Below are 1137500 nucleotides of genomic sequence, written 5' to 3'. Positions count from 1 at the left end.
AGAAAACTTAAAATCAAAATGCGGGGACACATATAAGGTAATATATTAGGTCCACTCGGCTCAGTACAGCCCTAACTTTATAGTACGGGGAGCATATTATGGGGATAGGATGTGAGTGCATTTATGCGTCCAGATCCTTATCCACAGGTGTTGTTACACTGGAGCGCACGTCAAATAGATGGCACATCCAATGGTCCGACACCCCATTAGCATCTCCAATCAATGACCCTCAAGGTCAAAAAGCCAACGGGCTACTGACACATAGCACATCTAGTGGACCCAACAGGGGACTAGCACGCCCCCCGTGTAACCCCCTCTAGAAATAAGTAAAAAAAATAGATAAATGAAGAATAAATAAAATATAATAAAAATATAAACATAAAAATAAATAAAAATGTATAAAAATAAATCAAATTAACAAAAAAAAAAAAAAATTACAAAAAAGGACTATAGGACGGGCCTCCAGTATCAAACACATGAATTAAAACATTTTTTATTACAAAAACATTAAAGTCCAATTACTGCAACATGATTGTGCGTAGTGACAAAAGCAACCCGTATACCCCCCTTATCTCTCCGAACATTTGTCAAAGTTCTGTCCTGTGTAGCCACCCTCTCTCTCTCAGTTTTTGTATCAAAGTATAGGGATATCCTCTCTGTCTGAAGTTGTTTGTCATTTTCTCCAATGCTCTATCTCGTTTATCTATTGAATCAGTGATCCTCCCTGCCCTCAGCATCTGGCTGTAGGGGAGGGAGTTCACCATTGATCTCGGGTAACAGCTGTCGTACCTTAAAAGTGTCTTGCAGTCCGTCTATTTCATACAAAGATCTGTAGCTAAACGCCCATTATCAATCGCCACCATGACATCCAAAAAGCTTACCGAGTGCATGGAATTTGTAAGTGTAAAATGAATGTCTGAATCCCTGCTGTTAAGATGTTCCTGAAAGAGTAAGGGTGGGGCGGTCGGGGTCCTAGATAGGGAGCAGTACATCAGGGAAGCAGAAAGGCAATTAAATGATCAAGATTAATATGTATGTCTTTCTAGGGATCCCAGGGCTACTATTGAGACCAGGATAAAGTTGGTTGTGGATTCTGCCTTTGACACAAGTGTAATTGATGAAGATACTAGAAAATTTCTAATTGTCATGTTTCCGGTAACACCACTTCTATATTTACTGCCCAAGATACATAAGGACTTGGTGAATCCACCGGGCCGTCCTATTGTATAAGGCAGAAATTCCATTACTTCACATATTTCAGTGTTTCTAGACAAGCTACTCAGGCCCTTTGCTGTGAATACGAGATCCTATATCAGAGACACCACAGATTTTTTGCAGAAGATTTCTACTATCCAAGTTCCAGATGGGGCTATCATAGCCTCATTTGATGTTGTAAGCCTCTATACATCCATCCAACATGATTGGGGAGTAAAGGCCGTCACAAGATGTTTACATGATGCTAATTTTCCAGAGATTAAGGTGAACTTTGTTGTCTCCCTGTTAAAAATAGTGTTGGAGAGCAAATTTTTTTTATTTAATGGTAAATTTTACCTACATAAGCGGGGGACCACAATGGATAGCAATGTTGCACTGATGTATGCTAATATTTTTATCGCAAATTATGAACAGCAGTACATCTATGTATCTCACTACTCCAGTAAAATACTGGTGTGGTGGAGGTGCATAGACAAAATTTTATTGATTTGGCTTGGTGATGTAACAGAACTATTACTCTTTCAAGAACATCTTAACAGCAGGGATCAAGACGTTTGTTTTACACTTACAAATTCCATGCACTCGGTAAGCTTTGTGGATATCATAGTGACGATTGATAATGGGCATCTGACTACAGATCTTTATATTAAAGAGCCTACAGCCAGATGCTGAGGGCAGGGAGGATCACTCATTCAATAGATAAACGAGATAGAGCATTGGAGAAAATGACAAACAACTTCAGACATAGAGGGTATCCCCATACTTTGATACAAAAACTGAGAGAGAGGGTAACAACACAGGACAGGACTTTGACGGATGTTCGGAGAGACAAGGGGGTAAACAGGTTGCTTTTGTCACAACATACAATGATGTTTCCCCCAAGATTGGGAACATTATACATAAAGAATTGGCATGTACTTGGTTGTTATAGCAAGATTCCAGAATTTTCTTCTCCCCCTTTAATGCCTTATAGGAGATCAGCGAACCTAAAAGACAAACTTGTAAAGGCAGACATTTCACTACAATTTAGAGACCCCCAACGTTACATCACCTCATCCAGCAAAGGTAGCTTCCCGTGCAGGGCATGCATAAATTGCAGTCTTATGTGTAAAGGAAACAGTTTTACACAACCATCGACAGAGACAGTTTATCCCATAAGAAATTATTGGACCTGCAATTCATTTGTTATTTTTCTTCTTTGGTGCCCATGTGGTCTCCTCTATGTTGGAGAGACCACATGAGACATAAAGACTAGAATAAACCAGGACAGATACACCATAAAGAAGAAGAAGCTGGATCCTCTGGTGTCTAAGTATTTTTCTGATTTGGGACCTAATGAAAGGGATTTGAGGATTATGGTTATAGACCACATTCCCCATTTAAAACGGGGAGTCGATAGACAAGGCTTGTTAAAAAGATGAGAGTTAAAGTGCATCTACACTTTGAATATATTGAAACCTGCAGGAATGAATGTGGAATTTAAAACGCCATGGTGGGTGGTGGGGCGATAGGCCTCCTCAGGGGTAGTCAGAATTTCGATGCATGGAAATGTCAGTTTTAGAACAATGTAAGATGCAAATTTGATGGATCTTGTCTAATTATTGTTTCTCTTTTCTTACAATTACAGAAGTGGGTATGTGGATTCATGACTACTATTTTAGAGTAATTGGACTTATATGTTTTTGTAATAACAAATTTTTTAATTACATATGTGCAGTTCATGTGCTTGATACTGGAGGCCCCTTCTTATAGTCCTTAGTAACTTTTATTTTTTATTTTTGTTATTTATTTTTATTTGTTAATTTGATTTATTTTTATACATTTTCATTTTTTATTTATTTTTATTTTTGTTTTTATATTTATTTTTTAATTATATTTTATTTATTCTTCATTTATATTTTTTTTTACTTATTTCTAGAAGGGTGACATGGGGGGGGGGGCATGCTAGTCCCCTGTTGGGTCCACTAGATGTGCTATGTGTCAGTAGCCCGTTGGCTTTTTGACCGTGAGGGTCATTGATTGGAGATGCTAATGGGGTGTCGGACCATTGGATGTGCCGTCTATTTGACGTGCGCTCCAGTGTAACATCACCCGTGGATAAGGATCTGGACGCATAAATGCACTCACATCCTATCCCCATAATATGCGCCCTATGAAGTTAGGGCTGTATTGAGCCGAGTGGACCTAATATATTACCTTATATGTGTACCAGCATTTTGATTTTAAGTTTTCTCCTCATTTCATTTTTTGATTGAAAGTTTTTTTCATTCTTTTGTTTACTCTTCCTTAATCAAAATGGTGCTGCGCACCTCCTGTGCTTTGCGTGCATGCGTGTGCACGAGAGAGCGTGATACCATGGGTACAGAGACTCTATGAGTCTGAGCTTGAGAAAGACCAGCAGAGCTGGTTGAAACATTGCTTGTATTCACTCTTGTATTAATGGCATAAAACTTCACCATTTTGTACTGAATAGTGTGCTGCGGGATATTCCTTTTGCTGTTTATCTATGGACCCTTGACCAAGGCCCGGAACCTGATTGCACCTTTTACACGGATTTTATCTAAGTTTTGAGGTGGTGCTGCTTCTCTCAGGGAAAGCTGCTCAAAATCGTAAGCATCTATCCTGTAGAGATTGCCAGACTCTTCTCCCAGATGCATATGATTATCCAATATACCTATCATGTCGCCCACGTCTCCCAGAGTCTGCTGAATCCACTGTTGTGTGGGTTAAGGAGTTCGTGGAAAGTTTCATGCAGTAGTTGAAAGAGACTTTATCTAATCTTGCACCTAGAAAGAAGATCAGATATGGTGTATCTCCACCTCCGTTTCCTATGGAGGAAGATGTTGCCATTGTAGGAGATAGAAATACTTCATCTCAGGATGCTTCTTCTGAGGAGGAAAGCTTTGATGGAGGAAAAATCTTTTTTTCCCGGGGTTAAGGCTCAAAAATTAATTAAATTAGTGCAGGCTGAGAGCACCTCACAACTCTGCCTCTAGAATAAATGTATTATGTAACCTCCTAGCCTTTGGTGCTGGTAAAAATTGAAAGTACAAACCAAGGACCAAGGTTTCTGTTAGGATTCGGCAGGCTGGATGTGGATCCTCTGTGTCAGCGAGGGATTGGCGTGGACCGTGTCGGTGGACCAGTTCTAGGGTTGCTACTGCTATTCACCAGAGCCCGCCGCAAAGTGGGATGGTCTTTCTGCGGCTGTAGCAACCAGGTCGTATCCACCGGCAACGGCTCAACCTCGCTGACTGCTGAGAAGGCATGGGACAGAAGGACTAGGCAGAGGCAAGGTCAGACGTAGCAGAAGGTCGGGGCAGGCGGCAAGGTTCGTAGTCAATAGCAATAGCAAGAGGTCAGGTACACTGGTAAGGCAAACACTGTAACGCTTTCTCTGGCACAAAGGCAACAAGATCCGGCAAGGAAGTGAGGGGCAAGTGAGGTTAAATAGACAGGGAGCAGGTGGAGGCTAATTAGACTGATTGGGCCAGGCATCAATCATTGGTACACTGGCCCTTTAAATCTTAGAGAGCTGGCGCGCGCGTGCCCTGAGGAGCGGAGCCGCGCGCGCCAGGACGTGACAGCCGGGGACCGGGACAGGTGAGTGACTAGGAATGCGATTCGCGAGCGGGCGCGTCCCGCTATTCGAATCACATCCCCGCCGGCAGGGTCATTGCAGCGCTCCCGGTCAGCGGGTCTGACCGAGGCACTGCAGAGAGAGGAACGCCACGAGCGCTACGGGGAGGAGCAGGGACCCGGAGCGCTCGGCGTAACAGTACCCCCCTCCTCAGGTCTCCCCTTCTTTTTGTCCGGTTGTCGCTCCACCAGGGACGAGGACTTTGGGAGCGATTGTAAAGTCTCCTTCTGGAGGACAGTGAAGTCCTGGGTATGGTCATCAACGGCAGGCAGTTCAGAAGGAATGGGAATGGGGAGGGGGGGCAGAGGGTGAAGCTTGGTACGGGGCAGAGTGTTACCAGGACGGGGGCTATGAGGAGGCAAAGCATAGTCCTGATAGGCCTTGGGTAAACCAGGTATAGAAGGAGGCACTGAGGCTTGCCTGACGGGACTGGGAGCAGACGTGAGGCATTTTTTGTGGCAAGAAGTACCCCAGCACTTGATTTCCCCGGTGGTCCAGTCAAGGGTAGGAGAGTGGCGTTGGAGCCATGGCAGGCCGAGGAGGACTTCAGAGGTGCAGTTGGGCAAAACAAAAAATTCAATTTTTTCGTGATGCATTCCAATGCTCATGAGCAGGGGTTCTGTACGGTAACGCACGGTGCAGTCCAATTTAACTCCGTTGACCGAGGAAATGTAGAGCGGCTTGACGAGACGGGTCACAGGGATGTTGAACTTATTAAAAAAAGAGGCCAAAATAAAATTTCCCGCAGAACCAGAGTCCAAGAAGGCCATAGCTGAGAAGGAAGAGTTGTCAGAAGGAGAAATCCGTACGGGCACAGTGAGACGTGGAGAAGAAGACTTCAGACCAAGAGATGCCACTCCCACGTGAGCTGGGTGCGTGCGTGCATTTCCCAGACGTGGAGGACGAATAGGGCAATCCACCAAGAAATGTTCGGTACTAGCGCAGTACAGACATAAATTTCTATCTCTGCGGCGAGTCCTCTCTTCATGGGTCAGACGAGACCGATCCACTTGCATAGCCTCCTCGGCGGGAGGCACAGGGGTAGATTGCAAAGGATACTGTGAGAGAGGTGCCCAGAGAGCAAGGTCTTTTTCCTGGCGGAGCTCCTGGTGTCTTTCAGAAAAACGCATGTCAATGCGGGTGGCCAAATGGATAAGTTCATGCAGGTTGGCAGGAATTTCTCGTGCGGCCAGCACATCTTTGATGTTACTGGATAGGCCTTTTTTAAAGGTCGCACAGAGGGCCTCGTTGTTCCAAGATAGTTCTGAGACGAGGGTACGAAATTGGATGGCGTATTCGCCTACAGAAAAATTTCCCTGGACCAGGTTCAGCAAGGCAGTTTCGGCAGAAGAAGCTCGGGCTGGTTCCTCGAAGACACTTCGAACCTCAGCGAAGAAGGACTGTACAGTGGCAGTAACAGGATCATTGCAGTCCCAGAGCGGTGTGGCCCATGACAGGGCCTCCTCAGACAGGAGACTGACCACGAAAGCCACCTTCGACCGTTCTGTAGGAAATTGATCTGACAACATCTCCAAATGTAGGGAACATTGTGACAGGAAACCACGGCAAAGTCTAGAGTCCCCATCAAATTTGTCCGGCAGGGACAAGCGGAGGTCAGGAGCGGGCACTCGCTGCGGAGGAGGTGCAGGAGCTGGTGGAGGAGATGGTTGCTGCTGTAGCTGTGGCAGAATTTGCTGTAGCATGGCGGTCAACTGCGACAGCTGCTGTCCTTGTTGGGCGAATTGTTGTCCAAGTTGCTTTATTTGTTGAGACTGCTGGGCGACCACCGTGGTAAGGTCAGCGACAACTGGCAGTGGGACCTCAGCAGGATCCATGGCCGGATCTACTGTTAGGATTCGGCAGGCTGGATGTGGATCCTCTGTGTCAGCGAGGGATTGGCGTGGACCGTGTCGGTGGACCCGTTCTAGGGTTGCTACTGCTATTCACCAGAGCCCGCCGCAAAGCGGGATGGTCTTGCTGCGGCGGTAGCAACCAGGTCGTATCCACTGGCAACGGCTCAACCTCGCTGACTGCTGAGAAGGCGTGGGACAGAAGGACTAGGCAGAGGCAAGGTCAGACGTAGCAGAAGGTCGGGGAAGGCGGCAAGGTTCGTAGTCAATAGCAATAGCAAGAGGTCAGGTACACTGGTAAGGCAAACACTGTAACGCTTTCTCTGGCACAAAGGCAACAAGATCCGGCAAGGAAGTGAGGGGGAAGTGAGGTTAAATAGACAGGGAGCAGGTAATTAGACTGATTGGGCCAGGCACCAATGATTGGTGCACTGGCCCTTTAAATCTTAGAGAGCTGGCGCGCGCGCCCTAAGGAGCGGAGCCGCGCGCGCCAGGACGTGACAGCCGGGGACCGGGACAGGTGAGTGACTTGGGATGCGATTCGCGGGCGCGTCCCGCTATGAGAATCGCATCCCCGCCGGCAGGGTCATTGTAGCGCTCCCAGTCAGCGGGTCTGACCGAGGCGCTGCAGAGAGAGGAACGCCGCGAGCGCTCCGGGGAGGAGCAGGGACCCGGAGCGCTCGGTGTAACAGTTTCTTTCTAATAACTCACAAGAAATTAGTGAATTTTTGAAAAATTTGATGTGGCCGATTCGCAAAATTTTCCTATAAAATTTGGTTCGGGACAAATTTATTAACGGCAAATCACTATTAAAAATGCCTATTTCTGGCCTAATAGAGAGCCTTAATAGGGGTGTAGAATATTTGCTGTAACACGCATAGGGTGTGTGCAGGGTTAGTGAAATAATACTGTTATACAGTATAAAATGCAGATAAGACGCGTCGCTATTAGAATCACTGTCACAGAGCGGTATAATGACAGAACCTGGATGTTGCATCAGTATGAGGAGAACATATAGTGGCTGAATGACACAGCCTGGAGGTGGCGGCAGAATGAGGAGACCATAAAGTCGCTGAATGACACAGCGTGTAGGTGGCAGCAGCATGAGGAGAACATATAGTGGCTGAATGACACAGCTTGGAGGTGGCGGAAGCATGAGGAGACCATATAGTGGCTGAATGGCACAGCGTGGAGGTGGTGGCAGCAGAGATCCTCTGGAAATGAACTGCTGGGCCCAAGGTAGGAATGGGTAGAAGGGAACTTCTCCCATAAAGTGCATGTAGAATATAGGAAAATAAACCTTGTCAAAAGGCGCTGTTCAAAACATCAGACGATTCAGGTGGAAGTCAAATAGAGATGAAAGTGCTAGGAAGCACTGTGTTTATTTAAATACCAAATAGACGCGTTTCGGAGGATCATACCTCCTTCCTCAGAATGGCATACAGTATAGCATTGTAAGGTGCTTTATATACTATCTAACAGGGAAGTACAAATGGTGGGAGGGATCACAATTTCACACATAAACAATACAATAATGATAAAAATAGAACAATGAATAAATTGTAAGTAGCTATTTTTATCATTATTGTATTGTTTATGTGTGTAATTGTGATTCCTCCCACCATTTGTACTTCCCTGTTAGATAGTATATAAAGCACCTTACAATGCTATACTGTATGCCATTCTGAGGAAGGAGTTATGATCCTCCGAAACGCGTCTATTTGGTATTTAAATAAACACAGTGCTTCCTAGCACTTTCATCTCTGTTTGACTTCCACCTGAATCGTCTGATGTTTTGAACAGCGCCTTTTGACAAGGTTTATTTTCCTATATTCTACATATCCTGGATTTGGCTGCTGCATAAAGTGTCTGAATGACACAGCCTGAAGTTTGTGTTAGCATGAGGAGAACATATAGTGGCTGAATGACACAGCATGGAGGAGGCAGCAGCATCAGGTGAACATATAGTGGCTGAATAACACAGCGTGGAGGTGGCGGCAGCATATGGTGACCATATAGTGACTGAATGACACAGCCTGGAGGTGACAGAAGCATGAAGAGACCACATAGTGGCTGAATGACACAGCCTGGAGTTGGCGGCAGCATAAAGTGGCTGAATGACACTGCGTGGGGGTGGCGGCAGCATTAAGAGACCATATAGTGCCTGAATGACACAGCATAGAGGTGGTGGCAGCATAAGGGGAATATAAAGGGGCTGAATGACATAGCCTGGAGGTGGCAGCAGCATAAAGAGAACATATGGTGGCAGAATGAGACAGCATGGAGCTGGCATCAGCATGAGGAGAACATATGGTGGCAGAATGAGACAGCCTGAAGGTGGCAGCTGCAGCATCAAAAGACCTGAAAGTGACCCGGTGACAGAGTGGTGCGTTGGGTGGCAATACAAGTACCCAGTGACTAAGGTGGGAGAAAAAAGGAGAACTTGGCATCAGATGTGTGGCATCAGGCGGGTGGCAGAATCAGAATACAACATGTGTTGTAGGAAATGAAGCAGTGGAATGACATTGTTCATCCCGTAATCCCGCGCTTGGATCATCAAGAAATCAGTGATGGCTTTTCCATGTTCTTATAGTCGGTCCAACATATGGAGGGTGGAATTCCAACATGTGGAAACGTCGCAAATTAGACTATGTTGGGGGATACAGTTCTGATGCTGCAGCTCAACGAGGGTGTGCTTTGCGTTGTCCAAGTGCATGCAAAGTTTCCTTCCCATTTTTAGGATGTCTTGCAAATGGGGGGAACACTTCAGGAACCGCTTGACAACCATATTGAACATGTGTGCTATGCAGGGCACATGTCTCAGGCTCCCTTGTCACAGCACAGACAAGATATTCTTCCTGTTGTCAGTCACCATGGTTCCCATTTCCAGTTTTCGTGGAGTAAGCCATGCTCTGATTTTTTTATGAATTACTTTTAGCAGTTCCTCCCCTGTGTAACACTGTTCACCAAGACAAACCATGTGAATAACAGCGTGACACCCCAGTGCCCTGCACACATGGCATGCTGAAGGGGCACTGAGACTTGTCCATACAGTGAAGGTTGAGGACACAGTGGAGGATGAGGAGGCAGAGTTGCACACTGTCACAGGACCAATGGCTTGAGAGCGTGGAGGAGGAAGCAGCATGACCTGTCCAAATTGCTGTTGTGGCTGTGCCAGAACCACATTCATCCAGTGGGCCGTGAAGGACATGTATTGACCCTGACCATAGTTACAGCTCCAGACGTCAGCGCTGCTGTGCACTTTGGTATACACCGACAGGCTCAAGGACTGGCTCACCTTCTCTTCCACAAAATTGTGCAGGGCAGGTACTGCCTTCTTCGCAAAGTAATGATGGCTTAGGACTCTCCACCTCGGCTCGGCACAAGCCATCAGTTCTCTGAAAGTTGCAGAGTCCACAACTTGAAAAGGGAGTTACTGCAGCACCAGCAACTTGGACAAGAGCACATTCAGCTTCTACGCCGTTGGATGAGTGGGTGCATACTGTTGTCTCTTGGACAAGGCTTTGCCGATGGATAGCTGGCGGAATGACTGACTAAAAGTAGGATGAGCAGGAGCATCTGGAGCAACAGAAGGAGGGTAGGACACACAGCTCCCTTGGGCTGAGGTGGTGGATCCTTTACTGGCTGAAACAGGGAACACCGTGCCACTGGGTGATGCAGTAGGCTGGATCACCACATTGGAGCCACGGTTCTCCCAGGTCGCTTTATGGTGGCACAGCATATGTTGATGCAGGGCTGTGGTGCCGATATTGGGACCCTGGCCACACTTCACCTTCTGCCGACACATCTTGTATGTGGCTATGTTAACCTCCTTTGGATGCTTGATGAAAAACTGCCACACCGCTGAGTAGCTGATTTTCCCACCAACATTCCACACTAATTTACTGCTACTGCCGCCGACTCCAGGAACCCCTGTTCCACTACTTCCCTGGAAGGTAGGCTGCCGCGAAGCAGGTGGTCTCCCCCGGGCACGTTTGGCTCCAGAATTTCTACTTCTGCCACCATGCTTACTGCCAACCATGCTACCACGTTGCTGGCTCAGCTTCTATCTCACGGGCAACCTGCAACCCTCTTCTCCCGATGATGATGAAGCCCCTTCTGCTCCCCTCTCCCAATTTCGATCAGCTTAATCATCATCAACAAGTGTCTGCACCTCACTGATGTCCTCCTCAGGTTCCTCAACAGTGTCTGCTTCAGGACCTTGAATGCTGGTAACACCAGCTCCCATGTCCCTCTCCTCATCACTACTTGCCCGCCTAGCAGAGGAAGTGGCGGATGTCTCCTCCACTTCTTGGCTGGGCAGTAGCTGCTGACTGTCCTCCATTAGATCGTCCTCACTGAATAGTGGAGCTGAACCCACAGCATAAGATACTTCTGTAGGGGAGGGAACAGTATAGGACAGAGGCAATGGGGGGACAGGGACTGCTCCCGGGCTATGCCAAGTGAGGTTTGTGTCTGATGAACCCACCAACTGTTGACTGGGGGTATCAGATGTCACTTGTGGATGACCGTGTTAACCAATTGATGATGGCAGATGGGTTTCTGGTTGAGTCACGACCTCTAGCTGATACCAGGAGATCAGGCTTCTCACTGCGACGCCTGCTGCCACCCCTGGCCTTTTACAGTAACTAGGCCCTTAAGACTTCATCAGGAACAAAATGGTGCAACACTTAGATGTACGTATGTGGTATGCACTTATGAGGGCTGCAGAATGCACTATTCTACGCTTAACAGTATTTGTCTAGAACAGCAGCAGTTGTGTACTTTTGGTGTCCTTTCACAGTATCTAGGCCCTTGAGACTTTAATGGGAACAAAATAATACACCACTTAGATGTACATATGTGCTATGAAATTATGAGGGGAGAAAAATGCGCTATAGTATGCTTAAAAAAGTATTTGTGTATAACACCAGCTGGAGAGTACTTTTGCCTGCCTTTTACAGTATCTAGGCCCTTGAGACTTTAACAGGAACCAAATAGTACACCACTTAGATGTATGTATGTGCTATGCACTTATGAGGGGAGAAAAATGTGCTACAGTACGCTTAAAAAAGTATTTGTGCACAACACCAGCAGTACACACCAGTGCTGCAGCACACAGTTGCTGTGTACTACACCCAAAATTGTACTCTCTCTCTCTCTCAATCTCACTCCCTTCCCTATCAGTGCTTCTAGGCAGGATTTGTGCTTGAGCTGAATCGCTGCTGTTCTTCTGTGCAACACATTGCTCTTTGTCCCTCTCTGTCATAGAATGCTGTAGACAGTGCAGTGACTGAGAGGGGAATGGCTGCAGTAAGAATGCTTTTCTGTGAAACACACACTGCTCTATATCCCTCTCTCTGTGCAACAGAATGCTGACTTGACTAGGAGGTGATCGCTGCTTGAAAAAGCTTTTCTGTGCAACACACAGTGCTGTCTGTCCCTATCTATCTCTCTGCAGTGAAAGGCTGAAGTGACTGGCCGCAATATGGCTGCCGATTATATAGGGCTGTGACATCACAGGGGTTACTGGCTGCTGATAGGCTGCATGCTGCATTTGATTGAGGGTCATCCCACCTACCCTTGTTCCCGCCTTCCCAGGATTCCTTGCCCAATTTCCTTACATGTGGATCCGCCATTTTTGATGCCCTGGAGCCTGGACCGAACTTCCCTCCTTTAAGATAAATCTTTTAAGATAAGCTTTTGCTCTAAAGGAACCTTCAGAGAATTTAATTAACATTGACCAAATTTTGGCAAATAAATGAAGGGTCAGCAGTGGGCACAGTATGGAGTGCGCTAAACGCTTTTTTACATGATTTCTTCAAAGAAATGTTGCCATTTTAGGAGTAAGAAAAGCAAAGTGAAAAGTCAGCTGAAGAATTTGACAGAGGGAGCATACCATTTTCCACTGCATGGTTATTACCAAACTGGAGGTAAAACAAAAAAGATTATATTAGATCAATTTCTGTTCAATAAATCTCATAACAAGTTTTCAGAAAAGGGGAAACCCCAATCTATTATTGTCTAGTATATTATATGAGTAAAAAGCAGTTAAAGACTAAAATGACATGATTTACGTAAAGAGGAGGATGTTCCTGATATGTCACAAGGCTTTCATCATCTCAAACTGTTTTCTTGAACATGACAATGAGTTCACTGTACTTCAATGGCCTCAACAGTCACAGATCCAATAAAGAACCTTTGGGGTGTGACTTAACGGAAGATTTGCTGCTGACAAATGTGCCGAGACTGTGTGATTCTACCATGTCCATGTGGATCAAAATCTCTGAAGGATGTTTCAGCAGCTTGTAGAAAGTATGCCATGAAAAATGAAGGCATTTCTGAAGACAAAAGGGGGCTCAACCCAGTAATAGCAAGTTGTAGCTGATAACGTGGCCAGTGAGTATATATCTCCTCTGTGCTCTGTAAGTCCTCATGACTGCTAGACCACATTTTATGAAATTTACTCTTTCAATTTACACTTGGAACAATACTCCACTAAGTTCAGCTAGATTTTCACCAGATCAATGATATCTTCACAGAAACCACTTTAAAGGGTACCTCTCATCAAAAAACTTTTGATAGATTATAGATTAATGTATGCAGAATAACTTTACAATTGCATGTTATTAAAAAATATGCTTCTTTCTATTTAATTTTCCACTTTGAAGAAATGACCACTAGGGGTCTCCCTACCAGTCCTGGCAGCAAGCATTTCAGACTCATGCTGGAGTCCTAAACACTAGGAGCTGCCAGTCTGCTTTGTTCACAAAGGAGAACACTCAGAGCTGCCAGCCTGCTTTGTTCACAGCTTGTTTGGCTGTGAACAAAGCAGGCTGGCAGCTCTGAGTGTTTAGGACCCCAGCATGAGTCAGAAATGCTTGCTGACAGGACTGATCAGGAAAAATACAATAGAAAGAAGCATACTTTTCATTAACATGCTATTGGAAAGTTATTCAACATTCATTAATCTAAAATTTATCAAAAGTTTATTTGATGAGAGGTGCCCTTTTAAGGGGGTACCCCCATCTCATAAATCAATAACATATCACTGGGATATGCCATACACTGTGATCAGTGTGGATCCAGCCTCTGATACCCTCTATTGTTCCTAAGAATAAAGGTAATACAGCTCTGGTGTATTGATTCATCCTCTTTAGTAATTTTAACTGCATACTGACCTCCAGATACAGTGGTCCCTCAACATACGATGGTAATCCGTTCCAAATGGACCATCGTTTGTTGAAACCATCGTATGTTGAGGGATCCGTGCAATGTAAAGTATAGGACAGTGGTCTACAACCTGCGGACCTCCAGATGATGCAAAACTACAACACCCAGCATGCCCGGACAGCCAACGGCTGTCCGGGCATGCTGGGAGTTGTAGTTTTGCAACATCTGGAGGTCTGCAGGTTGAAGACCACTGGTATTGGAGGTTATACTCAACTGTCCCCGCTGCTCCGGACCGTCACCGCTCGTCCCCGCTGCCCTGGATGTCGCCTTCCATCGCTGTCGCCTCGTCCCCGGGGTGTCCCCGACGCTCCTGCAAGGCCTCTGCTTCCCTGGCATCCTCGCTCTCACGTCGCCGCCATCACGACGCTATGCACGCCGCTCCTATTGGATAAAGGGATGGCAGGCGCAGCGGCGTGATGACGATGATGGAGAGCGCCGCCGATGCAAGGCATCCCGAAGAGGACGCGCAGGTGCCCCGAGGACAGGTAAGTGATCGTCAGCGGACCACATGGGGCACTGTAAATGGCTATCCGGTGGCGGCTGAAGCCGGATAGCCGTTTATGCGAGTGCCACGACATACAAAAGCATCATATGTTGATGCTGCCTTCAGGGAGTCAGTGATTCACCAGTGTTGCATTCATTGTATGATATCAAAAAGTGGTGGCATATTAATTCTTAGCATTATGCATTACTTTGCACATGTTCAATAGTTCAACAGTGTGGGCTAAAGTTTCACACATTCAGGTACTTCTAGACTTCTGTTTCAACTCCAGTTTTCCGCTGTATAGACTACATCTGTAAAATATTAGCAAAAAAATTTATAAATAGGATGTCTTTATTCAGAATAATAGATAGATAGATACATAGATAGATACATAGATAAACACTAGATTGGTGTCATATGAACCATGTAAAAATGTTGCCATAATTGTGAATACTAATTTTACATTGAATTCAATGATAAAACAGTAGGTAGTAAGCACCCACTAGTGGTGTCTGCAGGCAGCCAGAATTTTATTGTTTTAATCTATGTTTATGTAGGGTTTTAAAAACTATTAAACTGTATTAAGAAATTAACCAGAATAGAACTCTGGACCTATCTACTTTAAATATAAAGGGTATTCTAGATGCCCAATAACATTTTCATTGCATAATCTGCATCAAACATCTCTAGTGGCAAGAACTGGGAAATGATCCCTTCTATCATTTAAAAAAAAAAAATACACAAAAGTAATGTAATTTTGTATGGTTTTACACTTTCACAGATCATACATTACATGGGAATTATGCATGCTATGTAACTGAATTAATATGTGTTATTTAATGTACACTAATGTATCCAGCTTTCCATTTAAATAATATGAATGTCACATTTTTAAGTGTCACCCTCCTTATTCAGAGTGAAGAGTACATTATTTAATTTTGCTGGATAGTGTCTATGTTAACCTATTATCTTGTTGAACTATTCAATTACATATGATAATGCAGAGGCTATTGACACAGTTAAATAATTAGGTGAATAGGCAATTCACTTTGAAGTATCGAATGTGCTTAGTCATTTGCATATCTGCAAGCAAAGATATTGTTTGTGTGCAAAATGAATACCGCGGCTTCAATAATTGTATTTTTAGTGAAATAGAGACAGGCGAATGAGGATATGATACAGGATAAAAGTCTAAGGAACCATCTGAGGAAGTAATTATTCACTGCACCTAATAGTGCTGAAAGAGCCAAAGAAATAATACATTCAATGAGCAGATAAAATAAGATTTGTTTGTTATATCTGCTTTCCATAAAGAAAGCAAAAATCTTGAATAGATTATTTCACAATTTTCATCTAAAATCCAAGAATCAGCAATCATTTTTGTCAGGACCGGAATTCTCATTTTATACTGACCATTAAGAACATTGAGGAAACATTAACAGTAAGTGTCGGAATTAATTGTTAAGATAAAAGGTAATTATTATTGTTAATTTTATATTTTGCTCTAGGTAAAACATGTTATCTAAAAAAAAAAAAAAAACTCCTTAAAATAGTAAATGATTAAGGATTCATATTTTCCCTCCACAGTAATAAAAAAAATGCTGGAGGAAAACTGATGACACAACTGATCCCCTAGTTTTCTAAGAGAGCAGTTCTATGTTATGTGGCATCATTCTTGCCGGTGTCTCCCTCATGACATAAATGTACAACCCTGCTGACCTATGAGGAGGTAGAAGGGCCAGGCCAATAAGCTGCGGTACAGATACTTAAACCTTCTGAGGGTGTATATTTAAACCAGTAGCTGCACTGCTGTCTTGCCCATGATATTCCCATCATATTCCTTGTTCCCTGTATCGGTACATCTTTACTGACCTCTTGTGACTTGACTTTTGCCTGTTCCCCAATGTTGCCTTTGCCTGATGATTTTGGACTATTCCACTCTCTAGGTTTGACTCATTGCCTGTCTTGACTCTGTCTCTGGTTTGTGATTTTGTACTTATCTGTGTGTTTCTGACCTGGTTTTTCTAACTATTCTGACTATTCTGATGCCCCTGCATGTAGTTCAGTGTAGGTACATTAGCACAGTTTGGGGCCATTGTTTAGGGAATATCATTCGAGTAGGTAGGGACTACAGAGTGGTTTGAGGTGAATGTAAGGACTGCAATGTTCCCTATCCTGGACATGGCATCTGAGACTTTTGTCATCAGATTTGTCTGGAGCTATAATTTAAAGAAGCACTCTGGGATTTTTATTTTTCCTCATACAGTTCAGCATAGGCTATATGAGAGAATACTGTAGAGATTCTTGTATATTCCTTGTGACCACATTTTTTAGCCAATATGGAAGGCATGAATTTTAACCCCTTAACGACGCAGGATGTAAATGTACGTCCTGGTGAGCTGGTACTCTTACGTCCTGGACATACATTTACGTCCTATGCATAACCTCGAGCATTGGAGCGATGCTCGAGTAATGCGCTTCATGTCCCGGCTGCTGATAGCAGCCAGAGACCCACCCGTAATATTGGACATCCGCGATCGCGCAGATGCCCGCCATTAACCCCTCAGATGCCGTGATCAATACAGATCACGGCATCTGCAGCATCGCGGTACTTTGAATGGATGATCGGATAACCCCTGGCCCTATATAAGATAGGGCCAGGGACTGTTCATAGTATTCAGATTATTGGGCAGACTAGATGGGCCAAATGGTTCTTATCTGCCGACACAGTCTATGTTTCTATGTTTGCTACAGCGATCCGATCATCCAGCATGGCGGTCCCCTCACCTTGCTCCGGCCGTCTCCCGGGGTCTTCTGCTCTGGTCTGCGATCGAGCAGACCAGAGCAGAAGATCACCGATAATACTGCTCAGTGCTATGTCCTATGCATAGCACTGAAAAGTATTGGCAATTGAATTATTGCTATAAATAGTCCCCTTTGGGAACTATTAAAGTATAAAAATAAAAGTAAAAAAGTAAAAATTAAAAGTAAAAAAAATTAGAAAAACCCCCTCCCCCAATAAAAACGTAAATTGTCCCATTTTCCTTATTTCACTCCCAAAAAGTGTAAAAAAAATCTTAATATACACATTTGGTATCGCCGCATGCGTAAATATCCCAACTATTTAAATAAAAAGTTAATGATACCGTGCGGTGAACAGCGTGAACATAAAAAAAAAGTCCAAAATAGCTGCTTTTTTATGACATTTTATTAAAAGAAAAAATTATAAAAAAAAGTATTAAAAGTTTTACATAAGCAAATATGGTATCAATAAAAAGTACAGATCATGGTGCAAAAAATGAGCTCTCATACCGCTGCTTATACGGAAAAATGAAAAGGTTATAGGTCTTCAAAATATTGGGATTTTAAACGTACTAATTTGGTTAAACAGTTTGCGATTTTTTTTAAGCGCAACAGTAATAGAAAAGTATGTTATCATGGGTATCATTTTAATCGTATTTACCCAAAAAATAAAGATCACATATCATTTGTACCATAAATTGTACGGCGTGAAAATGAAACCTTCCAAAATTTGCAAAATTGAGGTTTTCTTTTTAATTTCCCCACACAAATAGTATTTTTTGGTTGGGCCATACATTTTATGGTAAAAAATGAGTGATGGCATTACTCATACTAGTCTGTGGATGAAAATATAAAAGAGTTATGATTTTTTTAAGGCGAGGGGGAAAAAACAAAAACGTAAAAATAAAATTGTCTGAGTCCTTAAGGCCCAAATGGGCTGAGTCCTTAAAGGACAACTGTAGTAGAACACTTTTATATATGCCCGTGCCCGGGCCTCAAAAATAAACAAAATAAACTCATACATACCTTCCTACGAGCCCCCGTTGGTCCGGCACAGGCCTCACGGTCCGGCAGTGCTGACGTTATTCCACCTCCTGGGGACAGGGATGCCGCAGAGCCATCGGCGTATAACCGACCGTAGCGATGTCCCTCCCCGGCCGGTGATAGTCGTGTAAGAAGCCGGCCAGAGCTCCTTACATGAAAGTGGGCTCAGCGACCGGGGCGGGACATCACTGAGGCCGGTGATATGCTGATGGCTCTGCAGCATCCCCGTCCCCAGGAAGTGGAATGACGTCAGCACTGCCAGACCGTGAGGCCTGTGCCGGACCAACGGGGGCTCGTAGGAAGGTATGTATGAGTTTATTTTGTTTATTTTTGGGGCCCAGGCACGGGCATATATAAAAGTGTTCCACTACAGTTGTCCTTTAAGGGGTTAAGCCAGGTTTTTATCTGATTCAGAGTAAACTGAAATTGTTATGATTCCTACATTTCCTATGAAACCTATAGCTTTGCAAAAAGAGGGGGGGGGGGTTTCAATTCACCTAATGAGACCCACCTTATCACCTGACAAGACTCCAACAACCAGAAGCCTAAACTGCTGACACTCATTACTGGGTTGCTATATGTTCACACTACCTGCAGTTTTTGTGTTTTGCCATCAGGCAAAAGTGATTTGACCTATCATCATGAAGTGTTTTATGAAGATTTGAAAGGGGTACTCTGGTGGAAAACTTTTTTTTTTTTAAATCAACTGGTGCCAGAAAACAAATTTGTAAATTTCTTATCTTAATCCTTCCAGTACTTTTTAGCTGCTGAATACTACAGAGGAAATTATTTTCTTTTTTGAACACAGAGCTCACATCTCTGTCCCTTTTAAGAACTGTCCAGAGTAGGAGAAAATCCCCATAGCAAACATATGCTGCTCTGGACAGTTTCTAAACTGGACAGAGATATCAGCAGAGAGCACTGTGATAGTGATGTCAGCAGAGAGCACTGTGTTCCAAAAGAAAATAATTTCCTCTGTAATATTAAGCACCTAATAAGTACTGGAAGGATTAAGATTTTTTTAATAGAAGTAATTTACAAATCTGTTTAACTTTCTGTCACCAGTTGATTTAAAAAAAAAAAAGTTTTCCACCGGAGTACCCCTTTAAGTCTTTAGGCTGTGTTTGCACTTTGCATTTTGGCTGTTCCTACTGCCACGTTTTTACTGTGATTTGCACAATTACCATATAATATCTACATTTTTGTAATTATGTAAGTAAAATCAATAATAGAAAAAAGGAAAGCAAAAAATCCATAGTATGAACACAACCTAAGAGCTGTATAACTATCACATATCCTTTTCCTATAGAAATGGCAGCAGATCTGAGTGGAGATGGATGGCTCTGGGATCAAGTAGGTAATGATGTTCATATGAAATCAGGACTGACCACTTCCTCTGACGCAGATTAAGCAAGATAATTTGTCAGAATGGTGGTCACATGACCAAGTTACGGTAATAAAACACATGGATGCAGCTGTGCTGGAATAAAACAAATCATGTTGTACAACTAGTAATATTCAGTGTAAATGACATAGGGCAAAAAAAAGGAAGTACAGAATGGTATCTGTTATATACAGTACATTACAGTGACCCCCCGACCTACGATGGCCCCGACATACGATAATTTCAACATGCGATGGCCTCTCAGAGGCCATCGCATGTTGAAGGCAGCATCAACATACAATGCTTTTTTTATTTCGGGGCCATCGCATAAACGGCTATCCGGGAGCACAGACTGCCACCGGATAGCCGTTAAAAGTGCCCCGCGTGGTCCGGTGGGTGTCACTCACCTGTACCGGCGCTCCAACCGTCCTCTTCGGGATCCCCTCCATCGCCGTCGCTCTCCATCGTCACCAACACGTCATCATGCACGCCATCCCGTCATCCAATAGGAGCGGCGTGCGCAGCGATGTGATGACGGCGATGAAGAGACACAGCAGAGACGGTCCCTCAACATACGATGGTTTCAACTAACGATGGTTCATTTGGAACGATTTACCATCGTATGTTGAGGGACCATTGTATAGGCTTTCACTATGGTGAATTCTCTAAGATATAGTATGTTGGCCAGACTGGAATGAAAAATCTATCGATTCCCCTGGTCTTTACCTTTAAACTCTGGAAGGAGACATGGATTTTGTTGCAGGTGGATCTCTAAGTCATGGTCCCCAGAATAGTGATGAATTGGTGGCAGTTCCACTGGTGCAGAGGTAGGAAGGAACAGAATAAAGGATGGTCGCCAAGGAAGGGTTCAATATGCTACAGGGTAGAGAAATAGATAGTAGTGTAATAAAGAATGAAGACCAAGGGTCAGAGACAGAAGGAGAACAACAGGTACCAAGTAAACAATCCCTATGCTGAGCATAAGCAATATCAAGGAATAAGGCTGAATCAGGATAATTTGCTGAGCCAGAAACAGGACCAGGATCAAAAGCACAATTAATAAGCTAGGATATGAACCTCAACCGTTAGCAAAAATTCATTTTTTTAATAGGCCTAAGGGCTATTGTAGCAAGTAGCAACCCAGTGCCATCATGTAGTTAACCCCTTAAGGACGCAGGGTTTTTCAGTTTTTGCATTTTAATTTTTTCCTCCTTACCTTTTAAAAATCATAACCCTTTAAATTTTCCACCTAAAAATTCATATTATAGCTTATTTTTTGCATCACCAATTCTACGTTTCAGTGAAATTAGTAATTTTACCCAAAAATCCACGGCGAAACGGAAAGAAAAATCATTGTGCGACAAAATCAAAGAAAAAACGCCATTTTGTAAATTTTGGGGGCTTCCGTTTCTACGCAGTGCATATTTCGGTAAAAATTACACTTTATCATTATTCTGTAGGTCCATATGGTTTAAATGATCCCCTACTTATATAGGTTTAATTTTGTAGTACTTCTGAAAAAAATTATAATTACATACAGGAAAATGTATACATTTAAAAAAGTCCTCTTCTGACCCCTATAACTTTTTTATTTTTCCATGTACAGGGCGGTATGAGGGCTCATTTTTTGCGCTGTGATCTGAAGTTTGTATTGGTACCATTTTTGTTTTGATCGGACTTTTTGATCACTTTTTACTCATTTTTTAATGGTATGAAAAGTGACCAAAAATACGCTTTTTTGGACTTTGGAATTTTTTTTACGCACACGCCATTGACACCTCTGTCCACTCACATCTCTGTCCCTTTTAAGAACTGTCCAGAGTAGGAGAAAATCCCCATAGCAAACATATGCTGCTCTGGACAGTTTCTAAACTGGACAGAGATGTCAGCAGAGAGCACTGTGATAGTGATGTCAGCAGAGAGCACTGTGTTCCAAAAGAAAATAATTTCCTCTGTAATATTAAGCACCTAATAAGTACTGGAAGGATTAAGATTTTTTTAATAGAAGTAATTTACAAATCTGTTTAACTTTCTGTCACCAGTTGATTTAAAAAAAAAAAAGTTTTCCACCGGAGTACCCCTTTAAGTCTTTAGGCTGTGTTTGCACTTTGCATTTTGGCTGTTCCTACTGCCACGTTTTTACTGTGATTTGCACAATTACCATATAATATCTACATTTTTGTAATTATGTAAGTAAAATCAATAATAGAAAAAAGGAAAGCAAAAAATCCATAGTATGAACACAACCTAAGAGCTGTATAACTATCACATATCCTTTTCCTATAGAAATGGCAGCAGATCTGAGTGGAGATGGATGGCTCTGGGATCAAGTAGGTAATGATGTTCATATGAAATCAGGACTGACCACTTCCTCTGACGCAGATTAAGCAAGATAATTTGTCAGAATGGTGGTCACATGACCAAGTTACGGTAATAAAACACATGGATGCAGCTGTGCTGGAATAAAACAAATCATGTTGTACAACTAGTAATATTCAGTGTAAATGACAAAGGGAAAAAAAAGGAAGTACAGAATGGTATCTGTTATATACAGTACATTACAGTGACCCCCCGACCTACGATGGCCCCGACATACGATAATTTCAACATGCGATGGCCTCTCAGAGGCCATCGCATGTTGAAGGCAGCATCAACATACAATGCTTTTTTTATTTCGGGGCCATCGCATAAACGGCTATCCGGGAGCACAGACTGCTTCAACTGCCACCGGATAGCCGTTAAAAGTGCCCCGCGTGGTCCGGTGGGTGTCACTCACCTGTACCGGCGCTCCAACCGTCCTCTTCGGGATCCCCTCCATCGCCGTCGCTCTCCATCGTCACCAACACGTCATCATGCACGCCATCCCGTCATCCAATAGGAGCGGCGTGCGCAGCGACGTGATGACGGCGATGAAGAGACGCAGCAGAGACGGTCCCTCAACATACGATGGTTTCAACTAACGATGGTTCATTTGGAACGATTTACCATCGTATGTTGAGGGACCATTGTATAGGCTTTCACTATGGTGAATTCTCTAAGATATAGTATGTTGGCCAGACTGGAATGAAAAATCTATCGATTCCCCTGGTCTTTACCTTTAAACTCTGGAAGGAGACATGGATTTTGTTGCAGGTGGATCTCTAAGTCATGGTCCCCAGAATAGTGATGAATTGGTGGCAGTTCCACTGGTGCAGAGGTAGGAAGGAACAGAATAAAGGATGGTCGCCAAGGAAGGGTTCAATATGCTACAGGGTAGAGAAATAGATAGTAGTGTAATAAAGAATGAAGACCAAGGGTCAGAGACAGAAGGAGAACAACAGGTACCAAGTAAACAATCCCTATGCTGAGCATAAGCAATATCAAGGAATAAGGCTGAATCAGGATAATTTGCTGAGCCAGAAACAGGACCAGGATCAAAAGCACAATTAATAAGCTAGGATATGAACCTCAACAGTTAGCAAAAATTCATTTTTTTAATAGGCCTAAGGGCTATTGTAGCAAGTAGCAACCCAGTGCCATCATGTAGTTAACCCCTTAAGGACGCAGGGTTTTTCAGTTTTTGCATTTTAATTTTTTCCTCCTTACCTTTTAAAAATCATAACCCTTTAAATTTTCCACCTAAAAATTCATATTATAGCTTATTTTTTGCATCACCAATTCTACGTTTCAGTGAAATTAGTAATTTTACCCAAAAATCCACGGCGAAACGGAAAGAAAAATCATTGTGCGACAAAATCAAAGAAAAAACGCCATTTTGTAAATTTTGGGGGCTTCCGTTTCTACGCAGTGCATATTTCGGTAAAAATTACACTTTATCATTATTCTGTAGGTCCATATGGTTTAAATGATCCCCTACTTATATAGGTTTAATTTTGTAGTACTTCTGAAAAAAATTATAATTACATACAGGAAAATGTATACATTTAAAAAAGTCCTCTTCTGACCCCTATAACTTTTTTATTTTTCCATGTACAGGGCGGTATGAGGGCTCATTTTTTGCGCTGTGATCTGAAGTTTGTATTGGTACCATTTTTGTTTTGATCGGACTTTTTGATCACTTTTTACTCATTTTTTAATGGTATGAAAAGTGACCAAAAATACGCTTTTTTGGACTTTGGAATTTTTTTTACGCACACGCCATTGACACCTCTGTCCACTCACATCTCTGTCCCTTTTAAGAACTGTCCAGAGTAGGAGAAAATCCCCATAGCAAACATATGCTGCTCTGGACAGTTTCTAAACTGGACAGAGATGTCAGCAGAGAGCACTGTGATAGTGATGTCAGCAGAGAGCACTGTGTTCCAAAAGAAAATAATTTCCTCTGTAATATTAAGCAGCTAATAAGTACTGGAAGGATTAAGATTTTTTTTAATAGAAGTAATTTACAAATCTGTTTAACTTTCTGTCACCAGTTGATTTAAAAAAAAAAAGTTTTCCACCGGAGTACCCCTTTAAGTCTTTAGGCTGTGTTTGCACTTTGCATTTTGGCTGTTCCTACTGCCACGTTTTTACTGTGATTTGCACAATTACCATATAATATCTACATTTTTGTAATTATGTAAGTAAAATCAATAATAGAAAAAAGGAAAGCAAAAAATCCATAGTATGAACACAACCTAAGAGCTGTATAACTATCACATATCCTTTTCCTATGGAAATGGCAGCAGATCTGAGTGGGGATGGATGGCTCTGGGATCAAGTAGGTAATGATGTTCATATGAAATCAGGACTGACCACTTCCTCTGACGCAGATTAAGCAAGATAATTTGTCAGAATGGTGGTCACATGACCAAGTTGCGGTAATAAAACACATGGATGCAGCTGTGCTGGAATAAAACAAATCATGTTGTACAACTAGTAATATTCAGTGTAAATGACATAGGGCAAAAAAAAGGAAGTACAGAATGGTATCTGTTATATACAGTACATTACAGTGACCCCCCGACCTACGATGGCCCCGACATACGATAATTTCAACATGCGATGGCCTCTCAGAGGCCATCGCATGTTGAAGGCAGCATCAACATACAATGCTTTCTTATTTCGGGGCCATCGCATAAACGGCTATCCGGGAGCACAGACTGCTTCAACTGCCACAGGATAGCCGTTAAAAGTGCCCCGCGTGGTCCGGTGGGTGTCACTCACCTGTACCGGCGCTCCAACCGTCCTCTTCGGGATCCCCTCCATCGCCGTCGCTCTCCATCGTCACCAACACGTCATCACGCACGCCATCCCGTCATCCAATAGGAGCGGCGTGCGCAGCGACGTGATGACGGCGATGAAGAGACGCAGCAGAGACGGTCCCTCAACATACGATGGTTCATTTGGAACGATTTACCATCGTATGTTGAGGGACCATTGTATAGGCTTTCACTATGGTGAATTCTCTAAGATATAGTATGTTGGCCAGACTGGAATGAAAAATCTATCGATTCCCCTGGTCTTTACCTTTAAACTCTGGAAGGAGACATGGATTTTGTTGCAGGTGGATCTCTAAGTCATGGTCCCCAGAATAGTGATGAATTGGTGGCAGTTCCACTGGTGCAGAGGTAGGAAGGAACAGAATAAAGGATGGTCGCCAAGGAAGGGTTCAATATGCTACAGGGTAGAGAAATAGATAGTAGTGTAATAAAGAATGAAGACCAAGGGTCAGAGACAGAAGGAGAACAACAGGTACCAAGTAAACAATCCCTATGCTGAGCATAAGCAATATCAAGGAATAAGGCTGAATCAGGATAATTTGCTGAGCCAGAAACAGGACCAGGATCAAAAGCACAATTAATAAGCTAGGATATGAACCTCAACAGTTAGCAAAAATTCATTTTTTTAATAGGCCTAAGGGCTATTGTAGCAAGTAGCAACCCAGTGCCATCATGTAGTTAACCCCTTAAGGACGCAGGGTTTTTCAGTTTTTGCATTTTAATTTTTTCCTCCTTACCTTTTAAAAATCATAACCCTTTAAATTTTCCACCTAAAAATTCATATTATAGCTTATTTTTTGCATCACCAATTCTACGTTTCAGTGAAATTAGTAATTTTACCCAAAAATCCACGGCGAAACGGAAAGAAAAATCATTGTGCGACAAAATCAAAGAAAAAACGCCATTTTGTAAATTTTGGGGGCTTCCGTTTCTACGCAGTGCATATTTCAGTAAAAATTACACTTTATCATTATTCTGTAGGTCCATATGGTTTAAATGATCCCCTACTTATATAGGTTTAATTTTGTAGTACTTCTGAAAAAAATTATAATTACATGCAGGAAAATGTATACGTTTAAAAAAGTCCTCTTCTGACCCCTATAACTTTTTTTTTTTCCATGTACAGGGCGGTATGAGGGCTCATTTTTTGCGCTGTGATCTGAAGTTTGTATTGGTACCATTTTTGTTTTGATCGGACTTTTTGATCACTTTTTACTCATTTTTTAATGGTATGAAAAGTGACCAAAAATACGCTTTTTTGGACTTTGGAATTTTTTTTACGCATACGCCATTGACCGTGCGGTTTAATTAACAATATATTTTTATAGTTCGGACATTTACACACGCGGCAATACCACATATGTTTATTTTTTTATTTATTTACAATGCTTTAGTTTTTTTTTATGGGAAAAGGGGGGTGAATCAAACTTTTATTAGAGAAGGGGTTAAATGATCTTTATTAACACTTTTTTAAACTTTTTTTTGCAATGTTATAGCCCCCATAGGGGCCTATAACATTACATACACTGATCTTTTACACAGATCACTGGCATGAATTAACATGCCTGTGATCAGTTTTATCGGCGCTTGACTGCTCCTGCCTGGATCTCAGGCACGGAGCAGTCATTCGCCGATCGGACACCGCGATTTCACGGTGTCCCGAACAGCCGACTGAGCAGCCGGTATAGTTTCACTTTCGCTTCAGACGCGGAAGTCAGCTTTGATCGCCGTGTCTTAAGGGTTAATACAGGGCATCACCACGATCGGTGATGTCCTGTATAAGCTGCGGGTCCCGGCAGTTGATGGCCGCCGGGACCACCTCAATGTAACGCGGGGTCACCGTGTGCCCCCACGGCATATCGCGGGAGCCAGCTCAGGACGCAAAGATACGTCCTTCGTCGTTAAGGAGTTAAAGCAGAAAATGTGTGGCCTGGTCTAGCATGACCACAGAAAAGAAACTTGCAGGATTGGAAATATTGGAAGAAGTTTCTCGTTGCCTGGTAACCCGGTCACTGGAAACAATCGTCAGAAGAGGCAAGCATTACCCAACATATGGCACTGGAACTGGGTAAGATGAGTAACCTATGTCTGGCAATGCTTTTACTTTCTAGCGTCCACAATAAGAGAAATGTAGTATTACATTCAAGCTTTTCAAATCACTGGGTGTCATGATCACACCCTATCGGTCCAGCCAAGACATTAGAGAGAGTGTGATGGTGCAAGGGTTAAGGCCACCAGACCTCTGGGTATCCACTACTAGTCCCAGCAAGTCACCAAATTAACACAGAGCTGCCTTCAGAAAGGTGAGCTCATATATTTAGAGATCAAAGACCAGAGCTGATTAATTAAACATTTAATCTGATAAAAGGTATCACAGTGCTATGCATAAAAATAAACAAATGACATACAGTTACAAAAATATGAAAGAGTTTAGCAAGGCAAGTTCAGAAAACAAAAGATGAAGTTCTTACAGCATGATGATATAGCAGTCCATGAGAGAGCTGTTCTTAGGATGGTCTTATCAGCTTGCTGCACAGCATTGAACACACTGAGTCTAGCATTGTTAAAATATGATATATCTGCCTTTTTGGAAGGGAGACTCCATTCCCCCCTCCCCTCTGATCCCACCAGGGGGTCTTCTCTCTCCCTGGCCCCTTATCTGTTTGATTATATGATGACTTCAAAAAAGCCTTTGACTTCAAAGGAGATGTAAACAAACAGCAAGACCCCCAATAAAATGCAATACACAAACCCACACTCTGAACGACCTATCACCCCCAGGTCTTAGGTTATACACAGATACAATAAAACACATGTATGTTTCCATAATCAGGCCTTGGGCCTGACACCTCCCCCTTAAGATGGAGACAGAGAAATCTTGCCTTTCCAGGCTAATAGATCTGTCTCCATTACTCCTCTATTTCTCCCTGACGCGATCGTACCAGTACTTCTGCCTGGACTGGGCTGCTGTGAGGTTGTCATGTACCAGTCCAGTCAATGTCTGCATCCTGTCCCTGAATCTTAGAATATACTCCACCACAGAAGTCTCAGGGGCATGTAGCTCCCCTTCCCATTCACCCCTAACTAAATCTTGGGGTCCCTTTGCAACCATATAAAATGTATACGTTTAAAAAAGTCCTCTCCTGACAATAACTCAAAGGGCGAGAAACCTGTAGACTCTTTGGGTACCTCCCTGTAAGCAAATAACAGATGGGGTAAATACTTTCCCCAGTCTCTGCCCTCCGATTCTACAAATGTTTTTAGCATTTGTTTCAAGGTGCCATTGTTACCGGACACTCTATCCAACCAATGTAGAGGGTTGTGATCAGTTATGACAGTAAAATCCCTGCCATACAGGTATGGCTGTAATTTTTGCAAAGCCCAGACCACAGATAGACATTCCTTCTCTATGACTGTATAGGCCACTCCCAAATGTCCTGCCAGGGGGTCTCATGGGCCAACCTCAGCAGCTCTTTCCTGTACTGCCTAGGAACCACTAACTGCCTTTCTCTCTCCTGGGCCCCTAGCATGCCTTTGGAAAGGGACTCCCAGTACAAGATATAATTTTCCCAATATACCCGATGTCCCTCTGTGTCAACATCTGTATGCTCAGCACGTTGTTTCAGCCCTTCAAGGGAAGGGTCACTGCGCAGAGCTTCCCGGAAATGCTCATTTCCCTCCCCCCCCCCCCATCTCATGGTATCAGGGAGCACATTTCCCCCAGGTGAACTAGCATCTCCACCTTCCTCTGCTTCAGTTCCAGACATAACAATGTTACAGGCATCATACATAGGGCTATCACTCCTTCCCTCCTCCTCCTTAGGCTCACAGGATTGGGACATATCACTCACTGCTGGCCCCTCATCCTTAAATGTCACCAGGGGCACACCAGCCCCTCCCCCTAGCCCATCTCCACTAGGTTTTGGCATTGGCAATGCATTGTCACCACATTTTACAATACACCCCATTTCACTTTTGAAAAACATTACTGGTTCAGTCACAGGTAAACATTTATCAATCCCCTGCACTCCCTCCCAGTTACCACATCTCGCAGTGTCTCCCAAAGTCTCGCACAGTACCTCAAAATGAACAGGGCTCTCTCCTAGCCCATCCGGTGTGCAGGTAGTGTCCTCTGGAGCATATTGACAGAGCATCCGACCCAAATCATTCCCCAGCAGAACATTAACAGGGATGTCCTCAGAGACCCCCACCTCCCGCAAACCTTTGCCTGTACCCCAATCTAGGTACACACGGGCCATGGGCACAGCAGGCTGCACACCTCCAATTCCTTTTAAAGCCATGGTTCTTCCAGGGATGATGTCCTCTGTATCCACCACTTCAGGCCGCACCAAGGTAAAGGAGGCTCCAGAATCTCGCAAACCCACTGTCACCCGGTCACCCACAGTTACACTCTGCAGGTTATCTGCTCTTTTCTCCACCGCTCCGGACACCAGAAGAACGGCTGTGTGTCCTCCAGCTACTGGTGGAGAATTCTTTTTGTTGGGGCAAGTGGCACTCAGGTGCCCAATATTGTTGCATCTGTAACATCGGCGGGTGTCCCCTTGACAAAATGTGGCTCCTGTTGCTTTTGGGAATGATGGCAAGAATTTCCCGGCTGACCTGGTGGTGCTTTGTGGTTGTGTGGCTCCCCTCCAGGTACTTGCTCCAGCTTGTGCAGATCCACGCTTTGCTGCTGGCGCCCGGTTTTTGGCAAAGTCATCTCCTAGTTCTGCTGCTTCCATGGCTGTCTTGGGCTTGCAGTCCCAAATCCACTCTCTGGCTTCAAAGCTCCGTGTTTGGAGAAACTGATCCAGGACCATCAAGTCCTCCAGGGCCTCATAGGTAGTGACTTGTAGGCCCCCAGTCCATTGCCTGAATGCAGTCCTTAGCTGACCTGCATGTTCAGTGCAGCTTTCTGTGGCACTTTGTTGCAAAGTCCGAAACTTTTTCCGATAAGTCTCTGGAGTCAGATTAAAACTTTTGAGCAGGGCAGATTTTATTGCCTTATAGTCCTGGTCACTCTCAGAGGAGAGAGAAGCAAACACATCCAGAGCTTTCCCTCGCAACCGTGGGGTTAGCTATCGTCCCCACTGTTTCTTAGTTAGATGGAACTGCCGGCAAACCTTTTCAAATCCCCTCAGGAACACATCCAGATCACCATCTTTCTCCAACATGGGGAAATGTTCCAAGCGGGGTTTGTGGTCTCCTTGATCCTGCACATCACTCTGTGTGGATGAAGCATCCCCTCTCAGCCTCAGAACCTCCAGTTCAGGCCTCCGCTGGGCCTCTCTCTCTGCCGCCTCTCTTTCTGCGGCTTGTACCTGGGCCTCTCTCTCTGCGGCTCGTGCCTGGGCCTCTCTCTCTGCCGCCTCTCTCTCTGCGGCTCGTGCCTGGGCCTCCCTCTCTGCAGTTTGGTACTGGAGAAGCAGTTGGAGTTTCATATTGGCATCCACATTCCCAAGGTGTTGGAAGGAAGTCCGCATATAAGAGTCCAAGGCCTCATGTGGAGTACTGTCCTGATGGGGAGTAATATTGTATTCCCCAGGAGATATCAGTCCTTGGATGGCAGTTCCAGCTGTAGGACTTTGTCTCCTGTAACTCACCTCTTCTGCACGGGCATCATACTCCACAAGATCAGCAATAAGTTGTTCCTTGTTCTTTCCTGCAGAAGGGATGTCCTTTTCTTGGCACATTAGCTCCAGTGCAGGCTTGGACTGCTTGCGATATGCCTCCATATTTCCGAGATGAGACAGAGGTGGTAAAACAGGAGATGGGGAGGACAGAACTGTCTTGCACTCTTTTTGTATGTCTTTTAAACCAGCACTGAGCTCTGTTTTGGAATTTACACACACGAATATGTATGCAATTTCTTTTTAGTGCTAAGATTTCCTTACAGGTAAAATCCAGCAAGCACTAAAAATCTCTAAATATATCCCGACGCTGCCACCAGTTGTCACGATCACACCCTATCGGTCCAGCCAAGACATTAGAGAGAGTGTGATGGTGCAAAGGTTAAGGCCACCAGACCTCTGGGTATCCACTACTAGTCCCAGCAAGTCACCAGATTAACTCTTAGATAAACGTGTTTCCACCAGAGCTGCCTTCAGAAAGGTGAACTCATATATTTAGAGATCAAAGACCAGAGCTGATTAATTAAACATTTAATCTGATAAAAGGTATCACAGTGCTAAAAATAAACAAATGACATACAGTTACAAAAATATGAAAGAGTTTAGCAAGGCAAGTTCAGAAAACAAAAGATGAAGTTCTTACAGCATGATGATATAGCAGTCCATGAGAGTGAGTTCCAGCTGTTCTTAGGATGGTCTTGTCAGCTTGTTGCACAGCATTGAACACACTGAGTCTAGCATTGTTAAAATATGATATATTTGCCTTTTGGGAAGGGAGACTCCATTCCCCCCTCCCCTTTGATCCCACCAGGGGGTCTTCTCTCTTCCTGGCCCCTTATCTGTTTGATTATATGATGGGACCAGAGTGCATGACTTCAAAAAAGCCTTTGACTTCAAAGGAGATGTAAACAAACAGCCAGACCCCCAATAAATGCAATACACAAACCCACAGTCTGAATGACCTCTCACCCCCAGGTCTTAGGTTATACACAGATACAATAAAATACATGCATGTTTCCATAATCAGGCCTTGGGCCTGACACTGGGCTTTTGAGTAATACTGTACGTAGACAGACCCGAAGTTGATCTTCCTGTCTGATATTCACATCCTTATTTAGAGGTAATGTCATTAGTGTACACGGACCTGTAATGTATGGAATTAGGAAGTAGACATTGTAAATTATGAACTCCACATATTGCTCTACTGACCAATTTTGAGACAAAAGGGAGATCTGAGTCAGTAGCTAGACAAAGGATGGGTCAAAGGATACCTTTCTGAGGATGGGTGTTTCTGAGGATGGTTACATGTTTCAATGAAGAAGGAAAGATGCCAGTGGTTAGTGATTGATTGAAGAGATGGTTAGGGTGAAGGGAAACAAAGTATTAAGGTGCCAGGTAACTGTGCTGTTATAGTATATCAGGGCATTATCCGGACTGTAAAATGGCACATTGGTCATTCAGAAAGGATATTGGAGAGAATGATAGAAGAGAGTCTGAGAGTGTGTGAATGTCAAAATGTTTAAGGTTTTTACAATGGTGAGCTAGGCTCTGCACTGTAGAGAGCAGCTGAAGAGAAAAGAGAAAATAATGTATAACGGTTATGGTCACATATGTAGAGGGTAAGAGAGGCCAAAAGGGAAGGTTAGAAATAGGAGTGTAGGGGCAGCTAACTAGAATGGGGGTCCATAGATGATGGTCACTCAAAGGTTGCAGGGGTATGAGATGCAGAGTGCACATAAAAAGAAGGGATGGGAAAGAGAGCAAAGAGATAAACTGGTTAATACCTTGTGTAGTGGTTTGGGGAAGGTCAGAAAGTTTGAGGAATAGGGAGGCTAAGATTAGGGGCAAATAAACATGATTGAATAGGATAGTGTGAGGAAGACAAAGGTAATGTAATATAGATCAATTCTGGTTTTAAAGGGGTACTCCGGCGCTAAGACATCTCATCCCCTATCCAAAGAATAAGGGATAAGATGCCTGATCGCGGGGGTCTCACCACTGGGGACCCCCGTGATCTTGCACCCCGTTACAATCCGTCCCCGGAGCATGTTTGCTCCAGGTCTGATTACTAGCGATCACGGGGGCCGGAGCATTGTGATGTCACGGCCCCACCTCCGTGTGATGTCACGCTCCGCCCCCTCAATGCAAGCCTATGGGAGGGTGTGTGACAGCTGTCATTCCCCCTCCCATAGACTTGCATTGAGGGGGCGGAGCGTGATGTCACAATGGTCCAGCCCCCATGATCGCCAGTAATCAGACCCGGAGCAAACGTGCTCCGAGGACTGATTGTAACGGGGTGCTGCGTGCAAGATCACGGGGGTCCCCAGCGGTGGGACCCCAGTGATCAGGCATCTTATCCCCTATTCTTTGGATAGGGGATAAGATGTCTTAGTGCCGGTGTACCCCTTTAATTCTGCTCACTTTGTCTAACATCACTTAGACTAATAGTACAAACTGAACTGTGTTGAATATTCTATAGTGATTTTATTCCATAACTATAAATAATCAATATATTGTTTTAAATCTGGCATTTTTTAGTAAAGGGCTCTCTATTCTTATCCTAAATAGTTCAACATGGACATTTTTAGGGACAGTCACATTGATATATATGTTTTTTTTTTCTCATCTTCATTGGCTTCCTTATTATTTTATGAGAAATTGTTTGTTTGTTGTTTATTTAGTAATTATTCATTGAATTTTATACATTTGAATGTCTATATTATGTCACCGTATTAATTTACATATTTAAATTAATGAAAGACATATGCAAAGCAGTAAATATTATTGTTTGATCATCTTTGTTATGACAGTGAAATAATTATTCAAACTGTTCCAAATATACTATATACAATTTGATGAATAAAGCATATCACACGACAAGAGAATAATGGAGTCAAGCATGAACTGTGTTGAACACTTAAGACATTTAAATTTGAAAGTTATTTTCTCTTTGTTTTATTCTGGTGACACGTATTGTATGGCCTTTTCCAGCCTGTGCCTGTGAAAATAGTTATTATGATCAATAAAGATTTTCATCTTTAACAAACATTTTGACAACTTTAGAAGACACATAGAAAGTCCTTTGTTATCTTTAACGTATGTTAACCAAGTAAATATAATTATTTTCTACAAGAATGTTCATTTTATTTTCGGCATATTTATGTAATATCTGTTTAGATTTTAATGAGATGGATTCGGGGCATGTTTTGCAAAAGTCTTCTTTCAATAATCTGATACTCTCTTACTTTGTTGAAAAGAAGAAAGACTGGGAAAAAGCTAAGATAATTCAAGGTCAGCTACAGCTGCTGCTTTGTCTAATAAATATGATGGATGGTATAATAAAAATGACAACCAATGCCCTTACCACCAGGAGAATCTCCACCAACTGAATGGGAAGCTGGCAATGTCTGAAACAATATGGGAAGCAGATTTATAGCCAAAACTACGCACAGGGTCTTCCTTTAGAAGTCATTTCATTTGTTAGATTAGATGGGTTGAGAATTTAGCTGATGTAGATGAATTTGAATCATTCCTATAGTCTGATACATTTAAAATACAAAGCATTTTTAATTATCACTAATTCGATACATTGATGACCACACCAGCGATATTAGTAGAGGCAAAATGCTATCCACAATAAACAATGCGCTACTGTGACTCAGGGCTGCCATCAGGAATTTTGGGGCCCCTTACACAGCTAAAGGCCTGTCCCCCCGCTGTGGCCCACCCCGACTCTGCCTTTAGGCCCCTGCCTCCGTCCCTAGATCTCTCCTATGACCCACCCCCCATTTTTTTTATTTCTTTTTAGTACTACAAAGACAGTAAAAAGTGAGACAGACCTATAACTATGTCATTTTTTGCGCCGTGATCTGTAGTCTCTATCGGTACCATTTTCATTTTGATGGGAATTTTTGATAGCTTTTATTAATTTTTGATATATGGAGTGACCAAAAATGTGCAATTTTGGACTTTAGTGTTTTTTTTTAAGTGTACGCCATCGACCATGCAGTTTAAGTACCCCAATATTTTAATAGTTCGGACATTTACGCATGCGGTGATACCACATATATTTTTGTTTACCTAATTTTATTTGAAAAAGGGGATGGTCCAATTTTATAAGGAAGGGGCATAATCACAATTAGAATATTTATTTATTTTTTACTTTTTTTTTAACAATTATTTATTTTCCTATAGAAAACTATTACATGTATCCTTTAGAAACCAGTATTAATGGAGCTCCATGCCATGGCTTTCTGCACTAAAGAAGCCCAGGCCTACCACAACTATGGGGGCAACTATTAACAGAGGGGCCTACCCAAGCTATATGGAACGGAAGCAACTATTAACCTGTTCAGGACCCCAGGCGTACAGGTACGTGCTGACACCCTGGACATACATGCACGTCCGTGGGAATTTTGGTCCCTGCGGTGCGTTGGGCGGGGACCGGGGTGACTGCTGATATCGATCAGCAGGCACCCCGCACAAATGCCCAGGGGGTCATTAGACTCCCCCATGTCGGCAATCGGCGCAAATCGCCAGTGAATTCACACTTGCGATTTGTGTCTATACCGGTGATACGTGTCACGGGTGACCCGCTGACCCGGAGATACATGGTGATCGGGGGTGTAGGATACACCTACAATCACCTCCTGTATCTATGGGGAGGTGGCGATTTCGTGACCCCTCCAGGATCGCTGCTACTGGCCAGATCGTCCGGCCAATAGCAGCCGGCAGGGGAGGGGGTTAATGGCATCTTTTCGCAGCTCCCGTGGCTGGCTGAGTTCAGTCAGTGGTCAAAGCTGCTGGAGGAAGCCAGGGACCACTCTATGGGAGAGTGGGGGCGCTGCATTCGGCAATCTCCGGCTCTGCCATAGCACTGCGTTGAAGGAATGTGCTGGCCGCCGCTTCATGCAGTGGTCAAAATGCCCCCTTTCTGATGACTGCCTGGGCCCCGTATGGGTGATCATAGGGGAGTCCCCGCAATCTGACACTTATCCCCTATCCAGGGCTGCCATCTGGAATTTTTGGGCCCCTTACACAGCTAAAGGCCTGGGCCCCCCCTCCCGCGCGCACGTGATTGCCCGCCCCGACTCCACCCATAGGCCCCTGACTTTGCCTATCCCAGGGGGATCCGAGCACTTAGCCCCCCAGTTATCTCCTGCACGGTGTCCCGGCAGTCGGCTAGAAGGGGGGCGTGCCGTACCCCGCACGGAGCGCCGGTCGACAACGCCCCTCCATGTATCCCATAGAGATACAAGGAGGGGGTGTCCAGGCAGCGGCTTCATGCGGGGTACAGATGTCAGCTTTCGGCAAACTGCCTGGGGCCCCGTCCTTGGATAGGGGATAAGTTATTTTTCACCAGACCACTCCTTTAACAGAGGGGCCTACCCAAACTATATGGAAGCAGCAATTATGAACAGAGAGGCCTACCCAAACTATATAGGGGGCTCCATATAGTTGTGGAAGCTCTGTTAATAGTTGCCCCCATAGTTGTGGTAGGCTCAGGCCCCTCTCAGAGAGGCCTACAACAACTATATGGGCCGGGGCACAAATTGCCACTATATAATTGTTGTACACCCCTTTTTGCTGCTAATTGTTGCCCCCATATAGTTTATTCCTCATATCTTTTCCCCAGCTCAGCTGCCTGCCACTAGTGCTATGAAGTGCTGCTCCGCCTCAGGGCCCCCCAGCACCAAATCACATTATATATATTTTTTTTTTCTTTACATTTATGCCTCTAGTGCAGTAGGGCTCATTTCCCACCGCTGCCACCACTCATCTTGGCGCTAGCCAGCCAGCGGAGCGGAGCTGCCATGCACCTGACTTGCTCAGTCAGCAGGCAGCAGAGAGACTCTCCTGTGCCACAGCGCTACAGTGCACCGGCAGCTGTATCAATGCGCAGCGGCCTTGCGTGAGTAAATAGTACCTTCCACCGGCCACTGCAAATTTAAAGAGACAGTCAGCCCTTGAGGCTCCAGGAAGAAGCATTGACCGTGGCAGCGGCGGCACGCACAGTGACAGGCCTTAACTGTAAGTAATCAGTCAGGAGTGGCGGCGGGCCCATTCACTGACTGATAAGCAAAAAAAAAAAAAGGTCCAGGGACGGCCGGGCCCCCCTGAAGCTCCGGGCCCCATACAGGTGTATGGGTTGTACCCCAAACACCTGATGCCGGCCCTGCCCCTAAGTTTTCAGATCCTGGAGTATGTGATGACTCGCTCTTGCAGATAGGTGCAGTTGCAGTATAGAGGCACGGAAACAGTACTTTTCAAATCAAAGTTCAGTGTTTTATTCACACTTGGCAAACAACAACAAAAAACTGTCTTAAATGCAGATCAAAGAAAAAGTAACAAAAGTCCAGCTGCATTCCTTAGGTGTTTGTTCACACCTGAGTCCATGCCATGCGCCATAAAAGCAAGTCTTTTCCAAACCTCCAGGCACTCTGCTCACCAGCTTCCACACTCAGCTTTCTGGCAGTGTGAGCTGCAACATACAAATCCCCCTCAGCTGGTGGAGCAGCCTGCCTTTAAGGCAAACAAAAGGTGACCTGGATTGTGGGGAATGCCCCAACCCAACACTTGACCATTCCTAGTAAGAGTCGTCCCGGATTAGCTTTCCAGCCATACTACAGCAACAGTGTCAGTCTGCATCGCAGCACAGACACTGGACAATTGTCGTCTCTTACTTAACCAAGGCCAGGAGCCTTGGTGACACATACCAACCATCAACCACAATGCCCTTCACCTTCTCACAAGTAATACTTTAATCATAGTGCATTTTTTTTTAGAAATTTCCCCCAGAGATGAAAGGTATTTCATCAATATTCATAATTGAGGTGTTTTCTAAATTAGGAAGTCTTTAGGCTGTGTTCGCACATTGAATTATTACTGTATATTTCCTACACACTTACATTTTGTCTGTTTCTGCTGCAATTTTTCAATATTGTGGTAAAAATCACATTTTTACTGTGATTTGCACAATTTCAGGAAAATAGTACCCTTTTTACTGCAACTTTGGGAAAATCACAGCAAAAACAGAAAAAAATGCAGCACGAAATGCAATGTGTGAACACGGCCTCAGGAGAGGTGTATATCTACTATATATCCTGATCCCATAGGGATAGCTGCAGCAGTTGGTTACAGATAGAGCTGGGAGGTGCAAATTAATAGATAATGATGTCATCTTGTAGTTTATAGGAAGTCAGCTGATCCAGGACTTTATTTCCTTTTGACATATTAAGGCTAGGTTTCCACTTGTAAAAACGCCAAATCTGCCGTATGGCGTTTTTTTTTTTTTTTGTGAAAAAATGCTGTGGCCAGATGTTAGCTGTAAATCAATAGGAAATTGCTAAATGCAAATCTCACTTTTTTATACTCCTCTTTTTCATTTTCCTGCTCCTTGGCAGTTTTTCTAAATCTCAGCATGTTGAGACATTCACAACTCTCAGAGGCAAATATAAATCTGTGATGTGAAGTTCTCTTCACATCACCGCTCCACAGTACAGTACAGTGCAGGGGAGCAGAGCGGTGCTGCAGGCTGCCCGCTTTTCCCAGTTATAAATTACAACCGCAACCAGCCTTAGGAGTGAGACCTGCTGTGATCTGTCCCTTAGAGCAGGTACTACTACTCCCAATATGGAACAAACTCTGTTCCAAGCTGGGAGTAGTGGTATTACCACAAATAAGGACAGACGTATAGTACTAAACTCAATATTTATTCAAAAAAATATTAAAATACAGTAAATACATTAGTTATAAAAAGTTTCATAAAATGAAAAAATAAAAAACATATAATATTTTTAAAAAGATATGGATCCCTTACCCATTTTTAATTTTGCCGGGAACATTTTCTGGTCCCTGCCCACACACATAAATTGTTCCCTGCTTGAAAAAAATAATTGTTCTAAAAAAATAGTTTTTTCCATTACTACTCCATAGTTTTTTTTTTTTGTACCAGCAGGGAAACTTCCAAAGGGGCCACAATACAATTTCCACAGCAAAGTAAAAATACACAGGGAAAATCAGATAGTATAGGAAAGTATATTCTAAATTATAATGCATTGGGTGTTCTGAATCTACTCTAAAAGTATAACTATTGACATATATCCCTCATGGTGATGTATCCCATCATCTTTCTCTTGTGTTATTGCAAAGTGATTTTAAAACTTTATTTGAATCCATTTGTTGACCTACATTTTGAGCAAAGAAAAGAAATTTATCATGCCTACACGTTAAATTATACTAACAATTTCCTTTCCAAAATGGGAGGAAAAGAAGCATTAAAAGCACTTTAATTGTGGCTTTAATGTATCATCTTAATATAACGACATCCCCTACTATGAAAATTGATGGTGATCTAGCATTTAGGAAGGCTAGGCTTGACTTTTGCAGTAGCCATAAGAGTTATTGGCATAAGGACCTGAAATTAATAAAATTTTTACTTCTAGTGGAATTTTATTTTAATGACAAATTTAAAGGAAAGGAAGGAAATACATATGGGCTAAAGTCCATAGCACTACATTTTTTAGTGTTGAATTATTGCATTAACTTCCAAAAGGGTTTAGGAATTATTATCTCCTCAATGCGTTACCCACAAATTACCTGTGCATACATTATTCCATATAAGTGCACGAATGAAAACTGTATAAAAACAAATATACGATTTACTTATTTTAGTTTTTAGGCTTCAAAGCACTTGAGGTGATGTTGTAAAATAAAAATGGGAAAACATATTGGATAGTTTTTTTGTAAAGGGGCAGTTCTATATAATGGATTGCAAAAATATTTTTAAAGAGAAATCTTAACTTGCTTTGGGCAAGATGAGTCTTTTGTATTAAAGTAACCAACAAGGGATTTTAACCTGTTGGGGACCACGGGCGAATGGGTATGCCCTTGTGTCCTGGTACTTAAGGACCAAGGGCGTACCTGTACGCCCGTGGGAATTTCGATCCCGGCCGCTAACCAGACGGGGATCCGAATGGAATGCCTGCTGATATCATTCAGCAGGCATCCCGTGCAAATGCCTGGGGGGGTCCTGAGACCCCCCACCCCATGTCGGCTATCGCCGCAAATCGCCGTTCAATTCAGATCGGCGATTCCCGGCGATTCCGAGCTGATCGGGTCTCTGATGACCCGATAGCCTGGAAAATACGGATAATCGGAGCTGTCAGAGAAAGCTCTGATCATCCTAAAGGATAGGAGCAAGGTGGCCGGTGTGCCCTCTCCTCCTATTCCCTGCGATTCACTGATCAGTACTGATCGGAGAATCGCAGGGCAGGGGTGGGGGGTGTCAGTTGAGATCCCCCAGTCTGCCTGCCTCTGGATTTCGGGGCAGAACGGTGGAAGATGGCGGCGATGTGGGGGGAAGATGGCGGGGACCGGTGGCCGTTATCTCGATCACGGAGCAGGAACCAGGACCGGCATCTGACAGAAGGCGGCAGGCAAGTGGAGGCAGTGGCGTCCAGATGCAGCTGTAGTTTTGCAACATCTGGAAGTGCACTGTTTGGAGACCACTATACAGTGGTGTCTAAACTGTAGCGATCCAGATGTCAATTATAGAGAATGCCGAGACTGTCCAGGCATGCTGGGAGTTGTAGTTCGGCAACATCTGGCCCTTCAGATGTTGCCGAACTACAACTCCCAGCATGCCTCGGCAGTCTGGGCATGCGTAGAGTTGAAGTCTTGCAACATCTGGAGGGCTACATAGTGGTCTCCAAACTGTTCTCCTCTAGTTGTTGCATAACTACAACTCCCAACATGCCCTTCAGCTGTCTGGAGACAAGGAAGTAAGCGCTCCATAGAATAATATTGTTGGACCCAGAGAGCTGAATTAATATATAAATGAACTGCTGCTCCTGGGTGGTTGTATAGGCACATACACAACAATGGGATAGGTATGTATAAATGATCGTCTGCTGCCCTCCGGAACATTTACGGTAGTAGATACTTGGCTTCAAAGGAACCCGGCTCACGGCGCTGATCGACCAGACAGGTAGATGAACTTAAAAGAGGATTCATTAACCAGAATGAAACGCGTTTCGTTGCGCATGCGCAGTTTCCTCAGGCATAGCAAAGGGAGTACACAGCAGGTTTAAATAGGCAAGATTTAAATGACAAATCCACACACAGGGAAAGAAACATAGCAATCACCTGTGTGTAACATCACCTTATATTGAGGATAATCATGAGGGGTCCGTACACACGGAGCTCCCTTGGCACCACAACATGCGGTTTACAATAGTATCACTTATACAAGGTATTGCAAGATATTTACATATTGTAAAACCTATTAGGTAAAACCAAATTTTCCGCTGCAGCAGGAAACTCACTGTAAATCCCCGCCGTTGTGAATGTACCCTAAAAACTTACACTACACTACACTAACCCTAAATAAAGAGTAAAACACTACATATACACTACACCCTTACATCCCCCCCCCCCCAATAAAAATGCAAAAAACATCTTGAACGTCAGTTTTTCCAAAATGGAGCCTCCAGCTGTTGCAAAATAACAACCCCCAGTATTGCCGGACAGCCATTGACTGTCCAGGTATGTTGGGAGTTTTGCAACAGCTAGACGAACCCTGTTTGGGGAAAACTGACGTACAGTATTTTTGGTGGAGAAGGCAAGTGTAACGTTTGCATCCGGGTACACCCCTATGAAAATCCCTAATTTTGGCCTCAAATGCGCATGGCACTCTCTCACTTCAGAGCCCTATCGTATTTCAAGCTAACAGTTTAGGGCAACAAATGGGGTATTTCCAGAGAAATTGTGCTACAAATTTTTGGGGGCTTTTTCTCCTTTTACCCCTTATTAAAAGGTAAAGTTTGGGTCTACACCAGCATGTTAGTGTAAAAAAATGTAATTTATAATACTTTTATATTTTTAAAATTTATAATACACCCCATACTTTTCATTTTCATAAGAGGTTAAAGGAAATAAAGACCCCCAAAATTTGTCCCAAGTACAGAAATACCCCATATGTGGGCATAAAATGCTCTGTGGGCGCACAACAAGGCTCAGGAGTGAGAGCACCATGTACATTTGAGGCCTAAACTGGTGATTTGCACAGGGGTGGCTGCTGGTTACAGTGATTCTGACATAAACGCTAAAAAAAAAAAAAATACTCACATGTGACCCCATTTTGGAAACTACGCCCCTCCCGGAACGTAACAAGGGGTATAGTGAGCATTTATACCCCACAGGTAACTGACAGATTTTTGAAACAGTGGTCCGTGAAATTGAAGAATGTAATTTTTCATTTGCACAGCCCACTGTTACAAAGATCTGTCAAACGCCAATGGGGTGTAAATGCTAACTGCACCCCTTGTTACATTCCTTGAGGGGTGTAATTTGCCAAATAGTGTGCCATGCAGGGTGTTTTTATGCTGTTCTGGCACCATGGGGGCTTCCTAAATGTGACATGCCCCCCAAAAACCAGCAAAATTCCCCTTCCAAAAGCCCTCTGTCGCTCTTTCCCTTGATATATTTCCTTACTCGAGAGAAATGGGGTTTCAAATTTTGGGGGACATTTTCACCTATTACCCCTTGTGAAAATGAAAAATTTGAGGTAACATCCGCATTTTAGTAAAAAAAGTAAATTTTTTCATTTTCCCGTCCACATTTATTGAAAATTCGTCAAACACCTGTGGGGTGTTAAGGCTCACTGTACCACTTGTTACAATCCTTGAGGGGTGTAGTTTCCCAAATAGTATACCATGTAGGGTGTTTTTCGATGTTCTGGCACCATAGGGGCTTCCTAAATGCGACATGCCCCCCAAAAACCATTTAAGCAAAATTCGCCCTCCAAAATCCCATTGTCGCTCCTTCCCTTCTGAGCCATTTAGTGTGCCCACAGAGCACTTTACATCCACATATGAGGTACTTCCTTACCCGAGAGAAATTGGGTTACATATTATGGGGGTCTTTTTCTCCTTTTACCCCTTGTACAAATAAAAAATATGGATCTACAAGAACATGTTAGTGTAAAAAATGAAGATTTAGAATTTTCGCCTCCACTTTGCTGCTATTCCTGTGAAACACCTATAGGGTTAACAAACTTTCTGAATGTTGTTTTAAATATGTTGAGGGGTGCAGTTTTGTGCATTATTGGGTATTTCTAACATAAAGACCCTCAAATTCACTTAAAAACTGAACTGGTTCCTGAAAAATTCAGATTTTTAAATTTACTTGAAAAATTGGAAAATTGCTGCTATACTTTGAATCCCTCTGATGTATTCATACAATCCTGTATGAAGATTTTATGAATAAAACATGTTTATGGCTGTTTTAAAGAAAGCAACTATGGAACGATTTAACCCCTTAAAGAAAAACTGTCAGCTCGCTCTCCCTGCACTAACCAGCTGTACTGGCTGATAGTACAGGGGACGCTGATCAGTTTGATGCTTATCGTGCCAAGATCCGCCCAGCCGATATCTTCGTTTTTCCCTATCTGCTAATGAAGTGCTAACTTGCACAGGTGGCGTTAACTGGCACTCTGACGTCACCGACGCCGGCTGCAGTGCCGCCCAGCTCATCCCCTCCCTCCGCCTCTCCCTCTTCTGCCCGCTCTGTAATGAAGAGGGAGAGGCGGAGGGAGGGAAGGAATATTGATGAGCTGGGCGGCACTGCAGCTGGAGGCAGTGACATCAGAGTTCTAGTTACCCCGCCTGTGCCAGTTAGCACTTCATTAGCATATACGGAAAAACGAAGCTAAGGGCAGAATGGTGGGGTGGATCCGGGCACAGTAGGCATCAAACTGATCAGCATCCCCCGCATTATCAACCAGTACTGCTGGTTAGTGCGAGGGGAGCAATCTGACAGTTTTCCATTAAGGACACAGACAATTTTCATTTTAGCCTTTTTGTTTTTTTCCCCTCACCTTTTAAGAAACATATCTGCAGCAGTGCCTCCACCCAACCGATCAGTAAGGTATGGATGTGGCGTCCCGTTGGGAACATTATTGGGAAAATAATAAGATGAACGCAAAGCTTAATTGAAACTTACTTTGTATTGCAAAAAAAAAAGAAAAGACCAACCATGCATAATATAGCGAACAGTAATATAGTATAGCACAAAATAAGACAAATGCAATGTGTATATAGATCTCACTCACCCACAAGCACACCTGCGCTCAACCCTAATCATCACCCTAGCAGCCATTGGATACCTACATTTGGTGCACATTGAATAGATGGGGCCCATACAAAGTCCTGCTCTACAGTGTTATTTGGAGTAGGCTAAAACCTTCAAAATGACTTCAATGTCCTGTTTCAGGGTGCTCTGTTGTGGGACAGGGAAAAGGGGTTTTAGGCTTACCATTACACAGGCTGTAAATTAGGTCAGTCTAGCCTTAACCCCTTAAGGACCAGGCCAATTTTCACTGTAGGACCAGAGCGTTTTTTGCACATAAGACCACTGTCACTTTAAGCATTAATAACTCTGGGATGCTTTTACCTTTCATTCTGATTCCGAGATTGTTTTTTCTTGACATATTCTACTTTATGTTAGTGGCAATATTTTGTCGATACTTGCATCATTTCATGGTGAAAAACTCCAATATTTGATGAAAAAATAGAAAATGTTGCATTTTTCTAACTTTGAAGCAATTCCATTTTTCATTTTCACGGACCACTGTTCCAAAAATCTGTCAGACACCTGTGGGGCGTAAATGCTCACCGCAACCCTTATTACATTACATGAGGGGTGTAGTTTCCAAAATGGGGTCACATGTGGGGGGGATCCATTGTTCTGGCACTATGGGGGCTTTGTAAACACACGTAGCCTTCAATTTCGGAGAAAATTTTCTCTTCAAAAGCCCAATGGCGCTCCTTCTCTTCTGAGCATTGTAGTGCACCCTCAGAGCACTTTACATCCACATATGGGGTATATTCTTACTCAGAAGAAATGGGGTTGCAAATTTTGGGGGGCTTTTTTCCTATTTTCCCTTGTGAAAATGAAAAGTATGGGGCCACACCAGCATGTTAGTGTAAACATTTAAATTTTTTTTACACTAACAGGCTGGTGTAGCCCCCAACTTTTCCTTTTCATAAGAGGTAAAAGGAGAAAAAGCACCCCAAAATTTGTAGTGCAATTTCTCCCGAGTACGAAATACCCCATGTCTGGCCCTAAACTGTTTGCTTGAAATACGACAGGGCTCCGAAGGGACAGAGCGCCATGTGGATTTGAGGACTAAATTAGGGATTGCATAGGGGTGGACATAGGGGTATTCTACGCCAGTGATTCCCAAACAGGGTGCCTACAGCTGTTACTAAACTCCCAGCATGCCTGGACAGTCAGTGGCTGTCCGGAAATGCTGGGAGTTGTTGTTTTGCAACAGCTGGAGGCTTCGTTTTGGAAACACTGACGTACAATACGTTTTTCACAGGGGAGAGTATAAGGGGGTGTATATGTAGGGTTTTACCCTTTATTAAGTGTTAGTGTAGTGTAGTGTTTTTAGGGTACATTCACACATTTACAGTGAGAGTCCCGCTAGGACAAAAAGTTTGCCGCAGCTCATACTTGAAGCAGGAAGCTTACTGAAAACCTGCCCGTGTGAATGTACCCTGTACATTCACATGGGGGGGGGGGGGGGAACCTCCAGCTGTTTCAAAACTACAACTCCCAACATGTACTGACAGACCGTGCATGCTGGGAGTTGTACTTTTGCAACAGCTGTAGGCACACTGGTTGGAAAACCTTCAGTTAGGTTCTTTTACCTAACTCTGTGTTTTCCAACCAGTGTGCCTCCAGCTGTTGCAAAACTACAACTCCCAGCATGTATTGATCGCCGAAGGGAGTAGTTATGCAACAGCTGGAGGTACGCAACTACAACTCCCAGCATGCCGAGACAGCTGTTTGCTGTCTGGGCATGCTGGGATTTGCAGTTTTGCAACATCTGGAGGGCTACAGTTTAGAGACCGCAGCATAGTGATCTCCAAACTGTGGCCCTCCAGATTTTGCAAAACTGCAAATCCCAGCATGCCCAGACAGGTAGTTTTCCAAGATCTAGAGTGCCACAGTTTAGAGATCACTACACAGTGATCTCCAAAATGTAGCCCACCAGCTAATGCAAAACTGCAAATCCCAGCATGAACACACAGCAAACAGCTGTCTGGGCATGCTGGGAGTTGTAGTTTTGCAACATCTGGAGGGCTACTGTTTAGAGACCACTGTATATTGGTCTCAGACTGTAGCCCTCCAGATGTTGCTAGGCAACTCACTGGCTTCCATAGAATCCAGGGAGCCGCTTCTTCCGACGATCGCCCGCCTGCTGCCGCCGCTGATGGGCAAGTGGACTTTGGCGCAGGTCACCTTCGGTTTCCCAGTTCTGCCTCGCCTATTGTGCGTGGGCAGAATGGGGAAACCGAAAGTTAACCCCGCCGCCCCCGATCTGCTATTGGTCGTCGCATCTGGATGACCAATAGCAGGGATAGGAGGGGTGGCACCCCTGCCACCTCACTCCTATCCCTTCAGAGACAACCCCGGTCCCCCTTATTTTCCGGGTCACTGGGTCACCATAGACCCGTATGACCCGGAATCGGCGCAAATCGCCGTGTGAATTCACAGGCGATTTGCGGTAATCTCCGACATGGGGGATCTGATGACCCCCCTGGGCATTTGCACAGGGTGCCTGCTGAGGTTTAAGGGGCACTCCAGTGGAAAACATTTTTTATTTTATTTTTTAAATCAACTGGTGCTAAAAAGTTAAACAGATTTGTAAATATTAAAAAATCATAATCCTTCCAGTAATTATCTGCTAAATACTACAGTGGAAATTATTTTCTTTTTGGAACACAGAGCTCTCTGCTGACATCTCTGCCCATTTTAAGAACTGTCCAGAGTAGGAGAAAATTCCCATAGCAAACATATGCTGCTCTGGACAGTTCCTAAAATGGACAGAGATGTCAGCAGAGAGCACTGTGCTCATGATGTCAGCAGAGAGCACTGTGCTCCAAAAAGAAAATAATTTCCTCTGTAGTAGTCAGAAGCTAATAAGTACTGGAAGGATTAAGAATTTTTTTTGTTGAATTAATTTACAAATCTGTTTAACTTTCCACAGATAGCTGTGTGTTGCCTCATACATTTCAACAAGCTGCCTCAACTTCATAAACTTTAGCAGAGGAGGCAGGAATAATTTTTCAGTGCAATTCTGTGTCTTTGTTCCACAACAAATCTTCTGCTGGTTATAGCAGTCTGTAGAAGGTATAATACCCAGCAGTCCTTTCCTAATTTTTGTGCTGCAGCACTGTTGTGTATTGCTGGTGTTATGTAAAAATAAGTTTTTTTTAAAGCTTATTTTACCTCATTTTTCTGCCCTCTTAAGTGCATACCACATACGTACATCTAAGTAGTGTACTATTTTGTACCTGTAAATCTGTCAAGGGCCTAGATACTGTGAAAGGACAGCCAAAAGTAATCACCTGCTGTTATTCTAGACAAATACTGTGTTAAGCGTAGTGAAGCGTATTGTGCTCCCCTCATATATGCACTATGTCAGGCAGAGAAGTGCCAGGACGTGCACAGAGGAGTGGCAGAGACCTAAATTCATCAGGCAGAGGTCGCAGCAGACTAGGGGCGAGTGGCAGCAGGAGTTGCAGCGAGAGGCCTGAGCTCCCGGTATCCGCTAGCGATCGTGTCTCAACCAGCAACCTATCTGCCGTCATCGAATGGTTAACACAGTCATCCACAAGTGACATCTGATATCCCCAGTCAACAGTCGGTGGGTTCCTCAGAAACAACCCTCAGTTGGCATGGCCGGGGAGCAGTCCCTGTCCTCCCATTGCCTCTGTCCTATGCTGTTCCCTCCCCTAAAGAAGTATCTTATGCTCTGGCTCCACTATTCACTGAGGACCATCTAATAGAGGACAGTAAGCAGCTACTGCCCAGCCAAGAAGTGGAGGAGACATCTGCCGCTTCCCCCGCTAGGCGGGCAAGTAGTGATGAGGAGAGTGACGTAGGAGACGGTGTTGCCAGTGTTCAGGGTCCTGAAGCAGACACTGTTGAGGAACCTGAGGAGGACATCAGTGACATGCAGACACTTTTTGATGATGATGAAGCCAAATCACAATTGGGAGCCGGGTGCAGAAGGGGCTTCCTCATCATCAGGAGAAGAGAGTTGCAGGTTGCCCGTGAGGCAGCAGCTGAGCCAGCAAGGTGGTAGCATGGTTGGCAGTCAGCATGGTGGCAGAGATGGAAATTCTGAAGCCAAACGTGCCCGGGGAAGACCACCTGCTTTGCGGCAGCCTACCTTCCCGGGAGGTAGTGGAACAGGGGTTCCTGGAGATGGTGGCAGTAGCAGTCAATTAATGTGGGCTATTAATGGGAAAATCAGCTACTCAGCGGTGTGGCAGTTTTTCATCAAGCATCCCGAGGAGGTTCACATAGCCACATGCAAGATATGTCGGCAGAAAGTGAAGCATGGCCAGGATCCCAATGTTGGCACCACAGCTCTGCATCAACATATGCTTCGCCACCATAAAGCGGCCTGGGAAAACTGTCGCTCCGATGTAGTGGTCCAGCCTGCTGCATCACCCAGCACACGCCACTCCCTCTTTTAGCCAGCTAAGGCTTCACCACCTCAGCTGAAGGGAGCTGTGTGTCATACCCTCCTTCTGTCGCTCCCGATGCTCCAGCTCCTCCTACTTTTAGTCAGCCATTCCACCAACAATCCATCGGCGAACCCGTGTCAAAGAGACAACTGTATGCCCCCACTCATCCAATGGCGCAGAAGCTGAATGTGCTCCTGTCCAAGTTGTTGGTGCTGCAGTCCCTATGCAGTCACTATGGTCAGGGACAATACATGTCCTTTACGGCTCATTGGGTGAATGTGGTTCCTGCAGAGCCACAACACCAACTTGGAAAGGTCACGCAGCTTCCTCCTCCATGCTCTCAGGCCGTTGGTCCTGTGACAGTGTGCGACTCTGCCTCCTCATCCTCCACCGTGTGCTCACCCTCCACTGCCCAGACATGTCTCAGTGGCCCTTCAGCATACCATGTGTGTAGGGCACGCCAGTGTCACGCTGTTCTTTACATGGTTTGCCTTGGCGAACTGAGTCAAACAGGGGAGGAACTGCTAAAAATAATTCGGAATGAAATCGGAGCATTGCTTACTCCACGAAAACTGGAAATGGGAACCATGGTGACTGACAACGGGAAGAACCACTTGCATGCGCTGCTACTGGGAAGGCTGAGCCATGCGCCATGCATGGCACACGTGTTCAATCTGGTTGTGAAGCGGTTCCTGAAATGTTCCCCTCATTTGCAAGACATCCTAACAATGGGAAGGAAACTTTGCATGCACTTCAGCCACTCGTACACCGCAAAGCACACCCTCCTTGAGCTGCAGCATCAGAACGGTATCCCCCAACATTGTTTGATTTGTGATGTTGCCACACGTTGGAATTCCACCCTCCATATGCTGTACTGACTGTACGAACAGAGAAAAGCCATCACCGATTTCTTGATGATCCAAGCGGATAGGGGAACTTCAATGTAACTTCAATGTGAACCAGTGGCAGCTCATATGTGACACCTGCCGTTTTCTCAGGCACAGGAAGCCACACTATTAGTAAGTCACCAGGATTACGGGATGAACAACGTCATTCCCCTGCTTCATTTTTTACAACACGTGTTGGAAACGATGGCTGGTCAGGGCACCGGAGACGCGGCGCCTACATCTCACGGCCACATGAGCCCTGTGGGGGCTGAACTGGAGGGGGAGGGGCACAGTGGAGCACAGTTTAAGTTTCCCAAATGGGCGGTTTTTCTAGTAATCTAAGAGGAGAGGAGCAAGATAAGCCAGAGGAGCTAGAGGATTATGAGGAAGGCGAGACAGAGGACCCAGACACACCGTGGCAGTATGCAGTGGAGATGGAGGCAGGGAGTCCCTCAGAGTCACTTGCACAAATGGCACGATACATGCTCACTTGCTTGCATAGTGATAGCCAAACTGTCAGCATTCGGCAGCGGGATGACTTCTGGATTTCCATCTAATTGGACCCTCGCTACCTCCACAAAATAAGGGCCTTTTTTTTTTTTTTACACCCACTGAGAGGGAGGACAAAATGACCTACTACAGAGGCATCCTATGTAGTCAGTTGGCCGATGCCATTCGCCGCCATCGTCCATCGTCTTGCAGGTCTGAATCAATGGGGCCCCCTGCGCTCACCTTCCACTGCCATGGCTGCTGGGGAGGGGTGGCAGGAGCAGTACCAGATCCATATGCAGCAGCCTGAGTCTGCAGTCGCTGATGAGTAGCTTTCTTCACCCGCATAGTGAAGCAACTCATCAGCAGCAAGTACACCTTGAGCAGGACCTGAACAAGCAGGTGGTGGCATACCTTGAAATGCCCATGCCAACACACCTTGAAGATCCGCTGGACTTCTGGGTAGCCAAACTTGATTTGTGGCTGCAACTAGAGTTTGCCCTGGAAAAGCTGTCCTGCCCGGCCAGTAGTTTGCCATCAGAGCAGGTGTTTAGAGCGGAGGGGGCCATTGTCACCCCAAGGAGAACTCGTCTGTCCATGAAAAATGTGGAGAGAATGACCTTTGTGAAGATGATTCAGGCAAGGATCAGCCGCTATTTCCACCCAGCAATGATGACTGATGCATAAGAGTAAATTGACCATGGTGCCACACCAACACTTCACAAATATAGATAGTGCCAAACAAATTAAAGGTGCTGCTCCCCAGTGACAAACATTCCTCCGCATCAGACCCTTTTTCCACCCACCGCACCACTCTGTCACCTGGTCACTTTCAGGACTCCTGATGCTTCTGCGGCCGCCACCTCCAGGCTGTCTCATTCAGCCACTATATGGTCTCTTCTCATGCTTCATTCGACTCCAGGATGTGTCATTCAGCCACTATATGCACTATATGGTCTCCTCATGCTGCAGCCACCTCCAGGCTGTGTCATTTAGCCAATATATGGTTCACTGATGCTGCTGGGCGTGGGCCCAAACATTTGTATGGTAGAACTAGCTACCATAAATCTTCAATTTAAATTTAAAAATGAATCTTTTAATCTTAGGGATTGTCAAGCCCTAGTGTCTGCACATGCTGCTGCCAGCTCCAGGCTGTGTCATTCAGCAGCCCTAGTGTCTCCTCATGCTGCTAACACCTCCAGGCTGAGTCATTCATCCAATATATGGTTTACAGATTCTTCAGCTACCTCCAGGGTTTTCCATTCATCCAATATATATGTTTTACTGATGCTTCAGCCACCTCCAGTCTGTGTCATTCAGCAACTACATGGTTTAGTGATGCTGTTGGGCCTAGGACATTACCTATATATGTTTATGGTAGCACTAGGTACCATACATATTCAATGGAAATTTAAAAATTGATCTTTTTTTATTAGAGATTGTGAGGCCCTATTTTCTCCTCATCTGCCGCCAACTCCAGGATGTGCCATTCAGCCACTATATGGTCTCCTCATGCTGCCACAAACTCCAGGCTGTTCCAGTCAGCCACGTTATGGTCTCCTCATGCTGCCACAAACTCCAGGCTGTGCCATTCAGCCACTATATGGTCTCCTCATGCTGCCACAAACTCCAGGCTGTGCCACTCAGCCACTATTTGGTCTCTTCATGCTTCTACAAACTCCAGGCTGTTCCAGTCAGCAACTTTATGGTCTCCTCATGCTGCCACAAACTCCGGGCTGTACCATTCAGCCATTATATGGTCTCCTCATTCTGCCACAAACTCCAGGCTGTGCCACTCAGCCACTATATGGTCACTTCATGCTGCCACAAACTCCGGGCTGTGACATTCAGCCACTATATAGTCTCCTTATGCTTCAGACACATCCAGGCTCTGCCAATCAGAGACTATATGTTCTCCTCATGCATCAGCCACCCACAGGCTGTGCCATTCAGCTACTATATGGTCTCCTCATGCTTCAGCCAAATCAAGGCTGTACCATTCAGACACTATATGGTCTCCCCATGCTGCCACAAACTCCAGGCAGTCATTCAGCCACTATATGGTCTCCTCATACTGATGCCACCTCAAGGCTCTGTCATTGTGCTGCCATGTGATATGTGACTCCTTGTTAAATTTGGTCCTTTGTACCCACACTCAGGAGCCCGGGGCACTAAAACATGCAACTTACAATTTTAATTTCAAAATCTTAAAAATCAATGGTCTCCTCATGCTTCTGCTGACTCCAGGCTGTGCCATATAGACACTATATGTTCTCCTCATGCTTCAGCCACCTCCAGGCTGTGCCATTCTGCCACTATATATACAGTCTCCTCATGCTTCAGCCACCTCTAGGCTGTGCCATTAAGCCACTTTAGGGTCTCCTCACGATTCAGCTACCTCCAGGCTGTGTCATTCAGCCAATATATGGTTTACTGATGCTGCTGGGCCTAGGCCTAAAAAATTTTATGGTAGCACTAGCAACCATAAATCTTCAATTTAAATTTCAAAATTCATCATTTAATCTTAGGGATTGTGAAGCCCTAGTGTCTCCTCATGCTGCTGCCAATTCCAGGCTGTACTATTCAGATACTATATGGTCTCCTTATGGTGCCAACACCTCCACGCTCTGCTCTCTTGGGAAGTATATTTCATATTTCACAGTAAAATTATATACTTTCATATATTTGATATATAGAATATATATAATCTAGAATATATACAGTCATGGCCATAAATGTTGGCACCCCTTAAATTTTTTTTAAAGAAAATGTTGTATTTCTCACAGCAACGGATTGCAGTAACACATGTTTTTCTTTACACGTTTATTCCCTTATTGTGTATTGGAACTAAACCAAAAAAGGGAGGAAAGAAAACAAACTAATTGGACATAATGTCACACCAGACTCAAAAAATGGCTGGACAAATTTATTGGCACCCTTTCAAAATTGTCGAAAAATAAGATTGTTTCTAGCATATGTTGCTGCTTTAAACTCGTCTGGGGCAAGTAACAGGTGTGGGCAATATAAAAATCAGACCTGAAAGCAGATAAAAAGGAGAGCAGTTCACTTAGTCTTTGCATTGTGTGTCTGTGTGTGCCACACTAAACATGGACCACAGAAAGAGGAGAAGAGAACTGTCTGAGGACTTGAGAACCAAAATTGTGGAAAAATATCAACAGTCTCAAGGTTACAAGTCCATCTCCAGAGATCTAAATTTGCCTTTCTCCACAGTGTGCAACATTATCAAGAAGTTTGCAACCCATGGTACTGGCCAGAAGAGAAAAATTGAAGAAAGATGTCAACGTAGGATAGTCCGGATATTCAAAGATATTCAAGCTGTCCTGCAGGCTAAGGGAGAATCAGTGTCAGTGTGAACTATCCATCGACATTTAAATGAAATAAAATGCTGTGGCAGGAGACCCAGGAGGACCCCAATGCTGACACAGAGACATAAAAAAGCAAGACTACATTTTGCCAAAATGAAATTGAGTAAGCCAAAATCCTTCTGGGAAAACATCTTGTGGATAGATGAGACCAAGATAGAGCTTTCTGGTAAAGCACATCATTTTACTGTTTACAGAAAACAGAATGAGGCCTACAAAGAAAAGTACCCTACAGTGAAATATGGTAGAGGTTCAATGATGTTTTGGGCCTGATTTGCTGCCTCTGGCACTGTGTGCCTTGAATGTGTGCAAGGCATCATGAAATCTGAATATTGCCAACGGATTTTGTGTCGCACTGTACAGCCCAGTGTCAGATAGCTGGGTTTGCATCTGAGATCTTGGGTCTTCCAGCAGAACAATGACCACAAATATACATCAAAAAGCACCCAGAAATGGATGGCAACAAAGCGCTGGAGAGTTCTGAAGTGGCTAGCAATGAGTCCAGATCTAAATCCCATTGAACACCTATGGAGAGATCTTAAAAGGGGTACTACAGGAAAATCTTTTCTTTTTGGAACACAGTGCTCTCTGCTGACATCATGACCACAGTGCTCTCTGCTGACATCTCTGTCCATTTTAGGAACTGTCCAGAGCAGCATATGTTTTTTATGGGGATTGTCTCCTACTATGGACAGTTCTTAAAATGGACAGAGATGTCAGCAGAGAGCACTGTGGTCAAGATGTCAGCAGAGAGCTCTGTGTTCCAAAAAGAAAAGAATTTCCTCTGTAGTATTCAGCAGCTAATAAGTACTGGAAGGATTAAGATTTTTTTATAGAAGTAATTTACAAATCTGTTTAACTTTCTGGCACCAGTTGATTAAAAAAATATATATATTTCAACCCGATGACACCTTTAACCCCATAAGGACCAGGCCCATTTTGTCCTTAACGACAATGAATGTAAATGTACGTCATGGTACTTAACGCACCATGACGTACATTTACGAGCTGCCATGACCGCGAGCACCACTCTGGTCATGCGTGGCAGGTCCTGGCTGCTATCAGCAGCCAGGGACTCGCCGGTAATGGCGGACATCTGCGATCGCGCGGATGTTCGCCATTAACCCCTCAGATGCCGTGATCAATACAGGTCATGGCATCTGCCGCAGTGCGGTACTTTGAATGGATGATCGGATCGCCCGCAGGGGATCCGATCATCCAGCATGGCAGCCGGAGGTCCCCTCACCTGCCTCCGACTGTCTCCCGGGGTCTTCTACTCTGGTCTGAGATCGAGCAGACCAGAGCAGAAGATCACCAAATACACTGATCAGTGCTATGCTCTATGCATAGCACTGAACAGTATTAGCAATCAAATGATTGCTATAAATAATCCACTATGGGGACTATTAAAATGTAAAAAAAAATAAAAAATGGTTAAAAATGTAAATAAAAAAGTAAAAAAAATTGAAAAATTGCCTCCTCCAATAAAAAAGTAAAAATGTCAGTTTTTCCCATTATACCCCCAAAAAGCATAAAAAAATAATTAATACACATATTTGGTATCGCTGCATGCGTAAAAGTCTGGTCTATTAAAATATATTGTTAATTATCCCATACGGTGAACGACGTAAACGTATAAAAAAAAAATTAAAGTCCAAAATTGCTGCTTTTTTGTCACATTTTATTACAAATTTTTTTTTTATAAAAAATTTATAAAAAGTAAGACCTGGGGAGGAGCCTAGCCGCTGAATGGGATGCATGCGTGAGACCCAGCTCTCTCGCCTCTGAGCCACTGAGACACTATTTGCAGCACGAGTACCCGACCTGGCATGGTCAAAATCGGAAGATACCAGCCTGGTGACATGCCTGGAACACCGAATGCCAAGAAAAATCTGGCGGACGTATCTAAATTTTTCGCCAAGAAGTCGGAGTGCTCCCTGGCCAGGAGCTCCAAGATGGCGCCGGAGCCTGCATCCCTGCGACACTCTGATGGAGAGGAAGACTGAGCCAGTGAGTCAGATGACGCCTCCACGCTGGCCCTCACTCCTCCCCTCCTGAAATCTTGTATGAAAAAGGCCCTAGCACAAGTTCTCAAGCCGGTCAGAGCGGACCTTGCGGAGATAAAATCTGAGGTGCAGGCGATAGGCTTCCGTACAGAAGCCCTGGAGACGGCGACCTCGGAGCTTGCTGCTCACTCCGCTGCCTTGGCCGCCAAAACTGGAAACCTTGAGACTCACCTGAATAACGCGCTGATCCTCATTGAAGACCAAGAAAATCGGAGCAGGTGGAAAAACATAAGATTTAAGGGTCTCCCGACTCCTTGCCTGGAGTCGCGAAGGAAATATTCACGGGCCTGCTGGGTGCGGAGCGCGCCTCTATAATAATCATTGAGCGCATACATAGAGCACTGCGCCCGAAGCCAAAGCCGACAGACCCACCGAGAGATGTCATATGTGGACTGCTCTCGTTCGTTGATACTGCCGCCATTCTGAGAGCTGCTAGAGAAAGGAGACCAATCTTCTACAGCGAAGCCGAGATATCCCTCTTCCAGGACATTGCACCCACCACACTGCTTAAACAAAGGCTTATGCGTCCTCTGCTGGACAAGCTGAGGGAAAAAGAGATTCAGTATGCCTGGCTATTCCCATTTGGCCTATCTATTATCAAAGGCAGCAAAAGGATCGCAGTGAGAACCACGGATGACCTTGCAACGGCCTGGCAGCATATTGGAATTGACCTTGTGGACGTACCTTCATGGCTCCCAGCAACGGACTCCACACCACTACCGGCGCTGCCTGCCCCTGGTGAGTTTAAAAGAGTCTCCCGCTCACGCACACCGAAGCCGAAAAAGCCAGCAGCTAATACAGGTTCTTGAAAGCTACCCAAGCCTAAGCTGTTCGATGTTTGACCCATGGGACAATGCTGTGATACGCTGGGGCTGACCTGTGCTGGGTCCTCTTGGAGGACCATGATGGACCCGCTCTGATCCTGCGACTTTGCTCTTGATCACAAGTTTCGCCTCACTGATGACGGATAATGGACCGGCTACAGATACTCCCAGGTGAACTCGTGCCCTGATGGGATCACTGTATATACCTTGACCGGCCCACTACCCCCCCCCCCCCGGACCCCTAGTGCGCCAGGTGCCACCCCCTCCCCACCCCACATCCTAAACTCACCATTCCACCGCTCCCCTGTTCTACGGTACACCTCCCATAAGATGCCATGGACAAATTGCGGGACTGTACAAGGGTCCAGTTGCATTGTTTACACTTATTAAGTTTCACAAATGCTGTTTTTGTTATCTTATCTCATGTTGTCACTTTTCCTTTTGGTGACCCGCACTTCAGGCTGATGCGATAATCTTCACAAATTTTACAAATTGCACATCTTGATTTTTCCAGTTCTGCAGGTCACCATGTTGATGTTTAACCCGTCTTGTGTATTTTGTATGCGAGACGGTATTTATTTTATTATCTTTAACGTAGGTACTCTCTACTATTTATAGTAATGTTTAAGAGTGTTTTAGTGTGCTGCCCAGGTTAGGTAACTGTTAACCACCCCCCACCTCACCAGTACTTTGTATACTTTCCGTACATCTCATATTTTCCTGAATTTGAATCTCGCACCTCCCCCTATCTCCCCCTCTCTACTCTACCCGATCTCTCTTGCACTTATACTTGTTTCAGCTTTTTGGAACGCTGTCAAATTTCAAGGTAAACGTCACAAAGTCCGAATTGTTGAACATCACGCTGTCAGCACGCAAAATCAGAGAAACGAACTCCATAGTCACTTTCCCATGGGCCCGCACTTCCATAAAATATTTAGGTGTCAACATTCTCAGTTCCTTGGACAAAATGGTCGACCTAAACTTTAAACCCCTACTGGCAGATGTAAAAAAATCACTGGCAGAGTTTGATATTCCTATAATTTCATGGATGGGTAGAAAGAAACTGTTAAACTGTTACATACTACAAAAGATCAGATATATACTACAAATGCTCCCAATCACTCTCCCTCCCTACTTCGATGCTAACATTAAGACTATTTTGTCCAGCTTTATATGGAAGCATAAGAGACCTCGCCTGGCATACTCTCTTCTTACCAGATCAGGTTCACATGGTGGCATGAACATAGCGGACATTGAAAAACTGTACAGAGCCATTCAACTGCGGAGATGGATGGACCTGGCGGACCCGCTCCCGGACTCTCCGATACCCTTATCAGACTCCTCCCAGTCCTACTCTGGTGACTTCTTAAGGGACCTCTGTCTTCCGCCTCCCTCCACTAGATGGACCCCAAAATGTGATGTCCTGTTCTCTGGCGTGCACTGCACAGCTCATCTTCTTCTTCCTCTACTCTCACCTTTCCCATCTCCTCTACTCCCTTCCTCTCTTCTACCTGTGGTCGTGGGGAATACATCGGAGGATTTTAAAGAAATGTGGGACAAGTTAGCTGATGTTCCGATGTTCCGCTGTCGCAGTTGTTCCCGGACGGAGTGGTTCTTGGGGATGCCGAAGTCAGAACACTGTTTCCAGGTATCAAACTGACCTTCCTTTACATATCACATTTTCACGTTTTAAAGTGTAGCAAACACTTTCTAGAAAAATTCTACCCTTTGAGAGACCCCACCGAATTTGAGAGAGTACTGCAGACACGTACTACCAAATCATAGTTACATAGTTACATAGTTAGTACGGTCGAAAAAAGACATATGTCCATCAAGTTCAAGGAGCCTCTCAAAAGTTCTCCACTTATACAATAGCGCTCAGCCCCTTCACTCACCGAGTTACATACTGTAGTGGGAAAAGGAACTGAAGCTTAAGTTTACACAGTCTGAAGCGTATTTTATCATGACTAACAGCAGAGGTTTCTCACGTTGTGTTTAGTGTTGAGCAGCATAGGCCATATTCGAATTTGCGAATATTCGCAAATATATGGACGAATATTCGTCATATATTCGCGAATATTCGCATATTAGTAATATCCTTGTTTTATTTTCGCATACGCGAAACTTCGCGTATGCGAAAATTCGCATAGACAAATATTCGCATGTGAGGAAATTAGCATATGCTAATTTTCGCATATGCGAAAATTCGCATGCCAGTCTCACACAGTAGTATTAGAGCCTTCTTTACACCACACAAGCTGGAAGCAGAGAGGGATGATCACTGTGATGTGTACTGTGAAAAAAACAAAACAAAAAAAAAATGAATATACGTAATTACGAATATATAGTGCTATATTCGCGAATATTCGCGAATTCGCGAATATGCGATATTCGCGAATAAAATTTGCTTTGCGAATATTCGCGAGCAACACTAGTTGTGTTCGTCTACAGGAATCACAATACAAACTTACATCACGTTGGTACAAGACTCCAGATTTTCTATTCTCACACAAACTTTCAGACACAAATGTATGCTGGAGATGTAGACAACAGGTAGGAACGCACCTGCATATTTGGTGGTCTTGCCCCCTGATAGCTCCCTTCTGGAATACGGTTAAAGATGCTTCCATCAAGGTTTTGGATACACCCTTAGACCTAACGCCAGCAGGTGCCTTACTAAACTGTCCCACTTTACATCACTCCCCAGGGAAGCACTCCGTCTTGACTCACTTGATAATGGCGGCCAAACAACTTATACCTCTGAAGTGGTTACAAACTGCACCCCCCACGATAGATGAATGGTACGCAAAAGTTCAACAGATTTGCACTTTTGAAGAGTTATCTAGTAAGATCAACAGACAGGTGGAACTATTCCACAAAACGTGGGAGCCGTGGTTGAAACACATAGAAGGATCTGAAGGTCAGTGATATGTATGTTTCCTCTGCTATGACATACCTTGTCTATGTATAATATGGGCCACCACACTGAAGGCTTCTGATTTCTATTACTATCTCCAACCCCTTCCCCCCCCCCCCCCTTTTATGCCTAAGCTTACTGGAACTCCCTGTCATTGAGGGACGTGCTCGCACTGTTTTCAGATTTCCACTTGTTATGTACATGATATGTTTATCTCAGCTGCGTCAGAGATATTTGTTAATGCATTGTCATTCTCTTTATTTGGCTTATGTAAAACCAATAAAACTTTGATTGAAAAAAAAAAAAGTAAAACCTTAGCAAATGTGATACTGATAAAAACGAAAGATCATGGCGCAAAAAATGAACCCTTATACCGCCCGATATATGGAAAAATTAGAAAGTTATAGGTGGTCAAAATAGTGCAACTTCAAACATACTAATTTTGTTAAAATGGTTTTAGATTTTTTTTAAGCGGTATAATTATAGAAAAGCATATAACATGGGTATCCTTTTAATCATAATGACCCACAGAATAACTAAAACATGTCATTTCTACTGGAAAGTGTACAGCGTGAAAACAAAACCTTCCAAAATTTGCTAAATTGCAATTTCCTTTTCAATTTTCCCACATAGTTAATATTTGTTTGGCTGCGCTGTACATTTTAGGGTAAAATAAGTGATGTAATTACAAAGTAAAATTGGTTAGGCAAAAAACAAGCCATCATATGGGTCTGTGGATGGAAATATAAAAGAGTTATGATTTTTAGAAGGCAAGGAGGAAAAACGAAAATGCAAAAATAAAATTGACCAATTAAATGTTTGCATTTTCTTTTTTTCCTTCACGCTGTACAATTTACAGTAAAAAGGACATGTTTTCTTTATTCTGTGGGTCGATACGATTAAAATGATACCCATGTTATATGCTTTTCTATAATTGCACCGCTTAAAAAAAGTCTCAAACTATTTTAACAAAATTAGTATGTTTGACATTGCCCTATTTTGACCACTTATAAGTTTCTCATTTTCCGCACATATGGGGCGGTATGATGGCTCATTTTTTGCGCCATGATCTGTAGTTTTTATCAGTACCACATTTGCTTAGGTTTTACTTTTTATACATTTTTAAAAATTTTTACTATTTTGTAATTTTTTTTATGTTTATTTCGTTCACCATATGGGATAATTTACAATATAGTTTAATAGTTCAGACACGCGGCGATACCAAATATGTGTATTTTTTATGCTTTTTGGGGGGTAAAATGGGAAAAACAGGATTTTTCACATTTTTTTTTACTTTTTCATTTAAAAATGTTTAACTTTTTTTTAACACTTTAATAGTCCCCATAGGGGACTATTTATAGCAATCATTTGATTGCTAATACTGTTCAGTACTATGCATAGGACATAGCACTGATCAGTGTTATCAGTGATCTTTTGCTCTGGTCTGGACGATCTCAGACCAGAGCAGAAGACCCCGGGAGACAGCCGAAGCCAGGTAAGGGGACCTCCGGCTGCCATGCTGGATGATCGGATCGCCGCAGCAGCGCTGCAGGCGATCCGATCATCCATTCAAAGTACCACACTGCCGCGGATGCCGTGATCTGTATTGATCACGGCATCTGAGGAGTTAATGATAGCAGCCGGGACCTGTCACACATGACGTGAACACCGGTCCTGTGCTCGCGGTCATGGCAACGTGTAAATGTATGTCATGGTGCGTTTTAAGTACCACGGTACCATGGCGTACATTTACGTCCATTGTCGTTAAGGGGTTAAAATTGTTGTTGGGAAAAGGTGCCCTTCCAATAAGTGAGACCTGGAGCAGTTTGCAAAGGAAGAGTGGTCCAACATTCCGGCTGAGAGGTGTAAGAAGCTTATTGATGGTTATAGGAAGCCACTGATTTCAGTTATTTTTTTCCAAAGGGTAACCAAATATTAAGTTAAGGGTGCCAATAATTTTGTCCAGCCCATTTTTGGAGTTTTGTGTGACAATTTGCTTTCTTCCTCCCTTTTTTGGTTTAGTTCCAAATCACAAAGGAAATACACATGTGAGTAGCAAAACTCTGCAATCCTTTTCTGTGAGAAATACTTAATTTTCTTGAAAAATTTCAGGTGTGCCAACATTTTCGGCCATGACTGTATAAAATAATAATTTTTATTTTAAGCAGGCTCCTGAGATTTGCCTCTCTGTACCTCTTGGTATATATTATGTGGCATTGCCTAAAACTGGTCAGTTAATAGGGAAAAAGTGTTGGTAACCAAGTAGGACATTTGTATAGGTAATGGAAAAAAGGGAAAATACAGCTGACAGAAACTGTTTTTACACAAGAAAGAAAATATTGTAAACAAAATAGTAATGGGGTTAGAGACAGGGCTCAAGACTTCTTTCCTAAAATATGTTTGCCAATAGAATGTAATGGTTTTCATGAACCAGTTTTTTTTTCCATAACATTCTAGTAAACGTAATAACAGTCAAAGAGAACAATCAATGTAGGAATTTAAATAAACTACATTTACTTTAACAACAAATGGCACACAAAAAGAAATGTACCCTTTGTGGAAAAAATGGAGAAGAAATTAAACATGTCTGAAATATTCTGTTTATGTTCTGTAGAATGTCAAACACAGACAATTGCAAATGTCTACAATGAGAATAGCTCCACTGGAGCAATACTAATACATTTGACATAGACCTTCCTCTTGATAATCATGGAGGGAAAGCTGTTTATCCCAATAAAATTGAAAAGAAAGAAATGGTGATGCTTTAACTAAGAATCCCCTAGATAGATCAACATTCTATTCCTCAAGGCAAAGCAAATTCTTCTCTGGTGCATTTTGTTATTGTTTATTGTTACAGTGTATTATCAGCTATAAACTGTATGAAGGTTTCAATTAGTTCTTGATGACTGATTCTGTAAAAACCATATAGCTCTTATTTCCCTTGGCTTTGGATACGTCTGACAGTGTTATTAAATGTGTATTATAGCAAAAAGATCACAAACATAAAGTAACTTATTTTAACTTATTTTAAATTTAAACTTTAGTTTAAAGAAGCCACTTTGTACTTTAAATGCATATACCGTATTTTTCGCCCTATAGGACGCACCGGCATATAAGACGCACCCAATTTTAAAGGTACAAAATCTAGAAAAAAAAAAGATTCTGAACCCAACAGTGACCTTCAACCTGTGGACCTCCAGATGTTGCAAAACTACAACTCCTAGCATGCCCGGACAGCCGTTGGCTGTCCGGGCATGCTGGGAGTTGTAGTTTTGCAACATCTGGAGATACGCAGGTTGAAGACCACTGGTATAGGAGGTAATACTCACGTGTCCCCGCCACTCCGGAACCGTCACCGCTCGTCCCCACTGCCCTGGATGTCGCTCTATCGCTGTCGCCGCGTCCCCGTGGTCTCCCCAACGCTCTGGACGTCTTCTTCCCCAGGATCCACGTTCTCCGTCACCGTCATCACGTCGCTACGCATGCCGCTCCTATTGGATGACGGGACAGCGTGCGTGCGCGACGACGTAATGACGTAGAAGAAGAGCGCCGGCCATGCAGGGGATCCCGGCATGGAGCAGACATCGAGGAGGCATGTAAGGTCCCTCCCGGTGTCCTGTAAGCTGTTCGGGATGCCACGATTTCACAGCAGCGGTCCCAAACAGCCCGACTGAGCAGCCGGGTTAGTGTCACTTTTGCTTCAGACGTGGCGGTCAGCTTTGATCGCTGCGTCTGAAGGGTTAATACAGGGCATCACTGCCATCGGTGATGTCCTGTATTAGCCACGGGTACCGGCCGTTGATGGCCGCAGGGACCGCCGCGATAGGTGTTTATTCGCAGTATAAGACGCACCAACTTTTCCCCCCCAGTTTTGGGGAAGAAAAAGTGCGTCTTATACGGCAAAAAATACGGTACATTGTTGTATTACCTTTGTTTTTTCTCTAAAGCCCTTTTCACATTGTACAGACTGCATATTTTATTTTAACAATGCATAATGTTGACTGTGATAACTATCATTAGGTGGCCAGGCAACAAAGTTGCACTGGGCATCTATTGTTTTTGCTCAGATTATTTTTATTATTATTATAATTATTATACCAAAATTTTGAATGCTTACATGTACTGCACTGTTACTCCCATGCCATCTTACTGCCATCTTGGTTTTAGTGGCAATTTTGCACAATATTAAAAAATCTTCTTCTCTGGAACCACTAAAGCTACAGCTATATTATTTGCTGTATGTGGTTACACTGTTGTCCCGATTTGTTCATTACAAGTCTGTTGATCACATGGTGTGGCTGCCATGTTGGATTGCACAATATTCTGCAAACATAGTTTTCTCTAAAATTACTGTTCAGAAAAGGGCGAAAATTAACACACATGTTCATGATCCCTTTCTGTACCACAATTGATCACCAGATTTAGTGGCCATTTTGGATTCTGCAATATTCTGTAAACATAGTATTTTCTAAAATTACTGGTCAGAACAGTGCAAAATTTGCCCACTTGTCCACGATCAACTTCTCTGCCATCAGGGATCAAAGCAATCCTGTGCGATAACCCCGCTGTGCAGCTTGGTCACCTGAATTGTTGCTAGCAGCTATATTTATTATTATTATTATTGATACTACTATACTAATATATAATTTTAAAAAAACACAACACGTTTGCAAGTATGGTAAATTAAATAAGAATTTAGAATGAAACACTATCGGGGAGATTTATTAAAACCTGTCCAGAGGAAAAGTTGCCCAGATGCCCATAGCAACCAATCAGATCGCTTCTTTCATTTTTAACAAAGCCTCTGCAAAATGAAAGAAGCCATCTGATTGGTTGCTATGGGCAACTGGGCAACTTTTCCTCTGGACAGATTTTGATAAATCTTCCCCTCTGTCTTTCACACTAGCCTTACAAAAGATTTCAAGGTGCTCATATCTTACCCTATATAATGGGTGTCAAAGCAAACTTCATTCTGTGCCTGATGACTAGCAATACAAGGGCCGGAGTATTGTGATGCCCCGCCCCCTCAATGAAAGTATATGGAAGAGGGCATGGCGGCCATCACTCCCACTCCCACAGACTTTTATTGAGGGGGCTTGACGTCACGATATTCCAGCCCCTGTATCGTCCATCATCAGGCATGGAGCGATGTTCGCTCCGTGCAACGGATGACACGAGGTTGTGCAGGAGAGATTGCGGAACCCCCACGATCAGACATCTTATCCCCTATTCTTTGGATAGGGGATAAGATGTCTAGGGGCAAAATACCCTTTTAAGTCTTCTTATTCCTTAGTAAAGAATGCTTTGTCTAGTTTGAAGAAAGCTTCTGTGAATTCCAGTAATGTATACACCCAGGCTTTTCTGGCTTATACATTTACATTGAGTGGAAACAAAGAATTCACAAAAACTTTGATGGACAAGTTAGAAGAAAAGGCAGTGCATGGAGGTAAGAGAACAGGCAAGCATCATCATGACCAGCGCTAGTAAAGGGATCTTCTAATGCCTATGTTTGGCATCTGCCATAAATGTTTGATGAGGTGGGGGGTCCAACTTACAGAATGCTCACCAATTAAGAGAACAGGGGTCCCATGTTAGCAGGAAAAATCTTACAGAAATTGTGAGGTTTCAAATATAGTGAACATAGTATGTGCAGAAAAATATCCACCCAAAACTGGGAGAAACAGGAAATCATATGTAATGTACAGCCTTTAGGAGGTATACACATCTGACAACCCTATAATCTGTCAGCTTTACCACCACTGGTATGTGTCTATCTATCTGTCTACCTACCTACCTACCTCTTTACCTGCAGATAGACGCATTGGAAGCAGGTCTCTCCACCTCCTTCTAAAGACTCACACTGGTCCGGAGCTCCCTCAGCAGAAGTAGAGATGACCTCCAATGTGCTCCTTGCTCTCCTTTCTGGTTCCTCTCAGGACTTGGGCAAAGCTTCAAAGATTGTAAACTGGTTGAGAAACAAAACAATCCATATGGAGGATTTTCTTCTTCACAGGTAAATGAAAGTAAAGCAATAGAGTACTTTTAGTGGCATAAATAACAAAGGTGACAAATTGCAGAAGTTTTTAGTATACATGGACTATTATTATTTCATTGTTGGGACTTCCAGTGATCAAAAATCTGCCAGTATATGTCCATTATTCCTGCAGTGCCACCACAGATGAAAAGAGGTATGACACAGGACCCATTTACATCAATAGGTTGTGTGGCATGCAGTCAGGAGTGTGTGTTATGCTGGGGGACAGAACAGCAAATCTTGGGTTATGTGTTACCTTTGGCTCTGGGGCACTCCTGATGTAATGTGTCTAATGTATGGAAATGGTGTTTTGTGCATGATAAAGTAGCCAGACATCAGCTATAACAGTTCTTTACTGCAGCAAATCTGGCAGTACTGAACTGGTTTCAAAGACACAGAAGAGTGGTACATTTGCCCATAGCCACCAATCAGATATCTTCTTTCATTTTTAAAGAGGCCTATGAAAAATGAAAGAAGCCAATCACAACTCTCTCTGGGAAATATGAAGAGGTGTATATATATATATATATATATATATATATATATATATATATATACACGTCAGTGAGGGGACCATAGAAGAGCGTCCGGCTGCCCGCATCTATACATTATAAAGGAGGATCACAGCAGGTGTCTGGAGTGATACCCACTGTGATCTTTCCTTAACTGCAGGTACTACAGCTCCCAGAATGGAGCACACTCTGCTCCATGCTGGGAGCTGTAGTTCCTGCATTAATAGACAGCAACAGGTGTCAGAAGTTACACTCGCTGCGAGCTGTCTATTAATGCAGTTACTACAGCTCCCAGCCTGGAGCAGAGTGTGCTCCATGTTGGGAGTGGTAGTACCTGCAATTAGGGACAGATCACAGCAGACACATCACTCCTGACACCCGATGCGATCGTCCTATCTATTGCAGAGATGCGGAGCGGCTCTACACAGCGCTCGCATCTCTGCACTATACTCCGGCCAGTGATATGAATAGAACATCACTCATTCATATTTTCTGCCCAGAGTGGGGATTGGCCGATGGTTGCAGCCAATCACCGCTCTCAGCAGGAAATATGAATGAGTGATGTTCTATTCACATCACTGGCCGGAGTACAGAGCAGAGATGCGAGCGCTGTATAGAGCCGCTCTGCATCTTTGCAATAGAAAGGACGAACCCAGCGGATGTCAGTAGTGACACCCGCTGTGATCTTTCTTTAACTGCAGGTACTACTACTCCCAACATGAAGCACACTCTATTCCATGTTGGGAGCTGTAGTACCTGCAGTTAAGGAAAGATCACAGCGGATGTCACTTCTGACACCCGCTGTGATCCTCCTGTATAATTAGCAAATAACAAGAGAAAGAAAAACGGAGTCACTTATAAAACATATATCATTTTATTAATTCCGTAGAATGTAAGTACATAAAAATTGTATATATATATTAGTTAAAAATACTATTTTTCAAGGAGGAATGAGGCTAAAAGGTGGTGTCATCGGCTTTACCTTTTAGCCTCATTCCTCCTTGAAAAATAGTATTTTTAACTAATATATATACAATTTTTATGTACTTACATTCTACGGAATTAATAACATGATATATGTTTTATAAGTGACTCCGTTTTTCTTTCTCTTGTTATTTGCTAATTCTGTTTGGAGTTCACATACCTATAGCCAACACTAGTACCTGGATTAATCGATAGTGCTTGGTCACTTACATACTGCATAGTCATAATAATTTTTCACTTCCAGGTCTTAGTTGTCCGTTTGGGTATTATTCCTCCTGTATAATGTATAGATGCGGCTGGCCTTTCTTCTATGGTCCCCTGCACTGACGTATATATAAACCTATTCATATTTCCCACAGAGAGTTGTGATTGGCTGGAACCATCTGGCCAATCACAGCTCTCTGAGGGAAATATGAATAGGTATATATATATATATATATATATATATATATATATTCGGCAGTGCAGGGGACCATAAAAGAGCGGCCGGCCGCATTTATACATTATACAGGAGGATCGCAACGGGTGTCAGAAGTGACACGGCCATCTATCAATTAGTACAGGTACTACTACTCCCATCATGGAACAGTGTGTCCTATGCTGGGAGTAGTAGTACCACCTAAAAAATAAAGAATGAAAAGTGAAAAACACACACACCTTTTATTATCGTCGGCTATATTTTTAGTGTCTTGCCCGCCCACATAAATTGATCCCTGTTTAAAAATGTATAAAAATGTTGTTATAAAAAAGATAAATTTCATTAAATACAATTTTTTCCATCACTACTGTATCTTTTTTGTTATTTTTTTTAATGGTACCCTACGAAATTGTACTAAAAAAGGTATCTCCATCACTTTTTGGGATCGCTAAAATCCAAAAGAGAATAAAAAATGCCTGAAAAAATGCCAAAGTTAAAACCCACATGACGTTTTTCTCTGCGTTTTTTTACTCCCATAGACTTCTATGGGAGAAAAACGCCACGATTTCAGGGAAAAAAACACCAATGGCTAAACATGCTGCGATTTAGCAAAACCGCTGAAAAACCCTAAAAAAGAGTGAAAAAAAACGCCAAAAGGATTTAAAAAAAAAAACGCCAAACTGAAAAACACCAAGTGGAAAAAGAATTTTGCGATTTCTCATTGATTTACAGCTAACATCTGGCCGCAAAGTTTTTTTTGGCATTTGTGGCATTTTTCCTGGTGATTTCCCCCCCCCCCAAAAAAAAAAAAAAAAGTAGAAACTTAGCCTCAAGTGGAAAACCAGCCTGCCGGGATTCTGCTGCACTGTGCACACGTTCGGAATTTCCATGCCAGATGTTTCTGGTACAGAAATTCAATTTTCTGTGTCCGCAGAAAGAATGAACATGTAAATTTTTCTCAGTGGACACCACACGGAATACATAGCCGACTATGAGACAGTGCATTGCTGTGTGGTCCTATATATTATGCAGGTGCCCGCACTCTCCAGAATGTCCACACTGAGATTTTCTGTGTGGACATTCCCGATTTGTGAACATAGTCTAGTTAGAACCTAAATTGGCTGTGTGGGATTTACACACAGCTATCTATAGATAGCTGTATATAGTGAATACAGAGCAGGAGGTCCACTTACCTTCCTCGCTTCCTGTCCCTGTCTGGTACATGTAGCTCCGCCCCCTAGTGATGACACCATTAGGAGGCGGAGCTACAGACAGGAGTCTGGCTAGTAAGGCTCTGTGAAGCTTTGTGAGGCTCTGTGAGGCTTTGTGCACATTGTCCGTTTTGGCAGTGTCTTTCCAGATAGGGAGACTCCAGCTGTTGCTAAACTACAACTCCCAGCATGCCCAGACAGCCAAATGCTGTCTGGGCATGCTGGGAGTTGTAGTTTTGAAACAATTGGAGGCTCCCTGTTTGGGAAGACATTGCAATATGGGCGCTCTACCCAGTGGACAGCGACAAAAATGAACTAACCAATATTTTGTGTGTTTTTTTCTTCTCGTTTCAGATCCGTGTATGCAGAGGATTACGGCGGATTCGATGGATTTCGACAGATAAACTGGATTTTTTAAATTTAATAAAATGGTTAACGAGGGCTGTGGGGGAGTGGTCTTTTTAAATAAAATAATTTTTCCAATGTGTTGTGTTTTTTTTTATTGAATTTTCAGGCTTAGTAATGGATTCTGTCTAATAGACGGAATCCATTACTAAGCCGGGCTTAGCGTTAGCACCAAAATCAGCTAGAGCTAACCCCCAATTATTACCCCGGTACCCACCGCCACAAGGATGCCAGGAAGAGCCGGTACCAACAGGCCTGGAGCATCAAAAATGGTTCTCCTGGGCCTAGACGGTAACAGGCTGGCGTCACTTAGGCTGGGGAGGGCCAGTAACAATGGTCCTCGCCCACCCTGGTAACGTCAGGCTGTTGCTGCTTGGTTGGTATTGTGCTGAGAATGAAATTACGGGGAACCCTATGCAAACAAAAACGCATAGGGTTCCCCGTATTTTCATTCTCAACACAATACCAACCAAGCAGCAATAGCCTGACGTTACCAGGGTGGGCGAGGACCATTGTTACTGGCCCTCCCCAGCCTAAATAACGCCAGCCTGTTACCGCCTAGGCCCAGGAGCGCCATTTTTGACGCTCCGGGCCTGTTGGTACCCGCTCATCCCGACACACCTGTGGCAGTGGGTACCAGGTTAATAATTGGGGGTTAGCGCTAGTGGTTTTTGGGGCTAACGCTAAACCCTGGCTTAGTAATGGATTCAGTCAATAAGACCGGCTTCCACTACTAAGCCTGAAAATTCAATAAAAAAACACAACACATTGGAAAAATAATTTTATTTAAAAAACACTCCCCACAGCCCTCATTAACAATTTTATTAAAATAAAAAAATCCAGTTCATTCGTTGTAATCCATCGAATCCGCCGTAGTCCTCTGCATACACGGATCTGAAAGGAGAAGAAAAAAAACACAAAAAAATGGGTTAGGACATTTTTTCCGCTCTCTACAGGGGAGAGCACCCATAATGCAATGTCTTCCCAAATAGAGAGCCTCCAATTGGTGCAAAACTACAACTCCCAGCATGCCCAAACAGCCTTTGGCTGTCTGGGCATGCTGGGAGTTGTAGTTTAGCAACAGCTGGAGTCTCCCTATCTGATAAGACACTGGCAGAAGGGTCTGTTCACATGATCCAAAACGGACAATGTTAACAGAGCCTTATACCCTTAACAGCCTGGGTCCCGTCTGTAGCTCCACCCCCTAATGATGTCATCACTAGGGGGCGGAGCTACACCGACCCGCAGGGACTAGAGGGAGGTAAGGGGACTTCTTCATCTTCTGTATACACTATATACATCTATCTATAATTAGCTGTATATACTGTATATCACCCAAAGGGTTAACTTACACTGTCCAGCAGTGTAAGTTAACTCTTTCCTTGCCGGGCTTGCGCACAGCTCAGCAAGGGGTTAAGTGAGCCAGCAATGTGTAAACTGTATACACATTACAGGCTCACTGTAAGTTCTTGCTGGGCAGTACGTATACAATGTATTTATACTGCTCAGCATCAGCTGTTCTCCCGGGTGAGAAAAAAATGCCAACCTGAAAAACGCCAAGTGGATATGGCATTTTGCAATTTACTATTGACTTTCAGCTAACATCTGGCCGCAGCGTTTTTTCACAAAAAAACACCATGCGGCAGAATGGGCGTTTTTATTGGCGTTTTTGTAAAAAAAAAAAAAAGTGGAAACATAGCCTAAGGGAAGGCACAAAAATGGGATACCGAAGTATACTGTTAAAGGGAGCAGCGCAGGCTTTCACTGCTAGTGTTAACAGGCTGCGACTAATGGAAGCATGAATGTAGTATGAACCTACACTAACAGGAGCAGTGCACCCCACTGATTTCTACGGCTGAACGGAGTCATCTGGTGACTCTGTTTGGGACGTATGTGCTAAAAATTAGATGCCGATGGATACAACTAAAGAGGGCACTAACGGTGTAAACCTACCATAAAACATGTATGTTTGGGTGGATTCACACTGAACTTGTATTTTTGTATAAGTTACGTTTTACATACTTGAAAAGGGGAAAAATGTATATGTAAACGGATGCTAAAATTGGATAAAGCTGTATGGGAAAAACCATATACATTAATGGATGCTAAACGGATTTTGCTGTAAGGGTGACTTCACCCTGTGCTTTTTTTTTTTTTTTTTTGTTTAATTCATACTTTTCATACACTGGAAAGGAAAAAAACATATGTTAACCCCTTAAGGAATCCTTAACCCCTTAAGAATGGACCCAGGCCATTTTTTTTGCACATCTGGCCAGTCACTTTAAGCATTAACTCTGGGATGCTTTTATTGTTCATTCTGATTCCAAGATTATTTTTTCGGGACATATTCTACTTTATGTTAATGATACATTTTTGTCAATACTTGCATAATTTTTTGGTGAAAAATTGAAAAATTTGATGAAAAAATTGAAAAATTTGCATTTTTTTTTACTTTGAAGCTCCCTGCTTATAAGGAAAATGGATATTACAAATAAATTATATATTGATTCACATAGAAAATGTCTACTTTATGTTGGCATCATAAAGTTGACATATTTTTACTTTTGGAAGTCATCAGAGGGCTTCAAAGTATAGCAGCAATTTTCCAATTTTTCATAAAATTTTCAAAATCAAAATTTTTCAGGGACCAGTTCAGTTTTGAAGTTGGTTTGAAGGGCCTTCTTATAAGAAAAACCTCATAAATGACCCCATTATAAAAACTGCACCCCTCAAAGTATTCAAAATAACATTCAAAAGGTTTGTTAACCCTTTAGGGGTTTCATAGGAATAGAAGCAAATTGAAGGAGAAAATTCAAAATCTTCATTTTTTACACTGGCATGTTCTTGTAGACCCAGTTTTTGAATTTTTTACAAGGGGTTAAAGGGGTTGTGCGCTGCCCTGCCTTTCGCAGCTCCACTCGAAGGGTCCGGAAGTTCACTACTCCGAACGCTGTGTGCGGGCTTCCGTGTTCGCGGCCGCCCCCTTGTGACATCACGCCCGGCCCCTCGTGACGTCATGCCCACCCCCTCAACGAAAGTCTATGGGAAGGGGGCGTGACAACCCAATTTCTCTCGAGTAAGGAAATACCTCATATGTGTATGTCAAGTGCTCTGTGTGTGCACTACAAGGCTCAGAAGGGAAGGAGTCACATTTGTTTTTTGAAAAGCAAATTTTTCTGAAATGGTTTTTGGGGGGCATGTCGCATTTAGGAAGCCCCTATGGTGACAGAACAGCAAAAAAACACATGGCATACTATTTTGCAAACTACACCCCTCAAGGAACATATCAAGGGGTCCAGTGAGCCTTAAAACCTCACAGGTGTTTCAAGACTTTTTATTAAAGTTGGATGTGTAAATGAGAAAAAAAAGTTTTCTTTTTCACTAAAATGCAGTTTTTTCCACAAATTTTACATTTTTACAAGGGTAAATAGGAGAAAATGACCCAATGTAGCCCCAATTTCTTTTGAGTATGGAAATACCCCATATGTGGATGTATAGTGCTCTGACAGCACACTACAATGCTCAGAAGAGGAGGAGCGCCATTGAGCTTTTGGAAAGAGAATTTGTTTGGAATGGAAGTCAGTGGCCAAGTGCATTTACAAAGCCCCCAGTGGGGAAAGAACAGTGGACCCCCCCCCCCCATGTGACCCCATTTTGGAAACTACACCCCTCACAGAATTTAATAAGGGATGCAGTAAGTATTTATACCCCACTGGCGTTTGAAAGATCTTTGGAATAATGGGCAGTGCAAATGAAAAATTTAATTTTTCATTTTCACGGACCCTGTTCCAAAAATCTGTCAGACACCTGTGGGGTGTAAATGCTAACTGTACCCCTTATAACATTACATGAGGGGTGTAGTTTGCAAAATGGGGTCACATGTGGGGGGTCCATTGTTCTGGCACTATGTGGGCTTTGTAAACACACGTGGCCTTCAACTCCGGACACATTTTCTCTTCAAAAGCCCAATTGCACTCCTCTTCTGAGCATTGTAGTTCACCTGCAGAGCACTTTACATCCACAAATGGGGTATGTTCTTACTGAGAAGAAATGGGGTTACAAATTTTGGGGGGCTTTTTTTTTCCAATTTCCCCTTGTGAAACACCAGCATTTTACTGATTTTTTTTAAAATGTTCCCATCCAACTTTGATGAAAATTCGTCAAACACCTGTGGGGTGTTAAGGCTCACAATACCCCTTGTTACATTCCTTGAGGGGTGTAGCTTCCAAAATGGGGTCACATGTGGGTATATATTTTTTTGCGTTTATGTCAGAACTGCTGTAAAATCAGCCACCCCTGTGCAAATCACCAATTTTGTCCTCAAATGTACATAGTGCGCTCTCACTTCTAAGCCTTGTGCATCCGCAGAGCATTTTACACCCACATATGGGGTATTTTCGTACTCAGGAGAAATTGTGTTACAAATTTCTTCCTTTTACCTTCCTTTTACCGCGTGTGAAAATAAAAAGTATGGGGCAACATTAGCATGTTAGTGTAAAATGTTTTATTTTTTTACACTAACAGGCTGGTGTAGCCCCCAACTTTTCCTTTTAATATGGGTATAAAAGGAGAAAAAGCCCCTAAAAATTTGTAGTGCAATTTCTCCCGAGTGCAGAAATATCCCATATGTGGCATTAAACTATTTTCTTGAAATACGACAGGGCTCCAAAGTGAGAGAGCGCCATGCGCGTTTGAGGACTAAATTAGGCATTACATAGAGGTATTCTACGCCAGTGATTCCCAAACAGGGTGCCTCCAGCTGTTGCTAAACTCCCAGCATGCCTGGACAGTCAGTGGCTGTCCGGATATGCTGAGAGTTGTTGTTTTGCAACAGCTGGAGGCTCCGTTTTGGAAACACTGCCGTACAATATGTTTTTCATTTTTATTGGGGGGGCAGTGTGAGGGGTGTATATGTAGTGTTTTACCCTTGATTATCCGCAGTCACCCCGGTACATTCCTTGAGGGGTGTAGTTTCCAAAATAGTATGCCATGTGGGGTGTTTTTTTCCTGTTTTGGCACCATAGGGGCTTCCTAAATGTGACATGCCCCCCAAAAACCATTTGCTTTCCAAAAGCCAAATGTGACTCCTTCTCTTCTGAGCTTTGTAGTTCACCCACAGAGCACTTGACGTTCACACATGTGGTATTTCCATACTCAGAAGAGATGGAGTTACAAATTTTGGGGGGCATTTTCTCCCATTACCCTTTGTAAAAATGGTAAATTTGGGGGGGGGAAACTGCAATTTTTTTTTTCATTTACACATCCGACTTTAAAGAAAAGTTGTCAAGTATCTGTGGGGTGTTAAGGCTCACTGGACCCCTTGTTACATGCCTTGAGGGGTGTAGTTTCCAAAATGGTATGCCATGTGGGGTTTTTCTGCTTTTATAGCACCATAGGGGCTTCCTAAATGTGACATGCCCCCAAAAAAACATTTCAGAAAAACTCCCTCTCCAAAATCCCATTGTCGCTCCTTCCCTTCTGAGCCCTCTACTGCGCCCGCCAAACACTTGACATACATATGTGAGGTATTTCCTTACTCGAGAGAAATTGGGTTACAAATTTTGAGAGGATTTTTTTCCTTTTACCCCTTGTAAAAATTCAAAAACTGGGTCTACAAGAACAAAGAGCAAGTGTAAAAAAAAATGAAGATTTTGAATTTTTTCCTTCACTTTCCTGTGAAACACCTAAAGGGTTAATACACTTACTGAATGTCATTTTGAATACTTTGAGGGGTGCAGTTTTTATAATGGGGTCAGTTATGGGGTATTTCTAATAAGAAAGCCCTACAAATCCACTTCAAACCTGAACTGGTCCATGAAAAATTCAGATTTTTGAAAATAATGTCTTCCAAAAGTAAAAACATGTCACCTTTATGAAGCAAACATAAAGTAGACATATTGTATTTGTGAATCAAAATATAATTTATTTGGAATGTCTATTTCCATTACAACCAGAGAGCTTCAAAATTAGAAAAATGCTAAATTTGCTTTTTTTTCATCACATTTTGGAATTTTTCACCAAGAAATGATGCAAGTATCGACAAAACTTTACTACTAACATAAAGTAGAATATGTTACGAAAAAATAATCTCGGAATCAGAATGAAAAGTAAAAGCATCCCAGAGTTAGGGTGCATTCACACCACATTTTTGCAATACAGTTCCCGTATCAGGTTTTTGATGAAAAACGGATTCCTCAAAACCTGACTAAACTGTATCAAAACGTGTACAAATTTCAACCCGTATACGGTTAAAAACCGTATACGGTTTGAAAAATGATGTCCGGTTGCATCCGTTTTTTAAGAAAAAAACATAAGTTTTTAACTTCTCACTCCATCTTGAATAAAGTTTCACTTGTTTGATTAAAATTCCAAGAAAAAAAACTGCAAAGTCAAAAAACGTATGGTGAAAACCGGATGGAACCGTATGCACATACGGTTCTGTACGGTTCCCATTGACTCCCATGTTAAAAAAAAACGTATATGGTTTAACACAGTTTTTCACCCGGACCAAAAACCGTGTTTTGGGTACAGGAAAAAAAACTTACAAAGCTGTACAGGATGCAAAACGGACACAACCTGATGCATCTTTTGGCATACGGTTTTCAATGGAGAGTCAATGAATATGGTTTTCAATACGGTTCCGTATGGTTTTCACATTAAAAACGTATACGGGAACGGTATTGCAAGAACGTGGTGTGAATGCACCCTAATTAATGCTTAAAATGACAGTGGTCAGATGAGCAAAAAAAGCTCAGGTCCTTAAGGCCAAATTATTTCCGTCACTACAGTATTTTTTATTTTTTTTAAATGGTACCCTACGAAATTTTATTAAAAAGGTATCTCCATCACTTTTTTGGATCGCTAAAGTCCAAAAGAGAATAAAAACCACCTGAAAAAATTTCAAAGTTAAAACCCACATGCCGTTTTTCTTGGCGTTTTTTTCACTCCCATAGACCTCTATGGGAGAAATATGCCACGATTTTAGGGAAAAAAACACCATAGGCTCAACATGCTGCGATTTTGCAGCACCACCAAGGAGCTGAAAGACGCCAAAAAGATTGAAAAAAGGCCAAAAGGATAAAAAAAACACAAAACTGAAAAACACCAAGTGGAAAAAGAATGTAGCGATTTTTCATTGATTCAAGGCTAACATCTGGCCGCAGCATTTTTTGGCCATTTTTCCCCTCAAAAAAACAAGCGGAATTCTAACTTTAGCAATGCCCCTGGACATAGTAGTATGCTCGTGACTGAAATAGGAATAGTAGTAAATTAGTGACTGGCATAGGAGTAGTAGTACGGTAAATTGGTGACTGGCATAGGAGTAGTAGTATACTGGTGACTCGCATAAGAATATTAGTACTGTGAGGTGACTGAAATAAGAGAGAGGTGAGACAGTGGTGACAGCGGTATAGGCAGTATCTAAAGGCAGACGATATAGTGGGACACTATAAAAAGCACATAAGACCTCTAGTTACCACAGCTCTACTACATCTCTCCGCTCTCCTTCCCCATTGATCGCTGGCACTGCTCTGCCATACACATGAGAATAGCCAGGCCCCTGACCCATGAAGAAAGTGAAATTGTTAATGGCACAACACACTTAGGCTGGTGGATTTGTGCTATGACTCTTTAGAATAAGTAATGTGTCCTTTATTTGCAGTCCTAGATTTTTCCTCTCAAATTTCCCCTCCCCCTCACCCACATCGGAGACCCACCAGCACACACTTGGATGTCGGCGGCAGTCCGGGCACTCTCCTCCGGGCACCTCCTGAATACCTTCCTCGCCTACTAATGCTTCCCTCCCCTATATCTCCATGCAGATTGGGAGGGCACATAGTGACTAAGGCTCAGGACACACACTCCACTACCTCTCTGGCCACACTGCAGCCTTGTATCTACACATGCAGGGTAAAAGGAGGCCAGAGGAGCTACCGCTGGCCACCACTAGACGAAGAGTCACTCTCTGCACAGGTGGATCAGTGGTTAATTCATAGAAAATCATAGCTGCTGGGTATATCTAACCTCTCTATGCTGCCACCACTGTTCATGTTGACAAACATCTGACGCCAGCATAACATTTTCTAGTCACCATGGCAAATTGGCGACTGGGATTAGTGTATCACTATGAGGAGGGGGGGCTATGTGGTATTGGTGTATCACTGAGGAGGTGGGGGTATATGGGTGCCTAGTGTATCACAATTAGGAGAATGGGGGGTGTATGTTTTCCTAGTGTATCACTAACGAGGGGCTAAGGTATGTGTGTCCATAATGTGTCACTAAGGGTGGGGTATATATGTGCCTAGTGTATCCTGTATTTTCCACAGAAGCTACACCCCATAGAAAAGTTCTCGCAATCCTGGAACCCAGCAGAGTCTCTGCAACATTGAGTCTTTTTGACCCCCAAAGCTTACCGCAGCAGTACAAAGCTTATTTATTGCCATTGTAAAGGCATGATGGTCCATAAAAATAAGCCCACAGCAGTTGTCATCCCTTAGCTGCTGCAACATAGCGTATTGACGACAGCTGCCATTAACCCCTGGCCGAGAGTTGATATGCCCGCAGTAGCTGTTGTCCCTTAGCTGCTGCAACATAGCCTATTGATTAAAGCCACCGTGAACCCCTGGCCGCTCAGGATAGAAATGATATGCCCGCAACAGCTGTTATCCCTTAGCTGTTACAAAATAGCCTAATGACGGTAGCCGCCATTAACACTTGGCCGTTCAGAAGAAAAAATTATATGCCCACAGCAGCTGTTATCCCTTAGCTGCTGCAACATAGCCTGATGATTACAGCTGCCATTAACCCTTGGCCGCTCATTGTGAATCCAAACCATTCTGGGCTGTGGATAAGTGGAAGACTGTTGTTCCTGCCACAATTTACCCCCCTGTTCTCTTCCCTAAAGTACTGTAACCCCTACCACCTTATGACCCCTCCTCTATCAGAGCCCTTTCCACCTTTCACCTTCCATCGCTATCCATGGCCCCATCTCCCCTTCAAGACTGGCTACCACCTTCTGAGCCTCTGCCCTAGACAAAGTTCAAGCCACCTACTCTCTCCCTTTCTCATACCCCACACAGTACCCCTGCCACCTTCTGTACCCTCCCTCCTAACAATCCATCAGCCTTTCTGCCTTCTAGATCCCCCCCCCCCAACCCTTCCTGGCTTCTGCCTCTATCCCCCTACCTCACAAAGCCCACTCACAGAGCCACTGGCATCTTTTGACTTTCCTCAACAAAGCCCTTGCCTCCTTTTGTCTTCCGTGTCATGGACCTCCACCCCCCCCCCCCCCCCAGGTCTGAGACATGGAACACATTAGGATAAGGGTTCTGTTGTGGGAAGTCAGAAGGTGTCAGGGGCTCTGTGGGTGGAGGAGGGGTTTGTTGGGGTAGGTGGATTGAAACAGATACCAGAGGGGTTATGGATTTGTAAGGCAGAATGACCGCTGTTAGGGCAGGGGATAAAGAAAGTGGTAGGGGTACTGTGTATAGTATGGTAAAGAGGGGAAAGTAGATGGTTAAGGCTCTACTTAGGACAGGGGCCAAGAAGGAGGCAAAAAGTCTTGAAGGGGAGCTGGGGCCATGGATTACGATGGAAGGTAAGTTTGTAGGAGCTCTGTTAGAGGACGGGGGAGATGGTGGTAGGGGTACAGTGCCTTGGGGGAAAAGTTTAGGGGAACAGAATGCGACAGGGGCCCAAGGGGTCAGGGAGACATGGTGGAAGAGTGTCTGCTGGGTTCAAGGATACAGAGTTGCAAGGACTTATCAATGGGGAGTAGCCTCTGTAGGGGTGGGGGAAAAGGGTACAGAAGGTGGTATGCACTGTTACGCCGAGCGCTCCGGGTCCCCGCTCCTCCCCGGAGCGCTCGCTACACTTCCCTCACTGCAGCGCCCCGGTCGGTTCCACGGACCCGGGGCGCTGCGTTACTACCTCCGGCCGGGATGCGATTCGCGATGCGGGTAGCGCCCGCTCGCGATGCGCACCCCGGCTCCCGTACCTTACTCGCTCCCCGTCAGTTCTGTCCCGGCGCGCGCGGCCCCGCTCCCTAGGGCGCGCGCGCGCCGGGTCTTTGCGATTTAAAGGGCCACTGCACCGCTGATTGGTGCAGTGGTTCCAATTAGTGTTTACACCTGTGCACTTCCCTATATCACCTCACTTCCCCTTCACTCCCTCGCCGGATCTTGTTGCCCTAGTGCCAGTGAAAGCGTTCCTTGTGTGTTCCTTGCCTGTGATTCCAGACCTTCTGCTGTTGCCCCTGACTACGATCCTTGCTGCCTGCCCCGACCTTCTGCTACGTCCGACCTTGCTTCTGTCTACTCCCTTGTACCGCGCCTATCTTCAGCAGCCAGAGAGGTTGAGCCGTTGCTAGGGGATACGACCTGGTCACTACCGCCGCAGCAAGACCATCCCGCTTTGCGGCGGGCTCTGGTGAAAACCAGTAGTGACTTAGAACCGATCCTCTAGCACGGTCCACGCCAATCCCTCTCTGGCACAGAGGATCCACTACCTGCCAGCCGGCATCGTGACAGTAGATCCGGCCATGGATCCCGCTGAAGTTCCTCTGCCAGTTGTCGCTGACCTCACCACGGTGGTCGCCCAGCAGTCACAACAGATTGCGCAACAAGGCCAACAGCTGTCTCAACTGACTGTTATGCTACAACAGTTACTACCACAGCTCCAGCAATCATCTCCTCCGCCAGCTCCTGTACCTCCTCCGCAGCGAGTGGCCGCTTCTGGAATACGACTATCCTTGCCGGATAAATTTGATGGGGACTCTAAGTTTTGCCGTGGCTTTCTTTCCCAATGTTCATTACACTTGGAGATGATGTCGGACCAGTTCCCCACTGAAAGGTCTAAGGTGGCTTTCGTAGTCAGCCTGCTGTCTGGAAAAGCCCTGGCTTGGGCCACACCGCTCTGGGACCGCAATGACCCCGTCACTGCCTCTGTACACTCCTTCTTCTCGGAAATTCGAAGTGTCTTTGAGGAACCTGCCCGAGCCTCTTCTGCTGAGACTGCCCTGTTGAACCTGGTCCAGGGTAATTCTTCCGTTGGCGAGTATGCCGTACAGTTCCGTACCCTTGCTTCAGAATTATCCTGGAATAATGAGGCACTCTGCGCGACCTTTAAAAAAGGCCTATCCAGCAACATTAAAGATGTTCTGGCCGCACGAGAAATCCCTGCTAACCTACATGAACTCATCCATCTTGCCACTCGCATTGACATGCGTTTTTCCGAACGGCGTCAGGAGCTCCGCCAGGATATGGACTCTGTTCGCACGAGGCGTTTCTTCTCCCCGGCTCCTCTCTCCTCTGGTCCCCTGCAATCTGTTCCTGTGCCTCCCGCCGTGGAGGCTATGCAGGTCGACCGGTCTCGCCTGACACCCCAAGAGAGGACACGACGCCGCATGGAGAATCTCTGCCTGTACTGTGCTAGTACCGAACACTTCCTGAAGGATTGTCCTATCCGTCCTCCCCGCCTGGAAAGACGTCCGCTGACTCCGCACAAAGGTGAGACAGTCCTTGATGTCTACTCTGCTTCTCCACGTCTTACTGTGCCTGTGCGGATGTCTGCCTCTGCCTTCTCCTTCTCTGCTGTGGCCTTCTTGGACTCTGGATCTGCAGGAAATTTCATCTTAGCCTCTCTCGTCAACAAGTTCAACATCCCGGTGACCAGTCTCGCCAGACCCCTCTACATCAATTGTGTAAACAATGAAAGATTGGACTGTACTATACGTTTCCGCACGGAGCCCCTTCTAATGTGCATCGGATCTCATCACGAGAGGATTGAACTGTTGGTCCTTCCCAATTGCACTTCTGAAATCCTTCTTGGACTTCCCTGGCTTCAACTCCATTCCCCAATCCTGGATTGGTCCACTGGGGAGATCAAGAGTTGGGGGCCCTCTTGTTCCAAGGACTGCTTAAAACCGGTTCCCAGTAAACCTTGCCGTGTCCCTGTGCTTCCTCATGTAACCGGTCTCCCTAAGGCCTATATGGACTTTGCGGACGTTTTTTGCAAAAAACAAGCTGAGACTCTACCTCCTCACAGGCCTTATGATTGTCCCATTGACCTCCTCCCGGGCACTACTCCACCCCGGGGCAGAATCTATCCTCTGTCCGTCCCAGAGACTCTTGCCATGTCTGAATACGTCCAAGAAAATTTAAAAAAGGGCTTTATCCGTAAATCCTCCTCTCCTGCCGGAGCCGGATTTTTCTTTGTGTCCAAAAAAGATGGCTCTCTACGTCCTTGCATTGACTACCGCGGTCTTAATAAAATCACGGTTAAGAACCGCTACCCCCTACCCCTCATCTCTGAACTCTTTGATCGTCTCCAAGGTGCCCATATTTTTACCAAACTGGACTTAAGAGGTGCTTATAATCTCATCCGCATCAGAGAGGGGGATGAATGGAAAACGGCATTTAACACCAGAGATGGACACTTTGAGTATCTGGTCATGCCCTTTGGTCTATGCAACGCCCCTGCCGTCTTCCAAGACTTTGTTAATGAAATTTTTCGTGATCTACTATACTCCTGTGTTGTTGTATATCTGGACGATATCCTGATTTTTTCTGCCAATCTTGAAGAACACCGCCAGCATGTCCGTATGGTTCTTCAGAGACTTCGTGATAATCAACTCTATGCCAAAATAGAGAAATGTCTGTTTGAATGCCAATCTCTTCCTTTTCTAGGATACTTGGTCTCTGGCCAGGGACTACAAATGGACCCAGATAAACTCTCTGCCGTCTTAGATTGGCCACGCCCCTCCGGACTCCGTGCCATCCAACGTTTTTTGGGTTTCGCCAATTATTACAGGCAATTTATTCCACATTTTTCTACCATTGTGGCTCCTATTGTGGCTTTAAAAAAAAAAAATGCCGATCCCAAGTCTTGGCCTCCTCAAGCGGAAGACGCCTTTAAACGACTCAAGTCTGCCTTTTCTTCGGCTCCCGTGCTCTCCAGACCTGACCCATCTAAACCCTTCCTATTGGAGGTTGATGCCTCCTCAGTGGGAGCTGGAGCTGTCCTTCTACAAAAAAACTCTTCCGGGCATGCTGTTACTTGTGGTTTTTTTTCCAGGACCTTCTCTCCGGCGGAGAGGAACTACTCCATCGGGGATCGAGAGCTTCTAGCCATTAAATTAGCACTTGAGGAATGGAGGCATCTGCTGGAGGGATCAAGATTTCCAGTTATTATTTACACCGATCACAAGAACCTCTCCTACCTCCAGTCTGCCCAACGGCTGAATCCTCGTCAGGCCAGGTGGTCTCTGTTCTTTGCCCGATTTAATTTTGAAATTCACTTTCGGCCTGCTGATAAAAACATTAGGGCCGATGCTCTCTCTCGTTCCTCAGATGCCTCTGAAATTGAACTCTCTCCTCAACACATCATTCCTCCTGACTGCCTGATTTCCACTTCTCCAGCCTCCATCAGGCAAACTCCTCCAGGAAAGACCTTTGTTTCTCCACGCCAACGCCTTGGGATCCTCAAATGGGGTCACTCCTCCCATCTCGCAGGTCATGCGGGCATCAAGAAATCTGTGCAACTCATCTCTCGCTTCTATTGGTGGCCGACTCTAGAGACTGATGTGGTGGACTTTGTGCGAGCCTGCACTATCTGTGCCCGGGATAAGACTCCTCGCCAGAAGCCCGCTGGTTTTCTTCATCCTCTACCTGTCCCCGAACAACCTTGGTCTCTGATTGGTATGGATTTTATTACTGACTTACCCCCATCCCATGGCAACACTGTTATTTGGGTGGTCGTTGATCGATTCTCCAAAATGGCACATTTCATCCCTCTTCCTGGTCTTCCTTCAGCGCCTCAGTTGGCTAAACAATTTTTTGTACACATTTTTCGTCTTCACGGGTTGCCTACACAGATCGTCTCGGATAGAGGCGTCCAATTTGTGTCTAAATTCTGGAGGGCTCTCTGTAAACAACTCAAGATTAAATTAAATTTTTCTTCTGCATACCATCCTCAATCCAATGGACAAGTAGAGAGAATTAACCAGATCTTGGGTGACTATTTACGACATTTTGTTTCCTCCCGCCAGGATGACTGGGCAGATCTTCTACCTTGGGCCGAATTCTCGTATAATTTCAGAATCTCTGAATCTTCCTCCAAATCTCCGTTTTTCGTGGTGTACGGCCGTCACCCTCTTCCCCCCCTCCCTACCCCCTTGCCCTCTGGTCTGCCCGCTGTGGATGAAATTTCTCGTGATCTTTCCACCATATGGAAAGAGACCCAAAATTCTCTCTTACAGGCTTCTTCTCGCATGAAGAGATTCGCAGATAAGAAAAGAAGAGCTCCTCCCATTTTTTCCCCTGGAGACAAGGTATGGCTCTCCGCTAAATATGTCCGTTTCCGTGTCCCGAGCTATAAGTTGGGACCACGCTATCTTGGTCCTTTTAAAGTTTTGTGTCAAATTAATCCTGTCTCTTACAAACTTCTTCTTCCTCCTTCTCTTCGTATCCCTAATGCCTTTCACGTCTCTCTTCTTAAACCTCTCATCCTCAACCGTTTTTCTCCTAAATCTGTTCCTCCCACTCCTGTTTCCGGCTCCTCGGACATCTTCTCTGTCAAAGAGATTTTGGCCTCTAAAAAGGTCAGGGGAAGAACTTTTTTTTTAGTGGATTGGGAGGGTTGTGGTCCAGAAGAGAGGTCCTGGGAACCTGAGGACAATATCCTGGACAAAAGTCTGATCCTCAGGTTCTCAGGCCCCAAGAAGAGGGGGAGACCCAAGGGGGGGGGTACTGTTACGCCGAGCGCTCCGGGTCCCCGCTCCTCCCCGGAGCGCTCGCTACACTTCCCTCACTGCAGCGCCCCGGTCGGTTCCACGGACCCGGGGCGCTGCGTTACTACCTCCGGCCGGGATGCGATTCGCGATGCGGGTAGCGCCCGCTCGCGATGCGCACCCCGGCTCCCGTACCTTACTCGCTCCCCGTCAGTTCTGTCCCGGCGCGCGCGGCCCCGCTCCCTAGGGCGCGCGCGCGCCGGGTCTTTGCGATTTAAAGGGCCACTGCACCGCTGATTGGTGCAGTGGTTCCAATTAGTGTTTACACCTGTGCACTTCCCTATATCACCTCACTTCCCCTTCACTCCCTCGCCGGATCTTGTTGCCCTAGTGCCAGTGAAAGCGTTCCTTGTGTGTTCCTTGCCTGTGATTCCAGACCTTCTGCTGTTGCCCCTGACTACGATCCTTGCTGCCTGCCCCGACCTTCTGCTACGTCCGACCTTGCTTCTGTCTACTCCCTTGTACCGCGCCTATCTTCAGCAGCCAGAGAGGTTGAGCCGTTGCTAGGGGATACGACCTGGTCACTACCGCCGCAGCAAGACCATCCCGCTTTGCGGCGGGCTCTGGTGAAAACCAGTAGTGACTTAGAACCGATCCTCTAGCACGGTCCACGCCAATCCCTCTCTGGCACAGAGGATCCACTACCTGCCAGCCGGCATCGTGACATGCACCTTCTTACCTGAGACTTCTGCTTAGCCTGTCCTTAGTGATACCTTGGCCTGAACTGCTGTCTTCACTGCACTGGCAGACATCTGGACTGACGCCACAACAGCCTGACAAAGAGTGTTTTTAAATTATCTTTTTCTCATTAGCAGGAACATTTGGCACCGCCTCCTCACTCTGGTCACATACCCAGGAGACTAATACTACTAACCTCTGCATCAGCCTCAGCATTACCGGATACCTGCCCCAACTGGAAGGAGCTGCTATGAAACAGTAAGTTCCTATTTAATATTCATGTAGTGGCTACCTAAGCATGGCTTGTTGCAGTGATAACGGGGGGGGGGGGGGGGGTTATCTTTGTGGCACCATGTGTCAGTAATTTTAATAGCTAGCTAACCCTAAAATTAGTCCCTCCTTGTCCTCATAGTGATGCAACATGCATATCTATGTGAAGGGGGAGCTCTCTCTGGTTGGCAGCGGTGGTGGATGTCCGGATGTCTGCCAGTGCAGGACAGCAGTTCCTGCTAATATGTCCCTAAGGACTGGTTAAGCAGCATTCTAAGGCAAGAATACTGCTTTCCTGTCACTTTGTGCCACACTGTCCTTCCACACAGGCCCTGTCACCTTTCCCCCACAGGGTGCCTTCCACCTTCTCCACCATTCTGTCCTTCCCCCACACCCCACCCCACCCCATCGAGAAGTTCTTGCACAAAGTGACAGTCAAGCAGTCTAGGCAAGGTTTAAAAAAAAAAAATGTAACCATAAAACGAAACAAAAATTATTCAAGTTTGGTATCACTGGAATTGTACTGACCCATACAATAAGGATGGCATGTCAGATTTACCATATTTTGAACTCTGGAAAAATGATTGCCCTACAAAATTGTGCAATTCAATTTTTTTTCTATTTTGCCCTACATATAATTATTTTTTGGGGGGCTTTTTAATGCATTGTATGATTTAAAAAAAAAAAATTTGCCGCAAAGGAAATGAGCCCTAATACAACTTTGTCAGTAGAAGAAATAAAAAAAAAGTTATGGGTCTTAGAAGGTAGGGAGGAAAAAATTTACTGGGTCATGAATGGGTTAAAGGGGTTTGCCTAAACTTAGAATATGCTATTAATCTCTGATTAGTAGAGTTCTGACATCCTGCACCACACCAATCAGCTGTCCAGTGGGGCTGTTGTGGGTGGCTATATGGGGTTAGCAAATCCAGAAGCATTTGCCTCTATTCTCCACATATTGGTCGTGCCTGTTTACTGCAGTTCAATTCCCCGATTTAGTTTTTCTAGCACATTCCACAGATGTTGGGACAAATTGAGATGAAAAAAATCTATATTTTAAACTCTTTGGCTCATTTCTCTAACCATTTATAAACATCTTGCAAGAAGACACAACTGTCACTAGGGAATATTTATGGCTATGGGAGGTGGATGTGGTCTGCAACAATGTTTCGGTTAATGGTGCATGTCAACATAGCATCACAACAAATGCCAGTGTTTTCCAGCAAAACATCACATTTCCTGAAAATAACACTGTTTCTGCCAGCTTGCCTTATTCCCATAATTCATTTTTTAGCCATTTCTCACCCAAATAGGCAACATGCAAACACCTGGCTATCCACATAAAAGAAAACATGATTTATGGAATAATGCAGAAAATATTATTCTGGGAATAATGGACTAAACCGCTCAATTTTTTTGTATTACAAAGTCATAAATTTAGACAACCAGACCTAGCCCTCTGGCTCTGGGCCATGCCACCCCACAGACACAGTGCCACAGCAACAATTGCCATTATGCAGCCCCAAACCAGACTGAGCAGATCATAATGTCGTGCCTGTATTGTGATTGCTGGACCACTGGTGTTGCAGTTATGGTCAGTCATCACCCAGCTCCACATGATTTAAGTTAGGGACCCACTTGAATCAAGTGGCCATGGAAGTGGTGGGTGGGCTTAAACAGTTTGATAAAAATTGTATACTAACTACTTGATGTAAGTTATCATAATTGTTCTGAGAAGCATAAGATCAATGTACTGTATAACATGAAATATAAATCTTAATTGAAAATCAATTCTAAAATATGAATAAATGAGTAAATGGCACCAAAAGCAGTCCCCTCAGGAGCACAAAGTAAATAAAAGCCTACTATTCATAAAGACCCATCCAATCAATAGAAAGCATAGTGCAGTCAGGATTACAAATACGTGGGTATAAAATAGCAAATGAATACAATCATCACAACAGGTAGGTGTTATGAGCCACTGTGGTGTTTCCAATTGGAATTATTTATTTGTTAATAGACGCTGCACATCCTTATGCTGGTTAGTTTTTTTTTTGTTGTTTTTTTTTCAGAGGCTACTATAAAACATGTGGATGTGCAACTATGCCTTTATTTCTAAATTTGTAGCACATTCATAAATAAATTGAACCTTGTTTCCAGCACTTCACCCATTTGACCCAGGTGTTTTATATTAGCAGGTTGCTACATAAGGGTTAATGCCTAGCTTCTACGATGGAACACGGATTAGACATCCCAAAGGCTAAGTTTCCACTTGGGTTTTTTTTCTGGCAGTTTTTAGAAAACTGCCACTGCAGTTTTTGAGCTAAAGCGAGAAATGTATTCAAAAGGAATTGGACACTTAGCACTTATACTTCTCCTCCCTTATGGATCCACTTCTGACTTTGGCTCAAAAACTGCAGTAGCAGTTTTCCAAAAACTGCCAGAAAAAAAACCAAGTGGAAACTAAGCCAAATAAGTATAACAACATGTACTGTAAATGTACACTACTGAAGGTCAGCAATGAACAAAAGGATAACACATGGTGAAATGGTCATTTTGTTGCTTGCTCAGCAAAACTTAGTAATGAAAATTAAATGCTAAAATATATGCACTAAAAATAGTTTATGTATGGAAACTACAAAAAACAAAAATAAAAAAATTTAAAGCGATTGCTTACAGAATGGTGAGATGAAAAATCCCCAAATTTTGCATGGTCCCAGAGGTCAAATATGGTCAGGTCTTTAAGGAGTTAATCCCTACTGTGTTTATAAACACCCATTAGTACACAATAAAGGATAATTGCTTGCATAACTTCAAAGCTGCAAAATACTATTTGGGAAGAAAGATGAAGGTCGCCTTGTCCTTGTCAGTAGTCTGCTGCATGTACAATACAAATCAAATTTCAGCAACATGCATAACAAATCATCCATAATTGATCTTGTCTGTGATATGCAGTGATCAACCATGGACTGCGGCTAATTCATTCATATGTAGCTATTACATAATATGTAATTTTAGTGTCATTAGTTATGATTGTTTTGTGTATAACTAAGTGGACAGCCACATTGAGTTCAAGATTTTATTGACACGTTTTAGCTTTATTATAATGTGCTGTGAACAGACAGAAAAAAGACTTAGCTGAAACTTTTTTCAATTTCAGATTACATAGTACTAAACAAATGAATATAGTAACTAACTTCAGACCTTTATGTAGAAGGAGGAAAATGATCAAGATGCAAGCAGGGAAAATTCCATATGTAACATATGGAATTAGAAGACGCATTGGAGGTTATTTACTAATATGTTTCTGATGGTTTTTTGTGAGGTTTTGTGGCTGAATTTGGGTGGGTGTCATGTGCACCAAAATTTACACCCAAAAAAACCTTCAAACCCATCCATCACTCCATCTTTCCAAGGAAAAAACTGAAAAACGGATGTGTTCTCAACAGAAGGGGCATGTTCCTGACAAAAGGGACATGTACCCAACATATTTAGTAAGGTTTCCCCATAAATGTGGTGGATTTGAGCTCTGGAAAAAAACTGACAGTTAAACACTTGTAAAAAATAAATAATAAATGCAAATTGTAGGGAAAATCTAAACATAGGGAAAAACTAGTACCGTAAATACTGTGGAAAAAATCATGGGGGAAAAACACACAGAAAACTATACTCCACTCTTAGTAAATCAACTCCAATGTTTTTTCTAAAAATTTTCCCTTTTTGGAAATAGCAAAAGGTTTTGAGTCTGGCAAGTGAAGATGCAATGGCTTTTTCCAAGCATTCGAAAAATTCTCCCTTTAAGGGGATAGCAAAAGGATTATGTATGTGTAGGCCTGGCTGATAGAAGCAGCAAGTTGTGGACTGGTTGTAGCCAGCAGACAACAGACTGTGGAAGACTAATTGTAGTAACCAGCAGACAGCAGAAAGGGGTAGACTAGTGGGAGTCGTAGTAGCCAGCAGACAGCAGGCAGTGAAGGACTGGTGGCAATTGTAGTATCCAGCAAAGAGGATAGCAGGCAGTGGTGGACTGTTGGATGTGTAGTAGCCACCATACAGCAGGCAGTGGTGGAATGGTGGGAGTTTTGAAAGCAAGTGGACATCAGGAGACTGGTAGAAGTTGCCGTAGCAGACATTAGTGGACAGGTGGGAGGTGTAGTAGCCAGCATACAATAGGAGGTGGCAGACTGGTGTTACTAATAGTAGCCAGCATACAGCAGTGGTGGTGGTACTATTGTCTAATCAGTGGTTTCTGGAACAGGAGGTTTAAATTCCTCACTAATCCAAGCCTGATTCATTTTAGTAAACGTTAGTTTTTCCAAGCTGCTGGCAGGCAATCTGGATCGCTTAGGGGGGACTTTGCCGCCTGCACTGCTAAACACTCTCCATTTCTACACTGGAGAGTGGAAAAGGCAGAACACCAATGCCAAACTGGGCCAGATCTGGCCAATGATCTAAGCTGGAGATTCAGAAGTCCATGGGGTCTGGGCTCGTGGTGTCTGTCAAAGTAAGGGCACAGTTTAGGTGTCCATCAACCTGGTTGTTTAGGTAGTGGTAAACATACATTTGGTAACTATTCATGTCAGGGTGGAATACCGGATGTTTAAACATGTTCTCCAACTTAAGGATGTTTGATTAAGCCCAGAAAATACAGGTAACTTGGAGTGAAATATTTTTTTTCCCGTTCACTTAAAGCTTTTAGGGTGTACTTTTATGCTAAGTATCCTCTGCATATTTAATGCACAGGATTTAAAGTAGCGGATTTGAAGCTGTGTTTACTCATTTAGTTAACATAGAAATCTGCAGCATAATTTCTGCAGCTTCAAAACATGCGCATCAAATATGCGCAGGATACTGTACGTGTGAATATACCCTTTATGAGCGTTTATGATACACCCAGCTACAAATGGTAAATGTTTGATTAAAGCCAGAAAATACAGATAACTTGATCTAAAATACCTATTCCATGTTCACTCTCAACACTGCATTTATCAAAAAATGTTATAAATAAATGGTTGGTCACTGCCCATTGCACACTGCTTTGCTCAACTTGCTTTGATTTATAGTGTGATAGCTTTTATGGGCTTTATCTGCAGGCAAACTGCTGGAATTTGGAGTGCAGTAACTGGACACAGTATTGCAAGTGACAGGTCACTGAGGTCTACATCCCATGCACGTCTAAGGGACTTCTGGTACCTTGCTTTACAAGCTCCACTTTGCATCTAGAAACAATTAGAATCTGCACCAGTATCAAGCTGAGTATATACCACATCAAACCAAAATGCATAAATACATTCAATGCCAGAACCAAGCTCAATACATAAAGATGGTACCAAAACTTAGTACAGGATGTGCCAGGATCAAGCATAGTACAGAATGGACAAGGAAATACAGAAGTCACCTAAGTAGTCAGAGGCAGAATAAACAATTACATCCAGTTAGTCACAGTTCTTCACCCAGCCCATGCTTTAATGACAACTTCTCATAGCCTTGACTTGCAGAGTCCCCCTTCGTATATGTTTAGGGGGAAGGGGGTCATCAGGGATAGTGAATAACTTATTGGAAAGAAGGCAACAGGGACCATAAAGCATCTGGTAGGAACTGGGAAGTAACTGGTGAGAGGGGAGAGCGGGGCCAGTGAAGTTCCTTGTAAGAAGAGAGCAGCAAGGAGAGAGAGGTTACAAAATAATGCTAGGGATACAGCCAATATGTTTTGCTCCCCTTTCTATAAATTTTTATTGCACAACCTTCTGCCTTTCTGGCAGCTTATGACATCATTAGTTTCCAACCAATAGAAAACAGAGGGAGACCTGGCAAATGCTACAGAGGAGCATTATAATAGGGTGAGAAATAAATTACCTAGTCACATACATTACACTCAAAGAAGGGAGGTGGGGTGGTGGGGGATGGGCACTACAACACGTGTGTATAGCAATCTCCCAAAGCACTGTGTAAAGAGGATCCCGGTGAAAAACACTGGTATGGGGTGCAAGACACTAGCAGAACAGGCAATTCCGCAAATGTAAAACAAAGAAAGAAAATAAATATGTCTGCACTCACCATAAATTGCAAATTAAAGTTCAGGCTTTAATATGGCAAAGTCTTATAGAACATAGAAAAAATTCACCCGGGGTGCAGGGAGAAAAGGTAGCTGCCAGCCGGCAGTAGGAGCATATCAGAAGAACGACAGTGCGGTTTCTCGTCAGTGACGCATCATCCAGTTCCTGGTCACAGGTCAGGTACATATGGAGAAGGGGGAGGGGAAAAGTGACCCATTCACCAAACAAAGCAATACAGGACATATAAAAATACATTGATAAAACCAATAGAGTAGTAATATATCCTGCTGTATCATAAGAAAGAGCTTAAATCATTCCTTTCGTTAAGGCCCAAAGGGCCTAAAGCTTCTAATTTTGTAATCCATTTAGCTTCGCATTGGAGTAATTTTTGATGTCTGTCTATACCTTGCGGTTGTTGCAGGAAATGTTGTATACCAGCAAATTGAATTTTGTCACTTTTGTTGTTATGATGCCTCTTTATGTGGGCAATAAAACAGGTTGCACCTACTTTTGTACTTAGAGAATAAAGATGTTCTCGAAATCTGATATTAAGATTCCTTTTTGTTTTGCCCACATAGAAAGATTATGTTTACAGTAATTGCAGTGTCCACATGCAAAATGTCCATGGGGAATGTATTTGATAAGCCAATTCTGTTCAGTATTAGATTTTTTTTATGTAATCTGAGATTTTTTCTGAAAGTCACTATAGGTTGATTTTTGGCTATGTCTTGAATTAAAGGATTATGAATTATACCAGTTGGATAGAATATAATTTTTTATTGTTTTGTTCATGGGGCTGTTATCAAATGAGAAACATTTTTATTCTCATTTTTGCTTTCTTTTTTTATTTTTATATTATTCGGGACAATAAGTTCTTTTCTTTCTCTGTGTTCGGCTTTTAGAAATGCTTCTTCAATTATTTTATCAGGATATTTTCTTTCTTTTAGACTTTTTTTTCTTCTTTTGATTCTTTTGAGTCTGATAAATTGTTAATATGGAATATTGTTTTTAATATACAGGGGATGTGAACTGTGATAATGTAACATAGTTTGCTATATTTTTTCTATAGTTTGTAGTTTTTAAACAAAGATATTTAGTGTAACATCAAAGAAGTTTAAAGTTTTACCACCATATTCATATGTCAATAGGATTTTCATGTCGTTATTATTCAGATATCTAACGAAACGGTGAATTCTTGTTCAGATCCGTCCCAGATTATAAGGAAATCTTCCACATATCTCAGGAACCGCTTCACATAACAGGTGAAGGGGTTCCTGAGAGTGTGTATGTATGTAAGCTCTAATACAACAAGATATATATTAGCTAGGGTACAAGACACAGGTGACCCCATAGGGGTAATATGTAACTGTTTATACCAGCAGTTATCATACATAAATGTATAATTACTCAACACAAACATAAGTGCTTCAGCTACAAAATTAATGCATATTTCAGATTTTCCAAAATAAGGTAGAAAGTATGTCATAGCCCTCACACCCGCATCCCAAGGGATGCGGGTGTAGAGGGCTTCAACATCTAGGGAAACAATAGTGTAAGACTCATGCAAGTTGTTACGCCGAGCGCTCCGGGTCCCTGCTCCTCCCTGAAGCGCTCGCGGCGTTCTCCTCTCTGCACTGACACTGCCGGCGGGGATGCGATTCGCATAGCGGGACGCGCCCACTCGCGAATCGCATCCCAAGCTACATACCAGTCCCGGTCCACGGCTGTCACGTTCTGGCGCGCGCGGCTACGCTCTCTAGGGCGCACGCGCGCGCCAGCTCTCTAAGATTTAAAGGGCCAGTGCACCACTGATTGGTGCCTGGCCCAATCACTGTAACTCCCCCCTGCTCTACGCCTTTATAACCTCACTTCCCCTTCACTGCATTGCCGGATCTTGTTGCCTTGTGCCAGTGAAAGCGTTTTGTGTATGTCCCAAGCCTGTGTTCCAGACCTTCTGCTGTTGCCCCTGACTACGACCCTTGCTGCCTGCCCTGACCTTCTGCTACGTCCGACCTTGCTCTTGCCTTGTCCTTCTGTACCGCGCCTGTCTCAGCAGTCAGAGAGGTTGAGCCATTACCGGTGGATACGACCTGGTTGCTACCGCCGCAGCAAGACCATCCCGCTTTGCGGCGGGCTCTGGTGAATACCAGTAGCAACTTAGAACCGGTCCACCGGTACGGTGCACGCCAATCCCTCTCTGACACAGAGGATCCACCTCCAGCCTGCCGAATCTTGACACAAGTAAAAATCATCTAGAGTTCTGAGTAGATCGCTAGTATCCCTTATATAGGATGGAATTCCTGGAGGAAGGGGGGAAATGAGCCATTCTAGATAGCTAGAAAGGGCTTTGGTCGCCATGATGGGTCGTCCAGGGGTTGGGTCGGCGACTTATGGACCTTAGGGAGGAGGTACCATTTTGCTGGCGTGGGGTTCTCTGGTAGTAATTTTGTTGCCATTTTTTCAGTAAGTATGTTATTTTCTAAAGATAATCTAAGAAAAGATCTAAGTTTGTCCATAATTTTCTTTAGTTGGATTTACTGATAATATTTCATATGTGCATCTGTCATTGAGCTGCCTCAGGGCTTTGCTGTCGTGGTCGGTCTTAGACCAAACCACCACAGTGGACCCCCCACATGTGACCCCATTTTGGAAACTATACCCCTCAAGGAATGTAACAAGGGGTACAGTGAGCGTTTACACCCCACAGGTGTCTGACAGATTTTTTGAAAAGTGGTCCATGAAAATGAAAAATAAAATTTTTCATTTATACAGCCCACTGTTCCAAACATCTGTCAAACGCCAGTGGGGTGTAAATGCTCACTGCACCCCTTATTACATTCCGTGAGGGGTGTAGTTTCCGAAATATAATCACATGTGGGGGGTTCACTGTTCTTGCAACATGGGGGCTTTGTAAACGCACATCCGTACATTCTCTCTCCAAAAGCCCAATGGCGCTCTTTCTCTTCTGAGCATTGTAGTTTGCCCGCAGAGCATGTTACATCCACATATGGGGTATTTCCATACTCAGAAGAAAATTTTGGGAGGCTTACCCCTTGTGAAAATGAAAAATTTGGGGTAACCCCAGCATTTAAATGAAAAAAAAAATTTCATTTTCACGTCCAAATTTGGCAGAAATTTGTCAAACACCTGTGGGGTGCAAAGGTTCACTTTACCCCTTTTTAATTTCCTTGAGGGGTGTTGTTTCCCAAATAGTATGCCATGTGGGATTTTTTTTGCTGTTCTGGCACCATAGGGGCTTCCTAAATGTGACATGCCCCCTTAAAACCATTTCAGCAAAATTTGCTTTCAAAAAGGCAAATGTGGCTCCTTCTCTTTTTAGCATTGTAGTGCACCCACAGAGGACTTTATGTCCACACATGGTGTATTTCTATACTCCGAAGAAATTGGGTTACAACTTTTGGGGGGCATTTTCTCCTATTACCTCTTGTAAAAATGGTAAATATGGGGAAAAAACTGCATTTTAGTGAAAAAAAATTATTTCATTTACACATCCGACTCAACATCCGAAAAGTCGCTCAACAACTGTGGGATGTTAAGACTCACTGCACCCCTTATTACGTGCCATGAGGTGTGTAGTTTCCAAAATAGTATGCCATGTGTTTTTTTTTTGTTTTTTTTTGCTGTTGTGGCACCATAGGGGATTCCAAAATGCTACATGCCCCCCAGAACCATTTCAGCAAAATTCACTCTTCAAAATTCCATTGTTGCTCCTTCCCTTCTGAGCCCTCTAGCACCCACAAAGCACTTTACATTCACATATATACACATATAAGATATTACCTTACTCGAGAGAAATTAAGTTACACATTTTGGGGGGATTTTTCTTCTTTTACCCTTTGTAAAATTCATAAACTGGGTCTTCAAGAACAAGTCCATGTAAAAAATTTAGATTTTGAATTTTCTCCTTCAATTTGCTACTATTTCTGTGAAACCCCTAAAGGGTTAACAACATGTCATTTTGTATACTTTGAGGGGTGCTGTTTTTTATAATGGGGTCATTTATGGGGTATTTCTAATATAAAGGCCCTTCAAATCCACTTCAAAACTGAACTGGTCCCTGAAAAATTCAGATTTTGAAAATTTTGTGAAAAATTGGAAAATTGCTGCAGAACTTTGAAGCCCTCTGATGTCTTCCAAAAGTAAAAACATGTCAACTTTCTTATGCAAACACAAAGTAGACATATTGTATATGTGAATCAAAATTTAATTTATTTGGAATGTCTATTTTCCTTACAAGCAGAGAGATTCAAATTTAGAAAAATGCTAAATTTTCACATTTTTGATGACATTTTTGAAGAAATGATGGAAGTATTGACAAAAATTTGCCACTATGTTAAAGGGGTTATCCAGGGAAAAATTTTTTTTATATATCAACTGGCTCAAGAAAGTTAAACAGATTTGTAAATTACTTCTATTAAAAAATCTTAATCCTTTCAGTACTTATGAGCTTCTGAAGTTAAGGTTGTTCTTTTCTGTCTCAGTGCTCTGTGATGACACCTGTCTCGGGAACCGCCCAGTTTAGAAGCAAATCCCCATAGTAAACCTCTTCTAAACTGGGTGGTTCCCGAGACAAGTGTCATCAGAGAGCACTTAGAAAGAAAAGAACAACCTTAACTTCAGAAGCTCATAAGTACTGAAAGGATTAAGATTTTTTAATAGAAGTAATTTACAAATCTGTTTAACTTTCTGGAGCCAGTTGATATATAAAAAAAAATTTCCCTGGATAACCCCTTTAACATAGTGGCAAATTTTGGCAATACTTGCATCATTTCTTGGTGAAAAATTCCAAAATGTCATAAAAAATTTGAAAATGTAGCATTTTTCTAGATTTGAATCTGTCTGCTTGTAAGGAAAATAGACATACCAAATAAATTAAATTTTGATTCACATATACAATATGTCTACTTTATGTTTGCATAATAAAGTTGACATGTTTTTACTTTTAATAAGTAATTTACAAATCTGTTTAACTTTCTGGAGCCAGTTGATATATAAAAACAAGTTTTTTCCTGGAATACCCCTTTAAAGTAGAATGTGTCACGAAAAAACTATCTCTGAATCAAATTCATAAGTAAGAGCATCCCAGAGTTATTAATGCTTAAAGTGACAGTGGTCACATGTGCAAAAAATGCTCGAGTTCTTAAGGTGAAAATGGGTTGGGTCCTTAAGGGGTTAATAGTGCCCTTGGTTCCAAAAATTGAGGCGTGACATTAAAATCAATAATGTTAAAATAAACACATTAGGGTAATGTATCTCAACTTCAGGAGTGCAGCATTATATTTTCATGCACTAGGGATCAAGAGGATGCTGGCTTCATTTGATTCTTATGACTTCATAATACCAATGTTAACAAAACTTATTGTTTTTCTAAGTTTATTCAGACCATTATAATAAACAGCTGTTCTATATTTGCACCGAAATCGAAATGGCTAACTCCTGTACACTCACTGTATATTGTCAGTGTTTCCCAACCAGGGTGCCTCCAGCTGATGCAAAAAAAAACTACACTTCCCAGCATGCCCGGACTGCCGTTGGCTGTCTGGGCATGCTTGGAATTGTAGTTTTGCAACAGCTTGAGGCACCTTGGTTGGGAAACACCGGTATATTTGTACACTTATATTTCAGCATCATGGAGAGAGCTGCATGGAGAGATGCTAATACATTTTTTAGTTGATATTTTAATTCTTGGCACCGGACAGCAAGCAGTTAATATCTCATTATTAACAACTGAGCATCAATACATGTTAAGTAGCTATCTCTTGATATGCTAACTTGTCGGGTTCACAATTTACTTCTGCATAACTTTTCACCTCAATTTTGCACTCTGCACGACATGAGTATAAAACAAATTTCAAAGTGCAAAATTTCCTCCTTGGTAAGTAAACATGCAGCGCAAATTCATGCTGCGAGGACTTGCGAGATCCTCGGGGCTAAGCAGACGTGCAAAACCTCTTCAGGTTATATCTGCTGGAGTATTTCTTAGTCAACTTATTAGCAGGCAAGCAACAACAAAATAATTTATCCAAAAAAGAGCAGTTAGTCATAATATTGATTTTCTTCTGCTACCCAGAATGCACTGCACAGATGAAAAGGGCTGACTACTTCACTTTTAAATATAAGGAGAGTAGTAGAGAAATACTAAAATGGTACTGTGTACAGCCTTTTATCAATCTGCTAAAAGAAATGTAGAGATTTACTTACTTCTGTATTAAAGTCTGGGGTATTCCTGATACATATATTGTAAATCAACATGATAAAAATTCTTAATTTGCAAAGAACCTAAAGCTAAATATTACAAAATGTTCTAATTTTTTAAAATCATTTCATATTCTTCGCTGCTCCGCACTCATACACAAATCCGCGGCATTGTCCTTACGTTGTTAGTGCAATATATTTTTTTGCTTCTTTCCCAGGGGCCCAATTGATTTATCTGCCAGAAGCCTAAAGCCCCAAAAATAAGATAGCTTTGAGTTTACAGAGGTCATTTTTCATTGTCTACATAAAATTTTCTAAACAAAAATCTTTCATCCTGTTAACCGCAGGGTCCTTATCTCCCTGGAGGCAACAGAAGCCTGAAAGAAGCCATTTCAATTCCTTTATGAGGAAAGATAAAAGCAAGTGTTTGATTAGAAAGGTGCGGTAGAACTTCATATAACATAGTAGTAACATGAGCTGGAGAAATAGCTAAATTATTCTACTGAAAAAAAATATTATTGTTGAAGGTTATTCAGTTGGATTGCAATGAAAAAAAAATAAGGTAAGTTCGCCAAATATCACAGCACCCTGACATTGACACTGATGTTTTTATGGAAAAAATAAAAATAAATGAGTTGAGTTATCTCCTTCGTAAAAAAGTTAAAGTTATTTGATGTTAAAGTACAATTATTTTTATCTTGAAATTTGACTTAAGACTAATCTAGAATAGAATTGTACAGTGTCACTACACACACTAAATACCCTTTGTACAATAAGTTCCTTGTTACAATCTAGCTTGTAAGGGTGACAACACAAAAATAGGGGAGATCACAAATTTGGCACAGAGTATTAAGCTGTGTCCATCTAACAGCAGGCAGTACATCCAGAAAATAGGGCACTACCTTTCCCTTCCTTACATACATGCTTTATTCAAGAGGCTTTGGTATCACATGCTTGCATCAAGACTAGTGAAGCTCAATCTGTTTGCATTATTTCCTACTATAAGTTTTATTCTACACAAAGCTAGCACTATAGAAGGTTTATTTTACCTTGTAAAAATGCCCTACACCAACTAGCAAGGAAGTCTCCATAGGCTTTGTGCTTGCGTTTTCTCATTTTGTATATTTGAGTTCAGCAATAAAATGTTTGCTGTATACTGCTGTATACTGTTGGCTTCTTATTATGTTGCAATCTTTAAAGGGGTATTCCAGGAACTTTTTTATGTGACTATGCTACATGGGCTGTAAAGTTGGTGTAGTTCATAATATAGTGTCTTTACCTGTGTGTGACGGTTTTATCACAATTCTTCTGTGATTTTCACCCCACAATTTATTTTTAACAGCATACAAAATTACTGTTGTCTCAGATTTTTTCCATATTGCAATGCGGCTGAGACCTGACTCACTAGTCAGCTGATGACAGGGAGCCTGTCTACTTCAATGGGTGGAGGGATCGCTTGGTGGGAGAGAGATCAATCTGAAACTACTGCAACAGCTGTAGGCACCCTGATTGAAAACCACAGGTCTTTTGAATGGATGCAGCTCATTTATGTTTCAATGGGTGGGGTGGCTGATGTGTGGGAGGGAGGAAAATGGAATTGTGGGATTTGTAGTCAAAAAAAGAAAAGTCAAACAGGAAATACCAGTTCACAAAAAGCTAGCCACAGTGTTATGGTAATCTCACAACATAGCCATTTAGCCCCAAGACAAGCGCAGATCCTTCCTTAGCATGTCCATTACTGTCTGCCAGGTACGTACTAAAAGAGAAGACTAGGGATGAGCGAATCAAATCTGACGAATCCGAATTTGTTACGAATTTCAGAAAATATTTGATTCGTAATGCATCCGAACATTGGCGCAATTCGATTAAATGAATTGCTTCATTAAACTCCATTTAGTGCGGACCAGGCTCCAGGGCATCTAAAATGGTGGATACACATGTGAGGACATGGGGCAAGGAATCCTGGGAAGGAAGTATTAAGGGTAGGTGGGATGACCCTGAATCACATACAGCATGCAGTCTATCAGCAGACAGCCACCCCTGTGATTTCACAGCCCTATATAATCGGCAGCCATCTTGTGTCCAGCCATTCCAGCGTTTTAGTTCAGAGAGAGAGAGATTGTTTCATTGCAGGGAGAGAGAGCGCAGTGTGTGTGTTGCACAGAAAAACACATTGACAGCAGCGTTTCAGCACAAACCATAAACACTGCAGAAAAGCACTTTTGGGTGTAATACACAGTGACACTACTCCTGCAGTGGGGTGTACAGCAACTCTAAAGCTTATAGAGGCCAGTTAGGCCGAGCACTCAAAGCCATTGTCACCTGTTATGTGCCTAATAATGCTGTACTGGGATCTACTACACAGCGATTCTGTACTGCTGCAGTTGGGTGTACAACAACTCTAAAGTTAACAGGGGCCAGTTAGGGTGAGCACCTGATTACAGTGCCTAATACAGGTTGTGTAGCGGAGCGTATTGTTCTCTCATAAGTGTAATCTGTGCGTACATAGGTGGTGTACGTTTTTCCCCCCTGTAAAACTAAAGCCACACACTTGTTTTTGTAGCCTTATACAGTTTGTAGTGGAGAGCATAGTCCTCCTCTCATGTGTAAACTGTACATACACCTAAGTGGTGTCCTTTATATATTTTCCTGTTAAAGAGGTACTCCGGTGTAAATTTTTAAATATTTTTTTACCCATTGGGGACGGAGGGCGTATGGATACGCACTCGCGTCACGGTACTTAAGGATGGAGGGCATGATATCAATCAGCAGGCATCCCGTGACATCGCCTAGGGGGTCCTGAGACCCCCAGATGTCAGCGATCATCGCAAATGGCCGATCAATTCAGATCGGCGATTTGCGGTCATTCTGGGCTGATCGGGTCTCTGATGACCTGATAGCCCGGAAAATATGGATGATCGGAGCTGTCAGAGACAGCCCCGATCATCCTAAAGGATAGGAACGAGGTGACAGGAATGCCACCTCCTCCTATCCCCTGCCATTGGTCAGTCAAGACTGACTGACTGACCAATGGCAGGAGGGGGGCGGGGGGGTTAAAGTTTTAGATCCCCGCTCTGCCCACCCATAGAAGTCCGGGCAAAGTACTGGAAAGGGGCACGGGGGTCTTACCCGGCAGGGGCAGTGGCAGCAGGCAGGCACAGTAAGAGCTGCAGCAGTGGAGGAGGAGACTGCGGGCGACAGTGAGGATCATCTTTGGTGAGTGAGCTTCTCTGTGGCCTGCTAGAAGTTACAAAACTACAACTCCCAGCATGCCCAGACAGCCTTTGACTGTCTGGGCATGCTGGGAGTTGTAGTTCTGTAACATCTGGAGGGACACAGTTTGTAGACCACTATGCAGTGGTTTCCAAACTGTAGACCTCCAGATGATGCAAAACTACAATTCTCAGCATGCAAAGACAGTCAAGCATGCTGGCGTTGTAGTGCTGCAATATCTGGCCCTTCAGAGGTTGCCAAACTACTACTCCCAGCATGCCAGGACAGTCTGGGCATGCTTGGCATTGTAGTTTTGCAACATCTGGAGGTCTACAGTTTGGAGACCACTACTTAGCGGTCTCCAAACAGTTCTTCCCCAGTTTTTGCATAACTGCAACTCCTAGCATGCCTTTCAGCTGTCAGTGCATGCTGGGAGTTGTAGTTTTGCAACAGCTGTAGGCACACTGGTTGGGAAACACTGAGCTAGAGACTGTTTCCTAACTCAGTGATTCCAACCCGTGTGCCTCCAGCTGTTGCAAAACTACAATTCCCAGAATGCACTGACAGACAATACATGCTGGGAGTTGTAGTTTTGCAACAGCTGGAAGCACACGGGTTGGAATCACTGAGCTAGAGTCTGTTTCCTAACTCAGTGGTTCCCCACCAGTGTGCCTACAGCTGTTGCAAAACTACAACTCCCAGCATGTACGGTCTGTCAGTGTATTCTGAGAGTTGTGGTTTTTCAACAGTTTAAGGTTAACCCCCCCCCCCCCTATGTGAATGTACAGGGTACATTCACGCGGGCGGGTTTACAGTGGGTTTCCTTCTACAAGTTAGAGCTGCGGAAAATTTTCCGCCGCAGATCAAACTCCCAGCGGAAAACTCACTGTGAACCCCCAACCATGTGAATGTACCCAAAAAACACTACACTACACTAGCACAACATAAAAAGTAAAACACTACATGTACACATACCCTTACACGCCCCCTCACCCCAATCAAAATTTAAAACTTCGGCAGTGTTTCTTAAACGGAGCCTCCAGCTGTTGCAAAACAACAAGTCTCAGTATAGCCGGACAGCCATTGATTGTCCTGGCAGGCTGGGAGTTTTGCAACAGCTGGAGGCACCCTGTTTGGGAAACTCTGCCATAGGATTTTGGTGGAGACAAGCGCCAATCCGGGTCCGCCCCTATTGCAAATTCCTAATTTAGTCCTAAATGTGCATGGCGCTCTCTCACTTCATAGCCCTATTGTATTTCAAGGCAACAGTTTAGGGCCACATATGGGGTATTTCCATACTCGGGAGAAATTGTGTTACAAATTTTGGGGGGCTTTTTCTCCTTTTACCCTTATGAAAAGGAAAAATTAGGGGCTACATCAGCATGTTAGTGTAAAAAAAAAAAATTACACTAACATGCTGGTGTTGCCCCATACTTTTCATTTTCACAAGAGGTAAAAGGAGAAAAAGACCCCCAAAATTTGTAACGCAATTTTTTCCAAGTACGGAAATACCCCATATGTGGGCGTAAAATGCTCTGCGGATGCACAACAGGGCTCAGGAGTGAGAGTGCGCCACGTACATTTGAGATCTAAATTGGTGATTTGCACAGAGGTGGCTGATAGTTACAGCAGTTCAGACAAACGCAAAAAAAAAAAACACATGTGACCTCATTTTGGAAACTATACCCCTCAAGGAACGTAACAAGGGGTATAGTGAGCCTTAACCCCACAGGTCTTTGACAAATTTTAGTTAAAGTTGGACGTGAAAATTAAAAATTTGCTTTTTTTTCTGAAATGATGGTGTTACCAGAAACCTTTTATTTTCACAAGTGGAAATAGGAAAAAAGCCCCCAAAATGTGTAACCCCGTTTCTTCTGAGTAAGGAAATACCCCATATGTGGATGTTAAGAGCTCTGCGGCCGAACTACAATGCTCAGAAGAGAAGGAGCGACAATGGGCTTTTGGAGAGAGAATTAGGCTGGAATTGAAGGCCATGTGTGTTTACAAAGCCCCCATGGTGCCAGAACAGTGGACCCCCCAAAATGACCCCATTTTGGAAACTTCACCCCTCACGTAATGTAACAAGGGGTGCAGTGAGCATTTACACCCACTGGTGTCTGACAGATTTTTTTGAAAAGTCGTCCAAAAAAATTTAAATTTTTCATTTGCACAGCCCACCGTTCCAAAGATCTGTCAAACACGAGTGGGATGAAAATACTCACTGCACCCCTTATTACATTCCGTGAGGGGTGTAGTTTCCAAAATGGGGTCACATGTGGGGGGGTCCACTGTTCTGGCACCTCTGGCGGCTTTGTAAACACACATGGCCCCCGCCTTCTATTCCAACCAAATTCTCTCAACAAAAGCCCAAAGGCACTCCTTCTCTTCTGAGCATTGTAGTTTGCTTGCAGAGCACTTTATATCCACATGAGGTATTTCCATACTAAGAAGAGATGGTGTTTATTCTCCAATTACCCCTTATGAAAATGAAAAATTTGGGGTAACACCAGCATTTTATTGAATTTTTTTTTTTAATGTCCCACTTTAACGAAAGTTCGTCAATCACCTGTGGGGTGTTAAGGCTCACTTTACCACTTGTTACATCCCTTGAGGGGTGTAGTTTCCAAAATAGAGTGCCATGTGTTATTTTTATTAATTTTTTTACTGTTCTGACATCATGGGGGCTTCCTAAATGCGGCATGCCCCCCAAAAACCATTTCAGCAAAATTTGCTCTCCAAAATCCCATTGTTGCTCCTTCTATTCTGAGAGCTCTAGTGTGCCCACAGAGCACTTTACATCCCCATATGAGGTATTTCCTTACTTGAGATAAAATTAATTACAAGTTTTGGGGGCCTTTTTACCTTTTACCCCTTGTAAAAAGGTAAAAAAAAATGGGGCTACAATACCATGTTAGTGTAAAAAATTGAGATTTTCATTTTTCTCTTCCCTTTTGCTGCTATTCCTGTGAAACACCTAAAGGGTTAACAAACTTTTTGAATGTCATTTTGAATACTTTGAGGGGTGCAGTTTTCATACTGGGGTCAATTATAATGGATTTCCAACATAAAGACCCTCATATTCACTTCAAAGAGTAACTGTTCCCTGAAAAATTCTGATTTTAAAATTTTCATGGAAAATTGCTGCTATACTTTGAAGCCCTCTGATGTCTTCAAAAAGTAATAACATGTTAACTTTATGATGCCAACATAAAGTTAACATATTGTATATGTGAATCAATATGTAAATAATTTGACATGTCCCCTTTCCTTACAAGCAGAGTGCTTCAAAGTTAGAAAAATGCTACATTTTCAAATTTTTCCTGAAATATTCAAATTTTTTCCCCAAGAAATGATGCAAGTATCGACAAAAAATTTCCACCAATATAAAGTCTCAGAATCAAATTTATAAGTAAAAGCATCCCAGAGATATTAATGCATAAAAATCCATCCTCCCGTCCTTAGGGTCATATATGGCTCCGTCCTCAAAGGGTTAAATTAACTGGTGCCAGAAAGTTGAACAGATTTATAAATTACTTCTATTAAAAAATCTTAATCCTTCCAGTACTTATTAGCTGCTGAATACTACAGAGGAAATTCTTTTATTTTTGGAACACAGTTCTCTCTGCTGACATCACAAGCACAGTGCTCTCTGCTGATATCTCTGTCCATTTTAAGAACTGTCCAGAGTAGGAGAAAATCCTCATAGCAAACATATATTGCTCTGGACAGTTCCTAAAATGGACAGAGATGTCAGTAGAGAGCACTGTGCTCATGATTTCAGCAGAGAGCACTGTGTTCCAAATAATAAATAATTTCTCTGTAGTATTCAGCAGCTAATAAGTACTGGAAGGATTAAGATTTTTTTAATAGAAGTAATTTACAAATCTGTTCAACTTTCTGGCACCAGTTGGTTTAAAGAAAAAAAGTTTTCCACTGGAGTACCCCTTTAATCTCTTCCATTGTGATGCCATTTGGTCTCCCGACTCTGCTGCCAAATCCAGACACTCTGCGGCAGTGATTCTAATAAGGATGCCTGTAATCTGCATGTCATAATGAATAACAGTATTATTTCACTAACACAGCACACTCCCTAGACGTGTTACGACAAGGCAAAGTGTTCTACACCCCTAATGAGGCTCTCTGTAGGCCAGAAATATCTGTTTTGAATAGCAATTTGCAGAAAATAAATTCTGACCGAACCAAATTTTTTTAGGAAAATTTGGTCAAATCACATTTTTCTAAATTTCGCTCATCTCTAATGAAGACTTATACAAGTGTATACAAGTGATAAATAGGCGTGACTCCCAATAAGCTTGGCCCAGCCCATCCCTGACATGGTTGACAAATCACGTTGCAGGAAACATAGGGCTATAGCTTTCTATGCTATAAATATATACATACATATATATATATATATATATATATATATATATGCAGATAAGGTCAGGCTGCTCACCACTCTCGCGTTTGCTGCACTATCTCGTGCTACGGACACCGGTACCGCTCCCGGCTTAGTAGAAATCACACAGGAAAGAAAACGTCCGGCACTCGGGAAGATGCAGGTAAAACTTGTCAATGGCTTTATTCACACGCTTAGGCAGGACACAATCTGACGCGTTTCGCACACTCAGGTGCTTAGTCGTAGATACACATATATATATAAGTCTCTTAACCTCAGTGTTATATGTTTTTTCTTATTTTGGATAACAGATGTAAAAAAATGTATCAATTTCCCAATCTCATTGTTATCTCATACAGGTTTAAAAGGCTGTATTAAACATGGGATCTAATTCTTTGTGTCTTGTGTTCTAGTACATATTTTGTATTGGGGTCCTCGGAGCTGAACACTATGCTTCTGTATCTGGTGGTCAGTCATACAGTGATGTCACAGGATGCGCACCAGTACAGCTCTAGTGCTAAAGGGGACAAGTGTATAGCACATAAAAAGAAGCTTGTCTCCCATGTTAGATTTGCTTCAAAGGAAAACGTTGAATTCCACAGGTTCCATTTTCAGTATGTCCAATATAAAAAGAAAAATGTCTGTTAAAAGCTACTGACAGTCTAACTGCCTTCTAAGTTCCCACAGTACTTTGCTTTCTGGGAAACTATTGCTGAAGCTAGCTTTTATATAAATGGAGAACATAATGCAAAAAAGTGTATGTAATGCTCAGGTACTTATGTTACATAGATAAGACACTGCCAGGTAAAAATGTTATTTAAAAGTAAGAGTTTTCTGATTAAGAAAAAGCAAATAAAGACCTATAAAGAGTGGGGTTTTTATCTATATTGTTATAATTCTGTAATAAATATATTCTGTTATGTAGTTTTTAGCCCTCATCCCTGTTCAGTGTGTTATCTATCTATCCATCTATCTATTGATCTATCTTTCTCTCTGCAAGCAGGAGAATACAGCAGCACACTGCTAACACAAAGATACAGATAAAACATGAAATGAAAAATGAAAAATTGAGGCGCTTCGCTCACCATTTGGCCAAATAGTTTGGACGATCCCCATCCCACCTCTGTGCAGTCAGTTACCAGGCTTGTAAGGTCTGAGACATCCAGCACCTTTTAAGATGGGTGGGGTGCAGGAACCAACATGGAGGTAGCCACTCCCCCACATGTATAACACAAAAAAAGGAATAAGTTGGCCTGTATCTGTACCTTTTTGTGCTAGTAGTGTGCTGCTGTATTCTCCTGCTTGTGTATATTTAGCCTAGCAGCATGCTCCTGTATGCCGGGTCAATGCAATAGTTTGGTATCAGTATGTGCTGGCCAACTTATCCTTTTTTGTGTTATACATATGGGGGGAGTGACTATCCACCTCCATGTTGGTTTCTGCATCCAACCCATCTTATAAGGTGCTGGATGTCTCAGACCTTACAAGTCTGGTAACTGACTGCACTGAGGCACATTCTTAGTGTAGGGTCTGTCCCAATGAGGTCACCTTATCGTGGTGGGATGGTCCAAACTATTTGGCCAGATGGTGAGCGAAGCACCTCAATTTTTCATTGTAGCAATGTAGCATTTCATGTTTTATCTGTATTTTTGTGCTAGCAGTGTGCTGCTGTATTCTCCTGCTTGTGTATATTTAGCCTAGCAGCGTGCACCTGTATGCCGGGTCCATGCAATAGTTTGGTATCAGTATGTGCTGGCCAACTTATCCTTTTTTATCTATCTATCTGAATAGCAAATATGGTCAGCAGAAAACTGGATTCTTTCACAAATAATTTAGTAACAACGTTTCATAGTTGGTTTGGCTGAATGTATAATTACGTATGTGGTGATACTAAATTTGTTCTTTTTTTTCTTTTTTTTTTTGTAAAATGAGAAAATAACGTACTTTTATTTTTTTATTAGGTTTATATAATTGTAGAGATTTTTTTAAATACATTTTTATATGCAATCATTACATTGCATTCACTGTATAATGCTATGCCATTGGCATAGCATTATATAGTATGATCTGCTATCCATTGATCTAGCCTGGCTAAGCCCAGGCTATAACAGTGAAAAAGCAATCGGAGGCAGGTAAAGGGGCCCTCCTCTGCCATTTTAGCTCATGGAACCCCTGCAATCACGTCGCAGGGGTTCTGTGAGCTCCACTGAGCTACTGGCAAGTTTCATAAACACCGTGATCGACATTGATCACAACGTCTAAAGGGTCAAATGCCGGGAAGTGGCAGGATCGCTGCTGCCCGGCGTATACAGTGAGTGTGTGGCTACTGATAGTAGCCTACAATCACTACTCTTAAGCGAGCGAAGCTCCTGCTTCCTTAAGTATCAGCGGACTAGGGTCTACCTGTACACCCTGCATCCTTAACAGGTTAATGCATCTCAAACCACTTTATTCCCAAAACCTATCATCAATACCTTTACCAAATAATTTTGTTACCATTTCATCATAATGTCGTGAATTTAAATCTATTTTATAAATTATTAATTTTTACAAACACCCAGCTTTCAATATTTCCCCAATGCCCCACTCCGATGAAAAAAAGATGTATTCTAAAACGGGATACTTCATCCATTTCTTTATATTTTGAGCTTTTGATGCCAAGAAATATAACTTAAATCTAGGGATGGCCCATTATCCTTCTCCTTCAGGTAATGTCAGGTGGGCATATTTCATCCAGACCCTTCCTCTACCCCATAAATGCCTGTTCAAGGCTACCTCCATCAGCTCTCCTGGATCCAGATAGGGGATGCACAGAACAGATTTAAGAGCTGGGGTAAGATCTGCCAAGTTTAAAGTTTATTTTTTATTAACTTTAAGATTTTGATCAGTAAGGTTTTTTGATCAGTAAAACTATTAGCCCAACTTATAGCAACCCCCAAATTTTCAAGTGATAATTCTCAAAAATTCTCACCCCACTAACCCTTGTCACTTCCGCTTCAACCACCAGAAGAAGAGAACACTTTTTTCAGTTAATTTTGAGCCTGGATAACTTTCCGTAAGCCTCCACTATCTATATTGTTTTTTGGCAGCATGATCTCAGGGTCATGTAAAAATAATAAAAAGTTGTCAGCATATAGTACAATTATCTTCCTCCCCTCTCATCCCAAAGGTCTTATTTTCAGACAATTTACGAATAACTAACTGTAACCAAGGGCTAAATATACATCACAAAAAGAAAGAAAGATAGCAGGCAACCTTGGAGGGTCCCCCTAGACAGCTCAAAGCTGTCCAAGAGAACATCAATGATTAGTACATTATCTGTTTGATCACCATACAATAACTTTATCCAGCTAGTAAACCCAACCAAAGGCCTCAAGGGTGTGCCCAAAAAAACACCACACCACCCTGTCAAAGGCCTGACATTCATTGACAAAATAAAATGGAGCGGGCCAATATTGACCTGTAGGTTTGCATAAACTCAGGTTATCCTGTATTAACCGCCCAGAAATAAAGCCAGCTTTCTCAGTGTTAATCAGACCGAGAATGACCCCAACCATTCTATCTTGGCTAGAATTTTTGCATCCGCTGTTGAGAAGTGTTGACCTAACCTAATGTCTAAGTTTATGTAAAAATTGTGGGGACATGCAGGTTTTGTTGGTAGATGCCTGCTGGTGTTAATGATAATGATGGAGGAATCATTAGATGCAGTGGTTTTTTTTTTTCGGTTTTTTTTTCTCATTCAAAGCTTTTATGCAATTTAGCAAAAATATACAATATAAATGAATGGGAAAGGAAAGGTGTACAGAACAGAAAAAGGGGGAGGGAATGGAACAAAAACTTAGAGGTCCAACACCTCAATCAAATGACAAAAGGGTCAGCCACATAGAGACAACAGGATTGATACATTTCCCACAGTAAAAGCTCAATAGGTTAAATATGCATAAAAACTGAATTCAATCATAACCCTTCCAGTTAGGCTGAAAAGAAAACAAAGAAATCATCCAGGAGACCTTATAACATAAAATATGCTAAACATCTAAAAAAAAAGAAATATCCCCTTCATTGGGGTCAGGGGTTGTTTAAAAATTCTCCCCTTTTGGGAGTTGCAACAGGATTGGTGTTCCAAAATGATGAAAAAGAAATGGCTTTTGTATGAAAAGCCCAAAAATTTTTTTTTTTTTTGGATCATGGGTTGTGTATGTGTAGGCCTGACTTTTGGTATCAGCAGAAAGGGGTAGTGGGCTGGTGGTAGTTGTGGTAGCCAGCAGAAAGCAGGCAGTGGTGGACTAGTGCTTGTAGTAGCAAGCTGACAGCAGGCAGTGGTGGACTAAGATACTTCTAGGCAGGCTTTTTCGGCCCATGTTTTTATTGTACATCCCTAATTCCTAAACTGGGACCCTGGTTATGCCCTAATTTTCTTTTTACAGAGATGGCACTGTTTTTTTGGGGGGATCTTTTAAGATAGAAAATAATTTCCACACAGCAGGATAAATAAAGGAATAGTATACCACTACCCAACTGCGCTCCCTCTATGAAATACTTTTTTCTCAAGCCTGCCTATGTAGCAGCATTGCGGTCACCTGCTGCTAAGCTGAGCTGACCAACTGGCCTGCTGACATCATCCTCATCAAACTGCTCCTCATCATCCCCACCACTCCTCACAGTATGAACTTTTGATGTTTGATCATGGGCTACTTGCTCCCCTCAGTATATCTACCATAATGCCTTACAATCTCATCTCATGTCTACTACCACCAGTCCCACTAGTACTATGCCTGTCCACTGCTTCCACCTCCACCATCTCTGCACAACACTTCAAAGGCTAACAGTGACACATCTTCTCTTCATTGCTAATGCTATCCTTCTGCTTAGCACTAGGGAAGGTGAAGCAAAGACAGAGATGATGGAACAGATGGATATTTCCAATATGTCATGTAACTGTAAACCATGAGGAATCCATCAACACCGGGATCAACATCATATTGTCAGACTTTTCTTTCTTTTACTGAGTAGATCTCGAAAGAGTCAACCAGCCCACAAGGGCTTTAATATCCTCTGAAACCACACAACCCCTAGAAAGACAGTGAGAACGTTAGCTCGCTAATGATGCTGTTGCTGCTACTACTACCACCAGGCATCTGGCTGCTGCTACCTTTACTCATGTTGGTACCGCAACCAACAATTTTATTGGCCGAGGAACATCCTTATCTTATAAGCCACTTTTCTAAACAATAACCCCCTTTAAAATGCTTTAACCTCTGGAGGACCAAGGATGTAACAGTACGTCCTGAGTTTGCTCCTGTTCTATAACGCGGGGCCACGTTACAGCGGGTCAGGTCTGGCACCTAGCAATGGCTGGGACCTGTGGCTAATAGCGCGCAACACTGATCGTGGTGCCACGTGCTATTAACCCAAAGTTGACGGCCGCGTCTAAAGTGAAACTAAACTACCCCCGGCTAGCTCAGCGGGCTGTTCGGGATCACCACGGTGAAATAACGGCATCCAAAACAGCTGTAGGACAGCATGAGGGTCCCTTACCTTGCCTCCTGTTGTCCGAACGCCGAATGACTGCTCAGTGCCTGAGATCCAGACATGAGCAGTCAAGCGGCAGAATCATTGATCAATGGTTTCCTATGAGAAATGTAAACGATCAATGTAAACGATCAGTGTGTGCAGTGTTATAGCCCCTTATGGGAGCTATAACACTGCAAAAAAAAGTGAACAAAGAGTGAATAAAGATCATTTAACCCCTTCCCTAAGAAAAGTTTGAATCGCGCAAAAAAATTCCAAAGTCCAAAAGGGTGTATTTTTTGTCACTTTTTATATCATGAATAAAAAGTGATCAAAACGTCTGATCAATACAAAAATGGTACCGCTAAAAACTTCAGATCACGACGCTAAAAATTAGCCCTCATACTGCCCCATTCGCAGAAAAATAAAAAAAAAGTTATAGGGGTGAGATGATAATTTTAAACGTATAAATGTTCCTGCATGTAGTTATGATTTTTTTTCCAGAAGTACAACAAAATCAAACTTATATAAATAGGGTATGATTTTAATCGTATGGACCTACGAAATAAAGAAAAGGTGTAATTTTTTTACTGAAAAATGTACTGCGTAGAAACGGAAGCCCCCAAAATTTACAAAATGGTGTTTTTTCTTCAATTTTGTCGCACAATGATTTTTTTTCCGTTTCGTCATAGATTTTTTGGTAAAATGACTGATGTCATTACAAAGCAGAATTGGTGGCTCAAAAAAAAGCCTTTATATGGATTTTTAGGTGCAAAATTGAAGGAGTTATGATTTTTTAATGGTAAGGAGAAAAAAATGTAAGTGCAAAAAGGAAAAAACCCTGGTCCTTAAGAAGTTAAGGGAATCCCGCACTATCTGTGGGGAAACTGATTTTGTTTGGTATTTTCTCAAACTCAGTCCCAATTAATCCCTTTCTATCTATAATATCCAGCCAGGGGGTTGAAACTATACTTTATCCCTTCCCTTATCTCCACCACCACTGAAACTGATTTAATTTCAAATGCAAACTTTTTTACTAAACAAACCCATATATCGTTACATAAAGCCAAGTCAATATATGAGGCAGCCATTGCTCCATCCTATTTCAAGTCATTTTAGAGAGAGGAGCCCGGGATCCTAGATTTCTAGAGCCTAGGTTTCTAGATAACCCCCCCCCCCCCCTCCCAATCTCTTTCTGTCTACCAGAAGGATAAACAGTACAATTAAAATCACCACACATAAACATGCAGAGGTGTTTTCTACCTTTTATAAACTGTATGAGTGTATTTACTTGTTGTGAAGAAAGGTGAAAGGAATGTAGATAAAGGCTAGGACCATTTCTCATTCTCTTAGTTTAATATGCAGAAATACAAATCTTCCCCTGTCATCAATCTTCTTCTCCCTTACCATAAATGAAATACTTCTATGGACATATATTGAGAAGCTCATAGAATAGATTGAAAATGAAAAGTGGAATTCCATTTAAGCTTATCTCTTCCCCAATCTCCTCATTGTTTCCTTGGTCAGATTGGTTTCTAATAGGCAGATTACCACTGTACGGTATCTTTAAATGCTTTTAAATACAGCCCACCTCTTTTGCTTCACTCCCATTTCCCTCATATTCCAAAATAAGATTTCAGTGGCTATAGGCTATAGCTAAAAAAAAAAAAATCTTCACAGTCAAGCCCCCCTGATCTCCTTCCCTCTCCCAGCCCCCTTCCCCTAAAAGGACACATCGTAGAGCATTACACACATCTATTCTCTTTGTCATCTCCTCCCCCCTTCACTCTCCTACCTACAAATACAGATATTACAATACAGTTATTTACATAATTATCAAACCACTATCCCGCCTGTGGAAACATTATACTGTTATTTCTATCCAACTTGATGCCTGAGTATTATGCTATATGTGGCATGTCTTCGGGTGGAGGTGCCTGCCCTGTTGAACAACAGAGAAGGGCAAAACAGTGAGATCTTGTCCAAGTTCTAAATTTGTTTACTATCTAACCATCTGCTGACATCCTGAGAAGTTGCAAAGATGTCTACCCGATTCTTATGATCAATTTTCAATTTAGAAGTAAACAGCAGAGAGAAAGGAATTCTAGCCCCAGACAGTTTCTTCTTGTTTTTCTTAAAGCAATATTGCTGTCTTTGTGTTTCTTTAAAATAGTCTAATATAATGAGATATTAGTACTGTTAAAGCTTAAGGAGTCCTTTTCCCTTAGAATCTTGAGCAGTGTGTCCCAATCGGACAGAAATCCAGTTTCATAGAACACTTTGAAATTTTTTTCCTCAAACCCCTTTGGCTGACCCACAAGTTTCACTTTATTACTACTTGCTCTATCCTCCATTCCCATTAACATCTCTTAACTCTCAATGAAATCATTCTGTAGCCTTGTAGTTACTTGTTTAAATTATATCATATCTTTTTGCAAAGCAGTCTTTTTAATCTATATCATTCTGTCCCACATGTTTTTTTAAATCCCCATGCATGATAACCACATCAGAATATGGTGTCCATGTGCTGAGTCAGATCACTAAGTGACTTATTATATGTCTGCATTTCACACAAAATGGTTTGAAGCATTAGGAATAATCAGCCTTGTTTCCTCTTACTCTCTCCTATCCTTCTTCTGGGAGATTGGGAGGGCTTATTGCTCTTGCCCATGCCTAAGCTGGAGAAGCTCTCAAGTATTTGTCAATTTTGGCCATGGGGCCTGAGCTCTTTGGTGAACTTAGTCCACCCGATTTCCGCTGATTACTCTTAGGTGATATCTTTTGCGGCAGGTTACAACGTCAGGTGAGGGAAAAATAAAAGCTCTTCAATCTTTTTAAGTATTGTGTGCCACTTTCTTTGAGGGTTTGATGCTGCATTTTAGAAGAATATTCAAACATAATAACTTGTAGCAGCCCTTAACGCACTGGAATGATTTCTGACTCAACAGACCTATGGATTAGCAAAAAAAAAAATGTATGACCCACAGGCACCATCACCTAGCCCCCTTTCAACTACCCCCAGGGATTTTACTCACAACCTTCCTTTTACTTTTTGAGAGAGATTTATGTGGGGATAGTTGCTTACCTCCTGCTATGGTCTCATACTTAACATCTGGGTACCTGTGGATAGTCATAAGTAACACACGATAAAATATTTTTTCAGTCACACCCTCCTCTCCAGGCATCTATGAGGGCCTTAATACATTGTTCTTTGGAGATTTAGATACCTTGCTTAATGTTGGGAGTGACATACGACAGTTGTTTCCTTGTTGCACCAAATATCTCTCCATCTTGTGTGTTACATTGGATCAGAATCTCCAGAACAGGGCTCCTTACTTTTGTTTATCTTGTAGCTCCCACTTTATAGGTGCCAGCAGACTCTTTCCTGCATATGTGATGAATGCAGTTTCAAAAACACAGTTTGCGTCTTACATGTCACTTCCAGCGTTTCCCCCAGCGTAGTAGCACAGACGTCACACAATATTCTTGTTCACTTATGGAATAGGAGAACTACCCACCAAAGCACTAGTAAAAATGTTGCCGGTTGCACTCAGGGTTACTCACAGTTAAACAGCACCTTTTGATTTTATTTGACCTTTGAGTCTTGAGCTGAAAGAGAAGTTGGTCCCTCCTTCACACAGAAATTTCTGCCACTTGTTTACCTTTCTAATCTCTCATCTGTCTTTCTAGTGCAGCACAGGTACTATTAATCCCTTAATGACATAGGATGTAAATGTACGTCCTGGTGCCCTGGTACTTAACGCACCAGGACATACATTTACGTCCTGTACATGACCACAAGCAGTGGATCCGCCAGTAATGACGCACATCAGCGATCGTGCTGATGTGTGCCATTAACCCCTCAGATGCCGTGATCAATACAGATCTCAGCATCTGAGGCAGTGCGGTCACTAAAATGTATGATCGGATTGACCGCGGGGATCCGATCATCCATAATGGCGGATTAAGGTCCTCTCGCCTGCCTCTGTCCGTCTCCTCGGGTCTTCTGCTCTGGTCTGAGATCGAGCAGACTGGGGCAGAAAATAGCCAATAACACTGATCAGTGCTATGCCCTATGCATAGCACTGAACAGTATTAGCAATCAAATGATTGCTATACATAGTTTGTCAAAGTGTAAAAAAAAATGTGAAAAACCGCACCCCCCAATAAAAATGTAAATTATCCGTTTTTCCCATTTTACCCCAAAAAAAGCATTAAAAAAATTAATAAACATATTTGGCATCGCCGCATGCATAAAAGTCTGAGCTATCAAAATATATTGTTAATTATCCCATACAGTCAACGGCGTAAACGTGAAAAAAAAAATCCCAAATTGCTGCTTTTTTTGTCACATAATATAATAAATAATAATTAAAAGTTTCATATATGCAAACGGAGTATCAAAAAAAAGATCACGGCGCAAAAATGATCCCTCATATTGCTGCTTACACGGAAAAATGAATTAATTAATAAAGTTCTAGGTTGTCAAAATAGAGGGTGATTAAATGCAATAATTTGATTTAAAAGTTTGATATTTTTTTAAAGCAGAAAAATAATGGAAAAGTATGTAATCATGGGTATCATTTTAATCATATTGACCCACTGAATAAAGAAAACATGGAATTTTCCATAAATTGTGCAGCGTTAAAATGAAACCTTCCAAAATTAGCAAAATTGCGTTTTTTTATTTTTTTTTATTTCCCCACACAAATAGTATTTATTTAATTTTGCCGTACATTTTATGATAAAGTGAGTGATGACATTACAAAGGACAACTGGTCGTGCAAAAAGCAAGCCCTCATACTAGTCTGTGGATGGAAATATAAAAGAGTTATGATATTTTGAAGGCGAGGAGGAAAAAAATAGAAATGCAAAAATAAAATTGGCTACGTCCTTAAAGCCAAAATTGGTTTAATATTACATTTGCGATCCTTGCATTAAGAATATAGTCAAAATGCCTGAAAAACATTTTTAAGGATCCTCCACCTATCTCTTACTTTATCAGTGTCAATAAACACCATGACCACTGTATCCTCACTAGACCTCCTCATTAGTTTATCAACCGTATCTTCAATATTGCCCTATATGTTCCCCTTATATTTACAATTCTCCATTACCAGAACCAGTCTTACCTGCCTTGAACTACTTTTCTGCTCCTTATTGGAGCAGACACCCCCCTGGCTGTCAGAGGCAGTATCCTGCTGCAGCAGTGGTACCTCTGAACCGATACCTACCTCATCTGTATGACAGACCAGGACTAACCTCCCTCACACTCTTCTTTTTGAATGCTGCAGGTTTTTGATCCCGGAATAAACTTTCAAACAAACAACATGTACACATCCTAAATATGTAGTATGCACTCTCGAAAGGATAACAGATCATTTAAAACAAAGAAGTTTACAGAATTTCATATATCAAAGATTTATTTCTCGAAGAGAACAAAGCAGCAATGTGAGGAAATCTAAAATATGATAGTTTTACTTTATCTGTAATTTAGTCTTGTCATTACTGTATGTTATCATTTGTATTTATCATCTTCTTGCTCAAATGCTGCACTTAGTTATTAATGTCATTTCTTTATAACTAACAAGAATATGCGACTGGAATTATTTGTGCGTGACAACTTTTTGTAAACGTAAAGAAAATGGGTGAATACATAAATGACTATTAAGTATTGCTAGATATGGTTTTATTTTCAATGTATTACTAAAATTGACAGTGATTGCTATGAAGTACAGTTGCTATAAATATACAGTAACAAATAACAGGAAAGTAGAGATTTCTATATTATATATTCAAGACTGTAGAATTGATTCATTGGGACCCAGAACTGCGCCGGAACCAGGAAGTATTCACATCTTGGAGAAGCTATGGAGAGAAGAAGTAAAATCCCCCATCTTTAGTCATTAAACAAGATTGATGTAAATAATGGCTCCTGGAGATGTCCAATTGACTATTAGGTTCTGTTTGTACCACATTATGGGGCTATGATCGTTGCATATGCATACATATCATACAAACCATAAGTCACCTATAGGCCAAAAAATCATGTGGTACACTTTTTTTGTTGTTAATGACTATTTCTTAAAGAGTAGCAGGTGCATACATGTTGACAGATGCCAAAAGGACATTCTTTTGGAATCAGTTAGGGCTATATCGCTCAATTCTATATGGGTATATGGACCTTTTCAGTATATGTGCTAGAAGTAACTCTGTACTCTGGGCCTGCACACTGAACACATGGTCAACATAGCCATATATATATATTGATAAAATAAAAATCTTGTTTAATCCGATGCTGAAATACTTCTACTAATAACCCTGCAGGGATGAGGAGACATAAAAACAGTGAAAGTGATGTTTGTACAGTTAAATATAATCCCCTTTAGGACACATGCTACTTATATTACTTCGACACAGCACCATACACTTACACCACAACTATAATGCGAGCACAGGAGTGAATGGCAGACATCCACGGCTCGTGGCGGACAGCCATTTTCCCTATTGAGGCCGATCATGGCATCTATTAGGAGAATGGAGGCACTGGGGTCTAATGAGTGCAAAAGGCAGTATCTCTAATCTCCATGTGCTGTCTGCCTAGGCTGGCTGTACAAGAAGATTGCCCATAGTGCTGATCAGTGTTATTACATGGTACTGAACCGTACCTTGTAATCTAATCATTCCCCATGGGAATTTAAAATGAGTAAAATAAATATTTAAATAACATTTAAAAAAAATATATAAAGTCCCACTCTTTTCCCATAATGAAAAAAAAGAATAAATATATATTTGCTATCACCGCATGTAGAAATGTCACATCAGATGTCAGAAAAATTTAAAACAATCAAAAAGTCTTATCAAAATAAATATGGAGCTAATTAAAAATACAGATCATGGCATAAAAAAATAATTCTCACAAAGCCCTGTGTAGAGAAAAATATAAAAATGACAGAATATGACAATTTTAAGCACACTTTTTTTTTAGTATAATAATAGAAAAACTAAAAAGCTAGGCAAAGTTAGATATCATTTTTATTGTATTAACCCACAGGGAAAAGATAAAATGTCAGTTTGACCATAAAGTACAATGCGTAATATGAAACCCTCAAATGTTGCACAAATATGAGTGGGGAGGGGTTATTTCCACCCACAAATTTATTTTTATTTTTTACTTTACCATACATTTTATGATTAACTAAACAATTTAATTGTGTAATACAAGTGGTCCTGCAAGGGGTTAAGTAGCAATGTTATTTTCTTTTTACAATATTAAATGTGGCTCTTTAAATGATAGCACTTATTGTTTTTTTACTTTTAAATATACTCTCCTGCTTTACCGTGTTGATTCCTTTTATGTATTTAAAAGTTTCTATCAAATCCCCTCTTTCTCGTCTTTCTTCCAAGCTATACATGTTAAGGTCCTTTAACCTTTCCTGGTAAGTTTTATCCTGCAATCCATGTACTAGTTTAGTAGATCTTCTCTGAAATCTCGGTCTCCAGTACTGCGCACAATACTACAAGTGAGGTCTCACCAGTGTTCCGTACAGCGGCATGAGCACTTCTCTCTTTCTACTGTCACGATTCGGCTGGCTGGAGGTGGATCCTCTGTGCCAGAGAGGGATTGGCGTGGACCGTGCTGGTGGACCGGTTCTAAGTTGCTACTGGTATTCACCAGAGCCCGCCGCAAAGCGGGATGGTCTTGCAGCGGCGGTAGCAACCAGGTCGTATCCACCAGCAACGGCTCAACCTCTCTGACTGCTGAAGATAGGCGCGGTACAAGGGAGTAGACAAGAGCAAGGTCAGACGTAGCAGAAGGTCAGGGCAGGCAGCAAGGATCGTAGTCAGGGGCAACGGCAGGAGGTCTGGAACACAGGCTAGGAACACACAAGGGAACGCTTTCACTGGCACAATGGCAACAAGATCCGGCGAGGGAGTGCAGGGGAAGTGAGGTATAAGTAGGGAGTGCACAGGTGAGAATACTGATTAGGCCTGCTGCGCCAATCAGTGGCGCAGCGGCCCTTTAAATGGCAGAGACCCGGCGCGCGCGCGCCCTAAGGAGCGGGGCCGCGCGCGCCGGGACAACACAGACGGGGAACGGGTCAGGTACGGGAGCCGAGATCGCATCCCGGCTGGGAGTAATATCGCAGCGCACCCGGTCAGCAGGTCTGACCGGGGCGCTGCGAATGAGAGAACGCTGCGAGCGCTCCGGGGAGGAGCGGGGACCCGGAGCGCTCGGCGTAACAGTACCCCCCCCCCTTGGGTCTCCCCCTCTTTTTGGAGCCTGAGAACCTGAGGATAAGACTTTTGTCCAGGATGTTGTCCTCAGGTTCCCAGGATCTCTCCTCAGGGCCGCAATTCTCCCAGTCGACCAAGAAGAATCTTTTACCTCTGACCGTTTTGGATGCTAGAATCTCCTTCACAGAAAAGACGTCAGAAGATCCGGAAACTGGAGTGTGAGAAACAACTTTGGGAGAGAAGCGGTTAAGGATGAGTGGTTTAAGGAGAGAGACATGGAAGGCATTGGGAATACGGAGAGAAGGAGGAAGAAGGAGTTTGTAAGAGACAGGGTTGATCTGGCACTTGATTTTGAAAGGACCAAGATAGCGTGGTCCCAGTTTGTAACTGGGGACACGAAAGCGGACATATTTAGCGGAGAGCCATACCTTGTCTCTGGGAGCAAAAATGGGGGGAGTTCTTTTTTTATCAGCAAATCTTTTCATCCGGGATGAAGCCTGTAAAAGAGAATTTTGGGTCTCTTTCCATATTGTGGAAAGATCACGAGTCACTTCATCCACAGCGGGCAAACCAGAGGGCAAGGGAGTAGGGAGGGGAGGAAGAGGGTGACGGCCGTACACCACGAAAAAGGGGGATTTAGCAGAAGATTCGGAGACTCTGAAGTTGTATGAGAATTCGGCCCATGGTAGAAGATCTGCCCAGTCATCCTGGCGGGAGGAAACAAAATGCCGTAAATAGTCACCCAGGACCTGATTAACTCTTTCTACTTGCCCATTGGATTGGGGATGATAAGAAGAAGAGAAGTTTAATTTGATCTTGAGCTGTTTACAGAGGGCGCTCCAGAATTTAGACACGAATTGGACGCCTCTATCTGAGACGATATGCGTGGGCAAACCGTGAAGGCGAAAAATGTGTATAAAAAATTGCTTTGCCAACTGAGGCGCTGAAGGAAGATCAGGAAGAGGAATAAAATGTGCCATCTTGGAAAATCGATCAACGACCACCCAAACAACTGTGTTGCCACGGGATGAGGGCAAGTCCGTAATAAAGTCCATACCAATCTGTGACCAAGGCTGTTCAGGAACAGGCAGAGGATGAAGGAGACCAGCAGGCTTCTGGCGAGGAGTCTTATCCCGGGCACAGACAGTACAGGCCCGCACGAAATCAATAACATCAGTCTCCAGAGTCGGCCACCAATAAAATCGAGAGATGAGTTGCAAGGATTTTTTGATGCCCACATGGCCTGCGAGGTGGGAGGAGTGTCCCCATTTGAGAATCCCGAGACGCTGGCGTGGAGAAACGAAGGTCTTCCCTGGAGGAGTTTGCCTGATGGAAGCTGGAGAAGTGGAGATCAGACAGTCCGGAGGAATGATGTGTTGCGGAGAGACCTCTACTTCAGAGGCATCAGAAGAACGAGAGAGGGCATCGGCCCTAATGTTCTTGTCAGCAGGGCGAAAATGGATTTCAAAGTTAAAACGGGCAAAGAACAACGACCACCTAGCCTGGCGAGGGTTCAGTCGTTGGGCAGACTGGAGGTAGGAGAGATTCTTGTGATCAGTGTATATGATAACTGGAAATTTTGATCCCTCCAGCAGGTGCCTCCATTCCTCAAGCGCCAATTTAATGGCCAGTAGTTCTCGATCCCTGATGGAATAGTTTCTCTCCGCCGGGGAGAAGGTCCTAGAAAAAAAACCACAAGTCACAGCATGCCCGGAAGAATTTTTTTGTAGAAGGACAGCTCCAGCTCCCACTGAGGAGGCATCTACCTTCAATAGGAAGGGTTTAGATGGGTCAGGTCTGGAGAGCACGGGAGCGGAAGAAAAGGCAGACTTGAGATGTTTAAATGCGTCTTCCGCTTGGGGGGACCAGGACTTGGGATTGGCATTTTTCTTGGTTAAAGCCATGATAGGAGCCACAATAGTGGAAAAGTGTGGAATAAACTGTCTGTAATAATTGGCGAACCCCAAAAAACGTTGGATAGCACGGAGTCCGGAGGGGCGTGGCCAATCTAAGACGGCAGAGAGTTTATCTGGGTCCATTTGTAGTCCCTGGCCAGAGACCAAGTATCCTAGGAAAGGAAGAGATTGACATTCAAAGAGACATTTCTCCATTTTGGCATAAAGTTGATTGTCACGAAGTCTCTGAAGAACCATGTGGACATGCTGGCGGTGTTCTTCTAAGTTGGCAGAAAAAATCAGAATATCGTCCAGATAAACCACAACACAGGAATATAGGAGATCACGAAAAATTTCATTAACAAAGTCTTGGAAGACGGCAGGGGCGTTGCATAGGCCAAAGGGCATGACCAGATACTCAAAGTGTCCATCTCTGGTGTTAAATGCGGTCTTCCATTCGTCCCCCTCCCTGATGCGGATGAGATTATAAGCACCTCTTAAGTCCAGTTTGGTAAAGATGTGGGCACCTTGTAAGCGATCAAAGAGTTCCGAGATAAGAGGTAAGGGGTAGCGTTTTTTTACCGTGATTTTATTAAGTCTGCGGTAATCAATACAAGGACGTAGGGAGCCATCTTTTTTGGACACAAAAAAAAATCCAGCTCCGGCAGGAGAGGAGGACTTGCGGATAAACCCCTTTTTTAAATTCTCCTGGATGTACTCCGACATGGCAAGAGTCTCTGGAGCAGACAGAGGATAGATTCTGCCCCGGGGTGGGGTAGTACCCGGGAGGAGGTCAATAGGACAGTCATAAGGCCTGTGAGGAGGCAAAGTCTCAGCTTGCTTTTTGCAAAAAACGTCAGAATAGTCCATATAAGCCTTAGGAAGACCGGATACAGGGGGAACCACAGGGTCACGGCAAGGAGTACTGGGCACCGATTTAAGACAGTCCTTGTGACAAGAAGTACCCCAGTTCTTGATTTCTCCTGTGGACCAATCAAGGGTTGGGGAATGGCGTTGAAGCCACGGTAATCCAAGAAGAATTTCAGAAGTGCAGTTGGAGAGGACCAAAAATTCAATTTTTTCGTGATGAGGTCCGATGCACATTAGGATAGGTTCCGTGCGGTAACGCACGGTACAGTCCAATCTTTCATTGTTAACAGAATTGATGTAGAGGGGTCTGGCGAAACTGGTCACCGGGATGTTGAACCTGTTGATGAGAGAGGCCAAAATAAAATTTCCTGCAGATCCGGAATCCAAGAAGGCCGTAGCAGAGAAGGAGAAGGTAGAGGAAGATATCCGCACAGGCACAGTAAGGCGTGGAGAAGCAGAGTAGACATCAAGAACTGTCTCATCTTTGTGCGGAGTCAGCATACGTCTTTCCAGGCGGGGAGGACGGATAGGACAATCTTTCAAGAAGTGTTCGGTACCGGCACAGTACAGGCATAGGTTCTCCATGCGGCGTTGTGTCCTCTCTTGAGGTGTCAAGCGAGACTGGTCAACTTGCATAGCCTCCACGGCGGGAGGCACAGGAACGGATTGCAGAGGACCAGAGGAGAGAGGAGCCGGGGAGAGAAACCGCCTCGTGCGAACAAAGTCCATATCCTGGCGGAGCTCCTGACGCCTTTCGGAAAAACGCATGTCAATGCGGGTGGCAAGATGAATAAGTTCATGCAGGTTAGCAGGAATTTCTCGTGCGGCCAGCACATCTTTAATGTTGCTGGATAGGCCTTTTTTAAAGGTCGCGCAGAGGGCCTCATTATTCCAGGATAATTCGGAGGCAAGAGTACGGAATTGTATGGCGTACTCGCCAACAGAAGAATTACCCTGGACCAGGTTCAGCAGGGCAGTCTCAGCAGAAGAGGCTCGGGCAGGTTCCTCAAAGACACTTCGGATCTCCGTGAAGAAGGAGTGTACAGAGGCAGTGACGGGGTCATTGCGGTCCCAGAGCGGTGTGGCCCATGACAGAGCTTTCCCAGACAGAAGGCTGACTACGAAAGCCACCTTAGACCTTTCAGTTGGAAACTGGTCCGACATCATCTCCAAGTGCAGGGAACATTGCGAAAGAAAGCCACGGCAAAACTTAGAGTCCCCATCAAATTTATCCGGCAAGGATAATCGTAAGCCGGAAGTGGCCACTCGCTGCGGAGGAGGTGCAGGAGCTGGCGGAGGAGATTGTTGCTGGAGCTGTGGTAATAGCTGCTGTAGCATCACGGTCAGTTGAGACAGCTGGTGACCTTGTTGCGCTATCTGTTGCGACTGCTGGGCGACCACCGTGGTGAGGTCGGCGACAACTGGCAGTGGGACTTCAGCGGGATCCATGGCCGGATCTACTGTCACGATTCGGCTGGCTGGAGGTGGATCCTCTGTGCCAGAGAGGGATTGGCGTGGACCGTGCTGGTGGACCGGTTCTAAGTTGCTACTGGTATTCACCAGAGCCCACCGCAAAGCGGGATGGTCTTGCAGCGGCGGTAGCAACCAGGTCGTATCCACCAGCAACGGCTCAACCTCTCTGACTGCTGAAGATAGGCGCGGTACAAGGGAGTAGACAAGAGCAAGGTCGGACGTAGCAGAAGGTCAGGGCAGGCAGCAAGGATCGTAGTCAGGGGCAACTGCAGGAGGTCTGGAACACAGGCTAGGAACACACAAGGGAACGTTTTCACTGGCACAATGGCAACAAGATCCGGCGAGGGAGTGCAGGGGAAGTGAGGTATAAGTAGGGAGTGCACAGGTGAGAATACTGATTAGGCCTGCTGCGCCAATCAGTGGCGCAGCGGCCCTTTAAATGGCAGAGACCCGGCGCGCGCGCGCCCTAAGGAGCGGGGCCGCGCGCGCCGGGACAACACAGACGGGGAACGGGTCAGGTACGGGAGCCGAGATGCGCATCGCGAGCGGGCGCGTCCCGCATCGCGAATCGCATCCCGGCTGGGAGTAATATCGCAGCGCACCCGGTCAGCAGGTCTGACCGGGGCGCTGCGAATGAGAGAACGCTGCGAGCGCTCCGGGGAGGAGCGGGGACCCGGAGCGCTCGGTGTAACATCTACTGCTTATACCTCTCCCTATACATCCAAGCATTCTGCTAGCGTTTCCTGCTGCTCTATTACATTGTCTTCCTACCTTTAAGTCTTCTGAAATAATGACCCCCACTAGTACAGATGAAGAAAAGTCCCTGTCCTTAAGATCTTACAATTTATAAATATTTAGAATATATATATTTTTTATAAAACGTTATCAATAATAAGAAAAACTGATGTATTGTCACCTATCTATGTTCTAAAGCATAAAGTAAGAAGTTATAAATGATGAATTCATTCATAAATTATGATGAAGATGATGATTCTGAAAGTCAGGCATCAAAGTCAGCTCCATTTGAAATATGAAATCAGAATATTATGCAAAATAACAAAGATGATTGACACAGCTTGCTATTTTTCGACATTTGAAATGAAAGCTCAGATTCAGCTTGACAGAACAGTGACTAACAAAACCAGATGCCGGGATTTGATATCAGTTTATGGTACAAATGTACTTCTTAATATTTGATAATAATCATTGAAATCATTAGCAAATAACAAGTCAGTCACTTGTTAATTATCAAGAGGCAGTAAATGTAGAACAGGACTAGTCATTACCTAATCCTAACTAATGATACCATGTGCCCCTTATAATAATACTGTACAGGCCATGTCTGTATCATTTCCAATGAAGAAAATGTAAACTGTTAATGCCTTATACCAATCATTCAAAAGAAGATATAGATAGATTAATATATAGATAGTAGATACATAGATAATAGATACATAATAAATAGACAGATATTAGATAGATAGATATGAGATAGATTAGATAGATAGATATATGATAGATATGAGATAATTAGATAGATAGATGATAGATATGAGATAGATAGATGATAGATAGATAGATCGATAGATGATAGATATGATATAGATAGATAGATAGATAGATATGAGATAGATATTACAAAGATATAAGATAGATTAGATAGATATGAGATAGATAGATAGATAGATAGATGATAGATAGATATGAGAGATTCGATAGATGTGAGATAGATATGAGATAGATTAGATAGATAGAAATATAATAGATATGAGATAGATCAGATAGATAGATAGATAGATAGATATGAGATAATTAGATAGATAGATGATAGATATGAGATAGATAGATGATGGATAGATATGAGATAGATAGATAGATAGATAGATAGATAGATAGATATGAGATAGATAGATAGATATGAGATAGATTAGATAGATGATTAATAGATAGATAGACAGATATATATGAGATAATTAGATAGATAGATAGATGATAGATATGAGATAGATAGATGATGGATAGATATGAGATAGATAGATAGATAGATATGAGATATATAGATATGAGATAGATAGATATGAGATAGATTAGATAGATGATTGATAGATAGATTTAAAAAAAAGAATCTCGCTGCAGCACACGGATGAAGATGAAAAAAAATTGTGATTTATTCCATAAAAAAGTGTTTTCACAGCAAGCGACATTTCGACCAGGCTCACCTAGTCTTTTTCAAGCAGTGCATAGGTGTGCACTGCTTGAAAAAGATTGGTGAGCCTGGTCGAAACGTTGTCACTTGCTGTGAAAACACTTTTTATGGAATAAATCACAAATTTTTTTCACTTCATCCGTGTGCTGCAGCGAGATTCTTTTTTTTTGTATGCAAATGGTGGGCTTTTGACCACAGCCCCAGAAACTGCGAGCACCGAACAACTACTTGGCAATTTCTTCAGGTGTGCTGTTCTACTCCCTATTATAGATAGATATGAGATAGACGATAGATAGATGATAGATTGATAGATAATAGATAGATATTAAATAGATAGATACTAGATAGATAGATATGAGATAGATATATAATAGATGATAGATAGATATGAGCAGGGCAGCCATCAGAGGGGTACAACCCATACACCTGTATGGGACTCGGAGCTTAAGGGGGCCCGGACGTCCCTGGACTTTTTTTTTTTAATGGCTTGTCACCCCCCTGATGGCGGCCCTGCTTGTCAATGAGTGACTGCGACTGTCACTCACTGACCGCTGGGTGCCCGCAAGGACTATGACCGGGCCTCATAGTCCTTGCGGGCCCGCACATTTATTTCTAGAGCGCGGGCCCCTTAAGAATTATGGCAGAGTCGAACAGGCCAAGGGCTGATTGGAGTAGAGAGGTCACGTGCCCCGCGCATGCACGCATATCTACTCCAATCACCTGACCTGTCCCTGCACGATCTCCTTCATCCTCCCCGTCCAGCACCAGGAGCAGCAGAAGCCTCACGTGGTTTCTCTGATCCAGGCAGGGTAAGTGAACCTGTGGGGGGATGGGATTGGTGTTATGGGAGTGATAAGAGGTGATGAGTGGTGCGGGGGGGGGGGGGGTGATGAGTGGTGCCGGGGGGCTGATGAGTGGTGCAGGGAGGGGGTGATGAGTGGTGCAGGGGGGGTGATGAGTGGTGCAGGGGGATTATGGGGCTGATGAGAGGTGCAGGGGGGTTATGGGGAAATGAGAGGTGCAGGGGGGTTATGGGGGTGATGAGTGGTGCAGGGGGGGTGATGAGAGGTGAAGGGGGATAATTGCGGTGATTAGGGGTGCATGGAGGTTGTGGGGGTGATAAGAAGTGCAGGGGGGTTTATGGGGTGATAAGAGGTGTGGGGGGTTATGGGGGTGATAAGAGGTGCTGGGGGGTTATGGGGGTGATAAGAGGTGTGGGGGGGTTATGGGGGTGATAAGAGGTGCAGGCAGGGTGATGAGTGGTGCGGGGGGTGATGAGTGGTGCAGGGGGGTGATGAGTGGTGCAGGGGGGGTGATGAGTGCTGCAGGGGGGTGGTGAGTGCGGCAGGGGGGGGGCAGGGAGGGGGTGATGAGTGGTGCAGGGGGGTGATGAGTGGTGAATGGGGATAATGGGGGTAATTAGAGGTGCAGGGGGGTTATGGGGGTGATAAGAGGTGCAGGGGGGGTTATGGGGGTGATAAGAGGTGCAAGGGTTTATGGGGGTGATAAGCGGTGCAGGGGGGTTATGGGGATGATAAGAGGTGCAGGTTTTTTTTGGGGGGATGAGAGGTGCATGGGGAGTGATGAGAGGTGCAGGGGGGGTTATGGGGGTGATGAGTGGTGCAGGGGGGGTGATGAGTGGTGCGGGGGGGGGGGGGTTATGAGTGGTGCCGGTGGGGGGAAGGTGATGAGTGGTGCCGGGGGGGGGGGAAGGTGATGAGTGGTGCAGGGGGGGGGTGATGAGTGGTGCAGAGGGGGTGATGAGTGGTGCAGGGGGGTGATGAGTGGTGCAGAGGGGGCAGGGGGTTGGTGATGAGTGGTGCAGGGGGGCAGGGAGGGGGTGATGAGTGGTGCAGGGGGAGGTGATGAGTGCTGCAGGGGGGTTATGGGGCTGATGAGAGGTGCAGGGGGGGTTATGGGGGTGATGAGAGGTGCAGGGGGGTTATGGGGGTAATGAGAGGTGCAGGGGGTTATGGAGGTGATGAGTGGTGCAGGGGGGGTGATGAGAGGTGAAGGGGGATAATGGGGGTAATTAGAGGTGCAGGGGGGTTATGGGGGTGATAAGAGGTGCGGGGGGGTTATGGGGGTGATAAGAGGTGCAGGCGGGGTGTTGAGAGGTGCAGGGGGGTTATGGGGGTGACAAGAGGTGCGGGGGGGGTTGTGGGTTGATAAGAGGTGCGGGGGTTATGGAGGTGATAAGAGGTGCAGGGGGTTATGGGGGTGATAAGCGGTGCAGGGGGGTTATGGGGGTGATAAGGGGTGCAGGTTTTTTTGGGGGGATGAGAGATGCATGGGGAGTGATGAGAGGTGCAGGGGGTTATGGGGGTGATAAGAGGTGCAGGGGGTTATGGGGTGATAAGAGGTGCAGGGGGGTTATGGGGGGATGAGAAGTGCAGGGGGTTATGGGGGTGATGAGAGGTGCAGAGGGGGTTATGCGGGTGATGAGGAGAGGTTTGGCAGGGGGTTTATGGGGGTGATGAGGAGTGATGAGGATACAGAGGATAAGAGGGGGTGTATATGTATGTATGCATATATGATGTGTATGCATGTGTGGCAGTATTATATTCAGGGTTACAGTGTGTGGTAGTATTATATTCAGGGTACAGTGTGGGGCAGTATTTTATACAGGGTACAGTGTGGCAGTATTATATTTAGTGGGTACAGTGTGTGGCAGTATTATATTCAGGTTACAGTGGGTGGCAGGATTATATTTAGTGGGTACAGTGTATAGCAGTATTATATTTAGGGTACAGTGTGGGGCAGTATTTTATTTAGGGTACAGTGTGGGGCAGGATTTTATTTAGGGTACAGTGTGGGGCAGGATTTTATTTAGGGTACAGTGTATAGCAGTATTATATTCAGGGTACAGTGTGGGGCAGTATTTTATTTAGGGTACAGTGTGGGGCAGGACTTTATTTAGGGTACAGTGTATAGCAGTATTATATTCAGGGTACAGTGTGGGGCAGTATTTTATTTAGGGTACACTTTCTGGCAAGGTTGTAATGATTACTGTCTTCATGCAGAGGATGAGGATCTGCTGACAAAGTGAGGCTCCAATGATGTCTGGATGTCAGACTCTGCAGAGAAGATGGAGCTGGAGGAAGATCTGGTCTCTGGACCAGATGAAGAAGAAAAGATAACAGAGAAGATATCACTCAAGTCAGAAGACGTCACTCAGGTCACTGATATAATTGTGTGTTCTCCTTACCGTCCCATCAGAGCTGTAATCACTTCTGCAGTGATGATGGGTAAAACAGTGTCCAATCTTTGTCTCTTCAGCTGTTACAAAACTACAACTCCCATTGCTAGAGGCTCTCCAGAATGAGGGGAGTTTTAGCTTTCCAACAGCTGGAGAACCACTTCAACCGAGGTGATCAGTGGGGGTCTCAGCAGTCGGACCCCCACCAAAAAAATGGGCTGCTTATTATAAAATGCCCGGGCCCTGGGCGGGGGTGTCAGGGGGAATGGGTAGGGAGCCCCGAAGTAATTTTTCTAGCTACACCCCTGCGCACGGCCGCTGCGCATTGATACAGCATTGGGGGAAAAGGTTAACAGCAGAAAGGGGCGTACAACAACTATATAGTGGCAAATTGTGCCCCGGCCCATATAGTTGTTGTAGGCCCCTCTTTGCTAATAGTTTTCCCCCCATATAGTTGTAGGCCTCTCTCAGAGGGGCCCAGGCCTACCACAACTATGGGGGCAACCATTAACAGAGGGGCCTACCACAACTATAGGGGCAACTATTAACAGAGGGGCCTACCACAACTATAGGGGCAACTATTAACAGAGGGGCCTACCAAAATTATATGGAGCCCCCTATATAGTTTGGGTAGGCCCCTCTGTTAATAGTTGCTTCCATATAGTTTGGGTAGGCCCCTCTGTTAAAGGAGTAGTCCGGTGAAAAATAACTATAGGCGGTTTTCTGGAAGCTGCCGTCTATACCCCGCAGGAAGCTGCGGCCGGCACACCCCTGGGGGGGGGGGGGGGGACCAGGCCTTGAGCTGTGTGAGGGGCCCCAAAATTTCTGATGGCAGCCCTGGATATGAGATAGATAGATAGATAGATATGAGGTAGATAGATATGAGATAGATAGATAGATATGAGATAGATAGATAGATATGAGGTAGATAGATATGAGATAAATAGATAGATAGATAGATATGAGATAGATAGATAGATAGATATGAGATAGATTAGATAGATAGATAGATAGATATGAGATAGATTAGATAGATAGATTATAGATAGATAGATAGATGACTGATAGATAGGTGATAGATAGATAGATAGATAGATATGAGCTAGATTAGATAGATAGATAGATTAAAGATAGATAGATGATAGATAGATAATAGATAGATGATAGATAGATAGATAATAGATAGATAGATAGATAGATAAATTATAGATAGATAGATAGATGATAGATAGATAAATACTAGATAGATAAATAGATACATAGATGTATAGATAATAGATAGATATTAAATAGATAGATACTAGATAGATAGATAGATGAGATCTTGCAGTTTGAATATTACTGCATAGTATTATCGACACACTGAATAACATTAGCACTCAGGTTCTGCTTAGTGCAGCACTATTTTCAGCTAATTTTCAGGATGTAATGTCTACAGTTTTTTCCCATCATACAAGGTTAGGATGCTGGGAAAATTGTGGGAAGGAGAAATCAGCTAAGCAAATGTCATCATCATATTAAAAAAATTGTGATTGATTAAATATTGACCTGCTGTTTAAGCAATAGGTAAGACTCAAGCATTATAAAATCAATTCTTCACTTGGCTTCATGTTGGGATTAGTGTGAGCTATTTTGTTACAAGATCAAGAACTGTATAGCAGCCTCATACATTTGTAACACCCTGGAACTGTAGAAGTCATTTTATTAAACACAGTCTGTATTAGACTAGGAAAGTATTAATGCTAATATGCAGGTGACAGTGTCTACTGCTGAGGAAAATGACATATCACGTGGGATCTCTTTACGCAAGATGACATCAGGAAATAATTGGAATCACTGGTATTCCCTGTCTCTCTTATGGAAGAAGCTCCTGTGAGGAAGGAATGAAATAGGGAAAGAAGAAAGGAAATAAATAAGGAAAAAGGAAATGTAAAAACTACATTTAGAGTTACTATGAGTATAGGAGTAAGCCAGAAAATGTGTAAAAAAGAGTAAAATTCTGTTCTATGTGTCACGTATGTATTTTTAAAGAACATGTGAGGAAGGTGAAGATCATGTTGTATAGATGAATCAACATGCTGTAATTTGTTTTTTGATATCCCGTTCTCTGCTGTAACTCCCAGTGGATATTTTTGTGTATGCAAGATACCTCTGCATAGACTGCACCTAAGCTCATATACAGTGGTCCCTCGACATATGATGGTAATCCGTTCCAAACAGACCATCGTTTGTTGAAACCATTGCATGTTGAGGGATCCGTGCAATGTAAAGTATAGGACAGTGGTCTACAACCTGCGGACCTCCAGATGTTGCAAAACTACAACACCCAGCATACCCGGCATGCTGGGTGTTGTAGTTTTGCAACATCTGGAGGTCCGCAGGTTGTAGACCACCGTTAGAGGAAGTTGTACTCACCTGTCCCCACCGCTCCGGACCGTCACCGCTTGCCACCGCTGCCCGGGATGTCGCTGTCCATCGCTGCCGCCGCGTCCCCGATGTGTCCCCGACGCGTCCCCGACGCTCCGGTAAGGCCTTTGCTTCTCCGGTATCTGCGCTCTCCATCGCCGCCATCACGTCGCTACACACGCCGCTCCTATTGGATGGCGTGCGCAGCAACATAATGACATCGATGGAGAGTGCCGACGATGCAGAGGATCCCGAAGAGGACGTGCCGGAGCCCCGAGGATAGGTGAGTGACCATCACCGGAGCTCACGGGGCACCGTAAACGGCTATCCGGCGGCAGCTGAAGCAGTCAGCGCTGCTGGATAGCCGTTTATGCGATGGCCATGACATAAAAAAGCATCTGAGAGGCCATTGCATGTTGAAATTATCGTATGTCGGGGCCATCGTAGGTTGAGGGGTCACTGTATAGTCATGTGGCCACTACATATACAATATTGATGGCATATCTCTAAGTTTGGCCATCAAAGCCTACTTGGTTGGAGCCTTACTGCTGTCACCCCTACTGCCCACTAATGGTACGTTCACACATACAGGATCCTGTAGATTTGATGCGCAGGATTTGTCACTGCCGATTTAGAAGTCATTTAGTTTACAGTGAAATCTGCAGCAGAAAATCCTGTGCATCAAATCCTGCGTACATGTGAACGTACCCTAAAATACGTCGGCTGTACCACAAATCCATTAAAAGTTCGGTTGAGAAAACATCTATCCGATATCCCCCATTTCAATTCTAGAAACACCTCTGCAGTGTCCAGACATTGTGCTGAAGCACATCATGGTAGCTTTTCTTCCTTACAGTGTACTGCCATTGAACGTGTTAACCCATCCAAGAGAGGAGGTGATCTGAAACAAAAGCTTCTCAATCGAGAAGTCTTTTGGATTCTCAAATTATCAACACGAGTTCCCCTTGGTTTGAACAAACGGCAGGATGTCATTCTTCATTATTAAGTATAACTTTATTTATGTTACCGTTTATGTACTTCATGACATCCTCACATGTTCCCCATACGTCCACGAATATATACTGATTCATTCGTATACTTATGTTATTTTCACATAGGACCTGTCCGGCGGTACATATTTAAGATGTCAACCCACATGTAGCTTCCTTACAGCCTATGCACATAATTGGCATATATCTTTCTAATATGAAACATAATATCTTATGTCTTTTTACTCATTTATTACTATTTTTTCTCCCATCTCTCCATATATTGGTCATTTATTGTTTTCAGACATTTTCCTTTTATGTAGTTACTAATTACATCTGTATTTATTCATCGCTTTTGATACTTGAAGTATATTTTGTATGCCTCCACTCACCTGTAAGGGGTTAATTCCTGCCGGTCACATGACCTGCGACCGGCTGTAATTGCCCCACTGCTTATTTAAGCCGACTTGTAACATGCATTTGTTGTATGACTAAGAGCGCTTGCAGCGCTTGAAACGCGTAACTTGTTCCTTCCTTGTCCTATGGATTAAACCCGATTTTATCTGCATTGAGCTGGTTCCAATCTCCTTCATTTTCCCATTGGCTGGTGCCGTCCAGCGCCTGGATCCGTGCTCTACTGTTTGGGGCGGGGTGAGCTGGCTCTTACCTTGTTTGCCGTACCCTAAAAGTGTTTCAGAAGTATTAGGAAGGCACCATGCCCTTTTGTCTCTTGTACACTAGCTATTTTCAGCGGCAGCATGTTTCACCATTACTTATAAAGGGCTGGCTATTTGGCCTCCAGAGAAAAAGTCAAGTGCAGTTGATAGAGAAGTAAAGTGCTATACTATGTTCTAGCGATTGAAAGAGGCCCATCAGTCAAAGTCTGTGCTGTTCTAGATTATATAAGTAAGGGCCTTATCACATAGTGTGATTATTGCCTAAACAAGCCAATATTGAGTAATGGACCCAGTAATAAGTCATGAAATGAGCAAATTATTATTCATCAGTTTTTTTCCCCCTACAGACTGAAAAACAATTGTTTGTTGGTCCCCACATCTGCCCTTGTATTAGGGGATGCCTTGCTGACAAAGGATAAAATGAAAGGTCTGCACAGATGATCCAGCGATCCTACACGATCATCAAGTCTTGTAATAAGCTCTATAAATGAACGTCTACGTGAGATCAGGGCTTATCTAATACAGCCCATAGTCATGTGTCATTGATCATCTGCACTCTTTTTTCCATATGTTACTATGAGTTTACAATTCCATGCTTTATATGTGCATGTGACATTGCTCTATTGATGTTAATATTTGATTTGTCAAAATGTAGGAAACTTTCTGAACTGTCATTGTAAACTGTAGTATTAGAACTTCCCATTACTGGAACTAGGGGTCCTAGACCAAACTATTAAAAATTGACCCAGTCTATTATTCCCTCACTACCAATTCCAGATTTCTATGACTGTCAGATGGTGACGTGTGACCCATCATTCCAGAGAACATGTTTTCACTGCTCCAGAGTCCAATATCACTGTGATTTACATCACTCCATCCACTTCTTAGGCTCGTGGTTAGTTATTGTGGGCTTGTATGCAGCTGCTCAGCCATGAAAATCAAATCCATAACTCTTTTAAAAAACAAGCACTTGTGCTTATGTTGCTTATGATATTGAAAATAAGTTACTGTTGCAGCTAAGCATAGACAATTGTTGTTGCGTTATAATGTACCGTATATACCCGAGTATAAGCCGAGTTTTTCAGCACGATTTTTCGTGCTGAAAACGCCCCCCTCGGCTTATACTCAAATTAACTCTCTGCCTGTCAAACCCTTTCAGTGGTCTTCAACCTGTGGACCTCCAGATGTTGCAAAACTACAACTCCCAGCATGCCTGGACAGCCATCGGCTGTCCGGGCATGCTGGGAGTTGTAGTTTTGAAACATCTGGAGCTCCGCAGGTTGAAGACCACTGTGGCCTTCGTCATCATCCAGACCCCCCCTTTAGTTTTCTACTCACCTCCCCTCGGTGGGAAGGAAGGGTGAGCTGGTCCAGGGCATCTATGCTGCAGGGACCATCCGGTGAGGAGGGTAAGCCATTTCAGGCTGTCCATCTTCGCCAGGAGGTCCTCTTCTCGGCTCCGGGCCCGGCCCCAGACTAGTGATGTTGCCTTGACGAAGACGCACAGGGACGTCCATAAGCATGAACCTCCCTGTGCATCATCGTTAAGGCAACGTCAATAGTCCGGGGCCGGGCCCCGAGCGGAGAGGAGGGCCTCCCGGAGAAGATGGACAGCCCGGTACAACTAATCCTCCCCACCAGACGGTCCCTGCAGCATAGATGGCACGGACCAGCTCACCCTTCCTTCCCACCGAGGGGAGGTGAGTAGAAAACTAAAGGGGGGTCTGGATGATGACGAAGGCCCGGCAGTGGTCTTCAACCTGCGGACTGCCAGATGTTTCAAAACTGCAACTCCCAGCATGCCCGGACAGCTGATGGCTGTCCAGGCATGCTGGGAGTTGTAGTTTTGCAACATCTGGAGGTTTGCAGGTTGAAGACCACTGATTGAAGGGAATGATAGGCAGTGATGATGAAGGGGGGATGATGACAGGGTAATGATGACGGGGGTCTGGATGATGACAGGGTGATGATGACGGGGGTCTGGATGATGACAGGGTGATGATGACGGGGGTCTGGATGATGACAGGGTGATGATGATGGGGGTCTGGATGATGACAGAGTGATGATGACGGGGGTGTTACTGATGGGGGTCTAGATGATGATAGGGGGGATGATGTATTTCCCACCCTAGGCTTAAAGTCGAGTCAATACATTTTCCTGGGTTTTTGGGGTGAAATTAGGGGCCTCGGCTTAATTACGGATTGGCTTATACTCGAGTATATACGGTATTGTATTTTGATGTTTCACTACATAGGTATGTCCCCCAACTTTGGAAAGCAGTTCTTGCTCTTTGTGGTATTTAAAGAAAAACTGTAAAGCTGACCCTACTGTAAAGTCAAAGGTTATGCTTGATTTTATAATTAAATTGTATTGTTGTTTTAGATACAATGTGGGAAACCTTACATAATCAAAAATTTGGTGCAAAAAAGTTTCAACAGCACACAAGGGACCTTTGAAAATGTGAGGAGGAAAAAATGTGTGTTACGCCGAGCGCTCCGGGTCCCCGCTCCTCCCCGGAGCGCTCGCTACACTTCCCTCACTGCAGCGCCCCGGTCGGTTCCACGGACCCGGGGCGCTGCGTTACCACCTCCGGCCGGGATGCGATTCGCGATGCGGGTAGCGCCCGCTCGCGATGCGCACCCCGGCTCCCGTACCTTACTCGCTCCCCGTCAGTTCTGTCCCGGCGCGCGCGGCCCCGCTCCCTAGGGCGCGCGCGCGCCGGGTCTTTGCGATTTAAAGGGCCACTGCACCGCTGATTGGTGCAGTGGTTCCAATTAGTGTTTACACCTGTGCACTTCCCTATATCACCTCACTTCCCCTTCACTCCCTCGCCGGATCTTGTTGCCCTAGTGCCAGTGAAAGCGTTCCTTGTGTGTTCCTTGCCTGTGATTCCAGACCTTCTGCCGTTGCCCCTGACTACGATCCTTGCTGCCTGCCCCGACCTTCTGCTACGTCCGACCTTGCTTCTGTCTACTCCCTTGTACCGCGCCTATCTTCAGCAGCCAGAGAGGTTGAGCCGTTGCTAGGGGATACGACCTGGTCACTACCGCCGCAGCAAGACCATCCCGCTTTGCGGCGGGCTCTGGTGAAAACCAGTAGTGACTTAGAACCGATCCTCTAGCACGGTCCACGCCAATCCCTCTCTGGCACAGAGGATCCACTACCTGCCAGCCGGCATCGTGACAGTAGATCCGGCCATGGATCCCGCTGAAGTTCCTCTGCCAGTTGTCGCTGACCTCACCACGGTGGTCGCCCAGCAGTCACAACAGATTGCGCAACAAGGCCAACAGCTGTCTCAACTGACTGTTATGCTACAACAGTTACTACCACAGCTCCAGCAATCATCTCCTCCGCCAGCTCCTGTACCTCCTCCGCAGCGAGTGGCCGCTTCTGGAATACGACTATCCTTGCCGGATAAATTTGATGGGGACTCTAAGTTTTGCCGTGGCTTTCTTTCCCAATGTTCATTACACTTGGAGATGATGTCGGACCAGTTCCCCACTGAAAGGTCTAAGGTGGCTTTCGTAGTCAGCCTGCTGTCTGGAAAAGCCCTGGCTTGGGCCACACCGCTCTGGGACCGCAATGACCCCGTCACTGCCTCTGTACACTCCTTCTTCTCGGAAATTCGAAGTGTCTTTGAGGAACCTGCCCGAGCCTCTTCTGCTGAGACTGCCCTGTTGAACCTGGTCCAGGGTAATTCTTCCGTTGGCGAGTATGCCGTACAGTTCCGTACCCTTGCTTCAGAATTATCCTGGAATAATGAGGCACTCTGCGCGACCTTTAAAAAAGGCCTATCCAGCAACATTAAAGATGTTCTGGCCGCACGAGAAATCCCTGCTAACCTACATGAACTCATCCATCTTGCCACTCGCATTGACATGCGTTTTTCCGAACGGCGTCAGGAGCTCCGCCAGGATATGGACTCTGTTCGCACGAGGCGTTTCTTCTCCCCGGCTCCTCTTTCCTCTGGTCCCCTGCAATCTGTTCCTGTGCCTCCCGCCGTGGAGGCTATGCAGGTCGACCGGTCTCGCCTGACACCCCAAGAGAGGACACGACGCCGCATGGAGAATCTCTGCCTGTACTGTGCTAGTACCGAACACTTCCTGAAGGATTGTCCTATCCGTCCTCCCCGCCTGGAAAGACGTCCGCTGACTCCGCACAAAAGTGAGACAGTCCTTGATGTCTACTCTGCTTCTCCACGTCTTACTGTGCCTGTGCGGATGTCTGCCTCTGCCTTCTCCTTCTCTGCTGTGGCCTTCTTGGACTCTGGATCTGCAGGAAATTTCATCTTAGCCTCTCTCGTCAACAGGTTCAACATCCCGGTGACCAGTCTCGCCAGACCCCTCTACATCAATTGTGTAAACAATGAAAGATTGGACTGTACTATACGTTTCCGCACGGAGCCCCTTCTAATGTGCATCGGATCTCATCACGAGAGGATTGAACTGTTGGTCCTCCCCAATTGCACTTCTGAAATCCTTCTTGGACTTCCCTGGCTTCAACTCCATTCCCCAATCCTGGATTGGTCCACTGGGGAGATCAAGAGTTGGGGGCCCTCTTGTTCCAAGGACTGCTTAAAACCGGTTCCCAGTAAACCTTGCCGTGTCCCTGTGCTTCCTCATGTAACCGGTCTCCCTAAGGCCTATATGGACTTTGCGGACGTTTTTTGCAAAAAACAAGCTGAGACTCTACCTCCTCACAGGCCTTATGATTGTCCCATTGACCTCCTCCCGGGCACTACTCCACCCCGGGGCAGAATCTATCCTCTGTCCGTCCCAGAGACTCTTGCCATGTCTGAATACGTCCAAGAAAATTTAAAAAAGGGCTTTATCCGTAAATCCTCCTCTCCTGCCGGAGCCGGATTTTTCTTTGTGTCCAAAAAAGATGGCTCTCTACGTCCTTGCATTGACTACCGCGGTCTTAATAAAATCACGGTTAAGAACCGCTACCCCCTACCCCTCATCTCTGAACTCTTTGATCGTCTCCAAGGTGCCCATATTTTTACCAAACTGGACTTAAGAGGTGCTTATAATCTCATCCGCATCAGAGAGGGGGATGAATGGAAAACGGCATTTAACACCAGAGATGGACACTTTGAGTATCTGGTCATGCCCTTTGGTCTATGCAACGCCCCTGCCGTCTTCCAAGACTTTGTTAATGAAATTTTTCGTGATCTACTATACTCCTGTGTTGTTGTATATCTGGACGATATCCTGATTTTTTCTGCCAATCTTGAAGAACACCGCCAGCATGTCCGTATGGTTCTTCAGAGACTTCGTGATAATCAACTCTATGCCAAAATAGAGAAATGTCTGTTTGAATGCCAATCTCTTCCTTTTCTAGGATACTTGGTCTCTGGCCAGGGACTACAAATGGACCCAGATAAACTCTCTGCCGTCTTAGATTGGCCACGCCCCTCCGGACTCCGTGCCATCCAACGTTTTTTGGGGTTCGCCAATTATTACAGGCAATTTATTCCACATTTTTCTACCATTGTGGCTCCTATTGTGGCTTTAACAAAAAAAAATGCCGATCCCAAGTCTTGGCCTCCTCAAGCGGAAGACGCCTTTAAACGACTCAAGTCTGCCTTTTCTTCGGCTCCCGTGCTCTCCAGACCTGACCCATCTAAACCCTTCCTATTGGAGGTTGATGCCTCCTCAGTGGGAGCTGGAGCTGTCCTTCTACAAAAAAACTCTTCCGGGCATGCTGTTACTTGTGGTTTTTTTTCCAGGACCTTCTCTCCGGCGGAGAGGAACTACTCCATCGGGGATCGAGAGCTTCTAGCCATTAAATTAGCACTTGAGGAATGGAGGCATCTGCTGGAGGGATCAAGATTTCCAGTTATTATTTACACCGATCACAAGAACCTCTCCTACCTCCAGTCTGCCCAACGGCTGAATCCTCGTCAGGCCAGGTGGTCTCTGTTCTTTGCCCGATTTAATTTTGAAATTCACTTTCGGCCTGCTGATAAAAACATTAGGGCCGATGCTCTCTCTCGTTCCTCTGATGCCTCTGAAATTGAACTCTCTCCTCAACACATCATTCCTCCTGACTGCCTGATTTCCACTTCTCCAGCCTCCATCAGGCAAACTCCTCCAGGAAAGACCTTTGTTTCTCCACGCCAACGCCTTGGGATCCTCAAATGGGGTCACTCCTCCCATCTCGCAGGTCATGCGGGCATCAAGAAATCTGTGCAACTCATCTCTCGCTTCTATTGGTGGCCGACTCTAGAGACTGATGTGGTGGACTTTGTGCGAGCCTGCACTATCTGTGCCCGGGATAAGACTCCTCGCCAGAAGCCCGCTGGTTTTCTTCATCCTCTACCTGTCCCCGAACAACCTTGGTCTCTGATTGGTATGGATTTTATTACTGACTTACCCCCATCCCATGGCAACACTGTTATTTGGGTGGTCATTGATCGATTCTCCAAAATGGCACATTTCATCCCTCTTCCTGGTCTTCCTTCAGCGCCTCAGTTGGCTAAACAATTTTTTGTACACATTTTTCGTCTTCACGGGTTGCCTACACAGATCGTCTCGGATAGAGGCGTCCAATTTGTGTCTAAATTCTGGAGGGCTCTCTGTAAACAACTCAAGATTAAATTAAATTTTTCTTCTGCATACCATCCTCAATCCAATGGACAAGTAGAGAGAATTAACCAGATCTTGGGTGACTATTTACGACATTTTGTTTCCTCCCGCCAGGATGACTGGGCAGATCTTCTACCTTGGGCCGAATTCTCGTATAATTTCAGAATCTCTGAATCTTCCTCCAAATCTCCGTTTTTCGTGGTGTACGGCCGTCACCCTCTTCCCCCCCTCCCTACCCCCTTGCCCTCTGGTCTGCCCGCTGTGGATGAAATTTCTCGTGATCTTTCCACCATATGGAAAGAGACCCAAAATTCTCTCTTACAGGCTTCTTCTCGCATGAAGAGATTCGCAGATAAGAAAAGAAGAGCTCCTCCCATTTTTTCCCCTGGAGACAAGGTATGGCTCTCCGCTAAATATGTCCGTTTCCGTGTCCCGAGCTATAAGTTGGGACCACGCTATCTTGGTCCTTTTAAAGTTTTGTGTCAAATTAATCCTGTCTCTTACAAACTTCTTCTTCCTCCTTCTCTTCGTATCCCTAATGCCTTTCACGTCTCTCTTCTTAAACCTCTCATCCTCAACCGTTTTTCTCCTAAATCTGTTCCTCCCACTCCTGTTTCCGGCTCCTCGGACATCTTCTCTGTCAAAGAGATTTTGGCCTCTAAAAAGGTCAGGGGAAGAACTTTTTTTTTAGTGGATTGGGAGGGTTGTGGTCCAGAAGAGAGGTCCTGGGAACCTGAGGACAATATCCTGGACAAAAGTCTGATCCGCAGGTTCTCAGGCCCCAAGAAGAGGGGGAGACCCAAGGGGGGGGGTACTGTTACGCCGAGCGCTCCGGGTCCCCGCTCCTCCCCGGAGCGCTCGCTACACTTCCCTCACTGCAGCGCCCCGGTCGGTTCCACGGACCCGGGGCGCTGCGTTACCACCTCCGGCCGGGATGCGATTCGCGATGCGGGTAGCGCCCGCTCGCGATGCGCACCCCGGCTCCCGTACCTTACTCGCTCCCCGTCAGTTCTGTCCCGGCGCGCGCGGCCCCGCTCCCTAGGGCGCGCGCGCGCCGGGTCTTTGCGATTTAAAGGGCCACTGCACCGCTGATTGGTGCAGTGGTTCCAATTAGTGTTTACACCTGTGCACTTCCCTATATCACCTCACTTCCCCTTCACTCCCTCGCCGGATCTTGTTGCCCTAGTGCCAGTGAAAGCGTTCCTTGTGTGTTCCTTGCCTGTGATTCCAGACCTTCTGCCGTTGCCCCTGACTACGATCCTTGCTGCCTGCCCCGACCTTCTGCTACGTCCGACCTTGCTTCTGTCTACTCCCTTGTACCGCGCCTATCTTCAGCAGCCAGAGAGGTTGAGCCGTTGCTAGGGGATACGACCTGGTCACTACCGCCGCAGCAAGACCATCCCGCTTTGCGGCGGGCTCTGGTGAAAACCAGTAGTGACTTAGAACCGATCCTCTAGCACGGTCCACGCCAATCCCTCTCTGGCACAGAGGATCCACTACCTGCCAGCCGGCATCGTGACAATGTGATTGATATTGCTGTAAAACTAATGACTGTAGTTTTTGAATATGTCCCCTTGTATGTTTTAATATAAGGAAACATTTGATTTTTACAGTTTTGGTTTCTGTACCAAATATTAAGTAATGCTTTTCTAAAGTATCATATACTTATGTCATGCAATAAAATGCTAATATATATATATATATATATATATATATATATATATATATATATATAATTATTATTTTTTTTAAATCATACAATGTTATTTTCTGGATTTTTGTTTTAGATTCAGCCTCTCACAGATGAAGAGTTCCTATGATAAAAATTACAGACCTCTACATGCTTTGTAAATAGGAAAACCTGCAAATTTGGCAGTGTATCAAATACTTGTTCTCCCAGCTGTAGATAGATAGACATATAGATTAATAGATGGATAGATATCTGTTTCAACCTTGTTATGAAGATATAACAATTCTACAATCAAAACTACAATGCATAAGATCAGTATGCAAATTACATATTAAGCAAACAAACATGGCAGCTATGACCCGTTCCTAGTGAATTAAAAGTGAACATGTTCATTTTTGGGCATCTTTATAAGTCTTTATGATAGGTTTCCTTTACTAAAACTATTATACCATGTGTTGCCATTTCAGATGTGCAATAACAACAATTTGTCATTTATCTAACGTAAAACTAAAAATTAAAAAGGCTTACTAATATCGAACCAAACCAAGATACTGCAAATATGTCACAGCAGGAGAATGAAGCTTCTGGGGAAAAGGCAAAGCTGTGTGACAGATGGAAAGGTCTCAATGGATGAATGGTGCTAGTACAAATAAGTAGCAGGCAGCCACAGGGAATCAAATAATGATTAGAAATGAAAAACGATGGCTACACAATGGAAACATTTTGATTAGAAAGGCAGAAAAGAGTTGGGATGTAAATAGAATATACAGTACTTAATAAGTGACCATTGGTCCTATATTTATAAATAGGACCAATATAATCCAAACCACACCAAATGGTTGATAGGTGCCCTGACAGTAATTTCATATAAACAGGGAAGAGAACTAAGACTGTCTATAGGGGAAGGAGCATGTTCCATCATTTGTACTGCCATGCCCCTAAACATATAACTTTTTTCCAATCAATATGAGTAACCACTAGAGGTGTTTTTCTACCAAACTTTCTCTTTTAAAAAGGTTCAGAGAGACTCAGTTTCAAAACTACGTTTTATTTTTGCCACCGGCCACTGTGATAAAGATATCTGACAATGCTAATTTTTCTTCCCTCTACTGGAGTGTACATTAAAATATCCTATTGTGCTCCGCAGGCTAGTTCTGTTCTATTTAGATGCACAATGTTGACAAAATGGTCTAAATTATGGTGGCAATACAGCGGTGGCAATTGACTTTTTCGGCTGTAATATTGTTTTTATTTGTCACTGTTTTGTGACTATGCAGAGTAATGCACACGTTTCATGTATACATGAATAGGATTTTTTTGTCACAAGCACAAGCTGTGGAAAAAAGTGTCTTTCAGCATCCAGCAATACTAAGGCTATGTTCACACAGTGGCCCAGATTTATCAAACTGTGTGAGAGAAAAAGTGGAAGGATTTTCCCACAGCAACCAATCACAACCTAGCTAACTAGCTCTGGTAAAGTGAATGCTGAGCTGTGATTGGTTGCTGTGGGAAAATCACTCCATTTTTTTTTTATTAGCTATATTTCATTTGTAAAAAAAAAAAAAAAAAAAGTTGATATTTTGAACATTAACCTCTTATGAACGCAGGGCGTACTTGTACGCCCTGTGCCCGCTCCCGATATATATATTGCGGGCTCACGCCGCATCATACCGGGTCAGACCCGGTGGCAAATGATAGCCAGAACCCTGGGCTAATAGCGTGCGGCACCGACCGTTGTGCCGTGCGTTGTTAACCCTTTAGACAAGGCGATCGAAGTTGATCACCGCATCTAAAATGAAAGTGAAAGCTTCCCGGAAGCTCAGTCGGGCTGATCGGGACCATCGCGATAAAATTGCAATGTCTCGATCAGCTAGGACGCGAGCGGAGGTCCCCTTACCTGCCTCCATCACGTCTGATCGGCTATTGATTGCTCCAAGCCTGAGATCCAGGCTTGAGCAATTGACCGCCTAGAACACTGATCAACACAAAGCTATAGCTTTGCAGGGATCAGTGTAAAAGATCAGTGTGTGCAGTGTTATAGCCCCCTATGGGAGCTATAACAATGCAAAAAAAAAATGAAAAAAAAGGTAATTAAGGTCATTTAACCCCTTTCCTAATAAAAGTTTAAATCACTCCCCCTTTTCCCATTTAAAAAAACTGTGTAAATAAAAATAAACATATGTGGTATCGCCATGTGCAGAAATGTCCAAATTATAAAAATATATCATTACTTAAACTGCACGGTCAATGGCGTATGCGCAAAAAAATTCCAAAGTCCAAAATAGCGTATTTTTGGTCACTTTTTATATAATGAAAAAATTTATAAAACATGATCAAAAAGTCTGATCAGTACATTCCGTGGTAAAATGAATAATGTTACTGCAAAGTTGAATTTTTTGCGCAAAAAATAAGCCATCATATGGAAATTTAGGTGCAAAATTTAAAGCGTTATGAATTTTAGAAGGTGATGAGGAAAAAAATTAAAATGCTAAAATGGAAAAACCCTGCATCCTTAAGGGGTTCATTTACTCTATGTAAGTCTATGGGAAAGTGGATATCTGTGCACACAATAAGTAAAAATACGGACGCATGTTGTGTGGCCATATTTTTACATATTTGGGGAAATTTATCAAAACCTGTGCAGAGGAAAAGCTGACCAGTTGCCCATACCAACCAATTAGAACATCTCGGATTGGTTGCTATAGGCAATTGGTCAGCTTTTTCTCTGCACAGGTTTTGATAAATCTCCCCAATTCTGTGCACAGACAACCACTTTAATAATGTTAACAATGCAAATGAGATTTGTCTGCGATTTTGTGGATGGATTTTTACAAATGAAATATGCCTGAAAATAACACTCTGTGGACATAGCCTAATTGTTTGTTTGTTTTTCTCCTTTAATTCAGAATAACATTCTGGGCAATGATTTCATAATTAGTAAAATGGTCTTACTAGGGTCATGTCACATTCAGTGCTAGTGACCTCACATTTTTTGGAAAGTGAGCCTGTACAAAAATGTATGCACAAATCAAGGGCAGCATAAAATCCAGATAGGCTGCTTTATTATAAACAATTATGTTTTTTAGGGGGCACTAAATTAAGTGCCATCTGGGCACTTTTCCCCAGTTTCTCCCTGCCTGAGTTGGCTTGATTGACAGGTCTCTTTCTATGCACAAATAGAGTGAAACCTGTCAGTCTAGCCATGCCAGGGAATCCCTCCAGATGGCATGTAAACTAGAACCTTGGATTTAAATGATGCGTTCACTGAAACAAAGCAGCATTTCAGAATCAAATATGGTTGTTTGTAATGAGGGAGCTTGTCATGATTTCATGTTGCCTGTAGTTTGGGCAGCATAATTCTCCATACAGATTCCCTTTCAGGGCATGTGTACACAAGCATATTTCAAGCCCTAAAGCTCCTTTTGACTTCAGTTGGAGTTTTAGCATGTGACCACATGGAAAGGAAGGGGCATATCACTTATTTTCTGTGAGATTCCCTATCTTCCTCTAAAGTCAATGGGAACAGGGTTTTCAAAAATGGCACCACATCATATTTGGTGCACAAATCAGTGTCAACAACCACAAACTTACAAACCATGTGAACACTCATATCCTGTCCTGATATCCCATTTTTATTTCCTGCCCTTAAATCTTGTCCTCATATTCTGAGGCTGCGTTCACATGGCCATCTAGACCCATCCCGTTCTTCTCCCATCAAAAATAAAAATGGACTTGAAAAAAAACGGACAGTAAAGGATGCAAACGGATGTTATCTATTTGTATCCGTTTGGATCCGTTATTGTTCAGTTAATAAAACAAAAAAAAAAAGATTTTTTGTTCTGAGCATGCTCAGAAGTAAAAACGGATCAAAAAATGGATTGAAAAAAACGGATGCAAATGGATGACATTAAAGGCTCATCCGTTTTCCATTGACTTCAACGTTAAATTTACTGTATCTGTTTTTTCTTCCGTTTTTTCGATGGAAGAAAAAATACTGCATGTGCCATTTTTTTTCCGTCAAAAAAACGGAAATGAGTGCAAATGGGTACAAACAGATGTAAATGGATTGTAAAAAAATTCCATTGGGAAAAAATCCCAACGGGGATAAACAAAAAAAGGGACAGACGGCCGTGTGAACGCATCCTAACCTCATATTCCAACCTCATATCCCATCCTAATTTTCAGCCCTCATATCCCATCCTCATATTTCAAACTTATATCCCATCCTCATATCCCGACCACATAGTCTGCCCTCATGTACTGTCCTCACAGCTCAACCTCATATCTCATCTTTATATCCTGTCTCCCACTCATATTCCTTTGTTATATCCTGTTTTCTGCACCTGTCTGTTGTACAGTTAAATCATACTTTACCATCATGTTGGTCAGTCAACAGCATGTTTAAAATTCATGGGCAATCTCTGCAGCCCAAGAGTAATGCAATCAAGAGATGTAGCGGAAGTCCCATAGACTTGAATGTGACTTCAGAGAAAAAATCAGAAAGATACTTATGTACTTACAGAATATATTAGAAAGATATTTCTTATAAAATGATTAAGCTTTATTTACATTTACTTTATCTTGTTGATGCCTCTAAGTAAAATGTATTTGCGAATATAACCGGTGTGAATTTTTATTTGTGAAGCAACTGCCATTTTTTTTTTTTACTTTTCTCAGAAAACATTGACCTGAAAACCTTCTGTAGTAAACATATACTTGAGGGAGCACTTGTAGTGTGTAATGATAACAGTTGTCTTCCAGGCTTTTGTCTGCACTATAAACAAGGTATAACAATACCAGTGACAGCTATATTGCTAAAAGAACCAGCAGTTCAAAATTTTAAGACAATGTTATAAATTATTATGTTTTTTTCTGTGCCAGCTTGATATATTAAGATTAATAGTTGATACAGAAAAAATCCAATATATTGTAAAAAATAATGCCAATGAATTAAAAGGGACAAATAATTTGGATAACATTATAGTAATGGTGAGTAATATTAATAAGAAGCTATACTGATGGTCATTTAGATTAATATTCTGGTTCATGATCATTTTGCACTTTTTAATTTTCAATTTAAAAGGGCCACCCAACTAATTTTAGTATAAACGTATACACTGTAATATAGATTAATACAGACCTAAAAACTGAATGAGAAGAGCATTATTAATCTATACTATAAAAGTACAATGAACGACACCTGTCCTTTCATGATTTGAGCTTTCCTGTATGTAAAATTAGACAAGTGAACCTGGAGTGCAGCCTAAAAGTGAGCACATTTTCTGTGGATCAGAGTCCACATTAGAATGGAACACTTCAAACAAGACATGGCCACCAGCGCTAGAGTAGCTGGTGAAAAAATAATTTTATAAACTGTCAACCTTGTAGGGTTTTCTCATGTAATGATATTAAGAGTCTACCAAGGAAAGGGTGATCAAGGAAAAACATATACCAAATGAGGATCTTGTGGAGGGGAAAAAAAACTTGTTGCACAGTGAAGTTAACTGCAGTCGATTATAATGCTGATGCCCCAATTATTGTGACCTGTTGAACAGCTCATTGTTCCTTAACATGGAGAAAACTAGTTTAAGTGCTATCATGTCTAAGGAAAAAAGTAAGGCAAAACTCCTATGAGACACAGAACACAAAAATTGGAAGACTGAGAAGTGGAAAAACATTGGCTGGTCAGATGAGTTCAGATTTCTGTTCCACCACAGTAATAGGAGTATGGGGCAAGCACCATGAGTGGATAAACCATTTCCCTCAGGTGTCAACAGTTCAGGAAAATGAAGGTGGCATTATGGTGTAGGGAATATTTTTTGGCACATACTGCATTAGGTTGGGTTCACATATGTCTGGCATCCGACTCAGCTTCCCTCCGGCTTGCACCGGAGGTAAATTGATGCCAGAACTGATTCCATTCATTTGAATGGGACAGTTCACAATCATACAGGGTCTCAATTTTGACGCTGGATGGTTGGACACACCAGACGGCACCGGACAGGGGAACAATGGACGCCTGATGCCATACAACTGATGACAACTGATGCATGTTGCCTTCAGTCATGGCATCAGTTGCGTCGAGATCTAGGCTGAGTTGAGGAGAGTGCAGCTGCATTCTTCTACTGAAGAATATGACTTCCTTGATAAGTAAATGCACTGTTTGCAATTCATTTTTATGAATTTTGTTTCACTTGCCTTTACGTATTGTCAAATTACATATATGGGGTTACGTGTAATTGTCTTAACCACAGCTATATCTGTGCATCTTTTTTCAAGACTTCAATTGTGTCAACATATACATTGTTTCCTTATGTGCTGCGTGATATCCACAGGGCCTCTCTTTTTAGTTCAACTGTATTTGTCTTTTTTGCTTTGTGTTTTTTATTATGGATTTATATATATCAATATATATGGCAATTCTTTATGAATAAGCATTGATAAAATTTATCAAACTGTGTGAGAGAAAAAGTGGAGAGATTTTTCCACAGCAACCAATCACAGGTCAGCTAACAAGCTCTGGTTAAGTCAAAGTTGAACTGTGATTGGTTGTCATGAGAAAATCCCTTCACTTTTTCTCTCACACAGTTTGATAAATCTGGGCCATTATGTGTATTTTGGCTACTTCTGCTGTGTTCAGTTCTGGAAGCATCACCTACAAAAAAAATACATTAAATATGATAATGTGGTCCAAAGTGGGGCTGCAAAAGTTGTGAAAGATCTAAACAATTACTAGGAGAGACATAGAAAACTTAACTTGTAAGACACTATGGAAAGGAGGGGCAAGACTTCTATAAGGTTGAAGAGGGAAGTGTTCTTAACAAGAAATTAAACACAAGAACAAGGGGCACAATCTAAGGTTAGCTGGAGGAAAGGTCAGGAGCAACACAAGAAAATATTATTCTACTTATAGAATAGCAGATGATTAAAAAAACTGGTAGCATAATCAATAGTTACTAAATGTAAACACACAATACATCAAATAAGTTAGTACACCCCTCACATTTTTGTAAATATTTTATTAAATCTTTTCATGGGACAACAGTGTAGAAATGACCCTCTGCTACAATGTAAAGTAGTGAGTGCACAGCCTGTATAACAGTGTTTAATGTTGTGTCCTTTCAATATAGCTCACACAATCATTCATGTCTAAACCTTGGCAATAAAAATGAGTACACTCCTAAGTGGAAATGTCCAAATTGGGCCCAATTAATTATTTTCCCTCCCTGGTGTTGTGTGACTCATTAGTGTTACTAGGTCTCAGGTGTAAATTTGGTGTCATGGCTCTCACACTCTCTAATACTGGTCACTGAAAGTTCAACATGGCAAGCCCGCAAACAGTTTGCTGATGACAAGCAGACTAAGGAAATGAAATACTAGAACCATGTCCTGTGGTCTGATGACCAAGATAAACTTATTTGTCTGAGATGATGTCAAACACATGTGGCGGCAACAGGAGTATAAAGAAAAGTGTGTCTTACCTACAGTCAAGCATGGTGGTGGGAATGTCATGGTCTGGGGCTGCATGAGTGCTGCTAGAACTGGGGAGCTAAACTTCAATGAGGGAACCAGAAATGCCAACATGTACCACAACATACTGAAGCAGGGCACGATCCCCTTCCTTTGGAGACTGGGCCACACGGCAATAAAATCTTAATCCTTCCAGTACTGCTGCTGTATACTACAGAGGAAGTTCTTTTCTTTTTGAATTTACGTTCTGTCTGACCACATTGCTCTCTGCTGACACTCTTTTTTATTATAAAAATACAAAACAATTCCAAAAAACAAGAACACAAAACAAGCTTAACTAGCTACAACAGAAATGTAAAATAAAATAAAACCCTGCCTAACCGGCCAGCCCAGCTTTAATAAATTCCAAAATATACCAAACTACAACTATACTATACCTATACACCTAAGCAAACTATGAAATTCACACTCACACACATAACATAAAAAAAAAATATATATATATATATATATATATATATATATATATATATATATATAAATTAAAAAAAAATAAATAAATAAAAAAAAAATATTATTTGCTCAACTTGGCTAATTAAATGAAATAAATAAACCAACATAAAATTCAGCACCACCTGGCTATAACTCAAAATCATCCATACTTGGGAAAATAAATAAATAAATAAAGCAACAGAAAACATAACACACGCATAATCTCCAAAACTAAGAAAGACACACACACACACACACACACACACATATATTGAGAATGAAAATAACAACAGCACAACTTGGCTTATTAAAAAAAAAAAAAAAAAAAAAAAAAAAAAAATGTAAAAAATAAATAAATAAAAAAAAAATTAAAATTTAAAATTATTAAAAGCACACCTCTGCTTTTTAAATAAAAGTTATATATACACAGACAAAAAACACCTATATACAATAATAATACTACATAACTACAACTGGTCCGACTGCCCTTTTCTTATGGCTAATGCAACAATATAAAACAAAATACATGACACAATATACCAACAAATAAATAAAATAAAACAAAAATATAAAACAATATACATAGCACAGTATACATACAAATATAATAAATGTGCCTCACAAAAATACCTACAAAAACCCAAAAATAAATCCTACACTAAAACTGTGCCCTCTCCCACACCACCCCTTCTGTACATGGGCCAGTCCATAACCGTTCGTACAGTTCTTAAGTCCAGTCCTTAACTGACCCATGTCAGATCCCTTAAGGAAGGAAGAGAAAAAAAAAAAAAAATAAATAATATATATATATATATATATATATATATATATATATATATATATATATATTATTTAAAAAAAATAAAAAATAAAAAAAAATACAACGCCCACAAATGCCCCCTCCCCACCTAGCACTCCAACCAACCAACTAAATACAACCTTACATACAAGACCACAACCCAATTTAGGCCCAAGTTCAGTGCCTGTAAGCCCTTCATACCATATCAGCTGAAAACAAAACAAAAAGCTATGGTGCACATGCAACAGCCCACCACCAGGGAGAAGGATGGCAGATCTGATACACTGAAGAAATGTAAACTCTTTCCCTAACTCCCCCTACTATTCTCCCTAATTCTATCCCTTCATCAAACTGACCCTACTATCACCCTATCTCTATCCCTGTATGCCTTTCCTTAACCAAAATAAAGGTACTCTACCAAAAAGGTCTAGTACCTAGGGCACATCAAAAGAAAACCCTCTCCATAGGAGAGAAGCCCTACTGGTGCCAAGACTGCCATACTCCAAAGACCTGATCTTCCCGAGGTCACCGGTGATGTTCCTACAGACCACCACCTCGGAGAGGACTTTCTGCTGGGTTGACACTAAACACCGTGCATTCCACGTGTGATACTTAACCACTAAGCTAACTAAAAATAAAGTGCCCCGATCTCGGCCACCGAGGGTCCTGAATGCCCCATAAGCCCACTCCGGATAGGTAAGGCCGGCAAGCTGACTCCAGCCAATGGAAGCGCCCACCCGGTTGTAGACCCCTACGTTAAAGGGACAATGAAGCAGGAAGTGGTCCATGCTTTCCAGCGTGTCCACACACTCTTCTCGGGGACAACCCCGGTCATCAGAGTTCCTGTACTTCAGGTTGTCCCTTACACCTAGCTTCCCCTGAAAGCAGCGCCAGGCCAAGTCCCAAAACTTCTGGGGGATCCTTTTCAAGTTTAAAAGATACAACCCCACCCTCAGATCCCGACCTGGGCAGTCCCTGAGCGCCAGAGGCTTCTGGAAGTGGGTCAACAGAACCCGTTTGTCAAGGAACTGCCTTGACTAGGTCCTGATCTCCCACACTCCCAGACCCCACCGACGTAACGCCTTCAGAGTCGGGGTAGCGTAAGCCGGAAGATATCCATGGGGTGTACGGAGGTCCTTCACTTGCCCTCCTCTCTCCCATTCCTGGAAGAAAAGCCGAAACCATTCCCTGCAGGAGAGTACACACGGAGAAGCCCTCTCTTTCCAGAGGTTCGAGATGTTAGCTTTCAAGAAGGTGTTTGTTAAGAACACCACAGGGTTTACCATAGATAAACCCCCTAGTCTCCTCGTACGGTACGTAACCTCCCTCTTGACTAGGTTCAACCTGTTCCCCCATAACAGTTGGAAAAACAGGCTGTAGACCCTAGTGTAGTAAGCCTCTGGCAAGATACATACACTGCCCAGATAGATAAACAAGGGGAGCAGGTATGATTTAATCAGGTGTACCCTTTCTCTGAGAGTCATAGACCAACCCTTCCACTGGTTCACCCTCTGAGTGGCATCATGTGGGATAATCATCCTGGCCGAATGTGATGCCCAGAATTTTTGCTGAGTCTTGGGGCCCTGGGAGGGTGTCCGGGAGATCAAATGTGGGATCCCCCCCTCCCAGCCAGAGACTTTCAGACTTTTACCGGTTGATCTTGGACCCGGATGCCTCCGAGTAGCGCTCCACCTCTGACATCACCACATCGACCTCCTCCCTCGAGGAGACGAAAATAGTGACATCATCAGCGTACGCCACCACTCTCTGGGTGACATCCAGCTCCACCAGACTCATCCCGACTCCCGCCAACGGCCCACGATCTACTCTCCGGACGAAGGGATCAATCGAGAACACGTATAAAAGCGGGCTCAAAGGACAACCCTGACGGACTCCGGACCCCACCTCAAAAGAGCGGCCAGACCACCCGTTCACCAGTGGGAAACTCTCTGCCCCGGCATACAAGATCTTAAGCCAATTCACAAAAGTACTCGGTAAGCCATATCTCAGGAGGACGGACCAGAGGTACTCGTGGTTCACCCGATCAAATGCTTTGGCCTGATCCAAGGACAGCAAGTACCCCTTCCAGAGACCCGCACTACTCTGCTCCACTGCCTCCCTGACACTGAGGACAGCACTTAAGGTTCTTCGGCCTGGAACAGAGCAGTGCTGAGCCCCCGAAAGGAGCCGGGGTGCAAACTTCACCAGCCGATTAAACAGTATCTTGGCCAGAAGCTTCCTGTCCGTATTGAGAAGAGCTATGGGCCTCCAATTCTCAACACGGCTAGGATCTTTACCTTTTGAGAGAAGAATCAGGGCTGACCTCCTCATTGACTTTGGCAGAGTGTCCGAGGAGAGACACTCATTGAATACCTTGGTCAAGAGGGGAGCTAAAGACTCCTTAAAGGTCTTATACCACTCGGATGTTAAGCCATCTGGACCTGGCGACTTCTTGGGGGCGAGCCCCTCGATCGCCAGTCTCACTTCCTCTTCCCTGATATCTTCTGCCAAAACATCAAGAGAGGGGTCTACCCCTGGCTCAGGAATGGTTTCAGCCAGGAAAACCGACATCCTGTCTCGATCTAGATCCTTCCTCCCCAAGAGGTGTGAGTAGAAGGATCTGACAACCTCCAGGATCCCTGATCTGGACCGATTCAGAGATCCTGTACTATCAACCAGTCCTGAGACTACTTTACTACTCACTGACATCTTGCAGTTCTTGTAAGGGTCGGGCGAGCGGTACTTCCCGTAATCCCTCTCAAAAACCAAAGATGCGTGCCTATCGTACTGACACCTCATCAGCAAGGACTTCACTCTGGAGATATCATCACGACTACCTCCAGTCGAGACAAGAAACTCGAGTTTCCTCCTCAGACCCTGATACAGGCGATACCTATTCAGGGACCTGAGGCTCGAGAGCTGGCGGAAGAACCCCGCAACCCGCTTCTTGAATATCTCCCACCACTCTGACTTACTACTACAAAGGCCCAGTAAAGGTACCTGACTCTGAAGAAAATCCTCAAAGGACTGTCTTATCTCCGCTTCCTCCAGGAGGGACGAATTCAGCTTCCAATAACCTTTACCCATCCGGGGGGTCTCTGAAACATTCAGGGAAAACAAAATCATACAGTGATCAGAGAACTCCACCTCAACCACGGACACTGCGGAAGAGACGGCTTCCTCCTTTAAATAAAACCTGTCTATCCTAGACCTGCGACTACCTTGATGATAGGTGAAACCCGCGTGGCCTGAGGGGCTCCGGATGTGGGCATCCTCTAGGCGAGCTTCCCTAACTATATTATTAAGGGCCACACTATCGCAATCCAGCGGACCGTTGGAGCCTCTCCTATCTTGGGACCTTGTGACATTATTGAAGTCCCCTCCAAAGATCACCAGCCGGCTAGTAAAAAGGAAGGGCTTAATCCTCATAAAGAGATTTTTACGGCCCAGCTTTGTTTGTGGGGCATAGATGTTTATGAGCCAGAGCTCTTGTCCCTTCATGAGGACATCTAAGATCAGGCACCTCCCCATTTCTAACTCAATAACCCGTCTGCATTCAACCGGAGCGGTAAAAAGGACCGCCACCCCACTATACGGCTCAGCCGCAAGAGACCAGTGGGAGGGCCCGCGCCTCCACTCTCTTCTGGCTTTCACCAGAGAGGCTAGATCTGACAACCTGGTCTCCTGTAAAAGGAAAATGTCGGCTTCAACACGGCCGAGAAAATCGAAGGCTGCGAATCTAGCCGTATCCGACTTTATACTGGCACAGTTAATAGATGCCAGCGTCAATGGGGTGAGTGCCGCCATCATTGGTGATTGAGTTAGACGGCCACACCTTTACTTCTGCTTCCCCTTCTTTTTTGCCCCCTCATCCCCTGAAGAAGAGGAAAGGGCAGAACCACTTTTCGACCTTTTCTTAGACTCTGATTGGTCCATGGGGTCCCCGTCTCCGTCCGGCCCCAGTCTAGCCCTGCCCTCCGAGGAAGGTGCCTCCGCAGGACAGGGCCCAGTTCCCCCCAGAGGCTCTCTCACCCTAGGCACCCCGCCCTCACCTTCCCCCTCCAAGGAGGGGGAGGAGATGGTATCGAGGACAAGGTACCGGTTTGACAGGTCAATCAGAGGGGGGGCAGTCAGGCTTCCATTTTGGACCTGGCCCGTAGTACAAGGCTTAACAGAGGGCTCCGACCTCTTCTTTCTCCCTTTCCTTTTGCCCTTGTCTTTCTTTTTTGGCCTCTCCCCACTCTCCTCATCCACACTTTCATAGTGGGAGGAATCGGAAGGGTCGGCCATATTGCCTTCCTCTCTGCGCAGCCTCCTGATCTCCTCATTCAGCACATTCTCCCCAGAGCTTCAGTGGTTACAGGGCCAGCTTCAGGACCAGGGGCCGGAGCTACCCCAGTCACCTGGGCACTCTCCAGCTCCCTACTCCTCCTACGAGTTTCCTCCCGCCTTAGTTTGGCGGGGCCCTTTATCCTCGTCACTAGCCCTGTTGTGCCCCCATCCCTGCTCGTACCCTCCCCAGCTGAGGCAACTTCACAGCTCTCCCTGGCCGGAGCAGTCGCAGCACGGGCGAAAGCACTCGGACAACGGCTGAAAGGGTGCCCGAGGACACCACACAGGTGGCACCGGATCTGCCTACAGGATGCGGCCAGATGACCCACCCCACCACACAAAGCACAGACCTGTACAGTACAGGCTGCGCTAAAATGGGTGGGGCTGCCGCACCTGTGACAGACCTTAGGCTGCCCCTGGTAGAAGACCTGGATCCTGTCACGTCCAAGGAAGGCGGCTGACGGAATGTGGGCAACTGTACTACCTGAGCGTTTGAGTTTGACGGAAAACGTCCAGGCACCGGACCAGATCCCGTGCTCATCCAAATTTTTCTTGGGCATGTCCGTCACATCCCCATATCGACCGAGCCAGGTCATGATGTCATAACAAGAAAGTGACTCATTACGGGTCAAAACTGTCACTTTCTTGACTGAGTTCTGACGGGAAATCGCCTTTACAGCAAAATCCCGCCAGCAGGGCTCGTTCTTCGCCACTTCGTAGTTTGACCAGAAGAGTTCGAGACCCTCCGGCCGAACGAAACTGACGTCAAACTCAGACGAACCGTAGGGGTGGATCAGGGCAAAGATGTCACTCACCCTGAATTCCATCTGGAGGAGGAGCTCAACCACTTTAGCGCGAGGCGGGCACGCATCCTCGCCCCTGCAAATCAGACGGACCACATTCCTACAGTTATTGTCCTGCCCGGGTGTCGGGAGGGACCAGGCCACCTCCCCATTCTGCTCTCGGAAAGCCCCCAAACCGTGCCTCTCTATCCAGAAAGACAGGTCGACCTCACCCCTTCCCTCTACCTGGATCGACCTGTCGCCCCTACGCAGAGCCTCCAGGAGGCGCTGTTGCAAGTAACCCCCAGGGCCGGACGGAGATGGGGACCCCACCGAATCCCCGGCAGCAACACTGGCATAGCTCCTAGGAGCAGTCACTGCCGGGGGGGCAGCCGGACCAGACCCAGACCCAGGAGCACCATTCACACCACAACTCCCATCATCCATACCAGATGTTGCATTCACACCACCACTACTCCCACCATCATTCACTCCACTGGCACTCCTCCCAATCACAACACTACCACCCCCATCATTCTCACAACCTGCACTCACTTCCTGCCTAACATATCCTGGGCTGGCTGGGACTTGTAGTACCGCCGGTTTTAATACAGGTTTTCTTGCTGGCTTAGCTGCCGCTGGGGTCAACGCTGATGGCTCCTCCTTCATAGGCGATGTTACCACCTGAGTCTGGGGCTGCCCCACCGGGCGCACCCCAGCTCCTCCCACAATGCCACCACTAGGCTTTCCTGACCGCTCAGGCTCTGCTGATGACACTGACGCCCGGACACTCTCCCCCTCACAGAGGAGTGCCCAGCAGCGCCCGCAGAAACCACAGTACTTGGGGGACCGCCCCCCGAGCACACGGACCGACCTTTCTCTGCTTCCGACGCCCGGACACTCCCCCCCCCCTCACAGGAGAGTACCCAGCAGCGTCGGTAGTGCCCACAGCACTCGGGGAACCGCCCCCCAAGCACACGGCAGCATAGCTCTTCTCTGGCATTTGGACATGCCCCCCGCCACCCTGGGGCGTCCCAGCAGCGCCAGAGTTGCCCAACATGAGCCCATCCTGCCCTTCCCTACCGGCAGGACGGGTGGGCTTCACATCTATTGCGTCCATAGCCATTTCAGACGCCATTCTATACCCCCCTTGCTGGCCCCGCTCCACCACAGGAACGGCGTCTTGCAGTTTGGGGGGCTCAGCAGCCTGAACCAGCTTTGCAGCTGACCCAGACTGCTGGAAAGGTACGAACATGTACTGCACAGATTGTTGGGTCTTCTGCTTCTTTGCTTTACGCCTGACTTTTCCATCCTCGCACTGATCTTCACCGAAGGTGAAATTCTGGAGGTGGACTGGGGATTCCTGCATGACAATTGCCCTCAATAAACCCCCAGCCTCACTCCCCACATCGTCCTCCTCACTGTCAGTCACAGGGAGCGCCACTTGGGCCGGCTCTATGTAGCTGTCCTGGGTGTCACAGGGCATAGGAACAGACACAGCATCCTCCACCACATGCGCTCCTTCCTCTACCTTCTCCTTAACTCCTTCACTGCCATCCTCACTATCTTCACCGCCACTACTCTCCCCATCATCCACCTCAACCTCCACCTTACCTGGGGATTTCATGGCGGCAAACCTTTCATCATTTGCCAGCTTCTCTCTCAGGAGACCGCTGCCCTCCAGGATCTCTGCCTTCCTCTCCTCCAGCTTGGCAATCTGGGCTTTCAGGGCTGTGATCCTTTTCTTCAGCTCAGGCTTGCTTCTCCTGGACCCAGAGTTTGCCAGACTCTGAGTCCCACGCAGATCTTCTCTTGCAAGCCTGAGCTCTTTACTGCAGCGGTCGTATTCCGCAAAGCGTGCGGCCATGCGGGAGCAGTAGGTCTCACTTGATTCTTTGGGGCCTCTTTCAGCCCACATCTCCAAACTCTTCCTCCTTGTTTTCCTTCCACCACCAGATCTCTGGCTGGCACCTGTTGCTTGATGAGCAGAGCTTGCATTGCTGCAGACTCTGCTGGATCTTCTGCCTCCGGCTGGAACAATGGCTGTAGCAGTTTTCTCTCCACCCCCCGCCAGCCTTGAAGAACGGGGAATGGAGGCCTGAGGCTCCATGCAGGAAAGTTCTCACAGGGAGCCTGCCACACCCCTGGAAAAGCCTTGATGTAAAATGCTGCTTCTCTGGATGTCTGGAGCTCAAAAGAGACACACCCGACAGCTTCTCACACAGAACTCCTCTGGACTACAGGATGTGCTCTCTGCTGACATCTCTGTCCATGTCAGAAACTGTCCAAAGTAGGGGCAAATCCCCATAGCAAACCTCTCCTGCTCTGGACAGTTCCTGACACGGACAGAGGTGTCAGCAGAGAGCAGTGTGGTGAGACAGAAAGTATATTCAAAAAGAAAAGAACTTCCTCTGTAGTATACAGCAGCAGTACTGGAAGGATTAAGATTTTTTAATAGAAGTAATTTACAAATCTGCACCAGTTGATTTAACCCCTTAAGGACCAAGCCCATTTTTTGCAAATCTGACCATTGTCATTTTAAGCATTAATAACTCTAGAATGCTTTTACTTTTCATTCTGATTCAGAGATTATTTTTCCGTGACATATTTTACATTATGTTAGTGGTAAATTTTCATCCATACATGCATCTTTTCTTGATGAAAAATTCCAAAATTTGATGACAAATTTTAAAATTTTGAATTTTTTTTACTTTTAAATCAATTTCACATGCTGTTGTATAAAAAGAATAAACAGGTGGAAATTATAGGCAATTAGGAAGACACTCCCAATTAAAGGAGTGGTTGTGCAGGTGGTGACCACAGACCTCTTCTCAGTTCCTATGCTTTCTGGCTGATGTTTTGGTTTCTTTGGAATGCTGGCGGTGCTTTCACTCTAGTGGTAGCAAGAGACGGAGTGTGCAACCCACATAAGTGGCTCAGGTAGTGCAGCTCATCCAGGATGGCACATCAATGCGAGTTGTGGCAAGAAGGTTTGCTGTGTCTGTCAGCGTAGTGTTCAGAGCATGGAGGCACTACCAGGAGACAGGCCAGTACATCAGGAGATGTGGAGGAGGTCATAGGAGGGCAACAAGCCAGCAGCAGAACCACTACCTCCACCTTTGTGCAAGGAGGAGCAGGAAGAGCACTGCCAGAGCCCTGCAAAATGACCTCCAGCAGGCCACAAATGTGCATGTGTCCACTCAAACGGTCAGAAACAGACTCCATAAGGGTGGTATGAGGGCCCGACGTCCGCAGGTGGGGGTTGTGCTTACAGCCCAACACCGTGCAGGACGTTTGGCATTTGCTAGAGAACACCAAGATTGGCAAATTCACCACTGGCGCACAGCCCTGCATGTGCTTGCCAGAGGTAGCCTGACTGCCATTAGGTACCGAGATGAGATCCTCAGACCCCTTGTGAGACCATATGCTGGTGAGGTTGGCTCTGGGTTCCTCCTAATGCAAGACAATGCTAGACCTCATGTGCCTGGAGTGTGTCAGCAGTTCCTGCAAGAGGAAGGCATTGATGCTATGGACTGACCCGCCTGTTCACCAGGCATGAATCCAATTGAGCACATCTGGGACATCATGTCTCGCTCCATCCACCAACACCACATTCAACTACAGAGTTTCCAAGAGTTGGCAGATGCTTTAGTCCAGGTCTGGGAGGACATCCCTCAGGAGACCATCTGCCACCTCATCAGGAGCATGCCCAGGCATTTTAGGGAGGTCATACGGGCACGTAGAAGCCCCACACACTACGGAGCCTCATTTTGTCTTGTTTTAAGGACATTACATCAAAGTTTGATCAGCCTGTAGTGTAGTTTTCCACTTTGATTTTGAGTGTGACTCCATATCCAGACCTCCATAGGTTGATAAATTTGATTTCTATTGATAATTTTTGTGTGATTTTGTTGTTAGCACATTCAACTATGTAAAGGCGAAAGTATTTCAAACAATTAGATCATTCATTCAGATCTAGGATGTGTTATCTTAGTGTTCCCTTTATTTTTTTGAGCAGCGTATATTGATTCACATATACAATATGTCTACTTTATGTTTGCATCATAAAGTTGTCATGTTTTTACTTTTGGAAGACATAGGAGGGCTTAAAAGTTCAGCAGCAATTTTCAAATTTTTTACTACATTTTCAAAATCTAAATTTTTCAGGTATCAGTTCAGTTTTGAAGTGGATTTGAAGGGCCTTCATGTTAGAAATACCACATAAATGACCACATTATAAAAACTGCACCCATCAAAGTATTCAAAATGACATTCAGAAAGTGTTTTAACCCTTTAGGTGTTCCACATGAATAGCAGCAGTGAAGGAAAAGATTCAAAATCTTCATTTTTTTACACTCACATGTTCTTGTAGACCCAGTTTTTGAAATTATACAAAAGGTAAAAGGAGATAAAGCCCCACAAAATTTGTAACCCAATATCTCTTGAGTAAGGAAATACCTCATGTGGATGTAAAGTGCTCTGTGGGTGTACTAGAGGGCTCAGAAGAGAAGGAGCGACAATGGGATTTCTGAGAGTGAATTTTGCTGAAATAGTTTTTGGGGGGCATGTCGCATTTTGAAAGCCCCTATGGTGCCAGAACAGCAAAAAAACTCACATGGCATACTATTTGGGAAACTAAACCCCTCAAGGCACATAGAAAAAATTTGCCTCCAGCTTGTGCAAAACTACAACCCCCAGCATGCACAGACTACCAAAGGGCATGCTGGGAGTTGCAGTTGGAACTCCAGCTGATGCAAAACTACAACTCTCAGCATACCCTTTAGCTGTGCATGCTGAGAGTTGTTGCTAAGCAACAGCAGGAGGTGAACAGGCCTCACCTCCTGCTGTATCCTGCCACCTGCACTGCCGGGACCACCACCGCTCCTGCTACTCCTGTCCACCTCCGCTCCTGAGGGGACCCCTGTAGTGCCAGGCAAAGGTAGGAGACCCCCGCCAGCCCCATTCACCGCCCAGCTGGATAGTGATTGGTCGGTCGTTCCAACCGATCAATCACGTGATCATGAGGTGGCACCCGTGCCACCTCACTCCTGCTGAGTAAGGGTGAATGGGGCTGTCTCGGACTGAATTGACTAGAGATTTGTGGCTAACGCTGACATTGGGGGGTCTCAGGACCCCCTAGGGGTTTGCACAGGGTGCCTGCTGAATGATTTCAGTAGGCATCCTGGTCATGTCCCTGTGCAGCAAGCGGCAGGGACCTGAATACCCACAGGCGTACAGATACACCCTTGGTCCTTAAGTACCAGGATGTCAGGGCGTACCTGTATGCCTTTGGTCCTTAGGTGGTTAAAACATTTTTTTCCTAGGAAAGTACCCTTTTAAGGTCAAAATGGGCTTGATCATTGAGGGGTGAATCTTCTATGTTTCTATGTTTAGTACACTCAAGGCACACAAAAAAGGAGTTTTTCAGGACCAACAAATAGCAGTTATGAAGCAGTGAGAACACTACCATATTACATTTTATATTATGTCTACGCTGTGTCTAAAAGCCCTCCAGTATGAATTTACATGTAGTACTGTAGTACTGTATGTATAATATATTCAGGCGATGCTGAATGGATACTAAATAATAACATAGAATAATTTTTTCAGTGTTATTGCTTACTGTGTTCATTGCAATAAACTCTACTTGGTAGTCTCAAAGAACCCCCTTCACATACGCCAATTATCTGAGAAAGCTGTGGCACTTTGTCTTATTACAGAGTACTGCTCTATCACTATATTTACTGATCCCCCCCTCCCAGTTATATACACTAGTTCTATACCCAACTTCAAGAGGAATTGAAGATTTAAGTCTTTAGTAACCACAAAAACAGATTAGAAATTCATAATACTTTCTTCTTCAGTCTTTAGTGATTTTTGCAAGATATTTTCACTGGTCCTCTTGGTGTTGAAAAAAAAATGTAGTACTGCTAAGCCAAGCCTCAGGCTAAATTATTAGAAAAGTAGGTCATGATTAAAATATATTTGTTCTCAGGAGCTTTGCGAAATGTACATTTATAATATAAATAATCTTCCAGATTTCAAAATCTGTCCAATTTTAGACGTACAGTGATTATATGTCAATTCATACTGATGATTTATACATTTGCACATCTTCTGACCTCTGCACAGCTTTAATTTTCAATTATTTCTCCAAATACTCCAATAAGATAACACATCTTATTAGGTACGTGTGTTTCCCTCAAGCTTGCCATTTCTAATTTATTTTCTCGGAATTGAACCGTGTTCACAAGGAAAACAAGAGTGTGAGAGCAAGCAGAATGTCTAAATGGCTTTTTAAAGATATGTCTTGGAAGGAAAAAAAAAGAACTGGATTATTAATAGCGAACCCCGGGATGATGGATGAAAAGAACAACGGTATCCTTTAATCATAAAGCACTAACATTCCAACAGAGCTGGTAAGTGAGTGGAGCAGGGAAACCATTTGAGACTTAAACAGATGGATTACTAAAGGTTCCTCTGTGGGTTTCTGGAGAGGTTTCAAAACAGCCGACTGATTAACTAATGCACAAAAGGCAAGTCATTCTACCAATCAATACGCGTCTATGGAACTATATTTGTGTTATAATATTTAAACATGGATAAGTACTGAAAAAGGACAAAATAGTTAAGGTCATGTAAAAAAGATCAACACTTAGGCACGTGTCTATTTTTATCCTTAACAGGACGTTGGAGAAATAGCCAATGTTTGATTTATTTTATTTATTTGTTTATTTATATTTTTATTTATTTATTTGCCATTTTTGAAATCCAAAGTGGCTGATCTTTTTTGGAAAAAGTGACAAATTGATTATTACTGTTGAATTATTCTCCTATCAACTGACAACTGTCGCTTTGTTGAGAGTAGGAAAAGCTGACAAAGTAATAGTTGGAAGTTTTTGAGACGCTATGGAAAAGTGACAATGAATAAGGCAGCGGTTCCAGTTTTGCAAATCTGGCCATTGCATTATAATTAAATACACCAATATCTCTGTATAATAAATAAAAAATTATGTAAAGAAATACATTATTAATAAACTTTGACTTTGTAACTTCTGGTTTACTGCCATAGCTATAATTACCTTTTAGAAGTATATGTTTTTTTTTACTTTAGATATGATAAATTCACATTCCCACATTTTGATATGGATTTTATCAGTGACCTAGTAAATATCTGACTCCCGTCCTAATTCGTTATTTCGTTATTGTCACGATGCCGGCTGGCAGGTAGTGGATCCTCTGTGCCAGAGAGGGATTGGCGTGGACCGTGCTAGTGGACCGGTTCTAAGCCACTACTGGTTTTCACCAGAGCCCGCCGCAAAGCGGGATGGTCTTGCTGCGGCGGTAGTGACCAGGTCGTATCCACTAGCAACGGCTCACCTCTCTGGCTGCTGAAGATAGGCGCGGTACAAGGGAGTAGGCAAAAGCAAGGTCGGACGTAGCAGAAGGTCGGGGCAGGCAGCAAGGATCGTAGTCAGGGGCAACGGCAGAAGGTCTGGAATCACAGGCAAGGAACACACAAGGAACGCTTTCACTGGCACTAAGGCAACAAGATCCGGCAAGGGAGTGCAGGGGAAGTGAGGTGATATAGGGAAGTGCACAGGTGCAAACACTAATTGGAACCACTGCGCCAATCAGCGGCGCAGTGGCCCTTTAAATCGCAAAGACCCGGCGCGCGCGCGCCCTAGGGAGCGGGGCCGCGCGCGCCGGGACAGAACTGACGGAGAGAGGGTCAGGTACGGGAGCCGGGGTGCGCATCGCGAGCGGGCGTTACCCGCATCGCGGATCGCAACCCGGCCGGAGACAGTATCGCAGCGCCCCGGGTCCGTGGAACCGACCGGAGCGCTGCAGTGAGGAAGGTGTAGCGAGCGCTCCGGGGAGGAGCGGGGACCCGGAGCGCTCGGCGTAACAGTACCCCCCCCCTTGGGTCTCCCCCTCTTCTTGGAGCCTGAGAACCTGAGGATCAGACTTTTGTCCAGGATATTGTCCTCAGGTTCCCAGGACCTCTCTTCTGGACCACAACCCTCCCAATCCACTAAAAAGAAGGTTTTCCCTCTGACCTTTTTAGATGCTAGAATTTCTTTGACGGAGAAGATGTCCGAGGAGCCGGAAACAGGAGTGGGAGGAACAGATTTGGGAGAAAAACGGTTGAGGATGAGTGGTTTGAGAAGAGAGACGTGAAAGGCATTAGGGATACGAAGAGAGGGAGGAAGAAGAAGTTTATAAGAGACAGGATTAATTTGACACAAAATTTTGAAAGGACCAAGATAGCGTGGTCCCAACTTGTAGCTAGGGACACGGAAGCGGACATATTTAGCGGAGAGCCATACCTTGTCTCCAGGGGAAAAAACGGGGGGAGCTCTTCTTTTCTTATCCGCGAACTTCTTCATGCGTGATGAAGCCTGTAAGAGAGAATTTTGGGTCTCTCTCCATATGATGGAAAAGTCACGAGAAATTTCATCCACAGCGGGCAGACCAGAGGGCAAGGGAGTAGGGAGGGGAGGAAGAGGGTGACGGCCATACACCACGAAAAATGGGGATTTGGAGGAAGACTCAGAGACCCTGAAGTTATACGAGAATTCGGCCCATGGGAGGAGATCTGCCCAGTCATCCTGGCGGGAGGAAACAAAATGTCGCAAATAATCACCCAAGATCTGGTTAATCCTTTCTACTTGTCCATTGGACTGGGGATGATATGCAGAAGAAAAATTTAATTTAATCTTGAGTTGTTTACAGAGAGCCCTCCAGAATTTAGACACGAATTGGACGCCTCTATCCGAGACAATCTGCGTAGGCAACCCGTGAAGACGAAAAATGTGTACAAAAAATTGTTTAGCCAACTGAGGCGCAGAAGGAAGACCAGGAAGAGGGATGAAATGTGCCATTTTGGAGAATCGATCAACGACCACCCAAATAACAGTGTTGCCACAGGAAGGGGGTAAATCAGTAATAAAATCCATACCAATCAGAGACCATGGCTGTTCGGGGACAGGCAGAGGATGAAGAAAACCAGCGGGCTTCTGGCGAGGAGTCTTATCCCGGGCACAGATAGTGCAGGCTCGCACAAAGTCCACAACATCCGTCTCCAGAGTCGGCCACCAATAGAAGCGGGAGATGAGTTGCACAGATTTCTTGATACCCGCATGACCTGCGAGATGGGAGGAGTGACCCCATTTGAGGATTCCGAGGCGTTGGCGAGGAGAAACAAAGGTCTTTCCTGGAGGAGTCTGCCTGATGGAGGCAGGAGAAGTGGAGATCAGGCAGTCAGGTGGAATGATGTGTTGCGGAGAGAGTTCAACTTCTGAGGCATCCGAGGAACGAGAGAGAGCATCGGCCCTAATGTTCTTATCGGCAGGACGAAAGTGAATCTCAAAATTAAATCGGGCAAAGAACAGAGACCACCGGGCCTGGCGAGGATTCAGCCGTTGGGCAGACTGGAGGTAGGAGAGGTTCTTGTGGTCGGTGTAGATAATAACAGGAGAACTTGATCCCTCCAGCAGATGCCTCCATTCCTCAAGTGCTAATTTAATGGCTAGAAGCTCTCGATCCCCGATGGAGTAGTTCCTCTCCGCTGGAGAGAAGGTCCTAGAGAAAAAACCACAAGTGACAGCATGCCCGGAAGAATTTTTTTGTAGAAGAACAGCTCCAGCTCCCACTGAGGAGGCATCAACCTCCAATAGGAAGGGTTTGGAAGGGTCAGGTCTGGAGAGGACGGGAGCCGAAGAAAAGGCAGACTTGAGTCGTTTAAAGGCGTCTTCTGCTTGAGGGGGCCAGGACTTGGGATCAGCATTTTTTTTGGTTAAAGCCACGATAGGAGCCACAATGGTAGAAAAATGTGGAATAAATTGCCTGTAATAATTGGCGAACCCCAAAAAGCGTTGGATAGCACGGAGTCCGGAGGGGCGTGGCCAATCTAAGACGGCAGAGAGTTTGTCTGGATCCATCTGTAGTCCCTGGCCAGAGACCAAATATCCTAGAAAAGGAAGAGATTGGCATTCAAACAGACATTTCTCAATTTTGGCATAGAGTTGGTTGTCACGAAGTCTCTGAAGAACCATACGGACATGCTGGCGGTGTTCTTCTAGATTGGCAGAAAAAATTAGGATATCGTCCAGATATACAACAACACAGGAGTATAACAGATCACGAAAAATTTCATTGACAAAGTCTTGGAAGACGGCAGGGGCGTTGCACAGTCCAAAGGGCATGACCAGATACTCAAAGTGTCCATCTCTGGTGTTAAATGCCGTTTTCCACTCGTCCCCCTCTCTGATGCGGATGAGGTTATAGGCGCCTCTTAAGTCCAATTTAGTGAAGATGTGGGCACCTTGGAGGCGATCAAAGAGTTCAGAGATGAGGGGTAAGGGGTAGCGGTTCTTAACCGTGATTTTATTAAGACCGCGGTAGTCAATGCATGGACGTAGGGAGCCATCTTTTTTGGACACAAAGAAAAATCCGGCTCCGGCAGGAGAGGAGGATTTACGGATAAAGCCCTTTTTTAGATTCTCCTGGACGTATTCGGACATGGCAAGAGTCTCTGGGGCAGAGAGAGGATAAATTCTGCCCCGGGGTGGAGTAGTGCCCGGGAGGAGGTCGATAGGGCAATCATAAGGCCTGTGAGGAGGTAGAGTCTCAGCTTGTTTTTTGCAGAAAACATCCGCGAAGTCCATATAGGCCTTAGGGAGACCGGTTACTGGAGGAACCACAGAGTTACGGCAAGGGTTACTGGGAACCGGTTTTAGACAGTTCTTGGAACAAGAGGACCCCCAACTCTTGATCTCCCCAGTGGACCAATCCAGGGTAGGGGAATGAAGTTGAAGCCAGGGAAGTCCAAGGAGAATTTCCGAGGTGCAATTGGGGAGGACCAAAAGTTCAATCCTCTCATGATGAGATCCGATGCTCATAAGAAGGGGCTCCGTGCGGAAACGTATAGTACAGTCCAATCTTTCATTATTTACACAATTGATGTAGAGGGGTCTGGCGAGACTGGTCACCGGGATGTTGAACTTGTTGACGAGGGAGGCCAAAATAAAATTTCCTGCAGATCCAGAGTCCAAGAAGGCCACTGTAGAGAAGGAGAAGGCAGAGGCAGACATCCGCACAGGCACAGTAAGACGTGGAGCAGCAGAGTAGACATCAAGGACTGTCTCACCTTTGTGCGGAGTCAGCGTACGTCTTTCCAGGCGGGGAGGACGGATAGGACAATCTCTCAGGAAGTGTTCGGTACTAGCACAGTACAGGCAGAGGTTCTCCATACGGCGTCGTGTCCTCTCTTGAGGTGTCAGGCGAGACCGGTCGACCTGCATAGCCTCCACGGCGGGAGGCACAGGAACAGATTGCAGGGGACCAGAGGAGAGAGGAGCCGAGGAGAAGAAACGCCTCGTGCGAACAGAGTCCATATCTTGGCGGAGTTCCTGACGCCTTTCGGAAAAACGCATGTCAATGCGAGTGGCTAGGTGAATAAGTTCATGTAGATTAGCAGGAATTTCTCGTGCGGCCAGAACATCTTTAATGTTGCTGGATAGGCCTTTTTTGAAGGTCGCGCAGAGGGCCTCATTATTCCAGGACAATTCTGAAGCAAGAGTACGGAATTGTACAGCATACTCGCCAACGGAAGAATTACCCTGGACCAGGTTCAACAGGGCAGTCTCAGCAGAAGAGGCTCGGGCAGGTTCCTCAAAGACACTTCGGATTTCCGAGAAGAAGGAGTGTACAGAGGCAGTGACGGGGTCATTGCGGTCCCAGAGCGGTGTGGCCCATGACAGGGCTTTTCCGGACAGAAGGCTGACTACGAAAGCCACCTTAGACCTTTCAGTGGGAAACAGGTCCGACATCATCTCCAGATGCAGAGAACATAGGGAAAGAAAGCCACGGCAAAACTTAGAGTCCCCATCAAATTTATCCGGCAAGGATAAGCGTATCCCAGGAGCGGCCACTCGCTGCGGAGGAGGTGCAGGAGCTGGCGGAGGAGATGACTGCTGAAGCTGTGGTAGTAACTGTTGTAGCATAACGGTCAGTTGAGACAGCTGTTGGCCTTGTTGCGCTATCTGTTGTGACTGCTGGGCGACCACCGTGGTGAGGTCAGCGACAACTGGCAGAGGAACTTCAGCGGAATCCATGGCCGGATCTACTGTCACGATGCCGGCTGGCAGGTAGTGGATCCTCTGTGCCAGAGAGGGATTGGCGTGGACCGTGCTAGTGGACCGGTTCTAAGCCACTACTGGTTTTCACCAGAGCCCGCCGCAAAGCGGGATGGTCTTGCTGCGGCGGTAGTGACCAGGTCGTATCCACTAGCAACGGCTCACCTCTCTGGCTGCTGAAGATAGGCGCGGTACAAGGGAGTAGGCAAAAGCAAGGTCGGACGTAGCAGAAGGTCGGGGCAGGCAGCAAGGATCGTAGTCAGGGGCAACGGCAGAAGGTCTGGAATCACAGGCAAGGAACACACAAGGAACGCTTTCACTGGCACTAAGGCAACAAGATCCGGCAAGGGAGTGCAGGGGAAGTGAGGTGATATAGGGAAGTGCACAGGTGCAAACACTAATTGGAACCACTGCGCCAATCAGCGGCGCAGTGGCCCTTTAAATCGCAAAGACCCGGCGCGCGCGCGCCCTAGGGAGCGGGGCCGCGCGCGCCGGGACAGAACTGACGGAGAGCGGGTCAGGTACGGGAGCCGGGGTGCACATCGCGAGCGGGCGTTACCCGCATCGCGGATCGCAACCCGGCCGGAGACAGTATCGCAGCGCCCCGGGTCCGTGGAACCGACCGGAGCGCTGCAGTGAGGAAGGTGTAGCGAGCGCTCCGGGGAGGAGCGGGGACCCGGAGCGCTCGGCGTAACAGTTATCAGATTAAGTGCATGCACATAAATAAATCACACAGACACATTGTCAGTGGTAACATACTTCTAACCGTTTATTTGGCAGTCATCCAGTTATACAGACATTGCAATTAACATAAGTTCCCGCCCTTACTAGGGAGGTGTGTATAGCCTTGCCATACCATAGAAGGTATGCTCTTTCTGTTAGATTTTTTGGGAAGGCTTTTAGGCGTTGGCTAGAACAGGAAATTCCTTACGTGGTGGGAGGGAGAAAACAAGGAGCAGAGCAGCATGGGGGAAGGGCCTTGTGAAATAGTATTTTTATACTGTATATATAAAATATATATATATCTCCATTACAATCCCCCCTTAAAATGACTATTTTACCTTTCCCTGATTTTCATCATTCTAACTCATCTGCCCCAATGTGTTTTCTCAAATGCTTCACTGTACTTTAGACAACCCATGGCTTGTACATGGACCCCCTTAGCCTCAGACTCATTTGGAGTCCCTATGATTCACTGGTTTTATAGATGGCATTGAAGCTCTGTAATGATATATATATATATATATATATATATATATATATATACCATATGTGGAAAGGAACCGGCACTGTGTAGAGGCCCAAAGGGTGCTCTGCTACTGGAGACAAGACTCAATGTCCCATGAAATTGTAAATCCAAAGAAGGAGCGGCTCAGGCTTGAGAAAGGTCTCATTGTGCAGACCGAAACGTAGCACTTGTAACTGGATGGGTGAATAAATACACAATTTTTTGCCACATTGGAGTGTCGCTTCTTCTTTGGATTTATATATATATATATATATATATATATATATATATATATATATATATATATATATATCCATTACAATTTGAAAACAATACATATATGAATCCTCCATAAACCCCAAAGTGAAGCAATTTCTGAGCAGCTTATTAAAATAGAATGCTAACACTTGACTGTTGTTATGGGCAATTGCTCTACTTTTATTAGCACAAATCTTTATATTTTGGACCTGGCATGTTTTTCTAATTTTACTGTAAACTAGGTATTTGTTGGAAGTAACAAAAAAAAATAAAAAATAAAAAAAAGAGTCACTACTAAATATGTTGTGAAATTTGCATTATAGCCACTCTGTATGGATCTGGGTAAGGCTGAGTTCACATATGTCTGGCATCCAGCATAGGTGAACTCACCCTAAATCTCTACACAACTGATGCTGCAACTGATGACAACGTTTTATTATCAGTTTTATGGCATCCGGCATCCATTGTTTCTCACACCGGACAGGGGAATGCAGCAAGCTGTGTTTTCCTGTCTGGTGCTTTCCTGCATGTCCAGGCATCCAAAGTCAAAATTGAGACACTGGATGATTGTGAATAGAGATGAGCGAACTTACAGTAAATTTGATTCGTCACAAACTTCTCGGCTCTGCAGTTGATGACTTTTCCTGCATAAATTAGTTCAGCTTTCAGGTGCTCCGGTGGCCTGGAAAAGGTGGATACAGTCCTAGGAGACTCCTTCCTAGGAAGGTATCCACCTTTTCCAGCCCACGGGAGCACCTGAATGCTGAACTAATTTACGCAGGATAAATCATCAACTGCCGAGCCGAGAAGTTCGTGACATCATCTCATCTCTAATTGTGAACTGTCCCAATCAAATGAATGGGATCGGTTCTAGCATCAGTTTCCCTCCGATGCACGCTGGAGGATAACTATGCCAGACAACTGATATATGTGAACCCAGCCTAACAATAGTAATGCAGTATTTGTTTATTTAATGAGTTTATAAGAAGGAAGTATAGCTAAATGGAATAATTTATTGATGCACACATAACAACAAGCTAAGTTGCCAAATAAAAGAACATATAGGAGGATATCTATCAAAGCATGTGCAGAGGAAAAGTTGACCAGTTGCCCAGAGCAAACAATCAGATTTATTCTTTCTTTTTTAGAGTCCTTTTTAAAATATGAAAGAAGCAATCTTATTGGTTGCTATGGGCAACTAGTCAACTTTTCATCTGCACAGGTTTTGATAAATCTCCTCCATAATCTCCCTGCAGCCCCGGTTCCTGAGATATAGCTCCATATTTGCCACTGCATTACCATTTCTGAAATTTAACCATTTTATGTTTCTTAGAAAAAAGGCTAAAAACTGCAACTTTGCCATTAAAAGTACAGAAAACAGTGACAATGTGTGGTTGTGGCTAGGAAGCAACTGTCTATAGTTTTAGGGGTTGCCCAGGTAGCTGAAAAGCTTTAAAAAAAAAAAAAACATATCCTGAAGTCTTGCAGTTTTCAATCTGGTCACTTAGCCTAATGATAGGATGACATTTCTATTTTTAGTAAGAATCACTTTTTTGTAGTCTCCTCCTTGTCATCACAATCAGTATTACAAGTAAAAAGTGACACCAATGTTCAATGACCTCTACAAAGGATAGAGAATATGCATACAACAGTCTCCCCTAGAAGTCAATGCGTCAGCTCCAGACAATTGTGTCTTATGGTCCATGTACAACCTGTAAAACATCTAGGACAGTAGGAGGGTCCCTTACCTTGCCTCCTGTTGTCCTATCGCCGAATGACTGCTCAGTGCCTGAGATCCAGGCATAAGCAGTCAAGCCGCAGAATCATTGATCAATGGTTTCCTATGAGAAACCATTGATCAATGTAAAAGATCAGTGAGCGCAGTGTTATAGCCCCCTATGGTAGCTATAACCTTGCAAAAAAAAAAAATGAAAAAAAAAAAGTTAATAAAGATCATTTAACCCCTTTCCCTAATAAAAGTTTGTATCACCTCCCTTTTCCCATAAAAAAACCAGTGTAAATAAAAATAAAATTAAACATATGTAGTATTGCTGCATGCGGAAATGTCAGATTTATGAAAATATATAATTAATTTAACCGCACGGTCAATGGCGTGAGCTCAAAAAAAAATCCAAGGTCCAAAATTGCGTATTTTTGGTCACTTTTTATATAATGAAAAAATGAATAAAACATTGATCAATAAGTCCAATCAACACAAAAATGGTGTGAATGTCTTAAAGCCTATGACTAGCTTTCTTCAACATCTGTGCTGATTTTGGCCACACAAAAAAATCTGAACTGGTTATTAAGGAAATAAAAGGCCACACTTCCAACCTGCCTTTTATTCCATAAAAATCGAGACCTGAAAAAAAAAAAAACTTTACCAATGTCATCAGCAGCTACAGCATAGTCTGCTAGTGATTCAACTATTTCTGGATTTCTCACATCTCACCCAGCATTCACTGGATGAAACATGTGCTTCCTAAAACCTGGTAGCCACAATTGACAGGTACCTTTGGGAAATATAGTGATCACAGCCCCCTATTCCCGTCACTGTCTTACAATAGTTACAAAGTTGGTAAATTTGAAAAAGAATCCATGAAGTTCAACCTATAACCCTACTGTATTGATCCAGAGAAAGGCAAAAAAAAAAAAACCTTATGGGGCTGATGCCAATTGCCATATATCAAGGGAAAACATGCCTTCTTGACTCCAAATATTCCAGAATAAATCCTTGGATTAAGGTTCTATCCTCATAAATCCTCTTGCAATGGGGGCGTGGCTTGGTATGCTTGAAGATGGCCGCAGCTTGCTAAAGCTCCTGGAGGGCCTGCAGCATATAGGGCACATTACGGTGGTTATGGGGGGCAGACATAAAAGCAAAAGGAAGCCTTAAGCTCCTTTGGACCCCCTCACCTCGGCACAAGCCATCACGGCTTTCTTCCAGCCACGCAGCAGCCTCACGGACCTAAACAGCGCTGACCCGTGGCTCACTCCCCAGACGCTGGTGCAGCATCAGCCTGCTTCTCCCCCACGTGAGCAGCGCGTCTGCTCCTCTTCCGTGCGCAGCAGCACGAAGATACAGACATAGATGTCGGACCCGAAACCCATGACACCCCACGCATCCCCCACAACTTCTGGCAACTACCAACACCCCTAGATCCGAGCAGCCACCCTGTTTAGCGAGGGCTGTGGCACGTGCAGCTCCTCTGGAAATGGCAGATCGCTCCTCTTCTGGACCTTCACTCGGCCTGCGGCAGCATGAAACACAGGGGGCCACCACAAAGCCTCAGACACTGCTCTCAGGTTCTCTCCCCCCTCCAGCTGTGCCTTACCCTCAGCCCCAGGTCCCTAAGGGTGACACTCAGTCCCTGAAATATTCAACAGCAGTGCTCCATGGCCATACCTCTACCCTAGCCCCTGCAGCACTGGCATCTCACTACTCACCTCATACCACTACTTCCTCACAGACAGCTATTAACACTGTGAGGTCTGCCTCCTCCCAAATGCATGGACTGCCTTCTGATTCAACTGACCAGTCCAGCAATTCTGTGCAAATTGACTCTGATCCATCTACTTCTAGTGGGGGTTCCACTGAGGGGGACAGCCCACCTCCATACTGGCGTTCCAGTCCCCCCGCAAAGCAGAAGCTCTTTAAGACCCCTGAATGGTCACAGCAGCCAGGATTCTCCCACACTACCCACTCCTCATCAGAAGACTCACAGGAAAGAGACCACCGCACAGGGCACCGCTCTCGCACACTCACGTCACCTGCCACCTTGCACGATGGCCTGCCCTATACCCGATTGTCAGTGGATCGCCACCTGCCCTCACCAGAGATGGCAGTTCACACATTGAAGAACCATCCGGAGCTCCAAGCCCTCCTGGCCCCCCTACCTACTAAAATGGACATGCTCTCTTTGGCCACTGACCTTAAGTCCGCCTGGCGGAAACATTTGGAGCCGGTGAAGAAAGAGGTCATCCAACTAGCTCAAAAAGTGAATGACCTGGAACGGTTCTGCTCTACTATGACCTCAGAACTGGAAGAGCTAAAGTCCACCACCAAACTACTCCAAACGTCTCAGGCAGACACTATTGATCATCTAGACGGCATTGACAACCGGAACCGGCGGAATAACATCCGCATCAAGGGGCTTGCTGAAACCGTCACCCCGCAAGATCTCCCGGGGGTGATCCAAAGAATCTTTAACAAAATCTTACAACGGCCGGCTGAAACCTCCATTGAACTTGATAGAGCTCATAGAGCCTTGAAAGCCAAGAGTCCATACCCGAACAAACCCAGGGATGTCATCTTCAGGGTGCACCACTGCACTGTCAAAGAGGAGGTGATGCGCAAGGCTCGAGATCTAAAACACCTAACTTACAACGGCTCAGTAGTCCATCTTTTCCCTGACCTCTCCTTGCTCACACTACGACTCAGGGCATCATTGAAGCCCCTCTTGCAGACCCTACAGAATGCACGAATACTCTACAGGTGGGGATACCCCTTCTCACTTATCGCCAGACATGGCACCACAACGGCCACCCTCAGAAGTCCAAGAGACCTTTCAGCTTTCTTGTCCACCTTCAAGCTGCCGATGATCTCCCTCCCTGATTGGGACTCACTTTAAGTGTTGAGCGGCATAGGCCATACTTGAATTTGCGATATTTCGCGAATATATGGACGAATATTCGTCATATATTCGCTAAATTCGCTTATTCGTAATATTCGCGTTTTATTTTCGCACATACGGAAATTAGCATATAAAAAAATTAGCATAAGTGAAAATTCGCACGCCAGTCTCACACAGTAGTATTAGAGCCTTCTTTACACCACACAAGCTGGAAGCAGAGAGGGATGATTACTGTGATTTGTACTGTGAAAAAACAAAAAAAAATACGAATATTCGTAATTACGTATATATAGTGCTATATTCGCGAATATTCGCGAATTCGTGAATATGCGATATTCGCGAATAAAATTTGCATTACGAATATTCGCGAGCAACACTACTCACTTTTTCTTCGACAGTCCACACTTGCCTCCTACAGCGGCACGGTTGGCCACCCTTGCCACCACAGGATGGACTCTGCTTCTCCTGTGCCCTTGCCTCAGAGGCAGAAACGTAAAACCTGACCTCTGCATTGTTTGGGATCCTGGTTCCGGCTTCCTACCTGATATGAGCTCCAGCTCCTGAAATAACTGACACTGTACTGTTACATTTACTTGCTGTGTCTTTGCACCACCTGTTTTTGCTTAGAAATCTAACTACATGTTTCCCCCCGCCCTTCTTTGCGTTCAATAGGGCCTCGTTTAGAGCCCATATCGTTACATTTCCCTTACCCATAGTGTACCTCTGACCGCTGCCATGGTTAGAGATGTTCTCTAGTATACACTAGGCCCCTCCTACATTTTACCTAGTGAGTTTTATTGTAAACATCTTCAATTAGTGTTATCTACGCACCTGTTGCCCTTTGCATCCCTTCCACTACACCCCCATTAGGGTTTCCGTCAGACTGGTTCTGACTGAGTTCCTGGTCCTTATGACCCCCTCTACTAGCCCCCCTGTAGCTGTCCTCTTGTGGTTACTGCTGTCTCCCTGCTCTTCTAACCTCCTACATCTTACTGCCCTTCCTACTCCTATACTTTTTCCTTCTCTCATGCTCTCTTTTTCTTGACACAGGCACACCTTGATTTCTCAATCGTGGTCTCGAAGTGTGAGCGCACAGGTGGGAACCTCGCGTGGCGGTGAGTCTGATTGCTCCCCTCTCCCTCTTTATGGCGGCTGACATTAAGGTAACCTCCCTAAACGTCAAGGGTTTTAACATGTCCGAGAAATGCTCTCAAATACTATATACCTTCCACAAACAGAAAACACGTATCCAAGCTCTGCAGGAAACGCACCTTAAAGATGGCCACATCCCTAACTTCAAAAGCCGCAACTTTCCATCCTGGATACATAGCACAAACCAGGAAGCGAAAACCAAAAAAAAAAAGAGGGCCTCACTCTTCGTCCCCTCTGTTTAGACTCCCTCTGGCACCCTCTCCCACCTGACAAGTGACATCCTATCAGCCTTCAGACACTAATATATGGCCTTGTACAACCTTCCTACGCCCCCCTTCACAACCTCCGCCTCATATAGACAAACACCACCTCATTTGGGGTCCGTGGCTTAACTTCCTATCGACTAACACCTACAGAACCCTACATATAGGTCCTACGGATCCATAAGCTCCCTCACATACAGTGTCAGCCTGCCGCATGGAAGAGACCCTGCCTGTGCGCCCCGCTGAGAGACTACTCACCTACACGCCTGTATCTCTTCACTCTACTTGCTTCTACCTCTTCTTTCACCCTGTACTGTACTTTTTCCTTCTCCCTTGACCCTTCTTCTCCCCCTCACGCTCCTTCCACACTCCCCTTGGATCTACCGGAGCCTCCATCGCAGAACGGATAAGTTCACATGGTTAAATGAATGTACCAGTGTTCTGCTTGACACGACATGTCTAATCAGAAGTTCTTTGTATTATTGGCTTGATTGTTGCTTCCATTGCATTTGCCTATGTCATGCCTCATGGCACATGTGCGCCCACTGTTTTGCCTTCCCCTGACATTTGCTTTGGTACTATGTTTTTTTTTGAAAATCTACAATAAAACTTTACTTTGAGAAAAAAAATCCTCTTGCAATATTATATATTTTTTAGAAAGGTATCCTGGCTCTCCATGAACTTGTTTCCATGAATCACAACATCATGTAGCAATGAGTTCCATAGTCTCACTGCTCTTGCAGTAAATAATTCCCATCTGTAATGATGGTGAATCCCTCTTTAATTTTTTTTGGTGGGGGCACCACAGAAAGGAAAATTGGTGAGCATGTTTTCCTTTTTCTCATGTCTCCTAAACTATAACTAATAGTGGTGTTGGTGCTGGAGAACCTCTGCAAGGTGCTTGTCCAGTCCTAGTAGAAAATTATGCTTTTCTTAGGCGCCTCAGGGTGTGCAGGTGCTCAAACCTCCGACCCAAGCCTGGCTTATGGAAGGATGATGCAGTAGCAAATGGCTTTATTCAAACTCTGACGATCTCATCCTAACAACTCCACTCGCAAATTTGGCACACAACCAAACTGGTAAGGTTACACAGTGGGTTCACAATAACACCCATTAGGGCGTTACAACCAGTTTCTATGTCCTAATAACTAATACGTTGTACACTCAGTTGCAGTAAACAAAACACATTCATAATATTTCAATAGCATTTTATTGTATATTATATTGCATTTTGTATGTATTTTCTATGTTAAATGTATTTGATTGACAATGTTCAGTTCTTTAAATTATCTTTTACATTTGGAGCGGTGGTGAAGACCTCAGGACAATTGCTCCTTTTCCCTTCCCTATAATCTGACCTGCCAGATAAATCTCTATTTTACAATTGTTTAGAACCCTTTTTTACAGTCTGTTATTCTTGTTTTCCTTATTCTTCAGGGTCTTCACCCAGGATAATCATGATTCTATCATCAATTTAGAACAATAGCAAACATTCATAGCTCATTTACTGTGATATATAAGGTCATTCAAAGCACATATGATACAATTACATATATCTTTCTAATATGCCAACAGTACCAGTGTTCTTATATTTTTTACTTCATTAAAAAATGTAAAAAAATTTGCTATTGAAGGACTGCTAGGCAAGTCTGGCATGTTCCATTCTCATCCTAAATCTTTTCTGCTTAGAAGGTATAACAGTAATGTGAGCAACTGTTCTGCCTGTAATTCTGTTAAGCAGCCTTACATTTTGCCACCAGGACCTCTTTTCTGTGTTAAGCTTTAATATCCTCTCAAATGCATTAACATGTCCTTGGAACAGACAGTTACAGACGCCTGCTTGCTTTGAATATTTCCATTTTAATAGGAGTCACAGATTCACACTTTATAGAACAGAGGAACTCTAATTCTGAGCTTCTGCCAGCAGGCATATAACCAATGGTTTCACGCCCTAAAGTTAAACTGAAATAAATATGTAAATATACAGTATATAGAAATTTTACAGACGAAAACCTTCACTAAACAAGAATACATCTTTTATTTTTATTAATAATTTTCATTTATTTCTCTTACAACCAGAACTGTAACTTTAATTGGAACAAATTAAAACCTAGGTCTTAATTCACTGCTTGAGGCCACTATTTAAAAACATTTAGCACCTATAGTATAATAGGAAATGGTTATTATTTCTAAGAATTGTATTTTGTTTTATGTTTTACTTAACACTTATGCTTTATGCTGGGAGCGAGTCTTTCTATGTTTAAACATATATGGTTATATGATTGGCAAGGGAACAGGACAAAAGGAACATTTTCTGTAGTAAAATTTCACATATTCGACACATTTATATATATATATAATTTAAGACAAGGACAGATATACCTAGACACTAGAAAAATATTTCACTGAATTTCACAAACGTGAGCACAGTCTGGTCTACGTTGTTCTATATATTTTAGACATTGGACCAAAATCTCAGTTCAGCTATATATTTATAGACACATAGTAAGCATATGGTTAATTACAATCACCGACTGCCAGACAGACACATAGACGACATGGCCTGATTTTGATCTCTTCTCTGCTTTACTTTCAAATACAGAAACATGGCAAATTCCCATGTGGGGTAATTTATTTAGTGTGATACAGATCTGAAATGATGCAAAATGAGTGTCAGCTGTTTAATATTTTTTCTTTGATGTTCAGTGGCTTTCATACAACTCTTCTGCTCAAGTCTTCCAGACATGGCATTGTGCTAAAAAATAGTAAAAAAAATCAATAATATGTATTTTAAGACTACAGTGTAATATATATGTGTATCCCCAACTTGTTATGATAGAATGCATACTGTATGTTACCCCTAAACTTATTTCTTCCCATAGGGACACCACAGGGAAGATGTATTAATGCATTGATACCAGCACTCTGTACTATAAATGACACAAAAACAGTAGCTTCTTCTTTTTAAAATGGATCATGGCCTCTAGGTTGTACCAAATGTAAAATATTTAAAAACACTACTATAACACACTAGTGTCCTCCTCTTTGGTAAGACTGTATTAGTTATTATGTCCACATGTATTTAGAACCTAATTCAATACTGTCTGTTTATAGGGTAAAACAATATGTACAGAAACACTAGCAAGAACAAATACATAACAAATGGTTCTCTATAATTTCCCAAAACAATTGTTTAGAAAATGGCAAAAAAACTACATCACAAGTTGAACCTTGCATCACCCCCGCACAATATTAATCTATGGGGCAAGTGCTGTGGTAATAAATCTGGCCCCATAAGTGAAAACTTTATACAGTGTTCCATTACTGATAAATCTAATCCTTTGTAGGGCAGAACTTGGACCTGCATGAAGCCAGAGCTCCTCATGAGAAACCTTCACGTTTCTGCTTCTAGGGTGCTACAAATAAAAAAAAATGGTGAAACTAGCCAGCTCCAGGACTTTTTGGGAACCCCAAGATGCAATAAAGGTCAGCAAAATCTGGATTAATTTTTTCAGGTAATGACATATAATTTTTCCTATTTGGAGCAAAAATATGGAGCCTGGGAATTCTAAAGAACTTGGTCTGGTTAGCCAGGATTTGGAAAAATATAGCTGCTTTCTTACAGAAACAGCACCATTTGTGTCTTCAGCTGTTGTGTAATATTGCTGCTCCTTTCCATAGAAGTGAATTGAGATGCGTTGTAATACCATACACACCCTGAGGACAGGTATGGTGCTGTTTTTAAATCTTGAATTATCCCTTTGAAAGGGGTATTCCAGCACTAGAAAAACAGAGTTGTTTTCTTCCAAAAGCAGCATCACTCCTGTCCTCAGGTTGTGTGTGTGTTCTTTTGAAGTGAATGGAGCTAAGATGTAATTCCACACACCACCTGAGGTGTGGTGTTATTTGAGGAAGAATGCCATCACCGCTGCTAACCTGCTGGCTTGTCTGGAGCTGATGGGACCGGTCCGTTGTGGGCAGTAAGCCCTAGGAGGCTGCGACCCCCGGGGGAACAACTTCAGAGCCCGGTGGCGGTGTCAGAGGCACACAAGAGAGGACCAGAGTGGGAGTGGGTGCCGGGACTGAGCCCAGAATCGGAGCTGGAGCCGGAGCTGCTGGAAGAGGTGGCAGGGCGGAGCTGTGGAGCAAGAGTCAGGTAGCGAGGGGCTTGAAGTGGAAGCCCCTGAGTGTGAGAGACTTTGGGGGGAAAGCGCTGATGGTAGACGGTAAAGCTGTGAATGGGGATAATACACCCCAAAGTACTGATATGCCCTCTGATATTAAGCAGCTATATATGAATATTGAAAGGCACCTTGTGCTTTCCAGACTTGCTTCATTGGAATCTGAATGGGCAGAGCTCGGTAGTTGTTTGATGGGAGCTTATGGAAAAACCCCTAAATGTGGACTGTTTGTAGTAGTGATATACAATGGTTGCTTAAAAGAGTCAGAATTGACTCCTTCTCATTTGTTGACCTGCATACTTGATATATATATATATATAGCTCTATAGGAGCATATGAAATACACTGTGTAGCCCAGACTTGCCGCACTGGAATTTGAATGGGCAGTGTCTGAAGAATTATCTAACAGCAGCTGATATATTGGTGGAGTGTGTTATACTACCTACTGGAGAGTCTGTAAATAAAAGGTGTGAAAAAAAACGCTTGGTGGAATTGTTGGGTCACAGAAGGTTAAACTAAAGAAAAACACATATTATTAAAAAAAATATTGTGACGTGTGGAGTGTCTGGGTAGCAATATCTTATGCTAAAAAGTGTTTGGATTCAAAATCCCTGTTGCGGATGGTGGAGTTTTCTAGTAGTGTTATTTGATGAACGCTGGGAACTAACGCCTGCTCAACCCATACCTAAATAAGTTAAATCATCTCCACCTGCTGATTTGTATACTTGACTTGAAGCTGTATACGAGAAATTTAAATACCTTGTGTAACCCATAATTGAACTGGGAGGTATGTGAGATGTATAATACTCTGGAGAGATTGTAAATAACTACTGACTGGGGAGCTTATAGTAGTAATATTTATTGGAGATTGAAAAGTGTTGGAATTAACATCTCTACAGTATATAACTGAATAAAAATGTTCAACTCCTCTACCAGTTGACCAATTAAAACAACATACAACCATATATTAATTAGCAAAACTCCCTGCCCAGTCCAGGCCCACTATATTAGACCCCATTGAAAAATTTACTTTTTTAAATGAGAAATAATATCTTCTGGGAAAGACTTTCTAGCCATGGAGTGTGGAATCTATGGTAGTAACAACAATCAATAGAAATAGGGTATCTACCCTTACCCGCTACCCCGCTACCTTGACTAAAAGGCCCACCCCCAGTACCTTAGTCTACTGACTACCCTATAAAAGGATATAAAAGCATTGGAAGACAGAGTGAGGCAACATATAAGGACTGAAAGTACTTTCTACAAAGACTCTAATAATGGAGCTGTCTGGGAAACTATACATTTGAGATCTATATTACAGATAAAGAGCTATAGCTGGGAGGAAGAGAAAAATAATCGCCCCTAAAAGAAATCCCACTAGCCCAGTAAAGGAGAAAACAGGACAAAAAATTGATAAATACTTGTGCCCCATGGCAGGGAAATCTAGACAAAGTATGGGGAAAGGAAGAGAAGCAAGTAGATGAGACCCCCCTCCCCCCTGGCTTGCAGGAATTATGTCAGCAATTGAGAAATGTAATACCTCAGTGGGGAGACTAACTAAACAAGTAGGGGCTATCAGTTCTTAAAAAATAAAATGGCCTATCTAATATTCGGTCTAGATGTGGAGAAGCAGAAGAGAGAATTAGTGCAGTGGAGGATGAGGTAGTAAATCTTAAGAAAGAAAGAAAGGAAAATACTGCAAACAGAAAATCGGTGGCTGAGAAATAAAGTATCAGATCTAGAAGACAGATCAAGAAGGTGTAATTTGAGGATTCTCGGTATCCCTGAGGGGTCAGAAAAAAATGACAGGTTTTATTCAAACTTGGATAACTGAGACAGTGGGGAAAGAACTTCTGTCCCCTCTCTTTAGCATGGAAAGGGCCCACAGAATACCAATAAGACAGGCTGTAACTGGATCTGCTCCAAGGCCCATCATTATGAAAACACTGAGCTACAAAGACATAGACATTATACTTAGAAAAACAAGGACTATGGGCAGTCTGCAATTTAATAATGCGAAAGTCTCTATTTATCCAGACTATGCAGTGGAGACTCAAAAAAAAAGAGTCTCATATTTTTTAAGTTAAAAAGAGGCTTCAAAATAATGGAATTAAATACGGATTAATGTTCTCTGCTAAACTTCGGGTGATGCACAAGAAAAGGTCTGATTTTTCTATACCCCAAAAGAAGCTTCAGATTGGATGGACAATGAAGGACTCAAATAACTAAGTGGCGGAGGCGTGGGGGGGGGGAGTAGACGTAGGTTAGAGGTTTGGGTCCTAATAAAAAGACTCGAACCACTGGGTGGGTTGGGGGGGGGGGCTGCAGTAGGGAGGGCATTATGGGGAAAGTATACATTTGTGCTGTTGTTTTTTTTTGTTGTTGTTGTTTTTTTCCTCCTCTCTTCTCTCTTTTTCTTCCTCTCTCTTCTCTCCTTTTCAATGTTTATTTTTCTTAATTTTTTTTCTCTTCTTTTACACATTAGTTACTTTTTGGGCACTTAATATAGTATTTGGAGACACTGAGAATTGGTCTAATGCACTGAAAATATGTGATAAAAGTTGTGAGAAGACACTAATAAAATACATATAAAGGAATGGTTAACAGAATAATATGGAATTAACGTGGATTAGTGGAGAGAGCTGAAAGAGTAGCGGTAATCAGTTATATTAAGAAATATATGTCTGGGATAATATGTTTGACAGAGACACATTTTACGAAGGACACAATTAGGATAGCGTTTAATAATAGGTGGGGTATCAATATCCTGCAATATATTCGCCGTACTCAAGGGGGGTATCACTGCTTGTACACAGGTGGGTTAAATGGGAAGAGAGGGAAGTTAGAATTGATAAGGAGGGTAGATTTATTTTCATCCAGGTAAAATGGGATGGAATTTAATACTTGATGGCATTTCTGTATAATCCTCCTCCATTCTCCACTAAAATTATTGTACAATTTGTCAATTTCTGTAAAGGAAAAGGTGATCTCCCTACCTTGGTAATAGGAGACTTTAATGGTGATGGATGAAAATGCTGATAGATTTAGGGTAGGGAGACCTAACCCAAAAATGGGTCCAACCTCTTTTTACTAGTCAGGAATTGGGATTAATAGATCTGTGGAGGGTATGTAACCCTGACAACAAAGTATTCTCCTGTTGGAACAAAAGCCATCAGATATTCTTAAGAATAGACTTGGCTTTAGGAACGTCCATATTTAATCAAAAAATAGTTGAAATTAAATATCTGTACTAAAGTATATCCAACCATAACCCCCTTTTGGTGAAAATTTTAAGGGAAAGCAATAGAAGGGCAGAAATAAAGATAAACGCCCATTGGTTTGTTAGGAAGCACTGGAGATCTTGAAGAGAGGTAAAAAAAATATGATTGAAGTCAAATGGGGGTCAGCATCAGATGGGATAGTATGGGAGGCCATAAAAGGGTATCTAAGAGGTGAATTATTTGGAACCATTTGTAAATTGAGGAAGAAAAATCAGGAAGAAGAGAAAAGGCTGTTGAGTAAGGTGAAACAAGCAGAAGAACTTTTTAACTTGTCGACAATAAAAAATAAAGAGCAGTGGGAAAGGTGTCAGGGGGAAATAGATAGGTTTAATGAGGAAAAAGTTAGGAATAAAAGGTTTTTTGCAGGGAAGCAAAGGTTTTGGGAGGGGGCGATAAACAAATGTCTTATATATCAAATTTATTTGATCAAAAATGAGAAAGATAGGAAAGGCATAAGTGCGTAAAAAACGAAACAAGGAAATATTACTAATGATCCATAAATTATGTATTCTAGTATTGCTGAGCATTTTGAGGGAATATATTCCTTTGAAGTATCCTACTCTGAGATTGAGGTTCAGTCATATTTAGAGCAGATATACTCCCTGGCAATATCAGAAGTGGATAAAATAGAACTTGATGCTCCACTATCTTTAAGTGAGCTAAATGGTGCTCTAAAATCAATTAGAGGGAACTCTTCTCCTGGAGCGAATAGATTTACATATGAAGTATACCGGGGATATAGACAGACATTTATCAAGCGATTACGTGATTTTTCATGCGACATTTTAAAATGGACTATGGGTAGTATGGTATTTATTAACTGTGACAGTCGCAACTGCGCAAAAAAAAGTCGCAAGCCCTCAAAAACTGCGTAAATGTAAGCCAGCCCAGAGCTGGCGTACAAAACGGCTTTTGAGAGCAAATTTTATTTTCCCGCTGGCAGCCGTCATCACGGATCCAGCGGGAAATATATTACAACTGTACATCACTCTGCAGCCGCCCGGCAATGTGCGGTGTGGCCGGGTGGAAGACAAAGGGGGTGGAGGGTTATGTAATGCAGTGTCCCCATCCCCATCATTAAATTAGGGTAGCGGGGATAGAATCAGAGGAACCCGGGCGGCTGCAGAGTGATTCCAGCCCGGGCTCCTTTTAACATACCTTGGCGCCGCAGAGTTTCTATTTCCCTTATTGTAATTTCATATTTCCCGGTGGGTCCCGTGATTGGCCAGGACCGAGCAGCCAATCACGGGAAATTTGATATTACATTAGGGATTAAAAGCTCCGTGGCTCCGCTAGATGTTAAAAGGAGCCCGGGCTGGCATCAGTCTTCAGCCGCACTGGCTTCTCATATATCCTGCGGCGTCTTGGTAAGGAGCCCGGGCTGGCCTCACTTCAGCCGCCTGGACTCCGTCAACTATCATCTCCGCAGCGCCTGGTAAGGAGCCCGGGCTGACATAACTCTGCAGCCGCCCCCGGGCAGGAAGATGTGTAGGTGCCGTCCCTGTCATCCCTCAGCACTGCGTACACGCCTAGAGATGGCAGGGACGGCTTCTGCACATCTCCCTGCCCGGCTGCGGGAGTCCCGGGCGGCTGCAGTATTATGTCAGCCTGGGCTCCTTACTACAGCGCCGCAGAGTTTAGTGTAATTTCAAATTTCCCGCTGGGTCCCATGTCACATGACCCGGCAGGAAATATGAAATTACAGTGATTCTCTGATCACTGCAGTCAAGGAGCGGAGCGCATTACCACCCGCTTCCCTCGCTGACATGACTCTAAGTCCCAGCATGCCCTTACAGTAAGGGCATGCTGGGAGAGTTGTAGGGGGGTGGGGACAGGTGACAACCTTGTCACCTGCCCCCGGCCGCACAACTACAACTCCCAGCATGCCCTTACAGTAAGGATATGCTGGGAGTTGTGGGGAGGGTAACAATCTCCCGCACCACACGACTACAACTCCCAGCATATCCTTACTGTAAGGGCATGCTGGGAGTTGTAGGGGGCGGGTGACAAGCCTGTCACCTGCCCCCTGCCACACAACTACAACTCCCAGCATGTCCTTACTGTAAGGGCATGCTGGGAGTTGTAGTCATGTGGTGTGGGAAATTGTCACCCCCCCCCTACAACACTCAGCATGTCCTTACTGTAAGGGCATGCTGGGAGTTGTAGTTGTGCGGCAGGTGACAGGCTTGTCACCCGCCCCCCTTACAACTCCCAGCATGCCCTTACAGTAAGGACAAGCTGGGAGTTGTAGGAGGGGGGGGTGACAATCGCCCACACCACATGACTACAACTCCCAGCATGCCCTCACAGTGAGGACATGCTGGGAGTTGTAGTTGTGCGGCAGGGGGCAGGTGACAGGCTTGTCACCCGCCCCCCTACAACTCCCAGCATGCCCTTACAGTAAGGATATGCTGGGAGTTGTAGTCATGTGGTGCCGGAAATTGTTACCTCCCCCTCCTTCAACTCCCAGCATATCCTTACTGTAAGGGAGTTATAGTCATGCGCGGACGGGTGACAATAAATGCATTAGCCTATTTTTCTTTTTTTCTCATTTCAGATCCGTGTATCCTGTGGGCTACTTCGGATTCGGTGGACTGCTTCGATGACCAGCGTTTTTTTTAAATCTGTTTAATGTTAATAAAATGGTTAATGAGGGCTTGTGGTGGAGTGTTTTTTGGAATACATTTTTTTAAAACGTGTTGTGTTTTTTTTTATTTTATTCACTTGACAGGCTTAGTAAATGCATCAAAGCTGTCTAATAGACGGAATCCATTACTAAGCCTGGGCTTAGTGTTAGCCCCCAACACAGCTAGCCCTAACCCCCAATTATTACCTGGTACCCACCGCCACAGGGGTTCCGGGAAGAGCCAGTACCAACAGGCCCAGAGTGTCAAATACGGCGCTCTTGGGCCTAGGCGGTAACAGGCTGCTGTTATTTAGGCTGGGGAGAGCCAGTAACAATGGTCCTCGCCCACCCTGGTAACGTCAGGCTGTTGCTGCTTGGTTGGTATTTGGCTGAAAATAAAAATACGGGGAACCCTATCTGTTTTTTTTTTTAATAAAACAAAACAAAGATAAGATACCCCCTATTTTTATTTTTAGCCAACTACCAACCAAGCAGCAACAGCCTGATGTTACCAGGGTGGGAGAGGACCATTGTTACTGGCCCTCCCCAGCCTAAATAACGCCAGCCTGTTACCGCCTAGGCCCAGGAGCGCCATATTTGGTACCGGATCCTCCCAGCACCCCTGTGGTGGTGGGTACAGGGGTAATAATTGGGGATTAGCGCTAAGCCTCAGCTTAGTAATGGACTCTGTCTATAATACAGCTTCCACTACTAAGCCTGTCAAGTAAATTAAAAAAACAACACATTTAAAATAAATTAATTCCAAAAAAACACTCTCCCAAAAGTCCTCATTAACCATTTTATTAACATTAAACCAAAAAAATGCTGATCACTGTACTCCCCTGAATCTAAAGTAATCCACAAGATACACGGATCTGAAAATGAGAAGAAAAAAAAATGAGTTAGTACATTTAGGGGGAAAAAAAGTGGTAAAAAAAACTTATATATATATCTCATACATTTTTTTCAAAGCTCCAAATTTGTGTTCTGAAGTCATTTATTGGTTTTTGCTTATGTGTGCAATAAAAATGGTATTCAAAGGTTATTTATTTTTTTTTGCTTATGTGAGCCATATTTATCAACCCACCATGATAGTATAATAAATATGTCGCACATGAGCAAAAGCAAGAAAAAAATGCCTACAGAACTCGCTTACCAAAGCAACGATGATAAATGTCCCCTATACAGAATATCTTATCCCGTGTCTTTTTAGAGTATTGAAAGACGCATTGGAAAATGGTACTCTCCCAAGATCAATGCTCCAAGCTAAAATAATACTTATCTTGAAACCTGACAAAAAACATTTGGGAAATTGAGTCTTATAGACCGATTTCACTTCTAAACTATGATCATAAAATATATGCTAGACTATTAGCAAATAGGCTTCAAAAAATAATTAGTAAAATAATTCATAAAGATCATAATGGGTTTATCCCAGAACACATGGGCAAATTTAACCTTAGGAGATTATATACAAATATGCAAATGAATGGATAGAAAGGGTCACACTCAATCCTGCCTTGGATGTGGCAAAGGCATTTGAGAGGGTGGAGTGGGAATACTTGTGGGGGACAATGAGATCGTTTGGCTTAGGGGAGGAATTTATGAAAAATGGTGAAAATACTGTATAAGAACACAGAAGCAAGTGTGGAGGTGAATGGAGACTCCTCAAAATAGTTTTCTCTTTCTCGGGGTACCCGAAAGGGTTGCCAATTGTCCCCTCTTTTGTTTGCCCTGTTTATTGAACCCCTAGCAAGTTTTTGGAGGTTTTGGAACGGAGGGCAAAAGGGATAAAATATTCCTATCTGCGGATGACCTTCTGCTCTATCTTAAAGACCCTTATACCTCGCTGCCCTTGGTTATGGAAAAAATCAAAATATTTGGAAAACACTCAGGATTGGCCATAAATTGGGAAAAATCAATTTTGATGCCATAAGGAATAGGTATTTGGGCAACCCCTTAGTAACATTTTTAAAAGAGAATGAAACATTTTAATACCTGGGCATACCGATATCGAGGAGTGTACAGAAGTTCCATCATTTAAATACCTTCCACGTGATAAGGGAAGTAGAAAGGAAGGCTATAGCCTAGAATAAGCTACCCATTTCTAAAGCAGACAAAATAGTGCTTATAAAAGCTATAATAATTCCAAAATTGCTATATTTGTTCTGTGTGACTCCTATATGGTTTGGAGATCAAATATTTAAGCAAATTATTGCTATTTTTAACCTCCCTGGTGGTATGATTCTGTCTGGAAATTTGTACCAAAAGCGGTACAATTTTTTGCATTGAATTTTACATCTCCCCCCACCCATTTCACATCTCCCCCGTCACATTCCCCCTCCCTTGTCACATTCCTCCCCCTTATCACATTCTCCTCCCCCTTGTCACATCCCCCCCCTTGTCACATTCCCCCCCCCTTGTCACATGCCCCCCCTTGTCACATTCCCCCCCTTGTTACATTCTCCCCCTCCATGTTACATTCCCCTCCCCCCTGTCACATCCCCCCTCCATGTCACATTCTTCCCCACTTGTCACATCCCCCCCTTCATGTCACATTCCCCTCCCCCCTGTCACATCCCCCCCTTGTCACATTCTTCCCTCTTGTCACATTCCCCCATCTGTCACATTCCCCCCTCTGTCACATTCCCCTCCCCCCCTTGTGACATTCTCCCCCCCTGTCACATTCTCCCCCCCCCCCCCTGTCACATTCATCCCCCCCCCCACTTCTCACCTTGTTTTGTCCTGCAGCACACACTAGGTTTGCCGGGCAGGTTTAAAACCTAGTGTATTTGCTGCAGAACAAGTCCTTTCCCCTTCAGCCAATCACTGGCTTGACAAGTGACACCACTGCGGCCTGTGATTGGCTGAAAAGGGAAAGGTCCTAGAAGATGAATAGTGAAGAGAGCAGGGACCAGAGCGCACGGAGGGGAACGGCATCTGCAGGGACCGGGATTAGGTAAGCAAAAGTTTTTTTTTATTTTACTCCTTTTTCCTTTTACACTTAGCTCAGTGTTTTTCTAACAGGGTGACTCCAGCTGTTGTGAAACTACTACTCCCAGCATGCCCGGAAAGCCTTTGGCTGTTTGGGCATGCTGAGAGTTGTAGTTTTGCAACAGCTGGAGGCCCCCTGGTAGGGAAACACTGACTTTTAGTATTTTTCTTTACCTGCTCTGGCCGGCCCCCGCCACGGGAGCCGACCCGAGCAGATGATCGCATGTTTTCCCGGGGCCCGTATCGCTATATAGCACTGCTTTTGCAATATATCGTGCAGCCCGGCCGGCAACTCTGCAATTCTACCCCGAGCGTGACTCAGGGTTACCGATACTGGCAGGGAAAATTAACCCCGAGTCACGCTCGGGATAACCGCTCAGGAGGTTAACTCCTTAATTTGGGGAATGAAGCATACAAGAATAAAGGTGGAATACCTTTTTGTACAAAAAGATAAAGGTGGATTATCGTTCCCCAATATTAAAAATTACTTTTTAGCCACCCAACTTGCTTGGTTTATTGACTGGTGGAATGATGGATTGTTGAGATATATAGTTGAAGGCTTCCAAGGGAAGTTTAAAAATACATAAAAAAATTTGGAATCTGGTGTAATGGAAGTGGGGGAATACAGCAAAAACCCAGTGGGGGATTGTTTGATCAAGACCTGGGCAAGGCTTAAAAAGATTGAGGGAGTCCAACGTAGATTGGAAATATCTACGAAATGGCATAATAAAAAGATAGAGGAATTTTATAAATTAGAATCATTAAAAAATATAGAAGAGAAGGGAATTAGGAAAATTTCAGATTTGATAAAAGTGGGTAAGCTTTTTAGATGGGAGGATCTAAAAGAAAAGTTTAACCCCTTAAGGACCAAGCATTTTTCTGTTTTTACACTTTCGTTTTTTCCTCCTTACCTTTTAAAAATCATAACCCTTTCAATTTTGCACCTAAAAATCCATATGAGGGCTTATTTTTTGCGCCACCAATTCTACTTTGGAATGACATCAGTCATTTTACACAAACATTTATGGCGAAATGGAAAAAAAAATCATTGTGCGACAAAATTGAAGAAAAAACACAATTTTGTAACTTTTGGGGGCTTCCGTTTCTACGTAGTAAATTTTTCAGTAAAAATGACACTTTATCTTTATTCTGTAGGTCCATACAATTAAAATGATACCCTACTTATATAGGTTTGATTTCGTCGTACTTCTGGAAAAAATCATAACTACATGCAGGAAAATTTATACATTTAAAATTGTCCTTTTCTGACCCCTATAACTTTTTTATTTTTCCACATACAGGGTGATTTGAGGGCTAATTTTTTGCGCCGTGATCTGAAGTTTTAATCTGTACCATCGTTATTTTGATTGGAATTCTTGATCGCTTTTTATTCCTTTTTTTATGGTATGAAAAGTGACCAAAAATATGCAATTTTGGACTTTGGAATTTTTTTGCATGTACGCCATTGACCGTGCGGTTTAATTAATTATATATTTTTATAGTTCAGACATTTACGCACGCGGCGATACCACATTTGTTTATTTTTATTATGGTTACATATTTTTAATATGGAATTTGGGAAAAGGGGGGTGACTTTTAATAAGGAAGGGGTTAATGTGTGTGTTTTTAAACTTTTTTTTAACTTTTTTTTTTACACTTTTAGTCCCCTTAGGGGACTATTAGGATGAATCATAAAACCACAATGATCTGTGTGCTCTGCGCTCGATTGATAAAGCCTGGCCCTGCCAGGCTTTATCATTCAGAGAGCCGGAGCCGCCGCAGCAGAAGAGGTAAGCCCTCAGGCTACCTCAGTAGTGGATCACTCCCCCGCGATCGCGCTGCGGGGGGGGGGGGGCGATACACCCCACTGGACCACCAGGGACTTAATACAGGCACCTTTAGACGCAACTGTCAACTTTGACAGCGGCGATCTAAAGGGTTAATAGCCGGCCGCGGTGATCGCCGCATGTCGGCTATTAACACCGGCCCCCAGCTACAGGAATCAGCTGGGGGCTGGCCGGTATGACGCGGGCTCGAGTCGGGAGCCCGCGTCATACCCGGGTAACGGCCATTGGACGAGTATAGATGTCCATGGTCGTTATCGGGTTAATTTGGAAGAAAAAGCATGGTACGAATATGCTAAAATTAGATATGCATTCCTGGCCACCAGAGAGAAAGAGATCTTCAGTGTAGAGACTCTTAAGGGTCTACTAGAAAAAATTGTAAATAACAAAATAGGAAAGAAAAAATAGTGGCAAATTTATATAAACATCTGGTTGTAAAGACAACAAAAAAGATTAAATTCAAAAGAAAAGAAAGGTGGAATAGAGACTTAGGGGAGATCAGAGTGGAGGAATGGGGGAGGATATACAGTAATGTAAAGAGGTGCTCATTTAATAGTAATCACAGGTTAATGCAAATGGATCCTACATAGAATCTATTATTGCCCTCCCTAAGACACTACACAAAATGGGGAAACGACTGGACTCTAGTGATTTATACCATATGTGGGGGGGGGGGGGGGTGCACCGAAGTTTGAAAATATTGGAATTATGTATACATGGAAACTGGTAGGAAGGTGGGAAGGGAGATTAAGATATGCCCCAAGATGGCCATCCTTGGTCAAGAAGGGGAAAATCAGGATCAGAGAAAAGAAAGTAGATATAAGGTAACTAGATATCTCTTTTATGCTTGATTGCTGATAGCAAGAAGGTGGATATCCCCTAGGCTCCCGGGATGTTAGAGTTTGGTCAGAAATATCCACGTATTTTGAAAAATATGCAACTGAGAGGACTGGAAGGGGAAGATAGGAGAGGTTTAGCATTTAAAATTTAGAGAGAAGAGACATTTTTTTTGGGGGGGGTTAAATTCTGGTTTTGTGAATCTGTATTAAATACATATATACAATATGAAAATAAAAATTATTTATATAATAAAGAAACAATGCTGGTGGTCCAGCACTTGTCTTCTGATAAGTGAAAAGGAACAAGTCGAAAGCTGGTCTAAAGATGTTCATTCAGCCAATAGTCATCTCTCTGGTCCTCCCCATACACGTAAACATTTGGCACAGCTGAATTTTTGTGTCCTCTACGGGGAGAGGAGGTTTCTCCGGTGGCAGCATCCAACAATCCAACAAACTCAACCCTTCTCTTCACCAACATCATCTGTCCATATAAAACGTTGGGAGGTTACCATACACCTTAGACAGTTGGCTAAACACACCAAGGGCAGTGGGTTCTGACAATTTTATTTGAAGCTGTATGGGGCACCTTAAGAGACTTACCTAAAGGTGTGGCCCATAAAGGCCTGTCAACTGCAGCCATGTCACTAGTATCCAGCCTATTAGGATCTAAATGTGCCAGCAAGATAACCTTAGAAAAATTCTAAGCCTTAAAAAAATTATGCAGTATAACAAAACGTATCTCCTATCTGCAGGATAGGGAATAAGTGTCAGATCACAGGGGGTCCTACCGCTGGGACCCCCACGATCTCCCATACGGACCACCAGCTCTCCTCAAGAATGGTGGGGACGTGGTGTAACGTCACGAGTGGGGGGGGGGGGGGGTCCTGTGACGTCATGCCTCGGTCTCGGAAGTAGCATCTGGCAGGGGCTGCACCGAGATTGCAGGGGTCCCAGCGGTGGGACCCCTGCGATCATACATCTTATCCCCTATGATCCAAGGGATAGGGGATTAGATGTATATAGCTGGAATACCCCTTTAAAGGGGAACTCCGTTGGGAACATGTTTTCAAATCAACTGGTGCTAGAAAGTTAAACAGATTTGTAAATGAATTCTATTAAAAAATCTTAACCCTTCCAATACTTATCATTTACTATATACTACAGAGAAATTGTGCAGTTCTTTCCAGTCTGACAACAGTGCTCTCTGCTGACACCTCTGCCAGTGTCAGGATCTGGACAGTTCCTGAAACGGATAGAGGAGTTAGCAGTGGTCAGACTGGAGAGAACTTCACAAATTTTACTGTAGTATATCTGTAGTATACAGCAGCTGATAAATACTGGAAGGGTTAAGATTTTTAAATAGAAGTGATTTGCAAATCTGTATAACTTTTTGGCACCAGTTGATTTAAAAAAATTTTTTCCACCGGAGTTCCCCTTTAACTTTGCCGATAAACATCTGAATCATTTAGAAGTTAATTGGCAAACTTCTGATCATCTGTACACGTGCTTTCTCGAGCAGATGGACCTAATGGGTGCTGCAAATTTTAGTCCTTTGCAGGGTATTTTAAGGGGTTAAATATATGCTAAAAATTAACTTTACATTTTTAAGCTTCCATTGCTTCTTTTTGGGTTTTTGCACATTTTAGTTTTATGGAGCGTGATCAGTAGCATTTTGGAACATTTATTAAGGCAATTCTTAAGTGTTACGAAGAATTTCAGTGAAAAAAATTTTGAAAAAACAAGTACTTTGCACCTAATTTTCCACCTGTTAAAGTTACAGATGTAAAAATAAGCTACATTTTAACTGACAGCTATTTTACATTAAATTCAATGCATTCAGTGGGAGAGAAAAATGCCTGCAACATGGACATATTTTGAGTAGTAAAAGTGGGTGTTTTATGCCTTAAAATGAGCTCCAGAATATTCAGTGAGAACATAACTTTACTTTGTTTTTCTGATGTTTAAAAACTTAATAAAAATTAGGGGGAAAACAACTTATTATTTTTTTTTTGCCTTCAAGATCCTATGCTTCCTTTAGTTTTTTGACAAATTAGTAGCATTTTTAACCTAGACATGCATCCACAGACATAGTGCGGAGCCCTACAGTGACACATTGTGCGGGGGAGTTCTTTGACTTTGTTGGGCTGTTTTCTTAACACATTTTCTATAAATAAAGATGTCAATCACGTTTAAACATCACATTTCACAACCAAACAGCTTCATACACACAAGTGCCTCAAGGAAACACTCACCAGATACAAGGTCAGTTACCTGCCTAATAAAATGTCCAGTTTTTATTGTCAGCAATAAATACATAAATAAATAAATACAGGACCTGTGTCTGTGCATCATTCATTCCTAACAATAACACTTATGAATCAATATTAATGCTACATATATTCTTAATGTATACAGATTGTGCTAGCCAGCTATATTTAGATGTCATTTCTATAACTCCATCACTGTAACTATCCAGTCCATGGTTACATATGCAGACAAATCAACTCTCTGTTAGAGGTCTTCTACAGAAGCAATGTCAGCATTACTATGATATCTATAAAAAAAAAGTTGAGATGGAAAATCTTGTGATCTAATTTTACATTAGTTAAAAATATCACCATCATTAGATTTTTATTACAGAAATAAAAGCCCCAATTTAAACTGAATAATTTAAAGGTGATTCTCTGGAATTTGATACTGATGGATTATTCACAGCTATCAATAACAGGTTGGTGGAGGTCCACCTGCTGGGACTCGCACTGACCGTTGATAGAAGGGAGAGTGGTGCATCCCCCACACGGTTTACTAAACATGTATCGCACATTTTGTAGTAGCTTAGTACTGCAGTTCAGTTCCATTCACTTGAATAGTGCAGAGCTGCAGAGAGCAGAAGCACCAGGCATACCCACTAAAAAAATGAATATAGTTGTGTCTAGCAGATAATGAAGGGGTGTTGTCAGTTGGACATCCACTAATCTAATACTGAGGGCCTGTTCCATAGATGGTCATTCATATCAAGGTCCTGTAAATGCCTTTTAATATAGTATTAAAACAGTGATCTCAGCTCTGTTTCATTAATATTATCTATTTTTTGAATGGCTGTTAAATACTGCCACTTGGAGGCAAACTAACTAAACATTTTATTTCCAGGGTCAATGATCTCAGTACTAGCTGCATAATATCAGTTTAACTTTTTCATTTCAAAGTTTCTTTGCTTTTTTAGCAGCCTTGTACAGTAGACATTAATGCAGGTCACACGTTTGTGCATATATTTAAATTATATCAATAACTCTGCTCTATCAATAGCAGAGAGCATGACAAAATAATCAACGATCAATGATCATAGACTTTATGTACTGTATAGAAAACAATAGCATTATTTATTAATTTTAGGCTGGTTATAGTATGGACCCACAAATATTAGAATCAATAATTAAACATACAATACAATCCTTATTTTAGGCCTAATTCCCAGTTAAGGAGCTTTTTATGAAAATCAGTGTGGTTGTACTGCTATTTTGTATTGACTTGAAAAGCTGGGAGACCTCCAGTATATTTCAGGCCTCCTTTCCCACTTCTAATATGTGCATTCTATTATGCACTTACAGGCTACAGGTCATGCAGCCAACATATGGTTGTCCACAGCTGGTGCATGTGATCCAGTAGATCCCATATGGAGTATCACTAGGGATGTGTCAATCAAATCTGCTGATTCCGAAGTCGTTACGAATTTCAGAAAAAATTTGGTTCACAACGAATGTGAATATCGACACAATTCACTTCATTAAACTACATTTAGTGCAGTCCAGGCTCCAGGGCAATTGTAGGTGGAATCACATGCAACATGCAGCCTATCAGCAGCCAGCCACCCCATGTCACAGCCCTATATAATCGGCAGCCATCTTGCAGCCAGTCACTACAGCCTTTTATTGCAGAGAGATAGAGAGGGACAGACAGTGCTGTGTGTTGCACAGGAAAGCATTTTTCTAGCAGCGATTCACCTCCCAGTCACTACAGCGATCTATTACAGAGAGAGACAAAGAGCAGTGTGTTGCACAGTGTGTTGCACAGAACAGCAGCGATTCCCCTCAAGCCCAAATCCTGCCTAGAAGCACTGATAGGGTAGGGAGTGAAATTAAGAGAGAGAGAGAGTACAATTTTTGGTGTAGTACACAGCGACTGTGTGCTGAAGCACTGGTGTGTACTGCTAGTGTTTTACACAAATAATTTTTTAAGCGTACTGGAGCGCATAGTTCTCCCCTTATAAGTGCATACCACATACGTACATCTAAGTGGTGAACTATTTTGTTCCTGTGAATTCTTAAGGGCCTAGATACTGTGAAAGGCCAGCCAAAAGCACACACTGGGTGGTATTATACACAAATACTGTTTTAAGCGTAGTGGAGCGTATTGTACTCCCCTCATATATGCACTGAGTATGTCAGGCAGAGAAGTGCCAAGACATGCACAGAGGCCTAAATTCATCAGGCAGAGGTCGCAGAAGACTAGAGGTGAATGGTAGCAGGAGTCACAGTGGCAGCAGGAGTCTCTCTGTATCAGCTAGCGATCATGTCTTGACCAGCAACCCAACTACCATCATCGATTGGTTAACACGGTTATCCACTTAATAACAAGTGACATCTGACACTGTGTCAACAGTCGGTGTGTTCCTCAGACACAACCCTCAGTTGGCATGGCCCGGGAGCAGTCCCTGTGCTACCATTGCCTCTGTCTTATGCTGTTCCCTTCTCCACAGAAGTATCTTATGCTGTGAGTTCAGCTCCACTCTTTAGTGAGGACAATCTAGGGGACAGTCAGCAGCTACTGCCCAGCCAAGAAGTGGAGGAGATGAGGAGTGTGATGTGGGAGGTGGTGTTGCGAGTGTTCAGGCTCCAGAAGCTGACACTGTTGAGGAACCTGAGGAGGACATCAGTGACGTTCAGACACAACTTGATGATGATGAAGCCGATCGCACTTAGGAGTCGGGTGCAGAAAGGGCTTCATCATTAGTGTTGCTCGCGAATATTCGCAATTCGAATATTATTCGCAAATATCGCATATTCGCGAATTCGCGAATTTCGCGAATATAGCGCTATATATTCGTAATTACGAATATTCGTTTTTTTTTTTTTTTCCTTCACAGTACACATCACAGTGATCACCCCTCTCTGCTTCCAGCTTGTGTGGTGTAAAGAAGGCTCTAATACTACTGTGTGAGACTGGCGCGCGAAAATTCGCATATGCTAATTTTCACATATACGAATTTTCGTGTATGCTAATTTCGCATATGCTAATTTTCACATGTTAATTTTCGCATACGCGACTTTTCGCGTATGCGAAAATAAAACGAGAATATAACGGATATGCGAATATTCGCAAATATATGACCAATATTCGTCCATATATTCGCGAATATTCGCGAATTCGAATATGGCCTATGCCGCTCAACACTATTCATCATCATCAGGAGAAGAGGCAGCAGCTGAGCCAGCAAGGTGGTAGCATGGTTGGCAGTCAGCATGGTGGCAGAAGTGAAATGTCTGGAGCCAAACTTTTCTGGGGAAGACCACCTAATTTGCGGCAGCCTACCTTCCTGGAAGGTAGTGAAACAGGGGTTCCTGGAGTCAACAGCAGTTGCAGTCAATCAGTGCGGACTGTTGGTGGGAAAATCAGCTACTAGGCGGTGTGGCAGTTTTTCATCAAGCATCCAGAGGAGGTTAACATGGCCACATGCAAGATGTGTCGGCAGAAGGTGAAGCGTGGCCAGGGTCCCAATGTTGGCACCACAGCCCTGCATTAACATATGCAGCGTCACCATAAAGCTGCCTGGGAGAACCGTCGCTCCGATGTGGTGGTCCAGCCTGTTGCATCACCCAGTTGCACGCCGCTCCCTGTTTCAGCCAGCCAAGGCTCCACCCCCTGTGTGTCATACCCATCTTCTGTTGCTCCAGATGTTCCTGCTCCTCCTACTTAGAGTCAGTCATTCTGAGAGCAATCCATCGGTGAAGCCATGTCCAAGAGACAACAGTATGCGCCCACTCATCCAACGGTGCAGAAGCTGAATGCGCTCGTGTCCAAGTTGCTTGTGCTGCAGTCCCTCCCTTTTCAAGTGGTGAACTCTGCACCTTTCAGAGAACTGATGGCTTGTGCCGGGCTGAGGTGGAGATTCCCAAGCCATCATTTCCTTGTGAAAAAGGCAGTACCAGCCCTGCACAATTTTGTGGAAGAGAAGGTGGGCCAGTCCTTGAGCCTGTAGATGGTTACCAAAGTGCACAGCAGCTACAACGTATAGAGCTGTAACTATGGTCAGGGACAATACATGTCCTTTATGGCCCACTGAGTGAATGTGGTTCCTGCACAGCCACAACAGCAACTTGGACAGGTCACGCTGCTTCCGCCTCCACACTCGCAGGCTGTTGGTCCTGTGACATGTGCGACTCAACCTACTCATCCTACACCATGTCCTCAGCCTCCACTGCATGGACAAATCTCAGTGCCCCTCCAGCATACCATGTGGGCAGGGCACGGCGGTGTCATGCTGTTCTTTACATGGTTTGTCTTGGCTAACAGAGTCACACAGGGAAGGAATTGCTAAAAGTCATTCCTGAAGAAATTGAATCATGGCTTACTCCACGAAAACTGGAAATGAGAACCATGATGACCGACAACCTGAAGAACATCTTGTCTGCTCTGCGACAAGGAAGCCTGAGACATGCACTCTGCATGGAAGACATGTTCAATCTGGTTGTCAAGCAGTTCCTGAGGTTTTCCCCAATCTGCAAGACATCCTAACAATGGGAAGGAAACTTTGCATGCACTTCAGCCACTCGTACACCGCAAAGCACACCCTCATTGAGCTGCTGCTTCAGAACGCCATCCCCCAACATAGTCTGATTTGCAACGTTTCCACTCGTTGGAATTCCACCCTCCATATGTTGGACCGACTGTACGAACAGAGAAAAGCCATCACCGATTTCTTGATGATCCAAGCGGATAGGGGGACTCCCCTGTGTAACTTCAATGTCAACCAGTGGCAGCTCATACGTGAACAACATCATTCCACTGCTTCATCTACTACAACACGTGTTGGAAATGATGGCTGGTGAAGGCACTGGAGACATGGCGCCTACATCTCACAGCCACATGAGGGGGCCTTGCAGGATGTGATATCGGTGGAACGCATGGAGAGTCAGGTGATCAGACTCAAACCAGAAATCACGTGGTCGGAAGGGTGCCGATCATGTGATTACACCAGAAACATGCGGGAACGCCGAATGCCAGATGGAGCGCGGAGAACAGGAGTGAGACATCTGGTAAGAGTTCCCTGAATATGTATTTAAACTGTGGATGAATTTTTAATTGTTATGCGTGATGAAGAAGGTGGCAGAAGCCCTGTATAGCCTCAGAAACGTGTCACAATAAAATTATATGAAGTCTTACTGCAGATCCATCTTTTCTACACTGAATGCCTTATTAAAAACTGGTGAAAACCTGATATGCTAACCAGGAGGGGGGTATGTATAACTATATTACATCCCCATAATGTGGAGTAAGTCCATGTTATGTCTATAATGCACTGAAATTTATATAGTTACCCTCTGAGCGCTGGTTTCGTGATTTTTCTTTTACCATTGTTTGTTATACGGATGCACCTGGAGTCCATCCGGACATATACCCCTGCTGTCAGCACCAGCAGGGTTAACAGGTGCTGACAAGTGTTGTTGCAAGGTTGCCGGGTTACGCCCTGCTGTCTGAGTGGCTAGCTACTGATTGACCACATGTGCATCTCCCTATATTACCAGGCATCAGACTCTGGAAAGATGCCTGTGAAAGCGGTCATTACCTGAGTAGCTAGCATTCCCTTATCTCTTTGTATACCTGGCAACTTGACTTCTGGCTTCATACTTGACTTTTCTTTGGTTAGTGATTCGGCACCTCTTCCCACTCCTGGCTTGACTCGGTTTAACTGACATCGACTTTATGTGTGTATGTTTAGTTTGTCTTTGTTAGTTGCTTGTTTCCCTGTTGCTCCTGACAACAGACAGGATTGTATTTTATTGTGTTGACTTTTGACTCCCCTCACTTATTTAGGAAGGGATTGTCGACCAGTTGCCGGCCTATCATTTAGGATAGGCGTACAAGTAGGCAGGGACAGGGGCGCGGGTAAGCTTAGCGAGCACTCCTTCCCTGCCCATACGTGACATCTGCGCTCTCCAGTTGCGATTGGACACCTACCTTGGTGGAGGAACATCTTTAATTCTATTTCCATGCCAACATGGCCCGGGGGTGTCTGCGGTGAATCCCAAAATGATATGGGGTTCACTGCTCACACCTGGTGAGTTCTTACCATTTTTCTTAACCCCCCCCCCCCCCCCCTCTTATTTTATTGTATCCCCTTCCTCTTGCTGTTGCTGTAACTGCTGTTGTAGCACTCCCTAATAATTTTTTATTTTGTTGGTCGGTTTTTCTAGTCATCTGATAGGAGAGGAGCAGCAGCAGCTAGAGGAGCTAGAGTGTTATGAGGAAGGCGAGACAGAAGACCCAGACACACCGTGGCAGTATGCAGTGGAGATGGAGGCACGGAGTCCCTCCAAGTCACTTGAACAAATGGCACGATGCATGCTCACTTGCGTAGTGTCCGCAGAATTGTCACCATTAGGCAGCAGGATGACTTCTGGCTCTCCACCTTATTGGACCCTCGCTACTGACACAAAATGGAGGGCCTTTTTTACACCCACGGAAAGGGAGGACAAACTGACCTGCTACAGAGACATCCTACGTAGTCAGTGGGCCGATGCCTATCTGTGCCATCATCCATCCTCTCGCAGGTCTGACTTGGGGGGCCTTCTGCGCTCACCTTCCACTGCCATGGCTGCTGGGGAGGGGTGGGGTGGCAGAAGCAGTACCAGCTCCATCAGCAGCAGCCTGAGTCTACAGTCGGTGAATAGTAGCTTTCTTCATCCGCATAGTGAAGCAACTCATCAGTAGCTGGTAGACCTGGAGCATGACCTGAACCAGCAGGTGGTGGCATACCTTGACATGATCATGCCAACACACCTTGAAGATCCACTGGACTTCTGGGCAGCCAAACTTGATTTGTAGCCGCAACTAGCAGTTTGCCCTGGAAAAGCTGTCCTGCCCGGCCAGTAGTGTGCCATCAGAGCAGATTTTTAGTGTGGAAGGGGCCATAGTAACCCTAAGGAGAACTTGTCTGTCCACGAAAAATCTGGAGAGACTGACCTTTGTGAAGACGAAACAGGTATGGATCAGCCAGGATTTCCACCCGCCAATGCCTGATGCTTCAGAGTTGATTGACCATGGTGCCACACCAACACTTCACAAATATGGATAGTGCTAAACATTTTAAGGTGCTGCTTCCCAGTTACAGATATTCCTCTGCATCAGATCACAAGTAGGTAATGAGGATATGCATTACATAAAACTTAACTTTTAATACTATGCTTAGGATAAAATATATGGACCCAAATAGTTTTTTCAATCAAACAAAAGGTGTGCAAAAAACACCATGTGCCACCTACACCACCAAGTATTGATGTGATGCAAAGACCTCTAAGAGGTGGAAGGGAACAACGTATGGTCCATTGTAACCGGTGGGGGTAAAAACTTCCCCTGTAAGGCCCTACTCTCGCATTAATTCCCTTCTCGGCAAGTGTTACCCGCCCTAAATAGGGCGGCACCACACAGGAACCTCCCCCTATTTCCTCCTACAAATACTGCCATTTCCCAGGGTTTTTAGGAGTAAATTGAGAGTTTCCTGTGTGGGGCTGCCCTTTTTAGGGTGCGCTCACATGCTATTACTAGCAGCGGGTTGCCCCACTGTGGGAATCCCGCTGCGAGTTAAACTACCACTGATTTAAATGGGTCCACAGACAGTCCGCAATAGTGTCAGATTTGCGGACTGTCCGCGGACCCTTTCAAATAAATGGTAGCGTAACTCACAGCAGGTTTATTGCAGCAGGGAACCCGCTGCTAGTAATAGTGTGTGAACATAATAGGGTAAAGAACAATTGCCAAGAAGGGATTAATATAGGGTGAGAGGTAGGGCCTTACAGGGGAAGTTTTTACCCCCACCTGCTACAATGGACAATACGTTGTTCTCTTCCACCTTTTCGAGGAAAGTGTTACTAGTCTTAAAAAGGGCAGCCCCACAGAGGAACCAATCCCTATTTCCACCTAAAAACACTGGGAAAAGGCAGTGTTTGTGGGTGGAAATAGGGAGAGGCTCCTGTGCGGGGCCACCCTTTTAAGGGCGAGTAACACTTGCCAACAAGGGAATTAATAATGCATGAGTAGCGCCTTAAAGAAGAAGTTTTTAACCCCACCGGTTACAATGGACCACACGTTGTTCCCTTCCACCTTTTAGAGGTCTTTGCATCATATCAATACCTGGTGGAGTAGGTGGCACACCTTTACTTTTGTTTGATTTAAAAAAACAAATATTGGAGTCCATATATTTCATCCTAAGCATATTATTAAAAGTTAAGTTTTATGTAATGCATATCCTCAATACTTACTTGTGCACACTAACACTTTTACAAAAGAGACCGTTTTCTTCTGCCTACCCGCCTCAGCTACTATTCTGATCCTGCCACACATCTGATGCCAAGTTCTCCTTTTTTCACCCACCTTCGTCACCGTGTACTGGTATTGCCACCCACCGCACCACTCTGTCACCTCCAAACTGTGCCATTAAAAGCCCTTATATGGTGTCCTCATGCTTCCCCCACCTCCAGGCTGTGTGATTCAGCCACTATATGTTCTCCTCATGCTGCCGCCAACTCCACGCTGTATCATTAAGCCACTATATGGTCTAGTCATGCTGCCACCAACACCAGGCTGTGTCATTCAGCCACTATATGGTCTCCTCATGGTTCCGACACCTCCAGGCTGTGTCATTCAGCCACTATATGTTCTCCTCATGCTGCCCCCAACTCCAGGCTGTGTCATTCAGCCACCTTATGTTCTCCTCATGCTGCCGCCACCTCCACGCTGTGTCATTCAGCCACTATATGGTCTCCTCATGCTTCCGCCACCTCCAAGCTGTGTCATTCAGCCAATTTGTAGTCTCCTCATGCTGCCGCCAACTTCAGGCTGTGTCATTCAGCCACTATATGGTTTTCACATGCTGCCGCCACCTCCACGTTGTGTCATTCAGCCACTGTATGGTCTCCTCATACTGATGCCACCTCCAGGCTCTGTCATTGTGCCGCTCTTCGACAGTTTTTCTAATAGTGACACCTCTGATCTGCATGTCATACTGAATAACAGTATTATTTTAGTAACCCAGCACACACCCTATGCATTTTTCAGCAAAGCAAAGTGTTCTACACCCCTATTGAGGCTCTCTGTAGGCCAGAAATAGCCGATTTTAATATGATTCACCACAAATAAATTCACACCAAAACAATTTGGGGGGGGGGGGGGAGGGGGGAAATTCAGCGAATCGACTGAATAGAATTTTTAAAAAATTCGCTCATCTCTAAGTATCACGGTTAAAGGACATCTGCAGCAAAAAGCAACTTATCCCCTATCCCCGCAATGTCCTGCACAGGGCCACGACTCTGCTGCGGCTCTCCCGTGCTGGAGGCGTACCGGCCGCAGCGTTACATCAAGGCCGACACGCCTCCTCCATTTAGTTCTATGGGAGAGGCGTGGAGGCAGCATTCGTGCCTCCCTGCCTCTCCCATAGAACTGAATGGGGAGGAGGCTGGAGGGGGCGTACCGTCGACCTCAGAGATATAACAAAGGAATGTCCAGCGGACAAACAGCGGTAAAACAACAGGTATTTTATTGTAGGATCAGCGGATACAAACTTGCATCAGGCAGGATCCGACGCATTTCGGACCGTTACAGGTCCTTAGTCATGGCATGACTAGAGAGGTCGACGCTACACGCATTAGCCGCATAGAGCGGCAATGCAGGGCCCTGTTTGGGAGATTGCGGGGGGTCCCAGCGGTCAGACCTCCTGCGATCGAACACTTATCCCCAATCCTGTGAATAGGGGATAAGTTGTTTTTTGTTGCAGATGTCCTTTAATGCACTGCTTGATCATTGGTGAATGATTGAAAGCATTTAGACACATGGACAAAACCGCAACAGATGGTCATGTAAAGACTTGTAGGTGATCTTTTTTAATCTATTAAAGCCTAGCCCTAGTTATGCATATTTGCATGAATCACAGTATAAGATGGGTAGAACTTTTCACAATATCAGAGTCCTGAAGGAACTTAAATGTACCTGCATTTCAAACAAGACTAATGTTTTTCATGTTCCTAGAGACACAGATTGACACTGTTAGGGTACGTTCACTGTCGATGTTCACTCACATTGGGTTAAAATGATGAAATGATCTACAAGTTATGTTACCGTTCACTTAAATGGGTAAGTCAAAAGTCCACAATAATGTAAGATTTGCAGATTTCTGGCAGACCCGTTGAAGGGAATGGTAGTTTAACCATTCCTCAAACAGGCCAATATATATGGAGGGGTCAATCAATATTTCCCATAGATTCCTGTTCGGAACCCAAAAATCCCTATGTTCCCATATATTATTATAATCAGTGTTCCCACAAGCTTTATTAGAAATTTACTAAATTATAACAAAAAGGAAAAATTTGCACACTCTTTAAAATTCCACTCAGCTCGGGCCAGTTACACAGCTTTTATGATTGTGGGGAGTTATACTCCTCTCTTACTGATAATTTTTAGGAAAACATGCCTGCAGTTACATGTTATTCCATTTGCTGGCCTCCGCTGGTGCGATTAAAAGAATCCCTACTCTGCCCCCCTCGACATGTTTCGCTACTAAGTAGCTTTATCAAGAGGTAGCGGGCATATGTCCGCTACCTCTTGATAAAGCTACTTAGTAGCGAAACATGTCGAGGGGGGCAGAGTAGGGATTCTTTTAATCGCACCAGCGGAGGCCAGCAAATGGAATAACATGTAACTGCAGGCATGTTTTCCTAAAAATTATCAGTAAGAGAGGAGTATAACTCCCCACAATCATAAAAGCTGTGTAACTGGCCCGAGCTGAGTGGAATTTTAAAGAGTGTGCAAATTTTTCCTTTTTGTTATAATTTAGCAAATTTCTAATAAAGCTTGTGGGAACACTGATTATAATAATATATGGGAACATAGGGAATGGTAGTTTAACTTGCAGTGTATTTTTCCAAATTTGTGGATTTACTCTTATGCTGTTATTCCCCCAGCTATCGTCCCCAATCTTTGCCACTCCAATTTGCAGTTCTCCATTTTTCAGTTAGTGTGGCCTCTCTGCAAACACTGCTCTCTGCTGTACTTCTTGCCCTCACTTTTTATGTTGCCTATGACTATGGCCCTCACAACAGTTTATATCTTATATAGTTTTTACAGTTGCTATTATTGGCAATAAGTGCTCTCAATATAATATGCACAATACAAGAAGCCAAACAGTAAATTAAGAGGTAGTGAAACCCCTAGTGGCTGAAAATTTAGGAGGTAAGAATTTTTAAAAATTAAGTTTTAAAGACAATAAAGTGTTTCCTTGTGAACACTGTTGCACTGTTTATTAGAAGAGCTCAAGTTGTGCAAAATGGTAATGTCCATTTATTACTAAAGGCAGTGGAAAATAAAGCAAATCTACTGTAAATGAAATTTAACTGAAAAACATTCTTCCTATGATTTCCGCCCACTTGAGCATTGGGATATTCATTTTGTAATAGTTTGTCAAATATTGTTTTCCTTTCCTAAAAAAATGACCCTTGCATTGTATTTGAGGTCCAAGAGGTTCTGAAAGGAGTATTCTGCCCCTAGACATTTTATCCCCTTTACAAAAGATAGGGGATCCGATGTCTGATCATGGGGATCCTGCTGCTGGGGACCCCGCAATTTTTTTGACTTCGGCACCCCAGTCATCCGGTGCATGGAGGTGACTGGCAATGCGGGGCTGGAGGCCGTGATGTAAGAAGCCTCCTGTTCTGCACCAGATGCTCTAAACAAAGGCTGGGTGCAGGAGGGAGATGTCGCAATCAGACATCTTATCCCCTATCCGCATTGGGCTTTTGCGCCAGAAATTCTGTCTGTGCCCTAATTTGTGCCAGAATTGAAAAAACATGACAAACTCTCAATTTTACTAAGAAACCCCAAAAGGGGCGTGGTTATAGGGGGAAGGGGCGTGGTTACCGAAAAGGGGCTTGTTCCCGACATTTTCACAAAAACCCAACATACAGTTTAGAAAACACATTTTCACATACCCTATTAGTGAATTCTTATTTGATGGAGGGTAATTCTCTGTTCAGAATACATCTGTCTCTTATCCTCAAATACATATTCTGCATTATACAGACAATTAATTCATTAATTTCAATGGGAACTGTTTTACTGCGGAATTTCCCCTAAGGTGCAGCGGCAATTAAAAGGAACATTTGAGCTGGCCGTACATCTTAGATAGCTGTAAAGCAGCAGCTTTCCCAATCTCCCCCCACCGCCACCCCACCCACCCCCCAATTCAAATACACGCTTGGCCAAGCATGCATGTGTTTTCAATGGCAAGGGGTAAACTACAACCACAAATTTTGAAATCTTCCTGTACAATCCATTATTCCCCTGACATCAATTGTCTAGACAGGCATCCATACACATCAGATAATGGTCTGGTCTCACCAAAATCTGTGAGTTAGGCAATTATATCTACTGATTGGCCACGGTTACTGCCTGGTTTGCTTACAGATAGCTAGAAGTGTCATGTGTTGTAATGCAAAACTAGTAAGAAGTAGGGATTGTTCAACATTTTAGGATTTTTTTATATAAAAATATTTTCTTAATGAAAAAAAACTATAAAGAAACAAAAGCAAACAATCAAAAATGTACTTTTCAAGCAAATTCAATGGGACACATTCAAATAACTTTTGAGTTCAAAGAGCCTAACTTTCCAGTAGTGGGATGCATGAATCTTTTTTAAAGTTACATGAAAAATACATTTATAATATTTGTAAGCATGTTCATTTTTAAGCAGAGTGATTGCATTGTAAAGCTAAAAAGGAAATGTCTGCACAACATAACATATAAACAGAATATATTTTCTTTTAGGAATGTAATATAGGAACTGCTTTTACAAATGATTTGATCCTTCTCATGCTCTAGAAATATCTGTAGGAAAATGAGTGATGCCTTTTTAGTGCAGGCGCTGGGAGCTCGTCACATCATAACCCAGCCCCCTCATGATGTCACGCCCCACCCCCTCAATGCAAGTCTATGGGAGGGGGCGTGATGGCTGTCACGCCCCCTCCCATAAACGTGCATTGAGGGGGTGGGGCTATGATGTCACAAGCTCCAGTTTGTTCCTAATGCTGAGCAGAGGAGTACCCTTTTAAGCATTTAGAGAAGACAGTGTCTTGTTCAAATCTAGTGGACTGCTGGAGGCTAAGGTTTCAGAATGTGATCTTCACCCCAGATTGACACACTATGCTGTTTTATCTTAGTTGTTTTTTTAGTAGTTGCTATAAGCAGTTTTTTTTTTCTTTTGAATCAATGCCAGATTTTAGTTATAGCTGGCTGTTGATGTGTGGTGACCAAGGTATCCTGTTTGTTGGTGTGGCCAGCATCTATTTTATTACCCTTGGTCTTGTCTCTTTTAAGTTTAATCTTGTCTCTGTCTTTTCAGTCTGATTGTTTCTGTACATTTGTGTTGACCAGCATATGTGGTTCTTGTCTCTTAAAGGGGTATTGCAGGATTTTTATATATATATATATATATATATATATATATATATATATATATATATATAATCAACTGGCTCCAGAAAGTTAAACAGGTTTGTAAATTACTTGTATATTTGTTCTTTTCTGTCTGGCAACAGTGCTCTCTGCTGACATCTCTGCTTGTCTTGGGAACTGCAAAGGGTAGAAGAGGTTTGCTATGGGGATTTGCTTCTACTCTGGACAGTTCCCGAGACAGATGTCATCAGAGGGAACTTAGAAAAGAACAACTCAACTTCAGCAGCTCCGCAGCTCAGCAGCTCATAGGTACTTAAAGGAAGATTTTTTTTAATAGAAGTAATTTACAAATCTGTTTAACTTTCTGGAGCCAGTAGAGATATATATATTATATATATTTTTTTTCCTGGATAACCCCTTTAACCCCTTCACGATGAGCGACGTACATGTACGGCACTGCGAAGTGTCACTTGGCGCGCGTCGACGTACATGTACATCGCAGTGTTCCGTGAGCGCCGCGTCACCGGTAGCGGTGATCGGGCCGGGATTGCTGCTGTTATCTAACAGCAGCCATTCCGGCATATCGCCCAGGGGGTCCTAAGACCCCCCCATATCGGCGATCGCCGTGATTGGCTAGTAAATTCTTACCAGCTAATCACCGATCTTCCGGCCATTCGGGTCTCTGGAGACCGGGTGACCCGGAAGATAAGGGTGAGTGACACTGTATGACACAGTGCCAATCACCCTTGCGGTCCAGGAGGGAGGTGGAATGGGTGCCACCTCCCGATCGATGTGATTGGATGGCGCGATCTGCCGTCCAATCACTGCAGCGGCGGGGAATATGAATTTCTGTCCCTCCGCTCTGCCCACTCACTTCAGTTCTGGTCAGTGAGCAGAGCGGAGCCACGGGACCCCGACCTGCTGCGGGCTTGCTGGGACTTGCAGTGCGCCGCGATCGTTGGTGAGTGGTGAAGGACAGGTTGCAGCAGGAGGCAGGGAGAGCTTAGGGAGGGAGAACAGCTTCACCCCCTGTAGTGTCTAGGTCATCTGCCCGACTCAGACAGTACTTTAGGGTGCTGTTGCCTCACCCCTGTTTTTTGTGGGTGTAGGTTTTTTTTTCCAATTTATTTTTTCCCATTTTTTCCCTTTTTTGCGTCTTTCCCCTTTTTTTTCCTTTAGCGTTCCCCCCACCCCACCATTTTTTTCCTTTAGTGTTTTTTTTTTTTTTTTGCGACTGTGGTCCGTGCCACCAGCAACTGTTTGGTGCTGTGCAGCTGGACCATGATTGCTGCATTTTTTTGGATTTTTTTTATACCAGCATCTTGCCGGCGCTGATCAGTGAAGCACTTTACTGATCAGCAATCAGCGTTTTTTTTTAAAAGTTTTTTACTGTTACTGTAAAAAAAACACTACACTACACTTTGAAATAAAGTTAAAGTAAAAGACACACACACCCTTATACATATCCCCCCCAACCACCCCTGACACCCCCCCCCCCGTCCCCGTCCCTTTCCCCCCAAACCCCCCGTCCCCCCATGGTTAAGAGGGTATATTCGGTGGAGGAGGCATACGCCTTTGTTGCCTCCGACACCGAATCCTCGAGTGATGGAGAAGACGAAGATACCTCTTTCCTTATTTCTTCGTCTTCCCCCTTATCATCCAGTGATGATGAGCCCCCCTAGAAGGCAGCGCCGCAGGGCAATGCTAGTAGCCCCCCAAACTAGCGTTCCCCTATCCTACCCTGTCCCCCATACTAGTGACCCTGTCCCCCTTATAGATGACCCCGTCTGGACCCCAGTTCCGGACAATTATGAGCCACGGATTCCTGGGTTGGTGGGAGACCCAGGAATCTAATTTGACACAACAGGCCTCACTGAAATAGACTTTTTTACGTTCTTTTTCGGTGAGGACTTTGTCAATTTGATGGTGGCGCAAACTAATCTTTACGCCCAACAATATTTGACGCAGAACCCTAACAGTTTTTTGGCTAGGACCGACAGAGGGACCCCTGTCAGTGCAGATGAGATGCAGACATTTTGGGGCTTTGTTCTGCATTTGGGCCTAGTGAAAAAACCTAGCATTTGCCAATACTGGAGTAGGGATGTTCTTTAAAACACCCCACTGTATGGCCATGAAAGGGATTCGCTTTGAAGCTATCCAGAAATGTTTGCATTATGCAGATAATGCAACATGTCTGCCCAGAGATGGTCCCACCTATGATCGCCTGTTCAAAATACGGCCGGTCATAGATCATTTTACCACTAAATTTGCAGAGGCCTATGTCCCCAAAAATCGCCATTGATGAGTCCCTTATTAGTATGAAAGGAAGGCTCCATTTCCGCCAGTACATTCCCAATAAAAGGGCAAGGTATGGCGTGAAATTATACAAGCTCTGTGAGAGTACCTCAGGGTACACTTACAGATTTAGAGTATACGAAGGGAAGGATTCCCGCATTGAACCCCCAGAATGTCCCCCCATCCTGGGAGTTAGCGGAAAAATTGTGTGGGAACTTATGTACCCACTGCTTGATAAAGGTTACCACTTATATGTGGATAACTTTTAAACAAGCATCCCCCTCTTCAAGTCTTTTTCCTCCAGAGCCACTGTTGCTTGTGGCACTGTGCAGAAAAATCAGAGAGGCCTTCCAAAACATCCTATAAAAACGCTAATCCCAAGGGGTAAAGTAGGGCCCTTACTAGTGACAATATATTGCTGGTCAAGAGGGATGTCCTTATGCTGACCACCATTCACAGTAATGTCACTGTACGAGGTACCGCAACACCGGTCCTCAAACCGGATTGTGTCCTGGGGTACAATCAGTATATGGGAGGAGTTGATCTCTCAAATAAAGTCCTCAAACCATATAGCGCCATGCGCAAAACCAAAAAGTGGTACAAAAAAGTAGCGGTGTACATAGTCCAGACGGCATTGTACAACGCTTTTGTACTATTCCAGAGCGCAGGCAATAGGGGAACATTCCTTCATTTTCAGTAGGTAGTGATCAAGGCCCTGATATTTGGCGACCAGGACAGAGCGGGTCCAAGTACCTCTGGAACTGAAGGCGCCCGTATTGTACCAGGGAAGCATTTTCCAGGACAGGTCCCACAAACTGGAAAATCGTCACGGTCTGTGAAAAGATGCCCAGTCTGTTCTAAAAGAAAGGATACCACTTTCCAGTGTGACACCTGTCCTGAAAAACTAGGCCTCTGCATCAAGGAATGCTTCAAAGCGTATCACACGTCTATGGAGTACAACATTTAAAATTTTCCCCATTTTTATCTTTCCTCAAATTATCTGCGCTTTGTACATGAGCCATGCGGCGTTGTACAGCGCTTTTGTTCTTTTCCAATGAATTGGTGACGTTGTACAGGAGCTTGGGACCACGGCTATGTACAGCGCTTTTCCGATGCATTGGCAACACAGGGACTTTTCAGTCCTTGGTTGTAATAATCCCCAAAAAGTCTCAAGAACGTTCATCCAGGGATTAATTCTGATTGCCATATTTGGAGTCGGGAAGGAATTTTTCCCCCTGGGGGCAAATTGGCATCCGCCTCAAGATTTTTTTTGCCTTCCTCTGGATCAACACAGTAGGGCAGTGTTTCCCAACCAGGCTGCCTCCAGCTGTTGCAAAACTACAACTACCAACATGCTGGCAGTCACAGTTTTGCAACAGCTGGAGGCACCCAGGTTGGGAAATACTTCAATAGGGGAAGGTTTACTAACTGTGGTGTGTTGGTACACCGCATGTAAGTAAAACTCTGCAACTATCAGCCATCCCTATGCAAATCACTAATTTAGGCCTCAAATGTGCATAGCGCTCTCTCACTCCTGAGCCCTGTTGCATTTTCCTGGCAACAGTTTAGGGCCACATAAGGGGTATTTCTATACTCGGGAGAAATTGCTTCACAATTATGGGGGGCTTTTTCTCCTTTTACCTCTTATTAAAAAAAATGTGGGCTACATATGCATGTTAGTGTAAAAAAAAAAACATTTTCTACACTAACATGTTGGTGTACCCCCATACTTTTAAGTTTCACAAGAGATAAAAAGAGAAAAACACCCCCAAAATTTGTAAAGCATTTTCTCTTGAATACAGAAATACCCCATGTGTGGACGTAAAGTGTTCTGCGGGTGCACAACATGGCTCAGGAGTTAGAGAGCACCTGAGGCCTAAATTGGTGATTTGCAAAGGGGTGGCCAATAGTTGCAGAATTTCAGGCATAAACCTAAAACAAAAACTACCCACATGTGACCCCATTTTGGAAATTACACCCCTCAAGGAACATAACAAGGGGAATAGTGAACCCTAACTCCTGACAGGTGTTTGACGACTTTCCGTTGAAGGGGGATGTGAAAAAGGAAAATTGGATTTTTAACACTAAAATCGTGCTGTTACCCCAAATTTTTCTTTTTCACAAGAGGTAATTGGAGGAAATGGACCCCAAAATTTGAAGCCCAATTTCTCCCGATTCAGAAAACACCCCATATGGGGATGATAAGGGCTCTGCTGGCGCATGACAGGTCTCAGAAGGGAAGGAGCAAGAATTTTGCTGACATTTTACTCCTTCTCTTCTGAGACCTGTAGTGCGCCAGCAGAGCACTTTTCATCCCCATATGGTTTTTTTCTAAATGAGGAGAAATTGGGCTTCAAATTTGGGGGGTATTTTCTGCTAATATCCTTTTTAAAAATGTAAAATTTTTGGGAAACCAAGCATTTTAGGTAAATTTTTTTTTTTTAACATATGCAAAAGTCGTGAAACACCTGTGGGGTATTAAGGTTCACTTTACCCCTTGTTATGTTCCCCAAGGGGTCTAGTTTTCAAAATGTAATGCCATGTGTTTTTTTTTTTTTTGCTGTCCTGGCACCATAGGGGCTTCCTAAATGCGACATGCCCCTCGAGCAAAATTTGCTCTCAAAATGCCAAATGTTACTCCTTCTCTTCTGAGCATTGTAGTTCGCCCGCAGTGCACTTCAGCTCTACTTATGGGGTACTTACATACTCAGAAGAGATGGGGTTACAAATTTTAGGGGGTCTTTTCTGCTATTAACCCTTGAAAAAATGGGAAATTTGGGGGGAAACCCACATTTTAGTGAAAAAAATAAAATTTTTACAAATGCAAGTCGTGAAACCCCTGTGGGGTATTAAGGCTTACTTTACCCCTTTTTACATTCCCCGAGGGGTCTAGTTTCCAAAATGGTATGCCATGTGTTTTTTTTTTTTTTGCTGGCACCATAGGGGCTTCCTAAATGCGGCATGCCCCCAGAGCAAAATTTGCTTCCAAAAAGCCAAATGTGACTACTCCTCTTCTGAGACCTGTAGTGCGCCAGCAGAACACTTTTCACCCCCATATGGGGTGTTTTCTAAATCGAGAGAAATTGGGCTTCAAATTGTGGGGGGTATTTCCTGCTATTATCCTTTTTAAAAATGTAAAATTTTTGGGAAAACAAGCTTTTTAGGTAAAAAAAAAAAATTTTTTTTTTTACATATGCAAAAGTCGTGAAACACCTGTGGGGTATTAAGGCTCAGTTTATTCCTTGTTACATTCCCCGAGGGGTCTAGTTTCAAAATGGTATGCCATGTGGTTTTTTTTTTTGCTGTTCTGGCACCATAGGGGCTTCCTAAAGGTGACATGCCTCCCTAAAACCATTTCAGAAAAATGTTCTCTCCAAAACCTCTTTGCCGCTCCTTCGCTTCTGAGCCCTCTACTGCGCCCGCCGAACAATTTACAAACACATATGAGGTATGTGCTTACTCAAGAGAAATTGGGTTACAAATACAAATAAAAATTTTCTCCTTTTACCCCTTGCAAAACTCAAAAATTGGGTCTACAAGAACATGCGAGTGTAAAAAAATGAAGATTTTGAATTTTCTCCTTCACTTTGCTGCTATTGTGTGAAACACCTAAAGGGTTAAAACACTTACTGAATGTCAGTTTGAATGCTTTTGGGTGGGGTGCAGTTTTCTTAATGGGGTAATTTATGGGGTATTTCTAATATGAAGACCCTTCAAATCCACTTCAAACCTGAACTGGTCCCTGAAAAATAGTGAGTTTGAAAATTTTGGGAAAAATTTGAAAATTGCTGCTGAACTTTGAAGCCCTCTGATGTGTTCCAAAAGTAAAAACATGCCAATTTTACAATGCAAACATAAAGTAGACATAATGTATATGTGAGGCAGAAAACAATTATTTTGAATATCATGTTCCTTACAAGCAGATAGCTTCAAAGTTAGAAAAATGCTAAATTTTCAATTTTTTCATCATATTTGGGGATTTTTCACCAAGAAAGGATGCAAGTTACCACAAAACTTTACCACTATGTTGCCACATTGCAAAAGTAGCATGTTGCCACATTGCAAAAGTTGTTAAGGAATGGTTTGAGGGGTATCACAAGAGTTCAGGGGGGTTGACTTAGCCCCTAAGTTCCCTAAATGTCAGTCCAATTAAGCATCTGTGGGATGTGCTGAAAAAATAAGTTCGATCTATGAAGGCTCCACCTCACAACTCATAGGATATAACAGATTTGTGTGAAGGTCTCGGTGCCTACAATTTAAAAGGGTGAGAAAGCAGAGTGAGTGTTAGGGTAGAACAGTGCCTAGCTTTTTCTTTTTCTTTTTTTTTTTACTTGGAGGCCTTTCTTTACAATTATTCTAGTGACAACAATACCAGGTGTACATATGTGGTAAGCATTTTAACATTTCATAAATCTTTCTATTAAATGGCCTAGCATGTGTCAATGTACATGTCTTCATTTCATGGTCCATTTAAGCAGATACTTTTTCTAGCATTTCAGAGATTTATGAACCATGGTACAACTAGACATGTCTGCAGAATAAGATGTATACAGTATTTACAGTACAGTGTGCAGTCACATTAATTGATATGTATTGTTTCTCTTGATCTGAAAAAGTAATGTTAGCAAAGAAAATAAAGTTACTATATAGTGTCTTCACTTTACATTTTATTTTTTCAGCTATGAAACAGTGTTGTATGAATTAAAGATATGCAGACCTAACAAAAATATTTCTTACAGCTAACTTTTTGTCACATAAAGATAAGCATAGACTTTAAAAGTTATCCACATCCACAAAATAAGGTATAACAAACTAATTTGTGGGAGTCCCAAGACGAGAGAAAAATAATCCCTCAAATGAAATGAGTGCATCTTGCTTGGTCACCATTCTCTACAAGACTTTCAAACATTCACAAGACTTCCAAACATTGAATTTTGATGTTGGGTATATCCCTTTAATGGTCAAATACAGTATATGCCAAAAGGGTGTCCCTCTTGCATAGATCTGGACAGGGTACATTACCAACTCATAGTCCAACTGAACTGAAAAGCATAGGTAACTGTGCTTTTTAATGCATCTGCATGCAAAAAGAAATATATTTTGCATAGTATATGTTCTTCGTATAGCAGTCCATGGCTGATGTGTGCCACTGAATAGACATAGTTGTAGACATCTAGGCATATGCTTTGCAGTAGTGTTTCACTTGGCCTTTCTACTTTGCATGGTGCCACCAAATGTGAAAACATTTTTTTACCATTTACTATATGAATATCCTGTTAAAAAATGTATGAAGTATTACAGCTTATTGAACATCTTAACCACAACATAAACTCAGAATCTTGGTAAAATATTTTAAAACTACAAATAACATTAATAGTAGAAGAAGCATCGGTTTATCCAAAGTTTTGCACTTTTACAATAACCTATACAATAGATAGATGGAAATCGCTACCCATAATTGTAAACGAGTAGTAAGACAAAAGTCTAAAACATGTAGGATGACAAAGGAAGACCAAAAAGGGTAAAATAGTTCAGTATTCCAATATATAATAAGCCACCATATAAACTCCAGACATGGACCCCAACATGTGTTTCGCAAAATAAGCACAGGAGTACTGACCCCCTTTGCCCTTTTTCTCCCTTTGTCATTCTCTCTATTTTTAGATATTTGTCTTATTATTCATAATAAAGGAATCTGAAATTTGAATAAATCAATGGGCTCCATTCATGAAGTCCTTCTTCTGACTAGTCATTGGGAGCCTTTATGTGGCTATTTGTAGGAGTTTATCAACCATTCTAAATATATAATGTATATTTTTTAATTTACAGAAACGGATACTTTCTTTGATACACTTTCAGGTCATGTAAGCAGCTTTATTACAAGTAAATAAATCAGTTTTTATTAAACATTCTGTCATGCCATGTTAACTTGAACTTTTTTTTTATTAGTCCGTTATTATAGAAAGGGGAAATTGCTAACAATTATGACATTCATAGAAATTGCAGAACCACTGAAAACCTCTATTTAAATTTTATGCTGGCATTTTATTCTGTGGGCAAAGTGATCATCTGCCCCTAAGCAAGAGATATATTTTGCTATTTATCTTTTCATCTATTTGCACATCTCTTGGGATTGACAAAGGTTATTCACTATGTCACATCTAAGCTACTAGAAGATTGGCATGCAATCCCCATAAATCTCGAACTAATTACTTTCGAATTTAGGTGCCACAGCCAGCTCTGACCTTTGAAGGTTGGCAAGAAAAGTTTGAAAGACCTGTTTACTTGCTCCCATTTTTTTCAGTTAGTTCAAAGATTAAACATACTTAAGATTTGAATAATTAAAATGCCATAAGCTTTCTGCTAATACGTATACTAATGTAAGGGGCAATGCTGCATTAAGAGGTAGCATATTAATGTATCAACGTCCACAGTGTCCTTCCACCATGTACTTCATAATCGGAAAGTTACTACAAGATGACACAATGTGGAAAGTGATGAAAATGTGTGTTAAAGGTTCTTCTTCTTAACAATTCATTTCAAGTTACATTTATTATATAACTATACCGTATTTAAAGTAAAAAAAGATTAAAAAAATAATAGACCACTCTTTGTTTGATTTTAATACTTTGGGCACAGAAATGAAGAAAAAGGCTGACTATATAGCTTTCAAAATTAATGCTCTCATGCGCTGTTGGGCCTAATGATATTATATAAAGATAGATGCTGCTTTTTTTTTACTCACCTGGTCCAGTTTTTATGCCACGTTTCAGTGGACATTTGTGTCTTCTGCTGACAGCAACTCCACTGCTGCTTCACCTCTTGTCCTTCACCAGAACCCTGCTGGTTAAGTCCAAGGTTCTGCTGCTTTCACCGCAGCATCAAGTTTTAAAGGAAACGAGACGTAACTGGAAATGACAAAAAGCCTGGAGTGCTATTGAAAGGAGGACCACCCTTTCACGTCTTGCCTAGAGTTTGGAGTACATTCCTTTCCTGGCCGTTGTTCCTGTGCTTTTCCTAATCATGACTTTGGCCTATCCATGCTTTTGCCTTGTCCTTTGGATTTTCTTCCTGGTATCTGATTTCCTATTCCTGGTTGCGGACTCTAATCTTTTTCCTAGGTTTCTAGTTTATCCTCTAACCCTCTACATTCTTATTGATCTCCTGTTCCTGACCACACCATTCCTTCATCAATGCTTTTGTAGCCAATTTGTGACTATTTTAACCCCTTAAGGACCAAGCCCATTTTAACCTTAAGGACCAGGCCAATTTTATTTTTGCATTTCCGTTTTTCCTCCTCGCCTTCAAAAATCCATAACTCCTTTATATTTCAATCTACAGACCCATATAAGGGCTTGTTTTTTGCATGACCAATTCTAATTTGTAATGGAACCTCTCATTTTACCATAAAATGTACGGCGGACCCCAAAAAAATTTTTAGGGAGGAAATTTAAATGAAAACCACAATTTTGCACATTTTGGAGGGTTTTGTTTTCACACTATACACTTTACGGTAAAAATGACATGTGTTCTTTATTCTGTGGGTCAATACAATTAAAACGATACCCATGGCTAGATACTTTTATATTTTTGTACCGCTTAAAAAAATCTAAAACTTTTTGTACAAAATCAGTAATCTAAAATCGCCCTATTTTGACAACCTATAACTTTTTCATTTTTCATATATAGGGCGGTATGAGGGCAAATTATTTGTGCTGTCATCTTTACTTTTTATTGATACCACATTTGCATATATAAAACTTTTAGATCGTTTTTTTATAATTTTTTTTAATAAAATGTGACAAAAAAGCTGCATTTTTGGACTTTTTACAAATTTTTTACATTTACGCCATTCACCGTTCGGGATAATTAACATTATATTTTGATATTACAGACATTTACGCATGTGGCAATACCAAATATGTTTATAAAAATAATTTACACTTTTTGGGGGTAAAATGGGAAAATGGACAATTTTCATTTTAATTGGGGGAGGGGATTTTTCACTTTTTTTTAATTCTTTATTTTGAAAATTTTCAACTTTTATTTTACACTTTTTATGTCCCCATAGGGGACTATCTATAGCAATCCTTTGATTGCTAATACGGTTCAGTGCTATGTATAGGACACAGCACTGCTCAGTATTATCGGTGATCTTCTGCTCTGGTCTGCTCAATCTCAGACCAGAGCCGAAGACCCCGGGAGATGGCCGGAGCCAGGGGAGGCGACCTCCCGCCGCCATGCTGGATGATCGGATCGCCGCGGCAGCGCTGCGGGCGATCCGATCATCCATTCAAAGTGCTGCACTGCCGCAGATGCCTTGATCTGTATTGATCACGGCATCTGAGGGGTTAATGGCGGACATCCGCGAGATCGCAGATGTCGGCCATTACCAGCGGGTCCCCAGCTGCTACTAGCAGCTGGAACCTGCCGTGTTTGACGCAAGCACCGTTCCGATGCTCGCGGTCATACACAGGACGTAAATGTACATCCTGGTGCGGGGAGTCCTGCCAAACCAGGACATAGATTTACATCCGTGGTCATTAAGGGGTTAATCTGTTATCCCTGCTGCAGCAAAGACTATGTCTCTTTGTGAATATTAAGGTGGAAAGAAGAAATTCCTTAACCTCTGCACCTCAGACTAGTCAATATCAGATGGAATAAAGCATAGTGAATCCACTACTGTGACATGTATTAGAAAGAGTGAGTGCAACGCACTACAAAGAACCCCGCACACACTGGTCAGCAGACGACTTCAAGTTCTAACAATGGACGGACCGGATGAGGCAGCAAGAACAGTTTTGGGGCACTCAGCAGCAACTGCCAGCAGTTTTGCACAACTGCGCTTCTTCTGGCCTTGGTACTACTGTAACACTTCTCTTCACATTACAATAGACTTATATAATAACATTCTGTTGACCTGTAGCAAACAGTGGACCATGAATAAAAATGGTCATTGAATGAGAATGAGAATTTATACTATTCCCATTAACTTCAGTATTAAATCTGTGTTCAGCATAGTGGTAACTGTCAATAGCAAATCTTCTATTATTTGGTCCTATATAAGCATGCATGCAGAAAAGGGTGTCAGCTACAGAGTAGGCCCACCCACTGGACTCCTTAGCTCAAAATGAGCAGAGATATACATGAATAAAATGCAAGTTATCCTGAAACTTTTCCCACATCACTAAATAGTATTTTATTCTGCTCAGCTCCTCCTGCTCGGTATCAGTCTGCTGATTATTCAGCATGACAGGTTTCCCCTTATTCCCAACTTTTATTCCTTTGGGCTGGGTTTACCCATGCATAGTAATTTCTGATGTTCTGTTCTATTATATAATCACAAATGATGAAAGCTATCACATGACGGACACCAATGACACATAACGGACTTCATTGACTCATAATGGTGTCCGTCATTTTGCTGTAAAAAAGAGCACTGCATGCTGTGCTATTTCTTCTTGTAAATATGACAGAATATTTGACAGGATAGAACCCCCAAAACAGATGTGAATTTAGCTTCGATCTTTTAGCTTACTTTTTTTTTTTTTTTTTCATGACACAGAAACACCATGGGTGTATCACCTATTAATTCTAAACCATCTGGAATTACCATCTGGATACATTATTGATTTCAGAAAGTAACTAGTGCTACATGAAAATCAATGCACCTTGTGAGGAGCAATTAACTGTTTTTTATCAACAGTAAAACAGGACCTGTGCAAAATTATTCCTTGTAGTATAGAAACTACAGTAGATATGATATTGCTTAATAAAAAGAAGATAGTTTTAATTCTATAAAGCACAGCCATTTTGTACTGAATAGTCTAAGTAGATAGATTACCTTGACAAATTCTAGTGTTTCTAAGGGTTTGACACTTTTTCTTTTAAGTCCCTTAGCTTTGTTTATATTGACAACATTGCTTCCCTTTTTAAGAAGATCTGACTGACCTAACCGATCCTTTTTGTAATGGGTTCCTTTATAAATAAATAAAAGAAAACATAGTAATTGTACGAAGCAAAAAGGTAAAACTGGTCTTGAGCAATGGAAATTTCCTCTCTTTTCCTGTGTACCTTTAAAAAAAATATTGAAGGGCCATGTTTCATGGGTTAACACTCAATACCCCAGAATTTTACAAATTTTAGCAAATGTATTAACAAGAAAAAACTAAAATTTTGCATGGACATAAGTATTTAGATCCTTAAAACTTAGCTATGAGGGCCTTTTATTTCTTTTGATCTTGGAAATGTCTCTACACCTTGTATGAGTCACCTGTGGTAAATTTAGTTTATTGGATAAGATTTGGAAGACACCCCTGTCAACCCTGTCCATGTAAGGTCTCACCGATAACAATGTAGAGGTCAGAGACACAGTTCTGGAGAATGATGCAAAAACATGTCTGTGTCTGCTTTAACAAGTTGAACGCTTAAGCAAACTAGGTAATCAGGGAAGGAGTACCTTGGTAAGAGAGGAGACCAAGAAACCAATGATTCCTCTGGCTGAGTTCCAAAGATCCAGTGTGCAGATGGGAGAAATTTTCAGAACATCAACCATCACTGTAACACCAGTGAAGCCTATCCTCAGACAGAGGGAGAGGACTAGGATGAAAAGCTAAGGGAAAGCAATGCATTCTGGGAATTGTAGTACTGAGCAACTGCTTAAACAGGAAGTACAGGACTAAGACCCCAAAAACAAATGAATTCTTGGTGGATTCAGAACTGGGGCCGACAGGTAAGCAATGCAGCATTTTTTTTTCTACTTAGAGTACCCCTTTAATAGCATATCATATGTGGGAGCACTTTTCTGATTTAATTCCACAAAAAAACCTGTACCTGCAATTTGAATCTTACCTCATTGTTAAAAAAAAAAATCCAGATAGTTAATATACATATTAAATGTACTTCTGAGCCTAGGCAAGCATATCCGCCAAAACAGAGTAATTATGAGAATTAAGATTTTTCGTTCTTTAATTTATATTCAGTTTTTAGTTAATTGTTTAACTGACATCATTACCTTGAAAAGAACTGTAATGAATTTCAGTAAGTTTACATTCATTGCTAATTATAGGTAATTATTAATTTGCAAGTAATCCTGGAAATCCTCTGTTATAGATAAGAAAAAATTATCTTGTCAATTGATTCTCATCCTAATTTTCTGTAAATGTTGTGCCTGCTCTGCCCTCTGTCTTTAGAGGGCCCATTCACATCACATGGATCAGATGGTGGCACAATGGATCCCAAATATTTTCTTAGAGAATGTTGTTATTCGTGCATCTGATAATACATAAACAATCTGTTCCAATAAATGTGGAAATAATGACATTCAAGTGCATTTTAAATTAGTCAGCCTATCAAGGCATGTAAGTTGGGTTTATGAAACAAATATAGTATGTCCTGAGTTGCATAAAGTATATAACCACACAAAAGAGAAATCCATAGAACTTAACCCCTTAACGACCATGGACATAAATGTACGACCTGGTTTGGCGGGACTTAGCGCACCAGGACGTACATTTACATCCTGTGTATGACCGCGAGCATCGGAACGGTGCTCGCTTCATACACGGCAGGTTCCAGCTGCTAGCAGCAGCCGGGGACCTGCCGGTAATGGCCGGCATCCGCGATTGCGCGGATGTCTGCCATTAACCCCTCAGATGCCATGATCAATACAGATCACGGCATCTGCGGCAGTGCGGTACTTTGAATGGATGATCAGATCGCCTGCAGCGCTGCCGCGGCGATCCGATCTTCCAGCATGACAGCCAGAGGTCCCCACACCTGGCTCCGGACGTTTCCCGGGGTCTTCTGCTCTGGTCTGAGATCAAGCAGACCAGAGCAGAAGATCACTGATAATACTGATCAGTGCTATGTCCTATACATAGCACTGAACAGTATTAGCAATCAAAGGATTGCTATAGATAGTCCCCTATGGGGACATAAAAAGTGTTTAAAAAAAAGTAGAAAAATGTAAAAATAAAAAGTAAAAAAAAGTGAAAAATCTCCTCCCCCAATAAAAATGAAAATTGTCCGTTTTTCCCATTCTACCCCCAAAAAGTTTAATTTTTTTTATAAACATATTTGGTATCGCCGTTTGTGTAAATATCGAACTATCAAAATATAATGTTAATTATCCCATATGGTGAATGGCGTAAATGTAAAAAATAAAAAATGACAAAAAATGCAGCTTTTTTGTCACATTTTATTTAAAAAAATTAATAAAAAATTATCTAAAAGTTTTATATATGCAAATGTGGTATCGATTAAAAGTACAGAAGACAGGGCAAAAAATTAGCCCTCATACAGCCCTATATACGAAAAAATAAAAAAGTTATAGGTGGTAAAATAGGGCGATTTGAGAATACTGATTTTGTACAAAAAGTTTTAGATTTTTTTTTTAAGCGGTACAAAAATATAAAAGTATCTAGCCATGGGTATCATTTTAATTGTATTGACCCACAGAATGAAGAACACATGTCATACCGTAAAATGTATAGTGTGAAATCAAAACCCTCCAAAATGTGCAAAATTGTGGTTTTCATTTAAATTTCCTCTCTAAAAATTTTTTTTGGGGTTCACCGTATATTTTATGGTAAAATTAGAGGTTTCATTACAAAGTACAATTGGTCACGCAAAAAACAAGCCCTTATATGGGTCTGTAGATGGAAATATAAAGGAGTTATGGTTTTTAGAAGGCGAGGAGGAAAAAAAGAAAACGCAAATATAAAATTGGCCTGGTCCTTAACCCCTTAAGAACACAGCCCATTTTCACCTCTAGGACGCAGCCCTTTTTTGCACATCTGACCACTGTCACTTTAAACATTAATAACTCTGGAATGCTTTTACTTATCAATCTGATTCCGAGATTGTTTTTTCGTGACATATTCTACTTTAACATAGTGGTAAATTTTTGTGGTAACTTGCATCCTTTCTTGGTGAAAAATCCCAAAATTTGATGAAAAAATTTAAAATTTTGCATTTTTCTAACTTTAAAGCTCTCTGTTTGTAAGGAAAATGGATATTCCAAATATTATTTTTTTTGGATTCACATATACAATATGTCTACTTTATATTTTCATCATAAAATTGACAAGTGTTTACTTTTGGAATACACCAGAGGGCTTCAAAGTTCAGCAGCAATTTTACAATTTTTCACAAAATTTTCAAACTCGCTATTTTTCATGGACCAGTTCAGGTTTGAAGTGGATTTGAAGGGTCTTCATATTAGAAATACCCCATAAATGACCCCATTACAAAAACTGCACCCCCCAAAGTATTCAAAATGACATTCAGTAAGTGTTTTAACCCTTTAGGTGTTTCACAGGAAAAGCAGCAAAGTGAAGGAGAAAATTCAAAATCTTCATTTTTTACACTTGCATGTTCTTGTAGACCCAATTTTTGAATTTTTACAAGGGGTAAAAGGATAAAATTTATACTTGAATTTGTAGCCCAATTTCTCTCGAGTAAGCACATACCTCATATGTCTATGTAAATTGTTCGGTGGGCGCAGTAGAGGGCTCAGAAGCGAAGGAGCGACAAGGGGATTTTGGAGAGTACGTTTTTCTGAAATGGTTTTTTGGGGGCATGTTGCATTTAGGAAGCCCCTATGGTGCCAAAACAGCAAATAAAAAAAACATGGCATACCATTTTGGAAACTAGACCCCTTGAGAAACGTAAAAAGGAATTAAGTGAGCCTTAATACCCCACAGGTGTTTCATGACTTTTGCATATGTAAAAAAAAAAAAAAAAATTTCACTAAAATGTGTGTTTCCCCCCAAATTTCACATTTTTGCAAGGGTTAATAGCAGAAAATACCCCCCAAAATTTGTAACCCCATCTCTTCTGAGTATGGAGGTACCCCATAAGTTGACCTGAAGTGCATTACGGGCGAACTACAATGCTCAGAAGAGAAGGAGTCATATTTGGCTTTTTGAGAGCAAATTTTGCTCGGGGGGCATGTCGCATTTAGGAAGCCCCTATGGTGCCAGGACAGCAAAAAAAAACGACATGGCATACCATTTTGGAAACTAGACTCCTTGAGGAACGTAACAAGGGATAAAGTGAACCTTAATACCCCAAAGGTGTTTCACGACTTTTGCATAAGTAAAAAAACAACATTTTTTTTTTACCAAAAATGCTTGGTTTAGCAAAAATTTTACATTTTTAAAAAAAGGTAATAGCAAAAAATACCCCCCAACATTTGAAGCCCAATTTCTCCCGATTCAGAAAACACGCAATATGGGGATGAAAAGTGCTCTGCTGGCGCACTACAGGTCTCAGAAGAGAAGGAGTCACATTTGGCTTTTTGGAAGCAAATTTTGCTCTGGGGGCATGCCGCATTTAGGAAGCACCTATGGTGCCAGGACAGTAAAAAAAACCACATGGCATACCATTTTGGAAAGTAGACCCCTTGGGGAACGTAACAAGGGGTAAAGTGAACCTTAATACCCCACAGGTGTTTCACGACTTTTGCATATGTAAAAAATTTTTTATTTTTTTTACACTAAAATGCTTGTTTTCCCCCAAATTTTACATTTTTACAAGGGATAATAGCAGAAAATACCCCCAAAAATGTGTAACCCCATCTCTTCTGAGTATGGAAATACCCAATAAGTGGAAGTGAAGTGCACTGGGGGCGAACTACAATGCTCAGAAGAGAAGGAGCATCATTGAGCTTTTGGAGAGAGAATTTGGCCATGTGCATTTCCAAAGCCCCCCGTGGTGCCAGAACAGTGGACCCCCCACATGTGACCCCATTTTTAAAACTACACCCCTCACGGAAGGTAATAAGGGGTGCAGGGAGAATTTACACCCCACTGGCATTTGACGGATCTTTGGAACAGTGGGCTGTGCAAATTAAAAATTTTATTTTTCATTTTCACAGACCCCTGTTTCAAAGATCTGTCAGACACCTGTGGGGCGTAAATGCTCACTGTACACCTTGTTACATTCCGTGAGGGGTGTAGTTTCAAAAATGGGGTCACATGTGGGTATTTATTGTTTTGCACTTATGTCAGAACCGCTGTAAAATCAGCCACCCCTGTGCAAATCACCAATTTAGACCTCAAATTTACATGGTGCACTCTCCCTTCTGAGCCTTGTTGTGCGTCCCCAGAACACTTTGCTTCCACATATGGGGTATCTCTGTCCTCAGGAGAAATTGCGTTACAAATTTTGGAGGCTTTTTTTCTTTTACCGCTTGTGAAATTTTAAAGTATGGGGCAACACCAGTATGTTAGTGTACAAAAAATTTTTTTTTACACTAACATGCTGGTGTAGACCCCAACTTTACCTTTTCATAAGAAAAAGAAAAAGCCCCCCAAAATTTGTTAGGCAATTTCTCCCGAGTACGGCGATACCACATATGTGGCCCTAAACTGTTGCCTTGAAATACGACAGGGCTCCAAAGTGAGAGCGCCATGCGCATTTGAGGCCTAAATTAGGTATTTGCATAGGGGTGGACATAGGGGTATTTTACACCAGTGATTCTCAAACAGGGTGCCTCCAGCTGTTGCTAAACTCCCAGCATGCTTGGACAGTCAATGGCTGTCCGGAAATGCTGGGAGTTTTTGTTTTGCAACAGCTGGAGGCTCCGTTTTGGAAACACTGCTGTAGGATACGTTTTTCATTTTTATTGGGGGGGAAGGGGTGGTGGGGGGGGCAGTGTACGTGTGTATATGTAGTGTTTTACTCTTTATTTTATGTTAGTGTAGTGTAGTGTTTTTAGGTTACATTCACACTGACGGCGGATTACACTGAGTCTCCCGCTAGGAGTTTGAGCTGCGGCTGCTGCAGCTCAAACCTGAAGCAGGGAATTCACTGTAATCCGCCGCTAGTGTGAATGTAACCTGTACATTCACATGGGAGGGGGGGGGGGCAAAACTACAACTCCCAGCATGCACTGACAGAACGTGCATGCTGGGAGTTGTAGTTTTGCAACAGCTGGAGGCACACTGGTTGGAAAATACTGAGTTAGGTAATAGAACCTATTACCTAACTCGGTATTTCCCAACCAGTGTGCCGCCAGCTGTTGCAGAACTACAACTCTCAGCATGTACTGATTGCCAAAGGGAATGCTGGGAGATGTAGTTATGCAACAGCTGGAGGCACGCAAGTACAACTCCCAGCATGCCGAGACAGCCATTTGCTGTTCCTGAATGCTGGGAGTTGTAGTTTTGCAAGATTTAGAGGGGTTCAGGCTGGAGATCACTGACAGTGGTCTCTAAACTGTGGCCCTCCAGATGTTGCAAAACTACAAATCTCAGCATGCTAAGACAGCAAACTGCTGTCTGAGCATGCTGGGAGTTGTAGTTTTGTAATATCTGGAGGGCTACAGTTTAGAGACCACTGTCAGTGATCTCTAGCCTGAACCCCTCTAAATCTTGCAAAACTACAACTCCCAGCATGCCAACACAGCAAACAGCTGTCAAGGCATGGTGGGAGTTGTAGTTTTGCAACATCTGGAGGGCGACAGTTTAGAGACCACTCTCTAAACTGTCGCCCTGCAGATGTTGCTAGGCAACAGACTCCTGGACACGCGGCGTCATACTCACCTCCACCGCCGCCGTGATCACAGCCGCCGCCGTCATCTGGAGCTCCGCCGCCGGGTAAGTGACCGTCGCTGCCGCCGCCGCTACTACACGGTTCCCCCCGCTGTGCCTGGACACCGATGGGCGGGCATAGCGCGGGGAACCGAACTTTAACCCCCCAGCCCCCAGTCTGCTATTGGTCGGCCGCTCCGCCGATCAATAGCAGGGATAGGAGGGGTGGCAACCATGCCACCTCACTCCTATCTCTTCAAGGGGGATCGAGGGTGTCTTGGACACCCCCGATCCCCCTTATTTTATCGCGGCGCCGCCGTTGATGGGCAGGGGGAGAGCGCTCCCCCTGCAAACACCATAGATGCCGTGATCAGACTGATCACGGCATCTATGGGGTTAATGCTGCCGGGATCGGCGCGATCGCGGCCCCGGCAGCTGCGGTGGGACTCCGGCTGTGATTGACAGCTGAGTCCCACCCGCGATCTCCTGCGCTGCCCGCGGCAGAGCAGGAGATTGCTTGGACGTATGCATACGTCCATTTGCGCGAACGTGTAATTCGCCTGGACGTATGCATACGTCCAATAGCGGGAAGGGGTTAAAGGGGTACTTCACCCCTAGACATCTTATCCCCTATCCAAAGGATAGGGAATAAGATGTCAGATCGCCGGGGTCTCGCTGCTGGGGACCCCCGGGATCGCCTCTGCGGCACCGCGCTATCATTACTGCACAGAGCGAGATCGCTCTGTGCGTAATAATGGGCGATACAGGGGAAGGAGCAGCGTGATGTCATGGCTCCGCCCTTTGTGACATCACACCCCGCCCCCTTAATGCAAGTATATGGGAGGGGGCGTGGTGGCCATCACGCCCCCTCCCATAGACTTGTATTGAGGGGGCGGGCTGTGACGTCATGAGGGGCAGAGCCGTGATGTAACGATGCTCTGGCCCCTGTATTGCCCATCATTACGTGCAGAGCGAACTCGCTCTGTGCAGTAATGACAGCGCAGTTCTGCAGCGACGATCCGGGGGGTCCCCAGCAGCGGGACCCTGGCGATCTGACAACTTATCCCCTGTCCTTTGGATAGGGGATAAGATGTCTAGGGGTGGAGTACCCTTTTAAGGTTAAAATGGGCTTGGTCCTTAAGGGGTATTTCAGGATTTTTTTTTATTTGACTTCTACAGGGGCTGTAAAGTTAGTGTAGTTCATAATATAGTGTCTTTACCGGTGTGTGACGGTTTTCTCACAATTCTTCTGTGATTTTCACCCCAATATTTATTTTTAACAGCATACAAAATTACTGTTGTCTCAGATTTTTTCCCAGATTGCAATGTGGCCGAGACCTGACTCACTAGTCAGCTGATGACAGGGAGCCTGTCTGCTTCAATGGGTGGAGGGATCGCTTGGTGGGAGAGAGATCAATCTGCAACTAATACAACAGCTGTATGCAGCCTGATAGAAAACCACAGGTCTATTGAATGGAGGCAGCTCATTTATGTTTCAATGGGTGGGGTGAATGATGTGTGGGAGGGAGGAAAATGGAATTATGGGATTTGTAGGCAAAAGAAGAAAACTCAAAAAGGAAATACCAGTTCACAAAAAGCTAGCCATAGTGTTATGGTAATCTCACAACATAGCCATTTAGCCCTAAGACAAGTGCAGATCCTTCCCAAGCATGTCCATTACTGCCTGCCAGGTACGTACTAAAATCATCTTATGGTGGATATCCCCTTTAATATTATACATGTGTAATTTTGTATTAACCCTTTAATGATACAACCTATTTTGGCCTTAAAGGCGTACTCCAGTGGAAAACTTTTTTTTATTTTATTTTTTTAAATCCACTTGTAAATTCCTTCTTTAAAAAATTCTTAATCCTTCCAATACTTATTAGCGGCTATATACTAGAGAGAAAATTATTTTCTTTCGGGATTTCTTTTCTGTCACGACCACAGTGCTCTCTGCTGACACCTCTGTCCATTTTAGGAACTGTCCAGAGCAGCATATGTTAGCTATGGAGATTTTCTCCTGCTCTGAACAGTTCTTGACATGGACAGATGTGTCAGCGGAAAGCACTGTAGTTGTGATAGAAAAGAAATCCAAAAAGAAAATAATTTCCTTCGTAGTATACAGTCGCTAATAAGTACTGGAAGGATTAAGATTTTTTAATAGAAGTCATTTACAAATCTGTTTAACTTTCTGGCATCCATTGATTTAAAAAAAAGTGTTCCACCGGAGTACCCCTTTAAAGCATATCTGCCATATCACAAGGAAAAATGCTAATATATGTTATGTTAATTTTAAAGGTCTGAAAGATTATTATGAAACAAATTATATATATATATATATATATATATATATATACATATACATATACATATATATATATATATATATATATATATATAAAAACCAGATACAGGCGCAGCACTCCAACAAAATAAGTGATTTAATGTCTCATGTCAGCATTACAACGTTTCAGCTCCTCCTGGAGCCTTTTTCAAGCTTGAAAAAGGCTCCAGGAGGAGCTGAAACGTTGTAATGCTGACATGAGACATTAAATCACTTATTTTGTTGGAGTGCTGCGCCTGTATCTGGTTTTTATCTTGGATGGACCCTGATCAAGTCCTTTGGGACGCTGGCACCAATTTTTTGGTTGGACTGGATAAGTAGTGCTGCTTTATTTTGGGATTATATATATATATATATGTGTGTGTGTGTGTATGTGTGTGTGTGAAGGCTAAATTAGCCTGTATTTGTGGGAGGGGCCTTAAGGGCTTAATGGGGTATTCCAGGAAAAAAACTTTTTTTTATTTATCAACTGGCTCCAGAAAGTTAAACAGATTTGTAAATTACTTCCATTAGAAAATCTTAATCCTTCAAATAATTATCAGCTGCTGAAGTTGAGTTGTTCTTTTCTGTCTGGCAACAGTGCTCGCTGCTGACATCTCTACTTGTCTCGGGAACTGCGCAGAGTAGAAGAGGTTTGCTATGGGAGAGCACTTAGACAGAAAAGAACAACTCAACTTCAGCAGCTGATAAGTATTGAAAGGATTAAGATTTTGGAGCAAGTTGATATATATTTTTTCCTGGATAACCCCTTTAAATACCCATGACGACTCTGCCAACAGCAGGTGTCCTTTCTCGTGACATAAGTGAAGTTTTGTGGAATTGACGGGAGAATCGTATCAGTAACACGGGATGCTGGTGTACATGCGCCTCGCCGGGCTGCCTGTCACGACGTGCAGTGGTGCGGATCAGGTTTGTGGGACTGAAGGAGCGGCAGCAGTCAGGTAAAGTTGGGTGTGGCAGGATTCGGAAGCTGGGCAGACATACAAGGTGTAGGCAGGGGGAGCACTTAGGTACCCACTGACTTAGGTAACCCACCTGCGGCGTTGGCTTTTGAGCTCCGGAAGTCGGCCGCCACTGCAGCCATTTCACAGGCTGAGGACATTGCCTCGGTGATGGCATGCCTGTTTGGTATGATGGATTCTGCTGAAGTCTCAGCTACTTGTTTTCTTTTGCTGTGCTTAAGGATGCACTTAATTAACAACTCGGCCCATCACGCCTGGTACACTGTAACGAGAGTCCCAGTGGTGGCCAGGTGTCTTCGGTAGGGTAAACTTGTTGTTTTCCAGTGCCATTATGGTTAATGTTAATGTTCTATCACATATTTACTGCTACTAAGTGAAATTCATGACTGTAGTTATGATATAACAACCCTTTCAGTTCCAGTACTTCCTTGCCATTGTGGTCAGGGTATCTTCTGTAAGAACTGACTGCAGTTTTATTGGAGTTACGTGTTGCACTGGAGGAATAGAATAAAATAATAAAATTAAAAAAACGTTCATTGCATTTATACCGCACATACGCTCATAGCTTTTATACTGCACATACACTCATAGCATTTATACCGCACATAGCATTTAAACTGCACTTACGCTTATAGCATTTATACCACACATAGCATTTATTCTGCTTGTAGCATTGATACTGCACATACGCTCGCAGTTTTGATACTGCACATATGCTCGTAGCTTTTGTTCTGCACATAAGTTTGTAGCTTTTATTCTGCTTATACGTTTGTTGTATTATTACTGTACATATGCTTTTGTTCCGCACTTACATCCAAAAGCGTTTACATTGCACATTGTTAATAGCATTTATTCTGCAAGTACATCTTAGTGTTTATACTATACATACGCCCGTAGTGTTATACTGTACGTTCGCGTATAGCATTTATTTTGCATATACGCGCATAGCCTTTATACGGCAGATACGTTGGTAGTTTTTGTATTGTACATACACTCTTAGGCTGCTTTCACACTATGAAGTTCACCTGTTAATAAAATTATGTTTGAAAAATAATTATTAACGCCCGTTAAACAACCCCATTGAAGTCAATTGGTTTTTTCGTTTACCCATTATCACCCGTTATAGCCCGTCATGACTAACGGATGTTAGTTATGACGGGAAAAATAACGTGACATGCACAAATTTTTCGCCCGTCACAAGAAACGGGTAAATTAACGGAGGTTATTTTTAACATTGAAGTCTATGGCCGACAGACGTTAGTAAATACACCCGTTTATGCCCGTTATTATAACGGATGTTATTTTTACTGACTACTACTACTCCCATCATGGAGCAGACTTGTTTCCATGATGGGAGTAGTAATTCCCTAGCTGCGAGAGTCTGCAGACAGCTGGGGAGGCTACATTAGTGTTTGTGCTACTACCCCCATCATGGAACAGAGTCTGTTCCATGATGGGGTTTGTAGTACAGGGGCTGAGGGATTTTTCACACCGGTTTTCACTTCTGAGACCTGAAGTTATTAAGCAGGGGAGCAGGCGGCAAGCTTCGCAACCCTGCGATGTACACGATGTATCAGTGTGTTTTCAACTTTCATTTTTGAATCCCAGGGAGCCCTGAATGGCCGGTACTAAGGAGCCATTCAGGGCTCTCAGCGGGAGATTTAAAAATGAACATTGTGACTAGCAGGGGTCACATGTATATTAAAAGCGCTGTGGGGGGCAAAATATATAGCGCTGCAGGGGGGGCAGACATATAGCCTATATATCTAGCCCCCCAGCAGCGCATTAGATATGACCCCCACCGGCGCATTAATAAATATATACCCCCTGCCAGCGCATTAAATATATACCCCCCGCAGCGCATGAATATGTACCCTCGCAGCGCAACGCTTCTATATACTTTTGCCACTGCAGCGCTATATGTAAAAAGCATTCTAGCAGCAGCATCGGCCGCCTGATGTCTTTCCCCCCAATGCTTCTATATACATATATCCCTGCAGTGCTATTAACCTCTTCAGGACTTATAAAAAAAGTTAACAAAGGTAATGTAACCCCTTCCCTATTAAAAGTTTTTTTTCCCATAAAAAAAAACTTTGTAAATAAATATAAACATATGTGGTATCGCCGGGTGCGAAAATGTCTGAACTATAAAAATATACCATTAATTAAATTGCACGGTCAATGGTGTGCGCGCAAAAAAATTCAAAGTCCAAAATAGTGTATTTTTGGTCACTTTTTATATCATGAAAAAAGGAATAAAAAGCAATCAAAAAGTCCGATCAATACAAAAATGGTACTGATAAAAACTTTAGAACACGGTGCAAAAAATAAGTCCTCATACCGGCCCGTACGCGGAAAAATAAAAAAGTTATAGGGGTTAGAAGATGAGAATTTTTAACATATAAATTTTCCTGCATGTAGTTATAATTTTTTATATATCTATATAGAAGCGCTGGGGGGGGCCAGACATATAAAGTTATCTGCCCCCCACAGCACTTCTATATACATATACCCCTGCAGCGCTATGTATGAAATGTATTTCTATAAGGAGCACATAGTGCCAGGAGATGGCTGCTGACACTATGCGCTGCTAATAGAAATACTTTTCATTCAGCGCTGCAGGGATATATGTATATAGAAGCACTGGGGGGGGGGGGGCAGACATTAGCATTATCTGCTCCCCCACAGCGCTTCTATATACATATGCAGTTGCATCCGCAGGCCGATGCTGCTGCTAGAATGCTTTTCACATATAGCGCTGCAGTGGCATAGCTATATAGAAGCGCTGCGAGGCTACATTATACATGCGCTGCGGGGGGTATATATATAATGCGCTGGTAGGGGGTATATATTGAATGTGCCGGTGGGGGGTATATATTTATTAATGTGCCGGTGGGGGTCATATCTGATGCGCTGCTGGGGGGCTAGATATATAGGCTATATTTCTCCCCCCCCCCTGCAGCGCTATATATCTTGCCCCCCACAGTGCTTTTAATATACATATGGCCCCTGCTAGTCACAATGTTAATTTTTAAATCTCCCTCTGAGAGCCCTGATTGGCTCCTTGGTGCCGGCCATTCAGGGCTCCCTGCGGGGATTTAAAAATTAAAGATAAAACACAGGATACATCGCAGGGTTGCGGAGCTTGCCGCCCGCTCCCCTGCTTAATAACTTCTGATCTCATCGGGTCTCAGAAGTGAAACCCGGTGCGATCAATCCCTCAGCCCCTGTACTACAACCCCCATCATGGAACATACTCTATTCCATGATCGGGGTAGTAGTAAAAACACTAATGTAGCCTCCCCAGCTGTCTGCAGACTCCCGCAGCCAGGAAATTACTACTCCCATCATGGAAACAAGTCTGGTCCATGATGGGAGTAGTAGCAGTCCCGGCTGTGGGAGTCTGCAGGCAAAGATGTTCGGCCATACATGAGGGATAACGGGTCTTAACAGCTTAATATTTATTCAGCGGTTAGCACCCATTATTTAATCCGTTATTAAATGCCCGTTTTTTACACAGAAATTTGTACTGTACCTGATTTCATTGAATTCATACTGCATGTTTATAGAAAAAAAAAATCTCGTGCTACATTTTGACACAGTGCACTAGTAGGTTTGCACCGACAGTGCTTTTAGTTACTGTTCTGAGGCTATGTGTTAGGTGTTCGTGGTCAGTCGCATACTACAGGTGGTATAAGAATGTATTGAATACGCACATTCATAGCTTTTTCATGCAGACATGCATAGTGTTCTTTTGCTTATTTAGTCTGTGTATAGATCCCTTCTTCTGTGCACATTTTATACCAGTTTGTGTATTCCTTTTGTGCATGCATATATAGCCATATATTGTATATCTTTGTTCTGTGCATGCCTCTACTTCTGTGTTAATGTGTATAAGATTCAAAAAGGAAGAATTTTGCTGTATGTTCATTGTGTGCTGTCCGTGCGCTCATGGCATTTACTGTACATACATCGTAGCATTTATACTGTACATAAGCTTGTAGCATTTATACTGTACGTACGCTTGTAGCATTTATACTGTACGTACGCTCGTAGCAATTACTGTACGTATGCTTGTAGCATTTATAAAGTATGTACGCTTATAGCATTTATACTGTACATACGCTCGTAGCATTTACTGTACGTACGCTCGTAGCATTTATACTGTATGTATGCTTGTAGTAGTTACTGTTGCATACGGAACATTTCCTGTACATTGATTTTACTGTACATTGTAGCATTTTAATTTGTATAGCTGTTATACTGTACATACTTTTTAGCATTCATATCATACATACATCATACTGTACATACGGTCACAGTGTTTTTACTGTTTATGCGATAGTTCTTAGCATTGTTAGCATGCATATGTTAGTAGTGTTTATTTCATGTTGGTCCTCAGCTTTCACTCTGTACATTCAGGCATAGCTTTCAGCATGTATGTTCATTGCAAAAATAAATAAAAACCCCTAAGTGCCTAGCATTGACACATGCATACGTGTTTTTTTTTAGGGAGGATTCTGAATAAAAAATTACATTGATTTGTATAATACAATGTTGGTTTGATTGATTTTGGCAAGACATTTAAAGTAGGCTAAAGTAGCCAAAAGTAGCCTATGAGGCCCAACCTAATCTTAGTTAGTTTTTGAAATTATGCTAAAAAAGCAAGTAGATCAAAATACAAATTTGTGGATATGCGGCTATGTTTCTGTTTCTCTATTTTTGTTTTACATTTATATTCTGCCCCCTCTTTCATGGCCAGCACTACACTCCACCCATTCGGTCCAGGTGTTTTTAATTAGCAGGAGACTGCATATGGGTTTCCTCCTAGCATTCTCCCAGCCCTCTGACAGGGAGCACATGGTAGGTGTTCACACTGGTGTGGTGCTCTGTGGCAGCCATTGTTACTGTGATGCTCTGTCTGTGGGGTCTTGTGGCCCAGAGTTGGAGGCTTGGTCAGGCAGCAGTGGGGCTGCCTGGCCACTGGGTCATTTTCCCTGAGAGCTTGGTGTTGCGGGGCTGTAGTCGCCGCCAGGCACTACACCAGTGTTAGGTTATGGACCGACTCTGACTAGGGAGCCTTGACGTGGCGAGTGGGCTTGTACTTTTTGATCAAAATGTATAATAACAACCTGTTTTTGAAATTATTCTGGGAAGCAAGTAGATCAAAATACAATTTGTGGATGCGTGGCTATGTTTCAGTTTCTCTTTTTTTTTGTTTTACGCTAATCTTAAAAGGGATTTGGGTGCACTAAGCTGCACTTTGTTATACTGATATATTTATAGCTATGTGTACTGTATAATATCATGGTGTTTCCCCACCGCAATGTTTTTAAAGTGTCCTGTATGTGTGTATGTTTTTAGGGGTGGGGGTAAGTTATGTGTGTTATGTAACAAATAGATGATTTAGGACATTATTAGTTGTTTTTGTGTGCTTACATTTGTCTTTCTTTGGCGTATTTACATTGTATTATTATAGTTCTACTTATGTAGGTTGCTTACTTTATCTGGCACTCTCCAGGGCAATGGTTCAGGCATCTGTTGCCATGGCAACCATCAGAACCACTCTATCGCATTGCAGGATATCCGATGGGTGACAGGAGAGGCCCCTTCCCACTGTCAACATTGTAGATGTGGCAGCTACATTAACTGTCAGGGTTAACTGCTTTTTTTTACAAGCATTGCATTGTAGCTTTACTTGACTTTTAAAAAATACAAAAGATATTGCAGCACGACTCAAAAAAAATATATAGTGGGTGCCAAGCAAACCAGGCCCGATCAAGGCCAACCAGATACTAAAACAAAGCAAAGGTGCGGCACTCCAATTCCGGTAGAAAAAGATTTGTGTATTTATTCACCACATCTCAAAAATACAGCAACGTTTCAGCTCAACAATAGAGCCTTTCTCAAGCTTAGTGACAACTGCTAGGTAAGGGGTTTTTATACCCAATCAAGTGTGTACAATCAACAAATAATTAAAACAATCCAAAGTGTATAATCCATAATCAATACAGTGCAGTGCATTAATAAAGTGCTCATTCAAAATATCACAAAGAGTACTATTACAGTACATAAAGTGCTGGATGATTAAAAACGTATACAGAGATAAAAATGCTTGAAACTCTAGACTCGTAGTTAATAACATAATTAATAATATGCGAAACATCTGTAGTAAACATGATTATATATCATAGTCGCATGGAAGAACTCACCCGCTCTGTATGTCTAATGGCGCTGACGGCTTGTGGTGTTCGGCTGTGCGCACGCGCCAACCTCCTGACGCGGCCGGCTCGTGCTGACTCGCCGGACGCATGCGTCAGAAACCAAAACAAACGAGTCATGTGCCGAAGCACATGACTCGTTTGTCAGCTGACCCGTTACCTCGGATACCTCCGACGCTAACAAGCTGTCACAGATGTCCGGAACGGGAAATTTGTAATGGGTACATAAAATAACATGTGGTGGATGTGGCATTACAGGTATGAGGCATCACTAGCGCGTAATATTAACAAGTTAATACTTGAATATAACTAATACTAAATGGTGCATTATATAACACCTGTGTAGAATACTCAAAATTAAATACATAAAAATTCTGTGAACATACATTATAGTGTTATTTTGTGTAATTATATAGAGATTCAATTAAATTCAGAATGTATACCATCCATACAAAGGGTCATAAAGGAAGAGGACACCAAGGGATGGTCAGGGGTTCTCTGGGTCAAAACTAATAAAAAATAATAAAAAAATATATAAAGAAAGATAAAAAAGTAATAAATGAAAAATCTAATAAATGTATAAAGAGATAAAATAAACAAATAAATATAGAAGTAGATATAAACACCATCAACAAATAAAAATTAAACAAGAATAAAATAAAGAACAAATAATAAAATAAGGTACATGTTGTGGTCACATGATCTCCAGCTGAAGGCAAAGGGACTGGTGTGTGTGTCACTTAACTCCCTGGTTTGTAGGGTACTGGTTGAGCCACCTAATAAGAAGCCCCACCAACACCACCAGAAGTCTCTCCGGTGCAGAGGGAACAAAAGTCCCCTACCCACAGAGAAACTCCATCTACAGCCAAAACGGGAGTGTGCCCGCTATTCCAGCAGCACCTGCTAGGACACATATAACACACCATCCCTCATGCATGCCAACCTGTTTTAGGGTAGACCACCGAGATATAATAAATAAAATAAGAAAATATAAAAAATAAATGTAACCAAACAAATATGTTAAAAGAAACAAATATGCTTGACCCAGACGCCTCCACCAACCACAAGTCTGACCTATAACTATGACCACCCGTGGATGTGTACTTCTGAAGAAGGGATAATTAATCCACTTTAAAGCCTAAATATAGTGCCACAACCACCATAGTTAGTGTACTATTTTTATTAAAATAACTGAAACAGAATAAACAAATGCAAATATTCAGAGCGTGTGATGTTCTTCCTGCATCTTGTTCAAATGTTGTAACAATCTGAAAGCATAAACAAAAAGATAAATGTTAATAAAGGCATAGCAATAGTCACATAATATGCCTAGAATAGAGGTAAACATGATCATGGGCTCTCAAGACATGCAAAAAGTTCCTAGATAATGTTAAACTCAGCATTCATACCATGTGGACGTAAAGAATTTAACCTGTGTATCCACCAAAGTTCCTTCTTTCTAAGTAAAGCCAGTCTGTCACCACCCCGACTAGGGATGGGGACATGATCAATGGCCATAAAGCGAAGATCTTTCTCATCATGTTGCATCTCACTAAAGTGTTTAGATACCGGTAGGTCCATTTTCTTACGTCTAATGCAGTACCTATGATTGTTAATCCTCGTTTTGAGGCTCCAAGTGGTTTGTCCGACATACAAAAGTTGACATGGACACATTAGTACATAAATGACCCCATGTGGAGTCACACGTCAAGAAGTGTCTCAGTGTATAAATATAATTTGTTTGGGGATGTTTGAAAATAGAGCCCTTCATCATTTGTGTACAATTTATGCATGAAAGACAGGGGTATGAGCCCAACCTCCTACTGGTGAGGAATGTTTGTCCCCCCGCCTTCTTTTTCAATACTGTTGTGTTTACCAATTTGTCCTTTAGGCTAGTTGACCTCCTATAAGACATCAATGGGTTAGATTTGAATTCTTGAATGTTAGCAAAACTATTTTGTAAAATATACCAGTGTCTATTGATTATTCGTGAAATAGCTCCACTGCGTACATTGTAATTAGATGTAAATGGAATCCTCTTTTCTGTAATTCTCGGTTTGGGTCTGAGTGTAGTCTCCCTATCAAGGGTCTCAACCCTCTCTCTGTGTTTAGAAATGACTGATGTAGGGTACCCCCGCTCTCGGAAGTTGTTAGTCATATTATCCAAAGTGGTTCGCAGTGCCGTATCATTATCAACAATCCTCCTTGCCCTCAGCATCTGACTGTACGGTAGGGATTCTATCATACGTCTAGGATGACAGCTGCGAAAATGTAAGAGTGTATTTTTGTCAGTTGGTTTAGTGTACAAACATGTCCCCAACTTGTTGCCATCTCTATGAACCATCACATCAAGAAAGCTGATGCTTTCCCTAGAATGAGTCATAGTAAATTTGATGTTGGTATCAATATTGTTTAAAAATTGGAAAAAATCAAAAAGTTCAGACTCTGAGCCAGACCACAGGAGGAAGATGTCGTCGATAAAACGCCACCACCCCAGACAATGTCTGAAGGGGTGGCATGAATAGACGACATCCTCCTCCATGTCTGCAACGTATAGGTTCGCGTACATGGGCGCCACATTGGTGCCCATGGCGGTACCTACACGCTGCAGAAAGAACTGGCCATCAAAAAGAAAATAGTTGTTAGTAAGAATGAGGAACAGCAGCTGCAACACAAAGTCTTGAGCTGTCAGGGAAAGTACTGATTTCGCCAAGACCCTCTGTATTGCCGCCATACCCTTATCGTGACTGATAGAGGTGTATAAACTCGTGATGTCAAAGGACACCAGAAACACATCTTCTGGAATCCTGACATCACGAATTTTCAACAAGAAATCGCTAGTGTCCCTGATGTAGGATCTAGACTCAAAGACAAAAGGCCTCAAAATTCTATCCAGGAAAATAGAAGCATTACTCAAGATACCGTTTCGCCCAGATACTATGGGTCTACCAGGTGGGCACTCCAGCGATTTATGGATCTTGGGCAATGCATATATGGTAGGTGTTACTGGATGTTGTATTATCAGGAAATCTCTTAAACTGTCGTCAATCAATTGATTTGTATGTGCTTCCTCTACTATTCTCAACAACTTACTCCTAATCAAATGTTTGGGATCACTGTCTAATCTCTGGTATGTTGTAGTGTCATTAAGTTGTCTGTACAATTCCTTGTTGTATTCAGCTGTGTCCATCACCACGACCCCACCACCCTTATCCGCAGGTTTGATGGTGAGGTCGTGGTCACGGACAAGCTGATCCAACGCTTCTTTCTCTACTTGTGTGAGGTTATGTTGTCTACACCCCTCTGTCTCAAATTCTAATTTAAGCTGTTCCAGGTCATGTTTAACCATCGCCATATATGTATCGAGTGGGTGTGAAACTATCCCTGGATTAAATGTACTTTTGTTAAACAATCCAAAATTTTTTAGACACAACTCGTGTCCACTATTAACATCATTAGAAACTTGAATTACATCATTATGCGTATTAAACCAGATTTTCAATTTTATCCTTCTAAAAAAGGCCTGTAAATCACATTCAATAGAGAACCAGTCTGGAACTGATACTAAGCAATAGGATAAACCCTTAGATAACAAGGATACTTGGGCATCAGTTAAGGTATGAGAGGAGATATTTACCACAGTTTGTAAGGTATTTAAGTCCTTTTCCGAGAGGGTTGAGTCCGTTGTTGTATCTTGGGTGGCCGTTGATTTCTTGTTTTTCCGGGACCTGTTGCGTTTCCTTCCTCCCCTTCTGGTTGGTTTCCTGTGGGGGTACTGGGAGAATGATCCCCCCCTCAAGTCTTTTAATAAAAAGAAGAAGCATCAGGATCAACATTAGCTTGGACATAGATATTGTTTTTCCCTTTCTTGTTCATAACGCCAGATTTATTGGTATAATTGTAGTCAAATTGGTTCCATGTGTATACCCGACCAGCTGTATAATCACCAAGGTCTCTATACCACTTCTTTTTCTTGATATCCATCGTGTCATTCTTAAATTTATCAAGGAAACCTTTAGTTCTTCCATGCGACTATGATATATAATCATGTTTACTACAGATGTTTCGCATATTATTAATTATGTTATTAACTACGAGTCTAGAGTTTCAAGCATTTTTATCTCTGTATACGTTTTTAATCATCCAGCACTTTATGTACTGTAATAGTACTCTTTGTGATATTTTGAATGAGCACTTTATTAATGCACTGCACTGTATTGATTATGGATTATACACTTTGGATTGTTTTAATTATTTGTTGATTGTACACACTTGATTGGGTATAAAAACCCCTTACCTAGCAGTTGTCACTAAGCTTGAGAAAGGCTCTATTGTTGAGCTGAAACGTTGCTGTATTTTTGAGATGTGGTGAATAAATACACAAATCTTTTTCTACCGGAATTGGAGTGCCGCACCTTTGCTTTGTTTTACTTGACTTTTAGGTATACATATGACTAATGTTTTATACTTTAGTATAATACTATGGATATAAATCTGTTTGCTTTTAACTGGATTTTATAATATTTCAATAGATATGAAATTAGACTAGGTTCAAAATGCAATCCTTGCAAATGGAGTTCTATTGCTCTCTGATATATAATTCAAAGGAGCAGATATATATCATGCGTCTCATGCATGAGTAAGGATTAACTGAATGCCGTTTATAAACGTAGATTGCAGCAGATCTCCAGAATGATCTGCTGCGATCCGCATTTAAATTCAAAAGCCGGTGGTACATGCGTCTACATCGCGCTGCCACCAGCTTCTATATACAGTACACTGTCATAATTCATAATCCCTGCCGGGAGATGGGAGCTCTGATTGGTGAATAGCTATTGACCAATCAGAGCTCTCCTCTCCCGGCGGCGGGGATTATGAATTATGAAAGCTGTATTATAGAAGCCGGTGGCAGCGCGATGTAGACGCATGTACCGCCGACTTCTATAGTTAATAAATGCAGATCGCAGCAGGTCACTGGAGAATGACCCGGTGCGATCTGCACCTCAGCCCCTGGACTACAACTCCCATCATGGGCAGAGTCTGTCCCATGATGGGAGTAGCAGTCCTTACTGTGCCAAAATAGACACTTTTGGTACGTGTCCTCTGAGGTGGTGTATATTTGCGCAAGAAAATGCTGTTTGCCCATATTTTTTTGCGCAAAAAAAACCACAACGCAGTTAGTAAATTGATTCTACAGTAGAAAATGCTCTATTGTAGAATTATCCGTAGACAAGGGGATGAAAAGTTCTATCAAAATTTGCGCAAAAAAAGACGCAAAAAAACACTTGCGCTTTTTTTTTCGCAAAAAAATAGACACAAAATAGCTCTATATACAATAATAAATTCCCCCCTGAATGTTTTTGTAGTGTTCTACTGTGTTACCATCTTCTTGAGTGGAGAGTTGTCTGTCAGTTGCAGCCGGGCTCTCCAGACAGAAAGAAGGAATAGTGTACTGCAAGGACACCGTTACGGCCAGTGATTGGCTGAGTGCAATGTGATGTGTTATATGTAGCTCCAGGAAGTTAACTGCAGCAATGACCAAAGCCAATGAATGCAAAAATGCAAGACAAAGGCAATCAACAGCTCACACGTCCTGCCACTAAGGGTGCGTTCACACAGAGTAAATCAAGAGTAATTCACGTTGAAAAATTTACGGGCGGAAAAATAATTTTATTTTCGCACAATTTGCGGGGAATTGCGCGCGGAAATGGAGGAGAAAGAAGTGAAGGGTTTTTCAGCCATTTCCACGCAAATTACGCGCAAATTGCGTGCGAATTCTGTACCAAAATGATGTCGGGCGGAATTTTTTTTTACCATTGACTTCTATTGATTTCTGCTAGAAGATTCCGCTTGAAGAATGAACATGCTCATTCTTCAAGCGGAACGGAATTCAGCGTCGGAATTCCGCTAGCAGAATTTCTGCAGTGTGAACAGGACAGCAGAAATAACTTTAAAGTCAATGGGCAGAGGAGATGTGCATTAGTTTGGAGCGGAGAATTCAAGAGGAATTACTCGAGTAAATTCTTCTTGAATTACTCCGTGTGAATGCACCCTTACTTTATTAGCAACTCTTGAGCAACATACGGGTAACAGAAGGCATCCACCGATGCATTTTGAGTATCACAGACCCTTAAAAATGGCATCAAACATTGGATTGCAAAAATAATTTCTATAACCTAGCAAGTAAATTTAATATGCATGTACTAAAAAAGGAAAAGGTGTCTGGTCAGGATCGGGGTAATAAGCCCAGTCTGGAAGTGGTTAAGAACAGGATCAATCTGAACGATGTGTTAAATGGGGATTCCGCTGTCCCATTCACATTGCATAATTTCTGATGCGGAAATTCCACATTCCGGATTCTGACTTTGACCTGACTTTGATCTTGTGGAATTGCTTGGACAAATTCTGGCAGAATTGGCCAAATTCCATGTTTTGAGCACACAGAAATTTCTGCAGCGAGGTTTGTAGAATGGAATTTAAGCGGAATAGCGGAATTTCCACGATGTGGACATAGCCATATTAGATTTAGAGCACAATTATTATTTAGTTGTGTGCCCCTCCTTTTTTTTACTGTGTTTATATTCGGAATATGTTCAGGTTATTGACTTAAAGGGGTACTCCGGTGCTTACACATCTTATCCCCTATCCAAAGGATAGGGGATAAGATGCCTGATCACGTGAGTCCCGCAGCTGGGGACGCCCGGGATCATGCACGGGGCACCCCGTTTGTAATCAGTCCCCGGAGCGTGTTCGCTCCGGGACTGATTATCGGTGACCGCAGGGCCGGCGGCGTGTGACGTCACGCCTCCGCCCCCGTGTGAGGTCACGCTCCGCCCCTCAATGCAAACCTACGGGAGGGGGCATGATAGCTATCACGCCCCTTCCCGTAAGCTTGCATTGAGGGGCGTAGCGTGACGTCACACGGGGGCGGAGGCATGACGTCACACGCCACTGGCCGTGCGGTCGACCGTAATCAGACCCGGAGTGAACACGCTCCAGGCACTGATTACAAACGGGGTGCCCCGTGCATGATCCCGGAGATTCCCAGCTGCGGGACTCCCGTGATCAGGCATCTTATCCCCTATCCTTTGGATAGGGGATAAGATGTGTAAGCACCGGAGTACCCCTTTAAAGGTTATGTTTAAAACACTGCAAAAAATTTTTTTTATAATATCAGCGCAATAAAGTATTCTGAAGACAGGGTTGCTACTGAATCAGCACTTCCATGAATATCAGAAAAATATTAAAATTGATATTGCCTGAAACATGTTTTTGCTCCCCATGTACATTATACGCAGACCATCAATGAAATTCCACCACACAAATGGAAGCTTTTTTTTTTTCTCAGCGCTGAAGCTGTTGCAGTGATGCCAGAGATCTTGAACTTGGAAAGGTTAGGTATCACAATGCTGGAGCAGTTTGTGAGCATCAGCAGATTTAGCTTGTAATTTCATTGATCTGTGTGGGCTTTCTGTTTGCAAACCAGCTGCTCCTCTGTTTCCCCACAGCAACTGATCTAAGTACCATTGATTTTTTTTCTCTTACATTAACATAGCATTACTTCTTTAATAGGCAATAAATGACTGAATGTAAATACAAACAGGGCGGCTGCCGTTTCCACAACAAAAGAAACAGCCAAAGAAATATCCATTTTCCTGAAAATAATCTGTGTTTCTATTTTTATAGCGAGACAATTACGATGTGAATGGCGAGAATAGTTGGTGTTTTTGTGAGAAGGTAGTTTTGTTACGTAGTTATTTTAATTTATTGTGTTGATATATTATCCTTAATGCATGTCCTTGAGCTGAATGCATCTCTTTCTAAAATGAGTGTATCTTTAGTCGACTAATAAAACTGCATTATGTTTGACAAAGGAAGGAATTACAATGAACAACTTTTGAGAGGCACTCAGCTTGCAACAAGCTTACCGTACAACACAGTCTTTCTAGTAAAAGGAAGCTTCTTTACATAGTTGTATAGTGTTAACACACATTTTTTTTTTTTTTTTTAAACATTGACATTTTTATGGCAGTTTTTCATTCAGTTATGTGTGTCAAAGCCAGAAATATGAAATATAAGGAAAGGACTTATAATTTTCTTTTCTGCTGGATTCTGACATTCCTTTAAAAACTGCATTACATAAAAAATTGTAGTGGCAGTTTAAAAACAAATTATTATTGTTAATAATAATAATAATAATGAATAAAAAATATGCTGTGTGTGACACTCTCCCTAATGAAATGATCATCTAGTGAACTCAATTTAACAATATAAATGTGAAGTCAATATAAAAATAAGAGAGTCCAACACAGTTGGAGAGAGAAACAAAAACTATAGCACCTACAAAGTTGCACTGGAGTCGAAAATTCATCAAAAATAGAACAAATCTTTAGTGAAATACAAAAATTACTATAAAACACAATTAAAAAAGGAGTGACATTCCTCAAAACAATACAGGGCATGTAAAAATAACAGGGCCACATCATGCATACATAAGTACAAAATAGGGCACAATAGAAACAATCAAGTACAATGTACTGATCAGTGGCACATAAATATAAAAATTGCGAAATAAGTTTAAAAATCTGTCATAATGTCAGTATGTGATAACACTGAAATAAGTACACTATTATAAATAACATATAATGTACCAGAAAAGAAAATACATAAATAAATACTTAAGATCCAGAGGCTAACTTACATACAGGACAACAGGACTCAGGCATGCATCTGTCAGTCAGGCATACATATGCACAGAGAAGACCAACAGCCCACAGGTTACTAAAGAGTAAATGCAAACTATCTGTTAATGAGAGTCAGCATAAGGATTTTCATACTCATAGCTCACCTGTCCTGTACCGACTCCTACACCGTTTCGCTCATCTGCTTAAGCGTCAACAGATTTCCTGACATAGGGGTAGGGGTCAGTTCAGGACAAGTGGGCTATGGATCTATATGAAGATGCTTATTCTGACTCTCATGGACATCAACAGCACTCAAACTCATCATCTGCTGTTAAAGGGGTACTGGAAAACATTTTTTTTTTTAATCAACTGGTGCCAGAAAGTTAAACAGATTTGTAAATTACTTCTATTAAAAAATCTTAATCCTTCCATTACTTATCAGCTTCTGTGTACTACAAAGGAATTTCTTTACTTTTTGAATTTCTTTTCTGTCTGACCACAGTGCTCTCTGCTGACACCTCTGTCTATGTCAGGAACTGTCCCGAGCAGGATAGGTTTGCTATGGGGATTTTCTCCTGTTCTGGACAGTTCCTGTTATGGACAGAGGTGTCAGCAGAGAGCACTGTGGTCAGGCAGAAAGGAAATTAAAAAAGAAAAGAACTTCCTCTGGAGCATAGTGCTCTCTGCTGATACATTTGTCCATGTCAAGAACTGTCCATTGTAGGAGCAAATCCCCATAGAAAACATATCCTGCTCTGGACAGTTCCTGACATGGACAGAGGTGTCAGACAGAAAAGTTCAAAAAGAAAAGAACTTCCTTTGTAGTATACAGCAGCTGATAAGTACTGGAAGGATTACGATTTTTAAATAGAAGTAGTTTACAAATCTGTTTAACTTGCTGGCACCAGTTGATTTAAAATATATATATATATATTCCAGCAGAGTACCCCTTTAATAGCAGATGATTAGTTTGAGTGCCGTTGTCTAAGGGAATCAAAAAAGCAAGATTCCAGTGGGCCAAAGATTGCAGAAAAATGGACCATTGCCTGGTCCAATGAATCCAAACTTCTGTCAGAGAGATGATGGGAAGGTCAGAATTTGGCACAATCGGCATGAATAAATGAACCCTTTTAACAGGTGTCAACAGTTCAAGCTGGTGGTTGCGGCATAATGGTGTGAGAAATATATTCTTGGCACCTTGGGTGCTGTGTGTTGACATCCGGACAACAAAGATTATCTAAACACGTTAATGACCAAGTTTTTCCATTTATAGGAGAAGTTTATCCGATCAAGAACGACACTGCACCAAACAACAAGGCTGGTATAGTCATGGATTGATCCCCGGAAGATGACAGTAAGTTTGCTTGCTTCCCTAGCCTTCACTGGGACTTCATAGAATGGGCTGTTTAGAGAATGTTACTACTGTACCTTAATATAATTTGTGCCAACTACAAGAAGTTATCCTGTCTGCATGGACCAATATTTCTAAAAGAATTGCTCCAGTTTTGGAGACCAAATAAATTTCAACTAGATGGGTGCCTTACACGGCGGTCAATCAGTGTGTGTTTTAATGTATATAGATTTACAGAATGCAAACATTTGGATACAGTGGGGGAGATTTATCAAAACCTGTGTAGAGGAAGAGTGGTGCAGTTGCCCATAGCGATATGATTGCTTCTTTAATTTTTCTGACAGGGACAGAGGTGGCAGCAGAGAGCACTGTGGTCAGACAGAAAAGAACTACACAACTTCCTCTGGAGCATACAGCAGCTAAGTATTGGAAGGATTATGATTTTTTTGTATAGAAGTAATTTACAAATCTGTATAACTTTCTAGCACCAGTTGATTTGAAAAAATAAAAATAAAATAGTTTTCCACCAGAGTACCCCTTTAAGACCCCAGTAATGACCCTGCCAATAATCTCCATGTGAAAAGTTATATAGCAGGTAATTCTTTTACATATTTTATTAAATAGACTGTTGTTATCATCAGAATTTTATATCCTTGTGTGTGTCTTGCAAGAAACTTTCCCATAATAATAAAAAAAAGGAAAATGTTACAAAAAAAACTTCACATTCATGGGCAGCTTTACAAGTCTAAGTAAATTATTAACACAGCAAATTTTCGGTCTCCTTCATGAATGTCAAAGAGGAAGAAAACTTGTCATAATATTTATCTCAGTGTTGACATATTTCTTCAGAGATTCTAAAATCTGAGGATAAAAATGTTGTCTTTACTGTAATGTATTAAAGAGAACCTTCAATATTTTACATCAAGGTTTAAGACTTTCTTATGCTCCTGTGTGTACTAAGCCGCCCGATGTGATCTTGGTTTGGTGAGGGCTTTTTTGTTGATTTCAGCATTGACATAATAAAAAAACTGAAATACACATAAAAGACAACTCACTGGTTTATTTTGTATGTGGATATAACTCCTGTAAGTGGACAAAAGCTCCAGATTGTCATAACAGAATTCCATTCAGAGTAGAAGGGACGTTCTTACATTCTAATAAGTTCATTGTTAATTATTTTTAGAAAGCTCATTGTTGCCAGCTGGCAGATAAAATAAGCATGTATAAAGGTATGTAGAAAGGCTTTTCCTAAACAGCCTGCGAGGTATTTGTGTGTTCACGTTCAAACGATGAAAGTCATTGCTTCCACTTTATTCCCCACTAGTTACACCAGTACATGTCATCAAGACGGAATTACACTTTTTACATTGTTTTATCCATGATTAGGCTCTGAAGATTCTGTACTAGTGTAAATAACATTTCATTTCAAGGGCTAGAGCATTCCTGTCTATATTTACATAGCCAAAAGGCATGAGATGGCAAGTGTGGATTGCATTATCAAGATAGAATGTTCATTTATTTTTTTTGTTTGTTTGATCTGATTATAATGTACAACTATATGAATGGACAGTACAGAGATCTTTTTAGTGATCTTTTTATACCTCGGCCTGTATCCATGACAAAGGGACATGCTCTACTTCTAGAGGAAAGAAGGTTTCACCATTATCAGACACAAGCAAACAATAGGGTAAAAGATAGGAGAGTGGACTTCTGACATTTTAAAATATTCCTTAGTAATCCAACATACCGAAAGTACTGTGACTTAGGCTCCTTTCACACTACAGTGTATTCACCTGTTATTGTATCAACCTATAGATCCCTATAAATAGGAATCCAAAAAATCCCTAATTTCCCATATATATATTATTTTTATGGTGAACCCACAAGCTTTATTAAAGTAATTGTGCATAGACATATAATGAAAACTTCACGTAAATTAAAAATTAGGCAGGGCGGTAGCTTAGCATTTAAACTAATATCTGTATACTGTGCATCAGGCCAGTGTACTCCAGCCTATTCTGATTGGCTATACTGGAGTGGAGATGCCCGGCGTGCCTGCAGTGCACGCTGAGCTATTTTTCTAAGCTACCGCTTTGCTTTCTATTAAAATTGAGTCCCTACTCTGCCCCCCTCGACATGTTTCGCTGCCTCTGCAGCTTTATCAAGAGGTAGCGGGCATATGAGCGCGGGCGTTCTCTAAGTTATATTTATAGATTACCTTGATGTTCGTTTGATATCCTGGCAGCCTATCACAAAGTGCCTAAATCACTTATTCGCATCATGATGCGAATAAGTGATTTAGGCACTTTGTGATAGGCTGCCAGGATATCAAACGAACATCAAGGTAATCTATAAATATAACTTAGAGAACGCCCGCGCTCATATGCCCGCTACCTCTTGATAAAGCTGCAGAGGCAGCGAAACATGTCGAGGGGGGCAGAGTAGGGACTCAATTTTAATAGAAAGCAAAGCGGTAGCTTAGAAAAATAGCTCAGCGTGCACTGCAGGCACGCCGGGCATCTCCACTCCAGTATAGCCAATCAGAATAGGCTGGAGTACACTGGCCTGATGCACAGTATACAGATATTAGTTTAAATGCTAAGCTACCGCCCTGCCTAATTTTTAATTTACGTGAAGTTTTCATTATATGTCTATGCACAATTACTTTAATAAAGCTTGTGGGTTCACCATAAAAATAATATATATATGGGAAATTAGGGATTTTTTGGATTCCTATTTATAGGGATCTATAGGTTGATAAATTAATTTAACCCTCCATATATTGGTCCGACAAGTGAAGAACACCTGTTATTGTACATCCATTATCTGTGTAAACGGATCATTAAAAAGCGGATGAAGTAATAGGTGATAACGGGTTGAAAGTCCCATTATTGAAATTGTGAAATCTTTAAAATAACGGGCAGTTTTTACCCGTTATGATGACATCCGTTATGACAGTGCACAGTACTTTGTATGTGGAGCTTAACGAGCACCCAGAGAAGTTCGCAAGCTACCTATGGATGTCTGTGGTAACTTTTGATGACCTTCTCGAACGTATCATTGAAAGAATCAGTCACCAAGACACCGACCTCAGAAGGAGCCTTTCACCAGAGGAACACCTCATCGTGACACTCAGGTATGTAGTCAAAATCCAATTTTTTTTTCAGATGTGTTTTATAAAATACTAAAAACCCTTTTTTTTTACTGTTAATTTCAGGTACCTTGCATCCAGTGAGAGTTTTTTGTCGCTTCACTTCCAGGTTCGCCTGGGAATTTCCACCTTCTCTGGGATTGTCCGGACCACCTGCGAGGCCCTGTAGACTTTCTTCCAAATCCTTCAGCAGAACATTGGCTTGGCATCGCAGAAAAGTTCCAGGAAGTCACACAGTTTCCAAACTGTGTTGGAGCAGTCAATGGGAAACACATCAGGATCCAGAAGCAGGCGCACACCATGTTGGAGTACTACTAATACAATTGGTTCTTCTCCATCATTCTTATGGCCATTGCAGATGCACAGTACAAATTCATCACTGAGGACATTGGGTCATGTGGAAGAACCAAGAACTCCCGTGTGTTTAAGAACTCCATGGGGAGGAGGATCTACTTCCTGAAGCAAGGGCCTTTCTTGGGACTGATGGACCTCATTTGTTTTTGTTGGGTACGAGGCCTTCCAGATGTGTGCCAACTTGCTGAAGCCTTACTCCAGCCGAGGACTAGACTACCACCAGCGGATCTTCAACTACATACTGTCACACGCAAGACGCTATGTGGAATTTTTGAGGGCAAATAGCAGATCTTCACACGGCCAATCCAACTGCACCCGGACGTGGTTGATTAGGTGGTAAAGGCAGCTGTTGTTCTCCACAACTTCGTCCTAACCAAGGAGCCTCCCCCCAGTGATCCGGAAGAAGTGGAAGCAGCTCTGCCTGGACTACAGGAGGCATCAAGAAGATCAACCCAGGCTTTCACATGTCTCAGAGATGACTTTTCTCATACAGTTTTTCCTGACAGAAGCTGTCAGAGTGTCTTGGCAGGATCATTTGTTCTGAACTCTCATGGACTGAAGGCATAGAAGTTACTCCTTCCCCTATCCTGCTAGCAAGGTGCTTATGTAATTTTCATGCTGTGAGTACACTTTGCTTGCAGCATATGGGAAGGGGGTACCTTGAATGCCCCAGTGTGACTTTAACACTGAGGTGTAGAAGCTAGTCCCTCCCCTATCCTGTTAGCAAGGTGCTTGTGTATTTTTCATGTTGGGGGTACACTTTGCTTGCAGGATATGGGAGGGGGTAGCTTGTACACCCCAGTGTGACTTTCACACTGTAGCGTATAAACTAGTTCCAACCCTATCCTGCTAGCAAAGTCTTTGTTATGTTATATCTCCCTGTTTTATGTGAATTTAACACTGGGGAGTAGAAGGTACGCCTCCACTATCCTGAAAGAAAACCCTAGTTGGGTGTTAAATAAATAGACAAAGTCATTATATAAACTGAAAAAAAAACTCATTTTTTAGAGTTGTTTTTTTTTTTTTAAATAAAAATAAATTAACTATTAACTTTTTTTTGTTTTGTTTTAAAGGGCATTTGCCCTACAAGTCTGTGAACGTGGGCTGGGAAAAGGGGTCTTTGGAAGGGTCTTGGGAGCTGGGGTCTTCTGGGGGCCGCAAAGAATTGATTATTTCTGTGTAGAGGGGGGCAGCAGAGTCTACTCAGAAGCTAGAATGACTCCTTGCGGCACTGACACTGCTTTTCAAGGGACTGTTTCTCCAGCATGGGAGCCAGGCTCTGGAGATAAAGTAGAGAGTCTGAATGGGGACCAGTAGACGGCCCTGCCCCGCATGCCATAACTGGCAAAACTCCTCCCTCAAGGCTTCCACTTTATCATCCAATCTCACAAAGCTCTCCTTTGTGAGCTTTATGAGATCTTCAAGGATCCCATGCTGTCTCCTACCAGTCCTCACTGGCTGGACCAACTCTCCAAAGGATGCTTCGATCCTCTGGTGACTTGGTCAGGATGATGAGGAAGCTGATAGGGGAGAAGATTCTTGCCCTTGGTCAGCAGTGTCGGGGGCTGGGGTGGGGAGGGTGAGGGGGTGCATGTTCGAGAGTCTGAGTCTGAAAGAGAGAAAAATAAAAATAAATTGTTTAATAAAAAAAAATTAAAAGAAAAAAAATTTGGACATACTTACGCATCTCGTGACACCTTTGAAGGAATCTGAGGAGTGACTGGCTATAGTATGGGGTTTAACTGGAGGCCCCAGATCCACTGGGCCTCTCTTCTTCCTCCCTAAGGCCCCGCATGTGCCGGTCCCTGATGGATGCCCACCTATTTCTAATCTGATCGGCTAGAAGGGAAAAATTATTTTATAATAAAAACATTTAAAAAATAAATAAATAAAATAAAACCTTTAATAGACACTCCATCTTTCATTAGATGACAGGTATTCCCAGTTGGTGCAGATGGCACGATACATCCCCATCCAAAGAGTCTGCTAATATTGCCACTTGGTGTGTTGTGGGTCGGACGAATCCCACAGAGCAGGACGCGCCTCGACCATCGCAATTAGATCAGTGTCTATTATGATCTCCAGCTCGTCCTGCCCCCTTCGATGTGCACCCGACCAGCACCTGCACCACCCTGAAACTTGAAAGATTCTGTTAATAGTTTTGCAAACACTGTAGTGTATTCAGTTGACTACACAAGCAATCACATTGGCTCTTTAAAGCTTTAAGGAAACAAGCAAAAGAATCAAGAAGCAATGTGATCAGTTGCTATGGGCAACTGACTTCCAAAGTACACTTAAAACAAGAATATCTATTTAATACATACTCACACGACCACGTCCTCTGCCATGATTCCTGCCGCCTCTTTCCCCTTGTTGGCCAAGGCGGGGTACGCTATTTAAAAAATAAATTGGGTTACAGTATAACATATAGGACAAACTGCCATATATTTGTACAATACATACTGGTTGAGGCTCTTTGGGAGATCTATTCTGGGAGTCCTGGGGGGCCGACACATGCGGGACACTATCCTCCTTTGATACCAAGTCCTGTTTGCTTATGGAAAACTCTTCCGACTGTAAGCAAAAAATGAAAAGTTGGTAAATTATTAAAAATTAATTAGGATAATTGCTCAAAAAGATAAATACTCACACTTGGGCTTGTTGCTCGTCTTGATCCAACTTCTGACACAGTATTCTCCACCTCCTCTGATGAGGATTCTACGGGCATCTGCTTCTGCAAAAAAATAAAAAAAAATAAGAAATCATTGCCAGTAAAAATTGTCAGAACAGTCAAAAAAGTGAAAACTCCCCTTTTTTTATTTGGACATCTTGGGCTCATTTGTTTTTTGAATATTTTTCTTAGGCACAGTTTGTTTCTAGAAGAAGAAAAAAATGTAAGTTTAATAAAATCCTTAAAAAAAAAACTGTGGTTGCAACACAGTCCAAAAATGTCCTGCACACTTCACTAGCCATTATCTGACTGGAAGTAAAAAAATAAAAACTTGATAAATTATGGAAAAATAAATATGATAATTGCTCCAAAAAAAAGAAATACTCACACATGGGCTTGTAGCCCAACTTGAGCCAACTTCAGAGTCAACTTGGGTTAAATCCTCAGCCTCTTCCTCAGATAAAGTTTCTATGGGGACTTGCTTCTGAAAAATACAAACTAAAAAAAAAAATGTCAAAATAGTCCAAAATGTGAAAACTCACCTTTTGGATTGTGCCTTCTTGGCCTCAGTTTTTTTTTATTTTTTTATGAAATGTTCTTAGGCATATTTTTTTACTAAAAAAAAAATAAAAAAATTTGCAGTTCAATAAAAAAATGTAAAAAGCAGAGTTGCGCCACACAGTCCAAAATCACACACTTCCCTAAGCAACGCATTCATACCCCATACAAACTGCAGAAAAAACTGCTTGCAGCCTGCAAACTGGCAAGCACATGGCGGACATAAAACTGCCGCAGAGTGGCCCCACACAGTCCAAAATCGTCCTGCACACTTCCCTAGGCTACAAACTGCAGGCAAAAATGCCCGCAGCCACAAGCACATGTTCCCAAGAACACTAAAAAAGTCATAATACATACTGCATTGCAGCCATCCATGTACCCACCTTCACTGCAAGGTGATATTGCGTTAAAAAAAAAAAAAAAAAAAAAAATTTTAAGATGGCGGATGGTAGCAGATTTTCTATGTCTGGTCCTGCTGGCCCTGATGCACCTGCCTCCTGCTGTTCAGTACAGGAAGAGAGAGGGTGTGAGCACTCCACCCCATTCCCATGTGACTTCAGGGGTGTGAAGGCTTTACTGAGCATGCTCAGTACAAATAACGGATGTTATAATGGCGGGCATTAACGGGTGTTTTTAGACAACAACCGTCAGCCATAGACTTCAATGTAAAAAAAAATAACGGCTGTTAATTCAACCGGTATTGTGACACGAGAAAAATTTGTGCATGTGAAGTTTTTTCTCCTGTCACAAATAACGTTTGTTAGTCATAACGGGCTATAAGGGGTGAGAATGGATAATCAAAAAATCACACTGACATGAATGGGATTTTTTAACGACAGTTTTTAATGGTTTTCTAAAGGGACTTAGTAATGGGTCTTTTAACGGAGCAACAGTATAGTGTGAAAGGGGCCTTACTTTACTGAGGGGAGTGCAGCAACCACTACTCCCCCCAATCTGGTCAATCTGCTTAAATTATTTTACTTTATGATATCTCTCCAAATCCCCTCTCCTCCTCAACCGTGCATCTGATAAGTAGGGCAATCTTTTCTCCATTGGTTTTCTTTGCAATTATTTATTAATTCACAGTATAAGGGGGCAATAAATGACAAAGGGGGCAATAAATGACAAAAATAAAGGATTTGAGCTACTAAAACAGGATGGCAGTGAAGAAGCATAAAAAAGCTTTAGAGAAAAATGTAAAATATGTAAAAAAAAAACAGGCTCATTGCCAAAGAGAGTAAAACTAACCCTAAAATGTGTAATGCTTTAACTATATAAATAGCAAAAAGGTCAAAAATGAAAGTGTAGGCCCTTTAAAAAATGATCAAGAAAAAATTATAAACGGGGATCAGGATAAAGTAAATATATTAAACAAATTCTTCTCCACTATATTCACCGAGGAAAATGAAATGCCAGGTGAAATACAGTGAGATAAGGTAAACTCGGCAGTACAGGTCACCTGTCTAACACAGGAAGTACAGTGCCGCATACAAAAAATCTAAATAGACAAATCGCCAGGTCCAGAGGGCATTAACCCCCATGTTCTAAAGGAATTAAAGGGGTTATCCACAAAAAAACTTTTTTTTTATATCAACTGGCTCCAGAAAGTTGAACAGATTTGTAAATTACTTCTATAAAAAAATCTTAATCCTTTCAGTACTTATGAGCTTCTGAAGTTAAGGTTGTTCTTTTCTGTCTAAGTCTTCTCTGATGACACCTGTCTCGGGAAATGCCCAGTTTAGAAGCAAATCCCTCTTCTAAACTGGGTGTTTCCCGAGACAGCTGTCATCAGAGAGCACTTAGGCTGGGTTCACACTACGTTTTCTCCCATACGGGAGCGCATACGGCAGGGGGGAGCTAAAACCTCGCGCTCCCGTATGTCACCGTATGCGCTCCCGTATGTCATTCATTTCAATGAGTTGGCCGGAGTGAAACGTTCGGTCCGGTCGGCTCATTTTTGCGCCGTATGCGCTTTTACAACCGGACCTAAAACCGTGGTTGACCACAGTTTTAGGTCCGGTTGTAAAAGCGCATACGGCGCAAAAATGAGCCGACCGGACCGAACGTTTCACTTCGGCCGGCTCATTGAAATGAATGACATACGGGAGCGCATACGGTGACATACGGGAGCGCGAGGTTTTAGCTCCCCCCTGCCGTATGCGCTCCCGTATGGGAGAAAACGTAGTGTGAACCCACCCTTAGACAGAAAAGAACAACCTTAACTTCAGACTGGCGCATGGCAAATGTGGTGCCAAAATTTAAAAAGGGGACAATAGGTGACCTAGAGAAATATAGACCTGTTAGTTTAACCTCTGTTGTATTTAAATAGTTTGAGGGTTTTCTAAGAGATGCTATTTTGGAATATCTTGATAAAAATAAACGTATGACCCCATATCAGCTTGGCTTTATGAGGGATCAGTCCTGTCAAACTAACCTGATCAGCTTTTATGAGGAGGTGAGCTCCAGACTGGACCAGTGGGAATCGCTGTATGTCGCACATCTGGATTTTTCCAAAGCATTTGAAAAGGTGCCACATAAAAGGTTGGTGCATAAAATGAGAAAGATTGGGCTGGGTGAGAATGTAAGTGGGTAAGTAACTGGCTCAGAGATAGGAAAAAGAGGGTAATTATTAATGGTACTTATTCTGATTGGGTGACTGTTACTAGTGGGGTACCACAGGGGTCAGTCTTGGGTCCTGTCCTATTTAATATATTCATTAATGACCTTGTAGAGGGGTTGAATAGTAAAGTAGCAATCTTTGCAGATGATACTAAACTCTGTAAAGCAGTAAACACTATAGAGGACAGTGCACTGTTACAAATGTATCTGGATAGGTTGGAGGTGTGGGCTGGGAAGTGGCAGATGAGGTTCAACACTGATAAATGTAAGGTAATGCACATGGGCTGGGATTATGTATTAAATGGGAGCAAACTTGGGACGACTGACGTGGAAGAGGATTTGGGAGTCTTAGTTAACAGTAAATTTAGCTGTAGTGACCAGTGTCAGGCAGCTGCTGCCAAGGCAAATTAAATCATGGGGTGCATCATTAGGGGCATAGATGCCCACAACAAGGAAATAATTCTACCACTGTACAAATCACTACTCAGACCACACATAGAATACTGTGTACAGTACTGGGCACCAGTGTACAAGAAAGATATAGTGGAGCTGGAGAGGGTTCAAAGATGGGCAACCAGGGTAACACGGGGTATGGGAGGATTACAGTACCCAGAAAGATTACCAGAATTAGTGAATAAAAAAGGACCAGAAAACCGGGCACTGCAAGTGGGAAAAATAAATGGAAAAAAGTTAAGAAATGTCTCTGTAGTAGCGGGGGTGGGATGTGATGTAGAGCAAGGTGCTGTGTGGTGCTAACGTCCAGCAAGGTAATGCAGACTTCAATGGAAAGAAAGCAGAAAAAGCAGAGCACACACCTGGATATCTTGCTTGTGCTGATTTATTCAGCGAAAACCAACAGGTTCCAATATCCTGACACCCTTAGATCAAGCAGAATTGGAGCCAGGGACCTGAGTAATCGCCTGTGGGCGTGAAACTGCGTGGCTGTCCAGGTGCATAGCTCCTGCTGCTCCAGTTCTGCTTGATCTAGGGGTGTTAGGATATTGGAACCTGTTGGTTTTCGCTGAATAAATCATCACAAGCAAGATATCCTGGTGTGTGCTCCGCTTTTTCTGCTTTCTTTCCATTGAAGTCTGCATTATCAGAATTAGGGTTATTTTTTTTACCCTATTGTTTTCTTGCATCTTGTTCAGGCTTTGGGACCTATTAAGACTGTCTTGTGCTTTTTGTTTTTTGAGTGGTACGGGAATACCACTCACAAAGTGTGAGTAGGAGGACGAAAAACTATTGATTTTTCTATTATCACTGATAGCGGTATAGATTCTGCTCCCCCAAAAACCTTTTTTGTGTTTTTTGGTGTTTTTTTTCTCCAGATTTTAGACCATTATAAGACAAGGACTCTTTACTGTAAGAACCGTTAAACTGCAGAAATCTATGCCACATGATGGTGTGGTGGTTGATTCAAGTTTAAGAGGGGCCCTAGATTAAAGCTCTGCCAAAAGAATATGATTTACCTTTAATCTCTTGGATAGGTCGTAAAAATGTTCTCAAAACATATGTACTGTCCAAAATACTTTACAAACTCCAGATGCTCCTTTTTGCCTTGCCTTGTTCCTTTTTTGCCTCCCTCCACACTCATTCCTCTCATTTTATTTGGAAATTGAAAAAGCCAAGACTTGCTCACTCCTTTCTTTCTCGATCACCTGTGCATGGGGGAATTGGCCTTCCTGACGTATACGCACACTACAAGATGATACAGATGCAGAGATGGATATACTTATCTTCACCATTTTAATTCTCCCACCTCCTACTCTCTCTTCTCCCACCTCCTCCCTCCTAACTGCCTGCGTGGTACCTGCAGTAGTGAGGAGAGACTCCACTACATTTAAACACATGGGGTGTTAGCTTAGACACATTCCCATATCTGTTTTGTTTAAGGACAGGAAAGTACCAAGTCAGGGGGATCTCCAACTGCTCATGTCCGAGATTCGGATTTCCTTTATACATTATGTACATTTTGTGTTCTGCTGCTCTGACTTCCTCAGATTCAGCGAACGGAGGTTCAGACTGGCAGCCGGCGGCAGCGGTAGGACCGCGCAGCACTGCGCCGTCACCATTGGTGGCTATGCAGTGCTCGCGGACTACCGCGCAAAGAATGAACATGTTCTTTCTTTGCACGGAACAATTTCAGCGGCAGAATTGTCCGCCGCTGAAATTCCGCAGTGTGAACAGGTCTTATGGAAGACCCATTCACACTGATGGTAATGTTCACTGTGCGGACTTTTACTCGGGGATTCCGCAGTGTGAACATACCCTTATGAAAGAAGAGACTAAATCTATCCTGCATAGTTCTCATGGCTTTTCAAGGTGTGTTAAACTACAAGAATCGCAATATAAACTGGTTGCTAGATGGTACAAGACTCCTGACTTCCTTTATACTCATGGTCTCTCTCCTGCAAACAAATGTTGAAAATGTAAAACACATGTAGATACACATCTGCACATCTAGTAGACCTGTTCTGAAATCCAAACTTACTGGTCGGCCATTGAAAAAGCTATCGCCACAACTGACCCCTCATTCAAAGACTTTACACCAGCCTCTGTCCTCCTATATGCCTCTGCTAAAACATACAAACCACATAAAAGTCTTTGATTGTACATTTGCACACAGCAGCAAAGGCACTCATTCCTTTGAAATGGCTTTAAACCCCCCCCCCTTTTTTATTTTTTTAATTTTTTTAAGGAATGGGTCTGAAAGGTCCGCTGAGACCTGCTGTTTCAAGGAATTGTCTAGTAGTAAACCTGGACTCCTTGGCTATCTAGCTCTTATGCAACATAACTTTATTGACAGCAAAAGTGCAATAAAGTTGTTGTCACATTGTTGATATAAGAGGGGCCCTAGATGCATTCAACATATAATTCTCAATGACCACCTTAACTCTCCATTCCCCTCTCCCTCTCTCACGCACACCCCTCTTTTCTCCCTCCTTGCTGTTGCTCTCTCTTGCAATTCCTCCTCCACTTCTGCCACCCTCCTTTTACTTCTTCCCTTCTCAACTCTCACTCCTCCATTTGTAAAGAGAGAAGTGTGAACCTCTTACATTCCATCCCCATGTACGACTTTATATATCATTTTATTGTTCTTTTCTGATTATATACAGTGGGATCAAAAGCTTGGGGACCTCAGGTAAAAATTTGTATTAATGTGCATAAAGAAGCCAAGGAAAGATGGAAAAATCTCCAAAAGGCATCAAATTACAGATTAGACATTCTTATAATATGTCATCAGGGTTGGATGTGCCATATGTGCAGTTTGTGCAGTTGTACGGGGACCCAGTTAATGAAAAGAAAAAAAGGGTTTTTGCACTTTCGTTTTTTCCTCCTCCCCTCACCAGTTGTTCTCTGTAATGACATTGCTTATTTTATACCAAAATCTGCAATAAAACAAAAAAATAAATTTGTGGGATGAAATAAAAGCACACCATTTTGTAAATATTGTGGGCTTCCGTTTCTAGGCAGTGCACTTTTCGGTCAAAATGACACCTTATCTTTGTTCTGTAGGTACATATGGTTACAAGGATACCAAATTCATGTAGGTTTTATTTAACTTTACTACTTTTTGGACTTTTTGGTATCTTTTGTATGTGTACGCCTTTGACTGTGCAGTTTAACCAACCTTATATTTTAATAGTTCGGACATTTACGCATGTGGCGGTACCACGTATGATTATTTTAACTTTTTAGTACATTGTTTTATTTAAAAAAATGGGAAAAGGGAGGGGTTCAAACTTTTATTAGGAAGGGGTTAATTCCCTTTTATGAACTTTTTTTTTTTTGTCCCCATAGGGGGGCTATACCATGTAATCTTTCGATTGCATACGCTGTTCAATACTATACCATAGATCAGTTTTATTGGTGCTCTGCTGCTCCAGCCTGCGGAAGCTTCCTGGAGCAGCAGTGAACCGATCTGATGGCGAGGAAGCCGAAAAGGGCCCTCCCGCTGACCACTCAGCTGATTGGGACATCGCGAGTGATGGTCCTGATCCGCTCCACTAAGCTGCGGGGATCGTTAATCCGGCATTGTAGATGCTGCAATTGACTTTGATTGCGGTGTCTAAAGGGTTAATCCCAGGCATCGGCCCGATCGGCGATGCCCAGCATTAACTGTGGGTTCTAGCTGCTCATAGTAGTCGGAACTCACCAGGTTAAAATTGTGTTCAGCTTGTGAGCACGCTACAAATACAGTAAACTGGACCAGGAGTTACAGGTATGCTCTCGGTCCTTAAAGGGGTACTCCACTGGAAAACTTTTTTTTTTTTTTAAATCAACTGGTGCCAGAAAGTTAAACGGATTTGTAAATTATTTCTATTTAAAAAGCTCCTACTCTGGACTGGGACAGAGGTGTCAGCAGAGAGCACTGTGGTCAGGCAGAAAGGAAATTCAAAAAGAACAGAACTTTCTCTGGAACATACAGCAACTGATAAGTACTGGAAGTTTTAAAGAAGTCATTTACAAATCTGTTTAACTTTCTGGCACCAGTTGGTTTAAAAATTTTTTTTTTCCAGTGGTGTACCCCATTAAGCACCAAAGACCAAGGCTTACTGGTATGCCCTTTGTCCTTAAGGTGTTAAAGTGCAGAGAGAGTAGGAAGACACTGTTGAATAATAGTAGGGGAGATAACTTAAGAAATGTTATTCATCTGATTGTGCATGATTGCATGTAAGGTACTGATATGATGATTTTTATATAGGCCATCATTTTTATGTCTATGGGTCAATATGCTACAGGGTGATGCCAAATATGTATAGATTTTTTGGGAGTTTTTTGCGCAATAAAAGCATACTTAATGAAAAACGTCGACATCATTACTTTTTTTGTTCTAGTCACATTTTCAAATAAAAAAAAAAACATTCACCCGGTACATCGATTGCCTTTTAGTATTAGGGGAGGGAGGCAAAATGGAGAAAATTATTACTGTTGTCTTTTGTGTGCTCTTCCTTATCTCCATCCCAACAAAATAATAGGAAATACCTGCTCACTTAGTCACTGGCTGTTTATAAATACACTGCTCAAAAAAATTAAATAAAGGGAACACTAAGATAACACATCCTAGATCTGAATGAATGAACTAATCATATGAAATACTTTCATCTTTACATAGTTGAATGTGCTGACAATCACACAAAAATGATCAATGGAAAGCAAATTTATCAACCCATGGAGGTCTGGATATGGAGTCACACTCAAAATCAAAGTGGAAAACCACACTACAGGCTGATCCACCTTTGATGTAATGTCCTTATTACAAGTCAAAATGAGGCTCAGTAGTGTGTGTGGTCTCCACGTGCCCGTATGACCTCCCTATAATACCTGGGCATGCTCCTGATGAGGTGGTGGATGGTCTACTGAGGGTTGTCCTCCCAGACCTGGACTAAAGCATCCGCCAGCTCGGGGACAGTCTGTGGTGCAACATGGCGTTGGTGGATGGAGCAAGACACGATGTCTCAGATGTGCTCAATCAGATTCAGGTCTGGGGAACAGTGGGGCCAGTCCATAGCATCAATGCCTTCCTCTTGCAGGAACTGCTGACACACTCCAGCCATATGAGGTCTAGCATTGTCTTGCATTAAGAGGAACCCTGGGCCAACCGCACCAGCATATGGTCTCACAAGGGGTCTCAGGATCTCCTATCAGTACCTAATGGCAGTCAGGCTACCTCTGGTAAGCATATGGAGGGCTGTGCGGCCCCCAAAGAAATGCCACCCACACCATTACTGACCCACCGCCAAATCGATCATGCTGGAGGATGTTGCAGGCAGCAAAACGTTCTCCACAGCATCTCCAGACTCTGTCACATCTGTCACATGAGCTCAGTGTGAACCTGCTTTCATCTGTGAGGAGCACAGGGTGCCAGTGGTGAATTTGCCAATCTTGGTGTTCTCTGGCAAATGCCAAACGTCCTGCATGGTGTTGGGCTGTTAGCACAACCCCTACCTGTGGACGTTGGGCCCTCATACCACCCTCATGGAACCTGTTTCTGACTGTTTGATTGGACACATGCACATTTGTGGCCTGCTGGAGGTCATTTTGCAGGGCTCTGGCAGTGCTCCACCTGCTCCTCTTTGCACAAAGGCTAAGGTAGCGGTCCTGCTGATGGGTTGTTGCCCTCCTATGGCCTCCTACATATCTCCCGATGTACTGGCCTGTCTCCTGGTAGCGCCTCCAAGCTCTGGACACTATGCTGACAAACACAGCAAACCTTCTTGCCAAAGCTTGCATTGATGTGCCATCTCATGCTACCACTAGAGTGAAAGCACCGCCAGCATTAAAAAGTGACCAAAACATCAGCCAGGAAGCATAGGAACTGAGGAACCACTCCTTTATTGGGAGTGTCTTGGTAATTGCCTATAATTTCCACCTGTTGTATGTTCCATTTGCACAACAGCATGTGAAATTGATTGTCAATCAGTGTTGCTTCCTGAGTGGACAGTGTGATTTCACAGAAGTGTGATTAACTTGGGGTTACATTGTGTTGTTTAAGTGTTCCCTTTATTTTTTTGAGCAGTGTATATTTTAGTTAAAATCTTTTTATTTTTTTAATTAGTTTTTTTAAATGTTTAATCTAATATATATATATATACACACATAGAAAACCAATAAGCATAATGTATAAGCAAAAGAAAGTGAAAAAAACTATAGTATAAATATATGTTGAGCTGATATCTGCTCAATAATGTTAGAGGCTTACTTACTTTACTTACTATAACATTATGATGATAGTTTTGAGGATGATGACGATAATGATAATGATTTTTATTTTAGATTTCGTATTGCACTGTTCAGCTAATATAATAAAATAGCGAATACATGGATTGTGATTCCCCATTCAGTCCACATTGTCATATTTTAACTAACCAGCAAGAAGAAAATTGATGTAATTGTACCGTGAAGTAACAGAGACAGGTGTGAAAGGTTTTAAGTAGCTGTTGGCTCTATTACAAGTATTTACTTCACTTAATAACACTAATGTTCAGAATAGACAACCATGCCAAGTTTGTTTTGTCATTTTATAAGGGCTCCAAAATAGGCCTTTATGCCCTACATAAAAAGTGAGGATGGGGCACATTAAAGCATACTCCAATCTTTCATTCCCAGACCAACGAGCGTATCCAAACAAAAGCTGCTTTTTGAAAGTGCTTTCTTCCTTTCAGATCTTATTAGTTCAAAGCAGGAGTTTTACTCTCAATGTACATAATGTTCAGTAAGAAAAGCACTCGTCACAAAGATACAAATTTTTAGATTACCTTTCAAACCTATTATTCCACTGTGAGTAAAATATCCCCAATCTAGCAAGGCTTTCTTTTAAAAAGCATCTTTTCCTTTGCTATGCTTTCAGGTCATGAGGAAGGAAGGAAAGAGCTAATGTCTCATTACGCTTTGATCTTACAAGTATCCCTTTCTTACAAAAGTGTTCTAGAAGCTATCAGTAAACTACAGATATCGCTGCTTATCTATACTGGGAGATAAGATTTCAATTGATTCATTAGTGAACAAAATAGAAAAACACAAAATAATAAATATTAGCTTATGTCTAAGGGTGAGCTCAGCCCTGAAATAATGCTTAGAAGATACTAGTTAGGCCACATTCACACTGCCGTTGCTCCCCGTCGAGAACGGCCGTCAAAGTCTCCTTTTTTTCTCCTGACTTTAACGGTCATTCTTATTATGGGGAGCAATGGGCAACAACTGTTCCCAGCGGCTCCCATTTACTATTATGGGGGCCTCCGGGTGCCGTTATAAATAGCGGGAGAAAAAGACGGCACAAGAAGTAATTTTTCTTCTCCCGCTATTCCGCCCGTCTCTCCCGATGGCCGCCACACTGCCTTGTACTAACGGCAGTGTGAAAGAAGCCTGACTAGGTAAACCTGAGTTTCTGATTACATCGTACATACTACTTAAATTATAAGGATATATATATATATATATATATATATGTATATGGTAGAGGGTGTGATGCAAAGGGCAGATGGCATTAACCCCTTGTATTCGTGATGCCAGGGCGTGGTTTATCCTCGATACCACCGGAAGGTATACCGCTAGATCCTGGGCTAGGTACGGGGGTATTAATGACTCCGACGCCAAATTATGGATAACGGCAGTTTTACTGAGGGTAGACAGATGGTAAAGTCTATACAGTTCAGCAATGGCCCACAGAGGTGACCAGTGACTCAGAGACCTTAAAGGCTTGCTGGGACTTGTAGTAGATATGGTCAATTGAATGCAGGCCCCATTGACTTGACAAATAATTACTGTGACTGACTTGATTTGACTGATGACTGACAATACTGAGACTGTGGCTTACTTGTGGCTGCAGATTGGACTTGAGGCCTCCTATGACTCTGGACACTCTCTAGGACTCGACTTGACCTCAGCCTAAGATTTGTAATGAAAAAGCAAGAACTAGCTCCACCCAGGGCTTATATAGGGGAGACTAGAAGGGAGCCCATAAGTCACCCCTGGGATCACCTGGTCACATGACAAGTCACATGGTAACAGTCTTAAAGTAAAAAAGCTTTCTGAACACATTACATGGTATAATACATTAGAAACATATTTACATGGGGGGACAAATGCAAGGGGGCCCAGGGGACACTGTAGGGAAGCTGCCTGCCACTATATATATATATATATATATATATATACACACATATTACACTGTGTACATTGTTTGTTGTTAACATTGGAAGCCTACAGGCAATGGATACTATGGTTGCTATGTGGCAAACATGAGTTGACTGCCAGATGTCTGAGAATACTGGAACATGGCCCAAGGATGAAAAATTACATAAGTCCATCCAGTTTAAGCAATTATAATGCAATGATTATCCAAAGGAAACAAAAAATATCCTATCAAACGGAAAGCCAATTTCCTAATCTTAGTGGAAAAAAATCCCTGAAACAAGAACCTCTGTTCTGTGGAATCTAGTTATTGTTACACTCCAGAAATGTATCCAGGCTACTTTTCAACTCTTTTTTTGTGAGTTCGCCATGTCCAATTCTTTTGGTAGAGTCTCACACTAAAGAATCCCTGTATATATTGGTGTAGAAACCTTTTTCCTCTAGATCCTCGCTTGGTAGAGGTACAGGCCTTGAGAAAAAATAGATCTTGAGAGTGATCTCTGAATTAACCTTCTATGTGTGTATTTTTATACATATTGTAATTCCTTGGATCACTGACCTTTCATGCAATATAGTATCAAATGGTTTGGACAAATCAAGATATATAACTTCCAACAACTCACCCAGGTCAAGTTTAGAACTTCTCTTCTCAGAGGAGCTGTTAAGATTAATTTGGCAGGACTGATCCTTCATACATTTATGTTGATACATAATGATACTATATATTTATGTTTAATGTGATTTTCCCTGTTTAGAACCATTTTATTCCTATAAAGTGTGTACATTGAAAATCTAAAGTGCAACTGCCACCTCCGTACAAGGTACAAAGGTGTAGACACCAATAGTTAGGGCATAATGAAATGCTACTATCCTGGAGCCCTGTACGTCAATAGTGCAGGTCAAGGTGGGGAGGAGGCATGCTGCTGTAAGGCTAGGTTCACATGTATCAGGTGTTCGTCATTGTTTCCCTCCGGCAGGCACCAAAGGGAAACTGATGCTAGAACTTATCTTATTTATTTGAATGGGACAGTTCACAATCATCCAGCATCTCAATTTTGACATCGGATGGTTGGACACGCTGGAGGGCACCGGACAGGGGAATGCAGCTTGAAACAGTAGACGACGGATGCCATACAACTAATGACAACTTGTCATCAGTTGAATCCAGATCTAGGCTGAGTTCACCTATGCCACATGCCGGACATACGTGAACCCAACCTAACTTGGCCAGCCTCACGGATTATTCGCCAGGATTACAAAAATACAAATCGCATGCATAGTAAGTAAAAGTACAGTTTGTAACATCTCATTATGCCCTAACTATGAGTGTCTGCAACTCTGTACCTTGTACAGAGGTGATAGTTGCACTTTAAGATACCATTAAAAATACCCCATTTAACCCCTTGAGGAACAAGCGTTTTTGCACTTTGGACTCAACTCTACACTCTCTGGGCCAAGAGTGGAGCACTCAGCTCAGCAAGTATAAGGAGTTAAGTGGAGATGCTTATCTTAGCTCTCAAAAATGTTTGGAAGCCTGTTGGGGAATGAAAGGGGGTCAGGCTATGCATGCGCACAGGAGCTTTATTCATTTGGAGGACATTTGTCCTACATTTTTGTGTTTTAGTGAGGGTCTCACTCTTTCCTTTAAATAGTAACAGTTTTCTAAATGTAATATTTATTAGTGGGCACAGGATGGACCACTGCTTTCAAAGGCAGTACAAAGGTCCCTTGTTTTGTGCTCCTTATTTCTCCCTGTTGAGCAACTATTATACAGAAATTATTATTTAAGATATCATTGTAACACATATTTATAGCAATAATTAAAAATAGATTATTATAGTTATCAGAGTGGCTCTGACTCTATCATACAATAATCTGAATATATTAATAGACCACAGGCTAAATAAAAGTCTAAAATCTGGCCAACTGGATTTAGCAATACACTCTGGAACGCGTGACCTGCTTTTTACACTGATGACGCTGGCTCCTGCAGGTCGGAGCTTGCATGAGGGGAAAGGCAGAGCCGCAAAGGCTGTGAGCCTCTTCTTCCAGGATGGGCAGGGATGAATCATAAGTGTCTTCGCGCAGCATGTGACCAGCCCCAGCACACCCTTCTCTTAAAGTGGCAGAGTGGCAGCAGGCACTGTTAATTTTAAACTTCAGTCGCGGTGGTCGGGGCTGGAGCAAGGCCCACACTAGTGCGAGGCCTTAGGCGGAGGCCTAAATAGCCTAATGTTAGAGCCACCTAAGAGGCATACTGCAGACTCGTAATCTTGTAATGTAAAAGATGCATCCACATTTTAAAAATCTTAAAAGTTCTGTGCGTTGGTTCCTAAATTGGATGCTCTGGAATATTAATAAAAGACATGGAGAAATGCACTGGAATATTCATAAAAGACATGGAGAAATGGCTTATAAAACTAACAAGCTGTTTTTCTCAAATGACTTGCCCCTTCCCAGAAGAGGAGGTAATCTAATTTTTCAGGCCTTTTTTTTAGAATAGACAGCCTCAACTACGGGTCCCAAAAACAATGGATAACTACCAGAAAGGTTGAAATACTTTGAATACTTTCCTGACACAAAGCTATTTAAATAGGGATTCCCAATATAGTAATTCTGTTTAGTGGCAAAATGTAGCGGGACCTATTAAGGGATATTCACATATTACAAATGTGTTGCAGATATTACTGCTACTGTCAAATGCAAATGCTGTAATACAAAGCTGATGTTCATTTCTGCAACTATTCACATGGACGTATCAAATGTGCTTATATAAAAAAAAAAAAAAAAAACGCAACTTGCTACTTTCATCAGTTTTGCGGGAAGAAAATGCCCACTGAAGTCTATGGATTAAAAGACATGCATCCGTTTGTGTTCCCTTTTTGATCAGTCATCAGTAAATTATCTGCATTTCATCTGTTTTTCAATCAGTAGTTCAATTTCCTGGCTAGAAGACAGCCCATTAGTAGAGATATGGATGCATTTCTGAGGCAATACTGAGCAAATATAGGTGACATACTCATACCTTTTTATCTATTATACCTCTGTATTTTGGATCTGTATTACAGCTGCATACCAAAACGTACATGTGAAACAGGCCTTAAAGGGGTATTCCGAGCTTTTATTTATTTGACTAAGCTACCGGGGCTGTAAAGTTAGTGTAGTTACATTTTTTCTGTACCCATGTTTGATGATGGTCTCCCAATTCTTCTGTGATTTTTGCCCCAATGTTTATTTTTAGCAACATACAAAATGACTGTAGTTTCTGGTTCTCCCAGGTTACACTAGGCCCCGAGACTTTGCATCACTAGTCAGGTGTTCAGAGGGAGCCAGTCTTTGCTTCAATGGGTGGAGTGACCTCTGGTGGGAGAGAGATCATTCTGCAAGGAATTGTATTTTAACAACAGCTAAAGGCACCCTTGTTAGAAAACACAGGTCTATTGCATAGAAGGGATCACAGGTGTGTTTCAATGGGTGGGGTGACTGATGTGTGGGAGGGAGAAATGTGACCTTAGACTAATAAACAAGGAATCTTAGGACTTGTAGTTGGAGGGGGAACCCCAACAGGAAATAATGATGTTACATAAAGATAGCCACAGCGTTATGGTTGACTCAGAACATAGCCGTTTAGCCCCAAGACCAGCACAGATCCTTCCTAAGCATGTCCATTACTGTTTGGCATGTACATACAAAAATCACTTTATGGTGGATAACCCCTTTAACCTGGATTAAATAGGTTTTAGCTTGTAGAACTTGATGGACAGGCATGTCTTCAACCATAATAAATATGAAGCTATGTAACTAACTGACTAGAGCATATACATGTGGCTCTAAAGAAAATCATTTTCATAGAACTACTGACATTGCAAAAATAATATCTGTTAACTCAAAGAAAACTATGACTTCTGCTAGTTATGAATAAGTATATTGACATTCACAGCCCATGTTTGCCTACTCATAAGGTTCTTAATTGTAGCAATGTGAGACACCTCCTAACCTTAGTAAAAGTAATCCGATTCTTATATTCACACATAATTATCAGTGCTGTATGAATTAAATGATGTGAACTGAAAAGAGATAAATGTTTTAAAAACATCAGTTCATTCAGAATAGAAACTTGCAAAATAAAAATGGAGTGGAAACCTTTGAAGCAGTGTGTGTTGTGTTATGCATTTTATCGCTGCTCAAAAAACTAAAGGGAACACTAAGATAACACATCTTAGAACTGCATGAATGAACGAATCGTGTAAAATACTTTTGTCTTTACATAGTTGAATGTGCTGACAACAAAATCACACAAAAATTATCAATGGAAATCAAATTTATCAACCCATGGAGGTCTGGATATTGAGCCACACTCAAAATCATAGTGGTAAACCACACAACAAGCTGATCCAACTTTGATGTAATGTCCTTAAAACAAGTCAAAATGAGGCTCAGTAGTATGTGTGGCCTTCACGTGCCCGTATGACCTCCCTACAATGCCTGGGCATGCTCCTGATGAGATGGCGGATGGTCTCCTGAGGGATGTCCTTCCAGACCTGGACTAAAGCATCCACTAACTCCTGAACAATCTGTGGTGCAACGTGGTGTTGGTGGATGGAACGAGACATGATGTCCCAGATGTGCTCAATAGGATTCAGGTTTGGGAATGGGCGGGCCAGTCCATGGCATCAATGCCTTCCTCTTGCAGGAACTGCTGACATACTCCAGCTACATGAGGTCTAGCATTGTCTTGCATTAGGAGGAACCCTGGGCCAACCGCACCAGCATATGGTCTCGCAAGGCGTCTGAGGATCTCATCTCGGTACCTAATGGCAGTCAGGCTACCTCTGGCAAGCACATGGAGGGCTGTGCGACCCCCCCCCCCAATGCCACCCCACAGTCACCCACCACCAAACCAGTCATGCTGGAGGATGTTGCAGGCAGCAGAACGTTCTCCACGGCATCTCCAGACTCTGTCTCGTCTGTCACATGTGCTCAGTGTGAACCTGCTTTCATCTGTGAGGAGCACAGGGCGCCAGTGGTGAATTGGCCAATCTTGGTGTTCTCTGGCAAATGCCAACATCCTGCACGGTGTTGGGCTGTAAGCACAAACCAAATAGTGATTCCATCACCAATAAAATTGCTGTGACACAAGATCCATTGAGATCACCACCCATCCGGCGGATTTTTTATAAGAAATACTCATATATCAAAAATTCCCAAATATCAAACGTTCTCTACGCGTTTCTGCCCAAATTAAGGGCGTCTTCAGGAGAAACTATTGATATAGAGATGGTACAACTATAAATAAGAGCAGATATCACATGCAGAAATCTCCAGTAGGAGATAATGTATCTGTTTAACTGGGTGGCATGTTGATACTACATGCCGCCCTAGGGTGTGATCAGGTTCAGCAGGTCCACCGGAGATTTATAGATGCCACCTAGGAAAAAAATCTATAGAATAATATACCCCATTGCATGATATCCTGATAACTGTATGTAATTCTTTAAGGTGTCCACTCACAGTACTCTCCGTGGTTCCATATACCTAAAGAAAGGAATAATATACTCCTGTAAAAAAAGTTCCGCTGTTCCTGCAAGAAAACTAGCTGATATGCCGCTAGTACGCTACTTACAGTTGGCTGAACAGCATGCCAATCCCTGGATCCCGGAGGGTGCGCAACCCGCAATGGCGTGGAGCCGGAGTAAGTCAGACCGGCTTCTCTGCGCTCACCTTCTGGGTCCGACGGCATCTAGCGTCATGTCTTGGCGCCCAAGCGTGACGTCAGCACTCTCCGCCCCACTCTGACGCCCACAGGAGGCGGGCAAATTGCCAGACGTCACGCTGCAGTGTAGGGCCTGGTAAAATTGAAGCAAGATTATTGGCTGAGTTACTGATAACATTAACTCCTTCCTGACTGGTCTAAATAGAAGGCGCAGTGATTCACCTTCAAAACACCTAAAAAATTGCTAATGGGGAGAGTGTTAGGCTAGGTTAACAGAGGGTCAATCAGCAATGGGGGGAGAGAGACAGTATTGCACAGATACGCTGCAGTGTAAAGGTGCCAAAATATTTAACAGGCACTGGGTCCCGCATTCTTAGGGAACACAACGCAGCATATGTGTGCTTAATCCACCACCCCCTTCACCCCTGATGTCTGATATGTTAATTACACAGGATATATGCCTCGTCCTTATGTATATGTGTATACTACTTATTGATCTCAATCCCAATCCCAAAGAGGGATCAATGAGGACCACATGCTATACAATATCTAGATAGATGAATTTAACTCTTTTTGTAGTATAGCGTATTGTATTACTATTATTATTATTATTATATTCCATTATAGAATGGGACAAACGGGATAGCAACTAGTGGTCCTTACAGACTTCCAGATAATAGAACCCCTGTTGTTTGGATTGTATCCTTTCTTTATTAAAGTTCAATGTACAGTATGTAAAAAAGGAAAATCACCAGATAAATGAAATAAATTTGGCTTCTGAAAGCCTCTTTATGGGCTTGTACAGTGCCACTAGTAAAATGCTAAGTAAGGTTTCTGATGAGCTCAAAGTAGGATTCTTTGCTTTACCACTATAAAGGGAATGTGTTGCATATATTTATTATTTAATTATTTGTGGACGCACATGCTAGTAGAATGAATTCAGCTTTGGTCAGACATAGATGAGCCAAATATATTCCGCTTATGTCAGTGTAGGAATAGCTATACAATTTCTCCACGTCACAGTTTCAGGTAACTTTTCAGGATAAGCAGTTGTGGTTGTAAGGGAGAAGTTTTACTATTTCTAGCCATTATATAACTGATAGTGTACCTGTCATTTGCAAACACTTTTTAAATAATGTAGGTAATAACATTATATGTATATTTGTAATATACATTGGTAAAAAATTGTATATTTCCTGGGTGAAAAAATGTGTGTATCTCTGTCAAATACAGAATAGAAAAACAGAGCAGGAAGCGCTCCGTAGTGTGATACCGCAAGGTGTATAGGTAACGCAGAATGTAGATATGTGCTTACCAGGAAGGGTTGTACTGCGTCCAAGTACAACCATGGATCAGAGTGCATAAAGTGTAGAGTTCCAGCAGCCGCTCCACCTTTCAAAGATAAAGATCCAATCCAATGTCCTCCAATATAGGCAGAGTCAGAGAGGTGCTTGAAACCAAGGTAAGAGTAAAACTTCTACTTTATTCCCATAATGCAACGCGTTTCGCGGAGGTTCCGCTTCATCAGGCAGGAGAACTAGAACACGGTGTGCAGTTTATATAGGGAGAATCCTTAACCCTTTCAAGAGGGAAAAGGGTTAACCCTTTACAATTTAGACTTAGACTGATATTAATTGTATCTAGAACATTGCAAAAATGGACACTAAAAACACATACTGAAATCAAACAAAGATATACATATGATCAATATCCAGCATGTCAATAAGACAATAGGTCAATAGGACAGTGTACAGAGCCCTGCTTTTCCTCAGAGTACAGAGCCCTGCTTGTCCTCAGTGTACAGAGCCCTGCTGGTCCTCAGTGTACAGAGCCTTGCTTGTCCTCAGTGTACAGAGCCCTGCTTGTCCTCAGTGTACAGAGCCCTGCTTGTCCACAGTGTACAGAGCCCTGCTTGTCCTCAGTGTACAGAGCCCTGCTTGTCCTCAGTGTACAGAGCCCTGCTTGTCCTCAGTGCACAGAGCCCTGCTTGTCATCATTGTACAGAGCCCTGCTTTTCCTCAGTGCACAAACCCTGCTTGTCCTCAGTGTACAGAGCCCTGCTTATCCTCAGTGTACAGAGCCCTGCATGACCTCAGTGCACAGAGCCTTGCTTTTCCTCACTGCACAGAGTTCTGCTTGTCCTCACTGTACGGAGCCCTGCTTTTCCTCAGTGCACGGAGCCCTGCTTGTCCTCAGTGTACAGAGCCCTGCTTGTCCTCAGTGCACAGAGCCCTGCTTGTCCTCAGTGTACAGAGCCTTGCTTGTGCTCAGTGCACAATCGCTGATTTTCCCGTACTGCACAGAGCCCTGCTTGTCCTCAGTTTACAAAGCCCTGCTTGTCCTCAGTGTACAGAGCCCTGCTTGTCCTCAGTGTACAGAGGCCTGCTTTTCCTCACTGCACAGAGTCCCGCTTGTCCTCACTGTACTGAGCCCTGCTTGTCCACTGAGCCCTGCTTGTCCACAGAGCCCTGCTTGTCCTCAGTGCACAGAGCCCTGCTTGTCCTCAGTGCACGGAGCCCTGCTTGTCCTCAGTGTACAGAGCCCTGCATGTCCTCAGTGTACAGAGCCCTGCTTGTCCTCAGTGTACAGAGCCCTGCATGCCCTCACTGTACAGAGCCCTGCTTGTTCTCAGTGTACAGAGCCCTGCTTGTCCTCAGTATACAGAGCCCTACTTGTCCTCAGTGTACAGAGCCCTGCTTGTCCTCAGTATACAGAGGCCTGCTTGTCCTCACTGCACAGAGTCCTGCCTATCCTCACTGTACAGAGCCCTGCTTGTCCACAGAGTCCTGCTTGTCCTCAGTGCACGGAGCCCTGCTTGTCCTCAGTGCACGGAGCCCAGCTTGTCCTCAGTGTACAGAGCCCTGCATGTCCACAGAGTCCTGCTTGTCCTCAGTGCACGGAGTCCTGCTTGTCCTCACTGTACTGAGCCCTGCTTGTCCACAGAGCCCTTCTTGTCCTCAGTGCACGGAGCCCTGCTTGTCCTCAGTGTACAGAGCCCCGCTTGTCCTCAGTGTACAGAGCCCTGCTTGTCCTCAGTGTACAGAGCCCTGCTTGTCCTCAGTGTACAGAGCCCTGCTTGTCCTCAGTGTACAGAGCCCTGCTTGTCCTCAGTGTACAGAGCCCTGCTTGTCCTCAGTGTACAGAGGCCTGCTTGTCCTCACTGCACAGAGTCCTGCTTGTCCTCACTGTACGGAGCCCTGCTTGTCCACAGAGTCCTGATTGTCCTCAGTGCACGGAGCCCTGCTTGTCCTCAGTGCACGGAGCTCTGCTTGTCCTCAGTGTACAGAGCCCTGTTGTCCTCAGTGTACAGAGCCCTGTTATCCTCAGTGTACAGAGCCCAGCTTGTCCTCAGTGTACAGAGCCCTGCTTGTCCTCAGTGTACAGAGCCCTGCTTGACATCAGTGCACAGAGCCCTGCTTTTCCTCAGTGCACAGAGCCCTGCTTCTCCCCAGTGCAAAGAGCCCTGCATGTCCTCAGTGCACAAGCCCTGCTTCTCCCCAGTGCACAGAGCCCTGCATGTCCTCAGTGCACAAGCCCTGCTTGTCCTCAGTGTACAGAGCCCTGCTGGTCCTCAGTGTACAGAGCCTTGCTTGTCCTCAGTGTGCAGAGCCCTGTTTGTCCTCAGTGTACAGAGGCCTGCTTGTCCTCACTGTACAGAGTCCTGCTTGTCCTCACTGTACGGAGCCCTTCTTGTCCACAGAGTTCTGCTTGTCCTCAGTGCACGGAGCCCTGCTTGTCCTCAGTGCACAGAGCCCTGCATGTCCTCAGTGCACAAACCCTGCTTGTCCTCAGTGCACAGAGCCCTGCTTGTCCTCAGTGCACAGAGCCCTGCTTGTCCTCAGTGTACAGAGCCCTGCTTGTCCTCAGTGCACAGAGCCCTGCTTGTCCTCGGTGCACCGAGCCCTGCTTGTCCTGTCCACACTTTCTGTATTTTGTCTCTGTACAGAGACATACAGGCAATAGCTGAAGGGATTTTTTCCCCAAAAATATACGCATTTTTTAACCAATGTATATTACAATTTTTGCAAATGACAGGTACACTTTAAATATAACATTTCTCCCTAGAGGCCTAGCCTCTATGATGGCTACCATAGACTGCACCAACACACAATAGAAAATCTTCCTCCCTTCGTCTCTTTAGTACACCTTGTTAGCTCTTGCAGTCTCTGCAGTGTTTCTGTCTGCGTCTGTTTTTTTTCAGCATTTCCCTCCTCTCCCTCTTACCACTCCCCTCTCCATAGACTTGCATGGGCAATTGTAGTATAATAGTTCTGTGAGCTGATCAATGTCATATTGGGCTTGAACAGTTTTTAGAGTGAATAATGAGTATAGGAGTAGAAAGAAGCAAGCAACCTGATAGGTGGGGAAAGACACATCTCATGAAATGAATTGCAAAGTTTCTTATATTTGAGCTTGAGCTATTGATTTATGCAGAGTTTGTTGAAACTCTGACAGTGATCTTTAGTAGGGCATCCCTGGTAATCTTATAGTAGGGCATTACTTGTTTACAATGCAACTAGGATATCAGTTAACTCAATATTTATAGCCATTGTTTTCAATTATTTTATCTGTGGCTTTACACTTGTGGAGCCTTACAAGGAATGCATGGAAGGAATGCTGTTTTCCAAATAGCGTTAAGTGGGTAACTTTTAAAAACAGAATACTGTATTCAAATTATTGCCATGTTTAAGGCATATCAACCTCACTGAAGAGTCTTCTCTTAGAATCCTCATCAGTTAACAAGACTCTTTAGGTGGCAGAACCATATATTTAGGCCATTAATTTAACTAAGTAGCCACCTGCTTTAAAAGTTTAACCCCTTCCCGACCCATGACATACATGTACGTCATGAACGGGAAGGTTTTACTGACCTATGACGTACATGTATGTCATGCAGATAATGGCCGCTTCTCACAGCATCCCGCTGCGCCCAGTAAGATGGTGGCTATCACTGATAGCCAGTCATCTTGCCTCGGGACCTAGGGGGCTTTCATCCCCCTCACAGCAATTGCTCCTATGAGCTAGTCATATCTGATTAGCTGATGGCAGTGTTTTGCATGGAAAAATCCTGAGCAGCGCAGTGTGTGTGCCCCAATCATGGGGATCGGGACACACACACTGCTCTGCTAGAAGACCCCAGTGTCCCTTACCTGCCCTCCTTCCCCCGGTGTCCCTTACCCGTCCTGAGCTGCCGACGCTGTGCCCGGCGGCATGCTTTAGTTTCAATGTTACTTTTTTTTTTTTTGTAAAGGAGCTGTTTTGTTGTACAACAGCTCCCCCTAGTGTCCTAAACCTGTTACTGCATGTTTTGTGCAATAGACACTAGGGGGGAGCTGATGTACAGAAGTAAATAAAAAAAAAATATATATATATATATATATATATATATATATATATATACGTGCATACAGTGGGGGATCAAAAGTTTGGGCACCCCAGGTAAAAATTTGTATTAATGTGCATAAAGAAGCCAAGGAAAGATGGAAAAATCTCCTAAAGGCATCAAATTACAGATTAGACATTCTTATAATATGTCAACAAAAGTTAGATTTTATTTCCATCATTTACACTTTCAAAATAACAGAAAACAAAAAAAACGGTGTCTGCAAAAGTTTGGGCACCCTGCAGAGTTAATATCTTGTACTGCCCCCTTTGCCAAGTATCACAGCTTTTAAACGCTTTTTGTAGCCAGCCAAGAGTCTTTCAATTCTTGTTTGAGGTATCTTTGCCCATTCTTCCTTAAAAAAGTCTTCCAGTTCTTTGAGATTTCTGGGCTGTTTGTCACGCACTGCTCTTTTAAGGTCTATCCTTAGATTTTTTATTATGTTGAGGTCAGGAGATTGTGAAGGCCATAGCAAAACCTTCAGTTTACGCCTCTTGATGTAATCCCCCGTGGATTTTGAGGTGTGTTTAGGATCATTATCCTTTTGTAGAAGCCATCCTCTCTTTAACTTTAGCTTTTTCACAGATGGCATCAAGTTAGCATCCAAAATTTGCTGAAATTTTATTGAATCTATTTTCCCTTCTACTCTTGAGATGTTCCCTGTGCCACTGGCTGCAATACAACCCCAAAGCATGATTGATCCACCCCCCATGCTTAACAGTTGGACAGAGGTTCTTTTCATTAAATTCTGTTCCCCTTCTTCTCCAAACTTACCTTTGCTCATTCCGGCCAAAAAGTTCAATTTTTACCTCATCGGTCCACAGAACTTGTTTCCAAAATGCATCAGGCTTGTCTATATGTTAATTTGCAAAGTTCAAATGCTGATTTTTGTGGTGAGGACGTAGAAGAGGTTTTCTTCTGATGACTCCATGAAGACCATATTTGTACAAGTATCTCTTTATAGTGGAATAGTGTACCACAACACCAGTGTCTGCCAGATCTTTCTGGAGGGATTGTGCAGTCAAACATGGGTTTTAAATAGTTTTTCTCACAATCCTGCGATCTGTTCTGTCTGATATTTTTCTTTGTCTTCCGGATCTTGCTTTAACTTCCACTGTTCCTGATGACAGCCATTTCTTAATTACATTCCGAACAGAGGATATTGACATCTGAAAACGTTTTGCTATCTTCTTATAGCCTTCTCCAGCTTTGTGAGCGTCAACTATTTTCAGTTTCAGATTTCTAGACAACTGCTTAGAAGAACCCATGGTGCTCATTGTTGGGGCAAGGTCAGATGATTCTGGGCATTTAAAACCTTTGAGATTGACATCACCTGGTCTTCCCAGATGATGATTGAGAACAATCCATGACACTGGCAGGTCTCAGCTTTACAAAAGGGGCAGTGCATGCTATAAATTCTGCAGACTGCCCAAACTTTTGCAGAAGCCATTTTTTTGTTTTCTGTTATTTTGAAAGTGTAAATGATGGAAATAAAATCTAACTTTTGTTGACATATTATAAGAATGTCTAATCTGTAATTTGATGCCTTTTGGAGATTTTCCATCTTTCATTGGCTTCTTTTTGCACATTAATACAAATTTTTACCTGGGGTGCCCAAACTTTTGATCCCCACTGTATATACATGTGTGTGTGTGTGTGTGTGTGTGTGTGTGTGTGTGTGTGTGTGTATGTGTATATATATATATATACATATATATATATATATATATATATATATATATATATATATATAGATACACACACACACACACACACACACACACACACACACACACACACACACACACATATATATATATATATATATATATATATATATATATATATATAAAAAAAAATTATTGTTCCCCCAAAAAATTAGATTTTGAACTTTTGTAGAAAGTTTGAAAACATGCTCATAATAATATAAGCCTAATGTCGTAAAAAAGTTAAAGAATGTTTAACAAATGATGCCAACATAAAGTAGACATGTGGATGTGAATTAATAACTACATTTATTTGGCATGACTATTTCTCTTACAAGTAGAGAATTTCAAACATAGAGAAATGAAAAGTTTTCCAATTTTTCACAATATTTTAGAGTTTAGAGTTTTTCACAAAAGTCGCTTCATGTTTGATCAAAAATTTACTGCTAATATAAAGTACAATATCACTTTGACAGGTAAAAGCCTTTTAAAGCTATTACCACTTAAAGAGACACCATGTCAGATTTGAAAAAAACGGGCTGGGTCATAAAGGCCAAAACTAGCTGGGTCATGAAGGGGTTATAAGACCATAACTAGTAATATTATCATAAAGAAAAATATGCAATAGTATTAATTGTTTTTATCATTGATCTCTCAGATTTAATATGATTTATGAATTACTTCTCATCTTGTAAATATGGTATGGACACATTTTATTTTTTATTTTTTAGATCATGTAAAAAATACAGATTCTGATAGCAGTGATCAAATATTTTTTTTAAGATACTGAACTTGTCCAAATAGTTTTATGGACAAAGTTTTCATGAACTCATCCTAAGAATGTTATTGAAATGAAAGCGTATCTGTCAGATCCCACAAAAAAACAAAACTGTTAAATGTTACTCAGTACCTCATCCTGATCCTTTTTTTTGCTAAAAATAGCATATTACAGCTGCTCAATGTCTTTTTCATCTTGTCAAAGGGAGGGGGCATATTCTTCTCGTGCCTGCACTGTGATGACTCCTCCCCCTCCCTCCCTCTGCTGACTCACTGCTCTCTGGAGCCTGGCAATCTTGCTCTGTAACCCTTTCCTCTCTGGTTTCATGCTGTACAAACACACAATGATTATTGGAGATTGCCTGTACTCTACCACCAAAGACAATATGGTGTATATTTACATCCTCCTATGCCATTCATGTGTGTCAACCTTAGGCAGTCCTGTAATGCTGGGAATTGTAGTTTTGGAATAGATGGAGGTACACTGTTTGATTAACTCTTTTTTGCAGGAGTGTTGCCTTCAGCTGTGTGCCTACAGCTTTTGCAAAACTACAACTCCCAGCATGCCCAGACATCCTTTGATTTTCCAGACATGCTTGGAGTTGTTGTTTTGCAACAGCTAGAGGCACATGTTTGGTAAAACTCTGTTACAGTAGTGTTGCTGCAGTCTGTGTTCCTTCTGTAGCCTTGTCCATCAGCCATTTCGTGTCCATGACCCTTGGATACACTCATGCTGCTGTGGGACTCATCAGTAGTGTTGAGCGGCATAGGCCATATTCGAATTCGCGAATATTCGCGAATATATGGACGAAAATTTGTCATATATTCGCGAATATTTGCATATTCGTAATATTCTCATTTTATTTTCGCATATGCGAAACTTCGCGTATGCAAAACGAATATTCGCATATGCGAAAATTCGCAAACCAGTCTGACAAAGTAGTATTAGAGCCTTCTTTACACCACACAAGCTGGAAGCAGAGAGGGATGATCACTGTGATGTGTACTGTGAAAAAAAAAAATAATGAATATTCGTAATTAGGAATATATAGTGCTATATTCGCGAATATGCGATATTCGCGAATAAAATTCGCATTGCGAATATTCGCGAGCAACACTACTCATCAGTGCCCCAACAGGTATGGGGACCCCTACTGGTTGGATTTTCAAAGGCAGCTTTCTTTAATACATTTTTTTAAGAAATATATTAGAAAAACTATTGTTTTGCCAAGATGTACAACATCTAAAAGTTTTTTTTTTTTTTTTTTCTGACAGTGCCCATTTAAGTCATTTAATGTTCTGGCTGTTTGTGCCTAAAATTGTTTATAATATAGCAAAAAATAATTACATTCAAAGATATATTTTCATGTTTTTACATGTTTCCCCAACTGTAACCAAAAAATCCTTCGCTTTTAAACAAAAAGAAAAAGAAAAAAAAGCATTGGCTTTTAGAAAAGGCAACTGGTTTGAGAGCTGTACAATGATTACTACACAACCACTTTTTCGCTAGCATTTCAATTGCAAAGTGATCAGGGATTCTGGTCTTACAGAGTAATTTACTCATTTTAACATTTGTGGGGAAAAGACTCGCTCTTTCAGGTTGAAGCACTCTTAAAATATGAAGGGTTCCAATAATATTAAATTGCACAATACATGCCTAGAAATCCAATTTAGATTTTTATTCTAAAAAAAATTCACATCAAATAAATCAAAAAGGCTTATTGAGTAACATATAACAGAGTTATATTACTGCAGCTCCAGATGGTTATCTCAATTTATCTTTAATTTGTCCTGTCTGCCACTTTCAAGTGGGATAGAAAGAAGTATATATTCCACAGTCCAATAGTTCTTTGTTTTATCAAATTTCTCTTCACGCTTTATAGTATAATTTCTTGATTTGCTATGATCTTGCAGTTTCTTACAACAAATTGGGGGGAAAAGATATAGTTCTTTTTTACATTGTTCTGACAAAGCAGCAAAAAGAAGTATGGAAAATACAGGCAAATAAAAATATTTGAGCACCCACATTGTTGGTTATATCCTTCCATAAAGACGGTGTGGAAATATATTTTAGATTTCTTTTGTTCTACCCACACACTGAAATCAATGCAATACTGTGCCAACTAAAAGACAATGGTCCTGATTTATTATTGTAAACCCGACCTGTTTTGTTGGGTTGAGAACCAGAATTTTGTACATTGCGCCACAAATTGTGTCTGCACCAGAATTTGCACCAAAATTTGTGCCAAAAAACCCCCAACAATCTCTCCATTTTGCTCAGAAAATGAAAAAAGTGGCGTGGCCACCAGGAAAAGTATGTCGCCAAAAAGGGGGGTGTTCCTGGAATTTATGAAAAAAATACCAACATACTAATATTTCCACAGAAAATGTGGTGGGTTTGAGCTCTGGAAACCCCACAGCTCAGAGTAGTTGTAAAAAAGCAAAACCTAGGGAAAGGTGCAAAACATAGGGAAACATGAGTAAATAATGTGGAAAAATATCTGTCGGGCAACAAAACCCATCAAGAAAACTAAACTCCACTCTGAGGAAATCAGGGCCAATTACCTACTACTAGTCCTGTACACACAGTCGACGGCCCTATTAGCGCCTGCTTCATCGGCATTATCATATGCACAATGGTCCAGCTTGAAGGCACAATGGCTCAAGCATGGAGTGGTAGTGTCTGCTGGTACATTGGGTAGGCAAATTACAGACATGAGGGCAACAAAAGTGTGGGTCACTCGCAGTGGGACACCACTCATGAGGCTAGTGGAGTTAGGAATGGGGCATTGGGTATGGCTTAGTTTTCAGGTAAGGTGTTCGGATATTGTTTGATCTACAGGCAATAAGGCTGTTACCGCCAAGGTCAGTCAGGTGGTGATGGTGGTGCCTATCTAGCTAACAGTTTCTATTTTGCCACTTAATAGCAGGAACATGATGGTATTCATTAGGCCTGACAGGTCATAGTGTTTCATTCTCGCACTGATATTAGGCAACATGCTACAAGCAGATATTGGCTTGGGTTTAGCCTGACCCTGCTCAAGTGCCAACTCTGGTTTCAGTCAAGAGTGGGCTTGACTACCATAACTCTTCAGTTTCCAGGCATCGATTCCTAGGCCAGTCAGTTTGCTTTCACCTAATTTCTGTCTTAATGTCAGAGCTATATCTTGGGTTTATGCTAAGGTAGGGGCATCGGTTCATGATTACAACATTTAATTCCCTACCAGATTGACTTTTTGCCCTCTAAAGGCATGGCCTCCATCCCGGTCATTGGACACAATTCAGACCGATATGTTAAGCTTAAATGTGTTATGTAACAGGTAAGTATATATAATTGTTATCACGAGCACGAATGTGTAGCCCCGATCACAAGTGTAAAGCCTAATTAGGCTGTATTTGTTAGAGGGGTGGTAGCATCTCCACCCCCCTGCACGTCAAGGCGGCACATAAGGGGTTGTGGGCGGAGGCAGGGGTATATAACGCCCCTGCCTCCTATCGGTGTTGCGTTCGTGACGTTTTGCGGACCGCTCCCAACCCTCCTTCTCTTTTTCCTCTTTTCATTTCTTCATTTCATCCATTACAGGGCATGGTCTCTAAAGGTGTGGCCTCCGTCACGGTCATTGGGCACAATTCAGACCGATATGTTAAGTTTAAATGTGTTATATAACAGGCAAGTATATATCATTGTTGTCACGAGCACGAATGTGTAGCCCCGATAACAAATATATGTTTAGGTCTGGTTTTAGTCTTTTGAAAAACACATACAGTAGTGAGTGAATGTACATATATGAGTGAATGTACAAATGAATAAATAAGTGCAAGTCACCGGCCATAGGGTAGGTATTTGGCAATTTTATTTCACATGTTTAAGTTGACCTTGACCTTGGGCAAACCAAAGCAAATAATAGGTAAATTATTTCAAATTATTTGTTCTACCTACTAAATTTAACAGATTGGTGAGCTAGTTTGCTGAATTCTCATATGACCTATGACTAGAGATGAACTAATCTTAATCTTGATGATGCAAACAGTATATGCTTTGCTGTTCAGAAAACATTCATTTGGCCAGGTCAACAGCATCGTCACTTACCTTTGGGTAGTCTGTTGCATACAGTATTCCTCTCTGCTCAGTGTAAAGCAGCAGAGACTCTTTTCTTTGACAGGAGTCCCTGCTCCTGTACATAGATTCTGTGGTGCCATGTGCTATTCCTGCTTTGTTGCTTAGTGAACAAACAACAAATGTGAGTAATTGGCAATGTATACAGCATTGCCGCTCACTTCCCGGCAGGCTGACACAATCACAGATATGTGAATATGTCCACAGTGTATGCCTCATCGCTCAGTAAGCTTAGGATCAGAGATTCTTATCTTTGACAGGAGCCCCAGTATTGATTGTCCCAAAGAGAGTCCTAAAAAAATGGGAATTGGATGATTTCAATGTTGTCATAAAATTTAGAACAAATTTTATTTGGCACCACTCATTCACTCTTCTCTATTAAAAACCATTTAAAAGTAACAGATCTAAAAAGTTTTTTTAGGGATGTATTAAAAAAAATAGGTTACTAGTGATAAGCGGCAGGGGCCATATTCGAGTTTGCGATATTTCGTGAACATATGGACGCATAATAGTCCTATGTTTACAAAATTTGCTTTTGCACTATGTTCGCCCTCTTTTTTTCCATGCGAAAATTTGTAATGAAATTTGCATATTCATGAATATTTGCATATTCGCATATTCACATATTCGCAAAAAAAATTGCAAAGTGCCGATATTCACAGTAAAAATTTGCATTTCGAATATTCGTGCTCAACACTATAAGTTACATAGCTTGGTGGGGGGCTGATCACTTACGTTTTTATAGCATGTAGCCCCTCTGAAGACTGTAGTCTGTCAGAGGGGTGGGAATGTCACTTTAAGTGGTTTATCCATGACAGAGGGCATAAATATTTAATGTATGGGGATACGCATTCAGTGCTGGCTGTGCAGGTCCCCCTAAGCTATATAAAGGTTACACAAACTTCTTATTATAAAGAGCTAGAGTCTAGGGCAACACCATTCAATAGGTAGTGGCTGGTGCCTAACAAAATATAATTTATTCATGTACATTTTCTTTCTGCCTATTCCTACCAGACTTCCTATGGGATCTAAAGTATTTTTTCCCTTGGGATCTGGGTATGGATTCTGTATGTAAGCAGCTGGGACTGGTGAGGAACTGGGTGGTACATGCTTTGAGCTGTGACTGTAATTATCGGGGTTGCTGCTGATTAATGGAGCTGGTAGCATCAGTCCCTTCTGAGAGAGCTTGAGCATTGTATTCCAAGGATATGCAGAGGCCCAGGTCAAGAAAAACCATCCACAGCAGTTTAATGGAGAAAAAAATGTTGTTACCTCTAGACAGAATTTACTGATACATATATTAGGTTCAATGAGAGCTATAAATCCATGCACAGTGATCAACCTCTACTGGTTGATGAAGGCTGACAAGATTTTATTAAAGGGGTACTCCCCTGGAAAACCTTTTTTATTTTATTTTTTTTTATCAGATTTGTAAATGACTTCTATTTAAAAACTTAACCCTTACAGTACTTATCAGCTGCTATATGCTCCAGAGGAAGTTCTTTAATTTTTGAATTTCCTTTCTGCAGTGCTCTCTGCTGACACCTCTGTCCATGTCAGGAACTGTCCAGAGCAGGAGAGGTTTGCTATGAGAATTTGATCCTACTCTGGACAGTTCCTAAAATGGACAGAGGTAGGTGTCAGCAGAGAGCACTGTGGTCAGACAGAAAGGAAATTCAAAAAGAATAGAACTTCCTCTGGAACATTCAGCAGTTGATAAGAACTGGAAGGGTTAAGATTTTTTAAAAGAAGTAATTTACAAATTACAAATATGCTTAACTTTCTGGCACCAGTTGATAAAAAAAAAAATTCCAGTGAAGTACCCCTTTAAGTATCTAAAGTAATGGCTTTGGAGCTATGTGTTAAAATTAAAAAAAAGCTCTTAACCCTGTAACAAATTTTATTTGAATTATTGAATTATAGAATAACCTAAACCACCATCAGTAAACCCTTCCCTATCATAGACCATGTAATCATAATAAACAACATCATTATATTATTATATACAATTAGGTGTCAATTAGAATCTGAACCCCAGAGATTTTACAAGTTAACTATGAACCTTCAGTTGTGGTGTAGTAAGGAACATGTGGAAAGAGAAATAATATAGGGAGGGAGTTTTTGCTGTCTGAGGGCACTAAAAACACAAAGGGGGACATTTATCAATGTTTGCTTATGTATTCCTTTTTTTAGTTATATTTTTCTTACAATTTTTTTTGCTTATGTGCGACATATTTATCAACTGGTTTCAGCCTGTTGATAAATTTCTTTCACATAAGCAATTTTTTTTTTTTTTTTTGCGTTGGTAGTAGCTTTTTCTGCTCCATGTCTGAGCTGGAGTAAATTTAATAAGCTTTTTTATGGCAAGCAACTTTTTTGCGACTTTCGCACTTGATAAATCTCTGACCACTGCAAGTCAAAAATCCCTTTTTGCTTTGGTAAGCAATATTTTTATTTTTTGCTTTGGGCAAAAAGTCACAGAAAAAAAGAGAGTAGTCGCATGTGCGAATTTTTTTGCGACAATTTTAAGCAAAAAAAACCTACTAAATGCTTTGATAAATGTCCCCCATAGAAACTGTTCTTTGAAAATCCTTACTCTAAGATAAAAGTAGCTTTCCAGATATTTGTAACCTTATTACATTAATTTGTGACAAATGCCAACCTCAACATAGCTATATCTATTAGTAGTTATTGTTCTCAAGTGCCACCTAAAAGCAGGGTAACTAAAGTAGCATTTGTAAGGTTTGTTACAGTAACTCTAGCCATAGCTAGTAGTCAAAGGATATCATGAAAACCTTATGAAGACATAGAGGGCTAAATGCATATTTTAGCAATACAATTTCTTATAAATATGTAATTTTCCTTATATATATTGAAAAAGGCTGTAATTATGCAGCCGAAATGTTGCGCTATGTGATAAAATAGAAGCTATTTCCACGTTTTCACCTAAGTAAAACTTTTTTAACAAAATAAGTGTGTTTAAAATTGGCTGTATTCTGACCCCTGTAAATGTATTATTTTTAGTAGACTTACTTGCAATCTTCAGGATGTTTACACTAAGGCCCCGTTCACACTACGGAATACTCGCGGCTAAATTCCGCCAGCGGAGATTCCGCCTCGCAGCCGCCGCCACAGATACTTTAGCGCTAGGGCCGCGGGGCACTGGTCCGTCACCATTGATAGCTATGGTCCGCTCGCGGAATTTGTGCAAAGAATGAACATGTTCTTTCTTTGCGCGGAACACTTTTAGCGGCGGAAATGTCCGCCGCTGAAATTCCGCAGTGTGAACGGGTTTCGCGGAGACCCGTTCACACTAATGTTAAAGTTCACACTGCGGAATTCCGCCTGGAAATTCCGCGGCAATTCCATAGTGTGATGCTATGCTGTTATCGGCGATCAGCTACTAGAGCCTGGCTCAGCAGAGACTTATGCAGAGCTAGTAAAAAGACTTTTGGCTGGCCATCAAACCCAATGAATCCCCTCATATATGTATGCAAGGAGTCGATCGGTTAGGAGGACAGTGATTGCAGCCCCTATGGGGTGTGCCTATGGGGTTGCTATTCATCATGGCACTTAACCTCTTAAGGACCAAGGGCGTACAGGTACGCCCTTGGTCCTGCTCTCCTGATATAACGCGGGGTTACACAGTAACCCTGCGTCATATCGCGGCGGGCCCGGCGTCGTAGTGAAGCCGGGACCCGCCTCTAATAGCGCGCAGCGCCGATCTCGGCGCCGCGCGCTATTGACCCTTTAGCCGCGCGCTCAGAGCTGAGCCGCGCGGCTAAAAGTGAAACCTAAAGTGGCCGGCTAGCTCAGTCGGGCTGTTCGGGATAGCCGAGGCTAATCGCGGCATCCCGAACAGCTGACAGGACAGCGGGAGGGCCCCTACCTGCCTCCTCGCTGTCCGATCGCCGAATGACTGCTCAGTGCCTGAGATCCAGGCATGAGCAGTCATGCGGCAGAATCGTTGATCACTGGTTTCTTATGAGAAACCAGTGATCAGCATAGAAGATCAGTGTGTGCAGTTTTATAGGTCCCTATGGGACCTATAATACGGCAAAAAAAAACTGGAAAAAAAAGTGAATAAAGATCATTTAACTCCTCCCCTATTAAAAGTTTGAATCACCCCCCTTTTCCAATAAAAAAAAAAACACAGTGTAAATAAAAATAAAAATAAACATATGTGGTATCACCGCATGCGGAAATGTCCGAATTATAAAAATATATCATTAATTAAACCGCTCGGTCAATGGCGTGCGCGCAAAAAAAATTCCAAAGTCCAAAATAGTGCATTTTTGGTAACTTTTTATGTCATTTAATCAATAAGTCCTATCAATGCAAAAATGGTACCGTTAAAAACTTCAGATCATGGCGCAAAAAATGAGCCCTCATACCGCCCCATACACGGAAAAATAAAAAAGTTATAGGGGTCAGAAGATGACAATTTTAAACGTATTAATTTTCCTGCATGTAGTTATGATTTTTTCCAGAAGTCCGACAAAATCAAACCTATATAAGTAGGGTATCATTTTAATCGTATGGACCTACAAAATAAAGATAAGGTGTCATTTTTACCGAAAAATGTACTATGTAGAAACGGAAGCCCCCGAAAGTTATAAAACTGCGTTTTTTTTTCTATTTTGTCGCACAATGATTTTTTTTTCTGCTTCACCGTAGATTTTTGGGCAAAATGACCATCGTCATTACAAAGTAGAATTGGTGGCGCAAAAAATAAGCCATCATATGGATTTTTAGGTGCAAAATTGAAAGAGTTATGATTTTTTAAAGGCAAGGAGCAAAAAACGAAAATGCAAAAACGGAAAAAACCCCGGTCCTTAAGGGGTTAAAGGGGTACTCCACTGGAAAACATTATTTTTAATCAACTGGTGCCAGAAAGTTAAACGGATTTATAAATTACTTCTATTTAAAAATCATAACCCTTCCAGTACTTATCAGCTGGAAGGGTGTATGTTCCATGGGAAGTTCTTTTCTTTTTGAATTTCCTTTCTGCCTGACCACAGTGCTCTCTGTTGACACCTCTGTCCATTTTAGGAACTGTCCGGAGTAGAAGCAAATCCCCATAGCAATCCTCTCCTGCTCTGGACAGTTCCTAAAATGGACAGAGATGTCAGCAGGGAGCACTGTGGTCAGGCAGAAAGGAAATTCAAAAAGAAAAGAACTTCCTGTGGAACATACAGCAGCTGATAAGTACTAGAAGAATTAGGATTTTTAAATAGAAGTAATTTACAAATCTGTTTAACTTTCTGCCACCAGTTTATAAAAAAAAAAAAATGTTTTCCAAAAATGTCTTTAATGCCTTAATTAAAGGATTAAAGACAGAGAACAGCAGGATAGCAGCTATCACTCAGTCTATGAAGCAAGTGCAGCTCCTGTGTTCAGTTCATAGTCGGTATTCCGCTCAGGAAGTAAATGTACGTACTGGTACGTTAAGTACCCGGGCAACAGAACTTACATTTACGTCCAATGTTCTTAAGGGGTAAATATTATTGTAAAATATGAAATCATATACAGTGGTCCCTCAACATACGATGGTAATCCGTTCCAAACGGACCATCGTTTGTTGAAACCATCCCATGTTGAGGGATCCGTGCAATGTAAAGTATAGGACAGTGGTCTACAACCTTCGGACCTCCAGATGTTGCAAAACTACAACACCCAGCATGCCCGGACAGCCGTTGGCTGTCCGGGCATGCTGGGTGTTGTAGTTTTGCAACATCTGGAGGTCCGCAGGTTGTAAACCACTGTTAGAGGAACTTGTACTCACCTGTCCCCGCCGCTTCGGATCGTCACCGCTCGCCACCGCTGCCCGGGATGTCGCTGTCCATTGCTGCCGCCGCGTCCCCGAGGTGTCCCGGACGCACTGGTAAGGCCTCTGCTTCCCCGGCATCCGTACTCTCCGTCGCCGCCATCACGTTGCTACGCACGGCGCTCCTATTGGATGACGGGACGGCGTGCGCAGCGACGTGATGATGTCGATGGAGAGCGCCGACGATGCAGAGGATCCCAAAGAGGACGTGCCGGAGCCCCGAGGACAGGTAAGTGATCGTCAGCGGACCACACGGGGCACCGTAAACGACTATCCGGTGGCAGCTGAAGCAGTCAGCGCAGCCGGATAGCCGTTTATGCGATGGCCCCAACATAAAAAATCATCGTACCCCTGTGTGTTGCTCCATTTCCTTCCCCTCTTTTCCTAAACCCCATGCCTCATGGAGGTTAAACGAATCACTGCTTTTAGATACCATCTGTATGCAGGATGTTAAACAACCGATTTCTCAATTTACATTAGATCACACCTCTGACCCGACGCCTCATTCTATGAAGTGGGATGCGCTAAAATGTGTAATAAGAGGTATATTGATGAGCCATGGGGCGCGGTTAAGGAGGGAGAAAAATACAACTCACTGACAAAGCTACTTCACTCACTGGAGACTACACACAAACACTCGCAACAGGAACAAGCCTATAGAGAAGTACTGCGAGTCCGTCATGAACTATTAGACCTGTTAAATAATAGTCACCACTATTACAAGCAGATCACAGGAAAGCTCTATTATGAATGGAGCAACAAATCTGGCCGTCTTCTGGCCTCCGCCCTAAGAGCCAAGAGGTCTTCCACATTCATTCCTGAAATCCGAACATCACCACACACTACTTCCCATCTCACAGTGGACATTCTTAATGCCTTCCACAAATATTATACAGACCTTTACAACTTACCCCGGCCGACAGCGCTCTCTGCCCACCTGACCGACCTCCCAACTCTCCAACAATACATATCCTCCACCGCCCTGCCCAGGCTTTCCCAGGAAACTAGTAGCGCCCTGGAATCTCCTTTCTCCCCTGAGGAATTAGACTCCGTGATTTCATCCTTGCCTACAGGCAAGAGCCCAGGCCCGGACGGCTATACGGCAAAATTTTATAAGACCCTTAAATTGGAACTATCGGCTCCCCTCCTCCAGACATTTAATAATATCACCGTGGGACCCCAACTTCCTCCGTCCTTCCTACAAGCATATGTGACGGTGATCCCCAAGGAAGGGAAGGACCCCCTACTTTGCCCAAGCTACCGCACGATTTCATTAATTAATGTTGATGCTAAATTGTTTGCTAAACTACTGGCCAATAGACTGGCGGACCACCTGGACTTCCTTATCCATCCCGATCAGGTGGGATTCGTCCGGGGCAGAGAGGCAAGGGATAATACCTTGAGGGCTTTCTACTCGGTTCATCATGCTCATCGCCTCAAAACCCCCCTCCTGCTCCTATCCCTGGATGCTGAAAAAGCCTTTGATCGGGTGGATTGGGGCTTCCTTGAGGCTACGCTCTCCCAGATTGGATTGGGACGGTCCATGATGGGGAAGATAATGGCATTATACTGGTCCCCACAGGCACAAATCCGAATCAATGGTCAACTATCTGCCCCCTTTACCATCTGTAATGGCACGCGACAGGGATGTCCCCTGTCTCCACTCTTATATGTCCTTTGTATGGAACACCTATTGGTGGACATCAGACGCAACCCTGACATCCGGGGGCTGTCTCTGTCGTCGTGTCATTATAAATGCTCGGCCTTCGTGGACGACCTTCTCCTGTCCCTATCCACCCCAATAACATCCCTGCCTTCCCTTATGGCTACTGTGCGCTCTTTTTCGAGTCACAGTAACTATAAACTGAACGCAGCCAAATGCGAAGCTCTGCCTATCCTTATCCCTGCCCAAACCCTCCACTCCCTCAAAGCATCCTAGCCTTTTAAGTGGCAATCACTGTCATTAAAATACTTAGGTATCCATGTCCTGAATAATCTGGCTGACACATATCGCCTCAATTTTCCCCCATTCCTACAGACACTGCGCTCGGACCTGGCCAGGTGGGAGCGCAGGGACTTCTCGTGGTTGGGACGTATCAATATATTCTAAATGAATGTGCTCCCTCGTCTACTTTATCTCTTCTCCGGACTACCGATATTTCTACCACGTTCCTTCTTCAGGGAGGTCTCTGGGATCCAAACTGGCTTTGTCTGGGGAGGGCGACACCCGAGACTAGCTAGAATGACCATGACCAGACGAAAAATAGAAGGTGGACTGGCACTTCCTGACTTTACAGCTTACTATCTAGCCACAGCGCTTAACAGGATTTTAGATAGCTTTCACCATAGACAGACGAAGCAATGGATAGCGCTTGAATCTAGGGCCACTGACCTAGACATTAAATCCGTCCTGTGTTTGCCGAAAGGATCCCTGCCCAAGAACCCGAGTCCCGCCATGCCCCCGATACTTGCGTCCAATGTAACAATTTATCACACATACATAGCCCACAAGTCAATCCTCTCCCCCTCTGGCCCGCTCACGCCCCTGTTTGGAAACCCGGACTTCCCTCCGGCGATACGTGCACTAACGTTCCTTTCACTCTGGAGAGACGATGCCCCCACATTCAGAGACATTCTGACCTCTGACAAAATGAAACCCTTAACTGAATTAATAAGTGAACACTCCCGGACCCACATGCAAGAATTTCAATACACCCAAATCTCCCACTTCTATAGACACCATAAGAGGCACCTGGCCCTTCATAGGCAACTGACGCCCTTTGAACGCCTCTGTGCCTCCTCAACACCAATATGCAAACATATTAGTGCGATTTACTCCCTTCTTCTTGACATACACTCAACCAAACTTCCATCATTCTGCTCGGCATGGGAGAGGGAATTGGGCTGTCCCATCTCAGATGGGGAGTGGCACCGGGCCTTCACATGGTGCCACAGGTCTTCTACCTCTTGCAAAGCACATGAAACTAACTATAAAATTATGACAAGGTGGTACCGAGTCCCCTCCTTACTGACTCGTCTCTACACGAACGTCGTGGACGACTGCTGGCGCTGTGGAGGGCCTGGTGGCACCATGACTCACATCTGGTTAGAATGTCCTTCTCTGGCCGCGTTCTGGACACAGATTTTAGACATTATATACCGACTGACTTCGGTCCGACTCCCCAAGTCACCTAAACCGACCCTCCTATCTATCCTTCCCGAAAATATCCCACGTTCATGTACCCGTTTGCTACACTTCTTCCTGTTAGCAGCCAGGACAGTTATACCCAGACAGTGGAAGTCATCGACACCCCCCTCACTCTCGTCCTGGCTTAAGGAAGTTTCCCTACTTCACAGAATGGAGCAGCTACTTGCCGACTCTCGCCACCAAATTAACAAGTTCTATGCCATCTGGCGACCCTGGTCGGAATTTATTTCGTCTAGCGACTTTGAAACCCTTCACCTGGGAGATTAGGATCTCCTGGAATTTTCCACATGATCTTTCAAAACCTGAGGTGGATCCTTGAGTTGCCCGGGAGTCATCGCAGCCGTTCGTGCTACACGGTATTTATAATCCTCACACTAGACCTGTACCCTCTATCATTCCTCACCCCTTCCCATGCTCTTTCCCCTCCCCTCCCCCGCCTCTGCATCTCTCACTTTCCCCTCCACTTTTTACTCTCAACCTTTCCTTTTTCTTACTTATCTCCTTGCATTAGTATTGAATCTGCCATGGAAAGGCCCACTGTATACGACTGCATACCTCATCCCAAGTTTACAAATCAGAAACCCCTCCATCCAACCCCTCCGTGGGTTCTCACTGAATTGATATAGTATGTGGTCGTCCGCGCCTCCGCCCGGTCACCCCTCTGAGCTCCTGCAGATTACAGAGGAGACAGGCGTTGGAACGCCGTACCAACTAGTTTCACATTTCAGTTTTATATTTTAGTTACATTGATAGACAGCTGTATCTGATGTTTCTGCCTTCTAGATACTTATTGGGATTATTCCTTTTTGAGAAATGAGCAGACGCTCCAGTGGCAGTGTTCCGATTGATGTTTTCAACTGGTATTTGAATGTATTCTCTTATTAAAACTTCAATAAAACATTACTTTGAAGAAAAAAAAAAGCATCGTACGTTGATGCTGCCTTCAACATGCGATGGCCTCTGAGAGGCCATCGCATGTTGAAATTATCGTGTGTAGGGGCCATCATAGTTCGAGGGGTCACTGTGTATATATATATATATATATATATATGAAATTATATTATTGTAAAATAGAAAATAATATGTATTGCATAAGAAGTATAGATGAACAACTTTTTTTTAAATGAACATTTTGCTGGTGCCTGCTCTGAAATATTCCTTAAAACACAAGTCACCCAGCAGTTATCTGAAATATAACAACACCAAGGTAATAAAGGGACAACTGATACAGTAAAGGCCATATGGCGACAGTATATTATACCGCATGCTGAAAAGGCTCATGAATAAAAGGTAAAAGGGACTGGCGGACTGCAAAAAGAACTCGAGCAATGTCAGAGCAAGACTCATCCCAAACTTTCAAGACTGACTCTATAATTCCCTTCTGGTAATAATGAATGGGTGCAGCGACTGTAGGTCCTGAGAGAATCTTGGGAACACGGTGACATTTCAGTTCAGCATCTTCTGTTCTTATTACTCTGCACTTCTCTTCCTTACCTCTCCCCCTCTCTCTTCTCGCTTTTCTCTGCGCATCCCATGGGAATTGTGCGTATTCAAGGAAGCCCTGTGTTAATTTCCATCTGACTGTCAATCTCACTTCTGCCTCTATTATCAGCAGTAAGCCAGGACAGTCCCTTGTTTGAATGGGCTACTGATCTTTATCTAGCAAGCTATGAGCTGCCCCTGCCATGAACCTTGCTAAGAGGGAATGGAAGGAGAGAGGGCGAGAGAGATGAGCAGGAGAGAGGAGCAGATACTGTTTAGTTTCTTTTCTTATTCCCTTCTCCTTTTTCCACTGTTCAGTCTTTTGTGTTAGCTTTCAGAAATGCTCTGTTTGACTGGCAGCTTGTCACAGATCAGTTACCACCTAAAGCTGCTTGGCAGAGAGAGGTGACGGCCCAGGAAGGGATCTAAGTGGGTTTATCAGCGCTTCTTTACGCCTCGTGAGCTCCTTGACACAAAAGGAAAGGGTATTAAAGATCTAAAGCGAGCCCAAAAGCGTGAAAGCTCCTTATAGGCTGCAAGATGCGGATGTGACTAAATTTTTAAATATTTTTAGTTGATGCTATTCATTTTGCCAATCGCTTAGAAAGATTTTTGTTGCAGAAATAAGTGTATGTTCCACTTGAGCGCTGCTTGGAAAAAGAAGGAAGTCCCAAAAATATGTGCTTGGAATATTACATTAACATTCACAATGATTTGGTATTTTACAGGAAGCACAAAAACGCATTTATTAGAAAAAAGGAAGAAAAAAAAAAAAAAGCTGACAATCAAGTATTCTGCCTTTGTTGACATTGTGCCTTTGAGGGAATTTCACATACAATTTCAGCACAGCAATCTGTTGAATAAGATAGCTAAAATGTATTTGTTTATTTATGCCATTTTTAATCTCTCGATGTTTTATGCATCAATGAACTTTAAAAAAAAGACCTGCGTTCATCATAACATTTATTGTTCTGCTGTTTTCATTTGAGCATAAACATCCTCTTTATATATTTTTTTTTTACCTGTTAGTACTCTCAAAAAATGCAGTTACGCTATGAAGAACTCACATTGAATGTCGGCTGTTCCAACATCCAAAGCAAATAGCTGAGAATAATTGCTGCATTTGTGTACAAAAACCATTATACACTATACTTTTGGCCAGAGGAGAAAAATAAATTCAGCAGAGTTGAGTATGTCATTTGGCACAACTCATTGTGATATCTCAGTGTGGCTGCTAGTAAACCTGCTTCAATAGCTTAAAGGGGTACTCTGGTGGAAAACATTTTTTTTTAAAGGGGTTATCCAGGAAAAAACTTTTTTTATATATATATATCAACTGGCTCCAGAAAGTAAAACAGATTTGTAAATTACTTCTATAAAAAAATCTTAATCCTTTCAGTACTTATGAGCTTCTGAAGTTGAGTTGTTCTTTTCTGTCTAAGTGCTCTCTGATGACACATGTCTCGGGAACCCCACAGTTTAGAAGAGGTTTGTTATGGGGATTTGCTTCTAAACTGGGCGGTTCCAGAGACACGTGTCATCAGAGGGCACTTAGACAGAAAAGAACCACCTTAACTTCAGAAGCTCATAAGTACTGAAAGGATTAAGATTTTTTTTTTATAGAAGTAATTTACAAATCTGTTTAACTTTCTGGAGCCAGTTGATATATATAAAAAAAAAGTTTTTTCCTGGATAACCCCTTTAACCCCTTAAGGACCAATACAAATAAACCTGTACGCCCCTGAAAGACCAGGCCTGTTTTTTCAAATCGGGGATGTCTGTCTTTATTAGAGAATAACTCTGGTAACGTTTTGCCAATCACGATAATTCTGACATTGTTTTTTTGTCACAAGTTGTCCTTCATGTACATAGCAAAAGTAAGCCGAGATCATTTGTAGTTTTTTTTTACAATGCAAAAAATCATGAAATTTTTACAAAAAATTACGATTTTTTGCTCTTTTAACACTAATAGGTTGCATATATTTATACATACTGACCAAATAGTTTATGAAACTTATACTTTCAGTTGTCTACTTTATTTTGACATCATTTTTTTGTTTTTAATTAACATTTTAAATTTGTTAGAAGCCTAACAATTTAACTTGAAATTTTGAAAAATTTGAAAATTTGAAAAGTACACCTTGCTATGCAAGGTTTGCAGAAATTAAAAGGTAGTAGAACATAGGAACACCCCCCAAATGACCCCATTTTAAAAACTAGACCCCTCAAGGTATTCGCTAGGGGGTACAGTGAGTATTTTAACACCATAGTTTTTTGGCAGGAATTATTACAAAGTCAGTGTTAAAAATTCGAAATTTGCAAGTTTTCACAAATGCATCATTTGGGGGGCATATTTTTTGTACATCACTTCTGATATTGAAAGAAATGCACCCTATATTTTATTTAGCTGCCTGTCCCATGTTCGGAAATACCCCCGCTTTGGCCATATATGGTTACTTGGCCGCGTGGTAGGACACAGAAGGAGAGGAGCGCCATTTGGCTTTCAGGGCAGAACAGTTCCCCCACCCCCACAAGTGACCCCATTTATATACCGCACCCCTACAAGTTATTGGCTGGACCAGGGACCACTCTGATTGGTCCTTGGTCGGCTGGCAGTATAACGCGTCTGTCTGTGACAGTTAAGGCTCCTGATGGATATATCCGCCATGTTGTGGGAATAAGCACCCGCTCATGGCGAATATATCCATCACTGCTGCGGCTGGGTAGCTCAGTGTGTCCGCTCATGACTGCTGGCGGGAAATCCGCCGCTATGAGTGGACACACAAAGCTACCCAGCCGCAGCAGGGAGCTCATTACCGTGACTGCTGCATAATGTGTAGGATCACATGGTGGACATCCGCAGCATATTACATGCTGGGGATGTCCGCCAATGCGATCCTACACATTATGCATTTTTTAAAATTAGATTCATTTAATAAATGTATTTTTAATATATATATATATATATATATATATATATATATAATTTTATTTTACATAATTTTTTTTATTATTTTTTAATTTTTTTACACTTTTATTACATTTTTATTTATTTTTACACTTTTATTTTATTTATTTTTTTATTTTTACACTTTTTAATGCTTTGGAATACTCAGTATTCCAAAGCATTGCAGTTATATGCTGCCTGCCAGTTTTCACTAGCAGGCAGCATATCAGGATGTGCCTCTGACACGTCCTTTCAGGCAATACCCACGGCAGACCTGGGGGTCTTTGTAGGACCCCCGGCTGCCCAGGTATGCAGCAGCACCCCGCGATCGCGCTGCGGGGTGCTGCAGGAGTGACAGAGGGAGCTCCCTCCCTCTGTCATAACACTTACAGCCCGCGGTCACTTCTGACCGCGGCTGTAAGGGTTAAACTGCCGGGAATGAAGTGAAATTCACTCCCGGCAGTGCGGCAGGCCCCGGCCAGTCGCGTATTACACGCAGCACCCCACGATGGCGATGCGGGGTGCTGCAGGAGTGACAGAGGGAGCTCCCTCCCTCTGTCATAACACTTACAGCCCGCGGTCACTTCCGACCGCGGCTGTAAGGGTTAAAACTGCCGGGACCGAAGTTTACTTTGGTCCTGGCAGTGCAGCAGGGTCCCGGCTGTGTGATACAGCCGAGTCCCTGCCGCGATCTCGTGGGTGCACTGGGCAGCACCCACGAGAATAATGGACGAGTATAGACGTCCAGGTGCGGGAACGCCCACCAAACTGGACGTCTATACTCGTCCTTGGTCGTTATCGGGTTATATCAACTTGTGCCAAAAAGTTGTAAATTATTTCTATTAAAAATGTTTAATCCTTCCAGTATTTATTAGCTGCTGTATACTACAGAGGAAATTCTTTTCTTTTTGGATTTATTTTCTGTCTGTCAACAGTGCTCTCTGCTGACACCTCTGTCCATCTAAGGAACTGTCCAGAGCAGCATAGGTTTGCTGTCAGGATTCGGCAGGCTGGAGGTGGATCCTCTGTGTCAGAGAGGGATTGGCGTGGACTGTGTCGGTGGACCGGTTCTAAGTTGCTACTGGTTTTCACCAGAGCCCGCCGCAAAGCGGGATGGACTTGCAGCGGCGGTAGCAATCAGGTCGTATCCACCGGCAACGGCTCAACCTCTCTGACTGCTGAGATATGCGCGGTACAAGGGATTAGACAAGAGCAGGGTCGGACGTAGCAGAAGGTCAGGGCAGGCAGCAAGTATCGTAGTCAGGGGCAACGGCAAGGAGGCCTGGAACACAGGCTAGGAACACACAAGGAACGCTTTCACTGGCACAATGGCAACAAGATCCGGCAAGGAAGTGCAGGGGAAGTGAGGTAATATAGGGAAGTGCACAGGTGAAGACACTAATTAAAACCCATGCGCCAATCAGTGGCGCACCGGCCCTTTAAATCGCAAAGACCCGGCGCGCGCGCGCCCTAGGGAGCGGGGCCGCGCACGCCGGGGCAGCACAGACGGGAAGCGAGTCTGGTAAGCGGGTCGGGATGCGCACCGCGAGCGGGCGCATCCCGCATCGCGAATGGCATCCCGGCTGGGGACATTATCGCAGCGCACCCGGTCAGCGGGTCTGATCGGGGCGCTGCGAACATGAGAACGCTGTGAGCGCTCCGGGGAGGAGCGGGGACCCGGAGCGCTCGGCGTAACATTTGCTATGGGTATTTTCTCCTTTTATAGAAGTAATTTACAAATCTGTTTAACTTTCTGGCACCAGTTTATTTTAAAATAAAATGTTTTCCACCGGAGTACCCCTTTAACTCAGAGAGCATAATGCACACATATTACAGCTCCAGAGAATGCAAAAAAAAGCACTACAACTAAGTTGCTTTATAAAAAGTTGAGCTACTAGTACCAGTCACAGTGATGCAGGAATTGGTTTCTGGCAGTTCTCAAAATGTAACCCCTTAAGGGCATGGCCAATTGAGGCCTAAAGGACACAGCCAGCCTTATTTTTGCATTTTCATTTTTCCTCCTTGCCTTCTAAGAGCCCTTACTCTTTATTTTTCTATCCACATACCCATATAAGGTATTGTTTTTTTGTGTTTCCAGTTGTATTTTGAAATTAGAGGTGAAGAAAACCCGGGACACAAAATTTCTGCGGAAAAAGTGTTTCTTTTATTCAGGCAAAATATGCATACATAAACTGCGTTTATGTATGCATATTTTGCCTGAATAAAATAAAAACTTTTTCAGCAGAAATTTGGTGTGCCGGGATTTCTTCACCTCTATTGGACATACCTTATCCCTGGCTCCCACCTGAGTCTATAGTGCCGACCTAACTACTTTTGTGTATTTTGTAATTACACCTTTTATTTTACCCTAAAATGTATGGTGCAGCTAAATCAATATTATTTTGTGGGAAAATTTAAAAGAAAAACGTAATTCTGCAACTTTTCGAGAGTTTCATTTTTATCCAGCAAACCCAGCACTTTACAGTAAAAATAACACGTTTTCTTTATTCTGTGGGTCAAAAAGATTAAAATTGTAACCATGTTTACGTGCTTTTTTAATTATTTTACTGCCTTAGAAACTCAAACTTTTTAAATAAAATTAGTCTGTTTTAAATTGCTCTATTCTGACCCCTATAACTTTCAGATTTTTCCATATACGGAACTGTACGAGGGCTCCTTCTCCATTCTCCATGATCTGTAGTTTTTGTCAGTACCACTTTTACATATATGTGAACTTTTTATCACTTTCTATTTAATTTTTTTCTGGCATGTGATGTGACCAAAAAGCAGCAATTTAGGATTTTTTTTTCACGCTTACACCGTTTATTGAATAGGATCACTGACATTATATTTTAATAGTTTAAACATTTACATTGACAATACTAAATATGTTTAATTATTCCATTTTTTTACACTTTTTTTGTGAAATGGAAAAAGAGGGATTTAAATTTTTATTGGGGAAGGGGTTATTCACATTGAGGGAAAATTATTATAATTTTTTTTAACTTTACATTTTTATGTCCCCATGGGGGGCTATTTATAGCACTGATCAGTACTATCTGCGATCTACTTCTGTGGTCTACTAGGAGGCAGAAAACAGGAGAAGATCGCAGCAGAACTGCAGGAGGTAGGTAAGAAGACCTCTGGCTGCCATCCTGACTCATCAGACCCCTATGATTTTGCCACCAGTAGTCCAATGAGTCTAACTAAGCCCTGACGATACTTAAAATGCTGTGATCAATATTGATCATGGCATTGGAAGGGTTAATACATCAGCATGATCGCGGACATCCTCCATTACCAGCAGGCCCCTGCTGATATCAGCCTGGACCCACTATGCATGCAGAAACCACAGCTCCTGGTGCATTAAGTAACACAACCTGTCCATTGTAGTTAACAGGTTAAAATATCTAAAGAATAAGTTGTAATTAGATGGTAGACACTTTTTAGACCCTTTGTTAGTGACTAGGGGTCCCTTATACCATTCAGATCATAATCCTGCCCAGCTGAAGTATCATCATTGTCCCAGCTGAAGCACAGGCTGTTACAAATCCAGTAAGTGAGGGCAGGACTAGCACTCCTCTGTGCTTACTCCTGTCCTGTCTATTAGGGTCTGAAAGCATTGAGGAGGGGTTTACAGAGCAGCCTGCAATGATTGGATGAAGAGACCCAGCACAGCACAGCAGACTCCGTGAGAAAGTGAATGCATGGTGAGTGAGGGTAGGCTCAGTGCTTGCCTCTGACATGCCCCTTCCTGAGCAGTGGATGTCAGAGTGAGTGAGCGACAGAACAGAGGGGTTTGTGAGCCAAATACATTAAAAAAAAACATGTTAAGAATCTGAATGATCTAGTGAGTAACTTATATAAGGATATTTTTTTTCTGTGACATGACAGGTAAGCATTAATATCAATGAGAAAATAATTGAGGGGAATATTTTAAAGTATGTGTCTAGTGTGCACCTCTTGACAAATCCAGCATAATCCAATACTTGCAGGGGTTCACTTAGGACCTGTTTGTAAAACGCTGGTTTTAGTAAACCCCCCTTTGGTAGTCTTTAAATTGTACGCCAAGCTACATCTGGTGGCATAGCCGGGGACCCCGCAGCCCGAATATAAAAATCCACTTCTTTTTTATTATTTTTTTTTTTTTCTCACCCCCCCCCCCCTTGACGCCGCGCAAACTCAACCCCTGCGTGTATGTGCAGTATACTCGCACATCACGGCAGCTCTCGGCCTAGCTCATGGAGCAGGGGGAGCAGCCGCGATGTGTGCGAGTACACCACACATGAGCAGCGACTCGCACATCTCTTCAGTGTGTCTGCTCGTAGCGGCATATTGACGCTCCGAGCAGGCACACCTAAAGGCAGCATGTAGTGGTCCTTAAGTGGTTTGTTACAGTGTGTCACCCCAGTAGTAAGGAAATAACATGAGGAGGGGGTTTGTTGCAGTGTGTCACCCTAGTAGTAAGGTGATTACATGAAGAGGAGGTTTGTTACAGTGTGTAACCTCAGTAGTAAGGTGGGGTGTGCAAAAAGGTTGAATTCAAGTGGGTGCAAAATTAGCTTTTGCCTAGGGTGCACACGCTCCGGGACGGGGATGCTACAGCTCCGATGCCCATATCTACAGGAGATTTTCCCTGGTGCCCCAGCAAAATGATGGGGAAAGAGCAGGGGCAGCACTCTGATCCAAAGAGGCCTATGCAGCTTCAGGTACTGCACTCCCTCCCCTCTACACCTCTTTGTTACCCTCTGTCACCTCTGTACACTCTTCTGCCACCCCTGTACACCCCTCTGTCACCCCTTCCAGTGGGGATCAAAAATCTCCAAAAGGCATTAAATTACAGATCAGACATTCTTATAATATGTCAACAAAAGTTAGATTTTATTTCCATCATTTACACTTTCAAAATAACAGAAAACAAAAAAATGGCGTCTGCAAAAGTTTGGGCACCCTGCAGAGTTAATATCTTGTACTGCCCCCTTTGGCTAGTATCACAGCTTGTAAACGCTTTTTGTAGCCAGCCAAGAGTCTTTCAATTCTTGTTTGAGGTATCTTTTCCCATTCTTCCTTACAAAAGTCTTCCAGTTCTTTGAGATTTCTGGGCTGTCTGTCACGCACTGCTCTTAAGGTCTATCCATAGATTTTCAATTATGTTGAGGTCAGGAGATTGTGAAGGCCATGGAAAAACCTTCAGTTTATGCCTCTTGATGTAATCCCTCGTGGATTTCGAGGTGTGTTTAGGATCATTATCTATTTGTAGAAGCCATCCTCTCTTTAATTTCAGCTTTTTCACAGATGGCATCAGGTTAGCATCCAAAATTTGCTGAAATTTTATTGAATCCATTTTTCCTTCTACTAGTGAGATGTTCCCTGTGCCACTGGCTGCAATACAACCCCAAAGCATGATTGATCCACCCCCATGCTTAACAGTTGGATAGAGGTTCTTTTCATTAAATTCTGTTACCCTTCTTCTCCAAACGTACCTTTGCTCATTCTGGTCAAAAAGTTAAATTTTAACCTCATTGGTCCACAGAACTTGTTTCCAAAATGCATCAGGCTTGTCTATATGTTCATTTGCAAAGTTCAAACGCTGATTTTTGTGGTGAGGACGTAGAAGAGGTTTTCTTCTGATGACTCTTCCATGAAGACCATATTTGTATTGTACAAGTATCTCTTTATAGTGGAATAGTGTACCACAAATCCAGTGTCTGCCAGATCTTTGTGGAGGGATTGTGCAGTCAAACGTGGGTTTTGAATAGTTTTTCTCACAATCCTGCGAGCTGTTCTGTTTGATATTTTTCTTGGTCTTCCAGATCTTGCTTTAACTTCCACTGTTCCTGATAACTGCCATTTCTTAATTACATTCCTAACAGAGGATATTGCAGGTATGGATCAAGCTTGATCACATAAAAAAATGGAACTTCTAATGGAGCGCAAACCACTATAAATCTTATATAAAATTTCTGGTTTATTGAGATAAAGGAGCACCTTTATCTCAATAAACCAGAAATTGTATAAAAGATTTATAGTGGTTTGCGCTCCATTAGAAGTTCCATTTTCTGACGTGATCAAGCTTGATCCATACCTGCATTCATTACTGGATCTCCGAATAGGAAGCTCCAGAGGAACCGGGACCCTGCAACCCTATTACAAGCAACATTAGGTGTTATGCTCTTAGCATAACATCGCAAGGTAAGGGTCCACCCTGCTGGCCCGTAATTCTTTCCTTCTGTATACTACTCCGATTGCTCCTGTTTTACCTGCACGAGGTGCGCTCCGACCTTTTTTCTGTTTGTGTATTAGAACAAAGGATATTGACATCTGAAAATGTTTTGCTTTCTTCTTATAGCTTTCTTCAGCTTTGTGAGCGTCAACTATTTTCAGTTTCAGATTTCTAGACAACTGCTTAGAAGAACCCATGGTGCTGATTGTTGGGGCAAGGTCAGATGAGTCTGGGCATTTAAAACCTTTGAGATTGACATCACCTGGTCTTCCCAGATGATGATTGAGAACAATCCATGACACTGGCAGGTCTCAGCTTTGCAAAGGGGGCAGTGCATGCTATAAATTCTGCAGGGTGCCCAAACTTTTGCAGACGCCATTTTTTTTGTTTTCTGTTATTTTGAAAGTGTAAATGATGGAAGTAAAATCTAACTTTTGTTGACATATAAGAATGTCTATTCTGTAATTTGAAGCCTTTTGGAGATTTTTCCATCTTTCCTTGGCTTCTTTATGCACATTAATACAAATTTTTACCTGGGGTGCCCAAACTTTTGATCCCCACTGTAAATATAGGTATAATACTATTAGGGTAGGGTCAAATGTACAGGAACTTCTGCATATATGATGCGCACTATTTGAAGTTTACATTAAAATCTGCAGCTTCAAATAGTACGCATCAAAAATGCAGAATATCCTGTACATGTGACCCTACCCTTAGTATAGATAAGTGCATTCCTCTTCTATTAACTCTGTTAATACTGTCAGGATTAATAGAGGAGAAATGGGGGAATTTTTCTTTACCAATAGTATTTTATATATCTAGTACATCTATTTTATGTCTGGCCACAAAATATGCAAGGGGTGATGAACGGCATCGACTCTTAACTCCTCTTTGGCTGACTTGGCAGAAGGCTTACATTGAATTCCCAGCTCAGGAGCCTTCTGCTGTTAAACTGGAAATCCCATTTAGAGCAGGGACTCCTGTCAGGGCTCCTATTTAGTGAGCAGCGGTGCACTGTACACCGCTATTTACTGTACAGGCTGCAGTGTTGAAAGCATCACCATTTAACTTCTTACACTCCATATTCTGGGCACTCTGCAACAAACCCATAGAGTACAGAATCCACACATTTATTGAGAGTTTAGTAGCATATTTTCTTAAATTAAAGTCTATGGGGGAAATTTATCAAAACCTGTGTAGAGGAAAATTGGAGCAATTGAACATAGCACCCAATCAGATCGCTTCTTTCACTTTTCAGAGGCCTATTTAAAAATGAAAGAAGAAATCTGATTGGTTGCTATGGGCAACTGCATCACTCTTCCTCTACATAGGTTTTGATAAATCTCCCCTACATATTTTACACTACAGTAGAAAGAAGATGGAAGATGGCACTACAATGATGTGGTGTCCAAAAAGCATGAAGTTTTATTGGCCCATTAATATACAAGGTGATGAGATGTTTTGACCTGACAATAATGTATTTCTCAAGCATTACCTTGTATATTGATGGGCCAATAAAACTTCACTCTTTTTGGACGCCACATCATTGGAGTGCCGTCTTCCAACTTCTTTCTACTTGTTACATAGCCTAGTCAAGTTTGAGGACTGGCACCCACGGACTTGAAATTCCCTAACACTGTGCGCTATTCCATACCTCCTTTCAGTATATTGTACACTAAAGTGATATTTAAAAAAAATATATTTAATATTACGTACAGCTGCTCTTCAAACGTCCAAAGAAAATGCCTAAGGGCATGGCAGATCAGTATGGGCGGAGCAATTTGGTATGGGTGGGGTATATTGGCGTGTTCACCGTGCGGGATAATTTACATTATAGTTTTATAGTACACGTCATTATGGACGTGGCAATACCTATTATCTATATTATTTGTGTTTTTGACCTTTTTTGATGACAATACAGGGTTTTATTGGGAAAGGGGCTTTTTTTTTTTACATTTAATACATGTATTGAACAACCTTTTATTAATTTATTTTTCATTTTTTACAGGTTATATGTGCTGCAATACATTTGTACTGCAGCACAATATGACCTGATGATGAGCTGCACACACTACAGCCTGTGCGATCCAGCCTCTGGCTGGATCTCGCAGGCATCTGTAGCAGGCAGATCCATGATCTGGCCTCCTGCTGCCATAGCAACCAACGGCGACCCACGATCATATCGCGGCGCTGCCATTGGTGAACAGAGGGAACTCACTCCCCCTGTCAAAACCATAGAGGCCGTTATCAGGATTGATCACGGCATCTAAGGGATTAATGCTGCTGGGACCAGCGCGATCGTGGAACCGGCAGCTTTGGAGGTACTGCGGCTGTGATTGTATCCTGACTTTTCCTTTTTACCCTGGCTTGTTTCTTCGCATTTTTCGGTTTTGTTTGTTTTTGCCCTTTGCCTTGTGTGTTAGTACTTCTGCTTTTTCTTGTTTGTACCTGAACTTGTATTCTTGCTTGTGTTTTGTACTTCACTTTGATACAGATCTGACACAATGCTTTTCTTGCTTTGCCCCTTGTGTTTGTACTTCTGCTCTATCATGTTTGAACATGAACCTGTATTCACAACCGGCATTCTGTCCTGACTCGTTATCTGTATTTTAACCCTTTGTATCATCCTAGTTCTCTGTTAGTCAATGCTCTTGGTTACCTTGGTTAAACCTAGAGCAGATTGTCAAGTAGGCAAGGACAGTGGTCTGAGTGAGAGCAGGGCCTCACTATTCCCTCCCAAACATGAAAGATCGCAGTCCGCATAATTATCTACTGAGTAAGGCTTACACAGCCTGTCTGACTGTGGTAAATAGACTTGAAAAGACTTATACTCACATTTACAGATGATTACAGATAAAGATGATTATGACATGTAAGTAACATAGCCCTAACTCTGGCCAGATGACCACAAAGAAATAGAAGAAGAGTACTTGCTCAGCTATTCTCTCTTCTAGATAGACCATTCTCCCTCTTGGGGCAGTAACAGGACATTAGAGATGAATGTCTTCTCAGCAAGGGCCTCCTAAAAAATGCCACACTGTACACTGATCACCATGGCTAACCCAGAGGTTAGACTTTAGCAACTTGGATTGGATGTAGATTCTCTGGCAGAGCCAGGGCTTGGTTACCTTCCTTCACACAGGCTTAACTAAGAAGAGGGGACCTGCACTAGCCCTAAATCTCCTCACTTTACAGGACAATACACTATTTGACTAGATGCTCCCACTTCCCTGGCTAAGGCCAAAGGACCTTCCAGCAGAGGTCAGTCCAAGGGAAGGCCATGCGACCAAAGTTTCATGCATCCCTCACATATACAATCCACCAGTGGTGGCAGTAAAGAGTAACATATTAACCCCTGCACTTCCCAAATACCACAGTACATCCATATATAACAGTGTAACAGAAAGTGTGGCAAGAAATTGCAAGCTATACATAAGAAAACTCATGACACCCAGATAAGAGTTGGATATTTTAAGAGAAACTTCTCAGCTACACAACAACCTTAGAACTCCGCTGCTGAAAGATTGCACCATATAGAAATTAGAGCCAACAACCTGGAGTTAAGTAGAAAATCAAGTGAGCACATTTTCTGCAAATCATTTGAATCCGTAGTACAATGGGAAAATCATGTGACTTGAGTGAGTTCTGAAAAGCCATGGTCAGTGGTGCTAGACTAGCCAGAGCCAGGGTTTCAAAAATGTTCAAATTTGCAGGGTTTGCTCATGCAACAATATTCAGAGAATACAGAGAATGAGGTGATAAAAAAACAAGGGAAATGGGATCCTGTAGACATCTCATTAGTAAAAAGTATATGTCAGCAACAGCTGACAAACAAGCAGCGTAGAGTCAGGCATATTGCAGCAATATACTGGTGCTCTAACAAATGTGCACCACTTCTCATTCCTTTGCATTCATGGACTAGAACAGCAGATTACCAGTTCCAGTGCCATTTGTATCTGAGAAAAATATAAAGGGGGAGATTTATGAAAACCCATGTAGAGGAAAAGTTGACCGGTTGCCCATAGCAACCAATCAGATCGCTTCTTTCATTTAAAAAAAAAAAAAGGCCTCTGTAAAATGAAAGAAGCGATCTGATTGGTTGCTATGGGCAACCGGTCAACTTTTCCTCTACATGGGTTTTGATAAATCTCCCCCACAGTCAAAATGCCAGTGAGTAAACAAGCATGAAAAATAACTCATGAAGCAATGAAAAATATTATCTGGTTAGATAAATATAGATTTCTTTAGCACCATGCTAAAAGTAGGGTCAGAATTTGGCACAAGTAGCTGTCAGGTAGTCAGGAAATAAAAGTTCCAGCCGTTGGGGGCGTTGTAATGGTGTGTGGAATGCTGTCTTTGCTCACTTTGGGTCCTCTGATATGTGTGAATGGATGCTATGACAGTAGGGTTTATGTAAGCATCAAACTGACCAACTTCATCCTTTTATGGTAGCTGTTTACCCTATGGTAGAAGGATACTTTATGCAGGACAATACACCCTGCGACAATGGTTGTATAGCCCTGTATTGGTTCCAGAAACACAACAAGTTTTCTTGCTTCCCTGGTGTTCAAAGTCCCCAGATCCTAATCCTACTGAGTATCTTTAATTCAAGGTAGAATAAGCTGTTCAGAGCATGTATGTACCGCCATCTAATTTGTAGTAACTCTGAAAAGCGAGCTTGTCTGCATGGGCCAATGTTCCTGCCGAAAATGTTATATATACACACACACACATACAGTCATGGCCGTAAATGTTGGCACCCCTGAATTTTTTCTAGAAAATGAAGTATTTCTCACAGAAAAGGATTGAAGTAACAAATGTTTTGCTATACACATGTTTATTCCTTTTGTGTGTATTGGAACTAAACTGAAAAAGGGGGGAAAAAAAGCTAATTGGACATAATGTCACACCAAACTCCAAAAATCGGCTGGACAAAATTATTGGCACCCATAACTTAATATTTGGTTGCACACCCTTTTTTTCCAAAATTTTGGTTTTCAAGTCCTCAGACAGTTTTCTTCTCTTTCTGTTGTCCATGATTAGTGTGGCACACACAGACATACAATTGTAACACTCACATTTCAGTAGACAGGAACTCTGGTGGAAGTGAATCCGCTGGACTTGTGTGGCGGATGACAAGGACTGTACCAGAGCCCGCTGCAAAGTGGGATGGACTTGCTGCAACAGGCAGGCCCCTGGTCGCTACCCCTGGCACGGCTCGACCACACCGGCGCCTGAGGAAATTCGAGGCACAGGAGGGATAAGGCAACTCGTGGTCAGGATAGCAGAAGGTCAGGGCAGGCGGCACAGTAGCGTAGTCAGGAACGTAGCAGGTGGTCAGTAGGCAGGAGGGAAAAGAGCAAGGTCACAGAACAAAAGGTACGATGCACGGTAAGGCAATACTCAGGAACACTTTTTCTCAGGCACTAGGGCAACAAAGATCCAGCAGGGAAGTGTCGGAGGTGGAGGAATTTATTAAGTGAGCACAGGTGTTACTTCACTAATGGCCCTTTAAATTTCAGAACTCCAGGGTGCACGCCCTAGGGGTTGAAGTGGAGGCAGGAGGAACAAGAGTTGAGTGACGTTCTTGGATTCACATGCGGTGCGTCCCGCGATGCAAATCCCAGCCCCGCCGACAGCAGGAGAAAACGGGACCATGTGCTCACAGCCAGCGTTTGCAGCCAGAGCACTGAACGTAACAACAATGCAAAGACTAAGTGAACTTCTCACCTTTTTATCTACTTTCAGGTGTGATTTTAATATTGCACACGCCTGTTACTTGCCCCAGGTGAGTTTAATGGGGCATCACATACTTGAAACAATCTTCTTTTTCCACAATTTTGAAAGGGTGCCAATAATTTTGTCCAGCCCATTTTGGAGTTTGGTGTGACATTATGTCCAATTTGCTTTTTATGGATTAGTTCCAATACACACAAAAGGACTAAATATGTGTATAGCAAAACATGTGTTGCTGCAATCCTTTTCTGTGAGAAATACTTAATTTTCTAGAAAAAATTCAGGGGTGCCAACATTTACGGCCATGACTATATACATATAGTACCATGGGTGATGTAATGAAATACCTTATCACTTTGTGATGCTAGGGCACCGTTAGCCTATACACGGTTCGAGGTTGGAGACAGCCTCTCCTGGGCCAGACACAGGGAGTAAAGAAACACTCCAATGTCAGGTTACGGATAACTGTCTTTACTGAGCAGGGTGCCGATGGTATTACACAGACAGTATGGTGCAGAGTGAGAGGATGCAGCGTAACCCCTTTGGAGCCCTGTTGCCGTGCTGGGACTTGTAGTGCTTTCACCCAATAAATTGACTTAAGAGACTTGAATATTGATCCTGGTAGCTAGGGTTCTGTGAAGGTCTTGTAGCTTCCTCCACCAGGGCATGAACTTCCACCATACGGGTGATCCTTGTGTTGCACCTATGCTGAAAGTATGGTCAATAATTTCAATTTGCGAAGGAAGCGGGCTGGGTAAACCCAGAAGTATTTTTATTGAACAATTCCTGCAATGACAAATCATGGCCTTTCAGTCTGGTGGACAGGATAGTAACAGCATATTCTGTCCCGCACATTTCAAAACACATCTATTTATAATCCATTATTAGGTGCAGTATAATCATATATATATTACCATCGACTCGCACAACAGCCGCAATCACTATACTCTAGCACCATGTGACACATCCGTTTACTTCACTAACATCTGTGCAGGATTCACCTACTCATGCTGCATCACTAGCAGCCTTAGCAGATTGTAAAGAATTGCATTCAATTGTTGTACCCTGTTTATTTCCCTCAATGTGTGTTCTCTTTCCTGCAATGACAAATCATAGCCTTTCAGTCTAGTGGACAGGATAGTAACAGCATATTCGGTCTGACTGGACCTAAAGGTTGATCATTTAAAGAGTACCTGTCAAGAAAAAAACTTTTTATATGTTGCAAAGTGATGTATTATTAACAAGTTCCTAAATATATGTTATGGAAAAAAAAAGTATATTTACATGTTTATTTTCATGTAGGAAAACCCACCACTAGGGGTCTCCCTATATGTCCTGGCCGCTAGTCTATTATTGATTTCGGACTCATGCCAGCATGGCATGAGTCCGAAATCTCAGACTGCGGCCGGGACATGTGACGAGCACAGTGCTGCTCCCTGCCTGTCAATCAGACAAGAGGGAGCAGCACAGCATGGCGCGCTCCTGACATGGCCGGCCACGTCATCAGGCTCCGTTCCCTGAGCAGGAGAGCCGACGTGCGCTGGCCAAATATCAAAGCAGCGCTACTTTGCAAGAAGAGATGATCGAGTCTGCTTCCCCCTTGTCTAATCGAGGTCTTCTATAGCTCTGCAAGTAATTTACATTAGAAGGGAGGAAGGGCGGAAGTGAACCCTGGCAGGCCTCAAATTACGTTGCGCCTGCTGGGCCACGCCCCCTTCCTCCCCCGCTCACAGCATGAGTCTGAGCAGCTCCACTGAATGACAAAAAGGTATTTATATACAGTTTTAGAAAAAAAATAAAGACAGGGATAGAGTCAGTGAGTGTCAGGGACAGATGGGGGGGGGGGGGGGGTTAGGGACAGTTTAGTTGATGGCAGGTACTCTTTAAGTTCCCCCCTGCTATTTGCAGTATCATGTCATTCAGGCTTTAAAAACACTGCTGCCATCTACTGTTGATTTAGTAGAATTGCAATAGATTTAACCTTCCTATTATGACAGCTACACTAGATGGCTGAAGCTGGACGTAATAAACATGTATTAGTTTATTTTTAGGGGGTGCCTATTTTTTACATACCTTACACTTGCAGAATGACTGGATACGATAGATTTGATCTGGGCATTACCTTAGAGCTTCTCCACACATCTCACACCTTCACGACACTGATGCTCAGGAACAACTGAACTGAACTGGGGAAAATCCTCCCACTACACTATATGGGCAAGAATTTTGGGGTTCCCATTGGCATGCAGGGTCACATGGACTCACACTGCTCTCTCTTAAAGGTACCATAACACTCATAAATCACATATATAGAAATAACATAACAGAATAATTGTAAAAATATATTAACTCTTGGTAATATGCTGAGACATAATTAACACAGCAAGAAGTCTCTCAGTGGGCCAAACACCTGTGCCGCAGGTCTAACCGAAGCAGTCTGAAGCCACAGGACAGCCTTTGGTGCTGGGACACCACACATATATATATATATATATATATATATATACACTCCTCATTAGTAACATAAACAGCATAGAGGATTGTAGTATATCACCTATGCAACTTTATCTGAGAGAAACAAGCTACTGTAACAGACCTCATGGTACATACTGTATTCTAATAACCCTTTGCTTAACACATGTTTTGAAAAGTGATAGTTTGGGTGGATTAAAAATGGCATTGAGGTGTCTGTATTATGCAGACAAGGCATCAAAACACCTCCCTCTTGATAAATATGTGACCTATTATCTAGGTCACATCTGTACCTCCAAGAAATGAGTGTGAACCTTTGCAATAGGGCAAATTAAAGCTGCTAAAGTTCTGAAGAAAAGGTAACAAAAATGATAATAAAATGTTTGGAGGAAATATATTAGCATATATTTGAATCTGAATGTTCATCAATGTGAAGAAGGCCACATCGTACCTGGAACAAGGTTGAATGGAGAATATAGTAGATAATGGTATGCAGTGTTTGATGCCAATGGAGAATTTTGGCATTAAAATAATGACTGAGGTGGAAATAGTAACATAAACTACATATGATATTGTTCTATTCGGTAATCTAGAGAGGAGAAAGAAATACACTGTACTCATCTTCCCCCATGTCTTTCATATTGTCATTATTTTCCCTTTTTCAGCACAATCTATTACAAGCAATGAAATAATCTAAACAGACTAGAATATGGAAGTTAATTTTAAGTCAAACCTCACAGCTGAGGAACTGAACTGAGATGATTCATGCAAAAATAAATCAAAACTAAGAAATGAATGATCATAGATCTGTTCCCAGCAAAATGTGATAATTAGAAAGATGAACAGAAATATTCCATGTCATCTTGGTAGACAGCAATTCTGCAAATCCAGGCTAGAAAGTAATGAGGACGTACACACAAGTGGTCACACTGGTTACTAAACAGATTGAAACCAGGCAGTTTACGTAACTCCCTAGCGCTAGTATTATCCATATTAGTAAAAGTTGTACTTATGTCAAAGCGAACCTATTAGTATGAAAATGTTGTTTAATCTACTAAAATCATATTATAGAGCAGGAGGAGCTATGAAGAGCAATCACTGTGTGAAAAGATTAAAAAGAACTTAGGTCTTAGTGATTGACAACCTCCCTGTATGAGTGTGTACAGAGATAGCTGTCAGGCACTAATAAGGACCGCCCACTGGACTCCTAAGCCCAGAAGGAGCACATATAAATGATAAAATTATAATATATGATACTAAATCTTTTTCCACAACAATAATAATAATATATTGCCGGATGTCCTGACCTGGACCGGTTGCACCCAGCATTTATTTAACTATGGGTTGTGCTGCTTCTTCCTTCTTTGCTGTAGATAGATGGATAGATAGATAGATAGATAGAACTAGAAGGCAGGTTATGTTAATGTGGTTAAAGGGGTACTCCGGTGCTTAGACATCTTATCCCCTATCCAAAGGATAGGGGATAAGATGCCAGATCGAGGGAGTCCCGCCGCTGGGGACCCCCGTGATCTAGCATGCGGCACCCCGTTTGTAATCAGTCCCCGGAGCGTGTTCGCTCCAGGACTGATTACCGGCGACTACAGGGCGGGAGACGTCTGACATCACGCCCCCCCCCCATGTGATGTCACGCTCTGCCCTTCAATGCAAGCCTACGGGAGGGGGCGTGACAGCTATCATGACCCCTCCCGTAGGCTTGCATTGAGGGGTGGAGTGTGACATCACACAGGGGCTGGGGTGTGACCTCACACGCTGCCCGCCCTGTAGTCGCCGGTAATCAGTCCCGGAGCGAACACGCTCTGGGGACTGATTACAAACGGGGTGCCGCATGCAAGATCACGGCAGTCCCCAGCGGCGGGACTCCCTCGATCAAGCATCTTATCCCCTATCCTTGGGATAGGGGAAAAGATGTATAAGCACCGGAGTACCCCTATAAGTAAGGCTCTAAATTATCTGTTTGCTTTCCCAACGCTTCATTCTTTTTCTAGTTACGCATGCTAACCTGCTTTGTGTTTTTTTTTTTAGTCCACACCTGTTTATGTTATAGCAATGCCAATCTGAAAGAATTATATTTAAAGCAGCACGTGATTTTTCTATCCATTATAGATAGATAGATACATTAAAATATGGCGTTTATAGATCTTGGATCTGATGTGCTTTAGATGAACAAGTATTCTAGATTAATAGCTATTAAAAAAATACCAAGCACTCAGATGTAAGGATGGATAGCCTTTTTTGAGGCCAGCACACAATCTGCTAGTAAAACTGTTATATTTTTATAATTTAGATACATTTCCAAATTGGTTGTTTCTCCTCTCTCTTTTGTGTCTGAAACATTTGTATAGTTTTTAAGAGTTTTGTATCAGATTATCAGACATTACCGATTCATTAGATGTCGGATGAAAGTAATATTTCAGATAGATAGTAGAGGAGTATGAAAGAGAAACTTTGTAGTGTCCAAAGTGAGCTGCAGTCAAAGTACCATCTAGTTGTAGACCTCTCCACGTACGTACATTAAGATGCCATCTACGCAATTACAATTTTCAAATACCTAAAACATTTTGTTATTCTGACTAATGATACCTTGCAGGATGTCAGTCTTCAATTGCTTGATCAGAGTACTAGTCTTTTAGATCCTGCTCCTTTACCTTAAATAATTGCATTAAGTGTGGTATGACAATGTCACTTTGATTTTGTGATTCATTAATCTTTTCAAACATACTGTGAACATTTATCGAGCACGCTTTTTATTTTGTACATTTTTTTTTTTAACTGGGATAATTGAAACAAAGAACAAGATTCATAATCTGGGTGACACAATTATGCAAATAGCCATAACATGAAAGACATTAGGTTGAGTTGCTGTGAGTCAGACTGAGATCTTGGTAAAAGCTTCTGATGTACTTATATAAACACTACAATTATTTTAGCAAACGTACACTCTGGTGTCATTCCATTGGCAAAACTAATAAAATATAGAAAGATATTTTCTTAACTATCTAATTTACATTCACACTCCACTGTCTCATAACCTCACCTCCCAGCCCCCACATCTGCTGTCTGTCAATCGTATTTGCTAATAAGAGGCAGACTGAGAGGTCCAAATTAAGGATTTAACAAGACCTTTGAGAACCTGCTATAAAGCAGGAAGCCTCCAGCTAATTTCACTATTGCTCCTGCCCCACCACTCCCCTTCCCAAAATGCCACTACTAATTGGCTAAACATCACTTCTTAGGCAAGTGATATCTGGAGTTCATATGTGTTTAAAACAGCTTGAACCTACAGTAAATTGGATAAACAATGCATCCTTTTTCTGTCTCTCTCCACCCATTTTTACGTGATCTACTCTATTTATACAAGATGGCTGGAGCTTTGCATAAACAACTTATTTTCAGTTTTTTGTCTCAATACTTTTCCCCAAAGATTGTAAGTCTCTGTGATCTAGGCCCTCACTCCTCATGTCAGAATTGAGAATACGTGTGCATTTCTGTATTGTCTGATTTCTATCTACCCTGGAAATTGTTGTAGGATATGATGGCAGTGTAGAGAAAATATAATTCTATTTTCTTTATAAAACAATCTAACAACTATATTGGGATGGCACGAGAAAATGTAAATTTATTAGACCTGCTTCACAAAAAAGCTCCAAAACACATTGTAAACTCTACATTGGGCCACCTTCACATGGCAGTATTTTAGGCAGTATATAGGACCAGTATGTATAAGCCAAAATAAGGAGTGGATTCAAAATACACAACAAATCCAAACATTTCCATTATGCACTGCTCAAAAAAATAAAGGGAACACTAAGATAACACATCCTAGATCTGAATGAATGAAGTTGTCATATTAAATACTTTCGTCTTTACATAGTTGAATGTGCTGACAAAAAAATCACTCAAAAATTATCAATGGAAATCAAACTTATTAACCCATGGAGGTCTGGATATGGAGTCACACTCAAAATGTAAAACTACACTACAGGCTGATCCACCGTTGATGTAATGTCCGTAAAACAAGTCAAAATGAGGCTCAGTAGTGTGTGTGGCCTCCAGGTGCCTGTATGACCTCCCTTCAACGCCTGGGCATGCTCCTGAGGAGGTGGCGGATGGTCTCCTGAGGGATGTCCTCCCAGACCTGGACTCAAGCATCCACCAATTCCTGGACAATCAGGTGGATGGAGCGAGACATGATGTCCCAGATGTGCTCAATCGGATTCAGGTCTGGGGAACAGGTGGGCCAGTCCATAGCATCAATGCCTTCCTTTTGCAGGAACTGCTGACACACTCCAGCCACATGAGGTCTAGCATTGTCTCGCATTAGGAAAAACCCAGGGCCAACCGCACCAGCATATGGTCTCACAAGGGGTCTGAGGAGTCTCATCCCAGTACCTAATGGAAGTCAGGCTACCGCTGGCAAGCACATGGAGGGCTGTGTGGCCCCGCAAAGAAATGCCAACCCACACCATTACTGACCCACCGCCAAACTGGTCATGCTGGAGGATGTTGCAGGCAGCAGAATGTTCTCCACGGCGTCTCCAGACTCTGTCGCGTCTGTCACATGTGCTCAGTGTGAACCTTCTTTTATCTATGAAGAGCACAGGGTGCCAGTGGTGAATTTGCCAATCTTGGTGTTCTCTGGAAAATGCCAAACGTCCTGCACGATGTTGGGCTGTAAGCACATCCCCCACCTGTGGACGTCGGGCCCTCATACCACCCTCATGGAGTCTGTTTCTGCCCATTTGAGTGGACACATGCACATTTGTGGCCTCCTGGAGGTCATTTTGCAGGGCTCTGGCAGTGCTCCTCCTACTCCTCCTTGCACAAAGGTGGAGGTAGCAGTCCTGCTGCTGGGTTGTTGCCCTCCTGTGGCCTCCTCCACATCTCCTGATGTACTAGTCTGTCTCCTGGTAGCGCCTCCATGCTCTTGACACTACGCTGACAGAAAACACAGAAAACCTTCTTGCCACAGCTCGCATTGATGTGCCATCCTGGATGAGCTGCACTACCTGAGCCACTTCTGTGGGTTGTAGACTCTGTCTCATGCTACCACTAGAATGAAAGCATCGCCAGCATTCAAAAGTGACCAAGACATCAGCCAGGAAGCATAGGAAGTAAGAAGTGGTCTGTGGTCACCACCTGGAGAACCACTCCTTTATTGGGGGTGTCTTGCTGATTGCCTATAATTTCCACCTGTTGTCTTTTCCATTTGCACAACAGCATGTGAAATTGATTGTCAATCAGTGTTGCTTCCTGAGTGGACAGTGGGATTTCACAGAAGTGTGATTGACTTGAAGTTACATTGTGTTGTTCAAGTGTTTCCTTTATTTTTTTGGGCAGTGTATATAGGTTCCACTCCTGGTTTTGGATCATAGGCACTGACCAAAACCCTACAATATAAAAGAGGCTTAAATATACATAGTGGCATTTTTTTTGTGTTGTTTTTGTTCAAACTGATTCTAAAACAGCTGCAAAGATTACATACCCACAGCATACTGTGCATTAAAAATAACTACTAGATTAAAAAAATTTATATCACAAGAAAACACAATAACTGCAAATAATTGACCATATAATATTTTATTAAAAAGTCCAGAAATGCTATAAAAGGAATAAATACATGGAAAACCTGCGGGAGGCAGGAAAATACAAAAACGGAGACGATCTACCCCTGACTGATAATGCAACTAAATGTACAAAATACATAACCTGGCATCAGAGGCACAATACTTAAAAGTACAAATACCTGAATGGTCAGAACTGAATCAGAGTTGCTTAGCAATTCTTTGTCTCACCGTGATTAGGGTGTGGAGGGTTATTGTTTCATGATTGAGAGAATATAATTTAACATGAATATTTAGTAACACTAGGGAGGCATCAAGAATTATTAATTATTAACCTGCATAATGTAGATAGAAATGTATACATTTTTCGCCGTATAAGATGCACTTTTTCTTCCCCAAAACTGGGGGGGAAAAGTTGGTGCGCCTTATACGGCAAATACACATTAAAACCCTGTCTCATCATTGCGGTCCCTACGGCCATCAACGGCCGGGACCCGCGGCTAATACAGGACATCACCAATCGCTGTGATGCCCTGTATCAACCCTTAAGACGCAGCGATGAAAGCTCTTTTCTAGGGTAGAAATCACAGAAATTGTTGTAGTTTATTTTTTATTTTTTTATTTTTTTTTGGGGGGGGGGTTATTTATTAATTATTGAAAAATAAACATTTCTTAGTGAAAAATGTTAATTAAAAAAATGTATACACCCTGGACATGTTTTATTCCCAAAGTTACGCTTGTATAGGCACTAGTAATCATAGAATATTATGTGAGATGCTTCCTCACAAATTTTCCATGATTTACAATTTTGTGCAAAAGGATAGTAACTTTTGGGCCAAACAAAATTATTTGCGACAAACACTGCAATATTGGCACACAAAAAAACAACAGTGGTACGAAAATGAACTCTCACATATTTTCATATTTTCAAAGCAGCACAAGATATCTTGGAAAATGTGAGGAGAAAAAAAAGTGTAATTAATATCGCTATAACAGAAATGACAGTCGTTTTTTAATATCTCCCCTATTGTGTAAACTTTTAATAAATGTGCTTTAACTCCAAACAAATGCAAAAAAAAAAGGAAAAAGAAGAAAACTACCCTCAAGAACCAATGATAAATTCCCTCACTGATCTTCAGCCCAAGTCTGAAAGTGTCACATTTTAAAAATAAGAATATAAAAAAAAACAACAGCATAAACCTAAAAGCTGAAAAACTCTCAAGTACGCACTGTCACATATTACTGAGAAAATGAATTTATAACAGCAGTAAAAGAGTTACATGAAAACCATTTAGCATATATGACCGTGTTTAGCATATCTAGAGTTAAATGACTGTTTTAGTGAAATCAATAACGTGCCAGATGCTCTTATTTTGTAGTTATTTTTATAACTGAAATATTGGCTAATATCTCAGAAATGTCATAAAAACAGTGTGTGCTCTTATGTCTGCCATATGATATCTGCCAACTAAAATTAATTAGTAGGAATAAACCAGGATGTACGGGCATTCCAGAATTCTGTGAAATCTCTAAACACAAGGGAATGATAGTGTGTAGCACTAAGACCCAATCCACACTGCTTCTAAAATCACATCCTTTTCTATAGGAAGAGAATAGCATACCCGGCCCACATTCTGCATGCTGTTCTACAGTTAAAGGGGTTATCCAGGAAAAAACGTATATATTACTTCTATTAAAAAATCTAAATCCTTTCAGTACTTATGAGCTGCTTAAGTTGAGTTGTTCTTTTCTGTCTAAGTGCTCTCTGATGACACCTGTCTCGGGAACTGTCCAGAGTAGAAACAAATCCCCATAGCAAACCTCTTCTACTCTGTGCAGTTCCCGAGACAAGCAGAGGTGTCAGCAGAGAGCACTGTTGCCAGACAGAAAAGAACAACTCAACTTCAACAGCTGATAATCATTGGAAGGATTACGATTTTTTAATAGAAGTAATATAAAAATCTGTTTAACTTTCTGAAGTCAGTTGATATATAAAAAAAAGTTTTTTTCCTGGAACACCCCTTTAGTCATTTCAGCCTCAGAAGGTGGTGATCACTAAAATCAGTAATGCCCTTCACAATTAAAATAATGTATGCATTCTTAACAGTCTTGTGACTGTAACGCAGATAAATATGTAGTTTTTACCCAGGTATGTATCCGAGAGAGGTATGTATAGCCTCAGTTGGCAAGAAGCGGAGCGGACAAGTAGAAAAATAATAAACCAAGGATTTTATTAGAGGGACTACGTGTTACGAGGGGCAAGACCCCCTCTTCATCAGGTCCAATCTGATGAAGAGGGGGTCTTGGACCTGATGAAGAGGGGGTCTTGCCCCTTGTAACGCGTAGTCCCTCTAATAAAATCCTTGGTTTATTATTTTTCTACTTGTCCGCTCCACTTCTTGCCAACTGAGGCCATACATACCTCTCTCGGCTACCGCCAGCTACCACTGAGGGAGCGCTGCTACAATGATCTTCTCTCCTGCTTCCATGGGAAAACTCTACTCATCCAGCACCGGTCAGAGACAACCCCCGACACGGGATCACCTCTGGCAGCTCCCGGCATCTTACCCTGCAATTAGGTGACACACGCTACAAGGTGTTGTACTCTGCATACAACACCATCAGGTGAGCACTGTTTCACTTGCACTACGGCATTGACTCCCATCAGAATAACGGCACAGGTTGCGCCTCCTGTCTTTCTCCCCCTCCCTTCTTTTTATTACATGTGCACTGTGGTATTTCTGCCATTTTTCACTAACTGCTCCACTGGAAAACATTTTTTTTTATCAACTGGTGCCAGAAAGTTAAACAGATTTGTAACACTTTTATTAAAAAACCTTAATCCTTCCAGTACTTATCAGCCACTGTCTACTACAGAGGAAGTTTTTTTTTATTTTTTATTTCCTTTCTGCCTGACCACATTGCTCTCTGCTGTCACCTCTGTCCATGTCAGAAACTGTCCAGAGTAGGAACAAATCCCCATAGTAAACTTATCCTACTATGAACAGTTCCTGACATGGACAAAGGTGTCAGCAGAGAGCACTGTGGTCAGACAGAAAAGAAATTCCTCTGTAGGATACAGCGGCTGAAGAGTACTGGAAGGATTAAGATTTTTAAATAGAAGTCATTTACAAATCTGTTTAACCCCTTAAGGACCCATGACGTACCTGTACGTCATGAGTCCGCTCCCGTTCTATATCGCAGGGCCACAGCATAGCCCCGCATCATAGCGGGTCGGGCCCGGCCTCTAACAATGGCCGGGACCCGTGGCTAATAGCGCACAGCACTGATCGCGGTGCCGCATGCTATTAACCCTTAGCGTTCAAAGTTCAAAATTGAACGTCGCGTCTAAAGTGAAAGTAAAACAATGCCGGCTAGCTCAGGGAGCTATTCGGGATCGCCGCGGCGAAATCGTGGCATCCCGAACAGCTTACATGACAGCCGGAGGGTCCCTACCTGCCTCCATGCTGTCCGATCGCCGAATGACTGATCGGTGTCTGAGATCCAGGCATGAGCAGACAAGCGGCAGAATCATCGATCAGTGGTTTCTTATGAGAAACCACTGATCAATGTAAAAGATCAGTATGTGCAGTGTTATAGTCCTCTAAGGGAGCTATAACATTGCAAAAAAAAAGTGGAAAAAAAAGTGATTAAAGATCATTTAACCCCTTCCCTAATAAAAGTTTGAATCACCCTTTTCCCATTTAAAAAAAAACACAGTGTAAATAAAAATAAACATATGTGGTATTGCAACATGCGGAAATGTCCGAATTATAAAAATATATCATTAATTAAACCACACAGTCAATGGCGTACGCGCAAAAAAATTCCAAAGTCCAAAATAGTGTATTTTTGGTCACTTTTTATTTCATGAAAAAATGAATAAAAAGCGATCAATAAGTCCTATCAATACAAAAATTGTACAACTAAAAACCTCAGATCATTGCGAAAAAAATGAGCCCTCATACCGCCCCATACGCGGAAAAAAAAAAGTTATAGGGGTCAGAAGAAGATGACAATTTTAAACATATACATTTTCCTGCATGTAGTTATGATTTTTTCCAGAAGTACGACAAAATCAAACCTACATAAGTAGGGTATCATTTTAACTGTATGGACCTACAGAATAAAGATAAGGTGTCATTTTTACCGAAAAATGTACTGCATAGAAACGGAAGCCCCCAAAATTTACAAAATGGCATTTTTTTTTCAATTTCGTCTCACAATGATTTTTTTTTTCAGTTTCGCCATAGATTTTTGGGTAAAATGACTGATGTCATTACAAAGTAGAATTTGTGTTGCAAAAAATAAGCCATCATATGGATTTTGAGATGCAAAATTGAAAGAGTTTTGAATTTTTAAAGGTAAGGAGAAAAAAACTAAAATGCAAAAACGGAAAAACTTAAGGGGTTAACTTTCCTTAAGAGGTTAACTTTCTGGCAGCAGTTGAATAAAAAAAATAATAATAATAATGTTTCCCAGGGGAGTACCCCTTTAAGGCAGCCAGCCTGAGTTTGACCTTTGGCTTGACTATAGGTAACATTTTAATAAACCTAAATCTATTAAATAGCTTGTATATTAGGTGTAGTAAATAGATACAGTTTTTCCTTACCCTTTGGTACTGCCCAAAGAGTACATTACAGAGCAATTTGGAGTAACGACAACTGTCATACCCCAAGGAACTGTTCACATCCATGCTCTAAAATAACATCCAACTAATGATGTGACCCTCATCAGTTCTTACCAATTTTTGGTCCAGGAATTCAACACTGGAATGGGAAAAATTATTCAAGGGGTACTCTGCCCCTAGTCATCTTATCCCCTATCTAAAGGGACTCCCGCGATCTGGGCTGCGGCACTCCAGACATCCGATGCACAGAACGAACTTTGCTCCATGCCAGATGACTGGCAATGCAGGGCAGAGACTCGTGACGTCACGGCCATGCCCCCTAAATGCAAGGGTATGGGAGGGCTGCACCCGATGCTCTAAACAAAAGCCGGGTGCAGTAAGGAGATAGTGGGGGTCCCCAGCGGCGGGACACCCATGATCAGACATCTTATCCCCTATCTCTTGGATAGGGGATAAGATGTCTAGGGGCCGAGTACCTCTTTAAGCATCTCCACAAATCAAAAGACTTTCTCCTTAGAATCTTACCAAGCATAAAAAAGGTTATCTATAAACCTGCAATGATAGGCTATATGTTTGTTAGGTTCATTGAACTGTAAGATATTTAGGGACTTAAATCTCCCTGTGTACAAATAGGCAGAACCTGGTGCGAAAAGAGTCCATATGGCACTTTATTATAGCCTGTGTCAGCATTGCATCCAGCAGTGAATATATATGTCCTGTATTTATCGTGATCCATTTGCATACTAAGGATTTCATTTATTCTTTATTTTTTTCTAACATACGTGCACTGTATAAGATTACTACCGTATATGGAACAGCTGGTTCTCATGTAGAAAAGTCAGCATGAACGACACATTACTCATGGCTTCTAGATCAGCTTATATGGTTTGTGTCACTCTTGTAAGCCATTTATGGCTTTTCTGTTACATGATTTATATTTTTCCTTTCATATCTCTTTATCCAGTAAAGGCAAGTATGTATTTTGGTAGCATCCCCTATGTTGCTTGTGTCTTAAATAAGTAAGATTACAACAAAAGCGTTGTCTCTGTGTCTGAGTTGATGTCTTTTTCACGCTGCCTCGGTGATGGCCAAATAATTGGTTGTTCACTTGTGTCCTTGTTTCCCCCGACAGTTCCACAGATGCCCTGAACAATGTACCAAACAGAGCTTTCACAAGGGGCAAATCCTCATTAATCATTCCTCACTGACAGCACATGGCAAAACCTGCATCTGGTGGATTTACATAGCCACTTGTTTCCTGGAGACTTCACATGTGAGTAGTAAGGGAACCTACGAAATCCAGACTATCAAATCCAATTCCCTGTTTTTTTTATCTTTTGATTGACAAGTGAAATCCAAGGAGTCTTCACTATAATATGCTTAGCATTTGTGGGAATATGTCTCATTACATTACTATAAGATATATACTGCATTTCTTTATGACAGGGGTGATCATTTATAGGCTGTTAGTGATACTTTGTTTATTTATTTGAATGTTTTGTTTTATAAAATTTTAATTTTCTGTAAATATCAAAAATTGTTAGATCTGCAACCATGTTAGTGCATACTGACAAAGAGAGCGCCTAAGATTTATTTGTCCTTACCAGAGATATATCTTCATTCGTGACAAATTGGCATCTTAAAGGCTTAATGAAGAGAAATCTAAAAATGATTACTTTAAGGATGACACGGAATTACATGAGCAGAATGAGGTGGGTGCACATTCGAGATCATTGCTTATGTTACGCGGTTTATCTTCATTGTGTTATATTTGTGTCATGAACGTTTTCGGTTATGAAAAATACGGAGAGTTACATACTGTGTTTCACCATTTCAATTAGAAATTTCTACAAGGCTACATTGCAATAAATAATGTTAGCATGTCGCAAAAAAATCAATAATAACTTGCCTTCAGCAAAAAAATAGAAACCATTTACTCAGAATCTTGCTTGTGAACCAATGTAAACAACTGAAGTCAGTGGCTGAAATGTGAACCATGAACTTGTATCCTGTACAGAAAAATGTAACTAGCATAGCAGTAACATATATTTACATTTCTTATTCTACCTTACTTTTTCCTGATTTTCTTTTTTATGTGGTAAAAATCTCAAACAACCCTTTGTAGTGTGGAGATGCAATAAATTACATAGCAAGTTTAAGTGTACCTGTACTTTTAAAATAATTTAAAAAAAATCTGAATGTTTTTGTTACATTAAACTTGCATAGTGGTGACAAGATGTTATTGACCCCTGAGAGTTCCTTCCATGGTGCTCAGCTATTTCCTATTTCCTCCATTTCAGGGGGTAGGACCAGAATTGAGTTTTTGCCAACAGTACTGACACCTGGACTTCCTTATCCTTACAGTATGCTAATATAAATTAAATGTTGGAGGAAGAAGGGGGTAATTAATGCACTGGTATTACAATGTGCTATGTTAGCAGAAAGGGATACAGCAACAATGTCAAAACAATGCAGAGGTGAAAGAGGTAGCTCTGATCTAAGCTTTGAACTGATAATGATGATGACAAGCTACAGCTAACCAGGACTAAATGAGTGGTCAGAGATAAGAGAGGAAGCCTTGATTTTAACTTTCAGGTGCATGGTGGACCCTCTGAAGGAGATAGCTTTCACTGACACAGTCCAGGTTCTCTTTTGCACATAGCTCTTGCTTGCTGTGCTGGTTGGGATTAGCATCATGATGTTTTGTTTTTTTAACAAGAGACAGACTAAGCTTTTAAAAATCAACTGGTGACAGAAAGTTAGACAGATTTGTAAATTACTTCTGTTTAAAAATCCTAATCCTTCCAGTACATATCAGCTGCTGTATGCAACATAGGAAGTTATTTTCTTTTTAAATGTATTTTCTGTCTGACCACAGTGCTCTCTGCTGACACCTCTGTCCATGCCATGAACTGTCCATGCCAGAACAGGAGAAAATCCCCCTAGCAAACCTCTCCTGCTCTGGACAGTTACTGACATGGACAGAGGTGTCAGCAGAGAGCACTGTGGTCAGACAAAAAATAAATTAAAAAGATAAGTACTTCCTCTGTAGCATACAGCAGCTGATAAGTACTGGAAGGATTAATATTTTAAAATCTAAGTAATTTGCAAATCTATTAAACTTTCTGGCATCAGTTGATTTAAAAAAAGAAATCCACCCGAGTACCCCTTTAATTACAGACTGTGAACTGCAAATTCTGAGGAAGTGAGACCCCTAGTGGCTGAAATTTTAGACATATTTTTAGTGGGAAGAAATTTAAGATTTTTAAGGGAAATAACATACAGATTTTCTTCTGAGCACTTCTGCTATCAGACGAGCCCAAGCTGTGAGAGTCTCAATTTCAGCTCACTTTTTCATATGATCAATGCCCTGGTCATAATGCTTTAAAAGAGTAATAGAAATACAGCTTTCTTTATTATCCCAATATATTCCCTAAATGGGAAAACAAATCCCTGCTATAGAATATACCAAAATACATCTGCAAGGTAAAGATTATCTTAAGATATATAAGATATATAATACTGAAGGATGCATAATGCCAAAAACCTTTAGTGCCTATATCAGTGCTTCCCAACCAAGGTTTCTCCAGCTGTTCCAAAACTACAACTCCCAGCATGCCCGGACAGCCTTTGGCTGTCCGGGCATGCTGGGAGCTGTAGTTTTGCACCAGTTGGTTGCATCCTATTTGAGAAGCTCTGGCCTAAATCATTGTAATTAGAAATGTACAAGATGAATTAGCGTCTCTTTACTTTTTTAACTTCACGAAATTTGTATATTCATTTATGCACTTTTTCATATTGGCATACAGTGGCCCAGATTTATCAATCTGCTTGAAACCAAAACTTTCTTGTTTTGCCCATAACAACCAATCCCAGCTCAGCTTTCATATTTTAATGAGCTCTGGTTAAATGAAAGCTGAGCTGCGATTGGTTGCTATGGGCAACACCAGGCAGTTTTGTTTTCAGGCAGATTGATAAATCTGGGCCAGTATGTTTCTGCCTAAATTTACTACCCATTTACTTCAATGGGATTCCGCTGTCCCATTCACACAGCGCAACTGCTCAGCTGAGATTCTACATTCTGCATTTCGCAAAATTTAAATAAAGACCTGTGAATTGAAGGCGGTATCCCATCAAAATTAAAGGGGTTATCCACCATAAGGTGATTTTAGTATGTACCTGGCAGGCAGTAATGGACATGCTTAGAAAGGATCTGCGCTTGTCTTGGGGCTAAATGGCTATGTTGTGAGATTACCATAACACTGTGGCTAGCTTTTTGTGAACTGATATTTCCTGTTTTAGTTTTCTTTTTTTGACTACAAATCCCACAATTCCATTTTCCTCCCTCCCACACATCAGCCACCCCACCCATTGAAACATAAATGAGCTGCATTAATTCAAAAGACCTGTGGTTTTCAATCAGGGTGCCTACAGCTGTAGTATTAGTTGCAGTTGATCTCACTCTCACCAAGCGATCACTCCACTGAAGCAGACAGGCTCCCTGTCATCAGCTGACTAGTGAGTCAGGTCTCAGCCGCAATGCAACCTGGGAAAAATCCGAGACAGCAGTCATTTTGTATGCTGTTGCAAATAAATATTGGAGTGAAAATCACAGAAGAATTGTGAGAAAACCGTCACACACAGGTACAGACACTATATTATGAACTACACTAACTTTACAGCCCCTGTAGCATAGTCAAATATTTTACTATATTCAGATTAATGTTAATACATTTTTAATAAAGAAAAGAAAACAATCCTATTGTGTAGAATGCTTACATTTGTATGAGTTTGGCCTACAGTAAATGTGTGGGTTCCTCCTCAAAACTGTTAAGTGTACACATTATGCAGTGTAACCTTGCCAAATACACCTAATTCCAAATAAGCTTGTGGACTTATCTAGTCTGAATACAAGATGTTAAATTTGACAAACATTCTGGAAAGTTCTGATAATACTTACAATTGATTACTTTGTCGCTGAAAGTAGATATGTTATATCATTTTTTATGCTTTTATACTATACAATATACTATACGTTTATACTGCACCTTAAAAATGGATGCTAGAAGTGTTCATTGTTCATTGTTTCTACAGTAAATTCCTAGAACCACCTTCTATCTATACATACAACAATTTTTATTAATGCCAGTTAATGGCGTGGACCACAATGTCATGAATTTCACCCAAAGCTTCATTTTCATATTCACACAGGCACGCTGCAGGTTTAACCCCTTAAGGACTCAGGGTTTTTCCATTTTTGCACTTTCGTTTTTTCCTCCTTACCTTTTAAAAATCATAACCCTTTCAATTTTCCACCTAAAAATCCATATTATGGCTTATTTTTTGCATCGCCAATTCTACTTTGCAGTGACATTAGTCATTTTACCCAAAAATGCACGGCGAAACGGAAAAAAAATCATTGTGCGACAAAATCGAAAAAAAACGCCATTTTGTAACTTTTGGGGGCTTCCGTTTCTACGCAGTGCATATTTCGGTAAAAATTCCACCTTATCATTATTCTGTAGGTCCATACGGTTAAAATGATGCCCTACTTATATAGGTTTGATTTTGTCGCACTTCTGGAAAAAATCATAACTACATGCAGGAAAATTTATACGTTTAAAAATGTCATCTTCTGACCCCTATAACTTTTTTATTTTTCCACGTACAGGGCGGTATGAGGACTAATTTTTTGCGCCGTGACCTGAAGTTTTTATCGGTATGATTTTTGTTTTGATCGGACTTTTTGATCACTTTTTATTCATTTTTTTAATGGTATAAAAAGTGACCAAAATACGCTTTTTTGGACTTTGGAATTTTTTTGCGCGTACGCCATTGACCGTGCGGTTTAATTAATTATATATTTTTATAGTTCGGACATTTACACACGCGGCGATACCACATATGTTTATATATTTTTATTTTACACTGTTTTATTTTTTTTATGGGAAAAGGGGGGTGATTCAAACTTTTATTAGGGAAGGGGTTAAATGACCTTTATTAACACTTTTTTTTTACATTTTTTTTTGCAGTGTTATAGGTCCCATAGGGACCTATAACACTGCACACACTGATCTCCTATGCTGATCACTGGCGTGTTAACACGCCTGTGATCAGCATTATCGGTGCTTGACTGCTCCTGCCTGGATCTCAGGCACGGAGCAGTCATTCGTCGATCGGACACCGAGGAGGCAGGTAAGGGCCCTCCCGGTGTCCAATCAGCTGTTCGGGATGCCGCGATTTCACCGAAGCCGGGATACTTTTCACTGAGCAGCCGGGATACTTTCAGTTTCACTTTAGAAGCGGCAGTCAACTTTGACCGCCGCTTCTAAAGGGTTAATACCGCACATCGCCGCGATCGACGATGTGTGGTATTAGCCGCTGGTCCCGGCCGAAGCGATATGATGCAGGATCGCGGCGCAATCCCGCTTCATATGGCGGGAGCCGGCGCAGGACGTAAATATACGTCCTGCGTCGTTAAGGGGTTAAAGAGGTTGTCCAGTTTTAGAAAAATACTTCTTCTTTTTTTTTATTTTTTTTATTTTTTTGCTATAACAGCACCACTCCTGCCCACAGGTTGAATGTAGAACTGCAGCTCAGTCTCATTCAATCCAATGGAGGCAGAATTTTTCTAATACTGAACAACCTCTATAAACCGACTAGGGTTTTTCACTACAGATTTTGAGCAGCACATTATGTTGACTTTAATGCGGTGGAAAACTTTCAGAAGACCTCTCCAATGTGGTTTGTCACAAATGCAACATTTCAGCAACAAATATACACAGAAAACCTGCGTAAATGCCATGATAAGTGTCAGCCAATGACCCTACAATGTTTTACCTGGGTAATCCTATGTCACTTGATAAGTTGGATATAATAGATTCAATGCCATTATTTTCTTCCTTATTTTCCTTGTGATCGAATTCTTTGGCTGCATCATCTTCTTTCTTCTTGAAGGGTCCATGGAAATAAGGTCTAAAAAAAAAAAAAAATCCCCAGTTTTTCATGATTTAGTGTGGTATGGGCAAGGGTAGAACTTTAGTGCCCATGTATTGTCTTATGGGGGATTTATTGTATAATTAAGATAAATCACAGCAGCCATTAATATTTTCAATGAGACCATATTCATTATTATATTACATCAACTGTTCACATGTAATTTAAGGACAACAGAAATAATACCTGCATGCAATCTAATGGCGTTCACCTTACACCGTGCAATAAAATAATACAAGAGATTATCATTTCTTACACATTGAAATTGTTCATCTAAATTTCCCCCATACAGATAAATAGATTTGAGAGTTCTCCATCCACAGCCTCAATTAACCTAACCCATTCACCTGGCAAATCTCCACACATCACTTAAGTCAAAACATGAAAACTTAAAATGAGAGCCTCCCAGCAGACCCAGGCCGCATGCCAGGTTCGTGAGAATGCAAAACAATGTCCAAATACGACAGCTCAAAGTCAATTACCCTTTAAGCGTTGCTAGAAATCAGTATACAGATAGGGCTGAATGCAACCTAGTATATAGTATTTTCCCTATACTTCCCTTATGTATCTTTATGGGTCTAGATTTATTGAAAAAACATTTTGCACATTTTACAGAATGCATTAGCAGAATGAAAAAAATAAATGCATAATAATAATACAGTAATTGTTTTCTCTGCCAGCCATCCTACTTCTAATGCTCCTTTTCACTGGAGAGGAGCCCCAGATGAATCATGTCATGGTCTACTCCACAGCTATCTTTTATTTCTGGGGGGCTGGCTCTAGGCGTAGAGGCGCTGGCTCTGCTAATGGGGATCCAGGACACTTGTCCCGGATCCCCAGGCGAGCGAACACCGCTGTAAGCTGTGTGCACACACAGCATAAGCCTCCTCTCAGTGTGAGCCACAGGACCTGCAGCCTCACTGAGAGGAGACCTGTGAACTCTGCCCGCACACAGCCCAGGCGCCGGTGACATCACTCATTGGCGCCTGCACTGAAGCAGGAGAAGAACGCAGCCAGCTTGTGCTGCCCACGGGATCGCTGTGTGGGAAATAGGTGAGTAAAAGTTGTTTTTAATTCATTCTGGCATCAGCAGGAGAGGGAAGGTGACGGGAGGGGGGGGGAATAGGGAAATGCAAGTGGTGATGATGAGGGGGTGCAAGTGATGATGATGAGGTTGGGGTGCAAGTGATAGGGGTGGTGGTGCAAGTGATGGGGGGGTGCAAGTGATGGGGGTGCACGTGATGGGGGAAGGGGGGTGCAGGTGACGAGGGGGTGCAGGTGACAGGGAGGGAGATGCAGGTGATGGGGAGGGGATGCAGGTGATGGGGAAGGGGGTGCAGGTGACAGGGAGGAGGATGATGATTTGGATGTGAAGGCGCACTGGCTACCAACACAGTTACCTGCCTGGCTACCTACCTTATTAATTGCCTGGTTACATACCCACCTACTTAGTCACCTGGCTACCTACCTACATAGCTACTTACCTATATAGCAAACTAAGTATCTACCTACATACATAGCTACCCATTTACCTACCTTGCTACCTACCTACTTATATCCAAGGAAAATCGGAGCTCACCAAAGTATAAAGTACAGAATTCTGTGGAGTTTATTCCATTTGAAACATTGTTACAGAGCAGGCTACGTTTCGTCACCTCTCATGCTTGACAAAGGTGAAGAGAGGTCGCTGAAACGTATCCTGCTCTGTAACACTGTTTGAAATGGAATAAACTGCACTGAATTCTGCACTTCTGGAGAGTGCACTGAAAAAATGCAGAAACTAAGATGTTTGTCCTGCAGATGCTGCAGTGATGGGTTTTGGTTGGAAGAAGTCGTCATGGTGGTCTGAGCCAGAAGGAGAACAGAAGGAAAGAGGCCGACGCCAACCGTAAAAGATGTGAATTGTTAGTCAGTTAATGTAACTGTATGTATATTATTGTGCAAGACGACTGGAGTCTTATTCTGGAGTCTGATTCTGAGGTCTATATTATGGTGCGTGGTGATTCTGAGGTCTGTATTATGGAGAGGTCTGATTCTGGGGTCCATATTATGGTGGGTAATGTACAAACAAGGAGAGCGCTCCTAGTGTGCTACCGTAATGCAAAGAGAATATGAACAAACAAGAAAACTTGCTCACCAAGTATAGTTGTACTGCGACCAAGTACAACTATGGTGAAGGCGTGAAGTGACCCTGCAACGGGCGAAGAATGGCAGCTGCTCCTGGACACACAGGCGAAGCAAATAAACGGATCCCTCCAAGGAACAGCCCAGGATAGAAGCAGTGCACAAGACTTCAAAGATAAAATGGTTTATTTACCCGGCATGCATTATTTACCATATGCATATTATGGTGGGATCTGATTCTGGGGTCTGTATTATATTGGGGTCTGATTCTGGGGTCTGTATTATGGTGGGTGGTGATTTCTGGGTCTTTATTATGGTGGGGACTGATTCTGGGGTCTGTATTATGGTGGGTGGTGATTCTGGGGTCTTTATTATGGTGGGTGGTAATTCTGGGTTCTGTATTATGGTGGGTGGTGATTCTGAGGTCTGTATCATGGAGAGGTCTGATTATGGGGTCTATATTATGGTGGGATCTGATTCTGGGGTCTGTATTAAAGTGGGGTCTGATTCTGGGGTCTGTATTATGGTGGGTGGTTATTTCTGGGTCTGTATTATGGTGGGGACTGATTCAGGGGTCTGTATTATGGTGGGGTCTCATTCTGGGGTCTGTATTATGGTGGGGTCTGATTGTGGGGCCTGTATTATGGTGGGTGGTGATTTTGGCGTCTGTATTATGGTGGGTGGTGATTCCGGGATCTGTATTATGGTGGGTGGTGATTCTGGGTTCTATATTATGGTGGGGTGGAGATTCTGGGGTCTGAATTATGGTGGGGTCTGATTCTGGGGTCTGTATTATGGAGGGGTCTGATTCTGGGGTCTGTATTATGGTGGGGTCTGATTCCAGTGTCTGTATTATCGTGGGGTCTGATTCCGGGGTCTGCATTATGGTGAGGACTGATTCTGGGGTCTGAATTATGGTGGGGACTGATTCTGGGGTCTGTATTGTGGTGAGGACTGATTCTGGGGTCTGTATTATGTTGGGGACTGATTCTGGGGTCTGTATTATGGTGGGGACTGATTCTGGGGTCTGTATTATGGTGGGGTTTGATTCTAGGGTCTGTATTATGAGGGGGTCTGATTCTAGGGTCTGTATTATGAGGGGGTCTGATTCTGGGGACTTTATTATGGTTGCGGACTGATTCTGGGGACTATATTATGGTGCAGACTGATTCTGGGGTCTGTATTATGGTGGGTGGTGATTCTGGGGTCTGTATTATGGTGGGTGGTGATTCTGGGGTCTGTATTATGGTGGGGACTGATTCTGGGGTCTGTATTATGGTGGGGTCTGATTCTAGGGTCTGTATTATGAGGGGGTCTGATTCTGGGGTCTGTATTATGAGGGGGTCTGATTCTGGGGACTTTACTTTGGTTGCAGATTAATTCTGGGGACTGTATTGTGGTGAGGACTGATTCTGGGGACTGTATTGTGGTGAGGAATGATTCTGGGGTCTGTATTATACAGGTCTGAGTTAAAATGGTTGTTCTTACTGTAAGGTCCTTACAGCAAGAACAATATATAACAATTCTGGAAAAAATCCACCGCGACAAGCCACACCCCCACAAATCCCACCCAAGCAAGCCACACCGACAACAAGCCACACCCATATTGCCGGCACACCAAGCGACTTCGAAAAAAAATTGGGCACAGCACTACCAAAAGGTTGCTTGCCCCGCCCCTCCCCTTTATGCACAGTGGCTGTCTTGCTGTTACTAGAAAAGTATTTAACCTAACTACAGGCAGTGGACCGCAGATTGCAGAAAAGAGACACACCTAGTGTCCTAGAGCTGTTTTCTCTGGTAAGAAGTAATTTTTGGTAAATTAAGGGATTTACAAATATCACATTAAAGGAAGTTTTTTTGAAATAGTGCTGACAATTAACCCCTTAAGGCCCTGGGGTTTTTCCATTTTTGCATTTTTGTTTTTTCCTTCTTACATTTAAAAAATCATAACTCTTTCAATTTTGCACCAAAAAATCCATATGATTTTATACGCCACCAATTCTACTTTGTAATGACATCAGTCATTTTACCCAAAAATCTACTGCGAAATGGAAAAAAAATCATTGTGAGACGAAATTTTAATAAAAAGCCATTTTGTAAATTTTGGGGGCTTCCGTTTCTACGCAGTACATTTTTCGGTAGAAATGACACCTTATCTTTATTCTGTTATTGAAATGATACCCTATTTATATAGGTTTGATTTTGTCTTACTTCTGAAAAAAAATCATAACTACATGCACGAAAATTAATATGTTTAAAATTGTCATTTTCTGACCCCTATAATGTAAAATTTTTCCACGTACGGGGCGGTATGAGGGCTCATTTTTTGCACTGTGATCTGAAGTTTTTAGCGGTACCATTTTTGTTTTGATTGCACTTTTTAATCACTTTTTATTCATTCTTCATGATATAAAAAGTGACCAAAAATACGCTATTTTGGACTTTGGAATTTTTTTGCGCGTACGTCATTGACCGTGCAGTTTAATTAACTATATATTTTTATAGTTTGGACATTAACGTACGTGGCAATACCACATATGTTTATTTTTATTTACACTTTTTTTTTTAAATGGGAAAAGGGGGGTGATTCAAATTTTATTTAGGGGAGGGGTTAAATGATCTTTATTTACTTATTTTTTCACTTTTTTTTTGCAATGTTATAGCCATAATAGGGGACTATAATATGTGCAGTACATTGATTCAATACACTGATCAATGTCATTGCATTGATCAGTGTTATCGGCAGTCGATTGCTCAAGCCTGGATTTCAGGCTTGGAGCAATCAATCGCCGATCGGACATGCAGGAGGCAGGTAAGGCACCCTCCTGATGGGTTCTAGCTGATTGGGACATTGCGATTTTACCGCGATGGTCCCAATCAGCCCGACTGAGCTGCCAGGAAGCTTTCACTTTAGACGCAGCGATCAACTTTGATCGCCGCGTCTAAAGAGTTAATTCCAGACATCAGCCCAATCGGCAATGTCTGGAATTAGCCGTGGGTCCCGGTTAGTTATAGCAACCGGGACCCACCGGGTATGATGCGTTAATGAATGTCCATTTGCGGCAAGGGGTTGACAACCATGGCCTGCAAAGGGACTTCTTATTGAGTTTGTGTCTATATACTATAGGTGTATATATTTAAGTTAATATGTAACAAGAACTTACCTGATCAGGCTCCTGTGCTGCATCCTTTCTGGTCCCTGGCACCCTTCCTGTAATCTGCTGCACAGCATTCCCAGGTTGTGTGGTGACATCCATCTTGGTGATAGGCAGGACAATTAGGAGGCTGGGATGCCAGGCCAATCATTGATGGCCCTGGTTTCCCATGCTTCCCTTCATGGTTTTTTAACCGGCATCTGCTGGCCACAGAAACATGTGATTGGTCTGTATAGTCTTTACTAGCATTTCACTGGATCCTAACCATTTGCCTGTTTCTTGACTTTGCCTAATAATTTGGACTTTGTACAATGTGACTCTTCTTGTCTGTATGTTGTTTGTTCTACTTCTGGTTCTGATGTTATACTGTGTGGACTTCCTAGTTTTGACAATTTGGTTTGGTTTCTGGTTTACCCTTTAGCCCTCCAAGTTTGTCTTTTATGTGCCTGTTAGGCTTTGGCCTGGCTTGTCTGACTTTCCTTATATTCTTGTTCACTTAGTCCAGTGTAGGGGCCCTCACCCATTTGAGGGCCACCGCTTAGGGATCATCCAAACAGGTATGTACAGTGGATGAAGTCAGTTTAGGGATGCACGGTTCTCTACCTGACTTGACAGTTTATGTTTTTATGTGCAGTAGTGTGTAGGTAGTTTCACACCTAGCCATTCATTGAAAAATGCTACTTTTTTGCTGGTGTTTTACTGATAATGAATTGTACTTTTTTAAATTATATTTTATGTACATGATTATGGGGCAGCCATCTTACTGCTGTTAATAGAATTGAGTCCTGTTTTACAGCAGCTATACAGTGGGGGTAAAAGAAATTTAGTCAGCCACCAATTGTGCAAGTTCTCTGACTTAAAAAGATGAGAGAGGCCGGTAATTTTCTTCATAGGTACACTTCAACTATGAGAGACAGATTTGGGGTAAAAGAATACAGGAAATCACATTGTAGGATTTCTAATGAATTAATTGGTAAATTCCTCGATAAAATAAGTATTTGGTCACCTACAAACAAGCAAGATTTCTGGCTCTCACAGACCTGTAACTTCTTCTTTAAGAGTCCCCTCTGTCCTCCACTTGTTACCTGTATTAATGGCACCTGTTTGAACTTGTTATCAGTATAAAAGACACCTGTCCACAACCTCAAACAGTCACACTCCAAACTCCACTATGGCCAAGACCAAAGAGCTGTCTAAGGACACCAGAAACAAAATTGTAGACCTGCACCAGGCTGGGAAGACTGAATCTGCAATAGGCAAGCAGCTTGGTGTAAAGAAATCAACTGTGGGATCAATTATTAGAAAACAGAAGACATTCAAGACCACTGATAATCTTCCTCGATCTGGGGCTCCATGCAAGATCTCACCCCGTGGTGTCAAAGTGATCACAAGAACAGTGAGCAAAAATCCCAGAACCACACGGGAGGACCTAGTGAATGTCCTGCAGAGAGCAGGGACCAAAGAAACAAAGGCTACCATCAGTAACACACTACGCCACCAGGGACTCAAATCATGCAGTGCCAGACTTGTCCCCCTGCTTAAGCCAGTACATGTCCGGGCCCCGTCTGAAGTTTGCTAGAAAGCATTTTGATGATCCAGAAGAGGATTGGGAGAATGTCATATGATCAGATGAAACCAAAGTAGAACTTTTTGGTAAAAACTCAATTAATCATGTTTGGAGGAGAATGCTGAGAACACCATACCTACTGTGAAGCATGGGGGTGGAAACATCATGCTCTGGGGCTGTTTTTCAGCAAAAGGACCAGGACGACTGATCCATGTAAAGGAAAGAATGTATGGGGCCATGTATTGTGAGATTTTGAGTGAAAAATCCCCTTCCATCAGCAAGGAAATTGAAGATGAAACATTGCTGGGTCTTTCAGCATAACAATGATCACACCGCCCGGGCAACGAAGGAGTGGCTTCGTAAGAAGCATTTCAAGGTCTTGGAGGGGCCTAGCCAGTCTCCAGATCTCAACCCCATAGAAATCCTTTGAGGGAGTTGAAAGTCTGTGTTGCCCAGCAACAGCCCCAAAACATCACTGCTCTAGAGGAGATCTGCATGGAGGAATGGGCCAAAATACCAGCAATAATGTGCGAAATCCTTGTGAAGACTTACAGAAAACATTTGACCTCTGTCATTGCCAACAATGGGTATATAACAAAGTATTGAGATTAACTTTTGTTATTGACTAAATACTTATTTCCCACCATAAATTTTAAATTCTTAAAAAAAAATCAGACAATGTGATTTTATGGATTTTCTTTCCTCATTATGTCTCTCATAGTTGAGGTATACCTATGATGAAAATTACAGGCCTCTCTCATCTTTTTAAGTGGGAGAACTTGCACAATTGGTGGATGACTACTTTCTTTCCCCCACTGTATGTGCTATAGGAGCCTTTAGTCTGAAGATGACTGTTCGAATTATATGGGAAAGTTTTCAAGGCATGCTCTGTGAGCGCACCCCACAGCAAAATCAGCTGCACAAAATATGCAGAAGATCCTGTATGTGTGAACAACACCCTAGAACAAACAAATTAAAGGGGTACTCCAGTGGAAAAAAAAAATTTTCCGATTAACTGGTGCCAGAAAGTCAAACAGATATGTAAATTACTTCTATTAAAAAATCATAACCCTTCCAGTATTTATCAGCTGCTGTATACTACAGAGAAAGTTCATTTCTTTTTTAATTTATTTTCTTGTCTGTCCACGGTGCACTCTGTTGACACCTCTGTCCATGTCAGGAACTGTCCAGAGCAGGAACAATTCCCCATAGCAATCCTCAGCAGAGAGCACTGTGGACAGACAAAAAAAAAATTTCAAAAAGGAAAAGAATTTCCTTTGTGGTATACAGCAGCTGATAAGTACTGGGAGGATTAAGATTTTCTGATAGAAGTAATTTACAAATCTGTTAAACTTTCTGACACCAGTTGATTTAAAAGAAAAATGTTTTCCACCAGATACCCCTTTAAACTCAAATCACATTTCAGAAAAGGAGAGAGAGGGGCTGCATACAGACCATTCGGAGATCCTTGCTGTTAGATTTACCACAGAACGACAGCAAGCAGCCTGCAGTGCATTGTACTGTATGCAAGTTACATTACCATATATAACTGTCAACAGCGCATTCTACATCACACAATATATTAAAGTGAGTACAGTGCCACTACCTTAAGCCCAACCTACCACCCACCCCAAACTCCCTCCCCCCCCCAATCTGTAATCATGCATACATGCATATTCATTTGCTAATCATGTCTACAAAGGTGTGATTATGATTTATTGATAGCCTGGGCATGTCCAGTGTCACCCCTGTTCTCATTGCAGTCTATCGCAAGCCCAGAAGTGGCAATTTCCCTGGGCATGCACACTGTTTAAACCAAGACTCTTCTGGGTGCATGAGCTGTCTATCACAACTAATCATGTCAATCATTAATTCATTATGAGATATATATTTATAAGGTGTGGTTCCCTCCTTTAGAGTACATTCACACGTACTATGTTTAAGAGGAGAAAATAGCAAAATCTTAAGTATACATGTCTATGCCTTCAAGAGCGAATCGTAAAACTAAGTGCTCTTTCCAGGGGCCTTCTCCTGTTGTATCCTGCATATTTTGTACTTAGCCACTTTGTATACTTTCTACTCTATACCACCACAGAGAACATTGTGCACTTAATGTGAAATAACAAACCTCATCCTGGTTATAGCTCTGTAAAGATAAACAGGCGCAGCACATAATGTGGTATGATGCAGCAGGCTTTATCATAACACGGCAGGAGAATTGCACAACGACTATACGTATAGTGCACTAGCTCAGGCTTGTAAATTGCTAGCCATGTTCCCAGGGAGCAAAAAAAATAATAATATAGCTGTACAAAATAGTTTTTTAAGGTCTTAAGAAGCCCCTGAGAGCCCCATCATCAATACAACACTCCCAATCTGTATTGTGATACAGCGTTGCTTTAGTTGTACCTTAAATGAAAAGAATCATATTGATTGGGCAGATTTAACACACTAAAATGTATTCTGCAGAGATTGCATGTGCTCGGTGATTTTATGAAGTCCTCTTTCACTTTTATTTTTCCCTCATCTTTTTTCCCCTGAGAGGCCGCAGACCAGCTTGCAGAGCAAATTGCCCTAAATTGAGTTCTTTTTACCGGCACATATAAATCTGCTTGCATTTCCCTGTCTAAAAAAACTTTCAGCATTTTCCTTGCTTCATTCTTTAATAAGCCCTTCCCCTTTCCAATTAAACTAAAGGAGTTTGCACCGCTATCTTATGCCAATTAGATGAATTCTACATTGCTAGCCAACATATTGAGGTCCTCATTGCCCTTCCTTCATTAGGACGGTCTGGCACTCTGCCATAGGCTTTCATAGAAAAAATGTAAACTGACAGGCAGTTTGCCCACTCACAACTTTCCCTCATTTGTGTCTCCTGGATTCTGTTTTTGCTTGTTTTTAATTATACATACTACAAAACATAGATTCTTTCTTAGTTTTTCCATTTTGTCTTTTTCCTTTTACTTTCACTCACTTAATTTCTTATTCACTTTCAGTTTTTATTTATTTATTTTTGTTCTTTGATAAGTATCTTTTAAATTTTTTTCCTTCTTCGCTTTTCTCTTCTTGGCTTTCGCTTTTACTTTATTCACTTTCTCTTGTAATTTTTATTTATCCACTTTCTCTTTTACTTTGTTACTTTGTCAGTTTCTCTTTTATTTCTTTCCTGCTTCATGTTCTCTTTCAAACTGCTCACTTTCTATTTTACTTTCTCCTTTGTCAACTTTCACTTTTACTTAGTTTCCTATTTACTTCATCTGTTACTTGTTTCCCACTTTATTTTCTCTTTTTTTCCTTTGGTTTTGTTCTTTTTCTTATTCCCTTTTTCTATCAAAGCTCCAGGTGCAGAAATTTTCAAAATAAACAATGAAAAGAATTCAAACCTTATTTTCATACTTTGAGTTAAAACACCACTATAAAAAAAAAAGTATAGAGTGCACTTATGCTGATGTGTGTGTGTTTTTGTTTTTTTTTTGTTAATACTGTGCTCTCTATAAGGTGGCACTTAACCCCAGTAATACATTTTTATAGCTGATTCTCGCTTTATTGAACACTATGTATACAGCGATCAGGGAGGAAGTAATAAGCCATAGTCTGACAACTTGAAAACAGCCAGCACAGCAATTTCAACCATAATTAAAATCCGTCTTTACTGCATATTCATTAAAATTCCATATTAAAGGGGTAATCCGGTGGGATTTTCTTTTTTTAAATCAACTGGTGCCAAAAAGTTAAACAGATTTGTAAATTACTTCTATTTAAAAATCTTAATCCTTCCAGTACTTATCAGCTGCTGTATACTACAGAGGAAGTTATTTTCTTTTTGAATTTATTTTTGGTCTGACCACAGTGCTCTCTGCTGACACCTCTGTCCATGTCAGGAATTGTCCAGAGCAGGATAGGTTTGCTATGGGAATTTGCTCCTACTCTGGACAATTTCTGTCACGGACAGTGGTGTCAGCAGAGAGCACTGTGGTCAGACAGAAAATAAATTCAAAAAGAAAAGAACTTCCTGTGGAGCATACAGCAGCTGATAAGTACTGGAATGATTAAGATTTTTAAATAGAAGTAATTTACAAATCTGTTTAACTTTTTGGCACCAGTTGATTTAAAGAAAAATTGTTTTCCACCAGAGTACCCTTTAAGAGTAATTTGGGTTGCACACATACACCCCCTCATGCATTTTGGAGTTCTTTCATGAAATCAAGTTCCTAAATGAATTCTACCAGTAAGAACTATGTTTGAAAGCTCATCAGTGGGGTGTATGTATACCCCAGTATTGCTCCTAATATCGAATTTTAATAGATATACCATAAATACAGATTTATTCATGGTTGGAATTACTGTGCTGGCTGTTCACACACATATATATATATATATATATATATATATATATATATAATATATACTGTAATTTGTTACAACCTCACACAAGTCGGGTGTGGCAGTCATTAGCAGAGACTATTTCTTATGACCATCGCTTTGTTTTATTAGAGCTTCACAAAACTTTTACACACAAGCTACCGTCCCAACGCAGAATATTTCACAGCATATTTCACGCTACACAAAATGTGCTGCGCAGCGGAAAATTTGCTGTGTATTCTGCACTGAGCATACACACAGGGCTAACTGGCAGCAGCCCTGTGTGTTCAATGTTGTGGACCTTTTCCTACGAGCATGTTTTGGTCAGTGACACTTTTTCCCCACATGCAGTGTGCTCACGGTGTGGCGCGTCACTCCCATAGATTTTCAATGGGGGAGATTTATCAAAGGATTTAGACTGTTTTTTCCTGTCTAAATTTGTCGCACAGAAAGTCGCAGTCTAAATATGTGCGAATTTTCTGCAACTTTTGCTCTAGAGGATTTTTAGAACATGATGCATGCAAGACTATTTTAGACTGAAATGCATTGAAAAATGCATTGGTGCTGAATTTATCAAAAGCGACAAGTTGCATCGGCTGAAAGTACGCCGAAATGTCAGACCATGTTGGAGCAGGTTTAAATATAGACTAAAGCATAGATCCTGAAGTCTGTGCACAGAATTTATCAAGAGCCGTGCACCATTTGATAAATTAGGCGCACAATAGACCAGCCTAATGCGCCGTAGTTTGGTTTATATTGATGCGGGACATAGACAGCTTTGATAAATCTCCCCCAATATGTTTTTGTCCCTGCATAAAAAAAACATTGTGGGAAAGTGTGTTGCATGTTTTTTTTTTTTTTTTTTCCTTTAGTTTTTCTTGCTTTTAGTTCTGGCATTTTTTATTTTTCCCTTTAGCTTTTCTTGCTTTTAGTTCTGGCATTTTTTTTTTTTTTAAGAATGACATGATTTGCAATGGGAAAAAAACACATCTGAAAGAAACACAATGAAAAAAACGAAAGTACTAAAACACACTTTTTAGGGTGGAAAAGGCCAAGATGAAGAACCAAAAAAGAAGCAGCAGGCAAAAAAGTGCCATTAATAAGAGTGTGTGAAAGCTACAGATAAAACAAACACAAAAGTAGACTATTTTTCCTTTTTTTTTTTTTTTTTTTTTTTTTAAGTATTCAAAATTACTAGGCTAGGTTCAGACTACGGAATTTGTGAGCATACTATCGGTGATCTTCTTTTACAGATTGAGACTGCAGGCTGCACAAGAAGATTGTAAGCCAGAGAGTGGTAAGATACCTCTGGTGGTCATTTGTGCTTATTGGACCCCTGTGATTGCACTGCCGGAGTCCAATGAGCCCACCCAAACCAAGCAGCACCTCCATTTCAACTATAGATACGATGATTGTCACTGATATATAGGGCTAATGGCGAACATTAGCATGATTTGATAGCAGCCAGAAATGTGACCATTGGAAAGACATGGTTATAGGCCAAAAAAAATTATAATAAAGACTCACTGATGTGTCTGTACAACAAAGGCTAGTCCACATGCTCTTATCCAATTTAAGTGGCCTATGAGAGGGGTCAAAACACAAAATACATCACAACTTGCTTCTTAAAAGGCTACTCACATTGATTAAATGATGGAAGCACCTACAATGAGCAAGTGATATTTAGAACTAGACCAGGTATTGGCAACCTTCGGCACTGCACATGTTTAGGACTACATCTTTCATAATGCTCTTTCAGCCAAAATGCTGCCAAAGCATCATGGGAGATGTAGTCCAAAACAACTGCAGTGCCGAAGGTTGCCCATACCTGAACTAATCCAACTAGCACACTTCCACAGTAATGTCAGGGTGCTGGGACTTTCAACAGGCTAAAGGATTTTATTACCCCTAATGCAATGCGTTTCGCTGTAACTCCGCTTCATCGGGAAAATTGGGAACAGGTATTTATACCACACCATTAACCCTCAGTTTGACACATATAAAAACATGTACAAAATACAAATCCACATAAAAATACACAAATATATTCATGAAAAAACATATAAAAAATATATAAAAAATTATATATATATATATAGAGAGAGAGAGAGAGAAAGAATAAAGATGTAAAAATAAGAACCGCATATGCTAGCGAGCGTTTCTTATTTTTACATCTTTCTTCTTATTTTTACATCTTTCTTCTTTTTCCTAAGATATATATATATATATATATATATATATATATATATGTATATGTAAGTCATTTTATTTAAACATTTTTATATATGTTTTTTCATGTATACATTTATGTTTATGTGGATTTGTATTTTGTACATGTTTTTAGATATGTCTAACTATGGGTGACCACTGACCCTCTCTGTTCCCAATATGCCTGATGAAGTGGAGTTACTGCGAAACGTGCTGCATTATGGGTAATAAAATCCTTTAGCTTGTCGAGAGTCCCAGCACCCTGCTTGATCCTGACATTACTGTGGAGGTGTGCTTGTTGCATTGCTTGTTTGCTTGCCAGGAGCGGCTGCAGGGTCTCGCCTTACCCACGGTTCTATGCCTATACCATAGTTGTATGTGACAGTACAACCACCGTTAGTGAGCACCAGTTTTATCTGGCTAATTATTGTTCCCTCTATGGTATCGCACTATGGAGCGCTTGTTCCTTTATTTTCACTATACCTGAACTAGACCATCAACCAATGGAACAAGCTGGCCTTCTCTGATGGATTACATTTAATTTTGGGACTTTCCTGGGGAAGAGATGGCCTGTAGAGAGAAGGCAACCGATGGAAGCAGTGTGCTACTTTGAACAATGTTTTGCTGGGACTCCTGATATCCATGTGGATATTATTTTATTATGTACTACCTACCTTAACATTGTTGCAACCCAGTTTGCCCTTTTATGACAACTGTATTCTATAATGGCAGTGGCTTTTTTTACATAGCCAAACAACATGAATGATTTAAAGAACATGGCAATAAGTTCAGGGTGTTGACTTTGCCTACAAATTTTCCGGATCTCAATCTAATTAAGCATCTTGTGTTAAAAAAAAACATGGCAGCCCCATCTTGAGCCTCGCCTCACAACTGGCAAAAGACACCTTCAGAAGTTGTATGGAGTCCATGACTTAAGACCTACACAATGTACGATTCATTCCACATTAACTTACTCTATGACAAAGGCCCTTAAGTTATATGCATCAGATTTTGTATGTTTGCTAATGTACGTATCAGTGTCCCAGTGTGCACATGTGTGTGATTGTATATGTGTATTTATACCATGCATTTGCATAGCTGGGTATCCCCCATTTATACCCCTTAAGACAATCCTTCTTATTCTCCCTGGTATTGCCCAAGTACCAGGGGGACACTCGTGAAACTCAGACTCCAACAATTCACTTCTGTACTTATTATCATTATTGTAAATCAACAAAACAGCAGAATACATTTAAGAAAAAATACATTTAATATATATACCGTACATTTAACACGCCATAATATGACATGTAATTAAATATTATATTTCATTAATATTGTTTCCCTATTTTTATTTCACCAGTGATAAGTAAAGAGGATTTTTTGGCTTGCTCTTATAAATCTTTTATAGATTCTACCCTTTACATTGCATTTAGAAAACTTTATAGGAAAGAAAGAAGTTTTTTCCTCTTACATGGCAAAGGAAATTTACAATAATTTTCTGTAATTCAAGCTAGCTTATTTAGCACTTTTTTCCAGAAGCAACTCTAAGAAACAGTGCTTGTTTTATAATAGCATATCTGTAATAATAGTGTTTCTATAACAGAAGTGCTATTATTACAGAAATGGCATTATAATAGAAGCATTATTATTATTACAGAATGATTGCAAGACCGTTTGTATTATGTAAAATTATCTTCAATTTCATCTTTCTTAGCTATGAAACATTTCTTACTTTACTCATTCAAGACATTTTCAGATTCTACAGAGCAACAAACATTCCCAAAATGTTAACATATCCTTTAGGGGAAATTCTTGTGTAAGAGCTTTGCTACCTATGACCCAAGATAAGGAGACGTAGTGCTACTAAAGATGTAATGTGACATAGAGGATAATAAACTGAGAAGCTGAAATTTTCCTTCAAAGTCAGAAAGTTAGGATAACACAGCATTATACGCATCTATCAGTGGAGACTTAAAGGGAAAAAAATAGATTTTTTTTGCTTTCTGTATTCTTTGTAATACTTTTGACATTAGATGTACTGACATAATATTCTTGTCTGTGAAATTCTCTGAAAAGATTAATGTAACTTAACAGGAAATAAATGGATCTGAAGTTATATGGAAAATATACCCACTGTGAGGCAGAGGGGTAAGTATTACTGTGATAGCCTGGGGGATGTAGGGTATGGGGAGTGTAGCTGTGCTGTTACTAAAGGGTGCTTGTTAACCCTTGCTATTCGTGATTCCAGGGTGAGGGCTCCTCAGTAATGCTTGTCCTACCGCCACCCTTCCTGAGAGAGATAGGGAGGTAGATAATAATAGATTGTCCACAACTGGAGAGTTTTCTGAAACAGTATTAACTTTTACTGAAGGTTTTCTGCAAGCTTCAATAACATAACAGTCTCTAGCATAACAACGGCTTTCCTTGGAGATTGACAAAGGTTGGGACTTTAGCATTTAGATTGTTTTAGTACTATGTGTTGTTCCACTGGATTTAGGGGTTTAGTTGCGGTCCAGTAGTCACGCTAGCATTAGCGGGGATTTAGATTTCAACTCACGGTTTTGGTTCAGCTGAGGCCAGCAGGTTTTTGAGGCCTAGCGTGTATTTGCAAGTTGTGTAGCACCATCCTGTTAGTCCGGCATCCACGAGAGCAGCAACCCAAGAGAGCGATAATTGGACGCAGCTCCCTTATATGGGTAGGGGCTGGACTAATGCTAATTGGTCCATACTGATGTCAATCACCATTACAAAGATTTGTGAGTAACACGTGACCCAAGGACCTCCAAAGGTCCTCCAACATACCATAGAGGTTATTAGCATGGTCAAATGATCGAAGGTCCTGCGACGCTGAACATTATCATTAAAGATAGACTTGAGGAGAGGCGACTAGGGGCTGTCCCACCTGAGGAACCCTACCTGAATGTAGTTACTCTGACTTTGGGGACTTCTACACTAGGTACGGTATACAATACTGTACCGGGACACCACATTACATAGACTGGTTTTAAGTTTTAGACTGTGGTGAGACTGGATACTAGTTTTATGCTGGCTGAACCATGGGTAACTTGAAAAACTCTGACCAACTCCTTTATAATAGCAATAATATATGATTTTGGCCAAGATTGGGGCTACTATTGATACGGTGGTCTTCCTGCCCTGTTTAATAGAATTATCCCTCAATGCAAAAAAGGAGAGATCTATGACGGAGTGCCCAACAGCCACGTGCATACGGGTAGGTATTAGAGATGAGCGAACTTCCAGTAATTCGATTTGTCATGAACTTCTCTACTCGGCAGTTGCTGACTTTAGCCTGCATAAATTAGTTCAGCTTTCAGGTGCTCCGGTGGGTTGGAAAAGGGTGATATAGTCCTAGAAGACTCTCTCCTAGGACTGTATCCACCTTTTCCAGCTCACCGGAGCACCTGAAAGCTGAACTCATTTATGCAGGCTAAAGTAAAAAACGCTGAGAAGTTTGTGACGAATCGAATTACTGGAAGTTCGCTCATCTCTACTAGGTATGCATGATCTGGCCTCCACATGGTAACATTAATGTCTTATACATGTGTTTTCAAACTGGTTTATTATTTTTTATACAGTGAATGTTGTGTCTTTATTTTGTGGTGTTGAATTCCCACCCTACCTAATACATTGTACACCTACATGGTGGTGTACCTTTTTCGGTGAAAAACTGCCATACCAGAACAGAACAATACTGCCATACCTTGACATAATAGCACCACCATAATAGAAATATACTGCCTTACTGTGACTGAACAACACTGCAATACCAAATACTGAACGATACCAATATACCAATATACTGCCACCATCCCATGGTCATAATATTTAAGCACAGTATAATACTGTAATTTAGGCACTGCATGCTATGCACCACATAGAACTATTATTACTGGGCACTGTCTGGTTACAATCACACAAGACAGTAATGGATTGGTACCATACACTATGGAGGAGATTTATCAAAACCTGTGTAGAAGCAAAGTTGCCTATAACAACCAATCAGCTCGCTTCTTTCATTTTTAACAAGGCCTCTGCAAAATGAAAGAAGCAATCTGATTACTATGGGCAACTGGGCAACTTTTCCTCTGGACAGGTTTTGATAAATCTCTCCCTATATACCATACAATTAACAGATCATAAAAACTGTATTCAAATATGTGATCTTGAGATGGGAGTAGCAGGACCCGAATGATCACCTGCCCTGTCCTAGGAGAAGCACTGCCCGTGCTGTTACTGGAAGGGTTGGCTTAGTATGTCAGGACCTAAATGCACTTCACTATCACTGCCTGACAATCATGTGCGTCAGGAGTGCCATCAATGACAGTAGCGGGTGGGGTGTGGTAGCTGTCAGGAAGCAGGACCTGAGTGATCATGTCTGCCTCGGAGGAGCACTGCGTTCAGCAGCAGTGCTGTGATCCGCTATGCCAGGAGTACCATCAATGACAGTAGCAGGTTGGGTGGGGATAGTGAGGTGGACGAGGGAACAGTTAGTGTCAGGAAGCAGGACCCGAATGATCAAGTCTGCTGCAGAGGAGCACTGCGTTCAGCAGCAGCACTGTGAAACTCTATGCCAAGAGTACCATCAATGACAGTAAGGGGGGAGCTGTCAGGAAGTAGGATCTGAGTGATCATGGCTGCGCTCCTCTAACAGGCTGTGTCAACAAGTATGCTAGTATGGGAGGGGCGAGTGGTTGCTATCAGGACCTAGATGCTGCTGTGTGGAGACAGTTTGCAGTAACTTTCTTGTGGTGGGCTTAACAGCGCCCCATTAAGAGGGTGTTTTAGGTGGCCTATAGGTGGCGCCAGCCCTGATGACATCCAGAAGAGGCACACATTGTAATGAATTAACCTTAGATCACCAAACATGATCTAAGTTCTTTTCAATAGAACTGCCAGTGGTCTGGGTCTTTATAAATCAGGATAGTATGAAAACTATGCTTACTTGTCTTAACTGACAATTTGAACCCCTTAATGACGCAGGGTATTTTCCTTTTTTGCATTTTCATTTTTTCCTCATCACCTTCTAAAAATCATAACGCTTTCAATTTTGCACCTAAAAATCCATATTATGGCTTATTGTTTGCGCCACCAATTCTACTTTGCAGTGACATTAGTCATTTTACCCAAAAATCCACGGCAAAACAGAAAAAAAATCATTGTGCGACAAAATTGACACCTCTTTATTCTGTAGGTCCATATGGTTAAAATGGTACCCTACTTATATAGGTTTGATTTTGTTGTACTTCTGGAAAAAAAATCATAACTACATGCAGGAAAATACGTTAAAAAATGTCCTCTTCTGACCTCTATAACTTTTTTATTTTTGGGGATTTATGAGGGCTCATTTTTTTGCACTGTGATCTGACGTTTTTATCGGTATCATTTTTGTTTTGATTGGACTTTTTGATAGTTTTTTTATTCACTTTTATTCACTTTTGACCATAAATACGCTATTTTGGACTTTGGAATTTTTTTAAGTGTACGCCATAGACCGTGAGGTTTCACTTACACTTTTTTTTTATTGGGTAAAGGGGGTGATTCTGACTTTTATTATGGAAGGTGTTAAATGATCTTTATTAACACTTTATTTATTTTTTTGGAGTGTTACAGCCCCCATAGGAAACTATAACACTGCACACACTGATCTTCTACACTGATCACTGCCAGGCAATAGCAAAATAAAAAGGGGTCTGAAGGGTTAATACTGGGCATCACTGCGATCAGTGATGTCCAGTATTACCGTGCTTCCCGGCCGTTGATGGCAGCCGGGACCGACGGGATATGACGCAGGGTCAGCGTGCATACGTCCTGTAGCGGGAAGGGGTTAATAAGGGAATTGTCTAGTGTATAAACGTATTTTTTTATATCGGGAAGAGGGATCCTCCTTGGTAGATCGGAGTAAAGAACAACTACAAAGAGGGCATCTCAATCAAGATAACCTTTTTAAATGAAATGACCAACATGTAAAAGTGCTCAAGTTAAATAATGTGATCATTTTATACACCACTTTGTTTTTATCTTTTGACATAAAACATTTTAAGTGAGAAAATGGGGTGTCTTTAAATACAGTTTTTTTTTAGTATTTTATTCAACTTTTTTATAAGCTTTGCACCACATTTATTATGTTTTTAGACGCTTTCTCTGTCATGTCCAATATAGACATGGCCTATAAGACAGCATGAGCCTAAATTGAGCCAAAATGTTGCCAAAAAATGCTTGCATAAATATTGCCAACCAATAGGAGTTATAAAGTTAGGCAAAGGTGTCTAAAGATGCAAAAGATCTTATCAGATTTAACTACAAAAGCCGCTTTGAAAAATCTGGCACAAACTTTAGTCTAATATTAGTTTCCTCTAAAGATTAGATAGATTTAGTAAATAGTCATTGGTGTTGAAAAAATTTATGCGCATAGTGCAAACAAGGTAAAATTATTTTGTAAATGTGCCTTATGCCACTTTTTTCAAACAATCTGGAGCAGTTTAAAAAACAAAAAACAAAAAGGGTGAAGTCAGGTTTAAATATTTCCCCCTGCATGTACTGTTTTGGCCAGATATAGGCCCAGATTTATCAACCTACTTTAAACCAAAATTGTCTGGTTGTCCCATAGTAATAATATATGCAGCACATATGTTATGGTAAAATAAATGGTGTCATTACAAAGTACAATTGGTCCCACATAAAGCATACCCTGAAATGCTCAAATTTTAATTTCAAGGGTTGTTTAGGAGTTAAATAATAATTTTATTTCAGCCACCACTAGATGGTGCTCCTTTCATAGGAATGAATACAGCTAGTATAGTGGGGAACACATACATTTTTATGGAGTAAAGTTCTCTTTCTTTGTAGTTGCTGCCTCCCAGGAATTTATCATTTAGCCTTGTGACTTAGCTGACATAAACAATGACAGATGATACTTACTTTAAACCCCCTCGCCATCTGTAGCCCTACATGATATTAAATGTTAACCCATGCTAATGCTATCCCTCTTAACCACAGAATACCATGAATTTTACTATTAAAATCTTCAATACACCAGAATAACTGAGATATTAGGTGTTATGGTTTGCAAGCTTTGGAATGCCTGCCTTTAGTTTATCCGATGTTTGCCCTTGAGTAGGACATAGAAAAAAAAGGTTTAAAAAAAAAAAAGACCTCAGTTAGAACAATCGGTGATGAGAGGTTCTGACATATTGATGCAGGACGGTTATACTAACAAATATTGTATGCCAGTATAAAACAAAGTTCATCTGTACAAAGTGTTAAGTGGGTCCCTTGAGGTATTTTTAAAAGTAATGTATTCTGAAATATAGAACTAATATAGTGGTACTGTTAGTTAAACTTTCATTCTTATAGTGGAGTGGTCTAAAATGCATATTTAAAGTCAGTTATGCAGAACTTTATATGAAACAGATGGGTAAGTAGATTTGGGTTTATAAATCTGCACTTTATTTTTATGAAGAAATTCTAGTGATCTTCAGGTGCAGTACTGAAGACAGTAAAGAGTTTAAGCTGCAAAGCTATTGACCTTTTTAGCATTAAAATAAAATCCTATATTCCACTTTCTTACTACAATTAGATTACCACATCTGCTTAGGATATAGTCTGTGAAGCAGTAAAGAAATTCAATAAACTTGTATCCTCTGTAGGCATTTTTAGACTGTCATGAAGCACTGGATATATGTTTGTATAAAATGAACTCATTTCATTATTGATTTCAAAGAAAGAAAAAGTTGCGCTCGAAACATTCCTTTATATTGTTTATGACAAAGCAGCCACCATCTCCAGATTTCATATCATTTATTTGTGAAAGTTCTGAATCTACAGTTTACACATTGTATAATATAGCATATATATATATATATATATATATATATATATATATATATATATATATTTCGGTAGAAGAGCGGCACTCCCAAGCCGTCAGTGAGTGGGTACAGACAGTCTCAGGGACCACGGTCCTAGGTCCAAAAGGCTATAGAGACAAGAAGGCGACCGCAGCACTCCAATTCAATGTGGAAAAATGTTTATTCCAGGATTAATACAGGCAACGTTTCTGTGGCCTCCCACCACCATTTTCAAGCAAAGACTGAGTGATTTAGGGAGCCTTAAATAGTTACACACACAAGGGCTCATCATGTATAATTGATACACTGTCACTGTTCCAGTAAATGTTCTAAAAAGAGAAGAAAAAAGAACAAAATATTAATAAACAATGTCAATTGAAATTGAACATTTACTGGAACAGTGACGGGTGCTATCCAATAGAGGAGAATATGCAGAACTTTTTTGCGTCCAATACTAATATACTACATATGTACATTAGCTATTATTCTACTATTTTCTTTTTTCCCCTAATAGGAGGTTGGTGTACAGCGCAATCACAGATACACCTGCTGTATAAAACATTGCTTTATAGATAATATCTGCTCACTAATTATGGTCCAATAAATTCTATACTAATTTACTTATTAATTATTTATTTCTTATTTTTTTATATTTATTTATATATATTTTTTTTTATTATTTCTTTTATGTGGTTGTCTTTCCCACTGAATGTATGGTATATACGAGTGCAGCACTCTCCGACACAGTAACATGTGGCCCCTTCACGTTACAGCATGACCATATTGTCTCATTAGGTGATGTATAACACCACCATGAGATAGGACTCTTCTGCCCTACTACCCATTCCTGGGAGATGGTGGCGAAGCATGCAAGTGACGGGGTTAGGAGGAATTGTGCTGAGTTGCTTGGACATGAGTGCTGTGGGTTCAAGACCAGGCATACCACTTTACTATTATTTTGTATTTTTTTATATATTTTTTATATTATTTTGCTCCTTTTTTTCACTTCTATTCTCTGCCTCTTATGGACCTTATAATGCAGTTGAGTACAAAATAGATTACTGGCAGTTTTTTATTTGTACCCTGCATCTATCATCATGCTTATGCCCTTCTCATATATGGGTGCACGGGACTCCGACTCCCTATGGCGCATGCACGAAATTCGTGCGACTCATGTGAGTTATACGTCAGTTGACACTGTGATTGGTTGGTTACTCCATCCCGGAAGTGGGAGCAGCATGGACACCGCTGCATGCCGCCATACATCATTGCATGGCGTTTATTGTTTACAGTGAATCCTCTATATGGTAAGCCCCGCCTTTTAGCTTTACAACCAATTCATTATACCACCTGATTTTCTTGATTTCGATTGTGTTTTTAATGCACTATTGTCACTTTATATGGAGATGCACTTTATTACATGTATCCATTGCCTTTTTGGCATCTTATATTATATCACTACTTATAATTTACATTATGTACACTGTTTATATGATATTATTCCCTGTTAATTATACATGATGAGCCCTTGTGTGTGTAACTATTTAAGGCTCCCTAAATCATTCAGTCTTTGCTTGAAAATGGTGGTGAAAGGCCACAGAAACGTCGCCTGTATTAATCCTGGAATAAACATTTTTGCACATTGAATTGGAGTGCTGCGGTCGCCTTCTTGTCTCTCTCTCTTTCTTTCTATGTATATATATATATATATATATATATATAAATATAAATTGTGAGAAGGTGAAAGGCATGGTGGTTGATGGGCTATATGTGTCACCAAGGCTCCTGACCTTGGTGAAGTAAGAGTCGGTATTTATTCAGTGTCTGTGCTGCGATGCAGACTGACACTGTGGCCGTAGTATGGCTGAAAGGCCAATCCGGGATGGCTCTTACTGGGAATGGTCAAGTGTATGGTGGCGGCCATTCCCCACAATCCAGGCCATCTTTTGTTGACCTTAAAGCTAGGCTGCCTCACCAGCTGAGGGGGATTTGCTAGTTGCAGCTCACACTGCCAGAGAGCTGAGAGTGGAGTTTGTCCCTGAAAGCTTGGAAGCTGGTCAGCAGACTGCCTGGAGGCTTGGAAAAGACTTGCTTGATGCCGCGTGGCATGGACTCAGGTGTGAACAGACACCTAAGGAATACAGATGGACTTTTGTTATGTTTTCCTTTGTTATGCATTTAAATGGGTACTCCGGCCCTTAGACATCTTATCCCCTATCCAAAGGATAGGAGATAAGATGTCTCACCGTGGGGGTCCCGCAATATTGTATTCCCTACCGACCTGTTTGAGCTGCATGCCGCGGTGCCAGCTCACAAACAGCCGGGTGGCAACAACGGGGCTGGAGTATCGTGACTCTGCCCCCCCATGTAACGTCACCCCCCGCTATGCAAATCTACAGCTGTCATGCCCCCTCCCATAGACTTGCATAGCGGGGGCAGGGGGTGATGTCAAATGGGGGCGGGGTCATTAAGTCACAATACTCTGGCCCCGTGGTCACCACCCGGCTGTTTGTGAGCTGGCATTGCGGCGTGCAGCTCACACAGGTTGGTGGCAAATACAAGATTGCGGGGGTCCCCAGCAGCGGGACCCCCGCGGTGAGACATCTTATCCCCTATCCTTTTGCTCTGAGACATCTTATCCCCTATTCAGAGTACCCCTTTAATTGTCTCCATTCGGCAGCGGGATGACTTCTGGATCTCCACTTTATTGGACCCTCGCTACCAGTACAAAATTAGGGCCATTTTTACACCCACTGAGAGGGAGGACAAACTGACCTACTACAGAGACATCCCATGTAGTCAGTTGGCTGATGCATATCTGCGCCATCGTCCATCCTCTAGCAGGTCTGACTCGGGGGGCCCTCTGTGCTCACCTTCCACTGGGATGGCTGCTGGGGAGGGGTGGGGTGGCAGGAGCAGTACCAGCTACATCAGCAACAGAAGGAGTATATAGTCAATGATGAGTAGTTTTCTTCACCTGCATAGTGAAGCAACTCATCAGCAGCAGGTAGACCTGGAGCAGAACCTGAACCAGCAGATGGTGGCATACCTTGACATGACCATGCCAACACACCTTGAAGATCCGCTGGACTTCTGGGCAGCCAATCTTGATTTATGTCCGCAACTAGCTGAGTTTGTCCTGGAAAAGCTGTTCTGCCCGGCCAGTAGTGTGCCATCAGAGCGGGTGTTTAGTGCGGCGGGGGCCATAGTAACCCCAAGGAGAACTCGTCTGTCCACGAAAAATGTGGAGAGACTGACCTTTGTGAAAAGGAATCCGGCATGGATCAGCCAGGATTTCCATACACCAATGCCTGATGCATTAGAGTAGATTGACCATGGTGCCACACCAACACTTCACAAATATGGATAGTGCAAAACATATTTAAGGTGCTGCTCCCCAGTTACAGACATTTCTCGGCATCAGACCACAAGTAAGTATTGAGGATGTGCATTAGCTACAACTTAACTTTTCTTAGGATAAAATATATGTACCCAATTTTTTTTTTAAATCAAACAAAAGGAAAGGTTTTCAGAAAACACCACGTGCCACCTCTACACCACCAAGTATTGATGTGATGCAAAGACCTCTAAAAAGTGGAAGGGAACAACGTATGGACCATTGTAACCGATGCGGGTAAAAACTTCCCCTGCAAGGCCCTACTCTTGCATTATTAATTCTTTTCTTGGCAAGTGTTACTCGCACTAAAAAGGGAGGCCCCACACAGGAACCTCTCCCTATTTCCACTAACAAACACTGCCATTTCACAGGGTTTTTAGGTGGAAATAGGGAGAGTTTCCTGTGTGCGGCCACTCTTTTTAGGGAGAGTAACACTTGCCAACAAGGAAATTAAGAGGGCAAGAGTAGGGCCTTACAGGGGAATTTTTTATCTCCACCTGCTGGAATGGACAATACGTTGTTCCCTTCCACCTTTTCGAGGAAAGTGTTACTCGACTTAAAAAGGGCTGCCCCACACAGGAACCTCTCCCTATTTCTGTCTAAAAACCCTGGGAATGGCAGTGTTTGCAGGAGGAAATAGAGAGAGGTTACTGTGTGGGGCAGCCCTTTTTAGGGCGAGTAACACTTGCCAAGAAGGGAATTAATAATGCGAGAGTAGGGCCTTACAGGGGAAGTATTTACCCTCACTGGTTACAGTGAACCATACGTTGTTCCCTTCCACCTTTTAGAAGTCTTTGCATCACATCAATACTTGGTGGTGTAGGTGGCACATGGTGTATTTTGCACACCTTTCCTTTTGTTTGATTTAAAAAACTAATTTTGTGTCCATATATTTTATCCTAAGCTTATTATTAACCCCTTAAGGACCAGGGGGTTTTCCCGTTTTTGCACTTTCGTTTTTTTCCTCCTTACCTTTAAAAATCAGAACTCTTAAAATTTTGCTCCTAAAAATCCATTTGATGCCTTATTTTTTTCGCCATCAATTCTACTTTGTAATGACATCAGTTATTTTACCCAAAAATCTACGGTGTAACGGAAAAAAAAATCATTGTGAGACAAAATTGAAAAAAAAAACGCCATTTTGTAAATTTTGGGGGCATTTTTCAGTAAAAATGAAACCTTCTCTTTATTCTGTAGGTCCATATGATTAAAATGATACCCTACTTTTATGGGTTTGATTTTGGCGTACTTCTGAAAAAAATCCTAACTACATGCAGGAAAATGTATACGTTTAAAATTGTCCTCTTCTGACCCCTATAACTTTTTTATTTTTTCCGCATATGGCGCGGTATGAGGACTCATTTTTTGTGCCGTGATCTGAAGTTTTTAGCGGTACCATTTTTGTATTGATTGGACTTTTTGATCGCTTTTTATTCCTTTTTTCATGAAATAAAATGTGACCAAAAATACGCTATCTTGGACTTTTGAATTTTTTTGCGCGTACGCCATTAACCGTGCGGTTTAATTAACAATATATTTTATTAATCGGCAATACCACATATGTTTATTTTTATTTACATTGGTTTTTTTTTTATGGGAAAAGGGGATTATTCAAACTTTTATTAGGGAATGGGTTAAATGATCTTTATTCATAGCCCCATAGGGTGCTATAACACTGCACACACAAATATTTTACATTGTTCAATGATTTCTCATAGGAAACCATTGATCAATGATTCTGCTGCTTGACTGCTCATGCCTAGATCTCAGGCACTGAGCAGTCATTCGGCGATCGGACACCAGGAGGCAAGGTAAGAGACCCTCCTGCTGTGTCTCAGCTGTTCGGGATGCCGCGATTTCACCGAGGCGATCCCGAACAGCCCCCTCTACCAAAGTCTATGGGAAGGGGGCGTGACAGCGGTCACGCCCCCTTCTCATAGACTTTCATTGAGGGCGCGGGCCTGACGTCACGAGGGGCCAGGCGTGATGTCACGCCCGGCAGCCGCGAACACGGAAGCCCGCACACAGCGTACGGAGTAATGAACTCCGAAAGGCAGGGCAGCGCACAACCCCTTTATATAAAACTTTTTAGGCTCATCGATTTGAAATCTTCACTTTAAATGTTAAAAATATCTTTAATCTTTTCAATTGGGAGGCCCTATGGTCTCCTCAGGCTGTTGCCACCTCCACATTGTGTCATTCAGCCATTATATGGTCTCCTCATACTGATGCCACCTCTAGGCTCTGTCATTGTTACGCTCTGCAACAGTAATTCTAATAGCGACACCTCTAATCTGCATGTCATACTGAATAACAGTATTATTTCACTAACCCAGCACACACCCTATGCGTGTTACAGCAAGGCAAAGTGTTCTACACCCCTATTGAGGCTCTCTGTAGGCCACAAATAGCAATTTTTTGTACAGATTCACAGCGAACGAATTCGTACCGAACCTAATTTTTTGGGAAGATTCGGTGAAATGGGGCTGAATCGAACTTTTCAAAAATTCGCTCATCTCTAATATATATCTTAGAGCTTAGCTGTTTCACTCATATTATTCATTTTAGTAAGTATAAGAGAACAATGTTTTGTTTGAAAGATATCAATTTATCATTGAATTCCAAGCTACAGCACTTGGGACTGGGACAGTTAATCTTAAAATAAGATTTTTTTTTTGTTTTATATTATCTAAGATTAAAGCGACCCTCCTGGTTTCCATAAAAATTTTTTATTAAATACTGAATGTACAATGAAAATCTTTTTTTCTCTTTTCTGCTTTGGTTCCTCTAATTCCATGTCCCTACTTTATTTAGCTAAAATTGCCTAGTAAAATAAGGTTGGTACCATGTGAGAATAGGATAAATAAGAAAAAAATTACCTTAGAGTAGCCTAGAATACCTTGTAAGTCGAAGAAAGGATCACATGACCTCAGTTAGCCAATTACCTTGCAAGAAATAGGACGGTTCACGTGACCTCAGGGAAGCCAAAAATGCCTTGCATACAGCTCTCCGTCAATCAGTAGGCAGTATAGGAGTGGGACAGAGGCACCAGAAAAGTTTGTAGATGCAGGTGCTGAGGCCATTTTAGGGAGAGCAGCTGAAAAGAGCAGATATGTGCAGTATGGTACAATTATCCAGGAAAGAACAAGTTGAAAATATTGTATCCTGAGGCCATTGTAAGTGAGGCATCACTGTAGCTCGTTATGAACCAATAATTTTTGATAAAGGTTTGAAAACCGGCCAACAGAAACTTTTAAAAAGTTTGCTCATCGCTAATTTTAGGATGTGTAATCCTGGTATGTAGAATTACAGAGGAAAGTAAACAGTAAAAAACATTTTTGGTGCAACCTATGGACTCTTAACATCACCAGGGTTATAGATGGTCAACTGAATACACAAATAGAGCAGGCTCAGACAGCTGCAGTGGTGAAATGGTCGTAGTTTGGCTAAAACTGGAAAGGGGAGAAAATGTCTTAATTGATTGTAGTATCATGTTATGTGCCAGTTGGTGGAGGACCCAACACCAACAAGAAGCTCCTGAGCTAACTCTCTACTGCCTGCCCAACAATTTGGCATATGTATACATCAAATGTTGGGAAGATGTTAAAGCTATCTATACAGGGAATGTAAAGATTTGCTTTAGTTACATTTTTTTTTTTTTTTTTGGGGGGGGGGGTGTGCTTATTTTACTTGTGTATTTATTTATATTGAAAACCTGCAGGGTATCCTAAATCTATATGTTTAAGTTACTGGCAGTGTTAGGTTTGACATATAGATCCAATAGTAATAAAAAAGGAACAGTAAAAGTAAGGAATGTAAAGCTGTAATATCAGATTTTTCTCAGGACATTATTTTTAATCCTAAAAATTCCATCTCACTAAATTCTCAATACTGAGCACTTTATGTGTGGAGGCTGAAACATAAAGTTCATAAAGTTAGGGTAACCTAGGTTGTAAAAAGAAGACACTGTTAAAGGAGGTTGGAAAGATATCACGCTGCAGACAAACAAAAAAGTACTAGGTCAAAGAATCCAATTAATAAATCCAAATGAGGTGGCAGATTTCAATATATAGCAGTGATAATGTGAAGCAGGAAGGAAGATAGTAGAATAACAAAAAAGCTGATAATGGAATTCAGCTAAAAAGAGACGACTAACAAAACAATTGTAAAATAGAATAAATAAATCCTAAACCTTCTTACCATCACCTAGAATTATCACCTCTTTAGTTTGTAATTTTTTTTTTCATTCTAATCCATAATGAGTTCCGAATTACGTGCATGCACCCTCTTCATTGAAGCTTCTCATTAATTCCCTTTTTTGCTCCTGGTGCCTTATCTTTTGTAACACAGCAGGAGTCTTTTGAACAGTTAACCATGAACTCAACACCCCGAACAGTCTTTTTATGTATTTAACATATATTAGTTTAGGACTCCTCACCCTTCTTGATTCAGACTCTGATCAATGGCTGAAGTTTACCAAAGATTTCTATCTACAGTAGGTACATAATATAAAAACATGAATGCATGTGCCATAATTTCACCATGATCCACGCACTACAATCCTCGTGTAAAAGTAATACCCTGATGGAGATGTCACTGTATAACTTAAAACTCCATATTCATAAGGGCCTGGTGATAATGGGCTCATTAATTTACAACCATAAGGATGAACTTGGTGTAGAATATCATTATATTGAGCACTGTTGCGTTACTGATTGCTATTAGTCCTTTCCTTAGACCACTAACTGTGGGATTACATCAAGAAACCTTTAAATGTAATAATATTTGTGTTGTATGACTTAGAGCTTTTATATCATATTCATTCAGAAGGAAATATTTGTGGTATTTATGAAAAGGAAACTATTTAATATGCATCTTTTCCAGGTTAGGATTAAAATAAAAAAGATGCAGGTTTTTAATTTTGAAAACGCTTAACTAATTCTGTCATTTTTCTAAAAAAAAATAAAAAAAAAATTAGAGGAGTACTCAGGTGGAAATTTTTTTTTTTAAATCAGCTGGTGCCAAAAAGTTAAACAGATTTGTAAATTTCTTCTATTTAAAAATCGTAATCCTTACAGTACTTATCAGCTGCTGTATACTACAGAGGAAGTTGTATTTCTTTTTGTATTTCTGACCACAGTGCTCTCTGACACCTCTGTTCATGTCAGGAACTGTCCAGAGCAGGAGAGGTTTGCTATGGGGCATTGTTTCTACTCTGGAAGTTCCTGACATGGACCGAGGTGTCCATGGGCAGAGAGCACTGTGGTCAGACAAAAAAGAGATTAAAAAATAAAAGAACTTCCTCTGTATTATACAGCAGCTGATAAGCACTGAAAGGATTAAGATTTTAAAATAGAATTAATTTATAAATCTGTTTAACTTTCTCGCACCAGCTGATTAAAAAAAAAAAACTGTTTTCCACCGGAGTACCCCTTTAAAAAACATTCAAAAAATTTAAACCACAGCAAAAACAGACAAATGGTGGAGAAAAAGATTTTAACTTTTTCTGTTCTTTGCATTTGATGCAAAAGTTACAGGGGTCTTGTCATGTTGAAAGTACAGTCCATTTTGTAGGCAGCATGTTGTAGAGCTTGAAAAAAGGTTGAAAAAAGACCAGAGTCCATCAAGTTCAACCTATAACCCTAATGAGTCCCTACTGAGTTAAACCAGAGGAAGGCAAAAAAAAAAACTCATACTAGAGGTAAACATTCCTTCCCGACTCCAAATATGGCAGTCAGAATAAATCCCTGGATCAATGTTCTGTCCCTATAAATCTAGTATACATAACCTGTAATGTTATTATTCTCCAAAAATGCATCCAGACCCCTTTTGAATTCTTTTACAGAGTTCCCCAGGACCAACTCCTCAGACAGAGAATTCCACAGTCTCACTGCTCTTACAGTAAAGAACCCCCATCTGTGGCAGTGTAGAAACCTTCTTTCCTCTAGACGTAGAGGTTGTTATAGAGACAGTCCTGGGTATAAATGGGAGAGATCTCTGTACGGCCCCCTGATATATTTATGCATAGTTATTAGGTCTCTCCTAAGCCTTCTTTTTTCTAAACTAAATAACCCTAATTCTAATAATCTTTCTGCGTACTGCAGTCCTCCCATTCCCCTTATTACCCTGGTTGCCCGTCTTTGAACCCTCTCCAGCTCCACTATATCTTTCTTGTACACTGGTGCCCAGTACTGTACACAGTATGTGTGGTCTGACTAGTGATTTGTACAGCGGTAGAATTATTTCCTTGTCGTGGGCATCTATGCCCCTATTGATGCACCCCATGATTTTATTTGCCTTGGCAACAGCTGCCCGACGCTGGTCACTACAGCAAAATTTACTATTAAAGGGGTATTCCAGGAATACCAACTGGCTCCGGAAAGTTAAACAGATTTGTAAATGACTTCTATTAAAAAATCGTAATCCTTCCAATAGTTATTAGCTTCTGAAGTTTTCTGTCTAACTGCTCAATGATGATGTCATGTCCCGGGAGCTGTGCATGATGAAAAAATATCCCCATAGGAGCTGCACAGCTCATGGGACGTGAGTCATCAGAAAGTAGTTAGACAGAAAGCAGCAACTCAACTTCAGAAGCTAATAACTAATGGAAGGATTAAGATTTTTTAATAGAAGAAATTTGCAAATCTGTTTAACTTTCCGGAGGCAGTTGATATATAAAAAAAAGTTTTTGCCTGGAATACCCCTTTAACTAAGACTTCTAAGTCCTTTTCCATGTCAGTTGTCCCAAGTGTTCTCCCATTTAATACATAATCCCAGCCCGGATATTTCTTCCCCATGTGCATTACCTTACATTAATCAGTGTTGAACCTCATCTGCCACTTCTCAGCTCAAACCTCCAACCTATCCAGATCAATTTGTAACAGTGCACTGTCCTCTATAGTGTTTACCGCTTTACAGAGTTTAGTATCATCTGCAAAGATTGCTACTTTACTATTCAACCCCTCTACAAGGTCATTAACAAATATATTAAATAGAACAGGACCCAAGACTGACCCCTGTGGTACCCCACTAGTAACAGTCACCCAATCAGAATAAGTACCATTAATAACCACCCTCTGTTTCCTATCACTGAGCCAGTTACTTACCCACTTACACACATTCTCCCCCAGCCCCATCCTTCTCATTTTATGCACCAACCTTTTATGTGGCACTGTATCAAATGCTTTGGAAAAATCCAGATATACGACGTCCAGCGATTCCCCCTGGTCCAGTCTGGAGCTCACCTCCACATAAAAGCTGATCAGGTTAGTTTGACAGGACCGCTCCCTCATAAAGCCATGCTGATAGGGAGTCATACATATATTATCCCCATTCTAGGTATGTCTCGTGGCACTGGGCACCAGGTAACATGCTGCTCATAATGCATGGACCCTGCTCAGTTTGCACTGAGTTTTTTTTTGAGCTTCAATAAATTTACTGCAGAATGGAAATTAATAGTTGAGTAACCTAGCACAATGCATGCCTCGTGGAGCAGGGAGGCATAGTATCTAAAGCTATAATTACTGCAACTGGCATCTGCAAAAGTTTGGGCACCCTGCAGAGTTAATATCTTGTACTGCCCCCTTTGGCAAGTATCACAGCTTGTAAACGCTTTTTGTAGCCAGCCAAGAGTCTTTCAATTCTTGTTTGAGGTATCTTTGCCCATTCTTCCTTACAAAAGTCTTCCAGTTCTTTGAGATTTCTGTCACGCACTGCTCTTTTAAGGTCTATCCATAGATTTTCAAAGATGTTAAGGTCAGGAGATTGTAAAGGCCATGGCAAAACCTTCAGTTTATGCCTCTTGATGTAATCCCCCGTGGATTTCGAGGTGTGTTTAGGATCATTATCCATTTGAAGAAGCCATCCTCTCTTTAACTTCAGCTTTTTCACAGATGGCATCAAGTTAGCATCCAAAATTTACTGAAATTTTATTGAATCCATTTTTCCTTCTACTCGTGAGATGTTCCCTGTGCCACTGGCTGCAATACAACCCCAAAGCATGATTGATCCACCCCCATTCTTAACAGTATGACAGAGGTTCTTTTCATTAAATTCTGTTCCCCTTCTTCTCCAAACGTACCTTTGCTCATTCCGGCCAAAAAGTTCAATTTTAACCTCATCGGTCCACAGAACTTGTTTCCAAAATGCATCAGGCTTGTCTATATGTTCATTTGCAAAGTTCAAACGCTGATTTTTGTGGTGAGGTCGTAGAAGAGGTTTTCTTCTGATGACTCTTCCATAAAGACCATATTTATACAAGTACCTCTTTATAGTGGAATAGCGTACCACAACTTCAGTGTCTGCCAGATCTTTCTGGAGGGATTGTGCAGTCAAACGTGAGTTTTGAATTGTTTTTCCCACAATCCTTCAAGCTGTTCTGTCTGATATTTTTCTTGGTCTTCCAGATCTTGTTTTTACTTCCACTGTTCCTGATGACTGCCATTTCTTAATTACATTCCGAACAGAGGACATTGACATCTGAAAATGTTTTGCTATTTTCTTATAGCCTTCTCCAGCTTTGTGAGCGTCAACTATTTTCAGTTTCAGATTTCTAGACAACTGCTTAGAAGAACCCATGGTGCTGATTGTTGGGGCAAGGTCAGATGAGTCTGGGCATTTAAAACCTTTGAGATTGACATCACCTGGTCTTCCCAGATGATGATTGAGAACAATCCATGACATTGGCAGGTCTAGGCTTTGCAAAGGGGGCAGTGCATGCTATAAATTCTGCTGGGTGCCCAAACTTTTGCAGACGCCAATTTTTTGTTTTCTGTTATTTTGAAAGTGTAAATGACGGAAATAAAATCTAACTTTTGTTGACATATTATAATAATGTCTAATCTGTAATTTTATGCCTTTTGGAGATTTTTTCATCTATCCTTGGCTTCTTTATGCACATCAATACAAGTTTTTACCTGGGGTGCCCAAACTTTTGATCCACACTGTATGTCTCCGCCCCCCTCAGGGTCTGTTCTATGGGACTAGACATGCACTACTATGTGGAGATACTATTACATGTTCTCTTCAACTATAAGCTGTGCTCTGTCAATGGCATCCTCAAACCAGAGAGTAATATTCATTATATACCATACGTATTTAAAGGGGTATTCCGGGATCTAATCTTTGTATGCGGGGCTGCATTTCCAGTGTCGGAAACTTCTGGGCTTCCGAGACTGGAGATGTGACGTAATACCTCCCCCCTTCTGGGATGTCACGTCCACGTCACGCCCCCTCCATTCATGTCTATGGGAGGGGGCGTGATGGCCATTACACCCCCTCCCATGGACATGAATGGAGGGGGCGTGACGTGATGTCACAGAGGGGGTGTGACGTTATGTCACTTCTCTAGTCTCGGAAAAAAGTTTCCGACACGGGAGATGCAGCCCCGCATACAATGTAGCAGTGTTGCAGGGAGATCGCAGGGGGTCCCAGCGGCGGGCCCCCCGTGATCAGACATTTTATCCCCTATGCTCTGGATAGGGGATAAAGGCTTAAATCCCGGAATATCCCTTTATGCTCGGTGACTATAAGATTCCATTGGTTACAAATTTTTTTAGTCTAGGAATCAAATGCACCTAGGCAATATTTCTAGTCTGGAGCTCTGAATACAGTACATACTGCAAAGATTTATATTGTATGTTATAAGGTTAGTTTTCTCAAACTGAACAGAAGGGCCTGGGATTTGTTTAACCCCTTCGCTCCCTGTGATGACTGTCAGCAAGTTCACTCACACTAAACCCAATATACTTGTCACAAACCGGCAGGACAGGTAGTGGATCCTCTGGACCAGAGAGGCAATGACGCGGGTTGTACTGGAGGACCGGTTCTAAGCAGTTACTGGTCTTCACCAGAGTCCGCCGCAAAGCGGGATGGATTTGCTGCGGCGGTAACTACCAGGTCGTATCCCCCAGTAACAACTCGACCTCTCTGGCTGCTGATATAGCGTGGTACCCAGGGAGTTGGCAAGAGCGTAGTCAGACGTAGCAGAGGTCAGGGCAGGCGGCAAGGGTTCACAGGCGAGTATATGGTAGCAACGGGTTCGGCAACTGGCAAGGCAATAACACAGTAGGGAACGCTTTCTCAGAGGCACAAGGCACAAAGATCCGGCAAGGCAGGAAGGGGGAGGTAGTTTATATAAGGAGGACACAGTTGGAGGTGAGGAACCAGCGCACCAATTACCGGTGCGCTGGCCCTTTAAATTTACTGAAGCCGGCGCGCGCGCGCCCTAGAGACCGGGGCCGCACACGCCGGGATGCAGGAGCGCAGGGAGCAGCGCACCAAGAACCAGGTGAGCCGGGCAGGGACACGGCACGTGAGCGGGGACCAGCCGCCACGCCAGCCGCGTCTCTGAAGCAGAGGAACCTGCGCTCCCGGTCAGCGCGACTAACTGGGAGACACCGGGACCGGGGCTGAGGACTGTGGCAGCGGGCGCTCCGGTCCGGAGGCGATGACCGGAGCGCTCGCTGTGACAATACTGGGTTATAGTCTGGGTGAACAGGAGTCCATACAGGGATCGCTTAAATTTTTTTGTTGAGTTGATGCCGAGTTTTTGTCCTGTAAAGTCCCCTAAATTCAGCCAGCATTCATACTTTGGGTACCAGAGGAAGGTGTCTAAGCCCTCCCACTTAATCACATATGCATTTTCTTCAACTCCATGTCCTAGTGATGTGGAGTCACATGCCCTTGGAGCACTGCGCTCTACGCATGTGCCGGGCTCTCGCTTCTCCTGACTTCTGTAGCGGGGCCCGGCGCATGCACAGTTACACTGCACTAAGCGCTCTCCGGGGACGCACAGCTCTCACGTCATCAGGACGTTGGAGCTGCGTAAAATCTTAAGCGCATGCACTCTGCATACAGAGCGCAGTGCTCAGGGGGTATGTGACTCCACTCACTAGGGTGTAGATTTGAAGAAAATACATATGTGAATAAGGGGGGCGGGCTTAGGCACCTTCCTCCGGGACCCAAAGTATGACTGCCGGTGGGCGACACGCCTGCAGAGCGTAACTAAAGGGGGTGAACTATGGGACTTTACAGGACAAAAACAGGAACACGCCTGCAGAGAGCAACTAAAGGGGGTGAATTAAGGGACTTTACAGGACGAAAACTCGGCAGCAACCAAACAAAAAGAGTAAGGTAACTCTGTATGGATTCCTGTTCACACACACTATAACCCAGTGTATTGGGTTTATTGTGGGTGAACTTGCTGACAGTTTTCCTTTAACCCCTTAACGATGCAGAACGTATATTTACGTCCTGCGCCGGCTCCCGCGTCGGTCCCGGCTCATCAACGGCCGGGACCCGCGGCTAATACCACGCATCGCCGATCGCGGCGATGTGCGGTATTAACCCTTTAGAAGCGGCGGTCAAAGCTGACCGCCGCTTCTAAAGTGAAAGTGAAAATGACCCGGCTGCTCAGTCGGGCTGTTGGGGACCGCCGCGGCGTCCCGAACAGCTTGCAGGACACCGGGAGGGCCCTTACCTGCCTCCTCGGTGTCCGATCAGCGAATGACTGCTCCGTGCCTGAGATCCAGGCAGGAGCAGTCAAGCACCGATAACGCTGATCACAGGCGTGTTAATACACGCCTGTGATCAGGATGAGAGATCAGTGTGTGCAGTGTTATAGGTCCCTATGGGACCTATAACACTGCAAAAAAAGTAAAAAAAAGTGTTAATAAAGGTCATTTAACCGCTTCCCCAATAAAAGTTTGAATCACCCCCCTTTTCCCATTAAAAAATAAAACAGCATAAAAAAAATAAATAAATAAACATATGTGGTATCGCCGCGTGCGTAAATGTCAGAACTATAAAAATATATAATTAATTAAACCGCACGGTCAATGGCGTACGCACAAAAAAATTCCAAAGTCAAAAAAAGCGCATTTTTGGTCACTTTTTATACCATTAAAAAATGAATAAAATGTGATCAAAAAGTCCGATCAAAACAAAAATCATACCGATAAAAACTTCAGATTACGGCACAAAAACAAACTACATTCATTCATATGTATCATATGACTGGCTGCAGTGTACAGCTCTGAGACTATAATATGAGAAAGTGGAGAGAGGTGTCACTTGTTACCAAAATACATTGTGTGTGTGTGCGTGCGTGCGTGTGTGTGTTTGTAGAGCTTCTTTTTGCTAATCCAGCAGGGTAAGCTCGATGAACTTATTGGTTTCGGCATTCTAGTTTGCATTACAGCAGTGCTAGTTCCCATGTGCATTTGACAGATGAAACTTTATGCTAAATAGGAAATTAATTTTCAGCCACAACTTTAGAAAATAAATACTGATATTAATTAATATATCTGATAATAATAAATACATTACTTTCAAATCCTAGATATTTACCCAGTCTTGGTACAATATATCCTTTATATGCATGGGCATCATGATTGAAATGGAGAAATTTGAATTCCACTCTTTAACACCTGACATATTTGAAATATAATGTAAATTATATGTACAGGCAAGTAATGTGTGTATATGAAAGCTATATACTCTTAATATTCTTTTTTTAATAGAATTCTGCTATTCAATCTTAGATTTTCCAACTTCTGTTGTCCTATTACCTAAGGACACACTGTGGACACACAGTCGGCGGAATTCCTCTGCGGAATTCCGCTTGCAGCAGAGTCTCACTATTTTCAATGAGATTGTGCTATTCTGTGCATATGGCAGAATTTCCGCAGGGGAATTCATTCAGTGAAATGGAAGTCCACCCAAAGATTGCACATGTTCATTCTTTGGGTAGAATTTCACCCAACTGTATTGCCATCTATAAAAATCACTACACACAGTCCAGTATCACAAATAATACCATTATACAAGGGACATGTAATTTTGCCATACTATGACTGCTATCATTACTACCACATAATAACTGGATAATATCACCATACTGAAACCAGTATAATATCCCTATAGGTAGATGGTGGAGATTTTCAAGTTTGGATAAATCTCCCCCCGATGTCCCCAGAAAATAGGTAATTTCCCCTATTAAGTAGATGCGCCCAGGATGCCCCAAGAAGAAAAGTAATTTCCCTAATTAGACAAGTCCCCCAATAGGCCCCACAGCATAAAACAAAATAATAAATTGACACTTACCTTCCTTCTGTTCCAGCACTGGGCCATGTCCATCTTCTTTTCCTGTCTCCTGGAGTGGCAGGACTTCTTGTGCAGACTGCGCAGAAGGACATGACATCATCGGATGTGTCCTGTACCAGATGTCCTGTGCAGTGGCAGCAGGGAGTCCAGACAGAACTGGAGTCTTTTTTCCTTTATGTAGAATGGTCCTGTTTTACTATTGTAAACCCAACCTATTTTGTCGGGTTGTGAACCAAAATCTGCGCCAATATTTGGGCCAAAATTTCAAAAAATCCGACTGACTCTTTATTTTACTTAGAAAATCTGAAAAAGGGGCATGGTCGGTGTGGAAAGGGGGCATGGCCGTTGTGGAAAGGGGGCATGGCCGTTGTGGAAAGGGGGCATGGCCGTTGTGGAAAGGGGGCATGGTCACAGAAAAGTGTTCCCGACATTTTTTCAAATCCCAACGTATTTGCTAATGTTTCCACAGAAAATGTGGTGGATTTGAGTTCTAGAAAACCCCACAGCTAAGAGCATGTGTATAAAGAGCAAAACGTAGGGAAAGTGCAAAACCTGGGGAAACATTAGTAAATACCATAGAAAAATACCTGTAGGGAAACAAAACTCAAAAAGAAAACTACACTCCACTCTTAGTAAATCAAGGCCAATGTGTAGCACTGTAAGCAATCGGTGTAGCTTACACGGAATGTAGGTATAGAAGCAGGGCCTCCTGTTTACTGCCAAACTACCTGCTCTTGCATTCATTGTATTTACAGCTATTCATTTAACATTTTTAGGGGCACACAATTTGATCACCTACACCACAGACTTTGAGTCCCTAAGGATTTTGCAAATTGGGTCAGCAACCCTGCAACCCCAAGTGAACAACAGGCCATTGTGATCTATATATATATATATATAAAACTCAATGTGTGCATGTATGTGTGTATGTGTGTGTGTATGTATGTGTGCATGTTCCAGCATCACATCCAAACAGCTAAAGATATTAACATTAAATTGCACACATTTTACTTATATGTCAACAACAAACATAGGATAGGAAATTTAACCCTTACTCACCCCCATTTGCCAGGATCAGGGTTTTTGTTTAAAGTCCCATACAAGTTTATGGGAAATATATGTTACCGAATAATTTACAAATGACTGGAGATATTTCGATAATACTTGGTCACATGTTTTTTGTTTAAAGTCCCATGCAAATCAAGGGGAAACGTATGTTCCCACATAACTTCCGTACGGCTGAAGATATTTCAGTACCTGGTACACATATTACGGATCGGGATATGAGGACGAGATAGGAGGTTGGGATAGGAGGTCGAGATAGGAAGTCGAGATAGGAGGAAGGGATAGGAGGATGGGATAGGAGGTCGGGATAGGTGGTCGGGATAGGTGGTCGGGATAGGAGGTCGGGATAGGAGGTCGAGATAGGAGGTCGGGATAGGAGGACGGGATAGGAGGACGGGATAGGAGGACGAGATAGGAGGTCGGGGTATGAGGACGGGATATGGGGTTGGGATATGACAACAATATATGAGGACGGGATATGAAGCTTCTTCTGTTGATTTTCCTCTACAACAAGGATTAGGAAGGAAAAACCAGGCAACGCAGGGTACTCAGCTAGTGCCGTAATACTATGCCGGCATTATGACTGCACGGGAATGCACCATTTCATAGATGGCTATGCATTCCGCGCAGATTCAGCACAAAGAATGAATGTGTTCATTCTTTGTGCAGACACGGAAAATGGAATTCCTGTGTGGGAAACATCTGGCTCAGAAATTCCACCGTGGGTACTGCACAGCAGAATCCCATTGAATTCTTGCTGCAGTGGAATCTCTGCTGATTTGAATGCGGAATACGGCACATAATTTCTGAGGAGTAAACATGGTCTAAGACTTCACCAAATAGATGGAAATTACATCATGCATTGTTGGGAAGCTTCTTACGTTTGTGGACTTTCTTCAGAGTAGTTGCTTAACCCCTTAAGGACTCAGGGTTTTTCAATTTTTGCACTTTTTTTCCTCCTCACCTTTTAAAAATCATAACGCTTTTAGTTTTCCACCTACAGACCCATGTAAGGGCTTGTTTTATGCTCTACCAATTTTACTTTGTAATGGCATCAGTCATTTTACAAAAAAAAAACAACGTTGAAACAAAAAAAAATAATAATTTGTTGGACAACATTGAAAAAAAAACAAACACCATTTTGACATTTTTGGGGACTTCCATTTCTACATAGTGCGCTTTTCAGTAAAAGTGACACATTATACTTATTCTGTAGGCCCATACAATGAAAATGATACCCAACTTATACAGGTTTGATTTTTTTTTGCACGGAAATTAGTACGTTTAAAAATGTCCTTTTCTGACCCCTATAACTTTTTTATTTTTATGCATACGGGGCAGGATGAGGGCCCATTTTTTGCGCCGTGGTGTGTAGTTTTTATCATTTTTGTTTTGATGGGACTTTTTGATCTCCTTTTATACATTTTTATAGGGTGTACAAAGTGACAAAAAATATGCAGTTTTGGAATTATTTTACGTGTACACCATTGACCGTGCGGTTTAATTAACATAATATTTTTATAGTTCGGACATTTACGCACGTGGTAATTCCACATATGTTTATATTTACTTTTGTTTACATATTTTTTTTCTTAATGGGAAAAGGGGGGTGATTTAAACTTTTATTAGGGAAAGGGTTAAATCACATTTATAAACTTTTTTATACTTTTATTTTTTTTTACACATTTATAGCCCCCATAGGGGACTATAACATGCAATCTTCTGATTGCAGACACTGATCAATGCTATGCCATAGCATAGCATTGATCAATGTTATCGGCACTCCGCTGCTCCAGCTTGGATCTCAGGCATGGAGCAATAGATTGCCAATCGGACAGCGAGGATCGGTGATCCCGATCAGTCAGACTGAGCTGCTGGGAAGCATTTTCTTTCATTTTAGAAGCGGCGATCAACTTTGATCACCGCATCTAAGGGGTTAATACCAGGCATTACCACGATCGGTGATATCCGGTATTTGCCACAGGTCCCAGCCGTTGATAGCCACCCGGACTGACCCGCTATGACACGGGGTCAGCGAGTTATGCCCTGCATCCTTAAGAGGTTAAAGGGGTACTCCGTTTGAAACATCTTATCCCGCCAGCTGGGACCCCCATTATCTCCGGGCCAGCAGCAGCGGCATCCGGAACACAGAAGCTTGCATATTTGTGACGTCACGCAACCCCCCCTCCTTTCATGTCTATGGGAGGGGGCGTGATGGCTGGTACATAGCGGTCATACCTCCTCCTATAGACGTGAATGGAGGGGGCGTGGCGGGCCATCGCCATTCATCCGGCCAGAGCAAAGTTTGCTCCGTGCACCGAATGACAGGGGTCCCGCACCGAAGATCGCGGGGGTCCCCAGCGGCAGGACCCCTGTGAGCTAACATCTTATCCCCTATCCTTTGGATGCGGGGATAAGATGTTTCCAGTGGAGTAACCTTTTAATGATAAAGATTTCCCTTGGATTCTTACAATTCTAACTGAAAAGAAAAGATTTGCAAGACATGAAAAATAGATAAAATCCAAATGTTCTTTGATAATATTGTTTTTTTTTTTATTAGGTACAACATGTTCATGCTGTATTGATACTTTGTGTCTTAATAACAATAATGCCATCTATCCCCTTTAGAAGACAATGGTAGAATTTTCCAAATCAATAATGACTGCTGGCATCCGACATTTTCAAAGGAAAAAAACACATTACCTGTGTCATCTGTCAGGATCAGCTGGCTGGCAGTAGTTTATTCTCCATATGTTTGTGGAAGGAGCCCTTAAAATGCATCATATATAAAAAAAAAATTTTTACAAACAATATTTTGGTGCTAATGTGAGTGTGGCCATTCATGACAACATTATGAACACATTATTTTGATACATAAAGAGAGATGCATAACCTTCTGAAACCCCTAGCTACAGTTCTAGTGCAAAGTAATAATTTGAAATCCCAGGTGCAAATAATGCAATAACAATGGTAAGGTGTTGATGTACAACCATATTCCATTAAGTTGAAAACCTTAGCTTGCCTGCTTCTTAAAGAATACCTGTCATCAAACCATATTTTCTAAACTAACTCAGATTATGTTCCCTAACCACTCCTTACACCCCTCCTGCCCTTAAAAAAAATGCCAGAGCTTTAAAAAGCCCTGTATCATACCTTTCCCCCTTGCTCACATTGTGTGAGCTCCTGGCAGGAGAAAGTGGGCGTTACCAGCAGGTGCGACATCACTGAAGCCTTTGAGAGCTGTGCCTCACCATGCTCCACACACACTTCCTGAGTTTGGTCTCCTGCCAGGCAGGGAGGAGACCAAACTAACTGTTTGACTTATGCAGGGAACAGGACAGAGCCACCTAGTGGCTGTTTTTTTTTTTTATCACATTAAAACATATAAAGGTTGAGCATTTTAACCATGAGTAAATAGCAAATAGTAAATGTGGTGCCAATATTTTAAAAAGGGTCAAAAGGTGACCCTGGGAATTATAGACCTGTTAGTTTAACATCCGTTGTAGGGTTTTCTAAGAGATGCTATTTTGGAGTATCTTGATAAAAATATATGTATAACTTCATATCAGCATAGTTTTATGAGGGGTTCGATCCTGTCAAACTAACCTGATCAGCTTTTATGAGGAGGTGAGCTCCAGACTGGACCTGGGGCAATAGCTGGATGTCGTATATTTGGATTTTTCTAAAGCATTTGATACGGTGCCACATAAAAGGTTAGTGCATTAAATAAGAAGGATTGGGCTGGAGGAGAATGTGTGTAAGTGGGTAAGTAACTGGCTCAGTGATAGGAAACAGAGGGTGGTTATTAATGGTACTTATTCTGATTGGGTGACTGTTACTAGTGGAGTACAACAGGGGTCAGTCTTGGGTCCCATTCTATTTAATCATTAATGACCTCGTAGAGGGGTTGAATAGTAAAGTAGCAATCTTTGCAGATGATACTAAACTCTGTAAAAGGGTAAACACAATAGAGGACAGTGCACTGTTACAAATGGATCTGGATAGGTTGGAAGTTTTGGCTGGGAAGCGGCAGAAGAGGGCCAACACTAATAATTGTATGGTTATGCACATGGGGAGGAAAAATCCAAGCTGGGATTATGTATTTAATGGGAGCACACTTGGGACGACTGACATGGAAAAGGACTTAGGAGTGTTAGTTAATAGTAAATTTAGCTGTAGTGACCAGTGTCGGGCAGCTGCTGCCAAGGCAAATAAAATCATGGGGTGCATCATTAGGGACATAGATGTTAGTTAATAGTAAATTTAGCTGTAGTGACCAGTGTCGGGCAGCTGCTGCCAAGGCAAATAAAATCATGGGGTGCATCATTAGGGACATAGATGCCCACGACAAGGAAATAATTCTACCGCTGTACAAATCACTAGTCAGACCACTCGTAAAATACTGCGTACAGTACTGGGCACCAGTGTACAAGAAAGATATAGGGGAGCTGGAGTGGGTTCAAAGACGGGCAACCAGGGTAATACGGGGAATGGGAGGACTACAGTATCCAGAAAGATGATCAGAATTAGGGTTATTTTGTTTAGAGTAAAGAAGGTATAGGGGCAACCTAATAACTATGTATAAATATATCAGAGGACCCTACAGATACCTCTCCCATGATCTATTTATACCCAGGACTGTATCTACAACAAGGGGGCATCCTCTACGTCTTGAGGAAAGAAGGTTTCTACACCAGCACAGACAGGGGTTCTTTACTGTAAGAGCAGTGAGACTGTGGAACTCTCTGCCAGAGGAGGTGGTCATGGGGAACTCTGTAAAAGTGTTCAAAAGGGGTCTGGATGCATTTTTGGAGAGTAATAACATTACAAGTTATGGATACTAGATTTATAGGGACAGAACATTAATCCAGGGATTTATTCTGACTGCCATATTTGGAGGCGGGAAGGAATTTTTACCTCTAAGATGAGAGTTTTTTTTTTTGTCTTGCTCTGGTTCAACTCAATAGGGACTCATTAGGGTTATAGGTTGAACATGATGGACTCTGGTCTTTTTTCAACCTTTTGAACTATGTTAAGTAGCAAAGTGTCTTATAATTATATAAGGAACAATATATTAAACGTTTAAATTGGTGACAGATTATCCTCTACTTTTTTTAATGTATGGTTTGTTAGCAATGCAACTATATACAAAAATCTAAATAAAATGTAGGCATTTAAGCTATCCTCACAAAAGATACACAGGGCAAGGTCTCTTGTTTTAGGTGCAGAATGTGCAGAGTACATGACAAGATTACAGAACAAAACAACAAAACATAGGGAAAAAGTCTTTAAAATGTGTGCAAATAGCTGTGGTTAATGAAGGTTCCTATATCCTATGAGTAAAGAACCAATAGTATAGACAAATACTGGATTTCAGTCCTCTAGGCTAATTGGGATAGATTGGGAGGTCTGGTACTATTTTATATATATCCCAATTAGCCTAGAGGACTAAAATCCAGTATTTATCGATTCTTCAAAACAGCCTGAGAGACTAATTGTATTTGTTGCCCACACAACCTATTACAGTGCTCTTGAAAATTCAAAGTTGCATTGTGGTTGGTTGGCATGGATAACAGAGAAAGTCTGCTAGACAGTGTTCCTGAATGACTATATTATTCTAGTAAAAGCTAGCTAGCCAAGTTTTCAAGTATCCTACATGACCTACCCTAGTTGACTTAGCCATCCCAATTTGGCTCACATCAAAGCCACTGATATTCCTGCCTGAATAAGTGGCATAAAAAATGGGGGGGGGGGGGGGGAGTCATATGTCCTAAAGTGGTACCAATGAAAACCTAATCTTGCAAAAAAAAAAGTCATCACATAACCCTGTAGACAGAAAAATTAAAACTGAAGTAACATGTAATTTGGACCACACTGAGGAAAATCCTGTAAACTATGGTGAAATGTTTGTATTTTTTGTAAAAGGTTTAGTGATAAAGTGTTTTAATACATTATGGAGGAATTTATAAGGCCAGCAAGTCTGACTTCAGGCTGGAAACAGTAGAAAATTTTGTTCTTGCCACACTCGCCAAGTGGTCAGGGCTTGGTGTAATGTGGACATAAAAAGGGGCTTGCCTCCTGCAATGCCTAATTTATTACAATGTATCCTAGAGAGTAATTGTATATTGTAGCTGAAATTTACACTAGCTTAGAGCTAGCAATGACTTCAAAGCAGAGCACACTGGACAGCCACTGCAGTGCTTGATTTGTTTAGGGGAGTACACCTCTTAAGGACTCAGAGTTTTTCAGTTTAGCATTTTGTTTTTTTTCCTCCTTACCCTTTAACCCCTTAAGGACTCAGGGTTTTTCCGTTTTTGCACTTTCGTTTTTTCCTCCTTACCTTTTAAAAATCATAACCCTTTCAATTTTCCACCTAAAAATCCATATTATGGCTTATTTTTTGCGTCGCCAATTCTACTTTGCAGTGACATTAGTCATTTTACCCAAAAATGCATGGCGAAACGGAAAAAAAAATCATTGTGCGACAAAATCGAAAAAAAAACGTCATTTTGTAACTTTTGGGGGCTTCCGTTTCTACGCAGTGCATATTTCGGTAAAAATTACACCTTATCATTATTCTGTAGGTCCATACGGTTAAAATGATACCCTACTTATATAGGTTTGATTTTGTCGCACTTCTGGAAAAAATCATAACTACATGCAGGAAAATTTATACGTTTAAAAATGTCCTCTTCTGACCCCTATAACTTTTTTATTTTTCCACGTACAGGGCGGTATGAGGACTCATTTTTTGCGCCGTGATCTGAAGTTTTTATCGGTATGATTTTTGTTTTGATCGGACTTTTTGATCACATTTTATTCATTTTTTAATGGTATAAAAAGTGACCAAAATACGCTTTTTTGGACTTTGGAATTTATTTGCGCGTACGCCATTGACTGTACGGCTTAATTAATGATATATTTTTATAGTTCGGACATTTACGCACGCGGCGATACCACATATGTTTATTTTTTTTTTTTTACACTGTTTTATTTTTTTTATGGGAAAAGGGGGTGATTCAAACTTTTATTAGGGAAGGGGTTAAATGACCTTTATTAACACTTTTTTTTAACTTTTTTTTGCAGTGTTATAGGTCCCATAGGGACCTATAACACTGCACACACTGATCTCTCATCCTGATCACAGGCGTGTATTAACACGCCTGTGATCAGCATTATCGGCGCTTGACTGCTCCTGCCTGGATCTCAGGCACGGAGCAGTCATTCGTCGATCGGACACCGAGGAGGCAGGTAAGAGCCCTCCCGGTGTCCGATCAGCTGTTCGGGACGCCGCAATTTCACCGCGGCGGTCCCGAACAGCCCGACTGAGCAGCCGGGATACTTTCAGTTTCACTTTAGAAGCGGCGGTCAGCTTTGACCGCCGCTTCTAAAGGGTTAATACCGCACATCGCCGCGATCGGCGATGTGTGGTATTAGCCGCGGGTCCCGGCCGTTGATTAGCGCCGGGACCGACGCGATATGATGCGGGATCGCGGCGCGATCCCGCTTCATATCGCGGGAGCCGGCGCAGGACGTAAATATACGTCCTGCGTCGTTAAGGGGTTAAAAATCATAACCCTTTAAATTTTCCACCTAAAAATCCATATGATGGCTTATTTTTTGCACCACCAATTCTACTTTGTAATGACATCGGTCATTTTACCCAAAAATCTATGGGGAAACCAAGAAAAAAAATCATTGTGCAACAAAACTGTTTCTAAACAGTATATTTTTCGGTAAAAATTAGACATTCTCTTTATTCTGTAGGTCCATATCATTAAAATGACACCCTACTTATGTAGGTTTGATTTTGTCTTAGTTCTGGAAAAAAAACATAACTACATGCAGGAAAATGTATATGTTTAAAAATGTCATCTGCTGACCCCTATAACTTTTCTATTTTTCTGCATATGGGGATGGACAAGGGCTCATTTTTTGCGCCATGATCTGCAGTTTTTATCAGTACTATTTTTGTTTTGCTTTTTATTCATTTTTTGGTATAAAAAGTGACCAGAAATACGCTATTGACCGTGCGTTTTAATTAATTATATATTTTTATAGTTCGGACAAAATTATGCACATATATAACACATATGTTTATATTTATTTTTATTAACATTTTTTTTTAAATGGGAAAAGGGGGGTGATTCAGACTTTTATTAGGGAAGGGGTTAAATCAGATTTATTAACACTTTATTTTCACTTTTTTTGCAATGTTATAGCCCCCATAGGGGACTATAACATTGCACACACTGATTTCCTACACTTATCACTGCCATGCAATAGCATGGTAATGATCAGTGTTATCGCTGCAAGACTGGCGATCAGACATGCAGGAGGCAGGTAGGGATCCTCCTTGTGTCCGTACGATCCGTACGGCTCGTGTCCGGAATGCCACAGTTTTACCACGGTGATCCCGATCAGCCTGACTTAGCTGCCGGGAAAGTTTCATTTTCACTGCAGATGTGGCGATCAACTTTGATTGCTGTGTCTGAAGGGTTAATACCGGCATCACCGCGATCGGTGATGTCCGGTATTAGCCGCAGGTCTCGGCCGTTGATGGCCGCCGGGACCGACCCGACATGTCCTGCGTCATTAAGGGGTTAAAAAAAATCATGCGAACAGGAAGCCAGCATGTTAAAATCCAGTCTTTGTAAATTCCCCCCTAAATGTACTCCAAAAAACAAGACCTCGTACTGCTGTATTGACAGATAAATAAAATCTTATGCTGCTTGCAAGACTGGTCAGAATCAGTAAAACAGACTTCATAAATTAAAAATATTATACTTACCTACCTACAGTGCCTCACAACTCTTACTTCAGCTCACATTGTGGCTCCTTTCGGTCCCTTGTTGTTCCTTTCTTCTGCCTCCTTCAGAGAAGATGCTAAGAGCAAGACCTGCCTGCTCAGCCAATCGCTTGCCTTAATGTTGAACCATCTTGGTCAGTTATTAGTGAGTGAATTGACAGGAAGGAGACACAACATGTGCTGCAGGGAGAGCTGCAAAAACCCAGAGGTGGGTAAGTATAGCTTTTTTTTCTTTTCTTCATCTGCCCAAGCAATGTATCAATTATTATAGATCAGTAGAAAACCACTTTAAGGTGGTAAATACAACAAAAAGACTGGGAGTTAAAATAGTTAAAGGGGTACTCCCCTGGAGAACATTTTTTTTTTTAAATCAACTGGTGCCAGAAAGTTAAACAGATTTGTAAATTACTTCTATTTAAAAATTGTAATCCTTCCAGTACTTCTCAGCTGATGTATTTTCCAGAGAAAGTTCTTTTCTTTTTGAATTTCCTTTCTGTCTGACCACAATGTTCTCTGCTGACACCTCTGTCCATGTCAGGAACTGTCCAGAGCAGGATAGGTTTTGCTATGGGGATTTACTCCTACTCTGAACAGTTTCTAAAATGGACAGAGGTGTCAGCAGAGAGCAATGACATTAGACAGATAGGAAATTCAAAAAGAAAAGTACTTCCTCTGGAACATACAGGAGCTGATAAGTACTGGAAGGGTTAATATTTTTAAATAGAAGCAATTTACAAATTTGTTTAACTTTCTGGTACCAGTTGATTTAAAAAAAATAATAAATTCCAGTGGAGTACCCCTTTAATGACATAAAATCCTGCAGCTAGAAATTGTTCTTTGCTTTGATAGGTTAAATGTTTTCCATTTACCTGTAAGGAGTACATATTGCCTACATAGTATATATATATATATATATATATATATATATATATATATATACACATATTGCCATATGTTACCATAGCAGTCAGTTTATTCTCTTCATAACCACTGTAAAATAACTATTTAATAAACACAGGATTATTTTATTGGTAATACAGGATATTTTTATAGTCCTTTTTTGAATATTTGTGATATGAGATGCTTAGATGAGATAGTAAATGGTATCTTATACATAGATACTAACTCAAAATAACCTATAGTACACCACTTATCATAATATTATGTCATAAACCAGTTTTAATCCTGGTCTTTTTATGTATTTAAACTTGTATTTGAACTTGTGTCAGCTGTACATTATTTTATATTATTATTTAAATCTCCACAGACCCTAAAATTTAGGAGGTTGGAGCCGCCATCTTTAAGGGCTTATCCAGGATAAAAAAATAAAAAAAAACATTGTTAAACATTGATGAAGCACTGAATAAAATTACTACCATAACGCAGAGTAACAACTCTTTGTATGTGTTGTCCATGTAGCATCATGCAGTAAACTAGACAAAGTTATATGCTTGTGTTTAAGTGTAAACCCACTTTGCATAGTAATAAAAGCGTGGTGTATGCTTTCCTTCTTATTTTATTGGTGCTCAAGCTTATAAAAGGGGTTCTATAAAGATTGACAGTTATTTGAGATATTTGGAAAATAAGTTGTCAAGCTCAATATCCCATTAGGAATACCAATGTTTGCAATTTTTACTGATGTCTTCAAATCCTGTTTTATGTTTTATTTCAGTTTTATGTTTTATTTCAGTCATAAAGCGAGCAAAATCTTGTGTGTACATATAAAGCAAGAGAAGACTGTTAGGTCAAGTGCTAAATGGCTGGAGGCAGGTGAGACTAATTCAGCATATTTCTTCTCTAAGGAGACAGGGAATTCGAGTAAAAATGTATGCTTCGCTTCAGCTCCGCTGGTAAAACCACTGCATAACGCTATTGAAATTTCACACTGCCTCTGCTTCAAATAAATTGCTGCATACTTCTAAAGCTCATGCATAGAACTGTAAATGACTTCTCCAAGATATGGTTATATAGATATTTTTCTTCTTGTAAGAAACTCTGGCAGCTCTCATTTTGTCTTTGCACTACTTAAGTGCTGGGAAAGCCTGCAATCCTTAACAGCGTAATGCACTGCCGGTCTCTCCATTCCTAAAAGATGCTGGAGAGCTGTTCAATCTGTGAATTATAACCACGAGGATAGTAGATGCTGCTCAAGTTAGTTGCCTGTTAATTGTAGACATCCCTGTGCACCATAAATTAACTAAATAAGCATTATAGGATGAGGGAACTAGGAAAACCCGATTATTGTAACCGGTCGATCGTAAGAGTGTGAAAAAAAGATAAAATTTCAACTTCCTTGGAAAAAAAGGTTGGAGGTTGCCACAGAAATCTATTTACATCCATATAATGCATTCACTCTGTGACTAAGATCGTAGTAAGTAAAGTTATAGTTGTGGGAGCAACAGCGAGACCAAAACATCCTAAAATTAAATTCTGCAGACTCAATTCTACATAGAATTTTTATAGTGCAAAACACAGAGTATAGTATTGGTTGTAGTGAAGCTGAATTGCCACACTGCTGCATATGAGGACAACAGACTTATAAATGGCATATGGTCATAGCCTTGTTAAAGATTTTATATTGGGCCCAGTAGAAGATTAATGCAAAACCATTGTAATTTGTGGTTTGTGGTGTTGGTCCTTTAGCTCATTGGGGAATCTGGCACATCATCATCATATAAGAAGTTAGATCTAAGGGACTGGTTAGGCAGATGTTGGGATGCTGCCTCTGCTGGTGAGGAGTTGCATTGGTTTATGTGCTGTACTCGGACAAGGACTGCATAAGGAAGCAACTTGACTTATACAGGTTAAGTAAATTGTGAAAAAATATTTTTAAGAAATGTTTATTAAATCATTTATTTTTGAAAAATGTTGTACAGCAGCAATAGTTCACTCTAAAAAATGTATTTGCTTGGCTTATCTTTTTCCACTTTGTATTGGAATAAAGATAAAGGGGCAGACTTAGGTTATAAGGGGTTAACGGGGACATAATGTGGAAAGCGCTATGGCTTCAGTGAAAAAGGGTATGACCTAAATACATCACAATTCTGGTAAAGTAAGCCAACTAATATAGGTCTAATCTTAGACTAGACAGTCTATACATGGAACAAAGTTATTAACCACAAGTCACTGTGAGAAACTGGACGACTGTCCATCTCAAAATTTGACAGTATTAGTAAATTTCTTCATTTAAAAAAAAAATAATAATAATCATAATCTTAGCACCCATGGGTCCAGTAATCACTGCATGGTATCTAGTCTCAAATAGTCTTAAATTTCTAATCCTTAAGTTTTTAGTCATGTTAATTTTTTAGGCTTCTTAAAGTAAAAAAAAAACAAAACATTTTTTTAAATTAACTAGTGCCAAAAAGTTCTACAGATTTGTAAATTACTTCTATTTAAAAATCTTAATCCTTCCAGTACTTATCAGCTGCTGTATACTACAGAGGAAGTTGTATAGTTCTTTTCTGCCTGACCACAATTCTCTCTGCTGACATCTCTGTCTGTGTCAGGAACTGTCTGGAGCAGGAGCAAATCCCCTAGCTAACCTCTCCTGCTTTAGACAGTTCCTGACACAGACAGAGGTGGCAGCAGAGAGCACTGTGGTCAGGCAGAAAAGAACTATACAACTTCCTGTGGAGCATACAGCAGCTGGTAAGTGCTAGAAGGATTAAGATTTTTAAATAGAAGTAATTTACAAATTTGTTAAACTTTTTGGCACCAGTTGATTTAAAAAAAAATTCCCATCGCAGTACCTCTTTAAAGATAAAAATTGTGTAACTGTAATATATCATGCAGACATATCAAAAGTTTTCATCATTTGGGGACCCCACTGATCCCTAGATATACCACGTGCATTACTCCCCAGCTCAGCACTTTCTCCAACTCACAGCAGAAGACAGGCTCTATATACTTATAATGGAAACCATCAACTGCAGTGAGTCAGAGCGAGTGCTGAGCCAGGGAGTAAAGGTCCCTCCTACACACTTCTCCCGGTTACATTTAGGGATCATTGGGGGGTCTCAACCATGACTATTTAAAACATTTTACATGTCTGCATAATTTGTTAAAGGTTTTGGGAAATTACAGTAATGCTTTAAGAGTTCTCATAATTTGACACTTTTTGGTTGATAAGTAACAAAATGTAGAGTTACTACAAAGTCTCTTCAGCAGGCATGATCTAACACAAAATCTAAAGAGTCTAAAGAATGAGTGTGCCAAATTAAGTGACGTAAGCAGGAGTATAAGTAAGAGGGGGATAAACCGCTTTAGGCTGTATTCACATCACGATTTCTCCATCCGACTTGAGTACACGATTTTATTACTTAAAATCGTATAAAATCATATATAAAGTCCGACCCATTGACCTCCATTAAAAAATCGGATCCATTACGCACATCCGATTTGATCCGCATCCGATTTCACATGATTTTTGTTCGGATCGGAAATCGGGTTTGACCACAATTTCAGACCTGAACAAAAATCGTGTGAAATCAGATGCGGATCAAATCGGATGTGTGTAATGGATCCAATTTTTTAATGGAGGTCACAAAAAGTACAAATACATCTTACTTTACTATAGATGCCTTACTGTATTTGAGGATATGTTCTTATTTTTTACTTACTGCTTGTGGCATACATTCCTTAACAGATGATAGATCATTTGCTATAAATAATTGATCGAATTAGACAATATTTCTCACTTAAGATTCAGCTAAAGTAAATTATGTTTTCACATTGTAATAATATACAGTAATTCTTTCTCATATTTAACTAAAATTTGATTTTTAAAAGTTGATCATTTAACTTTCCTTCTAAGTGTCTTAAGGCTTTCATCATTTGTTATTTAACATTCTTTTTAAAGGTCTTTAGGTCTTCATCGTTCTTTGCAATGAGTATAGTGTCACTGAAATATGAAATCTTCAATCATCTCTCTGCTCTTCTGCATGTCTAAGTATGCATTAAGCTGAAAGGATTAATAAATATGGTGCTAGTACTCAGCCTTGCCTAAACTTAGCCAAAGATGTGGCTCATCCAGCTATAATGCCAATGTCTTTCAGTATGAGGATGTTGTATATTCAACACTGTAAATGGTTTTCCATGTCAAAATATTACAATTAATTTAACAGGTGATTAATCCTTTGATTGGCAAAATGTTTAAGGGGTATTTGCATCTCTATAATAAGTTTTTAAATTGTACAGCATTGAAAGTGTACCTGTCGTTAACAAAAACTTTTTATATATGTAGATAATACAATTATATGTATATTTGTAGTATACATTGATTAAACAATCTGTATATTTTTGGGTGAAAAAATGCTGCCCCTGCAGCCATTGCCTGTTTTCCTGTGGGTCTCTATGAGGAGTCCAAATACAGGAAGTGAGGGCAGGACAAGCAGAGCTCTGTGCAGGCTCCTGGTTTGTCAATCATCCTGATGTGTGAGCCGAGAGCGTGTCACAGAGCCTCAGTGTACAGAGCCCTGCTTGTCCTCAGTGTACAGAGCCCTGCTTGTCCTCAGTGTACAGAGCCCTGCTAGTCCTCAGTGCACAGAGCCCTGCTTGTCCTCAGTGTACAGAGCCCTGCTTGTCCTCAATGTACAGAGCCCTGCTTGTCCTCACTGCACAGAGCCCTGCTTGTCCTAAGTGTGCAGAGCCCTGCTTGTCCCAAGTGTGCAGAGCCCTGCTTGTCCTCAGTGTACAGAGCCCTGCTTGTCCTCAGTGTACAGAGCCCTGCTTGTCCTCAGTGTACAGAGCCCTGCTTGTCCTCACTGCACAGAGCCCTGCATGTCCCCAGTGTACAGAGCCCTGCTTGTCCTCAGTGTACAGAGCCCTGCTTGTCCTCAGTGTACAGAGCTCTGCTTGTCCTCAGTGTACAGAGCCCTGCTTGTCCACCCACACTTCCTATATTTGAACTCCTCACAGAGATACACAGAGAATAGCTGTAGGGACAAAAATAAAAAAAATTTAACCAATGTATATTACAAATATACATATAATAGTAGTACCTACACTATATGAAAAGTTTTTGTTAACAACAGGTACACTTTAAAGTTTTACACTTTTGTAAATATATACAGTACAGACCAAAAGTTTGGACACACCTTCTCATTCAGAGTTTTCTTTATTTTCATGACTATGAAAATTGTAGATTCACATTGAAGGTATCAAAACTATGAATTAGCACATGTGGAATTATATGCATAACAAAAAAGTGTGAAAAAACTGAAAATATGTCATATTCTAGGTTCTTCAAAGTAGCACCTTTTGCTTTGATTACTGCTTTGCACACTCTTGGTATTCTCTTGTTGAGCTTCAAGAGTTAGTCACCTGAAATGGTTTTCACTTCACACGTGTGCTGGTGTGGAAGAGGAGGTGTGATGGTGTGGGGGTGCTTTGCTGGTGACACTGTTGGGGATTTATTCAAAATTGAAGGCATACTGAACCACAGCATCTTGCAGCGGTATGCTATTCCATCCGGTTTGCGTTTAGTTGGACCATTATTTATTTTTCACCAGGACAATGACCCCAAACACACCTCCAAGCTGTGTAAGGGCTATTTGACCAAGAAGGAGAGTGATGGGGTGCTGCGCCAGATGACCTGGCCTCCACAGTCATCGGACCTGAACCCAATCTAGATGGTTTGGGGTGAGCTGGACCGCAGAGTGAAGGCAAAAAGGGCCAAGAAGTGCTAAGCATCTCTGGGAACTCCTTCAAGACTGTTGGAAGACCATTTCAGGTGACTACCTCTTGAAGCTCATCAAGAGAATGAGTGTGCAAAGCAGTAATCAAAGCAAAAGGTGGCTACTTTGAAGAACCTAGAATATGACATATTTTCAGTTGTTTCACACTTTTTTGTTATGTATATAATGCCACATGTGTTAATTCATAGTTTTGATGCCTTCAGTGTGAATCTACAATTTTCATAGTCATGAATATAAAGAAAACTCTGAATGAGAAGGTGTGTCCAAACTTTTGGTCAGTACTGTACATACATAACTTGTACAGTATTCGGCATGCTCAATCTTCTGACCTAAACCTTGTCAGAAGTGGGACTACAGAAAGTCCCATAGACTTGCATGGGACCTCAGACAAAAAAATTATAAATAAAAAACATACTTACTACTTTTATTGTACAGCCTAATCATTAATTGTTCCTTCTGTCCTATCAATCCACAGGGCAGCGCAAACAGCTCTGACCTGTCCAGTCATGGACTTCACAATACCTCAGTGTTCTGGGGTATCAGTCACCAAGCACAATAGCAGAAGATCTTGAGGTCGTCGAAGTTGGAGGCCAGGTCAATCCCTTCAACTCTTGGTCATGTTCTTCAAATCATTACTAAACAATTTTTGTAGTGTGATAAGGCTCTTTCATCTGCTCAAAGAGCCCACTTTCTTTACAAAATACTATGTCCATGAAGCATGTACATGGTCTGAAATACTTTTAATTTAGGCCAAACAAATCAAGGCAATATCCAAATGAATGCCAAGATACACTGCTCAAAAAATACAGGGAACACTTAAAAAACACAATGTAACTCCAAGTCAATCGCACTTCTGTGAAATCACACTGTCCACTGAGGAAGCAACACTGATTGACAATCAATTTCACATGCTGGTGTGCAAATGGAACAGACAACAGGTGGAAATTATAGGCAATTAGCAAGACACCCCCAATAAAGGCATGGTTCTGCAGGTGGTGACCACAGACCACTTCTCAGTTCCTATGCTTCCTGGCTGATGTTTTGGTCACTTTTGAATGCTGGTGGTTCGTTCACTCTAGTGGTAGCATGAGACTGAGTCTATAACCCACACAAGTGGCTCAGGTAGTGCAGCTCATCCAGGATGGCACATCAATGTGAACTGTGGCAAGAAGGTTTGCTGTGTCTGTCAGCGTAGTGTCCAGAGCATGGAGGTGCTACCAAGAGAAAGGCTAGTACATCAGCAGATGTGGAGGAGGCCGTAGGAGGGCAACAACCCAGCAGCAGGACAGCTACCTCTGCCTTTGTGCAAGGAGGAGCAAGAGGAGCACTGCAGGAGCCCTGCAAAATCACCTCCAGCAGGCCACAAATGTGCATGTGTCCACTCAAACGGTCAGAGGGCCCGACATCCACAGGTGAGGGTTGTGCTTACAGCCCAACACCGTGCAGGACATTTGGCATTTGCCAGAGAACACCAAGATTGGCAAATTCGCTACTGGCACCCTGTGCTCTTCACAGACAAAAGCAGGTTCCCACTGAGCACATGTAACAGGTAGATGTATACAATGACATTGGCTATCCCTCAACACTGATGTTAAAATTGAGACATTCGCCAGTATATCCTTGGATGAAGGACATACCAGAACCCGCACACCAACGCCAAGGTTTCTCAAGTGGCACGGGACCCAAGGTTCACCTGTGAGGACGGCACACATACCAGCCAACTTAGGTGGGGCTTGTAGTCTGCCTCCCTCCTCCCATTGTATGTGTATGCTTGTAGCCACACTGAAGGGTACCTGGGAGGAGGCTGCAAGTCGGTAATGCTGCTATAATTGCCCACTGGGCCCTGGTTTTTGCTTATCACACACAGGTAGGTTAGCGTTAGGTCCTGTGCCACTTGAGAAACCTTGGCGTTTGTGTGGGCTCTGGTATGTCCTTCATCTAAGTATATACTGGCGAAGGTCTCAATTTTAACATCAATGTTGAGGGATAGCCAATGTAATTGTATACATCTACCACAGTAGTGCACCTAAATTCCTGTATTGTATTATTTTAATTGTTACACATCCACAACGTTTATCTGGTGTAGGATGCCATTGTGGCACTTGTAGTCTGTTGCAGGCATCCTCCATTGTATGCATTTTTATGCCAAGGGCAGGATCTGCTCCCCCAGTATATATGCACAACTGCATTTGGGGTTGAGCACCTCCTGCCATTTGAGACCACGTCTTTGTTGTTGTTTAAAAGCTATGTAAAAATTATAAGAAACCTTAGCACAGCTGTATTAAAAGGCAGTGGTAAAAGGCATAGACACAGGTAATAGAAATAAGAACAGAAAATAACAGTGAACACTCAATAAGTTCATTTAATCCCTTTACACAAAATAAGGTACATGTACCTGATCATTAGGGATGACTTCCCGCATCATCAGGAACATGTATCCCATTGGGCTTGGCTGTGCTGCACGTCCGAGCCTCCCTGAAGCCGGCCAGGGACCAATCGCAGGGGTCCTTGCCCGGCAATCGCTCCTGATCGGCGCTCTGCAAAGTGAAAGCAGAACGCAGATGGTTGCCATGGCAACCGGAGGACTGACAGTGTCCTCCGTTGTCATGGCAACAGATCAGCCTTTGTCTAAGGAAGTTATTGACAGATATAGGCATCATTCAATGGAGTACAGATGTGTACTCCATTGAATTATATGTATATTAGTATACCAAAATTTTTTTTAAATGTGATAAAATAAAAATATGTGAAAAAAATAATGAAATAAATTATATATATATATATATATAAATATATGTGTGTATATATATATATATATATATATATATATATATATATATAATACACCCCAAAACGCACCCAAAAACAGTCCTGCAAAAAAAGAGTCCTCCCACAATTGCGTGAATGAAAAAATAAAAATGTTACGGCAACTTACAAACGTGATCTTTTTTTTACAAAAATAGTTTTTATGCTATAAATGAACTAAAATATAAATAAAATATAGAAATTTGGTATCGCCATAATCGTATCAACCTGCAGAGTAAAGAACATATCATTTATATTGCATGACGAATGACGAAATTTTATTAATAAAAAACAACTGCATAATAGATTTTTTTTATGTATACCACCTCATAAAACATTTTATAAAAACTATCAGTGTCCCATGTACCCCAGAATGATACCAATGAAAGCATCAACTTGTCTCCCAAAAATATTTTTGCACCCCAAGGCCTCTGCAACTTTTTATGATATCAACAAAATATCCTAAACTAAAAGGATTCCCCAAAATCCACACAGCACGCCTTCATGTCTGAGGCCTGTGTGAGAGACACGTAGCGCACAAAGGCCACATATGGGATATTTCTAAATACGTCAGAATTCGGGGAATAAATCTTGAGTTGTATTTCTTTGTCAACACCTACTGTTACCGGAAAAAAATGGATTAAAATGAAAAATCTGCAAAAAAAAAGAAATTTTCAAATTCAGCCTCCAGTTTGCTTTCATTTCTGTGAAACGTCTAAAGGGTTAATAAATGTCTTTAATTTCATACCTCTGAGGAAGTTGCCGATGGGCGATGGAACGCGTGGGGTCTAGGGGAACACCTGCCTGATTATCACTTATCTTGTACCACTGTTCCTGCGCTCTCTCTCTGTGTACTAGATCCTGGGATCAGGTTGTATGTAATATATTGTTAGGGATGCAGCGTTACCATGAATTTTTAGTGCTGTGATATGTATTAGGCCAGTGGTATAGTGTAATTATATCTGTGCAATGGAGGTGTCCAGGGTGGGGCCTTGAGTGGTCCCCGCCTGTTGTGTGCTGGCCAGTGGGCCTTTTTAGATGTTTTTTATTGCTTATGTCCTTTTCATGTCTAATGATTCAATAAAATTATGTGATTTATTTATTTGGGTGTGCATCAAATAGTGTGTCCTCTTTTTCTTTCTTGTGTTTATATGTTGGTTATAGATGCACTTGGTTGCACCCCGTGGCATTTAGTGCTGAGCCCACCTGTGTTGGTGTGTTTAATTTCATTCTGACTACTTTAAGGGGTGCAGTTTATAAAATGGGGTGATTTATGGGGGTATCTAACATACAGGCCCATCAATTCTACTTCAGAACGCAACTCGTCCCTGAAAAAATCATATTTTGAAATTAAAGAATGTTTATCAAATGATGGGAACATAAAGAAGACATATTGTAGATGTGAATTAATCATTAATTTGGTGCAGTATGACTTTTTATCATACGAGCAGAAAATGTAAAATCTAGAATTTTTGGTTTATTTTTTACAAAAAACACTAAATATATCAATTTACCACTAATGTAAAAGTACAACATATTACGAAAAAACTATCTCAGGATTGCTTTCAATCAAAGTAAAAAGCGTTCCAAAGTTATTACCAAATAAGTGAACACATGTCAGAAAATTTGCCTTGGTCATTAAGGTCGAAACAGGCTGTTGAATAAAGGGGTTAAACCAGACGGGACCAGTGTCTGTAATTTGTAGATCCAATCATTCTCTCGTTTGCGGAGACCATTGTCTGCGCCGGGACGCTCCCATAATTGCTGCTACTGTGAAGAACGGGCTGGTGTGCGCTTCTGGTTCTGCGCTGATTCAACAATTATTCATGAAATCTGATGTGGTTTATGTATTGTTCCACTGCAATTAGATACTTTATTTATATGTTTTATAATTTAACCAATATTGTTTGTAAATTATTGCATCTTACTGTTTGAATGATTTGGATGTTATGATGTCCCTTTAGCCATGCCCCTTTGTGTATTTGGCACCCTTTTACACTATTTATGCGGGCTATTGTTCATCACACTGTATTCTGATCTGAGGAAGTTAGGGCTTCTCTCAAAACATGTCATCACCTGTTCGTTATTTTATCCAATAAACGGTTCCGCTGAGAACCTTTATACCATTACCTTGGTCTACTCTTATTCGTACTTGGGAGTCTGCAGCGCCATTCTACAGGTGTCTTCTTTTCCACTTTCTTCTTATATTCAAAACAGGACAGCAGTTTGCCTAAATCATTTGACCCAGAAGGCTGAGCAGCGACTCCAGATTTGTAGTACCCCATTATCACTGGGGTGAGAGGCTTATATTACTCTATTTTAAGGTTAGCGGCCATCCACAAGGCTCGTGGGTCACCAGTCTGACCCTGTACTCCACATGCTGAGGGTAATACATGAGGCGCCGGTATCGGTCTTCCTTTCTTATTCTTACAGACTTAGCACAAAAATTGAGCCCTTATACAGCCCATATATGGAAAAATAAAGTTGTTACAGTAGTCAAAAGAGGACAATTTTGAGCATAACATTTTTGTACAAAAGGTTAAAAAAAATTAATAATTAACAGGTATTTTTCTGTAGTCAACAGGTATTTTTTTGTAGTCAACAAAACCTATATAAACTGGGTATCATTGGAATCATATGGACCTACAAAATAAAGATAACGGTGTCATTTACTAATGTGATCCCAACTGTTTTTTCTCTGGATTTGCACCCAAATTGTGTCACACGTTTCCTGCTCCAGAATTTGCGACCAAAAAATCCAAACAACCCAACCAGAAAAGGGGCATGGTCGCTGGGGTGGAATGGGTGTGGCCTTCAAAAAGGGTGTGTGTGTCTGACAGTTTCAAAACGTCCCAACATATTTACTGATGTTCCCACATAGAATGTGGTGGATTTGAGCTCTGAAAAACCTGAAAGCTTGTAAATAAAAAAGGATAACGTAGGGAGAAGAAAAAAATGGGGAAAAAATTGTAAATACCATAAAAAATACTTGTCAAGGAAAAAATCCACAAAGAAAGCGAGCCCGCCAGGTGAATTTGAACATTCATGGTCGCTGGTCACGTGAGGGTTTGCCCCCCTGACCAGCGATCATGAATATTCAAATTTTATCCAACGGGCCTGCCTCCAGTGCGCAGTTCACCAAAGATAGAAGTGGACCTTTGGAGGGACACCGCGCTGGGCTGAAAGTAAGTATTTAACCCACTGACCCTGCATCGGTCTCTTGTTCACCCACACTATAACTCAGTGTATTAGGTTTAGTGTGGGTGACCCAGATGACCGTTTCCTTTAAAATCCTATTGTTTATATGTCTCTATAAGTATATAAATAATCTCCTGACCGCAAAGCCCTACACATACAGTATACCATGACCTAAACAAAAAAAGCAGTCATATATATATATATATATATATATATATATATATATATATTTCCCTAAGGATCCATCAGCATATTGGGTATATTGATAGGTCAATGCTGTCTACAAGGAACACATACTCAATGTGAAGAGTGTTAATGACATTAACAATTGTGAAAATTAATCCTTTAGAATACATTGTATTATATATGTAAATCAATGTTTCCCAAGCAATGTGCCTCCAGCTGTTGCAAAACTACATCTCCCAGCATGCCCGGAAAGCCAGCGGCTGGGAGTTGTAGTTTTGAAACAGATTTTATAATGAACCCATGAAGGCGAAAGTTCCACACATTTCTTTCTGAACACTGTCTCATTTGCTATCAGTTCTGACCAACTAGCGCCACCTAGGGGTTATGTACCACATTTGCTACTTACAGTCAATCAGACGATAAGAAACATTGCATTTTAAATAGAAAGAATTTGGATCCTTGTATATTATATTGTTAAATGATAACCTTTCTAACATCCCCTAAACAGAAAAATATGCATGCAATAGAAACATAAAAGTAGTGCGGCGCTGCTCAAACACTTTCAATGCATCTATTTCTTTGTAGCAATAAAGACAGTTCCAGTAGAAAAGAACGATTCCGTTCAAGATTGCAGACCTTGCTTGTGTTTGATAAATGGCACTGTACTTCCCCCCACCCCTTACGCGTTGTGTACTTCATACTTCACTGTTGAATATGGAAGAGAATTTTATTAAAGATTTAGCCACGCTGGTGATAGTGAGTGGTTCACAGTAATTTTCCTACAAAGTAGTTTAATCTATCACAGGGCAGACAGTGCACCTTCTTACCATGTATCATGTCTATGTATTGAGTAAGCACTATCCAAATCCAATTTCTTTTCATTTTTGGAATCTATGATGCATATTTAAGATACAGGCTTTTTTTTTTTTTTTTTTGCCCTGAGGGTTTAAATGAATTGCTGTTAAGTATGTGAATCAACCAGCAACTCAGAACATGGGATTATAGCTGTGTGTTCTTACTTCTTTAATTTAATTGTAATAATATATTATTTACTGAGCAGGTGATATACTGTATGATTATTATTGTTATTATTATTATACATTCTTTTTAAATATACTATTTCATGACAGAATATTATACATTTTAGGCTCGTTCACACTGCATTTTAGTCTATTTACTGCATTTCAGTCCGTTTAGCCCCTTAAGGCTGCTTTCACACTATAGAAATGTCCGTGGTAAAGATCCGTTATAATGACCCGTCAATAAAACCATTAAAAACGGCCGTTACAAAATCCCATTATAGTCTATGGGATTTTTACATTATCCATTTTAACCCGTCATAGCCCGTTATTAATAACGGACGTTACTTTGTGACGGGAGAAAGTAATGGGAGAAATAATGCATGCACTATTTCTTCCGTTCTTTCTCCCGTCACAAAATAACGTCCATTATTAATAACGGACTATGACAGGTTAAAACGGATAATGTAAAAATCCCATAGACTATAATGGGATTTTGTAACGGCCGTACGGGATTTTGTAACAGCCGTTTAATGGACGATTTTAACGGTTTTCATAACAGAACGTTATACCGGGTTTTTAAAACAGATGAATTTATAGTGTGAAAGGGGCCCAAGGACATTGAACAGAAATGTTCCTCCTGATGCTCTGGTACTGGTACTTAGCGCACCAGGTAGTACATTTATGTCCTATAGGTAAAGCATCACGCTGATGTACGTCATTAACTCCTCAGATGTCATGATCAGTATTGTTTACGGCATCTGAGGAGTTTAGGACAGATATCTGCGGCAATGTGGCGGTTTAAGGTGCTGATAAGATCACCAGTGGCACGACCGTGCCATGATCAGCCTCCTCAGCCTCCTCACCTGCCTCCTGCCATCATCATGGGGTCAGTAGAATGCTGATAATACTGATCAGTGCTATGCCTATGCATAGCACTAAACAGTATTGCTAATCAAATGGTTGTTGTAAATAGTTCCCTATGGGGACATAAAAAGTTTAAAAAAATTGTAAAGAAAAAGTTAAAACAATGTAAACATAGGTATCATTTTAAATGCACTGACCCACAGAATAAAGAAAACATGTCATTTTTCACTGTAAAGTGTACAGTGTGAAACAAAACCCTATAAAATTAGCAAAATTGCTGTTTTTTTTTCAATCACCCCACACGCTAATATTTTTTTCAGTTTTTCCATACAGTTTATGGTAAAATGAGTGATGTTGTTATAAAATATAATTGGTTGTGCACAAAACAAGCCCCCAATAGGGGCCTGTCGAGGGAAATATAAAAGTAAACAAATATTAACCACTTAAGGACCAAGGGTGTACCTGTACGCCCTGAGTCCGCTCCCTCTCCATAACATGAGGCCACGCCGTGGCCCCGCATCATAGCGGGTCGGGCCGGCCTCTAACAACATCCGGGACCCGTGGCTAATAGCGCGTGGCACTGATTGCGGGGCCACTCGCTATAAACCCAAAGTTGATCGCCGCATATTAAGTGAAAGTAAACTACCCCAGCTAGCTCAGTCGGCTGTTCGGGACCACACTGCTGTGTCCCAAACAGCTGGAGCACACAAGTTGGGTCCCTAACTTTCTCCTATGTGTCCAATCGACGAATGACTGCTCAGTGCTTGAGATCCAGGCAAGAGCAGTCAAGCGGCAGAATCATTGATCAATGTTATCCTTTGGGATAACAACAATCTATGTAAAAGATCAGTGTGTGCAGTGTTATAGCCCCCTATGGGGGCTATAACATTGCAAAAAAAACTGAAAACAAAAGTTAATAAAGATCATTTAACCCCTCCCCTAATAAAAGTTTGAATCTCCCCCCTTTTCCCATTTAACCCCTTAAGGACCGGGGGTTTTTCCGTTTTTGCATTTTCGTTTTTTGCTCCTTGCCTTTAAAAAATCATAACTCTTTCAAATTTACACCTAAAAATCCATATGATGGCTTATTTTTTGCGCCACCAATTCTACTTTGTAATGACATCAGTCATTTTGCCCAAACATCTATGGTGAAGCGGGAAGAAAAATCATTGTGCGACAAAATTGAAAAAAAAAACGCTGTTTTGTAACTTTTGGGGGCTTCCGTTTCTACGTAGTACATTTTTCGGTAAAAATGACACCTGATATGTATTCTGTAGGTCCATACGATTAAAATGATACCCTACTTATATAGGTTTGATTTTGTCGGACTTCTGGAAAAAATCATAACTACATGCAGGAAAATTAATATGTTTAAAATTGTCATCTTCTGACCCCTATAACTTTTTTATTTTTCCGTGTATGGGACAGTATGAGGGCTAATTTTTTGCGCCGTGATCTGAAGTTTTTAACGGTACCATTTTTGCATTGATCGGACTTATTGATCACTTTTTATTCATTTTTAAATGATATAAAAAGTGACCAAAAATGCACTATTTTGGACTTTGGAATTTTTTTGCGCGCACGCCATTGACCGAGCGGTTTAATTAATGATATATTTTTATAATTCGGACATTTCCACACGCGGTGATACCACATATGTTTTTTTTTATTGGAAAAGGGGGGTGATTCAAACTTTTAATAGGGGAGGAGTTAAATGATCTTTATTCACTTTTTTTTTTCACTTTTTTTTTGCAGTGTTATAGGTCCCATAGGGACCTATAACACTGCACACACTGATCTTCTATGTTGATCACTGGTTTCTCATAAGAAACCAGTGATCAACGATTCTGCCGCATGACTGCTCATGCCTGGATCTCAGGCACTGAGCAGTCATTCGGCGATCGGACAGCGAGGAGGCAGGAAGGGACCCTCCGGCTGTCCTGTCAGCTGTTCGGGATGCCGCGATTAGCCGCGGCTATCCCGAACAGCTCGACTGAGCTAGTCGGGAACTTTCACTTTCACTTTTAGCCGCGCGGCTCAGCTCTGAGCGCGCGGCTAAAGGGTTAATAGCGTGCGGCGCCGCGATCGGCGCTGCGCGCTATTAGAGGCGGGTCCCGGCTTCACTATGACGCCGGGCCCGCCGTGATATGACGCGGGGTTACTGTGTAACCCAGCGTTATATCAGAAGAGCAGGACCAAGGACGTACCGGTACGTCCTTGGTCCTTAAGGGGTTAAAAAAAAACCTGTGTAAATAAAAATAAACATATGTGGTATCACCGCATGTGGAAATGTCCGAATTATAAAAATATATAATTAATTAAATGGCATGTTCAATGGTGTATGCGCAAAATAATTCCAAAGTCTAAAATAGGGTATTTTTGGTCACTTTTATATAATGAAATAATGAATAAAAAGCGATCAAAAAGTCCTATCAATACAAAAAATGGTACCAATAAAAACCTCAGATCACACCGCGCAAAAAATTGGTCCTCATACCGCCCCATACGCGGAAAAAAACAAAAGTTATAGGGATCAGAAGATGACAATTTTAAATATATACATTTTACTGCAAAAGTTATGATTTTTTCCAGAAGTACGACAAAATCAAACCTATATAAGTAGGGTATCATTTTAATTGTATGGACCTACAGAATAAAGAGAAGGTGTCATTTTTACTGAAAAATTCACTGCGTAGAAACGGAAGCCCCCAAAATGTAAAAATTTGTGTTTTTTCTTCAATTTTGTCGCACACCTATTTTTTTTCCGTTTCACCGTAGATGTTTGGGTAAAATTACTGATGTCATTACAAAGTAGAATTGGTGGTGCAAAAAAATAAGGCATAATGTGAATTTTTAGGTGCAAAATTAAAAGAGTTATGATTTTTTAAAGGTAAGGAGGAAAAAACCAAAGTGCAAAAACGGAAAAACCCCTGGTCCTTAAGGGGTTAAGGGCACTCACCCATCTTCATAAAAACTTCTGGAATCTTTATTAGTTCAGCAACAGCAGGTACAAACAGTGCATGTTAGAAACGGGCAGACAAACAATCCACAGGGGATCTCTTGCAGGCAACTGCAAGAGATCCCCTTTGGATTGTTTGTCTGCCCGTTCCTAACGTGCCCTTAATATTAAACAATAGGAGAGGGCAAAGTAGTGGTCAGAGACCTAGGCAAAAGGGATAGTCACTATATACGAGATGCTGTAGATAGCGAGCTGTCACTGCACGAGATCAGAGTCCTTGTGCCTGTGAGTCCGGAGGTGCTGGGAACCAAGATATCTAAAATCATAATAATAGTACTGAAGAAACAGGTACCCGCACTCACTGCTAGGCTGCTGTAGCTCGACTCTTCCGGCTAAACAGATGATCCGGTGTCAGACTCGTAGCAGGAAGCTTAGAAGCAAGGCGACTGCCAGCAAAGTTTTGCGCTGATTGCGCTTCTTCCGGCAACCAGTGCAAAACTTTGCCGGCAGTCGCCTCGCTTCTGAGCGCCCTGCTACGAGTCTGACACCGGATCATCTGTTCAGCCGGAAGAGTTGAGCTACAGCAGCCTAGCGGTGAGTGCGGGTACCTGTTTCTTCAGTACTATTTGCCCATAATATAAATTTTCTACATGGATGTACAGTCATGGATCTATACTGACTGTAAGTGAGCACTGCCTAATACTCTGTGGGATTTATTGGCTGAGGAGAGTTAGTACTATAAATCGTGTACCTACAGCAGTGCCGAGGTTTCTCTATTTTGCTTGGCTCTTAGAAGACAAGGAGGAAAAAACGAAAATGCTAAAATAAAATGGGCTGTTCACTGCATATACTCAAGCTACTTTTGTAGTGTAACCCTTTCCTTGTGTGATCCCTACTACCCTTTCACTTTAGTTTATCATCAGCAGTATCAGCAGTTCAAAAGTTATACCAGAGCTGTTTTTGTAATGTCACCCTTTCCTTGCTGCAATGTTGCTGCATCACAACAAGTTATCTATAGTGCTGTACTGAAAATCACTCCAAGCACAGTATGAGCCTGTTTAGTTCAGTGCATTTTCTTCAACACTATGTCATGGCATAGCAAAGATGCTGTTCAGTGGTTGGTCAGAGAAATAAGGTAAAGAAAGTCTAGGTGTGAGCACTGCTTTGCACCATGGAGGGCATTCTAGGGGGGCCCCAATAACAGCAATGAGAGCACTAAAATCCCCTTGTCACCATTACAAAGTTACTGTAACAAAACCATACAGGTTTTTGAAAGACAGAGACTGCAGTATATCCCGCTTCCCTTCTCACGGTATAAGAACTAAGGGAAATATACTGTTGCAGCTTTATCCTGATTGAAGTATTTGAGGCGGCATAACGTGAGGTGCTGGAACATTAGGAAAGGAGCCACTTCTCCTTACTAAGATATGTTTCAAGGATTTATATGTTTGCATACACTACTGATTAATGAAAAAAACAATATTAACCCTTAATGCACTGTCCGTCTAGATACATGTGCAAAGCTAAAACTTGTAAATTAAGAAGGTGTCCTACCATGCCTTACCAAATGCAGACTATGTGACAAGTAAAGAACAGTAATAATGAATAGTATATAAAATGCCAGTCTTTACTAAGTAGTTTTCTAACCTTTTGATGCTAATTTGTTATGGCAAAAGAGCATTGAAGCATTGACAGTACACCTGCAATAAGATTCATGCTCCTGTGCCACTAGTACACAACCTAGGACCCTCACCATTTTATCTAGGGACCTATTCAGCCCACTGAAGAGGAAATGCAGCAAGAACCATGCTCATATCTTGTTTAAGCTGAACATTCCCAGCCGTATCTAAAGAGACAGTTTACATTTTTTTCAAATGAACTTCTTTATACCCAAGAGAGAAAATACATCTTACACTCACCTTTTCATTGATTAAATGCCTTGACAGATAGATTCCATCCAGTAAAACTGCTAACACCCTAACTGGACCAACGATTGAAGAAAAAAAAATTCTATTTCCTTATTGCAAGCTGCTGCTTCTACTGTAACTCAACAAATATATGGCATTCGTGCACAGGATATTGGGTTAGCTTTGCAAACAGTCTTTGATTTACTGTCAACTTTTTGCAGTTACATTTTTAGCATGCTCTTCAATAGCTATTTCACAATAATAAACCAATATCGGAAGACAGTGTTTTTCTGTAGAGTAAAAGCTCTTGTAAACTTATTTCTTCTGCAGCATAGAAAGCTCAATGCACAGAACACAACAAGTGACAAGAGTTTACTAAACACAGCGTACAATAACAGATGAAAATTTGGAACTTCAGAGTTATAGAAAACAAACGTACTTACAAATCGTGCTAGGAGAAAAGACTTCCACACTATACAAAGAATCATTTATTTTGCATTACTGTACTGTGCTTTAAAGTCGAGCTCCACTTTTTATCTTCATTTCATTTTCTAGTCCTAAATTCTTAACCCCTTAACGACGCAGGACGTAAAAGTACGTCCTGGTGCAGTGGTACTTAAGGCACCATGACGTACATTTACGTCCTATACATGATTGCGATCATCGGTGCGAAGCTCGGGTCATGCGTGGCAGGTCCCAGTTGCTGATAGCAGCCAGGGACCCGCCGGTAATGGCCAACATCCACGATCGCTCAGATGTCCACCAGTAACCCCTCAGTTGCCGTGATCAATACAGATCACGGCATCTGCAGCACTGCAGCCACTAAAATGGAAGATCGGATCGCCCGCAGTGCTACCGCAGAGATCCGATCATCCAGAATGGCAGACAGAGGTTCCCTCACCTGCCTCCGCTGCCTTCCACGGGTCTTCTGCTCTGGTCTGAGATTGAGCAGACCAGAGCAGAAGATGACCGATAACACTGATCAGTGCTACTGTATGCCCTATGCATAGCACTGAACAGTATTAGTAATCAAATGATTGCTATAAATAGTTCCCTATGGGGACTAATAAGGTGTAAAATTAAAAGTAAAAAAAAAAAAGTAAAACATTTGAAAAATCCCCTTCCCCCAAAAATGTAAATTGTCCCATTTTCCCCATTTCACCCCCCAAATAGTATTAAAAAATTTAATAAACATATTTGGTATTGACACATGCGTAAATATCCGAACTATTAAAATATAATGTTAATGATACTTTACGGTGAACGGCGTGAACGTAAAAACTTTTTTATAATAGTTTGTTCCAAAAAAAATTGATGAAAAATGTATTAAAAGTTTTTACATATGCAAATATGGTATCAATAAAAAAATTAGATCATGGCGCAAAAAATAAGCCCTCACACCGCCGCTTATACAAAAAATGAAAAAGTTATAGCTCTTCAAAATAGAGGAATTTTAAACGTACTAATTTGGTTAAAAAGTTTGCGATTTTTTTTTAAGTTCAACAGTAACAGAAAAGTATTTAATCATGGATATCATTTTAATCGTATTGACCCAAAGAATAAAGAACACATGTCATTTTTACCGTAAATTGTACGGCATCAAAACGAAACCTTCAAAAATTTGCTAAATTGCGGTTTTCTTTTAAATTTCCCCACAGAAATAGTATTTGTTTGGTTGCACCATACATTTTATGGTAAAGTGAGTGATGGCATTACAACGGACAACTGGTCGTGCAAAAAAACAAGCCTTCATACTAGTCTGTTGATAAAAACATAAGAGTTATGATTTTTTGAAGGCGAGGAGGAAAAAACGAGTCCTTAAGGCCAAAATGGGCTGAGTCCTTAAGGGGTTAATTTTATTGATGCATTTTATTTAAAAAAATCTTTAAAATGCTTAGAACATTTTTTTCAGATACAGAGCCCCAATTTCCTTGCTTCCTTTTATAAACCTATAACAAGGAATGAGAAAACTGTGTCTGCTAGAAGTTACCACTACAGGGAACCTACTTTATATCATAAATTTAAACAGAGCCATTAATGGACCAGATTTATTAAAACTGTCAAATTCTTAGTGTAAACATAGAAGATAGAATCTAAGTGTATACTCTCCTGCACATGCTTCTGCGCCACAACTCAATGCTCTTTTCTGCACAGCCACACATAATTGGCATCCTCCTGGCATAACCGTGGCCACCAGCCTCAGTCCTAGTAAGACTGGTAGGCCAATGAGCACTAGGACACAGGCCAACCAAGGTTCTGGTTCTGTATCCAATGCTTGTGAGAGGTAGGCTAAGGCACCATGACGTACATTTACGTCCTATACATGATTGCGATCATCGGTGCGAAGCAAGCTCCTGACTTTAACAGCTGCATTAGATTATAATAGTGTACAGCTATGTAACACAGCATTTCCAAGTGTGGATCTTGTTGCTCCTGGCCTTCTGAACTGTGTACCCAATAGCCCTTTCCAGTTTTTTTTTGTCCAGGCTACCTAGCTTTAATCCCTAACTGTTCTCTCTTAGACCTCTGCCTGTTGATTTTGCTGAAGCTGCTATGTAACTTCCTGGTTCTGTGACTTTAAAGGGGCACTCCGCCCCTAGGGTAGGGGATAAGATGTCTGATCACGGGGTTCCCACCGCTGGGAACCCCCACGAACCCTCCTGCAGCACCTCATGTCACCTGCTGCAAGCAGCAAACTTCGCTCCGTGCCTGATGACAAGCGATACAGGGGACGGAGTATCGTGACGTCACTGCCCTGCACCCTCATGATGTCCCCGCCATGCCCCCTCCCATAGATTTGAGGGGTAGGGATGTGATGTCACGAGGGGGCGGGGGCACGACATCACGATACTCCGGCCCCTGTATCGCGCATCATCAGGCACGAAGCGAACTTCGCTCCGTGCAGCAGATGACCCGGGGTGCTGCAGGAGAGATCATGGGGGTTCCCAGCAGCGGGACTCCCACAATTAGACATCACATCCCCTATCCTTTGGATAGGGGATAAGATGTCTAAGGGCGGAGTACCCCTTTAAGCTAATCAACTTACTTACTTATCCCTCAAGTCTTTTGGACAGTCTTCATAGTTGGTATCACCTTTATCGAAGCAGTTACTCTAAGAGACAGGGTAAGAATGTTGAGGTAAGGTTAAGGCTTTACATGTCTCCTTATCAGTACACTAAAAATGCAGCAGATTTATCACAGTGGCTCAAGCTGTTTGATAACTCAAACAGACTAAGGTTTTTACCAACTATTGGTTAGATTAAGTAAACCAAAGTATATTTTGTACGCTTTGATGTGACACCTGAGGTATAGGCGTTGGATTGTCTGACTCGGTCTATGGATGAGCATTAAAGGGGTACTCTGGAAAAAAATTATAATAATAATTTTTATCAACTGGTGCCAAAAAGTTAAACATGTTTGTAAATTACTTCTATTTAAAAATCTTAATCCTTCCAGTACTTATCAGCTGCTGTATGTTGTATATCTTCTCTAAACAGTTTTTGACACGGATAGAGGTGTCACCAGAAAGCAGTGTGGCCAGACAGAATTTTTTTATTTTTTTTAAAGAAAAGAACTTCCTCTGTAGTATACAGCAATTGATAAGTACTGGAAGGATTAGAATTTTTAAATAGAAGTAATTTAAAAATCTGTTTAACTTTCTGGCACCAATTGATTAAAAAAAAAATATTTCACCGCCGTACCCCTTTAAGCAGTGAGCCTTTCCCACACATCCATATTTTATTAGTTGGTTAAAATGACAACTGCAGTGGTAAACATTTATATATGCCCGTGCCCGGGCCTCAAAAATAAGCAAAATAAACTCATACATACCTTCCTACGAGCCCCCGTTGGTCCGGCACAGGCCTCACGGTCCGGCAGTGCAGACGTCATTCCACTTCCTGGGGACGGGGACGCCGCAGAGCCGTCGGCGTATCACCAGTTGTAGCGATGTCCCGCCCCGGCCTGTGATAGGCTAAGCCCACTGTCATGTAAGGAGCTCTGGCAGGCTTCTTACATGACAGTGGGCTCAGCCTATCACAGGCCGGGCGGGACATCGCTACGACCGGTGATACGCCAACGGCTCTGCGGCGTCCCCTTCCCCAGGAAGTGGAATAACGTCAGCACTGCCGGACCGTGAGGCCTGTGCGGGACCAACAGGGGCTCGTAGGAAGGTATGTATGAGGTAATTCTGTTTATTTTTGAGGCCCGGGCACGGGCATATATAAATGTTTACCACTGCAGTTGTCCTTTAAGCTGTGCCAAAATTTTGTGCCAGATTTCTGGCGCATTTTTCCTAAATGGTGATGCCACACATAAACAGGTGCAAAAAGAGATAATGAATCAGGCACTGCTCCTCCAAACCCAATTATACGGCCACTGCGATACAGTGTCCTATACTCGAAGGAGGTGCTCAGAATGTCAACAAATGCAAATACATTGTATTTCAACAGACAGGTTTGTAGAAGGAAGGAGAAGTATATCAAGCAGGTATAGGCTTTATTTCTCCACCAGGACAAACAAAAATGGATGTGGATCCTATGTAGGGAGAATAAGCATGCAGGCTGGATCACTAAGGAGCAATAAAGCCTATACCTGCTTGATCCTTTCATGGTTGAGGGCCACATCTCTTTCCTTCTACATAACTGTCTGAAAAGCATTTAAACCTGTTTAAAACTCATTTTAACTGTGGTGCATATCATTTTTTGGTACAAGAATAGAATTCTGGCACAATTGCAGTAGCAAATCTGTCCCACTGTTAGCTAATTGTTATTTACATATATGTATATATACAGTCATTGCCGTAAATGTTGGCACCCCTGAAATTTTTCTAGAAAAGTATTTCACACAGAAAAGGATTGCAGTAACACATGTTTTGCTATACACATGTTTATTCCTTTTGTGTGTATTAGAACTAGACCAAAAAAGGGAGGGAAAAAAGTAAATTGGACATAATGTCACATCAAACTCCAAAAATGGTCTGGACAAAATTATTGGCACCCTTAACATAATGTTTGGTTGCACACCCTTTGGAAAAAAATAACTGAAATCAGCCGCTTGCTATAACCATCAATAAGCTTCTTACACCTCTCAGCCGGAATGTTGGACCACTCTTCCTTTGCAAACTGCTCCAGATCTCTCTTATTGGAAGGGTGCCTTTCCCAACAGCAATTTTAAGATCTCTCCACAGGTGTTCAATGGGAGATCTGGACTCATTGCTGGCCACTTCAGAATTCTCCAGCGCTTTGTTGCCATCAATTTCTGGGTGCTTTTGGGGGTTTGTATTGGGTCATTGTCCTGCTGGAAGACCGGAGATCTTGGGCGCAAACCCAGCTTTCTGACACTGGGCTGTACAGTGAGACCCAACATCCATTGGTAATCCTCATATTTCATGATGCCTTGCACACATTCAAGGCACCCAGTGCCAGAGGCAGCAAAACAACCCCAAAACATCATTGAACCTCCACCATATTTCACTGTAGGTACTGTGTTCTTTTCTTTGTAGGCCTCATTCCGTTTTCAGTAAACAGTAGAATGATGTGCTTTACCAAAAAGCTCTATCTTGGTCTCATCTGTCCACAAGATGTTTTTCCAGAAGGACCTCCTGGGTCTCCTGCCATAGCATTTCAGTTCATTTAAATGTCGACCGATAGTTCGCACTGATGCTGGATCTGCCGTGGGCAGCGCAGATGATCAGCAGCGGGACCCCGCTTTCAATCACAACCGGAGTCCCGTCACAGCTGCCAGAGCCGCGATCGCGTCAGTCCTGGCAGCATTAACCCCATAGATGCCGTGATCAATCCTGATCACGGCATCTATGGTGTTGACAGGGGAAGCGCGCAATACGATCGCGGGTCGCCATTGGTTGTTATGGCAGCAGGAGGTCAGATCATGACCTCCTGTCTGCCTGCCACGGAAGCCTGTGAGATCCAGCAACAGGCTGGATAGCACAGGCTGTACAGTGTGCAGCTGATTGGGTCATACTGTGCTGCAGTACAAATGTATTGCAGCATAGTATAACCTGTAAAAAGTAAAAAAAAATGTAATTAACCCCTTAAGGACCAAGGACGTACCGGTACGTCCTTGGTCCTGCTCTCCTGATATAAAGCGGGATTACACAGTAACCCGGCGTCATATCACGGCGGGCCCGGCGTCATAGTGAAGCTGGGACCCACCCCTAATAGCGCGCAGCTAAAAGCAAAAGTTGCCGGCTAGCTCAGTCGGGCTGTTCGGGATAGCCGCGGCTAATCGCAGCATCCCGAACAGCTTACAGGACAGCGGGAGGGCCCCTACCTGCCTCCTCTCTGTCCGATCGCCAAATGACTGCTCAGTGCCTGAGATCCAGGCATGAGCAGTCAAGCTGCAGAATCATCGATCACTGGTTTCCTATGAGAAACCAGTGATCAATGATGAAGATCAGTGTGTGCAGTGTTATAGGTCCCTATGGGACCTATAACACTGCAAAAAAAAGTGAAAAAAAGAAGTGAATAAAGATCATTTAACTCCTCCCCTATTAAAAGTTTGAATCACCCCCCTTTTCCAATTAAAAAAAAACACAGTGTAAATAAAAATAAACATATATGGTATCACCGCGTGCGGAAATGTCCAAATTATAAAAATATATCATTAATTAAACCGCTCGGTCAATGGCGCGTGCGCAAAAAAATTCCAAAGTCCAAAATAGTGCATTTTTGGTCACTTTTCATACCGCCCCATACACGGAAAAATAAAAAAGTTATAGGGGTCAGAAGATGACAATTTTAAACGTATTAATTTTCCTGCATGTAGTTATGATTTTTTCCAGAAGTCCGACAAAATCAAACCTATATAAGTAGGGTATCATTTTAATCGTATGGACCTACAGAATAAAGATAAGGTGTCATGTTTACCGAAAAATGTACTACGTAGAAACGGAAGCCCCCAAAATTTACAAAACAGCGTTTTTTTTTCAATTTTGTCGCACAATGATTTTTTTTTCCGTTTCACCGTAGATTTTTGGGCAAAATGACTGAAATCATTAAAAAGTAGAATTGGTGGCGCAAACAATAAGTCATCATATGGATTTTTAGGTGCAAAATTGAAAGAGTTATGATTTTTTAAAGGCAAGGATCAAAAAACGAAAATGCAAAAACGGAAAAAACCCCGGTCCTTAAGGGGTTAAAAGTTCTTCAATAAAAGTATGAAGTGTAAATTTTTTTTTAAATGCCCCTTTTCCAATAAAAGCCCTGTATTATCACCAGAATAGATCAAAAACACAAATCATATACATAATAGGTATTGCCATGTCCATAATGACATGTACTATAAAACTATAATGTAAATTATCCCGCACGGGGAAAGCTGTAAAAAAAAAAAAAACCGCCAAATTCACCAATTTTGGTACAAATAATGAAAAAAAAATCTAAAGGTAGCACATTTAGCAAAAATTATACCAATAAAAGGTACGGCTCATCCTGCAAAAAATAAACCCTTACTCAATGGCGTCGGATGAAAAATAAAAAAGTTACGACTGTTTGAAAATGAATGACAGAAAAATAATTTTGCTCAGAAAAGGAAAAAGAACATAGAAAGCTATATAAAATAGGTATCGCCATAATCATACTGACCCACAGAATAAATATAACATCACTTTTACCGCACAGTATACAACACAAAAAAAAACGCCAGAAATTGTCCAGTTTTTCACAATATTTTGGAGTTTTTCACAAACAATTTTGCATGTGTCAACTAAAATGCACCACTTATATAAAAAACAATATGTCACGAAAAAACAATCTCAGAATCGCTCCACTGAGATAAAGCATTCTAAAGTTATTACCATTTAAAGAGATACATGTCAAACATTTTTTTTAAAAGAGCCTGTTCATTAAACGGGTTACTCCGGTGGAAAACTTTTTTTTTTTTTTAAATCAACTGGTGTCAGAAAGTTAAACATATTTGTAAATTACTTCTATAAAAAAAAATCTTAATCCTTCCAGTACTTATTAGCTGCTGAATACTACAGAGGAAATTATTTTCTTTTTGGAACACAGAGCTGTCTGCTGACATCAGGACCACAGTGCTCTCTGCTGACATTTCTGTCCATTTTAAGAACTGTCCAGAGTAGGAGAAAATCCCCATAGCAAACATATGCTGCTCTGAACAGTTCCTAAAATGGACAGAGATGTAAGCAGAGAGCATTGTGGTCATGATGTCAGCAGAGAGCACTGTTTTCGAAAAAGAAAATAATTTCCTCTGTACTATTCAGCAGCTAATAAGTCCTGGAAGGATTAAGATTTTTTAATAGAAGTAATTTACAAATCTGTTTAACTTTCTGGCGCCAGTTGATTTAAGAAAAACAAAAACATGTTTTCCACCTTAGTACCCCTTTAACCCCTTAAGGACGGAGCCCATTTTCCCCTCTAGGACGAAGCCCTTTTTTGCAAATATGACCACTGTCACTTTAAACATTAATAACTCTGGGATGCTTTTACTTATCATTCTGATTCTGAGATTGCTTTTTTGTGACATATTCTACTTTAACCCCTTAAGGACACATGACGTTCTCATACGTCTCCATTTCCGAGTCCTCAAGGACACATGACGTATGAGAACGTCATGTGTTTTACCGGCCCCCGCAACCATCTGGAGCGGAGCCGGTGCCGGATGCCTGCTGAAATCATTCAGCAGGCATCGGGGCATATCGCCAAGGGGGGTCATTATGACCCCCCATGTCGGCGATGGCCGCAGATCGCTGGACAATTCAGTCCAGCGATCTGCGGCGGATTCCGGGTCAATCGGGTCTCCAGTGACCCGGTGACCCGGAATTATTGGCTGATTGGGGCCGTCAGAGACGGCCCCGAACAGCCAGAGCCAGCAGGGGTGAGGTGGCACTGGTGCCACCTCACGATCACCCTGATTCGTCGGCCAGATTACCGGCCGACCAATCAGGGCGCCTGCTGCGGATGTCACTCCTGCAACCCGCTCCGCCCCTCTTCCGGAGGACGTGAGCGGGTGCGGGACGTGCACCCCGGGTGCTGGGGACCCGATCCCCGGTGTCCCTGTTGGGATCGGGGCCCCAGGAGCAGCGGCGGCGACGACGAGGGACTGACCTGTGCGGCGAGGATCGTTGGAGGTGAGTGACAGCCTCCTGCTGTTGCTTAGCAACAGCTCCCAGCATGCAAAAAGGGCATGCTGGGAGCTGTAGTTATGCAACAGCAGGAGGCAGACCACCACAACTCCCAGCATTCCCTTATGGGCATGCTGGGACTTGTAGTTTTGCAACAGCTGGAGGCACATTCTTTATGGAAAAGTGTACCTTCAGCTGTTGTATAACTACAACTCCCAGCTTGCACAATCAGCTAAAGTGCATGCTGGGAGTTGTAGTGGTGCACCTGGTGGTTGCATAACTACAACTCCCAGCATGCCCGTTGGCTGTCGGTGACTGCTGAGAGTTGTAGTTTTGCAACAGCTGAAGGCACACTGAGTTAAGTAGCAAACCAGTGTGTCTCCAGCTGTTGCATAACTACAATCCCCAGCATCCCCAGCCAAAGTAGTATGCCTCCGGCTGTTGCATAACTACAAGACCCAGCATGCCCTTCCGCTGTCCGTACATGCTGGGGGTTGTAGCTTTTGCAACAGCTGAAGGCACACTGGTTGCAAAACACTGAGTTTGTTACCAAACTCGGTGTTTCACAACCTGTGTTCCTCCAGCTGTTGCAAAACTACAACTCCCAGCATGCACTGATAGACCGTACATGCTGGGAGTTGTAGTTTTGCAACAGCTGGATGTTTCTCCCCCCCCCAATGTGAACGTACAGGGTACACTCACATGGGCGGAGGATTACAGTAAGTATCTGGCTGCAAGTTTGAGCTGCGGCAAATTTTCTGCCGCAGCTCAAACTGCCAGCGAGAAACTACTGTGAACCCCCGCCCGTGTGACTGTACCCTAAAAACACTACACTGCACTAACAAAAAGTAAAATAAAAAGTAAAAAACACTACATATGCACATACCCCTACACAGCCCCCCTCCCCAATAAAAATGAAAAACATCTGGTACGTCACTGTTTCCAAAACGGACCCTCAAGCGGTTGCAAAACTACAACTCCCAGCATGCACTGATAGACCGTACATGCTGGGAGTTGTAGTTTTGCAACAGCTGGATGTTCCCCCCCCCAATGTGAACGTACAGGGTACACTCACATGGGTGAAGGTTTACAGTAAGTATCCGGCTGCAAGTTTGAGCTGCGGCAAATTTTCTGCCGCAGCTCAAGCTGCCAGCGAGAAACTACTGTGAACCCCCCGCCCGTGCGACTGTTCCCTAAAAACACTACACTAACAAAAAATAAAATAAAAAGTAAAAAACACTACATATACACATACCCCTACACAGCCCCCCTTCCCTCCCCAATAAAAATGAAAGCGTCTGGTACGTCACTGTTTCCAGAACGGAGCCTCCAGCTGTTGCAAAACAACTACTCCCAGTATTGCCAGATAGCCACTGACTGTCTAGGCATGCTGGGAGTTTTACAACAGCTGGAAGCACCCTGTTTGGGAATCACTGGCGTAGAATACCCCTATGTCCACCCCTATGCAAGTCCCTAATTTAGGCCTCAAATGCGCATGGCGCTCTCACTTTGGAGCCCTGCCGTATTTCAAGGCAACAGTTTAGGGCCACATATGGGGTATCGCCGTACTCGGGAGAATTTGCCTAACAAATTTTGAGGGGTATTTTCTGCTATTACCCTTTTTAAAAATGTAAAATTTTTGGGAAAACAAGCATTTTAGGTAAAAAAAATATATATTTTTTTACATATGCAAAAGTCGTGAAACACCTGTAGGGTATTAAGGTTCCAATTACCCCTTGTTACGTTCCCCGAGGGGTCTAGTTTCCAAAATGGTATGCCATGTGTTTTTTTTTTTGCTGTCCTGGCACCATAGGGGCTTCCTAAATGCGGCATGCCCCCAGAGCAAAATTCGCTTTCAAAAAGCCAAATGTGACTCCTTCTCTTCTGAGACCTGTAGTGCGCCAGCAGAGCAATTTTCACCCTCATATGGGGTGTTTTCTGAATCGGGAGAAATTGGGCTTCAAATTTTGGGGGTTATTTTCTGCTATTACCCTTTTTAAAATTGTAAAAATTTTGGGAAACCAAGCATTTTAGGTAAAAAAATATATATTTTTTTACATATGCAAAAGTCGTGAAACACCTGTAGGGTATTAAGGTTCACATTACCCCTTGTTATGTTCCCTGAGGGGTCTAGTTTCCAAAATGGTTTGCCATGTGTTTTTTTTTTGCTATTCTGGCACCATAGGGGCTTCCTAAATGCGGCATGCCCCCAGAGCAAAATTCGCTTTCAAAAAGCCAAATGTGACTCCTTCTCTTCTGAGACCTGTAGTGCGCCAGCAGAGCACTTTTCACCCCATATGGGGTGTTTTCTGAATCGGGAGAAATTGGGATTCAAATTTTGGGGGGTATTTTCCGCTATTACCCTTTTTAAAAATGTAAACATTTTGGGAAAACAAGCATTTTAGGTAAAAAAATATATATTTTTTTTTACATATGCAAAAGTTGTGAAACACCTGTAGGGCATTAAGGTTCACGTTACCCCTTGTTACGTTCCCCGAGGGGTCTAGTTTCCAAAATGGTATGCCATGTGTTTTTTTTTTTTGCTGTTCTGGCACCATAGGGGCTTCCTAAATGCGGTATACCCCCAGAGCAAAATTTGCTTTCAAAAAGCCAAATGTGACTCCTTCTCTTCTGAGACCTGTAGTGCACCAGCAGAGCACTTTTCACCCCCATGCGAGGTGTTTTCTGTATCGGGAGAAATTGGGCTTCAAATTTTGGGGAGTATTTTCTGCTATTACCCTTTTTAAAAAATTTGAAATTTTTGGGAAACCAAGCATTTTAGGTAAAAAATATATATATTTCTTTTACATATGCAAAAGTCGTGAATCACCTGTGGGGTATTAAGGTTCACTTTACCCCTTGTTACGTTCCCTGAGGGGTCTAGTTTCCAAAATGGTATGCCATGTGTTTTTTTTTGCTGTCCTGGCACCATAGGGGCTTCCTAAATGCGGCATGCCCCCCAAAAACCATTTGTCGCTCCTTCCCTTCTGAGCCCTCTACTGCGCCCGCCGAACACTTAGACATATGAGGTATGTGCTTACTCGAGAGAAATTGGGTTTCAAATACAAGTAAAAATTTTCTCCTTTTTACCCCTTGCAAAAATTCAAAAATTGGGTCTACAAGAACATGCGAGTGTAAAAAATGAAGATTTTGAATTTTCTCCTTCACTTTGCTGCTATTCCTGTGAAACACCTAAAGGGTTAATACACTTACTGAATGTCATTTTGAATACTTTGGGGGGGTGTAGTTTTTATAATGGGGTCTTTCATGGGGTATTTCTAATATGAAGACCCTTCAAATCCACTTCAAAACTGAACTGGTCCCTGAAAAATAATGAGTTTGAAAATTTTGTGAAAAATTTCAAAATTGCTGCTGAACTTTGAAGCCCTCTGGTGTCTTCCAAAAGTAAAAACTCATAAATTTTATGATGCAAACATAAAGTAGACATATTGTGTATGTGAACCCAAAAAATATATATTTTGAATATCCATTTTCCTTACAAGCAGAGAGCTTCAAAGTTAGAAAAATGCAAAATTTTCATTTTTTTCATCAAATTTTGGGATTTTTCACCAAGAAAGGATGCAAGTTACCATAAAATTTTACCACTAAGTTAAAGTAGAATATGTCACGAAAAAACAATCTCGGAATCAGAATGATAACTAAAAGCATTCCAGAGTTATTAATGTTTAAAGTGACAGTGGTCAGAATTGCAAAAAACGCTCCGGTCCTTAAGGTGTAAAATGGCCTGGTCCTTAAGGGGTTAACATAGTGGTAAATTTTTGTGGCAACTTGCATCCTTTCTTGGTGAAAAATCCCAAAATTTGATGAAAAAATTAAAAATTTTGCATTTTTCTAACTTTGAAGCTCTCTACTTGTAAGGGAAATGGATAGTCCAAATAATTTTTTTTATATTCACATACACAATATGTCTACTTTATGTTTGCATCATAAAATTGACGTGTTTTTACTTTTGGAAGGCACCAGAGGGCTTCAAAGTTCAGCAGCAATTTTCCAATTTTTCACAAAATTTTCCAACTCACAATTTTTCAGGGACCAGTTCAGGTTTGAAGAGGATTTGAAGGGTCTTCATATTAGAAATACCCCATAAATGACCCCATTATAGAAACTGCACCCCCAAAGTATTCAAAATGACATACACTCGCATGTTCTTGTAGACCCAATTTTTGAATTTTTACAAGGGGTAAAAGGAGAAAATGTATACTTGTATGTGCAACCCAATTTCTCTCGAGTAAGCACATACCTCATATGTCTATGTAAAGTGTTCGGCGGGCGCAGTAGAGGGCTCAGAAGCGAAGGAGCGACAAGGGGATTGTCACGGTGCCGGCTGGCAGGAGGTGGATCCTCTGTGCCAGAGAGGGATTGGCGTGGACCGTGCTAGTGGACCGGTTCTAAGTCACTACTGGTGTTCACCAGAGCCCGCCGCAAAGCGGGATGGTCTTGCTGCGGCGGTAGTGACCAGGTCGTATCCACTAGCAACGGCTCAACCTCTCTGACTGCTGAAGATAGGCGCGGTACAAAGGAGTAGACTAAGCAAGGTCGGACGTAGCAGAAGGTCGGGGCAGGCAGCAAGAATCGTAGTCAATAAGGAGTAGCAGGAGGTCAAATACACAGTATGGACAAACACAGTAACGCTTTCACTAGGCTCTAAGGCAACAAGATCCGGCGGGGGAGTGCAGGGACAGAGAACAGATATAGTCAGGGAACAGGTGGAAGCCAATTAAGCTAATTGGGCCAGGCACCAATCATTGGTGCACTGGCCCTTTAAGTCTCAGGGAGCTGGCGCGCGCGCGCCCTAGAGAGCGGAGCCGCGCGCGCCAGCACATGACAGCAGGGGACCGGGACGGGTAAGTGACCTGGGATGCGATTCGCGAGCAGGCGCGTCCCGCTGTGCGAATCGCATCCCCGACGGCCATGACAGTGCAGCGCTCCCGGTCAGCGGGACCGACCGGGGCGCTGCGGAGAGAGAGACGCCGTAAGCGCTCCGGGGAGGAGCGGGGACCCGGAGCGCTAGGCGTAACAGTACCCCCCCCCCCCTTAGGTCTCCCCTTCTCTTTGTCCGGTAACTGCCTCCCCTGGGATGAGGACACCGGGAAAGAATGGCAACGGCAGGCAGTACAGCAGGAGTGGGAATGGGGAGGGAGGGCAGAGGGCGAGGCCTGGCACGGGGCAGTGTGACACCAGGACGGGGGCCATGGGGAGGCACCGAGGCTTGCCTGACTGGACTGGGAGGGGGGGAGAGGCACTTCTTATGGCAGGCAGAGTCCATAAAGACCTTAGGGAGACCGATTACAGGGGGAATCACAGGGTCCCGGCAGGGAGTACTGGGAACCGGTTTAAGGCAGTCCTTGAAACAAGAGGTACCCCAGCTCTTGATCTCCCCTGTGGACCAATCCAGGGTTGGGGAATGGCGTTGAAGCCAGGGTAGTCCAAGGAGAATTTCGGAAGTGCAATTGGAGAGGACCAAAAACTAAATTTTTTCGTGATGAGGTCCGATGCACATTAGGAGGGGCTCCGTGCGGTAACGCACGGTGCAATCCAACCTGACTCCGTTGACCGCGGAAATGTAGAGTGGCTTGACGAGACGGGTCACCGGGATGCGGAATTTATTCACCAAGGAATCCAGAATGAGATTCCCAGAGGCACCGGAGTCCAAGCAGACCACGGCTGAGAGGGAGGAGTTGGCTGCAGGAGAAATCCGTACGGGCACCGTGAGACGTGGAGAAGCCGACTTAGCATCAAGAGACGCCACACCCACGAGAGCTGGGTGCGAGCGTGCGTTTCCCAGACGTGGAGGACGGATAGGGCAGTCCACCAAGAAATGTTCGGTACTGGCACAGTACAGACAAAGATTTTCTTCCCTACGGCGATTCCTCTCTTCCTGGGTCAGGCGAGACCGATCCACTTGCATGGCCTCCTCGGCGGGAGGCCTAAGCGTAGATTGCAACGGAGACTGTGGGAGAGGTGCCCAGAGATCTAAGTCTTTTTCCTGGCGGAGCTCTTGATGTCTCTCAGAAAAACGCATGTCAATGCGAGTGGCAAGATGAATGAGTTCATGTAGATTAGCAGGAATTTCTCGTGCGGCCAGAACATCTTTAATGTTGCTGGATAGGCCTTTTTTAAAGGTCGCGCAGAGGGCCTCATTATTCCAGGATAGTTCAGAAGCAAGAGTACGGAATTGTATGGCGTACTCGCCAACGGAAGAATTACCCTGGACCAGGTTCAGCAGGGCAGTCTCAGCAGAAGAGGCTCGGACAGGTTCCTCAAAGACACTACGAATTTCCGAGAAGAAGGAGTGTACAGAGGCAGTGACGGGGTCATTGCGGTCCCAGAGCGGTGTGGCCCATGACAGAGCTTTTCCAGACAGAAGGCTGACTACGAAAGCCACCTTAGACCTTTCAGTAGGAAACTGGTCCGACATCATCTCCAAGTGCAGGGAACATTGTGAAAGAAAGCCACGGCAAAACTTAGAGTCCCCATCAAATTTGTCAGGCAGGGACAAGCGGAGGCTAGGAGTGGCCACTCGCTGCGGAAGAGGTGCAGGAGCTGGCGGAGGAGATGGTTGTTGCTGCTGTAGCTGAGACTGAAATTGCTGTAGCTGTGACTGAAGCTGCTGTAGCTGCGACTGGAGTTGCTGTGTCATGGTGGTCAAGTACGACAGCTGGTGATCTTGTTGGGCGATCTGTCGGGCTTGCTGGGCGACCAGTGTAGTGAGGTCGGTGACAACTGGCAGAGGAACTTCAGCGGGATCCATGGCCGGATCTACTGTCACGGTGCCGGCTTGCAGGAGGTGGATCCTCTGTGCCAGAGAGGGATTGGCGTGGACCGTGCTAGTGGACCGGTTCTAAGTCACTACTGGTGTTCACCAGAGCCCGCCGCAAAGCGGGATGGTCTTGCTGCGGCGGTAGTGACCAGGTCGTATCCACTAGCAACGGCTCAACCTCTCTGACTGCTGTAGATAGGCGCGGTACAAGGGAGTAGACTAAGCAAGGTCGGACGTAGCAGAAGGTCGGGGCAGGCAGCAAGAATCGTAGTCAATAAGGAGTAGCAGGAGGTCAAATACACAGTATGGACAAACACAGTAACGCTTTCACTAGGCTCTAAGGCAACAAGATCCGGCGGGGGAGTGCAGGGACAGAGAACAGATATAGTCAGGGAACAGGTGGAAGCCAATTAAGCTAATTGGGCCAGGCACCAATCATTGGTGCACTGGCCCTTTAAGTCTCAGGGCCCTAGAGAGCGGAGCCGCGCGCGCCAGCACATGACAGCAGGGGACCGGGACGGGTAAGTGACCTGGGATGCGATTCGCGAGCGGACGCGTCCCGCTGTGCGAATCGCATCCCCGACAGCCATGACAGTGCAGCGCTCCCGGTCAGCGGGACCGACCGGGGCGCTGCGGAGAGAGAGACGCCGTAAGCGCTCCGGGGAGGAGCGGGGACCCGGAGCGCTAGGCGTAACAGGGATTTTGGAGAGTATGCTTTTCTGAAATGGTTTTTGGGGGGCATGTCGCATTTAGGAAGCCCCTATGGTGCCAGAACAGCAAAAAAAAAACATGGCATACCATTTTGGAAACTAGACCCCTTGAGGAACATAAGAAGGAATAAAGTGAGCCTTAATACCCCACAGGTGTTTGACGACTTTTACATATGTAAAAAAAAAAAAAAATTTCACTAAAATGTTGGTTTTCTCCCAAATTTCAATTTTTTTAAAGGGTTAATAGCAGAAAATACCCCCCCAAAATTTGTAACCCTATCTCTTCTGAGTATGGAGGTACCACATAAGTGGACCTGAAGTGCACTGCGGACGAACTACAATGCTCAGAAGAGAAGGAGTCATATTTGGCTTTTTGAGAGTAAATTTTGCTCGGGGGGCATGTTGCATTTAGGAAGCCCCTATGGTGCCAGGACAGCAAAAAAAAAAACACATGGCATACCATTTCTGAAACTAGACCCCTTGAGGAACGTAACAAGGGATAAAGTGAGCCTTAATACCCCACAGGTGTTTCACGACTTTTGCATATGTAAAAAAATGTTTCTTTATTTTCACTAAAATGTGGGTTTCCCCCCAAATTTCACATTTTTGCAAGGGTTAATAGCAGAAAAGACCCTCCAACATTTTTAACCCCATCTCTTCTGAGTATGGAGGTACCCCATAAGTGAATCTGAAGTGCACTCCGGGCAAACTACAATGCTCAGAAGAGAAGGCGTCATATCTGGCTTTTTGAGAGCAAATTTTGCTCGGGGGGCATGTCGCATTTAGGAAGCCCCTGTCACGATTCGGCTTCCAGGTAGTGGATCCTCTGTGCCAGAGAGGGATTGGCGTGGACCGTGCTAGTGGACCGGTTCTAAGCCACTACTGGTTTTCACCAGAGCCCGCCGCAAAGCGGGATGGTCTTGCAGCGGCGGTAGTGACCAGGTCGTATCCACTAGCAACGGCTCACCTCTCTGGCTGCTGAAGATAGGCGCGGTACAAGGGAGTAGGCAGAAGCAAGGTCAGACGTAGCAGAAGGTCGGGGGCAGGCGGCAAGGTTCGTAGTCAGGATGGGTAGCAGAAGTTCAGGTACACAGGCTTTGGACACACTAAACGCTTTCACTGGCACAAGGCAACAAGATCCGGCAAGGGAGTGCAAGGGAGGAGACTAGATAAAGGCAGGGAGCAGGTGGGAGCCAATTAAGCTAATTGGGCCAGGCACCAATCATTGGTGCACTGGCCCTTTAAGTCTCAGAGAGCTGGCGCGCGCGCGCCCTAGAGAGCGGAGCCGCGCGCGCCAGCACATGACAGCAGGGGACCGGGACGGGTAAGTGACCTGGGATGCGATTCGCGAGCGGGCGCGTCCCGCTGTGCGAATCGCATCCCCAACGGCCAAAACAGTGCAGCGCTCCCGGTCAGCGGGACTGACCGGGGCGCTGCAGGGAGAAAGACGCCGTGAGCGCTCCGGGGAGGAGCGGGGACCCGGAGCGCTAGGCGTAACAGTACCCCCCCCCTTAGGTCTCCCCTTCTCTTTGTCCGGTAACTGCCTCCCCTGGGATGAGGACACCGGGAAAGAATGGAGGGTTTCCTCAACGGCAGGCAGTACAGCAGGAGTGGGAATGGGGAGGGAGGGCAGAGGGCGAGGCCTGGCACGGGGCAGTGTGACACCAGGACGGGGGCCATGGGGAGGCACAGAGGCTTGCCTGATGGGACTGGGAGGGGGGGAGAGACACTTCCTGTGGCAGGCAGAGTCCCAGTTCCTGATCTCCCCGGTGGTCCAATCAATGGTGGGGGAATGAAGCCGGAGCCAAGGCAGACCGAGGAGGACCTCAGAGGTACAGTTGGGGAGAATGAAGAACTCAATCTTTTCGTGGTGGGGTCCGATAGACATCAGGAGGGGTTCTGTGCGGTAACGCACGGTGCAGTCCAATCTGGCTCCGTTGACCGCGGAAATGTAGAGCGGTTTGACGAGACGGGTCACCGGGATGCTGAATCTATTAACAAAGGACTCCAACATAAAATTCCCGGAGGCACCAGAGTCCAAGCAGGCCACGGCTGAGATGGAGGAGTTGGCTGTAGAGGAAATCCGCACGGGCACCGTGAGACGTGGAGAAGAAGACTTAGAAGCAAAAGATGCCACACCCACGTGAGCTGGGTGCGTGCGTGCGTTTCCCAGGCGTGGAGGACGGATAGGGCAATCCACCAAGAAATGCTCAGTACTGGCACAGTACAGACAGAGATTTTCTTCTCTACGGCGATTCCTCTCTTCCTGGGTCAGGCGAGACCGATCCACTTGCATGGCCTCCTCGGCGGGAGGCCCAGGCGAAGACTGCAAAGGATGCTGTGGGAGAGGTGCCCAGAGATCTAAGTCTTTTTCCTGGCGGAGCTCTTGGTGTCGCTCAGAAAAACGCATGTCAATGCGGGTAGCCAAATGGATGAGTTCTTGGAGGTTGGCAGGAATCTCTCGTGCGGCCAGCACATCCTTGATGCGACTGGATAGGCCTTTTTTAAAGGTCGCGCAGAGAGCCTCATTATTCCAGGATAGTTCAGAAGCAAAAGTACGGAATTGTATGGCGTACTCGCCAACGGAAGAATTACCCTGGACCAGGTTCAGCAAGGCAGTCTCAGCAGAAGAGGCTCGGGCAGGTTCCTCAAAGACACTTCGGACTTCAGCAAAGAAGGACTGGACTGTGGCTGTGGCAGGATCATTGCGGTCCCAGAGCGGTGTGGCCCAAGACAAGGCCTTTCCTGAAAGAAGACTTACTACGAATGCCACCTTAGACCGTTCTGTAGGAAACAAGTCTGACAACATCTCCATATGCAGGGAACACTGAGACAAAAATCCACGGCAGAGTCTGGAGTCCCCATCAAATTTGTCCGGCAGGGACAAGCGGAGGTTAGGAGCGGCCACTCGCTGCGGAGGAGGTGCAGGAGCTGGCGGAGGAGATGGTTGCTGCTGTAGCAGAGGCAGGATTTGCTGTAACATGGCGGTCAACTGCGACAGCTGCAGTCCTTGTTGGGCAATCTGCTGCGATTGCTGAGCGACCACCGTGGGAAGATCAGCGAGACTTGGCAGCGGCACCTCAGCGGGATCCATGGCCGGATCTACTGTCACGATTCGGCTTCCAGGTAGTGGATCCTCTGTGCCAGAGAGGGATTGGCGTGGACCGTGCTAGTGGACCGGTTCTAAGCCACTACTGGTTTTCACCAGAGCCCGCCGCAAAGCGGGATGGTCTTGCAGCGGCGGTAGTGACCAGGTCGTATCCACTAGCAACGGCTCACCTCTCTGGCTGCTGAAGATAGGCGCGGTACAAGGGAGTAGGCAGAAGCAAGGTCAGACGTAGCAGAAGGTCGGGGGCAGGCGGCAAGGTTCGTAGTCAGGATGGGTAGCAGAAGTTCAGGTACACAGGCTTTGGACACACTAAACGCTTTCACTGGCACAAGGCAACAAGATCCGGCAAGGGAGTGCAAGGGAGGAGACTAGATAAAGGCAGGGAGCAGGTGGGAGCCAATTAAGCTAATTGGGCCAGGCACCAATCATTGGTGCACTGGCCCTTTAAGTCTCAGAGAGCTGGCGCGCGCGCGCCCTAGAGAGCGGAGCCGCGCGCGCCAGCACATGACAGCAGGGGACCGGGACGGGTAAGTGACCTGGGATGCGATTCGCGAGCGGGCGCGTCCCGCTGTGCGAATCGCATCCCCAACGGCCAAAACAGTGCAGCGCTCCCGGTCAGCGGGACTGACCGGGGCGCTGCAGGGAGAAAGACGCCGTGAGCGCTCCGGGGAGGAGCGGGGACCCGGAGCGCTAGGCGTAACAGCCCCTATGGTGCCAGGAAAGCAAAAAAAAAAACACATGGCATACCATTTTGGAAACTAGACCCCTCACAGAATGTAATGAGGTGTACAGTGAGCATTTACCCGCCAGATCTTTGGAACAGTGGGCTGTGCAAAATTTTACATTTTCACGGACCACTGTTCCAAAGATCCGTCAGACACCTGTGGGGTGTAAATTCTCACTGCACCCCTTATTACATTCCGTGAGGGGTGTAGTTTCCAAAATGGGGTCACATGTAGGTGTGTTTTTTTTTTGCGTTTGTCAGAACCGCTGTAACAATCAGCCACCCCTGTGCAAATCCGCTCAAATGTGCATGGCGCACTCTCCCTTCTGAGCCTTGTTGTGCTCCCCCAGAGCACTTTGTGCCCACATATGGGGTATCTCCGTACTCGGGAGAAATTGCGTTACAAATTTTGGGGAGCATTTTTCCCTTTTACCTCTTGTGAAAATGAAAAGTATAGGGCAACACTAGCATGGTAGTGTAAAAATGTTTATTTTTTTACACTAACATGCTGGTGCAGATCCCAACTGTTCCTTTTCATAAGGGGTAAAAGGAGAAAAAGCCCCCCAAAATTTGTTAGGCAATTTCTCCCGAGTACAGCTATACCCCATATGTGACCCTATACTGTTGCCTTGAAATACGACAGGGCTCCAAAGTGAAAGCGCCATGCGCATTTGAGGCCTGAATTAGGGACTTGCATATGGGTGGAGTTTTTGTTTTGCAACAGCTGGAGGCTCCATCTTAGAAACACTACTGTACAATACGTTTTTCATTTTTATTGGGAAAGGGGGGTGGTAGGGGGGCAGTGTACGTGTGTATATGTAGTGTTTTACTCTTTATTTTATGTTAGTGTAGTGTAGTGTTTTTAGGTTACATTCACACTGGAGGCAGATTACACTGAGTCTCCCGCTAGGAGTTTGAGCTGCGGCGGAAAATTTGCCGCAGCTCAAACTTGAAGTGGGGAACTGACTGTAATCTGCCGCCAGTGTGAATGTAGTCTGTACATTCACATGGGAGGGGGTCAAAACTACAACTCCCAGCATGCACTGACAGACCATGCATGCTGGGAGTTGTAATTTTGCAACAGCTGGAGGCACACTGGTAGGAAAACCTTTAGTTAGGTTCTATGACCTAACTCAGTATTTTCCAACCAGTGTGCCTCCAGCTGTTGCAAAACTACAACTCCCAGCATGTACTGATTGCGGAAGGGCATGCTGGGAGATGTAGTTATGCAACGGCTGGAGGCACGCAAATACAACTCCCAGCATGCCAAGACAGCCTTATGCTGTTCCTGAATGCTGGGAGTTGTAGTTTTGCAAGATTTAGAGGGGTTCAGGTTATAAATCACTGTCCAGTGGTCTCAAAACTGTGGCCCTCCAGATGTTGCAAAACTACAACTTGCAGCATGCCCAGACAGCAAACAGCTGTCTGGGCATGCTGGGAGTTTTACTTTTGCAACATCTGGAGGGCCACGGTTTAGCGACCACTGTAAACTGTGGCCCTCCGGATGTTGCTAGGCAACAACTCACCTAGCAGGACCCGGATGTATTGCTGCCGCCGCCGCACGTGGGGGATCCCCGCATGGAGGATCGCGCTCCGGGATCCAGGTAAGGGACCTTCGGCACCGACCTTACCTGGACAGTTCCCCCGTTTTGCCCGGACACCGATAGGTGGGCAAAGTGGGGGAACCGAACTTTAACACCCCCTCTCCCGCTCTGCTATCGGTCGGTCGGTCAGCCGACCAATAGCAGGGATAGGAGGGGTGGCACCCCTGCCACCAAACTTCTATCCCTTCAGGGGGATCAAGGGTGTCTCGGACACCCCTGATCCCTCTTATTTTCCTGGTCACCGGGTCACCAGTGACCCGTATGACCCGGAATCGTGCAGATCGCAGGCCTGAATTGACCTGCGATTTGCACCCATCGCGGTCATGGGGGGGTCTCAGGACCCCCCTTGGCGATGTGCCAGGATGCCTGCTGTTAGATAACAGCAGTCATCCCGGTCCGATCAGCGCTACCGGTGACACAGCGATCCCGGAACCCCACGACGTACATGTACGTCGCCACGCGCCAAGTGACACTTTGCGGCGCCATACATGTACGTCGCTCGTCGTGAAGGGGTTAAGGACCCATGACGTACCGGTACGTCATGAGTCCTCTCCCGTGCAAATTTTTTATTTTTTGCACAAAAGGCAATCCGCAACCTTTACTCCATTGTGCAAAAGGAAATTATGGCATGTCTGGCACACAGTGTAGGGGCAAGGGTCCATCTGACCACTGATACCTGGTCTGCAAAGCATGGTCAGGGCAGGTATATCACCTACACTGCTCATTGGGTAAACCTGGTGATGGCTGCCAAGCATGGAATGCGTGGCTCTGCAAAGGAGTTGGTAACACCACCACGACATGCAGGCAGGCCCGCTGCCACCTCCTCTACTCCTCATACTCCATCCTCTTCCATAACATCCTCGGCCGAGTCCTCTTCCACTGCTGCGTCTTGCTCCACATCACCGGCAGCCCCCCAGCTCCCCAGGTGCTATTCCACATCCCGGATACGACAGTGTCACGCCATCTTGGGGTTGACTTGCCTCAAAGCGGAGAGTCACACCACACCAGCGCTCCTGTCGGCCCTGAACGCACAGGTGGACCAGTGGCTGACTCCGCACCAACTGGAGATCGGCAAGGTGGTTTGTGACAACGGAACAAATTTGTTGGCGGCATTGAGGTTGGACAAGTTGACACATGTGCCGTGCATGGCACATGTGTGTAATCTGATTGTACAACGCTATGTGCTCAAGTACCCAGGCTTACAGGATGTCCTGAAGCAGTCCAGGAAGGTGTGTGGCCATTTCAGGCGTTCCTACACGGCCATGGCGCACTTGTCAGATATCTAGCGGCGAAACAACATGCCAGTGAGGCGCTTGATTTGCGACAGCCCGACACGTTGGAATTTAACACTCCTAATGTTCGACTGCCTGCTCCAACAAGAAAAAGCCATCAACGAGTATGACCGGGGTGCTAGGACATCCTCTGCGGAGCTGTGAATTTTTTTGCCACGTTACTGGAGGCTCATGCACAATGCCTGTAGGCTCCTGCGTCCTTTTGAGGAGGTGACAAACCTGGTCAGTCGCACCGAAGGCACCATCAGGGACATCATACCATTTGCTTTCTTCCTGGAGCGTGCCCTGCGAAGAGTGCTGGATCAGGCAGTAGATGAGCGTGAAGAGGAAGAGTTGTGGACACCATCACCACCAGAAACAGCCTTTTCAGCATCGCTTGCTGGACCTGCGGCAACGCTGGAAGAGGATTGTGAGGAAGAGGATAAGAGGAGGAATGTGGCTTTGAAGAGGAGGAGGAAGACCAACCACAGCAGGCATCCCAGGGTGCTCCTTGTCACCTATCTGGTTCCTGTGGTGTTGTACGTGGCTGGGGGAAGAAGATTATACCTTCCCTGACATCACTGAGGACGAGGAACGGGACATGAGTAGCTCGGCATCCGTCCTTGTGCAAATGGGGTCTTTCATGCTGTCGTGTCTGTTGAAGGACCCTCGTATAAAAAGGATGAAGGAGAACGACCTGTACTGGGTGTCCATGCTACTAGACCCCCGGTATAAACATAAAGTGCCTGACATGTTACCGCATTACAGCAAGGCGGAAAGGATTCAGCAGGTCCAAAATAAATTAAGAAGTATGCTGTACACAGCGTATAAGGGTCATGTCACAGTACAACAGGGATCTAACAGGGGAACAGGTGAAAGTAATCCTCCTCCTCCTCCTCCCACGAACACGCCGGCAAGGACAGGAAGCTGAACAGACATGCTGTTGATGGAGGACATGCAGAGCTTTTTAAGTCCTACGCATCGCCACAGCCCTTCGGGGTCCACCATCAGAGAACGACTTGACCGACAGGTAGCAGACTACTTGGCCTTTACCGCAGATATCGACACTTTGAGGAGCGATGAACCCCTTGACTACTGGGTGTGCCGGCTTGACCTGTGGCCTGAGCTATCCCAATTTGCGCTCAAACTTCTGGCCTGTCCCGCTTCAAGTGTCCTGTCAGAAAGGACCTTCAGTGCAGCAGGAGGTATTGTCACTGAGAAGATGAGTCGACCTTGGTCAAAAAAGTCTGGATTACCTCACCTTTCTTAAGATGAATGAGGGATGGATCCCGAAGGGACTGACACTGGGCGATACATTTGACTGAACATGGAGTGATAAGATGACCTGCCTTGGCCTAAAAATGGTCCACACGCTGCTGTATTTGAACTCTGAATGCCGGATGACTTGCGTGACTTATCCGCCACCAACTTGGGTTCAAGCCGCAATGTTTTAGGGCACTTTCTGCCTGGCAAAACAAACGGCTGTGACAATACCAAATTTTCCAGCCAGGTGTACATGCCTAATTTTTCTGACCTCTGCTGCTGCACTTGCTATGGTGCTGCAATTTTTATGGCTGCTGCTACAGCTGCGACAATACCAAATTTTCCAGCCAGGTGTACATGCCTAATTTTTCTGGCCTCTGCTACTGCACTTTTTCTGGTGCTGCAATTTTTCTGGCTGCTGCTACAGATGCGGCTGCGACAATACCCAATTTTTCATCCATGTGTACGTGCCTAATTTTTCTGGCCTCTGCTTCTGCAATTGTTATGGTGATGCAATTTTTATGGCTGCTGCTACAGAAGCGACTGCAACAATACCAAATTTTTCAGGCATGTGTACATGCCTAATTTTTCAGGTACTCTCTGCTGACATCTCTGTCCATTTTTGCAACCATGGATATTAGATGTATGCTAAGGGTAGCATGGTGGCTCAGAGGTTAGCACTGCTGACTTGCAGCGCTGGGGCCTTGTGTTCAAGTCCCACTATGTGCTGCCTAATATGGGGGAATCTTATGTGCTGCCTAAAGGGAAGCTCTATCTATGTGCTGCCTAAAGGGAGGCTCTAACTATGTGCTGCCTAATATGGGGGAATCTATGTGCTGTCTAATGGGGGGAATCTAACTATGTGATGCCTAAAGGGGGGCTCTATGTGCTGCCTAAAGGGGGCTAAAGCACGTTATTCCAAACCATTTAGGAATAATAGGTGATGTATGCCCTTTATGGATTAAAACCAGACTCTGTATCAACTATGTAATTTTCCATGGCAGTTTTGCCATGGATCCCACTCCAGCACGCCACAGTCCAGGTGTTAGTCCCCTTAAAACAACTTTTAAATCACTATTGTGGCCAGAAAGAGTCCCTGTGGGTTTTAAAATTCGCCTGCCCATTGAAGTCAATGGCGGTTCTCCCGGTTCGCCGGTTCACAAACTTTTGCGGACGTTCGCGGTTCGAGAACCGAAAATTTTATGTTTGCGACATCACTATCGATCAGTGGTTTCCTATGAGAAACCGGTGATCAATGTAAAAGATCAGTGTGTGCAGTGTTATAGGTCCCTATGGGATCTATAAAACTGCAAAGAAAAGTGGGGAAAAAAGTGTATAAAGATCATTTAACACCTTCCCTAATAAAAGTTTGAATCAACCCTTTTCCCATAAAAAAAAAAAAAAAAAAATTAAATAAAAATAAACATATGTGGTATCGCCGCGTGTGGAAATGTCCAAATTATAAAAATATATGATTAATTAAACCGCACGGTCAATGGCGTACGCGCAAAGAAAATTCCAAAGTCCAAAAAAGTGCATTTTTGGTCACTTTTTATATCATGAAAAAATTTATACAAATCGATTAATAAGTCCTATCAATGCAAAAAGCGTACTGCTAAAAACTTCAGATCACAGCGCAAAAATTAGCCCTCATACCACCCCATACACGGAAGAATAAAAAAGTTATAGGGGTCAGAAGATGACAATTTTAAACGTTTTAATTTTCCTGCATGTAGTTATGATTTTTTCCAGAAGTGCGACAAAATCAAACCTATATAAGTAGGGTATCATTTTAATTGTATGAATCTACAGAATAAAAAGAAGGTGCCATGTTTGCGAAAAATGTACTGCGTAGAAACGGAAGCCCCCAAAAGTTACAAAATTGTGTTGTTTTTTTCTATTTGTCTCACAATGATTTTTTTTTCCTTTTCACCGTAGATTTTTAGGTAAAATGACTGACGTCATTACAAAGTAATTAATACAGGTCCTAGTATTAAACGTGTATGATCACCCCTTGCCTTTATGGCATACAATCGGGGGCACACTATTTCCTGCATGGACACAGGAGAACTCATAATACCATATACACAAAAAGGAAATCGAGTTCAAACAACTCCTTAATTAAAATCATGATTTTATTAGTACAAATTTTAAAAAGCAATGTGAACAGACGCCAATAATTGAAATTGGGATTGGGTTAGGTTCCAGTACAAAAAAAGTAGGGCTACTGCCAGCTGCAATGGGCTAACATATAATATGATGTAACAATTAATTAATATAATATCTCAGTCTCTAAGAAAGCTGCGCTGCATATCAGTTATTGCTACTAAAGTGCTCTATATACGGTATTCAAAGTATACACTGACCACAATTGTGGGTATAATAGGATATAAATTAGTGCAAACGAATAAAAATAGATTTCAACTCGCATGTGCATATATATACAAAAATATAATATTGCGCAATGATAGTGTGATAATATAGTGGTAACACAGGCGCTTATCTATGGATCCATGCAGACTGCAAAGAGACACAGAGACTAGTAAGATAAAGTGCATATAGTAAGCTTACCCATGTTAGGCTGCAGAGCCCAGACCCCTACGATCGTTTCGGTTTCCCTTTATCAAGAGGTACTGGAAAAATTTATACAAAGCGATTAATAAGTCCTATCAATGCAAAAAGCGTACTGCTAAAAACTTCAGATCACAGCGCAAAAATTAGCCCTCATACCACCCCATACGCGGAAGAATAAAAAAGTTATAGGGGTCAGAAGATGACAATTTTAAACATTTTAATTTTCCTGCATGTAGTTATGATTTTTTCCAGAAGTGCGACAAAATCAAACCTATATAAGTAGGGTATAATTTTAATTGTATGAATCTACAGAATAAAAAGAAGGTGCCATGTTTGCGAAAAATGTACTGCGTAGAAACGGAAGCCCCCAAAAGTTACAAAATTGTGTTGTTTTTTTCTATTTGTCTCACAATGATTTTTTTTTCCTTTTCACCGTAGATTTTTAAGTAAAATGACTGACGTCATTACAAAGTAGAATTGGTGGCGCAAAAAATAAGCCATGATATAGATTTTTAGGTGCAAAATTGAAAGAGTTATGATTTTGTAAAGGTAAGGAGGAAAAAACAAAAATGCAAAAACGGAAAAACCCCGGGTCCTTAAGGGGTTAAGGTAAAAAATGGGTCCGTCCTTAAGGGGTTAAAGACAGTAGAAAGTTTCTAGCCAAGCGTGCTATCTAATTGTTGTGTGCAGTCGTGATGGTAAGGTGCAGAAAAAATAGGTTTATTGCATGTGCTCCAGCAAGGATCCATGATAGAAGTAAATGCTGGGGGAAGACTCAAAGGATAAAGAGCAAAGGATTTCCTTCTTCCTACTCTGAAATATTCAGTGAAAAGCCATGCTCACCTAATTCTACCACAGGGGATTCTGGATCATAAACAATCGCTAGTCTTTCTGCTAGCAGAGGTTTTTACGGCAAGATTTTTCCCCCTGTTTTATATGCAATTTTATTATCTATGAAGATGGAGCAAACATCCTTCATTGCCAGAAGGCATCTCACTCTGCATTAAACAAATGAAAGAAGTGAATATTTCCTTGGCATCCAGAGGCAATGGATATCACTAAGCTCATTGTGGAAATAATTGAGAAAGAATTTGAGCTTTACTTTAAAATAACATATTGTGAATAAACATTCAAAACAACTTGGTGTCTGTTTATATCCCAAACTTTCCCAGAACAATTTGTGATTCTAAAATTGGAATCATTTTTAATCAGGTCAAGTTTGACCTTGATGTAAAGTGTGGTTATACGGGATACATAAAACATATATTTATAAAGCACTTTAAGACACGTTTCTGCCAGACAAATCTGTTTTGTGCAGAAATTTGCAATTTATGACTGCTCGGGCCTCTTTTCAAGAAAGTGATGAGCGTTTACGAAGAGGGACGGGACCTCCCACAACCTGACAGATTAATGATAATTTATTTCAGAAATTGGCCTAAATTACAACAGAATTTGCAGTGTAGAGAAGATCTAACAGCCAAAGATGCAGTAAATGCATTAACCCCTTAAGGACTCAGGGTTTTTCCGTTTTTGCACTTTCATTTTTTCCTCCTTACCTTTTAAAAATCATAACCCTTTCAATTTTCCACCTAAAAATCCATATTATGGCTTATTTTTTGCGTCGCCAATGCTACTTTGCAGTGACATTAGTCATTTTACCCAAAAATGCACGGCGAAACGAAAAAAAAAATAATTGTGCGACAAAATCGAAAAAAACGCCATTTTGTAACTTTTGGGGGCTTCCGTTTCTACGCAGTGCATATTTCGGTAAAAATTACACCTTATCATTATTCTGTAGGTCCATATGGTTAAAATGATACCCTACTTATATAGGTTTGATTTTGTCGCACTTCTGGAAAAAATCATAACTACATGCAGGAAAATTTACACGTTTAAAAATGTCATCTTCTGACCCCTATAACTTTTTTATTTTTCCACGTACAGGGCGGTATGAGGACTCATTTTTTGCGCCGTGATCTGAAGTTTTTATCGGTATGATTTTTGTTTTGATCGGACTTTTTGATCACTTTTTATTCATTTTTTTAATGGTATAAAAAGTGACCAAAATACGCTTTTTTGGATCTTGGAATTTTTTTGCGCGTACGCCATTGACCGTGCGGTTTAATTAATGATATATTTTTATAGTTCGGACATTTACGCACGCGGCGATACCACATATGTTTATTTATTTTTTTTTACACTGTTTTATTTTTTTTATGGGAAAAGGGGGGTGATTCAAACTTTTATTAGGGAAGGGGTTAAATTACCTTTATTAACACTTTTTTTTTACTTTTTTTTTTGCAGTGTTATAGATCCCATAGGGACCGATAACACTGCACACACTGATCTCCTATGCTGATCACTGGCGTGTATTAACACGCCTGTGATCAGCATTATCGGCGCTTGACTGCTCCTGCCTGGATCTCAGGCACGGAGCAGTCATTCGTCGATCGGACACCGAGGAGGCAGGTAAGGGCCCACCCGGTGTCCGATCAGCTGTTCGGGACGCCGCGATTTCACCGCGGTGGTCCCGAACAGCCCGACTGAGCAGCCGGGTCACTTTCAGTTTCACTTTAGAAGCGGCGGTCAGCTTTGACCGCCGCTTCTAAAGGGTTAATACCGCACATCGCCGCGATGTGTGGTATTAGCCGCGGGTCCCGGCTGTTGATGAGCGCCGGGACCGACGCGATATGATGCAGGATCGCGGCGCGATCCCGCTTCATATCGCGGGAGCCGTCGCAGGACGTAAATATCCTGCGTCGTTAAGGGGTTAAGGAAGTACTTCAGGATTTTTTTTGCATATATAATGCAAAATCGGTTCATATTACAGAATAATGTAGAGGTTCTTGTGTATGCCCCATGCTTACATGTTTTACCTGATGTGGCAGCCATGGGGTAGGTTTTATTTTGGGAGTTCATTGATCACTGAAGTGGTTATGTAATGCTGCCTACATTTCCCATAACTGTGCAGAGAGATTGGGTGTGGAGTTTGATCACTGCACCTGGTCACCTTATCTGGCTGCTAGTGCCCATTAGACTGAAAAAATGGGTTAAGGTCAATTTGCATTTTGTGCGGTTTCGATGCATTCTCTTATTCATGTGGCAAAAGCAATCTGATCATTAATCAAAATTTGTGAGTTTTATGAAGGTATAAAGTATTAGGGTGCGCTCACATGCTAGTAGCTAGCAGCGAGTTTCCTGCTGCGGAAAACCCGCTGCGAGTTACGCTACCATTGATGTAAATGGTTCCGGGGATGCGGACTGTCTCTGGACCCATTCAAATCAATGGTAGTGTAACTCGCTGCTAGTAATAGCGTGTGAACGCACCCTTAGGTTGTGTTCATGCATTGAATTTTGAATGCATTTTAACCACAGTTTTATTGCATTTTGGCTATTTTTGCTGTGATTTTCAAAAAGCGCAGTAAACACTACACATTTGTTCCACGATTTGCACAATAGCAGTAACCTTTTTTTGTTGTGATTTTGAGAAAACAGAAGTGCAATGTTTAAACACAGCCTCAGGAGTTCTTTATATCTACTATATATTCTGGTTCGACAGAGATAGCAGCAGTATCCAAATAAAACTTGAAGGGTGAGAGGGATCTGGGAGCTAGCAGGTGCACTTTAATAGGTGATGACATCCTGTAGTTCACAGTAAGTCAGCTGAACCAGCACCCTTTGACACATTAAGCCATGTAACTTTTAGAGAGTCATAGTGGTGATCACATGACCAAATTAGAGTAATGAAATGCATAGATGCAGCTGAACTGGAATGAAAGAAATAACGCTGAACGACTGGTAATATAGAGTGTAATCATCAAACATCAAAGATGCCAAAACCAAATCGATGAAAATCAATGTGGACAACCCCCCAGCTTCATTGTAGCAGGTCAGCCAGTTGAAAAGGTTGATACTTTTCTAATTATGGGAAGCCAAATGGTGACACTATGATTGATAGACATATAAGCATCAAAAAGGCAAGGGACACTTTTGCAAGTGTCTATTACATGTAGTGCTCATACCAAATCAGGGAGTGCACAAAAATACAAATCTTCAGCGTAAAGGTGGTCTTGATCTGCAGACACGATATGTATTATCTGAAAACAATGCTAGACCATGAGGTAACGGTATACATTTGCACCAATGGCAAAGTTAGAGGTAGTTAGAGGGGAGGGGAATATAGGGATCCAGGCCCTAAGCTTAGGGCAAGAACCAGTAAGACATACCACTCTAGAGAGATTAGAGTGTTCATCAATTGGCTCAAGAGCTGGTATAGGAGAGATGGATTTGGGTTAATGGAAAACTGGGCTGACTTTTCTGTGGAATTCATTGTAAAGACTTGTAAAGCCCTCCTCTCAATTATAGGTTGCAACTTTGGGCACTACCCTGTAAAAAAACATATAGGAGGTAACAAGTCAAACAAATGAGATGGTACATGGCAAAGGCTGCATTCACACCTCGTTTTTTACATACGGGTGCCGGATCCGTCTGGGGGAGGGGAAAATCGTGCACTCCCGTACTCCAGCCGGATCAGCCCGCTACTCCATTTACTTTAATGAGCCAACCGGAGCCAAACAGTGACTCCAGTCGGCTCAGTTTTGACACGTATGCGGTTTCCTGACCGGACCTAAAACCGTAGTATACTACGGTTTTAGGTCCGGTCCAAAACCGGATACGGGTCAAAACTGAGCCGACCAGAGTCACCGTTTGACTCCGGTCGGCTCATTAAAGTAAATGAAGTCACAGGCTGATCCGGCTGGGGTACGGGAGCGCCCAGTTTTCCCCTCCCCCAGCCGGATCCGACACCCGTATGTAAAAAACAAGGTGTGAATGCAGCCTAAGTAAAAAATTTAAGCTGACTGCTTTCTTACCGTAGCTTGGAAAAGGTATTCATAGGATTCATGGGACGTTCCAAGATTTACAAGTCAATCTTGGGATGTTCCATGAAAGTTTGTCTGCACTTTAACCATAAATGTAGAAGAGAGAGTAAAATCTTTTTACCTTTACTTTGTGGCTGATATGTGTTGTGCAGGGATAGATAGAAGGCCTTTGCCATTTGCTTTTTAGATTGTGGCATACATTTTTCTATTCTATTTATACAAAGCTGTGCAGCAGCTTAAATTGCCAGGGGGTAAGAGGAAATGCGCCTAGTATCGAGGGACAGTATGCATCTCCTTTTGTGTGTTGGGAGTCCCAGTAGACACTGTTTCTCTGTCAGTTCAGAACATCAGCAGGAAGTGGCACACACAGGGATTGAGGATGATGACTCTCCAGAGACAATAGAAAGAAAGCAAAAAATTCAGCAGATAACATACAGTTGATCAGCTATCTGTACATTTTAAACTGCCTCACCTTTGCAGAAGGAAAGATGAAAAATAAAAACTGGAAAAACACGCAATTGTATCTGTATGTGTTTTTTTTTATATTAAAAAAGACTCTAAAATGCTGCTTATTGCTGCTGCTATGATACATGTGCTATGCTATGACACAGCTATGATACATCATATATTCAGCAGTACATAGGGGACCACTGAATTACTAGTTTTCATGAGCTGACTTTTAATATATTATTATAGGTAGCGATATAAAGCAAGTACAGCAATGCAAGGTCTTTTATAGAATCATTTTTAGGGCCGCATAATCCTGGCAATCAGTGGGCGAATGAGCTTTTGCTTGCTCTTCAGCTGATACCTGGTCCGTTTAGTAGGGGCTTTTCTAGTTTCAAAAAAGATCAGGGGCAAAATCCCAATGGTATGTTTCCCCCCTCCCCAGCAAAAAAGGATTGTAGCCAAAAACAGCCCCAAAAATTACTACAGAGTTATGTGCAAGGGCACCAGTATCAATGAGTTATGTTTTGCCTAACAATTGACAAGATGCACTTCTGTCCCTTGCATCATGGTTTGGCTTTCGACCACAGCTACTTCCTTGACACACCCATCAACTCAGCAATTCAGGTCACAGACAGCCCTACAAGGTGCACCCAAGCAATCGATCAGAAGGAGTTCAACTAAACTGTAGAGATATAAATTGTATATATATATACATATATATATATAAATATACACACACAGTGTGGAATAAAAGTATTTAGTCAGCCAGCAAATGTGAAAGGTCTCCCACTTAAAAAGATGAGAGAGGCCTGTAATTTTCATCATAGGTATACCTCAACTATGAGAGACCTAATGAGAAAAAAAATTATCCATAAAATCACATTGTCTGATTTTTAAAGAATTTATTTGCTAATTTTGCTTTAGATATATCTATGCTTATATATATATATATATATATATATATATATATGTGTGCGTACCTCATCTATATTCATTTCCTGGATATTACTTTCTTATAAAACTGTACTCAAAGATATAATTATTTGCTTCATCATTAACACTTATGTTAAAGGAGATGTCCGGTGCTCACTTTTCTTATTGTATCCGTTCCGGGCTGCAAAAAAAAAGAAAATAAGCTTTCTCTTGCCTGCCTACGCTCCCCCGGTGCTCCGGTACAGGCGTTCGGTCCCCAGGCTGTATTCTTCTTATTTCCTGTTAGCCCGGCACGTCACACGGAGCTTCAGCCTATCACTGGCCGAGGCGGAACATCGCTGAGGCCGGTGATAGGTTGAAGCTCCGTGTGACGTGTCGGGCTAACAAAGAAGAATAAAGCCCGGGGACCGAACACCTGTACCGGAGCGCCAGGGGAGCCTAGGCAGGTAAGAGAAAATTTGTTTTCTTTTATTTTTCAGCCCGGAACGGATAAAATATGAAAAGTGAGTACCGGACATCTCCTTTAATGTATGTTTGTATATATATATATATATATATATATATATATATATATAAAACACATATCAATATACTGTAGTATAAAATATCACTAAGCAGTGAGCATACAGTGTTTGATGCCAGTCCTACACAGACTCTGAAAACCATATAAGTAATTGTATTGCAGTGACACCCAGTGATTCACAGGTGATGTCTTCTTGGATCAGACTTCTTCATTTTCCATTTTTCAAGCCATGAACACATCTCTACATGTGGTAATTGTGTTCTCCTTAGTACCGCCCTTTGTATTTTACACAGTCATGGTACTGGTGGTCTTACACAGTCCAAAATAATAATAATTATTGTGTTGCCTCATCACTTACTGCATAATAAACTGTATGTATTTAACCTCTTCAGGACATAGGGCGTATGGATACGCCTTGCATTCCGAGTCCTTAAGGACCGAGGGCGTATCCATACGCCCTTGGGAATTCCGGTCCCCACCGCTAGCCGGTTGGGGACCGGAGCCGGATGCCTGCTGAAATCGTTCAGCAGGCATCCCGGCATATCGCCCAGGGGGGTCATTATGCCCCCCCCATGTCGGCGATGGCCGCAGATCGCTGGACAATTCAGTCCAGCGATCTGCGGCGATTCCGGGTCAATCGGGGCTCCAGTGACCCGGTGACCCGGAATTACTGGCTGATCGGGGCCGTCTCTGACTGGTGCCACCTCACGATCGCCCTGATTCGTTGGCCGGATTACCGGCCGACCAATCAGGGCGCCTGCTGCGGGTGTCACTCCCGCAACCCGCTCCGCCCCTCTTCCGGAGGACGTGAGCGGCTGCGGGACGTGCACCCCGGGTGCTGGGGACCCCGATCCCCGGCGTCAATGTTGGGATCGGGGCCCCAGGAGCGGCGGCGGCGGTGGCGACGACGAGGGACTGACCTGTGTGCCGGCAGCAGAAGGAGGTGAGTGACAGCCTCCTGCTGTTGCTTAGCAACAGCTCCCAGCATGCAAAAAGGGAATGCTGGGAGCTGTAGTTATGCAACAGCAGGAGGCAGACCACCACAACTCCCAGTATTCCCTTATGGGCATGCTGGGACTTATGGTTTTGCAACAGCTAGAGGCACATTTTTTACCTAACTCAGTGTTTCACGACCGGTGTGCCTCCAGCTGTTGCAAACTCCAACTCTCAGCAGTCAATGCACACCATGCACCGTACATGCTGGGAGTTGTAGTTTTGCAGCAGCTGGAAACACTACACTACACAGCTAAAAACACTACACTAACACAAAATAAAATAAAAAGTAAAAAACACTACATATACACATACCCCTACAAAGCCCCCCTCCCCTCCCCAATAAAAATGAAAGCGTCTGGTACGCCACTGTTTCCAAAACGGAGCCTCCAGCTGTTGCAAAACAACAACTCCCAGCATTGTCGGACAGCGGTTGACTATCCAGGCATGCTGGGAGTTTTGCAACAGCTGGAGGCACCCTGTTTGGGAATCACTAGCGTAGAATTCCCCTATGTTCACCCCTATGCAAGTTCCTAATTCAGGCCTCAAATGCGCATGGCGCTCTCACTTTGGAGCCCTGTCGTATTTCAAGGCAACAGTTTAGGGTCACATATGGGGTATCGCCGTACTCGGGAGAAAGTGTGTTACAAATTTTGGGGGGTATTTTCTGCATTTACCCTTTTTAAAAATGTAAAATTTTTGGGAAAACAAGCATTTTAGGTAAAAGAAATGTTTTTTTTTTACATATGCAAAAGTCGTGAAACACCTGTGGGGTATAAAGGTTCACTTAACCCCTTGTTATGTTCCACGAGGGGTCTAGTTTCCAAAATGGTATGCCATGTGTTTTTTTTTTGCTGTCCTGGCACCATAGGGGCTTCCTAAATGTGGCATGCCCCCAGAGCAAAATTTGCTTTCAAAAAGCCAAATGTGACTCCTTCTCTTCTGAGACCTGTAGTGCGCCAGCAGAGCACTTTTCACCCCCACATGGCATGTTTTCTGAATCTAGAGAAATTGGGCTTCAAATTTTTAGCGGTATTTTCTGGTATTACCCTTTTTAAAAATGTTATTTTTTTAGGAAAACAAGCATTTTAGGTAAAAATTATAATTTTTTTTTACATTTGCAAAAGTCGTGAAACACCTGTGGGGTATAAAGGCTCACTTTATCCCATGTTTCATTCCCCGAGGGGTCTAGTTTCCAAAATGGTATGCCATGTGGTTTTTTTTTTTGCTGTTCTGGCACCATAAGGGCTTCCTAAATGCAACATGCCCCCCTAAAACCATTTCAGAAAAACGTACTCTCCAAAATCCCCTTGTCGCTCCTTCCCTTCTGAGCCCTCTACTGCGCCCACCGAACACTTTACATAGACATATGAGGTATGTGCTTACTCGAGAGAAAATGGGCTACAAATACAAGTAAAAATTTTCTCCTTCTACCCCTTGTAAAAATTAAAAAATTGGGTCTACAAGAACATGTGAGTGTAAAAAATGAAGATTGTGAATTTTCTCCTTCACTTTGCTGCTATTCCTGTGAAACACCTAAAGGGTTAAAACGCTGACTGAATGTCATTTTGAATACTTTGGGGGGTGTAGTTTTTATAATGGGGTCATTTGTGGGGTATTTCTAATATGAAGACCCTTCAAATCCACATCAAACCTGAACTGGTCTCTGAAAAATATCGAGTTTGAAAATTTTGTGAAAAATTTGAAAATTGCTGCTGAACTTTGAAGCCCTCTGATGTCTTCCAAAAGTAAAAACTCATCAATTTTATGATGCAAACATAAAGTAGACATATTGTATATGTGAACCAAAAAAAAATTATTCATAATATCCATTTTCCTTACAAGCAGAAAGCTTCAAAGTTAGAAAAATGCGAAATTTTCTAATTTTTCATCAAATTTACGGATTTTTCACCAAGAAAGGATGCAAGTATCAACAAAAATTTACCACTATGTTAAAGTAGAATATGTCATGAAAAAACAATCTCGGAATCAGAATGATAACTAAAAGCATTCCAGAGTTATTAATGTTTAAAGTGACAGTGGTCAGATGTGCAAAAAACGCTCCGGTCCTTAAGGCCAAAATGGGCTTGGTCCTGAAGGGGTTAACACCAATTGCAGCAGGTTTGCAATTTGCAAATGTAAAACACAGTAGCCAATAATCATATTGCAAAACCAGAGCAATTCAAAATATAATATGTGGAGCTTTGCCACATGGTAATACCTTGCTTGCATGTGAACAAAGCTTAAAGGGGATATCCACCATAAGGTGATTTTAGTATGTACCTGGCAGACAGTAATGGACATGCTTAGGAAGGATATGCACTTGTCTTGGGGCTAAATGGCTATGTTGTGAGATTACCATAACACTGTGGCTAGCTTTTTATGAACTTGTATTTCCTGTTTGACTTATGTTTTATTGACTACAAATCCCACAATGCCATTTTCCTCCCTCCCACACATCAGCCACCCTACCCATTGAAACAAAAGACCTGTGGTTTTCAATTAGGGTGCCTACAGCTGTTGCATTAGTGTCAGATTGATCCCTCCACCCATTGAAGCAGACAGGCTCCCTGTCATCAGCTGACTAGTGAGACAACAGCTGACTAGCGAGACAACAGTCATTTTGTATGCTAGTAAAAATAAATAGTGGGGTGGAAATCACATAAGAATTGTGAGAAAACCGTCACACACAGGTACAGACACTATATTATGAACTACACTAACTTTACAGCCCCGGTAGAATAGTCAAATAAAAAAAATCCTGAAATACCACTTTAACAGCTCCACCTTTCTGCATGTTATAGAATTATGTACTTGCTCTTCATCTACACTGGGAATGCTGGCAGCACTCACTTTTGCTGATTTCTACTACTTTTGGACTAGAAAGCAGAGGTATTTACCTGAAAGGAGCTGAGAGCAAATGATCAATTGCGTTGATATGTTAAAGGGCCCTAGCAGGTCCATTTTACTAATTTTGAGATTTGTACAAAGTGTGTGTCAGCCAACTCTCAATAAAACATATTTTTCTTTATTGGGAATGCATAGAAAAGCATCAAAGGAATTGTAAAAAAAAAAAAAATAAAAAAAAAAAATAAAACACAGTAAAGCTAAAAAAAAAAAAAATAAAAAAAAATTAAAGCAATTCTGACATGTTTCGGAGATACATGATCCTTACTCATAGATAAAGTTTAGGGGTGTCCTTGTTCTCATAGCAACACAAGATTGAAAAGGTGAGAATGAGTTAGCTAAGCTCCCCCCAACATTAACCCATTCCCTTGTTTATCACATCTCTATGTTCATATTATTGCAAATCTTGCAAAATTGGCACATTTTATAAGTTAAACACTGCACAATAATGTACCAAAAGACACATTTTAAAAATTGTAATTACTACTGTCACTATCCGAATGTTTTTAATACTTTTAATGTTAACACACTTTATAAGGCTTACAAGCATTTTACTACATAATCTTACAAGTTTTAAAAAGATAATCTCCTATTAGATCGAAAATGTGTGTATCTGCTATGTTTTAAGATAAAATATCATTCGCCATGCAAGACACAAATTACATAGTTTATCCATTTGCAGATAAACATGTTACAATTTATATTAAATCAGTCTAGAGAATAAGTCAATGTTATTAGCTAAACAGAATTGTGTCTACCGTGATGCATTAATACTATGACATTTAAATTGGCATATTTATTTCAATTTTCATACTGTTTCTACTGTATAAACATAATTAATCTAAATGGAGTAAAAGACGTGTGGTGAAATGACCATTACATGTAATTGAAAAAAAAAAAGAAAATGAAATGGGAAACATATTTTATGGCTATAATACTTTAACACAGAGAATTGCAGTGCTGATATTGCAGTATATTTGCATCCTTTAAAGGAGTAATGTAGTGCAAAGTATTTCTACTCCATTGTGCCTGGGCTGCAAAATAAAATAAAAAAAAAGACAAGAAAGTTTAACTCCCCTTTCTCTGTTCCCCCTTTGTGCTGCTACAGATGTTCAGATCTTCTTCCTCCTCCACTGCGCTCAGCCTATCACCGATGGATGCAGCGATGTCCCACCTCGGCCGGTGATAGGCTGAGCGCAGTGTGAGGATCCGTGCACACAGAAGAAGGAAGAAGACCAGACCGGAGGACCGAACAGCTGTAGCAGTGCAACAGGGGAATGCAAGAAGGTAAGTTAAAGTTTCTTTTCTTTTTTTTTTTTTTTTTTTTGCAGCATGGGCACAATGGAGTAGAAAAACTTAGCCCTACACTACTCCTTTAAGACAACTGGCTACAGTATGAGCTGCCCCATTTTGACCTATTTGTAGTAGGAAAAATACATGATGAAACCCTTCCTCCTGGCTAAGCTCCACACAGGGAATGTTCACACTAACACAATTCTCAATAAATCCCTCTGTGGATCCGCGATCTTCCTGCTCCAGCAGAAATTGTGATATCCCAGTACAGGTACACGGTCTTGTACTACATGTAGGACCTGTCAGATTGAGTCCCTCAGTGACCTGAGTGCTCCCCTGTAAGGTCTCCCCCCGTGGTCTCCCTGTTGTTTGATATGGCATGTATGTCACTTTAATGCTTAGACAGGATCCCTATGTAAAGATAGTATAAAGCACCTGTGGGAGGTCTCAAGGACCTTTGAGTAAGCCTGTCACAAGTTATGTTATGCAATCAAGCTTGACCCACAGCTTGATCATTGGGCTTTAGTCCAGCCCCCCCCCCCCCCCCCCACACACACACACACACTATATAAAGGGGCGGCCATTACTATTCAGTCTCTTAGCTCTTACCACTTACCACCAGCTACCTTACTAAGCTCAGCTACCAGAGAACTCAGGGCAAGTGATCAGCATCTGGAAGGCCACAAAGCTACCGTCTCTCCAGTAAGTCTCAAGCCTATGTCTGCTGTCACTGAAACTAGTCAAGTCCTGCACATAGTCAAGTCAAGTCCTGCACATAGTCAAGTCAAGTCCTGAACATAGTCAAGTCAAGTCTAATTACAAGTCAAGTTTATTACACGTATTGGGCCAGCAAGCTGCGAGGTCCTCTTGATCCTGGCCACCTCTCTGGGAAATCTGGCCTTAGTTGTGAAGATAATTACACCTGTCTTCTACTCAGTAAAGCCTTCGTTTGACCCGAACTGGTTGTGGACTCTTTATTCACTACTAGCCTGTGGGATAGCAAAGAATCCGGGAGTGTGGTGTTCCGGAACCTGAAAACCACACTGGCGTCATGAACACATAGGGGTTAATACTACCCAACCCCTGTTGTTAATAACATCTGATCCCACCAACCTATACCGCATCAACGCAACCGCGGTCCCGCCATTTACACCGGAGGTCACCACAGAATGTGTATCTTTAGTTTGTGAGCCTATCTCTATTCTCCTGAGTATCTTCATTGCCTCTGAAAGGTAAATCAAGGCTACCCTCTTATCTTAACAGCAACAGCAGCCAATCAGTACTGCTGCTGTATCTTTTATTTTGCTCACATAGTACAATGCAATCCGGGTGCACCAGTAACCCCTTCTTCCCCCACAGTTCATCTATAGTAGTATACTGTAAATAATTCAACAGCACAATACTAGCATGTTAAGTCCAGTACACTTTCATCAACACTGTGTTCTGGCATAGCAGTAAGGAGTAGATGCTACATTAAACATTTTCTGCCATTTTGCTGCAGTAGAGTCTGATATACATATGACAGCATACTGCACCCGGCTGTGTTGGCTTTCTATGCTCTTGCAGTGTTAAAGTGGTATTCCAGGCAAAACCTTTATATATATATATATATATATATATATATATATATATATATATATATATATATATCAACTGACTCCGGAAAGTTAAACAGATTTGTAAATTACTTCTATTAAAAAATCTTAATCCTTCCAATAGTTTTTAGCTTCTGAAGTTTTCTGTCTAACTGCTCAATGATGATGTCACGTCCCGGGAGCTGTGCATGATGGGAGAATATCCCCATAGGAACTGCACAGCTCCTGGGTCATGAGTCATCAGAGAGCAGGTAGACAGAAAACAACAACTCAATTTCAGAAGCTAATAACTATTGGAAGGATTAAGATGTTTTAATAGAAGTAATTTACAAATCTGTTTAACTTTCCGGAGCCAGTTGATATATGAAAAAAAGTTTTGGCCTGGAATACCCCTTTAAAGACAGCAGCAAGGAGGGGAGGAAGTTTTGCACAGCAGTTGAGCTGTCCTTCATCTCTTTTATTGAGCCTTGCTCCCCAGTGCACTACACTTATATTGTGGTCAGTGCAAGCCATTGCCTAGTTTGCAAATCTGTGGCCTCAACCATGATCCTGCAAATGAGGCATATTTTGAGCAAGCCTCCATGAGATAGGTGTGTACAGGAAAGCTGGGAAAGTATGTGTCTTTTTTATTTTTCACCTGCATGAATAAAAATAAAAATTGTTGCTAGATTACCACAGATATTATTTTTCACTTCAAATGTGTCCAAGGGCTTTAAATATTTAATAGAAAACTACTGTTTGATAGGACCATTATGGGTCATTGTTACAGTAATTTAATTGACCACCAATTTCCTTTAGTCTGCACTGACTCCTTCTGGCTCAGAAAAAATCAGTTTGTCCTTTGAATATAATCAGATTATAGGTGATGTAAGGATTTGACGCTGTAGAAACCATTTGACTACAATCATGAAACCTTCACAGTGCTGAATAGAGATAAGTGAATTGTTGAAAAATTTGATTTGCCCGATTCGCCGAATATTCTCCCAAAATTTGTTTCGGTCTGAATCAATTCGTGGGAATCACTATTAAAAATGGCTATTTATGGCCTACAGAGAGCCTCAATAGGGGTGTAGAACACTTTGCCTTTCTGTAATACGCATAGGGTGTGTGCTCGGTTAGTGAAATAATACTGTTATTAAGTATGACATGCAGATCAGAAGGTTCGCTATTAGAATCAGAGTGGCACAATGACAGAGCTTGGAGGTTGCATCAATATGAGCAGACCATATAGTGGCTGAATGGCACAGCGTGGAGGTGGCGGCAGCATGAGAAGACCATCTAGTGGCTGAATGGCACAGCATGCAGGTGGCGGCAGCATGAGGAGACCATCTAGTGGCTGAATGACACAGCATGGAGGTGGCGGCAGCATGAGGACACCATATAGTGGCTGAATAGCACAGCATGGAGGTGGCCGCAGCATGAGGAGACCATATAGTGCCTGAATGACATAGCCAGGAGTTGGCGGCAGCATGAGGAGACCATATAGTGCCTGACTGACACAGCCTGGAGTTGGCGGCAGCATGAGGAGACCATATAGTGGCTGAATGACACAGCCTGGAGTTGGCGGCAGCATGAGGAGAACATATAGTTGCTGAATGACACAGCCTGGCGGAGGCGAAAGCATGAACAGACCATATAGTGCCTGAACGACACAGCCTGGAGGTGGCGGGAGCATGGGAAGACCATATAGTGGCTGAATGACACAGCTTGGAGGTAGCAGCAGCATGAGGAGAACATATAGTAGCTGAATGACACAGCCTGGAGGTTGCGGAAGCATGAGGAGAACATATGGTGGCAGAATGAAAGCCCGGAGGTGTCAGCAGCAGCATCAGGAGTCCAGAAAGTGACCAGGTGACAGAGTGGTGCGGTGGTTGGCAATACCAGTAACTGGTGACGAAGGTGGATAAAAGAAGGAGAACTTGGTATCAGATGTGTGGCATCAGGCAGGTGGCAAGATCAGAATAGTAGCTGAGGAAGGTAGGCAGAAGGAAATGATCTCTTTTGTAAAAGTGTTAGTGTGCCCAAGTAAGTACTGAGGATATGCATTACGTAAAACTTAACTTTTAATAATATGCTTAGGATAAAATTTATGGACCCAATTTTTTTTTTTATCAAACAAAAGGAAATGTGTGCAAAAAACACCATGTGCCACCTACACCACCAACTATTGATGTGATGCAAAGACCTCTAAAAGGTGGAGAAACTTCCCCTGTAACTCCCTACTCTCGCATTATTAATTCCCTTTTCGGCAAGTGTTACTCGCCATAAAAAGGGCGGCCCCACACAGGAACCTCTCCCTATTTCCCCCTACAAACACTGCCATTTCCCAGGGTTTTTAGGTGGAAATAGGGAGAGGTTCCTGTGTGGGGCTGCCCTTTTTAAGATGAGTCACACTTTCCTTGAAAAGGTGGAATGGAACAATGTATTGTCCATTGTAGCAGGTGGGGGTAAACACTTCCCCTGTAAGACCTTACTCTCACCCTATTAATTCCCTTCTTGTCAAGTGTTACTCACCCTAAAAAGGGTGGCCCCATACAGGAAACTTTCTCTATTTCCACCAAAAATCCCTGGGAAATGGCAGTGTTTGTAGGTGGAAATAGGGAGAGGTTCCTGTGTGGGGCCGCCCTTTTTAGGGAGAGTAATATTTGCCTGGAGGGGTTTGATAATGTGAGAGTAGGGCCGTACAGGGGAAGTTTTTATCCCCACAGGTTACAGTGGAACATACGTTGTTCCCTTCCACCTTTTAGAGGTCTTTGAATCACATCAATACTTGGTGGTTTAGGTGGCCCACAGTGTTTTTTGCACGCCTTTCCCTTTGTTTGATTTAAAAAAAAATATTGGAGTGCACATATTTTTTTTTTTTTATCCTAAGAATATTATTAAAAGTTAAGTTTTAAGTAATGCATATCCTCAATACTTAGTTGTGGTCTAATGCGTAGGAATGTCTGTAACTGGCGAGCAGCGCCTCAAATATGTTTTGCACTATCCATATTTGTGAAGTGTTGGTGTGGCACCATGGTCAATCTACTCTGATGCATCAGGCATTGGTGGGTGGAAATCCTGGCTGATTTATGCCTGATTCATCTTCACAAAGGTCAGTCTCTCCACATTTTTTGTGGACAGATGAGTTCTCCTTGGTTGCTATGGCCCCCACCGCACTAAACATCCACTCTGATGGGACACTACTGGCCACGCAGGACAGATTTTCCAGGGCAAACTCTGCTTGTTGCGGTCACAAATCAAGTTTGGCTGCCCAGAAGTCCAACGGATCTTCAAGGTGTATTGGCATGGTCCTGTCAAAATATGCCACCACCTGCTGGTTCACGTCCGGCTCCAGGTCTGCCTGCTGCTGATGAGTTGCTTCACTATGCGGGGGAAGAAAGCTACTCATCAGTGACTGTAGACACTCAGGCTGCTGCTGATGGAGCTGGTACTGCTCCTGCCACCCCTCCCCAGCAGCCATGGCAGTGGAAGGTGAGCGCAGAGGGCCACCCAAGTCAGACCTGTGAGAGGATGGACTATGGCGCAGATAGGCATTGTCCAACTGACTACGTAGGATGTCTCTGTAGTAGGTCAGTTTGTCCTCCGTCTCAGTGGGTGTAAAAAAGGCCCCCATTTTGTGCCGGTAGCAAGGGTTTAATAAGGTGGAGAGCCAGAAGTCATCCCACTGCCGAATGGTGACAATTTGGCAGTCACTACACAAGCAAGTGATCATGCATCATGCCATTTGTACAAGTGACTCGGAGGAACTCCCTGCCTCCATTTCCACTGCATACTGCCACGGTGTGTCTGGATCCTCTGTCTCGCCATCCTCATAACCCTCTAGCTCCTCTGGCTAGAAAAATCACCCATCTCGTGAAACGTAAACTGTGCAACATTGTGCCCCTCCACCTCCTCCTCCAGTTCAGCCCCCACAGGGCTCATGTGGCCGTGAGATGAAGGCGCCACGTCTCCAGTGCCCTGACCAGCCATCGTTTCCAACACGTGTTGTAGTAAATGAAGCAGTGGAATGACGTTGTTCATCCCGTAATCCTGGTGACTGACTAATTAATAATGTGGCTTCCTCAAAGGGCCTGAGCAAAAGACAGGTGTCACGTATGAGCTGCCACTGGTTGACCTTGAAGTTACACAGGGGTGTCCCCCTTTCCACTTGGATCGTCAAGAAATCAGTGATGACTTTTCTCTAAATAAATTGTAGTAGGAAACAGTCCTCTAGGTATATAAATTCTAATAAATGTACAAGGTATGACCAGTATATCAGTAAATAAATGAGTAAATAAATGTAATTATCAATAAAAAGACATACATAGGTGTACCGACAGGGCCCTTGCCGGAAACACACAAAAAGGTAATAAAATATGAATATATATATATATATATATATATATATATAAAATAAATTAAAATATAAAAATTTCTTTGACTGCATTTCAATAGCCACCTGTAGCTGTAGTGATATCGTCACTGAAGAAGTGGACTACCAAAATGCGTTTGGCATCTGCAAGAACCCATACAACCTCGCAAATAGACTTTTTTCTTCACCTGTGCATTTGCAACAGCTGTAGCCCCTTCAATTTTGGACCACTGTGCAAGCACGCGCATACCTCTGTTCCACCGCTTCCCGACACTCACCCCACCATCTTCTAAGCTCTGGCCAGTTGCCACTCTGTGCCACTCCGCAGGATCACCATTGAAGGCTTCAAACACGCGGACATCTATACCCACGCAGACATCTACATTCAGGACGGCCGCTGGCCTGTGCCAGTCTGTGCTCGCTCAGACGGACATTGCACGACCTTCAGATGCAGAGAATCTACGGGTGGTGAGTGGTGCAGTGCACCGGTGCTTGTTCATATTCATTACTATTACATTGCGCATCCTACAGTGGAACTTGTTATTACAGTGGATACTTGTGACTCCAGTGGACTTGTTATTTGTGACTATTTTGAATTTACCATTATCCCAGCATCTGTTGCTATTGAGATGGATTTGATACATCATTCCAGAGACATTCATTTACTATTTGCACTATTTGCGTTATATATCGAGAGACATTCATATACTATTTGCACTATTTGCGCTATATATTCAGCTAGAGGTGGCTATTGATATGCGGTCAAAGACATTTTAATATTTTTTTATATATATTCATATTTACATATTTTATTACCTTTTTGTGTGTTTCCGGGAAGGGCCCTGTCGATACACCTATGTATGTCTTTTTATTGATAATTAAATGTATTTACTCATTTATTTACTGATATACTTCTCATACCTTGTACATTTATTAGAATTTATATACCTAGAGGACTGTTTCCTGCTACGATTTATTTATCTACTTTGGCACGACAGGTACGTGCAACACAGGCTACCTCGGTATATAATTTTTAGTGGTGTGAGCCAGCTCTCAACATTTTCTTTTTGATGGCTTTTCTCTGTTCGTATAGTCTGTCCAACATATGGAAGGTGGAATTCCAACATGTGGAAACGTCACAAATCAAACTATGTTGGGGAATGCCGTTCATCTCAAGGAGGGTGTGCTTTCCTGTGTACGAGTGGCTGAAGTGCATGAGAAGCTTCCTTCCCATTGTTAGGATGTCTTGCAGATGGGGGTAACACTTCAGGAACCGTTTAACAGCCAGATTGAACATGTGTGCCATGCATGTCTCAGGCTTCCTTGTTGCAGCACAGACAGGAGGTTCCTCCCGTTGTCAGTCACTATGGTTCCCATTTCCAGTTTTTGTGGAGTAAGCCATGATTTGATTTATTGATGAATGACTTTTAGCAGTTCCTCCCTTGTGTGACTCCGTTCGCCAAGGCAATCCATGTGAAGAACAGCGTGTCACCGCCGTGCCCTGCACACATGGTATGCTGGAGGGGCACTGAGACTTGTCCGTGCAATGGAGGAACCAGATTTACCCAGTGGGCCATAAAGGACATGTATTGTCCCTGACTGTAGTTACAGCTCCAGACTTCGGCGCTGCTGTGCACTTTGGTACACACTGACAGGCTAAAGGCCTGGCCTACCTTCTCTTCCACAAAACTGTGCAGGGCTGGTGCTGCCTTCTTCGCAAAGAAATGATGGCTTGGGACTCTCCACCTTGGCTTGGCACAAGCCATCAGTACTCTGAAAGGTGCAGAGTCCACCACATGAAAAGGGAGGGACTGCAGCACCAGCAACTTGGACAGGAGCACATTCAGCTTCTGCGCCGTTGGATGAGTGGGCACATGCTGTTGTTTCTTCGCCGATGGATTGCTGGTGGAATGACTGACTCGAAGTAGGAGGAGCAGGAGCATCTGGAGCGACAGAAGATGGATATGAGACAAAGCTCCCTTTGGCTGAGGTGGTGGAGTCTTGGCTGGCTGAAAGAGGGAGCGGAGTGCCACTGAGTGATGCAGCAGGCTGGACCACTACATTAGAGCCACGGTTCTCCCAGGCCGCTTCATGGTGGAAAAACATGTGTTGACGCAGGGCCGTGGTTCCAACATTGAGACCCTGGCCACGCTTCACCTTCTGCAGACACATCTTGCATGTGGCCAGGTTAACATCCTCCGGATGCTTAATGAGAAACTGCCACATCGCTGAGTAGCTAATTTTTTCACCAACAGTCCGCACTGATTAACTGCTACTGCTGCCGACTCCAGGAACCCCAGTTCCACTACCTCCTGGGAAGGCAGGCTGCCGCGAAGCAGGTGGTCTACCCCAGGTATGTTTGGCTCCAAACTTTCCACTTCTGCCGCCATGCTGACTGCCAACCATGCTACCACCTTGCTGGCTCAGCTGCTGCCTCACGGGACACCTGCAACCCTCTTCTCCTGATGATGATGAAGCCCATTCTGCACCCAGCTCCCAAGTGTGATCGGCCTTATCATCGAGTTGTGTCTGCACGTCACTGATGTCCTCCTCAGGTTCCTCAACTGTGTCTGAACGCTCGCAACACCACCTCACACGCCACTCTCCTCATCACTACTTACCTGCATAGCGGAGGAAGCGGCGGATGTCTCCTCCACTTCTTGGCTAAGCAGTAGCTGCTGACTGTCCTCTAGGATATCATACTCCCTAAATAGTGGAGCTGAACCCACAACATAGGATACTTCTGTGGGGGAGGGAACAGCATAGGACAGAGGCAATGGGAGGACAGGGACTGCTCCCGCGCCATACCAACTGAGGGTTGTGTCTAAAGGAACCAACCGACTATTGACTGGGGGTGTCAGATGTCACTTGTGATTAAGTGGATGACCGTGTTAACTAATCAATGACAGCAGATGGGTTGCTGATCGAGACGCAACCGCTAGCTGATACCGGGAGCTCAGGCCTCTCGCTGCGACTCCTGCTGCCACTCGCCCCAAGTCTGCTGCAACCTCTGCCTGATGAATTTAGGCCTCTGCCACTCCTCTGTGCACGTCCTGGAACTTCTCTGTGCACGTCCTGGAACTCGTAGTGGAGTACAATACGCTCCACTACGCTTAAATCAGTATTTGTCTATAACACTAGCAAGTGTGTACTTTTGGCTGACCTTTCACAGTATCTAGGCCCTCAAGACTTTAACAGGAACAAAATAGTACACCACTTAGATGTACGTATGTGGTATGCACTTATGAGGGGAGGTCAATGCACTCCAGTATGCTTAAAACAGTATTTGTCTACAACATCAGCAGGTGGGTACTTTTGGCTGGCCATTCGCAGTATCGCGGCCCATAAGACCCTGTATGCACAGGTTACACTTAATAGAGGACAATATGCTTTTAGCTCTCTGCTCACCCTAACTGGCTGGCTAATATTAGCTTTTCAGTTGTTATACACACCAGTGCTGCAGAACACAATCACTGTGTACCACACCAAAAATTGCACTTTCTCTCTCAGTCTCACTTCCTTCCCTATCAGTGCTTCTATGCTGGATTTGGGCTTGAGGTGAATCGCTGCTGGGAAAAAAAGCTTTTCTGTGCAACACACTGCTCTCTGTCCCTCTCTCTCTCTCTCTCTCTCTCTCTCTCTGCAATAAAAGGCTGAAGTGACTGGCCGCAAGATGGATGCTGATTATATAGGGCTGTGACATCACAGGGGTGACTGGCTGCTGATAGGATGCATGTGATTCAGGGTCATCCCTCTGACCCTTGTTCCCGCCTTCCAGGATTCCATGCTCCATGACCTGACATGTGGATCCACCATTTTAGATGCCCTGGAGCCTGGACCGCACTAAATGTAGTTTAATGAAGCAATTTGTGCGATCGAATCGCTGCGATATTCGCATTTGTTGTGAATCGAATTCTTCCTGAAATTCTTAACGAATTTGGATTTGTCAGATTCAGTTCGCTGATCCCTAGTGCTGAACTGTAAATGGTAAACAAAATGGCTATAATAACTCAATTCTCATAGAACAACACTTTATGGAGAAACATTGAAGATTTACACTGCACTGGTTCAGTTAAAAATGTTTAAATCTTTTACATTTTCTGTATTTTCCCTGTTTCTGGCTTGCTTGTAAGGGCCTCAGTTTATCCCTTTAAAAACATTCACTCATTTGTATGACACATGTACAACACTGAACATATTTACTGTAGGTTATGACACCCTTGCTTGACATGTTCAAATATTTTCTAATTTACAAAGGATACTTTACTTTACCATCATACATAAGCATGCTTTCTATACACTCATTACACTAGCATTAGATAGTTAGAATGAGATGGGAGAAGCTTGGGGGGTGAGTGCTTCTCTCTGTGTCTCACCAGTCTTGCTATTTGCTGCAGGAGATGGATTCTATAATAAATGTATGGAGCCCCTCTTCTGCAGCACAATCGAGAGCGTAGCGAGCTCAGAAGGGAAGAAATCAGCTGCACACTTCTCCTGGCTCTTTCTAAGGCTCATTGGTGGTCTAAATACCCAGACACTGACCAGTCAAAACTTTTTACATTTTTCTGTGACATGTCAAGGATTTTTTAAATGGCATGGACACTTTAAGGAGCTTAAAGGGTTCTCTGCCATATAAGAATAGACCAATATTAGAAATTGCACATAGTAGGTGAAGCCCATGTGCTTCAACTTACAACACTGGGGCTCACATGTCGAGGTGGGTGTTTTCTTGGTCAGTGTGGTGTATTTTTTTTTATGCAAAAGTCTATTCTTCTAGGTTGATGTATTTCTCTCTGTTTTCATGCATGTGTTTAGGAGATGCTATAAAGATAATGTTTTATCTGTCCTGCAATTGTTCTGTGGCCTATGTAAAATATCATGTTGTCTTAAGATATTAACCCTTTGAGTGATTATTATATGGGTGCACACTTTTGATGCAATTTACCATTTTTGCAAAGTGGGTTTAAATTCAGTCATTGGGCAGCTTACTAGACCAAATTCTGATGTATTTCATTAAACAAAAGACGCTGTTTAAAGTGCCAAAATTCACCACTATGACAAAATTGCGAGGTCTTGATCAGCTAAAAGGCATAGTGGAGGGTCTACCTTCATCCCGACCATTCAGCAATCCATCTCTGCAGTCAGCCTTAGCAGTCTGTAGTAATGGAGTGCCGATAACACTTATCAATGCTGTGCACAGCAGTATGCCCCCAAAGGGCTGTTCAAGGACTGCCTACATTGTACAAGATGTACTTTGGACTGCATTGATAATCATGGAGCTCTTTTAATGCTTATAGTGATTACACAGAACCTAAAACACAGTTATGTAAAGAGATAGGTGTAAAAGCTATAATAGGTCACACACATAAAGGGAAACTGACAGAATGGTAAACTCGACTTACAAGAATTTACAGTTAGTTAGTGTGGGTGATCCTGAGTAAAACAATGTATTCCTTACCCCCAATCCGTTCAGCCGTTCTGAGATATAGCACAATAGTGCAATATGCAAATTAACTAATAACTGCACTGGAGGAGGGTTTAAATGGGCACTGTCGGATACAAAAACTTTTGATAGGTTGTAAAGCATGCAACCAGTAGGTTTTGCAATTGCTTTCATTAGAAAATTTTCTGTATTTCATACTGAAAAAGACAGTCAAACAACTGCCCCCCCCCCCCCTGCCTGCTTGGACACATACTAGTCCTACTGTGTCCATGCATCATCACCTATGTCATGGACACATCTATCAGCGGCTGATAGATGAATTCAGTCCCGGACTTCCATGGTGGGGAGGCGGCAGGTGTAACGAGAGGAGCCTCAGATGCCAGACACGGACCGTATCACGCCCACTGGCGCTTCGTCAGGCCAGTTATCTACGTGTATATACGGCCTGACGAAGCGCCAGTGGGCGCTTTTGTAGTGCTTTTTGTTTTATGGAGAATTGTTAAGGCCTTTTTTTACTTTTTTTCCAGTTTTAAATGTAAATCTGGTACTGATTGCTACTGTCATTGCAGTTATGCTTAAAAAGCATATGATAAAATACTCGCAAAAAGTGTGAACATAGCTTGAGATATTATTTAACCTCTTAAGTGGTTGTCCATTTTTGCACTTAAATTTTAACCAATTAAGGACACAGGGCGTACCGGTACGCCCCCATTCCCGAGCCCTAATGACTCAGGGCATACCTGTACGCCCTGCGTATTTCCAGTTCCAACTTCTCGCCCGGAGGGAACCGGACCAGAATGCCTGCTGAAATCAGAATGCCAGAGGGGTCCTGAGAATTCAGATCGGCGATATGCGGCGATTCCGGGCTGATCGGGTCTGTGGTAACCCGATAGCCTGGAAAAAAGGAATGATTGGAGCTGTCTCTGACTGGCTCCTGAAGGATAGGAGCGAGGTGGCAGGTTGGTTGGATAGGACTGACCGACCAATGGCAGTTGGGGGTGGGAGGGTTAAAATTGAAATCCCCGCTCTGCCTGCCCCTGGATGTTTGGGCGGAGCAGGGAGAAGATAGCGGCGGGTGCCGGACCGCGAGGGATCGGCGAATGCGGCAGGACTGGCGTCAGTAAAGAAGCCGACAGCGGAGGCAGCAGCAGTGAAGATCGCTGTAAAGCCTTTGGCTGTCTGGGCATGCTGGGAGTTGTAGTTTTGCAACATCTGGAGGCCCACAGAGTGGAGACCACTATACAGTGGTGCCCAACTGTAGCCCTCCAGATATTGCAAAACTACAACTCCAAGCATGCTCAGACTGCCCTGGCATGCTGGGAGTTTTAGTTTTGTAACATCTGGCCCTTCAGATGTTGCAGAACTACAATCCCTGCATGCCTGGAAAGTCTCAGCATGCTGGGAGTTGTAGTTTTACTACATCAGGAAGGCGACAGTTTGGACTCCAAACTGTTCTCCTCCAGTTGTTGCATAACTACAACTCCCAACATGCCCATACTTCCATTCCACTTTTTTCCATACTCAGAAGAGATGGGGTTACAAATTTGGGGGGGAATTTTCTCCTATTACCCCTTGTAAAAATGTAAAAATTTTCATTTACACATCCAACTTTAACGAAAAGTCGTCAAACACCTGTGGGGTATTAAGGTTCACTGTACCCCTTGTTACATTCCTTGAGGGGTGTAGTTTCCAAAATAGTATGCCATGTGTTTTTTTTTTTTTGCTGTCCTGGCACCATAGGGGCTTCCAAAATAGGACATGCCCCCCAAAAACCATTTCAGCGAAATTTGCTTTCTAAAAGCCAAATGTAACTCCTTCTCTTCTGAGCATTGTAGTTCGCCCGCAGTGCACTTGACCTCCACACATGGGGTATTTCAATACTCAGAAGAGGTGGGGTTGCAAATTTTTTTTTTTTTGGGGGGGGGGGGGGCATTTTATCCTATTACCCATCAGAAAATGTAACATTTGGGGGAAAACCAGCATTTTAGTGAAAAAAAAAAATTTTTACAAATCAACTGTGGGTGTTAAGGTTCACTGTACCCCTTGTTACGTTCCTTGAGGGGTGTAGTTTGCAAAATAGTATGCCATGTGTGTTTTTTTTGCTGTCCTGGCACCATAGGGGCTTCCTAAACTGGACATGCCCCCCAAAAACCATTTCAGAAAAACTCACTCTCCAAAATCACACTGTTGATCCTTCCGTTTTGAGCCCTTTAGTGCAGTGTTTCCCAACCCAGTCCTCAAGGCACACCAACATTCCAGGTTTTTTCAGTTACTCCATTGGAATAGAACAGGGAAAAATTAAAATCCTGGACTGTTGGTGTGCCTTGCGGACTGGGTTTGGAAACACTGCTCTAGTGTGCCCGTCAAACACTTGACATACACATATGAGGTATTTCCTTACTCAAGAGAAATTGGGTTACAAATTTTAGGAAGATTTTTCTCCTTTTACCACTTGTAAAAATTCAAAAACTGGGTCTACAAGAACATGCGAGTGTAAAAAATGAAGATTTAGAATTTTCTCATTTACCTTGCTGCTCTTGCTGTGAAACACCTCAAGGGTTAGCACCCTTACTGAATGTCATTTTGCATACTTTGAGGGGTGCAGTTTTTATAATGGGGTCATTTGTGGGGTATTTCTAATATGAAGGCCCTTCAAATCCACTTCAAAACCGAAATGGTCCCTGAAAAATTCTGGTTTTGAAATTTTTTTTGAAAAATTGGAAAATTGCTGCTGAACTTTGAAGCCCTCTGATGTCTTCCAAAAGTAAAAACATGTCAACTTTATGATGCCAACATAAAGTAGACATATTGTATATGTGAATCAATATATAATTTATTTGGAATATCAATTTTCCTTATGAGCAGAGAGCTTCAAAGTAAAAAAATGCAAAATTTTTAATTTTTTCATCAAATTGTGGAATTTTTAGCCAAGAAATGATGCAAGTATCGACAAAATTTTACCACTAACATAAAGTAGAATATGTCAAGAAAAAACAATCTTGGAATGAGAATAAAAAGAGTTATTAATGCTTAAAATGACAGTGGTCAGATGTGCAAAAAACGCTCTGGTCCTTAAGGCCAAAATGGGCCTGGTCCTTAAGGGCCGGATGAAGTACGCATCTAACGTACGAAACGGTCGGCATTGCCTCCGAGCGTTCTCGCATGCAGCTTGTGAGACCTTGAGCCCCGAACCCCCGGATTGGATACAGCCACGGTAGCGGTGAGTGCGTACTGCGCTTCTTTTGTTGTTTCTATATGATACTGTTCAGCTTTGTATGCACCCGGCAGACCGTCACATCTATGAGGACCCGTTCATCCCTGCTCGATTGCTTAAGCTATCGTCATTTAGTCTCGTGTCTATTACCAGTCTATTACGCCAGTTTGCCCTCCCCATTCACAGCTCTCAGTGATTTGTATCCTTAAGGGGTTAAAGTGACAGTGGTCAGATGTGCAAAAAATGCTCGGGTCCTTAAGGTGAAAATGAGTGCTTAAGGCGTTAAAAATCATAACCCTTTCAATTTTGCACCTAAAAATCCATATGATGGCTTATTTTTTGCACCACCACTTCTACTTTCTAATGACATCAGTCATTTTAACCATAAATCTTCATCGAAAAAATAAAAATCATTGTGCGACAAAATTGAAGAAAAAACCCTATTTTGTCATTTTGAGGGCTTCCATTTCTACGCAGCACATTTTCCGGTAGAAATTACACCTTATCTTTATTCTGTAGGTCCAAACGATTAAAATGATACCTTACTTATAGAGGTTTAATTTTGTCTTACTTTTGGAAAAAATCATAACTACATGCAAGAAAATTAATATGTTTTAAAATGTCATCTTCCGACCCCTATAACTTTTTTTATTTTTCTGGGTAAGGGGCGGTATGAGGGCTCCTTTTTCTGCGCCATGATCTGAAGTCTTTATCAGTACCATCGGACTTTTTGATCACTTTTTATTTATTTATTTTTTGTTATTTAAAATGTTATATAAAAAGTGACCAAAAATACGCTATTTTGGACTTCAGAATTTTTTTATGTGTACGCCATTGACCATGTGGTTTAATTAATTATATATTTTTATAGTTTGGACATTTATGCACGTGGCTATATCACACATGTTTATTTTTATTGTCACAGTTTTTTTTATGGGAAAAAGGTGGTGATTCAAACTTTTATTAGGGAAGTGGTTAAATCACGTTTATTAACTTTTTTTTTTTACACATTTTTTTGCAATGTTATAGCCAAGCCTGTGATCACTTACACTGATCACTTCTATGCCATAGCATAGTATTGATCAGTGTTATTTGCACTTGATGGCTCAAGCCTGGATCCCAGGCTCGGAGCAATCAAACACCGATTGGACAGAGAGGAGCACGGTAAGGCACCTCCCGCTGCTCTCTCAGATGTTCAGGACACCGCGTTTTCACCACGGCAGTCCCGTTTTAGATGCTGCGATCAACTTTGATCATGGCATCTAAAAAGTTAATACCAGACATCAGCCCGATCGGCAATGTCTGGGTATTAGACCTGGGTCCCGGTTGCTGATAGCAACCGGGACCCAGCAGGTACAAAGTGCGCTCAGCTTCTGAGCCCGCTTCACAGATTGGGGGCCGGCTGCGGACGTAAATATATGTCCGTGGTTGTTAAGGGGTTAATGCCTGTTTTCTATTTTGATAAAAAATTAAATAAAAATGTGAGTAAATGAAAAAATAGAACTAACCCGAGAGGACTGAAAATCATATAATATGTAAGAGAGATGGAGAATAATTTATATGAGGACCTCACTTGTATGTAAACAATTTATCTGTCTAGTATATTCATGATTTAAAATGTCCACATAAGTTTTACATATTCATAAATAATTTACCATTTAAAAAAATGAAATAATTATTAGGTGGATAAATTATTGTAATAAAATATTTATAGACAAAATACAAGTCATTTAGGTGTTGACATAGGGCAATTAAGTCAGGAGTCAATTAGTACATTTATTTCATAATTATTACATATCATTGTCAAAGTGGAGCAATAATCATTTAGAACAAAAACATGAATTCATTCAGATGATTTAATTAACTAATTTGCAAATGTTTCCATGAAATCCATAATGAAATCTAATTAGAAGTAAATATAATGTGTATCATAAGCAGTATACCATTAAATAGGAATAAATTATTTGCAAACTAGACAGTAAACACCCATACAAATGTTGTTCTATTTGCAACTGTGGCAAGTGAAAAATATTCACATCCACTGTTGAAATATACTTGCAGTTATATTTTGTAAGCTAAATTATAGATTTGAGTAAAATGAATACGTTTTTGCACTTCAGCAGATAAGCATAAACACGCCACTTACTGATTCATTTTCAAAGTTTCTGTGAATAAATCTAGTATGCAAAATATGTGTGATATTTTGCTTTATCATGATAAATGTAATTTCTCACAGCTAACACAATGTTATTAAACTTGTGGAGGTTTAAATATCTGTATATAAGTAAATATTGAAAAGAAACAGATGGCAATTCAATTGAACAACAATTAGCTCCAAAATAAACACTGGAAAAATGAAGTACATTAAGTGTAAGGATAAAAAACATCTGACTACTGTTAAAATATATTAACTGAATACATTTCCCATTCACAGTCATTAGGTTATATGGAGATCTCTAAACAGAATAGATTGCAAGGTTTTGTATCTCCGATGCCCAAGTACACCCAACAAATGAGGATTTTCTTTCACGGAAGCAGATGGTATAATGACTTAGACTGATAGTACTGGCTGGCCATGAAACTTACTACAGGCTGGAGACTAGTATTCAAACCCCTTGAGTCTCTCTGATATGCTCACTACAACAAATATACATGCAGTAAATCGACACACATAAACAAACATAATAACCGAAATGGTTAATTTTCTACTGAGAAACTGATGACAAGGCTCATTCTTGAGTCCGACTTGATCGGAATGTTATGAATTAACTAGACAATATATATATACTAGAACATATATAATGAATGCCTTGTCATTTCTATTTTGCTCTCATCTGGAGTGTTGGCATTTTAGGAGGCACACGATTCTCTTAGCAAGTAGGATATTTGATGTTTTGGAAGTCATTGTAGAAAACCATTGTGAGCGGTGAGTCATGACTTTTAGGCTTTTAGGCCAGAAATTCAGTGTGAAATTCCGCATTGAAATTCTGCACAGGGATTCCACAGCAGCAGAGTCCCATTGTATTTAATAAATAGCAAACGAGCGCTCCTATGTGTAGAAATTTCAGTAGTAAAAATATGTGAAGTGGTTTGCAATTTCCGGCAAAACTTGTGAACCCTGGGCCATGACCAGGAGTGTATGCTTTCTCTTTAACCATTCTTATACCTTCAAACAAGCCCTTCTACATCTACAGCATCAAAATGGTCTTCTTAAACACCACTTAATCTGAGATGTTCCAACACACTTTAACTTAACTGTTGAACATTCTGTATCAACAGCGGACTTATTTTCTCATGCAGCAGATGGGCAGCTATTGGAGCCAGTGTCATTTTCAGCTCAGACATACGCAGCTGATCAGAGACATGTCCTGTGTGGTGAGGTCATTTTAAGAGGCAACAAGATTTGTCAGCCAGATTACGCAATATTATGCCACTGATATTCCTTCTGGAGCATACCCTTACAGTGATGATTGAGGAAGGGATGGAAAAAGGTTCATGTCTGTCTCCCTGCAGTATTAAGTTAATGCTTCACTGCTTCTGTGGCCAGAATTTGGTAAGTTTGCCATTGGTAATCTGTCCACTCTCCAGTCTGGCATCTAAGAGAATATTCAGAGGGTCGTTCCTGCCAAAAACATGGCAAAAATGAATCAGGAACAGATCATTGAGAAGTTTAAAACTCCTATACCTAATGCTACTGTTTAACCCCTTAAGGACGCAGGACGTAAATGTACGTCCTGGTGAGGTGGTACTTAACGCACCAGGACGTACATTTACGTCCTAAGCATAACCGCGGGCATCGGAGCGATGCCCGTGTCATGCGCGGCTGATCCCGGCTGCTGATCGCAGCCAGGGACCCGCCGGCAATGGCCGACGCCCGCGATCTCGCGGGCGTCCGCCATTAACCCCTCAGGTGCCGGGATCAATACAGATCCCGGCATCTGCGGCAGTTCGCGATTAAAATGAACGATCGGATCGCCCGCAGCGCTGCTGCGGGGATCCGATCATTCATAACGCCGCACGGAGGTCCCCTCACCTTCCTCCGTGCGGCTCCCGGCGTCTCCTGCTCTGGTCTGTGATCGAGCAGACCAGAGCAGAAGATGACCGATAATACTGATCTGTTCTATGTCCTATACATAGAACAGATCAGTATTAGCAATCATGGTATTGCTATGAATAGTCCCCTATGGGGACTATTCAAGTGTAAAAAAAAATGTAAAAAAATGTAAAAGTAAAAGTAAAAAAAAAGTGAAAAATCCCCTCCCCCAATAAAAAAGTAAAACGTCCGTTTTTTCCTATTTTACCCCCAAAAAGCGTAAAAAACATTTTTTATAGACATATTTGGTATCGCCGCGTGCGTAAATGTCCGAACTATTAAAATAAAATGTTAATGATCCCGTACGGTGAACGGCGTGAACGAAAAAAAATTTAAAAAGTCCCAAATTCCTACTTTTTTAATACATTTTATTAAAAAAAAAATTATAAAAAATGTATTAAAAGTTTTTTATATACAAATGTGGTATCAAAAAAAAGTACAGATCATGGCGCAAAAAATGAGCCCCCATACCGCCGCTTATACGGAAAAATAAAAAAGTTATAGGTCATCAAAATAAAGGGATTATAAACGTACTAATTTGGTTAAAAAGTTTGTGATTTTTTTTAAGCGCAACAATAATATAAAAGTATGTAATAATGGGTATCATTTTAATCGTATTGACCCTCAGAATAAAGAACACACGTCATTTTTACCAGAAATTGTACGGCGTGAAAACAAAACCTTCCAAAATTAGCAAAATTGCGTTTTTCGTTTTAATTTCCCCACAAAAATAGTGTTTTTTGGTTGCGCCATACATTTTATGATATAATGAGTGATGTCATTACAAAGGACAACTGGTCGCGCAAAAAACAAGCCCTCATACTAGTCTGTGGATGAAAATATAAAAGAGTTATGATTTTTAGAAGGCGAGGAGGAAAAAATGAAAACGTAAAAATTAAATTGTCTGAGTCCTTAAGGCCAAAATGGGCTGAGTCCTTAAGGGGTTAAAGGAAAGCTGTCATCAGAATCACCCGCACTAAACCTGTTACACAAGCTTGTAGTGCGGGTGATCCTGATTAAAACGCTCCTTACCTGGTTAAAATGGTTCAGTGGTTCTTAAGATATCTTTATTTTTAGTTTTCTGTTATTCCCTGGCTTGGGACTCAGTGGGAGGTGTTATCATCTGGGACTCGGCCACACGTCATTATAGCTGGGCGGAGCTGCCGCCCGGCTCATGAATATTCATGACCTTATCCTCGTAATCTAACTCCTTTTTCTAGGTCTGGTGGGAAGGGCCGCGAGGATAAGTTCATGAATATTCATGAGCCGGGCGGCAGCTCCGCCCAGCTATAATGACGTGTGGCCGAGTCCCAGATGATAACACCTCCCACTGAGTCCCAAGCCAGGGAATAACAGAAAACTAAAAATAAAGATATCTGAAGAACCGCTGAACCGTTTTTAACCAGGTAAGGAGCGTTTTAATCAGGATCACCCGCACTACAAGCCTGTGTAACAGGTTTAGTGCAGGTGATTCTGATGACAGATTTCCTTTAAATATGCCATTACTGCTATTGACTGGCTACTACTACTACCCCTGCTGTCAACTCACTAGTACTATCACTATCTCTGTTGTCTTCTGGCTACTGCTACATACAGTCCACCACCTCTCATGTAAACTTGCTACTACTAACCAGTCAATCACCCCTGCTGTCAATTCACTACAACTACAACCTGCCCACCACCCTTGCTGTTGATTCACTACTACTACTACCACCAGGCAACCACATTGCTTCCACTCAAGACTACTACCACCAGGCCACCACCATTGCTTCCACTCACTACTACGAGCTTCAGTAAGCACAGATCCCCTCTCATGTACTTTGTGTTTCACTGTACTGCTGCTGATGCAGCTACTTCTTCCATCAACCCTGCTGCTGCTACTACCAGGCCTACACAACCAGATGATTCAAAAAAGGATAATTTGTTCAGCTTTTATTAGTAAAAATACATGTTTTTCTTTACTTTCCAATATGTCAATCCTGCTTCTACTTCCAAAAGTGGGAGAATATTTGGACAGCTTGTAAAAAAGCAAGTGCTTCTTCTTCTTCAAAACGTGATGATTTATGGACTATTTTCATAAAGCCATTTTTCTTCTTTTTTTTACTCTTTTCCAGGAATTTATTCATCTGTTTTATTTGTATTTTTCATTACAATAAATGCTATGATACAATTTCCAGACCAGAAATTTTTTGGGATGTAAACAGTTGAAACAAAGTGCCTAAAAACTTAATTTTATGTGTATAAAAATTCTAATAAATTCAATTAGGGACGATTATAACTTTTTGGGACATAAAAATTATGTTTTTTTGGATGCTTTACATCTCATGTGTGTGAACAAAGCTTCAAATTATTAAAATAGGAGTCACATTATGATCTACCATTCGCAGTATTTGCCACTGAATGCCCAACCCTTAGGCCATATTCACACAGAGGAATTTTCAAGCGGTATCTGCCAGAAATGGGACAAAGATCGATGAGAGCGAAGCAGTAATGCTTGCTAACGTGCTTATCCCCAGTTGTTCTCTTGATCAGTTAGGGTCCCAGTCGTTCTCCTGAGCAGTGGATGTCTCAGCACTGAGACTGAGCAAAACTGTTCACATATCTCTGTGACATTTAAAATGCTTTTTGTTTTTTGTTTGTTTGTCTGTTTTTTTATCACAGGGAAACTTTAAGCCTCCTTGATTTGACAGTCATCTGGTTTCTGTGAAAATTTGTGTGCACAGTGCAGTAATGAGATTTGGAAGCTGAGCCCTGACTGTAAGTCAAGCAGGGAATGGGATGAGAAAGGAGGCAAGGAGTTGTTGCAGCCCTCAGTTTTGGGCCTCTTTGACACCTCTTTGACTCTTTGCATCAGAAAATGAAAGCAGTATTTCATGTTATGAAAGCACAGACAGATATATGAAAGGTACCATGCGTCTCCATGCCCTATCAGCTATCTAGCAGTGTAAGCAGTTTGGTACCTGAATTGTAGGTAACAGATACCCTTTAAAAACATCATGACATTTTTTTTAATTAATTTTGTTAAACATACAGTCATAGGAGGTTAAATAGCAAAGGTTAAGTATCACTATGAAAATAGTGCTGCCATCATAATTTAGGATGCAAACAAAAACATTTCTTGATGAGTCTTAGCCCCCTTATTGCACAATGCTGAAATACATAGTTGGTCACCAATACCATACTAGCATAGTTCACGGCTACCATACATAATACTCACATTTCCCCCATTATACAAGCAAGTCAGCTTCTCAGTTCTCTCTAGCAATGGGGTTCCCAATATTGCAGCTCTGCTGCTGGGTCCTAGTTGGTGCTGAAGCATTCAGATTTAAAGGGCCAGTGTGTGCCACACTTTGCATTCCTCCTCTAGACCTGGCTATTTTAAGAGATTCCTTCCTGCCATCTGAGCCTGTTTTTCGCCTGCTCTGACCAGCTGCTTTTCTTCAGTATCTGCATGAATGTATTCTAACACCACACAGCACAGAGGATTAAAGGGGTATTACAGGCAAAAACTTTTTTTTATATATCAACTGGCTCCGGAAAGTTAAACAGATTTGTAAATTACTTCTATTATAAAATCTTAATCCTTCCAATAGTTATTAGCTTCTGAAGTTTTCTGTCTAACTGCTCAATGATGATGTCACGTCCCGGGAGCTGTGCATGATGGGAGAATATCCCCATAGGAGCTGGACAGCTCCCGGGACGTGAGTCATCAGAAAGCAGTTAGACAGAAAACAACAACTCAACTTCAGAAGCTAATAACTATTGGAAGGATTAAGATTTTTTAATAGAAGTAATTTATAAATCTGTTTTACTTTCCGGAGCCAGTTGATATATAAAAAAAAGTTTTTGCCTGGAATACCCCTTTAACTGCAATAACAGGTAGACCGTCTACCAGACATAAAAGCTTCAAGTTTTTATTTCATGTCCCACTATATCTGACTTTGATGTCACAGAATCCATTATTCTATACTGACCTGATTGAAAACAATGTCAGCAGCTTGCCTAACATAAAGTGACCGTTTCACCCCATACACGCTCAATTGGCTTTATTTGTTGCATTTCGGTTGCTAAAACTGTGTGTCCTCTATTTACATAATAACCTCACAGATCACTAACTGACTGTAAAATTCTACAATTTTTGTCATATGGACCTTTTGTAGAATATAATGAAATTAAATTTGGATATGTGGACCAAATAAAGCTATTTATAGAAATAGTATAAACTATAGAGTAAAGTAATTATTAAGGAACTGTAATTACTAGATAATAGATAAGGTCAATGTCATCACACATGGGTGTCCTAAAATGTGTTGCCTAATACATTAATATATAAGCAATGTTTTCCAATGCTAAGTAACATACTTTTAGTAGGTTGGCAGGGAACAAGGGCACATTAATGGCAGTTGGCATAATCAGACTACATACAGTTTGTTTGTAGTCTGTTACCATGGAAATATATAGGTCTATATAGAAATTATTAAGATATTTTTAATCTAAACTATTTCCATAAAGAACCTATGAATACATTAAACAGTGTTTTCCAGGGTAAAATGGATGAATTTAAAGATGCTTTAACATTGAAAAAAAATAAGAATATAAATATATATACATATTGAACTACAAATATGAGGGAAACCTAAATGCTTCTCAGGATGTGTTAATTCCGCTTAGATGATTTGGTTTGAAGAACCTATACATTGGTAAAATACATAATTTTATGTAAATGTAGGTATTAATATTAAAAGCTATACAATATAATAATAATTATGGTAATACATCACTGAGGATTTCAATGATTTGTCTTTTGCATGGAATTTCAATGATGGATATGGTTTGGCAAATATCAGTTAAAGTGCTGTCACACCATTACCTTATTCTTAATACAATAGAAGATATCTTTAACAGTCTGGGAGATTTTTGCGCAATTCATTGCTTTTGTGTACGACATACTTCATTCCAGAAATACAAAATTTGTCACTGACATTTAGTGGCAGCCTTAGGGAATGGATAAAATTAGCTAGTTAGGAACTTAACCTGCAAAAGACACAAACGAGATGAACAATTTTCTGCCATCAAAGCAAAGAGCTAACATTTAGGAAATATCTTATTTTTATATTTATTTATTTTACCATTGTCCTCTCTTAAAGAAGAAAAAAGTCATGCGAACATTTGTCAGGGTCCTAAATCTCCCTCACAGTCTATTTCTTAATGGTTTCAAGTAAATGACTATCCAGAGGATAATTAGCTACTGTGCTGTCGTATCGTGTCAGGTCACAGCTGGATTTAGTCAGCATTAACCTTTGGGGAGAATTGGAATATCAGTATCATTTAAAATTAAAGACGCGTAAGCAGGCATTTCTGGAGATGTGAGAAAAGTAATTGTCTGTAAATTGTTTGACCTTGAGATTTAATTGCATGCACAACACACATTCTAGCAAGAACCCTGGACTGTCTTCTTTCTCTCATTTCCAAGTGCCAGCTCGGCTGAAGAACCCATTAAGCTACCTGTGGATTTTTCAGTAAAATATTAAAGATTGCTCTTGATACAAAACAAAATGCTTTAGAGAGAAGCTTTCTCTGATGAAATAAGGTTCCTTTGAAATAGATAGGCATGTGGAATTTAAGTTGCATAGAATGAAAACCCTATATTTAGAAAAATATTCAGCGTTGAAGCCTACCTTTCTTCTATAGCTAACATGTTTGCATATTTTGCCTCATTCCCTTTTCCCTAATGAGACAGCTTATGCTTTCAAAGTCCCCGAAGCTAAGCGTATCTCTCAGCTGCCTACATTCCTAATAATGAAACTTCATAATTCCGTAAATCCAAAGTGGCCAATCAGCTTTTCAGGCACAGCCTACAGGTATCCTCTATAATGCATTATGTATGCCATACTCGGGCCAGGAAACTAACTTGTGTATATTAGAAGCCTAATTAATAATGAATTACTGTAAAAGGGACATTTCTGACAATACCATAATGGTCAACAAACTCTACTTTTATGGAGCTTAAGGCATTGTGTCGTCTCTGACTGTGTGTTATGATGTATTAGATTTATTGTCAATTTTTTTCAGCAAAGAATTTATAATCAGTCAAGTAGCGTTTTAGGGGAATATTTTCTCATGCCCTTCGGACAGCTTCTTCATTTCCTCCATACAATGATCCAGCAAATAAATAAATTGCCATATGGCATGGAGAATTCCCCTGTTGGGAGTAAGCTGGTAGGTGGAATGGGGACAAGCATGGCTGGGTAATTGTGGGTGTTGGTCCACCCTAATGAAAAGTTGTTACTTTCATAGATCATACACACATAGAGCTAAGCCCACACTAGATTATTTTTTAGATGCTTTAGGGCTACAGTATTCTTCTTTTAATGCTCTTTATCTGATGTTTTAATGTGCATCACTTGAACTTTGTACCTAGAATGAAGTGTATGTAGCTCATTTTCTCATATCTAAAACCAAACCTTTGTAAAAAAAAAAAAAAATAAAGAAAAGATCAGATATGTGTCTATACAGTATATGAATTATAAAAATGTAATTGTTTGGCTGATCTATGAAGTGCTGCCATAAACTTTAGAGGGGACATAGTGTAGGACCCTAGTGTATTTGAGTGCTATATTTTCTTATATTATAGTATGTCCAAAGTTACACAAATAGACAATTGAGGGGGAAAAAAAAAGGAGTTTCGCCACACCAAAAATCCTATTATATCACAAATTGTACTGAAAATGGAGATTTATTTAAAAAAAAAATCTTCTGATTCCCAACATCCCAACTTCTTTTCCTTTTCATAATCTTGAGTCTGGCTACTAGACAACTGGCTGCAGAAAGAACCTTCCTTCACTTTTGTGTTTTCCATTGGACAAAAAGACTCTTTGAAGGGGTACTCCCCTGCAAAAAAAATGTTTTATTGACTGATGCCAGAAAGTTAAACAAATTAGTAAATTACCGTATTTATTGGGGTATACCACGCACCAGCCTATAACACGCACCCTCATTTTACCAAGGATATTTGGGTAAAAAAAGTTTTTTACCCAAATATCCATGGTAAAATGAGGGTGCGTGTGTGCGCGTGTATACCCCGATATACCCCCAGGAAAGGCAGGGGGAGAGAGGCCGTCGCTGCCCGCTTCTCTCCCCCTGCCTTTCCTGGGGTCTAGAGCGCTGCTGTCGGCCCTTCTCACCCCCTGGTTATCGGCGCCGCTGCCCGTTCTGTCCCCCTGACTATCGGTGCCGGCGCCGATAGCCAGGGGGAGAGAAGCGGCGCCGACAGCCAGGGGGAGAGAAGGGGCAGCGGCACCCATTGCCGGCGCCGCTGCCCCGTTGCCTCCCCCCATCCCCGGTGGCATAATTACCTGAGTCGGGTCCGCGCTGCTGCAGGCCTCCGTCGTGCGTCCCCAGCGTCGTTGCTATGCACGGCGCGGTGCACTGACGTCATGCGCCGCGCCGTTCAGCGCATAGCAACGACGCCGGGGACGCACGACGGAGGCCTGGAGCAGCGCGGACCCGACCAAGGTAATTATGCCACCGGGGATGGGGGGAGGCAACGGGGCAGCGGCGCCGGCAATGGGTGCCGCTGCCCCTTATCTCCCCCTGGCTGTCGGCGCCGCTTCTCTCCCCCTGGCTATCGGTGCCGGCACCGATAGTCATGGGGACAGAACGGGCAGCGGCGCCGATAACCAGGGGGTGAGAAGGGCCGACAGCAGCGCTCTAGACCCCAGGAAAGGCAGGGGGAGAGAAGCGGGCAGCGACGGCCTCTCTCCCCCTGCCTTTCCTGGGGGTGTATCGGCGTATAACACGCACACAGACTTTAGGCAAAAAATTTTAGCCTAAAAAGTGCGTGTTATACGCCGATAAATACGGTACTTCTATTAAAAAATCTTAATCCTTCCAGTACTCCACAGGAAGTTCTTTTCTTTTTGAATTTCCTTTCTGTTTGACCACAGTGCTCTCTGATGATACCTCTGTCCATTTTAGGAACTGTCCAGAGCAGAATAGGTTTGCTATGGGGATTTACTCCTACAGTTCCTAAAATGAACTGTCATCAGAGAGCACTGTGGTCAGACAGAACGAAAATCCAAAAAGAAAATTACTTCCTGTGGAGCATATAGCAGCTGATGAGTACTGGAAGGGTTACAATTTTTTAATAGAATAAATTTACTAATCTGTTTAACTTTCTGTCACCAGCTGATTTAAAAAAAAATAAAATGTTTTCCAGTGGAGTACCCCTTTAATTCCATCCTTCTGTCATGCTGATTTCTGCAAGTCCATCTTCTGTAACCCACCAGCGATTAACTGTTATAACCAGAGGAAAGCGCATTTACCATGAAGTTTTCCTGCAGCAGACTGTGAATAATCCTTTTTGGCACAAAGCCCACTCAAGTAAATTTGTTGTACATGCACCTTTTGCAACATCCACCGAATTTTCTTTGCAAGTACTGTTTATTTAAAATAATAATGGTGATGATGATGACGACTTACATTTAGTTTACAGCACTATTTCCATAGACTTCATAGTTCATTTTATATGTAAAATCTCTTATACTGTTTTTTTGTTGCAATGTCTTAGGCTGCATTCACACTTTGTTTTTACATTACGGGTGCCGGATCCGTCTGGGGGAGGGGCAAACCGGGCTCTCCCATACCCCTAGCCGGACCAGCGCTGAACTCAAATGGTGACTCGGGTCGGCTCATTTTTGACCCGTATCCGGTTTTTTGACCGGACCTTAAACCGTAGTATACTATGGTTTTAGGTCCGGTTAGTAAACCGCATACAGGTCAAAAATGAGCCGACCGGAGTCACCGTTTGACTCTGGTCGGCTCATTAAAGTAAATGGAGTTCAGCCCTGGTCCGGCTGCGGTACGGGAGAGCCCGGTTTGCCCCATCCGGATCTGGCACCCGTAATGTAAAAACGAAGTGTGAATGCAGCCTTTCTGTGGTCACTGGATGGCTCTACTGCAATAAAGATACATTGCTGGAAAAAAGTCAGTATGTGGTGGGAACCCCCTGTTAGGCAAGGGAAACCTGCTAATGCAGCCCTTGACCTGTATATTTTTATTTGGTAATTCATGTGTGTCAAGTCTCAACCTGTTGAGCATGGTTGGTATTAAATGAAACAGTGAGTATTGTGTTCCCTGAAATATGCTAGAACGCAGACTGCTTTAGATCACTGTTGCTTAGGCTGCCATCATGTAAGAGATGCCAAATAATCCAGGGCTCAACTCATCAAAGAGTCTTCCCATTGGAATTAAGAGCATATACTGTGTGGTGAAAACTATCCAATGGGAATACAGGCTGTTTTATGTCACAGTATTGTTGGGGCCATTCTAGTGACATTGTTGTTGCTGCCACTGCTGGTACAGGGAATATACACAATTATAAGCCATTTCAAAGGTAGAAGGTTCCAGTGACCAAATCAGGACAATGTTGCTAGACTAAATTTGTGGCTTCTTCAGAGACAAAGAAAGGGACTCTGGTGGATGCTGTATTCAGATCAGATGATTCTGAAAACTTATTTTCCTAATCTATAACTAATTCTTTATTGTCATCAGGAATATTTTTTCTTGCACTTATGTATTCATTCAAACTCACTTTGCTTCCTTGCCCTTACCTTACTAGTACAATGTTAAAGGGGTACACCAGTAATACACAACTTATCCCCCATCTACATGATAGGGGATGAGTGTCTGATTGTGAAGGTCCGACCACTGGAATCCCCCACGATCTCATGCCTGGTGCCCCAGCTTTCCCCCTGCATGGAGAGGGCACTGACCCTTGCACAAAGCCCCCTCCACAATATATTTTTTTCAATGCGAAAATTCGTAATGAAATGCGCATACTGCGCATGCGTGATTATATCTTTCACCTAAAAGAAGGGATGGATCAGTGTCCTCTGACTGGAAGTGCAGATGTTCGCATATTGGTTTATATTCGCAAAAAAAAAGGAATATTCATCATTACGAATATATATTCTAAATATTAGCAAAATTGCAAAGTGCCGATATTCGCAGTAGCACTATAACTCTGGCTCTCCCAAAGCAATGAATGGAGGGGGCATGTAGGCCACCACTCTGTGCGTTGGCCGACACAGCTCTGTGCATGGGGAGAGCAGAGAGCTGTGTTTACCATGGCACAAAGCAGTGGTTGACATGCCATCTCCATGCACCTCTATAGGAGAGCAGGAGATACATGAGCATAGGCCGTGTCTATACAGTGGTCGACACAGCTCCATGCATGGGGAGAGCCAGGGCGCCAGGCAGGAGATCACGGTGGTTGTAGCGGTGGGACCCCCCGCAATCCGACACTTACAGTCATGGCTGTAAATGTTGGCAACCCTGAAATTTTTCAAGTAAAGGAAGTATTTCTCACATAAAAGGATTGCAGAAACACATGTTTTACTATACACCTGTTTATTCCCTTTGTGTGTATTGGAACTAAACAAAAAAAGGGAGGAAAAAAAGCAAATTGGACATAATGTCACACCAAACTCAAAAAATGGTCTGGACAAAATGATTGGCACCCTTTCAAAATTGTGGATAAATAAGATTGTTTGAAGCATGTGATACTCCTTTAAACTCACCTGGGGCAAGTAACAGGTGTGGGCAATATGAAAATCACACCTGAAAGCAGAAAAAAGGTGGGAAGTTCACTTAGTCTTTGCATTGTGTGTCTGTGTGTGCCACACTAAGCATGGACAACAGAGAGATAAGAAGAGAACTGTCTGAGGACTTGAGAACCAGAATTGTGGAAAAATATCAACAGTCTCAATGTTACAAGTCCATCTCCAGAGATCTAGATTTGCCTTTGTCCACAGTGCGCAACATTATCAAGAAGTTTGCAACCCATGACACTGTATCTAATCTCCCTGGGTGTGGACGGAAGAGAAAAATTGATGAAAGGTGTCAACGCAGGATAGTTCAAGCTGTCCTGCAGGCTCGGGGAGCATCAGTGTCAGTGCAAACTATCCGTTGACATTTAAATGAAATGAAACGCTATGGCAGGAGACCCAGGAGGACCCCACTGCTGACACAGAGACATAAAAAAGCAAGACTACATTTTGCCAAAATGAACTTGAGTAAGCCAAAATCCTTATGGGAAAACATCTTGTGGATAGATGAGACCAAGATAGAGCTTTTTTGGTAAAGCACATCATTCTACTGTTTACAGAAAACAGAATGAGGCCTACAAAGTACCTACAGTGAAATATGGTGTAGGTTCCATGTTTTGGGGTTGCTATGCTTCCTCTGGCACTGGGTGCCTTGAATGTGTGCAAAGCATCATGAAATCTGAAGATTACTAACGGATTTTGGGTCGCACTGTACAGCCCAATGTCAGAAAGCTTTGGGTCCGAGATATTGTGTCTTCCAGCAGGACCATGACCCCAAACATGTCAAAAAGCACCCAGAAATGGATGGCAACAAAGCGCTGGAGAGTTCTGAAGTGGCCAGCAATGAGTCCAGATCTAAATCCCATTGAACACCTGTGTAGAGTTCTTAAAATTGTTATTGTGAAAAGGTGCCCTTCCAAAAAGAGAGACCTGGAGCAGTTAGCAAAGGAATAGTACAACATTCCGGCTGAGAGGTGTAAGAAGCTTATTGATGGTTATAGGAAGCGACTAATTTCAGTTATTTTTTCCAAAGGGTGTGCAACCAAATATTAAGTTAAGGGTGCCAATAATTTTGTCCATACCATTTTTGGAGTTTGGTGTGACATTATGTCCAATTTGCTTTTTTTCCTCCCTTTTTTGGTTTAGTTCCAATACACACAAAGGGAATAAACATGTGTATAGCAAAACGTGTTACTGCAATCTTTTTTCTGTGAGAAATACTTTTCTTGAGAAATGTCAGGGGTGCCTACATTTACAGCCATGGCTGTATACCCCCTATCCTGTGGGTAGTGCATAAGCGGTGTACCTCTTTTATCTCATAGTTGTACTATTAGTTATGTTTATTTTGTAAAATTCAATAAAAAGTATGGAACTTATAGAAAAAAAGCTTGTGGACTTTGTAAATGTTGAAACCACCAAGCCTGTTGCCTCCTTGTAAGGTACAAATCAAGTTGCAAGCAAGCCATCTGTCTATTTCCTATTATTTACTGCTGCACCATTTCTTCTAAAGAGTGGTCATCTCTTGACTCCCTCACCTTGCCAATTGTTCATTTACCTTATATATGCACAATACATGCAAGAATGTCTGTTAGATCTAGCCCTTTATGTATTATTCCACTTGCTGCAGCACAGCTTTCCTTTCCAATAACAGATGATCATAATGGTTCATAATTAGTTATTTGAAAACCTTGAGAAATTTGTATTAAAGGGGAACTCTGTTTAACAGAAAACAAAAATTTAACAGAAGTGAAAATTTGTTCTATTTAAAAATTGTATTCCTTTCAGTACTTATCAACTGCTGTATGCTCCAGAGAATGTTGTATAGTTCTTCCCAGTCTGACCACAGTGCTCTCTGCTGACATCTCTGTCCATGTCAGGAACTGTCCAGAGCAGGATCGGTTTGCTATGGGTGTTTGCTATATGAGCTGCTACTCTGGACAGTTCCTGACAAAGACAAAGGTGTCAGCAGACAGGTGTGGACTGACCTGCCAGTCTGATCGGACGTTGTCCGAGGCCCTGGCCAGGTACAGGGCCCGCCACTCCTGAGGATACTCAACAGCACTACACAGAGGAGACGTGACCTCCGCCCCCACACAGCGCAGGCACCGATGACGTCACTCATCAGCGCCTGCACTGTGGAGGACGGAAGACGCGGGCCCCTGCTGCGCTACGGAGGAGAAGATCGCTGAATGGGACATCAGGTGAGCATAAGTTTTGGGTTTTCTTTCAACCTGGGAAGGGGGGGGCACCTACTGGAGGGGGGGGGGCTCTAACTCTGCTGCCTGCACCTACCAGGGGGGACTCTAACTCTTCTGTCTACACCTACTTGGGGGGGGTGACTCTAACTCTGCTGTCCACACCTACTTGGGGGGGGGGTGACTTTAACTCTGCTGTCCACACCTACTGGGGGGGGACTCTAACTCTGCTTCCTACATCAACTGGGGGTGATGACTCTAACTCTGCTTCTCAACACCTACTGGGGGGACTCTAATTTTGCTGTCTACACCTACTGTGGGGGACTCTAACTCTGCTGCCTACACCTACTGGGGGTGGGTGAACTCTAACTCTGATGCCTGCTACTACTGTGGGTAACTCTGCTGCCTCCACCCACTGTGGGGGAACTCTGCTGTTTACACCTACTGTGGGGGGGGTCCTGATGCCTACACCTACTGTGGGGGGACCCTGCTGCCTACACCTACTGTGGGAGGACCCTGCTGCCTACACCCACTGTGGGGGGACCCTGCTGCCTACACCTACTTTGGGGACACTCTACTGGCTACACCTACTGTGGGGGAACTCTGCTGCCTACAACCACTGTAGGGGAACTCTGCTGCCTACAACCACTGTGGGGGAACTCTGCTGCCTACACCTACTGTGGGGGAACTCAGCTGCCTACAACCACTATGGGGGAACTCTGCTGTTTACACCTACTGTGGGAGGTTCTTGCTGCCTACGCCTACTGTGGGGGGACCCTGCTGCCTACACCTACTTTGTGAGGACCCTGATGCCTAAACCTACTGTGGGGGGACCCTGCTGCCTACACCTACTGTGGGAGGACCCTGCTGCCTACACGTACTGTGGGAGGACCCTGCTGCCTACACCTACTGTGGGGGGACCCTGCTGCCTACACCTACTTTGGGGCCACTCTGCTGCCTACACCTAATGTGGGGAAACTCTGCTGCCTACTATCACTGTGGGGGAACTCTGCTGCCTACAACCACTGTGGGGGAACTCTGCTGCCTACAACCACTGTGGGGGAACTCTGCTGCCTACACCTACTGTGGGGGAACTCAGCTGCCTACACCCACTATGGGGGAACCTTGCTGCCTACACCTACTATGGGGGAACTCTGTTGCCTAAACCTAATGTGAGGGACTATCTACTATGTTCCTGTCTAGCTAATATGGGGACAAATTACCAACCTAATAGGAGGGCTACCTACTAACTACATAGGGGGTTTTCATAGTGCCCCTTCACAAGACTAGACTGGATCCGCCACTGGGTGGAGGGGGTGCTGGCTACCTACTTGACTAACTCCCTGGCTACCTAACTTTGTACCGGGATGCCTAACTATTTACCTACATGTCTGGCAATCTAACTACCTACCTATGTACATACCTGGCCTTCATACATGGCTGCCTAACTACCTAGCTAGCAACCTACCTACCTGGCTAGTCACCTACCTACATATCTGGCTTCTTGATCTACCTACCTAGTTAACTATTTACCTAGCTACCTACTGTCACGATGCCGGCTGGCAGGTAGTGGATCCTCTGTGCCAGAGAGGGATTGGCGTGGACCGTGCTAGTGGATCGGTTCTAAGTCACTACTGGTTTTCACCAGAGCCCGCCGCAAAGCGGGATGGTCTTGCTGCGGCGGTAGTGACCAGGTCGTATCCACTAGCAATGGCTCAACCTCTCTGACTGCTGAAGATAGGCGCGGTACGAGGGAGTAGACAGAAGCAAGGTCGGACGTAGCAGAAGGTCGGGGCAGGCAGCAAGGATCGTAGTCGGGGGCAACGGCAGGAGGTCTGGAACACAGGCTAGGAACACACAAGGAAACGCTTTCACTGGCACAATGGCAACAAGATCCGGCGAGGGAGTGAAGGGGAAGTGAGGTATAAATAGGGAGTGCACAGGTGAACACACTAATTGGAACCACTGCGCCAATCAGCGGCGCAGTGGCCCTTTAAATCGCAGAGACCCGGCGCGCGCGCGCCCTAGGGAGCGGGGCCGCGCGCGCCGGGACAGGACAGACGGAGAGCGAGTCAGGTACGGGAGCCGGGATGCGCATCGCGAGCGGGCGCTACCCGCATCGCGAATCGCATCCCGGCTGGAGACAGTATCGCAGCGCACCGGGTCAGTGGAGCTGCCCGGAGCGCTGCGGTAGCGAGAGAGAAGCGAGCGCTCCGGGGAGGAGCGGGGACCCGGAGCGCTCGGCGTAACAGTACCCCCCCCCCCTTGGGTCTCCCCCTCTTCTTAGAGCCTGAGAACCTGAGGAGCAGACTTTTGTCTAGGATGTTGTCCTCAGGTTCCCAGGATCTCTCTTCAGGTCCACAGCCCTCCCAATCCACCAAAAAGAACCTTTTTCCTCTGACCGTCTTGGAGGCCAGTATCTCTTTCACTGAGAAGACGTCAGAAGAACCGGAGACAGGAGTGGGAGAAACTAATTTGGGAGAGAAACGGTTGATGATGAGTGGTTTAAGAAGAGAGACATGAAAGGCATTAGGAATACGGAGAGAAGGAGGAAGAAGAAGTTTGTAAGAGACGGGATTAATTTGGCACAAGACTTTGAAAGGACCAAGATAGCGTGGACCCAGTTTGTAACTGGGGACACGAAAGCGGACATATTTAGCGGAGAGCCATACCTTGTCTCCGGGAGCAAAAATGGGGGGAGCTCTTCTTTTCTTATCGGCAAACTTTTTCATGCGAGATGAAGCCTGTAAAAGAGAATCTTGGGTCTCTTTCCATATGGTGGAAAGATCACGAGTCACTTCATCTACAGCGGGCAAACCAGAGGGCAAGGGAGTAGGGAGGGGGGGAAGAGGGTGACGGCCGTACACCACGAAAAATGGGGATTTGGAGGAAGATTCAGAGACTCTAAAGTTATACGAGAATTCGGCCCATGGTAGAAGATCTGCCCAATCATCCTGGCGGGAGGAAACAAAATGTCGTAAATAATCACCCAAGACCTGGTTAATTCTTTCTACTTGTCCATTGGATTGAGGATGATATGCAGAAGAAAAGTTTAATTTAATCTTGAGTTGTTTACAGAGAGCCCTCCAGAATTTTGACACGAATTGGACGCCTCTATCCGAGACTATCTGTGTGGGCAACCCGTGAAGACGAAAAATGTGTACAAAAAATTGTTTAGCCAACTGAGGCGCTGAAGGAAGACCAGGAAGAGGGATGAAATGTGCCATCTTGGAGAATCGATCAACGACCACCCAAACAACAGTGTTGCCACGGGATGGGGGTAGGTCTGTAATAAAATCCATACCAATCAGAGACCAAGGCTGTTCAGGGACAGGCAGAGGATGAAGAAAACCAGCGGGCTTCTGGCGAGGAGTCTTATCCCGGGCACAGACAGTGCAGGCTCGCACAAAGTCCACGACATCCGTCTCCAGAGTCGGCCACCAATAGAAGCGAGAGATGAGTTGCACAGATTTCTTGATGCCTGCATGACCTGCGAGATGGGAGGAGTGACCCCATTTGAGGATTCCGAGGCGTTGGCGTGGAGAGACGAAGGTCTTTCCTGGAGGAGTTTGCCTGATGGAGGCTGGAGAAGTGGAAATCAGGCAGTCAGGAGGAATGATGTGTTGCGGAGAGAGTTCAACTTCCGAGGCATCCGAGGAACGAGAGAGAGCATCGGCCCTAATGTTCTTATCGGCAGGCCGAAAGTGAATTTCAAAGTTAAATCGGGCAAAGAACAGAGACCACCTGGCCTGGCGAGGATTCAGCCGTTGGGCAGACTGGAGATAGGAGAGGTTCTTGTGATCGGTGTAAATAATAACTGGAAATCTTGATCCCTCCAGCAGATGCCTCCATTCCTCAAGTGCTAATTTAATGGCTAGAAGCTCTCGATCCCCGATGGAGTAGTTCCTCTCCGCCGGAGAGAAGGTCCTAGAAAAAAAACCACAAGTAACAGCATGCCCGGAAGAATTTTTTTGTAGAAGGACCGCTCCAGCTCCTACAGAGGAGGCATCAACCTCCAATAGGAAGGGTTTAGATGGGTCAGGTCTGGAGAGCACGGGAGCCGAAGAAAAGGCAGACTTGAGCCGTTTAAAGGCGTCTTCCGCTTGAGGAGGCCAAGACTTGGGATTGGCATTTTTTTTGGTTAAAGCCACGATAGGGGCCACAACGGTAGAAAAATGTGGAATAAATTGCCTGTAATAATTGGCGAACCCCAAAAAACGTTGGATAGCACGGAGTCCGGAGGGGCGTGGCCAATCTAAGACGGCAGAGAGTTTGTCTGGATCCATTTGTAGTCCCTGGCCAGAGACCAAGTATCCTAGGAAAGGAAGAGATTGGCATTCAAACAGACATTTCTCTATCTTGGCATAAAGTTGATTGTCACGAAGTCTCTGAAGAACCATACGGACATGCTGGCGGTGTTCTTCTAGATTGGCAGAAAAAATCAGGATATCGTCCAGATATACAACAACACAGGAGTATAAGAGATCACGAAAAATTTCATTAACAAAGTCTTGGAAGACGGCAGGGGCGTTGCACAGGCCAAAGGGCATGACCAGATACTCAAAGTGTCCATCTCTAGTGTTAAATGCCGTTTTCCATTCATCCCCCTCTCTGATGCGGATGAGATTATAAGCACCTCTTAAGTCCAGTTTGGTAAAGATGTGGGCACCTTGGAGGCGATCAAAGAGTTCAGAGATGAGGGGTAGGGGGTAGCGGTTCTTTACCGTGATTTTATTAAGACCGCGGTAGTCAATGCAAGGACGTAGAGAGCCATCTTTTTTGGACACAAAGAAAAATCCGGCTCCGGCAGGAGAGGAGGATTTACGGATAAAGCCTTTTTTTAAATTTTCCTGGATGTACTCCGACATAGCAAGAGTCTCTGGGGCGGACAGAGGATAGATTCTGCCCCGGGGTGGAGTAGTGCCCGGGAGGAGGTCAATAGGACAATCATAAGGCCTGTGAGGAGGTAGAGTCTCAGCTTGTTTTTTGCAAAAAACATCCGCAAAGTCCATATAGGCCTTAGGGAGACCGGTTACAGGGGGAACCACAGAGTCACGGCAAGGGGTACTGGGAACCGGTTTTAGGCAGTCCTTGAAACAAGAGGGCCCCCAACTCTTGATCTCCCCAGAGGACCAATCCAGGGTTGGGGAATGGAGTTGAAGCCAGGGTAGTCCAAGGAGGATTTCGGAAGTGCAATTGGGGAGGACCAAAAATTCAATCTTCTCGTGATGAGGTCCGATGCACATTAGAAGGGGCTCCGTGCGGAAACGTATGGTACAGTCCAATCTTTCATTGTTTACACAATTGATGTAGAGGGGTCTGGCGAGACTGGTCACTGGGATGTTGAACCTGTTGACGAGAGAGGCCAAAATAAAATTTCCTGCAGATCCGGAATCCAGGAAGGCCATAGTAGAGAAGGAGAAGGCAGAGGCAGATATCCGCACAGGCACAGTAAGACGTGGAGAAGCAGAGTAGACATCAAGGACTGTCTCACCTTTGTGCGGAGTCAGCGTACGTCTTTCCAGGCGGGGAGGACGGATAGGACAATCCTTCAGGAAGTGTTCGGTACTGGCACAGTACAGGCAGAGATTCTCCATGCGGCGTCGTGTCCTCTCTTGAGGTGTCAGGCGAGACCGGTCGACCTGCATAGCCTCCATGGCGGGAGGCACAGGAACGGATTGCAGGGGACCAGAGGAGAGAGGAGCCGGGGAGAAAAAACGCCTTGTGCGAACAAAGTCCATATCCTGGCGGAGCTCCTGACGCCTTTCGGAAAAACGCATGTCAATGCGAGTGGCAAGATGGATGAGTTCATGTAGGTTAGCAGGGATTTCTCGTGCGGCCAGAACATCTTTAATGTTGCTGGATAGGCCTTTTTTAAAGGTCGCGCAGAGGGCCTCATTATTCCAGGATAATTCTGAAGCAAGAGTACGGAATTGTACGGCGTACTCGCCAACGGAAGAATTACCCTGGACCAGGTTCAACAGGGCAGTCTCAGCAGAAGAGGCTCGGGCAGGTTCCTCAAAGACACTTCGAATTTCCGAGAAGAAGGAGTGTATAGAGGCAGTGACGGGGTCATTGCGGTCCCAGAGCGGTGTGGCCCATGACAGAGCTTTTCCAGACAGAAGGCTGACTACGAAAGCCACCTTAGACCTTTCAGTAGGGAACTGGTCCGACATCATCTCCAAGTGCAGGGAACATTGGGAAAGAAAGCCACGGCAGAATTTAGAGTCCCCATCAAATTTATCCGGCAAGGATAGTCGTAGACCAGAAGCGGCCACTCGCTGCGGAGGAGGTGCAGGAGCTGGCGGAGGAGATGATTGCTGAAGCTGTGGTAGTAGCTGCTGTAGCATCACGGTCAGTTGAGACAGCTGTTGGCCTTGTTGCGCTATCTGTTGTGACTGCTGGGCGACCACCGTGGAGAGGTCGGCGACAACTGGCAGAGGAACTTCAGCGGGATCCATGGCCGGATCTACTGTCACGATGCCGGCTGGCAGGTAGTGGATCCTCTGTGCCAGAGAGGGATTGGCGTGGACCGTGCTAGTGGATCGGTTCTAAGTCACTACTGGTTTTCACCAGAGCCCGCCGCAAAGCGGGATGGTCTTGCTGCGGCGGTAGTGACCAGGTCATATCCACTAGCAACGGCTCAACCTCTCTGACTGCTGAAGATAGGCGCGGTACGAGGGAGTAGACAGAAGCAAGGTCGGACGTAGCAGAAGGTCGGGGCAGGCAGCAAGGATCGTAGTCGGGGGCAACGGCAGGAGGTCTGGAACACAGGCTAGGAACACACAAGGAAACGCTTTCACTGGCACAATGGCAACAAGATCCGGCGAGGGAGTGAAGGGGAAGTGAGGTATAAATAGGGAGTGCACAGGTGAACACACTAATTGGAACCACTGCGCCAATCAGCGGCGCAGTGGCCCTTTAAATCGCAGAGACCCGGCGCACGCGCGCCCTAGGGAGCGGGGCCGCGCGCGCCGGGACAGGACAGACGGAGAGCGAGTCAGGTACGGGAGCCGGGATGCGCATCGCGAGCGGGCGCTACCCGCATCGCGAATCGCATCCCGGCTGGAGACGGTATCGCAGCGCACCGGGTCAGTGGAGCTGCCCGGAGCGCTGCGGTAGCGAGAGAGAAGCGAGCGCTCCGGGGAGGAGCGGGGACCCGGAGCGCTCGGCGTAACACCTACCTACCTGCCCTTTTTCTGTGCAGGACAAAAAGGAGGGCATTATTTCAGTTTGTGGGCTTATAGATGGAAAGATTGTGTAGAGGAGGGGACAGTTCTGGAAAAATGAATGCAGATGTGAAGAGATCGATATGGCGGTCTGATCCGGACAGATAAGAAAAGGAAAGAGGACGCCGCCGATCAGAGAAGACGTAATTGTGAGTCCCTAGATGTAACTGTAATCACTTATATGTGTACAGATCCAGTGTACAGCTTATATCTACTGCCATATGGTCCTGTATATAATCACATATATTGTATACAGATCTCTGTTCAGCTGGTATCTACCGCTATATGGTCCTGTATAAAATCACTTATATTGTATAGAGATCCTGTATAGTATACTGGTCTGTGTATAGCAGTTTTATTCAGTACAGTATGGCAGTATTATCCAGTTATTGTGTGGTGGTATATATTTACTCCTTGCATACTGGTATTATTGGTTATGGAAAATTATTTTACCTACCTTAAAGTGTCCCTTATATATAAAATGTAGTTTATTTTGTGTGTAGGGCTGGTGGAGGGATTTGGTTAGAATAGGGGCAGAAGTGTGACTAGCGGCAGAGCATCGCAGGGGGCCCTCAGTGTTGTCAGTCCGCCCCTGTCAGCAGAGAGCACTGTGGTCAGACTGGAAAGAACTACACAATTTTCTCTGTAGTATACAGCAGCTGATAAGTACTGGAAGTCTGAAGATTTTTAAATAGAAGTAATTGGCAAATCTGTTTAACTTTCTGGCAGCAGTTGATTTTAAAACATTTGCTTTCGACCAGAGTTCTCCTTTAAGAGGTTTCGCTTAAATCAGCCATTGAATTGGTTTCAGATTTGATGGCTGAATTGAATTCTACCCTACACTCCTTGGGCCAGGCGCAGATTGCCCAGCCAAGCAGGTGTAAGGGGGTGTGGCATTGCAAGACATCACCACTTACTTCCTTTGGGCTGTATAGTAAGTATTGAAGGAAAGCACATCACTGCTTACTGAAAAGGAGCCAGGAGATAGATCCTTTACAGGAAGGAGTCCCTGCTCCTCTACTTAGTTTCCATGGGGCCTATATTAACGAATATCCTGATTTATGCTCAATATATATGCACTGTGGCAAGCTCAGGTAACAGGATCGCGGTCTTTAGAGGTGGATGGGTCCAGGCAGACAAAGAATGAACACTGAAGAAAACCCTAGAAGGGGAAAAGCACACTGAAAACAAACATCCACTATAAAAAAAAAATAATATACATATATATATATATATATATATATATATATATATATATATATCTTTATTAATCTCAAAGAAAAAACATGTTAAAAGACATTAAAATATCACACCAGAGTACAAACAGGAGGGTACATATAGGCATAGGCCTACAAACATGTAGAACCACTGGATTCAGGTAAATGTGCTGTCTAAAAAACACAAGGGAAAAACAGAAGCAATAATAGATAATTACACAATAATGACACAAAAATACAACCAAGTGTAGAAACAAAGGATTTGCACAAAAAGCAGAGCCTGGGAAAAACATCTAGCAAGACCTACTCTGATGCCCAATCCATATGCACTTACCCTAAGCAGACAAAGAAGTTTAGTCCACAGCAGATCATTTTTATTTAAACTACTCTTATCCACTTTTGTGATAGCCTGGGGGATGTAGGGTATGGGGAGTGTAGCTGTGAAGTGATTAAAGGGTGCTTGTTAAACCTTGCTATTCGTGACGCCAGGGTGAGGGCTCCTCAGTAATGCTTGTCCTACCGCCACCCTTCCCAAGAGCGATAGGGAGGTAGATAATAATAGAATGTCCACAACCAGAGAGTTTTCTGAAACAGGTATAACTTTTACTGAAGGTTTTCTGCAAGCTTCATAGACTGAACAGTCTCTATGCATACAACTGCTTCTTTGGAGATTGACAAAGGTTGGGACTTTAGCGATTTAGAGTCTTTAAGTATTAGGCGCTGTTCCACTGGATTTAGGGGATTTAGTTGCGGTCCAGTAGTCACGCTTGCATTAGCGGGGGTAGTTTAGAACTCACGGTTTTAGTTCAGCTGAGGCCGGTTGGTTTTTCAGGCCTAGCGTGTCTTTGCAAGTTGCGCAGATCCGTCCTGCTAGTCCGGCATCCACGAGAGCAGCAACCCAAGAGAGCGATAATTGGCTACAGCTCCCTTATATTGGCAGGGGCTGGACTAGTGCTAATTGGTCCATACTGATGTCAATCACCATTACAAAGATTTGTGGGTAACATGTGACCCAAGGACCTCCAAAGGTCCTCCAAAATACCATAGAGAATATTTAACATGGTCACATGAATGAAGGTCCTGCGACGCTACACAAGGTAAGTACTGTACATTATATTAAATATTCATTATTATTAAATATATACACATATTAACATTAGAGAATTAGACTTAAGGAGAGGCGACTAGGGGCTGTCCCAACTGAGGGACCCTACCTGAGTGTAGTCACTTTGGGGACCTCTACACTAGGTACTTTATGTAATACGGTACCGGGACACCACAATTTTATTTAGCAATTGCTTTACACCACACATACAGATCCGTACTCTACTAATTTTATGCAAACATGGGGACTTGTGCAACTATTCAGTTCCTACCTACAGAGCCTCCACTGTTAACCTTGCTACCTTCTGACATCAATATGGTACACAAGGCCAAAATTCTCTAAAGCCATGTTGCCTTCAGTTTGAAAAAGTTGGGTGATTCAAATGAAATGTAGATTTGTTACACACTTCCTTGGTTAAAAAAAATTAACCAATTTTTTCCTTCTGGAATGCTTGTGTACTGCAGTTATCCTTGTCTATACAATTGTTTAGCCTCTGAACAGGGCAAGCGCATGAAACCCTCTTTTTTATTAACTGTATTTAGGAGTCTTTTTGGAAGTGTTACTCTTCTGTCAGCTTCACATAGATAGATAGATAGATAGATACAAATAACTGTTATACATAAACATCTTGTCGCAGGGCAGGACATGATCAAGTACCATAAAGATATTAATGCTAACTTTTTCAGAGACTCTAGAACTGTGGCTGCATGGCCATAAGCAGTAAGGGCAGGAATGCAATTAAACAGTTAAATGAGAAAGGCAATGTACTACAAATAGAAAATAAAATAAAACTGTGAGCACTTTACAAATGTTTTTATAATTCTTTTAATGAGAACGAAACAACCACTGGATGTCACTATTTCTAAGCCATGTGTCTCTTCGTCAGTGTAAGGCAGCTTTGCTTTGAATATATTATTACTACTAAAACATAGTAAAAACTAAAAGCTTGATTTAACTTTTTGAAGTTTCTACTGGATATCTTGTTATTACTTAAGTAAATGGATGCAATTAGCCAAATTTTATGTAGCACTACTGTTCTTATGTAACTTCCAGTAACTTTGCATATTATTTTAAGTTTTGTCCAAACTATAGGATGCACTGCATTTACCTACTAAAAACATGTATTTAAATAAATAAGCATTAGCATTAATGTGAAAGCTGAGGGCCTACATTTACATAAGTGACAAAAGTAAAAACAAAATATGGCACTTATCAAAACATTCCATTTTCTTCCCTTAAATTCCTTAAAAGGTTCTCCAGGATTTTATATGTAACAGTGAAAAAAGCACAGCTACTGCGTAATAATGTTTTGTATGTTCTGTTAATATTTGGTCTCCAAATTATAGTTTGAGAACTGTTGCCCCACGATTATCTCTTGTGTAAAAACTGAATCATTTTTACATGTATCTGGTCTTTCATTTAAGAAAATTAGGTCTAAATTTTAAAATGTATTAATGGTCTAAACTATTTGAGTTCCAAATTCTCTTCAAGTAAAAAAATCTAATTTTTTCAGATTGAAATTAACTCATTAAAACTTTTCCTTTGATGATACCCGCTCTACCCAAGGTCCGGGTCTATAAAGCACAAGTAATCCTGCTTGTTAACCATAATTGCAAATTAGGTGAAAAGGCTCATGGGGTAGGAGGAAATAGACCAAACAGGACAAGGTTAAAGGGGTACTCCGGTGAAAAACTTTTATTTTTTTAAATCAACTGGTGCCAGAAAGTTAAACAGATTTGTAAATTACTTCTATTAAAAAATCTTAATCCTTCCTGTACTTATTAGCTGCTGAATACTACAGTGGAAATTATTTTCTTTTTGAAACACAGAGCTGTCTGCTGACATCATGAGCACAGTGCTCTCTGATGACATCTCTGTCCATTTTAGGAACTGTCCAGAACAGCATATGTTTGCTATGGGGATTTCCTTTTACTCTGGACAGTTCCTAAAATGGACAGAGATGTCAGCAGAGAGCACTGTGCTCATGATGTCAACTGTGTTTGAAACGGAAAATAATTTCCACTGTAGTATTCAGAAGCTAATAAGTACAGGAACTATTAAGATTTTTTAATAGAAATAATTTACAAATCTGGCACCAGTTGATTTAAAAAATAAAGTTTTTCACCGGAGTACCCCTTTAAGACTACAAGATATTCGAAAACACAAAAGGTATGCAAAACCCAGAAACAGAAGATGTCACTTTCACAACAACTGCTAGAACTTAAGTAGGTTAATCATAAATAGGTAGCATTTAACATACAGTGAAACCTCTCCAGAAGACCACTTCATTGAGAAGATCATCTCCCTTGTCAAGACCAGATTTTGTATAATGATTTCCGGTCCACTGTACACTATGCATAGTGGCCTCTTTTCTTTTAGAAAACTACTCCCATAAGTCCACTTTCAAGGCAATTTTGGATATGTGGTAGCCCTTGGGGGGGTATATAATACAGTGGGGGTGTTGCTTCGGTATTTAAGGGGTTAATTTAACCCCTGTCACTGGTGACGCCAGGGTGAGGGTTAATACACTGAGGCAAATCTTCGGCCTATCGCCACCCTTCCCAGAAATGATAGGTGCGTGCTTAAATGAATAAAGGTCCACAATAGGGATGAACTTGAACTTGCATAAACTTTACTGAAGTACTTGCGGTACATCCAATTAACAGCAACAGTCTTAGTAATACAGTCTCTATACAGCTCAGCAATGATTAACAGATGCTGCGGACCATTGACTTATCCAAGGATTAATAGAATTAGGATTTGTGCAGAGATCCATCCGGATTTGGGGTCTGTTTAGGTCCGGTGATCTTGCGAAGTTAACAGGGATTGAGATAACTCACAGTTTTGTATGAATGGCTGTTGCCGCAAGGCTTGGGCCTAGTCACTGCGGAGGATAGCTGCACAGATCCGTCCTCATCAGCAGCGTAGGAACAAGAGCGCGATTAATGGCCACCGCTCCCTTATATGGGCAGGGCCGTTTTGGATTGGTCTGTGTCAGCTGTCACTCACCGTTACAAGGCATGGTGGGTGAACACGTCACTGGGACCTCCTAGGGTCCTAAAGCAAAACCATAGAGTTTTCCACCTGATCACATGACCCACAGGTCATGTTACACTACAAACAGGTAGACAATTCAATATATACACTTTTTATACTTATTACTGTATAAATATCAGATAGAACTACTATACATTTAGTGGCTAAGTGAGAGGTGACAAGGAGAAGACTAGAAAAGAAGGACCCCGATGTCCTAGGGACTCTGACTATGGGGACCTCTACATAAATAACGTATAAAATACGGTACCGGGACACCACAAATCCCCTTACTTAAAATAAGTCGACCTCGACGCCTGTCCCCTAAGGCAGAGGAACTAGGACTAAAACAGGATTATATGTATATATATATATATATATATATATACATATATTTATATATATATATATATATATATATATATATATAGTCGTAGTAATATGCAGCACACCGAAATCTGATGCAAAGTGCTTTATTCCATGTAGTACAAAAGCGACGTTTCGCCGGCCTAACGCTGGCCGGCCAGCGTGAGGCCGGCGAAACGTCGCTTTTGTACTACATGGAATAAAGCACTTTGCATCAGATTTCGGTGTGCTGCATATTACTACGACTATCACTAAGGAACCAGAGGACCGTGGCTCCAGCATGCGTGCACCCTGCCTACAGACCCTCATCTTTCTTGATGTGCTGCTTATTTTTGGATTTATATATATATATATATATATATATATATTTTTTTTTTTTTTTTTTTTTTTTTTTTCTATACATCCTGACAAAACCTAAGTAAACATTAAACACGTTCTCTGGATACTCTTACTAGTATCTTGACTAGACAATAGGAATCTATCTAGACATTTTGATGCTACCTAGACAGTGATGAAGCTATCTAACCTTTAGTTTCTAGCTCCTTAAACATTTATTATAGCTCTCTATAACATTTATGAGGCTAACTAGACATTAGTACAGCTATCTATACATTTAGCTTCAAGCTGACTATACATTTTGAAATCTCATACATTTTTTTATTTTTGCCAACAATAAGTTACCTGTTAGCACACGAGCGGTATACTGGCTAGCCGGAAGCTAGGTCACAGTAAGACGGCTGCTAGGGTCTAACGGCTACATGCTACTTACCCCTAGAGCACTTCCAAATAACCTACCTAGGTTACCTTTAGAAATACGTGTTCAATTCTATAATTGCAAGAGCACCTACTGGCCAGGTAGAGCATCTCACACACGTAATGCAGAGAAAAGACATATGAGTGTACCTAACAGTGGCAGGAATTGGACATCAATAGGCTACAATTCCTAAGTGTTTCTTGAATGTGAGATATATTTTATTTTTGTGTATGTACTGAAATAGGTTGAGGTAGTACATTTAAGTGAGTAGTCTAGAGTACTATGTGTGCAAGTCCTATCTAAAGGGTAAGTTACCCTACTGTTTTTGTTGAGAAAGGTGCTAGCGATTGGCGACAGCAGCAATACTACCCTCGGAGGAGCCGGGTGTCACCTATTAAGTAACTACTAGAACACCTTTTAGCATTTTTATGTCTTTGTATGTACGTGTGTACAAGAGTTATTTACATTTTTGTGTTTGGTGTACACGTGCATATAGCGGACAATTTTCTGGGTACAAACTTGACTTACTTTTATGTACACAGACATGAAGCTATTCTTCTTGTGTACAAGAACCATATACATTTTTACTATACATTTATCAATAATCCAACAAGAGTCAGGCGCATACACCTGATAAGTGCAACATTTTGGCGAGAAAGTCCTATAAATATGGAGTTATGTACATAAAACGGTCGTGTAAGGATCTGCAGTCCACCTACACTAGGAGTCTATGGGAAACACTGCTTTACCACAATTAGCCGGGCACAAAACTTATGAATCTGCTACTGGCTAGGAGTCTCTTGAGTTGATGGTCAGGCACAAAGCTTGATGGTAACGTTGCTGAACTTAAAACTGGAACAATCTTAGCACAGTCCTGCTAGGCACATGTCTTGAACTTTGTTACTGTAAAACAAAAGTGGTTAGCACAAAAAAGCAATAAACATTACTTTACAGTCCTTCAAAAGACATTTCTTCTGAATCTTCTTGTGCCTCTTGTAGATCCTCTATATCTGCTAACATCTGGAGAAGGCGAGGAGTTAATGTAACTCTTCCACACCACATTGGGGAGAGTAGAATGGTTAACATTAAATTTTAGAGTGGCCAAAGGCTTACTGGCCGGAATGTAAGTAGGGCAATAGGGCTTGAGCACCATCTCCAAATTAGGAATGGGGCAAAACACTTTCGTCGGTCAGAAGAGGGCCTTGGTACATAGGTTGGTACCTGTGCAGGAGGCAAACTCTCATTGCTCCGAGAGGGCCTAGGTACGAACGTTGGTAACTCTGGAACAGACAAACTCTCATTGCTCTGAGAGGGTCTAGGTACGGACTTTGGTGCCCGCAATTTAGGCTTACTTTCTTGAACTTGAGCAGGACTTGGCACTTTACTGTACACAGAAGATGATTGATGTTGTAGAGGCTCCTCCTCCTTGAGTACATTGGTGGAGGCATCAGGAGCAGACCATTTTGGCCTCAGGTTGAAGGGATCTGATTCTCAATCTGTAGATGGAAAGTATTTGAAGGGAAGCAGTGTTGGGGCTGTAGGTCTTGTGAGCGCTGCAGCCCATTCTCAACGCAGGCTCTGGACTTTTTATGAAGATATGGCCTCTGTACTGCTCGCCGGTTTATGAGGATGGTTTGCCCAGTGTGGCAATCAAGAAGTGTCCCATGGGGGGCGGAGCCTGACCGTCGAGTTGGATGGACGCATAGCCGCGTCGCTCTCCACAGCCTGACCCTGCATCCTACTTATTAAGCACCACGGGACCGCCAAAATGGGCAAGGCGGACAAGAACCAAACGGGGGAAACTCCTGGCCCCACTAAGCAGCCGAAAACCCAGGCAGACATGGCTAAATTTCTTAAAAAGAAGCCGTCCAACAGCCCGGCCCGCCAACCCAAGATGGCGCCGGCACCTCCGAACACCAGCGACTTGGAGGGGGAGGAAGACTCTGAGGCGGAATCCACACTGGGAGGCCAAATGGACTCTGGAGGGGAAGATGCCAGGCTCTCTTTGACCAGGACCAACAAGCCATTGCTAAATCTCTGCAGTCCGCCATGACTCCGGTACTGCAGGAACTGGCCGAGATCAAGGCGGACGTGCGACATGTGGGACACCGCACGGAACAACTCGAATCTGCGCTAACGGAGACCGTATCCTTCTGCGATGCCGCTTCCCACCAACTTAGAGCCCAGGAATCGCAACTAAACAGGGCCTTCCTGCTGCTGGAAGATCAGGAGAACAGGAGCAGGCGCAAAAATGTTAGGCTGAAGGGGGTACCTGAGTCCTATGCACCCGAAGCCCTGCGCGCAGTGACATCGCAGATCTTCGCCATACTTCTAGGTGAGGAGCGGGCAGGGAAGGTGGTGGTTGAGAGGGTACACAGAGCGATCCGTCCCAAACCGAGGGCTTCTGATCCACCCAGGGACATTATATGTGGACTGCTCAGCTTTCTCGACACCGAGGCCATCCTCAGAGACCCCTGCCCTGGCATTTGAGGGCCATCCTGTCATGATATTCCAGGACATTGCCCCGTCCACCCTGGCTAAGCGCAGGATCCTAAATCCCCTTCTCCAGAAACTACGGGAATTGAGGCTACCTTACACCTGGCTGTACCCCTTCGGTGTCTCCATCCAGAAGGAGTGTCGCCGCTTCGCTATCCGCGACCCAGGAGACCTAGATAAAGCTTGGCGCTTCCTGGACATACCTCCTATGGATATCCCTTCTTGGCTGCCGGTACAGCTAAGCCTTCTCATGCCGGACCTTCCTACTACGACACCGTGGACCAGGGTGGAGAAACCCAAATCTCCCAAACAGCAGAAGAAAAAGTCTGCCCAGAAGTCGCTAAGTCGTGAGGACTTTACACCTGATTGAATGCTGACCTGATTTCTGTGCATTTTCACTGATGCACGTTCTGGCCTACTGCTACCTTGACACGACGTCTTCGCCATCGACATACCTGGGATGTCTTGCGAGACACTTGCTCTGACCTTTTTGTTCTTTCCAGCTGGATCCGCGAGGACCCCTCTTATACCTGATGTAGTCACGTGTGAGAGGACCCCCGAGACTTGCTTACCCAACCTTGGACACCCCACCTACATTGTTCTCTTCGTCCCCCCCTTGTACCTCTCCTTGCCCTTAGCTGCCCTCTCTGCCCCCGTTAGTCTGATCCCCCCTCTCCCCCCCCCTAACCCCTCATCTCCCCTCCCCTCTCCCCCCTCTTATTTACAGGTGTGTCGGCCATTTTGAAACTTTGAGGCATCCTTCACCTGCGATGGCCAATGATGCCTGGATGACTGCAGCCCACCGTGACGACGTTGATCCCGGGCCCTGCCTGAGGGAACCGGATGGTATCCCACATTGGACTTTTACCTTAGTTCCACCTCACCTGTGCCTACGAGAGACGATGAGTATTTACAATGTTGTCCTATGCTCACACTTTACATGATCATTATGGCTAACGGTCCTCACTAGGAGGCCGCTCAGGTCTAGGTATTTTGTTCACTGCACCATGCACCTTGTCCTGCCTGCGCTGTCCTATATGCCATGTAGTCTTAGAAAAAAAAAAAATAAAAAAAAAATAAAAAAAATTATAATTATATCTGTAATTGGGAAAATTATTGTGAACGGGACTATCTCTGTTTAGTCTGTTTAGGGACTGTTTAGGGACTGCTCATCCCCCTGCAGGCTTCTATCCTAACCATGTCTACTCATTCCCCCCCCCCCCTTTTCCCTCCCCCTCTACTTATTCCCCGTTCCCCCTCCTCTCCCTACTTCTCCCCCTCCCTGTTCGATCCCCCTCTATTATATCCTAGTTAATCCAGCTTGGGTGGGGTCTGACGAGGTCTGGGGAGGGACAGCTGGGTGGGAACTGTCTCCGTCTACGCTGACCCACTACGTCAGCTCCCAGGTTTATCGTAAGACGTCACATGATGTTCGTGTTTGAATCGTTGTGCCTCTGATCTGTTACACTTGCTCCCACTGATATGATCACCTGCTAGTATTGCTCTTATTGTGATTGTTTTGCCTGTCCTGAATGGGTGGTCCCACAAGTGCTTTAACATATGATTTTTTGTTAGCTCCACTCAGTCTGTTTAGGATGCAGGGGGGCTGTCGGTTCGGGTAAATCCTCCGCACCCTTGACTCTACCTTTGCTTCCTTTCCTGCCCTCCCATACCTGCACCCTCTCACTGCCCCCCCCCCCCCCCCCGAGTTTCCGATGGCTACTTTGAAATTCCTAACTTACAATGTTAAGGGGTTTAACTCACCAAATAAGAGGCACAACCTGATTTCACTGTTGAAAAGGGAAAATACATCTGTGTTGTTTTTACAGGAAACACACTTTAAGACTGGCAGGATCCCATCCCTCCCTACTAATCATTTTTCCCATTGGTTTCACAGCGGCAGCACAAACTCCTCGTCCAGGGGCGTATCCATCGCGCTACACAGAGATGTGCCCTTCACTTTTGAGTCCAGTTACGTGAGTAGTGACGGCAGAGCCTTATTTGTGCGGGGCAAGATTGGGGTTGTGTCATACACTCTGGCGAGTCTCTATGCTCCTAACAAGAAGCAGGTCCCGTGGCTTCTCGATACTCTTGAGAGGCTGCGCTCCTTTGCGGAGGGCCCCATTATTCTAGGGGCGGATATGAATTTAGTATTACAGCCCATGTTAGATTCCTCCACCAACAGGTCCGCGACCCCGCCCCTCCTGCTCCGCACCTTACGGAACAAACTACATGAACTGGGTCTAGTAGATGTGTGGCGTACCTTTCACCCGGGTGACAGATCATACACTTTCTTCTCAGCCCCACATCGCTCTCATCACAGAATAGACAGTTTTGTCATGATAGCGTTCTGCAGTCGGTCAGCAATACTGATATAGGCCCCAGGACACTCTCGGACCATTCACCTGTACACGCTGACTTGGCACTGACGCACCTACCACGTAGAGACTGGACGTGGCGTCTCAACGAGTCGCTATTGACGGACCCTCTTCACTTGCAGTCTCTCACCACACACCTGACTTCCTACTTTGACGCCAATACAACTCCTGACGTCTCCATGCCGACTATTTGGGAGGCTCATAAGGCATACATTCGGGGTATACTCATTGCCCTTGGCTCCCAATTGAAAAAGGACCGTTCTAAGCAAGTAACCGACCTGCTATCTCGGATAGCCACCCTTGAACAGCAACAGGCAGTCGCGGGCTCCAGTTTGGATGACAGGGAACTCACGTCCCTTAGGGACAAATTGAAAGACTACCTCAATAAAAAATATGCTGAAAACGTGATAAGGTTCCAACAGAAGCTCTTTCTCCATGGGGATAAGGGGGGTAGACTCATGACGGCTATGATCAAAAAGAGGAAGGAGAGGGCATTCATTCATCGGATAGTAGACGGCCAGGGGCGCGTATGTACCTCCACCGCCGACATCACAGAGGCATTCACCGCCTTTTATCGATCCCTTTATAACCTTGACCCTGCGGACCCGCCCCTAGGTACCCGAGACCAGGCCATCAAAGAATTCCTATCGACCCTGAAGCTGCCCTCAATCACTGAGGAAGAGGGCCTGGCACTGCTCAGACCGTGCACTGTAGATGAGCTGGCCTCGGTCGTTAAGTCCTTTCCCCTGGGGAAGAGTCCAGGCCCTGATGGCCTCGGCCTCTTTTATTACAAAAAACTGGGTGATGTTCTCCTTCCCCAGCTTACAAAGTGGTGTAACTCCCTTATGTCTGGGGAACCCCTCCCGCCTCAAGCCCTAGGTGCACATATCACTAATTTGCCTAAAGAGGGAAAGGATCATGCACTTTGCCCGAGCTATAGGCCCATCTCTCTATTGAATTTAGATGTTAAAATCTGGGCTAAACTTCTTTCACTACGAATAGGTGACCTCTTGCCCTCCATTATACACCCCGATCAGAGTGTAAAAGGGAGGGAGGGACGTCATAATGCCCTGCGGGTCATGCATGCTGTTCACTATGCACGGGCTCATGGAAAACCATTACTCCTTCTCGGCACGGATGCCGAGAAGGCGTTTGATAGGGTTGCGTGGGACTATATGCAACTAGCACTTGGGAAGTTTGGCTTCCCTCAACCCTTCATATCGGCTATCATGTCTTTGTACCGGGGCCCTAGCGCACAGCTGAAGATCAATGGCACCTTATCACCCAATTTTTCCATACACAACGGCAACCGACAGGGCTGCCCCTTGTCCCCCTCCCTGTACATAGTCGTCATGGAGATGCTCCTACAGGCACTGCGACAGAATAGTGCTATTAAGGGTCTCACGATTGGGGGCCACACTCACCTCACGGCTGCGTTTGCAGGCGACCTCCTCTTACTGGTATCTAATCCCATTGACTCCCTACCCTCCATCTTAGCTTTAATAGAACACTATGGATTACTGTCCAACTTCAAAGTCAATTATGCCAAGTCGGAGATACTGAACATCTCTATTCCTCCCAGCCAGGTGAGGCGCTTGCAGGCGTCATCACAGTTTCGGTGGCCCTCTGAGTGCATCACATACCTAGGTATAGCCATCCCTCCCTCCTTGTCGGACTTGTATAGGTTGAATTACGTCCCTCTCTTGGCGAAAATTAAGACGCAGCTATCTAGCTACAAGCTTCCTTATCTGTCATGGCTAGGCAGGCGCAATCTGCTCCAAACTTATATCATCCCTTCAATTGTTTATGTTCTACGGATGGTTCCACTGAAACTGCCTGTTTCCTTCCTGTCCCAGTGGAGACGAATGTTTTCTGCCTTCCTGTGGGCTGGTCGGAAACCTAGACTCTCTCATGCGCTTCTGACAAGGAGGAAGGGAGATGGGGGCATAGGCATTCCGAATGTTGACCACCTCTACATGGCCACCCACTTGCAGAGATGGACTGAGATAGCCTCTAGGACGAGCTTGTTACAGGGACACTCACTTGAGGGTGATCAACTGGGGTCCTCTCGGTCTATGGCCATGAGGAACATCTGGCTTCCCACTCTTGGGAGCTTGTCTGCAGTCTCCAACCCCATTCTTAAAGGCACATTGTTAACCAAGATGAAATATGACCAATCTCATGCTGGATGTGGTCTGGATAGGAAGGTGTTGCCTATCTCGTTGCCCTCCTCACTAGCCCCGTACATAGTGTCTCCCACACTGGAGTGCCATGCAGACATTTGGGACAGGTTGACAGACACGCCTCTTCTATCCCTCTGCACTGACAGACGACCCCCCACACCTGAACACATCAGAACCCTACTCCCGGATGTCCCGATTAACTTTCTCCAGATACGCCTTGTTAGGAGCACATGCATGGAGGTTCTCAGAGTGTGGGACATAGCGGGTGATCATACCTGGCTGGAGAGGTTGCTCCTGACTGCCCAATCCTCGAAGCATAGGCTCTCAGTGTTCCACTCACGCCTCCTGGACGCAGGCGCTACACGCATCCCCGCGTACCTAGATTCGTGGGAGAGGGAGCTGGGTATTCACCTAACAGACTCGGACAAGAACACCATTCTACGCAACTCACACGGCTTCTCAAGGTGCATTAAACTCCAGGAGAACCATTTTAAAATACTTTCACGCTGGTATAAGACTCCGGAACTCCTCCACAGGTGGGGCCTGTCGCCCTCCGCCCAGTGTTGGAGATGCAATTCTGAGTGCGGCTCCCTCTCCCACATTTGGTGGTATTGTGTGAACATACAGCCTTTTTGGAGTGAAGTTGAGAGACTGATCTCTACCATCCTGGGCCGCGAGGTTTCTCTTACGCCAACCCTGGTCCTTTTAGGTCTCCCAGATAAAGAGAATCCCTTACATAAACGATCCCTCCTCACACACCTGGTCTCGGCGGCTAAATGCCTAGTTCCCCTCCATTGGAAGAAAACGGAGCCACCCACAGCCTCACACTGGCTACTTAGAGTAGCACACATATGTAGGATGGAAGAATTATCTAGCTGGAGCACGCGCTCCTACGACACATATTATGCAACCTGGCAACCATGGCTTGCATATAAATCCAACAACCCTGCTTTTCTGTGATCTCCACTTAGCACTTATATACGCCTCTTCATCCATCCCCCTCCCCTTAATCCTGCTTCCCTTCCCTCACCTCCCTCACCCCCCCTTTCTACTCCCTTCCCCCTCCCCTCCCCAATACCTCACTTCCTCACATCCCCACCGGAGAACTGCGGTCACTCACTGTACCTTCTCCCTCATCCCTACTCTCTATCTACCCCTCTCTTCTACCCCACTTCTCCCCATTCTCCTCCTACCTACCCTCCTCTTCTCTAGTCTACTTCTCAACTTGACCTCTTTTCTTTCCTTATTCTGTTTCTGTATCTTCATGACAACCTGATATACCGTATTCCCTACCGCCTTGGTTTTCTATCCTCTTTCACCTACCCCAGGGCCCTACCCTTGGACCTCCCATAGAGGGCTCACCTCTATTGATACACTTACTTATAAAGACTCTCTCCTTTTCTTCTTTCTCTACACATAACTGCTTTTACTCTCTTCTGCTCATTTGTTCACATCACCATTTTAAGCCCTATGGGACCACCCGCACACCCCAATACGCACACCTCTGTGTTGAACTCTTTCCTGACCGCTATACTCTGATCTCACGCAGTGAAGTGGTTCTGTTATTTTGACTACACCCTGATGTGACACACTTGAATGTACTGTTGTTCCTGTTAATTTGTTTATATGTTCATGCTTATACCCCACGGCTTAGGCTGCGACCTGAATCCGGGGAATATTTGTTAACTTTGCTTCTAAAAAAAAAAACACAAAATAAAGATTTGAAAAAAAAAAAAAAGAAGTGTCCCATAACCTCTGACCTTGTCGAACTTGGCCACAGTTGCTCTTCGTCGTTCTAGAGGCTCCTCCCCTTCTCGGGGATGGTCCCACTTGTGGATGAATAAAGCTTCCATTTCTTTAGTATTCTCCTGGTAGTGGATTCTTTCTTCAGGAGGCAAATGCACATGCTTAGGGGCATACAGTTCTCTGTGTCGGGCCTCTAATCTTTCCATCAGTTCAGCCAGCTCGACTTCTTGACGGGCCCTTTCCCTCTGTGGGGCTTGAATTGGTGGGAGTGGCTTCCCAGGTATAGGTTGTAGAACCGCGTGCATATACTCGAGTCCCGGCTCGTCCCCACTGGGGTAAATCTGGTGAGCACGGTCGTGCACTTGGCAAATTTGATCAAGGTATAGCTTCAGGGTTGGAGGAGGAAGAAAAGTCCGCCTCTGGCAGGGTATTCACTGCAGACTCCTCCGACGGGATCTCGGCCCACGAGCCCCAAGTTCTGTGGTGAGGGGACAGTCTCACCGGCGATGCACCTCCAGGTGTCCCTGCGCTCTCCGCTGGAGGTGTCTCTGGCCAATCGTCATCATCAACATCAGGCAGTGGGGGAAGATTGCAGGCCCCCTCTTCGTCTAATGACAACCGCTGCAGACGGTCAGCAAGTTCTTGGAAAAGTCGGGCTGCGACTGCCACAACTTTCCGTTGTTTCGGCTCCATTTTGCCATCTTCACCACGTGGAATGCTGCTCTCTGCCATGTCTGTACTCTCCGGCTCCCTGTGCCGACTGAAGAGGTCACTGTGCGTGGTGTCTTTTATAGTGGGCTTCCCCAAAATGGCGGCTGGCAGGAAGGACGTCGTCGATGCAGCCCCGACTTCCGGTCCTTCCAGAGACGACTCCTGTATCTCCAAGTTCCCTTTCGGCTGTAATACAGCAACTTGGCAGCCACGCCCAGGGGCGCGGCATGGCGCAGCGCGGGCCTTCTTCGCCCGCTTTTCCGGCCTCCCCCTTACTTTTCTCATGGCCCCCTTGTTTGGCACACCACGGACACCGCACTGCACTGTACACAACAACACGGTTCACAGCACATGAATAAAGTTTGTTACTTGGGGGGAGTACACTTTCACTAGTGGCAACTGTAGTAGATACACACCCAGATCCTGTTCATGACGCCAAAAAGGATTTGTGGTAGCCCTTGGGGGGATATAACACAGTGGGGGTGTTGCTTCGGTATTTAAGGGGTTAATTTAACCCCTGTCACTGGTGACGCCAGGGTGAGGGTTAATACACTGAGGTAAATCTTCGGCCTATCACCACCCTTCCCAGAAACGATAGGTGCGTGCTTAAATGAATGAAGGTCCACAACAGGGATGAACTTGAACTTGCATAAACTTTACTGAAGTACTTGCGGTACATCCAATTAACAGCAACAGTCTTAGTAATACAGTCTCTATACAGCTCAGCAATGATTGACAGATGCTGCGGACCATTGACTTATCCAAGGATTAATAGTATTAGGATTTGTGCAGAGATCTGTCCGGATTTAGGGGTCTGTTTAGACCCGGTGATCTTGCAAAGTTAACAGGGATAACTCACAGTTTTGTATGAATGGCCGTTGCCGCAAGGCTTGGGCCTAGTCACTGCGGAGGATAGCTGCGCAGATCCGTCCTTATCAGCAGCGCAGGAACAAGAGCACAATTAATGGCCACAGCTCCTTTATATGGGCAGGGGCAGGGCCGTTTTGGATTGGTCCGTGTCAGCTGTCACTCACCGTTACAAGGCATGGTGGGTGAACACGTCACTGGGACCTCCTAGGGTCCTAAAGCAAGACCATAGATTTTTCCACCTGATCACATGACCCGCAGGTCCTGTTACGCTACAAACAGGTAGACAATTCAATATATACACTTTTTATACTTATTACTATATAAATATCAGATACAACTACAGTACTGTACATTTAGTGGCTAAGTGAGAGGTGACAAGGGGAAGACTAGAAAAAGGGCCCCCGACGTCCTAGGGACTCTGACTGTGGGGACCTCTACATAGGTAACGTATAAAATACGGTACCGGGAAACCACAGATAGTCTTTTCAAAGAGGTTTCAATGTAATATAGAGTAGATAGCAAGTAAAGGATGAAAATGGCAAAAAGGTAATACACATACTCTTTTACTCAACTATCTTATTTCCTACATGCTCTGGATTAGAACCCCCCCAAGGCCCTACAGGTTGTGTATATATATTTAGTATAACAGAAGTTCTGCATGCATATTTTGCAAGTGGACAGTATACACTGAAATGAACATGGTGGATTATCCTGCTCACTATCTTAACCTTTAGACCCATTGCGTACCGGTATGCCCTGGCTGTCTGGTACTTCATGCACCAGGACACACATATACAGCAAATGGCAGACATTACCGATCATGCTGATGCCTGCCATTAACCTTTTAGATGCTGTGATCAATACTGATCACAGCATCTAAAGCATAAAGGAGGCTTTGAGAAACTCATCAGACCACCCGCTGCACAACTTCAACCACCGCTTTGGCAATCTACTTCTATCATAGAAATGAATCGCAAATAACATTGAACAGTGCTATGCCCATAGGCTGGGTATAGAACTTATGATTGTGAAAAGTCAACAGGCAAAATGGATATTCCTAAGTCACAATACGACTTAAATAAATCCTGGATGTTTCCTTTCATAGGATCCTAAATATGATGTATATTCTGCAATATACAAAATGGAGGAATATATCAGGGAAACAAAACACAAACTGTGAAGAAGGAAACCCACAGATTTACAATGAATAATAAGAAATTGAACACACCAGTGTTCTGCAGCCCAGGCTAAAGTATTGCTGAAATTAAAGTCTTGATAGTAAAGGAAGGTAGAGAGAGTAAACTGGGAATTTAAACATTTGCCAATATACAGTACACTAAAGGGACTAAAAGTTGTTAAGAAAATAGTCTATGGACACCTTTGAAATTTTTTTTTTGTTCATTAGAACTATTTTTTGTAAAAAATAATATTTCAAATTGTGACCCATTAACCCCATCCCCTGAATGTGCATGGGGGACTCACCTGCACGTATATGACAGCTCGTTCACTCTCTGCACTAAACAGGGTACCCCAATAGTGTACAAAAAGTGCAGGAACTGCCATATTGGCAGGTCTGCAGCAAAGACACACATGGGTCCTGTCCTGTGACCGGAGGGGGTGGGGGAATACAACAGCTCCCCCACTTTTGGGATATCCTGTTAAGTGAGAGTGCATGAGCTGTCAGATCATGTATGTTCATGAGAGGTGGCCCTGAAAAGGGGGGGGGGGTCTAGGGAATGTTAATTAGAGAGGTCTGAATACATATGCAATATCTGAGGCATTAGGGCTTTAAGCAGAAAAAAATATTCCATAGATAACAGTGTCGCTGGTGGCTCAGTCTAAATCCCCAATGGATGTGGATCCGCTACGCCACTTACCCATTTAACTTAAAGCCAAAGTTGGGAGCTGAGTTAAAGTGTTCCCCTGGTTTTCATCCTTTATCCAGCTCCAGGATGCAGAAGCTGTTTTAGCTGCAGGGGAAACACCAGGTAGCTACTGCAAGAGTGGTCCTGATAAGTGGCAGCTGACCAAGCAGGCAGGTGAGAGTGAGCTGACACTGAAGATGGAAGTTCACAGCAGGCAGAATCAGATGCAGCAGGGCTGGCTGGGTAATTAGTAGAGCTGATGCTCTTAAAAAAGAAGAGCTGAATAGCTCAGTTGCAGCTGGGTGGAACAAGCTTGCCGGCAGATAGAGGGGTAGTCAAAAATTCAAACACAGGAGAGGCTAAACAGGAGCAGAGGCATTAGACAGAGACAATGTCAGAAACAAGCACAGGTAAGGAAACTGGTACACAGGAACACAGCAGAAACACCTTCGCTTTCAGAAATGACAAAATTGCTTAGGCACCATGGGGGAGATTTATCAAAACCTGTGCAGAGGATAACTTGCCCAGTTGCCCATAGCAACCAATCAGCTCGCTTCTTTCATTTTTATGAAGGCCTGTGAAAAATGAAAGAAGCAATCAGATTGGTTGCTATGGGCAACTGGGCAAGTTTTCCTCTGCACAGGTTTTGATAAATCTCCACCCATGTGATTGGAGAGGAAGAGGAAGGCGTGCACACACCCTTAAAGAGACAGCACAGGTTCAGACCCTAAGATATGCGTCTGAAGCTATAGCCGCCTGCGACAATGCAGGACAATGAGTCCAGAGTCTGCAGTGGAGAGGAGGAGCTGTGGGTGCAGTTTGGCTGAGGTACACAGCAGGATGTGCTGCATGCTGATGGCTGCCAACCGCCAGCGTTACACTCACTAGAAGGCTGGGTTCACACGAACAGAACCTTTGGCCCCAAGTGGATTCCCCAAAAGAATGGACATTCTTTTGCAGATCTGCTCAGATATGCATTGCTGTCTCCATAACCGTCGGCACTGGCCACCCTTGAGATCTCTGGCTATTAGTGTAAACTGAGCCTAAGAAAGTATTCCCATCACATTATGTCAACCCTATTTAGCATATGCACAGGTAAAGTTCCCAGCACAAAAGGCAAACTTAGCCATAGGTCCTCATTCACCCAACAGAGACCAAAATAGTGTGCACTTTAGGTGGTATATCTCATCATACCCTGTATTGTTCTAATGTGATATTACATTTTATGTCTATACAATCGCTAATGCTGGAGGATTAATGCTGACATATCCATGGCCTGATGTAAACATATAGTAGATCCCGAGCAGCAGTGGGCCCTAGCATATGGCAGACCTTTCTGGATGCTGAGGATAACCCTGCCCATATACATAACTGTAATGGACTCAGTCACTTCAGGTTTTCATTAGCAGCTCAGCCTGTGAAAAATTGCTGAAAAATCGACATCCTTAATGGTATCTGGTTAACAATAAAATACATAATTTGTATGATACTTGGGTCTTTTACCACGCAAATGTGTTAAAGAATACAGACAATTTTTTTTTTTTTAGATTTACAAAGATGCAGCTATTGGAGCTGCCCTGCCATCTGCTGGATCCTGACAAGTATTCATACGATTAAAAGGTGTACAAAAAATTTGGCTCTTTTTTAAGAATTCTCTTTTAGTTGAGCTGACCTTTGTATGTATAAAAGGGTTATTAGGCATATTGTATGATATATAACTGATGTAAGTCAATGTAAGGGTCATGTCTAGCTCAGAAAACCATTGCTGTACTCATTTTGTATTCAACTTTAGTTATTTATGTATTTCATATGCTGTATATCTTTTATATCAGTGTTTAAAAAATGTAGTATCTAGAAATGTTGCATTTTAAGGGGTTTTCCATGTTGCCCCTTTGTTGTCACTGTGAACAAGACACTGCAGTGAATCAATGGTATCACTGGTCATGGGCACTTTCTGTGGTTGGCTGCAGCAATACGTGCACAGTGTACAGTGACATCAGAGGGGCACTTCTGCCATGGACACCAGAGCAGCAGCAGAAGAAAGCAGTATTCTCCTATCTCCTGTCCCTGGGCAAGAGAGGTTTGCTATGGGTATTTGCTCCTACTCCGGACTGTTCCGAGTCATACAGAGGTGTCAGCAGAAAGCACTGTTGTCAGACAGAAAAGAACAACTTACCTTTAGCAGCTGATAAGTACTGGTAGGATTAAGATTTTTTTATTGGAAGTAATATACGAATCTGTTCAGCTTTCTGGAGCCAGTTGACATGAAAAAAAAAAGTTATTTTCATGAAATACCCCCTTAAAAAAACATTTTTAGGGTGCATTCGGTAACATTTTTAGGGTGCATTCACTAAAAAAAAATAAAGGGAACACATCCTAGATCTGAATGAATGAACTAATCAAGTTGAATATGCTGACAACAAAATCAGAAAAAATTATCAATGGAAATCAAATTTATCAACACATGGATATGGAGTCACACTCAAAATCAAAATGGAAAACCACACTACAGGCTGATCAAACTTTGATGTAATGTCCTTAAAACAAGTCAAAATGAGGCTTAGTAGTGTGTGTGGCCTCCATGTGCCCGTATAACCTCCCTACAATTCCTGGACATGCGCCAACTCGGGGACAGTCTGTGGTGCAACATGGTGTTGGTGGATGGAGCGATACATGATGTCCCAGATGTGCTCAATCGGATTTAGATCTGAGGAACAGGCGGACCAGTCCATAGCATCAATGGAAAAAAAAAAAACACCATTTTGTAATTATTAGCGGCTTCAGTTTCTATCCAGTGCACTTGTCGGTAAAATTGACACCTTATATTTATTCTGTAGGTCCATACGGTCGCAAGGATACCAAATTTATATAGGTTTGATTTGGGTTTACTAAAAAATAATATAACTACATGCACCAAAATTAGTGTGCTTAAAATGTAATATTCTGACCACTATAACTTTTTTTTTGTTTCTGCATAAGGGGTGGTTTGAGGGCTAATTTTTTGTGCCGTGATCTGATGTTTTTATCTATACCCTTTTTGTTTTGATTGGACCAAGCGGTTTAATTAACATATTTTTATAGCTCGGACATTTACGCACTCAGCGATACCACATATGTTTAGGTTTATTTTTGTTTACATTTTTTTATGGGAAAAGAGGGTGATTCAAACTTTTATTAGGGAAGGGGTTAAATCACATTTATTAACTCTTTTTTTTACACTTGTATAGCTCCCATAGGGGACTATACCATGCAATCTACTGATTGCAGACACTGATCAATGCTATGCCATAGCATAGCATTGATCAGTGTTATCGGCGCTCCACTGCTCCTGCCTGGATCTCAGGCATGGAGCAATAAAGCAACGATCGGATGGCGAGTAAGAAGGTGAGAGACCTGCTCCCTTCCTCTCAGCTGTTTGGGATGCCGCGGTTTCGTCATGGCAGTCCCGATCAGCCCGTTGAGCTAACCAGCAATAGAATTAACCACTTTTAGATGCCACAATCAACTTTGATCACGGCTTCTAAAGGGTTAATGCTAGACATAATGTTAATATCTTTAGCCATTTGGAAGTGATGCTGGAACATACACACAAACATACATACACACACACACACATACACATTGAGTTTTATATATATACTAGCTGAGTACCCGGCATTGCCCGGTTTTTCCTTCCTCATCCTTGTTGGGGAGAAAAATCAACAAAGGAGGAAGCTTTGACTTCATATCCCATCCCCATATATTGTTGTCATATCATGTCCTCATATCCTGTCCTCATATCTCAATCTCCTATCCTGACCTCATATCCCGACCTCATATCCTGTCCTCATATCCCGATCTCATATCTCGACCTCCTATCCCGTCCTCATATCTCGACCTCCTATCCCGTCCTCATATCCCATCCTCATATCTCAAACTCATATCTCAACCTCCTATCCCGACTGCCTATCCCGTCCTCATATCCCGTCCTCATATCTTGACCTCATATCCCGTCCTCATATCCCAACCTCATATCCCGACTTCATATCTCGACCTCATAACCCGTCCTCCTTCCCATCCTCATATCTCGACCTTATATCCCGACCTCCCATCCCGTCCTCCTATCCCGTCCTCATATTCCGTTCTCATATCTCGACCTCATATCCTGTCCTCATATCTCGTCCTCATATCTCGTCCTCATATCCCGTCCTCATATCCCAACCTCCTATCCCATCCTCCTATCTCAACCTCATATCCTGTCCTCATATCGCGTTCTCATATCCTTACCTCATATCCTGACCTCCTATCCCCACCTCCTATCCCTACCTCATATCCCATCCTCCCATCTTGACCTCAAATCCCGACCTCATATCTCGACCTCCTTTGCCGACCTCCTATCCCCACCTCCTCTCTTTGTGAGATGGCTTGCAAGCCGGATTGACACATTAACCAGGAGATGCAGAGCGGAGCTTGTGGAGTAAGGTACTGGAAGTCCCATATACTTACATGGGACTTGAAACAAAAACCCATCTTTTATATAAGGGTGTATGTAAGGGTTAATTTAGCTATCATATCTTTTTATTTGACATATAAGTAATATGTGTACCAGGTATTATTGAAATATCTCCAGCCGTACAGAAGTTATGTGGGAACATACATTTCCCATTGATTTGCATGGTACTTTAAACAAAAATCCTGACCCTCAAAAATGTGGGTAGTTAAGGGTTAAATTAACTATCCTATATTTTAAGTGAACATATAAGTATCAAGTATTATCAAAATATCTCAAGCCGTTTGGAACTTATGCAGTAACATATATATCCCATGGACTTTTTATCGGACTTTAAACAAAAACCCTGGGGTGAGTAAGGGTTAAATTACCTATCCTATGCTTGTTGTTGACATATAAGTAACATGTGTGCCAAGTTTCATGTTAATATCTTCAGCCGTTTGGAAGTGATGCTGGAACATACATACATATATACACACACACATACACACACACACATTGGGGGAGATTTAAACATGTCTAGAGGAAGAGAGGTGCAGTTGCCCGTAGCAACCAATCAGAACGCGTATTTCCTTTTTACCAGGCCTCTCTAAAAATGAAAGAAGCAATCTGATTGGTTGCTATGGGCAATGGCACCACTCTTCCTCTGCAAAGGTTTTTGATAAATCTCCCCCATTGAGTTTTATATATAAAGATAGATTACCCATATTTTACTACAAAATAGCATACTTCAGATGCTTAATGGAGGAGATTTACCATAACTAGAGATGAGCAAACCGAAGCTGACGAACCCGAATTTGTTGCGAATTTCCTGAAATATTCGATTCGCAACAAATGCGAATATCGCCGCGATTCTATCGCGCAAATCACTTCATTAAACTGCATTTTACAGCGTTCCAGGCTAAAGGAGACCTAAAATGGCGGATCCACGTCACTACATGGGGCAGGGGATTGTGCGAAGAAAGTACGGCCGGAAGGGAGGTAGGCGGGATGACCCTGAATCACATCCGAGATGCATACTATGATCATTCACTGACCCCTGTGATGTCACAGCCCTATATAATCGCCAGCCATCTTGTGGCTGCTCATTTCATGCCATATACACTGCAGAGATAGGACGGACTGCGTGTCTGTGTGTGTTACACAGACATGCTGAATTGCTTATACCACAGCGTTCCACTGCCAACTGCTAGTCACATCAGCATTGTGGAAAGAGAGAAGTGCAGTTCTTTGCTTGTTCTGACTGAGAAGGAGTTTTACGCCATAAACCTCCCATTCACTTTATTGAGCATTTCATCATGGGGAAGATAGCTTTTTGTTGCCTCATACATATCAACAAGCTGCCTGAACTTCATGAACCTTATCACAGGAGGCAGGGAAGATTCCTCAGCGCAATTCTGTGTATTTTTTCCACAAGAAATCATCTGCTGCTTATAATAGTCTGTAGATGGAATAAAAACCAGTTCACACCATTCTTAACACTCTGTGACAGAGTGCAATTTAGGGTTTAATCCCCGTTTTTTTGAGGTTTTTTTTTGTGGTGCTGCACTGTTATGTCCTGCTGCTGTGCAAAAATTATTTTTTTCAGCAGACTGTAGTGTATTTGTCTGCCCTCATACGTGCATACCACATACCTTCATCAAAGCAGTCTACTATTTTGTATCTGTAACAAGTCTAGATACTGGGAAAGTCCTGGCAAAAGTAATCACTGGCTGGTGTTTTACAAAAATACAGAGTTTTCTGGCATATTGTTGCACATTTTTTTGCCCTCATACGTGCATACCACATACGTACATCTAATAAGTGTACCATTTTGTAACTGTTAATCTGTCAAGGGCCTACATACTGTGATATTCCAAGCAACAGTACTCACCGGCTGGTGTTTGACAAAAATACAGAGTTTTTTCGCGTATTGTTGCGCATTTTTCTGCCCTCATCAATGCATACCACATACATACATCTAATTAGTGTACCATTTTGTACGTGTTAATCTGTCAAGGGCCAACATACTGTGGAAGTCCAATCAATAATACTCACCGGCAGGTGTTTTATAAAACTTACAGAGTTTATAGGCTCATTGTAGTACATTTTTCTGCCCTCATAAGTGCATACCACATACCTACATCAAAGCAGTCTGCTATTTTGTATCTGTGAATCGGTAACAAGTCTAGATACTGGGAAAGTCCAGGCAAAAGTAATCACCGGCTGGTGTTTTACAAAAATACAGAGTCTTTTGGTGTGTATACCACATACGTACATCTAAGCAGTGTACCATTATGTAGCTGTTAATCTGTCAAGAGCCTACATACTGTGAAAGTCAAAGCAAAGTTACTCACTGGCTGGTGTTTTAGAAAAAGACAGAGTTTTTAGGCGCATTGTAATGCATTTTTCTGCCCTCATCAGTGCATACCGCATACGTACATCTAAGTAGTGTACCATTTCATACCTGTTAATCTGTCGAGGGCCTACATACTGTGAAAGTCAAAGCAAAGTTACTCACTGGCTGGTGTTTTAGAAAAAACAGAGTTTTTAGGCACATTGTAACGCATTTTTCTGCCCTCATCAGTGCATACCGCATACGTACATCTAAGTAGTGTACCATTTTGTACCTGTTAATCTGTCAAGGGCCTACATACTGTGAAAGTCAAAGCAAAGTTACTCACTGGCTGGTGTTTTACAAAAAGACAGAGTTTTTAGGCATATTGTAACGCATTTTTCTGCCCTCATCAGTGCATACCGCATATGTACATCTAAGTAGTGTACCATTTTTTAGCTGTTAATCTGTCAAGGGCCTACATACTGTGAAAGTCCAATCAATAGTACTCACTGGCTGGTGTTTTACAAAACTTACAGAGTTTTTAGGCTCATTTTAGTGCATTTTTCTGCCCTCATAAGTGCACACCACATACCTACGTCAAAGCAGTCTACTATTTTGTATCTGTGAATCTGTAACAAGTCTAGGTACTGGGAAAGTATACTATAGAGCCCTTTTTTTCTGTCATATGTGCATACCACATAGCTACATCTAAGTAGTGTACTTTTTTGAACCTGTTAATCTGCAATAAGCCCACATACAGTGAAAGGCGTGTAGTGAAGCGTATTTTACTCCCCTTGTATACGCACTAAGTATGTCACACAGAGAAATGCCAGGACGTGCTCAGAGGAGTGGCAGAGGCCTAAATTTATCAGGCAGAGGTCGCAGCAGACTAGGGGTGAGTGGCAGCAGGAGTCGCATCGAGAGGCCTGAGCGCCCGGTATCAGCTACTGGTCGTGTCTCTACCAACAACCCCTCTGTCGTCGTCGATTGATTGACGCGGTCATCCACTTCATAACAAGTAACATCTGATACCCCCAATCAACAGTCGGTGGGTTCCTCAGACACAACCCATAGTTTGCATGGCCCGGGATCAGTCCCTGTCCTTCCATTGCCTCTGTCCTATGCTGTTCCCACCCCTAAAGAATTATCTTACGCAGTGGGTTCAGCTCCACTATTCAGTGAGGAAGATGTATTAGACGACAGTCTGCAGCTACTGCCCAGCCAAGAAGTGGAGGAAACCTCTGCCGCTTCCTACGCTAGGTGAGCACTTATTGATGAGGAGGGTGACGTGGGAGGTGGTGTTTCCAGCATTCAGGGTCCTGAATCATACACTGTTGAGGAACCTGAGGAGGACATCAGTGACGTGCAGACAGAACTCGATGATGATGAAGCCGATCGCACTTGGGAGCCAGGTGCAGAGGGGGCTTCATCATTTTCAGCAGAAGAGGGTTGCAGGTTGCCCGTGATGCAGCGGATGAGCCAGCAAGGTGGTAGCATGGTTGGCAGTCAGCATAGTGGCAGAAGTGGAAATTCAGGAGCAGCAGCCTACCTTCCCGGGAGGTAGGGGAACAGGGCTTCCTAGAGACGGCAGCAGTATCAGTCAATTATTTCGCACTGATGATGGTAAAATCAGATACTCGGCGGTCTGACAGTTTTTTTTATCAAGCATCCGGAGGAAGTTGGCCACATGCAAGATATGTCGGCAGAAGGTGAAGCATGGACAGGGTAGCAATGTTGGCACCATGGCCCGGCGTCAACACATGATGCGCTACCATAAAGCGGCCTGGGACAACCGTGACTCGGATGTGGTGGTCCAGCCTGCGGCATTACCCAGTGGCACGCCACTCCCTCCTTCAGCCAGCCAAGGGTCCACCACCTCAGGCGAAGGGAGCTGTGTGTCATACCCTCCTTCTGTCGCAACAGATGCTTCTGCTCCTACTTGTAGTCAGCCATTCCACCAACAATACATAGGCGAAGCCATATTAAAGAGACAACAGTATGCGCCCACTCATCCAATGGCGCAGAAGCTGAATGTCCTCCTTTCCAAGTTGCTGGGGCTGCAGTCCCTCCCATTTCAAATGGTGGACTCTGCACCTTTCAGAGAATTGATGGCTTGTGCCGAGCCGAGGTGGAGAGTCCCAAGCCGTCATTTGTTTGCGAAGAAAGCAGTACCAGCCCTGCATAAGTTTGTACAAGAGAAGGTGGGCCAGTCCTTGAGCCTGTCAGTGTGTTCAAAAGTGCACGGTAGCGCCGTCATGTGGAGCTGTAACTACGGGCAGGGAGAATACATGTCTTTTACGGCCCACTGGGTAAATGTGGTTCCTGCACAGCCACAACAGCAACTTGGACAGGTCACACCACTTCCTCCTCCACGCTCTCAGGCAGTTGGTCCTGTGAAAATGTGCGACTAATCCTCCACCAGGTCCTCGGCCTCCACTGCACGTACCAATCTCAGTGGCCCTTTATCGTACCATGTGTGTAGGGCATGGCGGTGTCACGCTGTTCTTCACATGGTTTGCCTTGGCGAACGGAGTCAGGGGAGGAACTGCTAAAATAAAAGGGGTATTCCAGGCCAAAACCTTATATATATATATATATATATATATATATATATATATATATCAACTGGCTCCGGAAAGTTAAACAGATTTGTAACTTACTTCTATTAAAAAATCTTAATCCTTCCAATAGTTAGTAGCTTCTGAAGATGAGTTGCTGTTTTCTGTCTAACTGCTTTCTGATGACTCACGTCCCGGGAGCTGTCCAGCTCCTATGGGGATATTCTCCCATTATGCACAGCTCCCGGGACGTGAAATCATCATTGAGCAGTTAGACAGAAAATTCAGAAGCTAATAACTATTGGAAGGATTAAGATTTTTTAATAGAAGTAATTTACAAATCTGTTTAACTTTCCGGAGCCAGTTGATATATAAAAAAAATTTTTTTTTGCCTGGAATACTCCTTTAATTTGTCAAGAAATCGGAGTATGGCTTACTCCATGAAAACTGGAAATGGGAACCATGGTGACTGACAACGGGAAGAACATTGTGTCCGCACTGTGACAAGGAAGAAACATGCACCCTGCATGGCACAAGTGTTGAATCTGGTTGTCAAGCACTTCCTGAAGTCTTCACCCTATTTGCAAGACATCCTAACAATGGCAAGAAGGAAACTGTGCATGCACTTCAGCCACTCGTACACCGCAAAGCACACCCTCCTTGAGCTGCAGCGTCAGAACGGTATCCCACAACATAGCCTTATTTGTGACATTGCCACACGTTGGAATTCCACGCTCCATATGTTGGAAAGACTATACAAACAAAGAAAAGCCATCAACGATTTCTTGATGATCCAAGCAGATAGGGGTACTCCCCTGTGTAACTTCAATGTCAACCAGTGACAGCTTATACGTGACACCTGCCATTTGCTGAGGCCCTTTGAAGAAGCCACATTATTTGTAAGTCGCCTGGACCTAATTCCACTCCTACATTGCCTACAACAAATGATTGAAATTATGGCTGGTCATGGCAATGGAGACATTGCGCTTACATCTCACGGCTACATGAGCCCTGTGGGGGCTGAACTGGAGGAGGAGGATGAGGGGCAGAGTGGAGCACAGTTTAGGTTTGATGAGATGGGTGGTGTTTCTGGTCATCGGACAGGAGAGGAGGATCATGATCAGCTAGAGGAGCTAGAGGGTTATTATGAGTAAGGCGAGACAGAGGATCCAGACACACCGTGGCAGCATGCAGTGAAGATGGAGGCATGGAGTCCCTCGGAGTCACTGGCGCAAATGGCACAATGCATGCTCAGTTGCTTGCGCAGTGACCCCTGAATTGTCATAATTTGTCAGCGGGATGACTTCTGTCTCTCCACCTTATTGGACCCTCGCTACCGTCACGGAAGGGGGGCCTTTTTTACACCCACTGAGAGGGAGGACAAACTGACCTACTACAGAGAGATCCTATGTAGTCAGTTGGCCGATGCCTATCGGTGACATGGTCCATCCACTCACAGGTCTGACTTGGGGGACCCTCTGTGCTCACCTTCCACTGCCATGGCTGCTGGGGAGGGGAGGGGTGGCAGGAGCAGTACCAGCTCCATTATCATGATTATGAGGAGTAGCTTTCTTCACCCGCATAGTGAAGCAACTCGTCAGCAGCAGGTAGACATGGAGCAGGACCTGAACCAGCAGGTGGTGGCATACCTTGACATGCCCATGCCAACAAACCTTGAAGATCCACTGGACTTCTGGGCAGCCAAACTTGATTTATGGCCGCAACTAGCAGAGTTTGCCCAGGAAAGGCTGTCCCGCCCGGCCAGTAGTGTGCCATCAGAGCGGGTGTTTAATTCGGCCGGGACCATAGTAACCCCAAGGCGAACTCGTCTGTCCACCAAAAATGTGGAGAGACTGACCTTTGTGAAGATGAATCAGGCATGGATCAACCAGGATTTCCCCCTAACAATGCCAGATGCCTCAGAGTAGATTGACCATGCTTCTACACCAACACTTCACAATTATGGTTATGAAACCCTCTTGGGTTATCAATTAGGGTTATGAAACCCTCTTGGGTACTGCGAATGCCTGCTCCTGACTGATCCTGTGTCTTTCAGGAACTACTTGCCTCACTGATGCTTATGGCCTTGGGCCTTTAATTTTTGGATGTTTAGCAGTAGCTAAATACATGCTTAATGCGAATTTCAACATTGATCTTTAAATGTAAGGGGTTATGACACCTGCATAAAGAGGGAAACACATCATCATGCAGCAATTTCGCATACCCTGTGGCCTTGAGGTTTCCATTGATGAAGAATGGCCCCACTATCTTTGTACCCCATATACTACACCATACCATCAATTTTAGTGTTCCAACAGTCTTGGAGGGTTTTATCCAATGTGGATTAGTGTCAGACCAATAGCGGTGGTTTTGTTTGTTAACTTCACCATTCGCATAAAAGTTTGCCTCATCACTGAACAAAATCTTCTGTGTAAACTGAGGGTCCTGTTCCAATTTTTGTTTTGACCATTCTGCAGCACCTGAAACTACGGATACTGGAAGCCTGTGCTAGTACACCTTAGTAAAATGGGAATGGTTGGTGATATTATCTTCCTGTCTGTGGCACATTAGTATATGTGAGGGGGGAAACTTTTCAAGATGGGTGGTGACCATGGCAGCCATTTTGAAGTCGGCCATATTGAATCCAACTTTAGTTTTTTCCATAGGAAGAGGGTCATGTGACACATCAAACTTTTTGGGAATTTCACAAGAAAAGCTATGATGTGCTTGGTTTTAATGTAACTTTATTCTTTCATGAGTTATTTACAAGTTTCTGACCACTTCTAAAATGTTCAATGTGCTGCCCATTGTGTTGGATTGTCAATGCAACCCTCTTCTCCCACTCTTCACACACTGATAGCAACACCGCAGGAGAAATGCTAGCACAGGCTTCCAGTATCCGTAGTTTCAGGTGCTGCACATCTAGTATCTTCACAGCATAGACAATTGCCTTCAGATGACCCTAAAGATAAAAGTCTAAGGGGGTCAGATTGGGAGACCTTGGGGGCCATTCAACTGGCCCACGACAACCAATCCACTTTCCAGGAAGCCGTTCATCTATGAATGCTCGGACCTGACACCCATAATGTAGTGGTGCACCATCTTGCTGGAAAAACTCAGGGAACGTTCCAGCTTCAGTGCATAAAGAGGGAAACACATCATCATGCAGCAATTTCGCATATCCTGTGGCCTTGAGGTTTCCATTGATGAAGAATGGCCCCACTATCTTTGTACCCCATATACTACACCATACCATCAATTATAGTGTTCCAACAGTCTTGGAGGGTTCTATCCAATGTGGGTTAGTGTCAGACCAATAGCGGTGGTTTTGTTTGTTAACTTCACCATTCACATAAAAGTTTGCCTCATCACTGAACAAAATCTTCTGTGTAAACTGAGGGTCCTGTTCCAATTTTTGTTTTGACCATTCTGCAGCACCTGAAACTACGGATACTGGAAGCCTGTGCTAGCATTTCTCCTGCTGTGTTGCTATCAGTGTTTGAAGAGTGGGAGAAGAGGGTTGCATTGACAATCCAACTAGTGTTGCTCGCGAATATTCGCAATTCAAATATTATTCGCGAATATCGCATATTCGCGAATTCGCGAATTTCGCGAATATAGCGCTATATATTCGTAATTACGAATATTCGTTTTTTTTTAATTTATTTTTTATTTTTTTATTCACAGTACACATCACAGTGATCACCCCTCTCTGCTTCCAGCTTGTGTGGTGTAAAGAAGGCTGTAATACTACTGTGTGAGACTGCCGTGCGAAAATTAGCATATGCGAAAATTAGCATATGCTAATTTTCGCATATGCGAATTTTGTATATGCTAATATTCGTATATGTTAATTTTCGCATACACGAATATTCGTATATGCGAAAATAAAACGAGAATATAACGAATGTGCGAATATTCGCGAATATATGACGAATATTCGTCCATATATTCGCGAATATTCGCGAATTCGAATATGGCCTATGCCGCTCAACACTAAATCCAACACAATAGGGAGCACATTGAACACATTTTATAAGTGGTCAGAAACTTGTAAATAAAATGAAATTCCCAATAGGTTTGATGTGTCACATGACCCTCTTCCTATTGAAAAAACTAAAGTTGGATTCAAAATGGCTGACTTCAAAATGGCCACCATGGTCACCACCCATCTTGAAAAGTTTCCCCCCCTCACATATACTAATGTGCCACAAACAGGAAGTTAATATCACCAACCATTCCCATTTTCTTAAGGTGTATCCATATAAATGGCCCACCCTGTACTTGCCTCACGGATGCTTCTGGCCTTGGACCTTTAATTTTTGGATGTTTAGCAGTAGCTAAATACATGCTTAATGCAAATTTCAACATTGATATTTAAATGTAAGGGGTTCTGAAACCCTCTTGGGTACTGCGAATGCCTGCTCCTGACTGATCCTGTGTCTTTCAGGAACCACTTGCCTCACTGATGCTTCTGGCCTTCGGCCTTTAATTTTTGCATGTTTAGCAGTAGCTAAATACATGCTTAATGTGAATTTCAACATTGATCTTTCAATATAAGGGGTTATGAAACCCTCTTGGGTACTGCGAATGCCTGCTCCTGACTGATCCTGTGTCTTTCAGGAACTACTTGCCTCACTGATGCTTCTGGCATTGGGCCTTTAATTCTTGGATGTTTGCACTAGCTACATACATGCTTAATTGAAATTTCAACATTGATCTTTCAATGTAAGGGGTTATGAAACCCTCTTAGGTACTTCTGATGCCTGCTCCTGACTGCTCCTGTGTCTTTCAGGAACTACCTGGCTTACTGATGCTTCAGGGCTTGGGTCTTAAATTTATGGATGTTTTGCACTGCCTTACATACATGCTTAAAGGGGTATTCCAGGAAAAAACTTTTTTTTATATATCAACTGGCTCCAGAAAGTTAAATAGATTTGGAAATTACTTGTATTAAAAAATCTTAATCTTTTCAGTACTTATGAGCTTCTGAAGTTAAGGTTGTTCTTTTCTGTCTAAATCCTCTCTGATGACACCTGTCTCGGGAAACGCCCAGTTTAGAAGAAAATCTCAATAGCAAACAAAAACTGGGCCTTTCCCGAGACAGGTGTCATCAGTTAGGATTTAGACAGAAAAGAACAACCTTAACTTCAGAAGCTCTGAAAGGATTAAGATTTTTTAATAGAAGTAATTTACATATCTGTTTAACTTTCTGGAGCCAGTTGATATATCTAAAAACGTTTTTTCCTGGAATACCCCTTTAATTGAGATTTCAACATTGATCTTTCAAGCTTAGGGGTTATGAAATCCTCTTGTGTTCTGCTGATTCCTTTTCCTGACTGTGTCTTTCAGGAACTACTTGGCTTACTGATGCTTCAGGGCTTGGGCCTTACATTTTTGGATGGTAGCACTACCTAACATGCATTTTCCCTAGAGATTTCAACATTCACCTTTAACTTTTAGGGGTTGTGAACCCCTATTGTGTACTCATGCTGTTTCCTGCTCCACTCTGTCAGTCCGCTGGTCCTCTGACAGTGTTCGACTCCACCTCCTCATCCTCCACCATGTCCTCAGCCTCCACTGCCCGGACAAGTCTCAGTGGCCCTTCAGCATACCATGTGTACAGGGCATGGCGGTGTCACGCTGTTCTTCACATGGTTTGCCTTGGCGAAAAGTGTTGGAAACAATGGCTGGTCAGGGCAATGGAGACATTGCGCCTACATCTCATGGACACATGAGCCCCGTGGGGGCTTGTTAGATTTGGCCCTTTGTACCCACACGCCAGGGTCCCGAACACTAAAACTTGGGAGTTAAAAGTTAAATTTCAAAATAATTAAATTAAATTTCAAATTCTTAAATTTAAATAAAAAAAATCATGTCATACAAGCAATATATGGTTTACTGATACTGCTGCTGGGCCTGGGTCTGGGAATAAAAATGTTGTTATGGTAGGTAGTACTAGCTATCCAAAATCTTCATTTAAAATTTCAAAAATTCTTGTGATTTTTGGGGGGGATTGTGAAGCCCTGGGGTCTCCTCAAGCTTCAGCCAACTCCAGGCTGTGTCATTCAGGCAATATATGGTTTACTGATACCGCTGCTGGGCCTGGGTCTGGGAATAAAAATGTTGTTATGGTAGGTAGTACTAGCTATCCAAAATCTTCATTTAAAATTTCAAAAATTCTTGTGATTTTTGGGGGGGATTGTGAAGCCCTGGGGTCTCCTCATGCTTCAGCCAACTCCAGGCTGTGTCATTCAGGCAATATATGGTTTACTGATACAACTGCTGGGCCTGGGTCTGGGAATAAAAATTTTGTTATGGTAGGTAGCACTAGCTATCCAAAATGTTTGGTTTAAATTTCTGAATTCATCTCTTAATCTTAGGGATTGTGAAAGCCTAGTGTCTACTCATGCTGCTGCCAACTCCTGGCTGTGCCATTCAGCGATTATATGGTCTCCTCATGCTTCCACCTCATGCTTCCAACACCTCCACGCTGTGTCATTCAGCCACTATATGGTCTCCTCATGCTGCCAACACCTCCACTCTATGTCATTCAGCCACTATATGGTCTCCTCATGCTGCCAACACCTCCACGCTGTGTCATTCAGCCACTATATGGTCTCCTTATGCTGCCAACACCTCCATGCTGTGTCATTTAGCCACTATATGGTCTCCTCATGCTGCCAACACCTCTACGCTGTGTCATTCAGCCACTATGTGGTCTCCTCATGCTGCCAACACCTCCACGCTATGCCATTCAGCCACTATATGGTCTCCTCATGCTGCCAAAACCTCCACGCTGTGTCATTCAGCCACTATATGGTCTCCTCATACTGATGCCACCTCCAGGCTCTGTCATTCAGGCCGCTCTGCGGCAGTGATTCTAAAAGTCATGCTGGTAATCTGCATATTATTCTGAATTTTTATTTGAATTTTTTTTTTAAAGAAGTATATTAAAAAAACTATTGTTTTGCCAAGATGTACAACAAATAAAAAGTTTTTATATTGACAGTGCCCATTTAAGGGATGCAAGGGATCGTGAGGGCCTAAAATTGTCCACAGTGTAGGCTTCTGCATGTATTTAGATATGACACTAGGTGACTTTTTCTTATGGGGTTGTGTTCCACCCATGCCTCAGGAGCTTGATGACCTGAAAAAACAGGATATCAACATCAGTAGCTTTAATTGAACAGGACACATTGCATAAAGTTTGAGATGAACTCAGCTATTGCCTAGATGTCATCTGTGCGGCTAGTGGAGGGCACATAGAACATTTGTAACAACCTATTTTAAAAAATTTTATTTTGTGAGTATTTTGTGTTATTTCTTGTTTGTGTACTACATTTCCTTTATTAAATATAGCTGTTGGAAATTGGGTAATTCTTTTTCAAATATGCTGTATAGTTACGTAATTATATTGTTGTTTTTTTTATACAGGACACATGAAATTACAGGATTAATGTCAGGTCACCTCACTGCAATCAAGTTTATGCAACATTTATTTGTATGAAAGTCTACTACAAAAATAGTTTATTGGGTGATACATACATGTACATTTAAATGCAAATCCCCATTGTAAAAAAACTTTTGTTATGCCATAGTGTCATAGCAAAAGCTTTATTTGGCAGGGATCTGAACGCCGACTGATCACTAGAACGAGCCATAAGAAGTGCACGCGTCTTTCCACTCGTCTTCGACAGGTGGTTCTTCGCCAGGGGTCATCCGAGACAGTACATCGGCGTTGACATTCGACTTGCCATTTCTGTACTTGATGGTGAAGTCATAATTGGCCAACCTTGAAGCCCAGCGCTGTTCTATGGCACCCAGTTTGGCGGTGTTCTGGTGGGCCAGTGGATTATTATCCGTATAGACAGTGAACGGTGTGGCAGCCAAATAATCTTTAAACTGTTAACAAAAATCGATCAGACACCTGTGGGGTGTAAATGCTCACTGCACCTCCTATTACATTCCTTGAGGGGTGTAGTTTCTGAAATGGGGGTCACATGTCAGGGGTTCCACTGTTCTGGCAGCATGGGGCTTTGTAAATGCACATGGCCTTCAATTCCAGGCAAATTCTCTCTACAAAAATTATATTTTGCTCCTTCTCTTCTGAGCATTGTAGTTCGCCCGCAGCGCTCTTTACATCCACATATCGGGTATTTCCTTAATCAGAAGAAATGGGGTTACTAATTTTGGAGGCTTTTTCATCTGTTGCCCCTTGTGAAAATGAAAATTTTGTGGTAACACCAGCATTTCAGTGAAAAAATGTTTCATTTCCATGTCCAACTTTAACGAAAATTTGTCAAAGACCTGTGGGGTTTTAAGGCTCACTATATCCCTTGTTACATTCCGTGAGGGGTGTAGTTTACAAAATGTGGGTGTTTTCATGTCTGAACAGCTCTAACAGCCACCCCTGTGCAAATCACCAATTTAGGCCTCAAATGTACAAATGTTGTGCGCCCGCAGAGCATTTTACGCCCACATATGGGGTATTTCCGTATTCAGGAGAAATTGCATTACAAATTTTTTTTTTTTTTCTCCTTTTACCTCTTGTGAAAATGAAAATATTGGGCAAGATCAGCATGTTCCTGTAAAAAAAAATTTTTTTTTACACTAACATGCTGGTGTAGCTCCTAACTTTTCCTTTTCATAAGGGGTAAAGTAGAAACATTTGTAATGCAATTTCTCTCGAGCAATGAAATACGACAGGGCTCTGGAGTGAGAGAGGGCCATGCGCATTTGAGGCCTAAATTAGGGATTTGCATAGGGGCGGACCCAGATGCTAGAATTGGACTACGGCAGTGTTTCCCAAACAGGGTGCTTCCAGCTGTTGCAAAACTCCAAGCATCCAAAGATATGTGACCAAAGTTGCTTTTCAACTCGAAAAGTAAATTGCGTTTGGTGCAAAAACCTTTTAGTATACCTCCTATCAAATAAATGCACCAGACGTGAAAATATAAATAAAATAACAAGCTTTATTAAACATTGATAATAATAAAAATAAAAAACATAAATATTGAGAATCAGCAATAGCCAGAAAAATGTGTAATGATCTAATAAAGACTATTCTCTTAAAGGTTTGCCATTACCAGTTAAACATATACTGCAGAACAGCACTGCGACATTAGGCACACATAGAAAAGGCAAACAAAAAATAAATGATAAAAAGAGAAGAGAGAAAATGTGTACAGGTGATCTATTGGTGCACTGTGGGAGCCTGAGAAACCTAGAGAAAAAAGTGTGTTGGTGTGAGACCTGAAAAGATTAACAAGTACATCAACAACAACATCACTGCACTAGGAAAATACACCAGCCCTCGGAAGGGAAAAGAGGATAAACACGCTGCCACAGTGCATCCAGAGTCACCACGTTATACTCACATCTGAGATCACACACAACCCCTACGCCGATTCGCTACCCGCTTCGTCAGGGAGTATATGGGTAGTAGCTGGGTAAACTATTTATATAACAGAGGACCAATCAAATATTTGGAGTGAAAATTACCTGGATAGAAGCAGCTGTGTTCCGTACCGCCAGAGCTCATAGCTGCCGGCGCCATCTTGGGCTCTCGGGCGCACGCGCCAGGACAGTCAATGGCTGTCCAGCAATGCTGGTAGTTGTTTTGCAACAGCTGGAGGCTCCGTTTAGGAAACAGTACTGCACAATACGTTATTTCTTGGGGGGGGGGTTAGGAAGTGTAAGGGGGTGTATATGTAGTGTTTTACTCTTTATCTTGTGTTAGTATAGTGTTTTAGGGTACATTCACACAGGTGGGGGTTCACAGCGAATGAATTTCCCACGGGGACTTGAGCTGCAGCGGAAAGTTTGCCGCAGCTCAAACTTGCATTAGGAAACCCACTGTAAACCCCTGCCCATGTGACTGTACCCTGTACAGTCACATGGGGTGGGGGTGGTGAGGATGCCTCCAGCTGTTGCAAAACTACAACTCCTAGTATGCACTGACAGACCGTGCATGCTGGGAGTTTTAGTTTTGCCACAGCTGGTGAGGAAACAATGAGTTAGGTAACAGACTAACTCAGTGTTTCCAAACCTGCGTGCCTCCAGCATTTGCAAAACTACAGCCCCCAGCATGCATGGTCTGTCAGTGCATACTGGGAATTGTAGTTTTGCACCAGCTGGAGGCACACGGGTTGGGAAACCTTGAGTTAGGAAACAGACTGTTGCTCAGTGTTTCCCAACCAGTGTGCCTACATCTGTTGCAAAACTACAATTCCCAGCATGCACTGACAGGCAAAAGGCATTCTGGGAGTTGTAGTTATGCAACAACTGGATAAGTACTGTGTAGTGGTCTCCAAACTGTGGCCCTCCAGATGTTGCAAAACTCCAACTTCAAGCATGCTCAGACTGTCCAGGCATGCTGGGAGTTGTAGTTTGGCACCATCTGAAGGGCCAGATGTTGCAAACACCGCCCCGCATCTCTCACTGTCTGGACATGCTGGGAATTGTAGTTTTGCAAAATCTGGAGGGCTAGAGTTTGGAGACCACAATATAGTATTCTTAAAACTGTGTCCCTTCAGATGTTGAAAAACTACAACTCCCAGCATGCCCAGACTGTCCAGGCATGTTGGGAGTTGTAGTTCTTCAAGATATGAAGGGCCAGATGTTACAGAACTACAACTCCCAGCATGTCTGGACTGTCTGGGCATGCTGAGAGTTGTAGTTTTGCAACATCTGGAGCACCACAGTTTGTAGTTTTGCAACTTTGAGAAGGCCACAGTGAAGATCACTTACCATAGATCTTCATTGCAGCCTCCTCTGACATCTGTGCTGCCGCCTGCTGTCTATGCCGCCGTCCGCCATCCATCCATGCTGCCCGGTAATGTATTGTTCCCCCCTTGTCCCACTTCTTCCCCCTGCTCTGCCCGGACTTCGATCGGTGGATGAACTTTCACCCCCAAAGTTTCCCCAATTGAATGGTGGGCTCCCATTATCCATGTCTCGGTACTGGTTTCCCATTCCCTGCCATTACCCTGAAATTAACATCATCAGGTTCACATAATGAATCAGCATTCCAGTACTTATAGAAAATGTCTTTAGATATGGTGGACACTTGTGACCCTGTGTCAATTAGCGCTTCTAACTGGATACCTTCTATGATGAGAGTTACATAGGGGCATGGGACGATGTATAGTAAGAGTCCGGACTCAGATTGTTCTGGGTTCGGACCTGATATCTGAGCTCCTGAGGGCTGATCCTTGACCTCAAGGAAAATCTCTTTAAAGCCCAACACTGTGTGATAGCCTGGGGTATGTGAGGTATGGGCTAAACAAGGTAAGTACTATACATTACTATGAAATATATATAATTACTAAATATATACATATATTATTATTAGAGATAGACTTGAGGAGAGGCGACTGTCCCACCTGAGGAACCCTACCTGAACGTAGTTACTCTGACTTTGGGGACCTCTACACTAGGTACAGTATGCAATACGGTACCGGGATACCACAAATCCCCTTACTCGACGTCAGTCCCCTAAGACAGAGGGACGAAGTGAAGGTCGGGTACAACATTATAAAGCTACTTAACTTTTTTTTTATTTTTTATGTACATACATTGGTTTGGATAAACTCATGAACAAGATTGGTTGGTTGATGAATTTAGTAACAGGATGATATTATGCACATGAGATACATCCTACTTAACATTTTCTCTAAGCTCACTAGACAATTCAAATCTCACTATATATTTTAGCCATGTTAGCTACCTGTTTAGTACACTGAGGGTATATTGGCTTGCCCGAGGCTTTCTACCAATAAGACTGGCTACTAGAGTCCATTGGCTATACGCTCCTATCCCTAGAACACAACAGATAAACCTTACCTAGGATACCTTTAATTCCGTGTATTATTTTTAGCTTGCAAGAGCACCTACTGGCCAGACAGGACACCTCGCACACATATAAGAGAAGAGAGTTAGTGTACGTAACAGGTAAGTACACTTAAGTGATTGTTTTTTTAGGTACTATGTGTGTAGTACTATGTGTAAGGTCAGTCTTGATACCTTAGGGATAGTTTCCCTTGAGTGGACCTTTCAGAAGGTTAGTGATGGGTGACAGAAATGCTATCCCTCAGAGGAGCTGAGGAAGCCACCTGCTAGCAACGACTACAACACATATTATTTACATGTTTTATGTACATGTGTACAAGGCTAATTTTTCTGTGTACAGTAACCATTTACATTTAGTTACTCTAGCATAGACATCTATTAAACAACAGGGTTCAGGTGCATTCACCTGATAAGTGCAACTTTCGCGAAGAATGTCACGTTACTATTGAGGTATATACACGTACACAAGCGTGCAAGGATCAGCAGTCCACCTGCATTAAGAGTCTAAACTTCACGGCTACAAGCTCTAGCCAGGCACACACTTACGAATCTCCTACCGCTAGGAGTCTCTTGGTCTGAGGACCAGGAACAAAAGTTTGATGGTTACTTTACAATTCGGACAGTCTTAGCATAGTCCTGCTAGGCACACTTCTTGGACTGTTGCAAAAAAGTCTGTGAAGACAATAAAAAAAAACTGTAAAGCAATATAAGTGTCACATCTCAGATGAAACTCTTGCGATGTCGTCCTGCTCCTCGCCTAGAGCCTCTACCCCTCTCAGAATTACGAGCAGGCAAAAAGTTAATGTGGCTCTCCCACACCACATGAGTAAGGGTAGAGTGTGACACTGTAGGATTGAGGCTAACAGTTGGTGCTGGTTGATTCGGCCCCACCTCCTAGTTGGGAGTGGGCCGCAGCACATTCTTCGGTACCTGATGAGCAGGCCAAACCTTCACGTCGGGAGTAGGCCTAGGTACTTCGGTTGGTACCCGTGGTCGAGGCCAAGTGCGGGCCAGGTGCGGATTTCCTCAAGTATTGGTCCTTGTAGTTGTCCTGTGAGCAGCGGCACCTGTTGATTAGGGGGTAGAGAGTAAAAGACAAACAGGCTCTGAATGTTCTCCTTGAAATCCCTCAGGATGAAGGGGTCTCCGCTGTAGGTAGGAAGGAAAGGTTTTCCCAGGAATACTGGTGCGGTAGCTGGGGCACCCACATGGTTAACATGGACTGCAATTGGGACCGGCAGGACTCCTACCGCTGGTGTAGCAGATGTTCCTGCTGTTGGTGATGGAGGGGTACTTTCGCTGGGCCGATCTGGAGAGCTGGGTGCTGACATGTTGCCAATCTCTTTGAGTGCGCTGTCTCTTTAAGAAGAATTGAGTGCGATGTCTCTTTAAGAAGAATTGAGTTAGCTGTTTCTTTAAGCTGTCCGGCAATAGACTGTAACGAGTACCTGCAGACTTGACGGGGCACCGGGGGTTAATACTGACTGCCATCGGTGTTGAAGACTTATTGCAGCAAATCGTGGGTTTATGCAGAGTCTGTGCTGCAGCGGGTACTTGCCGGTATTCTGTGGAGCCGGACGCAGCCGCCGGAATCTATACTATGGCTGCGCCCAGGGAATTTCCTGTTTGGTCCGGTTGGTAAATGCTTCCCCTGTGCAACACAGGGCGGATTCTTAGTTCCGGCTCGTACACTGAAGAGGCATCACCGCTGGGGACTGACTGGGCAAAGCATGCGACCACTCCCGCGTGCGGGAAACATCGAACTCTGGTTAACCCCTTCAGGTACGGACTTGACACATTTAGTAATGGCGATTAACAGTCTCTCTTTAACCTTCCCCACTACTTTTATCCGTGCCACAGTAAAAACAAATATTAACAATACAGTCCCGTACACTTTGCTGGCGCACACTTTGTAGCAACTGGATGCGATTCTCTATTAAACACAGTTCAGACTTGGGGGGGAAGGACTTGCGGCAACTTGCCTTCGGCACACACCCGTATACTGTTAATGGGTGGCCTGACTTGATTTGACTGGGTGGCTTAGTTAAGGAGTAGTTAAGGCACACACCTGTATCCTGTTTGTCATGCCAAGATTGTGGTGACCCACGGGTGAATGGCGGGACCATGTGTGTAGCGGTGTTAGTGGTATTAACCCCGGGGGCAAGATGTTGTTAACCCCTAGTGTTCGTGATGCCAGTGTGGCTTTAGGGTTCCGGAACACCACACGCCCGGTTCCTCCGCTATCCCAGTTGCAAGTAGTGAAATGAGAGTCCACAACCAGTTATAGTCAAACAGAGGCTTTACTGAGTATAAGACAGAAGGAATTATCTTCACAGCTAAGGCCAGATTTCCCAGAGAGGTGGCTAGGACCCATAAGGACCTCGCAGCTTGCTGGACCAATATACTTGTATTTAACTTGACTCGAGATTGGACTTGACTTGACTATATGCAGGACTTGACTAGTTTCAGTGACAGCAGACATAGACTTGAGACTTACTGGAATGACTGTAGCTTTTGGGGTCTTCCAGATGCTGATCACTTGCACTTAGATCTCTGGTGTTTGTTGTGCTCAATAGCAGATGGAATCTCAGAAGAGAATAGAGAGAATTGTAATGGTCGCCCCTTTATATAGTGGGGGGCTGGACTAAAGCACATTGGTCAAGCTACGGTAGGACCTCCGTGATCAGACATCTATGCCCTATCCTTTGGATATGGGATAAGATGTCTAGGGGCAGGGTACCCCTTTAAGAGTTTGCTTTGGAAACTGCTTCTTTGCTCTTGTTTCTTAAACCATTACACAGTCATTTTCAGAAGTATCCCTTTAACTTCTGAACACAAATACCTCATATCTAATCCTGCATGCATTATAGCGAGTACACACGTACATGAGAAAAATCTGAGCCTAGAAGCAGTCTATAAGTTGAATATAAGGGGATCTAAAAATGAATGAAGGAATGCAGATTGCAGTTAAACTTCAAAGTACATGCTTACATATTTTAAAGAAATATATATTTATTTTCCATGTTATAGGTATCCATAGCATTTTAATGTTTGAATCATGCACTCATTTGGTCTTGCTGGACAAAGGCTTCTGTGAACTTATTGGTATATAAACATTGTGACAAGCAGGATTATTGCCTGTCATACCTGAGAAAGGTATGTCTGGTGTGTCATACCTCAAATGTGATATAATTATAAGAGGGGCATTACTGCAATATAAGTTCCACAAAAAAATATACATACAGTATATATCATTTATTTTTTTTAAAAGGCAACGGCCCAGATTAACTATTGCTTTTGCGCCAGGACTCTTGTAAATTGCACCACATTTAACAAGAAGTTGAGACACTTTTCCTAGTGTTTAGCCTTTGGAAAGGAGGCATGGCTTCACGAAAAGGGGCATTTTTTTTAGATGTGGCACCATGCATTAAAGTCAAGCACAAAATGATGTTGCGGTTTAAGCTAACTAATATTTGGTCTAAACTTAGATTAGGCAGGCTAAGCATGCTCCAGATTTATCAAACAGCCTGATCTACTGTGATAAATCTCCGCCATTGTTTTTCCTATAAATTGATGGAGCACAGTGAAATAACTTTAAAATAATAAAAGCAATTCTGTGTAAGTTGATAACCTGTGGTATAAAAACAGGCATGTGTAATAACAGCAATCTAAAATCAAGTAAACCAAGCTCAAATCTTTACCACATAAGGAGACAAGTGTATTGCTTGATCATAGCTATGGGGACTACAGAATACCAACCAAGTGAAGAATCTTTCATGTTAGATAGATTGAAAACAAATAATTACAGTAAGTACTAGTTCCTAGCCTCTAGGCCTTACTGATGCATGTGATTGTTTCTTCATTGCTACATGTCTACGTTTTCCACTGGGAGGGACTTGTAAGTGAATGGTGTTTAATAAAAGCTGTCTATCCATATGTGACTCATAATGCATAGAAAAGTAGACTTTTCTAATATTAGAGGTTTAAATTATATGAAAAACATGGCTGTATTCTTTAAAGAACAGTGCCATATTTGTTCACAAATTGTGTGCAGTATTAAGCTATATTTAAACAGCTTAAAATGTGTGCTATGTTCGCACGAAAAATCAGGTGCGGACAGTCTGCACATTTGACTAATCAGTGGGTGCTAAGACCACTAGGAAATGAGTTGTCTCATAGATGAAAATAAATTTCCTTGCGGACCTAGACTTGACTAATTTTTCTGCGGATGCCAGAATCTGAATGTTTCTGACACGGAACTTCTGCCGTGTAAACAGTGCCGCAGAATGCCTTTGAAATCAATCGGATTCTATTTCATGCAGTCATTCTGTAAAAATTCTCCCCCTAAGGCTATGTTGACACCAGGTAATGTCTGCACAGAAAATCTTCATGCAGACAATACCCTGACAGCAGAGAGCTAAAAAACAGCAATGCATTTCTGTGTGGAGTCCGGAGAAAGAATAGACATGTCATTCTGCGGAATTTGAATTTCTGTGCCAGATGTTTTTGGCACGGGAATTCTGCTATGTGAACAGTGCAGCAAAATCCCATTGAAATCTTTGTGCGGAATTCAAATGCGGATTTCCACATGTAAATTCCATCATGTGAACATAGCCTTATAGCTCATCTCAGTACCCTTCAATGAAGCTAGCTTGTAATATTAGGAACAACCTGCAGAGAGATGTTGTACTGATTATGGAAGAATGCAGTCATTATTTTCCATTTTTGCAAGAATTTGGAAAAATGTGCATTTGTGAAATGTAAATGTCTGCATGTAAAAAAATTAGTCATGCCCCTTAAATGATAAAATTAAAGATAGATATGTAATGACTGAGATTTATTAAAACTTCTCCACTGTTCCTCTTCACATGTTGTGATAAATCCCCCACCCCACATATGTCTACTTTATGTTGCCATTATTTGGCAAACATTCATTTACTTTTTTAGGATGTTGGAGGGCTTAGTACTTTAGGTGCAAATTTCTCACGTGAAGGGGATTTAAGAGGATGCTGTAAACATATAGGCCTCAGAAAAAGGTATACCAGCAGGTGGATTTTGGTCCTTTGTGTTGGGAAGCATTTCGGGTTTGCAAAACAGTGGCTAAAGCATAAGAAACACCCAACAAAAGACCTCATTTTTTCAAACAAAGAATTTGTCTAGGGGGTATTGAGCTTTTGACCCAAACAAATGCGTTTTTATAGAGACTCTGCTTTTTTCCAGTATTATGCATTTACAGCTTAGAGGGGTTGTCCAGTGGAAATAGTTAATTTACTATTGTTCCTAGACTGCTTACAAAAATAATACTTTAACTAACCTTCCTCCACTCCCATGTTGCTTTGGGATCCGGTCACCCCACTTTGGCCAGCTGGAGGTGTAGAGGTGGCTTCATAGCGCCGCTCTACCAATCACTGGCCACAGCAGCCGCAGCAGTGATTGGCGAGTGACACTGCTAATTCCCCTGGCTGTGGACGCTATGCTCTGCAGCTTGATGAAAAGCTGTGTCACCGGCCATGGACAGGGCGCCCTGATACTGGAGCTATGAGGGAACGTCGGCAGTTTAAAAACAATAGAAAATGAACTGTTTCCACTGGACAACCCCTTGTTCTTATTTCCACAAGGAAAGCAGGAGAATAAACACCACAAAATGCAATTTCTCCTCACCTTGGCAGTATCCCTTGTGACCATATACCTTTAATCATACTATAACGGTGATAACTATCATGCATGGTTTTTTTATCGTTTCATTTTTCTAGAATACCAAAATGATTTTATTGTAATGTTTTTATGCTTTATTTGTTTATTTTATTTTTCTTAAATATTTTTTTTGTCCCTGTCAATGATACCTGTCAGGATAAGGCTGCATTCACATCACGTTTTGTCCCTACGGTAGGGAAAATTCAACTCCAGTCATGTCATTTAAGTGAATGAGATTAGACACCGGTCCAGCTGGGATACAGATGCACCCGTTTTTTAAATTTCTCAGCTGGATCCGGCAGCCGTATGGGAAAAAACGTGACGTGAATGCTGCCTTACACTGACAACTATAGCCAGTGAGACACTTCCCATGGATGGGCTGGCGTTAACTCTGATCTTGGCAGTTGCAATGGGAGCACAGCTGTATCTAACTTTTAATATTGACAGCGTAGTGCTGTAGGTCACTGTAAACCATGATATACAGTTAGGTCATGGTGCATAAGGGGGTTCATTTGTAAAATCATTCAACCCCTTAAGGACAGGCACCATAAATGTACGGCGCTGCATAGTGATACTTCGAGTACAGCGGCGCGTCTGTGAAGCGAACGCTGGAGCTGCGCTTCCTTCATGCACAGCTCACGCTGATGTCAGCCATTAACCCTCTGGGGCCTGCAGCACTGCCACGGGCATCAGATCAGCCAATATGGTGGACAGAGGCCCCCTCACCTGCCTCCGTCCGTCTCCCAGGGTCTTCTGCATTGATCTGCCTTCCAGCAGACCAGAGCAGAAGATCGCCAATAATACTAGTCAGTGCTATGCCCTATGCATAGCATTGAACAGTTTTGGCAATCTAATTATTGCTATAGATAGTCCCCTATGGGGACTAAAAAAAAATTAAAAGAAATGTAAAGAAAAGTATTAAAAAAGGGGGAAAATTTTGAAAAATACCCTCCCCCAATAAAGTTTTAAATAACCCTTTTTCCTTATGTTAATACAAAAAGCTTGAAAAAATCTATTAATAATAAAGAGATTTTGTATTGCCGCATGCGTAAATGTCCGAACTATAAAAATATAATGTTAAAGGGTAGCTCCCACCATCCTATTTTTTTTTCTGCCCCTGCGTATTGCCAATATATCCCTAACCCCCTCGATGCTTTTAATTTTTATTTTTACTATATTAAAAATGCTTTTTGTCTGCCTGGCAGTTTGCTCACTACCAGGCAGCCTTCCCCAGCAGGCACCACTTCACTGATGCCTGCTGGGGGGGACTTCCGCCCTTAGTTCATCTACACAGGGTGCCTCCAGCTGTTTCATCACTACAACTCCCAGCTTGCCCTGACATCTATTGGCTGTCAGGGCATGCTGGGAGTTGTAGTATTGAAACAGCTGGAGGCACCCTGTGTAAATAAACTATTAGTTACATGCAGCGCTAGCCCGTCTCCCTCCCCCCCCCCGCGCCATACCCCGTTCCCTCCATCACAACACCCCCCCCCCATTACACTTACTGCAGAGTCCGGCAGCGGGCGTGCAGGGACAGCGGCGGCGACGAGGCGGAGGCGGAGGCGACGAGGTGGAGGCGGCGACGAGGCGGCGACAGGGCGGAGGCGGCGGAGGTGTGCGGGAGGAGTGGCCTCCCAGCCAGTGGCCGGGGAGCCAATGCGCTCGCTCCCTGCCTGTCTGATTGACAGGCAGGGAGCGAGCGCAGGCTGAATGAAAAAGGACCGATGCCCGGCCGCATCGGTCCTTTTTCAGGCCTGACGTCACGCCAGGCTGCAGCCGGCCACTAGGATGGAGACCCCTAGTGGCCGGTTTTCAAATGTAAATCAAACAATTTTAATTTAAAAAAAAATAATAAAAGTATATTAGAGATATGTTGTAGTACATAAGTACTACAACATATCAAAAAATAAAGTTGGTGACAGTGCCCATTTAATGATCCCCTACGGTGAACGGTGTAAAACATAAAAAAAAAGAAAAAAAGAAGGTCCAAAATTTCAGTTTTTTTGGCACATCAAACTGCAAATTTTTTTTAATAAAAAGTTATCAATATCCTCTTTGAACAGTTGTGTATAATATCTAGTCCTCCCTCCCACGTTATCACTCAAATCTACGGAGCGCTGAGGACGGAGGTGGAGACTAAGGTAAAACCTCCTTATATACATAAGTGGGAGGAGGATTTATGGGTCTTCTTCTCTGAGTTGTCCAAAATATTTGTGCTTACTCATAAAACTTCACTTTCCTCTCATTCCCAGGAACAAAATTTTAAGATCCTTTCCAGGTGGTACAGATGTCCGGACTGGCTCCATGGTATGTTCCCGACAGGGCCAGACACATTTTGGTGCTGTCATAATGCTGTGGGATCTTACCTCCACATATGGTGAGACTGTCCGCTTATCCAACCATTCTGGACATCTGTATTTGCCCTGTTTAACCAACTCTATGTTGACAATATTGTGCCCTTTCTGCTTCCTGCCCTCCTGTCGCTCTACCCCTCCTCCATTCCGCTAGCTAAACGGGGTCTCTTGCGACACTTTTTGAGTGCTGCTCGAACTGTTATCCCATGTCATAGGAAGTCCACCACCCCTCCGTCAAGGTTGGAGTTTGTGGAGTCCCTAAGTAGGTTTCGAAGAATGGAGGAGTTGGTAGCATATGATAGAGATAAGCACACACAGTTCTTAACCGTATGGCACCCCTGGGACTCCTTCAGGGACTCTCCAGAACTGGTCTGTCGTGGTTGTCGTGAGGTTCCCTGGGCTGTTCCCCTTGACGATTGCTTTGCCTTGCCATATTCATATTCCCTCCCCCTTTCCCTCCCACTGCCTCTCCCTCCCGCTGCCTCTCCCTATGCCCCGGTTTTGTAGGTCAAGTCTTGTCTACCCCCTCTCAAAGAGAGTAAAACTAATCCCAAAATGTTCTTTAACTTTATAAATAGCAAAAAGTTCAAAAATGAAAGTGTAGGCCCTTTAAAAAATGATGAGGAAGAAATTATAAATGGGGATCAGGAAAAAGCAAATATATTAAACAAATTCTTCTCCACTGTATTCACTGAGGAAAATGAAATGACAGGTGAAATACAGTGTGATAAGGTAAACTCCCCAGAACAGGTCACCTGTCTAACCCAGGAAGAAGTACAGTGCCGCCTACAAAAAATCTAAATAGACAAATCACCAGGTCCAGGTACATTCCCCCCCGTGTTCTAAAGGAATTAAGTAATGTAATAGACAGACCCCTATTTTTAATATTCAGGGACTATATAGTGACAGGGACTGTTCCCCAGGACTGGCGCATGGCAAATGTGGTGCCAATATTTAAGAAGGGGTCAAAAGTTGACCCCGGGAATTATAGACCTGTTAGTTTAACCTCGGTTGTATGTAAATTGTTTGAGGGTTTTCTAAGAGATGCTATTTTGGAAAATCTTGATAAAAATAAATGTATAACCCCATATCAGCATGGATTTATGAGGGATCGGTCCTGTCAAACTAACCTGATCAGCTTTTATGAGGAGGTGAGCTCCAGACTGGACCAGGGGCAATCGCTGGATGTCGTATATCTGGATTTTTCCAAAGCATTTGATACGATTCCACATAAAAGGTTGGTGCATAAAATGAGAAGGTTTGGGCTGGGGGAGAATGTGTGTAAGTGGTAAGTAACTGGCTCAGTGATAGGAAACAGAGGGTGGTTATTAATGGTACTTATTCTGATTGGGTGACTGTTACTAATGGGGTACCACAGGGGTCCGTCTTGGGTCCTGTCCTATTTAATATATTAATTAATGACCTTGCAGAGGGGTTGAATAGTAAAGTAGCAATCTTTGCAGATGACAATAAACTCTGTAAAGCAATAAACACATTAGAGGACAGTGAACTGTTACAAATGGATCTGGATAGGTTGGAGGTTTGGGCTGGGAATTGGCAGATGAGGTTCAACACTGATAAATGTAAGGTAATGCACATGGGGAAGAAAAATCCGGGCTGGGATTATGTATTAAATGGGAGAACACTTGGGATGACTGACATGGAAAAGGACTTAGGAGTCTTAGTTAACAGTAAATTTAGCTGTAGTGACCTGCTGCCAAGGCTAATAAAATCATGGGGTGCATCAATAGGGGCATAAATGCCCACGACAAGGAAATAATTCTACCGCTGTATAAATCACTAGTCAGACCACACATAGAATACTGTGTACAGTACTGGGCACTAGTGTACAAGAAAGATATAGTGGAGCTGGAGAGGGTTCAAAGACGGGCAACTAGAGTAATACGGGGAATGGGAGGACTACAGTACCTAGAAAGATTATCAGCATTAGGGTTATTTAGTTTTGAAAAAAGAAGGCTTAGGGGAGACCTAATAACTGTGTATAAATATATCAGGGGACAGTACAGAGATCTTTCCCATGATCTATTTGTACCCAGGACAGAATCTATAACAAGGGGGCATCCTCTACGTCTAGAGGAAACAAGGTTTCTACACCAGCACAGACAGGAGTTCTTTACTGGGAGAGCAGTGAGACTGTGGAATTCTCTCCCAGAGGAGGTGGTCATGGTGAACTCTGTAATAGAGTTCAAAAAGGGGCTGGATGCCTTTTTGGAGAGTAATAACATCGCTGGTTATGTATACTAGATTTGTAGGGACAGAACGTTGATCCAGGGATTTATTCTGACTGCCATATTTGGAGTCGGGAAGGAATTTTTACCTCTAGTATGAGGGTTTTTTGCCTTCCTCTGGATCAACTCAACTCACTAGGGACTTATTAGGGTTATAGGTTGAACTTGATGGACTCTGGTCTTTTTTCAACTTTATGAACTATGTTACTATGTTACAGATTTGCCTTAAAAAGCGATCAAAAAGTCACATATATGCAAAAGAGGTAATAAAACAAACTACAGATTATGGGGGGGAAAATTTAGCCCATCCCTGAATACGGAAAAATGTGAATGTTAGAGGTGGTCAAAATATGGCAATTTTATACGTACTGATTTTGTAAAAAAAAGTTAGAGATTTTTTAAAAAGCAGTACAATAATGGAACACAATCCCAATAGACGAGAAAGACTAGGCACTCCCTGCATGGATTCCTAAATATATATTGCTGATCAATAGCACAGAGGGGTGAAAATTCTTAGCAGACCAGGAACAGTAGGGAGTGCTGCACGTGAGTAGATACATGCAATATAATGGCAATATGAGAAGGAAACGGAGAACACACCTGATAAATTCTGCTGCATCGATTTGCATGCTCCTGCCTTCCAGCTCTGCTCGGGATTTGGGGTGATGTTCTATCTATGTTCCAGATGAACTTAAAATAAATCAATGCAGCAGGATTTATCAGGTGTGTGCTCCGTTTCCTTCTCCTATTGCCGATATAGTACAATAATAGAAATGTAAGTAACCATGGGTTTCATTTTAATGGTATCGACCCAGAGAAATTAAGAAAACATGTCATTTATACTGTAAAGTGTACAGCGTGAAAACAAATCCCGCCTCCCACCCCAAATTTGCTAAATTGTTATTTTTGTTTTAATTTCCTTACACAAAAAAAAATTTTACCATACATTTTAGGGTAAAGTCAACTGGTCACGCAAAAAACAAGCCCTCATATGGGTCTGTGAATAGAAATATAAAATTGTTATGGATTTTAGAAGGTGAGGAGGTAAAAACAAACACAAAAATAAAATTGGCTGTGTCTTTAAAGTTGCACTCTGTTGGAAAACATTTTTCTTTAAATCAACTGGTTCCAGAAAGTTGAACAGATTTGTAAATTACTTCCATTAACAAATATTTACCCTTCCAATACTTATCAGCTGTTGTATGCTCCACAGGAAGCTCTTTTCTTTTTGAATTTCCTTTCTGTCTGACCACAGTGCTCTCTGCTGACACCTCTGTCCATGTCAGGAACTGGATTTGTTCCTATTCTTGACAGTTCCTAAAATGGACAGAGGTGTCAGCAGAGAGCACTGTGGTCAGACAGAGGAAATTCAAAAAGAAAAGAACTTCTTGTGGAGCATACAGAAGCTGATAAGTACTGGAAGGGTTAGGATTTTTTAAATAGAAGTAATTTACAAATCTGTTTAACTTTCTGGCACCAGTTGATTTAAAAAAAAAATATTTTGCAGTGAAATACCCTTTTAAGGCCAAAATGGACTGTGTCCTTAAGGCCAAAATGGACTGTGTCCTTAAGGGGTTAAATGTGGTAATATTGGTAAATATTCCAATATATGGTATATTTACCAATGGTTGTGCTTACAGTCAAGTCCACCCACATAATAGTTTTGTGATGTATTAGAAAATAGGGAACCTATTACAGAATTGTACATGTAGTATACAAGAGATAGATCATGGACAAGCTTCATGGAAAAGAATGCAGGATTTCCAGGCTCTGAATAGACTCAGGTCTGTTCAACACCTGGAAATCCTACGTTCTTTTCCTTGAAGCTTGTCCACGATTTATCCATTGTACCTGGGCAGGAGGGATGCAGAAGAATCATACTTTTTCTAACTCTTTTCCATTGTTGTGTATGGGCTATACAACATGCTGGGGTAAGTGCAAACCATACTGTGCAATTTCCATGATCTTGTTGGTTTACACTACGGAGCGCTCTCTCCTTGTCTCTGTGTAGAATACAGGACCACCAGACAACTGAAATATGTTCTAAATTTATGGTAATGATTAATCCAAATTCATCTTCTCATATTTGCGAACACCAAAAGGGTATAATATTATTTAAAATGTTGAGTAAGAATTTCAGCCTAATGGTACAATCACATGTGTTTTTGCTGCAGATCTGCTGCAGACTTTTCTGCCCATTGACTTCAATGGGTCGCAATATCTGCTACAGCAAATCTGCAGCAGAAAATTTGCATATGTAAATGTCCTCTTATGGTGTATTCACATGTACAGTATGCAGCACATATTTTATGCGCAGGATTCGAAGCTGCAAATTTTATGCTGTAGATTTCAATTTAAACTTATTAACTAAGCACAGCTTCAAATCTGCAGCTTCAAATTCTGTGCATCAAATAAGAGCAGGATACTGTAGGTGTGAATAAACTATAAAATGCATTGCAGAATGCTGATCAGATCATTGTTATATGGTGAGTTGTTAGTGCTGGGGAAATCTATTACTGACTAGAAGTTTCCCCTACAATGAATGGCTGTTTCTATGATGTTTGAATTACACACAATTGGCTACATTTTTCACAATATTTTCACTGTCATGTTAACATTTTATTTATTGCTATTACAGTACAAACAAGTCAGCTTGCACATTCAGTACAAAGGATAGGGGATAAGTTATAGATCACGGGGAGTCCGAACGCTGGGGCCCCCCTGCAATCTCCTTTATTGGGCCGCAGCAGTATGCTGGAAGGAGGCGTTCTGTCCCGCATGATGCGGCGGCCGACACACCACCTCCATGTTTCCCATAGAGATACATGGAGGGGGTGTGTCTGTCATGGCTTTCTGCTGGGGACGACATGGAGACCTGTAGACTGCCATAGCCCCATACAAGAAATCGCGGGGTGGCCCCAGAGATCGGACCCCCCATGATCTATAACTTATCCTCTATCCCATCGGATAGGGGATAAGTTATATTGCACTACAGTTTTCCTTTAGGCTAGGTTTCCACTTGTGTTTTAGTTTTTTTTGTTTTTGCAAAAGCGCCAATAAAAATGTCAATTCTGCCGCATGGCATTTTTTTTGTGGAAAAAATGCTGCAGCCAGATGTTAGCTGCAAGTCAGTAGGGAACTGCAAAATGCCATATCCACTTGGCGTTTTTCAGTTTGGCATTTTTTTTTTATCCTTTTGGCGTTTTTCAGCAATTTTTGGCTCCTTGGCAGTTTTTCAAAACCAACCTCTTGTTGAGACTTTGGCGTTTTTTTAAGGAAAATCTTGATGTTTTCCCCATAGAAGTCTGTGGGAGTGAAAAAACGCCAAGTAAAATGCCATGTGGGTTTTAACTTTGGCACTTTTGCCGGTGTTTTTTATTCTTTTTTGGACTTTAGCGAAAAATGCACAAATGTCGCACCTGCGACTACGCGATTTTTCGTGCAACATTTTGACTGGAAAGTGAGAAAAGCAAGTTTTCCAAAACTTAACTACGTAGTAATAATTTTAAAATGGACTACGGGTAGTCTGGTATTTATTACCTGCGACAGTCGCAACTGCACAAAAAAGTCGCAACAAGGTTAAAAATTTACTAAATTTACTCCAGCCCATACATGGAGCAGAAAAAGCTACTACCAAAGTAAAAAAGAAAAAATTGCTTACGTGAAAGAAAATTATCAACAGGCTGAAACCAGTTGATAAATAAGTCACACATTAGCAAAATAAAAGTAAAGAAAAAAGTACTAATAAAAGGAATACATAAGCAAACATTGATAAATGTCCCTAATAGTGTGTGTGTGTGTGTGTGTGTGTGTGTGTGTTTTTCACTTTCCTTTCTTTTATTTTTTACATTGTTTAGGTAGTACTACTACTCCCAGCATGGAACTCACTATTCCATGATGGGAGTAGTAGTACCTGTACTAATTGACAGATCGCCCCGGGTCCGTTGCGATCCTTCTGCATAATTTAAAGATGTGGCCGGCCCCTCTTCTATGGTCCCCTGCACTTCCGTATATATACACCTATTTATATTTCCCGCAGAGCTGTGATTGGCCAGATGGTTCCAGCCAATCACAACTCTCTGTGGGAAATATGTATAGGGGTATATATACATCAGTGCAGGGACCATAGAAGAGCGGCCGCCCGCATCTATACATTATACAGGAGGATCACAGCGGGTGTCAGAAGTGACACTCTCTGCGATCTTTCTATTAATGCAGGTACTACAGCTCCCATCATGGAGCAGAGTGTGGTCCATGTTGGGAGTAGTAGTGTTAAGGATTAACCGAGTGGAGGGCTTTCAAATGTGATTGACCGAGCTGCCATACAATTTGCCAAGTGTCGACACAAAAATATATACACCACACAGGATATGTTGGTATACACTCTTTCTTGGCAGGAAGCTCTGCTGCTCCCCAAAAGAGTTCTCTTTTTATTCAGGAAGAAACAGTTGGTTTTAACATTGTGCAAAGTAGGAGGATTGATTATGACATCACAATTAATATGTTACAGTTTGGTATGTTCAGATATTGTGTCTGTATATATTAGCATATCTAGTGCCCATTAATTTCTTGGAAAAAGTTCTCTGCTCATCAGATGTGTTAAGTCTTTCTACTCCTGCATGGCATCATGGCAAGGTCTCGGTCCAGAGTCACGAGCAGATAGTATTCTGAGTATATGGGTTGAAGGATAAAACTATGCATCATTCTATATGCTGATTAGTCATTTGTGGTGTAGCATAAGTCTTTATCTTGCAAGACTTCTAGCTTGAGATTTCTTCATCTTTGCACGAAGTCCAATGTTTAGACGTCCTTTATTCAGAGTCTCCATCCCAAGGTTTTTAATCTTAGTTACAGGTAAAAGGCAAGCTGAAATGTTTTGAATTAAGGAAAGAAAAATTCTTCTGCAATATTGAGCATTAGCATATGGCATTTAGCAAAGGTATATGAGTATAGATATAGTGATCAATATATAAGAATAATATAGACCCAACAATTCTACCTGCAGTTAAGGACAGATCACAGGGGGTGTCACTCCTGACACCCGATGCAATCATCCTATCTATTGCAGAGATTCGGAGCTGCTCTGTACAGTGCTCGCATCTCTGCACTATACTATTGCCGGCCAGTGATATTTTCATATTGCAACCATTTGGCCAATCCCCACTTTGGGTGGAAAATATGAATGAGTGAGGTGAATATCTCTTCACATCACTGGCCGTCCAGAGTACAGAGCAGAGATGTGAGCGCTGTATAGAGCCGCTCCGCATCTCTGCAATAGATAGGAGTGACACCCAGGGTGATCTTTTTATTAGTACAGGTACTACTACTACTCCCACCATGGAACAGTCTGTTCCATTCTGGGAGTATTAGTACTACCTAAAATAAATTAAAAATAGAATTAAAAAAAGTTAAACACACACACACTCTTTATTAAAAATTAATAAAAAATTCGCTATCAAAAATAAAAATTTTGATAAAGGGGTACTCTGGTGGAAAACTTTTTTATTATTTTTTTTATCAACTGGTGCCAGAAAGTTAAACAGATTTGTAAATGAATCAAAAATGTGTAGCTCACTTAGGATATGGGGAAGAAGAGGGGGGTGCTCGAGGTTAAAGGTGATGCCTTCACTCAATAGGCCTAAGAAATATATGTAAAAGAGGGATGTATATATGATATATATACAAAAACCAGTCCTCAAGAGCACTGAGGGTATAAAATGAGGAAAAGAAAGAGAAGTTTAGGATCCAGTAAAAGTATATTTATTATAATAATGATATAAAATATGACCGATCGCCCTGCAGGGCCCTTGCAAAGGCGAAAGGCATATGTGATATTAGGTAAAATAAATAAATAAATGTAGCACTAATCAAATAAAATAATAATATATATCCACTAAATTGTGAGAGTCTATATTCTGTTGGTATAAATATATATATGGTTCACAGTTTGTCACAACCAACAATATTGCAGAAAATAGTGTTCCAAAGGAAACCAGATTAGCAGTAACAATAAATTCCAATGGTACTGAATAGATAACGGGTCAAGCACTACTCTATTAAGTGTACATCACTTAAAAATAGACTATATCCACTATTTCTGATTTGCAACTGCTGGATGCCCCTTTTACTGGGACCACTGTGACGCGCGAACTGCTAGCGCCCTATTCAGATTCGCACCTGCTTCCTGCAATCTTCCATCACAGTCCCCGGCCGGCCGAACTCCCGGAAATCCCCCCCCCAAGGCCGGACGCCATTCCGTGCCAACCCGGGAACCTCTGAGCCCACCGGAGAGCCACTCACCCAGGCTGTACCTCAGCAAGGCACCGCAAGTACAGACAGACATCGCCACCTTAAGATACTGCCGTACCAAGCCTGCATCCGAGATCTGCCGAGGAGGGTGAGTGGTGCTGTGCACCGTTCCGTTATGAACATTGCTTTTACAAACACCGCTGATACAGTTATGTTATAACTATTCCAAAACTGCAACAAGGTTACAAGTTTTACTTCTGGATTTATTGATACAACTGCGCTGTGGTTAACCAGGATCGCAACACAGTCACAAGCGGCACGATTTATGTTACTGGAGACTTTGATGTGATCTATTCAGTACCATTGGAATTTATTGTTACTGCTAATCTGGTTTCCTTTGGAACACTATTTTCTGCAATATTGTTGGTTGTGACGAACTGTGAACCATATATATATTTATACCAACAGAATATAGACTCTCACAATTTACTATAGTGGATATATATTATTATTTTATTTGATTAGTGCTACATTTATTTATTTATTTTACCTAATATCACATATACCTTTCGCCTTTGCAAGGGCCCTGCAGGGCGATCGGTCATATTTTATATCATTATTATAATAAATATACTTTTACTGGATCCTAAACTTCTCTTTATTTTCCTCATTTTATACCCTCAGTGCTCTTGAGGACTGGTTTTTGTATATATATCATATATACATCCCTCTTTTACATAGATTTGTAAATGATTTCTATTAAAAAATCTTAATCCTTCCAGTACTTATTAGATGCTGAATACTACAGAGAAAATGATTTTCTTTTTGGAACACAGTGCTCTCTGCTGACATCATGACCACAGTGCTCTCTGCTGACACCTCTGTCCATTTTAACAACTGGAGTAGGAGAAAATCCCCATAGAAAACATATGCTGCTCTGGATAGTTCCTAAAATGGACAGAGATGTAAGCAGAGAGCACTGTGGTCATGATGTCAGCAGAGAGCACTGTGTTCCAATAAGAAAATAATTTCCTCTGTAGTATTCAGCAGCTAATAAGTACTGGAAGGATTAAGATTTTTTTAATAGAAGTAGTTTACAAATCTCTTTAACTTTCTGCACCAGTTGATTAAAAAAAAAAGTTTTCCCCCTTTAAATAATTTTTTTCCCATCCCTACTGCATCTTTTTTTTTCTTTTGGTACCCAACAAATTAAGAAAAAAACGCCAAAGGGGCCAAAAATGCAATTTCCCCTCAAAGGCAAAAACACCTGAAAAACTGCCAAAACATAAAAAAAAAAAACAAGTGGAAACGTAGCCTTAAGGATTCAGAACACAAAGATGTTTTTCGCACCCTGAAAGCCAAAACCTTGTTTTTCCACTGATGTAGCCAGAGGAGGCTACACAACTACATTTAGGCTATTATTTCAGTGTTACCACTTCGAGGTACATGTAGCTTACTGATTAACTTTTAACCCCCTTAAGGACACAGGTCATACACCCTGCGCTAGCTTCTCTTCTATGTCACATGCTCAGGAGATTGCAAGTAATAGTCCCCTGTGGAGACTAAAAAATTGTAAGAACAAAGTAAAAAAAAAAAAAAAAAAAATGTGATGTAACAACTTCCGTAATAAAAGTTGAAATCATCCCCTTTTTCCATAAAAAAAAAGAAAAGTTGTAAGCAAAAATATACATATGTGGTATTGTCGCATTTATAAATGTCAGCACTACAAAAATATAATGTAAATGAAACCGCATGGTAAACAGCATATACATAAAAAAAATACTGAATTGCATATTTTTGGTCACTAAGTATATCATAAAAAAATTAAAACAAGCTATCAAAAAGGCCCTCAAAAGAGGCCCGCAAAAAGTTACAAAATGGTTGTCACGATGCCGGCTGGCAGGAGGTGGATCCTCTGTGCCAGAGAGGGATTGGCGTGTGTCACGATGCCGGCTGGCAGGAGGTGGATCCTCTGTGCCAGAGAGGGATTGGCGTGGACCGTGCTAGTGGACCGGTTCTAAGTCACTACTGGTTTTCACCAGAGCCCGCCGCAAAGCGGGATGGTCTTGCTGCGGCGGTAGTGACCAGGTCGTATCCACTAGCAACGGCTCAACCTCTCTGACTGCTGAAGATAGGCGCGGTACAAGGGAGTAGACAGAAGCAAGGTCGGACGTAGCAGAAGGTCGGGGGCAGGCGGCAAGGTTCGTAGTCAGGGTGGATAGCAGAAGTACTGGTACACAGGCTTTAGACACACAAAACGCTTTCACTAGGCACAAGGGCAACAAGATCCGGCAAGGAAGTGCAAGGGAGGAACTCAGATATAGCCAGGGAGCAGGTGGGAGCCAATTAAGCTAATTGGACCAGGCACCAATCATTGGTGCACTGGCCCTTTAAGTCTCAGGGAGCTGGCGCGCGCGCGCCCTAGAGAGCGGAGCCGCGCGCGCCAGCATATGACAGCAGGAGACGGGAACGGGTAAGTGACCTGGGATGCGATTCGCGAGCGGGCGCGTCCCGCTGTGCGAATCGCATCCCCGACGGCCATGACAGTGCAGCGCTCCCGGTCAGCGGGACCGACCGGGGCGCTGCGGAGAGAGAGACGCCGTACGCGCTCCGGGGAGGAGCGGGGACCCGGAGCGCTAGGCGTAACAGTACCCCCCCCCCCTTAGGTCTCCCCTTCTCTTTGTCCGGTAACTGCCTCCCCTGGGAAGAGGAGACCGGGAAAGGATGGAGGGATTCCTCAACGGCAGGCAGAACAGCAGGGGTAGGAATGGGGAGGGAGGGCAGAGGGCGAGGCCTGGCACGGGGCAGTGTGACACCAGGACGAGGGCCATGAGGAGGCACCGAGGCTTGCCTGACTGGACTGGGAGGGGGGGAGAGGCACTTCTTAAGGTAGGCAGAGTCCATAACGACTTTAGGGAGACCGGATACAGGAGGAACCACAGGGTCACGGCAGGGAGTACTGGGAACCGGTTTAAGGCAGTCCTTGAAGCAAGAGGTACCCCAACTCTTGATCTCCCCTGTGGACCAATCCAGGGTTGGGGAATGGTGTTGAAGCCAGGGTAGTCCCAGGAGAATTTCGGACGTGCAATTGGAGAGGACCAAAAACTCAATTTTCTCGTGATGCGGTCCGATGCACATTAGGAGGGGCTTCGTGCGATAACGCACGGTGCAATCCAACCTGGCTCCGTTGACCGCGGAAATGTGGAGTGGCTTGACAAGACGGGTCACCGGGATGCGGAATTTATTCACCAAGGACTCCCGAATAAAATTCCCAGAGGCACCAGAGTCCAGGCAGGCCATGGCTGAGAGGGAAGAGCTGGCTGAAGTAGAAATCCGTACAGGCACCGTGAGACGTGGAGAAGCCGACTTAGCATCAAGAGACGCCACACCCACGAGAGCTGGGTGCGAGCGTGCGTTTCCTAGACGTGGAGGACGGATAGGGCAATCCACCAAAAAATGTTCGGTACTGGCACAGTACAGACAAAGATTCTCTTCCTTACGGCGATTCCTCTCTTCCAGGGTCAGGCGAGACCGATCCACTTGCATGGCCTCCTCGGCGGGAGGCCTAGGCGCAGATTGCAATGGAGACTGTGGGAGAGGTGTCCAGAGATCTAAGTCTTTTTCCTGGCGGAGCTCTTGATGCCTCTCAGAAAAACGCATGTCAATGCGAGTGGCTAGATGAATGAGTTCATGAAGGTTAGCAGGAGTTTCTCGTGCGGCCAGAACATCTTTAATGTTGCTGGATAGGCCTTTTTTAAAGGTCGCGCAGAGGGCCTCATTATTCCAGGATAGTTCTGAAGCAAGAGTACGGAATTGTACGGCGTACTCGCCAACGGAAGAATTACCCTGGACCAGGTTCAACAGGGCAGTCTCAGCAGAAGAGGCTCGGGCAGGTTCCTCAAAGACACTTCGAATTTCTGAGAAGAAGGAGTGTACAGAGGCAGTGACGGGGTCATTGCGGTCCCAGAGCGGTGTGGCCCATGACAGAGCTTTTCCAGACAGAAGGCTGACTACGAAAGCCACCTTAGACCTTTCAGTGGGAAACTGGTCCGACATCATCTCCAAGTGCAGGGAACATTGCGAAAGAAAGCCACGGCAAAACTTAGAGTCCCCATTAAATTTGTCCGGCAAGGACAGGCGGAGGCTAGGAGTGGCCACTCGCTGCGGAAGAGGTGCAGGAGCTGGCGGAGGAGATGGTTGTTGCTGCTGTAGCTGAGACTGAAATTGCTGTTGCTGTGACTGGAGCTGCTGTAGCTGCGACTGGAGTTGCTGTGTCATGGTGGTCAAGTACGACAGCTGGTGCTCTTGTCGGGCTTGCTGGGCGACCAGTGTAGGGAGGTCGGCGGCAACTGGCAGAGGAACTTCAGCGGGATCCATGGCCGGATCTACTGTCACGATGCCGGCTGGCAGGAGGTGGATCCTCTGTGCCAGAGAGGGATTGGCGTGTGTCACGATGCCGGCTGGCAGGAGGTGGATCCTCTGTGCCAGAGAGGGATTGGCGTGGACCGTGCTAGTGGACCGGTTCTAAGTCACTACTGGTTTTCACCAGAGCCCGCCGCAAAGCGGGATGGTCTTGCTGCGGCGGTAGTGACCAGGTCGTATCCACTAGCAACGGCTCAACCTCTCTGACTGCTGAAGATAGGCGCGGTACAAGGGAGTAGACAGAAGCAAGGTCGGACGTAGCAGAAGGTCGGGGGCAGGCGGCAAGGTTCGTAGTCAGGGTGGATAGCAGAAGTACTGGTACACAGGCTTTAGACACACAAAACGCTTTCACTAGGCACAAGGGCAACAAGATCCGGCAAGGAAGTGCAAGGGAGGAACTCAGATATAGCCAGGGAGCAGGTGGGAGCCAATTAAGCTAATTGGACCAGGCACCAATCATTGGTGCACTGGCCCTTTAAGTCTCAGGGAGCTGGCGCGCGCGCGCCCTAGAGAGCGGAGCCGCGCGCGCCAGCATATGACAGCAGGAGACGGGAACGGGTAAGTGACCTGGGATGCGATTCGCGAGCGGGCGCGTCCCGCTGTGCGAATCGCATCCCCGACGGCCATGACAGTGCAGCGCTCCCGGTCAGCGGGACCGACCGGGGCGCTGCGGAGAGAGAGACGCCGTACGCGCTCCGGGGAGGAGCGGGGACCCGGAGCGCTAGGCGTAACAATGGTGTTTGTTTTTGCCCACAAATTTTTTTTTTGTTTGTTTGGCCATAGATTTTTTGATGAAATAATTGATGTCTTTACAAAGTGAATGGTGAATATAACAGGAAGTATCATCTTAATTTTAGATCCAGTGGCCAGAATGGGAACTGCAAGATTTCAGGATTATTGTAAAATATAGATAGCAATATGGAGAATTATCATCACCACTAAAAAAAAAAAAAAAAACATTACCAAAAAGTCTTAAAAAATATGGTTATTACAAAAAACTGATTTGAACAATATGTCATTTTATGATGAAACATTCCCTTTAAATAACAAAGAAATAGCTTTAGAAGGAGTACACATTATAATTGGGAATTTTATATGTTGTTAAATCAATTTTATAGTGTATGCTTTTGTCTTCCCATACATGTTTTAGAGAATACTTCTACTCTTTACATACCAAAAAAATTAACATCTATGATAAACATGAAATGAAATTTTTAGGAATTGATCACATATGCCTGATAGAGGGGCAAGAAGGTAAAAAAAGGCTTTGACAGGCTGAAGCAAAATGGATACTTAAAGGGGTATTCTGGCTTTATACATCTTATCCCCTTTTCAAGATGTGAGATCTAGCGGCAGGACCCCTGCGATCTCAGTGCAGCCCCCTGCATTCTGTACCAGGCGCTGCCTCTGAGATGGAGACATGATGTCACACCACGCCCCCTCCATCCATGTCTATGGGAGGGGGCGTGATGGCCTTATCTGTGGTGAGTCCCCGACAGCTTCTGCCCTTGTTACGGTAAGTCATATGGTGCGCTAAGTTAACCGCAATCATATGTTGCTTCTTGGCCAATTAGTCTGGTCGGTTCCACAATTAGAATGTAGCACATGCTTGCATCACATTCTTATAAATGACAGCAAAATCTCTTTAAATGTTTGCCAGGTACAATGATAAATGTTTTACTATGAAAATTTGTAAATTTGATGAAATAGAAATATAACACTTATGTTATCCAGCATGCTGTATTAGGGTAGTTTTCAGCAGATTGCAATTAAAGTGGTTATTTTATGGGTGGATATTTATTTAGTATGCAAATAAGTTATGTAATTAATACCCTTGGTAGAAATTGCTTATTATTATGCAAACTACAGCTCATCTATAAACATTCGGCATAGATGGAAGATGTCTAGGAAAACTATGATGGTTTATAAGAAAGGCAACACAATTCAAACATGACTTGATTATGACAGAAGGTCACGTACTGTGCAGTTATTGTGTGATATGAAATATCTCTCTTCTACTGTAATTCACTCAGGACAGTGTGCTGAGGATTTACAGCTCATATGAGTCACGGACCTAAAGTGTTTTTAATGGATTTGTTTGTGATGAAACACTGAAAAGTAACTGCTGGGATAAGCATATTGCAGAGAGCCTAATTAAGTGATCTGACAAAGAAAATAAAGCTCCTTTATCAAAATAAAATAGAAAATGATTAAATAAGAATAAATTGAAGAGACATGCCCTTAGGCAATGAAAAACAGCATGGTTGACCAGCAATAATGAAAAGATAGGAGCATCACAAAGCATTTCCAAAGTAACATCTTTATGAACAAAAGACTGCTAGAAGAGCTGACAGGGGAATAATGTAGAGATTGGAAACTATTTCTACATAAGTAAAATCTGCCTTGTGTGGCACAGAAAATATTAAACTACTGCGTCCATTGAGCAATGGTAGCTTTCTAATAAGAACAATTTTATCTCCCTATAAAAATAAATCCTAACTAAAATAAGAAATGAAGGCTGTAATAGCTTTTTAAAACTATTTACACAAAGGTCTCCAACGTTCAACGTTACAAAAAATGTTGCAATAAAAAATAAATCTCAATAGTAAACTCCATACATTTTAGCGGTGGTCATCTAAGCAGTGAACAACATACAGCATATTTACCACTAGATACAAATCGAATCTAATCTATTTTAATGTGATACAAATCTAAATATTTACTTTACCTACTATGCAAGGCCAATGCACATCCATTCATTCGACATTACTTTCCTCTTTATGTTGACTTAGACAAAAGGAAAATAAGTTTCCTAAAGAACATACTATATATTACCCAAGCCTGGACATAGGTAGTGTTAGGTGCTTATGCAAGAAGAAAAGGGGTTGTGGAACTAGAGGGCAAAGCAACAACTTCAGATATATTTTTTCACCAAACTGTACTCTGAACCTAAAGATGTACAAAAACGTCAGTGTGCAGTTAAAAGTATAAAACATGTTTCTGTGAAGTATTATTATCATTATACTATTATGATTATGTTAAAGTACAATTTATGTATATCTAAATGAAACAACCATATGACCAGAAGTGTGTCTTCCAATGAGTCACTGTATCCTGAAATAAACACAAGGCAGAGCTTCCTATGGCATAATAACATTTGCGTAAGGGGGTTATAGAGCGTCACAATAGCAATTTGTAGTACAGGTTTGCTCACCTGGTGGAGTTGTGTGAGACACAACTACTATGGGGGAGAATTATCAAAGTTTGCTCTCTTTTTTCACTCTTTTTTCCCTTTATTTTTTTGCCGACGTGCGCCGAATTTATCATTAGGGTGCACGCACTTTGATAAATTTGGCGCACATACACCAAAATCACGTTTTCACTTCTCTAGATAGAATTCAGCGGGAAAAAGGGTTATGCTCTACAGAGGTGTGAAGAGAGCTCTACAGAGGTGTAAGGTACGGTGAGGGCATGCAGGGAGTTGTAATCTTGTATCAGGTAGCGGGCGGGAGATGTGCGGCACGGGCAGTGTTTCCATTATGTTAGGGTATCAGGGTTAGAATCAGACAGATCCCGTGCGGCTACTTAGTGATGCCAGCCCGGTTTCCTTTTAACTTACCTCGGCGCCACGGATTTTCTATGTCCCCTACTGTAATTTCACATTTCCCGCTGGGTTCCGTGATTGGCCGGGACCGAGCAGCCAATCACGGGACCCGACTGCAAATTTGATCTCCGCGGCTCCATTATATGTTAAAAGGAGCCCTGGCTGGCATCACTCTGCAGCCCCCTGGGAATCGTGCAGCCTGGCTGGGAGATGTGTAGGAGTCATTCCTCAGCGCTGCGGTACACGCTGAGAGATGGCAGGGATGGCTCCTGCACATCTCCCAGCCCCGCTAAGGGAGTCCCCGGCGGCTGCAGAGTTATGTCAGCCCGGGCTCCCTACGACAGCGCAGCGGACTTTACTGTCATTTTAAATGTCTCGCTGGTAGGAAACGGGACCTGGTAGGAAATAAGAAATGACATTTTCTTATCACCTCGGCCAGGGAGCGGAGCGCATTGCTGCTCGCTTCCTTGGCTTACATGACTACAACTCCCAGCGTGTCCTTACAGTAATGGCACGCTGGGAGTTGTAGTTGTGGGGCATGTGACAAGCTTGTCACATGCCCTATGCTGCACAACTACAACTCCCAGAATGCCATTACTGTAAGAGCATGCTGGGAGTTTTAGTTGTTCAGCAGGGGCAGGTGACAAGCATGTCCTTACTGTAAGGGCATGCTGGGAGTTGTAGTAATGTGGTGCAGGAGAGTGACAAGCTTGTCACCTGCCCTCTCCTGCACAACTAAAACACCCAGCATGTCCTCTCTGTAAGGGCATGCTGGGAGTTGTAGGGGGGGGGGGGTCAGGTGACAAGCTTTAAAAGACATCAGAAATTAAAGTATGGATATAAATAATCTATTTAAAAAATCTTTTAGTTTAAAAAATATAAATAGATTAGTTGAAGACTATTAACTAATATAAATGCACTGAAATTACACAAATAAAATAAATTGTCAATATACTGCAACATAAAAAAAAGTAATTCTAAATATTATTAAATAATAATAAATAAGATAAAAATATTCCTTTGAGTTTACAATGTTGATTAATGTGAGTTTTCACATGTAGGTAGTCAGAAAAGCAGAAACATAAGCAAGGTTTAAGCTGGTGTAGATTCCTGGAGCTTTTTAATCAGATGGGCCTTGATCTGCGACAGTCGCAGTTGATAAATCAGGGTTCATTGGGAAGTAAAAAGTGAAAAAATTTCTACGTGAGCAAGATGTAAAGATGAGCAGTGGGATGTAAACAAAGAAAAAGTTGCACATAAGCAGAGTTGCGCCAAAGTTGCGCCAAAGTTACGGGAAAAAAATCTCTACAAACTTTGATAAATCTGGGCCTATATGCGTATGGGTGAATGAGTGGTGCTGCTCCCTGAAGTCGGCGTTAGGGCATCCACAGCCGATCAATATATGGCAAATAAGTCTTGGAAAAGCCGGGTTGTAGCGCAAACCATGCGGACATCTGCTGGTTTTGTGCAAAGATTCTTTATTTAAGCCAGACAACAACGCATTTTGAGGCAGCAGCGCCTCTTCATCGGGTAAAAGGCTTGTGTACAGACATTAGGGCAAGCTTGCTTTTTATATACACTGTTATTGGTGCCAAGATGTGTAACAAAATAGGCCACGCCCACTGGATGGGCAGGAAATACATCATACAGAAAAAAGTGGGAGGTAAAATACAAAGAACAAGAACATAAAACAGACATGCATAGATGTCCTACTGCTTTAAAACCATGTGATTGATTAAAATTAGATTGGAAAATGGATAAAATAAGCACTCTTTGATTGCTCTTACGGGGAGTGGGGCTTCGGCTGTCAGTTACGCTATGCGCATCAGCCCGATGACTCTCGGGGCTTCTGCGCATGCGCGTGAGAGCCTGTGCAGAGAACAGGGCTGTTGTTATCATTATGGCTGTGTGCATCAGCCCAATGTCAATCAGGACTTGGGGTGCATGCGCCAACTATAAAAATTACTAGTGATGACTGCTGAGCATTACAACATAGAGGCACAAGGTCCAGTTAGGCGGTCAGTACGTGTGAATGGGGAAAGTAGATAGGGAAGAGAGCGGAGATGAGAACGGAATAGTATGAAGATAACATGATGGTGGGATGGAAATGAGAGAAGGAAAGCTTGTGGAGCCTGATATGTTGGGAAGAATAGAGGGCTAGAAAGACTTAGGAGAAAATGTGGGTAAATAAGAACCCTAAGAATGGGTGATTTATACTTGGTTGGGGGAAAGAATTGAAAGAAAAATGCATAATAAAACGCAAATTGAAACATATTTTGGCACAATATAAAAAAAAAATAAGAGTTTGTAAAAACTCTGGAGTGGTGGATAAATGAATAATAAATGAATACATATAAACAAATAATGAATTTGTACAAATAAATATATAAATGTATATATAAAAATATATGGGGGGACATAATAAGTGTGGATCGATGGTTAGGGATGCTAGCGGATTAAATCCATGCCTTCATTGAGTATTGAGTTTATAAATACAGAAGGATTCCCATTGTTGTAACCCGTTCCATTCTGTTATGTGTATCTTCAGCATTCCAGAATTCAGCATTTTTTTTCATATCGTGCCGAAATATGATTCAATTTGCATTTTATTATGCATTTTGCTTTCAATTCTTTCCACCAACCAAGTATAAATCACCCGTTCTTAGGGTTCATATTTCCCCACGTTTTCTCCTATGTCATTCTAGCCCTCTATTCTTCCCAACATATCAGGCTCCACAAGCTTTCCTTCTCTTATTTCCATCCCACCATCATGTTATCTTCATACTATTCCGTTCTAATCTTTGCTCTCTTCCCTATATGCATGGCCCGGCATCCTCCTATCTACTTTCCCCATTCACACATACTGGCCACCTAACGGGACCTTGTGCCTCTATGTTGTAATGCTCAGCAGTCATCACTAGTAATTTTTATAGTTGGTGTATGCGCACCAAGTCCTGATTGACATTGGCTGATGCGCACACCCGCAATGATAACGACAGCCCTGTTCTCTGCACGGCTCTCACGCGCATGCGCAGAAACTCTGAGTGTCATCGGGCTGATGTGCATAGCATAACCGACAGTCGAAGCCTCGCTCAAAGGAGTGCTTATTTTATCAATTTTCCAACCTAATTTTAATCAATCACATGGTTTTAACCCCTTAAGGACCCAGGACGTCCTGGCACCCTGGGCTTTAAGGACCCAGGACGTCCCCAGACGTCCTGGCGTTTTCCGGTCCCTGCCGCGTGCCGGGCAGAGATCGGAATGGCATGCCTGCTGAAATCCTTCAGCAGGCATGCAGTGCAAATGCTGAGGGGGGTCCCGGGATCACGCAAGCGATCTTCGGCGATTTGGGTCATTTGGTCACTTGTGACCCGATGACCAGGTAATAAATGGTGATCGGCGGTGTATGATACACCGCCAATCACCTGCCGTTGCTGTCGAGCAGTGACAATACTGTCACCTCCCCAGCAACGCTGCTATTAGCCGCTGCTATCGTCCAGCCCATAGCAGAGCGGCAGAAGAGAGGTTAACGGTCCTTCCCGCTGCTGTACCCGCTCGCTGCGTTCAGTCAGCAGGTGTATCAGTGAGGAGAAGCCGTGGATCCCCCCTTGGAGCTCCCTCAGAAGCCTTAGAATAGGGAAAGCGGATTGCAGGGACAGGTAGGAGTTAATAAGTAAAAAAAAAGTTAAATAAAAGTGAAAAAAAAGTAAAAACAAAAAAGTACCCCCCTCCGACCCCCTAATAGGTCCCCCAGGGTCCTATTAGGGTCTGATCCCTGACCCCGGGTCCTATTTGGGGTTCAGGGAGCTGCGTGCGCCATCCCCTTTTTTTTTGGGCCGCAGCTTTTTTTTTCTATTACTGTTATACACTTTTTACACCAAGCACCACACAGTACATTCCTCCCCCCCCCCCCCCCCCGCACACACCCCCTGCCACTGCCCCCCCCCCCTGCCACCGTAGAAAAAAAGGCGATGGCCCGCCAAGCATTTTCGGCAGCGGAGACTTACGCTTTTTTAGCCTCCGATTCCGAATTTGCCAGTGAGGACGAGGAAGATCCTACTTTTTTGTGTTCTTCCTCACCCTCCTCATCATCTAGTGGTGATGATGAGTCCCCTGTACGGCGGCGGAGATGCCGCCAGGCGAGGCCACGCACCCCCCATGAGAGTGACTCAGTGGCCGACACTAGTACGAGTGGCAATGCCACTCGTAATAGGAGTCCGGCCCCCCAGACAAGTGCACCGGAGCCCCCTTCCGGTGACCCTGTCTGGAGCCCCCCAGAGGGTTATCAGCCACAGATTTCTGAGTTTGTTGGTGACTCAGGAATCCGGATTGACCATGCTGGCTTCACTGATCTAGACTTTTTAAGTTTTTTTTCAGTGACAGCCTGGTCAATCACATGGTGGAGCAAACGAATTTGTATGCCCTGCAGTTCATTGCCCACCACCCCGATTCGTTTTTGGCCAGGTCCAATGAATGGCGCGCTATTGATGCAGTGGAAATGAGGACATTTTGGGGCCTCACGCTGCATATGGGCCTGGACAAAAGAACAAGTGCTCGGCATTACTGGAGCGGGGACGTTCTCTACCAGACCCCGCTTTACAGTATTGCGATGACACGGAAGCAGTTCGAGGTCATTCGGAATTGCCTGCATTATGCAGATAATACAGCATGTCCGCCCCGAGCCGATCCCACCTATGACCGGCTTTACAAAGTAAGGCCGGTCATCGATCACTTTGGGGCCAAATTATTGGAGGCCTACGTACCGCTCAGGGACCCCTACGGGTATGGTACAAAAAAGTTGCGGTCTACTTGGTAAAGGTTGCCATGTACAACGCTTTTGTACTATCCTAGCACGCTGGCAACACAGGGACATTCCTCCAGTACCAAGAAGAAGTCCTAAGGTTCCTGATCTTTGCTGACCGGGAAAGATCAGGCCGGACTTCCCAAGGGTCTGGAGTTATATGCGCCAGGATCGTCCCAGGCCAACACTTTCCAGGTGAGATCCCCCCCCCCCCCCAGTGAAAAGAAGGGACGATCCCAGAAAAAATGCAGAGTGTGTTACAGGAAGGGGATGCGGAAGGACACCAGGTATCAATGTGACACTTGCCCAGATAATCCGGGCCTCTGCATATGCTGCTTCAGGGAGTATCACACTTCCATGGAGCACTAAATTTCCCCTTTTCATTTGAATTTTCCAGAATTTGACCAATGTACCAAGTCCAGAGTACATTCCAAAATATAACCCCCATAAATCACTAAATTGCCCAAAAAAACCTGAAGAAAAAAAAAACCATGATAAGACCTCTGGGGTGATTTTTCAAAAATGGGTCATAGGTCACTGAGTCACTATCATCGGGGACTTTATGTTGCCTCAAATGCGCAGCGCTCTCTCTCCACCTGAGCGGGGTGCGCATTGGAGGGAACAGGTTAGGGACGGCAACACACATCACATTCCCAGAAAGATGACTCAGAGCCTAGGGTTTGGGGCGGGCATATTTTTTTTTTGTTTTGGCTATGCTCTGGGTCATCATTCTGGGAACATATCCTGTTTTATACTTTTCTGGCCCACTGTACCCCATATTACGGGCCTCTGTACCCAACCTGTCTACCCCAGTTACGGCCCGTTGTCCCCCATAGTGTTCCCCTATTTTAGGGCTCAGTGCTCCCTCCATTAACGCTCCTTGAGGGGGGGGGTCCCACATCCTGGCTGCTATGAAAAGCTCAAGGCCCCTGACTGACCTCCCACTCCAAGACCTGGTGTGCACCCGCGTAGCCAAAATCATCCAAAAATAAGGTATTTCCAAAGAAATTTATTTACAAATTGTGGGGTGTCTTTTCTGCAATTAACCCTTGTAAAAATGTGAAATTTTGGTGAAAACCCACATTTTAGTGAAAAAAAAAAATATTTTTTTTACCTATGCAAAAGTTGTGAAACCCCTGTGGAGTATTAAGGCTTACTGTACCCCTTGTTGCGTTCCTCAAGGGGTCTAGTTTCCAAAACGGTATGCAATGTGGGGGCTATTTTGCTGTCCTGGCACCATAGGGGCTTCCTAAATGTGACATGTCCCCCCCATTTCAGCAAAGTTAGCAAATGTGACTCCTTCTCTTCTGAGCATTGTGGCGCTTCTGCAGTGCACTTGACGTCCACTTATGGGGTACCTCCATACTCAGAAGAGATGGGGTTACAAATTTTGGAGGGTATTTTCTGCTATTAACCCTTGCAAAAATGGGGGGGAAACACATTTTAGTGAAAAAAAAAATATATTTTTTTTTACTTATGCAAAAGTCGTGAAACCCCTGTGGGGTATTAAGGCTCACTTTATTCCTTGTTACGTTCCTCAAGGGGTCTAGTTTCCAAAATGGTATGGCATGTGTTTTTTTTTTTTTGCTGTCCTGGCACCATAGAGGCTTCCTAAATGCGACATGCCCCCCCGAGCAAAATTTGCTCTCAAAAAGCCAAATATGACTCCTTCTCTTCTGAGCATTGTAATTCACCCGTAGTGCACTTCAGGTCAACTTATGGGGTACTTCCATACTCAGAAGAGATGGGGTTACAAATTTCGGGGGGTATTTTCTGCTATTTTGGCAAAATTTGCAAAAATGTGAAATTTGGGGGGAAACACATTGTGATAATTTTTTCTTTTTTTTTACATATGCAAAAGTCGTGAAACACCTGTGGGGTATTAAGGCTCACTTAATTCCTTGTTACGTTCCTCAAGGGGTCTAGTTTCCAAAATGGTTTGGCATGTGTTTTTTTTTTTGTTTTTTTTTGCTGTTCTGGCACCATAGAGGCTTCCTAAATGCAACATCCCCCCAAAAACCATTTCAGAAAAACGTACTCTCCAAAATCCCCTTGTCGCTCCTTTGCTTCTGAGCCCTCTACTGTGCCCGCCGAACACGTGCCCGCCGAACACTTTACATAGACATATGAGGTATGACCTTACTCGAGAGAAATTGGGCTACAAACACAGGTATAAATTTTCTCCTTTTACCCCTTGTAAAAATAAAAAAATTGCGTCTACAAGAACATGCGAGTGTAAAAAATGAAGATTGTGAATTTTCTCCTTCACTTTGCTGCTATTCCTGTGAAACACCTAGAGGGTTAAAACGCTGACTGAATGTCATTTTGAATACTTTGGGGGGTGCAGTTTTGATAATGGGGTCAATTGTGGGGTATTTCTAAGATGAAGACCCTTCAAATCCACTTCAAACCTGAACTGGTCCCTGAAAAATAGTGAATTGCTGCTGAAATTGCTGCTGAACTTTGAAGCCCTCTGGTGTCTTCCAAAAGTTAAAAAAAAAACGTCAATGTTATGATGCAAACATAAAGTAGACATATTGTATATGTGAATAAAAAATATTTGGAATATCCATTTTCCTTACAAGCAGAGAGTTTCAAAGTTAGAAAAATGCTTAATTTTGGGATTTTTCACCAAGTAAGGATGCAAGTTACCACAAAATTTTACCACTATGTTAAAGTAGAATATGTCTGTAGGATGTATTTCCTGCCCATCCAGTGGGCTTGGCCTTTTACCTGATGAAGAGGCACTGCTGCTGTGGTTTGCTCTACAATCTGGCTTTTCCAATACTTATTTTCCAATGAGTCAGGCACCCATGTGATCATCACATAACCAGGACAGGTTTTCATATTTTGAAAGTAAATATTGTGTAGTGGGGAGTCGTCTGGACTGAGTCCAGCGCGGACCTCATGTGATTAACTTTTTTATTAGAGCACCAACAGATACAGGATAAAAGTAACACGTTTCAGCCAGGTAGCCTAGCCTTACTCATACTACTAAAAACAGAGACCAACTGGTCTTATATGGGTGGAAATCCAATTAATTGATGGACAGGTTCACCTGGAAATGCCAGGGTCACATGTCCAAGGTGACCATCCACCAAGATCAGTCTCTCATAGCTCAAATGCTAATACAAACACATGCTAAAATAGTATTAAATCAGAAAAAATTTTACATTTGAAAATGACAACATTAAATAAAGCAAAATAAACCATTGAGCATATGTTTTGCCTAGTGAGTATATAATCACAAGACAATTTGGCTATGAGATATTGTGTTCATTGGAGGGAGAGTAATAATAAATGTGATAGTAATCATTAGTATATAAATGCATATATAACATAAATGTATAAATAAAAATAAAATAAATATCAAAAATCAATAAATATAAATAAGCATACTATGCTAAATATCTCCCTCCAAAGGACAATAGAACATGGAAAAATATACATACAAAGTTGCAAGATTACAATAATTACACAAAACTAAACTATGTATGTATGCAGGGAGAAAACCCTAATTCCAACAAATAACATCAGTAGATTACATGAAAGCAGCATATAGAGAGAGCACATATAATAACCTCAATAATGTAATATAACATCTAGTCTTCTGTTAAGTCCCCTCGGAAAGCGGGTGCCAAGCTCAATTATCCAGAAGACTTTTCTAGCTAGTATTTTCTGTTTGTAGTTGCCTCCTCTGGTAGGTGGAGTAACCCTTTTCAATTCGCTGTAAAAACATGGTTGAATAGCTGCCTTCATGTTTCTGAGCACAATGTTGTGTGACCATAGAGGTATTTTGTGGACAAAAATGTTGAGTGTCCGATAGGTGTTTACGGGCTCTAACTTTAAGTTTGTTGGTGTGCAACCCTCATATTGTAATCTGCACTCCCTGCAGCAAAAAAGATAAATGACGTAAGAGGTATTACAGTTAATATAATGTTTTATATAATATTTTTTATCAGTACAGTAAGACTCAAACTGTGAAGAAATATGCATAATCCCGCAGCAAGTGCAGATATAATGATTGCATCTATAGGAACTCTCGGCAGTCGACCAAGTGGGTTCGGACATCAGTCTACTAGAAAAAAGACTCAGAGAAAGTATCTGGCCAATTGTGGGTGCCTTACGTGAGACACATCTATACCCATCCTTCAGAGCATCTGCATACAATGGATCGCTCAAAATGATGGGCATATATTTGTACACCAAACCACAGATTTCCTTATAATGTTGGCTGTATAGTGTAATAAACACTACTGGTTGTGTACTCAGCACTGTTCTATGTTGGTTATTTTTGCTTTTATTTGAACTAATGAGAGCATCACGATTCTTTTGAATAGCTATATTTTTTGCTCTTTTAATATTCCACAAAGAATAGCCTCTACAAGTCATCCGAGACTCTATTTCATGTGCCTCTTGATCAAAACTGGTAGTGGTGGAACAATTACAACGAGCTCTTATCTTACATGCAAACCTCTTGCCATCCCCCCACGTTATTAGCACTTTGCCCGTGGGGGGAGGGGGGGGGATACCAAGAGGTCGCATGCAAGATGGAATTGGTGGCAGTATTTTTTCGATAAGTAGATGTTAAAATGGATTGGGTATTGAGATCACCAAACAACATGAGATCTAAAAAAGAAATACGTGCAGGTGCATGATGAAGTGTAAAACGTAAACCCAACTGATTGTCATTGAGAAATAAAATAAAATCTGGCATAGCCGCCACACCCAATCCCCAAATGAACAGGAGATTGTCTATGTAGCGGTCGTACCATTGAATACAATCAGAAAAAGGATTACTGGGGGAGAAAAGAGTCCCCCTCACCCATCAACACATATAAATGTTGGCGAGAGAGGGGGAGAATATCGCCCCCATAGAAGCGCCGGTGATCTGCAGGTAATAAACATCATCAAACATCAAAAAAAAATTGTGAGTTAATAAATATTCAACGCATAAAATAAGTAACTCCTGCAGATCACCGCTGTAATCTGAATAGGTGTGTAGAAACCATATTAAGGTAATGATCGCCTTATCGTGGGGAATAATGGAACAGAGAGAGGTTACGTCTGTTATAAACCATAAAAAACCTGCTCTCCATGTAAAATCATGAAAGGCAGCCAAGACATGCTTTGTACCACGTAGAAAACCAGGGATTTGGAAAACCAGAGGCTGCAAAAAAACATCAGTCCAGGCACTAAGTCTCTCGTTAAGAGATGATATCCCTGCAACTATTAGCCTCATGGGTGGAGGAAAAGTTTCTTTATGAATGTGGGCAGGGAGTGGAAAATTGGTGTGACAGACTATGATATTTTAATATATTCCACCTCTCTTGAGGTGAAAAAAACACCCCGCTGCCCAACATCCACAAGATCATACAACTCCTTCCTGTAGGAAGGTGTGGGATTACAAGATAATTTTCTATATGTAACATGATCTGATAATATTTCCTGATTTAATTTGCCTTATATAAAGACCTGTGTCCAGAATAATGACACCGCCCCCCTTGTCAGCTTCCCGAATTGTAATGTCCTCCATAAATTCTAATTCTCTCAGAGCATTACGTTCCTTGAATGTAAGGTTATATTTTATGGGGGAGTTATCCTGAGTTAGAATTCTAAGCTCTTTTTCATACAATCCTGAAAGTTATCAAGAACGGTAGTTCTAGACATAAATCAGATAAAAATCAGGATTGGAAGTAGATAAGAAAGGCGGTTTACAAGGTGTATCATGATCCATAAGCTGCTGTAAGTCAGATTCAACAATCAGTTCCCTAAAAGTAAAACCTGCCACTGAGTCTGAACCAAAAGCAAACATATTGTCAACACGAACGTTGTCAACCTGTGTTAAAATCTCATCATGTTCCACAATATTTTCTATGGTATTGGTATTATGTACAATAGTTTCATTGGACATGATGGTTACATCGCCCTCAGCCAAACTAGTCCTGTCCAATATCCCAAGACCAGCAAAGTGTTTGCGCCGAGTGATATTTCTAACAAATTTATTAACATCAAGCATGGTACGGAAAAAGTCAAACTTACATGTCGGTGCGAAAGAGAGATCTCTTGCTGGTATGGATATTTGGGCTTCTGTAGAGACTTTCGCCGACAAGTTGTAACTCAGTGTCTTTTCCTCTCCTTGGCACTTCGATGCGGATTTCTTTTGCAGGGTTCGTTTATGCTTCATGACCACTCTCTGTTTTTTTGGAGTACATGCTGTCATTCCATGGCGCACTTCCTGTAACGTGTGCGTCAGTTAGATGTTATTCTCTGGAGCAGTGGAATCGGAGGCCGGAGAGAGGTCATGTGAGTATTTGGTTTAAGAGAATCCATTTCAACAGAGTTAAAGCTGACTCTTTGTTGTTTGTTCACACTCTTTCGGTAGTATTTGCGGTTTTAGTTTTTCTTGAGAATGGAACGGGGTCTCTTGGCTTTATTATCCAGGTCAGGCCAATGGTACACCTGACCTGTTTTATAATCTTGCAGATCACGTCTGTACTTCATTTCCTTCAGTTCCGCAATTGTGGACTCATGCTTGGCTAGATTATTATTGATTCTTTCATCATATGTTGCAAACGATGAACAATTCTTGAATTGGGAAGCCTCTTGTTGTAATTTTTCTAGTTCAAGTTTCTTCTCCAATAAGGCTTTCTCCTCATATTGAATGATTAATTTCATAAAACGTAATGAAGAGTCCGTGAGGAGATGTTCCCAATCTTGTTGGAATTGCTGAGAAAATATTGCAGTGGGATATATAGGGATCATAGCCTGCTCCACATATTTTTTTAAAGTGGAGACATTCCACCACACTTTAGATTCAGCAATTAGGGCATTTTCCAATTTTTCCATGTGAATATGAAGGTCCAAAGTATCCTGAGTCTCTGTATTGGTGCTATTGAATATTTGGCATATGCGGTCAGCACGAGTTTGGCAGTGAGTCCAGCGGTTGCAGGGAAATACTAGTCGCCATCATTAGTGTCCACAAAGGAAAATCCAACAATTATACAAACCTTTGCAGGGAGAGCACTATAAAGGGTTGCGTAGGTCAATGTAAAGTAACAGAGTTCATCAGCTCACCCCAATATGACATAAGTCTGTGCTCGGATCGGTGTGACCCAACACTAGTGGAGATAGATAAGCAACAAAGGATGAATCCAGTTCAGACCTCATTCGATTCACTTCTATATTAGAGCACCAACAGATACAGATAAGGGTTAGGTTTGGAATATGAAATCCACATGTATTCTAAATGTTCTGCATAAAAAATGCATGTGCTGCAGATTTAAGAATCTGCAGCATTTTCATTCTGTTGCAGAAATGCTGTGCATTTACACCGCAGAATTACTCCTTCAATGTACTGGGGTAATTGTGAGAAATTGATACTATTAATACCCTAGGCACTCTCACATTCATTTAACTTGCATTGCTTTATATTGAACAGTTATGTTAGGGTTTGACTTAACCCCTTAAGGACGCAGGACGTAAATTTACGTCCTGGTGAGGTGGTACTTAACGCACCAGGACGTACATTTACGTCCTGTGCATAACCGCGGGCATCGGAGTGATGCCCGTGTCATGCGCGGCTGATCCCGGCTGCTGATCGCAGCCAGGGACCCGCCGGCAATGGCCGACGCCCGCGATCTCACGGGCGTCCGCCATTAACCCCTCAGGTGCCGGGATCAATACAGATCCCGGCATCTGCGGCAGTGCGCGATTTGAATGAATGATCGGATCGCCCGCAGCGCTGCTGCGGGGATCCGATCATTCATAATGCCGCACGGAGGTCCCCTCTCCTTCCTCCGTCCGGCTCCCGGCGTCTCCTGCTCTGGTCTGTGATCGAGCAGACAAGAGCAGAAGATGACCGATAATACTGATCTGTTCTATGTCCTATACATAGAACAGATCAGTATTAGCAATCATGGTATTGCTATGAATAGTCCCCTATGGGGACTATTCAAGTGTAAAAAAAATGTAAAAAAATGTAAAAGTAAAAGTAAAAAAAAGTGAAAAATCCCCTCCCCCAATAAAAAAGTAAAACGTCCGTTTTTTCCTATTTTACCCCCAAAAAGCGTAAAAAACATTTTTATAGACATATTTGGTATTGCCGCGTGCGTAAATGTCCGAACTATTAAAATAAAATGTTAATGATCCCGTACGGGATAAAAAATTTATTAAAAGTTTTTTATATGCAAATGTGGTATAAAAAAAAGTACAGATCATGGCGCAAAAAATGAGCCCCCCTACCGCCGCTTATACGGAAAAATAAAAAAGTTAGAGGTCATCAAAATAAAGGGATTATAAACGTACTAATTTGGTTAAAAAGTTTGTGATTTTTTTTAAGCACAACAATAATATAAAAGTATGTAATAATGGGTATCATTTTAATTGTATTGACCCTCAGAATAAAGAACATGTCATTTTTACCATAAATTGTACAGCGTGAAAACGAAACCTTCCAAAATTAGCAAAATTGCGTTTTTCGTTTTAATTTCCCCACAAAAGTGTTTTTTTTTGTTGCACCATACATTTTATGATATAATGAGTGATTTCATTACAAAGGACAACTGGTCGCGCAAAAAACAAGCCCTCATACTAGTCTGTGGATGAAAATATAAAAGAGTTATGATTTTTAGAAGGCGAGGAGGAAAAAATGAAAACGTAAAAATGTAATTGTCTGAGTCCTTAAGGCCAAAATGGGCTGAGTCCTTAAGGGGTTAAACAGCTGGGCTTAAAATAAAAAAAATATTTCTAATTTACATAGAACATTTTGAAGATTTCTGCTTGTTGTTCGTGAATACAAAATGTCATTGCTAAGAACCCTGTCCTAATCTTTTCCAACTGTCTCACAGCATATTAGTGTTATCACACAACAGGCTTCAAAACGCATTTTGTAAACAGGAATATTTCCATTTAATACCGGAAAAAAAACAATATTTAGCCCTCATATATTTCTTTGTATCCCATTCTCCATTGTGTCTGCATATTATTAGCTGTATATAGTGAAACAATGTTGACAGTTTGTTAAACTTCAGAATGAGACTTTACATTTAGTAGTCCACTTTTCTGGGTCCTAACAGTAGCTTCCGGGACTTATGGCAAAGCAGAATAGGGTGACCCATCAGTAGTCACACAAGTAAATAAACTAAATTTATATAGATGCATGATCTACACAATGACCATATAGAAGTAATACCAACTCTACACAATGACCATATAGAGGTAATACAAGCTGTGCACAGGCTCTACAGTCAGTAAAAGTGATTGGAGTTAAATCTACAGGTGACTCAGGTGACACAGAGGGTTCTCACCCTGTGGAACGTTATAATAACGACCCATCAAACACACCTCCAAGACAATATCTGCCTTGCTAAAGAAGCTAAGGGTAAAGGTGATGGAGTGGCCAAGCATGTCTTCAGAGCTAAACCCTATTGAGCCTTTGTGGGGCATCTTCAAATGGTAGGAAGGGAAGCGCAACATTTCTTACATCCACAAGCTCCATGATGTCATCATGGAGCAGTGGAAGAGGACTCCAGTGGCAACCTGTGAAGCTCTGATGAACACCATGACTCCAAGACTGTGCTAGAAAATAATGGTGGTCACACAATATATTGACACTTTGGGCCCAATTTTGACATTTTCACTTAGGGGTGTATTCCCTTTTGTTGCCATGGTTTAGACATTAATGGCTATGTGTTGAGTTATTTTGAGGGAACACAACATTAAACATTGTTATACACTTACTAATTTACATTGTAGCTGTCACTTATGGGCAGGGAAGGAGTGCAGCCCTGATCTCGCCCACTCCCTCTGACCCTGCCTACTTGCCTATCCGCCCTAAACAGCAGATAGACAACCACGGTGATGGTCCCTTCTTAAATAAGTGAGAAAGTCACTATCAACAAAATAAACTACAAAACAGATACAGGTCAGCATAAAGTCAGGAAGCACACAAACTAACAGAATACTAAACAAACACACACAATTAGTCAAAGTCCACTAGCCGAGACTATACCAGGAGTAGTCAAAAGATGCCAATACAAGAGAAGAGTCAGGAAGCCAAGCCAGAAAGTCAACAATACCAGGAAAATGGAATACAGGGTAAATAAACTAGCTACAGGAGGAAACGTCTTTCGCAGGTGAGGTATGTGAGCACACTGCAGGCTTATATAGGCAGCCAGACAGGTGCTCTCATCAAGGTCAGCTGACCAGTCAGACAACTAGGTGTAGCCCAGCAACCAAAACCAACAAAAAGAAACATCAGAACCGATTAACCCTACGGGTTCTGACAGTGGCAGAGTTTAATTTCTTCAGTGTTGACAAAAAAACAGGAGTCTCCAAGAAAAAGTGGACTATTTAAGGCGCTGAGAGACCACAAGTACAGATAAAACAACTGAGGTTCATTCCTTACATGCAACGTGTTCTGCACCTTGGCGCTTCAATGGTAAGCGCCCATTCACATGATGCGTTTATCATGGTCAACACAGTAATACATTATGGAGTGCTCTCTCTGTTTGTTTTCATTTCTTCGGTGTTGGCACATGAAAAGATATAATAAAATACTTCCAAACATGTGAGGGGTGGACTCACTTATGTGAGATACTGTATGTATGGTGCTTAAAAAAATCATTATGTTTACACATGTGTGAGCTAGAAACATTGCAAAAGATATGAGATATGACTACTCAGTCAATCTCTGTAAAGATGCATTTCATTAAGATGTTTAAGCAGGTAAAATTAACAGAGCAATAAGATATTCATAAAGGAAAGACTGCGGGAAACAAAAATCCATAAAATAAAGGTTTAGAGACCTTTTCAAACGTAAAGCATTTATGAAAATTGTATTCTTAAAGTGTTTGATCATCCGTCCCATTAAACTCCTGCATTACTTTGAAATACATTTTGCCTTGTCCTAATTAAAATGGATTAAATATCATTCTCTGTACTGATGAAAATGAATGATATTCCTCAATTAAAACAAAAGCTTTTCAGATTTGGATTAGTATCTAAGAATACTATTAACTCCAGAGCAATAACAGAGACTCATATTCTCAGTGATGAGGCTGTTAAAATCAATTTCTGGTTAGGGCAGTCACCTCCAAAAAAATGAGTTCTCCCTTACAAGTTGCAATAACAAGTACCTATGATTCCAAGCATGCAGTAATTGCATTTGTAATTGAACATGAAAATGTCAGTTGTTGGCTTAATTTGGTAAATGATATATACAAGGCTTGGGCATTTTTCTTTTTACTGGTGAGCTTACCAGTACAATATAACATAATGGTACATAACAAAGTCATAGGGTATCCCTGGAATCTCCTCCTGAATAGCTGGTACCAGATCACAAATAGCAGAGAACAATACAATGGAAAAGTGATAAAAACAAAGAGGGTGGTAAAATACTGCATTTCTCTTGTACCCATAGGCACAGTAGACTTGTGCTCTCAAGTAAGGCATCCATTCCACCCCACAAATTACTTTTAGTTTACATTATATGCAGCATTAAAGGGGCATATTCAGCTTAAAAAATATGTTATATATTGTGCTGGGAGAATAGAGGGGGGGGGGGGGGGACATACTTCCTGGTCCAAAATTCCCCCATATCCCATCAGATTCCATTCGCTACTGTTAGATCCCCCTGATCTTCTCTCTTCCTTCTGCTTCCAAGACAAGCACCTCAAACAGGACCTGCTGGCTCAGCTAACCAATGGCAGCAGTGGTGCACCGTTTCGGCCAGTGATTGGTGTTACGCCGAGCGCTCCGGGTCCCTGCTCCTCCCCGGGGCGCTCACAGCATTCTCCTCTCTGCAGCGCCCCGGTCAGACCCGCTGACCAGGAGCGCTGCACTGACATTCACGATGGGGATGCGATTCGCATAGCGGGACGCGCCCGCTCGCGAATCGCATCCCAAGCCACTTACCCGTCCCGCTCCCCGGCTGTCATGTTCTGGCGCGCGCGGCTCCGCTCTCTAGGGCGCGCGAGCGCCAGCTCTCTAAGATTTAAAGGGCCAGTGCACCAATGATTGGTGCCTGGCCCAATCAGTCTAACTAGCTTCCACCTGCTCCCTGTCTATTAACCTCACTTCCCCTTTCCTTCCTTGCCGGATCTTGTTGCCTTGTGCGTTTAGTGTTGTCCAAAGCCTGTGTTCCAGATCTTCTGCTATCGCCATTGACTACGAACCTTGCCGCCTGCCCCGACCTTCTGCTACGTCTGACCTTGCCTCTGCCTAGTCCTTCTGTCCCACGCCTTCTCAGCAGTCAGCGAGGTTGAGTCGTTGCCGGTGGATACGACCTGGTTGCTACCGCCGCAGGAAGACCATCCCGCTTTGCGGCGGGCTCTGGTGAAAACCAGTGGCAACCTAGAACCGGTCCACCGACACGGTCCACGCCAATCCCTCGCTGACGCAGAGGATCCACATCCAGCTAGCCGAATCATAACAATTGGTTATGTGGGCAGGTCCTGCACCCAACGCCTATCTAAGAAGCAGAAAGAAGAGAGAAAATCAGATGACTGGATGGGATGAAAGGGGGATGGAGGGGTCAGGGCTAGGTATGTTTTTATAATTTTTTTTTATAAAAGCTCTAACTACTTTAAAATCAGCAAAAAAAAAAAAAGTGAAATCAAGAGGTTAAAAGCAGATGTAATTACATGTAACATTAAAGGAGAACTCTGGCAAAAACATTTATTTTGCAATTTTGTCTGCACTGCCATAAAAAAGGGGTTATCCAGGAAAAAATGTTATATATATATATATATATATATATATATATATATATATATACACACACACACACACACACACAGGTTCCAGAAAGTTAAACAGATTTGTAATAAATTACTTCTATAAAAAAATCTTAATCCTTTCAGTATTTATGAGCTGCTGAAGTTGAGTTGTTCTTTTCTGTCTAAGTGCTCTCTGATGACACCTGTCTCGGGAACTGTCCAGAGTAGAAGCAAATCCCCATAGCACACTTCTACTCTGTGTAGTTCCCAAGACAAGTAGAGATGTCAGCAGAGAGCACTGTTGCCAGACAGAAAAGAATAACTCAACTTCAGCAGCTGATAATTATGGGAAGGATTAAGATTTTTAACCCCTTAACCCCTTAAGGACGCAGGACGTAAATGTACGTCCTGGTGAGGTGGTACTTAACGCACCAGGACGTACATTTACGTCCTAAGCATAACCGCGGGCATCGGAGCGATGCCCGTGTCATGCGCGGCTGATCCCGGCTGCTAATCGCAGCCAGGGACCCGCCGGCAGTGGCCGACGCCCGCGATCTCGCGGGCGTCCGCCATTAACCCCTCAGGTGCCGGGATCAATACAGATCCCAGGATCTGCGACAGTTCGCGATTTAACTGAACGATCGGATCGCCCGCAGCGCTGCTGCGGGGATCCGATCATTCATAACGCCGCACGGAGGTCCCCTCACCTTCCTCCGTGCGGCTCCCGGCATCTCCTGCTCTCGTCTGTGATCGAGCAGACCAGAGCAGGAGATGACCGATAATACTGATCTGTTCTATGTCCTATACATAGAACAGATCAGTATTAGCAATCATGGTATTGCTATGAATAGTCCCCTATGGGGACTATTCAAGTGTAAAAAAAATGTAAAAAAATGTAAAAGTAAAAGTAAAAAAAAAGTGAAAAATCCCCTCCCCCAATAAAAAAGTAAAACGTCCGTTTTTTCCTATTTTACCCCAAAAAAGCGTAAAAAACTTTTTTATAAACCTATTTGGTATCGCCGCGTGCGTAAATGTCCGAACTATTAAAATAAAATGTTAATGATCCCGTACGGTGAACGGCGTGAACGGAAAAAAAATAAAAAAAGTCCAAAATTCTTACTTTTTTAATACATTTTATTTAAAAAAAAATTATAAAAAATGTATTAAAAGTTTTTTATATGCAAATGTGGTATCAAAAAAAAGTACAGATCATGGCGCAAAAAATGAGCCCCCATACCGCCACTTATACGGAAAAATAAAAAAGTTAGAGATCATCAAAATAAAGGGATTATAAACGTACTAATTTGGTTAAAAAGTTTGTGATTTTTTTTAAGCGCAACAATAATATAAAAGTATATAATAATGGGTATCATTTTAATCGTATTGACCCTCAGAATAAAGAACACATGTAATTTTTTCCATAAATTGTACGGCGTGAAAACAAAACCTTCCAAAATTAGCAAAATTGCGTTTTTCGTTTTAATTTCCCCACAAAAATAGTGTTTTTTGGTTGCGCCATACATTTTATGATATAATGAGTGATGTCATTACAAAGGACAACTGGTCGCGCAAAAAACAAGCCCTCATACTAGTCTGTGGATGAAAATATAAAAGAGTAATGATTTTTAGAAGGCGAGGAGGAAAAATGAAAACGTAAAAATTAAATTGTCTGAGTCCTTAAGGCCAAAATGGGCTGAGTCCTTAAGGGGTTAAGGACCAGGCCCATTATTTTTGCATTTTAGTTTTTTCCTCCTTGCCTTCTAAAAGTCATAACTCTTTTATATTTCCATCCACAATCCCATATGAGGCTTGTTTTTTGCGTCACCAATTGTACTTTGCAATTACATCACTTATTTTACCATAAAATGTATGGCGCAACCAAACAAATATTATTTATGTGGGAAAATTGAAAAGAAAACCGCAATTTAGCAAATGTTGGAAGGTTTTGTTTTCACGCTGTACACTTTCCGGTAAAAATGACATGTTTTCTTTATTCTGTGGGTCAATACGATTAAAATGATACCCATGTTATATGCTTTTCTATAATTGTACCGCTTAAAAAAAATCTCAAACCATTTTAGCAAAATTAGTATGTTTGAAATTGCCCTATTTTGACCACCTATAACTTTCAAATTTTTCCGTATATGGGGCAGTATGAGGGCTCATTTTTTGCGCCATGATCTAGTTTTTATCAGTACCACTTATGCTTAGGTTTTACTTTATATAAATTTTAAATACATTTTTTTTAAATAAAATGTGACAAAAAAAGCTGCAATTTTTAAATTTTTTTACGTTTACGCCGTTCACTGTATGGGATAATTAACATAATATTTTAATAGTTCAGACTTTTAGACACGCAGCGATAATAAATATGTGTATTCATTATTTTTTTACGCTTTTTGGGGGGTATAATGGGAAAAACTGACGTTTTACTTTTTTATTGGGGGAGGGGATTTTTCAAGTTTTTTTTACTTTTTTATTTGACATATTTTTACATTTTTTTTTTTTTACACTTTAAAAGTCCCCATAGGGGACTATTTATAGCAATCATTTGATTGCTAATACTGTTCAGTGCTATGTATAGGACATAGCACTGTTCAGTACTATCGGTGATCTTCTGCTCTGGTCTGCTCGATCCCAGAGCAGGAGACCCCAGGAGATGGCCGGAGCCAGGTGAGGGGACCTCCGGCTGCCATGGTGGATAATCGGATCTCCGCGGCAGCGCTGCGGGCGATCAGATCGTCCATACAAAGTACCGCACTGCCGCAGATGCCGTGATCTGTATTGATCACAGCATCTGAGAGGTTAATGGCGGACATCTGCGTGATCGTGGATGTCTGCCATTACCGACGGGTCCCTGGCTGCTGATAGCAGCCCGGACCTACTGCGCATGACGCGAGCACCGCTCCGGTGCTCGCGATCATGGCAGCGCGTAAATGTATGTCATGGTGCGTTAAGTACCACGGCCCCATGACGTACATTTACGTCCATTGTCATTAAGGGGTTAATAGAAATAATTTACAAATCTATTTAACTTTCTGGAGCCAGTTGATCAAAAAAAAAGTTTTTTTTCCTGGAATACCCCTTTAATTTACCTTCCACAGTTTCCCATCTGTCGTCGGAATCTCTTTCTTGCTTCATTCCCTGGCTTCTTCCTGTCTTTGGTGCCTGGCGTTCCTGCCACTTACCCTATCATTGGCCAAGGTGGGACAGTTAGCTAAGTGCCCGGGGATAGGAGAACAGCACAAGGTTAGTGGCAAAAGGTAAGTTTAGGTTCATTATTCTTGTTGCAGTAGCAAGGGCATAATTGCTAAATAAAAATGGTGCCATATGGAAAAAAAACATCATATCAAAAACATTCCCTTATACAAAAATGTATGGCTTGTGGAAGAAACAAATAAAAAAGTAAAGGGCCATCACAAAAATTTACACATGCTTTGGATATGGTCTAACTGATGAGTGGAGCCCAAGGCTACCTATCAGGACAGGGGATTAACTTAATGTATTAAGGCCACAAAGGATCATATAGATTAGGTGAAATCAGGGGCATACACAAGGTGACAGTTTCACAGTTTTAACAGCCTTTTAGCTTACCTTTTGCTAGTATGGGTGCTGGTGTTCTCTAGCACAGGGGAATCCAGGGCAACTGCCCCAAAACGCTGGGCAGGCTAGCACTGCTAGCACCTACCTACATACGAGGAAACTGCCTACCTAATGAGGGAACATATCCACTGGACCTGCCTATCTAGTGGTGGAAATTAACTACCTACTGGAGGACCACAGGTTGAGATGTTAAGGGTATGTTCACACGGAAGAATGTCTGTGCAGAATTTCAGATGAACATTCCATACAGACAATCCACAGCAGCAGAATCCCATTGATTTCAGTGGAATTCAGCTGCACTGTTCATATATAAAGCTCGAAAGCCACCACACTACCTGGATATGTCCCCTGTAAATGATTCTGCATGATATACATAGCTCCTGTAGCCCCTGTCGTCTTCTCTGTCTTTTTGATATTCTTTGCCACCCTTCTCTACATTTTCCCTCAGCTTTTGCAGCTCTGGCCAGCTCCCTCTGAGAGCAGCCCCCACCATCCTGATCTGTGTGCAAAGAGATTCAGTGTGTGATTGGCTGAGGCTGCACCCCCCCCCCCCCCCCCAAGCTGTAAACACTAAAGGAAGCATGACTCATCAGTGCAGGGCAGAAACCATGTGGTCTGTGTTTCCCAGCAGGGTGGGAGACTGCTATCAGAGAGGGACCTGGACAGAGACACAGTGGATGGCTGGATGATGTATTTTCCTTAGTCCCTACATGTAAACGACAACTGGGAAAGGAGAAACTGCTGTATATAGTTAATGAAACATATTTAAACAATTCATTAGGTTGGTGAGAGGCCAGTGTTTGGCAGTCAGTTCCTCCAGCTGAAGATGCTATGATCTGCAGCTCGGGGGGGAAGAAGTGTCACCGGCTGCAGACAGGGCACCCTGATAAAAGAGGTGTACGCAATGCGGACCTGTGTGTCAATCATACAGGGGCAAAACAATGACTAAACAGAGAGAAGCTTGGCATTGCAGACCACTGGCCATGCCTCTTCAACTGTTTATGACTGCCCAACAAAGTCATTTTCAGAAGATAAAGAAATAGAATAAAAAGTAAAAGGTATGGCTGCATTACACATTTAGACTACTTTTACACAGTATGTACAGTTATATAGGGTCGTGTGATGTGTTAGTTGCGCTTTAAGGGACAAATTCATAAGGAACCCTAGGTAGTGTACTTTTAACTGAACAACGGTCCTGGCCCTGGACTAAGTGTAGGGGTATCAGAAGTGTTCAAAACAAATAACCACAGTACAAAGGTCAGGACAAAATGGGTAAACCAAAGCACAAACTAGGGGGCACAGTGCAGCAAACATAAAAACAGGCAGATAGCCAAAGTCAAAACCATAAAGTAACACAGTACTAAAGCACTAAGAGAAATGATAGTTAACAGCAAGAAAGGATCAGACCAGATGGACTATGAGGCACAGAACGGCAGGCTAAAGAATGGTAAGTAAACAGGCAGGAGGTAAGAGAACAAATGAAACAATAGCAGACAGAAAGCTCCTGAGACAGGAATGAGCTCTAATCACAAGCAAATCTGGGATGTAAAGCAGGCGCCTGTAACTACTGAGTGGGCAGAGCGCAGCATATGAAGCCTGGCCAGATGCGATTGTTACACTTGATGTAGTATTTAACATTGTAAAGTGAGAGATCTTTTAGTTATGGTGTTATATGCATTCCGCATGTGAATGGTTGATAGAATGGTTGATCAGTTGTTGTCACTGATACACTGATAGTTGTAAAAATTGTGCAGTTCCTCTGCTGTGTGCGGTTCCAGCGTGTCAGAAGCCTATGGCGGCAGCTGTACATGCAGACTATCCTGATGCTTGCGCAGCAGAAATTCAGAGACCCTGGACTCTTGCTATTGGTTTTCGATATGTGTTGTATACACAATTGGCAGGGATGACATTGATCAGTAGGTCTAGGAACTCTATATTTCCAATGTGAATTCGGGTAGAAAAACAGACATGGTGCACATCTACAATCTTGTATAATGATCTGATTGCTTCTCAGCATAATATCAAAAACTAACAGGTTGTTAGTATACATTTTTGATCAAAAAGTACAAGCCCACTCGCCACGTCAAGGCCACTTATCCAGAGTGGGTCCCTAACGTCCCTAGCATAAAATGGCGCAGCACCGGGCGGCGACCACCACCGCCCCGACGCCAATGCCCACAGGGGGGAACGACCCACTGGCAGAGCGGCCCCAATGCCACTCAAACCAGTCTATGGGCCGCACCCCCCCGCAGACACGGCGCCACGGCAGCAACGGACACCGCACAGCACCACACCAGTGTGAACAGGGATGTATATTTTCAATGCCGATATGTGGAGTAAACTTTGTTTTGTGTTTTTATTTAATTATTAAATAAAACTCTCTAAACTAGATTATGGGCCTTTCTCCACAAGAATCACATTGTCAATGACTTTATTGCAATCTATTAGCAACATATCTTTTATCACATCCCAGAGCACTGATAATCTTGCTTACTTTTAAAATTATTCTTCATTGGGAATTTGGATTCTATATTGTGAAGCAGCACAAGGCAATGAAAGCAGCTCCCAAAGTCAAGTCTAGTTAAGGCTTTTCAAGTCATGTGTAGTTAAAGGGGTACTCCGGTGGTAAACGTGTTTTTCCGTTTTTGACTTACCCTATTTGTTTTGTTTCATTTAGCCTACTCTATTGTTTAGCTTACTCTATTTCCGTTCTTTGTTGTCTTATTATCCCCGACTTTGTTTTCCTATCTTTGCTTCTATTTCCTTTTTCTTGCTGTGCTGAAAACTACAAATCCCAGCATGCCACATGCCTTGCTGGTTTGGGGCGGCTCCTTTTATTTTATTTATTTTTTTTTTGTTTGTTTGTTCCGCCCTTTACCCACCCTACTATTTTCCCAGGTCAGCCCCCTTATACACAGCACACTAATATAAACAGCCTTGGTTGGGATACACTGTCATACACACACAAAAGGGACTACAACTCCCAGCATGTGCCATTCAGGAGTCTTCAGTCTGTGGTATAACACCAGCATGCTGCCTCTGTAGTCTCCTGGGGGTTGTAGTTCACCACACCTCTATAGGGCATACACCAGTATTTCCCAACCAGGGTGCCTCCAGGTGTTGCAAAACTACAACTCCCAGCACGCCCTGACAGCCTTTGGGCATGCTAGGAGTTGTAGTTTTGCCACAGCTGGAGGCACACTGGTTGGGAAACACTGGTGTTACATGATGTGTATGCTGAATAGGCTAGAACAGTGTTTTCCAACCAGTGTACCTCCAGCTGTTGCAAATCTGCAACTCCCAGCATGCCCAAAGTCTGCCAGGGCATGCTGGGAGTTCTAGTTTTGCAACAGCTGGAGGCACACTGGTTTCTAGACACTAGCATACACACACACAACAGGGACTACAACTACCAGCATGTGTCATTCAGGATTCCCCTCCCTCTTCACATAGATTAGGCCTGTGAAGGCCTGTGAAAAATAAAAGAAACAATTTGATTGGTTGTTATGGGCAACTGGGCAAGTTTTCCTCTGCACAGGTTTTGATAAATCTCCCCCATAGAGATCATCCCCAGTATGAGATTTATTCCCTGCAGTCCATACATCCCCAGCCCGTGCACCTTCACATCCTCCCCTTCAGATAACACTTATCTTCTCTGTGAGGTCCTTCTCCTGTGCAGACCTGTGTCCTTAGAATACAGAGCAGGGGGGAGGGGAGGTGAGGAGCTGTGTACTCAGCTGGATGAGATGAGGGGGCGTGGCTTATTCCTCTCATGCAGACAGAGAAAAAAAACTGTGACATCTTGTCCACAACAGACTCAGAACTGTGGACAACAGTAAAAGAAAACCCTCTGAACTACAGAACTTCCTGCCCAACAAACAGGTAAGAAAAACACACACATGCTGCCAAAACATATAACATATGTATATTCCAAAAAAACTAAACTTACAAAGAAGATGCCATATAGTCAAAAAAATTTACCACCGGAGTTCCCCTTTAAGTTCTGTCCATTTCAGTCTAAGTCACGTCATAGTCAGATAAGATTACAAGTCCCAGAAAGCCCTGCATTGCAACAGTAGTTTCTTACTGCATCCTTCATTACAATTGCACTTCTACTGAAATGAACTGAACTATCTGTACTACCTCTCCTGCAATTGTTTGAGTAAAGTTCAAGTGGTTACCTTAACCTGGCATTTGAGCTATTCCTTACCCGGTGCTACACCGGAAACCGCTTTACCTTGGAGTGGGGTGGGTTAACATTCCTGGCATCACAAACATTCAACAATCTATATATACACCATGGCCGGCATTTATCATTGTAGGTGTAAGTGAAGCATTTTTCTACACCTTTTTTTTTGTGTGTGCTGGTAATGTGTAGGAGCAACAAATTTATTAACTGGTCACAGGGCATTTGATACACATGTTCTCTCTTCACATACACCAAAAAGCTAAGCTAAGTCTGGGCTAGTGTAGTTTTAGAGACTTTTCAGTGGCTTTGCGCCTTTTTTGCACCTTTTCACAAAAAGGCGCAGTTCATAAAACCCTTCCATATCATGTGTATTGCCAAAATCAGTGGATTGCAACTCAAAATCAGCAGAAATGTGTAAACCAAAAGGTGCAAAAAAATGCGCAAGTAAACCCTGCTTGTGCCTTTTTTGCGCCTTTTGTAGACACAAAAAACAGTCTAAAGACAATGATAAATGTCAGCCCATGAGCCTAACACCACTAGCATATCACTGTTTTTGTTGGGCAAATATTATGATAACTCATAAGTTTTCAGTTGATTGTAATGATAGTTGGCAACAAGTTAAAAAGGATGAATGCTAGTTGTACTAGCAAAGGTCAACAAGAAAAACAGCAAACTGTCAAAAATCATTAAATAGCCACCAGAATTTTCTGAGAGCTTGGATAAAGCTTCTGGACAGAAGAAGAGGAAGCCCAAACAGGAGGAGGTAAGGTGGGTACAGCTGGTTGTATCCACATAAATTATCAGACACACATACATTTTCTTAATGGATTCTTTGTTATTTCACAAAGTACCTCTTCATAGTTACAAAATTCAAGAGATAGAACAAGTATAATATCCCACAGTGCACAAAGGATCCACTAGCTAGCATAGTCAAAAAAAATCCTAAAATACCCCTTTAACATCCCATATGAGACTTGCTAATACTAATACGTGATAATGCTATCCTGTTGCTTAGTAGTGATGAGCGGCATATGCCATATTCGAATTCGCGATATTTCACGAATATGAGGAGGAATGTTAGTCCCATATTCATGAAATTCGAATATTCGTGAGTTTTTTTTTTCATTGTGAAATTTCGCTATTTTGCTATTGCAAAGTTTCGCTATTGCGAAATTTCGCTTGTCTGCGCATGCGCGCTATGACATCATGTGAGAACGGAGATCATTTCCTGGATCTTTGCCAGTTGCTTTTTGCATCGCGATTTTCTGCTGCCCTGTGAAGCGAAGATGGTGGGGAGTAACTTTACATCAAGTGAGGAAAAACTGCTGATTTGTGTAAGTAATGTCTCCACTGTTATTTCATTGCATCTTAGACTAGTTTAAAAGTTATGATATAAGATCAGATAGCAGTGTTTCCCAAACAGTGTGTCTCCAGCTGTTGCAAAACTACAACTCCCCGCATGCACTGACATACCATGCATGCTGGGAGTTGTAGTTTTGCAACAGCTGCAGACACACTGTTTGGGAAACACTGAGTTAGGTAACAAATTCTCAGTGTTTCGCAACCATTGCGCCTCCAGCTGTTGCTAAACTACAACTCCCTGCATACAACTCGCTGCATCCCCCCCCCCCCCCTCTCCCCCAATGTGAATGTACAGGGTACATTCACATGGGCAGGGGCTTACAGTGTGTTTGTAGCTGAAGCTAATTTTGCGCTGCAGCTCAAACTCTCAGGGGGAAACTACTGTGAACCCCCGCCCGTGTGACTGTACCCTAAAAACACTACATTACACTACAATAACACAAAATAAAAAGTTAAAAACACTACATATACACATACCCCTACACAGCCCCCCTCCCCTCCCCAATAAAAATTTAAAACGCCTGGTACGGCACTGTTTCCTAAACGGAGCCTCCAGCTGTTGCAAAACAACTCCCCAGTATTACCGGATAGCCATTGATTGTCCAGGCATGCTGGGAGTTTAGCAACAGCTGGAGGTACCCTGTTTGGGAATCACTAGCGTACAATACCCCTATGTCCACCCCTATGCAATTCCCTAATTTAGTCCTTAAATGCGCATGGCGCTCTCACTTTAGAGCACTGTTATCTGTGGTATTACATAGGACTGCATATCACATCTACTACATTATCTGTACTCAGAGAGTTATCACTGTGTTATCTGTGGTGTTACATAGAACTGCAGGTCACATCTAATACATTATCTGTACTCAGAGAGTTATCACTGTTATCTGTGGTGTTACATAGGACTGCAGGTCACATCTACTACATTATCTGTACTCAGAGAGTTATCGCTGTGTTATCTGTGGTATTACATAGGACTGCAGTTCACATCTACTACATTATATCTACTCAGAGAGTTATCACTGTGTTATCTGTGGTGTTACATAGGACTGCAGGTCACATCTATACATTATCTGTACTCAAAGAGTTATCACTGTGTTATATGTGGTGTTACATAGGACTGCAGGTCACATCTACTACATTATCTGTACTCAGAGAGTTATCACTGTGTTATCAGTTGTGCTTCTTCTGTTTTAAAAAAAAACAATTGGGTTCTCTTCTGCTTTAAAAAAAGCAATTGGTTGTCACAGGATACAAGGCACAAAGGACGCAAGCAAAAGCACAGAAACACTCTCCTCTCTAAACCACCATGGGTATCTGCAAAGGAATGCTGGTGGGGAGTGATGTTATATACTGGTCGTGCCAGCAAGTTTCTATTGGTTGCTAGGGACATTGCTAAGCTCTGACAACTGTGCTTGCAGAACTCTCATTGGCTCACAGGCATAAGTAGGGCAGAATTTCAAAGAATATTCGCATTGCGAATATTCATATTGCGAATATTCACATGCATAAACCTTTCGCCTCACAGTCTCATCCCTGGGTCTTTAATTATACAAGCATTGCATTTATCAGTCGAAGGAGATCCCTACAATGTGCTCAGTTTTTAAAACAGTTTGAAAAAAAGACGAATATTCGTAATAGCAAATTTTTTGCGCGAAATTCGTAATATTCGCGAATATACGATATTCGCTGCGAATATTTTCGAAATGCGAATATTCGTGAGCAACACTATTGCTTAGCACTGTGCAGCAGAGGCGGCTTTAGACTTTTTGAGGCCTTAGGCGAAAATAAATCTGAGGCCCCCCAAGCACGATAAAAAGAAGAAAAAAAAAGTAAGCAGGCGATATTACAATTAACTGTATAAATTGCATATTTTAAGGCTAACTTTAATATATATCATAACCTCGCTATTCACAGCTCTTGAAATCTTATTTTTCTAATTAAATTATTCTACAAAATATCTACACACAAACATTGGGTATAGAAAAAAAAAAAATGTGTCTGACTACTCAGTTATTCTTGTTGGGGTCTCCTTAAACTGAAATAAAGTTGTCAACAGGGCATTCAAAGAACACTATAGAATCAGGAACAAAAATGTGTATTCCTGACCCTATAGTGGCAAACTATTTAGCACCCCACATCCCCTTTAAATTTAGAAAAAAAGGTACCTTACCAGCCACCCCTGTGCAAATCAGCTCAAATGTACATGCTGGAGTAGACCCCAACATTACCTTTTCATAAAGGGTAAAAGGAGAAAAAGCCCCCAAAAATTTGTTAGCCAATTTCTCCCAATTACGTAAATACCCCATATGTGGTCCTAAACTGTTGCCTTGAAATACGACAGGGCTCTGAAGTGAGAGAGCGCCATGTGTATTTGAGGCCTAAATTAGGGATTTGCATAGGGATGGACATAGGGATATTCTACGCCAGTGACTCCCAAACAGGGTGCCTCCAGCTGTTGCAAAACTCCCAGCCTGCTAGGACAGTCAATGGCTGTCTAGCAATACTGGGAGTTGTTGTTGTTTTGCAACAGCTGGAGGCTCCATTTTGGAAACAGTGCTGTACCTGATGTTTTTCATTTTTATTGGGGAGGGAGGGGGGGGGACTGTGTAGGGGTATGTGTATATGTGTATATGTAGTGCTTTTTATTTTGTGTAGTGTAGTGTTTTTAGGGTACATTCACATGGGCGGGTTCACAGTGAGTTTCCCGCTGGGAGTTTGAGCTGCAGTGGAAGATTTGCTGCATCTTAAACTGCGTGAGAATCGCTGTAAACCCGCCCATGTGAATGTATCCTGTGCAAACCTGTTGAAAAACTACAACTCCCAGCATGCCCTTTGGCTGTCTGTGCATGCTGGGAGTTGTAGTTTTGCATCATCTAGTGGGCCGCAGTTTGGGGACCACTGTGCAGTGGTCTTCAATTTGTGCTATTCCAGATGTTGCAAAACTACAACTCCCAGCATCCCCAGACAGTGCAGGAATGCTGGAAGTTGTAGTTTTGTAACATCTGGCCCTTCAGATGTTGCCAAACTACAACTCCCAGCATGCCTGGGTAGTCTGAGCATGCTTGGAGTTGAAGTATTGCAACATCTGGAGAGCTACAGTTTGGACACCACTACTTAGTGGTCTCCCAACTGTTCTCCTCCAGTTGTTGCAAAACTGGGCATGCTGGGAGTTGTAGTTTTGCAACAACTGGAGGCACACTGGTAGGGAAACATTGTTTCCTAACTCAATGTTTCCCAACCCGTGTGCCAGCTGTTGCAAAACTTCGACTCCAAGCATGCCCAGACTGCCCAGGCATGCTGGGAGTTGTAGTTTGGCAACATCTGAAGGGCCAGATGTTACAGAACTACAACCTGCCTGGACTGTCTGGGCATGCTGAGAGTTGTTGTTTTGCAACATCTAGAAGAGCACAGATTGGAGAACACTGCACAGTGGTCTCCAAACTGCGGCCCTCCAGATGTTGCAAAACTCCAACTCCCAGCATGCCCAGACAGCCAAAGGCTGTCTGGGCATCCTGGGAGTTTTAGTTTTGAAACTCCTAGAAGCAGCAGTGAATATCACTTTACGGCGATCTTCACTGCTGCTTCCACTTGCCTGCCGCCGCTGTCTTCTAGACTTGCCTGCCGCCAGTCCCTGGTCCTTACTGCCGTGCGGTCTCCGCCGGTCCCTCCGCAGTTATGTGCCGCGGCCCCCGCAGCTCCCGGGATCCTCTTCCCCTGCTCTGCCTGACTTCTAGGGACGGGCTGAGCAGGGCGATCTGAACTATAACCCCCCCCCCCAGTCAGCGATCACTGTGATTGGTCCACAGGGACCAATCACAGTGATCGCTGACCAGGACCATCCACAGATGGTCCTGGGGGGGGGGGCTTGCAGAAGTTGTCCCCAGCTGATAACAGCGGGACTTCTGCCAGTTAACCAGTGCGATGCCGTGCATAGCCAGGTTAACTGCATGACATATATAAATGTCATGATGCGCAAACTACCTGCACATCATGACATTTATATATGTCATTCTGCGGGAACGGGCTAATTACATGATTTAGGCGGCCGTGAGGCCCCTTTTAGCACGAGGCCTTAGGCGATCGCCTAAATTGCCTAATTAGAGAGCCGCCTCTGTTGTGCAGTATTACCAGCATTCCACTGAAAGGATCCACCTAAGGCAGACTATATCTGTGGATCACCCCAGGATTGGCATGGAGTAGGTGAGAAGACCTTAAACAGGTATGTAAACCTATTGGACCCTGAAAATATGTTGTGGGGGTGCTGATTGGGCAGGGGGACTGTCATTGAGGATCTTATTTATCATGATCACTATTGAACATGTCACTTGTGTTCTATAAAACAAACACATATCATTGGCTTGCTTCATAGACATGAAATATTCCAGGGTGTACATGTACACACTGGTACGTTTACAACCAGGCAGCCAGACCATGCAGGTACTGTACTGCATGTTGTCTACGAGTTAAGCATATGTATGTGTATCTGCTTATTTATTTAAGTGGAAGTGATTTTACCAGGTGGAGGCAAACCTTTTTGGACACACACTGTAAAGTGCTAATGTGGCGGCCTAGAGGTTGGTGCTGAAGTGGGTTTGCTAATACTTGTTGTTCTACAACTGAAATGTCACATGTGGCTTGAGTGGTTCTACAGTCCCAATTAGACTAGCTAAACCTGCACAAAGCTTCCTCAATGAGGGTCCTGCACTTGGTGGTATGTAGAGTAGGTTCCTCAGCGCCATGACCTGGCACTTTAGCTGGTAAATGTTATTTGTGGTGCCCAAGATGGTGTACGTGAAGGAAGCCAGATACAGGGAAACAGCTAAGAGGTGCAATGGGTCTTCTACAAGTGGCGATCTTCAATACAAACAGTTTCTCTCTCCCAACTGTTGGCTGTGAATAGGTTAGCTACATGTATAGAGAAAAGAGTTACTGCTACAGTATGCCACTAGTCCAGGAAAACTATTTAGCTGGATGTTGCTCACCCCGAGATTGTTGTTAAGATATCCCTGCTTGGCTTGCAGGGGTTGCCCTGAGAAATTCAACTCCTAGTACACACATCACATAGCTTTGCTTGTGCAGATTGTAAGGCTAGGTTCAGACTATGGAATCTCCGGGCAGAAAATTTCCACCTCGAGATTCCGAGTGCGGCCTGCGCTGACTGAATCAGTCCGTGCTAGGTAGGGACGTGCACACATAGGGTTCAAAGGGGGCTTGAGCCCCTGCCCTTTTTCGCCCATGCCCCTTTAATGCCCTTTTTTATTTTTGCAAAACTGCAGCACTGTAGACAAAGTGAGTCCGCTCAATCTACAGCAGCCGACACTGCCATTCTATCAATTTTCTCCCTCCATACCCCCCACCCCCCCTTGCTCAATCTATATACAGTGCTGCCCAAGTCCTGGCAGCACGGCGCAACTCCTCCACTTCCAAAGGCACGGCAGCGCAGCAGCTAGTGAAAACCAAACCCCATAGCAGGGTCCTGCAGGGGCTTCCTGGGTATGTCACATGACCCCACCAGCGGGATTAGAGTGAAGCAGTACGGGCCTGTCTGCCATCTTGAAGTGAGGAGTCTCCACTGGCTGGTTAGTGTCTGCCCTGGTAATATTTGTGCTTTCTTCCTTTTCATACTTGGGATGCGCGTAAATTTGCACTTTTTCTTTTTATTTCCCGCCCCGGCCTGCGCGCCTGTGTCTCACGGCGCCCAGGGGGGAAGGGAAGTATGTGTGCGCACACAGCGTCCCCCTTCATCTCCCTGCATCTCCCATCGTCTCCCTCCCCCCTGCAGCCCTGTCACCTGTGCCGGTGTAGTGATGAGTCCCCCATCCAACCCCCGCGGCGCAGTGAGTGCCCTGCCGGAGCCCTGACTCGGTGCCCTGCCGAGAGGGGAGGAAAGAGGAAGCTCCACCGGATTCCTGTGCTGGTGTAGTGAAGATAATGGCTTAAGGTATGTACCCTTTCCACCCCGTTACCCCTTCTTAACCCTGTCCACCCCCACTCCTGTAATCCCTGTCCACCCCTCTGTTACCTCTTCTTAACCCTCTCCACCCCCACTGCTGTCATCCATGTCCACCCCTCTGTTACCCCTTCTTAACCCTCTACACCCCAATGCTGTCATCCATGTCCACCCCTCTGTTACCCTTTCTTAACCCTCTCCACCCCCCACTCCTGTCATCCATGTCCACCCACCCCCCACTCTTGTCATCCATGTCCACCCCCCACTCCTGTCATCCATGTCCACCCCCCCACTCCTGTCATCCATGTCCACCCCCCACTCCTGTCATCCATGTCCACCCCCACTCCTGTCATCCATGTCCACCCCCACTCCTGTCATCCATGTCCACCCCCCACTCCTGTCATCCATGTCCACCCCCCACTCCTGTCATTCATGTCCACCCCCCACTCCTGTCATCCATGTCCACCCCCCACTCCTGTCATCCATGTCCACCCCCACTCCTGTCATCCATGTCCACCCCCCACTCCTGTCATCCATGTCCACCCCCCCACTCTTGTCATCCATGTCCACCCCCCCCCCACTCCTGTCATCCATGTCCACCCCCCCACTCCTGTCATCCATGTCCACCCCCCCACTCCTGTCATCCATGTCCACCCCCCACTCCTGTCATCCATGTCCACCCCCCCACTCCTGTCATCCATGTCCACCCCCCCCCACTCCTGTCATCCATGTCCACCCCCCCCCACTCCTGTCATCCATGTCCACCCCTCTGTTACCCCTTCTTAACCCTCTCCACCCCCCGCTGCTGTCATCATGTCCACCCCCCCACTCCTGTCATCCATGTCCACCCCCCCCACTCCTGTCATCCATGTCCACCCCCCCACTCCTGTCATCCATGTCCACCCCTCTGTTACCCCTTCTTAACCCTCTCCACCCCCCGCTGCTGTCATCATGTCCACCCCCTGTCCATCCCTGTCACCCATGTTCACCCCCCAATCTACCCTGTCACACATATCTACCCCCCAGTCTACCCCATCACCCATGTTCACCCCCTATTAACCCCTCTGTCACCCCTGTCACCTCTTTTAACTGCTTGTCCACCCTCCTGTCATCTATGTCCACCTTGGCCATCCGTCTGTCACCCCTGTCCATTCCCCAGTCACACAAGTTCACCCCCCCCTGTCCACCCCTCTGACCACCCCCAGTGTACACCTGTCACCCATGTCCACCCCCTATTTACCCCTTTGTCACTCCTGTCTACCCCTCTTTTAACCACTTGTCCACCCTCCTGTCACCCATGTCCACCTTGGCCATCCCCCTATCCACCCCTCTGTCACCCATGTTCATCCCCCACTGTCCACCCCTCTGATCACATCCTTGTTACCCATGTTCACCCTTCTGTCCCTTTGTCACCCCTGTCCCCACCTTGTCACTCCTGTCCACTCCTGTCACCCATCTACACTCTTCTACACCCCTCTGTTACCCATCTACACCCCCCTATGCCCCCTGTCACCCATGTACACTCTTCTACACCCCTCTTTCATCCATGTACACTCCTCTACACCCCTCTGTCACCCATGTACACCCCTCTGTCACCCATGTACACTCCTCTACACGCCTGTCACCCATGTACACCCCTCTGTCACCCATGTACACCCCTCTACACCCCTCTGTCACCCATGTACACTCCTCTACACCCCTCTGTCACCCATGTACACTCCTCTACACCCCTCTGTCACCCATGTATATCCCTCTGCCACCCATGTACACTCCTCTTCACCCCTCTGCCACCCATGTACACTCCTCTTCACCCCTCTAGCCTGGATCTCAGGCATGGAGCAGCAAATCGCCGATCAGATGTAGAGGAGGCAGAAAGGGACCCTCCCCCAGTCCTCTCAGCTGTTCGGGACGCCGCGATTTCACAAAGGCGTCCCTAACAGCCCAACTTAGCTGACGGGAACCATTTACTTTCACTTTAGACGCGGCGATCAACTTTGATTGCCGCGTCTAAGGGGTTAATGCCGGGCATCACCTCGATCGGTGATGTCCGGCATTATACATGGGTCCTGATGGCTGATAGCCGCCAGGACCACCCGGCTATGACGTGGGGTCAGCCCGTGACCCTGCGTCATAGTAGGGGAGCGGGACCAGGGAATACAGGTACACCCTTGGTTCCCAAGGTAGAAAAAGTCTCATGCCCAACAGTACAGAAAAACCTATACCTTACAGTGTGTGGCAGTATTATATTTAGGGTACAGTGTGGGGCGGTATAATATTTAGGGTACAGTGTGGGGCGGTATTATATTTAGGGTACAGTGTGTGGCAGTATTATATTTAGGGTACAGTGTGGGGCGGTATTATATTTAGGGTACAGTGGGGGGCGGTATTATATTTAGGGTACAGTGTGTGGCAGTATTATATTTAGGGTACAGTGTGTGGCAGTATTATATTTAGGGTACAGTGTGTGGCAGTGTTATATTTAGGGTACAGTGTGGGGCGGTATTATATTTAGGGTACAGTGTGTGGCGGTATTATATTTAGGGTACAGTGTGTGGCAGTATTATATTTAGGGTACAGTGTGTGGCAGTATTATATTTAGGGTACAGTGTGGGGCGGTATTATATTTAGGGTACAGTGTGGGGCGGTATTATATTTAGGGTACAGTGTCTGGCAGGATTATAATGATTATTGTCTTCATACAGAGTATGAGGATCTAGTGATAAAGTGAGGAGCCTATGATGTGCAGGCGTCAGACTCTGCAGAGAAAATGGAGCTGGAAGAAGACCTGGCCTCTGGACCGTATGAGGAAGCAAAGGAAAGACAACAGAGAAGACGTCACTCAGGTCACTGATATTGCTGTGTATTCTCCTGACTGTCCCATCAGAGCTGTAGTCACTTGTAAGTCCTGCAGTGATGATGGGTAAAACTGTACCCCAATCTGTGGCTCTTCAGCTGTTACAGAACTGCAACTCCCAAATTCCTGTGCTCTCCAAACATAATGGGAGTTTTAGCTTTCCAACAGCCGGAGAGCCACTTGAACCAAGGTGATCGGTGGGGGTCCCAGCAGTCTGACCTCCACCAAAAAAAATGGGCAGCTTATTCTAAAGGGATCCCTGAGGCAATTTTTTGCTGCTGGTGCTTGTGGGTTCTGTGGGGTCTGATAGGGACCTTCATGGGTTGATGCTATCTTGATGGCCAGAGGTCCCTTACCCCGGGAATAAGTAAGGTTTTTATAGTGCCCTTTTTTTAATTTGAGCCCCTGCCCTCCAGAATGTCTGTGCACGTCCCTGGTGCTAGGACCGCGCAGACACTGCAGTCTCCAATAGACTGCAATATGTTCCGCGCGGATTTCTGCCTGAAGAAAGAGCAACGCCTTTCTTCAGGTGGAAATTTCCAAGCGGATTTTTCGTTCACAAATTCCGCTTCACAAATTCCGAAGTGTGAATTTGTGAATGGAAAACCATTCACTACACTATGCATTTTAGCATGCGGAATTTCCGCCTGCAATTTCAAAGCGAAATTGCAGGCGGAAATTCCATAGTCTGAACCTAGCCTAGGGGGTAGTTGGGCAGCTAGTAGTCTCTAAGCCTGGGCTAGGAGCCTAATGCTGGTCATTTGATTTTGGCCTCAGATACCTTGAACAGCTACATTTCCTCGGCAGGTTAGTTAGAGGGGTAGTTAAAGGGGTTTTTCCAATCAACTGGTGCGAAAAAGTTAAACAGATTTGTAAATTAAAAAATATTAATCCTTCCAGTACTTATCAGCTGCTGTAGGCTCCAGAGGAACTTGAGTTGTTCTTTTCTGTCTGACCACAATGCTCTCTGCTGACACCTCTGTTCATGTTTGGAACTGTCCAGAGCAGGAGAAGATTTCCTATGGGGATTTTCTCCTACTCTGGACAGTTCCTGACACAGACAGAGGTGTCAACAGAGAGCACTGTGGTCAGACAGAAAAGAATAACTCAACTTGCTCTGTAGTATACAGCAGCTGATAAATACTGGAAGGGTTAAGATGTTTTAATAGATGTAATGTACAAATCTGTTTAACTTTTTGGAACCAGTTGATATGAAAAGAGTACCTCTTTAAGTGAAGAATTTTAAAAAATAATTTTCTTTCTGGCACTGTACTTGGGTACGAAGCTTCACAGGACAGATTAACCCCTACAGGACCCATGACATAACGGTACGTCCCGACACCCTGGGTCTTAAGGACCAGGGACGTACATTTACGTCATGGGCAGTTCTAGTCCCCGCCGTGCGCAGGGCGGGGATCGGAGCGGGATGCCTGCTGAAATCATTCAGCAGGCATCCCGTGCAAATGCCCAGGGGGGTCATTAGACCCCCCCATGTCGGCGATCGCGGCAAATCGCAAGTGAATTCACACTTGCGATTTGTGCAATTCCGGGTCATTACGGGTCTATAGTGACCCGGTGACCCAGAATAGAAGGAGGATCGCGGGTGTCTAAGACACCCAGGATCCCCCTGAAGCGATAGGAGTGAGGTGGCAGGGTTGCCACCCCTCCTATCCCTGCTATTGGTGGTCTAGACGCGACCACCAATAGCAGATCGGGGGCGGGGGGGTTTACTTTCGTTTTCCCCGTCCTGCCCTCCCACAATAGGCGGGGCAGGACGGGGAAACGACGGGGACCGGCGTAGAAGATCCACTTACCGATCCGGGCGGGCGACGGAGGCTGCTGGCGACGGAGATCGGCGGGCGGCGATGACAAGCGGCTGGATCCGACGGAAGCCGGTGAGTTGCCTAGCAACATCTGGAGGGTACAGTTTGAAACCATTATACAGTGGTCTCTAACTGTAGCCCTCCGGATGTTGCAAAACTACAACTCCCAGCATGCCCAGACAGCTGTTTGGGCATGCTGGAATATGTAGTTTTGCAACAGCTTGAGGGCTACAGTTTGAGACCACTATATAGTGGTCCCTAAACTGTAGCCCTCCAGATCTTGCAAAACTACAACTCCTAGCATGCTCAAACAACTGTTTGCTGTCAGGGCATGCTGGGAATTGTAGTTTTGCAACAGCTGGAGGACCACAGTTTGGAGATCACTTTGCAGTGTTCTCTAAAACTGTAGGCCTCCAGATGTTGCAAAACTGCAAATCCCAGCATGTCCAAACAGCAATCAGCTATCTCGGCATGCTGGGAGTTGTAGTTGCGTACATCCAGCTATTGCATAACTACATCTCCCAGCATGCCCTTCGGCGATCAGTACATGCTGGGAGTTGTAGTTTTGCAACAGCTGGAGGCACACGGGTTGGAAAATACTGTTAGGTAACAGAACCTAACTGAAGGTTTTCCAACCAGTGTGTCTCCAGCTGTTGCAAAAGTGCAACTCCCAGCATGCACGGTCTGTCAGTACATGCTGGGAGTTGTAGTTTTGAAACAGCTGGAGGTTTGCCCCCCCATGTGAACGTACAAGGTACATTCACACGGGCAGGCTTACAGTAAGTTTCCTGCTTTAAGTTTGGGCTGCGGCAAATTTTTCGCTGCAGCTCAAAGTTCTAGCGAGAAACTCACCGTTACCCGCCAGTGTGAATGTACCCTAAAAACACTACACTAACACATAATAAAGTTACCCTTTACCCTTTATTATTAACACTACATATACACCCCCTTACACTGTCCCCCCCTCCCCCCCCCCCCCCCATTAAAAATGAAAAACGTATTGTATGGCAGTGTTTCCAAAACGGAGCCTCCAGCTGTTGCAAAACAACAACTCCCAGCATTTCCGGACAGCCACTGACTGTCCAGGCATGCTGGGAATTTAGCAACAGCTGGAGGCACCCTGTTTGGGAATCACTGGCATAGAATACCCCTATGTCCACCCCTATGCAATCCCTAATTTAGTCCTCAAATGCTCATGGCGCTCTCTCACTTCAGAGCCCTGTCGTATTTCAAGGAAACAGTTTAGGGCCACATATGGGGTATCTCCGTACTCGGGAGAAATTGCACTACAAATTTTGGGGGGCTTTTTCTCCTTTTACCCCTTATGAAAAGGAAAAGTTGGGGCTACACCAGCTTGTTAGTGTAAAAAAATAAACAATTTTACACTAACATGCTGGTGTTGCCCTTTACTTTTTATTTTCACAAGCGTTAAAAGGAAAAAAAGACCCCCAAAATTTGTAACGCAATTTCTCCTGAGTACAGAAATACCCCATATGTGGGCCTAAAATGCTCTGCGGGTGCACAACAAGGCTCAGTAGTGAGAGCGCACCATGTACATTTGAGGTCTAAATTGGGGATTTGCACAGGGGTGGCTAATTTTACAGCGGTTCTGACATAAACGCAAAAAAATAAATACCCACATGTGATCCCATTTTGGAAACTACACCCCTCACGTAATGTAATAAGGGGTACAGTGAGCATTTACGCCCCACAGGTGTCTGACAGATTTTTGGAACAGTGGTCCGTGAAAATGAAAAATTGTATTTTTCATTTGCACAGCCCACTGATCCAAAGATCTGTCAAACGCCAGTGGGGTGTAAATACTCACTGCACCCCTTATTAAATTCTGTGAGGGGTGTAGTTTCCAAAATAGGGTCACATGTGGGGGTGTCCACTGTTCTGGCACCATGGGGGGCTTTGTAAACGCACATGGCCCCTGACTTCCATTCCAAACAATTTTTTTTCCAAAAGCTCAATGGCGCTCCTTCTCTTCCTAGCATTGTAGTGTGCCAGTAGAGCACTTGACGTCCACACATGGGGTATTTCAATACTCAGAAGAGAGGGGTTTACAAATTTTGGGGGGTCTTTTCTGCTATTAACCCTTGCAAAATTTTTTTTTTTACATATGCAAAAGTGGTGAAACCCCTGTGGGGTATTAAGGCTCGCTTTATTCCTTGTTACGTTCCTCAAGGGGTCTAGATTCCAAAATGGTATGCCATGTGTTTTTTTTTTGCTGTTCTGTAACCATAGGGGCTTCCTAAATGCGATATGCCCCCCGAGCAAAATTTGCTCTCAAAAAGCCAAATATGACTCCTTCTCTTCTGAGCATTGTAGTTTGCCCGTAGTGCACTTCAGGTCAATTTATGGGGTACCTCCATACTCAGAAGAGATGGGGTTACAAATTTTGGGGGGTCTTTTCTGCTATTAACCCTTGCAAAAATGTGAAATTTGGGTGGAAACACACATTTTAGTGAAAAAAAAAATTTTTTTTTACATATGCAAAAGTCGTGAAACACCTGTGGGGTATTAAGGCTCACTTAATTCCTTGTTACGTTCCTCAAGGAGTCTAGTTTCCAAAATGGTATGGCATGTGTTTTTTTTTTTTTTGCTGTTCTGGCACCATAGGGGCTTCCTAAATGCAACATGCCCCCCAAAAAACCATTTCAGAAAAACGTACTCTCCAAAATCCCCTTGTCGCTCCTTCGCTTCTGAGCCCTCTACTGCGCCCGCCGAACAATTTACATAGACATATGAGGTATGTGCTTACTCGAGAGAAATTGGGCTACAAATATAAGTATAAATTTTCTCCTTTTACCCCTTGTAAAAATTTAAAAATTGGGTCCACAAGAACATGCGAGTGTAAAAAATGAAGATTGTGAATTTTCTCCTTCACTTTGCTGCTATTCCTGTGAAACACCTAAAGGGTTAAAACGCTGACTGAATGTCATTTTGAATACTTTGGGGGGTGCAGTTTTTAAAATGGGGTCATTTGTGGGGTATTTCTAAGATGAAGACCCTTCAAATCCACTTCAAACCTGAACTGGTCCCTGAAAAATAGTGAGTTTGAAAATTGTGTGAAAAATTGGAAAACTGCTGCTGAACTTTGAAGCCCTCTGGTGTCTTCCAAAAGTATAAACACGTCAATTTTATGATGCAAACATAAAGTAGACATATTGTATATGTGAATCAAAATTTTTTATTTGGAATATCCATTTTCCTTACAAGCAGAGAGCTTCAAAGTTAGAAAAATGCAAAATTTTCAAATTTTTCATCAAATTTTGGGATTTTTCACCAAGAAAGGATGCAGGTTACCATAACATTTTACCACTATGTTAAAGTAGAATATGTCACGAAAAAACAATCTCGGAATCAGAATGATAACTAAAAGCATTCGAGAGTTATTAATGTTTAAAGGGACAGTGGTCAGCAAAAACGCTCTGGTCCTAAGGTGTAAAATGGCCTGGTCCTTAACCTCTTAAGTGTCACTTTAAACATTAATAACTCTGGAATGCTTTTAGTTATCATTCTGAATCCGAGATTGTTTTTTCGTGACATATTCTACTTTAACATAGTGGTAAAAAAAAGTTTGTAACTTGCTTCCTTTCTTGGTGAAAATTTTGAAAATGTTATGAAAAATTTGAAAATTTTGCATTTTTCTAACTTTGAAGCTCTCTGCTTGTAAGGAAAATTGATATTCAAAATATTTTAATTTTTTTTTCACATATACAATATGTCTACTTTATGTTTGCATCATAAAATTGACAAGTTTTATACTTTTGGAAGACACCAGAGGGCTTCAAAGTTCAGCAGCAGTTTTCCAATTTTTCACAAAATTTCCAAACTCACTATTTTTCTGGGACCAGTTAAGGTTTGAAGTGGATTTGAAGGGTCTTCATCTTAGAAATTCCCCACAAATGACCCCATTATAAAAACTGCACTCCCCAAAGTATTCAAAATGATATTCGGTCAGCCTTTTAACCCTTTAGCTGTTTCACAGGAATAGCAGGAAAGTGAAGGAGAAAATTCACAATCTTCATTTTTTACACTCGCATGTTCTTGTAGACCCAATTTTTGAATTTTTACGAGGGTAAAAGGAGAAAATTTATACTTATTTTTGTAGCCCAATTTCTCTCGAGTAAGCACATACCTCATATGTCTATGTAAAGTGTTCGGCGGGCGCAGTAGAGGGCTCAGAACCGAAGGAGCGACAAGGGGATTTTGGAGAGTACGTTTTTCTGAAATGGTTTTTGGGGGGCATGTTGCATCTAGGAAGCCCCTATGGTGCCAGAACAGCAAAAAAAAAAAAAACACAAGCCATACCATTTTGGAAACTAGACCCCTTGAGGAACGTAACAAGGAATTAAGTGAGCCTTAATACCCCACATGTGTTTCACGACTTTTGCATATGTAAAAAAATAAAATAAAATTTTACTAAAATGTGTGTTTCCCCCCAAATTTCACATTTTTGCAAGGGTTAATAGCAGGAAAAAAAAAAAAAATTTGTAACCCCATCTCTTGAGTATGAAGGTACCCCATAAGTTGGCCTGTAGTGCACTACGGGCGAACAATATGCTCAGAAGACAAGGAGTCATATTTGGCTTTTTGAGAGCAAATTTTGCTCGGGGGGCATGTCACATTTAGGAAGCTCCTATGATGCCAGGAGAGCAAAAAAAAAACCAGATGGCATACCATTTTGGAAACTAGACCCCTTGAGGAACGTAACAAGGAATAAAGTGAGCCTTAATACCCCACAGGGGTTTCACGACTTTTGCATACGTAAAAAAGAAAAAAAATTCACTAAAATGGGTGTTTCCCCCCAAATTTCACATTTTTGCAAGGGTTAATAGCAAAAAATACCCCCAAAATTTGAAACCCCATCTCTTCTGAGTATGGAGGTACCCCATAAGTTGACCTGAAGTGCACTACGGGCGAACTACAATGCTCAGAAGAGAAGGAGTCATATTTGGCTTTTTGAGAGAAAATTTTGCTCGGGGGGCATGTCGCATTTAGGAAGCCCCTATGGGGCCAGAACAGCAAAAAAAAAAACACATGGCATACCATTTTGGAAACTAGACCCCTTGAGGAACATAACAAGGGGTACAGTGAGCATATACCCCCCACTGGTGTCTGTCAGATCTTTGGAACAGTGGGCTGTACAAAATTTTTAATTTGCACAGCTCACTGTTCCAAAGATCTGTCAGACACCTGTGGGGTGTAAATTCTCACTGCACCACTCATTACATTCCGTGAGGGGTGTAGTTTCCGAAATGGGGTCACATGTGGGGTTTTGTTTTTTTTGCGTTTGTCAAATCCGCTGTAACAATCAGCCACCCCTGTGCAAATCACCTCAAATGTACATGGCGCATTCTCCCTTCTGGGCCTTGTTGTGCGCCCCCAGAGCACTTTGCGCCCACATATGGGGTATCTCCGTAGTCGGGAGAAATTGCATTACAAATTTTGGGGGGCTTTTTCCCTTTTACCTCTTGTCAAAATGAAAAGTATAGGGCAACACCAGCATGTTAGTGTAAACAATTAATTTTTTTACATTAACATGCTGGTGTAGACCCCAACTTCACATTTTCATAAGGGGTGAAAGGAGAAAAAGCCCCCCAAAATTTGTAAGGCAATTTCTCCCGAGTACGGCGATACCCCATATGTGACCCTAAACTGTTGCCTTGAAATACGACAGGGCTCCAAAGTGAGAGCGCCATGCGCATTTGAGGCCTGAATTAGGGATTTGCATAGGGGTGGACATAGGGGTATTCTACGCCAGTGATTCCCAAACAGGGTGCCTCCAGCTGTTGCAAAACTCCCAGCATGCTTGGACAGTCAAAGGCTGTCCAGCAATACTGGGAGTTGATGTTTTACCACAGCTGGAGGCTCCATTTTGGAAACAGTGGCGTACCAGACGTTTTTCATTTTTATTGGGGAGGGGGGCTGTGTAGGGGTATGTGTATATGTAGTGTTTTTTACTTTTTATTTTATTTTGTGTTTGTGTATTTTGTGTAGTGTAGTGTTTTTAGGGTACAGTCACATGGGCGGGGGGTTACAGCGAGTTTCACGCTGTGAGTTTGAGCTGCCGCGCAAAATTTGCTGCATCGCAAACTTGCAGCCTGATACTCACTGTAAGCCCCTGCCCATGTGAATGTACCTTGTACATTCACAGGCGGGGGACCTCCAGCTGTTGCAAAACTACAACTCCCAGCATGCACAGTCTATCAGTGCATGCTGATAGTTATAGTTTTGCAACAGCTGGAGGCACACGGGTTGGGAAACACTGAGTTAGGAAACAGACAATGTTTCCCAACCAGTGTGCCTCCAGTTGTTGCAAAACCACTACTCCCAAACATTCTCAGACATGCTGCAAGTAGTAGTTCGGCAACATCTTTAGAGCCAGATGTTGCCGAACTACAATTCCCAGCATGCTTGGAGTTGTAGTTTTGCAACACCTGGAGGACTACAGTTTGCAGACCACTAATACAGTGGTTCCCAATCTGTGCCCTTCCAGATATTTAGCCAAAAACAAAGAGACCCACAATACTAATATTATTTCAAGAAGTATAGCAATCTTTATTAGACAATAAAAAACAAACAATTTAAAAATAATTAAAAGGCAGACGATGACCTTTCGCAGGAGACAACAAGTGCCAGTGGACCTGGTATGGGCGATGTAGGTATTCAGTCAAGAGCATACATAATGTAAGACTGGCACGGCTGCACACTTATAATATCGTAAAAATAGATATAATATCTAACATACATTGGTATAACATTGGGAGCAGCAATGCAATATAACAAACATGAATAGGGACCCAAGATGGGTGATACCTAAAGAGACTACCTGTCATATACCCAAAGGCCAGGAACACCAAGCACCAACACCCCAACGCACGTTTCGCGTATGGGCTTCGTCAGGGGGCGTGACACGCCCCCTGACGAGGCCCCCTGACGAAGCCCGGTACCCCCGGGACCTACATACGGCGCTTATTGTTTTGCCGTCTTGTTGTTTGGCTAAATCCCTTCCAGATGTTGCAAAACTACAACTCCCAGTATGCCCTTACCGTCCAGGCATGCTGGGAGTTGTAGTTCTGCAACATCTGAAGGGCCAGATGTTACAGAACTACAACTCCCAGCATGCCTGGACAGTAAGGGCATGCTGAGGATGTGTAGTTTTGCAACATCTGGAAGGGCACAGTGGTCCCAAAACTGTGGACCTCCAGATGTTGCAAAACTGCAACTCTCAGCATGCCCAGACGCCAAGGGCTGGCTGGGCATGCTGGGAGTTGTAGTTTACAGGGTCCCATTACAGCATTGCATGTCGCTTTACGGCGACGTGCATTGCTGTAAAGGGTCCGACCGCGGCTGAAGATCAACTCACCTGTCGCCGCTGCCGTCTTCATCGCTGGGATCCGGGTCTTCAGGGACGAGGTAAGTACCGGGGCCGGTCCCCAGCACTCCCCCGTCCCCCGCCGCATCCTCCGGTCTTCCTCCCGTCCTCTCCGGACTTCAAGGGGCGGGCAGGATGGGAGGAAGTAACCGCCCCCCCCGATTGGTCGGTTAACTAACCGAAGAATCGCAGGGGATCGGAGGAGGTGGCAGGCTTGCCACCTCGCTCCTAGCCTTCAGCATGGTCCTCGCTGTCTGTGACAGCCGGGATCATGCGAAATTACCGGGCGGTCGGGTCCCAGAGACCCGATCAGCCCGGTATCGCCGCAGATCGCAAGGGCGATTTCCCTTGCGATTTGCGGCGATCGCCGACATGGGGGGCCTACATGGCCCCCCTCGGCGTTTGCCCTGGATGCCTGCTGAAGCATTTTAGCAGGCATCCGGTTCCGATCTCTGCCCGGCGCGCGGCAGAGACCGGAAAACGCCAGGGCGTATGGATACGCCCTGGGTCCTTAAGGCCCAGGGTGTGAGGGCGTATCCATACGCCCTGGGTCCTTAAGAGGTTAAGGGGTTAAAGGTGTATTCCGGGAAAAAAGCTTTTTTTTTTTTTTTAGATCAACTGGCTCCAGAAAGTTAAACAGATTTGTAAATTACTTCTATTAAAAAATCTTAATCCTTCCAATAATTATCAGCTACTGAAGTTAAGTTGTTCTTATCTCTCTGGAAACAGTGCTCTCAGCAACTGCACAGAGCAGAATAGGTTTGCTCTGAGAATTTGCTTCTACTCTGGACAGCTCCCGAGACACGTGTCATCAGAGAGCACTTAAAGAGAAAAGAACAAGTCAACTTCAGCAGCTCATAAGTACTGAAAGGATTAAGATTTTTTAATAGAATTAATTTACAAATCTTTCTAACTTTCTGGAGCCAGTTGATATATATATATATAAAAAAGTTTTTTTTCCTGGATAACCCTTTTAATTCACAGAAGCAAGATAGCCTAATGTGATCCTGGGTTGACATGGCTGTTTTTTTTTACCTCTGATGGGAAAATTCCACTGATACTTCCTCCCTCTGACTCAACTATACTCAGACTCAACTAACTAACTGGTGTTTAGGGTTTAGATAGGGGCTGACTTACATTATTCTTGAAAATTCCCTTCACTACTCTATGTAAGGTAATATACAAAAGCAATATTTCCTAACTTGTGCAGCAAAATGTGGTGAGTGTGGGTGTAAATGTCTTGTACACAGTACATTTTCAGTGCATAAACATGCGAAAATACTTGGAGTAACGAAAAAAATCTAATTTCCAACCCCATAAACTTCTCTGGGACATGGCACTTGGTGTGAGTATATTGACTGTGGATTACAGCTGGTTGCATACCTGTAGTAATTGCACGCCTGAGACAACTGGGACTGGGATCACTCAAAGAGATGCCATGCAAGAACCCGGTTGGGTGAGTAAAACCCCTACATTTTAACCCACAGCCCAATAATTGAGTTTGTAGATAATGTAACTAAGTTTATATCTACTTGTCATTAGTAAAACACTAAATCAGCAGATGCCTAGTTGCATACAGTGTAAGATAAGGGCCAGCAGTTTTAGTAATGGAAATTGCAGAAACAGTGAGGTTATCCATGGAGTGGAGGCTTGTACAGATGAATTGGTTCTCATCTACCTTTATTTGCCATGAGCAGCCTTAACTATCACTGTGGGATATATTTCATTGCATCACTTCCAATGACCCTTTGAAGTAATTCAGGTTTGAGTATTCCTCACACAGAGTAAGTCTAATTAAATACAATTGCACAGGGACTTTAGTTTAACAGAGCATAAAATCTTTTCACTTGCAAAAGTGCTGACATTATTAACAAAAATTTTGTGAAGTTCTCAAATTTCAACAGGGCTAGTAAAAATATTTAAGAAAAAATACATTACAAAATAATTGCTAGATTAAATGATAATACAAAGTATATTTTGATGCGTAATTTGTTTCTTAAAGTTGAGTTAAGGTGTACTCTTCGCAACAAAATAATTTTTTTCATATTTCTGCCTAACCTTAAAGAAATTGTCCCACTTAGACAGCCCCTTACAATATGCCCTATAAGGGCATTCCTTTGTGAACCATTGTAAGAGTAGTTAAAGGAAACTGTCATCACATTTACTGATAAAAGCTGTTTTAAAAATGTATTGCAATGTATGTCAATTAGTCTCAAGTAGTCATTGGGGCATGCGGCTTTATGAAGGAGTAACAGCATCCCGGCCTGTAATCATGCCTCTCCATCATATAATCATGCCTACTTAGACATAAATGACAGTCTGGGCACAGGCCGACATCACCACTCTGCTCCCTGAATTCTTGTGCTATCCCAGAAGCAGCATCATTTTGGGGCCTGCAAGAGACTTCAGGGAGCAGAGCAGTGATGTCAGTCCATGCCAGGCTGTCAATTATGCCTTAGAAGGCTTGATAAGAGGATGAAGAAGAGTGATTACAGCCTACAGTGATTGCTTTATAACACCGCACACTTTGATTGAAATACCTGAAAAAGAAAAAAACTTTGAAATCTTCATGTACTAAAAACTTTGAATGTTTTTAGTCGGGAAGGGGGAAACTAGATGTAATGACTCGTCCCAGTTTGGTCTGAGGGGTTAAACCTTTCTAATTTCTGGTAAAGCTTGTGGTTGCTGTGGTGACACCCTGGACTGACCTGTCTGATATTACTTTTAAATCTTTGCCCCTCTAATTTAAAACTAAGTCCTCTTATGGTAGTTTTTCTTCTTTTTAAATATGCTCTCCTCCTTTACCGTCTTACCCTCTTTTTCTTCTTTCTCCCAAGCTATACATGTAAAGCTCCTTTAACCTTTCCTGGTAAGTTTTATCCTGCAATCCACGTACTAGTTTAGTAGCTCTTCTCTGAACTCTCTCTAGAGTATCTATATCCTTCTGGAGATACAGCCTCCAGTACTGCGCACAAACTCCAAGTGAGGTCTCACCAGTGTTCTGTACAGTGGCATGAGCACTTCGCACTTCTCTCTTTCTACTACTAATACCTCTCCCTATACATCCAAGCATTCTGCTAGCATTTTCTGCTGCTCTATTACATTGTCTGCCTACCTTTAAGTCTTCAGAAATAATTACTCCAAAATACCTTTCCTCAGATACTGAGGTAAGGACTGTGTCAAATATTCTATATTCTGCCCTTGGGTTCTTATGCCCCAGGTGCATTATCTTGCACGTATCCACATTAAATTTCAGTTGCCAGAGTTCTGACTATTCTTCTAGTTTGCCCTAATCCTATTCCATTTGTCGTATACCTCCAGGAACATCAACCCTGTTACATATCTTTGTGTCATCAGCAAAAAGACACACCTTACCATCGAGACCTTTTGCAATATCACTAATGAAGATATTAAACAAAATTGGTCCAAGTACAGATCCCTGAGGTACCCTACTGGTAACTGTTACGCCTAGCGCTCCGGGTCCCCGCTCCTCCCCGGAGCGCTCACGGCGTCTTTCTCCCTGCAGCGCCCCTGTGAGTCCCGCTGACCGGGAGCGCTGCACTGTCATGGCCGTCGGGGATGCGATTCGCACAGCGGGACGCGCCCGCTCGCGAATCGCATCCCAGGTCACTTACCCGTCCCGGTCCCCTGCTGTCATGTGCTGGCGCGCGCGGCTCCGCTCTCTAGGGCGCGCGCGCGCCAGCTCTCTGAGACTTAAAGGGCCAGTGCACCAATGATTGGTGCCTGGCCCAATTAGCTTAATTGGCTTCCACCTGCTCCCTGGCTATATCTGATCTCCTCCCTTGCACTCCCTTGCCGGATCTTGTTGCCTTGTGCCAGTGAAAGCGTTTAGTGTGTCCAAAGCCTGTGTACCTGAACTTCTGCTATCCATCCTGACTACGAACCTTGCCGCCTGCCCCCGACCTTCTGCTTCGTCTGACCTTGCCTCTGCCTTGTCCTTCTGTCCCACGCCTTCTCAGCAGTCAGTGAGGTTGAGCCGTTGCTAGTGGATACGACCTGGTTGCTACTGCCGCAGCAAGACCATCCCGCTTTGCGGCGGGCTCTGGTGAAAACCAGTAGCCTCTTAGAACCGGTCCACTAGCACGGTCCACGCCAATCCCTCGCTGACACAGCGGATCCACAACCCGTAAGCCGAATCGTGACAGTAACAAGACCTTGCTCTGAATATACTCCATTGACTACAACCCTCTCAAAGTCTTCTATGTGGGACAGTGTCAAAAGCCTTACTAAAATCTAGCTATGCGATTTCTACTGCCCCATCTATTATTTTAGTCACCCAATCAAAAAAATCAATAAGATTTGTTTGACATGATCTCCCTGAAGTAAACCCATGCTGTTTTTCATCTTGCAATCCATGGGATTTTAGATGTTCCACAATCCTATCCTCTAGTAGGGTTTCCATTAATCTCCCCGACTATTGATGTCAGACTTACTGGCCTATAGTTGCTAGATTTATCCCTTCTACCTTTCTTGTGAATTTCCAATCTTCTGGGACGACTCCTGTTACCAGTGATTGGTTAAATAAATCTGTTAACAGTTTTGCTATTTCACCGCTAAGCTCTTTTAATAATTTTGGCTTTATCCCATCATTATTTGTCTTAACTTTACATAGCAAATGTAGAACCTCTTCCTCTGTAAAGGAATCAAACGATTCATTAGTCTTCCTCCCTAATTGAGGTCCTTTTCCTTCATTTCCTTCTGTAAAAACTGAACAGAAGTATTCATTAAGGCAGTCCGCTAACCCTTTATTCTCTTCTTTATACTTTCCTTCCTTTGTTTTTAATTTAGTTATTCCTTGTTTTAATTTCCTTTTTTTTTCATTTCATATTTGGTCCTGATATAGTGGTATTATTTGATAGCTATGTATATACATATTTCATGTTTTTTTTTTTTTTTTGAGTGGACATATTCTTTGTCACTTGCCCCAATTGTTTATGACAATAGCAAAGTTCCTGGCAAGCCATATTCTGAATTGGCTAAATGGGGCAGTATTGTTGATAACATGCCCATGATGACTGATCAGATCATCAAGCCATTCACATGTGCCACAGATCTGAACTGTTTCTGGCATTGTATGTTAAGTATGGTTTCAAGCATGTTTAAAAATATTGCAACCTGAGGCCATTGTAACTTGAGGGATCAGTGTATGAAGATAATAAACAGTTATATCTTTGAAAAGTCATTGTAATGTCTGTTTTTGCATTTTTCTGTTTAGGTGTGTATTCACACGCTAGTTTGTTCAGAGCAGTTGGCTATTCCTCCTGGATAGGGAATGGTTAATGCTCTGGATGAATGGTAACTAGGGTGTGTCTATTTTAAGCCAGACTTCTCTGCAGTCTGGGCCGGTTATTGAGTGCAATACTACTGTGTCTGCTTGAGCATTTTTCTTGTCTTTTTATCTGGGTTTTTAGCCATGGTTATATAGCATGCTCCTTGTATTTTAGTCCGGAAGAAGGACGCAAGTCCGAAACGGACGTAGGGGTGGACATCTCTCTGTTGTACTTTCTGCTTGCACATGTAGGTATCTTGCTGCTGTGATCCTGCGCTTGTACTGTACTTTAGCACTTTATGTATATACAATGATGCACTGTATCTGGATCCAGCATTTAACCTTTGTTAGGCTGCTATATATAGATATTTAATACCTTGAGGTGCTATGTTGGCATTTCTAGCAGCTTCTACATGAGAGATGTTCCATATTTGTCAGATGCCAATCCTGCTTTTATTGTAATTTTAATCAATAAACATTATTTGCATTCACGTTATTGTCTGCCACAGTTTTCTATATAGGTTTGTGTTTTTAAAAGTGCATACAGTTGCGTCCGTTTTTATGAAAAAAAAAAAAAAAAGAAACACATATGTTTTTGATAATTTTGTCCATTTTTAATGGGAGGGGTGTTTGGTCGGGACTTTAGGATGAAAAGTAAAAACCGTATACGTTTTCCCAGATGGAAACCACGGTTTTGACTCTGGTTTAAAAACCGTACTGCAACCGCATACGTTTTTTTTTAACATGGACGTCAACGGGAAACGCACATGTATACTGTTCCATATGGGAAAGCATATATGGTTTTTACTTTGCACATGCGAATTTGCATCCTAAAGTCCCCACCCAACACCCCTCCAATTAAAAATAGACAACATTTTCAAAAACGTATGTTTTTTTTTTCTATAAAAATGGATGGAACTGTATGCACTTTTAAAAACAGTATACTGTTTAAAAACGCATACTGTTTACTTTTTCCGATACTGTTCCATCCATTTTTTTTAGAAAAACGGATTGAAAACAGTGGTGCATTCACACCACGTTTTTGCAATACAGTTCCCGTATACGTTTTCAATGTGAAAACCGTCCAGAACCGGATTGAAAACCATATGCATTGACTCTCCATTGAAAACCGAATGCCAAAAGATGCATCCGGTTGTGTCTGTTTTGCATCCTGTACGGTTTTGTCATTTTTTTTTCCCGTACCCAAAACCGTGGTCCGGGTGAAAAACCGTATTAAACTGTATATGTTTTTTTTTTTTTTTTACATGGGAGTCAAAGGGAACCGTACAGAACCGTATGTGCGTACGGTTCCATACAGTTTTCACCATACGGTTTTTGACTTTGCACAGTTTTTTTCTTGGAATTTCAATCAAACAAGTGAAACTTTATTCAAAATGGGGTAAAAAGTTTAAAATGTATACGTTTTTTTCTTACAAAACTGATGCAACGATGAGATCATTTTGCAAACTGTATACGGGTTGAAATTTGTACACACGTTTTGATACAGTTTAGTCCGGTTTTGAGGAATCCGTTTTTCATCAAAAACCTGATACGGGAACTGTATTGCAAAAACGTGGTGTGAATGCAGCCTAATAGCCATAATGCTTTACATTTTCCACTTAGAAACCCATATGAGGCCTTGTTCTTTGTGCTATCAATTCTACTTTGTAATGACATCACTCCTTTTACCACCAAATCTACATAAAAAAAGAATTTGGGGGTGAAATTGAAAAAGAACCCGTCATTTGACAACATTGAGGGATTCTGTTTCTATACAGTTTACTTTTCTGTACAAATGACTAGTGTTGCTCGCGAATATTCGCAATGCAAATTTTATTCGCGAATATCGCATATTCGTGAATTTGCGAATATTCACGAATGTAGCACTATATATTCGCAATGACGAATATTTGTTTATTTATTTTTTTCATAGTACACATCACAGTGATCATCCCTCTCTGCTTCCAGCTTGTGTGGTGTAAAGAATTCGAATATGGCCTATGCCGCTCAACACTACAAATGACATATTGAGTCTCATTTACATAGAGTAGAGTGTAGTTTTTTTGTGGGTTTTTGTTTTCAACAGGTATTTTTCCATGGTATTTACTATTTTATCTTGTATTTGGCGATATTCTCTACTTTTTGCTCTTTTTTATACATGCTCTGAACTGTCAGGTTTTCCAGAGCTCAAATCCACCACATTTTATGTGGGAACATTAGAAAATGTGTAGGTTTCTTTTCAAAAATGTTGAGTTTTTTTTGAGACATGCCCCTTTCTACCCAGTGGGGATGAGTACATTTTATTTTATTCATCAGATTTCTTTCAGTTCTGTCACAAATAACAACTCAATTTTTTCGTCATATGTTTTGTTGTGCATTTTCTATTTTACATAGTTAGTACGGTTGAAAAAAAGACATACATCCATCAAGTTCAACCAGGGAATTGAAGGGTAGGGGTGTGGCGCGATATTGGGGAAGGGATGGGATTTTATATTTCTTCATAAGCATTAATGTTATTTTGTTCCAGGAATGTATCTAACCCTGTTTTAAAGCTGTAAAATTTTCCTGCTGTGACCAGTTCCTGAGGTAGACTGTTCCATAAGTTCACAGTTCTTATGGTAAAGAAGGCGTGTCGCCCCTTTAGACTAAACCTTTTCTTCTACAGACTGAGGGAGTGCCCCCTCGTCCTTTGGGGGGGTTTAACCTGGAACAGTTTTTCTCCATATTTTTTGTATGGGCCATTAATACACTTATATACATTTATCATATCCCCCCTTAAACGTCTCTTCTCAAGACTAAACAATTGTAACTCCTTTAATCGCTCCTCATAACTAAGATGTTCCATGCCCCATATTAGTTTAGTCGCGCGTCTCTGCATCCTTTCCAGCTCCACAGTGTCCCTTTTATGGACTGGTGCCCAAAAGTGAACAGCATATTCCAGATGAGGCCGTACCAATGCTTTATAAAGGGGGAGTATTATGTCCCGGTCCCTCGAGTACATGCCTCTTATTATACATGACTTTAAAAGCATTAAAGAAGTATTCTCATTTCCTTATTTTGACTTTCAGGACTCTTCTGGCCTGTTCTGTTTGAGGCTACTTGAGGTGGTCAGAAAGCCCGAAAGCAGCCAAAATTGGAAACTTACACAATTTGCATAACTCCCATTGACTTCCCATTGAATGGAAGTTACATTGTTCATGTAACTCTGGGAGCTATGTAAACAATGTAGCTTGAAGAAGTTTTAAATTCCTTTCCATTGTTTCAACTGATAATTCTTGGAACCATGTCCACTTACTCATTTGTGCCTGCACAATGACTACAATTACCATGATGCATTTCTCCCTCAGAGTCTCACAGCCCTGTGTTTAAAGGGGTTATCCAGGAAAAAACTTTTTTTTTTATATATCAACTGGTTCCAGAAAGTTTAACAGATTTGTAAATTACTTCTATTAAAAAATCTTCATCCTTTCAGTACTTATGAGCTTCTGAAGTTGAGTTGTTCTTTTCTGTCTAAGTTCTCTCTGATGACACGTGTCTCCGGAACCGCCCAGTTTAGAAGCAAATCCCCATAGCAAACCTCTTCTACTCTGTGCAGTTCCCGAGACAAGCAGAGATGTCAGCAGAGAGCACTGTTGCCAGACAAAAAACAACAACTCAAATTCTGCAGCTGATAATTCTTGAAAAGATTAAGATTTTTTAATAGAAGTAATTTAAAAATCTGTTTAACTTTCTGGAGCCAGTTGATATATATAAAAAAGTTTTTTCCTGGAATACCCTTTAAGTTCTTTCTCACTATTTTCTTTCCCATCTGCCTTATCCTGTGCACGGTACTTTAGAGTAGTCTGTTGATATCACATATCACAGTTTTCTTACACTGCTTCATATCCAGCACCTCAGTCTAGTAGCTGCATCTTCGATCCCTAGACATATAAGATGTCTGATCGCGGGGGGCCCGCCGGTGGGGACCAACGCAATCTCTCATGCAGCACCCTGTCATCAGCCTCACAGAGCGAAGATCACTCTGTGTCTGATGACTCACAATACAGGGGCCCAAGTATTGTGACATCACGGCTCCGCCCATCGTTATGTCATGCCCCGCCCGCTCAATGCATGCCTATGGGAGGGGGCGTGACGGCTGGAGTGGCGGGACCCCTGGGATAAGATGTCTAGGGCCGGAGAACCCATTTAATGACCGGGCCAATGTTTCAAAGCTGACCTGTGTCTTTTTAAGTGGTAATAACTTTATGAGCCTTTATGACTTTTCTGAGCCAAGCTATTTTTACGTGGCATTTTGTACTTTACATCAGTGGCAGCTTTTTTTGTGAAGAACTCTAAAATATTGAGAAATGTAAATTTTATAATTTTTTATTATTATTAACCCCTTAAGGAGGGATCAATTTTTTACCTTAATGACCAGGCTCTTTTTTAACAAATATGACGTGTCTCTTTAAATGGTAATAACTTTAGAATGCTTTTCTGAGCAGAGCGATTCTGACATAGTTTTTTTCGTGACATATTGTACTTTATATAAGTGGTGCATTTTTGTGGACACATGCAGGATTTTGTGTGAAAAATTGGAAAATTTCAGTTTTTTTTGTAATAATTTTTTTTATGATGTTCACTGTGCGGTAAAAGTGCTGTGGGTCGTACGATTATGGCGATACCAATTTTATATAGCTTTTTTATTTTTCGTCTAACGCCATTGAGTTAGGGCTTATTTTTTGCGAGACAAGCTTTACTTTTTATTGGTATCATTTTTGCAATACATGATACCTTTTGATCTTTTTTTATTCTGCAATTTGCACCAAAATTGGCAAACTTTGCATTTATTTATTTATTTTTTTTACGCATTCACCATACGGGATAATTTACATTATAGCTTTATAGTACATGTTATTTTAGATGTGGCAATACCAAGTATGTATATGATTTGTGTCTTTTTTTATAATAAAACAGGGCTTTTATTGGGAAAGGGGCATTTTTTTTTATTTTTTTTTTTACACTTCATACTTTTATTGAAGAACCTTTTAATATTTTATTTTTCACTTTTTACAGGTTATATATGCTGCAATACATTTGTACTGCAGCACAGTATGACCTGATGAGCTGCACACACTAAAGCCTGTGCGATCCAGCCTCTAGCTGGATCTCACAGGCTTCTGTAGCAGGCAGACAGGAGGTCATCATCTGACTTCCTGCTGCCATAGCAACAAACGGCGACCTGCGATCGTATCGCGGCACTGCCATTGGTGAACAAGGGGAGCACCCTCCCCTGTCAACACCATAGATGCCGTGATCAGGATTGACACGGCATCTATGGGGTTAAAGCTGCCGGGACCGGCGCGATCATGGCCCCGGCAGCTGCAGCAGGACGCGGCTGTGATTGACAGCTTCTGACTTTGGCTCAAAAACTGCAGTGGCAGTTTTCCAAAAATCTGCCAGAAAAAAAATACAAGTGGAAACTTAGCCATAGCACACTGCTTTGCTAGGATACAGCAATTTCCCCAGCTGTAGCAAAACTGCAACCCTCAGCAAGTCCTCACTGTCAGGGAATGCTGGGAGCTGTAGTTTTGCTAATGCTAGAAAGCAGAGGGGCTGGTCGCTCTGTTGCAAAACTACAACCTCCAGCATGTCTTCACAGTCAAGGCATGCTGAGAGTTGTAGTTTTGCTAATGGTAGCGGGTGGAGGAGGTGGTGGTGAGATGTGCGGCATGGAGGCAATGTGAGCGGCGGGGGATGAGCAGAGGAAGATGTGCAGTGCAGGAGCGACAGAGAGATGTGTGGTGGGCCAATAGGAGTGGCGGGAGTTTAGCGGTGCAGGAGGGAGTAAGCATGCTCCTTTTGCATGCGCTCCACAGTCCGTTTGTACTGGTGCTGTTGTCCTGCTCTCCATGCCAAGCCTGAAAGTCTAAAATCTTCTGAGACTGCTGCTAGGCACGGAGAGCAGGACAACAGAGGGGCTGACAACCGACAATTACATATGGCGTGCCTATGAGCAGCATGTCACCATGTAACCTTAAAGTAGCTTTTGGAACAATAACCTTTGTGTTAGGCCTCACTAAAAGATCCTTAGTTTATTGCTTGTCATTTTATATGTTTGGCTATTTACTGTATCACGAACTGCAGAGGAAAACACTTTTAGAAAAAGAAAGATGCGTCACATGCCATGATAATAACTGAAGAGACAACTCAAACATAAGTCAGTACACTTTCTTCAACATGTCGTTTCCCACTTGTCTTTATATTCTGGGATCAACAATGTTTCTTTAGAAAAAATATTGGAACAAGGCAGTCTGGGGATAAAACATCATTAGTTACAGCGTGCAGTTTGTTTGAAATATGCGTTCCAGTACTTTAATATCTAAGTACCGCCTTGTGGAAAACTAATTACTGAACCACTGAGAGCTTCATAATGTCCTGCATTTAAGTCCTGAGCGTCATACATAATGCATAGGAAGCAGGCTCTGCTCTCTGATTACAGAACACTGTCATTAAGTGAGCAAATTAAAGATGTGAATAATTCACAGGCTGAGCGTATTGTCAGAGCTGCATTGTGAAATTCGAATTTTTAATAAGTACTGCAATTTTTTTAACCCAATTAACACAGAGAACGTCTTGAGACTGAATAGTACAATAAAAATTATTGCCTTATTCTTTTGCTTCACAACAGACAAATTAAACACTGTACTTAATGTTGTAACATTAATTACTGTATTGCAGTAAACTACTGTTTTAATCAAAGTTCAAATATTTACTTGAAAGCAAAAATACACATGAATCTTTTTAAATGTGTTCATTTGAAAATGGTTCTTAGAACAATTAAAGTACATTTAAATCACCAAATATTTTGAGCTCCGTGTAAACACAATCAAAGCTATTGTATAAGACAATCACTGTTACATCTGTGTGTGGTAAGCATGCAGCACATATATCAACTTCTATAATAACAATACAAAAAAAAATGTTCATCGCACAACCTAAAGCTACATAATAAAATGAGTTTGTTAAAAAAAAATGTAAAAAAAAAGCTTTATGTTATATATACCAAATAAAATTAATTGACTTACCTTAAAAACAGTAATGTGAGAGAAGAATATTTATCTCATGTGATTTCTTAGGTCATCAGTTAGTCCAACACTGTGCATGTTCATTTCCTGAACAAAATCTATGTGTGCCACGATAAAGATACAGCATTTTCCTTCACATTGTGAGTTTTTTTCCATTTTCTGTAGTGTTAATTCAGAAACAGCTGTTAGCCACTGCATGATGTTTTCATCTTTACATCTGTAGCAGTCTGCTCCACAGGCTGAAGAAGTTAAAATAAGGTAAAAGAATGCAGTATATTTTTTTTTAAAGCAGTCACAGCAGTTGTCCATTGTCTTTACCATGTTCATTATTTGATTGTGTGCATATTAGGAAGGTAGCTACTGGAAGCAGTCTCAATGCAATGCCCAAAGATATGGGGAGAGACACTGAGAGGGAGAAGGGAAAGAAAGAGAGGGCTGTCAGTGCAGATAAATCTGCATATGGAAATTAGAGTAATCCTGGGTACAGTTTTATTTAACAATGATGTAGTATTTTTTTTTTTAATTAGCCAGGAATTTAAGCTATGCAGAATGGTAAAACTGAGAGTGCATAAAGGAACTATACAAAAGTTAAGTGTCATTAGGAGCAGCAAAAGTATATAATACCAAATAATCTGTTCATTCTATTTTTTAACTATAATTATTCTTTTTTTTGTTTTTTTTGCTATCTTTTTTTTTTTTTTTTTTTAGAAAACGAAAACGATAACATAAATATAGCATTATACATGAATGGTCTAGAGCAGTGTCTACATCTAGTCCTCAAGACCCCCCAACAGGTCATGTTTTTAGGATTTCCTTAGTCTTTCACAGGTGATATAACTGTGGTGATGCCTGATTCACTGACCATAATTATATTACCTGTGAAAGACTTAGAAAATCCTGAAAACATGACCTGTTGGGGGGTCTTGAGAAATACTGATCTAGAGGTTGTCAAACTATACGTTGATGGGTCTAGAAAAATCACAAATATCAATAAACATATGACAGTTGTTGGTTAGTTACAATAATAAATGCAGATTCAAGACATCTGACCATGAGAATAGTGTAACTTTGAAATAAAGAAATCGGATCTTATACATTCCAATAATATTTATTGTGATTTATACCTTTGGAAGGTCGCTCTGTAGATTACCCAAGCAATGGTGGTGTGCTGCCTTGGTCTAGTAAGCAGTGGGCCATGGATTCTATTGATTGATCTAATTGATTGCTATGGGCAACTACTCCACTCTTCCTTTACAGACATTTTGATAAGTTTCCCCTCTAATTGTCAATAAGGGAGATTTATCAAAACCTGTCCAGAGGTAAAGTTTCATGAATTGTCCATAGCAACCAATCTATTACATGTCATTATTTTAGAAACTTTACCAGAAAATATCCCCAATCTCTACCAAAAATTGATTAACCGTGAATCTTATTGGATCTTTAAGTTGGCTACTTTACTTCAATGGGCGACAAAATTTGCTGAAGCAAATTTGCAGCAGCTCTGCAGCAGAAAATACGCACATGTCAACGCACCCAAACAGTATGTTTGCATTATTTGGAACAGGTTTTTAACCCCTTAAGTATGCCCCTGTACCCGAGTTCTTAAGGACTGAGGGCATACCTGTACGCCCTGATCCCGTTAACTGGGTTTTAACCGTTCTCACGAGCGGAGAACTGATTAAACCCTGTGGGTCCCGGTTGCTTCAGGCAGCCAGGACCCATGGCTAATGCTGGGCACCACCGATCGGGCTGATGCCCATCATTAACCCTTTAGATGCCACAATCAAAGTTGATTGCGGCATCTGAAGTGAAAGTAAAACTAGAGAAAAGAATAGTATGTGGAGCTCACAGTAAAAATACAAGGTTAACTGTATTCCTTCACTCAAGGAAAATGTAATAATATCAAAAATATAAAAGAGTTCAGTCCTCAGTAACTCACTACTAGAGAGAAGTATGTGATGGATACGGGGAAACTTATACTAACTAATAGTATGACACTCGATCATCAGTGTCATCAGTGCCCACAATATTGTGTAGTATTCAATAATGTATATATATATATATATTATATTCATATTATCAAGCCAGCATATAAAAATATTATTTAATATATTAAAATGATAGTCTATACCTCCAAATATTCACCACCGCAGGGCCCTTGCGGTTATTGGCGAATATCAGCGCTAATGATAGAAATGTTAACAATTGTTCACAACAATATAAGGATATATAATAACGGTTCACTTTTAAATAGATGTAAATATAATACTGAAGTTCTATAAATGCCACCAAAAGTCCTATAGAATAATAGACCTGTTCAGGAAAAATGTCCTGCTGGGAGGGAAAATCCTGTTGGGATAAAAAGAATGTCTCCACTCCACTCCTGTAAATGGAAATAAAAGTTCCAAATCTATATTCACAAATAGTCTGTGACTCATATCACTCTGTGGGACGTATCACACTGTTTTTCCGCAATTTTCCTGTTGGAATAAAAAGTTTTTGTTTGGCACTGTGTGCCACTCACCGCCCTCGACCGATGTTTGCTGGAGTTTTCGATGTTGCGCTCCGGTCGGGGTCAAGCCGCCTCTCGTTAGGCAGATGGTATCGCCTTCGGCTGTTGTGTTTGCCGCCACCGCTCTCTCCACGTGTGTGCCGGCACCGTTCGCTGGCGTGTGACGTGTAACGGTCAGCTGGTTGCAGATCAACTGACCTAAGAGGCAGGGTCCCGGTCTGGTTGTTAGGAGTCCCAATGAATCCCGGAGTTTAGAACACCCAGGCGTCGGACGGGAGGTAGGAAAATTCAGAGATGAATAGCAAGGTCTTCTGGAGTTTGTAGTCATAGGTTTAAGTCATTCAAGGATGCAATAGATGTAATCCTGATAGGGAGAACACTCTTTCCCATATGTGGAGTAGTCCAATAAATGTTCATGTCCAAATTTAAGCAATTGGTAAAAGACGTAAGTGAACCGCACATCCGTGTGAACACCTAGCAATAATCAATCTGACCAAACGCGTTTCGGGGTACACATAGGTGACATCCTGACCCCTTCCTCAGTGGTGTACAAAGTAACAATGACTTCTCAGATAAAAGGCTGGCTATTTATGCTTACAAAATTGGATCACCTGTGGGTGATTATACAAATATAATAGAGAATGTCTCAGACAATTACAAGACAATACCACATACACCAAATTGGATACAGATCCTACATTAGAATACAGCAAACAGCTGTATACTTTATGTAAGGAAGCATTGGAAGTTGGGATGATTGATGAGAACGAGTCCAGGTTCATAACGAGTATAGACTCCTTGTTTTTTATTGTTTGCCAAAAACTCATAAAAATTATTTTCATCCCCCCCAGTCGCCCAATAGTATCGGGTATAGGTTCTGTGACATCCAATCTATCGCAGTTTGTGGATCAATTTCTGCAACCCTTTGTCCAAAAAAACGAGTTTTATCTAAAAGACACTACTCAAATTATAAAAATATTAGAACAATTTACTTGTACCACAGACCACATCATGGCTACATTGGATGTGAGTTCGTTATACACCATAATTGAACACACTCAAGGGTTAACAAATTAACAAAAGGGTTAAAAAATTTCTGGAACTGGGGGATATTCAGGAGGAACAGATTGACTTTATATTGGACGACATAGAATTCATCTTAACGCATAATTATTTATATTTTAAACAGGGTTATTATTTACAAAGAACGGGAACGGCCATGCGTACCAGGTTCGCGCCGAGCTATGCCAACTTATTTATGGCAGCTTGGGAGGCGGAGACCTTCTCTCCCATTCTCAGCGCGAACCAGGTACTATGGCAACATTACATCGACGATATTATTCTGATTTGGAAAGGTCCCAGGGGGGACCTCGAGTCTTTCATCAGTGATCTCAACTCCAACACACATAATTTAAAATTCAAATCCACAGTCAGCCAAGAAAGAATTACATTTCTGGACATTGAAATCTTTCCAATATTAGATCGTCTCCATTGCAAAACATTTATTAAACCTACAGCTAAAAACAGCTATATAAAATTCAATAGCTGCCGTTTACCCCTGTGGCTAGTTAATGTACCCACGGGGCAATTTAGGCGTCTCAAACGAAACTGTACGGCTGAGTCCCAGTTCCAACAAGAGGCAATTACATTAACCACTCAGTTCTTGGAAAAGGAGTATCCCATGGAAGTAATTAAAAAATCATTAGATCATGTTAATAGTTTAGATAGGAGAACATTTTTTGAACCCCAAGAAACCCCCAATAAAGATGATGAACACAAAATTAAAATTATATTACCTTTTAATAAGGAATATAAACGTATTGAAAAGATATTCCATAAACATTGGCATTTAATTCCACAGGATAGACTAATTGGGGGTCTATTGCCCGATAGACCCCTGATAGTCTATACTAAAGCCCCTAATTTGGGCATCACGGTAGCACCATCTGTGAAGGGTCTGACAGCTGAGTCGACCTCTACAACATGGTTATCCACAAAAGGGTTTTTCCGTTGTGGTGAATGCTCGAATTGTGTGGTCACTAAAGGACAAAGAAAAATTTTGGAGATCAAGTCTACTGTTGGTCCTTTCAAGTGGGAGATCAGTGATCTGATCACTTGCAACACAAAGGGAGTCATATATATATTACAATGTGGGTGTAACAAACAATAGGTTGGCAGGACGAAACGTCCTTTGAAAGTGAGGATAGCAGAACACATCAATAATATAAAAAAAGAATTTCAGAAACATCCCCTGTCATTACATTTTTCACAGGTACATAACAAGAACCCCACCAGTCTCAAGTTTGTAGGTATCCAACTAGTAAAGAGGGATTGGCGAGGTGTTAGTTACCTGTCAAAAATGTCTAAGCTGTAAACACAGAAGATATATGAGTTTGAAAGCCTTGAACAAAAAGGATTGAATGCGAGTTTAGAAATTTTTGGGTTTCTATAATGGGATGGGTCCCGCTTTGCAGGTTTGCCCTGTTGATCAGTCCCGGGGCATCCCTCCAAGGCGGTTCCCATACCATGTGTCAGGTCATCTTTCAATACGAAATCAACATTCCTTCAATTCTCTTACATTTTTTTGTAATTTTTATTTTATTATTATCTTTTATTTTTATTCTTATTCTCATCTTTATTTTCATCTTCATATTTATTAATTTTTTTTATTCTTATTTGCATTTATATTTTTATTTTTCATTTTTTCATTTTTATTTTATTTTATCATTTCATTGTTTATTTTATTCATTTTTTATTTTATTTTATCTTATAATATTAATTTATACACTCATATGTTGTCCACTAGCAACATTATAGGAAATCTCTGTCTTCTATATCATATCCAATTGTATTTATTTTACTGTATTTACTCTTTCTGGTTACTATAGATTGTATGTATATGAACATATCCATTATAGGTATTATTTACATCTGATGGATCCCTGTTCACACAATACCAGTGTGATCCAACTTATAGTCAGATAAATCCAAATATCCTGTTCCAAACCCTCCTTACCAGATTTTAGATAAGGGAATGGACACCCACAGGTGATCCAATTTTGAAAGCATAAATAGCCAGCCTTTTATCTGAGAAGTCATTGTTACTTTGTACACCACTGAGGAAGGGGTTAGGATATCACCTATGTGTACCCCGAAACGTGTTTGGTCAGATTGATTATTGCTATGTGTTCACACGTATGTGCGGTTCACTTAAGTCTTTTACCAATTGCTTAAATTTGGACTTGAACATTTATTGGACTACTCCACATATGGGAAAGAGTGTTCTCCCTATCAGGATTACATATATTGCATCCTTGAAGGACTTAAACCTATGACTACAAACTCCAGCAGACCTTGCTATTCATCTCTGAATTTTCCTACCTCCCGTCCGACGCCTGGGTGTTCTAAACTCCGGGATTCATCGGGACTCCTAACAACCAGACCGGGACCCTGCCTCTTAGGTCAGCTGTACTGCAACCAGCTGACCGTTACACGTTACACGTCACACGCCAGCGAACGGTGCCGGCACATGTGTGGAGAGAGCGGTGGTGACAAACACATGAGCCGAAGGCGATACCATCTGCCTGACGGAGAAGCGGCTTGACCCCGACACACGGGTGTCGCTGCTCCCGGCCGAAGGAGTCCCGGAGCACAACATAGAAAACCCCAGCAAACATCAGTGGGTGAAAGGCACACAGTGCCAAACAAAAACTTTTTATTCCAACAGGAAAATTGCTGAAAAACAGTGTGATACGTCCCACAGAGTGATATGAGTCACAGACTATTTGTGAATATAGATTTGGAACTTTTATTTCCATTTACAGCGTTTAGGAGTGGAGACATTCTTTTTATCCCAACAGGATTTTCCCTCTCAGCAGGACTTTTTTCCTGAACAGGTCTATTATTCTACAGGACTTTTGGTGGCATTTATAGAACTTCAGTATTATATTTACATCTATTTAAAAGTGAACCGTTATTATATATCCATATATTGTTGTGAACAATTGTTAACATTTTATCATTAGCTCTGATATTTGCCAATAACCGCAAGGGCCCTGCGGTGGTGAATATTTGGAGGTATAGACTATCATTTTAATATATTAAATAATATGCTGGCTTGATAATATGAATATAATATATATACACATTATTGAATACTACACAATATTGTGGGAGGGGCACTGATGACCGAGTGTCATACTATTAGTTAGTATAAATTTCCACGTATCCATCACATACTTCTCTCTAGTAGTGAGTTACTGAGGACTGAACTCTTTTATATTTTTGAAAGTAAAACTATCCCGGCAGCTCAGCAGAGCTGATCAGGACTATCACAACAGAATCGCAATGTGCCGATCAGCTTACTGGACAACGGGAGGTCCTCACCTGCCTCCTTGTCGTCTGATCGGGGATCTACTGCTCCATGCCTGAACAGTGTATGCAATCAAAAGATTGCATTGTATAGCCCCCTAAGGGGACTAAAAAATAAATAAAAAGTGGTAACAAAAAATAAGAGAATAAATGTGAATAAGCCCCCACCCTAATAAAAATTTTAATCGGACCCTTTTTCCTATTTTTTTTTATAATATAATGTAATTAAAAAAATAATCATATGTGGTACCGCCGCATGCATAAATGTCTGAACTATTAAAATATAAGGTTAGCTAAACCGCACGGTTGATGGCGTACACGTAAAACAATACCAAAGTCCAAAATTGTTAATTTTTGGTCACTTCATATACCATAAAAATATTAATAAAAACCGATCAAAAGTCCAATCAAAACAAAATTGGTACCAATAAAAACTACAGACCACGGCACAAAAAATAAGCCTTCATATAGCCCCATACATGGAAAAATAAAAAAGTTATAGGGGTCAAAAGATGACAATTTTAAACATACTAATTTTGGTGCATGTAGTTAAAATAAATAAAACCTACATAAATTGGGTATCCCTGTAACTGCATGGATCTACAGAATAAAGATAATTTGTCATTTTTATGAAAAGTGCACTGTGTAGAAACGGAAGCCCTAAAAATTAGCAAAATGGCATTTTTTCTTTTCATTTCACCCCACAAATATTTTTTTTCGCCGCATATAATGTTATAAAATAAGTAATATCATTACAAAGTACAATTGGTCATACGAAAAAACAAGCCCTTATATGGCTCTGTAGGTGCAAAATTGAACGCGTTATAATTTTTAGAAGATGAGGAGGAAAAACGAAAGTGCAAAAACGAAGATTGTTTTCAGTCCTTAAAGGGTTACTCTGTGACCCAGCGTCTGGAACATTGAGTTCCGAACACTGTGTTCGGGCTTCCATGTTTACGCCCGCCCCCTCGTGACGTCATGCCCCATCATGTGACGTCCCGACCCCTAAATGCAAGTCTATGGGAGGGGGCGGGACGGCCGCCGCGCCCCCTTCCCATAGACTTTCACTGAGGGGGCAGGCTGTAACGTCACGAGGGGGTGGGCATGAATACGGAAGCCCGCACACAGGGCTCGGAACTCATTGTTTCCTGTGCATGACCGCGAGCATCAGAGCGGTGCTCACGTCATACACGGCAGGTTCCGGCTGCTATCAGCAGCCAGGGACCCGCCGGTGATGGCCGACATCCGCGATCGCACGAATGTCCGCCATTAACCCCTCAGATGCCGTGATCAGTACAGATCATGGCATCTGCGGCAATGCGCATGTTAAAATAGATAATCGGATCGCCCTCACCTTCCTCTGTCCTTCTTGTTGGGTCTTCTGCTTTGGTCTGAGATCGAGCAGACCAGAGCAGAAGATGACCGATAATACTGATTAGTGCTATGCTCTATGCATAGCACTGAACAGTATTAGCAATCAAATGATTGCTATAGAAATTTTTTTTTTTTAAGTAGAAAAATGTAAAAATAAAAAGTATGCGACAAATATTTGGTATTGTCGCATGCATAAATGTCCGAACTATCAAAATATAATGGTAATGATCCCGTACGGTGAACAGCGTAAATGTAAAAAAATAAAAAAGTCAAAAAATGCAGCTTTTTTTGTCACATTTTATTCCTAAAAACAATTAATAAAAAATTATCTAAAAGTTTTATATATGCAAATGTGGTATCGATAAAAAGTACAGATGACGGTGCAAACAATGAGCCCTCGTACAAAAAAATACTTTTTTGGGTTCGCCGTACATTTTATGGTAAAATGAGAGGTTTCATTACAAAGAACAATTGGTCACGCAAAAAAAACAAGCCCTTATATGGGTCTGTAGATGGAAATATAAAAGAGTTATGGATTTTAGAAGGCAAGGAGGAAAAAACGAAAACGCAAAAATGAAATTGGCCTGGTCCCTAAGGTTAAAATGGGCTTGGACTTTAAGGGGTTAATGAAAAGTTATCCAAATGTTTAATATGCTTTCTCTATCTAGACCCCAAAGTATTAAATATATCTGTTTGTTGTCATTAAATAGAGGACTTCAATGATTATTTTACATGGCACCTGCAATTAGTAATAAAAATATTATGTTATAGATAAGGCTGGGTCCACACTACGTTTTGTCCCATACGGGAGCGCATACGGCAGGGGGGAGCTAAAACCTTGCGCTCCCGTATGTGACCGTATGCGCTCCCGTATGCCATTCACTTCAATGAGCCGACCGGAGTGAAACGTTCGGTCCGGTCGGCTCATTTTTGCGCCGTATGCGCTTTTACAACCGGACCTAAAACTGTGGTCAACCACGGTTTTAGGTCCGGTTGTAAAAGCGCATACGGCGCAAAAATGAGCCGACCGGACCGAACGTTTCACTCCGGTCGGCTCATTGAAGTGAATGGCATATGGGAGCGCATACGGTCACATACGGGAGCACGAGGTTTTAGCTCCCCCCTGCCGTATGCGCTCCCGTATGGGACAAAACGTAGTGTGGACCCAGCCTTAGCCTATTTGAATCACTTTTCTAATATACTTCTTTATACAATTTTGTAACTTAATGTGTGAAATTAACCACTAAAAGTTTGGCCACCAGGGGTCCTGCTTTTGGTCCTGCCTGCAGTCCTGCTTGCAGAACAGCCTGGTCGAGACTAATTTCCGAAAATGCAGGTGGGACCCAAGCTCAGCACAGTGTATAGAGGGTATATAGCTGAAAATGACAGCTTCATTTTCCTTTGAGGTGAGCTAGGCTATAGAGTCATGATGCCTTAAGTGCATAGTGCTGAATATTGTGCTGAATATTTCAGCTCCCTTTCCTTCAGTGTATAGAGCTGAATATTTCTGCTCCCTTTGCAAGCTGTTGGGCAGAGCTGACATATTGTAGAATTCAGTGCAGGGAGCTGAGGGGGTGCAGCCTCAGTCAATCACAGCCCATCTCACACTGAACTGCTTATGGCTGTTTGCAGCAGAATGAAGGAGGAAGTGCTCCCCAGCAGGTCTTCAGATAATGTCATGCCTGCTGGGGAACACCCCTTCCCAGTCTGTGGAGTTGACTGAGCAGAATATACAGCACAATATCAATGTAGAAAGCTAAAAAAAATATTAAATGGGGATAAAAGTATGCCCTTGTTATAACCCAGCTCTGAACTTTAGTGTACAAAGAATAACCTTTTACTGAACTACTTATTTAATCCCTTAGGGACTCAGCCCACCTTAAATGGGCACTGTCAGATACAAAAACCATTATATGGCTCTGTAGGTGCAAAATTGAACGCATTATAATTTTTTAGAAGATGAGGAGGAAAAACGAAAGTGCAAAAACGAAGATTGTTTTCAGTCCTTAAAGGCTGTTCTGACATAAATGCAAAAAAAAAAATACCCACATGTGACCACATTTTGGAAACTACCCCTCAAGGAACGTAACAAGGGGTATAATGAGCCTTAACACCCCACAGGTGTTTGAAGAATTTTCATTAAAGGGGTATTTCAGGCAAAAACTTTTTTATATATATATATATATCAACTGGCTCCGGAAAGTTAAACAGATTTGTAAATTACTTCTATTAAAAAATCTTAATCCTTCCAATAGTTATTAGCTTCTGAAGTTTTCTGTCTAACTGCTCAATGATGATGTCACGTCCCGGGAGCTGTGCATGATTCTCCTGCATGATGTGCAGGAGAATATCCCCATAGGAACTGCACAGCTCCCGGGACGTGACATCATCATTGAGCAGTTAGACAGAAAACAACAACTCAATTTCAGAAGCTAATAACTATTGGAAGGATTAAGATTTTTTAATAGAAGTAATTTACAAATCTGTTTAACTTTCCGGAGCCAGTTGATATATAAAAAAAAGTTTTGGCCTGGAATACCCCTTTAACCCCTTAAGGACATAGGGCGTATCCATACGCCCCCGTTTCCAAGTCCTTAAGGACCGAGGGCGTATGGATACGCCCTGAGCATTTCCGGCCCCCGCCGCTAGCTGGAGCGGAGCCGGTGCCGGATGCCTGCTGAAATCGTTCAGCAGGCATCCCGGCATATCGCCCAGGGGGGTCATTATGTCCCCCCATGTCGGCGATTGCCGCAGATCGCTGGACAATTCAGTCCAGCGATCTGCGGCGATTCCGGGTCAATCGGGTCTCCAGTGACCCGATGACCCGGAACTACTGGCTGATCGGGGCCGAACAGCCAGAGCCTGCAGGGGTGAGGTGGCACTGGTGCCACCTCACGATCGCCCTGATTCGTCGTCCGGTTTCCCGGCCGACCAATCAGGGCGCCTGCTGCGGGTGTCACTCCCGCAACCCGCTCTGCCCCTCTTCCGGAGGACGTGAGCGGGTGCGGGCAGAAGACCCCGGGTGCTGGGGACCCCGATCCCCGGCGTCCCTGTTGGGATCGGGGCCCCAGGAGCGACGGCGGCGGCGAGGGACTGACCTGTGTGTCGGCAGCAGCAGGAGGTGAGTGACAGCCTCCTGCTGTTGCTTAGCAACAGCTCCCAGCATGCAAAAAGGGCATGCTGGGAGCTGTAGTTATGCAACAGCAGGAGGCAGACCACCACAAATTGTAGTTTTGCAACAGCTGGAGGAACATTTTTCTATGGAAAAGTGTACCTTCAGCTGTTGTATAACTACAACTCCCAGCTTGCACAATCAGCTAAAGTGCATGCTGGGAGTTGTAGTGGTGCACCTGTTGGTTGCATAACTACAACTCCCAGCATGCCCGTTGGCTGTCGGTGACTGCTGAGAGTTGTAGTTTTGCAACAGCTGAAGGCACACTGAGTTAAGTAGCAAACCAGTGTGTCTCCAGCTGTTGCATAACTACAATCCCCAGCATCCCCAGCCAAAGCAGTATGCCTCCGGCTGTTGCATAACTACAAGACCCAGCATGCCCTTCCGCTGTCCGTACATGCTGGGGGTTGTAGCTTTTGCAACAGCTGAAGGCACACTGGTTGCAAAACACTGAGTTTGTTACCAAACTCGGTGTTTCACAACCTGTGTGCCTCCAGCTGTTGCAAAACTACAACTGCCAGCATGCACTGATAGACCGTACATGCTGGGAGTTGTAGTTTTGCAACAGCTGGATGTTTCTCCCCCCCCCCCCCAAGGTGAACGTACAGGGTACACTCACATGGGCGGAGGATTACAGTAAGTATCTGGCTGCAAGTTTGAGCTGCGGCAAATTTTCTGCCGCAGCTCAAACTGCCAGCGAGAAACTACTGTGAACCCCCGCCCGTGCGACTGTACCCTAAAAACACTACACTACACTAACAAAAAATAAAATAAAAAGTAAAAAACACTACATATGCACATACCCCTACACAGCCCCCCTTCCCTCCCCAATAAAAATGAAAAACGTCTGGTACGTCACTGTTTCCAAAACGGACCCTCCAGCGGTTGCAAAACTACAACTCCCAGCATGCACTGATAGACCGTACATGCTGGGAGTTGTAGTTTTGCAACAGCTGGATGTTACCCCCCCCCAATGTGAACGTACAGGGTACACTCACATGGGTGAAGGTTTACAGTAAGTATCCGGCTGCAAGTTTGAGCTGCGGCAAATTTTCTGCAGCAGCTCAAGCTGCCAGTGAGAAACTACTGTGAACCCCCCGCCCGTGCGACTGTACCCTAAAAACACTACACTAACAAAAAATAAAATAAAAAGTAAAAAACACTACATATGCACATGCCCCTACACAGCCCCCCTTCCCTCCCCAATAAAAATGAAAGCGTCTGGTACACCACTGTTTCCAGAACGGAGCCTCCAGCTGTTGCAAAACAACTACTCCCAGTATTGCCAGATAGCCACTGACTGTCTAGGCGTGCTGGGAGTTTTACAACAGCTGGAGGCACCCTGTTTGGGAATCACTGGCGTAGAATACCCCTATGTCCACCCCTATGCAAGTCCCTAATTTAGGCCTCAAATGCGCATTGCGCTCTCACTTTGGAGCCCTGTCGTATTTCAAGGCAACAGTTTAGGGCCACATATGGGGTATCGCCGTACTCGGGAGAAATTGTGTTACAAATGTTGGGGGTATTTTCTGCTATTACCCTTTTAAAAAATTTAAAATTTTTGGGAAAACAAGCATTTTAGGTAAAAAAAAAAAAATTTTTTTTACATATACAAAAGTCATGAAACACCTGTGGGGTATAAAGGTTCACTTAACCCCTTGTTACGTTCCCCGAGGGGGTCTAGTTTCCAAAATGGTATGCCATGTGTTTTTTGTTTTTTTTTGCTGTCCTGGCACCATAGGGGCCTCTTAAATGCGGCATGCCCCCAGAGCAAAATTTGCTTTCAAAAAGCCAAATGTGACTCCTTTCTCGTCTGAGACCTGTAGTGCGCCAGCAGAGCACTTTTCCCCCCCATATGGGGTGTTTTCTGAATCGGGAGAAATTAGGCTTCAAATTTTGGGGGGTATTTTCTGCTATTACCCTTTTTAAAAATGTAAAAATTTTGGGAAACCAAGCATTTTAGGTAAAAAAAATAAAGACATTTTCACATATGCAAAAGTCGTGAAACACCTGTAGGGTATTAAGGTTCACATTACCCCTTGTTACGTTCCCCGAGGGGTCTAGTTTCCAAAATGGTATGCCATGTGTTTTTTTTTTGCTGTTCTGGCACCATAGGGGCTTCCTAAATGCGGCATGCCCCCAGAGCAAACTTTGCTTTCAAAAAGCCAAATGTGACTCCTTCTCTTCTGAGACCTGTAGTGCGCCAGCAGAGCACTTTTCACCCCCATATGGGGTGTTTTCTGAATCGGGAGAAATTAGGCTTCAAATTTGGGGGGTATTTTCTGCTATTACCCTTTTTAAAAATGTAAAAATTTTGGGAAACCAAGCATTTTAGGTAAAAAAAAATAAAGAAATTTTCACATATGCAAAAGTCGTGAAACACCTGTAGGGTATTAAGGTTCACTTTACCCCTTGTTACGTTCCCTGAGGGGTCTAGTTTCCAAAATGGTATGCCATGTGTTTTTTTTTTGCTGTCCTGGCACCATAGGGGCTTCCTAAAGGTGACATGCCCCACAAAAATCATTTGTCGCTCCTTCCCTTCTGAGCCCTCTACTGCGCCCACTGAACAATTAACATAGACATATGAGGTATGTGCTTACTCGAGAGAAATTGGGTTTCAAATACAAGTAAGAATTTTCTCCTTTTTACCCCTTGCAAAAATTCAAAAATTGGGTCTATAAGAACATGCGAGTGTAAAAAATGAAGATTTTGAATTGAACTGGTCCCTGAAAAATAGTGAGTTTGAAAATTTTGTGAAAAATTTAAAAATTGCTGCTGAACTTTGAAGCCCTCTGGTGTCTTCCAAAAGTAAAAACTCATAAATTTTATGATGCAAACATAAAGTAGACATATTGTATATGTGAACCCCAAAAACATTTATTTTGAATATCCATTTTCCTTACAAGCAGAGAGTTTCAAAGTTAGAAAAATGCAAAATTTTCATTTTTTTCATCAAATTTGGGGATTTTTCACCAAGAAAGGATGCAAGTTACCATAAAATTTTACCACTAAGTTAAAGTAGAATATGTCACGAAAAAACAACCTCGGAATCAGAATGATAACTAAAAGCATTCCAGAGTTATTAATGTTTAAAGTGACAGTGGTCAGATGTGCAAAAAACGCTCTGGTCCTTAAGGTGTAAAATGGCCTGGTCCTTAAGGGGTTAAAGTAGCATGGGTGAACTACAATGTTCAGAAGAGAGGGAGCGCCATTGGGCTTTTGGAGAGAAAATGTGTCCGGAATTGAAGGCCACGTGTGTTTACAAAGCTCCCATAGTGCCAGAACAATGGATGGGGACCCCATTTTGGAAACTACACCCCTCATGTAATGTAATAAGGGGTACAGTGAGCATTTACAGTTGTCAGGTAATTTTTCATTTGCACAGCTCACTGTTTCAAAGATCTGTCAAACGCCAGTGGGGTGTAAATACTCACTGCACCCCTTATTAAATTCTGTGAGGGGTGTAGTTACCAAAATGGGGTCACATATGGGAGGGTCCACTGTTCTGGCACCACGGGGGGCTTTCTAAACGCACATGGCCCCTGACTTCCATTCCAAACAAATTCTCTTTCCAAAAGCTCAATGGCGCTCCTCCTCTTCTGAGCATTGTAGTGCGCCAATAGAGCAATTGATGTCCACACATAGGGTATTTCCTTACTCAGAAGAAATGCGGTTACAAATTTTGGGGGTCATTTTCTCCTATTACCCCTTATAAAAATGTAAAATTTGGGGAAAACCCAGCATTTTAGTGAAAACATTTTTTCTTTCATTTACACATCCAACTTTAACAAAAAGTCGTTAAACACCTGTGAGGTGTTAAGGCTCACTGGAACCCTTGTTACGTGCCCAGAGGGGTGTAGTTTCCAAAATGGTATGCCATGTAGGGGTGGGTTTCTGCTGTTCTGACACAATAGGGGCTTCCTAAATGTGACATGCCCCCCAAAAACCATTTCAGAAAACTCACTCTCCAAAATCCCATTGTTGCTTCTTCCCTTCTGAGCCCTCTACTGTGCCCGCCGAACACTTGACATACAAATATGAGGTATTTCCTTACTCGAGAGAAATTGGGTTACAAATTTTGAGATGATTTTTCTCCTTTTACCCCTTGTAAAAATTAAAAAACTGGGTCTACAAGAACAAGTGAGTGTAAAAAATGAAGATTTTTAATTTTCTCCTTCACTTTGCTGCTATTCCTATGAAACACCTAAAGGGTTAACATACTGAATGTCATTTTGAATACTTTGAGTGGTGCAGTTTTTATAATGGGGTCATTTATGGGGTATTTCTAATAAGAAAGCCCTTCAAATCCACTTCAAAACTGAACTGGTCCATGAAAAATTCCGATCTTGAAAATTTTGTGAAAAATTGGAAAATTGCTGCTGAACTTTGAAGCCCTCTGATGTCTTCCAAAAGTAAAAACATGTCAACTTTATGATGCAAATATAAAGTAGACATTTTGTATTTGTGAATCAAACTATAATTTAGAGAGCTTCAAAGTTAGAAAAATGAAAAATTTTCTATTTTTTCATCAAATTTTGGAATTTTTCACCAAGAAATGATGCAAGTATTGACAAAATTTTACCACTAACATAAAGTAGAATATGTCACGAAAAAACAATCTCGGAATCAGAATGAAAAGTAAAAGCATCCCAGAGTTATTAATGCTTAAAGTGACAGTGATCAGATGTACAAAAAACGCTCTGGTCCTTAAGGGCAAAATGGGCCTGGTCCTTAAAGGGGTATTCCAGGGAAAAACTGGCTCCAGAAAGTTAAACAGATTTGTAAATTACTTCTATTACTTCTTTTCTGTCTGGCAACAGTGCTCTCTGCTGACATCTCTGCTTGTCTCGGGAACTGCACAGAGTAGAAGAGGTTTGCTATGGGGATTTGCTTCTACTGTGGACAGTTCCCGAGACAGGTGTCATCAGAGAGCACTTGATGAAAAGAACAACTCAACTTCAGCAGCTCATAACTACTAAAAGGATTAATATTTTTTAATAGAAGTAATTTACAGATCTGTTTAACTTTCTGGAGCCAGTTGATATATATATAAAAAAAGTTTTTTCCTCAATAACCCCTTTAAGGTGTTAAGGACTTAAGCCCTTTTTTGCAATTCTGACCACTGTCAATGTATGCATTAATGACTCTGAGATGCACTTTGCATATTTCTTACTATGAAACTTTCTGCTTGTAAGGCCATTCCCCAAAAATTATATATTGATTCACAAATACAATATGTCTACTTTATGTTGGCATCATAAAGATGACATGTTTTTACTTTTTGAAGACATTAGGGGGCTTGCAGCAATTTTCCAAATTTTGACGAAAAATTCAAAATCTTAATTTTTCAGGGACCAGTTAAGTTTAAAGTAGATTTGAGGGGCCTTTCTGTGAGAAGTACCCCATAAATGACCCCATTATAGAAACTTTACCCGTCAAAGTATTCAAAATGACATTCAGAAAGTGTGTTACCCCTTTAGGCACTGTGTTTCACAGGAATAAAAGTAGTGAAGGAGAAAATTTTTAATCTTAATTTTTTTACACTCATATGTTCTTGTAGAGCCATTTTTTGATTACTTACAAGGGGTAAAAAGAGAGAAATCCCCCCAAAATTTGTAACGCAAGTTCTCTTGAGTAAGGAAATACCTAATATGTGGATGTAAAGTGCTCTGTGGGTGCACTAGAGGGCTCAGAAGGGAAGGAGCGACAATGGGATTTTGGAGAGTGAATTTTGCTGAAATGGTTTTTGGGGGGGAACGTCGCATTTAGGAAGCCCCTATGGTGCCAGAAAAGCAAAAAAAAAAAAACACATGGCATACTATTTTGGAAACTACACCCCTCAAGGAAGGTAACAAGGGGTAAAGTGAGCCTTAACACAGCACAGTTGTTTGACGACTTTTCGTTAAAGCCGGATGTGTAAACAGAATTTTTTTTCACTAAAATGCTGGTTTTCCCCACATTTAAAATTTTTCAAGGGGTAGTAGGAGAAAATGCCCCCCAAAATTTGTAACACCATGGAAATTCCCTATATGTGGATATAAAGTGCTCCGTGGGCGAACTACAATGCTCAGAAGAGAGGAAGCGTCATTGAGCTTTTGGAGAGAGAATTTGTTTGGAATGGAAGTCGGGGGCCATGTGCATTTACAAAGCCCCCATGGTGCCAGAACAGTGCCCCCCCCCCCTCCCCACATGTGACCTCATTTTGGAAACGCCACCCTTGACGGAATGTAATAAGGGGTGCATTGAGCATTTACACCACACTGGCATTTGGCAGATCTTTGGGACAGTAGGCTGCACAAATGAAAAATTACATTATTCATTTTCACAGACCACTGTTCCAAAAATCTGTCAGACATCAGTGGGGTGTAAATGCTCACTGTACCCCTTAATACATTACGTGAGGGCTGTAATTTCCAAAATGGGGTCACATGTGGGAGAGGTGAATTGTTCTGGCACCATAGGGGCTTTGTAAACACACGTGGCTTTCAATTCCGTACAAATTTTCTCTCCAAAAGCTCAATGGCGCCCCTTCTCTTCTGAGCATTGTAGTGCACCCGCAGAGCACTTTACAACCAAATATGGGGTATATTCTTACTCAGAAGAAATGGGGTTCAAAATTTTGGGGGGCTTTTTTCCTATTTTCCCTTGAGAAAAAAAAAAAATAGGGTAACACCAGCATTTTAGTGAAAAAAAAAATTATTTTCATTTTCCCATCCAAATTTTACGAAAATTTGTCAAACACTTGTGGGGTGTAAATGCTCACTGTAACCCTTGTTACACTCCGTGAGCGGTGTAGTTTCGAAAATGGGGTCACAAGTGGGTGTTTTTTTTCCGATGTCAGAACAGCTGTAACTATTAGTCACCCCTGTGTAAATCACCAATTTAGGCCTCAAATGTACATGGCACGCTCTCACTCCTCAGCCTTGGTGTGCGCCCAAAGATCACTTTATCCCAACATCTGGAATATTTCTGTACTCAGGAGAAATTGCGTTACAAATTTTGGGGGTCTTTTTATCCTTTTTCATCTTGTCAAAATGAAAAGTATGGGGCAACACCAGCATGTTGGTGTAAAAAAATTAATTTTAATTTACACTAACATGCTGGTGTAGACCCCAACTTTACCTTTTCATAAGGGATAAAAGGAGAAAAAGCCCCTCAAAATTTGTAGTGCAATTGCTCCCGAGTACGGAAATACTCCATGCTGGGAGTTGTAGTTATGCAACAGCTGGAGGCACACTGGTTGGGAAACACTGAGTTAGGTTACAGACTACCGCAGTGTTTCCGCACCAGTGTTGGTGCATGGTCTGTCAGTGCATGCTGGGAGTTGTAGTTTTGCAACAGCTGGAGGCACATGGGTTGGGAAACATTGAGTTAGGAAACAGACAGTGTTTCCCAACCAGTGTGCCACCAGTTGTTGCAAAACTACTACTCCCAGCATGCCCGGACAGCCAAATGGCATGTTGGGATTTGCAGTTTTCCAACAACTGGAGAACAGTTTGAACACCACTGTGTAGTGGTCTCCAAACTGTCGCCCTCCAAATGTTGCAAAACTTTAACTCCAAGCATGCCCAGACTTCCCAGGCATGCTGGGAGTTGTAGTTCTGCAACATCTGGCCCTTCAGATGTTGCTGAACTTCAATGCACAGCATGCCTGGACTGTCTGGGCATGCTGGGAGTTGTAGTTTTGCAACATCTGGAGGGCTACAGCTTGGACACCACTGTATAGTGGTCTCCAAACTGGGCCCTTCCAGATATTGCAAGACTACAACTCCCAGCATGCCGAGACTGTCCAGGCATGCTGGGAGTTGTAGTTTCGCAACATCTGAAGGGCCAGATATTGCAGAACTATAATGTTCAGCATGCCTGGACTGTCTGGCATGGTGGGAGTTGAAGTTTTGGAACATCTAGAAGTGCACAGTTTTGAGACCACTATACAGTGGTGTCCAAATTGTAGCCCTCCAGATGTTGCAAAACTATAACTAGTGTTGCTCGCGAATAGTATTCGCAAATTCGCGAATATAGCACTATATATTCGTAATTACGAATATTCGTTTTTATTCTTTTATTTTATTTTTTTCACAGTACACATCACAGTGATAATCCCTCTCTGCTTCCAGCTTGTGTGGTGTAAGAGGCTCTAATACTACTGTGTGAGACTGGCGTGCGAATTTTTGCATGTGCGAAAATTTGCATATGCTAATTTTCGCAAATGAGAATTTTCGTTTATGCTAATTTTTGTATATGCTAATTTTTGCATACGCAAATTTTCGTATATGCGAAAATAAAACGCAAATATTACGAATATGCGAATTTAGCGAATATATGACGAATATTCGTCCATATATTCGCAAAATATCGCGAATTTGAATATGGCCTCTGCCGCTCAACACTAACTATAACTAGTTGTAGTTGTGAAACTACATTGCAGCAGTGAAGATCACTTACCAGATCTTCACTGCTACCTCTGTCTCCGCCCCGCCTGCATTCTGCTGCGGCTGGTCTTCCCCGCTACCGGTCCCAGCTGCCTGCCGCCGGTCCCCAGCTGCCTGCCGCCGGCCCCCTCTTTCACAGCGGCCAGTAACCGTTGCCGCCATCTTTCCCTCGCTCTGCCCGGACTTCCAGGGGCAAGCAGAGCGAAGGATCTAAGTCCTGACCGACAAATCACAGGGGATAGGAGGAGGTGGCACCCCTGCCACCTTGCTCCTATCCTTTAGGATGATCGGGGCTGTCTCTGACAACCCCGATCACCCCTATTTTCCGGGCGATCGGGTCACCAGAGACTCGATCAGCCCGGAAAAGCCGTGATTCGCCGGTCAGAATTGATCGGCAAATCACAGCGATCGCTGACAAGGGGGGTCCCAGGACCCCCCTAGGCGATGTCCTGGGATGGCTACTGATAGTTATCAGCAGTCATCCTGTTCCGATCACTGTGTCCGGAGACGCGGTGATCGAGGAAAGCTACTAACTACCTCTTAGCAGTGCATGTGCAAATCTAAAATAAAAGAGAGGCAGAGCTTCCCATAGGGCGGTATCGTTACAGGTATCAGGAGCAGGAACAGTGAGTGAAGTGCACTGAAATTAATACTGCTCACCTGGTGTTGTTGTGTAAGAGCCACAACAACTGTATGCGCATGGGTCAATCAAGACCAAAGAAGATGGTGGTGCTGCTTCCCTGGCGTCGGTATGGAGGAACTCCGACCGATAGGTATATGGATGAGTAATCACAGGAAAAGGACCGGTATAGGTAGCACAAACCACTGCAGGAGAAGTTTCAAGTTGATCATTTCTTTATTGATCAAGCTGTATAACAACGCGTTTCAAGGCTACAATGCCTCTTCATCAGGTAAAATGGCTTACAAGTTTGTGTCTGTACATACACAGTATTTATAAAATAATTGGCGCCAACAGGTAAATGGGCCACGCCCCCTAGTCACCGGGACCTAAATACTACTGCGCATGCGTCCGGAGCGGAGGTCACGGCGTAGGATGGAAAACGTCGGGCCATCCGCTTCCTGTGCATCCGCCGGCTCTCGAAATAGATGGTGATGACGGAGCCAAGGGGAGAATGGACGTGCGTCCGTTCCCCTGCGCATGCGCCAGTGAGAAAAAATACTACCAATGAGGCTAAGTCGGCAGAATAAATGAACTGACTAGAGACATTAATATATACTGTGTCTCGACAAGATTATAAATATGTGGATAGCTCAGAATAGGCTCATACCCCTGTTCTGAGCTCTCTGTAAAGAAAAAATAAGGACCTGGATAAAATTAGTCCTATAAAAACTTAAATATAATGTACATTGATTCCAAGCTATATGCCATAGTTTAAAAATTATAAACAATGGGAGGAGTAGATAGCAAATATAATATGCAAATACATGCAGTATTCATATATACATAAAAAATGCACATATATAGATATATAAATGTATATATTAAAAAAAGACATATATGAAAAAACATGTAAAAATATATAAAAATATATAACATATACAAAATACATAGATTGCAAATATAAATATAGATATTAGTCCTCCCAGAGATTATAAGAGTGATCTTTTGGGAGAAGAAGGAATGAAATGGACTCCCAGTTGGGGTACTTGTGAACATATATATACAAATATGCCTAAATACATATGTAAATATAATATAAAATGTACATGAGAATTAAAATAGGTGATCACTCAAAAAATTGCTTGATAAAATGGTCTGAATAATGTTGCTAGCTGGGAAAGAGTATCCTTTGTCTTAAAAATGTACCAATTTTTTCTTATCTGATCATGTCTATACTTTCATTGAGACCTAACGGTGTCACTGTGTTCAGTTTGTAGATCCAGTATGACTTTCTATGTTGTAGGCATTCAAATCTATTATGAACCGTAGCTGGAATGTGCTCAATGGCTATAAGATTGAATGCTGAGAAGTCGTTTCCATGCATCTCTCTGGCATGGCGGTACTATGGAACATAAATCCTTTTTGTACATTTGAACGATGCTTGTTCATTCTTGCTCTAAGCTGCTGTTTCGTACGTCCCACATATTGCAACTTACACTCACATTCCAATACATATATAACATATGTGGTGGAGCAATCTATTTTATGTTTTATCTTGAATGCTTCTTCTGTGGTATTACTTTTAAAGGTTGTAGTCCCATGTCGGATATTGGAGCAGCATTTGCAAAGGTGATTGCGGCATCTGAAGATGACGGGTGTTTTCTCCAAAGATCTCCAAGTGGTATTAATGTCTTTAAGCCTACTTGGAGCTACCATGCTTTTTATGGTTGATGCTCTTCTAAAGGTTAATTGTGGTCTTGCAGATATATGTCTGCACAGTATCGGATCTTTTAAAAGGATGTTCCAATTTTTCTCCAGTATCTGTCTAATGGTATTATGTCTGGTGGTGTATGTTGTAATAAAATTGTGTTTATATTCTGTAGAATTTTCTTCTTCTTTTTTCTTCTTTTCATTCCCTCTTTTTGGATCTCACTATCATTCCTATTTTCTTCATTTCTACTTCCATCTCCTATTAGTGCCTTCTGATAGGCCGCTTTCCCTATTTTCTTCGGGTACCCTTTTTCCAAAAGACGATTAGTGATGGTATTACTTTGGATCTGGTAATCTTTTTTCTTAGTGCAGTTCCTTCTTATCCGATGGAACTGGCCATATGGTAAACTGGTCTTCCACTTCTTATAGTGGCAGCTTGTATATGATAGCAGACTATTACAATCCACTTTCTTAACGAACATTTTTGTTATGATTTTATTCTTTTCATTGGAAAGTTCAAGATCCAGATATTCCATATGGTCATCACACCGTCCAGTGAGTGAAATGTTGGGATGGTTATTCTTAAGATGCTCCGTGAAGTCCTTGAATTCCTCCCTTGTCCCATTCAAAAGCAGATCATCTATATACCTCTTGTATAATTTGATCTTATCTACCCATCGATGTTCACCATAGATGTATACTGCTTCAAAAGCGCCCATAAATAGGTTTGCAAATGCGGGCGCGAAGCGCGTTCCCATTGCGGAACCACGAGTTTGTAAGTATATCTTTCTTTCGAACGTGAAATAATTATGATACAAGATGAATCTGATACAATTAAGGACAAAATCCTTCTGTTCACTAGGCATGTACAATTCTCATGTACATTGTATATTATATTTACATATCTATTTAGGGATATTTGTATTTAGGGATATTTAGGGATATTTGTATATACATGTTCACAAGTACCCCAACTGGGAGTCCATTTCATTCCTGTTTCTCCCAAAAGATCACTCTTATAATCTCTGGGAGGACTAATATCTATATTTATATTTGCAATCTATGCATTTTGTATATTTTATATATTTTAATATATTTTTACATGTTTTGTCATATATGCCTTTTTTTTATATATATACATTTATATATCTATATATGTGCGTTTTATATATATATATATATATATATATATATATATATATATATATATATATATGAATACTGCATGTATTTGCATATTATATTTGCTATCTACCCCTCCCATTGTTTATCATTTTTAAACTATGGCATATAGCTTGAAATCAATATACATTATATTTAAGTTTTTATAGGACTAATTTTATCCAGGACCACGTTTTTTCTTTACAGAGAGCTCAGAACAGGGGTATTAGCCTATTCTGAGCTATCCACATATTTATAATCTAGTCGAGACACAGTATAAATTAATGTCTCTAGTCCGTTCATTTATTCTGACGACTTAGCCTCATTGGTAGTATTTTTTCTCACTGGCGCATGCGCAGGGGAACAGACGCACGTCCATTCTCCCCTTGGCTCCGTCATCACCATCTATTTCGAGAGCCGGCGCATGCGCGGGAAGCAGATGGCCTGACGTTTTCCATCCTACGCCGTGACCTCTGCTCCGGACGCATGCGCAGTAGTATTTATGTCCCGGTGACTTGGTCATCATTAGTATTTTTTCTAACTGACGCATGAGCAGGAGAACGGATGTGTGTCCATTCATTCCCCCTGGCTCCCCCAATCACCATCTATTCTTAGAGCCGGCACATGCGCGAGAAGCAGATGGCCCGATCTTTCCTGTTTTACGTCGCGGCCTCTGCCCCGGACGCATGCGCAGTGAGGTCCAGGTCCCAATATCACCCACGGAGGTTATGCTTGTGTTCTCTGCCTACCAAATTTATGATTTAATTTACCATCATACAAGTTTTTATTGTAAGAAATATATGGAATGCATTGGATATATGTTTTTTTGTCTTTCTTTCTTTCTTTATTTTTCTTGTAACATGATCCCCCACCCCCAGGGGGCATGGCCTATTTACCTGTTGGCGCCAATTTCTTTTATAAATACTGTGTATGTACAGACACAAACTCTTAGCAGTGCATGTCCTCAAGGGGTTAAAGGGGTATTCCAGGATTTTTTACTATGCTACAGGGACTATAAATTACTATTAGTGTAGTTCATAGTATAGTGCATGTACCTGTCGTTAATGGTGGTCTTGCAATTCTCCTATGATTTTTGCCTCAAAGTTTATTTTTAACAGCATACAAAATGAGTGTTGTCTCAGGTTTTCCAAGGTTGCAGTGCGGCGCGAGACATTACATCACTAGTCAGGTGTTCAGAGGGAGCCTTGTCTTTGCTTTAATGGGTGGAGCGACCGCTGGGTGGGGGAGAGATCACTTTGCAAGGAATTGTATTTTTGCAACAGCTGGAGTCACCCTGGTTAAAAAACTCTGGTCTATTGCATGGCATGCATCTCATTGGTGCTTCAATGGGCTGTTGGCTGATGTGTGGGAGGGAGAAAAGTGACCTCACACTTACAAGCAAGGTATCATGGGACTTGTAGTTGAAATTGGGAAACTCCAACAGGAAATAGTGAGTTCACAAAAAGATAGCCACAGTGTTGTGGTAATCTTACAACAGTAAACCTGCCTGTGCAGGGAGCCGGTAGTGTTGAGCATGCAGACGGACACTACCGGCTCCCTGCAAAGGCAGGTTTACTGCTCATGCCCGGACACTGCATCTTGTCAGCCAAACTGTACACGGGAGCTGATGCCTGGATATTTGGAGGACCATCTTTTCTTCCTTTTAGAAACTCCCCTTCATACTGGCTTATAGGGGGCACCAAACACTAGGAAATCTGTGTCTATTGCAATCATTAACCTGTCCTGTTCCCATATTGTCTATTTCTGCCTTTTTTTCTATTCTACTGAAAAAACTGAACTTTAAAAATATACAGAAAATGTGTTAAAGTGGTGCCTTGATGTGTATCTGAAAGTGGGGAAATAGGCATGAGTTCTAATCAAACGTTACTGTGCTGACTCTCACATTATTGGTTAAGCATGCTGTTCCATATTACCTGTATTATTCCTAATTATACTACCATGATGACGTCCCTCATGGACAGGGGGACAGAAATCTGTTGGCAGTATCTTTGGGTACAGAATGGTTATGTCACTTTGAGCTGAAAGATTAACTTCTTGGTGCTAAGGACATAATATACTAAATTAAGCTAAATTTTCTCTGCTCTCTAATAGTCGTTTTCACTCTCCTTTTTTACTGAGCCACTCATGAAACAATACAGTTGAATGGTCTCAGGTATGCAAGTATTTTATTTAGTTTTTAGGTACAGAATCACTTACACGTTTTGGTGTTGTTTTTAATCAGTAAAAATAAAAACAATGGGCCTCATTTACTAAGAGTGTCAGGTTTTTACTAGTGGGAAAAGTTGTTTCAGACTTGTAGGATTCCTCTCTATTTACTATTGGGAAAAGTCTGGAACATTTCTGACCAGCTTTTTCTAGGTTGATATTTCCAGCCATTTACCCACAGGATTTTCTGTAAATTCAATAGTAAATCGGTCGGGTTGTTAAACCACGCTCCCTTTCAGGTTGACCACACCCCCTTTGCGACAGACCATACCCCTTTTTCGTCTTTTCACAGTGCAATGTCGGGTTTGCAGGATTTTCCATATGCACACTGTCGCAGACTGGCGTAGACATGTCTCAGACACTCTGCGCCAAAATAACCAGACAAAAACTGGTCGTTTTCAGCGTAGTAAATGAGGCCCAATGTTTAAGGGAAATATCCACGTAGTTCTAATATTTGTATATGCTTTTGGATATTAAAATCCAACTAGTGGGGCCATTTGTGGGGCCAATACAATTATCACAGCCCATATAATTATCACTGAACTTGTCCATACCTGGGAGGAGTTTGGCAAGGCTTTAGGAGCAAAGGTCTACTGTGGAAGATATGCTATTTATAGAGTGGCATCTGACTTGGCCAAGGTTAATCAGAAAATCAGATTAGATAATCAGATAGCTTACCTTTGAGGGTTAAACACTTGTCTTGCATAACTAAGTTCTACCTGTGTTGTAGAACACCAAACAGGTCATCACCAGCATTGTGTTTTACTTCATCTGGGGATCCCAAATGGACAGAATGAAGCAGGCTGTTATGTACAGAAGGCCGTTCAAGGTTAGGAAATGAGTTCCTGACAGTCCACCTTGCTGCAGGTTGCTGTTGCTTATGATATTGACCATAGGATTCTATTTTGTCTGTGGGAATACAGGAATTTGCATGTGGTATGATGTAAAGTGTAGGGAAATGTGTGCTGTATTTTGTACTGTCACACTAAGATATACAGAGTATATAATAATTTATTGAGTACTGCTTCATAATCTGTGCTGCATCATAATGAAGGGTGGTTAGTAAATGATTCTCAATTAAAACAAGCTACATACAGATGGGCAACTCTACCTTTTTGATTAGATTGGAAGAAAAGTACTCCGCCCCGAGACATCTTATCCCCTATCCAAGATCTCCCTGCAGCACCCGACGTTCTTTTAAAATGCCGACTGCGGTATCAGAGGCTCGTGACGTCACGGACACTCCCCCTCGTGATGTCACAGCCAGGCCCCCTCAATGCAAGCGTATGGGAGGGGGTGCATTGGCCGTCATGCCCCCTCCCATAGACTTGTATTGAGAGGGAGGACATGACATCACGAGGGGGCATGGCCGTGAGGTCAGCGCCGCATCGCTAGTTATCAGGCACTGAACAAAGTTCGCTCCTTGCACCGGATGACTGCAGTTACATAGTTACATTGTTAGTAAGGTCGAAAAAAGACATATGTCCATCAAGTTCAACCAGGGAATTGAAGGGTAGGGGTGTGGCGCGATATTGGGGAAGGGATGGGATTTGATATTTCTTCATAAGCATTAATGTTATTTGGTTCCAGGAATGTATCTAATCCTGTTTTAAAGCTGTAAATTTTTCCTGCTGTGACCAGTTCCTGAGGTAGACTGTTCCATAAGTTCACAGTTCTTATGGTAAAGAAGGCGTGTCGCCCCTTGAGACTAAACTTTTTCTTCTCCAGACGGAGGGAGTGCCCCCTCGTCCTTTGTGGGGGTTTAACCTGGAACAGTTTTTCTCCATATTTTTTGTATGGGCCATTAATATACTTATATACATTTATCATATCCCCCCTTAAACGTCTCTTCTCAAGACTAAACAATTGTAACTCCTTTAATCGCTCCTCATAGCTAAGATGTTCCATGCCCCATATTAGTTTAGTCGCGCGTCTCTGCACCCTTTCCAGCTCCACAGTGTTCCTTTTATGGACAGGTGACCAAAACTGAACAGCATGCAGCAGAGATCACCGAGGGTCAGACATCTTATCCCTTATACTTTGGATAGGGGATAAGATGTCTTTGGGCGCAGTACCACTTGCAAGCACAAAAAGAGTGCACATTTTTTCTTCTGGAAGAGAGCTACTTTACATACACTAAATGTATATGTTTAAGTTGAGAATAAAAACTGAATAGTGTCTTGTTTAGAAAAATCCATACAAATACTGTATATCCAACAGGCTGAGCTAAATGAAAGTTAAATTAGGTCACTCACAATAAATAATGATATTTTTTTTATTGATACAAGTCAGGGGATTTATTTTAAACTATTTAATAAAACATTTAATTTTCCTCCACTAATCCTTCAAATTGAATGCCTTCACTTTAAAGATGACGTTGACATTGAATGAATCAATAATTATTGATCCTATCTAAAGTAAACATTTGAGTATTCGGCACTATAAATCTTGCCTTCAAGACAATTTTACTGGAAAAGGTTTTTGTAATGTAATCATTTTATAATTTAGAAACATTAAATTAGAATCATGACCTCATGGTTCATCTTTCATTACACTATTTCTATGTGTGCTTATGTTTTACAACATTACTTTCCTAATATTATCCAAACTCTTATTTGGGGAAGCTAGAGCAGTATGATATGTTTTTCACAATTTAAAAAGTTTTCAGACTCTTTAACTTTTTTTTACATTTTGTATGTTGCAGACTTGTGCTTAAATAAAAAATAAAAGTTTTTCACCCATCATTCTGTACTCAGTACACCATAATGAAAAGTGAAAACAGAATATTAAAAATTTGTGCTAATTTAGTGTAAAGGTAAAATTAAACATTCACTCCATACTTAGTCGAAGCATGATTGGCAGTAATTACAGCCTCCAGTGTTCTTGGGTCTCAAGGTTTGCACACCTGGATTTGGGAATTTTCAAAGCTTAGTCACGTCAAGCTAGTCAAGTTGGATTTGGACTGTCGGTGGAAGTTATTTTCAGGTTTCTCCAGAGAAGTTTGATTGGGTTCAAGTCAGGACTCTGGCTGGGCCACTCAATGACAATCACAGAGTTGGCCCTAAGCCACTCTTATGTTGTCCTAGTTGTGTGCTTAGGGTCACTGTCTTGTTGCAAGGTGAAGCTTCAGCCCAGTTTGAGGTCAAGAGCACTTTGTTTTAAACATTAAGAATATCTCTGCGTGGTGTCCCAGCACCAAAGTCTGTCCTATGGGCTGAGGATTTCCTCAGGCATGCCTGCTGCACATATGTTGGGACCACTAAGAGACTGTCTGCTGTATTTAAAATGTTGATCCCTTTATTATATATTTTATTATGTTTCTCATATCCACTGTATAATATGTTATTTATGTGTGTTGTACCTTTAAGAGCAAGGAGCAGTGTAAAGCAGGTGACCCTGCCTGCCACACGGGAACCCATAAATTGTGACGTATATAGTGTAGTGGGGGAGGAGTTGCCCCAGTCTAGCCCTAGTGCTAAAGCTTAATACAGTGTGGAAAAGAGGTGAAGTCGCATGTGGAGAAATCCTGAGGGAAGCCTAAGAGCAAGTCTCTTCTCAATTCTACCCAGCCATTCTGCAAGTGATCCCCTATTCAGTGTAAAGTCAAGCGCTGATGGAGAAAGCAATTGTACCCTGTCAGAACCCTAGCTGGTGTGGAGAATTTACAGGTTCTAATCTTAAGTCAGTGTTAATCAAGTGGGTGAAAAGTACCATAAGTCCCAGCAAGGCAACAGGGCTCTCAAACGGTTACACTGCTTCCCTTCCACTCTGCTCCATACTGTGTGAGTGTAATAACATCTGCACCCTGCTCAGTAAAAGGAAGTTATCTGCAACCCGACATCAGTGTGTTTCTTTACCCCTGTGTCTGGCCTAAAAGAAGCTTTCTCCACATCGGACCGTGTATAGGCTAACGGTGCCCTGGCCTCACAAAGTGATTAGGAATTGCTTGCACCCCTGTGTCACCACATCTGTACTTGCTCCACTCAGCTTTTCCTCAACTCTTACTTGTCTCCATGTGTTAGCAACTGAAAAACACACAGGTGCTCTCAAATCTTTCTGAAGGATGAAAGAACTTCAAACTTCTAACTTTTTTATAATTAGTCACAGAACCCAAGTGTTATAAGTTATTTCTCACATTGTTAAAAGAAAAATCTTAGGCTAAGTTTACATTGCTATTGTGCTCTGTCTCCTTCTGGGTCTGATAGGCTCTTTTTTTTTGCACCAAAAGGCCCCCAAAATAGGCCGAAGCACAACTGACTCCACCAGGTCACCACCAGGTCCCAAAGGAGCCAATTTAGTAAACATAGCCTTGGTCTCCCTCATACTTTTGTGATATCACTGCTTGGAACTACTGAAGCTAGTGAGATTAAGAAATGCTTAGCATTTTTCCAAGCATTCTGTATGACTTTATCCAGTACTGGTCCAAAAATTAATTGATGACTTAAAGGAATATAGCAGAGCTTGGAGTCTATAGCAGATTGTTCTCAACAGGTTGCTCTTCTAATTGTTTAAAGGAAAACTGTCAGCATATAATTAATTCATTTCTTGGGCATAATAAATAATTTATTTATTTGTGGGGGCACAGTATATGAAATTCATTAACTTATGGTGGCACAGTATGCAATTAATTTATGGGCATGTTGTATTATAAAGGATTTTAGAGGGCACAATATGTATTGAATTGCAGAGGTATGATGTATATTATATAACATTTCTGGGGTGGCATTGCTTAGGGGCTACAGTATGTGACAGTATTGTATTCAGAGGGTGCAGTGTGTGATAGAACCATATTCAAGGTGCACACAGTGTGGAACAGTTTTTTAGTGGGGACACTGAGTGACAGTTTTATATTGAGAGGGCACAGTGTCTGGCAGGGTTATATTGAGAGGGCATAGTGTGTGACAGGGTTATTTTCAAAGTAACAGGGTGTGGCAGTATTATATTCAGGGAGTACAGTATTTGACAGGGTTATATTCAGAAGGTACTCAAACAAAAATCAGAAAAGGCACTCTACTGGGACTTATAGTCTACTTCACAGGTGCTCAGTTTCCAAGATGGTCTCAAATAATGAAAAAAAAAAAAAAGCATTGGGAAATTCACCAGAGACCGGCTGCTGGGGTCGGCACAAGACACTGCCGCACAGCCAATCACTGGTTGCAAAGGTGTCCTGCACCAGTCAGTGATTGGACCTAGCAACAGGAGGATGGCCCCATGAACAGGAAATGGAGCATGGCAGAGCCTGGAGCAGCCACGCTGGAGGCTACACAGGAACCAAGGAAGGTAGGTACTGTTTTTATTTGTTTGAGCAGGTAGCCTAGCCATGTTTTCTAGCTTTTTTTTTTATTCAGCAGACAACACCTTTAACCCCTTAACAAGCCTGGAAATTTAAATATCAGCATTTAAAAATTTTCCTCCTCGTCTCTAAATAGCCATAACTTTTATTTTTCCATCTACAGACTCATACAACAACTTATTTTTTTTTAATATTATCTTGCTTCTTCAGGTCGGTGCTATTAAGATTTTGTATAGTTCTGTATATGAGAGTGTGTGGGGGCTAATTTTTTTTTTACACATTTAGTCGTTTTTATCTGTTCCCTTTTGTCATTGTTTTGACTTTTTGATCACTTTTTCATTTTGATTGCATTTTTTTCTGGCACATGGTGAGATAAAAAATGCATTTGGTTCTTTTTTTTTGTTTATACCATTCCAAATGCAGATAAATAATGTTATATTGGAAGAGCTTGGACAATATGCACATGGCAATACCAAATATGTTTATTTATTTTGAAAATAGGACTTTTATGAGCAATGGTTTGATTGATCAAAGAGACCTGTGCAGTACAGCTGTACTGCACTGATCTCTGCTATCTGTCCTCTATTGACAGGCTCTATCCAAAGAAGAGCCACAGCAGCATCAGAGGTCCAGGTAAGCCCTCTGGCTACTAGGACAGTGGATTGTAGGGGAAGCGATCCACACCACTGCACCACCGACTGCTGTAACTGTCATGCAGAATGCTGTCAACTTTGACAGCAGCATCTAAATAATTAATAACCGGGAGAAGCAATCACTGCATGCCAGCTATAAGCTGCGGCCCCCAGCTCCTGAAATGGTGCATACTGGAGTCAAGAGCTCATGGCATACGTGCTTAAAGGAGATATGCGGCAAAAAACTTTTACCTCTCCTTGTGCCCAAGCTGCAAAAACCTAAAAAACTAACTTTATCTCACCTTCCTACATTCCCCCGTTGCTCCGGTATCGGCGTTCGTTCCTCTGACGCTGCTATGCTCCATGCTTCTTAGGCTCTGAACGTCACAGTGGTGTCAGCGTATCGCCGGCCGCAGTGATGTCCCGCCTCCACCAGTGATAAGCTGAGCGCACTGTCATGTAAGGAGCTGGACAGAGCTCCTTACTTGACAGTGTGCTCAGCCTATCACCAGCCGAGGCGGGATTTCATTGTGGCCGGCGATACGCTGACAGCACTGTGACATTCTGAGCCTAAGACGAAGCCGAGCAGCAGTGGAGGAACAGGATGCCGATACCGGAGCAACGGGGGAACGTAGGAAGGTGAGTTAATGTTTGTTTTTTATGTTTTTGCAGCCCGTGCACAAGGAGAGGTAAAAGTTTTTTGCCCCATGATGTGTATACAATTCATGGGTCATTAAAGGAGAACTCCAGCAAAAATCAACTTTTACACTTTTACCCTATCCGCAGGAGGGATGAGTACCTGATTGCGGGGGGGCATGATTGCTGACACTATGAATTACTATGAGACGCCCAGGAGTTTCAGAGTGATCAATTTAAAGATGCTGCTGGGACCTGGTAACTGCTCCCAGGCCAACTGGCTTGAGTAACGTGTTTCTCCCTAGCAGTGTATAGGAAGAGATGCATCACTCAAGCCAGCCAGATGGGAAGCAGTTGTCTATTTACTCGGGTCCCGGCAGCATTTTTACTCTGAAACACCCAACCATTTCAGAGAAATTCAGTGTCCTGTAGTCACGATGCCTGCACCAGTTTTATGCTGCCTGCGCTTTGGGCAGCATAAAACTAGTGCCAGCTTTTCTTTATTCAAACTTTTGGAGTGCCGTTTCCCAAACCGTTTTTATATATTAACCAAGTTTAGTGTACGGCAGTTTAATAGTCAGAGGGTAAAGTGTGCGACAGTGTTATATTTAGGGAACAACAATTTAACCCCTAGGGGTTAACAAAAGCCTCTATATAGATATAAGTTCTAATAAAAAATTACTTTTATTCCAAATTATAGTATAAAAGGTCAGAAACAATACCACACAATTAAAACCACTAACCCAATGACATCACAATGACGTCACAAATGTAGCACAAAATAGAGAGATCGCTAACCAAGTCAACCTTTTGGTCAATATATTTGGTAGTCACGTGTCTTAATAGACATCAATGGGGTGCTGCCTAATTATAGTTAGATAGTGTTCTTTTCTTTATCTGTATCAGTGTATAAGGTACTTAGGCGAATATGTATCCCCCTTAAGTGGCATACACATCACTCCATCGAACAACTGTGTAGCTAATAGCCTCAATTGATACTACTAGGTGACAGGACCGCTATATTCACAATTCACCACTAGGGTGATGTCATCCATAATGAAAACTATCTATTTTATTCCATATTCATGTATCTCAATCCCTTTGCACACTGACCAGTCCCTGCTGTGCACCGCAGGTCTGGACTTATAGGCTTATATCGCCCACTGGTAGATGCTTAGAGATACATAGTGTGAGGACTCACTATTAAGGATGCATTGGGAGAGCAATTAAAAAGTGAGGCTCTCACACCCCGACATGTTTCGCCACGTGGCTTTATCAAGGAGATTACTGACAGCAATGAGTGTCAATGGGAATTGAGCCCTTTTACATATGTATCCTAATTGATGTAATCATCCCCTCGGCCAATGGTTACTATTTTACCAACAGACAATGGGTCCAACAATGACCCTCTGACTGTCCATACAGAATTCCTGATACTTGCAACAGGTCTAGGTGACCAATCTGTATGTCCTTTCTTTCAGACATCAGACGCCATTGCCTATGCTGATTGATTGACTGCAGCTGGGCTTTATCTCCTTCAGGATCAGCTGTCCTATTAATTTAAACATCCGCCGTGTCATTGTGGGGATGTCCCAGCTGACGGCCGGATGCCGATCATGTGATCCCACTACGCTTACATGATCTCCGCATATCCCAGTCGAGGTTTGGTCATGCCTGCGCATAAATGAATAGCCCATGCCGTGATCTCTTGCGCCTGCGCATAGGTGATTTGCCCGTACCGTATTTTCTGCGCATAGATGCCCGCACCATAAACTATGCGCACAGATGGACCGCCAGTACCGTAATCTCTATATATATGGCACATTCTCAGACACCGGTCTCCATAAACAGAGTTTCAAAACTGAGAAGAACTGCAGGAACATATTCTGGGAAGCATCAAGGCTAGAAGTCATTTGATGTCATTCAAGAAATGAGGGAACATATACATATAGTCTTGTAGAAAAAAATCCTAGATTCACTTCCCCTAAATTCACTTCATAAGTGGTCACTGGCCAGAGGGTGTGGACACCTGTAAACGAAAATACCATGGTCAGAGTAAAATAAACAACTATGGTTCATTTTTAGACACATAAACAAGAGGGTTTATTTCTCTACCAGAGTTTTAATACCTATACTCAATAGATTATGTATTAAAATGTGCAATGAAGGCATGGAACAGGTAAGTATTAATAGAAATATGCATAAGCATTAGATAAATGCTGTATATGTGAATCCCTCGTTTTGGAGGATCTAAGGAGGATTTTATCCAAATTACCGCCTCTTGGACTGAGTTTTATTTGCCTTAATCCCCAAAATATTAGATTACTCAGGTCTCCAGCATGTGTCTTCCTTATATGTCAAGCAATTGGCGTATCGGCACCCGTCCGGATGCCGCTTAGATGTTTAGAGATCCGTCGCCGGAACTCTTGAAGAATCTTTCCCACATATAATTTGGGACATGTGCAGGCATAAATTATGCCGGTACTTTTGCAATTCTGCAATTCACAAAATCGTACAATTGGTATCTCCGTCCATCCGCAGGGTTCATAAACTCCTTCCGACATGGTACATAAGAGCAGAAAGAGCACTGGCTGCATGGGCATGTGCCTATTTTAGGGTTTCTTAGCCAAGCATCTTTTCTACTGTTCTTATAGTGGCTATGGACTACAAAATTGGGCCCACTGCGGTATGTAATATTGGGGTCGGCGTGAAAAACTGCTCTCAAATCTTCATCTGCCCTCAATATCGTCCGGTATCTCTTCATGATGTTCATTACTTTATCTAATTTATCATCATAAGTGCCACTGCAACGAATGACCTTAGATGTCTCCATCGGATAAGTTCTTTTTTTTTTTTTTCAAAGTAGAAATTTATTGAATTTTAACATAAAATAATACAATACAGGAACAAAAAAGAAACAGATTTGGAATAAGGATATATACTCCGCTAGTTTCCATCAGAATCAAAAAGGTAACATAATAGTCCACAACAACAGGCCTAAAGACAGGTCAATAGCACATGGCAGGAGGTGTGGAGGGCAGATTCCCTGTTAGGGTATGCCATGAGTAATAAAAACAGGGAACAAGAGGTAGAGAGGCCTGGAAGTGCCTAGTGTGACATCATGACCCAGTTATATGACTCTTACCGGGTAGAGTACACTCCGATGGTGGGCTGATAGGAGGGCGGTAGAGAAGAAAAAAGGACAGCGGGAGAGGAAAGAAAGGGAAGGCAGGAAGGAGGAGATGAGATGAAGAGAATCAAAGAGGGTCACCTGGCAAGGGAACTGCAACTGGACGGTCAGATCCCCAACAAGGAATGACGGCTTGAAGTGAGGAGGATATTGGAAGGTACATAGCAATCTAGGTGTGCGAGGGGAGGAATATTAAGTTCTAGTTGGGTATACAAAGCGAAGTGTATTCCGGAGAGGTGAGGAATGAGGACCAGGGACGCCAGATCAAAAAGTATCTGGCCAATTGTGTGGGAGATTCAGCCCTGAGTTCCTCCATTTTATGGAGGTGAGTCACTTCCCGGAGCCAGGACAATATGGTGGGGGGGGGGGGGTGGAGATTTCATCAGATAACTTCTATCCTAAATCTTTTCGTTACCTTTGAGCAGGAGTCTCACAAGTTATCCTGAGAGCAGTTCCGCCTCGCCCTTAGGAACTGGCCCACTGGTATTCCCTGCTTATGGGATGTCGGGTGCCAACTGTTCCACTCCAAAAGGCTGTTAACCACTGTGTCCTTGCAGAACATTGTAGTTTGATTGCAACCACCATCGTCGATCGCAGTAGTAAGATCTAGAAAATTCATCATATTGTGTCCAAATTCTGAAGTGAATAACATGCCAATCTCATTGTGATTTAAAGTGGAAACAAAATCCAGGAAAAGATCCCTACCACCATCCCACAAAATCAAAATGTCATCAATAAAACAAACCCAAAAAAGAATGTGCTCCGTGAATTTATGGTTGGCCTCAGTGAAAACTAATGTGTTTTCCCACCACCCAAGAAATACACTTGCATAAGTGGGTGCACATACAGTGCCCAAGGCCAATCCCTTTATTTGGTGGTAAAATTTACCATTGAATGTGAAGAAATTGTGCGTAAGGACAAAACGTAAAAGTGACAAAACAAATTCATTGTGTGCGTGAAATTGTGTACCCTTAGTACTCAAAAAGTGAGTGACTGCCCTTATACCTAGTTCATGTCTGATGTTGCTGAACAGGGACTCCACATCCAGGCTTGCTAGACATGTACCTCCCTGCACAGCAACATCATTCAACTTACACACCGTGTCTTTAGTGTCTTGTAAATAGGATGGCAAACACTGGACAAAGGGGGAAAGTATATGATCGACGTAGCGGCTGCATTCCTGGGTTAAGTAGTCATTACCCAATACAATAGGGCATAGAAATAGGGGAGACCTTCTTAAGGACTTTTGGGAGGACATAAAATATTGCCGTTACTGGGGCCGGAATAAACAACACTTTGAACTCCTCATCCGAGATGAGGTTGTTTTCTTTCGCTTCCAGTTTTTAGTTCCGACTAGTAGGTCCTCGTTGGATTAGAGGGTAGGACTTCATATGTGGTGTAATCCTGAAGAAGCCGGAGGGCCATGGCAATTTAGTGGTCCTTATCAAGGACGACCACGTTGCCACCCTTTTCTGCTGGCTTCATTTCAATTGACTCGTCCAGTTGTAAAGTTTGTAGGACCTCCCATTCTGAAGGACTGAGATTTCTCGGTCTACCTTTCTTATTAGACCTCAATAGGCACAATTCTTGGGTTACCAATTGTATGAAGGTTTCGATATTGCTGTACAGACTCAAAGGTGGAATATTCTTACTTTTCAACGTTAGGTTCGAAAATGGTGCCATTGGTGGAGGTGGACAACTGCAATTTTCTTCTAATAAGGCCACTAGATCCTCCACCACTCTAACATCTCTCTGCTGCATCCCTGCATCCGTGCATGCCAGAATAGTATGATATTTGTGTAATGTGTAATGCTAACTTCCGTGCAAACAAATTAGCATCCTTCACCCAGGTGAATAAATCAAAATTGGGGGGGTGTTCAAATGATAACCCCTTTGTCAACAATGCAATTTGTCCCTCAGTCAATGTTCTATTAGACAGGTTAATAACCTGTAATTGTTCATCTGCATCATATATATGCTAATCAGCATCATGGTCTTCAATTTCCTAATCCCCCGGAGAAACCAGTGTTATTTCCGAACCCCTAAAAAAGTAGTTGGAATCGATGTAATGCTTATGGTGGTGCGATGATATAACTGGGCACTATTGTAGATGTCAGACTTGGAATGCCTGATCCCCCTCCAAATGTATTTGTTAATGTCACATGGTACCCAGTCTGCATATTTTGACTGTTCGTCGGGAACATGTTCACACCCATGAACTGCGACTGCAGAGTTACATTCATAGTAGGTACATATACGTTCATTGTAGGTCCCTGAATCAAAGCTGGGATAAATCTAGATGAGGGAACAAAGGAAGAGGTGGAAGTAATTCAAGATAGGGGCTGTTCTCTGTTTGGAGTTGTATTCCGACCGTTATTTGGTCTGGGGGTTGTACTTATTCTTGGTCTCTGAGGATACCTTGGGCCTGTCTTTTTTTTGGTGCCTGTTCTGTACAGGTTATAGTCCCCACCCACAGAACTATCAGTTTCAGAGGTATCAGAATCTGTGTTTATCTGCCTGTTCCTCTGAATAAGTTTATTGTTCTGTTCCAAGTTATAAATCTTCCCCGTCTGGAATTTGGTAGAATCCCTTACAAACTTCCTATGTTTACTCTCCTTAAGAGCTTTCTTTTAGGATTTGATGTTCTTTTGTAGATTTAACTCTAACCTACTGAAATCAGGGAATGCCGATAGAGTTTGAATTTCTTTTATCTCTTTCTCCAGTTGTACGGTGATCTTATTGTAATATGACTTGTCATACTCTAATAAATAGGTCATCATCCGAAGGGAATTTTCAGTCAAGACCACTTCCCACCCACTCATAAAATCACTATCCTCAGTGTGGCAATTGGGACTTATATGAATACACAGGCTCTTATATACGATTTTTTTTTTTATATAGGAGTCTAGACTTGCAATTTCCAACCATGATCTCACATGGGAACTGTATGTACGGGACAGCTGTTTGAAGGCCGAATTAATATCTACCTGATCAAGAGGGAGGTTTTCTTTAGAGAACACCTAAGAGGCCTCTATTTGAAGGCTTTCTGTAAGAAAACTACCTGCCATGCTTATGTGCAAAATTGCTAACCCTCCAACACATGAAGTGGAGGGGGGGGGGGGGGTTAAGTGGCCAAGAGGTGCCAATTACTTAGATCTACCATCAAAAGGCCACTGAACACATACAGAGGTATCAAATATGACCCCCTAGGGGTTAACAAAAGCCTCTATATAGGTATGTGTTCCAATAATATATAACTTTTATTCCAAATTATAGTATAAAAGGTCAGAAACTATACCACACAATTAAAACCACTAACCCAATGATATCACAATGACGTCACAATTGTAGCACAAAATAGACAGATCGCTAACCAAGTAAATATTTTGGTCAATATATTTGCTAGTCACATGCATGCCACTTAATAGACATCAATAGGTGCTGCCTAATTATAGTTAAATGGAGTGTTCTTTTCTTGATCTCTATCAGTGTATAAGGTACTTATTCGATTTATGTAGCCCCCTTAACCACTTTGGGACCCAGGGCGTACCTGTACGCCCGTGGGAATTTCGGTCCCCGCCACGCGCCGGGCGGGGACAGGACTGGGATGCCTGCTGATATCAATCAGCAGGCATCCCGTGCAAACCCCTGGGGGGGGGTCCTGAGACCATGTCAATTCAGACCGGCAATCTGCGGCGATTCCGGGTCATACGGGTCTCCGGTGACCCGGAAAATAAGGGGGATCAGGGCTGTCCAAGACACCCACGATCCCCCCTGAAGGGATGGGAGTGAGGTGGCAGGGGTGCCACCCCTCCTATCCCTACTATTGGTCAGTTGGGAGCGACCGACCAATAGCAGATCGGGGGCGGGGAGGTTAAAGTTCGGTTCCCCCGTTCTGCCCACCCACGGTAATCCGGGCAGAACAGGGGAAATGTCCTGTGACCGAAGCAGCGGTGGAGGTCCACTTACCGGCGGCGATCGTCGGGCGGTGAGCCTCTCTCTGGCACGGTGATCCTGCCACTTCGGAGCCGGTGAGTTGTTGCCTAGCAACATCTGGAGGGCTACAGTTTGGAGACCACTATACAGTGGTCTCTAAACTGTAGCCCTCCAGATATTGCAAAACTATAACTCCCCGCATGCCCAGACAGCTGTTTGGGCATGTTGGGATTTGTAGTTTTGCAATAGCTGGAGGGCTACAGTTTGGAGATCACTGTGCAGTGGTCTCTAAACTGTGGCCCTCTAGATCTTGCAAAACTACAACTCCCAGCATGCCCACACAGCAGTTTGCTGTCTGGGCATGCTGGGATTTGTAGTTTGGCAACATCTGGAGGGCCACAGTTTGGAGATCACTGTGCAGTGTTTTCTAAACCGTGGCACTCTAAATCTTGCAAAACTACAACTCCCGCATGCACGAACAGCAAATGTCTGTCTCGCCATGCTGGCAATTGTAGTTGCGTACCTCCAGCTGTTGTATAACTACATCTCCCAGCATGCCCTTCGGCGATCAGCACATGCTGGGAGTTGTAGTTTTGCAACAGCTGGAAGCACACTGGTCGGAAAATACTGAGTTAGATAACAGAACCTAACTGAAGCTTTTCCATCCAGTGTGCCTCCAGCTGTTGCAAAAGTACAACTCCTAGCATGCACGGTCTGTCATGTTTTATTTGCCATAGTCCCCAAAATTTCAGATTCCTCAGGTCTCCAGCATGTGTCTCCCTTATATGTCGAGCAACCGGTGTGAGGTCTAATAAGAAAGGTAGACCGAGATATCCCAGTCCTTCAGAATGGGAGGCCTTACAAACTTTACATCTGGACAAGTCAATTGAAATTAAGCCGGCAGATAAGGGCGGCAACGTGGTCGTCCTTGATAAGGACGACTACATTGCCATGGCCCTCCTGCTCCTACAGGATTCCACCACATATGAAGTCCTTCCCTCTAATCCAACGAGGACCTACCAGTTGGAACTAAAAACTCTACTAATGGAAGCGAAAGAAAACAACCTCATCTCGAATGAGGAGTTCAAAGTGTTGTTTAACTCCTTGGGGACGGAGGGTGTATGCACTTATGGACGCCATCCGTATTTCCGATCACCGCAGCTCGCGCGGGCGGTGATCGGACCGGGATGACTGCTGATATCTATCAGCAGGCATCCCATGGCAATGCCTAGGGGGGTCCTGAGACCCCCTCCCCCATGTCGGCGATCGCGGCAAATCGCAGGTCAATTCAGACCTGCGATTTGCAGCGATCCGGGCCAATCGGGTCACTGGTGACCCAATTGCCCGTAAAATAAGAATGATCGGAGCTGTCAGAGACAGCTCCGACCCTCCTAACGGATAGGAGCGAGGTGGCAGTGTTGCCACCCCTCCTATCCCCTACTCGATCAGGGAGTTGTAGTTTTGAAACATCTGAAGGGTCACAGTTAGGAGACCACTGTGTAGTGGTCTCTAAACTGTGGTCCTCCAGATGTTGCCAAACTACAACTTTCAGCATGCACTTACTGTCTGGGCATGCTGGGAATTGAAGTTTTGCAACTTCTGAAGTGGCACAGTTTGGAGACCTCTATACGGTGGTCTCCAAACTGTAGCCCTCCAGATGTTGCAAAACTACAATTCCCAGCATGGCCAGACAGTCAGGGATGCTGGGCGTGTAGTTCTGCAATATCTGGCCCTTCATATGTTGCAGAACTACAACTCCCAGCATGCCTGAACAGTCTGGGCATGCTGGGAGTTGTAGTTTTGCAACATCTGGAGGGCTACAGTTTGGAGGCCTCTCTCACTTCAGAGCCCTGTCGTATTTCAAGGCAACAGTTTAGGGCCACATATGGGGTATTTCTGTACTCGGAAGAAATTGCGTTACAAATTTTGGGGGGATTTTTCTCCTTTTGCCCCTTATGAAAAGGTAAAATTGGCGGCTACACTAGCATGTTAGTGTGTAAAAAATTTAAATTTTTACACTAACATGCTGGTGTTGCCCCATACTTTTTATTTTCACAAGAGGTAAAAGGAGAAAAAGACCCACAAAAAACGGAAATACCCCATATGTGTACGTAAAATGCTCTGAGAACAAACTACATGGCTCAGGAGTGAGAGAGCGTCATGTACAGTGAGAGAGGCCTAAATTGGTGATTTGCACAGGGGTGGCTGATCGTTACAGCGGTTCTGACATGAACGCAAAAAAAAAAAAAAAAACACCCACATGTGACCCCATTTTGGAAACTACACCCTCACGGAATGTAACAAGGGGTATAGTGAGCCTTAGCACCCTACAGGTCTTTGACAAATTTTCGTTAAAGTTGGACATGAAAATAAAAAAAAATAAAAAAAGTTTCCCTGAAATGCTGGCGTTTCTCAAATTTTTCGTTTTCACAAGGGGTAATAGGAGAAAAGCCCCCCAAAATTTGTAACCCCATTTCTTCTGAGTATATAAATACCCCATATGTGGATGTAAAGTGCTCTGCAGGCGAACTACAATGCTCAGAAGAGGCGCCATTGGGCTTTTTGAGAGAGAATTAGGCTGGAATTGAAGGCAATGTGTGTTTACAAAGCCCCCATGGTGCCAGAACAGTGGACCCCCTCCACATGTGACCCCATTTTGGAAACTACACCCCTCATGGAATGTAACAAGGGGTGCAGTGAGCATTTATGCCCCACAGGTGTCTGACAGATTTTTTGAACAGTAGTCTGTAAAAATGAAAAATGTAATTTTCCATTTGCACAGCCCACTGTTCCAAAGATCTGTCAAATGCCAGTGGGGTGTAAATGCTCACTGCACCCCTTATTAAATTTTGTGAGGGGTGTAGTTTCCAAAATAGTATGCCATGTGTTTTTCTTTTTTACTTTTGCGGCATCATGGGGGGCTTCCTAAATGCGACATGCCCCCAAAAACCATTTCAGCAAAATTCGCTCTCCAAAAGCCCAATGTCGCTCCTTCCCTTCTGAGCCCTCTAGTGCACCCACAGAGCACTTTACATCCACATGTGAGGTATTTCCTTACTCGAGAGAAATGGGGTTACAAATTTTGTGGGGCATTTTCTCCTATTACTCCTTGTGAAAATGAAAAGTTTGGGGTAACACCAGCATTTTAGTGCATCATGGGGGCTTTCTAAATGCGACATTCCCCCAAAAACCATTTCAGCTAAATTCTCTCCAAAATCCCACAAAAATTTACCACAAACATAAAGTAGAATATATCAAAGAAAAACATTCTCGGAATCAGAATGAAAAATAAAAGCATCCCATGTTATTAATGCTTATAGTGACAGTGGTCAGAATTGCAAAAAATGCTCCCGTCCTTAGGGTTATAATGGGCTCCGGTCCCAAGGGGTTAAGAGATCAATACTCACTCTTGCCCATGTGAGAAGAGCTTACTGCCGCGCGTCTGTGCTGACACTGCATCAGATCTGTGATAGGCTAAGAGCCTTAGGGTGCGTTCACACGGAGTAAATCAAGAGTAATTGACGGCGAAAAATTTACAGGCTGAAAAAAGAATTTAATTTTCGCACGGAATTGCGCGCGCAAATGGGGGAGAAAGAAGTGAAGGGTTTTTCAGCCATTTCTGTGCAAATTGCACGTGAAAACGATGTCGGGCGGAATTTTTTTTAACATTGACTTCTGCTAGCGGATTCTGCTTGAAGAATGAACATGCTCATTCTTCAAGCGGAACGGAATTCAGCGTCGGAATTCCACTTGCAGAATTTCTGCAGTGTGAACAGGACAGCGGAAGAAACATTAACCCCTTCAGGACGGAGCCCATTTTGGCCTTAAGGACCGGAGCGTTTTTTGCACATCTGACCACTGTCACTTTAAACATTAATAACTCTGGAATGCTTTTAGTTATCATTCTGATTCCGAGACTGTTTTTTCGTGACATATTCTACTTTAACATAGTGGTAAATTTTTGTCGATACTTGCATCCTTTCTTGGTGAAAAATCCGTAAATTTGATGAAAAATTTGAAAATTTAGCATTTTTCTAACTTTGAAGCTCTCTGCTTCTAAGGAAAATGGATATTACGAATAAATTTTTTTTGGTTCACATATACAATATGTCTACTTTATGTTTGCATCATAAAATTGACGTGTTTTTACTTTTGGAAGACACCAGAGGGCTTCAACGGTCAGCAGCAATTTTCCGATTTTTCACAAAATTTTCAAACTCAGTATTTTTCAGGGACCAGTTCAGGTTTGAAGTGGATTTGAAGGGTCTTCATATTAGAAATACCCCATAAATGACCCCATTATAAAAACTACACCCCCCAAAGTATTCAAAATGACATTCAGTCAGCGTTTTAACCCTTTAGGTGTTTCACACGAATAGCAGCAAAGTGAAGGAGAAAATTCACAATCTTCATTTTTTACACTCACATGTTCTTGTAGACCCAATTTTTTTTATTTTTACAAGGGGTAAAAGGACAAAATTTTTACTTGTATTTGTAGCCCAATTTCTCTCGAGTAAGCACATACCTCATATGTCTATGTAAATTGTTCGGCGGGCGCAGTAGAGGGCTCAGAAGAGAAGGAGCGACAAGGGGATTTTGGAGAGTACGTTTTTCTGAAATGGTTTTTGGGGGGCATGTTACCTTTAGGAAGCCCTTATGGTGCCAGAACAGCAAAAAAAAAACACATGGCATACCATTTTGGAAACTAGACCCCTCGGGGAATGTAACATGGGATAAAGTGAACCTTAATACCCCACAGGGGTTTCACGACTTTTGCAAATGTAAAAAAAAAAATAAAAATTTTACCTAAAATGCTTGTTTTCCCAAAAATTTTTTATTTTTAAAAAGGGTAATAGCAGAAAATACCCCTAAAAATTTGAAGCCCAATTTCTCCCGATTCAGAAAACACCCCATATGGGGGTGAAAAGTGCTCTGCTGGCGCACTACAGGTCTCGGAAGAGAAGGAGTCACATTTGGCTTTTTGAACGCAAATTTTTCTATGGGGGCATGCCGCATTTAGGAAGCCCCTATGGTGCCAGGATAGCAAAAAAAAAACCCACATGGCATACCATTTTGGAAACTAGACCCCTCGGGGAACGTAACAAGGGGTTAAGTGAACCTTTATACCCCACAGGTGTTTTATGACTTTTGCATATGTAAAAAAATTTTTTTTTTTTACCTAAAATGCTTGTTTTCCCAAAAATTTTACATTTTTAAAAAGGGTAAAAGCAGAAAATACCCCCCAAAATTTGTAACACAATTTCTCCCGAGTACGGCGATACCCCATATGTGACCCTAAACTGTTGCCTTGAAATACGACAGGGCTCCAAAGTGAGAGCGCCATGCGCATTTGAGGCCTAAATTAGGGATTGCATAGGGGTGGACATAGGGGTATTCTACGCCAGTGATTCCCAAACAGGGTGCCTCCAGCTGTTGCAAAACTCCCAGCATGCCTGGACAGTCAACGGCTGTCCGACAATACTGGGAGTTGTTTTGCAACAGCTGGAGGCTCCGTTCTGGAAACAGTGGCGTACCAAACGTTTTTCATTTTTATTGGGGAGGGGGGCTGTGTAGGGGTATGTGTATATGTAGTGTTTTTTACTTTTTATTTTATTTTTTGTGGTAGTGTAGTGTAGTGTTTTTAGGGTACAGTCGCACGGGCGGGGGTTCACAGTAGTTTCTCACTGGCAATTTGAGCTGCAGCAGAAAGTTTGCGGCAGCTCAAATTTGCAGCCAGATACTTACTGTAATCCTCCGCCCATGTGAGTGTACCCAGTACGTTCACATTGGGGGGGGGACATCCAGCTGTTGCATAACTACAACTCCCAGCATGCCCGTTGGCTGTCGGTGACTGCTGAGAGTTGCAGTTTTGCAACAACTGTAGGCACACTGGTTATGTATCACTGAGTTTGTGACCTAACTCAGTGTTTCACAACCAGTGTGCCTCCAGCTGTTGCAAAACTACAACTCCCAGCATGTACGGTGCATGGTGTACGGTGACTGCTGAGAGTTGTAGTTTGCAACAGCTGGAGGCACACCGGTCGTGAAACACTGAGTTAGGTAAAAAAAAACTCTGAGTTTCACAACCAGTGTGCCTTCAGCTGTTGCAAAACTACAACTCTCAGCAGTCACCGACAGCCAACGGGCATGCTGGGAGTTGTAGTTATGCAACCAGCAGATGCACCACTACAACTCCCAGCATGCACTTTAGCTGTTTGTGCAAGCTGGGAGTTGTAGTTATACAACAGCTGAAGGTACACTTTTCCATAGAAAGAATGTGCCTCCAGCTGTTGCAAAACCATAAGTCCCAACATGCCCATAAGGGAATGCTGGGAGTTGTGGTGGTCTGCCTCCTGCTGTTGCATAACTACAGCTCCCAGCATGCCCTTTTTGCATGCTGGGAGCTGTTGCTAAGCAACAGCAGGAGGCTGTCACTCACCTCCAACGATCCAGACGCTGCAGGTCAGTCCCGCCGCCGCAGCTGCTCCTGGGGCCCCGATCCCAACAGGGGCGCCGGGGATCGGGGTCCCCAGCACCCGGGGTGCACGTCCCGCACCCGCCCTCCGGAAGAGGGGCGGAGCGGGTTGCGGGAGTGACACCCGCAGCAGGCGCCCTGATTGGTCGGCCGGTAATCCGGCCGACGAATCAGGGCGATCGTGAGGTGGCACCAGTGCCACCTCACCCCTGCAGGCTCTGGCTGTTCGGGGCCGTCAGAGACGGCCCCGAACAGCCAGTTATTCCGGGTCACCGGGTCACTGGAGACCCGATTGACCCGGAATCGCCACAGATCGCTGGACTGAATTGTCCAGCGATCTGCGGCGATCGCCGACATGGGGGGGGGCATAATGACCCCCCTGGGCGATATGCCGGGATGCCTGCTGAACGATTTCAGCAGGCATCCGGCTCCGGTCCCCAACCGGCTAGCGGTGGGGGCCGGAATTCCCACGGACGTATGGATATGCCCTCGGTCCTTAAGGACTCGGGATTCAGGGCGTATCCATACGCCCTATGTCCTGAAGAGGTTAAAGTCAATGGGCAGAGGAGATGTGCAATAATTTGGAGCGGAGAATTAAAGAGGAATTACTGGAGTAAATTCCTCTTGAATTACTCTGTGTGAACGCACCCTCATATTCAGTGGGCACAGTGTTTGGCAGGGTTATATTTGGAGGAAACAGTGGAAGGTTGTATTAACCGTCTTCATAAGGAGGATGAGGATCTTCTGACAAAGTGAGGAACCAATGATATTCGGGAGTCAAACTCTACAGCTAAAAAGTAATGGCTGTCTGGACCAGTTGGCGAAAAAATAAATAAATAAAAGACTTCAAAAAAGATGTCACCTGTGAGTCACATATTCCATCAGAGCTGTAGTCACTTTTAAATTCAACAATTATGAAGAGTGAAACAACCCCCAGTGTTCCCCAACCACAGTAATATCATACTAGGGGCTGTAGCCTCACAAGGTGAAAACTTATTTAGCGCTTTTCTCTTCCATGGTAATTTCGTATATTTGATTATTACAAGTAGTTTTGCATTTGTCTCTGCACCGTGGGCGTCCATTATTCTAGATTGGGAACCTGTTAAAAATTTTAATCGCACCCCTGCATCTAGGCCATAACCCGACAGGTAAAAAAAAAAAAAAGGTAAAGTGACATCCTAGGCAAGTCCTTACCACATTTACAAGCTAGCTCGGAAGCGTAGCAACCCGTACGTAATAATGCAGCTAGAGGAGGGCTGATACCACATAACTACTGAGAGTTTAGTCACACAGTGTGACAGCAAGGCGCCCCACATCCATCCCCTCATAGCCGCCCCCAGCAGCTGACATTTCCCGCGCTTACACTTTACATTCTCTGCTAATGGAAAACGCGAACGTCACTGCAGGGCTAGCTTCCTATTGGCTAGACTCGGCACGACGCGGCTGAGAGGCGGAGCCTACGTTTGTCACACTGCCGTGCAGGAAATGCTTTACCTACCGAGCGGTCATCATGAGTGAAGAGTTTTCCGGGTCCCTGACTCCTCCGGTCTCCCCGTATCTCACCGAGAGCCTAGAGTTGGAGGGCTGCGTGGACTGTAGACCGCCGCGCTTTACGTGTGCCCAGGACAGCTGTAAAGATGGCGGGAAAGTGTTCTCCTTCGATTCTTATTTCACAACAGGCAGCTTGAAAAGGTGAGCCCCTATGTGTTCGTCCACTTGTTTCTCACGTACAGCTGCACCCTATGTGTTTGCACACAGCACCTCCGCAGTGTGCGTTATAGTCGCTGGTTCTAGGTATAATACTATGCGACTGCGAACAAGAAGTATTTGGTTGATGGGGTCTGAATACTGGGACCCCCCACCCGATCATGGAGATGGAGGTCCCTTGTCCACCAAGTGAATGCAGCCGCCTGTATATTCACTCACTGTGGGACTATCCAGACAGCTGACTGCAGTGCTCTCTATCTTCCATCACTTGGGGACAAGGGACCTCTGTTCTCCTGATCATTAGGGCTCCCAGCAGTCACATAATTATAAGCTGTACCATGGATAGGAAAACTGTCAAAGTGTACCTTTGTACCCTGGTCGGGGTCTTGGTGCTAAGACCCCTACCCATCAGGAGAAGTATGTGCTGGAGTGCTTCCCTCCCCAACTTGTTGTGATCTCTATTGTGCGCTACATTATAAGTCTATGGGGCTGGATGGAGGTTGCTGTGAAGTGCTGAAGCCCACACTACTCCCTTCTTGAAATCTTATGGGGTCTTAGTACTGGGACCCAGCAGCTAAGTTAATTGTACCTTTGCTCCCCAGCTTGAAAACAACCCCTGTAGGAACTTGCACTCCCATAACCCCTTAAGGACCTGCACCACAAATGTAAGGCATTGCTAAGAAGTACTTGGCGCACAGCGCCGTACATTTACGGTGCGGTTTTCCTGGATCAATGTATAAGGACACTGTGATTGGACCAGGATGGCTGCTGTTATCTAACAGCAGCCACCCCGGCATATCGCCCAGGGGGATTCGTCAATTATGATTGACGAATCACGGATTTTCCGGGTTGATCAGGTCTCTGGTGACCCAATCGCCCAGGAAAATAAGGGTGATCATCTCTGTCGGAGACGGCGACGATCACCCTGAAAGATAGGGGTGAGGTGGCAGGAGTGCCACCTCCTTCTATCCCCCGCGATTTGCCGGTCAGGATTGTTGGACGGAAGTCCAGGCAGAGTGGGGGAAGATGACTGCTGCGGGGCCCACTGTGGCGGGGGACTGGCGGCAGGCTACAGGGGGGGGGTTAGGGGACCGGTGTCAGTTAGGAGGCAGCGGCAGCTGTGAAGATCGCTGTAAAACGATCTTCACTATTGCTATCTAGGAGTTTCAAAACTACAATTCCAAGCATGCCCAGATGGCCTTTGGCTGTCTGGGCATGCTGGGAATTGTAGTTTTGCAAAACCTGGAGGGCCACAGTTTGGAAACCACTGTGCAGTTGTCTCCGAACTGCGCCCTTCCAGATGTTTTAAAACTACAACTCTCAGCATGTCTAGACAGTCTCAGCATGCTGAGAGTTGTAGTTTTTGCAACATCTGGAAGGGCACAGTTTGGAGACCACTATACAGTGGTGTCCAAGTTGATGCCCTCCAGATGTTGCAAAACTACAACTCTCAGCATGCTCAGAAAGTCCAGGCATGCTGGGAGTTGTAGATCTGTAACATCTGGCCCTTCAGATGTTTTAAAACTACAACTCCCAGCATGCCTGGACAGTCTGGGCATGCTTGGAGATGAAGTTTTGCAACATCTGGAGGACCACAATTTGGAGACCACTACACTGTTCTCCAGTTGTTGCATAACTACAACTCCCAGCATGCCCTCCGGCTGTCCGGGAATGCTAGGAGTTGTAGATTTGCAACAACTGGAGGCACAATGGTTGGGAAAAACTGTCTGTTTCCTAACTCAGTTTCCCAACCCGTGCCTCTAGCTGTTGAAAAACTAAAACTCCCAGCGTGCATGGTCTGTCAGTGCATGCTGGGAGTTGTAGTTTTGCAACAGCTGGATTTTGCCTCTCATGTACAGGGTACATTCACATGGACGAGTGTTTACAGTGAGTTTACCGCTGTGGCACATTTTCCGCTGCAGCTCGAACTCGCTGTGAACCCGACCGTGTGAATGCACACTACAAACTAGGGATCGACCGATTTATCGGTTTGGCCGATATTCACGATTTTCTAAGTTATTGGTATCGGCAATTAGCTTGCCGATACTGAGGGTGCTTTAAATCAATGAATCAGTAGAAAACCGTATACGGTTTGAAAAATAATGTCCGTCGCATCAGTTTTTTAAGAAACAACCTATACGTTTTTTAACTTTTCATTCCATTATGAATAAAGTTTCACTTGTTTGATTGAAATTCCAAGACAAAAAAAACCATGATGCGTCTTTTGGCATTGCGGTTTTCAATGGAGAGTTTATTCGTGCGGTTTTCAATACGGTTCCATATGGTTTTCAAATTCAAAACGTATACGCGAACTGTATTGCAAAAACGTGGTGTGAACCCAGCCTAAGTCCATTTATCTCATACATTGTTATGTAATGCGATGTTGCACCCGGTTGAGCCGTATACATTCTACCAGCTATAATAATAAGTAGGGCTCGGGATTCAATTGTTTTTGTGGTTTTCAGGTAAAATATATCACTAGTACTTTTGACAATTGTCATATTGTGGACATGTTTCAGTAGAAATACTTTTGTAATATTGCAGTCTGTCCCTCTGCCCTTAAAAGATACTTAATTGGTGGAGATTTATGAAAACCTGTGGAGAGGATGAGTGTTGCAGTTGCCTATAGCAACCAATCAGATGGCTTCTTTCTTTTTTTAAAGAGGCTTGGTTGCTATGGGCAACTGCACCACTCTTTTTCTACACAGGTTTTCATAAATCTCTGCCATTTTCCACTTATTTGGGGGTAATTGTTTTTCCATAGAATAAGCCTTAGCACACCTGCCATGCCGCGAGGGCCACGGCACCCTTCTTTCTTTACACTGCTTCAAATTGCACAACACCGCCACATTCATAGCTGCTGGGCAAAGGTATCACAACTTCACGTTATGCATTTGCTTCAATGTCGTCTTTGTAAAAATGTACTTCTGATCTAGGCTCTTGCTGAAGCTTGATCCATCTCCGACGGACTATGAGACTGATACAGTAGAGATTTTTGGCTTTCAGTGGGTGACTGAAACTGCGCTTGTAGAATCAACCAATCTGCTATTCGGATTGCTCAGGTACAATTTTTTATTTCATTTTATCTATTGTAGAATACATTGTTGGTTTTATGTGACTTTTCCCTCTTAGGGTATGTTCACACTGAGGAATTGGGGCGGAAGTCACGCTGAAGATTTCCACCCCAAAATTTTTTCCACTCAGAATTAGCAGCGATTTCGTGCGGAATTGCAGGTTGGAGAGTGGGCGTAATATATGTATTTTTTTTATTCATAAATACTCCTCCTTTTTATTTTTATTTTTTTCATGCGGAAATGCTTCTGACTGAAAAAAAACAAAAAAAAACATTGATCTCTATGGCAGAACAACGCTGATTCCACCTGAAAGAAAGAAAATGTTCTTTCTTCAAGCGGAACAGACTTCCTTGTCAGAATTCTGCTTGAGGAAATTCCTCAGTGTGAACTGAGGGGCAGAAATTCTGTACAACTCTATGGGGGTTTTCACTGCTGAATGAATTGGAGAGGAAAAAGCGAGCAGAATTATTAGTGGAAATTCCTCTCCAATTCCTCAGTGGGAACATAGGGTAAATTCACTCAGCGGAATTTCCGCAATTCTGCAAAAACTCAGTTAAGCAAAGTGCTGAATAAAAGTGCAGGCGAATTGCTGAGAAATTGTGTTCTTAGAACACATCGATTTCATTGGGATTCCACCATGGAATTCTGCAAAATATAAGACTGATTTTATATTTCTGTGGAAAGGTGAATTTCTGCTGTGTGAATGAGACAACAGAATTTACGGCAGAAATTCCAGTGGAATTCCCCAGAACATACCCTTAAAGGAAAACTGTCACAAAGTTCACATACAATAAACCCAATACACTGGATTATAGTGTGGGTGAACAGGAGTCCATACTTGAGTCCCTTACTTTTTTAGGTATGCTTGCGCCGAGATGTCGTACGCCAAAGTTCCGTAATTTTGGCCTTCACTTGTGCTCTGAAGGAGGGTCCCCCGCTTTGGGTCCCAGAGCAAGGGGCCTTAAAGGGGTACTCTGGTGGAAAACCTTTTTTTTTTTTTTTTATTTAATCAACTGGTGCAAGAAAGTTAAACAGATTAGAAAATGACTTCTATTAATAAATATGAATCCTTCCAGTACTCTGCTGAATACTACAGAGGAATTTCTTTTCTTTTCGTAACAGAGCTCTCTGCTGACATCATGACCACAGTTCTCTCTGCTGACATCTCTGTCCATTTTAGGAATTGTCCAGAGCAGCATATGTTTGCGATGGGGATTTTCTTCTACTCTGGACAGTTCTAAAAATGGACAGCAGATGTCAGCAGAGAGAACTGTGGTCATGATGTCAGCAGGGAGCTCTGTGTTACAAAAAGAGAATTTCCTATGTAGTATTCAGCAGCTAATAAGTACTAGAAGGATTAAGATTTTTTTTAATAGAAGTAATTTACAAATCTGTTTAACTTTCTGGCACTAGTTGATTAAAAAAAAAAATAGTTTTCCACCGGAGTACCCCTTTAACCCGCCCCCATTGTTTGCATATTCATTTCCCCCCTGAGTGCAGTCTGAAGAGCGCATGTGCTGAATTTTTTTACTCAGCTCTTACGTCCTGAGTGTAACTGCGAATGCGCCGGTCCCTTGCTACACCCGGAAGTCGGGAGTAGCGAGATTTCAGAAATAGGTACTTCCAGTTGTAGCGAAGGACCGGTGCATGCACAGTTACACCGTGCAGATCGCTCTCCCGACGCACAGCTGTAACGTCATCAGGACATGAGAGCTGGGTAAAAAAAATTCAGCACATGCGCTCTGCAGACAGAGTGCTGCACTCAGGGGGAAAATAATGTGAAAATGGGGGCAGGCTAAGGCCCCTTCCTCCGGGACCCAAAGCAAGGCTGCCAGCAGGGGACCCGCATTCAGAGCGCAAGTGAAGGCCCAAATTACGGAACTTTAGTGGACGACAACTTGGCGGCAAGAAAACCTATAAAAGTGACCCATGTATGGACTCCTGTTCACCTACACTATAACCCGGTTTATTGGGTTTAGTGTGGGTGAACTTGCTGACAGTTTTCCTTTTAAAGGGAATGTATTGCCTAGATTTATTTTCACTGACTAGAGCAAGATACTGAGTTATGTTTGTTTGTAATCTGTTTCTGATTGTAATTTTTGTAAAAAGATTTTTTGTACATTATGGAGGTAGCCAACTTGCCTGAATTTTCTGCTTCTTCAAACCCCATAGAGATATGCTTTACAAGAATTGTCAGTAGCTGACACTATAGACTTATATGGGGTATTTTTTTAACATGCTTATCACTAATTTAAAAAGGAAGTCATTGTCTGTTGTTCACCAGTGTAGTGGCAACAATCCCTAATTGAACTTTAATGTGTACCTGTCAGATCCCACAAAGAAAAAAATAAAATATTACTCAGTAGCTAATCCTGACCATGTACAACTAATTTTTATGCTTATATCACCTATATTATAAAATGCTTCTTTTTATTAGCTCAGTGTTGGAAATCCTTTCAGGGGAAGGGGCCTGTCTCTCCTTGTGGTGGAGGGAGGTGATTGGTGCTAATGCAGCCTTCTCCATGAGTCATCTCTTGTCCATGAATCATGGACAAGCTAATGCTGCTGCAGGACTGGCTAGTGTCCCAGTAGGTATGGGCACCCCTAGTGGTGGGTTTCAGTAGCCATTTTCTATATTAAATATTCAAAAAGTTTTAAACAACCTAAATTACAAAAACGTCTTTCATTTTAATCAGTAACTACATATAAAAAGTTTTGGAATCTGACGAATTCCTGTTGGATGTGACCTCAGCTTCTTCCTACTTGAAGAAAGCAGTTTGTGATATTACATGCTAAAGTTTCTGTGTAAGGCTGGGTACGCATGGTTTGCTCAGGTATTTGTCAGCATTCTGTCAAAATGGCGACGTATACTGTGGCAGACTGGCAGGGGCCCAATGGAGTTAACAATAACTAAGTTCAGGACACTTCTCGAGCAATATATGTTTTTGTGGAGCTTAAAAATCGCAACAGATTATGCTTTTGATTCCCACTAAATAAACGTGTATGTGCAAGAAGCTGAATGGGCGACTGCAAGGGTACCACCATCTACATCCAAATACCTTTTTCACAACCTAACTTTTTCCATTTGTTTTTATACATGATGACCTATCAACAAGGACTCTGTGTCAGGTTGTAATGATTTTATGGGAAATATAAAAACGGCAGTCTGAATTTGAGCCTCGTTTTAGATTTATTTCCCATCATCAGGAACTATTGATATCTCCTATGAAGTGATTGTGTGCATGTGCTGAAATGTAATGTCATAGGAGACTAAATGTTGCTTTAGGAATTGTGTAATATCTGTTTCATATGAAATTTTTTTCTGTTTATTTTCTTAAGACAAAAAATAAATGCGCTTGAAGGTTTATCACAGCCAATTTCATTTGACTTTGGTAAGTTTAAAAAAAAAAATTTTGAAAGCATTTTTATTACATTGAAAAAGTGCAATATATGGGGTAAAAGTTACAGTATTTATCGCGGTATAACACACACCGGCCTATAACACGCACCCTCATTTTCCCAAGGAAATTTGGGTTAGAACTTTTTTTTTTTTCTATCCAAATAACCTTTTTAAAATGAGGATCCGTGTAAGTGTGTGCGTACCCCGATAAATGTTTCCTGCAGAAGCAGCTGCGGTTCAGTGATTTAAAGGGCCCAAGGACTCCCACTGCCCAGTTCCCATCCCGGCTTTCATATTTACCTGCCCGCACGTTCCTGCAAGCTCTGGCGGCATCCTGTGCAGTCGCTGCATGCTGACGAGGGACGTCCTCAATATGACATCACTCATCAGCATGCAGTGGACAGCGACAGGGCAGGACGCCAACAGAGCATGCGGACAGGTAAATATGAAAGCCGGGGATGGGAACCGGGTGGAGAGGATGCTCTGGCCCAGCAGAAGCCGCTGCAGTTACATGATTTAAAGGGGCCGCTTTAAATCATTGAACCACAGCGGCTTCTGGGGGGCCAGAAAGAGTGTATCAGCATATAACACCCAGATAGACTTTAAAGGGTTACTCCGCAACCCAGGGTCTGGCATATTGAGTTTCAAATGCTGTGTGCAGGCTTCCGTGTTCACGCCTGCCATCTCGTGACGTCACGCCCTGTCATGTGACGTCATTTCCCGCCTCCGCAATTCAAGTCTATGGGAGGGGGTGTGACGGAAGGGGGTGGGCGTGAACATGGAAGCACATACACAGCGCTTGGAACTCAATGTTCCGGACGCTGGGTAGCGAAGTAACCCTTTAAGCTTAAAATTTTAGCTTAAAAAATGTGTGTTATACGCCGATAAATACAGTACCCAAGTGTGCAACAGTATTTTCACTCTTTAAAATCTCTCCTTTCTCACTTTGTAAACATGGAGAAAAAAAAACTGTAAGAAGCCAACAAAGAATATCATGACTAAAATCAACTGATTCAACACTCACTTGATTTAGCTGCAAAACACATCACGCTATGGAGGACCATGTGACACACACATCACTCTGCTTCCTCCGTAACGTTACGCCGGGCGCAGGGGAGGAGGTGGAGTGACGTGTAAATCACATGGTCCTCTATAGGACAACCTGATGCGGACGGGATAACTGGGCCGCGGAGCGGCAGCACCCGACAGAGGACAGCTGTAGGTGAGCTGTCTACAAGGGTGGGGGCTGCAGTCTAAAGGGGGGCCCTGCTGCCCCCGCCCGACATGTCCCCACTGCTGCTGTGCTCCTAGCGCACAGCCGGGACATGTCTATTCTCTGCTGCTCATCTCTGTACCAGACGGAGATGAGCAGCAGAGAATACACATGTCCCGGCGGTCCACTGATTGCACTAGGAGCAGGGCAGCGGCGGTGACATGTCTGCTTCATTCATTCACTGCCGCCACTGACAACGAATCGGGCGATTATTCGATAACTGGATTCGTCGACAACGAATCCCGTTATCGATTTTAATCGATTACATCAATTAATCATTGCAGCCCTAGTTAAGATTGGTGCATTAAAGGGTTACTCTGCTCCCCAGTGTCTGGAACTCAATGTTCCGAACGCTGGGTGCGGGCTTCCGTGTTCACGCCCGCCCCCTCGTGACATCACTTCCTGGAGGTGGCGTAACGGCCGTTGCGCCCCTTTCCCATAAACTTTCATTGAGGGGACGGGGTGTGACGAAATGAGGGGGTGGGCGTGAACACGGAAGCCTGCACCCAGCGTTCGCAACATTGAGTTCTGGAGAGCAAAGTAACCCTTTAAAGAACTTTCTCACCCAGTAATATACTGTGATGCAATGCAAAGACAAGAAAATTTACTCATAAATGTATGTCCTAGTCTCGCTTCCATTGTATAAAGCGCACACACAAGTTAGAAACACTTCATACCTGGTGGGTCCTAGCTGCTATCAGCACTAGAGATGAGCGAACTTACAGTAAATTCGATTCGTCACAAACTTCTCGGCTCGGCAGTTGATGACTTATCCTGCATAAATGAGTTCAGCTTTCAGGTGCTCCCGTGGGCTGGAAAAGGTGGATACAGTCCTAGGAGACTCTTTCCTAGGACTGTATCCACCTTTTCCAGACCACCGTAGTACCTGAAAGCTGAACTAATTTATGCAGGATAAGTCATCAACAGCCGAGAAGTTCGTGACGAATCGAATTTACTGTAAATTCGCTCATCTCTAATCAGCTAATGCCAGACATCACTAATTGGCCCATTGTTTGACATTAATCCTTTAGATGCCACAATCAAAATTGATTGCAAAGTCTTGCTACCTCAGAGAGCTTCTCAAAACCATGTCAAGAAAATGGACTCCCAATCAGCTCAGATGACTTGTGGAGGGTCCCTTAATTTTTCCATTAATGTCCCTTGAATTGCCAATTATTGTGAATAAGCCCCTTCCCTAATAAGTTTGAATCACCCCCCCCTTTCTATTTAGTAAATAAAATTATGCAAACAGAAATAAACATGTGGTATTATAGCATATGTAAAGATATATATCTATAAAAATATAATCAAACCGCAAGGGAAATGGTGAAAACATAAAAAAAAATACAGAAGTCCAGAATTGCTGATTTTGGCCACTTTATATTCCAGGAAAAAAAATAATGAAAGTCCCATCAAAACAAAAATGGTACCGATTAAAAAGAACAGATCACAGCGCAAAAAGAGCCCCATACATCCCCGTATACGGAAAAGTACTTCTATATTTTTTTTTTTTTTTTTTTTTTTAAATATATACTGAAAGTTTTAATATTTGTATTTCATTTTCTTTTTTATTTAAATAAAACAAAACTTATTTAAGTTGTGTATCATTTTAATTGTATGGACCAACAAAATAAAGATATGTCATGTCATTTTTACCAAAAAGTGTGCTGCGTAGAAACAAAAGCCCCCAAAAATGGCAAGTGTTTTTTTTTTTTTTTTTTTTTTTTTTTTTTTTTAATTTTGCCCCTCAACTAATTTTTTTCATTTTTGTTTCACTGTAGATTTGATGGTAAAATGAATGATGTCATTACACGTACAGTTGGTGGCAGAAATATCAAGCCCTCTTATGGGTCTCTATGTGGAAAATTAAAAGCATAATGGATTTTAGAAGGCGAGGAGGAAAAAGTGTAAAAATAAAAAAAACTTGATGTCCTTAAGGGGTTAAACAGTGTGTAATTTATTCTCCAACATGGCACATGTCGGTACATAAATACAGTGCAGCCACTGTTTGCCACATGGTGCCACTATGGTCAAAACACCATTAGGGTAACTCTAGACATGCTGGAATATTTTCGCTATGCATCTTACTGCAAATCCACTGTAATTTCACAGCATAGATGGAATTTTACATCCCATCTTCACTGCAACAATCTACCATCATAAACTATATGAACACATTATAGATTTTTGTGTGACTATGAAACCTTTTAAATAAAAATAATAATAATAATAAAAAGCCAGTGGCAGATACAGTGATCCCTCAACTTACAATGGCCTCAACATACAATGTTTTTTTCTGGACCATTGTAACTTGAAACCAGACTCAACATACAATACTATGGACAGTCCAGATCTGTGAGACATGTCAGAACTGGAGGAACTGACCAATCAGAATGGGCATTGACTGGTAAATCACCTGTATTACTGAGGTGCAAGCACTGACTGGCTGTCTGGTAGCGCCCCCTACAGTACAGGGATGAACTACAAGTTCTGTACTACTCCTTACCTGTGCCAGGGCGGCTCCATTTGGGACACTGTGTGTACTGTATAGGTCCCTGAAGAAGCTCCAGTCCTCTACTTAAACCATTGTTTCCCAACCAGGGTGCCTCAAGCTGTTGCATAACTACAACTCCCAGCATGCCCGGACAGCCAACGGCCGTCCGGGCATGCTGGGAGTTGTAGTTTTGCAACAGCTGTAGCCACCCTGGTTGGGAAACACTGACATAGACAGTGATTTACAGTTGCCAGCAGCTCTTCCTTACTTTTATATGTAAGGATTTGTTTTATCTGTACTACTTATTTTTCTTTGCATTTTCCTATTTTTGGATGACATTTTGGGGCTTCAGAACCAATTACCAGGTTTCCATAGAGTTCTGGTCTCAACATACAATGGTCTTCCTGGAACCAAATAATATTGTAACTTGAGGGACCACTGTATAGGAAAACGGCCTTTTGTTGCCCATATCAAATAATCATAAGGCAGCTTTAATTTTTTTTTTTTTTATCTTGAAAAATAAAACTGCTCTGTGATTTGGTTGCTATTGGCAAACTTTTTCTTTCAGGCCATGTGCACACGCTGGAATTTCCGATCGAAATTCCACAGGAATATCCCACTTGTAAATTCAGCTGCAGCAGAGTCCAATTTCAATGGGATTCTGCTGCACTGTGTACACGGCGGAATTTCTGCAGCCGATGTTCCTGCCTGTTCTGGTGTCCGCAGAAACATTAAACCTGTTCAACATTTATGTGAATTCTGCTCAGAAATTAATTGCTGTTTATATAGACTGTCTATGGCCGTGTTCATATGGCTGAAATTGTGTGAAATGCCCACCGGAAATTACGGGCGGACATTCCGCATATTAGTGCCGCTGAATCAAGTAAATGTGCAGAATGTCCGCCTGTATATTCTGGTAGACTTTCAACACAATTTTGGCTGTGTGAACATGGCCTTAGACAGTCTTCCAAATCTACTCCATAGTTTTGTGTTGAAGACTTGATGAAACAATGTTAAAAACTTTTTTTTTTTTTCCTTCTCCTCCTTCAAGGACAAGTAAGTAACATTCACTATGAGGCCGAAGAAATAAGAAACCAGTGCATAAAGTTTTTACATTACGTAAAAGTATTTTTATACAGGTAAGTCCTTTCTTGTAACATGCCTCACTTTATAATTTACATTTATAAACTAGTCAAAGTTTTATGGAATAGAAGCTACCGTATTTTTCGCCGTATAAGACGCACTTTTTCTTCCCCAAAACTGGGGGGGGGGGGGAAGTCGGTGCGTCTTATACGGCGAATACACCCCTATGGCGGCGGTCCCTGCGCCATCAACGGCTGGGACCCGCGGCTAATACAGGAAATCACCTATCATGGTGATGCCCTGTATTAATCCTTCAGACGCGGCGATCAAAGCTGACCACCGCGTCTGAAGGGAAAGTGACACTAACCCGGCTGTTCAGTCGGGCTGTCGGGGACCGCCGCAATTTCACCGCGGCGGTCCCGAACAGCCCGACTGAATAGCCAGGTTAGTGGTTACAGGACACCGGGAGGGACCTTACCTGCCTCCTCGGTGTCTTCTCCGTTCAGGGATCCCCTGTATGGCCGGCGCTCTCCTTCCTCGTCATCATGTCGTCGCGTACGTGCGTCGGCGTGCGTAACGACATGATGGCGGCGACGGAGAGCGAGGATACCCGGCCAGCAGCAGAGACGTTCCGGAGCGACAGGGACACGGCGACAGTGATGGAGCGACATCCAGGGCAGCGGTGACTGGTCCGGAGCGGCGGGTACACGTCAGTATTACCTCCTATGCAGTGGTCTTCAATCTGCGGACCTCCAGATGTTGCAAAACTACAGCTCCCAGCATGCTGGGAGTTGTAGTTTTGCAACATCTGGAGGTCCGCAGGTTGAAGACCACTATTGGGTTCAAAATCGAAATTTTTTTTTAGATTTTGCACCTATAAATTGGGTGCGTCTTATGCGCCGGTGCGTCCTATAGGGCGAAAAATACGGTACCTACACATTAGTACAATGCTGGTATATTTGCTGTTGTTTTTTCTTTTGATATTAAGAAATGTTTTCAATACTCAGCTAAGAGTATGATTTATGTTTCTTTTTTTTAAATAAGAATCTTTTATTTATTTATTTATTTTTTATTTCACAAAAGAACAAATACCCAGGCACAAAAGTGGAGATTTATTAAAACCTGTGTAGAGGAAGAGTGGTTCAGTTGCCCATAGCAACTAATTAGATAGCATTTTTCATTTCTCTGAGGCTTTGTTAAAAATGAAAGAAGCAATCTGGTTGCTATGGGCAACTGCCCCACTCTTCCTCTACATAAATTTTTGATAAATCTCTCCCTCTTCTATGATTGATACTTTAATTTCCTTCTGAGCACTCAAACCTTTCTCTGGTTTCAGCTGAAGAAAGTGGAGTAGTTTTGCAATGCACCTAGTCAGTCAGATTGCTGTTTTTTTCCAAAGAACATTTGGAAACAGGCAGCAGGACAGGGACAGTCTGCCATATTACAACGACTTGAGTCCCTATGAAATGCTGCATAATTTCAGAGGATTTATAGTTATAACATAGGCTGGGAAGAAGACTCTGAATTATCAGGGCAGTCCTTGGCAGCATAACCCAACCTGCCAGCCGTGACTGAGATCTCTCCCTAGGCAAGAATACCAAGTGGTCTATCAGTCAAGGCCAGCAGGGTGAGAAGCTGCCAGCGACCACCCCAATTACTTGGAGCCTTGTGATGACCAGAGTGCCAATGCGAGTCCTCTGTTTTACAATTATGTACGATTTGCTCTAAGATGCTGCAATGTTTCAAATTGTCTTTTTCCACAAATGTTGATGGGTTTCCTAATGTGTAGTGTAAGAATTAACCACTTAATGCGCTGACACTTTGTAACTTCTTTAGAGAGGCATTATGATAGGTGCAGTTTAATGACACCCCTTTAGCAAAAAAATATATAATATTTTTTTTAAATATTTTATATCAAAATAATTTTTTTAGGTTTCTAGATGCCTCAAGGTATTCTGAAGGTTCGCTAACTCATCCATATGAGGAACTGAATGGCCAGCTTCCCTCTAAACTGATTGAAGAGCTACATGGGCTCCACTTGTACATAGGAGGTTTAAGTGATCTCCCAAACAATGTTCTTGGATCATTTTCTATTCAGCACCATGGCAAGGTTTGTACAGTATATGTGTGGCATGTTTTAAGTCAAGGCCAAATTCTGTCTTACAGACTTTAAGAGGTTGTATTGAATTAGAAAAACATGGATGTTTTTTTTTTTTTTTTTCAAATACCAAAACCAAAAACTGGTCAGCACATCCAAACACAACTATTACAGATGTTAGCAATTACAGCAACACACTGCTAGCACTAAGCTGATATATATAGATATATATATAGATAGATAGATAGATATAGATATATAGATTTTCTCTCAATATCAATCGATGTGTGAAACATTTTAAACTGCAACACGGCTATAGAGGAGATATTGTGTGTGGAAAAGAGTGGGAGTGTGGCTGTATCTATGTTGTTGTTATCATGGTGGGTTGGCACACACCTTTTGGTTAAAAGGGATGCTAAGAACCTCTTATTTTTTTTTATTTTTTTCTCTCCTGTATCAATATTATTGCAGTTTAAAATGTAGTACATTATACATAGATTAGCTTAGTGCTAGTTGTGTGCTTTTTTCTTGTTGCAGCTCAACTACGATCACATAATTTAACATGTGATGCTGTTGCTGGATGAAAGCAGCCATGTTGTCTTCCTCCTATTATATTGATGTTGGGCCCAATCTGTGAGTAAAATATAGCATTGATATTCTATTGACATTTTGTTTTTCTTATGGCAACACAGTGGTTTAGTGTTTAGCACTGTTGCCTTGCAGCACTTTGGTCTTGGATTCAAATCTTATCTGTAATCTCATCTGTCCATGTTTGCATGGGTTTCCTCCTACAAAACATACTGATAGGTCAATTTAGAAATAAGAGTATGAGCCCCAATGGGACAGAAACAAATTTGAGTGATGACCAGTTCTGTGAAATATATTAAATAATGGAATTTTATTACTAGAGATGCATGAGTTATAGGTGGTGGTGGTAAAGCTGAAGACATGACACAAACCCCACCTCCAAAAGCTTGTCCTAGAAAGTTCTCCTTCCAGCCCTCTGTGCATTTGACTTGAATTTAGCTGGCTTGAAATAATTTTATTCTCCAATAAATGCATGGAGCTGGATTGTCTGAGGCTATGCCACAATAGAACATTCACCCCTTAAGTACAATGGACATAAATGGACATACTGGTGTGTTGGTACTTCACACACGAGGACGTACATTTACTTTCTGTACATGACGTGGGAATTGGAACAGTGCATGCATAATGCACGGCAGGTCCTAGCGGCTATCAGCAGCCAGGGGCCGTGATCAATACAGATCACAGCATCTGCGGCAATTTGGCACTTCTAAGGGCTGATCTGATCACCTATGGGACGGCCGCAGGGATCAGATAAGCCAAGGTGGCGGACAGAGGTGTCCGTTGTCCTGGCGTCTTCTTCTCTGCTCTGCCTTACAGCCGTAGATCACCGATAATACTGATTAGTGCTACACCTAAGCATAACACTAAACAGTATTAGCAATCTAATGGTTGCTGTAAATAGTCCCCTATGGGAACATTTAAAGTGTACCTGTCATCAACAAAAATGTTTTATATAATGTAGATAATACCATTCTATGTATATTTGTAAAATACATTGGTTATATTTTTGGGCGAAAAAATGCTGTCCCTGCAGCTATTGCATGTGTGTCTCTGAGGAGTCCAAATACAGGAAGTGAGGGCAGGACAAGCAGGGCTCTGTGTAGGCTCCTGGCTTGACAATCATCCTGATGTATGAGTCTGGAGCATGTTATAGAGCCTCAGTGCACACTGTCCTGCTTTTCCTTAGTGCACAGAGCCCTGCTTGTTCTGCCCTCACTTCCTGTATTTGGACTCCTCATGGCACACATGCAGTAGCTGCAGGGACAAATATATACACATTTTTTAACCAATGTATATTACAAAGATACATATTGGGACTCATTTACTAAGAGTGTCGGGTTTTTACTAGTGGGAAAAGTTGTTTCAGACTTGCAGGATTCCTCTCGATTTACTATTGGGAAAAGTCGGGAACATTTTTTGAACAGCTTTTTCTAGGTGGATATTTCCAGCCATTTACCCACAGGATTTTCTGTGACTTCAATTGTAAATCGGTCGTGTTCGGAAACCACACCCCTTTTTGGGTCGACCACGACCCTTTGATGCAGACCACGCCCCTTTTAGGATTTGCACAGTACACTGTCGGATTTTCCAGGCGCACACTGGCGTAGACATGTCTATGACACTCTGCGCCAAAATAACCAGACAAAAACTGGTCGGTTTCAGCTTAGTAAATGAGGCCTATTATGTTATCGACAATATATAAAAAGTTTTTGTTGACGACAGGTACACTTTAACCTGTTGGGGACGGAGGGCATACCTATATGCCCTCTGCCCACTCTCTATAACGCAGGGCCACGTGGCTAATAGCGCGCGGCACTGATCGTGGTGCCGCGTGCTATTAACCCTTTAGATGTGGCATTCAAAGTTGAATGCTGCATCTAAAGTGAAAGTAAGACCTTGCCGGTTAGCTCAGTGGGCTGTTCGGGATAGCTTCGGGGAAATCGCGGCATCCCGAACAGCTTACAGGACAGCAGGAGGGCCCCTACCTTCCTCTAAGCTGTCCGACCACCGAATGACTGCTCAGTGCCTGAGATCCAGGCATGAGCAGTCAAGCGGCAGAATCATTGATCAATGGTTTCCTATGAGAAATCATTGAGCAGTGTCAAAGATCAGTGTGTGCAGTGTTATAGCCCCGTTTGGGAGCTCACCCCCCTTTTCCCATAAAAAAAAAAAAAAATTCTAAATAAAAATAAACATGTGGTATCGCTGCGTGCGAAAATATCCGTATTCTAAAAATATATTGTTAATAAAACTGCACGGTCAACGGCGTACGTGCAAAAAAAATGCCAAAGTCCAAAATAGCGTATTTTTGGTAACTTTTTTTATATCATGAAAAGATTAAAAGTGATCAAAAAGCCAGATCAATACAATTAACACTTCAGATCACGGTGCAAAAAATTTACCCTGTATGCAGAAAAATAAAAAAGTTATAGGGGTCAGAAGATGACAATTTTTAACCCCTTAAGGACTCAGCCCATTTTGGCCTTAAGGACTCAGACAATTTAATTTTTACGTTTTCATTTTTTTCTCCTCGCCTTCTAAAAATCATAACTCTCTTATATTTTCATCCACAGACTAGTATGAGGGCTTGTTTTTTGCGCGACCAGTTGTCCTTTGTAATGACATAACTCATTATATCATAAAATGTATGGCGCAACCAAAAAACACTGTTTGTGGGGAAATTAAAACGAAAAACGCAATTTTGCTAATTTTGGAAGGTTTTGTTTTCACGCCGTACAATTTATGGTAATAATGACGTGTTCTTTATTCTGAGGGTCAATACGATTAAAATGATACCCATTATTATATACTTTTATATTATTGTTGCGCTTAAAAAAAATCACAAACTTTTTAACCAAATTAGTACGTTTATAATCCCTTTATTTTGATGACCTCTAACTTTTTTATTTTTCCATATAAGTGGCGGTATGGGGGCTCATATTTTGCGCCATGATCTGTACTTTTTTTTGATACCACATTTGTATATAAAAAACTTTTAATAAATTTTTTATATTTTTTTTTTTAATAAAATGTATTAAAGTAGGAATTTTGGACTTTTTTTATTTTTTTTCGTTCACGCCGTTCACTGTACGGGATAATTAACATTTTATTTTAATAGTTCGGACATTTACGCACGCGGCGATACCAAATATGTCTATAAAAAATGTTTTTTACGCTTTTTGGGGGTAAAATAGGAAAAAACGGACGTTTTACTTTTTATTGGGGGAGGGGATTTTTCACTTTTTTTTTACTTTTACTTTTCCATTTTTTTTACATTTTTTTTTTACACTTGAATAGTCCCCATAGGGGACTATTCATAGCAATACCATGATTGCTAATACTGATCTGTTCTATGTATAGGACATAGAACAGATCAGTATTATCGGTCATCTCCTGCTCTGGTCTGCTCGATCACAGACCAGAGCAGGAGATGCCGGGAGCCGCACGGAGGAAGGAGAGGGGACCTCCGTGCGGCGTTATGAATGATCGAATCCCCGCAGCAGCGCTGCGGGCGATCCGATCGTTCATTTAAATGGCGAACTGCCGCAGATGCCGGGATCTGTATTGATCCCGGCACCTGAGGGGTTAATGGCGGACGCCCGCGAGATCGCGGGCGTCGGCCACTGCCGGCGGGTCCCTGGCTGCGATCAGCAGCCGGGATCAGCCGCGCATGACACGGGCATCGCTCTGATGCCCGCGGTTATGCTTAGGACGTAAATGTACGTCCTGGTGCGTTAAGTACCACCTCACCAGGACGTACATTTACGTCCTGCGTCCTTAAGGGGTTAAATAGGGATGCCCCGATACCATTTTTTTTAAAGACAGAGTACGAGTACCGATACTTTAATTCTGGTACTCGCCAATACGAGTACTTCTATTTTAAAGGGAATCTGACAGCAGGGTGACGCGGTTTCTGGCGATGCTTACCGTGCTGATATGTGGGTTCCTTGTTGTGTACAATGGAGGCGGCTGCTGTAGTATGAGCAAATATTTCTCCTCTATTGGACAGAACAGGGAATTTGCATTGGCGGTGAAGCCGATGACCACATGGTGAGCAGCGGTAGAAACCAGGTCACCTGACCTATCTACTTATAAATTCAAGTTAGTGCAGGTGACTCTGCTGTAAGATTGCCTTGCAGACATTAGCAGCAGCCCCCTTGCAGTCATTAGTAGCAGCCCCCCTTTAGACAGTGGGCCCCCATTTAAACAGCAGCCGGGCCCCCCCCTTCCTTTACACAGCAGCTGGGCCCCCCCTCTTTAGACATTAGTAGCAGCCCCCTCCTTGCAGGCAGCTCACCTCCTCGGGTCGGGTGCAGGTGCTGCCGCTCTCCTGCCCCGTTCTCCCGTCCTCTGGTCCGCATCATGTCGTCCTATGGAGGACCATGTGACACACATGTCACTCTGCTTCCTGCGTAGCGTTACGCCGGGCGTAGGGTGAGGAGACGGAGTGAGGTGTGTGTCACATGGTCCTCCATGGAACACTAGGATGCGAACGGGAGGATGGAAGAACGGGGCAGCAGAGCGGCCCCAGGTATCGGGCATGGTATCTGGGTCATTAAACGAGATACCATGATACCACGAGGTCCCCGACACCATGCAAATGGCTAGTATCTGTATCGGGACATCCCTAATTTTAAACATATATACATTTTCCTTCATGTAGTGATTTTTTTTTTTCCAGAAGTACGACAAAATCAAACCTATACAAGTAGGGTATCATTTTAATCGTATGGACCTACAGAATAAAGAGAAGGTTTAATTTTTCCTGAAAAATGTACGGCGTAGAAACAGAAGCCCCCAAATTTACAAAATGGTTTTTTTTTTTTTTTTTTTTTTGTTTCGCTGTAGATTTTTGGGTAAAATGACTGATGTCATTACAAGGTAGAATTGGTGGCGCAAAAAATAAGCCATAATATGGATTTTTAGGTGCAAAATTGAAAGAGTTCTGATTTTCAAAAGGTAAGGAGGAAAAACGAAAGTGCAAAAAAAACGGGAAAAACCTCCATCCCCAAGGGGTTAAAAAGTGTAAAATAAATGTGTAAAAGCCCCTCCCCCCAATAAAAATTAAGATCTCCCCTTTTCCCCGTTTTACTAATAAATACAAAGCGTAAAAAAATAATACATTTTGTATTGGCACATTTGTAAATGTCTGAACTATTATAATATATTTATAATATATGTAATGAATCCGTATGTTGAACGGTGTAAATGTTTATAAAAGAAAAAAGGCAGAAATTGCTGCTTTTTGGCCACATAACATCCCAGAAAAATAAAACAAGTGATAAAAAAAAGTGGTACCAATAAAAATTACAGATCATGGCGCAAAAATTTGCCCTCCTACAGCTCCGTGTAAGGAAAAATTAGAGAGTTAGAGGGGGTCAGAATAGGGTGATTTCACTCCTTAAGTACTGAGGGTTTTTCAGTTTTTGCACTTTCGTTTTTTCCTCCTTACCTTTAAAAAGTCATAATTCTTTCTTTCAATTTTGCACCTTAAAATCCATGTGATTGCTTATTTTTTGTGCAACAAATTCTACTTTGTAATGACATCAGTCATTTTACCCAAAAATCTACCCAAGAAACAGAAAAAAAAAAGTGTGACAAAATTGAAGAAAAAATGCAATTTTGTAACTTTTGGGGGCTTCCGTTTCTACGCAGAAAATTTTTGGGTAAAAATGACACTTTATTTTGTAGGTCCATACAATTAAAACAATACCCTACTTATATAGGTTTGATTTTGTCGTACTTCTGAAAAAATCATAACTACATGCAGGAAAATTTGTTTAAAATTATCATCTTCTGACCCCTATAACTTTTTTATTTTTCTGCGTTCGGGGCAGTATGGGCTAATTTTTCGGGGCTAATTTTTTGTGCAATAATTTGAAGTCTTTAGCAGTACCATTTTTGTATTGATCTGACTTTTTGATCGCTTTTTATTCCTTTTTTCATGATATAAAAAGTGACCATTTTGGACTTTGGAATTTTTTTGCACTTACGTCATTGACCGTGTGGTTTAATTAACGATATATTTTAATAATTCGGACATTTCCGCATGCGGCGATGCCACATGTTTGTTTTTTATTTACACAGTGTTTGTTTTTTGTTTTTTTAAATGGGAAAAGGGGGGTTATTCAAACTGGGCTAAAACACTGCACACACTGATGCTGGGCTATAACACTGCACACACTGATCTTTTACATTGGTCATTGTTATTCCATAGGATAACATTAATCAATGATTCTACCGCTTGACTGCTCATTCCTGAATCTCAGGCAGGGAGCAATCATTCTACGATTGGAAACACAGGAGGAAGGTAGGGACCCTCCTTGTGTCCTCCAGCTGTTTGGGATGCCGCGATTTCGCCACAGCGGTCCCGAACAGCTGACTGAGCTAGCCGGGAGTAGTTTGCTTTCACTTTAAAGGGTTAATAGCATGCCGCACCGCGATAATTGCTACGCGCTATTAGCCACGGGTCCCGGCCGTTGTTGGAGGCAGGCCATGGCCCCGCATTATAGAAAGGTTGTGGTCTCAGGCCCTACAGGTATGCCCTGCATCCTTTCTTAAGAGGTTAAAGGGGTACTCCGGTGGAAAAAAAAATTCTCGGTTGGCATCCATTGGGAGAACACAGACCTCTGTTTGATTTTGAGTTGAGTACTTTTATCCCCACCCCGGGGACTGCTTTGGTACGTCCCACAGTCTGTGTCCCCCCAATGGATGCCGACCGAGTAGTAGATTTTTTTTTTTTTTTTTATGCTTACCGTAAAATCTCTTTCTCGGAGGGTCCATTGGGGGACACAGCGCCCAACCATGGTTTGGGTACAAGTTTCATTAGTTGTCCGAGGTGTGGCTCGGTTTCCTTTTTTTTTGTCTGATTCCCTCGGACTCCTGCTGGTTTCTTTTTCTGTCAGCTGCCTCCTACTGCTTTGCGCCTAAACTGATTAGCTCAGGGTCAGTAGGCAGGGTATCTCCTGCCAGGAGGGGTGACTTTTTTTAATTTTTATTTTTTAATATTCCTAGTGTCGGTGCCTACTAGCGGCAAGATCATATACCCACGGTCTGTGTCCCCAATGGACCCTCCTGAGAGATTTTACAGTAAGCATAAAAAATCTATTTTTTTATTTACTTTTAAATCAACTGGTGCCAAAAAGTTACAGATAAATAACTTCTATTAAAAAAATCCTCATCCTTCCTGTAGTTATTAGCGGCTCTATACTACAGAGGAAATTTCTTCTCTTTTTGGATTTCTTTTCTGTTTGTCCACAGTGCTCTCTGCTGACATTTCTGTCCATTTTAGGAACTGTCCAGAGCAGCATATGTTTTCTGTGGGGATTTTTTCCTGCTCTGGATAGTTCCTGGACAGACAGAAAAGAACTTCCTCTGTAGTATACAGCCGCTAATAAGTACTGGAAGGATTAAGATTTTTTTAATAGAAGTAATTTACAAATCTTCCTGGTACCAGTTGATATATAAAAAAAATAAAAAATAAAAAATTCCACTGGGGAGGATATACCCCTTTAACCCCTTAAGGACATAGCCCATTTTCTTAAGGACCCAGCCATTTTTTGCACGTGACCACTGTCACTTTAAAGGGGTACTCCACTGGGAAACATTTTTCTGGAAATCAACTGGTGCCAGGAAGTTAAACAGATTTGTAAATTATTTCTATTTAAAAATCTTTATCCTTCCAGTACTTATCAGCTGCTATTTGCTCCACAGGAAGTTTATTTTCTTTTTTGATCTGTCTGATCACAGTACTCTCTATTGACACCTATTTCTGCCTCAGGAACTGTCCAGAGTAGGAGCAAATCCCCATAGCAAACCTCTCCTGCTCTGGGCAGTTCCTGACATGGACAGAGGTGTCAGCAGAGAGTGCTGTGGTCAGACAGAAAAGAAATTAGAAAAGAACTTCCTGTGGAGCATACAGCAGCTAATAAGTATTGAAAGGATTAAGATTTTGAAATAGAAGTAATTTACAAATCTGTTTAACTTTCTGGCACCAGTTGAATTAAAGAAAAATGTTTTCCAGCGGAGTACGCATTAATAACTCTGGGATGCTTTTTACTTCTAGCTACGCTTCCGAGCTAGTTTGTGGATGGGGACAGGACTTGCCTAGGATGTCACTTTACCTTTTTTTTTTTTTTTACCTGTCTGGTTATGGCCTAGTTGCAGTTGTGCGATTAAAAGTAACAGGTTCCCAATTCAGAGTATTGGATGGCCACGGTGCAGCGACAAATGCAAAACTACTTATAATAATCAAATATACTAATTACCATGGAAGAATAAAGCGCTAAATAAGTTTTCACCATGTGAGGCTACAGCCCCCAGTATGATATTACTGTGCTTGGGGAACACTGGGGGTTGTTTCACTCTTCATAATTGTTGAATTTAAAAGTGACTACAGCTCTGATGGGATATGTGACTCACAGGTGACATCTTATTTTTTTAAGTCTTTTTTATTTTTTATTTTATTTTTTCCGCCAACTGGTCCAGACCGCCATTACTTCTTTCAGCTGTAGAGTTTGACTCCCAAATATGATTGGTTCCTCACTTTGTCAGAAGATCCTCATCCTCCTTATGAAGACAGTTAATACAACCTTCCACTGTTTCCTCCAAATATAACCCTGCCAAACACTGTGCCCACTGAATATGAGGCTCTTAGCCTATCACAGATCTGATGCAGTGTCAGTACAGACGCGCAGCAGTAAGCTCTTCTCACATGGGCAAGAGTGAGTATTGATCACTTAACCCCCTGGGGACGGAGCCCATTATAACCCTAAGGACGGGAGCATTTTTTGCAATTCTGACCACTGTCACTTTAAGCATTAAAAGGGTAGTCCAGTGGTAAACTTATCCCCTATCCTAAGGATAGGGGATAAGTTTGAGATCGCGGGGGGTCCGACCGCTAGGGCCCCCGTGATCTCCTGTACGGAGCCCCGGCTCTCCGGCCAGATAGCGGGTGTCGACCACCGCACGAAGCGGTGGCCGACACGCCCCCTTAATACATCGCTATGGCAGAGCCGGAGATTGCCGAAGGCAGCGCTCCGTCTCTGCCATAGAGTTGTATTGAGGGGGCGTCTTGGCCGCCGCTTTGTGCGGAGGTCGACACGCCCCCTTCCCGCGGGCTGTCGGGGCCCCGTACAGGAGATCGTGGGGGCCCCCAGCGGTTGGACCCCCCGCGATCTGCAACTTAGGGGAGAAGTTGTTCACCACTGGACTACTCCTTTAATATCTCTGGGATGCTTTTACCGATTATTCTGATTCCGAGATTTGTTTTTTTTTTTCGTGACATATTCTACTTTATGTTAGTGGTTACATTTTGTTGGTACTTGCATCATATCTTGTTGAAAATTTCCAAAATTTTATGAAAAAATTTGGGAATTTTTTTTTTCTTTTAAAATTTTTAAAGCTCTCTGCTTATAAGGAAAATGGACATTCCATATAAATGATATATTGATTCACATATACAATATGTCTACTTTATGTTGGCATCATAAAGATGACATGTTTTCACTTTTGGAAGACATCAGAGGGCAATTTTCAGTTTGTCACAAAATTTTCAAAATCGAAACTTTTCAGGGATCAGTTCAGTTTTGAAGTGGATTTGAAGAGCCTTCATATTAGAAATACCTAATTATACAAACTATTCAAAATGACATTCAGTAAGTGTGTTAACCCTTTAGGTGTTTCACAGGAATAGCAGCAAATTGAAGGAGAAAGTTCTAAATCTTCAATCTCGCATGTTCATGTAGACCCAGTTTTTGAATTTTTACAAGGGGTAAAAGGAGAGACATCTTCCTAAAATGTGTAACCCAATTTCTCTCGAGTAAGGAAATACCTCATGTGTATGTCAAGTGCTCTGTGGGTGCACTACAAGGCTCAGAAGGGAAGGAGCGACAGTGGGATTTTGGAGAGTGAGTTTTTCTGGGGGCATGTGATATTTTTAGGAAGCCCCTATGGTGCCAGAACAGCAGAAAACCCCCCACATGGCATACTATTTTTTTGAACACCCCTCAAGGAACGTAACAAGGGGTACAGTGAGCCTTAACACCTCACAGGTGTTTGATAAATGTTCATTAAAGTGGTATGGAAAAGGAAAAAATTAGATTTTTTTTTACACTAAAATGCTGGGGTTACCCCTAATTTTTCATTTCCACAAGTGGTACCAGGAGAAAAAGTCACCGTAAATCTGAAAGTACATTTCTTTGGAGTAAGGACATACCTCTTATCTGGGCGTAAACAGCTCTGCGGGTGCACACCTGTCTCTAAAGAGCAGGAGCACAGTTAGGGGCCTTGAGTATTTACATGGAGCCAGAATAGCGGGACCGACCCCCCCCCCCCCCCTCCCCTCAAGGAGCATTACATGGGTTAAATTACTAAAATGGGGTACAGTGGGAAATAAAATCATACAATCAAATTATGGAAAATTAAAATGAAAAGGGAAAATTTTGTACTGCATGGAAGTGTGATACTCCCTGAAGCAGTTTTTAATGCAGAGGCCCGGATGATCGGGGCAAGTGTCACATTGAGTGGTGGTATCCTTCCTTATCCCCCACTTGTGACACACTCTGCATTTTTTTCTGGAATTGTCCCTTTTTTCCACTGTGGGGAACCTCACCTGTTGGCCGGGGATCCTGGCACCTATAATTCCAGTTTCTTGGGAAGTCCGGCCTGCTCTTTCCCAGTCGCCAAAGATCAGGGCTCTTAGGACTTCTTCTTGGAACTGGAGGAATGTCCCTGTGTTGCCAGCGTGCTGGGACAGTACAAAAGAGTTCTACATGGCAACCTGTACCAGGTAGACCGCAACTATTTTGTACCATACCCGTGTTTTGCGCAATTTATTTTTTAAATTTTTTTTTTTTTTTTACCCTCCTACCTATCCCTTTACTGTAAACTCTCCCTGCACTACAGACTGTTGTTCAGCCGTGAGTCCCTGGCTCTCTCACAGCTCTGCCCGCTGACTGAAAGCGGTGGGCGAGCAGAACTGCGAGAAGGGGGACATTAACCTCTCCTCTGCCGGATGCTATTGGTTGGATGATCAGTCCGACCAATAGCAGCGCTCCTGGGGGGGTGTAAACATGGGTATAATTTTAATCGTATTGACCCACAGAATTTTTATTTTTTTTATTGTAAAGTGCACCGTATAAAAACGAAACCCTCAATCCAAAAGTTGCAAAATTGCGTTTTTTATTTTAACTTCCCCACAAAATAAAAAATTTTTGGTTACGCTGTGCATTTTATGGTGAAAGAGGTGATATTACAAAGTACAATTGGTCATGCAAAAACAAGCCCTCGTGTCTGTGAATGGAAAAATTTAAGTTATGAATTTTAGAAGGCCAGGAGAAAATAAAATGAAACTGGCCTTGCCCTTAAAGGGGTACTCCTGTGGAAAACTATTTATTATTTATTTATTTTTTAAAATCAACTGGTGCCAGAAAATTATACAGATTTGTAAATTATTTCTATTTAAAAATCCTATTCCTTCCAGTACTTATCAGCTGTTGTATGCTCCACAGGAAGTTCTTTTCTTTTTGAATTTCTTTTCAGTCTGACCACAGTGCTCTCTGCTGACACCTCTGTCCATGTCAGGGACTGTCCAGAGCAGGGGAAAATCCCCATAGCAAACCTATCCTGCTCTGGACAGTTCCTGACATGGACAGAGGTGTCAGCAGAGAGCAGTGTGGTCAGACAGAAAAGAAATTAAAAAATAAAAGAACTTCCTTTTGTAGTATATAGCAGCTGATAAGGAAGGATTAAGATTTTTAAGTAGAAGTAATTTACAAATCTGTTTAACTTTCTGGCTCCGGTTGATTTCAAAATATTGTTTTCCACCGGAGTACCCCTTTTAAAGGAAAACTGTCAGATATTTTCTCCCGCACTATCCACAGTACTGTTGGATAGTGAGGGAGACGCTGATTCCAACGAGCCCTACCTTACCCGGATCCGCCCTGCCGTTAACCCGCAATTGTAGTTTTTCTTCTATGTGTATATCTTGCTGTAACTGGCACGGGCGGGGCTTCTGCAGGTTAACTGGCACAGACATCAGCGCCGCTTATGAATATTCATCCCCTTTCCCTCCAGCTCTCCCTCTCTTTGCAGCTCCTAACTGGAGGGAGGGGAATGAATATTCATAAGCGGTGCTGACGTCAGTGCCAGTTAACCTGCAGAAGCCCCGTCCATGCCAGTTACAGCAAGATATACACATAGAATAAAACCACAATTGCGGGCGAACGGCCAGGCGGATCTGGGTAAGGTGTAGGGCTCGTTGGAATTAGCGGCTCCCGCAGTATCCATCAGTACCTGTGGATAGTGCGGGAGAAAATATCTGACAGTTTTCCTTTTAAGGCCAAAATGGGCATTTTCCTTAAAGGGGTACTCCGGTGCTTACACATCTTATCCCCTATCCAAAGGATAGGGGATAAGATGCCTGATCACGGAAGTCCCACAGCTGGGGACACCCGTGATCATGCACGCTTCACCCCGTTTGTAATCAGTCCCCGGAGCGTGTTCGCTCCGGGTCTGATTACGGGCGACTACAGGGCGCCTCCGCCCCCGTGTGACGTCACACTCCACCGGCCCTGTAGTCGCCCGTAATCAGACCCGGAGCGAACACGCTCCGGGGACTGATTACAAACGGGGTGCCACGTGCATGATCCCGGGCGTCCCCAGCTGTGGGACTTCCGTGATCAGGCATCTTATCCCCTATCCTTTGGATAGGGGATAAGAGGTGTAAGCACCGGAGAACCCATTTAAAGGGTTAAACACTTAAAAGCACTGGCTCCTAGATCACACAAATAATTGTCCCGGTCTGGTATAGTTAATTTTTTTTTTTTTTTTTTTTTTAACATTTAAGAGTTGAGGGGATTACTTTAAAAAGCATGTAACCCAGAATGTTTTATGCTGATCAGTAGCAAAGATATATGGTTTCTATCTATTTTATTTATTCATTCACAGGTCCTACCAGCTACCTGGCATTTGCTTCATCTTCACCTGGATATACATTGGTCTATTTTGGAAATCCTGCAGATTTTGGAAGAAAAGATGCAAGGTATTTTCTGTGGTGTGTGTGTGTGTGTGTGTGTGTGTGTTTTTATAAAATAAATATACCGACTGTAGAGGAAGAGGAGCACTGTGACAAGGATTCCAGATTCAGCTGGGTGCTTAGCTCCAGGAACAGACAAATTCCCAATTAATATCAAAATAGAGGTAGAAGCGGCACTCCAATAATGATTAGATCAAACTGTGGTTTTATTCACACATCTGTGCAAAACAGCGACGTTTCGGCTTAACAATAAAGCCATGCTTGATAAAGGCTTTATTGTTAAGCCGAAACGTCGCTGTTTTGCACAGATGTGTGAATAAAACCACAGTTTGATCTAATCGTATTTGGAGTGCTGTTTCTACCTCTATTTTATATATATATATATATATATATATATATATATATATATATATATATATATATATATATATTATTAATAGGGAAAGACAGTATAGAGTTAAAAGCGGTGACTGTGAAATACAGTTGTGTTCAATATGTATGATTAGAATGGGAATACAGCACCACCACATAATGAACAAGTGTACAGCACATGTTTCAGAGCATTACAATAGCACTAGCATAAATATCTGAAACAAAATAGAGAGACAATAGATAATCCGAATTCCAGTACACTAGGATCAGTGTTTCAGCTAGTATTTGTAGGCCAGCATAGCTGTGTAATATTTTGTTGAATTCGAGATAAGCATTAAGGCAAGACTAGTCATCTTTCTGAAACTTTAGAAAATCAATTTAAAATAAACCTCTTACAAAACCAGTACTCTGTACATTATGCTTATTTCAGTTGAGAACGAAAAAGGAAACATATTGAGGATGCAAACTAGACCATCCCTTCCTTATCTGTATTGTAGAATTTAAGCCACATGCAGAGAAGAGGGAGAACAGCATTGGGTCCCAACTGTTTAGTGCAGGTGATCGCCCGGATAATCAGTCCCGTATATCGACATCCACACACCAATTGGTCACAGCACAAAAGCAGCAGACTCCAAAGTAAAGCAAGCTGTTGTCTTTTTATTTGTTACCAGTGGTGCAACGTTTCGGCTATATGTTAGCCTTTGTCACCTTCCTTATCTGTATTGTAGAATTTAAGCCACTAACTCCAAATTTTTGTCACTTTTTCAGGACACCTAAATAGTTTTTTATACGTTTTCTGTAACTAGCATTCCCATCCTGTTTAGAAGGAAATGTATGACATGGAACCAATAACCCTTGATTTCCGGGCAGTCCTAAAGAAGGTGGAAAAATGGGTTAGCATACTACTGTGGTACCCATTTAATGTAAGCCTGGTTGAAACCTATTCCAGACATTAACCACTTCCCGCCGAATGACTTATATAAACATCAGGTTATGCAGCTAGTTCACGCATACTTACGTTTGTCATTCAGTTAACCCGGCAATGCGCGGCATCGCACGGGTTAACAGGCAGAAGTCCTGCTGTTACCGATGGGAGACAAGTTCTGCAACACACCACAGGACCATCTGTGAATGGCCCTGGTCAGCGATCACTGTGATTGATCCCTGTGGACCAATCACAGTGTCTCAGTTGACTGGGGGGGGGGGTGAAAGTTCAGATCCCCCGCTCTTCCCGCCCCTAGAAGTCAGGGCAGAGTGGGGGGGAGACATACCTGAGGACCGACGCAGGCAGTTGGGACTGGTGGCAGTCAAGTGGAGGAGGCAGCGTTGGCATCAGAGGCAGCAGTGAAGAATGCTGTAAAGTGATCTTTGCTGCTTCTAGGAGTTTCAGAACTACAACACCCAGCATGCATAGACAGCCTTTGGCGGTTCGGGCATGCTGGGAGTTGTAGTTTTGCAATATCTGCAGTGGTCTCAAATCTGTGCTCTTCCAGATGTTGCAAGACTACAATTCTCAGCATGCCCAGACAGTCCAGGCATGCTGGCCCTTCAGATGTTACCAAACTACAACTTCCAGCATGTCTGGACATGCTGGGAGTTGAAGTTTTGCAACATCTGGAGGGCTACAGTTTGGACACCACTACACAGTGGTCTCCAAACTGTTCTCCTCCAGTTGTTGCAAAACTACAACTCACAGCATGGCCTTCGGCTGTCTGGGCATGCTGTGAGTTGTTGTTTTGCAACAACTGTAGGCACATGGGTTGGGAAACACTGAGTTAAGTAACAAACTCTGTGTTTGCAACCAGTGTGCCTCCAGCTGTTCCATAACTACAACCCCCAGCATGCACGGACAGCCAAAGGGCATGCTGGAAGTTGTAGTTATGCAAAAGCTGGAGGCATACTACTACAAGTCCCAGCATGCCCTCCTGCTGTCACTGCATGCTGAGAGTTGTAGTTTTGCAACAGCTGGAGGTTTGCCCCCCCTCCCTCTATGTGAATGTACAGGGTACAGGGCGGGGGTTTACAGTGAGTTTCTCACTGCAAGTTTGAGATGCAGCAAAGTTTCCGCTGCAGGTAAAACTCCCAGCGGGAAACTCGCTGTAAACCCCTGCCTGTGTGACTGTACCCTAGAAACACTATGCTACACTACACAAAATACTTTAGGCCTCAAATACGCATGGCACCCTCTCACGTCGGAGCCCTGTCATATTTCAAGGCAACAGTATAGGGCCACATATGGGTTATTTTCATACTCGTGAGAAACTGCACTACAAATTTTTTCTCCTTTTACCCCTTATGAAAAGGTAAAGTTGGGGTCTACTCCAGCATATTGTAAAAAAAATTAAAGTTTTTTTACACTAACTTGCTTGTGTTGCCTCATACTTTCCATTTTCACAAGAGGTAAAAGGAAAAAAAAGACCCCCAAAATTTTTACCAAGTACCGAAATTCCCCTTATGTGGACGTAAAATGGTCTGCGGGCGCACAACAAGGCTCAGGAGTAAGAGCGCCATGTACATTTGACGTGATTTGCACAGGGGTGGCTGATCTTTACAGCGGTTCTGACATAAACACACACAAGGAAAAAAAACACCCACATGTGACCCCATTTTGGAAACTAAACCCCTTAAGGACCAGGCCATTTTACACCTTAAGGACCAGAGCGTTTTTTGCAAATCTGACCACTGTCACTTTAAACATTAATAACTCTTGGATGCTTTTAGTTATCATTCTGATTCCGAGATTGTTTTTTCGTGACATATTCTACTTTAACTTAGTGATAAAATTTTATAGTAACTTGCATCCTTTCTTGGTGAAAAATTTGATGAAAAAAATGAAAATTTTGCATTTTTCTAACTTTGAAGCTCTCTGCTTGTAAGGAAAATGGATATTCAAAATAATTTTTTTTTGTTCACAAATACAATATGTCTTCTTTATGTTTGCATCATAAAAGTTATGAGTTTTTACTTTTGGAAGACACCAGAGGGCTTCAAAGTTCAGCAGCAATTTTGAAATTTTTCACAAAATTTTCAAACTCACTATTTTTCATGGACCAGTTCAGGTTTGAAGTGGATTTGAAGGGTCTTCATATTAGAAATACCCCATAAATGACCCCATTATAAAAACTACACCCCCCAAAGTATTCAAAATGACATTCAGTCAGCGTTTTAACCCTTTAGGTGTTTCACACGAATAGCAGCAAAGTGAAGGAGAAAATTAAAAATCTTCATTTTTTACACTCGCATATTCTTGTAGACCAAATTTTTTAATTTTTGCAAGGGGTAAAAAGGAGAAAATTTTTACTTGTATTTGAAACCCAATTTCTCTCGAGTAAGCACATACCTCATATGTCTATGTTAATTGTTCAGTGGGCGCAGTAGAGGGCTCAGAAGGGAAGGAGCGACAAATGGTTTTTGGGGGGCATGTCACATTTAGGAAGCCCCTATGGTGCCAGGACAGCAAAAAAAAAAACCACATGGCATACCATTTTGGAAACTAGACCCCTTGGGGAACGTAACAAGGGGTAATGTGAACCTTAATACCCCACAGGTGATTCACGACTTTTGCATATGTAAAAAAAAAAAATATTTTTTTTTACCTAAAATGCTTGGTTTCCCAAAAATTGTACATTTTTAAAAAGGGTAATAGCAGACAATACCCCCCTAAAATTTGTAACACAATTTCTCCCGAGTACGGCGATACCCCATATGTGGCCCTAAACTGTTGCCTTGAAAGATGACAGGGCTCCAAAGTGAGAGCGCCATGCGCATTTAAGGACTAAATTAGGGACTTGCATAGGGGTGGACATAGGGGTATTCTACGCCAGTGATTCCCAAACAGGGTGCCCCCAGCTGTTGTAAAACTCCCAGCATGCCTAGACAGTCAGTGGCTATCTGGCAATACTGGAAGTAGTTGTTTTGCAACAGCTGGAGGCTCCGTTCTGGAAACAGTGGCGTACCAGACGTTTTTCATTTTTATTGGGGAGGGGAGGGGGGCTGTGTAGGGGTATGTGTATATGTAGTGTTTTTTACTTTTTATTTTATTGTGTGTTAGTGTAGTGTTTTTAGGGTACAGTCGCACGGGCGGGGGTTCACAGTAGTTTCTCGCTGGCAGTTTGAGCTGCGGCAGAAAATTTGCTGCAGCTCAAACTTGCAGCCCGATACTTAGTGTAAACCTCCGCCCATGTGAGTGTACCCTGTACGTTCACATTGGGGGGGTGGGAACATCCAGCTGTTGCAAAACTACAACTCCCAGCATGTACGGTCTATCAGTGCATGCTGGGAGTTGTAGTTTTGCAACAGCTGGAGGCACACTGGTTGTGAAACACCAAGTTTGGTAACATGGTAAAATGCTGGGTCTTGTTATGCAACAGCCGGAGGCATACTACTTTGGCTGGGGATTGTAGTTATGCAACAGCTGGAGACACACTGGTTTGCTACTTAACTCAGTGTGCCTTCAGCTGTTGCAAAACTACAACTCTCAGCAGTCACCGACAGCCAACGGGCATGCTGGAAGTTGTAGCTATGCAACCAGCAGATGCACCACTACAACTCCCAGCATGCACTTTAGCTGTTTGTGCAAGCTGGGAGTTGTAGTTATACAACAGCTGAAGGTACACTTTTCCATAGAAAAAATGTGCCTCCAGCTGTTGCAAAACCATAAGTCCCAGCATGCCCATAAGGGAATGCTGGGAGTGGTGGTTGTCTGCCTCCTGCTGTTGCATAACTACAGCTCCCAGCATGCCCTTTTTGCATACTGGGAGCTGTTGCTAAGCAACAGCAGGAGGCTGTCACTCACCTCCTGCTCCACGTCGCATCAGGTCAGTCCCTCGCCGCCGCCGCTGCTGCTCCTGGGGCCCTGATCCCAACATTAACGCCGGGGATCGGGGTCCCCAGCACCCGGGGTGCACGTCCCGCTCACGTCCTCCGGAAGAGGGGCGGAGTGGGTTGCGGGAGTGACACCCGCAGCAGGCGCCCTGATTGGTCGGCCGGCCGACGAATCAGGGCAATCGTGAGGTGGCACCAGTGCCGCCTCACCCCTGTTGGCTATGGCTGTTCAGCCAGTATCAGCCAGTAATTCCGGGTCACTGGAGACCCGATTGACCCGGAATCTCCGCAGATCGCTGGACTGAATTGTCCAGCAATCTGCGGCCATCGCCGACATGGGGGGGCATAATGACCCCCCTGGGCGATATGCCGCGATGCCTGCTGAACGATTTCAGCAGGCATTGGGCACCGGCTCCCCTCCGGCTAGTGGCGGGGGGCCGGGAATGGACAGGACGTACTCCTACGTCCTCGGTCCTTAAGGACTTGGAAACGGGGGCGTAGGAGTATGTTCATTGTCCTTAAGGGGTTAAGGAACGTAACAAGGGGTATAGTGAGCCTTAACTACCCACAGGTGTTTAAATAATTTTCATTGAAGTTGGACGTGAAAATGAAATCTTTTAAAATATTTTTTTCACTGAAATGCTGGTGTTATCCCAAATTTTTCATTTTCACAAGGGGTAATAGGAAAAAAGCCCCACATAATTTGTAACACCATTTCTCCTAAGGCCATGTTCACACTACGGAATTCTCGTGGAATTCCACAAGCGGAACTTCGCGAGCTCTCCCTGCTTTTCAAAGTCAAATATTATGGAGAAGGCCATCACCTGTTCCGTCGCTCAAAAACTAGGAAAATGCACGGATAAAGGGGAGCTGTATTATTATTATTCATATATATATATATATATATATATATATATATATATATATATATATATATATATATATATATTATATTCAGTTAATATATTTATTCCTTCATATCTATAATCTCCTGTCTAAAATAGAGATAAAATATATAATATGCTATACACCAATACGGAGCTACACTTAGATATATTAGGAAGCTGGACCTTTTTTTTTTTTTTTTTTTTCTAGAGATGAGTGAAGTTACAGTAATTTGATTAGTCACAAACTTCTCTGCTCGCCAGTTGATGACTTTATCCTGCATAAATGAGTTCAGCTTTCAGGTGCTCCGGTGGGCTGGAGACTTTCTCCTAGGACTGTATCTACCTTTTCCAGCCCACCGGAGCACCTGAAGGCTGAACTCATTTATGCAGAATAAACTCAGCAACCGCCGAGCTGCGAGGTTCGTGACTAATCAAATTACTGTAACTTCACTCATCTCTAGTTTTTATCATAGTACAGAACATTCACTTTCATGTTGGTGAAAAAAACACTTTGAAAATGTTTTTTCCTTGCCCAGTGTTTGTTTCTGAGTTCTTTTTTGTTACATGTTAACAATGTTTTATTCTCTTATTTAGGTCAAATTGTTTATGCTCATCAGTATATCAATCTTATTGGAGAAAACTTAACAAACGTGAGCTTATTTGAAGAGCACTGTGAAAACCTCTTGTGTAGTCTTATTGCTCTTGCAGCTACGAAGTATTCCAAGGTACTTTTATTATTAGTAGGCTTTTTTTAATTCTTTTAGTTAGCAGACACTCTATTATTAATTATGTATTTTTTTTAATTATTGTTTTATCAAGAGAAGCAAATTGTTGTCTTTATTTTAAAAATGAGAGTTCACCGTTTACTGCACAAAGCTGACAGAAGGTTGACTTAATCCTCCATATAAATTCCACAGTGAAAAGAGACAGCAGCATCCAGTATTGTTGGGTTTTCATGGCTAACATGCAAATGAATGAATAAATTACATCTGGGCAGTCTCTAGTGCCCTGTATTAAAGGGGAAAGAACCAGAGCCCACTGTGTAATTAGCATGGACAGTGTCAGACCACCTTCAGCAGTCTAAAGAAAGTGTGATCATGTAGGATGGTGTAAGTCATGATCATGTTACTGGAGCTGCATGCATGCTTTCTTCTCCCAGTGTGGCAATATGATACACAACACTGCTTTAGTATCACAATATTAATACAAATACTAGGCACTCAGCAAAAACCTTAGATAGTAACTTCAGATATTGTATGTGGGCGGTGTCAGAGTAGCTCCAGCAATGTGAGCTGCTCCTTTGTGACTGCTTAAGCCATTTTGGCTTTGTCTGCGATTTACACACCCTTTTTACAGGGTTGGGGAGACCGCCTGGTTGTCAGTGTATTTTATTCATTTATATATTAGCTGTACAAACTAAGTTAACTGCACCAGAATGGAGTAAATACAGAAATGGTCTGCGTCATGGAGGAAGAAAACATATTGTGTCAGTAAAAATAACATGACACAAAAAAAGAGAGTAACAAAATAGTGGCACCGGTACCTGTATGTGCAGCTACACGAGATGGACAGTATGAACACTTGGGCTACTACCCAGATCCACTCAGCTGGCGGAAGTGCTAGGACAAGGAAAATCCAGTAAATACAATAATGCAATAAAGAGAAACAGGCGCCCTGCACTCACCGTCCAGATACTGAGATATCTGCTCCCATCTCGGGCTGCTCAATCCAGCAAGGAAGACACGAGTGGCGTGGGGCGCTCAGAGGCGACTGCCGGCGGTTTCACGCATACAGGTGCGCTTCTTCCGGCCTCGATAACGTAATCGCGCCGTGCAAAGGATATAGGGCAGGTGTGCGGTCATGTGATCAACAGTGCATTGCCACGAAGAACATAAGGACAAGAGAAAATACACCAAAAATGTGTTAACCCAATGCTCTCAGGTAAGTATATCTCTTACATAAATAGAACAGCAAGGGAAAATAGAAAACTATAAGAAACCATATCATAGAAACGGAGATAGGTCTAGCCTATCATTCAGACCTAACTGGCCCTGCGCCTCAGTGTGCAATATCCAACGGGCTTCAGCTTGTAAAAGAAGCTGTCGTTGGTCCCTTCCTTCTACATTTTTATTGATATGTTCCAGACCTCCAAATTTCAGGGATGAACAGTCACTTTTGTGAAAGTCCTGCATATGGCTAACAAAGCGAGGAGCCCCGCCTCCTTTCCTTACGGAGTACATATGCTCCCTTATTCTGATTCTGAGTTGTCTTTCCGTTTTACCAACATAGAAGAATTTACAACTAGAGCATACAAAATACACCACGAATGTACTACGGCAGGTGATGAGGGTGTTAACAGTGAAACGATAACCTCCCAAGGACTCTAGATGAATTGATATTAAAGGGACATTGAGGACAGGAACCACACTTCTTATTCCCCTTAGGAGCCGAAAAGGCAAGCCAGCAGGTAATGGATTTGTTATTCTCTGATTTTTTTTTTTGTGTCTTTTGATGTAATCAGCAACAGTTCCATTCTTTCTAAAAGTCACAATTGGTCTGTTGCTAGTGGCAACGGCAATATCTGATTCTGCTGAAAGTAAGTGGCAGATTCTTGAAATCGCTGATCTAATGGTGTTATTTAAAGGGCTATTCTTAAAGGCAAATACAAATCTCTTGCTGCTGTCATCCCTCTTAGCAACCTTTTTTTTTTTTACTATCAGCAGGCTAGATCTATCTTTTACATGCTCTCTCATATGCCTGGGATAAGATAATTTCCGGTTACTGGCGTTGTTTAAATCTTTCAAAAAGATCTTCTTGGATCATAAAATCTGAATCGTTAGTATTGTTCCTCTTTAAACGCAAGAATTTACTATAGGGAATTGAGTTTTTCATATGTGTTGGATGAGAGCTCCTGTAGTGAAGCAGTGCATTCCTTACTATACTCTTCCGAAAGCCTTGGGATTTCAGCTGGCTTCCCTCCACATATAAACGAAGATCCCAAAATTCTAAACTTGAGCCCCCTAACACACTAGTAAAGGCCATATTCATGGTGTTAACTGTATTTAAATAGATGACAAAATTCTGAAAGCTATCCTGTGTTCCATCCCAAACGACCAGTACATCATCCATGTACCTCCAAAAAGCACGGATATTAGCAATAAAGGGATTTAATACGCTAAACACATATTCTTGCTCCATGAGGTGGGACTCCCCATGGCAGTCCCCTCACATTGCCGATACCACTGTTTATTGTGCTGGAACGTATTATTCTGGAGGATGAATTGAAGAGCATCACAAATGAACTGGATAAAAACAGGAGACTTATCCGTGTGGTCCAACACCTTGTGGATGGCCTGCACACCCACCTCATGTGGAATGCCAGTGTACAAGGCCTCCACATCAATGGATGCTAAAGCATAAGTGTCCTGCCATTGAAAGTCCTCGACTAGCCTAAGTTCATCCCCAGTGTCCTTAATATATGTAGGAATAGCTGAAAGCAATGGCCGTGAGGACCAATGCACATACTTCGAAAGGTGCTCAGTCACCAAACCCACCCCCGCTACAATCGGTCTACGGGGGGGAGGTGCGGGACTTATGCACCTTCGGAAGTAGATACCACTTGGGGTCCTTTGGAAACGGGGGTATTAAACTCTACGCTAATTTAAGGTCTATTGCACCCAACTCCACATAATGTCTAAGAAAGGACCTTCATTTCTCTTTAATCCGTAAGGTGGGATTACAACTCAGCTTTTCATAGGTGTTCACATCCGACAGATGTCGCTCAGCCTTCAAATCATATTGGACTTTGGACCACACCACTATACTGCAGGGGTGTGGAAATTTTATAAAAACTACCGTATATACTCGAGTATAAGCCGAGTTTTTCAGCACGATTTTTCGTGCTGAAAACACCCCCCTCGGCTTATACTCGAGTGAACTCCCCCACCCGCAGTGGTCTTCAACCTGCGGACCTCCAGAGGTTTCAAAACTACAACTCCCAGCAAGCCCGGGCAGCCATCGGCTGTCCGGGCTTGCTGGGAGTTGTAGTTTTGAAACCTCCGGAGGTCCGCAGGTTGAAGACCACTGCGGCCTTCAACATCATCCAGCCCCCTCTCACCCCCTTTAGTTCTGAGTACTCGCCTCCGCTCGGCGCTGGTCCGGTCCTGCAGGACTGTCCGGTGAGGAGGTGGTCCGGTGGGATAGTGGTTCCGGGCTGCTATCTTCACCGGGGAGGCCTCTTCTAAGCGCTTCGGGCCCGGCCTCAGAATAGTCACGTTGCCGTGACAACGACGCAGAGGTGCGTTCATTGCCAACGTACTTCTGCGTCATTGTCAAGGCAACGCCTCTATTCCGGGCCGGAAGCGCGGAGAAGAGGCGCCCCCGGTGAAGATAGCAGCCCGGACCACCTCCTCACCGGACAACCTCCTCTCCGGACAGCCCTGCAGGACCGGACCAGCGCCGAGCGGAGGTGAGTACTCAGAACTAAAGGGGGTGAGAGGGGGCTGGATGATGTTGAAGGCCGCAGTGGTCTTCAACCTGCGGACCTCCGGAGGTTTCAAAACTACAACTCCCAGCAAGCCCGGACAGCCGATGGCTGCCCGGGCTTGCTGGGAGTTGTAGTTTTGAAACCTCTGGAGGTCCGCAGGTTGAAGACCACTGAGGGCGAATGATGAGAAGAGGATGATGAAGGGGGGGTGTGGGATGATGAAGGGGGGTGGGGATGATGAAGGGGGGGGGTGTGGGATGATTACAAGGGGATGATGAAGGGGGGATGTGTGGGATGATAAGGGGATGATGAAGGGGGGATGTGTGGGATGATAAGGGGATGATGAAGGGGGGATGTGCGGGATGATAAGGGGATGATGAAGGGGGGATGTGTGGGATGATGACAAGGGGATGATGAAGGGGGGATGTGTGGGATGATAAGGGGATGATGAAGGGGGGATGTGTGGGATGATGACAAGGGGATGATGATGAGGATGTTAATGACGGGTCTGGATGATGACAGGGGGGGATGAGGTATTTCCCACCCTAGGCTTATACTCGAGTCAATAACTTTTCCTGGGATTTTGGGTTGAAATTAGGGGTCTCGGCTTATACTCGGGTCGGCTTATACTCGAGTATATACGGTACTTGTCCACGGGACTAAAATGGAGCAAAATCTACTTGTCCCTCATGACGATCCACTTGTCCGGGCCAATTTTCGCTTTTACACTCTCGTTTTTTTTCCTCCGCGCCCTATAATAGCCATAACTACCTACTATAATGATACCTTTTAATTTTTCAATAACATATTCTCCGAACCCCCAAAAAAAAAATATATATATTAATATATATATATATATATTATATATATTATATATATTATATATATTTTATATATATATATATATATATATATTTTATATATATATATATATATATATATATATATATATATATATATATTTTATATATATATATATATATATATATATATTTTATATATATATATATATATATATATATATATATATATATATATATATATATATATATTTTATATATATATATATATATATATATATTTTATATATATATATATATATATATATATATATATTTTATATATATATATATATATATATATATATATATATTTTATATATATATATATAGTTTATATATTTATATATTTATATAGTTTATATATTTATATATTTATATATATAGGGAAGTGAAATTGAAATAGTAAAAGATAATTTTGCCGATTTGGTGGTTTTCTTTTCTGCGCCATTTACCTTGTGGTTGAGGTAACATGTTAGTTTCATACTTTAGGCCTCCTGATTACGCAATACCAGATTTGTATCGTTTACGTCATGTTTTACTAATTCTGAACTTTTTCTAATTTTTTTAATTGTCATTTTTTAACCCCTGTAGCTTTATTTTTTTCCGCATACCAGGCTGTATGAGGGCTCATTTTTTGCGCCATAATCAGTTTTTTGTATCGGCACCATTTTGGTATTGATCTGACTTTTTAATCGCTTTTTAACTTTTTTTTCTGGGATATTATAAAAATTGCAAATCTGTGGTTTGGTATTTTTTTACATTTACCGTACGGGATACTTAATGTTATATTTTAATAGGTTGTACAATTACGCACGAAGCGATACCAGATATGTTTATTTTTATTATGTTTGCATGTTTTTATATAGGAAAAGGGGGTGATTTGAACTTTTAACATGGAAGGGGTTAATGCAGCGGTCTTCAAACTGTGGCCCTCCAGATGTTGCAAAACTACAACTCCCAGCATGCCCGGACAGCCAACGGCTGTCCTGGCATGCTGGGAATTGTAGTTTTGTAACATCTGGAGGGGCACAGTTTGAAGACCACTGGGTTAATGTGTGTCTTTCAAACTTTTATTAAAACTTTATTTTATTTATTTTTTTACACTTTATTACACTTATAGGAGGAATCATTAGATTCCTCAGACAGATGAATAGAGTTCTATTGAACTCTATTAATCTGTGTGCTCTGGAATCCATTGATAGAGCCTTGTCCAGCCAGGTTTTATCAATGACAGAGCCGGGACAGGAGGAAGCAGAGGTAAGCCCTCCGGCTACCTCCATAGTGGATCGCCCCCCTGCGATCGCGCTGCGGGGGGGCGATCCACCCCACTAGCCCACCAGGGAGCATTCTGTGCAGTAATGATGGCGGGGTGCCGCAGCGGGGATCCCCGGGGTCCCCAGCAGCGGGACCGTGGCGATCTAACATCTTATCCCCGATCCTTTGGATAGGGGATAAGATGCCAGGGGCGGAGTACCCCTTTAACCTCTTCAGGACATAGGGCGTATGGATACGCCCTGAATCCCGAGTCCTTAAGGACCGAGGGCGTATCCATACGCCCGTGGGAATTCCGGCCCCCACCGCTAGCCGGTTGGGGACCGGAGCCGGATGCCTGCTGAAATCGTTCAGCAGGCATCCCGGCATATCGCCCAGGGGGGTCATTATGTCCCCCCATGTCGGCGATCGCCGCAGATCGCTGGACAATTCAGTCCAGCGATCTGCGGCGATTCCGGGTCAATCGGGTCTCCGGTGACCCGGTGACCCGGAATTACTGGCTGTTCGGGGCCGTCTCTGACGGCCCCGAACAGCCAGAGCCTGCAGGGGTGAGGTGGCACTGGTGCCACCTCACGATCGCCCTGATTCGTCGGCCGGATTACCGGCCGACCAATCAGGGCGCCTGCTGCGGGTGTCACTCCCGCACCCGCTCCGCCCCTCTTCTGGAGGACATGAGCGGGTGCGGGAAGACGACCCCCGGTGCTGGGGACCCCGATCCCCGGCACCCCTGTTGGGATTGGGGCCCCAGGAGCAGCTGCGGCGGCGGGACTGACCTGCAGCGTCTGGATCGTTGGAGGTGAGTGACAGCCTCCTGCTGTTGCTTAGCAACAGCTCCCAGCATGCAAAAAGGGCATGCTGGGAGCTGTAGTTATGCAACAGCAGGAGGCAGACCACCACAACTCCCAGCATTCCCTTATGGGCATGCTGGGACTTATGGTTTTGCAACAGCTGGAGGCACATTCTTTCTATGGAAAAGTGTACCTTCAGCTGTTGTATAACTACAACTCCCAGCTTGCACAAACAGCTAAAGTGCATGCTGGGAGTTGTAGTGGTGCATCTGCTGGTTGCATAACTACAACTCCCAGCATGCCCGTTGGCTGTCGGTGACTGCTGAGAGTTGTAGTTTTGCAACAGCTGAAGGCACACTGGTTGTGAAACTCAGAGTTTTTTTTTACCTAACTCAGTGTTTCACGACCGGTGTGCCTCCAGCTGTTGCAAACTACAACTCAGCAGTCACCGTACACCATGCACCGTACATGCTGGGAGTTGTAGTTTTGCAACAGCTGGAGGCACACTGGTTGTGAAACACTGAGTTAGGTCACAAACTCAGTGATACATAACCAGTGTGCCTACAGTTGTTGCAAAACTACAACTCCCAGCAGTCACCGACAGCCAACGGGCATGCTGGGAGTTGTAGTTATGCAACAGCTGGATGTCCCCCCCAATGTGAACGTACAGGGTACACTCACATGGGCGGAGGATTACAGTAAGTATCTGGCTGCAAATTTGAGCTGCCGCAAACTTTCTGCTGCAGCTCAAATTGCCAGCGAGAAACTACTGTGAACCCCCGCCCATGCGACTGTACCCTAAAAACACTACACTACACTAACACAATATAAAATAAAAAGTAAAAAACACTACATATACACATACCCCTACACAGCCCCCCTCCCCTCCCCAATAAAAATGAAAAACGTCTGGTACGCCACTGTTTCCAGAACGGAGCCTCCAGCTGTTGCAAAACAACTCCCAGTATTGTCGGACAGCCGTTGACTGTCCAGGCATGCTGGGAGTTTTGCAACAGCTGGAGGCACCCTGTTTGGGAATCACTGGCGTAGAATACCCCTATGTCCACCCCTATGCAATCCCTAATTTAGGCCTCAAATGCGCATGGCGCTCTCACTTTGGAGCCCTGTCGTATTTCAAGGCAACAGTTTAGGGTCACATATGGGGTATCGCCGTACTCGGGAGAAATTGTGTTACAAATTTTGGGGGGTATTTTCTGCTTTTACCCTTTTTAAAAATGTAAAATTTTTGGGAAAACAAGCATTTTAGGTAAAAAAAATAATAATTTTTTTTACATATGCAAAAGTCGTGAAACACCTGTGGGGTATAAAGGTTCACTTAACCCCTTGTTACGTTCCCCGAGGGGTCTAGTTTCCAAAATGGTATGCCATGTGTTTTTTTTTTGCTATCCTGGCACCATAGGGGCTTCCGAAATGCGGCATGCCCCCAGAGCAAAATTTGCGTTCAAAAAGCCAAATGTGACTCCTTCTCTTCTGAGACCTGTAGTGCGCCAGCAGAGCACTTTTCACCCCCATATGGGGTGTTTTCTGAATCGGGAGAAATTGGGCTTCAAATTTTTAGGGGTATTTTCTGCTATTACCCTTTATAAAAATAAAAAATTTTTGGGAAAACAAGCATTTTAGGTAAAATTTTTTATTTTTTTTTTACATTTGCAAAAGTCATGAAACACCTGTGGGGTATTAAGGTTCACTTTATCCCATGTTACATTCCCCGAGGGGTCTAGTTTCCAAAATGGTATGCCATGTGGTTTTTTTTTTTGCTGTTCTGGCACCATAAGGGCTTCCTAAAGGTAACATGCCCCCCAAAAACCATTTCAGAAAAACGTACTCTCCAAAATCCCCTTGTCGCTCCTTCCCTTCTGAGCCCTCTACTGCGCCCGCCGAACACTTTACATAGACATATGAGGTATGTGCTTACTCGAGAGAAATTGGGCTACAAATACAAGTAAAAATTTGGTCCTTTTACCCCTTGTAAAAATTCAAAAATTGGGTCTACAAGAACATGTGAGTGTAAAAAATGAAGATCGTGAATTTTCTCCTTCACTTTGCTGCTATTCGTGTGAAACACCTAAAGGGTTAAAACGCTGACTGAATGTCATTTTGAATACTTTGGGGGGTGTAGTTTTTATAATGGGGTCATTTATGGGGTATTTCTAATATGAAGACCCTTCAAATCCACTTCAAACCTGAACTGGTCCCTGAAAAATACTGAGTTTGAAAATTTTGTGAAAAATCGGAAAATTGCTGCTGAACTTTGAAGCCCTCTGGTGTCTTCCAAAAGTAAAAACTTGTCAATTTTATGATGCAAACATAAAGTAGACATATTGTGTATGTGAACCCAAAAAAAATGTATTCGTAATATCCATTTTCCTTACAAGCAGAAAGCTTCAAAGTTAGAAAAATGCTAAATTTTCAAATTTTTCATCAAATTTACGGATTTTTCACCAAGAAAGGATGCAAGTATCGACAAAAATTTACCACTATGTTAAAGTAGAATATGTCACGAAAAAACAATCTCGGAATCAGAATGATAACTAAAAGCGTTCCAGAGTTATTAATGTTTAAAGTGACAGTGGTCAGATGTGCAAAAAACGCTCCGGTCCTTAAGGCCAAAATGGGCTCCGTCCTGAAGGGGTTAAAAAACCGTGATGCAAAAAATAAGCCTGTACACGGGGTGGGGGAGAAAGCATTACGGGGGTCAAAAGAGGACAATTTTAAGTATACTAATTATTGTTCAGTAAGTTATAATTTTTTTTTCTTTTTTAAGTAGTAAAACAAAACCTTGGTAAAAACCTTGGTTATTGTTGTAATGTTGTATGGACCTACAGAATAAAGAATGTGTAATTTGTACCAAAAAGTGCATGGCGTACAAACGGAAGCCCCGCAAAAGTTGCTAAATTTTATTTTATTAATTCTTTTTTTAAATTTTGCTGTAGATGGTGATTAAATGTGTGACATTACAAATTACAGTTGGTGGCGCAAAAAACAAGCATTCATTTGTGTCTAAGTGGAAAATTATAAGCGTTATGGCTACTAGAAAGTGGGGATGAAAAAAAATGAACCTCCCCTTATTTTGTGTATCAGGACAAGTGGATTGTCACAAGGGACAAGTGGATTGTCCCGTGGAGAAGTAGTTTTTGTTTTTTCTTCTCCACACCCCTGGAAGCTTTTTTTTTTTTCTTTTTACATGAAAGCGATCTGATTGCTTGCTATGGGCAATTGGTTGACTTTTTTTTTTTAAGTTTCAAGTTTTGATTAATCTCTCCCTCAGGCTAAGTTTCCACTTGGTTTTTTTTCTGGCAGTTTTTGGAATACTGCCACTGCAGTTTTTGAGCCAAAGTCAGAAGTGGATCGATCCATAAGGGAGGAGAAGTAGAAGTCCTTCCTTTATATGTCCTATTCCTTTTGAATACACTTCTGGCTTTGGCTCTAAAACTGCAGTGGCAGTTTTCCAAAAACTGCCAGAAAAAAAAAACAAGTGGAAACTTAGCCTTAGGTCCCACAATTCTAACACTAAATAGGTGCAGTTATTTTCCAGAATGCTGCGGTTTTCATGTTGTATGTATAATGAAAACTGTGTAAAGGTGCATCTACACATACAGGATCTGCTGCATATTTTCTACAGCTGATTTTGCTACCCATTGAAGTGGATGGGTAGCAAAATATGCAGCAGATCCTGTACATGTGAACATACCCTAAAAGACTGTATGGACCATAGCCAGAATATGAAATGAAAGCTGTGTTGTCATTGGTTGCTATGGGCAACAAAGGAGATTTTTGCAAATCTTTCCAAATCTTTGATTGCTTACACTTATATGGTGCAGAAGTAAAAATATTTCAAAGCATACATGATAACGAAATTAAAGATTACAGCTGAAATCCATTTTGTTTACCAACAGGTGCGCCCTTCAGAAGCTCTGAGCAGTCATATTTACCCTGGTCTATGTATCAAGGAAATGTGGGCTTTACTTATTCAGCTTCTTGATCATAGGAGCAAAGGATCTTCTTCAGAGGTACACAGTTCTAATGTCTCATTTTTATACTATAATAGCACTGCAAAGCTATAAAACAAAATACATATTTGTACCTTTTAAAGCATTGCTGTCATTTAAAAAAAATTTAAAAAAATTCTCACTCCTAAAACTTATATGATGGCTAGCTATAAGCTTTGGAAGTGCATGGCATTGCACCGGACTCCCTGGCTGGGCTGCCGGCCAGATGTGACCTTTTTGCTGCATAGACTTTTATATACTGAAAAGGTTGGATTTGATTGACAGCCGTGGCATGAGTCACGTGCTGCTGTGAACTTCCCTGGATTATCGATCAATGGCAGTGGGACCTCACTGCTTTCTGTACAAAACCTGTACCAGCGCTGATTTTCAACAATCATAAGTTATAAAGTGTTTGTCTTTATTTTAGGAATGGATATATAGGCATATTGATGGGCCTCATCAAAACTGCTCATCTTTTCTCAGTCGCTCTTCATTGGGGGACACCTTACTCATGGGTATATGCTCTTGCCACTAGGAGGCGCTAACACTAGGAGAAAGTCAGCTCCTCCCTGGCAGGATATACCCGCCCACCTGCAGTGAGGTAATCAGTTTTAGCTAGTGTCAGCAGGAGGCCAGACACAGGTCTGGGAGCTCCCCAGATCTGGTCTTTTTTTTATTATTTTCTAGTAAGGCCTGTTTAGTTAGATTCTTTACTCCCTTTTTGTTTCCTTTTTTTCAGGTGGGGGTTCAGGAACATGGTGCTACCTGTTCCCCCATATGTGGCTAAGAGGCACGGGTCATAAGAGTGTGCCTGCGCCTGGGGTTGCACCTAGGGTCGGGTCCCCCAATCTTCCTGCTCGTCCTGTCTTTTGCAGTAGGACGTGATGCAGGTGACTAAAAAGCTGGTTGAAGACATCTCTAGGTGATTATGTGAAGATGGGTGAGAATACATCATCCCTCCTTTCTTCCCTGTTGAGGAAGGAAGAGAAAGTTTATAATAAAAAACATAAAAAATAAAAAGTCACTGTCCATTTGGTGTACTTACGCCCTCTTGTATTACACTCTAACTTCTATTGCAGTGCAGGGTCCTTTCCTATGGTCAGTATTAGGGGCTGGGCTGCAGCGGACATACCGCTTGGCATGTCATACTCTGATTCCCTTCTCCACAGGCTACCACATCTAGTGGATCTCTCATCCAACGCTAGGTCTCCAGGGGAATATCCCTGCATGAGCATGGTTTGACCCTGATATCACTATGCCAAACAGTGGTTTTGCCTGCCACTCATCTCATGGCTGCCGCATCCTAGTAATCAAAGCACAAAGAACAAAACAGTACACCATAAAGCGCACACCCAAATAAATGTACAAAAAAATATTTTATTAGAAAATACACAATACACTTACAATATGTCTAATCAGACAACAAACAAACCCCCATAAAAACATTTAAAAAGGCATAAACATGCCCTCCCACAACAGGGGGGAGCCCCTTGGACTCCTCCCAGGACACCTGTATCTATAGTAAAGTTCTAACACCACGTCTGAATATACGGTATCCAAAGAACACAAATATATCTGTATATCTATACAGTCTGCATGTATTATCACAAAAACTGTCAAGTACAAATATATACAGTGGGGATCAAAAGTTTGGGCACCCCATGTAAAAATTTGTATTAATGTGCATAAAGAAGCCAAGGAAAGATGGAAAAATCTCCAAAAGGCATCAAATTAAAGATTAGACATTCTTATAATATGTCAACAAAAGTTAGATTTTATTTCCATCATTTACACTTTCAAAATAACAGAAAACAAAAAAAAATGGTGTCTGCAAAAGTTTGGGCACACTGCAGAGTTAATATCTTGTACTGCCCTCTTTGGAAAATATCACAGCTTGTAAACGCTTTTTGTAGCCAGCCAAGAGTCTTTCAATTCTTGTTTGAGGTATCTTTGCCCATTCTTCCTTACAAAAGTCTTCCAGTTCTTTGAGATTTCTGGGCTGTCTGTCATGCACTGCTCTTTTAAGGTCTATACATAGATTTTCATCTATGTTGAGGTCAGGAGATTGTGAAGGCCATGGCAAAACCTTCAGATTACGCATCTTGATGTAATCCCCCCGTGGATTTTAAGGTGTGTTTAGGATCATTATCCATTTGTAGAAGCCATCCTCTCTTTAACTTCAGCTTTTGCACAGGTGGCATCAAGTTAGCATCCAAAATTTGCTGAAATTTTATTGAATCCATTTTTCAATCTACTCGTGAGATGTTCCCTGTGCCACTGGCTGCAATACAACCCCAAAGCATGATTGATCCACCCTCCATGCTTAACAGTTGGACAGAGGTTCTTCTCATTAAATTCTGTTTCCCTTTCTTCTCCAAACGTACCTTTGCTCATTCCGGCCAAAAAGTTTAATTTTAACCTCATCGGTCCACAGAACTTGTTTCCAAAATGCATCAAGCTTGTCTATATGTTCATTTGCAAAGTTCAAATGCAGATTTTTGTGGTGAGGACGTAGAAGAGGTTTTCTTCTGATGACCCTTCCATGAAGACCATATTTGTACAAGTATCTCTTTATAGTGGAATAGCGTACCACAACTCCAGTGTCTGCCAGATCTTTCTGGAGGGATTGTGCAGTCAAACGTGGGTTTTGAATTGTTTTCTCACAATCCTGCGAGCTGTTCTGTCTGATATTTTTCTTGGTCTTCCAGATCTTGCTTTAACTTCCACTGTTCCTGATGACTGCCATTTCTTAATTACATTCCAGACAGAGGATATTGACATCTGAAAAAGTTTTGCTATCTTCTTATAGCCTTCTCCAGCTTTGTGAGCGTCAACTATTTTCAGCTTCAGATTTCTAGACAACTGCTTAGAAGAACCCATGCTGCTGATTGTTTGGGCAAGGTCAGATGAGACTGGGCATTTAAACCTTTGAGATTAACATCACCTGGTCTTCCCAGACGATGATTGAGAACAATCCATGACACTGGCAGGTCTCGGCTTTGCAAAGGGAGCAGTGCATGCTATAAATTCTGCAGGGTGTCCAAACTTTTGCAGACGCCATTTTTTTGTTTTCTGTTATTTTGAAAGTGTAAATGATGGAAATAAAATCTAACTTTTGTTGACATATTATAAGAATCTCTAATCTGTAATTTGATGCCTTGAGATTTTTCCATCTCTCCTTGGCCTCTTTATGCACATTAATACAAATTTTTACCTGGGGTGCCCAAACTTTTGATCCCCACTGTAGTATACAACCTGATCCACAGATATGACAGACCGGAAACTGGAAAATGCAAGAACCAAAGGTAGTGCAGTAAAAAATCCCTGTACAGGTGTCCCCCCTGAACCCCACACATTCTGTCACCTATTGGTGACTTCCTCAGGGAAGTTATGGGGTTTGTTTGTTTGGTCTGATTAGACATATTGTAAGTGTATTGTCTATTTTCTAATAAAATATTTTTTTGTACATTTATTCGGGTGTGCGCTTTATGGTGTACTGTTTTTTGTTCTTTGTGCTTTGATGTCAGTAAGCCAGAAAGTTGTCTGCATGTTTTCTTCTGCCGCCTGTCACACTTTGTACGACTGATGTTTTTGTGGCTGGAGTTCTGGTACCCCACTGCTGTGTGCGGTATACGTAGAACTGACCCAGCGAGACCCTTGGACACTATACGGGATGTCAGGGATGCATTCCACAGCTCCTCTGTCTCCCTTTTTCCCAGGGGGTTGGGTCTCTCTGCCTCCCCGCCCTCCCTCCAATGACAAAGGGCACAGTTATCGACTGTCTGACTGTTCCCTTTGCGCCAAACGCCTGGGGGTGTTCTTGTTCAGCCAGACTGTTGTCTACACTGTTTCAGCTGCCATCGGTCTTCCTCTGGCCTGCCACGGACATAGCCAGGTTTCCCGTACCCCACGGCTGGCAAGGGATCTGAAGTAGGGTCCCTACAGGTATACAGGATTGATACCAGTCAGACAATTCTTAGTCTTTTACGTTTTCTATACCACCAGGTCGCCCGTTGGATAGGCCGCACTCCAGTACCTCGCTTTCTGTGGGAGGTTGAATGTAGTGACCCTGGGTGCTCCGGAATCCTTTACCTGCCAGCCAGACTGTTTTCTGCATGGCCTAATATTACTTGGGGTCACCTACCATACACTTTTACCCTGTGGACAGTAGTTCAGGTTACCCACTGCCATGATGTAGTCTTTAGTCTTTGAGTGAGTCACCCCATGTTGCCCCATGGGCCTTATACAATGTACAACATACTGGTTATCAGGGTTACCTACTTGGTCAGGTCCCTGCCTGCTACTCTTTCTACAGGCTGGTATCTCACTCCACTGTGTGTTTCCATATGCGGGACCCGGCGTCGCCTCGGTCCCCTTGCCACGTAGCCAGACTGTCTGCATGGTGTTCTACTCCACCTGGTTACCTCCCCCGTTTCTGCCGCAGCTGCAGTCTCTCTTCCAGCTGCAGTTCTGCAGTGTGTGTACCGGTGGGTTCTAGGGACCCTTTCTACCTGTAAGTCACTGCATTTTTCCTGCTCCACATTCCTTCTCCATCTCCTGAGTTCTGCATCTGCAGCTTTGGTGTCTGGCACCATTAGGAAATGGGGTGTGGGCTTTTCTTCTGCAGGTCCCAGGGACTTTCTCAGCAACAGCAGCATCCCTCTGTTCTCCTTTCTTAGGTTGCACTGTTGGTCTGCTAGGGGCATACCTCCCTTCCTGCTGGTCCCTTGGATGTCTGCGGTTCCTTTTAGTGTCTGCAGGCTTGGTACCCCTTTGCTACACTGGGGTTCCCATTTCCGTGTTCCTACATATGCTAGGACCGCTCTGTAGGTGTAGAGCCCACCTTTCCTTTTTTTCGATGGGGTGAGCCTCGGGCCTTCCGGTGATTTTGTGTCCAGAGTTCTGCGGCGGTTGAGCCTTCTGTTCTGACATGGGGCCTGCTGGGGTGACAGTCAGTTCAGCCCCTCCCTATGTCTCCAGGTGTATTTTTTTTTTTTTTCTGGTGTTCCTGTCCAGCGCGGCTCAGGCACCTACTCGTTACGGTCTGGAATGGCTCTCAACACGTCTTGTATTTCTTTGCCCAGCTCCAGTGTACAGGTTTTCCATCCCTCTTGGGACGCAAGGTGGCTCCTCCAGATGGCGACGGTTGCCGCTGTACTTGTCCCGTGCCTGTGGGGCAGCATTTCCATGCTCCAACAGAGCGTAGCGTGTTTTGCCAATTCCCTTTCCACTAGGGATCAGGGTGCTTGGCATGGGTCTGTTCTTGAGCTTTCTTCTCGACCACCCTTGTTTTCCCTCCTCTGGAGGGACTATTTTTTGTTGAGTTTTTTCTGCTGCCAAGATGATGCCTTCTCTCTGTTCCCACTATATAGATGGAGTATCTGGCGGGGTCTCTGTTATTTTGCTGGGGGCATTCAACAGGGATTTTTTGCTATCTAGGCATGTGTGTTTTCTGTCCACTATCACAGCCGGGCTCTCCCTCTGTTTTTTTGTTATCTACTGCTGCTCACGCAGCCTTGGCTCTCTCCTCTACTGGAGGAGTTCGTACAATCTCCCTGGAAGGGTGTGTTCATCCTTCCCTTTGTCTGTGTCAGTTGTACTGCACTGACACCAAGGTCTTCTGGAGTAATCCTTGAGCCCAGACCCTGAGAATCCCAGCAGGGTTCTCATTTGTTTCTCCCTCCGTTCCCATTCTGGTGGTATGTTTCTTCGGAGTGCTCTGGTCTGCTCGGCCCACCGGGGTCTATGACTGGTTGATCTCCTTGGCTTGGACTCTGTCGTAGGAAGCTGTGGCCTGCCTTCTTTTCCGGCAGCTCTTCTGGGTCCTTGGGCCGTGGTGGTAGTTTGGTCTTGGACATGTGTAGTCATCCGGCCAAGACTCCTCCACGATCCCATTAGTCGGGGCGGTTTTTCGGTTTTGCTCCCCTTCACTTCTTCATGTAAGTTTGTCGCAGTTTTCCTTACTCTTCTGGTGTTCGTCTCCAGGTGCCTCTACGTCTCCAGTTTACATGTCGGTCTCTCCGGTATCTGAGGTGCCCCCCTTGTCAGGGAGTTTGCCGCTCCTTTCTTCCTTCGGGGTCCATGTCCTCCAGAGTTATCTGCTTTACACCAGTACGGCTATTTTCGCCTTCTGGGTGCTCATGGCGAGCCCCTGGGACAGGGGTTTTTGGTTCTGCGGCTATTCAGGTCTTTCCTCTCCTGCACTGGAACTCTCCGGAGCAGATTTCCATCTTTCTTTTTTTTTCCTGTGGTTTCTTGTCTCTCCCTATATGGCCCGGGTGTTTTGGGTCTTTATAGAGGATGGCCCCTTCCCTTGGCATCCTAGTCCATCTTCTTGGACAGGAGATCTTCCAGGAGTTCAGTTTTTGGGCCTTATGTGTCTCCGACCTGGGGGCTCGTCCGCAGGCCAGGTGGACACGTGAGTTCAGTCTCTGGACTGATTCCTTTTCTCTGGTTGTTTTTCCCACCCTAGGGGACTGCTTTGGTACATCCCATGAGTGAGGTGTCCCCCCAATGAAGGCTACAAGAAAGATATTTTACGGTGAGTACAAAAAAAATCTCCTTTTATTACTCTTGAAAAAGAAATTCATTCTATGATTTGGGAAGCCATTTTATCCATTTAACCATTAAAAGAAAGTCACTATTGTAAGCTATTGTATTTTTTTTTTTTTTTGTAGGAAAACATATATTATAGATATACTTTTGTTTTTTATTTATTTTGTAGAGTTTCTGGACTTCAATGAGTACTTTGTTAGGACACTTTCTTCAAGGACCCAGTGAAAATGGAGCACATACCATTTGTAGTGTGGTGCAATGTAAAGATCCTTTGGGGTTCTGCTGGTGGTTAATTTCACATCTTTCTTCATTGTATCTGCTAGATCGCAATGGCATTGCAGAAGAGAATGTAAGTTTTATTTTTTTTTTGTATCACCTTCTCAAAGATTTTATTTATCCTTTTAGTCTATGTAAAAATTAAACATTTTTGTAAATGATTTGAATTACCTTTCTTGCATCCTTTCATAGAAATGTTTTTTTGTATCTTTCCCCCTTGTTGACCACTTGTCTGCAGTGATCGGTGGTTACATCATTCATTCTCCTGGCTGGCTACTGTGAGTGCACAAGCCCTAATCTATATTTTTTAGATTACTAGTAACAGCTTCCCGACTATTGAAGGGGGGGGGGGGGGAGAGGGGAGGGAGCTCTCCAGTACAGTCTTGTATTTTATAACTGAACCTCTGTTCTGAGCCCCTGTGAGAAAGAGTGTGTGTGCACGCGCGAGCAAACCCCTGGCCTGAACTCTGTAGGACTGCCCACTCATCCCAGAGCCAAACTAGGAAGCTGCAACAGCACAGCAAGGTAAACCTAAGCCCTTTAGGTGTGTTCTGGGGTTAAATTTTAGAACAGAACCTTCTATGACTGTTCTGTACTCTGTGATTTCACCATTAAGTAAATTTTAACTAAAAACGCTCTGGAGTCCCAAATTGTGTGCTACATCTCAGTGCTGCTAACTGGTTGGAAATGATTGCAGTGGGGTAAGCAAGATAAATATTGCACCCTTTTTGTTTTAGCTTCCATATGCTCTCATTTAAAAAGGTTGGCCAGCGAAAGAAACAACCTGTGTATTGTCAAAAAGTATAAGAAAGTAACTTATTAATATAATGTTATTAGTTGTGGTGCACAGATTGTCCATTATCAGCTGAGCTGTATGGCTTGTAGCTGTGGCATCTTGTCACACTTTCTCTGAATGCAGTCTGCTCTGTCCTTGCTCTTCCCTCTGCGGAGAACCAGAACAATGATGTGAAGAGGGGCAGCTCAAACTACTACTTTCATTAAATTTTAAGGCAGCAGGAAGCCCTTTTCAGATATCACAGCAGTGAGCATGTTCTGATGGAAAGTACTGTGACTGAGTCTTCCTGCTGCTTTAAAATCCGATGTAATATTTCTTGGTCGCTCTTCAATGGGGACACCTATACTGATGGGATATATACTCTTGCCACTAGGAGGCGCTGACACTAGGTAAAAAAAGTCTGCTCCTTCCTGGCAGGATATACCCGCCCACTGGAAGTGAGTTAATCAGTTATAGCTAGTGTCAGTAGGAGGCAAGACACATGTCTGGTGCTCTCCTGACCTGGTCTTTTTTATTATTTTCTAGAACGGGCTGTTTAGTTAGGTTCTTTACTCTCTTATTTCCTTTTTCAGGTGGTACTACCTGTTCCCCCATATGCGATGAAGGGGCACAGGCATAAAGTATGTACTGTTAACCCCTTCTCGCCAGCGCCTGGAGGTTGTACCCTGGGTCCGGTTCCCCCCTTGCCCCTGCTTGCTCCAATATCTTAGCCTGGTATGATGCAGCATGGCCATAAGCTGGTCGAAGACTGAAGATTTCAGGGTGAGTATATCCAGGTTGCGGTAAGTATATGGCCTCTTAAATCACCCCCTCCTTCAGGGGTTTCTTTGGCATGGCTGGCACTCAAGTGTTAACCCTACTTTTTTCATGGGCTATGGTCTCTATTAATAAGGGGACTGCTCCCCCCTCTGCAGGACTTTGATTCACTTATGTGTGGGCAAGGGCACTTATTGGAAGCGTTCATTTTATTGTCGGCGGGGGCCTTCTATAGTCTCTCCGTATCACTTTCACTTTCATCCGCAGGGTCAGACGAGCTGAGAACACGCTCACTGACTTGCGGATGGACTGTAAGGGAGCCAAATTGGCTCCATAGCGCAGCAGCCTGCCCTTCTTTCAGCCGCCAGGCTTTCTGCCTCCCCAATCTTGGAGCGTAAGATGCAGCTTACAGGCGCACAGATACAAGGGGTGGCTGCTGTGATCTCTGAAGCAGCTGGCATATAGGCAGTGCTGCTCATGGTGCCTAGTATGACAAACATAGTTTATGCCTCTTGAGGCATGCCTACAGGTTTCTTACTTGGTGAGGGAACATATGTGAACTGCTGGGGCGGGTTGTTCACAATGCTATTTCGATCCTTTGGGAAAATCTGGGGATACATTCAGTGACTTATTTTTCCCCTACCCTGGGTGCCATGCCATGTCTGCCGCTCCCTCGGCCGAATTCCCCTTTTGTCCCTCCCGATCATGACACCAGCGGGGGGGCCCTGCTGGTGCATATGCATTCCTGGTGGAGGCTGGGGGCCCTTCCGGGGTTTCTCTTCTTTCATGCCTAAGCCTTCTTCGGCTTCCCCATACCCATTCTTCGGCTTCCCCGTCCGCCATGTTGTCCCGATTTTTTTTTCCGGGAGGGTACTAGGAAACCTGTAATGGTCGCTGCCGCAAATCACCCATTAAGGAGTGATCTTGAAGTGTTCATGCAATCAGCCTGACTAGTGGCTTCAGGGTTTCCTCCACCACAGGGCACCAACCACATGCCTGCCGCATCCCTAGCTGGAGTTTCGGATCCCCACTTTTAGTGAGAGGCTTCCGAGGGAGTGACCAGGAGTGGACACAGAATGGACCCCATACCAGTAAGCCAGACAATTGTCTGCCTGGTTTCCTCTGCCACCTGTCTTTCATCACATGGCTGCCGCACCAGCGGCTGGAGTTCGATACCCCACTGCTAGTGTAAGGTGTCTGAAGAAGTGACCCGGCGTGTCCAATGGACCCTGTGCAGTGTGACGGAGATTCAATCCACGGCTCTTCAGATCTCCCAGAAAGACGGGGATACTATCCATGGCCCTCTGGCCTCCCCATTCTTCCGCATGCGACAAAGGGTGCAGTGCTCAACCACGCATGCCACTCCACCGGCTGCAGTCCGGTAATCCACTTTCGATGTGCAGTCTGGCAACAGTGTCTTGGTGGTTCATTGGACCTTTTATCAGTAAGTCCACTGTTTCTGTACGGTTTCCTGCACCACATACGTCCTTCATCTTGTGTCTGGGACACCAGTCCTGGTGTGTAGCACCATTAGTAGAAAGAGTGTGGGCGTTTCCTGCAGGTTCACTAGTCCTTCACAGAAACAGCAGCAGTCTCTGTTCCCCTTCTAAGGGCGTGATGTTAGTCTGCTAAGGGCTTGTTTATGGAACACCATAGGTGCTACATCTGTTTTCCATACTGTCAGACTTTTGCTATGTCGGTTGTTTTTTTTTGTGGCCACAGTCTTGGTACCTCACTACTATTGTGAGTTAGTTGTCTTGTGTGTCTACATATATTACGGTCACAGAGCGTCACTTCAAGGAAACAGCGCCAATCGCCTGGTCCGGTTAAAGTGCAGGCTTTTTATTGCATCAGAGCAAAAAAACAATGTGACTTCTCGGCTAACGAGCATTTCTCAAGCATAGTACAAATGTCAATGAACCATACTTATATAGGTAGCAAATGCATGTGATAGGTGGAAATACAGGTGAAATCAATACTATTATCAGTTCAGACCACCCTCTGAACTTTCAAGCAGTATAATACATTCTAATATGTAATAAATACAATATGTAGTAAATACAATGTGAAACATTGCAGGGGACTCCACATTGCTTCTCTGACTTGTTGATCTTTCATAAGATTTGTCAGAAGTCCAACTGTGTTTCACTCACGTGCTATGCTCCGTTTGTAAACAATAGCACTGCGGTTGCGCAGGGAACTTGCATGACCTCCCGTCGGTGATTCTGTTAACGTAAGAATTTTCGCATGCGCATATTCGTAGCGCAGCTAGCGCCGCTCGCTGCAGTGAGTACATGGAGCGGACTGTCAGATCAGACATGATCAATGACAGTGAGTCCATATGATATACCTCACCCAGGCTTAATAGAAATATAGATGGGAGGAACGTCCATTCAAGCATTTAAACAGAGCAATGTAATAGGCGATATTCAGGACCGTGGAGTCCCCCATGCGTTTTTATTCTCCCTCTGGTTGTGACATGTAATGTGAACAGTGCCTAAAATAAAAAAACAATATTAAAATCAACACCTCTCGTCTGCTGGTTGCATATGGCATACACTTACATATTCCTACAGAAAAAGTCAAAAAAAGTGACATGGAGGGAAAAGAAGAATTAGAGGCAAAAGAAACAAAGTAGAAAGGGGAAAAAAGAAAGGGGGGGGGGGAAAGAGGAGGGAAAGAAGGGAGAAACCAAAGAATAGGGGAACGGGGAATAAAATAAAGAAAAGGAAACAGAAGGAGACTAGGATTCTGATTTACAAGTAAGGTTTAAGACTAAAATCTATATTCAGGCCATCAGGATGTAAAGTGTTTAATTTGTGTATCCATCTTAGTTCTTTTTGTTTCAGGATTTTCTCCCTATCTCATCCACATCTGAGAGGGGGGACATGGTCAATTATTCGAAAGCGCAGCTGACTGATGTTATGGCTCAGTTCTTTAACCCCTTAACGACCACGGACGTAAATGTACGTCCTGGTTTGGCGGGTTTTCCCGCACCAGGACGTACATTTACGTCCTGTGTATGACCACGAGCATCGGAACGGTGCTCGCATCATACACGGCAGGTTCCGGGGACCCGCTGGTAATGGACCCTCTGGTAATGGCAAACATCCGCGATCGCTCGTACGTCCGCCATTAACCCCCTCAGATGCCATGATCAATACAGATCCGATCATCCAGCATGGCAGCCAGAGATCCCCTCACCTGGCTCCGGCCGTCTCCCGGGGTCTTCTGCTCTGGTCTGAGATCGAGCAGACCAGAGTAGAAGATCACCGATAATACTGAGCAGCGCTATGTCCTATGCATACTGAACAGTATTAGCAGTGAAAGGATTGCTATAGCTAGTCCCCTATGGGGACATAAAAAGTGCAAAATAAAAGTTGAAAAATGTAAAAATAAAAAGTGAAAAATCCCCTCCCCCAATAAAAATTATGTCAGTTTTTCCCATTTTTACCCCCAAAAAGAGTAATTTCTTTTTTTTATAAACATATTTAGTATCACCGCGTGCGTAAATGTCCGTACTATCAAAATATAATTTTAATTATCCCGTACGGTGAATGGCGTAAACGTAAAAAAAAAAAAAAAAAAAAAAAATGCAGCTTTTGTTCACATTTTAATAAAATTTTTTTTTATAAAAAATGATCTAAAAGTTTTATATATGCAAATGTGGTATCGAAAAAAAAAGTACAGATGACAGCGCAAAAAATGAGCCCTCATACCGCCCTATATATGGAAAAATGAAAATTAGTTTGTCAAAATAGGGCGATTTTAGATTACTGATTTTGTACAAAAAGTTTTAGAATTTTTTTTTAAGCGGTACAAAAATATAAAAGTATCCAGCCATGGGTATCATTTTAATTGTATTGACCCACAGAAAAAAGAACACATGTCATTTTTACCGTAAAGTGTATAGTGTGAAAACAAAACCCTCCAAAATTTGCAAAATGCACTACAATGCTCAGAAGAGAAGGAGCCCATTGAGCTTTTGGAGACAGAATTTGTTTGGAATGGAAGTCAGGGGCCATGTGCGTTTACAAAGCCCCCGTGGTGCCAGAACAGTGAACCCATTTTGGAAACTACACACCTTTATAGAATTTAATAAGGGGTGCAGTGAGCATTTACACCCCACTGGCATTTGACAGATCTTTGGAACAGTGGGCTGTGCAAATGAAAAATTACATTTTTTCTTTTTCACGGACCAATGTTCCTATAATCTGTCAGACACCTGTGGGGCATAAATGCTCACTGTACCCCTTATCACATTACATGCGGGCTGTAGTTTCCAAAATGGGGGTCACATGTGGGGGAGGGTCCATTGTTCTGGCACTATGGGGGCTTTGTAAACCCACGTGGCCTTCAATTTCGGACACCTTTTCTCTCCAAAATCCCAATGTCGCTCCTTCTCTTCTGAGCATTGTAGTTCAACCGCAGAGCACTTTACATCCACATATGGGCTATGTTCTTACTCAGAAGAAATGGGGTTACAAATTTTGGGGGGCTTTTTTTTTTTCCCTATTTTCCCTTGTGAAAATTAAACATTTTGGGTGACACCAGCATTTTAGGGAGAAAAAAAAATGTTTCTTAATTTTTCCATCCAACTTTAACAAAAATTCGTCAAACACCTGTGCAAACCTCCAGCTGTTTCAAAACTACATGTACTGACAGATCGTGCACACTGGTTGGGAAACCTTCAGTTAGGTTCTGTTACCTAACTCATTATTTTCCAACCAGGCTGCCTCAAGCTGTTGCAAAACTACAACTCCCAGCATGTACTGAGAAGGGCATGCTGGGAGATGTAGTTATGCAACAACTGGAGGTACGCAACTACAGCTCTCAGCATGCCGAAACTGTGGCCCTCCAGATGTTGGAAAACTACAAATCCCAGCATGCCCAGACAGCAAACTGCTGTGTGGGCATGCTGGGAGTTGTAGTTTTGCAAGATCATGGGCTACAGTTTAGAGACCACTATATAGTGGTCTCAAACTGTAACCCTCCAGATGCTATGCAACTCACTGGCTTCCGTAGGATCCAGGGAGCCGCATCGCCATCCTCTTCTGCTGCCGATTGTCGTCGCCGATGGGTAAGTGGATCTTCGGTGTCGGTCCTCCTCGGTTTCCCCGTTCTGCCCCGCCTATTGTGGGTGGGCAGAACGGGGAAACCGAACGTTAACACCCCCCCCCCCCCTCCCCGATCTGCTATTGGTTGTCGCTTCTAGACGACGGGGGGGGGCTAGTTAAATCTGTGGTGTGTTGTACAATACTCCAATTTTGTCTTAAGATATCGTCAATCTTATTGCTGAGAGTGCTGTATGTGGAGACAAAAGGGATTCTTTCTAGTTTTTTCTTTGTCTAGTGTGTAACAGCTCTTCCCTAGTTGTGTTGGCTAGTTTCATCTTGTGTTGTTGCAGCAATCTCTGTGGATAACCCCTATTTTTAAATTCATTGCGCATTTCCTCAACTCTACCTCTCAGGTCTTCCATGGGTAAGACAATTCGTTTCACCCTCAATAACGGACTCCAGGGCAAAGATTTTATCATAGGCCTAGGATGAGAACTATCAAAAGATGAAAAATTTTTCTGTCAGTCTCCTATGTGTAGAAGTCTGTTGTTAATCTATTATCACGTAACCACACTGTTGTGTCTAGAAATTGGAGTGATTTGGTTGAGCTTACCATAGTAAATTTTAATTTGGGGGTAAATGTTGTCCCTCAAAGAATTTGTTTAGTTGTGTCTCCGTCTCTGTCCAGAGGACAAACGTGGGGTTGATGTAGCGAAGCCACGTCTGTACAAATCTGAACAGGGACGAGGTGTATATATATAAGATCTTTCTACGTCCATCATGTAAATATTTGCATAACATGGCGCTGCGTTAGAGCCCATTGCGGTTCCTCTGTTCTGAACATAGAGATCATCCCCAAACAGAAAGTAATTCTTTCTGAGGATGATCCCCAATAAGTCCAGGAACGAGCACCGTTAGTCATATCTGTATCAATCAGACGTTTGGCAACTGCCCCAATGCCTCGATCGTGATCGATCAAGGTATATAAATTGACTGTCAAAGGACACCAATATTGTATTTGGGGGGCACTCCAAGGGTATGACCTTGTTCAAAAATTCTGTTGTATCTTGTACATAAGACATGGCGTTAATCGCAAAATCATGTAATACTTTATCCAGATATACTGCTATAGAAAAAAATACAGAGTCCCTCCCGGAGACTATGGGCCTTCCCGGGGGACTCTGAAGATTCTTATGAATCTTTGGCAGTGTTTTAAAAAAACAGGTGTACGTGGATGTTCCTTTATCAAAAAAACCATCCATCTCCTGGATTCTGCCTAGGGAGTCTGTGCTAATTTTAGTGTAAACACTGTCTTCTAGCTGTCTATTAATCTCCGCTAGATTTTGGGGGTGTCATCACAACGATGGCACCCCCTTATCCACGTGTTTAATAGTGATCAGGGTGTTTTTCTCCAGACCTTAATAGCCCTCATCTCCTCTTTGGAAATGTTGTGCCATGTGTCTGTCTATTTTGGTAACCTTTTTCAGCTTGTCAATTTGTAAAGAGACAATTTGGGTATAGGCCTCTATTCAATTATGTTCACATGGGGCTGAAAATTACTTTTGTTAAACAGACCTACCTATTTCACTGTGAGGTCTGTCTATTTAACTGAGGACACCACAGCATTGGAATCATTGACATTTTGTGCGAAGTAACCCCTCAACCGTAATCTACGGAAAAATGTTTCTAGATCAACATGTAAAGTAAACCAATCAACATCTCTATTAGGGCAAAATGAAAGGCCCTTTTCTAATACATTAATTTCTAGATCAGTCAATGTGATGGAGCAGATATTTACCACTAATGTCCTCTCCTGTTGTTCGCTCGATCCCTCGGAGGTTTGTGGTTGGTTCTCTGTCGGGTCTGAATTCCTCTTGTGGTGGTTTCTCCCCCCACGTCTCCTTCTCCGTGGGGGCCCTTGGGCAAAAAAGGTTGCTGTAAAGAGGCATCTTAGGAGTCACTATCCAGGGCTGTAGAGAGGAAGCAGTCTGTTCTTGAAACAGTTGAATTAGAGTGCGCTGCTCGTGGGCGTCATCTCCGTCTCTTATGGTCTTGTTGAGGTTGTGACTGCAATGTGTAGATTTTGGCGTTTGCATAATCTTCAATTTCACGGCACCACTAAATTCTCTTGGCCTCCTCTAGTTCCTGTTGGTGTTTTGAGTCTGGAGGCCAGTCGTTCCTTGGAGTCCTGATATTCTTGTTCAGTGAGTAGACTTTTAAGTTATTCCTCCACCTCTAGACACCTGGTCTGGGTCTTTGCAATGTCCGACTGTAGGAATTCCATATCTAACATGACATCATACGCATATTTGTTAGAAATTTGGATGAACTTTTGATGAAACTGTTCATTACTGGGGAATAAATTTGGGCTCATATGAGAGCGCATCCATCAAGGTATTCTTTACTTATGGTAATATTCGCTGAGAGTAACTAAATGTAGCTCCAATGTAACAAGTCGTTTGGAATTCGTATCCCACCTTCTCATTAGAAGATCAATGGAAGGGACACTTAAAAATGTGGCCTCTCTCTGTACCTTGCTCAGAATCCTTGTCTCCTCCTGTTCAGAGTATGTAAAGGTGCTCATGAATCCTTGTGGTGCAGGTCCACCATCTGATTTCGTGGACATATTGTAAAAGCCACTTCCTCGGAACATCCAATCCCTGCACGGATCTCGGCACAAAGACAGTGCAATGGAAGGGACCCAGCACAGGATGATCACCAGTGTGGTGCACGTACTCCACCCACTTGCCAAGTGTGGGGTTAGATACAGAGCGTCACTTCAAGGAAACAGCGCCAATCAGCAGGTCAGGTTAAAGTGCAGGCTTTTTATTGCATCAGAGCAAAAAAAATAAAATGCAATGTTTCGGCTAACAAGCCTTTCTCAAGCATAGTACAAACATCAATGAACTATACCTATATAGGTAGCAAATACATGTGATAGGGGGAAACGCATGGGGGACTCCACGGTCCTGAATATTGCCTATACATTACATTGCTCTGTTTAACTGCTTGAATGGATGTTCCGCCCATCTAGATTTCTATTAAGCCCGGGTGAGGTATATCACATGAATTCAGTCATTGATCATGTCTGATCGAACAGTCAGCTCCATGTACTCACTGCAGCGAGCGGCGCAAGTTGCGCTACAAATATGCGCATGCGAAAATTCTTATGTTGACAAAACCACCGATGGGAGGTCATGCATGTTCCCTGCGCAGCCGCAGTGCTATTGTTTACAAACGGAGCATAGCACGTGAGTGAAACACATTTTATGGACATCTGACAAATCTTATGAAAGATCAGCAAGTCAGAAGCAATGTGGAGTCCCCTGCATGCCGCACTCCTGAAGGTTTTTGTTTCACATTGTATTTATTACATATTAGATTGTATTATACTGTTTGACAGTTCAGAGGGTGGGCTGAACTGATAAAAGTATTGATTGCACCTGTATTTCCACCTATCACATGTATTTGCTACCTATATAGGTATGGTTTATTGATGTTTGTACTATGCTTGAGAAAGGCTTGTTAGCCGAAACGTCTCATTGTTTTTTTCTGCTCTGATGCAATAAAAAGCCTGCACTTTAGCCGGACCTGGTGATTGGCGCTGTTTCCTTGAAGTGACGCTCTATATCTAACCCCACGCTTGGCAAGTGGGTGGAGTACGTGCACCACACTGGTGATCATCCTGTGCTGGGTCCCTTCCATTGGACTTTCTATGTTACGGTCACTCTACACCTGTAGTGCCCGCCTCCCCTCCTTCGGTGGGGTGTACCTCGGGCCTTCCTATGGTTTTGTTTCCACAGGTGTCCTGCGGTTGAACACCTCTGTCCCACCATGGGGCCTAATGGGGCAACTTGGTATGTTCTGTGCCCCCCCCCCTCCAAGTCTCCTACCTGTTTTTTTCCTATGCAGGGTGCCTCAGTCGTCTGCTGTACTGCATTAGACTTTGGCCAATGTGGCTCAGTTACCACAGCTTTTTTTTGCAGGGTCCAGGGTTTTGCCCCAATGGGGCGTACCTCCCAAGGTTGTATGTTGTTACGAGTGCTCCTTACTTGCATTCATGCTCACATTTTTTGCTGTGTTCACCCAGTGCTTTAACCCATTCCGCAGAGCTTTGTTTGCTTCACCACAGGCGGTGTTTGCAGGCTCCTACAGTACCTGGCGCGCTTGGCAATCCCCCTTCCTCAGGGGGTACAGTGATCAGGGGACTTGACACAGTCTGTGCCTGTGTTTTTCATCTGGACTGCCCCTGCTTTCAAGACCGGTTATTCTCCTTGTCTTGGGCACCCTCCTAGACTGCTGTGGCACGCCTTATTTTCTGGTCGGCCCTCCTGTTTCTTTGGGTCTTAGTGACGGTTGAGGTCTCGGGCATGTGTAGCAGTCCTGACTATTTGGTGATCCCATTTATGGGGCGGTCTTTCCGTACCGCACATCTACCCGTACTAGGCACGGATGTTGGTCACCTGGAGCGTTTCACAGACGTTGGTTTTCCTTACCATTCGGCTGTAAGTCTTCCAGCAAACCTCGAGCTTTTGCAAAACTACAACTCCCAGCATGCCCTTTGGCAGTCCGTGCATGCTGGGAGTTGTAATTTTGCAACATCTGCAGGCGGCAGTTTGGAGGCCACTGTGCAGTGGTCTTCAATCTTTGCTCTTCCAGATGTTGCAAAACTACAACTCTCAGCATGCCCAGACAGTCCAGGCATGCTGGAAGTTGTAGTTCTGTAACATCTGGCCCTTCAGATGTTGCAGAACTACAATTCCCAGCATGCCTGGGCATGCTTGGAGTTGAAGTTTTTCAACATCTGGAGGGCTACAGTTTGGACACCACTACTTAGCGGTCTCCAAACTGTTCTCCAGTTGTTGCAAAACTACAACTCCAAGCATGCCCTTCGGCTGTCTGGGCATGCTGGGAGTTGTAGTTTTGCAACAACTGGAGGCACACTGGTTGGGAAACATTGTTTCCTGAGTGTTTCCCAACCCATGTGCCTCCAGTTGTTGCAAAACACGCAGCATGCCCAGACAGCCGAAGGGCATGCTGGGAGTTGTAGTTTTGCAACAACTAGAGGAGAACAGTTTGGAGACCGCCAAGTAGTTGTGTCCAAACTATAGCCCTCCAGATGTTGCAAAACTTCAACTCCAAGCATGCCCAGGCATGCTGGGAATTGTAGTTCTGCAACATCTGAAGGGCCAGATGTTACAGAACTACAACTCCCAGCATGCCTCAACTGTCTGGGCATGCTGAGAGTTGTTGTTTTGCAACATCTGGAAGAGCACAGATTGGAGACCACTGCACAATGGTCTCCAAACTGCAGCCCTACAGATGTTACAAAACTACAAATCCCAGCATGCCCGGACAGCCAAAGTCTGGGCATGCTGGGAGTTGTAGTTTTGAAACTCCTAAAAGCAGTAGTGAAGATCACGGCGATTTTCACTGCTGCCTCCACTTGCCTGCTGCCGGTCCCCACTGCCGCGCCGGTCCCCCCCCCCCCCCACAGGTATGTGCCGCGGACCACCCACAGCTCTCGGGATCCTATTCCCCCGCTCTGCCCGACTATTCCCCCCCCCCCCCCCCCCCCCAGTCAGCAATCACAGTGATCGCTGACCAGGACCATCCACAGAAGTTGTCCCCCGCTGTAACTTGTGTAACGCTGTGACTTCTGCCAGTTAACCCGTGCAATACTACGCACCGCCAGGTTAACTGATTGACTAACATAAACGTCATGATATGCAGATAGTTCGCGCATCATGACGTTTATAGAAGTCCTTCTGTGGGAAGGGGTTAAAGGTATTGGAGAGAGACTAAAATGAGAGATGTCTGGTAGAATGGGAAATTAGCACAATGGATAGGTTTAAAGAAAGGTAGGGAAATAGGAGAGAACACATGGTTTGAGTATATAAGGTTAAAGAGTATATTACATTTCTTGGTGAAAAAGGAAATGGTAATATCCCCCACGCCCCCTCTATGGTACACAAAAAAAAAAAAAAACACACATTTATTAAGTTTAATATTGTGCATAAGTTGTATTATACTTAGAGATTTCTGTGCAATGTAGGGAAATATTCCAATATTTATGTGCCAATATTCAAATATTTTGGAAGGATGTACTATTGGAAATGGATAAAACCATAACATTTAAGGTAGACCCCTCTCCAGTGTTGGTAATTCTGGGCAATGACTCAAAAGTAGGATTTCCAAGGAAAGAGAGGAGGAATTTGTGTAGGTTACTCTTTTATGCTATTTATTGATCGATAGAAGATGGATCTCTTCAATCCCTCCAAATGTTTATGAATGGCTGCAAGTGATAAAAAGGAAAACAACACAAGGCTGTGTGTTTCTAGGAGTGAGTTGGAAGAGAGAGACTACTAATTAATTTTTTTTTTTTTTTTTGATGGAAGGATATATAATATATATTTGTATAACGATTTAATTGTCACATTTTGTAAACAAAAAAGAAAAAATATATAATTATGATTCTATAATGACTTTTTCAGAGATGTGGCAAGGCTGCATTTTGGTGAAAGGCTTAATAATGAAGACAGCTTTTAGTTACTTCTGTAAAAAAATGTTTGCTTGTTTATACTTATTTTAACAGGTTGAGATAACATCAAATTGGAAGTTTGTGGAAGACCTTTTAAAGAAATCTATTAATCCACAGGTATGCTATCGATTACAACTTGGCTCAGTTGGATCTAAAGCATCTTGCATGCTTAACTCTACTGCATATTTATCTAAAGTTGCCCAGGACTATATGGAAAGCTGTGGTAAAATATGTAATCCTTTTGTTTATACTTTTTTAAAGATCGGAGTCCTAGAGGACCAACTTCGGATGCACCTACAGTGCTGTCTATACTTATGTGAGATCTGGGAGCCAAATCTAACCGTAGCCACTATACTATGGGAGTATTACAGCAAAAATTTGGTGAGAATTATTAAATTTAGGTTGTATTAAAATACTCTGAGAAATGAATGTATGGAATTTTTGAACTGCATTTCTGCTATACCGTATATACTCGAGTATAAGCCGACCCGAATATAAGCCGATGCCCCTAATTTCACCACAAAAACCCAGGAAAAGTTATTGACTCGACTATAAGCCTAGGGTGGGAAATACATCATCCCCCTGTCATCATCCAGACCCCCGTCATTAACACCATCATCATCACCCTGTCATCATAATCATCCTGTCATCATTCCCCCCCCTTCATCATTACCCTGTCATCATCCCCCCCCCTACATCATTACCCTGTCATCATCCCACCTCATCATTACCCTGTCATCATCCCCCCCCCTCATCATTACCCTGTCATCATCCCCCCCTTCATCATTACCCTGTCATCATCCCCCCTTCATCATTACCCTGTCATCATCCCACACCACCCCCTCATCATCACCGCTTGTCAATGTCTGATTTAACATTGGTCTTCAACCTGTGGACCTCCAGATGTTTAAAAACTACAACTCCCAGCATGCCCGGACAGCCATCGGCTGGCCGGGCATGCTGGGAGTTGTAGTTTTGAAACATCTGGAGGTCCGCAGGTTGAAGACCACTGCCCAGGCCTTCGTCGTCATCCAGACCCCCTCCCTCCTTTAGTTTTGTACTCGCCTCCGCTCGGCGGGACGTTCGGGTGAGCTGGTCCGGGCCATCTGTGCTGCAGGACCGTCCGGTGGGGAGGGATATAATCGTTCCCGGCTGTCCATCTTCACCGGTTGGAACGTCATTATTCCGAGGCCGGGCGCGAAGCGCGGAGAAGAGGCCCCCCCAACCGGTGAAGATGGACAGCCCGGAACGACTATATCCCTCCCCACCGGACGGTCCTGCAGCACAGATGGCCCGGACCAGCTCACCCGAATGTCCCGCTGAGCGGAGGTGAGTACAAAACTAAAGGAGGGAGGGGGTCTGGATGACGACGAAGGCCTGGGCAGTGGTCTTTAACCTGCGGACCTCCAGATGTTTCAAAACTACAACTCCCAGCATGCCCGATGGCTGTCTGGGCATGCTGGGAGTTGTAGTTTTGAAACATCTGGAGGTCCGCAGGTTAAAGACCACTGAGGGCGGAGAGTTCACTCGAGTATAAGACGAGGGGGGTGTTTTCAGCACGAAAAATCGTGCTGAAAAACTCAACTTATACTCGAGTATTTACGGTATATTTACTTTATGGGTAAAACTGACCTTCTTCCTTGGCTACCTCCACTTTGGTCATGCATTCCACCCATTTGTCCATGGCTGTTTATGAATAGAGCAGAGTATACTTGAGCCTATATGCCCTGAGTAAATTTTTGGAGGCCTAAGTTAAAGCGATACAGCGAGGAAGAAGGTAAATAGAACGCACTCACCCGGTTTCATGCCGAAGAAGAGGTAACTTTCTTCCTCTATACGACCCGAAACTTTGTATTCCAATCCACTTTGGAATAAAGTTGAGCTCGGCCGAGCTCGTGGAACGACTGTCCCGTTTCGTGGGTTCTTCGCTTGGTCACGACCACTAGTGATGCTCACTGTGCTGGTTAAGTAACCTGCTACCGTGGCCGGAGGTCAGCTGGCACGTCGTTGCCAGGCAACATGATGCTGTGGTCCGGCGGCTGCTATACGGGGTACTCCAGCACTGCCGAGGGCAGGTACTTACGTCTTGCAGCTGTGCCTGGTAGAAATCACGCAATGACTAAGATGAAGACCCATATAGGTGAGTATAAGGAAGGTAAAGGAAAGATGAAAAAGAGAGAGGGAGGAAGGGGTAGGGGTATATTTCTTTAACCCCTTAAGGACGCAGGACGTAAATGTACGTCCTGGTGAGGTGGTACTTAACGCACCAGGACGTACATTTACGTCCTAAGCATAACCGCGGGCATCGGAGCGATGCCCGTGTCATGCGCGGCTGATCCCGGCTGCTGATCGCAGCCAGGGACCCGCCGGCAATGGCCGACGCCCGCGATCTCGCGGGCGTCCGCCATTAACCCCTCAGGTGCCGGGATCAATACAGATCCCGGCATCTGCGGCAGTTCGCGATTAAAATGAACGATCGGATCGCCCGCAGCGCTGCTGCGGGGATCCGATCATTCATAACGCCGCACGGAGGTCCCCTCACCTTCCTCCGTGCGGCTCCCGGCGTCTCCTGCTCTGATCTGTGATCGAGCAGACCAGAGCAGGAGATGACCGATAATACTGATCTGTTCTATGTCCTATACATAGAACAGATCAGTATTAGCAATCATGGTATTGCTATGAATAGTCCCCTATGGGGACTATTCAAGTGTAAAAAAAAATGTAAAAAAATGTAAAAGTAAAAAAAAAGTGAAAAATCCCCTCCCCCAATAAAAAAGTAAAACGTCCGTTTTTTTCCTATTTTACCCCCAAAAAGCGTAAAAAACATTTTTTATAGACATATTTGGTATCGCCGCGTGCGTAAATGTCCGAACTATTAAAATAAAATGTTAATTATCCCGTACGGTGAACGGCGTGAACGAAAAAAAATTAAAAAAGTCCAAAATTCCTACTTTTTTAATACATTTTATTAAAAAATAAATAAAAAAAAAATGTATTAAAAGTTTTTTATATACAAATGTGGTATCAAAAAAAAGTACAGATCATGGCGCAAAAAATGAGCCCCCATACCGCCGCTTATACGGAAAAATAAAAAAGTTATAGGTCATCAAAATAAAGGGATTATAAACGTACTAATTTGGTTAAAAAGTTTGATTTTTTTTTAAGCGCAACAATAATATAAAAGTATATAAAAATGGGTATCATTTTAATCGTATTGACCCTCAGAATAAAGAACACATGTCATTTTTACCATAAATTGTACGGCGTGAAAACAAAACCTTCCAAAATTAGCAAAATTGCGTTTTTTGTTTTAATTTCCCCACAAAAATAGTGTTTTTTGGTTGCGCCATACATTTTATGATATAATGAGTGATGTCATTACAAAGGACAACTGGTCGCGCAAAAAACAAGCCCTCATACTAGTCTGTGGATGAAAATATAAAAGAGTTATGATTTTTAGAAGGCGAGGAGGAAAAAATGAAAACGTAAAAATTAAATTGTCTGAGTCCTTAAGGCCAAAATGGGCTGAGTCCTTAAGGGGTTAAAGAAAGGGGGTACAACCAGCAGGTGAATGCCAAAACATGGTTATATGAATGTGCTGAACTCATTGCGCTCATTGAAACCTAGGGTCCAGTGGCTCCTAGCCGAGATATCCAGCGTGCTTCTATTTGATGCAGAAAGGTCTGTCTGGTGAGACCTCTGGGGAGTGTTCATGAACGTTTCCAGAAAGAAAAATGATAGAACTGCAGGGTTGCCACCATGTTCTGCCAATCTTAGCACTCCTTCTTCTCTCCTGGAGAGTCTGACGTGCTCTCTGAACCGTACAAACATCGGGCGGATAGTGCATCCGACATAGAAATGTCCACAGGGGCACTGTATATAATGTACTACAAATTTAGCCCTGCATGTGATTAGATCGGAGACATGCATGTTTTCCCCACCTAGATGATGGTTGCATCCTTGTTTGAGTTGGCCGCAAAAGGAACAATTCCCACATCTGTGGCTGCCTCTGGGGCGCAGGTCACATAACCAGGTAGATGGTGTCGCCGGTCCTGATGTGAATGAACTACATACCAGTTAATTCTTCAACGTTTTTGTACGCTTGTGTGCGATAAAGGGTTTCTCTTTTGCTATCTCTTTTAGAAGAGGATCGCCTTCAATAATGTGCCAGTGACGGTAAATAGCCTTGCATATCACACTTCACATCTCACTATGCGTGAATGCAAAGTTGAAACGTCTCGGGGGAGGGCGATATGCGGACTTCGGTTTTGTAAGGAGTTCCTCTATTGTTTTTTTTCATTGACCTTGTTGAAGGCTACATTCAGGCAAGAAACTGGATAACCCCTTTTCTTAAGGTGAGATTTGAGTTGCTCTGCTTGCTCTATGAAGGATGATTGGTTGCTGTTGATCTTTTTAAGCCGCAGGAACTGGCTATAGGGGAGTGCTCTTTTTGTATGAACGGGATGATGGGAATCGTGATGTAAATTAAATGATGTTCATCCTATATTATTAAATGGTACTACTCTAACTACCCATTACTACTTATGATTACTGTGGGTCACACTTCGCACATATTTCCGGTGAGTCTTCCTGTGACGAGAGAGGAGAGGACTACGGGACCTAGTCATGAAAAATCCTATTCTTCGCTGCAGAGTTTTAGGTATGACTATAAAATACTTTAAAACTGCTTGTGACGTTTTTACTTTTCAAGATGACCTATAATGATCTACCGGATATGTCTATAATATCCGCAACATCCAAAGACATGATTCTGCAAATTAATATTTCTACATACAGCTGAGTGATGGCTTTAGTAACCTTTATATAACTGTTATATTTGTTATGTATTGTTCCTTGGCTACGTTGTTTTTCTTTGGCCAATCTTTCCTTTTGTTATAAATTTCTCAAAAAATCCAATAAAAATTATTTAAACCTAAAAGAGAGAGCAAAAGAGAAACCCTTGATCGCACACAAGCGTACAAAAACATTGAAGAATGAACTGGGTATTTATTGTTTTGCGTTTATGTCAGAACTGCTGTAATATCAGCCACCCCTGTGCAAATCACCAATTTAGACCTCAAATGTACATGGCACGCTCTCACTCCTGAGCCTTGTTGTGCGCCCGCAGAGCATTTTACGCCCACATATGGGGTAGTTCTATACTCAGGAGAAATTGTGTTACAAATTTTGGGGGTCTTTTTTTCTTTTTACCGCTTGTGAAAATTAAAAGTATGGGGCAACACCAGTATGTTAATGTAAAATAAAATATATTTTTTTCCACTAACATGCTGGTGTAGACCCCAACTTTACCCAACCCCCCCAAAGAAAAAAAAAATAATTGTAGTGCAATTTCTCCTGAGTACGGAGATACCCCATATGTGACCCTAAACTGTTTCCTTGAAATACGACAGGGCTCCGAAGTGAGAGGGCGCCATGCGCATTTGAGGACTAAATTGGGGATTTGAATCTGCCACAAAAATACCCTACAGCAGTGTTTCCCGAACAGGGTGTCTCCAGCTGTTGGAAAAAACTCCCGGCATGTCTTGACAGTCAGTGGCTGTCCGGCAATACTGTGAGTTGTTGTTTTTCAACAGCTGGGGGCTCCGTTTTGGAAACACTGCCGTACAATGAGTATTTGTTTAGGGGTATGTGTATATGTTGTGTTTTACCCTTTATGTGGTAGTGTAGTGTTTTTAGGGTACATTCACACGGGCGGAGGTTTACAATGAGTTTCTCGCTGGGAGTTTGAGCTGCGGTGGAAAACTTGCAGCCGAACTCTCTGTAATCCTGCCCGTGTGAATGTACCCTGGGGGGGGGGGGGGGGGGGGGGAGACAAACCTCCAGCTTTTTGCAAAACTGCAACTCCCAGCATGCATTGACAGACCATACATGCTGGGAGTTGTAGTTTTGCAACATCTGGAGGCACACTGGTTGCAAAAAACTGAGTTAGGTAACAAACTCTGTTTCACAACCAATGTGTCTCCAGCTGTTGCAAAACTGCAACAATCAACATGCATTGACAGTCGAAGGGCATGCTGGGAGTTGTAGTTTTGCAACAGCTGGAGGCATACTGCTACAACTTCCAGCATGCCCTTTGGTAGTCTGTGCATGCTGGGAGTTGTAGTTATGCAACAGCTGGCTGCACACTTTTTTTTCATAGAAAAAAGGTGCCTCCAGCTGTTGCATAACTACAACCTCAGCATGCACAGACTACCAAAGGGCATGCTGGGAGTTGTAGTTGGAACACCAGCTGTTGCAAAATTACAACTCCCAGCATGCCCACTGGCTGTGCATGCTGCGAGTTGTTGCTAAGCAACAGCAGGAGGTGAACAGGCCTCAACTACTGCTGTATCCTGCCGCCGCTGCCACCGATCCTGCTGCTCCTGTTGCCGCCGCCGATCCCGAGGGGACCCCTGCCGGACAAAGAAGAGGTAGGAGACCCCCGCCAGTGCCGATCTCCGCCATCTTCACCGTCCCGATCACCGCCCAGCAGGGTTGTGATTGGTCGGTCGTTCCGACCAATCACGTGATCGTGAGGCTGCACCAGTGCCACCTCATTCCTGCTGGGTAAAGGGTGAATGGGGCTGTCTCGGACTACCCCATTCACCCTTTTTTTTCCCGGTCACCGGAGACCTGATTGACCCGGAAAAGCCGCAAATCATTGGTCTGAATTGACCGACTATTTGCGGTGATCGCCGACATGCTGGGTCTCGGGACCCCCCCCCCCCCCCCCCAGGGGTTTGCACGGGGTGCCTGCTGATAGATATCGGCAGTCACCCCGGTCCGGTCCCCATGCGGCGGGGACCCGAATTCCCACGGGCGTATTCATACGCCCTCAGTCCTTAAGGACTTTAACACCTTAAGGACACCGGGTGTATCCACACGCCCCCGTTTTAAAGATATTTACCCCAGCCCTTCCTCCCTCTCTTTTTCATCTTCCCTTTACCTTCCTTACACTCACCTTTATGGGTCTTCATCTTAGTTATTGCATGATGTCTACCAGGCACAGCTGCAAGACGTAAGTACCTGCCATCGACAGTCCTGGAGTACCCCGTATAGCAGCCGTCGGACCACAGCGTCATGTTGCCTGGCAATGCCCCACCAGCTGACCTCCAGCCACGGTAGCAGGTTTCTTAACCAGCATCGTGAGCATCACCAGTGGGCGTGACGAAGCGGAGAACCTGCGAAACTGGACCGTCGTTTCACGAGCGCGGCCGAGCTCAACTTTCTTCCTCTCCCCGACCCGAACCTTTGTATTCCATGCCACTATGGAATAAAATTATCTCTAATTTGTCGTAAAACCGAGTGAGTGCGTTCTATGTACCTTCTTCCTTGCTGTTTATGCTATACTACATACAGGGGCGCAGCTAGAAACCACAGGGCCCCGATGCAAAAAATTGTCCTGGGCCCCCCTACTCCCTGACGACCCCTTACTCGGCCGCACAACAAGATCAGTGACCACAGCACTGATGACACACAGTCAGGAGAATACAAAGTGATATAAGTCACTTACAGACGGGGCAGGACTGGGACAAAAAAATAGACCCAGACATTTTAGAATAAGCAGCTCGTTTTTATAATGTGGGACCCCCACCAATCACCTTGGTTCAAGTGGCTCTCCGGATGTTGCAAAGCTACAACTCCCATCATGTCTAGAGAGCCTCAGACATTATGAATGTTGCCATTTTATAACAGCTGGAGAGCCACAGATTGGGTCAGACAGAACACACAATGATATCAGTGACCTGAGTGACGTCTTCTTTGTTGTCTTTTCTTTTCTTCTCCATCTGGTCCAGACACCAGGACGTCTTCCAGCTCCATCTTCTCTGCAGAGTCTGATGCCAGAACATCATTGGTTTCTTAATTTGTCAGCAGATCCTCATCCTCTGTATAAAGACAATAATCATTATAATACTGTACCCCCTGAACATAAAACTGCCAACCACTGTCCCCTCTAAATATATTATTGCCACACACCGTACCACCGAATATACGGTAAAACTGCCACACACAGTACCCCCTGAATATAATATTGCCGCACACTTTACCCCCTGGATATAATACTGGCAACAACTGTACCCCTGAATATAATACTGCCAACAACTGTACCCCTGAATACAATACTGCCAACCACTGTGCCCCTGTATATAATACTGCCACACAGTACTCCCTGAATACAATACTGCCACACTGTACTCCCTGAATATAATACTGCCACACACTGTACTCCCTGAATATAATTCTGCCACACACTGTACTCCCTGTATATAATACTGCCACACACTGTACTCCCTGAATATAATACTGCCAAACACTGTACTCCCTGAATATAATACTGCCACACACTGTACTCCCTGAATATAATACTGCCACACCCTGTACTCCCTGAATATAATACTGCCACACACTGTACTCCCTGAATATAATACTGCCACACACTGTACTCCCTGAATATAATACTGCCGCACGCTGTACTCCCTGAATATACTACTGCCACACACTGTACTCCCTGAATATAATACTGCCACACGCTGTACCGTCTGAATATGATACTGCCACAAGCTGTACTCCCTGAATATAATACTGCCAACCACTGTGCCCCTGAATATAATACTGCCCCACACTGTACTCCTGAATATAATACTGCTACACACTGTACCCCTTGAATGTAATACTGCCATACCCTCACCACCCCACCCACCTTGGTCTCCTCGCCCCTGCACTCCATATCCCCCTCACCCCACCCTCAGTCTCCTCATTATCCTGTTATTCTGGGTTCACAATATTTGTTCAAAACTTGCTCTTATTAATTTAAACAATTTTAAGGATGGACCATCAGTGATCTGTGGCAACCCAACCCTTTTACTCCAGCTGAGTAGTAAGGGTTTGGTGCTTGCTGAAGCATCACATGGTATTTTTTGCAGTACCTGGCATTTATATCTACTCTGCTCTACACCTCCTTCCCAACAGGCCTGAGTAGCAGTACTAGAAACAGCATGCACATCTATGTACAATTATAAAGCTTATCTTTTGAAATGTATGTAATTATTTTTACATGTTAATTACCTTGGTATTTGGTTACAAAGCTTTTGTTTTAATAGCTTTTTTTTTCCCCCACTTTGTGTTTTAGAACAGTCTATTTAATATATCCTGGCTCGGATTAAAATCCCTGGCCAGTGTCAGTAAAACACCTTTTTCCATGCTGGAGGTTGTGAAAAGCTGTTGTGCTGATGAACAGAGCCATGACTTGTACAAGTCTGATAACAGCTACCTTATTTTCTTAAGGATCATGGCCCGTCTTATGAAAAAGGCCAAAAGTAGTGGTAGTACACATCCTTGGAAGCAAATTAAAGGAAGGTCAGTATTTGTTAGTCTTTTTTTTTGTACCTACTTAATTGGTAATGCTGCTCTGCTTTGCAGTGCTGAGATAATTTTTTGTTAAAGGTGTTGTCCAGCCATTAAAAATATAACCCTGTATCCACAATGGGGCCCTTATTCTCTGGCCTCCACCCTACGCTCGGCCAATCACCAGCCTCAGTGGCTGAGCGGGTCGTCACTGTTGAGATGAGTGTGTCTCAGAAGGTAAGGGTGGAGGGTTTTCTGGGGATGGCTGGATAACCCCCTTTCGTATGCAAATGAGGCTTAAGTGCCTCAGTCAGACTGGGTAGTTGGATGCAAGAGCGCCAGTGGGAGATAATAGTGTACTCGCCTGAGCTCATGTACGGGAACAACCCCTGGAGGCACTTTAGCCTAATTTGCATAACAAAAAAGCTCATAATGACACAGGACAAGACTATAGATAAAAGATATTCCTGAAATCATTATGACCAGCCCTATCTAGTTATGTGCATATTTACGCCCATGTTTTTCTGCTGACAGGTTCAATGAAAGTGCCGTTTACATCTATAGTGCATGAAAAATATCCATCTTATTAATTTTTTTACCTATATCATGCACTCACACAACCACTAGTTGTTTATACTGCCATTTGTTTCATTCCTGCACAACTGCATCTATGCGTATCATTTCTCTAATTTGGTCATGTTGTCACCAGTATGACCCACAGAAAATGACATGGCTTAATACAGGACGACATCATTACCTATTAACCCCTTAATGACACAATGTACATCTTGGTGTCCTGGTACTGAACACACCAGGATCTAAGTTTACATCCTGTACATGATGCGAGCAATGAAGCGGTGCTCGATTCATCCATTGCAGGTCCTGCTGGTAATGGCGGACATCAGTGATCGCGCTGATGTCTGCCATTAACCCCTCAGATGCCGTGATAAATACTGGTCACTGTATCTGTGGCAATGTGGGCATTCTGATGGATGATTGGATTGTCCACAGCTCGCCCGAGGTGATCCGATCATCCAAGATGGCGGGCAAAGGTCTCCTCACCTGCCTCCGCCACTCTCCATGCATTGTCTTTTCTGGTCTGCCTTCTAGCAGAACAGAAAAGTGGATTTATGATTACTGCTGATCAGTGCTATGCATATGCATAGCACTGAATAGTACTAGCAATCTAATGATTGCTATAAAAAGTGTGAAAAAGCCCCTCCCCCAATAAAAATTTAAATGGCCCCTATTTCCCATTTTACCACAAAAAGCGTAAAAAAACTACACAAATTTGGTATCGGCTCATGCGTAAATATCCGAACTATTTAAAATATAATGATGGATTATGTCCAGCAGAAAATACTTACGATTTTGATCCCGGGGGGTCCGACCGCTGAGACCTTTACCAAAGCTAGCTGAGCTGTGATTGGCTGCTGTGGAAAAATCTCTCCATTTTTTTCTCTCACGCAGTTCGATAAATGTGGGCCAATGTGTAGCAAAATATGCAGCGATTTTGCTTCCCATTGACTTCAATGGGTTGGAAAATAGCATCAAATATGCAGCAACATACAGCACGTATGACCCTATCCTATGGTTATAGTCACACACATTATCCTGTGGATATTTGATATTTGCTAAATTTGAAGCTGCATATTTTATTCTGTAGATTTCAATGTAAACTAAATGACTGAACACTGCTTCCAATCTGCAGTTTTGAATCTTATGCATCCAAATTGCATCAGGATGTACTGTACATGTGACTAGGCACTAAATAGGAAAACACATGAAAACTTAATTTAATAATTTGAACCGACCTCAACCCACTTGTGAGAAATTTACTGGGCTGAAGTGCAGCACCAGCAGCCTAATTAGATGTCAGGTACAGTGGTCAAACACCACACCCAATCTCTATGCACAATCAGAGGGTTTTTGGGAAATGTAGGCAGCATTACAGAACAATTTCAATGATGGATCTACTTCCAAAATGGAGCCTTACCGATGCTTGCCACATCAGCTAAACAGGTAAGCACAGGACATAGTTAAGATGCTCTACGTTATTCTCTTATAGCTGATGCCTCTTTGTATAATCAAAAAAAAAAATTAACATGTCTGGAATGTTTCTTGAAGGGCTAGATTTGACTAAAAGCAAAAGTTAAGAATCGCAAAACTAAATTAATATATCCTACACTTTGACAGAATCTACTCCAAATTCCATCAAAGAAAGATGCAGGAGCTCACAGAAGTTGGCTTGCAGAACTTTTTTACGCTTTTTCTGTTACTTGCCTCTTTAGCAGAGGCAGAAGATGTCACAAACCGTGTTTTGGACCTTTTAAAATTTCTAGTTCCCTCCAGTCTTAGTTCTGCTCAGCAGGCACTAGTGTGGAGAGGTAATTTTGCATTCATACTTATTTATGTGGAGAAAAACATGGATATAAGTGTTTTGGCTGAAAAACTGTCCCATAGCTTTCGTGAAACTGCCAAAGAGTTTTTGGTTTCTAAAGGTGACTATGGACAGAAACATACACATTGGACCCTGCTTTCCACATATGTTGATGGCGTCCAAGAGGTTTTTGAGACAAGCCACCTTTTGCAACTTTCTGAAGAAAAACTCCTGAATGATGGCTTTAGTATGCTGCTACCAGCATGTCGGGAGTCAGAGTTAAGTGCAGTTCTTCATTTTCTTCAAACAGCCATTGCTAGACTCAGGTAAGCCTATATGTAGAGCTTTTACTATATTTTATTGTCTATGTAGATTCAGCTTATGTATCTGGGTCTTCATTGTGCAGTATTCCCCATAATTATCAAGGTATTACAAGTATGCATAACTCCAATAGTTTTTTCTAAAAGTAAGTTGAGAGGGAGATATATTATAACTAGGATAAAAGAATGGAAGTCCAGCGCGGTACAATCAAAGCAGATCGTGCGGTTTATTTAATCAAGCACGCAGAACAATGATGATGCCCGGTGGTGACGGGTTTCGGCCGGTGGTACCCGGCTTGCTCATACAACGTTAAGACTGCCATGCTATCCCTCATGATGGGGAGGATACACACCAAATTAGTCCACACCTGTGGAATCACACCTGTGGTGTCAGACCAGTGAGACCTCCCACCCATATAAAGATAGTCTAGATAGATAAGTTCACCTAATAGAAACAAAAAAGAACAAAAAACAAGTATTGTGCTAAATACACATTGTATTAGTTCAAATGATTGTTAAAATGTCATATAATTATATTTATGAATTATGACAAAGAATGGCTTCGCACTGAGTTTACATCATGAGATCACCTAATCCTAAAAATCTCCAATTGTACAAAACATATGCGGTTTTAAAATGTATTTGTAACAAACAATCATAAATTTATGGGGGTAGACACGAATTATCATGAGTATAATGTTTATAACACAATGAACCACAAGATACTGTATACTATAATGTGAACAAGTATCTAAATATAAGGGCGTGAACCTGAACAAAATAGCCGTATAATGTGGCAAAGGTGCATAATACCAGTACACAAAACATGGCAACATGGATGAAAGCAAACAACGCAAATATTTTTCATCTCACCTCCCTTTGGTCTTGCACAGATCCAAGCTTGGCCATGCTTCATACAAATAAATAGAAAAAAAGTAGATGGGCGATCCAGCAATTCCATATAAAATAGTAAACTTTATTCCAACGATAAAACATGTAGAACATCACTTCACCTAGTCGGCCACACACCCACAATGGACGAGTTTCGAACGCATTTGCGTTTCTGATCACCACAACACCTGTGCACCTCACCTCCTCTAAGTACAAGACCCAGTGGGAGGAGTTAAGAAAACATATATAGTACTTAACATATCACTTCGACAGGCTTCCTATAAGTACTTGTACTTAAACATGAAGAAGTAGCGAGCGCCATGCATGCAGAAGATTGCCTGCAAAAATTCCATGCAATCAAAAATATATATTGCTATGGCCATCACCTATGGCAACACAAATATTCACCAATGTTCATTAAATAAACATAAATTCCTTTCTTTTATTTAATCCCAGTGGTGCCCTTGTTTTTAATGTGAACTGCCAATATGCTTCTCGGCTGAGGAGTTCACGTTGTAAATGGGGGTTATACATTATGGCCAGAAACGGTTAACTGGGCTTTTGTTTATGGTGTGAATGAACTCTGTGCTTATCCCTTGCGGTAAGTGACTCCTGTCTATCCTTCAGTTGCACAATTTCTCTGGCTCTTTTTAAAGGTTATGACTGTAACCCCTATCATGTAAACTATTTTCCAAACTTCTTCCAAAAAGACTGACTGTTTAGTACAGTTATGCTTAAGCCTAAGTAATACTGGTATTGCTCTGATGGTGTGTGTAGGGTGATTACTGTCTGCTCGTAATATTGTGTTACCAGATATTCTAAACGTGGATGTTTGTATGGTTTGACTAGGAATACCTTGAAGTTTTAAATCCAGAAAATTAACTGTGTTAGAATCAACAAAGCATATGAACTTTAAATTAAAGCCATTGCAATTCAAATAATTCAGGAACAGTGGTATTGAAGACGTATCTCCCCTCGAGATGAGGAGGAGATAATCTATGAATCTTCCATACCACTGCACCTGATGAGAGAGAGGATTATTCACAAAAAAAGTAATGTTCCTCCCAATATGAAATGGTGAGGTTTGCCAATGAGGGGGGAGTGTCTCGCCCCCATTGACACTCCACTGCGCTGTATGAATATATATATTTTTTTGTCAAAACAGAAATAATTGTGTGACATGAGGAACCATGTGACCTGTTTAATAAATTCACATATGTCTCTGGTGTATTTGCTATGGTGATCTAGGTGGTGTTCCAAGGCTTCCAATGCTATGGGCCATTGTATACAAGTATACAGCGAGACAGCAGTACCAAGATTTTCCAATACATCACGGGAATCCTGTAGATAGCCTGGCACCCGCTGAACAAGAGGTTGCAACATTTGATCCAGCCAAAGAGAGAACCTTTCTAAAAGGGATCCGCAGCTGGGTACTATTGGTCGCATAGGGGGTGGGTTAACCCCTTTTATGCGTTTTTGGCAGTGTATATAAAATGGGTATTACATGATTTTCCCCCAAGAGATATTCAGATTCTCTACTTGTTAATACATTTAACGCCTCTCCCTCTTTAAAGGGGTACTCCGGTGCTTACACATCTTATCCCCTATCCAAAGGATAGGGGATAAGATGCCTGATCGCGGGAGTCCCGCCACTGGGGACACCCGGGTTCTTGCACACGGCACCCCGTTTGTAATCAGTCCCCGGAGCTCCGCCCCTCAATGCAAGCCTACGGGAGGGGGCATGATAGTTATCACGCCCCCTCCCGTAGGCTTGCATTGAGGGGCGGAGCGTGACGTCACACGGGGGCGGAGGCGTGATGTCACACGCCGCCGGCCGTGTGGTCGCCGGTAATCAGACCCGGAGCGAACACGCTCCGGGGACTGATTACAAATGGGGTGCCGCGTGCAAGATCCCGGGGTTCCCCAGCGGAATGTGTAAGCACCGGAGAACCCCTTTCAGAAGATTTTCCAATTCCCTGGTAAATATAATGGTGGGGTCTACCGATAATTTTCCATACAGTTTTTCGTCTGATAACCATTCCCATATCTGGGCTATGTTATCGCACTTATCCATAATGGTTACCAGACTCCCTTTGTGAGACATGCGAATTGAGTCATCCTCCTGCAGTTCTTTTTAACGCATTTTGTTGTGCAGCATTTAGGTTGTTAATCTTGTTGTTTCCAGGTTTAGTTTTGCTTTGTATGGTTAAAAGTTCCTTTTCAATAATTTCTTGGAATTTGTCCATCCCCCTCGGTTCGGGACTGGATAGGGTAAAAAAAGGATTTCTGATCCTATGATTGAATTTAACTCTTCCAAGGCTACTAATGCTAGATATTCACTGAACATTTGGGATGAATAATGCTGGTTTTTCGGCTCATGAAATCCTGATCTTGTGTGTCCAAAAAATTACGTTTAACTGTTTGGTTGAAATCAATGAATTCATCCGCAACCTGTGTGTGAAAAACATTTAGTTCATTTGTTGGAGCAAAGTTCAAACCTCGTGATAAAACATTCACTTGATTAGAATCGAGGGGTTTTGGTAAGTTTAGGGCGCTGTTGTTTTTTTCACCACTTTGCTGTGAGTTTGCAGCGTTTTCTCCGTGGTTTCTGTGTTTGCGTCCGGCCCTCCGGGTTTTTTTCCCTTTCTTGTCCTTCAAGTTTTTTGATTTGTATTATAGTGGTGCATTTTTTTTTCATGTGATGTTGAGCTGTCTGAACATGTGCTTTCATTATCATCCGTTTCTGCTTCAGTGGAGCTAAAAGTTACCTTCGATAGATTTTTCGGTTTGCATGTATATCCACTCTTTTTTCAATATAGACTTAGGAATGTTCTTGTTGCATTCCCATTTTGCTTAGTTATAGACTTGGTTTAAGGTATAATCCTTGGTGTCTTGTTTATACTTGACTTTTTTCGTTTCCATAATCATTTATTTTTCTAGGAAACTGTTATATTCTGGCAGATCTTTATACTTTTCTACCTCCTCCTTTTTCTTTCAATATCATGTTTGAGGTTTTCCAATTCAGTCTCATACTTCACTATGATGTTGATTAGTGTTTTGGAGCAGGTGGTTGATGCTTCATTCCATTCACTTAACATCTCTTCACACTACATTGTGGTTGGTGTTTTCTTTATTCTTAACCCTCTCGGGATCATGTTTTGACTTATGTAATTACTTAGTCACTTGGTCCCACCATACTCTCGTTTCTTGAGTTAACAGTTTCTCTAAATCTTGTAAAAGTACTTTGAAGTTCACCTCCGTTTGCTCTTGCTGTCCAGATAGGGAAAATAGTTCTGCAGCCTCTTCATTGCAGTTGCGTTTTCTCTCATTCCCCATCACCATCTTCTATATGTAAAGACGGCTTCAGCAGTTTAAGAGCAAAAAAATGGGATTAACATCACAGTGTGTTGCACGTCGTCTTTGATGATATGTGTTCTGTTAAAGCTTAACAATCAGATGCATGCATGAATGAGCACAGAAAATTGGCCAAATGTGCAGTATAGCAAACAATGCAAGTTATTTTCAGCTCACCTGCCTTTGTTCTTGCACGGATCCAAGCTTGGCCACACTTCATACGAATAAGTAGAAAAAAGTAGATGGGTGATCTAGCAGTTCCATATAAAATAGTAAACTTGGATGAAAGGTATCATAATACTTATTATAGATATTAAATATGCAGATTGGGCTTAGATGAATAAATACAAAATATGAATAAAAAAAATAAAAATAAAAGTATGAATATGAAAAAGGCTAGGCGGATAACTATGCATGTAGCCGAGGTCTGAACAGAAGGCAAGAGATAATGTAAAACGCCAAATATATCTTTCTTGGTCGCTCTTCATTGGGGGACACCTATACTGATGAGTATATGCTCTTGCCACTAGGAGGCACTGACACTAGGAAAGGAAGTCTGCTCCTCCCTAGCAGGATGTATCCGCCCACTGGAAGTCAGGTAATCAGTTTTAGCTAGTGTCAGTAGGAGGCAAGACACAAGCACAGGTCTGGGAGTTCCCCAGACCTAGTCCTTTTGTATTATTATCTAGTAATGGCTGTTTAGTTAGGGTTTTTTTTTCTTCTCCCTTTTGTTTCCCCTTTTCAAGTGGGGGTTCAGGAGCATGGCGCTACCTGTTCCCCCATATGCGACAAAGGGGCACAGACATAATTATGTACTGTCAACCTCTTCTCTCCCAACGGCCAGTGCCTGGAGGTTGTACCCTGTGTCCGGGTCCCCCACTGCCCCTGGTCGCCCTGCTATCTTAGCCTGGTATGATGCAGCGTGGCCATAAGCTGATTGAAGATTCCTGGGTGAGTATGAGAAGATGGAGTCTATTGGTGAGTATGTCTAACATCCTCCCCCCAGCTCTGGCTCCTCAGCTGCCATTACACATGGCTGTGCTGGGCTAACATTGTGGCCTACTGGTCACGCTACTGGCAGCCCCATCTGCAGCAATCCTCAACTACAGGGCCGGCCATTTGGCTGAGACATCTCCCCGCAGCGCACGTGATATCCACTGCTCCCTGCTCGGCAGTGACTGGGCATGCTTGCAGGGGTCGGGGGCCGCTCCGTCGGCCTTTCTCTCATGGGGATCTGGCGGGTTCTGGCCCCGGGGTCCCTGCACAGTGCACTGCTTGCTGCGCTCTTTTTATTTACAAAAAGAAAAAAAATTACTTTTGTTTCAGTCCATGTTCTTACCCCCCTCTTGTGGCCATTCAGTAGATTGCAGTCCCTACTTTCTGGTCCCTTGTTTGGCTTCCGCTTGTGGTGGCAGACAGCTATTGCAGTCTTTTGTCTGCTTATGTCTGCTTTTTACCGGTTTAAACTTGCTGGGTTTCCGGTATTAGGACCATATATTAAATGTTATTTTTGGGGGCTGCTTTAATATTTGCTTCCACCACCTTGTTTTATCACCTGAAGAGGCAAAGGTCTCTACACCAGCTCAGGGATATTGTGCATGGCTTTTCTGTCATGCCCACAGCCGCATTCCAGCCCCTTCCCCAGGGCGAGACACCTGTGGGGGATGCCCCTGCAGATGCATCTGCATCCTTTACCTTATGAGGGCCTTTCCCAGGTGTTTCATTCTCTTGTGTCTTTAGACCTCAAGTGTCCGCTTTGTGGTCTTTATTCCTGGGAGGGTGCTGGGAAACCGCAGCGGTATCAATTTTCTCCCACAGTTCCTTATAGGTCTTCGGAACCTGTGGCTAGTGTGCTGGAGCCCCCACTTTGGGTGCAAGGTTTTCAAGCACGTGTTCCTACATGGACTGGACCCAATACCACAGACAGTGGTCTGCGTTGTTTCCTCTGCTGCCAGTCACTCATCACATGGCTGCCGCATCCATGGCTGGAATTACGGCTCCCCATTGCTAACAAGTGGTGTCTGAAGGAGTGACCCGGCATGTACAATGGATTTTGTGCAGGGTGACTGGGATACAATCCACGGCTCCTTAGACTCCCCTGATCTCCCAGGATGGCGGGGATACTATCCACACCCCAGATACTGGAAATGAAGAAAAAGTCCAGCACTGCAGTGAAGGCAGCTTTATTAAGTGAGGAGCAAGCAATAAAAGCACACTAGTCAGACATGTTTCAAGCGCGAAGGCTCTTCCTCTGTGACGTCAGTGTGAGCACAGGTGAGCCATTATATACCCAAATCAAAGGGTGGGGCAAGATGAAACAACGCCCATGTACCTGGCATCACACTGATAGACAGGGATCGAGGTATGCAGGTAAAATGCACATACAGGGGGACATGTATCATTATTCGTGTATGGTAGAAGCATTTTACCCCTTTTCCCGAATTCTAAATTATGTGCAGAAGCACTAAATTTATCAATCAAGTGCAATGAGCTTCATAAATTGCGGGTAAATATAGTAATCTCCTAAATTCACTGTTTGGAAAATAGAATCAATGATTTAGAACATCTTGCTACGTTAAGTCCCAGATGGTTTATATTTGCGCAAAAAAAACAGCTCTTGCGGCAAAATTTTTGGTGTAAAAAAAAAAAAAGTACGCAGTTAATAAATCCATGTGTACTATAGATGTCACTCCAAGGTACCCTGATTCAGCCACATCTGGAGGACATGCTCTACCAAAACATGCGCAAAAAAATTGCGCAAAAAAAGGGCTTGCGCAAAATTTTGCGCAAAAAAATACACACAAAACAGGGGTAAAATCTTTGATACATGTCCCCCACAGAATACAAAAGAAGTATATGTAAAAAGATGTATATATAAAAAGTGTATCAAAATACATGAGTAAAATGTATAATACCACATACCAAAAGGCTAGAAACTAACAAGAGGGTAAAAAAGAACAGGACAAAATATGTGAGATTAATAATGGAACAATAGTTCCCGTCGGATGTTTAATCCTGTGGGACTACGTGTTCCTAAAGTAAACTGCCAGAAAGCTTCTCTGTCAGCTAATTTTTTCCTGATACACCCTCCTCTAATGTTAGATTTGACAAGTTCAATAGCATAGATAGTGAAACCACTTGTGTTACCTTGATGCACAGTTTGAAAATGGGCAGATGCAGCTGATCTGTGTCTGCTTGATGTAGTGGTACTGTCATTCAAATGCTCTAATGCTCTGGTTTTTAACTTTCTAGTTGTGTAACCCACATACTTGAGTTGACAGAGTGAGCATTCTATGATGTACACCACATTGGTATAATTACAATTAATGTACGACTTTATGGAAAAAGTCCTGGTGCCATCGGCAGAGGTAAAGGTTTTTGTGGGTTTTGCATAATTTCAAGTGAGGCATATTCTCTATCCACACCCCAGGCCTCTCCATATGCGACAGTAGGGCCCCAGCACCTGGGGGTGTTCTCTATTGATAAACCAGACTGTTGTCTGCACGGTTTCTTCCTCCACCGGTCTCCATTCATTGGGCTGCTGCTTGCTTGGCTGGAGTTCCTGTACCCCTCTTCTAATGTGAGTCCAGAAGGGTGACGACATAGGTACCAGGGGACCCTGTGCCAGTAAGCTGGACATTGGTCTTCACGGTCTCCTACACCTCTAGGTCACCCTTCAGGAGTTATGGTCCCACTGCTATGGTGCGGTGTCAGAAGAAGTGACCCTATGTGTCCTATCGACCCTTTTCAGGGCGACGGATGCAATCCAGGGCTCCCCAACCTCCCCTGATCTTCTAGGGTGATGGGGATTCTATCCACTGGGCTGCCACGTGCTTGGCGGAGTTTTCCCGTACCTTTCTGCTTGGGAGGACTCTGGACGAGTGTTCCTGCAAGTGCACAGGGATGATGCCAGTCAGCCAGACTTTGTCTGCATGGTCGCCCATGGATCAGCCGCACGCCAATACCCCACTTTCTGTGGGAGGGCTCGAAGGAGTGATCCTGTACGTTCAGGAATCTGGTCAGCCATGATTTACTGCTACATCGGGTTAACTAACATACACTTCCCACTCCGTGGACGGAAGTTCAGGTATCCCACCGCCGAAGTGTAGTTCTGAGTGAGTCAACCCATTTTGCTCCATGTGCCCTATGCAATGCACCACATACTGGTTCACTGGGTTCCCTGGTTTACCAGGTCCCTCTCTGCATGTTTGCTGTTCTCACAGCTGAAGGCTGGTAACCCACTTTCAATGTGTGGTTCTGACTGCAGCACCAGGTGTGGCCATGGTCCCTATGCCATATAGCCAGACCATATCTGCAGGGTTCCTAATCCACCAGGTCACCTCCCCCTTTCCTGCGGCTCCAGTCACTGCATCCCGATGACTCACTTTCTATGTGAAGTTCCACAAAGTGTGTCTCAATGGGTTATACCATTCCAACTGTCTCTGCATGTTTCCTACCCCATGTATCTCTTTCATCTCTTGCATCTGCGACAGCAGTCCTGGTGTGGGGCACCATTAGGAAATGGGGTGTGGGCGTTTTACTAAAGGTTCCATTGCTTTTCACGGCATCTGCACAACTCTGTTCCCTTTTACGTTGGTCTGCTAGTGGCATGGTTGTGACACACCGTTGGGTGCTGAGCCTGTGTTTCATACTGCGGACTTGGATGTCTGTGATTCCTTTTGTGTCTGCAATCTTGGTTCCTCACTACTCACGAGGGGTATCAATGTCTGTCCCTACGTATGTTGGGTCCCTTGGCACGTGTAGAGCCCACCTTCCCTTCTGTCGGTGGGGTGTGCTTCGGACCTTCCTGTAATCTTGTTTCCACAGGTCGGTGGCAGTTGAGTACCTCTGCTCTGGCATGGGGCCTGGTGGGGCATCACAGACAGTTCAGCACCCCCCCACCCCCCTTGTGCCTCCAGGTATCTTCCTGGATTCCTGAGCAGGGTGCCTCAGACGCCTGCTCAGTTGCCTTACACACGACTAGACTGGCTCCATTGGTGCCCATCTGGCTTGGTGTTCCTCTCAACGCTGTTGGTTGCTGTGTGTGTGCGCGCTTCTTCCTTGCATTTGCAGTCATGTCTCAGCTCCAGTGTCCAGGATTCGAATTTCTGATTCCTCTGGGGACACAAATTGGCTCCTCAATATGTTTTTGCAGAGTTCCTGGGGGCTTTGTCCTCCCAGTACTTTGTCCGTTGCCGCAGGGCGGCTTGTCCCTGCTACTACAGTGCCTGATGTACTTTGACAGTCCTCCTTCCATGGAGGGTACGGGGATCAGGGGGCCTGGCATGGTCAGTGCCTGAGTTTCATCTCCATCACCCCTTGTTTTCCCCCACTAGGGGGACGATTTCGCTGGACGCTTTCTACTACCGAGATGGAGTCCTCTCTCTCTTCCCACTTTATAGGTGGGATATCTGGCTGGGCCCTTGTTTTTCGCTGAGAGCATTCAGTAGAGCTTTTCGCTGTCTCTGCCTGTGTGCTTACTGCCCACTATTGCAGCCTGGCTCTCTTCCTGTTTCTTGGTTATCTACTGCTGCTCAGGCAGCCTTGGCACTCCCCTCTGTCGGAGGGGTTTCTGCTATCATGTGTGGCTCAGCGACAGCTGGTCTAGCCTCAGTCTGTCGTTTGGGTCCTGCCATTGCTCCCCTCCACACTCCGCACAATCTTCCTGGTAGGGTGTGTTCCTCCTTCCCTTGATGGTGTCAGTAGCGCAACACTGACTCCACAGTTTTCTAGAGTTACCTTTCTGTGCCCAGAGCCTGGGAGTCCTAGCCGGGTTCCCTTTTTGTTCCCCCTCCTTTCCATCGTGATGGGTTGATGGTTGGGAGTGCTCTGGTCTGCTCGAACCGCTGGCGCACAGGACCGGTTGGTCTCCTTGTCTTTGCCACTATCCTGGGATGCTGTGGCATGACTTCTTCTCTAGATCAGCCTCCCCAGCAACGCTGCTATTGGCCAGCCATCATCCGGCCAATAGCAGAGTGGCAGAGGAGGGGTTAACGGTCCCTTCCCGCTATTGTACCCGCTCGCTGCGTTCAGTCAGCGGGTGCAGCAGTGAGGAGAAGCCGTGGATCCCCCCTCACAGCTCCGGAGCCCCCTCAGTAGCCTTAGAATAGGGAAAGCGGATTGCAGGAACAGGTAGGAGTTAATAAGTAAAAAAAAAAAGTTAAATAAAAGTAAAAAAAAAAAAAAAAGTACCCCCCCCCCAACCCCCTAATAGGTCCATTAGGGTCTGATCCCTGACCCCAGGTCCTATTAGGGGTTCAGGGAGCTCCGTTCGCCATCCCCCTTTTTTTCTCTTTTGGCCGCAGCTTTATTTTTTTTATAAAAAAAACCAAGCACCACACAGTACATACTTAAACCGCCCCCCCCCCCCCCCCCCCCCCCGCATGCACACCCTAGAAAAAAGGCGATGGCCCGACGGGCATTATCGGCAGCGGAGGCTTATGCTTTTTTAGCCTCAGATTCCTCCGCCGCCAGGCGAGGCCACGCACCCCCCATGAGAGTGACCCAGTGGTAGTATGAGTGGCAATGCCACTTGTAATATGAGTCCAGCCCCCTTCCGGTGACCCTGTCTGGAGCCTCCCAGATGGTTATCAGCCACGGATTCCTGAGTTTATTGGCGACTCAGGAATCCGGATTGGCCATGCTGGCTTCACTGATCTGGACTTTTAAAAGTTTATTTTCAGTGATAGCCTGGTCAATCACATGGTGGAGCCAATGAACCTGTATGCCCAGCAGTTCATTGCCCACCACCCCGATTTGTTTTTGGCCATGACCAATGAATGGCGCGCCATTGATGCAGCGGAAATTAGGACATTTTGGGTCCTCATGCTGCATATGGGCCTGGTCAAAAAACCAAGTGCTCGTCATTACTGGAGCGGGGACGTCCTCTACCAGACCCCGCTTTACAGTATTGCGATGACACGGAAGCGGTTCAAGGCCATTCGGAAATGCCTGCATTATGCAGATAATGCGGCATGTCTGCCCCGAGGTGTTCCCACCTATGACCGGCTTTGGGGCCAAATTTTTGGAGGCCTACGTACCACTCGGGGACCTCTCGGCAGATGAGTCTCATCAGTTTTAAGGGGAGACTCCTCTTCTGCCAGTATATTCCCTCGAAGTGGGCGCGGTATGGCGTGAAACTCTACAAACTCTGCGAGAGTACCTCCGGGTACACTTGCAAGTTTAGAGTATGAGGGACGAGATTCTCGTATTGTCCCCCCACTCTTGGTTTTAGCGGGAAACTCGTTTGGGACCTTATGCACCGATTGCTGGATAAGGGTTTCCACGTGTATGTGGATATCTTTTTATACCAGCATCCCTCTGTTCAAATCCCTTTCCGCCAGATCCACGTCCACTTGTGGGACAGTGCTGAAGAACCAAAGAGGCCTCCCTCTAAATTTGGTCCAGATGCCTATCCCCAAGGGTGAGTCCCGTGCCCTGACCCATGATAACCTGTTGTTGGTGAAGTATAAGGATAAGAGGGATGTTCTTATACTCGCCACTATTCATGGGAATGGCAGCACCCCTGTCCCTGTGCGAGGTACCGTGGGACCGGTCCTCAAGCCCGATTGTATTCTGGACTACAATCGGTATATGGGGGGAGTTGATCTCTCAGATCAAGTCCTCAAGCCATATAACGCCATGCGGAAAACATGGGCATGGTACAAAAAAGTTGCAGTCTACTTGGTACAGGTTGCCACACTTTTGTACAACACTTTTGTACTATCTCAGTACGCTGGCAACATTGGGACATTCCTCCAGTACCAAGAAGTCCTAAGGTTCCTGATCTTGGCTGACCGGGAAAGATCAGGCCGGACTTCCCAAGGGTCTGGAGTTATAGGCGCCAGGATCGTCCCAGGCCAACACTTTCCAGGTGAGATCCCCCTCCCCCAGTGGAAAGAAGGGACGAGCCCAGAAAAATTGCAGAGTGTGTTACAGGAAGGGGATGCGGAAAGACACCAGGTACCAATGTGACACTTGCCCAGATAATCCGGGCCTCTGCATAGGCTGCTTCAGGGAGTATCACACTTCCATGGAGCACTAAATTTTCCCTTTTCATTAGAATTTTCCATAATTTGACCAATGTACCAAGTCCAGAATACATTCCAAAATATAACCCCCATAAATCACTAAATTGCCCAAAAAAACCTGAAGAGAAAAATAAAAAACCTAAGACCTCTGGGGGTTTTTTTTCAAAAATGGGTCATAGGTTAGGTCACGGAGTCACTTTCATCGGGGACTTTTTTTTATGTTGCCTCAAATGCGCATCGCTCTCTCACCACCTGAGCAGGGTGCACATTTGAGGCAACAGGTTAGGGACGGCCACACACATCTCATTCCCAGAATGATGATGCAGAGCATAGGGTTTGGGGGGGGGGGGGGGGGGGGGGGGGGCATATTTTTTTTTGTTTTGGCTATGCTCTGGGTCATCATTCTGGGAACATATCCTGTTTTATTATGTTTTATAATTTTCTGGCCCACTGTACCCCATATTACGGGCCTCTGTACCCCACCTGTCTACCCCAGTTACAGCCCATTGTCCCCCGCAGTGTTCCCCCATTTTAGGGCTCAGTGCTCACCCCCCCCCCCCCCCCCATTAACTGTCCTTGAGGGGGGGGGTCCCTGAACTGGTCCCTGAAAAGTAGTGAGTTTGAAAATTTTTTGAAAAATTGGAAAATTGATGCTGTACTTTGAAGCCCCCTGGTGTCTTCCAAAAGTAAAAACATGTCAATTTTATGATGCAAACATAAAGTAGACATATTGTATATGTGAATAAAAAATTTTTTGATTTGGAATATCCATTTTCCTTACAAGCAGAGAGCTTCAAAGATAGAAAAATTCTAAATTTTCAAATTTTGGGATTTTTCACCAAGAAAGGATGAAAGTTACCACAAAATTTTACCACTATGTTAAAGTAGAATATGTCACGAAAAAACTGTCTCGGAATCAGAATGAGAACTAAAAGCATTCCAGAGTTATTAATGCTTAAAGTGACAGTGGTCAGATGTGCAAAAAATGCTCTGGTCCTAAGGTGTAAAATGGCTGGGTCCTTAAGGGGTTAAAGGGGTACTTTTATTTTTTTTTTTAAATCAACAGGTGCCAGAAAGTTAAACAGATTTGTAAATTACTTCTATTAAAAAAAATCTTAATCCTTTCAGTACTTTTTAGCTGCTGAATACTACATAGGAAATTATTTTCTCTTTGGAACACACAGCTCTCTGCTGACATCATGACCACAGTGCTCTCTGCAGACACCTCTGTCCATTTTAAGAACTGTCCAGAGTAGGAGAAAACCCCACAGCAAACATATGCTTCTCTGGACAGTTCTCAAAATGGACAGATGTCAGCAGAAAAACCAAAACATTCCTATGTAGTATTCAGCAGCGAATAAATACTGGAAGGATTAAGATTTTTTTAATAGAAGTAATTTACAAATCTTTTTAACTTTCTTGCACCAGCTGATTTAAAAAAAAAAAAAAAATAATAAAAAATTTCGACCGGAGTACCCCTTTAAGTGATTGTATATAGAAATATTTAGTATTCAGGTCAATATGTTTAAAGATATATTTTGTGTTTTACATTATCTCTTGCCTCCTGTTCAGACCTCGGCTACTTGCATAGTTATCCGCCTAGTCTTTTTCATATTCATACTTATATTTATTTATATTTTATTCATATTTAGAATTTATTAATCGAAGCCCAAACTGCATATTTAACATCTATAATAAGTATTACGATATCTTTCATCCATGTTGCCATGTTTTGTGCACTGGTATTATGCACCTTTTTCACATTATACGATTTTGTTCAGGTTTACGCCCTTATATGTAGATACTTGTTCACATTATAGTATACAGTATCTTGTGGTTCATTGTGTTATAAACATTATACTCATGATAATTCGTGTCTACCCCCATAATTTTATGATTGTTTGTTACAAATACATTTTAAAACCGCTTATGTTTTGTACAATTGGAGATTTTTAGGATTAGGTGATCTCATGATGTAAACTCAGTGCGGAGCCATTCTTTGTCGTATTTCATTAATATAATTATATGACCTATTTCAACAATAATTTGAACCAAAACAATGTGTATTTAGCACAATACTTGTATTTTATTTTATTTTTTCTGTTAAGATCACCTATCTAATCTATTTTATCTCACATTGTTAAAGGGGTACTCCCCTGGAAAACTTTTTTCATTTATTTATTTTTAAATCAGCTGGTGCCAGAAAGTTAAACATATTTGTAAATTACTTCTATTAAAAAATCTTAATCCTTCCAGGACTTATCAGCTGTTTGTATGATCCACAGGAAGTTCTTTCCATTTTTGAAATTCTTTTCTGCTTGACCACAGTGCTCTCTGCTGACACCTCTGTCCATTTTAGGAACTGTTCAGAGCAGGAGCAAATCCCCATAGATAACCTCTCCTGCTCTGGACAGTTCCTGACATGGACAGAGGTGACATGCCAGCAGAGGGCACTGTGGTCAGACAGGAAAGAAATTCAAAAAGAAAAGAACTTCCTGTGGCTCATAACAGCAGCTGATTAGTTCTGGAATGATTAAGATTTTTTAATAGAAGTAATTTACAAATATGTTTGACTTTCTGGTACCAGTTAAAAAAAATAAGAAAAAATTCCAATAGAGTTTCCCTTTAAATCCTTATATGGGTGGGAGGTCCCAACTGTCTGGCACCACAGGTGTGGACTAATTTGGCGTGTATCCTCCCCCTCATAAGGGATAGCATGGCAGTCCTACCGTTGTATGATTAAGGCAGGGTGCCACCGGCTGAAATTCGTCACCACCGTGCATCATAGTTGTTCTGCGTGTTTGATGAAATAAACTGCACAATCTGCTTTGATTGTACCGCGCTGGACTTCCATTCTTTTATCCTATTTACCTCCGGTGAGGTCCACACCTGTCTGGGTCGTTCTGTGTTAGCTGACCACTTATTTTTCTTATATTATAACTGGTCCAAAGGAAAAGTGGAGAAGTTCCACAGTCAAAGAGTAATTAAGCAGATTTTGTCCTACAAATAAAAAGGCTTCTGAAAATTTAGATCTGCAATCTGGTCACTGATGTCAGATGCTCAACCTTTCCATGGCACAAAGTTTTAGAAGTCATATTTGGGTTCTCACTGCGTTTATGCTCTCGGCAATATACGTCAGCATATAGACAAAATGGTATGCTGACGTGTATTTTGGTATATCTTCAGTGTGCTAGTGACCATATTTGGTCCATTTCCTGACTTTCTACTTTTTCAGTGTAGAACTTAAAAGTGCTGCAGAACCAGCTTTTATGCCCCCAAGTGTGTGCATTCTGTCACACGTATATTGCTTTTGCTCCACTAAAGGGAAACAGTCAGGCTGTTCACCTGGACTGAACCCAATATACTGGGTTATAGTGTGGGTAAACAGGAGTAAAACAGTGTCGCATACATAAATTGGTCCAGTAGGTGATGAGTTCTGGCCCCCATTGCTGTATTGCTCCAGCTCTTCTGTTCGAAATCAATGTGGTTAGCTCCCCTGCCTCCTCTCTATGCTGCGCTATACCCTTCCTTCATAGGAATATTCAATTCTCTTCACTCCCGCGTCCTAGTGATGTAAGAGCCTATGGTCATGTAAGGGCTCTGCTATTGTAGCAGAGCACAGGCAACACTCTTCTGGGTGTAGCAAGGGAGCAACGCCTGCGCATCTGGAGAAAATTGAATACACAAATGAAGGTTGGGCATAGCACAGCATAGAGAGGAAGCCAGCTCCCCACCTCCATTGGCTACAGAAGAACTGTAGCAATGCAGCAATGGGGGGCCATAACTCCTCACCTACTGGACCAATTTCTAAAGTGAGATATCTTTTTATTCTTGATCATCCGCACTATAACCCAGTGTAATGGCTTTAATGCAGATCAACAGCCTGTTTCTCTTAAAGGGGTACTCCGCCCCTAGACATGAAGTCACAAGCTTCCGCATTGAGGGGGCGTGGCGGTGACATCACAAGCCTCTGGTGCTGCACCCGACGCTCTAAACGATCGCTGTGTGCAGCAGGGAGATTGAGGAGTCCCCAGTAGCGGAACCCCCACGATCAGACATCTTATCCCCTATCCTTTGGATGGGGATAAGATGTCTAGGGGCGGAGTACCCCTTTTAAGGGTAGGGTTACACATGCCCTATTTTGCTGCATATTTGCTGTTGCATGTTTTCCTACCCATTGAAGTCAATAGGTAGCAAGATCAGATGTGTGTTTTGCTACTAATTGACTTTAATGGGCAGGAAAATATGCAGCAGCAAAATACGGCACATGTGACCCTGCCCTAAATCTTTGCTCATTTCGTACAATTCTGTTTTTGCCGTGTTGGGCTGCATTCACATCTCGTTTTTGCAATACGGTTCCCATATCAGTTTTTTTGTCTCAAAACCGGGCCAAACCTTATACAACCGTGTACAACCGTATATACCTATGTATGGTTGCATACGGTTTAATATACGTTTTTTGAAGAAGAAAAAAATACGGTTTTAGGTTTGTCCTTAATTAAATTAAATTCTTATTCTATTTGTGGGAAGAACCTTCGAGTGCAAACAGCAAACCGGATGGAACCGTATGCACGTATGGTTCCCATTGACCACCATTTAAAAAAAAAAAAAAACATATACCACCATTTAAAAAAAGTATACGGGTTGTATCTGGTTTTTCACCCGGACATAAAACCGTAGTAGACTACGGTTTTGTGTACGGGAAAAAACTGGATAAAACGTACACAACCCGATGCTAGGTTTGGCATACGGTTTTCAATGACATGTCTATACATACGGTTAGCAATACGGTTCCATATGGTTTTTACACTGAAACCAGATACAGGAACCGTATTGCAAAAACGAGATGTGAATGCAGCCTTACTCTCTAAGAAATACTTATTCTCAGAGTTTTCCAGAGTGTTATACTGACAGATGACTGCATAGACTATCTTTTGTATAGCCCCTGTAAAACGATAATCTCTCAATTCAGCGTTATTACAGCCCGCTGCATAAGCACTAAAAATTCCAGCAGAATTTGTCTTTTTTTTTTTTTTTCTTCAAGGTGACAGTGTGTACTATACAAAAGTAATGAATGTATTAGATTGTTAGAGACTTGCGTATGTGTGTCCTGTATACTGTGAATATGTACAGTACAGGTAGCAGACTTTTTCTTATATGTAAAGTTTAACCTATGATATTCTCCTTTAGAAATGACAAGGGTTTCTAATTTCTTTTGGCATATTCCCTGTGTTTTCTGTGTGTCAGATGCAAGGCTTATTTAAAATGAAAAGAAAGCTGGAGCAATTTTCTTTATTCCATTTCAGTCTCCTAAGGCCTATTTCCCCTGGTGAGCAGATAGCGGTAGGGGGTTTAAGGGAATTCAGCTCTCTGCAAATTAATGTCTCACATCATGAAAATTCAGGAGCATTTTTTTTGTATCTTGAAAAGTAATACAGAGAATGTGAGTATTATTTCTTGCCAGCGGGTAGAAGATGAATGATTTTGTCACAGTTTTACTGCTTGATGAGCAGTGTCCTGAGGGTCAGGCTTAACTCTGTGTCACTATGCTGCTCATTACTCTTGAGCTAAATAAGGGCTGATTGGATCTAAATTGCCTAGCACATGGGCCACAGATGAGCTCAGTGAGCAGGGGATGACCTGCTATTCAGGTGGGGAGTCACCCTGGTGTGCAAATGCTGCATTAGAGCACCGTGGGAGAATGAGAGGCTGCCAGCAAAAGAAATCGAAATGTAAAAACTCTTTGAAGCTGAGATGGAAGAATTTTGAAGTGTAGGAAGTGACAGGTTGATGGTACTTATCAGCTTTGGCTGGATTAGAGAACAGTGTCATCTTGCTTTTATAATGACAGTAGTCTAAAGCCGGCTGCTAACTACTTGGAGGTGCCGAGAAGCCGTTGACACAGTCTCTTCTGCTTCTTGCTGCTTTATGTGATAGAGAGGTGCTTCAGGATGTTTAAGCCTTCTTAATAAAATACTGCTGTGCAATGAAAGCAATTAGCCCCCTCTAGCCTAAATAATATGGTATATTTATTTTGTGATTTATTTTCTTTTTATATTAATAGGCATATGAAAGTGTACAGTCACAATTGAACATTTTCCTTAGAAACTAAACTGAGTCAGTGGTGCAGACAGTTAAAGTAGTGAACCAACAAACAATATAACCCTAAAAGGGAACGGGGGATAAATCCCAGAAACGTTACATCCAAAATTCAACCTATGCAGCTTAGAAATGTAGTAGTTGGAAGAAAAATGGTTCCGGTATAAGTAGATGGGTAGGGAAGTTTACAGTAGAAACAAACACTAAAAATATACTCAGGTACACAAAGAATTCTTCAAGATAAAATTATAAAGGCAGAAGAACCCATACTTAAAAGAACCCAAGCTTAATAGAACTATGTAGATGGCCATTCAAGGGCATTAGAATACTTTTGAAAGGGTTTAACAGTGAAAACTGCTATTTGCGAAGCTGGTTACTTTTTACTTCAGTGTTTACTTCAGTGTTTCTTTTTGCATTTTAGGTTTTTTTTTGCTCCTCGGCCTCGAAGAGACATAATTTCATTTTTTAACTTCGTCATCATGACAGCACCACCATGAAATTATCCCCTGTAGCTCGAATAGGAGCAGGAAACACTTTTCCTTTTTTTTTTTAGATAGTTTCCTATGGTACATAGGTGACTATCTATATCAGTCATGAGCTTGCTATTGCTGATCACTGCTATGTATAGGCATAGCACTGATTAGTAATATTGACCCCTCATTGAACCCCCACGATTATGCTGTGGTTGGTCTGATGATTCCCTCCCAGCCCAGATGCCGTGATCAGTATTGATCAGAACCATCTGCAGGGTTAATGGTGGGAATCGCTGATGTCTGCCATTACTGGAGGGTCCCTGGCTGCCCAGCTCTAAATGTGCGTCCTGGTGGGTTAAGTATCAGTGCACTAGAATGCACTTTTCCATTGTCCTTAAGCGGTTAAAAAAAAGTGAAATTTTTTTTTTCTTTTGATCGCGTCTCGATCATGTGATGAGGAGCCTGCAGCAGCACACACTTCTCCTGGTTGGCAGAGGTCTGAACACACTCTCCAATCAAATCAAGATCAATACTTTTTTTCAAATGACAGGTACTCTTTACTCAGGGGATAAAATGTTTACCGGTGGAGTACCCCTTTAAAGTATAGGGGATTAGATGTCTACCCCCGTGATCTCTGCTGTGGCACCACAGACATCTGGTGCACAGAGTGAGCTCAATTCATGGCTACGTACTAGCCATCACACCCATCCCATAGACATGAATTTGGGGGGGCGTGTTGTGACGGCACAAACATGGAAGCTCCAAGCTTCCGTGTTCCGAATGCTGCCGCTGCTGGCCGGAGATCACACGGGACCCCCCCCCCCCCCCCGTGATCAGACATCTTATCCCCTATCCTTTTGGATAGCGGATAAGGTGTTTTCCAGCGTAGTACCCCTGAATGACCACGGATGTAAATGTACGTCCAGGTGCGGAGGTATTTCGTGCACCAGGACATACATTTACATCCTATACATGACTTCGAGCATCGGAACGATGGTCGGGTCATGCCTGGCAGGCCTTGGTTGCTGATAGCAGCCAGGGACCCACCGGTAATAACAGACATACACGATCGCGCACATATCCACCATTAACCCCTCAGATGTTGTGATCAATACAGATCACTGCGGCAGTGCGGCTACAGCCCCATGCATAGCACTGAACAGTATTAGCTATCAAGTGATTGCTATAAATAGTCCCCTAAGTGTAAATTTTTTTTTTTATAAATGTAAGTCCAAAATTGCTGCTTTTTTGTCACATTTTATTTAAAAAAATGTATTAAAAAATTACGTTTTATATGCTTAAATGTGGTATCAATAAAAAGTACAGATCATGGCGCAAAAAATTAGCCGCTTAGACGTAAAATTGAAAAAGTTATAGGTCATCAAAATAAAGGGATTTTAAACGTGCTAATTTGGTTAGAAAGTTAACGATTTATTTTTAAGTGGTACATTAATAAAGTATTTAATCGTATTGACCTACAGAATAAAGAAAACATACTTTTTACCATAAATTGTACAGCGTGAAAACAAAACCTTCCAAAATTAGCAAAATTGCTGTTTTCTTTTTAATTTCCCTACACAAATAGTATTTTTTTTTTGCGCCATACATTTTATGGTAACATGAGTGATGTCATTACAAAGCATACTAATCTGTGGATGAAAATATAAAAGTTATGATTTTTAGAAGACTAGGAGGAAAAATTAAAAACGCAAAAATAGAATTGGCCTGGTCCTTAACCACTTAGGGACCAAGAGTGTACAGATACGCCCTGGCTCCCTGGTACTTAAGGAACAGGTACAGTACAGGTACGCCCGTGGGAATTCCAGTCCTCGCAGGGCAGGGACCGGACCGGGATTCCTGCTGAAATCATTAATCAGGAACCCCGTGCAAACCCAGAGGCCACCCCCTCCCCCACCCCCCAATGTCGGCGATTGCCACAAATCGTCGGTCAATTCAGACCGGCGATCTGCGGCAATTCCAGGTTATACGGGGGATCGGGGTTGTCCAGGACACCCCCGATTCCCCTGAAGGGATAGGAGTGAGGTGGCAGGGGTGCCACTCCTCCTATCCCTGCTATTAGTCGGTCAGAAGCGACCGACCAATAGCAGATCGTGGTCCGGGCAAAGTAGGGTAACTGTGATGTGATCGGCACCGGAGAGTCACTTAACAACAGCGAGCGGCAGAGGACGGTGATGCAGCTCCCTGGTGCGGCGATGACATGGGCCGATCCTACAGAAGCTGGTGAGTTGTTGCCTAGCAACATCTGGAGAGCTACAGTTTGGAGACCACTATACAGTGGTCTCTAAACTGTAGCCCTCCAGATGTTGCAAAACTACAACTCCCTGCATGCCCAGACAGCTGTTTGCTTTTTGGGCATGCTGGGATTTGCAGTTTTGCAACATCTGGACGGCCACAGTTTGGAGATCACTGTGCAGTGGTTTCTAAATTGTGTCCCTCTAGATCTTGCAAAACTATAACTCCCAGCATTCACGAACATCAAACTGCTGTCTCTGCATGCTGGGAGTTGTAGTTGCGTACCTCCAGCTGTTGTATAACTACATCTCCCAGCATGCCCTTCGGCGATCAGTACATGCTGGGAGTTGTAGTTTTGCAACAGCTGGAGGTTTCACACCCCCGCCCCCCCCCCCATGTTGTTGTACAGAGTAGATTCACACTGGGTTTACAGTGAGTTTCCTGCTTCTGGTTTGAGCTGCGACAAATATTCCGCCGCAGCCCAAACTCCTAGCAGGAAACTCTGTGTAAACCCCTGCCTGTTAGGTATGTACCCTAAAAAACACTACACTACACTAACACACAATAAAGGGTAAAACACTACATATACACCCCCTTACACTGTTCCCCCCCCCCCCCCCCCAAAATAAAAATAAAAAACGTACCGTACGGCAGTGTTTCCAAATTGGAGCCTCCAGCTGTTTCAAAACGACAACTCCCAGCATTTCTAGACAGCCACTGACTGTGGCTAGAGGCATCCTGTTTGGGAATCACTGGTGTAGAAAACCCCTATGCAATCCCAAATTTAGTCCTCAAATGCGCTTGGCATTCTCTCACTTCGGAGCCCTGTCATATTTCAAGGAAACAGTTTAGGGCCACATATAGGGTATTTCAGCACTCTGGAGTATTTGCACTACAAATTTTGGGGGGCTTTTTCTCCTTTTACCCCTTATGAAAAGGAAAATTTTAAGCATTGTAGTTCAACCGCAGAGCACTTTACAGTATTAGTATTAATTGAGGGGTGCAGTTTTTATAATTGGGTATTTCTAATATGAAGGCCTTTCAAATCCACTTCAAACTGAACTCGTCCCTGAAAGATTCTGATTTTGAAAATTTCGTGAAAAATTTGAAAATTTCTGCTGAACTTTGAAGCCCTCTGATGTCTTTCAAAAGTAAAAACCTGTCAACTTTATGATGCAAACATAAAGTAGACATATTGTATATGTGAATCAATATATCATTTATTTTGGATTGTCTATTTTCCTTACAAGCAGAGAGCTTCAAAGTTGCAAAAAAAATTAGAAAATGTTGTATTTTTCTAAGTATGGACGAAAATTTACCACTATATTAAAGTAAAATAGGTCACTAAAAAACTTTCTCTGAATCAAATTCATAAATAAATACATCCCAAAGTTATTAATGCTTAAAGTGACAGTGGTCAGATGTGCAAAAAATGCTCTGGTCTTTAAGGTGAAAATGGGCTCGGTCCTTAATGGGTTAAGGTCAAAATGGGCTTGGTTCTTTAAGGACCTAGCCCATTTTGGCATACAGGACCATTTTAGATTTTTCCTTTCCCTGCTCTTTTAAGATTAATGACTTATTTTTCCTGACATGTTTTAGTGGTATCCTTTCCGATCTTATGTTCCACACCGTATCAGAAAAGGTCACAAGTCTGAGCAACTTATCACTGTTACAGACCTCATTAAGGAGGCCATGATACAGATGTGCTGGCGAACTGAATATTTAGTGCCAAAAATGGGATTGAGCCCCGTTGGCACAAAGCAGGGAAAACGTATTTTATTTTTATTTGTAAAAGGTAGACCAGCTTTGTTTTGATGCTACCTAAGCCAACTCTTGGCACAAAGTATACTGCCCCCATCTCGAGCTGTAGCTTGAATATCTACATTTAGTGGTCAGCATGTGATATTGAAGGAGACATTTTGCCTAATGTATCAAGCAGTTCCAAGCTTTGTGCGTAGATTTAGCTACCACAAGCCGAACTTGTAGCCTCAACTTTATTAAAATAGTACATGGTGTAGAACTGATAAGTGTGTGAGTGGAGAAGGTATACCATGCTTCCAATAAAAGAGTTTCATTTATGTCTTTATATGTTAAACAGTGCTCCTGGCTAAGTGAAATGCCCTTCAGCTACACAGGATTTTGGAGGGTTAGAGGGTGCTCATTTGCACATAAATAGCCATTAACAGATGAATTCCCAGAGGTCCTGTGTTGCATGTTAGCAGTGCTGACCTACTTAGCTAGTTTAAATTTGTTTTACAGAATTATTATAATTCCATGCCTGGTACTTAAACTCTGTGATTAATGCAAGCTTCACAAAACAATTAAAGCTTAATTAAACAATTTTCTGTGTTCCTGTAGCATTGTTATCATCACACAAAGCAGGATCTGGCGAATATTAAAAGAATTAGGACACTGATAACCCATTGCTTTCACTCTTTGCTGAACAGAAGGAAATGGATCCTGTACTGTTTCCTTTTTATTTGGAGAAATACTATTTGTATAGACCCATTATATGAGTACACTGTGGTTCCCAAAATAGCTTCCATATAGAACAGGTCTCTCCTCATGGTACAAATGCCCCTGTCAATAGTGATTGGTTGCTTTATCCACTGGCCTTGCTCACCAAGAACAATTTTAGCGTACATATGCTTTTAAAACTAATCTGGAAGTTGTTTAGCAAACATAAAAGGGTACTCCACTGGCCAGCATTCAGAACATCTAGTTCGGAACGCTGTGTGCGCGCTGCGGGGGTTGGCCACGTCACTCAATGCAAGTCTATATGCCTTTTTTATGCCTTTTTATATTTTAATAATTGCTTGTAAACTTCAGTGATTTTATTTCCACCAGTGTTGGATATCTTTTCCTGTTATATGGATAAAGTCCAAAACCTTCCTGCTGTTGGCTGGAATCTCCTCTGTGTACAATAGATTGCTACAGCCATGTGCACTTGGATGAAAGATTGTAATAACTTAACTAAACTATTGCTTTATTTTAGCTAACAATGTCTAGGCTCCAAATCACGGTCTATAGATAGGGATACTATGGTTGCTTCCTAGTATCTAACACCTGCCAATGCTGATGCACTGATATATTCCAGTGATGGAAGCCTGGCTGTAGTATATACAAGACCTATGTGATACAGTTTACTCATATATATGTTTATTTAGTACTATGTTGTGTAATTGCTATAGGTAAAATAAGAACAAAGAATACCTTCATAGTACTTCACGACAGAAAGGAGAGAGCACAGAGGAGTGCTAGCCCACCCTCCCTTACTGGACTTTGTCCATGCTGGCGCTTCAGCTTGGACAAAGCCATGATTTTATTAGCCACGACTTCTATAAAAATAAAAGGTTAGGTTAATGTTTTGCCAATGTATAACATATAAAACAATTTTGTATTTAATATCATCGAAACACATGTTAATTCTGAACAATGTTCAGTTACCAGTGTTGGTGTAAATTGTGCCCCAAAAAAATAGAGAACCTAAAACTGGAACACTACTGCAAATCTATGCCTACTTGTAACGTGTTTGATTTTCTGTTAGAATGTCCCAAATGCGTTAAAAAGATGTGCAGTTTTTAATATCACTCAAACTAAGTTCTTTTAACCGGTTGCCATATAAGGACAAGCCGGCTCGTCCTGAGATGGCAAGCGGTGTATAACGTGGGCTCCTGATTCTAGCCTGCGCCATATCGGCTGACCCCCAGCTGATTCCTGTAGCTGGGGGCCGCCGTTAATAGCAGACATGTGGCAATCGCCACAGCCGGCTATTAACCCTTTAGATCGCCACTGTCAAAATTGACAGTGGTGTCTAAAAGGACATTTGAACCATCCCTGGTGGTCCAGTGGGGTGGATCACCCACCCCCGCAGCGCAATTGAGGGGGGGGGGGAAGTGATCCACTGTGGAGGTAGCAGAGTGCTTACCTCTGCTTCCTGCTCGTCCATGGTTCGAAGATTGATAGCCTGGCTGTACCAGGCTTTATCAATCAAACGCAGAGCACACAGATCAATGTGGTTCTATGGAACTACATTGATCTGTAGAGGAATCTACTGATTCCTCCTAAAAGACTAGGGACTAAAAGTGTGGAAAAAAAAATAATTATAAAAAGTTTAAAAAAAACACCCATTAACTCCTTCCATATTTAACCCCTTAAGGACGCAGGACGTAAATGTACGTCCTGGTGAGGTGGTACTTAACGCACCAGGACGTACATTTACGTCCTGTGCATAACCGCGGGCATCGGAGCGATGCCCGTGTCATGCGTGGCTGATCCCGGCTGCTGATCGCAGCCAGGGACCCGCCGGCAATGGCCGACACCCGCGATCTCGCGGGCGTCCGCCATTAAGCCCTCACGTGCTGGGATCAATACAGATCCTGGCATCTGCGGCAGTGCGCGATTTGAATGAATGATCGGATCGCCCGCAGCGCTGCTGCGGGGATCCGATCATTCAGAACGCCGCACGGAGGTCCCCTCTCCTTCCTCCGTCTGGCTCCCGGCGTCTCCTGCTCTGGTCTGTGATCGAGCAGACCAGAGCAGAAGATCGCCGATAATACTGATCTGTTCTATGTCCTATACATAGAAAAGATCAGTATTAGCAATCATGGTATTGCTATGAATAGTCCCCTATGGGGACTATTCAAGTGTAAAAAAAAAATGTCAAAGTAAAAGTTAAAAAAAAGTGAAAAATCCCCTCCCCCAATAAAAAAGTAAAACGTCATTTTTTTCCTATTTTACCCCCAAAAAGCGTAACATTTTTTTTTATAGACATATTTGGTATCGCCGCGTGCGTAAATGTCCGAACTATCAAAATAAAATGTTAATGATCCCGTACGGTGAACGAAAAAAAAAGTCCAAAATTCCTACTTTTTTAATACATTTTATTTAAAAAAAAATTATAAAAAATTTATTAAAAGTTTTTTATATGCAAATGTGGTAACAAAAAAAAGTACAGATCATGGCGCAAAAAATGAGCCCCCATACCGCCGCTTATACTGAAAAATAAAAAAGTTAGAGGTCATCAAAATAAAGGGATTATAAACGTACTAATTTGGTTAAAAAGTTTGTGATTTTTTTTTAAGCGCAACAATAATAGAAAAGTATGTAATAATGGGTATCATTTTAATCGTATTGACCCTCAGAATAAAGAACACATGTCATTTTTACCATAAATTGTACGGCGTGAAAACGAAACCTTCCAAAATTAGCAAAATTGCATTTTTCGTTTTAATTTCCCCACAAAAATAGTGTTTTTTGGTTGTGCCATACATTTTATGATATAATGAGTTATGTCATTACAAAGGACAACTGGTCATGCAAAAAACAAGCCCTCATACTAGTCTGTGGATGAAAATATAAAAGAGTTATGATTTTTAGAAGGCGAGGAGGAAAAAATGAAAACGTAAAAATTAAATTGTCTGAGTCCTTAAGGCTAAAATGGGCTTAGTCCTTAAGGGGTTAAAGTTTGATTCACCCCCTTTTCCCAAATTCCATATGAAAAAATATGTAAACATAATAAAAATAAATGTACAACAAAAATGGAGACACATAGCCGTACATCCACCATTTTGTATTTTGATCTACTTGCTTCTCAGCATAATTTAAAAAACAGGTTGTTAAAGAGAGTATGCCAGCGTGGAAATGTCCCATTTATTGAGAATAAAATCAGCAACACAGGTAGGTGAACAAAATGATGATGCGTTTCAGGCGTGTAATGCCCTTAGTCATATAACAACTTTAGTGAACATCTCTGTATTATATGTGGGGAAAATGGTCAGGAAGAGGTGGAGCACACCTGTGCCGGAACATTTAACCCCTAACATACCACAACATAGAAAGTGTCAATATATGAATACAAAAGAGAGATAGATATGTCATAACATCATAGAGAGGATGGTTGGATAATTAGTTAAAGTATCAAATGCAAAATAAATTATAGAACATAGCAACCAAAGACTCAAAAAGCGATGACAAATGTCAGAGAGAGAGAAAAAAGAGGTGAGGGAGAAGGGGGGGGGGGGGAAGAGGGGGTAGTGGGGGGGAAAAAGGATGAATAAAAATTAAATGAATGAAATAATGTATAACTAATAATTAAGTAAAACATCCTGTCTTCTATTCAGACCCCTGGGAATCCGGGTAGCCAGTGTCATGATCCGAAAGACTTCTCGCGACAATAATTTCTGTTTAAGGTCACCACCCCTCTGTGGAGATGTGGCCCGTTCTATGCCTTGAACTTGCAGAGTAGAAATGCTTCCCTGCATGTTGTTGGGCACAGTGGGCTGAAACAGCTGAAATATGGCGTGTGTTTATCAGACAAATGCTTCCTGACCCAAACTTTGAGAGGAGTACTTGTGCATCCTACATATTGTAGTTTGCACTCCACATACAATATAAGATAAACCACATACGAAGTGTTGCATTTGATATGTTTTATGCTGTATGTGGTTCCAGTGGCATAGGAAGTAAGTGTTTCCCTTTAACATTCTGGAACAACAGATGCAGACAGAATGTCCGCAAATGTATGAGCCAGGATGTCGAAGCCAGGTAGGTGTAGATTTTCTAGAACTAGAAACCAAACTGGAAGATAGTAATTGACCCAGAGTAGCAGCACGTCTGGCAACGCATCTGTAACCTCCAGACATGGGAGCCACAAAGGCCGGATCAGTAAGTATCAATGGCATAAACTTATGAACAATTTTAAAAATGTCTCCGCACAGACCGCACAGCATATGTTGAGGAGGCTCTTCGCATACGGTCTGACACAGATTATTATATAACTTTTGAGAGTGATCCCTCGGATGAGTATTTTAAAATGTATTGCGCTTTGATTAAAGAGGCCGTTGCTCTGTCGCTGCTCGATAGAAGGGAGCATGCATTCTTAAATGTGAAACATTATTCAAATTTTTATAATTTTCCTAAACTTCACAAAAATGTAAAAAAAAAACCTCCTGGGCGTCCCATTATTTCTGTCATCGGTTCAATCACTGCTAATTTGTCTAATTTTATAGATCTTTTTTTTTTTACAGCCTTATGTATTAAAACTTCCCTCTTATCTCACAGATTCTGCTAAAATTATAGACTAGTTAACATTTTACCATTATCTACATATATACATTTTTTCTTTTTTTTTTACATTAGATGTATGCTCCCTCTATTCCAATATCGACACAGATCGTGGTGTTGCGTAATTTTTTTTTTGAGAGTTGTTTCTCACATCTATTGAATTTATCTTAAGGCACAACATTTTTAGTTTTAATGGAAACATTTACAGGCAGACATGGGGCTGTGCCATGGGGACTCTATTTGCATCCCTGATTATGACACAGACCCTTGTTTTTAGTTCTTTGGTTTGATAGTGAATCTGAAGCTATAGAGTTGACTAGATTATTGAATTGTAACACTTGGGGTTTGCAATTCACTATGCTCTTTTCTCCCACCTCTATTCAGTTTTTAGACTTAGAAATGTTAAAACCTCTACTGGCCACATCTGTTGATGTAAATAGTTTTTTGCATTTTAATAGCGCGCATTATCCCAGTTGGCTTAAGGGAGAACCATATGGGCAGTATCTGCTGATTCGTAGAAACTGCAGTTCAGATGTTGATTTTAAGAACAGGCTGCGATTTTAAAAACACGCTTCCGTGAAAAGGGATACCCTAAATCTCTTTTTACTAAGAGTAAAAAATATGAAGCAATCGGACTTAACAGTAGCTAAGAGCAAGTATCATAATTACAGGTATAATTTTGCTACAGACTAAAACAGTGAGGCAAATCAAATAAAGAAAATCATGCAGAAAAATTGGTCTATAGTCCAGAGTGACCCTATCCTGAAGAGCATGGTGCCCGAATCCCCATGATCACATTTAGACAATTGAAAAATTAACACTTATTTCCCCTAGTAGGCTTAAAAAAGCAACAGTCCAATCAGTGACACAGCCGAGATTAATTATGGTTGTGTCCCGTGTGAAAAAGTGAGATGCTTACGTAACGTTGTAGCTTGATCTCCGAGCCTACTATTAATTTTACATCTAGTAACAAAACATTCCAGATTAAGGGTTTGTATTTGTGCGATACAACCTTTGCTATTTATTAAGTTGCAGTTGTGATTTGCAATACCTGGGCAGGATTGTGCAAACAGTATAGGCACGTATGAACAAACACAGATTCAATATCAGACGCAAATTTATACTTTACAGCATATCAAAACATTTTGCTATGAAGAATCAGGGCTGTGTGGATACTTTGAGACTACTCCTTGAATCTATTCCTGTAGCGGTGCACAACAGGTACCAGCATTTGATCAGTCTTGAATCATTGGATTCATAAACTTGCCACTTTAGTTCCCCAAGGTTTAAATGAGACCATTGAAAACATACGCTGATCATTTTGACATATGGTCTCCCCTTTTATTTATTTATTTTTGTTCTTCCATCATAGCCCTGTTGTATGATGTGTGTATCAATTACCACATTATGGCCCATCGTTGTATTATGGGTGCGTTAGTAATCACAAAAAAAATAAAAAAAAATATGTATGCCTACCTGTATGTAGTTCTGTATAATGTTCACATCTTTTTACACATTTTTATACATATTGATCCAGGCCGAGTTGCTTATATTAAACTCTGTTGAACCCATGTGTCCTTTTAATATATACAGTATCTATTTAACCCCTTAAGGACTCAGGCAATTTGGACCATAAGGACTCAGACAATTTTATTTTTACGCTTTCATTTTTTTCCTCCTCCCCTTCAAAAAATCATAACTCTTTTATATTTTCATCCACAGACTAGTATGAGGGCTTGTTTTTTGCGTGACCAGTTGTCCTTTGTAATGCAATCACTCACTTTACCATAAAATGTATGGCGCAACCAAAAAAACACTTTGTGTGGGGAAATTAAAAAGAAAACTGCAATTTTGCAAATTTTGGAAGGTTTTGTTTTCACGCCGTACAATTTATGGTAAAAATGACATGTGTTTTTTATTCTCTGGGTCAATACGATTAAAATGATACCCATGATTATACACTCTTCTATTACTGTTGCGCTTAAAAAAAATCGCAAACTTTTTAACCAAATTAGTACATTTAAAATCCCTCTAATTTGAAGACCTATAACTTTTTCATTTTTCCGTATAAGCGGTGGTATGAGGGCTCATTTTTTGCGCCATGATCTGTACTTTTTTATTAATACCATATTTGCTTATACAAAACTTTTAGTAAATTTTTTTATTTTTTGGGGGGAATAAAATGTTATAAAAAAAAAGCAGCTATTTTGGACTTTTTTTTTTTTTTTTTTTACATTTCCATTTTTATTTTAATAGTACGGATATTTACGCACGCGACGATACCAAATATGTATATAAATTTTTTTTACACTTTTTGGGGGTAAAATAGGGAAAATGGGACAATATACATTTTTATTGGGGGAGGGGGTTTTTCACATTTTTTTTTACTTTTTATTATCCCCCATGGGGGACTATTTATAGCAACCATTCGATTGCTAATCCTGTTCAGTGCTATATGTATAGGACATAGCACTGATCAGGGTTATCGGTCATCTTCTGCTCTGGTTTGCGGGAAGGCAGATCAGAGCAGAAGACTCACAGAAGGCAGCGGAGCCAGGGGAGGGGACCTCCGTCTGCCGTGCAGGATGATCGGATCACCGCGGCAGCGCTGCGGGCGATCCGATCATCCTGTTAAGTGACCGCGATGCTGCAGATGCCGTGATCTGCATCTGCAGGATCGCAGGTGTCTGCCATTACCGGCGGGTCCCTGGCTGCGATCCACAGCCGGGACCTGCCGCGCATGGTGCCGGCATCGCTCCGATGCCCTCGGTTATGCTCAGGACGTAAATGTACGTCCTGGTGCGTTAAGTACCACATCACCAGGATGTACATTTACGTCCTGGGTCGTTAAGGGGTTAATATGTTGTGTTACTCACCCATGACCGTTCTATTCTGCATGGAGCGGAATGAGATTGGTGGTGACGCCTGTTTCAGGTACTTGTTCACATGGAGCGGAATGATATTGCTCTCATTTAGCGGATGGATATTGCTTTCATGCATTTATATATGGAGCATGCATATATTCACATAGAGGTGTGTTCCAGCGCTGTTTTTAGGTACCTGTTCATATTGTAGAGTTCTACTACAAATGTGCGTTATTTTTAACTTCTTTGGCTAATTGTTGAATATTTTTACGCTTTGACATAGAGGTTATGCCTCTTATAAGGCTTTTGAATAATGTTAGAATAAAGCTACTCTTCTGATATATCCACGGATCCATGCATTTTTTTTATCTGAATAGCGCCGGGTATCCTGTTAGTTTCTGAAGTCCTTCTTATAGTCCATGCTACCCTGGGAAAGGACGGCTGCAGTCAGAGCTTACTGCAGATGTGCTTCGCGTTGTGTACGCTACACAACCAACTTTGGTAAGAGGCCATCCTCCTCCTCCCTGTGGGATTACTTGGAATCCTGCACATGAGAGCACCTTCTCCCCTTTCGGTTTGTAAATTGTAGTCTAGCTCAGGCCAATTCCTGGAGAAATTAAATGGGTCATCTTTGTACAGTAGTTTATTTTTCTAGCAACTTCATGTATTTGTACCCTGTCAGGAAGAGTAATGAATTCTGAAACCCATTGATTGTGCCAGCTCTGAGAAGATTATGTGTAGACAGGCTTCAAGGGGGTGTATTTGTGATATGCCTGTCGCATAGATGCAGCAGCATCCACAGTGGTTCTGCTTTGATCCTACAGAATGAAAGGACTGGAGGATCAGCACAGGTCTAAATGAGATTACAGCTGGTTTGACTGCTTATCTGGTCTAATGCCAACCAGTGTGGCTTTGCACCTCCTAAGGGGTTTACAACAGAGACTGTTTATCAAGTATCATCAATTTACTCTGCACAAGTAGCCTAATTCTTCACAGTCTGTGTTGTAGGGTTGAGTTGAAGCCAAAGCAAAGGCTGTTCTGCAGCCAGGGTTTTCAATGGCATATTGCATATACAGAGACTTAAAACAAATAGGAGTAAGTTGAAGAAAATTAAATGTTCTGCTTTATTATGGCCTTGTTTTGTAATCTCTCTAAACCCTATTGTAGCCAATTGGGGCTAGTTAATGCTCCCTGCCTCTTCCTCTTGTGTGAATGATGTAAATGCTTTGAAATGACATGGAGAAGAGGTAAAACTGTGCTCATCCTCTTAAAGCATGCTTTAAATTTTAGTTCTCCCTTTTTGTTAGTCTTTTTTTTTTTTTTAAGCCAACAAAAATAGGCATCTAGAGGGAGGAAAAAAAATAGGAAAAAATAGTACTATTGAGGCGAAAGTGTCATCTCACCAAATCCATGTTTGTTCATCTCAGTGTCTGAGTCGGCAGCACTCACAATAATATAAAAGTTGCCCACACCAACCAATCAGATCCAGTCTTTTTTTTTTTCAGAGGCTTTTATAAAACTGAAAGAAGCAACCTAATTGGTTATGTGCAACTGGTCAACTTTTTGCTTTGGATAGGTTTTGATGAATCTCTTTCCAGTACTTTATTCTACAGTTGCTTTACAATAAAGCGGTTGTCCTATGATGTCTCTAATGCTTTCCTTCTCTTGTTGTATTCAGCTTAACGTCCTGTCTGGTGTACATTCTGTAACAGGTTTTCTGTTCCTGTGCACAGGAAATGCTAGATGTAAACTCAGCCAACTCTTACTTCCTCCTACTATGTCGGAGGTGTTAAAGTCAAGAATGTGTAGTTGCAGGGAGAGAAAGTCGGCCAAATTCCCAGCTAGTGTGTATAGTACACAGGAATGGGAAGTCTGCTACAGGATGTACACCTGAGTGGACATTGGTCTAAAGAGCAGAGCAGACAGTTTGCTCAAAACAAAAGGAAAGCATGAAAGACCACAGCAGGTAAAATAACCTTTATCAATAAATGTTCATTAAATAGACCAACTAGCTTTTATCATTGGACAACCCCTTTAATGATTGCATCATTCCAGCATGAGACACACCGTCCATTTCCATAACAAAAAAGAGCTGTTTAACCTCTTAAGGTCGCAGGGCGTACCTGTGCACCCGGTCCCGGTGTTTAAAACGGGGTCACCTCGTGACCCCGCATCACTATCATTAGCAGCCAGGACCCTGGGCTAATAGGGTGTGGCACAGATCGTTGTGCCGCGCGCTATTAACCCTTCAGAAGCGACGATCAAAGTTGATCGCTGCATCCAAAACGAAAGTAAAAGCTTCCCGGCAGCTCAGTTGGGCTTAACGATACTATCGCGATACGTCGCGTCCGTTTGGCATTTGATTGCTCCAAGCCTGAGCTACAGGCTATAGCATTCGGGCCCCTAGAAACGCTGATCCATGCAAAGCTATGGCTTTGCAGGGATCAGGGTAAACAAATCAGTGTGTGCAGTGCTATAGCTCCCTATAGGAGCTATAACTCTGCAAAAAAAAAAAGTGGAAAAAAGTTAATAAAGGTCCTTTAACCCCTTCCCAATAAAAGTTTGAATCACCCCCCTTTTCCCATAAAAAAAAAACCTGTATAAATAAAAATAAACATGTGGTATCGCCGCGTGCGTAAATGTCCGAACTATAAATATATATTGTTAATTAAACCGCATGGTCAATGGCGTATGCAAAAAAAATTCAAAAGTCCAAAATAGCTTATTTTTGGTCACTTTTTATATCATATAAAAAGCGATCAAAAAGTCCAATCAATGCAAAAATGGTACCGATAAAAACTTCAGAACACGGCGCAAAAAATGAGCCACCATACAGGCCCAAACGCTGAAAAATAAAAAGTTATAGGGGTCAGAAGATGACTATTTTAAACATATACATTTTCCTGCATGTAGTTATGATTTTTTTCATAAGTACGACAAAATCAAACCTATATAAGTAGGGTATCATTTTAAGCGTATGGACCTACAGAATAAAGATAAGGTGTCAATTTTACCCAAAAATGCACTGCGTAGAAACGGAAGCCCCCAAAAATTTTGCCGCACAATGAATTTTTTTTTCCGTTTCGTCGTGGATTTTTGGGTAAAATGACTGTCACTGCAAAGTAGAATTGGTGGCGCAAAAAATAAGCCATCTTATGGAATTTTATGTGCAAAATTGAAAGTGTTATGAATTTTAGAAGGTGATGAGGAAAAAATGCAAAAACGGAAAAACCCTTAAGGGGTTAAACACTTGCAGGGGTGTGGAAATTTTCTAAAACAAACTACTTGTCCACGGGACTAAAATGGAGCAAAATCTGCTTGTCCCTCATGACGATCCATTTGTCCGGACCAATTTTCACTTTTAGGGTGCGTTCCCACAGGGCGTATATGCAGCGTATTTGACGCTGCACAAAATGTTTGGCAGCAGCGGGAAATACGCTGCCTATTCCTTGCTCACTATACACACAGGGCTTTCCGATGGCAGCCCTACGCGTATAGTGAGTTTTAGAGGCGGGGCCGTGTGCCGGAGTGTCTGTGACGCGCGGCTCCGCCTCCAAAACTCACTGCACACAAAAGGCTGCTGCCGGAAAGCCCTGCGTGTATAGTGAGCAAGGGATACACAGCGTATTTCCCGCTGCTGCCTTAAATTTTGCGCAGCGTCAAATACGCTGCATATACGCCCTGTGGGAACGCACCCTTACACTCTCGTTTTTTCCTCTTCGCCCTATTATAGCCATAACTACCTACTATAATGATACCTTTTAATTGTTCCATAACATATTCTCTGGACCAAAAAAAAAAAAAATATATATATATATATATATATATATATATATATATATATATATATATATCTATGGTGAAGTGAAATTGAAATAGTAAAAGATAATTTTGCAGATTTGGTGGTTTTCTTTTCTACGCCATTTACCTTGAGGTCAGATAACATGTTAGTTTCATACTTTAGGCCGCCTGATTACAGTGATACCAGATTTGTATAATTTACGTCATGTTTTACTAATTTTAAAAACATTCGGAACTTTTTCGAATTTTTTTAAATGCCATTTTTTGACCCCTGTAACTTTTTTTTTTTCCCGCATACCACTCTGTATGAGGGCTAATTTTTGCGCCATAATCTGTTTTTTGTATCGGTAACATTTTAGTATAGATCTGACTTTTTAATCGCTTTTTATCTTTTTTTCTGGGGATATTATAAAAATTGCAATTCTGTTGTTTTGTATTTTTTTTACATTTACCGTACGGGATACATAATGTTATATTTTAATAGGTCGTACAAATATGCACGCAGCGATACCAAATAGGTTTATTTTTATTATGTTGATATGTTTTTATATAGGAAAAAGCGGGGATTTGAACTTTTAATATGAAAGGGGTTAATGTGTGTCTTTTAAACTTTTATTAAAACTTTTTTTTTTTTTTTTTTTACTCTTTATTGGACTTTTAGGAGAAATCATTAGATTCCTCATACAGATGAATAGAGTTCTATTGAACTCAATTGATCTGTGTGTTCTGCGATCCATTGATAGAGCCTGGTCCAGCCAGTTGATGCCTGCTGAATGATTTCAGCAGGCATCCCGGTCCGATCCCCGCCCGGGTCCGGAATTCTGCTTAAGTAAAAGGGTGTCATGACGTACGCGTATGTCAAGGGTCCTTAAGGACAATATTATATGAATTCCCGTTGAATATAATGGGTCAAAAAATTTGCCATCAAATATGTACTGAAATCCCTTGTGTGAATGTGGCCTTAGATTAGGGTTTCAGTGTGATCTAAAAAATTTTTGTAGTGAATACAATCAGATCTTTACTACAGCTGCAGTCTAAAGGAATAGAGTAAGATATATACAATCTTCTGGATGGTCTGTCTAATCAGCCGTGTTAGAAAATTGCTTAAAAACCATAGAAGATAGAGAAGAGTGGTTTCTTTTTTTCACAACACTGCATGCTTTATGTATGGCATGTCTGTTTGCCTTGTATGATTTTGTTTTTGTAAACAAATCGATGTACATGCTCCAGAACAACACCGTTCACCTTAATTTGATTTTCTATGCAACTTTCTCAGCAAATTTGCTACATGTGAACATGCCCTATAAGTCATTTTTCTCTTCCGATAGTGAACCAAAAGAAGCCTTTATGGTAAAATGTACACCAAATCTGTATATTATCTTGCTAAAGGCTGGGAGACTGGAGTAGAAATTTCTACTTTATTTTTTTTTTTTTTTCAAACTAGGTCTGCAATTTATTTATATATATATATATATATATATATATATATATATATATATATTAGTACAAAAATAACTGAAAATACAGTGTGTGCTTCTGACATTATTTATGCAGATATAATTTAATGTGTAACAAAATATATTGTGAAGTACACTTTGTGTAATCTGAAAAATCATGCAACTTTAAAAAAAAAATGTTTATGTACAGTCTACACTAGAGCACGGTGAACGTTTTGTTAAAACTTTAACCACTGAGGCCAAATGCTAACAATAACTAAATACGGTATCTATAACTTGTTCCAACAAACTGTTATGCATCTAGTCATGTAACTTGGTTATCGGATAGATATCTAAGCTGTTGATGGAATTGAATAAACGAAATGTAGTTCTGCACAGAATAAGGTTGACCAGAAGATAAATGGAAACAGCAATGCTGGTGCGTTCCTGCAGATTGTTTTTAATAAGCATGTTTAGTTCATCAGCCTACCGCAGTAATGCTTTAAATCTGGCTCTGCCAGACAAATTTGTTAATGCCTTTTCTCCCCTCCCCCCTTTTCAGGGAACATTGATTCCCTGCAGACATATCTCTATTAAACCTCTAGAAAGTCACAACTTCCAAATTAGATTAAGTAGCGAGCACGGTACTAGAGGAATCAAAGAAAATTGAGTGTATTATTGAATTCATGCCACATTGTCTGCAGAAGGAAGATGGTTTGTATGGCTGCAACGTTTGTCCTTGCTATACTAACAAAGATGTGGACGCAGTCATGTAATATCATTTTCTAAAACGCATTAGGAAATCTTGTGCTTGTCCTGCTGAAGGGAATGCAGAGATCTGCAAAGTTTTTTCTTTTAACTCATTAGAATATAGCAAGGCATCATTTTATCCTTGGGAAAGTAAAACCATGTTGTAAGCGTTCTTTTTACCTTTACCATTCAATTAGGTTTTTTCTGTGCACAACTTTATTTCTTTTTTTTCTGCTGAATGACAGATCGCGGGGGTCCCTCCTGTCACGATCACACCCTATTGGTCCAGCCAAGACATTAGAGTGTGATGGTGCAAGGGTTAAAGCTGACAGACCTCTGGGTATCCACTACTAGTCCCAGCAAAGTCACCAAATTAACCATTAGATAAACGTGTTTCCACCAGAGCTGCCTTCAGAAAGGTGAGCTCATATATTTAGAGATCAAAGACCAGAGCTGATTAATTAAACATTTAATCTGATAAAAAGTATCACAGTGCTGACTATATAAAAATACAGAAACAAATGACATACAGTTACAAAAATATGAAGGCTTTTGGCAAGGCGAGTTCAGAAAACAAAAGATGAAGTTCTTACAGCATGCTGATAAAGCAGTCCATGAGAGTGAGTTCCAGCTGTTCTTAGGATGGTCTTGTCAGCTTGTTGCACAGCATTGAACACCCTGAGTCTAGCATTGTAAAATATTATATATCTGCCTTTTTGGAGGGAGACTCCATTCCCCCCTCCCCTCTGATCCCACCAGGGGGGCATCTCTGTTTCTTCAAAGGGCCTCTGACTTCAAAGATACAAACAGCCAGACCCCCAATAAAATGCAATACACAAAAGGGATTCACTGTCTGAATGACCTCTCACCCATGTCTTGGATAATCCGTCACACACAGTTATAATTCAAATACACATATAGGATTTTAATAATCAGGCCTTGGGCCTGACACCTCCGCTGGGGACCCCCGCAATCTGTCATTCAGCACCCACCTTTGCGAGCTCTCCGCACGGCCGTCACGCCCCCTCCCATAGGGGATAAGATTGATAGGGGATAAAATGGATAGGGGATAAGATGTATTAGGGCCAGAGTACCACTTTAAACGGATTCTGTGACTTAACTCTCTGACTATAGCTCCAGCACAGATGTGAACACTGTATTTTTACAGGCTAGGTAACCCCTTTGATGGATAATATATTTTCCATGGAGAAAGGATTAATTTTACTGGTAATGCAGTTTCTATGAATCCTCCATGGCAGCACCATCGGAGTATGCTCATTGGTCCTAGAAGGGACAGGAAAAACACGAGGCTAAAAGCTCCTTCCCTTTATTTTACCACCAGTGAATAATAACTAATCACTACTAGGAAAAAGTACAATATAAGGAGGGTTAAATTCCTGGTCCTGTCATAAAGAATTTGTAGCAACAATAGTATGGATGTCCAATCTCTATGATCACATTATAGTAGACATAATGAGGGACATTTATCAATGTTTGCTTATGTATGTATTCCTTTTTTTTAGTACATTTTTTTTCTTTACTTTTTTTTTTTGCTTGTGTGTGACTTATTTATCAACTGGTTTCAGCCTATTGATTAATTTTCTTTCACGTAAGCAATTTTTTCTTTTTTTACTTTGGTAGTAGCTTTTTCTGCTCCATGTTTGAGCTGGAGTAAATTTTAGTAAATTTTTAACCTTGTTGCGCAGTTGCGACTGCCGCAGTTAATAAATACCAGACTACCCGTAGTCCATTTAAAAATTACTACGTAGTTAAGTTTTGGAAAACTTGCTTTTCTCGCTTTCCAGTCAAAATGACGCACGAAAAATCGTGTAGTCGCAGGTGCGACATAACATTTTTACTAAATCTCTTGATAAATGTCTGTCAATATTATGTTAGGGTGGGACAACAACTTTTCTTCCCAAAGGGTAGATCTTATTTCCACTGTAATAATTAATCATAGCACCAAAAGATTCCACATCACTTTGAAGGGAGCACTATAGTTAGAAACTATTTTAGACAGCAAAGAGGGGTCAAGGGCAGTAAGAGAAGAGTGCCCTAAGCCAGTGGTGGGCAACCTTTTTTTTCAACTGAGCCAAAGCTCGCCAAAATCACGATTGAAATTTATTTTGAGAGCCACATTTTTAAAACCGAAAATACATAGGATGGTACACTGTTTTTAGTTTCAATAAGTTTTAGTTTCAATAAGACGGGGGTTCCTGTCATTTGCCCCCACATATAATGCCCCCCTGCCATGTGCCCCTCATATATAATGCCCCCCTGACATATGCCCCTTATATATAATTCCCCATGTCCTGTGCCCCTCACAATATAATGCCCCTCTGACATGTGCCCCTCACTTATAATGCCCCCTGTCATGTGCCCCCACATATAATGCCCCCTGACATGTGCCCCTCACATATAATGTCCCCCTGACTTGTGCCCCTTATATATAATACCCCATGTCCTGTGCCCCTTACAATATAATGCCCCCCTGACATGTGCCCCTCACATATAATGCCCCCTGTCATGTGCCCCCACGTATAATGCCCCCTGACATGTGCCCCTCACATATGCCGGCGTATAAGACGACCCCCAACTTTCACAGTTAAAATATAGAGTTTGGGATATACACGCAGTATAAGACTACCCCTCCTACCGTGATGTACGGTACCTTGTAGTCCCCCCCCCCCCCTCCCCACATTAGGTAGGCAGTATAGTTCCCCCCACATTAGGTAGGCAGCATGTTCCCCCACAATAGTAGGCAGCTCTCCCACATTAGGTCAGCAGCTCCCCCACAATAGTAGGCAGCTCCCCCCCCCCACAATAGTTGGCAGTATAGTTCCCCCACAATGGTAGGCAGCTCCCCCCCCCCACAATAGTTGGCAGTATAGTGCCCCCACAATAGTTGGCAGTATAGTTCTCTCACAATGGTAGGCAGCTTCCCCCCCCCCCCCCCCCCACAATAGTTGGCAGTATAGTTCCCCCACAATGGTAGGCAGCTACCCCCCCCCCCCCCACAGACATACAGCTTCAAGCCATATACAGTGTATGTCTGTATACTGCCCCCCACAGTGTTCCGGTCACCGGCCCAGGGTCACCATCTACTGCTATGGCCTATGGAGGAGTGGTGACTGGAACACTGAAGATGACGTGCCGCCAGTCACTTACCAGGCTTCGGCCAGGGCGCATCTTCCTCCGGTCCTCCTGCGCCTCTATGGTTGTACGCACGGGACGTCACTGAGGTCCCGTGCGTACAACCATAGAGAGGCGGAGGACCGGAGGAGGACGCGCGACGGGCGGTGAATGGTAAGTGACCGGCGGACATCCTTATGTCTGCCTGGGCCGGCTCCCGTGTGCGGCTGCAGGCGGAGGCCGGCCAGAGCAGGTAAAAACTAATACTGTATACTAAAAACCAGGGGGCCTCCAGCTGTTGTGAAACTACAACTACCAGCATGCCCGGACAGCCTTTGCCGGTCCGGGCATGCTGGGAGTTGTAGTTTCACAACAGCTGGAGGCACCCTGATTTTTTAGTATACAGCAGTGGTCGGCACTATGCGACCGATGCTGCTCTGCATACAAGGGCCTGATACTAGTATCAGGCCCTTGTATGTTACCGGTGTGCATGGGCGGCCGCCGCGGCCCGACCGCACTGCAAGAGCCGCATGTGGCTCGCGAACTGCAGCTTGCCGACCACTGCCCTAAGCTGTAGTACTTACTCTCCTAGCTGTAGTAATAAAAGTATTTTCCATAAGTATTTTTGACTTGCTTTAGGAAGAAGTTCAAATTAGGATTTGAATCTCCTTTTGGAAGGACTTATTAAACCCCTGTCAGGAACTACTGTAGATTTTTGATCCTAGGGTTTAGTTTGGTGCTGCTATGATCAATCTTTGCATCAATCTATGAAATGCTAACTTAGTATGAAATAGTAAAGATAAAGTTGGAATTTGGACCTCAAGGGTACTGGGATATCCGGTTTACTCAGGGAAAGGGAAGAAGCTTCACACATTTTTCATACTTTAAAGTATATGGCCACTGTTACTGGTTTATGACTTTTGTAAGGTCTCAATGTCAGAAGATAGACCATTGCTTAGCAATTTTGGTGGTCTGCAGGTCTTAGTCAGGAGGTAGTAAGATCTTTTAAGGTTCCAAACCTTAGTATGGAGAAATCAAAATGATTGTCATATTTCCCTGAATGATCGTTTTAATAACCCTCTGAAGAATAGGAATTTGAGGGAAAACATAAGCTCAAACTTCCATAGAATCACCAATGCATCTGCTCCGTACAAGAAACTTTTTTACCCTAGTTTTTGCAAGTCACAAAGAGGTCTACTTGAGGGATACCCCATTTATAACAGTTTTTGAAAACCACCTTATTTAGGCTCAGTTCCCCTGGATTTAAGATGGTACCTGCTTAAAATGAGAACTCGCGGTGCCCTTTGCATGATGCATTATGGTTCTTTGCCCAAATGAAGATCTTTGAGAAACATTATTAGTTTGCTGTGTTTTTTGCCCCCACGATGGCGAAGGTAAGATATCGTCACGTTGTCTGAGAGGGTATAAACATGTTTCCCTCAGATTAGATTTTCTGTTACCTTGGAGGGCTCACAGGCTGCTCCTAGTTCTCTCAAATTTGAGGATTGATTCCTTATCCATTGTGGCCAGGTTGCTTGAAATTAGTTTCTCTACTCTTCTGTATGGATCTGTACTCCACTCTGTGAAAATAGGGATTTTCAGTTGTTCTTGCCAACAAACACCTTACTGTTTTTTTTTTTTTTTTTTTTCCCCACCAATTTTAAGATTTCCTGACTAATTAAAAAAGATTCTATTTCACAAGACCAGAGAGGTCTGTGTTTCATCTGGACAGAATGAGACACTAAAGTGGACCAGGCTTACTGGAATTACCTGTATGCAAGATGTCACGGAGCAAAGGATTCACAGGGCCTCTTATGGAGGAAGAATTTAACTCCTGAAAACTCTTGAGCTCATCAAGAGGGAGAACAATTTCTCTACTGGAAGAATAAACATAATTTTTTTTTTTTAGAGTACAAGAGAATCCATAGGAACAGCTTCTGGATTGCTAAAGAAAAAAAAACAGACTTTTCTATGTGTATAATCCAGATATTCCGAGACTCCTGGTCTGCAGAAGGTTCTCTTCTAGAAGGCTTGTTTTCATATTCATAGGATAGGCATGAAAATGTAAGGTCCTTTTTTTAGACTCATTGGCAACCTAAGCGTCAATTTTATTGGAACATCTAGCCACAGTTTAATGGATACTCCCACGGTTCTTTTACCCTTGTAGTAAAAGAACCGTGGGAGTATCCATTAAACTGTGGCTAGAGGTTCCAAAAAAATTGACACTTCGGTTGACACTTGGGCTCCAACCAAAAATGGCTTAGGCTTTTTTTTTTTTTAGCCTTTAATGCTAGTTATCCGGACTGGGCACAATGGGCAATGGCCCGATCTATCCCATTTACTAAAATGGGGTCGGTCGGGTGCCGCTATTTTGTAGTGGGAGAAAGTCTACACAAGCAGTATTTTTTTTTTTTTTTTCTTCCGCTATTCTTCCCTGCTCCCCCGATGGTCGTCACACTGCCGTCTCGTAACGGCAGTGTGAAAGAAGCTTAACAGAATCACACTTTTTCCCAGCCTCTTAAGCCCACAAACCTTTGATTATGAACTTTTTTTTTTGTTTGTTTTGTTTTCTCCTCAATGTAAATAGAATTTTTATCCGTGTTCTTGAAACAAAAGAAGTCGTTTTTCTCTTCCTCTGTAAAATGGTAAAAAATTATAATTCCTCTACTGACTGGAAGGATTTCGAATAAAGTATTTATTAATTTTTATTTATTTTTTGACCCATTAGATATGAAAGACACATTAGAAATATTAGGGGTAGCTGCAGGCTCCACTGTTACCATAGGGGACCAGTTATAGAGGGAAGTTTGAATGTCATCCCTGACAGTCTGTCTTGTTTCATTGATAAAAGCTGCTTATTTATTGTTTCCAGGCTTTGAGTGCGAGCTTGGTAATTGGGTTTTTTATAAGGAAGCCAGAGATTTGTCAAAGATCATATTCTGTGGTGTCTCCTTGCCCAGCTAAGATGCCCCTTGTTATTTTAAAGCTGTATTTTCATTAAAAAAAAAAAAAGGTTTCTTTCCTGAGAGCTGCTGCGAATGTAAGTTCTTGGCAAGGAAAGTGGGCGGCATTGCGTTCAGCTGCCTGGGAGAACCGTCCTTTTCTCTTCATAGATCTCTTTGCCAAGAAAAGGTTGGATCTCTCAGCCAGCCAGGGTGCAGAGTGCAATGCCGCCCACTTCCCTGGATTATATCTCAGGATTGCATTGGGTCTCAGGGGTAAGACCCAGTGCAATAAATACATTTTTACGTTTGAGCGACATGTCAAAAGTTTTTCATAACCGTAATGCTTTTAAAATGGTACTCCGGTGCAAAACTTCTTATCCCATATCATAGGGATAGAAGATAAGATGTTAGATCATGGGGATCCGCCCGCTGGGGACCTCTGCGATTGCTGGTGTGGCACCCCGTTCATCCGTGCATGGAGCGAAATCTTCGTGCCAGATGACTGGCGACTACAGCCGCCGCACCCCTTGCACCCCTTCCATTCAGGTCTATGGGAGGAGGCGGGATTGCTACGTACTAGCCGCCATGCCCCCTCCCATAGGCGTGATGGAGGGGGCGTGGCAAAACGAACACAGGAGCTCTACGCTTATGTGTTCCGGGCGCCGCTGCTGCCGGCCCGTAGATTGTGGGGGTCCTCAGCAGCTGGACCACCACGATCTAACATCTTATCCCCTATGCTTTTGATAGGGGATATGTTTTGCACCGGAGTACCCCTTTAACATTATCGACCTAAGCATGCTTATATGTGCATGTGTAACCACCAGATTTACTCACTGGAACAGGGTCTCTGCTTCGGAGACATCTGAGTCCAGCATTATGCAGAGGAGCTGGTCTATGATACTCTAGTAAAGATACTAAGAAGATCTCAAGCTTACTAAAAGTGGGGGCATATGAATCCCCACCAGAATAATGGTGTGTGTGGTCTTCACTACGGAGTTCCTTCTTAATCCAGTGTGCATTCTGTCATGGAGGCAGAAAGATGTTTTTCAGTTTGAAGTGGGTTTTCTTTCTATCTTGATAAAAAGGATTGTTTTAAATTTGCAACCATGCTTCGTTAAGGTTTCCTTGTTACGTCTCTTGTTACAGTGGGTGCTCCTTTGCAGACTATCACATGCTGCACATGGTGGCATCTACTCTTTCTCCCCCTCTTTATATAAGCAATACACAGCATAGACGTTGCCATCTTTGTTACAAATCAGGAAAGTATTATGAAAGGGTTAGTTTTGATCAGAAATGCAATGTATATTCATGGATGTAATTGAGGGACACTTTAACCTAAGCTTATGTATTGATTTATCACAGCAGTCATGTACTTATGTGTATTTACACAAGCTATATACCAACAAGATTGATTGACTGACTGCCAGGAGCTGTCAGCAGTCAAATCTGTTTTATCAGGAAATACATGTATTCTGAATTTTTTTTTTTTTTTATATGAAGTGTATTTGTGTAATGTCAAGTTGTATATGAATCTGCCGAAACACCTCTTTATATCTTTTCTCAGAAACATCCACAACCGTGCAGCCCAAGGACATGGGAACGCAGGGACTCATGCACGGTCAGTGGCAAAGGAGCGCCATCTAGCAGTTGCAGGTGCTCTCTGGAGAAATTTTTTCCCTTTCTTGAAAAGTTTGAGACTTTCACAAACCCCACCCTCCCAGTTAGCTGACACAGCAGCAGGTATGTACCCTTGCCTGTTTTCTTGCTCAGTGTAATGTAGTAAAGATCTGGAAATAATGATACGTACAATTATAATAACTATCTTGACATGGTAAATAGTTTTAGATGTCCTAAAATTGGCTTTTTGATTAACAGGATTCACACTTCTTGCTTTGGACATGCCCAGCAGTGCCCCGCCTGATCTGCAACCCCAGCCTTTTGTGTCAATGATGCAACTTTACGGCTGGGATGATATGGTCACACCTCAATTAGTATCCCGTTACCTAAGCCACTTAATTCCCAACAGGTAAGCACAATCTCTTGGATCAAAGACAAATGTCTGTGCAATATTGGCTCTATTTTTTTAATATATTACAAGTGCACAACACATACTTTAGCTAAGTATTCTTGCAGTTTTCAGTGTTCTTGAAGGAAAACGGTCACCTGTGTCACCGCACTAACCTGCTGTTACAGGCAGGAAGTGTAGGTGACACTGACAACCATACTCGCGTGTCTGCGATCTGCGCTCTTTGTTCTGGTATGTTCATCCTTTCCCTCCATTCGGGTGGTAGGCATGGGTGGAGCTTCTTGACGTCCTTCCCAGCCGATAAACAGCAGCAGTGACGTCACGAAGCCCTACCCGTGCTACAACCTACCGGAACAACGAGACACGGATCGCAGACAAAAGTGGTTGTCGTCAGTGTCACTGTAACAGCAGGTTAGTGCGGTGAAACTGTCAGTTTTCGTTTAATTGGTGCAAAATGTTGTCATTTAATAAAATTCTGTAGTTACACTAGATTTTTTTATTACTGTAATTTTTGTATTATATGGGTCTAAAACCTGGACATAATACAGATGAAATTTCATCAGTATATCTTTACTATTATTTGAATATTGCACTAGTATTTTTGTACCATAAATGATGAAATGTCTCCTAGGTAAGAACTTGAACTACAAAGACGTACATCTGCATGCATCTGTATTTCAGTAACACATGCTACAGTTTTAAAATATGCATGTATTTTATAAGCATACTATATGTCAGCATCAGTTGCATTGTATTTTGCGGTCATTGTCTTTTCTGGCTTTCTCTACTGGATGTGTATAATAAATATATAGATAAAGTAGATGTATATACAAACACATACACACAGTGGATATAAAAACACTGTTAAAATACCAGATTCTTGTCATGTTAACGAATGAGACATGATCTAAATCATGTCACAACTTTTTCAACCTTTTAATGTGACCTATAACTTTAACTATTCTCTTGCAAGTATTGGTTGTGTGCTACATGTGACTGCAATCTTCCGTATTCTTCATATGAGTAAAATAGATGGGTCCTCTTTCCTTCTGGGGAGAATTCTGGCTTGGCATTATATCCCAATCCGTTTCTAAGACTCTAACTGGTGCAAAAAACTGATGTTTAGGGAATGCTTCCTGAAAAGGTGGTTTGATTGAGCTGCTTTGCATATACATTTTTTTAAATAACAACATCTAAGCCCAGCTGAAATTTAAAAAAAAAAAAATAATAAATAATCATAAAGCACCCCAGAAGCACATGGAAAATCTGTTATGGTCTGATGAAACAAAAATTAAACTTTTTGGCCATGATTCCTAAAAGGAATGTTTTGGTGCAAAAACACGGTCACCCAAAAAAACACCATACCCACAGCGAAGCATGGTTGTGGTAGCATTATGCTTTGGGGCTGTTTTCTTTAGCTGGAACCGGGGTCTTAGTAAGGGTTGAGGGAATTATAGTTTTGGCACAAAACCTTTAAAAAAATAAAAACAAAGAATGAAGAGGAAGGTCACCTTTTTAGCACGACAACGACTCACAGCACACATCCAAATCCACAAAAGCATGCCTTCACCTGAAGATAACATTTTGGAATAGCCCAGCCGAGCCTGGAAGGGGTATTCCAGGAAAAAAAAAAATGTTATCAACTGCCTCCAGAAAGTTAAACAGATTTGTAAATGACTTCTATTAAAAAATCTAAATCTTTCCAATAATTATCAGCTGCTGAAGTTGAGTTGTTGTTTTCTGTCTGGCAACAGTGCTCTCTGCTGACATCTCTGCTTGTCTCGGGAACTGTACAGAGTAGAAGAGGTTTGCTATGGGGATTTGCTTCTACTCTGTACAGTTCCCGAGACAGGTGTCATCAGAGAGCACTTAGACAGAAAAGCAACTCAATTTCATCAGCTCATAAGTACTGAAAGGATTAAGATTTTTTAATAAAAGTAATTTACAAATCTTAGATTGGGATAACCACAGTTACCTCGGACATTATTGCTGTGAGCTGCATACATTTTTTTTCTATATTTATCTTTAATCCCTAACCCCTTTAACCTCAGGGCATAAATGTATGCCCTGTGCCCACTTTGGAACTATGAAGCTTGGCAGTGGGTCAGGAATAGTGTGGGTTGACATTTCTTTGGGGGGCCGCACAACCCTCCACATGCTTGCCAGAGGTAGCCTGACTGCCATTAGGTACCGAGATGAGATCCTCAGACCCCTTGTGAGACGATATGCTGGTGCAGTTGGCCCTGGGTTCCTCCTAATTCAAGACAATGCTAGACCTCATGTGGCTAGAGTGTGTCAGCAGTTCCTGCAAGAGGAAGGCATTGATGCTATGGACTGGCCCGCCCATTCCCCAACCTGAATCCTATTGAGCACATCTGGAACATCATGTCTCGCTCCATCCACCAACGCCATGTTGCACCACAGACTGTCCAGGAGCATGCCCAAGCATTGTAGGAAGGTCATACAGGCACGTTGAGGCCACACGCACTACTGAGCCTCATTTTGACTTGTTTTAAGGACATTAAGTTGGATCAGCCTGTGGTGTGGTTTTCCACTTTGATTTTGAGTGCGACTCTATATCTATATTTTATGTGATTTTGTTGTCAGCACATTCAACTATGTAAAGACGAAAGTAGTTCATACGATTAGTTCATTCATTCAGATCTAGGATGAGTTATCTTAGTCTTCTCTTTATTTATTTTTTTGAGCAGTGTATATGGTGAGTGCCATTCATATTCTTTGCTACCACGTATTGGATTTTTGCCGCACTATTCATTCTTGAAGAGAGCACCAGCTACCAAACGTATTTGGTCCCTCGTGTTAGCAGTCACCAGGAATCCCATGCATTCACATTGTGTAGTGCCGGTCAGCTGTTTCTCTGAACTTTTCAGTCTGTAGTACACTTAGCCTATTCACTATTTATCTGGTTATCCGGTTTTAAATCTGTAATCCTCCTTTTTTTTCCCACTTGTTGTTGTATCTGACTCCAGAAGTAAACTGTTAATGATATGCATAGTAGAACCTATAAATATACATTGATTGATCAAGTACCATATACTATACTTTGTATACAATATGCTGACTTTACTGAGGAAGGTCCCTAGGGTGTTTAATTCCAGCATTATTATTTTCGTTTGAACTTTACTGCTTCTGGCCCGCTATTTTACCACAAGGCGTGGCGTCCCATGATAGGCAAGAAAGGCTGGAAACACTCAGGGATGAAACTGGAAATGACACCATGAGCAAATATTATAAATAGTAGCATGCACACAAACATCACCATTAGCCGCGTTACCCTTGAAAAAGCCAATTCTCTGGCGAAACGTCGGGTGGACCGGCGATATCGTTTTAGACAGGGACTCTGTATGACCACATAAGTAAAAATAAATAAACATACAAAGTGGTGACATAGTAGCCATAGGTGGAGGTACCAAATACATTTGCCCTAGTATACATAAAGTATCAGGGGGGTGTTTACATCCCCTTCTTATACAGTAAAGAGAAGGTGTCAGAGACCTCTCAAAGGGCTGTTGCTATTGTTACCTCTAGATATACCACCAAAAACTATAAAGGATGGTACTAATTAGCCTCCTCTAATTAATTGGTGATAGAGGAAGCTACTGTTTCACCACCGATATAAAAGAAAATTGTAGGAAAAATTGATAATTTTAAATAACATCACTATCTGTTACATGTTTATATAGTTACTTTTAACGCATACCAATAAAGATTGTTTTTAGTGGTGCCCTAGTATAGGGTTTTTTCCCCAGAGGGGGGCTTGACCTCCCAAAGGGTTTCGGTAATAATTACACCCTGGGATCTACGTAGGATATATGAGTTTGCTATTTTACCACAAGGACACCAACCTGCATCCATCCGGACTTCCCTATAATCCACCCGTATCAAGGACCAGCAGGAGCCCTGTTACCAACTACCACTGCTACCTTAGAGAGCATCCAGGTCTGCACTTTATCCAGGATTGACGTGCAAGAACCAGAAGGTTTGCAGATTCGTAGAACAGTGTTACCGGCGTTTTATCAGTCCGTGTCACTGTTAAAGGTCTGCATCGGCACGCTGTTTCCTATACAGCCGACAGCAAGTACCAGGGGACCTGCGCTGATCGGCTGAGCAATACACCACCTACATTCTATTGCCAACTACACGACCGGTTGTCTTGCTAGTCCTAGTGACTTTATTACACTCAGGGGACTTGTTCTGATCGGGTGAACAACTCTATTTTGTTGCCAACCACACAGCACTCTATCAGATTTAATGCTAGATCTAATGACTGTATTGCACTCTGTGAAAGTGTACTGAGGAAGCCCAGACTTATTTGAGAATTTCCAGTCCTTTTTAGACTTCATTGATTTTCTTTGACCCTATTCCTGTAATCATATTTATTTTATTTATTTTTATCATTCTGATGTGTATGCTCACTCACAAGGGCCCTGCCAGTTGAGACAATTTGTGTATACTATCTATATAATAAACCATATTATGCCAATTTTATTTATGCATATGGGCCATATATTTTAGACTTTGAGCGGTAATTCTATTTTTGCACTTGTCTATTCCATTTTTTACACCTACGGTTTGGTGTGTAACGTGCTGCTCGGTCTATACATTGTTTTATCAAGATTAGAGAGCCATCCAGTCTTTCTTTTTCTATAGTTCACATTAAGGCTAGGTTCACACTGCAGAATAATTCCATCCAGAGCTTCCCATTATGGAATCATTCGGCGCTAGGACCACACGGACATTGCCATCCCCATAGACCGCAATGTCTATGGTGCGTATTCCACCTGAAGAATAAACACATCCACAAGCATGAAGTGTGCTAGCAATGGGATTACGCTACATAGGAATTTCTGACTGAAATTCTTATGTGGAATTCCAGTTAGAAATTCTGTTGTGTGGACCTAGCCTAAAGGTGTGGAAAGTTCTGACATGATTTATCTTTTCTCGATTTTTAACATTACAAGTACCTGCCATTTCTATCCACTGTATATGTGCGTGTATATTTTCATAAAAACTGTACAGTGCCATACTTATACAAAAAGGAAATGCCATATATTACTGCGTATGTTTGGTGCATGTGTGTTTGTTATATAATATATTCACACACAATGCATTCAGAAAGTCTTCAGACCTTTTTCCACATTTCATGTTGCAGCTATGTGCTAAAATACAGTTATGGCTGTAAATGTTGACACCCCTGAAATTTTTCAAGAAAAATAAGTATTTCTCGCAGAAAAGGATTGCAGTAACACATGTTTTGCTATACACATGTTTAATCCCTTTGTGTGTATTGGAACTAAACCAAAAAAGGGAGGGAAAAAAAGCAAATTGGACATAATGTCACACCAAACTCCAAAAATGGGCTGGACAAAATTATTGGCACCCTTTCAAAATTGTGGAAAAATAAGATTGTTTCTGGGGCAAGTAACAGGTGTGGGTAATATAAAAATCACACCTGAAAGCAGATAAAAAGGAGAGAAGTTCACTTAGTCTTTGCATTGTGTGTCTGTGTGCGCCACACTAAGCATGGACAACAGAAAGAGAAGAGAACGACCTGAGGACTTGAAAACCAAAATTGTGGAAAGATATCAACAATCTCAAGGTTACAAGTCCATCTCCAGAGATCTAGATTTGCCTTTGTCCACAGTGCGCAACATTATCAAGAAGTTTGAAACCCATGGCACTGTAGCTAATCTTCCTGGGTGTGGACAGAAGAGAAAAATTGATAAAAGGTGTCAATGCAGGAGAGTCCGGATAGTGGATAAGCAGCTCCAAACAAGTTCCAAAGATATTCAAGCTGTGCTGCAGGCTCAGGGAGCATCAGTGTCAGCGCGCACTGTCGACAATTAAATGAAATGAAACACTATGGCAGCAGACCCATGAGGACCCCACTGCTTACACAGAGACATAAAAAAGCAAGACTACATTTTGCCAAAATGAACTTAAGTATACCAAAATCCTTCTTTGAAAACGTCTTGTGGACACATGAGACCAAGATAGAGCTTTTTGGTAAAGCACATCATTCTACTGTTTACCGAAAACGGAATGAGGCCTACAAAGAAAAGCACAAAGTACCTACAGTGAAATATGGTGGAGGTTCAATAATGTTTTGGGTTGTTTTGCTGCCTCTGGCACTGGGTGCCTTGAATTGTGTACATCATGAAATCTGAGGATTACCAATGGACTTTGGGTCGCACTGTAGAGCCCAGTGTCAGAAAGCTGGGTTTGCGTCGGAGATCCTGGGTCTTCCAGCAGGACAATGACCCCAAACATACGTCAAAAAGCCCCCAGAAATGGATGGCAACAAAGCGCTGGAGAGTTCTGAAGTGGCCAGCAATGAGTCCAGATCTTAATCCCATTGAATACCTGTGGAGAGATCTTAAAATTGCTGTTGGGAAAAGGACCTGGAGCAGTTTGCCAAGGAAGAGTGGTCCAACATTCCGGCTAAGAGGTGTAAGAAGCTTATTGATGGTTATAGGAAGCCACTAATTTATTTTTTCCAAAGGGTGTGCAACCAAATATTAAGTTAAGGGTGCTAATAATTTTGTCCAGACCATTTTTGCAGTTTGGTGTGACATTATGTCAAATTTGCTTTTGTCCTCCCTTTTTTTTGTTTAGTTCCATTACACACAAAGGGAATAAACATGTGTAAAGCAAAATGTGTTCCTGCAATCCTTTTCTGTGAGAAATACTTCATTTTCTTGAAAAATGTTAGGGGTGCCAACATTTATGGCCATAACTGTAAATAGAAATCAAGTTTTTCCTCAGTCATTACACTCAATAAAAAAAGTGAAGATTTTAGAAATGTTTACATATTTTATTAAAAGATGAAAAACTTAAATTTTTCATTAGTATTTAGACTCTTGAAATTCAGCTCTGGCTCCTCCAATTTCTCTTGATCATCTCTGAGATTTTTCTACACCTTGATTGCAGTCACCTGTGGTAAATTCAGCTAATTGGACATTATTTGAAAAGATACAGCCCTGTCTACATAAGGCCTCCTGTCTATATAATGCTTCACAGCTGACAATGCATAAAACTAAAACAAAGCCATGAGAAGGAAAGAACTGCCTGTAGGGCTCAGACAGGATGTTATAGACACGCATACCTGGAAAAGAGTGTAAAACATTCCTGCTTCACTGAAAGTTCGCTCAAACACATTAGCCACCATAATTTTTGATTAGAAGTTTGCAATAACCAGGACTCTTCCTAGAGCTGGCTGCCCCACCAAATTATGTAATTGAGAAACTGTCCACTTGTCTCTGCAGAAGATGCTTGAATTACTCGCATGGACCACAAATTAAGGTTCAAAATTTAATTGGAGAGAAGGGCCAAGTCACCAGAAAAGACTACTCATGAAAGTCTACTCAAATTTGCTACTAAAGGGGGAGATTTATCAAAACCTGTGCAAAGGAAAAGTTGCCCAGTTGATGTACATAGCAACCAATCAGATTGCTTTTTTCATTTTGCAGAGGCCTTGTTAAAAATGAAAGAAGCAAGCTGATTGGTTGCTGTAGGGAACTGGGCAACTTTTCCTGTGGACAGGTTTTATAAATCTCCCCCAAACTGCCTGTGATAAACAAGATTCTCTGGTCTAAAACGAAGAACTTTATTGCCTTTATTGGAAGCATCTTGTCTGGGGAAAAAACATGCACTGCTAATCACCTGCCCAATACCATGCCTACAGTGATGCATTTTGATGGCAGCAACATGCTGTGGGGGTGTTTGCAGTGGCTGGGATAGAGAGATTACTCAGAGATCAGGGAAAACTGAATGGAGAAAATAAGATATTCCTAATGAAAACCTGATCCAGAGTGCTCTGGCCCGAATGTTCATCCTCCAACAAGTTAATTACCCTAAGACAACACAGGAATTGCTTAGGGATAACTCTGTGAATGTCCTTAAGTGGATCGCCCAGAGTCCTGACTTTAACCCAACTGAAGATTTCTGGAGAGTCCTGTAAATGGCTGCACCGACATTCCCATGCAACCTTACAGAGCTTGAGAGGATCTGCAGAGAAAGATGGCAGAAAACCCCCAAATCCAGGTGTGTAAGCACCATGGCATCATACCCAAAAAGACTGGGCTGTAACCTCTGCCAAAAGTGCTTCAACTAGGTACTGAGTAAAGGGTCTAAATACAATGCCGAAATTTCAAATTCTGTTATTAGATCTTGAGTGCAGAATGATGGAGGAGAACTTGAATTTAATTTTGATTTTGTTTTTAGCGCAAGGCTGTAACATGGGGGCTGAAGACAATCTACATTCAAAGTACATTGCATATTTAAAAAAAAAGCCTTTTAAATGTATATTTAAAAAATAAAAATGAATATAATAAAACTATTTATTTCACAGTGCATTGACAGAAGCCCTCAATGGTATTGGATATTTCACTTATCAGGCCTTGTCAATACGATCTTGGATTCGATGTGTATTGCAGATGTATATTGATCTGCCAGTGGGCACTATAATTAAAACAGGGAATGAATCAGGTAGGTTTTGTTCATCTGCATGGATGTGTGTGTGTGTGTGTGTATATGTATATGTGTGTATGTGTATATATATATATATATCTATATATATATATATATATATATATATATATATATATATATATATATATATATATATATCTATATATCTATATATATATCTATCTGTATTGTGTATTTTTTTTTCCTTCAGCTAATTACCTGACTACTGTTATTAGTAGAACAAATTAAAGGGCTTTGGATTTGAATCTACTAATAAAAAAAAAAAGTCAGTTTTTTGCCATGGTAAAATTGAGGGGTAAACTTGGCCTTACCGTTCCGTCCAGTTAAGTAAACAGCCATGGTAACAAAATCAGTGTAGCCCCTGTGCAAGCAGAGGTCTTGACTGATAAGTGGACCAGGGGTGCAAAGTTTGGAGAACCTGGTTACAAAAGGAACAAACAAGGGTCGGCACTCAAGTCCCTTGGTGGTGCACGTGGAATAAATGGCAGTAGTAGAACAAGAAATCCTGACACTCACTATAATCTTCTGCCAAGTGAAATGTGTTTATTGAAAAACACTGTGCAGATACAATAATTGACGCGTTTCGGCCAAAGCCTTTATCAGACTCACATGATAAAGGCTTTGGCCGAAACGCATCAATTATTGTATCTGTACCGTGTTTTTCAATAAACACATTTCACTTGGCAGAAGATCATAGTGAGTGCCGGGATTTCTTTTTCTGGAGAACCTGGTTAGACTGCACAGGGTCCTTACCAGTGAGTAATTCTATTTGGTGTAAGAGGTCAAGTCCCACAGAGGACTCTTGGATAGTAGAAATTGTGTTTTGAATTAAAGGAGAACTCCAGAATATAAAGATTGTCCCCCATACTGCCTGCAGTAAAAAAAAAATAAAGATGTACATACCTTCCTTCGCTTCCCCGGGGCCTCCGGTAACTGGCACTGGTCTCCGCAGCGATCCTCTTCCTGGTTGCCGGTGGTCGGCGAGTCATACTGCGCTCAGCCAATCACCGTCCACAGCGAAGTCCCGACTCGGTCGGCGATAGGCTGAGCGGCAGTGTGACGTTTTCGGCCCCTGCAGCAGGTGCTGGTGTAGTGAAGAATTTTGTGTCTTGAAGCGTTCACACTACCTCTCAGCCTATCAGCGGCCGAGTCGGGACGTCACTGCGGCTGGTGATTGGCTGAGCGCAGTATGACTCTCCGACCACCGGCAACCGGGAAGAGGATCATGGCGGAGACCGTTGCCGGTTACCGGAGGCACTGGGGGAACGAAGGAAGGTATATGCATCTTAAATTTTTTTCTGCCGGGAGTATGGGGGACAATTTTTATATTCTGGAGTTCTCCTTTAACATTATTATAGTAAACACCAGTTGTCCTTGTGTTTTTACCAGGCTTAGTTCTGGCAGAGCAGCTTGTGGAGTTCACTAGACTGGTGTTCAAGCTCCCTGAAGCAGAAAACATACTCAACAAGGCACAAATTGAAAAAAAAAATTACAAACAAGACCCAAAGCAGGCTCTTCTGCAGTTTATCAAGGTAATTCTAAATATCCTAGCAAACTAACAATTCTGCACATTTTAGAGAAGAGAATTTCTCACCTCAACTATATTTCACCAAACCAGAAGATTGCAATTGTGACAGCAGGATATGTAGCTTTATTAATTGTCACGATTTCTTTCTTTCTAAAAGACTGACCATACAGTCAGTTACCATCAGCTTCTGAAAAGCCAGTCACAGGTGATGGTAACATTAAAATGTTGCCTTTTCATGCATTAAAAAGTGCTAAATGTAGAACCACGTCATTGTGGTTAAAGGGAAACTGACAGGAGGATCACCGCACCAACCTATAGTGTGGGTGTCCCTTTTTCTAATGATGTTCACCTCATCCAGAAATGCATGTATGGTAATTCATAGAGAGTTTGTGCCACAATATTTGTGCTTAGTAAATTTTGAAAACAAGGCACAAATATTGTGGTGCAAACCATCATGCATCGGTTTCTAGTAAAATGGGCACTTAATAAACCAAGGGTAAACTAGCATTTGAACTGTGAGGATTGCTTAGAGTTTAAAACCATTACATTTTTTTTCCTCTTTTTTTTTTTTTTTTCCCCTGCCCCCCCCCCCCCCTCCCCTTTTCAGGCAACAGGTACAACATATGGTAGTTTACAAATGCTGTCAGAAAAGTCTGCTATGGTCTCTAAATGCCAAGAATACATTGGAGATATACTAAAGTATGTAAAGCCATACTTGACTAAGAGGGGCCCTGTGGAAGGCTTGCAGATTACTTACAGAACTATAGGTGAGTGCTGCTACTGGGTTAAATGTATTGGGATGATCTATTAGTGTGCTGAAAGCTAAACCTTAAATAAAGACCTGCCTTAGCTTATTCTACATAAAGGACACATTCCTGGAAGCCTACTGGAGCCCCACCAGCCAGAAGACTGTGGTGTTAGAGCCCCACCATTCATCAAGGTCCAAGCCAAAATTGTAAATGCATTTGTTAGTTCTCCAAGATGAGATTTAAAATAAGCACATTAGTTATTTATATTGGTAAACCCGAGATTGCTGCAGTCAGGAAGAGGCATTTATAGTTTATGATCACTTCAGTGATACCGGTCTTACATTATGAGAAACCTTGATCTGTATCTGCATTTTGTAAAAATAGTTAGGAAACTTATTGTAAAGCAACGTTGGCTCTTTACACTAAGAAGAGAATTAAAAATTGTTGCAAATTTAACAGATGACAGAAAGCGAGTACAACAATCACAAACCTAATAAATGACAGGCCAGTACAGAGGGCCCTTCTCTTTAGGTATTATGATCTATAAGCGAGCAGACAGCAGTATGTGAGAGAAGGAACTGTTCATATGGTGGTGTAGTGACAGCAGGGTTATTGTAGGTGTAGGCTTTTCTGAAGAGATGGTTTCCAGGTTTCTTTTGAAGGTTTTGGTGGTTTATGACAGTCTGATATGTTGGAGTAGTGAGTTACTTGTGTCACTGGAGAAAAGGTGCAGCCACTGACTGTAATGATATTTTTGGTAGGTAAGGGGGTTGAGTGTGATTGGGGGTGGGAGGTGGTAGGATAATGATGACGGATTCAGTTTTATTTGTTAAAATTTTAGAAACAAGTTTTCCTGTCCTTTATCAATAATGCCCCGTCTTTCTTTTTACTTGGCAAGAGGAATTGTGAAACCCACACTTCCCACAACTTTCCTCACCGTGTCCTATAGAGCCAGTGAATGTAATACTGTGCTGACTAATGCCTGTGTATTGCCTATGAACTTTTCTGCAGAATTTACTGGCACTCACAGCCTGACCTTGTAGCTTTATTCTTCCAAAAATCCATGAAATTACCGTATTTATCAGCATATAACACACATTTTTTAGGCTAAAATTTTTAGCCTAAATTCTACCTGTGTGTTATACGCCGATAAGCCACTGCAGTTCAATTATTTAAAGCGGACACTTTAAATCAATGAACTGCAGTAGCTTTTGCAGGTCCAGAGACCTGCCGTCGCTGCCGACTTCTCTGCCCCTGCCTATCCTGGGGTCCAGAGACTGCCGGCGCCACTGCCCCATTGCCTCTCCCCTCCCCCCATCCCCAGTTGTATAATTACCTGTTGCCGGGGTCGGATCCGCGCTGCTTCTGGCTCCGGTGCCGGTCTCTTGCGTCGTTGCTATGCGCTGCGTGGCGTAATGACGAGTGACGTCGCATTGAAGACGTCACTCGTCACTGCGCCTCGCAGCGCATAGCAACGACGCAAGAGACCGGAGCCAGAAGCAGCGCGGACCTGACCCCGGCAACAGGTAATTATACAACCGGGGATGGGGGGAGGCAATGGGGCAGCGGCGCCGATAGCCAGGGGGAGAGAAGCGGCGGCAGCAGGGATCTAGACCCCAGGAAAGGCAGGGGGAGAGAAGCGGGCAGCGATGGCCTCTCTCCCCCTGCCTTTCCTGGGGGCTTCTGCGGGGTCAGAAACAGTGTATCAGGGTATACACATGCACACACATTCACCCTCATTTTACCAAGGATATTTGGGTAAAAAACTTTTTTTTTTAAATGAGGGTGCGTGTTATAGGCCGGTGCGTGGTAAACCCCGATAAATATGGTATGTTTATCTTCCTCTTCATGTTGTGGTTTACTTGTATTTGCTATGAGTAGATCACACTATGAAATGTTGAAACAAGTTCCTTTTTTTTTTTTTTTCCTCCAATAAAGAAATGTACATTGCAGTAGAAGTTAAAGGGGTACTCCGGTGAAAACCTTTTTTTTTTTTTTTTTTTTAATCAACTGGTGCCAGAAAGTTATACAGATTTGTAAATTACTTCTATCAAAAACGTAATCCTTCCAGTACTTATTAGCTGCTGAATACTACAGAGGAAATTATTTTCTTTTTGGAACACAGAGCTCTCTGCTGACATCACGAGCACAGTGCTCTCTGCTGACATCTCTGTCCATTTTAAGAACTGTCCAGAGTGGGAGAAAATCCCCATAGCAAACATATGCTGCTCTTGTCAGTTCCTAAAATAGACAGAGATATCAGCAGAGAGCACTGTGCTCATGGTGTCAGCAGAGAGCTCTGTGTTCAAAAGAGAAAAGAATTTTCTCTGTAGTATTCAGCAGCTAATAAGTACTGGAAGGATTAATATTTTTTAATAGAAGTAATTTACAAATCTGTTTAACTTTCTGGCACCAGTTGATTTAAAAAAAAAACAAAAAAAAGTTTTTCCACCGGAGTACCCCTTTAATCAATTGATAAAGCTAGGAAGGCTAGTGCTGAGAGAACCTAATACAGCTGCTAGGCTTCATCCATTAGCCTGTTACTGTCTCTACTGATCTATTCTCAGTGCCACCCTCTCCTTCATACAAAGTATGTTTCTACTCCAGAAGTGATTGGCTCCTGAGGGTATGCCAAGTCAGAGGATTGTTTGCCGCTATTTTATCTGTTCTCTTTATTGTCTGCTTTCCAGGATATCTTGTACGGTACTGGGCATTGATTCTGGCCACTTCCAAAGCACAGCAGCTCCTCTTCCGCATCATTGATTACCTGCTTTTACCACATGCCTTGTTCCAACAAGATAAGGGTTTGTTGCCAGCCATGCTGTCCGCTATAAGGGAGACCCTCCCTCTCTTTCTGCAGGTATATATCTCAAGTGCGATACTGCTCTGATTAGAAGTAAGACAAAACTTGAATAATGAAATATACAGTGCTCTGTGATTTGTTTTAAATAATGTTCCTTCCTTAGCACGTGTGTGTGTGTGTGTATGTGTATATATATAATTATAATATTTTTCCCTAGAAGAATTTTATTGTGTAGTCAGAATCATAGGAAGTTCATGCATAACAAAATTGTCCTATTAGGTGAAAGTCACATTTGCAGTTTTTTTGGCAATGTTTGGTACAGTTTTTAGGGCAAAGCTGGGAAAATGGGTACATAAAAAACTTTTTCCTCTAAATTGTATCCACTAATGAGTTAAAAAAAAAACAGCACCAAAAGCTGCATCTAGATTTGGGGTGGTATATTCACACATACAATATCCTGCACACATTTGATACATAGGAATTGAAGCTACAGATTTGAAGCTGTGTTCAGTCATTTAGTTTACATTGAAATCTGCATCTTCAAATCCTGCACATCAAATATGCACAGAATATAGGCTTAAATTATATTAACCCCCTTTCTACCTTGTGCCATAATAGTGTGTTGTGGAAACTGTGCAAGAACAGTACACAGAATCATGGGAACTGCACAGAGAGTATAGGCTGCCTGCAACAGCTAGGATAGCAGATAACTCTGCAGCATCTAAGGCAGTTTCCTAACCTTTTTCGGTTGGGGGCGCACCTCAGAATTTTTTTTTGCGGGGGAACCCCGACTGAAGTTGATGAGTAAAAAATAAATAAATAATTACAGTGCTGCTTTGTGAAGCTACTCAGAAATTACGTCTTAGGCTTGTTTCACACTAGCAAATTACTCCGTTTAGCAAGTTCCGTCGCTAGTTCCGTCCTAAAATCGGCTGTCCCTGGCAGTAACCAAATCCTATACGTCCGTAAGAAAATCCCATTATAGTCTATGGGATTTTTTAAATATCCGTTTTAATCCATTATAGTCCGTTATTGATAACTGACGTTATTTTGTGACAGAAGATAGTACAGAAGAAAATAGTTCAAGAAAATAAAAAATTATGGCAAAATCCCGCGGCACCCTGGGCAGTGCCGGACGGCACCCAGGTTGGGAATCGCTGACAAACAGCCGGGATGAGTGAATAGTGACTGCAGCTTGTAACTTTGACAGAGGTTGTAGTTTTATCTGTTAGACTATTGAGTACTTCACAAAACAACTGTGTGGTGCACTAACAGACATAACACTACCATGCAGAAAGTTTATACTCTAGGTATTTGGTATAGCAGGATCCATATTGATCCATATGACAGAATAAACACATTAATTCCTTTTAAGGTATAAATGGATTTTTTATATTATCTTACAGGATATCCACCTTAAGCTGTCACTCGAGAGGCAGTTTTTGCTGGGGCATAGTCTTTTAGTCTCTGTACGTTAGTTAGTTCTTGGAAGGTACTGGCTCTCCTTGCTGAAACCTAAGTTTTCTGTTGTTAACCAGAAAAGTCCAACATTGTCATATTCTGGCTGTAATTCCTATTAATTTTGTTAAATGATAGAATTGTGACGAGTTAATACTTTACATTTCAGGGCCTAGCAATCATATCTCGTCAGTCACAAGCTCAATCTGCATATGTAAAACAGCAGCTGAAAATGACTATTCAACAGTATTTTGGAAGGTTTCTTCCAAGTGCTCCTTCTGTATCAGGAAGTCACCCTGTGCTGCTAGCCCTGTGTGATTCTGTTCAGAGTCCACACACAACCAACCTGAGGAGGCCTGTAATGGAAATCATACGGTGAGCATACAATCACATTTGAGGGGCATGCAATTGTACTGATAAAATTGCAATTGGCACAAACAACATACATGATGGTCCCTTTTCCTGACACATTCTCATTCTATTTTTTGTTTTCTCACCGTAAAAGGGAGTATGGGACTCAAGTAATCTGAGAAGTTAATAATTTTTATTGTGAAGTACCGCCCACATATACTGCCTTCATAATTGAGCTCCTCATATATTTATATATATATATATATTTTTTTCCCTTTGACATATTTACACTTATGCTTTCTTTGTTATGCTCACTGTCTTTTAGAGATGGCTACTTGCAGTTTAAAGGTCATGCACCACCTCCCCGATTAGCCGCCATTTTGTCGTTCATAGTGGATGTTTTCCAGAGAACCAAGACAATTGATGCTGCAGATGCAGATTCTCTTCTCCCATCTATTCTAAAGTGCCTGATATTGGTCAATGAACCTCAGGGTAAGTTGCAAAAATATTTATAGTAAAGATGCTGTGACCTGTTAGTAATTTTAAAATCTTAATAAACCTATTTAAAGGGATACTCCGGAGCAGAAAACGTTTTTTAAGTCAATTAGTGCTAGAAAGTTATATAGATTTGTAAATAATGGCTATTTAAAAATCTTAATTCTTCAAGCTGTATGCTCCAGAGGAAGTTGTGTAGTTCTTTCCAGTCTGACCACTGTGGTCAGACTGAAAAGAACTACACAACTTCCACTGTAGCAAACAGAAGGCTTAAGATAGAAGTCATTTTAAAATCAAAATAACTTTCTGGCACCCTTCAACCCAGCAGCAAGGGAATCGCTGGTAATGACTGTCATCAGGAATCATGCTGTCATTTGCCCTTAACCCATTAGATGCCATGATCAATATTGATCATGGCATCTGTGGCAATGCGGCGCCTCCAATGACTGATCTGATCTCCCTCGCCACGACAGTGGTGATTAGATCAGCCAAGATGGCGGACAGAGGTCTGGTTCTTGGTTCTCTGGCCTGCCTTCTAGCAGGCCAGAGAAGTAGATTGCCGTTAATTCTGATCAGTGCATAGCAGTGAACAGTATTAGCAAGCTAACGATTGCTATAGATAATCCCCTATGGGGGCATAAAAAGTGTAAAATAAATGGTTAAAAAATATATGAATAGCCCCTCCCCCAATAAAAATTCACCCTTTTTCCTATTTTATCTCAAAAAGTAACACCCCACCTCCTGCCAAAAGATAATAATAATAAACATATTTGGTAACTGTGCATGCGTAAATGTCCCAACTATCAAAATATATTGTGTTGATGATCCTGTCACAAGTTACATGTATGCAAAAAGTTTGACCAAAAATATTACAGATCACGGTGTAAAATATGAACCCTCATACAGCCTCGTATACGGAATATTAGAAGGTTATAGTTGGTCAAAATAGGGAAATTTGAAACATACTTCCTTCGTTTTCGTTTTTTTTTTTTTTTTTATAGATAAAGAAAAAATAATAAATCACCTGGGGGCTTTATTTACAGATTATAAAGCTCTGTATAAATAAGCCTTTGCTCTATTAGTAAGGAAGCGGTCAGGACTTTTTGGCAAAAAAAAAAGTAAGTCTTAAGTTAGATTTACAATACAGAATTAGGGTACGTTCACATGTGCGGATTTACAACGTATTTTACGCTGCAGATCTGCCGATGAAGGACCTCTGGTGCCCTTAAATGTGCCTGCTCGGAACTGCAATACGCCGCTCCGAGCAGACACACTGCGATGTTAGAGTCGCCGCGCATGCACGGTGTACTCGCACACATCACGGCCGCTTCCCCTGCTCAATGAGCTAGGCAAAGAGCTGCCGCGATGTGCGACTATACTGCGCATGTGCTCGACGACTCGCACATCGCAGTGTGTCTGCTCATAGCGGCATATTGCCGCTCCGAACAGGCACATATAAAGGCGGAGGTCTTATATGAGGAGGTCATATATAGGAGGTCCTTTAGCGGCGGCCCTTCAGTGGCGGATACGCAGTGAAATACGCTGTGAAAATCCGCACGTCTGAACGTACTCTTAGGTTCCAATTGCAGTCGGCACTAGGACAGCACGAACATTGCCATCCCCATACATAGCAATGTATTTCGCTTGGATTCTGCCTAAAGAAGATGAGATGAGATCATTCTTTTAGCAGCATTATTGGAAATTCTGTAGTGTGAACCTAGCCTTGTAGTCCCAAAAAATATCATATGCATTTTTACACTAGACCACACAGAAACCTACATTAAAAAATGGATGAAAATATTTTTTAAAAAGGCTCACATGTAAATTGCTGTTTTATTCAAAAGTAATAAGACAGTTTGCTTTGTATTATAACTGATATTTTTTTCTAGGTATGTTACTCATAACTGTAGGTTTACGATATGTGACTCTCCTTAAAGGACATCTGCAGCGGTACATACACTTATCCCCTATCCTCAAGATAGGGGATAAGTGTTTGATCGCGGGGGGTCCGAACGCTGGGGCCCCCGGCGATCTCCTATACGGGGCCGCGGCTCTCCCGTGCAGGGGGCGTGCAAGACGCTGCATGACGTTGCGGCCGGCACGCCTCCTCCATGCATCTCTATGGGAGAGGCAGGGAGGCAGCATTAGTGCCTCCCCGCATCCCCCATAGAACTGTATGGGGACGGGGAGGAGACAGGGCGTCTCAGTCGACCTCTAGGTCGACGCTACGTCACCATGGGCGCTAATGCCGGCGCCCCGTTAGGGAGATTGAGGGGGGTCCCAGCGGTCGGACCCCCAGCGATCAAACACTTATCCCCTATCCTGTGGATAGGGGATAAGTGTAATTCCGCTGCACTTGTCCTTTAAATTGTATGTGCATAGTTTTAAATAAGAATGTGAACATATTGACATACCTGCAATTCTTTACCTAATCGGGGCTTTTATGTTTTGTAAATGCAGTGAAGAAGCTTTCTACAGAAGCACTACAGCACATGGTTGAATGCTCTCAGGCTGCACCACTAGGGGATGTTGCAACACGATTAACAGCAAATTTAAGGTACAGCCTCTGAAAAGTAGTATTGGGAAGCTTGTGATTTATGCCACATTATTTGTTCGATTCTTTTCAGGACAGCTGAGATGTGTTTTCTTTTAATACACTCATAATAAGGGTGTTTACCCCTTGGCGACACATGATATACATGTATAGTATAGCCGCTTGAGCCTTAAGGTCACGTACATCATGGATGTACAAGAGGTCTATGCAGTGTGCTAATGAGTGGAGCTCCACCTCATAGGCAGTCATTGGGTTGGTTGATCATGCTGATGTCAGTCATTTAACCCCATAAGTGGAGCAATGAAGAGGTTCAATGACAGCCATGCCTGTTGTTGAAACTATCGGCACCTCCACAACATGCTTGCAGAGTGTGTTTGGTTTGCATAGCTGCTTTTACTAGGCTTTTGTCCCTGCCATGGGGGGATCTGTCTCAGGCGTGCTGTACTAGCAGAGCAGCAACAGATTAATCCTATACAATGGGGGTGTACCTAGTGTTTTTGGCACCCAAGGAATATACAATATTTCTTTTTCTTCTCTATCCAGCCAAGGATGCCAGGAAGACTTCTCGTGGCCTAGGCTTGTCTCTGCAGAAACTGCCAAACATTTTAGGCTCCTTTTTCCAGCAACATCCGCACTTTTAGGCTCTATTTCCTGCACCATCCACACAAAAAAAGCACCTCCCTATGTGTATTGCCCCAAAGAGTAATAGTGCCCCCACACTACTCTATTAGAGTAGTTAGGTCACCTCTATGTGCTGGTGTCTCATTAATCTCTAATGCTGCAGTACATTTCTGCTATGTGTTTGCAGGGCCCAGTCATTCTTCCTAATAGGTTCCTTTTAAAGTATGTTCACACAGTAGTAAAATGTGCAGAATGTCCACCCGGAAAACACAAGTGGACATTCTGCACATATGAAAGTTCTGGTGGCTGCTAGGACCAATTGGAAATGTGCCGTCTCAGAACAGAAAGAATAGACAAGTCTCTCCTTACTGCAGATGCTGGAAGTGGGATTTCTGTGGCAGAAACATCTGAACAAATTAACTAAAAAGTCAATAAAATTGGTGCCTGATATGGCTTAATTCTGCAAAGTTGATCAATCCCTCTTTGAAAAAGTTTAAACCAGCGTGATGATGAAAATTACGATGCCATAATTTTTCTTCTTGATTGGACTAACCTATGCCATTTCTTAAAATAATTTACTCTTAGGGTGGGGTCACGCATATGCCATATTTTGCTGCATATTTGCTGCTTCAAATTTTCCTACCCACTGAAGTCAATGGGTAGCAAAATCAACTGCAGAAAATATGACTACCCTACCTTTAGAGGTGTATCTTGAAGCCAGAATATGTAACTGTAAAGGGTTATTCAAGAATAGAAAACTAGAGCTAATATCTTTCAAAAACAGCTCCCTGTCTGTCTCCAGGTTGGGTGTGGTATTACAACTTGACTCGAAGTTGACTAGAACCTCATCCAACCTAGAGACAGATGGGAGTAGTTTTTGAAAGAAATTTGATCTTTAGACTTTTTTCTATTCCTGGATAACCCCCTGTAAACATTTGTTTTGTGTCCTATTTGAGTGATCATCCTCTGAAGAAGTATGGAGAGAACATACATTTTGCCAGTGGTTGTACAGCAGATGCATTGGTTTCAGGCATGTCAGCCTAGCTATAAGGTTATTTGCATAATTTAAAAAATATATATATTTTATAGAGTTTATTTTTCAAGATTCTTCTGTTTTACCTGCAGGCAGTTTATTCAGGATAACATAGTGATGTATGACCATCAGGTATTTTCTGTTTTGGAGACTCTTGCTGTACTAGACCAGTCACTTGTGGGTAGCCTGATTCCCACCATCAGTCAAAGCCTTAAAGAGTCTGAGCACAAACGCGGCCTTGGACGAAATGCTTCATCCAGGTAAAGTTGATTTTGCTTGTCTATCTATTCCTCAAAACTGAGCATGCTTGCCTTCTGAAAGGGAAGAGGGGTATAAGACACCTTTTGGAAACAGCTATTTTTTTCTGAGAACAAAACAATAATGTTAAAATCCAATTGCTTCATCCTTCTTTCCCACAACATCTACTGTCCAGGAAAGTCATAAACCAGCCATCTATAAACATTAGATGGATGGATGGATGGTCCTAATAAAATCAGCAGGTTTGACTTGTACCTGTTAGATCCCACACAATAAAAAGTTATTTAGTACAATGTACTAAATACCATGTACATCTAAGTTTTGCCTCTATCATCTATATTTATTATAAAAAACCCTCTTTTCATTAGCTCACAGTGTTAGAAATCCTCTCAATGGAAGGGGGAGTGTTCCCTCCTTGAGGTGGTGGGAGGTGATTGGTGTGTCTGCTCATGCAGCTTTGTCCATGACTCATGACCAACCTTATGCTGTTGCAGGATTAGTTAGTGTCCCAGTAGGTATGGGGACCCCTAGTGGTGGGATTTTCAGGAGCCATTTTCTTTATTAAATATTCAAAAATGTTACACAACCATATTACAAAAGGTCTTCAATTTTCATCAGTAACAATATATAAAATGATTTTGGATCTGACGGTGCCCATTTAAATAAATCTAAGGTAGTAGGTACCTTTAGATAGTAGATACCTATGGGGCAGTTGTTGGTTGCCTTCTTATAAATAGAAGGGACAATAAACAAGGCTCTTGCTCCTCAGTAATCTCATTTATGTGTTTTGGTGTCTTCCCTTTTTTTTTCTTGTGCATTTCTTATAGAACAACTTAGAATATGATCTAAAATAGAGATGTCTTACCTTTTTATTTACTTCAATGGTTACTTTGTAAAGAAAGCAAAAGGACAAAGGTGCATTTTGGGGCACTTGTATTAGCACAGACAACCACTCCAAGACTTAGCTTCTCTTTGTGTTTGTGTATGTACTTAATATTTTGATATATATGCAAAAAAAAATTACCAACCAATGTGAAAACTAACTTACAGTTGGAAGCTATGGTAGTTTGTAAGAAATACTGTATGTTAAAGTGCAGAATACAGCAGACAAATGCATTGGCAAGTAAAACCACTTAAACATCAGCTAAAATAAATGGAAAACCAGTATTCTCTAAAACTTTGCCAACCTTTTGTTTGTCAGAAAGGTATATCTGTTTTTAAACCAATTTTTTCAACTTCCGTAGGGAGGCTTACAGAAGATTGCTGTCACACTTGGGTGAACATGGACAAGATGAGCAACAGACACTTGAAAATGAAAGATGTTAGTCTATTAGAAATGCCCACAACCCCACCATAACAAAACATTCAGCAAAAGTTCTGTTCTGAAGACTGGTATTTGTTCATGTCTTTGAAAGAATATTGTTTTTTGTTAAAAAAAAATAAAAAATAAATAACTCTGAAAACCTGATCTATTCCATGCTAGAATTGTACTATAAAATTTTTTCTAGAAGTTGTGTGTAAATCTTGTATATATGCCTCCAAAATGTGTATTAGTTATGTTGTTGATTTACTTGTTGGATAATGTTTATTATCATAAAATATTTTTGAAAAACGTTTTGTGGTTGTTTCCTTCTGTAACCCTTAAAACATTATACATTTGTCTCCTACATGAAACATAATTATATGAATTTACACATACTTTAGGGCTTTTTTGGTGGGGGTGGCATGATATTTATTTGTTTAGATTTATTTTTATTTTTTTTTGATAGGCAATCAATATCTGGTCAGCTGGGTGGCAACACAGATGCATGTCTCCAGCATATACACAACGAATGGAGATCTGTTCATTTGTAGCAGCATTACCTCTGCAGAACAGCTGATCAGTAAGGGTGCTAATACTTTGGAGTTTTTGAATCTAGGTGCCACTTGAAACAAAAGAGAAAAGCACTGTCATGTTCAACCCTCCAACCCTCCGTTCAACCCTCATTTCTGCTAAAAGAGTAGGTCAAACAGTTCAGCGCTGGTTTTATAAGTTTCATCTAGTGATCGCTGGATTATTTGTGTGGCTCTTTACTTGCATAATTGTCACCCACAGTTTACTCAGTAAGACGTAAAGCTTACCAACAATGATTTTTAGAGCAGTCAACCCCAGCGATCAGCCGAGAAAAAAGCTTTTGCTCATTCATTGGCTGATTGCTAGGTCTTTTACTTAGGTCAATAATTGGCTTGTTTCCCTTTAAAAGGAAACTCCAGTGTGAACATCTTTTCCCCTATCCACAACATAGGAGATAAGTGTCTGATCGCGGGATGTCGGAATGCTGGGAACCCCCACAATCCTCCTGCCCGGCGCACCAGCTCTGTCCATGCACAGAGTGACCTCCACTCCATGCACAGATTACTGTTGACCATGGTATGGAGCTGTGGCAACATGCCCTCTTCGGGGAGATCCGGAGATACAGTTTTGTGGGTATACTAGGTGTGTAGTTCTGTCAAATACATTTTTCTCTTTATTGAAAATACATACCTGTTCAAACCACTAGATCAAACATTTATTACAAAGTTGTGCAACCAACTCCTGAATTTAATTGCAATGCTCTTTTCTCTATTTCACTAATTTTCAGTATTGTTTATTCCTTTAGATATTTTTTTCTGGATATTGGAAGCATGCTGTGCATGAAATATAGATATACATACAGAAATCTGGGGAGGGAGACTCTTTGCTTCTCAAGATTGATGAAATATATGCTTTATTGTTCAATAACTTATTAGCAGCAAAATTGACAGATTGGAAATGCAATAGCTCAACATTTCTTTATCACAGTTCCTTTTACAGATGTTTATTTTTTTTTGTATGAAAGTAATTGCAAAGTTCTGCTCTGAAGTTAAGATTGGAACGACATGGAAAATATTTACACGTCATGAAGTTATAGTAATCTTTTGTGTTTGACGTTTTCTTTGCCTAACAAACATCCAGTCAGTTGCATATGTTGAAATTCTTGTCATTATCTATTGCCCTTTAAAAATGTGTGCAGATGCTTAGTGACAGTGGAGACGGTGACAAACTGTGGAGCGTAGTGGTCTAACCATTACACCTTTTCTCTAGTTTATTGGGAAACGGGTATAGAATTTTTTGCTGAGTCACTGTTCTCTGTGCATCATAATGTTGAATATTCTTTTGCAATACTGTACAGTAGTTTCCAGGCACAATGATTTCCTGCACTGAACAGCTTACAATATAATTTGATGCTTATGGCATTAGAGCGACTTGTCACCTGGAACAGGCTTTTTTCAGATATATAGCTATAAAAAAAAAATGGTACAAACCTTAAAGGTTGTGTTTTAATTACCTCGGCTATATCTCTCATTCACAAGAAAATATTTTGTGTTCTTTCTGGATTGTTTGTGAAGAAAATATTCACATTGTGCCTATTCTATGATGTGGAACCTGCAAAGTCTGCAAATTGGGACATGTGAAGTACGGAGCAGGTAAGAAGCATGTTGCTATGCCATTGGACGCAAAAGGTAGTGTAGGTCCATAAAACACTTCTTCTTTGCCTTCTCTGCTAACATCCAGCACCTAGAAGTGAAGGGAAAAAAGCATTGGTTCACATTTTATAGCACAGACACATGAAAGACTTTCATAAAATTTAAATCCTACAGTGGTCCCTCAAGTTACAATATTAATTGGTTCCTGAACGACCATTGTACATTAAAACCATTGTATTTTGAGAGCAAAACTCTATGGAAACCTGGTAATTGGTTCTGAAGCCCCAAAATGTTACAGTAAGTAGATAAAGCAAGTCTTTACTTATAAAAGAAAGAGCTGCTGGAAGCTGTAAGTCACGGTCTATATAGAGGACAGGAGCTTCTTCAGGGTCCTGTACAGTATACAGTGTACCGAAAATGGAGCTGCAGAACATGTAGTACCTCCCTTTACTGTAAGTAGGCGCTAAGATACAGCCAGTCAGGGTATGCACTTCAGTAATACGGGTTTTGCCCATTCTGATTGGTCCGTTCTTCCACCCATCAGCGCGTTTCAAAGATCTGGGCTGACTGTAGCAGTGTATGTTGAGTATGGTTTCAAGTTACATTGTATGCTAAAAAATATTATAATATGAGGCCATTGTAAGATGAAGGACCACTGTACAGTAAAAAATGGATACAAATATTTTATTATATACTTATCCAAAGCCTTAAAAGAAAACCTTTTCACTCTTAGGGTATATTCACACGAGCGGATTTTCGCAGCATATTTCACTGCAGATCCCCTGGTGAAGGCCCGCTCTATGCTGTCTTCACATGTGCCTGCTCGTAGCGGCAATACGCCGCTACGAACAGACACACTGCGATGTGCGAGTCGCAGTATACTCGCACATCGCGGGAGCTCTCTGCCTAGCTCATAGCAGGGAGAGGGGCCGCGATGTGCGAGTACGCCCTCGCACATCGCTGTGGGGTGTCTGCTTACAAGCAGGCACATGTAAAGACAGCATAGAGGGGGGCCTTCACCAGCGGATCCGCAGCGTAAAATACACTGTAAATCCGCTCGTGTGAACGTACCCTTAGATCTTATATTGCCTGCAAATACTTGCTTTCCTGCTGTTTTCTGTGGTGAACACTTACTTGAATCCACACACAGTTCATAGTCCTAGAATGCATTGTGAGGAGAATGCAAAGTGGCAGCAAAGGTAAGATGAATGGAGGTGTATTAAATTTATTTGGGGTTTTGTAATATAGTAATGAATATGTCTAAGCAATTAATGTGTTTTGTTCTTTGTTATAGAAAAGCTGGATGGCTAAGGGTAACTATCATTTCAACAAACTTCTAAAATTGGTGTTGGTAGAGGTCCAGATACTGAGACCCACACTGATTGCTTGAATGAAGTAGCAGTAATGCATTGCTGCACACCAGGTGCCCCTTCTGACAATCAGTGGGGTCTTAGCGCCCAGAGCCCCACCAATACAAATCTGACATGTCACTAGATTGTTAAAATGATAGGTACACTTGAAGGTTTCCATACATGTTAATGAAAAGTCATGCAAACCTATTTCAATGGGACCAACTGACTGCATCCTGACATAATGTCAGGGGGAGAGTAGGATGTGGCATGTTAGATTTTAACTGTCTGACCCTTTTATTATCAGGGGGAAAAGTTGCCCAAAAATATGCTTAACTCCCTCTCTTCTTTTACAACATGTTTTTTTCTCCTAATCTTTCTATTTTCTAATTGTAATTTTTATTTTTTTTTTGTAAGCAATTTTTATTACAATTATTGGGGTAGCTATCATGCCTGAGCTGTTTTAACAGCATTTAGATATATGCTTTACAACAAGCCCCATGGACATTGAATAGGGTCTGGGCCAGACAATTATGTCTCTTTTGCAGCACATTTGATAAAATTACTTGAGCTTAAAGGGGTACTCCAGTGGTAAACATATTTTTTTTTTATCAACTGGTGCCAGAAAGTTAAACAGATTTGTAAATTACTTCTATTCAAAAATATTAATCCTTCCAGTACTTCTCATCTCCTGCATTTCTTTCAGGAGTTCTTTTCTGTCTGACCACAGTGCTCTCTGCTGACACCTCGGTTTGTATCAGGAACTGTCCAGAGCAGGAAAGGTTTTCTATAGGGATTTGCTTGTACTCTGGACAGTTCCTGATACAGACAGAGGTTTCAGCAGAGAGCACAGTGGTCAGACCGAAAATAACTCCAGAAAGAAATACACTTCCTGTGGTGCACACAGCAGCTGACAAGTACTAGAAGGATTAAGATTTTTAAATAGAAGTCATTTGCAAATCTGTAACTTTCTGGCATCAGTTGATTTGAAAAAAAATTTCTCTACTGGAGAACCCCTTTAAGAAAGGATCAGTGCAGTCTGATACATGTAGTGTCTGTCCAAATGAGCCATTTATATTTGCAAAAATATTTGATTTTAAGCAAATATAAAGAAAGATAGTCAAGTGTGCTGGAATTATTATGATTTTGGGCTGTTCACCTTGTAGACCAAATGGGTTTTCCATGCACTTTTCATATCATGAGACCCTGCCATATTGCATTCATGGAAATAACCTTGGATCTGTGTGATTTCTAGGCATGCCCTGTGATCTATGTATACATCACTTTACAAGGGGGAGGCTGAGCTTTGACCTCACCTTTTTTTTAACCTTTAAAGGGGTACTCCAGTGGAAAACTTTTTTTTTTTTTTTAATATGAACTGATGCCAGAAAGTTAAACAGATTTGTAAATGACTTCTATTTAAAAATCTTAATCCTTTCAGTACTTATTAGCAGCTTTATGCTATAGAGGAAATTCTATTCTTTTTGAATTTGTGTTTTGTCTTGTCCACAGTGCTCTCTGCTGACACCTCTGTCCGTGTCAGGAACTGTCCAGAGCAGCATAGGTTTGCTATGGGAATTTTCTCCTGCTCTGGACAGTTCCTGATACGGGCATCAGGTGTCAGCAGAGAGCACTGTGGACAAGACAAAAAAGAAATTCAAAAAGAAAAGAATTTCCTCTGTAGTATAGAGCTGCTTATAAGTACTGGGAGGGTAAAGATTTTTTTTAATAGAAGTAATTTACAAATCTGTTGAACTTTCTGGCACCAGTTGATTTTAAAAAAAAATTTCCACCGGAGTACCCCTTTAAGGACCAGGTCATTTTTGCACTTTCGTTTTTTCCTCCTCACTTTCTAAAATTCATAACACTTTAAATTTTCCACCTACAGACCCATATGAGGGCTTTTTTTTTATTTTTTTTGCTTCACCAATTTAACTTTGTAATAACATTAATCATCTTACCAAAAAATCTGCTACAAAACGAGAAAAAAAAATTGTGGGGCAAAATTGAAGAAAATGCTATTTTTTTTTTTTTTACTTTTGGGGGCTTCCGATCGGTAAAAAGGACACATTATCTTTATTGTGTAGGTCCGTACGGTCGCAATGATACCTAATTTATATGGGTTATTTTATTTTACTACTTGAAAAGAATTAAAACTACATGCACCAAAATTAGTATGTTTTAAAATTGTCATCTTCTGACCCCTATAACTTTTTTTTTTTTTTCCATATTCAAGGATATATGAAAGGTCATTTTTTGTGCCGTGATCTGAAGTTTTTATTGGTACCATTTTTGCTTTGATTGGACTTTTTGATATCTTTTTATTAGTTTTTTTTTTTAAGGTACCGTATATACTCGAGTATAAGCCGACCCGAGTATAAGCCGAGACCCCTAATTTCAACCCAAAATCCCAGGAAAAGTTATTGACTCGAGTATAAGCCTAGGGTGGGAAATACCTCATCCCCCCCTGTCATCATCCAGTCCCGTCATTAACATCCTCATCATCCCCTTGTCATCATCCCACACATCCCCCCTTCATCATCCCCTTGTCATCATCCCACACATCCCCTTATCATCCCACACATCCCCCCTTCATCATCCCCTTGTCATCATCCCACACATCCCCCCCTTCATCATCCCCTTGTCATCATCCCACACATCCCCTTATCCCACACATCCCCCTTCATCATCCCCTTGTCATCATCCCACACATCCCCTTATCCCACACATCCCCCCTTCATCATCCCCTTGTCATCATCCCACACATCCCCCCTTCATCATCCCCTTGTCATCATCCCACACATCCCCTTATCCCACACATCCCCCCTTCATCATCCCCTTGTCATCATCCCACACATCCCCCCTTCATCATCCCCTTGTCATCATCCCACACATCCCCTTATCATCCCACACATCCCCCCTTCATCATCCCCTTGTAATCATCCCACACCCCCCCCCTTCATCATCCCCCCCCCCCCTTCATCATCCCCCCCCCCCCTTCATCATCCCCACACCCCCCCCCCCCCCCCTTCATCATCCTCTTCTCATCATTCGCCCTCAGTGGTCTTCAACCTGCGGACCTCCAGAGGTTTCAAAACTACAACTCCCAGCAAGCCCGGGCAGCCATCGGCTGTCCGGGCTTGCTGGGAGTTGTAGTTTTGAAACCTCCGGAGGTCCGCAGGTTGAAGACCACTGCGGCCTTCAACCTGCGGACCTCCAGAGGTTTCAAAACTACAACTCCCAGCAAGCCCGGGCAGCCATCGGCTGTCCGGGCTTGCTGGGAGTTGTAGTTTTGAAACCTCCGGAGGTCCGCAGGTTGAAGACCACTGCGGCCTTCAACATGCGGACCTCCAGAGGTTTCAAAACTACAACTCCCAGCAAGCCCGGGCAGCCATCGGCTGTCCGGGCTTGCTGGGAGTTGTAGTTTTGAAACCTCCGGAGGTCCGCAGGTTGAAGACCACTGCGGCCTTCAACATCATCCAGCCCCCTCTCACCCCCTTTAGTTCTGAGTACTCACCTCCGCTCGGCGCTGGTCCGGTGCTGCAGGGCTGTCCGGTAAGGAGGTGGTCCGGTGAGGAGGTGGTCCGGGCTGCTATCTTCACCGGGGGCGCCTCTTCTCCGCGCTTCCGGCCCGGAATAGAGCCGTTGCCTTGACAACGACGTATCTGCGTCGTTGTCAAGGCAACGTGACTATTCTGAGGCCGGGCCCGAAGCGCTTAGAAGAGGCCTCCCCGGTGAAGATAGCAGCCCGGACCACCTCCTCACCGGACCACCTCCTCACCGGACAGTCCTGCAGCACCGGACCAGCGCCGAGCGGAGGTGAGTATTCAGAACTAAAGGGGGTGAGAGGGGGCTGGATGATGTTGAAGGCCGCAGTGGTCTTCAACCTGCGGACCTCCGGAGGTTTCAAAACTACAACTCCCAGCAAGCCCGGACAGCCGATGGCTGCCCGGGCTTGCTGGGAGTTGTAGTTTTGAAACCTCTGGAGGTCCGCAGGTTGAAGACCACTGCGGGTGGGGGAGTTCACTCGAGTATAAGCCGAGGGGGGTGTTTTCAGCACGAAAAATCGTGCTGAAAAACTCGGCCTATACTCGAGTATATACGGTATACAAAATGACCAAAAATATGCAATTTTTGCAATATGCAATTTTTTTTACGTGTACGCCATTGACCATGCGGTTTAAATGTTATATTTTAATAGTTCGGACATTTACGCATGCGGCGATACCGCATATGTTTTGATGTTTATTTTTGTTTAGAATTTTTTTTTTTTATGGCAAAAGGGGGGTAATTCAAACTTTTGTTAGGGAAAGGGCTAAATCACATTTGTTAACTTTTTTTTTTTTTTTTTTTTTTTTTTTTTAACACCATTTTATAGTCCCCATAGGGGACTATTACATGCAATCTTCTGTCCTAGCATAGCATTGATCAGTGCTGTCGGCTCTGCAGAGCAGACATGGAGCAGCAGATCGCCGATCGGAATGAAAGGAGGCAGGTAGGGACCCTTCCCTTGTCCTCTCAGCTGTTCGGGACGCCGCAATTTCACCTCGGCTGTCCCAAACAGCCCGACTGAGCTGCCAGGAACCGTTTATTTTCACTTTAGTTAATGCGGGTTAATGCGGGGCATCACCGCGATCGGTGATGTCTGGCATTAGACACGGGTCCTGATAGCTGCCGGGATCACCCTGCTATGAATGACCAATCATTACATGTGCGTGATTGTGTTGTTAAAGGGGTACTCTGGTTTTGAGAAACATATCCCCTATCCACAGGGTAGGGGGTAAGTGTCTGATTGCAGGTGTCCAACCGCTGCAATTTTATTGTAAATTTGTTGGTAAAGTAAGTCATGCCACCGCAAAGTACAATTGGTGCAAAAAACAAGCCCTCATATGGTAGAAAATTTTAAGCATGATGATTATTAGAAGGCAAGGAGGAAAAAATGAAAAATCCCTGCGTGCTTAATGGGTGTAAATATAACTTCAAAACAAAGTGATCAAAAGGATCTATTATGACAAAAATGGTAAGGGTAAGAACTACAGATTAGAGCTGTGCATTAGGATTGGGATCCCGCAGGACCTAATAAAAAAAAAAAAATAACTTGCGGGCAATAATGTTGCAAGCCGTACCAGGACATACAACACGTCCCGCAAAATCCTGCGCAGTCCTGCAAACCTCTGAAATGCCACAGGGGGCTGATGAAATGACACAAGGGGGTAATTTTAATGGCAGGAGGGTACTATCTCTAAAAGCTGTAAAAAAAAAAAAAATGTTTGTGGGAGCGGGCAGGAATAGAATGTACATCCTGTGGGAGCAGATGGTAATCCTCCTCAGGGCTTTACTACAAAGCAAAAATGGAATGGGGCGATTTCTAGCTAATATATCTTTTTTAAAAGGTTTACATTTTATAAAAGTAGTTTCAGCTTTTATCAAACGTTTTATGGTAAAATGAAAGATGTCAGTACAGAGTACAACTGGTCTGTCTGGTATACTTCAGAATTAAAGGGGTACTCCCCTGGAAAACATTTTTTTTTTTTTTTTTTTAAATCACCTGGTACCAGACAGTTAAACAGATTTGATTCTATTGCCTTTCTCATTATATAGCTCAGAACTTGTGCAGAGATTGGCAAAAGCACGACAATTTGCCTTCTTGGCAAAACTCCAACTGGTAAATAACCTATTACAGCAGTGTTTCCCAACCAGGGTGCCTCCAGATATTGAAAAACTACAACTCCCGGCAAACCTGGACAGCTTCTGTATTAGAGTGGTTTAACCCCTTAAGGACCAGGGAGTTTTCCGTTTTTGCACTTTCATTTTTTCCTCCTTACCTTTAAAAAAAAATCATAACTCTTTCGATTTTGCACCTAAAAATCCATATGATGGCTTATTTTTTGCGCCACCAATTCTACTTTGTAATGACATCAGTCATTTTACCCAAAAATCTATGGCGAAACGAAAAAAAAAATAATTGAGACAAAATTGAAAAAAAAAAGCCATTTTGTATATTTTGGGGGCTTCTGTTTCTACGCCGTACATTTTTCAGTAAAAATAACACCTTTTCTTTATTCTGTAGGTCCATACGATTAAAATTATACCCTACTATACCCTTATAGGTTTGATTTTGTCGTACTTCTGAAAAAAATCATAACTACATGCAGGAAAATTTATACTTTTAAAATTGTCATCTACTGACCCCTATAACTTTATTTTTCCGCGTATGGGGTGGTGTGAGGGCTCATTTTTTTGCGCCGTGATCTGAAGTTTTTAGCGGTACCATTTTTGTATTGATCGGACTTTTTTATTTATTTTTTTCTATTCATTTTTTCATGATCTAAAAAGTGACAAAATATACTATCTTGGACTTTGGAATTTTTTTGCACGTACGCCATTGACCATGCGGTTTAATTAACAATATTTTTACAATTTGGACATTTCCGCACGCGGTAATACCACATATATTTTTTTTATTTACACAGTTTTTTTCTTTAATGGGAAAAGGGGGGGGGGTGATTCAAATAGGGATCGACGATTATCGGTTTGGCCGATATTATCGTCCGATAATCACGATTTTGGGCATTATCGGTATCAGCAATTACCTTGCCGATATTCCAATAATGCTCCATCCCCCGCACCGCCCCCACCGCACTGCGACCGCCCCGCGTCGCACACCGCACTGCACCGTCGCACAACGCTACTTCTGGCTCCTCCTGCGTCCTGAGTGACGCGACGTCACCGTCAGTGCTCACAGTGATAGCTCCGGAGGACGCCACCGGAGCCAGATGTAGAGTGGACCCCGGGAACAGGTAATTATAAAACCGGGGATGGGAGAGGCAATGCAGCCGGGCGGTGCTGTGGGGCACGGAGTGGTGCGGCGGTGGGTGGGGGGGGGGGGGGGCGGTGATAGGACTCAGGACCCCCGGACAGGCAGGGGGAGGGAAGCGGGCGGTGGCGGTCTATGGCACCGCAAAAGCCACTGCAGTTTGTTGATTTAAAGCACCCGCTTTAAATCAATGATCTGCAGCGGTGTCACGGGGGGATAAATAGCCGATAACTTATACCGGAATATCGGTATAAGTTATCGGCTATCGACCCTAACCTCCACAGATTATCGGTATCGGCCCTAAAAAAAACGATATCTGTTGATCCCTAGATTCAAACTTTTATTAGGGAAGGGGTTAAATGATCTTTATTCACTTTTTTTTTTTTTTGCAATGTTATAGCTCCCATAGGGGGCTATAACACTGCACACTCTGATCTTTTACATTGTTCAATGGTTTCTCATAGGAAACCATTGATCAATGATTCTGCCGCTTGACTGCTCATGCCTGGAGCAGTCAATCGGTGATCAGACACCAGGAGGCAAGGTAAGGGACCTTCCTGCTGTGTCTCAGTTGTTCAGGATGCCGCGGCGATCCCGAACAGCCCCCTGAGCTAGCCGGTAGTGTTTTAGTTTCACTTTAGATGCGGCGTTCAACTTTGAAAGGGTTGAGTGTGCGCTATTAGCCACGGGTCCCGGAGGTTGTTAGAGGCCGAGCCCGACCCGCTATGACTGCAACGGGAGCGGACTCAGGACGTAGTGGTACGTCCTTGGTCCTTAAGAGGTTAAGGTAATAGATGCTTCAGCACTACTCACATGTTTTTTGTCTAATCTGTACGATTGGCTGTTACACCCTACAAACTACATTTCAATACTCCATAGGGGGAGATTTGTCAAGGGATTTAGAGCTCTTTTTTGGCTTACAAAAGTTGCACAAAACATTGCATTAACACCTAAGCAAATTTTTGCGTCACTTTTGGCTGTAAGCAAAAAGCTACAAAAGAGCTTACGAAAATTAATTTTATTTTTCACTTTGCAGTGGTCAGAGATTTATCAAGTGCAAAAGTCGCAAGCCCTCCAAAACACCGTAAATGTAACACGGAGCTGGCTTACAAAAATCTGCTCTCCAAAGCAGTTTTGTATTTCCAGCTGGCTGCTGAGATCACAGCTCCAGCGGGAAACATGATATAACAATTGTACAAAGGAGCCCGGGCTGGCATCACTCTGCAGCTGCCCGGGCTCCATCTAATTCTATCCCCCACTACCCTAACCTAATGACAGGGATGGTGACACTGCTTCACATCCCCCCGCTTGTCTCCCACCTGCCCACGCTGCACATGTCCCATCTGTCTGCTACCTGTTGCAAGACTACAACTCCCAGCATGCCCTGTGAGGGCATGCTGGGAGTTGTAGTCTTGTAGCAGGTAGCGGGCGGGAGATGAAAGGCGCGGGCGGATGGGAGACAACGGAGTCCCCGTCATTAAGTTCGGGTAGACGGGGTACAATCAGATGGAGCCTCGTGGCTTCAGAGTGATGCCAGCCCAGGCTCCTTGGAGCCACAGAGTTTCTATATCCCCTACTATAATTTCATATTTCCCGCTGGTTCCCGTGATTGGACGGGACCAAGCAGCCAATCACTGGACACGGCGGGAAATTTGACATTACAGTAGGGACTAAAAACTCTGCAGCTCTGTTATATGTTAAAAGGAGCCCGGGACTCAATCATATATTATCCCCGCAGCACCGTGGTAAGAAGGGCTGGCCTCACTGCAGCTGCCCAGGACTCCACCATATATTATCCCTGCGGCCCTGTGGTAAGGAGCCTGGTCTGACGTAACTCTGCAGACTCCCGGGCTGGGAGATGTATAGGAGCCGTCCCTGTCATCCCTCAGCACTGCGGTACATGCTGAAAGATGGCAGGGACGGCTCCTGCACATCTCCCGGCCCGGCTGCGGGAGTCCAGGGCGGCTGCAGTGTTATGTCAGCCCCGCTGGCTCCCTTCGCTACGGTGCCGCAGAGTTTACTGTAATTTCAAATTTCCTGTGAAATTACAGTGATTTTCTGATCACCGCCGGCCAGGGAGCAGAGCGCATTACCGCAAGGTTGCCACCTGCTCCCTGACTCACAACTACAACTCCCAGCATGTCCTTACTGTAAGGGCATGCTGGGAGTTGTAGTCGTGCGGCATGGGAGATGTGCGGGTGACAATAAATGTATTAACCTATTTTTCCTTTTAAATCCGTGTATCCTGTGGACTACTTCGGATTCGGTGGACTGCATCGATGACCAGCGTTTTTTTTGTTTTATGTTAATAAAATGGTTAAACGTGTTGTGTTTTGTTTTAATTTACTTGACAGGCTTAGTAGTGGAAGCTGTCTTATAGACTGAATCCATTACTAATCCTGGGCTTAGCGTTAGCCACAGAAACAGCTAGCGCTAATCCCCAATTATTATCCCGATACCCACCGCCACAGGGGGGCTGGGAAGAGCCGATACCAACAGGCCCGGAGCGTCAAAAATGGCGCTCCTGGGCCAAGGCAATAACAGGCTGGCGTTATTTAGGCTGGGGAGGGCCAGTAACAATGGTCCTTGCCCACCCTGGTAATGTCAGGCTGTTGCTGCTTGGTTGGTATTTGGCGGAAAATAAAAATGGGGGAACCCTATATATTTTTTTTTTGTATAAATAATATTTAAAAAAAAACAAAAATCACAAAGTATAAGGTTACCCCTATTTTTATTCTCAGCCAAATGCCAACCAAGCAGCAACAGCGTGACGTTACCAGGGTGGGCTAGGACCATTGTTACTGGCCCTCCCCAGCCTAAATAACGCCAGCCTCTTACCACCTAGGCCCAGGAGTACCATCTTTGATGCTCCAGGCCTGTTGGTATCGGCTGCTCCCGACACCCCTGTGGCGGTGAGTACCGGGGTGATAATTGGGGGTTAGCACTAGCTGTTTTTGTGGCTAATGCTAAGCCCAGCTTAGTAATGGACTCCACCTATTAGACAGCCTCCATTACTAAGCCTGTTTTATTAACATAAAACAATGCTGGTCACTGTACTCCTCTGAATCTAAAGTAATCAACAGGATACACGGATCTGAAATGAGAAGAAAGAAAATGAGTTAGTACATTTAGGGGGAAAAAAGTGGTAAAAATGTCTTACTAAACATATATATATATATATATAATGTTTTTAATAAACATATATATGTATATATATATATATATATCACTTTTTTTTTTTCAAACCTGCAAATTGGTGTTCTGAAGTCATTTATTGTTTTTTGCTTGTGTGCTAAAAAAAAAAAAGGTATTCAAAAGTGATTTGTTTTTTGCTTATGTGAGCCAAATTTATCAACCACCTGTGATAGTATAATAGATGTCATACATAAGCAAAACTAAAGCAAAAAATAAAATAAAAATGCCTACCGAACTCGCTTACCAAAGCAGCGATGATGAATGTCCCCGTATGAATTTAGAAAGGGCAATATTATTAGAAAATAATTCCCTACACATGGTCCTACTATATAGTTGTCAGCTCTTTTTTTGTTTTCATTTTGTATATAGTGGACTGCCTGAACTGACCTACACATATAATGCTGCACACCAAAAGAAATTATGAAAGATACCATTTATCATACAAAAAGTTCCTTTATTGCACATATAAGAAAAAGAGATATGGGTAAAGACATTTAAAAACAATTGAAATGATAAGAAATGTGGACGGAAAAATGTAATCCTACTTCGTCCTCCCCGTGCTGGGTGAATAATCCCCAATAAGGAGAGAGGAATCCTAGCCAAAGAAACATATATATATATATATGTATATCAATCTGCCAATAGAATATCACCATGAACCTCAATGCCACAGAAGTGGTACACGGAGGCTTCCTCAGGAGGCGGAACGCGTGGAGTCTGCTGCCCCCCGTGCTTGGATGAGGACACCCTAGCCACATACATTGACCAGTTAGCTATCGCTATACATCTCCTTGAGCCACATGCACCTTATACTGATGAGTATCTCTAGGGATTTCTGATTGTGCACTTTACTTCATATTTATGGTATTTATTGTGTCTTCTAGGAGCATTGGTTAAGGCATTGTATTCTGTTTTGTCACCTGTATATATTTTTGGTAAACTTACACACCAGTATATTTGTACCACTTGTGTGGCATTGAGGTTCATGGTCATATTCTATTGGCAAATTGATATACATATATATATTTCTTTGGCTAGGATTCCTCTCTCCTTATTGGGGATTATTCACCCAGCACGGGTGGACGAAGTAGGATTACATTCCTCTGTCCAGATTTCTTATCATTTAAATTGTTTTTAAATGTCTTTACCAATATCTCTTTTTCTTATATGTGCAATAAAGGAACTTTTTGTATGATACATGGTATCTTTGGTGTGCAGTATTATAGTTGTTAGCTCTTTTCTTTTCTTGATTTCATATGTGTATCATAGCAACCAGCTCGTACCCAATGGTATACCTATTTAGGTGGTGCCCATTCTTGTCTTAGTTATCCACTATATACAATATACACTGATTAGTGGCGCTCTTATATAGAATAGTACAAATGGTGGCACTGTCTTAACTAATCCACTAGATAAAAAATTCACATTTATATTAATACTCTTTATTTAACATTTAGGTTGTGATAAATATAGAATTCACAAAATAAAAGCCACACATCTCATTTCTACTCTAGTCCGTATGGTTTGTTTTCCTCATGTAAATTTACATCAAGTTCAGATTTCTTTTAACCTGACTGTAAAATGCAGTCTTCCCCACTTGACTGGATAGCCCTTTGATGAGATGAGGTTGCTGGCTACAAACAATGACAGCTAACATAGGTTATAAGCGAAAAAACCATTCGGTCTGATCATTGCTGTTCTGCAAAATTGTTGACGTTCAATCACTCGAAAATACCGAAATGAACTTGGAAAGAAGAGAGGACCGGCGTTAGAAATGAAGCTTGTCCACTGAGTCATAACACTGGGCTTCAATAAGGAAATTGTCCTACTGATTGCCACTCAGCCTCAGTGATTGACACATACTGCACACATACTGTACATATCTCTTCAAAAATGGCAAATGCATCTTTACTGTTTAATCAAGCGAGTTGTTATTATTTGTATTGCCTACTACTGTTATTGTGCCAATATTTATATTTAACGCATGTTGTATCTACAGATCTTTTTACATCACCGAACAATGGGTTTGACCATGGGCGTCTGCATGGAATTTGTAAGTTCTGCCTGTCTTTCTTTCTTGCTGTCCTGTTATTGTCCTTCACCCCCAAAAATAGGTTTATTTGCTTCCTATGAAACTAGCCTTAGACTATGTTCACACCCAGGCCCGGAAATATTAAACTGTGTGAGAGAAAAAAAAGAGTGATTTTCCCACAGCAACCAACCGCAGCTAAGCTAATGAGGTCTGGTAAAATGAAAGCTGAGCTGTGATTGGTTGCTGTGGGAAAATCACTCCACTTTTTCTCTCACACAGTTTGATAAATCTGGGCCATAGTATTTTGGTTGGCATTTTTAACAGAAACCACGAATGAAACAAACACAGAGAAAAACTATAATGGAAAAATTTGCACCCTTTTCAGTGTTGGTTCCACTCCTAGTATTTTGCTCAGTATTTTTAACCAAAGTCATGTGCAGCCTTAGGGTATATTATCATGTGCCAGAATGCTCAACATTTGTGCTTTGCAAATCTGTGCACATCTTACAATGAATGGATGTAGTTTTGTGGTTTTGACCAGTCAACTTACTCAGGTGAAACAAATACTTTTAAAGGGAAACTGGCGTCAGGCTAACCCGCACTTAACCCTATACATTGGGTTATAGTGTGAGTGGATTAAAATGAGATCTATAATAAAATGAGAGAGACCCTTTATTAGCAAGCATTGCTAATATATTAATCGCTGACTTTGAGCAATGAATTTGCGCAATACCTATTTTACTGCAGTTTTTTGTTTTCATTTTACTGTTTGTGAACCTAGCCTTAGTGTATATATGATATGGTAATTAAACTATGGACCCATTGGGTTCAGAAACTGATGAGAATATCTCCACAGCACTGAAGAATATGTAGGAAAGACATATATAGATTTTACCTGTATACACGCTAAAGGTTCATTTGTCCAAATTGAGTAACCACCAACCAAGTAAATTCTTCCATTGTGAACAGCAACTCCAGACTCATTTTGCCCTTAGGAAAAAATGAATAATAATTAAATAAATTTAAAAAAATTACAAATTTTAAAAAATACATATTTTGCTTTACAAACCACGTTAGCCAATCCTTTTTTTTAATAGATGTTTTTATGAGATCAACGTTGAGACTTGTATGCTGGTGTCACACACAGCAGTTTTTTTGTTTTTTTTGGGGGGAAAAGCCAAAGCCAGAAGTGAACTGTAAAGCTATGGAAAATATATAGGAAGGACTTATACTTCTCCTTTGTGTTAGATCCACTCCTGGCTGTTGCTAAAAACTGCAATGGCAGTTTTATTAAAAACTGCTGTGTGTGCTGTATCTGTGGGTACTCCCCTGGAAAACATTTTTTTTTAAATCAACTGGTGCCAGAAAGTTAAACAGAGTTGTAAATTACTTCTATTAAAAACTCTTAACCCTTCCAGTACTTATCTGAGGCTGTGCTTCACAGGCTCAGTTCTTTTCTTTTTGAATCTCCTTTCTGTCTGACCACTGTGCTCTCTGCTGACACCTCTGTCCATTTTAGGAACTGTCTGGAGCAGGAGAGGTTTGTTATGGGGATTTGCTCCTCCTCTGGACAGTTCCAGACATATGGACAGAGGTGTCAGACAGAAAGGAAATTCAAAAAGAAAAGAACTTCCTCTGGAACATACATCAGACAATAGGTACTGGAAGGATTAAGATTTTTAAATAGAAGTATTTTAAATGTACAAATCGGCACCAGTTGATTTAAAAACAAATGTTTTCCAGTGGAGTACAACTTTAAAGGGAAACTGACAGCAGGTCACCCACACTAACCTTAGTATACAGGTAGATAGTGCAGGTGATGCTGATTTAAACGCTTCTTACCAGGTGAAAATCAGTGTTGCTAATATGATTTTTACTTAACTGCACTGGGAGATGGCTGCTGCTGTATGTGCAATGCTTTCTTCTGCCCACTCTGGCTGATAGTAGCCCCTTCACGTACTTGGTGAGAAAGAAGAAATTAATACTTATGAAAAGGGGTTGAAGAAAGCTTTCCACATATAGCAGCAACCTGCCTCCAGTGAAGTTAAAGGAGTGGAAATTTTTTTTTTTTTTCAAATCAATTGGTGCCAGAAATTTTAACAGATTTGTAAATTACTTCAAATAAAAACATCTTAATCCCTCCAGTCCTTAGCTGCGGCATCGTCCACAGGAAGATCTTTTCTTTGTGAATTTCTTTTCTGTCTGACCACAGTGCTCTCTGCTGACACCTCTTTCCATGTCAGGAACTTGTCCAGAGCAGGAGAGGTTTGCTATGGGGATTTGCTCCTACTCTGGACAGTTTCTCACACAGACAGAGGTGTCAGCAGAGAGTACTGTGGTCAGACAGAAAGGAACAACTCAACTTCCTCTGTAGTATACATCAGCTGATAAGTACTAGAAGTATTAAGAATTTTTAATAGAAGTAATTTACAAATCTGTTTAACTTTCAGGGAGAACTTTCTCCTTGCTGCCCGGGCTCCTTTCCTGACACTCAACGTATCACCGGAAAAGGCAGGGTATTACTGCGGCTGGCAATACGCTGACTACAGTGTGATGGTCTGGAAGAAACAAGGAGACCAGGACCGGAGGACCAAAGGGCTATAGCGGCGCAACGGGGAAACAGAGGAGGGTGAGCTAATGTTTGTTTTGTTTTTTTGCAGCCCGGGTATAATAAGATGAAAAAAAATGTGCACAATAGTACTCCTTGTAGTCAATGGTTAGCAAAATCAGCTACATAATTTGCTGCCCATTGACCTCAAAGGAAAATATGCAGCAGCAAAATATGGCACATGTGACCCTGCCCTTAAAGGGGATGTGTGTCAACTAGATTTTTTCAGTTTTTTTTTTTTTTTTTTTACATTAAGGTGGCAGCCATATTGCTTTAGCATTTGCAACTAGTAATACAACATGAAGCAAGAAGTTATATTGGTCTAGCCAGGGCAAACCATAAACCAGAGGTTCAACACTAGAACAAAGGACCAAGCATATAGAAACTGCCATGTACAAGTGTAAAATCTATAAAGAAAGACTTGCTATATTCCTAGCTAGAACCTGACCAGCACAAGTGGACATCTTTGGCCAACTTACAGAGAACATATCAAATTATTTACTTATAAAAGTTTAACACCACAACGGAAGGCACAGCCAGGGCTCACAAGGCAAGCCAACCAAGGAAACAAGTAGGACCAAAAGAGCACTAGACACAGGGAGACAAAGGAAAAAGGTAATAGATGGGATCAAGAATGATAGTGAGACCAATATAGACCCCCCAGGGTTCTCATATACGATAAGTTCTTCCTTTATTTTTTCCATTCCTTATGAATACACTTCTGGCTTTGGCTGAAAACTGCATTGTCAGTATTCTAAGTCAGTGGAAACCTAGCCTAAGTGGTCAGAAAAATTAAAATTTCAAACATTATCAGGGACCTACCAGGGGACAGGGAGAGTGAGCCCTAAACTGACCCTAAAACCACTCTTCCTGCCTACTTGCCCATCCACCCTAAATAGTGGATCGACAACTGGGCGCCGGTCCCTCCCTAAGCTAAAGTGCAGTGGCCTTAAAAACACCCACAAATATATAGTTGGTCACAAACCAGAAACATAACAGGAACATAGAACTCTATTATAACTGGACTCAGATAACAAACACAAAACAGGTTAAGTTCAGAGGACACTATAGACCAATGGTAAAGCACAGAGGAAAACACTAGCTAAGTGATCATGTACTCTATGATCAGTGCATGTACAAAAACTCCAAGGATCTGAAATCACGAACTAATAAACAAATAGAGTTAAAAACATCAGACATCAGCCTGTGCTAGCATTTCTCCTGCGGTGTTGCTATCAGTGTGTGAAGAGTGGGAGAAGAGGGTTGCATTGACAATCCAACACAATGGGCAGCACATTGAAGACATTTTATAAGTGGTCAGAAACTTGTAAATATCTCATGAAAGAATAAAGTTACATTAAAACCAAGCACATCATTGTTTTTCTTGTGAAATTCCCAATAAGTTTGATGTGTTGCATGACCCTCTTCCTATTCAAAAAACTAAAGTTGGATTCAAAATGGCCGACTTCAAAATGGCCGCCATGGTCACCACCCATCTTGAAAAGTTCCCCCCTCACATATACTAATGTGCCACAAACAGGAAGTTAATATCACCAACCATTCCCATTTTATTAAGGTGTATCCATATAAATGGCCCACCCTGTAGATTAAAAGCTCAAACAAGGAGTGTTTCACCAAAAGCTCCATAGCAGCATGTCAAGCAGCAAGACAGGAAGTCAAGATGTCAATCACCAGCTCAGAAACTAGATTGAGCTGATCTTAAGTAGCCACACCCTGAGAGCTATTGGATAGAAAGCCAAAGGCTTTAACTATTCCCTGACCGGGAAACATAAAACTGTTAAAACACAACCAAATCCAATAGCTGTGTGTGAACACAGATCAAGACAGACATGACACATTTTCTAAATTTTTAACAAAAAACTTTAATTAAACGATAGGTTATTTTCCAATGACACATTCCGTGTAAGCACCACCTTAAAGAAGGAAGTTGAGCAGCAGCACAGGCATCAGAACAGGATTGGATAAGTAAAGAAATGTGCACATTTTTTTTACATGTTATACCTACGGGAAGATGAATAATGAGGTTTTATTGTGTATTGGAATATTTTTTACATTTTGCCAAATAACCCCTTAATGTCTGGTATGTCACAGTAATATGTGTAGACTCAGATTATCACTGACAAACACCCACCTGTAAGTAAGTTGAAGTTGCAGCGTGTCCACTGGTCCGTGTCAATATTGTAAGAATCTATGTGTCGTACTAAAATCCGATCATTGTTGTAGTCTAAATCATTTCCACCCAGGACATAAAGCTTCCTCTGGACTGCTGCCATGGCATGGTAAACTCTTCTCTGCAGCATAGGGCTGCGACTAATCCACTTATTCTGGAAAATACAAATTAGCAATTGCTTTGGCATCCTGCAGTGGTTACAGATATAAGATTTATTCCGTTTTTAACTTTTGCTTTGTCATGAATTTCCTAAAAACCAAGTAACATTTAGTCTGTCTACAGTATGGTGATTTACAAAAAGAAATGCCATGTGTGTTTATTTTCATGTATGAATATATGTTGGTGTGTGTATAACAGTTCTAAGCTATATTAGTGAATGGAAACAGTAATTGGCAATTTTTTTACTGTACATGTGTGCATATAATTGTGTGCATAGTTATTGTTCTAACACATGTTTAGCCCAGATGAGCAGTATTAGTGAATAAGAATTAATATATTCTGAATATTTTACCCATTATATATACTGCATATTTTACCTTGTAATTTTAAACATGCTTCAGATTTCTGAAATTACAGCTCCATATTTCTTGCTTTAGGTGCAGCATTTTCCCCAACTGACTTAAATAATTATTTGGTATTTTTTGTGGCTTAAATTAACGGTACTCAAGAAAAATAAATTTTTTATTTGTTTCATTATTTATTAACCAAATATAAAGTTTTATGTCTGTTAAATTGTGCCTTTAGGGTATGGTCACACGTGTCGTATTTTGCTGCTCATTTGCTGCTGCGTATTTACCTACCCATTGAAGGCAATGGGTAGGAAAAAACACAGCAGCAAATACGGCACATGTGACACTAACCTTATGCTAAACCAACATAGTACACACAACCCTATTTACAAAGTTGCTTCAGTAGTAGCTTGTGATGCCATCTGCGTAATATGGTAACCAATCATCAAGGAGTAAGTAGTTTATATTTGCTGATTAAATGAAACTTGTCATCAGATTTTACCATATATAATGTGTGGCATTATATATGGTAAAATCTCTATCATCACCAAGCCTGTGAGACGTTCCTGCCAACAGCAATGATGAGGATATGCAGTTTGAAAAGGTGTACTCTGCCGGCCTGTAAGTGTGCCCCAAGACAGGAAGCCATCCTCTGCTAGTCCCGTCTGCTCTGGCTGTAACCACGCCCACTAAGCATAATTGACAGCCCACGTCACCACTCTTCTCCCTAAGCAGACCGAGCAGAGCGATGACGTGGGTTGTGCCGGGCTGTCAATCATGATGAGTGGGAGTGATTACAGCCCAAGCAGACAGGACTAGAAAAGGATGGCTTTCCATTATCCACCCAAGGGACTACATATGGGCAGGTGGAGCACACCTTTCAAACTGCATATCCTTCTGCCTGCAGGAAGGTCTTACTGGCATGGCGAAGAAGAGGAATTTACCATACATGCATTATATATAGTAAAATCTAATCACAGGTTCCCTTTAAGGGTATGTTCACATGTTCAGGATCCTGCGCAGATTTGATGCACAGGATTTGTAACTGCCAATTAGAAGTTGTGCTCAGTCATTTAGTTTGCATTGAAATCTGCAGCAGAAAATCTTGTGCATCAAATCCTGCGCATTAAATCTGCATACGTGTGAACGTACCCTAAAAGTTCTGAAGTCTTCAACCTTGATAAAAGTTTGTTCTGGTTCGAAATATTGGAATTAGCAATGTTTTCATCCAGAAAATCTGAGGGAGGCCGATGCTGACCAAATCAGTCGGCACTAAAATTGCGTGAACATTTAGACAGCAATGTATTCTGCTCAGATTCTGCTAAAGAAATGAGCGAGATAATTTTTTTGCCAGAAAATTTCTGTCACCGCTGAGAAATTTACAGCAATGGGATTCTGCTGCGTCAGAATTTCCATACGTAATTACTCTCTGAAATTCCTTAGTATGAACCCTGCCTTACTGTGTATTTTCTACTAATAAAAATTAATCCAAGGATGTTTAAGCAGCAAAATATGGCACACTGATTCCTCTATATGTTCTATGTATTCAATTACTAAAGTGTTCAGGCCTCGCATGTTCAACGTGGTATGTTTTTTTGTATTTTTCTAACCGTTGAGTTAAAGGGGTACTCCGGCCCAAAGACAGCTTATCTCCTATCCAAAGGATAGGGGATAAGATGTCTGATCGCGGGGGTCCCTCCACTTGGGACCCCTGCAATCTCACATGCAGCACCCACCTGTGGGAGCTGCACGCAGCGCTGCAGCCTCTGAGTCTGCGGGGTTCTGACTACGGAATGGAGTATTATGACATCTTGACTCCGCCCCATGTGACGTCACACTCCGCCCCTGCAATGCAAGTCTATGGGAGGGGGCGAGGCCCCCGCGATCAGACATCTTATACCATATTCGTTGGATAGAGTATAAGATGACTTAAAGCCGGAGTACCCCTTTAAGCCCCCAGCCACATGGTACTATTCAAATGTTTGTCCACTTATAAATAGAGTCATATGCTGTGGTACTTACAGTAGGGTTTAGTTTCAAAATGTAGTTGATTAGTAACGACTTCCTCCTTTTTGTGATCCAGCAGCACAGGTACCTGTGCTGAACACTGCTAACCATCTATATCCAGCAAGAAGCCTCAATGTGCTGCTTCTGTTATATCAAAATGAGATTTGCAGCAGAAAGCTCTTCCTGGTTGCAGATACCTTGGGAAAGAGAGCACAGGGCTCTGGATGTTCTAAAACTTTACACTCAGTTACAGGAGTGTACAGTATGTGTATCTGTGCTGCTACAGCTTAGAAAGGAGGTAAACTATCAGCTCATCAAGTGATCAGGTTACATGCTGCCCACAGAAGTCTATGGAGAGGGAAGGGGTGGAGGAATTAACTGCAGAGAAAGACACACAGGCTGCAGCAACTTTTAACACCTTACATTGCTTCTTACTGCTCTATAATGTAATTCACATTGATGCTGCATATAAGGATGTGCTTTAAAGAGATGGGGGGGGGGGGGCAGGCAGGATCCCCTCTTCTATATGTATGGAAGACCTCAGGGCTCAAGGACAGCTGAAAAAATTAGATGGAGTCTGCCCAGCAGAAATATAGAGAAATCGCCATATACAGGTTATATCATAGTCATGTATACTCATATAATAGCTTATCCTTGAAATAAGCTGAAAGGTTAGTGACCATTATTCGCATATGATTTTTCATATATAATTGGAGATATATTTGTAAAAGCAAGAAAATCAACTTGCTTTGTTTTGGTATTTAAATTTTTTGTGTACATATGGTATTTAGGCTGGAAAATGCTCCCGGTTTAGATAAAAGGCAAGTACTATACAGATTAATATAGTGGCAATTGACCCATTGTCATTATAAAAGTTTTTTTTTCTTTTTAGGGGACTGCCTTATTGGGTAGCTTTTCCATACAGTAAAAAAATGCATACCACTCAAAGTTTGTCACTTTTATATGCATTAAAAGTATTTCCCAATATACTGTATACCCTAAGTGCGCACAAAAATATGTATATTTTTTATATGTAATTATCTACAACAAAAAACTGGCATCCACCTTTTTATTTACAATAAAAGTACATGAAAATGTTAATGTACTGTAAAATCTTCCTTAATACCTCCATGTGTCCTTTTAATATCCATATGAGCGGTAAATGACTTGCATATCAAATAATCTCTCCGCATATTAATGACATGAATATCTTGCTGGTTTATCCTGCGTTAAGTAACGAAGAATCGGAAAGTACCATTGTATCTTACATCGTTAGCAGGAAAGTCCCATGGCAGGGAGATAAAATGCCATCTGATTTGCAAAGTATTCTTCTGTCCCCTGATTACAGCATTCTTTTTCTCCACTGCAATGCCTGCCAGGTGAAGCACTACACAAGCAGCGAGGCACAGGGGTTTGAGCAAGGTCACAGCTAAAACGGCAGTGTTTGAATACTAATCAGTGATAGGGGAGCAGAGGTCACCGCAGCCTGTCTGCTAGCAGGTAGCTCTGTGCTCGGTGGCAGATGGCAGTCATTATTGACTCTCCACAAAGGCCTTGCTTAAAGCCGTGCCCCAGTGCTCAGTGATAGAGTAATTGAGATTCAGAGCGGGTGCAAGCAGATGTGGTTTGCCAGAGCCCACCGTAAACAATATGCCAGCAGAATGTAAAAAAAAAACGAGGCTGTGTGCGCAAACATGAAGCCTTCCTCATTTAAAAAAAAGTTTCAATTATTAACTGTCTATGTGCTCGGAATAGCATACCATACAATTAACAGAGGAAACAGACATAGCTGTGGTGTTCCCTTTGTAAATTTAAAGAAGTGAGCATGCATTCATAATACTGAGAGCAATAAAAATATATCATAAAAGCACGATATGGCAGGAATGAATAAAAAAAATTCACACTGTGTCAGGTTTACTGTATTGTGTTTAACTACCAGGAAAAAAACATTCAGAAAATGCATGTTAGGTTATATGTAGGATTCTTGTGTTCTTTGTTGTATTTTGGTGTGTTTGTCATTTACAAAATGTGATTGAGTTGTTTTCTTCCCTCTTAGCCAGTTAGAAGTAAAATATATACAAAACATAATAATTTATTTTATATATATATATGCTGTATATGTATTTTTGTAGTTGTCGATTGTAAACTTATATTTTTCATTCAATGAAATAATAGACATCTTAGAGATGCTGCTCACCTGTATTGGATCATACACCATTAGTCTGTTCTGGTATTGTGCTGTGTTTGTCACCCCACCTGAAATGACAATCGTTCGCAACATATTTAGGAATTTAAGATCACCAATACACTATTCAAAGAAATATTCAACTATACATATTCATGTTTTTTTTTTTTGGTTGCATTGGTAGCTATGATAAAATTATGAACCATAGCAAGTCTTACATGCTATCTAGAAGACAGTATAATGCAATGTTTGTTAGGTCTTAATGTTAAAGACACATAGCCCATAGCACCTTATAACATTTAGGAAGCCAAATGCATCACTGGAACTGTAAAGATAGATGGTTGAACACATAAACCACTGTTGGGGCCATTGGTATATTTCAATTCATATAAAGGATGGACAAAAAAAATTACTATTTTTACACACCTGCCTCTTTTTAAAGGAAATCTGTCATCAGAATCACCCGCACTAAACCTGTTACACAGGCTTGTAGTGCGGGTGATCCTGATTAAAACGCTCCTTACCTGGTTAAAAATGGTTCAGCGCTTCTTCAGATGTCTTTATTTTTAGTTTTCTGTTATTCCCTGGCTTGGGACTCAGAGGGAGGTGTTATCATCTGGGACTCGGCCACACGTCATTCTAGCTGGGCGGAGCTGCCGCCCGGCTCATGAATATTCATGACCTTATCCTCATGCACCAGACCTAGAAAAAGGAGTTAGATTACGAGGATAAGTTCATGAATATTCATGAGCCGGGCGGCCGCTCCGCCCAGCTAGAATGACGTGTGGCCGAGTCCTAGATGATCACACCTCCCACTGAGTCCCAAGCCAGGGAATAACAGAAAACTAAAAATAAAGATATCTGAAGAACCGCTGAACCATTTTTAACCAGGTAAGGAGCGTTTTAATCAGGATCACCCGCATTACAAGCCTGTGTAACAGGTTTAGTGGGGGTGATTCTAATGACAGATTTCCTTTAAGCAGTCACAGTGTAAAATTTGTCTATTTGTTTTAGAGGCATGATGGGGGAGAATTATCAAAACCTATCCAGAGGAAAAGTTGTCCAGTTGCCCATACAAACGAATCAGCTTGCTTTTTTCATTTTTAACAAGGCCTCTGCAAAATGAAAGAAGCAATCTGATTGGTTGCTATGGGCAACTCAGCAAATTTTCCTCTGGACAGGTTTTGATGAATCTCCCCTGATATGTCAGACCTAACAGAATTCCAAAGGTAAATGGTGGTCGATGTGCATCTGGTAGGGATGTATGTTGCCGAGTTGAAGCTGTGTCGAGGTCTATTGTTTCTCTGAATATCTGCAGACAGAAGTAGCTGTGGTCAAAAGTCAAAGCTTGATGTGAGGGAGATAAGAACACTCCATTGAACTGTAGCTAAAAACACAGCAGTTGAATGCAAGTTTAAGGGCACAAGTATTGGTGAAAACCATCAGACATGAACTGCACAAAGATGATCTCCATGACAGAGCTGTAATAGCCAAACCTTTGTTGAAAATACAAAACATTAAACAGCATACTCAGTGGTGGAAAGAGCACAAAAGATAAACACTGGTCTCATGAAAACATGTCATACTGTCTAGGTTTAGTTTCCCCAGTTTTTTTTTCACTTCTAGTCGTATTCATGTCTGGAGATCACCAGATGAAGCCTTCAATATTTACTGCCTTAGGAATCTGGCAGCTGTAATTTTATAAGCCTGAAAACTACATGACATCATCTGCAGGAAAGGTACAGTTTGCTTTTATACCCTAAGAGCTGGCAGAGTTCTTTTAAATTCTCTGTCAAGCATGTCGGGAGTTCACATATGGTTTTGGGTGGGAAATCATGGCACTCTTCGGTCTGATAGTTGTCCTTGATAGTAAAGTGACAGCCCAGAAGGATATGGATATTCTAAGGGACCAACACTATTCCATAGTCCAGAATTTGCTTTCAGATGGTGATGCAATCTTCTAGGATGACTATGCTCCTATCCACACTCCTAAGAGCAAGGGGTCATTGTTCAAGTAGCATGAAGAGAAGTATCTTCCATGGGCAGCCCATGTGTGGGGCGTTCTTTAGAACAAGGTTAGCAGTAGATTCCCATCTCTGCCAACGAATTAGCATCTATAGTTGAAGAACAGATCAAAGTTTACATAAATGTTGTTTTTGTTTTGCATTTGTCTATTCTGCAACATATTTCATCTGTATCATTGCGTTCTGGTTATTTTGTGCAACCCCTGTAATAGAAAACAATACATTCTGCTTCTGATTAGTAGATCATATTCTGCTGTTGTCAACATCGGAGTTTCTTATGTCCTCTTGCAGAATGGCATTTTTCTACTGTCTACAGATGTTGCAAAAATTCAGTAAAGGGCAAAAATAAAATGGCAACGATTCATGTGGCAGCTGCTACTGAGTCAGTAAATTTTTGTGATGTACTATACACCTATGTAATTTGATACGTTTACACAACTGCTATTAACAAAGCATTGCCTGACAGGTAACTTCTAAATAAAGTTTGAGAAAAGTTTGCAGATTGTTAACATTGTCAGCATTAAGGGTGTATTCACACCTACAGTATCCTGCACATATTTGATACGCATGATTAGAAGCTGCAGATTTTATGCTGCAGAGTTCAATGTAAACTATATGATTGGACACAGTTTCAAATCTGCAGCTTCAAATCTTGCACATCAAATATGCTGGGTCCACTAGAGCCCATAGAGGGGGAGATCCTACATGAAAGGACCCCCTCCCCCCCTTTATAATGTTTATATGCTCTAACTGGTTATATGCTTAGGGGGTTGTTTTCATGAGTCAACTCCTTTAACCCCTTAAGGACTCAAACAATTTTATTTTAACGTTTTCGTTTTTTCCTCCTCGCCTTCAAAAAATCATAACTCTTTTATATATTCATCCACAGACTAGTATGAGGGCTTGTTTTTTGCGTGACCAGTTGTCCGTTGTAATGCCATCACTCACTTTACCATAAAATGTATGGCACAACCAAAAAAATACTATTTGTGTGGGGAAATTAAAAAGAAAACCGCAATTTTGCAAATTTTGGAAGGTTTAATTTTCACGCCGTACAATTTGCGTTAAAAATGACGTGTTCTTTATTCTTTGGGTCAATACGATTAAAATGATAACATACTTTTCTATCACTGTTGCGCTTAAAAAAAATCGCAAACTAATGTTTAACCAAATTAGTACGTTTAAAATCCCCCTATTTTGAAGACCTATAACTTTTTTTATTTTTCTGTATAAGCGGCGGCATGAGGGCTCATTTTTTGCGCCGTGATCTGTAGTTTATATTGATACCATATTTGCTTATATAAAAGTTTTAATACTTTTTTAATTAATTTTTTTTGGAATAAAATGTTATAAAATAGCAGCTATTTTGGACTTTTTTTTTTTTACGTTCACGCTGTTCACCGTACGGTATCATTAACATTTTATTTTAATAGTTGGGATATTTACGCATGTGGCGATACAAAATATGTATATAAAAAAAAAATGTTTACACTTTTTGGGGGTGAAATAGGGAAAATGGGACAATTTACGTTTTTATTAGGGGAGGGGGTTTTTCACATTTATTTTACTTTTTTTTTTTACACTTTAATAGTCCCCATAGGGGACTATTTATAGCAATCATTCGATTGCTAATACTGTTCAGTGCTATGCATAGGACATAGCACTGATCAGTATTATCGGTCATTTTCTGCTCTGGTCTGATCGATCGCAGACCAGAGCAGAAGACCCGTGGAAGGCAGCGGAGGCAGGTGAGGGGACCTCAGTCTGCCGTTCTGGATGATCGCCGCGGCAGCGGTGCGGGAGATCCGATCATCCATTTTAGTGTCCGCAATGCTGCAGATGCCGTGATCTGTATTGATCAAGGCATCAGAGGGGTTGATGGCAGACATCTGCGCGATCGCGGATGTCCGCCATTACGGGTGGGTCCCTGGCTGCTAATAGCAGCCGGGACCTGCCGCACATGAGGCGAGCATCGCTCCGATGCTCGCGGTCATGCATGGGACGTAAATGTACGTCCTGGTGCATTAAGTACCAGCTCACCAGGACGTACATTTACATTCTGTGTCGTAAAGGGGTTAACCAAATCTCAAGTTTTCCAGGTATACCTTGATGTTGAGAATTTATCTTGTTAAAGTTTTTTTTTATATTGTGTTTCAATATGTTGCATATTTAATTCCTACTGCTGCAGGCTATTTAACATGAGCAAGAAAATGTTTTCTCCTATACAGGACCAAATTAGTATGCTAATTTACTTTTCCTTTTACCTGTCTTTTTTCTGTCCTAAGATCAGTTTTCTTATATTTAGCATATCCCACGCATTCAAGGAACATATACAGTGGGGCAAAAAAGTATTTAGTCAACCACCAATTTTGCAAGTTCTCCCACTTAAAAAGATGAGAGGCCTGTAATTTTCATCATAGGTATACCTCAACTATGAGAGACATAATGAGAAAAAAAATCCATAAAATCGCATTGTCTGATTTTTAAAGAATTTATTTGCAAATTATGGTGGAAAATAAGTATTTGGTCACCTAAAAACAAGCAAGATTTCTGGCTTTCACAGAGCTTGTAACTTCTTTAAGAGTCTCCTCTGTCCTCCACTCGTTACCTGTATTAATGGCACCTGTTTGAACTTGTTATCAGTATAAAAGACACTTGTCCACAACCACAAACAGTCACAATCCAAACTCCACTATGGCCAAACCAAAGAGATGTCGAAGGACACCAGAAACAAAATTGTAGGCCTGCACCAGGCTGGGAAGACTGAATCTGCAACAGGCAAGCAGCTTGTGTGAAGAAATCAACTGTGGGAGTGATTATTAGAAAATAAAAGACATACAAGACCACTGATAATCTACCCCGATCTGGGGCTCCATGTAAGATCTCACCCCGAGGTGTCTAAATGATCACAAGAACGGTGTGCAAAAATCCCAGAACCACACAGGGGGGGGGGGAGGACCTAGTGAATAACCTGCAGAGATATATGATCAAAGGCTACCATCAGTAACACACTATGCCGCCAGGGACTAAAATCATGCAGTGCCAGACGTGTCCCCCAGTACATGTCCGGGCCTGTCTGAAGATTGCTAGAGAGCATTTGGGTGATCCAGAACAGTATTGGCAGAATGTCATATGGTCAGATGAAACCAAAGTAGAACTTTTTGGTAACAACTCAACTCGTCATATTTGGAGGAGAAAGAATGCTGAGTTGCATCCAAAGAACACCATACCTACTGTGAAGCATGGGGGTGGAAACATCATGCTTTGGGGCTGTTTTTCTGCTAAGGGACCAGGACGACTGATCCGTGTAAAGGAAAGAATGAATAGGCCAATGTATTGTGAGATTTTGAGTGAAAACCTCCTTCCATCAGCAAGGGCATTGAAGATGAAACGTGGCTGGGTCTTTCAGCATAACAATGATCTCAAACACACTGCCTGGGCAATGAAGGAGTGGCTTCATAAGAAGTATTTCAAGGTCTTGGAGTGGCCTAGCAAGTCTCCAGATCTCAACCCCATAGAAAACCTTTGGAGGGAGTTGAAAGTCCATGTTGCCAAGCGACAGCCCCAAAATATCACTGCTCTAGAGGTTATCTGCATGGATGAATGGGCCAAAATACCAACAGTGTGTGAAAACCTTGTGAAGACTTACAGAAAACGTATGACCTCTGTCATTGCCAACAAAGGGTATATAACAAAGTATTGACATTAACTTTTGTTATTGACCAAATACTTATTTTCCACCATAATTTGGTAAAAATCAGACAATGTGATTTTATGGATTTTTTATTTCTCTCTCATCTTTTTAAGTGGGAGAACTTGCACAATTGGTGGCTGACTAAATACTTTTTGCCCCACTGTATATGTACTTAAAATATCTAATCAAAAATGTCATATTTTTGTTAAGTCTATATATATATATATATATATATATTTGTCATATCATATGGAACACACCAATCAGCCATAACATTAAAACCAGCCTAAAGGGGTTATACAGATAAATATTATGTTTAAAAGTATTCAAGAAGGTGTAGAAAAAAATAAAACCTCATCTACTCACCTGCCTCTGATCCCCCGCCAGTGCTGGTCTTCGCCGTAAAGCGCATCTTGTTCTTTGGGTCAGCGCGTAAGAAATGCCTGTCCAGCCAATCAATGGATGTGGTGGGTCACAGCCATAAATACTAATATACAAATACTCTTCATTACATGATGAAGCTCGGTAAATATTCAGATCATGACCCTGGACTAAGGCAACCAGAATGAATCCACCATTTTCATTGCTAGTTCTAAAGGACTAGAAAATATGTGTAAAATAAAAACGTTTACTGCTACAGATATCTTTATAAATGGTTTACAACTCCTTTTGACCTCTAAACACAGCAGGTAGGAATCAGCAAAAGGCAAAAAGCAAAGCCCTCTAAAAGGGGCTAACTGACAAAAGTAATAATGAAGAAAAATTTACTGAAAATTAACTGATAAAGATAAGACAGATATATTTTTGAATTTTGGTTTAACAGAAACATATAAAAACAAAATAATTAAATTGGCCTGGACAAAAATGGTGGTACCCTAAACTTAATATTTTGTTGCACAGCCTTTTGAGGCGGTCACTGTCAAGTGATTTCTGTACGGTCTAAATTAGACTTCTGCACTTGTCTACAGGTATCTTGGCCCATTCCACCTGTCGCAGGTTCAATAGGATTCAGATCAGGGCTCATAGATGTCCACTTCAGAATAGTCCAATGTTTTGCTTATAGCATATCTTGGATGTTTTTAGCTGTGTGTTTTAGGTCAATATCCTGTTGGAGGACTCATGAGCTGGGACAGAGACCAAGCTTCCTGACACTGAGCAGCACGTTTTGCTCCAGAATGCCTTGCTAGGAATTCCACCTACTTTTGAGGTCATTGGTTTTGGTTGTCTATTGTGGAAGGCTGCAGTGAGACCCACCATTCGCTTTCTACCTTTGTTGTGCTGGGGTTGCACAACCAACCTTGGTAAGCGCCCATGGACACTTAGCGGTTTTGAACCAGTTAAGCGGTAAATCACTATGGAGTGCTTTTTTTTGCATTTTTAGTTGATAGTCTTGATGTTTCATTGTACCCTGTACAGATTTAAAGCACCCTGTTTCATATACATACGAAAAACATAGTGGCTTGGACATCACCCCTATACTGCCTCCTGATTGGCTGGGAGAAGAGCTGTTGCAAAGCTATTATGGGATTTCATGAGGTCATGTGATCTTTCCTCCTTTTCCTTTTTTGCCGTTTGGCTGAGTTTTAACCAAACTGCCCAAAATTCGAGTTCTAGCCAGGCAAAACTGACCAAACTCTGGTTATTTGAGTTCGATGCACTCATCTCTAGCAACCACCACCCATGAGGATTTTGACAAGCCTGATGTTACCCTGGAACATAAGACATGTGTGGAATTTAACCAAGCACAAGCTTAAATGGGCACTATCAGACACAATACTTTTTATATGTTGTACTTCATAAGAAAATTGTATTTCCTTAAAAACATTATGATTTTTAGAAGTTGAGGAGGAAAAAACGAAAGTGAAAAAACGCTGAGTCCTGAAAGGGTTAAGACCACAGCCCATTTTGGCCTTAAAGGGGTACTCCGGCCCTGCTATGCAAGTCTATGGGAGGTGACGTAAAATCATAACTCTTTCATATTTCCATCCACAGATCCATATGAGGGCTTGTTTTTTGTGCGAATAATCGTCCTTTGTAATGACATAAATCATTTTACAAAAAAATGTACTGCAAACCCCCAAAAATTATTATTTGTGTGAGTAAATTAAAAAAAACAACATTTTGGAGGGTTTCATTTTCACGCTGTAAACTTTACGGAAAAATTACATGCACAACTCCAGTGCTCGTGTCATGTACTGGACGTAAATGTACGTCCTGGTGCGCTATGTCCCATCGCATCAGGAAGTATGTTTATGTCCGATGTCCTTAACCCCTTAAGGATTCAGGGTTTTTCCGTTTTTGCACTTTAATTTTTCCTCCTTACCTTTAAAAAAAACACAATTCTTTCAATTTTGCACCTAAAAATCCATATGATGGCTTATTTTTTGCGCCACCAATTCTACTTTGTAATGACATAAGTCATTTTACCCAAAAATCTACAGCGAAACGGTAAAAAAAAATCATTGTGCCACAAAATTGAAGAAAAAATGCCATTTTGTAAATTTTGGGGGCTTCCGTTACTACGCAGTAAATGTTTCGGTAAAAATGACACATTATCTTTATTCTGTAGGTTCATACAATTAAAATGATACCCTACTTATATAGGTTTGATTTTGTCGTACTTCTGGAAAAAATCATAACTACAAGCACAAAAATTTATACGTTTAAAATTGTCATTTTCTGACCCCTATAGCTTTTTTATTTTTCTGCATATGGGCCGGTATGAGGGCTTCTTTTTTGCGTTGTGATCTGAAGTTTTTAGCGGCACTATGTTTGTATTTATCGAACTTTTTAATCGCTTTTTATTCATTTTTTTCATGATATAAAAAGTGACCAAAAATACGCCATTTTGGACTTTGGAATTTTTTTGAGCGTACGCCATTGACCGTGCGGTTTAATTAATGATATATTTTTATAGTTCAGACATTTCCGCACGCGGCGATACCACATATGTTTATTTTTATTTACACTGAGTTTTTTTTAAATGGGAAAAGAGGGTGATTCAAACTTTTAATAGGGACGGGGTTAAATGATCTTTATTAACTTTTTTTTTTCTCACTTTTTTTTGCAATGCTATAGCCACCATAGGGGGCTATAACACTGCACACACTGATCTTTTATATTGATCAATGTTATCCCATAGGATAACATTGATCAATGATTCTGCCGCTTGATTGCTCATGCCTGGATCTCAGGCACGGAGCAGTCATTCGGTGATTGGACACACAGGAGGAAGGTAGGGGCCTTCCTGGTGTGCTCCAGCTGTTCGGGACACCGCAATTTCGCCGCGGCAGTCCTAAACAGCCCACTGAGCTAGCCGGGAGTAGTTTACGTTCACTTTAGGATTAACTATAAAGGGTTAATAGCGTACGGCACCGCGATCAGTGCCAATCGCTATTAGCCACGGGTCCCGTCCCGCGTTATAGAATTGGAGTGGACTCCAATACGCCCTGAGTGGACAGGTACGCTGTGAGTCCTTAAGACAGTGTTTCCCAACCTTTTTCGGGTCGGGGCACACCTCGGAAATTTTTTTTTCCACGGGGCACCGCTACCGCGGTTGATGAGCAAGAAAAAAAAAAGGAAAAAATGGTAAAAAACGCAATGCACTATATCTATTTATCAGTGGGTATGTAGTTTAAAGTTCTGCTTTATACAGCAACTCACCAATGACGTCTTCTCTAATTTGCATCGTTGCCTTCTCTTCTCCATCTGGTCTGGGCCATCATCACAATTTCTTCCTCACACAATTCTTCACCGTTAAACCTGCAAAACAAACCTATTAGGCGCCAAGCTTTTTTTTCTTTTTTTTTTACATGGGTGACAGAGGGGTGTAGAGGGGTGGACATGGGTGACAGAGGGGTTTAGAGGGGTGTAGAGGAGTGTACAGAGGGGTGTAGAGAAGCGTACATGGGTGACAGTGGTGTAGAGGAGCGTACATGGGTGGCAGGGGTGTAGAGGAGTGTACAGAGGGGTTTAGAGAAGTGTACATGAGTGACAGATGGGTGTACATGGGTGACAGAGGGGTGTACATGGGTGACAGAGGGGTGTAGAGGAGTGTACATGGGTGACAGAGGGGTATAGAGGAGTGTACATGAGTGACAGAGGGGTGTAGAGGAGTGTACATGGGTGACAGATGGGTGTACATGGGTGACAGATGGGTGTAGAGGAGTGTACATGGGTGACAGATGGGTGTACATGGGTGACAGAAGGGTGTAGAGGAGTGTACATGGGTGACAGATGGGTGTACATGGGTGAAAGAGGGGTGTAGAGGAGTGTACATGGGTGACAGATGGGTGACAGAGGGGTATAGAGGAGTGTACATGGGTGACAGAGGGGTGCAGAAGAGTGTACATGGGTGACAGGGGTGTAGAGGAGCATACATGGGTGAAAGGGGTGTAGAGGAATGTACAAAGGGCTGTATAGGAGCGTACATGGGTGACGGGTGTAGAGGAGTGTACATGGGTGACAAAGGGGTGTAGAGAAGTGTACATGGGTGACAGAGGGGTGTAGAGGAGTGTACATGGGTGATAGATGGGTGTACATGGGTGACAGAGGGGTGTAGAGGAGTGTATATGGGTGACAGAGGGGTATAGAGGAGTGTACATGGGTGACAGAGGTGTGTAGAGGAGTGTACATGGGTGACAGAGGGGTGTAGAGGAGTGTACATGGGTGGCAGAGGGGTACAGAGGAGTGTATATGGGTGACAGAGGGGTACAGAGGAGTGTACATGGGTGACAGAGGGGTATAGAGGAGTGTACATGGGTGACAGATGGGTGTACATGGGTGACAGAGGGTTGTAGAGAAGTGTACATGGGTGACAGAGGGTTGTAGAGAAGTGTACATGGGTGACAGAGGGGTGTAGAGGAGTGTACAGAGGGGTGTAGAGAGGTGTACAAGGGTGATAGATGGGTGTAGAAGAGTGAACATGGGTGACGGGGCATAGGGGTGACAGAGGTGTGGACAGGGGGTGGACATGGGTGACAGGAGGGTGGACCAGGGGGTCAGAGGGGTGGACAAGGGGGTAAAAGAGGGACAGGAGTGACAGAGAGGGGTGGACTGGGGTAACAAAGGGACAGATGGGTGAACAGGAGGGTGGACATGGGTGACAGTATAGACTACGGGGGTAGACAGGGGGGTAAACATAAGTGACAGGGATGGACAGGGGAGTGGACAAGGCAGACATGGATGACAGGAGGGTGGACATGGGTGACGGGGATGATAGGTGGGGGGACATGTGTGAGTGCGGGTGGACATGAGTGATGGGGGGTGGACATGGGTGACAGGAAGGTGAACATGGGTGACATGGGTGACAGGCAAGGGTGGACATGAGTGACAGGGAAGGGTGGACATGAGTGACAGGGAGGGTGGACATGGGTGACAGGGGGGGTGGACATGGGTGACAGGGAGGGTGGACATGGGTGACAGGGAGGGTGGACATGGGTGACAGGGGGGTGGACATGGGTGACAGGGAGGGTGGACATGGGTGACAGGGAGGGTGGACATGGGTGACAGGGAGGGTGGACATGGGTGACAGGGAGGGTGGACATGGGGGAGGGGGGACATGGGTGACGGGGGGGTGGACATGGGTGACAGGGGGGTGGACATGGGTGACGGGGGGGTTACATGGGTGACAGGGAGGGATTACATGGGTGACAGGGGGGGTGGACATGGGTGATAGAGATGGACAGGGAGGTAGACAAGGCAGACATCGCTGACAGGGGGGGTGGACATGAGTGACGGGGTCGGGGGGGTAGAGGGTGGACCTGGGTGACGGTGGGGGGATTTAGACAGGGTTGAGAAGGTGAACAGAGGGGTGGAAAGGGTACAGTACCTTAAGCAAGCCGGCCCGCGCAGCTTGCAGTTCCACAGGAGGCACTGGAGTCCGGCGCAGGTGCAGCTCGTTCCGCCCCAGGGCACCATATCCGGCTCACTGCGCTGCAAGGGAGAGGGGGACGGAGGGGGACGCAGGAGATGGAGAGTGAAGGAGGGGGACGTGGGGGACACAGGGAACAGAGTGGGAAGAAGGGGAACACGGGTCACGCGGCAGGCGCAGGGGACGGAGGGGAACACAGGAGACGCAGGGGGACGCTGTGCGCGCAGTGCGCACGCAGACTTCCCTTCCCCCCTGCGCCGTCAGGCCGGGGCGGGACATTTAAAAAAAAATAATAGTAAAAAATAAAAAAATCACGGCAAAATCCCGCGGCAGTGCTGAACGGCACACACGTGTGCCGCGGCACCGCGGTTGGGAATCACTGCCTTAAGAAGTTAAGGTGTTAAAGTAAGAAGTAAGGTCAGATAGAAAAAAAAATTGCCTTGGTCCTTAAAGGGGTTATCAAGGATTGGAAAAACATATCTGATTTCTTCCAAAAACATCATCACACCTGTCCTCAGATATTGTGCAGGATTGCAGCTCAGTTTCAGTGTGAACGGAGGTAAGCTGTAATACCACACACAACCTGAAAACATGTGTGGTGCTTTAAGGCCAAAGTTTAAGTCAGGGCGTAACCCCTTTAAGGCCAAAGTCTAAGTCAGTGTCTGTGCACTTAAAGGGGTACTCCGCTGGAAAACAATAAAAAATTTTTTAATCATCTGGTGCCAGAAAGTTAAACCGATTTGTAAATTACTTCTATTTCAAAATCTTAATCCTTCCAGTACTTATCAGCTGCCGTACACTACAGAGGAAGTTCTTTTCTTTTCCAATTTCTAGAGTGTTTGACCACACCTATGTCCATGTCAGGAACTGTCCTGAGCAGGAGCAAATCGCCATAGCAAACCTCTTATGCTCTCGACAGTTCCTGACATGGACAGAGGTGTCAGCAGGGAGCACTCTGGTCAGACAGAAAAGAAATTCAAAAAGAAAAGAACTTCCTGTGGAGCATACAGCAGCTGATAAGTACTTGATGGAATAAGATTAACCGAGCGCCCATCTAACTGCACCGAAGCTGTGATCCAGCCTTCTGTGGACCGAACCCCTTGCCGAGTTGTCTCCGCTGAGGGGTGAGTGCACGTACGTGCTTTTGTTGTTATAGATATTGATATTTTACCCTTTTCGTATGTGCACCCCGCAGGAGACTCACTTTGGGCCACCGATATCTTGCAGTACCTCCGTTACAGGTGCAGTAACACTTTAGTGTGCTCTCTCCTTACTTGCTCTTTTGTACTGTAATTTACAAATCTGTTTAACTTTCTGGCACCAGTTGATTTTTTTTTCTCACCAGAGTACCCCTTTAAGGCATAAAGGGGCTTGGAAAAAGGAAATAAATCTAAAGTACAAAATACAACTGAAGTGTATATTATGTAAATGCAGAAATGACAATTCTCTTTCAATTGACTGCCATTCATTTCAGCTGCCATAAAGCACGCGCACCTTGGAGTTTCCAATATGGCTTCCAATACAGCTGTAACATTAAAAAAGTATATATATATATATATATATATATATATATATATATATAAATGTTTTCTACATTTAGTTAATGAAATGACGATACATTTTTAAAGATGCAATACATAAGACATTTTCAGGTTATCTGTGCATTAAGTTGATGGTTTATATTTAGCATTATACTAAATGCTAAGCTCAAAGAATGTGCATTTTGTTATGCAAGTCCATATTTTAGTAAACAGAGTAATAACAGTAGAATTCAACCTTAATAATGTACAAGTGGAGATCTTGCTAATTTGGAAGGAATTGGCTGGAATAAAACAGAAATGCTAGTATCTAGGTAAATAAGAGAAACATAATTAACATACAATAATGGAACCCTCAAACACTACTAGCCTACAGATCAGTGCAAAACCTGAGAACATCCTATGTGTAGGAATGAAGCAATCTATGTGAATGTCGATTCCTATACAGCTGTTCACATTATTTTATTTAGCTCTGCATGCTCTGTTTCTATCAAGCTCTGTTTGTATTTAGATCTGTACAACTGTTTGTATCAAGACAGGAAAGATGGCATCACTGCCTTTGGTGATTTCTCACTACACTTAGATTCTCGATTGATTAAAACCATACTTCAATATTTCTTTCTATAAAAAATGTACCGTATATACTCGGGTATAAGCCGACCCGAATATAAGCCGATGCCCCTAATTTCCCCCCAAAAATCCAGGAAAAGTTATTGACTCGACTATAAGCCTAGGGTGGGAAATACATCATCCCCCCATGTCATCATCCCCCCCTGTCATCATCCAGACCCCCATCATCATCTCCCCCGTCATCATCACCCCCCTTCATCATCACCCCCCTTCATCATCACCCCCCTTTATCATCACCGCATCAGTGGTCTTCAACCTGCGGACCTCCAGATGTTGCAAAACTACAACTCCCAGCATGCCCGGAAAGCCATCGGCTGTCCGGGCATGCTGGGAGTTGTAGTTTTGAAATGTCTGGAGGTCCGCAGGTTGAAGAACACTGCGGCCTTCATCATCATCCAGACCCCCCTTTAGTTTTGTACTCGCCTCTCCTCGGTGGGCAGGAAGGATGAGCTGGTCCGGGCCATCTATGCTGCAGGGACTGTCTGGTGGGGAGGGTTAGTCGTTCCGGGCTGTCCATTTTCCCCGAGAGGCCCTCTTCTCCGCTCCGGGCCGGCCTAGTGACATTGCCTTGATGACGATGCACAGGGACGTTCATGAGCAGGGACGTCTGCTGCGCACATCCCTGTGCGTCATCGTCAAGGTAACGTCACTAGGCCGGGGCCGGCCTGGAGCGGAGAAGAGGGCCTCCCGGTGAAAATGGGCAGGCCGGAACGACTAACCCTCCCCACCGGACAGTCCCTGCAGCATAGATGGCCCGGACCAACTCACCCTTCCTTCCCACCGAGGGGAGGTGAGTAGAAAACTAAAGGGGGGTCTGGAAGATGACAAAGGCCCGGGATTCACAGGCGGAGAGTTCACTCGAGTATAAGCTGAGGGGGGCGTTTTCAACACGAAAACTCGGCTCAGTATTTATACAGGAAACACCACAAAATGAATACAGACCATACACCAGACCCCTCAAAAGGGGCACTCTAAAGGAGGAAAAAAATCTAATCAACTGGTGCCAGAAAGTTAATCCAAAAAATCTTAATCCTTCCATAACTTCTCAACAAAGAAAAATTCCAATAAGGCTTGATTAAATAATATAAAACTTTTACTCACAAAATATGATAAAATCATATAAAAAATAATGATCATAAAGTGATGAAGACTGTACTGACCTGGAACACAAAAAATAAAAGGTGGGGATAGGAAGCGGGTACAGGTGACAACCTTACATTAAGATGGATTTTTATCCTACCTAACTAAAACTGTCCCTCCCTATTCTATAGTGTGGAATGGGGTAAAGGGTACAAAAACGTGGTGTTCAAAACAATAGAAATATCATGCGAAAAAATATTAAAAATAGATACACTCCCTTATCCAATGCGTTTTTCCCAATTAATACTAAAGGGTTCATCAGAGAACAATATAGTACAGACAACAATTCTAAAAGGGTAAACAAGAGGTGAAATGTAAATCAATTAGGAACCACTAGGTAGCAGCAGGATAATGTATTAGGTAAATCAAGTGGATGTACGTTGTCAGAGACATCAAGTGGATGTAGGTAATCCGGTCATAAATATTCAGCATATACATAAGGCATATAGGTGGTAATAATGTACAGCATGCAGATGATGGTAACAATACAAGCACATGAGATTATCCCAAACTGATGTTGATATGAGATGTATACATAGCAATATGACCAATCAAGTGTATGATGAACACTGATAATCTGCAAACCTGTGCATATAGCAAGAAATAAGCCACTTGTGGTGTAAAAAAAAATGATGTGCCAGTTTCAAATAGTATTGTCCACCAAGTTCACAATACAATTGCCAGCCATTTAGCCACAGTTGACAGGTCCTCAGGAGTTCAGTGATTCTAATAATGGCACCCTAAAAATAGAATGGTAGTGGCCCACAACAAAATCAGGGCCCTAAGACCAAGAGAAAGTGAGTAACGAGGACCACTACAGTGTTGTGGATACCCTTCATTACTATCCAGTGTTTGGTGTAATTCCTTCCATTACTTATCAGCTGCTGTATGCGCCAGAGAAAGTTCTTTCCAGTCTAACCAAATTGCTCTCTGCTGCCACATTGTCCGTGTCAGGAACTGTTCAGACCAAATCTCCATAGTAAATCACTCCTGCTCTGTACAGTTCCTGACATGGTGTCAGCAGAGAGCACTGTGGTCAGACATGAAAGAACTATACAACTTACTCTGGAGCTTAAAGCAGCTGATAAGTACTGAAAGAGTTAACATTTTTTTAATAGAAGTAATTTACAAATCTGTCTAACTTTCTGGCACCAGTTGATTTAAAAAGGTACTCCCATGGAAAACTTTTTTTTTTTTTAAATCAACTGGTGCCAGAAAGTAAAACAGATTTGTAAATTACTTCTATTAAAAATCTTAATCCTTCCAGTACTTATTAGCTGCTGAATACTACAGAGGAAATGGTTTTCTTTTTGGAACACTGAGCTCTCTGCTGACATCATTACCACAGTGCTCTCTGCTGACATCTCTGTCAATTTTAAGAACTGTCCAGAGTGGAAGAAAATCCCCATAGCAAACATATGCTGCTCTGGACAGTTCCTAAAATGGACAGAGATGTCAGCAGAGAGCACTGTGCTTGTGATGTCAGCAGAGAGCTCTGTGTTCCAAAAAGAAAATAATTTCCTCTGTAGTATTCAGCAGCTAATAAGTACTGGAAGGATTAAGATTTTTTAATAGAAGTAATTTACAAATCTGTTTAACTTTCTGGCCCCAGTTGATTAAAAAAATAATAATAATACGTTTTCACGGGAGTACCCCTTTAAAAAATGTTTTTCCTCTGGAGTACCTCTTAAACCAAATGCAAATCCCATGCCAGTCCCACTAAATAAAGACCTAAGGAAAAACTTTACATAGACCCCCAAGCCAGGCCATCTTCATAATTGCCCCAGCACATTATAGTTGTTTTGTCATAAATACATTACAAATTTACAATGTATTTATGACAAAAAAACAAACAAACTATAAAGAACATGGCGCACTGCTTTGGAAAGTCAGGAGGAATGGGACCTCACAGCAAGCATACCACATAAATACTCCTTGTTCTTATTAGAACTCTCTAAGCACATGAACAGGTAGAGGTAAGTATGTGGTGCTCAAGAGATTTGCAGTCCCACTCCAGCAGAGTTGACAGTTATGACAAAAGCCGTTCGTTGGAACCATGAAACCACTAGTGATTGCTGCTTTATTCTTTTTTTCTTATGGACTTTATGATCTTCAGACTGTCACAGAGCAGAGGGCCCCTGCTGTGTATCATCTTCCACCATAGATGATATGTTAGAGTGTGATTGAGAGCAGTGCCGGCCCAAAGGAATCTGTTTTTCTACTTATTGAGCAGATCAAATTAAAGAGCCCCCGTAATGATGATGTTAGCTATGTTTTCGATCAGATGTTACAAAGTGATGCCAGTGAGGCCAAGAGAACGGGTGGGACAGGTGTTAGAAATGACTGGGAATAGATTTTCTTTTTTTTTATACTGCAACATCCTGATTGACTCTGTTTAATAAAATAACTATATTGCTACATTGTTTATAAACTACATATAAGATCTTCTACATTTACAACTTGAGCACTTGCCCTCCATATTACTTTTGCACTCCAAGCTATTTAATATGCACTAGAACTGTACTTCAGAAAGAATAAACATTATGTAATATACAAACGATGCTTATTATGAACTCTGAACTCTTGTGTCATCATGTTTCAGTTCAATACAATTACTAAATACATTTGGAATCTCCTGAGATCTCTACGACCAGTTTCTTTCCAATGTGACTTCTAATAAACTTAAAGGGGTATTCCGGGTTTATGCATCTTATCGCATTGTTTGCCGGGTGCTGCTTCCGAGATGGGGATGTGACGTAACGGCCACACCCCCTTGTGACATCACTCACAAGGTGGCGTGATGTCATGAGGGGGTGTGACCGCGACATCACGTCCCGTCTTGGAAGCAGTGCCCGCCACAAAATGCCAGGGGCTGCACCGAGATTGCGTGGGTCCCCAGCAGCGGGACCCCTGCGATCATATATCTTATCCCCTATCCCTTGGATAGGGGATAAGATGTATAAACCCTGAATATCCCTTTAAATATCCGTTGAAGACACTACATTGTCCTAAATCAAAGAAATAGAAAGAAAACGGAGCCTGTGTCATCATGGACTAATGAGTCGTATTGTAAGCATTTTCCACTTTTGCTTCATCTATAACGGCAAGGACTACAGACTCTTTGTTTCTTTGTTGCAAAAAAAAGGAAACCTTCTGGAAGCAAGGGAAACAAAAACAATAGAAGTTCGTTTCTGAATAAATTTTACTTCTCCGCTGCAATGTTGGAGTTCCTTGATAATTTTATGCACTTCACATACCTCTCCTCTCACTTTTAGATTAATCTTGTGAAATGAGATGCAGAGGATTTGCATACAGATTTGACGACACAAAAATAGATATGGAATTATTAACAGTCTATATATGTTGTAATTTTTCCTAGTGTGGAGTACCCTTGCCTACAGCAATATTCTTGGCTTTGAAAGACATCAGGCTGATTTTCTTGCTCTTAGGTTATGGTACCCCATGCTGCTACACTGTCCCCTGCAATCAAAGCAGTTGCACAGATTCCTCGGTTTCCCCTAATAAGTATATTTTATTGATTGGCAGTTTTGAGCTGCCTCCCCAGGGGGATAATCTGCATCTTGCAAGCATTCTATAGATACATCTGGCATTAAATATGCCATCTTATATGAGAATCAATTTTCAAAAACAACTTTTCTTCTAACTTTGAAGTGACACAGATGAAATTTAAAATACATTCTGCCAAAAATTTGAATTAACTGTACTGTGTTTCATCCTTGAAGTGCTAGTCAAAGTATACCACGGGCAACGGAAAATTTTAACCTCTCAAAAGACTGAAAGTGAATGCCACTGGAAAGGTGAAGAGAAAGTTATTTCAATGATAAATACCAATATTTTGTGTAATGACAGCACTATTCGGCGAGCAGTATTTTGAAAGAATTGGTAATTTCTCTATAAAAAGTGTCATGATTCAAGTGCTTATTCAACTTAGGTTAGGAAATGACAGCTCTAATCTGTGAGGTGCTCTGCAATAAAATGAACCATGCTTAGATACTTTAATAATGTCTCTATATAAAATACTCAGCAATGTTTAGACGCTGGTGACTATTATCGAGTGTTAAATCCTCATTCATGATATATAACCCTATTGATGCATTCAAGCAGGTGGTCATGACAATCTCTTTTCATTTAAACTCTCTTGAAAAACTGATCCTATTTTTTTTGATTGACTTAAAATTTGGAATTCAGACACGTTTTACAATCTCTCTTTTATATTCAAGCGTCTTATGATTGTAGTTGAAAGGGAACATCAGTTTCTTGTATTTTCAGGTAGATCATCCCAATTCAAGCTATTCACAAACTAGCAGTAATAAAAAAAAAAGAGAAATGCTATCAACCACCTGTACTACGTGTACTCTAACCAACTCTAAGTAAAACAACATTGCATATTACCACATTGTTCAACGAAATTACAGCGACATAATACAGTGGTCCCTTAACTTACAATATTAATCGGTTCCAGGATGACCAGTGTATGTTGAGACCATAACTCTATGGAAACCTGGTAATTGGTTCTGAAGCCACCAAAAATGTCACCCAATAATAGGAAAAAGTGAGGATTAAAGAGAAATAAGTAGATAACTAATATAGCTAAAGCAAGTCCTAGCATTAAAAAAAAAGGAAGAAAAAGCAGCTGGAAGCTGTAAATCATAAGTCTATGTAGAGGATAGGAACTTCTACAGTACACATAGTGTCCCAAAAAAAAAGAAACATGGAGCCACCCTCACCTGGAGCAGCTATCCCTGGAACAGCTAAAGAGTAGTACAGAACATGTAATACCTCCTTGTACTGTAGGGGGCGCTACCAGACAGCCAGTTAGTGCATGTACTTCAGGAATACATGGGTTTTGCCAGTGAAATGTCCATTCTAATTGGTCAGTTCTTTCTGCCATTGACACGTTTTGCGTATCTGGACTGTCCGTAGCAGTGTATGTTGAGTCTGGTTTCAAGTTAGGGTGCGTTCACACTGAGGATTGCATGCTGAATCTCCGCTTGTGGAATTCGGCGAGCGGAGATTCAGCCTGGCAGCCGGCGGCGGCGATAGGACCACGTGGCACTGCGCCATCACCATTGACGGCTATGCAGTGCTCTCGAAATTCCGCTCAAAGAATGAACATGTTTTTTCTTTGACCGGAACAATTTCAGAGGCGGAATTGTCCACCGCTGAAATTCCTTAGTGTCAACGGGTCTCGCAGAAGACCCATTCACACTGATGGTAATGTTCACTGTGCAGAATTCCGCAGTGTGAACATACCCTTACAGTGGTCCAGAAAAGACCGTTGTATGTTGAAAATATTGTATGTTGAGGCCATTGTAAGTTGAGGGATCATTTTAGATCTGGTAATATGTTTCACTAACTATAAACTACCGTATATACTCAAGTATAAGCCGAGTTTTTCAGCACGATTTTTCGTGCTGAAAACGCCCTCCACGGCTTATACTCGAGTGAACTCTCCGCCTGTCAATCCCTTCTCAGTGGTGTTCAACCTGCGGACCTCCAGATGTTGCAAAACTACAGCTCCCAGCATGCCCGGACAGCCATCGGCTGTCCAGGCATGCTGAGAGTTGCAGTTTTGAAACATCTGGAGGTCCGCAAGTTGAAGACCACTGCGGCCTTCGTCATCATCCAGACCCCCCCCCCCATTAGTTTTCTACTCACCTCCCCTCGGTGGGAAGGAAGGGTGAGCTCGTCCGGGCCATCTTTGTGGCAGGGACGGTCCGGTGGGGAGGGTTAGTCGTTCCGGGCTGTACATTTTCACCGGGAGGCCCTCTTCTCCGCTCCGGGCCCAGCCCCGGACTAGTGATGTTGCCTTGATGATAACGCACAGGGACGTCCGTGAACAGCAGACATACCTGCGCATGAATGTCCCTGTGCGTCATCGTCAAGGCAACGTCACTAGTCCGGGCCCGGAGCGGAGAAGAGGGCCTCCCGGTGAAGATCTACAGCCCGGAACGACTAACCCTCCCCACCGGACCGTCCCTGCCGCAAAGATGGCTCGGACCAGCTCACCCTTCCTTCCCACCGAGGGGAGGTTAGTAGAAAACGAATGCGGGGGGGGGGGTCTAGATTATGACGAAGGCCGCAGTGGTCTTCAACCGGCGGACCTCCAGATGTTTCAAGACTACAACTCCCAGCATGCTGGGAGTTGTAGTTTTGCAACATCTGGAGGTCCGCAGGTTGAACACCACTGAGAAGGGATTGACAGGCGGTAATGATGAAGGGGGAGGGAGTGATGACAGGGTGATGATGACGGGGGTGAAAATGACCAGGTGATGAAGATGGGGTTGATGATGATGGGGGTGTTAATAACAGGGGGGGATAATGACATGGGGGATGATGTATTTCCCACCCTAGGCTTATAGTCGAGTCAATAACTTTTCCTGGGTTTCTGGGGTGAAATTAGGGGCCTCGGCTTAAATTCGGGTCGGCTTATATTCGAGTATATACGGTAATACTGATTGAGACTTGGTGTTAGGATTCATGCATCATCTTAATGCATTTGCCACAGAGGTCATGAGCCCTGATTTGTTCCTCTGTATAACCCCATTGCATACACAGGCATATAGAGGATTTTGTGCAAATAATAATAAAAAAAAAAAATCCTATGCCACTGAAGTTTTATAAGCAGTTTCTTTTACTCAAAGGCAGAAGTAGATCCAGCAGGAACAAGAGGTATAAAACTTTCTTTTATATTACATGTGCCTTTTAAATCCACTTCAGACTTTGGCTCTAAAAAAGGCAACAGTTGGAAGCGGCAGTTGGAAGCAACTGTATTGTCACTTTCTGGGCATTTAGGTTTTTTTCAAATGCATTCGGGGTCAGAGAAAAAAAAATATGGCAAAAATGGAGCACTAGAGTCTACAAACTAATAGACGCAGTGGCTCAGCGGTTAGCATTGTTGCCTTGCAGCGTTGGGGTCCAAGGTTCAAAAATCCCACCTAAGACAACATCTGCAAGGAGCTTGTACGTACTCCGTGTTTGCATGGCTTTTCTCCAGGTATGTTGGTTTCCTCCCACACTCCAAAACATCCTGATTGTGAGCCCAATGGGGACAGGGACCAATTTGAGAGTACAGCACTGTAGAATATGTGTGCTCTATATAAATTATTATTAATTTCTGTAGGTTCATCCCCACTTACTATCTCTTCATGAGCTTTTTCATTGTTTAATGTTAGGCTTCTGCTTTCTCCTTAAAGCAGATCTGTCAGCTTAAAATGCATTAGTATGTAAGGGGAATATATAAGGCCTTGTTCACATTGCCGTCAGACTCCACTATTCGGAGTTCTGTCTGCAATCCGGCCAGAAGAATGGGAGTTTAGTGGAGAAAAGAATAGTGCAAGCACTCCACTCCACTAAATTCCTATAAAATTACTGGATCACCGAAGGACCCCATGCAAGTGAATGGGGTCAGTTAGGACCCGAAAGTAGCGGTTTGCATCCGACCAATTTTAGGGTCAATCAGCTAAAAAAAAAGTTGATCAGACCCTTAATGCAATGTGAACGAGGCCTTAGAAGTACAGGCTCATACTCGTAGTAGCCAAAGAGCACAACAAAAATTGTGCTGTCTGACTTATAGAATCACTGAAAGAATACAGAACTCCTCCAACCATTTCCCACCTCTTGCTGTGTATGCAGGGAAGCAAAGGGAGCTTTCTCCCTATAAATACTCTGTACTCATGACTGTAATCTTTCAATTCTCCTGCTAGCCACTTGGCACACTTACATGTAGCTGTACAATGCTGTCCTTAAAGGGGCTGCCTGGGGACATAAAGTCTCTTACATATTGATGGTGGAACAATAAAAAAAAACAATAAAAACTCACCTACCCTGATCCCCTGTAGTGGCTGTCCTGCCACCTCCCTGTCCCCACTTGTTACTGTTGCTTCCTGTTATGAGTCATTTCAGCAGAAACTGCCTACTATGAAAACAAACATGAGCATTATGTAAAAAAAAATTCCCAGGCAACCCCTTTAAATAGGGCAGTATACTGACAGATCTGCTTTAAATGGCCACTGTAATTAAAATACATATTTTATATTTCTTTATAAAAAAAATATTAATGTTTCTAATATACTTGTTTTCAGATTTTTTTACTTTTTCTACATTTTTTTTTTTACTTTGAAAATCCAGCCACTAGGGGTCTCCCTCCTTGGTCTGTCAGCCGGACATGAGACCTAAATCAGGAAATGCGGGTGGGACATCAGCTGTACACTGCGTTCGCTCTCTGCACTATTAATCATGCAGTGACTGCTGTGTGCAACCAATCACTGCAGGTCTGCTCTCATTCCCCCTCCTCTCTGAGATACAAGTGCAGAGAGGAGGGGAGAGAGAACAGCCTGCTGAGATTGGCTGTCTCTTCTATGCTGCCTTCCTAGTGCGAGCGTAGCATAGAAGAGTGAGGGCGGATGTTCTCCCCGTCACACGCGATGTCATCTGGAGAACATCCGCCCTCACTCTTGTACGCCCCCTCCCGACCGCCGGAGCACACTAGCAGTGAGCTGACACCGGGGAGAAAATAAAGGTTAGAGACACACACAAAAAAAACTTAAGGCAGGGGGTAGTAAGCAGAGGTGGCAAGCGGGGGGGGGGGGCACTTAATAACAGGTACTCTTAGTTAACAAAAGTATGTGCATGGGCTGATGAAAACCAAAGGCTTAACCCAATTTATGGTGGCTGCCTCTACTGCTATGTTCTCTGTATACCTGAATTTCATATTTCTGTATGCTTATAGGCTAATAATATACAATGTATAACAAATTGCTGACCTGATATCCAGAGAAGGCCATCTGCAACACATCCAGCATGACACGAAAGAGATCTGTCAAAAGATTGTACAAAAGTCCACTTGTTCTTTTTTGGACAGTACCGCTCTACTGATGGTAGAACCTGGCGTAACTCATTTCTGCCCCCTACTGCATAAAGGCAATTGTCCAGTGCACCCAGTACAAAATGCTCCCGGCAATTCTTCATTGGAGCTATTTCAATCCATGTATTGCTGCGAGGATCATATCGGCAGGCTGTCCTCACTGCACAGGTGCGCCCAGTGACATGTTCAACCTCCCCTCCTGCAGCAAATAAAAAGTCACCCATGATTGCCACACAGTGATGGCTTCTCCCTACTGGCATTGGCGTCAACTCACTCCAGTTTGCAATTCCTGCAATATGAACATTGTCCTGATCAACAGGATTAAAATATCTCAGCTCTCGCACCTTGCAGATCTCCCTTTTCTTTCCTCCCACAATGTAAAGTGTGCTGGACTGGAACCGTGGTTTTGTCCGTATGGTCTGCCACACTGGCTGTGCATAGATACTTTGGTGATATTCCAAGGCTTCATTGACAAGTGCTGTAGAGGTTTCTCTGGCTTGGATCAGAGGATGAGAAAAGACGACAGTGTGAAGTGTATTTGTATCCATGAGGCTAAAGCGTACATACTGCAGCAGTTCATCTATGTACTGATACCGACAGTTGTGCTCCAGCCATCTCACAGCCAACTAAAAGAAAGGAACAACTTCATGTTAAATACTTTTATATATTTGAAAAGGAAACTTTATTTCAATATACACATAAGGACTTTCCTAAAACAACTGTTATTATTTTTTTATATGTGTAAAAATACTTTTTTTTTAATAACTAACCTCTCCAGTGCTGAGATATCACACTCTGAAATGGGGTGTTCCCCTGGGCTGCAAAAATTCATCTCATCCACTGGTTGGCAATGTTTAAGCTTCTTGTAACCTCCTCCAAGAGGCGTTGCTAACAAGTGGAAGGAATGAACTTTGCTAGGCTTTTGCAGCCCATGGGAATGTCCCCTGGGCAAATTTGATATATCAGCTCTGGAGAGGTATGCAAGGATTTAGATTCAAACGCCCTATACAACCATGTTTATACACCAAAACCTACTGAAAAGTATGTGGTAAGACTTAAAGGGGTACTCCGCCCCAAGAGATGTTATCCCCTATCTACAGGATAGGGGATAAGATTTCTGATGCTGAGGGTTGAGCGCTGTGAACCCCTGCGATCTCCAGTGCAGCATCCCAGTCAACCGGTCTACAGAGCAAACTCCACTCCATGCTGGATGATGGGTAACCACAGCCATCACGTCCCACCATTTATGTCTTTAGGAGGAGGCATGATGGTTATGTATTAGCTGTCATGCCCCCTCCCATAGACATGAATGGAGGGAGCATGGCATGATGTTACTAACACAGCTCCAAGCTTCTGTGTTCAGAACACTGCAGCACAGGCCCTGAGATCATGAGTTGGTCCCAGTGGTCGGAACCCCCCTCCCCCCCCACAATCAGACATCTTATCCCCTACCCTTTGGATAAGGGATAAGATTCATGGGGAAGAATACCCCTTTAAAGCAAGATGTCTGCAATGAATGTAAGCTAGGTCCACAGTAACGGGGACAATTTATAATTCCCTGCACCAGTACAAAAGGGGCAAAAGTGAGCAATCTTTTGCACAAAAAAAGTTGTGTAAATTTCCATTTGCTAAACTTTGCTTAAAATGGGGATTGCACGAAAAAGGTGTATAATTTTGCCACTTTGCGCTGATGCAGGGAATGATAATTTTCCCCCCTTAAGTGCCCTAATATATTCCTAATGAAAGGGAGGAGTACTACCATTCCTCAGGAGATCAAGTAAACTCATTAAGAGTAGCATGTGTGTGTGTGTGTGTTTTTTCAAGTTAAAGGCATATTACAGACTTTTTGGTGTGTACAACTCATTCTCCACTTTCAATGACTTTTCAGGGCCCCCTGCAAAGACATTATGCTGCCATTACCTGTTAAGCCATGAATTACAGCAAGCATAGTGATACCTGTGATGTGTCACGTTTGGCTTGGCTTTGATGCAATCACGTTTATTAAGACAAAAAAAAAAAAAAAAGATATACTGAATTTTTCTGACTATCTGACCCAATGGACCAAAAGATGCACCAATAACCAGAAGTATATAAAGCTGACATATACTATATTTAGAATGTCTTATCACATTGCCAGCCACAGTGTCCTATTATAATGCCTGCTAAAGGCTTCACTATAATGCTAGCCGGAGTGTCCCATCATAATATCAGTCACAATGCCCCATTACATTACCAGCTACAGTGCTCTATCATAAGGCAAATATTACATCATATTGTCAGCCACAGTGCCCCATCATAGTGTATAGTTGCTAGCAGCCCCAAACGTTAGGATTGCCCTGCAGATGCAAAGGTGCTTTTTTTTCCCCCCATGGTCATTACCTATTAGAAACCAATAGGTGATGACCTATATTCACTATGCATCTCTCTTTGCTCCAGGTTCTGTCCAGCTCTGGGCACCACCACATATCATGTCCTGATGCTGGCCACTGAGTCTAAACAACTATGGTACAATCACTGTCAAAAAAGCAATAAGCAACAGAGAAGCCTATGGCAGACAATATGTGCTTCTCTATCCTAATACTAAATATTTTCTTCCATCCATCATGTGTACACTCTCTATAATTTAAAAAAACAACGTAATGTTTCAGAGGAGCTGTGGTCCTCTTTTCCTCTAAATTACATAGCATCATTAACCATTAAACTAAAACACACATCCTGTCAACAGTTTATCAAAAGTAAATGTCAATAGCAAGTCAGTGAGCAGCGGCAGCGCAAATTGTACCATATAACTAACTTAAGACTCAAGTTGTTATAGTGCGTGGCATTTACAGATTGTCACGACGGACACTGAAAGTTATACTTAAGGAATACTCAACATGTTTTAGCTATTTCCATTTTTTTTCTTTATGCTGAAAAAACATAAGTTATTTTGTTTATTTGATTTACATTTTCCTTTCTTTACAAATACCATAAGTTTGCTTTCAGACTTTTGAGACAAGTGTATAGATGACTGACCTTGGACACCAAAAAGGACAGAACATCCTTGAGCAATGAGAGACAGCCCGAGAACTCTAGGGACTTTTATCTACACAAGCTCCTAATGTGTAGAGGATCCAAGATAAAAGTTCAAGTTTCTGTTACTTTATTATGGCCATCAGTGATTTACCTAGGCTTTCAGTGCATTTTGGCCACATTGCTTGGACAGATGTCCAACAAATGCTCCAGAAGAATGGTAAAATTTGTGAAAAAACTGTTGCACATGTTCATGCAGTCCTTGAAATTCCTCATTCCCATGTCCTACCAGCAGTACAGATGGGGTATTCTACCCTGTGACCTGGTAGGATGGCAGAAATGTTATAAAATAAAATTTATGCAGCACAAGTAATAAATTAATAAACCCTTAATTACTTTCCCTAAAAGAGAAAAGATAACACCCGTCCACTGTGTTTTTTATTGTCCTCCCGGACAGTAGGATTAGCAGTGTACTCTCCTCCTGAGAGATCCTCTTGCCTGAAGTAACTAGATTGGCTTAGCTTTTGGTATTCGGTATTGTAAAGCTTCCTATCTATATAGCTTGACTCTGCCCACAGGGGGGTACTGAATTGCTGCCAGTTTTTCTATTTAAACTGGCTCTTCCCAGCGTCCTTCATTTGCAGATTCTGCTTCAGAATGATGGGTTTTGGCTGTTTTCTGGCTTATAAGGAAATCTGTCATCACTGTCACCTGCACTAACCTGTCGGTACAGACAGGTAGTGCAAGTGACAATGATGACAACAGTACTTACCTTGTCCCATTCCGTGCTGTCGTTCTCCGGCAATCCTCCTCGGTAACTTTAGCTCCGGGCCTTACTTGGAGCATGGGCAGAGCTTAGTGACGTCACCACTGCTGTTTGCTAGCAGCAGCAGAGAACAGCAGCAGTGACGTCACTAAGCTCTGCCTACGCTCCAAGTCGGGACCGGAGTGACAGCACGGAATGGGACATGGTAAGTACTGTTGTCATCAGAGCCACCTGCACTACCTGCTTGTAGCAACAGGTTAGTGCAGGTGACACTGATGACAGATTCCCTTTAACCGTCTTTGCTGCCGGTTGGTTTAATAATTGGGAGAAGCCGAGTATCAAGCCAGCAACAAGTCATGTTCCTAGGTTTCATTGTAGACTCTTTCCAGATGATGCTACATCTTACTCCAGAAATTAAAAATAAAATGAAGAGATCAGTGGAATTCCTCTCAGTTCCCTGACAAGTATCCATTTGGATCCTCATGAAGATGTTGGGGCTCATGTCAGCAACCATGGAAACAGTCCCTTGGGCTCTCTGGCATCTTTGGCATCTGCAGTCAGAGGATTTGGTCAGATGCAATCAAGGTCTGGATGGGCTTCTGACTATGTGTTCCCTGTCTTGTTCAGTTAGAAGGTCCTTGAGGTGTTGGCATCATAGAGAGAATGGAAGCTCCCTGATCCAACCTGCTAGGATCACATTCATTATGGTTGCAACCTTTGTAGGCTGGGGAACTCACCTTCTAGGAATACTTCTCCGAGGCTCCTGGAGTTAATGTTATTCTCAAATCTCCGAGAAATGAGAGCAATCCACCTTGCAATCATTCACTTTGCCCCCTATATTTGGGGTAGATCTGTAAAAGCCCAGTCAGACAACATGACATCAGTGCAATACATCAACAAACAGGGATGACCCACAGGAGAGTGGCCTCTACATCTACATCTAGATAGAGATAGATCTCTTCGCAACAAGGTTCAATTACAAAGTATAGAGGTTTTGTTCCTTATACAGGAAGGACAACCCAGTGGCAATAGATGCTCTGTCAATCCCATGGAGTTTCCAGCTAGTCTTTATCTTCCCTCCATTTCCTTCATTCCACAGGTATTGATATAAATCAGGCAATATCAAGCTTTAGTAATTGCAATCATTCCATTCTGACCAAAGAGATCTTGGTTCGCTCAGCCTATTCAAATGAGTTGAGGCAAATATTGGAGGCTTACCCCACAGCAGACCTACACAGATCTGCACAAATTGAATTTGAACAGCCTGGAGATTGATCAGTCCTTTCCACAAAGGGAGAACCTTGTCTTGGGAACCTCAATACATTCCTGTGCGGTTCTACTAAAAAGGCTTACTCAGAATTATGAACATCTTCCGGACTTGGTGTATTAGGAATAAGTTGGCATTTGCAAATCTGCCCCTTCAAGTCATTCTGCAATTTCTTCAAGATTGTCTGGACAAAGGATTGTCACTATTCTTGCTCAAGGTCCAGACAGCTGCCATTTCTGCTTCTTGCGGCAGGTCAATTTCTCAAGACACTCATTCTTTAAAGGAGCCTCTAGATTAAGCCTACCATTGTGTAATCCATTTTGGAATGGGATCGGACAATTGTGCTTAGGAGGCTAGCATCTCCCCCTTTAAGCCCTTGGAAGAGGCCGAATTTAAATTTTTGGCTTCGAGGATTACCTTTTTTTTTATTGGAGATGACATCTGCGGGTAGGAGAACTTCAGAAGTTCTCTGCTTTGGAGCCATATACGACATTTCTGCAGGGTGCTCCTAAAATTTCTACCTATGTTATCTTAGAAGATACCATCTTCCAAGAACATTAACCCAGTGAGCTCCTCATCCTGCCTCCACAGTGGAAAAGGAAATTGATTCCCTTAATGTGTCCAAATGTCTCCAGATTTGTGTGGATAGATCCAAAGATTTTACATTAGACGAGAACCTTCTAATTCATAATTCTGGTCCCAGTAGAGGTTGCAAAGCCTCTGAGCCTACCATCAGTAGATAGATTAGGGAGGCTATAAGGGAATCCATCATTTCTCAGGAGTTAGAATCTCTAGACTTTGTCCACTCCACCAGGGCTGATGCCACTATTTATGCCAAGATAAGATCTGTCCCTCTGGACATGATTTGTAGGGCTGCCTCTTGGTCTTCTAAAATCTTCCTTTATTACTCATTATAGATTGGATTCGAGAATTTCATTTTATTGTTTTTAGAGTCTGCTTGCTAGAAACCCATCTGTGCTGCTGCTATGTTGTTAAGAAATGGTAAATTTCTAACGATAATTTGGTTTCCCTTAGTCCTATCAGCAGCATCTGTGCTGCTGTTAGGACTAAGGGTAAACAAATTGTCAGTAGAAATTAATGATTGTCAGCCACTTAAAAGATCCAATCAGTCTACAAACAAGAATTTGCGGGCTGATCACTGGCCTTTTTTTTTAGCAGGAACAAGCTTTTTCTATGAACAATCAATGTAAAACTCCCTAAGGGTCTATTCACACATACAGTATTCTGCACAGATTTGATGCACAGGACTTGAAGCTGTGTTCAGTCATTTAGTTTACATTGAAATCTGCAGCAGAAAATCCTGCGCATCAAATCTGCGCAGAATACTGTACGTGTGAATACACCATAAAGGTGTATTTCACTACTTTAACACTTAACTCTTGCAGATAGCATATAACTGTCTGATCACAGGGGTCTGACCTCTGGGACCCTCTGCAATCTCCATAACGGGTCTTTCCCTGTTTATACCATGCACTCTCCCCCCACCCATAATACCCGTTTTCCCTAAATAGCAATAGCATTTGGCCTTTACCGCACTATGTGAATCTGATCTTACTTCAGCAACTACTGAATTCATAAAAGATTGCTGGAAATGAAGTATTCTAAGAAGACAACAACAGAATTAATATAGACTATGGAGTACCTACAGTATGTTTTAGGACTTCTAATAATACATTTCTACTATCATGCTACATATGATCTTAGGTTAATACAATTACTGGCTACTAAATAGCCAAGAATAACAGCGAGATGTTAATTTGAATTCAGCTTCAACACTACACTGAAATAATTGCACATGAGGATGTAATGTATCCGATATTCTGATAACCAGAAAACGAAGAGAAATGTAGGATCCGTAAGTAACCACACACCATTGTTTCTTTAATCTATGTGAGAGAAAAATAAAACATAATTGGCTCCCGCTATGTTTTTCTTCTTCTTGTGGAAGCAAAACAGAATTAGAAAAAAAAGGAACTAGAAAGCTGCTGTGAAGGTCACTGAGTGATAGAACTTCCTCAGGGCAGTGAATAAATTAAATCCAGTGGAAAAAAAAAAAACTAAAATGTGATTTCCAGAGTGTAAAGCACAAAGTCTAAATGACAGTGATTGGCAGGCAAACTATATCCATGCAATATAGAAGACTGCACGTTCTCATTTACCTCAGTGTAGGCAGCAAGCGCCCATTAAACATCCGTCTGATGCCCAAATTAACCTTCTTGGCAAACTGAAAGAGGCACAAACTATCATAATCAACCTTTCATTATCACAGCAGCCTCTAGTTAAAGGGTCAGAATAATTGTGCCATCAGAGCACTGATTGTTTTCAATCAACAGAAGGCTCGAGTGACAGCTCAGTGATAGAGTAGTTTGATGAAACCGCACCAAGCCTAATCAGAGCAGATGAAAGGAAAGCATGATTGGTGCAAATGAACAGTCGTGCCTCTCTTTTTTCATTTACAATGTGAAATTACTCATAAAATCATGGCTCCCCCACGTCCTCCCTGTATAAGAACCTCTAGAAAAATCTTTGACATGTTATGAGTTTTGACACAACAGACTTATAAAAAGCCCAGGTGTAGTTATCTCCTGCAGATGTAAGTGGATGTGTTAACTAATTTCAACAAATTCGCTTTATGAAAGTGAAAAACGAGTGCTGATTTGCCGTATGTAGCCTAATGCCTTATTGCTGTTTCATTAAAAGAACCTTTGTCACTCCTTACACCGAGCGAGGCAAAACTGAGAGGGAAGCGAAGTGTAAATTATTGATTCATTTAAATAAAGTGACGTATGAAATTCATCTATGGGAATAATTGGAGGTGCATGAAGTGCAGGTTATGTGTAAACGGATTTTCCAGCAAAACGGGGATCACAAACATTTCGGTGGAATTGGCATGCCAAGAGATGAGTAATCAGTTTGTTAGCAAATAAATACACCCATTTGATTGTATTGCATGTATGTGGCATGGTTTTAATTTCTTTGCAAAATATCAACAATGCAATTACAGTTCACTATCATTTAACAAGTTTAATGCTTAAATTAAACTAACTACCCCTTCTTTTTTTCCTCCATGAAACATTTTTTGTGGTGCCCCCCAATAGTGTGTATTAGTATAGGAGTTTAATTATTAATAAATAGCACAATACCCAGGTAGTTCTATATATAAGGAGTGATAAATATATATACAAAAATATAGGTGTATACTATATTAAACCTGGTACTATGGGGGCTTCATATATGAACTCCTGAAAGATTTGAAACAAACTCTAAGAAAATGGAGTCATTTTAAATGAAGTAAAAATTGTATATTTTATTGGAATAGATTAAAAACAGAGAAAAGGGGAAAAAACTGACATGGGGGGAATTAGGACAAAAACAATGGCGTCACTACTGCCGGCACATATAAACATCATAGGTAGTATAACAAAGAGGGGATAGGTAAACTGTACATATTATAGAAATGACATAAGTCTCAAGTTGCATAAAATACAGTACCAACCTCAAACAAAGATCAATAAAGTGCAAAAGTGCAGCAGGAGTGACGCCACCCCAACGTACATTTCGGTGATATCCTTCGTCCTGGGGGTGAGGAGTTTATACGTATTGCTGTTTTTTAAAAACTGATGCTGAGCCAAAAAATACCACTGAGGCTGGGTTTTTCACTTAGTTTGTTGTAAAACCGCCTCTGCAGTTTTTGAGCCAAAGCCAGAAGTAGATTTAAAAGGAAAAAGAAATATAAAGGAAAGACTTAACACTTATCCTACCTCATGGATCCACAGGATTTGGCTAAAAAACTGCAGGACGGTTTTACAAAAAAAAAAAGCAGCCTAAAGAGTAAGAAAAAACTAAATAAATAAATAAAACACCTGGAAAACTAAAATCTCATTTAGTTTTGACATTTCATCTTTCCCTATTGACACCAAGCTAACATCTGGCCAATGTGTTTCTGATGCATGGGACTTATTGATTGATATTTCTGAATTTTTTTTATGATATGAAGTGAACAAAAATACGCGATTCTGGACTTTGGTATATTTTTTCATATGTATGTCGCTGACTGTGCAGTTTAATTAACGTTATATTTTAATGGTTCAATTACGCACGTGGCGACACCACATATGTTTGTTTATTTTTGTTTACATTATTTTATTGCAAAGGGAGGTGATTCAAACTTTTATTAGGGAAAAGGGTAATTCACATTTATTAACCATTTATTTATTTTACAATTTTTTACTCTTTATATTGGACTATTACATGTGATTTTTTGATTGCATACACTGTTCAATACTATGCCATAGCAGAGCATTTAGCATCAGTGTTATTGGTGCTCTATTGTTTCTGGCTGCCAAGGCTTCCTGGTGCATTGGAGCACCGATTGGAGGGTGAGGAGGCAGGTAAGGTCCCTCCCGCCATCCTCTCAGCTGATAGGGAACCCACGATTTCACCACGGGTGTCTTGATCTGCTAGTGGCCAGGAATGGATTTTTTACATTTTACATGTAATGCCGGACATCACCTGGATCGCTGATCTCCGGCATTAGCTACAGGTTCCAATGCTTTTCCATAAAGCTTTTATTTTTCCATCTACAGACTCATATTACAGACTGTAATTTGCAATGACACTTATTATTTTACCATAAAATGTCCAGTGAAACAAAGAAAATATATTATTCTATAAGAAAGATATAATCAATTTGAATTTTTATATAGTTGTGCTCAGTGTTCAACAAAGTATACACAAGTCAACCAAATAAAAGAGAAGGAAAAGATATTCACAGCACTCACAATAGTATTTCCTATATCCAGATTTTATTTTCATTCAGTGAAATTACATGTTATGGGACATAGGCACGAAGAACAGGCCTGGTGTTTGTTTCATAGCTTTACTGCACAATGTGCTATACATGTACAGCGCTGTGCGTTAAGACCGAGACTGACACGCCATATATGTACCATGCATGTCGTCTAGGGGTTAAATCTTTCTTACAGTGTTTGCATTTTTGTCCTTTTTTTGTAGCATTTTAGGGTCATTTTTACAACAACATGTTCTAGCCATGCTCTTCTGATAGCTCTTCTTGGTTTTCCTTTCACAAAAAAAAACAAAAAACACAAATATCCACCAAATCTGCACTGTGTATACAAGGTCCTTGCTCTGTGAACGTCACACCTTATTAAAATTGGTAATCACACTACAGAATAACAAATATGTTTTAAAAATCAATAAATAGGTAAGATTAAGTCACACAAACAAATCTACTGTCTGGACAAAAGGGACTTCATGGCTTATAAACTCATGGCTTTGTCCAAGCTAAAGCTCAAACATGGACAAACTCCGGAAAGTGAGGGTGTCTGATAGGACAGGAGTGAGCACAGAGGAGTCCTATCAGACAGGAGAGAGCACAGAGGAGTACTATCAGACAGGAGAGAGCACAGAGAAGTACCATCAAACAGGAGAGAGTACAGAAAAGTACCATCAGACAGGAGAGAGCACAGAGGAGTATTATCAGACAGGAGAGAGCACAGAGGAGTACTATCAGACAGGAGAGAGCACAGATAAGTACCATCAGACAGGAGAGAGTACAAAAGAGTACCATCATACAGGAGATAGCACAGAGGAGTCCTATCAGACAGAAGTGAGCACAGATGAGTACTATCAGACAGGAGAGAGCACAGAGAAGCACCATCAAACAGGAGAGAGTACAGAGGAGTACCATCAGACAGGAGAGAGCACAGAGGAGTGCTATCAGACAGGAGAGAGCACAGTAAAGTACTATCAGACAGGAGAGAGCACAGAAGAGTGCTATCAGACAGGAGAGAGCACAGAGGAGTGCTATCAGACTTGAGAGAGTACAGAGTATTATCAGACAGGAGAGAGAACAGAGGAGTACTATCAGACAGAAGTGAGCACAGATGAGTACTATCAGACAGGAGAGAGCACAGAGAAGCACCATCAAACAGGAGAGAGTACAGAGGAGTACCATCAAACAGGAGAGAGCACAGAGGAGTGCTATCAGACAGGAGAGAGCACAGTAAAGTACTATCAAACAGGAGAGAGCACAGAAGAGTGCTATCAGACAGGAGAGAGCACAGAGGAGTACTATCAGACAGGAGAGAGCACAGAGGAGTACTATCAGACAGGAGAGAGCACAGAGGAGTCTTTTCAGACGGGAGAGAGCACAGAGAAGTACTTTCAGACATGAGAGAGCACAGAGAAGCACCATCAAACAGGAGAGAGTACAGAGGAGTACCATCAGACAGGAGAGAGCACAGAGGAGTCCTATCAGACAGGAGAGAGCACAGTAAAGTACTATCAGACAGGAGAGAGCACAGAAGAGTGCTATCAGACAGGAGAGAGTACAGAGGAGTACTATCAGACAGGAGAGAGCACAGAGGAGTACTATCAGACATGAGAGAGCACAGAGGAGTGCTATCAGACAGGAGAGAGCACTGAAGAATACTATCAGACAGGAGAGAGCACAGAGGAGTACTATCAGACAGGAGAGAGCACAGAGGAGTACTAACAGACAGGGGAGAGTACAGAGGAGTACTATCAGACATGAGAGAGTACAGAGGAGTACTATCAGACAGGGGAGAGCAGAGAAGAGAACTATCAGACAGGAGAGAGCACAGAGGAGTGCTATCAGACAGGAGAGAGTACAGAGGCGTGCTACCAGACAGGAGAGAGCACAGAGGAGTACTATCAGACAGGAGAGAGCACAGAGGAGTCTTATCAGACAGGAGAGAGCACTGAAGAATACTGTCAGACAGGAGAGAGCACAGAGGAGTACTATCAGACAGGAGAGAGTACAGAGGAGTACTTTCAGACAGGGGAGAGCACAGAAGAGTACTATTAGCCTGGAGAGAGCACAGAGGAGTACTATCAGACAGGAGAGAGTACAGGGGAGTGCTACCAGATAGGAGAGAGCAGAGGAGTACTATCAGACAGGAAAGAGCACAGAGGAGTGCTATCAGACAGGAGAGAGCACAGAGGAGTGCTATCAGACAGGAGAGAGCACAGAGGAGTACTGTCAGACAGGAGAGAGCACAGAGGAGTACTATCAGACAGGAGAGAGCACAGAGGATTGCTATCAGACAGGAGAGAGTACAGGGGAGTGCTATCAGAAAGGAGAGAGCACAGAAGAGTACTATCAGACAGGAGAGGGCACAGAAGAGTGCTAGTCCACCCTCATTTACTGGAGTTTGTCCATGCTGGTGCTTCAGCTTGGACAAAGCCATAATTTTCTAAGCCATGATTTCTATAAAAAGGAAACAGCATTTTCTCATGAAGTGTATTATAAAGGTTAATGTTTTGCCAAGATGTACAACATATAAAATGTTTTTGAATCTGACAGTGCCCATTTAAAGTGTACCATGTTTGTTCAATTTGTTGTATAGTTAGACTGTCTAGTCTTAGTTTAGACAAACTATCTGTTGCCTCAGAGTCCTGCTGTGCTTTGTCAAGGCCTTTTCTACTGTTGGATATTAATTTCCTTAAGTAGCACATGTGTTGTAATGTTAAGGTGCGCCCCTTTTTCTGAAGTCACCCACTTATGTCAGTCATTAGGGGAAAAAAAGTCTACAGTCTCTATAACTCATAATAAATGTGATGCAAGGCATTTAAAGGGGTTATCCAGACACAGAAAACCAGCCAATTTCTTTCAAAAACAGCTCTACGCCTGTCCCCAGGTTGGGTGTGGTATTACAACTTGGCTCCATTCACTTCAGTGGAACTGAGCTGCAGAACCACACCCAATATGGGGAGAGGCAGGGAGCGTTTTTTTAACGAAATTTGCTCTGTTTTTCTATTCCCGGATAACCCCTTTAAGACAGTTTCTTGGCACACATTATGCCAGATTTCTTAAACATTTGCAATAGTAAATCTACCCCAATGTCTCTTGCTCTGAGGACGCTGTACATTTGTGCAATAAATGGACAATTAACTGATTTCAGCGGGAACTGTGCAATAGTGCCATTCTCCTATGGTGGCACTGCAGGAAATTTCATACTTGGTGCCAGTTTCTCCCACACATTACAGTAGAATACTAGCTGTCCCAGTAGTGGTGCCCACTGTCACAACCCCTTCTATGAATAATTACAATGAAAAACTGCATTTTATATATTTCCCCTGTAATAAAAATATCATTTTTTCAACCCTGCACTGCAGCAAAAATAACATTTCCGGGGTACTTAATATCCTTTAAGGCAAAACTACCAGGAAAGTGATCTTTTAGAAGACAGGTTAACAGAAGCTTAACACTTAAAGACACCATACTCATTTAACTCTGAGTCTGACTGTCACATTAGTGCTGCAGGAGGCCATACCCATGGCCCCAACCAGGCAAACTTCAATATCTTGACTACCAGGCTCTGATTGCAAAACTCCATTCCCAACATACTTTAGCAGCAGAAGGCTGGCGGGATACAAGAACACACTGCAGGGGCTGATTAAGAGAATGTCAGGCTCAGTAATATCAATCCCATGAACATTCATACATCTGCTCCTTTCCTATTCTTTGTACTCATGCCCTATCTTATTTTGATTTTCTGAGAACTCTGCTCAGCATACTTCTTATAGAGAACACCTGTAGGCCTGACAACTGTCACATTTTAAAGATGTACACATAAAGGTCAGGTATATACATGGACTAGATTTACAGGCATTAAAATAGGGCTCAAGCAGCAGGTTTTACATGACTTGAGATCATCAGAAACTTCATTTGAAAACCTGGGAACACGTTATTTGTATAAATGTGATGAAGAACTGCAAGACATACTTATCTGAGGAATATATGCCATTGTGGATTTTTTACACTGTTTTTACATGTCAGACCTGGAATAGGCAGCTACTTTGGAACATACTTTGTGGTACTTTTAAAAATGTTATATGACAGATTCACCCAAGTAATGCAAAAAAATTCACACAATTTTTGAAACTCAGTGCTGCATGGAGGCATACTACAGGCATGCAACAAAGTCCTGCTTCAATTGTGCTTTATCGCTGAACAGCAAACATGTATCAAATATTGTGATGTGTAATTAAAGGGGTATTTTTTATTTGACTGTGCTATAGGAGCTGTAAAGTTAGTGTAGTTCATAATATAGTGTCTGTACCTGTGTTTGATGGCTGGTCTCGCAATTCTCATGTGATTCTCCAATGTTCATTTTTAGCAGCATACAAAATGAGTGTTGTCTCAGACATTACATCACTAGTCAGGTGTTAAAATAGAGCCTGTTTGTGCTTCAATGGGTGAAGTGACTGCTGGGTGGGAGATCATTCCCCACAGGGCTGCAGGGATTTGTAGTTTCAATCACAGCACACATGGAAGGGAGTCTAGCTGTGCTTCAATGGGTGAAGTAAAGTGACCCCTGGGTGGGGGTGAGATTATTCCCACAAGGCTGCAGGGAATTGTAGTTTGAAGCACAGCTTGCATGGAAGGGAGCTGTGCTGCAATGGGTGGAGTGATTGATGTTTGGGAGGGAGAAAAGTGACCTCACACTTAAAAACAAGGGATTCTGGGACTTGTAGTTGGAGGGAACTCAAACAGGAAATAGCCATTTCACAAAAATAAAGCAGCAGTGTTATGGTGGACTCACAACACAGACATTTAGTCCAAAGACAAGCATGAATCCTTCCTAAGCATGTCAATTACTATCTGGCAGGTAAGTGATAAAATCACCTTATGCTCGATAACCCCTTTAAGTCTGGATCAAGGTTAGCAAAGGTGGCTAGACAAAAAATAAAGTTCTGAGGGGACCCCTTTCCGTGTAGCAATGTCATATAATGTGAGGGTAACCTATGACTATTTTTGTTAATTTGATAAGGATATGCAAAGCAGCTCTCTGATGCCACCTTTTGGAGGTAGCTATCCCTTCAAGTCAGTGGTCAAGCCTAATTACATAACTGGGGATATAAGCCAAGCCAGACAACTCTTCAGAAGAAAAGTTTTAAGTGGTTGATATAACCGCTGATGGCCTCCTGTCTGATGAATACGGAAGCCTGTGAGGTGCAGCAATAGGCTGAATTTCACAAATGAACTGTCCATGTAATGCTGACAGTTATTCTGTGCTGCAGTAAAGATGTACTGCAGCATAGTATAAAAGGTGAAAAGTATAAAAAACTAAATGTTTTTTTATAAACAAAGTGTAAAAACATTAAATAAAAAGCCCCTTTTCCAATAAAATAAAACAAAAAAATAAAACGATACGTTCGTAACGACTTGTACTTTAAGCTAAAATGTTAATTATGCCTTAATGTGAACCCAGTAAAAATTATTAAAAGGTAGCATGTATTGCAAAAAGGGTACCAATAAATAGTATAGCTTGTTTCGCAAAAAAATAAGCCCCAATGGTGTTGGATGAACAATAAAATAGTTATGGCTGCCGGAACCTGGCAATACAAAAATCGGGGGGAAAAAAAGAATTTTGTTGTGAAGAGGAAGAATAATATAAAAAGCTATATAATCTGAGTATTGCCATAATCATACCGACCCACAGTATAAAGAGAACATATTTTACACACAGAGAACCTAAAAAATACCAATATTTTGAAGTTTTTCACAAAAAAACGCTGCATGTATCAACAAATATGTACTACTTATATAAAGTACAAAAAAAAAAAAAAAAAAACGATATAAATTGTGTGGGTACATTACATAAGAAAGAAGAAAATGACAACAAAACCCAAATGTAAAAACAGCTTTTGTGCAGAATGTCAAAAAAACGATATAAACCAAATAAATGCCCATAAATAAATAGATAGATAGAGAAATCGATAGAAAAAAAAAATTATTTAATGGACCCAACTGAGAATAAAAAGTGCTAGATTAACTAGTGAAATATATTATATAAATGTCCACATAAAATAATCTGTTTCATGATTGGTTCCCTTGCATTGTATCTTCTGCTTTTATCTTACCTTGGTCACAGTTGCGCACCAGACATAAATTGGTTAAAGGTATTGAGGTAAATATACTCTTGATAAGCAACTTGCAAATCATATTTGCAGTCTGAAAGCATGTACTTTAATTTAAAAAGTTACTTTTCTAGACTCTGCGGCTGACTTTAAGTAGATTAGTTTAATTGTTATTTAGTTTTAATATAAAAGAAAGTAAAAAGCTTGCTCTCTATTTAAAATGAAGTACCGACACTAGAAAAACTATACAGTGCCTTGCTAAAGTATTCACCCCCCTTGACTTTTTTCGTATTTTAGTGCCTCACAACCTGGAATTAACATGGATTGTTTGAGGATTTTGATCATTTAATTTACAGAACATACCCACAACTTTGAAGATGTTTTATTTTATTTATTGTGAAGCAAAGAACAAATAGGACAAAACAACAGAAAAAGTCAATGTGCATAACCATTCACCCCCTTAAAGTCAATACTTTGTAGAGCCACCTTTTGTGGCAATCACAGCTCCAAGTCACTTTGGATAAGTCTCTATGAGCTTGCCACATCATACCACTGGGATTTTTGCCCATTTCTCCTTGCAAAACTGCTCCAGCTCCTTCAAGTCAGGGATGGTTTGCACTTGTGAACAGCAATCTTTAAGTCTGACCACAGATTTTCGATTGGATTGAGATCTGGGCTTTGACAAGGCCATTTCAACACATTTACATGTTTCCCCTTAAACCACTCAAGTGTTGCTTTAGCAGTGTGTTTGGGGTAATTATCCTGCTGGAAGGGGAACCTCCATCCTAGCCTCAAATCATGCACAGAGTGGTACAGGTTTTGCTCAAGAGTATCCCTGTATTTAGCACCATCTATCTTTCTCTCAACTCCGACCAGTTTCCCAGTCCCGGCTGCTGAAAAACACATGTTTCACTATGTGGATGGTGTTCTTTGGGTGATATGTTGGGTTTGCACCAGACATAGTGTTTTCTTTGATGGCCGAAAAGTTAAATTTTAGTCTCATCAGACCAGAGTACCTTCCTCCATACATTTTGGGAGTCTCCCATATGCCTCAAAATGTGCCTTTTTGTTTTTAGCTGAAAGTAATGGCTTTCTTCTGGGCACTGTGCCATAGAGCCCAACTCTATGGAGTGTACAGCTTATTATCATCCTATGTACAGATACTCCAGTCTCTGCTGTGGAACTATGCTGCTCCTTCAGGATTACCTTAGGTCTCTGTGCTGCCTCTCTGATTAATGCCTTCCTTGCCCAGTCCGTGAATTTTGGTGGGTAGCCGTCTCTTGGCAGGTTTGCTGTTGTGCCATCTTCTTTCCATTTGGTTATGATAGATTTCATAGTGCTCCTGGGGATCATCAAATTTATAACCTAAGCCTGACATGTACTTCTCAACAACATTGTCCCTTACTTGTTTGGAGAGTTCCTTGGTCTTCATGGCAGTGTTTGGTTACTGATGCCTCTTGCTTAGGTGTTGCAGCCTCTGAGGCCTTTCAAAAAAGGTGTATATATGTAATGACAGATCATGTGACACTTAGATTGCACACAGGTGGACATCATTTGACTTCTGAAGTTAATTGGTTGCACCAGAGCTTTTATGGGCTTCCTAACATAGGGGATGACAACATACGCACATGCTAATTTTCTATTTTTTCTTTTTCTGTTATATTTATATATTTTTCTCATTTCACTTCACCAACTTAGACTATTGTGTTCTGATCACATAAAATTCAGATTAACAAAACATTGAACTTAAAGGGGTTCTCCACCCCTAGACATCTTATCCCCTATCCAAATCATAGGGGATACGATGTCTGATCGAGGGGGTCCCACCGCTGGGGACCCCCGGGATCTTGGCTGCAGCACTCCGCTGTCATTACTGCACAGAGCAAACTCACTCAGTGCGTAATGACGGGCAATACAGGGGCCAGAGCATCGTGACGTTATGGCTCCGCCCCCTCATGATGTCACAGCTCCGCCCCTCGTGACACAAAAGCCCCCTTAATACAAGTCTATGGGAGGGGGCGTGGCAGCTGTCACGCCCCCTTCCATAGACCTGCATTAAGGGGGCAGGCCGTGACGTCACAAAGGGCAGAGCCGACACATCACGATGCTCCGGCCCCTGTATCGCCCATCATTGCGCACAGAGCGAGTTTGCTCTGTGCTTTAATGACAGCGGGGTGCTGCAGTCTAGGGGCGGAGTACCCCTTTAAGGCTGTAATTTACCAAAATACAAAAAAAGTCAAGGGGGGTGAATACCCTCACCATTTTTATATAATGTACATAGATTGTCATGGCTACTTTATTTTACAGAATATAGTCAGTAATGAAGAGTGCACCAATTTAATGTAATTATATCACTCTGTCTCCAGCCTGTCCATCATGTCCTGCTTGGATAAAACACCCTGACACTAATCCTCAGTTCTCCCCAATCGTCACCTCTGTTGCATATTAGATTCATCCATGGTATATTGAATTACTTGTATAACCTTTGCAAAAATGATAAACCTGGCTACACTTTTGGCAATAAAACAGGGCTAAATGTAATTCTTTTCTATTGGTTTTTTCAGAGAGGCGAATTACTTATTTACTAAGACAAAGAAAAATAGATCTTTATTGCTTTCTGGGTGCCGTTCTAAAGTGGTTGATATTTATGGTCATACTTAATTTATTTCCAATGACCATTAATAAAAAGTGTACCCTCTAGCAATAAAGTAGTTCAAAAGGCTATGCATAACAGGATTAGTAACCCTCAGAGAGGTAGCAATGATAACTAATAAGTAGACACTAGAAAAGGCTGCCACTCAAACAGTCCAAATATATTATAGAGTGAGAGAGATATATATTTCTTGACAAGTAAATAGATCATATATAATAGATATGAAAAGAAAAATATATATAATGCAACACACAGCAACCAAACCAATGAATGTATAGCTTATGAAACCGTCTAACAGGACTACAGTACATACTGTGGATTTTAAATAGATAGGCGGTATAGATTTTATTAAAGTTGGATCTTTATTTCTCTGTTTCAGTTGTTTCTCTTTTCCTGTGAGACTTAAACTTCTCTGCATAATGAGATTCAAGACTAAATATACTATGAAATATTCCTAAAGAAAAGTTAAAAAAGACAAAAATTCTAAAGCATAACATATACGGAGAGGGCATTAAGAGTAAATATAACAGATCTCTAAATACGGCAGACGTTATAATAATACAAATACAAAGCTGAAAGTTCTCCCAGTCAAGTTTGACAGGGTCTCACAATAGCTAACAAAAACTCCAAGGTCTAAAACATTAAAAAGTACCTCTCACCAAATAAACTGTTCTCAACTACTTCAGGCTATGTTCTCTTACTACTCCTAACACCTCACCAGACCTTAAAAACTATTTCAAAAGCTCTGCATTTTACCTTTCTTCTTGCTTGCACAGTGAAATTTCCCAGCAGGAGAAAGTGGGTGTTTCCCAGCAGGCATGACATCACTGAAGCCTGCTGGGGTACAACTTCCGCCCTCACATTGTTGCAGCATTGTGATGAATAGAAGACCTCAAGCTCTGTGCATGTTTCAGTCTGTGAGGCTTTCCTTCAGCTGTCAGTCTGTGCAGCTTTCTGTAAGAATCTGTGGAGCTTTCACTTTCTGTGCAGCTGACAATCAAGCTCAGTGCAGAGAAACACTTCCTGAGTTTGGTCTCCTGCCAGGCTGGGAGGAGACCGAACTCACTGTATTAATTGTGGCATTACATTTTAAACATATTTATGTTGATAATTTTATAAGCAAATGAATGGGAAAGTGTCTGCTTATTACACAAGGAACACTATATTAAAAGTCTTATTTGGTGACAGATACTCTTTAAAACATTTTTCACAAACTTTTAAAGCATTGTTGCAGATTTGCTAATATTCTAAGACATGATAAAAGAGATTTTTCAAGACTAGTGCAAAGAAGAATAGAAGCATTTGCCTATATGAAGCAATCATACCTCTTTTTTATAGGCCTCCTGGAAAATGTTTTAACTTTATTCGTTGGGCACTAGATTTGTTAAATTGTTTTAAACAGGATGGAGGTTTTATCATGAAAAATATTCCACATTTAAGAAAATGTCCCTTCATAACTAATAGCATGTGCTTTTTACTGAAACAATAGTATCCAGAAATCTGGGGTGATCTAAAAATATAAAACACTTCCATTAATTAATTTCCGATTTTTTGAGATGTCCTTAGCACTATAAGCACTACTACTATGAACAATCCTACATTATATCCTGTATGTCTTTGGGGAATACGTAACCCATATAAACTTCTTCTCTTATATATTACAAAAGGGCAAGGGTTAAAATCTGTGAAGATTTTATCGTGTGAGAATGTGAAAAATATAAACAGAACAAATATATTTTCATTTTTATATATTTTTCGCTACTTAACCCCTTCATGACCCAGCTAGTTTTGGCCTTTACGACCCCGTCCATTTTTTCAAATCTGACATGTGTCTCTTTAAGTGGTAATAACTTTGGACTCCTTTTACCTGGCAAAGTGATTCAGAGAATGTTTTTTCAAGACATATTGTACTTTATATTAGTGGTACATTTTTTGTTGATACATGAAGCGATTTTTGTGAAAAACTCTAAATATTGTGAAAAATTTGAAATATTTTCATTTCTCTATGTTTGAAATAGTGATGCCAAATAAATGTAGTCATTAATTCACATCCACAACATGTCTACTTTATGTTGGCATCATCTGTTAAACATTGTTTTACTTTTTTACGACATTAGAAGGCTTATATTATTATGAGCATTTTTTCCAATTTTCCACGAAAGTTCAAAATCACAATTTTTAGGGTCTACTTTAATTCTGAATATATATTCGTATATATATATATATATATATATATATATATATATATATATATATATAATTATATACATATATAGTCATGGCTGTAATTGTTGGCAACCCTGAAATTTTTCAAGAAAATTAGGTATTTCTCACAGAAAAGGATTGCAGTAACACATGTTTTCTATACACGTTTATGCCCTTTGTGTGTATTTGAACTAAACCAAAAAAGGGAGGAAAAAAGCAAATTGGATATAATGTCACACCAAACTCCAAAAATGGGCTGGACAAAATTATTGGCACCCTTTAAAAGATTGTTTCAAGCATGTGATGCTCCTTTAAACTCACTTGGGGCAAGTAACAGGTGTGGGCAATATAAAAAATCACACCTGAAAGCAGATAAAAAGGAGAGAAGTTCACTTAGTCTTTGTGTGTCTGTGTGTGCCACACTAAGCATGGACAACAGAAAGAGGAGAAGAGAACTGTCTGACAACTTGAGAACCAACATTGTGGAAAAATGTCAACAATCTCAAGGTTACAAGTCCATCTCCAGAGATCTAGATTTGCCATTGTCCACAGTGCGCAACATTATCAAGTTTTCAACCCATGGCACTGTAGCTAATCTCCTTGGGCGTGGACGGAAGAGAAAAATTGATGAAAGGTGTCAACGCAGGATAGTCTGGATGGTGGATATGCAGTCCCAAACAAGTTCCAAATATATTCAAGCTGTCCTGCAGGCTCAGGGAGCATCAGTGTCAGCGTCAACTATCCATCAACATTTAAATTAAATGAAACGCTATGGCAGGAGACCAAGGAGGACCCCACTGCTGACACAGAGACATAAAAAAGCAAAACTACATTTTGCCAAAATGAACTTAAGTAAGCCAAAATCCTTCTGGGAAAATGTCTTGTGGACAGATGAGACCAAGATAGAGCTTTTGGTAAAGCACATCATTCTACTGTTTACCGAGGACGGAATGAGGCCTACAAACAAAAGAACACAGTACCTACAGTGAAATATGGTGGAGGTTTAATGATGTTTTGAAGTTGTTTTGTTGGCTCTGACACTTTGTGCCTTGAATATGTGCAAGGCATCATGAAATCTGAGGATTACCAATGGATTTTGGGTCAGACTGTACAGCCCAGTGTCAGAAAGCTGAGTTTGCGTCCGAGATCTTGGGTCTTCCAGCAGGACAATGACCCCAAACATATGTCAAAAAGCACCCAGAAATGAATGGCAACAAAGTGCTGGAGAGTTCTGAAGTGGCCAGTAATGAATCCAGATCTAAATCCCATTGAACACCTGTGGAGAGATCTTAAAATTGCTGTTGGGAAAAGGCGTCCTCCCAATAAGAGAGACCTGAATCAGTTTGAAAAGGAAGAGTGTTCCAACAATCCGGCTGAGAGGTGTAAGAAGCTTATTGATGGTTATAAGAAGCCACTGATTTCAGTTATTTTTTAAAAAGAGTGTGCAACCAAATATTAAGTTAAGGGTGCCAATAATTTTGTCCAGCCTATTTTTGGAGTTAAGGGTGCCAATAATTTTGTCCAGCCTATTTTTGGAGTTTGGTGTGAAATTACGTCCAATTAGCTTTTTTTTCCCTCACTTTTTTGGTTTAGTTCCAATACACACAAAGGGAATAAACATGTGTATAGCAAAACACGTGTTACTGCAATCATTTTCTGTGAGGAATACTTCCCTTTCTTGAAAATTTTAGGGGTGCCAACATTTATGGCCATGACTGTAGATACATATATTTTTTTTTACTTCTGTACAACAGCTCCACCTAGTGTCTGCCCTGCCAAGCAAAGATGAAGTAGCAGGTTTAGGGCACTAGGGGGAGCTGTTGTACAACTAAACAGCTCATTTACAAAAAAAAATTAAAAATTACTGCACTCGCTTCACCCTGAAGTGAAGCATGCAGGAGGACACAGCTGCGGGAGCTCAAGATGGGTAAGGGACATCGGGGAAGGGGTACAGGACACTGGGGACACTTGGCAGAGCACATGTGTGTGTCCCCATCCCCTTGATCGGGACACACACACTGCTCTGCTCAGGATGCCATTGGTTAGTCATATTTGACTACCTGGTAGTAGTGATCGCGGTGAGGGGGGATGAAACCCCCCCTAGCTCCCGTGGCAAGATGGCTGGCTATTAGGGATAGCCACCATCTTACCAGGCACAGGGGAATGCCGCGAGTATCTGCACAAAGTACATGTACGTCATAGGTCGGGAAAACCTTCCCGGTCATGAGGTACATGTATGTCATTGGTCAGGAAGGGGTTAAACAGGAGCTTTACATGGATACATTTTTCTTGAATGTTCCTTAGTTGTGGAAAAAAAAAACATACCCAAATGCCCCATCCTCCATTGCTGCCCTACCGATGGCTCCTAAACCCTGTTGCTCTCGTCCTTTCCCTGCTTTCAATGACATGTTAAAGAACTGCTTGCTGGGCAAAACAATGACCACAAAGGGGACCCCCTCATCAAGTGAGTGACAGAGTGGCCAGTTCCAGCAGGGTCAACATGTAAACAGAAGCAGGAATATGTAGAGATGGTGGGATATCGGGGCACATCATGACGTTTAACTTTTTATTTTTACACTAAGTAGGGCCCTTTGTAAAAAAAAAAAAAATCCAAAAATAAGCCTTTGACACCTGTGGAGAGATCTTAAAATTGCTGTTGGGAAAAGGCGTCCTCCCAATAAGAGAGACCTGAATCAGTTTGAAAAGGAAGAGTGTTCCAACAATCCGGCTGAGAGGTGTAAGAAGCTTATTGATGGTTATAAGAAGCCACTGATTTCAGTTATTTTTTAAAAAGAGTGTGCAACCAAATATTAAGTTAAGGGTGCCAATAATTTTGTCCAGCCTATTTTTGGAGTTAAGGGTGCCAATAATTTTGTCCAGCCTATTTTTGGAGTTTGGTGTGAAATTACGTCCAATTAGCTTTTTTTTCCCTCACTTTTTTGGTTTAGTTCCAATACACACAAAGGGAATAAACATGTGTATAGCAAAACACGTGTTACTGCAATCATTTTCTGTGAGGAATACTTCCCTTTCTTGAAAATTTTAGGGGTGCCAACATTTATGGCCATGACTGTAGATACATATATTTTTTTTTACTTCTGTACAACAGCTCCACCTAGTGTCTGCCCTGCCAAGCAAAGATGAAGTAGCAGGTTTAGGGCACTAGGGGGAGCTGTTGTACAACTAAACAGCTCATTTACAAAAAAAAATTAAAAATTACTGCACTCGCTTCACCCTGAAGTGAAGCATGCAGGAGGACACAGCTGCGGGAGCTCAAGATGGGTAAGGGACATCGGGGAAGGGGTACAGGACACTGGGGACACTTGGCAGAGCACATGTGTGTGTCCCCATCCCCTTGATCGGGACACACACACTGCTCTGCTCAGGATGCCATTGGTTAGTCATATTTGACTACCTGGTAGTAGTGATCGCGGTGAGGGGGGATGAAACACTGGGGACACTTGGCAGAGCACATGTGTGTGTCCCCATCCCCTTGATCGGGACACACACACTGCTCTGCTCAGGATGCCATTGGTTAGTCATATTTGACTACCTGGTAGTAGTGATCGCGGTGAGGGGGGATGAAACCCCCCCTAGCTCCCGTGGCAAGATGGCTGGCTATTAGGGATAGCCACCATCTTACCAGGCACAGGGGAATGCCGCGAGTATCTGCACAAAGTACATGTACGTCATAGGTCGGGAAAACCTTCCCGGTCATGAGGTACATGTATGTCATTGGTCAGGAAGGGGTTAAACAGGAGCTTTACATGGATACATTTTTCTTGAATGTTCCTTAGTTGTGGAAAAAAAAAACATACCCAAATGCCCCATCCTCCATTGCTGCCCTACCGATGGCTCCTAAACCCTGTTGCTCTCGTCCTTTCCCTGCTTTCAATGACATGTTAAAGAACTGCTTGCTGGGCAAAACAATGACCACAAAGGGGACCCCCTCATCAAGTGAGTGACAGAGTGGCCAGTTCCAGCAGGGTCAACATGTAAACAGAAGCAGGAATATGTAGAGATGGTGGGATATCGGGGCACATCATGACGTTTAACTTTTTATTTTTACACTAAGTAGGGCCCTTTGTAAAAAAAAAAAAAATCCAAAAATAAGCCTTTGACAACCCTTTCATATCTATAAAATACCACACAAAATAAGCCACATTCAAGGCCAGACTAGGAATAAAAAGCAGCCACAGGCACACAAAACCTACCAGCCATTATACAATATCGCGCCCCCCCCCCCCAATTACTTTACTCCTTTTAGACCTGTTTTACACCAGCTTATTACATGGGAATTTCTGCCTCTGCATTACAGTCCTGGCCTAAATGCTTCACAGGGGGATTCCCGAGGGAGTGAGGTAGTAAAGTATGTGTAACTGATTTTCTTCAATCGTCATTGTGGCCCGAGCCACAGTAAAAAAAACTTCTAGTAACCTGATAAACAGATCCACCCCTCGACTCAGGAAGCTTTGATATCGCTTATGCCAGGTCATATTACTTCTATTAACTAAAACATTCTTAAACACATGCTAACTGTGCCACACACCACTGTCCCATATCAGAAATCCGCATAGACTCCTCAACTTCAGGAATGGGTAGTCATGATGGACCTACTTTGGAGAATATAAGCACATAACCATTTTGAGTTTTACTAGTCTGGCAATGCTTAATAGACCTTAAACAAGACCCCAGATCTGCCAAACTGGCTATCTATGGGACCTTACATACCTTTACTAGAAATCTACAAATAATGCTGTGTTCCACATGTAATCCTTTTCCGCCTCCCTTCCCTGACCCCACCCCCTTTTCCTCCTTCCTTATTCCCCTCTCTTATATCTCTCCTAATTTTTTTTTTATTCTCTTATGATATCAATTAGAATTATTGCCTGAACAGAGCTGATTATATTTGAAGTAATTTTCCTACTTATATGATTTTATTGAATTGATGTCAACACATCCTATTAATGCCTATAGTATCATGGGCTTTCTTATATATTTGTACTTCATAAAACATCTATGGGTTTAACCAATAAAAGCTTTTAAATATTAAAAAATTTATAATTTAACAAATGACTAGATCTATATTGTCGTAACTACAAACAACTAGAATGTGTCTAGTTTCTTAGGGCCCCCATACATGTTAGACATGTGTCAGCTGAACTCACCATAATCAACCATCCAATAAGTATAGTGGCCCCCTGACAGATGATGATCAATACATTCAAAATTGTTTACCACTACTCACCTGCCAAATTTGCTCTTCACTAAGTGATGTTAGCTGGTCACTCTTCAGGACCTCTCTGAGCAGACGGAAGGGCAGTGCAAGAACTTCTTCTGGGTGACTTTTTAAAAGTTCAGATAAGTGCTTTACTAGAAAGTCCACCACTGCTGTCTCCAGCGGTGTCAGATTAAACAAGTCAGCTAGTTTATACAGGTCCAAGTAATTAAAGCTATTTAATTCCTGAAAGACAAAAGAAATATAGAAAGTTAAAACACTTTAGTGGTGTGGAGGAAAATAAAAATGATGTTATTTTAGGTTCAGCTTTTCATTTACTGGCAGGATAAGGGGTATTTCAGTACTTCCCCAGGATAAGGGATAGGTGACTGGTCATGGGGGTCTGATCTATAAGCCCACCACAATCTCCAGAACTTGACCTGCCTCTTCCCGCTGCACTTCGGTGTCTCCAGTACTACCATAGACAATGCATGGAGCACATGCTGACCCACTGCTTCATGCAGTGGGATGAGTTGGGACCCCATTATAGAGATTTCAGGAGATGCCAAATGTCAGACCACCAGTGGTCGGACATTTATCCCTTATCCTGTTCTAGGGACTGGAATATCCCTTATCTGATGAGAATATTTGTTATACTTTGATGTAGAAGAATATAAGTTTCTCACTTGAGTGGATGCAACACATTTTGCTGATTTTGCTTGTTGCATACACCATAAACTATGGGAATTGTGCTTATACTTGGCTTCATATTTATCTCAGAGAATTTTTAAGGCCTAGGGTTGTGATAAAACTTGACCTTCATCAAAGTCTTCATTGTAATAAAGCATAAAAAGCATTCCTAGCAGAGAATCCTAGCAGAGAAAAACATAAAATGATAGATCTTAGCTGCAAGTTTTTTTTTTATATTTTTATTTTACAGTGTAGGTACAAGAGACCATGAAACATAAAAGGTATAAAAGAAAAGAAAGAAAATAGTAACAGTTTTATTGTTAAATATTTGGACAGTAGGCAGACAATGTAATAGAGGAGCAGGAAATGCTAGCAGAATGCTTGGGTGTATAGGGGGAGGTATAAGCAGTAGAAAGAGAGAAGTGCTCATGCTGCTGTACAGAATACTGGTGAGACCTCACTTGGAGTTTGGGTGCTGAACTGGAGGCCGTATCTCCAGAAGGATATAGATACTCTAGAGAGAGTTCAGAGAAGAGCTACTAAACTAGTTGTTGCAGAATTATACTAGGGTTGCAGAATTACACTAACAGGAAAGGTTAAATGACCTAAACATGTATAGCTTGGAAGAAAGACGAGACAGATGTGGTAGCTGCAAATACAGTGAAGGAGTTTAAGCATGTATGGGATAGGTATATAAGGTAGGGTCAGGGACTATAGATAGTATTAAAAATATTGGGCAGAGTAGATGGGCCAAATGGTTCTTATCTGCCGACACATTCTATGTTTCTATTGTTACTCGCAGAAGTTACCTAAAACAAGACTGTGTAGCAAGGGAATTAAAATCTCTTGTAAATTAGATATTTTATTATAAAACAATGTCTGCTTTCTTCCATATGTGTCAACAGGTTGTATGCGGTATTACAGGTCAGCAAACCCATATACAGGTGTTAGTCTGGTGCTGGAAGAAAGCAGACATGTTTTTTTAAGCCCTTACAGACACACAGATTTTTGCGCATTTTCCTTGCCTTCTAATAACCATAACACTTTTAGTTTTTCACCTACAGACCTATATGAAGGATTGTTTTTTTTTTTTTTCTTTACCAATTATACTTTGTAATCACATCACTTAGTGTAATACCAAATCTACGGTTAAACTTAAAAAAATAAATAAATAATATATATATATATATATATATATATATATGTGTGTGTGTGTGTGTGTGTGAAGGAATTATAAAAAAAACTACCATTTTGCAACGTTTGCTTCTGTTTCTACATAGTGAACTTTTTGGTTAAAAATATAATTTATTGTATAAAAATTAGTATGCTTAAAATAATCCTCTTCTGACCCCTATAACAGTTTTATTTTGATGTATACAGGGATGTATGAGGGCTCACATTTGTGTCGTGATCTGTAGTTCTTATTGGTACCAGTTTTGTTTTGATGGGACTCTTTGATCACTTTTTTTTTGCCAGGTTTTTTTCCTAGTATATAAATGACCAAAAATCTTCAATTGGTATTTTTTATTAGGGAAGGGCTTATTCCCATTTATTATCTTTTAAAAAAATGTTTTTTATACAATTTTTTTGTCCCTATTGGGGACTATTATATGCAATTATTTGTTCACAAACACTGAACAATGGATCAGTGTTATCTGCGCTCCATCACTACACACTGCTGAGGCTGCCTGCAGTATTGGAAGGCTGACCGGAAGTGACGGAGCACTCGTCCTCTCAGCTGATTGGGACCCTGTGATTTTGTTGTAGTGGTCCAGATCAGCTCCCTGACCTAGTTGGCAATGATTTTTCCTGCATTTTAACAGTTGCAATGCACTGTAAATGCAGCATCTAAAGGGTTAAAGCCGAACATCAGGCCAATTGGCAATGTCTTTTATTAGTCATGAGTCCTGGCTGCTGATGGCAGGGACCCACCGGGTATGAAATTTGCTCATCGGGCACAGGGCATACATCTAAGCCCTGCACCCTTAACAGATTGAATACTATAAAATCCTTTGTTTAGTACAGAGAAAGTTCTCTGCTGACACCTCTGTCCATAGCAGGATAGGTTTTCTATGGGGATTTGCTTCTAATCTGGACAGTTAAAATGTACTAAAATGGACAGAGGTGTCAGCAGAGAGCACTCTGGTCAGACAGAAAGGAAATTAAAAAAGAAAAGAACTTCCTCTATAGTATACAGCAAACAGATTACGATTTTTAAATAGAAGCAATTTACAAATCTACCGTATATACTCGAGTATAAGCCGAATTTTTCAGCACGATTTTTCGTGCTGAAAATGCCCCCTTCGGCTTATACTCGAGTGAACTCTCCACCTGTCAATCCCTTCTCAGTGGTCTTCAACTTGCAGACCTCCAGATGTTGCAAAACTACAACTCCCAGCATGTCCGGGCATGCTGGGTGTTGTAGTTTTGAAACCTCTGGAGGTCCGCAGGTTGAAGACCACTGTGGCCTTCGTCATCATCCAGCCCCCCCCTTCCCCCTTTTGTTTTGTACTCACCTCCCCTCGGTGGGAAGTTAGGGTGAGCTGGTCCGGGCCATCTATGCTGCAGGGACCGTCCGGTGGGGATGGTTAGTCGTTGCAGGCAGTCCATTTTCCCTGGGGGACCCTCTTCTCTGCTCCGGACCCAGCCCCGGACTAATGACGTTGCCTTGACGACGACACACAGGGACGTTGCGCATGAACGTTCCTGTGCGTCGTCGTCAAGGCAACGTCCCGAAGCGCAGAGAAAAGGGCCCCCCGGTTAAAATGGACAGCCCGCAACAACTAACCATCCCCACCGGACGGTCCCCGCAGCATAGATGGCCCGGACCAGCTCACCCTAACTTCCCGCCGAGGGTTGGAGAGTACAAAACAAAAGGGGGGGAGGGGGCTGGATGATGACTAAGGCCGCAGTGGTCTTCAACCTGCGGACCTCCAGAGGTTTCAAAACTACAACTCCCAGCATGCCTGGACAGCTGATGGCTGTCCAGGCATGCTGGGAGTTGTAGTTCTGCAACATCTGGAGGTCCGCAGGTTTAAGACCACTGATGAAGGGATTGACAGGCGGTGATGATGAAGGGAGTCTGGATGATGTATTTCCCACCCTAGGCTTATAGTTGAGTCAATAACTTTTCCTGTTTTTTTTGGGGTGAAATTAGGGGCCTCGGCTTATACTCGAGTATATATGGTATTTAACTTTCTGGCACCAGTTGATTTAAAAAGACATGTTTTGCAACATCAAAATAGTACACTACCAAAAAATAAAAACATCACCATTGTGACATTATTAAAATGGAACTTTGCCTATATAAAAACAAACACTTTTGTGACATAATCACACCAGAACTTTGTCAAGTAAAAAAGACCACAATTTTGTAATATCATCACAAGGGAACTCTAGAATAAGCACAAGCAATAATGTGACATAAAACAACAGAACACAACCATCAATATAAAATGACACATCGATGAAAAAGATCAAATTGCCAAAGAATAAAGACAAACACTACTGCGACATCATGAATACAAGACAGGACCAATGTATGAATGCAAGTTCTTCTGCGATATTATTACAAAGCAAAAAAAAACTAGGAAACAAACATAAACACTACTGTAACATCGACGTTGCCTAGGAAAAAAGACAAACAGTATTGTTACACAATCATAGTGGAACTCAGGGGCAGATTTAATAATAATTTGAAATTTTAAATGTTACGAGTAGACTAAATGTGCCAAATTTATCACCGTGGCTTGTGCAGTATGTTAAATCTGGCACACCTTTAGACACTTTTGACTAACTTTATAACATTTCATTGTTGACTTAGGCTTCTTTCACACTACAAAATTACTCTGTTTTAAAGATCCGTTCGACGTTCTATCTGAAAATGGGCTGGAAAAACGTCAGTTACAAAATCCTATACAGCCGTTAGAAAATCCCACTATAGTCTATGGGATTTTTACATTATCCTTTTTAACCCGTTATTAATAACGGCCGTTATTTTGTGACGGAAGATAGTAATGGGAGAAATAGCGCAGGCACTATTTCTCTTGTTACTATCTTCTGTCACAAAATAATGGTGACATCCTTCTGCGCTGTGCCAGCACCTCTGCGTAACCTCAGTAATGTCACACATCAGGCCCGGCAGCCACTGCAGCTCACGTTAAGTACAATATAGTGAGCTGCCGTGGCGACTGCGGCGTCCAATCCCCGCTCTGCACTGACAAATACTGACCGGTGCATGGCTGGTATTTGTCAGCGAATTGCCGTACCCCCGCATAACCCTTGGCGTACCCCTTGGGGTACATGTACCACTGGTTGAGAACCCCTGGCCTAAGAAACATAACAGACGAATAAAGTTCTATTGTGACATTATAATGCAAAATTGCCTAGGGATAGATAAACAGTATTGCAACAACATCAGAATGTAACTATGACAAGAAAAAAATTACAAACACTAACACTAATAGTGGCATCATTTTAATGCAAAAAAAAATAGTTTGACTTTCTTTTTAAGAAATACAGTAATAGAAAGACGATTAAAATTGGGTATTGTTTTGATCACATTGACTTACAGAATAAAGACATCATGTCATTTTTTGCCATAAGCACTGCAAAAAAAAACCCAAAAAAAAACCTCAATAGTTGTGAAAATTATTTTCAATTTCCCCCAAAAAATTATGACAGACATTTATCAAGGGGTTCAGTCAGGTTTTCTTTACTATAATTGTCGCAAAATTGTCGCAACTGCGACTACGTGTGTTTTCGTGCGACAATTTGCGTGAAGAACAAGAAAAGCAAGAAAATTCAAACTTGCTTATGTAGTTAATTTTTCGAAATGGATTTGCTTTAGTCAGGTATTTATTAACTGCGACAGTCGCAGCTGCGCAATAAAATGTCGCAACGGCCGTAAAAATTGACTAAATTTACTCCAGCTCCAACATGGAGCAGGAAAAGCTACTGCCACCCGGGCTCCGACATACTTTCTCCCCGCTACCCTCACTTCGCTACACTGCAAAGGGAGCCCGGGCACACACACACAGAGAGTCACACACAGTCACACACACACAAACACACACAGAGTCACACACAGACAGTCACACACAGACAGAGACACACAGACAGAGATAGAGACAGAGAGACAGACACACACACTCACCCATCCAGCGCAGCGATCCTTCTCTCCGGGCGCCCTGCGAGTGACGTCACTGACGGAGGGACGTCAGGGACATCCCCCCTCTCACCTGCCAGCGCCACACAACTCCCATCTGTCTGCTAACTGTTGCAAGACTACAAGTCCCAGCATGCCCTTACAGTGAGGACACGCTGGGAGTTGTAGTCTTGTAGCAGCGGGAGCTGAGCCGCGTGGGCGGGAGACAAGGGGGGGTTGTATATCAGTGTCCCCATCATTAATAAGTGAGCGTAGCGGGGAGGCCGTATGAGGAGCCCGGGCGGCTGCACTGTAACGTCAGCCCGGGCTTCTTATAACATATACCGGCACCGCAGACTCCTAGATCCCCTGCTGTCATTTCACATATCCCGCTGGGTCCTGTAATTGGCCAGGACCAGCAGCCAATCACAGGACCCGACCGGAACAGTGACATGATTAGGGGATATAGGAGTCTGGCAGGGGGGGGGGGGTCCATCAGCACCCCCCCCCCCCCCCGCCCCCCACCTGCCTTCACCTGTGCTGTGCCCATCCGCAACCCCCCCGGCCTTCACCTGCACTGTTCCCGGCCTCCGCTCCCACGTCTTCGGTTGCGCCGGCCTCCGCTCCCACGTCTTCGGTTGCGCCGGCCTGACGTCCCTCCGTCAGTGACGTCACTCGCAGGGCGCCGGAGAGAAGGATCGCTGCGCTGGATGGGTGAGTGTGTGTGTCTGTCTCTCTGTCTCTATCTCTGTCTGTGTGTCTCTGTCTGTGTGTGACTGTCTGTGTGTGACTGTCTGTGTGTGACTCTGTGTGTGTTTGTGTGTGTGTGACTGTGTGTGACTCTCTGTGTGTGTGTGCCCGGGCTCCCTTTGCAGGACTACAACTCCCAGCATGCCCTCACTGTAAGGACATGCTCGGAGTTGTAGTTGTGCAGTGCAGGCGAATGACAAGCTTGTCCCTTGCCCCCAGCTGCAGGACTACAACTCCCAGCATGTCCTTACTGTAAGGGCATGCTGGGAGTTGTAGTCCTGCAGCTGGGGGCAGGGGACAAGCTTGTCACTTGCCCACACATCTCCTGCACCACACAACTACAATTCCCAGCATGTCGTTACTGTAAGGGCATGCTGGGAGTTGTAGTCGTGCGGGGCGGGAGATGTGCGAGCAGGTGATAATAAATGTACTAACCCATTTTTTTTTTCTTCTCATTTCAGATCCATGTATCATGTGGACTCCTTCGGATCTGGTGGACTACTTCGATGACCAGCGTTTTTCTTTGTTTGATTTTAATAAAATGGTTAACGAGGGCTTGTGGGGGAGTGTTTTTTGTAATAAAATTTTTTTATAAACCTGTTGTGTTTTTTTCCTTACTTTACTTGACAGGCTTAGTAGTGGAAGCTGTCTTATAGACGGAGTCCATTACTAAGCTGGGCTTAGCGTTAGCCACAAAAACAGCTAGCGCTAACCCCCAATTATTACCCCGGTACCCAACGCCACAGGGGTGCTGGGAAGAGCCGGTATCAACAGGCCCGGTGCGTCAAAAATGGCGCTCCTGGGACTAGGCGGTAACAGGCTGGCGTTATTTAGGCTGGGGAGGGCCATTAACAATGGTCCTCGCCCACCCTGGTAACGTCAGGCTGTTACTGTTTGGTTGGTATTTGGCTGAGAATAAAAATATGGGGGACCCTATGTGTTTTTTTTTGTGTAAATAAATAATTAAATATTTTTTACAAAACACATAGGGTCCCCCTATTTTTATTCTCAGCCAAATACCAACCAAACAGTAACAGCCTGACGTTACCAGGGTGGGCGAGGACCATTGTTACTGGCTCTTCCCAGCCTAAATAACGCCAGCCTGTTACCGCCTAGGCCCAGGAGCGCCATTTTTGACGCTCCGGGCCTGTTGGTACCGGCTCTTCCCGGCACCCCTGTGGTGTTGGGTACTGGGGTAATAATTGGGGGTTAGCGCTAGCTGTTTTTGTGGCTAACGCTAAGCCCGGCTTAGTAATGGACTCCGTCTGTAAGACAGCTTCCACTACTAAGCCTGTCCAGTAAGTAAAAAAAAAAAAAACACAACAGGTTTTAAAAAAAAATTATTATAATATATCCCCCACAAGCCCTCGTTAACCATTTTATTAACATCAAGCAAAGAAAAATGCTGGTCGTCGAAGTAGTCCACCGAATACGAAGGAGTCCACAGGATACACGGATCTGTAGAAGAAGTAACAAAGTACATTTAGGGAGAAAAAACAGTGTTAAAAAAATGTAATAAACACACACACATTATATATATATATATATATATATATATATATATATATGCTAATTTTTTTTCAACGCTGCATAGTGGTGTTCTGTAGTCATTATTTGTTTTTTGCTTATGTGTGCTAAAAAAAATGGTATTTAAAAGTGATTTCTTGGTTTTTGCTCATGTAAGCCAAATTTATCAACCCTCTGTGATAGTATGATAAATATGTCATACATAAGCAAAAAATATAGCAAGAAAAAAATGACTACAGAACTTGCTTACCAAAGCAACGATGATAAATGTCCCCCAAGTTTTTTTAGTTTCGCTGTACATTTTATGGTAAAATAAAGTGTCAATACAAAGTACAATTGCTTGCGCAAAAAACAAGCCCTCCAATGGGTTTGTGGGTGGAAAAATAAAAGTGTTATGCCTCTTTTGTCACAACTAAACCCTGCCTATTGAAGGAAAGACAACATTGCAATAAAATAATGTCTTGCCATGAAGACAAACATTATTTTAACAACATCACAATGGAACTCTAAAAGACAAGCACTATTGTGACGTGATCACAATAAAATGCAACCAGAGTATCAAGACATTTGGTTTGGAATTGTATCACATTTCACAATGGAATGCTGCTAAGAGAATAAAAACAAACACGTCTGTAACATCAACACAATGTAACACAGGCAAGGACTGAAGGGACTATTAAACACTATTTTAATAGCAGAGCATTAGACCTAAGTTAATAAATAAAGCCATATTTGTCTATATTAATGGAAATGTGCTAGGAAATAAAGAGAAACACTGATACGGCATATCACAATATCACACATCAAAAGTAAAACCTATTTTCACATGATCACAAAGCAACACAACAAAGGTATAAAGACAAATAATGTTCTGCTATCATCAGAATGTCACTCTGCCTAAGAATAAAAACCAGGTCTGTTATGAAATCATGACAATGCAACACTGCCTATGAGTGAAGGCAAACACTATTGTGATATCACAATAAAATATTGACTAGGAAAATAAACATTAATGTAAGAATCTACATGGAATTCAGTCTAGGAAAAAAGACACCACAATAGAACAAAAACAATTAATAAAGTCAAGCTCTAATGTGACATTATAATAATGAAAATCTTTAAAGGGGTACTCTGGTGGAAAACACATTTTATCAAATCAACTGTGGCCAAAAAGTTAAATAGATTTGTAATTTACTTCTATATAAAAATCTTAATGATAAGATGATAAGAATTATACCAATGACTAAAATCAAACACTACTGTGGCAACATGACAATGCAACATAATACAGGTGCATAGATAATCATCAAAATAGAACAAATCCTATAAATAAAGTCACGCTGTATTGTGACATCATCATGATAAAAGAGTTGAAAGAAGAATTTAATCTAAAGGCGGGTGGATGGTTGGAATATATGGTTTAAAAAAGGTGTTTCTTGAGTTTATTGACAAAGGAGGTTATATATGTTCAGTTTACCCTGAAATTATAAGGAAAATAATCGGTGGAAATAATGGGTGGCAAGATTAGGGAAAAATACATATCGTATGTGTATAGAGCCTTGGTCAGTCTGACTAAAAATAAATTGTCCCATAAGAGCTTTCAACAATGGCAAGAGGAGATTGGTTCCAGTATAATAATAAAATGGAATATTGTACGGAAAAATATTAATCTGGTATCTCCAAATTTGAATTATAGATTAACACAATTGAATATTGTATGTAGACTTTACTATACACCTTGGGTGAGATTAATCAAAACCTGTGCAGAGGAAAAGTTGCCCAGTTGCCCATAGCAACCAATCAGATTGCTTCTTTCATTTTGCAGAGGCCTGGTTAAAAATGAAAGAAGTGATCTGATTGGTTGCTATGGGCAGCTGGGCAAATTTTTCTCTTCACGGGTTTTGATAAATCTCCCCCTTGTTTTTTTGGAAAGGATAGGTATAAGAAGAGGAAGTAACTGTAGCAGATGTGATATGGAGAAGGCGGGCCAATTACACCTGGAGCTGCCCTGAGATTGTTAAATATTGGTGAGAAATATTTTGTAGAATTAAGGAGATAACTGGTGTATGCATGGAGTTTTCCCCTCTGTTGGCTGTTCTGGGTGATGATTCAGGCTTAAAGGCCAGACAAAAGGAAAAACAAAGATGTTTAAGAATGCTATTCTATGCTCGATGGTCAATTGTTAAAAATTGGATCTCCCTAAGGATTCCGAGTTGTCTTGATTGGTACAATAACATGAAGAGGATAGAAGGTTATATTGTAAGGGGGGAGGGGAGAGAGAGGTTTTTATTTTTTTAAATGTGAGGGGGCGGGGAGCTAGGGGGACAGGTTGAATAGGAGTGATGGAGCTTGTAAGGGAGATATCGAAAGACAAGGTATTAAAAGGTAACAACTAGACAGCCGAGTATATGAGTGAGATTTATACGGGAAGGGGGAATTGATGGTTATTTGGCTGTTACCTGTCCTCCTGTCTCCCGGCCCTCAAAATGAGAAATGTATGTAGGACTGGGAAGGGGAAGGCTGGGTGGGGGGGGGGGGGGTTACTCTATGTATAGTTATGAAATTTGTATTGGAGGATTTGCTCTTTAACTTTGTAAACTGCAAAATGAAATAATAAAATTTATTTTTCAGAAAAAAAAAAAAAACATTTTTGTGCAAGTATGCTCCTTTTCCCTAGGATGTGGGTAATTATTTGCTACGTGTCTCGTTCCCTCCATTGCGCATCCTTTTTAAAAATAAACGCAATTTATAAAAAATTTAAAAAAGCATAAAAACAAACACTACTGAAACAACATCACATTGGAACATCGGAACTCTACCAATCGGTAAAGACTTTATGTGACTTTGTTACAATAAAACTCTGCTAAGGAAGGGAACTCTGCCTTGGAATAAAGACTATTATGAACTATTGTGACATTAGATTATTATATCTATGTCAATAAATAAAGATGAATTTATAAATAAAAACTGTAATAGGACGCCACATATTTACCTGGCAGCTGGACTGCACTGTTGCTGTTATAAGGGCAAATGATCACACCCCTAAAGGGGCAGTCTATTCTAAATAGACAGTGTCCAAATCACAATACCACTTAGGAGTACTGGTCAGCCCATAGCTCTGGCTTACAAGAAGTCCAGAATGCTGGAATAATGATATGATGTTCAGGTTTTTCTTTTCAAACAGGAAAAATCCTAAATGTGAGCGGGTAGCCATTTAGATTTATCTATCCATTGCTGTCGGAGGTTTTTTTTTTTTTGCTGATTTCAATTTAATACAATTTTTAAATCAAATAATTTAAAAAGTTTAAATAATAGTATTACATTTTAGTTCTCATAAGTGAGAAATATAAAGCATATTACTGAAAATGATAAGCAGACCATCTTTCTTAAATGGAATTGTGATATGAACCATCAGCAGCTTACAATAAGTGTTATTACATATACTTATATTACACAAAGGGTCATCACTGTGGCTAAACCATTATGCCTGTCCATTATTCCCATAAATTAGAGGAGGTAACATTAACATCAATATTTCTCACAGACTGGGGTCCTAATGACATTATATCAAGTGTTACGTCCAGGGCAAGAACTAAATGTTGGCGCTCATTATCTAGAAAACTGGAAAAATTTAGCATATGCTTAATAAGGTAAAAAAGCAAGTGTGAATGTGGATTGGCCCATTAATTCTATGGCACATAGAAAAAGTATTTATTCCTAATTGAGCAGACTGATAAATTATCATTCATACATCAACTCCATTTCCTCTTTTCACTTTGATAAGTCATGCACATGCATTTCAATATTAGTCACTAATTTACACAATGTGAAATGTGCTTGGTCTCTCATTTAATAATTACTATAATATGAGTAACAGAAACATTGCAACACAAATCTTAATGCACTTATTCTATGTTAGGCTGAAAATCAGAACATTAAAATGTAAAAACTATATAGTAAATGAATTTTCTTAATTGTCTTTAAACCATACTTGTCATAATATGGTCACGTTAGATTGCCAGCTCTATCAAAGCTGCCTTCTCTTCTACTTTTTATGACAGAAAAAATAACATTTTTATAGCATTGAAAATATTAAAACCAACTAAATAATAATGTGCAAATCATCATTATGCTACCAAAATACTTGTGACCCTCTGAAGGTGTCCTTCAGACACTAGAAAAAAAAATACTTAAATGGGCACTGTCAGATACAAAAACTTTTGATATGTTGTAAAGCATGTAGAACCAATAGGTTTTGCAATTGATTTCATTAAAAAAATTTCAGTATTTCATACTGAAAAAGCCAGTCAAACAACTGCCCCCCCCCCCCCCCCCCCGCCTGCTTGGACACATACTAGTCCTGCTGTGTCCAATCATCATCACCTATGTCATAGACAGACTTCCTTGATTGACAGCTATGAATGCAGGGCTCACAGCTAGAGGAAAAATCCTCCCACTGTCAGCTTGTGTCCCGCTACTGTCAGTGAGGACAAGCTGGGAGTTGTAGTTTTGCTAATGCTAGGGGAGATGTGAGCAGACAGCATACTGAGGGAGGGGGCGGAGACCTGCACAGTGAGGCCACACCCCCTCCCTTTGAGAGGAATTCAGACTAGTGAGCTAAATTAAAAGTCTAATAAAAAAGTAAAAAAAAAGGTGCTAGACACATAAAAATTAGATGTACATTGTCAGGATTAGGTACTGAGTGAAAAAAAAATTTTGTTGGATCTGGCGGGTACGCTTTAAAGGAAATCTGTCATCAGTGTCAAACAGGTAGTGTAGGTGACAGTGGTGACAATGATACTTAACTGGTCCCCTTCCGTGCTGCTTCTGCAATCTTCTGCCTTATCTTGCATCCAGGGCCCAACTTGGAGCATGGGCAGAGCTTAGTGACATCACCGCTGCTGTTTGCTAGCAGCAGGACACAGTAGAGAACAGCAGTGAAGACGTCATTAAGCTCCGCCTATGCTCCAAGTTGGCCCCAGAAATGAAGATACGGTGGAAAATTGCAGGAGAACCACAGCATTAAACAGAATCAAGTAAGTATCTTTGTCATCAGCATCACCTGCACTATCTGTCTGTACCGACAGGCTAGTGCAGATGACACTGATGACAGATTTCCTTTAAGCCTTTTAAGATGTAAAGTAGGGACTCCATACGGAAGTTGAGAATTATGTTTAGCACATTGGCAAATCTGTCCAGCCTTTCATAAGTATCACTTTGGGCATCACTACATGGTTATGCTACAGTAACTGAAATTTGGATCAGTAGACAGAGAGGGGGCTTCAAGGTTGTCTGGATTGCAGCCGCAAGGACATCTCTAGAGTCACTGAGCCAGGCACTCTGCGTCAAGTTTGAAAATTGGTAGCATACTCCAGAAGCAGGGACTCGGTCTCTGCTCCTGTTTCCATTGCACCCTACACTAATAGAGTAGGGCACCATGAAATCTAAGCAAGGAATACAGACTCCTGATGACCCTGGTCCTTGCAAAGTGTGCTACAGATACAGTGCATTTAACTCTAACTATAAATTTGGTGCTGGTTACATCTATGGATCAAACTTTTTTTCAGCACACCCCATAAATGCTAAGTTAGATTGAGGTCTGGAAAAATTGGAGGTGTCCAAGTACAGTCATGGCCGTAAATGTTGGCACCCCTGAAGTATTTCTCAAAGAAAAGGATTGCAGTAACACATGTTTTGCTATACACATGTTTATTCCCTTTGTGTGTATTGGAACTAAACCAAAAAAGGGAGGAAAAAAAGCAAATTGGACATAATGTCACACCAAACTCCAAAAATGGGCTGGACAAAATTATTGGCACCCTTAACTTAATATTTGGTTGCACACCCTTTGGAGAAAAAAAAACTGAAATCAGTCGCTTCCTATAGACATCAATAAGCTTCTTACACCTCTCAGTCGGAATGTTGGCTCACTCTTCCTTTGAAAACTGCTCCAGGTCTCTCTTATTGGAAGGGTGCCTTTTCCCAACAGCAATTTTAAGATCCCTTCACAGGTGTTCAATTGGATTTAGATCTGGACTCATTGCTGGCCTATTCAGAACTCTCCAGCGCTTTGTTGCCATCCATTTATGGGTGCTTTTTGACGTATGTTTGGGGTCATTGTCCTGCTGGAAGACCCAAGATCTCGGATGCAAATCCTGCTTTCTGACACTGGTCTGTACAGTGCGACCCAAAATCTGTTGGTAATCCTCAGATTTCATGATGCCTTGCACCCATTCAAGGCACCCAGTGCCAGAGGCAGCAAAATAACCCCAAAACATCATTGAACCTCCACCATATTTCACTGTAGGTACTGCGTTCTTTTCTTTGTTGGCAGTAGAATGATGTGCTTTACCAAAAAGCTCTATCTTGGTCTCCTCTGTCCACAAGATGCTTTCCCAGAAGGATTTCTTGCTTTTTTATGTCTCTGTGTCAGCAGAAGGGTCCTCCCGGGTCTCCTGCCATAGTGTTTCATTTCATTTAAATGTTGACGGATAGTTCATGCTGACACTGATGCTCCCTGAGCCTGCAGGACAGCTTGAATATCTTTGGAACTTGTTTGGGGCTACTTTTCCACCATCTGCTTATCCACCATCCTACATTGACACCTTTGACAAAGGCAAATCTAGATCTCTGGAGATGGACTTGCAACCTTGAGATTGTTGATATTTTTCCACAATTTTGGTTCTCAAGTCCTCAGACAATTCTCTTCTCCTCTTTCTGTTGTCCATGCTTAGTGTGGCACACACAGACACACAATGCAAATACTAAGTGAACTTTTCTCCTTTTTATCTGCTTTCAGGTGTGATTTTTATATTGCCCACACCTGTTACTTGCCCCAGGTGAGTTTAACCCCTTAAGGACTCAGGGTTTTTCCGTTTTTGCACTTTCATTTTTTCCTCCTTAGCTTTTAAAAATCATAACCCTTTTAAATTTGCACCTAAAATTCCATATTATGGCTTACGTTTTGCACCACCAATTCTACTTTGCAGTTTCCACAGCAAAACAGGAAAAAATTCATTGTGCGACAAAATTGAAGAAAAAATGCCATTTTGCAAATTTTTGGGGCTTCAGTTTCTACCCAGTACATTTTTCGGTAAAAATGACACCTTATATTTATTCTGTAGGTCCATATGATTAAAATGATACCTTACTTATATAAGTTTGATTTTTTTCGTACTTCTGGAAAAAATCATAACTACATGCAGGAAAATGAATAAGTTTAAAATGGTCATCTTTTGACCCCTATAACTTATTTATTTTAACTCGTTCGGGGCAGTATGAGGGCTCATTTTTTGCGCCGTGATCTGAAGCTTTTAGCGGTACCATTGATCAGACTTTTTGATTGCTTTTTATTCATTTTTTCATGATATAAAAAGTGATCAAAAATAAGCTATTTTGGACTTTGGAATTTTTTGTTCGTACGCCATTGACCGTGTGGTTTAGTTAATGATATATTTTGATAGTTCAGGCATTTCCGCACGCGGCGATACCACATATGTTTCTTTTTATTAACACAGTTTTTTTTTAAAGGGGAAAAGGGGGTGATTCTTACTTTTAATAGGGAAAGGGTTAAATGATCTTTATTAGCATTTTTCCCCCTCTAGTGACTATAACACTGCACACACTGATATTCTACACAGATCACTGCCATGCAATAACATGGCAATAATCAGTGTTATCGGAGGTCAATTACTCAAGCCTGGATTTCAGGCTTGGAGCAATCAATCTTTGATCGGGCTCATCGGAGGCAGGTAACGGATCATCCGCTAGCGCTCTAGCTGATCGGGACTTCGCGTTTTCACCGCGATGGTCCCGATCTGCCCAACTAAACTGCCGCAAGTGTATTTTTGCTACTTTAGACGCGGCGATCAACTTTGAATGTTGCATCTAAAGGGTTAATAGCACGCAGCACAACGATCGGTGCCGCACGCTATTAGCCCAGGGTCCCGGCTTTCATTAACCATCGGGACCGACCCGCTATGACGCGAGGTCACAGCGTGATCCCGAGTTATAGACCATCCTTAAGGGGTTAAAGGAGCATCACATGCTTGAAACAATCTTATTTTTCCACAATTTTGAAAGGGTGCCAATAATTTTGTCCAGACCATTTTTGGAGTTTGGTGTGACATTATGTCCAATTTGCTTTTTTCCCTCACTTTTTTTGGTTTAGTTCCAATACACACAAAGAGAATAAACATGTGTATAGCAAAACATGTTACAGCAATCCTTTTCTGTGAGAAATACTTTCAAATAATTTCAGGAGTGCCAACATTTACAGCCATGACTGTAAATGACTTTTCCTGAACGATTTCTACAGTATGGTAGAGCATTATCTTGTCAATTGAGGATACAGTTGCCATGAAGAGGTGTACATTGTCTTAAACAATGTTTAGGTGCTTGTCAAAGTAGCAACCACATGAATGCAAGGACCAAAGGTTTCCCAGACGAACATTGACCAGAGCATCACAATGCCCCTGTCCTGGTGCCATCTCTTCCCACAAAAGCAATGTATATGCAGCTGATTATCAACATGATGGAAAAGAAAATGTGGTTTATCAGGCCAGACTACTTTTTTCTTTTGCCATTCAATGGTTCAGTCCTACTGCTTATATGGCCATTGTAAGCACTTTGAGGGAGATTTATCAAAACCTTTCCAGAGGAAAAATTGCTGAGTTACCCATAGCAACCAATCAGATTGCTTCTTTCTTTTTTTCAGAGACCTTTTCAAAAATGAAAGAAGCAAGACACTGTGGGCTCTGACATTGTTGTTAGCTATCACAGTTTGTCCCTTATCAAAGTCAGTCAAAATTTTCGCATTTGCTTCTACTTTAGACACATAGGGGGAGATTAATCAAAACCTGTGCAAAGGAAAAATTGCCCATAGCAACTAATCCGATTGCTTCTTTGATTTTTCAGAGGCCTTGTTGAAAATGAAAGAAGCGATTGGATTGGTTGCTATGGACTGTGTAATATATATCTTCCAATTAATACATATCATGGTAAAAAAATAATAAAAGGGGCTATCCAATGACTTAAAGGGGTTGTGCGCTGCCCTGCCTTTCGGAGCTCCGCACGCAGCGTCCGGGAGTGCATTACTCCGAACGCTGTGTGTGGGCTTCCGTGTTCGCGGCCGCCGGGCGTGACGTCACGCCCGGCCCCCTCGTGATGTCATGCCTGCCCCCTCAATGAAAGTCTATGGGAAGGGGGCGCTACCGCTGTCACGCCCCCTTCCCATAGACTTTGGTAGAGGGGGCAGGCATGACGCCACGAGGGGGCCGGGCGTGACGTCACACCCGGCGGCCGCGAACACGGAAGCCCCCACACAGCGTTCGGAATAATGGACTTCCGGACGCTGCGTGCGAAGCTCCGAAAGGCAGGGCAGCGCACAACCCCTTTAAAAAAAAAAAAGTGCTCCACATGGTGTGGGATGTAATTACATAGTTCCCCTGGCTTGTTTCTGGCACCATTCAGGGTGCACCATCCTCCTATGTCCACTGCTCCATGTACTCTCTCATCCTTCCTGCACACTCTATTAAAACTACATTTCCCAGTATTGATCACTCAGAAAGGATTAGGCTTGCCATTATGGTGTCAGAAATGAGCGTGGCTTGATGAGCTATGATAGAGGGGGTAGGCTTGGTTATACAATGTTAGAAAGGGAGTGTGGTTTGTCAGTATGATGGCATAAAGGTGTGTGGCTTACAAGGTGAAGACTCTGAAAGCCAGTACAAAATGTCACATGATCTCTGTCTCTGTTGGGAGGGGGAGGGAGAGTGGAGACAGAGAGGACAGATGATGGAAGCATTTCCAAACAGAGAAAATAGCCATATGCAAGTTAGAAGCGTATATTACAATACAGTTGGTCTGGCCATGAGGGGACAAAATATTGCCATCAGGAGTACCCTTTAATGTTATTCACTTTACCTATTAGTGTTTTTAATATTATAGTTATAGTTAATATATATATATATATATATATATATATATATATATATATATATATATATATATATATATATATTCTTCTTCAAGGGCTCATCAAGGGAAAATAAAGGTGTGATATTGGTCCCCTATACTTTGTATACCACTGCTTTAAGGATACCTGTTAAAAGATGACAATAAAGTACTCTTATGTGCACCCAATATTTGGGGCTCTGAGGTAGCAAGGCTAATCCAAATTAACTATGCTTTGCAGGGAAAATAGGATTTAAGGAGAACACCAGTGATCCAGTGATTTTTTTTTATTTTTTATCCCTTATGCCTAGGCTGCCAAAATAAAATAATAAACAATAACTTACCTTTCACTGCTCACCTGGTGCTGCCAATATCATTGTCTCAGACCCATTACCTGACACCATCACTCAGCCTATCACCGGCCGAGGTGAGACATTGCTGCAGCCAACAATTAGCTCAGCCTCAGTGCTATGTGTTGGGCACCAAAAGCCAAAATGTTTATTTTAAAATATTTTTTTTCTGGGCCTGGGCATAAGGGATTAGAAAAAAAAATATTTATTGGAGTTCTCCTTTAAGTATTAGTAGGTTAAGACAAACCAACAAACGTTTGCTTGTAAGGACATGGTCAGAAAGTAGATTGCAATTTTCAAACCCACTGGGAATAATTAAATGCCACAAATAGAAATAGTCATAAAGGCTGTCATTTTTTATTATTATTATTTATTAATAATAATAATATTACTAATAATAATCATAATAATTATTATTATAATAAATGTATTTATTTTCAACAAGTTGTAAAACATTGTAACAAAATGTTAGAAGCATTCTTCTTGTTATTATTATTATATGTTATCAGTATTATTATTATTATTTATTTTTTGCTATCAATACTAAACATATCTGTACACATTTATATGTAACTATAGTCTATAAGACATGCTTAAAGTACATTTTTCAAGAATGCATAAAATGGAGAAAACAATACCAAAAATGCTACATGTCCCCCCTATTTAGATATTTGTATTGTTTGAGGATTAAATTGCATCTTTTTAACAGCTGTGGCTAGTGTATGCTCTTGTCCTGTATTAAGTCGGTGACGTCTCAGTGCAAGTAGTATCAAAGCAGTATTTGTGTAACATATGTGTAACAACATAAGACATTTCATTAAGAAGAAGAGGAGAAGCTTAATAAATAAAACACTTTAAGACATGTACCTAAGCGTGCCAGGCCCAAACGTCCATTCTCATCGCCTATACCTCCCTGAGTGAATGTAGATAACACAACCGAGATATAGAAGGATTTGTATCACTTCCAAACAGACAAAAACAAATTAATGAATTAAACTTGATCATAAGTAAACAAAGATAAGCATGTTTCTTATGGCAAGGAAGCCCAAGAAGAACCACATAAAATAACTGCACTTCTATACAACTGCCTTTGAAAGATAATCTCCTTGGGGAAATACAATTTATTCATATTATCAGGGCCCTGCTGTGCAAATCTACAGTCTGGGAGCACACTACAGAGATCAAGAAAATATTTACTTTGTTCAGTTGAGTACAAAAAGCTTTTAATGAATGCATAATTAAGACAGAATAAAAGTGTACATAGCTTAGAAATGTGACTGCCAAGCTCAGCCATCAATAACTGCGCTACAGTCATTTGCGGCTCCAGCTGTTTAGTCTAAGGATTAAACCTAGTTATTAAAATCAGAACAGTGTGTATGTATGTATATATATATATATATATATATGTATATATATATATATATATATATTTATATATATATATATCCAAATGAGAAAGGAAATCAGTGTAACAATACTGTTCTCATATCTTGGATCCCGTAGGAGATACAATTACACGATTCAAAATGTAATTATTATCAGATTTACCCCCCTGAAAAGCTATGATAAAAATGTATATCATGAGCAGCTGTTCAATACTGCCCCATGATGTACAGTTTCATCATGGAGATCCTGGGAGTGCACTGACAACTGACAACTGCAACTGACAAAAGATCAGCCCCGCTTCTGCTTCAAATACCAAGATCAAAGATAATTCCAAAACAGCAGTTTACTCACCAAGATACCAATATGATCTAGATGGTTAGAAAGAAGCAATCTGCTATCAAGTCATTAGTTATAATATTTGGCTTCACTTTAGTCATAACTCATTATTAAAGGGGTGTATTCCAGGGAAAAACTTTTTTTTATATCAACTGGCTCCAGAAAGTTAAACAGATTTGTAAGTTACTTCTATTAAAAAATCTTAATCCTTTCAATAATTATCAGCTGCTGAAGTTGAGTTGTTGTTTTCTGTCTGGCAACAGTGCTCTCTGCTGACATCTCTGCTTGTCTAGGGAACTGCACAGAGTAGAAGAGGTTTGCTATGGGGATTTGCTTCTAAACTGGGCGGTTCCCGAGACATGTGTCATCAGAAAGCACTTAGACAGAAAAGAACAACTCAACTTCAGCAGCTCATAAGTACTGAAAGGATTAATATTTTTAATAGAAGTAAATTACAAATCTGTTTAACTTTCTGGAGCCATTTAATATATATAAAAAAAAGATTTTTCCTGAATAACCCCTTTAAGTTACCACTATTTTTAATACCTGTCTGGTAAACGAGCGTAAAATAAAACAAAAAACAAACAAACAAAAAATAATCAAAAAGTTATTGACTCCTTAAGGATGCCAGCTGTTTTTACCTTAAAGGGGTACTCCACTGCTCAACATTTGGAACAAACTATTCCGAATGCTGGAGCCAGCGTCGGCAGCTCGTGATGTCATAGCCCAGCCCCCTCACTACATCACGCCCCACCCCCTCAATGCAAGTCTTAGACTTGCATTGAGGGGGCGGGATGTGATGTCATTTTTCAAATCCGGCATGTGTCTCTTTAAGTTATAATAACTTTGGAATGCTTTTACTGATTGTTTTTTCATCACCTATTGTACTTTATATACTATATTTTTGTTGATACATGCAGCATTTTTTGTGAAAAATTCAAAAATAATTTTAAAAGTTGCTATTGCACTCCTTATGGTAAATAAAAATATTTCTAATATACTTTGTTTTAAAAAAATGAAATTTTCTATGTTTTATTTGTGCCTAAAAAGCTCAAGAGCACATTTCCCCCCATCTCATACACAGACTTTGGACCGAAGTTCAAACACAGGAAGTGCCGTCTGGAGTGCTGAGGGGGGGGGGGGGGGGGTCCAACCAACAGCATATGGCAGTTTAGTGTGAGAGGAGCTAGGATTGGATGAGGCTGGACACACACCCCTCAGCACTCCAGACGGCACTTCCTGTGTTTGGGCTTCGGTCTAAAGTCTGTGTATAAGATGGGGGGAAATGTGCTCTTGAGCTTTTTAGGCACAAATAAAACATAGAAAATTTCATTTTTTTAAAACAAAGTATATTAGAAATATTTTTTTATTTACCATAAGGAGTGCAATAGCAAAAATTAATTTTAATGAGAGTTACCCTTTAAGGGTATGCTTTAAATGTTATATAATCCAGTTATAGAGTGCTTCACTCTGCAGGCCGTTTGTATTATTTAATGGGTACCAATGTGAGTTAGCTAGTGATAAATGACTGAATAATTTACAAGGCAGAATATTCTGGCACAGATAGTACAACGCTGAACTGGGCTACAATGCAAGTACAGCTAGATGCAGTAAACACATGGCTGGGCATAGCTAAAATAAATAGGTTACAATTCACAACTGAAGCATCCACAAAAGTCTAGTAGTGTTTAACAATGCAATGTTAAACTGAAAAATACAAAACAAAGTAACAAAACTTATTAAAATTGCATTCATGTATAAAGGAGCACAGGTATGACATTAGAGACAGATCATATCATTGGCAATCTTTCTGGTGCAGCTCAGATAGAATTTGAAGGAGTACTGTGGTCAAAATTAACTTATCCCCTATCCACAGTTCTCTATTCAGGACTTTCCTTAGATTGGGATGCAGCTTTTTTAGGATAAAAGATAAAGTAAGGAAAATATATTAAATATCACAATAGACTTCATAAGAAAAATAAGTCCAGTAAACCAAATATTTACAAATATTACAAATTGTACGCGTATTTTACACGTATTTTACGCCATATAAGACGCACCCAATTTTAAAGCATGAAAATCTAGCAAAAAAAAATTCTGAACCTTCAACCTGCGGACCTCCAGATGTTGCAAAACTACAACTCCCAGCATGCCCGGACAGCCAACGGCTGTCTGGGCATGCCAGGAGTTGTAGTTTCGCAACATCTGGAGGTTTGCAGGTTGAAGACCACTGGTATAGGAGGTAATACTCACATGTCCCCGCCACTCCGGACCCGTCACCGCTGCCCTGGATGTCGCCCTCCATCGCTGTCGCCGCGTCCCCGGGGTGTCCCCGTCGCTCCAGAACGTCTCTGCTGCCGGGTATCCTTGCTCTTCGTCGCCGCCATCGCGTCGCTACGCACGCTGCTCCTATTGGATGACGGGACAGCGTGCGCGACGACGTGATGACGACGAAGGAGAGCGACGGCCATGCAGGGGATCCCGGCACGGAGCAGACACCGAGGAGGCAGGTAAGGTCCCTCCCGGTGTCCTGTAAGCTGTTCGGGACGCCGCGATTTCACTGCGGCAGTCCCGAACAGCCCGACTGAGCAGCCGGGTTAGTGTCACTTTCGCTTCAGACACGGAAGTCAGCTTTGATCGCTGCATCTGAAGGGTTAATACAGGGCATCACCGCGATTGGTGTTGTCCTGTATTAGCCGCGGGTCCCAGACGTTGATGGCCGCAAGGACCGACCCGATAGGACAGGTTTTAATGTGTATTTGCCGTATAAGACGCACCAACTTTTCCCACCCAGAAGAAAAAGTGCGTCTTATACGGCGAAAAATACGGTATACTGAAAAAGTTATATCATGTAATTCATGAATAATAAAAGTAACAGTAAATCTGGTGGAGACTGAACAATATGTGATGAAGACTATGCCACTAATCAATACTGCCCAATTAAAGAAACACTAAAATTTATTCCATTTTGCCATTTAACAGTAGTCACATATTGTTCCACAAGACACTCAAAACAGTACTATTTATCGTTACAATCCTCCATGCAACCTTAATAAACACCATGTATGTACCAGTGGATAATCCATAGATGGTGAAGAGCCCATCAGTTGTATCCTGGACCCAGAGCTTTTACATATACAGTGTTGCTACAGATTTCATGATGTGTTCAATTATTTAGATACATTATTATTAACATAGCATCAAATCTGCAATCAATTTTAGTGTTTCTTTAATTGGGCAGTATTGATTAGTGGCATAGTCTTAATCACATATTGTTCAGTCTCAACCAGATTTACTGTTACTTTTATTATTCATGAATTACATGATATTACTTTTTCAGTATACCGTATTTTTCGCCGTATAAGACGCACTTTTTCTTCCCCAAAACTGGGGGGGAAACGTTGGTGCGTCTTATACGGCAAATACACATTAAAACCTGTCCTATCGCGGCGGTCCCTGCGGCCATCAACGGCCGGGACCCACGGCTAATACAGGACATCACCAAAAACTCTACAAATCATGTGACAGCTAGAAGACAAGTTAAGTGTCTATTAATATTTTTCTTAGTCATTGTAGGTATTGTAAACTGCTAGATTATTTCCCCTGTTTGCTTGTACAATATACAACAAGTAAGATTGACACCAGATAAACAACTGAAAATGAAAATTATCTTTATTAGATTAAACAGTTTAGAGGCAACACGTTGGAATCTTGTGCTAGTATCTTTGTCAGGTATAAATAGGATACCAATACAATGATCTGAGACTCTTGATCCAGTGCAACACAGAAAGAGTTATGGAAAATATATTTTTCTAAATGTAGATCATCATTTGTAGAATGTAGCTTTGGCTGACACTACAGAAACATTACAGAAACCTAACCATTAAAAGTATAGAATACAAATGCAGAATAGTCTTTTTTTTTTATTTGGAAGGTTGGGGTCACAGATAAATGCTTGACCTAACCATATTTTAACCAACATATTTTAACTTCTACTTTTACAATTTTCTGGGATGTGATGTGGCAAATTTTGGTAATACCAAATATGTATGTGTGGTGTCCCGGTACAGGACCTGGTCCTGTCCCTTTGTCTAAAGTCCCCTCAGCCAGAGTCAATAGGGCTCCCCCTCCATGTCAATAGGTCTCTCCTGTAGGACTAACCCCTAGTCACCTCATATAAATGGTATTTAATGTATATATATATATATATATATATATATATTTAATATGTTATATAGGAATACCTCTGTATAGGACCTTAGAGGTCACGTGCCTTTAATTAAATTGTACTATGGTTAAAGGACCTTTAGGTCATGTAATACCCAGAGTTCACTGGGTCAGGATTTACAGGTCTGCTTACCAATGAGCTTTGTCCCACCCCCTAAATATATAAGGGGCTGCAGCCACTAAATTTACTCTTTTATTTCCTGGCCAAAAAGCAAGCAACTCTCTTAGTTCCGGATTATAAAGCCAAGCACATCTCAGCACAAATATCAAATCAAGCTAGGCCTCAAGCCTAAAGTCCAGCAGCCACAAAACCGTGAGTTACTCCAAGCTCAATCCTACAAATTCTGTGTGACTACTAGAAACTCAAATCTCCTAAAAATCGTAGCACAGTGGCTAGCATCAAAGCTCATTGGGGGACATTTACTAATCTAGTCTATCCTGGGTATGCTTATAGACCAGCGTATGTGGTAGTCTCCTGTCTATTGTGCTCCTAATTTATCAAAGGTATCACAGCCCTTGATAAATGCTGTGCTCAGACTTCAGGGTCTACAGCTTAAACTGCATTTAGACCTGCTCCAACATGGTCTGACATTTGAGCGTATTTTGGGCAGATGCGACTTGTCGCACAAAAGTCGCACTTGATAAATTCAGCACCAATGCATTTTCCAATGCATTTCCGTCTAAAATAGACTTGCATGCATCATGTTCTAAAAATCCTCTACAGCAAAAGTCGCAGAAAAGTCGCACATATTTAGACTGCGACTTTCTGTGCGACAAATTTAGACAGGAAAAAACAGTCTAAATCCTTTGATAAATCTCCCCCATTGATCCCAGAGTCCCAGCAAACCTGTGAGGAACCTGTACCGTGGTTCTCTCTCGCAAAGACTGTTCTGTTTCATGCCGTTGATAAAATATGCAGTAAAGTTACTTCAAGTTTACTTCATAAAATCTGCAGTGGACATTCCGTTATTTATCCCTGCCGTTTGTGGGACGGTTGGCGGTAGGAGTATTACATTGAGGAAACCGCACCCTGGCGTCACCACAATTAAGGGTTAATACCAATATACTCTACACTATCACCGCAACACCCCAGACACCATTACCCTCCCGGGTACCACATATGTTTGTTTATCTTTTACATTTATTGGCAAAATTAGAGGGGGAGGGGGGTAAAAATTTTTTTTTTTCCTTTAACTTTTTTTTTATCATATTGATTGCTTATATAGATCAATGCAACTCATATGCAGATCAGTGCTCTGAGACAGACTGTATCAAGAGATCAGTCACAACATTCACCGAGGCCTATTAGAAGCCTTGGTTTGTTGTGACAAACGGTCTGCACCGCCCAATTACATTAAGGTATTGTTACGTCCTCTAGAACATCAGGAATGTGGTAGAGAACTGTTTAAATGCCAAAATCACTATTGATTGCAGCATTTAAACAGTAAAATGACAGGCATTGGATTAGTCCCCGATATTGGCAATTCCTTGCGGGTGTCGGCTGCAGGTGAAAGCTCACTCCATACTGATCTGAAAGGTCAGGTCTTAACAGGTTAAGTTTATATCCTAAATAACTTCATTATACCTTTGTTGTAATCTGACATTGTGAGGCCATCTATTACTAAAGAAAAGACTCCCATAAAATCATTTAAATTTATTGTGACATTAAGGGACTTTCATGTGAACGCTGCAGTCATTTGCTACCTGAAAATGTTTTGGTTCTCAGGTTAGTTTTAAGAACCACAAAGGAATTTAACAGATACATTGTTCAGCAGTATCTGAAACACTGCCAAAATGCCTATTACGTCTAGCACTAGGATCTCTTCTTTCTTCCCTCACATTCCAGAACTAGGTTCTTCTTTCAGGTCACGTAATCCCCATAAAAGTGTTAAACTAATGCCGCCTTAATGACAAATTAATGTCCATGAATAAAAAATACACCACTAATAGCACACAGTAATTTGCCATTACAATATCATCATTGGACATGCCCCTAGTTTAATAAGATGTATTTAATTCATAACCTAATGAGTGATATAGAAAAAGAAGGAGATGAACCCGGCAATTACATTTATGTGAGACTGTCACCTTATTTGTAAAACCTTGGAGTCATTTACATTCAAATTAGAGCAAATGAAAGATTTCACAAAGTATAATGATAAATGACCATTCCAGCAAAAATCCAGCCACATTGCCTGTTAAAACATTAAAGCGTTCTGGGTGTTTGTTAAAAATTACAATGCATTGCGGCCAATGTGCGAATAATATCTGCTTACTTCTTTGCAGCTCGAAATTCTAATAATGAGAGAAATAAATACATTCTGCACTGGTCTCATCTAAAGTCTCATTTTGTTGTGATGGAATGGTCAGACACTGCCATCTACTGCATTGCAATCCATGTTGAACGTACAATGCTTTCGGAGGATTGGATTAAGCAGGACAATTTCAGTTTTGCCTATCCTTTTACAAGGTCAATAGTAAAATGAGGTCCTAATATTTTAGATTAAAATCCAATCTATCTATTACGCTATTTATTTAATTTGCAGATACATGACATGGTTTCCTGGGGATACAAAACAGAGTTTATTAAGATAAGCAAAGTCAAGCTTTATACTGTAATATGTTATATGAAAGTCACAGGCAGCACAGTTTAAGGTTCTATATAAAGATGAGCGAACTTTTCAAAAATTCGAATTTCGAATTCCGAATTTGTTCGCGGCGAATCGATAATAAAAAAGGCTATTTCTAGCCTACATACAGCCTCTATAGGGGTACAGAACACTTTGCTGTGTCCTAAAACGCATATGGAGTGTGCTGGGGTAGTGAAATAATACTGTTATTCAGAATAATATGCAGATTACCGGCATTGCTCTTAGAATCACTGCCGCACAGCAGCACAATGACAGAGCCTTGTGGTGACATCAGTGTCAGGAGACCATATAGTGACTGAATGACAAAGCTTGGAGGTGTTGGCAGCATGAGGACACCATATAGTGGCTGAATGGCACAGCGTGGAGGTGTTGGCAGCATGAGGACACCATATAGTGGCTGAATGACACAGCGTGGACATGTTGGCAGCAAGAGGAGACCACTTAGTGGCTGAATCGCACAGCGTGGAGTTGGCTGATGCACTAGTACACTACACACAGGGCTTCACAATCCCCCCCCCCAAAAAAAAAAAAAAAAAAAAACACAATATATGAAATTTTTGGCAAAGATTTCTCATAGGTAGCACCAGCTATCCAAAAATTTGAAATTTCCAGACCCAGGCCCCACCTCTGAAGCATCAGGAACCCATATATTGCCTGAAGGACACAGCCTGGAGTTGGCTGATGCACCAGTACACACCCGGGCTTCACAATCCCCTCCAAAAAACAACAACATTTTAGAATTTTTTTAAAGAAATACCTTTGTGTAAGAAAAAAGCGTATATCCAACAGTTCACAAGACTCTATAATGCAGGACGGTGGACCACCCAAAGACATTATTCTCAAAAAGAATAAACCACACAATGTTTGAATTTTTTTTTAGAATAACTAATTCAATATGTGTGTAAGCGCATCTGTCTCCAAAAGATCAGATCACCAAAGGACTTCTTTCGCCCCAAATGATGAAGCAGAGTTAATCCCTGTCCGTATTTAATTACATTTTTTTATTTTCATTAAAAAATCACACCCAACAAGCGTTCCGTTGTGTAACGATTAGCATTCTGGAAAATTCAATTTTATTACCAATAAAATTATCAGTAAATAAAAAAAAAACACTACCCAAGAGTGTTTAATTACCCCATACATTACACCAGGAGCAGTCAGGAGTAGGCCTCAGCAGTACCCAAGAGGCTTTAATAACCCCCTACCTTTGCACAATCAATTGCGAGATCGAGCAATACCAGGTGTGTTATGCCCTCAGATTTCCGGGGCCGCAGGCGCGCTCCACTGAACGGATTAGCGTGTCTCTATCTTTCATCGACCGGTGCTCGTAACCCGCTAACTCCCAGAAAGGTAAGCTGCCGCGAAGCAGGTGGTCTCCCCCGGGCACATTTGGCTCCAGAATTCCCACTACTGCCACACCACGCTGACTGCCAACCGTGCTACCGCCTTGCCGACTCAAGGGCAACCTGCAACTCTCTTCTCCCGATGATGAACCCCCCTTCTCCTGAGATCGAGTAATAACAGGTGTGTTATGCCCTCAGATGTCCGGGGCCGCAAGCACGCTCCACTGAACGGATTAGGGTGTGTCCATCTTTTTTGGTAGCACCCGCAATCCAAAAATTTTTAATTCCCAGACCCAGGCCCGACCTCTGCGGCATCAGGAACCCATAGATTGCCTGAAAGACACAGCCTGGAGTAGGCTGATGCACGAGTACACACCCGGGCTTCACAATCCAACCCAAAAAAACGCAAAATTGTATTGAAATTGTCTGATAAAATACCTGTTTTTTAAAAACAAGCGCATATACAGCAGTTCTGAAGACTCTATAATGCAGGACGGTGGACCACCAAAAGACATTCTTCTCAAAAATAATAAACCACACAATGTTTGAAATTTGGTTAAAAAAATTATTACATGTGTGTAAGCGCATCTGTCTCCAAAAGATCAGATCACAAAAGGATTCTAATCACCAAAAATGATTAAGCAGAGTTAATCCCTCTCCATATATGTATATTTTTTCATTAAAAAATCACACGCAACAAGCGTTCCGTTGTGTAACGGTTAGCATTCTGCAAAATTCTATTTTATTACTGATAAAATTATCAGTAAATTTAACAATAACACTACCCAAGAGTGTTTAATTACCCCATACATTGCACCAGGAGCAGTCAGGAGTAGGCCTCAGCAGTACCCAAGAGGCTTTAATAACCCCTTACCTTGCCCGATCAATTGCGAGATCGAGCAATAACAGGTGTGTTATAGCCTCAGATGTCCTGGGCCGCACTAGCACTCCACTGATCGGATTAGCGTGTCTCTATCTTTCAAGGACAGGTGCGTGTTGCACGCTGAAACCAGTTCGTGATAGGGATCTGTGATTGCAATTATTTAATCTTAAAACAAGGAATTACCAGTAAGTGAGGGTCATAAGCTGGCGTTGATTAAGTCCCTGCCCTTTGTACACTCCGCCCGTCGCTATAAGCGATTGGATTAGTTAGTGAGTTGGTTAGTGAGGTCCTCGGATCGGCCCAGGCGGGGTAGGAGAAGGCCCTGGCAGAGCGCCGAGAATTTAACGATCATTGTTGAAATTTGCAATAAGCATGTATTTAGCTACTGCTAAACATCCAAAAATTTAAGGCCCAAGGCCAGAGGCACCAGGGAGGCAAGTAGTTCCTGAAAGACACAGAATGAGTCTAGAGCAGTCATTCGCAGTACCCAAGAGGGTTTCATAACCCCTTACACTTAAAGATCAATGTTGACATTTGCATTAAGCAAGTATTTAGCTACTGCTAAAATTCAAAAAATTATAGGCCCAAGGCAAGAAGCATCAATTTTCCCCATATTAGGAGCATAGTTGTCCCCCAGATTAGGCAGCATAGATGTCACCCAGATTAGGCAGCATACATGTCCCCCAGATTAGGAGCATAGTTGTCCCCCAGATAAGGAGCATAATTGTCCCCCAGAGTAGGCAGCATAGGTGTCCCCCGGATTAGGAGCATACTTGTCCCCCAGATTAGGCAGCATAGATGTCCCCCAGATTAGGCAGCATAGATGTCATCCAGGTTAGGAGCATAGTTGTCCCCCAGATTAGGCAGCATAGATGTCACCCAGATTAGGCAGCATAGATGTCTCCCAGATTAGGCAGCAGAGATGTCCCCTGGATTAGGCAGCATAGATGTCCCCCAGATTAGGCCGCATAGATGTCCCCCAGATTAGGCCGCATAGATGTCCCCCAGATTAGGAGCATTCTTGTTCCCCAGAGTAGGCAGCATAGATGTCCCCCGGATTAGGCAGCATAGATGTCACCCAGATTAGGCAGCATAGATGTCCCCCAGATTAGGCAGCATAGATGTCCCCCAGATTAGGAGCATAGTTGTCCCCCAGATTAGGCAGCATAGATGTCACCCAGATTAGGCAGCATAGATGTCCCGCAGATTAGGAGCATACTTGTCCCCCAGAGTAGGCAGCATAGATGTCCCCTGGATTAGGAGCATACTTGTCCCCCAGATTAGGCAGCATAGATGTCCCCCAGATTAGGCAGCATAGATGTCCCCCAGATTAGGAGCATAGTTGTCCCCCAGATTAGGCAGCATAGATGTCCCCCAGATTAGGAGCATAGTTGTCCCCAAGATTACGCAGCATAGTTGTCCCCCAAACAGCGCGGGCCGGTCAGAGCCAATCAAAGGGCCGCATGTGGCAAGTGGGCCGTACAATGCCCAGGTCTGCCCCAGAGGGTTTCATAACCAACCACAATAGAGAAAATTTTGTTGTAGGAGCATGGTCAATCTACTCAGACCCATCTGTCATTGGTGGCTGGAAATCCTGGCTTATCCATCCCTGATTCATATTGACAAACATCAGTCTCTCCACAATTTTTAGTGGACAGACGAGTTCGCCTTGGGGTGACTATGGCCCCGGGTGCACTAAACACCCGCTCTGATGGCACACTACTGGCCAGGCAGGACAGCTTTTCTAGGGCAAACTCTGCTAGTTGCGGCCATAAATCGAGTTTGGCTGCCCAGAAGTCCAGCAGATCTTCAACGGTTGTTGGCAGGGTCATGTCCAGGTATGCCACCACCTGCTGATTCAGGTCCTGCTCCATGTCCACCTGCTGCTGATGAGTAGCTTCACTATGCGGCTGAAGGAAGCTACTCATCAGCGACTGTAGACTCAGGCTGCTGCTGATTGAGCCGGTACTGCTCCTGCCACCCCTCCCCTCCCCAGCAGCCGTGGCAGTGGAAGGTGAGCGCAGAGGGCCCCCCGAGTCAGACCTGCGAGTGGATGGACCATGTGGCCGATAGGCATCGGCCAACCGACTACGTAGAAGCTCCCTGAAGTAGGTCAGTTTGTCCTTCCTCTCAGTGGGTGTAAAAAAGGCCCCCATTCTGGGCCGGTAGCGAGGGTCTAATAAGGTGGAGATCCAGAAGTCATTGCGCTGACAAATTTTGACAATTCGGGGGTCACTACGCAAGCAACACAGCATGCATCGTGCCATTTGTGACAGTGACTCGCTGGGACTACCTGCCCCCATCTCCACTGCATACTGCCACGGTGTGTCTGGGTCCTCTGTCTCGCCTCCCTCGTAATAACCCTCCAGCTCCTCTGGCTGCGCCTGCTCCTCCTCTCCTGTCCAATGACCAGAAACACCGGCAATCTCATCCACCGTAAACTGTGCTCCGCTTTGCCCCTCATAATCCTCCTCCAGTTCATCCCCCACAGGACTCATGTAGCCGTCTGATGTAGGCGCAACGTCTCCATTGCCGTGACCGGCCATGTTTTCAATAATTTTTTGGAGTAAATGTAGGAGTGGAATTACGTCGTTCATGGCGTAATTCGAGCGACTAACAAAAAATGTGGCTTCCTCAAAGGGCCTCAGCAAATGGCAGGTGTCACGTATGAGCTGCCGCTCGTTCACATTGAAGTTACTCAGGGGAGTACTCCTATCTGCTTGTATCATCAAAAAATCCGTAATGGCTTTTCTTTGTTCGTATAGTCTGTCCAACATATGGAGGGTGGAATTCCAACCTGTGGCAACGTCACAAATGAGACTATGTTGTGGGATACCGTTCTGACGCTGCAGCTCAAGCAAAGTGTGCTCGGTGTACGAGTGGCTGAAGTACATGCACAGTTTCCTTGCCATTGTCAGGACGTCTTGCTTATGGGGTGAAGACTTGATGAACTTCTTGACAACCAGATTCAACACGTGTGCCATGCAGGGCGAATGGTTCACACTTCCTTGTCGCAGCGCGGCCACAATGTTCTTCCCATTGTCGGTCACCATGGTTCCCATTTCCAAATTTCGTGGAGTAAGCCATACTTGGATTTCTTCCCTAATGAACTTTAGCAGTTCCTCCCCTGTGTGACTCCGTTCGCCAAGGCAAACCATGTGAAGGACGGCTTGACACCGCTGTGCCCTACACACGTGGTACGATGAAGGGCCACCGAGATTTGGACGTGCAGTGGAGGCCGAGGACACGGGGGAGGAGGAGGAGGCGCACACTGTAAAAGGACAAACTGCCTGGGAGCGAGAGCGTGGAGGAGGAAGCGGTGTGACCTGTCCAAGTTGCTGTTGTGGCTGTGCAGGAACAACATTTACCCAGTGGGCCGTAAAAGACATGTATTGTCCCTGCCCGTAGTTACAGCTCCACACGTCGGCGCTGCCGTGCACTTTTGAACACACCGACAGGCTCAAGGACTGGCCCACCTTCTCTTGTACAAACTTATGCAGGGCTGGTACTGCCTTCTTCGCAAAGAAATGACGGCTTGGGACTCTCCACCTCGGCTCGGCACAAGCCATCAATTCCCTGAAAGCTGCAGTGTCCACCAGTTGGAAAGAGAGGGACTGCAACACCAGCAACTTGGACAGGAGCACATTCAACTTCTGCGCCATTGGATGAGTGGGCGCATACTGTTGTCTCTTGGACATGGCTTCGCCGATCGATTGTTGGCGGAATGGCTGACTACGAGCGGAAGAAGCAGGAGCGCAAGAAGGAGGGTTTGACACAATTCTCCCTTCGGCTGAGGTGGTGGAGCCTTGGCTGGATGACGGAGGGAGCGGATGGCCACTGGGTGATGCGGCAGGCTGGACCACTGCATCGGAGCCACGGTTATCCCAGGCCGCTTTATGGTGGCGAATCATGTGTTGACGCAGGGCCATGGTGCGGAGATTGGGACCCTGGCCACGCTTCACTTTCTGCCGACAGATTTTGCATGTGACTACGCTAAGGTCCTCCGGATTCTTTATGAAGAACAACCACACCGCAGAGTAGCTGATTTTCCCACCCGCAGTCCGCACTATTTCACTGCTATTGGCGCCGTCTCCAGGAACCCCTGTTCCACTACCTCCCTGAATGGTAGCTTGCCGTGAAGCAGGTGGTCTCCCCCTGGCACATTTGGCTCCTGAATTTCCACTACTGCCACCACCACGCTGATTGCCAACCGTGCTACCACCTTGCTGCCTCATAGACAAAGAGCAAATCTCTTCTCCTGATGATGATGAAGCCCCGGCTTCTGCACCCGGCTCCCAATTGCGATCGGCTTCATCATCATCAAAAGATGTGTACACGTCACTGATGTCCTCCTCGTGTTCCACAACAGTGTCTGCCTCAGGACCCTGAACAATTGAAACACCGCCTCCCACGTCACTCTCCGCATCACTACTTGGCCACCTTGCGGAGCAAGCGACGCATGTCTCCTCACATTCTTGGCTGTCCATTAGCTGCTGACTGTCCTCTATTACATCGTCCTCACTAAATAGTGGAGCTGATCCCAAAGCATGAGATACTTCTTTGGGAGAGGGAACAGCATAGGACAAAGGCAATGGGATTACAAGGACTGCTCCCGGGCCATGCCAACTGAGGGTTGTATCTGAGAAACCCACCGACTATTGACTGGGCTTGTCAGATGTCGCTTGTGATGATGGGGATGAGTGTGCAAACCAATTGACGAGGAGAGATGGGTCGACGACACGACCGCTGGGTGTTAACGGGAGCTCAGGCCTATTGCTGCGACTCCTGCTGCCACTCGCCCCAACTTTGCTGCCAACTCTGCCTGACGTATGTAGGCCTCTGCCCCATCTCTGTGCATGTCCTGGCACTTCCCTGCCTGACATACTTTGACATACTGCGTTTATGAGGGTATAGAACAGCAGCAGGCGATTACTTACGACTGTCCTTTCAAAGTATATAGGCCCTAGACAGAATAACAGTTATTAAATAGTACACTTCTTTGTTGTATGTATGCCCTTTGCAATGATGAGCGCACTGGTATGCGTATTTCTACGCAGAAAAAACACTTTTTTTTAAATACACCAGCAGGTGTATACTAATGTGTGGGATAGCACTGAATTTAGCACAGAGACAGAATAACAGGTAGTAAATAGTACACTACTTGGTTGTATGTATGCCCTTTGCAATGATGAGCGCGCTGTTAAGCGTATTTATACGCAGGAAAAACTTTTTTTTTTCTTTAATACACTGGCAGGTGTATAGCGTGTGGTATAACACTGAATTTAGAAAAAAAGATAGTATATGGCACGCTATTTATTGTATTTAGGCCCTTTGCAGTAGATATCTATCTACCTTCAGTATCTATTTACCTATCTATTTATCTATCTATCTATCTATCTATCGTATCTATCTTTCTATCTATCTGTGGTGGCGGGGTATGTGGTGCAAGGCAGATGTTGTTACCCTAGGGGCAGATGGCATTAAAACCCCTTGTATTCGTGATGCCAGGGCATTGTGTAGCCTATAACCACCCAAAGGTATACCACTGGATCCTGGGCTAGGCCCGGGGGCCATAAAGACTCTGACACCAAGTTACAGACAACAATAGCTTTACTGAGGGTAGACAGTTGATAAAGATTATACAGTTCAGCCAGGGCCCAAGGAGGTTACCAGTGGTGCAAAGACGTTAAGGGCTTGCTGGGACTTGTAGTAGGACTGGACAATTGAATGCAGACCATGCTGACTTGACAGATGACAGGGACTGACTTGACTCATAAAGCTGTGACTTAAGCTTACTTGAGTTGATGGTGGCTGCAGGACTGGACTTTGAGGTCTCCAACTCTCTGGACACACACACTAGGCACAACTGCACTGGACCTCAGCAAGAAGTAAGAGCTCTAAGCTCCAAGAGAAAGTAAGACGCTAGCTACACCCAGGGCTTATATGGGGGAGACTAGCAGGGAGCCCATAGGTCACTCTCGGGATCACCTGGTCACTGGTATCTCCTGGGTAACAATCACATGACATATCACATGGTATAACTCTTAAAGCAACATTACATTTTACATGGTAAAACATATTTACAATGAAGAAACAAGTGCAGGGAGCCTTGGGGACACTGAAGGAGTCTGCCTGACAGGACAGTAGGAGCACGGGGTAACACCTCCCATACTGAGCTACCACATATCTATCTATTTATCTATCTACAGTCCAATCCAAGAAGGCTGCACTCCTATAGGAAGATGTCCTGGTGCCTGCTGTGTCCGGTCGGGGTAAGGACCCCCAAAAGGTGTCCAATTTCTTGATACTACTATCTCAATTGTTGATAACCATCTTATTTCTGACATCTACACTAAACCAACAGATGTAAATTCCATTTTAAGATTTGATAGTCACCACCCACGCAGTATGCTACGTTCATTACCAGTCAGTCAAATGACAAGGGCTAAAAGAATTATCAGCAGTGAGGACAAGATAGAACCAGCACTAGAACGGATGTACACTAATTTTATCGAGAGGGGATACCCACGCAAACTGGTTATGGAATGTAAACAAAAGATACTAACGGTTGATAGACAAACATTACTACAGACTAATACACCACATTGTCACCACATTGTCACATTGTCACCACATACTCTGATACATCATATAAGATAGCTAACATCATTAGGAATCACTGGCATGTTTTGGAATCCGGTCTGGATCATATACCTGAGTTTGAAAATCCTCCCCTTATGTCTTATCGGAGAGCTGTGAACCTGAGGGACATAATTATGAAGTTGGATGTTTCGGTTCCCAAACCGCAACAAAGATACCTTACCACAGCCAACAAAGGGTCGTACCCTTGTTGTTCGTGTGTGAATTGTTCATATATGATTAAAGATGGGGAATTTATACATCCGACTAGTGACAAGAAATACCATAGTAGATTTTATCTTACATGTAATTCCAGTTATCTAGATTTTCAATGTCCATGTAAATTTTTATATGGGGGCGAAACTACACTTGAGGCGAAAGTTTGGCTAAATCAGCAGCGGTATTCCATTCGGAAAAAACGGTCTGATCTACCCATACCGTCCCACTTCAACGAATGTGGGCACGTTGAAAAGGATCTGAAATTTTTCCTTATTGATCATGTACCTCCTCTAAAATGACATGGCAATCATACAGCCATCCTTAAAAGAAAGGAACTATGGTGGATCCACAAGTTAAATATGTTAAAACCAAATGGTTTGAACGTCCATTTTATTGTAACACATGATATTTATAATGTTTGACCTTTAATAGTGATGGCTTGTTTCCTGTATGTTGGACTATATTTAACAGTATATATTGTTTTAAATTTTCTCAGACTCGGGTTTGGAGTACGGGACGATTACTCACCAAACTAACTACCAGCTGTTCTATTATAGTTCATGTGTATTCATGTCTAATGCAGTTATCTTTCATATAACCATTATACATTTATTCAATCCATGCGGTACTATTTGGTCATCCACTTCATTATAGGTGACTTAACGCCCCTGAAATCTGGCGACTATTATTTGTAGGATGCTGGCGCCTGATAAGTAAGGGATTGGAATGCCTGGTGTGCAACGATTTCTGCCGCATCCTGACATCCCTCTGCGCTGTCTATATGCATCTAGAAGAGTGCTGTGTGGTGACGTTCTCTTGCCCATGGTTTTGCCCTCAATAAAGATGGCGCCGTGCCGCTCTGCACTAATCCGCGCGTGCACGGTGGCTCAATATGCATCTCCATACCACATGACCGCTAAAGGGTGACGTCACTTCCAGTTTTCGGAGCTCCGGCCCGGAACTAATGGATGCTGGCGTCTTTGTGTTATACACCATATGTACAGTTTGGTGAGTGACCCCGATATTACTCCGCCCCTCTGTTGATGTACATTAATTGTTAATTATCACTCATAATGTTCATGCATCTTTTATGCACTATGCACTTTTGAATGCATATATGATGCATCTTGTGGTGGTATTTTTTATATATATGCATTCCTTATATGTGTTTACATTTACACTTAATTTTGTCATATTTCATACTAATTATGCACTGTATCATGTAATTGACTAATTGGTCCTGTGTGACCATATATACCCACTATGTCCTGTCATTTGTTGCTTGAGAATGGCTGGGTGAGCTAGCCGAAACGTCGCCTCACGTTTGTATGCAATAAACTTCACCTTTTTCATCTTACTGGAGTGCCGCTGTCTTTTGGATTTGCTATTTATCTATCTATCTTCAGTATATATCTATCTACCTTCAGTATCTATCTATCTATCTATCTATCTACAGTATCTATCCATCTACAACACATAAAAATGAACATGGAGCTACTACAAATCTAATAAAACATTGGCATGTGGCAATGTGACCACTATAAGAACATGCATGAGGGAGATAGTGGAGTACTGGATAGTATACAACCCACAGCCACAATATATGTTCCACTAAGAAACTAAAGTGCAATGTGCAATGGTCAGAAGAATCATATGTAAACTAATAAAGAAAACAGCCATGATTCTGATTATATCAATCACAATGAGTACTAGTAGTGTAAGTCCTGAGATCCTGCCACCCCCTACCTACAGTATCTATCTAAAAAAAAAAATGGAAGACAGCATCAGGGTGTGAATTCAACATACAAATGTCGAGAATCACAGCATAAACCTGGCCATGGATTGTGACTTTTCGGCAATAGCCTTTATCTATCTAACTATTTATCTATCTATCAAACGGAATCTTCCCACAGCACAGAAAATAGGTGAAAAAATCTTGGGGTTTTTATTCCATGACAAAAATAAAACAGTGCCTAACAGCAAGCTATGTTTCGACCGGCTCACCCAGTCTTTTTCAAGCGGTGTACAAAGCAGTGACTACCACACAATGATATAAGGGTACCAATTGTGTGGTGGTCACCTAGCTTGCTGTTAGACACAGTTTTTTTATGGAATAAAACCCCAATATTTTGTGTGCTGTGGCAAGATTCCTTTTGCTATTTGAAATGGAGGGCCCCTAACCCAGGCTCCGGAACCCCAGTGAACCATTTACACCTGTTCAAAGGAAAAGGGATGTGCTATCTATCTATCCCTACCAGTGTTTTTCAATTCCAGTCTTAAAGGGGTTATCCAGGAATCAAAAAACAGAGCTAATTTCTTTCAAAAACCGCTCCCTGTCTGTCTCCAGGTTGTGTGTGGTTTTACAACTTGGTTCCACTCACTTCAATGGAACTGAGCTACAGAACCACACCCAACCTGGAGACAGACAGAGAGCATTTTTTAAAGGAAATCGGGTCTGTTTTTCGATTCCTGGATAACCCCTTTAAAGCTCCACAGATTTGGGGATATCCTGTACAGAAAACACTTGTGGTAAAGCCTGATGCACGGACCATAACTTTATTACCTTTATTTAACTTCCTCTATCCTTATAACATGACCTATAAGAAGCCCTAAACACAGTGTGAACTGAGCCTAACTCTGTTACGGACAGGCGACTACCACTATTTACATGAGCACCACGTTAGTTTTCTTCTGGATTGTGATTGAAACAGGTTGGTGGACCACTATGTACAGTACACATTTAGGAAAAAAATACAAAATTACATTACCATGGGGAAAAAAACAAGAGCTACCGTATTTTTCGCCGTATAAGACGCACTTTTTCTTCCCCAAAACTGGGGGGGAAAAGTTGGTGCGTCTTATACGGCGAATACACACCTATCGGGTTGGTCCCTGCGGCCATCAACGGCCGGGACCCGCGGCTAATACAGGACATCACCGATCGCGGTGATGCCCTGTATTAACCCTTCAGACGCAGCGGTCAAAGCTGACCGCCGCGTCTGAAGCCAAAGTGACACTAACCCAGCTGCTCAGTCCGGCTGTTCGGGACTGCCGCGGTGAAATCGCGGCGTCCCGAACAGCTTACAGGACACCGGGAGGGAACTTACCTGCCTACTTGGTGTCTGCTCCGGGCCGGGATCCCCTGCATGGCCGGCGCTCTCCTTCAACGTCATCACGTCGTCGCGCACGCCGTCCCGTCATCCAATAGGAGCGGCGTGCATAGTGACGTGATGACGGCGACAGAGAGCGTGGATCCCGGGGAAGAAGACGTCCGGAGTGTCGGGGACACCCCGGGGACACGGCGACAGTGATGAAGCGACATCCAGGGCGGCAGTGACGGGTCCAGAGCGGCAGGGACAGGTGACTACTACCTCCTATACCAACGGCTGTCCAGGCATGCTGGGAGTTGTATTTTTGCAACATCTGGAGGTCCGCAGGTTGAAGATCACTGTTTGGTGCAGAATCTTTTTTTTCTAGATTTTGCACCTTTAAAATTGGGTGCGTCTTATATGCCGGTGCAGCCTATAGGGCGAAAAATACGGAAATCTTTCAGATAAACAAAAGGATGTGCCCCATACACATCAGATTGTCATTTGATCCTACAACACTCATTTTATGTGTATGGGCAGTATAACTTTTTGGGTTATTTTTTCCTGCCATGGGATGTTCTTATTGTTTTGCTACTAAAGAACAAACAAATTACCCATAAGTTTGTATAAAGGTCTACAAAAGGCTACAGCCATATGTTCATTTTCTTTATGTACTACGGTGTCCATTTTAGGACAGCATCAGCCATCAGCCGCACCTCGCTCATCCTTCATTCAAAACGGCGTCCCACCTCCTCCCCCAGACAAATCGCTGTCAGTTTTCAGCTGTGCCTCCCTCATCCTTCAGCCAAAATGGCGTCCCGCCTCCTCCCTCAGACAAATCGCTGTCAGTTTTAAGCCGTACCTCCCTCATCCTTCAGCGAAAACTGCGTCCCACCTCCTCCCTCCTCCGAAACTGCATCCCGCCTCCTCCGAAACTGCGTCCTGCCTCCTCCCTCATCCGTCAGGCAAAACCTTTGTCAACCTAAACTCTCTCATGCCTCAGACGAAAATGAAAGTGCTGAGTCATCACAGCTTCGGCAGACCTGCTAGCACAGACAGTGTGTGATTGGCTGGCAGCAAAGATACTGTGATTGGTTGATGGGAGCGCAAAGATACTGTGATTGGTTGATGGGAGCGTAGGTGTGTGCAGTCCCGCTCCACTGTTTAGACACATTTCTTTACAAACCCAAATCCTCTCATGTACCCAGCTTTCCCCTATTCCTGCTAAACAAACCTGCGCTCTCAGCTTTTCCCCTATTCCTGCAAAACCTACAGTTATGTACTCAGCTGTAGGTTTATCAGGAATTGTTAAAAGCTGAGTACATAACTGTAGGTTTTGCAGGAATAGGGGAAAAGCCGAGAGCGCAGGTTTGTTTTGCAGAGATAGGGGAAAGCTGAGAGGATTAGGCTTTGTAAAGAAATGTGTCTAAACAGCGGAGCGGGACTGCACACACCTACGCTTCCATCAACCAATCACAGTGAGCGCAGGTTTGTTTTGCAGGAATAGGGGAAAGCTGGGTACATGAGAGGATTAGCGCAGGTTTGTTTTGCAGGAATAAGGGAAAGCTGGGTACAGAAATGTGTGTAAACTGTGGAGCGGGACTGCACACACCTACGCTCCCATCAACCAATCACAGAATCTTTGCTGGCAGCAGCCAATCACACACTGTCTGTGCTAGCAGGTCTGCCGAAGCTCTGCTGACTCAGCACTTTCATTTTCATCTGAGGTATGACAGACTTAAGGATGACAAAGGTTTTGCCTGACGGAGGAGGGAGGAGGCGGGACGCCGTTTTGGCTGAAGAATGAGCGAGGTACAGCTTGACGGCTGATGCTGTCCTAAAATGGACACCGTAATGTACATATTTACCCACATGTCTATCCTAGGTATGTTTTCAATACTTCCATTGTATCTATCTGTCTACATAGTTATCTATTTACCTATATAACAGCCTACATTGTTTTCTGTAACATGAAAGATAAACTTTTAGTATTTCAGACAATTTGGTTTAAGTACACAGATTATTTACAACACTTTACAATACAACAATAGAAGAAAATCCTTTCCAGTTTACATATTGTCAATGATGCAACTGCAGTAAAAGTAGATAAATAAGTATTCAGCATTATGTTCAGTTCACAAAAAAACTCTTATTAAAGGCTTAATGACTGACAAATATTGTACGAATGCTTTTTAAAAACCCTTTCAGCTAATGTGAAAAAATTAAATCCCCATTATGGGAATGACTTTAAAGCTAGTTGTGTCAGCCCTTCACTTTATTTCCTATTAAGAACAGTCAAAGCAAATTGCAAAGAAGCCGAAGATATTTTCTATCATCATTTCAAAATGATTTTCTTCTCCAGAAACAAGGCTTTCTCTATAATTGGCATCAGAGCGTTACCTTGGTTCTTGTTTTGCATGGTATTGCACCAGAATCTGGAATTATCTGCCATTCCTGACAGATCGAGGTGTGATACCAAACAACAGGCCAAAGCAAATCCTGGCATTAGTGTTCAATTTAACCTGCAATAAAGTGTACTGACATTCAAAATCGTCTCAGCTATTTCCAGGTCATATTTTTCAACTGCTTAGCAATCCTATCATTATTTCACTGTAATGAGGGGATAAAGGAGGGGGCACAGCACTTTTCCTAGCATTAATCTGCAAGCTGCCACTATGTCAAGTAACACAGTAATCATGTCACTAAATAGGTGTGATGGCTCTAGTCCAACAAAACCAGCTAAATGTCAACATATCAGACACCTAAAAACAGCACTGCTCGAAATGTGGCTTAAAGAATGTTTTGCATTTTTTCTAGGTGAACAAAACTTTTTTGTCTCACAATTCAGTCAGCACACAAAAAATGTAATTAAAAATGTCTCCTGGCAAACAAAATAATGGGTAACTAACAACCTTTGGAGAAACACATTGGCAGGTCATTTTCCAAGAACCTAGACATTAATGACCCATCTTTAGGACAGACTGTCTATGTTTGATCAGTGGAGGTTTGACTGGGATCCCCAACAATCAAAAGAATAAAGACACACACTCATTTATGGTTTGCACAGGAACAGTGCCCTTTATAAGTGTGAGCATGCACGGTATTGCAGCTTAATGGAGTATTTAAAAAAAAATGATATACCTTGCTGAATGCTGGGAGTTCCATCACTGTGAGCCCAACTAATGCCAAGAATGGAAATCAAATGTTCTTCAAAGGAATGGAGTGGTGGCTGCATATGCGTGCTGCCACTGCATTCATAACTATTAATGATAAAAAATACCCTTTTAAAGGGAACCTGTCATCAGATATTACCATATATAATGTGTGGCAACATGTGATATATGGTAAAATCTTCTTCCTCACCATCCTGGGGAGACGTTCCTGCTGGCAGGGATGTTAAGACTATGATGTTTGAAAGTATCTCCTGCTGTTCCCGTAAGTAGTCCCTTGTGCAGGGAGCTACACTTACCTAGTCCCGCTGCTCTGACTGTAATCACACCCCCTCAGCATGATTGACAGACCCTGTCACCACTCTACTTCCTAAGCAGATAGAGCAGAGCGATGACGTGGGCTGTGCCCGGGGTGTCAATCACGCTGAGGGGGTGTCATTATAGCAGGAGAAGCAGGACTAGGTGAGTAGAGCTTCCTGTCCAGGGGACTACTTACAGGCCCAAAGGGGAACACTTTTAAACTTATATTCTCAACCTCCCTGCTGGCAGGAACATCTCCCAGGGAAACGTCTCCCGAGGAAGGAAGAAGATTTTACCTTATATAACGCGTTGCCACATTTTATATGTGTAAAAATCTGATGACAGGTTCCCTTTAATAAGCCACTGTGCCTGTAAGAATAAAAAATTAATTGTGCAATGGAGGTCCTTGGGGGTCAGACCTCTAAAAATCTAATTTATGTCCTGGAAAACAACTTTTACTAAGTCCTACAAAATAACTTTTATGTTCTAAAGGCCACATTTTAGTTGAATATGTAATATTACATATTTTTATTACTATGCACTATTAATGTAGATAATGTTGATACTAAGGTATGTTATTTGTTGTTACTAATTTCATAATATATATTTATAGAGGTTAGACCTTTATTTTTGTTATAGAGAGTTCAAGATCTACATTTTACACAACCAAGTTAAAGTCACTATCACTACAAAAACTTCAATGACAAAGCGAGGACACAGGTACATGCCTGTTTAAAATGAGGGCACAAAAGGCCATAACTATACTATGGTGGTAACAGTATAGTGGTATTATTATGTCGCTATGAGGTGGTAGAATGTGGTCATGATGTGGAATTATTGGTAATACTGGTCTTGGTATACTGTTGTCACGATAGGTAGGGAACAGTACAGAACTACTCTCCCCCCAGCTATTGTCCCTACCCACTTAGTCAATCCACCCTAAATGGCAGCCCCCAACTGGACAGTGGTCCTTACACTCACTTTGTGCAGTGGATTCTAAAGTTAGGGTCAGGCCAGGTCATTAACACACAGACACCCAGAATCAGAATACAAAAGAGAAAATCATAAACAATCCAGAGGGTTGGAACCAGGAGAACAATACTGTACCAAATCAGAACCAGAATCAATGTAATACAAGGGGTCAAACAGAAGAGTCAGGGTCAGGCTCAAATCAGAAGGCTAGAGGCAATGTGAGGAAACAGGCAAAGTCAGGGTCTAGGAATGCAGACATGCAGAATGGTATTTGTGAGGGTACAGACCACAACAATAGGCGTACACAACAAGCAGAAGTCAGTTTTTGTTTCAAACTGTATTTTATTGTAGTTTTATACCACAGAATACGAAAAAAAAAAAAGGCATGGGAAATACATCAGTTTTTAATGTCCTGCCTTTAGAATGTGTTAGTTCTGGTGCCTCAGATCATTGGCTCATCATTCTCATCTTCTCATAGGCTGAGCAGAGCCAGGCTTCATAACTATGTGAGACGCTGTCAGGACCATACATAATGCTGGGACGAGGGCTCGATAAGTCCCCGATAGCTTGGTTTTGTTTAGTAACAGTGTGATTGTAACACTTATGGAAATAGTTTGTTCCTTTTATTAGTATTAATGCTAATTTGTTAACTATGACTATTATTTACAGGTGCAAAATATTATCATACATAGAAAACTGTCTTATACAGAGGCTATGTTGTCTTTGATATGGTGGGCCTAAGGTACACCCGTCCAACACTGCTCCATCCCTCTAAAGCTGAGCTCAGAAAAAAACTCATTCAGCATACAAGTCATATAATGGCCAAAAATAGTGCTACTTCTTATGTACACTCATGATAACAGATTATGACAATTCACCTGAAATGACAGGTACACTGTAAATGATATAAAGCTGGTTGTATGGAGCCACCATGTGGAACAGCTTATTGAATACATATTTATAGGGTTCCTGCTGAAGTAATTGGGTAGAAATATAAATACATATGCAGCAAGCTCTCACTAGTGGCAGCTATAAGAAGAAAGAAATTGTACTTTAATTCTATGTGCACTATTCCGGTTCTGCAATACTAAGAGGAAGCAACATAGATTTAACTGCTTTTTACCTGTCAATAACATCTATGCTCTATGTTTTCTAAAATAATACAAGTGTGTCCAAACTCCCTGCTTGTACATTCTGGGGAAAATCATAACTTAGAAAAATTGCAAGATACGGGAATACTAGAATTATCTTTAACCCCCAATAAAGCAAGTCCTGCTCTCAACAGATACTATTGTATCAGTTCACAGTGGTAAGTCTAGGGTGATGTCACCACGCCCCACAGTCCTTCACACCGTGCAACACTGAAATGCAAATCGGGTGGTGGCATTCCAGTCTAATTACTCTATATTCTGATCATGGGTATGCACTGTTTAACATTGTTTTATATACATACTTATATACATATTATATGCATATTTCATATACACAACTACATAATGTTTCTTGCATGTACTAAAAGTTCCTATGTTTCTGTATGATATCCAGTAATATTGTATTGATTAGACTAGGCATCCTTCACCTGGATACCATATCAAGTAACTTCTATACTAATGATTTTTTATTTGCGACTATATGCAATGCCAACTATTTATTGACATTGTTTATTTATTTAATTAGAGGTTGTGTCATGGTGATATCTCCCTTTTCTTTTAATGTTGTGTGATTTGGACTTCTTTTTAAGCTGTATGTGTTATTATCTGTGGTAACATTAAATATATTTTTTTCATACAATCCCACCTTTAGGGTGCGTTCACAAGTCGGAATTCTCGCGGCCGCCGCCGGAAGTACTTCGGCGCTAGGGCCGTGGGGCACTGAGCCGTCACCATTGACGGCTATGCAGTGCTCGCGGAATCCGCGCAAATAATGAACATGTTCTTTGTTTGCGCGGAACACTTTCAGCGGCGGAAATGTCCGCCGCTGAAATTCCTCAGTGTGAACGGGTCTCGCGGAAACCCGTTCACACTAATGTTAAAGTTCACACCGCGGAATTCCGACCGGAAATTCCGCGGGAATTCCGTAGTGTGAACGGGGCCTTAGTGACCAGCGTGTTTGTAGGTTATATTGAATTCTGAAGTTCATGTGAGAATACTCTTTAATTTACTAGTGACTTGGGGCCAGAGAAGATTGTTGTGATCATGTGTTATATTTAAAGCTACCATTTATATACCGTATTTTACGGCATACAAGAAGACTTTTTAACCCAGGAAAATCTTCTAAAAAGTCGTGGGTCGTCTTATAGGGCGACTGCTGCAGTCGGCTGGACGCCCAGGGTAGGGATAGAGATAGAGCAAGATGCCCGGGGTATGGATAGAGATAGAGCGGGATGCCCAGGGTATGGATAGAGAGAGAGCGGCGCTGGGCCCAGAAAAAAACGCATCTTTCACCTGTCTGGCCTGCCCTTGTATGCATCCTATTACCGTACCTGTTTCTCTGCCTCTCAGATCTCGCTCCTGAGGACTGCAGTGAAGCGGCGCAGGCACGCATGTGCGAGATCTGAGAGGCGGCGCAGCGGCGCATGTGCGAGATCTGAGAGGCAGAGAAGGAGGTACGGTATTGGGATACAAGGGTGGCGCATGTGTGAGATCTGAGAGGCAGAGAAGGAGGTACAGTATATATGGCGATTATATCCCAAACTCTATATTTTAACTGGAAAAGTTGGGGGTCGTCTTATACGCCCAGTCGTCTTATACGGTAGATAAAATCTTCTGCAGCATTGTTGGTTTCTCTTACCACTTCATCTAGTCTAGACAATATCTATATACAGGTTTGAAGCAAGGTACATGGCACACAGTTTGCACTTTAAGATTTGAGCATTTTTTGCCATTCCTCGCCACAGATCCTCTCAAGCTCTTATAGGCTGGATGGGGACTCTTCGTGGACAGCCATTTTAAGGTATTTTTGAGGATGTATCATGGGGTTCAAGTCAGGGCTCTAGCTTGGTCTTTCAAGGACATTCACAGAGTTGTCCCTCAGCCACTACTGTATTGTCTTGGCTGTGTGCTTAGGGTAATTGCCTTGTTGGAAGGTGAAACTTCATCTCAATCTGAGGTCCAGAGCACTCTGGATAAGGTTTTCAGTGAGAATATTCCTGTACTTTTCTCCAATCAGCTTTCCATCAACCTGACCTCTCTCTCTGTCCCAGCTGCTATAATGGCCCCCACAGCATGGTGCTGCTTCACTGTAGGAATGGTTTGGGGCAGGTGATGAGCAGTGTGTGGTGTTCTCCAGACATGACACTAAAAATTGAGGCCAAAAACATTAATCTTGGTTTCATAAGACCAGAAAATATTGTTTATCACAGTTTGAGAGTCCTTAAGGTCCTTTTGTCACATCTGGGCAGGGAAGGCGTGCACACTATTCTCGCCCACTCCCCCTATCCCTGCCTACTTACGTACCTGCCCTAGATAGTGGGTCCGTAACCATGGTGACGGTCCCTACTTACAATAAGTGAGGGCAGTCCAGTCAAACTAATAAACTATAATGCAGACAGAGGTCAGGACACAGAATGGAATAACTCAGACTAACGGAAAAACAAAATAAACAAACAATAAGTCGCTGTCCACAGTCTGAGTCGATACCAAAATATTAAAGATAAGACAATTCGCAAAGCCAGGAGAAGAGTCAGAGAGCGGAGACAAAGGGTCAAAATGCCAGATATAACAGATACAATATAAATGCTAGCTGGGAGTACACAGAGTTCTATAGCAGGCAAGGATTTGGAGTAGACTGCCAGCTTATATGGAGCCAGAACAGGTGCTCCAATCAAGGTCAGCTGACCAGTCCAGACTGTCGGGCGTAACCCAGAAACATGAAACAACAAAGAACCTATCAGAACCTTTTAACCATATAGGTTCTGACACTTTTTTTTGCAGATCTCCTCTGCACACAGGATCTTTGGAAAATAGCCAGAGTGGCCATTGGGTTCTTGTTCATCTCTCTAACCAAGGCCCTTCTCTCCCGATTACTAAGTTTGGTGGGGGGCCCAACTCTATGAAGTTGGTTGTTCCAAATGTCTTCCGTACAAGGTATAAATACTTTTCTAAAAATTTCTAAAATTGTATTTTTACATACTCTTTATGGAGTATTGAGTGCAGATTGATGGGGATTTTTTTTTATTTTTATTTTAGCACAAGGCATAAACATAACAAAATGTGGAAGAATTTTCTTAAAGCCATGTATAATCCCTAATGGATGGATGTTTAAAAAAAGCAGTGACTCTCACTGGGAAGTGTCGCAATACTATGAATTTAATTGACCCCACTAACCTTAAAGGGTAACTCTAATTAAAACAAATTTTTGCTATTGCACGTCTTGTGGTAAATAAAAAAAATATTTCTAATATACTTTGTTTAAAAAAATGAAGTTTTCAATGTTTTATTTGTGCTTAAAAAAGCTCAAGAGCAAATTTCCCCCCATCTTATACACAGACTTTGGACCGAAGTCCAAACACAGAAAGTGCAGCCTGGAGAGCTGAGGGGGGGGGGGGGGGGTCCAGCCTCATCCAATCATAGCTCCTCTCACACTTTACTGCCATATTTATTTATTTATTTATATAGCGCCTACAGATTCCGCAGCGCTGCCATATGCTGTTGGTTGGACACCCCCCCCTCAGCACTCCAGGCTGCACTTCCTGTATTTGGGCTTTGGTCCAAAGTCTGTGAATGAGGTGGGGGAAACTGTGCTCTTGAGCTTTTTAAGCATAAATAAAACATAGAAAACTTTTTTTTTTTTTTTAACAAAGTATATTAGAAATATTTTTTATTTACCATAAGGAGTGCAATAGCAAAAATTAGTTTTAATGAGAGTGCCCATTTAATGGCTGCTGCTTAGAACAGTCATTCCAGTTACAGAGGATGTAAAAGATTTCAAAATAGTCTGTTATTTTTCGGAAAAAGCACCATTCTTGTCTATGGAAAATGTCAGGTATTAAAATCTCAGCTTATGGGGTTGAGATGCAACACCTGAAACATTCTATAGACTACAGTGGTGCTGTTTCTGGTACATGCAGACACATTTTTTAATGTCTAACAACAATAATAGGTCAATACTTGTTGGTATGAGGAAATTTGCCGTCACATAGTCTATGCATCCAGTTATATATGAATCACAGTGGCAGTATAATACATATTCATTTCATAAGGGAGGAACAACACAATCATACTGTCGCGCATACTGTCTAATTGAGCAAAGATGTTGCATAGGGATGCAGAGAAATTATTCTCTGCAGGAGGGTAGAGCGGATTAGGTAGTGATGTAGCAGGATTTTCGGGAGGGGGGGGAGATTTAGCAAAATCCGTGAAGAGGAAAAGTGGTGCAGTTGCTCATAGCAACCAATCAGATGGCTTCTTCCATTTAACTTTCAGTAAACCACGTGCACAACCTAAACTTCTAAATAAATTATTATAATTGAATAACATTAAAAGAAAAGTAGAGTTAACATGAGGTTAGATGGTGACGGCACAGTGCTAAGGGGTTGTTTACACCACATTAATGGCCTCTTTTTAACATATAAATCCTGCATCTATACATTATAAGGATAGGGGATAAGATGTCAGATCGCCGCTGCTGGTGACCTCTGGGATCGCCGCTGCGACACCGCGCTATCATTACTGCACAGAGCGAGTTCGCTCTGCACGTAATGACGGGCAATACAGGGGCCGGAGCATCGTTAAGTCCTGGCTCTGCCCCTCGTGACGTCACGGCCCGCCCCTTTCAATACAAGTCTATGGGAGGGGACGGGCCGTGATGTCACGAGGGGCGGCGCCATGACGTCACGCTGCTCCGTCCCCTGTATCGCCCGTCATTACTCACAGAGCGAACTCGCTCTGTGCAGTAATGATAGCGCAGTGCCGCAGCGGCGATCCCGGGGGTCCCCAGCAGCGTGACCGCAGTGATCTCACATCTTATCCCCTATCCTTTGGATAGGGGATAAGATGTCTAGGGGCGGAGTAACCCTTTAATATTGACCAAAATGAGGACCATGAAGTGTTTCAAATACTGACCATAAAACTTTATGAGAACCCATCCTTAGAATCAAATGCACATGTTTCACCAATCCATAGCATCTAAATCTGTTATCCGTATTACCCCGGGTATACAGCAGTATATGATATCACCATTACAGCGCAACTGTCACATGACAGGACCCTATCAAACTGTGCACACTGGCTTTATCTTGATAAAAATGATTTTTCGAACAGTCAGAAAGGGGTCCACTGCTTTAGTGTTTACCTTTCCTGAACCTGTGTGGCCATGTCCAATGCTGGCTCAACGGAGGGTGAAGGTCCCTCAGAGACAAATATGTCGCAGGATAGTATTGAGCAGCCCCGGAGGCGTCGCTGCTTTCACAAAAAAAAATTTTTTAATGTATTTTTACACCTTTGCATTTTCTGACATTGCTAAGTGTGTTTTCCATGTGCAAAATTTCTTGGTGGGGATTTGCCCCCAAAAAACGGGATTTGCGCCAAAATTGTGCCAAAGATCGATGATGAATTACTGACTAAAGTTAAAATCACACACAGGACCGTGTGATTTTGAGAAAGTTGTAAAAATGACAGTGGAGAAGATGCGCAAAGAAACTTTGGCACAAAAAGACACTGCGCCAAAGTATTGCGCCAAAGTTACGTGAAAAAAACCCATAAATCCTTTGATAAATACCCCCCATTATTTTTTATCATAGCCTTTAATGAACCACTATTACATTTTATCGGGCATAAAGAACTCTTACTATATATATTTTTCTTTGGAATATGAACTTCAGAGCCGCTTGTATGCTTTATGTATGGAATGGCAGTACATTCCGAAATCGGAAATCAATTATTCCTGTTCTGTAGGGTATTGGGTTGGATTAGCAACCAAGTTGAGTTTTACAACTGCTGATATGCTTACTTGGAGTCTGCTGGTCTCCCTGAGAGGTCTTCTGCCATTTATTATAAGTTTATTCTTTAAAGTATAAGACTTATATGTTGTATTCATTCCTGTGTTTACCTGGATTAGATACTGAGAACAAAGGTTCAAGAGCTCAAGTAACTGCAAGTGACTGCCAGCTGCCAAAACATCTTGAATCGCCCCTGGCTCCAATAGGATCTATAAAAACAAAGTTAACATTAAGAAGTCAGAAGTCTGCCAATAAATACACAATTATAAACATACCCTACTGTACTCCACTGCCATAAAGGAACTTCAAGCTTGATAGAACAGGCATACAGCTGGATACACCAACCACTGCCCCACATTGTAAAAGTGTGTTCAGTACACATTTCTTTACTATATACCTTTGTATAAAATAATAGTTTACTATAGTATTCCATACTGCAAAAAAGGTATACTGACCAAATAGAAGCGGGTAACTGTATGTGAACTGGGCAAAATAATGGCCCTCATTTACTATCACCAAACCGACACCATTTGTCGGGTTTATGTTGTCGCACATTGTGGCCCTCATTTACTAAGAAAATCGGGTTGTAAGTCTATGTTGCTTTCTTACCCGACTGCTTTTTTCCCCTGATATTTATTATTATGTCGCATCCTGTTTGTCACACGTGGGTTTTGTTGGTTTTGGTTTCCAACTCCTCTGAGCTGTCGGGAAAAAATCCACAACAATACAACAAATTCGGGTTGGAAACCTTTATAAATACGTGGGAAAGCTCAGAAATGTCGGGTTACGCCCCTTTTTCGGGTTTGGGAGAATCCACATCGGGTCCGTCGGGAAAAAATGTCGCATGGTGTCGCAGACTGGCGCACGATGTCTGCGACATGGCGCAGACAAAGATGCGACAAAAAAACCCGACAAAAGAGGTCGGGTTTAGAATAGTAAATGAGGGCCATTGTCTGCGCCATGGCACAGACAATGTGCGCCATGTTGCGACACTAATTCCCGAACCACCCGACTCGGCTTGCTGAAAAGCCGAAAAAGGGGCGTTTCCCGACCAAAACCTTACTTTCACACAGATTTACCAATTTTCCTGACCACATTACTCGGGTTTTGTTTTTTTTTTTCCCCCCGACAGCTGCAAGCTGTTGTAAAAAACATGTTCACGTTTGTACAAAGTAGTTTTTTATGTTAAGAGATATATATATTTGCCCACCACACAGCTCAAACATATGCCCCCAGCAGCGCATGTATATACAGTATATATGCCCCCGACACAGCTCAAACATATGATCCCATCAGTGCATATATATATATATATATATATATATATATATATATATATATGCCCCCCCATATATATATATATATATATATATATATGCCCCCCGCACAGCGCAAACATATGCCCCCAGCAACACATGTATATACAGTATATATGCCCCCCGCACAGCGCAAACATATGATACAAGCAGCGCATGTATATACAGTATATATGCCACCGGCACAGCGCAAACATATGATCCCAGCAGTGCATGTATATATATATATATATGCCCCCCGCACAGCGCAAACATATGCCCCCAACAACACATGTATATACAGTATATATGCCCCCCGCACAGCGCAAACATATGATACAAGCAGCGCATGTATATACAGTATATATGCCCCCGGCACAGCGCAAACATATGATCCCAGCAGTGCATGTATATATATATATATATATATATATATGCCCCCCGCACAGCGCAAACATATGCCCCCAGCAACACATGTATATACACTATATATGCCCCCCCCACAGCGCAAACATATGATCCCAGCAGCGCATGTATATATAGTATATATGCCCCCGGCACAGCGCAAACATATGATCCCAGCAGTGCATGTATATATATATATATATATATATATATATATATATATATGCCCCCCGCACAGCGCAAACATATGCCCCCAGCAACACATGTATATACAGTATATATGCCCCCCGCACAGCGCAAACATATGATCCCAGCAGTGCATGTATATATATATATGCCCCCCGCACAGCGCAAACATATGCCCCCAGCAGCGCATGTATATACAGTATATATGCCCCCCGCACAGCGCAAACATATGCCCCCAGCGCATCTATATACATATGCCTCAAGCACTATCAAGGACAAGCATTTTATTAGCAGAGCATCACTCTGGGAAGCCGCTGCACGATGCTCTGCCAATGCTCCGCTTGTCAATCATAGCGCTTCAGAGGCATATGTGTATAGAAGTGAAGTGGGGAGCAGACATATAGCCGTATCTGGTCCCCACTTCGCTTCTATACACAATCCTCAGCAAACACCTCAGCTGCCCCATCGCCTCCCCCATCCCCGGTGTTCTAATTACCTGTTCCCGGGGCCCGCGCTTCTTCTGGCTCCGGCGCTGTCACTGTGCGCACTTACGGTGACGTCGCTTTTGGTGACGTCACTTGTCATTGCGCATCGCAGCGCACAGCCACAGCGCCGGAGCCAGAAGAAGCGCGGGTGTTTTTTCTGAGGCTGGAAAAATATATAAATATATCAAGGAGTGGTATAAAAATGATAAAATTATCAAAGATTTACTTAAAAGGAGGAGCATACCTAATGCATAAGGTGCATAATATAGCGCAAGACCGCAGGAAAGTGCATAGGATTGAATTGTTAGAGAAACCTAGGTAGGAGACAAATGAATAAATAGACAATGTATTATATTGCACTAATTGTATACTTGTTTGTATGTATACTATGAGCAAATTGTTCCCCTAGTATTCCTAGCTTATTTCATAGGAAGGAGCAAGGATTTATATATCTCACTCCGAGGCATGCAGACTATTTCACCTATATACGATGAAGTCCTATGATATAGTGAAGTGATTCTCGGTTTATATAAGTGACAGACAATATGCGCGGCAGTATGCGCTCAGATACTTTCAGTTTGGATTCGTAACAAGCAATATGCGCACCAGTATGCTTTCAGGTGTATAGATCCGAGTCCAGTATGCACGTGGTACCTGAGATCTGCTGCAAATCTTCTGTGTGTGCGGTGTCCTGCGATCCGATGATCTTCTCAGTGCTTGCAGACACTTGTTGAGGGAGCTGAGTTTTTAGAGAATCGTGGGAGTGCGCCCCAGCCGGTGGCGTCTCAACTGCGTTATCTCCGGCTTAGGAGCTTGCCCGATGGTTCTGGCTGTGCAGTGACAACACTCCAACGCGTTTCGGAGACAATACAACGCTCTCCTTCATCGGGGATGTGAGCCTGGACCTCCTGATTACCTTATATATATACTCCTAAGCCGTTTACCTCTTCCTCCTGCCTGATAGTGTTATTTATTTGCAGTTTTTTCATCCAATGAGAATCTGAACGGGTTCAAATAAGGAACTTTTCCATCCAGAAGACAAATTATTTTGATTGATGTTTTTTATATTTATGTTAGTAAACCAATTCTCACAGGAAGCCAAAAATCTCAAATTCTGCATTCAGTCCAAGTGGAATCATCGTGTTTAGATTAAAGATCCATTTTGATTTGGCCCTGGACATTTGAGATATAAAATTCCCTCCTAGCCAGTGGGGGTAAATTTTTTCTATCCCCAAAAAATGGGTACCCCTGGGGTTTTGCGAGTATCTTTCCTTATAGTAGAGGGATAATGGGTGCCCCTCAGATCCTTTCTGTATATTATTCATATATTCTCCCAGTCGCACTTTAAGGGCCCTTTTGGTGCGGCCTAAATATAACTTATCACACGGGCACCGTATAGCATAAATGACTCCACAGGTGGTACAGTTTATATGATTTCTTATTTTATATTCCGTTGTGTCATTGTTCCTGTTATTAAGAATGGCCATCACGGGGGTCACGTTTCAGGTCGCTATACAGGCCCTACACTGCTTACAAGGGAAGAAACCATTTTTGATTGATAAAAATATTTTTTTTTGTTTACTGTTAATGCAGTTTTCTTTCTCCCAATAGTGGGGGCTACAAGATTGCCAATGTTTTGGGCCTTTCTAAATACAAAAGATGGGGCTGGTGGGATATATTCTCACAGGATTTTATCATTTTGTAATATGCCCCAGTGTTTTTTCACTATCCATTTGAAGAGGAAACTGTGCTTACTGAATTTAGTGATGATAGGCACCATGTACATTTGAGGCCTAAATTGGTGATTTGCACAGGGGTGGCTGATTTTACAGTGGTTCTGACATAAACACAAAACAATAAATACAGACATGTGACCCCATTTTGGAAACGACACCCCTCACGGAACGTAACAAGGGGTATAGTGAGCCTGAACACCCCACAGGTGTTTGACAAATTTTCATTAAAGTTGGATGGGAAAATGAAAAAAAAACTAAATTTTCACTAAAATGCTGGTGTCACCCTAAATTTTTCATTTTCATAAGGGAAAATAAAAAAAAAGTCCACCAAAATTTGTAACCCAATTTCTTCTGAGTAAGAGCATACCCCATATGTGGATGTAAAGTGCTCTATGGGTGCACTACAATGCTCAGAAGAGAAGGAGCGCCATTGGGATTTTGAAGAGAAAATTTGTCCTGAATTGAAGGCCACTTGTGTTTACAAAGCCCCCATGGTACCAGAACAATGGACCCCCCCCCATATGTGACCCCATTTTGGAAACTACACCCCTCATGTAATGTAATAAGGGGTACAGTGAGCATTTACGCCCCACAGGTGTCTGACAGAATTTTGGAACAGTGATCCGTGAAAATGAAAAATGTAATTTTCCATTTGCACAGCCCACTGTCCCAAAGATCTGTCAAACGCCAGTGGGGTGTAAATGCTCACTGCACCACTTATTAAATTCTGTGAGGGGTTTAGTTTCCAAAATGGGGTCACATGTGGGGGGGTCCACTGTTCTGGCACCACGGGGGGTTTTGTAAATGCACATGGCCCCTGACTACCATTCCTCCTCTTCTGAGCATTGTAGTTCGCCCGTAGTGCACTTCAGGTCCACTTATGGGGTACCTCCATACTCAGAAGAGATGGGGTTACACATTTTGGGGGGTATTTTCTGCAATTAACCCTTGCAAAAATGTGAAATTTGGGGGGAAACACACATTTTACTGAAAAAAATATATATATTTTTTTACATATGCAAAAGTCGTGAAACCCGTGTGGGGTATTGAGGCTCACTTTATTCCTTGTTACGTTCCTCAAGGGGTCTAGTTTCCAAAATGGTATGCCATGTGTTTTTTTTTTTTTTGCTGTTCTGGCACCATAGGGGCTTCCTAAATGCGACATGCCCCCCGAGCAAAATTTGCTCTCAAAAAGTCAAATATCACTCCTTCTCTTCGGAGCATTGTAGTTCGCCCGTAATGCACTTTATGCCAACTTATGGGGTGCCTCCATACTCAGAAGAGATGGGGTTACAATGTTTGGGGGGTATTTTCTGCTATTAACCCTTGCAAAAATGTGAAATTTAGGGGGAAACAAACATTTTAGTGAAAAAATAAATAATTTTTTTTACATATGCAAAAGTCGTGAAACACCTGTGGGGTATTAAGGCTCACTTTATTCCTTGTTACGTTCCCCAAGGGGTCTAGTTTCCAAAATGGTATGCCATGTGGGTTATTTCTGCTGTTCTGGCACCATAGGGGCTTCCTAAATGCAACATGCCCCCCAAAAACCATTTCTGAAAAACGTACTCTCCAAAATCCCCTTGTCGCTCCTTCGCTTCTGAGCCCTCTACTGCGCCAGCCGAACACTTTACATAGACATAAGAGGTATGTGCTTACTCGAGAGAAATTGGGCTACAAATATAAGTATACATTTTCTCCTTTTACCCCTTGTAAAAATTCAAAAATTGGGTTTACAAGAACATGCGAGTGTAAAAAATAAAGATTGTGAATTTTCTCCTTCACTTTGCTGCTATTCCTGTGAAACACCTAAAGGGTTAAAACACTTACTGATTGTCATTTTGAATACTTTGGGGGGTGTAGTTTTTATAATGGGGTCATTTGTGGGGTATTTCTAATGGGAAGACCCTTCAAATCCACTTCAAACCTGAACTGGTCTCTGAAAAAAAGCGAGGTTCAAAATTTTGTGAAAAATTGGAAAAGTGCTGCTGAACTTTGAAGCCCTCTGGTGTCTTCCAAAAGTAAAAACACGTCAATTTTATGATGCAAACATAAAGTAGACATATTGGAAATGTGAATAAAATAAAAAAATATTTTGAATATCCATTTTCCTTACAAGGAGAGAGCTTCAAAGTTAGAAAAATGCAAAATTTTCAAATTTTTCATCAAATTTGGGGATTTTTCACCAAGAAAGGATGCAAGTTACCACAAAATTTTACCACTATGTTAAAGTAAAATATGTCACGAAAAAATAATCTCGGAATCAGATTGATAACTAAAAGCATCCCAGAGTTATTAATGTTTAAAGTGACAGTGGTCAGATGTGCAAAAAACGCTCTGGTCCTAAGGTGTAAAATGGCCTGGTCCTTAACCCCTTCCCGCTAATGGATGTATGCATACGTCCAGGCGAATTACACGTTCACGCAAATGGACGTATACATACGTCCAAGCGATCTCCTGCTCTGCCGCGGGCAGCGCAGGAGATCGCGTTTGGGACTCAGCTGTCAATCACAGCCGGAGTCCCACCGCAGCTGCCGGGGCCGCGATCGCGCCGGTCCCGGCAGCATTAACCCCATAGATGCCGTGATCAGTTCTGATCACGGCATCTATGGTGTTTGCAGGGGGAGCGCTCTCCCCCTGCCCATCAACGGCGGCTCCGCGATAAAATAAGGGGGATCGAGGGTGTCCAAGACACCCTCGATCCCCCTTGAAGAGATAGGAGTGAGGTGGCAGGGTTGCCACCCCTCCTATCCCTGCTATTGATCGGCCGAGCGACCGACCAATAGCAGACTGGGGGCGGGGGGGTTAAAGTTCGGTTCCCCCCGCTATGCCCACCCATCGGTGTCCGGGCACAGCGGGGGGAACCGTGTAGTAGCGGCGGCGGTAGCGGCGGCGGCAGCGGCGATCACTTACCCGGCGGTGGCTGCGATCACGGCGGCGGTGGAGGTGAGTATGACGCCGCGTGTCCGGGAGTCTGTTGCCTAGCAACATCTGCAGGGCGACAGTTTAGAGAGTGGTCTCTAAACTGTCGCCCTCCAGATGTTGCAAAACTACAACTCCCACCATGCCTTGACAGCTGTTTGCTGTGTTGGCATGCTGGGAGTTGTAGTTTTGCAAGATTTAGAGGGGTTCAGGCTAGAGATCACTGACAGTGGTCTCTAAACTGTAGCCCTCCAGATGTTACAAAACTACAACTCCCAGCATGCCCAGACAGCAGTTTGCTGTCTTAGCATTCTGAGATTTGTAGTTTTGCAACATCTGGAGGGCCACAGTTTAGAGACCACTGTCAGTGATCTCTAGCCTGAACCCCTCTAAATCTTGCAAAACTACAACTCCCAGCATTCAGGAACAGCAAATGGCTGTCTCTGCATGCTGGGAGTTGTACTTGCGTGCCTCCAGCTGTTGCATAACTACATCTCCCAGCATTCCCTTTGGCAATCAGTACATGCTGAGAGTTGTAGTTCTGCAACAGCTGGAGGCACACTGGTTGGGAAATGCCGAGTTAGGTAATAGGTCCTATTACCTAACTCAGTATTTTCCAACCAGTGTGCCTCCAGCTGTTGCAAAACTACTGTCAGAGCATGCTGTGAGTTGTAGTTTTGCCCCCCCCCCCTCCCATGTGAATGTACAGGTTACATTCACACTGGCGGCGGATTACAGTGAGTTCCCTGCTTCAAGTTTGAGCTGCAGCAGCCGCAGCTCAAACTCCTAGCGGGAGACTCAGTGTAATCCGCCGTCAGTGTGAATGTAACCTAAAAACACTACACTAACATAAAATAAAGAGTAAAACACTACATATACACACGTACACTGCCCCCCCCCACCACCCCTTCCCCCCCAATAAAAATGAAAAACGTATCCTACAGCAGTGTTTCCAAAACGGAGCCTCCAGCTGTTGAAAAACAAAAACTCCCAGCATTACCGGACAGCCATTGACTGTCCAAGCATGCTTGGAGTTTAGCAACAGCTGGAGGCACCCTGTTTGAGAATCACTGGTGTAGAATACCCCTATGTCCACCCCTATGCAAATCCCTAATTTAGGCCTCAAATGCACATGGCGCTCTCACTTTGGAGCCCTGTCGTATTTCAAGGCAACAGTTTAGGGCCACATATGGGGTATCGCCGTACTCGGGAGAAATTGCCTAACAAATTTTGGGGGGCTTTTTCTCCTTTTACCCCTTATGAAAAGGTAAAGTTGGGGTCTACACCAGCATGTTAGTGTAAAAAAAAAACATTTTTGTACACTAACATACTGGTGTTGCCCCATACTTTAAAATTTCACAAGCGGTAAAAGAAAAAAAGCCTCCAAAATTTGTAACACAATTTCTCCTGAGGACGGAGATACCCCATATGTGGGCGCAAAGTGTTCTGGGGACGCACAACAAGGCTCAGAAGGGAGAGTGCACCATGTAAATTTGAGGTCTAAATTGGTGATTTGCACAGGGGTGGCTGATTTTACAGCGGTTCTGACATAAGTGCAAAACAATAAATACCCACATGTGACCCCATTTTGGAAACTACACCCCTCACGGAATGTAACAAGGGGTACAGTGAGCATTTACACCCCACAGGTGTCTGACAGATCTTTGAAACAGGGGTCTGTGAAAATGAAAAATAAAATTTTTAATTTGCACAGCCCACTGTTCCAAAGATCCGTCAAATGCCAGTGGGGTGTAAATTCTCCCTGCAAACCTTATTACCTTCCGTGAGGGGTGTAGTTTTAAAAATGGGGTCACATGTGGGGGGGGTCCACTGTTCTGGCACCACGGGGGGGGCTTTGGAAATGCACATGGCCAAATTCTCTCTCCAAAACCTCAATGATGCTCCTTCTCTTCTGAGCATTGTAGTTCGCCCCCAGTGCCCTTCACGTCCACTTATTGGGTATTTCCATACTCAGAAGAGATGGGGTTACAAATTTTGGGGGGTATTTTCTGCTATTATCCCTTGTAAAAATGTAAAATTTGGGGGAAAACAAGCATTTTAGTGTAAAAAAAATATTTTTTTTTTACATATGCAAAAGTCGTGAAACACCTGTGGGGTATTAAGGTTCACTTTACCCCTTGTTACGTTCCCCAAGGGGTCTAGTTTCCAAAATGGTATGCCATGTGGTTTTTTTTTTCTGTCCTGGCACCATAGGTGCTTCCTAAATGCGGCATGCCCCCAGAGCAAAATTTGCTTCCAAAAAGCCAAATGTGACTCCTTCTCTTCTGAGACCTGTAGTGCGCCAGCAGAGCACTTTTCATCCCCATATTGGGTGTTTTCTGAATCGGGAGAAATTGGGCTTCAAATTTTGGGGGGTATTTTCTGCTATTACCTTTTTTAAAAATGTAAAATGTTTGCTAAACCAAGCATTTTTGGTAAAAATTTTTTTTTTTTTACATATGCAAAAGTCGTGAAACACCTGTGGGGTATTAAGGTTCACTTAACCCCTTGTTACGTTCCCCGAGGGATCTAGTTTCCAAAATGGTATGCCATGTCGTTTTTTTTGCTGTCCTGGCACCATAGGGGCTTCCTAAATGCAACATGCCCCCCGAGCAAAATTTGCTCTCAAAAAGCCAAATATGACTCCTTCTCTTCTGAGCATTGTAGTTCGCCCGTAATGCACTTCAGGTCATCTTATGGGGTACCTCCATACTCAGAAGAGATGGGGTTACAAATTTTGGGGGGTATTTTCTGCTATTAACCCTTGCAAAAATGTGAAATTTGGGGGGAAACACACATTTTAGTGAAATTTTTTTTTTTTTTTTTACATATGCAAAAGACATGAAACACCTGTGGGGTATTAAGGCTCACTTAATTCCTTGTTACGTTCCTCAAGGGGTCTAGTTTCCAAAATGGTATGCCATGTTTTTTTTTTTTTTTTTTGCTGTTTTGGCACCATAGGGGCTTCCTAAATGCAACATGCCCCCAAAAAACCATTTCAGAAAAACGTACTCTTCAAAATCCCCTTGTCGCTCCTTCGCTTCTGAGCCCTCTACTGCGCCCGCCGAACAATTTACATAGACATATGAGGTATGTGCTTACTTGAGAGAAATTTGGCTACAAATTCAAGTATAAATTTTATCCTTTTACCCCTTGTAAAAATTCAAAAATTGGGTCTACAAGAACATGCAAGTGTAAAAAATGAAGGTTTTGAATTTTCTCCTTCACTTTGCTGCTTTTCCTGTGAAACACCTAAAGGGTTAAAGCACTTACTGAATGTCATTTTGAATACTTTGGGGGGTGCAGTTTTTGTAATGGGGTCATTTATGGGGTATTTCTAATATGAAGACCCTTCAAATCCACTTCAAACCTGAACTGGTCCATAAAAAATAGCGAGTTTGAAAATTTTGTGAAAAATTGTAAAATTGCTGCTGAACTTTGAAGCCCTCTGATGTCTTCCAAAAGTAAACACTTGTCAATTTTATGATGAAAATATAAAGAAGACATATTGTATATGTGAATCCCAAAAAAAATATTTGGAATATCCATTTTCCTTACAAGCAGAGAGCTTCAAAGTTAGAAAAATGCAAAATTTTCAATTTTTTCATCAAATTTGGGGATTTTTCACCAAGAAAGGATGCAAGTTACCACAAAAATTTACCACTATGTTAAAGTAGAATATGTCACGAAAAAACAATCTCGGAATCAGATTGATAAGTAAAAGCATTCCAAAGTTATTAATGTTTAAAGTGACAGTGGTCAGATGTGCAAAAAAGGGCTGCGTCCTAGAGGTGAAAATGGGCTGTGTCCTTAAGGGGTTAAGGGGTTAAAAACCAGCCTAATGTCATGTTCACACAGGCGGATCACCTGCGGATTTTCTGCTGCAGAAAATGAGTCAATGAGTCAGCATAAAATCCGCAAATTTTTCCTTGGACCCATTGAAGTCAATGGCAGCAAAATCTGCTGCAGATTTTCCGCAGCAGATACGCAGCGGAAAATCCACAGGTAATCTAACCATGTGAACGTAAACTTATACCGACATAAAGATGCATCTGTATTATGTTTGTCTGAAATCAGCCTTTAAGGGGGTATCCTCATCTCCCCTAAAGGCTTCCCAGCCACCTCCGGCCTGTTTACGGTCGCAGAAGGAGGTCGAGAAGCAGTAAACAGCCAAAGCAGTGGTTAGTTACACAATTTGCACAAGGGATTTGTGCAAACAGGGCAGCCTGTTTATGTAATACTTGTCAAAGGGAATTATGAAAATTGTGTAACTCATCCGATTTGGCTGTTTTCAGCTTCCTGACCACAAACAGGTCAGAGGGTCTGCAGATATTTTTCTACAAATCCCATCCACTTTATTACTACTATAATAACTGCAGATTTTCCACCCAGCAATCCCCTGTGAACAATCTGCAGCATAAGTGGCCAAGGTTAACATACCCTCAGCTTAAAATTTAGGTTAAAAAACACTTTTAAGGGATGGGGATGAGATGTGGTACACTATAAAGTATGGAGGCATGGGCATTTACCTAAGGCTGTGTGCAAAATCTGTAGAGCATAGTTTCTAAAACTTACTTTCCACCATTGTTATGGCACAGTCTTCTTGATTCTTTAAAGGTGTAATCCGGCCTAAGACATCTTATCCCCTATCCAAAGGATAAGGGATAAGATGTCTGACCGCAGGGGTGTCACTGCTGGGACCCCTGTGATCTCGGTGCAGCATTCTGTGCCGGGAGCGGCTCCCGAAACTGAGACATGACGTCACAGCCACGCCCCTTCGTGACATCACGTCACTACCCCCCCCTCCATTCATGTCTCTGCTGAGGACCAGGACCCCTACGATCAGACATAAATAGGGGTTAAGGTGTCTAAGGCCGGTATACCCCTTTAATCCCTTTCCCAACACCCACTTTGAATTTATATTTTTTACTTATGTTTTCTTTCTCTTCAACTACTAAGATCCAAAATATTTTTATTTTTCCAATGACATAGGCTTTTTTTTTTGTGGAACAATCTGTGTTTTTTATTGGTACTCTTTATTTTCACATGCAATTATTTATGAAACCATACAAAAATAATTTGTGGGGCAAAATTGAAAAAATTGGAAGGATTAAGATTTTTTATAGAAGTAATTTACAAATCTGTTTATCTTTCCGGAGCCAGTTGATATACAAAAAAAAGTTTTTGCCTGGAATACCCCTTTAAAAAATAAAAAACTTGAAGCTAAATTATTAGAATGTTTAATTGTTTTTTATTTTATTTTTTGGACATCTTATATAGTGTTTATCAGAAACAATTTGGCTAAGGTGTGACAATTTATTTTCTTTTGTTGGTATAGAATGTGTTAAAAAATCTGCAATTCTGGTATTTTTTTTATTTTTTTTTTATTTACAGTATTGACCTATGGGATCAATACCATTATATTTTAATAGTTCAGATTGTTCTGCAGGCGATGATACCAAATATATATTTCTTTGTGTATATTTTTTTATTTGGAAAAAAACTATTTGTTCTTTACTCGTTAAGGTGTTTACTCTAGGTATGTCCTTGGGCTGAACACAGTAGATAAAAAAATCTACCCCTTTATTACACCAGACGCAGTCTACCAGTGACTACATATTGTTCACTTTATGACCATATATTGTTAATTTATGTGACACAAAAGCATAGTCCACCAAGTTTTTGTGCCCTGCATATTAAACATATACAGTCATAAATAGACCCAGCTTAGCCCCTAGGAGACTACATTTGGCCTATTAAAGCCCACTGTAAATGTCAGAATCCTTTCTGAACAATGTTCTAACATAAACCAGTGTCAGAGACTCAAAACATAATGTAAATCCAGCCTTATAGTTGAACAATCAATTGAACAGCAAGAAACTAAAAATATATTTATTAGCCACTAGATGGCCCCAAAGACTAAATAATAATACATATCTGCTGGGAAGTGCATGGTAGAGGAGCTGCATGTAAGAGTTCTTGGTATCTATGGCACATTGACAATCCTATTTGAAACAAATAGGTACTTTTAGAATTAGCAGATTTCATGTTCTAAAATATTACCTTTACCTATATTTTACAATGTACAGCACTTCAGTTAATGATCATAATAATAATCTTTTTTTCCCCTCCTATCTATGAGTCCATGTCTGCAATAAAGGAAATGACAAGGAAGATTTCCTCTTCATATTTTCATATAGAAATCTCATTTATGTTGAAATGGGAGTTTAAGCATGCATGGGATAGGTATAAGGCTATCCTTCATATAGCATAGAGATAGGTATAAGGCTATCCTTCATATAAGATAGGGATAGGTATAAGGATATCCTTCATATAAGATAAGGATAGGTATAAGGCTATCCTTCATATTAGATAGAGAAAGGCATAAGGATATCCTTCATATAATATAGAGATAGGTATAAGGCTATCCTTCATATAAGATAGGGATAGGTATAAGGCTATCCTTCATATAAGATAGGGATAGGTATAAGGCTATCCTTCATATAAGATAGGGATAGGTATAAGGCTATCCTTCATATAAGATAGGGATAGGTATAAGGCTATCCTTCATATAAGATAGGGATAGGTATATGGCTATCCTTCATATAAGATAGATATAGGCATAAGGATATCCTTCATATAAGATAGAGATAGGTATAAGGCTATCCTTCATATAAGATCGAGATAGGTATAAGGCTATCCTTCATATAAGATAGAGATAGGTATAAGGCTATCCTTCATATAAGGTAGGGACAAGTACAATTCATAATTATTCTGAATATTGGGCAGACTAGATGGGCCAAATGGCTCTTATCTGCCGACACATTCTATGCTTCTATGTGTTTTAATAATGCAGAAAGGATTAGTAGTGGAATTGGCCTTAATTGACATGGAATTTGGTGCAGAATGTAACAAAAACACAAAGTCCTATTGACTTTAATGTGATGTCAAATTCCACCTCAAGAATTAAGGTTAAAGGGAATTTGGATCAGCATTAGAAATTTACACACTGAAATTGCTATTTGGAAACATGGTTGTGGAAATCCTATTGAGATTATGAGAGTCACATTCCAGACGGAAAATATATTGAATTAGAGGTACACATCATTTTCTATGATTCTAAGGCCATGTTCACACTTCTGGAATTACGAAGACTGTATGCGAATGCACCGTCTCATAGACGGCTATGCATTCCATAAGGAATCCGCAGAAAGAATGAGCAGGTTCATTCTTTCTGTGGACACTGAAAACGCCTGGCACGGAAATTCCGCCGTGTGCCCAGCAGAATCTGAACACAGAATCCTGAATACAATGGGACTCCGCTGCTAGGGAATCTCCGTCAGAATACCGCACAGACATTCTGGACAAGTGAACATGGCCTTACTGAAACGACTCAGTCTGCACATACCCTAAACATAAATAACTTGTCATATAGATTCCATGAACATATAAACATATATTAGTATACAATGCATGAAAAACCAAAGCATAGAGCATATATAGTCCCAGATTTATCAATTTGCCTGACATCGGACTTTAAGCAAGTTTTCTGTGTGAAATCAGGGCAGCATTAAAGTCAATGGGCAGCAAAATCTGCTGAAGCAAATATGTAGCAGATCTGTAGCAGAAAATACGCTAAGGGTCCCTACTTAGCTCCCTCCTGTCCAATAGGCGCTCCAAATGTGCAGAAAGCCTCAGGAGCAAGCACAAGTGGAGTGCCGATAACACTGCTATAGCACAGCATTGTTCAGTGTTTACATTAAAAAGATTGCAGGTTAAAGTCCCCTATAGGGACAACAAAATAGTAATAAATTATGTAAAACAAATGTTAATAAATGTGAAAAAGTTCCTTCGCAAATAAAAGTTTGCAGCACCCCCTTTTCCCATTTTCAAATAAAATAAACAAACATAAACATGTGTGGTACTGAAGTGTATAAAAATGTCCGAATTATTAAAATATAGTTCTAAATAGAGACATCTGACACTACTACAATCTGTTCATCACAAATAATACAATGGCCCCTTAGATAGTGGATATGCAAGATCCAGCACTGAATAGGTGGAGCATTAAAGCCTTTGTTAAGAACTTCCAGTAATATTCCACACAGTAGAGAATGAAAAGGCTGCACTCACCATTATTAAAATATAGCATTTATGAAACTCCACGGTAAATGACATAAACGTAAAAAAAAAAATACATAAAGTCTAGAATTGCTGATTCTTGGTCACTTCATATACCAAAAAAAAAAAAAGTATAAAAAGAGATTAAAAAGTCCCATCAAAACAAAAATGGTACCAATAAAAACAACAAATCATGGCACAATAAATTAGCCCTCACACATCCTCGTATACATATAGGGGTCAGAAGAGGACAATATTAAGCATGCTCATTTTCTTACAAAAAGTTATATTTTTTTTTAGGTAGTAAAATAAATAAAAAAACTATTATTTTCTATTATTATAATTGTATGGACCTACAGACTAAAGTTAATGTGTCATCATTTTTTTTTTTTACCAAAAAATGCACTGTGAAGAAACAAACCCCCAAGAACTGGCAACAAACCCCCAAAAACTTGCGCCAATATCGGTGTCCGGGTCCTCCAGTGCTGGTCTTCTTCCTGGGGACGGTGACTCATACTGCTTTCAGCATATCGCCGCCCGCAGGGATGTCCCGCCTCGGCCGGTGATAGGCTGAGCGCACTGTCATATAAGGAGCCCGGGCATGAATAAAAGCAAAATGTAAACATTCTATAAACAAAGCTGCAAGAAAAGAAGTATATAGTCCAGCTCACTCCCTCAGCCCGTCGCGCCAGGACCGGCGTGGGCAACACCGACTGGAACCAACAAACAGAAGCAAAATGTCCAGTGCGAATATCAAGGAAAAGGATGTTTTATTCCAATAAAAGCCAAAAAGACCAGGAGAACATGACAAGGTGACGCGTTTCGGTCCTAAACCTGGACCTTAGTCATACACTAGCATACAGTGAGTACAAACCTTATATAGGTGGCCCCTCAAGCAACGACCAGTAATCCGGCCGCGGCTGAATTGGGTCCTCCTCCTCTTACGTGACGTGGGGGTGACAAGTAAAGTCCGGAGAAAGGAAGAGAAACGGCAAGAGAAAAGACAAGGAAAAAAACAAGGTAAAGGAGTAGAAAAGAGAAAAAAGGGAAAGAAGGACAAGAAGAAAAAAAAAATCTTACAATCTTAGACAATAGGGCCTATGAGGCCTATCGTTGCGGGTATATCTTCCCTCAACGAGCACCTTTGCGCTTGGGTTGATGCTTCCCTGCAGCCTTTGATTGCACATATGCCGGGATACATTAAGGACACGGGCCATGTTTTACATATGACGAACCAGATTGAGTGGAGAGATTCATATCGGTGGATTACAACTGACGTTGTCTCATTATATTCCGTTATCCCCCACTCTCTGGCCCTTCAGGCTTTGACATGGTTCCTTATCACATACTCTGACTATTCTAATATAGTACGAGAGTACATTGTACAGGCAGTGCATTATCTATTACACCATAATTTTTTCATGTTTGACCATCATTTTTTCTTGCAGGTGATGGGAGCTTCAATGGGGGCGAAGTTCTCCCCCTCTCTCGCCAACATTTACATGTGCTGGTGGGAGAGGGGGACAATCTTCTCCCCATCCAATCCATTTTTGTCGTCCATAGTCTGGTATGGCCGCTACATAGATGATATTCTTATCATCTGGAGTTCTGATGTGGCGGCCATACCGGACTTTTGCACGTACATCAATGAGAATTCCCTTAATTTGAGGTTTACTCTTAATCATGAGGTATCTGTGGTGAGTTTTCTTGACTTGCATTTGGTGGGTGACAGAGAGAGCTGCTGTGTGAAAACTACTACATATCGTAAAAAAACTGCAGTGAATTCAATATTACACGCATCCTCCTGCCACCCACCACATGTAACTCGTAACTTACCCACGGGAGAAATGGTCAGGGCCCGCAGGAATTGCTCGGCCGACCCTGACTTCAGACGGGAGGTGTGCGAAATCTCTTCTCGCCTCCAAGCCCGTGGGTACCGTTCTCGAGATATAGAGTGGGGTATTAACATTGCCTCGAATAAAAATAGGGGGGTGTTGATTTCCCCCTCTATTAACAAGGCACAAGGGATCCAGAATGCCACTGATTCTCCGGTGGTCTTCTGTACCAAATATAGTCTGGAATGTAAACAGATTTGTAACATCATACACAAATATATGCCAATTGTTCTATGTGATCCCGCCTTCCAAGGAGTGTTCCCTATAGGATACAAATGTATATCCAGAAGGGCCCCGACCATCGGTCAAAGAATTTCACCCAGTTTATTCTCTACACAGCACAAATCGCAGCCAACTTGGCTGCGTTATACTGGATCCTACAGGTGTGGACATGGCAGGTGCGTGTGTTGCGGTTTTATGCAGAATTCGGATTCGGTGGTGTCGACTTCTACGGGCGACACCCACAGGATCAATGCATATATTAACTGCAACACACCGTACGTTGTCTATGTCCTCACTTGTAGAGATTGTCATCTCCAATATGTGGGGTGCACTTCGACTCCTCTTAAGGTACTTATCCGAAAGCATATTTCGGATATACCCCATTTTAACTCAAGGCATATATCTATGGTCTCTAGGCACATAGCTGGGGTACATGCTGGCAATGCATCATCTCTTATGCTACAGGGGTTAGAATGAGTTAGCCCACCTATTAGGGGTGGCAATGTCAAGCTCAAACTCCTGGACCGAGAGGTCTATTGGATTTTGAGATTGGACAGCCGCGTCCCTCGGGGTCTCAACAAAAGGATGGATACTATTCTCCACTATTAGTCATATTGGTTTAAACTCGTACAGCTTTATCCCTTCCTTTTGCCTCAACATGTGACTTACCTGTAATCCATCTATATGGGTACCTTATATTGGGGTTTACTTTCTCTCCACTATATTGTTATTGTTATTATTCTCTTTGTTTCTATCAACAATGATGCCTATGACTATTCTGCTCAAGTCTTTCTTCCCCCCCTCTCCCCCCCCCCCCCCCTTTTTCCTTGCCGGTTTCAGTATTCTAGCTTTATTAAGACACGTGCTGATTCTATAAGAGTATCTATATTATGGTTTCATAGGATACAGTATTTATAACTCCAGTTACATGTAATAAACATTTATATATTTTTATATATTTCTATATTGTCTAAGATTGTAACCTTTTTCCGTCACGTGAGGGTGACTGCCCATGACTCTTATTTCTTTTCTTCTTCTTTTTTTTTTTTCTTCTTGTCCTTCTTTCCCTTTTTTCTCTTTTCTACTCCTTTACCTTGGTTTTTTCCTTGTCTTTTCTCTTGCCGTTTCTCTTCCTTTCTCCGGGCTTTACTTGTCACCCCCACGTCACGTAAGAGAAGGAGGACCCAATTCAGCCGCGGCCGGATTACTGGTCGTTGCTTGAGGGGCCACCTATATAAGGTTTGTACTCACTGTATGCTAGTGTATGACTAAGGTCCAGGTTTAGGACCGAAACGCGTCACCTTGTCATGTTCTCCTGGTCTTTTTGGCTTTTATTGGAATAAAACATCCTGTTCCTTGATATTCGCGCTGGACATTTTGCTTCTATAAACAAAGCTGTTATAAAATTAAAAAAACAAATACCTGTCCAGTGTAGGCAAAGTCAAGAGCCTGTTTTAATCCAAGACTGGTGACCCCATGTAAGTTGACTTCATCTGCTTCACTTTCAACCATGCACAGACTGAACATTGCCTGTATAATAAATAGGATTAGTTGATTAAAAACAAATAAAACTGAATGCACAACCTTGAAGTCCATTACCTTTTAGGCCTTTGCAATTTATAACTGCACTCTGAAATCCTTTTTTTAGACTTATACATAACGCTATATATGTGTTCAAGTAACGCTATATATGGTTTTGCTATATAAGGCTCCTGCTTGTCCTAAAAGTGCCCAACCATAAACTAACTGTAACTCAAAGTATTTTGTCACGCAGAATAATCCAAAGACTGAAAGGGGTATTCCAGGCCAAAACTTTTTTTTTATATATCAACTGGCTCCAGAAAGTTAAACAGATTTGTAAATTACTTCTATTAAAAAATCTTAATCCTTCCAATAGTTATTAGCTTCTGAAGTTGAGTTGCTGTTTTCTGTCTAACTGCTTTCTGATGACTCACGTCCCAGGAGCTGTGCAGCTCCTATGGGGATATTTTCCCATCATGCACAGCTCCCGGGATGTGACATCATCATTGAGCAGTTAGACAGAAAACTTCAGAAGCTAATAACTATTGGAAGGATTAAGATTTTTTAATAGAAGTAATTTACAAATCTGTTTAACTTTCCGGAGCCAGTTGATATATAAAAAAAAAGTTTTTGCCTGGAATACCCCTTTAATGAATCAAACTCAAATAATTTCCCACTAGAACCTTAGTCATTTCAAAGTCTACTTGAAGGTCACCTAGTTTTGTCCAGGTGATGCTCCTGGTACTAAATAAATGTCTCCTATTACATTTGCTTCATCCAAATACTCCCTCTATACAAGAAGTAATAAGTCAGATAAAATATTACTTAGCCATAGAAAGGCTGAAAAGAGATAAATACAAAGAATCAAATCAAAAAGTGTTTCAAAAAATCATTTTTTGATCAAATTTTAGGGTCCTGCTGTTAAATATTTCCTTTAGGCTGCATTTAAATCACGATTTAGGGGTACAGCTGTCAGAATAATTTTAAAACTGGCTGCTGCCGTATCCCCGCCACACTTGTGCCATACCCCATGAGCCGGACGCAGTTTGCTAGTGACTCTTGTCCGTTAATTATTGGACCGTATCAGTTTTTATTGCTGGACTGGTCTGCTGCGGTTTCAGTCTGGCAACAAAATATGGTTCAAAAGTGAGGTGACCGGAGTCACTAGGTGACTCCATCTGGCTTATTGAAATTAATGGGGTGCAGCACAGATTCAGGGGGGATACAGCTGCAGCCAGTTTTCAAATTCTTCCAACGGCCGTCCCCCCATGATGTGAATGCTGCCTTCAGTCAGTGTTGCTTAGTTTTGTGTTTGTTGTTTGCACATTGTATTAGCCATCTTGCAAGACTGTTACTTCCTCTATAAGATCAGCCAGGGACATCTAACAGTGAGTTATTAGCTTTTGACTGCTTATTGGTCCCTCTGCCCTGTCCTATCGAGGTATGTGAGTATTGGGAGCCACTGTTTGGAATGTTTATTTTCTTATTCTTGAAATAGTAAAAGCACTGTATCATATGTAAAATGTATATACACAAGTAATGTACATCAAAAGTTATCTGTGATTTTATATAATGTTAGATGTGTACATAAACAATAAACAAATTTACCGTATATACTCGAGTATAAGCTGAGTTTTTCAGCACGATTTTTCGTGCTGAAAACGCCCCCCTCGGCTTATACTGGAGTGAACTCTCCGCCTGTCAATCCCATCTCAGTGGTCTTCAACCTGCAGACCTCCAGATGTTGCAAAACTACAACTCCCAGCATGCCCGGACAGCCATCGGCTGTCCGGGCATGCTGGGAGTTGTAATTTTGAAACCTCTGAAGGTCCGCAGATTGGAGACCACTGCGGCCTTCGTCACCTTCCAGACCCCCCCCCCCCTTTTGTTTTGTACTCACCTCCCCTCGGTGGGAAGGAAGGGTGAGCTGGTCCAGGCTAGTCGTTGCAGGCTGTCCATTTTCACTGGGGGAGCCCTCTTCTCCGTTCCGTGCCCGGCCCCGGACTAGCGACGTTGCCTTGATGACGACTCACAGGGACGTTGCGCATGAACGTCCCTGTGCGTCGTTGTCAAGGCAATGTCACTACTCCGGGGCCAGGCCCGAAGCGTGGAGAAGAGGGCCCCCCGGTGAAAATGGAAAGCCCGCAATGACTAACCATCCCCACCGGATGGTCCCTGCAGCATAGATGGCCCGGACCAGCTCACCCTAACTTCCCGCCGAGGGGAGGTGAGTACAAAACAAAAGGGGGGGGGGCGGGTGATGACTAAGGCCGCAATGGTCTTCAACCTGCAGACCTCCAGAGGTTTAAAAACTACAACTCCCAGCATGCTGGGAGTTGTAGTTTTGCAACATCTGGAGGTCCGCAGGTTGAAGACCACTGATGAAGGGATTGACAGGCGGTGATGATGAAAGGGGGGGGATGATGACGGAGGTCTGGATGATGACATGGGGGGATGATGTATTTCCCACCCTAGGCTTATAGTCGAGTCAATAACTTTTCCTGGGTTTTTGGGGTGAAATTAGGGGCCTCGGCTTATATTCAGGTTGGCTTATACTCGAGTATATACGGTATAACAAAAATAAATAAATAAATAAAAACGACAACTTGGCATTTTCCTAAGTGTACAGTATACAGTATGACAATTGCAAGATGAAACTGTTTGATACAAATACTACAATTACCTAATTGAATATTATTACTGAAATTTTTTTAAACCTGTGTAGAGAAAAAGTTGACGAGCTGCCCATAGCAACCAATAATAAAACACAAGCATGGCTGATCATCAAATCATGAGATTAAATCCATCCAATGATGAGAATTCTACAACAAATATTAGCCTTCCTTTCACATCTTCAAACCCTTCTGTTGACTTCTCACCTCCTTAAATGTGAAGGCCTATGTGGAATTTCAGGATAAAATCTTTGGTTTTGTGATTGCAATTCTATGGAAATCTAGAAAAAGGATCTGAAGCCTCCAAAATGTCATTCAAAAATATGAAAAATGAAGACTGAACCTAAAAGGCAGATAGCTAATACAGATAAAGTCACGACATACAAAAGACCGAAAGAGCCGCAGGAACCTAGGGAATCACTATCTGTGTTGGGCAGCTTATTCCGGTTTCTGAACAGTATATTCAATTATTTATTTAATTTATTAATTTATACATTGCTGACCTATTCTGCCGCGCTGTACCAAGATCATTAGATTGGACTTGTCCCCATTGAGGCTTACAATCTCACATCAGTATGTTTTGATGTGGAGTGTGGAAGAAACCAGATTACGTGGAAGAAATCCATGCAAACACGAGGGTAACATACAAATTGCATGCAGGCAATGCCCAGGACCTAGGGCTGCAAGACAACAATGCTAACTACTGAGCCTTGATATAGTAAAAGCTGGTGTCCAAAGTAATGGGTTACCCTGGACAGTACATTACATCCTAGTACTGTACTGTACTACAGATAGACACTACTAGACTTCAGTAATGCATTAGACTGATGTGCTGTTCACTGTGCCGAATGAGATAGCCATGCATACTCCATCTGGAAGGATCTTTCAGATAATTGTATGTGCTGCATATCAGTACTATAACTCTGTATGATCACCATCATCATCATTGTTATTTTTTATAGCACTTGGTTCCAGTGCACTTTATAAAATACATATGACATGCACATAACACACGCGCCATAAAAGAAAAGGGAAACACTAAGAACTAGTGAATACCCAACATAATACAACAATATCATTTATTAATAATCATTAAGAAAGGATATATAATTTTGTATTATATGTTAAGTGTGCACTAGCTCTTAGAGGGACATTTATCAATGTTTGCTTATGTATTCTTTTTTTAAGTAATTTTTTCCTTACTTTTTTTTTGCTTATATGTGACGTATTTATCAACTGGTTTCAGCCTGTTGATAATTTTATTTCACGTAAGCAATTTTTCCTTTTTTACTTTGGTAGTAGCTTTTTCTGCTCCATGTTTGAGCTGGAGTAAATTTAGTCAATTTTTAACGCTGTTGCGACTTTTTTTTTGCGCAGTTGCGACTGTCGCAGTTAATAAATACCTGACTACCCATAGTCCATTTTAAAATTATTACTACATAGTAAATTTTAGGAAAACTTGCTTTTCTCGCTTTCCAGTGAAAATGTCGCACGAAAAATCGTGTAGTCGCAGTTGCGACAATTTTGCCACAATTATAGTAAAGGAAACCTGACTAAACCCGTTGATAAATGTCCATATTAGTGTTTCTGTCTGCAAGGGCTTACAATCTAAAGGGAGAGGGGTGGAAAGCAGTAGGTGAGGAAGTCAGCTGGTCATCTGTGAGCCATTCATGGGACAATACAGTGGAAGAAAGGGTATTGTAGGTTTTCTTAAAGAAATGGGTTTTCAGGTTCCATTTTAACCCCTTAAGGACCAGGCCAATTTTCACTGTAGGACCAGAGCGTTTTCTCTGATTCCGAGATTGTTTTTTTCTTGACATATTCTACTTTATGTTAGTGGTAACATTTTGTCGATACTTGCATCATTTATTGGAGAAAAGTTCCAAAATTTGATGAAACATTTTTACATTTTTCTAACTTTGAAGCTCTCTGCTTGTAAGGAAAATAGACATTCCAAATAAATTATATTTTGATTCACAAATACAATATGTCTACTTTATGTTGGCATCATAAAGTTGCCATGTTTTTACTTTTGGAAGACATCTGAGGGCTTCAAAGTTCAGCAGCAATTTTCCAATTTTTCACCAAATTTTCTGAATTGGAATTTTTCATCGACCAGTTCAGGTTTGAAGTGGATTTGAAGGGCTTTCTTATTAGAAAACCCCCACAAATGACCCCATTATAAAAACTGCACCCCTCAAAGTATTCAAAATGATATTCAGTAAGTGTGTTAACCCTTTAGGTGTTTCACAGGAATAGCAGCAAAATGAAGGAGAAAATTCTAAATCTTCATTTTTAACACTCGCATGTTCTTGTAGACCCAATTTTTTTATTTTTACAAGGGGTAAAAGAAGAAAAATCCCCTCAAAATTTGTAACCCAATTTCTCTCTAGTAAGGAAATACCTCATATGTGTATGACAAGTGTTCGGCGGGCACAGTAGAGGGCTCAGAAGGGAAGGAGCGACAATGGGATTTTGGAGAGTGAGTTTTTCTGAAATGGTTTTTGGGGGGCATTTCACATTTAGGAAGCCCCTATGGTACCAGAAAAGCAGAAACCCCCCCACATGGCATACCATTTTGGAAACTACACCCCACAAAGCACATAACAAGGGGTCCAGTGGGCCTTAACACCCCACAGGTGTTTGACGACTTTTCGTTAAAGTCAGATGTGTAAATGAAAACAAAAATTTTTCACTAAAGTGCAGTTTTTTCCCCAAATTTACAATTTTTTTAAAGGGTAATGGGAGAAAATGCCCCCCCCCCCAAATTTGTAACATCATCTCTTCTGAGTATGGAAATACCCCATGTTAGGACGTAAAATGCTCTGCGGGCGAACTACAATGCTCAGAAGAGAAGGAGTCACATTTGGCTTTTGGAAAGCAAATTTTGCTGAGATGGTTTTTGGGGGGCATGTCACATTTAGGAAGCCCCTATGGTGCCAAAACAACAAAAAAAAACAACATGGCATACTATTTTGGAAACTACACCCCTCAAGGAACGTAACAAGGGGTACAGTGAGCCTTAACACATCACAGGTATTTGTCGACTTTTTGTTAAAGATGGAAGTGTAAATGAAAAGAAATAAAAAATTTCACCAAAATGCTGTTTTTTCCCCAAATTTTTACAAGGGGTAATAGGAGAAAATTACCCCCAAAATTTGTAATCCCATTTCTTCTGAGTATGCAAATACCCCATGTGTGGACGTCAAGTGCTCTGCTGGCGCACTACAATGCTCAGAAGAGGAGGAGCGCCATTGAGCTTATGGGAGAGAGAATTTGCTTGGAATGGAAGTCGGGGGCCATGTGCGTTTACAAAGCCCCCCCCCGTGGTGCCAGAACAGTGGACCCCCCCCACACACGTGACCCCATTTTGGAAACTAGACCACTCGCAGAATTTAATAAGGGGTGCAGTGAGCATTTACACCCCATTGGCGTTTGACAGATCTTTAGAACAGTGGGCTTATCAAATGAAAAATTAAATTTTTCATTTTCACGGACCACTGTTCCAAAATGCTCACTGCACCCCTTATTACATCATGTGAGGGGTGTAGTTTCCAAAATGGGGTCACATGTGGGGGGGGGGGTCCACTGTTCTGGCACTATGGGTGCTTTGTAAACACACATGGCCTTCAATTCCAGACAAATTTTCTCTTCAAAAGCCCAATGGCGCTCCTTCTCTTCTGAGCATTGTAGTGCACCAGCAGAGCACTTTACATCCACATATGGGGTATGTTCTTACTCAGAAGAAATGGGGTTACAAATTTTGGGGGGCTTTTTTTCCTATTTTCCCTTGTGAAAATTTAGGGTAACACCAGCATTTTAGTGAAAATATTTTTTTTTTCATTTTCCCATCCAACTTTAACGAAAATTTGTCAAACACCTTTGGGTGTTAAGGCTCACTATACCCCTTGTTACGTTCCGTGAGGGGTGTAGTTTCCAAAATGGGGTCACATGTGGGTATTTAATTTTTTAGCGTTTATGTGAGAACCGCTGTAAAATCAGCCACCCCTGTGCAAATCACCAATTTAGGCCTCAAATGTACATAGTGCGCTCTCACTCCTGAGCCGCCTTGTGCGCCCGCAGAGCATTTAACGCCCAGATATGGGGTATTTCTGTACTCAGGAGAAATTCTTTTTACCTCTTGTGAAAATAAAAAGTATGGGACAACACCAGCATGTTAGTGTTACATTTTTTTTTATTCTTTTACACTATCAGGCTGGTGTAGACCCCAACTTTTCCTTTTCATAAGGGGTAAAAGGAGAAAAAGCCCCCCAAAATTTGTAGTGCAATTTCTCCCGAGTACGGAAATACCCCATATGTGGCCCTAAACTGTTTCCTTGAAATACGACAGGGCTCCGAAGTGAGAGAGCGCCATGTGCATTTGAGGACTAAATTAGGGATTGCATAGGGGTGGACATAGGGGTATTCTATGCCAGTGATTCCCAAACAGGGTGCCTCCAGCTGTTACTAAACTCCCAGTATGCTTGGACAGTCAGTGGCTGTCCAGAAATGCTGGGAGTTGTTGTTTTGCAACAGCTGGAGGCTCGGTTTTGGAAACACTGCCGTACAATACGTTTTTCATTTTTATTGGGGGGGGGGGGCAGTGTAAGGGGGTGTATATGTAGTGTTTTACCCTTTATTATGTGTTAGTGTAGTGTTTTTAGGGTACATTCGCACGGGCAGAGGTTTACAGTCAGTTTCCCGCTAGGAGTTTGTGCTGTGGCGAAAAATTTGCCGCAGCTCATACTTGAAGCAGGAAACTTACTGTGAACTCGCCCGTGTGAATGTACCCTGTACATTCACATGGGAGGGGCAAACCTCCAGCTGTTTCAAAACTACAACTCCCAGCATGTACTGACAGACCGTGCATGCTGGGAATTGTACTTTTGCAATAGCTGGAGGAACACTGGTTGGAAAACCTTCAGTTAGGTTCTGTTACCTAACTCAGTATTTTCCAACCAGTGTGCCTCCAGCTGTTGCAAAACTAGAACTCCCAGCATGTACTGATTGCCAAAGGGCATGCTGGGAGATGTAGTTATGCAACAGATGGAGGTACGCAACTACAACTCCCAGCATGCCAAGACAGCTGTTTGGCAATGCTGGGAGTTGCAGTTTTGCAACATCTGGAGAGCTACAGTTTAGAGACCACTGCACAGTGATCTCCAAACTGTGGCCCTCCAGATGTTGCAAAACTACAAATCCCAGCATTCCCAGACAGTAAACTGCTGTGTGGGCATGCTAGGAGTTGTAGTTTTGCAAGATCTAGGGGGCCACAGTTTAGAGACCATTGCACTGTGATCTCTAAACTGCAGCCCTCCCGCTGTTGCAAAACTACAAATCCCAGCATGCCCACACAGCAAAAAGCTGTCTGGGCATGCTGGGAGTTGTAGTTTTGCAACATCTGGAGGGCTACAGTTTAGAGACCACTATATAGTGGTCTCAGACTGTAGCCCTCCAGATGTTGCTAGGCAACTCACCGGCTTCCCTAGGATCCAGGGAGCCAGCCGCACGACATCGCCACCCAGCGATCACCGCCACCCGCAGCCTTCGGATGAGTTAAGTACCAGCGAGCAAAGGCGTACCTGTACGCCCTTGGTCCGTAAGTCGTTAAAGGGGTACTCCGCTGCCCCAGCATTCGGGACATTTTGGTCCGCATGCTGGGTGCAGGCTGCGGGGGTCGTATAGATTTGCATTGAGGGGGCGTGGCATGACATCACGACCCTTGCAGCCCCCACCCAGTGTTCAAAACAGAATGTTCCAAATGCTGGGGCAGCGGAGTAACCCTTTAAAGCTCTTAATGGTAGGTGAGAGCTAGATGTTTTGTGGTAGTGGGTTCCAATGTAAGTGTGAAGAACAGGATAAATCTTGGAGATGATCATTAGCATAGAGATGGCATTTGAAGCCATGGCATTCTATAATCTGTCCCCGGCCAAAAGTATACAGGACTCCAAAAGTGATAATGGTAAGTTGAGGAGGTGGCACTGAATGTATGGTTGGTTAGGTAAGAGGAGATCCAAGAGAGGGCACAACTTTTGAAGCTGAGAAATTTGTAGCAGGAGGGAGTGGTTACTGTGTCAAAAGGCAGAGAAAAGATCTAGAAGGAGGAGCTGACGTGAGGCTTTGGCAGTCATCAGATCATTGGCTACCTTGGTTAGGGTGAGTGGTTGGGACAAACACCAGACTGAAAGTGGTTAAAGAGTTAGGCTGGGTTTACACGTTTTTGCAATACAGTTCCCGTACACTTTTTCAATAAGAAAACCGTATGGAACCATATTGAAAAACATATGTCAAACGTTGCATCCGGTTGTGTCCGTTTTGCATCTTGTACGGTTTTGTCCGTTTTTTTGCTGTACCCAAAACCATAGCCTACCACGGTTTTTGGTCTGGGTAAAAAACAATATTGAAACCGTATATGCTTTTTTAACATGGGAGTCAATGGGAACCGTACAGAACCATACATGCATCCGGTTCCATCCGGTTTGCATCATACAGTTTTTGACTTTGCACAGCGAAAGTTTTTTTCTTGGACTTTCAATCAAACAAGTGAAATTGTATTCATAATAGAATGAAAAGTTAAAAACATATACTTTTTTTTCTTTAAAAAAACGGATGTAACCAGACATCATTTTTCAAACCGTATACGGGTTAAAATTTGTACACACATTTTGATACAGTTTAGTCCGGTTTTGAGGAATCAATTTTTCATCAAAAACCTGATACAGGAACTGTATTGCAAAAACGTGGTGTAAACCCAGCCTTAGTTGGATGAGAGGTGGGAGGACAGTTCAATGTAGACATGCTGTTCAAGAAATTTTGAGGCGAAGGGGAGTGGGGTGGTAGCTGGACAAAGAGCAGATCCTTTTTGAGGATAGGTGTGATGGTTATATGTTTAAATGAAAAGGGGAAAGGTGCCACTGTTTAGTGATAGGTTAAAGAGGTGGGTTAATACTGGGATGAAACAGTAGTAAGGTTGGGGATAAGGCAGAATGTGATTCGATCAAGTGCACAGGTGTAAAGTAGTTTGGGGTGTTGGTCTTTGGTAGTAGTGAGTTATGAGGGAAGAGCATCGGGCTTGTCAGAAGATGGATCATGGGGTCTGGAAGGTAAAGCTTTCTCTGATGTTGTCGAGCTTGCATTTGAAGTATGCGGAAAAGTCTCCATCCAAAATCAGAGATGTTGGGAGTTTCAACAAGGGATATAGGGGAGCATTTATCACTGTCTTTAGAGCAGTTTTTGTGTGTAGATTTGTCTCTATTTTAGCACAGCACTGCACCTCAGGCTATTTAAAGTCGCAAAAACCACCAAAAAGTAGCAAAACAACACCAGCCCAGACTTAGCTTAGCTTTTTGGTGTAAGTGAAGAGTGAAATTTGAGAAAATGTGTACCTCCACAAAATTTATCAAATGCCCTACTACCATTGAATAAATTTGGCACAGTCACGCAAAAAAAAAAAAACACGCAAGATAGAGGTGTTAAAAAGATGCATGGGTTTGTGAGACAGAAACAGTGAAGTTGTCCTGTTTGTCAGAAGTGAGTGCAGACTTAAATGTGAGAAGTGCTTGCTTGAATGAGTGTTTCTTCTAGGACGACTCTGCCCAGAAGCTTGCCTTAGTTGTTTTTGCATTTGGGAAGGAAGGTTTTTAGGTATGGAAAAAGGACAGCAGTAGAAAAGAGTAGTAAGTATGAGGTTATAATGATTGGCCGAATAAAAAATTCTTGAGGCTGAATAAACATTCTAAGGTGAGGGGATGTGTGGATATGAACCAGTCAACTTCAGTTCCTTTCTAGTTCAATTCTGGTTTTAATTCTGCCATTTCACTTGGACTGCCATCACTTAAAACTGTGGCCTTCTAGATGCGCCTAGCATGCCCAGACAACATTCAACATAGGCTACCATACTGAAGTGTGGTAACATGGAGTGATGAGGGCAGATGTTGTTACCCTAGTGGCAGATGGAATTAACCCCTTGTATTCGTGACAACAGGGCGTGATTTATCCTTGATACCACATGAAGGTATACCGCTAGATCCTGGGCTAGGCAAATGGACAATAATGACTCCGGAGCCAAGTTACGGATAACGGTAGCTTTACTGAGGGTAGACAGATGGTAAAGTCTATACAGTTCAGCCAGGGCCCACAGAGGTGACCAGTGACTCAAAGACCTTAAGGGCTTGCTGGGACTTGTAGTAGATGGGGTCAATTTTATGCAGGCCACGTTGACTTGATAAATGATGACTGACAATACTGAGACTGTGGCTTACTTGTAGCTGCTTGTGGCTGCAGACTGGACTTGAGGCCTCCTATGACTCTGGACACTCTCTAGGACTCGACTTGACCTCAGCAAAGACTTGTAAGGAAAGGGAGAAAGAGCTAGCTCCACCCAGGGCTTATATGGGGGACACTAGCAGGGAGCCCATAGGTCACCCCTTGGATCACCTGGTCACTGGTACCTCCTGGGTAACAATCACATGACAAGTCACATGGTAAACAGTCTTAAAGTGACAATGTTTTCTGAACACATTACATGGTATAATACATTATAAACATATTTACATGGGGGGACAGATGCAAGGGAGGCCCAGGGGACACAGTAGGGAGGCTGTCTGACAGGGCAGCCAGGGTACAGGATAACACCTCACGTACTGGGCCACCACAAACTCCCCCTCTTGAATACAGCCGTCCTTGGTAGCCAGTCCTGCAGGGCAGACGACTAACAGTGGCCACTGAGGCCTAAAGACAGTTCCTGGGGCATATTGGAATAAAATGTCCTTCACAGGTCTGGATGCTTAATAACAGCAGGGGATGAGTCCATGTAGCACTTTAGAAATGGCCATACATGCTGCTTTGTGAAATAAATTGATTCATTACACAGGATTCATTACACTCTAGACAATGAAACACATAAATTGGGGTTGGGCTGCCGGAGGCTATCTACCCAATGCCCTAGCTACCGGGGCCCCTTGGTACTAAAACACTTCTCCCCAGAACTCTATACATGTCTTATACAACACACCATTGTTAGCTCTATATACAGTATTTCTGTCACCTTACATGCTTTACTTAACCTGTTGGGGACGCCGTGGCCGGGACCCGTGGCTAATAGCGAACGGCACTCGCGGTGCCGTGCGCTATTAACCCTTTAGATGCGGCATTCAAAGTTGAACGCCGCGTCTAAAATGAGAGTAAGCGAATGCCAGTTAGCTCAGGGGGCTGTTTGGGATTGCCGTAGGACAGCAGGAGGGTCCCCTATCTTCCTCCTCGCTGTCTGATTGCCGAATGACTGCTCAGTGCCTGAGATCCAGGCATGAGCAGTCAAGCGGCAGAATCATTGATCAATGGTTTCCTATGAGAAACCATTGATCAATGTAAAAGATCACTATAACATTGCAAAAAAAAGTGAAAAAAAAGTTAAAGATCATTTAACCCCTTCCCTAATAAAAGTTTGAATCACCCCCCTTTTCCCATTAAAAAACAAACAAAGTGTAAATAAAAATAAACATATGTGATATCGCCGCGTGTGGAAATGTCCGAATTATAAAAATATATTGTTAATTAAACCGGATGGTCAATGGCGTACGCGCAAAAAAATTCCAAAGTCCAAAATAGCGTATTTTTGATCACTTTTTATATCATTAAAAAATGAATAAAAAGCGATCAAAAAGTCTGATCACAGCACAAAAAATTAACCCTCATACCGGGGCGTATGCGGAAAATTGAAAAAGTTATAGGAGTCAGAAGATGACAATTTTAAACGTATACATTTTCCTGCATGTAGGTATGATTTTTATGACAAAATCAAACCTATATAAGTAGGGTATCATTTTAATCGTATGGACCTACAGAATAAAGAGAAGGTGTAATTTTTACCAAAAATTTACTGCCTAGAAACGGAAGCCCCAAATGTTACAAAATGGTGTTTTTTCTTCAATTTTGTCGCACAACGATTTTTTTTTTCCGTTTCGCCATAGATTTTTGGGTAAAATGACTGGTGTCATTACAAAGTAGAATTGCTGGCACAAAAAAATAAGTCATCATGTGGATTTTTAGATGCAAAATTGAAAGGGTTATGATTTTTAAAATGTAAGGAGGAAAAAACGAAAATGCAAAAAAGGAAAAACCCTCCGTCCCCAAAGGGTTAAGTTGCCGGAAAACTCTCTGGCCAGGAGATGTTAGATACATATAAACATTTCGACAATATGAACTGGTAACTGACACGTTAAATACAGTCCTGACTAACATATTGACCAACTCATATACACATTATATAGACTGACTAGATTAATTGGACTATGTGTGATATTGTTTTTACTCCCTATGTCTAGGGGTAAGCTGTCATGGTAGTGAGGTAGTGGCTATGCTTCTCCTGATCTGGTCAGCATACCTCCTATATGAATTGCCATGAACAAAAAGACACTGTACACCTTGACATTTTTGTACAAACATATTATATACATTTTTATTACAGAACACCATAAACATTATAGTACACTTACACAAATGCTCACTTGCACAAAGATAATATCAAAATATATACCTCTGACGGTATATACGTATATTATTCTTTTGTTTCTAGTACCGCTCCACAGTTCTGGTACTCTTTAGAGTTCTTAGTAAAGAATCATTGCTAAAAGCCGGGCCCATACACGTACGCAAATGGCTACAAAATAAACTTCTTGACAAGTTCGTCAAGCACTTCTTCTTAAACGTTGCATAACCTGTAGACAACAAAAGTACTTCACAAAGTATAGTTAGTGACACATAGCAGAATTATCACTGGTAGGCTTCTTTAAAGGGGTACTCCCGTGGAAACGGGGATTTTCTCCTGCTCTGGACAGTTCCAAAAATGGACAGCAGAGAGCACTGTGGTTATGACATCAGAGAAATCAAAAAAGAAAAGCATTTCTTCTGTAGTATATAGCCCCTAAAAAGTACTTGAAGGATTAAGATTTTTTTATAGAAGTATTTACAAATCTGTTTAACTTTCTGGCACCAGTTGATTTAAGAAACATTTTTTTTTCCACGGGAGTACCCCTTTAACTTGGAAACTTGCCATCCCAGCCACACCGGTCAGACTGCTTTCAAGGCTGGGACATGTAACGGCGTCCACGGGACTGTGCCCCCTTTACTGGACTCACTCGGGGTTCCAGTTCACCCGGGACAAAGTAGACTCTAACGGTGGGGCTGATGGTGACCACCATTTGTACTGCAGCAGCTTGCACCACTGGGGGAACCGCTGTCGATGCATGTTGGACCGACCAAACCTGCTCTGCCAGGAGTAGGCCGAGGCACTTCAATTGGTGCCCGCTGGTTAGGCCAAACCTCCTTGACCACAGGAGTAGGCTGGGCACATTCACACATGACTTAAGACGGTATTTTGATGACACAACAGGCGCCTCGGGCATGTAGATCTTCCTCTGGATGCGACTTCCTTAGTTGAGGAGGTAGTAATACGAAGGGATCTGCGTCCCAATCATCAGAGGGAAAATATGCAATAGGAATCTGCGTGTGGTTCTTCGGACGGGTCACCGCTGCCACCAGCTCTCCTCGCATGCTCTGTACAGGAGTATACCCCATGATCTCCCTGCTCTCTAGAGAAAGCAATGATGGGGGAGATAGTCTAGTCAAGATAGTCCCTCTATGACGACAGCCCATGAGGGTGCCAAATCCCCGCACTTTGTCAAATTTTATGACTGTGGCTCTGCAACGCTCCAGGGAATGTTCTCTCCCTCTCGAGAAAGTTCTAGCTTCCTAATGTACAGGGCCTCCAATGCTTTTGTATCCTGCTGCTGCACTTGTCACACCTCCTATGGTAGCAGCTTAGGCCCATATCTTTCCATTCTTTTTTCCCTCAGCCCCTCTACAATCTCGGCCACCTGAGCTTCTCTTCTGGCCCTCTCGGACTGGGATGATGGGACTGGGGGATGTGACTTCCCTGGCAGGGGAAGAAGGTGCTCCCTCATATATTGTATTAGTTCAGGCTCATCGCCAAAGAACCACTTTGGTAAAGGCGGCGAACGGGACATGCTGCAAACTTCTGGACCTGGGGGGGTTTGTCCTGGGCTAAGGGGAGGAGGGGTTGAGAAAGTGGCCTCAGCCGGGGTACTCACTTCTGACTCCTCATTGTGGATTTCAGCCCAGGACCCCCAGGTCCGGTGGTGAGGAGACAGCCTCACCAACGATGATACATGAGAAGATGCCGGCGTTCCCTCTGCCGGGGTCGGTGGCCAGTATTCATCGGCCCAGGACCCCCAGGTCCGGTGGTGAGGAGGCAGCCTCACCAGCGATGATACACGAGAAGATGCCGGCATTCCCTACGCCAGGGTCGGTGGCCAGTCTTCATTGTCCTCGGGCAGCGGGACTTGGTAGCAGACCTCTTCTGTCCTGATGGACATCTTCTCGAGATGGTCAGCTAACTCTTGAAACAGGTGCGCTGTGCGACTTTCTGGGCCTCCGGCGCCATCTTGGGACTCTCTGCACGTGTGCTTGCTTGTCCCGCCATGGTGCTCCACTTGCCGGCAAACTGGGAGGATCCGGCAGCACTGCTCCTTTTATGCAGAGCTTCGGGAAAATAACTGCTGGACAGAAGTGTCATTGGTGCAGTGATGACTTCCGCTCCCCCGGAAACAAGGGGCCGATCTTTACAGTTCCACATCAGCATCGATACAGCAACATGATTTCCACGCTCAGGGGCAGGACGCTGGCCAGCGCGGGACATTTTTGCGCGCTTCTCCGGCACATCTTTAACCCTTGCAGGTACAGGCAATACTTAAAAACGTAACATAGCTTCTGATCTGATACTGCACATGGTGGACACAGTACTTAAAAGTTTCACAATGGTGGACAACAGTCTTTTTTTCACCTCCCCCTCTATTTCACAAGTGCCTCGGGTATAACACTTTCCACTGATAAAATCCCGTACACTTTCTGGCTCAAACTTTATTTGCATCGGCATGCGATTTTCACTGACAATACTGGACACAGTTCAGACTAGGGGGGGGCGGGGGACTTGTCGCATAAGTCGCACACCCATATCTTGTTTGTGACGCCAAAAGTTGTGGTAACAGGGTGTGATCAGGGCGGATGGAATTAGCCCCTTGTATTTGTGAAGCCAGGGCGTGGTTTATCCTTGATACCCCCAAAGGTATACCGCTAGATGCTGGGCTAGGCACGGGGGCAATAATAACTCTGACACCAAGTTACAGATAATGGTAGCTTTACTGAGGGTAGACAGGTGGAAAAGTCTATACAGTTCATCCAGGGCCCACGGAGGTGACCAGTGACTCGTAGACCTTAAGGGCTTGCTGGGAATTGTAGTAGATGGGGTAAATTTTATGCAGGCCACATTGACTTGGCAAATGATGACTGTGACTGACTTGACTGATGACTGACAATAGTGAGACTGTGGCTTACTTGTAGCTGCTTGTGGCTGCAGATTGGACTTGAGGCCTCCTATGACTCTGGACACTCTCTAGGACTTGACCTCAGCAAAGACTTGTAAGGAAAGAGAGAAAGAGCTAGCACCACCCAGGGCAGGGAGCCCATAGGTCCCCCCTGGGATCATCTGGTCACTGGTACCTCCTGGGTAACAATCGCATGACAAGTCACATGGTAAACAGTCTGAAAGTGACAGCGCTTTCTGAACACACTACATGGTATAATACATTAGACACATATTTACATGGGGGTACAGATGCAAGGGAGGCCCAGGGGACACTGTAGGGAGGCTGCCTGACAGGGCAGCCAGGGTATGGGGTAACACCTCCCTTACTGGGCCACCACAGAAGGTTGGTTGGGGATGCTGAAGAGCCACAGTTAGAAGACCACTGACGTATACTAACCAATACAAGGTAGCCCAGGTCAATAGTTGTCCATTGATGTTAAAGAGTACCTTTCATAAAAAAAAAAAAATAATTACTGAACAACTTTTAAATTGGTGGTCATTAACCCCTTAAGGACTCAGCGTTTTTCCATTTTTGCATTTTCATTTTTTCCTCATCCCCTTCTAAAAATCATCACGCTTTAAATTTTGCACATAAAATTCCATATTATGGCTTATTTTTTGCGCCACCAATTCTACTTTGCAGTGACATTAGTCATTTTACCCAAAAATCCACGGCGAAACGGAAAAAAATTCATTGTGCGACAAAATTGAAGAAAAAATTTCATTTTGTAACTTTTGGGGGTTTCCGTTTCTACGCAGTGCATTTTTCGCCTTATCTTTATCCTGTAGGTCCATACAGTTACAATGATACCCTACTTACATAGGTTTGATTTTGTCGTTACTACATGCAGGAAAATTTATAAGTTTAAAATTGTCATTTTCTGACCCCTATAACTTTTTTATTTTTCCGCGTACGGGCCGGTATGAGGGCTCATTTTATGCGCCGTGTTCTGAAGTTCTTATCGGTATCATTTTTGCATTTATCATACTTTTTGATCTCTTTTAATTTTTTTTTTTATGATATAAAAATTTACCAAAAATACGCTATTTTGGACTTTGGAATTTTTTTGCGCGTACGCCATTGACCTTGCGGTTTGATTAACGATTTATTTTTATAGTTCGGACATTTACGCACATGGTGATATCACATATGTTTATTTTTATTTACACTGGTTTTTTTTATGGAAAAAGGGGGGTGATTCAAACTTTTATTAGGGAAGTTATTAGGGAACTTTTAAAGGGGTTGTGCGCTTCCCTAATTTTCGGAGCTCCGCTCACAGCGTCCGGAAGTTCATTACTCTGAACGCTGTGTGCGGGCTTCCGTGTTCGCGGCCGCCGGGCGTGACTTCACGCCCGGCCCCTCGCCCGCCCCCTTGTGACGTCTCGCCCGCCCCCTCGTGACATCACGCCCGCCCCCTCTACCAAAGTCTATGGCAAGGGGGCGTGACAGCGGTCGCGCCCCCTTTCCATAGACTTTCGTTAAGGGGGCAGGCAAGACGTCACGAGGGGGCGTGCGAGGCGTCGCGAGGGGCCAGGCGTGATGTCACGCCTGGCGGCTGCGAACACGGAAGCCCGCACACAGCGTTCAGAGTAATGAACTCCCGGACACTGTGAGCGGAGCTCCGGAAGTCAGGGCAGGCCACAACCCCTTTAAATGACCTTTATTAACTTTTTTTTTCCACTTTTTTTTTGCAGTGTTATAGCTTCCCTAGGGGGCTATAACACTGCACACACTGATTTTTTTACCCTGATCCCCGCAAAGCCATAGCTTTGCATGGATGAGCGTTCTAGGGGCCCGATTGCTCAAGCCTGTAGGTCAGGCTTGGAGAAATCAAACGCCGATCGGACGTGATGGAGCAAGGTAAGGGGGCCTCCGCTCGCGTCCTAGCTGATCGGGACATCGCGATTTTATCGCGATAGTCCCGATCAGACCGACTGAGGCGAAGCTTTTACTTTAGTTTTCGATGCGCCGATCAACTTTGATCGGCGCGTGAAGGGCGCTATTAGCTCAGGGTCCCGGCTGCTATTGATAGTAGCCAGGATGGACCTGGTGCGATGCAGGGTCACGGCGTGACCCTGTTTTAAACACCAGGACTGGGCATAGGGCGTACAGGTACGCCCTGCGTCCTTAAGAGGTTAAAAAATGTGCTTCCTTTTATTTCTTTTTTGCAGTTTAAAAGAGTGAGGTCTCCCTAGCAGTGCTGGCCGCAAGCCTTTTGTATAGATTTCGGACTCATGCCGGCCTGGCGCATAAGTCCGAAATCTGACTGCAGGCTGGTCATGTGTCAATTAGACAGACGGGAGCAAGCGCTGTGCTCGTTACCACAGCAGGGCGCGCTTCTGACTTGGCGGGCCAGCAACGTCTTCAGGCTCCGTCCCCTGACAAGGAGAGCCGGCGTGTGCAGGCCATGAGTCAGTGAGAAAAGGATGGGGAATAAGATGTCTGATCGCGGGGGCCCGCTGCTGGGACCCCCCTGCGATCTCCCTGAAGCACCCGCATTCTATATGTAGCTTCGTCTCCAGTTTTGGAAACATCGCGTTACGTCACGTCTCCAGTCCCGGTAACCTGGAGGTTTCCGAAACTGGAGACGCAGCCCCGCATAGAATGCGGGTACTGCAGGGAGATTGTGGGGGGTCCCAGAGGCGGCCCCCCATGATCAGACATCCTTTGGATAGGGGATAAGATGTTTTTGCCCAGAATGCCCCTTTAAGTATTATCATTTCTTCTGAAAGTGTCATTTAGAACAACTTTTGCCCAGACATGTAAAAAGTTTAGATTGAACCGCACCTTTCTCCAGAGAGTAACAACCCTCCACTCCAGTGCATGGCTGGCTTGCAAGTTCAACCTTTTTACTCTACAGACTTATGCAGTAAATTTGAGTGACAGACGGGGTGCCATGCACTTCACTCCGCTGTAAGTCACAATTGCAGTGGGACTCACTAATTGACAGTGACACTAACTTTTTACTTTTTAAATTTTAAAAACTGAGACAAAGGGCCAACTCTAACATATTGATGTTAAATCTGCAGGCACTACATTGTCTTTACCAAAAGAATGCCAAGTCAGTATGCATTTTTTCTCTATGCATGGGTAAGCCTATTAGACTATGTTACAAAGAGAATTACTACAGCCATATACCTCTGATGGAAAGCCTTTCAACAGTAGCTAATTTGGGGAAATATGGAGGCCTAACTGCTATATGAGGGCAGTATTGAGACCTAACTACTATATGGGGGCAATATGGAGGCCAATCTACTATATGGGGCAATATGGAGGCCTATTTACTATATAGGGGCAATATGGAGGCCTATTTACCATATGGGGGCAATATGGAGGGTATCTACTATATGAGAGCAGAGAATAATTTGAACTATTTCTTTTTTTTTTTTTTTTTTTCTAGTTCAATGGCAAAGGAACGTGCATAGTAAGCTGCAAGTATTGTAACACAATGTGATATTACCATTCTGCCATGCCAATCATCACATACCAATAGTGTTTGGGAGCTAACTAATGGGCAACAATATAGATTCTGAGCTAAGCTGAGATCCCTTTCGCTTGTATAGAGACTGCTTCAGATAATGCATATTATGGCACGGCTAGTAATGCAGCTGACTTATCTCATTGTTAAAAATGGCTTCAAATCTCTTCTACCTTAATCAGATTTCATGTCTTGTGGTTTCTATATTCCAGAAAATGGTTCTGTTGTATTCACCCTCCTGCTTTGCTGCAAAATACACAACCAATATGCTATCAATTACTCAGAATAAAAATCCTGCCTGCACAGATAATGTTGTTTTTTTGTATTTGCGGTTGATAACTGAGCTCTGATGTGCAGCACAACATCATTATGGTGGAGAATGGTAATTGATGTACTCCACTTTACTGATCATCCTGGCTCTTTACAAGATGAACATATGTTATTATCATTACTGAAAGATGAAGAGGCAGTCAAAGAAAAGCTCTCTGACCTTTTATTGAAACCAAGCCAACAACTTCTTATCTGCATAAAGTGTAATGAAATATGATATCATAATTCATGTACTTTTGTATTTTTCTTTCATGTTTTATATGATTCTGTGCCAAAAATGTTACTGAGCTGTGGCGTAAAAATCACTGTCTTTTAGCAGCTTCTCTGTGTGCTTTTCTGCCTCTGTCTCACTTTGTAGAAACCCCCATCTGTCAGGGGCAGCGCTCCAGCCATTCATTCTGGCCGTGAGCACTCCCCCCTCCCTAACTTCCCTGTCTCCGGGACTCGTGGTGCGGGACGCACCCGCACGTGTGTCCCAGGCATTACTAGGGGCAACGCTCCGGCCATGTTATCCGGCCGTGAGCGCACCCCTCCTGCCTGTATTGTCGGCTCAGGGACTCGCTATGCGGAGCCTCGGGCATCTCCTTACCTTCTTCTGCCCCCGGCCTCTCTTCTGTCTTGCCTCGCCGGTAGGCGTATCCCCTGTCCTTAGGGCATTGCTAAATTTAAAGGGCCAGTACGCCCTTAATTGGTGCCCTGCTGGGCGGACCCTATATTAGTCCGGCACCTCCCTTCGTGCCTCGTGCCTAAAAGAAAGCGTTACTTTTGTGTGTTCCATATAGTGTTCCTGGCCTCTCGCTTGTGACCTGACCTTGCTCTTTTGCCGCCTGCCTCCTGACCTTGTGCTTGTGACCTGACTACGCTTCCTTGCCACCTGCCTCCTGACTTATTGCCTATGACCTGACTATGCTACCTTGCTGCCTGCCTTCTGACCCGTGCTTCATCTAACTCTGCCTTCTTCTGTGCCAAGCATCACCTGGGCAACCTATGTGGATGGATCGTGCCAGGGGTAGTAGCCTGGGTGCAGCTTGCTGCAGAAAGTCCATCCCGCTTTGCAGCGGGCTCTGGTGAAAACCTGCAGCACCTTAGACTCCGCTCCCTGGTGCAGTTCAGTCATAGTCCACACAGGAAAGCAGATCCACTACAACTACTCAGCCCTTACGGTAAGATCTTCACAGTAAGATCCGGCAATGCATCCAGTCCAGGTTCCTCTGCCAAGTGTAGCCGACCTCTCTACTATAGTGGCTCGACAATCAGTACAGATTGAACAATAAGTGCAGCAGATGTCTCAGCTTTCTGCAATGGGGCAGCAACTCCTAGCATTGCAACAGCCTCCACTTCTGTCAGCTGAACCCTCCGCAACTCCTGCTCCCATTGCTTCAGCTGGTTCCAAGATTCATCTATCTCTGCCTAATAAGTATGATGGAGAAAAATAATTACCCTATACTTCAATAGCAATCTGAGACTAGATGTCCTGTGGTCACCAAAACTATACAGACCAACAAAAAGACCATAATGAACCAATAAATGTGCAAATAAAAGTATAAGTTTTATTGAAATACAAATATATTACAAACATGTAAAACAAATACAATAAGGGGACAACAGAATACTCAGACAGATAGGAGGAGGAAGTAGGTACAAATGTGCATTAAACAGTCATGAGAAATACAAAAAAGGGGGGTGTCACGATGCCGGCTGGCAGGTAGTGGACCCTCTGTGCCAGAGAGGGATTGGCGTGGACCGTGCTAGTGGACCGGTTCTAAGCCACTACTGGTTTTCACCAGAGCCCGCCGCAAAGCGGGATGGTCTTGCTGCGGCGGTAGTGACCAGGTCGTATCCACTAGCAACGGCTCACCTCTCTGGCTGCTGAAGATAGGCGCGGTACAAGGGAGTAGGCAGAAGCAAGGTCGGACGTAGCAGAAGGTCGGGGCAGGCAGCAAGGATCGTAGTCAGGGGCAACGGCAGAAGGTCTGGAAACACTGGCAAGGGACACACAGGGAACGCTTTCACTGGCACTAAGGCAACAAGATCCGGCAAGGGAGTGCAAGGGAAGTGAGGTAATATAGGGAGTGCACAGGTGATAACTCTAATTGGAACCACTGCGCCAATCAGCGGCGCAGTGGCCCTTTAAATCGCAGAGACCCGGCGCGCGCGCGCCCTAGGGAGCGGGGCCGCGCGCGCCGGGACAGAACAGACGGGGAGCGAGTCAGGTAGGAGAGCCGGGGTGCGCATCGCGAGCGGGCGCTACCCGCATCGCGAATCGCATCCCGGCTAGCAGCAGGATCGCAGCGCCCCGGGTCAGAGGACGTGACCGGGGCGCTGCAGCGGAGGAGGTGAAGCGAGCGCTCCGGGGAGGAGCGGGAACCCGGAGCGCTCGGCGTAACAGTACCCCCCCCCTTGGGTCTCCCCCTCTTCTTGGAGCCTGAGAACCTGAGGAGCAGACTTTTGTCAAGGATGTTGTCCTCAGGTTCCCAGGATCTCTCTTCAGGACCACAACCCTCCCAGTCTACTAAAAAAAAATTTTTTCCTCTGACCTTTTTGGCAGCCAAAATCTCCTTGACCGAGAAGACGTCCGAGGAGCCGGAAACAGGAGTGGGAGGAACAGATTTGGGAGAAAAACGGTTGAGGATGAGTGGTTTGAGAAGAGAGACGTGAAAGGCATTAGGGATACGAAGAGAAGGAGGAAGAAGAAGTTTATAAGAGACAGGATTAATTTGACACAGAATTTTGAAAGGACCAAGATAGCGTGGTCCCAACTTGTAGCTAGGGACACGGAAGCGGACATATTTAGCGGAGAGCCATACCTTGTCTCCAGGGGAAAAAACGGGGGGAGCTCTTCTTTTCTTATCCGCGAACCTCTTCATGCGTGAAGAAGCCTGTAAGAGAGAATTTTGGGTCTCTCTCCATATAATGGAAAGGTCACGAGAAATTTCATCCACAGCGGGCAGACCAGAGGGCAAGGGGGTAGGGAGGGGGGGAAGAGGGTGACGGCCGTACACCACGAAAAATGGGGATTTGGAGGAAGATTCAGAGACCCTGAAGTTATACGAGAATTCGGCCCATGGAAGGAGATCTGCCCAGTCATCCTGGCGGGAGGAAACAAAATGTCGCAAATAATCACCCAGGATCTGGTTAATTCTTTCTACTTGTCCATTGGACTGGGGATGATATGCAGAGGAAAAATTTAATTTAATCTTGAGTTGTTTACAGAGAGCTCTCCAGAATTTAGACACGAATTGGACCCCTCTATCCGAGACAATCTGCGTAGGCAACCCGTGAAGACGAAAAATGTGTACAAAAAATTGTTTAGCCAACTGAGGCGCAGAAGGAAGACCAGGAAGAGGAATGAAATGTGCCATTTTGGAGAATCGATCAACGACCACCCAAATAACGGTGTTGCCACGGGAAGGGGGTAAATCAGTAATAAAATCCATACCAATCAGAGACCAAGGCTGTTCGGGGACAGGCAGAGGATGAAGAAAACCAGCGGGCTTCTGGCGAGGAGTCTTATCCCGGGCACAGATAGTGCAGGCTCGCACAAAGTCCCCAACATCCGTCTCCAGAGTTGGCCACCAATAGAAGCGGGAGATGAGTTGCACAGATTTCTTGATGCCCGCATGACCTGCGAGATGGGAGGAGTGACCCCATTTGAGGATTCCGAGGCGTTGGCGTGGAGAAACAAAGGTCTTTCCTGGAGGAGTCTGTCTGATGGAGGCAGGAGAAGTGGAGATCAGGCAGTCAGGTGGAATGATGTGTTGCGGAGGGAGATCAACTTCTGAGGCATCCGAGGAACGAGAGAGAGCATCGGCTCTAATGTTCTTATCGGCAGGACGAAAGTGAATCTCAAAATTAAATCGGGCAAAGAACAGAGACCACCGGGCCTGGCGAGGATTCAGCCGTTGGGCCGACTGGAGGTAGGAGAGGTTCTTGTGGTCGGTGTAGATAATAACAGGAAATCTTGATCCCTCCAGCAGATGCCTCCATTCCTCAAGTGCTAATTTAATGGCTAGAAGTTCTCGATCCCCGATGGAGTAGTTCCTCTCCGCTGGAGAGAAGGTCCTAGAGAAAAAACCACAAGTGACAGCATGCCCGGAAGGATTTTTTTGTAGAAGAACAGCTCCAGCTCCTACTGAGGAGGCATCAACCTCCAATAGGAAGGGTTTGGAAGGGTCAGGTCTGGAGAGCACGGGAGCCGAAGAAAAGGCAGACTTGAGTTGTTTAAAGGAGTCTTCTGCTTGAGGAGACCAGGACTTGGGATCAGCATTTTTCTTGGTTAAAGCCACGATAGGAGCCACAATGGTAGAAAAATGTGGAATAAATTGCCTGTAATAATTGGCGAACCCCAAAAAGCGTTGGATAGCACGGAGTCCGGAGGGGCGTGGCCAATTTAAGACGGCAGAGAGTTTGTCTGGATCCATCTGTAGTCCCTGGCCAGAGACCAAATATCCTAGAAAAGGAAGAGATTGGCATTCAAACAGACATTTCTCAATTTTGGCATAGAGTTGGTTGTCACGAAGTCTCTGAAGAACCATACGGACATGCCGGCGGTGTTCCTCTAGATTGGCAGAAAAAATTAGGATATCGTCCAGATATACCACAACACAGGAGTATAATAGATCACGAAAAATTTCATTGACAAAGTCTTGGAAGACGGCAGGGGCATTGCACAGTCCAAAGGGCATGACCAGATACTCAAAGTGTCCATCTCTGGTGTTAAATGCCGTTTTCCACTCGTCCCCCTCTCTGATGCGGATGAGGTTATAGGCGCCTCTTAAGTCCAATTTAGTGAAGATGTGGGCACCTTGGAGGCGATCAAAGAGTTCAGAGATGAGGGGTAAGGGGTAGCGGTTCTTAACCGTGATTTTATTAAGACCGCGGTAGTCAATGCAAGGACGTAGGGAGCCATCTTTTTTGGAGACAAAGAAAAATCCGGCTCCGGCAGGAGAGGAGGATTTACGGATAAAGCCCCTTTTTAGATTCTCCTGGACGTATTCGGACATGGCAAGAGTCTCTGGGGCAGAGAGAGGATAAATTCTGCCCCGGGGTGGAGTAGTACCCGGGAGGAGGTCGATAGGGCAATCATAAGGCCTGTGAGGAGGTAGAGTCTCAGCTTGTTTTTTGCAGAAAACATCCGCGAAGTCCATATAGGCCTTGGGGAGACCGGTTACTGGAGGAACCACAGAGTTACGGCAAGGGTTACTGGGAAGCGGTTTTAGACAGTTCTTGGAACAAGAGGACCCCCAACTCTTGATCTCCCCAGTGGACCAATCCAGGGTTGGGGAATGAAGTTGAAGCCAGGGAAGTCCAAGGAGAATCTCCGAGGTGCAATTGGGGAGGACCAAAAGTTCAATCCTCTCATGATGAGATCCGATGCTCATAAGAAGGGGCTCCGTGCGGAAACGTATGGTACAGTCCAATCTTTCATTATTTACACAATTGATGTAGAGGGGTCTGGCGAGACTGGTCACTGGGATGTTGAACCTGTTGACGAGAGAGGCCAAAATAAAATTTCCTGCAGAACCAGAGTCCAAGAAGGCCACTGTAGAGAAGGAGAAGGCAGAGGCAGACATCCGCACAGGCACAGTAAGACGTGGAGAAGCAGAGTAGACATCAAGGACTGTCTCACCTTTGTGCGGAGTCAGCGTACGTCTTTCCAGGCGGGGAGGACGGATAGGACAATCCCTCAGGAAGTGTTCGGTACTAGCACAGTACAGGCAGAGGTTCTCCATACGGCGTCGTGTCCTCTCTTGAGGTGTCAGGCGAGACCGGTCGACCTGCATAGCCTCCACGGCGGGAGGCACAGGAACAGATTGCAGGGGACCAGAGGAGAGAGGAGCCGAGGAGACGAAACGCCTCGTGCGAACAGAGTCCATATCTTGGCGGAGTTCCTGACGCCTTTCAGAAAAACGCATGTCAATGCGAGTGGCTAGGTGAATAAGTTCATGTAGATTAGCAGGAATTTCTCGTGCGGCCAGAACATCTTTAATGTTGCTGGATAGGCCTTTTTTGAAGGTCGCGCAGAGGGCCTCATTATTCCAGGACAATTCTGAAGCAAGTGTACGGAATTGTACGGCATACTCGCCAACGGAAGAATTACCCTGGACCAGGTTCAACAGGGCAGTCTCAGCAGAAGAGGCTCGGGCAGGTTCCTCAAAGACACTTCGGATTTCCGAGAAGAAGGAGTGTACTGAGGCAGTGACGGGGTCATTGCGGTCCCAGAGCGGTGTGGCCCATGACAGGGCTTTTCCGGACAGAAGACTGACTACGAAAGCCACCTTAGACCTTTCAGTGGGAAACAGGTCCGACATCATCTCCAGATGCAGGGAACATTGGGAAAGGAAGCCACGGCAAAACTTAGAGTCCCCATCAAACTTATCCGGCAAGGATAAGCGTATCCCAGGAGCGGCCACTCGCTGCGGAGGAGGTGCAGGAGCTGGCGGAGGAGATGACTGCTGAAGCTGTGGTAGCAACTGTTGTAGCATAACGGTCAGTTGAGACAGCTGTTGGCCTTGTTGCGCAATCTGTTGTGACTGCTGGGCGACCACCGTGGTGAGGTCAGCGACAACTGGCAGAGGAACTTCAGCGGGATCCATGGCCGGATCTACTGTCACGATGCCGGCTGGCAGGTAGTGGACCCTCTGTGCCAGAGAGGGATTGGCGTGGACCGTGCTAGTGGACCGGTTCTAAGCCACTACTGGTTTTCACCAGAGCCCGCCGCAAAGCGGGATGGTCTTGCTGCGGCGGTAGTGACCAGGTCGTATCCACTAGCAACGGCTCACCTCTCTGGCTGCTGAAGATAGGCGCGGTACAAGGGAGTAGGCAGAAGCAAGGTCGGACGTAGCAGAAGGTCGGGGCAGGCAGCAAGGATCGTAGTCAGGGGCAACGGCAGAAGGTCTGGAAACACTGGCAAGGGACACACAGGGAACGCTTTCACTGGCACTAAGGCAACAAGATCCGGCAAGGGAGTGCAAGGGAAGTGAGGTAATATAGGGAGTGCACAGGTGATAACTCTAATTGGAACCACTGCGCCAATCAGCGGCGCAGTGGCCCTTTAAATCGCAGAGACCCGGCGCGCGCGCGCCCTAGGGAGCGGGGCCGCGCGCGCCGGGACAGAACAGACGGGGAGCGAGTCAGGTAGGAGAGCCGGGGTGCGCATCGCGAGCGGGCGCTACCCGCATCGCGAATCGCATCCCGGCTAGCAGCAGGATCGCAGCGCCCCGGGTCAGAGGACGTGACCGGGGCGCTGCAGCGGAGGAGGTGAAGCGAGCGCTCCGGGGAGGAGCGGGAACCCGGAGCGCTCGGCGTAACAGGGGGCATGCAAAAAAAAAAATCATGTAGGCACTTGAAGTCCTGGAATTGATCCTGGGGTACAGAACACAAATGTGTTCCAGACAGATAATAGTTAATCCCTCAATAGTATAATATTGAAATTTCTCATGACTGTTTAATGCACATTTGTACCTCCTTCCTCCTCCTATCTGTCTGAGTATTCTCTTGTACCCTTATTATATGTGTTTTACATGTTTTCAATATATTTGTATTTCAATAAAACTATTGGTTCATTATGGTCTTTTTGTAAGTATGATGGAAATCCGAAGTTGTGCAGGCGCTTCATTACTCAGTGTTTTATGCACCTTGAACTCCAAGCAGATCAGTTTTCCACTGAGCGTGCCAAAGTGGCTTTTGTCTTTCAGGGAAAGCCTTGGCCTGTGCTACTCCGCTCTGAGATCGCAATGACCCATTGTCCTCAAATCTCCAGATTTTACTTGCTGAATTCCGTAATGTTTTTGAGGAACCAGCCCGGGCTTCTTCAGAGGAGACAGCTTTACTGATCCTCTCTCAAGGAAACTCTACGGTGGGAGAATATGCAGTGCAATTCCGCATCTTGGCCTCAGAACTGGCCTGGAATAATGAGGCCTTGTGCGCTACCTTTAAAAAGGGCCTATCAAGTAGGATCAAGGACTCCTTGGCAGCTCGAGATCTTCCTTCTTCCCTGACTGATGTCATCAACCTTGCTACACGCATTGACATACGGTTCTCAGAGAGACCAGAGGAGCTCCGACATGAGAGGGAACCACTCCGGTCATGGCGTTATCCCCGCTTTGCCCCCATTTTTCAACATCCTCCACAATCATCTCCCACTCCACCTACAGAGGAGGCCGTGCCGGTGGACCATATTAGACTTTCTTCTCAAGAAAGACCCTGTAGATGTACGGAGAACTTATGCCTTTATTGTGCTAGTCCTGGACACTTCCTAAAAGAGTGTACTCTTTGTCCTCAGCGTCCAGGAAACGCTCGCACCTAGGGCATGTAGGAGAGGCGTCCCTTGGTGAGAATAGTACCTCTTCACGTTTGACCATGCCTGTTCGTCTTCTCCCTCCCACAAAGTCTTGCTCGCACCTGCCTTCCTCAATTCTGGTTCTACGGGGAACTTTATTGATGCCTCCCTGGTCCAAAAACAGTGTCTCGGCTAATTTAGCCACTGTATATTTCTTCTGTTAACGGAGAACACCTGAAGAGTAAGGTCCTTTTTCGCACTGAACCTCTCATCATGCAAGTAGGAGTTCTTAGTACTTCCTCATTGTACTTCTAAACTTCTTCTAGGACTTCATGGGCTACAGCTTCATTCTCCTCAGTTTGACTGGAATTCTGGAGAGGTTTTTCTTTGGGGAGCTTTTTGTCAAGGTCACTGTCTTGAGTCATTTCTGCCAAAGATTGTTTCTTCGCCTCCCATTAAGTCTGGCATTCCTTTCCCCTATCGTGACTTTGCAGATGTATTCTGTGAAAAACAAGCAGAGACTCTTCCTCCACATCGCCCTTATGATTGTCCCATTGACCTTCTGCCAGGTACTAAACCTCCTCGGGGAAGAATTTATCTGCTTTCTGTACCTGAGAAGCAAGCTATGGAAAAATATATTCAAGAAAACCTTAAAACAGTTTTATTCGAAAATCTTCTTCTCCTTCTGGGGCTGGATTCTTCTTTGTTGGGAAAAAAGATGGCTCTCTGAGATCTTGCATTAACTATCGGGGACTAACTAAAATTGCCATCAAAAATTGCTATCCTTTGCCTCTGATCTCAGAACTCTTTAATTATCTATGTGGAGCCAGAATCTTCACTAAATTCGACCTCAGTGGAGTATACAATTTAATTTGTATTCAAAAAGGCGATGAATGGAAAACTGCTTTTAACACCCGAGATGGCCATTTTGTGTATCTAGTCATGCCATTCAGTCTTTCTAATGCTCCTGCAGTCTTCCAAGAATTTGTTAATTACATCTTTCATGATCTTTTGTATACCTGCGTGGTAGTCTACCTGGACAATATCCTGATTTTCTCTCCCAATTTAAAACTTCATCGTCAAGTCCGGCAGCATCTCCGGGAGAATCGTCTATTTGCAAAGTGGAAGAAATGTCTCCTCGAGAGAACAAGTCTACCTTTTCTAGGTTATATTGTCTCCCTATAAGGATTACAGATGGATCCTGCTAAGCTTTCAGCCAACCTGGACTGGCCTCGTCCAACTGGTCTTCGGGCTATTCAACGATTCTTGGGGTTTGCCAACTACTGCCGTCAATTCATTCCTAATTTTTCTTCCTTAGTAGCCCCAATAGTAGCCCTTACCAAAAAGCAAAAATTGGTCTCCAGAGGCTGAAGAAGCTTTCTCTTGGTTAAAGTCTGCTTTCTCTTCTGCACCTCTTCTCTCTAGACCTGATCCTGAAAAACCATTCTTTCTGTAGGTTGACGCATCCTCTGTAGGAGCCGGCGCAGTTCTCACTCAAAAATCCTCTAAAGGCAAAAACATTACTTGCGTTTTTTTTTCTCCAAGACCTTTTCTTCTGCGGAAAGAAATGATTTTATTAGTGATCGAGAACTCCCCGCCATTAAACTGGCCTTAGAAGAATGGCACCATCTCTTAGAGGGCTCTACTCATCCTGTCAGCATCTTTACAGATCACAAAAACCTTTTATATCTACAATCTGCACAACGTCTGAATCCCTGTCAAGCAAGATGGGCGCTCTTTTTCTCCCGGTTCAACTCCTTCATTCATTTCCATCCCGCAGAGAAAAATGTTAGAGCCAATGCTCTTTCTAGTTCTTCTGATGTTGTTGGTCAAGATTTCACTCCACGTCATATCATTCCTCCTGAGTGTCTTATTACTTCGGCTCCAGCTTCCCTTCTTGAAGTCCCTCCTAGGAAGACGTTTGTTCCTCCTCATCTTAGATATCAGGTCCTCAGTTGGGGACACTCCTCATTGTTGGCTGGTCACTCTAGGATCAAGAAGTCTTTTCAGTTAATCTCCAGACACTATTGGTGGCCACATCTCAAACAGGACGTCACAGACTTGGTCAGTTCTTGTACCATCTGTGCTCCAGACAAGACTCCCCGGTTTAAACCAGCTGGACTCCTATTGCCCTTTCCTATCCCAGATACTCCTTTGATTCATATAGCAATAGATTTCATCACCGATCTTCCTCCTTCCAGTAACAATTCCGTCATCTGGGTGTTCGTTGATCGGTTCTCCAAGGTGGCACATTTTATTTCTTTGCCTGGACTTCCTTCTGCTCCTTAGTTGGCCAAACATTTCCTCCAACAAATTTTTCATCTACATGGCCTCCCTTCCCACATTGTCTCAGATTGTGGGGTGCAATTTGTCTCGTTTAAAAATGAATCTGGACTTTTCTTCCGCCTACCACCCGCAATCCAATGGGTAAGTGGAGAAAGTCAATCAGGTCCTGGAAGGCTACTTGTGACATATTGTTTCTGCTCAGAAGGACAAATGGGTTGATCTTCTGCCTTGGGCAGAGTTTTCATACAATCATAGAGATTCTGAGACTTCTCCTTTTTTTGTTGTCTACGGTCTTCATCCTCATCCACCTCTTCCTCTACCAGACTCCAGGTTCACTAATCAGAAATTTTGTCTCCATCTGGCAAAAGACTTGACACTCGTTACTGTCCGCCTCCTCTCAAATGAAGTCTCAAACGGACAAGAAAAGAAGACCTCCACCATCCTTTTCTCCTGGCGACAAAGTCTGGCTTTCCTTCAAGTATATATGCTTTAAGATTCCCAGTTATAAGTTGGGGCCTCATTACGTGGGTCCATTTTTGTTTCTTCAAAAAATCAATCCTGTCTCTTACAAATTACGTTTACCCTCCACCCTTCGCATTCCAAATTCTTTTCATGTCTCTTTGCTCAAATCCCTGGTTATTAATCGATTTTCACAAAAAGTCGTTGCTCCCACTCCTGCCTCTGGTTCTGGTACATTTTTGAGGTGAAAGAGATCCTCGCCATGAAAACTGTGAGAGGTAAATGTTATTTTCTTGTTGACTGGAAGGGCTTTGGTCCTGAGTCCTGAGCAAAGATCTTGGGAACCAGAGGAGAATATTGTTGATCATAGCCTGGTACAACATTTTCTTGGACCTAGGAAGAGGGAAAGACCGGGGGGGGGGGGGGGGGGTACTGTAAGGGGACTTCATTCTGGCCATGAGCGCTCCCCCCTCCCTAACTTCCCTGGTTCCAGAACTTGCAGTGTGGGACGCACCAGCATGCGTTTACCAGGAGGTTACATGGGGCAAGACTCCGGCCGTGTTATCCGGCCGTGAGCGCACCCCTTCTGCCTGTATTGTCGGCTCTGGGACTCAATGCAGAGCACTTCCGCATGCGAGCCCCAGGCATCTCCTTACCTTCCTCCATCCCCGGCCTCTCTTCTGTCTTGCCTCGCCGGCGCACGCATCCCCTGCCCTTAGGGCATGCCAACATTGCTACATTTAAAGGGCCAGTATGCCCTTAATTGATGCCCTGCTAGGCGGACCCTATATTAGTCTGGCACCTCCCTAGTGTGGTGCCGGATCTTCGTGCCTAAGAGAAAGCGTAACTTTTGTGTGTTCCATATAGTGTTCCTAACCTCTGGCATGTGAACTGACCTTGCTCCTTTGCCGCCTGCCTCCTGACCTGACTACACTTCCTTGCCACCTGCCTCCTGACTTATTGCCTGTGACCTGACTACGCTACCTTGCTGCCTGCCTTCTGACCCGCCTTCTTCTGTGCTAAGCATCACCTGGGCAACCTGTGTGGATCGTGCCAGGGGTAGCGACCAGGGGTAGGACAGTGGATCCACTACAACTACTTAGCCCTTACGATAAGATCTTCACACCATCACTACCACTTTACTTCTATGGGCAGCATATTAACTGATCCCTCAGTGAGCTGATAGTACATCTAATCTCTCAAGACAGACAGAGTGAATGATGGGTTCAGGAAGTAAGGGGTGAGGGAGTGTTATATATTTAGAAAGTGTAATTTTATTATTTATTTTTGTTTGTACTATTGCTTTATACAAAATATGTTGAAAATGTGTAACATTTTATATCATGAATTTCTTTTTACTAGATTTTGGTTGGAAATAACAGATTTTCAAAACCTTGCTAAGCTACAATATTGGGAATCAATGTTCATCAAAGTCATGGGGAAATGCCCTCACATGCTAACATCAATGTATTGATCAACATACACTTTTTATATCATATTTTCTATTGTTTCATTTGGGGAGAATTTATCAGTCTGTGTCTGGTGCAGATCTGCATAAAGTCAAATATTTTTGTGCAAACACAATTTTTGTGCAAACAATTGCAACTTGCATCACGCTTGTGTGGGCAGATCTTGAAACAGAGTGTGAGTGTGGTTGGCCCCATAGGGGCGTGCCAGCCCCCTTAAACCAAATTAAATGCAATTTACATGTGCTAGCAGGCACTTAACTTAGTTTGCAAGATAGCTACTTTGCACACAATAGTGTAATAAAAGACTTACCCGGAAGTAATCACTGCAGGCTGCCAATACGGCCTTGTGGGCATGGAACTTCTGCTCTTCAGCAACAAGAGTGACATCACATAGTATACCATCATTCCTCTGCTGATTTAATGCAGACAGAACAGCATCTTTGTGTGACATGGACTGGCATTGCCTCTGACCTGTTAACATTTCTTGAGTACTGTAGAGGGAATTTTAACAACAGCAACAAGTTAACATCAACTTGTATAAAAAAAATATTTCTCTTTTTTTTAACTACATATTTCAAAGAATCATAATTTGAAATACAGAAATGGACAGTAGTTCCATTATTATACTGGAAACATATTTCATGACCAAAGATCTGCGTATGAAGTAGCTCAGTTCAAACACAACTCAATACATGCTTCTATTTCTATTTTAGTAATGGACACTTATGGCTCACAGCTTCAAGCCATACCATATCTGTCTGATAGCTGGAGGTCCCACGCTTGATTCCACTTCCACCAGGCATTGTGGCTATCTTGGTCTTTAAGGCTGCATTCACACCATGTTTGGGGCATACAGCATTTGGATTCCACTGGAGAATTTGAAAACCAGTAGTTGCTGTATTCCTGCTTGACCCGTGCCGTATCCTATTCATTTTAACAAGCCGGATAGAGTCAAGTGAGCAAGTGACTCGGGTCAGCTTATTTTTGGACCGTATCTGGTTCTTTGCGGATCTGAAAACCGCAGTCTGCTGCGCTTTTCAGTCCAGCAGAAAAAAAAGATACTTGTAATGACTGGCTCTGTCTGCACCCGTAGGGTTAATTCTGCATAGCTCTGTTGTATGTTCGTTACTGGGACAATGCCCTGAGCTGCTTTGGTGTGGTTGAAGTTTCTTCCCAGCCTATCTGTACTCTGTTTTTTCTTTTAATCAGGATTCTCTTTCACCTACACAATCATATATAAGGAAGTCACTTTCTCTTGTGCTTTGCTTGTGAAAGTTACCTGTTGACTGAAGCTATAACTCTTATATCTCTATTGTCTATTTTGGTACTCTTATCTTTTGGCTTGGTTCTTGACATCTCTTCTGGTATTTGTATTGTTATTTAGCTATCTTCTGTTACTGACTTATGTTCAGACTGACTTTCTTTTGACTCTGTGTTTGTCTTAGTGTATATCTGTTAGTTTGTGTGCCTCCAGCTGTTCCCCGAATCCTACTTTAGTTTATTATTTTGACTGTGTCTGTCCTTGCACATAGTAGGTAGAGAATGTCCTCGTGGTTGTGGACCCCTTGTTTAGGACAGGTACGCAAGTAAGCAGGGACAGAGGGTGTGGGCAAGATTAGTGCTTCACTGAATCCCTGTCCAACATGACAATACTGTTCTTAAATGACCTGACCGGAGTCACTAGCTAACAACATTTGGCTCGTTGAAATTAATGAGATACAACATGGGTTTGGCAGAAACCAGTTTTCAAAGTCTCCTGCCAGATCGAGCTGCCCTACATGTGGTGTGAATGCAGCCAAACTCGAAAATGTTGAACAGAGAGTTGCACGTATACACGACCGCCTTACTATCCACTGTGCAACTGTTTCACATGGGCTCATCTAGGACCCACTTCTGTCAGATGCTTATGGCATATCCTGTGTATATCCCTTTAACAAATTATGGTAAGAAAAGGAAAAGGTAGCAGTTGAATTAACACAGACAGCAGGATTTAGTTCTTTCTGCTATCGGCTTTTAATGACACTGTACGCCCTGCATTCTCACCCTGGGTCTATAAATACATTAACATATGCCATAAGATGTTATCTAAGAGCATTAAGATTAATCAAGTTTGGCATATCAACCTTTTCTAACTAAACAGCATTTTCATTTTACAGTATATTTTATGTTGCAATGTAACTGTAATGTAATGTAATTACCTTACAATTATGTCAAGCAAAGAAGTAAATAAGTATTTCAGATATCCCCTATTATTATGTATTTGTCACATTAAATGCGTTCTAAAATGAAGGAGGAATAAGAGGAGCAGGAAAAGGCTAAGTCCCTGATGGGGGTCTCAGGCAAATGGAAGTGCAGAGCACATGACCTAGGTTTGACTGGCATACAGGCTCTTAGAGATAGACAGTGAGCATACTTAAAGGAATCTGTCATCAGCATCACCCGCACTAACCTGTTGGTGATTGTAATGCTGATGATACTGATGACAATGGTGCTTACTGTTTCCTGATGTGTGACTGTGTTGTTCTGTTATTTCCAGTTGTCTAAATATCCAAATTAGACGGCTTGGTGCACTCAGGGCATTCCCAAGCCCCGAGTGCACTGTGACATCCAGCCTGGATCATCAGAGTAAAATACCTCCTCCTCTATGCTAATCCTTTTCCCTTGTGAAATGTCTCTCGCGAGCAAAAATATTTCACTTCATATGGTAAACTATTTAAAGATCCACCACTGTTTGCTTTTAAAAAAAGGTAAAACTATTGGAGATAGATTCATAAGAAGCGATGTAAAACCTAAAAAAATTAAAAAACAAGATTTTCTAGCAATAAAAAAGAACGGACATATCCGTGTCTATCATGTTCCCAATGCCATAGTATCATAAGAAGTGATTGTATTTACCATCCCATAAAAGGTACTAAAATAAAAAAAACAAGGGTTTCTATTCCTGCCTAAGTTTCAATTTGATTTACCTCCTAAAGTGCCCTTGCGGCATAGCCTATGTGGGCCAAACTTCTAGACAAATCAAAGTAAGACTTGGCGATAAGAAGGTATTCACACTTGGAGCAAGAAGGAATGAAAGAAACACATTATGGAGAAATGGACACATTATGGACACCCCCTGATGAAGCACAGGCGAAACGTACGTTGGGGTAGGAGGAGGCAGGTGTGTGGCTGCATGGCAGGAGGACCTCATGGTGTCTTTTTCATTTCTTTTGTCTGATACTTGTCTTTGTTTGTACCCCATAAGTGTAAGCGCTGCGGAATCTGTAGGCGCTATATAAATAATTAAATTAAAATTAAATTAAAATAAATAATAATTTTCCCTATGTTATTTCTGTCCTCTTTACTTTTATTTTAGGACATGTTTTGGTTTTCACTGATTTAGACTAGATTGCATATTCCATGGTTTGCATTCAGTGATTACTTCTTAATATCTGTATTTTCTTGTCACACCTGTATTTCCCTGTATTCCATGTATTTGTGCCATACATCTTGTCTGTCCCCATCTTCTGTGGCTGTTATTGTAGTGACTTGATTTCAATATTTTTTTCATTTTCTTATCTGTATGTGTACTTTGTGCATATGTGTTTAAAAAAAGATAATGATATTTTATATGATCTGGTTCTAATTTGTTGGTATTGACATTATGGAGAAACCAGTGTAGCGCATAATTTTTAACAATTCGGACACACAATAACAGATCTCAGATGGCAAGTAGTTGAAGAAGTAGAAAAATAAAAAATAAAGAAGAGAACAAAAAAGCATTATTGAGGCTTGAGGCATATTGGATAACGGAGTTAGAAATTATCGAACCTAAAGGAATGAATGAAGTGTGCAGTTATAAGGCATTTTTATAAGTAGCTGTGGTTATATAAAATAGTTGGTGTTATTTATGTAATGTTTAAATGGAACCAGCGCAGAAAGGGTTAAACACATGTGATTTACCAGCATATTTATCTCGAGCTCCACACCTGTGCACATGATTAAGGGGTTGTTCCCCGCAACGTAACGGGGCAGACTGGCGCTGAGGTATTTGCCATCTTACCTGTTTGGGATGTGAACCATTGTACCCCAAGTATTCTCGAATATGATTGAAAAGAAAAAATTTCTGTGACCGGAAAGAAATCATGCAAATAAATTAGAAATCTGCAAGAAGACCTGATCGATGTGGACGTCAGTAATTTATCGTGAATACATGTTCATTCATATATACATGTTCGCCGCATGCAATACAGGTACATTGGACCTAGTGAATGACCTGCAGAGAACTGGGACCAAAGTAACAAAGGCTACCAACATCAGCTGGTGTTTTACTAAAATATGTTTTTTTAAGCATACTGTACTGCATTTTTCTTCCCTCATAAGTGCATACCACATACCTACATCTAAGTTGTGTACTATTTTGTGCCTGTTAAATCTGTCGAAGGCCTACATACTGTGAAAGGACAGCCAAAAGTAATCACCGGCTGGTGTTTTACTCCAATACGTTTAAGTGCACTGTAGCGCATTTTTCTGCCCTCATAACTGCCCTCACCAGGCAAAAGTACTCACTGCCTGGTGTTGTACTCAGATACTTTTTAAAGTGTACTGAACTGCATTTTTCTGCCCTCATAAGTGCACACCACGTATGTACATCTAAGTAGTATACTATTTTGTACCTGTTAATCTGTCAAGGGCCTAGATACTGTGAAGGTCCAGGCAAAAGGACACACCTGCTGTTGTTCTAGACAAATACTGTTTTAAGCATAATGAAGCGTATTGTACTCCCCTCATATACGCACTAAGTATGTCAGGCAGAGAAGTGCCAGGACATGCACAGAGGAGTGGCAGAGGCCTAAATCCTTCAGGCAGAGGTCGCAGCAGACTAGGGGCGAGTGGCAGCAGGAGTCGCAGCGAGAGGCCTAAGCTCCCGTTATCAGCTAGCAGTCGTGTCTCGACCAGCAACCCATCTGCCGTCATCGATTGGTTAACACAGTCATCCACTTCATCAAAGGTGACATCTGACACCCCCAGTCAACAGTCAGTGGGTTCCTCAGACACAACCCTCAGTTGGCATGGCCTGGGAGCAGTCCCTGTCCTCCCATTGCCTCTTTACTATGCTGTTCCCTCTCCTACAGAAGTATGTTCTGCTGTGGGTTAAGCTCCACTATTCACTGAGGATGATCTAATAGAGGACAGTCAGCAGCTACTGCCCAGCCAAGAAGTGGAGGAAACATCCGCCGCTTCCTCAGCTAGGCGGGCAAGTAGTGATGAAAAGAGTGATGTGGGAGGCGGTATTGCCAGGCTTCAGGGTCCTGAAGCAGACACTGTTGAGGAACCTGAGGAGGACATCAGTGACGTGCAGACACTTGTTGATGATGAAGCCGGTCGCAATTGGGAGCTGGGTGCAGAAGGGGCTTCATCATCATCAGGAGAAGAGAGTTGCAGGTTGCCCTTGAGGTAGAAGCTGAGCCAGCAAGGCGGTAGCATGGTTGGCAAACAGAGTGGTGGCAGAAGTGGAAATTCTGAAGCCAAACGTGCCCAGAAGAGACCACCTGCTTCACGGCAGCCTACCTTCCCGGGAGGTAATGGAACAGGGGTTCCTGGAGACGGCGGCAGTAGCACTCAATGACTGTTGGTGGGAAAATAAGCTACTCGGCGGTGTGGCACATGTAAGATATGTCGGCAGAAGGTGAAGCGTGGCCAGGGTCCCAATGTTGGCACCAGGGCCCTGCGTCAACATATGCTTCTCCACCATAAAGCGGACGATATAGTGGTCCAGACTGCTGCATCACCCAGTGGCACGCCGCTCCCTCTTTCAGCCATCCAAGGCTCCATCACCTCAGCCGAAGGGAGCGGTGAGTCATACCCTCCTTCTGTCGCTCCAGATGCTCCTGCTCCTCCTACTTTTAATCAGCCATTCTGCCAACAATTTATCAGCGAAGCCATGTCAAAGAGACAACTGCATGTGCCCACTCATCCAATGGCACAGAAGCTGAATGTGCTCCTGTCCAAGTTGCTGCTGCTGCAGTCCCTCCCTTTTCAAGTGGTAGACTCTGCACCATGGGAAACATGGTGACTGACAACGGGAAGAACATCTTGTCGGCACTGCGACTGGGAAGGCTGAGCCATGTGCCCTGCATATAGCTAAAAGAAATAAGAAATAAAGCGCTCCATGGTGTAATAAAAGAGAGACCTGTATGGTGCAATAGGCAAGGAGCTCACCTGGTTATGTTGTGTAACCTCATACACAACAATGGTGAGCGCGTAAAGTATCCGCAGCCAGCCAGGCTGATCAATGGAGAGTGTAGGGAAAGGCTTCAATGGAAAACCGGCTTTCAGATGGTGCAGGACACAAATGGAAGCATATAGGTAAGGTGCAAAGGTAGTTTATTCTCCCAACATGCAACGCGTTTCACTGCTACAGCAGCTTCATCAGACATAACAAGGAACATGTGAGTGGTGAATTTATCCAGACAGTGAAAGGATACGTAAGGGAATGGGAGGGGATAAGGAGTATGATCGGGGGAGGGGGAGGAGGGAACAGGGAATGTATCCTCACTGCTGGGCAAATTACACTGTACAAAAAGATATTATAAAAAGACATATATAAAGATTACAAAATTCATATAAAAAAATTCACAAAAACATGATAAGAAATTATTATAAAAATATATACATAAAAATGGTGAATGAGAATAGAGGACGGACGGGTAGTTAGCGAGCGTTCTCTATATTCTCATTCAGACCATGCGGTATTAAAGTGGAGAGTGTATATATCCAATATGATTTGTGGTTAATTAAATACTGAAAGGGGTTTGGTCTAGTAGAAGGAATGGATTTTAAGATAATTAAACGTAAGGAAGACATATCACTTTTGTGAATTAAGGTAAAATGACGTGAAACGCTGTGGAGTGTGAATTTGTTCCTAATATTAAATCAGTGTTTTGACATGCTGCAATGTACTGTTTGGATTGTGCGTCTGATATATTGAATATTACAGCTACATGATAGCAGATATATAGCATATTAGGTATTGCAATTCAAATTTTCTTTAATATTAAATGTTTTTTTTTTATAAAAAGAATGAAATTTATCGACAAATGGATCCATCATGCTTCAACATAAGCAGCGGGTTTTATTACATGGTGAACAGCCCATAGTGGGGGATGAAGGTACAGTGCTGATTGGTAAGGAATTTTTTAATCTGTTAGGAGCAAGTAAGTTTTGGAGGTTTTTAGATCTCCTATATGTGATACCTGGTTTAGAGGGGACTATATCCTTGAGTATCGGATCACTCCGAATAATATGCCAATTGCGTTTTAAAATATTGTGTATGAAAGGGGCCACTATATTATAACCAGTGATGAAATTATATTTGAACAAATTGTTTTCTTTTTTCTGTGGTATAGTAGTAGTGAGATTTGTCTGGGTTTTATTTTTGACTTTGTGGTATGCTTGTGTTAGTAATGAATTTGGATAGCCTTTTGATAGAAATCTTTGTTTTAATATTTGTGCCTGTAAAGAAAAATCACGATCAGTGGTGCAATTTTTGCGAATTCGAAGATATTGTCCATAAGGGACTCCTCTCAACCAACTGGGGTAGTGAGCACTGTAGTCTAAAAAACTATTAACATCTACGGTTTTGAAGTGGGTTTTAGTGTGTATTTGACATGTAGAATTGATGATTTCTAAATCTAAAAAATTAATAGTTATAGGGGAAAAATGAATAGTGAATTGAAAACCCCAAGTGTTGGAATTGAGATGGTTGACAAAATCATAAGCTTGTTTTTCTGTGCCTCTCCAAATGAAAAATAAATCATCAATGAAACGCCGGAAAAATAAAATAAATGGTGAATAGATCAGAGACTGTGCTATGTGGACGGCCTCAAAAGCCCCCATAACTAAATTAGCATAACTGGGGGCGAAGCGCGTCCCCATAGCACAGCCTCTGATCTGTTCATAGATGACATTATCAAATGAAAAGATATTATGTTTGAGAATAAATGAAATTGATTGTAACAAAAAAGATGCTTGATCAGGGTGAAGGGAACTATCACCAAATAAAATATCTCTCATAACACGCAAACCCAGATCTGTATCAATGTTAGAATATAACGAGCAAACATCAAGAGTCAAAACTGAATATGATGATGGTAAATTAATCTTTTGTAATTCCGAAATCTTTTGTAATTCCGAAATTAGTCTAATTCAGACCGCATGGTCTGAATGAGACTATAGAGAACGCTTGCTAACTACCCGTCCGTCCTCTATTCTCACTCATCATTTTTATGAATACATTTTTATAATAATTTCTTATCATGTTTTTGTGAAATTTTTTTGTATGAATTTTATAATCTTTATATATGTCTTTTTATGATATATTTTTGTAAGGTGTAATTTGCCCAGCAGTGAGGATACATTCCCTGTTCCCTCCTCCCCCTCCCCCGGTCATACTCCCTATCCCCTCCCATTCCCTTACGTATCCTTTCACTGTCTGGATAAATTCACCACTCACATGTTCCTTGTTATGCCTGATGAAGCTGCTGTAGCAGTGAAACGCGTTGCATGTTGGGAGAATAAACTACCTTTGCACCTTACCTATATGCTTCCATCTGTGTCCTGCGCCACCTGAAAGCCGGTTTTCCATTGAAGCCTTTCCCTACACTCTCCATGTGCCCTGCATGGCACACATGTTCAATCTGGTTGTGAAGCAGTTCCTGAAGTGTTCCCCCCATTTGCAAGACATCCTAACAATGGGAAGGAAACTTTGCATGCACTTCATCCACTCGTACACCGCAAAGCACACCACATTTGATGATCCAAGCAGATAGGGGTACTCCTATGTGTAACTTCAATGTGAACCAGTGGCAGCTCAAACGTGACACTTGGCGTTTGCTCAGGCCCTTTCAGGAAGCCACATTTTTAGTAAGTCGCCAGGATTACGGGATGAACATCATCATTCCACTGCTTCATTTCTTACAACACATGTTGGAAACAATGGCTGGTCAGGGCACTGGAGTCGTGATGCCTACATCTCACGGCCAAAGGAGCCCTGTGGGGGCTGAACTGGAGGAGGAAGATGAGGAGAGGGAGGGGCACAGTGGAGCACAGTTTAGGTTTCACCAAATGGGCAGTTTTTCTAGTAATCTGACAGGAGAGAAGGAGCAGGAGCAGCCAGAGGAGCTAGAGGGTTATGAGGAAAGTGAGACAGAGGACCCAGACACACCGTGGCAGTATGCAGTGGAGATGGACTCAGAGTCCCTCCGAATCACTTGCACCAATGGCACAATGCATGCTCACTTGCTTTCGTAATGACAGCTGAATTGCCACCATTTGGCAGCGGGATGACTTCTGGATCTCCACCTTATTGGACCCTCGCTACTGCCACAAAATAGGGGCATTTTTTACACCCACTGAGAGGGAGGACAATGTGACCTACTACAGAGGCATCCTATGTAGTCAGTTGGCCGATGCCTATCATCGCCATCGTCCATCCTCTCGCAGATCTGAATCGGGGGGCCCCCTGCGCTCACCTTCCACTGCCATGGCTGCTGGGGAAGGGTGGGGTGGCAGGAGCAGTACCAGCTCCATCAGCAGTAGCCTGAGTCTACAGTCGCTGATGAGTAGCTTTCTTCACCTGAATAGTGAAGCAACTCATCAGCAGCAGGTACACCTGGAGCAGGACCTGAACCAGCAGGTGGTGGCATACCTTGACATGCCCATGCCAACACACCTTGAAGATCCACTGGACTTCTGGGCAGCCAAACTTGATTTGTGGCCGCAACTAGCAGAGTTTGCCCTGGAAAAGCTGTCTTGCCCGGCCAGTAGTGTGCCATCAGAGCGGGTGTTTAGTGCGGCGGGGGGCCATAGTCACCCCAAGGAGAACTCGTCTGTCCATGAAAAATGTAGAGAGACTGACCTTTGTGAAGATTAATCAGGCATGGATCAGCCAGGATTTCCAACCACCAATGCCTAATGCATAAGAGTAGATTGACCATGGTGCCACACCAACACTTCACAAATATTGGACAAATAATCCTCTACATCAGACCTTTTTTCACCCACCTTTGTCACCGGTTACTGGTATTGCCATCCACCGCACCAGTCACCGGGTCACTTTCAGGACTCCTGATGCTGCTGCCACCTCCAGGCTGTCTGATTCAGCCACTATATGGTCTCTTCTCATGCTCCAGCCAACTCCAGGCTGTGTCATTCAGCCACTATATGGTCTCCTCACGCTTCAGCCACCTCCAGGCTGTTCCATTGATCCAATATATGGTTTACTGATGCTTCAGCTCTAGTCTGTGTCATTCAGCAACTACATAGTTTGGTGATGCTTCTGGGCCTAGAACATTACCTATATATGTTTATAGTAGCACTAGGTACCATACATCTTCAATGGAAATTTCTAAATTCATCTTTTATTCTTAGAGATTGTGAGGCCCTATTGTCTCTTCATCTGCCGCCAACTCCAGGCTGTGCCATTCAGACACTATATGGTCTCTTCATGCTGCCACAAACTCTAGGCTGTGCCAGTCAGCCACTAAATGGTCTCCTCATGCTTCAGCCACCTCCAGGCTGTGCCATTCAGACACTATATGGTCTCCCCAAACAGGGAACCATGGATACTGACCACTGGATACTGTTGGAATTGACTCACTATCCCAGGTGGTAGATTTACCATTTTGAAGTTCGTCAGTGCCAGTAGGCTTTAAGTCGTTCATTCTTTGTTGTGGTTCTTCAGTTGCAGAATTAAGTTGTATCATGTTTTTCTGTTCATCTAATGAAGGATCCTTTTCTTCAGAGAACATATGTATCATTTTATTATTTTGAATGTCAGGTGGTATTCTGACATTTTCTGATTATAAAGGGATTTTGGAATCTGCGACACAGGTAAAACTAAGTATTTTTAACCCCTTAAGGATCCGGGTTTCTCTGTTTTTGCACTTTCGCATTTTTCCTCCTTACCTTTATAAAATCATAATTCTTAAAATTTTGCACCAAAAAATCCATATGATGGCTTATTTTTTGCACCACCAGTTCTACTTTGTAATGACATCAGTCATTTTACCCCCCCCCCCCCCCAAAAAAAAGAGCGAAACGGAAAAAAAATCATTCTGTGACAACATTGAAGAAAAAAATGCCATTTTGTAACATTTGGGGGCTTCTCTTTATTCTGTAGGTCCATACAATTAAAATGATACCCTACTTATGTAGAGTTGATTTTGTCATATTTCTGAAACAAATCATAACTACATGCAGGAAAATGTATACGTTTAAAATTGTCATCTTCTGACCACTATAACTTTTTTATTTTTCCGCGTATGGGGCGGTATGAGGGCTCAATTTTTGTGCCGTGATCTGAAGTTTTTAGCGGTTCTATTTGTATTGATCAGATTTATTGATCACTTTTTATTCATTTTTTCATGATATAAAAAGTGACCACAAATATGCTATTTTGGACTTTGGAATTTTTTTGCATGTACGCCATTGACTGTGTGGTTTAATTAAGAATGTATTTTTATAATTCGGATATTTCCACACATGGCGATACCACATATGTTTACTTTTATTAGGGAAGGGGTTAAATTATCTTTATTCACTTTTTCTCCCACTTTTTTTGCAATGTTACAGCCCCCATAGGGGGCTATACCATTGCACACTGATCTTTTACATTGATACCCCATAGGATAACATAGATCAATGATTCTGCTGCTTGACTGCTCATGCCTGGATATCAGGCACTGAGCAGTCATTCGGCGATCGGACACCAAGAGGTAGGTAGGGGTGCCCTCCTCATGCCCTACAGCTGTTCGGAATGCCGAAATTTCGCCACGGCGATCCCGAACAGCCCCCTGAGCTAACCGGCAGCAGTTTAGTTTTACTTTAGACGCGGCGATCAACTTTGAACGTTGTGTCTAAAGGGTTAAAAGCTATTAGCCACGGGTCTTGGCCATTGTTAGAACTGCTATGACGTAGGACCATGCCATGGCCCTGTGTTATAGAAAGGGATTGGACTCAGGGCGTTCAGGTACGCCCTGGGTCCTTAAGTAGTTAAGCGTACTGTAGCACATTTTTCTGCCCTCATAAGCGCATACCATATACCTACATCTAAGTAGTGTACTATTTTGTACCTGTTAAGATGTCATGAGTCTATATACTGTGAAAGGAGAGCCAATAGTACACACCTGCTGCTGTTCTAGACAAATAATGTTTTAAGCTTTGTGAAGCATATTGTACTCCCCTCATATACGCAATAAGTATGTCAGGCAGAGTAGTGAAATTTCAATTTCAAAATCCTTAATTTCAATTTCAAAATCTTAACTTTAAATTTAAAAATCTTAAATTTCAATGGTCTCCTCATGCTTCTGCCAACTCCAGGCTGTGCCATTCAGACACTATATGGTCTCCTGATGTATCAGCCAACTCGGGGCTGTGTCATTCAGCCGATATATGGATAACTGATGCTGCTGGGCCTGGGTCTGGGCCTAAACATTTTTTATGGTAGCACTAGCTGCCCTAAATCTTCAAGTTAAATTTCAAAATGTGTTTTTTAATCTTAGGTATTGTAAAGCTCTAGTGTCTCCTTATGCTGCTGCCAACTCCAGGCTGTGCCATTTCAGACACTATATGGTCTCCTCATGTTTCAGCCACATCCAAGCTGTGTCATTAAGCCACTATATGGTCTCCTCATACTGCCAACACTTCCACGCTGTGCCATTTAGCCACTGTATGGTCTTCTCATGCTGCCAATACCTCCACGCTGTGTCATTTAGCCACTATATGGTCTCCTCATACTGATGCCACCTCCTGGCTCTGTCATTGTGCCGCTCTGCGGCAGTGATTCTAAAAGCGATGCCTGTAATCTGCATGTCATTCCGAATAACAGTATTATTTCACTACCCCAGCACACTCCATATGCGTGTTAGAACAAAGCAAAGTGTTCTACACCCCTATTGAGGCTCTCTGTAGTCCAGAAATAGCTGTTTTTAATATAGATTCGCTGCGAATAAATTTGGATTGAACCAAATTATATCGAAAAATTTGCCGAATCGGCCGGATTGAATTTTTGAAAAGTTCGCTCATCTCTAGTCATTGCAAACAAAGGGTATATAACAAAGTATTGAGATGAACTTTTGTTATTGACCAAATACTTATTTTCCACTAAATTTGCTAATAAATTCTTTAAAAATCAGACAATGTGATTTTATGGATTTTTTTCTCATTATGTCTCTCATAGTCGAGGTATAACTATGATGAAAATTATAGGCCTCTCTCATCTTTTTAAGTGGGAGAACTTGCACAATTGGTGGATGACTAAATACTTTTTTGACCCACTGTATGTGTAGCTGTTGAGGCATTTATTTACATGCATATATTTTACTTTGTTTAAGTGTTTACCAGCAAATATGCTTATGCTCATTATAATACACAGATGTCTAAACATTTTTAAAGGGGTATTCCCATCTGGGATGTTGTTGCATTGCTGGAGGTTATAAGAAAGGCAAAGATAGCAAAGAAAGCTGTTTTACACAGTTTACCTAACACCCATACGTTAATAGGATTTGTCTAACCAGTGTAACTCTACAATGATGCATTTATATGTCGGCTACTCCTTGAATGGTCTATTCACATCCTTATCTATGCAAGTTTGAGTTCTGCATACGGAGAAATTGTCATTCTATGTACTTCCCCATTGTACCTCCATCTATTACTTGGCCTTCCTTGGTTACAACTACATGCTCCGCATCTTGATTGGAAGACTGGAGAAGTTCTTCATAGGGGAACCTACTGCTATGAGAACTGTTTTCATATCCTTCCGTCCAAGTTGGTGTCTCCTACTACTTCTCTGTCCGGTCTGCCTTCAATCCCTCTGGACTTTGCTGACGTCTTTAGTGAAAAGCAAGCTGAAATTTTACCACCACATCATCCCTACGATTGTCCAATCGACTTATTGCCCGGCACCACACCTCCTCGGGGCAGAAGTTACCCTTTGTCTGTTCCTGAAACTCAGGCCATGTCTAACTATATCCAAGAAAATCTACAGAAAGGATTTATTAGAAAGTCATCCTCCCCTGCCGGAGCCGTATTTTTCTTCGTGGAGAGAAAAGACGAGTCTTTGCGACCTTGCATCGACTACCACTGCCTGAATAAAATTACTGTAAAAAACGCTATCCACTTACATTGATCTCAGAGTTATTTGATCGTCTACGAGGTGCTAGAATCTTCTCCAAACTCGACCTTTGTGGGGCCTATAATTTGATTCGCATCCGTGAAGGGGATGAATGGAAGACTGCGTTGAATACTCGAGATGGACATTTTGAGTATCTTGTGATGCCATTCGGACTTTGTAATGCTCCAGCAGTTTTCCAGGAGTTCGTCAATTATATTTTTTGTGTCCTTCTATACTCCTGTGTCGTTGTCTACTTGGATGACATACTCATCTACTCGCCCAATGTCCAGTCTCATCGCTCTCACCTCCGCCAAGTTTTACAGCGCCTCTGCTGTACATATCTCTATGCTAAACTTGATAAATGTACTTTTGAAAAAAATAGCCTTCCATTTCTGGGGTATATTGTCACCAGTAAAGGTCTTCGAATGGATCCTAACAAGTTGTCCGCAGTTCTGGATCGGCCACGTCCTACTGGCTTGAAAGCTATTCAGCGCTTTCTCGGCTTTGCCAATTACTTTCGTCAGTTTATTCCTCCCAACTCCATTTTGGTAGCTCCCATCATTTCGCTTACCAAGAAGACTGCTAATCCAAAGATCTGGACTCCAGAGGCTGAAGAAGCTTTCGAACATTTAAAGTCCGCCTTCGCTTCTGCTCCTGTTTTATCTAGACCCGATTCTAACAAGCCATTTATCTTGGAAGTGGATGCTTCTTCAGTTGGAGTAGGTGCAGTCTTAACGCACACCTGCAGATTTTTCTCGAAGACCTTCCCCCCTGCGGAGAGAAATTATACCATCGGAGATCGTGAGCTCTTGGCCATAAAGTTGGCTTTAGAAGAATGGAATTCACTAATTATGGGCGCACTGGCCCTTTGAATTTCAAAGCTCCGGCACGCGCGCGCCCTGAGGGATGGGGACGCGCGCGCCGGGGATGAGAGGAAGCTGCAGGAGTGGAGTGAGGTAAGAGACAGCCGGGATTTGCATGCGGGCACATCCTGCGATGCGAAACACTGCCCCGCCGGCGGTCGGGCACACGGGGATGCTGCGCTCACGGCCAGTGTCTGTGGCCGGAGCGCAGTATGTTACACTCATCCTCTGGTACCTATGTGGTCGAGCCGTGTCGGGGTAGCGACCTGGGTGTCGCCTGCCGCAGCAAGCCCATCCTGCCTTGCGGGGGGCTCTGGTGAAGACCAGCGGCACCTTAGATTCCGCTCCCCAATACGGTCCGAGTCATCTGCCACACAGGTTAGTGGATCCACATCCAGCATCGTAACAAGAGACGAGTCATTTCCAAAAGTCTCTTTTCAAGTGCTTAACCAAGCAAAACAGGCAAAGCTTTCAATTCACATCTGCCTGACTAACCTGAAAGAGGTTTCAATTAAGAACAATCTAAATGAGGATGACAAGCTCCGAGAGCTCCAAAAAAGTGCATAGCACATTTACCTGAGGCATATCTCAGAAGGCATCGTCCAGGTCGGTTCCTCTGAGTCTTCACACTTCAGATTTAGAGAAGCATTCCGGCTGCAAACAAATATAGGAAATAATTAGCAAAATGTAACATTTGTAATAAAAGAAGAATGTAAAACTGGTAAATAAAGATATTCTTATATATTACAAGACCACTGATATTTTATAGGAATATGCTATTAATTATTTCATATTCATTTCATTTTATTGGGTCCACAATACCATTCTGTATTCATCACTATGCTACCTCCCAATATAGGCACATTTATCCTCTGTAATAGTCTGTGCTCCTTCTTTTCATGCAATTTTGTAATAATCATTTGCATTTATTAACTACTGCTTATAGAACCAACATAGCCGTGTCCAGGGTGTAGAGCTATGGATATGAGTGAAGACAGCAGCTCTCCATATCGTGCTCATGAATGCTTTGCATGCTATACAATTTGTAATAAGAATGCAATAAATGTCAGAATCAAGTAACCTTTTGCAAAGCATTTTAATTACTGTCTGTACTAGTCGGCAGAAAAATACCCTGTCCGCACCCTGTCATTGTCAAGTTAAATGTACAGATTGTCATCATTCACAGAACCCAATGGGACTCACAATTCGACTTTCCAGTCTCAATAAATACATACATACACTAGCACCAATTTTATAGGAAATCACTGTGTCAGTTTCCTTTTGACTATGAGATGATACCACTTCATACAAAGGGCCCAATGTTATAAAAACATATACTGAGAAGCTTATCTTTTTAACTGTTTGGCTCTGTGGGAACTGAATTGATTCCTAACATCTGATATTGAAAGTAAACCCCTCCAGATTAATGGGGTACTCCGTGGTTACTTTTCTTGACTATACGGCATCTTCTTTGTAAGTTTAGTTTTTTTGCAATATACATGTGTTATATGTTTTGGCAGCATATATGTGTTTTTCCTACCTGTTTGTTGGGCAGGAAGTTGTGTAGTTCAGAGGGTTTTCTTTTACTGTTGTCCACAGTTCTGAGTCTGTTGTGGACAAGATGTCACAGTTTTTTTTTTCTCTCTGTCTGCATGAGAGGAATAAGCCACGCCCCCTCATCTCAGCTCCTCACCTCCCCTCCCCCCTGCTCTGTATTCTAAGGACGCAGGTCTGCACAGGAGAAGGACCTCACAGAGAAGATAAGTGTTATCTGAAGGGGAGGATGAGAAGGTGCACGGGCTGGGGATGTATGGACTGCAGGGAATAAATCTCATACTGGGGATGATCTCTATGGGGGAGATTTATCAAAACATGTGCAGAGGAAAACTTGCCCAGTTGCCCATAGCAACCAATCAGATTGCTTCTTTCATTTTTCACAGGCCTTCATAAAAATGAAAGCAGTAAGCTGATTGGTTGCTATGGGCAACTGGGCAAGTTTTCCTCTGCACAGGTTTTGATAAATCTCCCCCTATATGTGAAGGGGGAGGGGGGGGGGACTCCTGAATGACACATGCTGGGAGTTGTAGTCCCTGCTGTGTGTGTGTATGCTAGTGTTTACAAACCAGTGTGCCTCCAGCTGTTGCAAAACTACAACTCCCAGCATGCCCTGAAAGACTCTGGGCATGCTGGGAGTTGTGGATTTGCAACAGCTGGAGGTACACTGGTTGGGAAACACTGTTCTAGCCTATTCAGCATACACATCATGTTACACCAGTGTTTCCCAACCAGTGTGCCTCCAGCTGTTGCAAAACTACAACTCCTAGTATGCCCAAAGGCTGTCAGGGCATGTTGGGAGTTGTAGTTTTGCAACACCTGGAGGCACCCTGGTTGGAAAACACTGGTGTATGTCCTACAGAGGTGTGGTGAACTACAACCCCCAGGAGACTACAGAGGCAGCATGCTGGTGTTATACCACAGACTGAAGACTCTTGAATGACACATGCTGGGAGTTGTAGTCCCTTTTGTGTGTGTATGCCAGTGTATCCCAACCAGGGCTGATTATATTAGTGTGCTGTGTATAAGGGGGCTGACCCGGGAAAATAGTAGGGTGGGTAAAGGGCGGAACAAACAAACAAACAAAAAAAAAGTAGCCACCCCAAACCAGCAAGGCATGTGGCATGCTGGGATTTGTAGTTTTCAGCACAGCAAGAAACAGGAAATAGAAGCAAGGATAGGAAAACAAAGTGGGGGATAAAAAGACACCAAAGAACGGAAATAGAGTAAGCTAAACAATAGAGTAGGCTAAATGAAACAAAACAAATAGGGTAAGTCAAAAACGGAAAAACACGTTGACCACCGGAGTACCCCTTTAAGTCTAGGTTCAGTATACCACAGCCATATTCAGCTAGTGTGTATGTTCAGGCCACTTCCTACACGTATAGGTTCATAGTGGTTTTCTGTATTTTTATGTCCTTCTATATGAAAACATATGTGTGAGAATTGGCCCAAACACAGTAAAAATCTGACTACTTCTAGGCCATTAAAGTGAATGAGCACGCCGGCGTGTGTCTCAGTATATTGTATGTTGGCATTCCCTTATTGATGGAATGCCAACATATACTTAGGACAAACTGCATTAACACAGTGTGAACCCAGCCTTAGAGAATTCTGGTGATTTTGAAAAATGGTAGATTTCAAAGAGGATAGGTTTATTTTAATGAATTGCGTGACTGGGAACAAGATGGAAGTATATTGAAATAAAATTGATAGATTAGAAACTGGTAGTGTAAGTCTGCTTGGGAAGTGATGAAGATGTAACACAAAAAATGTTCTGTACATCAGTGTGACTGACTATAACAGTAGAGGAGGTTAATATCAGACCCTGAGATGAGGGAATTGCGGAGCAGGGAGAGTAGTTAGGTCTGCTAAAGTGAAGGCATTGTATTCAGTACTCTCAAAGCAGTTACTTTTAGTCATGTAATTGCCTTAAAAGTAGAACTTATTATTCCCTGTGAAGTACAGTAGTTCACACCAAGAGTTTCTGAAGAATAGACACTTGAAAAGTGTGAGGAAATGTAACAAAACAAAATTAGAGCCTTACAAGCCACCTAAAAAAACTGTAAAGAGGTTCATAATTGCTTCCAAACATATTCGCTGTAGCTTGTACTGGTGTGAAACAGTCCAAAATATACAGTAAATGAGCTGTGCAGTTCTGTTTAACCCCATTTTGCATCATGAAATAAAAGTGTGTCAAAGTAAACAGGTTGTTCCCACAAACTGTAGTATCAGGACTCATCATTCCAGCAACCAGGCCCAATTACCAGGTTTAAACAAACCTCACATGCAGGGAAATAACTTTTAATCTTCTAAACCTTATAATAATAGTAATAATAATAATAATAATAATCAAATTCATTGAATAGTTACAGGTACTTCATAATGGTACTACTGTACTGAAAAATTATACTTGTGCAAATAAAAAAGTTTTAAATGTGTAAATCAAGTAAAATGTTATGTATTTATAGGGATAACTATGTCACAATGAGTAGAAGAATGTGTTCGATATACAAAAGATATGCAGGAAACTAGATTACTTAATCTTCATTACACCACGTCATAGTTGCAAGAGATGAAACATTTATTGAGATATCTAAGGTAACCTTCTCATTGGTGTAAAAGGTTAACTCAATTTAGAAAAAATGTTAACCCTATGTTTGCTTTGTTAACCACAGATTATTTTGTTTTTAACTTTTAAGTGCACACCTGCTTTGATTCTAAACAATCACCAGGACAATCCCCTTTACACTAGGTAACTTATTAGTGCCCCTACACAAGATAATACAATGGCATCCACTAAATGGCATTTAATAGTGATGATGCAATTGCTGCATGGGTGTAACAAGTAACCATTGGGCCTCATAGCCAGGGCCGGATTAACAATGGTGCTTCTGGAGCTCCTGCTCCTCCACCCAGTCAAACAAGAGGGCCCCCGGATGTCAGACAGTTTTTTTTTTTTTTTTAAATAAATGCATTTGCAGATTTGGAGTTCTTTTCACCTCACTACAATCACGCCCCCTCCACCCTCAGTATCTTCCCTCAGCCTTGGCCTCTTCTCTCAGCCTTCAGCCGTCTGAGCAAGGGAGGGGGGGGGAGGGGAGAGAGATAGCACAGAGCTAGCTGTGTGTAAAAGAGAGCACTGCAGAGGCTGTGCAATATGGGGACTGACTGAGGTTGGTGTCCCTGCATGTATATATGTGTATGAGCATGTGTGTGTGGATATATATGTAAGTGTACATATGTGCATGTCTATGTAATGTGCCTGCATGTGTGTTACTACTGTGGATGACTATATATAAAGTGCATGTGTGTATCTATACCAGTGTGTCCCAACCAGTGTCCCCCCCCCCCCCAGTTGTTGCAAAACTACAACTCCCAGCATGATGGCAGTTGTAGTTTTGCAACAGCTGGAGGCACTCTGGTTGGGAAACACTGATCTATTCTATGTTTGTGTATGTAATGTGTACAGTATGGGGGAGATTTATCAAAACATGTCCAGAGGAAAAGTTGCCCGGTTGTCCATAGCAACCAATCAGCGTGGTTCTTTCATTTCTAACAAGGCCTCTGCATGATGCATGTACAGTATGTAATGTGTACAGTATGTGTGTTGTGTATGTATATGATGCATGCATGTACAGTATGTCATGTGTACAGTATGTGTGCGTGTGTGTTTATATGTTGTATGCATGTACAGTATGTATTGTGTACAGTATGTGTGTGTGTATATGATGCATATACAGTATGTAATGTGTACAGTATGTGTGTTGTGTGTGTATGAAGCATTCATGTACGTGTATATGATCTGAACCTGTCACCAAGTTTTACATCATAAGTTGATTTGTAGATTTTCAGCAGCTGGAAAGCCACTTGAATTGAGGTAATTGATGGGGGTCCTAACAGATGAACCCCCACCCAAAAAAAATGAGTGCATTGGCTGAAATTCCCAGTCCTATTTGAAAGCTTGTTAATTGTCATTATTGAAAACATACACAGGGGGGTGAAGTTAAGGGATGCGCCTGTGTCGGCATTGGTTTATTTTCAGGGAAGGGGGGCCCCATCATACTAAAGTGCTCCATCCTCCAAGCAGCTTTAATCTGACCCTGCTCATAGCACATCTTAGAATGGGCTCAGGCCCCACATGACCACCTTCAATGGCAAGGTCAGAACATGAAAAGCCTATAATGTGTCTCCCTAATGCAAATGAATAACATACACAATGATTTTGGTACACACAGTGATGTCATAATGGGGTACTTATGTACACAGTAAAGTTACAGGACAGGAATAATGAAGTGACATCACAGTAGAGGAATTATGTTATGTCACAGTATGAAGAGAATGCACATCGTGATAAAGCAAGGGAAAAACACTCACAAAGGTTGCCATGTGCATAGCAACCTTACAACATAACAAATTACATGATAATGTCATGTGTGTATCATGTACACATGGTATTACGATACAAGAATACTGCAAAAAGTATTACAGCAAGGGTTATCCATGTGGTTTACTGATAAAACTTAGAACAGAGCCATTTTTCCTTTTCTATGCCTCTTCCTTAGTCCTCATTAACTGCCACTTACAGTGAAAAAGGGCTTCCTACGTTGTTGAGCTCCATAGCTGCTGATATGTCTGCTGCCCTTGTAGGTTCACTCATGTGAACCCATACAAAAATTTATTTATTTTTTTTAAACAGCGCCCACCTTTTCTGTTTGTTTGTACATTTTTGGCGGTGACACACCCACCATTTCAGCTAGGGAATCTTATATTTGCTATCAAAATGGAACATATGCTCTCTGTAATGTAAGACATTGTACACATTTTTGATATTGCATAAACAAAGCTGTACAGACAGGAGTCCCTAAATTATTTATTAACTACTAATTCATAATTGTGATTATGCACCCGTTTCAAATATTGCTACAAACCTATTATTATTATTGCCAGTTGAATAACTGGATAACAGTGCTGTTCTAAATTCACACCTTATATTTAGATTTTTCTTGCAGCTTCTTCTGTCTTTTCCCAGAGTGTCATATGTTCAGCGCCTTATGTAAAAAGCATAATGTGAAGCATAATAAGGAATTAGAGGTCCTTAGTTTACGGAGCTGGTATTAATCCAGTGAGTTGACCCTTTTCCAGTCCTGTATTAAAAACTCTTACCAAAGCTGGAATGAGAACCTGACCAAACCTACGATATATTTCAAATGGAAAACCATCCCCCCAGACGACGTGTTACCCTTTATTGATCTGAATGTTAACTCTAGTTCCCTTTCCATTAACGGTGCTTCCATTTTTTTTCTCTCTGTTCATTATCTATTCTGGGAAAATCAATATTATCCAATTATTATTATTATCCATATTATTAAATTCTGATCTATACAGCCCTGCATAGTATTCCTTAAATTTTCCCAATATTTTACCTCTTTCTGTACACTATTGTCCCTTTTCATTTTTTATAGCTATTATATTTTTGCTTAACTTGTTTGTTTTGGGCTATCGAGATGAAATATTTATTATGCTTCCCTGTCTGTATAAATCTCTGTTGTCCCATGAATAAATCTTTATTTCTGTTTTTCCCCAATATATATTCATTTAACTCGTCCTGTGTTTCCTGCCAGCTCTTCCTGTTCTCTTCAGAGGGATCCTCTACAGTTTTATTTTCCGCTTCCTACAGATTTGTAAATTACTTCTATTAAAAAAATCTTAATCCGTTCAGTACTTATCAGATGCTGTATGTTCCAGAGGAAATTGAATAGTTCTTTTCAGTCTGACCACAGTGCTCTCTGCTGGCACCTCTGTCCATGTCAGGAACTGTCCAGAGCAGGAAAGGTTTGCTATGGCAATTTGCTCCTACTCAGAGAGCACTGTGATCAGACAGAAAAAAAATTCAAAAATAAAAGAACTTCCTCTGGAGCATAAAGCAGCTGATAACTACTGTAAGGGTTAAGATTTTTTTATTGAAGTGATTTACAAATCAGTTGAACTTTCTGGAGCCAGTTGATATTAAAAAAAAATTCCTCCGGAGTACCCCTTTAAATAGTCTACAAAAGTTCAATTGATAAAGACTTTAGAAGTTTTTCATGGGCATAAGACTGATGGTGGTCCTAAGCGGTCAAATAGCCCTAGGAAAAAAACAACTCTCCATCAGGACATAGGCTGATCCAGCGCTAAAGATGTGATGACATGGAACAAGTGATTACATGTATTCTGTACCTGTCTGCATGGCTTCACCAGGGCTAGAGAATAAGCATCAGGAATGCAAAGGTGTCGTGAAATACTGTTCTGCTAAAGCCTACCTGTCCTTTCTTGAAAAACAATACTGGAATGGCTGTTATCTCTGCTACCTCTGGGAGGGTTGACAACAATGTTTCTGTGCCCTTATCATTGTCAGTCTTCCTCCTGGCGCACTGTTCATAGTACTCCACTGTTTGCATTCCTCAGAGAACCTGAAGGTGTGTCCATTCCCTTACTAGTTTGCCAATGCTATGGTTGCTAGACTTTCTGTGTCCACAATTGCCTTGCGGCACAACACAACCCCTGGCTGCTGGATAGGGAAATTAAATGTTTCATATTACACAGTTTTCGTATATGGTAAGTTTGACCCTATTTATTCTGGAAACCCTGGATAAACAAAAGCTGTCTAATTTTCAAACAGTGTATACTTAGACTAGACAGTCCGAAGATGCGCCAGATTGATAACAGCAACTCACGCTGTTTGAAAATCTGGTGGATGTTCACATTGTATAGTCTATGTTTGTACCATTGTTTGGCTTAAAGGGGTACTCCGCTGCTCAGCATTTGGAACAAACTGTGGAGCTTGTGACATCATAGCCCCACCCCCTTATAACATCACACCCCTTCCCCTCAATGCAAGTCTATGGGAGGGGGCTCCAGTAGAAATAATTTATATCAATTGGTGCCAGAAAGTTAAACAGATTTGTAAATTACTTCTATATAAAAATCCTAATCCTTCCAGTACTTATCAGCTGCTGTATAATACAGAGGAAGTTCTTTTATTTTTTAATTTCTTTTCTATCTGACCACAGTGCTCTCTGCTGACACCTCGGTCCATGTCAGGGACTGTACAGAGCAGGAGCAAATCCCCATAGAAAACCTCTCCTGCTCTGGACAGTTCCTGACGTAAAAGAAATTTGGTCAGAAAGAAAAGAAATTAAAAAAGAAAAGAATTTCCTCTGCATTATAAATCAGCTGATAAGTACTGGAAGGATTAAGATTTTTAAATCAAAGTAATTAACAAATCTGTTTAACTTTCTGGCACCAGTTGATTTAAAAAAATGTTTTCCACAGGAGTACCCCTTTAATCTTATTTCAGAAATTTGGTACATTTAAGTCATGACTCCTTTCCAGTTAGATCACACACTTTGTCACAGCCCTTGTCTAGCGGCACAAAAATATCTAAAAAGGTTCAAAATCACACTGAAATTTTCCTCAGTGCACAGAGCCCTGCTTGTCCTCAGTGCACAGAGCCCTGCTTGTCCTCAGTGCACAGAGCCCTGCTTGTCCTCAGTGTACAGAGCCCTGCTTGTCCTCAGTGTACAGAGCCCTGCTTGTCTTCAGAGCACAGAGCCCTGCTTGTCCTCAGTTTACAAAGCCCTGCTTTTCCTCAGTGTACAGAGCTCTGCTTGTCCTCAGTGTACAGAGCCCTGCTTGTCCTCACTGCACAGAGCCCTGCTTGTCCTAAGTGTACAGAGCTCTGCTTGTCCTCACTGCACAGAGCCCTGCTTGTCCTCTGTACACAGAGCCCTGCTTGTCCTCAGTGTACAGAGCTCTGCTTGTCCTCACAGCACAGAGCCCTGCTTGTCCTCAGTACACAGAGCCCTGCTTGTCCTCAGTATACAGAACCCTGCTTTTCCTCAATGCACATAACCCTGCTTGTTCTCAGTGTACAAAGCCCTGTTTGTCCTCAGTATACAGAGTCCTGCTTGTCCTCACTGCAAAGAGCCCTGCTTTTTTTTAAAACAATGTATACTACATATAGTTGTTGAGCCTTGCTTGTCCTCAGTATACAGAGTCCTGCTTGTCCTCAGTATACAGAGCCCTGCTTGTCCTCAGTGTACAGAGCCCTGCTTGTCCTCAGTACACAGAGCCCTGCTTGTCCTCACTGCACAGAGCCCTGCTTGTTCTCACTGTACAGAGCCCTGCTTATCCACAGTGCACAGAGCCCTGCTTGTCCTCAATACACAGAGCCCTGCTTGTCCTCACTGCACATAGCCCTGCTTGTTCTCACTGTACAGAGCCCTGCTTGTCCTCAGTGTACAGAGCCCTGCTCATCCTCAGTGCACAGAGCCCTGCTTGTCCTCAGTGTACAGAGCCCTGCTTGTCCTCACTGCACAGAGCCCTGCTTGTCCTCAGTGTACAGAGCTCTGCTTGTCCACAGTGTACAGAGCCCTGCTTGTCCTCAGTGCACAGAGCCCTGCTTGTCCTTAGTGCACAGAGCCCTGCTTGTCCTCAGTGTACAGAGACCTGCTTGTCCTCAGTGTACAGAGACCTGCTTGTCCTCAGTGTACAGAGCCCTGCTTGTCCTCACAGCACAGAGCCATGCTTGTCCTCAGTTTACAGATCCCTGCTTGTCCTCAGTACACAGAGCCCTGCTTGTCCTCAATGCACATAACCCTGCTTGTTCTCATTGTAAAGAGCCCTACTTGTCCTCACTGCACAGAGCTCTGCTTGTCCACCCACACTTCCTGTATTTGGTCTCCTCACAGAGACACACAGGCAATTGCTGCAGGAACAAAAATATGCCCATTGTTAACCAATATTATAACCATATTACAAATATACATATAGGTGTTAGGTTTTTAATAGTGTGAAATGTTGTTTCAGACTTGCAGGATTCCTCTTTATTTACTATGGCGATTCACAGATTTATAAGTCAGTTTCCAGCCATTTATTCACAGGATTTTCAGTGAATTCAATAGTTAACAGGTTGGGTTGTGAAACCACTTCCCTTTTTTGGGCCGACCTAGCCCCCTTTCAGCTTTTCTCAATGCACTGTTGAGTTTGTCAATTTTCCTGCCTCATATTGGCGCCGACATGTCGCAGACAAAATGTGCCAAACTGACTTGTAATAACTCTACAAAAACTAGTCGGTTTTAGCTTAGTAAATAAGGGTCATAATATTACTTTCTACATTATATAAAACGTTTTTGATAATGACAGGTATGCTTAAACTATAGCATTTCTCAAGCACGCACCCGTAGAATCATTACCAGACATCAGAAGCACTCACTGAGAATGCCTTAGTGGGGCAGAAGCCAGAGGACTGGATGAGCTTGGAGCCACATGGTAGTGGTGAGAAAACAACAAACCAAACTGACTTGTATGCAACTTTAGTTGTAATATAATTTTCATTGTACACAAGCTAAAATAGCTCCAAGCCCTATGTTGAACTATAGGAAATGAGGATAGCACACCAGTGTTTTATAAGTGTGTGATAAAGCATAACGATGGATTAATATTAGGTCCCAGCTGGAAGGCAGTACAAATATGAACACCTGCCAGACCATTTTCTGCTTACTAATATATCACACTCTTTTTACCTTCAGGGTTACACAATGTGATAGTTATTTGATTCAAATCATTACAAAATGAATTTTACTAAGTCTGAGCTGTGCTATCAAAAAGGAATGCAATGTAGGCAAAGATAAATTTGTTATTGTACCATTCCTTACGTGTATGGCAGTAACTTGCTGAGTAAACAACAATGTTGGGTTGTCCTGTAGCCCTTTGGGAAAAAATAAAACAAATAACACCATGTACTAAGATGAAATGGCATGCTCAGTTCTGCTACATGTGCAGAAATCAATAATGTTTGCAGAAACGACAAAGTATAATACTTGCCCAAACCCAAAGTATTTGGCAGTGAAAAAATACATAGTATCGGGAGAGGTCCCACATGAGACCAAGCTTAGCACCAATCTCACACAGGAAACCAAAATAAATCAAATAAACACCAAAGAGTAGAGCTTTAAATATATTATTGGTCAATTAAAAGTCATAAACAGGGACAAATGTGTATGTGATGCTTTTCCCCAATAGCAAAATCAACTTAATTTACAAATGTGGTCAGAACTTCGGACACAAAGTTGTGTTCCTGAGTCCAAACAGGTATACTCCAAACCTTACACCCTGGGCTCTGCAGGGCCCAGCCAGTCCAGAAGTACGGCACTTTGCATAAATATACCACCAAAATATACCACCATATACCGCCAACGTGTTTCTGTTGCTAGGTGATGAACAACGTTCTCAGGGAGGTATGATGAAAAGACAAATCAATTGACTGAGCGAGAGAAGCTGGACAACTGTGCCTCCCTGCACAAGCAGGTTTTGCTCTGTCTTAATCCTTCACTCCAGAATCGCATCATGATGAGGTCATGTAAGGGTCTTGACTACAAGGATTAACCCAAATAAGGCACTATATAACCTTTCTTACAGGATTGTTTGTTATTTAACACCACTGTGTTTTCTCCCTGTTGCCATTGGTCCCTAAAGAGCCCAGGGTGTTAGGCTTGGGGTATACCTGTTTGGACACAGGAACACAACTTTGGGTACAAAGTTCTGACCACATTTGTAAATTAATTAGATTTTTTATGGGTGATGGAGCATCACATACACATTCTTCCCCGTGTATGACTTTTAAATGACCAATAAAAGTTATATTTTGAGCACTCCCCTTCGGCACTATTCTTTGGTGTTTATTAGATTTATCTTAGGACCACACAGCCCTTGAACATACAGCAAAAGCAATAAGTCTAATATTCAAATTTATTATGGAATTTTGTCTCCAACACCAAAAGAATATATCTGATTTCTTTATATTTTGAGGCAGGATGGGAAAGAGAACGTATTTGCCACATGTTTCCTTATTTGTAATGTACAATGTTGAATAATAAAAGGACTATACTCGCTGACAGCCCCGGATCCCAGCCCATTTCTTGCACACAGCGCTCTGGTTGTTAGATCATCCCATAATCTAAAAATAATTGGCTCCATGTAATGCAATCACATGCCACATAGCTCTGCTGCAAATTCAGTATCTAAACTAGATAGGCCATTCCTTCAGATTGTCCTATACTCACAGGGCCTCATTTACTAATAGTGGAGGGTTTTCTTCTGTCTTTTTTTTTTTTTTTGTCTTTTGTCTATATTCGCTTGGTATTTACTAATGTGGTGCTGGATTAAAAATTTTAGGCGCACGAGTGTTCGTTTTTTGTCTGTCCCGGAAAGGACAAAAAAATGTGGGGAAAAAAAAACATCTCCTCTTCCGGTCTGAGAGAAGCGAGCAAGAGAGACTACACCACACCACAGTGCCGATCACATGACACAGGAATAAACATTGGGTCACAGGAAGAGATCAGAGGAGGCAGCAGGCACCAGCTGTAACTGCCAATGACACAGGTAAGAAGGAGAGGGAGAGAAAATGGCTGACAGTAGATAGATAGGGAAATATAAGAATGTTTAATGGAGACAATATAAAAAATGTATTAATCAGATGGGAAATATTGTTGAGAATAGGAAATAATGAGGATAAATGAAAATTACTCACTGGAATCAAGGCAATATGTAGCAACATTTATTAAAATAGAGATATAAGATATACCGTATATGAAATAAGTAGAAAAAGGCAATAAAAAAATATTACAATAAATATTAATAAAAAATGCAATATTAATGAAATGAATAAGATAATAAATAAATAATAAATATCTAATAGATAAATGTTTAACAAATGTTTAATAAATAATAGAAAATAAACAAAAAATAATGAACAATGAAATAAAAATGAAATAAATAATCTGTAATAATGACAAACATATACGAGAACAATAACTTAACAATTACCGTACTTTGAAATAATTAACGTCAAACAAGTTTTATTTAAATTTAGTTTAACATTATTTAAGCATATTAGCCATAATATTTATGCTTGGGAAAAAAAAAACACTCCATTTTACCAGTTTTTACACCAGCCTCTGCCAGTGGCACATGCGTGCGCATAACATTTTGTCAAAAAAATTGATAAAAAGTGTCGGTTTCAGCTTAGTAAATAAGCGCCACAATGTTATTTCAGTTCAGCTACTCAGCATGCCAGGATTCATATAGCTGACAGGTCTGGTAGTACTACACGTTTATTCATTTTACTAATGGTAATGTAAACATGAATATAAAAATAGAACAAAAATTAACATAAAGTACTCAAAATACAAATACATTTCTTTACACGTTAGTATGTACTGAAACAACCCACCATTCAGAACCATTTGTAATAAGAGACGGCGCCGCAGGGGAGAAGGGAAACCTGCATGCGCACAGTGTCTCTCAGCGTCCCCTTCCCCCTGCGGCACAGTGAGCCAAAAATGGTGGCCTGCTATACTGACGAGGGGAAGATTCTGTGGAACCTCAAGCTGCGCCGGATACCCGTGCCGTGGAACTGCAAGCGGTGACGGATTCCCATGCCGGCTTGCTTAAGAAACTGTACCCTTTCCGCCCCTCTGTTACCCCTTCTCAACCCTGTCCAACCCCCCTACACCCATGTCCACCCCCCTGTCACATGTCCACCCCCCTGTCACCCATGTCCATCCCCATTCACCCCTCTGTCCCTTTGTCACCCCAGTCCACCCCTCTCTGTCACTCCTGTCCACCCCTCTTTTACCCCCTTGTCCCACTTATCCACCCCTCTGACCCCCTGTCTCCCATGTCCACCCTCCTGTCATCCATGTCCACCTTTGTCACCCCCCTATCCACCCCTCTGTCACCTGTCCATCCCCCTGTCACCCATGTTCACCCTCCATTGCCCACCCCTCTGACACATCCTTGTCACCAATGTCCACCCCCTATTCACCCCTCTATCCATTTGTCACCCCCTGTCCACCCCTTTGTTACCACCTTGTCACGTCTGTCCACCCCTATGTCACCCCCCTACGCTTCCTTCACCCATGTACACTCTTCTACACCCATCTGTCACCCCTCTGCCACCCATGTACACTCTTCTACACCCATCTGTCACCCATGTACACCTTTCTACACTCCTGTTACCTATGTACACTGCTCTACACCCTCAACACCCGTCACCCATGTACACACCTCTATCACCCCCTATACCCCTCTATCACCCCTATGCCCCCCCTGTCACCCATGTACACTCTTCTACACCCCTGTCACCCATATACACTCCTCTACACCCCTCTGCCACCCATGTGCAGTCCTCCACACCCCTCTGCCACCAATATTCACTTCTCTACACCCCTGTCACCCATTTACACCCCTCTAAACTCCTGTCAGCAATGTACACTCCTCTACACCCCCAACACCCCTCTGTCACCCAAGTACACCCCTCTATCACCCCATACACCCCTCTATCACCCCCTTATGCCCCCCGTTCACCCATGTATACTCTTCTACACCCCTCTGTTCCTCATGTACACTCCTCTACACCCCTCTGCCACCCATGTACACTCCTCTACACCTGTCACTCATGTACACCCCTCTGCCACCCATGTACACTCTTCTACACCCCTGTCACCCACATACACCCCTCTGTCACTCAATTGTCATGATGGCCCGGACCAGATGGAGAAGAAATGGGAACAACACTGACTAGAGAAGAAGTCATTTGTGAGTTGCTGTCTAAAGTAGCACTGTACATACCCACAGATACAGTGGGGCAAAAAAGTATTTAGTCAGCCATCAATTGTGCAAGTTCTCCCACTTAAAAAGATGAGAGAGGCCTGTAATTTTAATCATAGGTATACCTCAACTATGAGAGACCTAATGAGAAAATAAAAACCATAAAATCACATTGTCTGATTTTGAAAGAATTTATTTGCAAATTATGGTGGAAAACAAGTATTTGGTCAATAACAAAAGTTCATATCAATACCCTTTGTTGTCAAACATTGGTCAAACATTTTCTGTGTCTTTACAAGTTTTTCACACACTGTTGCTGGTATTTTGGCCCATTTCGTCATGCAGATCTCCTCTAGAGCAGTGATGTTTTGGGGCTGTCGCTGGGGAACACAGACTTTCAACTCCCTCCAAAAGTTTTCTATGGGGTTGACATCTGGAGACTGGCTAGGCCACTACAGGACCTTGAAATGCATCTAACGAAGCCACTCCTCCATTGCCCGGGCAGTGTGTTTGGGATCATTGTCATGCTGAAATACCCAGCCACAGTTCATCTTCAATGCCCTTGCTGATGGAAGGAGTTTTTTACTCAAAATCTCACGATACATGGCCCAATTTGTTCTTTCCTTTACACCGATCAGTCATCCTGGTCCCTTTGCAGAAAAACAGCCCCAAAGCATGATGTTTTCACCCTCATCCTTCACAGTAGGTATGGTTCTTTGGATGCAACTCAGCATTCTTTTCTCCTCCAAACACGACGACTTGAGTTTTTACCAAAATGTTCTACTTTGGTTTCCTCTGACCATATGACATTCTCCCAATCCTCTTCTGGATCATCCAAATGCTCTCTAGCAAACTTCAGATGGGCCCGGACATGTACTGGCTTAAGCAGGGGGACACGTCTGGCACTACATGATTTGAGCCCCTGGCGGCGTAGTGTTACTGTTTGTAGCCTTTGTTACTTTGGTTCTTAGCTCTCTGCAGGTCATTCACTAGGTCCCTCTGTGTGGTCCTGGAATATGATCACTGTTCTTGTGATCATTTTGACACCACAGGGTGAGTTCTTGCGTGGAGCCCCAGATCGAAGGAGATTATCAGTGGTCTTGTATGTCTTCCATTTTCTAATAATTGCTCCCACAGTTGATTTCTTCACACCAAGCTGCTTGCCTATTGCAGATTCAGTCTTCCCAGCCTGGTGCAGGTCTACAATTTTGTTTCTGGTGTCCTTCGACGGCTCTTTGGTCTTGGTCATAGTGGAGTTTGGAGCGTGACTATTTGAGGTTGTGGACAGGTGTCTTTTATACTCATAACATGTTCAAACAGGTGCCATTAATACAGGTAACGAGTGGAGGACAGAGGAGACTCTTAAAGAAGAGGTTACAGGTCTGTGAGAGACAGAAATCATGCTTGTTTGTAGGTGACCAAATATTTATTTTCCACCATAATTTGCATAAAAAAATTCTTTAATAATCAGACAATGTGATTTTATGGATTTTTTTTCTCATTATGTCTCTCATAGTTGAGGTATACCTATGATGAAAATTACAGGCCTCTCTCATCTTTTTAAGTGAGAGAACTTGCACAATTGGTGGCTGACCAAATACTTTTTTGCCCCACTGTAAATATTGTGCATTGTGCTTTTTACTTTTTTTTCTTCTGCTCGTCAACTTCTGTAGGGGTGCCCCAGAAAAAAAAAATTCCCAGCCGAAAAAGGTTGGGAAACACCGCATTAGGCATAGGAAATGAAGTATAGGAGGAAGGAGTAGGGAATCATTTTAAGCTTTTTATATGCATTCATAGATTAAAAGCCAATTTATATTCCGCTCAGGAATTTTGGACGTAAATTTTGGTGCAGCAGAATCCCGTTGCTGGCAAAGGGATTCCGCTGCACAGTGCACAGTACAGAATTGCAGAGTGGACGTTACACTGCTGAAATTCTGCCGCTAAAATAATGAACTTGTTCATTCTTCTGGTAGTATCCGCTTTGTAGACGTTGCCGTCTATGGGAACAGCAATGTCTTCAGAGTCCTAGAGCCGACTAATTTCAGTCAGCACCAACTGCATTCGGAATCTCCGGCTAGAGACTCTTAGTGTGAACCCGGATGGTTCCATGTATTAGCCACATGCTTACTTCCAAAGATTAGACTGGGTCATGTCCTGGGAAATCAAGAAAGCCTTTCCCACATCTTTTTACCCCTTATCTACCAGGAATTGTTTTGATTGCGATCATGGCACAATGATCACAGCTCATGCACAGAACCACCTTTGGGTTAGTCATTTAACTAATAGATAACTGGCCAACAATACATAGGTAAAATACAGTCATGGCCGTAAATGTTGGCACCCCTGAAATTTTTCTAGAGGATAAAGAATTTCTCACAGAAAAGGATTGCAGTAACACATGTTTTGCTATACACATGTTTATTCCCATCGTGTATATTGGAACTAAACCAAAAGAGGGAGGGAAAAAAGCAAATTGGACATAATTCACACCAAACTCCAAAAATGTTCAAGCAAGTGATGCTCCTGTAAACTCGACTGGGGCAAGTAATAGGTGTGGGCAATATAAAAATCACACCTAAAAATAGATAAAAAGGAGAGAAGTTCACTTAGTCTTTGCATTGTGTCTGTGTGTGCCACACTAAGCATGGACAACAGAAAGAGGAGAATAGAACTGTCTGAGGACTTGAGAAGCAAAATTGTGGGAAAATATCAACAATCTCAAACTTACAAGTCCATCTCCAGAGATCTAGATTTGCCTTTGTCCACAGTGCACATTATCAAGAAGTTTGCAACCCATGGCACTGTAGCTAATCTCCCAAACAAGTTCCAAAGATATTCTAGCTGTCCTGCAGGCTCAGGGAGCATCAGTGTCAGTGCAAACTATCCGTCGACATTTAATTGAAATGAAATGCTATGGCAGGAGACCCAGGAGGACCCCACTGCTGACACAGAGACATAAAAAAGCAAGACTACATTTTGCCACAATGAACTTGAGCAAGCCAAAATCCTTCAGGGAAAATGTCTTGTGGAGAGATGAGACCAAGACAGAGCTTTTTGTTAAGCACTTCATTCTACTGGTTACCAAAATGGAATGAGGCCTACAAAGAAAAGAAAACAGTACCTACAGTGAAATAAGGTGGAGGTTCAATGATGTTTTGGGGTTGTTTTCCTGCCTCTGGCATTGGGTGCCTTGAATGTGTGCAAGGCATCATGATTTTGGGTCGCACTGTACAGCCCAGTGTCAGAAAGCTGGGTTTGCGTCGGAGATCTTGGGTCTTACAGAAGGACAATGACCCCAAACATATGTCGAAAAGCACCCAGAAATGGATGGCAACAAAGCGCTGGAGAGTTCTGAATAGGCCAGCAATGAGTCCAGATCTAAATCCCATTGAACACCCGTGAGGAGATCTTAAAATTGCGGTTCGGAATAGGCACCTTCCAATAAGAGAGACCTAGAGCAGTTTGCAAAGGAAGAGTGGTCCAACATTCCGCTGAGAGGTGTAAGAAGCTTATTGATGGTTACAGGAAGCGACTGATTTCAGTTATTTTTTCCAAAGGGTGTGCAACCAAATATTAAGTTAAGGGTGACAATAATTTTGTCCAGCCCATTTTTAGAGTTTGGTGTCACATTATGTCCAATTTGCTTTTTTTCCTCCCTTTTTTGGTTTAGTTCCAATATACACAAAGGGAATAAAAATGTATAGAGCAAAACATGTGTTACTGCAATCCTTTTCTGTGAGAAATACTTAATTTTCTAGAAAAATGTCAGGGGTTGTCACGATTCGGCAGACTGGATGTGGATCCTCTGTGCCAGAGAGGGATAGGCGTGGACCGTGCTAGTGGACCGGTTCTAAGCTGCTACTGGTTTTCACCAGAGCCCGCCGCAAAGCGGGATGGTCTTGCAGCGGCGGTAGCAACCAGGTCGTATCCACTAGCAACGGCTAAACCTCTCTGACTGCTGAAGATAGGCGCGGTACAAGGGAGTAGACAAGAGCAAGGTCGGACGTAGCAGAAGGTCGGGGCAGGCAGCAAGAATCGTAGTCAATAAGGCAATAGCAGGGGGTCAAGTACACAGTATGGACAAACACAGTAACGCTTTCACTAGGCACTAAGGCAACAAGATCCGGCAGGGGAGTGCAGGGGCAGTGATCAGATATAGTCTGGGAGCAGGTGGAAGCCAATTAAGCTAATTGGGCCAGGCACCAATCATTGGTGCACTGGCCCTTTAAGTCTCAGAGAGCTGGCGCGCGCGCGCCCTAGAGAGCGGAGCCGCGCGCGCCAGCACATGACAGCAGGGAACCGGGACGGGTAAGTGACTTGGGATGCGATTCGCGAGCGGACGCGTCCCGCTATGCGAATCGCATCCCCGTCAGCAATGTCAGTGCAGCGCTCCCGGTCAGCGGGTCTGACCGGGGCGCTGCAGGGAGAGAAACACCGCGAGCGCTTCGGGGAGGAGCAGGGACCCGGAGCACTCAGCGTAACAGTACCCCCCCCTTAGGTCTCCCCCTCTTTTTGTCGGGATGTCGCTCCACCTGGGACGAGGACATTGGGAGCGATTGTAGTCTCCTTCAGGGGGACAGTGAAGTCCTGGGCAGACCGGTCAGAAGGAGTGGGAATGGGGAGGGAGGGCAGAGGGTGAGGCTTGGCACAGTCCAGATAGGCCTTGGGGAGACCAGGCACAGGAGGGGACACGGAGGCCCGACAGACGGGGCCGGGAGCAGGCATGAGGCATTTCTTGCGGCAAGCAGGACCCCAATTCTCGATCTCCCCGGTGGTCCAGTCAAGGGTGGGAGAATGGTGCTGGAGCCATGGCAGACCGAGAAGGACTTCAGATGTGCAGCCGGGCAGAACCAAGAATTCAATCTTTTCGAGATGTGGTCCAATGCTCATAAGCAGAGGCACTGTGCGAAAACGCACAGTGCAGTTCAACTTGACTCCGTTGACCGAAGCAATGTAGAGCGGCTTGATGAGACGGATCACCGGGATGCAGTACCTATCAAGCAAAGAGGCCAGAATAAAATTTCCAGAGGAACCAGAGTCCAAGACGGCCACGGCAGAGAAGGAGGAGTCGGCAGAAGGAGAAATCCGTACGGGCACAGTGAGACATGGAGAAGCAGACTCCGTACCCAGAGACGCCAGGCCCACATGAGCAGGTTGCGTGCGAGCATTTTCCAGACGAGGAGGACGAATCGGGCAATCCACCAAGAAATGTTCGGTACTAGCGCAGTAAAGACATAGATTCTTATCCCTACGGCGAGACCTCTCTTCAATAGTCAGGCGAGACCGATCTACTTGCATAGGCTCCTCGGCGGGAGGCACAGGGGTAGACTGCAAGGGATACCGTGAGAGAGGTGCCCAGGGATTAAGGTCTTTTTCCTGGCGGATTTCCTGGTGTCTTTCCGAAAAACGCATGTCAATGCGGGTGGCCAAATGGATAAGTTCATGCAGACTGGCAGGAATCTCTCGTGCGGCCAGCACATCTTTGATGTTACTGGATAGGCCTTTTTTAAAGGTCGCGCAGAGAGCCTCGTTGTTCCAAGATAATTCGGAAGCGAGAGTACGAAATCGGATGGCGTACTCGCCTACTGAAGAATTACCCTGGACCAGGTTCAGCAGGGCAGTCTCGGCAGAAGAAGCTCGGGCTGGTTCCTCGAAGACACTGCGAACCTCAGAGAAGAAGGAGTGTACAGTGGTGGTGACAGGGTCATCGGAGTCCCAGAGTGGTGTGGCCCAAGCCAAAGCCTTTCCAGACAGGAGACTAACCACGAAAGCCACCTTCGACCGTTCAGTAGGAAATTGGTCCGACAACATCTCCAAATGTAGGGAACATTGTGACAGGAAACCTCGGCAGAGTCTAGAGTCCCCATCAAATTTGTCCGGCAGGGACAAGCGGAGGCTAGGAGCGGCCACTCGCTGCGGAAGAGGTGCAGGAGCCGGCGGAGGAGATAGTTGTTGCTGCTGTAGCTGTGACTGAAATTGTGACTGGAGCTGCTGTAGCTGCGACTAGAGTTGCTGTGTCATGGTGGTCTAGTACGACAGCTGGTGCTCTTGTTGGGCGATCTGTCGAGCTTGCTGGGCGACCAGCGTAGTGAGGTCAGAGGCAACTGGCAGGGGAACCTCAGCGGGATCCATGGCCGGATCTACTGTCACGATTCGGCAGACTGGATGTGGATCCTCTGTGCCAGAGAGGGATAGGCGTGGACCGTGCTAGTGGACCGGTTCTAAGCTGCTACTGGTTTTCACCAGAGCCCGCCGCAAAGCGGGATGGTCTTGCAGCGGCGGTAGCAACCAGGTCGTATCCACTAGCAACGGCTAAACCTCTCTGACTGCTGAAGATAGGCGCGGTACAAGGGAGTAGACAAGAGCAAGGTCGGACGTAGCAGAAGGTCGGGGCAGGCAGCAAGAATCGTAGTCAATAAGGCAATAGCAGGGGGTCAAGTACACAGTATGGACAAACACAGTAACGCTTTCACTAGGCACTAAGGAAACAAGATCCGGCAGGGGAGTGCAGGGGCAGTGATCAGATATAGTCTGGGAGCAGGTGGAAGCCAATTAAGCTAATTGGGCCAGGCACCAATCATTGGTGCACTGGCCCTTTAAGTCTCAGAGAGCTGGCGCGCGCGCGCCCTAGAGAGCGGAGCCGCGCGCGCCAGCACATGACAGCAGGGAACCGGGACGGGTAAGTGACTTGGGATGCGATTCGCGAGCGGACGCGTCCCGCTATGCGAATCGCATCCCCGTCAGCAATGTCAGTGCAGCGCTCCCGGTCAGCGGGTCTGACCGGGGCGCTGCAGGGAGAGAAACACCGCGAGCGCTTCGGGGAGGAGCAGGGACCCGGAGCGCTCAGCGTAACAGGGGTGTTAACATTTACGGCCATGACGGTATGACAAATATCTGAAAAATTAAGAAACAGAAAAGCAAAACAGAAAAACAAAAACAAAAAGCAACATAACTGTGGATTACCAATTAAGAGAAATTCAACTAGACACATGAAATCACTGCCAGCACCTATAAACCCAGCCCACATTATATATTGTTCTTATACATTCTCCATTGCCACCTCTTGAATAATCCAGTTTCTGGCTGCCATCTTGATTGTAATAATTCCTGTCTGCATGCAGTTGGTGTGAATACCTCACATGCCACAAGGTATCAGATGTAGAAAGTGTGGTTTTTACCAGAAATTGTAGCTAAACAGGTATACAAAATGTTAGTAAAACATGTGCCCCCACTTTAAAAATACATACATTTTGCTGTACTTATTTTGTACTGAAACTGATTATAAGGGAAGCTACCAAAAATTACTATGAGAAAAACAAAGTTAGTCAGCACATCATAACAAAATAAAATAAATGTGCACATCTGCAGTGATTGTAATGCAAAAGCAGAGTAATGCTGGTTTCTGTCTGTATTTTGCAGTCCCTGTGCCCAAAGAAGTGATGAAGTCATCTTACATAATTTAATCAAAATGTGAACGAAGAACCTCAAGCTTCCATTTATAATAAATATGGCAGTAATGCTATTAAAAATAATCCACAGATTCAATGTTTGGGAATATCTTGGTGCGAGGAGAGCTGTTTGTTTACTTGACAAAAAAGCCGACTTATAACAGTATAAGTATGTATTGATGTAGGATCAGACATACTTAGGCTCTGTACATACTTAGGTTTTTTTTTCTTTTTTTTTCCATTTTAAGGTTCTTTATGATTGGCTGTAATGCTGCCTATGGTTAGTAAGTGATCCTGGGATACCGTGGAGCCCTAGCCTTAAAAGGCAACACCAATCATAACCAATTCTATATTGAAACTTTAAATCAAATTTACAGTTTTTGGTCCGGTCTTTTTACGCTCCAAACAGGCAGCAATTTTTGCAGATGCCTTTTTCTAGGGAGGTTAAAAAAGGGATGGTAAAAAAGTAAACGGCTGAAGTTAAAGGGGTATTCCAGGCCCAAACTTTTTTTTATATATCAACTGGCTCCGGAAAATTAAACAGATTTGTAAATTACTTCTATGAAAAAATCTTAATCCTTCCAATAGTTATTAGCTTCAGAAGTTGAGTTGTTGTTTTCTGTCTAACTGCTCTCTGATGACTCACGTACCGGGAGCTGTGCAGTTCCTATGGGGATATTCTCCCATCATGCACAGCTCCCGGGACGTGACATCATCATTGAGCAGTTAGACAGAAAACTTCAGAAGCTAATAACTATTGGAAGGATTAAGATTTTTTAATAGAAGTAATTTACAAATCTGTTTAACTTTCCGCATCCAGTTGATATATATATATATATATATATATATATATATATATATATATATAAAAAATATTTTGCCTGGAATACCCCTTTAAAGTAACATCAGTGGTGAATGACCAGAGACTGACAAAGCAAAATTGTCTTATTTACACTTAGCAACCAATTACAGCACAATATTTATCTTTAAGGGCCAAAAATATTTAATTTGCTTACACATAGTGACATAAGATGGTGACATTGATGCAAGAAAAAGCTTTTTGCATGTTGTTGTAATTGTCTATTGTGACAGTATGGCAAAACTTTTTAGAATATATTTGGTAATTGTGTTTTATATGAAAACTACGCTATATCTGTAATCCAACATTTGTATACTTTATGAAGTTGGTGTATATTCCCCCACAGCAGTCGTGCTTGCGCGAGATCTGCGCTGGGAATTACTGAGCACATGACCGCAACCCGGCTCTGATGCGTGCATCACTTGACGCATTAGCCGGTGAAATCGCTCGTACACATGACAATGTATAGAGGAATGTATTTAAAGAATATAGGGGGAGATTTATCAAATCCTGTGCTGAGGAAAAGTTGTCCAGTTGCCCATAACAACCAATCAGCTTGCTTCTTTCATTTTTAAAGTGACCTCTGAAAAATGAAAGAAGCGATCTGATTGGTTGCTATGAGGAACTGGGCAACTTTTCCTCTGCACAGTTTTTGATAAATCTCTCCCATAGTGTTGCTGAACATGATATTGTTGCTGAATAGCGATATAGCCCCCCACAGTCCTGTGATATTGAATCACTGTAAAGTACAGTTGCAACTGTATCCAAAAGTATCCAATAACAGAGTTTATGATAGAGTTTGGTGCTCTGCACCACTCTGCGCACCGCTGGGCAGCAAACTCCGGGAGATGGTATCACAGTGATGGGCGAGCGTCGCCCCTGCAGACTGGCACAGCTGGGCAGTCGGCTTGGTGATGTTGTCTGTGTGGTGGTCACACTGGGTGGCCGGAGTGGCACAGGCTTGCGTCCCGCCGAAAGACAGGTGGTTGCGGGCAGAGGTTATGGAAAACCAGCGGTGAGTGGATGCAGGAGGCGTCCTCGTGTATTCCAGCGCTAAAGTGCGCGTATGTGCAGTGGTACTTTTGGGGTGTATATATCTGGGCTAAACGCGTTTCAGGGTAACCCCTTCTTCAGTAGCGGTATGCCAAAAAACAAAGCCAAAAAATTAAGTCAAAGTTGGTTTATTTTCACATTATTGATGCGATTGGCACAGTTTGGCATCCATTGGTGCAAGGAGTCGCATGTGAAAAAACATTCCAATGCACTAAGCGCATAAGGCAAATAAAAAGCTAGATTGGAATATATAGAAATCCGGCGCTTGCTATGGTAAGGTATGTAGTGTATAATGTATAACAGGGAGCAAAAAATAGAGAATAAAAATATTGGTGCTTATATGAAATGATTTCTTAGGAGTCGTGCGAGTCAGACAACATTGGGCGTAATGGGGTTAAATTGTTGCAGCTTCTGTGAAAAACAAAATATATTAAAATGATATCAACTCTTTGGCTGTGTCACTGGTGTATTCTGACAACGAGGAATCCTAAATGGTAAATACCACTTATGAATTATTGATGCGTGAATTTCTGACTATTAAGGATTCCGGATTATCGGACTCGCCGATCTGACTGTCCGGTACACTGGAAAATGTTTGTATTAGAATGGGCGACTATCCGATGATGGTGCATATACTTTTTATAGGTCGGTTACACTCTAGCCGGTAACTGAGTCAGTTGTTTTGTGCAATTTTGTACATTGGGGGAGATTTATCAAAGGATTTAGACTGGTTTTTCCTGTCTAAATTTGTCGCACAGAAAGTCGCGGTCTAAATATGTGCGACTTTTCTGTGACTTTTGCTGTAGAGGATTTTTAGAACATGAAGCATGCAAGTCTATTTTAGACGGAAATGCATTGGAAAATGCATTGGTGCTGAATTTATCAAGTGCGACTTTTGTGCGACAAGTCGCATCTGCCCAAAATACGCAGAAATGTCAGACCATGTTGGAGCAGGTCTAAATGCAGTTTAAGCTGTAGACCCTGAAGTCTGAGCACATAATTTATCAAGGGCTGTGATACCTTTGATAAATTAGAAGCACAATAGACAGGAGACTACCACATACGCTGGTCTATAAGCATACCCAGGATAGACTAGATTAGTAAATGTCCCCCATTGACTTTAATGGGATTTGGGTAAACAGTGTAGCCCTGTGAGCTACACTGTTTATGTGCAGTTGTTTTAAAAAAAGTGTCCATAGCCTTTAAACATGCTCAGCTGCCTTGATTCCCCCGCAGCTGCTGATTTGATGACTTTAAGGCTATGTTCCCATGACGGAAGAGAATCTCAATGCGGATATTCTGTAAACTGCTGGCGCTAGGATCGTACGGGAATGCATTCCGTGCGGAGTCCACAGAAAGAATGAATGTGTTCATGCTTTCTCTCTATGCAGACACAGAAATTTCCATGCCGGAAACATCTGGTACGGAAATTTCGTTGTGTGCACAGCACAGCAGAATCACGTTGAATTCAACGGGACTCTGCTGCAGCGGAATCTCCGTGCCGAATTCAAAAGCAGAATCCGGTATGGAAATTTTGACGTGTAAACATGCCTAAGTCTCTGCTGCTCTCCGCTGCTTCCTGATTCCTAATGTGTCGCCTCTGCAAAGTATGCCTGCTCAGCCAGTCACAGGCCAAGGCAGGTTCCCAATTGTATAAAAATAAGAGCTCCTATTCTGCATAGTAGACAAGGGTAGAATACACGTGGCTGTCACTTTCCTTCTTCATCAGCTTGCTATGGACATCAGTGCATCTCCATCTTCAGATTCCATGCTTCCTGGTTCCAGACAGGAAAGCAGGCAATGATATAGAAAAGGCTATGCTCGCAAGTGTGATTATATTGCATTTCTACTGCACTTGCTTTATTAAAGTCAGAGGGTAAACTGGATCTTTATAGATCCTAATTGGAGTATCTCTTTAGAGTAATACATTTATTATTGATGACAAACAAAATGACATCACAAACATATATGAATACTTTATGAAAAATGAAAAATCTGAATTATAAGATTATTTTATTAAACAAGCTTACATCACAATAGCTAATTTTGGAAATGTAACTCCCTGCCATGTAATGTCATTCCTTTCCATTTCTCATGCTCTGCGCTGGCACCTGATGTACACTTTCAAAGTCAAACAATGAAAGTCATGGATATCCCATTGGGACATCATGCAAATAATGAGTATAAAAAAATAATACTTTGAGCACAATGCCCTTTACACCAATGCTGTACCTGTGGTGAACAAGGCATGGTATATGCTGTTACAAAACATCCACCTACAGGCAGCCTGCATCCACTTTGATTCCTCGGGTCAGTACGGATTATAACAGTCAGCATGAGATGCTCTTCGCATAAAACATCATGGTATAAAGTTAACAGAAATCTATTTTCACTTTATATATTTCTACTGATGTACACTTTGGAATTCTTAATATTTTTCTATATTTAAATATAATTTGTTATAAAAAAAATAAACAAGAAAAATTACCATAATTGCCCAATTATTAGGCAAGTTGTATTTTTCAAGATTCTTTTTTTTTTATTATTAAACAACAACAGTTCTCTCCATCAATCCAAAATGATAATAAACCTTAAACCTGAATATTTAAGAAATATTTAAAAATTAGGTTTCGACTTTCTTAGGAGAATATCTATATTTGCACAATTATTGGGCAACTATTAGCAAAATTATTATACAAATAAATGAAAACATTTTCACATCTCACTTACAGCCTATTCTTGTCTTTAGGGCACCGCCATGCGATTTAAGTGACATAACTCTTTTATTTTTTCACCCACAGACCCATATGAGGGCTTGTTTTTTGCACATCAATTGAACTTCATAATTACACCTTTCCATTTATAATAAAATGCATGGCACAATAAAAAATATATATATAATTTGTAGGAGGGGGGTTAAAAAGCAAATTTAATTATTATTATTTTTTTTAACGTAGGGCACTTTACGGTAAAACTGACGTTTTTTTTATTCTGTGGGTCAATATGATTAAAATGATCCCCTTGTTTACATTTTTGTCTGTTACTGTGCTATTGAAAAAGTTAAACTTTTTGTAAGAAAATGAGTATACAGGGTGGGCCATTTATATGGATACACCTTAATAAAATGGGAATGGTTGGTGATATTAACTTCCTGTTTGTGGCACATTAGTATATGTGAGGGGGGAAACTTTTCAAGATGGGTGGTGACTGGGGCGGCCATTTTGAATCCAACTTTTGTTTTTTCAATAGGAAGAGGGTCATGTGACACCTCAAACTAATTGGGAATTTCACAAGAAAAACAATGATGTGCTTGGTTTTAACGTAACTTTATTCTTTCATGAGTTATTTACAAGTTTCTGACCACTTATAAAATGTGTTCAATGTGCTGCCCATTGTGTTGGATTGTAAATTCAACCCTCTTCTCCCACTCTTCACACACTGATAGCAACACCGCAGGAGAAATGCTAGCACAGGCTTCCAGTATCCGTAGTTTCAGGTGCTGCACATTTCGTATCTTAAGTAAATCCAAAGAAAGGGCAAAATAATACCAATATATTTAAAGTCGAGTGTGTTGATGACTAAATATAAATCCTATATACACACTGGAACACCAATTTTATACATAAATAGTAAACTTTATTGAGAACATCATTTAATAAAAGCAATTAAAAGGGACAGTATAGCCAGACAAAAAAGGAGTTGGTAAGGCAGGTAATATATTGTTGGTTAGTATAACTGCAGAAGTGCAAAATATGACATAGTTATTCTTAACTATAGAGTAGAGCCACCAGTATAACAATAATTATAAGTTACACATCACAGTCCTATAAAGAATTGCACCACAAAGCAAACCTAACCTAGAAAAGAAGGTCACTGCATATATAGCCTCCAGCGAGTGGTCAGGAGAAAGGGGAAAGACAAGTAATGGTGTGCAATTGGAGCACAGAGTATCAGCATTACCAGAAAACTTCCCCACTCACAAAGCACAGGCTGGAAGACATAGACAGTGTACCTACCTACACAACACCAGTACCCCTGGGGTACTGGTGTTGTGTAGGTAGGTACACTGTCTATGTCTTCCAGCCTGTGCTTTGTGAGTGGGGAAGTTTTCTGGTAATGCTGATACTCTGTGCTCCAATTGCACACCATTACTTGTCTTTCCCCTTTCTCCTGACCACTCGCTGGAGGCTATATATGCAGTGACCTTCTTTTCTAGGTTAGGTTTGCTTTGTGGTGCAATTCTTTATAGGACTGTGATGTGTAACTTATAATTATTGTTATACTGGTGGCTCTACTCTATAGTTAAGAATAACTATGTCATATTTTGCACTTCTGCAGTTATACTAACCAACAATATATTACCTGCCTTACCAACTCCTTTTTTGTCTGGCTATACTGTCCCTTTTAATTGCTTTTATTAAATGATGTTCTCAATAAAGTTTTCTATTTATGTATAAAATTGGTGTTCCAGTGTGTATATAGGATTTACATCTCGTATCTTAACAACATAGACAATTGCCTTCAGATGGCCCTAAAGATAAAAGTCTAAGGGGGTCAAATCGGGAGACCTTGGGGGCCATTCAACTGGCCCACAACAACCAATCCATTTTCCAGGATGGTCTGTATAAAGTTAGCACAGCTCCAGCACTTGCTTCATGTATAGGACATAAATGTATGTACTGGTGTGTTACAAAAAAAAAGTGACAAAGAAAGCCAGCCTTCTTTTTAAGAGTCACAAGCCTTTCATTCATGTAGTCTGTCAATTTCTTCATCTGTTGCTGATCAACTTTTTGTGCAGTAGCAACCACAGCCTCCCAGACACTCTCCCTTCACTGTAAATCTCCTGTTTAAAACCCACAAGTTTTCAATAGTGTTTAGACGATGAGGGGGTCATATCATTATGTTTTCATCTTTAAAAAGTACTTGTCATATCCCACAAGTACCTAATCCTGGTCAAGTATATATACTTTTCATGTGTCTAGCACCTATATTTCTCTCACAAATACCTTCTATCTGTTGCTGACTTGGTTTGTCCTTCTGTGCATTAGAGGGGGTGCGTCCATCTCTCCCCCTCACTCTGCATGACGCGTCTTTCTCCCCGAGTCTCCTGTGCTGTGCCTCTTCATCTAATCACTGCAGGCTGCTATGTAACCTTCTCCTCTCTGTTTTCTTGCTGCAGTCTGATAGGATAGGAGTGTGGACAGAGAAGTGCTAGTCCCAACCTTACTTAATGGACTTTGTCCCTCCCTGTGCTTCAGCTTGGAAAAAGATGATGCTGCTGCTAGATAGGGTTATGTTCTAATTTGTACAGGGATCCCTAGGTCTTTTTTTTATAAGCATTCATTTTCATAAAAAAGGAAATAACAAAGTATATTAGAAAGGTTAATGTTTTTGTCACGATTCGGCTCACAGGTAGTGGATCCTCTGTGTCAGCGAGGGATTGGCGTGGACCGTGCTAGTGGACCGGTTCTAAGAGGCTACTGGTTTTCACCAGAGCCCGCCGCAAAGCGGGATGGTCTTGCTGCGGCAGTAGCAACCAGGTCGTATCCACTAGCAACGGCTCAACCTCGCTGACTGCTGAGAAGGCGTGGGACAGAAGGACTAGGCAGAGGCAAGGTCAGACGTAGCAGAAGGTCGGGGCAGGCGGCTAGGTTCGTAGTCAAGATGGATAGCAGAAGTTCAGGTAACACAGGCTTTGGACACACTAAACGCTTTCACTGGCACAAGGCAACAAGATCTGGCAAGGGAGTGCAGGGGCAGTGAGCAGATATAGTCTGGGAGCAGGTGGAAGCCAATTAAGCTAATTGGGCCAGGCACCAATCATTGGTGCACTGGCCCTTTAAGTCTCAGAGAGCTGGCACGCGCGCGCGCCCTAGAGAGCGGAGCCGCGCGCGCCAGCACATGACAGCAGGGGACCGGGACGGGTAAGTGACCTGGGATGCGATTCGCGAGCGGGCGCGTCCCGCTGTGCGAATCGCATCCCCGACGGCCATGACAGTGCAGCGCTCCCGGTCAGCGGGACTGACCGGGGCGCTGCGGGGAGAGAGACGCCGTGAGCGCTCCGGGGAGGAGCGGGGACCCGGAGCGCTAGGCGTAACAGTACCCCCCCCCTTAGGTCTCCCCTTTTCTTTGTCCGGTAACTGCCTCCCCTGGGATGAGGACACCGGGAAAGAATGGAGGGTTTCCTCAACGGCAGGCAGTACAGCAGGAGTGGGAATGGGAGGGAGGGCAGAGGGCGAAGCCTGGCACGGGGCAGTGAGTCACCAGGACGGGGGCCATGAGGAGGCACTGAGGCTTGCCTGACGGGACTGGGAGGGGGGGAGAGGCACTTCCTATGGCAGACAGAGTCCCAGTTCTTGATCTCCCCGGTGGTCCAATCAAGGGTGGGAGAATGAAGCCGGAGCCATGGCAGACCGAGGAGGACCTCAGAGGTACAGTTGGGAAGGACGAATAACTCAATCCTTTCGTGGTGGGGTCCAATACACATCAGGAGGGGTTCTGTGCGGTAACGGACGGTGCAATCCAATCTGACTCCGTTGACCGCGGAAATGTAGAGCGGCTTGAAGAGACGGGTCACCGGGATGCGGAATTTATTCACAAAAGACTCCAAAATAAAATTCCCGGAGGCACCAGAGTCCAAGCAGGCCACGGCTGAGAGGGAGGAGTTGGCTGAAGGAGAAATCCGCACGGGCACCGTGAGACGTGGAGAAGCAGACTTAGAACCAAGAGACGCCACACCCACGTGAGCTGGGTGCGTGCGTGCGTTTCCGAGACGTGGAGGACGGATAGGGCAATCCACCAAGGAATGCTCGGTACTGGCACAGTACAGACAAAGATTTTCTTCCCTACGGCGATTCCTCTCTTCCTGGGTCAGGCGAGACCGATCCACTTGCATGGCCTCCTCGGCGGGAGGCCCAGGCGTAGACTGCAAAGGATGCTGTGGGAGAGGTGCCCAGAGATCTAAGTCTTTTTCCTGGCGGAGCTCCTGATGTCTCTCAGAAAAACGCATGTCAATGCGGGTGGCCAAATGGATAAGTTCTTGCAGGTTGGCAGGAATCTCTCGTGCGGCCAGCACATCCTTGATGCGACTGGATAGGCCTTTTTTAAAGGTCGCGCAGAGAGCCTCGTTATTCCATGATAATTCGGAAGCAAGAGTACGAAATTGGATGGCGTACTCGCCCACTGAAGAATTACCCTGGACCAGGTTCAGCAGGGCAGTCTCGGCAGAAGAAGCTCGGGCTGGTTCCTCGAAGACACTCCGGACTTCAGCGAAGAAGGACTGGACTGTGGCTGTGGCAGGATCATTGCGGTCCCAGAGCGGTGTGGCCCAAGACAAGGCCTTTCCTGAAAGAAGGCTCACTACGAACGCCACCTTAGACCGTTCTGTAGGAAACAAGTCCGACAACATCTCCATATGCAGGGAACATTGAGACAAAAATCCACGGCAGAGTCTAGAGTCCCCATCAAATTTGTCCGGCAGGGACAAGCGGAGGCTAGGAGCGGCCACTCGCTGCGGAGGAGTTGCAGGAGCTGGCGGAGGAGATGGTTGCTGCTGTAGCAGAGGCAGAAGTTGCTGTAACATGGCGGTCAACTGCGACAGCTGCTGTCCTTGTTGGGCAATCTGCTGCGATTGCTGAGCGACCACCGTGGGAAGGTCAGCGAGACTTGGCAGCGACACCTCAGCGGGATCCATGGCCGGATCTACTGTCACGATTCGGCTCACAGGTAGTGGATCCTCTGTGTCAGCGAGGGATTGGCGTGGACCGTGCTAGTGGACCGGTTCTAAGAGGCTACTGGTTTTCACCAGAGCCCGCCGCAAAGCGGGATGGTCTTGCTGCGGCAGTAGCAACCAGGTCGTATCCACTAGCAACGGCTCAACCTCGCTGACTGCTGAGAAGGCGTGGGACAGAAGGACTAGGCAGAGGCAAGGTCAGACGTAGCAGAAGGTCGGGGCAGGCGGCTAGGTTCGTAGTCAAGATGGATAGCAGAAGTTCAGGTAACACAGGCTTTGGACACACTAAACGCTTTCACTGGCACAAGGCAACAAGATCCGGCAAGGGAGTGCAGGGGCAGTGAGCAGATATAGTCTGGGAGCAGGTGGAAGCCAATTAAGCTAATTGGGCCAGGCACCAATCATTGGTGCACTGGCCCTTTAAGTCTCAGAGAGCTGGCGCGCGCGCGCGCGCCCTAGAGAGCGGAGCCGCGCGCGCCAGCACATGACAGCAGGGGACCGGGACGGGTAAGTGACCTGGGATGCGATTCGCGAGCGGGCGCGTCCCGCTGTGCGAATCGCATCCCCGACGGCCATGACAGTGCAGCGCTCCCGGTCAGCGGGACTGACCGGGGCGCTGCGGGGAGAGAGACGCCGTGAGCGCTCCGGGGAGGAGCGGGGACCCGGAGCGCTAGGCGTAACAGTTTTGACAAGATATGCAACATATAAAATGTTTTTGAATCTGACAGTGCCCATTTAAGGACTTTACTAGCCAGCCATGCAGTAGAGTACTTTGATGTATGTGATAGAGCATTGTTCTTCATAAAAATCAAGGTCTTCTTGAAAGATGCAGACTTTTTTCTGTGCCACTGCTTCAAGAAAGGGTCTTCTAAAAATGGGCAGTAGGTTTAGGAGTTGAGCCCATCCTTGAGCCGAAAAGGTCCAACTACCTTATCTTTGATAATCCCAGCCCATACTAGTGTTATCCACTGGCCCATCCATCTGGACAGTCAAGAGTCAAGCTTATCTCATCAGCTCATAAAACCTTTGAAAAATGTGTCTTCAGATATATCTTGGCCAAGTCTTATATAGTGGTGGTTGGGTTTCAAGTTTCCATGTCTCTTAGCACTCAGCACCTTGTACTTCTGGCCACTCCAGATTGTAGTTCTGACAGCAATGGGGGATGAGTTCATGGTAGTTTCATGTTTTAGTCTTCTCAAATCTCTGGCATTTAATTTGTGTCTTTCTTTCTTAATTTGTTTCTTGAGACCCTGTTGACTATTTGCAACAACACGTTTGATGGTTTTGTGACCACGCCCCAATATCTCAGCAACTTCAAGAGTGCAGAATCCCACTAAAAGATATTTTTTTAATTTTTGGCCCATTTTGCCTAAGTAAAAGCCTTAATATAAGGTGTTCATCTCCAGTACACAAATACACATGACCTGATCACCTGTCAAAATAAACTGTACATATACTGATCAAAAATTAGTATCAGCATATTATATCAAGAAGTATATACAAATAGTTAAAAGATAAAGTCATCTCTGCTACATTGTTATATACACATTGTAAAGAGTACTGTAAGAGTACATGAGCCAGCAATCTGCCCAGACAGTAAACCCTGTCTTAAGTATTAAATATGTAAAAGCTTTAAATTACACATATTAAAAAATACACATAAAATAACAAAATAAACATGTGATTTTACTGGAAGGAGAGAACAGCTTAACAAATGTAAAGCATTTTAATCTGCTGATATTCCTCTACGGCCTATGCTCCATGTAATTGCCAAGGATTTATTTTTCCAGAACACCTATACTCTTGGGAAGTCTTCTCCATGGTCACTAATTATGTCTTCCGAGAAACCTCATCAGCACATTTTCTTGGATCAGCATTGGTTGTAATAAATGATAATCTGGTGAACACTTCACAAATCAGCGCCTCCTCTTCATTAGCAATTTCTATAAACAATATTAAATCTGAGTTGGATAACAGAACTTCTAAGTCATTATGCAAAGTGGTTGGCGCAGTAAATACTCATGTTGGCAATTTACTGTGGAGGTGTTGTTTCCTGTCTCTTTACAGTACATATTTCTGGCCTAAGACAGCAGCTTGGCTTTTAATGATCTTCCTAACCTCATTTTCATATTCCGATTTATCATTTTATGACACCTAAAGCAATGCATGGTTTTGCACATTTTTTATACAAATAACCATTATCATAATGAAAAATGGTTTATTACAGTCAATATTTAATGGGAAATACTACTAACAGACACAATGTTATCAGATATTTTATTCCATGTAAATAATTCAAATTTCGTCTTTTGACATTTTATCAAATTTCCTAAAAAATTGTTTAATATAAAGAAGTGGAGAGTTCTAGAAAACAGGGTCAGATTTCACAAGGTGAAGGTTATTCAGTGGTGTAGCTAGGGGTTGCAGGCTGGACACTAGCCCTGGGAGTAGTTAAAGTGTACCTGTTGTTAGCAAAAACTTTTTACATAATGTAGATAATACCATTATGTAGATTTGTAATATAAAGTTAAAAAAATTTGCATATTTTGGGGTGAAAAATGCTATCCCTGCAGCTATTGCCTGTGTGTCTCTGTGAGGAGCCAAAACACAGGAAGTGTTGGCAGGACAAGCAGGCTCCTGGCTTGTCAATCAACCTGATGTGTGAGCTGGGAGCGCATCACAGAGCCGCACTGCACCGAGCACTGCTTGTCCTCACTGCACAGAACCCTGCTTGTTTACCCACACTTCCTGTATTTGTATATGACACACAGACAATAGCTGCAGGAACAAAAATATACAATTTTTTTTTTTTTTTTGCTAATGACAGGTACACTTCAAGTAGAGATGTAGGTGGAATAATCATCTAAAGCTCAGTTATGTGTATTTTCTTACTTTTATGAAGCAGAGTATTTCTGCCTGGGTTTAACATAACTATGCAGTTAAAAGTGTTGCGATTAAATGCGGAATAGCCATCTAAGGCTCAGTTACATGTATTTTCTGGGTTTAATCCCACAAAGTATTTCTACCTAGGTTTAACATTACTATGCAATTAAAAGCACTGAGATTGAATGCGGAATAGCCAAGGCTCAATTACACATATTTTCTGGGTTTTAATGAAACATAGTATTTCTACCTGGGTTTATCATAACTACACTGTTAAAAGTTTTGAGAGTGAATTCGGCATATCCATCTAAGGACAAGTTATGTTTATGTTCTGGGTTTAATCAATCATATTGATAGTGAACATGGAATAGCGATCTACGGCTCAGTTACATGTATTTTCTGGTTTTTAACATAATGCATTTAATAAAGTAGAACAGAAGGAGAAAGGTGGAGCTGGCACTACTAGGTAGCACGTCAGCTAAGCAGACAGTGTCCGCAACACAGGCTTATCAGCAAACAGGAGCCCCAAGTAGGCAGGATGGTGCAAAGCTAAACAAATAGCCAAAGCAATTAAGCAAATGAAATATGGAAGAGAAACAGATATTTGGTACACTGTTTTCAAGCGTGTTTATATAGTTAATTTAGCATTCGGCACACATGCGCTATTATCCGCTCTGTATGCAGCTGCAGTGCTTGTTTGCGTAGGTGCCGCTGCTTTCGTATTTCAGCCGCACCAATGTCACGTCACATACTGAGAGCCAGAAGAAGCCGTTGTGAAATGTTGTTGCTCTTTCTGTGGAATGTACCTGCTTGTTTTCCTCCAAATAAAGGTCATGAAATGAGGATTGAGTGCTGCTCATTTGTTTCTCTTCCATATTGCATTTGCTTGGACTGCTTTGGCTATTTATTCAGCGTTGCACCATCCTGCCTACTTGCGGCTTCTGTTTACTTACAAGACTGTGTTGTGGACGCTGTTTGGCAGCTAAACCTTTCTCCTTATGTTCTATTGCCTTGCTTTTGTTCGTAGCATGAGCATACTAAGTGGAATGCATAGTCACGAACTCTGAGCTATGGACATGGAAAGCGAACCAATGTCTAATACCAGCACCGCATTATATGTGGGGAGAACAGATGAGGGTACGTTCTTTTTGGCATGTGACAAGAAAGATGCATTGCAACTTTTGAGTTCCAAATCTTTAGAAGAACGAGTCATATCTCTGGCTGAAAAAGAGGTCAGACTGTTTCGGTCCATCAATTTGTTGCGCTCTTATTTAGAGTGCAAGAGAGTTCCCAGAGGTCTACGTTCTTACAAAGAGCCCTCACATTTCTTGGATAACGATTCATTCTTACAGGAATGGAAGGTGGCACACCTGGAACATTCATTAAAACTACTATCCATCATCCTAAAATGTAACGAGGTTGAATATGAAAACATCACGTTGTAATTGTGCAAAGCTAAAACAATGTTACGCACACGTTTTACTGAGGATCAGTTCTCAACCTTCACTAAGAAACTGGAGAGGAAGCTACTTTCCACGTAAGCCTAGATAAAGTACAGGAAGCGTGACAAATTTATACGAGACAAATCGGACTTTGAAATTGGTCGTGTGTTTGATTGGGGTAGCCATAAGCAACAGAAAAGACCCATCAGGACCATTAGAAAGAGACCACAAGAATGTAGGACTACAGACTCAGATTCAAGCATCTCAGACGATCATGCCACAGCTTCGGAGTCCCAAACCATCTCTCAACCACCCCTCTTAAGAGGAGGATCCGGCAGGGGTGCCGGAACAAAGTGGGGACCAGGAAAAAGCAAGCATGTGTCTTAGAAGACCTAGACACGAGTGGTAAGATCTTTGTGGACAATGTTGTTAACCCCTTAAGGACGCAGGACGTAAATGTACGTCCTGGTGAGGTGGTACTTAACGCACCAGGACGTACATTTACGTCCTAAGCATAACCGCGGGCATCGGAGCGATGCCCGTGTCATGCGCGGCTGATCCCGGCTGCTGATCGCAGCCAGGGACCCGCCGGCAATGGCCGACGTCCGCGATCTCGCGGGCGTCCGCCATTAACCCCTCAGGTGCCGGGATCAATACAGATCCCGGCATCTGCGGCAGTTCGCGATTAAAATGAACGATCGGATCGCCCGCAGCGCTGCTGCGGGGATCCGATCATTCATAACGCCGCACGGAGGTCCCCTCACCTTCCTCCGTGCGGCTCCCGGCGTCTCCTGCTCTGGTCTGTGATCGAGCAGACCAGAGCAGGAGATGACCGATAATACTGATCTGTTCTATGTCCTATACATAGAACAGATCAGTATTAGCAATCATGGTATTGCTATGAATAGTCCCCTATGGGGACTATTCAAGTGTAAAAAAAAATGTAAAAAAATGTAAAAGTAAAAAAAAAGTGAAAAATCCCCTCCCCCAATAAAAAAGTAAAACGTCCGTTTTTTCCTATTTTACCCCCAAAAAGCGTAAAAAACATTTTTTATAGACATATTTGGTATCGCCGCGTGCGTAAATGTCCGAACTATTAAAATAAAATGTTAATGATCCCGTACGGTGAACGGCGTGAACGAAAAAAAATTTAAAAAGTCCAAAATTCCAACTTTTTTAATACATTTTATTAAAAAAAAAATTATAAAAAATTTATTAAAAGTTTTTTATATGCAAATGTGGTATCAAAAAAAAGTACAGATCATGGCGCAAAAAATGAGCCCCCATACCGCCGCTTATACGGAAAAATAAAAAAGTTATAGGTCATCAAAATAAAGGGATTATAAACGTACTAATTTGGTTAAAAAGTTTGTGATTTTTTTTAAGCGCAACAATAATATAAAAGTATATAATAATGGGTATCATTTTAATCGTATTGACCCTCAGAATAAAGAACACATGTCATTTTTACCAGAAATTGTACGGCGTGAAAACAAAACCTTCCAAAATTAGCAAAATTGCGTTTTTCGTTTTAATTTCCCCACAAAAATAGTGTTTTTTGGTTGCGCCATACATTGTATGATATAATGAGTGATGTCATTACAAAGGACAACTGGTCGCGCAAAAAACAAGCCCTCATACTAGTCTGTGGATGAAAATATAAAAGAGTTATGATTTTTAGAAGGCAAGGAGGAAAAAATGAAAACGTAAAAATTAAATTGTCTGAGTCCTTAAGGCCAAAATGGGCTGAGTCCTTAAGGGGTTAATCTCACTAACATTGAACTAACACCAGACTGTCTGTCCGTTTTATCTAAAGGACTTAATTATTGTCTTACTGAACCTTTTGATATCACTGAATTCCAAGTGGACTTGTTTACATCTATCCGGAAGCTAAATCTGTGTAAACACTTCACCAAAAATATCTCCCAGCCACCTCTGAAAAAAATTGGGGAAATACCAGCACAGATGGGGAGTTTGGATTTTAGTGCTGCCACAGATTTAGTGCCAGATGTATATAAAGGAGCTAAATTGTTATGTGATCTTGCTAATGATGGACGTAATCATACTAATCCTGTCACTAACACTGATGTCTGTAGTCCTGTGGATTTACTGATACCTGACAGTAAGTTGGAAATTTAAGTATTCACTGGGGGGGGGGGGGGGTAATCCGTCCACTTTCTGTTCTCCGCAGGCCCCAGGTGGCACTTTGGAGATGTTTTCTAACCTACTTACCAGTGAGGTTAAATCTTTGATGTATTCTTTGTCCAACAATAATTTGACATCTACAGAATCAAGACCCATAAGCAGTTAATCTTCAGTAAGTCAGACAAAGGAGATAATATTGTGGTATTAACCAAAGAACAGTATGTAGGAGTAGTACATCACTTGCCCCATGATGTTAAGGTGTATACTCCCCTTTCGGCTGATCCCACCACTAAATATGTCACATCTTTACGTACACTTTTACATAGGCATGTAGAGTTAGGTACGATTTCTTTGAAAACGGCAGAGAAATTTATACCTAAGTTTCCACGTAAATCCTACTGGTACTATCTCCCCAAACTGCGTCACTGAGCCATCCCCAGGAAGATCAATTTTCGCAGGGATTGGCTCAGTGACGAAAGGCCTTTCCAAGTATCTGGATTGGCTAATCAGTCCCCTACTGGCTCAGTTGCACACTTACTTAAAAGATACAGGGAAATCCCTTAAGGCCCTACACGAAGTTTCATGGCAGGAGGGGTATCATCTGGCCTCTGTGTATATAGAGGCTTGCCCACTTACTTAAAAAATACAGGGGAAGTCCTTAAGGCCCTACACGAAGTTTCATGGCAGGACGGGTATCATCTGGCATCTATGGATGTAGAGAGCCTCTACACCAGGATCCCCCAAGATTAGGGTGTCTGGGTAGTAGAAGAATCATGTGAACCATGTGAAGAATAGTATGACACCGCCATGCCCTGCACACATGGTATGCTGAAGTGGCACTGAGACTTGTCCGAGCAGTGGAGGCTGAGGACATGGTGGAGGATGAGGAAGCAGAGTCGCACACTGTCACAGGACCAATGGCCTGAGAGCATGGAGGCGGAAGCAGCGTGACCTGTCCAAGTTGCTGTTGTGGCTGTGCAGGAACCACATTCACCCAGTGGGCCGTAAAGGACAAGTATTGTCCCTGAACTTAATTACAGCTCCACACATTGGCGATGCCGTGCTCTTTTGTACACACCAACAGGCTCAAAGACTGGATCACCTTCTGTTCCTCAAAATTGTGCAGGGCTGGTACTGCCTTCTTCGCAAAGAAATTATGGCTTGGGACTCTCCACCTCGGCTCGGCACAAGCCATCAGTTCTCTGAAAGGTGCAGTCCACCACTTGAAAAGGGAGGGACTGCAGCAGCAGCAACTTGGACAAGAGCACTTTGGATAAGTGGGCGCATACTGTTGTCTCTTGGACATGGCTTTGCCGATGGATTGCTGGCGGAATGACTGACTCAAAATAGGAGGAGCAGGTGCATCTGGAGCGACAGAAGATGGGTATGACACACAACTCCCTTTGGCTGAAGTGGTGGAGCTTTGGCTGGCTGAAACAGGGAGCAGCGTGCCACTGGGTGATGCAGCATGCTGGTCGACCACATCGCAGCCACAGATCTCCCAGGCCGTTTTATGGTGACGCTGAATAAGTTGACACAGGGTTGTGGTGCCCACATTGGGACCCTAGCCATGCTTCACATTCTGCCGACACATCTTGCATGTGGCCAGGTAAACATCCTCTGGATGCTTGATGAAAAACTGCCACACCGCCGAGTAGCTGATTTTCCCACCAACAGTCTGCATTGACTGAGTGCTACTGCTGTCGACTCCAGGTACCCCTGTTTCACTACCTCAAGGAAAGGTAGGCTGCCACGAAGCAGGTGGTCTACCCCGGGCACGTTTGGCTCCAGCATTTCCACTTCTACCACCATGCTGACTGCCAACCATGCTACCACCTTGCTGGCTCAGCTGCTGCCTCAAGGGACACCTGCAACCCTCTTGTACTAATGATGATGAACCCCCTTCTGCACCCGGCTACCAAGTGCGATCGGCTTCATCATCATCAAGTTGTGTCTGTACGTTACTGATGTCCTTCTCAGGTTCTTCAAAAGTGTCTGCTTCAGGAGCCTGAACTCTTGCAACACCACCTCCCACGCCACTCTCCTCATCACTACTTGCCCGCCTAGCTGAGGAAGCAGCAGATGTCCACTCCACTTCTTGGCTGGACAGTAGCTGTTGACTGTCCTCTAGTAGATCATCCTCACTAAATCTGTGGTGGAGGGAACAGCATAGGACAGAGGCAATAGGAGGACAGGGACTGCTCCTGGGCCATGATAACTAAGGGTTGCATCTGAGGGGGTGGGGGACTGGGGGTGTCAGATGTCACTTGTGATGAAGTGGATCACAGTGTTAACCAATTGATGACGGCAGCTAGGTTTCTGGTCGAGACACAACCGCTAGCTGATCATGGGAGCTCAGGCCTCTCACTGCGACTCCTGCTGCCACTCGCCCCTGTCTGCTGCGACCTCTCCCTGATGAATTTAGGCCTCTGCCACTCCTCTGTGCATGTCCTGGTACTTCTCTGCTTGACATTCTTAGTGCGTATATGAGGGGAGTACAAAACGCTCCACTACGCTTAAAACAGTATTTGTCTACAACACTAGCAGGTGTGTACTTTTGGCTGGCCTTTCAGTTTTAGGCCCTTAAGACTTTAACAGGAACAAAATGGTACACCACTTAGATGTACGAATGTGATATGCACTTATGAGGGGAGGAAAATGCGCTCCAGTACGCTTAAACAGTAATTGTCTACAACACCAGCAGGTGTGTACTTTTGTCTTGCCTTTCACAGTATCTAGGCCCTCACTTCAACTGGCTGGCTACTATTAGCTTTTCAGTTGTTGTACACACCAGTACTGCAGAACACAGTCGCTGTGTACTACACCCAAAATTGCACTCTCTCTCAATCTCACTCCCTTCCCTATCAGTGCTTCTAGGCTGGATTTGGGCTTAAGGTGAATCGCTGCTGTAAAAAAGCTTTTCTGTGCAACACACTGCTCTCTGTCCCTCTCTGCAATAGAAGACTGTGACTGGGAGGTCAATCACTGCTGTTAAAATACTTTTCTGTGCAACACGCACTGCTTTCTTTCCCTCTCTCTCTGCAACAGAACGCTGATGTGACTGGGAGGTGAATAGCTGCAGTAAAAATGCTTTTCTGTGCAACACACACTGCTGTCTGTCCCTCTCTCTCTCTCTCTCTCTGCAACAAAAGGCTAAAGTGACTGGCCGCAAGATGGCTGCCGATTATATAGGGCTGTGATCACAGGGGTGTCTGGCTGCTGATAGGCTGCATGGTGCATGTGATTAAGGCTCATCTGCATACCCACCTTCCCAGGATTCCTTGCCACATGTCCTCACATGTGGATCCCCCTTTTTAGATGCCCTGGAGCCTGGACTGCACTAAATGGAGTTTAAGCAAGCGATTCACGCAATGGAATTGCAGCGATATTCGCATTTGTTGCAAATCAAACTTTCCCTGAAATTCATAAAGTAAAGAATTCAGATTCGTCAGATTCGATTCGCTCATCCCTAGTAGTTTGTTTTTTAAAAAAAATGACGTTTTCCATGTTTTATTTGTGTTTAAAAAAGCTCCCTTCTTGTCCAGAGCACATTTACTCTTATCTCCTGCACAGACTTTGGACTCCTGCTGGCCTGGCAGAAGTCCAAAATCAGGAAATGCTGAGGGTGTGTGTGCAGCCTTATCCAATCATAGCTCTTCTCATACACAGAACTGCTCTAGGCTGTGTGTAGCAGAGTGAGGGAGGAAGTTCTCTCCTGTATGGCTTCAGATGATCTCACACCTGCTGGGAAATGCTCCTTCCCAGTCTGTGAATCTGACTGAGACTGAGCAGAAAATACAGAGCAATATCAAGGTAGAAAGCTAAAAGATTATAAAAATAATAGCAGGGGGTGATTTATCATGACGGGGGCAGTGAACTGGGAGGGTTACAACATTTTTAACAGGATCATGAGAGGTACTCTTTAACCCCTTAACAACGAAGGACATATATTTACGTCCTCCGCCGGCTCCCACGATATGCCGCCGTGGCTAATACAGGACATCACCGATCGCGGTGATGCCCTGTATTAACCCTTCAGATGCGGTGATCAAAGCCTACTGCCGCGTCTGAAGCGAAAGTGAAAGTATCCCGGCTGCTCAGTTGGGCTGTTCGTGACAGCCGGGGTGAAATCGCGGTGTCCCGAACAGCTCACAGGACACCGGGAGAGACCTTACCTGCCTCCTCGGTGTCCGATCGGCGAATGACTGCTCTGTGCCTGAGATCCAGGCAGGAGCAGTCAAGCGCCGATAACACTGATCACAGGCGTGTTAATACACGCCACTGATCTGTGTAAAAGATCAGTGTGTGCAGTGTTATAGGTCCCTATGGGAGCTATAACATTGCAAAAAAAAAGTTTAAAAAAAGTGTTAACAAAGATCATTTAACCCCTTTCCTAATAAAAGTTTGAATCACCGCCCTTTTCCCATAAAAAAAAAAGTGTAAATAAAAATAAACATATGTGGCATCGCCGCGTGTGTAAATGTTCGAACTATAAAAATATATCCTTAATTAAACAGCACGGTCAATGGCATACACATAAAAAAAAATTCCAAATTCCAAAAAAGCATATTTTTGGTCACTTTTTATACCATAAAAAAATGAATAAAAAGTGATCAAAAAGTCTGATCAAAACAAAAATGGTACCGATAAAAACTTCAGATCACGGCACAAAAAATTAGCCCTTATACCACCCTATGTGTGGAAAAATAAAAAAGTTATAGGGGTCAGAAGAGGGACATTTTTAAACGTATACATTTTCCTGCATGTAATTATGATTTTTTACAGAAGTACGACAAAATGAAAGCTATATAAGTAGGGTATCATTTTAATCGTATGGACCTACAGAATAAAGATAAGGTGTCATTTTTTACCGAAATATGCACTGCTTAGAAACGGAAGCCCCCAAAAGTTACAAAATTGTGTTTTTTCTTCGATTTTGTCGAACAATTATTTATTTTTCTGTTTCGACATGGATTTTGGGTAAAATGACTAATGTCACTGCAAAGTAGAATTGGTGATGCAAAAAATAAGCCATAATATGGAAAATTGAAAGGGTTATGATTTTTAAAAGGTAAGGAGGAAAAAACGAAAATGCTAAAACTGAAAAACCTGCGTCCTTAACCTCTTAAGGACCCAGGACCTACGGGGACGTCCCCGCACCCTGGGCTTTAAGGACCCAGGATGTCCCCGTACGTCCTGGCGTTTTCCGGTCTCTGCCGCTCGCCGGGCAGAGATCAGAACCGGATGCCTGCTGAAATGCTTCAGCAGGCATCCAGGGCAAACGCCGAGGGGGGCCATGTAGGCCCCCCATGTCGGCGATCGCCGCAAATCGCAAGGGAAATCGCCCTTGCGATCTGCGGCGATACCGGGCTGATCGGGTCTCTGGGACCCGACCACCCGGTAATTTCGCATGATCCCGGCTGTCACAGACAGCCAGGACCATGCTAAAGAATAGGAGTGAGGTGGCAAGCCTGCCACCTCCTCCTATTCCCTGCGATCCGTCGGTTAGTTAACCGACCAATCGCAGGAGGGGGGGCGGTTACTTCCTTCCGTCCTGCCCGGCCCCTTGAAGTCCGGAGAGGACGGGAGGAAGACCGGAGGACGCGACGGGGGACGGGGGAGTGCTGGGGCCCGGCCCCGGTACTATCCTCGTCCCTGAAGACCCGGATCCAGACGATGAAGACGGCGGCAGCGGCGGCGACAGGTGAGTAGATCTTCAGCCGCGGTCGGGCCCTTTACAGCAATGCACGTCGCCGTAAAGCGACATGCATTGCTGTATTGAGACCCTGTAAACTACAACTCCCAGCATGCCCAGACAGCCCTTGGCGTCTGGGCATGCTGGGAGTTGCAGTTTTGCAACTTCTGGAGGTCCACAGTTTTTGGACCACTGTGCCCTTCCAGATGTTGCAAAACTACACATTCTCAGAATGCCCTTACTGTACAGGCATGCTGGGAGTTGTAGTTCTGTAACATCTGGCCCTTCAGATGTTGCAGAACTACAACTCCCAGCATGCCTGGACAGTTTTGGCATACTGGGAGTTGTAGTTTTGCAACATCTGGAAGGGCACAGATTGGGAACCACTGTATTAGTGGTCTGCAAACTGTAGTCCTCCAGATGTTGCAAAACTACAACTCCAAGCATGCTGGGAGTTGTAGTTCGGCAACATCTGGCTCTAAAGATGTTGCCGAACTACTACTCCCAGCATGCCTGAGAAAGTTTGGGAGTTGTGGTTTTGCAACAGCTGGAGGCACACTGGTTGGGAAACATTGTTTCCTAACTCAGTGTTTCCCAACCCGTGTGCCTCCAGCTGTTGCAAAACCACAACTCCCAAACATTCTCAGGCATGCTGAGAGTAGTAGTTTTGCAAAAGCTGGAGGTCCCCCCCCCCCCCCCCCCCTGTGAATGTACAGGGTACACTCACATGGGCAGGGGCTTACAGTGAGTATCGGGCTGCAAGTTTGCGATGCAGCAAATTTTGCGCGGCAGCTCAAACTCGCTGTAACCCCCAGCCCGTGTGACTGTACCCTAAAAACACTACACTAACACAAAATAAAATAAAAAGTAAAAAACACTACATATACACATACCCCTACACAGCCCCCCTCCCCTCCCCAATAAAAATGAAAAACGTCTGGTACGCCACTCTTTCCAAAATGGAGCCTCCAGCTGTTGCAAAACAACAACTCCCAGTATTGCCGGACAGCCGTTGACTGTCCAGGCATGCTGGGAGTTTTGCAACAGCTGGAGGCACCCTGTTTGGGAATCACTGGCGTAGAATACCCCTATGTCCACCCCTATGCAAATCCCTAATTCAGGCCTCAAATGCACATGGCGCTCTCACTTTGGAGCCCTGTGGTATTTCAAGGCAACAGTTTAGGGTCACATATGGGGTATCGCCGTACTCGGGAGAAATTGCCTAACAAATCTTGGGGGTCTTTTTCTCCTTTCACCCCTTATGAAAAGGTGAAGTTGTGGTCTACACCAGCATGTTAGTGTAAAAAAATAAACTTTTTACACTAACATGCTGGTATTGCCCTATACTTTTCATTTTGACAAGAGGTAAAGGGGAAAAAAGCCCCCCAAAATTTGTTACGCAATTTCTCCCGAGTACGGAGATACCCCATATGTGGGCGCAAAGTGCTCTGGGGGCACACAACAAGGCCCAGAAGGGAGAGTGCGCCATGTACATTTGAGGTGATTTGCACAGGGGTGGCTGATTGTTACAGCGGTTTTGACAAATGCAAAAAAAACAAAACCCCACATGTGACCCCATTTCGGAATCTACACCCCTCACGGAATGTAATGAGGGGTGCAGTGAAAAATTTACACCCCACAGGTGTCTGACAGATCTTTGGAAGAGTGGGCTGTGCAAATTAAAAATGTTGTACAGCCCACTGTTCCAAAGATCTGACAGACACCAGTGGGGGGTAAATGCTCACTTTACACCTTGTTACATTCCGCAAGGGGTCTAGTTTCCAAAATGGTATGCCATGTGGGGGTTATTTTGCTGTCCTGGCACCATAGGGGCTTCCTAAATGCGACATGCCCCCCGAGCAAAATTTGCTCTCAAAAAGCCAAATATGACTCCTTCTCTTCTGAGCATTGTAGTTCGCCCGTAGTGCACTTCAGGTCAACTTATGGGGTACCTCCATACTCAGAAGAGATGGGGTTACAAATTTTGGGGGGTATTTTCTGCTATTAACCCTTGCAAAAATGTGAAATTTGGGGGGGAAAGACACCATTTAGTGATTTTTTTTTTTTTTTACGTATGCAAAAGTCGTGAAACCCCTGTGGGGTATTAAGGCTCACTTTATTTCTTGTTACGTTCCACAAGGGGTCTAGTTTCCAAAATGGTATGCAATGTGTTTTTTTTTTGCTGTCCTGGCACCATAGGGGCTTCCTAAATGCGACATGCCCCCCGAGCAAAATTTGCTCTCAAAAAGCCAAATATGACTCCTTCTCTTCTGAGCATTGTAGTTCACCCATAGTACACCTCAGGTAAACTTATGGGGTACCTTCATACTCAGAAGAGATGGGGTTACAATGTTTGGGGGGTATTTTCTGCTATTAACCCTTGCAAAAATGTGAAATTTGGGGGGAAACACACATTTTAGTGAAATTTTTTTTAAATTTTTTTACATATGCAAAAGTCGTGAAACTCCTGTGGGGTATTAAAGCTCACTTTATTCCTTGTTACGTACCTCAAGGGGTCTAGTTTCCAAAATGGTATGCCATGTGGGGGATTTTTGCTGTTCTGGCACCATAGGGGCTTCCTAAATGCAACATTCCCCCCAAAAACCATTTTAAAAAAACGTACTCTCCAAAATCCCCTTGTCACTCCTTCGCTTCTGAGCCCTCTACTGCGCCCGCCGAACACTTTACATAGACATATGAGGTATGTGCTTACTCGAGAGAAATTGGGCTACAAATTGAAGTATACATTTTCTCCTTTTACCCCTTGTAAGAATTCAAAAATTGGGTCTACAAGAACATGCGAGTGTAAAAAATGGAAATTGTGAATTTTCTCCTTCACTTTGCTGTTATTCCTGTGAAACACCTAAAGGGTTAAAACGCTGACTGAATGTCATTTTGAATACTTTGGGGGGTGCAGTTTTTATAATGTAGTCATTTGTGGGGTATTTCTAATATGAAGACCCTTCAAATCCACTTCAAACCTGAACTGGTCCCTGAAAAATTGTGAGTTTGGAAATTTTGTGAAAAATTAGAAAATTGCTGCTGAACTTTGAAGCCCTCTGGTGTCTTCAAAAAGTAAAAACACGTAAATTTTATGATGCAAACATAAAGTAGACATATTGTATATGTGAATAAAAAAAAAATAATTTGGAATATCCATTTTCCTTACAAGCAGAGAGCTTATAAGTTAGAAAAATGCAAAATTTTCAAATTTTTCATCAAATTTTGGGATTTTTCACCAAGAAAGGATGCAAGATAGCACAAAATGTTATCACTATGTTAAAGTAGAATATGTCACGAAAAAACAATCTCGGAATCAGAATGATAACTAAAAGCATTCCAGAGTTATTAATGTTTAAAGTGACAGTGGTCAGATGTGCAAAAAATGGCCGGGTCCTGAGGTGTAAAATGGCTGGGTCCTTAAGGGGTTAAGGACCAGGCCAATTTTATTTTTGCATTTTAGTTTTTTCCTCCTCGCAAAATCATAACTCTTTTATATTTTCATCCACTGACCCATGTAGTACTTGTTTTTTGCATGACGAATGTTACTTAATGTAATTACATCACTCATTTCACCATAAAATATACCGCTCAACCAAACAAATATTATTTATATGGGGAAATTGAAATGAAAACGGCAATTTAGCAAATTCTGGAAGGTTTTGTGTTCACACTTTACGGTAAAAATGACATGTTTTCTTTAACCTGTGGGTCAATACGATTAAAATGAAAACCATGTTATATGTTTTTTCTATAATTGTACAGCTTTAAAAAAAATCTCAAACTTTTTTAACAAAATTATTATGTTTAAAATTGCCCTAATTTGATCACCTATAACGTTCTCATTTTTCCATATACGGAATCTATCTGATCTGTACTTTTTATTGGTGCCACTATTGCAAAAAACTTTGAATAAAATGTGACAAAAAAGCAGGAATATTGGACTTTTTTTTCTTTTAGATGTTTAAGCCATTCACCATATGGGATAATTAAGATTGTATTTTGGTAGTTCAGACATTTACACACGCGGATATGTTTATACATTTTTTTATGCTTTTTTGGGATAAAATAGGGGCCATTGAAATTTTTATTGGGGAAGGGGCTTTCTCCCTTTTTTTTTTTTTATATTTTTTTATACACAGCGCCACGAGCGATCCGATCCGATCATCTATTTAAACTGAGGGGTTAAAGGGGTATACTGGAAGAAAAATTTTTTGTTTTTAAATCAGCTGGTGCCAGAAAGTTAAACAGATTTGTGAATTACTTCTATTTGAAAATCTTAATCCTTCCAGTACTTAACAGCTGATGTATGCTCCAGAGGAAGTTCTTTTCTTTTGAATTCTGTTTTCAGTCTGACCACAGTTCTCTCTGCTGACACCTCTGTTTGTGAGGAACTGTCAAGAGCAGGAGCAAATCTTCATGGCAAACCTATCCTGCTCTGGACAGTTCCTGACATGGTTAGATGTGTCAGCAGAGAGCACTGTGGCCAGACTGAAAAGAAATTCAAAAAGAAAAGAACTTGCATACAGCAGCTGCTAATTACAGAAAGGATTAAGCTTTTTTAAGAGAAGTAATTTACAAATCTAAAAGTAACAAGTAACCCGGACCTTCTAGGTGAGTGTAAATATATAAATAAATAAATCTCTGGATCGTGCTTCAATAATAATAGTCAGCAATTTATTAAAATAACATATGCGTAAATTAAGATTAGTTACTTCTCACAGGGCCCATGTGAGAAGAACATATACAATAAAAGCAACCAATCAATAATAATTATGCATAGATTTAAATAGCATATATTATAACAATGTCACAGGCATAAAATTGGCTTCTGATGGGTAACCGGTATATACCTGTTAGTGTAACAAGCAGACACCAACTGCACAACATAAGCAAGATACAAATGAAGTGCTTAAGTGATTGTTTCCCTCATTTAAATGTTCAAAGTGAAATGTATCCTTTTTTATATTACACAGTTTGTAACAGTTTCAGAATTATGTTACCGATCCTTGTAGTGGCAACCCGGGCAGTAGGTGTTGTTACCACAGTGCCTAGATGGTTTTAGTGCACTGGGTCCTCTGTGCAACGGTCCCAGATGTTAACAGTTTGATCAAACTGATGGCGAACATAAGCGTGATCGCTGATGTCCGCCATTACCGGCGGGTCCCTGGCTGCTGGCAGCAGCTGCGACCTGCCGTGTATGATGCGTCATGTACATGATGTAAATGTATGTCATGGTACGTTAAGTCCCACCGCGTCATGGTGTACATTTACGTCAATTGTCGTTAAGGGTTTAAGCATTTGTAGTGTATAGATAACACCTGGCTAGATAGTGTGTCTTTTTATGTTAAAAAGTTTGTCTTATGAATACCTAGATAATAATTTTGCACCATCCTTTTGCAATCATCCTGTATTTGTTCTTTTCTTATATAGTGAACTTTTTCTACTTACACAATACTCCTAGTTTTATTTCATTCCCCCTGCTGTTGCAGCTCAAGAATTTTTCTTCCAACTGCCATTCATTTTATAACAAATGATCCAGTATAAATAAAATTGCAGTCTCATGTCACCTGCCTACACAAAGGTTATTGATGTGTCAAATCGAAATTGACAGCAGGATCACGGCACAAACCGGAATATACAGGGAGATAGTGCAGGTGACCCTGTTTCTAACACTTCCTGTTGCTATTGTGGTAATAACTTCTTAAAAAGTACCTGTCATGATCTTGTTAAATTTTATAATCCTCCCAGTTCACTGCCCCATCATGATAAATCAACCACTGCCTTTATTTTTATTATTTGTTAGTTTTCTACCTTGATATTTCTCTGTATTTTCTGCTCAGTCTCAGTTAGATTCACAGACTGGGAAGGGGCGTTCCCCAGCAGGCGTGACATCATCTGAAGCCATACAGGGGAGAACTTCCTCCCTTACTCTGCTACACACAGCCCAGAGCAGTTCAGTGTGTGAGATGAGCTATGATTGGATAAGGCTGCACACACCCCCTCAGGATTTCCTGAGTTTGGACTTCTGCCAGGCCAGCAGGAGTCCAAAGTCTGTGCAAAAGATGGTAGAAATGTGTTCTGGACAAGTAGGGAGACACCTTGTGGCAGCTTTTTCAACACAAATAAAACATAGAGAACTTAATATTTTTTTTAAACAAAATACATTAGAAAGATTTTTTATTTACCATAAGGAGTGCAAAAGCAAAAAATTGTTTTAATGACAGTGCCCATTTAACTGCACTGGCGGCTTTCTCCCAACCGCTCCAGCCAATATCCCTGCCCCCTTCAGACGATAACTCCACCCCTTTACGGACATGCTGAGGAAGAGGGGATACATATTTATTAAGGGGGGCAGCTCTATCTGGCAAAGTAGTGTCATACAGTGCTGGCATATAGCCAAAGTGCCCTGTTCACTCAATGCTGAAGAACTTACCTGAGGTGTTTTCCTGCTAAAATGCCACAGGCCCACATAATGATGTCACTGTTTTAAGCGTGTCACTCACAAGAAAGGCCTATGTGTTAAAGTGCCCCTGGCTGTGGCCATATTTATTCCTCTTCAATAAGCTGGTGATAAGGAACAGTAAAGGCCCTTGCATACTACTGACATTCTGCTCAGAATTATTCAGAGCGAAATTCCGCTTGCAGCAGAATCCTATTTATCTCAATGGGATTCTTCTGTACTGTGCACGCTACAGATGTCCCACTGAAACAATGAACATTCATTCCACTTGGAAGTGCATTGTAGTCAGTGGGATGGCATTTAGTGGCCAATTCTGCTGGAGGCTGCTAAAAGCGGAGAGTCCACTCTGAATAACTGATAATTTCCATAGTGTGCAAGGACCCTTATAAACCAAAATATGGCCAACAATTATTCTGCAATCTGGTTGTGATTTCAATAACCAGATGGTGAGAAACGGGCAATTTTCTGTCAAATACCATCCCAGCAGTATTGTCTGTACCTTTCGTGACACACCTCTTGTGTATCGAAATGTCCATATTTAAATGGGCACTGTCACCAACTTTATTTTTTGATATGTTGTAGTACTTATGTACTACAACATATCTCTTATATACTTTTATTTTTATTTTTTTTTTATAAAAAAAGGTTTAACTTACATTTAAAAACCGGCCACAGAAAAAGGACTGATTTTGGAGATGCAATCAGTCCTTTTTCAGTTAGGCCGCACTCGCTCCCTGCCTGTTAATCAGACAGGCGGGAGCGAGCGCATTGGCTCCCCGGCCACTGGCTGGGAGGCCACTCCTCCTGCACATCCCCGCCACCGCCTCGTTGCCGCCGCTGTCCCTGCACGCCCGCTGCTGGACTCTGCAGTGACTGCAAGTGTAATGAGGGAACGGGGTATGCAGAGCGGGGGGGGGGGGTTACGGGCTAGCAAAAAAAAAAATAAATAGGATGGTGGGAGCTAACCTTTAACACATTTTCTGTGTGTTTACGTGTGTGTGGACTCAAATAATATACTTTACAGCACAATCTTATACTGAACAAATGCCTTAACCATTGCCATCTTCATTGAAGTCTTCAAAACTATAAAAGAGAAAAGGTACAGCGCACCATGGTGTAATAAAAGACAGACCTGTATGGCTGTTATGCATGCCAAAATAGCAGCTCACCTGGAAATGTTGTGTAACCACATAGACAACAATGGTGAGCACATATTGTAATGGTATCCGCAGACAGCCGGCTCAATGGAACATGATACGAAGGAAGGCTTCAGCGAGGGTGCAGGCTTAAGATCGGCGCAGGACACAGGATAACGACAGGTGAGTAAAAGCAAGAGTGGTTTATTCTCCCAACATGCAACGCGTTTCACTGCTACAGCAGCTTCATCAGGCATCCTGATGAAGTTGCTGTAGCAGTGAAACGCGTTGCATGCTGGGGGAATAAACCACTCTTGCTTTTACTCACCTGTCGGTATCCTGTGTCCTGCGCCGATCTCAAGCCTGCACCCTCGCTGAAGCCTTCCTCCGTATCATGTTCAAAACATTTTGGCCTAGAAATATTTTGTTTAAATTCTCAATAGCAGCTATTCTTAGGTTCCCCAAATCCCTACGTCATATTATGAGTTTCTAGTTCATCAGATTTTAGTTCTGCCTATACATTATCGTGTATAATCCTATGGCGCACACAGCTGTGCAGATAAGTTGAAGAGCTCCACAATGCTCCAGACAGAAGTTTGGTTATCTTTCAGTGTCTCAGCATAGGCACATCATTTGTCCCAGCTAATGTTGCTATCTGATGGATGTTCTCTCGTACAAGCCATGTGAAGCTATAAAAAGATTTCCATTTAGAATGCTTGAAAGCACATGATCACATTTTCCTGCCTTAACAGTCTATACTAGAGTTTTTTATATCTATTTTAAAGGCCTACTACCAATTGCAGATTTAAAATGCATGTTAAATGGCAATAATGCCAATGGGGCATTGCCCGCTGCTTCTAGCTTATATGGAATCATCAGTACAAAGTAGATTGATTTTCCATGTTCCAGTATTAGGCTGCTGAGGTAGTGGTAGAACATTTTGCTGGTTACTTTTTTGTTGTTCCATTAATATTTGCTTCCAGTGTGACTCCATGTTTTCTGGAGCTCAGACGATGACGTCATACACCTGCCTTTTTCTGGTCTACACTGAATTAACCACCCACAGTACAACTGTAACTATAATACACATTGCTCATAAATGAGCATTTCATATTCCCAGCAAATGCTAATTCATGGCAATGCAGCAGAGTGGACCTGCAGTAGAATACTAAATGCACTACAACAAAACAGGTTTCCAGTCATTGCTCACTGACCCAAGAAAGACACAACTCTGAACTGCTGGAAACTGAAGGAGGAAGCTGCCAGCCAGCTGGTACTTATGCAAGTACCTGGTAACTAGGCTGGATATTTCATGCCCACTGGCAGTGCAGCACCTCTTACTAATCACTGCCTCCCTAATGAACAACAACATTACACACAGCAAACAAAGCACACAAGCACTGATGTGTATGTGATGCACCATAATGCTCAGCAACTTGACGAGGAAGGGGAAAGGGCTTCAGTCAGTAGCAACCCTAGGGCTCACCTTCTGTCAGCATGAGATGGTAGAGACAAAGATGCCAGCAGCAGGATGTCTGAGGCTCTTGGTGCCTGTCCTTGGAGACTGCAGAGGCTGGTGGTGGTGGGGAGCTGGCCTGTGTGACATGTATGCGGTGCACAGAGATGTGTATAGTGTATACATGCAGTGAGTGCGGATTGTATTGTCTGGGAAGCAGCAGCTCCTCCTCCTTGTGATGCTCTGCCGTCCTTGCTGTAGATGCTGCTGGTGCTGGAGCTGTCCCTTGGTATGTCACATGAGCCTCAGCAGCAGGCACCTCACCATTCACACTGTCCTACACCTGCAGAGGGGAGCTGTGTGCTGCCTAATGGAAAGTGTGTGTGTGGTGGCTTTATAGGACTGGATGTATAGTGCTGCACCATTATACAGCAATGTGATGATGCATCAATAACAATGTAACAATAATAACATGACCACAGTTCATGTTTATCAAACATACAAGATGTGTGTTTACAAATACTACTGCTAGTGGCTGCTTATGACAAAATACTGTATAGAGCAGTGGTCTTCAACCTGCGGACCTCCAGATGTTGCAAAACTACAACTCCCAGCATGCCCGGACAGCCGAAGGCTGTCCGGGCATGCTGGGAGTTGTAGTTTCGAAACATCTGGAGATCCGCAAGTTGAAGACCACTGATATAGAGTGATTGCTTATAGTCATTTCCTATTTTACTTCGATAAGGCCCCTTTCATACTACAAAATGACTCAGTTTTAACCCCTTAAAGGAGTAGTCCAGTGATGACCCAGTGGTGAACAACTTATCACCTATCCTAAGGATAGGGGATAAGTTTGAGATCGCGGGGGGTCCGACCGCTGGGGGCCCCTGCGATCTCCTGCACGGAGCCCCGACAGCCCGTGGGAAGGGGGCGTGTCGACCTCCGCACTAAGCGGCGGCTGACACGCCCCCTCAATACAACTCTATGGCAGAGCCGAAGCGCTGCCTTAGGCAATCTCCGGCTCTGCCATAGAGATGTATTGAGGGGGCGTGTCGGCCGCCGCTTCCTGCGGAGGTCGACACCTGCTATCTGGCCGAAGAGCTGGCCCTCGTACAGAGAGATCGCAGGGGGCCCCAGCGGTCGGACCCCCCGCGATCTCAAACTTATCCCCAATCCTTAGGATAGGGGATACGTTTTTCACCACTGGACTACCCCTTTAACCCCTTAAGGACTCAGGGTTTTTCCGTTTTTGCACTTTCGTTTTTTCCTCCTTACCTTTTAAAAATCATAACCCTTTCAATTTTCCACCTAAAAATCCATATTATGGCTTATTTTTTGCGTCGCCAATTCTACTTTGCAGTGACATTAGTCATTTTACCCAAAAATGCACGGCGAAACGGAAAAAAAAATCATTGTGCGACAAAATCGAAAAAAAAACGCCATTTTGTAACTTTTGGGGGCTTTCGTTTCTACGCAGTGCATATTTCGGTAAAAATTACACCTTATCATTATTCTGTAGGTCCATACGGTTAAAATGATACCCTACTTATATAGGTTTGATTTTGTCGCACTTCTGGAAAAAATCATAACTACATGCAGGAAAATTTATACGTTTAAAAATGTCATCTTCTGACCCCTATAACTTTTTTATTTTTCCATGTATGGGGTGGTATGAGGACTCATTTTTTGCGCCGTGATCTGAAGTTTTTATCGGTATGATTTTTGTTTTGATCGGACTTTTTGATCACTTTTTATTCATTTTTTAATGATATAAAAAGTGACCAAAATACGCTTTTTTGGACTTTGGAATTTTTTTGCGCGTACGCCATTGACCGTACGGCTTAATTAATGATATATTTTTATAGTTCGGACATTTACGCACGCGGCGATACCACATATGTTTATTTTTTATTTTTTTTACACTGTTTTATTTTTTTTATGGGAAAAGGGGGGTGATTCAAACTTTTATTAGGGAAGGGGTTAAATGACCTTTATTAACACTTTTTTTTTAACATTTTTTTTGCAGTGTTATAGGTCCCATAGGGACCTATAACACTGCACACACTGATCTCTAATGCTGATCACTGGCGTGCATTAACACGCCTGTGATCAGCATTATCGGCGCTTGACTGCTCCTGCCTGGATCTCAGGCACGGAGCAGTCATTCGTCGATCGGACACCGGGGAGGCAGGTAAGAGCCCTCCCGGTGTCCGATCAGCTGTTCGGGACGCCGCGATTTCACCGCGGCGGTCCCGAACAGCCCGACTGAGCAGCCGGGTCACTTTCACTTTCACTTTAGAAGCGGCGGTCAGCTTTGACCGCCGCTTCTAAAGGGTTAATACCGCACATCGCCGCGATCGGCGATGTGTGGTATTAGCCGCGGGTCCCGGCCGTTGATTAGCGCCGGGACCCACGCGATATGATGCGGGATCGCGGCGCGATCCCGCTTCATATCGCGGGAGCCGGCGCAGGACGTAAATATACGTCCTGCGTCGTTAAGGGGTTAAGGACTCAGGGTTTTTCAGTTTTTGCACTTTTGTTTTTTCCTCCTTACCTTTTAAAAATCATAACCCTTTCAATTTTCCACCTAAAAATCCATATTATGGCTTATTTTTTGCATCACCAATTCTACTTTGCAGTGACATTAGTCATTTTACCCCAAAATTCACGGCGAAACAGAAAAAAAATCATTGTGCGACAAAATCTAAGAAAAAACACTATTTTGTAACTTTTGGGGGCTTCCGTTTCTACGCAGTGCATATTTCGGTAAAAATGACACCTTATCATTATTTTGTAGGTCCATATGGTTAAAATGATACCCTACTTATATAGGTTTGATTTTGTCGTACTTATGGAAAAAATCATAACTACATGTAGGAAAATTTATACGTTTAAAAATGTCATCTTCTGACCCCTATAACTTTAAAAATTTTCCACGTACAGTGCGTTATGAGGGCTCATTTTTTGCGCTGTGATCTGAAGTTTTTATCGGTACGATTTTTGTTTTGATCGGACTTTTTGATCACTTTTTATTCATTTTTTAATGGTATAAAAAGTGACTAAAAAGACGCTTTTTTGGACTTTGGAATTTTTTTGCGCATACGCCATTGACCGTGCGGTTTAATTAATGATATATTTTTATCATTCGGACATTTACGCACGTGTCGATACCACATATGTTTTTTTTTTTTTATTTGCACTGTTTTATTTTTTTATGGGAAAAGGGGGGTGATTCAAACTTTTATTAGGGAAGGGGTTAAATGACCTTTATTAACACTTTTTTTTTTAATTTTTTTTTTTTGTAGTGTTATAGGTCCCATAGGGACCTTTAACACTGCACACACTGATCTCTCATGCTGATCACTGGCGTGTATTAACACGCCTGTGATCAGTGTTATCGGCGCTTGACTGTTCCTGCCTGGATCTCAGGCACAGAGCAGTCATTCGTCGATCGGACACCGAGGAGGCAGGCAAGGGCCCTCCCGGTGTCCTGTAAGCTGTTCGGGACGCTGCGACTGAGCAGCCGGGATACTTTCACTTTCACTTCAGACGCAGCGGTCAGCTTTGATCGTCGCGTCTGAAGGGTTAATACAGGGCATCCGACCCGACATGACGCGGGGACACCCGTAAATATATGTCCTGCGTCATTAAGGGGTTAAAGGGTACCTTTCATCAAAAAAACTTTTGATATATTATAGATTAATGTATGCAGAATAATTTTCCAATTGCATGTTATTAAAAAATATGCTTCTTTCTATTTAATTTTCCACTTTGAAAAAATGACCACTAGAGGTCTCTCTTCCAGTCCTTTTTATAGATTTCAGACTCATGCTGGAGTCCTAAATCTCAGACTGCAGCCGGGACTCAGATAAGCTCAGCACTGCTCCCTGCCTGTCAATCAGACAGGCAGGAGCCAGCACTATGTTCATAGCACAGCAGGGCATACTCCTGACTCTGCCTTACTGCATGCCCTCATTCATTTTACTGAGCTCCGATCTTTCTTCTCTCTGCACATGTAGTTGTAAACAGAGAGGAGAAGATTCAGAGCTGCCAGCTGAGCTTGTCTGTGTCCCAGCTGCAGTCTGAGATTTAGGACTCCAGCATGAGTCTGAAATCTATAAAAAGGACTGGAAGGGAGTCTAGTGGTCATTTTTTCAAAGGTGAAAATTTCATAGAAAGAAGCACATTTTTTTATAACATGCAATTGGAAAGTTATTCTGCATACATTAATCTATAATATATCAAAAGTTTTTTTTATGAAAGGTACACTTTAAAGATCCGTCCGAAGTTCCGTCTTAAAATCAGCAAAAAACGGCAGTAACAAAATCCCTAACGGCCGAAGTTCCGTCTGAAAATCAGCAGTTACAAAATCCTATACGGCCATTAGAAAATCCCATTATAGTCTATGGGATTATTAATAATGGCCGTTATTTTGTGACGGAAGATAGTAACGGGAGAAATAGTGCATGCACTATTTCTTCCGTTCATTTGCCAGTCACAAAATAACAACTCTATTAATAACGGGTTAAAACGGCTATTAGAAAAATCCCATAGACTATAATGGGATTTTCTAATGGCCGTATAGGATTTTGTAACTGCCGATTTTCAAACTGAACTTCGTACAGATCTTTAAAACTGAGTCATTTCGTAGTGTGAAAGAAGCCTCAGCAGACTCACTACCTAACAGTATTATGAAAACAGTAGTAACATTATGAAACAGTAGTAACGGTATGAAAACAAGGTCTCCTTCAAAAATACACCTCTCGAGATAAACCTGCTGTGTATTAACCCTTTGAGGACGCAGCTCATTAAGGATGCAGCCCTTTTTTTGAAAATCTGACCACTGTCACTTTAAGCATTAATAACTCTGGGATGCTTTTACCTTTTATTCTGATTCCGAGATTGTTTTTTCGTGACAAATTCTACTTTAACATAGTGGTAAATGTTTGTCGTTATTTGCATCCTTTTTTGGTGGAAAATCCCAAAATTTCATGAAAATGTTGAAAATTTTGCATTTTACCAACTTTGAAACTCTCTGCTTGTAAAGAAAATGAACATTCCAAATAAATGATATATTGATTCACAAATACAACATGTCTACTTTATGTTGACATCATAAAGTTGACATGTTTTTAGTTTTTGAAGACATTAGAGGGCTTCAAAATATACCAGCAATTTTCAAAATTTTCATGAAAATTTCTAAATCTGAATTTTTCAAGGACCAGTTAAGTTTAAAGTGGAAGTGAGGGGCCTTTTCTGTGAGAAATACTCCATAAATTACCCCATTATAGAAACTGCACCCCTCAAAGTATTCAAAAAGTATTCAGAAAGTTTGTTAACCCTTTAGGTGTTTCACAAAAATAGCAGCAAAATGGAGGAGAAAAATCAAAATCTGCATTTTTTACACTAACATGTTCTTGTAGACCCATGTTTTTTTTTTACAAGGGTTAAAAGGAGAAAAAGCCACCCAAAATGTGTAACCCAATTTCTCTCGAGTAAGGAAATACCTCATATGTGGATGTAAAGTGCTTTGTAGGTGCACACTAGAGGGCTCAAAAGAGAAGAAGGGACAATGGGATTTTGAATTTTGCTGAAATGTTTTTTGGGGGGCATGTCACATTTAGGAAGCCCCCATGGGGCCAGAACAGCAAAAAACACCCAACATGGCATACTATTTGGGAAACTTCACCCCTCAAGAAACGTAACAAGTGGTACAGTGAGCCTTAACACCCCACAGGTGTTTGATGAATTTGAAATAAAGTTGGACATGAAAATGAAAAATTTTATTTTTTTCAATTAAAAAAAAGCAGATGTTACCCCAAATTTTTCATTTTCACAAAGGGTAATAGGTGAGAATGTCCCCCAAAATTTGAAACCCCATTTCTCTTGAATAAGGAAATATATCATATGTGGATGTAAAGTAATCTGCGGGTGCACTAGAGGGCTCAGAAGGGAAGGAGCGACATTGGGCTTTTGGAAAGCGAATTTTGCAGAAATGGTTTTTGGGGGGCATGTCTCATTTAGGAAGCTCCCCCATGGTGCCAGAACAGCAAAAAAACACCCCACATGACCCCAACTTTACCTTTTCATAAGGGGTAAAAGGAGAAAAAGCCACCAAAAATTTGTAGCGCAATTTCTCCCGAGTACGGAAATACCCCATATGTGGCCCTAAACTGTTGCCTTGAAATACGACAGGGCTCTGAAGTGAGAGAGTGCCATTTGCATTTGAGGATTAAATTAGGGATTTTCATAGGGGTATACCCGGATGCAAACGTTACACTTTTTCCTCCACCAAAAATACTGTACGTCAGTTTTCCCCAAAACGGGTGCCTCCAGCTGTTGCAGAACTCCCAACATTCCTGGACAGTCAATGGCTGTCCGGCAATACTGGGAGTTGTTATTTTGCAACAGCTGGAGGCTCTGTTTTGGAAAAACTAACATACAAAACGTTTTTTATTTTTATGGGGGGGGGGCACAGTGTAAGGGTGTAGTGTATATGTAGTGTTTTACTCTTTATTTAGGGTTAGTGTAGTGTTTTTAGGGTACATTCACACGGGCGGAGGTTTACAGTGTGTTTCCCGCTGCAGCGGAAAATTTGCCGAATCTCAAACTTGTAGCGGGAAACTTGCTGTAAACCCCCGCCCGTGTGAATATACCCTGTACATTCACATGGGGGGGGGGGGGGGGGGGCAAAACTACAACTCCCAGCATGCACTGACAGACCGTGCATGCTGGGAGTTGTAGCTATGCAACAGCTGGAGGCACACTAGTTGGGATTGGGAAACACTGAGTTAGGTAACAGACTACCACAGTGTTTCCCCACCACTATCTGTTTCCTAACTCAGTTTCCCAACCTGTGTGCTTCCAGCTGTTGCTAAACTACAACTCCCAGCATGCATGGTCTGTCAGTGCATGCTGGGAGTTATAGTTTTACAACAGCAGGAGACACACGAGTAGAGAAACACTTAGTTAGGAAAAAGACAATTTTTCCCAACCAGTGTGCCTCCAGTTGTTGCAATACTACAACTCCCAGCATGCCCAGACAGCCGAAGGACATTTTGGGAGTTGTAGTTATGCAACAACTGGAGGAGAACAATTTGGAGACCACTGTGTAGTGGTCTCTAAATTGTAGCCATCCAGATGTTGCAAAACTTCAGCTCCAAGCATGCCCAGACTGCCCAGGCATGCTGGGAGCTGTAGTTTGGCAACATCTGAAGGGCCAGATGTTGCAAAACTACAGATCCAGCATGCTGAGACTGTCCATGCATGCTGGGAATTGTAGTTCTGCAACATCTGAAGGGCCAGATGTTACAGAACTACTACGACTGTCTGGGCATGCTGAGAGTTGTAGTTTTGCAACATCTGGAAGGACAGTGGTCTCCAAACTTAGGCCCTCCAGATGTTGCACAACTACAACTCCTAGAAACTGCAGTGAAGGTCACTCTACAGCAATTTTCACTGCAGCATCTGACACCGCCGCCGCACCACTTGCCTGCCGCCAGTCCCTGGTCCCCGCGTGATCGGAGGTAACTGCCGCCGGTCCCCGCCACATCCACGGCCCCCGCACCTCGCCGCCATCTTCCCCCGCTCTGCCCCGACATCCAGGGGCAGGCAGAGCGGGGGAAATGAACTTTTACCCCAGCCCTGCGATTCGACGATCAGTCCTGATCGGCCAATCGCAGGGGACAGGAGGAGGTGGCACCCCTGCCACCTCACTCCTATCCCTTAGGATGGTCGACAGCTCCGATCATCCCTATTTTCCAGGCTATCGGGTCATCAGAGAACTGATCAGCCCGGAATCGCCACAAGTCGCCGATCTGAATATCTGAATTGAGTCTCAGGACCCCCCCCCCCCCCCAGGCATTTGAAATCATTCAGCAGGCATCCCGGTCCTGTCCCCGCCTGCCGCGTACAGGTACACCCTTGGTCCTTACTTCCCAGGGAGCAAGGGCGGACCTGTACGCCCTTCGTCCCCAAGAGGTTAAGGATAAACCCCCAAAGATGCTAAAGGATGGCCAAAAAATCCCATTGACATGAATGAGATTTTTTGATGGCTGTTTTATGGATTTTCTGACGGGAGTTCATGACGGAGGTTTTTACAGGAGGATAACGGTAGTGTGAAAGGGGCCTAACTTTTTCCCTTTTTTGCTCTTGGACACCAGATGACATTGTTATCTCTAACCAGCCCCTGAGTGAATAAACTTTTCGACCACATGCACTTTCTAATATTTTACTGTACAGTATACAGCTTTAATGCGCTAACTATAGAAGAACTGGTAAAAGCTTGAAAAGCTTCCTGTAGTTTTTTTTTTCCGATGCCTTTATGTGACAGGTTTCATACTTGTTCTAACCTTTTCTAGTTGCAGAAAGCAGTAAAAAATAGTGTAAGATCAGTTTATCACGGCTGTCAGACTGTCCCAGTGACTCAGAGCCTGATTCCTAGCTGAAGTATTGCTGAATCGGCACAGCCGTTCAGAGTGACTCAGATGTCATTGTGATGGGGAAGCCTTTAAAGCTATGTTCACACCTCGGAATGTCCATATGGAAAATCTCTGTGGGGACATTCCAGAGGCTGTCGGCACTGGCATAATATGACTAATATAACAGGACTCTGCTGCAGCGGAATCTCCTTGTTGAATTCTGCTTTGGAATTCTGCACAGAAAGTCTGAGGTGTGAACATAGCCTACCTGTTCAGGCTGCTTTTTTTCAGGCAGCATTAAACTAGTGACAGGTTCACTTTAATTGTCCAATGAATAGTATGGTCCTTGCAAAGTCAGTGGCCTCCATTTCAGGTTTTCAAGTTTTCACAAGAACATGTCAAAGGTATTAATAGCCAGGTGAGATGCACTTCACTCCTGACAGTCTGGCTGATTGCAGGTGATGGCTCCATAGACTATAATGGGGCTGTCACCTGCAATTAGATGGGCTGAGCATCAAGCCGGTAGTGAAGAACACTACGAATGCTACTGCTCTACACTTCACCCGGCTATATCTTGCTCTGTGGGAGTCTCAGCACTGAAACTCCAACTGATCAAAACTTTTGACATGTGCTTGCGACATATAAAACATTTTTTACAATGATAGTAAAGCTCTAAGGCATGTGGCCTATGAGAGGTTTTAATAGCTGAGGATGTTGTGTCCTAGCAGAGATGGCTTGTCACTGGTTTGAGACTCCTGCATTTTAACACATCCTGCAAGAAGAAGACCTCGAAAGGACTCCGGATTGGAACAGATGGTTTGGGGGCACAGATGTGGCATTACTGATGTGTAAGTCTACAGAGGGGACATTATTGATGAATAAGGCCACAGAGGAGACATTAATAATGTGTGAGGGGATAAAAGTGGTGTTATTAGGGACACAAAGCGGGCATTTATATGGAATGGGGGTACAGAAAGGGCATGATTAGTGTGTAAGAGTATGAAGAGAACCTAGTTACTGTTTAAAGCATTACAAAGAGTGACATTATTTGTGCTGTCTATAGGGGGCACTATTACTGTTAGGGGCAGTGTAACTGTGTGGGGCACAAAAAGAAAAGTACAATTACTGTGTAGAGGGAAATTATTACCATTTGGGGCACTATGAGAGAGGAAAAGGGAGGGAAGATGCTAGTAAAGTGAAAAGCCTAAGATGCTTTGTTTGACAGATTCTGGACAGACAGGCTGTGGCTAGAAGAAGTCGTCATGGTGGTCTGGGCCAGATGAAGAAGAAAAGGAAAAGAGAACAATTCCAAAAAGAAATCACCTGTGAGTCACGGTCGTAATTGTGCTGTAAACACTGTACTTTGCAGAGTGCATGATTGGGTACTTAGGTATTTAGGCAGGTACTAATCCCTTGAGGACCCGGCTTTTTTTTTTTTTTATATATTCCTCCTTGCCTTTTAAGAGTCATACTGTTATTTTTCCATCCACAGACCCATATAAGAGCTTGTTTCTTGATGACCAATTGTACTTTGTAATGATACCTTTTATTTTTCCATAAAATACATAACGCAAACAAAAGAATATTATTTGTGGGGGGGGGGGGGGGGGAATTCAGAAGAAAACCACAATTTAGCCCTTTTGAGTGGGCTTCATTTTTACACAGTACACTTCTTTACTGTAAAACTAACATGTTATCTTTATGTTGTGGATCATTATGATTTAGGCTGCTTTCACACTATAAAATGCATCCGTTTTAAAGATCCGTTTGATGTTCCGTTATGAAAACCCTGAAAATCGTCCACTAAACGTCCGTTAGAAAATCTCATACATCCGTTAGAAAATCCCATAATAGTCTATGGGATTTTTACATTATCCGTTTTAATCCGTTATAGTCCGTTATTAATAACGGACGTTATTTTGTGACGGAAGATAGTAACAGGAGAAATAGTGCATGCACTATTTCTTCCGTTCATTCTCCCGTCACAAAATAACGTCCGTTATTAATAACGGACTATAACGGATTAAAACGGATAATGTAAAAATCCCATAGACTATAATGGGATTTTCTAACGGACATTTAATGGCCGATGTTCAGGGTTTTCATAACGGAACATCAAACGGATCTTTAAAATGGATGAATTTTATAGTGTGAAAGCAGCCTAAACTATACTCATGTTACATTTTTTATTATTGTACTGCTTTTAAAAAATGTCAAACGTTTATAATAAATTAAGTAGGCTAAAAAATTTCCTGTTCTTACCTATAACTTTAACCCTTTAAGGACGCAGAGTCTTTCAGTTTTTGCATTCTCGTTTTTTCCTCATCACCTTCTAAAAATAATAACACTTCCCTTACGTCCTAACCAGCAGCACAAGCGGGGGTGTTCTGCCCCTGTGAAGCTGGCAGGACGGTGGAATTTTTAATTCCGCCCAAGCAATTTAAATTAATTAGCCCCCCCATAAAAGGCCTCCTCCCATAGGCCATCTCGCTTTTTTTCTGTCCTGTGTAAGGACAGCAGGACGGTGCAGGCTCCTTTGGAGCCTGCCTGGATGTCTCCCCTGTATTGGGGAGATATTTTTGGGGCGCAGTACCTTTTTCAACTGCCCCCTGTTTTTTTCTCTTTATATTATCTGGGCCTCCGGCCTGGTTTATCTTAAAACTATTTGTTTTGACTATTTTATTGCTACAAGGATCCGGTGATCCCTCATAGCATTAGGGATGCCGCTGCAGGTTTTTTTCTTACCCGCCTGGCGTCCCACGTGTCCCGGCTCACGCTCGCCTCCATTACTCTGTGCGAGCCGTGGACCGGAAGTACGTCATCTGACGACTTCCGGTCCCGGCCTCACTTTCTTCAGCGCTTTGCGCTGCCTTTTAAGTTTTATACTTAGGTGGAAAGTCAGGCGTGAGCCCTTTCCTAGTTAGGGAAGGGCTCAGTGGATAATTTTTATTAAAAATTCCCTTCCGGGTGTTTCAGCCTATTGCAGGCTGATCTTCTCTGAAGGGGGCGGGGCTTCCGGGCCCTTTCCCATATAAAGACAGCTGAGACCTTCATTCAGTCTCTGCTGCCATCATAGCTAGTCCTATTTACAAGCCTAGCATTAGTGGTTAGAGCTCCTATCTGCATTATAGGTATCTCTCCCTCTCTATTTGGCGTTAGGGCGATAATAATTTTGTTTATTATCCCTAACTTATTTTCTTTCTTTCCAGAGTCATGTCTACTCCTTCCTCTAGTGACCCACACTCTGGTGGTCGTAAGGCTAGCGCCAAAAAACGCCATCTAGCTTGCGCCAATTGCGGCACTCCGCTTCCGGACGCTTACGAATATAACAGGTGTCCCGGTTGCCGTCCACCCCCTAATCCAGCTGAACCTACTGTCCAGGACATGTTCATCTGGATGAAGGAGTTTATGGGAAATTCCATATCTGAAATTAAGAGTGCTCTTGTTCCCAAAAGAGCTAGAACTGAATCCACTCCTCCTTCTGTGGCGGAAGATTCCGTTATGTCGATCGATGTATTGGACCAGAGGTCATCTGTACAGTCTGAACAGCCTGTTGAGGTGAAGATGTGTCCGCCTCTTTTCCCTGCGGAAAAGACGCAGAGATTACTTAGGTCCATCCGGTCAAGGGACCAGGATGTTGACCAAGGGGAAGCCTCTGCATCCACCTCTAGAGAACCTTGGGTTTTCAAGGTGAATGATGCACGCAAAAAGATGATGAAGGCTGAGTGGAAGCACCCAGATAAACCTGCGCTTGTCACTCGTACCTTCAAATTGATGTACCCTCTCTCGGACGCGGAATCTGATTCCTGGATGCCACCTCCTAAGGTTGATATGGCAGTAAATAAACTGTCCAAGAGAGTCTTGGTTCCCGCGGATGATGGAAGCAACCTCCAGGACCCGCTTGATAGGAAGGTGGATTCCCTTCTCAGACGCACATATTCAGCAGCATCAGCGTCTGCCTCTGTGGCTATTGCCTCGGGAGAAGTGTCTGACTTCGTGAAGGAGCGTGTGGAGCGCATACAGACTGAGATTGACAACAATGTCCCTAGGGAAGACATCTTGGACAGCTTCAAGACACTCCTCCTTGGTATAGACTTCCTCTGCGAGGCCTCCCAGCAACACCTTAAGCTAGCTGCCAAGTCCATGGCACTCGCTTCTGCTAGCAGACGTCCCTTGTGGTTACGCCCTTGGGTAGCGGACAACACCTCCAAGTTTAACTTGTGTGGGATGCCTTTCGAGCCTACTTGGCTATTTGGTTCTGAGCTGGATCGCATAATGGAAGGTTATGCTGACAAAAAAGGCAGGTGCCTTCCTGTTCAGGCCTTTCGGGGTAAAGGTAGAGCAAGAGGGGGGAAGTCCCAGGGCCCTCCTAGATCCCAGAGACGTCAGTCCTTTCAAAAACGTGGTGGAGGTCGCGGCCGCGGTAAAGACCGGAAGGCCGAGCTATGACTCTCCACTGACATCCACCAACGTTTTCCCTCTCCCTTCCCCTCAAGTGTTTGTTGCAGAGAATCTATCTGCCCATCCTCCTCCAGTAGGAGGACGTTTAAGTTTATTCCTTACAACCTGGATGCAAGAAATCCAGGATCCCTGGGTTCTGAAGGTTATTCAGTCGGGGTACAGGATAGAATTTACCTCCCCTCCCCCAAGGAAGTTTGTCTTAACAAAGTTACTTCCTCAGCCAAAACAGGCTGTCATAGAAACCTCAGTTCTCCAATACTTGGGAAAGCAAGCTTTGGAAGAAGTTCCCCCAGATCAAAGAGGATCTGGCGTCTACTCCCCGATATTTTTGGTTCCCAAACCAAATGGCGACTGGCGCATGATAATAGACCTGCGCTACCTAAACCGATTTATAAGGAAAAGGCGGTTCAGAATGGAAACCATTCGCTCGGTGGTCAGTATCCTGAACCCACAAGATCTCATGGTCACTATAGACTTGAAGGATGCATACCTTCATGTCCCTATATTTCCTGCCCACAGGAAGTTCTTAAGAATCGCCGTCACCATAAAAGGTATGGTAAGGCATTTCCAATTTGCTGTTCTACCGTTCGGCATTACCTCCGCTCCCCACACCTTCACAAAGGTGGTGGCTCCAGTTGTCTCTGCTCTAAGACTAAAAGGCCTAGAGATTGTTCCTTATCTAGACGACTGGCTTTTAAAAGCCGCGACTCTAGACATTCTTCAAGCTCATCTTCAACTGACCCTGGATTTTCTTCAACACCTAGGGTGGCTCATAAATTGGGAAAAATCCGAGATCATCCCATCTACCTCAAGAAGGTTTCTGGGGTTTGTCCTAGACTCCTCTCGGATGACGCTGTCTCTCACCCCAGGAGAGAGCGCGTCATAAAAGCCGCAGAGTTTTTGTCGGTACCACGCAGAGTGCCCATCAGAACTCTAATGAAGATGTTGGGCCACATGTCAGCGTCTGCAGAAGCAGTCCCCTGGGCCCTGTGGCACCTCCGACCTCTCCAAGATCAGGTCTTGACTGCCTGGAATCGCAACCCCAGTGGGTTGGACAAAAAGTGCACCCTGTCGTCCGAAGTCCGTGCCTCTCTCAGGTGGTGGACGAACCTGACAGATGGGAAGTCCTTGATTCAACCTCTGTGGATCACTCTGACCACAGACGCCTCCCTTCTAGGGTGGGGAGCCCATCTGGACGACCATCCGGTTCAGGGTACCTGGACCCCTCAGGAAAGGTTACTCTCATCCAACATGAGAGAACTGAGAGCAGTTCGTCTTGCGCTCCTCCACTTTGCTCCCCATATCTTAGGGAAAGCAATAAGAGTCCGGTCAGACAACACCACTGTAGTGGCTTATATCAACAGACAGGGTGGCACAAAGTCCCAAGTGCTCCTCAGGGAGACCGGACTTATTCTATCATGGGCAGAGCTCAACCTATCCCACCTTGTTGCAGTCCACATCAAGGGGGATCTCAACGTAGTGGCAGATCGTCTAAGTCGCGGGCTTGCAGTCCAGGGAGAATGGTCTCTCAACGAGAAGATCTTCAGGAGGATAACCCTGAAGTGGGGTACACCAGAAATAGACCTCATGGCAACCCGGCTGAATGCCAAAGTGAGCAAGTTTTGTTCCCTTTACAAGGAGGACAATCCGGTGGCGATAGACGCTCTGTCCATCGCATGGAGGTTCAGGCTGGCCTACATATTCCCTCCACTTTCCATGATACCCAGGGTATTGATGAAAGTCAGGCAAGACCAGACCTCAGTGATTGCCATCATCCCATTCTGGCCGAAGAGGTCCTGGTTCACCCAACTCATGAGGATGAGTCAGGGGTGTTATTGGAGGCTTCCCCACGTGCAGAACCTTGTGTCTCACAACACAGGCTCCTGCCTAGATCTGAGGAGACTCAATCTGACAGCCTGGAGATTGACAGGACCCTACTAAGGAGTGGGCTTCCTGCGGAGGTCTTGAGAACTATTGCACACTCGAGAGCAGAGTCTACAAACAAGGTTTACTCCAGGATAAAGAAGATTTTCCTTCAATGGTGTGCAACGAAAGAGGTAGTTACCTCAGATCCTCCTCTTTCTGCAATACTGCGTTTTCTCCAGGATGGCCTTGACAAGGGTCTTAGCCCATCCACCTTAAAGGTTCAGGTCGCAGCACTCTCTGCCTTCCTAGGCAGGTCTCTATCACAAGAATCCCTGGTTAGAAGATTCCTCAAAGGGGCTGAAAGACTTAAACCTACAGTTCTCAGACCTATTCCCAGTTGGGATTTAACCACTGTTCTCAGGGGGTTATGCGCTCCCCCCTTTGAACCTCTGGAAGAAGTAGACTTTAGGTATTTATCCCTTAAAGTCACTTTTTTATTGGCCATAACCTCAGCCAAGAGAGTGGGTGAGCTTCAGGCCCTTTTCGGCTTTCGAGCCTTACACTGTTTTTCTACAGGACAGAGTCCTGTTGAGGTTTTTACCTACCTTCCTTCCTAAGGTTCCGACTTTCTCCAATACCAACCAGGTCATTTCTCTTCCAGTTCTACTGCCTAATCCATCCTCTCCTGAAGAAGCGGTTGACCACACTCTGGACATCTCTAGAGCTCTCAGAGTCTATATCTCAAGAACTGGAGAATTCAGGAAGTCGGAACACCTCCTTGTCTCTTTTTCTGGAAAGAACAAGGGCTTGAAAGCCTCTAAACCTACCCTGAGTAGGTGGATTAAGGAGGCAATCCGAGAGACCTTCATAGTCCAGGAGCTAACTCCTCCTGCCTTTGTCACTGCCCATTCCACTAGGGCAGTCTCTACTTCCTTTGCTGAGAAGAGGTCTGTTCCTCTGGAACAGATTTGTGCTGCTGCTTCTTGGAGCACCCACAATACTTTTTTGAGTCATTACAGGGTTAATGCCAAACGATCGGAAGAGTTGGCCTTTGGGCAGTCAATCCTAAGTGCCACTCTGCCGTAGTCCCTCCCTATTTGTGTTGTTACTCGCTAAGTCCCCACTTGTGCTGCTGGTTAGGACGTAAGGGAAGCGTTAATTTTTAACGTAAATTTGTTTTCCCTTAGTCCTAACAGCAGCACACAAATTTCCCGCCCTAAACTTTTTTGTTACTTGTTATTAAGCGAGATGGCCTAGGGGAGGAGGCCTTTTATGGGGGGGCTAATTAATTTAAATTGCTTGGGCGGAATTAAAAATTCCACCGTCCTGCCAGCTTCACAGGGGCAGAACACCCCCGCTTGTGCTGCTGTTAGGACTAAGGGAAAACAAATTTACGTTAAAAATTAACGCTTTTAATTTTGCACCTAAAAATCCATATGATGGCTTATTTTTTGCTCCACCAATTCTACTTTGTAATGACATCAGTCATTTTACCCCAAAATCTACGGCAAAACCGAAAAAAATAATAATTCTGCAAAAAAATGGAAGAAAAAATTTCATTTTGTAACTTTTGGGGGCTTCCATAAAAATGACACATTATCTTTATTCTGTAGGTCCATACAGTTAAAATGATACCCTACTTATATAGGTTTGATTTTGTCGGACTTCTGCAAAAAATCATAACTACATGCAGGAAAATGTATATGTTTAAAATTGTCCTATTCTGACCCCTATAACTTTTTTATTTTTCCATGTACGAGGCGGTATGAGGGCTCATTTTTTGCACCGTGATCTGAAGTTTTTATCGGTACAATTTTTGTTTTATGGTATAAAAAGTGACCAAAAATACGCTATGTTTATTTTTATTTACACAGTTTTAGTTTTTTTTTTTTTATTGGGAAAAGGGGGGTGATACAAACTTTTATTAGGGAAGGGGTTAAATGATCTTTATTAACTTTTTTTTTTTCACTTTTTTTTTTCAATGTTATAGCCCCCATAGGGGACTATAACATGCAGTACATTGATTCAATACACTGATCACTGCCATTGCATTGCGATGGCAGGGATCAGTGTTATTGCCGGTTGATTTCTCAAGCCTGGATTTCAGGCTTGGAGCAATCAATCGCCGATCGGACGCGTAGGAGGCAGGTAAGGCACCCTTCTGTTGTGTTGCAGCTGATCGGGACATCGCGATTTTACTGCGATGATCCCGATCAGCTTGACTGAACTACCGGGAAGCTTTTACTTTCACTTTAGACACAGTGATCAACATTGATCACCGCGTCTAAAGAGTTAATGCCGGACATCAGCCCGACCGGCAATGTCCGACATTAGCCACGGGTGCCCGAGACCCACCGGGTATAATGCGCGCTCACCTGCTGAGTGCGCGTCATCCCTAGGGAGCCGCTTATAAACGTCCATATGCGTTAAAGGGTTAAAATTGTTCCATATATAGGGCTGTATGGCATTACATTATATTACATAATAACATTATATTTTAATAGTTTTGACATTTCTGTATATGGCAAAACCAAATATGTTTGTCTAATATTTTTTTTACCTTTTTTTGTAACATGGAAAAAGGGGAGTGATTTAAATTTTAATTGGCGAAGGGGCTTACTTATAGTTGAATTTTTTTTTTTTTTTTAGGGGACTGATAATAGCAATCACTCAGTTGCTATTACTGCTCATTGCTATGCAATAGTATAGTATAGCACTGATCAGTAATATCAGCTATCAATGTGTACAACCGGCAGACCATTCAAGCAGATGGCAGCAGAATGGCATGGACCAGTTTCACCCATCAAGCCCCTCCAAAATCGCTCTGTGAGTGTAACGAAGCTCCACAGACTGGGTACTTAAAAGAAGCAGAGGGCATAGTATATGCATATACTCATAGAACCGCATTGTGTGAACCAGAACCATGTACTGTAATGGCTGTATATATTGGCATCCCTATAATTTTTCAAGAAAATGAAGTATTTCTCACAGAAAAGGATTGCAGTAACACGTGTTTTGCTATACATGTTTATTCCCTTTGTGTGTATTGGAACTAAACCAAAAAAGGGAGGAAAAAAAGCAAATTGGACATAATGTCACACCAAACTCCAAAAATGGGCTGGACAAAATTATTGGCACCCTTAACTTAATATTTGGTTGCACACGCTTTGAAAAAAATAACTGAAATCAGTCGCTTCCTATAACCATCAATAAGCTTCTTACACCATCTTAAACTGCTCCAGGTCTCTCTTATTGGAAGGTGCCTTTTCCCAACAGCAATTTTAAGATCTCTCCACAGGTGTTCAATGGGATTTAGATCTGGACTCATTGCTGGTCATTTCAGAACTCTCCAGCGCTTTGTTTCCATCCATTTCTGGGTGCTTTTCGACGTATGTTTGGGGTCATTGTCCTGCTGGAAGACCCAAGATCTCGGACGCAAACCCAGCTTTCTGACACTGGGCTGCACAGTGCGACCTAAAATCTGTTGGTAATCCTCAGATTTCATGATGCCTTGCACACATTCAAGGCACCCAGTACCAGAGGCAGCAAAACAACCCCCAAAACATCATTGAACCTCATATTTCACTGTAGGTACTGTGTCCTTTTCTTTGTAGGCCTCATTCTGTTTTTGGTAAACAGTAAAATGTTGTGGTTTACCAAAAAGCTCTATCTTGGTCTCATCTGTCCACAAGACGTTTTCCCAGAAGGACTTTGGCTTACTCAAGTTCATTTTGGGAAAATGTAGTCTTGCTTTTTTATGTCTCTGTGTCAGCAGTGAGGTCCTCCTGGGTCTCCTGCCATAGCGTTTCATTTAATTTAAATGTTGACGGATAGTTTGCACTGACACTGATGCTCTCTGAGCCTGCAGGACAGCTTGAATATCTTTGGAACTTGTTTGGGGCTGCTTATCTAACATCCGGACAATCCTGTGTTGACACCTTTCATCAATTTTTCTCTTCTGTCCATGCCCAGGGAGATTAGCTACAGTGCCATGGGTTGCAAACTTCTTGATTATGTTGTGCACTGTGGACAAAGGCAAATCTAGATCTCTGTAGATGGACTTGTAACCTTGAGATTGTTGATACTTTTCCACAATTTTGGTTCTCAAGTCTTCAGACAGTTCTCTTCTACTCTTTCTGTTGTCCATGCTTAGTGTGGCACACACAGACACACAATGATACTTGATATATGGAAAAATAGAAACAAAAAAAAGAAATAGCACGACAATGTGCAGTAAATGTAGTTCTTAATACACTGAGCAGAAGATGCATGAACAGTTTTTGCTCACCTTGGGGTGTTGTGCACTGGGCACAACACCAAGTAGTGCTTGTCTCCCGATGCAACTGGAATGGCTGAATTTAGGAGGTGCGGCTCACACCGTGGCGTCCTGTGGGTCCGGGACGTCTGGAGGATGCAATGGATAGAGTTTCTCCGAGACAATCGTGCTCAGGGGAAAAAAAATCGGTGTCCAAAAAGCGCTCTTGCTGACGCAGAGGAGAGAGCGCTTTTTGGACACCGATTTTTTTCCCCCTGAGCACGATTGTCTCGGAGAAACTCTATCCATTACAGACACACAATGCAGAGACTAAGTGAACTTCTCTCCTTTTTATCTGCTTTCAGGTGTGATTTTTATTTTGCCCACACCTGTTACTTACCCCAGGTGAGTTTAAAGGAGCATCACATTCTTGAAACAATCTTATTTATCCACAATTTTGAAAGGGTGCCAATAATTTTGTCCAGCCCATTTTTGGAATTTGGTGTGACATTATGTCCAATTGGCTTTTTTTTCTCCATTTTGATTGGTTTAGTTCCAACACACACAAAGGTAATAAACATTTGTACAGCAAAACGTGTTACTGCAAACCTTTTCTGTGAGAAATACTTCATTTTCTTGAAAAAATTCAGGGGTGCCAACATTTACAGCTATGACTATACATAGTTTATGTATATTAGTGGTCCATATGAAAAAAAAACCTATATAGATAAAATATTTCTTTCATTGTTGCACACTGTGGACGCAAACCAGGTATGACAAATATATGAAATCCATAATGGCACAAAAAATCCAACAGTTTCATGTTTTTCGAACAAAGAAACAGACATGTTTGTAGAAACTAGCTCTTATATGAAACTTCTTTGAACTTCTTATTAACAGGTCTCTTATACTAGACAACTGATGTTCAATCTACAGTGCTCTGAACTTTATCCCCTATACAGTAGATCGCAGGGGGGGGGGGGGGGGGGGCAGCGCTTGGACCCCCCGTGATCTAAAACTTATCCCTTATCCTTCAGATTCAGAGCACTACAGATCTCCTTTAATACAAATGAGAGCAGTTTGTTAAGCTTGGAAGGTAGTTCACAGTGAACATCAGATGTCAAGTATACGATAACTGTTGTTACACTCTGCGCTCTGGCCGCAAGCTCCGGCCGTGAGCGCAGTGTCCCTGTCTGCTGGCGGGGCTAGGATTCGTATCGCGCGACGCGCCCGCATGCAAATCCCAGCCTATCAATCACCGTGCTCCGCTGCTGCCTCCTCCTCTGTGTCTCAGCTCCGGTGCGCGCGTCCCTTTATCCTAGGGCGCGTGCGCGCCAGAGCTCTGAAATTCAAAGGGCCAGTGCGCCTATAATTAGTTGTTGCACCTGACACTACATTATAAAGTCCCTGCACCTCCCACACTTCCCTGCCGGATCTTCAGTGCCCCTAGCCTGAGATTAAGCGTTCCATATTGCCTGTTTGCCTTACCTGTGTATCCAGACCTTCCCATTACATTATTTGACTTCGCACCTTTGCCGCCTGCCTTGACCTTCTGCTACATTTGACTACGCTATTGCCTTATCCTTTGGCACCTCGCCTTGCCCAGCTACCTGTATGGGCAAGCCGTGTCGGGGGGTAGTGACCTGGATGTCACCTGCCACAGCAAGCTCATCCTGCCTTGCAGTGAGCTCTGGTGAAGACCAACGGCTGTTACGCCGAGCGCTCCGGGTCCCCGCTCCTCCCCGGAGCGCTCACAGCGTTCTCCTATTCGCAGCGCCCTGGTCAGACCTGCCGACCGGGTGCGCTCGCGATGCGCATCCCGACTCGCTTACCAGACCCGTTCCCCATCTGTGCTGTCCCGGCGCGCGCGGCCCTGCTCCTTAGGGCGCGCGCGCGCCGGGTCTTTGCGATTTAAAGGGCCGGTGTGCCATTGTGCCAGTGAAAGCGTTTCCTTGTGTGTTCCTAGCCTGTGTTCCAGACCTCCTGCCGTTGCCCCTGACTACGATCCTTGCTGCCTGCCCTGACCTTCTGCTACGTCCTACCTTGCTCTTGTCTACTCCCTTGTACCGCGCTTATCTCAGCAGTCAGAGAGGTTGAGCCGTTGCCGGTGGATACGACCTGGTTGCTACCGCCGCTGCAAGACCATCCCGCTTTGCGGCGGGCTCTGGTGAATACCAGTAGCAACTTAGAACCGGTCCACCGACACGGTCCACGCCAATCCCTCTCTGGCACAGAGGATCCACCTCCAGCCAGCTGAATCGTGACAGTAGATCCGGCCATGGATCCCGCTGAGGTGCCCGCTGCCAGTTGTCGCTGACCTCACCACGGTGGTCGCCCAGCAGTCGCAACAGATAGCGCAACAAGGCCACCAGCTGTTTCAACTGACCGTGATGCTACAGCAGATACTACCACAGCTTAAACAATCATCTTCTCCGCCAGCTCCTGCACCTCCTCCGCAGCGAGTGGCCGCATCCAGCCTCCGATTATCTTTGCCGGACAAATTTGATGGGGACTCTAAATTTTGCCGTGGTTTTCTTTCACAAAGTTCCCTGCATTTGGAGATGATGTTTCCAACTGAAAGGTCAAAGGTGGCTTTCGTAGTCAGCCTTCTGTCTGGGAAAGCCCTGTCATGGGCCACACCGCTCTGGGACCGCAATGATCCTGTCACTGCCTCTGTACACTCTTTCTTCACGGAGATTCGAAGTGTCTTCGAGGAACCTGCCCGAGCCTCTTCTGCCGAGACTGCCCTGCTTAACCTGGTCCAGGGTAATTCTTCTGTTGGCGAGTACGCCATCCAATTCCGTACTCTCCCCTCCGAATTGTCCTGGTATAACGAGGCCCTCTGCGCGACCTTTAAAAAAGGCCTATCCAGTAACATCAAAGATGTGCCGGCCGCACGAGAAAACCCTGCTAACCTGCATGAACTTATTCATCTTGCCACCCGCATTGACATGCGTTTTTCCGAAAGGCGTCAGGAGCTCCGCCAGGATATGGACTTTGTTCGCACGAGGCGGTTTCTCTCCCCGGCTCCTCTCTCCTCTGGTCCACTGCAATCCGTTCCTGTGTCTTCCGCCGTGGAGGCTATGCAAGTTGACCGGTCTTGCTTGACATCTCAAGAGAGGACATGACGCCGCATGGAGAACCTTTGCCTGTACTGTGCCAGTACCGAACATTTCTTGAAGGATTGTCCTATCCGACCTCCACGTCAGGAAAGACGCACGCTGACTCCGCACAAAGGTGAGACAGCTCTTGATGTGAACTCTGCTTCTCCACGTCTTACTGTGCCTGTGCGGATTTCTTCTTCTACCTTCTCCTTCTCAGCTATGGCCTTCTAGGATTCCGGATCTGCAGGAAATTTTATTTTGGCCTCTTTCATCAACAGGTTCAACATCCCGGTGACCAGTCTTGCCAGACCCCTCTACATCGCCTCTGTTAATAATGAAAGATTGGACTTACTGTGCGTTACCGCACGGAACCCCTCTTAATGTGCATCGGACCCCATCACAAAAAAATTGAATTTCTGGTCCTCTCTAACTGCACTTCGGAAATTCTTCTTGGATTACCGTGGCTTCAACGCCATTCCCCAACCCTCGATTGGACCACCGGGGAAATCAAGAACTGGGGTACTTCTTGCCACAAGGACTGTCTTAAGCCTACTCCATTGGTGATCGAGAACTACTGGCCATAAAATTGTCGCTTGAGGAATGGAGGCACCTGCTGGAGGGATCCAAATATCCAGTTATTATATACACTGATCACAAGAATCTCTCTTATCTTCAGTCTGCCCAACGGCTGAACCCTTGCCAGACTAGGTGGTCGTTGTTCTTTGCCCGTTTTAACTTTGAAATTCATTTTCGCCCTGCTGACAAGAACATTAGGGCTGATGCCCTCTCTCGTTCATCGGATGCCTCTGAAGTGGAAGCTTCCCTGCAACACATTATTCCTCCGGACTGTCTGATCTCCACTTCTCCAGCTTCCATCAGACAAACTCCTCCAGGGAAGACCTTCGTCTCTCCACGCCAGCGCATCAGGATTCTCAAGTGGGGAAACTCCTCACACCTCGCAGGCCATGCTGGCATCAAAAAATCCATCCAGCTCATCTCTCGATTTTATTGGTGGCCTACCCTGGAAGCTGATGTTGTTGATTTCGTGCGGGCTTGTACAGTCTGTGCCCGGGACAAGACCCCTCGCCAGAAGCCTGTTGGTCTCCTCCATCCTCTGCCTGTTCCTGAACGACCATGGTCTCAGATTGGTATGGACTTTATTACTGACTTACCTTTATCCCATGGCAATACAGTTATTTGGGTGGTCGTTGATCGATTCTCCAAGATGGCACATTTTATCCCTCTTCCAGGTCTTCCTTCTGCGCCTCAGTTGGCGAAACAATTTTTTATACACATTTTTCGCCTTCACGGGCTGCCCACGCATATCGTCTTGGATAGAGGCATTCAATTTGTGTCTAAATTCTGGAGGGCCCTCTGTAATCAGCTCAAAATCAAATTAAACTTCTCATCTTCTTATCATCCCCAATCCAATGGGCAAGTAGAAAGAATTAATCAGGTTCTGGGTGACTATTTGCAACATTTTGTTTCCTCCTGCCAGGATGACTGGGCAGATCTTCTACCATGGGCCGAATTCTCGTACAATTTCAGAGTCTCTGAATCTTCCGCTAAATCCCCATTCTTCGTGGTGTACGGCCGTCACCCTCTTCCCCCCCCTTCCCACTCCCATGCCCTCTGGTTTGCCCGCTGTTGATGAGGTGACTCGGGACTTCTCCACCATATGAAAAGAGACTCAAAATTCTCTCTTACAGGATTCATCCCGGATGAAAAAACATGCCGATAGGAAAAGAAGAATTCCCCCCATTTTTTCTCCCGGAGACAAAGTATGGCTCTCCGCCAAGTATGTCCGCTTTCGTCTCCCCAGTTATAAACTGGGACCACGTTATCTTGGTCCTTTCATAATCAAGTGCCAAATCAACCCTGTATCTTACAAACTCCTTCTTCCTCCTTCTCTCCGTATTCCCAATGCTTTCCATGTCTCTCTCCTTAAACCACTCATCCTTAACCGCTTCTCTCCTAAAGTTGTTTCTCCCACTCCAGTTTCCGGGTCCTCTGACGTTTTTTCGGTGAAAGAAATTCTGGCATCCAAGACAGTCAGAGGTAAAAAAAAATTTTGGGTTGATTGGGAGAATTGCGGCCCAGAGGAGAGATCATGGGAACCTGAGGACAACATCCTGGACAAGAATCTTATCCTCAAATTCTCAGGTTCCAAAAAGAGGGGGAGACCCAAGGGGGGGGTACTGTTACGCCCCGCTCCTCCCCGGAGCGCTCACAGTGTTCGCCTATTCGCAGCGCCCCGGTCAGACCTGCCGACCGGGTGCGCTGCGATAATGTTCCCAGCCGGGATGCGATTCGCGATGCGCATCCCGACTCGCTTACCAGACCCGTTCCCCGTCTGTGCTGTCCCGGCGCGTGCGGCCCCGCTCCTTAGGGCGCGCGCGCGCCGGGTCTTTGCGATTTAAAGGACGGTGCGCCACTGATTGGCGCATGAGGTTTTAATCAGTACCTTCACCTGTGCACTTCCCTACTTATACCTCACTTCCCCTGCACTCCCTTGCCGGATCTTGTTGCCATTGTGCCAGTGAAAGCGTTTCCTTGTGTGTTCCTAGCCTGTGTTCCAGACCTCCTGCCGTTGCCCCTGACTACGATCCTTGCTGCCTGCCCTGACCTTCTGCTACGTCCGACCTTGCTCTTGTCTACTCCCTTGTACCGCGCTTATCTCAGCAGTCAGAGAGGTTGAGCCGTTGCCAGTGGATACGACCTGGTTGCTACCGCCACTGCAAGTCCATCTCGCTTTGTGGCGGGCTCTGGTGAATACCAGTAGCAACTTAGAACCGGTCCACCGACACGGTCCACGCCAATCCCTCTCTGGCACAGAGGATCCACCTCCAGCCAGCCGAATCGTGACAACGGCAGCTTAGACTCCGCTCCCCGATACGTCATCAGCCACACAGGTTAGAGGATCCACATCAAGCTCCATAACAGCAAGATCCGGCCATGGATCTCGCTGGGGTTCCTCTGCCAGATAATTCGGATCTTGCTTTTATCGTTGCGCTCCAGTCACAGCAGTTGGCCCAGCAGGCACTGCAGTTGAGCCAGTTATCCGCCATGATGCAGTAGTTGCTAACTGCTCAGCAGCAACCGTCACAACCACAGCCTCCTCCTGCTCCGGTGCTGCCTCCCGCTGCTGCAGTCTCATCCGGAATGACACTCCGCTTGTCTCTTCCTTAGAAATATGAGGGGGATCCCAAGTCCTGTTGTGGTTTCGTGACGCAGTGCTCCATGCACATTGAACTCATGGTGGAACAGTTGCCTATGGAATGAGCAAAGGTGGCCTTCGTTATCAGTATCTTAACTGGAAGTGCTTTGGCCTGGGCAACTCCCCTTTGGGATTGCAGTGATGCTCTCACAACCAATCTTCAGGCTTTCCTGACGGAATTTCGGGGTGTCTTTGAGGAAACAGCACGAGCCTTCTCTTCTGAGACTGCATTGCTGAGTCTTTCGCAGGGCAACTCCTCTGTGGGAGAGTATGCCATTCAGTTTCGTACACTGGCATCGGAGTTATCATGGAACAATGAAGCTCTTTGCACCACCTTCAAGAGAGGACTATCTATTCATATCAAGGATGCCATTGCTGTCTGGGAATTGCCATCTAACTTGAATGAACTTATACACTTGGCATCCCGGATTGATATTCGTTTCTCTGAGCGACGTGAGGAACTTCGCCAAGAAAGGGAATCTGCACGACCTCGGCGCTTTCCTCGTTTGGCACCTGTCTTCCAGCAACCACCGCAATCTTCTACGTTGCCTCCCGCAGTGGAGGCTATGTAGATGGATCGGTCTTGCCTGACCTTGCAGGAAAGAACTCGCAGACAAGCTGAGAATCTATGCCTTTACTGCGCCAGTGCGGATCATTTCTTAAAAAATTGTCCTCTATGTCCACAGCCACAGGGAAATGCTCGCACCTAGGGTTTGTGGGAGAGGCCTCCCTAGGTGTGAATACCACCTCTCCACACTTAAATTTGATGGTCCAGCTTTTTCTACCCTCCAAAGAGATTGTCTCTGTTCTTGCCTTCTTGGACTCTGGTTCTGCAGGAAATTTTATTGACGCCTCCCTAGTACATAGGTACCATCTTGACTTTTTATGTACTCCCTCATTGTACTTCTCCTCTCCTGCTTGGCCTACCGTGGTTGCAACTCCATGCCCCGCATTTGGATTGGAAAACTGGAGAAGTTCTTACTTGTTGACGGCATTGCATTTGCAATTGGCTAAGTTGGAATCATCTTCTTGTCCGCTGCCCGGTTTGCCTTCGTTCCTTCAGGACTTTGCTGATGTCTTCAGTGAAAAACTAGCTGAAGTCCTACCACCACATCGTCCCTATGACTGTCCTATTGATTTACTGCCCAGCTCCACACCTCCCCGGGGCAGAATCTACCCTTTGTCAGTCCCTGAAACTCAGGATATGTCTAATTACATCCAGGAGAATCTTCAGAAGAGATTTATCAGGAAGTCCTCTTCCCCTGCTGGAGCCGGGTTCTTCTTCGTGGAAAAGAAAGACGGGTCTTTGCGACCTTGCATCAACTACCGAGGCTTGAATAAAATTTACAATGAAGAACCACTATCCTCTTCCTTTAATCTCTGAATTATTTGATTGTCTGTGGGGTACCAGGATCTTCTCTAAACTAGACCTTCGTGGGGCCTATAATTTGATTCAAATACGAGAAGGGGACAAGTAGAAGACTGCATTTAATACTTGTGATGGACATTTTGAGGATCTTGTGATGCCATTCGGACTCTGTAATGCTCCAGCAGTCTTCCAGGAGTTTGTCAATGACATTTTTTGTGACCTCCTATAGTCCTGTGTTGTTGTCTATTTGGATGACATTCTCATCTACTCGCCCAATCTCCACACTCATCGTTCTCATCTCCGTCAAGTTTTACAGCGCCTCCGAGACAATCATCTCTATGCAAAACTTGAAAAGTGTACTTTTGAAAAGACCAGCCTTCCATTTCTGGGGTATATTGTTACCAGTCAAGGCCAACAAATGGATCCTAACAAGTTGTCCGCTGTACTAGATTGGCCTGGACCTTCTGGCTTGAAAGCGATTCAGCGCTTCCTCGGCTTTGCCAATTATTATCGGCAATTTATTCCACACTACTCCACCTTTGTTGCCCATATCGTCTCTCTTACCAAGAAAACTACTAATCCGAAGGTCTGGACTCCTGAGGCCGAAGAAGCGTTCAAACAGTTAAAATCCGCCTTCGCTTCTGCTCCTGTATTGTCAAGACCAGATCCAGGCAAGCCATTTATTTTGGAAGTGGATGCTTCTTCAGTTGGTGCAGTTTTGACACAAAAATCATCCAAAAGAAGAACTGTAACCTGCGGTTTCTTCTCTAAGACTTTCTCTCCTGCGGAGAGAAATTATACAATTGGAGATTGTGAGCTATTGGCTATTAAGTTGGCCTTGGAAGAATGGTGTCATCTCTTGGAGGGCTCCGTACATCCGCTTACTATTTATACTGACCACATGAACCTGCTATATCTACAGACTGCCCATCTTCTCAACCATCGACAGGCTCGCTGGTCTCTGTTCTTCTCCAAATTTGACTTTTTTTTCACTTCCGTTCAGCAGAGAAGAATCTAGATTCTCTGAAGTACAAGACCAAGAATCTCACCCTCAACATATTGTTCCTTCTGATCATCTCATTTCTGCAGCACCAGCAAGTCTTCAGCACCTGCCTCCTGGGAAGACCTACATTACTCCCCGCCTAAGACTTCAAGTCTTGAAATGGGGTCATTCCTTACTGTTGGCCGGTCATGCCGGTATTCGTAAGTCCTTGCAACTCATCTCCTGACAGTATTGGTGGCCAACTCTAAAACAAGATGTCATTGACTTTGTTTGTTCCTGTTCAGTCTGTGCCCGGGACAAGACCCCTTGTGCAAAGCCTGCTGGTCTACTACATCCTTTGCCAGTTCCTGAGCTGCCCTGGACCGACATAGCAATGGACTTTATTACAGACCTTCTTTTCTTCTGGCGGCAATACAGTCATCTGGGTTGTTGTGGACCAATTTTCTAAAATGGCAAATTTTGTGCCATTGCTGGGTTTACCATCTGCACCGCAGCTTGCCAAGCTATTCCTTGGTCATATCTTCCGTCTACATGGATTGCCTACTCATATTGTCTCCAACAGGAGAGTCCAGTTTGTCTCCAAGTTCTGGAGGGCCCTCTGCTCTTGTCTCTAAGTTAAATTGGACTTCTCCTCGGCTTACCACCCTCAATCCAATGGCCAAGTCGAAAGGGTGAACCAGGTCCTGGGGGACTATCTTCGCCATTTTGTCTCTGCTTGCCAAGACAACTGGGACGATTTACTACCCTGGGCCGAATTTTCTTACAACCATAGGGATTCAGAATCCACTGGGACTTCACCCTTCTTTGTGTCTATGGACTTCATCCTGATCCTCCTCTTCCCTTGTCTTCTTCTCCTTCCGGAGTACCTATGGCTGATGATCTGGTGTGGAAATTCGCCTCCATCTGGCAGAAGACTCTTCACTCCCTTCTTCATGCCATGACCCGTATGAAGTTGCAAGCGGACAGGAAAAGACGCCCTCCTCCCGAGTTCTCGAATGGGGACAAAGTGTGGTTATCCTCCAAATATATCTGCTTTAAGGTAACCTCTTATAAACTGGGTCCATGCTTTTTGGGTTCCTATAAACTCAAAAAACGACTTAATCCCGTGGCTTATTCCCTCCATCTGCCCTCCTCTCCGGATCCCAAATTCCTTCCATGTCTCCCTCTTGAAGCCTGTCATCCACAATTGCTTTTCTCAAAAGGACATCTCGCCTTCCTCCACCTCTGGTACCTCTGATATTTTTGCTGTTAAGGAAATCTTAGACTCCAAGCTGGTCAGAGGAAAACGCTTCTTTTTTGTGGATTGGGAAGGATTCGGTCCGGAGGAGATGTCTTGGAAACCACAGGACAATATTTCTGAACCACAAGAGGAGGGGGAGACCAAATGGGGGGTACTGTTACACTCTGCACTCTGGCCATGAGCGCAATGTCCCTGTGTCCCCGTCTGCTGGCGGGCTGGGATTTGCATTGTGGGACACACCCGCATGCGAATCCCAGCCTGTCACTCACCACACTCCGCTGCTGCCTCCTTCTCTGTGTCTCAGCTCCGGCGCGCACGTCCCTTTATCCTAGGGCGCGCGCGCCGGAGCTCTGAAATTTAAAAGGCCAGTGCACCCATAATTAGTAGTTGTACCTGATACTACTGTTACGCCGAGCGCTCCGGGTCCCCACTCCTCCCCGGAGCGCTCGCAGCGTTTACCTGCTCGCAGCGCCCCGGTCAGACCCGCTGACCAGGAGCGCTGTGATAGTGTCCCTAGCAGGGATGCGATCCGCGATGTGGGACGCGCCCGCTCGCAGTTCGCATCCCAGCCTGCTTACCAGACCCGTTCCCCGTCTGTACAGTCCCGGCGCGCGTGGCCCCACTCCCTAGGGCGCACGCGTGCCGACTCTCTGCGATTTAAAGGGCCAGTGCGCCGCTGATTGGCGCCTGGCCCAAATTAGTGAAATCACCTGTGCACTACTCTATATCGCCTCACTTCCCCTTCCCTGTATTGCCGGATCTTGTTGCCATTGTGCCAGTGAAAGCATTCCTTGTATGTCCCAAGCCAGTGTTCCAGACCTCCTGCCGTTGCCCCTGACTACGATCCTTGCTGGCTGCCCTGACCTTCTGCTACGTCCGACATTGCTCTTGCCTAATCCCTTGTACTGCGCCTATCTCAGCAGTCAGTTGGGGTTGAGTCGCTATCGGGTGGAACGACCTGGGGGTTACCTGCCGCAGCAAGTCCATCCCGCTTTGCGGCGGGCTCTGGTGAATACCAGTAACCCCTTAGACTCCGTTCCCCTGATACGGCCCACGTCATCACCCCAATGACACAGAGGATCCACCACCAGTATCCTCACAGTACCCGGATCCTGACAACTGCATTATAAAGTCCTTGCACCTCCCACACTTCCCTGCCGGATCTTCAGTGCCCCTAGCTTGAGATTAAGCGTTTCATATTGCCTGTTTGCCTTACCTGTGTATCCAGACCTTCCCGCTACATTATTTGACTTTGCACCTTTGCCACCTGCCTTGACCTTCTGCTACGTTTGACTACACTACTGCCTTATCCTTTGGTACCTCGTCTTGCCCAGCTACCTGTGTGGTCGAGCCATGTCAGGAGGTAGCGACCTGGGTGAAGACCCCAATACAGTCTGAGTCATCAGCCACACAGATTAGAGGATCCACATCCAGCTCCGTAACACCTGTTAATAAGAAGTTCAAAGAAGTTTCATATAAGAGCTAGTTTCTACAAACATGTCTGTTTCTTTGTTCGATAAACATGAAACTGTTGGATTTTTTTGTGCCATTATAGATTTCATATATTTGTCATACCTGGTTTGCGTCCAAAAGTGGGCGACAATTAAAGAAATATTTTATCTATAGGTTTTTGTTTTCTTTCATATGGACCACTGAAATACATAAACTATATACATGGTTCTGGTTCACACAATGTGGTTCTATGAGTATACGCATATACTATGCCCTCTGCTGTTTCAATGGTCGGGGGATAGGTATGGATACAATCGCACCGCAAATGTGAAGTGTCTCTTCACATTGTGCAGCAAGCATTTTTTGAATACGCAGGTGTTAGCTTTCGGCATTACAATGGCAAGTAAGAAGGAGTGATTATGCTGCACCGGTGTAGGAAACTTGACGTCTGATGAATCATTGCGTCAGTTCCGGCTTTGAAGATCAGTGGGCGTATCTGAAATGGGGTCTGCATCATTTATACCTGTATATATAAACCCCTCAGTAAGATGATATTATTGTCATGACTAAGCTTATTCTCGAAACGCGTCAGGGTTTCACTCTGATTTTATGAGTGCAATGTCACTTTCCACCACTGGAATGTATTTTTAATCCTGGGTGAATTAAACTTTAAGTTTTAACTGGATTTTTTAGGGGCTGGAGACTTTCCTCCAATGCCTGTCTTCAACAGGGAAGAACGGTTCCCTGCAGCCGTGCTTCTGAGCCATAATACACTAGTGCTTGGCTTTTTTAATCCAAGTCGGTGAGCTGATCTATGTTTTTCTTTATTCATTTTCTACTTCAAAGAAGGTTCTTTTAGAAAAGTGCATGTAAAAGTTTGTGTGTCTAGAAAAGGCATATGTGTGTTGTGTTTTTTGTTAGCTTTGTTCAAGAGCAGGTTGTCAACAGTCAGAGACACACAATATTCCAAGCTCCTAAATGGCAAAAAGTGTGTCAGAACTAAGCATGTACCATTCAGGATCCTGGGAAAGCTGTGTGTCACAGTCAGACCCTGTACTTATTACAGGGCCATAAGTCATTATAGCGTTTGACTGTCACACACATCTTTCCCAGGCTTCTAAATGGCACATGCCCTGTTAAGAATTGACACATTTTTGGTCAAATAGGAGCACGGGAATGTGGGGCCTGATCTGGGGGCTCACATGCTCTGTGGCCTGGTCTGGGGGGGGGGGGGTTCTGCTCTATGGCTGGGACTGGGGGTTTCTGCTCTGTGGCCTGGTCTGGGGGTTCCTACTCTGGGGGTTTCTGCTCTGTGGCCTGATATGGGGGTTTCTGCTCTGTGGCCTGGTCTAGGGGTCTCTGCTCTGTGTACACCCTACCCTGGTGGTCAGCAGCGAGTCCATTCAGGTTGAGTGCCTACCCTGTCAGTTCACCCCGTATGGGGGTTATACATTGGCTCTTTACCCTATAACTTATTTATTTCGCTACTTTCTGGGTGGAGAAGAAAACCCTCCAGACCGAGGTAAAACTTATAAAGAGATCAATCTCTTTCTATTGGTTCTTACCAACTGTTCTCTTCTTGTCAAAATTTATGAAGAAATGTCCAACACCCCTAAACTTAAACTCTTTTTTTCCCCATAACACATTGTGATAAAAAACTTCATATACACAACTTGGTACTGCACAGAAAAATCTTTTTTAAAAATCTAGCTGGTTTCCCCCTGGATTTATAGCTGTTTGCATCCCATTTGTCATTTTCCTTATTTTTTACACCTATGGTTAGTAACGGTATCTGACATGTATCCTTTGTATGGGACATTAACTTAACCCCTTAAGGACCAAGCCATTTTCACCTTAAGGACCCGGGCATTTTTTGCACATCTGACCACTGTCACTTTAAGCATTAATAACTCTGGGATGCTTTTACTTTTCATTCTGATTCCGAGATAGATTTTTTGGTGACATATTCTACTTTATGATGGTAGTAAATTTTGTCGATACTTGCATCATTTCTTGGTGAAAAATTACAAAATTTGATGAAAAATTTGAAAATGTTTAATTTTTTTTAACTTTGAAACTCTCTGCTTACAAGGAAAATGGACATCCCAAATAAATTATATATTCATATACAATGGCCCTCATTTACTAAAGTCCAACCGACTCTTTTTCTTGGTTCTAGCGCCTAAATTTTAGTACCAACGTCTGTGCGACTATTTATGCGACCAAATTTTAGAAACCACTCGAAGTGTTTTTTTTTTCTCTCTGAAATGGGCGCGTTTTATGCAAAAAATGGGCATTTTACTGACAAAAAACAAAAAAAAACTCGGGAGTACTTCCAAAATCACTCGAGAAAAGGTGTGAGTTTGCCTCACACAATAACCAACAGCCAAGAGGCCGAGTGAAATTCCAAAAAGGGACTATTTGCCATTGTCCCTCATTTACTATAGAAAACCCGACATGTTTTGTCAGGTTGTGCGCCACATTCTGTCGCATTGCGCCAGAAAGTCTGTATGCGGCAAAATTTGCACCAGAATTGAAAAAAAAAAACGACTAACACTCCATTTTGCTAAGAAAACCCAAAAAAAGGGGCGTGTCCATCTGGAAACGGGGCGTGGTCTCCGAAACGGGGCATGTTCCCAACATTTTCCCAAAAAAACAACATATTTACTAAGGTTTCCACAGAAAATGTGGTGGATTTGAGCTGAGGAAAACCCTACAGATCAGAGCATGTGTAAAAAAAGCAAAGTGTAGGGAAAGTGGAAAATGTAGGGAAACCTTAGTAAATACAGTGGAAACTAAATTGTATGGAATTAAAACCCACAAAGAAACCTACACAACACTCTTAGTAAATGAGGGCCATTGTGTTTTGTGTGAAAGTAACTTGTTTTATAACCTGAAAATATTTTGTACAGTTCAACACTTTTATGAATAAAATATTGAATGCTTTTGTGAATGTTTGAATTTGTTTTTCTTTTTAACACATTTGCAATATTAGGTTTAAATCAATTTAACACCCAAGCTGATAAACAAGGATAATTGTTGTAATGTTTGAAAAATTATAACACATGAATACTTTTGATTCATGAAAACATTTTTAAACAAACAGGTCTAAACCATTTTGACTCAAACAACTAATTTCTTTATCTCGGAGTTTGTGTGACACAATTGACTAGTGCGACACAAAAAAAAAAAACAAATGTCCGATAGAATAGTAAATAAGCTTGAAAAAAAAGACGAGTTATATTGAAATCACTCCAGAATAAACACTCCACTCTTAGTAAATCAGGGCCATTATGTCTACTTTATGTTGGTATCATAAAGTTGACATGTTTTTACTTTTGGAACACATCAGAGGGCTTCAAAGTTCAGCAGCAATTTTCCAATTTTTCACAAAAATTTCTAAATCGGAATTTTTCAGGGGCCAGTTTAGTTTTGAAGTGGATTTGAAGGGCCTTCATATTAGAAATACCCCATAAATGACCCCAATATAAAAACCTTAAATGACAGTCAGAAAGTTTGTTAACCCCTTAGGTATTTCAAAGGAATAGCAGCAAAGTGAAGGAGAAAATTCTAAATCTTGATTTTTTACACTCGCATGCTCTTGTAGTTCCAGTTTTTGAATTTTTACAAGGGGTAATAGGAGAAACAGCCCCCCCCCCCCCCAAAAAAAAAATTGTAACCCAATTTCTCTTGAGTAAGGAAATACATATGTGGATGTAAAGTGCTCTTTGGGTGCACTTAGGGAAGGAGCAACAATGGGATTTTGGAGAGTGAATTTTGCTGAAATGGTTTTTTTTTGGGGGGGGGGGGGGGGCATGCCGCATTTAGGAAGCCCCTATGGTGCCTGAACAGCAAAAAAAAACGTCGTTAAATTTGGATATGTAAATGAAAATAATTTTTTACCACTAAAGTACAGTTTTTTCCCCCTCCAAATTTACCATTTCTACAAGGGGTAATAGGAGAAATTTGTAACCCCATTTCTTCTGATTATGGAAATACCCCATGTGTGGATGTCAAGTGCTCTGCTGGCGCACTACAATGCTCAGAAGAGAAGGAGCACCATTGAGCTTTTGGAGAGAGAATTTGTTTGGAATAAAAGTATGGGGCCATGTGCATTTACAAAGCCCCCTGTGGTGCCAGAACAGTGCCCCCCCCCCCCCCCCCCACATGTGATCCCATTTTGGAAACTACACCCCTCACAGAATTGAATAAGGGGTGCAGTTAGCAGTTACACCCCACTGGCGTTTGACAGAACTTTGGAACAGTGAGCTGTACATTTTTCATTTGCATGGACCACTGTTCCAAAAATCTGTCAGACACCTGTGGAACGTAAATGCTCACTGTACCCCTTATTACATTACGTGAGGGGTGTAGTTTCCAAAATGGGGTCACTTGTGGGGTGGGCTGTGTAAACACACGTGGCCTTTAATTCCGGACAAATTTTCTCTCCAAAAGCCCAATGGTGCTGCTTCTCTTCTGAGCATTGTAGTACGCCCGCAGAGCACTTTATGTCCACTTGGGATATAGTCTTACTCTGAAGAAATGGGGTTACAAATTTTGTGGGGCTTTTTTTTCCTATTTTCCCTTGTGAAAATGAAAAATTTAGGGTAACACCAGCATTTTTGTTAAAAAAATTTTTTTTGTCATTTTCCCATCCAACTTTAACGAAAATTTGTCAAACATCTGTGGAGTGTTAAGGCTCACTATACCCCTTGTTACGTTCTGTGAGGGGTGTAGTTTTCAAAATGGGGTCACATGTGGTTATGTTTTTTTTGCGTTTATGTCAGACCCACTGTAAAATCAGCCACCCCTGTGCAAATCACCGATTTAGGCCTATTTGTACATAGTGCGCTCTCACTCCTGAGCCCTGTCATGCGTCCACAGAGCATTTTACGCCCAAATATGGGGTATTTCTGTACTGAGGAGAAATTGTGTAACAAATTTTGTGGTTCTTTTTTTCCTTTTACCTCTTGTGAAAATAAAAAGTATGGGGCAGCACCAGCATGTTAGTGTAAACATTTAATTTTTTTTTACACTAATAGACTGGTGTAGCCCCCAACTTTTCCTTTTCATAAGGGGTAAAAGGAGGAAAAGCCCACCAAAATTTGTAACGCAATTACTCCCGAGTACGGCAATAACCCATATGTGGCCCTAAACGGTTTCCTTGAAATACGACAGGGCTCTGAAGTGAGAGAGTGCCATGCACATTGAGGACTAAATTAGGGATTCAATAGGGGTGGACATAGGGGTATTCTACGCCAGTGATTCCCAAGCAGGGGGCCTCCAGCTGTTGCTAAACTCCCAGCATGCCTGGAAAGTCAGTGGCTGTCCAGAAATGCTGGGAGTTGTTGTTTTGCAACAGCTGGAGGCTCCATTACAATACATACATTTTTCATTTTTATTGGGGGGCGGCAGTGTGAGGGGGTGTATAGTTAGTGTTTTACCCTTTATTTTGTGTTAGTGTAGTGTTGTTTAGTGTTTTTAGGGTACATTCGCACTGGCGGGGATTTATGGTGAGTTTCCCACTAGGAGTTTGCGCTGAGGCAGAAAATTTGACGCAGCTCAAACTTGAAGCAGGAAACTCACTGTAGACCCGCCTGTGTGAATGTACTCTGTACATTCATATTGGGGTGGCAAACTTCCAGCTGTTGCAAAACTACAACTTCCAGCATGCACTGAAAGACCATGCATGCTGGGAGTTGCACATTTGCAACAGCTGGAGGCACACTGCTGTAGAATACTTTTCATTCATAGCGCTGCAGAGGCATTTGATTACAGAAGCGCTGTGGGAGCCAGACATAAGAATATATGTCTTACCCCTGCAGCTCATCTATATACAGATGCCGCTGCAGCACTATGAATGACAAGTAATCTACAGCAGCGCATTGTGCAGGCCAGATGCGCTTCTGTAGAATACTTTTCATTCATAGCACTGCCGAGAGCTTATTATAGCGCTGCGAGGAGGTACATATATATGCACTTCCGGGGGCTTATGATAGCGCTGCGAGGAGGAACATATATATATGTGCTGCCGGGGGCTTATGATAGCGCTGCGAGGAGGAACATATATATGCACTGCCGGGGGCTTATGTTAGCGCTGCGAGGAGGAACATATATATATGCACTGACGGGGGCTTATGATAGCGCTGCAAGGAGGAACATATAGATGCGCTGCCGTGGGCTTATGATAGCGCTGCGAGGAGGAACATATATATGCGATACGGTGGTAACATATATAACTGCGCTGCGGAGGGGAACATATATAAATGCGCTGCGGGGGGCAAAATATATAGAAGCACTGTGGGGGCCACATATATACCCCCCCAGCGATTCTATATATCTTTCCCCACCGCAGCACTTCTATTTGAAAACCATGCGGAGAGCCCTGAATGGCCCCTCGGTACCGGCCATTCAGGGCTCCCCGCGGGGAATTTAAAAATGAAAGTAAATACATCCTACATCGCAGGGTTGCGGACCATGCCGCCTGCTCTCCTGTTTAATAACTTCTGATCGCATTGGGTCTTAGAAGTGAGACCCAGTGCAATCAATCCATCATCCTCTGTACTTCAATCCCCATCATGGAACAGAGTCTGTTCCATGATGGGGGTAGTAGTGCAAACACTAATGTAGCCTACCCAGCTGTCTGCGGACTCCCACAGCTGGGGAATTACTACTCGCATCATGGAAACAAGTCTGTTCCATGATGGGACTAGTAGTAGTCCCTCAGCACTGCAGGAGTCACCTCTTCTGAGCATGCTCAGAAGTAATAACGGATATTATAAACCTGGTGCAAACGGATGACATAAAGGCTCATCCGTATGCCATAGACTTCAATGTTAAAAATGTAATTTACCCATTTCTTGTGACGGAAGAAAAATTAGTTTTTTCTTCCGTCACAATTAACGTCCCTTATTCATGACGGGCCATAAAGGATTATCAAAAAATCCCCTAGACTTGAATGCGATTTTTAACATCCATTTTTAAAGCTTTTCTAATGGACGTTTATAACGGATCTTTTAACGGATGAATTTTATAGTGTGAAAGCAGCCTAAGTGTTATAAGTAAATTTCCCACACAGGAAACTTGTTTCAAGTTCTTTCTTCTAAAATATAGTCCAGCGAGATCATAAAACTCTGCTATTGTCTTAATAATCTTACCAAAGTCATGTATAGAAAAATAGTCCAGAATGGGGTGGAAGTATTCTTCCATGTTTATATCCTTAGATGGATTTGCCCATTCTTGGAGTTATGTGATTTGTAGTTGGTTATAAGGGGGCGGGGAGTGTATTTAGCATTCCATGTTGATACATCTATGATTAGATATTGCCCATCTTAATATCATGAGGTTCCTCTGGATAGAGTGATAGGTAACCTTTTTCTTATATGAGATTGCTAACCTAGTAGCTTTTGTTTCATTGTAAAAAGTTACTTACTACTCACATGTACTGTTCTTCTATATATAGTCAATTAACAAGTTTGTAATGTTTACTAATATATCTAATTGATATAATCATTTGCATATAGCATTGTGTTTATTACTTATTTATGTTTATAATCTTATAACCAATACATCTGCATACTTTTATAATACGTGTGTATTATTGTATATTGCAAAACTACATCCTTAAAGGGGTACTCCGCCAAAGGATAGGGGATAAGATTTCAGATGGCCGGGGTCCCGCTGCTGGGGACCCCCGGGATCTCCGCTGCGGCAACCCGCTATCATTACTGCACAGAGCGAGTTCGATCTGTGCGTAAAGACGGGCGATACAGGGGACGGAGCAGCGTGACGTCATGGCCCCCCACGGGTTCCGTTGCCAGTCAGCAACTTCTTCAGGGGTGTTGTTGGTGTTCTTTGGATGCAACTCAGCATTCTTTCTCCTCCAAATACGATGAGTTGAGTTTTTACCAAAAAGTTCTACTTTGTTTTCATATGACCATATGACATTCTCCCAATACTCTTCTGGATCATCCAAATGCTCTCTAGCAAACTTCAGACAGACCTGGACATGTACTGACTTAAGCAGGGGGACACGTCTGGCACTGCATGATTTGAGTCCCTGGTGGCGTAGTGTGTTACTGATGGTAGCCTTTGTTACTTTGGTCCCAGGTCTCTGCAGGTCATTCACTAGTCTTACCATTCTTGTGATCATTTTTACACCACGGGGTAAGATCTTGCGTGGAGCCCCAGATAGAGGGAGATCATCAGTGGTCTTGTATGTCTTCTGTTTTCTAATAATTGCTCCCACAGTTGATTCCTTCACACCAAGCTGCTTGCCTGTTGCAGATTCAGTCTTCCCAGTCTGGTACAGTTCTACAATTTTGTTTCTGGTGTCCTTTGACAGCTCTTTGGCCTTGGCCATAGTGGACTTTGGAGTGTGACTGTTTGAGGTTGTGGACAGGTGTCTTTTTTTTTTTTTACTGATAACAAGTTCAAATAGGTGCCATTAATATAGGTAACGAGTGGAGGACAGAGGAGACTCTTAAAGAAGAAGTTACAGGTCTGTGAGAGCAAGAAATCTTGCTTGTTTGTAGGTGACAAAATACTTATTTTCTACCATAATTTGCAAATAAATTCTTTAAAAATCAGACAATGTGATTATGTGGATTTTTTTCTTGATATGTCTCTCATAGTTGAGATATATCTATGATTAAAATTACAGGCCTCTCTCATCTTTTTAAGTGGGAGAACTTGCACGATTGGTGACTGACTAAATACTTTTTTGCCCCACTGTTCATGGTCAACATGAGATTACCAATGTCGACAGAAAATCAGAATATTATCTAGTACAATTACTAGGAATTTACCCAAAAATTCAAGAAAAATATTGTTCACCAAATTCTGAAAAACTGCTGGGGCATTACTAAGACCAAAAGGCATTACCAGATACTCAAATTGACCCTCAGGGGTATTAAAAGCAGTTTTCTATTCATCCCCCTCTTTAATTCTGATTAAATTATAAGACCCTCGAAGGTCCAGTTTAGAGAACCAACATGCCCCCTGTATTTGATTAAACAAATCTGGAACTAGAGGCAATGGATATTGATTTTTGACTGTAATCTTGTTCAGTCCCCGGTAATCAATACAAGGCCTTAACCTTCCATCCTTCTTTACAACAAAGAAAAACCCTGCTCCCATAGGAGATACAGAAGGATGAATATGACTCTTTTTCAAACTTGACTGAATATAATCCTTCATGGCTTCTCTTTCAGGATCGGACAAATTATAAGTTCAATAGCACAGTCATAATCTCGGTGTGGGGGCAAAGCAGAGGAGGCTTCCTCAGAAAAAACATCACAAAAATCTGAAATAAATTTGGGTAGGTTACCTTGGGCCACACCGAGAGTTGCAACACATGTAAGAATGCATTTATTCATACATTCGGACCCCCACTTGCTTAGTTCCCCAGAGGACCAATCAAAGACAGAATGATGTTTTCTTAACCAAGGTAAACCCAAAATCACATTTACCGACATATTTTCCAGAATAAAAAATTAGTTTTTTCAAAATGCAGCGAATCCACCAGTAATCCCACCTCTGGAGTGGAAGAACAGACGCAACCCCTTGACAAGGGTGTATAATCCACTACAGCAATAGGGATGGGACTTTCCAACAAGGGTAAATTCAAAGACTAAATAAAATTCAGATCAACAAAATAAGCATCAGAACAAGAATCAACAAACGCTTTACCAAATACTTTCTTTTTCAAGAAAAAACATTTGACCTGGCAAAATAAGTTTAGAAGACAATTTCGGAGATACCTGTGCACCCAAATGACCTCCCCTATTGTCACTTAGGCGCTGGCATTTCCCGGCTGCTGGCATTTGGGGCAATTCTGGATACGATGTCCCTTCTCATGAGTTGTTTTTCCTCCAAATGGATCTTCTCTCCTGGGAGGACAATCTCCCTATCTGCAGAGGAAAACATGGAGGAAGGAGAGTGAGAGACAGAAGAAACAGACCGTTCACGACTTCTCTCTCTCAAACGTCTGTTAAGTCGTACATTGCTTGTTCTAATGAATCAGGTGATGGCTAGCTCACCAGGACATCTTTAATAGCGTCAGATAATCATATTCTGAACTGATACCTAATGGCTGGATCATACCAACCAGATGCAGTACACCATTTCTGAAAATCAGCACAGTACTCTTCAGCCGTTCTTAACCCCTGCTTAAGATTAACTAGCTGAGACTCAGCAAAGGCTGCATGTTCAAGTTCATCATAAAGAAGACCCAAAGCAGAAAATTAAGCATCTACAGAACTTAATTCAGGAGCTGAGGGAGGTAAAGAGAATGCCCACTCCTGGGGATTCCTTGTAGCAATGACATTACAAGTCCTACTTTCTGAACCTCTGTGCTAGTAGACTGTGGTCTTAGGCGAAAATACAGCTTACAACTCTCTCTGAACACAACAAATCTTTTTCGGTCACCAGAAAATTGGTCAGGAAGATTAATTTTTGGTTCTCTCGAAACAGCTGGAGGACTGACCACTGGCTGAGCATCAGCTGTTTCTTGAGCCTGAACCCTTTCAGCATGGGACTGTACTAAATGTGTTAATCCCCGCCATTTGCTCTACTAAAGCCGTCATTGCCTCCAACTTAGTAAATGCAGTTATGGGGCATGTGAACATGTCACCTATGGGCAGGGAAGGAGTGCACACTATTCTCTCCCACTCCCCTATCCCTGCCTACTTACGTACCTGCCCTAGGCGACGGGTCCGTAACCTTGGTGACAATCCCTCCCTTGACAACTGAGGGGCGTAACTGTCAAAATAATAAAATACAATAATACAGACACAGGTCAACGTACAGTGGGGAGCAGACAGACAAACAGAATCTAAGCTAACACACTCACACAAAAAGTCAATGCCCACTATCCGCGTCAAAACCCGGAGTTGTCAAAGTCCAAAATTGCTAAGACCAGAGAGAAGTCGAGAAGATAAGCCAAAAGTCACAGATGCCGGGTAAACAAGAATAAACAGAGTAAATCGCTAGCTACTGGAGTTGGACTCTCTCACAGGCATTGAATGAAAGCAAACTGCCAGGTTAAATAGGCAACCCCGCAGGTGCTCTCTTCAAAAGGTCAGTTGACCAGCCAGACAGCTAAGCGTAACCCTGCAACAACAAAAAAAAGAACTTTTATTTTTATAGATTCTAACACATCTTTCTCAGTCCAGTGATGTGCCCCCTCTTAAATTTTGTCAATTGGGCAAAATGTCTATAAGTGTATGGTAAAGTCATGTCTAGTAGTCATTGATCTCTCACAAAGAGGCACACTACTCAAACGTAGCCTGAGAGTCTTTTTACAGGACATTATTTTTGTTATTGAGAGTATGTGTCATCTGTCATTAAGGATTAAATGAGATTTTAATTAAGTACTAGATAAGAGTATAAATGAGATAACATAGGAAAATGTAAAGACAAATAAATATAAGTTATTTTAAATTGTCATTGTTATTACAGCTACAGAAGGGTGAAGTCTGCGACAGTGCACTTCACTCCTTGGCTGTCATTCAAATCCTACCCTTTTACTGCATAAGTCTATTGAGTATAAAGGTCAAACTGAACGGTCAGCTAGAAATGGGATGTGTCATTAATAAAGGAGAAATATCATGCAAAAAACATATCCACTGCGATCTCCTGAATGGGGCCCCAGCTCTCCCCAAGAAGGGGGTGTGTCGACCCCTTGTGCAAAGCACAGCCGACACCCCCCTCCATGTATCACTATGGGAATGCTGTTTGGCAATCTCCAACTCTCCCATAGAAATTAATGGAGGGGGCGTGTCGGCTGCTTTGTGCAGAGGGTCAACATACTCCGTTATGTATGTATGTATGTGGGTATGTTCCAGCATCACGTCCAAACGGCTAAAGATATTAACATGAAACTTGGCACACATTTTACAGGTGATTTAACCCTTACTCACCCCCATTTGCCAGGGGCAGGGTTTATGTTTAAAGTCTCATACAAGTCAATGGGAAACATATGTTACTGCATAACTTCCAAACGGCTGGAGATATTTTGATAATACTTGGTCACATGTTACTTATATTACCACTTAAAATATAGGATAGTTAATTTAACCCTTATCTACCCCCATTTATGAGGGTCGGGTTTTTGTTTCAAGTCCCATGCAAATCAATGGGAAATGTATGTTCCCACATAACTTCCGTACGGCTGGAGATATTTCAATACCTGGTACACATATTACGGGTTGGGATAGGAGGACCGGGATAGGAGGACGGGATAGGAGGTCGTTATAGATGGACTGGATAGGAGGTCGGGATAGGAGGACGGAATAGGACGACGGGATAGAAGGACGGGATAGGAAGTCGAGATAGGAGGTCGAGATAGGAGGACGGGATAGGAGGTCGGGATAGGAGGTCGAGATAGGAGGTCGAGATAGGAGGACGGGATAGGAGGTCGGGATAGGAGGTCGGGATAGGAGGATGGGATATGGGTTTGGGATATGACAACAATATATGAAGATGGGATATGAAGTCAAAAGCTTCCTCTTTGTTTATTTTCCTCCCCAAAAAGGATTAGGAAGGAAAAACCGGGAAATGCCGAGTACTCAGCTAGTACTCAATAAATAAAATGCAATATGTGTATTGGCGCTAGGGAGAGAGCAGATGTAAAGTTGTTTATCACTTACTTCAATTGAGATACGAAACAAGAGCCTGCAAGTTCAGTTTCAGAAATGGATATAATCCACTAAAAAAGAAACATATATATAATAATAAAAAATATAGTCCCCCTCTGTTTGCTATCAGAGCAACTATATCCACAATGTTCTGACACCTTAAAAGACCGGGTTAAATCAGTAAAGTATGCAGCGCTACTTATAATTTTATGCCGTGGTATCTATTCTATCCTTAGAAACGTTTTCACATATCCACTGTTATTACACACTGCGCCGAGGTGCCTGATGGTTATTCGATTCCTTTCAAGTGTCGGGTTGCGGTCCTTCACTGTGTTACCGTGTGTGTTACCCGGGTATGTAATGAATAGATGCAGAGTTCCAACGTGTCAGGGAGCCGTGCGCCAGGAGAACTGCCCCGGCTGGAAGCGTCTCACTGGTTTGTTGCCCTGCCAGTGCAGTAAAGCGCCGTGACCTCAAAAAAAGTTGTTGTTAGCTAGTGACGTCACTACTGAACGGGCAATGGGCCAAAAAGGTATCTGACGCGTTTCAGAAAGAACGCTTTCCTTCCTCAGAATATATTTAGTAGCCTATCCAGATGGCTAGATACCATTTAGAACGGTGGTTTTAGATGAGGCAACCTAGGTAAACTACTCTTAATGCATCAATTTGCTACCTTGGCTTTTCAACATGAACAGACCACAGGATGGTTGTCCACTATGACCAAAATTTTCTATTTAAAACTGAAAGACCATGATGTACACTTATTTCATGAAACCACAACCTCTGTAATCGTCCCTCTCAAGAATTTTCATGGGGTTAAACCAACTTTTCACCCTATTTAGACTAAACCTGGAGTTGTTAAATTAATTCACAGCCCTGTTGTTCATGTTTAATATACGTGGAATGCATATTGTAGGCTTTAGACATGCAGTTCTCTCTCTCCTGCAATCACAGCTCATCACACACTGAACTGCTCCAGGCTGTGTCTTCACCCCAGTTCTTCCCAGCAGGGCATTAGATGATGTCACATCTGCTAGATAGCCCCTACCCAGTCCATGGAAACTGAGAAGAATATGCAGCACAATATCAAGGTAGAAAACAAAAAAATAATAACACATAAAGCCAGGGGTGGTTTATTATTATGTGGGGAATAAACTGGGAGGATTGAAAAATGTATCAAGATCGAAACAGGTACTCTTTAACCCCTTAACGACGCAGGACGTATATTTACGCCCTGCGCCGGCTCTCGCGATATGAAGCGGGGTTGCGCTGCGACCCCGCATCACATTGCGTTGGTCCCGGCGCTCATCAACGGCCGGGACCCACAGCTAAGACCACACATTGCCGATCGCAGCAATGTGCGGTATTAACCCTTTAGAAGCGGCGGTCAAAGCTGACCTCCGCTTCTAAAGTGAAAGTGAAACTATCCCGGCTAGTCAGTCGGGCTGTTCGGGACCGACGCGGTGAAATCGCGGCATCCCGAACAGCTTACAGGACACCGGGAGGGCCCTTACCTGCCTCCTCGGTGTCCAATCAACGAATGACTGCTCCGTGCCTGAGATCCATGCAGGAGCAGTCAAGCGCCGATAACACTGATCACAGGCGTGTTAATACACGCCAGTGATCTGTGTAAGAGATCAGTGTGTGCAGTGTTAAAGGTCCCTATGGGACCTATAACACTGCAAAAAAAAAGTTATAAAAAAGGGTTAATAAAGGTCATTTAACCCCTTCCCTAATAAAAGTGTCACGATGCCGGCTGGCAGGTAGTGGATCCCCTGTGCCAGAGAGGGATGGCGAGGACCGCGCTAGTGGACCGGTTCTAAGCCACTACAGGTTTTCACCAGAGCCCGCCGCAAAGCGGGATGGTCTTGCTGCGGCGGTAGTGACCAGGTCGTATCCACTAGCAACGGCTCACCTCTCTGGCTGCTGAAGATGCTGAAGATAGGCGCGGTACAAGGGAGTAGGCAGAAGCAAGGTCGGACGTAGCAGAAGGTCGGGGGCAGGCGGCAAGGATCGTAGTCAGGGGCAACGGCAGGAGGTCAGGAACACGGACTAGGAACAGACAAGGGAATGCTTTCACTAGGCACAAGTGCAACAAGATCCGGCAAGGGAGTGCAAGGGAGGAGACTAGATATAAGCAGGGAACAGGTGGGAACCAATTAAGCTAATTGGGCCAGGCACCAATCATTGGTGCACTGGCCCTTTAAGTCTCAGGGACCCGGCGCGCGCGCGCCCTAGGGAGCGGGGCCGCGCGCGCCGGGACAGGACCGAGGGAGAGCGAGTCAGGTACGGGGACCGGGGTGCGCATCGCGAGCGGGCGCTACCCGCATCGCGAATCGCACCCCGGCTGAAGGCGGGACCGCAGCGCACCCGGTCAGTGGATCTGACCGGGGCGCTGCAACAACGAAGATGAGGCGAGCGCTCCGGGGAGGAACGGGGACCCGGAGCGCTCGGCGTAACAGTACCCCCCCCCTTGGGTCTCCCCCTCTTCTTGGGGCCAAAGAACCTGTTGATGAGAGAGGCCAAAAAAAATTTTCCTGCAGATCCGGAATCCAAGAAGAGCATAGTAGAGAAGGAGAAAGTAGAGGCAGATATCCGCACAGGCACAGTAAGGCGTGGAGAAGCAGAGTTGACATCAAGAACTGTGTCACCTTCGTGCGGAGTCAGCGTGCGTCTTTCCAGGCGGGGAGGACGGATAGGACAATCCTTCAGGAAGTGTTCGGTACCGGCATGGTACAGGCAAAGATTCTCCATGCGGCTTCGTGTCCTCTCTTGAGGTGTCAAGCAAGACCGGTCAACATGCATAGCCTCCGCGGCGGGAAGCACAGGAACAGATTGCAGAGGACCAGAGGAGAGAGGAGCCGGAGAGAAAAAACGCTTCGTGCGAACAAAGTCCATATCCAGGCGGAGCTCCAGACGCCATCCGGAAGAACGCATGTCAATGCGAGTGGCTAGATGAATGAGTTCATGTAGGTCAGCAGGAGTCTCTCGTGCGGCCAGAACATCTTTAATGTTGCTGGATAGGCCTTTTTTAAAGGTCGCGCAGAGAGTCTCACTATTCCAGGACAACTCGTAAGCAAGAGCACGGAACTGAATGGCGTACTCGCCAACGGAAGAAACACCCTGGGCCAGGTTCAGCAGGGCAATCTCGGCTGAAGAAGCTCGGGCAGGTTCCACAAAGACACTTCGAATTTCCGAGAAGAAGGAGTGTACAGAAGCAGTGACGGGGTCATTGCGGTCCCAGAGCGGTGCGGCCCATGACAGGGCTTTTCCAGACAGAAGGCAGAACACGAAAGCCACCTTAGACCTTTCAGTAGGAAACTGGTCCGACATCATCTCCAAGTGCTGGGAACATTGCGAAAGAAAGCCACGGCAATACTTAGAGTCCCCATTAAATTTGTCCGGCAAGGACAGGCAGAGGCTAGGAGTGGCCACTCGCTGCGGAGGAGGTGCAGGAGCTGGCGGAGGAGATGATTGCTGAAGAAGTTGCGAATGTTGGCGCACCATGGTGGACACTTCCGACAGCTGGTGGGTTAGAAGGGCGACCTGTCGGGCGATATCAGAGGCAACTGGCAGGGGATGTTGGTGCAAAATGGTGGACACTTCCGACAGCTGGTGGGTTAGATGGGCGATCTGTCGGGCGATATCAGAGACAACTGGCAGGGGAACCTCAGCGGGATCCATGGCCGGATCTACTGTCACGATGCCGGCTGGCAGGTAGTGGATCCCCTGTGCCAGAGAGGGATGGCGAGGACCGCGCTAGTGGACCGGTTCTAAGCCACTACAGGTTTTCACCAGAGCCCGCCGCAAAGCGGGATGGTCTTGCTGCGGCGGTAGTGACCAGGTCGTATCCACTAGCAACGGCTCACCTCTCTGGCTGCTGAAGATGCTGAAGATAGGCGCGGTACAAGGGAGTAGGCAGAAGCAAGGTCGGACGTAGCAGAAGGTCGGGGGCAGGCGGCAAGGATCGTAGTCAGGGGCAACGGCAGGAGGTCAGGAACACGGACTAGGAACAGACAAGGGAATGCTTTCACTAGGCACAAGTGCAACAAGATCCGGCAAGGGAGTGCAAGGGAGGAGACTAGATATAAGCAGGGAACAGGTGGGAACCAATTAAGCTAATTGGGCCAGGCACCAATCATTGGTGCACTGGCCCTTTAAGTCTCAGGGACCCGGCGCGCGCGCGCCCTAGGGAGCGGGGCCGCGCGCGCCGGGACAGGACCGAGGGAGAGCGAGTCAGGTACGGGGACCGGGGTGCGCATCGCGAGCGGGCGCTACCCGCATCGCGAATCGCACCCCGGCTGAAGGCGGGACCGCAGCGCACCCGGTCAGTGGATCTGACCGGGGCGCTGCAACAACGAAGATGAGGCGAGCGCTCCGGGGAGGAACGGGGACCCGGAGCGCTCGGCGTAACAAAAAGTTTGAATCACCCCCCTTTTCCCATAAAAAAAATTGAACAGTGTAAATAAAAATAAACATATGTGGTATCGCCGCGTGCGTAAATGTCCGAACTATAAAAATATATAGTTAATTAAACCGCACAGTCAATGGCGTACACATAAAAAAAATTCAAAAGTCCAAAAAAGCGTATTTTGGTCACTTTTTATACCATTAAAAAATGAATTAAAAGTTATCAAAAAGTCCGATCAAAACAGCAAAAAATGAGTCCTCATACCGCCCTGTACAGGGAAAAATAAAAAAGTTATAGGGGTCAGAAGATGACTTTTTTAAACGTATAAATTTTCCTGCATGTAGTTATGACTTTTTCCAGAAGTACGACAAAATCAAACCTATATAAGTAGGGTATCATTTTAACCGTATGGACCTACAGAATAATGATAAGGTGTCATTTTTACCGAAATATGTACTGTGTAGAAACGGAAGCCCCCAAAATTTACAAAATGGCGTTTTTTCTTCGATTTTGTCGCACAATGATTTTTTTTTCCATTTCGCTGTGAATTTTTGGGTAAAATTACTAATGTCACTGCAAAGTAGAATTGGTGACGCAAAAATAAGCCATAATATGGATTTTTAGGTGGAAAATTGAAAGGGTTATGATTTTCAAAGGGTAAGGAGGAAAAAACTAAAGTGCAAAACTGAAAAACCCTGAGTCCTTAAGGGGTTAAAGGGGTACTCCACTGGCCAGTGTTTGGAATTAAATGTTTTGAATGCTGTTTTCACGTTGCTGGGGTCGGTCTTGCCCCTCCTGACATCATGGCCATGCCCCCTCAATGCAAGTCTATGGGAGGGGGCGTGAAGGCCACCACGCCTCCTCCCATAGACTTGCATTGAGGGGCGTAGCCGTGATGTCATGAGGGGCAAGGCCGACCGCGTCATCGTGAAAACAGCATTCAAAACATTTACTTCTGAACGCTGCCCAGTGGAGTACCCCTTAAAGGATGATTGGTCAACTAATATTTCCATCCTATTGGAAATGGTTCCAGACTTTACATAGATTATCTGTAGAATGTAGAGCTCCTGTGACCTATGATCATACCTTGTATAAGAACATTGATATATGTTCACTGAACCATTTTTGTCTGGTAACGACAACTGTCAGGTCTCATCATGTGCTTTGTTCCACATCTATGATGCAAGTAGGCTAAGGAACGAATTTTACATGGATGTCAGGAGAGTACATGGAGAAGTAATGCAGGTTCAAGAAATGTAGGACAACATTTTACTGACATCTAAAATATTACTGTATTACTGTGAGATGATAGATGTTGGTATGCTATGTTGTAATTCTTTCATGAATCATCAAATAGGATTTTGAAGACTTAGCTTTTATTATTTCTATGTATATGTATAACAATGAATGAAACATGACATTTTACTCACACAGAGCCATCTAGATTAATCCAAGTGTGATACTAAGCAGTGACTCATGACACTTTATTGTCTCCTGGCCAGACTTTAATCTTTTCATAAATAATGCATGGCACATCAGAAAAAAACATTTTCTCCTCATGTATCTGAATGCATATTAGTCTGCATTATAGTGTCTGGATGTTGACGGATTAATTTTATTCTTTAAAGGGAACTTTCAATTAATTTCATGCTGACTACATCACAAGTCATCGGGGTGGTCCCCAGTGTCTTCTGTCTGCCCCACCAGCCATGATTGATAGATCTCTTCCTATACCCATACAAGGAGAGATCTATCAAAGCTGGTGGGGCGGGAAGAAGCTGCTGGGAACTGCTATGATGACTCGTGGTTCAGGCATCATGAAAGTTATGACAGGTTCCCTTTTAAAGGGGTTGGTTAATGATCATCCTTCAGGATGTTTCTGGCTGGCATGGTGCCAAATCACCACCCTAAAATTGCATGGCAGCATGCCAACTGGAACTTTAGGACCAAGGGCGTACCTGTATGCACTGCTCCCATTTCCGGGGTTTGAAGTGTGCTCACGAGCAGAGCACGTTTCAAACCCAATGGGTCCCGACTGCTATCAGAAGCCAGGACCAAGGGTTAATGTCGGGCACTGCCGATCGGGCCGATGCCCAGCATTAACCATTTAGATGCTGTGATCAATGCTGATCGTGGCGTCTAAAACAAAAGTAAAATGATCCCTGCAGCTCAGCAGAGCTGATCGCGACCATTGCGGTGTAGTATACAACCAGCAACGATCTCACTGGTCATGTACATGTATGTGATTTTGTGGGAAGGGGTTAAGGGTATGTTTTAAACCTTTTCTTCACAACCTTTTAATTAATTAATTAATTAGCTATGAACATTTTCACTAAATTATTGGCTTTTTTTCTGTTTTGGCAAAAAAAAGTAGACTGCATATTGGCATCTCTTACTTCATCATTCCATTAAGGTCTGTGCATAGAAAAATATTTAGGGACATTTCCAAAAAACTCTGTCCTCTAACTATTTTATATACAAGTTAGCTCCCAAGACCCCTGGCAAACAGATAATTTTGCCAGGGAATGTCACTGCACGGTTAGGTAAGTATTACAAGACTGTGATAAGAGATATGAAAACATTCCATTATTACAGTCTGGCAGAGTGAAATAAGCTGCTTGTTAACTCTCCACTCTCTGGCAGAGGGATCTCCGCTAATGGTTTTTTTTATTGGGGACAAGCTGGGACACAGTAGAGAACAACTAAAATCTTATATAATCAACCTAAAAGTTATTACAACTGAATATTATTTTTCCAAATCCATAAAAAACTGCTCTGAAAAAGCGACTTTCAGGATAGACAATTCAAGAGAAACATTTTCAGAGAATAATAAAGTGGAAGGCCATTCTTTGTGAATCTTTATCACAGGAAACTGCATTTACAGCAATTCCCTAAAATATAGCTGTTACATAAATCACTCCATTTACTATCAGCAGCCATTCAGATAATAAAGCTAAACAGACGCAGGGAAATCCAATTCCCCTCTGTTGCTCCCCCTGGTGCTATTAATATAATATGTATACTATTTCCAGCTCTGTTTTCTGGTAATACATAAGGGAGAAGGCTGTAGTGATGGCAGTGTGCATTCAGCTGCTTCCTAATACTTATATTGCTCTTGTAAATGCAATTACCTTACCCCTTTCCACCAACAACCAATTTTTGCATTTTTATTTTTTTCTACTCATCTTCTAAAAGGCATAACTTTCTTGTTTTTCTATTTACAGAGCCATATGAGGGCTTGTAATTTTGCTGAACTAAGTGTACTTTCTAATGACACCTTCCAGTGTACCACAAAAACAGAAAAATCCTTTTCTTAAATATTTTTTAGGGTACATTTTCAAAAAAATAATATATATATATATATATATATTTTTTTTTTTTTACTTTTGGGGGATTTTGCTTTTATGCTGTGCAAGTTACAGTGGAAGGGGCCTTTGTGTTACAATAAAAAAAATAAAGAAATCTATTTCTTTTTTAAAAAAAAATAAAGAAATTATGTTGGCACCCCTTACATTTTTTCAGAAAATGAAGTATTTCTCACGGAAAAGGATTGCAGTAACACATGGTTTGCTATACACATGTTTATCCCCTTTGTATGTATTGTAACTAAACCAAAAAAAAAAGTGAGGAAAAAAAGCTAATTGGACATAATGTCACACCAAACTCAAAAAATGGTCTGGACAAAATTATTGGCACCCTTTAACCTCTTAAGGACCAATGACGTCCCGGGACGTCATGGCACCCTGGGCCTTAAGGACCAATGACGTCCCAGGACGTCATGGCGTTTTCCGGTCCCTGCCGCTCGCCGGGCAGAGATCGGAACCGGATGCCTGCTAAAATGCTTCAGCAGGCATCCAGGGCAAACGCCAAGGGGGGCCATGTAGGCCCCCCATGTCGGCGATCGCCGCAAATCGCAAGGGAAATCTCCCTTGCGATCTACGGCGATACCAGGCTGATCGGGTCTCTGGGACCCGACCGCCCGGTAATTTTGCATGATCCCGGCTGTCACAGACAGCCAGGACCATGCTAAAGTATAGGAGCGAGGTGGCAAGCCTGCCACCTCCTCCGATCCCCTGCGATTCGTCGGTTAGTTAACCGACCAATCGCAGGGGGGGGGGGGGGGGGGGCGGTTACTTCCTTCCTCCCGCCCTGCTCGGCCCCTGGAAGTCCGGAGAGGACGGGAGGAAGACCGGAGGACGCAGCGGGGGACGGGAGAGTGCTGGGGCCCAGCCCCGGTACTTACCGCATCCCTGAAGACCCGGATCCCGGCGATGAAGACGGCGGCGGTGACAGGTGAGTGGATCTTCAGCTGCAGTCGGGCCCGTTACAGCAATGCACGTCGCCGTAAAGCGACATGCATTGCTGTATTGGTATTGGGACCCTGTATACTACAACTCCCAGCATGCCCAGACAGCCCTTGGCATCTGGGCATGCTGGGAGTTGTAGTTTTGCAACATCTGGAGGTCCACAGTTAGGAGACCACTGTGCCCTTCCAGATGTTGCAAAACTACACATCCTCAGCATGCCCTTACTGTCCAGGCATGCTGGGAGTTGTAGTTCTGTAACATCTGGCCCTTCAGATGTTGCAGAACTACAACTCCCAGCATGCCTGGACAGTTTTGGCATACTGGGAGTTGTAGTTTTGCAACATCTGGAAGGGCACAGATTGGGAACCACTGTATTAGTGGTCTGCAAACTGTAGCCCTCCAGATGTTGCAAAACTACAACTCCAAGCATGCTGGGAGTTGTAGTTCGGCAACATCTGGCTCTTAAGAAGTTGCCGAACTACTACTTCTAGCATGTCTGAGAATGTTTGGGAGTTGTGGTTTTGCAACAACTGGAGGCACGCTTGTTGGGAAACATTGTCTGTTTCCTAACTCAGTGTTTCCCAACCCGTGTGCCTCCAGCTGTTGCAAAACTATAACTACCAGCATGCACTGATAGACTGTGCATGCTGGGAGTTGTAGTTTTGCAACAGCTGGAGGTTCCCCCCCCCCCCCCCCCGTGAATGTACAGGGTACATTCACATGGGCAGGGGGCTTACAGTGAGTATCAGGCTGCAAGTCTGCAATGCAGCAAATTTTGCGCGGCAGCTCAAACTCGCGGCGGGAAACTCGCTGTAATGCCCCGCCCGTGTGACTGTACCCTAAAAACACTACACTAACACAAAATAAAATAAAAAGTAAAAAAACACTACATATACACATACCCCTACACAGCCCCCCTCCCCTCCCCAAAAAAATGAAAAAGTCTGGTACGACACTGTTTTCAAAATGGAGCCTCCACCTGTTGCAAAACAACAACTCCCAGTATTGCCGGACAACCGTTGACTGCCCAGGCATGCTGGGAGTTTTGCAACAGCTGGAGGCAGCCTGTTTGGGAATCACTGGCGTAGAATACCCCTATGCAAATCCCTAATTCAGGCCTCAAATGCACATGGCACTCTCACTTCGGAGCCCTGTCGTATTTCAAGGCAACAGTTTAGGGTCACATATGGGGTATCGCCGTACTCGGGAGAAATTGCCTAACAAATTTTGGGGGGCTTTTTCTCCTTTCACCCCTTATGAAAAGGTGAAGTTGGGGTCTACACCAGGATGTTAGTGTAAAAAAATTTTTTTTTTACACTAACATGCTGGTGTTGCCCTATACTTTTCATTTAGACAAGAGGTAAAAGGGGAAAAAAGCCCCCCAAAATTTGTAATGCAATTTCTCCTGACTAAGAGATATCCCATATGTGGGCGCAAAGTGCTCTGGGGGCGCACAACAAGGCCCAGAAGGGAGAGTGCACCATGTACATTTGAGGCGATTTGCACAGGGGTGGCTGATTGTTACAGTGGTTTTGACAAACGCAAAAAAAAAAAAAAAACCACATGTGACCCCATTTCGGAAACTACACCCCTCACAGAATGTAATGAGGGGTGCAGTGAGAATTTACACCCCAATGGTGTCTGACAGATCTTTGGAACAGTGGGCTGTGCAAATAAAAAATGTTGTACAGCCCACTGTTCCAAAGATCTGACAGACACCAGTGGGGGGTAAATGCTCACTGTACCCCTTAAGGGGTCTAGTTTCCAAAATGGTATGCCATGTGGGGGTTATTTTGCTGTCCTGGCACCATAGGGGCTTCCTAAATGCGACATGTCCCCGAGCAAAATTTGCTCTCAAAAAGCCAAATATGACTCCTTCTCTTCTGAGCATTGTAGTTCGCCCGTAGTGCGCTTCAGGTCAACTTATGGGGTACCTCCATACCCAGAAGAGATGGGGTTACAAATTTTGGGGGGTATTTTCTGCTATTAACCCTTGCAAAAATGTGAAATTTAGGGGGAAACACACATTTTAGTGAATTTTTTTTTTTTTTTTTTTTTACGTTTGCAAAAGTTGTCAAACCCCTGTGGGGTATTAAGGCTCACTTTATTCCTTGTTACGTTCCTCAAGGGGTCTAGTTTCCAAAATGGTATGCCATGTGGGTATTTTTTGCTGTCCTGGCACCATAGGGGCTTCCTAAATGCAACATGCCCCCAAGCAACATTTGCTCTCAAAAAGCCAAAAATGACTCCTTCTCTTCTGAGCATTGTAGTTCGCCCATAGTGCACTTCAGGTCAACTTATCGGGTACCTCCATACTCAGAAGAGATGGGGTTACAAATTTTGGGGGGTATTTTCTGCTATTAACCCTTGCATAAATGTGAAATTTGGGGGGAAACACACATTTTAGTGAAATTTTTTTTACATTTTTTTACATATGCAAAAGTCGTGAAACACCTGTGGGGTATTAAGACTCACTTTATTCCTTGTTACGTTCCTCAGGGGTCTAGTTTCCAAAATGGTATGCCATGTGTTTGTTTTTTCCTGTTCTGGCACCATAGGGGCTTCCTAAATGCAACATGCCCCCCAAAAACCATTTCAGAAAAACGTACTCTCCAAAATCCCCTTGTCGCTCCTTCGCTTCTGAGCCCTCTACTGCGCCCGCCGAACAATTTACATAGACATATGAGGTATGTGCTTACTCGAGACACATTGGGCTACAAATATAAGTATACATTTTCTCCTTTTACCCCTTGTAAAAATTCAAAAATTGGGTCTACAAGAACATGGGAGTGTAAAAAATGAAGATTGTGAATTTTCTCCTTCACTTTGCTGCTATTCCTGTGAAACACCTAAAGGGTTAAAATGCTGACTGAATTTCATTTTGAATACTTTGGGGGCTGCAGTTTTTATAATGGGGTCATTTGTGGGGTATTTCTAAGATGAAGACCCTTCAAATCCACTTCAAACCTGAACTGGTCCCTGAAAATTTGTGATTTTGGAAATTTTGTGAAAAATTGGAAAATTGCTGCTGAACTTTGAAGCCCTCTGGTGTCTTCCAAAAGTAAAAACAAGTAAATTTTATGATGCAAACATAAAGTGGACATATTGATTGTGAATAAAAAATGATTTGGAATATCCATTTTCCTTGCAAGTAGAGCTTCAAAGTTAAAAAAAATGCTACATTTTCAATTTTTTCATCAAATTTTGGAATTTTTCACTAAGAAAAGATGCAAGTATCGACAAAATTTTACGAATAACATAAAGTAGAATATGTCACGAAAAAACAATCTCGGAATCAGAATGATAGGTAAAAGCATTCCAGAGTTATTAATGTTTAAAGTGACAGTGGTCAGATGTTCAAAAAACGCTCTGGTCCTAAGGTGTAAAATGGCCTGGTCCTTAAGGGGTTAAAATTGTGGAAAAATAAGATTGTTTCAAGCATGTCATGCTCCTTTAAACTCACCTGAGGCAAGTAACAAGTGTGGGCAATATAAAAATCACACCTGAAGCAGATAAAAAAAAGGGAGAAGCTCACTTAGTCTTTGCATTGTGTGTCTGTGTGTGCCACACTAAGCATGGACAACAGAAAGAGGAGAAGAGAACTGTCTGAAGACTTGAGAACCAAAATTGTGGAAAAATATCAACAATCTTAAGGTTACAAGTCCATCTCCAGAGATCTAGATTTGCCTTTGTCCACAGTGCGCAACATTATCAAGAAGTTTGCAACCCATGGCATTGTAGCTAATCTCCCTGGGCGTGGACGGAAGAGAAAAATTGATGAAAGGTGTCAACGCAGGATAGTCCGGATGGTGGATAAGCAGCCCCAAACAAGTTCCAAAGATATTCAAGCTGTCCTGCAGGCTCAGTGAGCATCAGTGTCAGTGGGAACTATCCATGGACATTTAAATGAAATGAAACGCTATGGTAGGAGACGCAGGAGGACCCCACTGCTGACACAGAGACATAAAAAAGCAAGACTACATTTTGCCTAAATGAACTTGAGTAAGCCAAAATCCTTCTGGGAAAACGTCTTGTGGACAGATGAGACCAAGATAGAGCTTTTTGGTAAAGCACATCATTATACTGTTTACCGAAAATGGAATGAGGCCTACAAAGAAAAGAACATAGTACCTACAGTGAAATATGGTGGAGGTTCAATTATATTTTGGGGTTGTTTTGCTGCCTCTGCCACTGGGTGCCTTAAATATGTGTAAGGCATCATGAAATCTGAGGATTATCAATGGATTTCCGGTCCCACTGTATAGCCCAGTGTCAGAAAGCTGGGTTTGCATCCAAGATCTTGGGTCTTCCAGCAGGACAATGACCCCAAACATACCTCGAAAAGCACCCAGAAATGGATGGCAACAAAGTGATAGAGAGTTCTGAAGTGCCCAGCAATGAGTCCAGATCTAAATCCCATTGAACACCTATGGAGAGATCTTAAAATTGCTTTTGGGAAAAGGTGCCCTTCCAATAAGAGAGACCTGGAGCAGTTTGCAAAGGAAGAGTGATCCAACATTCCGGCTGAGAGGTGTAAGAAGTTTATTGATGGTTATAGGAAGCGACTGATTTTAGTTATTTTTCCAAAGGGTGTGAAACCAAATATTAAGTTAAGGATGCAAATAATTTTGTCTAGCCCATTTTTGGAGTTTGGTGTGACATTATACCAAACAACAACCTTGGGGATGTATGTCCCCTCAGAGAAACCCTGAATAGAGACCCTCATATGTTTTGCTATACACATGTTTATTCCCTTTGTGTGTATTGGAACTAAACCAAAATAGGGAGGAAAAATAGCAAATTGGACATAATGTCACACCAAATAAATTCACAAATACCCCCTAGAGGGTTTACGGGCACTTATATACCAAACAACAACCTTGGGGATGTATGTCCCCTCAGGGAAGCCCGGAATAGAGACCCTCTACGGTCTAAAACTTAGCTTTTAATAATTACAAATTAATATTAAAGGTGCTCAAAAATTTCCACTAGGTGGCAATATGTGTTTAAAATTACAGTCCCTATTAGTAAAGTTTTTTAGTGCATTCTATGCAGGATGGTCTTAATCACGGAGTTCAGTTTGCAGCGCTCTGCTCTGACACCGTCTATAGACATAGTGTCACTGCGCACCATGATCCATCCATTTTATAACAATGGAACTGAGCTAAAATTTACTCCTCTGGCTCAACGTTTCGCTAGTTGGACCTAGCTTTTTCAAGAGTATGAGGTATGAGTACCTCATACTCTTGAAAAAGCTAGGTCCAACTAGCGAAACGTTGAGCCAGAGGAGTAAATTTTAGCTCAGTCCAATTGTTATAAAATGGATGGATCACGGTGCGCAGTGACACTATGTCTATAGACGGTGTCAGAGCAGAGCGCTGCAAACTGAACTCCGTGATTAAGACCATCCTGCATAGAATGCACTAAAAAAACTTTACTAATTGGGACTGTAATTTTAAACACATATTGCCACCTAGTGGAAATTTTTGAGCACCTTTAATATTAATTTGTAATTATTAAAAGCTAAGTTTTAGACCGTAGAGGGTCTCTATTCCGGGCTTCCCTGAGGGGACATACATCCCCAAGGTTGTTGTTTGGTATATAAGTGCCCGTAAACCCTCTAGGGGGTATTTGTGAATTTATTTGGTGTGACATTATGTCCAATTTGCTATTTTTCCTCCCTATTTTGGTTTAGTTCCAATACACACAAAGGGAATAAACATGTGTATAGCAAAACATATGTTACTGCAATCCTTTTCTGTGAGAAATACTTCATCCTCTAGGAAAATTTCAGGGGTGCCAACATTTACGGCCATGACTGTATAAATATATATATATATATATATATATATATATATATTTATATATATATAAACGCTTAGGCTATTTTCACACGTCGGAATGTCTGCATGGAAAATCTCCATCATTTTAGCCCATCGGACCTCAGAGACCAAGTCTCACCCCGAAAGAAGTCCAGCAGGGCGAAAAGTCGGGTCCTGTGGCTGCTCCTGATATATACCCCACTGAGGGAGATTTATAAAAACTTGTACAGAGGAAAGTTGACCAGTTGCCCATAGCAACCAATCAGATTCCTTCTTTCATTTTTCAGAGGCCTTTTCAAAAATGAAAGAAACAATCTGTTTGGTTGCTATGGGAAACTGGTCAACTTTTCCTCTACACAGGTTGTGATAATTCTCCCCCACTGTGGTATGATTGTTAATTTCTCATTTTTTTGATCAACTGAGCCTGTTTCCGTGTATATTGTTCATATACCTTATTTAGCACTGTTTCTAATCTGGCCTATAACTTACTGCCCTGCTTTTCCTTCTGGGAACAGCAGTGGTATAAGCAGATACCCCATAAGGTGTATTTCCCATTTCTCAGCCATGTTACAGGGTGCCATCCATGACATTTTAATGTCTATTTTACTTTGGCTTTAAATGTATTTTGCATTTATGTTTTCTAATAAAGATGTACCTTCTTGATCCTCATTCCTGATTTGTAAAAGTTTAGTAATATATGCAAGGGATTCAAAAACTATAAAATATTCATTGTAATGTCATGTGACTAGAGTTTGCTTAGTAATACTCTTATGCGACTCTATAACCTATGGACTAACCATTACATAAGTCATTACATTAATATGTGAAATTAGGCATTTATATACTGATTTAACACCTTTCTGGCATTGCAATAATGGTGGGAGACACTCAAGGTACTTATCCAAAATGAGTTGCTTTGTTTATGACTCTGTTTTGCTACTATAGGATCTCAGCTGTTTTCTCTTTTTGCAGTAACATATAGATCTGATTAGTAAGGCCTTGTTCACATCAGCATTGAGAGCTCCATTCTCTGAATTGGTTAATGACATAAACACTGTCTTAAAGAGCATCCCACGTGGTAAAAGTTTGCAGTTATATTTCAGGCAAATATGTTAGATACCGGCAATGTGATGTTTAGCTATCATCTGTAGTTAAGGCTGCAGCAGGAAACGCTATTGACCTCAACTCTTCTGGCTTCAATATCATAGGCAAGTTGTCAATAGTAATCTGTCATAGTAAAAAGAATTAGCAACAGAGATAGAAAAAAGTTAAAGTAAGATATACTGGATCTTGTGCATGTATTTTTTCTTATATTCTTTATTTCTCGAACGCTTTGACTAGTTCCCCATATTAAGATAACAGACAATTATATAATTTTACTATATTAATTGTGTATAAATTTTTCATGGATTCAGGGTCTTGAAAAGGACCCCTGCTCTCCTGACCTTCCTGTTTTAGTATTTACATGTATTTCACATGCAATCACAATTCTAGAACATTTTTTTCTTACAGCTCTGTGTTGATCCTTACTAGAGATCACAAATTTTTTTTAAAAATACATGGCCGCACATCCACATGTTATACGTTGATCTATTGCTTTTCTGCACAATTTCAAGTATACATGTTGATTAAACAGTTTAGGCCTACTTATCACTTCAAAGCCATATGATTTAAGTGGTTCCCTAACTCACTAGAAATGTATTATAAAATAGTCAACTGAGTGTTACCAGCTGGAAGCATCTACCTACACTGTCTGAGGTTATTCAGTCAAAGCTGACACTGCTGACATTGTAAGGCTAGGTTTTCACTCAGGTTTTTTCTGAAATTTTTGGGAGAAAACTGCCAATGCAGTTTTATAGCCAAATTCAGAAGTGGATCATGTAGTAAGGAGAAGTCCTATATAATATAAAGTCTTTCCTTTATATTTTCCTTTTGAATACACTTCTGGCTTTGCCACAAAAACTGCAGTGGTAGTCCCCCCCCCCCCCCCCCCCCCCCCAAAAAAAAAATGCCAGAAAAAAAACTATGTGGAAACCTAGCCTAAGGGCTCTTACAGATCTGCACTAAGAGTTCCGTTAGGGAGTACGTTGAAGTTTAAAATAAATAAAAAAAATTTACAAACCAATGGGTCCCAAATGATTCTATTGACTTTAATAGGGTCTATCTGTTTTTTTTTTTCTTTACAGGCTCAAAATTATTGCTTGCAGTATTTTTTCTTCTCTCAGATCTTACTGTTTCAACGCACTCAGCGAATGGAGCTCTTCTAAATGGAGCCAAATGCTGATGTGCACATAGCCTAAGGACAAGGCTAGGTGGCAAGGTAAGACCTAACACAAAATGCCTTACATTCATGGCATATTGGTGGTGCATGTTTAGGAACTGACTCTGTGCCATCCACAGTGGGTTTCAGTTGTATGTAATACCTTGTTGCAATTGCTGAGAGCTAGCTCAGATGCTGGCTGTTTAACCACTTAATAGCAACTGCAGAAAAGGCTCTCTTTATATTAACTAAACCATTAGCCCCGCAAAACAGTTTATATCAATAATGACACTAACATACAAAGTCCTTTAAATATTTGCATTCAAAATGTAGCTAGATAGGATTATAAAATGGAACATAATAGCTCGTGTTTAGTATATTGAGGTGTTGTAGGCTGAACCTGCTGAAGTGATATAATCAATTATTTCACACATAAGCAAGCAAGAGTGTTGATAGGAAGCCTAGAACAGACAAATGTAAAAAATCAAGAAATATGCATTGATGCCAATAGCAATGCTTTGTTTTTTGTAACAATTCCACCATGTCTTGAAGCGCCTGTCACTAGGATTAATGTCACATGTAGCAAATCTCTTGTCTGAAACACCCATGGGAAGGGAGTTCAAAGTCTACTCACCAAGTTTCTAAAAGGCCTGTGATGGGAAAACCTCACAAGATATTTGTTAAGCATCAATTTTAATGTTCTCTTAACATTTACATAATAAATATGCCAGTATAATTAAGTAAAATAATATTGTAACTGATTTTGAAAACAAAACATCAAGCAAACAATAAGGTTCAAAAGTTAATGGAGGTCAACATCTATAACCAGGGCAGCATATCAGATCCACAGCATTAGGCCCGAGTAGCATCATCATTTGTAACATTGTTTCCTTCATTTCCATTCTACAATGCTTATACATTGAGTGTACCTAGAAACACTTGGGCAGTTTTAAAGTGTGTACTAGAAAGTCCAATCTGTATGCTGCATTATTATAAAGTGGGAAAAGCTAAGTAGATTGATATACATATGTGTGGAAAAAGATTAGGTACATCTTATAGTTATCAAAACTTCCACTCATTCTGCACCTAAAGTCCACTGGGTGGTCCGACTCAGTTTAAGTGTACATAGAAAGGGAACTGTCAGTCACTGAGATGGACCACCACTGGACCCCCGAGTCCAAAATGAAGTTAATGCTCTTAGGATCAAGTTGTATATGTTTCTTATTTTCTAATAATTATGTACATATATACAGCAATATGCAGCATGTCAGATGGGATCCAAGGATATTACCGGTTGCTGCTGGTGGGATCAGGAAGAAATGATGTACTCTTCAAAGTTAAAACATAAAAAGATTACTGCATGAATAAACAGGGCATACAAAACTGTTTTAACCCTATATAACTAAGATATTAATAGTCAGATCACACCGAAAATAATTATTACAGGCTACAGAGTACACAAAAAACATAGCATAGGTTAGCATGGAATCATTGAAGAACATATACAATATTCAATTTTACCATTAAAAAGCATTAGCTATATTCTTGCCTGAACCAATAAACACTACTCCTGGGTAAGCTCTTGCCTCATCACAAAGCCTAGTGTTTTCCAAACAGTGTGTCTCCAGCCATTGCAAAACTACAACTTCTAGCATGCCAGGACAGCCTTTGGCTGTCCGGACATGCTGGGAGTTGTAGTTCTGCAACAGCTGGAGAAATACTGTTTGGAAAACACCGCCTTAGCCTGTTGCATCCTGCTGCGGATGACCTTGATCCAATTCTTGATTACACCAACCTTGCCAATATGACTATTCCAGGAATTGTGGACAAGAAATCCTCCTGCAGTAAAGGCCTCAGCTCCATGTAGGGGATAAAGGTGAGAACCAAAGGATTCCTTAAACTCTGCACCCAGATGTAACCTGCAACACAGAGTGTAGCTAAGAGAATCTACATCATTAATAACATTTTTGCTATTGAGCCCCCTAACCTCTATGTGAGAACATACACTATACAAGTGGCCCTCCAAGTTGGACCATTCTTAAAGTGTACCTGTCGTTTGCAAAAATTATGCATAATTGTAATATGCAATATATAATTGTAATATACATTGGTTACATTTTTTTATATTTTTTGGTGAAAAAATGCTGTCTTGTTGCCTGTGTGTCTCTATGCAGAGACCAAATACAGGTCAATGTGAGGGAGGGACAAGCAGGGCTCTGTGCAAGTTCCTGGCTTGTCAATCATCCTGCTGTGTAAGCTAGAAACATGTCACAGAGCCTCAGTGTACAAAGCCCTGCTTGTCCTCAGTGTACAGAGCTCTGCTTGTCCTCACTGCACAGAGCCCTGCTTGTCCTCACTGCACAGAGCCCAGCTTGTCTTCAGTGCACAGAGCCCTGCTTGTCCTCACTGCACAGAGCCCTGCTTGTCCTCAGTGTATAGAGCCCTGCTTGTCCTCAGTGTACAGAGCCCTGCTTGTCCTCAGTGTACAGAGCCCTGCTTGTCCTCAGTGTACAGAGCCCTGGTTTTCTTCAGTGTACAGAGCCCTGGTTGTCTTCAGTGCACAGAGCCCTGTTTTTCCTCACTGCACAGAGCCCTGCTTGTCCTAAGTGCACAGAACCCTACTTGTCCTTAGTGCACAGAGCCCTGCTTGTCCTCAGTGTCCAGAGCCCTGCTTGTCCTCACTGCACAGAGCCCTGCTTGTCCTAAGTGCACAGAACCCTGATTGTCCTCAGTGTACAGAGCCCGGCTTATCCTCAGTGTATAGAGCCCCGCTTGTCCTCAGTGTACAGAGCCCTGCTTGTCCTCAGTGTACAGAGCCCTGCTTGTCCTCACTGCACAGAGCCCTGCTTGTCCTCAGTGTACAGAGCCCTACTTGTCCTCAGTGTACAGAGCCCTGCTTGTCCTCAGTGTACAGAGCCCTGCTTTTCCTCAGTGTATAGAGCCCTGCTTGTCTTCAGTGTACAGAGGCCTGCTTATCCTCAGTGTACAGAGCCCCACTTGTCCTCAGTGTACAGAGCCCTGCTTGTTCTCACTGCACAGAGCCCTGCTTGTCCTCAGTGTACAGAGCCCTGCTTGTCCTCAGTGTACAGAGGCCTGCTTTTCCTCAGTGTATAGAGTCCTGCTTGTTTTCAGTGTACAGAGGCCTGCTTGTCCCCAGTGTACAAAGCCCTGCTTGTCCTCACTGTACTGAGCCTTGCTGATCCTCAGTGTACAGAGCCCTGCTTGTCCTCAGTGTACAGAGCCCTGCTTGTCCTCAGTGTACAGAGCCCTGGTTGTCTTCAGTGTACAGAGCCCTGGTTGTCTTCAGTGTACAGAGCCCTGGTTGTCTTCAGTGCACAGAGCCCTGCTTGTCCTCACTGCACAGAGCCCTGCTTGTCCTAAGTGCACAGAACCCTACTTGTCCTTAGTGCACAGAGCCCTGCTTGTCCTCAGTGTCCAGAGGCCTGCTTGTCCTCACTGCACAGAGCCCTGCTTGTCCTAAGTGCACAGAACCCTACTTGTCCTCAGTGGACAGAGCCCTGATTGTCCTCAGTGTACAGAGCCCGGCTTATCCTCAGTGTACAGAGCCCCGCTTGTCCTCAGTGTACAGAGCCCTGCTTGTCCTCAGTGTACAGAGCCCTACTTGTCCTCAGTGTACAGAGCCCTGCTTGTCCTCAGTGTACAGAGCCCTGTTTTTCCTCAGTGTATAGAGCCCTGCTTGTCTTCAGTGTACAGAGGCCTGCTTATCCTCAGTGTACAGAACCCCGCTTGTCCTCAGTGTACAGAGCCCTGCTTGTCCTCACTGCACAGAGCCCTGCTTGTCCTCAGTGTACAGAGCCCTGCTTGTCCTCAGTGTACAGAGGCCTGCTTTTCCTCAGTGTATAGAGCCCTGCTTGTCTTCAGTGTACAGAGGCCTGCTTGTCCCCAGTGTACAAAGCCCTGCTTGTCCTCACTGTACTGAGCCTTGCTGATCCTCAGTGTACAGAGCCCTGCTTGTCCTCAGTGTACAGAGCCCTGCTTGTCCTCAGTGTACAGAGCCCTGGTTGTCTTCAGTGTACAGAGCCTTGGTTGTCTTCAGTGCACAGAGCCCTGCTTGTCCTCACTGCACAGAGCCCTGCTTGTCCTAAGTGCACAGAACCCTACTTGTCCTTAGTGCACAGCGCCCTGCTTGTCCTCAGTGTCCAGAGCCCTGCTTGTCCTCACTGCACAGAGCCCTGCTTGTCCTAAGTGCACAGAACCCTGCTTGTCCTCAGTGTACAGAGCCCGGCTTATCCTCAGTGTACAGAGCCCCGCTTGTCCTCAGTGTACAGAGCCCTGCTTGTCCTCACTGCACAGAGCCCTGCTTTTCCTCAGTGCACAGAGCCCTGCTTGTCCTCAGTGCACAGAGCCCTGCTTGTCCTCAGTGCACCGAGCCCTGCTTGTCCTCAGTGCACAGAGCCCTGCTTGTTCGCCCACACTTACTGCATGTTGTCTCAACACAGAAACACACAGGCAATAGTTGCAGGGACAAGACAGCATTTTTTCACCAAAAGCCATGATTTTTTCACCCAAAAATATACACATCATTTTTTAACAAATATATATTACAAATATACATATAATGTTATTATCTACAACATATATAAAGAGTTTTTTGCACATGACAAAAATAAAAAAATCTAAAAATTCTGCTCCTGACAAAATCAGATTAAATAATTATTCAGCTATTATCCAAAAAACACAAGATGGCACTATTGGACTCCACTTTATCTAGTAGTTCTTGACTTAACTATGCTGTGTTTGTAAGAGCAGCATTTTTTGTATGTTTCCGCAGCTAGAGAAATCTGCATTTAGAACAGTCTTCACTTTCATGGTTTGTTTACCTTGCATTGCTTTGTATGGTACATATCTGTGGCAAAACCTTTAGTTAAAAACAAAGCTGCTTTTATTTTAACATAGTCTACGTTTAGGGTTTTTCGTAGGACGTTTGGCAATGTCACAAAGACATAGTTTTTCTTTGTTTAGATTTTTCTCATGGTTTAAATTATTTACACACACAGAGTATGCCTGTTCAACCAAGATGTTAGCTCAGAAACCCTGAACGTTTGACATCACTACAGTATACCTGTCAAATCACATCAATTCTTTGTAACAAAATGCAATATAACCTATCCCATCTGTTCTGGTTTTTATCGTTACTATAGAAACCACAGTAGCTTGTCAGTTCCCTGTCCTGCTGCTTTTGTATATACTCTGACCAGATGAAACAGAAAAAACACCAACCCACGGTATTGATTGACCTTTTCTAAGTAGACGTTTGGACTATATTCAAGAGGAAAGGAAATACTATTGTTGGGTTTACGTGAAAATAAGCACCGGCAGAATTTTTTTTTTCTAGAAATAGAGATCAGAAATTGATCAAATTCATGTAGATCATTCATTCACACATTTTATAGGGGTATTTCCACCTTACAAAGTGATGACATTATCGCTAGGATATCACTTTGAAATATAAAGGTCTACTCAGGATTTTGTTGTGACATCTAAATGTATGTGCTTGCTTGTGGCACTCTGCAATTTGTAGTTCCACAGTTTCAAGTATAAATCCAAACATAGGATTAAGCACATCTAAGCCGACATCTTAACTGCGGGAACTCTTTCTAGTGGATTAAAGAGCCTTAAAGGGGTTGTCCAGGAAAAGAAAACCAGAGCTAGTTTCTTTAAAACAGAGTACCACCTTTAGCCTCAGGTTGTGTGAGTACAACTTGGTTCTATTAACTTCAAGGGACCTGAGCTGCAATACCACACACGACCTGAAGACAGGGGCGGTGCGTTTCATGGAAGAAATTAGTTCTGATTTTCTATTCCTGGACAACCCCTTTAAAAGTGTTGGTGAGTTCTGCATACTTTTCTTTTGCCTTTAGATGTAGATATCACAAGGATATGCCTTCACTTTTTTATTGTGTGGGTCCAAACTCTGGGACACCCCCAATCCTGAGCTAGCACAGCAACCCCTTCACTATTCTTTGCTAAGAATCGCTGTCAGCCCTCTTCACTTGAATGGATTTGTGATGCAGTTAGCTTGCACAACTGGTGGCTGAGAGATGGCCAGTTACATGATATAAAAAAATATTTCCTCTCCATCTAATGTTCTTTAAAAAAAAAAAAAAAAAAAAAGATTAATATGGAAGCCAACCAGAATTTCCCTGTCTGCCACAGACAGGGAAATTCTGGTTGGCTCCCAGTCTCCTTGCCCCTGATGAATCTGAGGCAGACTGGTTGTTAAGCAAGGATTTCTTAAAGGTGATATCCCATGCTCAAATATTTTGCGGTATTATACCCGGACTGCCAGCTTATAAAACATAGACCAGACCTATCTTTCGCTGCTCCCTCAGTGTTCCAGTACCGGCCAGCGATTTCCTGAGTCGCAGTATGACATGTTGACCATGGGCAAGCCAAGAAGAAGACTGCAGCGGAAGGACTGGAGCGTTATACCGGGACACAGAGAAAGTGGCAGCAGATGAATCCGGTTTATTGTTTTATATGCAGGCAGACCGGGCATAATGCTGCAAAAAATTTCTCCTTTAATAACTAAATTAATAAAGGCTATAGCTGTATTACTAGCAGCTAGCCTGCTTAAATCATTAGTAAGGTCAACAAAAAGTACTGGATTGGTGCTGAACTAACTGGGCTGGTCTCACATTATGGAATCTCCGGACAGAAATATTCTGGCCAGAGATTCTGAGACTGGCTGGCAGTGACTGAATCAGTTGGCTCTAGGAGGAGGGGGCTCTGTGAGGATCTGAAAAAAAAAATTTTGCTCTACATAAAGTTGCCTTGGCTATAAGAAGATTGCCATACAGTGGTTTCAAAGGAAAAGTTTCACTCAGAAACCTGTATGTGCTCTGGATTATATCCAGTGCTGCCAGCATTGCTGCACAGGTTAAAGGGTTGGGGGGTCAGTCTGTTACTGCTTGAAACATACGCTGCAAACAGCATTAAATTGGTCTGTTATCCTAAAGGATAAAGCACAAGAAAGACAACAAACAGCTTGTTGAAGACAAGCAGACTAAGGACATGAATTACTAGAACCAGGTCTTGTGGTCTGATGAGACCAAGATAAACTTATTTGGTTCAGATGGTGTCAAATTTGTGTGGCGGCCACCAGGTGAGCAGTACAACTTTACATTGTAGCAGAGTGTCATTTCTTCAGTGTTGTTCCATTAAAAGATATAATAAAATATTTACAAAAATGTGAGGTGTGTACTCAATCAGGACACTAAATGCTGTGCACTAGTCATTTGCCCTGTATATTCATGAGTAGCTCCACCACTGTCCACCAGCCACTTACAGCTCTCTATCTTTACTGTATTTTGGCAAACAGCTGTCAATCAGTGGTTGATGGGTTGGAGGAGCCACAGTGCACTTTGCCCTTCACTTTCTAGTGAAGCACTTTATGTAATTGCAATATGGGATATTTCTGGCATAGTATTTTATAAATATATGGCAGTGTTGGACCCACACTTTGTGTACGAAGTTAGCGGCTTATTGGGGACTGCTCCCCCCAGAATGCATATACACTTGTCACGTATGGGCAGGGAAGAAGTGCACACTATTCTCGCCCACTCCCCTATGCCTCCCTACTTATGTACCTGCCCTAGGCGACAGGTCCGTAACCACGGTGACAGTCTCTTCCTAAATAAGTGAGGGACAGTCAAAACAATAAACTACAAAACTGACAAAAGGTCATGAAAGACTGGAGGCAAACAACTAACAGAAAACAAACCTAAACACGCACACACAAAATTACGTAGTCAGAGAGCCAAGTCTAAACCAGGAGAGCATGAAGTACAAAACCGCTAATACCAGAGAGAAGAGTCAAAGGGTCAAAATGCCAGATATCACACATACAGTATAAAGAAATTCAATTGGTTATTCATGTGTGCTCTTTAAATAAAGTCTATGTGTATGTATTCTTGTATAGCTCTCTTTTCTCTCTTATTTGGTTGGTATTGATTAGTGTTGCTCGCGAATATTCACAATTCAAATTTTATTCGTGAATATCGCATATTCGCAAATTCGCGAATATTCGGGAATATAGCACTATATATTCGAAATTACGAATATTCGCTTTTTTTTCACAGTACACATCACAGTGATCATACCTCTCTGCTTCCAGCTTGTGTGGTCTAAAGAAAGCTCTAATACTACTGTGTGAGACCGCCGGGCGAATATTCGCATATGCGAATATTCGCAAATATTGATCCCTCCCTTCCTTTAGCTTGTGGGCCAATGAGAATGATGCAAATACAGTTGTTGGAGATTAGCAACATACGCAGCAACCAATAGGAAATTATCCCACCCCTTCGCTATGGGTGGGTTCACACCTCGTTTTTACCCATACGGGAGCGCATATGGCTGGGGGAGAGAAAACTGTGCGCTCCTGTATCCCTGTAACGCCGAGCGCTCCGGGTCCCGCTTCTCCCCCCAGACTCGCTGAACGGGAGCGCTGCTCTGTGCCCCACGGCGGGGATGTGATCTGCGCAGCGGGACGTGCCTGCCCGCGGGTCGCATTCCGTTCCGTTCACCTGCCCCATCCTCCTGCTCAGTCCCGGCACGCGCGGTCCCACTCTCTAGGGCGCACACGCGCCGGGTCTCTCAGATTTAAAGGGCCAGCGCACCATTAATTGGTGCCTGGTCCAATCAGTTCCCAATCACTCCCTACACACATAAACCCACTTCCCCTTCCTGTCCTTGCCGGATCTTGTTGCCCTAGTGCCCTGAGAAAGCGTTTTGTGTGTTCCCTAGCCTGTGTATCCAGACCCTTTGCCGTTGCCCCTGACTACGAATCTTTGCCGCCTGCCTTGACCTTCTGCTACCTCTGACCCCGCCTTGCCTTGTGTACCGCGCCTGTCTCAGCTGTCAGTGAGGTTGAGTCGCTATCGGGTGGAACAACCTGGGGTTACCTGCCGCAGCAAGTCCATCCCGCTTTGCAGCGGGCTCTAGTGAATACCAGTAACCCCTTAGATTTCGTTCCCCTGGTACGACCCACGCCATCACCTCACTGACACAGAGGATCCACTCCCGTTTCCTCCCCGCATACCAGTCCAGACCCTGACAATCCCGGCCGTATGCGCCGCATGGTAATTCATTTTAATGAGACAACCGGAGTGAAACGTTCGCTCCGGTCAGCTCATTTTTGCCCCATATGCGCTTTTCCAACCGGACCTAAAACCGTGGTCGACTACACAGTGGTTTCCAAACTGTAGCCCTCCAGATGTTGAATAACTACAATTCCCAGCATGCCCAGGCAGTCAGTGTATGGTGAAAGTTGTAGTTTTGCAACAGCTGGAGGCACACAGGTTGAAATCAATGAGCTAGAGTCTGTTTCCTAACTCAGTGGTTCCCCACCAGTGTGCCTACAACTGTTGCAAAACTACAACTCCCAGCATATATGGTCTGTCAGTGCATTCTGGGAGTTGTAGTTTTGCAACAGCTGGAGGCACACTGGTTGGAAAACCTTCAGTTAGGTTCTGTTACCTGACTCGGTATTTTCCAACCAGTGTGCCTCCAGCTGTTGCAAAACTACAACTCCCAGCATGTACTGGGAGATGTAGTTATGCAACAACTGGAGGTACGCAAATACAACTCCCAGCATGCCGAGACAGCTGTTTGGGCATACTGGGATTTGCAGTTTTGCAACAGCTGGAGGGCTACAGTTTAGAGACCACTGCACAGTGGTCTCCAAACTGTGGCCCTCCAGATGTTGCAAAACTACAACTCCCAGCATGCCCAGACAGCTTTTTGCTGTCTGGGCATGCTGGGAGTTGTAGTTTTGCAAGTTTTTCTCATGCGCGAATATATCAAAAATAAATTCACAAGATACAACTACAAAAGTAATGCAAAAATATTTACACTGATGATTGGCTGCAAACCATGTTGATAGATGATACTTGTATGACTTGTACTTCTACTGCTTCTATCAAGTTACACTGGTATACTTGCTATAAAGTTCCTACATTTTCACATATGCGAATTTTCGCATATGCGGAAAAAAAACGTGAATATTACGAATATATGCAAATTTAGCGAATGTATGACGAATATTTGTAGGTATATTCGCAAAATATCGCAAATTCGAATATGGCCTATGCCGCTCAACACTAGTATTGATGCAAGTTTGCATGAGAGTATGCTGCAGATTTTCCACAGAAATCTACAGTGGACAAGTTCTATGTAAAAGCACCCTAAGGGTACGTTCCCACACAGCGTATTTTGCTGCGTATTTGCTGCGTATTTGGTGCTGCGTATTTTCCTACCCATTGACTTCAACAGAGAAAATAAAATACGCAGCAGCAAATACGCAGCAAATACGCTGTGTGGGAATGTACCCTAAAAAACAAAACAAAGAACATGGACTGAAACCAATCAATCTCAAGAATGGTGAGGTCCTTGTTATTTAACCCCTGCTGTCCTCTTTGTAACTCTCTTTTGAAAAAAAAAAGATTAATATTTATTTGAGGATAAAGAATCATGGATGACCTTGTGAGAAATGCAGAGTTAAAAGTAATTGGGATAAAATCACAGTAAATTGATACAATCAAGTAAAAGTAGCTGCCTTCCTGGAAGTGGCAGATTAATCACTTGGCTTGAGGTCAGGGCATGCATCTCCAGCATGAAAGGAGAAAAGCTAATCAGAGTTTTAAAGGGTAAAAACAACAATTGTTTTCTATTATATATTAGATAAAATGTTCAATTGGTTTTCTCTGTTCCCCTGATCTATTCTATCTATTCTGTCTGTCTATTAGTCTGTCTGTCTATCAATCTGTCTATCAGTCTGTCTATCTATCAGTCTGTCTATCTGTCTATCTATCTATCTATCAGTCTGTCTATCTATCTGTATGTCTGTCTGTCTGTCTGTCTGTCTGTCTATCAGTCTGTCTATCAATCTGTCTATCAGTCTGTCTATCTATCTATCTGTCTGTCTGTCTGTCTGTCTGTCTGTCTGTCTGTCTATCAATCTATCTGTCTATATATCTGTCTGCCTGTCTGTCTGTCCATCCATCCAAACATAAGCCATGTAATTATAAATTTATTTTAAGCTTTACCTATACTACTAGAGCTTGTAAAGTGAGCTGGACCTTACAGTTTTTTGTGGCTTTTTTTCAGGCCATAAAAAAGCCAAACACATTTTGTGTCTGTTTGTAGCCTTGGGATAGGTTTCCATTTGTTATTTGGGGGGCAAAAACGGGACAACTAAGCCAAACTGACCCACAGCATTTTTCGGTGGCTAGATGTTAGCCGGGAGTCATTAGGGAATTGCAAAACATCAAACCAACTTTGTGTCTTGGTTTGGTGTTTTTTTTTTTTCTACTGACCCCGACGTTTTGCTGCAATTTGGCAGTTATATAAAATTATAAATATATAACACAGAAGCAATGACGCCTTTCAGGAAATAATTCCCTTCTTTAGTTTTAACCACATCACTAAATATTGACACTTTTTATAAAAAATATATACTGTCAACTCCAGAGGATCTATTGAGTAAAAGCCCCATTTCCAGTGTATGTTTTCTCTTCCTTCTATTCACAACAGCAAAAGACCCCACCAAGTGCTCCTCCTTACAGCTAAGAGCAGGAAACTGAGGCTACAGTAAGGCTAAGTTTCCACTTGGTTTTTTTTCTGGCAGTTTTTGGAAAACTGCTACTGCAGTTTTTGAACCAAAGTCAGAAGTGGATCCATAAGGGAGGAGAAGTATAAGTCCTTCCTTTATATGTCCTATTCCTTTTGAATACACTTCTGGCTTTATCTCAAAAACTGCAGTGGCAGATATCCAAAAACTGCCAGAAAAAAAAAACAAGTGGAAACTTAGCATTAGCATAGGTTCACCAAAATTGGAAATGGAAGACTGGAAGAACGTTGCCTGGTCTGATCAGTCCCAATTCCAGCTGCGACATTCAGATGGCTGGGTCAGAATTTAGCAGAACCAACCTGAAAACATGGAGCCATCCTGCCTTGTATCAATGGTCCAGGGTGGTGATGGTGTAATGGTGTGGGGGATATTTTCTTTGCATACTTTGAGCCCCTTAGTTTAAACAAAAAAGCTAACTGAGGATTATTGCTGACCATGTCCATTCCTTTATGACCACGGTGTACCCATTTTCTGATGGCTACTTCCAGAAGGATAATCCACCAGATCACAAAGCTTACATTATACTGATTTCTTGAACATTACAATGAGATCAGTATACTCCAATGTAATACATTAATCACTGATGTAATCATTGAATAATCTACATAGTGGAAGCCATCTGACTTGACATGATGTGGCCCTTGACTAACAGGTTTATCTCACCTCCTACCCAGCAGCTAGTTCTGTCTACCTCCACTTCATTTACTACCAGACTATTCTTTTAAGTCACCAGTGATTGACACATAATTACTCCTTTTTTTTTCTTTTTAGGCTAAGACTCAATGGCAACACAAAGTCACCTGCAATTATCCATGAAATATCATTTGGTTGGCGAGTCCAAGGTTTCCCATGGTAAAGGAATTGGAAGAAACCTCCAAACAACCATTGCACAAAACAAGCAGATAATATAGAATTTCTTGCCATTTTTACAAAGGTGCCTTATTTTGTAGAGAACCCCGAAACATTTTGTGAATCAGAGGTGACGCTGTGATGCTCTTGCCTAAAACAGGATCTCTCATGGATACATACACACAGAAGAGTTCCAGACCAAAATCGAAGTCCAGGTCAGGTAAGGAGTGAAAGCACTAAGGGTACATTACCACACAGCGTATTTGCTGCGTATTTGCTGCTGCGTATTTTATTTTCTCTGTTGAAGTCAATGGGTAGGAAAATACGCAGCACCAAATACGCAGCAAATACGCAGCAAAATACGCCATGTGGGAACGTACCCTTAAAGCGCAACTGTCATGAAATCTAGATGCAATAACCTGCACACAGCTTTTGCACTATGTGCAGGTAGTGGGTATAGCAATGTTTTTTCCTAATATTTGCAGGCTTTCATGACCCCCCAAAAAATGCTTTTGATCGAAGCCACTGATGGTCGGATAGGCGTGGCGCTAGGTAAGCGATGCCCTGCCGCCGCCACACCCGCCCACAGTATGTCAGCGCTGGGACCGCTGTGTGATTGACACCCAGGTCCCAGCACATGCGACCTTCAGCTAATCTAATGTGCGCGCCGCTGCGTGTCATCCAGCTAGCACTGAGGAGGAAGATGGCGGCGGGAGCGCTTGCTGGATGACAGGCAGCGGCATGCACGTTAGATTAGCTGAAGGGCTTATGCGCTGGGACCTGTGTGTCAATCACCCAGCGGTCCCAGCGCTGACATACAGAGGGTGGGCGTGGCGGTGGTGGAGCATCGCGTACCTCGTGCCACGCCTATCCGACCGTCAGTGGCTTTGACCAGAAGCATTTTTTAGGTCATAAAAGCTGCAAATATTAGGTAAAAACATTGCTATACCCACTACCTGCACACAGTACAAAGGCTGTGCGCAGATTATTGCACCCAGATTTCATGACAGTTGTGCTTTAAAGCTAGCCATATACATTGAATGAAAGGTATCTGAACCCATTAATTTTACTAGGATATGCATACCTCAATGATGTAACATTCCTTGTACAACGAAGGTGATAATGAATGTGCCATACTACTTTGTGTGCATGCATCCACCTGAAGAAAGTCAAGCAGGGTCATCTTCATATTTAAAATGCCACATCGTTCTAGTGATCAGCATGGGTCACACTGGTTGGTCCTCTGCTGATTGGCTATTGGAGACACAAAAGGTCAGCCCATTCTATGAAAAATATATGGATACCTGTCTAGAATATGCCATAAGTCTAACAGAAGTTTATGATCATGCCTTTTGTACACACACATACGGATTTGACATGAACAGAGCAAAATGTGTTCATTATTTGGCAACATTATTTGCATACAGTATATATCATTAGTGCATGATGGCTTTGCTATTCACCATGGCTAGCAAATGAATGTACATGTCCATGCCAGTGAACCCTCTACAATAAAATCCTGTATATGCCCCTGTACATATACACCAATAAGCAACAGCACTGAAAGCTGAAGTACCGTATAGACTCAAGTATAAGCCGACCCAAATATAAGCCGAGGCCCCTAATTTCACCCCAAAAACCCAGGAAAAGTTATTGACTCGACTATAAGCCTAGGGTGGGAAATACATCATCCCCCCTGTCATCCAGACCCCCGTCATTAACACCCTCATCATCATCACCCTGTCATCATCCCCTCTTCATCATCACCGCCTGTCATCATCCCCCCCTTCATCATTACCCTGTCCACTGAGGACAAGCAGGGCTCTGTACACTGAGGATAAGCAGGGCTCTGTACACTGAGGACAAGCAGGGCTTTGTACACTGAGGACCAGCAGGGCTCTGTACACTGAGGACCAGCAGGGCTCTGTGCACTGAGGACAAGCAGGGCTCTGTACACTGAGAACAAGCAGAGCTCTGTATACTGAGGACAAGCAGGGCTCTGTACAGTGAGAACAAGCAGGGTTCTGTGCACTAAAGACAAGCAGAGCTCTGTACACTGAGGACAAGCAGGGCTCTGTACAGTAAGGACAAGCAGAGCTCTGTACACTGAAGACCAGCAGGGCTATGTACACTGAGGACAAGCAGGGCTCTGTACACTGAAGACAAGCAGGGCCATGTACACTGAGGACAAGCAGGGCTCTGTACATTGAAGACAAGCAGGGCTCTGTGCAGCGAGGATAAGCAGGGCTCTGTACAGTGAGGACAAGCAGGGCTCTGTACAGTGAGGACAAGCAGGGCCCAGTGCATTGAGACTCTGTGACATGCCCTCGGCTCATACAGCAGGACGACTGACAAGCCAGGAACCTGCACAGAGCCCTGCTTGTCCCACCCTCACTTCCTGTATTTGGTCTTCTCACAGAGACACAGGGGCAATAGCAGCAGGGATATCATTTTTTTCACCCAAAAATACAGTCATGGCCCTAAATGTTGGTACCCCTGAAATTTTTCAAGAAAATTAAGTATTTCTCACAGAAAAGGATTGCAGTAACACATATTTTGCTATACACATGTTTATTCCCTTTGTGTGTATTGGAACTAAACCAAAAAAGGGAGGAAAAAAAGCAAATTGGACATGTCACACCAAACTCCAAAAATGGGCTGGGCAAAATTATTGGCACCCTTAACTAAATAACTGAAATCAGTCGCTTCCTATAACAATCAATAAGCTTCTTACACCTCTCAGCTGGAATGTTGGACCACTCTTCCTTTGCAAACTGCACAAGGTCTCTCTTATTGGAAGGGCACTGTGAGGGGTACTCCGATGGAAAAAAATTTTTTTAAATCAACTGGTGCCAGAAAGTTAAACAGATTTGTAAATTACTTCTATTAAAAAATCTTAATCCTTCCAGTACTTAGCTGCTGAATACTACAGAGGAAATTCTTTTCTTTTTGGAACACAGTGCTCTCTGCTGACATCATGACCACAATGCTCTCTGCTGACATCTCTGTCCATTTTAGGAATTGTCCAGAGCAGCATATGTTTGCTATGGGGATTTTCTCCTACTCTGGACAGTTCTTAAAATGGACAGAAATGTCAGCAGAGAGCTCTGTGTTCCAAAAAGAAAATAATTTCCTCTGTAGTATTCAGCAGCTAATAAGTACTGGAAGGATTAAGATTTTTTAATAGAAGTAATTTAAAAATCTGTTTAACTTTCTGCCACCAGTTGATAAAAAAATAAATAAATAAATAAATAAATAAAGTTTCCCACCCCTTTAACCTCTTAAGGACCCAGCCATTTTACACCTTAGGACCCGGCCATTTTTTGAACATCTGACCACTGTCACTTAAAACATTAATAACTCTGGAATGTTTTTAGTTATCATTCTGATTCCGAGATTGCTTTTTCGTGACATATTCTACTGTCACGATTCGGCTGGCTGGAAGTGGATCCTGTGTGTCAGCGAGGGATTGGCGTGGACCGTGTCGGTGGACCGGTTCTAAGATGCTACTGGTATTCACCAGAGCCCGCCGCAAAGCGGGATGGTCTTGCTGCGGGGGTAGCAACAAGGTCGTATCCACCGGCAATGGCTCAACCTCGCTGACTGCTGAGAAGGCGTGGGACAGAAGGACTAGGCAGAGGCAAGGTCAGACGTAGCAGAAGGTCGGGGCAGGCGGCAAGGTTCGTAGTCAATGTGGATAGCAGAAGATCTGGAAACACAGGCTTTGGACAACACTAAACGCTTTCACTGGCACAAGGCAACAAGATCCAGCAAGGGAGTGCAGGGGAAGTGAGGTATTATAGCCAGGGAGCAGGTGGAAGCTAATTAGGCTAATTGGGCCAGGCCCTTTAAATCTTAGAGAGCTGGCGCGCGCGCGCCCTAAGGAGTGGAGCCACGCGCGCCAGGACATGACAGCGGGGGGCCGGGACAGGTAAGTGACTTGGGATGCGATTCGCGAGCGGGCGCGTCCCGCTATGCGAATCGCATCCCCGCCGGCAATGTCGGTGCAGCGCTCCCGGTCAGCGGGTCTGACCGGGGCGCTGCAGAGAGAGGAACACCGCGAGCGCTCCGGGGAGGAGCAGGGACCCGGAGCGCTCGGCGTAACAGTACCCCCCCCTTAGGTCTCCCCCTTTTTTTGTCCGGCAATTGCTTCACATGGGACGAGGACACTGGGAGCGATTGTAGGGTTTCCTCAAAGGCAGGCAGTACAGCAGGAGTGGGAATGGGGAGGGAGGGCAGAGGGTGAAGCTTGGCACGGGGCAGGGAGTCACCAGGACGGGGGCTATGAGGAGGCACGGCACAGTCCCGATAGGCCTCGGGGAGACCAGGCACAGGAGGAGACACTGAGGCCCGACAGACGGGACTGGGAGCAGAGGTGAGGCATTTCTTGCGGCAAGCAGGGCCCCAATTCTTGATCTCCCCGGTGGTCCAGTCAAGGGTGGGAGAATGATGCTGGAGCCATGGCAGACCGAGGAGGACTTCAGAGGTGCAGTTGGGAAGGATGGTATTATAGCCAGGGAGCAGGTGGAAGCTAATTAGGCTAATTGGGCCAGGCACCAATCATTGGTGCACTGGCCCTTTCAATCTTAGAGAGCTGGCGCGCGCGCGCGCGCGCCCTAAGGAGCGGAGCAGCGCGCGCCAGGACATGACAGCCGGGGGCCGGGACAGGTAAGTGACTTGGGATGCGATTCGCGAGCGGGCGCGTCCCGCTATGCGAATCGCATCCCCGCCGGCAATGTTGGTGCAGCGCTCCCGGTCAGCGGGTCTGACCGGGGCGCTGCAGAGAGAGGAACGCCGCGAGCGCTCTGGGGAGGAGCAGGGACCCGGAGCGCTCGGCGTAACATCTACTTTAACATAGTGGTAAAATTTTGTGGTAACTTGCATCCTTTCTTGGTGAAAAATCCCAAAATGTTATGAAAAATTTGAAATTTTTGCATTTTTCTAACTTTGAAGCTCTCTGCTTGTAAGGAAAATGGATATTCAAAATATTTTTTTTTTATTCACATACACAATATGTCTACTTTATGTTTGCATCATAAAATTGACAAGTTTTTACTTTTGGAAGACACCAGAGGGCTTCAAAGTTCAGCAGCAAATTTCCAATTTTTCACAAAATTTCCAAACTCACTATTTTTCAGGGACCAGTTCAGGTTTGAAGTGGATTTGAAGGGTCTTCATCTTAGAAATACCCCACAAATGACCCCATTATAAAAACTGCACCCCCTAAAGTATTCATAATGACATTCAGTCAGCATTTTAACCCTTTAGGTGTTTCACAGGAATAGCAGCAAAGTGAAGGAGAAAATTCACAATCTTCATTTTTTACACTCGCATGTTCTTGTAGACCCAATTTTTGAATTTTTACAAGGGGTAAAAGGAGAAAATGTATACTTATATTTGTAGCCCAATTTCTCTCGAGTAAGCAGATACCTCATATGTCTATGTAAAGTGTTTGGCTGGCGCAGTAGAGGGCTCAGAAGCGAAGGAGCGACAAGGGGATTTTGGAGAGTACGCTTTTCTGAAATGGGTTTTGGGGGGCATGTTGCATTTAGGAAGCCCCTATGGTGCCAGAACAGCAAAAAAAAAAAAAACACATGCCATACCATTTTGGAAACAAGACCCCTTGAGGAACGTAACAAGGAATTAAGTGAGCCTTAATACCCCACATGTATTTCACGACTTTTGCATATGTAAAAAAATAAAATAAAATTTCACTAAAATGTGTTTCCCCCCAAATTTCACATTTTTGCAAGGGTTAATAGCAGAAAATACCCCCAAAAAATTTGTAACCCCATCTCTTCTGAGTATGGCGGTACCCCATAAGTTGACCAGAAGTGCACTACGGGCGAACTACAATGCTCAGAAGAGAAGGAGTCATATTTGGCTTTTTGAGAGCAAATTTTGCTCGGGGGCATGTCGCATTTAGGAAGCTCCTATGGTGCGAGGAGAGCAAAAAAAAAACACATGGCATACCATTTTGGAAACTAGACCCCTTGAGGAACGTAACAAGGAATAATGTGAGCCTTAATACCCCACAGGGGTTTCACGACTTTTGCATACGTAAAAAAAAATTTTTTCACTAAAACGTGTGTTTCCCCCCAAATTTCACATTTTTGCAAGGGTTAATAGCAAAAAATACCCCCCAAAATTTGAAACCCCATCTCTTCTGAGTATGGAGGTACCCCATAAGTTGACCTGAAGCGCACTACGGGCGAACTACAATGCTCAGAAGAGAAGGCGTCATATTTGGCTTTTTGAGAGCAAATTTTGCTCGGGGGCATGTCGCATTTAGGAAGCTCCTATGGTGCGAGGAGAGCAAAAAAAAAAACCACATGGCATACCATTTTGGAAACTAGACCCCTTGAGGAACATAAGAAGGGGTACAGTGAGCATTTACCCCCACTGGTGTCTGTCAGATCTTTGGAACAGTGGGCTGTACGAAATTTTTAATTTGCACAGCCCACTGTTCCAAAGATCTGTCAGACACCAGTGGGGTGTAAATTCTCACTGCACCCCTCATTACATTCCGTGAGGGATGTAGTTTCCGAAATGGGGTCACATGTGGGGTTTTGTTTTTATTGCGTTTGTCAAAACCGCTGTAACAATCAGCCACCCCTGTGCAAATCACCTCAAATGTACATGGTGCACTCTCCCTTCTGGGCCTTGTTGTGCGCCCACAGAGCACTTTGCGCCCACATATAGGGTATCTCCGTAGTCGGGAGAAATTGCATTACATTTGCATTTAATTTTGGGGGTGCTTTTTTTCCCTTTTACCTCTTGTCAAAATGAAAAGTATAGGGCAACACCAGCATGTTAGTGTGAACAATTTATTTTTTTACACTATCATGCTGGTGTAGACCCCAACTTCACCTTTTCATAAGGGGTGAGAGGAGAAAAAGCCCCCCAAAATTTGTTAATTTCTCCCGAGTACGGCGATACCCCATATGTGGCCCTATAATGTTGCCTTGAAATACGACAGGGCTCCAAAGTGAGGGCGCCATGTGCATTTGAGGCCTGAATTAGGCATTTGCATAGGGGTGGACATAGGGGTATTGTACGCCAGTGATTCCCGAACAGGGTTCCTCCAGCTGTTGCAAAACTCCCAGCATGCTTGGACAGTCAACGGCTGTCCAGCAATACTGGGAGTTGTTGTTTTGCAACAGCTGGAGGCTCCGATTTGTAAACAGTGGCGTACCAGACGTTTTTCATTTTTATTGGGGAGGGGGGCTGTGTAGGGTTATGTGTATATGTAGTGTCTTTTACTTTTTATTTTGTGTTAGTGTAGTGTTTTTAGGGTACAGTCACATGGGCGGGGGGTTACAGCGAGTTTCCCGCTGCGAGTTTGAGCTGCCGCGCAAAAATTGCTGCATCGCAAACTTGCACCCTGATACTCACTGTAAGCACTTGCCCATGTGAATGTACCCTGTACATTCACAGGGGAGGGGGGGGGACCTCCAGCTGTTGCAAAACTACAACTCCCAGCATGCACAGTCTATCAGTGCATGCTGGTAGTTATAGTTTTGCAACAGCTGAAGGCACATGGGTTGGGAAACACTGAGTTAGGAAACAGACAATGTTTCCCAACCAGTGTGCCTCCAGTTGTTGCAAAACCACAACTCCCAAACATACTGGAAGTAGTAGTTCAGCAACATCTTTAGAGCCAGATGTTGCCAAACTACAACTCCCAGCATGCTTGGAGTTGTAGTTTTGCAACACCTGGAGGACTACAGTTTTCAGACCACTAATACAGTGGTTCCCAATCTGTGCCCTTCCTGATGTTGCAAAACTACAACTCCCAGTATGCCAAAACTGTCCAGGCATGCTGGGAGTTGTAGTTCTGCAACATCTGAAGGTCCAGATGTTACAGAACTACAACTCCCAGCATGCCTGGACAGTAAGGGCATGCTGAGGATGTTTAGTTTTGCAACATCTGCAAGGGCACAGTGGTCTCCAAACTGTGGACCTCTAGATGTTGCAAAACTGCAACTCCCAGCATGCCCAGACGCCAAGGGCTGTCTGGGCATGCTGGGAGTTGTAGTATACAGGGTCCCATTACAGCAATGCATGTCGCTTTACGACGACGTGCATTGCTGTAAAGGGCCCGACCGCGGCTGAAGAGGAACTCACCTGTCGCCGCTGCCGTCTTCATCGACGGGGTCCGGGTCTTCAGGGACGAGGTAAGTACCGGGGCCGGGCCCCAGCCCCCGTCCCCCGCCGCGTCCTCCAATCTTCCTCCCGTCCTCTCCGGACTTCCAGGGGCCGGGCAGGGCGGGAGGAAATAACTGCCCCCCCCCCCTGCGATTGGTCGCTTGCCACCTCGCTCCTATTCTTTAGCATGGTCCTGGCTGTCTGTGAGAGCCGGGATCATGCAAAATTACTGGACGGTCGGGTCCCAGGGACCCCATTGGCCCGGTATCGCCGCAGATCACAAGGGCGATTTCCCTTGCAATTTGCGGCGATCGCCGACATGGGGGGCCTACATGGCCCCCCTCGGCGTTTGCCCTGGATGCCTGCTGGATACGCCCTGGATCCTTAAGGCCCAGGGTGTGAGGGCGTATCCATACGCCCTGGGTCCTTAAGAGGTTAAGATCTCTCCACAGGTGTTCAATGGGATTTAGATCTGGACTCATTGCTGGCCACTTCAGAACTCTCCAGCACTTTGTTGCCATCCATTTCTGGGTGCTTTTTGACGTATGTTTGGGGTCATTTTCCTGCTGGAAGACCCAAGATCTGGGACACAAACCCAGCTTTCTGACACTGGGCTGTACAGTGCAACCCAAAATCTGTTGGTAATCCTCAGATTTCATGATGCCTTGCACACATTCAAGGCACCCAGTGCCAGAGGCAGCAAAACAACCTCAAAACATAATTGAACCTCCACCATATTTCACTGTAGGTACTGTGTACTTTTCTTTGTAGGTCTCATTCAGTTTTCGGTAAACAGTAGATTTATGTGATGTGCTTTACCAAAGAGCTCTATCTTGGTCTCATTTGTCCACAAGACGTTTTCCCAGAAGGATTTTGGCTTACTCAAGCTCATTTTGGCAAAATGTAGTCTTGCTTTTTTATGTCTCTGTGTCAGCAGTGGGGTCCTCCTGGGTCTCCTGCCATAGTGTTTCATTTCATTTAAATGTTGACTGATAGTTTGCGCTGACACTGATGCTCCCTGAGCCAGCAGGACAGCTTGAATATCTTTGGAACTTGTTTGGGGCTGCTTATCCACAATCCGGACTATCCTGCGTTGACATCTTTCACCAATTTTTCTCTTCTGTCCATGCCCAGGGAGATTAGCTACAGTGCCATGTGTTGCAAACTTCTTGATAATGTTGCGCACTGTGGACAAAGGCAAATCTAGATCTCTGGAGATGGACTTGTAACCTTGAGATTGTTTATATTTTTCCACAATTTTGGTTCTCAAGTCCTCAGACAGTTCTCTTCTCCTCTTTCTGTCGCCCATGCTTAGTGTGGAACGCAAAGACACACAATGCAAAGACTAAGTGAACTTCTCTCCTTTTTATCTGCTTTCAGGTGGAATTTTTATATTGCCCACACCTGTTACTTGTCCCAGGTGAGTTTAAAGGAGCATCACATGCTTGAAACAATCTTATTTTTTCCACAATTTTGAAAGGGTGCCAATTATTTTGTCCAGCCCATTTTTGGAGTTTGGTGTGACATTATGTCCAATTTGCTTTTCTTCCTCCCTTTTTTGGTTTAGTTCCAATACATACAAAGGGAATAAACATGTTCATGGCAAAACATGTGTTACTGCAAACCTTTTCTGTGAGAAATACTTCATTTTCTTAAAAAATTTCAGGGGTGCCAACATTTACAGCCATGACTGCATATACATTTTTAACCAATGTATATTCCAAATATACATATAATTGTATTATCTACATTATATAAAAGTTTTTGTTATCAACAGGTACATCTCCTTGAGAAACTAGTCACATGCATTGATCCATTGGGATTCTGGCCCATTCTTCCACAGTTTTTGAATCTTGACAGTTACGTAGGACTCTTCTATGAGTCATAATCTTCAGTGCTTTTCATAGATAGATTATCATGTGATTGGCTGGCCCATTCTAGCAGCCTTATTTTCTTTTTTTGAAATCATTTGAGAGTTTCCCCAGCAGTGTGTTTGGGATCATTGTCTTGCTGAAATGTCCACCTTCATTCTGTATTCATCATCCTAGTAGATGGCAGCAGATTTTTGTCAAATATGTCCTGGTAAATTTGCCAATTCATCCTTCCTTTCATTATGTGAAGCCTGTCAGTACCATTTGCTGAAAAGCAGCCTCACACCATGATATTCCACCTCCAAACTTCACTGTTAGTATGGTGTTTTTAGGTTGATGTGCAGTGCCATTTCTCCTCCAAACATAGTGTGTATTATGGCATTAAGAAGTTCAATGAGACCTTTTTGTGGGCAATCTGTTGTTGGTCTATACTAAGCATGCAAGCAAGTGGGATTGTTGGAAAGTGCTCTGTGGTGTGGCAACAGCGGGGCCACAGTTTAGAGAGGAACCAAGGAACTGGTCAGATCCATAGGGGGGATGTGACAGTACAGAGATATAGGTCATTGTATTCTCCTTAACATATGAATGTTGTACACGTCTGGTTTTCCCAACTTTGCTTCCTGGGTTTGAAAGATGGACATTGCCCCTTGCAGCCTATGGACTGTACAGTGGGGCAAAAAAGTATTTAGTCAGCCACCAATTGTGCACTTAAAAAGGTTAGAAAGGCCTGTCATTTTCATTATAGGTATACTTCAACTATGAGAGACATAATGAGAAAAATAAATTCATAAAATTACATTGTCTGATTTGCAAATTATGGTGGAAAATAAGTGTTTGGTCAATAACAAAAGTTCATATCAGTACTTTGTTATATACCCTTTGTTGGCAATGACAGAGGTAAAACGTTTTCTGTAAGTCTTTACAAGGTTTTCACACACTGTTGCTGGTATTTCACACACTGTTGCTGGTATTTTGGCCCATTCCTCCATGCAGATCTCCTCTAGAGCAGTGATGTTTTGATACTATCGCTGGGCAACACAGACTTTCAACTCCCTCCAAAGGTTTTCTTTGGGGTTGGGATCTGGTGACTGGCTAGGCCACTCCTTCGTTGCCCAGGCTGTGTGTTTGGGATCATTGTCATGCTGAAAGACCCAGCCACATTTCATCTTCAATGCCCTTGCTGATGGAAGGAGGTTTTCACTCAAAATCTCATGATACATTCATTCTTTCCTTTACATGGATCAGTCATCCTGGTCCCTTAGCAGAAAAACAGCCCCAAAGCATGATGTTTACCCCTCCCCCCCCCCATGCTTCACAGTTGGTATGGTATTCTTTGGATGCAAGTCAGCATTCTTTCTCCTCCAAACACAACGCGTTTTTACCAAAAAGTTCTACTCTGTTTTCATCTGACCATATGACATTCTGCCAATACTCTTCTGGATCATCCAAATGCTCTCTAGCAAACTTCAGATGGGCCCAGACATGTCCTAGTTTAAGCAGGGGGACACGTCTGGCACTGCATGATTTGAGTCCCTGGCGGCATAGTGTGTTACTGATGGTAGCCGTTGTTACTTTGGTCCCAGCTCTCTGCAGGACATTCACTAGGTCTCCCCATGGGGTTCTGGGATTTTTGCTCACCATTCTTGTGATCATTTTGACACCACGGGGTGAGATCTTGCTTGGAGCCCCAGATCGAGGGAGATTATCAGTGGTCTTGAATGTCTTCCATTTTCTAATAATTGCTTCCACAGTTGATTTACTCACACCAAGCTCCTTGCCTATTGCAGATTCAGTCTTCCCAGCGTGGTGCAGGTCTACGATTTTGTTTCTGGTGTGCTTTGACAGCTCTTTGGTCTTGGCCATAGTGGAGTTATGAGTGTGACTGTTTGAGGTTGTGGACAGGTGTCTTCTATACTGATAACAAGTTCAAACAGATGCCATTAATACAGGTAACGAGTGTAGGACAGAGGAGACACTTAACCCCTTAACGACCAAGGACATATATTTACCTCCTTGGCTGGCTCCCGCGATATAACGCGGGGTCACGCAGCGACTCTGTGTCATATCGGGTCGGTCCTGGCATGTAACTGAAGCCAGGACCCAGGGCTAATAGCGCGCTGCAGCAGTTGCGGCGTTCAAAGTTAAACGCTGCATCTATAATGAAAGTAAAAGCTTCCTGGCTGCTCAGTGGGGCTGATCGGGACCACCGCAGTGAAAACGCGAACGGAGATCCTCTTACCTTCCTCCTTGATTGCTTCAAGCCGGAGATGCAGGCTTGAGCAATCGACCGCCGATAACACTGATCAATGAAAAGCTATGGCTTTGCAGTGATCAGTGTAAAAGATCAGTGTGCGCAGTGTTATAGCCCCCTATGGGAGCTATAACACTGCAAAAAAAAAAAAAAAAAAACTGTAAAAAAAAGTTAATAAATGTGATTTAACCCTTTCCTTAATAAAAGTCCAAATCACCCCCCCCCCTTTTCCCATAAAAAAAAACATGTAAATAAAAATATAAACATGTGGTATCGCCGCGTGCGTAAATGTCTATAAAAATATATAATTAATTAAACAGCACGGTCAATGGCGAACGTGAAAAAAATAACGTCTTTTTGGTCACTTTTTATATAATGAAAAAAAGAGATCAAAAAGTCTGATCAATACAAAAATGGTATCTCTAAAAACTTCAGATCAAGGCACAAAAAATGATCCCTCAAACCACCCCATACGCGGTAAAATTAAAAAGTTATAGGGGTCAGAAAATTACAATTTTAAACGTATACATTTTCCTGCATGTAGTTATGATTTTTTCAAGAAGTACGACAAAATCAAACCTATATAAGTAGGGTATCATTTTAATCATATGGACCTACAGAATAATGATAAGGTGTTATTTTTACGGAAAAATATACTGCATAGAAACGGAAGCCCCCAAAAGTTACAAAATGGCCTTTTTTTTTCAATTCCATCACACAATGATTTTTTTCACGTTTCGCTGTAGATTTTTGAGTAAAATGACTGATGTCACTGCAAAGTAGAATTGGTGGCGCAAAAAATAAGCCATCATATGGATTTTTAGGTGCAAAATTGAAAGGGTTATGATTTTTAAAAGGCGAGGAGGAAGAAACGAAAGTACAAAAATGGGAAAACCTGTGGTCCTTAAGGGGTTAAAGAAGAAGTTACAGGTCTGTGAGAGACAAAAATAATGCTTGTTTGTAGGTGACCAAATACTTATTTTCCACCATAATTTGCAAAAACAATTCTTTAAAAATCAGACAATGTGATTTTATGGATTTTTTTCTTTCTCATTATGTCTCTCATAGTTGAGGTATACCTATGATGAAACTTACACGCCTCTCTCATCTTTTAACCCCTTCCCGCAGAATGGCATATATAAACGCCGGGTTGTGCAGTGCGTTCGCGCATCCCGGCGTTTATAAATGACATTCAGTTAACCCGGCGATGCGCAGCATCGCACGGGTTAACTGGCAGAAGTCCCGCTGTTTCCAGCAGGGGACAACTTCTGCTTCACCCCCAGGACCATCCATTGATGGTCCTGGTCAGCGATCACTGTGATTGGTCCCTGTGGACCAATCACAGTGATCTGGGGTGAAAGTTCAGATCCCCCGCACTGCCCGCCCCTGGAAGTCGGGCAGAACGGGGGACGATGGCTGCAGGGGCTCGCGGGGACCTGCGGCATTCGGGGGGAACACGTGGGGACCGGCGGACTTACCTGATCCAGCGGCGGGACCGAGGAGCAGCGCGGGACCGGCCACGTGGACGAGCAGCGACGGGTAAGTATGTGGTCCTCAGAGGCAGCAGTGAAGATCTTCACTGCTGCTTCTAGGAGTCTGAAAACTACAACTCCCAGCATGCCTAAACAGCCTTTGGCTGTCTGGGCATGCTGGGAGTTGTAGTTTTGCAACATCTGGAGGGCCCCCGTTTGGAGACCATTGTATAATGGTCTCCAATCTGTGCTCTTCCAGCTGTTGCAAAACTACAACTCCCAGCATGCACTGACTGTCCAGGCATGCTGGGAGTTTTAGTTCAGCAACATCTGGCCCTTCAGATGTTGCCGAACTACAACTCCCAGCATGCCCTTCAGCTGTCTGGGCATGCTGGGAGTTGTAGTTTTGCAACAACTGGAGACACACTGGTTGGGAAACATTGTTTCTAACTCAGTGTTTCCTAACCTGTGTGCCTCCAGCTGTTGCAAAACTATAACTCCCAGCATGCACTAACAGACCGTGCATGCTGGGAGTTGTAGTTTTGCAACATCTGGAGGGCCCCAGTTTGGAGACCATTGTATAATGGTCTCCAATCTGTGCTCTTCCAGCTGTTGCAAAACTACAACTCCCAGTATGCACTGACTGTCCAGGCATGCTGGGAGTTTTAGTTCAGCAACATCTGGCCCTTCAGATGTTGCCGAACTACAACTCCCAGCATGCCCTTCAGCCCTTCTTTAAAAATCAGACAATGTGATTTTATGGATTTTTTTCTTTCTCATTATGTCTCTCATAGTTGAGGTATGCCTATGATGAAACTTACACGCCTCTCTCATCTTTTAACCCCTTCCCGCAGAATGGCATATATAAACGCCGGGTTGTGCAGTGCGTTCGCGCATCCCGGCGTTTATAAATGACATTCAGTTAACCCGGCGATGCGCAGCATCGCACGGGTTAACTGGCAGAAGTCCCGCTGTTTCCAGCAGGGGACAACTTCTGCTTCACCCCCAGGACCATCCATTGATGGTCCTGGTCAGCGATCACTGTGATTGGTCCCTGTGGACCAATCACAGTGATCTGGGGTGAAAGTTCAGATCCCCCGCACTGCCCGCCCCTGGAAGTCGGGCAGAACGGGGGACGATGGCTGCAGGGGCTCGCGGGGACCTGCGGCATTCGGGGGGAACACGTGGGGACCGGCGGACTTACCTGATCCAGCGGCGGGACCGAGGAGCAGCGCGGGACCGGCCACGTGGAGGAGCAGCGACGGGTAAGTATGTGGTCCTCAGAGGCAGCAGTGAAGATCTTCACTGCTGCTTCTAGGAGTCTGAAAACTACAACTCCCAGCATGCCTAGACAGCCTTTGGCTGTCTGGGCATGCTGGGAGTTGTAGTTTTGCAACATCTGGAGGGCCCCCGTTTGGAGACCATTGTATAATGGTCTCCAATCTGTGCTCTTCCAGCTGTTGCAAAACTACAACTCCCAGCATGCACTGACTGTCCAGGCATGCTGGGAGTTTTAGTTCAGCAACATCTGGCCCTTCAGATGTTGCCGAACTACAACTCCCAGCATGCCCTTCAGCTGTCTGGGCATGCTGGGAGTTGTAGTTTTGCAACAACTGGAGACACACTGGTTGGGAAACATTGTTTCTAACTCAGTGTTTCCTAACCTGTGTGCCTCCAGCTGTTGCAAAACTATAACTCCCAGCATGCACTAACAGACCGTGCATGCTGGGAGTTGTAGTTTTGCAACATCTGGAGGGCCCCAGTTTGGAGACCATTGTATAATGGTCTCCAATCTGTGCTCTTCCAGCTGTTGCAAAACTACAACTCCCAGTATGCACTGACTGTCCAGGCATGCTGGGAGTTTTAGTTCAGCAACATCTGGCCCTTCAGATGTTGCCGAACTACAACTCCCAGCATGCCCTTCAGCCCTTCTTTAAAAATCAGACAATGTGATTTTATGGATTTTTTTCTTTCTCATTATGTCTCTCATAGTTGAGGTATACCTATGATGAAACTTACACGCCTCTCTCATCTTTTAACCCCTTCCCGCAGAATGGCATATATAAACGCCGGGTTGTGCAGTGCGTTCGCGCATCCCGGCGTTTATAAATGACATTCAGTTAACCCGGCGATGCGCAGCATCGCACGGGTTAACTGGCAGAAGTCCCGCTGTTTCCAGCAGGGGACAACTTCTGCTTCACCCCCAGGACCATCCATTGATGGTCCTGGTCAGCGATCACTGTGATTGGTCCCTGTGGACCAATCACAGTGATCTGGGGTGAAAGTTCAGATCCCCCGCACTGCCCGCCCCTGGAAGTCGGGCAGAACGGGGGACGATGGCTGCAGGGGCTCGCGGGGACCTGCGGCATTCGGGGGGAACACGTGGGGACCGGCGGACTTACCTGATCCAGCGGCGGGACCGAGGAGCAGCGCGGGACCGGCCACGTGGACGAGCAGCGACGGGTAAGTATGTGGTCCTCAGAGGCAGCAGTGAAGATCTTCACTGCTGCTTCTAGGAGTCTGAAAACTACAACTCCCAGCATGCCTAAACAGCCTTTGGCTGTCTGGGCATGCTGGGAGTTGTAGTTTTGCAACATCTGGAGGGCCCCCGTTTGGAGACCATTGTATAATGGTCTCCAATCTGTGCTCTTCCAGCTGTTGCAAAACTACAACTCCCAGCATGCACTGACTGTCCAGGCATGCTGGGAGTTTTAGTTCAGCAACATCTGGCCCTTCAGATGTTGCCGAACTACAACTCCCAGCATGCCCTTCAGCTGTCTGGGCATGCTGGGAGTTGTAGTTTTGCAACAACTGGAGACACACTGGTTGGGAAACATTGTTTCTAACTCAGTGTTTCCTAACCTGTGTGCCTCCAGCTGTTGCAAAACTATAACTCCCAGCATGCACTAACAGACCGTGCATGCTGGGAGTTGTAGTTTTGCAACATCTGGAGGGCCCCAGTTTGGAGACCATTGTATAATGGTCTCCAATCTGTGCTCTTCAAGCTGTTGCAAAACTACAACTCCCAGTATGCACTGACTGTCCAGGCATGCTGGGAGTTTTAGTTCAGCAACATCTGGCCCTTCAGATGTTGCCGAACTACAACTCCCAGCATGCCCTTCAGCCCTTCTTTAAAAATCAGACAATGTGATTTTATGGATTTTTTTCTTTCTCATTATGTCTCTCATAGTTGAGGTATACCTATGATGAAACTTACACGCCTCTCTCATCTTTTAACCCCTTCCCGCAGAATGGCATATATAAACGCCGGGTTGTGCAGTGCGTTCGCGCATCCCGGCGTTTATAAATGACATTCAGTTAACCCGGCGATGCGCAGCATCGCACGGGTTAACTGGCAGAAGTCCCGCTGTTTCCAGCAGGGGACAACTTCTGCTTCACCCCCAGGACCATCCATTGATGGTCCTGGTCAGCGATCACTGTGATTGGTCCCTGTGGACCAATCACAGTGATCTGGGGTGAAAGTTCAGATCCCCCGCACTGCCCGCCCCTGGAAGTCGGGCAGAACGGGGGACGATGGCTGCAGGGGCTCGCGGGGACCTGCGGCATTCGGGGGGAACACGTGGGGACCGGCGGACTTACCTGATCCAGCGGCGGGACCGAGGAGCAGCGCGGGACCGGCCACGTGGAGGAGCAGCGACGGGTAAGTATGTGGTCCTCAGAGGCAGCAGTGAAGATCTTCACTGCTGCTTCTAAGAGTCTGAAAACTACAACTCCCAGCATGCCTAGACAGCCTTTGGCTGTCTGGGCATGCTGGGAGTTGTAGTTTTGCAACATCTGGAGGGCCCCCGTTTGGAGACCATTGTATAATGGTCTCCAATCTGTGCTCTTCCAGCTGTTGCAAAACTACAACTCCCAGCATGCACTGACTGTCCAGGCATGCTGGGAGTTTTAGTTCAGCAACATCTGGCCCTTCAGATGTTGCCGAACTACAACTCCCAGCATGCCCTTCAGCTGTCTGGGCATGCTGGGAGTTGTAGTTTTGCAACAACTGGAGACACACTGGTTGGGAAACATTGTTTCTAACTCAGTGTTTCCTAACCTGTGTGCCTCCAGCTGTTGCTAAACTATAACTCCCAGCATGCACTAACAGACCGTGCATGCTGGGAGTTGTAGTTTTGCAACATCTGGAGGGCCCCAGTTTGGAGACCATTGTATAATGGTCTACAATCTGTGCTCTTCCAGCTGTTGCAAAACTACAACTCCCAGTATGCACTGACTGTCCAGGCATGCTAGGAGTTTTAGTTCAGCAACATCTGGCCCTTCAGATGTTGCCGAACTACAACTCCCAGCACGCCCTTCAGCTGTCTGGGCATGCTGGGAGTTGTAGTTTTGCAACAACTGGAGACACACTGGTTGGGAAACATTGTCTGTTTCTAACTCAGTGTTTCCTAACCTGTGTGCCTCCAGCTGTTGCAAAACTATAACTCCAAGCATGCACAAACAGACCATGCATGCTGGGAATTGTGGTTTTGCAACAGCTGGTGCACCCCCCCCCCCCCCCCTGTGAATGTACAGGGTACATTCACATGGGCGAGGCTTTTACAGTAGGTTTCTCGCATCTTGAGATGCAGCAAATTTTGCGCTGGGAAACTCGCTGTAATCCCCCGCCCATGTGACTGTACCCTAAAAACACTACACTACACCAACACAAAATAAAATAAAAAGTTAAAAACACTACATATACACATACCCCTACACAGCCCCCCTCCCCCAATAAGAACATCCGGTACACCACTGTTTCCAAAGCAGAGCCTCCAGCTGTTGAAAAACAACAACCCCCAGTATTGCCGGACAGCCGTTGACTGTCCACGCATGCTGGGAGTTTTGCAACAGCTGGAGGCACCCTGTTTGGGAATCACTGGCGTAGAATACCCCTATGTCCACCCCTATGCAAATCCCTAATTCAGGCCTCAAATGCGCACGGCGCTCTCACTTTGGAGCCCTGTCGTATTTCAAGGCAACAGTTTAGGGCGACATATGGGGTATCGCCGTACTCGGGAGAAATTGCGTTACAAGGTTTGGGGGGCTTTTTCTTCTTTAACCCTTCATGAAAAGGAAATGTTGGGGTCTACACCAGAATGTTAGTGTAAAAAAATTACATTTTTTACACTAACATGCTGATGTTGCCCTATACTTTACATTTTCACAAGAGGTAAAAGGGAAAAACGCCCCCCAAAATTTGTAACGCAATTTCTCCCGACTACAGAGATACCCCATATGTGAGCGCAAAGTGCTCTGGGGGCGCACAACAAGGCCCAGAAGGGAGAGTGTGCCATGTACATTTGAGGTGATTTGCACAGGGGTGGCTGATTGTTACAGCGGTTTTGACAAACTAAAAAAAAAAAAAAACCCACATGTGACCCCATTTCGGAAACGACACCCCTCACGGAATGTAATGAGGGGTGCAGTGAGAATTTACCCCCCACAGATGTCTGACGGATCTTTGGAACAGTGGTCCGTGAAAATGAAAACTTGTACAGCCCACTGTTCCAAAGATCTGTCAGACACCAGTGGGGGGCAAATGCTCACTGTATCCCTTGTTACGTTCCTCAAGGGGTCTCGTTTCCAAAATGGTATGCCATGTGTTTTTTTTTTTGCTGTTCTGGCGCCATAGGGGCTTCCTAAATGCGACATGCCCCCCGAGCAAAATTTGCTCTCAAAAAGCCAAATATGACTCCTTCTCTTCTGAGCATTGTAGTTCGCCCATAGTGCACTTCAGGTCAACTTATGGGGTACCTCCATACTCAGAAGAGAAGGGGTTACAAATATTGGGGGGTATTTCCTGCTATTAACCCTTGGAAAAATGTGAAATTTGGGGGGAAACACACATTTTAGTGAAAAAAAATAATTTTTTTTTTACATATGCCAAAGTCGTGAAACACCTGTGGGGTATTAAGGCTCACTTTATTCCTTGTTATGTTCCTCAAGGGGTCTAGTTTCCAAAATGGTATGCCATGTGAGGGGTTTTTGCTGTTCTGGCACCATAGGGGCTTCCTAAATGCAACATGCCCCCCAAAAACCATTTCAGAAAAACGTACTCTCCAAAATCCCCTTGTCACTCTTTCCCTTCTGAGCCCTCTACTGCGCCCGCCGAACAATTTACATAGACATATGAGGTATGTGCTTACTCGAGAGAAATTGGGCTACAAATATAAGTATACATTTTCTCCTTTTACCCCTTGTAAAAATTCAAAAATTGGGTCTACAAGAACATGCGAGTGTAAAAAATGAAGATTGTGAATTTTCTCCTTCACTTTGCTTCTATTCCTGTGAAACACCTAAAGGGTTAAAATGATGACTGAATGTCATTTTGAATACTTTGGGGGGTGCAGTTTTTATAATGGGGTCTTTTGTGGGGTATTTCTAATATGAAGACCCTTCAAATCCACTTCAAACCTGAACTTGTCCCTGAAAAATAGTGAGTTTAAAAATTTTGTGAAAAATTGGAAAATTGCTGCTGAACTTTGAAGCCCTCTGGTGTCTTCCAAAAGTAAAAACTCGTCACTTTTATGATGCAAACATAAAGTAGACATATTGTATATGTGAATAAAAAATTTTTTTATTTGTAATATACATTTTCCTTACAAGCAGAGAGCTTCAAAGTTAGAAAAATGCAAAATTTTCAAATTTTTCATCAAATTTTAGGATTTTTCACAAGGAAAGGATGCAAGTTACCACAAAAATTTACCACCATGTTAAAGTAGAATATGTCACGAAAAAACAATCTCGGAATCAGAATGATAACTAAAAGCATTCCAGAGTTATTAATGTTTAAAAAGACAGTGGTCAGATGTGCAAAAAACGCTCTGGTCCTTAAGGCCAAAATGGGCTTGGTCCTGAAGGGGTTAAAGTGGGAGAACTTGCACAATTGGTGGATGACTAAATACTTTTTTGCCACTGTACCTGTATGCTTTTATTGTTGCATGTTTTTTTTAAATGTCCAAACCAGATATAGATTGAATGGCATGTATATATGTTGAAAGCTATATATATTTTTCTCTTTTGTAGGTTGGCTGGTCATAGCTCTGCCCCAGAATTTGGGGTAGCTGGACAGGAATAAGAACCTTCTGGGAGATAGATACTGGAGAGGGCCTGGAAATTAAGACAGGCCCAAGGGGACCCTGACGTGAAGGAGGGGTTGTGACACCACCCTGCGAGGTAGGGATGGTCCAATCCTATTGGATACTATTAGGAAGAGCCCCAAAATTCCTGAGAGGTGTTGGACCTGACTGCTGCTGTTCTGTGCAACTAACAGATAGAAACCTTTTTCTTGTGTGTGTGGAGTTAGGGGGGAGTAGAGGGCTTTTCTGTGCAGGTGGTGAACTGAAGGTAAGGGATTGTGATGCTGAGTTGAGTGCCCTAAATGAGCAGTGTGGCTACTTTACCTGGACATGGCCTTGTCATATGTCATGGGCAGACAATAAACTAACAAGTGATTTTCAGTTATCTGGAGCTGAGAGGGTTAACCATGGATGGGGTAGGCCAATGGTTGTACAGTGTAGTCTGCCATTGTCATTGGTTTGACTGAAGGATCATCAGCCTGTGTGGTTCTCTCTGGAAAGTCTACCTGGACCTCTGGACCGTGACAATAGTCAGCCTGGGGTAGGTACCAGTGTCAGGTGAGCAGTATGGGGGCGTTTTTCTTTAGGGATCGACTGATTATCGGTTTGGCCGATATTCACGATTTTCTAAGTTATCGATATCGGCAATTACTTTGCCTATAATGCGGGCGCTTTAAATCAATGAACTGCAGCGGCTTTTGTGGGGCCAGAGACCGCCGCCATCCGCTTTTGTCCCCTTGCCTATCCTGGGGTCCTGAGTCCAACCACTGCTGCTGCCCGATTGCCTCCCCTCTGGCCAGAGACCGCCACCGCCACCCGCTTCTCTCCCCTGCCTGTCCTGGGGTCCTGAGTCCAACCAGCGCCGCTGCCCGATTGCCTCCCCTCTGGCCAGAGGCCGCCACCCGCTTCTCTCCACCTGCCTGTGGACGCCGCAGGAGCCAGAAGTAGCGCGGACCCCGGGAACAGGTAATTATATCCCCAGGGCGGTGAGTCTGTTCATGGTGAAGGCTAGGTTGGTGACAGCATGCTCCGGCCGCAGAGCAGCAGAGTGCAGGGCCGGGGCAGGGCTACAGAGGGGCGGCTGGGGCTGAACTCACTCAGCAGCTTCTCCATCTCCATTGTGCAAAGCGGTGGGGTTGGACTCAGGACAGCGGTGGTGGTGGTTGGACACACACACGGCGGGCAGCGGCGGTGGTTGGACTCAGGACACCAGGACAGGCAGGGGGAGCAAAGCGGGTGGAGGCGGCGGTCTCTGGGGGAATTGCATGGAATATTGGTATAAGTTATCGGCTATCGGCATGAAAGTTCACAGACTATTAGTATCGGCTCTAAAAAATTGGTCGATCCCTATTTTTCTTATATTGCAAATGAAGCATCTTGGTGCACAGGGGGTGTTAACCATAAATATCAGTCCTGGATCTTAACAGTAAACGCCTCCTCCCCTGTGCTGATCCTTCCTCTCTCTTGTGAGCAGAAATGTAACTTTCATGTGGTCTCTAAAGAAGTAACTCATGTGCAATAGTTGCTGACAGGAGAAAACATAAAGTACAATTTTTTTGCTTGCAAAGAAGAATCAGTATGTATAAGGAGGGTGTTTACTCTGAAGATCCAGGTCTGCCGTCACATTTGCATTTGGGGGCTTGGAAAACTATAATTACCATTGTCATCGGTTCACCTGCACTACTATCCTGTTCTAACCCGTTAGTGCAGGAGATGCTGATGACATATTCCCTTTAAGTATTATTTATTTGGGAGGATGTTAAGATGTAAAATGGGAATTTTGCATCTCAAAATATGGCCACAAAACCTATGTGTGCACACAACCTTATAATGAACAGGATTGAATGGCTGATCTATGGGTCCATCCTGTCAGGACACCACATGACCTCTACTGGAGCTCCCACCGTAGACGTCAGGTCTATTACTGATCTGTGGGTCCATCCTGTCAGGACACCACATGGCCCATACTGCAGCTCACACCGGAGACATCAGGTCTATTACTGATCTATGGGTCCATCCTGTCAGGACACCACATGACCCATCCTGGAGCTCCCACCAGAGACATCAGGTCTATTACTGATCTATGGGTCCATCTTGTCAGGACACCACATGACCCATACTGGAGCTCACACCGGAGACATCAGGTCTATTAGGGTGCATTCACACGGCCGTTTGCCCCCGTTCTGTTTATTTAAAAAAAAAAAACTGATTAAAAAAATGGATAGAAACAGCTGATCAAACGGGTATCCGTTTTGAACCGTTTTTTGATCCGTTTTTTTTTTAGGAAACATCAGCCACCTACAGACTCCTGCAGCCAGGACTACTACTACTCCCATCATGGAACAGACTTGTTTCCATGGTGGGAGTAGTAGTTCCTGGCTGCAGGAGTCTGCCAGGGGCTGGGGAGGCTACATTAGTGCTTGTACTACTACCCCTGTCATGGAACAGACTCTGTTCCATGATGGGGGTAGTAGTACAGGGGCTGAGGGATTGATCGCACCGGGTCTAACTTCTGAGACCCGATCTGATCAGAAGTTATTAAGCAGGGAGCGTGCGGCATGGTCTGCAACCCTGCAATGTACACGATGTATTTTACTTTCATTTTTAAATTCCCCGCAGGGAACTCTGAATGGGCCGTACTGAGGAGCCAATCAGGACTCCCTGTGCGATTTTTAAAATGGACAATGTATATTAAAAGCGCTATGGGGGGCAAGATATATAGCGCTATATATCTATCCCCCAGCGCATTTATAAAGATTTAACCTCCGCCAGCGCAAAAATATATACCCCGCAGTATATATATGTGACCCCCCGCCTGCGCATTTATAATTATATACCCCCCGCCAGAGCAATTATCAATATATCCCCCGCACCAGCGCATTTATGTGCCCCCCCCCCGCCAACGCATTTATGTGACCCCCGACAGCGCATATGTCATTAATGCAGCGCTATCTGTGAATAGTATTTTACTCGCAGAGCATCGCACCAGCCGCCTCCGGCGCGATGCTGCTGATAGAATACTATTCATACATAGCGCTGCAGGGGCATATTATATAGAAGTGCTGTGGGGGCCAGATAATACTATATATCTGGCCCCCACAGCACTTCTATATAATATGGCCCTACAGCGCTATGTATGAATAGTATTCTATCAGCAGCATCGCGCCAGCGGTGGCTGGTGCTATGCTCTGCAAGTAAAATACTATTCACAGATAGCGCTGCCTTGATGACATATGCGCTGTCGGGGGGTCACATAAATGCGCTGGCCGGGGTATATATTGATAATTGCGCCGGCGGGGGGTATATAATTATAAATGCGCTGCGGGGCTAGATATATAGCGCTATATATCTTGCCCCCCACAGCGCTTTTAATATACATTGTCCATTTAAAAAATCCCGCAGGGAGCCCTCATTGGCTCCTCAGTACGGGCCATTCAGAGCTCCTTGCGGGGAATTTAAAAATTAAAGTAAAATACATCGTGTACATCGCAGGGTTGCGGACCGTGCCGCCCGCTCCCCTGCTTAATAACTTCCGATCGGATCGGGTCTCAGAAGTGAGACCCGGTGCGATCAATCCCTCAGCTCCTGTACTACTACCCCCATCATGGAACAGAGTCTGATCCATGATGGGGATAGTAGTACAAACACTAATGTAGTCCCCCCAGCCACCGGCAGACTCCCACCGCTGGGGAATTACTACTCCCATCATGGAACAGATTTGTTTCCATGATGAGAGTAGTAGTAGTCCCACAACACTGTAGGAGCCTGCTGATGTCACCTCTTCTGAGCATGCTCAGATGTAATTACAGATATTTTAAACCCGGGTGCAAACAGATGACATTAAAGGTTCATCCGTTTGCCATAGACTTCAATGTTAAAATTATGATGTCCGTGTTTTTTTCCGTTTTTTTCACGGAAGAAAAAATACTGCATGTGCCGTTTTTTTCTTCCATGAAAAAAACGGAAAGCAGTGCAGACGGGTGCAAACGGGTGCACAGGGATTTAAAAGGATTGTAAAAAAAATCCCTTTGACATGAATGGGATTTTTTTTAAACCGCTTTTAATCCGTTTACAGTCTGCAAAAACGGAACTAAAACGGGGATAAAAGAATGGGGACAGACGGCCCTAACTGATCTTTGGGTCCATTCTGTCAGGACACCACATGACCTCTACTGGAGCTCCCACCAGAGACATCAGGTCTATTACTGATCTATGGGTCCATCTTGTCAGGACACCACATGACTCATACTGGAGCTCCCACCGGAGACATCAGTCTATTACTGATCTATGGATCCATCCTGTCAGGACACCACATGACCCATACTGGAGCTCCCACCGGAGACATCAGGTCTATTACTGATCTGTGGATCCATCCTGTCAGGACACCACATGACCTATACTGGAGCTCACACCGGAGACATCAGGTCTATTACTGATCTATGGGTCCATCCTGTCAGGACACCCCATGAACCACACTGGGGCTCCCACCGGAGACATCAGGTCTATTACTGATCTATGGGTCCATCCTGTCAGGACACCACATGACCCATACTGGAGCTCCCACCGGAGACATCAGGTCTATTACTGATCTCTGGCTCCATCCTGTCAGGACACCACATAACCTATACTGGAGCTCCCACCGTAGACATCAGGTCTATTACTGATCTGTGGGTCCATCCTTTCAGGACACCACATGACCCATACTGGAGCTCACACCGGAGACATCAGGTCTATTACTGATCTGTGGGTCCATCCTGTCAGGACACCACATGACCCATACTGGAGCCACACCGGAGACATCAGGTCTATTACTGATCTATGGGTCCATCCTGTCAGGACACCACATGACCCGTACTGGAGCTCACACCGGAGACATCAGGTCTATTACTGATCTATGGATCCATCCTGTAAGGACACCACATGACCCATCCTGGAGCTCACACCGGAGACATCAGGTCTATTACTGATCTATGGGTCCATCCTGTCAGCACACCACATGACCCATACTGGAGCCACACCGGAGACATCAGGTCTAATACTGATCTATGGGTCCATCCTGTCAGGACACCACATGACCCATACTGGAGCTCACACCGGAGACATCAGGTCTATTACTGATCTATGGGTCCATCCAGTCAGGACACCACATGACCCATCCTGGAGCTCCCACCGTAGACATCAGGTCTATTACTGATCTGTGGGTCCATTCTGTAAGGACACCACATGACTTATACTGGAGCTCCCACCAGAGGCATCAGTCATCCACTGGTTCCCCAGAAAACACGAGGCTGAAGTTGGTTTCTTATTCGTCCAGTTTCTTATTCACTGAAGTTGGTTTCTTATTCGAGCATTGTCTTATAGATGGCTATGACAAATAAACCTTTTCTCCTCTTATTTCTCTGCAGTAAACCTGTTTTTTATACATAAATGTTGAATATTATTTGGGGACAATCAAATTCAGAAAAAAAAAATCCGGATTGTTTGTATTTTTGTTGAAAAAAACGATAGTAAAAAATGGATGAAAAAATATGCGTTTTGAATAAGTAACTGAGGAATTTAAGAGGTTAAATGCGATTGGGCCACTGATATAAGTGTTGAAATATAAAGAGTAAGGGCCCCTCCATAATACCCAACCATATCCAGCCTGGCCCAAACTGTGGATTGGCATTAAACCATGTGCCAACCTTGCCAACTATACACATTTTCTGCATTTTGAATAAGTAACTGAAGAATTTAAGGATTTAAATGCAGTTGGGCCACTGACCTAAGTCTTGAAAAATAAAGAGTAAGGGCCCCTCCATAATATCCAACTGGATCCAGCCTGGCCCAAACTGTGGATTGGCATTAAAACTTGTGCCAACCTTGCAAACTATATACATTTTGTTACGCCGAGCGCTCCAGGTCCCTGCTCCTCCCCGGAGCGCTCGCGGCGTTCCTCTCTCTGCAGCGCCCCGGTCAGACCCGCTGACCAGGAGCGCTGCACTGACATTGCCGGCGGGGATACGATTCGCATAGCGGGACGCGCCCGTTCGCGAATCGCATCCCAAGTCACTCACTTGTCCCGGCCCCCGGCTGTCATGTCCTGGCACGCGCGGCTCCGCTCCTTAGGGCACGCGCGCGCCAGCTCTCTAAGATTTTAAGGGCCAGTGCACCAATGATTGGTGCCTGGCCCAATTTGCCTAATTAGCTTCCACCTGCTCCCTGGCTATATTACCTCACTTCCCCTGCACTTCCTTGCCGGATCTTGTTGCCTTGTGCCAGTGAAAGCGTTTAGTGTTGTCCAAAGCCTGTGTTCCAGATCTTCTGCTATCCACATTGACTACAAACCTTGCCGCCTGCCCCGACCTTCTGCTATGTCTGACCTTGCCTCTGCCTGGTCCTTCTGTCCCACACCTTCTCAGCAGTCAGCGAGGTTGAGCCGTTGCCAGTGGATACGACCTGGTTGCTACCGCCGCAGCAAGACCATCCCGCTTTGCGGCGGGCTCTGGTGAAAACCAGTAGCAACTTAGAACCGGTCTACCGACACGGTCCACGCCAATCCCTCGCTGACACAGAGGATCCACATCCAGCTAGCCGAATCGTGACAGTAGATCCGGCCATGGATCCCGCTGAGGTGCCGCTGCCAAGTCTCGCTGACCTATCCATGGTGGTCGCTTAGCAATAGCAGCAAATTGCCCAACAAGGACAGCAGCTGTCGCAGTTGACCGCCACATTACAGCAACTTCTGCCACTGCTACAGCAGCAACCATCTCCTCCGCCAGCTCCTGCACCTCCTCCGCAACGAGTGGCCGCTCCCAGCCTCCGCTTGTCCCTGCCGGACAAATTTGATGGGGACTCTAGACTCTGCCGTGGCTTTCTGTCTCAATGTTCCCTACATATGGAGATGTTGTCGGGCCAATTTCCCACAGAACGGTCTAAGGTGGCGTTCGTAGTGAGTCTTCTTTCTGGAAAGGCCTTGTCTTGGGCCACACCGCTCTGGGACCGCAATGATCCTGCCACAGCCACAGTCCAGTCCTTCGCTGAAGTCCGTAGTGTCTTCGAGGATCCAGCCCGAGCTTCTTCTGCCGAGACTGCCCTACTGAACCTGGTCCAGGGTAATTCTTCAGTAGGCGAGTACGCCATCCAATTTCGTACTCTCGCTTCCGAATTATCTTGGAATAACGAGGCTCTCTGCACGACCTTTAAAAAAGGCCTATCCAGTAACATCAAGGATGTGCTGGCCGCACGAGAGATTCCTGCCAACCTGCAAGAACTTATCCATTTGGCCACCCGCATTGACATGCGTTTTTCTGAGAGACACCAGGAGCTCCGCCAGGAAAAAGACCTTGATCTCTGGGCACCTCTCCCACAGTATCCTTTGCAATCTACCCCTGTGCCTCCCGTCGAGGAGGCTATGCAAGTGGATCAGTCTCATCTGACCCAGGAAGAGAGGACTCGCCGCAGGGAAAAAAATCTTTGTCTGTACTGCGCTAGTACCGAACATTTCTTGGTGGATTGCCCTATTCGTCCTCCACGTCTAGGAAACGCACGCACGCACCCAGCTCACGTGGGTGTGGCGTCTCTTGGTGCGAAGTCTGCTTCTCCATGTCTCACTGTGCCCATGCGGATTTCTCCTTCTGCCAACTCCTCCCTCTCAGCCGTGGCCTGCTTGGACTCTGGTGCTTCTGGAAATTTTATTCTGGACTCTTTGGTGACTAAGTTCTGCATCCCGGTGACCCGTCTCGTCAAGCCGCTCTACATTTCTTCGGTCAACGGAGTGAAGTTGGACTGTACTGTGCGTTACCACACAGAACCCCTCTTAATGTGCATTGGACCCCATCACGAAAAGATTGAATTGTTCGTCCTTCCCAACTGTACCTCTGAAGTCCTCCTCGGTCTGCCATGGCTCCAGCATCATTCTCCCACCCTTGACTGGACCACCGGGGAGATCAAGAATTGGGGTTCTGCTTGCCGTAAGAAATGCCTCACCTCTGCTCCCAGTCCCGTCTGTCGGGCCCCAGTGTCTCCTCCTGTGCCTGGTCTCCCCCAGGCCTATCAGGACTGTGCCGTGCCTCCTCATAGCCCTGTCCTGGTGACACTCTGCCCCGTGCCAAGCTTCACCCTCTGCCCTCCCTCCCCATTCCCACTCCTGCTGAATTGCCTGCCTTTGAGGAAACCCTACAATCGCTCCCAGTGTCCTCGTCCCACGTGAAGCAATTGCCGGACAAAAAAAGGGGGAGACCTAAGGGGGGGGGGGTACTGTTACGCCGAGCGCTCCAGGTTCCTGCTCCTCCCCGGAGCGCTCGCGGCGTTCCTCTCTCTGCAGTGCCCCGGTCAGAACCGCTGACCGGGAGCGCTGCACTGACATTGCCGGCGGGGATGCGATTCGCATAGCGGGACGCGCCCGCTCGCGAATCGCATCCCAAGTCACTCACTTGTCCCGGCCCCCGGCTGTCATGTCCTGGCGCGCGGCTCCGCTCCTTAGGGCGCGCGCGTGCCAGATCTCTAAGATTTAAAGGGCCAGTGCACCAATGATTGGTGCCTGGCCCAATTTGCCTAATTAGCTTCCACCTGCTCCCTGGCTATATTACCTCACTTCCCCTGCACTTCCTTGCCGGATCTTGTTGCCTTGTGCCAGTGAAAGCGTTTAGTGTTGTCCAAAGCCTGTGTTCCAGATCTTCTGCTATCCACATTGACTACGAACCTTGCCGCCTGCCCCGACCTTCTGCTACGTCTGACCTTGCCTCTGCCTGGTCCTTCTGTCCCACGCCTTCTCAGCAGTCAGCGAGGTTGAGCCATTGCCGGTGGATACGACATGGTTGCTACTGCCGCAGCAAGACCGTCCCACTTTGCGGCGGGCTCTGGTGAAAACCAGTAGCAACTTAGAACCGGTCCACCGACACGGTCCACGCCAATCCCTCGCTGACACAGAGGATCCACATCCAGCTAGCCGAATCGTGACACATTTTCTGCATTTTGAATAAGTAACTGGTGATTTGAAGGGGTTAAACGCGGTTGGGACACTGACCTAAGGGTTGAAAAATAAAGAGTAAAGGCCCCTCCATAATACCCAACCATATCCAGCCTGGCCCAAACTGTGGATTGGCATTAAAACAGGTGCCAACCTTGCCAACTATATACATTTTATGCATTTTGAATAAGTAACTGGTGATTTCAAGGGGTGAAATGCTGTTGGGCCACTGACCTAAGGGTTGAAAAATAAAGAGTAAAGGCCCCTCCATAATACCCAACCATATCCAGCGTGGCCCAAACAGCGGATTGGCATTAAAACAGGTGGCAACCGTGTTAACTATATACATTTTCTGCATTTTGAATAAGTAACTGAAGAATTTAAGGGGTTAAACGCAGTTGGGGCACTGACCTACGTGTTGAAAAAGGAAGAGTAAAGGCCCCTTCATAATACCCAACCATATCCAGCCTGGCCCAAACTGTGGATTGGCATTAAAACAGGTGCCAACCTTGCCAACTATATACAATTTCTGCATTTTGAATAAGTAACTGGTTATTTCAAGGGGTTAAACGCGGTTGGGGCACTGACCTAAGTGTTGAAAAATAAAGAGTAAAGGCCCCTCCATAATATTCAACCATATCCAGCCTGGCCCAAACTTTGGATTGGCATTAAAACAGGTGCCAACCTTGCCAACTATATACATTTTCTACATTTTTAATAGGTAACTGAGGAATTTAAGGGTTTAAATGCCATTGGGCCACTGAATTAAGGGTGGAAATATAAACAGTAAGGGCCTCTCCATAATACCTAAGTGTATCCAGCCTGGCCCAAACAGTGGATTGGCATTAATATAGGTTCCAACCTTGCCAACTATGTAGATTTTCAGTATTTTGAATAAGTGAGGAATTTAAGGAGTTAAACACCATTGGGCCACTGAATTAAGGATGGAAATATAAAGAGTAAGGGCCCCTCCATAATACCCAAGTGTATCCAGCCTGGCCCAAACTGTGGATTGGCAGGAAAACAGGTGCCAACCTTGTCAACTATATACAATTTGTACATTTTGAATAAGTAACTGGTGATTTTAAGGGGTTAAACGCCATATGGCCACTAAAGTGAGGAAAGAAATAAGAAGAATAATGGCCCCATGTTATATCCAAAAAGGTAGTGGCCAAAAAACAAGTGCTATTATTTTTTGCAGTGGAAGGGCATCTTTGTATTACACAATGAGAAATTTTCATGGAGTGTGTTCAAATCTGCCCGGACTGTACAGCCCCAAAACCCCTTCCCATTCCACTCAGATACCGTGTTTCTCTGAAAATAAGACCGGGTCTTATATTAATTTTAGTCACAAAAAACACACTAGGGCTTATTTTCAGGGTAGGGCTTATTTATTTACGGTATGGGGGGCTGCAACAGTGTGGAGGATGGGGGGCTGCAGGAGTGTGAAGGATGGGGGGCTGCAGGAGTGTGAAGGATGGGGGGCTGCAGGAGTGTGGAGGATGGGAGGCTGCAGGAGTGTGGAGGATGGGGGGCTGCAGGAGTGTGAAGGATGGGGGGCTGCAGGAGTGTGGAGGATGGGAGGCTGCAACAGTGTGGAGGATGGGGGGCTGCAGGAGTGTGAAGGATGGGGGGCTGCAGGAGTGTGAAGGATGGGGGGCTGCAGGAGTGTGGAGGATGGGAGGCTGCAGGAGTGTGGAGGATAGGGGGCATCCTCCACACTCCTGCAGCCCCCCATACTCCTTCAGCCCCCCATCCTCCCCGTCCCCTGTCGTCCTCCACACTCCTACCATACCCTACAGCAGTGTTTCCCAACCAATGTCCTCCAGCTGTTGCAAAACTACAACTCCCAGCATGCCCGGACAGCCTTTGGCTGTCCAGGCATGCTGGGAGTTGTAGTTTTGCAACAGCTGGAGGCACACTGGTTGGGAAACACTGCCCTACAGTGCCCCCCACCCCTCTGCCATAATAAACTTGTGTACCGGTACTCATTTCACTTCCTTACTGTACGGTACCCTGCGGCGAGATCTTTTCCTGTAGCTTACCGTAGCAGCCGGTGGCAGGGGCACGTCCGTGACGCCGGCCGTGCATACGTGCCGACGTTTTAGAACGTCAGCGTCCCTGCCCCGGCTGAATTACTAGCCAAAGGAGGCGGGGGGTGGCCGAGGGGGGCTGTGGGGTCTGCGGGCATTATGCGGGTGGTCGGGGGGGATGTGGAATCTGCAGGTATTACCGCACTGTGGTGGCCGGGCGTGGTGTCGGGTCTGCGGGCATTACTGTGGCAGCCGGGGGGGGGGGGGGGGCTATGGAGTCTGCGGGCATTACTGTGGGGTCTGCGGGCATTACTGGCGGCCGTGGTCCAGATCTGGACCGCGGTCCGCCAGCAGATTACCTCTGGACTAGGTCTTATTTTCGGGGTAGGGCTTATTACTACTTTCGGTATGAGTGCGGCGGTGGTATTGCTCGGCAACTGAAGCCATTTTGTATCATTACAAAATATCTCTTGTTGTCACCCTCTAAAAGTGACCTTGGTTCCTCCTTTGGAAAGGAGAAAAATCTCTGTGTGAAGATCCATGAGGGACATTTCTCAAGCGATTTAGAGGCTTTTTTGCTTACAAAAGTCGCTCGTGCGCCTAAGCAATTTTTTGTGCGACTTTTGTGTGTAAGCATAAAGTACCAATCAGCCTTACCTAAGCAATTTTCAGTTTTCACTTTGCTGTGGTCGGGAATTTATCAAGTGCAAAAGTGGCACTTATGCAAAAAAATAAATAAATAACACAAAACCCCTTTAAAAAGTCGCAAGTGTAAGCTGTCAGACCTAGCTTAAAAAAACTTGCTTTTCACAGGATTTTTAAAAGTCACACAAAAAGTCACAGGACATGCTGGGAGTTGTAGTTGTGCTCCTTGGGTAGATGATGTGCAGACAAGCTTGTCACCCGCCTGCACATCTCCCACCCGCGCAGCACGACATTTCCCAGCATGCCCTAACTGTAAGGAGTTGTAGTTGTGGTGCACAGGCGGGAGATGTACAGGCAGGTGACAAGAAATCTGCTAACCTATATACTGTGGGGTTTTTCTTCTCATTTCAGATCTGTGTATTCTGTTGACTACTTCAGATTTGGTGAACTACATTGATGACGAGTGTGTTTTTTTTTTTGTTAACATTAATAAAATGGTTAATAAGAGCTTGAGAGAATGAGAGAATAAAAATATGAGGAACCCTATGCATTTAAAAAAAAAAAAATGAATGAATAAAAAATGCATAACGTTCCCTGTATTTTCAGTATCAGGCAGATACCAACCAAGCAGCAACAGACGTTACCAGGGCGGGCGAGGACCATTGTTACTGGCCCTCCCCAGCCTAAAGAACACCAGCCTGTTACCACGTAGGCCCAGGAGCTCCATTTTTGATGCACTGGGCCTGTTGGTACCAGTTCTTCCCGACACCCCTGTGGCGATGGGTACCGGAGTAATAATTGGGGGTTAGTTTTTGGGGCTAACACTAAGCTCTGGCTTAGTAATGGACTCCGTCTATAAGACATCTTCCACTAAGCCTGTAATGGAATAAAAAAATAAAAAATAAAAATACACAACATATTTAAAAAAATTGATTCCAAAAACCACTCCCTCACAAGCTCTCATTAACCATTTTATTAATTTTAACAACAACAAAAAAAACGCTGGTCATCACTGTAGTTCACCAAATCTGAAGTAGTCCACAGAATATACAGATCTGGAATGAGAAGAAAATCCACAGTATATAGGTTAGTACTGTACTTCTCCCGGCTGTGCACCACAACTACAACTCCTTACAGTAAGGACATGCTGGGAAATGTCATGCTGTGCGGGCGGGACATCATCTACCCAAAGAGCACAACTACAACTCCCAGCATGTCCTGCAACTTTTTGTGTGACTTTTAAAAATCCTGTCAAAATCAAGTTTTTTTTAAGCTAGGTCTGACCTTGCTTACACTTTGCGACTTTTTAAAGAGGTTTTGGGACTTTTTTTTTTTTTTGCTTAAGTGCAGCTGAAAATTGCTTAGGTAAGGCTGATTGGTACTTTATGCTTACACACAAAAGTCGCACAAAAAATTGCTTAGGCGCACGAGCAACTTTTGAAAGCAAAAAAGAAAAACCCTCTAAAGCCCTTGATAAATGTCCCTCATGGAGTTCTCCACTCAGAGATTTTCCTCCTTTCCAAAAGAGGAACCAAGGTCACTATTAGAGAGCGACAACAAGCGAAGCCCCGCCGCCATGCCCACCCACACGCCCACTTTGTATCTCAGTGCTGGGACCGCTGTGTGATTGACATACAGGTCCCAGCACATGCGCTGGGACCTGTATGTCAATCACACAGCGGTCCCAGCACTGAGATACAAAGTGGGCGTGTGGGTGGGGCTTTGCGTACCTCGCACCACGCCTATCCGACCGTCAGTGGCTTTGATTAAAAGCACTTTTTAGCGTCACGAAAGCCTGCAAATATAAGGTAAATTAATTGCTGTACACAACACCTGCACACGTACAAAGGCTGTGTGCAGGTCATTCCCATAACATTTCTTGACAGTTGTGCTTTAAATTCCTCACTTATTCAAAAAACTGAGAATGTATATAGTTGGCAAGGTTAACACCTGATTTCTTCCCGATCCACAGTTTGGGCCAGGCTGGATATGGTTCTCTTTATATTTCAACACTTAGGTCAGTGGCCCAAGCGCGTTTAAAGGGGTACTCCGCCCCTGGCATCTTATCCCCTATCCAAAGGATAGGGGATAAGACGTTAGATCGCCGCAGTCCCGCTGCTGGGGATCCCGGGGATCGCTTCTGCAATACCCCGCCATCATTACTGCGCAGAGCGAGATCACTCTGTGTGTAATGGCGGGCGATACAGGGGTCGGAGCAGCGTGACGTCATGGCTCCGCCCCTCATGACATCACGGCCCGTCCCCTTAATGCAAGTCTATGGCAGGGGGCGTGACGACCGCCACGCCCCCTTCCCATAGACTTGTATTGAGGGGGGCGGGCCGTGACGTCACGATGGGCGGAGCCGTGACGTAACAATGCTCCGGCCCCTGTATCGCCCGCCATTACACACAGAGCGATCTCGCTCTGTGCAGTAATGATAGCGGGGTGCTGCAGCAGCGATCCCCGGGGTCCCCAGCAGTGGGACCGCGGCGATCTGGCATCTTATCCCCTATCTTTTGGATAGGGGATAAGATGTCTAGGGGCGAAGTACCCCTTTAACCCCTTAAATTTATCAGTTACTTATTCAAAATGCAGAAAATGTATATAGTTGGCAAGGTTGGCACCTGATTTAATGCCAATCCACAGTTTGGGCCAGGCTGGATACAGTTGTATATTATGGATAGGCCTTTACTCTTTATTTTTCAACACTTATATCAGTGGCCCAACTGCGTTTAACCCCTTAAATTCATCAGTTACTTATTCAAAACGCATATTTTTTCATCCATTTTTTACCATCGTTTTTTTCAACAAAAATACAAACAATCCGGATTTTCTGAATTTGATTGTCCCCAAATAATATTCAACATTTATGTATAAAAAAAAAACAGGTTTACTGCGGAGAAATAAGAGGAGAAAATGTTTATTAGTCATAGTCATCTATAAGACAATGCTCGAATAAGAAACCAACTTCAGTGAATAAGAAACCAACTTCAGTCTCGTCTGAAAACAGTCAGAAATGACAGGAGGAAACCGGAAGCCGTCATCAGCCTTTAACCAATCACAGCTCAGCACCTGAGTACGGCATGCTGTTGCAGACATGGGCTCCAGCCTAGTCCGCGCCTTCAGAAACTTCAACGTTGAGAACCGAGCACACCAGCTGATCGGCAAGGACAAGCCCAGCGTCGCGCCCATGCACCCGGGCACCAAGGAAGCGGTGCAGACTGTAATGTCCAGTAAGTGGAGCGGCATTCGCGCGCGTGACCTTCCCGTGTCGCTGACACCAGGGGGCGCTGTACAGGAGAGTGCGCGCAGCCTAGAATCGAATAGCGTTCTGTACACCTTCAGTAAAAGATTACGCCTTCCGTGCGTGTCAATGACCGGAAGTAGTCTCTGTAGTAGCAATGCATGCTGGGAGATGACGTTCTTGTGAAGTTCTTCCTATGAAGGTCATACAGCATTGTTTTCACTATGTTGATACTTGTACTAATCTGACTTCACGGGGATTAAGGCGGCTAGAGACCCCAGCTCTCCACAAGGGGTCCTGGTAGGGTTGCCACCTGGTCGGTATTTTAGCGACCCTGTCGGTATTTTTAATATTGATGCAATGGCCTGTATTTATCCAACCAATCCTCAAACTCCCGGAATGTTGCACCATATACTTTACCGGTGTTTCCCAACCAGAGCACCTCCAGCTGTTGCAAAACCTCAACACCCAGTAGCTGGGAGTTGTAGTTTTGCAACAGCTGGATGCACCCCTGGTTGGGAAACGCTGACCTATACTATATACTAGGGATCGACCGATATCGTTTTTTTTTTAGGGCCGATGCCGATAATCGGTGGAGGTTAGGGCCGATAGCCGATAACTTATACCGATATTCCGGTATAAGTTATCGGCTATTTATCCCCCCTCGACACCGCTGCAGATCATTGATTTAAAGGTCGCGGTGGGGGGGGGCGGGGCATTATCGGCTTATCGCCAAGGTAATTGCCGATACTGAAAATGCCCAAAATCGTGATTATCGGCCATACCGATGATCGGGCGATCCCTACTATATACTAATATATAGTCCAACATGCTGGGAGTCTGGAGTCACAGGCTGGATCAGGGAACACTGGGAGTTGTACTAAGTAACTAACTGCAACTCCCAAATTTAACCCCTTAAGGACCAGACCCATTTTATTTTTGCATTTCCGTTTTTTCCTCCTCGCCTTCTAAAGTCATAACTCTTTTATATTTCCATCCACAGGCCCATATGAAAGCTTTTTTTTTGCGTCACCAATTGTACTTTGTAATGACATTACTTATTTTACCATAAAATGTACGGCGCAACCAAACAAATATTATTTATGTGGGAAAATTTAAAAGAAAACCGCAATTTTGCAAAGTATGGAAGGTTTTGTTTTCACGCTGTACACTTTCCGGTAAAAATGACGTTTTCTTTATTCTGTGGGTCAATACGATTAAAATGATACCCATGTAATATGATTTTCTATAATTGCACCGCTTAAAAAAAAATCTCAAAACATTTTAACAAAATTAGTATGTTTTGAAATTGCCCTATTTTGACCACCTATAACTTTCTAATTTTTCCGTATATGGGGTGATATGAGGGCTCATTTTTTTTGCGCCATGATCTCTAGTTTTTATCAGTACCACTTATGCTTAGCTTTTACTTTTTATTAATTTTTTATAAAAAAAAATTTTGGAATAAAATGTGACAAAAAAGCTGCAATTTTGGACTTAAAAAAAAAATTTTTTATACGTTTATGCCGTTCACCATATGGGATAGTTAACAATATATTTTAATAGTTCAGACTTTTTTACGCACGTGGCAATACCAAATATGTGTAATTATTTTTTTTATGCTTTTTTGGGGTAAAATGGGAAAAACTGATGTTTTACTTTTTTATTGGGGGAGGGGATTTTTCAAATTTTTTTTTTTTTACTTTTTTGTTTACACTTTTTATGACCCCATAGGGAACTATTCATTGCAATCAGTTGACGCAGATCTCTACGACACGCCCCCTCCCAGAGGACATAGATCTCCACGTCAGGTCCCTCCCTCATCTCCCCGAGCTGAGGACTTAAATCTCCACGGCAGGTCCCCTCCCTCATCTCCCCTCCCTGAGCTTGGCTGGACGCAGATCTCTACGGCACGCCCCCTCCCTGAGGACATAGATCTCCACGGCAGGTCCCCTCCCTCATCTCCCCGAGCTGAGGACATAGAGCAGTGCTCCCAATGAGCTCTATGTGTAAAGGGGGATATATTGCAGGGGCTAAAGGGGGACATACTGCACGGGCTAAATGTCCCCCTTTATCCCGTACAGTATGTCCCCCTTTACACATAGAGCTCATTGGGAGCACTGCTCTATGTTCTCAGGGAGGGGAGATGAGAGAGGGGACCTGCCGTGGAGATCTATGTCCTCAGGGAGGGGGCGTGTCGTAGAGATCTGCGTCCAGCCAAGCTCGGGGAGATGAGGGAGGGACCTGCCGTGGCGATCTATGTCCTCAGGGAGGGGGCGTGTCGTAGAGATCTGCGTCCAGCCGAGCTCAGGGAGGGGAGATGAGGGAGGGGGCGTGGACCTTCTCTCTCCCCTTGCTCTGCCCTCCCCCAGTTCTAGCTTCGGAAATGTTCGGAGAGCTGGGGGAGGAGCGGACGCATGGATCTACGGGGGCGCAAAAAAACCACCTCACACTGGGACAGAAGTTAGAAGCCACGCCCCCTCTAATTTGTGGCCACGCCTCCCGAAATTATCGGGAGGAAATCTCCTTGGCCAAAAGGGGCATTTTCGGCTGATAATTTTCAGCAGCTGAAATTTTGGTGAATCCCTACTTTATATATTTGTGTATATGGGGACAGAGCTACAATGTGCAGCCACCCCACACACACAGATCTGTACTATGCAGCCTCCGTCCATGGTAAAAGGACCAGAGAGATTTTGAACATGTGATCAAACCTAAACCATCAGCGTACAGGAGAAGTTGAAGAATGGCGACTGTAGTATGTGAGTCTGTATAGCTTGAACTTTGCAGCATGTACATGGTAGGCCTGGGGGTCGCTGGACTAAAACACACTGCTGCTGTTGTAGATTTACACTACAGAATTTCTGGCCACATAAAATCTGTCTGGAGATCCTGAGTGTGCCAAGCGCCAACTGATTCCGTGGGTTCTGCCTAAAGAATGCGCAAGGTCATTCTTTTGGCAGCAGAATTTCAAAAGCAGAATATCAGTCATTTAAAATCTGTAGTTCTTCTGCACTGGAATTTCTA

General features: G+C 42.9%; 3 protein-coding genes and 3 long non-coding RNA genes across 12 annotated transcripts in view; 3 read left to right on the top strand and 3 right to left on the bottom strand.

Moving 5' to 3' along the window:
• Window positions 1-175086: 175086 nt before the first annotated feature.
• LOC130362136 (uncharacterized) lies at window positions 175087-249788 on the bottom strand. The gene is made up of 5 exons (XR_008891287.1): window positions 249509-249788; window positions 249100-249325; window positions 248913-249023; window positions 248350-248841; window positions 175087-175822 (listed from the first exon to the last, which is right to left on the bottom strand). It is a non-coding gene; the product is annotated as an uncharacterized LOC130362136 (long non-coding RNA).
• Window positions 249789-302432: 52644 nt separating this feature from the next.
• Window positions 302433-318446, top strand: LOC130362138 (uncharacterized). The gene is made up of 3 exons (XR_008891291.1): window positions 302433-302487; window positions 317870-318010; window positions 318345-318446. It is a non-coding gene; the product is annotated as an uncharacterized LOC130362138 (long non-coding RNA).
• Window positions 318447-541140: 222694 nt separating this feature from the next.
• On the bottom strand, window positions 541141-637782 carry LOC130362137 (uncharacterized). 3 transcript variants are annotated; one of them, XR_008891288.1, is made up of 4 exons: window positions 637383-637489; window positions 590447-590685; window positions 554014-554107; window positions 545033-545320 (listed from the first exon to the last, which is right to left on the bottom strand). It is a non-coding gene; the product is annotated as an uncharacterized LOC130362137 (long non-coding RNA). The 3 variants fall into 3 exon arrangements; XR_008891289.1 differs by lacking the exons at window positions 545033-545320; window positions 554014-554107; window positions 637383-637489 and adding exons at window positions 541141-542088; window positions 637687-637782; XR_008891290.1 differs by lacking the exons at window positions 545033-545320; window positions 554014-554107; window positions 637383-637489 and adding exons at window positions 589268-589672; window positions 637687-637782.
• Window positions 637549-781538, top strand: MMS22L (MMS22 like, DNA repair protein). 3 transcript variants are annotated; one of them, XM_056566151.1, is made up of 24 exons: window positions 637549-637880; window positions 640832-640957; window positions 644309-644361; window positions 649188-649275; window positions 651152-651329; window positions 664857-664950; window positions 671622-671752; window positions 682333-682446; window positions 689150-689329; window positions 702461-702523; window positions 702668-702787; window positions 711537-711763; window positions 713948-714457; window positions 759109-759284; window positions 759420-759570; window positions 767942-768078; window positions 769471-769613; window positions 770217-770376; window positions 773049-773218; window positions 774789-774994; window positions 775296-775462; window positions 777926-778022; window positions 779766-779933; window positions 781176-781538. In XM_056566151.1, exons 1-24 carry the CDS (start codon window positions 637699-637701, stop codon window positions 781255-781257), a joined length of 3723 nt encoding a protein of 1240 aa, XP_056422126.1. In that variant the 5' UTR covers window positions 637549-637698; the 3' UTR covers window positions 781258-781538. The 3 variants fall into 3 exon arrangements, with proteins under 3 accessions (XP_056422126.1, XP_056422127.1, XP_056422128.1); XM_056566152.1 differs by lacking the exon at window positions 689150-689329; XM_056566153.1 differs by lacking the exons at window positions 637549-637880; window positions 640832-640957; window positions 644309-644361 and adding an exon at window positions 647038-647132.
• A 1123-nt stretch (window positions 781539-782661) lies between these two features.
• On the bottom strand, window positions 782662-1026756 carry KLHL32 (kelch like family member 32). 3 transcript variants are annotated; one of them, XM_056566147.1, is made up of 11 exons: window positions 1026484-1026754; window positions 973511-973588; window positions 958230-958410; window positions 925404-925511; window positions 906825-906923; window positions 856176-856391; window positions 829995-830721; window positions 806323-806381; window positions 801571-801763; window positions 797706-797800; window positions 782662-783508 (listed from the first exon to the last, which is right to left on the bottom strand). In XM_056566147.1, exons 2-11 carry the CDS (start codon window positions 973531-973533, stop codon window positions 783347-783349), a joined length of 1863 nt encoding a protein of 620 aa, XP_056422122.1. In that variant the 5' UTR covers window positions 973534-973588; window positions 1026484-1026754; the 3' UTR covers window positions 782662-783346. The 3 variants fall into 3 exon arrangements, with proteins under 3 accessions (XP_056422122.1, XP_056422123.1, XP_056422124.1); XM_056566148.1 differs by lacking the exon at window positions 906825-906923 and having other exon boundaries at window positions 1026484-1026756; XM_056566149.1 differs by lacking the exons at window positions 906825-906923; window positions 925404-925511; window positions 958230-958410; window positions 973511-973588; window positions 1026484-1026754 and adding an exon at window positions 856832-856933.
• A 107442-nt stretch (window positions 1026757-1134198) lies between these two features.
• NDUFAF4 (NADH:ubiquinone oxidoreductase complex assembly factor 4) overlaps window positions 1134199-1137500 on the top strand; it is an 11849-nt gene continuing 8547 nt past the window's right edge. Inside the window, exon 1 of the mRNA XM_056566150.1 lies at window positions 1134199-1134462. Within this exon, the coding sequence (XP_056422125.1) occupies window positions 1134327-1134462 (136 nt within the window). The 5' untranslated portion in view covers window positions 1134199-1134326. The remainder of the gene's footprint in view (window positions 1134463-1137500) is intronic.

Source organism: Hyla sarda, chromosome 3 (assembly GCF_029499605.1).
Source record: "Hyla sarda isolate aHylSar1 chromosome 3, aHylSar1.hap1, whole genome shotgun sequence".
NCBI classification, from domain to species: Eukaryota; Metazoa; Chordata; class Amphibia; order Anura; family Hylidae; genus Hyla; species Hyla sarda.
The sequence above is the reverse complement of the archived record's forward strand: the minus strand, read 5'-3'. Positions and strand labels throughout refer to the sequence as shown.

Excerpts from the sequence above, each read along its gene's own strand:
- MMS22L (XM_056566151.1), top strand. The coding sequence starts at position 637,699 with ATGAGTGAAGAGTTTTCCGGGTCCCTGACTCCTCCGGTCTCCCCGTAT. Across the intron at positions 768,079-769,470 it reads TAAAACAGGGAATGAATCAG|GCTTAGTTCTGGCAGAGCAG; the intron begins GTAGGTTTTGTT and ends TGTTTTTACCAG. Across the intron at positions 775,463-777,925 it reads ATTGGTCAATGAACCTCAGG|TGAAGAAGCTTTCTACAGAA; the intron begins GTAAGTTGCAAA and ends TTGTAAATGCAG.
- KLHL32 (XM_056566147.1), bottom strand. The coding sequence starts at position 973,533 with ATGCCTTCTGAGATATGCCTCAG. Across the intron at positions 830,722-856,175 it reads GTGAAGAGCAAATTTGGCAG|TTGGCTGTGAGATGGCTGGA; the intron begins GTGAGTAGTGGT and ends CCTTTCTTTTAG. Across the intron at positions 801,764-806,322 it reads TGGTGTATGATCCAATACAG|AATAAGTGGATTAGTCGCAG; the intron begins GTGAGCAGCATC and ends TGTATTTTCCAG.